We start from the raw sequence: 1,153,433 nt of genomic DNA, 5'->3' as shown, positions 1-1,153,433 counted from the left end.
TTTACTTTTAGTGTGGTAATTCTGGAGGACTGCTGAAATAGAACAGTGAAAAATGTGGCATTCCCTGCCACAGAGGCTGAGTGGAATAGGGGGTATGGGTGGTGGGAGAAATACTGGGAACCGTGGTGCTGGAGAATGGGCACTGGTGGAGGGATAAGTACTCCATCATTGTATAAATGAAATCGAATCACAACAATTTGTAAGTCTACAACAGTCCTTCATGAGGATAACTAATAAACATTTAAAAAATGAAATAATAAGGGAAAATGTGCTATTTTTTTCTCTGCTCCTGACGTTTCATTATAAGAAACTTAGATGTCCATTATACTATCATAACTTCCAATCTCCATTAGGAGCTCTTATATTGAGTGTGAAAATAACATGCTGTAAAATGAGTGAGGGGAGTAAACATGAACTGAATTTTTTTTAATTTAAAAATCTCAGTGTATATGAATACTACCTGTCTACGAACAGTTTTCCTCTTTTTTGACCCCAATTTTTGAATTTTCTTTCCCTTCTCTCCGTTTTACTCACCTTGATAACTCAATTCTGTGATGGGTTGAGCAGACAGAGAGAAGTCGATTCCAGAGGAGGAGGCTGGTATTTGGTTATTTGGGGGCTGGACCTCCTTGAGAACCTTAACCATTTCTCGCGATGAGTTGCTGTAAGCTTGGGGGGCAGAGCCATTTAGCCCTGTGTATGACATGGAGTCATAGGACTGCAGGCCGGAAAGGAGAGTTCCCAGAGTGCCTTGATGATAGTAATACACCTGGCTTCCTTCCTTGTAGGGAAGTGACAGGCTTTGACTCTGAGGTGGAACCTGAGATGGTCTTTTCTCAACAAGACTGGCAGAAAGTGATGGGTACACAGAGTCCGTGTTGTTGGTAACTAGTGTTTTCTCATAGCGAGTTGCCATAGACATGGAAGAGACAGCGGTGTCTTGGTCAAGAATAGTCACAAAAAAAGTCTCCCATGGAAGACATCACTTCAGCACTTCCTGCAATATCCCATTCCAAAACACTTGGGAAGGAAGCAGCTGAGGTAGATATATGACTCTGGTGAAACATTCCAGATAGCATTGTTGTGCTGAAATGATGTAAATATATTCACTACCCATCAGTGGTTGGAAAGAAGTGCCAGAGGCTGAGGGCAGGAGTCAAGCAGAACTACCAGCTGGAGCAGATACTCTGGAGTAGTTGCAAACACTTCCTGTTAGGGAAGCTGCATTGTTCACCACGGGAAGGGAAAGCTGCAGAGTATGTGCAGTTCCCAATACAGATGGATTTTGAAAATTTTCTGTAAGGAACAAGAGGGTGATGAAAAAAATCTGTGAGACTTATAATCTCCTTCAACGCTGAGAGGAACAAAATGACCTTAAAATTTAAGCCATCGAGATGCTTCTAGTACCAACAGTCAATTGAATTTCCAAAATTCCAACAATTTGGGGTGATTCAAAGCCTGGAACTTTTTGGCACTTAGTGCATTTGGTATCATGCTCCCAAAGTGAACACAGAACTGTAGAAGAGCCAGGAGATGGTGTCTGTACCTGGATTTCTTGCTTACAGATAATTCTCCTTACCCTAGAAATGCCTGTAGCTTGCCTCCTATTGAGTCCTATGCTATTTCCTAGAATGGAAGCTTTTTCAAACTAGGAAGTCTAAGAGAAAGGGAAACATTCAATGGACAAGAGGAAACCTGAGGCCCAGAGATGGCATAGAGATTTCATATATTCCAATCATTTTTATTGGGCGGGGCTTGGGGTGGTGTAGAGTTTGGACCAATAACTGACAGTGATCTTGGGTTCTTCCTGGCTCTACACTCTGGAGTGACCCCTTAGAACATTCGGGAGAGTGTATGCCGTGACAGAGATTCAACTGGATTGGCTGTGTACAAGGCAAGTGCCTTATCCCCTCCAGTACTATCTCTCTCTGTCCCTTAAGAACTTCCAGGTTACACAAACTAAAGCATGTGTTTTTTTGGCCAGGATCCTGAATGATCACTACAAGGCCAGAAACCAGAAGGAAGATACCTTCCATTAATATAGGCATTTGAGTTCTTTACAACTATTACCATTGTAATCATCAGGTTTCCATTTGACTTGTTAGATGAGTACCTGTTACTTACGGTTCACATACGACTTAATCTTGTGGATGCATTGAAGTTTACCCTCATTTTTGATCCACTTCAAAAAGTACTACTGGAGTTTTTTCCAAGAAATGTTTTTGGAAGGAAAACTTTATTTAAACTCTGTGTCTTAAGTTGTTTAACTACAATGTAGTTACTCATAATTCTAAGAAAAATAATGCATACATGAATATTATTTTTCTTTTTCATGTGATTTTCATAGGAGGAAGTGTAAAGAAAACATCATGAAAAATATGTATCACAGAACTGAAAAAGGAGAATATAGATATTAATGAAATCTGGACACTGTAGCAAGCAGCATAGTACAGTTAGTTATGGAGAGCAGACCCAAGAGTAGGACTTGAATAACAGTGGATGTGAGCCCAAGCAAAACCAAATAAAACAGTCCAATAAGTTTATTAATAAATCGTTCCACATATACAATATGAAGACAGTATTCTATTTTAGAAAAAACTGCTAGCAAAAAAATGGAATAGAAGGAGATTTTTGAGTGCACACTTTACCACTCCATTAAAGAGAAAGGATTTACCAGTAACTACATAACAAAAAGAAAATAGAAGTAAATTTGATTGTATTTCATAGACAAGAAATGTTTTAAATGAGTAAAATACAGAAAGAAATTTCGAAAGTACAAAAAATTATTCTCATCAGTACCTTTGAATATTAACCAGCAAACAACACGTGTTAAACATAGCAGAGGATTTCACTTGATCACACAAGAAACAGAAAAGACCATTTAAAAAGTGATCATAAAATATTGCAAACTTACTTTCAACCCCTACATTAGAATTATATTTATCAACCTGGAAAACATTCTTCTCAATGTTTAATAAATGAGCACCGAAATCTAATAAAATATCTTTTATGTAGGAAAAATCATAATTCACAAATATGACAGAAATGTGTAATTAGACCTGTGAGACTTGATTTTTCTATTTCCTCTTAGGATTTAAAACAGAAGTTGACTATTATCTAAATACTCTCATGTTAGGAAGAAAAAAATCACATGAAATAATATTGTAAAGATGACAAGCAGCTCTAACCTGGAACCTACTTACCACACAAATGAATCAAATCTCCTGATTCAAGTTAGAATATACCATTTTTTTATTTAACAGGCAGCGCGTACATGTACTTAAAAACCAGAACGTAATAAAAACATTGAAGATTCTGTGTCTTCCACCGCCCTAGATCAGCACTATTAGCTATTTATGGGAAGCATCATTTCTGAAGCGTGTTTATACTCAAATTGTCAAGTATCAAGTATTATGTTCTAAGAGATAATAAGGAAAAAAACCAGCTAGGATGGCTTTCTGATAAACTGCTTTTCCTACTGGTACCTTTCTTTTTTGATTTTAAATCTTTGGTTCTCTTCAATATTCTGTACAAACGTTTTCCCCTTCCTTGATAATCAACGTCCCTATGCTTGCTTGCTTGCTTGCTTGCTTGCTTGCTTTCTTTCTTTCTTTCTTTCTTTCTTTCTTTCTTCTGTCTTTCTTTCTTTCATTCTTTCTTTCCTATTTATTTCTCCCTCATATCATCTAGGTTTCGATTGGTCAATGTTTGAAGAAAGTGATCCTAAACTTTCTTAACTTTGAGTGCTTGCCTCCCTACCCTCAGCACTCCACACCTTACTCATGCCCCATATTTTTTTATTACCTGGCTAAAATCAAATCACAAAGATCAATGATTATTTCTTTGTAGTATAACTATATTTAAAATACTGAAGTATAAATACAAGTGGAGAGACCATTACAGATAAAACATGCTAGTATATATTAACAGTTTTCCACAGCATCTATATTTTCGGTTTCTGTAAAAATACTGTCTCTGATTTACTTATTTTCAATGGAAATCATGAAAAATTCATGATTAAAAGGAAAAAGGAACACAGAGAATCAACACTCATATATATACATATATATACATATATATGTATTTAAGTATGTGTGTGTATTTGAGCTCCTAAGTATGTCTAAAATATAATGTAATCAATGAGGAAAAACACTTTGTATGTGAGAGAAAGTAAGTCAATGTCTAAAATCACACAGCAAATGTCAAAGTCAAGATAAAATGAGGCTTATAAAATTCTACTTGAATACTTACTTTCATTACTCCATGCTGTTTTTACTTGACTGCTAAGTTTATGGATGATAAATCTAATGAAAAGCTTTGAAAAGTATTATTCCTTTCCTGACATGGTCAGAGAAGAGGAAATACCGATGAAAGGTAGACGAGAAGAGGAGACAGTACGAGAGTACGTCTGAACACTGAAACGGCTTAAGACCGCATGTGCTCAGTACAAATGGGTGCTCACACGTGATTGGTCATTGGTCACTCGTCACTTGCCATGATGGTTCAAATTTGTTTACAAACTACTACATGGGACCCCCAAGATTCTACCAGTTGGAGGTTGGTTTGGTGGGAGAATGATGTCATAAAGTAGGCAGTTGAAAGTTAGAGCCTAGCCAATCAGGAGGTCAGAATCCCAAGAAGACCACCGGATTGGATAGAGAGCATGGTAGAATGAAGCCGGCTAGGGAGATGGAATCCGACAAGACAGTTATAACAGTTTCACCTTCGTCAGACTCTTGTGTTAGAAAAATATTCTCATTATACTCAAGAGCTTACATATTTCATTAACAAATCAAAAAATTACTAAATAATCGTTTATATTGCACTGTTAAAGAAACAACATTTGGTATTACTAGTAATTTTAGATAACGTTTACAGCACAGCAGGTAGGGCATTTGCATTGCAGGAGGCCAACCCTGATTCCGATTCCTCTTCCCCACAAACTACCCAGTGTATCTCATCCACATAGCAAAAGCCTGGCAAGCTCCCCATGACCTATTCGATAGGCCAAAACCAGTGACAACAACTCTCACAATTTGTTGTAAGATGTTACTGGTTCCTGCTCGAGCAAATGGATGAACCGCGGGAGGACAGTGCTACAGTGCTATGATTGAAAAAAATTGTGGTTTCTTTCAATATGACAACACTTACTAGGATAAGTTGTAGATGAATCAAGATGTGTTAAAATAAATAAAATGAGAAGAAATAGTAAATGCACAGGTATCTTATTTGTACAAAACTAACAGTTGTTCTCGTACAAAACTAACAGGGTCCTCGCCGGGACCCCTTGGAGGGGAGCGGATTGTGCTTTCCTCCCCGCCCCGACCGGGGCTCTGGCAGCCGAAGACCTCCAGGACCAGCTACCACCATGCTGAGACCACTCTCCGCACACATGAAGGTACTGGCAGAGGGACAAAGCCACGCGGGTTCCGGGGCCGAGACCTCCAAGCCTACTCAGATTGGAGTCGAGCATCTTCCATCCAGATCCTCCAAATTCCAGCAGGCGGGGGTCACACCCACCACCTGGCCCCCTGGCGCCGTGTAATCCCATCAGCGGCCAAGACTCAGAGACTATAAAATCCAGCTCCGGGAACCTGACATCTTATCAGAACTTTTTTTTATGAAATCTTATTATCTCATTCCTACTTTGGACAAACTTGCAGGCTATCGAATGTAGCCTGCCCACAGGGCAGAGTCTGGCAAACTCCCCGTGGCTTACCAAATATGCCAAATACCAGTAACAATGATGGGTCTTATTCTCCTAAATAGCCTTGAATATAATCTCAGGGCTAGGATGAAAGAGACATTACTGGGGCCTGGTCGAGGCAATCGACGATTAACAGGCTGATGAAATGATGAAAACAGTTGTTCTCAGTTTAAAACTGTAGAAGATAAAGAAAAACATCTGCTCATTTGTCCAAAATTTTACAATCTGAAAGAAAAGGACAAAAACCAAATTAAGTGATCAAAAAACAAGCAACACCAACAAATAGTGGCAATTAATATGATAGGCCAGGGATGAAAGGTTTTAAAAAATTAGTGCTGTGAAATAAATCAGTATTTCGCTATTAAACTTGAATAGAAAAAATAAGCATAAACCATGATCACATAATGTCTTTGAAAGAAGTGTAAATGACTAGTAAACACAAGAGCAATTTTCTTTTTTTAAATTTTTTTTGTTTTGTTTTAGTAGTGAAACACCATGAGGTACAGTTGTAGACTTACAGGTTGTTGCGCTTGGGTTTCAGTTATACAGTGATGGAATGCCCATCCCACCAGCAGCCCCATCCCCCATCCCACCCTGCCTCTTTGGTAGGGCACTCCCTTTTGTTCTATCTCTCCTTTTGGGTGCTGTGGTCTGCAGAAGAGACATAGGGAGGCAATCCTGTTCGGTCCTTAGACTACTTTCAGCAGGCATCTCCCATCCTGGGCAGATCTTCCCAGCACTCTTTATTGGGTGCTCCCTTCTCTATCTGCGCTGCCTTTACCCCTAGACAGTGCAGCTGGCCTCTAAGCCATGGAGTGAACAACCTGGTATTTAACACAGCTGTTCTTGGGTGTTAGTCTCTTGTTTTGTTACTTTATGTTACCCAGATGCATGCGGTCTTTCTATGTCTGTCCCTCTCTTTCTGACTCATTTCCCATAGCATAATATTTTCCATGGTCAATGTTTGATGAAAGTAATCCCAAACGTTCTTACCTTTGAGGGCTTGGTAAGCCCTCCCTACCGCTCAGCACTGCACAACTTCCTCATTCCCCATATTTTCTTATTACCTGGTTTAAATAGAAATCTCAAAGATCAATGATTATTACTTTGTAAAATCACTATATTTAAAATACTGAAGTATACATACAAGTGGAGAGACCATTAGAGAGAACACATGCTAGTATATATTAACAGTTTTCCACAGCATCTATATTTTCTGTTTCTGTAAAAATACTGTCTCTGATTTACTTGTTTTCAATGGATATCTTGTAAAATTCACTATTAAAAGGAAAAAAGAAACACAGAGAATCGACACTCATATATATGTATATGTGTATGTGTGTGTGTGTGTGTGTATTTGAGCTCCTAAGTATGTCTAAAATATAATGTAATCAATAAGGAAAAACACTTTGTATGTGAGAGAAAGTAAGCCAATGTCTAAAATCACACAACAAATGTCAAAGTCAAGCTCAAATGAGGCTTATAAAATTCTACTTGAATACTTACTTTCATTACTATGTGCTGTTTTTACTTGACTGCTAAGTTTATGGATGATAAATCTAATGAAAAGCTTTGAAAAGTATTATTCCTTACCTGACATGGTCAGAGAAGAGGAAATACCGATGAAAGGTAGACGAGAAGATGAGACTGTACGAGAGTACGTCTGAACACTGAAGCGGCTTAAGACCAAAAGTGTTCAGTACAGAGGACGGCTCACTGGTGATTGGTCATTGGTCACTCGTCACTTGCCATGATGATTCAAATTTGTTTACAAGCAACTACATGGGACCCCCAAGATTCTACCAGTTGGTGGTTGGTTTGGTGGGAGAATGATGTCATAAAGTAGGCAGTTGAAAGGTAGAGGCTAGCCAATCAGGAGGTCAGAATCCCCAGAAGAAGACCGGATTGGATAGAGAGCGGGGTAGAATGAAGCAGGCTAGGGAGATGGAATCCTACAAGACGGTTATAACAGTTTCACCTTCGTCAGACTCTTGTGTTAGAAAAATACTCCCATGATACTCAAGAGCTTAGCTATTTCATTAACACATCAAGAAAATTACGAAATAATCGTTTATATTGCACTGCTAAAGAAACAACATTTGGTGTTACTAGTATATTTTAGATAAGGTTTACAGCACAGTGGGTAGGGCATTTGCCTTGCAGGAGGCCAACCCTGATTCCGATTCCTCTGCCTGGCAAGCTACCCAGAGTATCTCGTCCACATAGCAAGAGCCTGGCAAGATACCCATGACATATTCGATAGGCCAAAGCCAGTGACAACAAGTCTCACAATTTGTTGTAAGATGTTACTGGTTCCCGCTCAAGCAAATGGATGAACCGCGGGACGACAGTGCTACAGTGCTATGATTGAAAAAATTGGTGGTTTCTTTCAATATGACAACACTTACTAGGATAAATTGCAGATGAATCGAGATGTGTTAAAACGTAAATAAAATGAGATGAAATAGTAAATGTACAGGTATCTTATTTGTACAAAACAAACAGTTGTTCTCAGTTTAAAACTGTAGAAGATAAAGAAAAACATATGCTCATTTGTGTCAAAATTTTACATTCTGTAAGAAAAGGACAAAAACCAAATTAAGTGATCAAAAAACAAACAAAACCAACAAATACTGGCAATTAATATGATAGGCCAAGGATGAATGGTTTTAAAAAATTAGTGCTGTGAAATAAATCAGTATTGAGCTATTACACTTGAATAGAAAAAATAAGCATAAACTATGATCACATAATCTCTAATGAAAGAAGTGTAAATGACTAGTAAACACAAGAGCAATTTTCTTTTTTTTAATTTTTTTTTGTTTTAGTAGTGAAACTCCATGAGGTACAGTTGTAGACTTACAGGTTGTTGTGCTTGGGTTTCAGTTATACAGGGATGGAGTGCCCATCCCACCACCAGCCCCATCCCCCATTTCACCTGCCTCTTTGGTAGGGCACTCCCTTTTGTTCTTTCTCTCCTTTTGGGTGCTGTGTTCTGCAGAAGAGACATTGGTTTGCAATCATGTTCGGTCCATAGACTACTTTCAGCAGGCAACTCCCGTCCTGGGCAGATCTTCCCAGCACACTTTATTGGGTGCTCCCTTCTCTATCTGCGCTGCCATTACCCCTAGACAGTGCAGCTGGCCTCTAAGCCATGGAGTGAACAACCTGGTATTTAACACAGCTGTTCTTGGGTGTTAGTCTCTTGTTTTGTTACTTTATGTCACCCAGAGGCATGCGGTCTTTCTATGTCTATCCCTCTCTTTCTGACTCATTTCCCATAGCATTATATTTTCCATGAAGTACCATACAAGAGCAATTTTCAAGCTCACTAGTAGACAAAGAGCACAAATTAAAATGAGAAATTAAAATGTCCCCCCAAATTACAAATATTGAAACATCAGGTGCTATCTTTCCCTAGCTAATTTGCTAGAAAAAAGACCTTTTCAAGCTATTTTATAGAGAATTAAATCCTTTTAATAGCTAGGCAATATATAGCTTAAAGCAGTTTAAAGTTCATTAAGTCACTGTCACTGTCACTGTCCTCCCGTTGTTCATTGATTTTCTTGAGCGGGCCCAGTTAGGTCTCCAGTGTGAGACTTTGTTGCAAGTTAGCTTTTGTGTGTGTAGATGGAAATTCAGGGATCAAACCCATAACCTCAGAAATGTAAGGCAAATATTTTACCACCGAGGCCTATTTCCAACCACAGTTAATGGTTTTGCTTTTGTTTTTATAGTGCAAAGAACAGAAACCAAAGTTTCATACATGCAGGCCAAGTTCTTTTGTCCTGAGCTACATATCCGGTCACAAGTAAGTTAGCTGTTAAGAAATGATCTTATGTAAACAATTAGAAAAGTAGACAAATAGATATAAATGTTCACATCAATGTCATCTTAGCAGTAAAACCTTACAATTATAAAGTCTCAATAAACATTTTATAGTAATTGAAATTGATTATTTAAAAATCATACTTGTATAGAGACTAATATAAATGCATAATTGAAAGACTCCAAAGAAATGTACCTGCATTTTACTTGCATGTTTATTGTGGTTCTACTTTCTTCTTAATATAGTTATCCCACGAACAATACAAATTTGGACTTCTATATGATATTTTTCAATTATTGTATTTTGAAAATTTTTGACATTGGTAGGGATGTGAAATAATTAAAGATGATCAATATATCCTAGAAATATAAAAAATTCTAAGAAAAAGTATGCCATGCATGTATAAAATTTATGCAGATAAATGATTTGGTTGAACCACAGACTTTGTATAGGGGTTCAAGCACTTACCATGCACACTGTCAACACAAATTAATGGCTGGCACCACCAGGAATGACCCTTGAGCACAGAGTCTGAAGTCCCAGCACCACATACTAAGGCCAAAATACCCCACAAAAATAGAAATATAAATTATCACTTACTACCTTAAAATACAAATGTATTATAAAATCTATTATAAAATCCATAAAAGTTTTTAAATGTATCAAAATTTACAGATTGACAGGCCACACATAGCACTAATTGCAGACAATGGAATTAAATACTATTAGAAAACCAACTTCTTGGTCAAGAGCAGACTATATTAAATTTGGGAGTTTTCAAAAGTTATAGAGGAGTTAGCACCCTTAACGTCTATGTTACTCAAGAATCAGTTATATGTTTTTCTTTTCGTTTCTTCCTTGTATTTGTGGAGGGGAGCACCCAGATGTGCTCCGGGCTCACTTCAGACTCTGTATCCAGAGATCACCCTTGGCAGGCTCAGGGTTCTGGGGTTTGAACTCAGGTTAGCTGCATACAAGTTAAACACCCTCTACATGCTGCACTAGCTCTTTGGCCTATATGTTTCTTTTAGAAAATGACATGTGAATAAAACATTCTTAATCATCAAAAATCATTTCTACTAAAACATTAAATTAAAAAGTTTAATGCAGGCAAATACTGTTTTAATCCTTAAAGTAAATTTAAAAATCAGGATAATACTCGGTAAAGCATTGAAATATAGCAAAAAATAGATGGTATATATCTTATTTGCAAATTGGTAACTGTAACACATTGTCCTTTTCCATTTCAAGGATAAGATGAATCCATAGAGTAGATTTGTTCACGAACAATGCTATATTCTCTCCTGGATGCGTATTTAAAAATACTTGCCAATGTGCCTGTTTCTCAACGTTTTGAGTACTACAGGCCTCTTTGCTATTGTTAGATCTTTCTCTTGTTTTAGTTTTACTTTATGTTCCAATTTTTTAATTTTTAATTTTTAAATTTTTATTAGTGAGGCACCATGAGGTACGGTTGTAGACATATGAATTTTTTGTGCGTGGGTTTCATTTATACAATGATCAAATACCCATCCCTCCACCAGTGCCCATTTCCCACCACCAGGGATCCCAGTATGCCTCCCACCCCCCATCCCCTCATCCCACCCTGACTCTGTGGGAGGGCATTCCCCTTTGTTCTCTCTCTCCTTTTAGGTGTTGTGGTTTGCAAAAGAGGCATTGAGTGACAATCATGCTTGGTCTCTAGTCTATGTTCAGCACTCTCTCCCATCCTGGGAGGATCCTCCCAACACCCTTTATTTGGTGCTCCATTCTCTATCTGAGCTGCCTTTTCTGCTAGCGAGTGTGGTTGGTCTCCAAGCTATGAAGAAAAATTCCTGACACTAATCTCGGCCAATCTTGGGAGTTCGTCTCCTCTTTTGTTATTTTATGTTCTCCGGGTGAATGCAATCTTGCTCTGTCTGTCCCTCTCTTTCTGACTCCTTTCTCTTAACATGATACTGTCCATGCAGTACCACTTATATGTAAATTTCATGCTCTTCCTGCCTGAAGATGTCTCTCTGGCTTCCTGAAAGAACAGGGAGGGGAGAGGCAAAGTCCTGGTCCTAAGTAAACAGAGGAGGGGAAGAATTATCTAAAAAACATACCAAAAGAGGCATTGATTGGCAATCATGTTCGGTCTAGAGTCTACTTTCAGCATGCATCTCCCATCCTGGGAGGATCCTCCCAACACCCATTATTTGGTGACCCCTTTTCTATCAACAAAAAATAATAAAAAAAATTTAAAAAAACACAAAAACAATCAGTTTTGATTCATATGAAATATAGAAATTCTGAATTTCACGAGTAAGAGATTTCCCTTGGCTTCACTGAAAGGATTAAAAATTAAATTGCACAAAATAGCTTTGCAATGGCCCATCTCATGGTGATTCAATTAAAAAATAAATGAATAAAAATTAAATCTCTCATAAAGATTAAAACTGTCACACCAAATACATGCACCTTGATTTGAAACAGATAACTCACATTTGAAAAGAGAGAGAGAGAAGGACTAAAACAAAGTGAACAAAGCAAATGACTCCTTAGGAGGTCATATATATAGTAATTAAGGTGGGAGGAGGTGGTCCTGGAGCATACGAAAAGGTACTTATGATTCAAGGATTCACACCCAGAGATCTTATTGCAAAATTACAAAAATATATAAAACTATTTCACAATACCCACAACCATGTATGGTGAGACTCGAAATTTGATACCAATTATTTATTCACACAGATGTATTCATATGCCTATCATATGCACTAGGGAGATCAAGGGAAATCATTCTTAGCACTGACATTCTTAGAAACTGAAGTAGTAATCAGGTTTTTATGATTAAGTTGTTATGATTTCATAGGCAGTGTTTGTTTCCTGAACCAACCTTGAATGTCTTTAAAAGACCAAATACAGGAATATTAGTTCATTTTTAATTTAATATATAATATGCTGAATTTACATGTTAAACAGAGATGGATGTCGTTTTCAATAGTCTATTAGGGACATTGTCCTTGACTTGTTTTATTAGGAACTGAATGTGGTACCCTATAATCTCTAATTCCATCCCTAGTTCTCGCTACTCTACTTCTACCAATCAAAACAAACTTCACTTTAGACCTAGTTGTCAGTAATCTCAACTAAACATGATAGTACAAAATAAGTCTGATCAAATACTTGTGTTATCCAGCAGTTGTTAAAGATGCTTACACAAGTGAACAGAATATTGCGAAAGAAACGAACACTCCAAATTGTCGTTGAAGAAGGCAAAGAATACATGTTGTAGGTGACCATATAAAAGAAAGAAACTTAAAGTCAATTCCTTGGGAAGTTCTGGTAGTCTTGCAACCATGTTGCCCATGGGGTAATCAGCAAGCTAAGTCTTCCTTCACTTGGATGTTCCTTGTTCACATCCCTGATATCGCCCTTCTCCTCCTAACAACCCATTCACAGTAAATCATGTGCTCACCAGATCTTGTTGTTTCAAGCTTTGTTTTCGCCAAATTTAAGTCCTTCCTTTTGCACTTATTGTCTCTTCTCCCATCATTTCAGACTTTTCTCGCAACATTTTTTCCTCAGTGAATACAACTTTCCTTCAAGGGAGTTGAAACTTGTTAGTTTTGAGAGTTTACTGGGATCATTTTCTTCTAGCCATACATGAAAGGTAGCAAAACACTTTTTAAGTTGTTCTGTTCCCAGCCAGTCAACTACCCTTTCCTGGGAAAATTTGTTGGCAGTTTAGTCTCAGGTCTGTCAGAAACTGCATCCGTGTTCCTCCATTTCCACCAAAGTAGTTACTGGTACCAAGCAGACTTAGTGAAATATATGTTCCTGTTAACCCACCGGCACTTGGGATCCATGTGAACACTTTTATGAACCGTGGTCATCCAGTTTGCTTTTCTGGTGGCATTCTGTTTCTCACTATTCCTCTCCGCAGCTAATTGATGTGAAAATACCATCTTTAGTACATTGTATGATTGAAAGCTCCAGAAGGAATGCCAGCCCTTTCAGCTCTCTCGGTCTTATATGTAACGTGTTCTTTAGAACCTATGGTATTTTCGTATTTTTGTTTTGTTTATCAATTACAAAAAACATGTTAACGTAATTAAAAAACATCCACCAACTCTCCTATGATGATCACCAGCTGTCCAGTTCTTTCCCCTTCCCGGTTTCCCTGCCATCCATTCCTCACCCCATTAACTCTCCTAGGACCATATCTTTCTGCCACCACCTTCCAGGCTCAAGGTCAAGCAGTACCGACTGCTTTGGGAGTGGTGACCTAGTGCGCATGTCTTAGTCAGGTATATCCCACAACGCAGCCCCAACGACACTGATAACGTTGGTTCTTGTGTGAGCTGCAGTTAACAGCGATGTTTATAGAAGGCTACAGGCACCCGGGACCATGGAAGACCACAGAGAAGCCCCTCAAGGTAATATAATTTGAGCTCCCCACTCTTCATCAGGCCCATGCAATTTCTCCTCTGATGGGCTTTAGAACCCTGGACCAAGTTTCTCTTTCTCAGAATCTTGTCTATTCCCCCTTTGTCCTCTCTATACCTTCCCATTCTTTCCCATGCCATCCTTCAAACCCCAGCCCCTCCCAAAAACAACCACATTTGACAGCATCTCAAACTTCAGAAACTTTATTAGCAATCAATTAACTACAATGCATCTCTTCAACTGGTTAAAAAGGTATTAGAATTAATAAACTGTGTATGGCATTTCAGTGTTTGTCTAAGGCAACCATCTGGTACCTCAAGTGGAACCTACCATTCCAGCTACTCACATTACATAGCCATATTAGAGAGAGATGTCCATCTCTTTTTCACTCTCAATAAAGAACTGCACTTTCCCCAAAGAGGTGTGTTTGGCATCGTTCTCAAGCTCCTGCTGAGCCTTCCTTTTCATAGCCTCACGCTTTGTTCTCTGCTCTTTGGTGATGGGCTTTGACATGACTGGCTCGGGAACATTGGGCTTTCTCCATGGAATCAGTTGTAAACAGAAGTCTTGGAGGAGAAACTGACTCTGATGTATGGGTGGCGTGAGCCGCTTCTTCACAGATACAGGAGAAGGCTCCCGATGTTGAGAAGTGCCAGCTGCTGTCTTGTAGGGAGGAGGTGTAGAAGCTGCAGGGCGAAGAATACACTGGCTACTAGGGTTCTTCAAACCTGGTTGAGATGGGTTGGTTGAAATGGACTGAGCAGGTTTGGCAGAACCAGACAAAAATGCAGTGGTTGACCGGGAAGAATTGGCAGCAGTTGCCTGAGCTTTATTGGTAGAGCCAAGCTTGGCAGGGTAAGCTGCAGCAGGACGATGTGAGGCCACAGATTGTCGTCTGGAGAAACAGGTCGAGCTTGCGGCCTCTCCATGGTAAGAAAAGTCAAAGGTACCAATTTGACCTTGCCAGGAGGTGGCAGCTCAGACTGGGATGGAGATGAGCGTTTTTCAGCACTGTTACTTGGTTTCTGTACTTTGTTTTGACCTGAGTTTTCTCAAGGACTTTTCCATCCCGTGTAGCACCTAGCCATGGCTTGACAGCTGAGGGTGAATTGACATCTTTAGGCCTCTTTGAGCTACCCAGGACCTGGAAGGAAGAGATTCCAGGTTTTGGATCACTCCTCTTCCCCACAGCATGAAAAACTTTGACAGAATCCAGCATCTGTTTGCCTAGGTAGTGGCGGGACTTTTTAACAGCCTCTTGGCAAAGCGCAGGTTGACTTTTCTTGCGTGTCATCTTGCCAGTGGTGGGCTTTTCTTCTGCCTTGATCTTGTTCCCTGGCTGCTTACACATCTTAGCTTTCTTAGAGTTTTCTCTGGTGTTTCTTATCTTCTCCTGCCCATGCCTCTTTGTCTTGCTGATGCTGCTGGAGGCAGCTTTGTGAGGTTTGCTGTTAGTTTTGGCTGTGGTCACAGGACACCTATCACTGACTGCAGCATTACGAACAATCTCTGCTCCTCATAGCAAGCATTCTTGGACTTTTGGCTGGATTTTGGCCTTTGGTTCTCCCTCAAGAGTTTCAGAAGCCTCCTTTTTGTTGTTCTGTTTTGCATTGGAGGTCCCCTTAGTGCCACTTGAATTTTCTTGCACCTGCTTCAGAGTGATGGTCTCAGTGGTGTTCATTACCTGAAGATCTTTTCATTGATCTAGGTCTACTGGGATCTGGTAGGTCTCCAGAGCTTTTGAAAGCCCAGGTTTCATCTGATCAAAATTTATAACTTTTTGTTCCTGAGTTGGAGTTGAGTCAGCGACAGGTTACTTTGGGTTGGAGATATTATGGGAACTTTCCCAAGGTCTGGTGGTGGATTCCTCTCAAGTCTTTGAATCCTTCTACTGCAACATGTGGGCAATTCGGAAATTTTTGTCAGACCAAATGTCTGACCTGAAGTTCGATGCCAGGGAAGTCTCCATCTCCAGGAAATTCATCACTTAAAAGGAACCAAGGAAGAAATCAGTCCCTGCAAAATGAGATATTCCCTGCACAAAACTACTGCTGCAACAACTGTGCACCTACCATCAATAGACAAGGAATTGTTACTGGCTCTTCTACGGATCATGGCAAGGCCCTGTGCTTGAAGATTTTAGGTAACTGTTGCAGTTCTTACTGTTTGTCATGTGGTGCTGTTGTTTTTTGGTTTTCTTTGTATTTGAATGAGTTTCTGTGTAAACTAACTTAAAAAATAAGGGACTTGGACAGAGGGATAGTCCATTTGGTAAGGCACTGGCCCTGCGAAGAGCTGACCTCCATTTGATCATAGAATAAGAGTATGAATAAAGCACTCCTTCAGCATGATATTTGTGCTGAAGTGCAGATTCTAGATTTGAAGTTTGAGATAAAATCTCTGAAACACAAGTATATTCAGAACCTTGCTGTTCATTAATGGAAGGGAAAGTTAAAGTGGTACCATTACAATAGGAGTTCTGAAACTTCTTAAGAGAATAACAAAATACTAGTTTAAAACATGTATTTTGCTTTTAGTGTCGTAATTCTGGAGGACTTCTGACATATAACAGTGAAAATTGTGGCATTCCCTGCCACAGAGGCTGGGTGGGATGGGGTATGGGTGGTCGGCGGAATACTGGGATCCGTGGTGGTGGAGAATGGGCACTGGTGGAGGGATAGGTACTCCATCATTGTATAAATGAAATCCAAGCACAATAATTTGTAAGTCTACAACTGTGCCTCATGATGTTTAACTAATAAAAATTTTAAAAAAATTGAAATAACTAGGGAAAAAATGTGGCATTCTTTTGTGTGCTCCTGAACTTCATAATATGAAACCTAGTTGTCCATTTTACTACCACATGTTCCAATGTCCGTTAGGAGCTCTTATGTTGAGTGCGAAAATAATATGCTGTATAATGAGTGAGGGGTGTAAACATGAACTTAGTTAAATTCATTTCATAAACTTAAAAATCTCAATGTATTTAAATACCACCTGTCTATGGACAGTTTTCCTCTTTTTGAGCCCAATTTTTGAGTTTTCTTTCCCTTCTCTCAGTTTAACTCACCTTGATATCTCGATTCTGTGAGGGGTTGAGAAGACACAGAGAAGTGGATTCCAGAGGAGGAAGTTGGTGGTTGGTTATTTGGGGGCTGGACCTCCTTCAGAACAATAACCATTTCTCTAGATGAGTTGCTGTAAGCTTGGGGGGCAGAGCCATTTTGCTCTATGTATGACATGGAGTCATAGGAGTGCAGGCCAGAAAGGAGAGTTCCCAGAGTGCCTTGATGATTGTAATACACCTGGGTTCGTTCCTGTTAGGGAAGTGACAGGCTTTGACTCTGATGTGGAACCTGAGATGGTGTTCTCTCAACAAGACTGGCAGAAAGTGATGGGTACACAGACACCGTGTTGTACGTGTCCAGTGTACTCTCACAGTGAGCTGCCTTAGACATGGAAGAGACAGCGGTGTCTTGGTCTAGGAAAGATACAGAAAAAGTATCCCATAGAAGACTTCTCTTCAGCCCTTCCTGCAATATTCCATTCCAAAACAATAGGGTAGGAGGCAGCTGAGGTGGATATGTGAGACTGCTGAAACACTCCAGATAGCATTGTTGTGCTGAAATGTTGGTAAAGATAGGCACTACCCATCAGTGGTTGGAAAGAGGTGCCAGAGGCTGAGGGCAGGAGCCAAGCAGAACTACCAGCAGGAGCAGATATTCTGGAGTAGTTGCAGATACTTCCTGTTAGGGAAGCTGCATCATTCACCACGGGAAGGGAAAGCCGCAGAGTATGGGCAGTTCCCAATACAGAAGGATTTTGAAAATTTACTGTAAGGAACAAGACGGTGATGAAAAAAATCTGTGAGACTTATAATCTCCTTCAACGCTGAGAGGAACAATATGAACTTAAAATTTAAGCCATCGAGATGCTTCTAGTACCAACATTCAACTGAGTTTCCAAAGTTTCCAACAATTTAGGGTGATTCAAAGCTTGGAACCTTTTGGCAATTTGTGTATTTGGTATCGTGCTCCCAAAGTGAACACAGAACTGTAGAAGAACCAGGTGATCGTGTCTGTTCTTGGATTTCTTGCTTACAGATAGTTTCTCCTTACCCTAGCAATGCCTGTAGCTTGTTCTCCTATTGACTCATATGTTATTTCTTATAAGGCAAGCTTTTCTAAACTAGGAAGTCTAAGAGTGGGTAAGATTCTCTGGACAAGAAGAAACCTGAGGGCCAGAAATGACAAAGAGACTTCATGTTTTCCAATAATTTTTATTGGGCATTTTAAGGAGTATAGTTTCGACCAATAACTGACAGTGATCTTGGGTTCTTTCTGGCTCTGCACTCTGGAGTGACCCCTGTAACATTCAGAAGAGTGTATGCAGTAACAGAGATCCAAGCAGATTGGCTGTGTACAAGGCAAGTGCCTTATCCCCTCCAGTACTATCTCTCTGCACCTTATGAATTTCCAAGTTAGGGAACCTAAGCATGTGGACTTTTTTCCAGGACTCTGCATTGTCACTACAATGCAGAAATGGTTAGAAAGATACCTTACATTAATATAGGCATTTGGAGTCTTTACAACTCTTACCATTGTAATCAACAGGTTTCCCTTTGACCTGTGCAATGAATATCTGTTAGTTACGGTTCACTTATGACTTAATCATGTTGATGCATAGAAGGTTACCCTGATTTTTGATCCACTTCAAAAATGACTACTTGAGTTTTTCCCAAGAAATGTTTTTGGAAGGAAAACTTTATTTAAATTCTGTGTCTTAAATTGTTTATCTACAATGTAGTTACTAATAACTCTAAGAATAATTATGCATACATAAATATAATTTTTCCAAGTCATGTGGTTGACATAGGAGGAAGTATAAAGAAAACATCGTGAAAAATATGTATCACATAGCTGAAAAAGATGTATATAGATATCAATGAAATCTGGACTCTGTAGCAAGCACCATAGTACAGTAAGTTATGGAGAGCAGACCCAAGAGTAAACCCTTAGTAACTGTGGATGTGGTCTCAAACAAAACCAAATAAAACAGTCCAATAAGGTAATTAATAAATTGTTCCACATATACAATATGTAGAGTGTATTCTATTTTTGAAAAAACTGCTAGCCAAAAAAAGGACTAGAAGTTGATTTTTGAGTGTACAACTTACCAGTCCATTAAAGAGAAAGGATTTAGCAGTAACTACATAACGAAAAGAAAATAGGAATAAACGTGATTGTATTTATAGGTAAGAAATGTTTTAAATGAGTAAAATAGAGAAACTTTGTAATTACAAAAATTATTCTCATCAAAACCTCTGAATATTAAACACCAAACAACACGTTTTAAACATAGCATATGATTTCAGTTTATCACACAAACAACAGAAAAGACCATATAAAAATGATCAGAAAATATTGAAATTTACTTTCAAAACCTGGAGTAGAATTAACTTTATTAACCTGGAAAACGTTCTTCTCAATGTTTAATAAATGAGCACCAAAATCCCATTAAATGTTTTTAATGTAGGAACAATCAAAAGTAACAAATATGACAAAGATGTGTAATTCTACATGTGAGACTTGATTTTCCTATTTCCTCTTAGGATCTAAAGCAGAAGTTGACTATTATCAAACTACTCTCAAGTTAGGTAGAAAAAATCACATGAAATAATATTTGTAAAGATGACAAGCAGCTTAAACCTGGAACCTAATTTCCACACAAATGAATCAAATCTCCTGAATCAAGTTAGGAAATACCATTTTTTAAATTTCAACAGGCAAGCGTACATGTACTTAAAAACCAGAACGTCATAAAACATTGAAGATTCTAATTCTTCCACCCACCTAGATAACCACTATTAGCTATTTATGGGATTCATCATTTCTGATGCATGTTTATATTCCAAATTGTCAAGTACCAAGTACTGTGTTCATAGAGATAATAAGGAAAAAAGTCACCAAGGATGCCTTTCTGATATACTGGTTTTCCTACTGGTACCCTACTCAAGGAACAGAATACTTTCTAGTCCTGGCATTTATTGAAGTAAATTGCTTTGACTTGCTCTCAGTGTATTTACCTCAGCATATTTAACATATATTCTTTATTTTTTGATTTTAAATCCTTGGTTTTCTTCAACATTCAATCCAGACGGTTTCCCCTTCCGTGATAATTGCCGTCCATTTTCTTTCATTCTTTCTTTCCTATTTTATTCTCCCTCATATCGTCTTGGTTTCGATTGGTCAATGTTTGATGAAAGTGATCCCAAACTTTCTTACCTTTGAGGGCTTGCCTCCCTATCGCTCAGCACTCCACACCTTCCCCATGCCCCAATTTTTCTTATTACCTGGTTTAAATAGAAAACTCAAAGATAAATGATTATTACAGTGTAATAGCACTATATTTAAAATACTGAGGTATAAATACATGAGGAGAGACCATTACAGAGCAAACATGCGAGTATATTTCAGCAGGATTCCACAGCATCTACATTTTCTTTTTCTGTAAAAATACTCTCTCTGATTTGCTTTTTTCAAAGGATATTATGTAAAATACACGATTAAAAGTAAAAAGAACCACAGAGAATCAACACAAATATATGTTTGTATTTGAGCTCATAAATATGTCTAAAATATAAAGTAATCAATGAGGAAAAACAGTTTGTATGTGAGAGAAAGAAAGCCAATGTCTAAAATCACACAGCAAATGTCAAAGTCAACTAAAATGAAGCTTATAAAATTCAACTTGAATACTTTCTTTCACTAGTACATGTTGTTTTTACTAGACTGCTAAGTTTAGGGATGATAAATCTAATGAAAAGCTTTGAAAAGTATTATTCCTTACCTGACATGGTCAGAGAAGAGGAAATACCGATGAAAGGTAGACGAGAAGAGGAGACAGTATGAGAGTAAGTCAGTAAACTGCAGCGGCTTAAGACCACAAGTGTCCAGTACAGATGACTGGTCAATGGTGATTGGTCATTGGTTACTGGTCACTTGCCAGGATGATTTAAATTTTTTACAAACAACCGCATGGGAACCCCAAGGTTCTACCAGTTGGTAGTTGGTTTGGTGGGAGAATGATGTCATAAAGTAGGCAGTTGAAAGGTAGAGGCTAGCCAATCAGGAGGTCCGATTCCCAAGAAGAAGACCGGATTGGATAAGAGAGAGGGGTAGAATGAAGCAGGCTAGGGAGATGGAATCCTACAAAACAGTTATAACAGTTTCAAATTCCTCAGACTATTGTGTTAGAAAACTACTCCCATTATACTCAAGAGCTTACATATTTCTTTAATAAATCAAGAAAATTACTAAATAATCATTTTTATTGCACTGTTAAAGAAACAACATTCGGTATTCATAGTATTTTTATATAACGTTTACATGCAGCGGGTAGGGCATTTGCCTTGCAGGAGGCCAACCCTGATTCCGATTCCTCTGCCTCGCAAGATACCCAGAATATCTTGCCCTCATAGCAAAAGCCTGGCAAGCTACCCATGACGTATTCAATAGGCCAAAACCAGTAACAACAAGTCTCACAATCTGTTGTAAGAAGTTACTGGTGCCCCCTCGAGCAAATGGACGAACCACGGGAGGATAGTGCTACAGTGCTATGATTGAAAATAATGATGGTTTCTTTCAATATGACAACACTTACTATGACAAATTGTAGATGAATCGAGATGTGTTAAAATGTAAAAATAATGAGAAGAAATTGTAAATGCACAAGTATCTTATTTTACAAAACAAACAGTTGTTCTCAATCTAAAACTGTAGAATATAAAGAAAAACATATGCTCATTTGTGTGAAAATCTTACAATCTGAAAGAAAAGATAAAAAGTAAATTAAGTGATCAAAAAACAAGCAAAACAAACAACTAATGGCAATTATTATGATAGGCAAATGATGAATGTTTTTAATAAATTACTGCTGTGAAATAAATCAATATTTAGCTATTAAACTTGTATAGAAAAAATAAGCATAAACCATGATCATATAATCTCTATTGAAAGAAGTGTAAATTCCTCGTAAACACAAGAGCAATTTTCAAGCTCACTAGTAGACAAAGAGCACAAAATAAAATGACAAATTAAAATGTGTCCCCAAATTACAAACATTTAAAAATCAGGTAACATCTTTTCCTAGCAAAGATGCTAAAAATAGACCTTTTCAAGTTATTTTATTGAGAATTGAATCTGTATAATAATACGGCAATATGTACTTGGGTTTAAGCAGTTTAATATTCTTTAAGTAAATTAGCTTTTGTGAGCGTATATGGAAATTCAGGGATCAAACCCATAACCTCACAAATGTGAGGCAAATATTTTACCACTGAGATATATTTTCAACCATAGTTAGTGATTTTGGTTTCTTTTCTATAGTGTGAGGAATAGAACCCAAAATTTCATACTTGCAAGCCAAGTGCTTTAGCCCTGAGCTACATACCCAGTCATAAGTAAGTTAGCTTTTTTTTTTTCTTTTTGGGTCACACCTCGCTATGCACAGGGATTACTCCTGGCTGTGCACTCAGGAATTACCCCTTGCGGTGCTCAGGGAAGCATATGGTATGCTGGGAATTGAACCCAATTCGGCCGCTTGCAAGATAAACATCCTACCAGCTGTGCTATCGCTCGAGCCCTAGTAAGTTAGCTTTTAATATCAGATCTTAAGTAAACAATCAGAAAAGTAGACAAATAGATATATATGTTCACAACAATATCATCTTAGCAATAAAACATTGCAATTATAAAAAACTCAATAAAATGTTATAGTATCTGAGATTTATTTTTCAAAGATTATACTTGTATATATACAAATATAAATACATAATTGAAAGACTCCAAAGAAATGTACCTTCATTTTATTTGTATGTTTATTGTGGTTCTATTTTCTTCTTAATATAGTTATCCCATGAACAATACAAATTTGGACCTCTATATGATTTTTTGTCAATAATTATATTTTGAAACTTTTTTGGAGGTTGGTATTGATGTAAAATAATTAAAAACGATCAATATATCCTAGAAATACAAAAAATCTAAGACAAAGTATGCCATGCATGTATAAAATATATGCAGATAAATTATTTGATTGGACCCCCGGAATTAGTAGAGGGGTTAAAGCACTTACCATGAACAAAGTCAACTGAACTTAATGGCTGGCATCACCAGGAATGACACTTGAGCACAGAGTCAGAAGTCCCAAGCACCACATACTATGGCCCAAATAACCCACAAAAACAGAAATAAAATTTATCACTTATTACTATAAAATACAAATTCATTATAAAGTCCATTATAAAATTCATTATAATTTTTTTAAATGTATCAAAATTTACAGACTTACAGGCCACAAATAGCATTACGTACAGACAATATGAGTAAATATTATTAAAAAACCATCTTCTTGGTCAACAGCAGACTATCTCTTAAATTTGGGGGTTTTCAAATGTTATACAGCAGTTGGCACCCTTAACCTCTATGTTACTCAAGAAACAGTTATATGTTTTTCTTTTCTTTTCTTCCTTTTTTTGTGGGAGGGTAGCACACCCAGATGTGCTCTGGGCTCACTTCTAACTCTATCCAGAGATCACTCCTGGCAGGGACAGGGATCTGGGGACTAAGCTCAGGTTAGCTGCATAAAAGGTAAACACCCTCTACATACTGCACTAGCTCTTTGGCCTATATGTTTCCTTTTAATAAAGACATGTTAATAAAACTTTTTTAATAATTAAAAATCATTTGCAAATTCTGTTGAAGAAGTCAAAGAATACATGTTGTAAGTGACCATATAAAAGAAAGAAAATTAAAGTAAATTCCTTGGTAAGTTCTGGTAGTCTTGGAACCATGTTGCCCATGGGGTAATCAGCTAGCTAAGTCTTCCTTAACTTGGATGTTCCTTGTTCACATCCCTGATATCACTCCTATCCTCCACAGATCCGATTCCCAGTAAATCGTGTGATCACCAGATCTTGTGGTTTCAAGCTTTGTTTTCAGAGGAACCCAAATTTCATGTCCTTCCTTTTGAACTTATTGTCTCTTTTCCCATCATTTCAGACTTTTCTCCCAGCATTTTTTCCTCACTGAATACAACTGTCCTTGAAGGGAGTTGAAGCTTGTTAGTTTTGAGAGATGACTGGGATCATTTTCCTCTAGCCATACATGAAAGGTAGCAAAACACTTTTCAAGTTTTTCTGTTCACAGCCATTAAACTACCCTTTCCTGGGAAAATTGATTAGCAGTTTAGACTCACGTCTGTCAGAAACTGCATTTGTTTTCTTCCATTTCCACTAAAGTAGTTACTGGTACCAAGCAGACTTAGTGAAATATATGTTCCTGTTAATACACTTGCACTTGGGATACATGTGAACACATTTCATGAACACATTTCACCTGGCATTTATGAAAGGTGGTCATCCAGTTTGCTTTTCTGGTGGCATTCTGTTTCTCACTATTCCTCTCCACAGCTAAGTGATGTGAAAATACCATCTTTAGTAATTGGTATGATTGAAAGCTCCAGAAGGAATGCCAGCCCTTTCAGCTCTCTCGGTCTTATATGTAACCTCTTCTTTGGAACCTATCTTATTTTCGTATTTTTGTTTTGCTTATCATTTATGAAAAACATGTTAAAGTATTTAGAAAACATCTACCAAATCTCCCATGCTGATGACCAGCTGTCCAGTTCCCTACCCTTCCCGGTTTCCTTCCCATCCATCCATCACTCCATTAACTCTCCTAGGACCATCTCTTTCCGCCACCAACTTCCAGGCTCAAGGTCAAGCGGTACCAACCCCAAGATTCTACCAGTTGGTGGTTGGTTGGGTGGGAGAATGATGTCATAAAGTAGGCAGTTGAAAGGTAGAGGCTAGCCAATCAGGAGGTCAGATTCCCAAGAAGAAGACTGGACTGGATAGAGAGAGAGGTAGAATGAAGCAGGCTAGGGAGATGGAATCCTACAGGATAGTTATAACAGTTTCACCTTCCTCAGACTCTTATGTTAGAAAAATACTCCCATTATACTCAAGAGCTTACACATTTCATTAACAAATCAAGAAAATTACTAAATAATCATTTATATTGCACTGTTCACCAACATCATTAGGTCTTATTATTAGTATATTTTATATAACTTTTGCAGCACAGTGGGTAGGGCATTTGCCTTGCAGGAGGCCAACCCAAAGTTTCATACACGCAAGCCAAGTGCTTTAGCCCTGAGCCACAAAATCAGTCATCGGTAAGTTAGCTGTTAACTACTGATCTTAAATAATCAAAAAATTAGACAAATAGATAAAAATGTTCACATCAATATAGACTGAGCAGAAAATCATTACAATTATGAAAAACACCAAAATTTTATTGTCACTGAAATTTATTTTTTAAAAATCATGCTTGTATATGGACTAATGTAAATACATAATTGAAAGACTATTGTAAAATCCATTATAAATTTTTAAATGTATCAAATTTACAGGTTTACAGACCATACTATCTTCGTTTTCTACGCACCAACATCTCATTATGATGAAAGAGAAATCGAGAAGTTCTACATGGAACTAGAGGAGTTCTATAATGAAGACCACACCTTCTACAAGATCATTGTGGGTGATTTTAATGCCAAGATAGGACCGAGAAGATCAGCTGAAGAACTTCACATCGGGACCCATGGCCTAGAATGGAACAAACAGGGTGAGAGACTGTCTGAGTTCATCATGTTGACCAAGACCATTCATGGTAACTCACAGTTCCAGAAGGCAGAATCTAAATGATGGACATGGGAGTCTACCGGTGGACGATTCCACAACGAAATAGACCACATCATATTCAATCAATGGTTTTGCCTGACTGAAGTTGCTGTTGTCCCAAAATTTTGAACGGGATCGGACCACCGTCTCCTTCGTGCAAAATTCTACTTCACAGAGCGGGGAGAAAGGGCTGCAAAGTTCAAAAAGAGATCTCCCAGAATGACCACCAACTGGGAACTCTTTGCTACTATTGCGGCAACATGGGAAGATGCCATTGTTGACAACATTGACGAGGAATACAATCCACTGGTTCAGCACCTCCATGAATGTGCGAGGAACGCCAAGAGAGAGATAGCCACAAAAAATCGCCTATCTCTGAAAACTCTTGAGCTAATTCGCCAGCATGGTTTGGCGCATGCCTCAGGCAACCGCAAGCTAATGTTCTTCTCAGCACCCTTTTTTTGGTGCTCCCTTCTCTATCTGAGCTGCCTTTACCCCTAGAGTGTGAGGCTGGTATCTAAGCCATGGAGTGAAGAACCTGGTATTTATCACAGCTGTTCTTGTTGTTATTCTCTTAGTTTGCTACTTTATGTTACCCAGTTGAATGCAGTCTTTCTATGTCTGTCCCTCTCTTTCTGACTCATTTCGCTTAGCATAATATTTTCCACGCAGTAGCACTTGTAAGTAAATTTCATGAATTCATTTTTTTCGAACTGCTACATAGTACTCCACTGTGTAGATGTACCAACGTTTCTGTAACCAGTCATCTATTCTCAGGCAATCGGGTTTTTTCCATATTCTAGCTATTGTAAATAGTACTGCAATGAACAAATAAGTGCAGGGGTCACTTCGACTATACTTTTTTGCGTCTCCGAGGTATATTCTCAGGAGTGGTATTGCTGGGTCAAATGGGAGCTCAAATTCTAATTTTTTGAGAATCATCTCTACTGTTTTCCGAAAGTGTTGAGCCAGTCGGCATTACCACCAGCAGTGAAAGAGGGTCCCTTTGTCGCCACATCGTGTCAACAAAGGTTGCCTTTGTTTTTTTGAATGTGGGCCAGTGTCTGTGGTGTGAAATGATATCTCATTGTTGTTTTGATCCGCATCTCCCTGATGATTAAAGATGTAGAGCATTTTCTCATGTGCCTTTTACCCATTCGGATTTCTTCTTTGATTAAGTCTCTGTTCATTTCGTTGCCCCATTTTTTGTTGGGGTTGGATGTTTTCTTCTTGTGGAGTTCAATCAGTACTTTGTATATATTTGATATCAACCCCTTCTCAGATGTGTATTTGGAGAATATCCTTCCTCATTCTGTAGACAATCTGTGTATTTTAGTCATTGTTTCTTTTGAGGTGCAGAAGGTTCTTAGTTTAAGATATTCCCACTTGCTTGGCCAGTGACGTGACATCATTGAAGATAACATTAGCTTCAATGTCATGGAGGGTTTTGCCAACTTTGTCTTCAATGTACCTTATGGGTTCCGGTCTGATGTTTAGGTCTTTGATCCATTTTCATCTTATTTTTGTACATAGTGTTAGGCAGAGATCGAAGCCCAGTAGTTTGCACGTAGTCGTCCAGTTTTGCCAGCACCATTTGTTAAAAAGACTTTCCTTACTCCACTTCGCATTTCTTGCCCCTTTTTCAAAGATTAGATGGTCATATGTTTGAGGGGAGATGTCAGTATATTCAACCCCGTTACATAGCTCTGCAGCTCTACCTTTGTTCCAGTATCCTTAATCTCTTTTGCTTGCCTAATTGCTATTGCTAGTATTTCCAGTACTATGTTCAACAGCAGTTGAGAGAGTCGGAATCCTTATCTCGTTCCTGATCTTAGGGGGAACGCTCTCAGATTTTCCCCATTGAGGATAATGCTTGCTGTATGCTTGTGGTAGCTGGCTTTAACTATATTGGGGTAAGTCCCCTCTATCCCCAATTTGGCGAGGGTTTTCATCATAAACGGATACTGGATCTTGTCAATTGCTTTCTCTACATCTATTGATATGATCATATGATTTTTATCTTTTGTTGATATGATGGATTATGTTGATTGATTTCCTAATGTTAAACAATCCTTGCATCCCCGGGATGAATCCCACTTGGTCATGGTGTATGATCTTTTTGATGAGCTGTTGAGTTCTCTTTGCTAGTATTTTGTTCAGAATATTCTCCTCCGTGTTCATCAGTGATATCGGCCTGTAGTTTTCTTCTCTCGTGGTGTCTTTGTTTCCATTTGGTATTAGAGAGGTATGGGATTCATAGAAACTGTTTGGTAGAGTTTCTGTTTTTTCAATTTCCTGGAAAAGTTTAAGAAGGACGGGCAGTAGATCCTCTTTAAATGTTTGGAAAAATTCGCTAGTGAATCCATCTGGACCTGGGCTTTTGTTTTTGGGAAGAATTTTGATTACAGTTTCAATTTCATTTTTATGACTAGGTCTATTCAGGTATTTTATATCCTCTTGACTCATTTTTGGGAGATTATAGGAATCCAGGAATTTATCCATTTCTTCTAACTTCTCTTTTTTCTTGGCATACAGACTTTCAAAGTAGTCTCTGATGATCTTTTGAATTTCTTTGGTTTCCATTGTGATGGGCTGGAGCGATAGGACAGTGGGTAGGGCGTTCGCCTTACACGCTGCCAACATGGCCGACCCGAGTTCGATTCCTCCGCCCCTCTCGGGGAGCCCGGCAAGCTACCGAGAGTATTCGATATGCCAGACACAGTAACAACAAAGTCTCCAATGGAGACGTTACTGGGCCCGCTCGAGCAAATCGAAGATCAACGGGAGCGTCTTTTATCTTTTATCTTTATCCATTGTGATATCTCCATTTTTATTTCTGATTCGGTTTATAAGTTTTCTCTCTCTCTGTTTCTTTGTGAGTGTTGCTAGTGGTTTATCTATCTTGTTTATTTTCTCAAAGAACCAGCTCTTGGTTTCATCGATCTTTCGGATTGTTTCTTAGGTTTCCATGTCGTTGATTTCTGCTCTAAGTTTTATGATCTCTGTCCTTCTGTCCGATATAGGCTCCTTTTCTTGATCCTTTTCTAAGATCTTGAGCTGTGAAATAAGTTGCTTATGTGGATCTTTTCTTCCGTCCATAGATATGCTTGCGGAGCTATGAATTTTCCCCTTAATAGGGCTTTAGCTGCATCCCATAAGCTCTGGTAGTTCGTGTCTTCGTTCTCATTTGTTTCCAGGTATCTTTTGATTTCTTCCTTGACGTCCTTCTTGACCCACACATTGTTCAGCAGTGACTTGGTTATTTTCCAGGTGTTCGATTTGGTTGTCCGTGTCTGTGTGTGATTCACATCTATCCTCAGTGCATCATGGTCTGAAAAGATTGTTGATACTCTTTCTATCTTCCTGATTCTATTGAGGTATGTTTTGTGGCCTAGCACATAGTCGATTTTGGAAAATGTTCCAGGAGCACTGGAGAAGAATGTGTATTCTTTCTTTGGGGCGTGTAAAGCCCTGTATAGGTCTATAAGTCCTTTCTCTTCTATTTCTTCATTCAAAGCCAATGTTTCCTTGCTGAGTTTTGTTCTTGTTGATCTATCCAGAGGTGATAAGGCGATGTTGAAGTCTCCATCTACGATTGTGTTGCTAGCACTGTCCTCTTTAAAATCTGTTAGCAGTTGTTTTAAGTATCTAGCTGTTCCTTCATTAGGTACTTATACATTTAAGAGTATGATTTCTTCCTGTTGTATGTATCCCTTGATGAAGAGAAAGTGGCCTTCGCTGTCCCTTCTAATCTTTTTCAGCCTGAAATTAATGTTGTCGGACACTAGTGTGGCCAACCCAGCTTTTGTGAAGGAGCTGTTTGCTTGCAGGATTGTTTTCCATCCTTTCACTTTGAGTCTGTGTTTGCTCTGATTGTTCAGATGAGTTTCTTGTAGAAAGCAGAATGCTGGTTTCAGTTTCTGGATCCATTTTGCCACTCTGTGTCTCTTAGTAGGTGCATTTAGACATTGACATTAAGGGAGAGTATTGTCATGGGGTTTTGTGCCATCTTCCTGTAGGAGTTGTTTGTGTTTACACGTGTTTTCCTTCTTTTCTTACAGGAGCCCCTTTAGTTCTTCTTTTAGATTTGGTTTTGAGTGTATGAAGTTCCTGAGTTTGTGTTTATCTAAAAAGTGTTGTATCGTTCCATCGAATTTGAGTGGGAGTTTTGCTGGATAGAGTATTCTCGGTGAGACGTTCATTTCTTTGAATTTTTTCACTATATCCCACTATTGCCTTCGGTTTTGAGGGTTTCCACTGATAGGTCTGCTGTGAATCTAAGGGGTGCTCCTTTGTATGTAATTTCCTTCTTTGACCTTGCTGCTTGTAATATTGTGTATCTGTCCACAGCATCCATCGTTCTGACTATGATATGCTTGGAGTGTTTTTTCTGGGGTCTCCTTTAGCTGGTACCCTTCTGGCTCCTTGGATCTGGATGTCTGCTTTCCTTAACTCTGGGAACTTTTCAGCAATGGTTTCTTTTACTCTAGCTTTTTCATTGGGGTTGTTTCCCAGTCCTTCTGGTACTCCACTGATTCTAATGTTGTTCCTCTTGGTGTCATCCCCTTGGTCTCTGATTCTCCTTAGAGCCATTTTGAGGTCTTTTGCTATTGCTTGTTCTTCCCAGTGGGATTTATGTTGCTCACCTTCAAGCTCGCTGATCCTAACTTCAGCTGCACTTATCCTATTGCTAAGGGCACTTAATAACTTTTTAATTTCATCCACTGAAACCTTTATTTGTGAATTTTCTTTTTGTAGCTTTTTAAAATTCTGTTCTCTTTTCTTCCTGTATTTTCTTGGCTCTCTTTTCTATTGTTTTTTTCATTTCTCTTTTAGTCTTTGGATATCTCTTCCATTGATTCTTCGAGTAGGTCCTTGAACACCCTCTGCATTTTATCCTGGAATTCTTTATCAAAGAGAGTGCAATTGTGGAAAACCTCGGTTGAGGATTCGGGATTCTTTTCTTCATATTCTCCTTGTGGTGGAGATTTGTGCTTTGGAGGAGGTACTTTTTAGTTTTGAGCTTGTACAGCACATTTCATACAGGTCTTTTGTTATAAATGGAGTAGGCGAGTGGGATGTTGTTGTATTCTAGTAGAGGTGGTCAGAAATTTTTAGTCGGTATTAGGCGACAAAGTGAGAGATGAAAGTCCTGAGAGCCCAGATTGGGAAATATAACTGTGGCTGGCCACCCAGGAGAAGGCCACGCCCACTTCTGGGAGGAAACGCTCCCTATATTGTGGCCACGCCCCTGGCCCATCCCAGGGTCACTCCCACCCAGGATCCTGGAATGTAGGAGGAGCAATGGAAAATCCCATGGAGCTGCCTCAGGTGTCCCCTGCTGGAGGGTGTCCAGTTCTGCAGGAAAAGGTGGGGGGCTGGGGGTGAGGAGTGGAGGAGTGGTGCTCCCTCTACCCACCTGGAGGGGAGGGCTGATTAGGTGATGGATAGTCCAAAGGAGCTGCTGCAGGTGTTGTCCGCAGGTGTACCCCTGTGGAGGGTGTCGAGTTCAGCGGGAAAAGGCACGGGGCTCTTGTTTTATTTTTACTTTATGTTCAATCTTAATGGTATCACCAGCTACTCAGTCAACCTAGCTAAACCCTAAAGTCTCTTCCACTTTCTCCTGCACAAGTCTCTTCTTTGTGACAAAAGGGAGGACCTCAGAATGCTGACATAAATCTAATACCCAAGGCTGCAGGAGATAGTGTAGTGCTTATGGAACTTGTCTCACATGCACTCAATTTGACTCCCAGCACCACCTGATTGCCAGAGTATCAAAGGCTGTATAGCCTCAGACGACCCCAAGCACCATGGCCACGTTTTCTGAAAATTGTCTGTGGGGCCCCCACACCTCCTGAGCATTACTTTACAGACTCTCCCAGCAACCAAAAAATATGTAGTGCCCCAGAAACATGTACTTGTATTAATTAGGGAGCCTCACTTGAAGTGAGGTTCACAAGGAAATATTGCATGAAAACATAAATCAAAGAGCAGGGGAGACAGTGTAAATCATGTGAGTACATATCATATATTTGGTGAAATGTGTTAAGATTCAGATGCCCTAGTCTTCGCACCAGGGATATTCCTTCAAATATGCCCCAATATACTGGAAAGGTTCTAGAACATTAGATGACTGAAACTCAATTATGAGCAACTTTGTAACTTTGTATCTCTTGGCAATTCTAATTATTAAAGTAAATTTTAAATACACCCACCAAAGTTACCTTTTTACCACTAAATGGGAAAGATACTTTCTAATACTTATCCTCACCAAAATCTCAACAGAGTGTGACACTTGCCAGGAAATGTCCTCCCTTGCATTTTTCTCATGATACTTATTAGTACTTCACTCTTCTGTTTCTTCCCTTTACTCATGCCAAATCTTCCCATCTCCCTTGCAAGCTCCTGAAACATTATCCATTCAACATTGATGCACTTAGCCACTGCTCCTCTTGACATCTTGTCCATGAACTGATTCTAAAACATAACATAGCTGCAATTACAGTATTCATGCCAAAGACAGTCATTCATATATCTTTGTGTTTAGCTTTCTACAAGCTATTGGCACACAGGTGATTAACATTTTTTTCCTACAGAGAACACAAATATAGATATGCTGGGTTTTAAAGATCCATCAGTATTCTGAGGTACAAATGAAGGATATATATTTTTAATGTTTTATCCAATATCTGTGAGATAGACCATTGCAAATCTATTCATAATTTGCTTCTGGTCATACAACGATCCAACATCCGTCCCTCCTCTAGTGTACATTTCCCAAAACCAATATTCCTGGTTCCCTAAAACCATCCCCCAACACCCTACACCCACCCCCAGTGTGTCTCTATGGCAGGCTCTTTAATTCTTTCTCTCTGTCTCCTTTTTATTTTGTGCATTAAGGGTCTCGTACAGGTACTAAGAGGTCATCATGTTTGTGCAAGGAATTTAGCACTTTTATCAGGAAGGTAAGCCTGGAGTAGCTTTGAGGTATGGAAATGACTGCTGAGGCTTCCGTAAGTACAGGGCAGTGGGGGTGGGATGCCCATCCTGCCCAGAGAAAGCCTGGAGATTTCAGTCACAAAACCCGCATATCCGAATTTTCAGCTGTTATATTTCAGTAAGAGCCATCCTGAGACGATGGAAACCAGAGGAGAGCATGGTGGCGATTTTGGATTGTGGGAGCTAGTGGCTGCACTAGGTTCTGGTTGGGTGGGCAGCAAACTAACCTGCCTCCCTCTGATTTACCCTAGTGTCTTCAGCCTTTTGCAGTTCCAAGGTTAACTGTGGCTGTTGATATCTTCGAGATTTGTCTATGGGTCTCTGAAACAAGACCAATCCATTAGCTTGTATAGCTGAGCCTGGGGTGGTTTGTTAACATGGCTCCCACATATCTTTCGGGAATTTAATTTCTCGGGAAACGTAGTCCTGAGTTGTTGGGAGCCAGCCAGAGGCACAGTGGCCATTTGAGGTTATCGGGAAGCATGAAGACACAATCAGACTGTTGATGCACTCACCTGAGGGTACAGGTTGAATTCCTGCAGGCACTGCACAACCAGACTACTAACATACATTGACTGAATTAACGAATAATCAACATTTTCAAAATGTGTCTCTTTATTGCATTTTAGAAGGGTAACTTCCAACAGGAAAATAATCTTCATGGTATAATCAAGACCTACGATTTATTCTTAATATATTTAATAAAAGCTACACATTTTGAAATTTATACAAAGAAATTCTTTTAAATTATCTGTCTTCATAATTTACTTGTAAATTACTAAGATATCACTGTTTCTTCCACCGTTCTTAGGATAGAAATTTACAGACAGAATGTGCTAAGTAAAAATTCATTTTGGCACTTCTCTTCAATGTAGTACTGGAAGTACTTGGAAGAGAAAATAGATAAGAAAAAGATATTAAGGGTTTTTCATGTTTGAAAGTTAGAAATAATCTCTCACTATTCACAGAAGATATCATACTATATTCAGAGAATACTAAAATCTCTACGAAAAACTCCCAGAGACAATAGACATTTATAGTAAAATTGCAGGCTATAAACTCAATACCCAAAAGTCTATGGCTTTTTTATATGGAAGTAATGAAATAGAAGAAAGTGACATGAAAAAGCAATCCCATTCACAATCGTGCCACAGAAAATCAAGAACCTTGGAATCAGCTTAACTAAAGAGGTAAAGGACCTATACATCAGCAAATTAAAAAAGACACAAGGAAATGGAAACATATATACTGCATATGGAATGGGAGATTTAACACTGTCAAAATGGCAATTCTCCACGAAGCATTGTAAAAATTCAACTTGATCCCTATAAAGATACCCATGACATTCTTCAAAGAAATTGATCAAGCACTCCTGAAATTCACATGGAACAACAAACGCACACGAATAGCTAAAGCAATTCTTGGGGAAAAGACAATGGAGGCATCACCTTCCCCAACCTCAAACTCTACTACAAACGATAATAATGAGAACAGCATGGTACTGGAACAAAGGCAGAGCTGCAGACCAATGGAAAAGGATTGAATATACTGACACACACCCTCAAATATATAATCATCTAATTTTTGATAAGGGAGCAAGAAATGTGAAGTGGATCAAGAGAGTCCTTCTGAACAAACGTTGCAGAAAAAACTGGACAGCTACATGCAAAAAAAAAAAATGGCTCAGACCTCTACCTAACACCATGCACAAAAGTCAGATAAAAATGGGTCAAAGGCCTCAACATCAGACCAGAATCCCTCAGGCTCATTGATGACAAGGTCGGCAAATCCCTCCACAACATTAAAGCTAAAGGTATCTTCAAATATAACACGCCACTTGACAAGCAACTGGAAACAGAGATAAACAAAGGGAACTATCTTAAATTAAGCAGCTTCTTTACCTCAAAAGAAATAGTGACCAGAAACAAAGACTCCGCCATGCGGGCAAAATACTCACAGAAACCTACCAGGTTCTCTGAGAGTGAGAACTGGACAATCAGAGTTGCTGTCTTCTAAATAAGATCCAGTCTCTGGATGTTGGCCATTGATGGCATTACATGGATCCAGGAGCAGTTCATGGTTGTAGCACTTAATTATTAGAAGATGGGGGATTTGGAAGGAGGGGGCACAGTCTTGATCTGAGCAGCCATGGAGATCTCATCCCCCGGTCCCGCACATCTGGGTTCCTCTTCCAGTTCCTTCATGCAAGAGGCTCCTTCAAGCTTGGTAAGGGTGGTCTTAAGCGTACCTATGGCTGGTTGCAGAGGTCTTCAGCTGCCAGGGCTCTAATCAGGGCGGTGAGGGAAACTCACCCCGGCACCTCCAAGGGGCCTCGGTGAGAAAAGCCAGGTGCGAGGTCAGGACACTGTCATTTTAGACATATTTGGAATTAATTTTAGATCGAAAAGTACACATCGTTCAAAATACTTTTGTGCTTAGTAATAAATTACTACACACTTGTTCAATCACCTCAGAGACCCCACTCTGCTCAGAGAACTAGATTTTTAATTACAGGTCTGTTTTGCCCATGTGTCATGACTGAGAATCACTATCAGTAGATATGAAACTCACTACACACAAAGATGCACACAGGTTACTTTGAGTCATCTATGTTGTTAATATGAGTTGGCCATTAAACTTCACTGAGACCCTTTGTTCTGTCCTTTATAGGAGCCTCATGAGTCTCACCTTCCGTTCAAGTTGAACTTGTAATAAGGTGAAATGAAATCATCAATATGATCCTCACCTCATCCTTCAGGAGAAAAATCCTACATACATTCAAGGTGGTCAAAGTGCAGACAACACCATCCACCTTTTCCTGGAGATGTACACAGGACTGAGGTGAGAACAGCAAAAGGCTCTATTTTAATGTTCTTAATGAAGGATTCAGGGAACAACATTAAACAAACTCATATACCATCTTCCAAAAGAATTATTTTGTAAAACTGATGCCTAGGGTATGGTAAACGATAATATAGTAAAAACCACATTTTTATTTCTGGGACATTAAAGTTCTAAATCTATTTATTATTCATGCTGCTTTGAAATATATTCCTTGATTAGGAATCATTGTCTGCCATAGGAGTGAGGAAGGACAACACTCAAAGTAATAAGAAGCGAAAAATATGGAAAAATTTACTCCTACTAGGTTTGATAACACATATACTAAAATTGAAATGATACAATGATGAGCATGGTCCTTGCACAGAGATAACATGCAAACTTGTAAAGCATTCCATATTTTTGTTGCAAGAAGTATTAACAGGTATACTTTAAGCTAAGACAATCCCCACAAGTACAAAAATTATACATAAAGAGAGCACAAATCCCCAAAACAACAATCTCTCTCAATGTCAATGGGCTAAATGTGCCAATTCAGAGGCACAGAATAGGAAGATGAATTAGAAAATTGAACCCAACATTCTGCTGCCCGCAAGAAACATGTCTGAACAATCAAAGCATCCATGGGCTAAAAGTAAAAGGCTGGGAAACAAGTTTTCAAGAAAATATCACCTCCGCAAAGCTGGAGTGGCCATACTAGTATCAGACCACATGGACTTCAAGCTAAAGGTTATCAGATACAGTGAAGGTCATTTCTTAATGATCATGGGATATGTACATCAGAAAGAACTCACCCTCCTCAATGTATATGATCCTAATGACAGACCAGCAAAATACTTTAAAACAACTTCTAATAGACTTATAGAAAAACATTGATAGTAACACAATACTAGTAGGAGATTTCAACACTTCTTTGTCACTTCTCGATAGATCAAACAGACTGAAGCTCAGCAAGGAAATATTTTCTTTAAGGGAAGTAATGAACAATCGTTGGCTTAGGGAAGAAATCAAAGAGGAAATAAAAAGTTTCCATAAACAAATGAGAATGAGGACACGAGCTACCAGAACTTGTGGGACACAGAAAAAGCAGTGTTAAGAGGAAATATTATAGCTCTGCCAGAATTCATCAGGAAGAAAGAAAGGGCCTACCTGAATAAATTAGAGCTCAAGATTTTGGAAAATAATGAACAAAAGTAGTCCAAACTAGGCTGGAGGAAGGAGATAATAAAACTTGTACCAGACATCAATGAGCTAGAATCCCAAAATACAATCCAGAAGACCAATAAGAACAAAAACTGGTTCTTTGAGAAAATAAATAAGATCATCAAACCATGAAAAGCCCCTCAAAGAAACAAAGAGAAAGAATTCTAATAAATCAAATCAGAAATGCAAAGGGGGGTATCCTAATAGAAAGTACAGAAATCCATAGGATCATCAGAGATTATTTTGAGAATCTTTGCAGCAGGAAATGAGAGAATCTTGAAAAAATTGATAAATTATTGGATTCCAATTACCTCCCAAGGCTGAACCAAGAAGATTTGGAATACTTGAACCTATCACTAACAAGGAAATTGAAATGATGGTCAAAATTATACCCCCAAACAGAATCCAGGGCCCAGATGGATTCAATAGTGAACTATTTCAAACATTTAAAGAGGAACTGCTTCCAACATTTGAACAAATGATCACACACTAAGACCAAGTAGGTTTATCTTGGGATGCAAGGATGGCTTAACATTCTCTAGTCAATCAACAGAATACACCTTCTCAATAAAATAAAGATAAAAGTCATATGATCATATCAATAGATGTAGATAAAGCATTTGATGAGATCCAGCACCCATTCATGATGAAAAACTCTCAACAAAATGGGAGTTGAAAGTACTTTCCTCAATATAGTCAAAGCAAACTACCACAAACCCACAGCAAGCATTATTCTCAACGGGGAGAAAACTAAAGGCTTGGAGCAGAAATCAATGAAATAGAATTCCAGAATACAATCAGGCACAAAACAAGTTAACCACTCTCACCACTCCTATACAACATAGTACTTGAAGTACTTGCCATATGATTTCGTTAAAAAAAAAAGATATCAAGGGCATCCATATAAAAAAGGAAGAACTCAAGCTTTTACTATTTGGAGATAACATGATACTATACTTAGAAAGTCCCAAAGAATCTCCAAAAAAGCTCCTGGGAACAATAGATTTGTTTAGTAAAGTAGCATATTACAAAATCAATATTTGGTACGCCATGGCTTTCCCATATATTCATAATGAAAGAGATAAAAAGAGATAGAGAAAAACAATCCCATTCACAATAATACCTCAGAAAATCGAGTATATTGGAATCAACTAAAAAGGTTAAGGAACTGTACCAAAAAAAAACCCTAAAAAACACTACTTCACGAAATAAGAGAGTATATGAGGAAATGGAATCACATCCCATGCTCATGGATTGAGAGGTTTAACACTATCAAAATGGTAATACACCCCAAAGCTATATAAAGATTTAATGCACTTTCTAAAAGGATACCCATAACATTTTTCAAATAAATAGATTAAACACTCTTGAAACTCATACACAACCATAAACTCCCATGAAGAGCTAAAGCAATCTTTAGTAAAAAGAAGAAGGGAACACCTTCCCCAACTTCAATCCCTACTACAAAGTTGTAGTCATCCAAATACCATGATATTCAGATAAAGACAGGCCTCAGATCAATGGAATATAGTCAAATATCTTGACGCTGGCCCTCAGATTATTATTACCTAATCTTTCATAAATGCTCAAGAAATATGAAGTTGAGCTAGGAAGTCTCTTCAGCAACTGGTGCTGGGAAAACTGGACAGCAACATGCAAAAAAAATGAACTCAGATCTCTTTATAGTGCCAGGCACAAAGTCAGATCAAATGTCTTAAAGACCTCACTATCATACCTGAATTCTTAAGATATATGGAGAAAAATGAGGGAAGATCCCTTCATGACATTAAAGCTAAGGGAAACAAAAAAGCAAGCAAGCAAGAAAGAAAGAAAGAAAAAAATTAAAAATTAGAAAATAATGCTGTTTGCAATGCTAAGGATCAATCCCAGATCATCATTTTCTTGCGTTTTTGGGTCACACGTGGCGATGCACAGTGGTTACTCCTGGCTGTGCACTCAGGAATTACTCCTCATGGTGCTTAGGGGGACCATACAGGATGCTGGGAATGTAACCTGGGTATGCCGTGTGCAAGGCAAATGCCCTAGCTGCTGAACTATCGCTCCAGCTCCACCCCTCTCCATAATTCATCATCTTGAAGGCCTCAGATTTTTACCTTCGATTTAGAAACTTCATGTTTACATTGACACAGTAAATCGAAACCACAGAACCATTGAATGGCATGTTATAATGGTAGCAGCCATGAGCAAACTTTGATAACCCATAAGTTGTCATGAATGAATTCTGTCTCAGAGGCTTCACTTCTGAGGATACCTGTCACTACCTCCTTTCTGTTACGTATCCCAGGATCAGAACCTACATCAGGCCAGCAGTAGAAATTGTCCACCCGAAAGCTAGCCTTCCACTGAGATCAGAATCCTTGATCCATGTAACTTGTAATTTTTCATTCATGATTTGTTGACCTTGTTTCAGGCAGAGGCATCCAGAGCATAAACTCAGCTTTCCCGTTGTTTCCACAGGAAATCCAAATAACTAAGAATGTTATCATTTCTGACGCCACTGTTACAGATTTTTTGGAATCCCACGGTAAGATACTATCATTAATGTTATAATATTACTGTTCTCCATAGTTCAGATCTCCCCAAAGAACTCTCTACCCACCTCATTCCAACTGCAGACTCCAGTTTATCATGCTCCTGAAAGTACTTCTAATAGTTTCACTCAGGTTCTCCCCTAAAGTGCAAAGGTAAAGTTCATACCACTCCAAGTACTTATTCCTAAACTACCAGAGTGGGCTTGTTCCTCAAGCTTTTGTTCTCATAAGAAGAAATACCGTGCTTCCTTTCTCTATGTCTCTCTTTGTTTGCTTTGTTAAATGACTGTTCTCGCTTGAACAAATATTCCATTGCACCCTACACCTGTTTCACAAGTTTCTGAGTGTTTTTCAGTAAAATCTATTTAGTTTCACTAAACTAAAAATTTTAAAATACCAGAGCATTGTTAAAACCAATATTTGTATCTTTTAAACCACAAATTTTGAAAATGAAAGGTGGTAAAGCAATGGAATACTACTCAGTTGTATGAAGTGAAATCTTCTTATTATTTGTATATAAAATGGATTACATGAGGAAATTATGTTTAGTGACATAAACCAGGCAGAGAAAGATAGGCATCCTACAAGTTCATGCATATGTGGCATATGGAGAAAACAAATTAAAAGAATAAAATGAGACAGACAAACGTCTAAAACATTATTTATTCTATGATTTATAATTCAATTAACAATGGTTTCTCATACACATAATTCCAACATGACACTCACTCCTCATTCTCTCAAAGAATAAACCCTCCCTCTCCCCCAATCCCCCAGAATCCCTCACTCTCAATCCCCTGACTCAATTGTGTGGATCAGTTCTCCCCTTACATTGCTCTTGAACCTTTGTTTCTACCTTGCTGTGTGTCTTTAGATCCCACATATGAGAAAAATCTCTCTGTATCTGTTCATTTCCTTAAGGCTAACTTAACATGCATGATATCCTCTAGATTCATCCAATGTTGAAAATTGCATAATTTTGATCTTTTCAAAGCAATAAAAACAAATTTTAGAACTATGAGACTATTTAGTTACCAGATCGAGAAGTATAATTAAAGTGGAAAAACTGAACAATGGTGAATGACAGATTAGGCCTTTCAGTAGTGAGTGTAATATGATACATGCACGTTGATTCTGCATAATCCTAAAATTTATGAAATTCTATAATGTAATTCTATAAGGTAATTTTACATAATCAAAAAAGTATTTAAATAATTTACATTTATCTATGATTTTGACGTATCTTTTGTGTCGAACTATCAGAAATAAAAATAATGTGAGATAGAGATATGGTCTATCACTATACTTTTAAACAAGAGAAGCGCTAAAAATTTCTGTGTCTTGATGAACTCTCATATAAATTGACTCCAAAATCAAATTAATATACTCAAGGAAAAATAAAAGTCAACCAATTTAATCTTTTGCCTTCACTCAGGTTCCCATCTGTTGATCTCCCGCAGACAAAAAAATATTTACTTTATTTTTTTAAAAATTTTTATTAGTGAAACACCATGATGTACAGTTGTACATTTACAAATTTTTGTGCTTGGGTTTCGATTATACAATGATCAAATGCCCATTCCTCCGCCAGTGCCCATTTTTCACCACCATGGATTTCAGTATCCCTCCCACACCAATCCCCCCCATCCCACCCTGCCTCTGTGGCAGGGCATTCCCTTTTGTTCTCTCTCTCCTTTCGGGTGTTGTGGTCTGCAAAAGAGGCATTGAGTGTCATTCATGTTCAGTACATAGTCAGAATTTTTATTTTCAAAGGATTTCTTGGCGGAGGTTTGGCATTCTTTGCTAGAAACCAACTTCTTTTCTTCTGCTTTTTTTTTCTAGAAATATATATTTATACTAAGACTGATTAGTCATGGCACCAAATTGACAAATGTCCCTGTTTTTACTTCAGTACTCTTTCCTGATTATCACAAATTATTAGCAGTGGATAGAAAAAAAGTAGCCCAAAATTCGTGGGGGAAAGGGAAATGTTTATGCTTTTCTTAGTTTGGAAAATCCCTGTCACTAGTATAGTGACATTCATCTAAATTTGTAAACACAATGATTAAGAAGAGGTAAACCATGACTGCCACTTCAAGGAAGAACGGGTCTTCAGCAAATATCCATGGTTTCAGAAGGATGGCTCTGGCTTGGATGGGGGGGCAAACATGAGAGCTGTGAGCTACCTGCAGTTAACACATGCTCTTAGGCTATGTGGTGATACTGCTGAGAAATGTGGCGAGCCCTGATTAGTTAGGGTCATGGTGGAGAATGGAATGATGACAAGAAAACAGAGCAACAGGACAAGATGATAGATTCCTTTGTATAAAAGTTTTCATCTCTAATGTATTAATCTGTGAATAAGAGAACCAACTTTTTATCATTTTCCTGGCAATATATTATCCTTACATAGTGCTTCAGGAAAAAAACGCTTCCCTTGTTAGTTATTATAGCCTGAATATCTGTGAGGTCTTTGAACTCTTTCTATATATACAGTGCTGATGACTGAAACCAATCTCACTATTTAAGTATCTAAACTGCAATGTTCTCACCATTTAACTCACTAAACTCTGACGGCTCCAAATCTTCTTAGATCAGCTTTCATCTCTTCCATGATATCCAGGCTTCTCTTCCCAACTGTCAACTCTCCCTTTCTTTCTCCCTCTCTCTACCAACTATGGTCTCCCTGCCAAAATTTGCTAAGACAAGCTTTCTTGAAATATAGAAGTAAGTTGACTTCTCTTTTTTTTAAAATTTAGGCAATTTTGATTTCAAAGTCATTTATAATGGAGATTTGTCATACAATATTTCAATTCTAATCACACCACCAGTGTCTGCATCCTTCCACCAAAAGATTACCCATTTCTCCCTGAATTCCCACCGATTTCATTGACAAACACATTTTGAAGTTTTACTATTGTACTTTGGGTTCCATACTTACAGTAGTGTTGGCATTGGTGGTTAAGACATACACCTCAACTTTTTCATGCTGGTCTTCCTGGATCAATGCCCACTGACACCATGTAGGGGAAATATATGAGAACAAATCATTAAGCTCCAAATTTTTCAAATAATCTTTAAACAATTCTAATCGAAAAGAAAATAGTGGGAACTGGAGGAGACAACCTCTTGTCAGCCTGCAAAGTCTTTTCATTTTTCCACATTACAACAGAAGTAATCAGTGAAGGAGGTCTGTCATCACACAAGTTAGGTGACCCTGCTGAGGTGTGGTCAACAGGGTGTTTTGTGCTCTTCTCTCCTTCTACCAGAAGTCCCAACCCTATGATTTTTGTCTCTTCAGTCCGCATAAAATGGAAAAAGTATTACCACACAGACATCCATGTAATGAGCCCAGCCAAGGTGATAAAAATAAATTTCAGCAAATTCATAGGTTAGTCATGGTGGTAGAAACTAAATATCATATTTTTGTATTGAATCTGCAGGAGACACATATTACAAACCTTTTTATGATTCAGTTTCAATCATAGGATATTTTAACACCCAAGCTCCACTAGTATACAGTTCCATTGCTAATGTCCCCAGTTTCTCTCCCACCACTCCCTCTCCAAACCCCAAACCCCACCTGACAGCCTGCTGTCTCTACACTATGGCAGGCACCACTCTCTCCTCTCTCTCTCTCTCTCTCTCTCTCTCTCTCTCTCTCTGTCTCTCTCTCTCTCTCTCTGATCCTTTGGGCATTATGGATTGTAATACAGATAGTGAGAGGTTCTCACGTTTATTCCTTTACCTACTTTCAGGACTCAGTTCTCACCCAGAGTAATCACTTCCAACTATCATTGTCATAGCGGTCCCTTCTTTATTCCAAATGCTCGCCTTCAGCACTTGTGGCAAGCGTCCAACCATTGACCAATTCTCCTGGCCTGTGTTTCTGCTATCCTTGGCTATTAGTCACATATTCTGGTTTTTTATATCCAAAAAATGGGGTAGTCCAATCAGTATACCCCTTTCCTTCTGACTGATTTCATTGAGCATAATATTCTTCCCTGTACATCCATTTATAAGCAAATTTCATGATGTCAGTTTCCTGCCAACTGCGTAGTATTCAATTGTGTAGGTATACCATAGTTTCTTCTGGCTATTGTGAATAGTACTGCAGATGGTATTTCTGTTATAAATATCACGTTTAATGTAACTTACATAGGAAAATACTTCCCAGGTTCCAAACATACATAATCCACTCACAAACACAAATTTATTTACTTTTTTAAAAAATATAATTTATTATGATGCTTTCTAAAAAACGGAAGCGATTAACAAAAACTCAGGGAAAACATATTCTATAAAAGCCAAAAAAATAACCTTAAGAAAGTACAGCAGGTACGTGTTCTTGCTCCTCAAAAATCCATATGTTTCTTGATATATTTTCAATATCTTTCTATAGCCTTAAAATTCTTCAACTTCATTTCTAAACACTATTTAAAGTTATATTAATTTAATAGGTATAATCAGCTTTATAGAATATTTATTTGATTCTTTCAGATTTTGCATAAACAACGTTTGAATTAACCATAGCACTGTAGCACTGTCCTCTCATTGTTCACTGATTTGCTCGAGCGGGCACCAGAAACGTCCCTATGGTGAGACTTGTTGTCACTGTTCGTGGCATGTTGAATACATCACAGGTACCTTGCCAGGCTTTGCCATGAGGGAGGGTTACTCTCAGTAGCTTGCCGGGCTCTCTGAGAGGAGGAGAGCAATCGAACACAGGTTGCTCGTGTGCAAGGCAAACGTCTTACCCACTGTGCTATGGCTCCAGCCCATATATATATTTATACATATATATGTGCATTTACACACACATACATATCTATATATTCCTCTTACATGGCTCTTAAGCTCCAACTCATATTTCTTTCTCCTCCAATTATTTACTACTTCTCTCCCCATACTTGGGGCTCAACTAATTTTCCGAGTGCCCTCAGATGCATTTCTGAGGCCATGATAAAGGAATGCATAACACATACATGCAAGGAAGGCACAAAGCATATGTAGATAAATTTCATATGGACATATAATTGTGATGACTAGTTTACAAACTGTATTCGCTTCAAGTACAGAGTTCCTCATCTCTGGATCTGTGTATTCATACTCCATGCACTGTCAAATATTCAGCTCCTGTCCACAATTAACTAACAACACTCCCCTACGCATTTCAGTCATTTACTTCCCCTCCTATTAGGACGATTTTGATGTCAGAGTGTAAAGGTTTGATTTTGCTTTTGTTTCATTAGTCAATTTAATTTTTTTCTTTATATTCCCGAAACAAATCAAATATTTTTTTAAAAAAAATAAAGGACAGGAGGTGATATCAGGCAACAATTGAAATAATTGATGTGGCTGAGAATCAGCAAGAGTCTTCCAGGTCAGTGTGAGGAAAGGAACATCCAGTTGTCCTTCCCAGCATATTTCCAAAGGGCTGGCTTGGAGGAGGGTACATTCTGGAAAGAACCGCAGGACAGTAGTAGTGTCTTGAACATATAGGGGACTATGTTCTTCTTTGAAAATCTAATGGTATTGACCTCCATTGCAAACCACAACACCCTAAAACAAAGAAAAAGCAAAAGGGAATGCCCTGAGTTGGGGCAAAGTCGGAGAGATGGGGGGTGGGAGGGTCATTGGGTTCCTTGGTGGTGGAGAATGTTCACTGGTGGAGAGATGGATACTTGATTCTTGTATAACTGAAAACCAAGTACAAAAGTATGTAAGTCTACAACTGCACCTCATGGTGTTTCATTAATAAAAATAAATAAATAAAAACTAAAAAATTAAAAGTGCTATCAGCTGGTATAAGAAAAAAATGTAGTGGTGTTGACTAGATTACATCAAGATCATTTTTATCTATAGGATGCTATGATTCATCTTTGATTCACTGATTGATACTTTGAAATGTCCCAGTTCATCCTCATTCAGAGAAGTCATTTATTTCTTCGAGTATTGATTTGTACAGGGAATTCCTCACAAAATTCTTTATATAATGTCTATTGAGGGACTCAAGGATAATGTACTTCTTACCATTTTCAAAGAAAACAAAAATACTCTTTTAATAAGATTTTCTTGGTTCTCTATCTAAAAGCTAAATGACAACAATAAAGTTTAACTCAATATTTTCTAAAGCGCATTACATTAGTACTTGAAAAGAAATTTTAAAAGACTCTGGGAGAGGGGAGGAGGAAAAGTCATGGATCTATAAGGATTAGTACAAGTCTTTGGGTGTGTGGGGCATGGGAGTGTGTAGAAAAGATGAGATCACACTCAGCTATGTGATCTAATTTCTATATATCTATTCTCTAGATACCAGCGGTATATTCACACAGGTGTATTCATATGACTATCATGTACACTAACCCTGTATCATGTACATTCACCTAATCCTGAAGGCTTCACCGACATGGCAGCACTGAGAAGGATGAGAAAGGAGAGGCCGACAAAATCTCAAGGCCGACCTAGGCTGTCACAATGAAGGAAGACAAAAATGATCGTCTGTACTTTCAATGCATGTACGCTAGCATCAGATGCATCCATCGAGGACCTGATGGTACAAGCGCGAATGATCAAGTACGACATCATTGGTCTGACTGAGACAAGAAGGCAAGACACGCCACTTAGTTGGTAAAGGAACAAACAGCACCCGGCACAGACAAGGTCAGACCTGAGCACCTGAAGAACCTGCAGTCAGTACTCATCAATACACTGGCTCGGCTCTTCACTCGCTAACTGCCTGAAAGCAAGGTTCCGTCCCAATGGAAAACCAGCAGGACAGTATTACTGTTCAAGAACGGAGACATCCATGACATTGGCAACTATCGCCCGATTTACCTATTGTCTGTCATCTACAAGTTGTTCACTCGAGTCATCCTAAATAGGATTGGCAGAACACTAGATGAAGGACAACCATGCGAGCAAGCCGGGTTCTGCAAAGGATTCAGCACCATCGACCATATCCACAGGATAACCAAACTCATTGAGGTTTCTCGGGAGTTCAAGATGCCGCTCTGTTTAACATTCATTGACGTAAAGAAGGCCTTTGGAGGTACAGCACCCCCCCAAGGGCCTGGGACCCTCTCTGGACATGCGCAGCTAGATCCAGCCCCTAGAAAGCCGGTTTTCAACCCCTGAGCTGCGTGGGACAGGCACAGAGGCCCAGTTCTGTGCAACAAAGCTGAACGGCTCCAATTCCAAACAGGTACAGCCCGCCCCCAAGGGCCTGGGACCCTCTCTGGGCATGCACAGCTAGATCCAGCCCCTAGAAAGCCGGTTTTCAACCACTGAGCCGCGTGGGACGGGCACAGAGGCCCAGCTCTGGGCAACAAAGCTGAATGGCTCCAATTCCAAACAGGTACAGCCCGCCCCCAAGGGCCTGGGACCCTGTCTGGGCATGCACAGCTAGATCCAGCCCCTAGAAAGCTGGTTTTCAACCCCTGAGCCGCGTGGGACGGGCACAGAGGCCCAGCTCTGGGCAACAAAGCTGAACGGCTCCAATTCCAAAGAGGAGACATTCCCAACTCCTCGCCCAGCGCCAGGGACTCTTTCTGGAGCTGCGGCCGCATCAGCGGCTGCGAAATATTTTCCCACTACATATGCCATAGGAGCCATAAGCTACCTTCTTAGGTGGAAACTTCTCTATTTTAGCTCAGCCACTAGAAATACAGTAGCCAATAACTCATTAGCCTATCTTAACTCTTACTGCATATCAAGCAGAATAGTAACAGTGAACGTGACGGACTAAACCACACCTCTCACAATGGTAAAGCAACGCAAAAGCCCACCAAACTTTCATATTGAAGAGTCTAGCCCAGATGACACCAACAGTACTGTAATGTTAGACAACCTCTCTGACAAGGAATTCAGAAGGGAGCTACTTAGGATGCTTAGGGAATTAAAAGAAACAATGGAAATCAATGCCAATAGAAGATAAGAGGATCTGAAGGCAGAAATGAGGAAATTGCAATCAGAAATGTCAGACTTGAAAAATCTCGTAGGCGAATTGAAAAGCTCAGTGGAAAGCCTCAGCAGCAGAGTAACAGCTGCTGAGAACAGAATCAGTAAGCTCGAAGATGAAGTTAGAGACTCTCCAGAAAAGAGCAGAAAATGGAAAAGAGACTCACAATTCGGGAACAGATGGCAAGAGAATATCATGATGAAGCCAAGAGGGGTAACATAAGAATTATTTGAGTCCCAGAGGTACAGGAAGAAAACCTTGATGAAGAAGAAACTGTCAAAGACATCATTGCTACAACGTTTCCAGAGCTGAAGAAAACTTGTGACCACATTCAGGAGGCCCGAAGGGTACCAGCTAGAAGAAATCCGAATAAAAATACCCCAAGACACATTCTGATCAAAATGACCAAAACCTTAGACAGACAAAATTCTGAAAGCAGCAAGATCGAAGAAAGAAATCTCTTGCAAAGGAGCATTCTTAAAATTCACAGCTGATTTTTCTGATGAAACCCTCATGGCCCAAAAACAGTGGTGGGACATAGTGAAAAAACTCAATGAAATAAATGCCTCCCCCAAAATACATTTCCCAGCAAGACTCTCATTCATAATAGAAGGAAAAACACACAGTTTCACAGACAAACAACAGCTCAGGAACTTCATAGACTCAAAACTGGATTGGCTGTTTACAAGATAAATGCTGTTTGTCCTCCAGTACTATCTCTCTCAGTGCCTTTTGAATTTCCAGGTTACACATCCTAAAGCATGTGGACTTTTGGCCAGGACCCTGCATGATCACTACAAGTCCAGAAACCAGAAGGAATACCTTACATTAATTTAGGCATTTGGGGTCTTTACAACTATTACCATTGTAATCATCAGGTTTCCATTTGACTTGTGCGATGAGTACCTGTAACTTACGGTTCACATACGACTTACTCTTGTGGATGCATTGAAGTTTACCCTCATTTTTGATCCACTTCAAAAATGACAACTTGAGTTTTTTCAAAGAAATGTTTTTGGAAGGAAAACTTTATTTAAACTCTGTGTCTTAAATTGTTTGTCTAAAATGTAGTTACTAATAATTCTTAGAAAAATAACACATCCATAAATATAATTTTTCTATTTCATGTGATTTACATAGGAGGAAGGGTAAAGAAAACATAATGAAAAATATTTATCACATAACTGAAAAAGAATATAGATATTAATGAAATCTGGGCTCTGTAGCAAGCAGCATAGTACAGTAAGTTATGGAGAGCAGACCCAAGAGTAGGCCTTGAATAACAGTGGATGTGATCCCAACCAAAACCAAATAAAACAGTACAATAAGATTATTAATAAATTTTTCCACATATACAATATGTAGACAGTATTCTATTTTACAAAAAACTGCTAGCCAAAAAATGGAATAGAAGGTGATTTTTGAGTGCACACTTTACCAGTCCATTAAAGAGAAAGGATTTACCAGTAACTACATAACAAAAAGAAAATAGGAGTAAGCGTGATTGTATTTCATAGAAAGGAAATGTTTTAAATGAATAAAATACAGAAAAGAAATTTCGAAAGTACAAAAAATTATTCTCATCAGTACCTTTGAATATTAACCAGCAAACAACACGTGTTAAACATAGCATAGGATTTCTCTTGATCACACAAGACACAGAAAAGGCCATTTAAAAAGTGATCACAAAATTTGCAAATTTACTTTCAACCCCTAGATTAGAATTAGCTTTATCAACCAGGAAAACGTTCTTCTCAATGTTTAATAAATGAGCACCAAAATCCAATAAAATATCTTTAATGTAGGAAAAATCTTAATTCACAAATATGACAAAAATGTGTAATTAGACCTGTGAGACTTGATTTTTCTTTTTCCTCTTAGGATTTAAAACAGAAGTTGACTATTATCAAAATACTTTCATGTTAGGAAGAAAAAATCACATGAAATAATATTTGTAAAGATGAGAAGCCGCTTTAACCTGGAACCTACTTACCACACAAATGAATCAAATCTCCTTATTCAAGTTAGAATATACCAATTTTTAATTTTAACAGGCAGCGCGTACATGTACTTAAAACCATAACGTAATAAAAGCATTGAAGATTATGTGTCTTCCACCGCCCTAGATAAGCACTATTAGCTATTTATGGGAAGCATCATTTCTGAAGCGTGTTTATACTCAAATTGTCAAGAACCAAGTACTGTGTTCTAAGAGATAATAAGGGAAAATGCCAGCAATGATGGCTTTCTGATAATATGCTTTTCCTACTGGTACCTTTCTTTTTTGATTTTAAATCTTTGGTTCTCTTCAACATTATGAACAAACGTTTTCCTCTTCCTTGATAATCGAAGTCCCTATTCTTTCTTTCTTTCTTTCTTTCTTTCTTTCTTTCTTTCTTTCTATACTTTTTCTTTCTTTCTTCCTATTTTTTTCTCCCTCATATTGTCTTGGTGTCGATTGGTCAAAGTTTGATGAAAGTGATCCCAAACTTGCTTACCTTAGAGGGCTTCCCTCTCTAATGCTCAGCACTCCAAACCTTCCACATGCCCCATATTTCCTTATTACCTGGTTTAAATAGAAAACTCAAAGATAAATGATTATTACTTTGTAATATCACTATATTCAAAATACTGAAGTATAAATACAAGTGGAGAGACCATTACAGAGAACACATGCTAGTATATATTAACAGTTTTTCACAGCATCTATATTTTCTGTTTCTGTAAAAATACTGTCTCTGATTTACTTGTTTTAAGTGAATATCATGTAAAATTCACTATTAAAAGGAAAAAGAAACACGGAGAATCAACCCTCATATATATATGCGTGTGTGTGTATGTGTGTTTGTATTTGAGCTCCTAAGTATGTCTAGAGTATAATGTAATCAATGACGAAAAACACTTTGTATGTGACATAAAGTAAGCCAATGTCTAAAGTCACACAGCAAATATCAAAGTCAAGTTAAAATGAGGCTTATAAAATTCTACTTGAATATTTTCTTTCATTACTACGTGCTGTTCTTCCTTGACTGCTAAGTTTAGGGATGATAAATCTAATGACAAGCTTTGAAAGGTATTATTCCTTACCTGACATGGTCAGAGAAGAGGAAATACCGATGAAAGGTAGACGAGAAGAGGAGACTGTACGAGATTACGTCTGAACACTGAAGCGGCTTAAGAACACAAGTGTTTAGTACAGACAACTGCTCACTGGTGATTGGTCATTGGTCACTCGTCACTTGCCATGATGATTCAAATTTGTTTACAGACAACTACATGGGACCCCCAAGATTCTACCAGTTGGTGGTTGGTTTGGTGGGAGAATGATGTCATAAAGTAGGAAGGTGAAAGGTAGAGGCTAGCCAATCAGGAGGTCAGAATCCCATTAGAAGACCGGATTGGATAGTGAGTGGGGTAGATTGAAGCAGGCTAGGGAGATGGAATTCTACAAGACGGTTATAACAGTTTCACCTTCGTCAGACTCTTGTGTTAGAAAAATACTCCCATGATACTCAAGAGCTTAGCTATTTCATTAACAAATCAAGAAAATTACTAATTAATTGTTTATATTGCACTGTTTATGAAACAACATTTGTTATTACTAGTATATTTTAGATAACGTTTACAGCACAGCGGATTTGGTCGTTTGCCTTGCAGGAGGCCAACCCTGATTCCGATTCCTCTGCCTGGCAAGCTACCGAGAATATCTCGTCCACATAGCAAGAGCCTGGCAAGCTACCCATGACGTATTCGATAGGCCAAAGCCAGTGACAACAAATCTCACAATTTGGTGTAAGATGTTACTGGTTCCCGCTCGAGCAAATGGATGAACCGCGGGAGGACAGTGCTACAGTGCTATGATTGAAAAATTTGGTGGTTTCTTTCAATATGACAACACTTACTAGGATAAGTTGTAGATGAATCGAGATGTGTTAAAATGTAAATAAAATGAGAAGAAATAGTAAATGCACAGGTATCTTATTTGTACAAAACAAACAGTTGTTCTCAGTTTAAAACTGTAGAAGATAAAGAAAAACATATACTCATTTGTGTCAAAATTTTTCAACCTGAAAGAAAAGGACCAAAATCAATTTAAGTAATCAAAAAACAAGCAAAACCAACAAATCCTGGCAATTACTATGATAGGCCAAGGATGAATGTTTTTAATAAATTAGTGCTGTGAAATAAATCAGTATTTAGCTATTATTTTTTAGTATGGGCTGGAGCGATAGCACAGCGGGTAGGGCGTTCGCCTTACAAGCGGCCAACATGGCCGACCCGAGTTCGATTCCTCCGCCCCTCTCGGAGAGCCCGGCAAGCTACCGAGAGTATTCGATATGCCAGACACAGTAACAACAAAGTCTCCAATGGAGACGTTACTGGGCCCGCTCGAGCAAATCGACGATCAACGGGAGGGCTTTACCTTTTACCTTTAGCTATTATACTTCAATAGTAAAAATAAGCATAAACCATGATCATATAATCTGTATTGAAAGAAGTGTAAATGACTGGTAAACACAAGGGCAAGTTACTCGCAGATGCGTACCAGGTTCTCTCAGAGTGACAACTGGACAATAATTGTTGTTGTCTTATCAACAAAATCCAGTCTCTGTATCTTGGCCATTGATGGGATTACATGGCTCCAGGGGCAGTTCGTGGTTGTAACACTTAGCTACTAGGAGATGGGGGATCTGGTTGGAGGGGGCCCAGTCTTGATCTGAGCACACTTGGAGATCTCATCCCCCGGTTGCGCACACCTGGGTTCCTCTGTCAGATTCGTTCATGCATGAGGCTCCTTCGAGCTTGGGGAGAGTGGTTTAAAGCGTACCTATGGCTGGTTGCAGAGGTCTTCAAGTGCCGGGGCTCTGCTTGGCACGGTGAGGGAAACTCAACACACACCCTCCAAGGGACCCTGGTGAAGAAAGCCAGGTGCGGGGTCAGGAGACTGTCATTTTAGACATATTTAGATCAAAAAGTACACATCATTCAAACTACGTATGTGCTTAGTAATAAATTACTACACACTTGTTCAATCACCTAAGAAACCCCACTCTGCTCAGAGAACTAGATTTTTAATTATATGTCTGTTTTGCCCGTGTGTCATGACTGAGAATCACTATCATTAGATATGAAACTCACTATACAAAAAGATGCACACAGGCTGCTTTGAGTCATCTGTGTTTGTTAATGTGTATTGGCCATTAAACTTCACTGAGACCCATTTTTCTGTCCTTTACAGGACCCTCATGAGTCTCAACTTCCGTTCAAGTTGAACTTATAATAATGTGGAATGAAATCATCAATATTCTCCTCACCTCTTCCTTCAGGAGAAAAATCCTACTTACATTCAAGGTGGTCAAAGTGCAGACAACACCATCCACCTTTTCCTGGAGATGTACACGGGCCTGAGGTGAGAACAGCAAAAGGCTCTAGTTTAATGGTCTTAATGAAGGTTTCAGGGAAGTGCATTAAACAGGACTCATATAACATCTTCAAAAGAATTATTTTGTAAAACTGATGCGTTGATTATGGTAAAAGATAATATGGTAAAAACCATATTTTTCTTTCTGGGACATTAAAGTTCTAAATCTATCAAGCTGCTTTGAAATACTTTCCTTGATTAGGTACCACTCTCTGCCATAGGGTATGTAAGGACAACATTCAAAGTAATCAGAAGAGAAAAATTAACTCCTACTAGGTTTGGTTACACATATACTAAAATTGAAATGATACAGAGATTATCATGGTCCTTGCACAGAGACGACATGCAAACTTGTAAAGAGTTCCATATTTTTGTTGCAAGAAGAACTAACAGGGCTACTTTAAGCTAAGGCAATCCCCACAAGTACCAAAATTCTACATAAAGATAGCACAAATCCCCATAACAACAATCTCTCTCAATGTCAATGGACTAAATGTGCCAATTCAGAGGCACAGAATAGGAAGATGAATTAGAAAACTGAACCCAACATTCTGATGCCTGCAAGAAACACATCTGAGCAATCAAAGCAACCATGGGCTAAAAGTAAAAGGCTGGAAAACAAGTCTTCAAGAAAAGAACACCTCCACAAAGCTGGAGTAGCCATACTAGTATCAGACCACATGGACTTCAGGCTAAAGGTTATAAGAGACAGTGAATGTCATTTCTTCATGATCATGGGATCTGTACATCAGAAAGAACTCACCCTCCTCAATGTAGATGCTCAATGACAGACCAGCAAAATACTTAAAATCAACTTCTAATAGACTTAAAAAAAAACATTGATAGCAAAACAGTACTAGGTGGAGATTTCAACACTACTTTGTCACTTCTCAATAGATCAAACAGACTAAATCTCAGCAAGGAAATATTTTATTTAAGGGAAGTAATGAACAACCGTTGGGTTAGAGAAGAAATCAAAGAGGAAATAAAAAGTTTCCAGAAACAAATGAGAATGAGGACGTGAGCTAGCAGAACTTGTGGGACACAGCAAAAGCAGTGTTAAGAGGAAAGAGTATAGCTGTGCCAGAATTCATCAGGAAAAAAGAAAGGGCCTACATGAATAAATTAGAGCTCAAGATTTTGGAAAATGACCAACAAAAGGAGTGCAAACTAGGCTGGAGCAAGGAAATAATAAAATTTGTAGTATAAATCACTGAGCTAGAAACCCAAAATACAATCAAGAAGACCAATAAAAGCAAAAGCTGGTTCTTTGAGAAAATAAATAAGATCAATAAACCTCTAGAAGCCTCTCCAAGAAACAGAAAGAATTCTAATAAATCGAATCAGAATGCAAAGGGGGTTATCCTAATAGAAAGTACAGAAATCCATAGGATCATCAGAGATTATATTGAGAATCTTTGCAGCAGGAAATGAGAGAATCTTGAAAAAATTGATAAATTAATGGATTCCAATTACCTCCCAAGGCTGAACCAAGAAGATTTGGAATACTTGAACCTATCACTACCAAGGAAATTGAAATGATGGTCAAAATATACCCCCAAACAGAATGCCTGGCCCAGATGGATTCAATAGTGAAACATTTCAATCCTTTAAAGAGGAACTGCTGCCAACATTTTTCAAGATTTTACAGGAAATTGAAGAAACAGAAATGCTCTCAAATAGTTTCTATGAGGCAAAGATCACCCTAATACTCAAAACAGACAGAGACACCACAAAAAAAGAAAATTACAGACCTATTTCCTTGATGAATACAGATACACAGATTCTCAAGAAAATACCAGCAAAGAGAATCCAGAAACTCAACAAAAGATCACACACTATGACCAAGTAGGTTTATCCCGGGATGCAAGGATGGCTTAACATTCTCTAGTCAATCAACAGAATACACCATCTCAATAAAATAAAGATAAAAGTCATATCATCATATCGATAGATGTAGATAAAGCATTTGATGAGATCCAGCACCCATTCATGATGAAAAACTCTCAACAAAATGGGAGTGGAAAGTACTTTCTTCAATCTAGTCAAAGCAAACTACCACAAACCCACAGCAAGCATTATTCTCAACGGGGAGAAAACTAAAGGCTTGGAGCAGAAATCAATGAGCTAGAATCCCAGAATACAATTAGGCACAAAACAAGTTACCCACTCTAACCACACCTATTCAACATAGTACTTGAAGTACTTGCCATAGGATTTCGGTAAAAAGAAAGGATATCAAGGGCATCCATATAAAAATGGAAGAACTCAAGCTTTTACTATTTGGAGATGACATGATACTATACTTGGAAAATCCCAAAGAATCTACAAAAAAGCTCCTGGGAAAAATAGATTTGTTAGTAAAGTAGCATATTACAAAATCAATATCCGGTAGTCCATGGCTTTCCCATATATTTCAAATGAAAGAGAAAAAAAGAGATAGAGAAAAACAATCCCATTCACAATAATACCTCAGAAAATCGAGTATATTAGAATCAACTAAAATGTTAAGGAACTATACTTTGGTACTATTGCGGCAACATGGGAAGATGCCATTGTTGACAACATTGACGAGGAATACGATCCACTGGTTCAGCACCTCCATGAATGTGCAAGGAATGCCAAGAGAGAGATAGCCACAAAAAATCGCCTATCTATGTGTACCTAGTTCGAGAGGTCAACATGACAAATGACCTGGCACCCGAGCTGTGTAGGAGGCAGAGAGCGGCTTGGAACGCCTTCAAGAACATCGAATAAATAGCTAAGAGGAAGAAGAACCTCCTGCTCCGGGCACATCTCTTTGATTCTACTGTTCTTCCTGCATTAACATATGCCTCAGAGACCTGGGCCCTATGCAAACAAGATGAGAACAGTATTCAGGTCTCCCAAAGAAGAATAGAAAGAGCTATGCTTGGAATATCATGTTTCACTCAAATGAGAGAGATAATGGAGAGTTCTTACATCCGTCGCCAATCAAGAATCAGGGACGCTGTCTCTTATGCCAAGGTGTCAAAAATCAGATGGGCTGGTCACGTAATGAGATTTAGAGATGACCGCAGGACTAGAGCTCTTACCAACTGGATTCCACGGGATGTCAAAAGACCGCGTGGCCGCCCACCTTCCAGATGGTCAGACTTCTTCGTCAAGATCATGAACGATCGGTTTGAGGCCCTTCATGTTCCTGGATCAAACAGGTGCCATTGGGCTACACTAGCACACGACAGAGACAAATGGAGTCGTTACTGGCGCCCGCTCGAGCAAATCGACGACTGAGGGGAAGTTAAGTGATAAATGATAAAATGTTAAGGAACTATACAAAAAAAACCCCTACAAACTCTACTGCACGAAATAAGAGAGTATACGAGGAAATGGAATCACATCCCATGCTCATGGATTGAGAGGTTTAACACTGTCAAAATGGCAATACACCCCAAAGCTCTATAAAGATTTACTGCACTTCCTATAAGGATACCCATAACATTTTTCAAAGAAATAGATTAAACACTCTTGAAACTCATACACAACAATAAACTCCCATGAAGAGCTAAAGCAATATTTGGTAAAAAGAAGAAGGGAACAGCTTCCCCAACTTGCAACCCTACTACAAAGTCGTAGTAATCAAAATAACATGATATTCAGATAAAGACAGGCCTCACATCAATGGAATATAGTCAAATATCCTGACGCTGGCCCTCAGATTGTTATTACCTAATCTTTCATAAAGGCTCAAGAAATATGAAGTTGAGCAAGGAAGTCTCTTCAACAAGTGGTGCTGGGAAACCTGGACAGCGACATGCAAAAAAAAAAAAATTGAACTCAGACCTCTTTATAGTGCCAGGCACAAAGTCAGATCAAATGTATTAAAAACCTCAATATCATAGCTGAATTCTTAAGATATATGGAGAAAAATGTGGGACGATCCCTCCATGACATTAAAGCTAAGGGAAACTTCTAGAATGAAACACCACTGACCAAGGAAGAGGAAATGAAGATAAACAAATGAGACTACATTAAACTAAGACGTTTCTGCAACTTAGAAAAATGGTGACCATGCTAAAAAGACAGCCCTCATAATGGGGAAAAATTATTTATGCACTACCCATAAAATTAACCTCAAAATTCTGACTGCTGTATCATTAAGAACACTAAATAGTTCCCGTGAATTTTATTCTTCTTCACATATATTTACTCTAAAATATTTTAGGTTTCATTTTAAACCACAGGTAAAAAATAAAAATTATAATTTTTTTAAAATTAAAAATAACCCCTATGCATAGCCAGGTGCGACCCCCCCAAAAAAAAACAAGAAAAACAAGCAAGCAAATAAGCAAGAAAGAAAGAAATTAAAAATTAAAAAATAATGCTGTTTGCAATGCTAAGGATTAATCCTAGATCATCATACAATGGAACGCAAATGCTCTATCCCTGAGTTATATCCCTGTTCTTAAACATTTAAAAAGGTCTTTTTTGATGTCTCATTGCATTTTATTTTTTAAAAAATGCTTTTCTTATTATACCTGGTCGCCATCATACCGCCTAATTCTTGACCTTTTCTTCACTTGTATATTTTACCTCTAAGATTCAGTTGTCATCTTATCCTTCCTATAGCCATGCTTTCCTTTGACAAACTTTCCAAGATCATGTCTGGCTTGCTTTAACATGGCATAAAATGGAAACGTTATTTTCTCTATGCTCTCACGCCAGAGGTGATGATGTTTTTGACCCAGGAGAACTCTTTTCTGGTGAGCTTCCTGGCTGTTTCTACTTGACTTCAAAATATCTAAAGGTAAGTCATCGTCTTTTTTTTTTTTTTGCGTTTTTGGGTCACACCTGACGATGCACAGGGGTTACACCTGGCTGTGCAGTCAAGAATTACTCCTCACGGTCCTTGGGGGGACCATACAGGATGCTGGGAATCTAACCTGGGTAGGCCGTGTGCAAGGCAAATGCCCTACCTGCTGTACTATAGCTCCAGCTCCACCCCCCTCCCCATAATTCATCATCTTGAGGGCCTCAGATTTTTACCTTTGATTTAGAAACTTCATCTTTACATTGACACAGTCAATTCAAACCACAGAATTGTTGAATGGCATGTTATAAGGGTAGCAGCCATGAGCAAACATTGATAACCCATAAGTTGGCATGAATGAATTCTGTCTCAGAGGCTTCACTTCTGAGGATACCTGTCACTACCTCCTTTCTGTTACGTATCCCAGGATCAGAATCTACATCAGGCCAGCAGTAGAAATTGTCCACCCAAAAGCTAGCCTTCCACTGGGATCAGAATCCTTGATCCATATAACTTGTAATTTTTCATTCATGATTTGTTGACCTTGTTTCAGGCAGAGGCATCCAGAGCATAAACTCAGCTTTCCAGTAGTTTCCACAGGAAATCCAAATACCTAAGAATGTTATCATTTCTGACACCACTGTTAAAGATTTTTTTGGAATCCCACGGTAAGATACTATCATTCGTGTTATAATATTACTGTTCTCTATAGTTCGGATCTCCCCAAAGAACTCTCTACCCTCCTCACTCCAAGTGCAGACTCCAGTTTATCATGATCCTGAACGTACTTATAATAGTTTCACTCAGGTTCTCCCCTAAAGTGTACAAGTTAAGTTCATACCACTCCAAGTTCTTATTCCTAAACTACCAGAGTGGGCTTGGTCCTCAAGCTTGTGTTCTTCCTTAAAGAAATACCGTGCTTCCTTTCTGTATGTCACTCTTTGCTTGCTTTGTAAAACGAGTGTTCTCTCTTGAACATATGTTCCATTCCACCCTATGCCTGTTTCACAAGTTTCTAAGTGTTGTTCAATAAAATCTATTTTTCTTCACAGTGGTAGGGCGTTCGCCTTACAAGCGGCCAACATGACCGACCCGAGTTCGATTCCTCTGCCACTCTCGGAGAGCCCGGCAAGCTACCGAGAGTATTCGATATGCCAAACACAGTAACAACAAAGTCTCCAATGGAGACGTTACTGGGCCTGTTCGAGCAAATCGACGATCAACGGGAGGGCCTTTACCTTTTCTTCACTGAACTAAAAATTTTAAAACACCAGAGCATTGTTAAAATCAATATTTGTATGTTTTAAACACCAAATTTTGAAAATGAAAGGGTGTAAAGCAATGGAATCCTACTCAGTTGTATGAAGTGAAATCTTCTTATTATTTGTATAAAAAATCATAACATGAGGATATTATGTTTAGTGACATAACCCAGGCAGAAAAAGATAGGCATCATACAAGTTCATGCATATGTGGCATATGGAGAAAACAAATTAAAAGAATAAAATGAGACAGACAAACGTCTAAAACAATATTAATAATCTATGATTTATAATTCAATTAACAATGGTTCCTCATACACATTATTCCAACATGACACTCCTCATTCTCTCAAAAAATAAACCCTCCCTCTCCTCGAAACTCCCAGAATCCCTCAGTCCCAATCCCCTGACTCAATTGTGTGGATCAGTTCTCCCCTTACATTGCCCTTGAACCTTAGTTGCTACCTTGCTGTGTGTCTTTACATCCCACATATGAGAAAAATCTCTCTGTATCTGTTCCTTTCCTTAAGGCTAACTTTACATGCATGATATCCTCTAGTTTCATCCAATGTTAAAACAGCATGGTACTGGAACAAAGGGAGAACTGCAGACCAATGGAACAGGGTTGAATACAATGACATCTCCCCTCAATCATATGATCATCTAATCTTTGATAAAGGTGCAAGTAATGTGAAATGAAGTAAGGAAAGTCTCTTTAACAAATTGTGCTGGAATCACTGGACGGCTACATGAAAAAAAGTGGGCTCAGAACTCTGCCTAACACCATGTACAAAAGTAAGATCAAAATGGATTAAAGACCTCAACATCAGACCAGAATCCATAAGGTGCATTGAAGACAAAGTTGGCAAAACCCTCCATGACATTGAAGCTAATGGTATCTTCAAAGATGCCACGCCACTGGCCGAGCAAGTGAAAACAGAGATAGATAAATGGGACTATCTTAAAATACGATGCTTCTGCACCTCAAAAGAAACAGTGACCAAAATATAAAGACAGTCTACAGAATTGGAAAGGATATTCGCCCATCACACATCTGACAAGGGGTTGATATCAAGGATATATAAAATACTGGTTGAACTCTACAAGAAGAAAACATACAACCCCTTCAAAAAATGGGGCAATGAAATGAACAGAAAATTTCTCAAAGAAGAAATCCAAATGGCAAAAAAGCACATGAGAAAACGTTCTACATCATTAATTATCAGGGAGATGCAGATAAAAACCACAATGAGATACCATCTCACACCTCAGAGACTGGCCCACATTCAAAACAACAAAGAAACTGATGCTGGCGCGGATGTGGCGAGAAAGGGACACTCCTTCACTGTTGGTGGGAATGTCGACTCGTTCAGCCTTTCTGGAAAACAGTATGGATGATTCTCAAAAAATTAGAAATTGAGCTCCCATTTGACCCAGCAATACCACTCCTGGATATATATCCCAGAGAGGCAAAAATGTATAGTCGAAATGATATCTGCAGTTGTTTGTTCATTGCAGCACTCTTTACAATAGCCAGAACCTGGAAGAAACCTCAATGTCCAAGAACAGATGACTGGTTAAAGAAACTTTGGTAAATCTACACAATGGAGTACTATGTAGCTGTTAGAAAAGATGCAGTCATGAAATTTATATACAAGTGGTACAACATGGAAAGTATCATGCTAAGCGAAATGAGTCAGAAAGAGAGGGATAGACATACAAATATTGCATTCATCTGGGGAATATAAAGAAACAAAATATGAGATTAATACCCATGAATAGCTGAGATCAACACCAGAGGATTACTCCATGGCTTAGAGGCCAGCCAGGCATTCTAGGGGAAAGGGCAGCTCAGATAGAGCAGGGAGCACCAAATAAAGTGTGTTTGGAGGATCCTCCCAGGAGGGGATGTGTATGTTGAAAGTAGAGTATGGACTGAACATGTTTGCCACTCAAAGCCTCTTTTGCACACCACAACACTCAAAAGGAGAGAGAGAACAGAAGGGATTGCCCTGCAACAGAGGCAGGGTAAGATGGGAGGGATGGGTGTGGGAGCATTATTATCCATGGTGGTGGAAAATGGGCACTGGTGGAGGGATGGGTATTTGATCATTGTATAATCGAAACCCAAGCACAAAAAATTATAAATCTACTACTGTACCTCATGCTGTTTCACTAAAAATTAAAAAAAATAAATAATAAAAAAAAACTGTTCCATATGTGACTACTCTGTGAGAAATATTTCATTTAAAAAAAAGCATAGTAAAGAGAAAAAAATGACATGTTAGTAAAACATTTTAATTAATTTTTAAAAACATTTTTAATAAAACATTTAATTAGTTTAAAGCATGGAAATAGTGTTTTAATCATTAAAGTAAATTTAAAAATTAGAATAATACTTGGCAAAGCATAAATACGCAGCAAAAAAGTAGATGGTATATATCTTATTTTGAAATTTGTAACTGTAACAGATTGTCATTTTCCATTTCGAGGATGAGAAGAATCCATAGATTAGATTTGTTCACTCACAATGCTATATTCTCTCCTGGATGCTTATTTAAAAATACTTGCCAATGTTCCTCTTTCTAAACTTTTTGAGTACTACAGTCCTCTTTGCTATTGATAGATATTTCTCTTGTTTTATTTTGTTTTGTTTTGTTTTTTTGTTTTATTTTGTTTTATTAGTTAAACACCTTGAGTTACAGTTGTGGACTTACAAGTTGTGTGCTTGTGTTTCCGTTATACAATGATCGAGTACCCACCCCAACACCAGTGCCCATTCGCCACCCCTACTACTCCCAGTATCCCTCACAACCTCCCATCCCCCATCCTGCCCTGCCTTTGTGGCAGCGCAGTCCCTTTTCGTCTATCTCTCCTTTTCGGTGCTGTGATCTGCAGGAGAGACTTTGGGTGGCAATCATGTTCTGTCTATAGACTGCTGTCACCATGCATCTCTCATTCTGGGTGGATCTTCTCAGAACCCTTCATTTGGTGCTCCCTTCTCTATCTGAGCTGCCTTTACCCCTAGAGTTTGCGGATGGCTTCTAAGCCATGGAGTGAACAACCTGATATTTATCACAGCTATCCTTGGTGTTATTCTCTTAGTTTTCTAATTTTGTTACCCAATTGAATGCAGTCTTTCTATGTCTGTCCCTCTCTTTCTGACTCATTTCGCTTAGCATAATATTTTCCACGCAGTAGCACTTGTCAGTAAAATTCATGACTTCATTTTTTCGAACTGCTACATAGTACTCCATTGTGTAGATGTACCAAAGTTTCTGTAACCAGTCATCTGTTCGCAGGCATTCGGTTTTTTTCCATTTTCTACCTGTTGTAAATAGTACTCCAATGAAGAAATAAGTGCAGGTGTCATTTCGACTCTACTTTTTTGGTTCTCCGAGGTATATTCCCAGGAGTGGTATTGCTGGGTCAAATAGGAGCTGAATTTCTAATTTTTTGAGAATCATCCATACTGTTTTCCGAAAGGGTTGAGCCAGTCGGCATTACCATGAGCCACATCCTGTCAACACAGGTTGCTTTTGTTTTTTTGAATGTTGGCCAGTGTCTGTGGTGTGAAATGATATCTCATTGTTGTTTTGATCCGCATCTCCCTGATGATTAATGATGTAGAGCATATTCTCATGTGTCTTTTGGCATTCGGATTTCTTCTTTGAGAAAGTCTGTTCATTTCGTTGCCCCACTTTTTGATGGGGTTGGATGTTTTCTTCTTGTGGAGTTCAACCAGTACTTTGTATATACTTGATATCACCCCCTTTTTCAGATGTGTATTTGGAGAATATCCTTTCCCATTCTGTAGACTCTCTCTGTATTTTAGTCATTGTTTCTTTTAAGGTGCAGAAGCTTCTTAGTTTAAATATTCCCATTCGTCTATCTCTGTTTTCACTTGCTTGGCCAATGACATGACATCCTTGAAGATACCATTAACTTCAATGTCATGGAGGGTTTTGCCAACTTTGTCTTCAATGTACCTTATGGGTTCCGGTATGATGTTTAGGTCTTTGATCCATTTTGATCTTACTTTTTACATTGTGTTAGGCAGGGATCGAAGCCCAGTAGTTTGCATGTAGTCGTCCAGTTTTGCAAGCACCATTTGTTAAAAAGACTTTCCGTACTCCACTTCACATTTCTTGCCCCTTTCTCAAAGATTAGATGGTCATATGTTTGAGGGGAGATGTCAGTATATTCAACCCTGTTCCATAGGTCTGCAGCTCTGCCTTTGTTCCAGTATAATGCTGTTTTAATTATTACTACTTGTAGTAGAGTTTGAGGTTCGGGAGGTTAATTCCTCACATTTTCTTTTTCCCTAGAATTGCTTTAATTATTCCTGGGGGCTTATTGTTCCATATAAATTTCAGGAGTGTTTGCTCCAATTCTTTGAAGAATGTCATGGGTATCCTAATAAGGATTGCATTGAATTTGTACAGTGCTTGGGGATGTATTGCCATTTTGACAATATTAATTCTCCTGATTCATGAATAGGGGATATTTTTCCATTTCCTCGTGTCCTCTTTTATTTTAAAGAAGGAGCGTTTTGTAGTTTTCTTTATATAGTTCCTTTACTTCCTTAGTTAAACTAAATTCCTAGGTAGTTGATTTTCTGGCATACAATTGTAATGGGATTGTTTTCATCTTGTCATTTTCTTCACTTTCACTATTTGTGCATAATAAAGCCATGGACTTTTGGGTATTTATTTTATACCTGTAAATTTCCTATCGAGTTTATCATTTCTAGGAGTTTCTTGGTAGAGTTTTTAGGGTACTCTAAGTATAGTATCATATCACTTGCAAATAGTGAGAACTTGATTTCTTCCTTTCCTATTTGGATGGACTTAATCTTTTTTTCTTGCCTACTTGCTATTGCTAGTATTTCCAGTATTATGTTGAACAGCAGTTGAGAGAGTGGGAATACTTATCTCGTTCCTGATCTTAGGGGGAATGCTCTCAGTTTTTCCCCATTAAGAATTATGCTTGCTGTATGCTTGTGGTAGCTGGCTTTAACTATATTGGGGAAAATTCCCTCTATCCCAAATTTGGCGAGGGTTTTCTTCAAAAAAAATGCTGGATCTTGTCAATTGCTTTCTCTACATCTATTGATATGATCACATGATTTTTATCTTTTGTTTTGTTGATGTGATGGATTATGTTGATTGATTTCCGATTGTTAAACCATCCTTGCATCCCCGGGATGAATCCCACTTGGTCATGGTGTATGATCTTTTTGATGAGTTGTTGAATTCTATTTACTAGTATTTTGTTCAGAATCTTCTCATCCATGTTCATCAGTGATATCGGCCTGTAGTTTTCTTTTCTCATGGTGTCTTTGTTTCCCTTTTGTATTAGAGAGATATGGGCTTCATAGAAACTGTTTGGGAGAGTATCTGTTTTTTCAATTTCCTGGAAAAGTTTGAGAAGGACTGGCAGTAGATCCTCTTAAGATGTTTGGAAAAATTTGGTAGTGAATCCATCTGGACCTGGGGTTTTGTTTTGGGGAAGAATTTTAATTACAGTTTCTATTTCCTTGATGTGACTAGGTGTATTCAGGTATTCTATATCTTCTTGACTCAGCTTTGGGAGATTATAGGAATCCAGGAATTTGTCCATTTCTTCTAACTTCTCTTTTTTCTTGGCATACAGACTTTCAAAGTAGACTCTGATGATCTTTTGACTTTCTTTGGTTTCCGTTGTGATATCGCCATTTTTATTTCTGCTTCGGTTTATTAGTGTTCTCTCTCTGTGTTTCTTTGTGAGTGTTGCTAGTGGTTTATCTATCTTGTTTATTTTCTCGAAGAGCCAGCTCTTGGTTTCATTGATCTTTCGGATTGTTTCTTAGGTTTCCATGTATTGATTTCTGCTCTAAGTTTTATGATCTCTTTCCTTCTGCCCGATTTAGGCTCCTACTCTTGATCCTTTTCTAAGATCTTGAGCTATGAAGTCAAGTTGCTTATGTGCATCCTTTCTTCCGTCCTTAGATATGCTTACAGAGCTATAAATTTTCCCCTTAATAGGGCTTTAGCTGCATCCCATAAGTTCTGGTAGTTCGTGTCTTCATTCTCATTTGTTTCTAGGTATCTTTTGATTTCTTCCTAGACGTGCTTCCTGACCCACTCATTGTTCAGCAGTGACATGTTTAGTTTTCAGGTGTTCGTGTCTGTGTGTGATACACATCTATCCTCAGTGCATCATGGTCTGAAAAGATTGTTGATACTCTTTCTATCTTCCTGATTCTATTGAGGTATGTTTTGTGGCCTAGCACATAGTATATTTTGGAAAATGTTCCATGGGCACTGGAGAAGAATGTGTATTCTCTTTTTGGGGGATGTAAAGCCCTCTATAGGTCTATAAGTCCTTTCTCTTCTATTTCTTCATTCAAAGCCAATTTTAACTTGCTGAGTTTTATTCTTGTTGATCTATCCAGAGGTGATAAGACGATGTTGAAGTCTCCATCTACTATTGTGTTGCTAGCACTGTCCTCTTTAAATTTTGTTAGCAGTTGTTTTAAATATCTAGCTGTTCCTTCATTAGGTACGTATACATTTAAGAGTATGATTTCTTCCTGTTGTATGTATCACTTGATGAAGAGAAAGTGGCCTTCGCTGTCCCTTCTAATCTTTTTCAGCCTGAAATTAATGTTGTCGGATACTAGTGTGGCCACCCCAGCTTTTGTGAGGGAACTGTTTGTTTGCTGGATTGTTTTCCATCCTTTCACTTTGAGTCTGTGTTTGATCTGATTGTTCAGATGAGTTTCTTGTAGACAGCAGAATGTTGGGTTCTGTTTCTGGATTGATTTTTCCACTCTGTGTCTCTTGGTTGTTGCATTTAGACCATTGACATTAAGGGAGATTATTGTCATGGGGTTTTGTGCCATCTTCCTGTAGGAGTTGATTGTGTTTACACGTGTTTTCCTTATCTTACAGGAGCCCCTTTAGTCCTACTTTTAGATTTGGTTTGGAGTGTATGAAGTTCCTGAGCTTGTGTTTATCTAAAAAGTGGTGTATTGTTCCATCGAATTTGAGTAAGAGTTTAGTTGGATAGAGTATTCTCGGTGAGGCGTTCATTTCATTGAATTTTTTCACTATATCCCACCATTTCCTTCGGGCTTAGAGTGTTTCCACTGATAGGTCAGCTGTGAATCTAATGGGTGCTCCTTTGTATGTAATTTCCTTCTTTGACCTTGCTGCTTGTAATATTGTGTCTCTGTCCACAGCATCCATCGTTCTGACTATGATATGCCTTGGAGTGTTTTTTCTGGGGTCTCCTTTAGCTGGTACCCTTCTGGCTCGTTTGATCTGGATGTCTGCTTTCCTTAACTCTGGGGACTTTTCAGCAATGATTTCTTTGAATCTAGCTTTTTTCATTGGAGTTTTCTCCCTGTCCTTCTGGTACTCCAATGATTCTAATGTTGTTCCTCTTGGCGTCATCCCCTAGGTCTTTGATTCTCCTAAGAGCCATTTTGAGGTCTTTACCTATTGCTTGTTGTTCCCGATCGGATTTCTGTTGCTCATCTTCAAGCTTGCTGATCCTCTCTTCAGCTGCACTTGTCCTATTGTTAAGGGCACTTACTGTCTTTTTAATTTCATCCACTGAATCCTTTATTTGTGACTCTCCTTTTTGTAGCTTTTTTTAAATTCTGTTCTCTTTTCTTCCTGTATTTTCTTGACTATCTGTTCCATTGTTTCTTTCATTTCTTCTTTTAGTCTTTGGATATCTCTTCCATTGATTCTTTGAGTAGATCCTTGAACACCCTCCGCATTTTATACTGGAATTCCTTATCAAAGAGAGCGCAATTGTGGACAACCTCGGTTAAGGATTCGGGATTCTTTTCTTCATATTCTCCTTGTGGTAGAGATTTGCGCTGTTTCTTCATGTTGTTATGGTAACCTAGAGGTAGACTCCTGAAATCACAGGTACTGTTCCCTCTTATCATGGGAAAGGATTTTGGATAAGGTTTATCGATGGTAGCCAACCTTCTCCCATTCTAGATTCCGACCTTCTTCTCAATCAGGTCTTATTCTTTGTTTTAAAACTGACATTGAGTGAAGCTTTGGAGGAGGTACTTTTTACATTTGTGCTTGTACATCACATTTCATACTGGTCTTTTATTAGAAATGAAGTAGGCAAGTGGGATGTTGTTTTATTCTAGTAGAGGTGGTCAGATATTCTTAGCCAGTACTAGGCGTCAAAGTGAGGGATGAAAGTCCTGAGTGCCCAGATTGGGAAATATAACTGTGGCTGCCCACCCAGGAGGTGGCCACGCCCACTTCTGGGAGGCCACTCCCGCTACATGGCGGGCATGCCCCTGTCTGATCGCAGGTTCACTCCCACCCAGGATCCTGGAATGTAGGAGGGGCGATGGAAAATCCCATGGAGCTGCTGCAGGTGTCCCCTGATGGAGGGTGTCCAGTTCTGCAGGAAAATGCGCAGGGCTGGGCGTGAGGAGCAGTGAAGCTGGCTTATGCTCCCCCTACCCACCTGGAGGGGAGGGGCTGATTAGGTGATGGACAGTCCCATGGAGCTGCTCTAGGTGTCTGGAGAAGGTGTCCCCCTGTGGAGGGTGTCGAGTTCAGGGGGAAAAGATGCGGGGCTTGGTGAATAGCGTACTATACATTAAATTTGGGGCTTTCAAAAATTATATAGGAATTAGCACCCTTAACCTCTATGCTACTCAAGAATCAGTTATATGTTTTACTTTTCTTCCTTTTTTTCGGGAAGGGAGCGCACCCGTATGAGTTCCGGGCTCACTTCTGACTTTCTATCCAGAGATTACTTCTGGCAAGCTCAGGGTTCAGGGGATTGAACTCAAATTAGCTGCATACAAAGTAAAAACCCTCTGCATACTGCACTACCTCTTTGGCCCATATGTTTCTTTTTTAAATAACATTTTAGTAAAACATTTTTAATAAATTTTTTTAAAAAATTTTTAATAAAACATTTCATTAAAAGTTTAATGTTGGCAAATACTGTTTTAATCATTAAAGTAAATATAAAATTAGAATAATACTTGGTAAAGCATAGGAACACAGCAGAAATAGACGTATATATCTTATTTGTAAATTTTTAACTGTAATACATTGTCCTTTTCCATTTCAAGGATGAGATGTATCCATAGAGTAGATTGGTTCACTCACAATACTATATGATCTCCTGGATGCTTTTTAAAACTACTTGCCATGTGCCTGTTTCTAAACTTTTTGAGTACTAAAGCCCTCTTTATTATTGTTAGATCTTTCTCTTGTTTTATTTTTACTTTATGTTCCAATCTTAATACTACCACCATCTACTCAGTCAACCTAGCTAAACCCTAAGGTCTCTTCCACTTTCTCCTGCACAAGTTTCTGCTTTCTGACAAAAGGGAGGACCTCAGAATACTGACATCAATCTTATACCCAGGGCCGCAGGAGATAGTGTAGTGCTTATGGAACTTGTCTCACATTCACTAAATTTGACTCCCAGCACCACCTGATTGCCAGATTATCAAAGGCCTATAGCCTCGGAGGATACCAAACACCATGGCCACGTTTTCTGAGAATTGTCTGTGGGGCCCCCACACCTCCTGAGCATTGCTTTAGAGACTCTCCCAGCAACCAAAAATATATAATTCCCCAGAAATATGTATTTGTTTTAAATAGGGACCCTCACTTGAGGTGAGGTTCACAAGGAAATATTGCATGAAAACATAAATCAAAGATCAGGGGAGACAGTGTAAATCATGTGAGTACAGATCATATATTGGGTGAAATGTGTTAAGATTCAGATGCCCAAGTCTTCGCACCAGGGATATTCCTTCAAAAATACCCCCAATATACTGGAAAGGTTCTAGAACATTAGATGACTAAAACTCAATTATGAGCAACTTTGTAATTGTGTATCTCTTAGTAATTCTAATTGTTAAAGTAAATTTTAAATACACCCATCAAAGTTACCTTTTTACCACTAAATGGGAAAGATACTTTCTAATACTTATCCTCACCAAAAGCTCAACAGAGTGTGACACTTGCCAGGAAGTGTCCTCCCTTGCATTTTTCTCATGATACTTATTAGTACTTCACTCTTCTGTTTCTTCCCTCTTCTCATGCCAAATCTTTCTGTCTCCCTTGAAAGCTCCTCAAACATTATCCATTCAACATTGATGCTCTTTGCCACTTGCTCCTCTTGATTTCTTGTGCATGAACTGATTCTAAAACATAACTTTACCTGCAATTACAGTATTCTTGCCAAAGACAGTCATTGATATATCTTTGGATTTAGCATTCTTCAAGCTATTGGCACACAGGTGAGTAACGTGTTTTTTTACTACTGAGAAAACAAAAATGGATATGCTGGGTTTTAAAGTTCTACCAGTAGTCTGAGATACCAATGAAGGATATATATTTTTAAATTTTTATTGAATATCTGTGAGATTGACCATTGCAAAGCTATTCATAATTTGCTTCCAGTCATACAACGATCCAACATGCTTCCCTCCACTAGTGTACATTTCCAACCACCAATGTCCCTGGTTCCCTACAACATCCCCCAACACCCTACCCCCACTCCCAGCCTGTCTCTATGGCAGGCTCTTTAATTCTTTCTCTCTGTCTCCTTTTCATTTTGTGCATTATGGTTCTCGTACAGTTACTAAGATTTCATCATGTTTGTTCAAGGAATTTAGTATTTTTATTGGGGGGTCACACCCGGCAATGCTCAGGACTTACTCCTGGCTCTGCACTAAGGAATTACTCCTGGTGGACCTCAGGGGACCATATTGCATGCTGGGATTCCAACCCGGGCCGGCCGCATGCAAGGTAAACACCCTACCCACTGTGCTATTGCTTCAGTCCTGGAATTTAGTATTTTTATCAGGAAGTTAAGGCTGGAGCCGCTTTGAGCCTCACTTATGTTGAGGCTTCCATAAGTACAGGGCAGTGAGAGTGGGCTGCCCACCCTGACTCAGAGAAAGCCTGGAGATTTCAGTCACAAAACCCGCATATCCGAATTTTCGGCTGTTATATTTCAGTGTTTGGCATATCGAATACTCTCGATAGCTTAATGGGCTCTCCGAGAGGGGCGGAGGAATCGAACTCGGGTTGGCCACGTTGGCCGCTTGTAAGGCGAACGCCCTACCGCTGTGCTATCGCTCCAGCCCACAGTAACAACAAAAGTCTCCAATGGAGACGTTACTGGGCCCGCTTGAGCAAATCGACGATCAATGGGAGGGCCTTTACCTTTACCTATATTTCAGTGAAATCCATCCTGAGATGGATTTATTTATGGGTCTCTGAAGCAAGACCAATACATTAGCTTGTTTAGCTGAGCCAGGGGTGGTTTGTGAACATGGCTCCCACATATCTTTTCGGAGTTTAATTTCTCGGGAAACCTACTCCTGAGGTGTTGGGATCCAGCCAGAGGCACAGTGGAAATCTGGGGTTATCAGGCAGCATGAAGGCACCATCAGACTGTAGATGCACTAACCTTGAGGGTTCAGGTTGACTTCTTGGAGGCACTGAACCCCCAGACTAACAAATATTCATTGAATTAATGAATAATAAACATTTTCAAAATGTGTCACTTTATTGCATTTTAGAAGGGTAACTTATAACAGGGAAATAATATTCATGGTATAATCAAGACCTCTCATTCATTCTTAATATATTTAATAAAAGCTACACATTTTAGAAATTAATACAAAGAAATTCTTTATATTATCTGTCTTCATAGTTTACTTTTAAATTACTCAGATATCACCGTTTATACCACTGTTCTTAGCATAGAAATTTACAGATAGAAAGTGTTAAGTAAAAATTCATTTTTGGGGCTGGAGCAATAGCACAGGGGATAGGGCGTTTGCCTTGCACGCAGCCAACCTTGGTTTGATTCCCAGCATCCCATATGGTCCCTCGAGTACTGCCAGGAGAAATTTCAGAGTGCATGAACCAGGAGTAACTTCTGAGCATCGCTGGGTGAAACCCAAAAAGAAAAATATTCTTTTGGGCACTTCTGTGAATATAGTACTGGAAGTACTTGCAATAGCAGTCAGATAAAAAAAATATTAAAGGCATTCATGTAGGAAATGTAGAAATCAGGCTCTCACTATTCACAGAAGATGTGATATTATATTTAGAGAATTCTAAAACCTCTACCAAAAAACTCCTAGAAACAATAAACTTATATAGTAAAGTTGCAGGCTATAAAATCATTACCCAAAAGTCTATGGCTTTTCTATATGCAAATAATGAGAGAGAAGAAAGTGACATGAAGAAAGCAATCCCATTCACAATCATGCCTCAGAAAATCAAACATCTCGGCATCAGCTTAACTAAGGAGGGAAAGGACCTATACAACAGGAAATAAGAGGAAACGAGGAAATGAAAACACCTCCTGCTCATGGATTGGGAGAAATAACATTGTCAAAATGGCAATACTCCCCAAAGCATTGTACAAATTCAATGTGATCCCTATAAAGTTACACATAACATTCGTAAAGGAAATTGATCAAGCGCTCCTGAAATTCATATGTAACAACAAACGCCCTCGAATATCTAAAGCATTTCTTGGGAAAACGACGATGGGAGGCCTCACCTTCCCCAACCTCAAACTCTACTACAAAGCGATAATAGTTAAAACAGCATGGTACTGGAACTAAGGAAGAGCCGCCTACCAATGGAACAGGATTGAATATACTGACACACACCTTCAAATATATGTTCAAATAATCTTTGATAAGGGAGCAGGAAATGTGAAGTGGAGCAAGAAATGCCTCTTTAGCAAATGGTGCTGGAAAAACTGGACAGCTACATGCAAAAAAATGGGCTCAGACCTCTACCTAACTGCATGCACAAAAGTCATATGAAAATGGGTCAAAGACCTCAACATCAGAACAGAATTTATCAGGTACATTGAAGACAAGGTCAGCAAAACCGTCCACAACATTGAAGCTAAAGGTATCTTCAAAGATAACACACCACTGCCAAAAAATTGGAAACACAGATAAACAAAGGGGACTATCTTAAATTAAGAAGCTTCTGCACCTCAAAAGAAACAGTGACCAGAATACAAAGACAATCTACAGAATGGGAAAGTATATTCACCCAATACCTATGTAATAAGGTGTTCATATCAAATATATACAAGGCACTGGTTGAACTGTACAAGAAGAAATCGTCCAACGCCATCAGAAAATGGGGTGATGAAATTAACAGAAACTTTCTCAAAGAAGATACCGAATGGCCAAAAGGCACATGAAAAATGCTCATCATCACAAATCATCAGGGAAATGCAGGTCAAAACTACAATGAGATTATCACCTCACACCACGGAAACTGGCCCACATCCAAAAGAACAAAAGCTACTGGTGTTGCCGTGGATGTGGGGAAAAAGGGACTCTCCTTCACTGCTGGTGCGAATGCGGACAGGTTCAGCCATTTTGGAAAACAGTATGAATGGTTCTCCGAAAACTAGAAATTGAGCTCCCATTTAACCCAGCAATATCACTCCTGTGAAGATAGCCTGGAGAGGCAAAAAAGTACAGCCGAAATGACATCTGCACTTGTATGTTCATTGCTGCACTGTTCACAATAACCATAATCTGGGGGAAAAAAATTCCTAGTGTCCAAGAACAGGTGACTGGTTAATGATAGTTTATTTATCTACACAGTGGCATACTATGAAGCTTTTAGAAAAAAAGAAGTCATAAAATTTGAATGAAAGTGGATCAAGATAGAAAGTGAAATGAGTCAGAAAGCGAGGGACAGACATAGAAAGATTGTACTCATCGTGGAATATAAAGTAACAGAATGGGAGATTAATCCCCAAGAATAGAGTGATAAGGACTAGGAGGTTTGCTCCAGGCCTTGGAAGCCGGCATCTCATGCTGGGGGTAAAGGCAGCTCAGACAGAGAACAGAATACCAAGTAAAGGGTGTTTGGAGGACCCAGTTGAGTTGGGAGATTCATGCAAGAGTAGACCATAGACCCATTCTTTCTCCCGCACCGAGTCCACAATTTGACCCCCACAAGTGGCTCTCCAGAACCACCATTGCCCCAGAGGCAGATGGACCCAATTCGGAACCCAGCAGCTTTTGGCCGAAATGTGACTGAACTATGCATTAAGCTATGTCACCATTCTACACCAGGTGGGAAAGGGTGTTTGTCCCTTCTGCCTTCATCCCCCCTGGCAGCACAATGGCAATCACCTCAGAGACTATTGGATAGCCAGGTATGAGCTAGCGGTGACAGGGCTACTACAGCCTCGTGGGATAGGGGGTGGGGGGTAGAAACAGCCCATTCTTCCTGCCCCGCCAAGACCATGAGTTGCCCACCATGAGCAGCTCTCTGGCTTGTCCATGGCCCCAGAGAACCAAAGAGAATGCCCTGGCACAGAAGCAGGGTGGGGGGCATGTTGGGAGGAATGCTGGGTTCATTGGTGGTAGAGAATGATTTCCTTGAGCAGGCACCAGTAACATCTCCATTCGTCCTAGCCCTGAGATTTTAGCAAGTGCCACATTGGAGGCTCTTTCATGGTCAGGGAAATGAGATCCATTATTGTTAGTGGGTTTTGGCATGTAGAATTCACCACGGGGAGCTTGCCAGACTCTGCCATGTGGGCAAGATACTCTCGGTAACCTGCCAGGTTCTCCGAGAAAGAGAACTGGACAAAAAGTTGTTGAATTATCAACAAGATCCAGTCTCTGGATCTTGGCCATTCATGGGACCACATGGCTCCAAGGGCAGTTCGTGGGTGTAACACTTAGCTACTGGAAGATGAGGGATCTGGATGAGGAGTCCCAGTCTTGATCCGAGCAGCCTTGGATGTCTCCGCCCCGGGTCCCGCACACCTGGGATCCTCTGCCAGTTCCTTCATGCATGAGGTTCCTTCAAGCTTGGGGAGAGTGGTCTAAAGCGTACCTATGGCTGGTTGCAGAGTTCTGCAGCTGCCGGAGCTCTGCTTGGGGTGGTGAGGAAACCTCACCACCAAGGGCCAAGGGCCCTCAGTGAGGAAAGCCAGATGCGGGGTCAGGAGACTGTCGTTTTAGACGTATTTGGAATTGATTTTAGATCGAAAAGTACACATCATTCAAACTGCTGTATGTGCTTAGCAATAAATTATTATACACTTCTTCAATGACCAAAGAAAACCCCCTCTGCTCAGAGAACTCGATTTTTCATTACAGGTGTGCTTTGCCCATGTGGAATGACTGAGAATCACTATGAGTAGATAAAAAACTCACTATGCACACGAAGATGCTCACAGGTTACTTTGAGACATCTGTTTTGTTAATGTTTGTTGGCCATTAAACTTCACTGAGACCCTTTTTTCTGTCCTTTGCAGGAGCCTCATGAATCTCACCTTCCGTTCAAGTTGAACTTGTAATAAGGTGGAATTAAATCATCAATATGCTTCTCACCTCTTCCTTCAGGAGAAAAATCCTACTTACATTCAAGGTGGTCAAAGTGCAGACAACGCCATCCACCTTTTTCTGGAGATGTACACGGGACCGAGGTGAGAACAGCAAAAGGCTCTATTTTAATGGTCTTAATGAAGGTTTCAGGGAAGGGCATTAAACAAGACTGATTCACCATCTTCCAAAAGAAATAATTTGCACAGCTGACGCCCTTGGTATGATAAAAGAGAATATGGTAAAAACCATACTTTTTCTTCTGGGACATTAAGGTTCTAAATCTAAAGCTTCAAGCTGCTTTGAAATACCTACCTTGATTAGGAATCACCGTCTGCCATAGGAGAGAGTAAGGACAACACTCAAAGAAATCAGAAGAGAAAAACAGGGAAAAAAAACAACTCTTATACTCAGTTTGGCAACACATGTACTAAAATTGAAATGATACAGAGATTAGCATGGTCCTTGAACAGAGATTACATGCAAACTTGTAAAGTGTTCCACATTTTTGTTGCAAGAAGAATTAACAGGGCTACATTAATCTAAGACAAGCCCCACAAGTACTCCAAATTTCGACATAAAGTTAGCACAAATCCCCATCACAATGATCTCTCTCAATGTCAATGGACTAAATGCAGCAATTCAAAGGCAGAGGATGGCAGGATGAATTAGAAAACTGAACCCAACATTCTGCTGCCTGCAAGAAACACATCTGAATAATCGAAGAAAACATGGGCTCAAATTCAAAGGCTGGGAAACAATTCTTCGAGAAAAGAACACCTCCAAATATCTGGAGTGGTCATACTAGTATCAGACCACATGGACTTCAGGCTAAAGGTTATAAGAGACAGTGTAGGTCATGTCTTAATGATCATGATATCTGTACATCAGAAAAAACTCACCCTCCTCAATGTATATGCTCCTAATGACAGACCAGCAAAATATGTAAAAACAAGTTCTAACAGACTTAAAGAAAAACATTGATAGCAACACAATACTAGATGGAGATGAAAGTACTTTCTCACTTCTCAATATATTAAACAGACAAAAACTCAGCAAGAAAATATTTTATTTGAGGGAAGTAGTGAACAACCATTGGCTTAGAATAGAAATCAAAGAGGAAATAAAATGATTCCAGAAACAAATGAGAATGAGGAGCTACCAGAACTTGTGGGACACAGCAAAAGCAATGTTAAGAGGAACGTTTTTAGCTCTGCGAAATTCATCAGGAAGAAAGAAAGGGCCTACAAAAATAACTTACAGTTCAAGATTTTGGAAAATGACCTATTAAAGGAGTCCAAGCTAGGCAGGAGGAAGGAAATAATAAACCCTGGAGCAAAAATCAATGAGCTAGAATCCCAAAATACAATCCAGAAGACCAACAAAAAGCAAGACATGGTTCTTTGAGAAAATAAATAAGATCAATAAACCATAAGCAAGACTCACAAATAAACAAAGAGAACGAATCCTAATAAACGAATCAGAAATGCAAAGGGGGACATCATAATAGAAACTACAGAAATCCAGAGGATCATCAGTGATTATTTTGAGAATCTTTACAGCAGGAAATGAGAGAATCTTGAATAAATGGATAAATTACTGGATTCCAATTACCTCCCAAGGCTGAACCAAGAAGATTTCGAATATGATAGCACAGCGGTAGGGTGTTTGCCTTGCACGCAGCCAACATGACCGACCCGAATTCAATTCCTCCGCCCCTCTCGGAGAGCCCGGCAAGCTACCGAGAGAGTATCTCTCCCGCAGTGCAGAGCCTGGCAAGCTCCCCGTGAAGTATTTGATATGCCAAACACAGTAACAAAAAAGTCTCCAATGGAGACGTTACTGGGCCCGCTCGAGCAAATCGATGAACAAAGGGAGGGCCTTTACCTTTTACCTTTATCACTACCAAGAAAATTGAAATGATAATAAAAAGCATCCCCTAAAACAGGAGCCCAGGCCCAAATGGATTCACTAATGAAATATTTCAAACCTTTAAAGAGGACCTGATGCCAACATTTTTTAAGATTTTCCAGCAAGTTGAAGAAAAAAAAATACTACCAAACAGTTACTATGAGGCAAAGTTCATCCTGGTACTCAGATCAGACAGAGAAACCACAAAAAAAAAGATAATTACAGATATTTCCTTGATAAATACAGATGCAAAGATCCTTAAGAAAATAACAGCAAAGAAAATCCAGAAACTCAACAAATGATCACACACTATGACCAAGTAGGTTTATCTTGGGATGCAAGGATGACTTAACATTCTCAAGTCAATCAACAGAATACACCATCTCAATAAAATAAAGATAAAAGTCATATGATCATATCAATAGATGTAGATAAAGCATTTGATGAGATCCAGCACCCATTCATGATGAAAAACTCTCAACAAAATGGGAGTTGAAAGTACTTTCCTCAATATAGTCAAAGCAAACTATCACAAACCCACAGCCAGCATTATTCTCAACGGGGAACAACTAAAGGCTTGGGTCAGAAATCAATGAGCTAGAATCCCAAAATACAATCAGGCACAAACCAAGTTACCCACTCTCACCACTCCTATTCAACATAGTACTTGAAGTACTTGCCATATGATTTGGTAAGAAAAAGATATCAAGGGCATCCAGATAAAAAAGGAAAAACTCAAGCTTTTACTATTTGCTAAATCAATATCCATTAGTCCATGGCTTTCCGGTATACTAATAATGAAAGAGAAAAAAGAGATAGGAGAAGAACAATCCCATTCACAATAATACATCAGAAAATCAAGTATATTAGAAACAGCTAAGAAGGTTAAGGATCTATACCAAAAAAAAAAAAAACCCTACAAAACACCACTTCAAGAAATAAAAGAGGATATGAGGAAATGGAATCACATCCCATGCTCATGGATTGAGAGGATTAACACTGTCAAAATAGCAATACACCCCAAAGCGCTATTAAGATTCAATGCGCTTCATATAAGTATACCAATAACATTTTTCAAAGAAACAGATTAAAAATTCTTGAAATTCATAAACAACAATAAACTCCCATGAATAGCTAAACCAATCTTTCGAAAAAGAAGATGGGATCACCTTCCCCAACTTCAAATCCTAGGACAAAGTCGTAGTAATCAAAAAAGCATGGTATTCAGATAAAGACAGGGCTCAGATCAATGGAATGTCGTCAAATATCCTGACGCTGACCCTCAGATTATTATTACCTAATCATTCATAAAGGCTCAAGAACTATGAAGTTGAGCAAGGAAGTCTCTTCAGCAACTGGTGCTGGGCAAACTGGACAGTAACGTGCAAAAAAGATGAAGTCAGACCTATTTATAGTGCCAGGAACAAAGTCAGATCAAATGAATTAAAGACCTCAATATCATACCTGAATTCTTAAGATATATGGAGAAAAATGTGGGAAGATCCCTCCAGGACATTAAAGCTAAGGGAAACTTCTAGATTGAAACACCATTGACCAAGGAAGAGGAAGTGAATATAAACAAATGATACTACATTAAACTAAGAAATTTCTGCAACTCAGAAAAAATGGTGACCATGATAAAAAGACAGCCCACATAATGGAGAAAAATTATTTATGCAATACCCATAAAATTAACCTCAAAATTCTGACTGCTGTATCATTAAATATACTAAATAATTCCTGTGACTTTTATTCTTCTTCACATATATTTACTCTAAAATATTTTAGATTTCCTTTTAAACCACAGGTAAAAATGTAAAATTATAACTTTTCTTAAAAGCTAAAAATAACCCCTATACTTTGCCAGGTGAGACCCAAAAAACAAAACAGCAAACAAGCAAGCAAAAAAGAAAGAAATTAAAAATTAAAAATAATGCTCGTTGCAGTGCTAAGGATCAAACGCAGATCATTATACAATGGAAGGCAAATGTTCTATCACTGAGTTATATCCCTGTTCTTAAACATTTAAAAAGGTATTATTTGATGTTTCATTGCATTTTCTTTTTTAAAAAATGCTTTTCTTAGTAGACCTGGTCGCCACTGTACCTCCTACTTGTTGACCTTTGTATATTTTACCTCTAAGATTCAGCTGGCACCTTATTCTTCCTATATCTATGCTCTCATTTGACAAACTTTCCAAGATCATGTCTGACTTGCTTTAACTTGACATAAAATGGACACCTTATTTTCTGTATGCTCTCACGCTACAGGTGATGATGTTTTCGACCCTGGAGAAGCATTTTCTGGGGAGCTTTCTGACTGTTTCTACTTGACTTCAAAGTATCTAAAGGTAAGGAATCATCTTTTTTTTTTTTTTGCATTTATGGGTCACACCTGGCGATGCACAGGGGTTACTCCTGGCTCTGCACTCAGGAATTACTCCTCACGGTGCTTGGGGGACCATACAGGATGCTGGGAATCTAACCTGGGTAGGCCGTGTGCAAGGCAAATGCCCTACCTGCTGTACTATTGGTCCAGCTCCCCCCTCCCCATAATTCATCATCTTGAGGGCCTCAGATTTTTACCTTCCATTTAGAAACTTCATCTTTACATTGACACAATAAATTGAAACCACAGAACCATTGAATTGCATGTAATAATGGTAGCAGCCATGAGCAAGCATTGATAACCCATAAGTTGGCATAAATGAATTCTTTCTCAGAGGCTTCAACTTCTGAGGATACCTTTCACTACCTCCTTTCTGTTACATATTCCTGGATCACAATCTACATCAGTCCATCAGTAAAAACTGCACACCCAAAAGCTAGTCTTCCAATGGGATCAGAATCCTTGATCCTTGTAACTTGCAATTTTTCATTCATGACTTGTTGACCTTGTTTCAGGCGGAGGCAACCAGAGCATAAACTCAACTTTCCAGTAGTTTCCACAGGAAATCCAAATACCTAAGAATGTTATCATTTCTGACAACACAGTTTAAAATTTTTTTGGAATCCCACGGAAAGGTACTATCATTAATGGTATAATATTACTATTCTCCAAAGTCCAGGTCTTCCAAAAGAACTCTCTACCCTCCTCACTCCAATTGCAGACTCCAGTCTATGATGCTCCTGAAACTGCTTCTAATAGTTTCACTCAGGTTCTCCCCTAAAGTGCACAAGTTAAGTTCATACCACTCCAAGTTCTTATTCCTAAACTACTAGAGTCGGCTTGGTTCTCAAGCTTGTGTTCTCCCTTGAGGAAATACTGTGCTTCCTTTCTCTATGTCTCTTTGCTTGCTTTGTTAAATGAATCTTCTCTCTTGAACATATATTACTTTTCACACTACAACTCTGTCACAAGTTTCTAATTGTTGTTTGAAAAATCTATTTTGCTTCATTGAACTAAAAATTTAAAAAACCAGAGTTTTGTTAAAACCAATATTTGTTTCTTTTAAACCGCAAATTTTGAGAATGAAAGGTGGTAAAGCAATGAAATACTACTCAGTTGTATGATGTGAAATGTTATTATTTGTAGAAAAATTGATAACATGAGGGTATTATGTTTAGTGACATAAATCAGGCATAGAATGATAGGCATCATACAAGTTCATGCATATGGGACATATAGAGAAAACAAATTAAAAGAATAAAATGAGACAGACAAACGTCTAAAACATATATATTCTATGATTTATAATTCGATTAATAATGGTTTCTTATAAACATAATTCCAACATAACACTACTCATTCTCTCAAAAATTAACCTCTTCCTCTCTCCCAAACCCCCAAAATCCCTCTTCCCAATCCCCTGACTCAATTTTGTGGATCAGTTCTCCACGACAGTGCACCTACCAGAAATAGGCAAGGCATTGTTACTGGCTATTCTAAGGATAATGGACAAGGCCCTGTGCTAGAAGTGGAGGTAAATGTTGTAGTTCTTACTGTTTGCCATGTGATGTTGTTGATTTTTGGTTTTCTTTGTATTTGAAAGAGTTTCTGTATATATTGCACTTGAAAATAAGAGACCTAGGACAGAGTGATAGTACATTTCGTAAGGCACTGGCCCTGTGCACAGCAGACCTCAGTTTGATCTTTAGTATCACGTATGTTCTCCTAAGCACATTCAGCAGTGATCCGTAGCACAGACCCATGAATATTCCCTGAGCAGTACGGGCTATGACCCAGATTCAACCTGATCCAAACAAAAGCTTTTTTTTTAAAAAAATAGATATTTTTAAACTATTAAGTTCCATACTGTATTTGGTATATCAAATACATTACGGGGAGTTTGCCAGGCTTTGCTGTGCGGGCGAGATACTTTCGGTAGCTTGCTGGGCTCTCTGAGAGGGGTGGAGGAATCGAACTTGGGTCAGCCATGTTGGCTGCGTGCAAGGCAAACGCCCTACCGCTGTGCTATCGATCCAGAGCTTAGCATTGTAAAGTAGTCTAGTCTCAATTCATTTGCTTTCTTGAAAATATAATAGGAAGTTGATATCATGGAATAGGAGTTAGAATGAAGCACCACTTTATCATGAAATTTGTGCTGAAGTACAGATTCTAGGTTTGATGACTTAAGACAGGAGAACCGAAACCCAAGTGTATTCAGAACCTTGTTGCTCATTCATGGAAGGGAAAGTTAAAGTGATACTATCACAATAAGAGTTTTGAAATGTCTCGAGAACATACAAAAATATTAGTTTAAGACATGTATTTTATTTTAGTGTGGTTATTTTGGAGGACTGCTGAACTAGAACAGTGAAAAATGTGGCATTCCCTACCACAGAGGCTGGGTAGGATGGTGGGTATTGGAGATGGGAGGGAAACTGGGATCCGTCGTGGTGGAGAATGGGCACTGGTGGAGGGATGGGTACTTGAACATTGTATAACTGAAACATAAGCACAAAAATTTGTAAGTCTACGACTGTACCTCATGATGTATCACTTATAAAAATTTTTAACAAATGGAAAAACTAGGGAAAAATGTGGTATTCTTTTGTGTGCTCCCAAAGTTTCATTACATGAAACCTAGATGTCCATTATACTATCATATCTTCCAATCTCCGTTAGGAGCTCTTACGTTGAGTGTGAAAATAACATGCTGTAAAATGAGTGAGAGGATTAAACATGAACTGATTTCTTTCAAGTTCATTTCATAAACTTAATAATCTCAGTGTATTTAACTTAAATACCACCTGTCTATGGACAGTTTTCCTCTTTTCTGACCTCAATTATTGATTTTTTTTCCCTTCTCTTAGTTTTACCTACCTTGATAACTCTATTCTGTGTTGGGTTGAGCAGACAGAGAGAAGTCGATTCCAGAAAAGGAGGCTGGTGTTTGGTTATTTGGGGGCTGAACCTCCTTCAGAACCGTAACCATTTATCCTGATGAGTTGCTGTAAGTTTGTGGGGCAGAGCCCTTTTGTCCTGTGTATGACATGGAGTCATAGGACTGCAGGCCAGAAAGGAGAGTTCCCAGAGTGCCTTGATGATAGTAATACACCTGGCTTCCTTCCTGGAATGGAAGTGACAGGCTTTTACTCTGATGTGGAACCTGAGATGGTGTTCTCTCAACAAGACTGGCAGAAAGTGATGGGTACACAGACACCATGTTGTTGGTATCTAGGATTTTCTCATAGCGAGCTGACATAGACATGGAAGATACAGCAGAGTCTTGGTCAAGGACAGTCACAGAAAAATCTTCCATGGAAGACTTCTCTTCAGCACTTCCTGCAATGTCACATTCCAAAACAATTTGGAAGGAAGCAGCTGAGGTGGATATATGACTCTGGTGAAACACTCCAGATAGAACTGTTGTGCTGAAATGTTGGTAAAGCTAGGCACTACCCATCAGTGGTTGGAAACAGGTGCCAGAGGATGAGGGCAGGAGCCACGCAGAACTACCCACTGGAGCGGATACTCTGGAGTAGTTGCTAACACTTCCTGTTAGGGAAGCTGTATCATTCACCACGAGAAGGGAAAACTGCAGAGTATGTGCAGTTCCAAATACAGATAGATTTTGATAACTTTCTGTAAGAACCAAGAGGGTGATGAAAAAAATCTGTGAGACCAATAATCTCCTTCAACGCTGAGAGCAACAATATTAACTTAAAATTTAAGCCATTGAGATGCTTCTAGTACGAACAGTCAACTGAGTTTCCCAAATTCCAACAACTTAGGGTTATTCAAAGCCTGGAACATTTTGGCACTTTGTGTATTTGGTATCGTGCTCCCATTGTGAACACAGAACTATAGAAGAACCAGTGGGTCTTATCTAAACCTGGATTTCTTGCTTAAAGATAGTTTCTCCTTACCCTAGAAATGCCTGTAGCTTGCTCTCCTATTGAGTCCTATGCTATTTCCTAGAATGGAAGCTTTTTCAAACTAGGAAGTCTAAGAGAATGGGAAACATTCTCTGGACAAGAAGAAACCTGAGACCCAGAGATGGCAAAGAGATTTCCTATATTCCAATAATTTTATTGGTCGTGGGGTGGTGTAGAGTTTGGACCAATAACTGACAGTGATCTTGGGCTCTTCCTGGCTCTACACTCTGGAGTGACCCCTTAGAACATTCAGTAGAGTGTATGCCATGACAGAGATTCAACTTGATTGGCTGTGTACAAGGCAAGTGACTTATCCCCTCCAGTACTTTCTCTCTCTGGCCCTTAAGAATTTCCAGGTTAGGCAACCTAAAGCATGTGGACTTCTTGCCAGGACTCTGCATGATCACTACAAGGCCAGAAACCGGAAGGAATATGCCTTACATTAATATAGGCATTGGAGTCTTTACAACTATTACCATTGCAATCATCAGGTTTCCATTTGACTTGTACAATGAGTATCTGTTACTTATGGTTCACATACGACTTAATCTTGTTGATGCATTGAAGGTTACCCTGAGTTTTAATCCACTTCAAAAATGACTACTTGAGTTTTTCCCAAGAAATGTTTTTGGAAGGAAAACTTTATTTACATTCGGTGTCTTAAGTTGTTTATCTACAATGTAGTTACTAATAACTCTAAGAATAATAATGCATACTTGAATATAATTTTTCTATTTCATATGATTTACATAGGAGTAAGTGTAAAGAAAACATCGTGAAAAATATGTATCACAGAACTGAAAAACATGTATATAGATATTAATGAAATTTGGGCTATGTAGCAAGCAGCATAGTATAGTAAGTTATTGAGAGCAGACCCAAGAGTAAGCCCTGAATAATGGTGGATGTGGTCCGTAACAAAATCAAATAAAACAGGCCAATAAGGTTATTAATAAATTGTTCCATATATGCAATATGAAGACATTATTCTATTTTAGAAAAAACTGCTAGCCAAAAAATTGAATAGTAGGTGATTTTTGAGTGCACATTTTATGAGTCCATTAAAGAGAAAAGATTTACCAGTAACTACATAAAAAAAGAAAATAGGAATCAACGTGATTGTATTTCATAGACAAGAAATGTTTCAAATGAGTAAAATACAGAAAGAAACTTCGTAAGTACAAAAAATTAATCTAATCAATAGCTCTGAATATTAACAAGCAAACAACACGTGATAAACATAGCATAGGATTTCACTTGATCACACAAGAAACAGAAAAGACCATTTAAAAAATGATCACAAAATATTGTAAATTTGCTTTCACCCCCAGGATTAGAATTATCTTTATCAACCAGGAAAACGTTCTTCTCTCAATGTTTAATGAAGTAAGTAGTAACCAAAATCCAATAAAATATCTTTAGTATAGGAAAACTCAGAATTCGCAAATAGGACAAAAATGTGTAATTAGACATATGAGACTTGATTTTTCTATTTCCTGTTAGGATCTAAAAACAGAAATTGACTATTTTCCAAATACTCTCATGTTAGGAAACAAAATCACGTAAAATAATATTTGTAAAGATGACAAGAAGCTTTAACCAGGAACCTAACTAACCACACAAATGAATCAAATATCCTGATTCAAGATAGAATATACCATTTATTTTTTATTTAAATGGCAGCGCGTCCATGTACTTAAAAACCAAAACGTAATAAAACCATTGAAGATTCTGTTTCTTCCACCTCCGTAGATAACCACTATTAGCTATTTATGGGAAGCATCATTTCTGAAGCATGTTTATATTCCAAATTGTCAAGTACCAGGTACTATATTCTAAGATATAATAAGGGAAAAAAGCCACCAAGGATGGCTTTCTGATAAACTGGTTTTCCCTCTGGTACCCTACTCAAAAAATAGTATACATTCTAGTCCTGGAATTTATTGAAGTAAATTGCTTTGAATTGCTCTCAGTGTGTTTATCTCAGCATATTTAATATATATTCTTTGTTTTTTATTTTAAATCTTTGGTTGTCTTCAATATTCTCTCCAAACTTTTTCCCATTCCTTGATAATCACCATCCATATTCTTTCTTTCTTTCTTTCTTTCTTTCTTTCTTTCTTTCTTTCTTTCTTTCTTTCCTATTTTATTCCCCCTCATATCATATTGGTTTCTATTTTCTATTTTCTGTTTCTATTTTCTGAGTCTGTAAAAAAAAAGTCTCTGTTTTACTTTTTTTCAATAGACATCATGTAAAATTCACTATGCAAAGGAAAAAGAATCACAGAGTATCAACACTCATTTACATATATACATGTATTTGCGCTCGTAAGTATGTCTAAAATATAATGTAATCAACGAGAAAAAACACTTTGTATTTGAGAAAAAGAAAGCCAATGTCTAAAATAACACATCAAATGTCAAAGTCAAACTAAAATGTGGCTTATAAAATTCTACTTGAATATTTTCTTTCATTACTACATGATGTTTTTACTTGGCTGCTAAGTTTAGGGATGATAAATCTAATGAAAAGCTTTGAAAAGTAATATTCTTTACCTGACATGCTGAGAGAGGAGAAAATACCGATGAAAGGTAGAGGAGTAATGGAGATGGTACGAGATTACCTCTGAACACTGAAGCAGCTTAAGACCACAATTGTTCAGTACAGATGACTGCTCACTGGTGATTGGTCATTGGTCACTGGTCACTTACCATGATGTTTCAAATTTGTTTACAAACAACTGCATGGGAACCCCAAGATTCTACCAGTTGTTGGTTTACTTGGTGGGAGAATGATGTCATAAAGTAGGCAGTTGAAAGGTAGAGGCTAGCCAATCAGGATGTCAAATTCCCAAGAAAAAGACCGGATTGGTTAGAGAGAGAGGAAGAATGAAGCAGGCTAGGGAGATGGAATCCTACAAGACAGTTATAACAGATGCCTGTGTTAGAAAAATACTCCCATTATATTCCAGTGCTTACATATTTCATTAATAAATCAAGAAAATTACTAAATAATCATTTGTATTGCACTGTTAAAGAAACAGCACTCGGTATTACTAGTATATTTTATATAACGTTTACAGCACAACGGGTAGGGCATTTGCCTTGCAGGAGGCCAACCCTGATTCCGATTTCAATGCCCGGCAAGCTACCCAGAGTATCTCGTCCACATAGCAAAAGCCTGGCAAGCTACCCATGACGTATTCGATAGGCCAAAACCAGTGACAACAAGTCTCACAATTTTGTGTAAGATGTTACTGGTTCCTGCTTAAGCAAATGGATGAACAGCAGGAGGACAGTGCCACAATGCTATGATTGAAAAAAATGATGGTTCCTTTCAATGACAATACTTACTAGGATAAGTTTTAGATGAATCGAGATGTGTTAAAATGTAAATAAAATGAGAAGAAATAGTAAATGCAAAGGTATCTTATTTATACAAAACAAACATTTGTTCTCAGTTTAAAACTATAGAAGATAAAGAAAATCATATGCTCATTTGTGTCAAAATTTTACTATCTGAAAAAAAAGGGATAAAAAACAAATTAAGTGATCAAAAAACAAGCAAAACCAACAAATACTGGCAATTAATATGATAGGCCAAGGATGAATGTTTTTAATAAATTAGTGCTGTGAAATAAATCAGTATTTAAGTATCAAACTTGAATAAAAAAATAAGCATAAACCATGATCATATAATCTGTATTGAAAAAAGTGTAAATGACTACTAAACACAAGAGCAATTTTCTTTTTTCTTAATTTTTTTTGTTTTGTTTTATTAGTGAAACACCATGAGGTATAGTTGTAGAATTAAACTTGTTGTGCTTGGGTTTCAGTTATACAGTGATCGAGTACACATCCCACCTCCAGTGCCCATTCTCCACTCCTACCAATTGCAGTATCCCTCCCACCCCCATCCCCCATCCCACCCTGACTCTTTGATAGGGCACACCCTTTTGTTCTATCTCTCCTTTTGGGTGCTGTGGTCTGCAGAAGAGACATTGGGTGGCAATCCTGTTTGTTCCATAGACTACTTTCAGCAGGCATTTCCCATCCTGGGCAGATCTTCCCAACACCCTTTATTGGGTGCTCCCTTCTCTATCTGTGCTGCCTTTACCCTTAGAGAGTGCAGCTGGCCTCTAAGCCATGGAGTGAACAACCTGTATATTTATCACAGCTATTCTTGGGTGTTAGTCTCTTATTTTGTTACTTTATGTTAACCAGATGAATGTGGTCTTTCTATGTCTGTCCCTCTCTTTCTGACTCATTTCGCTTAGCATACCATTTTCATGTAGTACCACACAAGAGCAATTTTCAAGCTCACTAATAGACAAAGAGCACAAATTAAAATGAGAAATTAAAATTTCCCCCCAAATTACAAATATTGAAAGCTCAGGTAATATCTTTTCCTAGCAAAGATGTTAGAAAATAGACCTTTTCAAGTTACTTTATTGAGAATTAAATCTGTATAATAGTTAGTCAATACAGAATTTAAAGCAGTTTAATGTTCTTTAAGTCACTGTTACTGTCACTATACTCCCGTTGTTCATCGATTTTCTCGAGAGGGCCCAGTAACATCTCCAGTGTGAGACTTTTTTGCAAGTTAGCTTTTGTGTGTGTATATGGAAATTCAGGGATCAAACGCATAACCTCAGAAATGTGAGGCAAATATTTTACCACCGAGGCATATTTCCAACCACAGTTAATGATTTTGCTTTTGTTTCTATAGCACAAAGTATAAAAACAAAAATTTCATACTTGCAAGCCAAGTTCTTTTGTCCCGAGCTACATATCTGGTCATAAGTAAGTTACGTTTAAGAATTGGTCTTAAGTAAACAATCAGAAAAGTAGACAAATAGATATAAATATTCACATCAAAGTCATCTTAGCAGCAAATTCCCCGCAGCATTACAATTATAAAATATCAATAAACATTTTATAGTAACTGCAATTGATTATTTAAAAATTATACTTGTATATATACTAATATAAATACATAATTGAAAGACTCCAAAGAAATGTACCTTCATTTTACTTGTATGTATTTTGTGGTTCTATTTTCTTCTTAATATAGTTATCCCATGAACAATACAAATTTGGACTTCTATATGATTTTTTTCAATAATTATATTTTGAAAATATTTGGACATTGGTATTGATGTGAAATAATTAAAGATGATCAATATATCCTAGAAATATCAAAGAATCTAAGAAAAAGTATGCCATGCACGTATAAAATATATGTAGATAATTGATTTGATTGGACCCCAGACTTAGTATAGGGGTTAAAGCACTTACCATGCACACAGTCAACAGAAATTAATGGCTGGCACCACTAGGAATGACCCTTGAGCACAGAGTCTGAAGTCCCAAGCACCACATACTATGGCCCAAATACCCCGCAAAAAACAGAAATATAATTTATCACTTATTACCATGAAATACAAACGTATTATAAAGTCTATTATAAAATCCATTGTAAATTTTTGAATGTATCAAAATTTACACATTTACAGACCACACATCACTACTTGTAGACAATGTAATTAAATACTGTTAAAAAACCATCTTCTTGGTCAATAGCAGACTCTCCATTAAATTTGGGCGTTTTCAACACTTATATAGGAGCTAGCACTCTTAACCTCTATGTTATTCAAGAATCAGTTATATGTTTTTCTTTTCTTTTCTTCCTTTTTTTGAGGGGAGGGTATTGCACCCAGATGTGCTCCTGGCTCATTTCTTACTCTGTATCCAGAGATCACTCCTGGCAGTCTCAGGGTTCCTGCGATTGAACTCAGGTTAGGTGCATACAAGGTAAACACCCTCTACATACTTCACTAGCTCTATAGCCTATACGTTTCTTTTTAAAAATGACACGTAATAAAACATTTTAATAATTAAAAATCATTTCTAATAAAACATTTAATTAAAAAGTTTAATGCAGGAAAATACTGTTTTAATCAGTAAAGTAAATTTAAAAATTAGAATTTTTTTTTTTTCCCTCCCGTTGATCGTCGATTTGCTCGAGCGGGCCCAGTAACGTCTCCATTGGAGACTTTGTTGTTACTGTGTCTGGCATATCGAATACTCTCGGTAGCTTGCCGGGCTCTCCGAGAGGGGCGGAGGAATCGAACTCGGGTCGGCCATGTTGGCCGCTTGTAAGGCGAACGCCCTACCCGCTGTGCTATCGCTCGGTAAAGCATAGAAACATAGCAAAAAATAGATGATATATATCTTATTTGCAAATTTGTATCTAACAAATTGTCCTTTTCCATTTCAAGGATGAGGTGAATCCATAGAGTAGATTTGTTCATGAACAATGCTATATTGTCTCCTGGATGCTTATTTAAAAATACTTGCCAATGTGCCTGTTTTTCAACTTTTTGAGTACTATAGTCCTCTTTGCTATTGTTAGATCTTTCTCTTGTTTTATTTTTACTTTATGTTCCAATTTTCTTTATTTTTTATTTTAAAATTTCAATTAGTGAGACACCATGATGTACAGTTGTAGACTTACAAATTTTTGTGCTTTGGTTTCAATTATACAATGATCAAATACCCATCCAGTGCCCATTTCCCACCACCATGGTTCCCAGTATCCATTCCACACCTCATACCCCCACGGGTAGCTTTCCAGGCTTTGCCATGAGGGCGAGGTACTCTTGGTAGCTTCTCAGGTTCTCCGAGAGAGGCAGAGGAATTGAACTCAGGTTGGCCATGTTGGCTGCTTGCAAGGCAAACGCCCTACCCGCTGTGCTATTGCTCCAGCCCATCCTAACCATTAGTGACTCAAAATAGGCTGGCCTTTGTATTTTTAAATATTCTTCAATATTCACCCCTCTCTTTTTAAAATTTTATTATTTGATAAAGTCACTGTCGCTGTCACTGTCCTCTCATTGGTCATTGACTTGCTCAAGCAGGCACCACTAATGTCTCCATTGTGAGACTTGTTGTTTCTGTTTTTGGCATATCGAATACATCACAGGTAGTTTGCCAGACTTTGTGTGTGGGTGAAATACTCTCAGTAGCTTGCAGGGTCTCCGAAAGGGCTGGAGGAATAGAACCAAGGTTGGCCATGTAAAAGGCAAACACCCTACCCACTATGCTATTGTTCCAATTATAAAAATTTCAAAAAAAAGAAAAAAATTAATCCTGAGTCCTAGTTAAAAGACCCTACCGAAAGGGAAAAAACATTTTCAGAAATGTTTTCTGATAAAGGGTTAATATCCAAGATCTTCACCAGTGCAAACTGGAAGGGGGCACTTTGAGTTTCCCGCCTTACCCCAGGAGAACCCTGGAGGCCAAAACCCCCCAGAAAAGTAGTTCACAATATTTATTTACATTTTTATATTTTTTAAAATTTTTTTATTAGTGTAACACTATGAGGTACAGTTATAGACTTACAAATTTTTGTGCTCGGGTTTCAGTTATACAATGATCAGGTACCCATCCCTCCACAAGCGCCCATCCTCCACCACCACAGGTCCCAGCATCCCTCCCAACCCCATCCCCCCCTTCCCACCCTGCCTCTGTGGCAGGGCATTCCCCCTTTTTCTCTCTCTCTCCTTTAGGGTCCTGTGGTTTGCAAGAGTGGCATTGAGTGGCAATCATGTTTGGTATATATTCTACTTTCAGCATGCTTCTCCCACCCTGGGAGGATACTCCCAACACCCTTTATTTGGTTTATTTGTTGCTCTCTTCTTTATCTGAGATTCCTTTTCCCCTAGCACGTGGCCTCCAAGTCATGGAGCAAAATTCCTGGTACTAATATCAGCCACTCCTGGGTGTTAGTCTCCCAATTTGTTGCTTTCTGATCCCCAGATGAATGAAATCTTTCTATGTCTATCCCGCTCTTTCTGACTCATTTCGCTTAACATGATACTTTCCATGTAGTACCACTTGTAGGTAAATTTCATGACTTCATCTTTTCTAACCACTACATAGTACTCCATTGTGTCAATGTACCAAGGTTTCTTTAACCAGTCATCTGTTCTCGGACACTCAGGTTTTTTCCAGATTCTGGATATTGTAAAGAGTGCTGCAATGAACAAACAAGTGCAGATGTCACTTCGACTATACATTTTGCCTCTCTGAGATATATTACCAGGAGTGGTATTGCTGGGTCAAATGGCAGATCAAATTCTAATTTTTTGAGAATCATCCATACTGTTTTCCAAAAGGGTTGGACCAGTCAGCATTCCCACCAGCAGTGAAGGAGTGTCCCTTTCTCGCCACATCTGCGCCAGCACCGGTTGCTTTTGTTCTTGTGGATGTGGGCCAGACTCTGTGGTATGAAATGATATCTCATTGTTGTTTTGATCTGCATCTCTCTGATGATTAGTGATGTAGAGCATTTTCTCATGTGCATTTTAGCCATTCGGATTTTTTCTTTGCAAAACTTTCTGTTCATTTCCTCGCCCCATTTTTTGATTTAGTTGGGTATTTTCTTCTTGAGTTCACAATATTTATTACATTTAATATCCAAACACCAATCCCACCACAATTACACCTTCTTACCAGCCTAAAACCTCCAGAACCCAGCCAGCGCCATGCTCATGGTGATGCTCAGCCCAGGCATGCAGAGAGCAGCCATGAGCATGGCGGAGGATGGGTGCTAGAGGTTTTTGCTGCTGGGGCTGGGTCGCTTGAAGGCGGGGAGGGGGTCTCACCCGCCCCCTCTGGGGCACATCGAGACTTCACCCCTTTCTTAGGCAGCTTAGATTTTATAATCCACCTCTTCTATCTTTTCTTGTTGCTGCTCTAAATTTCCTCATCCCTTGATTCCATCCAAATCTGCCTTGTTTTATACTCATTGCTAAGGAGACATCCTTATATGTATAAACTTCAGCATCTGGCAATCTTGAGACACCTTGTTATAGAACTACTTTTTTACTGAAAGCAACTAGAAAAAATGGAGCAATTAATAATGACTTCTTTTGGGGGCTGGATCACATGATGGTACTCAGGGCTTACCAAGGTTTTGCATTCAGATATCACTCCTGGAAGGTCAGAGGACCCTCTGTGGAACCAGGTTTTGAACCTGGGTTTTCTCATGTGCAAGACAAGCTCCCTACACACTACACTATCCCTCTGGACCTAATAATGAAATATTTGATGGCAGAAGCAAACAACTAAAAACAGCAACATTTGAGAGGTAAGTTCTTAGTGAGTAGAAACATCTACTGAGTTAGATATACTTTCTTCAGCTGCTACTTCAGGTCATGAGTGCTGATCTTCAACAGGAAGAGACAGAGAAGCCAGTGGGTGTCTCCTCAATCTGGTGGGAAGGGGATTTGTAGACATAAATAGGATGTGGGCTCTACCAATTCCATTAGAGCCCAAGTGATCAAGATTCCAGCAAAAACTGGGGTGTGAACCACCTTGATGCAATAACCTCAATAGGTGAGTTATCTCCGTGCTGCAGGTACAAGGAATCTGGGAGAGGTGAGTTTTGGGAATTCTGGAAACAAAAAAAAAATCAAATATGGGGTCCTCCCAAAGGGAGATACCCTGGGAACTACTCCCAGTTTTAAGATGAAGTTCCAGCATAGCTGTACCCTTGGAAAGAGTGAGCCCTATCCGTGTGGTGAAGATGCTTCCTGCATCTAGGCCTGTCACTCTCTGGTTGGGCTAAAATGCGCTCTTACTCTGCTGCCTTACAAAAGACAGGCAAATCCTCTGTGAAAAGAGAGAAAAATATCTAGACCCTCTATATTTTTTCAAATATCATGTTCAGCACGATGGAAATGCTGGTTCAATCCTGTTGGAATTTTAGAACGACAGTGACATTGGTCCGACAAAACCATTGACAGAATATAATGTGACCAATTTTGTTGGGGAACTGTCTACCAAGAGACTCCCATGTCCAACGTTTAGATTAGGCCTTCTGGACCTGTTAGTTACCCTGGATAGACTTGGTCGACATGATGAAGTCAGTCTTTCACCCGTTCGTTCCATTCTAGGCCATGGGTTCCAATGTGGACTTCTTTGTTTGATCTTTTCAGTCCTATGGTTGCATTAAAACCACTGACAATGATCTTGTAGAAGGTGTGGTCTTCTTTATAGAACTTCTCTAGCTCCATGTAGAACTTCTCAATTTCTTCTTCATCGTAATTGCATGTTGGTCCATAGACAACGCAAATAGAAGCTGCCAGTAGTAGTAGACATCTATTCAAGAACGATCATTGGATTCAGGATGTTAGGCATTTGAATGAGTCAATACTCCAGGCCAAGTTTGTGTTGACAAGGTCATCGACACCACCACCTCTTTGGTTTCATGTTCCGAGGAACACTCCTTCTCCAGGGTTGAAAATGGCATGTATGTGATCAATGCCTTCTACTCTCAGTCAGACCAATGATGTCGTGCTTGATCTTCCACACTTGCACTATCAGGTCCTTGATGGATGCTTCTAGTGTGAGTGTAAGTGCGTTGAAAGTACAGACAGTTGTTTTAGTCCTTCGTTTTGGCAGTCTACTTAAGCGCTGCGATATTATCAGCCTCTACTTGCTCATTCTTTTTAACGCTGCTGTATTGGGGGCTCTTTCAGGGTCAGGGGAATTAGACCCATTGTATTTGCGTATGTGGCATGACGAATATGCCACAAATAGCTTGCCAAACTCTGCTGTGCAGGTGTGATACTGTCAGTAGCTTGCCTGGGTCTCTGAGAGGGATAGAGGCTTTTAGGGAAGTCTCTAACCACTCTTGCAGGTGTTCCTATGGTTCAAACCGTATTTAAACCCCATCAAATATGGTTCAGCAATAATGAAAAATGGGTATGAAGTGTCTTATGATGCTTCACTTGGCTGCAAAGTGCCCACGTGGTCTGGAAAGGCACCTGGAGCATGGCGGCGACTGGGTAGTGGAGGTAGTAGAGGTCGGCCAATGAGGTATTTATCTGGCTCTGGCAGGTTGGGTCTTTTGGGTGTGATCCCTGGGTCACCGTAGATTGGTGGAAGCAAGCAGAGGATCTCTGTTTCCGGGTCCATTGAGCCTGGAGTCCAAGGACACAAAGTTCCACTTTATGTAGTTCTGTGGGGCTTCACTCACGCATGAGAGTTGGCCCAACCAGTCCGGAAAGAGGCCTGGAGCATGGCAGCAGCTCGGTAGTGCAAAATTCTACTTCACAGAGTGGGGAGAAAGGGCTGCAAAGTTTAAGAAGAAAACTCCCAGAACGACCACCAACTGGGAGCTCTTTGGCACAACTGTGGCAACATGGGAAGATGCCATCATTGATGGCATCTTCAACATTGATGAAAAATACGATCGACTGGTTCAGCACCTCCACGATTGTGCAAGGAACGTCGAAAGAGCGAAATCCACAAAAAGATGCCTTTCTTCAGAAACTCTTGTGCTCCTTTGCCAATGTGGCTTGGCAGGAGCCTCAGGCAACCCTAAGCTAATGTTCAAGATCGCAAAGCAGTGCAGAGAAGCAATAAAGGAAGCCCCCAAAGAGAGAAGAGCAGCAGTGCTGGCTGATGCAGCAGAAGCCGAGAAAAGTAGTCATAACACCCGCCTGTCCTTCGCCAACTACAAGACCAAGATGACTGCCCTCCGAAGTCCTGATGGATCTATCACATGTTCCATGAGGTTAATGGAGAATATTTCCATGACTTCTACTCAGATCTCTTCAATACCCATGTCCACCTGCCCACATACCAAATTCCACAGGATGGATATGTGGTTCCAACTTTCTCCCTTCCGAAATCTGACAGGACATTTCGTCAGTAAAGAAGCGAACAGCACCCATCCCACACAAGGTAAGATCAAAACACCTGAAGAATCTGCCATCAGTACTCATCCATACACTGGCTCGGCTCTTCACACGCTACTTGTCTGAATGCAAGTTTCTGACCCAATGGAAAACCAGCAGGACTGTTCTACTGTACAAGACGGGAGACATCCATGACTTTGGCAACTATTGCACAATCTGCCTATAGTCCATCCTCTACAAGCTGTTCACTCGAGTTATCCAGAAGAGGATTTGTAGAACACTAGATGAAGGACAACCATGAGACAAACCGGAGTCTGAAAAGGAATAAGCATTATCGACCATATCCACACAGTAACCGAGCTCATTGAGGTTTCTCGGGAGTTCAAGATGCCACTCTGTCTAACATTTACTGATTTAAAGAAGGCCTTTGATTCTGTTGAGATGGAAGCAGTCATCGAAGCCCTAGCCAAACAGGTCGTTCAAACTCACATACATCATGAGATGACTAGAATGGGAAGGATCAGGAGTGAAGAAAGAAGATTGGCAACTACACCACGTGCACTTCACTGATGACATCGTTCTCATAATACCAAATATTAGCCAAGTGGTAGAAATTCTGGCCGACTTCGTCAGTAAGTGTGGAAAGTCGGACTGCAGCTGAATCCCACGAAGACAATGTTCATGAGAAAGGAACTCGTTCCTGACATTCCATTCACTCTCAAATAAAAGAACATCTCTGAATGCAGCAGTTATATGTACCTAGGTCGGGAACTCAACATGACAAATGACCTGGCACCTGAGTTGTGCAAGAGAAAGAGAACAGCTTGGAATGCCGTCAAGAGTGACAAAGAAATAGCTAAGAGCATGAAGAACCTCCAGTTCCGGGCACATCTCTTCGACTCTACTATTCTTTCTGCCTTAACATACATTAGAGACGTGGTCCCTTTGAAAACAGGGTGAGAACGCTATTTGGGTCTCCCAAAGAGGTATTGAGGGGCTGGAGCAATAGCACAGTGGGAATTTGCCTTGCACACAGCCAAACTGGGTTCGATTCCCAGCATCCCATATGATCCCCTGAGCACAGCTAGGAGTAATTTCCGAGTGCCTGACCAGGAGCAACCCCCTGTGCATCGCCGGGTGTGACCCAAAAGCAAAGAAAAAAAAAGAAAAAGAAAAAGGAAAGAGGAACCAAAGAGCTATGCTTAGACTATCAGGATTGACTCAAGTGAGGGAAGGAATCCAAAGTTCAGTCGTTGGTCGGTGATCCAGAATCAGGGAGACTGTCCCGTTTGCTAAGGCTTTGAAAATCATATGGGCTGGACATGTAATGCGATTTGGAGATGACCACTGAACTAGAGTCATTACCAACTGGATTGCATGGGAAGTCAGAAGATCATGTGGTCGCCCATATATGAGATGGTCAGACTTTTTTATCAAGACCCTGAACGATGGTTTGAGGCTCTTTGTGTTTCTGGAATGAGCAGACGCCATTGGGCTACACTAGCAACCAAGAGGAATGAATGGAGATGTTACTGGTGCCCGCCCGTGCAAATTAATGAGTAAGGGGATGTCAAGTGATCAAGTGTAAAAATAATACCCATAGGCAATAAAAACAAGGTTCAGGAGGACTGAACCTTGATGTGTAAACCTTGTTCTTTTAATCCAAACCCCCAGACCGTGCCATTTCTCCCATTTTTTTTTTTGGAGGCCATCCGGGATGGGGCATACTTGACTGTGCTCTAGACTTACTCCTGACTCTGCGAACAATTTTCACATTTGGAGGGTCTCTGGGGACCATAAAAGATTGCAAGAATTGAACTGGGTCCTTCTTGCTTGCAGAGCAAATGCCCTATCAGCTATATTCTTCCTCTGACCTTACCCCACTCTTCACCAGGCCCATGCAATTACTCTTCTTATAGCCTTTATAACCCTGGACCAAATTTCTCTTTCTCAGAGTCTTGTCTATTCCCCCTTTGTCCTCTCTATAACTTCCCACTCTTTCCCATGCCATCTTCAACCCCCAGCCCCTCCCCAAAACAACCACATTTCACAGCATCTCAAACTTCATAACATTTATTATCAACCAATTAACTATGATGCATCACTTAAATTTGTGAAAAATATATTAGAATAAATAAAATGTGTATAGCATTTCAGTGTTTGTCTAAGGCAACCCTCTGGTACCTAAAGTGAAAACTACCATTCAAGCTACTCACATTAGGTAGTCATAATAGAGAGATATGTCCATGACTAGTAATGACTAGTAAATGACTAGTGAAATGACTTGTAAACACAAGAGCAATTTACTTTTATTTTTAATTTTTTGTCTTGTTTTGTTTTATTAGTGAAACACCATGAGGTACAGTTGTAGACTTACAAGTTGTTGTGCATGGGTTTCAGTTATACAATGATCGAGTACCCATCCCACCACCAGTGCCTAATCTCCACTCCCACCAATCCCCATATTCCTCCCAGCCCCCATCCCCCATCCCACCCTGCCTCTTTGGTAGGGCACTCCCTTTTGTTCTATCTCTCCTTTTGGGTGCTGTGTTCTGCAGAAAAAACATTGGGTGGCAATCATGTTCAGTCCATAAACTACTTTCAGCAGGCATCTCCCATCCTGGTCAGATCTTCCCAGCACCATTTATTTGGTGCTCCCTTCTCTATCTGCTCTGCCTTTACCCCTAGAGAGTGCAGCTGGCCTCTAAGCCATAGAGTGAACAACCTGGCATTTATCACATCTGTTAAGACACCAGAGCCTTGTTAAAACCAACATTTGTATCTTTTAAACCACAAATTTTGAAAATGAAAGGTGGTAAGGCAATGGAATACTAATCAGTTGTATGAAATGAAATCTTCTTATTACTTGTATAAAAATGGATAACATGAGGATATTATGTTTAGTGACATAAACCAAGCAGAGAAAGATAGGCATCATACAAGTACATTTATAAGTGGCATATGTAGAAAGCAAATTAAAAGAATAAAATGAGACAGACAAACGTCTAAAACAATATTTATATTCTATGATTTATAATTCAATTAATAATGGTTTCTAATACACATAATTCCAACATGACACTCCTCATCCTTTTAAAAATTAAACCCTCCCTCTCCCCCAAACCCCCAGAATCCCTCACTCCCAATCTCCTGACTCAATTGTGTGGATCAGTTCTCCCTTACATTGCCCTTGAACTTTTGTTGCTACCTTGTTGTGTGTCCTTACATCCCAGATATGAGAAAAATCTCTCTGTATTTGTTCCTTTCCTTAAGCCTAACTTTACATGCATGATATCCTCTAGTTTCATCCAATGTTGAAAATGGCATAATTTTGATCTTTTCAAAGCAATAAATACAAACTGTAGAACTATAAGAATATTTAGTTACCAGATAGAAAGGTGTAATAAAAGTGGAAAAACTGAACAATGGTGAATGACAGAGTAGGCCTTTCAGTAGTGAGTGCAATATGATACATGCACGTTGATTCTGCATAATCCAAAAATTTATGAAACTCTGTAATGTATTTCTATAATGTAATTTTAAATAATTAAAAAAGTATTTAAATAATTTACATTTATCTATAACTTCGACGTATCTTTTGTGTCAAACTATCAGAAATAAAAAGAATGTGAGATAGAGATATTGTGTATCACTATACTTTTAAACAAGAGAAGTGCTGACAATTTCTGTGTCTTGATGATCTGTCATATAAATTGACCCCAAAATCAAATTAATATACTCAATGATAAATAAAAGTAAACCAATTTAATCTTTTGCCTTCACTCAGGTTCCCATCTGCTGATCTCTGGCAGACAAAACAAATTTTATTTTATTTTATTTTTTAAAAATTTTTATTAGTGAAATACCATGAGGTGCAGTTGTACATTTACAAATTTTTGTTCTTGGGTTTTGATTATACAATGAGAAATTGCCCATCCCTCTGCCAGTGCCCATTTCCCACCACCATGGATTCGAGTATCCCTCTCACACCTATCACCCCATCCCACACTGCCTCTGTGGCAGGGCTTTCCCTTTTGTTCTCTCTCTCTTCTTGGGTGTTGTGGCTTGCAAAAGAGGCATTGAGTGGCAAGAATGTACAGTGCATAGTCACAATTTTATTTTAAAAAAATGTCTTAGCAGATATTTGGCATTCTTTGATAGCAACCAACTCCTTTTCTTCTGCTTTTTTTCCCTAGAAATATATAATTATATTAAGACTGATTAGTCATGGCACCAAATTAACAAATGTCCCTGTTTTGACTTCAGTTCTGTTTCCTCATTATCACAAATTATTAGCAGTGGATAGATAAGAACTAGCCCCAAATTCTTGGGGGAAAGGGAAATGTTTATGCTTTCCTTAGTTTGGAAAATCCCTGTCACTAGTATAGTGACTTTCATCTAAATTTGTAAACACAATGATTAAGAAGAGGTAAACCATGACTGCCAATTCAAGGAAGAACAGGCCTTCAGCAAATATCCTTGGTTTCAGAAGGATGGCTCTGGCCTGGGTGTGGGTAAAACATGAGAGCTGTGAGCTACTGGCATTTAACGCAGGTCTGAGGCTATGTGGTGACACTGCTGAGAAATATGGAGAGCCCTGGTTAGGTAGGGTCATGGGGGAGAATGGAATGATGACAAGAAAACAGAGCAACAGGACAAGATGATAGATTCCTTTGTACAAAAGTTTTCATCGCTAATTTATTAATCTGTGAAAAAGAGAATCAACTTCTTATCATTCTTCCTGGCAATATATCGTACTTACATAGTGCATCAGGAAAAAAAAAAACGCTTCCCTTGTTAGTTAATATAGCCTGAATATCAGTGAGGTCTTTGAACTCTCTCTATGTATACACTGCTGATGACTGAAACCAATCACTCTATTTAACTACCTAAACTGCAATGTTCTCACCATTTAACTCTCTAAACTCTGATGGCTCCAAATCTTCTAAGATCAGCTTTCATCTCTTCCATGATATCCAGGCTTCTCTTCGCAACTGTCAACTCTCGCTTTCTTTCTCCCTCTCTCTACCAACTATGATCTCCCTGCCAAAATTTGCTAAGACAAGATTTCTTGAAATATAGACGTAAGTTGACATCTCTTTTTTTTAAATTTAGGCAATTTTGATTTTCAAAGTCATTTATAATGGAGTTTTGTCATGCAATATTCCAATTCTAATCACACCACCAGTGTCTGCATCCCTCCACCAAAAAATTACCCATTTCTCCCTGCATTCCCACCGATTTCCTTGAAAAACACGTTTTGATGTTTAACTATTGTAATTTGGGTTCCATACTTACAGTGGTGTTGGCATTGGTGGTTAAGACATACACCCCAACATTTTCTTTTCTTTTTTTTTTACATTCTTTTTCTTTTGTTTCTTTCTTTCTTTTTTTTTACAGTTGTAGATTTACAATATTTTGTGCTTGGGTTTCGTTTATACAATGATCAGATACCCATCCCTCCACCAGTGCCCATTTTCCACCACCATGGATAATATCCCCCCACCCCCATCCCCCCATCCCCCCCTGGCTCTGTGGCAGGGCAATCCCCTGTGTTCTCTCTCTCCTTTTGGGTGTTGTGGTCTGCAAAAGAGGCATTGAGTGGCAAACATGTTCAGTCCATAGTCTACTTTCGACATGCCTCTCCACTCCTGGGAGGATCCTCCAAACATCCTTTATTTGGTGCTCCTTTCTCTATCTGAAGGGCCCTTTCCTCTAGGATACCCGGCTGGCCTCTAAGTTATGGAGTAATCCTCCTGGTGCTGATCTCAGCTATTCTTGGTATTAATCTCATACTTTGTTACTTTATATCCCCCAGATGAATGCAATCTTTCTATGTCAATCCCTGTCTTTCTGACTCATTTCGCTTTGCATGATACTTTCCATGTTGTACCACTTGTATGTAAATTTCATGACTTCATCTTTTCTAACAGCTACATAGTACTCCATTGTGTAGATGTACCAAAGTTTCTTTAACCAGTCATCTGTTCTTGGGCATTCAGGTTTCTTCCAGTTTCTGGCTATTGTAAAGAGTGCTGCAATGAACAAACAACTGCAGATGTCACTTCGACTATACATTTTTGCCTCTCTGGGATTTATTCCCAGGAGTGGTATTGCTGGGTCAAATGGGAGCTCAATTTCTAATTTTTTGAGAATCGTCCATACTGTTTTCCAGAAGGGCTGAACCAGTGGACATTCCCACCAACAGTGAAGGAGTGTCCCTTTCTCGCCACATCCGCGCCAGCATTGGTTGCTTTTGTTCTTTTGAATGTGGGCCAGTCACTGAGGTGTGAGATGGTATCTCATTGTGGTTTTGATCTGCATCTCCCTGATGATTAATGATGTAGAGCATTTTCACCACCAGTGTCTGCATCCTCCACCAACAAATGACCGATTTCTCCCTGCATTCCCACCGATTTCCTTGACAAACACATTTTGAAGTTTTACTATTGTACTTTGGGTTCCATACTTACAGTTGTGTTGGCATTGGTGGTTAAGACATACACCTCAACTTTTTCATGCTGGCCTTCCTGGATCAATGCCCACTGACACCATGTAGGGGAAATATATGAGAACAAATCATTAAGCTCCAAATTTATCAAATAATCTTTAAACAATTCTGATCGAAAAGAAAATAGTGTGAACTGGACAGGACAACCCCCTGGCAGACTGAAAAGTCTTTTCATTTTTCCACATTACAAATGTGGAAATAAGTGAAGGAGGTCAGTCATAAAGCATGTTAGCTGACCGTGCTAAGCTATGGTCAACAGGGTGTTTTGTGCTCTTCTCTCCTTCCGCCAGAAGTCCGAACCCTTTTAGTTTTGTCTCTTAAGTCTGCATAAAATGAAAAATGTTTTACCACACAGGCACCCATGTAATCAGCCCAGCCAAGGTGATAAAAATAAATTTCAGCAAACTCATATGTTAGTCATGGTGGTAGAAACTAAATATCATGTTTTTGTATTGAATCTGCAAGAGGCACATATAACAAACTTTTCATGATTCAGTTTTAATCATAGAATATTTTAACAACCAACCTCCACTAGTACAGAGTTCCATTGCTACTGTCCCCAGTTTCTCTCCCACCACTCCTACTCCCAACCCCAAACCCCAACTTTTAAAAGACTCTGAGAGTGGGGAGGAGGAAAAGTCATGGATCCATAAGGATCAGTACAAGTCTTTGGGTGTGTGGGGCAGGGAATATCTGGAAAAATTCAGATCACACTCAACTATGTGATCTAATCTCTGTATATCTATTCTCAAAATTAGATACCAGCGATGTATCCTCACAGGTGTATTCATATGACTATCATGTACACTAGTGAGATCCAGGGAAATAATTCTTAGCACTGACATTCGTGGAAACTTAAGTAGTAATCAGATTTTTATGATTAAGTTGTTATGATTTCATAGCCAGTGTTAGTTTCCTTAACCAACCTGGAATGTCTTTAAAAGACCAAATACAGGAATATTAATTCATTTTTAATTTAATATAAAAAAAGTTAAATTCACAGTTTAAATAGAAATGAATATCCTTTTCAATAGTTTATTTGGGAAACTGTCCTTTACTAGTATTATTAGGAACTGAATGTAGTACCCTCTAATGTCTAATTCCTTCATAGTCCTCCCATTTCTACTTGTACCAATCAAGACAAACTTCACTTTAGACCTAGTTTTCAGTAATCTCAACTAAACATTAAAGTAAAAAATAAGTCTGATAAAATAATTCTGTTATCCAGCAGTTATTTAAAATGCTTACACAAGTGAACAGAATATTGAGAAAGAAATGAATACTCCAAATTGTGTTTGAAGAAGGCTAAGAATACATGTTGTAATTGACAATATAAAAGAAAGAAAATTAAAGTAAATTACTTGGTAAGTTCTGGTAGTTTTGGAACCATGTTGCCCATGGGGTAGTCAGCTAGATAAGTCTTTGTTAACTTGAATTTTCCTTGTTCACATCCCTGATATCACTCTTTTCCTCCTCAGATCCCATTTCCAGTAAATCATTTTCCCACCAGATCTTGTTTCAAGCTTTGTTTTCAGAGGAACCCATATTTCAAGTCCTTCCTTTTGCACTTATTGTCTCTTTTCCCATCAGTTCAGACTTTTCTCCCAGCATTTTTTGCTCAGTGAATACAACATTACTTCAAGAGAGTTGAAGCATGTTAGTTTTGAGAGATTACTGGGATCAATTTCCTCCAGCCATACATTAAAGGTAGCAAAACACGTTTCACGTTTTTTTGTTCCCAGCCAGTCAACTACCCTTGCCTGGGAAAATCTATTAACTGGTCAGTCTCAGGTCAGTCAGAAACTGCGTTCATTTCCCCTCATTTTCAACAAAGTAGTTACTGGTACCAAGCAGAGTTAGTTAAATATATGTTCCTGTTAACATATATTTGCACTTGGGATCCATGGGAACAACTTCCACCTGGCTTTTATTGAAGGTGGTCATCCAGTGTACTTTTCTGGTGGCATTTTGTTTCTCACTATTCCTCTCCACAGCTAAAGTGATGTGAAAATAACATATTTAGTAAATGGTATGATTGAAAGTCCAGAAGGAATGCCAGCCATATCAGCTATCTCGGTCTTATATGTAACCTGTTGTTTGGAACCTATCTTTTTTTCGTATTTTGTCTTGAATCCCATTTACAAAAAATATTTTAACGTATTTGAAAAACATCCACCAACTATCCCATTGATGATCACCAGATTTCCAGTTCCCTACACTTCCCGGTTTCCTTTCCATCCATCCATCACCCCATTAACTCTCCTACGATGATCTCTTTCCACCATCACCTTCCAGGCTCAAGGTCAACCGGTACCAACTGCTTTGGGAGTGGTGACCTAGGACAAATGTTTTAGTACAGTACCTACCGCAACACAGTCACAACGCCATTTATAAAGCTGGATCTTGTGTGAGCTACAGTTTAAAGCGGTGTTTAGAGAAACCTACAGGCACCAGGGACCATGGAAGACCAAAGACCAGCCCCTCAAGCTAATATAAATTGAGCTCCCCCCACCAGAAATTTCCTGAAAGCTGGCTTGGCTACCTTGGGGAGTTTACAAATCCAAAGACTTAAATCGGCAATGGATCTCATTGTTGAAACTAGCTAGTAAAGTGTCACCATGATAGAAATTAAGAATATTGTTGGGAATAAGTGAAGTGATGCAGGTAGGGGTGCTGAACAGAGGGCCTGAGGACATGGTGATTTATCTTTACATCTCCCAGGAGCTGATCTTCAGGCTTCATGCTGCAACTGTTCTCTTGGCTTTGTTACTGTTAAGAGTCATCCTTGAATGACTCTGAGGGCGTTGATCACTCATCTGGTAGGTTTATTCCCCAGTGTACGTGTTCGCATCCCCCAGCCAACATTTATGGATAGACCACCCAAACATTTTAGTGATGTGTCTCAAATTTGGTTATCTTCCAAAGGTGGCCATGAGACGTAAACACAGCCTCAATGGAAGAATTTTAACTTTTCTACTGGTCATATTAGACTCATCTGTCTTCCTCAGCCTATTTCAAATTTATTTTTTTAACCGAAAATCTCAGAACGTGCCATTTCTCCCATTTTTTTTGGAGGACACCAGTGATGGGGCATACTTGATGGTGCTCTGGCCTTACTCCTGGCTCAGTGCTAAAGTTTCACATCGGGTGAGTCTCTGGGGACCATATAAGATTGCAAGAAATGAACTGAGTCCTTCTTACTTGCAAAGCAAATGCCCTGTCAGCTATATTCTTCCTCTGACCCTACCCCACTCTTCCTCAGGTTCATGCAATTTCTCCTCTTTTAGGCTTTATAACCCTGGACAAAGTTTGTATTACTTGGAGTCTTGCCTATTCCCCCTTTTTCCTCTCTCTAACTTCCCATTCTTTCCCATCCCATCCTTCAATCCCCAGCCACTCCCAAATTAACCAGAGTGGACAGCATCTCAAAATTAAGAACTTTTATTAACAACCAATTAACTCTGATGCGTCTATTTAATTTGAAAAATATATTAGAATAAATAAAAGATGTATGGCATTTCAGTGATTGCCTAGGGCAACCATCTGGTACATAAAGTGGAACCTACCATTCCAGCTCTCAAATTACGTAGCCATAATAGAGGGAAATGTCCATCTATTTTTCCCTCTCAATAAAGAACTGCACGTTCCCCCAACGAGGTGTGCTTGGCAGCGTTCTCACGCTCCTGCTGAACCTTCCTATTCATAGCCTCACGCTCTGTTCTCTGCTCTTTGGTGATGGGCTTTGACACGACTGGCTCAGGACCATTGGGCTTTCTCCATGGAATCGGTTGGAAACGGAAGTCTTGGAGTAGAAAGTGACTCTGACGTTTGGGTGGCGACTGCCGCTTGTTCACAGAGACAGGAGGAGCCTCCCACTGCAGAAATGTGCCAGCTGCTGTCTTGTAGGGAGCAGGTATTGAAGCTGCAGGGTGAGGAATAGGCTGGCTACTGGGGTTATGCAAACCTGGTCGAGAGGGGTTGGTTGAAATGGACTGAGCAGGTTTGGCAGGACCAGGCAAAAATGCAGTGGTTGGCCGGGAAGAATTGGCAGCAGTTGGCTGAGCTGCATTGGTAGAGCCAGACTTGGCAGGGTAAGCTGCAGCAGGACGATGTGAGGCCACAGATTGTCGCCTCCGAGGAACAGGTCAAGCTTGCAGCCTCTCCATGGTAAGAAAAGGCAAAGGTACCAATTTGACCTTCCCAGGAGGTGGCAGCTCAGACTGGGTTTTAGATGAGCGTTTTTCAGCACTGCTATTTGGTTTCTGTGCTTTGACCGGAGTTATCTCAAGGACTTTTCCATCCTGTGCAGCACCTAGCCATGGCTTGACAGCTGTGGGTGGCTTGACATCTGTAGGCTTCATTGAGCTACTCAGGACCTGTGAGGAATTGATTCCAGGTTTTGGATCACTCTTCTTCCCAGAGCATGAAAAACTTTGACAGAATCCAGCATGTGTATGCCTAGGTAGCGGTGGGGCTTTTTAACACCATCTTGGCAAACATTAGGTTGACTTTTCTTGTGTTTCATCTTGCCAATGGTGTGCTTTTCTTCTACCTTGACCTTGTTCCCTGGCTGCTTACACTCGGTAGCTTTCTTAGAGTTTTCTCTGGTGTTTTTTATCTTCTCCTGCCCATGGCTCTTTGTCTTGCTGATCCTGCTGGAGGCAGCTTTGTGAGGTTTGCTGTTAGTTTTGGCTGTGGTCACAGGACACCTATCACTGACTGCAGCATTATGAACAATCCCTGCTCCCCCTAGCAAGCATTCTCGGACTTTTGGCTGGATTTTGGCCTTGGGTTCTCTCTCAAGAGGCTCAGAAGCCTCCTTTTTTATTCTTCCATTTTGCATCGGAGGTCCCCTTGGTGCCACTTGAATTTTCTTGCAAATGCTTCAGAGTGATGGTGTCAGTGGTGTTCATTACCTGCAGGTCTTTGCATTGATCTACATCTACTGGGATCTGGTAGGTCTCCAGAGCTTTTGAAAGCCCATGGTTCATCTGATCAAAATTCATACCTTTTTTTCCTGAGTTGGAGTTGGGGTCAGCGCCAGGTTACTTTGGGCTGCAGATATTATGGGAACTTTCCCACGCTCAGGTGGTGGATTACTCTCAGGTCTTTGAATCCTGCTACTGCAACATGTGGGCAATTCGGAAATTTGTGTCAGACCAAATGTCTGACCTGAAGATTGCGATGGCAGGGAAGTCTTCATCCCCAGGAAATTCATCACTTAAAAGGAACCAAGGAAAATGTCAGTCCCTGCAAAATGAGATATTCCCTCCACAAACCTAGTGCTGCAACAACTGTGCACCTACCAGCAATAGGCAAAGCATTGTTACTGAGTATTCTAAGGATAATGGACAAGGCCCTGTGCTAGAAGATTGGAGGTAACTGTTGTAGTTCTTACTGTTTGTCATGTGATGCTGTTGTTTTTTGGTTTTCTTTGTATTTGAAAGAGTATCTGTGTAAACTGATTTAAAATATAAGAGACATGGACAGAGGGATAGTACATTTGGTAAGGCACTGGCCCTACGCACAGCTGACCTCAGTTTGATCTTTTGTATCACGTATGATCTCCTAAGCATCTTCAGCAGTGATCCCTAGCACAGATCCAGGAGTAATTCCTGAGCACTTCTGGCTATGACACAGATTGAACGTCCTCCAAACAAAAGCTTTTTTTAAAAAAAAAATTGAGATTTTCAAACTAATAAGTGCCATACAGAGCTTAGCATTGTAATGTATTGTACTCTCAATTTATTCATTTTCATAGAAAAATAAAAGGACGTTAATATCATAGAATAAGAGTATGAATGAAGCACTCCTTCAGCATGATATTTGTGCTGAAGTACAGATTCTAGGTTTGATGATTTGAGACGGAATCTCTAAACCACAAGTGCATTTAGAACCTTGCTGCTCATTAATGGAAGGAAAAGTTAAAGTGGTACCATTACAATAAAAGTTCTGAAACTTCTTACGAAAATAACAAAATACTAGTTTAATACATGTATTTTACTTTTAGTGTGGTAATTCTGGAGGACTGCTGAACTAGAACAGTGAAAAATGTGGCATTCCCTGACACAGAGGCTGGGTGGGATGGGGGGTATGGGTGGTGGCAGGAATACTGGTATCCGTGGTGGTGGAGAATGGGCACTGGTGGAGGGATAAGTTCTCCATCATTGTATAAATGAAATGTATGCACAATAATTTGTAAGTCTACAACTCTGCCTCATGATGTTTAACTAATAAAAATTAAAAAATAAATGAAATAACTTGGAAAAAATTGTGGCATTCTTTTGTGTGCTCCTGAAGTTCATTATACGAAATGTAGTTGTCCATTACACTATCATACCTTCCAATGTCCATTAGGAGCTCTTATGTTGAGTGTGAAAATAATATGCTATAAAATGGCTGAGGGGAGTAAACATGAACTGAGATTAGTTAACTTCATTTCATAAACTTAAAAATCTCAGTGTATTTAAGAACCACCTGTCTATGGACAGTTTTCCTCTTTTTTGACCCCAATTTTTGAGTTTTCTTTCCCTTCTCTCAGTTTAACTCACCTTGATATCTCGATTCTGTGAGGGGTTGAGCAGACACAGAGAAGTGGATTCCAGAGGACGAAGTTGGCGGTTGGTTATTTGGGGACTGGACCTACTTCAGAACAATAACCATTTCTTTAGATGAGTTGCTGTAAGCTTGGGGGGCAGAGCCATTTTGCTCTATGTATGACACGGAGTCATAGAACTGCAGGCCAGAAAGGAGAGTTCCCAGAGTGCCTTGTTGATTGTAATACACCTGGGTTCGTTCCAGTTAGGGAAGTGACAGGTTTTGACTCTGATGAGGAACCTGAGATGGTGTTTTCTCAACAAGACTGGCAGAAAGTGATGGGTACACAGACACCGTATTATAGGTATCCTGGGTTCTCTCATAGCGAACTGCCTTAGAAATGGAAGAGACAGCGGTGTCTTGGTCAAGGACACTTACAGAAAAGTCTCCCATGGAAGACTTCACTTCAGCACTTCCTGCAACATCCCATTCCAAAACACTCCGGTCGGAAGCAGCTGAGTTGGATATATGACTCTGGTGAAACACTCCAGGTAGCATTGTTGTGCTGAAATGTTGGTAAAGATAGGCACTACCCATCAGTAGTTGAAAAGAGGTGCCAGAGGCTGAGGGCAGGAGCCAAGCAGAACTACCAGCTGGAGCAGATATTCTGGAGTAGTTGCAGACACTTCCTGTTAGGGAACCTGCATCGTTCAACACGGGAAGGGAAAGCTGTAGAGTATGTGAAGTTCCCAATACAGATGGATTTTGAAAATTTTCTGTAAGGAACAAGAGGGTGATGAAAAAAATCTGTGAGACTAATAATCTCCTTCAACGCTGAGAGGAACAATATGAACTTAAAATTTAAGCCATTGAGATGCTTCTAGTACCAACAGTCAACTGAGTTTCCAAAATTCCCACAATTTGGAGTGATTCAAAGTCTGGAACATTTTGGCACTTTGTGTATTTGGTATCGTGCTCCCAAATGAACACAGAACTGTAGAGCCACCAGGTGATCTTGTCTGTACCTGGATTTCTTGATTACATATAGTTTCTCCTTACCCTAGCAATGCCTGTAGCTTGCTCTCCTATTGATTCATATGTTACTTCCTATAAGGGAAGCTTTTCCAAACCAGGAAGTCTAAGAGCATGGGTAACATTCTCTGGACAGGAAGAAACCTGAGGGCCATAAATGACAAAGAGACTTCATGTTTTCCAATAATTTTTATTGGGCACGGTAAGGAGTATAGTTTGGACCAATAACTGACAGTGATCTTGGGCTCTTCCTGGCTCTGCACTCTGAGTGACCCCTTGTAACATTCAGAAGAGTGTATGCAGTGACAGAGATCCAACCAGATAGGCTGTGTACAAGGCAATTGCCTTATCTCCTCCAGTACTCTCTCTCTCTGTCCCTTATGAATTTCCAAGTTACGGAACCAAAGCATGTGGACTTTTTTCCAGGACTCTGCATGATCAATACAATGCAGAAATGGTTAGGAAGATACCTTACATTAATATAGGCATTTGGGGTCTTTACAAATATTACCATTGTAATCATCAGGTTTCCATTGGACTTGTGCAATGAATATGTGCTAGTACAGTTGACTTATGACTGAATCTTGTTGAAGCATTGAAGGTTACCCTGATTTTTGATCCACTTCAAAAATGACTACTTGAGTTTTTCCCAAGAAATGTTTTTGGAATGAAAACTTTATTTAAATTGTGTCTTAAGTTGTTTATAAACTAATAACTCTAAGAATAATAATGTATACACAAATTTAATTTTTCCACTTCATGTGTTTTCATAGGAGGAAGTATAAAGAAAACATCATGAAAAATATGTATAACAAAACTGAAAAATAAGTATAGAGATATCAGTGAAATCTGGGCTATGTAGCAAGCTGTATAGTACAGTATGTTATTGAGAGCAGACCCAAGAGTAAACCATTAATAATTGTGTATGTGGTCTCAAACAAAACCAAATGAAACAGTCCAATAAGTTTAATAAAAAATTGTTCCACACAGTTTCTGGGAAGCAAATATCACACTGAAACAAAAGCAGACAGAGATACCACAAAGAAAGAGAATTACAGACCGATATCCCTGATGAACACAGATGCAAAGATCCTCAACAAACTACTAGCAAATAGAATCCAACTACTCATCAAAAAGATCATACACCATGAACAAGTAGGATTCATCCCAGGGATGCAAGGATGGTTCAACATTCGGAAATCATTCAACATAATCCATCATATCAACAAAAGAAAAGATAAAAAGCATATGATTATATCAATAGATGCAGAGAAAGCATTTGACAAGAACCAGCACCTCTTTATGATGAAAACCCTAGCCAAAATGGGTATAGAGGGTACCTTCCTCAACATAATTAAAGCCATCTACCACAAGCCTACAGCAAGCATCATCCTCAATGGGGAAAAACTGAGAGCCATCCCTCTAAGATCAGGGATGAGACAAGGATGCCCACTATCTTCACTGCTGTTCAATATAGTACTGGAAGTACTTGCAATAGCGATTAGGCAAGAAAAAGATAATAACGGCGTTCAGGTAGGAAAGGAAGAAATCAAGCTCTCACTATTCGCAGATGATATGATACTCTACATAGAGAACCCAATAACCTCCACCAAAAAACTCCTAGAAACAATAGACTCATATAGTAAAGTTGCAGGCTATAAAATAAATACCCAAAAGTCCATGGCTTTCCTATACGCAAACAGCGAGAGAGAAGAAAGCAACATGAAAAAACAATCCCGTTCACAATTGTGCCCCAGAAAATCAAGTACCTAGGAATAAGCTTAACTAAGGAAGTAAAGGACCTGTACAAAGAAAACTACAAAACGCTACTTCAGGAAAAAAAGAGGACATGAGGAAATGGAAAGATATCCCCTGCTCATGGGTCGGGAGACTTAACTTTGTCAAAATGACAATACTACCGAAAGCAATGTATAAATTCAATGAAATCCCTATAAGCATACCCATGGCAGTCTTCAAAGAAATAGAGTAAACACTCCTTAAATTTATATGGAACAATAAGCCCCCACGAAAAGCTAAAGCAATTCTTGGGAAAAAGAAAATGGGGAGAATCAACCTCCCGTACTTCAAACTGTATTACAAAGCGGTAATAATTAAAACAGCATGGTACTGGAACAAAGGCAGAACTGCAGACCAATGGAACAAGGTTGAATAAACTGACATCTCCCCTCAATCATATGATCACCTAATCTTTGCTAAAGTTGCAAGTAATGTGAAGTGGAGTAAGGAAAGCCTCTTTAACACATTGTGCTGGCATCATTGGACGGCTACATGCAAAAATATGGGCTCAGAACTCTCCCTAACACCATGTACAAAAGTAAGATCAAAATGGATTGAAGACCTCAACATCAGACCAGAAACCATAAGGTATATTGAAGACAAAGTTGGCAAAACCCTCCATGACATTGAAGCTAATGTTATTTTCAAAGATGCCATGCCACTGGCCGAGCAAGTGAAAACAGAGATAGATAAATGGGACTATCTTAAACCAAGAAGCTTCTGCACCTCCAAAGAATCAGTGACCAAAATACAAAAACAGTCTACAGAATGGGAAGGGATATTCGCCCATCACACATCTGACAAGGGGTTGATATCCAGGATACACAAAATACTGGTAAAACTCCACAAGAAGAAAACATCCAACCCCATCCAAAAATGGGGCAATGAAATGAACAGAAACTTTCTCAAAGAAAAAATCCGAATGTCAAAAAAGCACATGAGAAAATGCTCTACATCATTAATCATCAGGGAGATTCAGATCAAAACCACAATGAGATACCATCTCACACCTCAGAGAATGGCCCATATTCAAAAGAACAAAAGCAACCGATGCTGGCATGGATGTGGCGAGAAAGGGACACTCCTTCACTGTTGGTGGGAATGTCGACTGGTTCAGCCCTTCTGGAAAACAGTATGGACGATTCTCAAAAAATTAGAAATTGAGCTCCCATTTGATCCAGCAATACCACTCCTGGGAATATATCCCAGAGAGGCAAAAATGTATAGTCGAAGTGACATCTGCACTTGTTTGTTCATTGCAGCACTCTTTACAATAACCAGAAACTGGAAGAAACCTGAATGCCCAAGAACAGATGACTGGTTAAAGAAACTTTGGTACATCTACACAATGGAGTACTATGTAGCTGTTAGAAAAGATGAAGTCATGAAATTTACATACAAGTAGTACAACATGGAAAGTACCATGCTAAGCGAAATGAGTCAGAAAGAGAGGGATATACATAGAAAGATTGCATTCATCTGGGGGATATAAAGTAGCAAATTATGAGATTAATACCCAAGAATAGCTGAGATCAGCACCAGGAGGATTACTCCATAACTTAGAGGCCAGCCGGGTATTCTAGGGGAAAGGGCAGTTCAGATAGAGAAGGGAGCACCAAATAAAGGGTGTTAAGAGGATCCTTCCAGGAGGGGAAATGCATGTCAAAAGTAGAGTATGGACTGAACGTGTTTGCCACTCAATGCCTCTTTTGCAGAACACAACACCCAAAATGAGAGAGAGAACACCGGGGATTGCCGTGCCATAGAAGCAGGTGGACATGGTGGGATGGGTGTGGGGGGATATTATCCATGGTGGTGGAAAATGGGCACTGGTGCAGGGATGAGTATCTGATCATTGTATAATCGAAACCCAAGCACAAAAAATAGTAAATCTACAACTGTACCTCATGGTGTTTCACTAATAAAAAAAAAAAGTTAAAAAAAATGGTTACACATATACAATATGAAAAGAGTATTCTGTTTTAGAAAAAACTGCTAGCCAAGAAATGGAATAGAAGGTGATTTTTGATAGCACACTTTACCAGTCCATTAAACAGAAACGATTTACCAGTAACTACATAAAAAATGAAAATAGCAATAAACTTGATTGTATTTCATAGGTAAGAAATATTTCAAATGAGTAAAATAGAGAAACTTCGTAATTACAAAAAATTATTCTCATCAATACCTCTGAATATTAAACAGCAAACAACACGTGTTAAACCTAGCATATGATTTCAGTTTATCACACAAACAGAAAAGAACATATAAAAATGATCACAAAATATTGAAAATTTCTTTCAAATCCTAGTGTAGAATTATCTTTATTAACCTGGAAAACGTTCTGCTCAATGTTTAATAAATGAGCACCAAAATCCCATTAAATATTTTTAATGTAGGAACAATCAAAATTAAGAAATATGACAAAAATGTGTAATTCGATATGTGAGACTTGATTTTCCTATTTCCTCTTAGGATCTAAAAATAGAAGTTGACTATTATCAAACTACTCTCATGTTAGGAAGAAAAAATCATATGAAATAATATTTGTAAAAATGACAAGCAGCTTTAACCTGGAACCTACTTACCACACAAATGAATCAAATCTCCTGAATCAAATTAGTAAATACATTTTTTAAATTTCAACAGGCAACGCGTACATGTACTTAAAGACCAGAACATCATAAAACATTGAAGATTCTATTTCTTCCACCCACCTAGATAAACACTATTAGCTATTTATGGGATTCATCATTTCTGATGCATGTTTATATTCCAAATTGTCAAGTACCAAGTACTGTGTTCAAAGAGATAATAAGGAAAAAAGTCACCAAGGATGCCTTTCTGATATACTGGTTTTCCTACTGGTACCCTACTCAAGGAACAGAATACTTTCTAGTCCTGGCATTTATTGAAGTAAATTGCTTTGACTTGCTCTCAGTGTATTTACCTCAGCATATTTAACATATATTCTTTCTTTTTTGATTTTAAATCCTCGGTTTTCTTCAATATTCAATCCTGACGGTTTCCCCTTCCTGGATAATTGCCGTCCATTTTCTTTCATTATTTCTTTCCTATTTTATTCTCCCTCATATCGTCTTGGTTTCGATTGGTCAATGTTTGATGAAAGTGATCCCAAACTTTCTTACCTTTGAGGGCTTGCCTCCCTATCGCTCAGCACTCCACACCTTCCCCATGCCCCAAATTTTCTTATTACCTGGTTTAAATAGAAAACTCAAAGATAAATGATTATTACTGTGTAATAGCACTATATTTAAAATACTGAAGTATAAATACAAGAGGAGAGACCATTACAGAGAAAACATGCGGGTATATATTAACAGGTTTCCACAGCATCTACATTTTCTGTTTCTGTAAAAATACTGTCTCTGATTTACTTTTGTCAACGGATATTTTATAAAATACACGATTAAAAGGAAAAAGAAACACAGAGAATCAACATATATATATATATATATATATATATACATATATATGTTTGTATTTGAGCTCGTAAATACGTCTAAAATATAAAGTAATCAATGAGGAAAAACAGTTTGTATGTGAGAGAAAGAAAGCCAATGTCTAAAATCACACAGAAAATATCAAAGTCAAGCTAAAATGGTAAGGTAAAGTAAGGGAAAGGCCCTCCCGTTGATCGTCGATTTTCTCGAGCAGGCCCAGTAATGTCTCCATTGGAGACTTTGTTGTTACTGTGTTTGGCATATGGAATATGCTTCAGTAGCTTGCTGGGCTCTCTGAGAGGGGCGGAAGAATCGAACTCGTAAGGCGAATGCCCTACCGGTGTGCTATCTCTCCAGTCCTTTAAAATTCTACTTGAACACTTTCTTTCATTACTACGTGCTGGTTTCACTAGACTTCTTTTAAGTTTAGGGATGATAAATCTAATGAAAAGCTTTGAAAAGTACTATTCCTTACCTGACATGGTCAGAGAATAGGAAATACCGATGAAAGGTAGACGAGAAGAGGAGACGGTATGAGAGTACGTCTGAATACTGAAGCGGCTAAAGACCACAAGTGTCCAGTACAGATGACTGGTCAATGTTGATTGGTCATAGGTCACACTGGTCACTTGCCAGGATGATTCAAATTTATTTACAAACAACCGCATGGGAACCCCAACATTCGACAAATTGGTGGTTGGTTTGGTGGGAGAATGATGTCATAAAATAGGCAGTTACAGGTAGAGCCTAGCCAATCAGGAGGTCAGATTCCCAGGAAGAAGACCGAATTGGATAGAGAGAGGGGTAGAATGAAGCAGGGTAGGGAGATGACATCCTGCAAGACAGTTATAACAGTTTCAACTTCCTCAGACTATTGTGTTAGAAAACTACTCCCATTATACACAAGAGCTTTCATATTTCATTAATAAATCAAGAAAATTACTAAATAATCATTTTATTGCACTGTTAAAGAAACAACATTCGGTATTACTAGTATATTTTATATAATGTTTACAGCACAGTGGGTACGGCATTTGCCTTGCAGAAGGCCAACCCTGATTCCGATTCCTGTGCTGGGCAAGCTACCCAGAATATCTCGCCCTCATAGCAAAAACCTGGCAAGCTACCCATGACGTATTCGATAGACCAAAACCAGTAACAACAAGTCTCACAATGTGTTGTAAGATGTTACTGGTGCCCGCTCGAACAAATGGATGAACCACGGGAGGATAGTGCTACAGTGCTATGATTGAAAAAAATGGTGGTTTCTTTCAATATGACAACACTTACTATGATAAGTTGTAGATGAATTGAGATATGTTAAAATGTAAAAATAATGAGAAGTAATTGTAAATGCACAGGTATCTCTATTTTACAAAACAAACAGTTGTTCTCAGTTTAAAACTGTAGAAGGTAAAGAAAAACATATGCTCATTTCTGTGAAAATCTTACAATCTGAAAGAAAAGATAAAAAGTAAATTAAGTAATCAAAAAACAAGCAAAACATACAACTAATGTCAATTAGTATGATAGGCAAAAGATGAATGTTTTTAATAAATTAGTGCTGTGAAATAAATCAGTATTTAGCTATTAAACTTGTATAGAAAAAATAAGCATAAATTATGATCATATAATCTATATTGAAAGAAGTGTAAATTCCTCGTAAACACAAGAGCAATTTTCAAGCTCACTTATAGACAAAGAGCACAAATTAAAATGACAAATTAAAATGTGTCCCCAAATTACAAACATTTAAAAATCAGGTCACATCTTTTCCTAGCAAAGATGATAAAAATAGACCTTTTCAAGTTATTTTATTGAGAATTAAATCTGTATAATAGTATGGCAATATATACTTAGTTTTAACCAGTTTAATATTCTTTAAGTAAATTAGCTTTTGTGTGCGTATATGGAAATTCAGGGATCAAACAATAACCTCACAAATGTGAGGCAAATATTTTACCACTGAGATATATTTTCAACCACGGTTAGATATTTTGGTTTTATTTCTATTGTGCGAGGAATAGAACCCAAAATTTCATACTTGCAAGCCAAGTGCTTTAGCCCTGAGCTACATACACAGTCATAAGTAAGTAAGCTTTTTTTTTTCTTTTTGGTTCACACCTGGCGATGCACAGGGGTTACTCCTGGCTCTGCACTCAGGAATTGCCCCTTGTGTTGCTCAGACGAACATATGGTATGCTGGGAATTGAACCCAGGTCGGCCAATTGCAAGGTAAACGTCCTACCAGCTGTGCTATCGCTCAAGCCCTAGTAAGTTAGCTTTTTAATATCAGATCTTAAGTAAACAATCAGAAAAGTTGACAAATGATATAAATGTTCACAACAATATCATCTTAGCAGTAAAACATTACAATTATAAAAAACTCAATAAAATGTTATAATAACTGAAATTTATTTTTTAAAGATTATATTTGTATATATACTAATATAAATACATAATTGAAAGACTCCAAAGAAATGTACCTTCATTTTACTTGGATGTTTATTGTGGTTCTTTTTTCTTTTTAATATAGTTATTCCATGAACAATACAAATTTGGACTTCTATATGATTTTTTGTCAATAATTATATTTTGAAAATATTTTGACATTGGTATTGATGTGAAATAATTAAAGATGATCAATATATCCTAGAAATATCAAAAAATCTAAGAAAAAGTATTCCATGCATGTATAAAATATACGCAGATAATTTATTTGATTGGCTCCAAGACTTAGTAGAGGGGTTAAAGCACTTACCATGCACACAGTCAACCGAAATTAATGGCTGGCACCACCAGGAATGACCCTTGAGCACAGAGTCTGAAGTCCCAAGCACCACATACTATGGCCCAAATACTCCACAAAAACAGAAATACAATTTATCACTTATTACTATAAAATACAAATTCATTATAAAGTACATTATAAAATCCATTATAATTTTTTTCAAATGTATCAAAATTTACAGATTTACGGGCCACACATAGCACTACTTGCAGACAATGTGAGTAAATATTATTAAAAAACCATCTACTTGGTCAACAGCAGACTATCTATTAAATTTGGGGCTTTCAAAAATTATATAGGAATTAGCACCCTTAAGCTCTATGCTACTCAAGAATCAGTTATATGTTTTTCTTTTCTTCCTTTTTTGTGGGGAAGGGAGCGCACCCATATGTGCTCCGGGCTCACTTCTGACTTTCTATCCAGAGATTCCTTCTGACAGCCTCAGGGTTCTGGGGATTGAACTCAGATTAGCTGCATACAAAGTAAACACACTCTACATACTGCACTACTCTTTGGCCCATATGTATCATTTTTAAATAACATTTTAATAAAACATTTTTAATAATTTTTTTAAAAAACATTTTTAATAAAACATTTCATTAAAAGTATAATGTTGGCAAATACTGTTTTAATCATTAAAGTAAATATAAAATTGGAATAATACTTGGTAAAGCATAGGAACACAGCAGAAATTGATGGTATATATCTTATTTGTAAATTTGTAACTGTAACATATTGTCCTTTTCCATTTCAAGGATGAGATGTATCCATAGAGTAGATTGGTTCACTCACAATACTATATTTTCTCCTGGATACTTTTTAAAACTACTTTCTAATTTGCCTGTTTCTAAACTTTTTGAGTACTAAAGCCCTCTTTACTATTGTTAGATCTTTCTCTGGTTTTATTTTAACTTTATGTTCTAATCTTAATGGTACCACCATCTACTCAGTCAACGAAGCTAAACCCTAAGGTCTCTTCCACTTTCTCCTGCACAAGTTTCTGCTTTCTGACAAATGGGAGGACCTCGAATGCTGACATCAATCTAATACCCAGGGCCGCAGGAGATAGTGCAGTGCTTATGGTATTTTCTTACATGCACTCAATTTGACTCCCAGCACCACCTGATTGCCAGAGTATGAAAGGCTGTATAGTATCGGAGGACCCCAAGCACCATGGCTACGTTTACTGAGAATTGCCTGTGGGTCCCCCACACCTCCTGAGCATTGCTTTAGAGACTCTCCCAGCAACCAAAAAATATGCAATGCCCCAGAAACATGTACTTGTCTTAAATAGGGACCCTCACTTGAGTGAGGTTCACAAGGAAATATTGCATGAAAACATAAATCAAAGAAGCAGGGGAGAGAGGGTATATCATGTGAGAAGAGATCATATATTTGGTGAAATGTGTTAAGATTCAGATGCCCTAGTCTTCCCACCAGGGATATTCCTTCAAAAACACCCCCATTTTACTGGAAGGGTGCTAGAACATTATATGACTGAAACTCAATTATGAGCAACTTTGTAACTGTGTATCTCTTGGTGATTCTAAATTTTTAAAGTAATTTTTAAATGCACCCATCAAAATTACCTTTATACCACTAAATGGGAAAGATACTTTCTAATACTTATCCTCACCAAAAGCTCAACAGGGTGTGCCACTTGCTAGGAAATGTCCTCCCTTGCATTTTTCTCATGATACTTATTAGTACTTCACTCTTCTGTTTCTTCCCTCTTCTCATGCCAAATCTTTCCGTCTCCCTTGCAAGCTCCTCAAACATTATGTATCCATTCAACACTGATGCTCTTTGCCACTTGCTCCTCTTGATTTCTTGTCCATGAACTGATTCTAAAACATAACATAGCTGCAATTACAATATTCATGCCAAAGACAGTCATTGATGTATCTTTGGGGTTAGTATTCTTCAAGCTATAGGCACACGGGTGAGTAACATTATTTTCTTACAGAGAACACAAAAATAGATATGCTGGGTTTTACACTTCTATCAGTAGTCTGAGGTACAAATTAATTATATATATTTTTAATATTTTATTGAATATCTGTGAGATAGACCATTGCAAAGCTATTCATAATTTGCTTCCAGTCATACAAGGATCGAACATCCATCCGTCCACTAGTGTATGTTTCCCACCACCAATGTTCCTGGTTCCCTAAAACCATCCCCCAACACCCTACCCCAACCCCCAGCCTGTCTCTATGGCAGGATCTTTAATTCTTTCTCTCTGTCTCCTTTTTATTTTGTGCATCATGGGTCTCGTACAGGTACTAAGAGGTCATCATGTTTGTTCAAGAAATTTAGTATTTTTATCAGGAAGCTAAGGCTGGAGTAGCTTTGAGGTATGGAAATGACTGCTGAGGCTTCCATAAGTACAGGGCAGTGGGGGTGGATGCCCATCGTGACCCAGAGAAAGCCTGGAGATATCAGTCACAAAACCCGCATATCCGAATTTTCAGCTGTTATATTTCAGTGAGAGCCACCTGAGATGGTGGAAACCAGACGAGGGCATGGTGGCGATTTTGGATTGTGGGAGCAAGTGACTGTACTGGGTTCTGGTTGTATGGGCACCCAACTAACCTGCCTCCCTCTCATTTACCCTAGTGTGTTCAGCCTTTTGCAGGTCCAAAGTTAACTGAGGCTTTTGATCTCTTTCAAGATTTGTTTATGGGTGTCTGAAACAAGACCAATCCATTAGCTTGTATAGCTGAGCCAGGGGTGGTCTGTGAACATGGCTCCCACATATCTTTTGGGAGTTTAATTTCTCGGGAAACTTAGTCCTGAGGTGTTGGGATCCAGCCCGAGGCACAGTGGCCATTTGAGGTTATCAGGAAGCATGAAGACACCATTAGACGGTTGATGCACTCACCTGAGGGTACAGGTTGATTTCCTGGAGGCATTGCACCACCAGACTAACACCGATTCATTGAATTAATGAGCGAATCATCAACATTTTTAAAATGTGTCACTTTATTGCATTTTAGAAGGGTAACTTCTAACAATGAAGTAATCTTCAGGGTATAATCAAGATCTATGATTTATTCTTAATATATTTAATAAAAGCTACACATTTTGGAAATTTATACAAAGAAATTCTTTTATAGTATCTGTCTTCATAATTTACTTGTAAATTACTAAGATATCACTGTATATTCCACTGTTCTTAGCATAGAAATTTACAGACAGAAAGTGCTACGTAAAAGTTCATTTTGGCAATTCTGTTCAAGGTGGTACTGGAAGTACTTGCAATAGAAATAAGGTAAGAAAAAGATATTAAGGGTTTCTTATGTATGAAAGGTAGAAATAAGCTCTCACTATTCACAGCAGATGTCATACTCTATTTAAAGAATACTAAAACCTCTACCAAAAAAGCTTCTAGAAACAATAGACTTTCATAGTAAAATTGCAGGTTATAAAACCAATACCCAAAAGTCTATGGCTTTATTATACGCAAATTATGAGAGAGAAGAAAGTGACATGAAAAAGCAAGTCCATTCACAATCATGCCTCAGGAAAATCAAGAACCTTGGAATCTGCTTAACTAAGGAGGTAAAGGATCTACACAACAGGAAATAACAAAGGACACGAGGAAACGGAAACATATATACTGCTTATGGAATGGGAGAATTAACATTGTCAAAATGGCAATACTCCCAAAAGCATTGTACAAATTCAATGTGATCCCTATAAAGATCGCTCCGCGATAGCACAGCGGGTAGGGCGTTCGCCTTACACGCGGCCAACATGGCCGACCCGAGTTCGATTCCTCCGCCCCTCTCGGAGAGCCCGGCAAGCTACCGAGAGTATTCGATATGCCAGACACAGTAACAACAAAGTCTCCAATGGAGACGTTACTGGGCCCGCTCGAGCAAATCGACGATCAACGGGAGGGCCTTTACCTTTACCTTTTACACTATAAAGATACCCATGACATTCTTCAAAGAAATTGATCAAGCACTCCTGAAATTCATACGGAACAACAAATGCCAACTAATAGCTAAAGCAATTCTTGGGAAAAAGACGATGGAGGCATCACCTTCCCCAACATCAAACTCTACTATGAAGTGATAATAATGAGAACAGCATGGTACTGGAACAAAGGCAGAGCCGCAGACCATTGGAAAAGGATTGAATATACTGACACACACCCTCAAATATACATCATCTAATCTTTGATAAGGGAGCAAGAAATGTGAAGTGGTGCAAGAGAGTCCTCTTTAACAAACGGTGCAAAAAAAACTGGACAGCTACATGCAAAAAGAAAATGGCTCAGACCTCTACCTAACACCATGCACAAAAGTCAGATAAAAATGCGTCAAAGACCTCAAAATCAACCAGAATCCCTCAGTTACATTGAAGACAAGGTTGGCAAATCCCTCCACAACATTGAAGCTAATGGTATCTTCTAAGATAACACGCCACTTGCCAAGCAACTGGAAACAGAGATAAACAAAGGGGACTATCTTAAATTAAGTAGCTTCTGTATTTCAAAAGAAACAGTGACCAGAAACACAGACTCTGCCTTGCGGGCAAGATACTTGCAGAAGCCTACCAGGTTCTGTGAGAGTGAGAACTGAACAATAAGAATTGTTATCTTATCAACAATATCCAGTCTCTGGATCTTGGCCATTGATGGAATTACATGGCTCCAGGGGCAGTTCATGGTTGTAACACTTAAGAAGATGGGGGATCTGGATGGAGGGGGCCCAGTCTTGATCTGAGCAGCCTTGGAGATCTCATCCCCCGGTCCCGCACACCTGGGTTCTGTTGGAGTACACAGAGCTTAGGTTTATCAAATTGCACCCATAACAGTGCTCCCGAGTCACTCCTATTACTTTGTCTGTCTGTAACCACTTCTATGCTCTATTCCCCAACCAATTTGTAAGGTCTCATCCCTCTTATACACTGAAGCTGTACTGTAAGTTAATATTGCCTTCCTCCTCTCCTTATGTCTTTTTAGCAGTTTACCTTAATGCAAGGTCCTTTTGTATAGATACAAGAAGACAATTAATTAATATGCTTTGTAACTTAGGAATTGATTGGCTTTGAATATTATTCACTCCTGGGCATCTGCTTCTCAACTTAAGCCTCAGTTGCCCTCACTACCTAGCACCCCAAGGGCAGGGTCCCGATGTGGGACTGGATGGAACCAGGGCAAGCCGGTAAGTTATGTGCCACACTGTCATCGCGATGGGCCTGGCCAAGGTGCCACAATTCTTAACTATAAGTTAAGAGGTTGATCATAGGCAAATAATGTCATGATCCAAAAGTAACGATGAGACTAGGGCCCTGCTGCTAGGAATAGGAAAGATATCTTGCCTGAGCACTGCAGTCTGAGATCGAGATGGCCCTAGGAGAGCAATTCTACAAGCTCAAAGTATTTCTTACTGTGTCCATACAAAATGATTAATATTATATATGCTTATATGTTGGTTGGAGAAGGAGAGGAGAAACACCTCCTAGAAGCTCTTTTCCTGTGTGTCCTGACTAGCTTAGATGAGACTGCTTTCTCCCCTTCAAACTGCCTTCAGTAAATGATTTCAGTATATCGAGACAGTTTTCCTTTTCTCTCAGAAACGTAGCTGGTCTTAGATCTGCAGATCTCAGGTGCTAGCCAGGACTGATCTTTGGGATATAGATTCCCAGCTCTAGCCAGGCTGGTCTTTGGGATGCAAATCAAGGTGGTTGCAGCTTGTGAAAGTGCTTGTGGAAGGTTTCAGTTTGGCTTTGTATCTTCTTTCTGGAGGCCAGTATTACTGGCCTGCTGATTAAAAGGAATCAATGTGGATGTAAAGAAACAATGTATGGTTTGCTGCCTCAAGGTTCTTTCTGTAATTCCTTTTGTTGACATCACTGTAATGCGCCTTTTAGAGGTTCTATGATCTATATAAGGGGATCTTCAGGGCTCTCAGTGTGCTCATGTGCTTGAGGATTCCTGAGGCCTCCATGACATAAATCTCTTCCATGTAATAACCTGCTGCTCCACAACCAACCAGCCTGACTCCCGTTTCCTTCCATCTCCTGACCATCGCCATCGACCTCCGTGGAGTGGGGAAACGGCCTGACAGCCAGCCTTTTATTTTTTGTGTGTTTACACAGGTTCTGCTTCCAGTTCCTTCATGCATGAGGCTCCGTCAAGCTTGGGGAGAGTGGTCTTAAGCGTACCTATGGCTGGTTGCAGAGGTCTTCAGCTGCCGGGGCTCTACTCAGGGCAGTGAGGGAAACTCACCCCTCCCCCTCCAAGGGGCCCCGGTGGGGAAAGCCAGCTGCCAGGTCAGTAGACTGTCGTTTTAGACATATTTGGAATTAATTTTAGATCGAAAAGTACTTATGTGCTTAGTAATAAATTACTATACACTTGTTCAATCACCTCAGAGACCCCACTCTGCACAGAGAACTAGATTTTTAAATACAGGGCTGTTTTGCCTTTGTGTCATGACTGAGAATCACTCTCAGTAGATATGAAACTCACTATACACAAAGATGCACACAGGCTACATTGAGTCGTCTGTGTTGTTAAAGTGTGTTGGCCATTAAACTTCACTGAGACCCCTTTTTCTGTCCTTTACAGGAGCCTCATGAGTCTCACCTTCCATTCAAGTTGTACTTGTAATAAGGTGGAATGAAATCATCAATATTCTCCTCACCTCTTCCTTCAGGAGAAAAATCCTACTTACATTCAAGGTGGTCAAATTGCAGAAAACACCATCCACCTTTTCATGGAGATGTACACGGGACTGAGGTGAGAACAGCAAAAGGCTCTAGTTTATTGGTCTTAATGAAGGTTTCAGGGAAGGGCATTAAACGAGACTCATATACCATGTTCCAAAAGAATTATTTTGTAAAACTGATGTCTTGGGTATGGTAAAAGATAATATGGTAAAAACCATATTTTTCTTGCTGGGACATTAAAGTTCTAAATCTATCTATTTAAGCTGCTTTGAAATACATTCCTTGATTAGGAATCACTGTCTGCCATAGGAGTGAGTAAGGACCGCACTCAAAGTAATCAGAAGAGAAAAATATGGAAAAATTAACTCCTACTATGTTTTGTAACATATATACTAAAATTGAAATGATACATAGATTAGCATGGTCCTTGCACAGAGATGACATGCAAACTTGTAAAGTGTTCCATATTTTTGTTGCAAGAAGAATTAACAGGGCGACTTTAAGTTAAGACAATCCCCACAAGTACAAAAATTCTACATAAAGATATCACAAATCCCCATCACAACAATCTCCTCAATGTCAATGGACTAAATGTGCCAATTCAGAGGCACAGAATGGGAAGATGAATTAGAAAACTGAACCCAACTTTCTGCTGCCTGAAGAAACACTTCTGAACAATCAAAGTAACCATGGGCTCAAAGATAAACGCTGGAAAACAATTCTTCAAGAAAGAAAAGAACACCTCCACAAAGCTGGAGTGGCCATACTAGTACCAGACCACATGGACTTCAGGCTATAGGTTATAAGAGACAGTGAAGGTCATTTCTTCATGATCATGGGATCTGTACATCAGAAAGAACTCACCCTCCTCACTGTAGATGCTCCTAATGACAGACCAGCAAAATTCTTAAAAATAACTTCTAATAGACTTAAAGAAAAACATTGATAGCAACACAATACTAGTTGGAGATTTCAACACTACTTTTTCACTTCTCAATAGATCAAACAGACTAAAGCTCAGCAAGAAAATATTTTCTTTAAGGGAAGTAATGTACAACTTTTGGCTTAGAGAAGAAATCAAAGAGGAAATAAAAAGTTTCCAGAAACAAATGAGAATGAGGACACGAGCTACCAGAAGTTGTGGGACACAGCAAAAGCAGTGTTAAGAGGAAAGAGTATAGCTCTGCCAGAATTCATCAGGAAGAAAGAAAGGGCCTACATGAATGAATTAGAGCTCAAGATTTTGGAAAATGACCAACAAAAGTAGTCCAAACTAGGATGGAAGAAGGAAATAATAAAACTTGTACCAGACATCAATGAGCTAGAATCCCAAAATACAATCCAAAAGACCAATAAGAGCAAAAGCTGGTTCTTTGAGAAAATAAATAAGATCAATAAACCACGAGAAGCCTCTCAAATTAACAAAGAGAAAGAATTCTAATAAATCGAATCAGAAATGCAAAGAGGCATATCCTAATAGAAACTACAGAAATCCACAGGATCATCAGAGATTATATTGAGAATCTTTGCAGCAGGAAATTAGAGAACCTTGAATAAATTGATAAATTTTTGGTTTCCGATTACCTCCCAACGCTGAACTACGAAGATTTGGAATACTTGAACCTATCACTACCAAGGTAATTGAAATGATCGTCAAAAGTATCCCCCCAAACAGATTCCCTGGCCCAGATGGATTCAATTGTGAAATATTTCAAACCTTTAAAGAGGAAATGCTGCCAACATTTTTTCAAGATTTTCCAGGAAGTTGAAGAATCATAAATACTCTCAAATAGTTTCTATGAGGCAAAGATCACCCTAGTACTCAAATCAGACAGACACACCACAAAAAAAGAAAATTACAGACCTATTTCCTTGATGAATACAGATACACAGATTCTCAAGAAAATACCAGCAAACAGAATCCAGAAACTCAACAAAATCTCACACACTATGACCAAGTAGGTTTAGCTTGGGGATGCAAGGATGGCTTAACATTCTCTAGTCAATCAACAGAATACACCATCTCAATAAAATAAAGATAGTCATATGATCATATCAATATATGTAGATAAAGCATTTGATGAGATCCAGCACCTATTCATGATGAAAAACTCTCAACAAAATGGGAGTTGAAAGTACTTTCCTCAATATAGTCAAAGCAAATTACCACAAACCCACAGCAAGCATTATTATCAACGGGGATAAACTAAAGGCTTGGAGCAGAAATCAATGAACTAGAATCCCAAAATACTATCAGGCATAAAACAAGTTACCCACTCTCACCACTCCTATTCAACATTGTACTTGAAGTATTTGCCATATGATTTCAGTAAAAAAAAAAAAACATATCAAGGGCATCCAGATAAAAAAGGAAGAACTCAAGCTTTTACTATTTGGAGATGACATGATACTATACTTAGAAAATCCCAAAGAATCTACAAAAAAAGCTCCTGGGAACGATAGATTTGTTTAGTAAAGTAGCATATTACAAAATCAATATCTGGTACTCCATGGCTTTCCCATATATTAATAATGAAAGAGAAAAAAGAGATAGAGAAAAAACAATCCCATTCACAATAATTCCTCAGAAAATCGAGTATATTAGAATCAACTAAAAAGGTTAAGGCACTATACAAAAAAAAAAAACCTACAAAACACTACTTCACGAAATAAGAGAGTATATGAGGAAATGGAATCACATCCCATGCTCATGGATTGAGAGGTTTAACGCTGTCAAAATGGCAATACACCCAAAAGCTCTATACAGATTTAATGCACATTCTATAAGGATACCATAACATTTTTCAAAGAAATAGATTAAACACTCTTGAAACTCATACACAACAATAAACTCCCATGAAGAGCTAAAGCAATCTTTGGTAAAAAGAAGAAGGGAACACCTTCCCCAATTTCAAACCCAACTACAAAGTTGTAGTAATCAAAATACCATGATATTCAGATAAAGACAGGCCTCAGATCAATGGAATATAGTTAAATATCCTGACGCTGGCCCTCAGATTATTATTACCTAATCTTTCATAAAGGCTCAAATCCATCACAGGTAGCTTGCCAGGCTCTGCCGTGAGGGCTAGATAATCTCGGTAGCTTGCCCGGCTCTCCGAGAGGGGCGGAGGAATCGAACTCGCGTCGGACATGTTGGCTGCAAGGCAAGCGACCTACCCGCTGTGCTATAGCTCCAGCCCATTAGATGTATTCGATATACCAAACACAGTAACAACAAGTCTCATGATAGAGACGTTATTGGGCCCGCTCAAGCAAATTGCAGCCAACATGGCCGACCCAAGTTCGATTCCGCTGCCCCTCTCAGAGAGCCTGGCAAGCTACCAAGAGTATTTCGTCTGCATGGCACAGTCTGGCAAGCTCCCCATGATGTATTCCATATGCCAAATACAGTAACAACAGAGTCTCCAATGGAGACGTTACTGAGCCCGCTCGAGCAAATCGACGAACAATGGGAGGACCTTTACCTTTACCTTACCTTCATAAAGGCTCAAGAAATATGAAATTGAGCTAGGAAGTCTCTTCAGCAACTGGTGCTGGGAAAACTGGACAGCAACCTGCAAAAAAAAATGAACTCAGACCTCTTTATAGTGACAGGCACAAAGTCAGATCAAATGTATTAAAGACATCAATATGATACCTGAATTCTTAAGATATATGGAGAAAAATGTGGGAAGATCCCTCCATGATATTAAAGATAAGGTGTTTCTAGAATGAAACACCACTGACCAAGGAAGAGAAAGTGAAGATAAACAAATGAGACTACATTAAACTTAGAAGTTTCTGCAACTCAGAAAAAATGGTGACCATGATAAAAAGAGAGCCCACATAATGGGGAAAAATTATTTATGCAATACCCATACAATTAACCTCAAAATTCTGACTGCTGTATCATTAAGAACACTAAATAGTTCCCGTGAATTTTATTCTTCTTCACATAAATTTACTCTAAAATATTTTAGATTTCCTTTTAAACAACAGATTAAAAAGGTAAAATTATGAGTTTTTATAAAAATTAAAAATACCCCTATACATAGCAGGTGCGACCCATAAAATAAAAAAGCAAGCAAGCAAGCAAGAAAGAAAGAAATTAAAAATTAAAAAATAATGCTGTTTGCAATGCTAAGGATCTATCCAAGATCATCATACAAAGGAAGGCAAATTCTCTACCCTGAGTTATATCCTTGTTCTTAAACATTTAAAAAGTTCTTAATTGATGTCTCATTGCATTTTCTTTTTTAAAAAATTCTTTTCTAAACATTCCTGGTCGCCAATGTACCTCATACTTTTTCACCCTCGCTTCTCTTCTATATTTGACCTCTAAGACTCAGTTGTCACCTTATCCTTCCTATAGCCATGTTTCCCTTGGAAAAAAATTCCAAGATCATGTCTGGCTTGCTTTAACTTGGCATAAAATGGAAACCTTATTTTCTGTATGCTCTCACGCTAGAGGTGATGATGTTTTCGACCCAGTAGAACTCTTTTCTGGGGAGCTTTCTGAATGTTTCTACTTGACTTCAAAGTATCTAAAGGTAAGGCATCATCTTTTTTTTTTTTTTGCATTTATGGGTCACACCTGGCGATGCACAGGGGTTACTCCTGGCTCTGCAGTCAGGAATTACTCCTCATGGTGCTTGGGGGGACCATACAGGATGTTGGGAATCTCACCTGGGTAGGCCGTGTGCAAGGCAAATGCCCTACCTGCTGTACTATAGCTCCAGCTCCACCCCCCTCCCCATAATTCATCATCTTGAGGGCCTCAGATTTTTACCTTCCATTTAGAAACTTGAAATTTACCTTGACACAGTAAATTGAAACCACAAAACCATTGAATGGCATGTTATAATGGTAGCAGCCATGAGCAAATATTGATAAACTATTAGTTGGCATGAACGAATTCTGTTTCAGAGGCTTCACTTCTGAGGATTCCTGTCACTACCTCCTTTCTGTTACATATCCCAGGATCAGAATCTACATCAGGTCATCAGTAGAAATTGTCCACCCGAAAGCTAGCCTTCCACTGGGATCAGAATCCTTGATCCATCTAACTTGTAATTTTTCATTCATGATTTGTTGACCTTGTTTCAGGCGGAGGCATCCAGAGCATAAACTCAGCTTTCCCGTTGTTACCACAGGAAATCCAAATACCTAAGAATGTTATCATTTCTGACGCCACTGTTACAGATTTTTTTGGAATCCCACGGTAAGATACTATCATTAATGTTATAATATCACTGTTCTCCTTAGTCCGGATCTCCCCAAAGAACTCTCTACCCTCCGCACTCCAAGTGCAGACTCCAGTTTATGATGCTCCTGAACGTACTTCTAATAGTTTCACTCAGGTTCTCCCCTAAAGTGCACAAGTTAAGTTCATACCACTCCAAGTTCTCATGCCTAAACTATCAGAGTCGGCTTGGTCCTCAAGCTTGTGTTCTTCCTTGAAGAAACACCGTGCATCCTTTCTCTATGTCTCTCTTTGCATGCTTTGTTAAACGAGTGTTCTCTCTTGAACATATATTGCATTCCACCCTACAAAGGTTTAACAAGTTTCTAATTTTTTTTCAGTAAAATCTGTTTTGCTTCACTAAACTGAAAATATTAAAACACCAGAGCATTGTTAAAACCAATATTTGTATCTTTTAAACCACAAATTTTGAAAATGAAAGGGGTAAATCAATGGAATACTACTCAGATGTATGAAGTGAAATCTTCTTAATATCTGTATAAAATTGGATCACATGAGGATATTATGTTTAGTGACATAAACCAGGCAAAGTAAGATAGGCATCATACAAGTTCATGCATATGTGGCATATGGAGAAAACAAACTAAAAGTATAAAATGAGACAGACAAACGTCTAAAACAATATTTATATTCTATGATTTATAATTCAATTAATAATGGTTTCTCATACACATAATTCCATCATGACACTCCTCATACTCTCAAAAAATAAACCCTCCCTCTCCCCCAAACCCCCAGAATCCCTCCATCCCAATCCCCTGTCTCAATTGTGTGGATCAGTTCTCCCCTTACATTGCCCTTGAACCTTTGGTGCTACCTTGCTGTTTGTCTTTACATACCACATATGAGAAAAATCTCTCTGTATCTGTTCCTTTCCTTAAGGCTAACTTTACATGCATGATATCCTCTAGTTTCATCCAATGTTGAAAATTGCATAATTTTGATCTTTTCAAAGCAATAAAAACAAACTTTAGAACCATGAGACTATTTAGTTACCAGATGGAAAGGTGTAATCAAAGTGGAAAAACTGAACAATGGCGAATGACAGAGTAGGCCTTTCAGTAGTGAGTGTAATATGATACATGCACGATGATTATGCATAATCCTAAAATTTATGAAATTCTAGTAATTCTATAATGTAATTTTAAATAATCAAAACAGTATTTAAATAACTTACATTTATCTATGATTTGACGTATATTTTGTGTCAAACTATCAGAAATAAAAATAATGTGAGATAGAGATATTGTGTATCACTATATTTTAAATAAGAGAAGTGCTGAAAATTTCTGTGTCATTATGAACTGTCATATAAATTGACTCCAAAATTAAATTAATATACTCAAAGAAAAATAAAAGTCTACCAATTTAATCTTTTGCCTTCAGAGAGGTTCCCATCGGCTGATCTCTGGCAGACAAAACAATTTTTATATTATTTTTTAAAATTTTTATTACTGAAACACCATGAGGTACAGTTGTACATTTACAAATTTTTGTTCTTGGGTTTCGCTTATACAATGATCAAATGCCCATCCCTCCCCCTGTGTCCATTTTCCACCACCATACTTTCCAGTATCCCTTCCACAACTATACCCCCATCCCACCCTGCCTCTGTGGCAGGGCATTCCCTTTTGTTCTCTCTCTCCTTTTGGGTGTTGTGGTCTATAAAAGAGGCATTGAGTGGCAATTATATTCATTCCATAGTCACAATATTTATTTTCAAAGGATTTCTTGGCAGAGATTTGGCATTCTTTGATAGCAACCAACTCCTTTTCTTCTGCTTTTTTTTCTAGAAATATATACTTATACACAGACTGACTAGTCATGGCACCAAATTGACAATGTACTTGTTTTTTTTTTTATTAGTGAAACACCATGAGGTGCAGTTGTAGACTTACAAATTTTTGTGCTTGGGTTTCCTTAGAATTTTTTTTCCCTTTATTTTATTTTATTTTTTTTTAAGTTGTAGATTTACAATTTTTTGTGCTTTGGTTTCAATTATACAATGATCAGATACCCATCCCTCCATCAGTGCCCATTTTCCACCACCATGGATAATATCCCTCCCACCCCCATCCCCCCATCCCCCCGTCTCTGTGGCAGGGCAATTCCCTGTGTTCTCTCTCTCCTTTTGGGTGTTGTGGTCTGCAAAAGAGGCATTGAGTGGCAAACATTTTCAGTCCATAGTCTACTTTCGACATGCATCTCCCCTCCTGGGAGGATCCTCCAAACATCCTTTATTTGGTGCTCCCTTCTCTATCTGAACAGCCTAGGTATCCTCTAGGATACCCGGCTGGCCTCTAAGTTATGGAGTAATCCTCCTGGTGCTGATCTCAGCTATTCTTGGGTATTAATCTCATACTTTGTTACTTTATATCCCCCAGATGAATGCAATCTTTCTATGTCTATCCCTCTCTTTCTGACTCATTTCGCTTAGCATGATACTTTCCATATTGTACCACTTGTATGTAAATTTCATGACTTCATCTTTTCTAACAGCTACATAGTACTCCATTGTGTAGATGTACCAAAGTTTCTTTAACCAGTCATCTGTTCTTGGGCATTCAGGTTTCTTCCAGTTTCTGGCTATTGTAAAGAGTGCTGCAATGAACAAACAAGTGCAGATGTCACTTCGACTATACATTTTTGCCTCTCTGGGATATATTCCCAGGAGTGGTATTGCTGGGTCAAATGGGAGCTCAATTTCTAATTTTTTGAGAATCGTCCATACTGTTTTCCAGAAGGGCTGAACCAGTCGACATTCCCACCAACAGTGAAGAAGTGTCCCTTTCTCGCCACATCCACGCCAGCATCGGTTGCTTTTGTTCTTTTGAATGTGGTCCAGTCTCTGAGGTGTGAGATGGTATCTCATTGTGGTTTTGATCTGCATCTCCCTGATGATTAATGATGTAGAGCATTTTCTCATGTGCTTTTTTGCCATTCGGATTTCTTCTTTGAGAAATTTTCTGTTCATTTCATTGCCCCATTTTTGGATGGGGTTGGATGTTTTCTTCTTGTGGAGTTTTACCAGTATTTTGTATATCCTGGATATCAACCCCTTGTCAGATGTGTGATGGGCGAATATCCTTTCCCATTCTGTAGACTGTCTTTGTATTTTGGTCACTGTTTCTTTGGAGGTGCAGAAGCTTCTTAGTTTAAGATAGTCCCATTTATCTATCTCTGTTTTCACTTGCTCGGCCAGTGGCGTGGAATCTTTGAAGATACCATTAGCTTCAATGTCATGGAGGGTTTTGCCAACTTTATCTTCAATGTACCTTATGGTTTCTGGTCTGAGGTTGAGGTCTTTAATCCATTTTGATCTTATTTTTGTACATGGTGTTAGGCAGAGTTCTGAGCCTATTTTTTTGCATGTAGCCATCCAGTGATGCCAACACAATTTATTAAAGAGGCTTTCCTTACTCCACTTCACATTACTTGCACCTTTATCAAAGATTAGATGAGCATATGATTGAGGAGAGATGTCAGTGTATTCAACCCTGTTCCATTGGTCTGCAGTTCTGCCTTTGTTCCAGTACCATGCTGTTTTAATTATTACTGCTTTGTAGTACAGTTTGAAGTTCGGGAGGTTGATTCCTCCCATTTTCTTTTTCCCAAGAATTGCTTTAGCTATTCGTGGGGGCTTATTGTTCCATATAAATTTCAGGAGTGTTTGCTCCATTTCTTTGAAGAATGTCATGGGTATCCTTATAGGGATTGCATTGAATTTATACAATGCTTTCGGTAGTATTGCCATTTTGACAATGTTAAGTCTCCCGACCCATGAGCAGGGGATATCTTTCCATTTCCTCATGTCCTCTTTTATTTCCTGAAGTAGCGTTTTGTAGTTTTCTTTGTACAGGTCCTTTACTTCCTTAGTTAAGCTGATTCCTAGGTACTTGATTTTCTGGGGCACAATTGTGAATGGGATTGTTTTTTTCATGTTGCTTTCTTCTCTCTCACTGTTTGCGTATAGGAAAGCCATGGACTTTTGGGTATTGATTTTATAACCTGCAACTTTACTATCCGAGTCTATTGTTTCTAGGAGTTTTTTGGTGGAAGTTATTGGGTTCTCTGAGTATCATATCATCTGCGAATAGTGAGAGCTTGATTTCTTCCTTTCCTACCTGAATGCCCTTAATATCTTTTTCCTGCCTAATCGCTATTGCAAGTACTTCCAGTACTATATTGAACAGCAGTGGAGAGAGTGGGCATCCCTGTCTCGTCCCTGATCTTAGAGGGAAGGCTCTCAGTTTTTCCCCATTGATGATGATGCTTGCTGTAGGCTGGTGGTAGATGGCTTTAATTATGTTGAGGAAGGTCCCCTCTATACCCATTTTGGCTAGGGTTTTCATCATAAAGGGGTGCTGGATCTTATCAAATGCTTTCTCTGCATCTATTGATATGATCATATGCTTTTTATCTTTCTTTTGTTGATATGGTGGATTATGTTGATTGATTTCCGAATGTTGAACCATCCTTGCATCCCTGGGATGAATCCTACTTGGTCATGGTGTATGATCTTTTTAATGAGTAGTTGGATTCTATTTGCTAGTAGTTTGTTGAGGATCTTTGCATCTGTGTTCATCAGGCATATCGGCCTGTAATTCTCTTTCTTTGTGGTATCTCTGTCTGCTTTTGGTATCAGTGTGATATTTGCTTCGTAGAAACTGTTTGGGAGTGTTTTTGATATTTCAATTTCGTGGAAAATCTTAAAGAGCATTGGGAGTAAGTCCTCTTTAAAGATTTGGAAGAATTCACTAGTGAATCCATCCGGGCCAGGACTTTTGTGCTTGGGGAGATTTTTATTACCATTTCAATTTCCTTGATGGTGATAGGTCTGTTCAGGTATTCCAGGTCTTCTTGGTTCAGCCTTGGGAGTCTGTAGGAGTCTAGGAATTTATCCATTTCCTCGAGGTTTTGATGTTCCGTGGCATAAAGCTTCTCAAAGTACTCCCTGAGGATCCTCTGAATTTCTGTGGTTTCTGTTGTAATGACCCCCTTTTCATTTCTGATTCGGTTTATTAGGGTTTTCTCTCTCCCTTTCTTTGTGAGTTTTGCTAGAGGCTTATCGATCTTGTTAATTTTCTCAAAGAACCAGCTCTTGGTTTCATTGATCTTTCGGATTGTTTTTTGGGTTTCCATCTCGTTAATCTCTGCTCTGAGTTTTATTATTTCCTTTCTCCTGTTCGGGTTGTGCTCCTTTTTTTGGTCCTTCTCCAAGCTCTTAAGCTGTGAGGTTAGGTTACTTATGTGTGCTCGCTCCTTCTTCCTGAGGAATGCTTGTAGAGCTATAAACTTTCCTCTTAACACAGCCTTTGCTGTGTCCCATAAGTTTTGGTAACTCTTGTTCTCATTTTCATTCGTTTCTAGGAATCTTTTGATTTCCTCTTTGATTTCCTGTCTAATCCACTCGTTGTTCAATAGTGCACTGTTTAATTTCCAGGTGTTTGATTTAGTTTTCTGTTTTTGTATGTGATTTACTTCTAATTTCAGCGCATTATGGTCTGAAAAGATTGTTGATACAATCTCTACCTTCTTAATTTTATGGAGGCATGTTTTGTGACTCAGCATGTGGTCTATCTTGGAGAATGTTCCATGGACGCTTGAGAAGAATGTGTATTCAGCTTTTTGTGGATGAAGTGTCCTGTATATATCTACTAAGTCCCTTTCTTCCATTGTTTCCCTCAAATGAAGTATGTCCTTGCTAAGCTTGAGTCTGGTTGATCTATCAAGAGGTAACAAAGCAGTGTTGAAGTCTCCCACTAGTATTGTGTTGCTACTGATGTCTTTTCCAAATCTATGAGTAGTTGTTTTAAGTACTTTGCTGGTCTCTCATTAGGTGCATATACATTTATTATTGTAAGTTCTTCCTGTTGTACAGATCCTCTGATCAATAAGAAATGGCCTTCACTGTCTCTCATGACCTTCCTCACTCTGAAATCCATGTGGTCTGATATAAGGATGGCTACCCCAGCTTTTTTATGGGAGCTGTTTGCCTGTAGGATTTTTTTCCAGCCTTTGACTCTGAGTCTGTGTTTGCTGTGACTATTGAGATGCGTTTCTTGCAGGCAGCAGAATGTTGGGTTCAATTTTCTAATCCATCCTGCCACTCTATGTCTTTTAATTGGTGCGTTTAGCCCATTGACATTGAGAGAGATTATTGTTATGGGATTTTGTCCCATTGTTCTGTTAAAATTTGGTGTATTTGAGGGGCCTTTCTTGCCTTAAAGTAGCCCATTTAGTTGTTCTTGTAACCATGGTTTTGAGTCTATTAAGTTCCTGAGCTGTTGTTTGTCTGTGAAACTGTGTGTTGTTCCTTCTATTATGAATGAGAGTCTTGCTGGGAAAAGTATTTTGGGGGAGGCATTTATTTCATTGAGTTTTTTTACTATGTCCCACCACTGTTTTCGGGCCATGAGGGTTTCATCAGAAAAATCAGCTGTGAATTTTAAGGATGCTCCTTTGTAAGAGATTTCTTTCTTCGATCTTGCTGCTTTCAGAATTTTGTCTCTGTCTAAGGTTTTGGTCATTTTGATCAGAATGTGTCTTGGGGTATTTTTATTCGGATTTCTTCTAGCTGGTACCCTTCGGGCCTCCTGAATGTGGTCACAAGTTTTCTTCAGCTCTGGAAATGTTGTAGCAATGATGTCTTTGACAGTTTCTTCTTCATCGAGGTTTTCTTCCTGTCCCTCTGGGACTCCAATAATTCTTATGTTACCCCTCTTGGCTTCACCACGATCTTCTCTTGCCATCTGTTCCCGAATTGTGAGTCTCTTTTCCATTTTCTGCTCTTTTCTGGAGAGTCTCTGAACTTCATCTTCGAGCTCACTGATTCTGTTCTCAGCCGCTCTTACTCTGCTGCTGAGGCCTTCCACTGAGCTTTTCAATTCGCCTACAAGATTTTTCAGGTCTGACATTTCTGATTGCATTTTCCTCATTTCTGCCTTCAGATCCTCTTGTCTTCTATTGGCATTGGTTTCCATTGTTTCTTTTAATTCCCTAAGCATCCTAAGTAGCTCCCTTCTGAATTCCTTGTCAGAGAGGTTGTCTAACACTACAGTACTGTTGGTGTCATCTGGGCTAGACTCTTCAATATGAATGTTTGGTGGGCTTTTGCGTTGCTTTACCATTGTGAGAGGTGTGGTTTAGTCCTTCACGTTCAGTGTTACTATTCTGCTTGATATGCAGTGTGAGTTAAGATAGGCTTATGAGTTATTGGCAACTGTGTTTCTAGTGGCTGAGCTAAAATAGAGAAGTTTCCATCTAAGAAGTTAGCTTATGGTTCCTATGGCATATGCAGTGGGAAAATATTTCACGGCTGCGTTTGCGGCCGCGGCTCCGGAAAGAGTCCCTGACACTGGGCGAGGAGTTGGGAATGTCTCCTGTTTGGAATTGGAGCCGTTCAGCTTTGTTGCCCAGAGCTGGGCCTCTGTGCCCGTCCCACGCAGATCAGGGGTTGAAAACCGGCTGTCTAGGGGCTGTTTCTAGCTGCGCGTGCCCAGAGAGGAACCCAGGCCTTTGGGGGCGGGCTGTACCTGTTGGAATTGGAGCCGTTCAGCTTTGTTGCCCAGAGGTGGGCCTCTGTGCCCGTCCCACGCAGATCAGGGGTTGGAAACCGGCTGTCTAGGGGCTGTTTCTAGCTGCGCTTGCACAGAGAGGAACCCAGGCCCTTGGGGGCGGGCTGTACCTGTTGGAATTGGAGCCGTTCAGCTTTTTTGCCCAGAGCTGGGCCTCTGTGCCCGTCCCAAGCGGATCAGGGGTTGAAAACCGGCTGTCTAGGGGCTGTTTCTAGCTGCGGGTGCCCAGAGAGGAACCCAGGCCCTTGGGGGCGGGCTGTACCTGTTGGAATTGGAGCCGTTCAGCTTTGTTGCCCAGAGCTGGGCCTCTGTGCCTGTCCCACGCAGATCAGGGGTTGAAAACCGGCTGTCTAGGGGCTGTTTCTAGCTGCGCGTGCCCAGAGAGGAACCCAGGCCCTTGGGGGCGGGCTGTACCTGTTGGAATTGGAGTCGTTCAGCTTTGTTGCCCAGTGCTGGGCCTCTGTGCCCATCCCACGCAGATCAGGGGTTGAAAACCGGCTGTCTAGGGGCTGTTTCTAGCTGCGCGTGCCCAGAGAGGAACCCAGGCCCTTGGGGGCGGGCTGTACCTGTTGGAATTGGAGCAGTTCAGCTTTGTTGCCCAGAGCTGGGCCTCTGTGCCCGTCCCACGCAGATCAGGGGTTCAAAACCGGCTGTCTAGGGGCTGTTTCTAGCTGCGCTTGCCCAGAGAGGAACCTAGGCCCTTGGGGGCGGGCTGTACCTGTTGGAATTGGAGCAGTTCAGCTTTTTTGCCCAGAGCTGGGCCTCTGTGCCCGTTCCACGCAGATCAGGGGTTGAAAACCGGCTGTCTAGGGGCTGTTTCTAGCTGCGCGTGCCCAGAGACGAACCCAGGCCCTTGGGGGCGGGCTGTACCTGTTGGAATTGGAGCTGTTCAGCTTTGTTGCCCAGAGCTGGGCCTCTGTGCCCGTTCCACGCGGATCAGGGGTTGAAAACCGGCTGTCTAGGGGCTGTTTCTAGCTGCGCGTGCCCAGAGAGGAACCCAGGCCCTTGGGGGCGGGCTGTACCTGTTGGAATTGGAGCAGTTCAGCTTTGTTGCCCAGAGCTGGGCCTCTGTGCCCGTCCCACGCGGATCAGGGGTTGAAAACCGGCTGTCTAGGGTCTGTTTCTAGCTGCGGGTGCCCAGAGAGGAACCCAGGCCCTTGGGAGCGGGCTGTACCTGTTGGAATTGGAGCCGTTCAGCTTTGTTGCCCAGAGCTGGGCCTCTGTGCCCGTCCCCCGCAGATCAGGGGTTGAAAACCGGCTGTCTAGGGGCTGTTTCTAGCTGCGCGTTCCCAGAGAGGAACCCAGGCCCTTGGGGGCGGGCTGTACCTGTTGGAATTGGAGCCGTTCAGCCCAATGTACTTGTTTTTACTTCAGTTCTATTTCCTTATTACCACATATTATTAGCAGTGGATAGAAAACAACAGGCCCAAATTTCTTGGGGGAAAGGGAAATGTTTATGCTTTTCTTAGTTTGGAAAATCCCTGTCACTAGTATAGGGACATTCATCTAAATTTGTAAACACAATGATTAAGAAGAGGTAAATCATGACTGTCACTTCATGGAAGAACGGGATTTCAGCAAATATCCTTGCTTTCAGAAAGATGGCTCTGGCTTGGATGGGGGGCAATCATGAGAGCTGTGAGCTACGGGCAGTTAACACATGCTCTGAGGCTATGTGGTGACACTGTTGAGAAATGTTCAGAGCCCTGATTAGGTAGGGTCATGGGGGAGAATGGAATGATGACAAGAAAACAGAGCAACAGGACAAGATGATAGATTCCTTTGTACAAAAGTTTTCATTTCTAATATATTAATCTGTGAAAAAGAGAACGAACTTCTTATCATTCTTCCTGGCAATATATTATCCTTACACAGTGCTTCAGGAAAAAACAAAACGCTCCCCTTGTTAGTTAATATAGCCTGAATATCTGTGAGGTCTTTGAACTCTCTCTATGTATACACTGCCGATGACTTAAACCAATCTCTCTATTTAACTATCTAAACTGCAATGGTCTCACCATTTAACTCTCTAAACTCTGATGGCTCCAAATCTTCTAAGATCAGTTTCATCTCTTCCTTGATATCCAGGCTTCTCTTCCCAACTGTCAACTCTCCCTTTCTTTCTCCATCTCTCTACCAACTATGGTCTCCCTGCCAAAATTTGCTAAGACAAGCTTTCTTGAAATATAGACGTAAGTTGACTTCTGTTTTTTAAATTTAGGCAGTTTTGATTTTCAAAGTCATTTATAATGGAGTTTTGTCATACAATATTCCAATTCTAATCACACCACCAGTGTCTGCATCCCTCCACCAACAAATGACCCATTTCTCCCTGCATTCCCATCGATTTCCTTGACAAACACATTTTGAAGTTTAACTATTGTACTTTGGGTTCCATACTTACATTAGTGTTGGCATTGGTGGTTAAGGCATACACCTCAACTTTTTCATGCTGGCCTTCCTGGATTTATTCCCACTGACAAAATGTAGGGGAAATATATGAGAACATATCATTAAGCTCCAAATTTTTCAAATATCTTTAAACCGTTCTGATCGAAAAGAAAATAGTGTAAACTGGCGGGGGCAACCCCCTGGCAGCCTGAAAAGTCTTTTCATTTTTCCACAATAAAAAGAGGAAATCAGTGAAGGAAGTCTGGCATCACGCAAGTTAGCTGACCCTGCTGAGCTGTGGTCAACAGGGATTTTTGTGCTCTTCTCCCATTCCACCATAAATCCCAACCCCATTAGTTTTGTCTCTTAAGTCCGCATAAAATTAAAAAAAAATTTTACCACACAGGCACCCATGTAATGAGACCAGCCAAGGTGATGAAAATAAATTTCAGCAAACTCATAGGTTAGTCATGGTGGTAGAAACTAAATATCATGTTTTTGTATTGAATCTGCAGGAGACACAAATTACAAACGTTTTCATGATTCAGTTTCATTCATAGGATATTTCAACACCCAACCTCCACTAGTATAAAGTTCCATTGCTAATGTCCCCAGTTTCTCTCCCACCACTCCCTCTCCCAACCTCAAACCCCACCTGACAGCCTGCTGTCTCTACACTAAGGCAGGCACCTCTTTCTCTCTCTTTATCTCTCTCTCTCTCATCCTTTGGGCATTATGGATTGTAATACAGATACTGAGAGGTTCTCACGTTTATTTCTTTACCTACTTTCAGCACTCAGTTCTCACCCAGAGTAATCACTTCCAACTATCATTGTCATAGCAGTCACTTCTTTATTCCACATGCCTGCCTTTAGCACTTGTGGCAAGCATCCAACCATTGACCAATTCTCCTGGCCTGTGTTTCTGCTATCCTTGGGTATTAGTCTCATATTCTGTTTTTTTATATCCAAAAAAGGGGTAGTCCAATCAGTATACCCCTTTCCTTCTGACTGATTTCATTGAGCATGATATTCTTCCGTGTACATCCATTTATAAGAAAATTTCATGATGTGATTTACCTGCCAACTGCGTAGCATTCAATTGTGTAGGTATAACATAGTTTCTTCTGGCTATTGTGAATACTACTGCAGATGGTATTTCTGTTATAAATATCATGTTTAATGTAGCTTACATAGGAAAATACTTCCCAGGTTCCAAACATACAGAATGCACTTACAAACCCAACTTTTTTATTTTTTAAATAATATAATTGATTATGATGCTTTCTAAAAAACTGAAGTTATTTTAAAAACTCAGGGTAAGCATATTCTATAAAAGTAAAAAAATAATGATCTTAAGATAGGACAAGAGCTACGTGTTCTTGCTCCTCAAAGATCCATGTGTTTCTTGATATATTGTCAATATCTTTCTATAGCCTTAAAATTCTTCAACTTCATTTCTGAACACTATTTAAAGTTATATTAATTTAATAGGTGTAATCAGCTTTATAGAATATTTATTTGTTTCTTTCATATTTTGCATAAACACCGTTTGAATTAACCATAGCACTGTAGCACTGTCCTCCCATTGTTCACCGATTTGCTTGTGCGGGCACCAGAAACGTCTCTATGGTGAGACTTGTTGTTACTGTTCTTAGAATGTCGAATACATCACATGTAGCTTGCCAGGCTTTGCCATGCGGGAGGGATACTCTCAGTAGCTTGCCGGGCTCTATTAGAGGAGCAGAGGAATCGAAACCAAGTTGGCCGCGTGCAAGGCAAACGTCTTACCCACTGTGCTATCGCTCCAGCCCATATATAGATTTATACATATATATGTGTATTTACACACACATACATATCTATATATTCCTCTTACACGTCTCGTGAGCTCCAACACATATTTCTTCCTCCTCCAATTATTTAGTACATCTCTCACCCTACTTGGCACGCAACTAATTTTCCGAGTGGCCTCAGATGCATTTCTGAGGCCAGGATAAGGCATGCATAACACATAAATGCAAGGGAGGCACAAAGAATATGCAGATAAATTTCATATGGACATATAATTGTGATGACTAGTTTACAAACTGTATTCGCTTCAAGTACAGACTTCCTCATCTCAGCAATTGTGTATTCATACTCCATGCACTGTCAAATATCCAGCTAAAGTCCACAACCAACTAACAACACTCCCCTACCAATTTCAGTCATTTACTTCCCCTATTGTAAGGACAATTCTGATGTCAGAGTGTAAAGGTTTGATTTTCTTTTGTTTTATTAGTGCATTTAGATTTTTTTCTTTATAATCCAGAAACAAATCAAATATTTTTTAAAAAAAAAATAAAGGACAGGAGGTGATATCAGGCAATAAATGAAATAGTTGATGTGGCTGAGAATCATCAAGAGTCTTTCTGGTCAGTGTGAGGAAAGGTACATCCATTTTCCTTCCCAGCATATTTCCAAAAGGGCGGGCTTGGAGCAGGATACATGCTGGGAAGAAGCCCAGGAGACTAGCAGTGTCTTGAACATCTAGGGGCCTATTTTCTTCTTTGAAAATGTAATGGTATTGACCTCCATTGCAAATCACAGCACCCTAAAGCAAAGAAAAAGCAAAAGGGAATGCCCTGAGGTGGGGCGGAGTGGGGCAGATTGGGGGTGGGAGGGTCACTGGGTTCCTTGGTGGTGGAGAATGGGCACTGGTGGAGGGATGGGTACTTGATACTTGTATAACTGAAGCCTAAGCACAAAGGTATGTAAGTCTACAACTATACCTCATGGTGTTTCACTAATAAAAAGAAATCGAAAATAATTTAAAAAATTAAAAGTGCTATCGGCTGGTATAGGGAAAAATGTAATGGTATTGACTAGATTACAACAAGATCATTTTTAGTTATAGGATACTATGATTCATCTTTGATTCACTGATTGATACTTTGAAATGTCCCAGTTCATTCTCATTCAGAGAAGTTATTTATTTCTTCGAGTATTGATTTGTACAGGGAATTTCTAACAAAATTCTTTATATAATGTATATTCAGGGACTCAATGATAATGTTCTTATTACCATTTTCAAAGAATACAAAAATACACTTTTAATAAGATTTTCTTGGTTCTCTATATAAAGGCTAAATGACAAAAATTAAGGTTAACTCAAGATTTTCTAAAGTGCATTACATTAGTACTGGAAAAGAAATTTTAAAAGACTCTGGGAGAGGGGAGGAGGAAAAGTCATGGATACATAAGGATTCGTACAAGTCTTTGGGTGTAGGGGGGCAGGGCAGTGACTAGAAAAGTTGGGATCACACTCAGCTATGTGATCTAATCTCTCTATATATATTCTCTAAATTAGATACCAGAGATGTATCCACACAGGTGTATTCATATGACTATCATGTACACTAGTGAGATCCAGGGAAATAATTCTTAGCACTGACATTCTTGGAAATTTATGTTTTAATCTGGTTTTTATGATTAAGTTGTTATGATTTCATAGGCAGTGTTTGTTTCCTTAACCAACCTGGAATGTCTTTAAAAGACCAAATATAGGATCATTCTTTCATTTTTAATTAAATATAGAAAATGCTGAATATACAGGTTAAATGGAGAAGAATATCTTTTTCAATAGTCTATCTGGGACACTGTCCTTTATTTGTTTTATTAGGAACTGAATGTGGTACACTATAATCTCTAATTCCATCCCTAAACCTCCTTTCTCTATTTGTACCAATCAAGACACACTTTACTTTAGACCTAGTTTTCAGTAATCTCAACTAAACATTAAAGTAAAAAATAAGTCTGATCAATAATTCTGTTATCCAGCAGTTATTTAAGATGCTTATACCAATGAACAGAATATTGAGAAAGAAATGAATACTCCAAATTCTATTTGAAGAAGGCACAGAATACATATTGTAATTGACCATATAAAAGAAAGAAAATTAAAGTAAATTTCTTGTAATTTCTTGTAGTCTTGGAACCATGTTGCCCATGGGGTAGTCAACTAGCTAAGTCTTCCTTAACTTGGATTTCCCTTGTTCACACCCCTGATATCACTCTTTTCCTCCTCAGATCTCATTCCCAGTAAATCATCTTCCCACCAGATCTTGTTTTTTCAAGCTTTGTTCTCAGAGGAACCCAAATTTCAAGCCCTTCTTTTTGCACTTATTGTCTCTTTTCCCATCAGTTCAGACTTTTCTCCCAACATTTTTTGCTCAGTGAATATAACATTCCTTCAAGACAGTTGAAGCTTGTTAGTTTTAAGAGATTACTGGGATCAATTTCCTCCAGCCATACATTAAGGTAGCAAAACACTTTTCACGTTTTTCTGTTCCCAGCCAGTCAACTACATTTCCTGGGAAAATCTATTAACTGGTTAGTCCCAGGTCAGTCAAAAACTGCGTTCATTTCCCCCCATTTTCAACAAAGTAGTTACTGGTACCAAGCAGAATTAGTTAAATATATGTTCCTGTTAACATATCTTTGCACTTGGGATCCATGTGAACACCTTCCACCTGCCTTTTATGAAAGGTGGTCATCCAGTTTGCTTTTCCGGTGGCATTCTGTTTCTCACTATTACTCTCCACAGCTAAGTGATGTGAAAATGACATATTTAGTAAATAGTATGATTGAAAGCTCCAGAAGGAATGCCAGCCCTTTCAGCTCTCTGGGTCTTATATGTAAACTGTTCTTTAGAACCTATCTTATTTTCGTATTTTTCTCTTGAATTTCATTTAGAAAAAATATTTTAACGTATTTGAAAAACATCCACCAACTATCCCATGATGATCACCAGATTTCCACTTCCCTACCCTTACCGGTTTCCTTTCCATCCATCCATCACCCCATTAACTCTCCTAGGACCATCTCTTTCCACCACAACCTTCCAGGCTCAAGGTCACCTGTTACTAACTGCTTTGGGAGTGGTGACCTAGGACTCATGTCTTTGTACGGTACCTACCGCAATGCAGCCATAACGCCATTTATAAAGTTGGTTCTTGTGTGAGCTGCAGTTAAAAGCGATGTTTAGGGAAAACTACAGACACCAGGGACCATGGAAGACCAAAGAACAACCCCAAAAGCTAATATAATTTGATCTCCCCCCACCAGAAATTTCCTCATAGCAGGCTTGGCTACCTTAGGGAGTTTACAAATCCAAAGACTTACAGAGGCAATGGACCTAATTGTTGAAACACGCTAGTGAAGTGTCACCGTAACAGCAACTCTGAATATTGTTGGGATAAGTGAAATGGTGCAGTTAGGGATGCTGAACAGAGGGCCTGAGGACATGGTGACGTATCTTTGCATCTCCCAGGAGCTTATCTTCAGGCTTCATGCTGCAACTGTTCTCTTGGCTTTGCCCTGTATAGAGTCATCCTTGAATGACTCTGAGGGCGTTGATCACTCATCTGGTAGGTTTATTCCCCAGTGTATGTGTTCGCATCCCCCAACCTTCATTTATGGATAGACCCCCCAAACCTTTTAGTGATGTGTCTCAAGTTTGGTTATTTTCCAAAGGTGGCCATGAGGCGTAAACACAGCTTCCACGGAGAATTTTACTTCTCTTCTGGTCATCTTAGTCTCATCTGCCTTCCTCAGCCTATTCCAAATTTGGACAGAATCCAGCATGTGTATGCCTAGGTAGAGGCGGGGCTTTTCAACGGCCTCTTGGCAAAGCTCAGGTTGACTTTTCTTGCGTTTCATCTAATGTTTGGAGGGCTTTTCTTCTGCCTTTACCTTGTTCCCTGGCTGCTTATACTCCTTAGCTTTCTTAGAGTTTTCTATGGTGTTTTTTTATCTTCTCCTGCCCATGGCTCTTTGTCTTGCTGATCCTGCTGGAGGCAGCTTTGTGAGGTTTGCTGTTAGTCTTGGCCGTGGTCACAGGACACCTCTCATTGACTGCAGCATAAGGAACAATCCCCGCTCCCCCTAGCAAGCATTCTCGGACCTTTGGCTGGATTTTGGTCTTGGGTTCTCCCTCAAGAGGTTCAGAAGCCTCCTTTTTGTTCTTCCATTTTGCATGGGAGGTCTCCTTAGTGCCACTTGAATTTTCTTGCACCTGCTTCAGAGTCATGGTGTCAGTGGTGTTCATTACCTGCAGATCTTTTCATTGATTTAGGTCTAGTGGGATCGGTAGGTATCCAGAGGTTTTGAAAGCCCAGTTTTCATCTGATAAAAATTCTTAACCTTTTGTTCCTGAGTTGGAGTTGGGGTCAGCCCCAGGTTATTTTGGTCTGGAGATAATATGGGAACTTCCCCAAATTCAGGTGGTGGAATACTCTCAGGTCTTTGAATCCTGCTACTGCAACATGTGGGCAATTTGGAAATTTGTGTCAGACCAAATGTCTGACCTGAAGGTTTCCATGCCAGGGAAGTCTCCATCCCCAGTAAATTCTTCAGTACAAAGGAAGGAAGGAAGAAATCAGTGCCTGCGAAATGAGATATTCCCTCCACAAAACTAGTGGTACAACAACTGTGCACCTACCAGCAACAGGCAAGGCATTGTTACTGGGTATTCTACGGGTAATGGACAAGGACCTGTGCTTGAAGATTGGAGGTAAATGTTGTAGTTCTTACTGTTTGTCATGTGGTGCTGTTGTTTTTTGGTTTTCTTTGTATTTGAGTTTCTGTGTAACCTAACTTTAAAAATAAGAGACTTTGGACAGAGGGATAGTCCATTTGGTAAGGCACTGGCTCTGCGCACAGCTGACCTCAGTTTGATCTTTCGTATCCCGTATGATCTCCTAAGCATCTTCAGCAGTGATCCCTAGCACAGACCCAGGACTAATCCCTGAGCACTTCGGACTGTGACACAGATTCAACCTCCTACAAACAAAAGATTTTTTTTAAAGAAAAATTACAGTCTTTTCAACTAATACGTGCCATACATAGCTTAGCATTGTAATGTATTTTACTCTCAATTTATTCACTTTCATGGAAAAATAAAAGGACGTTAATATCATAGAATAAGAGTATGAATGAAGCACTAATTCAGCATGATATTTGCGCTGAAATACAGTTTGTAGGTTTCATGATTTGAGACAGAATCTCTGAACCACAAGTGTATTCAGAACCTTGCTGTTCATTAATGTAAGGGAAAGTTAAAGAGGTCCCATTACAATAAGAGTTCTGAAACTTCTTAAGAAAATAACAAAATACTAGTTTAAGACATGTATTTTACTTTTGGTGTGGTAATTCTGGAGGACTGCTGAACTACAACAGTGTAAAATGTGGCATTCCCTGCCACAGAGGCTGGGTGGGATTGGGGCGATGGGTGTTGGGAGGAATAGTGGGATCCTTGGTGGTGGAGAATGGGTACTGGTGGAGGGATAGGTACTACATCTTTGTATAAATGAAATATAAGCACAATAATTTGTAAGTCTACAACTATGCCTCATGATGTTTAACTAATAAAAATTTTAAAAATATATGAAATAACTAGGGAAAAAATGTGGCATTCCTTTGTGAGCTCCTGAAGTTTCATTATATGAAACCTAGATATCCATTATGCTATCATAACTTCCAATCTCCATTAGCAGCTCTTATGTTGAGTGTGAAAATAACATGTTGTAAAATGAGTGAGGGGAGTAAACATGAACTTAGTTTAGTTAACTTCATTTCATAAACTTAAAAATCTCAGTGTATTTAAATACCACCTGTCTATGGACAGTTTTCCTCTTTTTTGACCCCAATTTTTGAATTTTATTTCCCTCCTCTCAGTTTAACTCACCTTGATAACTCGATTCTGTGATGGGTTGAGCAGACACAGAGAAGTCGATTCCAGAGGAGGAGGTTGGTGTTTGGTTATTTGGTGGCTGGACCTCCTTCAGAACCATAACCATTTCTCTAGATGAGTTGCTGTAAGCTTGGGGGGCAGAGCCGTTTTGTCCTGTGTATGACATAGAGTCATAGGATTGCAGGCCAGAAAGGAGAGTTCCCAGAGAGCCTTGATGATTGTAATACACCTGGATTCGGTCCTGGGGGAGAAGTGACAGACTTTGACTCTGATATGGAAACCGAGATGGTGTTTTCTCAACAAGACTGGCAGAAAGTGATGGGTACACAGACTGCGTGTTGTAGGTATCTAGGGTTCTCTCATAGCGAGCTGCCTTAGACATGGAAGAGACAGCGGTGTCTTGGCAAGGACAGTCACAGAAAAGTCTCCCATAGAAGACTTCATTTCAGCACTTCCTGAATTATACCATTCAAAAACACTAGTATAGGAAGAAGCTGAGGTGGATATATGACTCTGGTTAAACACTCCAGATAGCATTGTTGTGCTGAAATGTTGGTAAAGTTAGGCACTATCCATCAGTTTTTGGAAAGAGGTGCCAGAGGCTGAGGGCAGGAGCCAAGAAGAACTACCAGCTGGAGCAGTAATCTGGAGTAGTTGCAGACACTTCCTGTTAGGGAAGCTGCATCGTTCACCACGGGAAGGGAAAGCTGCAGAGTATGTGCAGTTCCCAATACAGATGGATTTTGAAAATTTTCTGTAAGGAACAAGAGGGTAATGAAAAAATTCTGTGAGACTAATAATCTCCTGCAATGCTGAGAGGAACAATATTAACTTAAATTTAAGCCATTGAGATGCTTCTAGTACCAACAATCAATTGAGTTTCCAAAATTCCAACAACTTGGGGTGATTCAAAGCCTGGAATCTTTTGGCACTTTGTATATTTGATATCGTGCTCCCAAATAAACCCAGAACTGTAGAAGAACCAGGTGATCTTGTCCGTAACTGGATTTCTTGCTTACAGATAGTTTCTCCTTACCCTAGCAATGCCTGAAGCTTGCTCTCCTATGGACTAATAGGTTATTTCCTATAAGGCAAGCTTTTCCAAACTAGGAAGTCTAGGAGAATGGGTAACATTCTCTGGACAAGAAGAAACCTGAGGGCCAGAAATGACAAAGAGACTTCATGTTTTCCAATCATTTTTGTTGGGCGTGGTAAGGAGTATAGTTTGGACCAATAACTGACAATGATCTTGGGCTCTTTCTGGCTCTACACTCTGGAGTGACCCCTTATAACATTCAGAAGAGTGTATGCAGTTACAGAGATTCAACTAGATTGGCTGTGTACAAGGCAAGTGACTCATCCCCTCTCCAGTACTATCTCTCTGTCCCTTATGAATTTCCAAGTTACGGAACCTAAGCATGTGGACTTTTTTCCAAGACTCTGCATGATCACTACTTTGCAGAAATGGTTAGGAAGATACCTTACTTTAATATAGGCATTTGGGGTCTTTACAACTATTACCATTGTAATCATCAGGTTTCCATTTGACTTGTGCAATGAATATCTGTTACTTACGGTTCACTTATGACTTAATCTTGTTGATGCATTGAAGGTTACACTGAGTTTTGATCCACTTCAAAAATGACTACTTGAGTTTTTCCCAAGAAATGTTTTTGGAAGGAAAACTTTATTTAAATTCTGTGTCTTAAGTTGTTTATCTAAAATGTAGTTACTAATAACTCTAAGAATAATAATGCATACATGAATATAATTTTTCCATTTCCTGTGGTTTACATAGGAGGAAGTATAAAGAAAACATAATGAAAAAAATGTATCACAGAACTGAAAAAGAAGTATATAGATATCAGTGAAATCTGGGCTCTGTAGCAAGCAGCATAGTACAGTAAGTTATTGAGAGCAGACCCAAGAGTAAGCCCTGAATAACAGTGGATGTGGTCTCAAACAAAACGAAATAAAACAGTCCAATAAGGTTATTAATAAATTGTTCCACATATACAATATGAAGAGTTTATTCTATTTTAGAAAAAAAAACTAGCCAAAAAATGCAATAGAAGGTGATTTTTGAGTGCACACTTTACCAGTCCATCAAACAGAAAAGATTTACCAGTAACTACATAACAAAAAGAAAATAGGAATAAACGTGATTGTATTTCATAGACAAGAAATGTTTTAAATGAGTACAATACAGAAAGAAACTTCAAAAGTACAAAAAAATTATTCTCATCAATACCTTTGAATATTAACCAGCAAACAATACCTGTTAAACATAGCATAGGATTTCACTTGATCACACAAGAAACACAAAAGTTCATTTAAAAAGTGATCACAAAATATTACAAATTTAATTTCAACACCTAGATTAGAATTATCTTTTTCAGTCAGGAAAACGTTCTTCTCAATGTTTAATAAATGAGCACCAAATTCAATAAAATATCTTTAATGTAGGAAAACTCAGAATTCACAAATATGACAAAAATATGCAATTAGACATGTGAGACTTGATTTTTCTATGTCCTCTTAGGATCTAAAAACAGAAGTTGACTATTATCAAAATATTCTCATGTAAGGAAGAAAAAATCACATGAAATAATATTTGTAAATATGACAAGCACCTTTAACCTGGAACCTACTTACCACACAAATGAATCAAATCTCCTGATTCAAGTTAAAATATACCATTTTTTTAATTTAAATGGCAGCGAGTACATGTACTTAAAAACCAGAACGTAATAAAACCATTGAAGATTCCGTTTTCTTCCACCGCCTTAAATAAGCACTATTAGGTATTTATGGGAAGCATCACTTCTGAAGCATGTTTATACGCCAAATTGTCAAGTAACATGTACTGTGTTCTAAGAGATAATAAGGAAAAAAGCCAGCAAGGATGGCTTTCTGAAAAACTGCTTTTCTTATGGTACCCTATTCAAGGCATAGTATACTTTCTAGTCCTGGCATTTTTTGAAGTAAATTGCTTTGACTTGTTCTCAGTGTATTTATCTCAGAATATTTAATATGTATTCTTTCTTTTTTTATTTTAAATCTTTGGTTCTCTTCAACATTCTGTCCAAACGTTTTCCCCTTCCTTGATAATCGCTGTCTATATTCTTTCTTTCTTTCTTTCTTTCTTTCTTTCTTTCTTTCTTTCTTTCTTTCTTTCTTTCTTTCTTTCCTTTCTTTCTTTCTTTCTTTCTTCCTTTCTTTCTTTCCTATTTTATTCTGCCTCATATCGTCTTGGATTCTATTGGTCAATATTTGAAGAAAGTGATCCCAAACTTTCTTACCTTTGAGGGCTTGCCTCTCTACCACTCAGCACTCCACACCTTCCCCATGCCCCATATTTTCTTAATACCTGGTTTAAATAGAAAACTCATAGATCAATGATTATTACTGTGTAATGGCACTACATTTAAAATACTGAAGTATAAATACAAGTGGAGAGACCATTACAGAGAAAACATTCTAGTATATATTAACAGTTTTCCACAGCATCTACATTTTCTGTTTCTGTAAAAATACTGTCTCTGATTTATATTTTTTCAATGGATATAATGTAAAATTCACTATTAAAAGGAAAAAGAAACACAGAATCAACACTCATACATATATATATATGTGTGTGTATTTGAGCTTGTAAACATTTCTAAAATATAATGTAATCAGTGAGCAAAAGCACTTTGTATATGAGAGAACGAAAGCCAATGTCTAAAATCACACAGCAAATGTCCAAGTCAAACTAAAATGAGGCTTATAAAATTCTACTTGAATACTTTCTTTCATTACTACATGTTGTTTTTATTTTACTGCTAAGTTTAGGGATGATATATCTAATGAAAAGCGTTGAAATGTATTATTCCTTACCTGCCATGGTCAGAGAAGAGGAAATACCGATGAAAGGTAGACGAGAAGAGGAGACGGTACGAGAGTACGTCTGAACACTGAAGCGGCTTAAGACCACAAGTGTCCAGTACAGATGACTGGTCACTGGTGATTGGTGATTGGTCACTGGTCACTTGCCATGATGATTCAAATTTGTTTACAAACAACTGCATGGGGACCCCAAGATTCTACCAGTTGGTAGTTGGATGGGTGGGAGAATGATGTCATAAAGTAGGCAGTTGAAAGGTAGAGGCTAGGCAATCAGGAGGTCAGATTCCCAAGAAGAAGACCGGATTGGATAGAGAGAGATGAAGAATGAAGCAGGCTAAGGAGATGGAATCCTGTAAGACAGTTATAACAGTTTCACCTTCGTCAGACTCTTCTGTTAGAAAAATACTCCCATTACACTCAAGAGCTTACATATTTCATTAATAAACCAAGAAAATTACTAAAAAATCGTTTATATTGCACTGTTAAAGAAACAACATTTGGTATTACTAGTATAATTTATATAACGTTTAAAGCACAGCGGGTAGGGCATTTGCCTTACAGGAGGCCAATCCTGATTCCGATTCCTCTGCCCTTCAAGCTACCCAGAGTATCTTGTCCATAAAGCAAAAGCTTGGCAAGCTAGCCATGACGTATTCGATAGGCCAAAACCAGTGGCAACAAGTCTCACAATTTCTTGTAAGATGTTACTGGTTCCTGCTTGAGCGAATTGAGGCATAGCGGGAGCATAGTGCTACAGTGCTATGATTGAAAAAAAAATGGTGGTTTTTTTCAATATGACAACACTTACTATGCTAAGTTGTAGATGAATCGAGATATGTTAAAATGTAAATATAATGAGAAGAAATTGAAAATGCACAGGTATCTTATTTGTACAAAACAAACAGTTGTTCTCAGTTTAAAACTGTAGAAGATAAAGAAAAACATATGCTCATTTGTGTCAAAATTTTGCAATCTGAAAGAAAAGTTTAAAATTCAAATTACGTGATCAAAAAACAAGTAAAAACAACAAATTCTGGCAATTAATATGATAGGCAAAGTATGAATGTTTTTAATAAATTAGTGCTGTGAAATAAATCAGTATTTAGCTAGTAAACTTGTATAGAAAAAATAAGCATAAACTATGATCATATAATCTGCATTGAAAGAAGTGTAAATGACTAGTAAACACAAGAGCAATTTCCTTTTTTTTAATTTTTTTTTTTTTTTTTTGCTTCTTTAGTGAACCACCATTAGGTACAGCTGTAGACTTACTAGTTGTTGTGCTTGGGTTTCAGTTATACAATGATTGAGTCCCATCCCACCACCAGTGCCCATTCTCCACTCCAAACAATCCCAGTATCCTACCCAAACCCCATCCCCATCCCACTCTGCCTCTTTGGTAGGGCACTCCCTTTTGTTCTATCTCTCCTTTTGGTTGCTGTGGTCTGCAGAAGAGACACTGGGTGGCAATCATGTTCCGTTCATAGACTACTTTAAGCAGGCATCTCCCTTCCTGGGCAGATCTTCCCAGCACCCTTTATTGGGTGCTCCCTTCTCTATCTGTGCTGCCTTAACCCCTAGAGAATGCAGCTGGCCTCTAAGCCATGGAGTGAACAACCTGGTATTTATCACAGCTGTTCTTGGGTGTTAGTCTCTTATTTTGTTACTTTATGTTACCCAGATGAATGCAACCTTTCTATGTCTGTCCCTCTCTTTCTGACTCATTTCGCTTAGCATACTATTTTCCATGTAGTACCACACAAGAACAATTTTCAAGCTCACTAGTAGACAAAGAGCACAAATTAAAATGAGAAATTAAAATTTCCCCACAAATTACAAATATTTAAAAATCAGGTAATATCTTTTCCTAAAGATGATCAATATATCCTAGATATATCAAAAAATCTAAGAAAAAGTATGCCATGAATGTATAAAATATATGCAGATAATTTATTTGATTGGACCCCAGACTTAGTATAGGGGTTAAAGCAATTACCATGCACACAGTCAACCCAAATTAATGGCTGGCTCCACCAGGAATAACCCTTGAGCACAGAGTCAGAAGTCCCAAGCACCACATACTATGGCCCAAATACCCCCCAAAAAAGAAATATAATTTATCACTTATTACTATAAACTACAAATGTATTATAAAGTCCATTAGAAAATGCATTTTAATTTTTTAAAATGTATCAAAATGTACAGATTTCCATACCACACATATCACTACTTAGACAATGTAAGTAAATACTATTAAAAAACCATCTTCTTGGTCAATAGCAGACTATTAAGTTTGGGGACTTTCAAAAGTTATATAGGAATTAGCACCCTTAACCTTTATGTTACTCAAGAATCAGTTATATGTTTTTCTTTTCTTCCTTTTTTGTGGCGAATGGAGCGCACCCATATGTGTTCTGGGCTCACTTTTGACTCTGTATGCAGAGATCACTTCTGGAAGGCTCAGGATTCTGGGGATTGAACTCAGATTCGCTGCATACAAACCCTCTACATATAGCACTAACTATGTGGCCCACATGTTTCTTTTTTAAATAACATTTTAATAAAACATTTTAAATAATTTTTTAAAAAACATTTTTAATGAAACATTTCATTAAAAAGATTAATGTAGGGAAATACTCTTTTAATGATTAAAGTAAATTTAAAAATTAGAATAATACTTGGTAAAGCATAGGAACACAGCAGAAATATATGATGAAATATATGATGGTATATATCTTATTTGTAAATTTGTAACTGTAACACATTGTCCTTTTACATTTCAAGGATGAGATGAATCCTTAGAGTAGATTCGTTCACTCACAATACTATATTCTCTCCTGGATGCTTTTTAAAACTACTTGCCAATGTGCCTGTTTCTAAACTTTTTGAGTACTATAGCCCTCTTTGCTATTGTTAGATGTTTCTCTTGTTTTACTTTCACTTTCTGTTCCAATCTTAATGGTATCACCGTCTACTCAGTCAACCTAGCTAAACCCTAAGGTCTCTTCCACTTTCTCCTGCACAAGTCTCTGCTTTCTGACAAAAGGGAGGACCTCGGAATGCTGACATACATCTAATACCCAGGCCTGCAGGAGATAGTGTAGTGCTTATGGAACTTGTCTCACATGCTCTCAATTTGACTCCCAGCACCACCGGATTGCCAGAGTATCAAAGGCTGTATAGCCTCAGAGGACCCCAAGCACCATGGACACGTTTTCTGAGAATTAACTGTGGGGCCCCCACACCTCCTGAGCATTGCTTTAGAGACTCTCCCAGCAACCAAAAAATATATAATGCCCCAGAAATATGTACTTGTCTTAAATAGGGACCCTCACTTGAGGTGAGGTTTACAAGGAAATATTGCATGAAAACATAAATCAAAGAGCAGGGGAGACAGTGTAAATCATGTGAGTACAGATCATATATTTGGTGAAATGTGTTAAGATTCAGATGCCCTAGTCTTCGCACCAGGGATATTCCTTCAAAACTGTCCCCAATATACTGGAAAGGTTATAGAATATTAGATGACTGAAACTCAATTATGAGCAACTTTGTAACTGTGTATCTCTTAGTGATTCTAATAGTTAAAGTAAAATTTAAATACACCCATCAAAGTTACCTTTTTACCACTAAATGGGAAACATACTTTCTAATACTTATCCTCACCAAAAGCTCAACAGAGTGTGACGATTGCCAAAAAATGACCTCCATTGCATTTTTGTCATGATACTTATTAATACTTAACTCTTCGTTTTTTTCCCTCTTCTCATGCCAAATCTTTCCGCCTCCCTTGCAAGCTCCTCAAACATTATCCATTCAACATTGTTGCTCTTTGCCACTGCTTCTCTTGACTTCTTGTCCATGAACTGATTCTAAAACATAACATAACTGCAATTACAGTATTCATGCCAGAGGCCACCATTGATGTATCTTTGGGTTTAGCATTCTTCAAGCTATTGGCACCTACAGGTGATTAACATTTTTTTTTCTACTGAGAACACAAAAATAGATATGCTGGTTTTTAAAGTTCTAACAGTAGTCTGAGATACCAATTAAGGATATATATTTTTAAATTTTTATTGAATATCTGTGAGTTAGACCATTACAAACTATTCATAATTTGCTTCCAGTCATACAACGATCCAACATGCTTCCCTCCACTAGTGTGAATTTCCCACCACCAATGTCCCTGGTTCCCTACAACATCCCCCAACACCCTACCCCACCCCCAGCCTGTCTCTATGGCAGGCTCTTTAAATTCTTTCTCTCTCCTTTTAATTTTGTGCATTATGGTTCTCATACAGGTAATAAGAGGTCATCATGTTTGTTTAAGGAATTTAGTATTTTTATTGGAGGGGTCACATCCGGCGATGCTCAGGAGTTATTCCTGGCTCTGCACTCAGGAATTACTCCTGGCTGAGCTCAAGGAATCATATGGGATGCTGATATTCGAACCCGGGTCGGCAGCATGTAAGGCAAACACCCTACCCACTGTGCTATTGCTTCAGCCCCGGAATTTAGTATTTTTATCAGGAAGGTAAGGCTGGAGTTGCTTTGAGGTATGGACATGACTGCTGCGGCTTCCATAAGTACAAGGCAGTGAGGGTCGGCTGCCCATCCTGACTCAGAGAAAGCCTAGAGATTTCAGTCACAAAACCCGCATATCCGAAATTTCAGCTGTTATATTTCAGTGAAATCCATCCTGAGACGATGTAATGAGACTAGGGCATGGTAGACATTTTGGTTTGTGGGAGCAAGTGGCTGCCCTGAGTTCTGGTTGCGTGGGCAACAAACTAACCTGCCTCCCTCCGATTTACCCTAGTGTGTTCTGCCGTGTGCAGGTCCAAGGTTAACTGTGACTTTTGATCTCTTTCAAGATTTATTTATGGGTCACTTAAGCAAGACCAATACATTAGCTTGTATAGCTGAGCCAGGGGTGGTTTGTGAACATGACTCCCTCATATCTTTTGGGAGTTTAATTTCTTGGGAAACTTAGTCCTGAGGTGTTGGTATCCAGCCAGAGGCACAGTGGAAATCTGGGGTTATCAGGCAGCATGATGGCACCGTTAGACTGTAGATACACTCACCTCGAGGGTGCAGGTTGACTTCCTGGAGGCACTGCACCCCCAGATTAATAAATATTCATTGAATTAATGAACGAATAATCAACATTTTCAAAATGTGTCACTATATTTCATTTTAGAAGGGTAACTTCTAACAGGGAAATCATTTTCATGGTATAATCAAGACCTCCGGTTCATTCTTAATATATTTAATAAAAGCTACACATTCTGGAAATTCATACAAAGAAATTCTTTATATTATCTGTCTTCATAATCTACTTGTAAATTACTCAGATATCACCGCTTATACCACTGTTCTTAGCATAGAAATTTACAGATAGAAAGTGTTTAGTAAAATTTCATTTTTGGGGCTGGAGCAATAGCACAGGGGGTAGGACGTTTGCCTTGCACGCAACCAAACTAAGTTCGATTCCCAGCATCCCATACGGTCCCTCGAGTACCGCCAGGAGTAATTCCTGAGTACATGAACCACTTTCAAACATAAGAATTCTGATAAACCACCATGGAATGTTTGTTTAATATAATGTTTTCTGAATAATTTTTGTGAGACAAGATCTGTGAATAAAACCTTCAAGTGAAGAAAACAACATTCAATTATTTCTGTCACTTATTCATTTATTCAATTATTATTATGGAGAATAGGATTCAGGTGAGAAAACAAGAAATCTTTTACTTATAGCATGAACCTCTAATGTCTGGACTGAAAATTTCTAACATCTTTAGAATGGCTATAATATAGCTAGTTCTGCTTGAGAAATAATGGACTTCTGTCCAATATTCTGAATTTTGCCTTATTGTGTGGCCTGAATAAGTACTTCTATGAATAGAAATTATTAATTATCATTAGAACCCACTTGAATGTTAACAATAGTGTGATATATATTTTAATCTAATTACTTTTTCTAAAAGAGATAAATTTGGATGTGGCAGATTGAATCCAATTGAGTTCTGAAGAGGTCAGGGAGTAAATGAAAATTATAGGAAGAATTTGATGAATTGGAGGAGGGGAAAGGCTTAAAGGCCAACATATTTCACCACCTGAATTTAATAAAATTTATTTATTACATTCTCATAATGAATGATAGCATCACTTGGTACAGTAGTTCAGGTGAAATATAGGATTTTTCTAAGAAAACACACACACGGATACATGCACACACACTCATTCTCTTTCTCTCTCTCTCTCTCTCTCTTACTCACACATGCATGCATGAATTCTTATAAACTCAACATTCTCACACAATAGCACTCATAAACACACACACTTATAATCTCTTCCCATCTTTCCACCCTCCCCTGCAGTCCGCACCACCCCTGATCCCTATTTCCAGCTACTTAAATACATGCTACCCATCTACAGTTTTCATCCAAGAAATTGCTAAAGAAACAACAAAAATGTTCATGTGTGTACAGATTTACTCATTTTATTTTGCCTCTTTTATATACCTTAGGCATTCAACATTTTAAAAACGCAATCCTGTTTATTATAGAATATACCACGGCCACCCCTAATATCTACAAGCTACTAGAGAAAAATAAATTATCAAAGAAGCTACACAACAGTCCTGAATTTTCTTGTTTGGTATCAATTAACCTCTAACAAGTTTTATAATAGGTTGGGTCCAAAATGCTGCTGCGTGTCAGTATTTCCTGGGGCACTATCTTGAGAATCCAAGTATGGAAACCCTTGCTCATAGCACTGTCACTCCCGGTGTGGGTGTGGGCAGCAGCATTGATGGTACCTGACCACTTTTTTTTTATGCATTGCCTTACTTTTTATTCTTTTAATGCTTATTACTGAAACACCATGAGGTACAGTTGTAGACATACAAATTTTTGTGCTTGGGTTTCAGTTATACAATGATCCAGTACCCATCCCTCAATCAGTGCCCATTCTCTGTCATTTACATTTTTTTTTAATTTTTGTTGGAGAAACACCATGAAGTACAGTTATAGATTTACAAATTTTTGTGCTTGGGTTTCAATTGTACAATGATCAAATACCCATCCCTCCACCAGTGCCCATTTTCCACCACCATGGGTCCCAGTGTCCCTCCCACCCCCTATCCCCCCATCCCACCATGCCTTTGTGGCAGGGCATTCCCTTTTGTTCTCTCTCTCCTTTTGGGTGTTGTGGTTTGCAAAAGAGGCATTGACTGGCAATCATGTTGGTCTATACTCTACTTTCAGAATGCTTCTCCAATCCTGGGAGGATCCTCCAAACACCCTTTATTTGGTGCTCCTTACTCTATATGAGCTCCCTTTCCCCCTAGAATGTGTGGCTGGATTCCAAACCATGGAGCAAATCTCCTGGTATTAATCTCACTGGCCACTTTTTGAATGAAAGCTGGTGTCTCTGGTTCCATGCCAAACAATTTAAACAAGTATCTGCAATAAAGGTTCCCCACTTATTTTGTGAAATGAGGGTCTTTCTTAAGAGCCTTTCAGACTGGAGTGATAGCTCACTGGAACGACTGTGGACTTTGCCTGTAAAAGAAGCATACTCATTTCCTGGCACAACATAGTACCCTGAGCAACACTGGAAGACACCCTTGAGCCAAAGCAGCACCTGAACATGACTGGATGTGTCCTCAAAGAACCAATAATCATCAGAACATCTAGGTAGAGTAACCGTCAACAAAATAGTGCCTCTTTTCTCCATTCATAATACTCAAAGTTCTGACTGCAATATCATTAAGAATACTAAATAGTTCCCGTAAATTTTATTCTTCTTCACATATATTTACTCTAAAATAATTTAGATTTTGTTTTAAACTACAGGTAAAAAGGTAAAATTATAACTTTTTTAAAAAAATTAAAAATAACGCCTATACATAGCCAGGTAAGACTCAAAAAATAAAAAAGCAATCAAGCAAGCAAGCAAGAGAGAAAGAAATTAAAAATTAAAAACAATGTTGTTTCCAGTGCTAAGGATCAATCACAGATCATCATACAATGGAAGGCAAATTCTGAATCACTGAGTTATAACCCTGTTCTTAAATATTTACAAAGGTCTTATTCGATGTCTCATTACATTTTCTCTTTTTATTAAAAAATGCTTTTTTGTAGTAGACCTGATTGCCACCTTACCTCCTACTTCATGACCTTTGCTTCTCTTGTATATTTTAAGATACATCACTTCACTTAATCACTTAATCACTTAATCCCCGTTATTCATAGATTTATTTGAGCGGGTGCCAGTAACGTCTCCATTCATCCCGGTTGCGTGCTAGCGTAGCCCAATGGTATCTGTTCGTTTTAGGAACATGTAGAGCCTCAAACCGATCATTTAGGGTCTTGATGAAGAAGTCTGACCATCTTATAGGTGGGCGTCCACGTGATCTTTTGATGTCTCGTGGAATCCAATCAGTAATGGCTCTAGTCCAGCGGTTGTCTGTAAACCTCATTACATGTCCAGCCCATCTGATTTTTGATGTCTTGGCAAATGAGACAGCATCCCTGATTCTTGAGCGTTGACGAAGATCAGAACTCCGGATTCTATCTCTCATTTGAGTGAATCGTGATATTCCAAGCATAGTTCTTTCGATTCCTCTTTGAGAGACCCGAATAGTGTTCTCATCCTGTTTTCGTAGGGTCCAGGTCTCTGAGGCATATGTTAATGCAGGAAGAATAGTGGAATCAAAGAGATGTGCTCGTAGCTGGAGATTCTTTGTCCTTTTAGTTATTTCTTCAATGCTCTTGAAGGCATTCCAAGCCGCTCTCTTCCTCCTGCGTAACTCAGGTGCCAGGTCATTCATCATGTTGATTTCTCGACCTAAGTATATATAACTGTTGCATTCGGAGATGGTGGTTCCGTTGAGAGCGAATGGAGCGTCAGGAACAAGGCTGTTTCTCATAAACATTGTCTTCGTAAGATTCAGCTGTAGTCCGACCTTTCCACACTCACGGTCAAACTCTGCAAGCATTTGTGCCACTTGGCTGATGTTTGGTGTTATTAGAACGATGTCATCAGCAAAGCGGAGGTGGTGTAGTTGCCAACCATCTATCTTCACTCCCATGTTTTCCCATTCTAGTCGTCGCATGATGTTCTCGAGGGTGGCACTGAAGAGTTTTGGTGAAATGGTATCACCCTGCCGAACCCCTCTCTTGATATGGATGATTACTTCTTTGTAGAATGGTGAGATCTTGGTAGTGAATCCGCAATAGAGCTCACGAAGGATCCTGATGTATTGAGTTTGTACGCCCTGATTGGCTAGGGCTTCCATGACCGCTTCCGTCTCAACAGAATCAAAGGCCTTCTTTAAATCAATGAACGTTAGACAGAGCGGCATCTTGAACTCCCGAGATACCTCAATGAGCTTGGTTATTGTGTGGATATGGTCAATGGTACTGAATCCTTTTCGGAATCCAGCTTGTTCACATGGTTGTCCTTCATCTAGTGTTCTGCTAATCCTATTCAGGATGACTCGAGTGAATAGTTTGTAGATGACAGACAATAGGCAGATTGGGCGATAGTTGCCAATGTCGTGGATGTCTCCTTTCTTGTATAGTAGTACAGTCTTGCTGGTTTTCCATTGGGATGGAACCTTTCATTCAGACAGGTAGCATGTGAAGAGTCGAGCTAATGTATTGATGAGTACTGATGGTAAGTTCTTCAGGTGTTCAGGTCTGATCTTGTCTGGGCCAGGTGCTTTTTGTTTCTTTACCGACGAGATGGCATGTTGGATTTCGGAAGGGAGAACATTGGGAACGACATATCCATCATGTGGTATGTGGTATGTGGGCAAGTGGATATGGCTATTAATGAGATCTGAGTAGAAGTCATGAATAATCTTCTCCATTGCCCTTCTGGAAGATGTGATAGATCCATCATGATGTCGGAGGGCAGTCATCTTGGTTTTGTAGTTGGTGAAGGACAGGCGGGCATTACATATTATATTTAAATATAAATAAATATATATAAATAATTATAAAATATTGCATATTTTAATATATATATCTCGTATATTATAAGACCCAGTTGTCACCTTATCCTTCCTAAATCCATGCTTTCCTTTGACAGACTTTCCAAGATCATGTATGGCTTGCTTTAACTTGGCATAAATGGAAACCTTATTTTCTGTATGCTCTCACGCTAGAGGTGATGATGTTTTTGATCCTGGAGAAGTCTTTTCTGGGGAGTTTTCTGGCTGTTTCTACTTGACTTCAAAATATCTAAAGGTAAGTCATCATCTTTTTTTTTTGCGTTTTTGGGTCATACCTGGCGATGCACAGGGGATACTCCTGACTCTGTACTCAGGAATTACTCCTCACGGTGCTTGCGGGGACCATACAGGATGCTGGGAATGTATCCTGGGTAGGCCATGTGCAAGGCAAATGCCCTACCTGCTGTACTATAGCTCCAGCTCCCCCCGCCATCCCAATAATTCATCATCTTGAGGGCCTCAGATTTTTACCTTTGATTTAGAAACTTCATCTTTTCATTGACACAGTAAATTGAAACCACAAAACCATTGAATGGCATGTTATAAGGGTAGCAGCCATGAGCAAACATTGATAACCCATAAGTTGGCATGAATAAATTCTGTCTCAGAGGCTTCACTTCTGAAGATACCTGTCACTACCTCCTTTCTGTTACATATCCCAGGATCAGAATCTACATCAGGCCAGCAGTAGAAATTGTCCGCCCCAAAACTATCCTTCCACTGGGATCAGAAGCCTTGATCCATCTAACTTGTAATTTTTCATTCATGACTTGTTGACCTTGTTTCAGTTGGAGACATCCAGAGCATCAATTCAGCTTTCCAGTAGTTTCCATAAGAAATCCAAATACCAAAGAATGTTATCATTTCTTACGCCACTGTTAAAGATTTTTTTGGAATCCCACGGTAAGATACTATCATTAATGTTATAATATTACTGTTCTCCATAGTCCAGATCTCCCGAAAGAACACTCTACCCTTCTCACTCCAAGTGCAGACTCCCGTTTAAGATATCCTGAGCATACTTTTAATAGTGTCACTCAGGTTCTCCCCTAAAGTGCAAGAGTTAAGTTCATACCACTCCAAGTTCTTTTTCCTAAACTACCAGAGTCGGCTTGGTCCTCAAATTTGTGTTCTCCCTTGAAGAAATACCGTGCTTCCTTTCTCCATGTCTCTCTTTGCTTGCTTTGTTAAACGAGTGTTCTCTCTTGAACATATATTCCATTCCACCCTACACCTGTTCCACAAGTTTCTAAGTGTTTTTCAATAAAATCTATTTTGCTTCACTAAACTAAATATTTTAAAGCACCAGAGTAATGTTAAAACCAATAGTTGTATCTTTTAAAACACAAATTTTGAAAATGAAAGGTGGTAAAGCAATGGAATACTACTCAGTTGTATGAAGTGAAATCTTCTTGTTATTTGTATAAAAATGGATAACATGAGTATATTATGGTTAGTGACATAAACCAGGCAGAGAAAGATAGGCATCATACAAGTTCACGCATATGTAGCATATGGAGAAAACAAATTAAAAGAATAAAATGGGACAGACAAACGTCTAAAACATTATTTATATTCTATGATTTATAATTCAATTAATAATGGTTTGTCATACACATAATTCCAACATGACACTCCTCATTCTCTCAAAAAATAACCCCTCCCTCTCCCCCAACCCCCAGAATCTCTCCTTCCCAATCCCCTGACTCAATTGTGTGGATCAGTTCTCCCCTTACATTGCCCTTGAACCTTTGTTGCTACCTTGCTGTGTGTCTTTACATCCCATATATGAGAAAAATCTCTCTGTAACTGTTCCTTTCCTTAAGGCTAACTTTACATGCATGATATCCTCTAGTTTCATCCAATGTTGAAAATAGCATAGTTTTGATCTTTTCAAAGCAATAAAAACAAACTATAGAACTATAAGACATTTAGTTACCAGAAGGAAAGGTGTAATCAAAGTGGAAAAATTGAACAATGGTGAATGACAGAGTAGGCCTTTCAGTGGTGAGTGTAATGTGATACATGCATGTTGATTCTGCATAATCCTAAAATTTAAGCAGTTCTATAAAGTAATTATAAATAACAAATAGTATTTAAATAATTGACATTTATCTATGATTTTGACATATCTTTTGTGTCAAACTATCAGAAATAAAAATAAAGTGAGATAGAGATATGATGTATTACTATACTTTTAAATAAGAGAAGTGATGAAAATTTCTCTGTCTTGATAAACTGTCAAATAAATTGATTCCAAAATCAAATTTATATACTCAAGGAAAAATAAAAGTCAACCAACTTAATCTTTTGCCTTCACTCAGGTTCCCATCTATTGATCTCTGGCAGACAAAACAATTTTTATTTTATTTTATTTTTAATTTTTATTAGTGAAACACCATGAGGTACAGTTGTAGATTTACCAATTTTTGTCCTTGGGTTTTGATTATACAATGATCAAATGCCCATCCCTCTGTCATTGCCCATTTTCCACCACCATGGATTCCAGTATCCCTCCCACACACATCCACCCATCCCACCATGCCAATATGGCAGGGCATTCCCTTTTGCTCTCTCTCTACTTTTGGGTGTTTTGGTCTGCAAAAGAGGCATTGAGTGGCAATCATGTTCTGTACATAGTCACAACTTTTATTTTCAAGGGAATTCTTGGCAGAGATTTGGCATTCTTTACTAGCAACCAACTCGTTTTCTTCTGCTTTTTTTCTAGAAATATATATTTATACTAAGACTGACTAGTCATGGCACCAAATTGACAAATGTCCCTGTTTTTACTTCAGTTCCTTTGACTAATTATCATATATTATTTGCAGTGGATAGAAAATAACTGCCCAAAATTCTTGGGGTAATGGAAAATGTTTATTCTTCCCTTAGTTTGGAAAATCCCTGTCACTAGTATAGTGACATTCATCGAAATTTGTAAACACAATGATTAATAAGAGGTAAACCATGACTGCCACTTCAAGGAAGAATGGGCCTTCAGCAGACATCTTCGTTTGCAGAAGGATAGCTCTGGCCTGGGTGTGGGTAAAACAAGAGAACTGTGAGCTACTGGCAGTTAATACATGCTCTGAGGCTATGTGGTGACACTGCTGAGAAATGTGGAGAGCCCTGATTAGGTAGGGTCATGGGGGAGAATGGAATGATGAAAAGAAAGCAGAGCAACAGGACAAGGTGATAGATTCCTTTGTATAAAAGTTTTCATCTCTATTGTACTAATCTGTGAAAAAGAGAACCAGCTTCTTATCATTCTTTCTGGCAATATATTATACTTAAATAGTGCTTCAGGAAAAAAACGGTCCCCTTGTTAGTTGATATAGCCCGAATATCTGTGAGGTCTTTGAACTCTATGTATACACTGCTGATGACTTAAACCAATCTCTCTATTTAACTACCTAAACAGCTATGGTCTCACCATTTAACTCTCTAAACTCTGATGGCTCCAAATCTTCTAAGATCAACTTTCATCTCTTCCATGATATCCAGGATTCTCTTCCCAATCTTCAACTCTCCCTTTCTTTCTCCATCTCTCTACCAACTATGCTCTCCATGCCAAAATTTGCTAAGACAAGATTTCTTGAAATATAGATATGAGTTGACTTCTCTTTTTTTAACATTTAGGCAATTTTGATTTACAAAGTCATTTATAATGGAGTTTTGTCATACAATATTCCAATTCTAATCACACCACCAGTGTCTTCATCCCTCGACCAACAAACAACCCATTTCGCCCTGCATTCCCACCGATTTCCTTGACGAACACATTTTGAAGTTTAACTATTGTACTTTGGGTTCCATACTTACAGTGGTTTTGGCATTGGTGGTTAAGACATACACCTCAACTTTTTCATGCTAGCCTTCCTTTCATGCCAAATTATACCATGTAGGGAAAATATATGAGAACAAATGATTAAGCTCCAATTTTTTTCCTTTTTTTTCTTTTTATTAGTGAAACACCATGAAGTACAGTTGTAGATTTACAATTTTTTGTGCTTGGGTTTCTATTATACAATGATCAAATACCCATCCCTCCCCCTAGTGCCCATTTTCTGCCACCGTGGATAATATCCCTCCCACCTCCACCACCAACCCCATCCCACCCTGCCTCTGTGGCAGGGCATTCCCTTTTGTTCTCTCTCTCCTTTTGGGTGTTGTGGTCTGCAAAAGAGGCATTGAGTGGCAAACATGTTCAGTCCATAGTCTACTTTCAACATGCATCTCCCCTCCTGGGTGGATCCTTCAAACACACTTTATTTGGTGCTCACTCTCAATCTGAGCTGCCCTTTCCCCTAGAATGCCCGGCTGGCCTCTAAGCTATGGAGTAATGCTCCTGGTGCTGATCTCAGCTATTCTTGGGTATTAATCTCGTATTTTATTACTTTATATCCCCCAGATGAATGTAATCTTTCTATGTCTATCCCTCTCTTTCTAACTCATTTCGCTTAGCATGACACTTTCCATATTGTACCACTTGTATGTAAATTTTATGACTTCATTTTTTTCTAACAGCTACATAGTACTCCATTGTATAGACGTACCAAAGTTTCTTTAAACAGTCATCTGTTCTTGGGCATTCAGGTTTCTTCCAGTTTCTGGCTATTGTAAAGAGTGCTGCAATGAACAAACAAGTGCAGATGTCACATTGACTATACATTTTTGCCTCTCTGGGATATATACCCAGGAGTGCTATTGCTGGGTCAAATGGGAGTTCAAGTTCTAATTTTTTGAGAATTGTACATACTGTTTTCCAGAAGGACTGAACCAGTCGGCATTCCCACCAACAGTGAAGGAGTGTCCCTTTCTTGCCTCATCTGCGCCAGCATTGGTTGCTTTTGTTCTTTTGAATGTGGGCCAGTCTCTGAGGTGTGAGATGGTATCTCATTGTGGTATCTCATTTTGATCTGCATCTCCCTGATGATTAATTATGTAGAGCATTTTCTCATGTGCTTTTCTGCCATTCGGATTTCTTCTTTGAGAAAGTTTCTGTTCATTTTATTGCCCCATTTTTTTGATGTGGTTGGATATTTTCTTCTTGTGGAGTTCAACCAGTAATTTGTATATCCTTGATATCAACCCCCTGTCAGATGTGTGTTCAGAGAATATCCTTTCCCATTCTGTAGACTGTTTTTGTATTTGGGTCACTGTTTCTTTGGAGGTGCAGAAGCTTCTTAGTTTAAGATAGTTCCATTTATCTATCTCTGTTTTCACTTGCTCGGCCAGTGGCATGGCATCTTTGAAAATACCATTAGCCTCAATGTCATGGAGGGTTTTGCCAACTTTGTCTTCAATGCACCTTATGCTGAATGGTCTGATGTTGAGGTCTTTAATCCATTTTGAACTTACTTTTGTACATGGTGTTAGCCAGAGTTCTAAGCCCATTTTTTGCATGTTAAGCTCCAAATTTTTAAAATAATCGTTAAACAATTTTGATCGAAAAGAAAATAGTGTGAACTGGAGGGGACTATCCCCTGGCAGCCTGCAAAGTCATTTTACTTTTCCACATTACAAAAGAGGAAACAAGTGAAGGAGCTCAGTCATAACGCAAGTTAGCTGACCCTGCTGAGCTGTGGTCATTAGGGGATTTTGTGTTCTTTTCTCCTTCCACCAGAAGTCCCAACCCTATTAGTTTTGTCTCTTAAGTTCCCATAAAACAAAAAAAGTTTTACCACACAGGAACCCATGTAATGAGCCCAGCCAAGGTGATAAAAAGAAATTTCAGCTAATTCATAGGTTAAGCATGGTAGTAGAAACTAAATATCATGTTTTTTGTATTGAATCAGCACGAGACACAAATTACAAACCTTTTCAGGATTCAGTTTCAATCATAGGATATTTTAACACCCAATCTCCTCTAGTATACAGTTTCATTGCTACTGTCTCCAGTTTCTCTCCCACCACTCCCTCTCCCAACCCCAAACCCCACCTGACAGCCTGCTGTCTCTACACTATGACAGGCACCTCTCTCTCTCTCTCTCTCTCTCTCTCTCTCTCTCTCTCTCTCTCTCTCTCTCTCTCTCAACTTTTGGGCATTATGGATTGTAATACAGATACTGAGAGGTTATCACCTTTGCTCCTTTACCTACTTTCAGTACTCAGTTCTCATCCAGAGTAATCACTTCCAAATATCATTGTTATAGCGGTCCTTTCTTTATTCCAAATGCCTGCCTTTAGCAGTTGTGGCAAGTGTCCAACCATTGACCAATTCTCCTGGCCTGTGTTTCTGTTATCCTTGGGTATTAGTCTCATACTCTGGTTTTTTATAACCCAAAAAAAGGGGTAGTCCAATCAGTATATCCCTTTCCTTGAGTCTGATTTCATTCAGCATGATATTCTTCCTTGTACATCCATTTATAAGCAAATTTCATGACGTAAGTTTACTAACAACTGCATAGTATTCCATTGTGCAGTTATAGCATAGTTTCTTCTGGCTATTGTGAATAGTACTACAATAAACATAGAAGTGCAGATGGTATTTCTGTTATAAACATCATGTTTAATGTAGGTTTCCAGGTTCCATACATACAGAATCCACTTACAAACCCACCTTTTATAACTTTTTTAAAATAATATAATGTATTATGATGCTTTCTAAGAAACTGAAGCTATTAACAAAAACTCAGGGAAAACATATTCTATAAAAGCAACAAAAATAACCTTAAGAAACGATCACAGCCATGTGTTCTTGCTCCTCAAATATCCTTGATATATTGTCAATATCTTTCTATACACTTAAAATTCATCAACTTCATTTCAAAACATTATTTAAAGTTATATTAATTTTAATAGGTGTAATCAGCTTTATAGAATATGTATTTGATTCCTTCATATTTTGCATAAATAAAGTTTGAATTCACCATATCACTGTATCACTGTCCTCCCATTGATTTGCTCAAGAGAGCACCAGAAACATCTCTATGTTGAGAACTGTTGTTACTGTTCTTGGAATGTCGAATATGTCACAGGTAGCTTGCCAGGCTTTGCCATACGGGAGGGTTACTCTCAGTAGCTTGCCGGGCTCTCCTAGAGGAGCAGTGGAATCGAACCCAGGTTGGCCGCGTGCAAGTCAAACGTCTTACCCACTGTGCTATCGCTCCAGCCCATATATATATTTATACATATATATGTGTATTTACATACACATACATATCTATATATTCATCTTACATGGCCCTTAAGCTCCAACTCTGATTTCTTCCTCCTCCAATTATTTACTACTTCTCTCCCCCTAGTTGGGGCTCAACTAATGTGCCGAGTGCCTTCAGAATGCATTTCTGAGGCCATGATAAAGGCATGCATAACACATAAATGCAAGGAAGGCACAAAGCATATGTAGATAAATGTTATATGGACACATAATTGATATGACTAGTTTACAAACTGTATTGGCTTCAAGTACAGTGTTCCTAATCTCAGCAAGTGTGTATTCATACTCCATGCATTGTCAAATATCCAGCTACTGTCCACAACCAACAACACTCCCCCACATTTTTCAGTCATTTACTTCCCCTCTTGTTAGCACCGTTTTGATGTCAGAGTGTAAAGGTTTGATTTTGTTTTTGTTTAATTAGTCCATTTGATATTTTTCATTATATTCCAGAAACAAATGAAATATTTTTTAAAAAATACAGGACAGGAGGTGATATCAGGCAACAAATGAAATAGTTCACGTGGTTGAGAATCAGCAAGAGTCTTTCAGGTCAGTGTGAGGAAAGGAACATCCAGTTTTCCTTCCCAGCATATTTCCAAAGGACTGGCTTGGAGCAGGGTACATGCTGGGAAGAACAGCAGGACAGTCTCAGTGTCTTGAACATATAGGGGCCTATTTTCTTCTTTGAAATTGTAATGGTATTGACCTCCATTGCAAACCACAACACCCTAAAGGAAAGAGAAAGCAAAAGGGATGCCCTGAGGTGGGGCTGGGTGGGGGAGATGGGGTGTGGGAAGGTCACTGGGTTCATTGGTGGTGGAGAATGGGCACTGGTGGAGGGATGGGTACTTGATACTTGTATAACTGAAACCCAAGCACAAAGGTATGTAAGTCTACAACTATACCTCATGGTGTTTCACTAATAAAAATTAAGAAATAAAAATTAAAAAATTAATAGTGCTATCAGCTGGTATAAAAATAGAAAATGTAATGGTGTTGACTAGATTATATCAAGATCATTTTTAGCTATACGTTTCGATGATTCATCCTTGATTCACTGATTGATACTTTGAAATGTCCCAGTCCATTCTCATTCAGAGAAGTCATTTATTTTTCCTAGTATTTATGTGTACAGGGAATTTGTCAAAAAATTCTTTATATAAAGTATATTAAGGGACTCAATGATAATGTTTTATTACAATTTTGTAAAGAATTAAAAAAATACACTTTTAAAAGTTTTTCTTGGTTATATACATAAAAGCTAAAGTACAACAATTAAGGTTAACTCAATATTTTCTAAAGTTGTTACATTAGTATTTGAAAAGAAATTTTAAAAGATTCTGGGAGATGGGATGGGAAAAAGTCATGGATCCTTAAAGATCAGTAGAAGTCTTTGGGTATGTGGGGCAGGGGAGTGTCTAGGAAAGTTGAGATCACACTCAGCTATGTGATCTAACCTCTATATAACTAATCTCTGAATTAGATACCAATGATATATCCTCACAGATGTATTCATATGACTATCATGTACACTAGTGAGACCAAGGAAAATAATTCTTAGCATTGACATTCTTGGAAACGGAAGTAATAATCAGGTTTTTATGATTGAGTTGTTATGATTTCATAAGCACTGTTTGTTTCCTTAACCAAACTGGAATGTCTTTAAAAGACCAAATATAGGAAAATTAATTCACTTTTAATTTAATATAGAAAATGTTGAATTTACAGGTTAAATAGAGATATCTTTTCAAAAGCCTTTCAGAGACACTGTCCTTTACTTGTTTTATTAGGAACTGAATGTGGTAACCTATAATCTCTAATTCCATCTGTAATCCTCCCTACTCTATTTCTAACAATACAAATAAACTTCACTTTAGACCTAGTTTTCAGTAATCTCAACTAAACTTATAGTAAAAAAAAATTCTTAATCATGAAAAATCATTTCTAATAAAACATTTAATTAAAAAGTTTAATTCAGGCAAATACAGTTTTAATCCTTAAAGTAAATTTAAAAATCATAATAATACTCGGTAACGCATAGAAACATAGTAAAAAATAGATGGTATATATCATATTTGCAAATTGGTAACTGTAACACATTGTCCTTTTCCATTTCAAGGATGAGATGAATCCATAGAGTAGATTTGTTCATGAACAATGCTATATTCTCTCCTGGATGCGTATTTAAAAATACTTGCCAATGTGCCTGTTTCTCAACGTTTTGAGTACTATAGGCCTCTTTTCTATTGTTAGATCTTTCTCTTGTTTATTTTTACTTTATGTTCCAATTTTTTTATTTTTAATTTTTAAATTTTTATTAGTGAGACACCATGAGGTACGGTTGTAGACATATGAATTTTTGTGCGTGGGTTTCATATATATAATGATCAAATACCCATCCCTCCACCAGTGCCCATTTCCCACCACCAGGGATCCCAGTATGCCTCCCACCCCCCATCCCCTCATTCCACCCTGACTCTGTGTGAAGGCATTCCCCTTTGTTCTCTCTCTCCTTTTAGGTGTTGTGGTTTGCAAAAGAGGCATTGAGTGACAATCATCATTGGTCTATATATTCAGCACTCTCTCCCATCCTGGGAGGATCCTCCCAACACCCTTTATTTGGTGCTCCTTTCTCTATCTGAGCTGCCTTTTCTGCTAGCGTGTGTGGTTGGTCTCCAAGCTCTGAAGAAAAATTCCTGACACTAATCTCGGCCACTCTTGGGAGTTAGTCTCATATTTTGTTATTTCAGTTCTACTGGGATCTGGGAGGTCTTCAGAGATTTTGAGAGCCCCGTTTTCATCTGGTCAAAATTCTTAACTTTTTGTTCCTGAGTTGGAGTTGAGGTCAGCGCCAGGTTACTTTGGGCTGCAGATATCATGGGAACTACCCTAAGCTCATGTGGTGTATTTCACTTCAATACCACCTGTCTATGGAGAGTTTTCCTCTATTTTGACCCCAATTTGTGAATTTTGTTTCCCTTCTCTTAGTTTTACTCACCTTGAAAACTCGATTCTGTGATGGGTTGAGCAGACAGAGAGAAGTCGATTCCAGAGGAGGAGGCTGGTGGTTGGTTATTTGGGGGCTGGACCCCCTTGAGAACCATAACCATTTCTCGCGATGAGTTGCTGTAAGTTTGGGGGGCAGAGGCCTTTTGCCCTCTGTATGTCATGGAGTCATAGAACTGCGGGCCGGAAAGGAGAGTTCCCAGAGTGCCTTGATGATAGTAATACACCTGGCTTCCTTCCTGGTAGGGAAGTGACAGGCTTTGACTCTGATGTGGAACCAGAGATGGTGTTCTCTCAACAAGACTGGCAGAAAGTGATGGGTACACAGACACTGTGTTGTTGGTATCTAGGATTTTCTCATAGCGAGCAGCCATAGACATGGAAGAGACAGCGGTGTCATGGTCAAGGACAGTCACAGAAAAGTCTCCCATGGAAGACTTCCCTTCAGCACTTCCTGCAATATCCCATTCCAAAACGCTCGGGTAGGAAGCAGCTGAGGTGGATATATGACTCTGGTGAAACACTCCAGACAGCATTGTTGTGCTGAAATGTTGGTAAAGATAAGCACTACCCATCAGTGGTTGGAAAGAGGTGCCAGAGGCTGAGGGCAGGAGCCAAGCAGAACTACCAGCTGGAGCAGATACTCTGGAGTAGTTGCAGACACTTCCTGTTCGGGAAGCTGCATTGTTCACCACGGGAAGGGAAAGCTGCAGAGTATGTGCAGTTCCCAATACAGATGGATTTTGAAATTTTTCTGTAAGGAACAAGAGGGTGATGAAAAAAATCTGTGAGACTAATATTCTCCTTCAACGCTGAGAGGAACAATATGAACTTAAAATTTAAGCCATCGAGATGCTTCTAGTACCAACAGTCAACTGAGTTTCCAAAATTCCAACAACTTGGTGCGATTCAAAGCCGGGAACCTTTTGGCACTTTGTGTATTTGGTATCGTGCTCCCAAAGTGAACCCAGAACTGGAGAAGAACCAGGTGATCGTGTCTGTACCTGGATTTCTTGCTTACAGATAGTTTCTCCTTAGCTTACTCTCCTGTGGACTCCTATGCTATTTCCTAGAATGGAAGCTTTTTCAAACTAGGAAGTCTAAGAGAATCGGATACATCCTCTGGACAAGAAGAAACCTGAGGCCCTCAGATGGCAAAGAGATTTCATATATACCAATAAATTTTGTTGAGCGGGACGTAGGGTGGTGTAGAGTTTGGACCAACAACTGACAGTGATCTTGGGTTCTTCCTGGCTCTGCACTCTGGAGTGACCCATTAGAACATTTGCGAGAGTGTATGCCGTGACAGAGATTCAACTGGATTGGCTGTGTACAAGGCAAGTGCCTTATCCCCTCCAGTACTATCTCTCTCTGTCCCTTATGAATTTCCAGGTTACACAATCTAAAGCATGTGGACTTTTGGCCAGGACCCTGCATGATCAATACAAGGCCAGAAACCGGAAGGAAGGTACCTTATGTTAAGATAGGCATTTGGGGTCTTGCAACTATTACCATTGTAATCATCAGCTTTCCATTTGACTTGTGCCATGAGTACCTGTTACTTACGGTTCACATACGACTTAATCTTGTTGATGCATTGAAGGTTACCCTCATTTTTGATCCACTTCAAAAATGACTGCTTGAGTCTTTCCCAAGAAATGTTTTTGGAAGGAAAACTTTATTGAAACTCTGTGTCTTAAGTTGTTTATCTACAATGTAGTTACTAATAATTCTAAGAATAATAATGCATACATGAATATAATTTTCCTATTTCATGTGATTTACAAAGGAGGAAGGGTAAAGAAAACATCATGAAAAATATGTATCACAGAACTGAAAAAGAACTATATAGATATTAATGAAATCTGGGCTCTTTAGCAAGCAACATAGTACAGTAAGTTATGGAGAGCAGACCCAAGAGTAGGCCTTGAATGAGAGTGAATGTGATCCCAAATAAAACCAAATAAAACAGTACAATAAGGGTATTAATAAATTGTTCCACATATACAATATGAAGAGAGTATTCTATTTTAGAAAAAAACTGCTAGCCAAAAAATGGAATAGAAAGTGATTTTTGAGTGCACACTTTACCAGGCCATTAAAAAGAAAGGATTTATCAGTAATTACATAACAAAAAGAAAATAGGAATAAACGTGATTGTATTTCATAGACAAGAAATGTTTTAAATGAGGAAAATACAGAAAGAAACTTCGAAAGTACAAAAAAATTATTCTCATCAGTATCTTTGAATATTAACCAGCAAACAACACGTGTGAAACATAGCAGAGGATTTCACTTGATCACACAAGAAACAGAAAAGACCATTTAAAAAGTGATCACAAAATATTGCAAATTTACTTCCAACCCCTAGATTAGAATTAGCTTTATCAACCAGGAAAACGTTCTTCTCAATGTTTAATAAATGAGCACCAAAATCCAATAAAATATCTTTAATGTAGGAAAACTCATAATTCACAAATATGACAAAAACGTGTAATTAGACATGTGAGACTTGATTTTTCTATTTCCTCTTAGGATCTAAAAACAGAAGTTGACTATTATCAAAATACTCTCATGTTAGGAAGAAAAAAATCACATGAAATAATATTTGTGAAGATGACAAGCAGCTTTAACCTGGAACCTACTTACCACACAAATGAATCAAATCTCCTGATTCAAGTTAGAATATACCATTTTTTTTTATTTTAACAGACAGCACGTACATGTACTTAAAAACCAGAACGTAATAAAAACATTGAAGATTCTGTGTCTTCCACCGCCCTAGATAAGCACTATTAGCTATTTATGGGAAGCATCATTTCTGAAGCGTGTTTCTACTCCAAATTGTCTAGTACCAAGTAACGTGTTCTAAGAGATAATCAGGAAAAAAGCCAGCAAGTATGGCTTTCTGATAAACTGCTTTTCCTACTGGAACCCTATTCAAGGCATAGTATACTTTCTAGTCCTGGCATTTATTGAAGTAAATTGCTTTGACTTGCTCTCAGTGTATTTATATGAGCATTTTTAATATATATTCTTTCTTTTTTGATTTTAAACCTTTGGTTCTCTTCAACATTCTGTCCAAACGTTTTCCCCTTACTTGATAATCGACGTCCCTATTCTTTCTTCGTTTCCTTTATTTCTTTTGTTCGTTCGTTCTTTCTTTCCTATTTATTTCTCCCTCATATCGTCTTGGTTTCAATTGGTCAATGTTTGATGAAAGTGATCCCAAAGTTTCTTACCTTTTAAGGCTTGGTAAGCCCTCCCTACCGCTCAGCAATGCACACCTTCCTCATGCCCCATATTTTCTTATTACCTGGTTTAAATATTAATCTCAAGGGCTGGAGCAATAGCACAGCGGGTAGGGCGTTCGCCTTACAAACGGCCAACATGGCCGACCCGAGTTCGATTCCTCCGCCCCTCTTGGAGAGCCTGGCAAGCTACCGAGAGTATTCGATATGCCAGACACAGTAACAACAAAGTCTCCAATGGAGACGTTACTGGGCCCGCTCGAGCACATCGACGATCAACGGGAGGGCCTTTTAATATCACTATATTTAAAATACTAAAGTATACATACAAGTGGAGAGACCATTACAGAGAACACATGCTAGCATATATTAACAGTTTTCCACAGCATCTATATTTTCTGTTTCTGTAAAAGTAATGTCTCTGATTTGTTTTCAATGGATATCATGTAAAATTCACACTTAAAAGGAAAAAAGAAACACAGAGAATCAACAATCATATATATATGTATATATATATATATATATATATATATATATTTGTGTGTGAGTGTGTATTTGAGCTCCTAAGTATGTCTAAAGTATAATGTAATCAATGAGGAAAAACACTCTGTATGGGAGAGAAAGTAAGCCAATGTCTAAAATCACACAGAAAATGTCAAAGTCAAGCTAAAATGAGGCTTATAAAATTCTACTTGAATACTTTTTTCAATACTACGTGCTGTTTTTACTTGACTGCTAAGTTTAGGGATGATAAATCTAATGAAAAGATTTGAAAAGTATTATTCCTTACCTGACATGGTCAGAGAAGAGGAAATACCGATGAAAGGTAGACGAGAAGAGGAGACGGTACGAGAGTACGTCTGAACACTGAAGCGGCTGAAGACCGCAAGTGTTCAGTACCGACAACTGCTCACTGGTGAGTGGTCATTGGTCACTGGTCACTTGCCATGATGATTCAAATTTGTTTACAAACAGCTGCATGGGAACCCCAAGATTCTACCAGTTGGTGGTTGGTTTGGTGGGAGAATGATTTCAAAATGTAGGCAGTTGAAAGGTAGAGGCTAGCCAATCAGGAGGTTAGAATCCCAAGAAGAAGACCGGATTGGATAGAGAGCGGGTAGAATGAAGCAGGCTAGGGAGATGGAATCCTACAAGACGGTTATAACAGTTTCACCTTCGTCAGACTCTTGTGTTAGAAAAATACTCCCATGATACTCAAGAGCTTAGCTATTTCATTAACACATCAAGAAAATTACGAAATAATTGTTTATATTCACTGTTAAAGAAACAACATTTGGTATTACTAGTATATTTTAGATAACGTTTACAGCACAGCGGGTAGGGCATTTGTCTTGCTGGAGGCCAACCCTGATTCCGATTCCTCTGCCCGGCAAGCTACCCAGAGTATCTCGTCCACATAGCAATAGCCTGACAAGATAGATACGCATGACGTATTCGATAGGCCAAAGCCAGTCACAACAAGTCTCACAATTTGTTGTAAGATGTTACTGGTTCCCGCTCGAGCAAATGGATGGACAGTGCTACAGTGCTATAACTGAAAAAATTGGTGGTTTCTTTCAATATGACATCACTTATTAGGATAAGTTGTAGATGAATCAGGATGTGTTAAAACGTAAATAAAATGAGAAGAAATAGTAAATGCACAGGTATCTTATTTGTACAAAACAAACAGTTGTTCTCAGTTTAAAACTGTAGAAGATAAAGAAAAACATATGCTCATTTGTGTCAAAATTTTACAATCTGTAAGAAAAGGACAAAAACAAAATTAAGTCATCAAAAAACAAGCAAAACCAACAAATACTGGCAATTAATATGATAGGCCAAGGATGAATGGTTTTAAAAAATTAGTGCTGTGAAATAAATCAGTATTGAGCTATTACACTTGAATAGAAAAAATAAGCATAAACCATGATCACATAATCTTTATTGAAAGAAGTGTAAATGACTAGTAAACACAAGAGCAATTTTTTTTTTTTAATTTTTGTTTTGTTTTGTTTTAGTAGTGAAACACCATGAGGTACAGTTGTAGACTTACAGGTTGTTGCGCTTGGGTTTCAGTTATACAGTGATGGAGTGCCCATCCCACCACCAGCCCCATGCCCCATCCCACCCTGCCTCTTTGGTAGGGTAATCCCTTTTGTTCTATCTCTCCTTTTGGGTGCTGTGTTCTGCAGAAGAGACATTGGGTGGCAATCCTGTTCGGTCCATAGACTACTTTCAGCAGGCATCTCCCATCCTGGGCAGATCTTCCCAGCACCCTTTATTGGGTGCTCCCTTCTCTATCTGCGCTGCCTTTACCCCTAGACAGTGCAGCTGGCCTCTAAGCCATGGAGTGAACAACCTGGTATTTAACACAGCTGTTCTTGGGTGTTAGTCTCTTGTTTTGTCACTTTATGTTACCCAGATGCATGCGGTCTTTCTATGTCTGTCCCTCTCTTTCTGACTCATTTCCCATAGCATAATATTTTCCATGTCGTACCATACAAGAGCAATTTTCAAGCTCACTAGTAGACAAAGAGCACAAATTAAAATGAGAAATTAAAATGTCCCCCCAAATTACAAATATTGAAAAATCAGGTGCTATCTTTCCCTAGCAGAGGTGCTAGAAAAAAGACCTTTTCAAGCTATTTTATTGAGAATTAAATCCTTTTAATATTTAGGCAATAGAAAGCTTAAAGCAGTTGAATGTTCATTAAGTCAGTGTCACTGTCACTCTCCTCTCATTGTTCATCGATTTTCTTGAGCGGGCCCAGTTAGGTCTCCAGTGTGAGACTTTGTTGTAAGTTAGCTTTTGTGTGTGTAGATGGAAATTCAGGGATCAAACCCAGAACCTCAGAAATGTGAGGCAAATATTTTACCACCGAGGCATATTTCCAACCACAGTTAATGGTTTTGCTTTTGTTTCTATAGTGCGAAGAACAAAAACCAAAGTTTCATACACGCAGGCCAAGTTCTTTTGTCCTGAGCTACATATCCGCTCACAAGTAAGTTAGCTGTTAAGAATTGATCTTATGTAAACAATTAGAAAAGTAGACAAAGAGATATAAATGTTCACATCAATGTCATCTTAGCAGTAAAACATTACAATTATAAAATCTCAATAAACATTTGATAGTAATTGAAATTGATTATTTAAAATTCATACTTGTTTAGAGACTAACATAAATGCATAATTGAAAGACTCCAAAAAATGTACCTGCATTTTGCTTGTATTTTTATTGTGTTTCTACTTTCTTCTTAATATAGTTATCCCATGAACAATACAAATTTGGACTTCTACATGATATTTTTCAATAATTGTATTTTGAAAATGTTTGGACATTCGTAGGGATGTGAAATAATTAAAGATGATCAATATATCCTAGAAATATAAAAAAATCTAAGGAAAAGTATGCCATGCATGTATAAAGTATATGCAGATAATTGATTTGGTTGGACCCCAGACTTTGTATAGGGGTTCAAGCACTTACCATGCACACTGTCACCCCAAATTAATGGCTGGCACCACCAGGAATGACCCTTGAGCACAGAGTCTGAAGTCCCAAGCACCACATACTACGGCCCAAATACCCCACACAAATAGAAATATAAATTATCACTTACTACCTTAAAATACAAATGTATTATAAAGTCTATTATAAAATCCATAAAAGTTTTTAAATGTATCAAAATTTACAGATTGACAGGCCACACATAGCACTAATTGCAGATAATGTAATAAAATACTATTAGGCAACCATCTTCTTGGTCAAGAGCAGACTATCTATTAAATTTGGGGCTTTTCAAAAGTTATAGAGGAGTTAGCACCCTTAACGTCAATATTACTCAAGAATCAGTTATATGTTTTTCTTTTCTTTTCTTCCTTGTATGTGTGGAGGGGAGCGCACCCAGATGGGCTCCGGGCTCACTTCAGACTCTGTATCCAGAGATCACCCCTGGCAGGCTCAGGGTTCTGGGGATTGAACTCAGGTTAGCTGCATACAAGGGAAACACCCTCTGCATGCTGCACTAGCTCTTTGGCCTATATGTTTCTTTTAGAAAATGACATGTGAATAAAACATTCTTAATCATTAAAAACCATTTCTACTAAAACATTTAATTAAAAAGTTTAATGCAGGCAGATTCTGTTTTAATCCTTAAAGTAAATTTAAAAATCAGGATAATACTCGGTAAAGCATAGAAACATAGCAAAAAATAGATGGTATATATCTTATTTGCAAATTGGTAACTGTAACACATTGTCCTTTTCGATTTCAAGGATGAGATGAATCCATAGAGTAGATTTGTTCACGAACAATGCTATATTCTCTCCTGGATGCGTATTTAAAAATACTTGCCAATGTGCCTGTTTCTCAACGTTTTGAGTACTATAGGCCTCTTTGCTATTGTTAGATCTTTCTCTTGTTTTATTTTTACTTTATTTTCCAATTTTTTTAATTTTAATTTTTAAATTTTTATTAGTGAGACACCATGAGGTACAGTTGTAGACATATGAATTTTTGTGCGTGGGTTTCATTTATACAATGATCAAATACCCATCCCTCCACCAGTGCCCATTTCCCACCACCAGGGATCACAGTATGCCTCCCACCCCCCATCCCCTCATCCCACCCTGACTCTGTGGGAGCGCATTCTCCTTTGTTCTCTGTCTCCTTTTAGGTGTTGTGGTTTGCAAAAGAGGCATTGAGTAACAATCATGCTTGGTCTCTAGTCTATGTTCAGCACTCTCTCCCATCCTGGGAGGATCCTCCCAACACCCTTTATTTGGTGCTCCTTTCTCTATCTGAGCTGCTTTTTCTGCTAGCCTGTGTGGTTGGTCTCCAAGCTATGAAGAAAAATTCCTGAAACTAATCTCGGCCACTCTTGGGAGTTCGTCTCCTATTTTGTTATTTTATGTTCCCCGGGTGAATGCAATCTTGCTCTGTCTGTCCCTCTCTTTCTGACTCATTTCGCTTAACATGATACTGTCCATGCAGTACCACTTCTATGTAAATTTCATGCTCTTCCTGCCTGAAGATGTCTCTCTGGCTTCCTGAAAGAACAGGGAGGGGAGAGGCAAATTCCTGGTCCTAAGCAAACAGAGGAGGGGAAGAATTATCTAAAAAACATACCAAAAGAGGCATTGAGTGGCAATCATGTTCGGTCTAGAGTCTACTTTCAGCATGCATCTCCCATCCTGGGAGGATCCTCCCAACACCCATTATTTGGTGATCCCTTTTCTATCAATAAAAAATAATAAAAAATTAAAAAAACACAAAAACAATCAGTTTTGATTCACATGAAATATGGAAATTCTGAATTTCACGTGTAAGAGATTTTACTTGGCTTCACTGAAAGGATTAAACATTAAATTGCACAAAATAGCTTTGCAATGGCCCATCTCATGGTGATTCAATTAAAAAATAAATGAAGAAATTTTAAATCACTCATAAAGATTAAAACTGCCATAACAAATACATGCACCTTGATTTGAAACAGATAACTCACATTTGACAAGAGAGAGAGAGAGAAGGACTAAAACAAAGTGAACAAAGCAAATGACTCCTTAGGAGGTCATATATATAGTGATTAAGGTGGGAAGAGGTGGTGCTGGAGCATACGAAAAGGTATTTATGATTCAAGGATTCACACCCAGAGATCTTATTGCAAAATTACGAAAATATATAAAACTATTTCACAATACCCACAACCAAGTATTGTGAGACTGGAAATTTGATACCAATTATTTATTCACACAGATGTATTCATATGCCTATCATATGCACTAGGGAGATCAAGGGAAATCATTCTTAGCACTGACATTCTTGGAAACTGAAGTAGCAATCAGGTTTTTATGATTAAGTTGTTATGATTTCATAGGCAGTGTTTGTTTCCTGAATCAACCTTGAATGTCTTTAAAAGACCAAATACAGGAATATTAATTCATTTTTAATTTAATATATAATATGCTGAATTTACATGTTAAACAGAGATGGATGTCTTTTTCAAGAGTCTATTTGGGAGACTGTCCTAGACTTGTTTTATTAGGAACTGAATGTGGTACCCTATAATCTCTAATTCCATCCCTAGTCCTCGCTACTCTACTTCTACCAATCAAAGCAAACTTCACTATAGACCTAGTTGTCAGTAATCTCAACTAAACATGATAGTACAAAATAAGTCTGATCAAATACTTGTGTTATCCAGCAGTTGTTAAAGATGCTTACACAAGTGAACAGAATATTGAGAAAGAAACGAACACATCAAATTGTCGTTGAAGAAGGCAAAGAATACATGTTGTAAGTGACCATATAAAAGAAAGAAACTTAAAGTCAATTCCTTGGGAAGTTCTGGTAGTCTTGCAACCATGTTGCCCATGGTGTAATCAGCTAGCTAAAAGTCTTCCTTCACTTGGATGTTCCTTGTTCACATCCCTGATATCGCTCTTTTCCTCCTCAGAACCCATTCCCAGTAAATCATGTGCTCACCAGATCTTGTTGTTTCAAGCTTTGTTTTCGCCAAATTTCAAGTCCTTCCTTTTGCACTTATTGTCTCTTTTCCCATCATTTCAGACTGTACTCCCAGCATTTTTTCCTCAGTGAATACAACTTTCCTTCAAGGGAGTTGAAGCTTGTTCGTTTGGAGAGTTGACTGGGATCATTTTCCTCTAGCCATACATGAAAGGTAGCAAAACACTTTTCAAGTTGTTCTGTTCCTAGCCAGTCAATTACCCTTTCCTGGGAAAATTTGTTAGCAGTTTAGTCTCAGGTCTGTCAGAAACTGCATCCGTGTTGCTCCATTTCCACCAAAGTAGTTACTGGTACCAAGCAGACTTAGTGAAATATATGTTCCTGTTAACCCACTTGCACTTGGGATCCATGTGAACACCTTCCACCTGGCTTTTATGAACCGTGGTCATCCAGTTTGCTTTTCTGGTGGCATTCTGTTTCTCACTATTCCTCTCCGCAGCTAAGTGATGTGAAAATACCATCTTTAGTAAATGGTATGATTGAAAGCTCCAGAAGGAATGCCAGCCCTTTCAGCTCTCTCGGTCTTTTATGTAACCTGTTATTTGGAACCTATCTTATTTTCGTATTTTTGTTTTGCTTATTATTTACGAAAAACATGTTAACGTAATTAAAAAACATCCACCAACTCTCCCATGCTGATCACCAGCTGTCCAGGTCCCTACCCTTCCCGGTTTCCCTGCCATCCATCCATCACCCCATTAACTCTCCTAGGACCATCTCTTTCCGCCACCACCTTCCAGGCTCAAGGTCAAGCGGTACCGACCGCTTTGGGAGTGGTGACCTAGTACGCATGTCTTAGTCCGGTACATCCCGCAACAGCAGCCCCAACGACACTGATAACGTTGGTTCTTGGGTGAGCTGCAGTTAACAGCGATGTTTAGAGAAGGCTACAGGCACCCGGGACCATGGAAGACCACAGAGCAGCCCCTCAAGGTAATATAATTTGAGCTCCCCCCGACAGAAATGTCCAGATGTCGTTGCCTGAAAGCAGGCTTGACCACCGTGGGGAGTTTACAAATCCAAAGACTTACAGAGGCAATGGACCTCATTGTTGAAACTAGCTAGCAAAGGGTCACCTTTGATAGCGACTCTGAATATTGTTGGGAATAAGCGAAATGGTGCAGCTAGGGGTGCTGAACAGAGGGCCCGAGGACATGGGGACTTATCTCTGCATCTCCCAGGAGCTCATCTTCAGGCTTCATGCTGCAACTGTTCTCGTGGCTTGGTCCCTGTTAAGAGTCATCCTTGAATGTCTCTGAGGGCGCTGACCAATCCTCTGGAAGGTTCATTCCCCAGTCTATGTAGTCGCATCCCCCAGCCATCATTTATGGATAGACCACCCAAACCTTTTAGAGATTTGTCTCAAATTTGGTTATTTTCCAAAGGTGGCCATGAGGCATAGACACAGCCTCCATTAAAGAAATTTAACTTTTCTTCTGGTCACCTTAGACTCATTTGCCTTCTTTAGCCTATTCCAAATTTATTCTTTTAATCCAAACCCCCAGACCGTGTCATTTCTCCCATTTGTTTTTTTGGAGGACCCCAGGGATGGGGCATACTTGACTGTGCTCTGGTCTTAGTCCTGGCTCTGCGCTCAAGTTTCACATCTGGTGGATATCTGGGAACCCTAAAGGATTGCAAGAATTGAACTGGGTCCTTCTTGCTTGCAGAGCAAATGCCCTGTCAGCTATACTCTTCCTCTGACCCCACCCCACTCTTCATCAGGCCCATGCAATTTCTCCTCTGATGGGCTTTAGAACCCTGGACCAAGTTTCTCTTTCTCAGAGTCTTGTCTATTCCCCCTTTGTCCTTTCTATAACTTCCCATTCTTTCCCATGCCATACTTCAACCCCCAGGCCCCTCCCCAAAACAACCACATTTGACAGCATCTCAAACTTCAGAACTTTGATTAACAACCAATTAACTACGATGCATCTCTTCAATTTGTTAAAAATGTATTAGAATAAACCAACTGTGTATGGTATTTCTGTGTTTGTCTAAGGCAACCATCTGGTACCTCAAGTGGAACCAACCATTCCAGCTACTCACATTACGTAGCCATAGTAGAGAGAGATGTCCATCTCATTTTCTCTCTCAATAAAGAACTGCACTTTCCCCAAAAAGGTGTGTTTGGCAGCATTCTCACGCTCCTGCTGAGCCTTCCTTTTCATAGCCTCACGCTCTGGTCTCTGCTCTTTGGTGATGGGCTTTGACACGACTGGCTCGGGAACATTGGGCTTTCTCCATGGAATCGGTTGGAAACGGAAGTCTTGAAGGAGAAACTGACTCTGACGTTTGGGTGGAGACTGGCGATTGTTCACAGAGACAGGAGGAGCCTCCCTCTGGAGAGAAGTGCTAACTGTTGTCTTGTAGGGAGCAGGTTTAGAAGCTGCATCCTGAGGAAAGGGCCGGCTAGTAGGGTTCAGCAAACCTGGTCGAGATGGGTTGGTTGAAATGGACTGAGCAGGTTTGGCAGGACCAGGCAAAAATGCAGTGGTTGGCCGGGAAGAATTGGCAGCAGTTGGCTGAGCTGCATTGGTAGAGCCGGGCTTGGCAGGGTGAGCTGCAGCAGGACGATGTGAGGCCACAGACTGTGGTCTCCGAGGAACAGGTCGAGCTTGAGGCCTCCCCATGGTCAGAAACGGCAAAGGTACCAATTTGACCTTCCCAGGAGGTGGCAGCTCAGACTGGGGTGGAGATAAGCGTTTTTCAGCAGGGCTACTTGGTTTCTGTGCTTTGACCTGAGTTTTCTCAAGGTCTTTTCCATCCCGGGTAGCACCTAGCCATGGCTTGACAGGTGAGGATGGCTTGACATCTTTGGGGTTCTTTGAGCTAGCCAGGACCTGGGAGGAAGAGATTCCAGGTTTTGGATCACTCTTCTTCCCCAGAGCATGAAACACTTGCACAGACTCCAGCATGTGCATGCCTAGGCAGCTGCGGGGCTTTTTAAAGGCCTCTTGACAAAGCTCACGTTGACTTTTCTTGCGTTTCATCTTGCCAATGGTGGGCTTTTCTTCTGCCTTGAGCTTGTTCCCTGGATGCTTACACTCCTTAGCTTTCTTAGAGTTTACTCGGGTGTTTTCTGTCTTCTCCTGCCCATGGCTCTTTGTCTTGCTGATCCTGCTGGATGCAGCTTTCTGTGGTTTGCTGTTAGTTTTGGCCATGGTCACAGGACACCTATCACTGACTGCAGCATTACGAACAATCCCTGCTCCCCCTAGCAAGCATTCTTGGACTTTTGGCTGGGTTTTGGCCTTGGGTTCTCCCTCAAGAGGTTCAGAAGCCTCCTTTTTGTTCTTCCGTGTTGGATGGGAGGTCCCCTTAGCGCCACTTGAATTTTCATGCACCTGCTTCAGAGTGATGGTGTCAGTGGTGTTCATTACCTGCAGATCTTTGCATTGTTCTAGGTCGACTGGGATCTGGTAGGTCTTCAGAGATTTTGAGAGCCCCGTTTTCATCTGGTCAAAATTCTCAACTTTTTGTTCCTGAGTTGGAGTTGAGGTCAGCGCCTGGTTACTTTGGGCTGCAGATATCATGGGAACTTCCCGAAGCTCAGGTGGTGGATTCCTCTCATGTCTTTGAATCCTGCTACTGCATGATGGGGGAATTTCTGAAATTTGTGTCAGACCCAATGTAGGACCTGAAGCTTGCGATGGCAGGGAAGTCTCCATCCCCAGGTAATTCATCACTACAAAGGAACCAAGGAAGAAATCAGTCCCTGGGAAATGAGATATTCCCTCCACACAAGTAGTGGTGCAACAACAGTGCACCTACCAGCCATAGGCAAGGCATTGTTACTGGCTATTCTAAGGATAATGGACAAGGCCCTGTGCTACAAGTGGAGGTAAATGTTGCCGTTCTTACTGTTTGTCATGTGGTGCTGCTGTTTGTGGTTCTATTTGTATTTGAAAGAGTTTCAGTGTAAACTGCACTTAAAAATAAGAGACTTGGAACAGAAGGATAGTCCATTTGGTAAGGCACTGGCCCTGCGCACAGCTGACCTCAGTTTGATCTTTAGTATCACGTATGATCTCCTAAGCACCTTCAGGAGTTATCCCTAGCACAGACCCAGGAGTAATCCCTGAGCGGTACAGGCTATGACCCAGATTCAACCTGCTCCAAACTAAAGCTTTTTTTAAAAAAATAAAATAAAAATAGATATTTTTTAAACCATTAAGTTCCATACAGAGCTTATTGTTGTAAAGTAGTCTAGTCTCAATGTATTTGATTTCTTGAAAAAAGAATAGGACGTTCATGTCATGGAATAGGAGTATGAATGATATAACCTCGGTGAATTTCACTTAAATACCACCTGTCTATGGAGAGTTTTCCTCTATTTTGGCCCCAATTTTTGAATTTTGTTTCCCTTCTCTTAGTTTTACTCACCTTGAAAACTCTATTCTGTGATGGGTTGAGCAGACAGAGAGAAGTCGATTCCAGAGGAGGAGGCTGGTGGTCGGTTATTTGGGGGCTGGACCCCCTTGAGAACCATAACCATTTCTCGCGATGCGTTGCTGTAAGTTTGGGGGGCAGAGCCCTTTTGCCCTCTGTATGTCATGGAGTCATAGAACTGCGGGCCGGAAAGGAGAGTTCCCAGAGTGCCTTGATGATAGTAATACACCTGGCTTCCTTCCTGGTAGGGAAGTGACAGGCTTTGACTCTGATGTGGAACCAGAGATGTTGTTCTCTCAACAAGACTGGCAAGAAGTGATGGGTACACAGACACCGTGTTGTTGGTATCTAGGATTTTCTCTTAGCGAGCTGCCATAGACATGGAAGAGACAGCAGGGTCTTGGTCAAGGACAGTCACAGAAAAGTCTCCCATGGAAGACTTCTCTTCAGCACTTCCTGCAATATCCCATTCCAAAACACTCGGGTAGGAAGCAGCTGAGGTGGATATATGACTCTGGTGAAACACTCCAGACAGCATTGCTGTGCTGAAATGTTGGTAAAGATAGGCACTACCCATCAGTGGTTGGAAAGAGGTGCCAGAGGCTGAGGGCAGGAGCCAAGCAGAACTACCAGGGGAGCAGATACTCTGGAGTAGTTGCAGACACTTCCTGTTCGGGAAGCTGCATTGTTCACCACGGGAAGGGAAAGCTGCAGAGTATGTGCAGTTCCCAATACAGATGGATTTTGAAAATTTTCTGTAAGGAACAAGAGGGTGATGAAAAAAATCTTTGAGACTAATAATCTCCTTCAACGCTGAGAGGAATAATCTGAACTTAAAATGTAAGCCATCGAGATGCTTCTAGTACCAACAGTCAACTGAGTTTCCAAAATTCCAACCACTTGGGGTGATTCAAAGCCTGGAAACTTTGGGCACTTTGTGTATTTGGTATCGTGCTCTCAAAGTAAACACAGAACTGTAGAAGAACCAGGTGATCGTGTCTGTACCTGGATTTCTTGCTTACAGATAGTTTCTCCTTAGCTTGCTCTCCTATTGACTCCTATGCTATTTCCTAGAATGGAAGCTTTTCCAAACTAGGAAGTCTAAGAGAATCAGATACATCCTCTGGACAAGAAGAAACCTGAGGCCCAGAGATGGCAAAGAGATTTCCTATATTCCAATAATTTTTATTGGGCGGGGCGTGGGGTGGTGTAGAGTGTGGACCAACAACTGACAGTGATCTTGGGTTCTTCTTGGCTCTGCACTCTGGAGTGACCCCTTAGAACATTTGCGAGAGTGTATGCCGTGACAGAGATTCAACTGGATTGGCTGTGTACAAGGCAAGTGGCTTATCCCCTCCAGTACTCTCTCTCTCTGTCCCTTATGAATTTCCAGGTTACACAACCTAAAGCATGTGGACTTTTGGCCAGGACCCTGCATGAACAATACAAGGCCAGAAACCGGAAGGAAGATACCTTACGTTAAGATAGGCATTTGTGGTCTTTGCAACTATTACCATTGTAATCATCAGGTTTCCATTTGACTTGTGCCATGAGTACCTGTTACTTACGGTTCACATACGACTTAATCTTGTTGATGCATTGAAGGTTACCCTCATTTTTGATCCACTTCTAAAATGACTGCTTGAGTCTTTCCCAAGAAATGTTTTTGGAAGGAAAACTTTATTGAAACTCTGTGTCTTAAGTTGTTTATCTACAATGTAGTTACTAATAATTCTAAGAATAATAATGCATACATGAATATAATTTTTCTATTTCATGTGATTTACATAGGAGGAAGGGTAAAGAAAACATCATGAAAAATATGTATCGCAGAACTGAAAATGAAGTATATATATATATTAATGAAATCTGGGCTCTTTAGCAAGCAGCATAGTACAGTAAGTTATGGAGAGCAGATCCAAGAGTAGGCCTTGAATAACAGTGGATGTGGTCCCAAATAAAACCAAATAAAACAGTACAATAAGGTTATTAATAAATCGTTCCACATATGTAATATGAAGAGAGTATTCTATTTTAGAAAAAAACTGCTAGCCAACAAATGGAATAGAAGGTGATTTTTGAGTGCACACTTTACCAGTCCATGAAAGAGAAAGGATTTATCAGTAATTACATAACAAAAAGAAAATAGGAATAAACGTGATTGTATTTCATAGACAAGAAATGTTTTAAATGAGGAAAATACAGAAAGAAACTGCGAAAGTACAAAAAAATTATTCTCATGAGTACCTTTGAATATTAACCAGCAAACAACACGTGTGAAACATAGCAGAGGATTTCACTTGATCACACAAGAAACAGAAAAGACCATTTAAAAAGTGATCACAAAATATTGCAAATTTACTTTCAACCCCTAGATTAGAATTAGCTTTATCAACCAGGAAAACGTTCTTCTCAATGTTTAATAAATGAGCACCAAAATCCAACAAAATATCTTTAATGTAGGAAAACTCATAATTCACAAATATGACAAAAACGTGTAATTAGACATGTGAGACTTGGTTTTTCTATTTCCTCTTAGGATCTAAAAACAGAAGTTGACTATTATCAAAATACTCTCATGTTAGGAAGAAAAAAATCACATGGAATAATATTTGTAAAGATGACAAGCAGCTTTAACCTGGAACCTACTTACCACACAAATGAATCAAATCTCCTGATTCAAGTTAGAATATGCCATTTTTTTTATTTTAACAGGCAGCGCGTACATGTACTTAAAAACCAGAACGTAATAAAAACATTGAAGATTCTGTGTCTTCCACCGCCCTAGATAAGCAATATTAGCTATTTATGGGAAGCATCATTTCTGAAGCGTGTATATACTCCAAACTGTTAAGAACCAAGTACCGTGTTCTAAGAGATAATCAGGAAAAAAGCCAGCAAGGATGGCTTTCTGATAAACAGCTTTTCCTACTGGAACCCTATTCAAGGCATAGTATACTTTCAAGTCCTGGCATTTATTGAAGTAAATTGCTTTGACTTGCTCTCAGTGTATTTAGATGAGCATATTTAATATATATTCTTTCTTTTTTGATTTTAAACCTTTGGTTCTCTTCAACATTCTGTCCAAACGTTTTCCCCTTCCTTGATAATCGACGTCCCTATTCTTTCTTTCTTTCTTTCTTTCTTTCTTTCTTTCTTTCTTTCTTTCTTTCTTTCTTCTCTCTATCTTTCTATCTTTCTTTCTTTCGTTCGTTCTTTCTTTCCTATTTATTTCTCCCTCATATCGTCTTGGTTTCAATTGGTCAATGTTTGATGAAAGTGATCCCAAACTTTCTTACCTTTGAGGGCTTGGTAAGCCCTCCCTACCGCTCAGCACTGCACACCTTCCTCATGCCCCATATTTTCTTGTTACCTGGTTTAAATAGAAATCTCAAAGATCAATGATTATTACTTTGTAATATCACTATATTTAAAATACTGAAGTATACATACAAGTGGAGAGACCATTAGAGAGAACACACGCTAGAATATATTAACACTTTTCCGCAGCATCTCTATTTTTTGTTTCTGTAAAAATACTGTCTCTGATTTACTTGTTTTCAATGAATATCATGTAAAATTCACTATTAAAAGGAAAAAGGAAACACAGAGAATCAACACTCATATATATTTATGTGTGTGTGTGTGTATTTGAGCTGCTAAGTATGTCTAAAGTATAATGTAATCAATGAGGAAAAACACTTTGTATGTGAGAGAAAGTAAGCCAATGTCTAAAATCACACAGCAAATGTCAAAGTCAAGCTAAAATGAGGCTTATAAAATTCTACTTGAATACTTTCTTTCATTACTACGTGCTGTTTTTCCTTGACTGCTAAGTTTAGGGATGATAAATCTAATGAAAAGCTTTGAAAAGTATTATTCCTTACCTGACATGGTCAGAGAAGAGGAAATACCGATGAAAGGTAGACGAGAAGAGGAGACCGTACGAGAGTACGTCTGAACACTGAAGCGGCTTAAGACCGCAAGTGTTCAGTACAGACGACTGCTCACTGGTGATTGGTCATTGGTCACTCGTCACTTGCCATGATGATTCAAATTTGTTTACAAGCAACTACATGGGACCCCCAAGATTCTACCAGTTGGTGGTTGGTTTGGTGGGAGAATGATGTCATAAAGTAGGCAGTTGAAAGGTAGAGGCTAGCCAATCAGGAGGTCAGAATCCCAAGAAGAAGACCGGATTGGATAGAGAGCGGGTAGAATGAAGCAGGCTAGGGAGATGGAATCCTACAAGACGGTTATAACAGTTTCACCTTCGTCAGACTCTTGTGTTAGAAAAATACTCCCATGATACTCAAGAGCTTAGCTATTTCATTAACACATCAAGAAAATTACGAAATAATCCTTTATATTGCACTGTTAAAGAAACAACATTTGGCATAACTAGTATATTTTAGATAACGTTTACAGCACAGCGGGTAGGGCATTTGCCTTGCAGGAGGCCAACCCTGATTCCGATTCCTCTGCACGGCAAGCTACCCAGAGTATCTCGTCCACATAGCAAGAGCCTGGCAAGATACCCATGACGTATTCGATAGGCCAAAGCCAGTGACAACAAGTCTCACAATTTGTTGTAAGATGTTACTGGTTCCCGCTCGAGCAAATGGATGAACCGTGGGAGGACAGTGCTACAGTGCTATGGTTGAAAAAATTGGTGGTTTCTTTCAATATGACAACACTTACTAGGATAAGTTGTAAATGAATCAGGATGTGTTAAAACGTAAATGAAATGAGAAGAAATAGTAAATGCACAGGTATCTTATTTGTACAAAACAAACAGTTGTTCTCAGTTTAAAACTGTAGAAGATAAAGAAAAACATATGCTCATTTGTGTTCAAAATTTTACAATCTGTAAGAAAAGGACAAAAACCAAATTAAGTCATCAAAAAACAAGCAAAACCAACAAATACTGGCAATTAATATGATAGGCCAAGGATGAATGGTTTTAAAAAAAATTAGTGCGGTGAAATAAATCAGTATTGAGCTATTACACTTGAATAGAAAAAATAAGCATAAACCATGATCACATAATCTCTATTGAAAGAAGTGTAAATGACTAGTAAACATAAGAGCAATGTTTTTTTTAATTTTTGTTTTGTTCTGCTTCGTTTTAGTAGTGAAACACCATGAGGTACAGTTGTAGACTTACAGGTTGTTGCGCTTGGGTTTCAGTTATACAGTGATGGAGTGCCCATCCCACCACCAGCCCCATCCCCCATCCCACCCTGCCTCTTTGGTAGGGCACTCCCTTTTGTTCTATCTCTCCTTTTGGGTGCTGTGTTCTGCAGAAGAGACATTGGGTGGCAATCCTGTTCGGTCCATAGACTACTTTCAGCAGGCATCTCCCATCCTGGGCAGATCTTCCCAGCACCCTTTATTGGGTGCTCCCTTCTCTATCTGCGCTGCCTTTACCCCTAGACAGTGCAGCTGGCCTCTAAGCCATGGAGTGAACAACCTGGTATTTAACACAGCTGTTCTTGGGTGTTAGTCTCTTGTTTTGTTACTTTATGTTACCCAGATGCATGCGGTCTTTCTATGTCTGTCCCTCTCTTTCTGACTCATTTCCCATAGCATAATATTTTCCATGTAGTACCATACAAGAGCAATTTTCAAGCTCACTAGTAGACAAAGAGCACAAATTAAAATGAGAAATTAAAATGGCCCCCCAAATTACAAATATTGAAAAATCAGGTGCTATCTTTCCCTAGCAGAGGTGCTAGGAAAAAGACCTTTTCAAGCTATTTTATTGAGAATTAAATCCTTTTAATAGTTAGGCAATATATAGCTTAAAGCAGTTGAATGTTCATTAAGTCAGTGTCACTGTCACTCTCCTCCCATTGTTCTTCGATTTTCTTGAGCGGGCCCAGTTAGGTCTCCAGTGTGAGACTTTGTTGTAAGTTAGCTTTTGTGTGTGTAGATGGAAATTCAGGGATCAAACCCAGAACCTCAGAAATGTGAGGCAAATATTTTACCACCGAGGCCTATTTCCAACCACAGTTAATGGTTTTGGTTTTGTTTCTATAGTGCGAAGAACAGAAACCAAAGTTTCATACACGCAGGCCAAGTTCTTTTGTCCTGAGCTACATATCCGGTCACAAGTAAGTTAGCTGTTAAGAATTGATCTTATGTAAAGAATTAGAAAAGTAGACAAAGAGATATAAATGATAACATCAATGTCATCTTAGCAGTAAAACATTACAATTATAAAGTCTCAATAAACTGGAGCGATAGCACAGCGGGTAGGGCGTTCGCCTTACAAGCGGCCAACATGGCCGACCCGAGTTCGATTCCTCCGCCCCTCTCGGAGAGCCCGGCAAGCTACCGAGAGTATTTGATATGCCAGACACAGTAACAACAAAGTCTCCAATGGAGACGTTACTGGGCCCGCTCGAGCAAATCGACGATCAACGGGAGGGCCTTTACCTTTACCTCAATAAACATTTTATAGTAATTGAAATTGGTTATTTAAAAATCATACTTGTATAGAGACTAATATAAATGCATAATTGAAAGACTCCAAAGAAATGTACCTGCATTTTACTTGCATGTTTATTGTGGTTCTACTTTCTTCGTAATATAGTTATCCCATGAACAATACAAATTTGGACTTCTATATGATATTTTTCAATAATTGTATTTTGAAAATTTTTGGACATTGGTAGGGATGTGAAATAATTAAAGATGATCAATATATCCTAGAAATATAAAAAAATCTAAGGAAAAGTATGCCATGCATGTATAAAGTATATGCAGATAATTGATTTGGTTGGACCCCAGACTTTGTATAGGGGTTCAAGCACTTACCATGCACACTGCCAATCCAAATTAATGGCTGGCACCACCAGGAATGACCCTTGAGCACAGAGTCTGAAGTCCCAAGCACCACATACTACGGCCCAAATACCCCACACAAATAGAAATATAAATTATCACTTACTACCTTAAAATACAAATGTATTATAAAGTCTATTATAAAATCCATAAAAGTTTTTAAATGTATCAAAATTTACAGATTGACAGGCCACACATAGTACTAATTGCAGACAATGGAATTAAATACTATTAGAAAACCATCTTCTTGGTCAAGAGCAGACTATCTATTAAATTTGGGGGTTTTCAAAAGTTATAGAGGAGTTAGCACCCTTAACGTCTATGTTACTCAAGAATCAGTTATATGTTTTTCTTTTCTTTTCTTCCTTGTATGTGTGGAGGGGAGTGCACCCAGATGTGCTCCAGGCTCACTTCAGACCCTGTATCCAGAGATCACCCCGAGCAAGCTCAGGGTTCTGGGAATTGAACTCAGGTTAGCTGCATACAAGGGAAACACCCTCTACATGCTGCACTAGCTCTTTGGCCTATATGTTTCTTTTAGAAAATGACATGTGAATAAAACATTCTTAATCATTAAGAATCCTTTCTAATAAAACATTTAATTAAAAAGTTTGATGCAGGCAAATACTATTTTAATCCTAAAAGTAAATTTATTATACTCGGTAAAGCATAGAAACATAGCAAAAAATAGATGGTATAGATCTTATTTGCAAATTGGAAACTGTAACACATTGTCCTTTTCCATTTCAAGGATGAGATGAATCCATAGAGTAGATTTGTTCACGAACAATGCTATATTCTCTCCTGGATGCGTATTTAAAAATACTTGCCAATGTGCCTGTTTCTCAACGTTTTGAGTACTATAGCCCTCTTTGCTATTGCGAGATCTTTCTCTTGTTGTATTTTTATTTTTTGTTCCAATTTTTTTATTTTTAAGTTTTAAATTTTTATTAGTGAGACACCATGAGGTACGGTTGTAGACATATGAATTTTTGTGCGTGGGTTTCATTTATACAATGATCCCTCCATCCCTCCACCAGTGCCCATTTCCCACCACCAGGGATCCCAGTATGCCTCCCACCCCCCATCCCCTCATCCCAAGCTGACTCTGTGGGAGGGCATTCCCCTTTGTTCTCTCTCTCCTTTTAGGTGTTGTGGTTTGCAAAAGAGGCATTGAGTAACAATCATGCTTGGTCTCTAGTCTATGTTCAGCACTCTCTCCCATCCTGGAAGGATCCTCCCAACACCCTTTATTTGGTGCTCCATTCTCTATCTGAGCTGCCTTTTCTGCTAGCGTGTATGGTTGGTCTCCAAGCTATGAAGAAAAATTCCTGACACTAATCTCGGCCACTCTTGGGAGTTCGTCTCCTATTTTGTTATTTTATGTTCTCCGGATGAATGCAATCTTGCTCTGTCTGTCCCTCTCTTTCTGACTCATTTCGCTTAACATGATACTGTCCATGCAGTACCACTTCTATGTAAATTTCATGCTCTTCCTGCCTGAAGATGTCTCTCTGGCTTCCTGAAAGAACAGGGAGGGGAGAGGCAAATTCCTGGTCCTAAGCAAACAGAGGAGGGGAAGAATTATCTAAAAAACATACCAAAAGAGGCATTGAGTGGCAATCATGTTCGGTCTAGAGTCTACTTTCAGCATGCATCTCCCATCCTGGGAGGATCCTCCCAACACCCATTATTTGGTGATCCCTTTTCTATCAATAAAAAATAATAAAAAATTTTAAAAAAACACACAAAAACAATCAGTTTTGATTCACATGAAATATGGAAATTCTGAATTTCACGTGTAAGAGATTTTACTTGGCTTCACTGAAAGGATTAAACATTAAATTGCACAAAATAGCTTTGCAATGGCCCATCTCATGGTGATTCAATTAAAAAATAAATGAAGAAATTTTAAATCACTCATAAAGACTAAAACTGCCATAACAAATACATGCACCTTGATTTGAAACAGATAACTCACATTTCACAAGTGAGAGAGAGAAGGACTAAAACAAAGTGAACAAAGCAAATGACTCCTTAGGAGGTCATATATATAGTAATTAAGGTGGGAGGAGGTGGTGCTGGAGCACACGAAAAGGTATTTATGATTCAAGGATTCACACCCAGAGATCTTATTGCAAAATTACGAAAATATATAAAACTATTTCACAATACCCACAACCATGTATGGTGAGACTGGAAATTTGATACCAATTATTTATTCACACAGATGTATTCATATGCCTATCATATGCACTAGGGAGATCAAGGGAAATCATTCTTAGCACTGACATTCTTGGAAACTCAAGTAGTAATCAGGTTTTTATGATTAAGTTGTTATGATTTCATAGGCAGTGTTTGTTTCCTGAACCAACCTTGAATGTCTTTAAAAGACCAAGTACAGGAATATTAATTCATTTTTAATTTACTATATAATATGCTGAATTTACATGTTAAACAGAGATGGATGTCTTTTTCAAGAGTCTATTTGGGAGACTGTCCTAGACTTGTTTTATTAGGAACTGAATGTGGTACCCTATAATCTCTAATTCCATCCCTAGTCCTCGCTACTCTACTTCTACCAATCAAAGCAAACTTCACTTTAGACCTAGTTGTCAGTAATCTCAACTAAACATGATAGTACAAAATAAGTCTGATCAAATACTTGTGTTATCCAGCAGTTGTTAAAGATGCTTACACAAGTGAACAGAATATTGAGAAAGAAACGAACACATCAAATTGTCGTTGAAGAAGGCAAAGAATACATGTTGTATGTGACCATATAAAAGAAAGAAACTTAAAGTCAATTCCTTGGGAAGTTCTGGTAGTCTTGCAACCATGTTGCCCATGGGGTAATCAGCTAGCTAAAAGTCTTCCTTCACTTGGATGTTCCTTGTTCACATCCCTGATATCGCACTTTTCCTCCTCAGAACCCATTCCCAGTAAATCATGTGCTCACCAGATCTTGTTGTTTCAAGCTTTGTTTTCGCCAAATTTCAAGTCCTTCCCTTTGCACTTATTGTCTCTTTTCCCATCATTTCAGACTGTTCTCCCAGCATTTTTTCCTCAGTGAATACAACTTTCCTTCAAGGGAGTTGAAGCTTGTTCGTTTGGAGAGTCTACTGGGATCATTTTCCTCTAGCCATACATGAAAGGTAGCAAAACACTTTTCAAGTTGTTCTGTTCCTAGCCAGTCCACTACCCTTTCCTGGGAAAATTTGTTAGCAGTTTAGTCTCAGGACTGTCAGAAACTGCATCCGTGTTGCTCCATTTCCACCAAAGTAGTTACTGGTACCAAGCAGACTTAGTGAAATATATGTTCCTGTTAACCCACTTGCACTTGGGATCCATGTGAACACCTTCCACCTGGCTTTTATGAACCGTGGTCATCCAGTTTGCTTTTCTGGTGGCATTCTGTTTCTCACTATTCCTCTCCGCAGCTAAGTGATGTGAAAATACCATCTTTAGTAAATGGTATGATTGAAAGCTCCAGAAGGAATGCCAGCCCTTTCAGCTCTCTCGGTCTTATATGTAACCTGTTCTTTGGAACCTATCTTATTTTCGTATTTTTGTTTTGCTTATCATTTACGAAAAACATGTTAACGTAATTAAAAAACATCCACCAACTCTCCCATGCTGATCACCAGCTGTCCAGGTCCCTAACCTTCCCGGTTTCCCTGCCATCCATCCATCACCCCATTAACTCTCCTAGGACCATCTCTTTCCGCCACCACCTTCCAGGCTCAAGGTCAAGCGGTACCGACCGCTTTGGGAGTGGTGACCTAGTGCGCATGTCTTAGTCCGGTACATCCCGCAACGCAGCCCCAACGACACTGACAACTTTGGTTCTTGGGTGAGCTGCAGTTAACAGCGATGTTTAGAGAAGGCTACAGGCACCCGGGACCATGGAAGACCACAGAGCAGCCCCTCAAGGTAATATAATTTGAGCTCCCCCCGACAGAAATGTCCAGATGTCGTTGCCTGAAAGCAGGCTTGACCACCGTGGGGAGTTTACAAATACAAAAACTTACAGAGGCAATGGACCTCATTGTTGAAACTAGCTAGCAAAGGGTCACCTTTGATAGCGACTCTGAATATTGTTGGGAATAAGCGAAATGGTGCAGCTAGGGGTGCTGAACAGAGGGCCCGAGGACATGGTGACTTATATCTGCATCTCCCAGGAGCTCATCTTCAGGCTTCATGCTGCAACTGTTCTCTTGGCTTGGTCCCTGTTAAGAGTCATCCTTGAATGTCTCTGAGGGCGCTGACCAATCCTCTGGAAGGTTCATTCCCCAGTCTATGTGGTCGCATCCCCCAGCCATCATTTATGGATAGACCACCCAAACCTTTTAGAGATGTGTCTCAAATTTGGTTATTTTCCAAAGGTGGCCATGAGGCATAGACACAGCCTCCATGAAAGAAATTTAACTTTTCTTCAGGTCACCTTAGACTCATTTGCCTTCTTTAGCCTATTCCAAATTTATTCTTTTAATCCAAACCCCCAGACCGTGTCATTTCTCCCATTTGTTTTTTGGAGGACACCAGGGATGGGGCATACTTGACTGTGCTCTGGTCTTACTCCTGGCTCTGCGCTCAAGTTTCACATCTGGTGGGTCTCTGGGAACCCTAAAGGATTGCAGGAATTGAACTGGGTCCTTCTTGCTTGCAGAGCAAATGCCCTGTCAGCTATACTCTTCCTCTGACCTCACCCCACTCTTCATCAGGCCCATGCAATTTCTCCTTCGGTGGGCTTTAGAACCCTGGACCAAGTTTCTCTTTCTCAGAGTCTTGTCTATTCCCCCTTTGTCCTTTCTATAACTTCCCATTCTTTCCCATGCCATACTTCAACCCCCAGCCCCTCCCCAAAACAACCACATTTGACAGCATCTCAAACTTCAGAACTTTGATTAGCAACCAATTAACTACGATGCATCTCTTCAATTTGTTAAAAATGTATTAGAATAAACCAACTGTGTATGGTATTTCTGTGTTTGTCTAAGGCAACCATCTGGTACCTCAGGTGGAACCTACCATTGCAGCTACTCACATTACGTAGCCATAGTAGAGAGAGATGTCCATCTCTTTTTCTCTCTCAATAAAGAACTGCACTTTCCCCAAAGAGGTGTGTTTGGCAGCATTCTCACGCTCCTGCTGAGCCTTCCTTTTCATAGCCTCACGCTCTGGTCTCTGCTCTTTGGTGATGGGCTTTGACACGACTGGCTCGGGAACATTGGGCTTTCTCCATGGAATCGGTTGGAAACGGAAGTCTTGAAGGAGAAACTGACTCTGACCTTTGGATGGAGACTAGCGCTTGTTCACAGAGACAGGAGGAGCCTCCCTCTGGAGAGAAGTGCTAGCTGTTGTCTTGTAGGGAGCAGGTTTAGAAGCTGCATCCTGAGGAAAGGGCCGGCTAGTAGGGTTCAGCAAACCTGATCGAGATGGGTTGGTTGAGATGGACTGAGCAGGTTTGGCAGGACCAGGCAAAAATGCAGTGGTTGGCCGGGAAGAATTGGCAGCAGTTGACTGAGCTGCATTGGTAGAGCCGGGCTTGGCAGGGTGAGTTGCAGCAGGACGATGTGAGGCCACAGACTGTGGTCTCCGAGGAACAGGTCGAGCTTGAGGCCTCTCCATGGTCAGAAACGGCAAAGGTACCAATTTGACCTTCCCAGGAGGTGGCAGCTCAGACTGGGGTGGAGATAAGCGTTTTTCAGCAGGGCTACTTGGTTTCTGTGCTTTGACCTGAGTTTCCTCAAGGCCTTTTCCATCCCGGGTAGCACCTAGCCATGGCATGACAGCTGAGGATGGCTTGACATCTTTGAGGTTCTTTGAGCTAGCCAAGACCTGGGAGGAAGAGATCCCAGGTTTTGGATCACTCTTCTTCCCCAGAGCATGAAACACTTGCACAGACTCCAGCATGTGCATGCCTAGGCAGCTGCGGGGCTTTTTAAAGGCCTCTTGACAAAGCTCACGTTGACTTTTCTTGCGTTTCATCTTGCCAGTGGTGGGCTTTTCTTCTGCCTTGACCTTGTTCCCTGGATGCTTACACTCCTTAGCTTTCTTAGAGTTTACTCGGGTGTTTTCTATCTTCTCCTGCCCATGGCTCTTTGTCTTGCTGATCCTGCTGGATGCAGCTTTCTGTGGTTTGCTGTTAGTTTTGGCCATGGTCACAGGACACCTATCACTGACTGCAGCATTACGAACAATCCCCGCTCCCCCTAGCAAGCATTCTTGGACTTTTGGCTGGATTTTGGCCTTGGGTTCTCCCTCAAGAGGTTCAGAAGCCTCCTTTTTGTTCTTCCGTGTTGGATGGGAGGTCCCCTTAGCGCCACTTGAATTTTCATGCACCTGCTTCAGAGTGATGGTGTCAGTGGTGTTCATTACCTGCAGATCTTTGCATTGTTCTAGGTCGACTGGGATCTGGTAGGTCTTCAGAGATTTTGAGAGCCCCGTTTTCATCTGGTCAAAATTCTTAACTTTTTGTTCCTGAGTTGGAGTTGAGGTCAGCGCCTGGTTACTTTGGGCTGCAGATATCATGGGAACTTCCCGAAGCTCAGGTGGTGGATTCCTCTCATGTCTTTGAATCCTGCTACTGCATGATGGGGGAATTTCTGAAATTTGTGTCAGACCCAATGTAGGACCTGAAGCTTGCGATGGCAGGGAAGTCTCCATCCCCAGGTAATTCATCACTACAAAGGAACCAAGGAAGAAATCAGTCCCTGGGAAATGAGATATTCCCTCCACACAAGTAGTGGTGCAACAACAGTGCACCTACCAGCCATAGGCAAGGCATTGTTACTGGCTATTCTAAGGATAATGGACAAGGCCCTGTGCTACAAGTGGAGGTAAATGTTGCCGTTCTTACTGTTTGTCATGTGGTGCTGCTGTTTGTGGTTCTATTTGTATTTGAAAGAGTTTCAGTGTAAACTGCACTTAAAAATAAGAGACTTGGAACAGAAGGATAGTCCATTTGGTAAGGCACTGGCCCTGCGCACAGCTGAACTCAGTTTGATCTTTAGTATCACGTATGATCTCCTAAGCACCTTCAGGAGTGATCCCTAGCACAGACCCAGGAGTAATCCCTGAGCGGTACAGGCTATGACCCAGATTCAACCTGCTCCAAACTAAAGCTTTTTAAAAAAAATAAAATAAAAATAGATATTTTTAAACCATTAAGTTCCATACAGAGCTTAGCATTGTAAAGTATTCTAGTCTCAATGTATTTGATTTCTTGAAAAAAGAATAGGACGTTCATGTCATGGAATAGGAGTTGAATGATATAACCTCAGTGTATTTCACTTAAATACCACCTGTCTATGGAGAGTTTTCCTCTATTTTGACCCCAATTTTTGAATTTTGTTTCCCTTCTCTTAGTTTTACTCACCTTGAAAACTCTCTTCTGTGATGGGTTGAGCAGACAGAGAGAAGTCGATTCCAGAGGAGGAGGCTGGTGGTCGGTTATTTGGGGGCTGGACCCCCTTGAGAACCATAACCATTTCTCGCGATGAGTTGCTGTAAGTTTGGGGGGCAGAGCCCTTTTGCCCTCTGTATGTCATGGAGTCATAGAACTGCGGGCCGGAAAGGAGAGTTCCCAGAGTGCCTTGATGATAGTAATACACCTGGCTTCCTTCCTGGTAGGGAAGTGACAGGCTTTGACTCTGATGTGGAACCAGAGATGGTGTTCTCTCAACAAGACTGGCAAGAAGTGATGGGTACACAGACACCGTGTTGTTGGTATCTAGGATTTTCTCTTAGCGAGCTGCCATAGACATGGAAGAGACAGCGGGGTCTTGGTCAAGGACAGTCACAGAAAAGTCTCCCATGGAAGACTTCTCTTCAGCACTTCCTGCAATATCCCATTCCAAAACACTCGGGTAGGAAGCAGCTGAGGTGGATATATGACTCTGGTGAAACACTCCAGACAGCATTGCTGTGCTGAAATGTTGGTAAAGATAGGCACTACCCATCAGTGGTTGGAAAGAGGTGCCAGAGGCTGAGGGCAGGAGCCAAGCAGAACTACCAGCTGGAGCAGATACTCTGGAGTAGTTGCAGACACTTCCTGTTCAGGAAGCTGCATTGTTCACCACGGGAAGGGAAAGCTGCAGAGTATGTGCAGTTCCCAATACAGATGGATTTTGAAAATTTTCTGTAAGGAACAAGAGGGTGATGAAAAAAATCTGTGAGACTAATAATCTCCTTCAACGCTGAGAGGAACAATCTGAACTTAAAATGTAAGCCATCGAGATGCTTCTAGTACCAATAGTCAACTGAGTTTCCAAAATTCCAACCACTTGGGGTGATTCAAAGCCTGGAAACTTTGGGCACTTTGTGTATTTGGTATCGTGCTCTCAAAGTAAACACAGAACTGTAGAAGAACCAGGTGATCGTGTCTGTACCTTGATTTCTTGCTTACAGATAGTTTCTCCTTAGCTTGCTCTCCTATTGACTCCTATGCTATTTCCTAGAATGGAAGCTTTTCCAAACTAGGAAGTCTAAGAGAATCAGATACATCCTCTGGACAAGAAGAAACCTGAGGCCCAGAGATGGCAAAGAGATTTCCTATATTCCAATAATTTTTATTGGGCGGGGCGTGGGGTGGTGTAGAGTGTGGACCAACAACTGACAGTGATCTTGGGTTCTTCTTGGCTCTGCAGTCTGGAGTGACCCCTTAGAACATTTTCGAGAGTGTATGCCGTGACAGAGATTCAACTGGATTGGCTGTGTACAAGGCAAGTGCCTTATCCCCTCCAGTACTCTCTCTCTCTGTCCCTTATGAATTTCCAGGTTACACAACCTAAAGCATGTGGACTTTTGGCCAGGACCCTGCATGAACAATACAAGGCCAGAAACCGGAAGGAAGATACCTTACGTTAAGATAGGCATTTGTGGTCTTTGCAACTATTACCATTGTAATCATCAGGTTTCCATTTGACTTGTGCCATGAGTACCTGTTACTTACGGTTCACATACGACTTAATCTTGTTGATGCATTGAAGGTTACCCTCATTTTTGATACACTTCAAAAATGACTGCTTGAGTCTTTCCCAAGAAATGTTTTTGGAAGGAAAACTTTATTGAAACTCTGTGTCTTAAGTTGTTTATCTACAATGTAGTTACTAATAATTCTAAGAATAATAATGCATACATGAATATAATTTTTCTATTTCATGTGATTTTCATAGGAGGAAGGGTAAAGAAAACATCATGAAAAATATGTATCGCAGAACTGAAAAAGAACTATATAGGTATTAATGAAATCTGGGCTCTTTAGCAAGCAGCATAGTACGGTAAGTTATGGAGAGCAGATCCAAGAGTAGGCCTTGAATAACAGTGGATGTGTTCCCAAATAAAACCAAATAAAACAGTACAATAAGGTTATTAATAAATCGTTCCACATATGTAATATGAAGAGAGTATTCTATTTTAGAAAAAAACTGCTAGCCAACAAATGGAATAGAAGGTGATTTTTGAGTGCACACTTTACCAGTCCATTAAAGAGAAAGGATTTATCAGTAATTACATAACAAAAAGAAAATAGGAATAAACGTGATTGTATTTCAGAGACAAGTAATGTTTTAAATGAGGAAAATACAGAAAGAAACTGCGAAAGTACAAAAAAATTATTCTCATGAGTACCTTTGAATATTAACCAGCAAACAACACGTGTGACACATAGCAGAGGATTTCACTTGATCACACAAGAAACAGAAAAGACCATTTAAAAAGTGATCACAAAATATTGCAAATTTACTTTCAACCCCTAGATTAGAATTAGCTTTATCAACCAGGAAAACGTTCTTCTCAATGTTTAATAAATGAGCACCAAAATCCAACAAAATATCTTTAATGTAGGAAAACTCATAATTCACAAATATGACAAAAACGTGTAATTAGACATGTGAGACTTGGTTTTTCTATTTCCTCTTAGGATCTAAAAACAGAAGTTGACTATTATCAAAATACTCTCATGTTAGGAAGAAAAAAATCACATGGAATAATATTTGTAAAGATGACAAGCAGCTTTAACCTGGAACCTACTTACCACACAAATGAATCAAATCTCCTGATTCAAGTTAGAATATACCATTTTTTTTATTTTAACAGGCAGCGCGTACATGTACTTAAAAACCAGAACGTAATAAAAACATTGAAGATTCTGTGTCTTCCACCGCCCTAGATAAGCACTATTAGCTATTTATGGGAAGCATCATTTCTGAAGCGTGTATATACTCCAAACTGTTAAGAACCAAGTACCGTGTTCTAAGAGATAATCAGGAAAAAAGCCAGCAAGGATGGCTTTCTGATAAACTGCTTTTCCTACTGGAACCCTATTCAAGGCATAGTATACTTTCTAGTCCTGGCATTTATTGAAGTAAATTGCTTTGATTTGCTCTCAGTGCATTTAGATGAGCATATTTAATATATATTCTTTCTTTTTTGATTTTAAACCTTTGGTTCTCTTCAACATTCTGTCCAAACGTTTTCCCCTTCCTTGATAATCGACGTCCCTATTCTTTCTTTCTTTCTTTCTTTCTTTCTTTCTTTCTTTCTTTCTTTCTTTCTTTCTTCTCTCTATCTTTCTATCTTTCTTTCTTTCGTTCGTTCTTTCTTTCCTATTTATTTCTCCCTCATATCGTCTTGGTTTCAATTGGTCAATGTTTGATGAAAGTGATCCCAAACTTTCTTACCTTTGAGGGCTTGGTAAGCCCTCCCTACCGCTCAGCACTGCACACCTTCCTCATGCCCCATATTTTCTTGTTACCTGGTTTAAATAGAAATCTCAAAGATCAATGATTATTACTTTGTAATATCACTATATTTAAAATACTGAAGTATACATACAAGTGGAGAGACCATTAGAGAGAACACACGCTAGAATATATTAACAGTTTTCCGCAGCATCTCTATTTTCTGTTTCTGTAAAAATACTGTCTCTGATTTACTTGTTTTCAATGAATATCATGTAAAATTCACTATTAAAAGGAAAAAGGAAACACAGAGAATCAACACTCATATATATTCATATGTGTGTGTGTGTGTATTTGAGCTCCTAAGTATGTCTAAAGTATATTGTAATCAATGAGGAAAAACACTTTGTATGTGAGAGAAAGTAAGCCAATGTCTAAAATCACACAGAAAATGTCAAAGTCAAGCTAAAATGAGGCTTATAAAATTCTACTTGAATACATTCTTTCATTACTACGTGCTGTTTTTCCTTGACTGCTAAGTTTAAGGATGATAAATCTAATGAAAAGATTTGAAAAGTATTATTCCTTACCTGACATGGTAAGAGAAGAGGAAATAGCAATGAAAGGTAGACGAGGAGAGGAGACGGTATGAGAGTACGTCTGAACACTGAAGCGGCTTAAGACCGCAAGTGTTCAGTACAGACGACTGCTCACTGGTGATTGGTCATTGGTCACTCGTCACTTGCCATGATGATTCAAATTTGTTTACAAGCAACTACATGGGACCCCCAAGATACTACCAGTTGGTGGTTGGTTTGGTGGGAGAATGATGTCATAAAGTAGGCAGTTGAAAGGTAGAGGCTAGCCAATCAGGAGGTCAGAATCCCAAGAAGAAGACCGGATTGGATAGAGAGCGGGGTAGACTGAAGCAGGCTAGGGAGATGGAATCCTACAAGACGGTTATAACAGTTTCACCTTCGTCAGACTCTTGTGTTAGAAAAATACTCCCATGATACTCAAGAGCTTAGCTATTTCATTAACACTTCAAGAAAATTACGAAATAATCCTTTATATTGCACTGTTAAAGAAACAACATTTGGTATAACTAATATATTTTAGATAACGTTTACAGCACAGCGGGTAGGGCATTTGCCTTGTAGGAGGCCAACCCTGATTCCGATTCCTCTGCCCGGCAAGCTACCCAGAGTATCTCGTCCACATAGCAAGAGCCTGGCAAGATACCCATGACGTATTCGATAGGCCAAAGCCAGTGACAACAAGTCTCACAACTTGTTGTAAGATGTTACTGGTTTCCGCTCGAGCAAATGGATGAACCGTGGGAGGACAGTGCGACAGTGCTATGATTGAAAAAATTGGTGGTTTCTTTCAATATGACAACACTTACTAGGATAAGTTGTAGATGAATCAGGACGTGTTAAAACGTAAATAAAATGAGAAGAAATAGTAAATGCACAGGTATCTTATTTGTACAAAACAAACAGTTGTTCTCAGTTTAAAACTGTAGAAGATAAAGAAAAACATATGCTCATTTGTGTTCAAAATTTTACAATCTGTAAGAAAAGGACAAAAACCAAATTAAGTCATCAATAAACAAGCAAAACCAACAAGTACTGGCAATTAATATGATAGGCCAAGGATGAATGGTTTTAAAAAAAATTAGTGCGGTGAAATAAATCAGTATTGAGCTATTACACTTGAATAAAAAAATAAGCATAAACCATGATCACATAATCTCTATTGAAAGAAGTGTAAATGACTAGTAAACACAAGAGCAATTTTTTTTTAAAATTTTGTTTTGTTCTGTTTTGTTTTAGTAGTGAAACACCATGAGGTACAGTTGTAGACTTACAGGTTGTTGCGCTTGGGTTTCAGTTATACAGTGATGGAGTGCCCATCCCACCAACAGCCCCATCCCCCATCACACCCTGCCTCTTTGGTAGGGCACTCCCTTTTGTTCTATCTCTCCTTTTGGGTGCTGTGTTCTGCAGAAGAGACATTGGGTGGCAATCCTGTTCGGTCCATAGACTACTTTCAGCAGGCATCTCCCATCCTGGACAGATCTTCCCAGCACCCTTTATTGGGTGCTCCCTTCTCTATCTGCGCTGCCTCTATCCCTAGACAGTGCAGCTGGGCTCTAAGCCATGGAGTGAACAACCTGGTATTTAACACAGCTGTTCTTGTGTGTTAGTCTCTTGTTTTGTTACTTTATGTTACCCAGATGCATGCGGTCTTTCTATGTCTGTCCCTCTCTTTCTGACTCATTTCCCATAGCATAATATTTTCCATGTAGTACCATACAAGAGCAATTTTCAAGCTCACTAGTAGACAAAGAGCACAAATTAAAATGAGAAATTAAAATGTCCCCCCAAATTACAAATATTGAAAAATCAGGTGCTATCTTTCCCTAGCAGAGGTGCTAGGAAAAAGACCTTTTCAAGCTATTTTATTGAGAATTAAATCCTTTTAATAGTTAGGCAATATATAGCTTAAAGCAGTTGAATGTTCATTAAGTCAGTGTCACTGTCACTCTCCTCCCATTGTTCTTCGATTTTCTTGAGCGGGCCCAGTTAGGTCTCCAGTGTGAGACTTTGTTGTAAGTTAGCTTTTGTGTGTGTAGATGGAAATTCAGGGATCAAACCCAGAACCTCAGAAATGTGAGGCAAATATTTTACCACCGAGGCCTATTTCCAACCACAGTTAATGGTTTTGCTTTTGTTTCTATAGTGCGAAGAACAGAAACCAAAGTTTCATACACGCAGGCCAAGTTCTTTTGTCCTGAGCTACATATCCGGTCACAAGTAAGTTAGCTGTTAAGAATTGATCTTATGTAAAGAATTAGAAAAGTAGACAAAGAGATATAAATATTCACATCAATGTCATCTAAGCAGTAAAACATTACAATTATAAAGTCTCAATAAACATTTTATAGTAATTGAAATTGATTATTTAAAAATCATACTTGTATAGAGACTAATATAAATGCATAATTGAAAGACTCCAAAGAAATGTACCTGCATTGTACTTGCATGTTTATTGTGGTTCTACATTCTTTGTAATATAGTTATCCCATGAACAATACAAATTTGGACTTCTACATGATATTTTTCAATAATTGTATTTTGAAAATTTTTGGACATTGGTAGGGATGTGAAATAATTAAAGATGATTAATATATCCTAGAAATATAAAAAATCTAAGGAAAAGTATGCCATGCATGTATAAAGTATATGCAGATAATTGATTTGGTTGGACCCCAGACTTTGTATAGGGGTTCAAGCACTTACTATGCACACTGTCAACCCAAATTAATGTCTGACACCACCAGGAATGACCCTTGAGCACAGAGTCTGAAGTCCCAAGCACCACATACTACGGCCCAAATACCCCACACAAATAGAAATATAAATTATCACTTACTACCTTAAAATACAAATGTATTATAAAGTCTATTATAAAATCCATAAAAGTTTTTAAATGTATCAAAATTTACAGATTGACAGGCCACACATAGTACTAATTGCAGACAATGGAATTAAATACTATTAGAAAACCATCTTCTTGGTCAAGAGCAGACTATCTATTAAATTTGGGGGTTTTCAAAAGTTATAGAGGAGTTAGCACCCTTAACGTCTATGTTACTCAAGAATCAGTTATATGTTTTTCTTTTCTTTTCTTCCTTGTATGTGTGGAGGGGAGTGCACCCAGATGTGCTCCAGGCTCACTTCAGACCCTGTATCCAGAGATCACCCCGAGCAAGCTCAGGGTTCTGGGAATTGAACTCAGGTTAGCTGCATACAAGGGAAACACCCTCTACATGCTGCACTAGCTCTTTGGCCTATATGTTTCTTTTAGAAAATGACATGTGAATAAAACATTCTTAATCATTAAGAATCCTTTCTAATAAAACATTTAATTAAAAAGTTTGATGCAGGCAAATACTATTTTAATCCTAAAAGTAAATTTAAAAATCAGGATTATACTCGGTAAAGCATAGAAACATAGCAAAAAATAGATGGTATAGATCTTATTTGCAAATTGGAAACTGTAACACATTGTCCTTTTCCATTTCAAGGATGAGATGAATCCATAGAGTAGATTTGTTCACGAACAATGCTATACTCTCCTGGATGCGTATTTAAAAATACTTGCCAATGTGCCTGTTTCTCAACGTTTTGAGTACTATAGCCGTCTTTGCTATTGTGAGATCTTTCTCTTGTTGTATTTTTACTTTATGTTCCAATTTATTATTTCTAAGTTTTAAATTTTTATTAGTAAGACACCATGAGGTACGGTTGTAGACATATGAATTTTTGTGCGTGGGTTTCATTTATACAATGATCAAATACCCATCCCTCCACCAGTGCCCATTTCCCACCACCAGGGATCCCAGTATGCCTCCCACCCCCCATCCCCTCATCCCATGCTGACTCTGTGGGAGGGCATTCCCCTTTGTTCTCTCTCTCCTTTCAGGTGTTGTGGTTTGCAAAAGAGGCATTGAGTGACAACCATGCTTGGTCTCTAGTCTATGTACAGCACTCTCTCCCATCCTGGGAGGATCCTCCCAACACCCTTTATTTGGTGCTCCATTCTCTATCTGAGCTGCCTTTTCTGCTAGCGTGTGTGGTTGGTCTCCAAGCTATGAAGAAAAATTCCTGACACTAATCTCGGCCACTCTTGGGAGTTCGTCTCCTATTTTGTTATTTTATGTTCTCCGGGTGAATGCAATCTTGCTGTGTCTGTCCCTCTCTTTCTGACTCATTTCGCTTAACATGATACTGTCCATGCAGTACCACTTCTATGTAAATTTCATGCTCTTCCTGCCTGAAGATGTCTCTCTGGCTTCCTGAAAGAACAGGGAGGGGAGAGGCAAATTCCTGGACCTAAGCAAACAGAAGAGGGGAAGAATTATCTAAAAAACATACCAAAAGAGGCATGGAGTGGCAATCATGTTCGGTCTAGAATCTACTTTCAGCATGCATCTCCCATCCTGGGAGTATCCTCCAAACACCCATTATTTGGTGATCCCTTTTCTATCAATAAAAAAAAATAAAAAAATTAAAAAACACACAAAAACAATCAGTTTTGATTCACATGAAATATGGAAATTCTGAATTTCACGTGTAAGAGATTTTCCTTGGCTTCACTGAAAGGATTAAACATTAAATTGCACAAAATAGCTTTGCAATGGCCCATCTCATGGTGATTCAATTAAAAAATAAATGAAGAAATTTTAAATCACTCATAAAGATTAAAACTGCCATAACAAATACATGCACCTTGATTTGAAACAGATAACTCACATTTGACAAGAGAGACAGAGAAGGACTAAAACAAAGTGAACAAAGCAAATGACTCCTTAGGAGGTCATATATATAGTAATTGAGGTGGGAGGAGGTGGTGCTGGAGCATATGAAAAGGTATTTTTGATTCAAGGATTCACACCCAGAGATCTTATTGCAAAATTACGAAAATATATAAAACTATTTCACAATACCCACAACCATGTATAGTGAGACTGGAAATTTGATACCAATTATTTATTCACACAGATGTATTCATATGCCTATCATATGCACTAGGGTGATCAAGGGAAATCATTCTTAGCACTGACATTCTTGGAAACTCAAGTAGTAATCAGGTTTTTATGATTAAGTTGTTATGATTTCATAGGCAGTGTTTGTTTCCTGAACCAACCTTGAATGTCTTTAAAAGACCAAATACAGGAATATTAATTCATTTTTAATTTAATATATAATATGCTGAATTTACATGTTAAACAGAGATGGATGTCTTTTTCAATAGTCTATTAGGGACACTGTCCTTGACTTGTTTTATTAGGAACTGAATGTGGTACCCTATAATCTCTAATTCCATCCCTAGTCCTCGCTACTCTACTTCTACCAATCAAAGCAAACTTCACTTTAGACCTAGTTGTCAGTAATCTCAACTAAACATGATAGTACAAAATAAGTCTGATCAAATACTTGTGTTATCCAGCAGTTGTTAAAGATGCTTACACAAGTGAACAGAATATTGAGAAAGAAACGAACACTCCAAATTGTGGTTGAAGAAGGCAAAGAATACATGTTGTAAGTGACCATATAAAAGAAAGAAACTTAAAGTCAATTCTTTGGGAAGTTCTGGTAGTCTTGCAACCATGTTGCCCATGGGGTAATCAGCTAGCTAAAAGTCTTCCTTCACTTGGATGTTCCTTGTTCACATCCCTGATATCACTATTTTCCTCCTCAGAAACCATTCCCAGTAAATCATGTGCTCACCAGATCTTGTTGTTTCAAGCTTTGTTTTCGCCAAATTTCAAGTCCTTCCTTTTGCACTTATTGTCTCTTTTCCCATCATTTCAGACTGTTCTCCCAGCATTTTTTCCTCAGTGAATACAACTTTCCTTCAAGGGAGTTGAAGCTTGTTCGTTTGGAGAGTTTACTGGGATCATTTTCCTCTAGCCATACATGAAAGGTAGCAAAACACTTTTCAAGTTGTTCTGTTCCTAGCCAGTCAACTACCCTTTCCTGGGAAAAATTGTTAGCAGTTTAGTCTCTGGTCTGTCAGAAACTGCATCCGTGTTCCTCCATTTCCACCAAAGTAGTTACTGGTACCAAGGAGACTTAGTGAAATATATGTTCCTGTTAACCCACTTGCACTTGGGATCCATGTGAACACCTTCCACCTGGCTTTTATGAACCGTGGTCATCCAGTTTGCTTTTCTGGTGGCATTCTGTTTCTCACTATTCCTCTCCGCAGTTAAGTGATGTGAAAATACCTTCTTTAGTAAATGGTATGATTGAAAGCTCCAGAAGGAATGCCAGCCCTTTCAGCTCTCTCGGTCTTATATGTAACCTGTTCTTTGGAACCTATCTTATTTTCGTATTTTTGTTTTGCTTATCATTTACGAAAAACATGTTAACGTAATTAAACATCCACCAACTCTCCCATGCTGATCACCAGCTGTCCAGGTCCATACCCTTCCCGGTTTCCCTGCCATCCATCCATCACCTCATTAACTCTCCTAGGACCATCTCTTTCCGCCACCACCTTCCAGGCTCAAGGTCAAGCGGTACCGACCGCTTTGGGAGTGGTGACCTAGTGCGCATGTCTTAGTCCGGTACATCCCGCAACAGCAGCCCCAACGACACTGATAACTTTGGTTCTTGGGTGAGCTGCAGTTAACAGCGATGTTTAGAGAAGGCTACAGGCACCCGGGACCATGGAAGACCACAGAGCAGCCCCTCAAGGTAATATAATTTGAGCTCCCCCCGACAGAAATGTCCAGATGTCGTTGCCTGAAAGCAGGCTTGACCACCGTGGGGAGTTTACAAATCCAAAGACTTACAGAGGCAATGGACCTCATTGTTGAAACTAGCTAGCAAAGGGTCACCGTGATAGCGACTCTGAATATTGTTGGGAATAAGGGAAATGGTGCAGCTAGGGGTGCTGAACAGAGGGCCCGAGGACATGGTGACTTATCTCTGCATCTCCCAGGAGCTCATCTTCAGGCTTCATGCTGCAACTGTTCTCTTGGCTTGGTCCCTGTTAAGAGTCATCCTTGAATGTCTCTGAGGGCGCTGACCAATCCTCTGGAAGGTTCATTCCCCAGTCTATGTGGTCGCATCCCCCAGCCATCATTTATGGATAGACCACCCAAACCTTTTAGAGATGTGTCTCAAATTTGGTTATTTTCCAAAGGTGGCCATGAGGCATAGACACAGCCTCCATGAAAGAAATTTAACTTTTCTTCAGGTCACCTTAGACTCAATTGCCTTCTTTAGCCTATTCCAAATTTATTCTTTTAATCCAAACCCCCAGACCGTGTCATTTCTCCCATTTGTTTTTTTGGAGGACACCAGGGATGGGGCATACTTGACTGTGCTCTGGTCTTAGTCCTGGCTCTGCGCTCAAGTTTCACATCTGGTGGGTCTCTGGGAACCCTAAAGGATTGCAAGAATTGAACTGGGTCCTTCTTGCTTGCAGAGCAAATGCCCTGTCAGCTATATTCTTCCTCTGACCCCACCCCACTCTTCATCAGGCCCATGCAATTTCTCCTCTGATGGGCTTTAGAACCCTGGACCAAGTTTCTCTTTCTCAGAATCTTGTCTATTCACCCTTTGTCCTTTCTATAACTTCCCATTCCTTCCCATGCCATACTTCAACCCACAGCCCCTCCCCAAAACAACCACATTTGACAGCATCTCAAACTTCAGAACTTTGATTAACAACCAATTAACTACGATGCATCTCTTCAATTTGTTAAAAATGTATTAGAATAAACCAACTGTGTATGGTATTTCTGTGTTTGTCTAAGGCAACCATCTGGTACCTCAAGTGGAACCTACCATTGCAGCTACTCACATTACGTAGCCATAGTAGAGAGAGATGTCCATCTCTTTTTCTCTCTCAATAAAGAACTGCACTTTCCCCAAAGAGGTGTGTTTGACAGCATTCTCACGCTCCTGCTGAGCCTTCCTTTTCATAGCCTCATGCTCTGGTCTCTGCTCTTTGGTGATGGGCTTTGACACGACTGGCTCGGGAACATTGGGCTTTCTCCATGGAATCGGTTGGAAACGGAAGTCTTGAAGGAGAAACTGACTCTGACCTTTGGGTGGAGACTGGCGCTTGTTCACAGAGACAGGAGGAGCCTCCCTCTGGAGAGAAGTGCTAGCTGTTGTCTTGTAGGGAGCAGGTTTAGAAACTGCATCGTGAGGAAAGGGCCGGCTAGTAGGGTTCAGCAAACCTGGTCGAGATGGGTTGGTTGAAATGGACTGAGCAGGTTTGGCAGGACCAGGCAAAATTGCAGTGGTTGGCCGGGAAGAATTGGCAGCAGTTGGCTGAGCTGCATTGGTAGAGCCGGGCTTGGCAGGGTGAGTTGCAGCAGGACGATGTGAGGCCACAGACTGTGGTCTCCGAGGAACAGGTCGGGCTTGAGGCCTCTCCATGGTCAGAAACGGCAAAGGTACCAATTTGACCTTCCCAGGAGGTGGCAGCTCAGACTGGGGTGGAGATAAGCGTTTTTCAGCAGGGCTACTTGGTTTCTGTGCTTTGACCTGAGTTTTCTCAAGGCCTTTTCCATCCCGGGTAGCACCTAGCCATGGCTTGACAGCTGAGGATGGCTTGACATCTTTGAGGTTCTTTGAGCTAGCCAAGACCTGGGAGGAAGAGATCCCAGGTTTTGGATCACTCTTCTTCCCCAGAGCATGAAACACTTGCACAGACTCCAGCATGTGCATGCCTAGGCAGCTGCGGGGCTTTTTAAAGGCCTCTTGACAAAGCTCATGTTGACTTTTCTTGCGTTTCATCTTGCCAGTGGTGGGCTTTTCTTCTGCCTTGACCTTGTTCCCTGGATGCTTACACTCCTTAGCTTTCTTAGAGTTTACTCGGGTGTTTTCTATCTTCTCCTGCCCATGGCTCTTTGTCTTGCTGATCCTGCTGGATGCAGCTTTCTGTGGTTTGCTGTTAGTTTTGGCCATGGTCACAGGACACCTATCACTGACTGCAGCATTACGAACAATCCCCGCTCCCCCTAGCAAGCATTCTTGGACTTTTGGCTGGATTTTGGCCTTGGGTTCTCCCTCAAGAGGTTCAGAAGCCTCCTTTTTGTTCTTCCGTGTTGGATGGGAGGTCCCCTTAGCGCCACTTGAATTTTCATGCACCTGCTTCAGAGTGATGGTGTCAGTGGTGTTCATTACCTGCAGATCTTTGCATTGTTCTAGGTCGACTGGGATCTGGTAGGTCTTCAGAGATTTTGAGAGCCCGTTTTCATCTGGTCAAAATTCTTACCTTTTTGTTCCTGACTTGGAGTTGAGGTCAGCGCCTGGTTACTTTGGGCTGCAGATATCATGGGAACTTCCCGAAGCTCAGGTGGTGGATTCCTCTCATGTCTTTGAATCCTGCTACTGCATGATGGGGGCATTTCTGAAATTTGTGTCAGACCCAATGTAGGACCTGAAGCTTGCGATGGCAGGGAAGTCTCCATCCCCAGGTAATTCATCACTACAAAGGAACCAAGGAAGAAATCAGTCCCTGGGAAATGAGATATTCCCTCCACACAAGTAGTGGTGCAACAACAGTGCACCTACCAGCCATAGGCAAGGCATTGTTACTGGCTATTCTAAGGATAATGGACAAGGCCCTGTGCTACAAGTGGAGGTAAATGTTGCCGTTCTTACTGTTTGTCATGTGGTGCTGCTGTTTGTGGTTCTATTTGTATTTGAAAGAGTTTCAGTGTAAACTGCACTTAAAAATAAGAGACTTGGAACAGAAGGATAGTCCATTTGGTAAGGCACTGGCCTGCGCACAGCTGACCTCAGTTTGATCTTTAGTATCACGTATGATCTCCTAAGCACCTTCAGGAGTGATCCCTAGCACAGACCCAGGAGTAATCCCTGAGCGGTACAGGCTATGACCCAGATTCAACCTGCTCCAAACTAAAGCTTTTTGAAAAAAATAAAATAAAAATAGATATTTTTAAACCATTAAGTTCCATACAGAGCTTAGCATTGTACAGTAGTCTAGTCTCAATGTATTTGATTTCTTGAAAAAAAGAATAGGACGTTCATGTCATGGAATAGGAGTATGAATGATATAATCTCGGTGTATTTCACTTAAATACCACCTGTCTATGGAGAGTTTTCCTCTATTTTGACCCCAATTTTTGAATTTTGTCTCCCTTCTCTTAGTTTTACTCACCTTGAAAACTCGATTCTGTGATGGGTTGAGCAGACAGAGAGAAGTCGATTCCAGAGGAGGAGGCTGGTGTTCGGTTATTTGGGGGCTGGACCCCCTTGAGAACCATAACCATTTCTCGCGATGGGTTGCTGTAAGTTTGGGGGGCAGAGCCCTTTTGCCCTCTGTATGTCATGGAGTCATCGAACTGCGGGCCGGAAAGGAGAGTTCCCAGAGTGCCTTGATGATAGTAATACACCTGGCTTCCTTCCTGGTAGGGAAGTGACAGGCTTTGACTCTGATGTGGAACCAGAGATGGTGTTCTCTCAACAAGACTGGCAGAAAGTGATGGGTACACAGACACCGTGTTGTTGGTATCTAGGATTTTCTCATAGCGAGCTGCCATAGACATGGAAGAGACAGCGGGGTCTTGGTCAAGGACAGTCACAGAAATGTCTCCCATGGAAGACTTCTCTTCAGCACTTCCTGCAATATCCCATTCCAAAACACTCGGGTAGGAAGCAGCTGAGGTGGATATATGACTCTGGTGAAACACTCCAGACAGCATTGCTGTGCTGAAATGTTGGTAAAGATAGGCACTACCCATCAGTGGTTGGAAAGAGGTGCCAGAGGCTGAGGGCAGGAGCCAAGCAGAACTACCAGCTGGAGCAGATACTCTGGAGTAGTTGCAGACACTTCCTGTTCGGGAAGCTGCATTGTTCACCACGGGAAGGGAAAGCTGCAGAGTATGTGCAGTTCCCAATACAGATGGATTTTGAAAATTTTCTGTAAGGAACAAGAGGGTGATGAAAAAAATCTGTGAGACTAATAATCTCCTTCAACGCTAAGAGCAACAATCTGAACTTAAAATTTAAGCCATCGAGATGCTTCTAGTACAAACAGTCAACTGAGTTTCCAAAATTCCAACCACTTGGGGTGATTCAAAGCCTGGAACCATTGGGCACTTTGTGTATTTGGTATCGTGCTCTCAAAGTAAACACAGAACTGGAGAAGAACCAGGTGATCGTGTCTGTACCTGGATTTCTTGCTTACAGATAATTTCTCCTTAGCTTGCTCTCCTATTGACTCCTATGCTATTTCCTAGAATGGAAGCTTTTCCAAACTAGGAAGTCTAAGAGAATGGGAAACATTCTCTGGACAAGAAGAAACCTGAGGCCCAGAGATGGCAAAGAGATTTCCTATATTCCAATAATTTTTATTGGGCGGGGCGTGGGGTGGTGTAGAGTGTGGACCAACAACTGACAGTGATCTTGGGTTCTTCTTGGCTCTGCAGTCTGGAGTGACCCCTTAGAACATTTGCGAGAGTGTATGCCGTGACAGAGATTCAACTGGATTGGCTGTGTGCAAGGCAAGTGCCTTATCCCCTCCAGTACTGTCTCTCTCTGTCCCTTATGAATTTCCAGGTTACACAACCTAAAGCATGTGGACTTTTGGCCAGGACCCTGCATGATCAATACAAGGCCAGAAACCGGAAGGAAGATACCTTACGTTAAGATAGGCATTTGTGGTCTTTGCAACTATTACCATTGTAATCATAAGGTTTCCATTTGACTTGTGCGATGAGTACCTGTTACTTACAGTTCACATACGACTTAATCTTGTTGATGCTTTGAAGGTTACCCTCATTTTTGATCCACTTCATAAATGACTGCTTGAGTCTTTCCCAAGAAATGTTTTTGGAAGGAAAACTTTATTGAAACTCTGTGTCTTAAGTTGTTTATCTACAATGTAGTTACTAATAATTCTAAGAATAATAATGCATACATGAATATAATTTTTCTATTTCATGTTATTTACATAGGAGGAAGGGTAAAGAAAACATCATGAAAAATATGTATCGCAGAACTAAAAATGAAGTATATATATATTAATGAAATCTGGGCTCTTTAGCCAGCAGCATAGTACAGTAAGTTATGGAGAGCAGATCCAAGAGTAGGCCTTGAATAACAGTGGATGTGGTCCCAAATAAAACCAAATAAAACAGTACAATAAGGTTATTAATAAATCGTTCCACATATGTAATATGAAGAGAGTATTCTATTTTAGAAAAAAACTGCTAGCCAACAAATGGAATAGAAGGTGATTTTTGAGTGCACACTTTACCAGTCCATTAAAGAGAAAGGATTTATCAGTAATTACATAACAAAAAGAAAATAGGAATAAACGAGATTGTATTTCATAGACAAGAAATGTTTTAAACGAGGAAAATACAGAAAGAAACTTCGAAAGTACAAAAAAATTATTCTCATGAGTACCTTTGAATATTAACCAGCAAACAACACGTGTGAAACATAGCAGAGGATTTCACTTGATCACACAAGAAACAGAAAAGACCATTTAAAAGTGATCACAAAATATTGTAAATTTACTTTCAACCCCTAGATTAGAATTAGCTTTATCAACCAGGAAAACGTTCTTCTCAATGTTTAATAAATGAGCACCAAAATCCAACAAAATATCTTTAATGTAGGAAAACTCATAATTCACAAATATGACAAAAACGTGTAATTAGACATGTGAGACTTGGTTTTTCTATTTCCTCTTAGGATCTAAAAACAGAAGTTGACTATTATCAAAATACTCTCATGTTAGGAAGAAAAAAATCACATGAAATAATATTTGTAAAGATGACAAGCAGCTTTCACCTGGAACCTACTTACCACACAAATGAATCAAATCTCCTGATTCAAGTTAGAATATACCAATTTTTTTATTTTAACAGGCAGCGCGTACATGTACTTAAAAACCAGAACGTAATAAAAACATTGAAGATTCTGTGTCTTCCACCGCCCTAGATAAGCACTATTAGCTATTTATGGGAAGCATCATTTCTGAAGCGTGTATATACTCCAAACTGTTAAGAACCAAGTACCGTGTTCTAAGAGATAATCAGGAAAAAAGCCAGCAAGGATGGCTTTCTGATAAACTGCTTTTCCTACTGGAACCCTGTTCAAGGCATAGTATACTTTCTAGTCCTGGTATTTATTGAAGTAAATTGCTTTGACTTGCTCTCAGTGTATTTAGATGAGCATATTTAATATATATTCTTTCTTTTTTGATTTTAAACCTTTGGTTCTCTTCAACATTCTGTCCAAACGTTTTCCCCTTCCTTGATAATCGACGTCTCCATTCTTTCTTTCTTTCTTTCTTCTCTCTATCTTTCTATCTTTCTTTCTTTCGTTCGTTCTTTCTTTCCTATTTATTTCTCCCTCATATCATCTTGGTTTCAATTGGTCAATGCTTGATGAAAGTGATCCCAAACTTTCTTACCTTTGAGGGCTTGGTAAGCCCTCCCTACCGCTCAGCACTGCCCACCTTCCTCATGCCCCATATTTTCTTATTACCTGGTTTAAATAGAAATCTCAAAGATCAATGATTATTACTTTGTAATATCACTATATTTAAAATACTGAAGTATAGATACAAGTGGAGAGACCATTAGAGAGAACACACGCTAGAATATATTAACAGTTTTCCGCAGCATCTCTATTTTCTGTTTCTGTTAAAATACTGTCTCTGATTTACTTGTTTTCAATTAATATCATGTAAAATTCACTATTAAAAGGAAAAAGGAAACACAGAGAATCAACACTCATATATATTTATATGTGTGTGTGTGTATTTGAGCTCCTAAGTATGTCTAAAGTATAATGTAATCAATGAGGAAAAACACTTTGTGTGTGAGAGAAAGTAAGCCAATGTCTAAAATCACACAGAAAATGTCAAAGTCAAGCTAAAATGAGGCTTATAAAATTCTACTTGAATACTTTCTTTCATTACTACGTGCTGTTTTTCCTTGACTGCTAAGTTTAGGGATGATAAATCTAATGAAAAGCTTTGAAAAGTATTATTCCTTACCTGACATGGTAAGAGAAGAGGAAATACCGATGAAAGGTAGACGAGAAGAGGAGACCGTACGAGAGTACGTCTGAACACTGAAGCGGCTTAAGACCGCAAGTGTTCAGTACAGACAACTGCTCACTGGTGAGTGGTCATTGGTCACTCGTCACTTGCCATGATGATTCAAATTTGTTTACAAGCAACTACATGGGACCCCCAAGATTCTACCAGTTGGTGGTTGGTTTGGTGGGAGAATGATGTCATAAAGTAGGCAGTTGAAAGGTAGAGGCTAGCCAATCAGGAGGTCAGAATCCCAAGAAGAAGACCGGATTGGATAGAGAGCGGGGTAGATTGAAGCAGGCTAGGGAGATGGAATCCTACAAGACGGTTATAACAGTTTCACCTTCGTCAGACTCTTGTGTTAGAAAAATACTCCCATGATACTCAAGAGCTTAGCTATTTCATTAACACATCAAGAAAATTACGAAATAATCCTTTATATTGCACTGTTAAAGAAACAACATTTGGCATAACTAGTATATTTTAGATAACGTTTACAGCACAGCGGGTAGGGCATTTGCCTTGCAGGAGGCCAACCCTGATTCCGATTCCTCTGCCCGGCAAGCTACCCAGAGTATCTCGTCCACATAGCAAGAGCCTGGCAAGATATCCATGACGTATTCGATAGGCCAAAGCCAGTGACAACATGTCTCACAATTTGTTGTAAGATGTTACTGGTTCCCGCTCGAGCAAATGGATGAACCGTGGGAGGACAGTGCTACAGTGCTATGGTTGAAAAAAATGGTGGTTTCTTTCAATATGACAACACTTACTAGGATAAGTTGTAGATGAATCAGTATGTGTTAAAACGTAAATAAAATGAGAAGAAATAGTAAATGCACAGGTATCTTATTTGTACAAAACAAACAGTTGTTCTCAGTTTAAAACTGTAGAAGATAAAGAAAAACATATGCTCATTTGTGTTCAAAATTTTACAATCTGTAAGAAAAGGACAAAAACCAAATTAAGTCATCAAAAAACAAGCAAAACCAACAAATATTGGCAATTAATTTGATAGGCCAAGGATGAATGGTTTTAAAAAAATTAGTGTTGTGAAATAAATCAGTATTGAGCTATTACACTTGAATAGAAAAAATAAGTATAAACCATGATCACATAATCTCTATTGAAAGAACTGTAAATGACTAGTAAACACAAGAGCAATTTTCTTTTTTTTAATTTTTGTTTTGTTTTGTTTTAGTAGTGAAACACCATGAGGTACAGTTGTAGACTTACAGGTTGTTGCGCTTGGGTTTCAGTTATACAGTGATGGAGTGCCCATCCCACCAACAGCCCCATCCCCCATCCCACCCTGCCTCTTTGGTAGGGCACTCCCTTTTGTTCTATCTCTCCTTTTGGGTGCTGTGTTCTGCAGAAGAGACATTGGGTGGCAATCCTGTTCGGTCCATAGACTACTTTCAGCAGGCATCTCCCATCCTGGGCAGATCTTCCCAGCACCCTTTATTGGGTGCTCCCTTCTCTATCTGCGCTGCCTTTACCCCTAGACAGTGCAGCTGGCCTCTAAGCCATGGAGTGAACAACCTGGTATTTAACACAGCTGTTCTTGGGTGTTAGTCTCTTGTTTTGTTACTTTATGTTACCCAGATGCATGCGGTCTTTCTATGTCTGTCCCTCTCTTACTGACTCATTTCCCATAGCATAATATTTTCCATGTAGTACCATACAAGAGCAATTTTCAAGCTCACTAGTAGACAAAGAGCACAAATTAAAATGAGAAATTAAAATGTCCCCCCAAATTACAAATATTGAAAAATCAGGTGCTATCTTTCCCTAGCAGAGGTGCTAGAAAAAAGACCTTTTCAAGCTATTTTATTGAGAATTAAATCCTTTTAATAGTTAGGCAATATATAGCTTAAAGCAGTTGAATGTTCATTAAGTCAGTGTCACTGTCACTCTCCTCCCATTGTTCTTCGATTTTCTTGAGCGGGCCCAGTTAGGTCTCCAGTATGAGACTTTGTTGTAAGTTAGCTTTTGTGTGTGTAGATGGAAATTCAGGGATCAAACCCAGAACCTCAGAAATGTGAGGCAAATATTTTACCACCGAGGCCTATTTCCAACCACAGTTAATGGTTTTGCTTTTGTTTCTATAGTGCGAAGAACAGAAACCAAAGTTTCATACACGCAGGCCAAGTTCTTTTGTCCTGAGCTACATATCCGGTCACAAGTAAGTTAGCAGTTAAGAATTGATCTTATGTAAAGAATTAGAAAAGTAGACAAAGAGATATAAATGTTCACATCAATGTCATCTTAGCAGTAAAACATTACAATTATAAAGTCTCAATAAACATTTTATAGTAATTGAAATTGATTATTTAAAAATCATACTTGTATAGAGACTAATATAAATGCATAATTGAAAGACTCCAAAGAAATGTACCTGCATTTTACTTGCATGTTTATTGTGGTTCTACTTTCTTCGTAATATAGTTATCCCATGAACAATACAAATTTGGAATTCTATATGATATTTTTCAATAATTGTATTTTGAAAATATTTGGACATTGGTAGGGATGTGAAATAATTTAAGATGATCAATATATCCTAGATATATAAAAAAATCTAAGGAAAAGTATGCCATGCATGTATAAAACATATGCAGATAATTGATTTGGTTGGACCCCAGACTTTGTATATGGGTTCAAGCACTTACCATGCACACTGTCAACCCAAATTAATGGCTGGCACCACCAGGAATGTCCCTCGAGCACAGAGTCTGAAGTCCCAGCACCACATACTACGGCCCAAATACCCCACACAAATAGAAATATAAATTATCACTTACTACCTTAAAATACAAATGTATTATAAAGTCTATTATAAAATCCATAAAAGTTTTTAAATGTATCAAAATTTACAGATTGACAGGCCACACATAGTACTAATTGCGGACAATGGAATTAAATACTATTAGAAAACCATCTTCCTGGACAAGAGCAGACTATCTATTAAATTTGGGGGTTTTCAAAAGTTATAGAGGAGTTAGCACCCTTAACGTCTATGTTACTCAACAATCAGTTATAAGTTTTTCTTTTCATTTCTTCCTTGTATGTGTGGAGGGGAGTGCACCCAGATGTGCTCCAGGCTCACTTCAGACCCTGTATCCAGAGATCACCCCGAGCAAGCTCAGGGTTCTGGGAATTGAACTCAGGTTAGCTGCATACAAGGGAAACACCCTCTACATGCTGCACTAGTTCTTTGGCCTATATGTTTCTTTTAGAAAATGACATGTGAATAAAACATTCTTAATCATTAAAAATAAGTTTGATGCAGGCAAATACTATTTTAATCCTAAAAGTAAATTTAAAAATCAGGATAATACTCGGTAAAGCATAGAAACATAGCAAAAAATAGATGGTATAGATCTTATTTGCAAATTGGAAACTGTAACACATTGTCCTTTTCCATTTCAAGGATGAGATGAATCCATAGAGTAGATTTGTTCATGAACAATGCTATATTCTCTCCTGGATGCGTATTTAAAAATACTGGCCAATGTGCCTGTTTCTCAACGTTTTGAGTACTATAGCCCTCTTTGCTATTGTGAGATCTTTCTCTTGTTGTATTTTTACTTTATGTTCCAATTTTTTTATTTTTAAGTTTTAAATTTTTATTAGTGAGACACCATGAGGTACGGCTGTAGACATATGAATTTTTGTGCATGGGTTTCATTTATACAATGATCAAATACCCATCCCTCCACCAGTGCCCATTTCCCACCACCAGGAATCCCAGTATGCCTCCCACCCACCATCCACTCATCCCACACTGACTCTGTGGGAGGGCATTCGCCCTTGTTCTCTCTCTCCTTTTAGGTGTTGTGGTTTGCAAAAGAGGCATTGAGTAACAATCATGCTTGGTCTCTAGTCTATGTTCAGCACTCTCTCCTATCCTGGGAGGATCCTCCCAACACCCTTTATTTGGTGCTCCATTCTCTATCTGAGCTGCCTTTTCTGCTAGCGTGTGTGGTTGGTCTCCAAGCTATGAAGAAAAATTCCTAACACTAATCTCGGCCACTCTTGGGAGTTCGTCTCCTATTTTGTTATTTTATGTTCTCCGGGTGAATGCAATCTTGCTCTGTCTGTCCCTCTCTTTCTGACTCATTTCGCTTAACATGATACTGTCCATGCAGTAACACTTCTATGTAAATTTCATGTTCTTCCTGCCTGAAGATGTCTCTCTGGCTTCCTGAAAGAACAGGGAGGGGAGAGGCAAATTCCTGGTCCTAAGCAAACAGAGGAGGGGAAGAATTATCTAAAAAACATACCAAAAGAGGCATTGAGTGGCAATCATGTTCGGTCTAGAGTCTACTTTCAGCATGCATCTCCCATCCTGGGAGGATCCTCCCAACACCCATTATTTGGTGATCCCTTTTCTATCAATAAAAAATAATAAAAAAAATTAAAAAAACACACAAAAACAATCAGTTTTGATTCATAGGAAATATGGAAATTCTGAATTTCACGTGTAAGAGATTTTCCTTGGCTTCACTGAAAGGATTAAAAATTAAATTGCACAAAATAGCTTTGCAATCGCCCATCTCATGGTGATTCAATTAAAAAATTAATCAAGAAATTTTAAATCACTCATAAAGATTAAAACTGCCACAGCAAATACATGCACATTGATTTGAAACAGATAACTCACATTTGAATAGAGAGAGAGAGAAGGACTAAAACAAAGTGAACAAAGCAAATGACTCCTTAGGAGGTCATATATATAGTAATTAAGGTGGGAGGAGGTGGTGCTGGAGCACACGAAAAGGTATTTATGATTCAAGGATTCACACCCAGAGATCTTATTGCAAAATTACGAAAATACATAAAACTATTTCACAATACCCACAACCATGTATGGTGAGACTGGAAATTTGATACCAATTATTTATTCACACAGATGTATTCATATGCCTATCATATGCACTAGGGAGATCAAGGGAAGTCATTCTTAGCACTGACATTCTTGGAAACTGAAGTAGTAATCAGGTGTTTATGATTAAGTTTTTATGATTTCTTAGGCAGTGTTTGTTTCCTGAACCAACCTTGAATGTCTTTAAAAGACCAAATACAGGAATATTAATTCATTTTTAATTTAATATATAATATGCTGAATTTACATGTTAAACAGAAATGGATGTCTTTTTCAATAGTCTATTAGGGACACTGTCCTTGACTTGTTTTATTAGGAACTGAATGTGGTACCCTATAATCTCTAATTCCATCCCTAGTCCTCGCTACTCTACTTCTACCAATCAAAACACACTTAACTTTAGACCTAGTTGTCAGTAATCTCAACTAAACATGATAGTACAAAATAAGTCTGATCAAATACTTGTGTTATCCAGCAGTTGTTAAAGATGCTTACACAAGTGAACAGAATATTGAGAAAGAAACGAACACTCCAAATTGTCGTTGAAGAAGGCAAAGAATACATGTTGTAAGTGACCATATAAAAGAAAGAAACTTAAAGTCAATTCCTTGGGAAGTTCTGGTAGTCTTGCAACCATGTTGCCCATGGGGTAATCAGCTAGCTAAAAGTCTTCCTTCACTTGGATGTTCCTTGTTCACATCCCTGATATCGCTCTTTTCCTCCTCAGAACCCATTCCCAGTAAATCATGTGCTCACCAGATCTTGTTGTTTCAAGCGTTGTTTTCGCCAAATTTCAAGTCCTTCCTTTTGCACTTATTGTCTCTTCTCCCATCATTTCAGACTTTTCTCGCAGCATTTTTTCCTCAGTGAATACAACTTTCCTTCAAGGGAGTTGAAGCTTGTTCGTTTGGAGAGTTTACTGGGATCATTTTCCTCTAGCCATACATGAAAGTTAGCAAAACACTTTTCAAGTTGTTCTGTTCCCAGCCAGTCAATTACCCTTTCCTGGGAAAATTTGTTGGCAGTTTAGTCTCAGGTATGTCAGAATCAGTATCCGTGTTGCTCCATTTCCACCAAAGTAGTTACTGGTACCAAGCAGACTTAGTGAAATATATGTTCCTGTTAACCCACTTGCACTTGGGATCCATGTGAACACCTTCCACCTGGCTTTTATGAACCGTGGTCATCCAGTTTGCTTTTCTGGTGGCATTCTGTTTCTCACTATTCCTCTCCGCAGCTAAGTGATGTGAAAATACCATCTTTAGTAAATTGTATGATTGAAAGCTCCAGAAGGAATGCCAGCCCTTTCAGCTCTCTCGGTCTTATATGTAACCTGTTCTTTAGATCCTATCTTATTTTCTTATTTTTGTTTTGTTTATCAATTACGAAAAACATGTTAACGTAATTAAAAAACATCCACCAACTATCCTATGATGATCACCAGCTGTCCAGTTCTCTTCCCTTCCCGGTCTCCCTGCCATCCATTCCTCACCCCATTAACTCTGCTAGGACCATCTCTTTCTGCCACCACCTTCCAGGCTCAAGGTCAAGCGGTAAGGAATGCTTTGGGAGTGGTGACCTAGTGCGCATGTCTTAGTCCGGTACATCCCGCAACGCAGCCCCAACGACACTGATAACGTTGGTTCTTGTGTGAGCTGCAGTTAACAGCGATATTTAGAGAAGGCTACAGGCACCCGGGACCATGGAAGACCACAGAGCAGCCCCTCAACGTAATATAATTTGAGCTCCCCACTCTTCATCAGGCCCATGCAATTTCTCCTCTGATGGGTTTTAGAACCCTGGACCAAGTTTCTCTTTCTCAGAATCTTGTCTATTCCCCCTTTGTCCTCTCTATACCTTCCCATTCTTTCACATGCCATCCTTCAAACCCCAGCCCCTCCCAAAAACAACCACATTTGACAGCATCTCAAACTTCAGTAACTTTATTAGCAACCAATTAACTACGATGCATCTCTTCAATTGGTTAAAAAGGTATTAGAATTAATAAACTGTGTATGGCATTTCAGTGTTTGTCTAAGGCAACCAACTGGTACCTCAAGTGGAACCTACCATTCCAGCTACTCACATTACATAGCCATATTAGAGAGAGATGTCCATCTCTTTTTCTCTCTCAATAAAGAACTGCACTTTCCCCAAAGAGGTGTGTTTGGCATCGTTCTCAAGATCCTGCTGAGCCTTCCTTTTCATAGCCTCATGCTTTGGTCTCTGCTCTTTGGTGATGGGCTTTGACATGACTGGCTCGGGAACATTGGGCTTTCTCCATGGAATCAGTTGTAAACGGAAGTCTTGTAGGAGAAACTGACTCTGATGTATGGGTGGCGAGAGCCGCTTCTTCACAGATACAGGAGAAGGCTCCCGATGTTGAGAAGTGCCAGCTGCTGTCTTGTAGGGAGCAGGTGTAGAAGCTGCAGGGCGAAGAATACACTGGCTACTAGGGTTCTGCAAACCTGGTTGAGATGGGTTGGTTGAAATGGACTGAGCAGGTTTGGCAGAACCAGACAAAAATGCCGTGGTTGACCGGGAAGAATTGGCACCATTTGCCTGAGCTGCATTGGTAGAGCCAGGCTTGGCAGGGTAAGCTGCAGCAGGACGATGTGAGGCCACAGATTGTCGTCTGGAGAAACAGGTCGAGCTTGCGGCCTCTCCATGGTAAGAAAAGTCAAAGGTACCAATTTGACCTTCCCAGGAGGTGGCAGCTCAGACTGGGATGGAGATGAGCGTTTTTCAGCACTGTTACTTGGTTTCTGTACTTTGTTTTGACCTGAGTTTTCTCAAGGACTTTTCCATCCCGTGTAGCACCTAGCCATGGCTTGACAGCTGAGGGTGGATTGACATCTTTAGGCCTCTTTGAGCTACCCAGGACCTGAAAGGAAGAGATTCCAGGTTTTGGATCAATCTTCTTCCCCAGAGCATGAAAAATTTGACAGAATCCAGCATCTGTATGCCTAGGTAGTGGCGGGACTTTTTAACAGCCTCTTGGCAAAGCACAGGTTGACTTTTCTTGCGTGTCATCTTGCCAGTGGTGGGCTTTAATTCTGCCTTGATCTTGTTCCCTGGCTGCTTACACATCTTAGCTTTCTTAGAGTTTTCTCTGGTGTTTTTTATCTTCTCCTGCCCATGCCTCTTTGTCTTGCTGATGCTGCTGGAGGCAGCTTTGTGAGGTTTGCTGTTAGTTTTGGCTGTGGTCACAGGACACCTATCACTGACTGCAGCATTATGAACAATCTCTGCTCCTCATAGCAAGCATTCTTGGACTTTTGGCTGGATTTTCGCCTTTGTTTCTCCCTCAAGAGTTTCAGAAGCCTCCTTTTTGTTGTTCTGTTTTGCATTGGAGGTCCCCTTAGTGCCACTTGAATTTTCTTGCACCTGCTTCAGAGTGATGGTCTCAGTGGGGTTCATTACCTGAAGATCTTTTCATTGATCTAGGTCTACTGGGATCTGGTAGGTCTCCAGAGCTTTTGAAAGCCCAGGTTTCATCTGATCAAAATTTATAACTTTTTGTTCCTGAATTGGAGTTGGGTCAGCGACAGGTTACTTTGGGTTGGAGATATTATGGGAACTTTCCCAAGGTCAGGTGGTGGATTCCTCTCGTCTTTGAATCCTTCTACTGCAACATGTGGGCAATTCGGAAATTTTTGTCAGACCAAATGTCTGACCTGAAGTTCGATGCCAGGGAAGTCTCCATCTCCAGGAAATTCATCACTTAAAAGGAACCGAGGAAGAAATCAGTCCCTGCAAAATGAGATATTCCCTGCACAAAACTACTGCTGCAACAACTGTGCACCTGCCATCAATAGACAAGGAATTGTTACTGGCTCTTCTACGGATCATGGCAAGGCCCTGTGCTTGAAGATTTTAGGTAACTGTTGTAGTTCTTACTGTTTGTTATGTGGTGCTGTTGTTTTTTGGTTTTCTTTGTATTTGAATGAGTTTCTGTGTAAACTAACTTAAAAAATAAGAGACTTGGACAGACAGATAGTCCATTTGGTAAGGCACTGGCCCTGCGAAGAGCTGACCTCCATTTGATCTTTCATATCACGTATGATCTGCTAAGCACATTCAGCAGTGATCCCTAGCACAGACCCAGGACTAATTCCTGAGCACTTCGTGCTATGACGCAGATTCAATGTCCTCCAAACAAAAGATTTAAAAAAAAAATAAAGATTTTTAAACTAATAAGTTCCATACAGAGATTAGGATTGTAATGTGTTTTACTCTCAATTTAGTCACTTTCATAGAAAAATAAAAGGACGTTAATATCATAGAATAAGAGTATGAATGAAGCACTCCTTCAGCATGATATTTGTGCTGAAGTGCAGATTCTAGATTTGATGATTTGAGATAGAATCTCTGAAACACAAGTATATTCAGAACCTTGCTGTTCATTAATGGAAGGGAAAGTTAAAGTGGTACCATTACAATAGGAGTTCTGAAACTTCTTAAGAAAATAACAAAATACTAGTTTAAAACATGTATTTTGCTTTTAGTGTCGTAATTCTGGAGGACTTCTGACATAGAACAGTGAAAATTGTGGCATTCCCTGCCACAGAGGCTGGGTGGGATGGGGGTATGGGTGGTCGGCAGAATACTGGGATCCGTGGTGGTGGAGAATGGGCACTGTTGGAGGGATAGGTACTCCATCATTGTAAAAATGAAATCCAAGCACAATAATTTGTAAGTCTACAACTGTGCCTCATGATGTTTAACTAATAAAAATTAAAAAATAATTGAAATAACTAGGGAAAAATGTGGCATTCTTTTGTGTGCTCCTGAACTTCATAATATGAAACCTAGTTGTCCATTATACTATCACATGTTCCAATGTCCATTAGGAGCTCTTATGTTGAGTGCGAAAATAACATGCTGTAAAATGAGTGAGGGGTGTAAACATGAACTTAGTTAACTTCATTTCATAAACTTAAAAATCTCAATGTATTTAAATACCACCTGTCTATGGACAGTTTTCCTCTTTTTGAGCCCAATTTTTGAGTTTTCTTTCCCTTCTCTCAGTTTAACTCACCTTGATATCTCGATTCTGTGAGGGGGTTGAGAAGACACAGAGAAGTGGATTCCAGAGGAGGAAGTTGGTGGTTGGTTATTTGGGGGCTGGACCTCCTTCAGAACAATAACCATTTCTCTAGTTGAGTTGCTGTAAGCTTGGGGGGGCAGAGCCATTTTGCTCTATGTATGACATGGAGTCATAGGACTGCTGGCCAGAAATCAGAGTTCCCAGAGTGCCTTGATGATTGTAATACACCTGGGTTCGTTTCTGTTAGGGAAGTGACAGGCTTTGACTCTGATGTGGAACCTGAGATGGTGTTCTCTCAACAAGACTGGCAGAAAGTGATGGGTACACAGACACCATATTGTACGTGTCCAGTGTACTCTCACAATGAGCTGCCTTAGACATGGAAGAGACAGCGCTATCTTGGTCTAGGAAAGATACAGAAAAAGTATCCCATAGAAGACTTCTCTTCAGCCCTTCCTGCAATATCCCATTCCAAAACACTCAGGTAGGAAGCAGCTGAGGTGGATATATGAGACTGGTGAAACACTCCAGATAGCATTGTTGTGCTGAAATGTTGGTAAACATAGGCACTAACCATCAGTGGTTGGAAAGAGGTGCCAGAGGCTGAGGGCAGGAGCCAAGCAGAACTACCAGCAGGAGCAGATATTCTGGAGTAGTTGCAGATACTTCCTGTTAGGGAAGCTGCATCGTTCACCACGGGAAGGGAAAGCTGCAGAGCATGGGCAGTTCCCAATACAGATGGATTTTGAAAATTTACTGTAAGGAACAAGAGGGTGATGAAAAAAATCTGTGAGACTTATAATCTCCTTCAACGCTGAGAGGAACAATATGAACTTAAAATTTAAGCCATCGAGATGCTTCTAGTACCAACAGTCAACTGAGTTTCCAAAGTTCCAACAATTTAGGCTGATTCAAAGCTTGGAACCTTTTGGCAATTTGTGTATTTGGTATCGTGCTCCCAAAGTGAACACAGAACTGTAGAAGAACCAGGTGATCGTGTCTGTTCTTGGATTTCTTGCTTACAGATAGTTTCTCCTTACCCTAGCAATGCCTGAAGCTTGCTCTCCTATGGACTAAAATGTTATTTCCTATAAGGCAAGCTTTTCTAAACTAGGAAGTCTAAGAGTGGGTAACATTCTCTGGACAAGAAGAAACCTGAGGGCCAGAAATTACAAAGAGACTTCATGTTTTCCAATAATTTTTATTGGGCATTTTAAGGAGTATAGTTTCGACCAATAACTGACAGTGATCTTGGATTCTTTCTGGCTCTGCACTCTGGAGTGACCCCTTGTAACATTCAGAAGAGTGTATGCAGTAACAGAGATCCAAGCAGATTGGCTGTGTACAAGGCAAGTGCCTTATCCCCTCCAGTACTATCTCTCTTCCCCTTATGAATTTCCAAGTTAGGGAACCTAAGCATGTGGACTTTTTTCCAGGACTCTGCATTGTCACTACAATGCAGAAATGGTTAGAAAGATACCTTACATTAATATAGGCATTTGGAGTCTTTACAAATCTTACCATTGTAATCATCAGGTTTCCCTTTGACTTGTGCAATGAATATCTGTTAGTTATGGTTCACTTATGACTTAATCTTGTTGATGCATAGAAGATTACCCTGATTTTTGATCCACTTCAAAAATAACTACTTGAGTTTTTCCCAAGAAATGTTTTTGGAAGGAAAACTTTATTTAAATTCTGTGTCTTAAATTGTTTATCTACAATGTAGTTACTAATAACTCTAAGAATAATTATGCATACATAAATATAATTTTTCCAAGTCATGTGGTTTACATAGGAGGAAGTATAAAGAAAACATCGTGAAAAATATGTATCACAGAGCTGAAAAAGATGTATATAGATATCAATGAAATCTGGACTCTGTAGCAAGCAGCATAGTACAGTAAGTTATGGAGAGCAGACCCAAGATTAAACCCTTAATAACTGTGGATGTGGTCTCAAACAAAACCAAATAAAACAGTCCAATAAGGTAATTAATAAATTGTTCCACATATACAATATGAAGAGTGTATTCTATTTTAGAAAAAACTGCTAGCCAAAAAACGGAATAGAAGGTGATTTTTGAGTGTACAACTTACCAGTCCATTAAAGAGAAAGGATTTAGCAGTAACTACATAACAAAAAGAAAATAGGAATAAACGTTATTGTATTTATAGGTAAGAAATGTTTTAAATGAGTAAAATAGAGAAACTTTGTAATTACAAAAATTATTCTCATCAATACCTCTGAATATTAACCACCAAACAACACGTTTTAAACATAGCATATGATTTCAGTTTATCACACAAACAACAGAAAAGACCATATAAAAAATGATCAGAAAATATTGAAATTTACTTTCAAAACCTGTAGTAGAATTAACTTTATTAACCTGGAAAACGTTCTCCTCAATGTTTAATAAATGAGCACCAAAATCCCATTAAATGTTTTTAATGTAGGAACAATCAAAATTAACAAATATGACAAAAATGTGTAATTCTACATGTGAGACTTGATTTTCCTATTTCCTCTTAGGATCTAAAGCAGAAGTTGACTATTATCAAAATACTCTCATGTTAGGTAGAAAAAATCACATGAAATAATATTTGTAAAGATGCCAAGCAGCTTAAACCTGGAACCTAATTACCACACAAATGAATCAAATCTCCTGAATCAAGTTAGAAAATACCATTTTTTAAATTTCAACAGGCAACGCGTACATGTACTTAAAAACCAGAACGTCATAAAACATTGAAGATTCTATTTCTTCCACCCACCTAGATAACCACTATTAGCTATTTATGGGATTCATCATTTCTGATGCATGTTTATATTCCAAATTGTCAAGTACCAAGTACTGTGTTCAAAGAGATAATAAGGAAAAAAGTCACCAAGGATGCCTTTCTGATATACTGGTTTTCCTACTGGTACCCTAATCAAGGAACAGAATACTTTCTAGTCCTGGCATTTATTGAAGTAAATTGCTTTGACTTGCTCTCAGTGTATTTACCTCAGCATATATAACATATATTCTTTCTTTTTTGATTTTAAATCCTTGGTTTTCTTCAACATTCAATCCAGACGGTTTCCCCTTCCGTGATAATTTCCGTCCATATTCTTTCATTCTTTCTTTCCTATTTTATTCTCCCTCATATCATCTTGGTTTCGATTGGTCAATGTTTGATGAAAGTGATCCCAAACTTTCTTACCTTTGAGGGCTTGCCTCCCTATCGCTCAGCACTCCACACCTTCCCCATGCCCCAAATTTTCTTATTACCTGGTTTAAATAGAAAACTCAAAGATAAATGATTATTACTGTGTAATAGCACTATATTTAAAATACTGAGGTATAAATACAAGAGGAGAGACCATTACAGAGAAAACATGCGAGTATATTTCAGCAGGATTCCACAGCATCTACATTTTCTTTTTCTGTAAAAATACTGTCTCTGATTTACTTTTTTCAAAGGATATTATGTAAAATACACGATTAAAAGTAAAAAGAAACACAGAGAATCAACACAAATATATGTTTGTATTTGAGCTCATAAATATGTCTAAAATATAAAGTAATCAATGAGGAAAAACAGTTTGTATGTGAGAGAAAGAAAGCCAATGTCTAAAATCACACAGCAAATGTCAAAGTCAACTAAAATGAGGCTTATAAAATTCAACTTGAATACTTTCTTTCACAAGTACATGTTGTTTTTACTAGACTGCTAAGTTTAGGGATGATAAATCTAATGAAAAGCTTTGAAATGTATTATTCCTTACCTGACGTGGTCAGAGAAGAGGAAATACCGATGAAAGGTAGACGAGAAGAGGAGACAGTATGAGAGTAAGTCAGTAAACTGCAGCGGCTTAAGATCACAAGTGTCCAGTACAGATGACTGGTCAATGGTGATTGGTCATTGGTTACTGGTCACTTGCCAGGATGATTCAAATTTTTACAAACAACCGCATGGGAACCCCAAGGTTCTACCAGTTGGTAGTTGGTTTGGTGGGAGAATGATGTCATAAAGTAGGCAGATGAAATCTAGAGGATAGCCAATCAGGAGGTCCGATTCCCAAGAAGAAGACCGGATTGGATAAGAGAGAGGGGTAGAATGAAGCAGGCTAGGGAGATGGAATCCTACAAAACAGTTATAACAGTTTCAAATTCCTCAGACTATTGTGTTAGAAAACTACTCCCATTATACTCAAGAGCTTACATATTTCTTTAATAAATCAAGAAAATTACTAAATAATCATTTTTATTGCATTGTTAAAGAAACAACATTCGGTATTCCTAGTATTTTTATATAACGTTTACATCCAGCGGGTAGGACATTTGCCTTGCAGGAGGCCAACCCTGATTCCGATTCCTCTGCCCGGCAAGACACCCAGAATATCTTGCCCTCATAGCAAAAGCCTGGCAAGCTACCCATGACGTATACAATAGGCCAAAACCAGTAACAACAATCTCATAATCTGTTGTAAGAAGTTACTGGTGCCCACTCGAGCAAATGGACGAACCACGGGAGGATAGTGCTACAGTGCTATGATTGAAAATAATGATGGTTTCTTTCAATATGACAACACTTACTATGACAAATTGTAGATGAATCGAGATGTGTTAAAATGTAAAAATAATGAGAAGAAATTGTAAATGCACAAGTATCTTATTTTACAAAACAAACAGTTGTTCTCAATCTAAAACTGTAGAATATAATGAAAAACATATGCTCATTTGTGTGAAAATCTTACAATCTGAAAGAAAAGATAAAAAGTAAATTAAGTGATCAAAAAACAAGCAAAACAAACAACTAATGGCAATTAATATGATAGGCAAATGATGAATGTTTTTAATAAATTACTGCTGTGAAATAAATCAATATTTAGCTATTAAACTTGTATAGAAAAAATAAGCATAAACCATGATCATATAATCTCTATTGAAAGAAGTGTAAATTCCTCGTAAACACAAGAGCAATTTTCAAACTTACTACTAGACAAAAAGCACAAATTAAAATGACAAATTAAAATGTGTCCCCAAATTACAAACATTTAAAAATCAGGTAACATCTTTTCCTAGCAAAGATGCTAAAAATAGACTTTTTCAAGTTATTTTATTGAGAATTAAATCTGTATAATAGTACGGCAATATGTACTTGGGTTTAAGCAGTTTAATATTCTTTAAGTAAATTAGCTTTTGTGAGCATATATGGAAATTCAGGGATCAAACCCATAACCTCACAAATGTGAGGCAAATATTTTACCACTGAGATATATTTTCAACCATAGTTAGTTATTTTGGTTTTTTTTCTATAGTGTGAGGAATAGAACACAAAATTTCATACTTGCAAGCCAAGTGATTTAGCCCTGAGCTACATACCCAGTCATAAGTAAGTTAGCGTTTTTTTTTCTTTTTGGGTCACACCTCGCGATGCACAGGGATTACTCCTGGCTGTACACTCAGGAATTACCCCTTGCGGTGCTCAGGGAAGCATATGGTATGCTGGGAATTGAACCCAGGTCGGCCGCTTGCAAGATAAACATCCTACCAGCTGTGCTATCGCTCGAGCCCTAGTAAGTTAGCTTTTCAAATCAGATCTTAAGTAAACAATCAGAAAAGTAGACAAATAGATATATATGTTCACAACAATATCATCTTAGCAATAAAACATTGCAATTATAAAAAACTCAATAAAATGTTATAGTATCTGAGATTTATTTTTCAAAGATTATACTTGTATATATACAAATATAAATACATAATTGAAAGACTCCAAAGAAATGTACCTTCATTTTACTTGTATGTTTATTGTGGTTCTATTTTCTTCTTAATATAGTTATCCCATGAACAATACAAATTTGGACCTCTATATGATTTTTTGTCAATAATTATATTTTGAAACTTTTTTGGAGGTTGGTATTGATGTAAAATAATTAAAAACTATCAATATATCCTAGAAATACAAAAAATCTAAGACAAAGTATGCCATGCATGTATAAAATATATGCAGATAATTTATTTGATTGGCCCCCCGGAATTAGTAGAGGGGTTAAAGCACTTACCATCTACACAGTCAACTGAACTTAATGGCTGGCATCACCAGGAATGACACTTGAGCACAGAGTCAGAAGTCCCAAGCACCACATACTATGGCCCAAATACCCCACAAAAACAGAAATACAATTTACAACTTATTACTATAAAATACAAATTCATTATAAAGTCCATTATAAAATCCATTATAATTTTTTTAAAATGTATCAAAATTTACAGACTTACAGGCCACAAATAGCATTACGTGCAGACAATGTGAGTAAATATTATTAAAAAACCATCTTCTTGGTCAACCACAGACTATCTCTTAAATTTGGGTGTTTTCAAATGTTATATAGCAGTTGGCACCCTTAACCTCTATGTTACTCAAGAAACAGTTATATGTTTTTCTTTTCTTTTCTTCCTTTTTTGTGGGAGGGTAGCACACCCAGACTTGCTCTGGGCTCACTTCTAACTCTATCCAGAGATCACTCCTGGCAGGGACAGGGATCTGGGGACTAAGCTCAGGTTAGTTGCATACAAGGTAAACACCCTCTACATACTGCACTAGCTCTTTGGCCTATATGTTTCTTTTTAATAATGACATGTTAATAAAACATTTTTGATAATTAAAACAATTTGCAATTTGTGTTTGAAGAAGGCAAAGAATACATGTTTTAAGTGACCATATAAAAGAAAGAAAATTAAAGTAAACTCCTTGGTAAGTTCTGGTAGTCTTGGAACCATATTGCCCATGGGGTAATCAGCTAGCTAAGTCTTCCTTAACTTGGATGTTCCTTGTTCACATCCCTGATATCACTCCTATCCTCCACAGATCCCATTCCCAGTAAATCGTGTGATCACCAGATATTGTGGTTTCAAGCTTTGTTTTCAGAGGAACCCAAATTTCATGTCCTTCCTTTTGAACTTATTGTCTCTTTTCCCATCATTTCAGACTTTTTTCCCAGCATTTTTTCCTCAGTGAATACAACTTTCCTTCAAGGGAGTTGAAGCTTGTTAGTTTTGAGAGTTTACTGGGATCATTTTCCTCTAGCCATACATGAAAGGTAACAAAACACTTTTCAAGTTTTTCTGTTCACAGCCATTCAACTACCCTTTCCTGGGAAAATTGATTAGCAGTTTAGACTCACGTCTGTCAGAAACTGCATTTGTTTTCCTCCATTTCCACCAAAGTAGTTACTGGTACCAAGCAGACTTAGTGAAATATATGTTCCTGTTAATACATTTGCACTTGGGATACATTTGAACACATTTCACCTGGCATTTATGAAAGGTGGTCATCCAGTTTGCTTTTCTGGTGGCATTCTGTTTCACACTATTCCTCTCCACAGCTAAGTGATGTGAAAATACCATCTTTAGTAAATGGTATGATTGAAAGCTCCAGAAGGAATGCCAGCCCTTTCAGCTCTCTCGGTCTTATATGTAACCTCTTCTTTGGAACCTATCTTATTTTCGTATTTTTGTTTTGCTTATCATTTACGAAAAACATGTTAAAGTATTTAGAAAACATCTACCAAATCTCCCATGCTGATGACCAGCTGTCCAGTTCCCTACCCTTCCCGGTTTCCTTCCCATCCATCCATCACTCCATTAACTCTCCTAGGACCATCTCTTTCCGCCACCAACTTCCAGGCTCAAGGTCAAGCGGTACCAACCCCAAGATTCTACCAGTTGGTGGTTGGTTGGGAGGGAGAATGATGTCATAAATTAGGCAGTTGAAAGGTAGAGGCTAGCAATCAGTAGATATCGATTCCCAAGAAGAAGACTGGATTGGATAGAGAGAGAGGTAGAATGAAGCAGGCTAGGGAGATGGAATCCTACAGGACAGTTATAACAGTTTCACCTTCCTCAGACTCTTATGTTAGAAAAATACTCCCATTATACTCAAGAGCTTACACATTTCATTAACAAATCAAGAAAATTACTAAATAATCATTTATATTGCACTGTTCACCAACATCATTAGGTCTTATTATTAGTATATTTTATATAACTTTTGCAGCACAGTGGGGAGGGCATTTGCCTTGCAGGAGGCCAACCCAAAGTTTCATACACGCAAGCCAAGTGCTTTAGCCCTGAGCCACAAAATCAGTCATCGGTAAGTTAGCTGTTAACTACTGATCTTAAATAAACAATCAGAAAATTAGACAAATAGATAAAAATATTCACATCAATATAGACTGAGCAGTAAATCATTACAATTATGAAAAACACCAAAATTTTATTGTCACTGAAATTTATTTTTTAAAAATCATGCTTGCATATGGACTAATGTAAATACATAATTGAAAGACTATTGTAAAATCCATTATAAATTTTTAAATGTATCAAATTTACAGGTTTACAGACCACACTATCTTTGTTGTCTACGCACCAACATCTCATTATGATGAAAGAGAAATTGAGAAGTTCTACATGGAGCTAGAGGAGTTCTATAAAGAAGACCATACCTTCTACAAGATCATTGTGGGTGATTTTAATGCCAAGATAGGACAGAGAAGATCAGCTGAAGAACTTCACATCGGGACCCATGGCCTAGAATGGAACAAACAGGGTGAGAGACTGTCTGAGTTCATCATGTTGACCAAGACCATTCATGTAAACTCAAAGTTCCAGAAGGCAGAATCTAAATGATGGACATGGGAGTCTCCCGGTGGACGATTCCACAACGAAATAGACCACATCATATTCAATCAATGGTTTTGCCTGACTGAAGTTGCTGTTGTCCCAAAATTTCGAACGGGATCGGACCACCGCCTCCTTCGTGCAAAATTCTACTTCACAGAGCGGGGAGAAAGGGCTGCAAAGTTCAAAAAGAGAACTCCCAGAATGACCACCAACTGGGAACTCTCTGCTACTATTGCGGCAACATGGGAAGATGCCATTGTTGACAACATTGACGAGGAATACAATCCACTGGTTCAGCACCTCCATGAATGTGCGAGGAACGCCAAGAGAGAGATAGCCACAAAAAATCCCCTATCTTCGAAAACTCTTGAGCTAATTCGCCAGCATGGTTTGGCGCATGCCTCAGGCAACCGCAAGCTAATGTCCAAGCTCGCAAAGCAGTGCAGAGATGCGAACAATGAAGACCTCAAAGGGAGAAGAGCAGAAGTACTGGTAGATGCGGCAGAAGCCAGGAAAAGTATTCGTAACGCCCGACTGTCTTTCGCCAAATAAAAGACCAAGATGACTGCCCTCCGACGTCCTGATGGATCAATCAGATCCTCCAGAATGGCAATGTAGAAGATTATCCATGACTTCTACTCAAATCTGTTCGATAGCCATGTCCACTTGACGACATACCAAATTCCACAGGATGGATATGTTGTTCCCAATGTTCTCCCTTCCGAAATCCGACACGCCATTTTGTTGGTAAAGAAACAAACAGCACCTGGCCCAGACAAGGTCAGACCTGAACACCTGAAGAACCTGCCATCAGTACTCATCAATACACTGGCTTGGCTCTTCACTCGCTACCTGTCTGAATGCAAAGTTCCGTCCCAATGGAAAACCAGCAGGACCGTACTACTGTTCAAGAAGGGAGACATCCATGACATTGGCAACTATCGCCCGATCTGCCTATTGTCTGTCATCTACAAGTTGTTCACTCGAGTCATCCTAAATAGGATTGGCAGAACACTAGATGAAGGACAACCATAAGAGCAAGCAGGGTTCCGCAAAGGATTCAGCACCATCGACCATATCCACACGATAACCAAACTCATTGAGGTTTCTCGGGAGTTCAAGATGCCGTTCTGTTTAACGTTCATTGATTTAAAATGGCTTTTGATTCTGTTGAGACGGAAGCAGTCATTGAAGCCCTAGCCAATCAGGGCATTCAAGCCCAATACATCAGGATCCTCCGTGAGCTGTATTGCGGATTCACTACCAGGATCTCACCATTCTACAAAGAAGTGATCGTTGATGTCAAGAGAGGGGTGCGGCAGGGTGATACCATTTCACCGAAACTCTTCAGTGCCACCCTTGAGAACATCATGCGACGACTGGAATGGGAAGGAATGGGAGTGAAGATAGATGGTCGATAATTTGTATTTTAAAAAACCATCTTCTTGGCCAATAGCAGACTATCTCTTAAATTTGACGATTTTCAAAAGTTATATAGGAGTTAGCTCTCTTATTCTCTATGTTACTCAAGAATCATTTATATGTTTTTCTTTTCTTTTCTTCCTTTTTTGTGGGGAGGGGAGTGCACCTAGATGTGCTCCGGGCTCACTTCCCACTCTGTATCCAGAGATCACTCCTGGCAGGCTCAGGGTTCTGGGGACTGAGCTCAGGTTAGCTGCATACAAGGTAAACACCCTCTACAGACTGCAATATCTGTTTGGACTATATGTTTGTTTTTTAAAATGACATTTTAATAAAACATTTTTAATAATTTTAAAAACATTTCAATAAAACATTAATTAAAATGATTAATGCAGGCAAATAGTGTTGTAATTATTAAAGTAAATTTAAAAATTAGAATCATACTTGGCAAAGCATAGAAACACAGCAAAATGTAGATGGTATATATCTTATTTGAAAATTTGTAACTGTAACACATTGTCATTATCCATTTCGAAGGATGAGATGAATCCATACAGTAGATTTGCTCACTCACAATGCTACATTCTCTCCTGGATGCTTATTTAAAAATACTTGCCAATGTTCCTGTTTACAAATGTTTTGACTACTACAGTCCTGTTTGCTATTGTTAGACCTTTCTCTTGTTTTATTTTGTTTTGTTTTGTTTTATTAAACACCATGAGTTACAGTTGTGGACTTACAAGTTGTGTGCTTGGGTTTCAGTTATACAATGATTGAGTACCCACCCCAACACCAGAGCCCATTCTTCACCCCTACCATTCCCAGTATCCCTCACACCCCCTATCCCCCATCCTGCCCTGCCTTTGCGGCAGGGCACTCCCTTTTCTTCTATCTCTCCTTTTCGGTACTTTAATCTATAGGAGAGACTTAGGGTGGCAATCATGTTCTGTCTATAGACTGCTGTCAGCATGCATCTCCCATTCTGGGTGGATCTTCTCAACGACCTTTTTTTGGTGCTCCCTTCTCTATCTGAGCTGCCTTTACCCCTAGAGTGTGAGGCTGGTACCTAAGCCATGGAGTGAAGAACCTGGTATTTATCACAGCTGTTCTTGGTGTTATTCTTAGTTTGCTACTTTATGTTATCAAGTTGAATGCAGTCTTTCTATATGTGTCCCACTCTTTCTGACTCATTTCACTTAGCATAATATTTTCCATGCAGTAACACTTGTAAGTAAATTTCATGACTTCATTTTTTTCTAACTGCTACATAGTACTCCACTGTGTAGATGTACCAACGTTTCTGTAACCAGTCATCTATTCTCAGGCAATCGGGTTTTTTCCATATTCTAGCTATTGTAAATAGTACTGCAATGAAAAAATAAATGCAGGGGTCACTTCGACTATACTTTTTTGCTTCTCCGAGGTATATTCTCAGGAGTGGTATTGCTGGGTCAAATGGGAGCTCAAATTCTAATTTTTTGAGAATCAACTCTACTGTTTTCCGAAAGGGTTGAGCCAGTCGGCATTACCACCAGCAGTGAAAGAGGGTCCCTTTGTCGCCACATCGTGCCAACAAAGATTGCCTTTGTTTTTTTGAATGTGGGCCAGTGTCTGTGGTGTGAAATGATATCTCATTGTTGTTTTGATCCGCATCTCCCTGATGATTAAAGATGTAGAGCACTTTCTCATGTGCCTTTTAGTCATTCGGATTTCTTCTTTGATTAAGTCTCTGTTCATTTCGTTGCCCCATTTTTTGTTGGGGTTGGATGTTTTCTTCTTGTGGAGTTCAATCAGTACTTTGTATATATTTGATATCAACCCCTTCTCAGATGTGTATTTGGAGAATATCCTTCCTCATTCTGTACACTCTCTCTGTATTTTAGTCATTGTTTCTTTTGAGGTGCAGAAGCTTCTTAGTTTAAGATATTCCCACTTGCTTGGCCAGTGACGTGACATCCTTGAAGATACCACTAGCTTCAATGTCATGGAGGGTTTTGCCAACTTTGTCTTCAATGTACCTCATGGGTTCCGGTCTGATGTTTAGGTCTTTGATCCATTTTCATCTTACTTGTGTACATTGTGTTAGGCAGAGATCGAAGCCCAGTAGTTTGCACGTAGTTGTCCTGTTTTCCCAGCACCATTTGTTAAAAAGACCTTCCTTACTCCACTTCACATTTCTTGCCCCTTTTTCAAAGATTAGATGGTCATATGTTTGAGGGGAGATGTCAGTATATTCAACCCCGTTCCATAGCTCTGCAGCTCTACCTTTGTTCCAGTATCATGCTGTTTTAATTATTACTACTTTTAGTAAAGTTTGCGGTTCGTGAGGTTAATTCCTCCCATTTTCTTTTAACCAAGAATTGCTTTAGCTCTTCGTGGGGGGCTTATTGTTCCATATAAATTTCAGGAGAGTTTGCTCCAATTCTTTAAAGAATGTCATGCATAACCTAATAGGGATCGCATTGAATTTGTACAGTGCTTTTGGATGTATTGCCATTTTGACAATATAAATTCTCCAGATCCATGAACAGGGGATATTTTTCCATTTCCTCGCTTCCTCTTTTATTTCAAGAAGCAGCGTTTTGTAGTTTTCTTTGTACAGTTCCTCTACTTCATTAGTTAAACTAATTCCTATGTAGTTGATTTTCTGGCACACAATTGTGAATGGGATTGTTTTCATCTTGTCATTTTCTTCTCTCTCAGTATTTGTGTATAGTAAAGCCATGGACTTTTAGGTATTTATTTTATACCTGTAAATTTAATCTCGAGTCTATCATTTCTAGGAGTTTCTTGGTAGAGTTTTTAGGGTTCTTTAAGTATAGTATCATATTATTTGCGAATAGTGAGAGCTTGATTTCTTCCTTTCCCATTTGGATGGCCTTAATCTCTTTTGCTTGCCTAATTGCTATTGCTAGTATTTCCAGTACTATGTTCAACAGCAGTTGAGAGAGTCGGAATCCTTATCTCGTTGCTGATCTTAGGGTGAATGCTCTCAGATTTTCCCCATTGAGGATGAAGCTTGCTGTATGCTTGTGGTAGCTGGCTTTAACTATATTGGGGTAAGTCCCCTCTATCCCCAATTTGGCGAGGGTTTTCATCATAAACGGATGCTGGATCTTCACAATTGCTTTCTCTACATCTATTGATATGATCATATGATTTTTATCTTTTGTTGATATGATGGATTATGTTGATTGATTTCCGAATGTTAAACCATCCTTGCATCCCCGGGATGAATCCCACTTGGTCATGGTATATGATCTTTTTGATGAGCTGTTGAGTTCTCTTTGCTAGTATTTTGTTCAGAATCTTCTCCTCCGTGTTCATCAGTGATATCGGCCTGTAGTTTTCTTCTCTCGTGGTGTCTTTGTTTCCATTTGGTATTAGAGAGATATGGGATTCATAGAAACTGTTTGGGAGAGTTTCTGTTTTTTCAATTTCCTGGAAAAGTTTGAGAAGGACGGGCAGTAGATCCTCTTTAAATGTTTGGAAAAATTCGGTAGTGAATCCATTCTGGTCCTGGGCTTTTGTTTTTGGGAAGAATTTTGATTACAGTTTCAATTTCATTTTTATGACTAGGTCTATTCAGGTATTTTATATCCTCTTGACTCATTTTTGGGAGATTATAGGAATCCAGGAATTTATCCATTTCTTCTAACTTCTATTTTTTCTTGGCATACAGACTTTCAAAGTAGTCTCTGATGATCTTTTGAATTTCTTTGGTTTCCATTGTGATATCTCCATTTTTATTTCTGATTCGGTTTATTAGTTTTCTCTCTCTCTGTTTCTTTGTGAGTGTTGCTAGTGGTTTATCTATCTTGTTTATTTTCTCAAAGAACCAGCTCTTGGTTTCATTGATCTTTCGGATTGTTTCTTAGGTTTCCATGTCGTTGATTTCTGCTCTTAGTTTTATGATCTCTGTCCTTCTGCCCGATTTAGGCTCCTTTTCTTGATCCTTTTCTAAGATCTTGAGCTGTGAAATAAGTTGCTTATGTGCATCTTTTCTTCCGTCCATAGATATGCTTGCAGAGCTATGAATTTTCCCCTTAATAGGGCTTTAGCTGCATCCCATAAGCTCTGGTAGTTCGTGTCTTCGTTCTCATTTGTTTCCAGGTATCTTTTGATTTCTTCCTTGACGTCCTTCTTGACCCACACATTGTTCAGCAGTGACTTGGTTATTTTCCAGGTGTTCGATTTGGTTGTCCGTGTCTATGTGTGATTCACATCTATCCTCAGTGCATCATGGTCTGAAAAGATTGTTGATACTCTTTCTATCTTCCTGATTCTATTGAGGTATGTTTTGTGGCCTAGCACATAGTCTATTTTGGAAAATGTTCCAGGAGCACTGGAGAAGAATGTGTATTCTTTCTTTGGGGCGTGCAAAGCCCTGTATAGGTCTATAAGTCCTTTCTCTTCTATTTCTTCATTCAAAGCCAATGTTTCCTTGCTGAGTTTTGTTCTTGTTGATCTATCCAGAGGTGATAAGGTGATGTTGAAGTCTCCATCTACTATTGTGTTGCTAGCACTGTCCTCTTTAAAATCTGTTAGCAGTTGTTTTAAGTATCTAGCTGTTCCTTCATTAGGTACTTATACATTTAAGAGTATGATTTCTTCCTGTTGTATGTATCCCATGATGAAGAGAAAGTGGCCTTCGCTGTCCCTTCTAATCTTTTTCAGCCTGACATTAATGTTGTCGGATACTAGTGTGGCCATCCCAGCATTTGTGAAGGAGCTGTTTGCTTGCAGGATTGTTTTCCATCCTTTCACTTTGAGTCTGTGTTTGCTCTGATTGTTCAGATGAGTTTCTTGTAGAAAGCAGAATGCTGGTTTCAGTTTCTGGATCCATTTTGCCACTCTGTGTCTCTTAGTAGGTGCATTTAGACATTGACATTAAGGAGAGTATTGTCATGGGGTTTTGTGCCATCTTCCTGTAGGAGTTGTTTGTGTTTACACGTGTTTTCCTTCTTTTCTTACAGGAGCCCCATTAGTTCTTCTTTTAGATTTGGTTTTGAGTGTATGAAGTTGCTGAGTTTGTGTTTATCTAAAAAGTGGTGTATCATTCCATCGAATTTGAGTGAGAGTTTTGCTGGATAGAGTATTCTCGGTGAGGCGTTCATTTCTTTGAATTTTTTCACTATATACAACCATTGCCTTCGGTTTTGAGGGTTTCCACTGCTGTGAATCTAAGGGGTGCTCCTTTGTATGTAATTTCCTTCTTTGACCTTGCTGCTTGTAATATTGTGTCTCTGTCCACAGCATCCATCGTTCTGACTATGATATGCTTGGAGTGTTTTTTCTGGGGTCTCCTTTAGCTGGTACCCTTCTGGCTCCTTGGATCTGGATGTCTGCTTTCCTTAACTCTGGGAACTTTTCAGCAATGGTTTCTTTTACTCTAGTTTTTTCATTGGGGTTGTTTCCCTGTCCTTTTGGTACTCCAATGATTCTAATGTTGTTCCTCTTGGCGTCATCCCCTTGGTCTCTGATTCTCCTTAGAACCATTTTGAGGTCTTTTCCTATTGCTTGTTCTTCCCAGTGGGATTTCTGTTGCTCACCTTCAAGCTCGCTGATCCTAACTTCAGCTGCAATTATCCTATTGCTAAGGGCACTTACTAACTTTTTAATTTCATCCACTGAATCCTTTATTTGTGAATCTTCTTTTTGTAGCTTTTTAAAATTCTGTTCTCTTTTCTTCCTGTATTTTCTTGGCTCTCTTTTCTATTGTTTTTTTCATTTCTTCTTTTAGTCTTTGGATATCTCTTCCATTGACTCTTTGAGTAGGTCCTTGAACACCCTCTGCATTTTATCCTGGAATTCTTTATCAAAGAGAGTGCAATTGTGGAAAACCTCGGTTGAGGATTCGGGATTCTTTTCTTCATATTCTCCTTGTGGTGGAGAATTGCGCTTTGGAGGAGGTACTTTTTAGTTTTGAGCTTGTACAGCACATTTCATACAGGTCTTTTGTTATAAATGGAGTAGGCGAGTGGGATGTTGTTGTATTCTAGTAGAGGTGGTCAGAAATTTTTAGTCGGTATTAGGCGACAAAGTGAGAGATGAAAGTCCTGAGAGCCCAGATTGGGAAATATAACTGGGGCTGGCCACCCAGGAGAAGGCCACGCCCACTTCTGGGAGGAAACGCTCCCTATATGGTGGCCACGGCCCTGGCCCATCCCAGGGTCACTCCCACCCAGGATCCTGGAATGTAGGAGGAGCAATGGAAAATCCCATGGAGCTGCCTCAGGTGTCCCCTGCTGGAGGGTGTCCAGTTTTGCAGGAAAAGGTGGGGGGCTGGGGGTGAGGAGTGGAGGAGTGGTGAACCTGGCTTGTGCTCCCTCTACCCACCTGGAGGGGAGGGCTGATTAGGTGATGGATAGTCCAAAGGAGCTGCTGCAGGTGTTGTCCGCAGGTGTACCCCTGTGGAGGGTGTCGAGTTCAGCGGGAAAAGGCACGGGGCTCTTGTTTTATTTTTACTTTATGTTCCAATCTTAATGGTATCACCAGCTACTCAGTCAACCTAGCTAAACCCTAAAGTCTCTTCCACTTTCTCCTGCACAAGTCTCTGCTTTCTGACAAAAGGGAGGACCTCAGAATGCTGACATCAATCTAATACCCAGGGCTGCAGGAGATAGTGTAGTGCTTATGGAACTTGTCTCACATGCACTCAATTTGACTCCCAGCACCACCTGATTGCCAGAGTATCAAAGGCTGTATAGCCTCAGAGGACCCCAAGCACCATGGCCACATTTTCTGAAAATTGTCTGTGGGGCCCCCACACCTCCTGAGCATTGCTTTACAGACTCTCCCAGCAACCAAAAAATATGAGTGCCCCAGAAACATGTACTTGTCTTAATTAGGGAGCCTCACTTGAGGTGAGGTTCACAAGGAAATATTGCATGAAAACATAAATCAAAGAGCAGGGTAGACAGTGTAAATCATGTGAGTACAGATCATATATTTGGTGAAATGTGTTAAGATTCAGATGCCCTAGTCTTCGCACCAGGGATATTCCTTCAAAAATGCCCCAATATACTGGAAATGTTCTAGAACATTAGATGACTGAAACTCAATTATGAGCAACTTTGTAACTTTGTTTCTCTTGGTAATTCTAATCGTTAAAGTAAATTTTAAATACACCCATCAAAGTTACCTTTTTACCACTAAATGGGAAAGATACTTTCTAATACTTATCCTCACCAAAATCTCAACAGAGTGTGACACTTGCCAGGAAATGTTCTCCCTTGCATTTTTCTCATGATACTTATTAGTACTTCACTCTTCTGTTTCTTCCCTTTACTCATGCCAAATCTTCCCATCTCCCTTGCAAGCTCCTGAAACATTATCCATTCAACATTGATGCACTTTGCCACTGCTCCTCTTGACGTCTTGTCCATGAACTGATTCTAAAACATAACATAGCTGAAATTACACTATTCATGCCAAAGACAGTCATTGATATATCTTTGCGTTTAGCTTTCTACAAGCTATTGGCACACAGGTGAGTAACATTTTTTTTCCTACAGAGAACACAAAAATAGATATGCTGGGTTTTAAAGTTCCATCAGTATTCTGAGGTACAAATGAAGGATATATATTTTTAATGTTTTATCCAATATCTGTGAGATAGACCATTGCAAATCTATTCATAATTTGCTTCCAGTCATACAACGATCCAACATCAGTCCCTCCTCTAGTGTACATTTCCCAAAACCAATATTCCTGGTTCCCTAAAACCATCCCCCAACACCCTAACCCCACCCCCAGTGTGTCTCTATGGCAGGCTCTTTAATTCTTTCTCTCTGTCTCCTTATAATTTTGTGCATTAAGGGTCTCGTACAGGTACTAAGAGGTCATCATGTTTGTTCAAGGAATTTAGCATTTTTATCAGGAAGGTAAGCCTGGAGTAGCTTTGAGGTATGGAAATGACTGCTGAGGCTTCCGTAAGTACAGGGCAGTGGGGGTGGGATGCCCATCCTGCCCAGAGAAAGCCTGGATATTTCAGTCACAAAACCCGCATATCCGAATTTTCAGCTGTTATATTTCAGTGAGAGCCATCCTGAGACGATGGAAACCAGAGGAGAGCATGGTGGCGATTTTGGATTGTGGGAGCTAGTGGCTGCACTGGGTTCTGGTTGGGTGGGCAGCAAACTAACATGCCTCCCTCTGATTTACCCTAGTGTCTTCAGCCTTTTGCAGGTCCAAGGTTAACTGTGGCTGTTGATATCTTCCAGATTTGTCTATGGGTCTCTGAAACAAGACCAATCCATTAGCTTGTATAGCTGAGCCTGGGGTGGTTTGTTAACATGGCTCCCACATATCTTTCGGGAATTTAATTTCTCGGGAAACGTAGTCCTGAGTTGTTGGGAGCCAGCCAGAGGCACAGTGGCCATTTGAGGTTATCGGGAAGCATGAAGACACCATCAGACTGTTGATGCACTCACCTGAGGGTACAGGTTGACTTCCTGCAGGCACTGCACAACCAGACTACAAACATTCATTGAATGAATTAACGAATAATCAACATTTTCAAAATGTGTCTCTTTATTGCATTTTAGAAGGGTAACTTCTAACAGGAAAATAATCTTCATGGTATAATCAAGACCTACGATTTATTCTTAATATATTTAATAAAAGCTACACATTTTGAAATTTATACAAAGAAATTCTTTTAAATTATCTGTCTTCATAATTTACTTGTAAAATACTAAGATATCACTGTTTCTTCCACCGTTCTTAGCATAGAAATTTACAGATAGAATGTGCTAAGTAAAAATTCATTTTGGCACTTCTCTTCAATGTAGTACTGGAAGTACTTGGAAGAGAAAATAGATAAGAAAAAGATATTAAGGGTTTTTCATGTATGAAAGTTAGAAATAATCTCTCACTATTCACAGAAGATATTATACTATATTCAGAGAATACTAAAATCTCTACGAAAAACTCCAAGAGACAATAGACATTTATAGTAAAATTGCAGGCTATAAACTCAATACCCAAAAGTCTATGGCTTTTTTATATGCAAGTAATGAGAGAGAAGAAAGTGACATGAAAAAGCAATCCCATTCACAATCCTGCCGCAGAAAATCAAGAAACTTGGAATCAGCTTAACTAAAGAGGTAAAGGACCTATACATCAGGAAATTAAAAAAGACACGAGGAAATGGAAACATTTATACTGCATATGGAATGGGAGATTTAACATTGTCAAAATGGCAATTCTCGACGAAGCATTGTAAAAATTCAACTTGATCCCTATAAAGATACCCATGACATTCTTCAAAGAAATTGATCAAGAACTCCTGAAATTCACATGGAACAACAAACGCACACGAAGAGCTAAAGCAATTCTTGGGGAAAAGACAATGGAGGCATCACCTTCCCCAACCTCAAACTCTACTACAAACGATAATAATGAGAACAGCATGGTACTGGAACAAAGGCAGAGCTGCAGACCAATGGAAAAGTATTGAATATACTGACACACACCCTCAAATATATAATCATCTAATCTTTGATAAGGGAGCAAGAAATGTGAAGTGGATCAAGAGAGTCCTTCTGAACAAACGGTGCAGAAAAAACTGGACAGCTACATGCAAAAAAAAAAAATGGCTCAGACCTCTACCTAACACCATGCACAAAAGTCAGATAAAAATGGGTCAAAGGCCTCAACATCAGACCAGAATCCCTCAGGCTCATTGATGACAAGGTCGGCAAATCCCTCCACAACATTGAAGCTAAAGGTATCTTCAAATATAACACGCCACTTGCCAAGCAACTGGAAAAAGAGATAAACAAAGGGAACTATCTTAAATTAAGCAGCTTCTGTACCTCAAAAGAAACAGTGACCAGAAACAAAGACTCCACCATGCGGGCAAAATACTCACAGAAGCCTACCAGGTTCTCTGAGAGTGAGAACTGGACAATCAGAGTTGCTGTCTTCTAAATAAGATCCAGTCTCTGGATGTTGGCCATTGATGGCATTACATGGATCCAGGAGCAGTTCGTGGTTGTAGCACTTAATTATTAGAAGATGGAGGATTTGGAAGGAGGGGGCACAGTCTTGATCTGAGCAGCCATGGAGTTCTCATCCCCCGGTCCCGCACATCTGGGTTCCTCTTCCAGTTCCTTCATGCAAGAGGCTCCTTCAAGCTTGGGAAGGGTGGTATTAAGCGTACCTATGGCTGGTTGCAGAGGTCTTCAGCTGCCGGGGCTCTAATCAGGGCGGTGAGGGAAACTCACCCCGGCACCTCCAAGGGGCCTCGGTGAGGAAAGCCAGGTGCGAGGTCAGGACACTGTCGTTTTAGACATATTTGGAATTAATTTTAAAACGAAAAGTACACATCATTCACAATACTTATGTGCTTAGCAATAAATTACTACACACTTGTTCAATCACCTCAGAGACCCCACTCTGCTCAGAGAACTAGATTTTTAATTACAGGTCTGTTTTGCCCATGTGTCATGACTGAGAATCACTATCAGTAGATATGAAACTCACTACACACAAAGATGCACACAGGTTACTTTGAGTCATCTATGTTGTTAATGTGAGTTGGCCATTAAACTTCACTGAGACCCTTTGTTCTGTCCTTTATAGGAGCCTCATGAGTCTCACCTTCCGCTCAAGTTATCTTGTAATAAGGTGGAATGAAATCATCAATATGATCCTCACCTCATCCTTCAGGAGAAAAATCCTACATACATTCAAGGTGGTCAAAGTGCAGACAACACCATCCACCTTTTAATGGAGATATACACAGGACTGAGGTGAGAACAGCAAAAGGCTCTATTTTAATGTTCTTAATGAAGGATTCAGGGAACAACATTAAACAAACTCATATACCATCTTCCAAAAGAATTATTTCGTAAAACTGATGCCTGGGGTATGGTAAATGCTAATATAATAAAAACCATATTTTTATTTCTGGGACATTAAAGTTCTAAATCTATTTATTCATGCTGCTTTGAAATACATTTCTTGATTAAGAATCATTGTCTGCCATAGGAGTGAGGAAGGACAACACTCAAAGTAATAAGAAGAGAAAAATATGGAAAAATTTACTCCTACTAGGTTTGATAATACATATACTAAAATTGAAATGATACAATGATGAGCATGGTCCTTGCACAGAGATAACATGCAAACTTGTAAAGTATTCCATATTTTTGTTGCAAGAAGAATTAACAAGTATACTTTAAGCTAAGACAATCCCCACAAGTATAAAAATTATACATAAAGAGAGCACAAATCCCCAAAACAACAATCTCTCTCAATGTCAATGGACGAAATGTGCCAATTCAGAGGCACAGAATAGGAAGATGAATTAGAAAATTGAACCCAACATTCTGCTGCCTGCAAGAAACATGTCTGAACAATCAAAGCACCCATGGGCTAAAAGTAAAAGGCTGGGAAACAAGTTTTCAAGAAAATATCACCTCCGCAAAGCTGGAATGGCCATACTAGTATCAGACCACATGGACTTCAAGCTAAAGGTTATCAGAGACAGTGAAGGTCATTTCTTAATGATCATGGGATATGTACATCAGAAAGAACTCACCCTCCTCAATGTATATGATCCTAATGACAGACCAGCAAAATATTTTAAAACAACTTCTAATAGACTTATAGAAAAACATTGATAGTAACACAATACTAGTAGGAGATTTCAACACTTCTTTGTCACTTCTCGATAGATCAAACAGACTGAAGCTCAGCAAGGAAATATTTTCTTTAAGGGAAGTAATGAACAACCGTTGGTTTAGGGAAGAAATCAAAGAGGAAATAAAAAGTTTCCATAAACAAATGAGAATGAGGACACGAGCTACCAGAACTTGTGGGACACAGCAAAAGCAGTGTTAAGAGGAAAGATTATAGCTCTGCCAGAATTCATCAGGAAGAAAGAAAGGGCCTACCTGAATAAATTAGAGCTCAAGATTTTGGAAAATAACCAACAAAAGTAGTCCAAACTAGGCTTGAGGAAGGAAATAATAAAACTTGTACCAGACCAAAATACAATCCAGAAGACCAATAAGAACAAAAACTGGTTCTGTGAGAAAATAAATAAGATCATTAAACCATGAGAAGCCTCTCAAAGAAACAAAGAGAAAGAATTCTAATAAATCAAATCAGAAATGCAAAGGGGGGTATCCTAATAGAAAGTACAAAAATCCATAGGATCATCAGAGATTATTTTGAGAATCTTTGCAGCAGGAAATGAGAGAATCTTGAATAAATTGATAAATTATTGGATTCCAATTACCTCCCAAGGCTGAACTAAGAAGATTTGGAATAACTGAACCTATCACTAACAAGGAAATTGAAATGATGGTCAAAATTATACCCCCAAACAGAATCCAGGGCCCAGATGGATTCAATAGTGAACTATTTCAAACCTTTAAAGAGGAACTGCTTCCAACATTTTTAAGATTTTCCAGGAAATTGAAGAAACAGAAATACTCCCAAATAGTTTCTATGAGGCAAAGATCACCCTAATACTCAAATCGACAGAGACACCACAAAAAAAGAAAATTGCAGACCTATTTCCTTTGTGAATACAGATACAAAAATTTTCAAGAAAATACCAGCAAAGAGAATCTAGAAACTCAACAAAAGATCAAACACTATGACCAAATAGGTTTAGCTTGGGGATGCAAGGATGGCTTAACATTCTCTAGTCAGTCAACAGAATACACAATCTCAATAAGATAAAGATAAAAGTCATATGATCATATCAATAGATGTAGATAAAGCATTTGATGAGATCCAGCACCTATTCATGATGAAAAACTCTCAACAAAATGGGAGTTGAAAGTACTTTCCTCAATATAGTCAAAGCAAATTACCACAAACCCACAGCAAGTATTATTCTCAACGGGGAAAAACCAAATACTTGGAGCAGAAATCAATGAAATAGAATTCCAGAATACAATCAGGAACAAAACAAGTTACCCACTCTCAACACTCCTATTCTTCATAGTACTTGAAGTACTTGCCATATGATTTTGGTAAAAAAAAAAAAAAAGATATCAAGGGCATCCATATCAAAAAGGAAGAACTCAAGCTTTTACTATTTGGAGACAACATGATACTATACTTAGAAAATCCCAAAGAATCTCCAAAAAAGCTCCTGGGAACAATAGATTTCTTTAGTAAAGTAGCATATTACAAAATCAATGTCTGGTACGCCATGGCTTTCCCATATATTAATAATGAAAGAGAAAAAAGAGATAGAGAAAAACAATCCCATTCACAATAATACCTCAGAAAATCGAGTATATTGGAATCAACTAAAAAGGTTAAAGAACTATACCAAAAAAAAAAAAAAAACAAACCCTAGAATATACTACTTCACGAAATAAGAGAGTATATGAGGAAATGGAATCACGTCCCATGCTCATGGATTGAGAGGTTTAACACTGTCAAAATGGCAATACACCCAAAGCTCTATAAAGATTTAATGCACTTTCTATAAGGATACCCATAACATTTTTCAAATAAATAGATTAAACACTCTTGAAACTCATACACAACCATAAACTCCCATGAAGAGCTAAAGCAATCTTTGGTAAAAAGAAGAACGGAACACCTTCCCCAACTTCAATCCCTACTACAAAGTTGTAGTCATCCAAATACCATGATATTCAGATAAAGACAGGCCTCAGATCAATGGAATATAGTCAAATATCCTGACGCTGGCCCTCAGATTATTATTACCTAATCTTTCATAAATGCTCAAGAAATATGAAGTTGAGCTAGGAAGTCTCTTCAGCAACTGGTGCTGGGAAAAGTGGACAGCAACATGCAAAAAAAATGAACTCAGACCTCTTTATAGTGCCAGGCACAAAGTCAGATCAAATGTATTAAAGACCTCACTATCATACCTGAATTCTTAAGATATATGGAGAAAAATGTGGGAAGATCCCTTCATGACATTGAAGCTAAGGGAAACAAAAAAGCAAGCAAGCAAGAAAGAAAGAAAGAAAAAAATTAAAAATTAAAAAATAATGCTGTTTGCAATGCTAAGGATCAATCCCAGATCATCATTTTCTTGCGTTTTTGGGTCACACGTGGCGATGCACAGTGGTTACTCCTGGCTCTGCACTCAGGAATTACTCCTCACGGTGCTTGGGCGGACCATACAGGATGCTGGAAATCTAACCTGGGTATGCCGTGTGCAAGGCAAATGCCCTACCTGCTGTACTATCGCTCCAGCTCCCCCCCTCCCCATAATTCATCATCTTGAGGGCCTCAGATTTTTACCTTCCATTTAGAAACTTTATCTTTACATTGACACAGTAAATTGAAACCACAGAACCATTGAATGGCATGTTATAATGGTAGCAGCCATGAGCAAACATTGATAACCCATAAGTTGTCATGAATGAATTCTGTCTCAGAGGCTTCACTTCTGAGGATACCTGTCACTACCTCCTTTCTGTTACGTATCCCAGGATCAGAATTTACATCAGGCTATCAGTAGAAATTGTCCACCCGAAAGCTAACCTTCCACTGGGATCAGAATCCTTGATCCATGTAACTTGTAATTTTTCATTCATGATTTGTTGACCTTGTTTCAGGTGGAGGCATTCAGAGCATAAACTCAGCTTTTCCGTTGTTTCCACAGGAAATCCAAATACCTAAGAATGTTATCATTTCTGACGCCACTGTGAAAGATATTTTTTGGAATCCCACGGTAAGATACGATCTTTAATGTTATAATATTACTGTTCTCCATAGTTCGGATCTCCCCAAAGAACTCTCTACCCACCTCACTCCCAGTGCAGACTCCAGTTTACATGCTCTTGAAAATACTTCTAATAGTTTCACTCAGGTTCTCCCCTAATGTGCACAAGTTAAGTTCATACCACTCCAAGTTCTTATTCCTAAAATACCAGAGTGGGCTTGGTCCTCAAACTTTTGTTCTCATAAGAAGAAATACCGTGCTTCCTTTCTCTATGTCTCTCTTTGCTTGCTTTGTTAAATGACTGTTCTCGTTTGAACAAATATTCCATTCCACCCTACACCTGTTTCACAAGTTTCTGAGTGTTTTTCAGTAAAATTTATTTAGCTTCACTAAACTAAAAATTTTTAAACACCAGAGCATTGTTAAAACCAATATTTGCATCTTTTAAACCAAAAATTTTGAAAATGAAAGGTGGTAAAGCAATGGAATACTACTCATTTCTATGAAGTGAAATCGTCTTATTATTTGTATATAAAATGGATAACATGAGGAAATTATGTTTAGTGACATAAACCAGGCAGAGAAAGATACGCATCCTACAAGTTCATGCATATGTGGCATATGGAGAAAACAAATTAAAAGAATAAAATGAGACAGACAAACGTCTAAAACATTATTTATATTCTATGATTTATAATTCAATTAACAATGGTTTCTCATACACATAATTCCAACATGACACTCCTCATTCTCTCAAAGAATAAACCCTCCCTCTCCCCCAATCCCCCATAATCCCTCACTCTCAATCCCCTGACTCAATTGCGTGGATCAGTTCTCCCCTTACATTGCTCTTGAACCTTTGTTTCTACCTTGCTGTGTGTCTTTACATCCCACATATGAGAAAAATCTCTCTGTATCTGTTCATTTCCTTAAGGCTAACTTTACATGCATGATATCCTCTAGTTTCATCCAATGTTGAAAATTGCATAATTTTGATCTTTTAAAAGCAATAAAAACAAACTTTAGAACGATGAGACTATTTAGTTACCAGGTCGAAAAGTATAATCAAAGTGAAAAAACTGAACAATAGTGAATGACAGAGTAGGCCTTTCAGTAGTGAGTGTAATATCATACATGCACGTTGATTCTGCATAATCCTAAAATTTATGAAATTCTATAATGTAATTCTATAAGGTAATTTTACATAATCAAAACAGTATTTAAATAATTTACATTTATCTATGATTTTGACGTATCTTTTGTGTCAAACTATCAGAAATAAAAATAATGTGAGATAGAGATATGGTGTATCACTATACTTTTAAACAAGAGAAGCGCTAAAAATTTCTGTATATTGATGAACTCCCATATAAATTGACTCCAAAATCAAATTAATATACTCAAGGAAAAATAAAAGTCAACCAATTTAATCTTTTGCCTTCACTTAGGTTCCCATCTGCTTGATCTCTTGCAGACAAAAAAAAATTTTACTTTATTTTTTAAAAAATTTTATTAGTGAAACACCATGATGTACAGTTGTACATTTACAAATTTTTGTGCTTGGGTTTCGATTATACAATGATCAAATGCCCATTCCTCCGCCAGTGCCCATTTTTCACCACCATGGATTCCAGTATCCCTCCCACACCAATACCCCCCATCCCACCCTGCCTCTGTGGCAGGGCATTCCCTTTTGTTCTCTCTCTCCTTTCGGGTGTTGTGGTCTGCAAAAGAGGCATTGAGTGTCAATCATGTTCAGTACATAGTCAGAAATTTTATTTTCAAAGGATTTCTTGGCAGAGGTTTGGCATTCTTTGCTAGAAACCAACTCCTTTTCTTCTGCTTTTTTTTTTTCTAGAAATATATACTTATACTAAAACTGATTAGTCATGGCACCAAATTGACAAATGTCCCTGTTTTTACTTCAGTTCTGTTTCCTCATTATCACAAATTATTAGCAGTGGATAGAAAATAACTAGTCCAAAATTCGTGGGGGAAAGGGAAATGTTTATGCTTACCATAGTTTGGAAAATCGCTGTCACTAGTACAGTGACATTCATCTAAATTTGTAAACACAATGATTAAGAAGAGGTAAACCATGACTGCCAGTTCAAGGAAGAACTGGCCTTCAGCAAATATCCATGGTTTCAGAAGGATGGCTCAGGATTGGATGGGGGGCAAACATGAGAGCTGTGAGCTACCGGCAGTTAACACATGCTCTTAGGCTATGTGGTGATACTGCTGAGAAATGTGGCGAGGCCTGATTAGGTAGGGTCATGGTGGAGAATGGAATGATGACAAGAAAACGGAGCAAGAGGACAAGATGATAGATTCCTTTGTATAAAAGTTTTCATCTCTAATGTATTAATATGTGTAAAAGAGAACCAACTTTAATCATTTTCCTGGCAATATATTATCCTTACATAGTGCTTCAGGAAAAAAACGCTTCCCTTGTTAGTTATTATTGCCTGAATATCTGTGAGGTCTTTGAACTCTTTCTATATATACAGTGCTGATGACTGAAACCAATCTCACTATTTAAGTATGTAAACTGCAATGTTCTCACCATTTAACTCACTAAACTCTGATGGCTCCAAATCTTCTAAGATCAGTTTCATCTCTTCCATGATATCCAGGCTTCTCTTCCCAACTGTCAAATCTCCCTTTCTTTCTCCCTCTCTCTACCAACTATGGTCTCCCTGCCAAAATTTGCTAAGACAAGCTTTCTTGAAATATAGACGTAAGTTGACTTCTCTTTTTTAAAAAATTTAGGCAATTTTGATTTTCAAAGTTATTTAAAATGGAGATTTGTCATACAATATTCCAATTCTAATCACACCACCAGTGTCTGCATCCTTCCACCAACAGATTACCCATTTCTCCCTGCATTCCCACCGATTTCCTTGACAAACATATTTTGAAGTTTTACTATTGTACTTTGGGTTCCATACTTACAGTAGTGTTGGCATTGGTGGTTAAGACATACACCTCAACTTTTTCATACTGGCCTTCCTGGATCAATGCCCACTGACACTATGTAGGAGAAATATATGAGAACAAATCATTAAGCCCCAAATTTTTCAAATAATCTTTAAACAATTCTGATGAAAAAGAAAATAGTGTTTACTGGAGGGGACAACCCCCTGTCAGCCTACAAAGTCTTTTCATTTTCCACATTACAAAAGAAGAAATCAGTGAAGGAGGTCTGTCATTACGCAAGTTAGGTGACCCTGCTGAGGTGTGGTCAACAGGGTGTTTTGTGCTCTTCTCTCCTTCCACCAGAAGTCCCAACACTATTATTTTTGTCTCTTCAGTCCGCATAAAATGGAAAAAGTTTTACCACACAGACATCCATGTAATGAACCCAGCCAAGGTGATAAAAATAAATTTCAGCAAATTCATAGGTTAGTCATGGTGTTAGAAACTAAATATCATATTTTTGTATTGAATCTGCAGGAGACACATATTACAAACCTTTTCATGATTCAGTTTCAATCATAGTATATTTTAACACCTAACCTCCACTACTATACAGTTCCATTGCTAATGTCCCCAGTTTCTCTCCCACCACTCCCTCTCCCAACCCCAAACCCCACCTGACAGCCTGCTGTCTCTACACTATGGCAGGCACCTCTCTTTCTCTCTCTCTCTCTCTCTCTCTCTCTCTCTCTCTCTCTCTCTCTCTCTCTCTCTCTCTCTCTCTCATCCTTTGGGCATTATGGATTGTAATACAGAGAGTGAGAGGTTTTCACGTTTATTCCTTTACCTACTTTCAGGACTCAGTTCTCACCCAGAGTAATCACTTCCAACTATCATTGTCATAGCGGTCCCTTCTTTATTCCAAATGCTCGCCTTCAGCACTTGTGGCAAGCGTCGAACCATTGACCAATTCTCCTGGCCTGTGTTTCTGCTATCCTTGGGTATTAGTCTCATATTCTGGTTTTTTATATCCAAAAAATGGGGTAGTCCAATCAGTATACCCCTTTCCTTCTGACTGATTTCATTGAGCATAATACTCTTCCCTGTACATCCATTTATAAGCAAATTTCATGATGTCAGTTTCCTGCCAACTGCGTAGTATTCAATTGCTTAGGTATACCATAGTTTCTTCTGGCTATTGTGAATAGTACTTAGGATGGAATTTCTGTTATAAATATCATGTTTAATGTAACTTGCATAGGAAAATACTTCCCAGGTTCCAAACATACATAATCCACTCACAAACACAACTTTATTTACTTTTTCAAAAATATAATTTATTATGATGCTTTCTAAAAAACGGAAGCGATGAACAAAAACTCAGGGAAATCATATTCTATAAAAGCCAAAAAAAATAACCTTAAGTAAGGACAACAAGTACGTGCTCTTGCTCCTCAAAAATCCATGTTTTTTGATATATTGTCAATATCTTTCTATAGCCTTAAAATTCTTCAACTTTATTTCTAAACACTATTTAAAGTTATATTAATTTAATAGGTATAATCAGATTTATAGAATATTTATTTGATTCTTTCATATTTTGCATAAACAACGTTTGAATTGACCATAGCACTGTAGCACTGTCCTCTCATTTTTCACTGATTTGCTCGAGCGGGCACCAGAAACGTCCCTATGGTGAGACTTGTTGTTACTGTTCGTGGCATGTTGAATACATCACAGGTAGCTTGCGAGGCTTTGCCATGAGGGAGGGTTACTCTCAGTAGCTTGCCGGGCTCTCTGAGAGGAGGAGAGCAATCGAACCCAGGTTGGTCGCGTGCAAGGCAAACGTCTTACCCACTGTGCTATGGCTCCAGCCCATATATATATATATATATATATATATATATATATATATACATATATATGTGCATTTACACACACATACATATCTATATATTCCTCTTACACGGCTCTTAAGCTCCAACTCATATTTCTTTCTCCTCCAATTATTTACTACTTCTCTCCCCATACTTGGGGCTCAACTAATTTTCTGAGTGCCGTCAGATGCATTTCTGAGGCCATGATAAAGGAATGCATAACACATACATGCAAGGAAGGCACAAAGCATATGTAGATAAATTTCATGTGGACATATAATTGTGATGACTAGTTTACAAACTGTATTCGCTTCAAGTACAGAGTTCCTCATCTCTGGATCTGTGTATTCATACTCTATGCACTGTCAAATATCCAGCTACTGTCCACAACCAACTAACAACCCTCCCCTATGCATTTCAGTCATTTACTTCCCCTCCTATTAGGACGATTTTGATGTCAGAGTGTAAAGGTTTGATTTTGCTTTTGTTTTATTAGTGCATTTAGTTTTTTTTCTTTATAATCCAGAAAGAAATCAAATATTTTTTAAAAAAAAATAAAGGACAGGAGGTGATATCAGGCAACAAATGAAATAGTTGATGTGGCTGAGAATCAGCAAGAGACTTGCAGGTCAGTGTGAGGAAAGGAACATCCAGTTGTCCTTCCCAGCATATTTCCAAAGGGCTGGCTTGGAGCAGGGTACATTCTGGAAAGAACCGCAGGAGAGTAGTAGTGTCTTGAACATATAGGGGCCTATGTTCTTCTTTGAAAATGTAATGGTATTGACCTCCATTGCAAACCACAACAACCTAAAACAAAGAAAAAGCAAAAGGGAATGCCCTGAGTTGGGGCAAAGTCGGGGAGATGGGGGGTGGGAGGGTCATTGGGTTCCTTGGTGGTGGAGAATGTTCACTGGTGGAGAGATGGGTACTTGATTCTTGTATAACTGAAAACCAAGTACAAAGGTATGTAAGTCTACAATTGCACCTCATGGTGTTTCATTAATAAAAATAAATAAATAAAAACTAAAAAATTAAAAGTGCTATCAGCTGGTATAAGAAAAAAATGTAGTGGTGTTGACTAGATTACATCAAGATCATTTTTATCTATAGGATGCTATGATTCATCTTTGTTTCACTGATTGATACTTTGAAATGTCCCAGTTCATCCTCATTCAGAGAAGTCATTTATTTCTTCCAGTATTGATTTGTACAGGGAATTCCTCACAAAATTCTTTATATAATGTCTATTGAGGGACTCAAGGATAATGTTCTTATTACCATTTTCAAAGAATACAAAAATACTCTTTTAATAAGATTTTCTTGGTTCTCTATCTAAAAGCTAAATGACAACAATAAAGTTTAACTCAATATTTTCTAAAGCGCATTACATTAGTACTTGAATAGAAATTTTAAAAGACTCTGGGACAGGGGAGGAGGAAAAGTCATGGATCTATAAGGATTAGTACAAGTCTTTGGGTGTGTGGGGCATGGGAGTGTGTAGAAAAGTTGAGATCACACTCAGCTATGTGATCTAATTTCTATATATCTATTCTCTAGATACCAGCGATATATTCACACAGGTGTATTCATATGACTATCATGTACACTAACCCTGTATCATGTACATTCACCTAATCCCGAAGGCTTCACCAACATGGCAGCACTGAGAAGGATGAGAAAGGAGAGGTCGACAAAATCTCAAGGCTGACCTAGGCTGTCACAACGAAGGAAGACAAAAATGATCGTCTGTACTTTCAATGCATGTACGCTAGCATCAGACGCATCCATCGAGGACCTGATGGTACAAGCGCGAATGATCAAGTACGACATCATTGGTCTGACGGAGACAAGGAGGCAAGAATCTCACCATGCCGTTTTTGACACTGGAGAAGAATTGTTCCTGGGAACTTGCGATAAAAGTGGTGTTGGAGCCGTCAGTGTCCTTGTCAACACAAACTTGACCAAGAGCATTGATTCATTCGAATGAATAACAACCAGAATAGGAAGTTTACATTTCAATAGATGTGGCTCACTGCCTGCAGTTTCTATCTTCGTTGTCTACGCACCAACATCTCATTATGATGAAAGAGAAATCGAGAAGTTCTACATCAAGCGAGAGAAGTTCTATAAAGAAGACCACACCTTCTACAAGATCATTGTGGTTGATTTTAATGCCAAGATAGGACCGAGAAGATCAGCTGAAGAACTTCACATTGGGACCCATGGCCTAGAATGGAACGAACAGGGTGAGAGACTACCTGAGTTCATCATGTCGACCAAAACCATTCATGGTAACACAGTTCCAGAAGGCAGAGTCTAAACGATGGACATTGGAGTCTCCCGGTGGAAGATTCCACAGCGAAATATACCACATCATATTCAATCGACGGTTTTGCCTGACAGATGTCACTGTTGTCCCAATATTTCGAATGGGATCGGACCACCGTCTCCTTCATGCAAAATTCTACTTCACAGAGCGGGGAGAAAGGGTTGCAAAGTTCAAAAAGAGAACTCCCAGAATGACCGTCAAGTGGGAACTCTTTGGTACTATTGCGAGAACATGGGAAGATGCCATTGTTGACAACATTGACGAGGAATACGATCGACTGGTTCAGCACCTCCACGAATGTGAGAGGAATGCCAAAAGAGAGTGAGCCACAATAAATCGCCTATCTTCAAAAATTCTTGAGCTAATTGGCCAGCGTGGTTTGGCGCATGCCTCAGGCAACCGCAAGCTAACGTCCAAGCTCACAAAGCAGTGCAGAGATGCGATCAAGGAAGACCTCAAAGAGAGAAGAGCAGAAGTAATGGAAGATGCGGCAGAAGCCGGGAAAAGTATTCGTAACGCCCGCCTGTCCTTCGCCAACTACAAGACCAAGATGACTGCCCTCCGACGTCCTGATGTATCCATCACATCCTCCAAAACGGCAATGGAGAAGATTATCCATGATTTCTACTCAAATCTCTTCGACAGCCATGTCCACTTGCCGACATACCAAATTCCACAGGATGGACAAGTCGTTCCCAAAGTTCTCCCTTCCGAAATCCGACACGCCATTTCGTTGGTAAAGGAACAAACAGCACCCGGCACAGACAAGGGCAGACCTGAGCACCTGAAGAACCTGCAGTCAGTACTCATCAATACACTGGCTCGGCTCTTCACTCGCTACCTGCTTGAATGCAAGGTTCCGTCCCAATGGAAAACCAGCAGGACCGTACTACTGTTCAAGAAGGGAGACATGCATGACATTGGCAACTATCGCCAGAACTGCCTATTGTCTGTCATCTACAAGTTGTTCACTCGAGTCATCCTAAATAGGATTGGCAGGACACTAGATGAAGGATAACCATGTGAGCAAGCCGGGTCCCGCAAAGGATTCAGCACCATCGACCATATCCGCACGATAACCAAACTCATTGAGGTTTCTCGGGAGTTCAAGATGCCACTCTGTTTAACATTCATTGACTTAAAGAAGGCCTTTGGAGGTACAGCCCGCCCCCAAGGGCCTGGGTCCCTCTCTGGGCATGCGCAGCTAGATCCAGCCCCTAGAAAGCCGGTTTTCAACCCCTGAGCTGCGTGGGATGGGCACAGAGGCCCAGCTCTGGGCAGTAAAGCTGAACGGCTCCAATTCCAAACAGGTACAATCCACCCCCAAGGGCCTGGGACCCTCTCTGGGCATGCACAGCTAGATACAGCCCCTAGAAAGCCGGTTTTCAACCCCTGAGCTCCGTGAGAGGCCCAGCTCTGGGCAACAAAGCTGAACGGCTCCAATTCCAAACAGGTACAGCCCGCCCCCAAGGGCCCGGGACCCTCTCTTAGCATGCGCAGCTAGATCCAGCCCCTAGAAAGCCAGTTTTCAACCCCTGAGCTGCGTGGGACGGGCACAGAGGCCCAGCTCTGGGCAACAAAGCTGAACGGCTCCAATTCCAAACAGGAGACATTCCCAACTCCTCGCCCAGTGCCAGGGACTCTTTCCGGAGCTGCGGTCGCTAATGCGGCCGCAAAATATTTTCCCACTACGTATGCCATAGGAACCATAAGCTACCTTCTTAGGTGGAAACTTCTCTAGTTTAGCTCAGCCACTAGAAATACAGTAGCCAATAACTCATACGCCTATCTTAACTCACACTGCATATCAAGCAGAATAGTAACAGTGAACGTGAAGGACTAAACCACACCTCTCACAATGGTAAAGCAACGCAAAAGCCCACCAAACTTTCATATTGAAGAGTCTAGCCCAGATGACACCAACAGTACTGTAGAGTTAGACAACCTCTCTGACAAGGAATTCAGAAGGGAGCTACTTAGCATACTTAGGGAATTAAAAGAAACAATGGAAAGCAATGCCAATAGAAGACAAGAGGATCTGAAGGCAGAAATGAGGAAATTGCAATCAGAAATGTCAGACCTGAAAAATCTCGTAGACGAATGGAAAAGCTCAGTGGAAGGCCTCAGCAGCAGAGTAACAGCTGCTGAGAACAGAATCAGTGAGCTCGAAGATGAAGTTCCGAGACTCTCCAGAAAAGAGCAGAAAATGAAAAAGAGACTCACAATTCGGTAATAGATGGCAAGAGTAGATCGGGATGAAGCCAAAAGGGGTAACATAAGAATTATTGGAATCCCAGAGGTACAGGAAGAAAACCTCGATGAAGAAGAAACTGTCAAAAACATCATTGCTACAACGTTTCCAGAGCTGAAGAAAACTTGTGACCACATTCAGGAGGCCCGAAGGATATCAGCTAGAAGAAATACGAATAAAAATACCCCAAGACACATTCTTATCAAAATGACCAAAACCTTAGAAATAGACAAAATTCTGAAAGCAGCAAGATCGAAGAAAGAAATCTCTTACAAAGGAGCATCCTTAAAATTCACAGCTGATTTTTCTGATGAAACCCTCATAGCCCGAAAACAGTGGTGGGACATAGTGAAAAAACTCAATGAAATAAATGCCTCCCAAAAAATACTTTTCCCAGCAAGACTCTCATTCATAATAGAAGGAAAAACACACAGAGTCACAGACAAACAACAGCTCAGGAACTTCATAGACTCAAAACCATGGTTACAAGAACAACTAAATGGGCTAATTTAAGGCAAGAAAGGCCCCTCAAATACACCAAATTTTAACAGAACAATGGGACAAAATCCCATAACAATAATCTCTCGCAATGTCAATGGGCTAAAGGCACCAATTAAAAGACATAGAGTGGCAGGATTGATTAGAAAATTGAACCCAGCATTCTGCTGCCTGCAAGAAACGCATCTCAATAGTCAAAGCAAACACAGACTCAGAGTCAAAGGCTGGAAAACAATCCTGCAGGCAAACAGTGCCCATAAAAAAGCTGGAGTAGCCATCCTTATATAAGACCACATCGATTTCAGAGTGAGGAAGGTCATAAGAGACAGTGAAGGCCATTTCTTATTGATCAAAGGATCTGTACAACAGGAAGAACTTACAATAATAAATGTGTATGCACCTAATGAGAGACCAGCAAAGTACTTAAAATAACTACTCATAGATTTGGAAAAAGACATCAATAGCAACACAATACTAGTGGAAGACTTCAATACTGCTTTGTCACCTCTTGATAGATCAACCAGACTCAAGCTTAGCAAAGACATACTTCATTTGAGGGAAACAATGGAAGAAAGGGACTTAGTAGATATATACAGGACACTTCATCCACAAAAAGCTGAATACACATTCTTCTCAAGCATACATGGAACATTCTCCAAGATAGACCACATGCTGAGTCACAAAACATGCCTCCATAAAATTAAGAAGGTAGAGATTGTATCAACAATCTTCTCAGACCATAATGCGCTGAAATTAGAAGTAAATCACACACAAAAACAGAAAACTAAATCAAACACCTGGAAATTAAACAGTGCACTATTGAACAACGAGTGGATTAGGCAGGAAATCAAAGAGGAAATCAAAAGATTCCTAGAAACGAATGAAAATGAGAACACGAGTTACCAAAACTTATGGGACACAGCAAAGGCTGTGTTAAGAGGAAAGTTTATAGCTCTACAAGCATTCCTCAGGAAGGAGGAGCGAGCACACATAAGTAACCTAACCTCACAGCTTAAGAGCTTGGAGAAGGACCAAAAAAAGGAGCACAACCCGAACAGGAGAAAGGAAATAATAAAACTCAGAGCAGAGATTAACGAGATGGAAACCCAAAAAACAACACGAAAGATCAATGAAACCAAAAGCTGGTTCTTTGAGAAAATTAACAAGATCGATAAGCCTCTAGCAAAACTCACAAAGAAAGGGAGAGAGAAAACACTAATATACCGAATCAGAAATGAAAAGAGGGTCATTACAACAGAAACCACAGAAATTCAGAGGATCCTCAGGGAGTACTTTGAGAAGCTTTACGCCACGGAACATCAAAACCTTGAGGAAATGGATAAATTCCTAGACTCCTACAGACTCCCAAGGCTGAACCAAGAAGACCTGGAATACCTGAACAGACCTATCACCATCAAGGAAATTGAAATGGTAATAAAAATTCTCCCCAAGTACAAAAGTCCTGGCCCGGATGGATTCACTAGTGAATTCTTCCAAAACTTTAAAGAGGACTTACTCCCAATGCTCTTTAAGCTTTTCCACGAAATTGAAATATCAAAAACACTTCCGAACAGTTTCTACGAAGCACATATCACACTGATACCAAAAGCACACAGAGATACCACAAAGAAAGAGAATTACAGGCCGATATCCCTGATGAATACAGATGCAAAAATCCTCAACAAACTATTAGCAAATAGAATCCAACTACTCATCAAAAAGATCATACACCATGACCAAGTAGGATTCATCCCAGGGATGCAAGGATGGTTTAACATTCGGAAATCAATCAACATAATCCACCATATCAACAAAAGAAAAGATAAAAAGCATATGATCATATCAATAGATGCAGAGAAAGCATTTGATAAGATCCAGCACCCCTTTATGATGAAAACCCTAGCCAAAATGGGTATAGAGGGGACCTTCATCAACATAATTAAAGCCATCTGACACAAGCCTACAGCAAGCATCATCCTCAATGGGGAAAAAATGAGAGCCTTCCCTCTAAGATTAGGGACGAGAAAGGGATAACCACTCTCTCCACCGCTGTTCAATATAATACTGGAAGTACTTGCAATAGCGATTAGGCAGGAAAAAGATATTAAGGGCATTCAGGTAGGAAAGGAAGAAATCAAGCTCTCACTATTCGCAGATGATATGATACTCTACTTAGAGAACCCAATAACCTCCACCAAAAAAACTCCTAGAAACAATAGACTCGTATAGTAAAGTTGCAGGCTATAAAATCAATACCCAAATGTCCATGGCTTTCCTATACGCAAACAGTGAGAGAGAAGAAAGCAACATGAAAAAAACAATCCCGTTCACAATTGTGCCCCAGAAAATCAAGTACCTAGGAATCAGCTTAACAAAGGAAGTAAAGGACCTGTACAAAGAAAACTACAAAACGCTACTTCAGGAAATAAAAGAGGACATGAGGAAATGGAAAGATATCCCCTGCTCATGGGGCGGGAGACTTAACATTGTCAAAATGGCAATACTACCGAAATCATTGTATAAATTCAATGCAATCCCTATAAGGATACCCATGACATTCTTCAAAGAAATGGAAAAAACACTCCTGAAATTTATATGGAACAATAAGCCCCCACGAATACCTAAAGCAATTCTTGGGAAAAAGAAAATGGGAGGAATCAATCTCCCGAATTTCAAACTGTACTACAAAGCAGTAATAATTAAAACAGCATGGTACTGGAACAAAGGCAGAACTGCAGACCAATGGAATAGGGTTGAATACACTGACATCTCCCCTCAATCATATGATCATCTAATCTTTGATAAAGGTGCAAGTAATGTGAAGTGGAGTAAGAAAGCCTATTTAATAAATTGTGTTGGCATCACTGGACGGCTACATGCAAAAAAATAGGCTCAGAACTCTGCCTAACACCGTGTACAAAAGTAAGATCAAAATGGATTAAAGACCTCAACATCAGACCAGAAACCATAAGGTACATTGAAGATAAAGTTGGCAAAACCCTCCATGACATTGAAGCTAATGGTATCTTCAAAGATGCCATGCCACTGGCCGGGCAAGTGAAAACAGAGATAGATAAATGGGACTCTCTTAAACTAAGACGCTTCTGTACCTACAAAGAAACAGTGACCAAATTACAAAAACAGTCTACAGAATGGGAAAGGATATTCACCAAATACACATCTGACAAGGGGTTGATATCCAGGACATACAAAATACAGGTTAAACTCCACAAGAAGAAAACATCCAACCCCATCCAAAAATGGGGCAATGAAATGAACAGAAACTTTCTCAAAGAAGAAATCCGAATGGCAAAAAAGCACATGAGAAAAGGCTCTACATCATTAATCATCAGGGAGATGCAGATCAAAACCACAATGAGATACCATCTCAAACCTCAGGGACTGGCTCACATTCAAAAGAACAAAAGCAACCAATGCTGGCATGGATGTGGCGAGAAAGGGACACTCCTTCACTGTTGGTGGAAATGTCCACTGGTTCAGCCCTTCTGGAAAACAGTATGGATGATTATCAAAAAAATTAGAAATTGAGCTCCCCTTTGACCCAGCAGTACCATTCCTGGGAATATATCCCAGAGAGGCAAAAATGTATAGTCGAAGTGACATCTGTACTTGTTTGTTCATTGCAGCACTCTTTACAATAGCCAGAAACTGGAAGAAACCTGAATGGCCACGAACAGATGACTGGTTAGAGAAACTTTGGTACATCTATACAATGGAGTACTATGTAGCTGTTAGAAAAGCTGAAGTCACGAAATTTACATACAAGTGGTACAATATGGAAAGTATCATGCTAAGCGAAATGAGTCAGAAAGAGAGGGATAGACATAGAAAGATTGCGTTCATCTGGGGGATATAAAGTAACAAAATATGAGATTAATACCCAAAAATAGCTGAGTTCAGCACCAGGAGGATTACTCCATAACTTAGAGGCCAGCCGGGTATCCTAGAGGAAAGGGCAGTTCAGATAGAGAAGGGAGCACCAAATAAAGGATGTTTGGAGGATTCTCCCAGGAGGGGAGATGCATGTCGAAAGTAGACTATGGACTCAATGCCTCTTTTGCAGACCACAACACCCAAAAGGAGAGAGAGAACACAGGGGATTGCCCTGCCACAGAGACACGGGGGATGGAGGGATGGGGGTGCGGGGATATTATCCATGGTGGTGGAAAATGGGCACTGGTGGAGGTATGGGTATCTGCTCATTGTATAATTGAAACCCAAGCACAAAAAATTGTAAATCTACAACTGTAAACTAAATAAATAAATAAATAAATATAATAAAGAGGAAAAAATAATAAAAAAATAAAGAAGGCCTTTGATACTGTTGAGACGGAAGCGGTCATTGAAGCCCTAGCCAATCAGGGCATTCAAGCCCAATACATCAGGATCCTCCGTGAGCTGTATTGCGGATTCACTACCAGGATCTCATCATTCTACAAAGAAGTGATCTTTGACGTCAAGAGAGGGGTGCGGCAGGGTCATACCATTTCACCGAAAATCTTCATTTCCACCCTTGAGAACATCATGCGGTGACTGGAATGGGAAGGAATGGGAGTGAAGATAGATGGTCAGCAACTATACCACCTCCGCTTTGCTGATGACATTGTTTTAATAACACCAAACATCAGCCAAGGGGCACGAATGCTGGCCGACTTTGACCGTGTGTGTGGAAATGTAGGACTACAGCTGTATCTTACGAAGACAATGTTTATGAGAAACAGCCTCGTTCCTGACACCCCATTCACTCTCAATGGAACGACCATCTCCGAATGCAACAGCTATGTGTACCTAGGTCGAGAGGTCAACATGACAAATTACCTGGCACACAAGCTGCGCAGGAGGAAGAGAGCAGCTTGGAATGCCTTCAAGAAAGTCGAAGAAATAGCTAAGAGAACGATGAACCTCCGGCTCTGGGCACATCTCTTTGATTCCACTGTTCTTCCTGCATTAAAATATGCCTCAGAAACCTGGGCCTTAGACAAACAGGATGAGAACTCTATTCAGGTCTCCCAAAGAAGAATAGAAAGAGCTATGCTTGGAATATCACGTTTCACTCAAATGAGAGAAAGAGTCCGGAGTTATGACATCCGTCGACGATCATGAATCAGGGACGCTGTCTCATTTGCCAAGGTGTCGAAAATCAGATGGGCTGGTCACGGAATGAGATTTAAAGACAACCGCTGGATTAGAGCTGTTACTGACTGGACTCCACGGAATGTCAAAAGACCGCGTGGCCACCCACCTACCAGATGGTCAGACTTCTTCGTCAAGATCATGAATGATCGATTTGAGGCCCTTCATGTTCCCGGAGCGAACAGATGCCATTGTGCTACACTAGCACGTGACAGGGACAAATGGAGACGTCATTGGCGCCTGCTGGAGCAAATCGAAGACTAACGAGATGTTAAGTGATTAAGTGATCATGTACACTAAGGATATCCAGACAAATAATTCTTAGCACTGACTTTCTTGGAAATTTAAGTAGTAATCAGGTTTTTATAGTTACGTTGTTATGATTTCATAGGCAGTGTTTGTTTCCTTAACCAACGTGGAATGTCTTTAAAAGACCAAATATAGGAACATTCTTTCATTTTTATTTAATATAGAAAATGCTGAATTTACAGGTTAAATGGAGATGAATATCTTTTTCAATAGTCTATTTGGGACACTGTGCTTTACTTGTTTTATTAGGAACTAAATGTGGTACCCTATAATCTCTAATTCCATCCCTAGTCCTCCCTTTTCTACTTGTACCAATCAAGACAAACTTCACTTTAGACCTAGTTTTCAGTAATCTCAACTAAACATTAAAGTAAAAAATAAGTCTGATCAAATAATTCTGTTATCCAACAGTTGTTTAAGAGGCTTACACAAATGAACAGAATATTGAGAAATAAATGAACACTCCAAATTGTGTTTTAGGAAGGCAAAAATACATGTTGTAATTGACCATATAAAAAAAGAAAATTGAAGTGAATTCCTTGGTAAGTTCTGATATTCTTGGAACCATGTTGCGCATGGTCAGTTAGCTAAGTTTTCATTAACTTGGTTTTCCTTGTACACATCCCTGATATTGCTCTTTTCCTCCTCAGATCCCATTCCCAGTAGATCATGTTCCCACTAGATCTTGTTGTTTCAAGCTTTGTTTTTGCCAAATTTCAAGCCCTTCCTTTTACACTTATTGTCTGTTTTCTCATCATTTCAGACTTTTCTCCCAGCATTTTTTCCTCAGTTAATACAACTTTCTTTCAAGGGAGTTGAAGCTTGTTAGTTTTGAGAGTTGATTGGGATCATTTTCCTCTAGCCATACATTAAAGGTAGCAAAACACTTTTCACGTTTTTCTGTTCCCAGCCAGTCAACTACCCTTTCCTGGGAATATCTATTAACTGGTTTGTCTCAGGTCAGTCAGAAACTGCGTTCATTTCCCCCCATTTTCAACAAAGTATTTACTGGTACCAAACAGAGTTAGTTAAAAATATGTTCCTGTTAACATATATTTGCACTTGGTATCCATGTGAACACCTTCCACCTGGCTTTTTTTGAAAGTGGTCATCCAGTTTGCTTTTCTGGTGGCATTCTGTTTCTCACTATTCCTCTCCACAGCTAAGTGATGTGAAAGTAACATATTTAGTAAATGGTATGATTGAAAGCTCCAGAATGAATGCCAGCCCTTTCAGTTCTCTCGGTATTATATGTAACCTGTTCTTTGGAACCTATCTTATTTTCGTATTTTTGTTTTGAATCTTATTTACAAATAATATTTTAACGTATTTGAAAAACATCCACCAACTATCCCATGATGATCACCAGCTGTCCAGTTCTCTACCCGTCCCGGTTTCCTTGCCATTCATCCATAACCCCATTGAGTCTCCTAGGGCCATCTCTTTCCTCCACCACCATCCAGGCTGAAGGAGAACCGGTACCTACTGCTTTGGAAGTGGTGACCTAGTGTGCATGTCTTAGTACCTCTGGCAACGCAGCCCCAAAGCCATTTATAAGTTTGGTTCTTGTGTGAGCTGCAGTTAACAGCGATGTTTAGAGCAGGCTACAGGAACCAGGGACCATGGCAGACCAAGGACCAGCCCCTCAAGCTAATATAATTTGAGCTCCCCCCATCAGAAATTTCCTGATAACTGGCTTGGCTACCTTGGGGAGTTTACAAATCCAAAGACTAACAGAGGCAATGGACCGCATTGTGAAAACACGCTAGTGAAGTGTCACCGAAACAGCAACTCTGAATATTGCTGGGAATAAGTGAAATCTTGCAGCTAGGGGTGCTGAACAGAGGCCCCGAGGACATGGTGACTTATCTTTGCATCTCCCTGGAGCTGATCTTCAGGCTTCATGCTTCAATTGTTCTCTTGGTTTTGTCCCTGTTAAGAGTAATCCTTGAATGACTCTGAGGGCTTTGATCACTCATCTGGTAGGTTTATTCCACAGTGTATGAGTTCGAATCCCCCAGCCATCATTTATGGATAGACCACCCAAACCTTTTAGTGATGTGTCTCAAATTTGGTTATTTTCCAAAAGTGGCCATGAGGCGTAAACACAGCCTCCATGGAAGAATTTTTACTTTTCTTCTGGTCATCTTAGACTCATCTGCCTTCATCAGCCTATTCCAAAATTATTCTTTTTTTGGGCTGGAGCGATAGCACAGCGGGTAGGGCGTTCGCCTTACAAGCGGCCAACATGGCTGACCCGAGTTCGATTCCTCCGCCCCTCTCGGAGAGCCCGGCAAGCTACCGAGAGTATTTGATATGCCAGACACAGTAACAACAAAGTCTCCGATGGAGACGTTACTGGGCCCGCTCGAGCAAATCGACGATCAACGGGAGGGAAAAAAAAAAAAAAAAACCAAACACTGCAGATCGTGCCATTTCTCCCAATTTTTTTGTGGAGGACACCAGATATGGGGCATACGTGATTGTGCTATGACCTTATCTCTGGCTCTGTGCTCAAGTTTCACATCTGGTGGGTCTCTGGGGACCATAAAAGACTGCAAGAAATGAACTGAGTCCTTCTTGTTTGCAGAGCAAATGCCCTGTAGGCTATAATCTTCCTCTGACCCTACCCCACTCTTCATCATACCCATGCAATTTCTCATCTGATGGGCTTTATAACCCTGGACCAAGTTTGTATTTCGTAGAGTCTTGTCTATTCACCCATTTTCCTGTCTCTAACTTCCCATTCTTTCCCATCCCATCCTTCAACCCCAAGCCACTCCCAAAAACAACCACAGTTGACAGCATCTAAAAATTCATAACTTTTATTAACAACCAATTAACTATGATGCATCTCTTTAATTTGAAAAAAATATATTAGAATAAATAAAATGTGTATGGCATGTCAGTGTTTGCCTAGGAAAACCATCTGGTACCTCAAGTGGAACCTACCATTCCAGCTATTCCCATTACGTAGCCATAGTAGAAAGAGATGTCCATCTCTTTTTACCTCTCAATAAAGTTCTGCACTTTCACCCAAAGATGTGTGTTTGGCAGCGTTCTCACGCTCCTTCTGAGCCTTCCTTTTAATAGCCTTACACTCTGGTCTCTGCTCTTTGGTGATGGGCTTTGACATGACTGGCTCGGGAAAATTGGGCTTTCTCCATGGAATCGGTTGGAAACGGAAGTCTTGGAGGAGAAACTGACTCTGACGTTTGGTTGGAAACTGCCACTTGTCCACAAAGACAGGAGGAGGTTCCAGCTGGAGGGAAATGCCAGCTGCTGTTGTAGGGAGGAGGTCTAGAAGCTGTGGGTTGATGAATAGGCCGGCTAGTAGGGTTCTACAAACCTGGTCGAAATGGGTTGGTTGAAATGGACTGAGCAAGTTTGGGAGAATTGACAAAAATGGAGTGTTTGACCGGGAAGAATTGGCAGTAGTTGGCTGAGCTGCATTGGTAGTTCCGGGCTTGTCAGGGTAAGCTGCAGCAGGACGATGTGAGTCCACAGATTGTCGTCTCTGAGGAACAGGTCTAGTTGGGGACTCTCCATGGTAAGAAACGGCAAAGGTACCAATTTGACCTCCCAGGAGGTGGCAGCTCAGACTTGGATGGAGATGAGCGTTTTTCAGCACGGCTACTTGGTTTCTGTGCTTTGACCTGAGTTATCTCAAGGCCTTTTCTATCCCCTGTAGCACCTAGCCATGGCTTGACAGCTGAGGATGGCTTGACATCTTTAGGCTTCTTTGAGCTACTCAGGACCTGGGAGGAAGAGATTCTAGGTTTTGGATCACTCTTCTTCCCCAGAGCATGAAACACTTGGACCGAATCCAGCGTGTGTATGCCTAGGTTGCGGCGGGGCTTTTTAAAGGTCTCTTGGAAAAACTCAAGTTGACTTTTCTTGCATTTCATCTTGCCAATGGTGGGCATTTCTTCTGCCTTGACCTTGTTCCCTAGCTACTTACACTCATTAGCTTTCTTAGAGTTTTCTCTGGTGTTTTTTATCTTCTCCTGCCCATGGCTCTTTGTCTTGCTGATCCTGCTGGAGGCAGCTTTTTGAGATTTGCTGTTAGTTTTGTCTGTGGTCACAGGACACCTCTCACTGACTGCAGCATTACAAACAATCCCTGCTCCCCTTAGCAAGCATTCTCAGACTTTTGGCTGGATTTTGGCCTTGGCTTCTCCCTCAAGAGTTTCAGAAGTCTCCTTTTTGTTCTTCCATTCTGCATCAGAGGTCCCCTTGGTGCCACTTGAATTTTCTTGCACCTGCTTCAGAGTGATGGTGTCAGTGGTGTTCATTACCTGCAGATCTTTGCATTGTTCTAGGTCTACGGGGATCTGGTAGGTCTCCAGAGGTTTTGAAAGCCCAGTTTTAATCTGATCAAAATTCTTAACTTTTTGTTCCTGAGTTGGAGTTGGGGTCAGTGGCAGGTTACTTTGGGTGGAGATATTATGGGAACTTCCCGAAACTCTGGTGGTGGATTACTCACAGGTCTTTGAATCCTGCTACTGCAAGATGTGGGCAATTCGGAAATTTGTGTCAGACCAAATGTCTTACCTGAAGGTTGTGATATCAGGGAAGTCTCCATCCTCAGGAAATTCATCACTAAAAAGGAACCAAGGAAGAAATCAGTGCCTGTGAAATGAGATATTTGGTCCACAAAACTAGTGGTGCAACAACTGTGCACATACCAGCAATAGGCAGTGGATTGTTACTGGGTATTCTACGGATAATGGACAAGTCCTGTGCTCGAAGATTGGAGGTAAATGTTGTAGTTCTTACTGTTTGTCATGTAGTGCTTTTGTTTTTTGGTTTTCTTTGTATTCGTAAGAGTTTCTGTGTAAACTAACTTGAAAAATAAGAGACTTGGGAAGAGTGATAGTACATTTGTTAAAGCAATGGCCCTGCGCACATCTGACCTCAGTTTGATCTTTTGCATCACCTATGATCTCCTAAGCATCTTCAGCAGGGATCCCCAGCACAGATCCAGGAGTAACACCTGAGCCCTTCGGTCTATGACACAGATTCAACGTCCTCCAAACAAAAGTTTTTTTTTTAAGTAATTATAGATTTTCAAACTAATACCGATGGAGCGATAGCACAGCGGGTAGGGCATTTGCTTTGCACGCAGCCAACATGGCCGACCCGAGTTCGTTTCCTCTGCCCCTCTCGGAGAGCCCGGCAAGCTGCAGAGAGTATTCGATATGCCAGACACAGTAAAAACAAAGTCTTCAAAGGAGACGTTACTGGGCCCGCTCGAGCAAATTGATGATCAACAGGAGGGCCTTTACTTTACTTTTACAAACTAATAAGTGCCATATAGAGCTTAGCTTTGTAATGTATTGTACTGTCAATTTATTCACTTTCATGGAAAAATAAAATGGCGTTAATATCATAGAATAAGAGTATGGAACCGGTTTTCAACCCCTGAGCCGCGTGGGACGGGCACAGAGGCCCAGCTCTGGGCAACAAAGCTGAACGGCTCCAATTCCAACAGGTACAGCCCGCCCCCAAGGGCCTGGGTTCCTCTCTGGGCACGCGCAGCTAGAAACAGCCCCGAGACAGCCGGTTTTCAACCCCTGAGCCGCGTGGGACGGGCACAGAGGCCCAGCTCTGGGCAACAAAGCTGAACGGCTCCAATTCCAACAGGTACAGCCCGCCCCCAAGGGCCTGGGTTCCTCTCTGGGCACGCGCAGCTAGAAACAGCCCCGAGACAGCCGGTTTTCAACCCCTGAGCCGCGTGGGACGGGCACAGAGGCCCAGCTCTGGGCAACAAAGCTGAACGGCTCCAATTCCAACAGGTACAGCCCGCCCCCAAGGGCCTGGGTTCCTCTCTGGGCACGCGCAGCTAGAAACAGCCCCGAGACCGCCGGTTTTCAACCCCTGAGCCGCGTGGGACGGGCACAGAGGCCCAGCTCTGGGCAACAAAGCTGAACGGCTCCAATTCCAACAGGTACAGCCCGCCCCCAAGGGCCTGGGTTCCTCTCTGGGCACGCGCAGCTAGAAACAGCCCCGAGACAGCCGGTTTTCAACCCCTGAGCCGCGTGGGACGGGCACAGAGGCCCAGCTCTGGGCAACAAAGCTGAACGGCTCCAATTCCAACAGGTACAGCCCGCCCCCAAGGGCCTGGGTTCCTCTCTGGGCACGCGCAGCTAGAAACAGCCCCGAGACAGCCGGTTTTCAACCCCTGAGCCGCGTGGGACGGGCACAGAGGCCCAGCTCTGGGCAACAAAGCTGAACGGCTCCAATTCCAACAGGTACAGCCCGCCCCCAAGGGCCTGGGTTCCTCTCTGGGCACGCGCAGCTAGAAACAGCCCCGAGACCGCCGGTTTTCAACCCCTGAGCCGCGTGGGACGGGCACAGAGGCCCAGCTCTGGGCAACAAAGCTGAACGGCTCCAATTCCAACAGGTACAGCCCGCCCCCAAGGGCCTGGGTTCCTCTCTGGGCACGCGCAGCTAGAAACAGCCCCGAGACCGCCGGTTTTCAACCCCTGAGCCGCGTGGGACGGGCACAGAGGCCCAGCTCTGGGCAACAAAGCTGAACGGCTCCAATTCCAACAGGTACAGCCCGCCCCCAAGGGCCTGGGTTCCTCTCTGGGCACGCGCAGCTAGAAACAGCCCCGAGACCGCCGGTTTTCAACCCCTGAGCCGCGTGGGACGGGCACAGAGGCCCAGCTCTGGGCAACAAAGCTGAACGGCTCCAATTCCAACAGGTACAGCCCGCCCCCAAGGGCCTGGGTTCCTCTCTGGGCACGCGCAGCTAGAAACAGCCCCGAGACAGCCGGTTTTCAACCCCTGAGCCGCGTGGGACGGGCACAGAGGCCCAGCTCTGGGCAACAAAGCTGAACGGCTCCAATTCCAACAGGTACAGCCCGCCCCCAAGGGCCTGGGTTCCTCTCTGGGCACTTGCAGCTAGAAACAGCCCCGAGACCGCCGGTTTTCAACCCCTGAGCCGCGTGGGACGGGCACAGAGGCCCAGCTCTGGGCAACAAAGCTGAACGGCTCCAATTCCAACAGGTACAGCCCGCCCCCAAGGGCCTGGGTTCCTCTCTGGGCACGCGCAGCTAGAAACAGCCCCGAGACCGCCGGTTTTCAACCCCTGAGCCGCGTGGGACGGGCACAGAGGCCCAGCTCTGGGCAACAAAGCTGAACGGCTCCAATTCCAACAGGTACAGCCCGCCCCCAAGGGCCTGGGTTCCTCTCTGGGCACGCGCAGCTAGAAACAGCCCCGAGACCGCCGGTTTTCAACCCCTGAGCCGCGTGGGACGGGCACAGAGGCCCAGCTCTGGGCAACAAAGCTGAACGGCTCCAATTCCAACAGGTACAGCCCGCCCCCAAGGGCCTGGGTTCCTCTCTGGGCACGCGCAGCTAGAAACAGCCCCGAGACAGCCGGTTTTCAACCCCTGAGCCGCGTGGGACGGGCACAGAGGCCCAGCTGTGGGCAACAAAGCTGAACGGCTCCAATTCCAACAGGTACAGCCCGCCCCCAAGGGCCTGGGTTCCTCTCTGGGCACGCGCAGCTAGAAACAGCCCCGAGACAGCCGGTTTTCAACCCCTGAGCCGCGTGGGACGGGCACAGAGGCCCAGCTCTGGGCAACAAAGCTGAACGGCTCCAATTCCAACAGGTACAGCCCGCCCCCAAGGGCCTGGGTTCCTCTCTGGGCACGCGCAGCTAGAAACAGCCCCGAGACAGCCGGTTTTCAACCCCTGAGCCGCGTGGGACGGGCACAGAGGCCCAGCTCTGGGCAACAAAGCTGAACGGCTCCAATTCCAACAGGTACAGCCCGCCCCCAAGGGCCTGGGTTCCTCTCTGGGCACGCGCAGCTAGAAACAGCCCCGAGACAGCCGGTTTTCAACCCCTGAGCCGCGTGGGACGGGCACAGAGGCCCAGCTCTGGGCAACAAAGCTGAACGGCTCCAATTCCAACAGGTACAGCCCGCCCCCAAGGGCCTGGGTTCCTCTCTGGGCACGCGCAGCTAGAAACAGCCCCGAGACAGCCGGTTTTCAACCCCTGAGCCGCGTGGGACGGGCACAGAGGCCCAGCTCTGGGCAACAAAGCTGAACGGCTCCAATTCCAACAGGTACAGCCCGCCCCCAAGGGCCTGGGTTCCTCTCTGGGCACGCGCAGCTAGAAACAGCCCCGAGACAGCCGGTTTTCAACCCCTGAGCCGCGTGGGACGGGCACAGAGGCCCAGCTCTGGGCAACAAAGCTGAACGGCTCCAATTCCAACAGGTACAGCCCGCCCCCAAGGGCCTGGGTTCCTCTCTGGGCACGCGCAGCTAGAAACAGCCCCGAGACAGCCGGTTTTCAACCCCTGAGCCGCGTGGGACGGGCACAGAGGCCCAGCTCTGGGCAACAAAGCTGAACGGCTCCAATTCCAACAGGTACAGCCCGCCCCCAAGGGCCTGGGTTCCTCTCTGGGCACGCGCAGCTAGAAACAGCCCCGAGACCGCCGGTTTTCAACCCCTGAGCCGCGTGGGACGGGCACAGAGGCCCAGCTCTGGGCAACAAAGCTGAACGGCTCCAATTCCAACAGGTACAGCCCGCCCCCAAGGGCCTGGGTTCCTCTCTGGGCACGCGCAGCTAGAAACAGCCCCGAGACCGCCGGTTTTCAACCCCTGAGCCGCGTGGGACGGGCACAGAGGCCCAGCTCTGGGCAACAAAGCTGAACGGCTCCAATTCCAACAGGTACAGCCCGCCCCCAAGGGCCTGGGTTCCTCTCTGGGCACGCGCAGCTAGAAACAGCCCCGAGACCGCCGGTTTTCAACCCCTGAGCCGCGTGGGACGGGCACAGAGGCCCAGCTCTGGGCAACAAAGCTGAACGGCTCCAATTCCAACAGGTACAGCCCGCCCCCAAGGGCCTGGGTTCCTCTCTGGGCACGCGCAGCTAGAAACAGCCCCGAGACAGCCGGTTTTCAACCCCTGAGCCGCGTGGGACGGGCACAGAGGCCCAGCTCTGGGCAACAAAGCTGAACGGCTCCAATTCCAACAGGTACAGCCCGCCCCCAAGGGCCTGGGTTCCTCTCTGGGCACGCGCAGCTAGAAACAGCCCCGAGACCGCCGGTTTTCAACCCCTGAGCCGCGTGGGACGGGCACAGAGGCCCAGCTCTGGGCAACAAAGCTGAACGGCTCCAATTCCAACAGGTACAGCCCGCCCCCAAGGGCCTGGGTTCCTCTCTGGGCACGCGCAGCTAGAAACAGCCCCGAGACCGCCGGTTTTCAACCCCTGAGCCGCGTGGGACGGGCACAGAGGCCCAGCTCTGGGCAACAAAGCTGAACGGCTCCAATTCCAACAGGTACAGCCCGCCCCCAAGGGCCTGGGTTCCTCTCTGGGCACGCGCAGCTAGAAACAGCCCCGAGACCGCCGGTTTTCAACCCCTGAGCCGCGTGGGACGGGCACAGAGGCCCAGCTCTGGGCAACAAAGCTGAACGGCTCCAATTCCAACAGGTACAGCCCGCCCCCAAGGGCCTGGGTTCCTCTCTGGGCACGCGCAGCTAGAAACAGCCCCGAGACAGCCGGTTTTCAACCCCTGAGCCGCGTGGGACGGGCACAGAGGCCCAGCTCTGGGCAACAAAGCTGAACGGCTCCAATTCCAACAGGTACAGCCCGCCCCCAAGGGCCTGGGTTCCTCTCTGGGCACGCGCAGCTAGAAACAGCCCCGAGACAGCCGGTTTTCAACCCCTGAGCCGCGTGGGATGGGCACAGAGGCCCAGCTCTGGGCAACAAAGCTGAACGGCTCCAATTCCAACAGGTACAGCCCGCCCCCAAGGGCCTGGGTTCCTCTCTGGGCACGCGCAGCTAGAAACAGCCCCGAGACAGCCGGTTTTCAACCCCTGAGCCGCGTGGGACGGGCACAGAGGCCCAGCTCTGGGCAACAAAGCTGAACGGCTCCAATTCCAACAGGTACAGCCCGCCCCCAAGGGCCTGGGTTCCTCTCTGGGCACGTGCAGCTAGAAACAGCCCCGAGACAGCCGGTTTTCAACCCCTGAGCCGCGTGGGACGGGCACAGAGGCCCAGCTCTGGGCAACAAAGCTGAACGGCTCCAATTCCAACAGGTACAGCCCGCCCCCAAGGGCCTGGGTTCCTCTCTGGGCACGCGCAGCTAGAAACAGCCCCGAGACAGCCGGTTTTCAACCCCTGAGCCGCGTGGGACGGGCACAGAGGCCCAGCTCTGGGCAACAAAGCTGAACGGCTCCAATTCCAACAGGTACAGCCCGCCCCCAAGGGCCTGGGTTCCTCTCTGGGCACGCGCAGCTAGAAACAGCCCCGAGACAGCCGGTTTTCAACCCCTGAGCCGCGTGGGACGGGCACAGAGGCCCAGCTCTGGGCAACAAAGCTGAACGGCTCCAATTCCAACAGGTACAGCCCGCCCCCAAGGGCCTGGGTTCCTCTCTGGGCACGCGCAGCTAGAAACAGCCCCGAGACAGCCGGTTTTCAACCCCTGAGCCGCGTGGGACGGGCACAGAGGCCCAGCTCTGGGCAACAAAGCTGAACGGCTCCAATTCCAACAGGTACAGCCCGCCCCCAAGGGCCTGGGTTCCTCTCTGGGCACGCGCAGCTAGAAACAGCCCCGAGACAGCCGGTTTTCAACCCCTGAGCCGCGTGGGACGGGCACAGAGGCCCAGCTCTGGGCAACAAAGCTGAACGGCTCCAATTCCAACAGGTACAGCCCGCCCCCAAGGGCCTGGGTTCCTCTCTGGGCACGCGCAGCTAGAAACAGCCCCGAGACAGCCGGTTTTCAACCCCTGAGCCGCGTGGGACGGGCACAGAGGCCCAGCTCTGGGCAACAAAGCTGAACGGCTCCAATTCCAACAGGTACAGCCCGCCCCCAAGGGCCTGGGTTCCTCTCTGGGCACGCGCAGCTAGAAACAGCCCCGAGACAGCCGGTTTTCAACCCCTGAGCCGCGTGGGACGGGCACAGAGGCCCAGCTCTGGGCAACAAAGCTGAACGGCTCCAATTCCAACAGGTACAGCCCGCCCCCAAGGGCCTGGGTTCCTCTCTGGGCACGCGCAGCTAGAAACAGCCCCGAGACAGCCGGTTTTCAACCCCTGAGCCGCGTGGGACGGGCACAGAGGCCCAGCTCTGGGCAACAAAGCTGAACGGCTCCAATTCCAACAGGTACAGCCCGCCCCCAAGGGCCTGGGTTCCTCTCTGGGCACGCGCAGCTAGAAACAGCCCCGAGACAGCCGGTTTTCAACCCCTGAGCCGCGTGGGACGGGCACAGAGGCCCAGCTCTGGGCAACAAAGCTGAACGGCTCCAATTCCAACAGGTACAGCCCGCCCCCAAGGGCCTGGGTTCCTCTCTGGGCACGCGCAGCTAGAAACAGCCCCGAGACAGCCGGTTTTCAACCCCTGAGCCGCGTGGGACGGGCACAGAGGCCCAGCTCTGGGCAACAAAGCTGAACGGCTCCAATTCCAACAGGTACAGCCCGCCCCCAAGGGCCTGGGTTCCTCTCTGGGCACGCGCAGCTAGAAACAGCCCCGAGACAGCCGGTTTTCAACCCCTGAGCCGCGTGGGACGGGCACAGAGGCCCAGCTCTGGGCAACAAAGCTGAACGGCTCCAATTCCAACAGGTACAGCCCGCCCCCAAGGGCCTGGGTTCCTCTCTGGGCACGCGCAGCTAGAAACAGCCCCGAGACAGCCGGTTTTCAACCCCTGAGCCGCGTGGGACGGGCACAGAGGCCCAGCTCTGGGCAACAAAGCTGAACGGCTCCAATTCCAACAGGTACAGCCCGCCCCCAAGGGCCTGGGTTCCTCTCTGGGCACGCGCAGCTAGAAACAGCCCCGAGACAGCCGGTTTTCAACCCCTGAGCCGCGTGGGACGGGCACAGAGGCCCAGCTCTGGGCAACAAAGCTGAACGGCTCCAATTCCAACAGGTACAGCCCGCCCCCAAGGGCCTGGGTTCCTCTCTGGGCACGCGCAGCTAGAAACAGCCCCGAGACAGCCGGTTTTCAACCCCTGAGCCGCGTGGGACGGGCACAGAGGCCCAGCTCTGGGCAACAAAGCTGAACGGCTCCAATTCCAACAGGTACAGCCCGCCCCCAAGGGCCTGGGTTCCTCTCTGGGCACGCGCAGCTAGAAACAGCCCCGAGACAGCCGGTTTTCAACCCCTGAGCCGCGTGGGACGGGCACAGAGGCCCAGCTCTGGGCAACAAAGCTGAACGGCTCCAATTCCAACAGGTACAGCCCGCCCCCAAGGGCCTGGGTTCCTCTCTGGGCACGCGCAGCTAGAAACAGCCCCGAGACAGCCGGTTTTCAACCCCTGAGCCGCGTGGGACGGGCACAGAGGCCCAGCTCTGGGCAACAAAGCTGAACGGCTCCAATTCCAACAGGTACAGCCCGCCCCCAAGGGCCTGGGTTCCTCTCTGGGCACGCGCAGCTAGAAACAGCCCCGAGACAGCCGGTTTTCAACCCCTGAGCCGCGTGGGACGGGCACAGAGGCCCAGCTCTGGGCAACAAAGCTGAACGGCTCCAATTCCAACAGGTACAGCCCGCCCCCAAGGGCCTGGGTTCCTCTCTGGGCACGCGCAGCTAGAAACAGCCCCGAGACAGCCGGTTTTCAACCCCTGAGCCGCGTGGGACGGGCACAGAGGCCCAGCTCTGGGCAACAAAGCTGAACGGCTCCAATTCCAACAGGTACAGCCCGCCCCCAAGGGCCTGGGTTCCTCTCTGGGCACGCGCAGCTAGAAACAGCCCCGAGACAGCCGGTTTTCAACCCCTGAGCCGCGTGGGACGGGCACAGAGGCCCAGCTCTGGGCAACAAAGCTGAACGGCTCCAATTCCAACAGGTACAGCCCGCCCCCAAGGGCCTGGGTTCCTCTCTGGGCACGCGCAGCTAGAAACAGCCCCGAGACAGCCGGTTTTCAACCCCTGAGCCGCGTGGGACGGGCACAGAGGCCCAGCTCTGGGCAACAAAGCTGAACGGCTCCAATTCCAACAGGTACAGCCCGCCCCCAAGGGCCTGGGTTCCTCTCTGGGCACGCGCAGCTAGAAACAGCCCCGAGACAGCCGGTTTTCAACCCCTGAGCCGCGTGGGACGGGCACAGAGGCCCAGCTCTGGGCAACAAAGCTGAACGGCTCCAATTCCAACAGGTACAGCCCGCCCCCAAGGGCCTGGGTTCCTCTCTGGGCACGCGCAGCTAGAAACAGCCCCGAGACAGCCGGTTTTCAACCCCTGAGCCGCGTGGGACGGGCACAGAGGCCCAGCTCTGGGCAACAAAGCTGAACGGCTCCAATTCCAACAGGTACAGCCCGCCCCCAAGGGCCTGGGTTCCTCTCTGGGCACGCGCAGCTAGAAACAGCCCCGAGACAGCCGGTTTTCAACCCCTGAGCCGCGTGGGACGGGCACAGAGGCCCAGCTCTGGGCAACAAAGCTGAACGGCTCCAATTCCAACAGGTACAGCCCGCCCCCAAGGGCCTGGGTTCCTCTCTGGGCACGCGCAGCTAGAAACAGCCCCGAGACAGCCGGTTTTCAACCCCTGAGCCGCGTGGGACGGGCACAGAGGCCCAGCTCTGGGCAACAAAGCTGAACGGCTCCAATTCCAACAGGTACAGCCCGCCCCCAAGGGCCTGGGTTCCTCTCTGGGCACGCGCAGCTAGAAACAGCCCCGAGACAGCCGGTTTTCAACCCCTGAGCCGCGTGGGACGGGCACAGAGGCCCAGCTCTGGGCAACAAAGCTGAACGGCTCCAATTCCAACAGGTACAGCCCGCCCCCAAGGGCCTGGGTTCCTCTCTGGGCACGCGCAGCTAGAAACAGCCCCGAGACAGCCGGTTTTCAACCCCTGAGCCGCGTGGGACGGGCACAGAGGCCCAGCTCTGGGCAACAAAGCTGAACGGCTCCAATTCCAACAGGTACAGCCCGCCCCCAAGGGCCTGGGTTCCTCTCTGGGCACGCGCAGCTAGAAACAGCCCCGAGACAGCCGGTTTTCAACCCCTGAGCCGCGTGGGACGGGCACAGAGGCCCAGCTCTGGGCAACAAAGCTGAACGGCTCCAATTCCAACAGGTACAGCCCGCCCCCAAGGGCCTGGGTTCCTCTCTGGGCACGCGCAGCTAGAAACAGCCCCGAGACAGCCGGTTTTCAACCCCTGAGCCGCGTGGGACGGGCACAGAGGCCCAGCTCTGGGCAACAAAGCTGAACGGCTCCAATTCCAACAGGTACAGCCCGCCCCCAAGGGCCTGGGTTCCTCTCTGGGCACGCGCAGCTAGAAACAGCCCCGAGACAGCCGGTTTTCAACCCCTGAGCCGCGTGGGACGGGCACAGAGGCCCAGCTCTGGGCAACAAAGCTGAACGGCTCCAATTCCAACAGGTACAGCCCGCCCCCAAGGGCCTGGGTTCCTCTCTGGGCACGCGCAGCTAGAAACAGCCCCGAGACAGCCGGTTTTCAACCCCTGAGCCGCGTGGGACGGGCACAGAGGCCCAGCTCTGGGCAACAAAGCTGAACGGCTCCAATTCCAACAGGTACAGCCCGCCCCCAAGGGCCTGGGTTCCTCTCTGGGCACGCGCAGCTAGAAACAGCCCCGAGACAGCCGGTTTTCAACCCCTGAGCCGCGTGGGACGGGCACAGAGGCCCAGCTCTGGGCAACAAAGCTGAACGGCTCCAATTCCAACAGGTACAGCCCGCCCCCAAGGGCCTGGGTTCCTCTCTGGGCACGCGCAGCTAGAAACAGCCCCGAGACAGCCGGTTTTCAACCCCTGAGCCGCGTGGGACGGGCACAGAGGCCCAGCTCTGGGCAACAAAGCTGAACGGCTCCAATTCCAACAGGTACAGCCCGCCCCCAAGGGCCTGGGTTCCTCTCTGGGCACGCGCAGCTAGAAACAGCCCCGAGACAGCCGGTTTTCAACCCCTGAGCCGCGTGGGACGGGCACAGAGGCCCAGCTCTGGGCAACAAAGCTGAACGGCTCCAATTCCAACAGGTACAGCCCGCCCCCAAGGGCCTGGGTTCCTCTCTGGGCACGCGCAGCTAGAAACAGCCCCGAGACAGCCGGTTTTCAACCCCTGAGCCGCGTGGGACGGGCACAGAGGCCCAGCTCTGGGCAACAAAGCTGAACGGCTCCAATTCCAACAGGTACAGCCCGCCCCCAAGGGCCTGGGTTCCTCTCTGGGCACGCGCAGCTAGAAACAGCCCCGAGACAGCCGGTTTTCAACCCCTGAGCCGCGTGGGACGGGCACAGAGGCCCAGCTCTGGGCAACAAAGCTGAACGGCTCCAATTCCAACAGGTACAGCCCGCCCCCAAGGGCCTGGGTTCCTCTCTGGGCACGCGCAGCTAGAAACAGCCCCGAGACAGCCGGTTTTCAACCCCTGAGCCGCGTGGGACGGGCACAGAGGCCCAGCTCTGGGCAACAAAGCTGAACGGCTCCAATTCCAACAGGTACAGCCCGCCCCCAAGGGCCTGGGTTCCTCTCTGGGCACGCGCAGCTAGAAACAGCCCCGAGACAGCCGGTTTTCAACCCCTGAGCCGCGTGGGACGGGCACAGAGGCCCAGCTCTGGGCAACAAAGCTGAACGGCTCCAATTCCAACAGGTACAGCCCGCCCCCAAGGGCCTGGGTTCCTCTCTGGGCACGCGCAGCTAGAAACAGCCCCGAGACAGCCGGTTTTCAACCCCTGAGCCGCGTGGGACGGGCACAGAGGCCCAGCTCTGGGCAACAAAGCTGAACGGCTCCAATTCCAACAGGTACAGCCCGCCCCCAAGGGCCTGGGTTCCTCTCTGGGCACGCGCAGCTAGAAACAGCCCCGAGACAGCCGGTTTTCAACCCCTGAGCCGCGTGGGACGGGCACAGAGGCCCAGCTCTGGGCAACAAAGCTGAACGGCTCCAATTCCAACAGGTACAGCCCGCCCCCAAGGGCCTGGGTTCCTCTCTGGGCACGCGCAGCTAGAAACAGCCCCGAGACAGCCGGTTTTCAACCCCTGAGCCGCGTGGGACGGGCACAGAGGCCCAGCTCTGGGCAACAAAGCTGAACGGCTCCAATTCCAACAGGTACAGCCCGCCCCCAAGGGCCTGGGTTCCTCTCTGGGCACGCGCAGCTAGAAACAGCCCCGAGACAGCCGGTTTTCAACCCCTGAGCCGCGTGGGACGGGCACAGAGGCCCAGCTCTGGGCAACAAAGCTGAACGGCTCCAATTCCAACAGGTACAGCCCGCCCCCAAGGGCCTGGGTTCCTCTCTGGGCACGCGCAGCTAGAAACAGCCCCGAGACAGCCGGTTTTCAACCCCTGAGCCGCGTGGGACGGGCACAGAGGCCCAGCTCTGGGCAACAAAGCTGAACGGCTCCAATTCCAACAGGTACAGCCCGCCCCCAAGGGCCTGGGTTCCTCTCTGGGCACGCGCAGCTAGAAACAGCCCCGAGACAGCCGGTTTTCAACCCCTGAGCCGCGTGGGACGGGCACAGAGGCCCAGCTCTGGGCAACAAAGCTGAACGGCTCCAATTCCAACAGGTACAGCCCGCCCCCAAGGGCCTGGGTTCCTCTCTGGGCACGCGCAGCTAGAAACAGCCCCGAGACAGCCGGTTTTCAACCCCTGAGCCGCGTGGGACGGGCACAGAGGCCCAGCTCTGGGCAACAAAGCTGAACGGCTCCAATTCCAACAGGTACAGCCCGCCCCCAAGGGCCTGGGTTCCTCTCTGGGCACGCGCAGCTAGAAACAGCCCCGAGACAGCCGGTTTTCAACCCCTGAGCCGCGTGGGACGGGCACAGAGGCCCAGCTCTGGGCAACAAAGCTGAACGGCTCCAATTCCAACAGGTACAGCCCGCCCCCAAGGGCCTGGGTTCCTCTCTGGGCACGCGCAGCTAGAAACAGCCCCGAGACAGCCGGTTTTCAACCCCTGAGCCGCGTGGGACGGGCACAGAGGCCCAGCTCTGGGCAACAAAGCTGAACGGCTCCAATTCCAACAGGTACAGCCCGCCCCCAAGGGCCTGGGTTCCTCTCTGGGCACGCGCAGCTAGAAACAGCCCCGAGACAGCCGGTTTTCAACCCCTGAGCCGCGTGGGACGGGCACAGAGGCCCAGCTCTGGGCAACAAAGCTGAACGGCTCCAATTCCAACAGGTACAGCCCGCCCCCAAGGGCCTGGGTTCCTCTCTGGGCACGCGCAGCTAGAAACAGCCCCGAGACAGCCGGTTTTCAACCCCTGAGCCGCGTGGGACGGGCACAGAGGCCCAGCTCTGGGCAACAAAGCTGAACGGCTCCAATTCCAACAGGTACAGCCCGCCCCCAAGGGCCTGGGTTCCTCTCTGGGCACGCGCAGCTAGAAACAGCCCCGAGACAGCCGGTTTTCAACCCCTGAGCCGCGTGGGACGGGCACAGAGGCCCAGCTCTGGGCAACAAAGCTGAACGGCTCCAATTCCAACAGGTACAGCCCGCCCCCAAGGGCCTGGGTTCCTCTCTGGGCACGCGCAGCTAGAAACAGCCCCGAGACAGCCGGTTTTCAACCCCTGAGCCGCGTGGGACGGGCACAGAGGCCCAGCTCTGGGCAACAAAGCTGAACGGCTCCAATTCCAACAGGTACAGCCCGCCCCCAAGGGCCTGGGTTCCTCTCTGGGCACGCGCAGCTAGAAACAGCCCCGAGACAGCCGGTTTTCAACCCCTGAGCCGCGTGGGACGGGCACAGAGGCCCAGCTCTGGGCAACAAAGCTGAACGGCTCCAATTCCAACAGGTACAGCCCGCCCCCAAGGGCCTGGGTTCCTCTCTGGGCACGCGCAGCTAGAAACAGCCCCGAGACAGCCGGTTTTCAACCCCTGAGCCGCGTGGGACGGGCACAGAGGCCCAGCTCTGGGCAACAAAGCTGAACGGCTCCAATTCCAACAGGTACAGCCCGCCCCCAAGGGCCTGGGTTCCTCTCTGGGCACGCGCAGCTAGAAACAGCCCCGAGACAGCCGGTTTTCAACCCCTGAGCCGCGTGGGACGGGCACAGAGGCCCAGCTCTGGGCAACAAAGCTGAACGGCTCCAATTCCAACAGGTACAGCCCGCCCCCAAGGGCCTGGGTTCCTCTCTGGGCACGCGCAGCTAGAAACAGCCCCGAGACAGCCGGTTTTCAACCCCTGAGCCGCGTGGGACGGGCACAGAGGCCCAGCTCTGGGCAACAAAGCTGAACGGCTCCAATTCCAACAGGTACAGCCCGCCCCCAAGGGCCTGGGTTCCTCTCTGGGCACGCGCAGCTAGAAACAGCCCCGAGACAGCCGGTTTTCAACCCCTGAGCCGCGTGGGACGGGCACAGAGGCCCAGCTCTGGGCAACAAAGCTGAACGGCTCCAATTCCAACAGGTACAGCCCGCCCCCAAGGGCCTGGGTTCCTCTCTGGGCACGCGCAGCTAGAAACAGCCCCGAGACAGCCGGTTTTCAACCCCTGAGCCGCGTGGGACGGGCACAGAGGCCCAGCTCTGGGCAACAAAGCTGAACGGCTCCAATTCCAACAGGTACAGCCCGCCCCCAAGGGCCTGGGTTCCTCTCTGGGCACGCGCAGCTAGAAACAGCCCCGAGACAGCCGGTTTTCAACCCCTGAGCCGCGTGGGACGGGCACAGAGGCCCAGCTCTGGGCAACAAAGCTGAACGGCTCCAATTCCAACAGGTACAGCCCGCCCCCAAGGGCCTGGGTTCCTCTCTGGGCACGCGCAGCTAGAAACAGCCCCGAGACAGCCGGTTTTCAACCCCTGAGCCGCGTGGGACGGGCACAGAGGCCCAGCTCTGGGCAACAAAGCTGAACGGCTCCAATTCCAACAGGTACAGCCCGCCCCCAAGGGCCTGGGTTCCTCTCTGGGCACGCGCAGCTAGAAACAGCCCCGAGACAGCCGGTTTTCAACCCCTGAGCCGCGTGGGACGGGCACAGAGGCCCAGCTCTGGGCAACAAAGCTGAACGGCTCCAATTCCAACAGGTACAGCCCGCCCCCAAGGGCCTGGGTTCCTCTCTGGGCACGCGCAGCTAGAAACAGCCCCGAGACAGCCGGTTTTCAACCCCTGAGCCGCGTGGGACGGGCACAGAGGCCCAGCTCTGGGCAACAAAGCTGAACGGCTCCAATTCCAACAGGTACAGCCCGCCCCCAAGGGCCTGGGTTCCTCTCTGGGCACGCGCAGCTAGAAACAGCCCCGAGACAGCCGGTTTTCAACCCCTGAGCCGCGTGGGACGGGCACAGAGGCCCAGCTCTGGGCAACAAAGCTGAACGGCTCCAATTCCAACAGGTACAGCCCGCCCCCAAGGGCCTGGGTTCCTCTCTGGGCACGCGCAGCTAGAAACAGCCCCGAGACAGCCGGTTTTCAACCCCTGAGCCGCGTGGGACGGGCACAGAGGCCCAGCTCTGGGCAACAAAGCTGAACGGCTCCAATTCCAACAGGTACAGCCCGCCCCCAAGGGCCTGGGTTCCTCTCTGGGCACGCGCAGCTAGAAACAGCCCCGAGACAGCCGGTTTTCAACCCCTGAGCCGCGTGGGACGGGCACAGAGGCCCAGCTCTGGGCAACAAAGCTGAACGGCTCCAATTCCAACAGGTACAGCCCGCCCCCAAGGGCCTGGGTTCCTCTCTGGGCACGCGCAGCTAGAAACAGCCCCGAGACAGCCGGTTTTCAACCCCTGAGCCACGTGGGACGGGCACAGAGGCCCAGCTCTGGGCAACAAAGCTGAACGGCTCCAATTCCAACAGGTACAGCCCGCCCCCAAGGGCCTGGGTTCCTCTCTGGGCACGCGCAGCTAGAAACAGCCCCGAGACAGCCGGTTTTCAACCCCTGAGCCGCGTGGGACGGGCACAGAGGCCCAGCTCTGGGCAACAAAGCTGAACGGCTCCAATTCCAACAGGTACAGCCCGCCCCCAAGGGCCTGGGTTCCTCTCTGGGCACGCGCAGCTAGAAACAGCCCCGAGACAGCCGGTTTTCAACCCCTGAGCCGCGTGGGACGGGCACAGTGGCCCAGCTCTGGGCAACAAAGCTGAACGGCTCCAATTCCAACAGGTACAGCCCGCCCCCAAGGGCCTGGGTTCCTCTCTGGGCACGCGCAGCTAGAAACAGCCCCGAGACAGCCGGTTTTCAACCCCTGAGCCGCGTGGGACGGGCACAGAGGCCCAGCTTTGGGCAACAAAGCTGAACGGCTCCAATTCCAACAGGTACAGCCCGCCCCCAAGGGCCTGGGTTCCTCTCTGGGCACGCGCAGCTAGAAACAGCCCCGAGACAGCCGGTTTTCAACCCCTGAGCCGCGTGGGACGGGCACAGTGGCCCAGCTCTGGGCAACAAAGCTGAACGGCTCCAATTCCAACAGGTACAGCCCGCCCCCAAGGGCCTGGGTTCCTCTCTGGGCACGCGCAGCTAGAAACAGCCCCGAGACAGCCGGTTTTCAACCCCTGAGCCGCGTGGGACGGGCACAGAGGCCCAGCTCTGGGCAACAAAGCTGAACGGCTCCAATTCCAACAGGTACAGCCCGCCCCCAAGGGCCTGGGTTCCTCTCTGGGCACGCGCAGCTAGAAACAGCCCCGAGACAGCCGGTTTTCAACCCCTGAGCCGCGTGGGACGGGCACAGAGGCCCAGCTCTGGGCAACAAAGCTGAACGGCTCCAATTCCAACAGGTACAGCCCGCCCCCAAGGGCCTGGGTTCCTCTCTGGGCACGCGCAGCTAGAAACAGCCCCGAGACAGCCGGTTTTCAACCCCTGAGCCGCGTGTGACGGGCACAGAGGCCCAGCTTTGGGCAACAAAGCTGAACGGCTCCAATTCCAACAGGTACAGCCCGCCCCCAAGGGCCTGGGTTCCTCTCTGGGCACGCGCAGCTAGAAACAGCCCCGAGACAGCCGGTTTTCAACCCCTGAGCCGCGTGGGACGGGCACAGTGGCCCAGCTCTGGGCAACAAAGCTGAACGGCTCCAATTCCAACAGGTACAGCCCGCCCCCAAGGGCCTGGGTTCCTCTCTGGGCACGCACAGCTAGAAACAGCCCCGAGACAGCCGGTTTTCAACCCCTGAGCCGCGTGGGACGGGCACAGTGGCCCAGCTCTGGGCAACAAAGCTGAATGGCTCCAATTCCAACAGGTACAGCCCGCCCCCAAGGGCCTGGGTTCCTCTCTGGGCACGCGCAGCTAGAAACAGCCCCGAGACAGCCGGTTTTTAACCCCTGAGCCGCGTGGGACGGGCACAGAGGCCCAGCTCTGGGCAACAAAGCTGAACGGCTCCAATTCCAACAGGTACAGCCCGCCCCCAAGGGCCTGGGTTCCTCTCTGGGCACGCGCAGCTAGAAACAGCCCCGAGACAGCCGGTTTTCAACCCCTGAGCCGCGTGGGACGGGCACAGAGGCCCAGCTCTGGGCAACAAAGCTGAACGGCTCCAATTCCAACAGGTACAGCCCGCCCCCAAGGGCCTGGGTTCCTCTCTGGGCACGCGCAGCTAGAAACAGCCCCGAGACAGCCGGTTTTCAACCCCTGAGCCGCGTGGGACGGGCACAGAGGCCCAGCTCTGGGCAACAAAGCTGAACGGCTCCAATTCCAACAGGTACAGCCCGCCCCCAAGGGCCTGGGTTCCTCTCTGGGCACGCGCAGCTAGAAACAGCCCCGAGACAGCCGGTTTTCAACCCCTGAGCCGCGTGGGACGGGCACAGAGGCCCAGCTCTGGGCAACAAAGCTGAACGGCTCCAATTCCAACAGGTACAGCCCGCCCCCAAGGGCCTGGGTTCCTCTCTGGGCACGTGCAGCTAGAAACAGCCCCGAGACAGCCGGTTTTCAACCCCTGAGCCGCGTGGGACGGGCACAGAGGCCCAGCTCTGGGCAACAAAGCTGAACGGCTCCAATTCCAACAGGTACAGCCCGCCCCCAAGGGCCTGGGTTCCTCTCTGGGCACGCGCAGCTAGAAACAGCCCCGAGACAGCCGGTTTTCAACCCCTGAGCCGCGTGGGACGGGCACAGAGGCCCAGCTCTGGGCAACAAAGCTGAACGGCTCCAATTCCAACAGGTACAGCCCGCCCCCAAGGGCCTGGGTTCCTCTCTGGGCACGCGCAGCTAGAAACAGCCCCGAGACAGCCGGTTTTCAACCCCTGAGCCGCGTGGGACTGGCACAGAGGCCCAGCTCTGGGCAACAAAGCTGAACGGCTCCAATTCCAACAGGTACAGCCCGCCCCCAAGGGCCTGGGTTCCTCTCTGGGCACGCGCAGCTAGAAACAGCCCCGAGACAGCCGGTTTTCAACCCCTGAGCCGCGTGGGACGGGCACAGAGGCCCAGCTCTGGGCAACAAAGCTGAACGGCTCCAATTCCAACAGGTACAGCCCGCCCCCAAGGGCCTGGGTTCCTCTCTGGGCACGCGCAGCTAGAAACAGCCCCGAGACAGCCGGTTTTCAACCCCTGAGCCGCGTGGGACGGGCACAGAGGCCCAGCTCTGGGCAACAAAGCTGAACGGCTCCAATTCCAACAGGTACAGCCCGCCCCCAAGGGCCTGGGTTCCTCTCTGGGCACGCGCAGCTAGAAACAGCCCCGAGACAGCCGGTTTTCAACCCCTGAGCCGCGTGGGACGGGCACAGAGGCCCAGCTCTGGGCAACAAAGCTGAACGGCTCCAATTCCAAACAGGAGACATTCCCAACTCCTCGCCCAGTGCCAGGGACTTTTTCCGGAGCCGCGGCCGCTAATGCGGCCGCGAAATATTTTCCCACTACATATGCCATAGGAACCATAAGCTATCTTCTTAGATGGAAACTTCTCTATTTTAGCTCAGCCACTAGAAATACAGTTGCCAATAACTCATAAGCCTATCTTAACTCACACTGCATATCAAGCAGAATAGTAACACTGAACGTGAAGGACTAAACCACACCTCTCACAATGGTAAAGCAACGCAAAAGCCCACCAAACATTCATATTGAAGAGTCTAGCCCAGATGACACCAACAGTACTGTAGTGTTAGACAACCTCTCTGACAAGGAATTCAGAAGGGAGCTACTTAGGATGCTTAGGGAATTAAAAGAAACAATGGAAACCAATGCCAATAGAAGACAAGAGGATCTGAAGGCAGAAATGAGGAAAATGCAATCAGAAATGTCAGACCTGAAAAATCTCGTAGGCGAATTGAAAAGCTCAGTGGAAGGCCTCAGCAGCAGAGTAACAGCGGCTGAGAACAGAATCAGTGAGCTCGAAGATGAAGTTCAGAGACTCTCCCGAAAAGAGCAGAAAATGGAAAAGAGACTCACAATTCGGGAACAGATGGCAAGAGAAGATCGTGATGAAGCCAAGAGGGGTAACATAAGAATTATTGGAGTCCCAGAGGGACAGGAAGAAAACCTCGATGAAGAAGAAACTGTCAAAGACATCATTGCTACAACATTTCCAGAGCTGAAAAAAACTTGTGACCACATTCAGGAGGCCCGAAGGGTACCAGCTAGAAGAAATCCGAATAAAAATACCCCAAGACACATTCTGATCAAAATGACCAAAACCTTAGACAGAGACAAAATTCTGAAAGCAGCAAGATCGAAGAAAGAAATCTCTTACAAAGGAGCATCCTTAAAATTCACAGCTGATTTTTCTGATGAAACCCTCATGGCCCGAAAACAGTGGTGGGACATAGTAAAAAAACTCAATGAAATAAATGCCTCCCCCAAAATACTTTTCACAGCAAGACTCTCATTCATAATAGAAGGAACAACACACAGTTTCACAGACAAACAACAGCTCAGGAACTTCATAGACTCAAAACCATGGTTACAAGAACAACTAAATGGGCTACTTTAAGGCAAGAAAGGCCCCTCAAATACACCCAATTTTAACATAACAATGGGACAAAATCCCATAACAATAATCTCTCTCAATGTCAATGGGCTAAACGCACCAATTAAAAGACATAGAGTGGCAGGATGGATTAGAAAATTGAACCCAACATTCTGCTGCCTGCAAGAAACACATCTCAATAGTAAAAGCAAACACAGACTCAGAGTCAAAGGCTGGAAAACAATCCTACAGGCAAACAGCTCCCATAAAAAAGCTGGGGTAGCCATCCTTATATCAGATCACATTGATTTCAGAGTGAGGAAGGTCATAAGAGACAGTGAAGGCCATTACTTATTGATCAGAGGATCTGTACAACAGGAAGAACTTACAATAATAAATGTATATGCACCTAATGAGAGACCAGCAAAGTACTTAAAACAACTACTCATAGATTTGGAAAAAGACATCAATAGCAACACAATACTAGTGGGAGACTTCAACACTGCTTTGTCACCTCTTGATAGATCAACCAGACTCAAGCTTAGCAAGGACATACTTCATTTGAGGGAAACAATGGAAGAAAGGGACTTAGTAGATATATACAGGACACTTCATCCACAAAAAGCTGAATACACATTCTTCTCAAGCGTACATGGAACATTCTCCAAGATAGACCACATGCTGAGCCACAAAACATGCCTCCATAAAATTAAGAAGGTAGAGATTGTATCAACAATCTTCTCAGACCATAATGCGCTGAAATTAGAAGTAAATCACACACAAAAACAGAAAACTAAATCAAACACCTGGAAATTAAACAGTGCACTATTGAACAACGAGTGGATTAGACAGGAAATCAAAGAGGAAATCAAAAGATTCCTAGAAACAAATGAAAATGAGAACACGAGTTACCAAAACTTATGGGACACAGCAAAGGCTGTGTTAAGAGGAAAGTTTATAGCTCTACAAGCATTCCTCAGGAAGGAGGAGCGAGCACACATAAGTAACCTAACCTCACAGCTTAAGAGCTTGGAGAAGGACCAAAAAAAGGAGCACAACCCGAACAGGAGAAAGGAAATAATAAAACTCAGAGCAGAGATTAACGAGATGGAAACCCAAAAAACAATCCGAAAGATCAATGAAACCAAGAGCTGGTTCTTCGAGAAAATTAACAGGATCGATAAGCCTCTAGCAAAACTCACAAAGAAAGGGAGAGAGAAAACCCTAATAAACCGAATCAGAAATGAAAAGGGGGTCATTACAACAGAAACCACAGAAATTCAGAGGATCCTCAGGGAGTACTTTGAGAAGCTTTATGCCACGGAACATCAAAACCTCGAGGAAATGGATAAATTCCTAGACTCCTACAGACTCCCAAGGCTGAACCAAGAAGACCTGGAATACCTGAACAGACCTATCACCATCAAGGAAATTGAAATGGTAATAAAAAGTCTCCCCAAGCACAAAAGTCCTGGCCCAGATGGATTCACTAGTGAATTCTTCCAAATCTTTAAAGAGGACTTACTCCCAATGCTCTTTAAGCTTTTCCACGAAATTGAAATATCAAAAACACTTCCAAACAGTTTCTACGAAGCAAATATCACACTGATACCAAAAGCAGACAGAGATACCACAAAGAAAGAGAATTACAGGCCGATATCCCTGATGAACACAGATGCAAAGATCCTCAACAAACTACTAGCAAATAGAATCCAACTACTCATCAAAAAGATCATACACCATGACCAAGTAGGATTCATCCCAGGGATGCAAGGATGGTTCAACATTCGGAAATCAATCAACATAATCCACCATATCAACAAAAGAAAAGATAAAAAGCATATGATCATATCAATAGATGCAGAGAAAGCATTTGATAAGATCCAGCACCCCTTTATGATGAAAACCCTAGCCAAAATGGGTATAGAGGGGACCTTCCTCAACATAATTAAAGCCATCTACCACAAGCCTACAGCAAGCATCATCCTCAATGGGGAAAAACTGAGAGCCTTCCCTCTAAGATCAGGGACGAGACAGGGATGCCCACTCTCTCCACTGCTGTTCAATATAGTACTGGAAGTACTTGCAATAGCGATTCGGCAGGAAAAATATATTAAGGGCATTCAGGTAGGAAAGGAAGAAATCAAGCTCTCACTATTCGCAGATGATATGATACTCTACTTAGAGAACCCAATAACTTCCACCAAAAAACTCTTAGAAACAATAGACTCGTATAGTAAAGTTGCAGGTTATAAAATCAATACCCAAAAGTCCATGGCTTTCCTATACGCAAACAGTGAGAGAGAAGAAAGCAACATGAAAAAAACAATCCCATTCACAATTGTGCCCCAGAAAATCAAGTACCTAGGAATCAGCTTAACTAAGGAAGTAAAGGACCTGTACAAAGAAAACTACAAAACGCTACTTCAGGAAATAAAAGAGGACATGAGGAAATGGAAAGATATCCCCTGCTCATGGGTCGGGAGACTTAACATTGTCAAAATGGCAATACTACCGAAAGCATTGTATAAATTCAATGCAATCCCTATAAGGATACCCATGACATTCTTCAAAGAAATGGAGCAAACACTCTTGAAATTTATATGGAACAATAAGCCCCCACGAATAGCTAAAGCAATTCTTGGGAAAAAGAAAATGGGAGGAATCAACCTCCTGAACTTCAAACTGTACTACAAAGCAGTAATAATTAAAACAGCATGGTACTGGAACAAAGGCAGAACTGCAGACCAATGGAACAGGGTTGAATACACTGACATCTCTCCTCAATCATATGCTCATCTAATCTTTGATAAAGGTGCAAGTAATGTGAAGTGGAGTAAGGAAAGCCTCTTTAATAAATTGTGTTGGCATCACTGGACGGCTACATGCAAAAAAATAGGCTCAGAACTCTGCCTAACACCATGTACAAAAGTAAGATCAAAATGGATTAAAGACCTCAACATCAGACCAGAAACCATAAGGTACATTGAAGATAAAGTTGGCAAAACCCTCCATGACATTGAAGCTAATGGTATCTTCAAAGATGCCACGCCACTGGCCGAGCAAGTGAAAACAGAGATAGATAAATGGGACTATCTTAAACTAAGAAGCTTCTGCACCTCCAAAGAAACAGTGACCAAAATACAAAGACAGTCTACAGAATGGGAAAGGATATTCACCGAATACACATCTGACAAGGGGTTGATATCCAGGATATACAAAATACTGGTTAAACTCCACAAGAAGAAAACATCCAACCCCATCCAAAAATGGGGCAATGAAATGAACAGAAACTTTCTCAAAGAAGAAATCCGAATGGCAAAAAAGCACATGAGAAAATGCTCTACATCATTAATCATCAGGGAGATGCAGATCAAAACCACAATGAGATACCATCTCACACCTCAGAGACTGGCCCACATCAAAAAGCACAAAAGCAACCGATGCTGGCGTGGATGTGGCGAGAAAGGGACACTCCTTCACTGTTGGTGGGAATGTCCACTGGTTCAGCCCTTCTGGAAAACAGTATGGACGATTCTCAAAAAATTAGAAATTGAGCTCCCATTTGACCCAGCAATACCACTCCTGGGAATATATCCCAGAGAGGCAAAAATGTATAGTCGAAGTGACATCTGCACTTGTTTGTTCATTGCAGCCCTCTTTACAATAGCCAGAAACTGGAAGAAACCTGAATGCCCAAGAACAGATGACTGGTTAAAGAAACTTTGGTACATCTACACAATGGAGTACTATGTAGCTCTTAGAAAAGATGAAGTCATGAAATTTACATACAAGTGGTACAATATGGAAAGTATCATGCTAAGCGAAATGAGTCAGAAAGAGAGGGATAGACATAGAAAGATTGCATTCATCTGGGGGATATAAAGTAACAAAGTATGAGATTAATACCCAAGAATAGCTGAGATCAGCACCAGGAGGATTACTCCATAACTTAGAGGCCAGCCGGGTATCCTAGAGGAAAGGGCAGTTCAGATAGAGAAGGGAGCACCAAATAAAGGATGTTTGGAGGATCCTCCCAGGAGGGGAGATGCATGTCGAAAGTAGACTATGGACTGAACATGTTTGCCACTCAATGCCTCTTTTGCAGACCACAACACCCAAAAGGAGAGAGAGAACACAGGGGATTGCCCTGCCACAGAGACGGGGGGATGGGGGGATGGGGGTGGGAGGGATATTATCCATGGTGGTGGAAAATGGGCACTGGTGGAGGGATGGGTATCTGATCATTGTATAATTGAAACCAAAGCACAAAAAATTGTAAATCTACAACTTTAAAAAAAATAAAATAAAATAAAGGGAAAAAAAAAAGAAATTCTGGCTAAAATAACAAAGATATATTAATAAATGGGAGAAAATATTTCCTACAATATATGTCTAATGCTCAAGTACATAAAGCATTCACAAAGCTCAACAACAAAAACATTCAATAGCCTCATCCAAAAATTGGGAAAAGAGATGAACAGCAGCTTCTCCAAAGGAGACATAAATATGACCAGTAGGTGTATGAAAATAATGCTCATCATCTCTTACTATTAGGTAAAAATCAAAACAACAGTATATCACCTCATACTAGTGAGAATCGTATTTTATTTTTTTAAATTTTTTTGCTTTTTGGGTCATACCTGGCGATGCACAGGGGTTGCTCCTGGCTCTGCATTCAAGAATTACCCCTGGCAGTGCTCAGGGGGCCATATGGGATGCTGGGAATCAAACCTGGGTCGGACGTGTGCAAGGCAAACACCCTACTCACTGTGCTATTGCTCCAGCCCCAAGAATAGTATTTAAAAAAAATACTGTATACAACCAATGCTTGTAGCAGTGATGTGGTAAAAAACTACCCCTCACTGCTAGTGGGTATGTCCTCTTGTTTAGCCTCTATGGAAAACAGTATGGAGATTTCTCAAAAAAATAATAAGAATAGAATTTTCATATGACCCAGTGATTTTACTTCTTAACATCTACTACTAAAACTGTTACAGTTACTGTCCTCCTGTTGTTCATCGATTTGCTCAAGCGGGCCCAGTAACGTCTCCATTTTGAGACTTGTTGTTACTGTGTTTGGCATATCGAATACATCATGGGTAGCTTGCCAGGCTATGCCGTGTGGGCGATATGCTCTTGGTAGCTTGCCGGGCTCTCCGAGAGGGGCGGAGGAATTAAACCCGGGTAGGGCCGGTCGCTCACGTGCAAGGAAAATGCCCTACCGCTGTGCTATCTCTCCAACCCACTGCTAAAACATTTATTCTAAAAGATACATGTAGACTTATGTTCATTGAAGCATTTAGTACAATCAATAGGCAGAATATGTAAATAATACAAATGCCCACCTATGGATGAATGGATAAAAAGCAATGAAGCGAACCACAGTTTGATCGCTGGCACTGCAGATGGCACACTAAGCACTTTCAGTTGTCACTATTGAGCACAGAGTCAGGAATAACCCCTGAGCACTGCTAGGTGTGACTATAACACCTCCAACAGCAGCTGTGGTGTATTTCCACAAATAAATATTATTTGGTCAGAGAAAAGATAAAATGATGCAGTTCACTGCAATGTGGATGAAATCCTGATTGCATCATATCATTGCATATATTAGAACATATTTATAATTATGTTAAACAAAATATCAGAGGAAGTAGGACAAATATTGGATGATCTCACTCATTTGTGGACTATAGAAAGACAAAATAAGAGAATAGAAATTACAAACGAATGACAAATATTTGCCTATGGAATATAAATCAAATTATCCAGAGCAGAATGAGAGATGGGAAAATAGACAAAACTAGATGGGGATTGGAAGAGTGGTGGAGAATCATGGGCACTTGTAGGGATGGGGTGCAGTAATTTTGTGTATGAATACCATGAACTTGAATTCTATTGTAACTACTTAAACTATAAATTTTAAAAAATGGCTCTTATAACATACTGAGGTAAAAAATCTTTTTTTAGAAAGACCTGATGGCAATAGCAGCCAGAAAGAAAACACCCACTTAGATTATCACACCAATTTCTTTGACTTTGATTGTTTGTTGTCTTACATATAAATTATATTAAGATTTGATAAAATACTAAACAGTTAATTCAATGACCAAAGTCTCTCTGAAAGACATATTAAGCAGCAAATCACAATTGGCTGACATTCTAAGTTTATGTTCAATTAATCTGGAGAGGTTACTATCAAACTTTCCAACAACTCTGGTAAATGAATGAATTAAAAGAAAGAACATTTTAAAAAAACAAATTTACATTCAGGTTTTCATTTTTGCTTTTATTTTACTTCACTTCTCTGATTCCCTTCTTAATTGTGTCTCTGGTTCATATCTGCTGCTCACACTTTTCAGGATAAACCAATTTTGTGTACTAATAGTTGTCAAAACTGTTGAAAAATATGTCATGAATTTTTGTGTGTGTGTGAGGTACAAAATGGCAATGCTTAGGACTTATTCCTGACTCTGCATTCAGGAAAAACTCCTGATGGTGCTTCAAGAACCATATAGCATGCCTAAGGATAAAACTCAGGTTGGCTGTATGCAAGTGAGTACCTTGCTTGCCTTTTGGCACCTCACAAAAATAAATTATTTTATTTTTAAAAATGTTCTTGTCTTTTAATTCATTAATTTATTTATTTAGTTTTGGGGTCACACCTGATAAAGCTCAGGGGTAACCTTTATCATTGGTTCTTCACTCAGGAATTATTCCTGATGGTGCTCAGGGCACCATATAGAACCTGGAGATTGAGCCCAAGTCAGGCATGAGTAAGGCAAGCATCTTCCCACTGTACTACCCCTAAAGCCCCTGCAAATTTATTTTAAAAATGGAAAAAATAAAGAATCATAGAAAGAGAACAAAAATTGGCCAAAGGTAACAGAAAATAAGAACGAATCTGCAGAAGTGAGCTTGCTACAACAGAAGGTGGGGCACTGGAGTGGGGGTGGGATGGGGATGAGGTGGCTGGCTGGGGACCTTGAAACAATGGTGGAGGGAAGGCGACGTTCTCGTGAAAATTGGTGTTGGGATGATATATACATGAAACTATATCATGAACAGAGTTGAAAATTATGGTGTCTCAAATAAAATTAAGAAAAAAGCAAAAACAAATGAAGGAAAAAAGCAATAAGTTTATCTGAAATTAAACACATCCAATATCTTTTTTGTGTGTGGAAAACTGGTGGAATATTTATTTTTAATTTATTTTTTATTAATTTTATTTAATCACCGTGGGATAGTTATAAGCTTTCATGTTTGGGTTACAATCACGCAATGATCAAACACCCATCCCTCCACCAGTGCACATTCCCCACCACCAATATCCCTGGCATAACCCCCCCATTCCCACCCTCCCTCTGCCTCCACGCCAGATATGATTCCCCATAATCTCTCTCTACTTTTGGGCATTATGGTTTGCAATACAGACCCTGAGACGTTATCATGTTTGGCCCTTTATCTACTTTCTGCACACATCTCCCATCCCGACCTATTCCTCCAGCCATCTTTTTCTTAGTGATCACTTCTCTATTCCAGCTGTCTTCTCCCCTTTGCTCATGAGGTAGGCTTCCAGCTATGGAGCAATCTAACTGTCCTGTGTATCTACTGTCCTTAGGTGTCAGCCTCATGTTATGTTGTTTTATACTCTACAAATGAGTGCAGTCCTTCTATGTCTGTCCCTCTCTTTCTGACTCATTTCACTTAGCATGTTACTCTCCATGTCTATCCTTTTATAAGCAAAGTTCATGACTTATCTCTCCTGAGAACTGCATAGCATTCCATTGTGTAGATGTACCAAAGTTATACAAGTCCAGTGTCTTGTTTAATACCTATGTTGATTTAGTTCTGAGTTTGCAACTTGTCAAAATAATACTAATGTTCACAAATTGCTTAAATCTTTTTAGCTACCTCTACAGGTACTAGCACAGAGTTCTCAGTGTTTAATTCAAGGACTCTTTTAGCCAAATTACTTTCATAATAATACTAATATAATGTTTTCTTTTTCTACTCCTCTCCTGAAGCAATAGCACAGCAGTAGGGCATTTGCCTTGCATACAGCCAGCCCGGCTGAGCCGGGTTTGATCTTCTGCCCCTCTTGGAGAGCTCAGCAAGCTACGGAGAGTATCTCGCCTGCAGGGCAAAGCCTGGAAAGCTACCCATGACTTATTCGATATGCCAAACACAGTAACAACAAGTCTCAAAATGAAGACGTTACTGGGCCCGCTGGAGCAAATTGGTGAACAACGGGAGGACAGTGTTTGTTTCCTGAAATACAAGTAGATATTAAGTTATCTTTTATTAAAACATACAATAAAACATCTGCAAATAATAAAATCACACTCCCCAGGATTTATTTTTGATTCTGAAAATCTATTTATGAAAATATGTTGCATAACTAGTAAGAGATTTATTTATACTATCTTAAAATAACATGATCAATCAACTTTTAACATAATTATAGTTAATATTTTTAGGATGGTAATATGTGCAACCTGTATGAACAAATCTTTTATTATCAGGATTTTCTTTTCTTTTTATCTCAATAGGGGCCATATCCAGAAATGCCTGAGACCATTAGAACTATGCCTAGTGGTGCTTGGAAGCTCTGTAGTGTCAGGAACTAAATTTAGATCTGTACTTGTGTTAGATATAGACTCTACTACTTGAGCTGTATCTAAAATCCTGAAATTTTCAGAACTTTTTAAGAATATAAAGGTAAGACAAACCTGTGAGAACCCTCAATTCTATAGAATAATTTTTTCGCTATTTAACGCTGCCCACTTAACATTCTTCTTCTGAAAGAAACTACATCATAGGAAAAGATGAATTTAATGTGTATTCTTAGCCATTGTAGACAGAGATGCTTAATCCTTTTTAGGATTGAAGGTTCTTGGAAATTGGCACTTCACCTTTTATTTGAATAAGACAATGTTTCAATGACACAAACATGGAAGATGAATCATTTTCACTCTTTTACAAATGGTATCATTCTCTTTTGATATCTTAATGGAACTATTCACATCTCTTTCATAATATCATGTAAGTTTCCAAGTGCTGAAGTTTAAAAGAATTTATGTTGATTGTTAGACTCTTAGAAGTTAACTTGAAGGGTTCCTACATATTTACATGACTATGAAATGAGCTCTCAGAAAACTCCCAAAGGCACCAAATACTAGAGACTTAAACCTTTAGAGTAAATTTCTCTGCAGACATGGAATCAGTGGTGATAAAAATGAATTCTGCCCAGATTGAAGTTCAATTATTTGAATTTAAGGTACTATGTGCATTGCTTTGACTTATGTGAAGAATTCACAGCCATGTATTTTCTGACTAATATTCAGAGTTGACAGCTTTGAGAGGATTTCTGTGTTGTCAGTTTCCCAGAGAGCAAATGAGTCACCCAGTATGTTTTAATTACCTGGGCTACTTCAATAACATAAAAAAGTAGAAGATTTGTATCTTTAAAAGTACATTTATCATTTGAATGTTGCTATGTAATTATACAAAAACAATGAAACAACAACGAAAAAAACTTCTTTCACCCGCCCAGCTTGGAGGGTAAATTTGTTACTCTTCTTTTTATAATTAGACAAAAAAGTAAAAATCAGATCATGTATCTTAATCATCCTTCTCTTACCAATATTTGGAGAGAGAGAAAGACAGAGACAGAGACAGAGAGAGACAGAGAAAGACAGAGAGAGAGTGTGTGAGAGAGAGAGACAGAGAGAGAGAACTATCTATCTATCTCTGGGGAACAAAATCAAATTTAATGTCTTTAAAACATTTTTTTCAATAGACCACTTTGTAAATGCCATTCTATCAAGTGCTATGACACTTCACAGTGCTGTCTAAATATGAAATTGGCCAGGTTTAACATAATAGCTGTCTGCGTAAAGCATGTGATTGTAAATGTCATAGGAAAGAGATGATGAATGACTGTGAAACATTTACATAGACTATAGACTATATGTTGGCTAAACTTCTTGAAGAAAATATGTTAAAACTGATGATTTCAATTTCAGATTTGGATCAAACATGACTGCTGTTTTGCAGGCACTGGCATCCTAATTCCTAGACTAGCATGGTTTCTCTAACTCCAGACATTTTTCCAGTAATTACTCTTGTTATATTACTGTTCTGTTTCCCAAAGCAAAACAGTGACTCACATCAAGGCTGAAGGGGGAACTTTCAAGAAATTAGCCTTTGTTTCTTGGTGACCTACTCAGAATTTTTTAGTTTTCCTCTACTCTGGATCTGAAAGACTGCTGGGCTTGTGTAGAATTATTTGTACTTTTATCATATGACTATTTCTAAAACATCTTAGGAGAGGGAGCATTATTATTTGAAATGTGAAGCAGCCAAATTAACTTATTCTTGACATTTTTTTGTTTTTTATTTAATTTGTTTATAGATGATTCTAAATTTTCCTATAAAATGTAATGTCATTGCCTGCCTGGAAGGGAAAGGGTGTTGCTCCCTTCTGCCTTTTTTCCCTCTGGACAGAAGATTGTGGCCACCTCGGAGCTTTTTGGAAAGCCAGGTATGAGCCGGTCATGATGGGGTGACTGAAACCTGATGGGAAGGGGGGCATTCCTGGCTTGTCCTTCACGCCCTACTGAGGTCACGAGTTGCCCCCCACAAGTGGCTCTCTGGCATGGCCATGGCTCTAGAGCCACAGAAATCAATCTTATATTTATCTGACTCTTGGCAGAAATACTTCCAGGCTTAATAAGTAAAATATCAGAAATCCAAGACATCATTTGTTTCTTGTAACCAGCTGTAGAAAACAAATTATTTCACAATGCCTTTTCAGTAGGTCTGATTTTGGGGTGTAAAGTCTAAATAATAATGGTGCATCTTTTGTCGAAACAATGAATCTAATCAAAGTAGATAGAGTGTTAACTAGAATTCATCTGCCTCACAGGCATTGGGAGGGTTGGGAGGGGGAGTATATTGGGATTCTTGGTGGTGAAAAACAAGTACTGGTGAAGGGAAATGTGTTTGATGATTGCATGACCGAGACTTAAACCTGAAAGCTTTGTAACTTTTCCCACAGTGATTAAATAAATAAATAAATGAATAAATAAATAAATAAATAAATAAAATGTAATGTCATAAGCAATAAGAGTCTCTACATTTCCCAACACTAAGTGTAAAGGTGATGGTTTCCCATATGAAATTTAGGGTTATGACAATTATTAACTAAGCTTACATCATAATCATCATAGTTGCTAATGTAGCATGACATGCACAAATCTCATTTGATCCTATGTGCACACAGGTGAGCTTTGTGGTTATATTTATTTTAATTCTGAGGAAACTGACATAAAAAAATCAAACAACTTTATGAAAACTAATATGATTCAGGATTCAAACTCAGACTGCCAAAAAGATCATGCTTTTACTAAAATATTATACTGCTTTAATCACTTGATCACTTGATCCCCATTATTCATCGATTTACTCGAGCGGGTGCCAGTAACGTCTCCATTCATCCCTGTTGTGTGCTAGCGTAGCCCAATGGCATCTGTTCATTCTAGGAACATGCTGAGCCTCAAACCTAACATTCAGGGTCTTGACAAAGAAGTCTAACCATCTTGTGCTTTAATAACACTCAAAAATAAACTATCACATTTTGCATATAACACATAGTCCTTTGGCTGGTTTCCAATGTTGTTCCAGAGGACATAGAAGTGTGGAAAGATGGATCTGTCAGAAAAATCTAAGTTAAACTCTGGTAAGAAAGAGCTCTATTGTCTCGATGACTTAAGACTTCAAAGATTTTGTTTCTCATATAGTCCCATGGGTATCTGTGGACTCTGTTCTTAGGCCAGATCCCAAGATGACATAGAGTATGTCATCCACTCTATTTTAGCATGACTAGTGAAAAAAATGTGAAAAAGCATTTCTCAACCATTAATATGTCTTTCTAGAGGTAGTACATGGCATTACATTTTATTGGCTTAAGAGAATCACAATAACTGACTCAACTCTGAGGAGAGTACCATTTTCTTATAGGTCTCAAAGAAGAAGTTGGGATGTAGATAAAGTGTTCCTAGAATTTTGATTATCTAGACCATATCAAGGAGGAGTTTGTTAAGACAGCAAAGGATAGACAAAGACTGGAACACTGATCCCTGACAGTTAAAAGTTATCTCTGTCTGCATTTGTTACTTTTTTAAGAACAATTTTATGACAAACCCAAACAAGGTTTGAAGCCTGCCACATAGTTTCAAAGCACCTGTTCCCCTTTCAAATCACTCATTACATCTGTCATTCATTTTAGTCTCTTATGAGTATGATTTTGTATAAACTCCATGAAGACTGAGAATGAAACTGTATTGGCCACTATTGTATTCATCCATCCTTTAATCCATATCCTGCCACTGTAAGATTCAAATCACTCAAATAATTATGTATTAAGGCAGTAATATGTGTTAAAGTAAGAAGAGGGGCTGTAGCAATAGCACAGTGGGTAGGGCATTTGCCTTGCACAAAGCCTACCCGGGTTGATTCCCAGCATCCCATATGGTCCCCCAAGCACCGCCAGGAGTAATTACTGAATTCTGAGCCAGGAGTAACCCCTGAGCATCATTGAATGCGACCCAAAAAGAAAAAGAAAAGTAGGAAGAGTCAATAGGAAAGAAATTTGTAGTTTTCCCACCCTGACTTTATGAGTAAGTTTCACTTATATCATGATCAAATTATCCTCTAAGCCAAACAATCTAAACTCTGTCACTGTCACAGTCCTCCCTTTGTTCATCAATTTGCTTGAGCAGGCCCAGTAACATCTCCATCATGAGACTTGTTATTACTGTGTTTGGCATATTGAATACATCACGGGTAGCTTGCCAGGCTTTGCCCTGCAGGCAAGATCCTCTCTGTAGCCTGCCAGGCTCTCCAAGAGGGGCGAAGAAATTGAACCCCGCTCAGCCGGGCTGGCTGCACGTAAGGCAAACGCCCTATCACTGTGCTATCGCTCCAGCCCATCTAAACTCTAGCTCTATTATTATTTTTATTTTTATTTCATTTTTATGCAGAAGGAAGTTTCTCTTCATTCTGTGCACTATTCATTCCAGTATCTTGAATAGAAGACAGATTTGGTAGAGTTACTTTGCTAACATGAATTACATTAAGAATCATTATTTTCCTCATTTGAGGATAGTAGCTAAGAAAGTTTGAAGAAAGTTTCCTCTTTTTAAAGGATGAAGTGAGCTCTGGTTAAGCTCTAGTAAGAAAGAGCTCCATTGTCTCAATGGCTTAAGACTTCAAAGATTTTATTTCTCATATATGTCCCATGGTAGTCTGTGGATTCTGTTCTTAGGTCAAATCTCAAGATGATACATTTATACATATAATTTATACATAATATATATACATTTACACATACAATCATACATTTATAATGTGGGACTATAAACAAAAGAGAAAAAATAGAATAGATAGAAGAGTCTAGAAGTTCAATGATTCATTTGGAATTTACAAGTACTATCAACAGTCTCATATTATGTTCACTTATTTTAATTTCTTTCATTACATTTCATTTATGAATTCTATGTCTATAGTAGTCTGAATAACTTCCTAGAAACCACCAACAGGACCCATAAATCCTGAAGAAGACTAAAACCTGATTAAAATAAATACCATGTGTGGCCTTTAAATATTCTCATTATGTGGCAATTTTCCTCCACTCCCTCAGATTTCCTCCTCGTCAAGAATACAGAGAAACATTCAGTGTTAGACAATGTACTTTTGAGAAAGAAGAGTTAATAGATTGTGAAGCACAAAAACCAGCACATTGTTGGTTTTTTAATGCCTGGTCAGAAAAAAAAAAACAATGAATTCTATATTACAGAAAGCATGATTTAATAAGCCATTTGCAAATTCAAGGTTATACCAATATTTAAACTCAAATTTTTACGATACTTTAAAATCACAGCCCCATCATTTTTCATCAGAATGAGTCACTTCAGAAACCTAATGGTTTTATGTCAAAGTGATACACTGTTAATAAAAGAGTGAAACACTTCCTATTAAGAAAATCTTTTCTTTAAGTCAATTATACATAAAGGAACAATATATAGATATATATTTTTAAGCAGTCAGGCATCATATAATATGCTTTATGTCTGACCTAAAATAGAGCAAGATTGTTTTAGAGGAGAAAAGAAATGAACATTTAAAAACTCATCTCACGCAGAACCCTGCATATAATCCCAATGTGAAAAAAGTCACTAGTAGGGCTACGTATTTCTTCTTTTTCTACCTGCATTTTAATTGCTAAATGGCAGTACTTATCTGTTAAAAGCTCAGTTCTAGTATTTGGGATAGTTTGCTTCTTTTTCATTCCTTGGATTAGCAGTTTTTTGAATTGAAAGAAAGTTTTTGGTTACAAACAGAGTTGGAAAAGTAGGCTTACTTTGAAAGGAAAACCATACATTTATAATGTGGGGCTAAAAGCAAAATAAAAACCTAAAGACTTTGTTCTATGGAAAAGTAACCCACCCTAAGTTGAAAAAACATTCTACACTATTTTGCACACTGAATATTTGAGTCTCATATATTAAGATCATATTTCCACTATGTATACCATTTAATGACTCACAAAGAATAGCTGTTTCTCCAAAAACAGACTGTACCATGAGTTTATGGAAGCCAGTTGGTCTATAATAATATTAAAAAGTCATCTCTTAAATATACATATTTAATGTTTCATATATAAATTCTTTGCAACAGATTTTGCAATATATATTTTATCAGAGTCTGAACAATAGTGACCAGATTTTTGTGTGCATTTTCTTTTATCATAATTATTAATTAATATATTAATTTGTATGATACGTAACATAAATCCTTTTAAATAAGGGTAAGGGAAAAAGAATAAGGCTTCCAAACCTTTTGAAAATCAATACTTAACCATATTTTTAAAAGTTGCAATAAATAAAATAGTCAGGTTTGGTTGGTTTGATGAAGTTCTGTTTGGTTTAAAATGAAAATACTTGCTGAGGAAACTGGACAGCTAAATGTAAAAGAAATAAACTCTGACCATTACCTAATGCCAGGCACAAAAGTCAGGTAAAAATGGATTAAAAACCTCAATGTTAGACCTGAATCCATAAGAAACATGTAATAAAACATAGGCAAACCCTCCACAACATTAAAGCTCGAGGCATCTTCAAAGAAGAAACACCACTGGCGAAGCAAGTGGTAGCAAAGATTAACAAATGGGACTACGTTATACTAAGAAGCCTCTGCACCTCAAAAAAAAAACAGTGACCAAGATATAAAGCTCATAGAATGGGAAAAACTATTTACCTAGTACCTATTTGGTGAGGAGGTAATATCAAAGATATACAAGACACTGATAGGACTTTACAAGAAAAAAAAAACACCCAAGCCCATCACAAAATGGGGAGAAGAAATAAACAGAAACTTCCTCAAGAAAGAAATTCAAATGGCCAAAGGCACATAAAAATTTTTTCTTCATCACTAATGATCAGAGAGATGATTAAATCAAATCAAAACAACGAAATATTATCTCATGCCACAGAGACTGGCATACATACAAATGAACAAGAACAACCAGTGCTGGGGTAGATACAGGGAGAAAGGGACACTCATTCATTGTTGGTGGGAATGCTGACTGCTCCAATATTTTGGGAAAAAAATATGAGCATTCCTAAAAACACTAGGAATCAACCTCCCATTTGACCCAGTGATACCACTTCTGGGAATGTACACTGGGGGTACAAAAACACACAGCAGAAACACCTTCTTTTGTACTCCTATGTTCATTGTAGCACTATTCACAATAACTAGAAGCTGGAAACAATCTGAATCCCTGAGGACAGATATATGGATACAGAAACTATGGTACATCTACACAATGGAATACTACACTGCTGTTAGGAAAAATTAGGTCATGAAATTTGCCTATAAAGAGATACACTTGGAGAGTATCATGCTGAGTGAAATAGTCAGAAAGAGAGGCACAGATATAAAATGACTGCATTTATTTGTGGGATATAAAAACACAACAGAATGAAAATACCCAATGCAAGTGAAAATGGGCCAGGAGTACTAGTCAATAATGGATGGTAGTTAAAATAGAGGAGGATCCATTCTGAAAACACTAGCTTGAAATGATCACTCTGGACAAGAACCAAAGTCTTGAAAGCAGGAAAATGGATATACATGATAATCTTTCATCATCTGTATTGCAAATCATAATACCTAAAATGAGAGAGAGAATGAGAAAGAGAGAGAGAAAAACAAGAGAGGAGAGAAGAGAGGTGCTTGCTATAGAGGCAGGCTGGAGTTGGGGGTGGCTTGAAGGGTTGGGAAGGAAACTGGGGACACTGGTGCTGGGAAATTACACTGGTGGAGGGTTGGTGCTGGAACATTGTATGACTTAAACACAATCATGAACAATTTTGCAATGTTCTATCTCATGTTGATTCAATTTAAAAAAAAATGAAACCACTCTTGGTCAAAGGGAAAAAGCACTTGATAGATACTCGGAAAAGTGATCATTTGGCAGAGGGATTCTCCTAGTGTTGCTTAGAAAAATTTGGGGCCTCACATGTGATTCTTGGCTCACTAACCATTGACTCAGCACGAAGTCCCATGCGGTGGTGCTGCTTGAGCCTTGCAGTACTAGGCTATCAAAGTCATGTCTAGGACATGTTAGGCATGTTTCTTAACTAGTATAACATCTCCAGGTCCTAAAGTTGGTTCCTTTTTGCTAGGACTCCTTAGTTGTGCTTTAGAGTCAGGAGACCACACAAAAGATGGCTGAAGGGTGTCTGACCTGATGCTTAGGGGTGTTGACCCTAGTTATTGAGTGCTACTCAGGCCCTGTAGCAGTGTCTGGGAAGCCAGGAGGTATTGGAGGTTAAACTCTTTAAGACATCTCTTAGGCCCGCCAAATCAGATTTAATAAGCTATGGTATCTTAATAAACTGAAATTTTATGAAACTCAGTTTCTCTGCCTGTAAAATATGTACCATCTAACTCATGGAGTTTTCTGGAGGTTAATTTATAGTAACCATACCCTATTTATATCTCAAAGTTTGCAATGAAATAATATTAATACATAATGCAAGGAAAAAACAGGTTAAATAACTAAGCATCATATTGTTCTTTGAGCTTCTTGAAAGTCCAGATAAATTGCATGTAGGGAGAAATAGTTAAACTACCAGAACGAGGAAGAATAGCTTAAAGTGACTCTAATTTCTCAAATAGATAGTTTATTGTTATGCTTTACAGTGCCACATAATAAATTCAGTAATATAATGAAACAAATCACTGAAGGAAAATTGGAATGAGTTTTTATATGATTTTTTTTCTATTGATGAAAGCCAGGGACATCATAATTTACTAAAGGTCAAACTGAATGTGATTCAGCTTCTGTGATTTGTTAGCCCATAGATAAAGACTCGAGGCATGGTAGTACAAACCTTCACTTAACTTTGATAAAGATTTCATTTCTCAGTTTGGTTTTGAAAGTAGATAAATAGATTATCCTCCCTTCCCCTACCCACTTTCACCCACCACCCCTTTGAAAGCAGACTCTGCATATTCATGACGAAAATTCATGTTTTAAATCAGAAACTAGGTTAGATGGAGTTATATGGACTATTAAGCATAAATAGCTTTTATATATATATATATAGATATATAAAACTTTTAACTCATTTGGCTTTGTTTCTACAAGGATCCACTTTTAGAAAAATTAAAATATTTGAAGCAGAAATGCAAAGAGAAGGAGAGATGAAATAAGTAAGTTTAACAGGTTATACAAGAATTATTTTTTGGGGGTTCACCTATCCAGCAATGCTCAGCATTTAGGAATTGCTGAGGGGACCATAGGGATGTCACGGATCGAACCTGGGTCAGTCACCTCCAAGGCAAGTATTCTACCTGTTATACTATCACTCTAGCCCCATATAAAAGGATTATTGATTCTTAGGATTCTCTAATTTTAAAACCCATGTTGTTTTAGGGAAAAGCATGTGGTGATACACATATGTATGCATATACATATACGTATATATGTATGCATATGTGTATATATACATTTTTTTTACTCAGCAATGTTCAGAAGTTACTTCTGGCTTACACTCAGGAATTACTTTTGGTAGGACTCAGGGGAGCACATGGGGTGCTGGATATTGTGTTTAAGTTGACTCCATGAACAAAGAGCGCTCTACCTGCTTTACTATATGTCCAGTCACAGTTTATATCTTTTAAAACCATCCAGTTCTATTTTAATATTCAGGATTTGCCAGGTACATTGAAGAATTTTGCCTGGTACAGGTAGAGAGTATAGAACAGAATTGTACTACCTGCCATGGAAAGAGAGAAGCTTAGAAATCCTTGCCATATAGCAGGAGGTAATAGAGTCAGCCTCTCAGCTTGTGAGATACAGGCCTTAAGACAGGCTGTCAATCATGCTCAAAGTGCTAAAGGCAGCAGATATTTGAAAGCTTAATAGAAAGCAAAAAAGGGGAAGGACTTTTGCCATGCTCTCTAGCATCCCAGGTGCCAACTATACCCTGCCCCTCTCTAGGGTAGCCTGATAACAAATGGTCTGAATTCTGCACAAGAGTGATCTAGATTTCCCCCTGCAGCCTAAGAGGGTACTAGAAAAAATTGGGATTTTTGTATAAGGAGTATGTCAAAGTTCTTGTAAGAGAATTCATCCCAGTTTTTTAAGTGGTATAATAAGAATTAGACCCAGTAATACCTGCAGTGCAGAAAACAAGAGGTGATGACCCAAAGCCCTGCAGTGAGAAAATAAGCCCTAAATGATACCAGCCTGAGGGATTCAGCAGCTGATGGCAGCAGGATGCAGACTGCCCACAGCTACCCTTGGAAGAAGGGCGTGGCATAGAAACTAGAGCAAAACCAGAGATGTTCTGTTTTTTTTTTTTTATTTCTGAGAATCTGCCCATTCCCTCTACAAAGCTCAGAAACGATACTAGAATGAAAAAAAAAGAAGGGAAGGCAAATAGTGCTGGTCTCATGTAGAACTTTGAGCAGATGAGAGCAGAACCAAATCTAAACTAACCTTGACCCAAGAGAAAGTAGTCACTAGCGACTTTAAAATAAGTCCCCTCCAACCCCCATTCCCGTGGTGGTGTGACTTGTGAGATCAAACCAGCATTATTTTAGAAATCAATAGATTTTTCTGACATCTGACTTAAGGATTGACTCAGAGAAGTGATAGGGATTAAATAATGACTTCTCAGTTCCTCCCTCTGAGGGAGAAACCCAGATCCAAGCTACTAAGAGAGTGCCTTAGGACCTTCTCTTCAAGGAAGCGTGGCTGGGAGCAGGTTCTCAGATTAACTTGTAACTGCAACTCCACACTGACACCACAGAATGCAGCTCAAATGGCTTTGGCTTAAAGCTTGCTTCATACTGGGAGAACGGTCCCCCACACTGGCAGCAGAAAGGCTACAGCGGGGCTTTCCAGAATGTCTGATTAAGAGTAGCATTGATTCTCAGTGTGCCTGCCAGGATCAGTTAGCTGTGAAATGTACCCCCAGGAAAGAGAATGAGTTCACTTGCTAGAGAGTTATTTGGATGCGACCAATTGGATTTTGAAGAAAGTTTAGCAGACAGAATAACTTTGGCTTTGACCTAATTAAAATTGAGTTATTATTTCTGCCTTTATCTATACGCCAAGATCAATGGCCACTCGAGGGGGCTGCTACTGATAAACCTAATTTTATTATGGCACAAAGGGGAATATTTATGCTCCCGTTTGCCTTAACACCCTGGTATATGCCCAAATAATTTTAAAATGTATTTATTAGTGACATGAAGAGAATTTGAGCAACTGGCATTTTAATGGACTTGTGTATTAGGGGGTACCTATCAAATATATGTCTAAAATCAATATATGTGAGGAAGACAATATTACTGGATCTAAATACTTTCTACAAGTTCCAGATATAACTTTTGGGGTGAACAGACCTAGGAATTAAATTAAATTCTGCTGCTTGACATTGGTCACTAGTTTTCTGATATTAATAGGTTTCCATTTTAATCATATGTATATTATATATGATTCTATAAGAGACCAGTGTGAGATATTCATCGGTCACAGTCACGGTCTTCCCGTTGTTCATCGATTTGCTCAAGCAGGCCCAGTAACGTCTCCTTCATGAGACTTGTTGTTACTGTGTTTGGCATATTGAATACATGGGTAGCACGCCAGGCTCTGCCGTGCAGGAGAGATACTCCCAGTAGCTTGCCGGGCTCTCCGAGAGGGGCGGAGGAATCGAACTCGGGTTGGCCATGTTAGCTGCATGCAACGCAAATGCCCTACCTGCTGTGCTATCGCTCCAGATATTCATAAAATGTATATTTGGGACAGAGCAGATGTTCATTAAACGTTCTATCCTTTATAGGTAACATGCAATTACACATCTCAAGTTCTCAACAAATCTCAAGTCATTTGAAGTTCTATCAACAAGATTAATAGCCAAACTTCAGAATGTTTTACCAAATGATTTCAGCTTTCTATTCTTCTATTCACTTTTTACATATTGTTTACCACACACTAAAAAGGATAAAGACAGCAGCAGAGTTTCTGTTTCCTTAAAACATTTCAGAGGAAAGTTATTGATTTCAGTTTTTAATCAAGGAGAAGGAAATCGTGGGAAATTTAAAAATAAGTCTCTTTGCTTTTTAAGGTGCATTTTTGTTTTGTATAGTTAGTTATGAGGATCACTCACTGGAGTCACATCTGGTGATGCTTTATTTTGCTTGGGGACCATGTAGTCCCTGAGTTAAATCTAGAATCTCTCACAGGTAAAGCATTTGCTCTACTGCTTGAACCACATTCCCAACCACGTATATCACAATGAGTCATCAAGTTCTATTCTGGAGTTTGAGAAGTTTGAAATAAGTAACAGTGAAATATAAAATTATTCAAATAAATTAAATCAGAGAAGTATTTCTTAAATTTTTTCATGAATCTCATGGTATCAAAACTTTGGGGGTTTGAAGCATTATGCCTATCTTTAAACAATGGAAATATTTAGACTCTGATCTGTAGACTGGACATGCATACAGATTTTTTTGGATAAACTAATGTTTCAACCCTTAAGCCCTGATTCTGAGATCTTTCCCTCTGTCAGCTAAAGAGTATGAACAGCTTTTACCTAAAATGTTCAACTATGGGCCAGAAGGATAGTATAGGAATTAGGTTCTTGTCTTACAAATGACAGATCTTGGTTTGGTCCCGGACAGATAGTTCCCTGAGTATTTCCAGGAGTAACACCCGAGCAGAGAGCCAGTAACATGTCCTGAACACAAGTGGATACAGCCTATCCCCTTGCCTAGAGTTAAATATAAAATTATGTCATGCATAGATAGTTTAGGGAATAAGGCACTTACTTTGCATGTGGCTGCCCCCAGTTTAATTCTAATCACTGCATATATTCTCTTGAGTACTGCAGAGAGCCAGGAATGACTACTAAGCAACAATGAACACCCCCACCCACTAACCCACACCAAATCTGTATAATATTAGAAACTTAATATGACCATTTCTTAAATGTCTTTTTGTCATTTAAGAATCTGGCATGCCCCAGGAGGGGAGATGCATGTCGAAAGTAGACTATGGACTGAACATGTTTGCCACTCAATGCCTCTTTTGCAGACCACAACACCCAAAAGGAGAGAGAGAACACAGGGGATTGCCCTGCCACAGAGACAGGGGGGATGGGGGGATGGGGGTGGGAGGGATATTATCCATGGTGGTGGAAAATGGGCACTGGTGGAGGGATGGGTATCTGATCATTGTATAATTGAAACCAAAGCACAAAAAATTGTAAATCTACAACTGTAAAAAAAAAATAAAATAAAATAAAGGGGGGGAAAAAAAACAAAAAAACAAACAAACAAAAAAAAAGAATCTGGCATGCATGCAATATTTGACAGATTCTGAGAACCCAATAACAATAGTCTCTAAACTTACAAAATATGAAATGTAGCTGAGAAAGCATATTTAAAACTAATGTACACAGAAAAAATGTGTCCATCATATAATTTACTTGCTGCATAATATGAGAATATTACCAATAGTATCGTTAGTAGTGAAAATTGGAATTTGTGCATTTAAGAAATGTCTCTTTGGAAAATCTTCAGAGCTACTGATAGTATTTTTAAATATTTTTTCAGATCAGAACCAAATCCAATGAGCAGAGGTTGGGTAAATGGGAGACTTCTGCTCAGTATGCTGTTGTGCAGTGGGTCACGCTTCATTTCGAATGGTCATCAACTGGAAACCAACTTCATTAACCACTGAGTAATTACTAACACTCTCATGAATAATGGTGCAGGTAATTTTAGAAACAGACATTTAGCTGACACATCAAAGGTGACCAAACACGTCTCACAAAGTAATGACTCTGACTAGTGAAAAATTAAACCACATCCTCTCATCAATTTGTTTTCAGCTCCATTAATGGAGTCTCCCACAGAATAGGTTTTATTTTTAATTTTCTGGCTTCATTTTTTCTGACCTTGATTGGGATAAAGAAAACATTTTCAGATACAAGACTGATAGTGGTACTGTAGTATTTCTAGAGTTTGTTATTCTGTTACTTTGTGGAAGCTCAACCTGATCCCTGAACTTAACATTACCTTTCCCCTGTGAGGTATCTGTGACTTTGAGAACCTTAAAAGCATTTGTTTTCTTGATTCAGTTGCTTAGAAGATGATAGCATTTTTTTAACCAGAGAAATGATCTTGAAATATTGAGATTTTGTGAGAAAGTGGTAAGATGAGAACAGTGTTACACACTAAGACATATAAAAAACAGGAGGTCAACTGAGAAGGTGACAGCTGAAATCTTAGAAACCGTGCTCATTGGATTCTGCTTAGAGAAAAAGAAAAGACTCTGATAAATATCATCTCCTATTCCTAGTACTCCATTGAGTTATAGAAATTAATTCATAGCTATACATAACTTTACCTCCCTTATATGCTTCTTTCTCAATTTTAATTGCCCAGCAAAATCTCAACTAGGGACTAGAGAGATAGAATCGAGGGTAGGGTGGTTTCCTGTCATGTAGCTGACCTCAGTTTGGCCTCTGGTACCCCATAGGGTCTCTTAAGAACTGTCAAAAGTGATCCCTGATCACAGATCCAGCAGTAAACTTTTAGCACTGCTGGGGGTGGGCCAAACACAAAACAAACAAACCAAAAAACATTCAAATTTAGTCTAATCAATTTTATCTGTCTATCCCATGTCTGCATCAGAAAAACATGGTATTGCATTTTATATTTATAACTGAAAATTCCAATATGGAAATCTATGATGCTTAGCAGTTCTATCTTAAATTCCTTAATATATTAGGTTTCATGCTCCACAGCACCTTATATCTTCTTAAAATCCTTTGCTTTTATTTAGTTTGAGGGAAAGGGAAAGTGTTGAGGACATAGCTGGCAGTATACTCAGTGCATACTTCTGGCTCTGTACATAAGGGTCACTCATGGTGGGGCTCAGAGACAATTGGGGTACTGGCAACTGAAACCAGGATGGCTGAGTGCAATACAAGTGCCCTATCTGCTGTACTATAACTCCAGCCCAATTCTTTCTATTTTAGCCAATTTGTCTACTACTTTCTTTATAACAGAAAGAATGCTAATAGAATACGTCTCATTTTTGTTTTTTGCTTCAAAACCAAACTGTATGATTCTTAACCCATGTCTATTTTTCCATTCTTTTATAATAAATAGTCTCCTTGTTTCTATCAAGGTACAAAACTTCATTTCTGTACTGGAAGTCAGCATCACTCCCAACACAGGAAACTTTTTTTTTCCTGAAAGAAAATATTATTTCTCCTGCAAAATAAAATTTTCACTTTCTTTTGTATAAAACCAATACATATAAAACTCTCTTTTATCTTTCATCTTGGAAGCAATTCCAGTACAATAGCAATGAGTATATTTCATTAGAATTTCTTAGGGCCAATTGAAAATTTCTAAGTGCTGTTCTCCAATAAAAGAAACAATGCACCTTGGACAACTGATTGCTTTAAATGCTGAATTAGGAAAAATATGTATACTAAGCATCTTGCATGTATACATGTGTATGTGCACACACATATACAGAGAGATAAGAAGAAATGTTTAGGAAAAGAAAAATGTTAAATGTTGAATTACATAAAAGGGAACAAAGGAAAATCTAATAGAGACTCCCACAGCCACATTTAAAGCAAACTGAACCAAATATATAATGGTCATGGTCCCAGTCCTCCCGTTGTTCATCGATTTGCTCAAGCGGGCCCAGTACCATCTCCGTCATGAGACTTGTAGTTACTGTGTCTGGCATATTGAATACATCACGGGTAGCTTGCCAGGCTCTGCCCTGCAGGCGAGATACTCTCGGTCGCTTGTCGGGCTCTCTGAGAGGGGCGGAGGAATCGAATTCGGGTCGGCCATGTTGGCCGCTTGTAAGGAGAACGCCCTACCCGCTGTGCTATCGCTCCAGCCCATATAATGATAATCAGATCAGATCACAGATCATCCTGTTAATCGTCGAATGCCTCGGGCAGGCCCCAGTAACATCTCCTTCATCCTAGCCCTGAAATTATATTCAAGGCTCTTTAGGAGAATGAGACCCATCATTGTTACTGGTATTTGGCATATTGGGTACGCCACGGGGAGTTTGCCAGACTCTGCCGTGTGGGCAGGCTACATTCGGTAGCCTGCCAGTTTGTCAAAGTAGGAATGAGATGTTATAATAAGATGTCGCGCGGCTGCAATTGTTCTGGGAGCTAGTTTTTATAGTCTCAGAGTCTTGGCCGCTGATGGGATTACACGGCGCCAGGGGGCCAGTTGGTGGGTGTGACCCCCGCCTACTGGAATTTGGAGGATGTGGGTGGAGGATGCTGGACTCCAATTCAAGTAGGCTTGGAGATCTCGGCCCCGGAACCCACGTGGCTTTGTCCCTCTGCCGGTACCTTCAGGTGTGCGGAGAGTGGTCTCAGCATGGTGGTGGCTGGTCCCGGAGATCTTTGGCTGCTGGGGCCCTGGCCAGGGCGGGGAGGAAAGCTCAACCTGCTCCCCTCCAAGGGCCCCGACGAGGAATAGCCAGGCACGGGGCCAGGAGACTGCGCTCTTCTCCTCCGGGAGCTGGTTTTTATAGTCTCATTATATATATTATAATGATAATATTCAATTATAAGCAAAAGAATACAATAAATAAATGAGAAAATACCGATAAAAATACTTGGCTTTAAAACTACTGAGCTAACAAAATGAGAAAAAATAGTGACATCTCTTCCCTATAAAAAGACTTCCAGGTAATAAACAGAATCACTGAAGAAAATAGAAATTAATATTACCATTTTTATATAAGCCATAGGAAATAATTATATCTCATCAATGGGTTAAAGTTATAAGCAAACTCTGAAGAATAAACAGGATAATTGTTTGATTCCAAAATGTTTCCCTCCAACATTTAATAAATAATTACTGAGGAGATAGCACAAAATTACCACCTTAATGATGTAATTATGACCAGCATCACAGAACAAAGTTCAACATTTTATGCTCCATGATTTGAAACACTTAAAAATAGACATTACTTTAGTTGTATCCTTTTCAAGGATACTTTATCTAATCAAAAGACACATCAGACAAAACCAAACAGAAGGACATTTTACAAAATAACTAGAAATATCGGGATTGGGACATGCAAATGCAAGCAAACAATGATGACTGCCACATATTGGAGGGGCCTAAGAGACATGATAGAAAGTAAAAAAAGGGGTCATAAATTTTATTCTGAAACAGAAAAATATATATTAGTGAAATCAATGTTCTATTAATAGTATAAGTAAGAAAAGTAATTTTTTTTTTTAGTTTGGATAAGTGCTCTATGGTTATATCAGATTTCAACATAAGAGGAATAAGTGGAGGCTATATGGGAGCTCTATTATATTTGTAATGTTTCTTCCAATTCAAATTATCTCAAAGTATTTCTAAAAACCACACTATACCTAATGTCTCTTTCAAACAACCTTCCAGCAAAGTTCCTTGGCAGAGTGACTTCCTGTGGATGCTGACTCTTCCCTCACTCCCCATATTCAACACTCAGGCTTTGTTGGACTCAGTGCCTAAAACCGTCACTCATCAGTTCCATCTCGGCAAACTGATAGCTCTCAATTTAACTTAGGTTAGTTAGGTAACTTAGGTTAGATTAGATTAGTCTAGGATCAATTTTCTGCGGTAGTTTGCAGAGCTAATGATGGAGCCATATTTCTTGAGATACTATTTTATTTTAGTTTCCCTCTCATTGCCCACATCTAGTTCCTTTTTTTGATGGTCTATGTGCTCCTTCATCCCTCTCACTGATTCTATCCCACTCTTAATTCAGGGGTTTGCAAAAATCGGACTTTGGTTCTCTTTCTCCCCTTTCATTATTGATCTCCTTATGTCTCCTTCCACGTCTTGAATAGCCAAGCATAATTACATGTTATATCTTTACCCTCACCATTTATCTTCTATTCTGAAAATGACAGCCTTTGATTGGCTGGAGGATGTTTTTCTTCAGCAAGAGGATTGACTAAGGTCAGAAGAGAAACTTGTATTTTAAGACTGCCTTGCTAGAATTTTCACCAACTATCCCTTTTGGTAAAGGACAACTGAAGTTTTTAGTTCATAGTTGTCGGGTAAAAATTATACAACCCTGGAAGACTCTACTTGCAATTCTTGCTCAATTTGGACTTGCACCTAAGAAATTCTATTTTCATTCCAGTTTCTCCAATTGTAATATGAAGACATGTTTTCCTTTTTCTCACCTTGGCGGGGGCGGGGGGGGGGGGACATATACAAAGACACAGTTGAGGGCCTGCAACAAAAGCACAGTATATAGGGCTCTTGACTTGCACATGGATGCCCTGGGTTCAATCCCTAGCACCCCATATGTTTCCCAATGCTCCAGCAGGAGTGATTCCTGAGCAGAGAGACAGAAGTAAGCACTGTATACCCTGAGCACTGGTGTGTGTGATCCCCAAACCGAAAACATTACACGATTTGAAAAGTAAAGCACAATTTAGTTGGGATCTTATAACAGATGCATATCTATCTCAATGATATTTATGTTTGATTCACCAAAATATGATTTACAGATGCAATTCAGAAATGTTTAAATCAATGGCTTGGTTATAGAAAATGTGGCAATAGTTTAACATTCTTTGCTTCTAAAAGAAAGAATAAAAACCATTTGTTTTTTGTTATTGGTTTTAAAGGATTTATTTTGAAATTTTACTGCAAATTTACCATAATGACACTAAATCCAAAATGTTAATGACTAATTTGAAAAAGAAATTTGGGATTTTGCATTGACCAGAATGACTGGTGGTGGTACATGGGGGAATGGAAGCTATTAATTAAGCCACTATATTTAGGTCATAAAATATTGTTAAAATTTAACTGATAGCACTATACATTAAAAGAATGGGACAAGTGTTGAAATACATCTTACTATTACAAATACATCTTAATATTTAGATTAATCACTCAAATTGACCTCTATTCCTTTCTTGACTCAAAATGTTTGAACCACATTTTTTTAAATTTTTATTTTCTTTTTTTATATATATATATATATATATTTATTTTTTAATAGTGAGGCACCATGAGGTACAGTTGTAGACTTACACATTTTTGTGCTTGGGTTTCAATTATACAATGATCAAACACCCATCCCTCCACCAGTGCGCATTTCCCACCATGATGGATCCCAGCATCCCCTCCCCCCCACAGCCCCCATCCCACCCCACCTCTGTGGCAGGGCATTTCCCTCTCTCTCCTTTTGAGTGCCATGGTCTGCAAAAGAGGCATTGAGTGGCAATCATGCTTGGTCGACAGTCTACCCTCAGTATGCTCTCCCATCATGGGCAGATCCTCCCAACACCCTTTATTTGGTGTTCCCTTCTCTTTCTGAGCTCCCCCTTCCCCTAACATGTGTGGTTGTCCTCCGGGTCCTGGTACTAATCTCTGCAATATTTGGGTGTTAGTTTCCTATTTTGTTACTTTATGTTCCCCAGATAAATGCAATCTTTCTATGTCTATCCCTTTCTTTCTGAGTCATTTCGCTTAACATGATACTTTCCATGTAGTACCACTTGTATGTAAACTTCATGACTTTGTCTTTTCTAACAGCTACATGGTACTCCATTGTGTAAATGTGCCAGAGTTTCTTCAACCAGTCATCTGTTCTCAGGCACTCAGGTTTTTTCCAGATTCTGGCTATTGTAAAGAGTGCTGCAATAAACAGACAATTGCAGATGTCACTTCGGCTATACTTTTTTGCCTCTCTGGGATATATTCCCAGGAGTGGTATTGCATGGATCAGGAGAATTAACATTGTCAAAATGGCAATACTTCCCAACGCACTGTATAAATTCAACGCAATCCCTATTAGGATACCCATGACATTCTTCAAAGAATTGGAGCAAACACTCCTGAAATTCATATGGAACAATAAGCCCCCACGAATAGCTAAAGCAATTCTTGGGGAAAAGAAAATGGGAGGAATCAACCTCCCTAACTTCAAACTCTACTACAAGGCAGTAATAATTAAAACAGCATGGTGCTGGAGCAAAGGCAGAGCTGTAGATCAATGGAACAGGGTTGAATATACTGACGTCCCCCCCCCCCCCCAAGCATACGAGCATCTAATCTTCGATAAGGGGGCAAGAAAAGTGAAGTGGAGCAGGGAAAGCCTCTTTAACAAATTATGCTGGCAAAACTGGACGGCTATATGCAAAAAAATGGGATCAGATCTCTGCCTAACTCCATGTACAAAAGTAAGATCTAAGTGGATTAAAGACCTCAACATCAGACCGGAATCTATAAGATACATTGAGGAAAATGTTGGCAAAACCCTTCATGACATATAAGCTAATAGTGTCTTCAAAGATGTCACACCGCTGGCCAAGCAAGTGAAAACAGAGATAAACTAAGAAGCTTCTGCACCTCAAAAGAAACAGTGACCAAAATACAAAGACAGTCAACTGAATGGGAAAGGATATTCGCCAACTACACATCTGATAAGGGGTTAATTTCAAGGATATACAAAATACTGGTTCAACTCCACAAAAAGAAAACATTCAACCCCATCAAAAATGGGGAGATGAAATGAATAGAAACTTTGACAAAGAAGAAATCCGAATGGCTAAAAGACACATGAGAAAATGTTCCACATCATTAATCATCAGGGAGATGCAGATCAAAACCACAATGAGGTATCACCTCACACCACAGAGACTGACCCATATCCACAAGAACAAAAGCAACTGGTGCTGGCGCGGATGTGGTGAGAAAGGGACACTCCTTCACTGTTGGTGGGAATGCTGACTAGTTCAGCCCTTCTGGAAAACAGTATGGATGATTCTCAAAAAACTAGAAATTGAGCTCCCATTGAACCACATTTTTAAAGAGATAAAAAAAAAATAAGTTTGCAAAGACATCTAACAAAACCGAGGTTCTTTAAGTATAATGTTTAAGGTGGTGACTTGGCTATTTTATCAGAAATGTCAATTTTAATCTCCAGCTGCTTCAAATAGTTGTGTTCTTAATCTTCTAGTTGAAGAAATATAAAAGATTATTGTCTTGCAATGTATCAGAATTTAAAGTAATTTCTGTATGTATCTATAATGGAATAGCCAAATCTTATCAACGTTATTTCATATCAAAAACCTTAGAATCATATTTTTCAGCATATTCTTTCTTTAAGCCCAGTGTATCTATTTTCTACTCATTCACAACTTGTTTGAGTTCCTAAATTACAATGTGTTTCTCTTTTCTCCAATAACACTTGACTCAAAAAGACTGCACATACCTTGAGCAAGTCTTGTATGAATGTGTCCTACATAAATGTTTAAGCTGAAGTTTAAACCCCAGTGTGTTAGTTATCAAAGTTGGGGTCCTGAGAAATTATGTCATAAGATTGGCGCCCTCCTAAATCCCTACACTTCACAAGAAGAGGCAGCACAAGGGAGATGATCCCTAACTTTCTGTTCTCTACCAGGTGAGGCTACAGAACTAAGGTAAGATTATAAATATTGCAAATCATGAAACAGGTCCTTACTGAATATCAGATCTGATGACACATTGACCTGAAACTCCTCATCTGCCATACTGTATTATGTAAATATTGCTTAAACCACTACGTTTTTGGTATATTTATTAGAGCAACCAGAATTGATACGACAAGGTAAAATCTGATGTGTCTTGGTTGTTTCCTTGTAGTCTCCTCACAGGTTCAATAAATAAATACATACTTAAGTTTATATTAGGTGGGATGAGATCTCTATGTCTCTACCTCCAGGTCATCTATAACAATGTCAGGTAGCTTGAGATTCATATTAATTTATGTTTGGGAACACTTGGTTGTTGACTTTGAAGATGTGACCTCGCTAGTGACATACAAAAAGAAGTTACTAAACGGGGGCAAAAATGCTTTCTTAACCTTGACTGAACAGGAACTGCATCACCAGTAACTGCTCCTCTTATTTGAGAACTAAGGAACTGTGTTATGCATTAAGCTACCAAGTCAAGGGAAAAAACATCTATAGCATAATGTCCTTCTGCCCTTGTTTTTTAACACTTTTTTATTAATGTCTTTATGATTGGTTCAATAAATCAGAAAATTGACATATGTATAAGATTGAAAATAATGATTATACTGTGATACTTATATCATTATTAATTCATACTATTATTTAATTATATGTACAAAACCAGAAATTAGAAGTCAAGTTTAAAAAGAAATCAGGAAAATGAAAATCAGTCAATTCCTGTAGTTATTTTCTTTCTGGAAGAGTTTGTTCAAAATAGAACATTAAAAATAATTGAAGAAACGATACAGTCCTTTGAATGTTGCTATTTATTTCTAATGTGTCATTCGAGTATACAGTATCTGCCAGTAACATAGAATCAAGTAATCAAATTTCATGCCAGAATTTCTGAGACTAATGTTTGTGTCATTTCATTTTGTAGTTGTTTTGCGGGCAAGTGAAAGCCAATTTTACCAATTACATTACCATCACTTAGTACAAGGCACAAAAACAACTGTATCAGTGTCATCAATTAAAGTAGTTAGCATTTGATAGGTGCACACAAGGATAACAGAACCAGTTATGATAATAATATAACTATATATACACATAGATAATAGACATTTTAGTTATTATACTCTGTTCATGTTACTTATTGTAAACTTGAAATTAAAAAAGAACTTAAATAAATTGATCTAAGATTCTGTTGTCAAACAAAAAAATACTGAGAGACAGTAAAATAGACTGAAAAATAGTCCGTCAGGTAAAGAATTTCTTCAGAAGATTTGCTTGACATAAATTGTTGTTACAGTAAATTTGATGCCCCCCCGGCCCAATCATAAAATTACTCCTTGAATGTATTTAACTCATCATTTCTCTTCATGGACAAGAGTTAATAATTTTAGCAGGAAGAAGAAAATGTCATTCTCTAATTATTTTTTATTGGTTTTAGGAAAAGAAAGTCAATTCTCCTTCTTAAGTGTTTGAGAGTATTTTGAAGCCAAACCAACTTCCAGCATTCATTTAAAGAGCAAGTGAGTTAAAATTATGCTATTTACAGGGTAAGCATTGGAGTCATTCTACATATACAAGATGTGCTTTTGTAAACTGAATTCGGTCTCAGAACTCCAGAGGCAATTCACATGATACAAAATTTAAATAGGCTCCCTGTACTTTTCAAATCAAGTGCAAAAGCTTTACAATATCATAATAGATTTAAATCATTGCCCAGAGAAGCAAAATTGTTGATTTTTTCATGATTTATTGAATTTTTTATTTACGTATTTAAAAGACTACCTATGTAACTCTTATCAAATTACATTCAGTTTAATTTAGCAATACACAAGAAACTTTATATAGCACTAGGATTTAAAATATACTTAAAAATACTGCTTCTGGGGCTGGAGCAATAGCACAGTGGGTAGGGCATTTGCCTTGTATGCAGCCAACCTGGGTTCAAGCCCCAGCATCCTATGTAGTCCCCTGAGCATCACTGGGTATGACCCAAAAAGAAAAAATACTAGTCTTATGGGAAGGGAGAAAGTACAGCAATTGGGGCACATGGCTGGCACACACTGGGTTCAATTCCCGGTAACATATGTGCGTGCCACCAAACATTTTTTTTTTATTTATAATTTTTTTCCCTTTATTTTATTTTATTTTTTTTTACAGTTGTAGATTTGCAATTTTTTGTGCTTTGGTTTCAATTATACAATGATCAGATACCCATCCCTCCACCAGTGCCCATTTTCCACCACCATGGATAATATCCCTCCCACCCCCATCCCCCCCATCCCCCCTGTCTCTGTGGCAGGGCAATCCCCTGTGTTCTCTCTCTCCTTTTGGCTGTTGTGGTCTGCAAAAGAGGCACTGAGTGGCAAACATGTTCAGTCCATAGTCTACTTTCGACATGCATCTCCCCTCCTGGGAGGATCCTCCAAACATCCTTTATTTGGTGCTCCCTTCTCTATCTGAACTGCCCTTTCCTCTAGGATACCCGCTGGCCTCTAAGTTATGGAGTAATCGTCCTGGCGCTGATCTCAGCTATTCTTGGGTATTAATCTCATACTTTGTTACTTTATATCCCCCAGATGAATGCAATCTTTCTATGTCTATCCCTCTCTTTCTGACTCATTTCGCTTAGCATGATACTTTCCATATTGTACCACTTGTATGTAAAGTTCATGACTTCATCTTTTCTAAGAGCTACATAGTACTCCATTGTGTAGATGTACCAAAGTTTCTTTAACCAGTCATCTGTTCTTGGGCATTCAGGTTTCTTCCAGTTTCTGGCTATTGTAAAGAGTGCTGCAATGAACAAACAAGTGCAGATGTCACTTCGACTATACATTTTTGCCTCTCTGGGATATATTCCCAGGAGTGGTATTGCTGGGTCAAATGGGAGCTCAATTTCTAATTTTTTGAGAATCGTCCATACTGTTTTCCAGAAGGGCTGAACCAGTGGACATTCCCACCAACAATGAAGGAGTGTCCCTTTCTCGCCACATCCACGCCAGCATCGGTTGCTTTTGTTCTTTTGAATGTGGGCCAGTCTCTGAGGTGTGAAATGGTATCTCATTGTGGTTTTGATCTGCATCTCCCTGATGATTAATGATGTAGAGCATTTTCTCATGTGCTTTTTTGCCATTCGGATTTCTTCTTTGAGAAAGTTTCTGTTCATTTCATTGCCCCATTTTTGGATGGGGTTGGATGTTTTCTTCTTGTGGAGTTTAACCAGTATTTTGTATATCCTGGATATCAACCCCTTGTCAGATGTGTATTCGGTGAATATCCTTTCCCATTCTGTAGACTGTCTTTGTATTTTGGTCACTGTTTCTTTGGAGGTGCAGAAGCTTCTTAGTTTAAGATAGTCCCATTTATCTATCTCTGTTTTCACTTGCTCGGCCAGTGGCATGGCATCTTTGAAGATACCATTAGGTTCAATGTCATGGAGGGTTTTGCCAACTTTATCTTCAATGTACCTTATGGTTTCTGGTCTGATGTTGAGGTCTTTAATCCATTTTGATCTTACTTTTGTACATGGTGTTAGGCAGAGTTCTGAGCGTATTTTTTTGCATGTAGCCGTCCAGTGATGCCAACACAATTTATTAAAGAGGCTTTCCTTACTCCACTTCACATTACTTGCACCTTTATCAAAGATTAGATGAGCATATGATTGAGGGGAGATGTCAGTGTATTCAACCCTGTTCCATTGGTCTGCAGTTCTGCCTTTGTTCCAGTACCATGCTGTTTTAAGTATTACTGCTTTGTAGTACAGTTTGAAGTTCGGGAGGTTAATTCCTCCCATTTTCTTTTTCCCAAGAATTGCTTTAGCTATTCGTGGGGGCTTATTGTTCCATATAAATTTCAGGAGTGTTTGCTCCATTTCTTTGAAGAATGTCATGGGTATCCTTATAGGGATTGCATTGAATTTATACAATGCTTTCGGTAGTATTGCCATTTTGACAATGTTAAGTCTCCCGACCCATGAGCAGGGGATTTCTTTCCATTTCCTCATGTCCTCTTTTATTTCCTGAAGTAGCATTTTGTAGTTTTCTTTGTACAGGTCCTTTACTTCCTTAGTTAAGCTGATTCCTAGGTACTTGATTTTCTGGGGCACAATTGTGAACGGGATTTTTTTTTCATGTTGCTTTCTTCTCTCTCACTGTTTGCGTATAGGAAAGCCATGGACTTTTGGGTATTGATTTTATAACCTGCAACTTTACTATACGAGTCTATTGTTTCTAGGAGTTTTTTGGTGGAAGTTATTGGGTTCTCTAAGTAGAGTATCATATCATCTGCGAATAGTGAGAGCTTGATTTCTTCCTTTCCTACCTGAATGCCCTTAATATCTTTTTCCTGCCTAATCGCTATTGCAAGTACTTCCAGTACTATATTGAACAGCAGTGGAGAGAGTGGGCATCCCTGTCTCGTCCCTGATCTTAGAGGGAAGGCTCTCGGTTTTTCCCCATTGAGGATGATGCTTGCTGTAGGCTTGTGGTAGATGGCTTTAATTATGTTGAGGAAGGTCCCCTCTATACCCATTTTGGCTAGGGTTTTCATCATAAAGGGGTGCTGGATCTTATCAAATGCTTTCTCTGCATCTATTGATATGATCATATGCTTTTTATCTTTTCTTTTGTTGATATGGTGGATTATGTTGATTGATTTTCGAATGTTAAACCATCCTTTCATCCCTGGGATGAATCCTACTTGGTCATGGTGTATGATCTTTTTGATGAGTAGTTGGATTCTATTTGCTAGTAGTTTGTTGAGGATCTTTGCATCTATGTTCATCAGGGATATCGGGCTGTAATTCTCTTTCTTTGCGGTATCTCTGTCTGCTTTTGGTATCAGTGTGATATTTGCTTCGTAGAAACTGTTCGGAAGTGTGTTTGATATTTCAATTTCGTGGAAAAGCTTAAAGAGCATTGGGAGTAAGTCCTCTTTAAAGATTTGGAAGAATTCACTAGTGAATCCATCCGGGCCAGGACTTTTGTGCTTGGGGAGACTTTTTATTACCATTTCAATTTCCTTGATGGTGATAGGTCTGTTCAGGTATTCCAGGTCTTCTTGGTTCAGCCTTGGGAGTCTGTAGGAGTCTAGGAATTTATCCATTTCCTCGAGGTTTTGATGTTCCGTGGCATAAAGCTTCTCAAAGTACTCCCTGAGGATCCTCTGAATTTCTGTGGTTTCTGTTGTAATGACCCCCTTTTCATTTCTGATTCGGTTTATTAGGGTTTTCTCTCTCCCTTTCTTTGTGAGTTTTGCTAGAGGCTTATCGATCCTGTTAATTTTCTCAAAGAACCAGCTCTTGGTTTCATTGATCTTTCGGATTGTTTTTTGGGTTTCCATCTCATTAATCTCTGCTCTGAGTTTTATTATTTCCTTTCTCCTGTTCGGGTTGTGCTCCTTTTTTTGGTCCTTCTCCAAGCTCTTAAGCTGTGAGGTTAGGTTACTTATGTGTGCTCGCTCCTCCTTCCTGAGGAATGCTTGTAAAGCTATAAACTTTCCTCTTAACACAGCCTTTGCTGTGTCCCATAAGTTTTGGTAACTCGTGTCCTCATTTTCATTCGTTTCTAGGAATCTTTTGATTTCCTCTTTGATTTCCTGTCTAATCCACTCATTGTTCAATAGTGCACTGTTTAATTTCCAGGTGTTTGATTTAGTTTTCTGTTTTTGTGTGTGATTTACTTCTAATTTCAGCGCATTATGGTCTGAGAAGATTGTTGATACAATCTCTACCTTCTTTATTTTATGGAGGCATGTTTTGTGGCTCAGCATGTGGTCTATCTTGGAGAATGTTCCATGTACGCTTGAGAAGAATGTGTATTCAGCTTTCTGTGGATGAAGAGTCCTGTATATATCTACTAAGTCCCTTTCTTCCATTGTTTCCCTCAAATGAAGTATGTCCTTGCTAAGCTTGAGTCTGGTTGATCTATCAAGAGGTGACAAAGCAGTGTTGAAGTCTCCCACTAGTATTGTGTTGCTATTGATGTCTTTATCCAAATCTATGAGTAGTTGTTTTAAGTACTTTGCTGGTCTCTCATTAGGTGCATATACATTTATTATTGTAAGTTCTTCCTGTTGTACAGATCCTTTGATCAATAAGAAATGGCCTTCACTGTCTCTTATGACCTTCCTCACTCTGAAATCGATGTGGTCTGATATAAGGATGGCTACCCCAGCTTTTTTATGGGAGCTGTTTGCCTGTAGGATTGTTTTCCAGCCTTTGACTCTGAGTCTGTGTTTGCTTTGACTATTGAGATGCGTTTCTTGCAGGCAGCAGAATGTTGGGTTCAATTTTCTAATCCATCCTACCACTCCATGTCTTTTAATTGGTGCGTTTAGCCCATTGACATTGAGAGAGATTATTGTTATGGGATTTTGTCCCATTGTTCTGTTAAAATTTGGTGTATTTGAGGGGCCTTTCTTGCCTTAAAGTAGCCCATTTAGTTGTTCTTGTAACCATGGTTTTGAGTCTATGAAGTTCCTGAGCTGTTGTTTGTCTGTGAAATTGTGTGTTGTTCCTTCTATTATGAATGAGAGTCTTGCTGGGAAAAGTATTTTGGGGGAGGCATTTATTTCATTGACTTTTTTTACTATGTCCCACCACTGTTTTCGGGCCGTGAAGGTTTCATCAGAAAAATCAGCTGTGAATTTTAAGAATGCTCCTTTGTAAGAGATTTCTTTCTTCGATCTTGCTGCTTTCAGAATTTTGTCTCTGTCTAAGGTTTTGGTCATTTTAAGCAGAATGTGTCTTGGGGTATTTTTATTCGGATTTCTTCTAGCTGGTACCCTTCGGGCCTCCTGAATGTGGTCACAAGTTTTTTTCAGCTCTGGAAACGTTGTAGCAATGATGTCTTTGACAGTTTCTTCTTCATAGAGGTTTTCTTGCTGTACCTCTGGGACTCCAATAATTCTTATGTTACCCTTCTTGGCTTCATCATGATCTTCTCTTGCCATCTGTTCCCGAATTGTGAGTCTCTTTTCCATTTTCTGCTCTTTTCTGGAGAGTCTCTGAACTTCATCTTCTAGCTCACTGATTCTGTTCTCAGCCGCTCTTACTCTGCTGCTGAGGCCTTCCACTGAGCTTTTCAATTCGTCTACGAGATTTTTCAGGTCTGACATTTCTGATTGCATTTTCCTCATTTCTGACTTCAGATCCTCTTGTCTTCTATTGGCATTGCTTTCCATTGTTTCTTTTAATTCCCTAAGCATCCTAAGTAGCTCCCTTCTGAATTCCTTGTCAGAGAGGTTGTCTAGCCACCAAACATTTTTACGTGTCATCTAAACCCCTCCAAATGGCCAGATGTGGCCCTGTAGTTCCCACACACTACTGGGGCCACCTGAAGAACTCCCTCTTTAGCAGGACCTAAATAGATTCTCAATTTTGGGCTCTTGAATGAACACCTGGCTGGCTTGATGGAGAAATAATAGTAAAGCTCCAGGATCTGATGAATCTTGGGAAACCACCTCATCCTAAATGTTGATAGAGAGATAGAGAGATAGATAAGTAGATAGACAGATAGTCAGATAGGTAGATAAAGAGAGATAGAAAGAGAAAGAGAGAGTTTCTATCATCTCACAGTCCTCCCTTTAAAAGCTAGGAATCTGAGTTTCAGGAAATTTGAAATAATTACTATGTATTTTGTATTTAAACCTTAACAATTTTAACTGGTATGTTGAATAAACAAGACTCAATTATGTGCAATTAGATACATCTAAATTTTTTTCCTTTCTGTCCCTTCAAATGTATTGAGATGAGAAAAATATTCCCAACTTCTGGATTAACACACAGAATTTTCTGTGATATTATTGTTCTCTTTTAGCCACTGAAAGATCCCTCTAAGTGGTACAAGTCAAATTTAATTTTGTAATTAGAATATCCATATAAATGGCATAATAATTGTTCTAGATAATTTCCAAAAGCTTCAAATTTATCCAAAATTGCTCTCGCTTACACTTATATTTTGCAGGTGTTTCTACTAAAGGTAAGAACTTGGGGGCCACTAAGATGGAAGGGTTTCTCCTCTTTATTTATAGTTCCTTATCCTCTTAGAGAGTCCTGCAAGCTACTGAAAGTTTCCCGCCCATAGGGCAGAGTCTGGCAAGCTACCCCTGACATATTTCATATGCCAAAAACAGTAACAGTGCCCCCTGACTTTGAAAGAGTCCCCAATATGCAATCGGGCTACACTAGTATTCCGTAGGGATGGATGAAGACAATACTGGCGCCAGCTCGAGCAAATGGATGAACAATGGGATCACAGTGATACAGTGATACAGTGATCCTCTCTATAACAAACAGTCATTTCTTACCATTCTATGATTGAAGACACAGTTAGAGAGGGGTTGGGAAGAGAAGTAGCAAGACTAGACAGTTCTTAGCTATTCTATCACTTTGGTTTCCTACATCAGGCCTAATAGTTATTTGAAGTTGAGAACATGGGAAGAGAAGATTGGGGGTGGGAGACTGGAAAATGCGTGGATACTCTATCACTGTTTGGCTTCTTGCATTTTAGATCTAATAGGTATTTGGAGGTGATGAGTCTGTGTAGGTTCTGTAAAGACAAGAAATTATGGTGGATAATGCAGTTTACTTGAGTAGTACAATGTACTCTCTTCCATCCTCGAAATGCAGTTTTTCTCTACAAAGAATTGCTAAATTCCAGTAGGTTTCTCATAGAATTTAATGTAACCCTCAGCTAGATTTTCTTTTTAGGGGAGTCCTGTATCATCTGCTCCTTGGAAAACAAGAATGCATTTCTATCTCAACAACTACAGGCTGACCCCAATGTAGTTGCTATTCTTCTCACTTTTTGGTCAGTACTATCCAGTTTGATGAACATAGGATTTCTAGGCAGGGATAATATGTTAATTAATGTATCCCTGAATTGCACAGTTCATACTTTAGATAATCCAACTGGTTCAGTCGGAAGCCCTACCTCTCATTATTCATACCATATCCCTGATCTTAACTGTAGGTCTTGACTAAAATCTTCTTCATTAACTCTTCTACAATTTCACAATCTTTTGCTTTGCCCGTAATGCAGACCAGAGGTTTTGTATAACCTTGTAACATTATGAAATTCAGCATCTTCAGTTTGAATACACCAGTCAAAATTCCCAATATAACAATGTACTACATAATATTTAGTTAAATCACCTAATGTCAATTGATAAGATTTTGCCCTTAAGATTTTTTATTATACATCAAATAAGTCACAGATTGATAAAGTGTGTTTTGTTTTGAAGTTACAACTAATAAAAATAAACATCAGTTTTCTTATTACAATGAAGAGCTCATTAAGCCTCTAGGCAATTAGTATTGAAATTAAGTGCATAATGAGTTATTTACTAATCTATATTTTATGATGTGCTTGTAAAGGTATTAATTATTTGGTTAGGTTGTGAAAAGATTAGTTGTATAACAGCATGTAGAGGTTCCCAAAGCAAATGGGATGCAAATTTTGATTAAGAGAACAAAACATCAACTTAATTTCTTAAAATTTTTAGAACAGTTGTTGTTTAATAGTTTATACCATTTAAATTCTATTACAGTTGTAAGCATGGGGGGTAATATCTAGTAAGAAAATATTCCTTTGACTTCACAGTGGTGTTTTGATGGTTTTTATTATTATTTAATATTCACCAAGCAGCCATGCTGAGCAACGCTCTATTTAATGTTTATCAAGTACTGTGAAGTACTTAGATAAAGAGAACTAATCTAGTTTTATTATATATAGTGGTTCAGGCTAGCTATTTATCAAAATGAATGGTGAACGTGTTTGTCTCTTTTATTCATTCTTATGCAAAAATAAATATTGGAATTATATAGCATATTTTTTTAGTTATTGATCAGTAATGATAAAAAAAATTTAGTGACTACTGCATTACATTGATGCCCATGAACTTACAAACAAAACTGAAGCCAAGGGGATATTCATTTGATGTTGTGTTATAATTACCCCTTTGAAGTCATCTAATCTCTGTCCTTCCCTTAGACAAGTGATTTGTTATTGAACTGAGGAATTTAAAAATGAAAAGTGTTATATATATGTATATATACATATATATGAGTGTTTGTGTGTGTGTAATCTATTGCTTAGTTTTTGTTTTATTTATTTATTTTTGATATGGCAGTTGTGAAGACACTTCAAATAAAACCTAGAATCATCATACCTGAGATTGTGTTTTTGTTTCTGAGTCTGTGTTTATCAAGTGTCTGAGGTATTTATCTAACTCTGGGTTTCTTCAATGACATGAGGCTGAAAATACACTTTAAGACATGAAAAAACTTATATGAAAACTACAACTACATTCTCATTTTAATTTATATCTAAAATTTACTTTCATTAAATAAATTTTGTATGCCATAAAGATAAATAACTAAAGACATAGTTGCTTTCTTTCTAGATAATCTATATGCTCAGTCTTAATGTGATTTTATTAATTAAGAAAGAGGTATATATCATGAAGCTTTTACTTGTCATAAACAAACAGAATAAGAAAAGCAAATGCTCTATTGTCTCTAAATGAAATGTAGTGATACTGATCACACATTGGTCCTATCCAGATGCAACTTGAAAGATGTTAACGCAAGTCTCTGATGGATGTCTCCAAGGAGACAGATGTCAGTGTTAGAAAAATGACTTAAACAACTGTTAACTGGGGTCTTTCTAATTTGTACCACAGATGGGATTGGCAGAAAATATTAGTGGGTGTTTTAAAAACATGACCTAATCTTTTCCTAATTGAGGAGGCTCCTAATTGTGTAATAATTGGTTTTCACAGTTGAATGTCACAGTATTTAAGACATTTGCCAATGAATTTGCTCCAACACCAAACAACTCTCATAATTTTTCTCAAATGTATCTTTATATGCATACTTTTCAAGGTAGAAGTGATAATTATAGAAGTTTTCTTTTTGTGTGTGTGTCCTATACCACGGAGCAAGCCTGTTCTCACACTACTTCCCTCCATTTTTATTTAGCAACTTAAATAGCTCTACTGCCTTTTGTAATAACCTTCATTGTAAGAATAAGGAAACTGGGTCTCAGAAAGGGAAGACAGTTTCTCATACTACTCTGTTTTCACCCTTATATATCAATGAAACTTCAGGATATCAAGCATTATAACACATTGGCTAATGAACTAAATTACTACATTGTTTCTACTGGAGAGCTTTATAAGGAGTCAATACAGCAGAGTATTCTAGTCGTTAATAACTGCATATGTATTGTAGAAACAGGGTAATATAAGCTAAGTGTATGCAAAAGTGGAAATAACTATAGAAAGAACTAGTCAACATTGACTTAAATACTTTACAATCGTCTCTATTTTGTTTCCAAAAAACTCTTGAAATAAGAATTCTTATCCCAATTTCAAAAATTTGTAAACTGTGACTTAAAGAAATTCTATGATTTATTTGCTATATCATAGCTAGGCTCAGCTATTCTAGGATTAAAACCTTGGTATTTTCATTCTCAACTACTCTGCTGAACTATATTTCCTTAATATAAAAGGAATGTGTATCATTAGAGATTTGCAATAATTATCAGTGATAACAGGGAAAGAGAAAAACAGATTTATAAGTGCTGGCAAATTTAATTGAAGGGAAGTATTTTCAAAGAAAGGGGGCAATTATTAAATCAATTGATTTAGACATGAACATCGACCTCAATTTCTTTATTTGAAAATTTTAATTGCCTATCTGTATGACTGGGATTGTGTTCCATAAGGAAGTGGCCTAGTCATAGGATATTTATCTGAAATTTAATTCTTAAAACTCTTAAGTATTTGTACAAATTACTTCAATTGTTTTTTTTTCCTTTTTTATTAGCCCACTATATCCTGCTATGCTTTTTGGCTGGATCATTACTTATTATAAAATCAAATATAAAATCCACATCCTTTCTGCCTCAGAAGACACTGAACATATTCAACACATAAATATTTTAAAACCTTGGTGTTTATATAACAAATTTAAGGTTCACTAGAATACGTTCTGAAAATCCATAATTGATCTTGCCATTTTCTGTCTTTAATCACAATTAGACATTTATTAAAATGATTGAATCAATACAATAAATTATAACTAAAATTGTCCTTGCAGAATTTTAACAAGATTCATACAATTAAAGAAAAAATTACCTACATTTAAGATACAAAACATGGTTTTCTTCAGATAATTTATTCTAATAATCAATTTTTAAATTTATATATATGCAAAAGGAAAATCCTTTACAGAACAAAAGCAGGCATGTATGCATATATAAGTGAATTATTGAATGGAATGAGTACTGTGAGACATAATAGAAAAGATAATAGAGAACTAGGAACTTATTTATGACTCAGACCTGAAATATTTAATTAAGAAAATAGATAAAATTATCCTGAAGCCTTCTTTTCTTACCTCTAAGCAAAAGTAGCAGTGAATTTTATATACTCTGAACTCTAGATTAACGTTAATTTTTTTTAACCTGGGTGTTTTTGTTGTTTGTATGTTTTGTTTTTGGGTCACACCCCACGGATATTCTTGGCTCTGAACTCAGAAATCATTTCTGGTGGTGCTTAGGGGACCATATAGGGTACAAGGGATAGAACCTGGGTCAGCCATTGGCAAGGCAAATGACCTACCTGCGGTCTTATGTCTCAGGTCCTAACATTAAACATTTTTAATCATACAAAAATTATAAACTGAGATAGTTTCTAATGAATAATTTTTATATTTTTTTAGAGTGTCTGACATTTGCTGTTAACCTCAGCATAGAGAAATATAGTATATGACTTTTTCCTTAAAAAAATCATTCCAAGTAAAAATAACTTCATGGACAAATCCAACAAAGATCATGTAAAAACTATGTTTTGGGGGCCTTATCCATTAGGCCATGCGGGGGAGGGGGTTGAGCAATAGCACAGCGGGTAGGGCCTTTACCTTGCATGTGGCCGACCCAGGTTCAATTCCTCCACCCCTCCTCCCGTAGAGCCTGGCAAGCTACCGAGAGTATTGCGCCTGCACGGCAAAGCTACCCGTGACATATTCGATATGCCAAACACAGTAACAAGTCTCACAATGGAGACATTACTGGACCCGTTCGAGCAAATAAATGAACAATGGTAGAATAGTGCTGCAGTGCTACATGTTTTAGGGTACCTGGGACACCACTTCCCCCACACCCATGCCCCAGGCGTCCTCTCAAACACTGGGCTGCCCACCATCCCCTGGCACCTTCCTCTTTGCCCCCAATGCCGCACCTGGTTTTATCCCTCTCCCAGATCAGGGAACAATTGGATCTAGATGCCACTTCTCCAGCACCCTGTCCCCCTCCACCAGGCACCCTTAGGGGTGTGGCCTCCACAGAAATGGGTTTAGCCTATTTTTGAGACGATGCTGCCTTTCCCAGCACTCTGGACTCACATCTTTATCTTCATCACCTAATTATGTGGAAAATATCCTGGCCCTCTCAAACACTCTAAAATAATAATCCATTAACTCCTTCCAATTGTACAAAATACTGTAGGTTATAAGAAGCTCTATAAACCCACTATAAAACACATCCCCCTAAAGCTTCACTAGAGACCTCATATAAGCCACTGAGGAGCACCTGAGAGGAAGGTGAAACTCTAGAAGGGGGAAAAGGTAACTATAGACTGAACTCAACTAGAACCTTTTCTCGAAACTAGAGGGAAATACTGATAGTGAACTGGAAGGTCCCACCTCCATACTACTACAAAAACATGGAGAAACTGCAGAAATCCCCAACACAAGGAGAGGATGATGAAAGGGTCCAGATGCCTTAACAAGCATTACCCACAAAAACAATTTGCCCGATAAAGAATTCAGAGATGAAATGTTGAAGATGTTCAATGAACTCAAAGAAATGATGAAACAGACATCCAATAAATTAAAGGAGGACATGTAAGAAACAGTGGAACAGGAAGTCAAGAAGATACAGAAAGAAATACAGAAAATACAGGAAGAAATGAGAGCAGAAATTAAAAAGCTGCAAAATGAAGTGTCATAAATTAAGGACTCAATAGGTGAAATTAAAAACTCAGTGGGTGCTCTCAATAGTAGAATGACTATAGCCAAAAACAGAATCAGTGAGCTTGAAGATCAGCTGCAGGAAGCTTACAGGCAACAACAAACATGGGAAAATACCTCAAAATAGCTCTTAGGTGAATCAGAGACCCAGGGGATGATTTCAAGAGGAACAACATTTGAATCTTGGGAGTACCAGAAGGTCAGGAAGACAATCCCAATGAAAAAGCCACAGTGAAAAATATCATTGCTGAAAAGTTCCCAGAGTTGGACAATGCAGGCATCCATATTCAAGGAGTCCAATGAGTGCCAGCTAAAAGGGACCCTAGTAGAAAGACTCCAAGACATATCATAGTCAGAATGATGGATGCCATGGATAGAGACACAATACTGCAAGCAGCAAGATCAAAGAAGGAAATCACATACAAAAGAGCACCCCTTAGATTTACAGCAGACCTCAGTGGAAACCCTCCAAGCCCAAAGACAATGGTGGGATATAGTGAAAAAACTCAATGAAATGAATGCCTCACCAAGAATACTTTATCCAGCTAAACTCTCACTCAAACTTGAAGGACTGATACATTATTTCATGAATAAACAATGGCTCAGGAACTTCATAGACTCAAAATCAAACTTAAAAGAAGGACCAAAGGGGCTACTGTAAGAAAAACAAACAAACAAACAAACAAACAAAAACAAAAAAACCAAACAAGCACAATAAACCCCTACAGAAAGATGGCACAATACCCCATGACAATAATCTCCCTCCATGTCAATAGTCCAAATGAACTAATTAAAAGACACAGAGTGGCAAAATGGATTCGGAAACTAAATCCAACATTCTGCTGCCTACAAGAAACATATTTGAACAGTTAGAGCAAACATAGACTCAAAGTCAAAGGATGGAAAACAATCCTGCAAGCAAACAACTTCCTCAAGAAAGCCGGGATGGCTATACTAGTATCTGACAACATAGATTTCAGGTTGAAAAAGACTAAAAGGGACAGTGAAGGCCAATTTTTACTAATCAAGGGATAAGTACAGTAGGAAGAAATCATACTCCTAAATGGGTATGTACCTAATGAGGGACCAGCTAAGCACTTAAAACCACTGCTAACAGATTTTAACAAGGGCATTGCTAGCAACACAATAATGGAGACTTCAACACTGCCCTCTAGATAGATCAACAAGATTAAAACTCAGCAAGGAAACACTGGCTTTGAAGGAAGAGATAGAAGAGAGAGGGCTAATAGATCTATACAGGGCTTTGCATCTCAAAAAGAAAGAATTCACTTTTTTTTTGAGTGTACATGGATCATTTCCCAAAATAGATCCCGTTCTGGGTCACAGGACATATCTCAATAGAATCAGGAAGATAGAAATTGTATCAACTATCTTTTCAAACCATGATGCCCTGAAGATAGTAGCTAATCAGACACAGACATGGATAACCAAAGCAAACACAATTATAAATTGAGCTCCCATTTGACCCAGAAATACCACTTCTGGGAATATACACTGGAGATGCAAAAAGGTATAGTAGAATTGACATCTGCACTTATATGTTCATTGCAGCACCATTTACAATAGCCAAAATCTGAAAAAAATCTGAGAACAGATAACTGATTAAGGAAATTTGGTACAGCTACACAATGGAATACTATGCAGTGGTTAGAAAAGATGAAGTCATGAAATTTGCATATGGGTGGTTCAAAATGGAAGGTATCATGTTGAGTCAGAAAGAGAGGGACAGACATAAAAAGAGTGCACTCATTTGTGGAATATAAGGTAACAGAATGGGAGACTAACACCCAAGAACAGTAGAGATAAGTACCAGGAGGATTACTCCACATCCTAGAAGCTGGCCCACATGTTGGGGAAAAGGCAGCTCAGATAGAGAAGGGATCACCAAGTAAAGGGTACAAGGAGGGCCTGCTCAGGATGGGAGATGCAGGCTAAAAGTGGACTATGGACTGAACATGATAGCCACTTAATACCTCTATTGAAAACTACAACACCCAAAAGGAGAGAAAGAGCAAAAGGGAATGCCCTGACACAGAGGCAGGGTGGGGGTGGGAATGGGGGATGGGATAGGGGTGGTGGGAGGGATACTGGGATCATTGGTGGTGGGGAATGGGCACTGGTGGAGGGATGGGTACTTGATCATTGTGCAACTGGAATGCAAATACGAAAGTTTGTACCTCATGGTGTTTCATGGTGTTTAATAAAAAAATTTTAAAAAACCCTATGTTTTGGAAGTTCAATGTGATAAATGACAGAGTAATTCCATTAAGAAAAAACAATAATACAAAATAAAACCAAGCAGAAATAAAACATGAAAAATCTTACAAAATATGCAATTAAACATTTTGAAAATAAAAGAAAAAATATAAACTGAATAAAAAATAACTAAGTCTGGATCAATCTAGCTTAACTGAGCTAATGAGAAAATAAACAAATTTTCTGAAGAATTCATTCAGAATGCTCAATCAAAAGAAACAATAATTTAAATTGTTCTAAAAAGCAAGTTAAGAGACACAATTAACAAGGCAAGAGCTTTTTTCAAAGATAAAAATGTGTTGCAATGAAAAGAATGAAGGTAATTTCAGAAAAAAAAATCTAAAGAAGATAACAGAAATTTCTAAAGGCCATGTTTTCAAATTGAACAGTGTTTTTCCAAACACTAAGTTACAAATAAATAAAGCATGGTTATTTCCAGTAAGGAATTGGAAAGCTGTTAAATGGTAAGGGCAGATTATTTGCAGAGAAAATCAAACCAAGGACATTTAAAGTTATACCAAAATAAGTGAAAATAATACTTTTATACTCTTAAGTAGACACGTAAATTTTACCCAGTTAAACTATTATTGAGATGAAAGTAAAATAAAGACACTCGAAATATAACTAAAGTCATCATCCCTACAGCTTTTCCACACCTCTGCACCAAATAACCAAAAGATAAGCTTGTCAATAAGAAAAGAAGATATAGAGAAGAGTGTAAAAAAACAAAAGAGCACCCACCAAAGTAAATAACTTGTCAAATTTAAGAATAGTAAGGAGATATTAGAAATAAACAGATATTAGTAATAGTTAATTAGAATTAAGTGAAAATATGGCTAGAATGTCTTCTCAAGACAACTACACCACCTCCGCTTTGCTGATGACATTGTTTTAATAACATCAAACATTAGCCAAGTGGCACAAATGCTGGCCGACTTCAACCGTGAGTGTGGAAAGATCGGACTACAGTTGAATCTTACGAAGACAATGTTTATGAGAAACAGTCTCATTCCTGACATTCCATTCGCTCTCAACGGAACGACCATCTCCGAATGCAACAGTTATGTGTACCTAGGTCGAGAAGTCAACATGACAAATGTTCTGGCACTTGAGCTGTGCAGGAGGAAGAGAGCGGCTTGGAAAGCCTTCAAGAGCGTCGAAGAAATAGCTAAGAGGAACAAGAACCTCCGGCTCCAGGCACATCTCTTTGATTCCACTGTTCTTCCTGTATTAACATACGCCTCAGAGACCTGGGCCCTACGCAAACAGGATGAGAACGCTATTTGGGTCTCCCAAAGAGGAATTGAAGAGCTATGAGCTGGAGCAATAGCACAGTGGTAGGGCGTTTGCCTTGCACGCAGCCAACATGGCCAACCCGAGTTTGTTTCCTCCGCCCCGCTCGGAGAACCCGGAAAGCTACCGAGAGTATCTCGCCCGCACGGCAGAGCCTGGCAAGCTCCCCGTGATGTATTTGATATGCCAAACACAGTAACAACAAAGTCTCCAATGGAGACGTTACTGGGCCCGCTCGAGCAAATCGATGATCAACGGGAGGACAGTGACAGTGACAGTGACATGCTTGGAGTATCACGTTTCACTCAAATGAGAGAAAGTGTTCGGAGTTTCGACCTCCATCGATGATCAAGAATCAGGAACGCTGTCTCATTTGCCAAGGCGTCAAAAATCAGATGGGCTGGTCACGTAATGAGATTTAGAGACAACTGCTGGACTAGAGCCGGTACCGACTGAATTCCATGGGATGTCAAAAGACTGCATGGCCGCCCACCTACCAGATGGTCAGACTTCTTCATCAAGATCATGAACGATCGGTTTGAGGCTCTTCGTGTTCCTAGAATGAACAGATGCCATTGGGCTACACTAGCATGGGACAGGGACAAATGGAGATGTTACTGGCGCCCGCTCGAGCAAATCAATGATTAACGGGAAGTCAAGTGATACCAAATATAGGTACAATTTACTCATGATTAAAAGCAGATATTATGGGACCAGAGAGAGAGTACAGTGGTTAATGCATTTGCTTTGCATGCAACTGACTCAAGTTTGATTCCTGGCACCATATGCTCCTCTCGAATGATGCCAAGAGTAATAACTGAGCATAGAACCAGGAGAAATCACTGAGCATAGCCAGCTATGGCCCCAAACTAAAATAAGTAAGTAAATAAATAAAAGCAGATATTATAAAAGTGAACTAATATTTTAAAATATATTATTTTTTATTTAACACAAATAAAGAACAGGAGGAGAAGGCTATTCAGGTCTTCCAAAGAAGAATTGAAAGAGCTATGCTTGGAGCATCACACTTCACTCAAGCGAGAGAAAGAATCTGGATTCCGACCTCCATCAACGATCAAGAATCAGGGATGCTCTCTCATTTCTTGAAAATCAGATGGGCTGGACACATAATGCGATTTGGAGATGACCGCTGGACTAGAACTGTTACCGACTGGATTCCACAGGACGTCAAAAGTAAGCGTGGCTGCCCACCTACGAGATAGTCAGACTTCTTCGTCAAGACTCTGAATGATCAGTTTGAGGCTCTTTGTGTTCCTGGAGTGAGCAGATGCTATTGGGCTACACTAGCACATGACAGGGATGAATGCAGAGTTTACTGGTGCCCACTCGAACAAATGATGAGCAATGGGATGTTAAATGATCGAGTGATTTAACACTTACTACTTAGAACATACATATCTTTAAAAAAAACTTACATAGAAATATTTAAGACCAAACCAAAATTACCTGCAAGTATTAAAAGTAAGATAACTTAAAACATTTACCAGGCATTTACTTGCAACAATTACCACAAAGATGCAATAGTATTGTTTCTAGGCAATATTGAACTTCAGAAAAAAAAATCAGTAGGGACAAAACACACTGAACATAAATAAAAATAGTTACAAGGTAAATATGATCATCATGAACTTGCATTTATTAATATAATTTACTACGTATAGATGAGTCTGGGATTATAGAACATACAGGAAGAAGGAATCCAGCTGAATTTAAAATGAGAATTTACAAATCCATAATAGAAGTGTAAGAAGCTGGAAAAGACTGCACACATGAAAAATAACAGACCTATAGTTTTGAATGGCAAAATTTAGGTCCAAGGATTAGATTTTATTTATTTATTTATTATTATTATTATTATTTTTTGCTTTTTGGGTCACACCTGGCGATGCACAGGGGCTTAGTCCTGGCTCTGCACTCAGGAGTTACTCCTGGAAGTGCTCAGGATACCATATGGGATGCTGGGAATCGAACCCGGGTCGTGCATGTGCAAGGCAAACGCCCTACCCACTGTGCTATCTCTCCAGCCCCAAGGATTAGATTTTAACACTGAATAGTTATATGGGTGTATACATAGTCACATTTATACACAGAAGATTACATGGATGAAAAAAAAAACATTATTTTAGGGTCGTAACTGGACAAACTTGTATTAGATTGAACCAAGGAGAGGGCTATAATGAGTCTGTGGATGTTTATTCTTCAAGTCAATTTTAAAACAGGTCAAGTAAGCTTAAATCAGGGTTAATAGATAAATACTTTAGTCACATGCTGTGATTTGACGAACTTTCATTTCCACTGCTCCTGGTTTTAATTCTGTTATCAGCAATCAGCATTCTTACCGATTCAAACAAGATTCCACAGCAATGGAGAAGGCATGATTGTGGGGGTGGGGAGGGAGGGGGATTCCAGGTAATTGCTGACACAACCCCGTTCAAGGATGTGGGCAGTCAATGGGCCACGCTGCTCATTGGGGGGCTTTCCTATGATCCCAGATAAAGAGACAGGCAAGGACAGTGGCAGTGGTGAGTTCAACCTGTGGAGTCCCGCCCCCCCCCCCCCCCCCCCCCCCCCCCCGCTGGACTGCTGCAGGTGTAAACAAATAAAGCACTCAGCTGCAGTGTGCTCTAGGGAAGAAAATATTTAAGAAGCCTTGCTAAAGAGAAATCGTTTTGGGTCTCCACTTTTACAATCCGCTCTCATTCCTGATGTTTCTTCTGTGTTGCCAGCGTTCGATAGTCATTACTTGGGAGTTTGAATTTCTTATCCAGCGATTTCTAGTCCAGTAGCTCTCTCCATTTGTGAAGTCCTGCCTTGCCCTTTGCCACGGCCCTCGGTGGCGGGGCAGTCCCCCCAGGCCTGCTCTCTGATCTGCTGTGACCAGATGCCCATCAGGAGGCTATAGGTTAGCATCCTAAGCTTATCACTGAGGTCAAAGAGAGATTCATTTCTACCTGAATCCAAAGGAAAAAGAAAAACAATACATGATACCAGTTGCTTCGGCCATGGAGGAAGGGGTGAGTGAGGTGCTTTAGTTATAGAGGAAGGGATGAGTGAGGGGGAAATCAAGGTCCTGTCTTCCCCCACTTCTCCAGCTCCTTCTCTACCAGGTCCCCCAAAGAGGAAAACTTATAGGCTGTCAGTCCATTGGAGTTTCAGGCATCTTTCAGCAATAATTGAACTTTCATCACAAGTAAACTTACAGGGCAATTATTTCAGGTCACTGGTGTTGTCATTGTATTCTTCTGTGTAAACAGACACATGGAAGTGACAGTGAGTCTAATGAAGTATTGGTTTTGGAGCAGTTAAGCAGAAAAATCCAGTATTTCTTAAGGGCAACCTGGTGATTCATGCACTGTAATTTCAAAGGCTTTCTAAGTGCTTGGCATTATTTACTTTTTTTTCTTTCCAATAACTAAGTCAGAGAATCCCCACCATCACTGATATTCTGTGACATACCTATTATATTTTAAAGGCCAGCAGCATAGCCCTATAAAATGTTCTGATGCAGGTAGGTACTGCAGTACAAGTAAACTAGTACAGTGAACTGCAAATTTAGAAATTCAATGTGATTTAATTAGCAAAACCAATCAACCAGTGGTGTATCAGAGTCTCTTGTGTGCTAAGTACTGTCCTAGTAAAGAATAGATTGAATGTAATCCTTGCCCTAAGGCAGCTTAAAATCTAGCTGGGAAGATGCAATTAGTACTGGTAAAGCCTTAGAGAAAAGGACAAGGGCGAAACTTGTAATATTTTCAAATGTAATAGGAGTTAAGAAAGATCATTATCTGCTGGGGAAATAACACTTCTCCTAAAGGAAGTAGTCACCCAAAGATCTGTGAAATGGAGTAAGTGGAGGGAGAAGGTAAAGGATGCTGGGCAGAGTCATAACATGAATGAAATAAGTCCAAAGCAAATTTCTTATACATTCCCTAAATCGTTTCCTTGGTTGAAACATTAGGTACCCTGAAATTTAAACCAGCCGTCAGTCCTCAAAAATACCCATCAACTTTTTCTTCAATATACCTTATGGATTCCGGTCTGATGTTGGGGTCTTTGATCCATTTTGATCTTACTTTTGTACATGGTGTTAGGCAGAGATCTAAGCCCAGTTTTATGCATGTAGTCATACAGTTTTGCCAGCACCATATGTTAAAAAGGCTTTCCTTACTCCACTTCGCATTTCTTGCTCCTTTATCAAAGATTAAATGATCATATGTTTGAGGGGAGATGTCAGTATATTCAATCCTGTTCCATAGGTCTGCAAATCTGCCTTTGTTCCAGTACTATGCTGTTGGTTTACTCCAGGGCTTGGAGGCTAGCCACACAAGCTAGGGGAAAAGGCAGCTCAGATAGAGAAGGGAGCACCATGTAAAGGGTGTTGGAAGGATCCTCCCAGGATGAGAGATGCATGCTGAAATTAGACTATAGACAGAACATGATTGCCACTCAATGCCTCTTTTGCAAACCACAGCACCCAAAAGGAGAGAGAGAACAAAAGCCACAGAGGTGGGGTGGGATGCAGGGGTTGGGGGGTTGGAGGGCTTGGAGGTGAAGAATGGGCACTTGTGGAGGGATGGGTACTCGATCATTGTATAACTGAAACTCAAGGACAAAAACTTGTAAGTCCACAACTGTATATCATGGTGTTTCACTAATAAAAAATTTTTAAAAATAAATTAATTAATTAAAAATAAATAAATAAATAAATAAATACCCATCCATTTCTTTACTAACCAGAAAATGATAGCCACATGTTCTGGACTACTTTCAACCTAATTAGCTGGAAAAGCTAAAAAATCACATTCACTACTGCTACATCTACTGCCATTATTTATGAGCATCTTGAATTGCCGTAAATATAGGAATAAGGATTTTTGTGCTGGACACTAGGCTAAGTATTCATATACCTTATTTATTCTATTATGGGATCTATATACAAACAGTAAAAATGAGATGCTGTTAGTGATCCTACAGACAATAAATAGTGGGGAGAGATGTAAGATATGAGCCACCAATCCCCTAATCTATTTATGGAAGAATGTTAACCAATAAGAAGGAACTTTTAAACTGTCATTATCTGTTCAACATTGACTTAGATCCTCTACTGCATACAAAGTATACTATATCTCACTATGTGCCACTTATACTTATCTGAGTTCAAATGCACAAAAGAGAGAACGAATGGCATAAGTTATTCATTGGGACAGGCAGGATATTTTGAAAGAACTCTGGGAGATGCAATGCTAGTGTAATAGATAAAAAATAAAGACCTATGTTGCTCAAATTTTAAAGATGTGAATAATTTGTAGAGTTGAAGCATATAGGTATTTATGAAGAAAATAAAATCTGGACATAAAATATTCTTATGACATTTTATTCAAATGGATCATTATTTATGGTAGATTCCAAGCAATTCAAACTAATCAAGGGAAAGGGATTTGTTTGTTTGTGATAAGTCACATGATTTGAGAACAGCATCACATTTTTTTTTCTTTTTGGTTTTTGGGCCACACCTGGCAATGTTCAGGGGTTGCTCCTGGCTTTACACTCAGGAATTACTCCTGGAAGTGCTCAAGGCACCATACAGGATGCAGGAAATAGAACCCAGAATGCCGCTTGCATGGCAAACACCCTACCCACTGTACTATTGTTTTGATCCTCCATCATCACACTTTTTAAGTGCAGAGTGTTGCATAACCCATAGGGAACTATACAAATATAAGTAGCAGAACAAGACAACAGAACACAAAGCAAGCCAACTACTCAAGAAGAGTTAGGTGCAGGATTTGGTATATGTGAAGCCTATCAGAAAATCTGCATTAGATCTTCCTAGACATATGTGGGAACTTTAAACATTACAGGAAATCAGGCAGGTATACCAAGTACCTCTTGTTTCTACTTTATATTCTTTTGGGCTTATATCTGACTCCACATCTGGCTAGTGACAATTCTAATAAGAGTGAATCAGTATGCTGTGATCATCTTGTCTCAAGTAAAGGTAAAGGTAAAGGCCCTCCCGTTGATCGTCGATTTGCTCGAGCGGACCCAGTAACGTCTCCATTGGAGACTTTGTTGTTACTGTGTCTGGCATATCGAATACGTCACGGAGAGCTTGCCAGGCACTGCCGTGCGGGCGAGATACTCTCGGTAGCTTGCCGGGCTCTCCGAGAGGGGCGGAGGAATCGAACTCGGGTCGGCCATGTTGGCCGCTTGTAAGGCGAACGCCCTACCCGCTGTGCTATTGCTCCAGCCCTTCACTGTTTTCTTTTGCTTTGTGGTCAGGGGTTTCATAGATGATAAGGATTATCTCTGTCTGAAAGGAATCTGTGTATCTTCAAGGTGGAAACTCATAGGACCGTGGCTCTGACTATTTTCAAGCACTTTCTAGGTTTCTTACCCCATGAACTCAATAAATTAATTTCTTATTCTTTTTCCTTCTTTTATTTTCATAGTCCTTCATTTCTGCTTTCTTTTATCATTATCCAAATTATCTACACATAAATCTTTGCTTTTTAAAAATGATTTTAAGGGAGGACCAAGGCTAAGCATCAAACAAGAATATATAGAAGAGAATGTCATGTATTAGGGGGTAGTCATACCACGGGTGTGGGATAGTTACAAGCAAGTATTCGGGTTAATATGAACTCAGTTATTACCCCCAGAGAAGCACACCCTGGGATCTTAGTTAATTATCACTTTAACTTTCTTTTGATTGTACTTATTTTGCTAGTCGCTTATCTCTTAATAGTTTATTCTGATTTAGATAATACCTTTTACTTAAAACTTGATTAATGTTACACATAACTTTTCTCACCCTAATAAATTCACTTTACATTATTTGGCTGGTTTGCTTGAATATTTGAAAGGATCATAAAGCATAAGAGTTGGAAAGGAGAACAGAAATTCTGGCCTCATCGCGAGCAAAAATAAGCTCACAGTGGTGAATGCAAAAGCTAGCAGCCTGATTTCAGGAATTGGAATCATTATGTACTGGCCATTACCTCATGATGTTTTTATACTCTTTCAAGCTGCCTCTAATAATATACAAATCTGACTACCCAAGGTTTTCTGAATTTCAAAAATAACAAAATTAAGCTAGGGAGAGAGCTCAAAGGACTGCAACACATGCTTTGCCTGCAAGAGGTCTGGGTTCAATCCTGTGCAGACCACAGGAAACCCTTTGAGCACTGAGGTGGGAGTAATCGCAAACAACACTGGATATAGACCCAAAACAAAAACAAAAGCACAAATTGGAAAAGAATGAAACATGAAAACATGTTTGAATTAGGAATCGAATTCACTTTGGTTCAGAAAAAGCTGAACTTAAAACGTCTATTTTGAGTTTGGTTTGAAGAGAGTTGCTACACAGACGTAGAAAAACTATGATTTGAGGCAAACATGAGTAAGGGAGAATTGCAAAATAGCACTATGATGAACATCTATTTTTATACAATCATTATCCATTGCTTCTTCTTTGATTGCTATGACTACTATTTTCCTTTGGGAAATCTCTTTCTCATTTGTCACCTTCAGGAGATGGGAGGTTGCTAAATCTGAGAATTCCTATGACCTGAGGCTGGCCAAGATGAGTGTTTTTCTTTCTCAGACACAACACCATTATTTAGGATGCATCAAATAGGAGGCCTGTCAAGGTAGAGATAAAGAGAAAATAGAGGGAACCTTTGTGATACTTTTGGGACCCTAAATCTAGTTTCATAATCTGAAGGTCCTGAGTTAGGGCTGGAGCGATAGCACAGAGGTAGGGCGTTTGCCTTGCACACAGCCAACATGGCCAACCCGAGTTCAATTCCTCCGCCCCTCTCGGAGAGCCCGGCAAGCTAATGAAAGTATCTCGCCCACACGGCAGAGCCTGGCAAGCTCCCCATGATGTATTCGATATGCCAAACACAGTAACAACAACAAAAATCTCCAATGGAGACGTTACTGGGCCCGCTCGAGCAAATCGATGAACAATGGGAGGGCCTTTTTTAAAAATCTAGTTTGGCCCTATGCTTTTCTGTAACATGACTATCCCTTTGATCCTGCTCCCTTCAGTTTTGTTTGTTTTCTCATCTTAGTTCAAATTATATTCTAGTTACAAATACAATAATAGCAAATATTAAGATAGAAGCTGAACCTAGATGTAAGAGTTGTTCTCTATCCAACAGATTTTATGAATAATGATTGACATGCTAGTAGTTTCTACTGAGTAAAATACCAGTACAATATTGCAATAAAATATGTCCTAATCTACTTCTGAATATAAATAGGATACTTTATTTTAACTCACTGCAATTTTTTAATTAAAAATTATTCTTATCTAAACTGTGATATTTTTATTGTAAAAATTTATGTATATATAATTCCATTTATCCTATATGAAATTAATTGCCTCAAGATAATCTTTGTTTGTTTTATTGCTAGGCACTTTATTTCAAAGAGAACAGCTTATATATGCCCTCAATTAAGTAGTAGGTACTGTTGGAAGAGTTAAAAATTTGTTATTGAATTGCCATGAGATATACAGTCATGAAGTTATTAAAGATTGAGGTTCAGTCATATGATGTTCCAACACTGATCCCTTCACCAGTGCATATTTCCTGCTGCCTATATCCTCAGATCCCAACCCATCTGCTCCCACCCCTCACCCCTTGTCCCCATAGCCTGCCTAGATCGATGACAGGTACTCTGCTTCTCTCTCTCTCTCTCTCTCTCTCTCTCTCTCTCTCAGTCTCTCTCTCTCTCTCTTTCTCTCTCTCTCTCTTTCTCTCCCTCTTTCTCTTCCTCTCTCTCCCCTTTCATATTTCCTTTTAGCACTGTGGTTTGCAATACTCTTACTGAAGGGTATCATGTATATTATTTGGTCTCCTTTCAGCGCTCAGTTTTTGTTAGAGTGGATTAGTTTGAACTATCACTGTCATAGTGGTCCCTTCTCTGTCCAACTGCACTATCACTCCCTATTTTTGGCAAGCTTCCTACCATAAAAAGACTTTTAAATCTCTAATTTATTGTTTTCCTTTGAGAATTTTTATTCACCTGGTTTCTTTAAGTTTTACAGAAAGTTATTAATTCTCAAAAAATTAGATAAGTTTTATATTCCCTCAGTGATTTTGAAGCCCAATGCTGCACGAAAGACTTGATAATATTTCTCTATAAGTAGCGATCTCAGTTACTGAGACTATTACAGAGTAGCTGATTTTTCTAGAACAACAGTATTTTCTAAAAGACTCCAGTGACTGTCAATTACATTTTAGGAATTTCTTTGAATGAACAAATAGTTAACACATTTATAAAAGGTGTTAAAATCCTGTTAATGGGTACTTAAGAAGGCAGAATACTATTTGATAGCATTTAACCCATGTCTTAATAAAAATAGAAACTGTCATATATTTTCATTTATATACATATATTAGAGATTTTTGGGAAAACAGAGGTCAAAAAAAAGAGCCAGTGTAAAAAAAACAAAAACCACTAAAGTCAACATTCTTGTAAACATGAGACTCAAACTACAATAATCAAACTTAAAAATGGAACAAGGAGACAGGTTGGGAAGTGAGAGGTAACCTGGGGTCACTGGTGAAGGGGTCAAAATACTGGTGGGGGGAATTCGAATTGGATCACAATATATCTGAAACTTTCTGTAAACAACTTTATAAATCACTGTACCTAAGCAAAAAGAAAAAGAAAAAGAAAAAACTCAATGTTTTCCATGGCAGAAACATCTAGGTTGCCTTTGAATTTTATTTCTTCACAACTGTTGACTATGTCTTTTTGTCCCCATCCCTTTGGTACTCTCTTTGTTCAGATTCTTAGCTTCTCTTTTCTGGTTTGCTTTAACAGCCTGTTAATGAGTCCCATTTCTATAGTCTCTAATTCTCTAAGGAAATCTCACATTGCTGCTGAGCTTTCCCAGCATGAAGCTAATCATATCACACTCTTTATCTAGTACCCATTTGGGAGCACGAAAAACTCCTCAGCATGGGACATGCAGTTAAAAATATGGTGGCTACTGAACTCTTCAATTTCACCATTTGCATAAAAGGCTTTTATGACCTCCCTTTACATGTGCAACATCGATGTGTACTGCATGATTCAGTTTAGAATAGTCACCTCATGGCATGTTCTTACTTACCCAGTAGCTGATACTGGGTGCTTTGCATCTGTTTAGTGTTCAATTGTTCTCTATTGACCCCCAAAACATTTTTTTTAAGAATGAGAGAAGCAGAAAAGATTTTTTAGAATGGACAAAAAATTCTGTCATTAGGCCCTCCTCATATGATCTCATGCCTGTGACTTATGTGAAATAGTCTTTGTATTCAAATTTCATTAACAAAGTTTATGAATAACTGAGCATTTTTATGTTTTCAAGTGGCTCAAGAACAGATAAAGACAGAATCTATCATTTTGATCATAACATAATGAAGTTTATAATACGAGACAAAATTCAGGAACAAATCCTAGTATTAGATATACATCTTCAAAATTGTTTTTCATGTTTTAAATATACTCAGAAAAGACATAATGTGTTGCTGAAAGTAAATCTAGTATTTTGTTAAAAAATAAGTCACCATCAGCAGTTATTTAAAATAAGGCTTAGTATAAGAACATAATGGAAAAATCACATTTTCCTTATATTTTAAATACTATGTGATTTTTTTTACCATAGCAGGAACACACAAAAATTCAAGTTAAACTCCCCCAAAAAATCCAACTATAAAATAATTGTGACTTGTCCTCATTCCACATGGAACCATATTGATTATGCATCCAGTGATTTTGTAAATACAAGACCTGGTATTGATTTTCCTGTTTGTTCTAATTACATTAAAGTGTAGGTTATATAATAGTTCTGGGTAGGGTATTTTTTTTCATTTTTTAAAAGAAACGAATGCTATACTATTAGTTTCCAGGTTGTAAGGTAGTTAAGTTCAAGTGTTGTGCTAATTAGTTGGAGATGGAATATACATAATATCTATACCTACAGTAGCTGATTTTTTCCAGATTTATTATTCCTATAATAATAGAGGTGAAAATTATTGCTTCAGAAAATTTGTCCTAGAGACATCTTTGGGCTGTTTCACTGACTATATGCACACTAACCTATAAAGTCATATCACAAGATCCCTCCTGTACAATCTCAATAGTCATACCAAAAAATGGCTCTAAGCAATCACATTCCTTTGAGTTGTGTATTGTGGTTAGAAATGTGCCTTGTGTGACAAGGTGCTAAACCCAAAATTAATAATTGAGAGAGTTCAGATTTTTTTTGTCATTTTCAGTTGGAACTTTCTCCTTATTTCCTGAACTCAAATCATAGATTCACTGTGTGTGTTTTGGGTCTTCAAATGGTGCTCAAAGGCCGTAACATGCAATCTTGTTTGAGCCCTGTTATGCTCTCTGCACCATCCCGGTGAACTTGGGAAACCATGTGTTTTGAAGTATTGAACCCAGGCTTCTATCATCTAGTCCCTCAGATTTTGACAGTTCTCTTTTTTAACTGACTCCATAAGAAATAATCCACTATTAGATTTTTTTTAATCTCTTTTCCTTATAATCTCTCATATCTCTTCTTACTTATTTTGAGCCTCTCCTATCTCAACACAATTAACATGTGAAAGTCTTGGAGGCATTCATCCTTCTCTTAGACTGAAAGAGATAACCTCCTGAATGCCTCATTTTACTCATTATATTGTTTTAAGCCTCTGAGCATATTTAACTGATGCTGTGTTGATTTGAGCTAGGTTTTAAAACAAAATACACGGAAAAAGAAATTCTAAATTTCATTCCTTCACACTTATTATACCATAGGATAATACTCTAATCCATGCTATGCAAACTGTACAAGTTAAAAGAGACTGTCCTTAGCCATGTAAAACCAGAAGTCATGAAAGAGAGAAAATTGTTCTTTCTCTCATTAAATTGTTATGACTCACATGAAGTTGCTAGAATGGCTAAAAGAAAACTGCATGAAGACTTAATTTTATTACATTACCATATTATATGGTTTGTTTATTTGTTTGGTTATCTCACTCATTATACTTTTCTGCCATTATAATAGATAATAAGCATTTTATCAGCAAAAAAACCTTTTAAGGAAATTTTTTTTCTATCATGTATGGAGGAGAAAACAAAGGTCAAAGTCCTTTGCTTATATGGAATAAATAGTCCTAGTTAATGGAAAAATCAATTCTGAGTCCAGGAGAAAGACACATACTGTGTATAATGTCCTGTTGTTGACCTTTCAGATATTCTCTTCATAACATCCTTCCTATCTCTCTCTCAACTGTTGTCTAATTTACTGTCAGATGTTCACTAGGCTACAAAAGATACCCACAGAGTTTGAAAAGAAGTCCAGTCTTTTCTTCAGAAACCAATTGTGTTCCCCAACTGCAGTTTTCATCTTCCTAGTTTAGGAAGCTTACAAATCGAATTCTGAAGCTTGTTTGCTGGCTGTGTGGTTGTTCACTAGTAGTCTTCCTTCCATGGACATTCTCCCTGGTGTTATATAGAACATGATGCTGGGAGCAGAAAAATACTTTTCAAAGTTCTGATGCCTTAGAGCCTCAGACTAGCTCCTTTGCAACTAAAACAAAGAGTCAAAGACAACAATGTCAAAACAGCCTATGATAACCATCACGTTCTTAAAAAAGTGATCTTTTTTAAAAATCAAATTTAATATAAAATTAATTTGATAAATAAATGCCTTGTTGGGCACCCTGAAATTTGAATAATACAGCATTTTATAAGTGGATTGATAAGATCAAAGAGAAGAATTTTTTTTGCACATTTGTTTATTTTCTAAGGATTTTTCTATTATAGAAATAATATAATGCTTAAAAAATTGTAAAGAATAGAAGAAAAACTATTCTTAATTTCACTATTTTGAAATAAACACAAGGTTAGCTTTGGAGCAATTTCTTCTCCCTTTCTACCTACATTTTTTATCATAAGTGAAAGAATGCTTTTGCTTATGTCATATTAGTTTTTGCATTTAATTTGATATTATATTATGAATATTTTCTCAGGTGATTCATGAAACTTGGACTTTTAATGGTGGATAGTTTTTTACATATGTGTGCGATATTTAATTATTTTGTGTTTTAAATTATTTTTTATTGAATCACCATGAGATACATAGTTACAAAACTGTTTATTATTGTATTTTAGTTATACTATGTTTCAACTCCCATCCCTTCATCTATGTAAGTTCCCACCACCAAAGTCCCCAGTTTCCCTCCTGCCACCCCTCCCCCAAAGCTAGTCTCTAAGGCAATCATTTTCCTTTTCTCCCTCTCTCATTTTCTCTCTCTTACTCTCTTCTCACTCTCACTCTCTTTCTTTCCTTTTGTACATTATGATTTGCAATACAGTTACTGAAAGGTTATCATGTTTATCCCTTAACCTACTTCCAGCACTCAGCTCTTGTCTGTAGTGATCATTTCCAGCTATCACTGTCATAGTAGACTTCTCTATCCTAACTGCCCTCTCCCCTCCACCACTTGTAGCAAGCTTCCAACCGTGGACCAGTCCTCCTGATTCTTATGCAACTAAGCAGAGACAACCATCTTGGGAAACTTTGAGAAACTGAACCAGGTTTCACCTTCTATTACAAACTGACTCTGAATTTTTGTCATTATTTTTGTTAAAATGATAGTGAACTTTGATATAAGTAATGCTAGGTTATAATAACTCAATAACAGAAAGTTTTTGAGACAGCCAGTAAAACATTTTCTAGCAAATACACAATTTTAGTGTTTGTTTACAAACTTAGGAAAACAACTTATATTTGACAGTGAACAATTTATTTACTCTAACATATAAATACATTTGAGCAGTCATTGTAAAAATTTGTGCATTTATGCTAGAAGAAAAATTCTTAATTTAATTTTCTAGTGACCTAGTCAGTGAGTGTAGATAACATTTGTTTTTTCTGCCTTGCCACACAGAACTTAGAATACTCCCATCACGGTGTTCTCATTCCTCTGTGTTTACTTGTAACTTCTTTCTTTGTGCTCTGTTGACTTGAATATTTTTCTCTTGGTAAATTCTTTGCATAGTTAATTCAGTGCAGTGTCCTTTTTTTGTATAGCACAGGAAGACAGTTAATACTATGCTTTGGTAACTTGGGAGTTAATTGACTCCAGATAATATTGCCTCCTGGACATCTGTTCTCTCAACTTAGCACCTCAAAACCAAGGTACCGACCAGGGACTGGATGGAACCAGGGCAAGTAGTGAGCTACCCTGGCACTGAAGTGTGCGTGGCCATAGTGCCATAATACTTAACTATAAGTTAAGAGCATGCTCATGGATAAATTCTGTCATGACCCAAAACATCATAACTAGATTCGGGCCCTATTGGGTAAGGAATAATTAATCTGGCCTGAGCATTGTAATATGAGTCTGTTGCAAGATGTTCCAAGGAGAGCCACCCTACAAGCTCAATGTATCTCTGTGTTCATACAAAATAACAAATATTAAGAAGTAGGATTAAGATGTTAATTAAGTTATTGGACTAAGAAGTGGACAAACTTTCCTAGGTGGTATTTCCCTGATTGAGCCTGATGGGCTATCAGGAAGGGCCTTTGATATGCTGACTGTGTCTACCTGCAAGGCTAGGTTGTTAGGGAGAGACTAGCGAGCGCAGCAAGATAAAGCGAGGAGAGACTAGCAAGGGGGACAGAGGGAGAATGATGTAGGGGAAGAATGCAGGAGCATGCACGTGGAGAGATGAGAGACGTAGCTGTGAGAGGGAGTGTGGAGGCATGAGCTGGAAGAGACAGGAATGAGGGGCAGTGTGGGACTAGAATGAGGGACTCAGTGATACTGGAACAGGCGCGTGGAGAGAATGGAATAAACGGCAACTGATCACCAACCAGTCTGGTGGCCTCATTTCCTCTTTCCTCTGCCCATGGCATTGACCGTCCAGGGTGGGCGAGCTGCCCGAGTCTACCGAATGCGAACGGCCAGAGGGAGGAATAACTCTAATGTCTGTTGGTATTGTTTTATCATGATTAGTAACAAATCTTCAAGGCAAATTTTCAGTTTTACACACACAATATCTGAAAAGTTATAATTTCTGGTTAGAAGTACTAGTAAACTCTTTCAAATAAGTAGTTGTTGATCATTTCAAACAAAGCACACTATCCTTTGACAATCAGCATGTAGTTTATTTGTTCAACTTATACTGGACTTATTATGGAGAAATAAGTCTGCTAATTTGCACATTATTGTCTCTTAGAATTCACTTTATTATATAGGGATAATGCATGAAAATTTCTCAAAATACAGTGATATATTGATGTCTTCTTTGAAGAGATTATGAAAGGACAATGCTGCTATAATCTAACACAATCACCTGAAGAAAACTATTCTAGCCTCTACATTTCCCACACTTTTCAGACACAGATTTTCTTAGTTTGCAAGGGTTTAAGCATGGAGAAAATAAATACAGCTTATCTCTCTCTCAGATATGTTCCACTGATAGTCTCATTTTTATAAATTAAAATAAAAAAGTTTTTAATTTTCCAAGTTCTAAAATACTATTAGTAACTGGATTAGACAAAGTGATTGTGTCTACCATATTTACTGCATTTTTACCCTAATTTTTCATTATAATTTGAATTTGGATCTCATTATTACTGACTTCTTGAGAAAATGTGAAAATTATCTTTCATCAGAAAAACTCATAGAAGTCAAGTAACACTCGATGGCTTCTTTAAACACTATGAAAGAAACAAAAGAGAAAAACACAATTAAGAAGCAAAACAGAGGAAAAAATAATAATCTTCATGTATCAGATAATGCTTATGGAGACATTCTATTTATCTATTTGAGGAAGGTAAGACATATAAACATAATCCAGATCTGTTTTGTGATATATAAGTTGCCTATTACAAATGAGAGAATAAATGATTATAGTAATGAATGTTAAGAGAGTTAAAGAAAATGTTTAACCCAGGGTGATATCTCAGGAACTAGGGCTTTTGCTTTGCCTCGGTTTGCTGCCCCACACTTCATGGTTTATGTACATTACCAGGTGTGGCCCTGAGGGCCCCTGAGAATAGTCTGGGTGTCCCATGTGCTTCCTGCAATACAAGAACATAGAAGCATCATATTCTGGGCTTTAGGACTGAACCACCTATTGGTTGGTGAAATATCCCTGGAAAGGACTTCAGGGGTCCCTGAGTGCCACTTCGGATCTCTCATTAGCAAAATGAAAAAATGTTCACTATAAAGTAAACCTTTTTGTTAAGTAATCTCTCATAAAACTGATATGCCCTTTCCCCTGAAATAGTAAACAGGAAGAGTTTTATCAATGTAGATTTTCCATTTTGGTTTAAATGGAAGCATTTTGTAGATATACCATAGTTTCCTTATCCAGTTGTCTGTTCTCAGGCACTTGGGTTGTTTCCAAATTCTGGCTATTGTGAACAGAGAAGTGCAGATGTTGTTTCTGCTGTTTTTTCCCCCAGGGTATATTCCCAGAAGTGGTATTACTGGGTCAAATGGGAGCTACACGATGAAATACTACACAGCTGTTAGGAAAAAATGAAGACAGAAAAATTGCTTATATATGGATGGACATGGAAAGCATCATGCTGAGTGAAAATGAGTCAGAAGGAGAGGGACAGATATAGAATGACTGCATTCATTTGTGGGATAGATAGTTTAGATAGATAGAGAATAATATCCAAGGTCAGGGAAACAGAGACCAGGAGGACTGGTCAGTGCTTGTGGGTGAATGACAATTAGGCTAGAGAAGAGACCAGCAGGACAATAATAGTTGGAAATGATCACTTTGGACAGGAAGTGAGTGTTGAAAATAGGTAAAGGAATGTGCCGGATAACCTTTAAGTATTAGTATATATTACAAACTATAAGACGAGAGAGGAGAGAGAGAGAGAGAGAGAGAGAGAGAGAGAGAGGAGGGGGAACGGGGAGAGGGAAGAAAAGTGCCTGCCATTGAGGCAGGTGGGAGGAGGTAGAGGGAAACTGGGGACATTGGTTGGAGGAAATGTTTGTGCACTGGTTAAGGGGTAGGTGTTGGAACACTGTATGGCCATAAGCCAGTCATGAACAACTTTATAACTTGTGTATGTCACTGTGATTAAACTCTTAAAAAATCCAATAAAAACTACAATTCAGAGAAAATAATAAATGAAAGCCTTTACTTTAAACTAATGGCTAAGAAGGAAATTCTGTGCATAATTAATCAGAGTTACCATGAAATTTTGTGTCTCTCTAGGTTCCCACTTAAAAAGAAATATAGAGAGAGCCATAGGATTCCATTACTTAAGCATGTGGTACTACAAATTGACACCCACAAAAAGTCATAGTAAGAATAGGAGAATAAAATTAATGGTAATACTCTGTCCATGAAATAGTTTATATTTATCACCATCACAACTTCATCCAAACTATGTTATATTATTAATATATTTACCCCTAAAAGTATGCTAACCATTTATGAATATATATATATTTGATCATGTATGTATACATACTATATATATATATATATAGAGAGAGAGAGGGTCATATTTTCTTAGGACAAGCTTTTATAACAGTCATGCTTGTATAATGAAAAACATGCGTATGATTCAATAGTTATATCTTATATTCAATATTATTGGAAAGAAGTTTTATATTATATTAACAACAGTCTTTATTGAGGAACATAATAAAACTTTATGAATACTTTATTACATATCCTAATGATTTTATGTACAGAACTCCAAGTCAGAAAAGTATTATTTTATGTTTATAGTAATTGCATAATTAATCAGTTATTCCTAGTAAAACCCAAAATAAATGAGTTTTGTTAAAGTGGAAGAAAGAGTAAAGGCCAGGAATCAACTGAATTATTAATCCTAAAAGATAGATGCTGAATGGGGCTGTCCTGAATGCCAGGCAACCTTTGATTCTGGAAGTCATGCCCATAACCCGCCTCCAGTGCCATCTTACAGCACACAGCAGTGAAGAAAAAAACACCGGTTGGAGAGCCCCACAGCTCCTGTTGAATTCTCTGGGTCCCAGACACATCCGATATCACCTGGAGGTCCCAGATGGGGTAGATGCTGTCTCCCCGCCTTCTCCAGATGGAATCCCGCTGACCATGAGCTTCTACAAGCATGACTTTGCATGCCGGTACCAGGACTATTTCCCAACATTTCTCAATATGCAAAGTGATCAATGAAAAGTAAATGATCTAGCATTTGTGCCTAAAAATCAGGCTTGAATGCTGGTGGGAAGATATGAGGAAAGATAATGCCCAACCAATATACATCCGGACTGTGTATTTAACTATGGTGCTATGCTGCCCTGGGAGGGGAAGAGTGTCTGTCCCTTCACCTGTCCCCCTTTGCAGTGGCGACATAGTGGCCTGCATGTTTTAGAGCCTAATGAATAGCCAGGTATGAGACTGCATTGATGAGGCACGTGGGGCTTCACGGGATAGGGGTGGAATCGGCTGCTCCCCACCATGACAATGCTCCAGGTTGCCACCCTCAAACACCTCCTCTGGCTTCTGAATGACCATGATCCCAGAGACACACAATCCAATTTTGTAACCCAGGGTCTTTCGGCAGTAATCGCTCTAGGTTTATTACTAAAATATTAGAAATCCAAATTTGCGTGGCCAGTATTGTGGCCACATGACATCATATGCTCTTCATAATCAGCAATAGGAAACACATTTTCTAATGATGTCTTTGTGGCAGGTCTGAATATTGGGGAAAATTCCAAATAACAACGTTGGGTCTTTTGTCATAATATTGAATGTGATCAACATAGAAAGAGAGAGAGAGTATAGTGGAAATCTGTCACACAGGTTGGGAGTGGGTAGGAGGGGAGTATACTGAGGTTCTTGGTGGTAGAAGATGTGCACTGGTGAAGGGACGGGTGTTTTATCATTTTATGACCTACTGAGATTTGATTTGAAAGGCTTGAAAGGCTTTGTGACTGTTCTCACGGTGATTCAATAAAAAAAAAGATATATGCTGAATCACATTCATCGTGGCATCATTTTCAATAGCCAGAATTGGCAAACAATCCAGGTACCTTACAACAGATGAATGGATATGATGTGCATACATATGTAGGTGTGCATGAATATGTATGCATCCACACACATCCCCAAAATGGAATACAATTCTGCTGTTAGAAAGAATGAGGTTTTGCCCTTTACTGAAATAAAGATGGACTGGAAGGGATCATGCAAAGTGAAATAAGTCAGAAGGAGAAAGACAAGGCCAGATGATCTCACTCATATCTGGAACATATAAAGACAAAGCAAAAGAAATTCCATTAGCAATAACCTCTTCATACTCTGATTAAAATGGGGCCAGAGGAAAAGTACAGAGGAAAAGTACATTTGCCTTGCATGTGTCTGACCAGGGTTTGATCTCAGGCACCTTATACTGTTCCCTGAAACTCTCCAGGAGTGATCCCATATTATGGAGCTAGCAGTAAGCCCTGAACATTGTCTGCTGTGGCCTGGGGAAAAAGCAACAACTCTAATTACAACACTAAAGTAGAACTGAAGTTACCATGGATGGGGGAATAGACTGGAAATATTGAGTGGGGCTGACGGTCAATAGTGAATAGCTGTTGGCCATTAGTGATTGATTTAGTGCAACATAATATCCCTAGGGGCTGGAGCGATAGCACAGTGGGTAGGGCGTTTGCCTTGCACACAGTCAACATGGCCGACTCGAGTTTGATTCCTCCGCCCCTCTTGGAGAGCTTGGCAAGCTACTGAGAGTATCTCGTCCGCAGGGCAGAGCCTGGCAAGCTCCCCGTGACGTATTCGATATGCCAAACACAGTAACAACAAGTCTCATGATAGAGATGTTACTGGGTCCGCTCGAGCAAATCGATGAACAACGGGAGGACCGTGACCATGACCGTGATTGTATCCCTAAAACATCTACACCTTGCTATAGGATTTAAACCTTTATTTTTAGACCTGCAAATGGCAACATTTTGAGCACTACTGGTAGTTGATGACCAATGGAATAGACCAGAGTGATTTTTAGTCCAGTAACATCTGCCAAGAGACAGTAGAATACCACTGTTGTAAACTGTCCTTATCTCAATTTGAAAGAAGTAAAAAAATCACATATTAGTAGTGCAGAAATAAAGATCTGTAGGTTATGATTTCTGCTCCTGTGGACAATTCCAGAAAGTCTATAAAAATAGTCAACTCAGTTTTTTTTTGAGGTAAATACATTTTATTTGGAGGATTTTTAGGTATGGAGGGAGAGAGAATGAGAAAGTAACATACTCAAGAGAGAACACAGGCTTCTCCAAGGGCGGAGAGAGCCCCTACACACATCTTAATATTAGACACGAAAGCATGAAAGTACACATCTCAAGAGGGGAGATGCGGCCGACACATGTGCACGGGCACCACATGTGCTCAGCCACATGGGCGCAAGAGGCACATGGGCTCGGGCAGTATATGTGCGCCTCAACTCAGTTTTTAATAAGCCATTTTTCTGTGCAAAATTTGGGGTGAGGTACTCATGATACTCAGTAGAAGGAAATTTATCTTCTACTGGAAAGAAGAAACATTAGAGGGAACATTTTAATCAAATATAATGGTAAGAGGATTATAAGCATTACTGGGGAGAAAGAAGCAAAAATTTAAAAATAAACTCACTGTGCTCTTAGTTGTTTCTCCTCCCAGTCCTTCTAGAAAGTACATCTTAAATTTTTAGAATAGTAGGGAAGATTTTATTATTAAGCTTTATTTTTTCTCTGACTAAAAGGTTTAGTGGAGTAGTTAAAAGCCTGAACTTGGAGGTAGATCAGCTTGTATCGGTGCCATGATACTTTTATGAGTCTATGATTTTTTTCAAGTCTAGTATTTCTTTAGTATCTAAAATGTGTAACAGTAGCATCCAATAAAAGTGTTACTTAAATTAAATGAGATTATGACAATCAAGCACACTAGTCAAATGATAAAAACTTACAATATTTTATGTCATTTTCCCTTTTCTATAGTCTGAATGTAAGTAGAGAGCTATGTTAAATATCAAAACATTATAAAATTTCATGTCATTTCCTTTCTTTTTTATGGATAAATGTAAGTAGAAAGCTAAGTTAAATATCAAGACACAACTGTCTATTTCTATGTGTTGTAGGTAAAAGAAAATTACTGACTTTGAAATTTGCTATCTGGAATGCCTATAAAATTTTTAATTATTTTTAGCTATGGGATTTGTCTTCTATATAGGTATTATTCATTCTTCAACGTTATATTACTTCTAAATTTAATTCATATGAATGGAAACTTGCAGAAGCTTTCAAATTCTGTAGAGATGATTATGCTTACTTGGAAATTTTGAGTTGCTTAGTTACAGCAAACTTGTTCTAAGTATGCTGGAGAAGTAATATTCTGATTTTCACATGTAAAGTATAAGATTTTGATTTAGTTTTTACACATACAGGCTGGAGCGACAGCACAGTGGTGGGGCATTTGCCTTGCACACGGCTGACCAGACCAACCCGGGTTTAATTCCTCCACCCTTCTCGTAGGAGCCTGGCAAGCTACCAAGAGTATCTCGTCCACACGGAAAAGCCTGGCAAGCTACCTGTGCCACGATAAGCCAAACATAATAACAACAAGTCTCACAATGGAGATGTTACTGGGTCTGCTCGAGCAAATCGATGTCACTGTCACTGTCACTGTCCTCCCGTTGTTCATCGATTTGCTCGAGTGGGTCCAGTAACATCTTCTCCATTGTGAGACTTGTTATTACTGTGTTTGGCATATCAATTACATCATGGGTAGCTTGTTAGGCTTTGTCGAGCAGAAGAGATACTCCCGTTAGCTTGCCAGGCTCTCTGAGAGGGGTGGAGGAATCAAACCTGGGTCGCCAGGTCAGCTGCGTGCAAAGCAAATGCCTTACCCGCTATGCTATCGCTTCACACACATAGCTCTTACAAATTCTTCCTAACCATGTGATTCTTATTTCTTTTGGGGTCACACCTGGCAAATCTCAGGGGTTACTTCTGGCTACGCACTCAGGAATTACTCCTGAAGGTTCTTGGAGACCACATGGATGCCAAGGATTGAACCCTTGTTGGCTATGTGAAAGGCAAACACCCTACCCACTGTAAGCAAACACCCTACCTGCTCCAGCCCAATTCTAATTTCTATAACCCTGGAATTTCAACAGTTTTACAGTCATTGATGGTCATGTCCTATTGATTTTCAGCCAGGAGTGATGTGTGATGACTTAGATTTAGCTAATTTTGATCAGCTAAATCTAAGTCATTCCATGTGTTTCTCAGCTGGCTTTCCAGAAACTGTTTGCCCAAATATAAGCTGTTTTCCTCCTCAGCCCATTTATACTGGCTCTATGTTTTCTGAGTCCAAGAAGTATTTTTTCTCATATAGGGAATTAATTCAAACATGAAAGCTTGTGACTATCTCATGGTGATTCAATAAAATTAAAAAATATATATATTTTATTTTTTTCTCTAAAAATGACTTTGGGATTGCATTAAATCTACTTTTGTTAGAATGAACACTATTTTTATATGAATTCTCCCTTTTTATGTACATCAAATATCTTTCCATAGCTAACATTTTTTCTGTCTTACAATATTTGTTTTATAAATCTTTACCTCCTTTATTAAAGTGATTTCTAGGTATTCGAATCTTTAAAATAAAATTTTAAATGAATTGTATTCTTACAGAAATACATTCAAATTGAAACTGCTATTTGTATACTTATAACTACTTTGCTGTACCTAGCTGAACATTAATTTCAATCTATTTTAACAGACTATAGTTTCTGTATATGTATATTTGATGGGCTGGAGCAATAGCACAGTGGGGAGGGCATTTGCCTGGCACGTGACTGATCCGGGTTTGATTCCTCCATCCCTGTCTGAGAGGCCAGCAAGCTACCAAGAGTATCTTGCCCGCCCGGCAAAGCCTGGAAAGCTACCCGTGATGTATTCAAAATGCAAAAAACAGTTAACAACAAATCTCACAATTTGCTGAGACGTTACTGGTGTCCGCTCAAGCAAAATCAATGAACAACAGGAGAACAATGCTACAGTGCAATAGGGAATCCTAAGTATTTATGTAATAGATAGTATCCTACTTTTAAATGTTCTAAAGAATCCGAAATTACAAAAATATACTTGTCATTATATCAGTTTAGTCAACTAATAATTTCTCAGTGTCCCCTCAGTCGTTTTCTCCAGCTTCAAGTGAATCAATACTGTCAAGATGATCAGTGGCAGAAAGAAGCATGCGTAGAAGGATAAGATCACAGGGGAATCACCTGCATTCCATTTTCATTAGAACATAAAGCCCAAGACTCTTCTAAACACACATATCGTTTTTATCTTTTAGGAAAAAACCCCTAGGATATGAACTAACTGGCTTTACATATTCATATGTTGTCAAGTCAGCAAAGTGAAGAGAGGGAATTTTTTTTCTTGCCTTTACAGAGGAGATATTAATGCAATATTAAAACCACCCCTTAGAGAAAATTTACCTTATATGCCACAATAAAACATTTTGTAAAGAAATATCTGGTGTCTATTTTAGTCTCTATTCACTGAAAATATAAATATTGATCTGAGCTATTTATCTCCATATCCCTCTTTAAAAGTACTTAACAGCAAAAAACTGTCAATTTAATAAGAAGATTTAATAGTTTTGTACTAAGAATTCTCTGAATCTCTTAGAAGGTTTATAGTTAAAAAATTTCAAATGAGAATAAATATTAGACTTATCTCTCATAATTAAATAAGATCATATTAATCAACATTTATATACTGATCTACAGTTGGTTTTAAAATTAGTCTTAATTTAGAATAAGAGTTAAATATAATATCATTTATATTTAACTATATAAAATATAATAATATTTTCTCAGAATATCTTTTTTCATAGAAACTTTAAGGTAAAGGTAAAGGCCCTCCCGTTGATCGTCGATTTGCTCGAGTGGGCCCAGTAACGTCTCCATTGGAGACTTTGTTGTTACTGTGTCTGGCATATCGAATACTCTCAGTAGCTTGCCGGGCTCTCCGAGAGGGGTGGAGGAATCGAACTCGGGTCGGCCATGTTGGCCGCTTGTAAGGCGAACGCCCTACCCGCTGTGCTATCGCTCCAGCCTAGCTCCGGAGCCATAGCACAGCAGTAAGGCGTTCGCCTTACAAGCGGCCAACATGGCCGACCCAAGTTCGATTCCTCCGCCCCTCTCGGAGAGTCCGGCAAGCTACCGAGAGTATCTCGCCCGCACGGCAGAGCCTGGCAAGCTCCCCGTGACGTATTCGATATGCCAAACACAGTAACAACAAAGTCTCCAATGGAGACGTTACTGGGCCCGCTCGAGCAAATCAACGATCAACGGGAGGGCCTTTACCTTTACCTTTACCATAGAAACTTTACAGTCACGTAATCACATGTAGTAATACTGCAAAGTAAGTTCTGGTTGTGTAGGAGTCGATTAATTGGACAACTGCAGTGTAAGATTCAGGCAGAGGCCTTCTCTTCTGGTCTATTTTGCTATTGGCTAGTTTCACTCAAATCTAAATAATGACACGATTACCCAGATGATAAAGGAAAATGCCTGGTAAATCCCTGTTTGGAGAATTTCAGGGATAAATCTGTGAGAAAAGAACTCAATAAGGGGTGAGGTGGGGGAGAAAATAAAAAGAAGCCAATTAATCAGTCATGATTATTTTGGGGGAAGGTACGTGCCTGTTGAAATACACTTAAAATCACTTCCCGTTAGTCGTCGATTTGCTCGAGCGGCCGCCAGTAACGTCTCCATTTGTCCCTGTCGCGTGCTAGTGTAGCCCAATGGCATCTCTTCGCTCCGGGAACATGGAGGGCCTCAAACCGATCGTTCATGATCTTGACGAAGAAGTCTGACCATCTGGTAGGTGGGCAGCCACGCGGTCTCTTGACATCCCGTGGAATCCAATCAGTAACAGCTCTAGTCCAACGGTCGTCTTTAAATCTCATTACGTGACCAGCCCATCTGATTTTCGACACCTTGGCAAATGAGACAGCATCCCTGATCCTTGATCGTCGACGGATGTCAGAACTCCGGATTCGTTCTCTCATTTGAGTGAAACGTGATATTCCAGGCATAGCTCTTTCTATTCTTCTTTGCGAGACCTGAATGGTGTTCTCATCTTGTTTGCATAGGGCCCAGGTCTCTGAGGCATATGTTAATGCAGGAAGAACAGTGGAATCAAAGAGATGTGCCCGGAGCCGGAGGTTCTTCGTCCTCTTAGCTATTTCTTCGACGTTCTTGAAGGCGTTCCAAGCCGCTCTCTTCCTCCTGCGCAGCTCGGGTGCCAGGTCATTTCTCATGTTGACCTCTCGACCTAGGTACACATAGCTGTTGCATTCGGAGATGGTCGTTCCATTGAGAGCGAATGGGGCGTCAGGAACAAGGCTGTTTCTCATAAACATTGTCTTCGTAAGATTCAGCTGTAGTCCTACCTTTCCACACTCACGGTCAAAGTCGGCCAGCATTTGTGCCGCTTGGCTGATGTTTGGTGTTATTAAAACAATGTCATCAGCAAAGCGGAGGTGGTGTAGTTGCCGACCATCTATCTTCACTCCCATTCCTTCCCATTCCAGTCGTCGCATGATGTTCTCGAGGGTGGCACTGAAGAGTTTCGGTGAAATGGTATCACCCTGCCACACCCCTCTCTTGACATCAACGATCACTTCTTTGTAGAATGGTGAGATCCTGGTAGTGAATCCGCAATAGAGCTCACGGAGGATCCTGATGTATTGGGCTTGAATGCCCTGATTGGCTAGGGCTTCAATGACCGCTTCCGTCTCAACAGAATCAAAGGCCTTCTTTAAATCAATGAATGTTAAGCAGAACGGCATCTTGAACTCCTGAGAAACCTCAATGAGCTTGGTTATCGTGTGGATATGGTCGATGGTGCTGAATCCTTTGAGGAACCCTGCTTGCTCACATGGTTGTCCTTCATCTAGAGTTCTGCCAATCGTATTCAGGATGACTCGAGTGAACAACTTGTAGATGACAGACAATAGGCAGATCGGTCGAAAGTTGCCAATGTCATGGATGTCTCCTTTCTTGAACAGTAGTACGGTCCTGCTGGTTTGCCCTCCAACGTCCTGATGGATCCATCACATCCTCCAGAACGGCAATGGAGAAGATTATCCATGACTTCTACTCAAATCTCTTCGATAGCCATGTCCACTTGCCGACATACCAAATTCCACAGGATGGGTATGTCGTTCCCAACGTTCTCCCTTCCGAAATCCGACAGGCCATTTCGTCGGTAAAGAAGCAAACAGCACCCGGCCCAGACAAGGTCAGACCTGAACACCTGAAGAACCTGCCGTCAGTACTCATCAATACACTGGCTCGGCCCTTCACTCGCTCCCTGTCTGAATGCAAGGTTCCGTCCCAATGGAAAACCAGCAGGACCGTTGAAATTCATTGATTATCAAACGTGTTGAAATTCATTGGTTATCAAAGTGAATAAAAACTACTCTAAATTTATCTATTCTTCTGCTTTAACAATGGTTTCTAATATTGCTTCTTCTATGGTTTTGAAGTGATTCTCCAAATCCCTATTTTTAATTGCTAAATTTATTTTGAATGTTACATATATACTCATGGCCAGTATTTTAGTTATATTTCCTGTGACTTCTGTTAATTTCATTTGTACTTAAGGGCTTTATGGTATAATTACCAGAAAAATCTAATCTGAAAATCTAATCACAATAAGTCTCAAGATACATTTAAAACTAAGGGTGAAGCAGGTCAACCCAGTGCCCACCCAAAGAGTGCTCTTACAGCATATTGCTCCCCAAATCGTTTCCATGTTCCCCCTGCCAAATTCCATTGCCTCAAAACCAATCCTCCCCCAGAAATTAATCTGCTGAAAAATTCACATATGTGGACTTTGTGACTAAAATCTTCAGGTTTTGGTAGAATTAGGATGTGCTACTTCCCCCCACCTCCCTATACATTTGGAAGCCCTGTCATTTATGCACACATCCCAAAGCCATTACCCAGTTAAAAAATTTAACTCTAGCTGTATCATACCTTTAAAAATCCGGACTTCCTAGAGCAACATATCCAAACTCTACAACACTGATAAGCCAGTAGTAACACACTGGTTTGTAATGTATGGGATGCAGTGTAGAAAGCAACCATCTCAATTAACTAAACATAAACAAAGAATGTTTAACCTGTAATACCATTTTAGTAATTTCCTATACAAGAACTTAGTGTATTCATTTAAGTTCTTGTATAAGAGACTGCGTGCAGCCAGCCCGTCTGAGCCGGGTTCGGTTCCTCTGCTCCTCTCGGAGAGCCCGGCAAGCTACTGAGAGTATCTCGCCTGCACGGGAAAGCCTGGCAAGCTACCCATGTTGTATTTAATATGCCAAACACAGTAACTACAAGTCTCAAAATGGAGATGTTACTGGGCCCACTCGAGCAAATTGATGAACAATGGGAGGACTCATAAGAAACTCATGAGACTGAATCTTCATATAAGATACAGCAATTTTCATTAACTTTCTTTTCTTTTTTTGCTTTTCGGGTCACACCTAGCAATGCACAGGGGTTACTCCTGGCTTATGCACTCAGAAATTACTCCTGGTGGTGCTCAGGTGACCATATGGGATGCTGGGAATCGAACCCGGGTCGGCTGCGTGCAAGGCAAACACCCTACCCACTGTGCTATCTCTCCAGCCCCCTTTATTAACTTTCTTTTAGGAAACATTTTTTGATAATTCTGTTAGCCAGTTATTATTAATAATAAACTAAGCAATATAAAAAAAATTGAGAGATTGCTGGGGGGGAGAGGCTTAAGAGCTGGTTGAGAAAAATGGAGACAATGGTGGAGGGAAGGTGTAAAGGTGGTTGGATTGGTGTTAGAATATTGAATGTAAAAAATCATGAACAACCTTGTAAACCACATTGTTCATATAAAGTATAAGCTAAAAATTTATATATGTAGGCTTTGCCCATTCCATATAAACTCCACAAATTAATACAAATTGCTTTAAAAATTAAAAATAAACAAACAACTGAGAGTGGAAACTGCACTTTAGAGAACATGTAAAATAACTCTTACTCTGATCATATCCTGCATGAAATAAAATCTAACAAAATGTCCCTCACCAAATGTATTCAATACAAGTAGAGGGAACTAATTAAATTTTATATTTTAAGATATTTTATGGGTTCAACACTAACAAAAATTGATTTCAGCAAAATCCTTGCACAACTTTGCAATTGTAGTCACAAACAGCATTGACATTATATAAAGGGATTAGTTGTGGATTTTTTAAAAAATTTTTATTAGTGAGACACCATGAGGTAGAGTTGTAGACTTACAAATTTTGTGCTTGGGTTTCAAGTTGTGGATTTTTCAATGAGAAAAAGAAGTAGGATATGGGGGGTACAGTGTAATTATACAGAAAGTGTCTCATAGTTATAAGTCTCATTTAGATGCACAGTAGATCACTTCACTTAATCACTTAACTTCCCATTAGTCGTCGATTTGCTCGAGCGGCCGCCAGTAACGTCTCCATTTGTCCCTGTCGCGTGCTAGTGTAGCCCAATGGCATCTCTTCGCTCCGGGAACATGGAGGGCCTCAAACCGATCGTTCATGATCTTGACAAAGAAGTCTGACCATCTGGTAGGTGGGCGGCCACGCGGTCTCTTGACATCCCATGGAATCCAATCAGTAACAGCTCTAGTCCAACGGTCGTCTTTAAATCTCATTACGTGACCAGCCCATCTGATTTTCGACACCTTGGCATATGAGACAGCGTCCCTGATCCTTGATCGTCGACGGATGTCAGAACTCCGGATTCGTTCTCTCATTTGAGTGAAACGTGTTATTCCAAGCATAGCTCTTTCTATTCTTCTTTGGGAGACCTGAATGGCGTTCTCATCTTGTTTGCGTAGGGCCCAGGTCTCTGAGGCATATGTTAATGCAGGAAGAACAGTGGAATCAAAGAGATGTGCCTGGAGCCGGAGGTTCTTCGTCCTCTTAGCTATTTCTTCGACGTTCTTGAAGGCGTTCCAAGCCGCTCTCTTCCTCCTGCGCAGCTCGGGTGCCAGGTCATTTCTCATGTTGACCTCTCGACCTAGGTACACATAGCTGTTGCATTCGGAGATGGTCGCTCCATTGAGAGCGAATGGGGCGTCAGGAACAAGGCTGTTTCTCATAAACATTGTCTTCGTAAGATTCAGCTGTAGTCCTACCTTTCCACACTCACGGTCAAAGTCGGCCAGCATTTGTGCCGCTTGGCTGATGTTTGGTGTTATTAAAACAATGTCATCAGCAAAGCGGAGGTGGTGTAGTTGCCGACCATCTATCTTCACTCCCATTCCTTCCCATTCCAGTCGTCGCATGATGTTCTCGAGGGTGGCACTGAAGAGTTTCGGTGAAATGGTATCACCCTGCCGCACCCCTCTCTTGACATCAACGATCACTTCTTTGTAGAATGGTGAGATCCTGGTAGTGAATCCGCAATAGAGCTCACGGAGGATCCTGATGTATTGGGCTTGAATGCCCTGATTGGCTAGGGCTTCAATGACCGCTTCCGTCTCAACAGAATCAAAGGCCTTCTTTAAATCAATGAACGTTAAGCAGAGCGGCATCTTGAACTCCCGAGAAACCTCAATGAGCTTGGTTACCGTGTGGATATGGTCGATGGTGCTGAATCCTTTGAGGAACCCTGCTTGCTCGCATGGTTGTCCTTCATCTAGTGTTCTGCCAATCGTATTCAGGATGACTCGAGTGAACAGCTTGTAGATGACAGACAATAGGCAGATCGGGCGATAGTTGCCAATGTCATGGATGTCTCCCTTCTTGAACAGTAGTACGGTCCTGCTGGTTTTCCATTGGGACGGAACCTTGCATTCAGACAGGTAGCGAGTGAAGAGCCGAGCCAGTGTATTGATGAGTACTGACGGCAGGTTCTTCAGGTATTCAGGTCTGACCTTGTCTGGGCCGGGTGCTGTTTGCTTCTTTACCAACGAAATGGCGTGTCGGATTTCGGAAGGGAGAACGTTAGGAACGACATACCCATCCTGTGGAATTTGGTATGTCGGCAAGTGGACATGGCTATCGAAGAGATTTGAGTAGAAGTCATGGATAATCTTCTCCATTGCCGTTCTGGAGGATGTGATGGATCCATCAGGACATCGGAGGGCAGTCATCTTGGTCTTATAGTTGGGGAAGGACAGGCGGGCGTTACGAATACTTTTCCCGGCTTCTGCCGCATCTATCAGTACTTCTGCTCTTCTCTCTTTGAGGTCTTCCTTGATCGCATCTCTGCACTGCTTTGCAAGCTCGGACGTTAGCTTGCGGTTGCCTGAGGCATGCGCCAAACCACGCTGGCGAATTATCTCAAGAGTTTTCGAAGATAGGCGACTTTTTGTGGCTATCTCTCTCTTGGCGTTCCTCGCACATTCATGGAGGTGCTGAACCAGTTGATCGTATTCCTCGTCAATGTTGTCAACAACGGCATCTTCCCATGTTGCCGCAATAGTACCAAAGAGTTCCCAGTTGGTGGTCATTCTGGGAGTTCTCTTTTTGAACTTTGCAGCCCTTTCTCCCCGCTCTGTGAAGTAGAATTTTGCACGAAGGAGACGGTGGTCCGATCCCGTTCGAAATTTTGGGACAACAGCGACATCAGTCAGGCAAAACCGTCGATTGAATATGATGCGGTCTATTTCGTTGTGGAATCGTCCACCGGGAGACTCCCATGTCCATCGTTTAGATTCTGCCTTCTGGAACTGTGAGTTACCATGAATGGTCTTGGTCGACATGATGAACTCAGACAGTCTCTCACCCTGTTCGTTCCATTCTAGGCCATGGGTCCCGATGTGAAGTTCTTCAGCTGATCTTCTCGGTCCTATCTTGGCATTAAAATCACCCACAATGATCTTGTAGAAGGTGTGGTCTTCTTTATAGAACTTCTCTAGCTCCATGTAGAACTTCTCGATTTCTCTTTCATCATAATGAGATGTTGGTGCGTAGACAACGAAGATAGTGGACACTACTTCCACTACCCAGCCTTCGCCACACTCCAGGACGCTTTCCGGACCCACACGGCAGCTCCGGCCGAGACCCACGCACAACTGAAGACCCACAGAACAAGGTAAGTGGAACTCTCTGAGACCTTGGACTCCAGGCTCGGCGGACCCAGGGACAGAGCTTCTCTGCTTGCTCCCACCACCACAGGTGACAAATGGATTCTAATCAGGAGCCCCACCCTACCCTGCCCTGTCTGCTTCCATCAACCACCCAGGGATCGAATTGTGCACAGGAGACCCACCCTACCCAGATAAATACCCCACTGGCAGATTTCCACTCTCGACACTACTTCCACTACCCAGCTGTCGCCACACTCCAGGACGCTTTCCGGACCCGCGCGGCCGCAAGCGGCCGCGCGACACATCATAAGACACTAAATACCCATCTTCTGGAATTGTCGTACCATATTTGATAGGGTTCAAATATGGTAACACCTACAAGGGTGATTAGAGGCCACCCCAAAAGCCTCTATACCTCTCGGAAAGACTGGCAAGCTACCGAGAGTATTCCGCCCGCACGGAAGAGCCTGGCAAGCTATCCGCTGTGTATTCGATATGCCAAAACCAGTAACTACAACTGGTCTCATTCACCTGACCCTAAAGGCTTCACCGACATGGCAGCACTGAGAAGGATGAGAAAGGAGAGGCCGACAAAATCTCAAGGCCGACCTAGGCTGCCACAACGAAGGAAGACAAAAATGATCGTCTGTACTTTCAATGCACGTACGCTAGCATCAGATGCATCCATCGAGGACCTGATGGTACAAGTGCGAATGATCAAGTACGACATCATTGGTCTGACCGAGACAAGAAGGCACGAATCTCACCATGCTGTTTTTGACACCGGAGAAGAATTGTTCCTCGGAACATGCGATAAAAGAGGTGTTGGAGGCGTCGGTGTCCTTGTCAACACAAACTTGGCCAAGAGCATTGATTCATTCGAATGCCTAACAACCCGAATCGGACGTTTACATTTGAATAGATGTGGCTCACTGCCTGCACAGTAGATATCTAACACAAATACACACACAAACATAGACACACAATCCTGGGATGCTGATAAATGCAAATGTGTTTCATGAAAGATGAATATAAATGTCTGCTGAGATGCTGACAAAAACCAAGCTAACAGAAGCCACACTATAATTGTTATTTCATGAAAAAAAATGAACACAAAAATAACCTAAGGCAAGAATTAATTTCAGCCAAACAAAAATTACTAACATAGAATAGATGAAAAGATGGGAATCGATGGGAATAGAACAGCCAAGAGTGATGAGAGAAACTCTTTATAATTTACTATAAAAAGGAACAAAATCTTTTATTTTTAATTTGTTGCTGCATTCTTCAAGAAATACAGTCTCTGTTATAGTCTTCCTCAAATCACTGCTTAATTTTTAAATAAAATGACCCTTTTATATAAGCATTTTCTTAATCACTCTCTTTAAAATTTTCTTCCCAGCTGGTCACTATCAAATCCTTTTACTTTACTCTTTTTCTTATAATAGTATTTATCAGAGTCTGCACTTATTAGCACATTATACCCTGTATTGTGTATTGCTTTTTGATGTGGCTTGGCCATTCACCAAAAAATTAACTCTTTCGAGAACATTAAAATTAAAATAAGGTTTTTTTGTTGTTTTTATTTTGCTTCCAGATGAGTCCAAAGTATCTAGAATATAACCACATTTTGGTTTATGATTAGATGTTTAAGTTGGTGCAGTAGGAAGATATAGAAACATAAATGATAAAAACAATAACTATTCACAGTATATTTAATGAATCAAATGTATATAGAATCACTACTATATATGTATACCTATGCATTTATTCCCAAATAATCCTAGGCTTTCTATATATCTTTCAGATTCACAGTCTGTGATAGCTATTAATAAATACTTTTCAAACTTGTTTTTTGGGTTGGGAATGTGGCTCAAGTGGTAGAAAACAGACTGATCCAGGCATTGCATATCTGTCCTATCAAACTGAGGGACCTAGTGACAGAAAATGGAAAATAGGAAACAAAATATTCATGTGAAAACTGAATATGAAAATGTTCCTAACTATGTCAGTAGGAGCATAATCCACAGTCTCCTGTCATGAATGTATATCCTTGGTGGGTACTGCACTTTGCAATCCACTCTACATCGAGGACTGGTTTCAACAGAATTATTTTTTAAAAAAGAGAGAAATAAAAAGAGACAGAGGTGTTTCTTTACCTAGCTTAAAAGAAAGTTGTCATGAAGCACAGTTGGAAATGTGTGATCTATGATGTGTTTTGCATTTCAATAGTCCCTGGTACCACATGACAGCCGAGTATGATCAGGAGATTCAGTAGAAAATCATGCAATTCAAGTTTGATATTTTTTCATCTTATTTTGGTTGATTTAAGATACTGTGTGGAGTCACTATTATAATAGAGAAATCCACACTTCTTTCCATTAACTAACCTTGCTTTTTTATTTCCTGGTTTTGGGAGGAAACTAGTTGTGCTCAGGGCTTACTCTTGACTCTGCACTCTGGGATCACTTCTGGTAAAGTTCTAGGGACCTTATTTGGTGCTAAAGATCCAACCCTAGTTGACTAGTGTAAGGTAAGGACCTTACCTGCTGTACTAGCTCTCTGGCTCCTAATCCCCAATGTTTAGTTTAGTTTATGAATTTACTTAATCTATTGGGCTGGAGCGATAGCACAGCGGGTAGGGCATTCGCCTTACAAGCGGCCAACATGGCCGACCCGAGTTCGATTCCTCTGCCCCTCTCGGAGAGCCCGGCAAGCTACCAAGAGTATTCGATATGCCAGACACAGTAACAACAAAGTCTCCAATGGAGACGTTACTGGGCCCGCTCGAGCAAATTGATGATCAATGGGAGGGCCTTTACCTTTTACCTTTACCTCTTGGAGAACATTTTTGCACAGTAAAAAAAAAAACTACCATTTTGATAATTTTCTTAATAGACACAGAAAGACACAAATGTTTCACTTTTCCCCCCATTTTGGATCTACAAAACCACCCTTAAAAATTATAAATCTAGATTTATAAACATGGACCTACTGCTTATATTAATGGGGACTATTTAAATGCAGAAAAACCCCTCCTAATATTAGAGTCGGCACCTGCTCTTGAGTTTTTGTCCTCAAGTAGTAAAAATTGAATGGAAGAGCCCAGAGATTAAGTGACCAAATTCAGAAAAGAATTTACTTAGGAGAAGGGAAAGAAAGGGAAAAGCAGTCAGGGAGATGCCCTGATTATGGGAAGGGTTTCTGGAAGCAGGATTCCAGAGAAAGGCAGAAACCTCTCCTTTTTTATCCTTTAAATGAAGATGCTGGTGAGTACTTTTCATTGCTTTAAAAGTTAAGGCAGGGGGTTGGGAAGAACACATGTAAGAGTCTGTTGCTAGGAGGTTGTTAGGAGGAAGAGCTTTCGATTCTGGATGGTATTAACATGACCTTTGGTTGGTCTTGAAACCTCTCCTTTTCTGAGTCAATTCACCCTTCTCTAGATGGAACCTTCTCAAAGGTACCATCAGTTTCTCCTTCTCAAAGGAGGTTAATATTAGTATTTCAAACGACTGTGCCCTTCATGCCTTTGAGGGCAGAGTGACCAAATAACTTCTTTTAATGACATTTTGGTTTCATTACTAAAGAAAGCATTCCTTATCAGGGAGGTGAACATGTATCTGCCTGCAACACTACCAATAATAGCACAGCTAAATAAATTGCTGTGTAAATCTCACAGTGACTGGCTGTGGCATTTTGTAGATAATGCTCTCACAAATTTTTCCCATAATCCATGAAAATGAGTCACAAACCACATTATCTTGCAGACAAGTGGACTTAGGTGGCTGTGCACGATGACAGGCTGCAGATCAGATTGGTGGTGGCATTAAACACAGGCCATGAGCAACAGGTTTCTCTGCATCAAATCCAGCACCTGTGACTCAGTGGGGGATGCCTGTCCAGTGTTTATATTCCTAGAGCTATTTTAATTTTCCTCATGGATACTTCTCTGAGATGCACCGCTGCTTTCCTGTCTTTCTGATGACTTTCTAAATTTCAGATAACTTAAGCAACTGAGAGTCATTCAATATAACTTTATCCAGGCCTCACCTCTCATCCATTTACATTTATTTTTAGTCTTAGTGGAACATATAGGACATGCACTCTTGGCTAACTTCTTCTCCAATCTGCCAATGAGAAACAGGGTTTAAAAACCCTGTAAAAAGAAGTGGAACTTCTTAAAGAAACAAAGTAAATGATTGTCATCCTATGGTGAATTTGGTAGCGGTTTTGCTTCCTGAATATCAACAATATGTGGCAAGGCTTATAGATATTATCAAATATATATCCTTTCCATTGTTCTCCAAGGGATGATGATAATAATGAATATGCATGCAAAATGCTCTTATGAAGCTGTGGTAGTAAAGGGTTACCTAGGTCACATTTAAATTAAAGCAGAATTTGGCATAAACCACGTTTAGAGCAAATTCAAGAATAACGTCAGTAGGGGGGAACAAGAAGAAATTATTTTTGAACTCTCTAGCCTTTTCACATACATGAATGGTTTTATAAATACATTCAAAGAATCCTTCAAAAGTGGTGAGCCCTTTTGAGGGTCAGCGAGAGTGCATGTATTAGCACGCTGAGTTTGTCAAATGAGGAAGTAATTTTTCACTTTAATCCAACTTGGCTGCTGGGTTACAAGGAATAACAATTTGGAAAGGGGCTCAGTAAGGGTAGCTTTGGTGACCAATTCTTTGCTTGTTGGTGCATGTTGTTTTCTGACAAGTAAATTGACTTAGTAGGATCTGTGAGCACAGGGATAAACTCTTAATCATCTGGAACATTTCCTACATTGAAATGCTAATGCTGAAAACCTCTCAAGACCAGAGGATTTATGTTTTTTATTAAAGTACCACCAAAAAGACTCAAGACTCCTTTACTATTTGTAATATTTTTAGTTACTAACTATTGTTAGTTTCAAATTATAATTATGGGGGGAGTGGTTTCTCCCAAACAGTGCTCAGGGGGATGAGAGCCCTCCGCCCAGAGACTCAGTTGACGGAGGCCAGAGGTTCTATGCAAGGTCCTGAGAAGATGCTGCTGAGGGCCTGTCTGTGGTACCCAGGATTATTTCAGCCAGCTGTGAGGAACTCATGTGGGTGGTTCTCCGGGTCTACACCAGCAATCATGAGAGGCAATAGGTCACTAGAATTAAAATAGGGTCATGTGCTCCTACTCCCTGTGCTATCTTTTCAGTACCTAAAACTTTTATTTGGGGGGGGGCACACAAGGCAATGCTCAGGGTTTACTTCTGGCTCTGCACTCAGGGATCACTCCTGATGGTGCTCAGAAGGACATATGGATCCTGGGGATCAAACTCAGGTCAGCCACTTCTTGCAAAGCAAAGGACCTACCCACTGTAATATCACTCTGGCCCCTACTAAATAATTTCTGCCACATTTTTCAGAGCAGGTTTTATAAAATTGGTTGCTGAAAAAAATATAAAGACAGGCTTTACTTTGGAATGGTCAGAAAAATGCAGAAAATAGAAAATGAATAAACTGTGTACAGACTGAAGAGAATTATAATGCTTTTCCTAGTTTTAATTGCCTTTGGATTCTGTGTATGTGTGTGTGTGTGTGTGTGTGTGTGTGTGTGTGTGTGTGTGTGTAAACTATGGTAGAAGTGACCCATGATTTTCTGTACTACTTGAAGAAAAAATACCCTGAACTAAGGGTACAATCAGCTTTCAGAATAGCTCTAGGAGCCAATTCATTTAACTAAACTTGAGGTTAAAAATGACAAACTTTTTCTCTTTTTGATCTAAAATACTTTTTATAATCTAGAATTATGACACTTATAAAATGGACACTTATAAAAATTTCAGATTAAAACCTATATCTAGAATCAAAGCATAAATTTTCTTCTTGCTGAGGACTTCTAACATAAAATCAATCCTTTATTTTCAATCTTACTGTCTCTGCTATGACTCATTTGAATCTAGTAGTATCTGAATTCAGTCCTTAGAACTATACTGTTATGAGACTATATGAAGATATGAAGCTGTTTGTTTCCAGGACTCCTAAAAACATATTATAGATAAAGGTAAAGGTAGCACTGTAGCACTGTCCTCCCGGTGTTCATTGAATTGCTCGAGTGGGCACCAGTAACATCTCACAACAAATTGTGAGACTTGTTGTTACTGTTTTTGGCATATTGAATACGTCATGGGTAGCTTGCCATGCTTTGCCATGCAGGCAACATACTCTTGGTAGCTTGCCGGGCTCTCTGAGAGGGGCAGAGGAATCAAACACGGGTCAGCTGCGTAAGGCAAACAGCCTAACCGCTGTATTATATTTTTACTAACAAAAATTCATATTTTTAGACATATTTTCATGTTTTTAATAGGGTATATTGAAAAATGTAGCTACCATTCTTCAATGTTTCAGTAAGGTACAGACTAAAATATTTTTTAAATCTAAGTGAAAATTAAGATACAGTTAATAAAATGTACTTTTTAGTAGCTTGATGCACAATAATGACAGGAAAAACTAGTAATTAAAATATCATGCATACAAATCTTCTACACCCACCATTTAATTCATAATTAGCTCAAAGGCTGCTGAAATGACTGGGGATTCAAATGTCCATGCTTTATAAAATGTCAAGTTCAATGCCTAACTGTGAACCAGATTGCTTAGGATACAGGCCTTTCAACTGTAAATATCAAATGCATAAAGGACAGCATGAATCTTTTAACTTTATAAAGATGGCATGCAGACTCTAACATTTTGGGAAAATTAAGTCACTTACTAACATTTATAAGAAAGCATGCATTTAAGCATTACACTGGACCCCACTTGATCAATTATATGAATGTCAAAATGTCATACATCAGATTTTGCCATGTTGTTAAAGGTCTTGGTTAAAGACAGAAATGACTTCTCAAGGTAATTTAAAATAACATTAAAAGTAATAACCAGTTTAAATTCCTAGATAACAAGTGAAATTTTTTAAAAGTCAAATAGAAAGATCTTGGAATTCATAATCTTAAAATGTGTTAGACATTTTCTAAAGTTCTATGAAATTCAGATTGAACAAAATCATAGGTATTCTTTTTTATTTCACCAACAACACAAGGAATTTTATTATTTTTTCTGAAGACACTTTCCCTAGTTAGGAAACAACAAGAAAATGACAGAGATTAAAGAATTGCTTAAGTGTTAAAGAGGGTCTTATTCTGAATTCACTTAAAATGACATTGCTTTGTGTTTGTCTCTGTAGAATGTAGAGTTTGGTATGTTTCTTCTGACATGTGTTCAAAAGTACAATTTGAAATCACAAATATTCATTTACTTGCATTTCAGTTTGAAATGAGCATAAAATTAGTGTCTATATTTATTAGGATACATGTCTTAAAAATATGTTTTGCTGTAGAGGTTGGACCACTCAGCTGTGTCTATGCCTTATTCTTGACAATGCTTCAGGGTGTCACTCGTGGCAGTTCTTAGGTACCAAGGATTGAAACAGGGTCACTGTATACAAGGCAAGTACTTTAACCCCTCTATTATTTTTCCAGCCCCCAGAGTCCATTTTTTATGTACAGTTTTTCCAACATGTTGGTTTTCAGAATTGTGTTTGATCATTTGCTGATAACAAAGCAAGTGAAGATAGTCCTAGAAGACATCACCCAAACCACCTGGAGGAACATCTTGTTCATTGTAAGAATGACAGAAAACTAATGACATTAATTATCGAACACCTTGACTACTTATTCACAAATACTGGTATCTATATGTGTAAATGCTGTTAATTTCCTGAGGGAGCGGCAGATGGCTAAGTTGCAGACTCAGAAAATACTTTTGTTACGAAATAAAAGTGGAACAACACAGATTTCCAACTAACAAGATCCACCATAGGTAATGCAAATAAAATACTCAAAATGATATATAATAAGTCTATATTAATTTTATTTATTTAAAAAACAAAACATGTCCATCGAAGTTAAGGGTAATGCTTATTAGCTTTTTCAGATAGTCGGAATCATCATTTTTTCAGTCCTCTAAAATCATAAATTTTGCAGTCATTCATGAACTTTTTTCTTCCATCATTCCTAACTCCTAATGAAAATAGTATAATCTCTTAAATTTTAATTAACAGTGGAACTATTTATGCTTTGATGTCCCAGTGAAGGACATTCCCTATCATTAAACTGATATTGTACTTCTTTTTGTTGTTGTTTTTTACCACACCTGGGGGTGCTAAGGAATGACTTCTGACTCTGTGCTCAGGTATCACTCCTGGCAGAGCTCAGATGTTCATTAGGGATGTAAGGGATTGCACCTAGGTGGGCTGCAGGCAAGGCCCTACCTGCTGTACGATTGCTTTGGCCCCTGCAATTCTCACTATCTCCCTCTCTCTTTTTTCTTTTTTAATTTTATTTCACCAAGAGACAGTTACAAGCTTCCATGTTTGGATTACAATCACACAATGATCAAACACCCATCCCTCCACTAGTGCACATTTCTTGCCACCAATATCCAAAGGCTTTAATTCTCTTTTGGGGTGGAGAAGAATACAGAAGGCCTTCTTACAGGGTTTTCACTGTGTTATTTACATTTGTTTAAAATGTGTGATTTTTTTTTCTGCTAAGGAATTTGAAGTGACCACCAAATTCAATTTCATCTGAGTTATCCCTTTGCCTTAAAAAGCTATGTTACAGGCTGAACTTCATTTACAAAATAGAACTTTATTAGATGAAAAAGTCTGTTTTAAGTTCTCTACCCCAGGTCCCATCCAATTCCTCTAGTAAGAAGATTGACTTCATTTAGAAATAGGCATTGCAATGGTAAAAAATTGAAAATTATGTTATTCTTGAGTAGGGTGGGCCCTCAATGCAATATAACTAGTCTTTAGTAAAAGACAAGAGATACAGAGAGGAAACTTATATACAAAGACCAGTCATACAGAAGAAAGACAATCACATGATCACAGATAATCACAGAGGCAGAAACAAAGGTGTGCAGCTGTGAACCAAGAAACACTGAGAGTTGCCTTTAACACCAAAAGTTTCTAGTTTCCAACAAGTACATAGACTTCTGATCACTAGAATTTATCAATTTCTGATCCATTATTAGAGAAGTCCAAGAAAACTAAGACAAGTACATTTGACTTTTAGCTAGTTGGATACTCTTATATGTATCTAATGCTGTATATTAAGTAGTATTTTTTTCTATTTAAAATGAAATTTCTTAGTTATATTTCTATCTTACTAAGGTCAAAACCTGTTGGATAACACTGTTTTTGTCCTCCACCATAGCCTCAGGTAGTTCAGGTTTATTGGGTTGCTCCCATCACAGTGCTCCCATCCCTCTGTATTTATTTGTAACTTCTTTCTTTGCGTTCTGTTGACTTGTGAATATCGTGTTTCTCTTCTCCCTAAGTCCTTTGCATAGTTTATTCAGAACAATGTCCTTTTTTGTATGGACACAAGAAGACATGCTTTTGTAATATGACTCTCAGTAATATTTCCCTCCTGGACATCTGTTCTCTCACCTCAGCTTCAGCTGCCCTTTCTTTCTACCTCCCCTCAAAGCAGGGTCCCAAGGAGGGACTGGATGGAACCAGGACAAGTGGTAAGCTATGTGCTACCCTGGCATCTAGATGGGCCTGGCCAAAACGCCATAATGCTTAACTATAAGTTAGGAGCTTGGTCATGGACAAATGCTGTCATGATCCAAAAAGTAATAACTAGATTTGTACCCAGCTAGGGTTAGGAATGATTAATCTGGCTTGAGGGCTGTAGTCTGAGTCTGTGGCAAGATGTTCCCAAGAGAGCTGCCTTACAAGTCTCAATGTTATCTCTTACTGTGTTCATACAAAAATAGCTAGTATTGATATGTTGATAGTTTATTGGATTGGGGAAAAGAGAAAAGCACCTTATGGAGGTATTTTGCCTGGGACAGTCAGGAAGGGCTTTAGAATACCTATTAGGTGGGCCCTCAGAAAGGGCTTTCTTATGTTGATTTTGCTACCTGACTGGGTGCAGTGTCAGCCCAGAGTGCAGGGGATTTGGAGAGAAGAGAGAAAAGAGAGAGGCAGCAAGATGGACTGCACAGAGACTAGCAGGGGGAACAAGTGCTTGAGAGAACCTGGGCCCTCATTAACATAAATTTCTTCTATGGGATAAACTTTCTTGTAATAAACTGCTAAGATCAACCAGGCTGGCCCTCATCTCTTCCTTTGTCTGCCCTTGGCCAACAGCCGTACAGATTCAGGCCACACACAGCAGCTCTAGGGCACCGAACCTGGGCAGTGAGATAGAGCCATCCAGAGAGCCCGCGAACACACAACCTTCAGTGTGCATAGTTTTTAATAAAAACCCATGAATTCTATTTCCTTATTTTTTCCTCAATTCCAGGTCCTATTTACTATGCCACTGGATTGGTAACATATAAAATGCAGGGATTTCATTGCTTATATATTTTTTGTACCAAACAACATAGAATAAACACATTAGAGAGATAAGAATATATTAGATAATGACATAGAAATGTTAAAATTTCAATGTTCTGAGCAGGTCCTTACATTTGTCTATTGAATAGCTGAAAATATTTATCTCTGTGTTATTATGAAAATATACATAGAATTTTGTAAGGATTTATATTATGGCTGAGAATATCATGAAGATAAATATAATTATAATATAAATATAATATAAATATAATAAATACAATTCAAGATATGAAAACTAACCATCAAAACTACACACTTAAGTCTAGAATAAAGAATGAGGCTGGAGAAATGGGCAGGGATTTTGCCTTGCAGATGGCTGACGCAGATTTAATCCCCAGCAAATCTGAGCACTCTCAAGAATGAACCCAGAGTGCAGAACCAGGAGAAAGTCTCGAGCACCACCCAGTGTGACCTCCCCAACCAAAAATAAACAAAAAATTAAGTTAGAATGATTAAAATATGATGCTGATATCAGAATATCATTTAAATTTTATATTAAAAGGATATTTATTCATTTACTGATTCTGAGAAAACTGGTTATATAAAAACTATGAAAGCTAGTTCCTACCTTATAATCCATCAAATAAAGGCACACATTTCAAAATTTTAAAAACAACAATGTCCAAAAATGACAAGGCACAAATTGACAAATTGTAGACATTTTCATGCTCTTCTGATGCAAATAAAGCAAATTGTGAATGTCCCAACATGCTGAAACTTCAAGTGCTTATCCTTGCTCCTTTAATTATTATAGATTTGACACTACTAATTTTAGCAAGTATAGACACTTTACTCATAGCTTCTTAGATTTTCATTAACACACAAGTCACCTGCAGATCTTGATAGGATTACAGATTTTGATACTTAGGTGATTCTGATTCTGATACCTCTAGGTGGGAGATTCTGCACGGAGATTCTGAATTTTTATGGGGACTTTCACTAATGCCTATTGCAGCTTCTCAATAGCAACCTCTTGAATAACACTACATTTTATATTCCAGCAAAAATGTGCTGCAAAGCTCCAAGTTACATCTTCAAACACATCCATAGCATGAAGTCTAAATAACTAATGAAGTCCATTTATTTCTTCACCTTTTCCCTCTTTTTCCTTCCAAAATGATATCATTAGTTGACTGAAGAAAACAGTTGTACTAAAACATTGTCTCTTTGGCTTTAGAACTCATTATTTCTTTGCCCTGGGAACATACTTGCAATTGCCCTAAAACATTTCTTAAACCTAGCTCCTATCACTGAGCCTAAACTACTGAGAAAGGAGAAAGGTATGAAAAGCTCAATTGGGGCCATTTCAGCAATTTTAATAGCTCTTCAATTCACTGACCCCTTAGGGATGTGCCAAATCTACTATCACTCCTGTGGAGAGACTGCACATTAAGGTGCACTTGATCAGCCCTTACTGCTTTGCACTCTGGACAGCAAAGCTCCACAGAATACTTCCTTTGACCACTTCCAAATTTGAACTTGAGAAGGATGTAGTTCAGCTATAAGGTGATGTAAAAGACAAGAATAGCTTTTGAATACAACACCATCCATAAAAGATAAATGAAAGGTTTTGACTGCTTTATAACTAAACATACCCATAGGGTAATAACCCCCCCCCCCCCCCGCCCCGTTTTTCCTTTTTGCTTACTAAAGGCTGTCAATAGACTTGTTGGTACCTGGCAGTTATTTAAAGGACAAGTGTACAGAAATTTTTCGGAAGGTCAAAAAAGTTTAAAAATGTCAACTGTGTTCCACCCATTTGCATCCACAATACTCCCCACTGAGTCCTGAATTTCTATTCCAGAGAACGGTAGAGAAGAAAGATTGCATTTTGCTTTAACAGAGCATGCAAACCTATACTTCTATTGTTTGGATTTCAAAGAATATGATAGATTCACTGTGGTGACAGAACTTATCATTTACTAGCCTGAAGCTTAGGCTAGGCATTTGAAAAAGATTTTTCCAATTAAAGACCTACCTTACCTTGAAATAGATCATCAAAATATTCTTCTTTCCACATAAGACTAAAATTCTGTGACACAATTATGCATGGCAATTTGAAGAAGAGGTTCTGATCTTAAAATACATTTGATGTCTTTTTCCTGGTCGACTCTCCAACATATTTTCATTTAAATATATTGAATTTGTTAGATGAGTTACACACAATTCATATTGAAGAGAGCCAAATGCCACTTGAACTTCAAGGATACATTAGGAAAGTGAAATAAGGAACAATGCTACACATGACACATACTGAACATATAATATAACCACACAGGCCTGGAGCAATACTACAATCTATAGGGCATTTGCCATGTATGTTTCAGACCTGGGTTCAGCTCCTTGTACCGCATCCCATATGGTCTGTGAGCACCACCAGGAGTGATTCCTGAGTGTAGAGGTGGGATTGACTCCTGACAAGTGTCAGGTGTAACCCCCCCAAATATATATATTTATATATTACATATATTATGTATGCATATGTATGTGTATGTATATATATAATCACAAGAATATAAAACATAGATAATGGCAAGCAATTTTTAAATCTCAAATAAAAATGGGATTTCTTTCAGCTTTTCTTTTCTGAATGCATATTTCAGAATATTTCACCACAGGGTCTTCCTTTTCAGTTTAGATGTAACAGTTACCTTGTATAGATTTTATTCTGATGCATAATGATAAAATATATGGAAGTATTTATAAATGTTTCCATTCATTTCTATGATCAAGCCTTCCAGAGTTGGAAAGAAAATTTAAAAAGGAGTGCTTATTTTTTTTCTGAACTGTGTCCACATCATGTACATACAAGGATATAAGCAAAATGACAAATGTCTCAGCTGCTATTTCAAACTTCTTGTTTCTCTTAAATACACTGTTGTGAAACAGTCAGAAATATTTGGTGTATGCCTTTTACAAACAATCGATACACCTCCAATCATTGACCTTCCATCTATCTTCAATCACTACACTTATTTGCACTTATTTTGAAACAAAATATTTTTAAACCAATGACTTTTCCACTTTTATTATTGTAATCCCAGTATAAAAGAATTAATGCCAAGTAAAGTTCTTGACTCACATGTCTTTTCTTTTTTTTTTTCTTTTCTTTTTTTTTTTTTTAATTTATTTATTGAATCACCGTGGGAAAGGTTACAAAGCTTTCAGGTTTAGGTCTCAGTCATGCAAATATCAAACACATTTCCCTTTACCAATACTTTTTTTTTTACCATGAAGAACCCCAATAAAACCCCACCCCCCACCCCTCCCAGTCCCTGTGGGGCAGATGAATTCTAGTTAACACTCTATCTGCTCTGATTAGATTCATTGTTTCAATAAAAGATTCACCACTATTATTTAGAGTTTACCCCCCCCCCCCAAATCAGACATGCTGAAAAAGCATTGTGACGTGATTTGCTTTCTACAGCTGGGTTCAAGAATTAAATGTTGGTTTTGGATTTCTGCTATTTTACTTATTGACCCTGGAAGTATTTATACTGAAAGTCAGATAGTTAAGAAATTGGTTTCTGTGCTCTGGAGTCGTGGCCGTGCTGGAGAGCCGCTAGTGGGGGGCAACTGGTGGCCTCTGTAGGGCGTGAAGGGCGGAGCGAAAAGCCCCCCTTCCAATGAGGTTTTAGTCGGCCCCACTCCCCCGGCTCATACCTGCTGTCCACAAGGCTCCCATGCGGCCACCATCTTTCTTTCCAGAGAGGAGAAGGCGACTGGGGCAACACCCTTTCCCCTCCGGACAGACAACACATGTCTTTTCTAAGTATCATTATTCTTGCTGTGTGAAATGTACACTAATGCTACCAATTCAATATATTTAATTTTTTTGTATAGTACTCTGAAAAGGGAGAATTGATTACCTAAAAAATGACTAGATAATTTAAAATCTTGTGGTTATAAAGTTTCAAATTTAGTTCAGAAAAAACAAAAATATATGATATTAAAATAAAATATCCTTCAATTATTGCATTCAAAGACCAGTAAGATCATTTTAAACAATTTCATAATTACAATAAAGCAAAGGTATAAGTTCAGTTTTTTCAGTGCTATTGTTTTCTTTTGTCATTAAAAATTAACTCATGGGTAAAAAACAAAGTTTGTTGATGCCGTCAAAATATAATTCACAGTTCAAAACAACACCCCCATGTAAAAATATGGTGACTATGTGTTAAAGATGATTTCATTAATGAGGAAAACAGAAGAATGATTAAACTGACTAGAAGAAATACAGGAGAAATTGGTAGTGACTCATATATTCTTACATCATTAACCATTACATCACTGTATTATGTTATATATATGTATATATATATACTCCATGTACTCTATATATTTGAATTACATTCAGTAAAAATAAAGAATGCTAGAATAAGTTTCCTGTTATATATAAATAGATTAACACATAAGGAGATCTATAGTACTACCTCTGTAATACTATTTGAGAACATTTTCATCTCTACTGATTTTCATAGTCTGCATATTTGTTTCTTAAATTAATATTCAATTTTATAGTCTGTGTCCTAATGGACGGTGAATTGAATAATAGTATCTTCTCATTACAGTGCCAAATTTTTTTTTCAGAATGATCTGCTGTAACACTGAAAGACTGGATAGAAATATTTTAACCTAATTGCCAGAAATAGACTATTCTTAAAAATTAAGATACTCATTGGAATTAGCTGAATCAGATTAATTTTTGTTGTCAGAACCTAATATGGGAAAAAGATTTGTTGAGTGCAATTATTTTATTTATCTAAACATTTTATTATATGTCTAGCTAATATGATTAAACAGCCTAACACTCTTCAATATTGATTACAAAATTTTTGCACCACACCACCAGCACAGTGCCCCATGGCCCTTCACCACTATTCTTATGTCACTTCTGGTCCAACCTTCATTTCCCTGATGTTTCATCCCTGCAGTTTGTTTTGTTTTGTTTTTGGATCTCACCCAGCGATGCTCAGGAGTTACTACTGCTTCTGAACTCAGGAATTACTCCTGGCAGTGCTCAGGGGACGATTTGGGATGCTGGGAATCGAACCTGGGTCAGCCGTATGCAAGATAAACGCCCTACACACTGTGCTATTGCTCCAGCCCACCCCCTGCACTTTTCTTGAGTGTTGTATTCCAATGCCAAGAGTTTTCCATTGTTCAATACTGTTTATTTCTGTGTTTGTCTTTATATTTCATAGATGAGTGAGATCATACAGTATTTGTTCTTCACTTCTGTCTTGTTTCATGTAGTAGAATTATCCTCCAGTACCATCCCTATGGAGCAAACTGCATGACTGGCTAATAGCACACTGAGTATGGGATTTACCTAGTTCTTACTTTGTTAAAACTTCTACAGGACAATATTATCTAGGTAGAAAATAACTATAGGGCTATTTTTGACTATTTCTGCCTTAGTACAAGTAATGTTCTTTTTCCTCTTTGCCTCGTGTAAAAGTGTGCACACAAAAATCATATCTTGGTGTCTCTATGAATGAGTCTAGATGAGATTCTCTTCAGATTCTTCAGAAATTGACAATCTGAATGGGATCCTTGAAATTTTCCTTTAGCCATGGCTTGATGGACTGGTTGCTTTGATTGGGTATGTTTAGAAAATACAAAGCAAAAATAGACACTGATTAAAGGTTATGACTGATGGGACAGAGGGATAACTGATAGCACAGCAAAGAAGGCATCTGTCTTACATGTGATGAAGTCAGGTGTGATTTTTGGCATCATATGACCTCCTTAGCATTACCAGAGGTTCAGCCTGTGAGGATTCCTGAGCATCACTATGGGAACCTAGCTGTAATCCTGGGCACTTCAGAGATCAAGTCATGCACATTCTCAGGACCTTGCATTAAACAACTGACCTTGTTGGGCATGAATCACTGAAGCAACTGCTATCATACCTCTACCCCCACCTCCCACCCTACCAACACACACACTGCAAACCACAACAGTTTGGAGACCCCAAAAGCAAAAGCTTATTAGCCTGGACAATAGTACAGAGGTTAGTGGTCATGTGCCTGATCCTGGTTTAATCCCTGGCACCATATGACTTTGAACATCATTAGGTGAGCCCCATGCAAGGCCCTTGAGCACCACTGGGGGTGCCAGGTGGTCTTGGCAGTACAGGGCTCAAGAAGCACTGAATCCTTTAGGCTTTGCATTGAATCGGCATCATGTAAAACATGAATTGTTAATAATGATTCCTTTTTCCCCTATACCTCATTTTGGAGGCTCTATCCCTCAAATTTAACCACAGAATATAATCCTCAAATGTACTGGTGAAATAAAAACATATTTTCTTACATTGGAGTAAGAAAAATTCCATTCATGACACATAGTTCAGAAAATGTTGACAAATTAGCTTGCATAACAAGTTACACATTTCTATATGAGGGGATATGCATATGCATGTATTTCTCAAAATGTGCAACATGTATGCATATCCAAAGGAACACGAGCAACCAGCAATGGCTTTGATGTGGGGAGAAAGGGCCTCTCCTTCATTGTTGATGGGAATGATGACTGGTCCATCATTTTGGAAAACAGTATGGACATTCCTTTAAAAATTAGATTTGAGTGCTCATTTGACCCAGAAACACCACTTCTGGGAATATACAATGGATGTCCCCAAACACATCATCTGCACTTTGATGTTCATTACAGCACTATTCACAATAGTCACTTAATCACTCAATCACTTAACTTCCCGTTAGTCGTCGATTTGCTTGAGCGGGCGCCAGTAACGTCTCCATTTGTCCCTGTCACGTGCTAGTGTAGCCCAATGGCATCTGTTCGCTCTGGGAACATTAAGAGCCTCAAACCGATCGTTCATGATCTTGACGAAGAAGTCTGACCATCTGGTAGGTGGGCGGCCATGCGGTCTTTTGACATCCCGTGGAATCCAGTCAGTAACAGCTCTAGTCCAGCGGTCATCTTTAAATCTCATTAGGTGACCAGCCCATCTGATTTTTGACACTTTGGCAAATGAGACAGTGTCCCTGATTCTTGATCGTCGATGGATGTCGGAACTCCGGATTCTTTCTCTCATTTGAGTGAAACGTGATAATCCAAGCATAGCTCTTTCTATTCTTCTTTGGGAGACCCGAATAGCGTTCTCATCCTGTTTGCATAGGGCCCAGGTCTCTGAGGCATATGTTAATGCAGGAAGAACAGTGGAATCAAAGAGATTCCACATGTGCCCGGAGCCAGAGTTTCTTCATCCTCTTAGCTATTTCTTCGACATTCTTGAAGGCGTTCCAAGTCGCTCTCTTCCTCCTGCTCTGCTCTGGTGCAGGTCATTTGTCATGTTGAGTTCTCGACCTAGGTACACATAGCTGTTGCATTTGGAGATGGTCGTTCCGTTGAGAGCGAATGGGGCATCAGGAACGAGGCTGTTTCTCATAAAATATTGTCTTCGTAAGATTCAGCTGTAGTCCTACCTTTCCACACTCACGGTCAAAGTCAGCCAGCATTTGTGCCACTTGGCTGATGTTTGGTGTTATTAAAACAATGTCATCAGCAAAGCGGAGGTGGTGTAGTTGCCGACCATCTATCTTCACTCCCATTCCTTCCCATTCCAGTCGTTGCATGATGTTCTCGAGGGTAGCACTGAAGAGTTTCGGTGAAATGGAATCACCCTGCTGAACCCCTCTCTTGACATCAACGATCACTTCTTTGTAGAATGGTGAGATCCTGGTAGTGAATCCGCAATACAGCTCACGAAGGATCTTGATGTATTGGGCTTGAATGCCCTGATTGGCTAGGGCTTCAATGACCGCTTCTGTCTTAACAGAATCAAAGGCCTTCTTTAAATCAATGAATGTTAAACAGAGCGGCATCTTGAACTCCCAAGAAACCTCAATGAGTTTGGTTACTGTGTGGATATGGCCGATGGTGCTGAATCCTTTGTGGAACCCGGCTTGCTCACATGGTTGTCCTTCATCTAGTGTTCTGCCAATCCTATTTAGGATGACTCCAGTGAACAACTTGTAGATGACAGACAATAGGCAGATGGGGCGATAGTTGCCAATGTCATGGATGTCTCCCTTCTTGAACAGTAGTACGGTCCTGCTGGTTTTCCGTGGGATGGAACCTTGCATTCAGACAGGTAGCAAGTGAAGAGCCGAGCCAGTGTATTGATGAGTACTGACAGCAGGTTCTTCAGGTGTTCAGGTCTGACCTTGTCTGGGCCGGGTGCTGTTTGTTTCTTTACCGACGAAATGGTGTGTCGGATTTCAGAAGGGAGAACGTTGGGAACGACATATCCATCCTGTGGAATTTGGTATGTCGGCAAGTGGACATGGCTATCGAAGAGATTTGAGTAGAAGTCATGGATAATCTTCTCCATTGCCGTTCTGGAGGATGTGTTGGATCCATCAGGACATCGGAGGGCAGTCATCTTGGTCTTGTAGTTGGCGAAGGACAGGTGGGCGTAACGAATACTTTTCCCAGCTTCTGCCGCATCTACCAGTACTTCTGCTCTTCTCTCTTTGAGGTCTTCCTTGATGGCATCTCTGCACTGCTTTGCGAGCTCGGACGTTAGCTTGTGGTTGCCTGAGGCATGTGCCAAACCATGCTGGCGAATAAGCTCAAGAGTTTTCGAAGACAGGCGTTTTCTTGGCTATCTCTCTCTTGGCATTCCTCGCACATTCATGGAGGTGCTGAACTAGTCGATCGTATTCCTCATCAATGTTGTCAACAATGGCATCTTCCCATGTTGCTGCAATAGTGCCAAAGAACTCCCAGTTGGTGGTCGTTCTGGGAGTTCTCTTTTTGAACTTGGCAGCCCTTTCTCCCTGCTCTGTGAAGTAGAATTTTGCATGAAGGAGATGGTGGTCTGATCCCGTTCGAAATTTTGGGACAACAGTGACATCGGTCAGGCAAAACCGTCGATTGAATATGATGTGGTCTATTTCGTTGTGGAATCGTCCACTGGGAGACTCCCATGTTTATATTCTGCCTTCTGGAACTGTGAGTTACAATGGATGGTCTTGGTCGACATGATGAACTCAGACAGTCTCTTACCCTGTTCGTTCCATTCTAGGCCATGGGTCCCGATGTGAAGTTCTTCAGCTGATCTTCTCGGTCCTATCTTGGCATTAAAATCACCCACAATGATCTTGTAGAAGGTGTGGTCTTCTTTATAGAACTTCTCCAGCTCCATGTAGAACTTCTCGATTTCTCTTTCATCATAATGAGATGTTGGTGCGTAGACAACGAAGATAGAAACTGCAGGCAGTGAGCCACATCTATTCAAATGTAAACGTCCGATTCAGGTTGTTAGGCATTCGAATGAATCAATGCTCTTGGCCAAGTTTGTGTTGACAAGGACACCGACGCCTCTGACACTTCTTTTATCGCATGTTCTGAGGAACAATTCTTCTCCAGTGTCGAAAATGGCATGGTGAGATTCGTGTCTCCTTGTCTCGGTCAGACCAATGATGTCATACTTGATCATTCACGCTTGTACCATCAGGTCCTCGATGGATGTATCTGATGCTAGCGTATGTGCATTGAAAGTACAAACGATCATTTTTGCCTTCCTTCGTTGTGGCAGCCTAGTTCGGCCTTGAGATTTTGTCGGCCTCTCCTTTCTCATCCTTCTCAGTGCTGCCATGTCGGTGAAGCCTTCAGGGTCAGGTGAATGAGACCAGTTGTAGTTACTGGTTTTGGCATATCGAATACACAACGGATAGCTTGCCAGGCTCTTCCGTGCGGGCGGAATACTCTTGGTAGCTTGCCAGTCTTTCCGAGAGGGATAGAGGCTTTTGGGGTGACCTCTAATCACCCTTGTAGGTGTTACCATATTTGAACCCTATCAAATATGGTACGACAATTCCGGAAGATGGGTATTTAGTGTCTTATGATGTGTCGCGTGGCTGCGAAGCGGCCGCGCGGTCCAGAAAGCCTCCTGGAGTGTGGCGATGGCTGGGTAGTAGAGGTAGTCTCGATAGTGGAAGTCTGCCAGTGGGGTATTTATCTGGGTAGGGTGGGTTTTCTGTGCGCAATCCGATCCCTGGGTGGTTGATGGAAGCAGACAGGGCAGGGTAGGGTGGGGCTCCTGATTAGAATCCCTTTGTCACCTGTGGTTGGTGGGAGCAAGCAGAGAAACTCTGTCCCTGGGTCTGCCGAGCTGGAGTCCTACGCCAGCAGGCGCGGGTAACCCGTTGAACCCCATTCGTGATGGGGATCGGGGATTGCAATTATTCTCCCCATGAATGAGGAATTCCCAGTAAGTGCGGGTCATAAGCTTCACAATAGTCAAAATCTGGAAAATATCTGAGTGCCCAAGAACAGATGACTGGATAAAGAAACTGGTACATCTATACAATGGAATATTACACAGCTGTTAGAAAGAATGAAATCATAAAATTTGCTTAAAAATGGATGGAATAGTATGCTGAGTGAAATAAGTCAGAAGGAGAAGGACAGGTATAGAATGACTCCATTCATTTTTTTGGATACATTATATATGTATATGTTACATATTGATACTAATATCCAAGGTGAGGGTAAACGGTGGCCAGTAGGACTTGTCTATGGCTGGAAACTTGCCACAAGAGTGTGGAAGGTGAATGGGCCTCTATTCGCCTGTAATAGAGAAGGAACCAATAATAGTTGAGAATGATCATTTTGGACAGAAACTGAGTATTGAAAGTAGGTAAAGGGATGTTCCTGATAACCCTTAAGTATCTGTATTACAAACCATAATCCCAAAAGGAGAGGAGAGGAGAGGAGAGAGAGAAAGAGAGAGAGAGAGAAAGAGAAAGAGAGAGAGAGAAGAGAGAGAGAGAAGTGCTCGCTACAGTGGCAGGTGTGGAGGTTGTAAGGTGTGAGAGAAACTGGGACCATTGATGGTGGGAAAAGTAAAGTGGTAAAGGAATGGGCGTTGGAACATTATATGAAATGAATAACTTGCTTCAATCATGAACAACTTGGTAAATGTGTTTATTACTGTTATTGAATAAAAAAAGTGCAAAATGTATCTGGAACAATACACAAGAAACTTGTAGCGAAAGGCTGCAGGATATTCAATGTGACACCAAAGGGACTCTTTCCCCATCACTTTGTTCATTGAATTTAGGTCACTACACTTTTAAGAATTGCAACCTAAGGGAAATGCAAGTATAACACTTAAGTAGAGAGGGATGCTTCTACTTCTGCATTGCAGTGTAAACAAACAGTCAAAGGGTTGGGAAAAATCTTTTGTTTTCTGTCTGCTGCATAGAATACTGATTTGAATAAAAGGTGAAGCGGCAACATCAGACACAGTAAGGAACTTCAACACAGATGCACTCCATTTATACCTTTTAATAACCTCAGTGATAGATAAAATCCCTGTCCCCATTGATGAATGCAACAACTGTCAGTGAAACTTTAGGAATATGGCCAGTGAAGTAGAAAAGGAATTGGAGTAGAAACAAACACTACAATGCAGAACCTCTATAGTTCACAAAAGGCTACAAGGTTGTACATGGGCCAGGGCTCTCTCAGTTTGATGGTCTCTAACATCCTTGTTAATTCCAAGTAAATCCCAAAATACTCCAAAGATATCAGATTATGTACACAACACACTGTTTTAATCATTTCACTTTTTGGGTCTATATTGCAAGATAACTTCCCAGGTTTCACTCCTGATGTTTTCTTTAGTTGTATATTCTCTTATGTCCATTTTGGAAACATTAAATCAGCATCTCTAGCTCATTTCTTGGGTTCTCTACATCGCTGCACTGATATAACTTTCTACTAGAGACTCAATGAACAGTTACACACAATTAACTAAGATGTCTCTATTCATAAGCTATGCTAGGTAAATATTTCCCCAGTTTAACGAATTTAACAAATTTGTTCACATTTAGTAAAGAAATATTAAAGAGCTTTTGGAAAACTTTTACATGCTAATAAATTGTGAGAGATGAGTTTATTTGTGTTCAGTGAAATTGTGTAAGGTTTTACCACAAAGATTATCTACCTTCATAAAGGCATGCTATAACAATTATAATTAAAATTTGGTATCATTTGTGGTTTTGAGGTACATTCTGATACGGTGGTAATCCTTTGGTATGGATCACTTTATTCAGTACTACCTAAATCTCATATATACATACATATATATATTATATATGCCTGATTGGGAACACCTGTAAAGGCAATAAAAGGCCACCCCAAAAGCCTCTATCCCTCTCAGAGAGCCCGGCAAGCTACCGAGAGTATTCCGTCTGCACGGCAGAGCTAGGCAAGCTACCCATGGCATACTCGATATTCCAAAAACATTACCAATGATGTCCTCATTCCCCTGGCCCTGAAAGAGCCACCAGTACACCACTGGGCTATAGTAGCACATGACAGTAAGGAATGAAGACGATACTGGTGCCTGCTCTAGCAAACCGATGAACAAAGGGATGACAGTGACAGTGATATAGTGATACCAAAATCTCTTAAAATTTTACTACTTTCAGAAATGTGACTTGGAGGAAAAGTCTCATTCAGTTACATTCATACACATACACAGATTACCGTTGCTATTAGCATACTCTTTTTCTGTCCAAATGTAAGTAAGTAGAATGTGAAGCACCAGTAGCATGCCTCAATTTAGAAGCAGAACATATGTTTAAATAAACGGTAGCACTGGGAATTCTTGGCTCAGGAAGACTATTTCTTCCATATATTTAATGCCATATAAATCTTTTACAGAACTTGGGATATGATCACAAAGACTCTTAAGTCTAACTGAGACCAAAGGTCCTTTCAATTCTTAACCTTCTTTATCCTCTGGGATCACAATGTCTTGTGAAGGGGCATAAAGGTTTTCTTGGGGTTTTAGCTGAGTGGTCCACCTTTCACTGTCCAACAAAACTACTGGCCATTTTATGTGTGTTTTGGCCTATGCTTCTGAAACAAGGTGTCTAAAAGATAAGGTGACATTTATTTCAGTCAGCAAATGAGAAATACCACATATCAAGAATAGTAATATAGGGAACAATTTTCAGTAAGTTAATAATTTAATCATTTGTTGATTGAGCTAAAATATTCCTAAGTTTCAATAAGTGCTACTTATTAAATGTGTGTGTCTTTAAAATAGGTGAATGAGAGTTTTAAAGGAGTTAGAGTTATAATTATACTATTGAATGATGACTCAGATTACAAAACTATGACTTCTAAAAGCATCTGTATTATTTAAGATTTTAATGATATAGTGAGTTAATAGAAAAGACAAGAGTAAAACTTGTTTCTCTTTATCAGTTATCCATAAGATTTTTCAAAAATCTATTTGACATTACTTCAACCCTATGAAGAAATACTTTAAAGTGTTTATTAATTATAACTAAATGACCTAAATAATACTCATGTAAAATGAATGTTTTCTCACCATCCATTTGCTATACATATAGTAAAAAATGAGATAGTAAAATAATCTGACATGCTAGGTAAAAGTTAGATTTTCTTTAATTTTTATCTTAATGAAAGTGATCTGTCTGCATTTTTTTCAACACTAACAATGTTGTAACTTCTGTTTCATAATGTCTGAGTACTGTTCCATGCACTTTTGAGGTTTCTAGTATATTCTAACTAATATAATTATTCTCTTTTCTTGGTCATTATATTGGGAGCATATATTTCTACTATTTAAAAAAATCTCACTCTACTCCTACTAGAATGTGCTTGAAAATTTGTGATGTGTGACTTTAATGAACACAATAATAGATTTCTTCCTACTTGTTTCTTTTAAAAGCTTTTGTATTTTTGTTTTAATTGGTATAATTCAGTAGTAATTTAGCATAACTCATTTACAATTAGGAATAATCACCATCAAATACAGCGCAAAGTATGTTTAATAGGAATCCACAATGCTTTTGCAAAATTTTTGCAAAAAGCTTCAGGGTAACTATTAGCAAATTACCGAGTTGAGAGTTGGGATAGTCAGTAGGTATAAAAAGCCTGATTTATTCCAGATTGCCATATACTTTATTGAGGATAACAGTAAGTAAAAGACACATACCTTCTACCCTGTGCAATTGACTTTTGTTTGTTTTGTTTTGAAGGCCAACAATTTCCCAGTTCATGGATCACTGAATTCTGTTTTTCAGTTTTGGTCATTTTTTTCCAGCAACATATGCCCACACCTATCCTATCTTCGCCTGCCAAATCATTTCCTTCATAGAGTGAAGGGCATTTCTGTGCTCTTAGAGGTCTAGAATTAGAGTACGATCTAATCTGCTTGTGTGACTGCCCTTCCTATATAAGTCTCACCAAGCTTTCAATCTTGACCCATTGTTACATATCTCCTGTCACAGAATTTTCACCTAATACATTTTATACTGTATGAAAAAGTGAATTACTTTTGGTAACCCTGCTACTTCAGACTCCCTAGCTTTTATTATGCATTTAAGTTTTATTTTTAAATGTGATGGTAATAATAATGATAATGTGAAGCCATATCACCTATCCCTTTCCTCCTCAATTATATATATTAATATACATATACATGTGCTTATATATACATGTATACATACATATACACACATACACACATATCTGAATGCTGACATGCTTACACATGGTGGGATGAGAAAAATCGGGTAATATACATTTGAGCATTTTTATATGTAACTTTATAAAGGTGCTCAGAATTCCTTTAGTATGAGGGAAACCCTTTCAAAAGTATATAGAATCATTTAAATATATTGTTTGCTTTTTTTAAAGAAAGAAGTCTAAGGCCATCAAATCTAAGAAAATAGATATTAAAAATTTGTATGTTTTAACTACATGCCTGATTTTTATTCTTTTCTTAAATTTTGAGAATTGGCAGCAAATAGTGAACATTGAGAAAAATAGTATATGACAAGCAGTAAATGTGGAGACGTTTACTTCAGAGACCTATATTCCTACCTCAAGACATTTTTCCCCAAATTATTTAGTATTGTGTTTCAAACAATACTCCTTCCACCTTTATGTTACTGAGTTCTAGAAAAAAAGTGCCAAACATTAATATCTCAGCTGGAACAACCAAGACCACATATTATTGAGATTTCTTATTAAAAGTGGCATTTTCATTAAAATCTCCTTCTTCTCTGTGAAAAGCCATGATGATGTATTAGCTATTCTGCAAAAATGTGCTACAGCAAGTGCCTAGGAGGTAATAACACAGTTTAAGAAAAAAATTAAATATGATGGCTAGCCAAATGCAATTTACACATTTGTGTTTTTTTCTTTTTCTGTTTCAGTGGCAAGTCATATATCTTATACAAAGGGATGCGACCGAAGCATAAGTAGGGGGAAAAGTGTGTAGGATCATAAAATACGTAAAATGTTTTATACAATCCAAATATTTTAGTATTTAAAAATTTTAAAATAAAAACAAATGATTGGTAAATAATATATTTTGTTTAAGAATTTTTTTTAGATTAAAAACAAGTTGGTGGATGTTCTTTCCCTCTTGTCCCTGGGTCATGAAATGATTCTCTCCTCTTTTGAGCAACCAAGGATTACTAGGGTTTTCAGGCTGCATAAAAGAGGCAAAGGTAGGGTCAAACATATCATCATACTCAAGGGTAGAAATGGTAGCACTGAGTCTAGGTGGAAATCAAAGCACTGTCATTTCTGAGCTTTCTTACCCACATCATACATTCCCTCTCTGCACCTCAGTTCATTTAGTTGTCCCAGAAGTCTTTAAATGGGAAGTAATTTTTAAAAATTTATTGAATCACCATGAGAACAGTCACAAAGCCTTTCAGTTCAAGTCTCGGTTGGTCATACAATGATTAAACACCTGTTCCTTCACCAGTGCACATTTTCCAGCACCAAGAACCCCAGAATACACACCCTCAAACCAATCCCCTGCCTGTGTGGCATATTTCCCACTTACTCTCTCTTTCTACGTTGATCATATTCAATATTACGACAAAAGACCCAACATTATTATTTGGTATTTCCCCCAACATTCAGACCTGCCAAAAAGACATCATTAGATAATTTGTTTTTTATTGCAGATTAAGAAGAGCATATGATGTCGTTTGGCCACAATAGTGGCCATGCAAATTTGGATTTCTGATATTTTAGTAATAAACCTAAAGAGATTACTGCCGAAAGACCCGGGTTCCAAGATTGGTTTGTGTGCCGCTGGGATCATGAGCATTCAGAAGCCAGAGGAGGCATTTGAGGATGGCAACCCAGAGTATTGTCATGGTGGGGAGCAGAGCAGATTCCACCCCCCCATCCCACAAGGCCCCATGTGCCTCGTCAATGCAGTCTCATACTTGGCTGTTCATTAGGCTCTAAAAGATGCAGGCCACCATGCTGCCGCCGCAAGGGGGGACAAGCAGAGGGACAGATACCCTTCCCCTCTCAGGGGCATAACACCATAGTTAAATGCACAGTCTAGATGCATTTCGTTTGGGCATTATATTTTGCTCAGATTTTCCCACCACCATTCAAGTCTGTTTTTCAGGGACAAACGCTAGATCATTAACTTTCCATTGATCACTTTGCATATCAGGAAATGTCTGGAAAATAGTCCTGGTACCCGCATACCGGAGCCATGCTTGTAGAAGCTCAAGGTCGCCAGGATTCCATCTGGAGAAGGCAGGAAGAAAGCACCTACCCCATCTGGGACGTCCAGATGATATTGGCTCAGGATGGGGCACGGAGAATTCTCCGGGAGTTGTGGACCCTGACAGCTCTGGTTTTCTTTGCTGCTGTGTCTTCATCTTTCCAAATATTACCTCTTGCATTTGAGTGCAATTTACTTTTAATACCATTATTACTACCATAACTGAAAATCTGTTACCTATTTTTCCAAAAAGTTTCTTTCACTTTCCAAATCCACAATGTGTTGCTCTAGCAACTGCTCTATCCTTACCTTGAAATTCAACTTGTTTTCTAAGCCCTGTTATCAAACTGAATGAACTATGGTGTCTTCTCTATCTTTTACACAATGCTCCAGGCTAGAAATCATCACCTGGTTGGATAAATTATCTCAGTATGTGATCTTATATCTCACTGAAGCACTTATTCCTTTCTACCTTACAATCCATTCATATGTTTTTATCTCTCTGCTACTCTATAGGTTCTCAGAGGGCAGTGCTATGACTTATTAATCTTTATATCTTCTTTGGTTCCTAACATCGTCATGCCTGTAGCAGGCATTTAATTAATGCTTATCATGTCCATGAATAAAAAGATGATATTTATATTATTTAATTCAACAGACTGATAAGATGAAATAAGATCAGAAATGTGAAAGCCTTGGGAAGGTTCTATTGAAACAAAAGTTCTGCTTGCTGGAGTACTATACAGGTGCTTTTGACAAGGGAATAAAAGTCCTTGAGGGTTATTCAAAACTGACAGAGTTCTGAAATGTGACTTAGTTACTAAAGAAATTCCTAGGCTATAAGTTTAACTTTATGAGAAATTGCAATAGTGTGCTTAGAAAACACTGGAGGAAATAAAATGCGAGAAAGAGTATACACCTTCCCCTCACCACCACCTGAACTGTCAAGGTATCTTAATTTTTTTCATGCAGAGAGACTTGCCAAACTGTCACTTTCTTGGTAGCTAAACATTTTTACTGTGTAGGTCATCTTTGGTTGGCACCATCCCTGGTGGATAGTTAGAAGAAGATGAACTGAATACTGAAGTACTGAAGCCGACTTCTACACTTCTGACATCTGACAATGTCCAAGGCGGGTAGAAGACCATAGTGAGTCTGAAAAAGCAGCATTTCTTGGAATTATTTAAAATGTCCTTTATTTGGAAGCAATTGATTTAAAGATTGAGCTTGAGATTTCTAAGAATGAACCACTCAGACTTATTCCTGGAATTGTAGTCTGTACACCAGCAGCTGTGGCCTGACCTGGAACTACTTTCAAGCAGATGCTCCCAACATTATCTCCTTTTATTTAGAGAGAGTCTGCCTGTAAGCAAGATCTTAGGAAATCTGCTCACATTTACAATTGGAGAGTCATCATACCATGGCAGTGAAAGGTCAAGGAAACGAAACTTCTGGACTCAAGATGATTAGAAGTTTCAAAATATATACTGGCAAAAATTTTGCATTCACTTTATCTAGGGAAGATAAATTTTAAAATACCTTTAAAATTGAAGGAAAGAAAGCTTCATTATTTAAGTGAAAACAAAGGGAGAAATGAACACTCTAAAAAACTATTTTGTGATAATCAATATATTTAATTTCATTTCCAAAATGTTGTCATCTGGATACAGAACAACTGAAAATGCATGGGTACTTTCTTAAAACATCTCATATAAATCTTCAGACAAGTTCGTAGGCATTTATTAGAGCATTATAATCATACATAGAGTTAGATAAAAGGTTATAAGATCTTCATTCTACTGTAATTATAGAGAACTATCTAAAATATCAAGTTTAATTTTTTATAATATTATAAGAGAAAAATAACTTTGGAAAATTATTTATATGATGTTCTCTGCTTGCTTATTTTACTGATTTCCCCCCTAAGGCAAGTTTAAGTGTAAAATCCAAACTCAGGAGTTCTCTCAATCATAGAAGTATTCATAAAAATCTGTGTCTATTGGTACAAACATTATTTGGAGTTCAGTACAGAATTAAATGTGTACAGGTTACTTTACTGTGTTTCAGCCAGATGGAATTCACAATTTACTTCATTATGCTTTATATGCCATTACTGTTGATTTATTTACAAGAGTTATTTACATTATAGCTTATCAAGTTGCGCATGTGGTTTTCCCATTAAGAGTAATACTAGGTTTACAAAATTCTAGGTTTACAAAATATTAGGTTTAGAAGGTTTAGTTATACTAGGTTTATAAAATGTTAAAGATGTTAAAGGTCTAGGCTGGAATGGATAGTTCAAAGGACTCGGAATAAGCTTTATATATGAGAGTCACAGGTTTTATGCCTGTTACCCTTGGTCCCCTGAGCACCATGAGGAGTGAACTCTAGTGCTTGGAGCTGAAAGTAGCCTACAAGTGCCACCATATAAGGCCCAAGCCCTTCCCTCAAAAAAGTCTAAGTTTTTATAAAAGACAGTCTTGTTTTAGAATGCAGATGTTTGGGGGACTGGAGGGATCATACCACCGGTAGGGTGCTTCCCTTGCACACAGACAACCAGGTTAGATTCCTGGCATACCATACGGTACTCTATGAACTCCCACAAGTAATACCTGAGTTCAGAGTCAGGAATAATCCCAAAATATCACTAGGTTTTCAGAAATAATAAGTAAATAAGGAATCAAAGGTCAAAAATAAATAAGATGTGTGCTTTTAAAAACAAGACTTTTACAGTATTATTTGAACTATTTCTTCTATATTATGTGTGTTAAAATAAATATTCATAGGTCTTTGAATCACTGTCACTGTCCTTCCGTTGTTCATCGATTTGCTCGAGCGGGCCCAGTAACATTGTGAGACTTGTTACTGTGATTGGCATACTGAATACATCATTGGTAGCTTGCCAGGCTTTGCTGTGTGAGAAAGATACTCTCAGTAGCTTGTGAGTGTCTCGGGCTCTGTGAGAGGGCTGGAGGAATCAAACTTGGGTCAGCCATGTTGGCTTTGTGCAAGGCAAATGCCCTACCTGCTGTGCTATCACCCCAGCCCAGGTCTTTGAATAGGTATTTAAAAAGATTTAAACTTAGTGCTAAAGTTGAGGAACATGTTTTAACATATCCACTCAGTAAGCATTTAAGTAGCATTTGAAATCTTCTTGACACTGTGCAAAGCTTAAAGAGTTCAAAGATGCAATACGGTGTCCCTTTTTTCATGGAATTCAGCATCTTAGGAAAGAAAGTCACTAAAATAATGCAATGCCATGAAATTCTATATTATAAAAGCAGAGAGACTAGGTATGCCCCTGATATGGTTTGCTGTCTAATGACTGGTCTTAAGAAATCAGAAAAGACATTTCCAATGGGAGCAGAGTATGAGACAGAGATTCTTGGCAAAGTGTCTCTAAACAAATTTCTTAGAAGGAGGAAGTACACGAGGAAAGCAGAATAAGAGGGAGGAAAGCCACGGATGGATATGAGTCTCAGCTGGAAATAAGTTTCACCCTGGGCTCAGGGGATCTCAGGGAGGCTCTTATATTTATTCTCCCTGAAGCAGGAGATTGTGTTAGCCAATCAGTGTGTGTGGGCATTGGACATTGAGGGAGATGCTGACAAGGCTGTTTCCAAGGGGATGCATAGGGTTAGTAACATTGGAGCTTATCAAGAGGAGAAAAGAAGTCATACCTAGCTTAGGAAAGATATGGAAATATAAAATAATGGTTCCTATATGCAGTGGTCAAGGGAATTTCAAGAAATGCAGAAAAAAACTTGTTCTAACAGACAGCTATTAACTATAGAAATTAGTTCATGTAATGTTAGCAGGCTAACCCCAGAGGATACACTTTCTGATCATTATCCGTCAATTATATGATAGCATGTCTAATATGATTTGGATGTTCACGACAAAACCTATTTCAATTTATATTACTTTGAATCCACAGGAGTATTTCCCAACTGAGATAATGCTCAAAGTGCATTTCTTCTTATTATCATTTTTATAATGCAGAAATAATTCTATGACATTTCTATAAGTTAATGTTGTCCTAGTCACTGACTTATTTAATTCATCTGAAGCCTTAATATGTGCCAAGCATTATGCTTCGGCAAACTAAGACATACTTTTATGTATTTCTGATTTAGTTTATTATGATTTAATAAAGCCCCTCTGCAATAAAATAATGTGTGATGAATTCAATTCTTCCTCAAGTATTCTCAATAGTAGTAACAGCTATTATTTTAAGTGTGTTCACTGTGTACTAAATATCATGGTAAACCCTTTACAATGACTTTCTAATTTAGACTCTGACCTCTTTATAGATAGATGTTATAATTAGCGCCATTTATTTTTAAGAATAATGAATTAGACTTTTAGAAGCTACTGTATTGAGTAAGCTACTTTACCTTGTACACGTCTTCCTCTTCACCATCATAGTGCACAGGTCATGCGAAGTCAGTGGAACCAAAGTTCAGGAATAATTGTGAGGCAAAAATTTAAGGATGTTTGCTTTGATTCAAGTTAAGCATGTTGGATGTTTCAGATTACATTAGGTGTGTATGTGTCTGAAAAATGTTCAGAGGCTTGAAACTGGTATCTGTGAAATAGTTATTCACTTTAATATTCAATAGGTTGCAATAATGGATTTTAGATCAAAACAAAAAGAGTTTAGATCAAAGGTATTATACCTAATATATTAAATTAAAATATAGAAAATAAACTAAGACGAGTTATATTGACAAAAAAAACCCTGCTAATTTAAATTATTTAATTTAATAATTAAATTAGGTAGGGTCTGGAGCAGTAGCACAGCAGGTAGGGTGTTTGCCTTGCACACGGCCAACCCGGGTTTAATTCCCAGCATCCCATATGGTCCCCTGAGCACTGTCAGGGGTAATTTCTGAGTGCAGAGCCAGGAGTAATCACTGTGCATCACCAGGTGTGACCCAAAAAAGAAAAAAAAATATTTACCTAGTTGACGGATATATGACTTCTGCCCGGATATTAGGGTGGTTGTGGTTGATTCCTCCCATTTTCTTTTTTCCCAAGAATTGCTTTAGCTATTCGTCAGGGCTTATTGGTCCATATGAATTTCAGGAGTGTTTGCTCCATTTCTTTGAAGAATATCATGGGTATCATTATGGGGATCGCACTGAATTTGTACAATGCTTTAGGAAGTATTGCCATTTTGACAATGTTAATTCTCCCAATCCATGAGCAGGGAATATCTTTCCATTTCCTCGTGTCCTCTTTTATTTCCTGAAGTAGCGTTTTGTAGTTTTCTTTGTACAGGCCCTTTACTTCCTTAGTTAAGCTAATTCTTAGATAGTTTATTTTCTGGGGTACAATTGTGAACGGGATTGTTTTCTTCATGTCACTTTCTTCTCTCTCACTATTTGCGTATAGGAAAGCCATGGACTTTTGGGTATTGATTTCATAGTCTGTAACTTTACTATTCAAGTCTATTGTTTCTAGGAGTTTCTTGGTAGAGGTTTTATGGTTCTCTAAATATAGTATCATATCGTCTATGAATAGTGAGAGCTTGATTTCTTCCTTTCCTATATGGATGCCCTTAATAACTGTTCCTTGCCTAATCTCTATTGCAAGTACTTTCAGTACTATATTGAACAGCAGTGGAGAGAGTGTGTATCCTTCTCTCATCCCTGATCTTAGGGGGAAGGCTCTCAGTATTTCCCCATTGAAGATGATGCCTGCTATAGGCTTGTGGTAGATAACTAAATTGAGTAAAGTCCCCTCTATACCCATTTTGGCAAGGGTTTTCATCAAAAATGGGTGCTGGATCTTGTCAAATGCTTTCTCTGCATCTATTGATATCATCATATGGTTTTTATCTTTTCTTTTGTTTATATGATGAATTTTGTTGATTGATTTCGTAATGTTAAACCATTTTTGCATCCCTGAATGAATCCCACTTGGTTATGGTGATGATCTTTTTGGTGAGTTGTTGAATTCTATTCGCTAGTATTTTGTTGAGCATATTTGCATTCATGTTCATCAGAGATATTGGCCTTTAGTTTTTTTTGTGGTGTCTTTGTTTCCTTTTGGTATGAGAGAGATATGTTTGGGAGAATTTCTGTTCATTCAATTTCCTGGAAGAACTTGAGAAGGACTGGCAAAAGGTCCTCTTTAAATGTTTGAAATTCGCCAGTGAATCCATCTGGATCTGGGCTTTTGTTTTTGGCAAGACTTTTGATTACAGTTTCGATTTCCTTGATGTTAATAGGTTTATTCAGGTACTCTATATCTTCTTGACTCAGCTTTGGGAGATTATAGGAATCCAGGAATTTATCCATTTCTTTTAGGTTCTCTTGTTTCATGGCATACAGACTTTCAAAGTAGTCTCTGATGATCTTTTGAATTTCTTTGGTTTCTGTTGTGATATGGCAGGACCCCTGGGTCAATTTTAGTAACATCAATGACACCAATGCGCAGAATACAGTCACGATGGAATGTGCTCAGGGGTGGACTCGAACCCTCCTCACTTCAACCCAGCTGGGTTGTGGAGAAGCCCTCATTCCTATTCGATATGCCAGACACAGTAACAACAAAGTCTCCAATGGAGACATTACTGGGCCCGCTCGAGCAAATCGATGAACAATGGGAGGGCCTTTACCTTTACCTTTACCTGTTGTGATATCTCCATTCTTATTTCTGATTCGGTTTATTAGGTTTCTCTCTCTGTTTTTTTTTTTTTGTGAGTCTTGCTAGTGGTTTATCTATCTTGTTTATTTTCTCGAAGAACCAGCTCTTGGTTTCATTGATATTTCGGATTGTTCCTTTGTTTGCCTTGTTATTGATTTCTGCTCTAAGTTTTATGATCTCTTTCCTTCTGCGTGATTGGGCTCTTTTTGTTGATCCTTTTCTAAGGTCTTGAGCTGTGAAGTCAAGTTGTTTACATGGGCCCTTTCTTCCTTCCTGAGAAATGCTTGCAGACCTATAAATTTTCCCCTTAATACGGCTTTAGCTACATCCCACAGGTTCTGGTAGCTCGTGTATTTATTCTCATTTGTTTCCAGGTATCTTTTGATTTTGTCCTTGACTTCCTTCCTGAACTACTGGTTGTTTAACACTGAGTTGCTAATTTTCTAGGTGTTTGACTTGGTTCTTGTTTCTGAGTGCTATTCACTTCTATTCTCAGTGCATCATGGTCTGAAAAGATTGTTGATAATATTTCAATCTTCCTGATTCTATTGAGGTATGTTTTTTGTCCTAGCAAATGGTCTATTTTGGAAAATGTTCTTTGTGCACTGGAGAAGAATGTGTACTCTTTCTTTTTGGGGTGTAACGCCCTGTATAGTTCTATGAGTCCTCTCTCTTTTATTTCTTCTTTCAAAGCCAATGTTTCCTTGCTGAGTTTTGTTCTTATTGATCTATCCAGAGGTGATAAGGTGATGTTGAAGTCTCCTGCTACTATTCTGTTGCTAGCAACGTCCTCTTTAAAATCCATTAGCAGTTGTTTTAAATATTTAGCTGTTCCCTCATTAGGTGCATATACATTTAAGAGTGTGATTTTTTTCCTGTATCCCTTGATGAAGAGAAAAGAGCCTTCGCTGTCCCATCTAATCTTTTTCAACCTGAAATTGATGTTGTTGGATTCTAGTATGGTCACCCCAGCTTTTTTGAGGGAGCTGTTTGCTTCCAACATTGTTTTCCATTCTTTAATTTTGAGTCTGTGTTTGCTCTGACTGTTGAGATGAGTTTCTTGTAGGCAGCAGAATGTTGGGTTCTGTTTCTGCATCCATTTTACCACTCTGTGTCTCTTAATTGGTGAATTTAGACTGTTGATGTTGAGAGAGATTATTGTTATGGGGTTTTGTGTCATCTTTCTGTAAGGGTGTGGTCTGCTTGTAGGATTTATCTTGTCTTATAGTAGCCCCTTTAGCCCTTGTTTTAGGTTTGGTTTTGAGTCTATGAAGTTCCTGAGCTGCTGTTTCTCTAGAAAATAGTGTGCAGTTCCTACGAATTTGAGTGAGTTTAGCCAGATAAAGTATTCTTGGTAAATCATTCATTTCAGTGAGTTTTTTTCACAATATCCCACCATTGCCTTCAGGCTTGGAGGGTTTCCTCTGATAGGTCTTCTGTGAATCTAAGGGATGCTCCTTTGTATGTGATTTCCTTCTTTGCCCTTGCTGCTTGCAGTATTTTGTGTCTATTGGTGGCATCGATCATTCTAACTATGGTATGTCTTGGAGTGTTTTTGTTAGGGTCTCTTTTAGCTGGCACCCTTCGGACTCCTTGAATCTGAATGGCTGCACTGTCCAGCTCTGGGTATTTTTCAGCAATGATTTGTTTAATCATGTTTTTTCATTGAGATTGCTTCCCTGAGCTTCTGGTGATTCTACTGTTTTTCCTCTTGGAATCATCTCCTAGGACTCTGATTCACTCTCGAGCTATATTGAGATCTCTTGCCATTGTTTGTTGTTGCCTGTTGGCTTCGTGCAGCTGACCTTCCAGCTCACTGATTCTGTCCTCAGCTGTGGTCATTCTACTGTTGAGGGAACAGAGTGAGTTTTTTTTTTATTTCATCTACAGTGTCTTTTATTCGTGACATTTCTGCTCTCATTTCTTCCCGTAATTTGTCCATTTTTTCTGTTATGTTACTGGATATCTGTCTGACTGTTTCATTGAGTTCATTGAACATCTTTATGATTTCATATCTGAATTCTATCTCAGTGAGGTCCTTTAAGTGAGTACTACCTACTGGGCCTTCTGGACTCTTTTCATCTTTGTCCCCACGTGATGGGGATTTGCATTGTTTCTTCATATTGGTGTGTAGGTATGGGAACTGAGATGTTACATTATATTTCTTGGTATGAGTAAACTAACTGTGACCGCATGAGCGTTGGCCACTGGGAATTATGTCATGCCTACTTCTGCAGAAGCCAAGCCCATTTTTAAAGTGGCCATTCCCACACACGGACCTGGTAGCTGGGAGGGGACGACCAATAGGGCATTGGGGTCGAAGAGGATAAGGTTCAGGACTGCTTTTGTCCCAGCCTCCTAGAGGATGCCTGGGGCACTTGCACGGCGAAAGCCAAGTCCCAAGTTCGAATGCTGGTGGATTAACTGATCTGGGATGGGAAGAAGACCGGCAGGGTGTTGGGGATGAAGATGAAGAGAGATTTTACTTTTTAAAAAATATTCATCATTATCATTGGTTTCTTAGTCCTAAGACTTTAGAAGGCTGACATTTCTCCATTATAAATTTAAGTCAAATTCTAGATAACTTTTTCAAATGTGAATATGACTTTATGCAGATACTACTTTTGTTTTTATTTTTTTAAGTTTACAGGTTGCTACTAGTCAAAGTACTCAACTCTTTAAGACTCTCATATATTGCCACTAATAATTACAGACTTTTTTGATTACTAACATGTTTGGAATTGAAAACCTTTTTTTTGGTATTAACTTATCTAATAATTAAAAAATTTTAGATTCATTGTATTGATGAATGTTGGCTTCAAAGCTGGTCATAAACTTTTTTTTTGGTTTCAACTTATCTAGCAATTAGAAAATTTTAGATTCACTGGTACTGCTGAATGTTGGCTTCAAAGCTAGTTACAATAAAGTAGAATAAATCATTATTATATCTCTAATTTTCTTTTTGAGTAAAACAGTACTAGCTAAAGAGATGCATGGCAAGATTTGCAAAAATTTCTGGCCAGAGCCATAGTACAACTTGTAAGGCATTTCGTTTACACATGACACACATGGGTTCAATATGTGGCACTCCATATGGGACCATAAGTACCCCTAGGAGTGATTCCTGAGCTCAGAGCCAGGAGTAAGCCCTGAGCACTGCCTGATATGGGCCCAAACAAAAACAAAAAGAAACCACGAAAATATTATGACTCTTATTCAGAGTTTCAAATTTTTCTTTAGAACAATCGTGACCATTGACACTTTCAAATTCAGTCATAGTGTGCCTTAATGATAGGATTCTGAACAACATCCAAACGTATTTGTTTTCTGAAGCAGGAAGAGTTAAGATGGATCTGTTAATCAGATAATAGAAATTCATAAACATTACATTAATGCCAAGTGAGTAAATTAGTACAATTTTGGGAGTAAACCATGGAACTCAGGGGTAAACTACAGTATAGCAGAGCTCAAGATCTTGAATTATACTCCTGGGATCTAAATACTTCTCTACAATTCACTGGCAAGTGAACACTATCTAATCTGTTAAAAGGGCGTAATAGAAACTACTTATAAAAGTACCTATTTACTTAGTTTTCAAAGTTGTGCATATATTGGACATTTCAGTGTTCGTTTCACATAATGAAGGCTCAATGTTTTCTAAAAATCTGTACTTAATGTTTCCAATTTAATAAAATTTAATCAAAATATCACCAGGAAGTTCTAACAGCAGAAATCTGTGTTGTAACTGATGACTACCTCATGATACTAATATAAATAAGTAAATTATGTCTCATCTAAATGAATTCTTCCTAGAAAATACCTCCCAATTATTGCTTTGGTTACATATCAGATATAGTCTTCAGGACTTAGAAAAACTTATCAATATAACAACTAGATTAAATGGACTCTAGCCCTCTGCTCTCATTTACAGGGAGATAAATACAAGCTTGCATTTTTGGTGTTTTTTTTTCTAAGTACTTCACTGTATTCTGTTTTGCTAAATACTGTCAATTTACATACTCAGGGATTAGAAAGTAGAAGATATTTTAATGAGATTTTCAAACTAATTAGCCTCCTGCCTGATGTACTCAGTGACAAGAAAAATAAATAGCATATCATGATTTCTACTGAAATTAATGGCATTACTACTTGCTCTTTTACCACACAGGAGAATAATGTACAGAGCAATATTATACTACTACTACTGAACACTGAGAATTTTTGTGTTCTTTTTTCTCAATTTAAACCATCAGATATTAATGTGATAACAAGAAAACAGTGAACCATAAGCAAGGTTACTAAAAATATCTAATGTGTCAATTTTAAACTAAATTGGCCTTACTCTCTTTTAATATTGCTCATGGCATTGACTCAAACTACTGCAAGTTGACTTATTTTTCCAGGATGCACTGAGGATTTGATTGACTCATAAACACTGATTTAACAACACCATGTATTTACAGTTCTAGTGAGAAATCCAGAGTGTTTTACTGAGCAAAGCATAGTAACAAAACCAATCTAACCTTAACCTTAAGAGTAGTATATCTCAACTGTCCAAATAGACATAATCTCTCAACACACATACACACACACACACGCACGCACACACAAATTTAGAAATATTTGTTCATCCGAGCATTCAGCCGAAGAGAAGAACAACATGGAGGGCGGGATCCACAGATCCCGAAGGAAAAAAAAAAAAACAGTTTCCAAAAAGAGCCGAGATCATCGGGAAGTCCGAGATGGGGTAGGTACCGCATCCCGCCTCCCCCAGATGGAACCCCGGTGACCAGAAACCTCTACAAGCACAGCTCGAGTATGCGGGACCTAGGACTTTTCCTCAAAACCGCGCGGCCGCGAAAGCGGCCGCGCGACATCTCTCTATATACAAAGTGATCCATGGGAAGTAAACCACCTAACGTTTCTCTCTGAAAATCATAGTTAAGCTTTGAGCACGGCCACAGCCCCAGAAACACAAGGACTTAATGCATAACCCAGCAGCTTGGAGCAGAAAAGTGAACGGGCTATGTGTTAACCCAGGCCATCAAGTCTGCCAGAGGGGAAAGGGTATTGGTCCCTTCCGCCCTCTCCTCTCTGGAAAGAAAGATGGCGGCCACATGGGAGCCTTGTGGACAGCAGGTATGAGCCGGGGGTGTGGGGGCGACTAAAACCTCATGGGAAGGGGGGCGTTCCGGTCCATCCTTCACGCCCTACCGAGGTCACCAGTTGCCCCCCACGAGCGGCTCTCCAGCACGGCCACAGCCCCAGAAGCACAAGGACTTAATGCAGAACCCAACAGCTTGGAGCAGAAAAGTGAACGGACTATGTGTTAATCCAGGCCATCAAATCTGCTGGAGGGGAAAGGGTGTTGCCCCATTCGCCCTCTCCTCTCTGGAAAGAAAGATGGCGGCCACATGGGAGCCTTGTGGACAGCAGGCATGAGCCGGGGGAGCGGGGGCGACTAAAACCTCATGGGAAAGGGGGCGTTCCGGTCCGTCCTTCACGCCCTACCGAGGTCACCAGTTGCCCCCCACGAGCAGCTCTCCAGCACGGCCACAGCCCCAGAAGCACAAGGACTTAATGCAGAACCCAGCAGCTTGGAGCAGAAAAGTGAAAGGACTATGCGTTAATCCAGGCCATCATGTCTGCCAGAGGGGAAAGGCTGTTGGTCCCTTCCGCCCTCCTCCCTCTGGAAAGAAAGGTGGCGGCCACATGGGTGCCTTGTGGACAGCAGGTATGAGCCGGGGGTGTGGGGGGCGACTAAAACCTCATGGGAAGGGGGACGTTCCGGTCCGTCCTTCACGCCCTACCGAGGTCACCAGTTGCCCCCCGCGAGCGGCTCTCCAGCACGGCCACAGCCCCAGAAGCACAGGGACTTAATGCAGAACCCGGCAGCTTGGAGCAGAAAAGTGGAAGGACTATGCGTTAATTCAGGCCATCATGTCTGTCCGGAGGGGAAAGGGTGTTGCCCCAGTCGCCTTCTCCTCTCTGGAAAGAAAGATGGTGGCCGCATGGGAGCCTTGTGGACAGCAGGTATGAGCCGGGGGAGTGGGGGCGACTAAAACCTCATGGGAAGGGGGGCGTTTCGGTCCGCCCTTCACGCCCTACCGAGGCCACCAGTTGCCCCCCACTAGCGGCTCTCCAGCACGGCCACGACTCCAGAGCACAGAAACCAATTTCTTAACTATCTGACTTTCAGTATAAATACTTCCAGGGTCAATAAGTAAAATAGCAGAAATCCAAAGCCAACATTTAATTCTTGAACCCAGCTGTAGAAAGCAAATCACGTCACAATGCTTTTTCAGCATGTCTGATTTGGGGGGGGGGGGTAAACTCTAAATAATAGTGGTGAATCTTTTTTTGAAACAATGAATCTAATCAAAGCAGATAGAGTGTTAACTAGAATTCATCTGCCCCACAGGGACTGGGAGGGGTGGGGGGTGGGGTTTTATTGGGGTTCTTCATGGTAAAAAAAAAAAAGTATTGGTAAAGGGAAATGTGTTTGATATTTGCATGACTGAGACCTAAACCTGAAAGCTCTGTAACCTTTCCCACGGTGATTCAATAAATAAATTAAAAAAAAAATAAATAAATAATCTTAAAAAAAAAAAAAGAAATATTTGTTCATCCCTGTTTTATGCTGTCAATATTGTTCATGAAGGTTACATGATTTTATGTACTTTTAAAGGGCAAAGTACAATGATGGTATGGTCATGACCAGCACCCCACTTAGTTTACCTAACAGAGAAAGAGATTTACAAACACATTAGGTAATTGTTGCAGTGGTATCCTTCAATAAGGAAATGTAAATGTGTTATTAATATGTTTGACCTTTACTCTAGCAACATTTCCTAATACTATAGACAAGGCAACAATGGTTATTAGAAAGTAGAGTATAAAGGGCATACTCTTAGGTATAAAATTTTGAGATAATAAAAAAATGTTACTGAAAGCTACAAATGTGATATTTTTCATGAGTGGTCAGTTCCTACAACTGTCACTGTCACTGTCTTCTTGTTGTTCATCAATTTGCTTGAGCAGGCACCAGTAACGTGTCTATTGTGAGACTTGTTAATGTTTTTGGCATATCAAACATGCCAAGGGGAACTTACCAGTTTCTGCCTTGTAAGCAGAATACTCTCGATAGCTTGCTGTGCTCTCTGAGAGGGACAGAGGAATCAAACCCAGGTCAGCTGCATGCAAGGCAAATGCCCTACCTGCTGTGCAATCATTCCAGTTCTTACAACATAGCCTTCTAATTCATAACAAGAAGTTTCTGGATAACACCTGTTCTCTCCCAGAACAGTAAATAGGCCCCAAGAGTACTTCTGAGCCCAGAGCCAGGAGTAGCCCTTGAACATCACTGGGTATAAACTAGCCTCCAAGTCTGCTCTGAAAACAACTTGAAACTGAAAAAAGTAAAGTTTAGAGTTTATTAAACTATATATATATATATATATATATCATCTGATTTCTTTCAATTTTTTCGTTAAAGCAACATCAATTTACCCCCTTGTGTTTATCATCAACATATATACTGATGACACCACACATAACCATACATGACACACATCTCTTGTCCTCCCCAAATCCACATACTAACAGAGAAGACAAGCTCAGAGAAATAAATGGTGGCACTCAGACTCCAATTAACTCAAGACCAGGAGTGATTCCTGAGTGCAGAGCTAGGAGTAAGTCCTGAGCACTCCCAGGTGTGGCCCCAAACAAAGGCAAAGGCAAAGGCCCTCCCATTGATCATCAATTTGCTCGAGCGGGCCCAGTAACATCTCCATTGGAGACTTTGTTGTTACTGTGTTTGGCATATTGAATACGTCATGGGGAGCTTGCCAGGCTCTGCCCTGCCGGTGAGATACTCTCGGTAGCCCCTCTCGGGCTCTCAGAGAGGGGCGGAGGAATCGAACTCGGGTTCGCCATGTTAGCTGCGTGTAAGGCAAACGCCCTACCGCTGTGCTATCGCTCCAGCCCCCAAACAAACAAAAAAAAAAAAAGAAAGAAAAAAAGAAAAAGAAAAAACAGCACAAAAAAGAAAAGTTATTGTTCCCAAGAAGCTGTCTCTTCACCAGACTGATGAGGTCTTACTGCATGCCCTGAGAGCTCCCTCCATTCATATCTATTTAACTGCAGCTTCCAAAGGCTGATATCAGAGAGAGCCTGGGCCTGAGTCACCTTTATGTTGACTCTTCAGCACCTGGAGTGCTGAAACGTTTCTGGATTGACCAAGGTACAGGAGGCATTTTGGGTAGGGCATTTGCCTTACCCGTGACCAACCAGGATTCAATTTCTCCATCCCTCTCGGAGAGTCTGGCAAGCTACTGAGAGTATCCCGCCCCCACGGCAGAGCCTGGCGAACTCCCTGTGGCATATTCAATATGTCAAAATCAGTAGCAACGAGTCTCACAATGGAGACATCACTGGTGCCTGCTTGAGCAAATCGATGTACAATGGGAGGAGTGTGCTACAGTGCTACAGTTTTTTAAGTCTCTCAGTATAATTTTATTTTAAGCAACTCCTTTCTATTGCGTAGTATGCTATACAATTGGTACACTGGGAATGAATCATGGTTACATTGTCAAAAAAGTCTTTAGTAAAGTGGACATCCTACTAAATGTATGTAAATGTACGTAAATAATAATATTTAAAATATATCACAGGTTCAATAAAATTTTACGTAAGGTTGAAATAATAGAAAGAATCAAATGATAAATACTTTCTCCACTTTAAAATAAGCACTTTCTTCTAACACCCTTTACCATGCTTAGGGGAAACCAGCTCTCACCTCCAAATCCACACAAATAGCCTTAGCATAACACTAATTTTATGAATACAATATTATAGTTATAACCAGAAAAAATCTAATTTTATCACATCCCTTCTAGAATTCTATAATTATTCCTATCAGAATTTCTACTCAAGAAATAAAAAAAAATAATCTTTCTTCATCTGTCTGTCATTTTAAAACGAGACAGAAAGCAAGTATATAGGTATACTGACATGCCTATTTGATGATGCAAACTTAAAAAAAATAACCACACCATGCCCTACTTATAAATTTAATGATCAGTTAACGAAGATAAATTAAATGATAGTTACTTAAATAAAAGGGTTTGGGGTGAACATAGAAAATGGGTAGGGGAATATGGGTAGCTGTATTTTTCTTTTAAAAGATTACAAATGGCATAGTTGATAGTGCAGTTTGATTTTTTCCCCCTCACTGCAGTTCTGTTTTGAGCGGATAATATGATTACAGGAACAAAGTGCAAATACCTCACATTGCCTGGATAAGGTTATGGCTTAATTTAATTATAGCAATTTACAGCCCCATTGCACAGGGTTGTTAAAAAAATGTGCTACTTGCAGTGGGCAGTAGGTTGACACAAACTAACAATGTACATTTAAACTAAAGTACCTCATTAAATTTTAGGATGCCATTATTCCATGTCTTATTATTATTCTAAATACTGTATTGTGGCCTCTATGACTCATGCAGAGTAGATCATGACAGAATTAATTTTGATGCATGCTGCATTAGTCATACTTTTCTCTCAATTTAAGTGATGTACAATACAGCATATATGGCTGTCAACTTACTTGAGGAAATTTCCAGCGTCTTAGCTGACATAGCTGACATTGTCATTAACGCTAAGAGTATAAACCAACATCACTCTGAATAAGTCTTAGAAGACAGGAAAACAAAATCACTTGGCTTTTCATTAGTATATTATAAAACATGAAACCTGTCAGTGCAAAAGCAAGAGAAGCAAACAGTGTTAGGTGGAGTGTTGGCACCTTCTTCATTTCCTCTGTAACCTTGGCAAGTACACACTCTGAGATGTTGTACTCTTGGATAAGAAATTCTCTGAGTTCTTTCTTAGTCATGTTACTGTAAGACACCACAAAATAATTACCTTATAAAAGTAATCTCTCTTCTCCTTCAAAATATGAAATGGAAACAAAGGTGAGAAGAGCATGACTCCCTAATATACTGCTACTTTTAGAAAATATACTGCTATTTTTTCATAAATAAAGCACATTGGAATACTAACAATTTCTGCTGTGATGTTGGAAAATGAGTAACTGAACTTTGCAGGTAGATAGTCCCTGGAGACTTGCCGTAGACTCTGCAATTCTCGTGCAGGCACTCCTTTGAAACCCCTTGTCAAAAGACCAGGTCATTGGGGAAGAGTACTATATTAAAGTCCTTAGCACTTTAAGTTGGAGGAATATTTTTAAGTAGACTTATTTTGTAGTTTTATAAGTTTCTTCAAAGAGACTTTGCTTGACCCACATGGTTGAGTCTTCCTACTCAGATAAGGCCTCTACTGAAAGGTGGAATTTCCTCTTCTGGAACATTATTATGGTTTTCATATAGTGAGGGGACCATGGTAAATAGGAAGGCATCTTTTCCCAAAAAAGAGACCCTGAGAAAAGAAAATCATTAGAAGCAGTTTATTTATAAAAAGACACATTTGGTTTCTTTTCACAGTTATTCATTTCATCAAAAAACAGCACTAACTCCTACATAATAAGATACTCTGCTTGAACCAGGAAGTGCTCAGTAAATGTACTAGTGCTTACTTTTATTCCAATACATTACACTTAATTTACCAAACACCTGTTTATCACTTTGAGAAAACAGACGCATTCAAACCAGTTAGATGAAATGAGATTAGCACAAGAACCATAAGTAAGATTTGTGATGAAATATACATAGGATTAGAAAATGATAGCTTCAGAGAGTGGGCAAACAAAAGGTTGAAATTTTTTCTTAAGATTTGTTCCGAACAGTTTCCTTGCAGAACTCAAAGAGCACAACTTGACTTGATACACAGGAAAACAGGAAATGTGACAAAATTAAGAATAAATTTTCTCTTCTTATATACTATAAAGGACATGTTCCCAGATCTTTTAAAATAGAAGTTTACTGATTAGATGATCATGAATTGAAAAATATAAAGATAATATCATATAAGAATGGACTACATTCAGCCTATAGATTTGTAACTCATATCATTTGAGTGCCAGGCTTTAAAAATAATTTCATTTTATGGGCTAGAGTGAGAGTACAGCAGTTAGGTCATTTGCCTTATACACGAATGATCCAGGTTCACCCCCAGTACCCCATACAGTCCTCAGAGCCCCACCAGGAACGAATCCTGAGCACAGAGCTAGAAATATGCTCTGAGTCCATATACCAAAAATCATAAAAAATGTCCTTGTCATTAAAAGAATTTAGGAGAATTTGTAAAATCAAGATCAATATGAATTCATACAGAATAAAAATATTAAAAATCATATTAAAAAATAAAGAAAAAGGAAAGTAAGCCCACCTGAGAAAAAAATATGACAGCATCTTAGAACACATGCTGTAAGAGTATGGTCACAAGTTCAAATCCATGATTGTATTGCCACATGCACCAAGCACAATCCTGACTGCTGTTGGATCTTGAGATTCTGTCATCTGTGATGCTCAGTACAATAAGTAATATCCTACTGCACTGCTGCTGGTGTAGGAAAGTACAGAAAGTACCACAACTAAAAAGATATGTGTGCACTATAGCCAGAGTAGACTATCCTTGGCAAATGCATGTGGGTACCACAGTGCCTCCCTGAGGATCCCTTCAATCAAAGCTGGGGCATTTCAAGTAGTTTGACCTGGTGAGCACATGCGCAAGCTCTACAAGCAAAGCAGTGCAAGCCTCGGTATGCACCACAGTCAGTGTGTGTGTAAAAGTCCAGGTCCTCACAGAACACAGCGACAACAGCAGTGAAGCTGAGTGGAAGTAAGAGAAATCCAGGAAATAGGTATAAAAAGCTATAAGTATGGCACACAGACAAAAAATTAAATTAATTAGATATTTAAAGACAATTATTCTATCGAGGAAACTATATATGTGTATATATGCACATGTATTCATTACCTATAGCACAGTAGTACTGTCCTCCCATTGTTCATCGATTTTCTTGAGCGGGCACCAGTAACAACTCACAACAAATTGTGAGACTTGTTGTTACTGTTTTTGGCATATTGAAAACCTCACGGTTAGCTTGCCAGGCTTTCCCATGCAGGTGAGATACTCTCAGTAGCTTGCCGGGCTCTCCGAGAGGGGTGGAGGAATCAAACCCAGGTCGGCCATATCGGTTGTGTGCAAGGCAAACGCCTTATCCGCTGTGCTATTGTTCCATCCCTATTGCTTTTTAAAATACAAGAGAAATAACTGAGTTCTTATAAAAATCTTTATTATAAGTGATCTTGAGAAGACAAACATGTTACTTTTTTTTTAGTAGACTACTCAAAGCATTTCTGGAAATATTCAGCACATTCCCTGTGTTTCTGTTTCATTTTGTATTACTGAACTCATGCTCTCTTATCATTTTCTATTCTTTAGAACACAAAAGGGATGAGTGAGAAGAGCTCCGGGTTAAGAGCTGACATCAAGAGAGAAAATGGAAGCTGCTCTCTGTAGAGTTAGCTTGTTAGGAGGAAGGTGGGTCAGAATTAATAACTAAAGCAGCACTCCCACTCAGCTTTATAAAAGAAATTCATGCCTTTTAAGGTTAGAGTCACAGGCATTATCCAGGTGTCTACATATCTTGTAGGTTTCTAGATATCAACCTATATTCTACACATCACAGAACCATGAACTAAAACTCTGACATCAACTGAAACTATAACTATTCAAATATCTCACTTGAGGGATCTGAGAAACGGGATGGTGTGGGCTGTGCTGCTGATATAGTAGAGTTTTATTGGAGATCTTGGGCAGAAGTTCAAAGATATCAGAGAACCAGAAGATCATATGCAGGGTCCTAATAGAGGCATAAATAATCTTATTAGTGTGTAGGAGACATAATACTTAGAAGAAATATTTTAAAAATACCATAAGGCTGAGGAAACTTATGATTGTTTACAATGCATGACTGTCCTCATATGTCTTGGGCATGCATTGGCCAACTACCTTTTATTGAGAAGTGACGAGAGGAGGAGGAGAGCTCGATGAGGAAGAAAAAGTCTCTGCGACTTACTCGGTAATGAGGAGTGGACTGTGGTATGGATAGTGAGTGGTTCTCAAACGTTTCAAGATTTCTGAATCCTTAGGAGGACTGCTTACACAGAAAGTGCTGGACTCTGTCCAAAGGTAAGGTCAAAAGTAAAATTGAAGAATACACTCTCCTAGCAAATGTTCAAGTGATGACAATTCCGGTCTCAGTAACATTTTTGAGAATTACTGCTGTGTAGCAAGAACCAGAGCAACAACAGTTGTTTGATATCTAGCAGGAACAATGCTGAATGCTGTACAGGTTTTTATTTGTTTGTTTTGGCTTTTGCTGTCACACCTGATAATGATTAGGAGTTATTCCTGGTTCTGCACTCAGGAATTACTCCTGGTGGTGCTTAGGAGAACCTATGGGGTGCTGGGGGTTGAACTCGGGGTCTGCCACATGCAAGGCAAATGCCCTCTCCACTGCATTCTCTCTCTAATGCCTGGTACAGTTTTTAGTATTCTAAAGAAACAAACATTTTTTGTTTAATGTATATACTCATAAATCACTGCATAGGTGGGAAAGAGGGAGTTTGTCCCTACTGAGCAGTGTTCAAGGCTATTTTGGTTCTGTGCTCAGGAGTCACTCCTGATGGTGCTTAGAAAGCTGTATGTTTAAAGAATAAACATTATTAGTTTTAAAAAATATGATAGCTACTGGCAGCCACACCATTTAAAAAAAATGTGCACACACTAAGGCCAGTGTTCAATCCTTCGTGAACATGCATGTGAGCATTGCAGCTCCATCTGTGAGAATGTGAGTGAGCATAACTCACTCCCAGAAAGCACTATAGGTTGCTGTGTGAGCACTACAAACTGATAGGCAGTCCTCAGGGAATACCAAAACTAAAATGCATGAGCACCAAAAACAAGTGCGGCACAACTCCTATTCATCACAATAACCACTCAGCAGAGAGGAAAGAAAAGGAAAAGAAGAAAATTAAAATAAATTTTATTTGAAAAAATAGGGGCCTAGAAGCCTCCACACCCAACCTTTGGCATCTGTGCATAACTACGGCCACAACTCAGAATCTCTGCTGGCTGCATTCTTCAGTGAGGATGGCCTCAGAACCGATACCCTCAGGACTTCTCATAAGAGGAAGTGGATTCTCTTCATTGCCTCCTCATGCTTCCTCTCTCCTTCTCTTTCGTCTCCTTACCATCCCTCCTTTTCCTTACCTCCCAATCTCTCCACTTTCCTTCCATTTCTTTCCCTCTGGGTCCTAGTAGCCTCCATGGCCAGCATCTGCCTTCTCTCCAGGACCTCATCTTCATACCCATAACTCTGTTTGCTGCCACTTATACTCTAAACCACTTTGTTACAATTCGTACCTCACACTGCACACACTTATACTTCCTGTGGTGAACCCACAGACTCGAGAGGAACTCAGGGTTGTTCCAAGGACTTAATGCTGTTAATATCATATCCCTTCTTCTATCAACATATCCCACGGGAAAGTCTCACAAAGAGAGTGGCCGTGGGAAGACAGCATAGAGCCTAAACTGGAGCCAAAAGAGAAGTGGGTCATTGAAAGCAGCCCCCTAAGGAACATCGAATCTCAAGTTCACAAAACAGAAAGAGCCAAAGGTCATTAAGCGGCATGGAAGAAAAAGATAAATACCCAGCCTAATACCCAGAAAGCTCTACCAAGGGAGGCTCTGAGGAGCTCTGAGATGACTATAAAATTGACCTTGAAGGCTTTAGGAAACACAATCAGGAGCCTGCATAGACACTCACTAAACTCAATGAGTGGAGATTACAGCATAGATAATAGAAGACTCTACCAGCACTGCTGGATAATAGAGGACTCTTCTATGACCAATCAGTACTATAATCTCTCAGATAATGAGACACCATGTGGAAGATGTTTAATGAGCTCAAATAAACATGTTCATTTGCTTGTTTTAAAATTCTGTTCCATGAGCACCAAAATTCCATGTGGTTTTTCTTTCCTAGTTATGAGCACAGACTAAAGAGGGTTTTTCCCTTCTCTGGGACTTTAGAAAGTAGTTTCTGGGTCTAAAGAAAGTATTCCAACATTTAAGATTCTAAGACAGATATTTTGGTTATTTGTTTTAGTATCATACCTGGATGTGCTTAGGGCTTACTCATGACTCTGCTTCGAGATTACTGTGGGTAGTACTTAGGGGACCACATGCAGTGCTTGGGGCTGGGGTCAGCCATATGCAAGGCCATTGTCTTAACCTTTTATTTATTTACTTATTTATTTGTTTGTTTGTTTGCTTGTTTGTTTTTTTGCTTTTTTGGGTCACACCCAGCGATGCACAGGGGCTACTCCTGGCTCTGCACTCAGGAGCCACTCCTAGCGGTGCTCAGGGGACCATATGGGATGCTGGGGATTGAACCCAGGTTGGTCACGTGCAAGGCAAACGCCCTACACTCTGTGCTATCTCTCCAGCCCCTACTTTTTTTTTTTTATTGAGAGGAAAGTATTCAGAAGAAAGCCAATGCTCAAAACTGGAAATGTAGGCTGTAACACTCTTTTACCACACATTTTATAAACTGGTTTGTTCTATTACCTGCATTAATGTTTTGTAACTCTTTTTCCACATTTCTTGGATGCAATTATCTCAGAGATGTACATGCCACATAGATGCAAAACATACTTCTTTTATTTTATTCATTCCCAAAGATGGCATATGATGTTATGTTGGCAAAAACAAAAATTTCACATAATCAAAACTTGACAGATTCACAGCAATTGAAGTATCTTATAATGATGGAGATATAATTTGTGCTTTTTACTATGATTATGCTATGTTGATGCTGCATTTTGTAGAGTATAGCTGATTACTATTGTAATTAGCCAAAAAATTTAAATGAAGAACATAAAGGTAAAATGCTACCATATGAAACTATTTGATCATATGCTACAACAAGTATTTTTAGCAGAATCAAACAGTATATCAAAGGCATGCACGTCTTCTGCAATACTAATCATAAAAGTCTTTAAGTATAGAAAAAATTCTTAATTTTCTTGAAAATATTTTTCAGAAACAATCAGTTCTGAGGAATAAAATTGATATATTCCTTTTAATTTGCTGAAATATATCATTAATAACAGAAGATATTTTCAAAGACCTCATTTGTCACAAACTAAAACTCACATGGAAACACAAGACATAATTTACATGGCTTAAACTTTGGTTGTGCTCATGTTTGTGTTCTAAAAGGTAGTTTGACATGTTTTTAGGAATTCAACATTTTAGACATCATATTCTTATTAAATTACAAAGAAATTTTATCATACATTTTAGAAATACATGAGACAAAAATGTTTTCAGATCCCCAAAGAAATCACTGAAACTAAAGTCCATTTTAAGTTGCCAACTATAATCAGACTCAATTAGTTTCATGAAGAATTATAGAGTAGCTCAGTTCTTGAAACATTTGCTCTTGTTAAGAATCTGCTCACATGCTTATTATATGTGCAATTTCTGAAAAGTTTGTAACTTGATATAATTTGCTTTGGGAAGGGACTTATCACTTTGTTTTATAACCCAAATGCATTTTTTTGTAGGCTTAAAAATACACACTAAAATTGCTTAGTCTTTTCAGTGATCTTTTCATACTATTTTATTTTTTCCTAATAATTTTCCATAAAACTTAGATACCAGGGGTATGCATATATCTGTTTATGCAGCACAGCTCTTTTACAAGCCCCCAATATTCTAACAGTTCTATTTTCTCTTACCCATTCTCCCAGATATGTTTTTTTCTTTATGGGAAGCTTATATACCTCAAATTTTCTTCTTGACCTGTCACCAATGCCAGCAGATAATTGGCTGTCTTCATTATCCCAAGGGGAAATGGGGCAGCAAAGAAACTAAAATCATCTGCCCGTCTCACTGGACTTGTGTGTAAGTACTAAAGCTCTTTGTAAAACTATACTTATTGACATTTATGTGGAGTTTGACCAGAACCTGGGAGAAAACCCTTGTATTCTCTCTCAAACCTTGGCTGAAGAGGAGGAGAAGGATAAGGAGAAGGCAAAACTCAGGGGCGAAAAGACAGCAAGAGGAGCTTAAGCAGGACAACACTATCATTGGGAAAGTTCCACACAAGTAATTATATACGGACAAGATTGCAGGTCGTCTTGAAAAATTCTTGGTTTTCACAGACAACACAAAATAACGGAAAATAACCGCTCTTAAAGAGGACTTCAGAACTGGATTCATAGACACCTCATTGACAACATGTAGAGTTTCCTGACTACACCAGCTGGTCCCAATAGTCTGATATTTTAGGAGACATTAGAAATAAAGCAGAAAACTGTTGTAGGGATCATTAAGAGAAATCTCAAAATAAGAAACTAAGCTGAGAGAATAAAGCATGAAAGCATATTTCTAACTCATTTGTGGTTAGGACCACGACTCATAAACTATTTCTTTGTCTTTACTTTGGTTAAGGATGAATGCAAACCTATTACCCTTTGAAAAAGTTGGATAAGAGAAAAAAAGAACTCATACCAGTGATGTAGCTCTCTTTATTTCTTCAGAATTACCTCAAAGTCTTTCAAAGTTCAAAACCCAGTATTTGTAATCATCTTAGCTAAAAGAATGATACTGTGATAAAGACAGTTAAGTGTGGTTTCTCCACAAATAGATTCTGATGATGGTAAAATGGTTCTAGTAAACTAAAAAGTGTCAACACTCATATTCAAGGTCTATCACTGTCAGGTCTGTGGGGTCTTATATTATCTCTAATTCAAAGTCACATACATGGGAGAAATTTTTTAAAAAACAAATCTACCAGTTCCTGCCATATATAATTGTTAGAAAGACTGTGTTATATTGGAAAAAAATCTGAAATATAATCACTGTCACTGTCACTCCCCTCCCATTGTTCATCATTTGCTCGAGCAAACGTCTCCATTGTGAGGCTTGTTACTGATTTTTGGCATATCAAATACGTCATGGGTAGATTGCCACGCTTTACAAAGATCTAAAAGTGAGTATTAAATAAAAATGCATTATTTTGGGTCTAATGACTTGGTGCAGTTTTCAGATATAGATTTTTTTAAAAAGCACAATGCATATAGCATTACTTTAGAAAAAAAATCTTTTGTCTGAGCAATTTTAAGTCTTAACACTGACAATATTAAATTGGTTTCTAAATTTGGTATCTGAGAATTTTGATTATATTTCTTAGTTCTGATTGCGTTTGCAAATGAAACTATGTCTTAAATAAGCCTGCCAAAAATTATGAGTCTATTTTTTCTTGTTCTCAAACATATGCCTGTACACATATACACACATTTCTGAAATCAGTAAAAGAAACAGGTTTTATTGACTTGAAGGCTTTAACATATGACTCAAATGCCTCGGAATTTGACCAAAAGGATAATCTTAATCAAAGTTTAGCTCATAGAAAGACATTCCTGTCTTATACGATGTAAAAACCAGATAGATAGACATGTTTACTTCTTTAGTTAGAGTCATTTTTAAGTCTAAGAATGAGAAATTTTCCTAAACAATATCTTTTCCTTCCCTTTTTCCTTCCTTTTTTCTTCCTTCCTTCCTTCCTTCCTTCCTTCCTTCCTTCCTTCCTTCCTTCCTTCCTTCCTTCCTTCCTTCCTTCCTCCTTTCTTCCTCCCTCCCTTCCTCTCTTCATTCCTCCCTCCCTCCCTTCCTTCCTCCCTTCCTCTCTCCCTCCTTTTCTTTCTTCCTTCCTCCTTTCTTCCATATACGCTTTCATTTCTAAAAGTGATGTGAACAGGCATCTTCATATTCAGAAATTATAAAAAAAACTAGCACCACATAAATGTCTGAGAAACTCCTTAAAAATCAGTGCTTCTCGTTTTTCAAAGGTTTATTTATTTATTTATTTCTGGGGGAAAAAAGCAAGTAGCTCATCAGTTCTCTCACAAAAATCTTCAAATGATTTTTGGAAAGAAGTGAATTTAAAGTGTGTTCAGTCATACTCTATTCAAGCGAAGCAGTGAGAGTCTTTGAATCAGAACTACAGCTCACCATAATCTGGTTAAAATTATCTCCAGCACCACCTGTCATTATTAATATGCAGCAGAAGGAGAACTACCTTCAGCCTGAGCTCTGGTGCTGTAAATGTGGCCCATCAGCCTGCCAGGGTCTGTTTTATCATAATGGCAGTTACACTTTTAATCCTTGAACGTCAATAGAATCACTGAAGGTAGCTCAGAGTTTAATTGGAATGTGTTTTAAGAAAAATTTCTTTTACATTCACTATGAAAGAATAGTCATAGATATTTTAAAATATTTCAGATCTATAGGTTTTATTACATTTATAGGTTTTATTACATTTACAGACTTATTTTTTTTAACTTTGCTTTGGGGTGACACCTGAAAATGTTCAGAGATCACTGCTAGTGGTACGTGGGAAATAAATGAGGTGCTGGAGACCAGCCAGGATCAACTGCATGCAAGTCAAGTGCCGCCCCCCCTTTAATTTCTTTCTGTCCCCCAAGCTTAACCAAAGCACTTGTGAATGAATGAAATTCTTCAAATATTTTTTTCCCAGAGATTGGTTCAGTGCATCAACTATTTTTATTTCTAGAACTTAAGAGAGTCTTGCAAACATACATGTTATCAAAGATGTTCTGATGCTAGTATCACATGTCATATAATTTAAGAAATGACAAAAAGAGCCAAACGTATAGTAATGCAAATAAGACACTTATTTTGCATTCAGACGACCTGGGTTCAATCACTGGTACCATATACAATTAAACACTGCCAAGACTGATCCCCAAGCAGAGAGCTAGGAGTCAGCCTCAAGCATAGACAGGCACAGTCACCAAATGAACAAAAGCTTAATGAGAGTTTTAGAAAAATCAACAGTGCTGACCAAATCACCAAACTGCCAGCTTCTTCTGCAGAGTCAAGGATCTCTGGGTATGGATCCCAGACACCCAGGTATCTAACCATGTTTGGGGAGGACCACAAGCAAAACAGGACTACTCAGTTATTTAAAACATTTCTGTCCCCCATATATTTAGGTAGGATAAATAATTAAAAGACTTTTATTATAATTCGTATATGTCCTTTAAGAATTCTCCAAATTTAAAATTCATTTTATTTTCTCTTGTAATTCCCCATTACCATGTAAGTGTAATGCCATGAAAAAACATTATAGGTTAAAAACAAAAAGATGGAAGAAACATATATGCTAAAACTATTTTCTATGTACCTGTACTTAAATTAATCTTACTCATGTCTTGAATCCCTAGACTTGTCAATTACTTTGTAGAAGAGAGCAGGCTCTCAACAATATCCATATTTTATGAGACCTTATAATGAAATTAAATCTAATAATTTGTTCCTCAGAGAAGTATTTAAACAGCATATATTTTAGCAATGAATATTTTCCAAATATTTTACTAAAGATGCTGATAAATTGATATGGGATACATGCAATAAAAATTTGTAAATTATATATGTAAATTATCTTGGGAATATGTCCGACTTTGAATATGACAGAAATTGAAAAGGAGAAAAGAAAAACAACACATGCAAAGCATACCTGAGGAATGTTAGAATAGAACAGTATATTTTTCCAGGGTGAAAATAATGGCAGTATATTTCTTCGAAAGGCACCAGAAAGTCATGAAAGCAGAAAGTAGGGTTCTGCAAATATGAGCTTTTTTATTCAGCTAAACTTTAGTGTTTTGAGGCCCCAAATACAACACCAGATTCCACATATAAAAAAATCAAATTTATTTAAAAAAGAAAAATGAAAAGAATTTATGAAAGTAATATTAGTAGTGAGAGGAAAAAATGTAAAACATATTTTTTTACCCAGGAGTTATCAATTTATTTTTCTGTAAAGGAACAGAGAGCAAATATTTAAGCTCTTATATGCCATATGATTTCTGTTGTATTTGTTCTATTTTGACCTAGTAGCCTAAAAGAAAACATAAACATGAATGAATGACTGATATTGTTCTAATAAAAATTTATTAAAGAATCTATGAAACATATTTAAAGCTTGGGCTATCTTTCACTGAACTCCAAAATACAAAAAAGAAATAAGACCAAAAATATATTCATTTCATAAAGCTGAATAAGTGAACTTAAGTGGATTTAACTGGTTGATAGAATTTTACAAGAACAAAATTCATCTATTTCTCAATTAGATTAATGTTATGCCAACAATTTTAATTAAAAAATATTTGCCAAGTAGCATAGAGGTCATCTTTACTTTCCATTTGGGCCACACCAAATATTTGTACTCCTAATTACAAATCTACCAATCATGTGGATGACTGTTCTTTAATCAGAAAGACTTTTCTATTTTTGTTTGTTTGTGCAAGTGCATGCATTCAATATATTGACCCGATTTTCTCTCCTAATTGCAATTACAATAAAGCTTGGAAGTTATTCTAGATATCTCTGTCACCTTTCTTATGCGGTCTTGTCCATCTCTTGATTTAACTCCAAAACAGCTCTTGCTTGCTTACCTCTCTTCCACGTCTTGTTAAGATTTCTGAAAAGTTATCTAACTGTAATCTATCCTATCCTTTTCCACACTAAAGCATCTGTTTTTTCTTTTGCTTTTTTTTTTGGGGGGGGGCAGGGCAGACCCAGTAGTTCTCAGGAGTCGCTCCAAATTGTGCACTTAGGGATCACTCCTGATTGCAAGGCTTTGGGGTTCATTTTGGGCAGCAAGGATTAAACCTAAGTTGTGCCACGTTTAAAGTAAGTACACCACCTGCTCTACTATCTCTGTAACCCGTTAGTTCTACTTTCGAAAGGCAGTACCACTGTGCTTAAATTACTTCCCTTCAGTTAACAGAGAAAGTAAAACCCTACACAAGGCTTCCACCATTCTGTCGGCCAGCTATATGCAATCCTCTCCCATCTGCTCTCTCACTGATGTCTTCAATGGTTCTGGGCTCCAGTCACAGAGGTTGACTCTGTATTTTGCATATTTCTGTCAAAGGATCTTGGATTAGAACAGTCTTTCTCACCTCCCACCTCCTTGTTTAGTTAACTATTACATAACAGCAAAGATTATTTTACACTTCATTTCCCAATAACTACCTCAAAGTTCTGCTGCTGGAACTCTCTTTGTGCCATTATGGACAGACAGTAGTGAGGTATGTAAAACACAAAGGATGTTCCTTATTATGAGCCTCATACAAGTAAAGGTTCATTGTCTTCAGGGAGATAAATGGTGACAGACAACAGGATATCTAATCACCATGGAAATACAGACCAGAACAGGGGGTAAAATGAGGGATGAGAAATATATCATTCAAATCTCACATTTTATGTGCTCTTGTGGGTCTCTGAATTACTTATTGTGAAAAATTGTCTTGCAATACTGACAAAAAAGATCTGAAAGGAAGGTTCTACAGGGAGTTTGAATGGGATCAAATTCTTCTATTTTTAGGTAAAACACTACTTAATTTAATTTATAGACTGGTAGGTTTAGAGCATTACCTTATCATTATTGACATTATCAAACATAAAAAAGCATAATAGGTTTTTGTCATGTGAAGTGGATAAATATAGATAAAATTGTCATGAATTAGACCTGAGATAATTTTTCAATTCCTGAATATAATATATATATATATTCACATATACACATTTCATACCATTATATTTTGGCAGCAATTGCAAAGTTCACCATCTGTTCTTAGAATAAACTGTCCAAACATAAAAGGAGAAAAGTCTATTAATCAATTCAACTAACAATTTTGAAGAAGTCATTTGATTTCTTTAAGAGATATTTTAATTATATTTATCACAAGCTATTAATACAACTACTTCATCTAGAAGATCTTTGATATTTGGAGAGAAAAACACACTGAGCAGAAATATTTTCATAGGCTATTTCTATTCCATTCTGTTATTTTTTGCTATAATTCTTTGCCAAAAATGTTACAACTTTCTAACAGCATAATTTTGCCCACTGCTGCAACAAAGAGAAAAAGAGGAAGTGGAGAAAAAAATCAACTAAAAGAAATGTTTTCTAAGTAACAGTTGCTCTAAAGAGTAACAAAGTTCACGGAAACAATTCAATCAAATACTCTGCACTTAAAGAGACCAACAGAAATGTTGCATTGAACATTTCCAGAGATGTTGCTCACATGCTATGTCATGGATATCTTGGTTACTGTGGTTAGACAGCATGGTTTGTGCTTAACTGCAGAATTATTATAAATAGGTTAGGTCAATGTAGAGAAAAAGACAAAATTGTTAGGAGATTCCATGTAATTACAAGATAAAAATTAAACTATGAAGAGAAAACTAGGCCATGTTTGACAGGAACGTCACTAGCACTGTACTTGCACCATAAAACTTTCTGGTCTAATTTTTGAGTTGGTCTAAGAGGCCAGTTGCTTGCTAAATACTTTGCTTCAAGATACAAACTTCACTGTACAAAGCAGTTTTGCTTTGGACATTAGGTTCCTTTACATGTCTTGTACTTTTTTTTTTTTCGACATCTGGTAGAACTAAATGAATATTGTAAATAATAGTGTCTCAATATTCATGAATTTAGTGGAGAAAACATCTAAAGGATAAGCATCCTATACATGAAAAATGCATAATAACTATGTAATCCAATACTAGGGTGAAACAATTTAGGTAAAGGCATTTCTGTTTGACTGTATTTCAGCATGCATTGAGAGAAAATATTGAGAGAACAAAGCTTTAGAAAAGTTTTAATTGTGAACACTAATAAAAGTAAAGAATATATTATAGCTATTACAAAGGGCAGGATATTTAGGACCATACAATCATTAACATGTACTTATTTCATTATATCTATCATTTTTATTTAGGCTTTGGGCTCAAACCGGAGGTGCTTAGAATTAATGTTGGCTCTATCCTCAGGGATCACTCCTGGAGGTGTCCAGTGGACCACACATGGTGCTGGTCTTTGAAACTGGGTTAGCCACATGAAAAGCAAACTCTTTATTCATTGCACTATACTTGTAGCATGATAAAAACTGATTTTAATATATAATTGGAAATCATAATAAGCTATAAATAAATGCTGAATTAAGCAAAGTAAGAAGTTTGAAGGGAAGTTTTCCCTCTCGGAGAGCCCAGCAAGCTACCAAGTACCTGACCTCACAGCAGAGCCTGGCAAGCTGCCCATGGTGTATTTGATATGCTAAAAACAGTAACAATTATGGGCCTCATTCGCCTGACCCTGAAAGAGCCTCCAATACAGCCGCATTGGAAAGGACAAGTAAGGAAAGGCTGTTAAAAATCTCAGGGATGAGACAAATGGAGGTGTTACTGGCGCCTGCTGGAGGAAATTGATGAACAATGGGATGACAGTGATACAATGATACAGTGAAGTACTATGTAGCTGTTAGAAAAGATGAAGTCATGAAATTTACATACAAGTGGTACAACATGGAAAGTATCATGCTAAGCAAAATGAGTCAGGAAGAGAGGGATAGACATAGAAAGATTGCATTCATCTGGTGGATTTAAAGTAACAAAATATGAGATTAATACCCAAAAATAGCTGAGATCAGCACCAGGAGGATTACTTCATAGCTTAGAGGCCAGCCTGGTGTTCTATGGGAAAGGACAGCTCAGATAGAGAAGGGAGCACCAAATAAAGGGTGTTTGGAGGATCCTCCCAGGAGGGGAGATGCATGTTGAACGTAGACTATGAACTGAACATGTTTGCCATTCAATGCCTCTTTTGCAGACCACAACACCCAACAGGAGAGAGAGAACAAAAGGGAATGCCCTGCCATAGAGGCGGGGTGGGATGGGGGGAATGGGGGTGGGAGGGATATTATTCATGGTGGTGGAAATGGGCACTGGTGGAGGGATGGGTGTTTGATCATTGTATAGTCGAGACCCAAACACAAAAATTTGTGGATCTGTAACTGTACCTCATGGTGTTTCATCAATTAAAAAAATAATAATAAAAAAAAGTTGGAGGAGGTAATCTAAAACTTAAAATCATTTTCCCATGAAGTACAACTTTTCATTATCAGAAGGAGTTAATAGATAATATGTACATGCAAGTTATCTTATTTCTAGAGCACCCTAATTCAGTAAGTTATATTTCATTATCATTTACTCAGTTTGGAATATAATGTTTTGCATATACCTCCTTATTTATTTCCTTATCACAGTAATCCACTTAAGAATCTCCTAAGTCACCATTTTAGGATTTTTTTTATCTTTGCATTTCCTTAGGTTGCTATTTATAAATTCAATTTGCCTGGACTATGAGATCACCTATGGAAACTATATATCATACCATTCAAATTTATCTCAAAATCCTATTAAGACTTTAACTGATATAAAATAGAATTATTTCTTTATCATTATTGAGAGATATTAAATATAATTGGGTTAAGGCATATTTATGTTATTCCAGGCAGATGTCAAAATAAAATTGGAAAATTTTAAATTGTATACATATTTTATTTGTACTGTATTCCTACTAGCAACCTATTTACCCTAAATAATCAGAATTTTACATTTAATCTTTACAACAGTTTAATGATAAGTAGGTTCTATTATTCAAAGTTTACACATGAGGAAACTGAAGTTTAAAGTGGGTATATAATTCCCCTAATGTTACTAGCATATAACTTACAAATTGGAATATGAATTATCTCTCAACTGGCTCCGCCTGAATTTTGATCGATTAAATTCCCACTAATATTTTTTACAGTAAACATTTTCTCTTAAAAGGAATAAAACACAAAAATGCATTGCATTGCTATTCTTTTGATGTTTTATTTGTACAAAATGTCAAAAATAAACTTATTGGACTGGAGAATTAGAACAGGGATTGAGGTGTAAACCTTGTACGTAGCTGACCTCAATTTACTGCATGTATCGTACCTGGATTCATTTCCAGCACCATGATGTCCTAAGTATCACATAATATAGCCCTAAAAGACCCCAGAATTTCCCAGGTGACCCAGGTAATATCAGCACGAGAGGGCCTGAGCCCATCCCTTTCTTTGGACCATGTCACTGAATCACAAGATCATTGACTGACACTCACTGAGTATCACCTGAGGAGGTCTCCTGGGCCTCATGAGTGAGATATATATATATACATATATATATATATAGAATATATTAAGAGTTAATATTATGTCAGTGTGTATGAGAATAGCAATTCTAATAATTAATATAATAATACAGTTAATAATATATCAGTGTATATAAAAATAGTTATTCTAATAACTAATGTAAATGTATGACTTGGCAATGGATTATCATTACATTTTCTTGGACCCGAACTTACTGTACTTGTTTGTAAAATACTACCTAATTTGTTTAAAAATAATTTTACAAAAATGCAGATGATATATTTTATTTAATTAGATTAAAATCTCTAGCGTACTAAATTGCATCAAAAAGCCTGGTGACTCAAATTCAGGAATGAAAGCAATGACTGGAAATATACCTGGTCATTAGAATGTATATATAGATAGCTTATTATGAGATTTAAAAAGTGTATACACTTGATATTTTCATAACCTTTCTACCATGGTCTACATTATGAGGATTCATCTCAAATCCCTGAAAACAGTGGATAACCAATGACTTTCAGATATTGAATATCATTGCTTTAGCAATATTCACCATTTATTCATACTAATTTTGCATTTATTATTATGAAAGGATCCTGCCAAACTAAAAATGTCTTTTCAGTTTTAATAAGTAATACTTTTGAAATATTGAAAGTTACATCACTATATATTTTGCAATTATTATCATGCTTTAATTCCTTTATTTAGAGAGGAAGAGTTAAAAATGTTTCATACTTTTAGGCGTGAAGGTTTTCATGAGACGATTGAGATTATAAAAATGTTGACTTCCATTAAATATTGTTACTGGAGATTTTAAGTGACATTTAGAAAATTTACATCCTTACCTGATCTTTTCTTTTTACTTTAAGCATAAGTGAATTCTCTTTTTGATTCTTTGTTACTTTGAGAAATATTACAGAATGCCTGCAGTGATAGAATCTTTTTTTACATGTCTTATTACATGTTGCTGTAGGTCTCCACTGAGAAGACCTATTTTAATTCTCATTTTCTGACTCTCCTGAGAGAGAGAATGAGAGAGAGAGCTGTAGTTGTCTTCCGTCAAGGTTGCTGTATTTGATGGATGAAGAGTACTAACAGAGATTCCAGTTTCAGTCCAAACTGAAAGAACAACGAAAAAGATTAACCTGGCCCAATTAAACTGAAATGAGGCCAAGGGCAGATGACCTTTTAACAGCTGAATATCATCATTTTATGGCTGAGTTCCTACAGTTTTTTTTCTTTTCAAGCTCCTTATAAATACATATTAAAAGTAGTTTTAGCTGTATAGAAAATGCTCCTGACTTTGACCTTTGCCACAGAGTAAATGTTCTTTCATTGAATACCAAACTAATAGAATTACAGCATCAGGGGTAACTTTGAATTACCCTTTTTTATAAACTTGAAGCAGAATTTATTTGCCTTTAGATCTAAGATCAGGGCTTCGTAGAGCCATTCAAAAATTTGTATTTCATTAGAATTCTTTAAAAAAATTGGATTATAATTCCAATTGGCAATTATTAACAATCAAATATGATATGAAGTATACTGATACTTTCACTAAAGATCACAGAATTATTAAAGAATGATTCATGATTTTATTTTTTATAATTTTTATTGAATCACTGTCAGACTTAAAAAGCTATTCATTATTGAGGTTCAGTGATACATTGTTCTAAGATGCATCCCTTCACCAGTGAATACTTCCTTTCACTGATTGATTTATTATTTTAAAATAAAGAAAATATGTATTCATGTTCTCCATGTTTGATTTTGATTGTACAGAAGTCTTTTCTAGATTAAAATACAGATGATTTTCGTATTAAGCAAATATACATATATTTAGAAGTGCATTAAACTAAGATATATGTATAATTAAAGATATGTTCATGAAATCTTGGAAATGCAAAATCTTTTAACTATTCAAGCATTATACTTTCCGTTTTGTGTAAGGGCCTTCAATTTTAAGGCAAATGATCTCTTTGGTTGATGGCCACTCATTGAACAATAATTTTGAAATGTTGCCTTTGGCCCTTTATTCTTACTCAATAACTAATATAAGAACTGATACAGTTGAGTTGGGGTGGAATAGGTTGAAAGGAGGGGCATTGGGGTTCTTGAGGAGGGAAGTGGGTATACTGGTTATAGTGTTCATGGTGTTGGAATTATGTGTCTGTGAAGCCATTATTAATAGTATTGTAAACTGCAGTATCCCAATTAATAAAAAAATTAAAGATAAAGATTTTGAAATTATATATAACCCTGTAATTTCTACATTCCAATCTTTTATAAATAAATGAAACAGAACCAGCAGTCAGAGGAATTTCCTGTGGCTAAGCAAATTTTACAGCATATGTGCATTTTATACCAGGCAAATTATAGCCACATAGAGGTAAACGTTAAAAATTTAACTGATTTAGTGACAAAGATATCTCAGTAGAAAGAGAGATACAATAAATGGTCATCAGTTGGACTTTCACTCCAATTCAATTTAAGTTTTCAAAAGCAAGGATTTAGAGAGAGCACCCCTGGCTGTGTGCACAGTTTGCATGGTAGATCATTGAACTGCAGTGCTCCCTGGCATTGCAGTAGCCCTCAAGCGCAGAAACTGTGGCCCCCAAATCAAATCATAGCTTAAAAATTCATAATAAAGTATACTTTATTGTTATATTGATCATGCATGTAAAATGGCAATAATGTTTTCTTAAAAATGTCCTAGGCATGTAAAAGAAACTATGAGGTAGTATTTTTTCAAGGACTCTGCGGTAATCAAGATAAAGCTGCCACTCAAGTGATTTCCTGAACCAATCTTACTGTTCTGTTGCTAAAGATTGTAAAGATATAGCTATTTTATACAACTCTAAGGATGACATTTTCGATAGACACTTCTGAGAATTTAAGCACAATAAAAATAACTACAGTTTAAGTGACCTGGAGAGTAAATATTATTTTGAACAGCAACTGAGGCAAAACAAGTTTTTAGTCATGTATTTCATAACACTTATCTATGATGAATGTAATTGCATGGGAAAATGCTATGGGGATTTACACAAAACAAAACACTTAATTTTGAACAAAAGAGAACATCATGGGGGCTGGAGTGATAGCACAGCGTGTAGGGTGTTTGCCTTGCACAAGGCCAACCCAGGCTCAATTCCCAGCATCCTATATAGTCCCCCCCGGGCACCACCAGGAGTAATTCCTGAGTGCATGAGCCAGGAGTAACCCCTGTGCATCACCGGTTGTGACCCAAAAAGAAGAGAGAGAGAGAGAGAGAGAGAGAGAGAGAGAGAGAGAGAGAGAGAGAGAGAGAGAGAGAGAGAATCATAGTAGAGAGGTTTTCTTGTAGGATGGGCTCATATAAGACTCAAGAAATCATGTGTTCTGCCCCTGGCACATGGTGACACAACATATACTCATTTACCTTCTCTTTACTTCCAAATTCCCTCTTTTTTGAATGGTAGGTTTAGGTTTAATGCAGTACAGATATTGGACTGAATTCTCTTGGATTGGGATTCATCATTCTGCTGGCTGATTTTCTTTGATGACAGACTTCAATCACTTTATTTTCTCATTTTTCTGGCTTAGAGATTCAGTGTGAAACTGTATTTTCAGAATTGTAGAATAAGTGCTTGAGATTTTCTACTTAAGATTTACTTTTCCACCATTAGGCTGATTTTCAATAATATGTTAGAGGATTTTGTGATCTCTTATGTCATAATATTCCATATTTTCTACAGTATAGAAATATATAAAGATATTCATAGAGATGTACACATGAAAATGTGTTGAACAGTTTTTAGGAAATGCTGAAATAAATGTATGTATTAAAACATCAAAGAATCACCTTAAAAATGATGTGAAGACCAGGAGATAATAAAAGGGTTAAAGTAACTGCAACCCCAGGTATATTCCTAGCATATGACTGAGTATATAGTCCCTTGAGCATTGCCAGGAGTAGATACAAAGCACAAAGCCATGAGTCATTCCCCATGTGCCTCTAGATATGGCCCCCAATCAAAAACAATAAACAATTTGATGTGAGAGGGGAAGATTTTATCTTTGAATTCTTGAGATGTTTGCCTAGATTGCTTGTTCTAGATGATCAGTATTAATTCCATCAAAGTAGTATCAGAGGGATATTCTCTAATGCGCATTTGTAACACTTTTTAAATTTGGAAATTCTAACATAAATATATAAATTAAAAAATACAAATCGAGGGTTTTATATATGTGATGTGATATGTTTTTTCCTATGGGTGAGTAAAAGTAAATTTTGATTTATTAATTGGGAAAGATGTCAGGTATTCATATGCTAAAGTAAATGTACTATTAAATATCTTAAGTACTAATAATTATTAAAATTGCTAGTTTAAATAGACCTATAGATTATTATCAAATAGAAATATTGTATGAAACTAAGTTTAAATAATAAAAATTCAAAGAATCATTGGGTTATGAGTCTTTTTGGTCCCTTCAAAAACAATATTATCTTCCATCATATATATTCTCTCAGTTTCCTTCTCTTTTCCTTCATATTTTTCTAAATTTTTTACATTGTAAGTCGTCTTTTAGAAAGCAGAAATAAGAAATAAGGTATCGTCTCAGAGAATTAATACAAGTGAGAGATCTATCCCAAGATGAGCATATTAGAAACCTTTATATTATAGCTAAAATATGATGCTTTATTAATAGCATTTCTCATTGCTATAAAAGCAAAAATTAGACAAACAATAATAAATGTAAAGAAAATTAAAAATATGCTAATTACAATAATAAAAAGAATAAAGAAAATTTATTTGGAAAAGTAAAGAAAATAAGTATTTTCTAAGTGATTAAATATTGATAACAACTATATACTCTTTCCTCCTAAATTTATTTCAAAATTTCTGGTTCATTTAATGTTATTTTCCTCTTATTTTAGCATCCTGAATGTGAGGTGGCAGGTCAAATTTATCACTTCTCCCACAGATCATGATAAAATGTTTTATTGAAACTAGGCCTTTTTACAGTAAATGCATCAACCATTTAACAATTGCTGATATTTCAAATAAAATTTTAAAGTATTTTCAAGGGTTCTGATGATGAAAGTATGGTTTTCTATTATCATTTTTAAACAATAGTTATTTCAAAACATTTATCTACTTTTTATGTACAAAAATTATAACTTAGAAAATTTGCTTTTACAAATTCAATGGAGAGAACAAAATAGGAAGTAGGAAGAGAAAGTTTCTAAAATTAGCTAAGGTGATAGATTACTAAAATAAAGGAAGAAAATCGTAGTTTAATTTTGAATTCTTTGTTTTTGTTAGTGTTGTTGTTTGATTTGTTTGGAACCACAGGCCATGGTGCTCAGGGCTTACTCCTAGATCACTCCTGGTGGGGCTGAGGATACTATATGTGGTGCACGGGATCATACCCAGGTTAGGCTCCTGCAAGGCAAATGCTCTACATGTTATACTATTTTTCTGGTCTCTATTTTAATTGTTTTCAATATAAATTTTAGTGAAAATAAAAGGGTTATAAGCAGAGGAATAGAAAAGCAAAGTCTGCATCGCAGACTTTGGGAGTGTAGACTTAGGGAGTTTGGAGGAAATTAACCCTACTGTATAAATTCAGGGAATGACACATACACACACACACACACACACACACACACACACACACACACACATACATCTCATCTCAAACATGTTATAATTACGTTTCTCTACAGATACAATTTGTTATGTGTTTAAGTCACGCTGCCATAGATGAGTAAATGCATTGGAAATATTCTGCTGCCTTTCAGAAAATTTTAGTATTATTTTGTGCCATGCCAAGATCACATTTTTGGGCAATACCTAGAATAGAAAATTCAACTACGTTTAGCACTGAGTCATAACGCAATCAACACCTAAAAATATTTAAGAAAATTTTACACAAATCACTAAGAAATCAAAAACCCATTCCAGGTACTAGAAACCCAAAGGAACTACCAAAAATGCAGCAAGGAGAATAAAAGGGAAGATAATAAAGTGTGATTAAGTAAAAATGAAGCCATAAAACAAGTCTGATGTATATCTGACCAGAAGTAGAGATGATTTGAGTATAGAGAATGAAAAGAAAGCAGTAACTATGCAGAACATGGTTAATCATTTTTCACGGCAAAAAAGTACTTGACTCATGTAGAACTGGCATGAAATCTTCAAATTGTACAACAAATTAGCCACTTTTTAGAAAATTAGGATAATTTGTTCCAAATACTATCCATGGACATGTTAAAAAAATCTACACCAAACTAGGAATTAATATATATTGAAAAAGTGCAGAAATATTGGATATTAAAACTTCTACAGCAAGGAATAAAGAGGCAAAAGAGTGACAGAAAACACCCTCATCAAGGAAGAAATAGCCACTCAAAGATAATGTGGCACAGTTGTACAACTAACAGAAGATCAGTTATAAGGGGCAGATCTTTCCTCCAGAAAGCAGGTGAATATTGTATCTAATACCCAGATTTCCAAACCTACAATCCAGCAAAATATAGATTAACCCCCAAGAGAAAATAAAAATAGAGACAGAGAAACAATCTTGATAAACCAGTGAGCAGATTGTTCTGGAATCCACCAGAGTTACAATGCATTAGACCTATTGGAGAAAGAATCTTACATATACCTGAAGCATTTTCATGGAAAGCAGATACCTGGGGCAGTGACTCTATGTAGTGCCATGAAAGCAACCAGGTTTATTACAGAAACAATGTGAGACATATTAAAATTCACCCTATATTCCATCAGTCCTAATGGCAAATTTCTCTGAGAAATTGGACTGTCCCTTAATAGCCCCCCCTACTTTTCTCTTAGCAAGCAAGATGTAACCCACCACGAGTAAATACACCACAGACTTTTCAAAGCACAGCCAGCTAGCAGGTAACATAGATGTCTACTTCCCCACAGCTGGCCAAATATCATTTCCTGCCAATCACCCTGAAAGTTATCTGTCCCTTTGAAATCCAGTCAGGGCCATGGCTCTCCAGTCCTTTAGAGAACCCTCTGCTACAGATATACCCCACTGTAACTCAAAACCCACAGCATGCTTATAACCCCAGATTCCTGTTAAGTTGGCATGTCCTGACCCCAGTCTCTAGGACACCAGCCCCACACAAGGTCTATCTTGCACTTTGTAAAAACACCTTCTCACTCTGACTACAGCCCAAGTCCCTGGCAACACCCTAGTACACCAGAGATCATGGCCCATCATGGTTTCAGCCATGCATGAACTCCCTGGGTCTGTGCCTCAGCCTCCTGAAAAGTCTAAGATGCCTATAGATCCAATATGGAACCAGGTGGGAACAGACCACATAGAATCCCGGGAACACTAGCCTTTCTTCACACCTGGCTCTGAAGATTAGACTTTCTGAGTTTGGAGACCTGACATTAGTGTCTAAGGAAAGTTTTAGAGTCATTTGGAAGCTGGCAACACAAGTCCCACAAATACCAGCCCCTCAACCACAAGGACTTCTGAGCAACTTGTTGGCTGCAAAATTTGTAATCAGACTCAGTTCCTGTCTGCCCAATTCTTGGTGGACACTTAACAGAAAAATCTGGCTTGAAAATCCTGAAATCACAGAGAGAGACAGCAGCTTCTGAAGAAGTTATGGTTCTTACTAAAATTTTGGGAATGGGTGCACAAAATGATAGCTTCAACAAGGATATGAGAAATGTCCACAGAAAATTTCTCTGGTCTGCAATTAAATATTTTAATAGTTGTGAAAAAAACCTTTTTGTTAAAAGGACTATTGCATTGCAGTTATATATAATGTTCAGGTGTGCTAAACAAAAAATCATGTATGTTCCACTTAAGTTTACTTCTAAAAGCTAATTCTATTCTTTAATATTGACTATTTTTCTGCATTTAATTTACCCTGCCGCTTTTTATTTTTGTAGTTGACTATTCTTATATTCTAAAAGTTTGCTTTTGATTTTTAGTTAACCTCTGTTTTATTTCTCTCTATATGTGAGTGAAACCAGATATAGATTATCTTTTACGTACCAATTCTGAATTTCAACCCCCAGGCAACTAGCATTTAAAAGGGTGTACCTGCTGTACTAACTTTCAGATAGATATGAATGATGTTAACAAAAGATTTTTTTGAAGATCAAAATGTTAAGGTTTATAAATGTACTTAAGAAACTTCTAAATGTACTTTAGGGAGTAGAAATTTGAAACCAGAACAGAGGTATAGATGCAAGATGCAATTTAGAGCAATGAAATTATTTCATTTATTACTAATATAAATAAACATACATTGTAAAAGGAAATAATAGTATGAAGAGCTTTAAAAAGTCAAATCAGAGAATGACCAATAGTACAGTGGGTAGGGCAGTTGTTTTGCATGTGGCCAGCGCAGATTCAATCCCCAGCACCTTATGTGGTCTCCGAGCCCACCAACAGTAATTCTTGATTATAGAACCAGGAAAAAGTCTAGAGCATTACTGGATATGACCACAAAACAAAAAAAAGGCTGTATCTGAAAGGACAATATAACTGATGTGTGAAAAGCTAATGTTAGATAATTGAAATGATCTTCACATTATTTTGAGGGAACATAGTGCTACTGATTAACCACAGGTTTACTCAGCAAAATGCTAAGAGTAAATATAGAAAGACTAGAAATAGAAATTTGTGCTGCTAAATCATTGGTAAAAAGATAATGAGGCATTTAAAATCTCATAAATCTAATAAGATAAAAAATAAAGCAAGTAAAAGCATCATGTCCGAACACTCATATAAATCTATACACATGCATTCACATGTAATCATTTTAACAAAAATTATAATATATATAAAGAAATTAAACTTAATTCGACTGAGATTGCTCAATAATTATGAAAGATAATCTATTTATATACTGCGTGTAGAAGATAAACATCTGTAAACTGGTCTAGGGTCGTTTATGTTTAAGAGCAGAAACTAAGTTATATTACACCAATTGAAAAGAAAGGTGATGAACCAATGTCAACATCACATAAATTACTATTAAGAGACATGAAATTCAACTCGAATGCTCATCTATCATTATAATGAAAACATAGATATAAGACAAACTCACAGTGCAATACCTGTCATAAAAAATTTTCAGAATATAAATAACAATAACATCACTTGGGTGTCGAGATGGGTTTTATCAATTCTCTTTAAGATGTCATTTGTGATTACTATTCTACTTATAACAATGACAGAACAAGATTTTTATCTTGACACATCCACAGTCTTTTTCTAGATACTTTGCCAAAAATTTACAATGTTATAATCTTTGATAGCATGTCACATTTTAATGTAACTGTGCTAATGCAATTCTTGTTATAATGTATTAGTAAGTTGCTTTGTTTAAAGCCATTTGTAAGCCACAGAGCCTAGTACTGGTTTCTTGTGAATTTTATTTAGGTCATTGCAATCACATAGTCTTACATGAAGTCAATCAGTCCACGCAGGTCTGGGTTATTGTACCTGGAAACTATTTCTCATTTCATGTTCATGATATAGGAAGCAATGATGTTCAGAATAAAATGTCTAAAGTATGATAGCAGAGGAACTTTAATTTATCCACACGGTATTTGACTTTGGTGATCAAAAACTAGAATGTTCTTTTGACATTCACTAGACAGGATTATATGCAGAGACTGCTAGCCTGTTTCAGAAATCATGAGCACATATATGGAAGAAAATTTTTCAGTTTTTTTCAAGGTTAGAGCCTTATGGCAGGGATGAAGGCTCTGCTTGGCCCTTCATATCACTTGAGAATTCAAAGCTGAGACTTCAAAATCTGTTTTCAATGACTGCTGATGGAGTCAAGTAGACACCACATTTCTAGTTCTCAATACTGAGTTGAGAATGAATAGGCCACATGCAAATCATTAGTTTTACAGGATATTTTGTGTGGTCTAAATGGAATAATCAAGAGATTACCTAAAAGCATTAGGGTTCTGTAGTTTTTCTCATGCTACAATATATGGTTCTATATTATTTATGGGCTGGAGCGATAGTACAGTGGGTAAGGCATTTGCCTTACACGCAGCTAACATGGCTGACCTGAGTTCAATTCCTCCGCCCCTCTCGGAGAGCCCGGCAAGCTACTGAGAGTATCTTGCCCCCCCGGCAAAGCTTGGCAAGCTCCCCGTGCCAAACACAGTAACAAGTCTCATAGTGTTACTGGGCCCGCTCGAGCAAATCGATGAACAACGGGAGGATCGTGACTGAATTATTTATATTTTCTATAGTTTTCCATTTTTTCTTCTTATAGAGCTAATAATTCCTGGTGTAAGCACATGTAAATTCCACTAATTTTAATGGATATAGCATTGTATTCCCTCAGTAGAAAATTTTATTTGTAATAAATTGTATAGAGCCTCAACTGCAGATTAAAATTTGCTATCTTATAACCACTCTTTCCATCTAACACATAACCTCAATTTCCTACAAGAATATCTAAAGCAATGACTTAATCTTCAACTTACCTGATTGCTAAATATCTTGCCAAAATTTCAGCAAAAGTCACTGGGCCACACAGATCACTCCATAGGCTGTACAGGAGGCCCAAGCTCAACACCTGGTACTTTCTTGTCTACTGAACATTGCCAGAAGTAACCTCTGAGCACTGAGCTGGGAGTAGTCCCTAATTATAGTCCCACTGGGTGTGGCCCAAAAATACAAGAACATAGAAGTATCAACGATGGAATGAGTATCATAATCTCTAAATTAGTCTATTTAGAGTTTCTCTGGATTTTTTTATTTTCTAAAGAAATTATGTCACATATAGCTCTAATAAATGGTGTATTTGGCATCATATGGTATATTTATTTTTAAACAATTGCAATACTTCAGTAAATCACAAGCATTATTTTTGTAATAAGTTTTCATAGAAAGTGCTGAAATAAATCTATGTAAGCCACACAAATACAGAGCCATAAAAATAATAGTATTTAAGGCAAATATAACATGGAAGAAACTTACATCCCAATTTAAAAGCTTCTAAAAGACAGCAAATAAATTCTCCTTATGTTGAGATAAACCCATTTTATGATAACTAGAAAACTATTTCTTTAGACTCTTTGGATATTAAAATTAGGTATGCATCTTTGATACACACAAATCACTAAGTAACTGATTTTACACGTGTATTTAGTTCTGTAATTAAAAAATGAATTTCACTTCCTACATTTGGAGAAGTAGATACTGAGGCCTCTGAAAAATGGTACCAAGTCTTATGTATCCATAACTGTAGCACTTTCCTTGGCAGATGGCAATAGAAGTAATAAACATTATTAATCATTTAATGGGTTTGTAGAGCTATAACAAAATCACTGCAATTATTCAAAATGATTGCTGATATTACAAATCCAATGGAATAATTAGAGAAATCAAGATCTATATAGTTTGCCTCTGGATATCTGATATTTCTGGAACATTAAAGAAGAAAGATCATCCAAATAAAAATTTCACAAATTGCTATTTTTGTGATACCTTCTAAGTAGAAAAAAAATTATGTGATCAGATGAGTTTAGGAGTTTAGAAAAAGCTTTGTCATACACATATATTCTTAGTGTATACTATTTCAAAGGCTTTGTAAAGGTCTATGGTACAAGGCAAAATAGAATGTTCTTCCACAGTTGTACCACTTGTTTTTTCTTTCTTCCATTCAACCTTTCTATAACTCATTTCACTTTTATTTTCTTAAAATAAATATTAACAAGGGCTGGAGTGATAGCACAGCGGTAGGGCATTTGCCTTGCATGTGACCGACTCGGCTGACGTGGGTTTGATTCCTCCGCCCCTCTCGGTGAGCCTGGTAAGCCAACAAGAGTATTCCGCCTATACAGCAGAGCCTGGCAAGCTCCCCGTGGTGTATTCGATATGCCAAAAACAGTAACAGCAAGTCTCACAATGGAGACGTTACTGGGCCCGTTCGAGCAAAATCGATGAACAACAGGAGGACAGTGCTAAATATTAATACACCTAGTGCTATGATGCAACAGATTAAGAAAGGACAGGATTGATTCTAGACTTCGTGGGCAGGAAACAGACCTTGAAATCAAATTAACAAGTTTTATAATTAACTTGGGCTGGAGAGATAGCACAGCGGGTAGGACATTTGCCTTGCACGCAGCCAACATGTCCGACCTGAGTTCGATTCCTCTGCCCCTCTCGGAGAGCCCGGCAAGCTACCGAGAGTATCTCGCCCGCACGGCAGAGCCTGGCAAGCTACCCTTGACGTATTCGATATGCCAAACACAGTAACAATGAGTCTCATAATGGAGATGTTACTGGGCTCGCTCAAGCACATCGATGAACAATGGGAGGACAGTGACAGTGACAGTATAATTAACTAACTAGCAATAGACTGGGAGCACTTCAGAAAACAAACTCTTAATTTTATTTAGTACTATTTCACCATAAAATTCTACTTCCAGTGGAGATGATACACACAACAAATGCAAGTTAAAAGAACCCAATACAAAAGGTAATGAACAATGATTAAAATATATTAATCAAGAGCTCTCTCTGTCTCAGGCACTTTCCTAAATATATTAAATATTTTGACTCAAATGAAGTTATTTTTAAAGATATAAACCATTATAAGAAAGACCTGTTTATAAATTAACAAACAAATCAATACAATACTAATGAAATGGAGAAAATTTCCATAATATTTAAGTGTATAAAACATTTTTAAACATAAAATATACATGTCACAAAATTTAATGTAAGAATATCGAAATTAAAATAAAATTTAACAGGCCCTCTAGTGATAGTATAGCTGGCAGGGTGTTTGCCTTACACAGAGATAACCTGGGTTCTATCCCGTGTATTCCTTATGATCCTATGAGCACTTCCAGGAGAGATTCCTGAGTGCAGAGTCAGAAGTAAGTCCTGAGCACCACTGGGTGAAGCGCAAAATAAGGTGAAATAATAATAATAAAATAATAAAATAAATAAAAATTAAACAAAAAAACCCCCAAAATTTAGACTCAAACAATGATAAAGTAGCTGTTTCAGGTGCTGGGGAGATGTCTTAAAGGGCCAGAGGGCAAGCTGTGTATGCAAGAGGTTCAGATTTGAGCACTAGTAACACATGGTCCCCTGAGCATCTAAGGAAGTGAATCCTACATAGCAGGTTTGGAGTACTCCTTATCACTGTGTTGTCTAAAACAATAACAAAAATAGTTTTTCACAGATCAGTGAAAAAGAGTACTTACTGGAGAAATGTACCAAAATGTCAATATCTATAATCAAAGACCCTGGAAAATCTAACATGAGGCTAGTGCATTTCCTGAGTTAGATCAAACAGATAACACCAAGTGTTGGTAAATATACAAAGAAATTATACTTTTAATACCACCCAAATGGAATTATGTAAACCCATAACAGTAAAGTACATTTAAAATCTATACTCAAGATTTCCAATAGAATAAATTGGAAATAAAGTTATAATTATTTATTAATGTGAAGATAGATGATAGATTTTGAGGGACAGAATTTTATATTCAGTAATGAAAAAGACAGATATTCTTGAATATTTCTGGGTGTATTCCTGCTGTCTTGGCACTACCAAGAGTAGCACCAATGGCCACACCAAGAAAGGAACAAAGTAGCACTGTATCCTGGGACTCAGGTGTAAGCAGCCCAAAGGTTCCAGATCATTGCTTAGGAGACAGCAATTGAAATACTACATATTGGTGAGAAAGAAGTATTTTGTACTTATTAGCATTAAAGTTATCAAAAATATATTATGGGCAATAAACAAGACATAGATACATGCATTATTTAGTTAAATACTATGTCAGGGACATATATATGTATATATATGTATATATATATATATATATATATATATATAACTAAACTGTAATGAAAACGAAACTGTCTCTTAAAATAATTTCAGATGCTGCTTCTGTTTCAGTGTTACTCCTATTCCCCTATATGCTATCATTTTCCACTAAGCTTTACATCACTGTAAAAGAGAAAACTTGTTGAGTAAGTGGCTCAGTACACATCATACTGCAGCATGTCAATTTAATTTTATTTTTATATTATCTAGACAATCCCACAAGATTTTAGCCATGGTCCTAAATAGTCTGAAAGGATATTGGTTACATTATATGTTCATTTATATATTTTTACATAGATTAATATAAACTTACACAAATGTCTGTAATTATGTAGTACTCAGTACTGTCCTCCTGTTGTTCATTGATTTGCTCAAGGCGGCACCAGTAACATCTCCAGTGTGAGATTTGTTGTTACTGTTTTTGGCATATAAAATACTCCACAGAGAGCTTGCCAGGCTCTGCTGTATAGGCAAAATACTCTTGGTAGCTTGCCGTTCTCTCTGAGAGCGATGGAGGAATTGAACCCAGATCGGCTGAGTGCAAGGCAAATGCCCTACCAGCTGTGCTATAGCTCTAGCCCATAATGATGTATACCATTTGTTAATGTTTTTTCTGATTGTTTGGATTTCAAGTACTTTCTCTTCCATTTTAAAGTAACTTTTTACATTTTATATGTAATATATTACTACAAATAATATAAAAATTATCACTTAAATTATAAACTAAATCTCAACTCTTTATAGACTAGACTCGTGTAGCACATTCAGAGGAAAACTTAAATACTTAGGATAACTTTGTATACGAATTCTGCCAATTTATTTTGTGCTCAAAAATGAAATTATATTGCTGTAACACATATATGATCAGGCCACCGTCTTCTTCGTGCAAAATTCTACCTCACAGAACGAGGAGAAAAGAATGCAAGGTTTAAGAAGAGGACGCCCAGAACAACCACCAACTGGGAGCTCTTTGGCTCTATTGCGGCAACATGGGAAGATGCCGTCATTGACAACATTGATGAGGAATATGATCGAATGATTCAGCACCTCCATAATTGTGCAAGGAATGCCAAGAGAGAGATAACCACACAAAACCGTCTTTCTTCGAACACTCGAACTTATTCGCCAACGTGGCTTGGCACATGCCTCAGGCAACCACAAGCGAACATCCGAACTGGCAAAACAGTGCAGAGCAGAGAAGCCATCAAGGATGACCTCAAAAACAGGAGAGCAGCAGTACTGGTAGATGCAGCAGAAGCTGGGAAAAACATTCGTAATGCCCGCCTGTCCTTCACCAACTACAAAACCAAGATGACTGCCCTCATACATCATGATGGATCTATCACATCTTCCAGAAGGGCTATGGAGAAGATTATTCATGACTTCTACTCAGATCTCTTTAATAGCCACATCCACTTGCCCACATACCACATACCACATGATGGATATGTCGTTCCCAATGTTCTCCCTTCCGAAATCCAACATGCCATCTCGTCGGTAAAGAAACAAAGAGCACCTGGCCCAGACAAGATCAGACCTGAACACCTGAAGAACTTACCATCAGTACTCATCAATACATTGGCTCGACTCTTCACACGCTACCTGTCTGAATGCAAGGTTCCATCCCAATGGAAAACCAGCAGGACTGTACTACTATACAAGAAAGGAGACATCCACGACATTGGCAACTCTCGCCCAATCTGCCTATTGTCTGTCATCTACAAACTATTCACTCGAGTCATCCTGAATAGGATTAGCAGAACACTAGATGAAGGACAACCATGTGAACAAACTGGATTCCGAAAAGGATTCAGTACCATCGACCATATCCACACAATAACCAAACTCATTGAGGTATCTCGAGAGTTCAAGATGCCACTCTGTCTAACGTTCATTGATTTAAAAAAGGCATTTGATTCTGTTGAGATGGAAGCGGTCATGGAAGCCCTAGCCAATCACGGCGTACAAAATCAGTACATCAGGATCCTTCGTGAGTTCTATTGCGGATTCACTACCAAGATCTCACCATTCTACAAAGAAGTAATCATCCATATCAAGAGAGGGGTTCGGCAGGGTGATACCATTTCACCAAAACTCTTCAGTGCCACCCTCGAGAACATCATGCGACGACTGGAATGGGAAAACATGGGAGTGAAGATAGATGATTGGCAACTACACCACCTCCGCTTTGCTGATGACATCGTTCTAATAACACCAAACATCAGCCAAGCGGCACAAATGCTGAACGACTTTGACCGTGAATGTGGAAAGGTTGGACTACAGCTAAATCTTACGAAGACAGTGTTTATGAGAAACAGCCTTGTTCCTGACGCTCCATTCGCTCTCAACAGAACCACCATCTCCGAATGCAATAGTTATATATACCTAGGTCGAGAAATCAACATGATGAATGACCTGGCACCTGAGTTGCGCAGGAGGAAGAGAAAGGCTTGGAATGCCTTCAAGAGCATTGAAGAAATAACTAAAAGAACAAAGAACCTCCAGCTATGAGCACATCTCTTTGATTCCACTATTCTTCTTGCATTAACATATGCCTCAGAGACCTGGACCCTACGAAAACAGGATGAGAACGCTATTCGGGTCTCTCAAAGAGGAATCGAAAGAACTATGCTTGGAATATCACAATTCACTCAAATGAGAGATAGAATCCGGAGTTCTGATCTTCGTCAATGCTCAACAATCAGGGACGCTGTCTCATTTGCCAAGACATCAAAAATCAGATGGGCAGGACACGTAATGAGGTTTAAAGACAACCGCTGGACTAGAGCCATTACTGATTGGATTCCACGGGACATCAAAAGATCACGTGGACGCCCACCTATAAGATGGTCAGATTTCTTCGTCAAGACCCTAAATGATCGGTTTGAGGCTCTGCATGTTCCTAGAACGAACAGATACCATTGGGCTATGCTAGCACGCAACCGGGATGAATGGAGACGTTACTGGAACCCGCTCGAATAAATCGATGAATAACGGGGATTAAGTGATTAAGTGAACACATATATGCAGGTATTTCAAGTTTAAATTAGGACCACACATGAATAAAATATTTAATGCTTTAATAGATACAGGGCTAGAGTGAAAGCACAGTGGGTAAGGTGCTTTCTTTGCACATGGCTGACCTGGGGTTTGATTCCTTTGTCCCTCTCAGAGAGGCTGGCAAGTTACTGAGTGTATACCGCCCGCACGGCAAAGCCTGGCAAGCTCCCAATGGCATATTCGATATACCAAAAACAGTAACAAGTCCCACAATGGAGACATAACTGGGGCCCGCCCGAGCAAATCGATGAACGATGGGAGAACAGTGTTACAGTGCAATTGATATAAATATTCCTCTAAAATAATCACCATGCACACTACACACATATAGACATATTAAGTTCTATTCCACAGTCTACTTGTAAGCCTGATATCACATAATTTGGTAACTCCAAAGAAAAGATTCAAGAACTTGTCTAACACAAATCCATTATTATTACTTATTTAGTAATGATTTTGCTATAGTGTATACCATTTACTAAACAAACAACAAACAAACACTGTCCTCCCATTGTTCATCTATTTGCTCGAGCGGGCCCCGTAACGTCTCCATTGTGAGACTTCTTGTTACTGTGTTTGGCATATTGAATACTCTCGGCAGCTTGCCAGGCTCTCCTAGAGTGGCGGAGGAATCGAACCCAGCTCGGCCAGGCTGGCTGCATGCAAGGCAAACGCCCTACCGCTGTGCTATCACTCCAGCCCATTTACTAAATAATGTTGAATATTTTTTTTTCTGACTTTGAAGTTATTTTTCTTTCTTTCTCAACTTATTACCAATACATTCAATATTTTGTTTTGCATGCCTAGAGGAGAAAGCAGCATTTTGTTAATTATGACAGTGCCGGATCTATTAATGTACAGCTAATAATGTTTCCCTATGGATGATGAAAATACATAGTTCTTAGCAAATAATTTGTTTCATTGTTTTCTCTTGATTTTAAGTACTCTAGAAAGACTTGCTGATCACAAAGATCGCATATAAGTTTAGCCATTTGCACTGTAGATCACAGTTGTTGGTAATTCTAAGAACTGTCAATAGCTTTCAACATTATAAACTAAGAATTATTTTTAAAAACTTTTGATGGTCTTTGGATGAGAATACTAAATATTGGCAAACGTATTTTCTACCATTTAGCTATAAATTTTCTTCACATTTTTGCTCTCATTACATAGAAATGCTTTCAATATTAAATTTCAAAGAATGAGTTTTATTTATGTAAATTACATAACATACCAGTAATCTTATTCCTCATATGTGATTTATTCAGTGTCACCGTGATTAAATAACTGTGTGTGTATTTGTGAGTGAGTAGGTGAAGAAGAAGGGGAGAGAAAAAGAGATCTAGAGAGTGAAGGGGGAAAGAAGAGAGGGCAGGTAGAAAATGTGACTGGGAAATAATGATGGAGAAGAAAGATGTGTAAAAACTAAAGTAAATAACTCTGAGAAAAACAAGTAAAATATGGTAGTGTAAGCTATGAATGTCCTCTGTTTGAGTACTGAAGAGTAAAATTATATCACATCCATCACAGAACTTGGCAGAAAATGACCTAAACTATCCTTTTGGAATTCTGAGATGAGACTGGTTGTCCATGCTGTCTTTGTTCTTTGCATCTACTGAACAAATAAAAACATTAAACCTAATTGTGATAAATCATGCACTTTTATATTCATTCTAATAGAGAACTACACCTAGCAGGTAATAACCCCAAACCACTAAACTAATTGTGGTTAAAACCTTGGGTTAGATGGAAAGTGACCCTGGACGTGAGAGGGTAGTGCTACATTTATGGGGCCATTATTACTGCATCCTAATTTACATACACAATTAATTTTGTGTCAGTGAATGAACTTTTTAACATTGATATGGCTAACAAGGCCTGTCCTTCCAATACACTCTCAATTTTTATTCCCAGCATAGCCTTAATGGCATGCACTCTGAAAAAATAAAAATCTATAGGTTAAATTGACTCTGAGTTGCATTCAAGCTCTATCATTTGTATATAATTCCAGTGCAGTAACTTTAAACTAACTTTCCTTTAACCATATATTTATTTTAGTGGTCCCGAATATTTTTATTACAATTTAACAATAAACACGTTGTATATAAATGTTTACAAATTTTAAAGTTGTTTATGTTATTCATAACATATTGATACTATAGTTACCATTAAAATATTTGAACACAGAAAAGCAAATAAAACAGAAATAAAATGTACTGATGCTTTCTGAAACCCAATGGGTTATTTTGGGGAATGGATTTACTTCTCTTTGAAAAGCAAAGTTCTGCTCAACAAGTTAAGGCTTGCTAAAAGAGCAATTGAACACATGCTCAATTCTTTTATTTTACTACAATCATAGATATATAAAATTAAGAGTTGAAAGGTATTTAAGGGTTAATCAGTAAACTCCCTTATCACATTCATTACCAAAGAAAATTCAGTCTAAAAATTACTGTATTATATATTCTACATTTACTGAGACAGGAATCTTAAATGTTCTAACCACACACTCACCCACACAATACTTTGTAAAAAAACCTGATGGGTGTTTTAACTAGCCTGATATAATAATTTCACTATTTATATATTTATGGTCACTGTCCTCCCATTATTCATCGATTTGCTCGAGCAGTTCCAGTAACGTTTCCATTTGAGACTTGTTGTCACTGTGTTTGGCATATCGAATATATCACAGGTAGCTTGCCAGGCTTTGCCGTGTGGGTGAGATACTCTCGATAGATTGTCGGGCTCTCGAGAGGGGCAGAGGAATCAGCCTGGCTTTGCTGGGCTGGCTGCACGCAAGGCAAACACCCTACCACTGTGTTATCGCTCCAGCCCATATTTATGGTATAAAATATAAAAAATTTTACATAAATACATGTAACGAATAAACTTATTTTTATACATTTTATATATACTTATGTATAAATGTATGTATTTAATGTTAATGCTAATCTTAAGAGTCAGGGAACTATGGGAAATTCATTCCTTCCTCTGAATCATCCTGTTACAATATACTGTTAGAATATTCACTATGCTCATTTGGTGGTCTTAAATTTGGCCATCTATGAATAAAAAAGTGGATAGCACAGCGGGTAGGGCGTCCGCCTTACAAGCGGCCAACATGGTCGACCCGAGTTCGATTCCTCCGCCCCTCTCGGAGAGCCCGGCAAGCTACTGAGAGTATTCGATATGCCAGACACAGTAACAACAAAGTCTCCTATGGAGACGTTACTGGGCCCGCTCGAGCAAATCGACGATCAACGGGAGGGCCTTTACTTTTACTACTTACTTACATTTTCAATTTAACTATTCCTAAAATATTAAACATTTCACATATGTGAAGAAATCTAGCTATGCTATTTTTGAGACTATTAAATCACACATGTTCACGTACTTCAACAATACTTTATAAAATGTTTTCTAACCCAAAATGTACTTTCTCTTTTTTTGTTGAGTGTCACCAACTATTGAATGTATGACTATGACTCAAATTGGGAAACCAAAAGATCTTAACAATAATTTAAACAATTGTTACATCATTAAAGAAATATAATCTCCATTGATAAACAATCCAATTTAGGAACACAGGAACAGTGCTTAGTTGGTCTAGTGACTGTTCTGCAGACACAAAACCACAAAGACAATCACTGGTACTTCCCTACATGCTAAACTTTGATTTGAGTGATACTGCCATTATGATATCCAGTGCCACAAAAAGACAGGTGAGATCTCCAAAGTAATGTAATCATGCACATGAACGCCACAATGAAGTTTGTGGAAACCCTGATTATACCAACAATAACAAAAACATAAAAGGAGGGTAAATGAATATGAGTTTAAAAAGTAAAAACTTATTTTAAAATATGTGAAATGAATAGGCATTCTCAGGAAACAAATTCTGAGTTTTATGACTTTTAAGGGGAAAGTAAATTCATTATATCGTAACATTACATTTTAAGTATAGGATATATTATTTAAATTAAAAAGTCACTTAAAATAAACACAAATCAATGCACCTAAAATAAAAATGGAAAAGAAAAATGAATCCACTAGGGTCTTAAAGATGATGTAGTTGGTTTTTCTTTCAATGAATACAGATAAGCTATTTCATGTGGGAAGGCCCAGAATAATCATGATAAAATTACTTTAAAGAAAGTGTGCCCAAGCTAAAAGGTTTCATTATTTTAACAAATCTTTTCTATTTCTGGTTTCTCTGATGTATTTGTTAGCCAATTTTTTTTCTGCATAGCTGAGTTAAGTTTTTGTTTGTTTGTTTTTAACACATCATTACTGACTTTTACATTATCTTCCTAAGTAGAAAAAAAATTTAATCTTAATAATTTGATAATATGTGATTACTTTTAAATTTCTACATATAAACAGATAAGTAACTGGTACAATTGAAAAGCAAGCACCAATTAAACAATTCTTGAGCATAAATATGAAGTGGCGTTCTTCAAAGTTAAGTTATGCTTTACAAAAAAATAAAAGCGTTAAATAATAATAAAACCATCTCAGGTTCAAGCCACCAAGACTATCTCGCCCACACAGCAAAACCTGGCAAGCTACCCATGATGTATTCAAGATGCCAAACACAGTAACAAGTCTCACAATGGAGACATTACTGGGCCTGCTCGAGCCAATTGATGAACAATGGGAGGACAGTGCTACAGTGCTACAGGTTCAAATGTAGGTAATTCCTGGCTATATCTGTATATTTTATATATTTCCCAAAATGCTATCTAATACAAATTATTAAATTATCATACACAGAACACAGTATTAAAATCAGATAAAATTTTATTTTATGTGAAAAAAACAGAAATCATATCTTAGGTAGAATAGATAGCTACTTACTAAATCTTGAAGTAGCATTAATAAGGAGTCAAATATGTCACATATTAAAACTCTTTTTTATTATTATTAATTTTTTGAATCATCGTGAGATATTTATAAGCTTTCATGTCTGGGTTACAATCACACAATGATCAAACACCCGTCCCTCCACCAGTGCACATTCCCCACCACCAATATTCCCGGTATGACCCCCCTTTCCCACCCTCCCTCTGCTTCCATGGAAGATAAAAGCTAACTCTTTCATCTAAAGGAATATGAGGTTTTTAAGGGATCTAGTCCAAATTAAGTTTGGACTTAAGTTCCCTTAAATGTTCGCTAAGTTCCCTTAAGTCCCCTAAATGTTAATGAAGATGGTATTTGAGTATTATGGAGTTTATTTCATATGATAGTCTTGGGTGGGAGAGAGAGTGTAATGGACAAGACAGATGTCATGCATATGGCTGGCCTGAGTTGAAACCCTGATCGTACATATTTCCCCCTCCCCAAGCACCATCAGGAGTTATTCCTGTGCTCAAAGCCAGGAATAAGCCATAAGCACTGCCTAGTATGGCCTCCAAAACAAACAAAGAAAACATCTAGTCTGTTAAGATAGTCCTGTGAGATAATATTTTATTTTAAATTCATTCAAAATCTTTCAAAAGTGAATGTGTGCATATATAAGTGTATATATATATATACATATACATATATCCAGGTCATAACCAGAAATATGTTAAACATACACTATCAATTAATATTTAAAATTAAAGAGACCAAAGTTGCTTTGTAAAAAAGCCATAAGTCAAGACAGTAGGTAAAAATAAGAACAAATACCTAAAAAAAAATTGCAAAATCTTTTCACTACATACAAATAATAATTAGCAGACATTTACCCTTTAAATATTTGACCTTAGTTTAGAATCTATGTCTAGAGCTCCAATTCTGCGAGAAAATTACCGTTCTCTAAAGTCAATAAAATAAGTAGATATCTAATAGTTAATGAAACATTAAAAAATCCCATTAAATGAAATGTGTAGGGTCTAGTTCTATTTTATCAGTCCCTGCCTATATGTTGGCTTGAGTAGTAAATCAAAAGCCACAGCCATGCTCAAATGGCACTGACTACGTTAATTTTCCAGACAAGGGAGAACAGTGCTCCTCTGCCCGTTATCCAGTCTCCCTCATTAAAGATTGCAGAGGCTAGGTTGGGAGCTGGATGGAAGAAGTTCCTTCCAAATAAATACTGTTTTTCAAAGTGATGTAGGCAGAAAAATAAAGTTAATGGGAGCCTGGCAATGAGTTCTGGCAAGTAATAAAAACAAGAATAAAAACAAGACATGACTCAAAGAAGTAACTCTGTCTAGTTCTAAAATAGCTCAAAAAATAAGACTAGACCCACAGGACAAAGGAACTGAGGTCAATGAAACTCCAGTGCCAGCGCCAGTCCATAGAAGATTGGAATCTGTCCAGAGAGGATAAACTACAGCCAAAAAAACAAACAAAAAAATCTGTGATAAGAACATAAAGGTAGATCATCAAAAGTTCAAAGCTCTTCCCCTTGACTATGTCCTAGAAACACATTCTTATCTATATAGTAAGCCTCAAGAATGAGAAATTTGGAGAAAAAATTACAACCGATAAAATTTATTTTCCAAAGTCAAGCGATATGATTCTATGCCCTTGGGATTGCTCACACCTCAATGTATCATGTGTAATTCCTTTCTTTCACTTTCTGGGATACCCTTAGCTCTCTGTCTTCTGGAGAAGCAAGCACCCATTTTCTCCTGAAGGCGTTGCTCTCCTTTTTCAATCATTTCTAACTAAAAATTTTACATACCTATTTGTTTTCTCCTATAATTATTTCTCGTCAAGAAAGCTAAAGGTCTCTAAATAACTTATGCAAGAATGAGAAATGATCTTTTTCCTGTAAAGAAAAATTCCCATCTCCAGCCTGAGTTCCATGACTCCAGAGAAATTAGGTGAAAAGATCAATTCCTAGGCTGTGTTTATTTGCACGCAGAGTCATGTGGCACTCAGATGCAATTAGATGATTGTTGAGTGGAAGTGGTCGGCTGCTTTCTTCTTGTGAAGTTCAACCAGTATTTTATATATCCTTGATATCAACCCCTTGTCAGATGTGTATTTGGCGAATATCTTTTCCCATTCTGTAGACTGTCTTTGTATTTTGGTCACTGTTTAAAAATGGGGCAATGAAATGAACAGAAACTTTGTCAAAGAAGAAATCCGAATGGCAAAAAAGCACATGAGAAAATGCTCTACATCATTAATCATGAGGGAGATGCAGATCAAAACCACAATGAGATACTATCTCACACCTCAGAGACTGGCCCACATCCAAAAGAACAAAAGCAACCGATGCTGGCGCAGATGTGGCAAGAAAGGGACACTCCTTCACTGTTGGTGGGAATGCCAACTGGTTCAGCCCTTCTGGAAAACAGTATGGACCATTCTCAAGAAATTAGAAATTGAGCTCCCATTTGACCCAGCAATACCACTCCTGGGAATATATCCCAGAGAGGCAAAAATTTATAGTCGAAGTGATATCTGCACTTGTTTGTTCATTGCAGCACTCTTTACAATAGCCAGAAATTGGAAGAAACCTGAATGCCCACGAACAGATGACTGGTTAAAGAAACTTTGGTACATCTACACAATAGAGTAATATGTAGCTGTTAGAAAAGATGAAGTCATGAATTTTACATACAAGTGGTACCACATGGAAAGTATCATGCTAAGCGAAATGAGTCTGAAAGAGAGGGATAGACATAGAAAGATTGCATTCATCTGGGGAACATAAAGTAACAAAATAGGAGATTAATACCCAAGAATAGCCGAGATCAGTACCAGGAGGATTACTCCATGGCTTAGAGGCCAGCCAGACACTCTAGGGGAAAGGGCAGTTCAGATAGAGAAGGAAGCACCAAATAAAGGGTGTTTGGAGGATCTTCCCAGGAGGGAAGATACATGTTGAAAGTAGACTATGGACTGAACATGATTGCCACTCAATGCCTCTTTTGCAGACCACAACAGCCAAAAGGAGAGAGAGAACAAAAGGGAATACCCTGCCACAGAGGCAGTTTGGGATGGGGGGATGGGTGTGGGAGGGATACTGGGATCCATGGTGGTGGAAAATGGGCACTGGTGTAGGGATGGGTGCTTGATCATTGTATAATCTAAACCCAAGCACAAAAATTTGCAAATCTACAACTGTACCTCATGGTATTTCACTAATAAAAATTTCAAAAAAAAGAAGTGGTGAGCTGCAAGACTACAATGACACCCTGGTCTTTGTGGCATTATTTTTCAACCTGGTTCCCAAGGCACTTTCCCAGTGGGTCAAGAGGCATGCAGTAATTTTAGACTCCCTCTCAAGGTCACCTCTCATCTTGCTACCTGCAAGAAAAGGAAAGGGGCAAATCTCCCTTGGCATTGGTTACTATTCTAATACTTGCGTAGGTATTTAATGTGATTAGTTCTCAGAAAGGACTGAAAATAGATTGCTCAATCATCTACAAAGTTTAAAATCATGCCATGATCAAACCATACACATGCATGCAAAATTTTGGGAGCGATTTCATTTATTAATACTAATCACAGAATTAAAGGAGGTTAGTCACCACAGAGATAATTTATTCCAAGAATTTGTGTTATGGATAGCAATGATATGATGAAAAAATTATCCCAAACTAAAAATGATAGGTAAAGTGTCATTCAATTGAAAAGTACCAGGATCTGAGTTCAGATTCATACAAGAGGCTGAATATAATAAAATCTACTGTTACATAATATTGCAATAAAAACTGAAAATATCTCTTTGCTCCTTGGACACTGGATATTTTAATAATATTACATCCATTTCACATATTATTATTATATTATTATTATTATTATTATGGTTTCTGAGCCACACCCCGTGGTATATAGGGCTAACTCCTGGTTCTGTGCTCAGGGATCACTTCTGATGGGGCCCGAGAGGGCGATATGCGATAACAGGGATCAAACTCGGATTGGCTGCAAGCAATCCTAAAAATCTATCTTTACTATCTTTAGAAGGCCTCACTCATATGTTTATTATCAAATTTACTCTAGTATAAAGGACAAACTTATTGGCTTAAAAGGTGATGTCACATCAAATAATGTTGGGGAAACAGAGAGCTAATACATGCCATGGGGTGAAGGACAGGGAGAACCAGTTTCCATTACATATTCACAAACTTATTGAGATATATAAGCCCTCAGTCCTACTGAATCTTTCAGAATTATTGTGCTCCACAGAGATATAAGGCAATTAATCCAAACCAGGCTCAACAGACTACAGAATAGTAGAATGTCTTAAAAAATTGAAGGCAATTACAATTCTGTGATCTGTTCTTGTATCATTTTCATGCTAGAAAAACACCATTCAATCACTGTATTTTATATCTACTGCATAATAAAAACACCTGCAAACTGCATAGTTTCTGATTTAACTTACAGAGTACTTCTGAGTTGTGATTAGATTTTTTTTCTTTATAATAGGTCATTTCCCTCCACACTGCATAATAATCAACCTTTTAGATCCATTACTAGATGAATTTCTTGAAAGCATTTCATTCTTCTTTTTATGAAAATGTAAAAACATTTGAATATATTTTAATTTTTAAGGATGCAGACTTATTCAGTTAATGTTCAACAAATAGTTATTGACAGGCAATTATCTACCATGCACTCAAGTTTCACTAAGACTGAAGGAGCTCAAGGTGTGATGGCAAGATACATATGCTAGTAAATAGTGCAATATAATGTGAATGGAAGCATTCACAGCAGAGTTCTATTTAAACGCTACTGAGGATTTATGAAAAATTAGATATTTTAAATGTAAGTGATCATGTAGTCAAGGAGTAGAGGACACTGTAGAAGAAAAAGTTTTCTTGGGGATTTCAAGTATCTTTCTATAGACAGGAGAGTAAGTGAGATATAGAAAATAGCTAGAGTTAAATATCAGACTGGATACCTCAACCTTGACGCTATTGATACTTTGGACCTGATAATTTTATTGCTGGTACTCTCCTGTGAATTATCAGCAGATATTTAGCAGAATCTCTAGTTTCTAGACATTAGATCCTGTAGCACAGACCTTACCACAGGTACAACAGGCACATGTGTGCATAAATACACACACACACACACACACACACACACACACACACGCACACACACCATGGTTGTAGAATGAAAATTTTTCTAGACATTTCCTTATGTCCCCTGTTCAGTAAAGTTGCCTTCAGTGGAAGATAATTTATATGACTGTTGAAAGTTAGAACACCAAATATCCATGGCATACCAAGGAGTTTATATTAATTTTATATATAGTAAATGATATGCCAAGATTTCATGGAAATCCCACAGTTTTTATAGTATGAACAGTTATATTTGATATATTGCATAAGTTTTAATATATTTATACTTAATGTTTTGCATATTTTTATAAAACTTGTATATATATTTTTAAGTTTTGAATACAGAGGTTTGAAAAATGCCCTTTTCTAATGTATACACACATCTTAAACTATGAGAAACTACTATATATGTTTTAACTATTTAACATTCCTTATGTATGTGACATTTTTATAAAAACCACATGGAAAAAGTAAAGAAACAATAATTTTTTTTTCTAGATAAGACCATGTAACAATGAACAATATCCTAAATCTCAGTGAGCAGCATCCTGGGCAGACAAGTCACCTACAAAGACCTATATTGTATATTTATTTTGTAATTAAGTAAGCACCTTTATTGTTCTAAACTTTTATTCTTCATTTGATGTGAGAAAAATTGAATAAATTATTTTGATGTTGATGAATTCATACAAGAAAATATTGTTTTAATATGGGTAGCAAGAATTAGACGAATGATCTACTGGCATCCTAACATAATTTTTTTTCTATTTAAAAAACAAAATTGTTGTTACATAGGCAGTGAGTAGGTCATGCCCTATCCTTAATGGCATTCAAAGCCTGGATTATAGATTCTGGTTTTTAAACTTTTTTTTTAAAAAAAATCCCAGAAAGAACTTGGCAATGATACTGATTTTTAGCTAATGCTTTCTTCAGCATTAATGATATTATTGCTTCTATGGTAAAAGATTACCAGTGTTAATCACAAATTGTTACTGTAGCATTATATATTAAAACCTAATCCGAAGGTATGGCATATAAGAATTGAGAAAACATTTGTATGGTTCGATAATGAAATAATGATGAAATGTTAACTCCTTTAAAAGTTCCTTTTCTATAGGACATGGGATGCAAAAAAAATTTAGAAACTACTCTAGAAACTTCTAGAATATTCATATTGAAGTTTTTACTTCCTTAGCGATGAAATATTACAATGTTTGAAGTATTTTTAAAATGAAAGTAATTTATGTACAACATAAATATGCAAAAATAGCAAAAATAAAATGTGACTGATATCCTTTATCTTCCAACTTGTAATTCCTTTCTCCTGAAAATATTAATATTTTTGAATACTCTCCCAGAAAATTGTACGCTCATGGAAGAGGAGTTTTACATAGTATTGTTTATTACACCTAAATTTTTTCTTAAAATATATATTACAGAAGGACAGAGTGATATCACAGAAAATAGAATACTTGTCTTGTGCATGGACAACGCGGGGTGTGATCCCTGGCAAACCATATGGTCTTCTGTGCCCTGCCAGGATTATCCCTGAGCAAAGAGCCAGGAGTAAACCCTGAGCACAGCCAGATGTGGCACAAACTCATATGTATGAATTAGAGTTTTTCATATTGCAACTCATTTCTACTGTATTCTTCATAATTTCCTCATGGTATTTGAAACATAAGAAAAACTACAATATATTGTATAGTAAATGTTCCATTATAGGAGTGTACTGATTGTTTTTAACAATTCTTTTTATGGAGAATTACAGAGTTTAGCTTTGCATACACATTATTATACACTATAAATTTTATTCATGCACTCCCTTTGTGTCATTATCAAGAGAATGATGTATATTTAGAAATCAAAAGGAAGCATGATGGTCTCTTATTATCTGTTTTATAAACCATAATGTCCAAAGATGGGGGGGAGAAAGAGGGAGAGAGAGAGAGAAAGAGAGGGAGAGAGGTAGAAAGGGAGAAAGAGAGGGAGAGAGGGAGGGAGAGAGAGAGAAGAAAAGTGCCTGCCATAGAGCCATGAAAATGGATAGGGAGTGGGTGGGTTGGCAGGAGGCGGTAGGAGGGTAAATATTCACTGGTTGAGGTATGGGTGTTGGAACATTGCAGGAATGAAACCAGATCATGAAAAGTTTTGTAACTAGATCTCACAGTGATTCAATTAAAAAAAAAATGAAAGAAACCAAAAGAGGAAATTACAGTTAAGAACCAGAGCTAAATACACATAATATAAAAATGATAGAAAAAATTATAATATAGGGGTCCTGAATTAATTTGGACCACTTTTTAACTTCCTCATAATATAAATTAATAACGGTACAAATATTCTGTTTATTATTTTCTAAAACTGAGAGCTAATAGCAGCCAGAGAGATAGTACACTGGGTAGGGCCCTTGCCTTTCACACAACTGGCCAGAGTTCTGTTAGGGTCTGTGATTTGAACACAAGGCACTAGTGTGGAGTTCAAAGACTTTATTAAAGAGATTTGTTAAGGGGGTGGGGGAGGGGAGGGAGTGAGAGAGTGTGTTACAGATTGACTGGCCAGGGCTGGACCCCATAGAGAAATAGTCAGGATACGATCCCCACCAACTGCAGGGAAGTGTTTACGTACCCTAAAATCACATTGTTCTTTTTCCTTACCTCACCTGTGAGCTGATTGGTTAGTGCCGCCTGTGGATGCCCCTTTGTTCTATTCTTTCCAGCCTGGCCAACCACTAGATTCCTTCTTTTTACTGATTGGTTGGCACTAACTGCAAGTACTGTAAATTTTGTTCCTTCTGTTCTCTTTCCCAAGATGTGGTCTTGGGTTCATGCCCAGTTCAGCTGTCAGTTACATAATCATATAGAATAGCAAAATGGCTATTAACAACTAAAATGCCTGCACTTTGGTTCTAACAGTTCAATCTCAGGCATTCCATATGTTCCCTCAAGCACTGCTAGGAGTAATTCCTGAGTACAAAGCCGGGAGTAACCCCTGAGCATTGCGGAGTCTGGCCTCCAATAAAACAAAACTTTGTTTGTTTGTTTTTAAATTAGGTACAGTATTTGCAAAAGCAACCTACAGAACTAAAAAGAAATTAAGAAATAAATTCTGGATATATTTACACAATTATAGCTCAATGTTCATTAGCAAGTTCTATTATTTTTAATTCCTAAGACTGTTAATTGTTAACAAAGTTAAAAATATACATGTGCTACCATATGTACAGAAAATTACTTCAGTAAATTTCACTCACTGGAACACCATATATGAAGTTAGAAATAAATGTCCTATAAAATATGTTGTCAATAAGACTTCTGGTCACACAAAATTACTACTGTGTTTCCAAGGCTACAACCCAAAATTATATGAATAAAAATTGCTGACAAATAAGTATTTTACTTTGGTTTATTAACTGCCTGAGATTGAAACTGTTAGAACCAAAGTGCAGGCATTTTAGTTGTTAGTAGCCATTTTGCTATTCTATATGATTATGTAACTGGCAGAGGGACAAAGCCACGCGGGTTCCAAAGAGACGTTACTGGGGCCTGCTCGAGGCAATCGACGAATAACAGGATGATGAATGAATGAATGAATGAATGAATTAACTGCCTTTAAAAAACAGTCTAATAGATGGGTTCACTAGTAAGTTCTTCCTGACCTTTTAAAGAGACCTACTGTCAACACTTTTCAGTCAAAGAAACAGAAAGTATCCCAGTTTCTATGGCACAAATACTATCCTGATAAAGCAGACAGAAATATTAAAAAAAAAATGGAAACACTACAGACCTATATCCCTGGTAAACATAGATGCTATGATATTCAACAAATATTAGCAAATCAAATTCAATACCACATTTAAAAGTGATACCCTGGTTTGATTGTTGGCTCTTAAATAGTGCCCCTGACACCACACATGGTGTCCCAGGCACTTTCAAGTATTGGCCGCGACTACTGGCAGGTAGAGCCCCCAAATTAAACAAGTAAATAAAGATGTTGATGTTCTGCCTGTCATTTGACTTGATACTGCGTTTAGCTTAAATTTAAAGAGTGATATCACTACTTCTCCATAGAAAATTTTATATCAGGGGATTTTAATTTAAGAATTATGAAAAACTTTATTGTTGGTATTTTAGAATTTGTGTGTTGGAAGAGTAAACCATCTAGAACCAAATGATTCTGGGTGTCTCTAGACTAAATGTTAGGCTCCGACTTTTTTTTTTTTTTAAATACACAGGATTCATTAAGACTATAGAGGAATCAAATTAAATATATACAAAATACTGTTCCTTTTATATTCCCATCGCCATTTAAGAAGAAAACAGCCAGGAAAGACTTTCTTTAATTCTGACAAATTTTGAAATAACGACATAGGTTCTGCATTTAAATCACCTGGGCTCAAATCCCAGTTCAGTTACTTATGAGTTTACAGCGATTTACTCTGGGAAGCATCTTCACTCTTGTGAAAATGTGAAAAAGTCCTCCCACCCCCAACCTTAATAAAAACATGACCTTGAAGGTCTTGTTCCACTGCAGTTCAAAGGTCAATCAATTGAGAGCTACATTGTCTGGCTGAGAGGAAAGGGTGGCCCAGCAGCTGCTAGGATGAAGGATAAAATCCCCTCAGGAATGGTGCCCTGCAGCTCACTACATTTTTATTTGTAAACTGAAACTGAGTAAAGGGTTAGGCTCTGTGGGGAAGGGTAAACTGAAGACAAGCTGGCTTTATTTTAGACATTGGGAGCAAGGACAGTTCTACTTGTTTAATATTGATCTTTAGCCCCGTTTCAAAAACACTGGCATCATAAGAGAGTTTTGTGAGGATTAAAATATTTGATGTTTATAAAACACTTAGTCTCCTGTTTGGCACATAAATACTCACTTTACACGAATCAGAATGGTAACTGCAAATATTCTTCATTACTACAGTCATTTTCCTCTTTAAAAAAATTAAGTAAAAAAGAAAACTAATTTAGGATGCCAGAGTGATAGTAGTGAAGGTAGGGTATTTACCTTGTAGGTGTCAACTGGATTCAATCCCAGGCACCACCTAATCCCCTGATCTATGCCAGGAGTGATCCCTGAATGTAGAGCCAAGAATAAGTCCTGAGCACTTGCGAGTATGGTCCCAAACTGCAAATGCTTAAAACCAAAATGCTAACTTAATCTGTCTTTTCCGATGCTTCAGAAAGATCTCAGTTGAAGATTTTCCATCTAGAAGAACTTAATGCTTTACCAAGGCTCCTATAGCCTAGAGACCGTTATCCTTTGATTTTCAAGCATATTGATAAGCCCCTGCCTTGGGATGCTGCACAGCATCTTTTCTCCTCTGAGGAAGATTCTTTTGGAGACCTTTGGATGTCATATTCTTTATATTCATTCAGATTTCAAATTAAAGGCCATTGCTCAAGGAAATGTCCTTGTCACCCAATCTAAAATCTAAATCCAGTGCCTCACTCTGTTTAGTGCTCCCAAAATATTTTACTTACTGAAAATTTTGATAATTTTAAATTCTGGTAGTTCCTCATTAGCTATTGAAATCAAAATAATACTCTGAGCAGCACAAGCAGTGCATGAATATAAGAATATAATACTCGCTGAATGAATGAGCATGAACCAAACACTAAGTTTTGTTTTCTTAGTTTCACATTTTCTGCCCACCCAATCTATACTTGACTTTTGTGTCATCTCACAGGTTTCTACCACTGCCCACATAAGTGCCATCTATGGCAGCCTCCAACTTACACTGTGAACAGATTGAAGAACACATAGTGTAGCAATGACTGGTGATCAGCAGCCGGTGTCACATATATATATACATATATATATATAGGAACATATTTTTGTTCAATATTTCACCAGACTGAATGTTTTCTTTCTTAAGAGATTTAAAGTTTGGCGTTTCAATGAAGTAACTAGACTGTGTTGTGACAGTACAAAGGCAAACAAAACATCCAGCCACTCCAAAATTTCCTTTTATTGTAATGTGCCAAATTCCCCATATGCTCATAAGACACCTCTTTATTATTATCCTTTTTGAACAAGTACACTAAATATTGCAATTATGAAAATGATAAAATGGATAAAGATTATCTAAAATCATGTAGAGATGATTTTGAATACAAAAGAATCACAAAGCATCCCCCAAGAAACTTTTAGAATTATCTTTTACTAACTCCAGAGCAAAAAGGTTAAATGTTCTTTCTTTAAAAAATAATCCAACCACATTTGACATGTACTGAGGTCAGCATCTCCCTTTACATATACTCACACACACACACACACACACACACACACACACACACACACACACACATATCCTCACAAGGTGTCTGAAGAAAATAGGCAGGTTTTAGTTTAGAATTTACAAAGTTAGAATTTCTACTTCAAAGAAAAGCAACAAGAACTGTTTGCCCATCTAACTTCAATCCATCCTCCCTCTCCACCTTTTGTTTTCCCGGAGAGTGGAGCAAATGCCATAGATCAAAGTCTGTTTGCTCTGAGTACATAGGGGGTTTGCAGGCTGTCTGCTTGCTGCCACTGTGTCAGAAGGATAATGACAGATGTAATGTATATAGCACCTCGGTAGAAGAGGGATTTTTCACTTCATCATATAGGGACAGAGGACAGCGAATTAGTGTTCTGCATGCACGGATTGCCAAGAGAAACATGCCACCAGTTGGAGCCGCAAAAGCAAACAATCCCAAAGGCCTTTGTGGTTTTTCAAGTGGTCATTTTTCACAGAGATGCACATGGACAGAGGGGAGAGGCCTTCTAGCAAATGGAAGAAAAGTAATGCTATGTTTCATAGCATTTCTGGGAAGATGTTTCCATCAAATATTCATGGTAGCCTCTTGTCTCTGTGAGCTTGGTAGATAGAATAATAGTGCCGATTCACCTGGCACCAAATTTCAGCCCCCTTCCCATTCCCTGGCTAGTAAATCTTGGCTGTCAGTGATGGGAGCTGATGGGAAATGATAGCCTTATTGAGCTGCCTCGTGAACTGTAACTCATTTGTTCTCAAGACCCAGACTGACAGCCCTTGCATTTCTCCCTTCTAGCAAAATTGAGCATAAATCACTTTATCATTTTTCCACATGACAGTTTATCAGAATGCTGGAATTCTATATGAAGTCATAGGGGTTGATGATAGAAATGAGATAAGTTTTATTCTGTAGCCAAGAAGGACAGCCCCTCCAAAGATAGTTATGTATCCATAAAAATACAACTCAGCCTCAACTGAATACACATTCCCTCCCCTTTTGACAGACACCTCATCAGCTATCTTTTCTTCAGTTTTCTGCTCCATAACAAAGGTACAGAGTGTAAAGTTATGGAATGCAATTAGTCTTTTATTCTAACAAGGAAGAATGAGAGGGCAGTTCACTGCAATGATTCTATCATCTCATTTCAGCACTGGCAAATTAGGGGAGAAAAATATTGGTGTAAGGAGCTGGTACTGAGGCCATATCAGGTTTATTTTGAACAACAGCTGTTCTACTGACTTAGATATATTGTCAGCGTGCCTTCCTTTCTTCAAAAATATCCTACAAAGGTATCATTTTGCCATTAACTAGATATACTAAAATAACTATAATGTGGTGACTCTTTAAGGGCTCCTACATTTATGGTGTGAAATGGGATACCAGGAAAGGGAAATTTACAAGGATAATTGTGAACATATGGGAAAGGTGCATGCACAAGGCTTAGCTGAGACACAAAGCATGGTGAGATCTGGTGTTGACCTAACAAAGAGAGGGATAAGGAAAGATATCTCAGATCCGGTGACTGTGAAACTGAGCCCAGTATAATGATTTCTTGCTTCCACAAAGCTAACAAGTGACTCACCTTAGAAGTAGTCATAAACACTAGTCAATTAATTTTACCTTCATTGTAATCTAAGTGTAAGTCTTCCTCTACGCAGTGGTTTCAGTGGTTTGCTCATAATTTTAATTTTAGATAGAGACATCCAAACATGCTTAAAACAAACTAAGATTGAACATACCCTGATAATTTATAAAACTAGAACACACATGCAGACTTGAGTTAGGGATCAGAAAATACTTCATGCTTTTTTTTCTATCATGTAACAGTATTCATATTTTTAGCTTTATAGAAAAAATTTCAGAGTAAGTTTTCTTTTGTTGCTAAAAGTACATCATGAAAATTCTCACTTGCAAATTTTGATCACTTCACCTAGAATGGAATTTTATGTAACTCTATGGTTGAAACTGAATAAATGACAGTAAATATACTGCTTTGGTATTCTAAAGATGTACGAAGATGGGAAACCTATTAGATATACATTTTTTGCCTGTTTATTTTTATTTGGGAACCACACCAGGTGGTGGTACTCAGGACTTATTCCTGGCCCTGCACCCAGGGATTGATGCTGGTGAGATTCAAGGGGCCAGATGAGGTGTTGGGACTCAAACCTGGGTCAGCCATGTGCAAATAAGTGTCTTACTTGTCGCACTGCTTCAGCCTATAGATATATTTTTTGCAATCTGTTCATTTCTAAAAACATCACTGGATTAAGACAGGAAGCTAAAGGAGTTTATGTATTCTGATAGCCAGACAATGGGATTTATTATCTACATTCCCAAAATCAGCCTTCTGAAAATTTCACTAATACATTTCAGTGTGTGAATTGCATAGATGTTTTATTTCCCTCTTTTTCTTTGACAGAAAGAATATCTCTAGATATTAGTTATAGTAACATATTTACACAAATGCATTGTATACATATATTTGAAGGTGCTAATATACCTTCCAGATGGTAGTGATATTTCTGATTTACTGTCTTAATCAATAATCATGTTGAATATATATCTAGATGATATATCTTTCAATAGAGATGACAATTATCCTGGGAGAACAAATTAGTTTGTGAGGCAAAAAACTCATCCACTTTTTATGTAGAAGATACTAGTATACAAATACCCAGTACATAGGTAAAAGGTAAAGGCCCTCCCGTTGTTCGTCTATTTGCTCGAGCGGGCCCAGTAACGTCTCCATTGGAGACTTTATTGTTACTGTGTCTCGCATATCGAATACGTCATGGGGAGCTTGCCAGGCTCTGCCGTGTGGGCGAGATACTCTCGGTAGCTCGCCAGGCTCTCCGAGAGGGGCAGAGGAATCGAACTCAGGTCGGCCATATTGGCTGCATGCAAGGCAAACGCCCTACCGCTGTGCTATCTCGCCTGCCACCCAGTACATAGTGGTACTAAAATCTGATACACGAAGTATTATGCTATCAAAATCATTGGAAAAGTAATCCTTAGGGTCCATAAGGGATGAGAAAAGGTCTCAACCCCAGCAGAGGGCTTCAGAATTGGCATTAATACATAGTGAATCCTTATTTTTTAAAACTGTTTCTATATATTCATCCTGATGACTGCTTTGGCTTTCACAGTTTTACACTGATTTTCAATGAAGTGATAGCAGCTTTGGTCACTTTTCTGAATAGAAAATTTACATGTGGGAATCTGGCCAGAGATATTGAAGCAAGTAAATAGAGACAAAACACTGGGAAAAATCAGTTATCCTGTCAAATAGGATACTTGGATGAGAGAGTTGGTAGCTTCTGTTTCCCAAGCAACCTTAGCTTGCAAGAGAGTGTCAGAGTGAGTGTCTCAATCCCACTGCAATCATATGCCCTTTATAAGTTTCTCCAGGAATTAGTCTCTCTAAAAATAGGCAATGAAGAAGTTATTATCTCATTCTAATTTATTGCCATTTCCACTAAATACAGTTCCATCTGAATGTCTATACAGAGGTCATGAATATTATAAAGATGTGAATAGCTCTAAAAGTACATCAAAATTCATGATACCGAAATACTTACAAGCTTGTGAGAGAGGGAGACAGAGAGAGAGAGAGAGAGAGAGAGAGAGAGAGAGAGAGAGAGAGAGAGAGAAAATTCATACTTTAAAATGTGTGACAGTTTAAAGTGGCCACCAACAGGGGGTAGAGTCTATGTCAACTCCCCTTGAACCTAAAAGAGTATTTTTTTTAAAGTAAATCAATAGAGCCGGTGGATAGGACACTGCGTGATTTCTGAATCCCTGAAAGAAACTCACTTCTGCTAAGTGTAAGAATGTTCCCTGAAGTACCATGCTGGCAAAACCACTATGGAGAGACAGAAAATGATTCAGGAGACCCAGGTTACTCCAACCCTCAGATGTTTGTAACTTCTTAGTCCAGCAGCAAATTGGAGTATATCTTAGAAGACTGTATCCCCAGTTACCTTCCATCTGTGACCACATGAAATACCCTAGTGAGAACAGCCAGTTAACATCCATTAGTGATAATGATAATAATATTTGATAATATATAAGTTGTTATCATTCACTAAATAATGGAGTTTTTGAGCAGTCTGTTATATATACAAACTGTTATATATACAAAGTCTGTTATATATACAAATTTTATTATATAATGATATAGATATATACAACTACTTTTTATCTATGCAATGATAAAATGTGATAAAATGATTACATATATCAATTAAGAATGATTCCATGACACAAATATATTTCAAATATTTTTGTTTTCAAAGCAATCGGGCTACAATTATGATAATATAGCACAACAGGGTTATTTTTTAACCTTAGTTAAAAAATTCTAATATTCTTATAAATTTAATCAAAGAACTATCCTGATAATCTATTTTCTTAAAAATAATTGAACTTGGTAAATTATTTTAAGCATTTCTCTTTGAGGATTTTCAAAATATTAAAACAGTTGTTTCTCTTCCTTCAAAATTTTTTCTACATTTTTCCCTAAAAGTTTTCATTGCTCCATTTTATATGCTTGATTTTAATGTCCTTGAAAATGTAAATTATCTTCTTTTAGCTCAATTGCTGCTGTTGATTCTTTTTAGCACCAAGAACTTTCTTTGTCAGTCTATTCAAATGATTACTCAGCAAAACTCCCAATAATTCAGGATGGACTGAGAACCATAAGGAGACCTGGCAGCAAGGGTAACTGAATCTGCCAGAGATCAGGACAGTGAAATGATGTGTGTTAGCAGTGCCAACTCAGCTCATTAAAACCCCTGGAGTACTACCCTTGATTTTTCCAACTGAGGTCCCAGGGTTGTTCACTTATTTATTTACATATTCATCCCCCATGCCCATGAAGAATACCACCTATAACACTGTGTATTGGCTGGCACCAGTGACAACTAAATAAACAAAAAGTAACCACTTTCCTCAAAAGCTTGATTCTGGAAAGAGGCATTCACAACACTTATTATTTGATGATTATTAAGATGTTATGAAAATGTAAAGGAAGGGGTTCTCTTATTAGTCTGACAACTGGTAAAAATGTCTCAGATAACATAACACGAAGGGGCTGGGGGAATGGTGATTAAAGGGTGAATTTTCACAAAGTAAGAATAAGAGTTCACCTACATGAAAAAAAGACCATAATCAAGGTTCTTGGTCAGAAAAAAGAGAGTATCTGGTTTTGTTGAAACTTATGGGGGTTCATGATATATAAAGTCTGAGCCTGCATTGTACTTAGGAAAGAGATCAATCAGTAAGGTTAATATGATAAAAGCCATTAATGGTGTGCATACTCTCCACCCCTTTTATAGAATATATCCCCACTTAGCATGGGTACATATGTGTACATTCACAGATGCACAAAATTATGGGTGTGAAGTGTCAGTAAAACAGATTTAGTAATATCAGTGATTTGAGTTATAAAATTCTGTATGTAATCTCAGGAAAGATGCATCTCTTAGCTCCTCCCCCCAAAAAGTTATTTTTCTTCACCTTAAATATTTCCTAAGTTTCCCCGAGAATATCTATTGAAAGATTAAGTCACTCTACAATTATGAAAAAATTTCCTAATATTTTGCCTCCATTCTTTTCTGCTGCAGCTTTCACTTTAGGCTGTTCACACTGACAAATGAGAATCATCAACTCCTAACTTATTTATAACATCCTTTTGTATATCTGCAGGAGAGCTCAGGGAGCAATTCAAACAGAAATGCAGCTGCTTTCAGTAAGACTAAATAATAATAAAAAAGCATCCTTAGTTTGGGCTCTGGTACGTCTTCTATGCTTGGTGAAACTGTTAATAAAGGGTTCTGAATACCATCAAAGAATTCTACATACTCTCAGCAATCTGGCGTTGGGGTAAATTATATCCCCAATTTATGGATGGCATTTTCTGTTTCATAAGACATATTAACTCCATAGAGACTTATGTTTACAAACTCAGTGTATGGTACTTAGATGTTAGGAGTGAAAGGACTCCCAGAATGAAAGATTTTTCTTTATAACAATAAGCTTGCTGAGTAATAGTCAGCAATGGAAAAACTGCTATAACTACTATGAGTAGTAATATAGAGGAGACAATACTTTAAGCTAAAAAGCTCTTGTCACATAATCAAGATAGAAAATATATGAGAAAATACAATAAACATCTTCAGAAGGATTAGAAAAATCTGTTTTCAGCATTTTATTTTCCTAGAATAAATTTTTGAGAATATGTAATAGTATACAAATACTTAAACTGCAAGTATATAGTTATACCAAATACAAATGTTATCAACCAAGACTGGAGGTTTGCTCTTTATTTATGGGATGGTAAGATTACCAAATTGATTTGGCCTACTGCCTACTGTGTAGAAAAATGTATTTCTGAGTTTCCCCTGCAAATACACCTTCTTTAAGGGAACAAGTAGAAAGCACCCTGCAATGGCATATAAACTTCCACTTCTCTCTGTGGATTCTTCTGGAACACCAGCAGAGGGGCTGTATTGTGTTCATTTGGAAAGACTGTGTCAGAAAAGATGAAGCTCCCATGTTAGAATGGGAGAAATGTGATGCATGAAAGCAGTGGAGAAACTTATTGTCCTATTTTACAGAGTAAGCATGATTAGTAACTGAGTCTCCTGCAGTTTTCTAGTTACCCAATGAAGTATATATTCACTCATTTAATAAACACTAAAACAGAGGACAGCAACATGTTATGTAGATACCATTATAATTTGTAGATTTATACACAAGGAAACAAAAGGGCACAGAGATAAAAGTGATTAAAAGTCAATTATTTGAGTGTATATCAGGATGTGATTTTTCAAGAGTAACTTCTGGCTTTAATTTTTGAAAGAGAATATCCTTGGCATATGAATTAGATACAGTATTTCTCATATTAAAAGTGCACAAAACAATAAGTTTTGGCATACATATTAAAATGTAAATCATTTCCATAATCAAGTAGATCCATCATTCCCAAAAGTTTACTTGTCATCCTATGTAACCTTCTGTAGTCCATTTTCTCCAGGGAAACACATATCTGCTTTTGTTATTATAGATTAGTTTGAACTTTTTAGAATATTGCACAAATGATATATTACAATAAGCACTCACTTCTTGCATAACGTACTCATTTAAGATAATTATTCTTGTATTTGCCCATGCTACATGCTCACAATTTTTTTTAATTGCTGAATAGTTTTCTATTATAGAGATATGTCCCAATCTGTTTATTCATTCCACTTCTAATGGATTTTTAGGTTATTTTCGATATTTGGTGGTTGCAAAAATGTTCCATGCAAATTCACAAATGATTCTTTGTATTTACATAGATTTTCATTTCTTTTAGATAAATAAGAATATAATAGCTATTTAACAATATATATGTAAAACTTTTGAACAAACTGGTGCTTTGTTTGTGAAATGGTTACATCTTACAGTCTCCCCAGAAATTCCAGTTCTCCTCTAACTTTGCAAACACTTGGTGTAGTCATATCTGATTTCCCGCTTTTAATTAAGTATACTGGCAACTCATCATGCTGAAATTTGTATTTTTCATAATAAATTCAAGTACTTTCCTTCTTTGTTTGGATGGCAGTTTGTTAAAGTCTTTATCCATGTTTCAATCTTTTAGTTTTGAGGGTTTTTTACTCTATTGAATATAACCTAAATATCATATATCCTATTTGCAATATTTCTCCCATTCTGATTATTGCCATTTTATTCTTTAAAGAGTTTCATAATTGTATTCAATTTTTTTGTTTGGTTTGTCCACTTCTACTGCTGGATGGACCTGTGCTCAATTTTTTTTTCTCTTCGTAAAAGCCAGGGTCTATGTGTTTGCAAGCTAATAAAAACCGAGATCTGCACTGTGCAAGGCAAGAGCTATCTCCTGAACTTTCTTTTTAGTCTCTAAGAGGAGAAAAACACGGGTTTTAGTATTATTATTAGGTCAGATTTATCAACTTTTTGTGTATGTTGACCATGCTTTTAGTGTCTCAGTAAAAGAGATTTCCCTAATATTTTCACCCAGGTTACTTCTTTTAAGTTTTACAGTATAGGTTTTATACTTAGTACTATAATCCAATTTAAAAATAGCTTCTGTATATAACATGAAGCATAGCCTAAAGGTTATTACTTTGAATGCAGGTGTCAGTTATTCCCATACTATGTATTTAACAGGCAATTTCTTCTCATTACACCCACTATATACATATAAGTGTAAAAATAGATCATAAAAAATCAAACAGAGAACTATTTAGTATGTTTTTAGGCTATATAAATTTGAGCTTAAGGGATCATATTTCTGTTTACTCTGATATCATTACCCCACTCATCTTGTTAGCTGCAGCATTACAATGAGGCCTGAAATGTGTTAGCACTTCTCCAAATTTATTGTTTTCAAAATTGTTTTGCTGAGAGTAGATATTTGCATTTCCATATACATTCTCTTTTCATTGTTTTTCTGAACCTCTCTAATGCTGCTCAGGGACCCCAAGGTCACCAGTAACTAAATGCTGACTGACAGTGTGGTGTTGCAAATGAAATGTGGAGCTTCACACATACAAGTCATATGTTCCCACCCTTCCAAGTCCCAGGTACCTTCATGCATAATTTTTTAAAGTTTCCTATTTCTTTAAAAAACACTGTTGGATTTTTACTGGTGTTATGCTTACCTAATAATAAATTTGGTGGACTGAGCATATTCTGTCCTAATATATGTATTGAAATATTGGCTGTATATAATGAATATATCATAACCTACATCATGAATATACCTCTCCATATGTTTGTTAAATTTACCTTAACTATGCATTTTTATTTTATGGGAATAAATATTTGCCAGATTTTGTGTGAATTATTTACATTTGATCTTTAGCAATAATATTTATATTTTACACTTCGTGGTTACTGGTTAAAAGTATATTAGATATGTTTAAAAAAAAAAGGTAAAGGCCCTCCCGTTAATTGTCGATTTGCTCGAGCGGGCCTAGTAACGTCTCCATTGGAGACTTTGTTGTTACTGTGTCTGGCATATCGAATACTCTCGGTAGCTTGCCGGGCTCTCCGAGAGGGGCGGAGGACTCGAACTCGGGTCGGCCATGTTGGCCGCTTGTAAGGTGAACGCCCTACCCGCTGTGCTATCGTCCTTTGGAATTTGGCAAAATTGTTTACAGCTAGTAGTCAAAATGATGGTTCTCCTTTGTAATTCGTTATTTCTCCAGCACTGATGATAAGGCAGATGTTTCCAGAAAGGTTGTATTTAAGAGGGAAGGGAGAGAGTGAGGCCAGCGAGGCCCCTTGGCACACCAGCTCCAACTGTCCTCTTCGGCCCCACGGTCAGGATGTCAGTCTCCCGGGACATGGTCCCCTTCCTCGGCCAGCTTTGAACCGCCTCTATTTTGACGAGGAAGAAAGAAGAGTCATTTCATCCTCTTCACCCTCCAGTCGGCTGCTGAACCAGCTGCATTGTGGGAATCCACCGAAGGCCAAGTGCCAGCAGAGGTGGGAGGAACGTGGCAGGGAAGTAGGGCGTTCGCCTTACAAGCAGCCAACATGGCCAACCCGAGTTCGAGTCCTCCGCCCCTCTCGGAGAGCCCGGCAAGCTACCGAGAGTATTCGATATGCCAGACACAGTAACAAGATATGTTTAATTACACAAATAACTCTGAATCTTACAACTTGTTAATCAGAATTTAGTAAATTCCATATTACTTTCTACAAAGATGTGCTAGATACAAGTATATATTGTTTTATAATTTTAATCTCTAAATTAAAAATATTGGTTTGGCTTAATCTGGTCTAGTGCAGTTGCCATTACCAGTGCTTCGATTTTCCTTGAGTAGATTCAAGTTGCATTGTACACAACCTCTAGTACCATAACGATTAGATGTGATAAGAACAGATATCTGTGCCTTTTTCTAATCTCAATGACAACACTATTGGTCTTTTATTATTAATGGATTGTTGGCTGCAATTTTCTCCATTTATTCCTGAAATGTGTTATTTAAATTGCAAATATTTGAGGCTTTTCCAAATACTTTGTGATATTTATATATAATCTAATTCCACTACACTCAGGATTCTAATGACAGGGTACTGAAAACACACTTTCTATAAGCAAAGGACTTTTAATTTACTTAATTTATGTACATAAAGTCTTTTGATAAATGTTCTGTATGTATCTAGAAAAGAGTTGACTTTTCTATTGTTACTTTCTTTTAATACAAATGTCAGTCAAGTGAATGATTTGATAGTGTTGTTCAAATCTTTTATGTCATTTCTGATGTTTTATATTGATAGACAGATGCTAAAATCTTGAAGTATATACAGACATTTTTTCCTTTCAATTCTATTGAATCTTGCTTTAGTATTTTGAAGCTTTGCTACTCATCTTAAAAAATTATGATTTTAGATGAACCCACCTTAGTCCCTCTTTAATTCTAGCAATATTTTCTGTGAAATATATTTTGAAGATATTAATATAGCGACTGCAGCTGTGTTAAGATATATAATAAGCATCTCAAACTTACCATAACATATTCATGTGAGATTTTACTGCTATATATGTTAAAAGCTATAAATTGTATTGAGTTGTTTTCAGCCTTTGTATTACACTGTGATATCTTTTATATAAAGTATGTTATAAACTATAATATATTATTATCATTTATGTTTTAAAAAATTATTTTTAAAGAGATACAACTTGTTTTAAAATTAGGCTTATAATCAACATTCACATGCTGTTTAGTTTTATGTGTGTATCAAGATTTCCATCTGATGTAATTTTCTTTTGGTTTCGACTCCCTTTATTTTTTCTGCAGTATACATATGCTAAGTGATCACTTATTTCATATTTCTAATCCTAATTTTCCTTCCTTTTTACTTTTCCCTAGGTAGAGAGTCTCACTTGCAGATTATTGTCTTTCCCTACTTTATATTTATGCTTTTGGTTTGGATTTGGGGCAATATCAAGCAGTGCTCAAGATTACTCTTATCTCTGTGCTAGAGGTATGTCCTACTTTAAACATAGTGCTTCTCTTCTTATTTATTTACATTGTTTCTAGTGAGAAATCTATGAAATTATGAATAAATGTTTGTTTATTCCCAGTATTTTTTCCTATGTCCATTGCTAATATATATATATATTATTTTTTGGCTTTTTGGGTCACACCCGGTGATGCACAAGGGTTACTCCTGGCTCATGCACTCAGGAAATACTCCTGGCAGTTCTCAGGGGACCATACGGGATGCCGGGAATCAAACCCAGGTCAGCCACATGCAAGAAAAACGCTCTACCCGCTGTGCTATAGCTCGAGCCCCCCCCATTGCTAATATTTTAAACTGATAATTTCACTTTGTTATGTGCTGTAGAAAGTTTCATTCAATATTCTTTGCTTCATACCTTGACTGAGCTCCATGGAAGCATGTCCTACAGTTTACCAAAGTCAGTACATTTTGTCTCATGATTTATTCAAATATTTTTCTTTTTTAGCCTTTCTCTGTATGCTACTCAGTAAAAATCAGGAGATATTTGTTGTCATGACAGCAAATGAAACATCCGTAGAAGAACATGTGGGAGGCTGTGAATAAAATCATAAAGGGCATCAATATCTAAAGGGCAACAGGATGAAACGGAGCCTGTGATGTTGATGGAGAAGAAATGCCAGAGACATATAGAGAGATCAGGAGCTCTTAGAGCAAGATGGATGCTCTGGATGTATATTTTTTGCATAAAACCAAATTTAGTGTGTTAAAGCAACAAAATCATTTTTCTGTCTCTTACTGCTCTGTTTAGGAATTCAGAAAAGGAGCTTTGGTGTGGCTCTGGTTCAACATCTCTCATGAGTCAGGCAGTAGCTGGAAGTAGCACAGTTGGGAGTTAAGTACTTGGTGCTACCTGAGTCTCTGACACTAATCTCAGTTTCTCTCCATTGTTTCTGGACATGGTTAGCTTAAGCTTCTGTACAACAAGGCAGGTTGTTGGTGAGCCATGAACCATCAATGATCGCTTTAAGATCATTTGCTGTAGGGAACAAATTAGATATACAACCTTTGAGATGTGGATAATTTTTGTAAAAAGGTTTAGGTAAGCTTTTCTCAGTATGACCAAGTGAGGTCATTTCCAGATTAACCTTAGTATGTAGAATTACTAGAAAATGTCTAATGGGTCTCAGCAGAATCTATTACCACACAGAGCAAAGCTTAGTATTTTAAATAAAGAGACCACAGGCCCTAGAGCCTAAAAAGAAACTCTTATTCATACTCAAACTCTTTTCTGTTTTTAGAATCAGTGAAGAAATCACTGTCCCTACTTACTGTCTAAAAGATGATGAGGAGGGTGACAATCATACAGGTGTGTGTTTCTCTGTGAATCTCTTTAGATTAAGATTAGGAATTCATCTTTTATAGAGTGGGGGTGTCCAAGGCAATGTTTAGAAGGCCTGGGGTTACTCCCAGAAATTTTAGGCCAATCAGGTCAGAAGTTCAGAGGTAGGGACTGAAAATGTGGTATAGGTTGGGCCTATATCTGCTGGATATCACACCAGCTACCCATGATGCTCAAGAACCTCCAGGATCAAAAAAAGTTACACTTGAGGGCCTCACCACTACACCTGACTATGCTCAGGAGGTCCTGTAGCTCCAGAGATCATCTATGGACTACTTTCCTGGGCATGGAGAAACTCATTCTTTTATTATTAAAGATGAAGTCATTCCCTCCTACTGCCATGTGAAATATACTCTCCTCCCTCCTTGAACCCTCGGGTGTCTTAATACAGAATAAATTCCCCAGGACTGTCCTATTTTTCTTTAGAATTTACAGCCAAGTAAATCCTCCTTTATCTGTCATTAAATTGATTTTTCCTTTGCTAACCTGTCTAATGCTGTTTTGATTACTCATCCCACCTGAAAATGCACAAGGGTGGTGATTTTCCCTTGTGACCTGAGAATGACCTAGCCTTGGAAAACACATAGCATAATTCTGCTGTTCCCTGATGGTCAGATGATCACTAGAGCCTTCATAATTTCTAAGCTGGGATCACAGACACCATTTATGCATGGAACAAATAGAATATCATAGAATATAAAAGGCATACAGCTCTTGTTGCAAATATTTTGAAAAATGCAATCAGCCACAAAGTCTAATGGAGGAGATAACTTTAAGAAGTCAAAGGAAATCTCAGAGCTAACAGTGATAATTACAAGAGAGCTTAGGGTAGATGAGTATTCGAAGAGGATATTTCTGTTTGACTATAAAGTACTCATTGGCACATATGATCTGAGTAATTCTATCCTTGTTAGTTTTAGACATTATGTAAATATCAATTACACACAAACTAAAAAAAGCAAAAGACCAAAATTGTTAATAATAAAGGGTGAACAGCAAAATTAAACATAAAGTTTTACTTTGTATTTATTTAATAGCAAAATAAATAGTACCTTTTGCTTTCTTATTTTTGGCTAGATGTTGAAATCTGGGCTTCTTTGAAACCTTTCTCAGAGAGAGTCTTACCTATTGTATTTTACAGATACAGAGGCTTGATTCCAGAAAGGTTAAATCTAAGGCTAAATTCACACATTTGATAACTTTGTGATTAGTTTTGATAATTTTTGACAAGTCTTTGACACCAGAGAACTTGTCTTTTACACTATGTTTTCCTGGTTCAGATCATTGCTTACAGATTCCCATTTGATTGGTACCAATATTCATATCAACTGTCCACCCAAACCTTTCATTATAATCACTACTATAATGAAAAGCAATACAGTTTCCACAACGGCTTCATTATTTGAATGGTCACAGAAAAGAACTCAAAGGTACATTTTTTAAAAAATTTTATTGAATTACTGTGAGATAGTTACAAGCTTTCTTGTTTGGGTTAATAATCACACAATGATCAAACACCTATCCCTCCACCAGTGCATATTCCCCACCACCAATATCCCTAGTATAACCCCCTTTTCCCACCCTCCCCCTGCCTCCATGGCAGAAGACATGATTCCCCATACTCTTTTTCTACTTTTGGGCATTATGGTTTGCAACACAGACCCTGAGAGGTTATCATGTTTGGTCCTTTATCTACTTTCTGCACACATCTCCCATCCCGACCGATTCCTCCAACCATCATTTTCTTAGTGATCCCTTCTTTATCCCAGCTGCCTTCTCCCCTCCGCTCATGAGGCAGGCTTCCAGCTATGGAGCAATTTTCCTGTCCTGTATATCTACTATACTTAGAGGTACATTTAAACCTGAGTATTATTATAATAACAGAAATTTTAAATGATTAAAATCACCCAAATCCACACATATCAATACAACTATTTCTCTGGACTCATTTGCTAAAATGTGTATGTTTTTTCAGGTTTACCTTGGGAATCATCTATTACTTTGAAAATGATTTTCTCCTGTACGCCATGAAATGGAGAATTTGGGAATTTATTCAACCATGGATAATAGGATCCTGAAGAACACATCGCAAACACTGAGACAGCCCCATATACAAACTATCTGTAGAAAAGGTCAGAACTTTACAGAATTTTCATTGAACCTTAAAAGACAAATAACTTCAACATGGCACCACTATGTTTTGGCTCAATGCAATTCCAACCCTGCTGAGAATAGTAAAATAAAGACAGTATTTGATCCAGGTTGCATGAGGGCTGCCTTTGCATTTGTTTTTTGTCATTGTTGCTATTTTATCCTGGGGATTTTCTTAACAGGCAAAGGTTTAAGATATAATCAAGTTCACTTATTAGTTAGGCATGAATAATCTATTCATTAAAATTTGATTTCTGATCATCTCATTTATAAATTCAAAACAAAACCAAAGTCAAATTTAGTTTTTTGGAGGAAGATAGAGCAATGAATTTAATAAGAAAACGAAGGCCTAAAAAGTTGAACAGGGGGCCTCCTTTTCTTGTCCAACAAGTGAAAAAGTTCATATAAATGCTAGGCTTTTTGTTAGGAAAGATTTTGCTGCTCTGAGGAGCAGCCCGTGTGGAAAGCCAGAGACTTCATCCTTTGCTTATGATCAAAGAGGCTGGAATTAAGAGCATTGAGTAATGAGTGCTGAGTCTTCACATGTACAGGGTACATTCTTTAGATGTCAGAACTGCTGAATTATAGTTCCAAGCACTTTGGGCTTAACATTGGGTTGTCCTTTCTCCTCCCTCAGGGAGCTCAGGTTAATTGAAATACACCCACTGCAGTGCTCCCGAGGCACACCCAATTCCATTGGGGCACTCCCAATCCTCTGTGTTTATCTTTAACCTTTCCTTTGTGCTCTTCTTCCCCTATCAGTTAATCACAAATATCTCTGAATCACACATGGTAGAGTATAAAATCAAACTTTCTGAAGACTCTGGATTTTACATATGTAAATGAAATATTGCTTTTCTCTTTCCTTTATGTCCTTTGCATATTTTAATTTTAGATCTATGTCCTTTTTATATAGATACAGGAAGACAGTTACTGCTATGATTTTGTAATTGACTCTAAAAGATTTACTCCTGGGCATTCATCATATTTACTTTAAGCCTCAGCTACCCTTAGATTGACCTTAGTTTCTAACACTCCAAAAGGTAGTTCACCTGAGGGACTTGGATGGACTTAGGGGAAGCAGGAAGTTAATCTTGCTTTGACGCAGGAGAACCTAAGTGCCATAAGAAGTATAATAAGTTAAGAGCATGGTCATGGAACAAACTCTGACATGATCCAAAAATAAATAACTGAATAATGACCATGTTGGGGTGTTAGGAAAAACTAATTTGGCCTGAGGACTGTAGTTTGGGAAATATAGAGAGATCTCCCCAAGAAAAGCCATCTTTAACCATGAGTTCAGAGAGAGCATTTATAGATAAAATAGAGATAGATATCTCTTACTTTGTTTATACAAAATGACAGGAAATGTTATTAAGAAGTAAATTTAATATGATTGTTTAAATGAATTGCCAGTAAAGGAAAGGTGAAAGCAATATGCCCTTAGATGGAATTCTGTCCTTGGAAGTATCTCCTAGAAGGATTCTTGAGTGCTGGAGTCTGTGGATGAAATCCCATTCTTGTGTGGCTCTCCTAGAAGAATTTCTCCAGAAGAGGGGCTTTACATCTATTCATTGTCTCTGTTGATGTTCAAAAACACCTATATATAATTTCTGACACCCAACTCTTCATGATTTCTCTATAATAATGCTGGAGAGGGCTGGAGCGATAGCACAGCAGTAGGGAGTTTGCCTTGCATGCAGCCAGCATGGCCATCCCGAGTTCGATTGCTCCGCCCCTCTCAGAGATCCCAGCAAGCTACCGAGAGTATCTCGCCCGCACGGCAGAGCCTGGCAAGCGACGACAGATTTAAATAAAGTGCCACTAATTACCAGCCACTAGTTACCAATCTCTGTCCCATTTCTTCGATGATAAGCCAGGGGAGAGTCATTGTCCCCAACACACACCATGGAAGGGATTCTTGTCACTGCAGGACAGGATAAAGATGAATCCCCCACACTCCAGTATTTCAACCTCCATTTCACATACACGACATCAACATTATTGTTTTATTGGATGGCAGGAAGGCAAGAGAGATGTCATGGATCATTGTTGTTAGATCCCCAACCAAGATGTGTGTGTGTCATTTTGTTGCTGCATGGCCCAAACTGTCCACTAAAATCATTTTTGGTACTAGAATCTACTAGGCCATGCTCAGGTGATGATTGCAGTATCCGGCAGTACCATGAATCCAACTCAGAACCACTATCATGTCAGATATGAGCTCAACATTTTGAGTTATTTCTCCAGTCCCATTTGACAGTATTTAGGTTAAGATAGTATAGGATAGACTCAGTAAGTGGCTTGAACCATGGTCCCAGAGACACAGAGACAGGTCTTGCAACACATTGGCTTTTGACAGAAACGTCTCCGGACTCCGAATAAGGTGAACAGCCCTGGGTGACCCCAGGTGGGAATAGGTTTCATGCCTTGGCCTGTTCCCCCTGCTGGCTTAGGTTCCACCACCCTGCAGAGGCCAACGGACAGCTAGGTAGGGGCCTGCAGTGAGGAGACATGCAGGGCCTCATGGGATGGGGGAAGGGCCAGCCCTTTCCTCCCTGCCCCAACAAGACCCAGAGTCACAACCCACAAATGAGCACTCTGGCTATTCAACAAGCGATTTAAAACATGATCCCAGAGACTCAGAAACAAATCTTGCAACCCAGGCCCTTTAAGCAGAAATCCCTCCAGATTTAATTATTAAGATTTCAGAATTCCAACATTGTTGGAATTCTAACATTGTATACTATTCATTATCGGCAATAGAAAACAAATTGTCTAATGCTGCCTTTTCGGCAGATGTGAGTTTGGGGTAAAACCCCAAATAATAATGGTGGATCTGGTGTCAGATTGAATGTAATTAAAGTAGAGAGAAAGTAATGTGGACACCATCTGCCACACAGGTAGGGAAGGGGGTGGGATGGGGGGTAAATTGGGTTTTTTGGTGGTGGGAAAAGTGTACGGGTGAAGGGAGGGGTGTTTCATCATTATATGACTGAGACTTAAAACGAAAGCATTGTAACTAGTCTCATGGTGACTGAATAAATAAATTTATATAAAAAAGGAAGATAGTATAGGACATTGAAATATTTAATTCAGTATAGACAAAACCAGAAGTCCCTGTCAGAAATAATGGTATTACTGATGTAACTTTTTCTATATCACTTTCTTTTGAAGCAGAATCTGTCAGACTGGTTCTGGGTTCAGTTCCTCACTTAATTACCTAATAAACTCATTGCCTAATTTTCACTTAGAATGTTTATTTTCATGAGCATGGAGAATAATATTCATTTTCTTTATGTATTCTATCCTTAGGAATATATCTGTGTTTCAGTATCTCATATATTTTCTCATATGTATAGTTATCATTTATTGTTGTTTTTCAAAAATATTTAAGAAAAGTCACTAACAAAGGGAATAAACAGTATGTATATTTATCTTCTATTCTATAAACTTTAAAATGACAGGTTTTGGGCCTAATAATGGATTTGAAGCATATTAAATTTATAATATATCACAAGTATATTTTACATTATAAACTAATTATACTTCATCAAGTCAAACCTTTATTTTCCCTGGAATTTTATAGGTTGCTTTGTTTACATCTTTTTGACACTTCTCTCCAAATTAAATTTATTTAAAATAATTTGTTTGTTGTTACATGCTGGATTTCTTGTTAATCCTAGTTCAAAGGTATACTCATATAACAAACAGCCCTTTTGACTGAAAACAGCCTATTGCTTCTTTTCTGCCAATTTCATCTCTGAATAACAAATAATTATATGTTTATATAATGTGAATTGATATGCATATCTGATTATGGGCAATACCATACCTTTATAATACAAACAAAAAGTGTTCTATGACAAGGATAACAAGTGACAGTATATGTGATGTAATTTCATGTGTATGTACATAGTTATTCTTCACAGTTATTAATCATTATTCTGGGTATGTGTTACAATATCATTATGTTACAATATAATCACAAGTGGTCATTCTTACCAGTAAATAGCAATTAAGGGATAATGTCAGAAACATAATTTTATTAACAGTGTTTGATTAGCAGTGTCTGTTTTAAGTGCTACATGTAGGGGCTGAAGAGAAAGTTCAATGGGCTAGAGTAAATGTTTTGCAAGAAAACTTCAGCTCTATCCTTGACACCTCAAGGGATCCCCAACCACTGCCAGCAATCTGCATGCCCAGAGCCAGGGTAGCCTTTGAGTATTACGTAGTGAGACTCCCCAAACCAAAACCCCCCAAAAACAAAGCAGACACAAAAAATTCTAATAGTGAGTCCTTACCAGAGTGAATGATAAACTGAGTTAAATTCAGTGCAAAGAATTTTGAGAAATTAGAGTATTTATGGTATATCTGGATGGCATTCAAAGAAATGCCTTATGGAAAAGCAGTTTTACATAGAAAGCCTTTCAGTAACTCAAAAGCTATCTATATGGTCATTTACTAGTAAAGCCTGACTTGAATTTTTTTTTCTCTCTGGTTTTGTTTTGGGACCATGTGTTTAAGGCTTACTCCTGTGATCCCTGAATGCAGAGACAGAAATATGCTCTTGAATCTTAACACAAATCATTTGTTAAAAATAAAACCCAAATGGCTATCCAAAAATTTTAGGGCAGTCATCAATTTAATATTTCTGCTGTTTATTATGGTTTGGTATGCCAGACATGGCAAGAGTTCACGAGTAAAGCATAAAGCAGCAGTAAGAAACAGTATTCCTGAAGAGAAATCTTTGCTTTCTAAAGAGAAAATCAAGGTCAGTTAACCACTGAAAAAATATTTTTCAGGGATAATAGGATCAATTGAGAGATTATGTCTTTTCAGGTTTTGATAATGGTATTGTCTGGGTCTCTGAATTTAAAGTAAAATGCTATTTATTGCCTACAACTCTGAAAAGGAATGATGAGAAGACGTGAATATAATATTGGTGTGGTGGATAGATATTTGTTCATATGGGTCTATTTTCTCCTAGTTGGAAATACAACCAGTATAACATTTAGTTAAATTTCTTTGACAGCATAGTATTATTAATTCAAAATTATTGGGAGGAAAACAAATCTACAAAAAAAGCTAAACTTAGCAGAACCATACATATAGCCTCCTCATTTGTCTACACTCTTTGGTAGTCTGCTGTGACTTCACAAAGCATTTGGATTAACTGCATCACTAGCCAGTCTGAACCAATCTTCCACAATCTCAGAATATTTAAAGGAAGGTGCATTGTGCATAGCTAACGATTCCTGCACATGATATCTTTAATTATTTTACTATTGAAGCAATATATACATATATATATACATATGTAATATATATTTCTTACAAAGAAATGACACTATAATTTCATGTACTATATAATTCTACTGAATTATATATTTGCACTAAGATAGCTGTAATTTTGGACTCTACCAACACACAAAGAAACAAAGCCCCCACCTGATTTGTTAAACTAACCTCACCTCACTTCTTTTTAATCATAGCACTATAGCACTGTCCTCCCCTTGTTCATTGATTTGCTCGAGCGGGCAGCAGTAAAGTCTCCATTGTGAGACTTGTTGTTACTGTTTTTGGCATATTGAGTATGCCACGGGTAGTTTGCCAGGCTCTGCCATGTGGGCGGAATACTCTCCGTAGCTTGCCGGGCTCTTCAAGAGGGACAGAGGAATCGAACCCAGGTCGGCCTTGTGCAAGGCAAACACCCTACCTGCTGTGCTATCCCTCAGCTTTCTAATCATATCCTTTTGAAAATCAAATAGTTATCTTAACTGCACTCTGATAGGCAAATGCTCTTAGCAGACTGGGTTTCTAGGCAACAAAAAAGAGACTAAGGCCAAGACAAAGGAAATGGATCCCTACTTTAAGTGTCAGAACAAAAGGGAGACTTTTGTAAGGCAGTAATGCTCAGAGAACTGGTAGATTATGTGATTGAATTTTTCGTACACTGTCATAAAAATACCCTGTCTTCAAATAATTTTATTTTTAACTTATTGCTTGATATTTCTTTTGCTATTAAACAAAAGCAGCATATTGTCAAATGCAACGGCATTTAATTCACCCTTGCTAATTTAAGATTAGTGCTTTTTCTAATTGTCCAACTGTTGTGGTAAGGACTAATGGAAAAAAAGCAGGATGAGATTAGGAATATGAGTCTAAGAAAAGGAATTATTGGTATGGGATGTCACAAGTATGGGTCTAAGTGGTGCCTAAAACCTAGATGATCTAGGTTCTGTTCCATAACCTAGATTACAGATTAATCCAGATGAAGTAATACCAAAAGATAATCACTCTTTACATCGTCACCCCTGTTTTACTGCCCCATCTCCTTTAAACTCAATAAGGAAATGTTTATACACTCAAATACTCTTTTTTTTTTTTTAAAAAGTATGAAAACAGAAGTGTTTTTTTCTTTCTGGTCTTTCTCTGGAATCCATTTTAAGGACACCTCTTTCATAATCTGGGAGCTTCTCTGCCTTCTTATCCCCTCTTTTTCCTTCCCTTAATTATTTCGTGAATTTATTTTGTGAATTTGGCTACTCCATTTAAGCACGGCTGAGTGTGGCTATAGTGGCTCCCATTACCACTGGGCTGGAGCACTAATGTATCAAATCCACACAGTCAGGCAGAATGTCAATGGGAGTGTCCCCAAGCCCCTGAGTATTATTTGGGAGCATTCTCCTTTAAAAAGAAATAAAATGCAAAACCTTTATAAACTATCAGCAGTACTTAAAAGCTAATTTTGTAAGAGAAAGATTAAATCATTGCCAGAGGTAGAAAGCAATTCCTGAATGAACTAAGCAGAAGCATTTAATACCATTTTCAATAAAATGTCTTGTGTGCATGCTTTAATATTTCTGAATGGTCATGTGAGAACTATAACTTGTTACTTTCTGAGTAGCAATAAGTGAATCTAGATTATATAAAGATGTAGATAGTCATTTAGTCAAACTGTGTATTTTTCTGGAAAAAAATTGAAGTCTATACCCCTCACTCTGAGGCAACTATATGTGTGCAAAATTCATTTGAATTAAATAAATTAGCATTTGAATTAAAACACCTGAGTACTTGCTGCATGAGAGCTAACTTGGATATAACAGTCCCACTAATTGCAATGAGCAGAGTTCTTTAGCTATTGGAATGTAAGTGAACTGGTCAGGATCAATGAAGGTGATTAGAATATGTGAACTTCAAAATACACCACTTTGGCATAAGGATTATTTTTGATCTGAAGGCAACTGAAAAAAATATCAAAAGATGCAGAAAGAGTTATGTGATCTTCTGCTTATTTGCATACAAGTAGTCCATACATATTTATTTTGAAGAAGACGCCTCCCCTGTTCTTGGAAGGAGCCATTGGCTCTTATCATGAACTCAGTTAATAGCACTGTACTGTAGCACTGTCCTCCCATTGTTGATCTATTTACTCGAGCGGGCACCAGTGACATCTCTATTGTGAGACTTGTTCTTACTGTTTTTGGTATATCAAATATGCCATGGGGACCTTGCTAGGCTCTGCCGACTTCCATGAGTGGTAGCTTTAATAAATTAATGCAAGTATCTTTACAAGTAAGTAGAGTGGGGAAGATTGGGAAATGCAAAGATGAAAAGAGAGAATAAAGTACATCTACAGAGAAAAGCTGAAAGAGAGGACTGAATATATCCCCTTATGAGATACAATTACTTTAGAAAGAAGTGGACTAAATTTTGTCACAATTTATCTAAGAAACAGTAAAACGGGTAGAATAAATGAATGACAGTCTTCATGGAAAGGAGAATTGCAGATAAAGCATTCCTTTGCAGAGAGAATCATTCATTGGTTACAACAAAAATACAGAGAATGATTTTTGCAAAGCATGTGAGAAAGCTGTAAAGTTCCCTCAGAAATCATTATGTAGACTGTGTGTAATGCAAATTTTTCACATATGAAAAAGACTAAACTATAGCAAAAGGAAACAAATCTAATAATCCATCATTCTAGTTGAGGATACAATGAGATAAGAACACTTAGAGCACATCAATGATCAGTAGCTACAGCACATTGTTAAGGGGAGTTCAAAGAAACAGAACATCTCATTATCTTCAACACAAAGGATAAGAAATCTTGTCAGTTTCTGAATGAGGTGAAAGCACAAGCTAATATTGACATGCACTAAACAATATTTCTATGGCCGACCCCAAAAAAAAACCAATATTTCTAGCTATTTTGATATTACATGCCCAAGTTAGCTATATAGTAAATGCAGATTTATCGTTTTAAAATTATTCTAACAAAGTGGTAAAACAAAATTCTCTATTGTCCTAGGAGATATATTGTCATGTATTTATATATAAAAATAGTCTATGAAAATTGCCTCTTTTTCTAATAAAATATTATTTCGTGCTAAAAAAACTAGTAAGTAGACAAATAGCCACATTAAAGCATTTTTTCTTAATATGGATTCAAACTAGTTTTGATATATCTGATTCTTGAAGTTTATAAGTTTTGTTTGTTGTTTCTGTTGCATAAAGTATAAAGTGGAGATGATATTTAAACCACTGAACTGTCTCTTACTTCGCTGAACATATATATATATATATGTACATGTATATATATATATATATATACAGAAAGAGAGAGACAGAGAGAGACAGATACAGAGAGAAAGAGAAAGACTGGGTCATAAGCAAATAGTTAAGTACTTTATTTAATGTCATATAGCTAAAAGGTGGAAATGGAAAGCTTTAACTTCTACCTATCTCATTTGGAATCTCATTTCATTAATTTCCACTTTGTCATTTGCTCAAAAACAGCTGACATTAAAACAGGGAAATTTGGAAGGCATCCTTCTGAGTACCTGTTAATTCCCTCCTTTCTTTCAAAAAGTCACATAGAAATATTTGAAGAAGGGAGTAAAATTTAGAATGTAAAAGAGGCTCTGAAATTTCTATCTCACAACGCCAAGGACAGAGTAATCTGTGATAGAAGAATGAGCATTATCCACTGTGATTAAGTTCAAGTATCAGCTATGCTATGTACTCCACTTAAAGTAACTTGAAACCCATAAACATGGAATAGAAGATTTTGGGAACTTACACAGACTTCCACATAGTTACAAAGTCTTAATCATATTACCAAGATGCCTCACCTCTAGAGATAAACTTTTAAGGATAAAAGTGGTTTTACATTCAAAATAATTCCACAAAATTGTTTTAATGTTAATAAACATGTAAATCTGGAAAGTAGTGTGGGGGTTAAAGTGTTCCACTGAATCTGGTCAATTCCAATTCAGGCCCCAGAAACACATTTCCTGGAGAACTTGGAGTGACCTCAGAACACAGAGCCAGTAGTATTCTAGCATTGGAGGGAATGGCCCCAACATCCCACACACTCTGCCAAAAATAAAGAAAAACACGAATAAATTAAGGTGGGATTAAAAATAAAACTATATGATTAAAAACTTTTATTATAAGTGCTGGAGAAATAGTACAGCAGGTAGAGCATTTGCCTTGCACGAAGCCGATCTGGATTCAATTCCCAGCATCCCATATGGTCCCCCGAGCGCCACCAGGAGTAATTCCTGAGTGGAAAGCCAGGAATAACTCCTGTGCATCACCAGGTGTGACTCCAAAAGCAAAAACAAAAACAAACAAGCAAACAAACAAACAAGAAACCCCCCCAAAATCCACCATATTATAGTCTAAGTTTACTTGTTCACATGTAATCTCTATTCTCTATTGGGTTTTTATTTTCCATGCTTCCTGGTTCATTTATATGATTTCTGTAATTTGGATCTGTGTTCACCGTGAAGTGTGTGAAAATACATATAAGATATGTATTTTTAGCTCTAACATGTTTATTTGAAACTTCATCATATTATTCATATCTTTGCTTAGGCTTCCTTGCTTTCATTTGTTTCCAGTGTTTTCATAGGTGCTTGACAGATCACTTCCTAATGGTTGCTTTAACATGCCTGTGCGGGAATTCTTACACCTGTGTCATCTCCCTGTTGGCATCTGTTTATTTTCTTTCCACTGTTCAGCTTGATATACCTCTGATTCTTGCTGTCACAAATATTTTTATTGAAGCCTGGTCTCTATGGAAATAAGGTGCAACATGCTGGACCTTATTAAACTTGCATTTCAGCAGGCTCCCAATGGCACTGCTTGTTGGGTAAAGCGTAGCTACATTTCATTTCTACTAGATGGGAGCAGAAATACAGATTTTTTCTACTTATTCTATGTTGACACCTGGTATTTTAGAAAGGTGGGTGCCGAAATTTTCATTAATTTCCGAGTGAGGGTGAAGTTCAGGATTTGCATTAGATCTTCACGGAAACCATGTTTCTTGAGACAGAGGAAATGTAATCCATCATTACTTGCCCTCATATGTCTTCTAATCCCTCTCCTCTGATGAAGAGTGGTAAAATTAAGGCTCTTCACTGAGTCTCTGGTGATAACACTTTATTGTGGTACTATTGAATTTTGAAACTTCATGATAAAATGCGCAACTTGGTCAAATTTAGACAGCTGTTATCATACTAAGTTTGGAATGGAACAAGATGGAAAGACAATAATCATTTTACTACTGTCCATTAATTTCTCCGAGACTTCATATAGTTTATCTTCTCTTCCTGCTTCTCAAAATTATGTTTTTACCTAGGTTATGTCCAGAATTTTCACTTTTCTTTAGTGGAAGGACTAGGGAAAAGAGTGTCTAGTTTACCTTTCCAAAGTACATGTCATAGACCAATAGACTGAGAGGTGAACAAACTTCAGGGCATATGGAATTTTAACAAAACTGCTAATATTTGTGTGAAGGATTCTTGGGAAGAGAGGGTGAGACATATTTCTGTCATTAAAAACTTTATTGCGAAAGAGCAAATTTGAATCAGAGTAACTATATAACAAAATTAAAGATCACACAGAGGATTTATGAAATATAGATAGGGAAAATAAAATTAAAGATTTAATGAAAGAAAAAGCTGGTTCTATAAATGATTTTGACAAATCTTTAGAAGACTAATCATGAGTAATAAAAACCCCACAAAAAATCAATGTGAGAAAATAATGAAGTGTCATTACTACAGAACCTGCAAGTTAGTAATTGTAAAAAGTACTAAAAAATAGTTAAACACACTCATAAAATTCATAAAGCCCCATAAAGTATCAAAATGTAGCTGTATTACAGTATAGCTGATATGGGCTTGACCCTGTTAAGCACATATGGTTCCTGAACCCCACCAGGAATGATCCCTGAGTGCAGAGACAGATCCTGAGCACATTGATGAATATGATCCCTCCTACCAGAAACAAAAATTAATGTCAAAGGAATAAGTATTCCAATACTTATCACAGCGTTATTGATAACAATCAATATGTGGAAACAATGCAAGTGCCCTGAAACAGGTGAGTGGGTAAAAGAATGTGATATATATGCACAATAAAACACTACTCAGCTATGAAAACAGATGAAAATTTGCCATTTTCTACTTGGGAGGAGCTAGAAGGAGTCGTGTTAAGCAAAATTATTAAGAGACCTGTGACTTCACCCCAAAAAACAAAGCAAAGACATTGATGAATCTTCTAATGAGAATGGTGATGGTTGAGGGACAATAAATTCATTTACCACAAAGGTGAACATAAACACTACTGCAATCATCTTACATCAAGTACAATAAAAATAAATAAATAAATGAATAACCAAAATTTGCTCAGAAGGCAGAAAGCAAATAACTATGTATCTACGGAAAATTTGAAATTATAGGCTAAAGTCAACTCCTCTGCTTAAAAAAAATGAAAATCTTGAAGGCAAGATAGCTTTACATATTATTAAAACTTTTTCAGAATATTTATGAAGGATTACTTTCTAGCTCATTCTATGAAGACAGTATGCTTTGATATTAATTCTGGACAAAGAGAAATACAAGGAAAGAAAGCTACATGCCACTATTCTTCCTATGACCTGAATTTGATAAAAATTACACTAAATATATGATGATTTATAACAGATAAAATTTTGATTTCTTTGTGAAAAGATTAATCAAAAATTAAATGGTAAGTTATTGTCAGGAAAATACTGCAAATCATATATATGATAAAGTAATTTTCTCTCAATATATGTAAATATTATAACCTATCAACAATAAAAATCAATTATAATTGGGTAAAATATTTAAACACAATACTCACAGAAGAATATATTAAGGAAATCAAGAATATGAAAAGATGGCAAACATTATTAGTTATTAGTAAAATGCATATTAAAATTTTAATGCTTTGGAATTATAAGATGCTTTAAATGAAAAAGATCAACCATAACAACTGTTGACATGAATGGAAAATAATTTTTTTTCTTATACATGACTGTGAGAATTTAAACCATGATAATCATTTTCAAAAACTACTGACAGTTTAATTGTGTTAAGCATACAATTCATATAACCCTGTGACTCTATTCTTAGAAAATAAGCCAGAAGAAAGGAAAGCATATATTCCTACAAAGATCAGTGCACGCATTTTTAAAACTTTGTGTCAACCCTATGGAGGATGTAATCTTGTAATATAGAAATTACTCAAAATTACATCAATACATGAATGAATGAACTGTATAATCGTATAGGGAACATTATCATATATCCATATATGATCATATATCCATATATGATCAATACATGAATGAATGAACTGTATAATCGTATAGGGAACATTATCATATATCCATATATAGTGCTAGTCAAAACCTGATATAAAAATTACAATCTAATTTATAGTGAAAGTGAGATATTAATGATTTTCATGAACAGCTCAAGTAGTGTATGGAGCAGAGTAATGAAGACTTACAAAAATGATTGCAAAAACTTACCTAATTGTACATTTAAAATATGGCAGTTCATTTCATCTGAATTTTTTCTCAAGATTAAAATATAACTTAAATTGTTTATGCAAAATTACACACACACACATACACACACACACACACACACACACACACACATACACACACACACACCCCCATGGTAGTAATGCAGTAATGAATAAATGGAGTAAAGGTGATACCTTTTCTTTTCAAATTTTTTTTATTGAATCATTATGAGATACAGTTACAAAGCTTTCATATTTCAGTTTTATTCATACAATAACCGAACGCCCATCCCTCCCCCAGTGCATATTTTTCACCACCAACGTCCCCAGTATCTCTCTCCTACCCCAACTCTCCCCCTACCTATATGGCAGGCAATTTCCCCCATTCTCTCTACTTTTGGGCATTATGGTTTACAGTACAGATAACTGAGAATAGGCGATACGTTTTCAGTGAATCCAATTATTCAGTGAGTTCTGGGATAACTGACTTTAACCTTAGTAGAACTGTAGCAATGTAGTACTATCCTCCAATTGTTCATCAATTCGCTCAAGTGGGAACCAGTAATGTCTCCATCGTGAGACTTTTAACTATTTTTGGCATATTAAATACTGCCACGGGTAGCTTGCCAGACTCTGCTGTGTGGGCGGGATACTCTTGGAAGCTTTCTGGGCTCTCTGAGAGGGACGGAGGTATCGAAACCGGGTCTGCCGCTTGCAAGGCAAACACCCTACCTGCTGTACAATATTGCGGGCCAGGCCTAAACCACACCAGACAAGGGATGGCCATTCCGCCCGAATTAGCCACTCTTCTCGTTCTGCCAGGGGGCTTCTTAATCTTAGTACTTATTTTAAATGGCTTATTTTTTTTTTTTGCTTCTTGGGTCACAACTGGTGATGCTCAGGGGTTACTCCTGGCTCATGCACTCAGGAATTACTCCTGGCGGTGCTCGAACCCGGGATGGCTGTATGCAAGGCAAACACCCTACCCACTGTGCTATCGGTCTAGCCCCTTAAATGGCTCTTATTTATTTTAAATATTTGCTCGAGCGGGCCCAGTAACGTCTCCATTGGAGACTTTGTTGTTACTGTGTCTGGCATATCCAATACTCTCGGTAGCTTGCCGGGCTCTCCGAGAGGGGCGGAGGAATCGAACTCGGGTCGGCCATGTTGGCCGCTTGTAAGGCGAACGCCCTACCCGCTGTGCTATAATGCAATAATATCTCATTTGTTTCTCTGTCTTACTTTTTTCTATAATTTTCAATTCTGGCACTACAAAACGATTTGGTTAAAACCATGTTTGAATTCAAAGTAATGCTTTTAGAGATATTCTCTACTATTTCTAATATGGTAATTAATTTTGGCTTCCTAATATTGTAGTATATGAAAGTTTCTAGGTCTTTTGAAGGAAGCTTGTTACTGGGAGGTAGAGTAAGGATAGGTCAGAGAAGGGAACAATTTACAATGGTGAAGGGAAGTGGTTACTTTGGAGGAGGACATGAGCTGTTAATAGGAAGTAAATCGATACATATGATACCTTATCAGCAGTCGTATTAAAAACCACAGTGTCTAAAGGGAAGAGAAAGAAAGAAAATGTGCCTGCCATAGAGGCAGGCTGGGTAGGGGTTCAGAAGGGAAACTGGGACATTTGTGGAGGGGGTGGGCGCTAGTGAAAGGGTGGATATTTTACACCTGACACTCAATTAAGAGTAACTTTGTGGCTTTGTCATTCATGGTGATTCGATTTTTTTAAACAATTTTCAAAAGTTTCTAGATTTATCTTGATTAGATGAATACATAAGACTTTTAAAAATCACCAACATAAAGAACTTCTGTATTAAAGCTTTTAACATAAATAATCTCTTTTATGTATTTGTCAAAAGATAAAATAAAGTATCCTTGAGACTCTCAGTGGGTTTGTGATACCATGTAAAACTTAGGCTAAAAAAGGAAACATTTGCATAAAACAGGCACCCAGTACATCATGAAAAATAGCCTAGCATTCAACAGTGTTTGTAATTCATACTAGAAAATTCTTTTAGCAAAATCATCAACTATTTTTATGAAGCATACAACCTGTCACAAGTATTTCGGGGGCTATGATTATAGAAACAAATCCCATGAAATCAGAATTCATTTATTCAGCAAACATTTATCTGAGTTTCTAGTGTGGCTTAAATATTTCACTAGGTATTACAGTATGAGGATCAATTATAAAGAAATGATTTTGGGTATCTTGATGTTAACACTGCAATAGGAGGACATAAATGACTGTTATGCACTAATTATATTCAAATGGGAATAAAATTAATTAAAAAATGCCCCCCCCGAATTAAAGACATTATTTACATTTAATTGAATAGTAAAATATAAGCATATCTTAAGTCCTCGATTAAAAGCACTGTAATTTAATGAGGTCAATATTATGTATATATGCATAGTTAATTTATAATTTTTTGAAAGATGTAAAAATTATTTTAAAATATTTTTGAGAAAGTTTGATTCCAAAATTATTTAGCCTTTAACTAAACAGAACATATTTTAATATTTCCCTTCCAATAGTAATGAAGTGGATCATTCTGATAAACTCTTTTAATAATTACACAGGAAAACTGAAAAAAAGAATAGAAAATTATAAGACTAGAAAAAAATTACTGAGTCAGGACATGGGAAAGAAAAATAATTTCAGGAAAGCAGTGTCACTAACCTATTGGAGGTAGCTACTGATTCTTAAGAGAGGTATTAAGTGGACATTTGCTGCCTCTCTTGGCCAGGGCACAAAGATTTATGGTCAGGGGTTTCTAAGAGGTATTTCCTGGTAAATTCTGTCCTTTGTATTGAATCCTCAAAAAACTCCCTTAATCTGAATAAAAGCTAATCATAAAGAATTCATCCAGGAATAGCAACTTGCTTTTCATTCATCTCTAACACAGAAACAAATAAAGGATAATCCAGGATTACAACTGCCTACAACGATAAACACTAAATAAATACTAATCTTCCATAAAGTATATGATTTAATTTCTCAGACCCACACTTATTTATACACATATTCCAAAATACAATGTCTTCTAATAAAAATGTGATTTCTTAATGATGGACATGCATCTGTCTTTATATAAAGTTATAATAGGCAAAACATTAAGAGTAAACCATATTGTGGTAACCATAGCCTAATACCCATAAATTGATTAATAAAATGGCAAGGTACATAGTAAAACTATCAAGATACTTCAAAACTAAATTATCCAAATGAATAAAAAGGATATGGCTAAATATTCAGAATCAAGTAGTTCAAAAAGAAGCTTTACATAATCACACAGAAATGATAAAATGAAAGATAACAATACCAAGAGTGGTTAAGGATTAGACAATGACTAGGGAATTCTAATTGTAAGGGAATGGTTAGTAAATTTTTTTTAGGTGTAGCAAGGTCCATCATCTCTGTCAGAGGTACACAACTCTATTATTGTACCATAAAAGTGCAAAATGATGGAGCTATAGTCCAAAAAAAATTTAGGTTTCAAGATCAGTTGCCAACTGGTTATAGCCAGTGAGCCATAATCTTCAAACTTTGATACAACAGGAAATCTCATATATTGTTCATAATGCTGTAAATTAGTATCATTTATTATTATTTTCTAAATTAGATATATTCTATATCACTTGTCACTGTCACTGTCCTGTTGTTCAACGATTTGCTCGAGCGGGCATCAGTACTGTTTCCATTGTGAGATTTGTCGTTACTGTTTTTGGCACATAAAATACGTCATAAGTAGCTTGCCAGGCTTTGCTGTGCGGGCAAGATACTCTCAGTAGCTTGCTGGGCTTTCTGAGAGGGGCGGAGGAATCGAACCCGGATTGGCCATGTGCAAGGCAAACACCCTACCTGCTATGGTATCGCTCTGGCCCCTATGTTACCTACACCTTCTTAATAATTTCACTACTAGGTGCTACTCTTTGGAACTGTAAACAAACATATTTGAGAGAAACACACTAAAACAAAAACCCATTTTATTTATTTATTTTTAAAAATTTATTATTTTATTAGTGAAACACCTTGAGGTACAGTTGTCGACTTACAAATTTTTGTGCTTGGGTTTCAATTATACAGTGATCGAGTATCCATCCCTCCACTCAGTGGTGGTGGAGGATGGGCAGTGGTGGAGAGATGGGTACTCAAAAACCCATTTTAGATTATAAAATCAAATTAGTGATTATAGAAAGAAAGGAAGAAGGAGGAATGAAAGTTAGGTAAAATATGTCAATTCTGGGCTGGAGCGATAGCACAGCGGGTAGGGCGTTTGCCTTGCATGCAGCCAACATGGCCGACCCGAGTTCAATTCCTCCGCCCCTCTCGGAGAGCCCGGCAAGCTCCCCGTGACGTATTCGATATGCCAGACACAGTAACAACAAAGTCTCCAATGGAGACGTTACTGGGCCTGCTAGAGCAAATCGATGATCAACGGGAGGGCCTTTACTTACTTTACTGTAGTTTAGAATAGAGTCATACTTTTAATGGTGACATTAATGAAGTATAGATATGCTTATTTTCAGTGATGTGTAACACAATAATATTTTAAGTAAATATTTAAAAAATCATTTTTTAAAGTATTGGCAAAACTTTTTATAAAAAATTAAAATCTTATATCTATTCACAGAAAAGGCATGCATGATAGTAATATGTTTGATAATATTTAATGTTAGTAATATTGTTATCACAATATATAATATGTCAATATAATTATAGTGGGAACCAGACCAATAGTACAATGGGTAGGGCACTTCTCTTGCATATAGCTAACCTTGGTTCAATTCTTGTCATACAAAGCACTGCAAGAAATAATTCCTGAGTGCACAGCCAGGAGTAACCCTGAACATTACAGGTTGTGACTCCCAAGAAAAATTTTATAGCGACAAGAATTCAGTGGACCAGAATTGATCAAATAAGCATAAAAATATTTGAAAAAGTAAGCTGTAACTAAAATAATCTCATATATTAAATGAGATCATAGTATTGATCATAGTTTATGAAATCATAGTATTCAAAAATATAATTTATGTAAAATATTAATGAAATTAATAAGTATTAGTAAAGTCAGGATATTATGTAAAGATTGACAAAAGGCACATTGAAGGGTGCTGAGATGCTCTCTCTATTCTATTTCTTGACCAAATGTTACACACATAAAATTTTATGTAGAATCATGAACTCTACACATTTTACTTAAATGTTGTGTTGGAGGGGCACTGGTACACCTACTGGTGTCCGAGGATCATGCATTCCCAAAGACTGAAACAACAGCTCAAATCTTTGAGTTATCTCCGTGAACCTAGAATACAATATCTTAAAGCAGAACATCTTTAATTACTGAAATTCTAGGATTTTATTTTTAAAGAGGTAAAAATAGCCAAGCCTGGATTTCGAGGTCACAGAGTTCTACTTCCCTGTCTCTCTGGGGCTTTACCCCTGCATGAGTCCCCGCCTAAGTGTCCCGAAAGCGTCCTGGAGGGCGTCCATGGCTGGGTAGTGGAGGTAGTGGAGGTAATGGAGGTCTGCCAAAGACAATGTTTATGAGAAATAATCTCGTTCCTGACGTTCCATTCACTCTAAATGGGACGAACATCTCCGAATGCAACAGTTATGAGTACCTAGGTCGAGAAGTCAACATGACGAATGACCTGGCACCTGAGTTGTGCAGGAGAAAGAGAGTGGCTTGGAACACCTTCAAGAAAGTCAAAGAAATAGCTAAGAGGACAAAGAACCTCCAGTTCCGGGCACATCTCTTCAATTCCACTATTCTTTCTGCATTAACATATACCTCAGAGACCTGGGCCCTATGCAAACAGGATGAGAACGCTATTCGGGTCTCTCAAAGAGGAATTGAAAGAGCTATTCTTGGAGTATCATGCTTCACTCAAATGAGAGAAAGAATCCGAAGTTCCTACCTTCATCAATGGTCAAGGATCAGGGACGCTGTCTCATTTGCCAAGACGTTGAAAATCAGATGGGCTGGACATGTAATGAGATTTGGAGATGACTGCAGGACTAGAGCCATTACTGACTGGGTTCCATGGAACATCAAAAGATCACGTGGCCGCCCACCTATGAGATGGTCAGACTTCTTCGTCAAGACCCTGAACGATCAATTTGAGGCTTTTTGTGTTCCTAGAATGAGCAGATGACATTGGGCTACATTTGCACGTGACAGGGATGAATGGAGACATTACTGGCACCCGCTCGAGTGAATCGATGAATAATGGGATGTCAAGTGATCAAGTGAAAAATATCCAAATAAGGTTAACTGGAAATACAGCTAACCAAATTAGGAAGCTTTCTCCTCTGTAAGTTAGTAAGTGCCGAAGCTTAAGTGAAATTGACTATATGCAAAGAACTATCTTTTTTGTGTGACTATCCAGAGCCAAGTAATCAATTGGACAAAGTACAGAAGATGCAGTTCATCTGTCTAATTGTTTTCACTTTAGTCATGAATTTTTCTCAATACTTGAAGAAGTCACAGGTAGTCTGAAAACCTTGATTTTATACCAAAAACCACTGAAGATCTGACGTATCTATCTCAATGGCTCTTAGCCCAAACACATGTTAAAATCATCTGGCAACCGAAGGGAAAAAATGCTATGGCCTACATCTTGCTCATGCTAATTAAATAGGACTCTTGGGGTGTGGTCCAGGTGTTCTGAAGTTCCTCAAGAGATATACTATATGACAGGTTTGAGAACCAAACCTGTCAGATGCTCTCTCAGAAATGTGTAATTAAGTCAGAAACACTCAAGTTGCCTCAAGTTAGTCATTTGTGGGGGTGGGAGTAATTTCTCTGATAAAGGTTCATTTACTTAACTAGCATCTAGATATTTAAAGAAGAGGGAATCACTTTATTTAAAGAAATAAAAATCATGTCTTATCCTATTTTTGATAATTCAGTTTTATTATTCATCCACTGCAGTTGTAAAATTAGCATTCATCCTCAAACATAGGAAATCTGTGATAGCAACTTTTATTATGTTGGTACTCATATGCCATTTGTTTTTTTGTTTTGTTTTTTTTCTTTTTGGGTCACACCTAGCGATGCACAGGGGTTACTCCTGGCTCTGCGCTCAGGAATTACCCCTGGCAGTGCTTAGGGGATCATGTGGGATGTTGGGAATCAAACCCGGGTAGGCCGTGTGCAAGACAAATGCCCTACCCGCTGTGCTATTGCTCTAGCCCCTCACATGCCATTTGAATCCTCCTAATGATTTCTTGTCCACTTGCATTTCTCAGGATCATTTTTATTAAAATTAAGTCATTAACTACACCTAATATTTGGTCAAACCCTGCCATTCTTAAATTCATCGTTGTCATTAAGGAATATCTATTTATTGGTCATTTTAAACAGTCAGATACTAGGAGAGGCAAACATTGTCTGTAGTTTTCTGTAACAATATTGCCATTTGATCTTCTTTTATATAATCCACATCTTAATTTTACTTCTGAAACACCCATTTGTAGATGTTATAAATGCTTAACCATTCACAAAATTAACAGATTCTTTTAACTTTAATTTATGAGGAGGCTTTATGGTTTGCTGAAATTTTCTCTAAAGAAACTTTCTCTAAAGATCTATGATCCTTATTTTCTTTCACAGTGCTAATTGTGAACATCTGAGCCCTTGCTAGAGATATCCTGCACAGTGGAGCTGGGAATAGACTCAGTGCTCATAAATGCCAAGCAAGCGCTTCATCACTTTAGCCATATACTTTGTCCCTTTCCTAGACCCAGATCCTCACCCCAACCTGATCCTGTCTATAACCCAGACTTTGACCCTTATGTATCATTTGCAAGTCATTATATAAATCAAGCTAATGCCACTTAGCCACTGAAGAAGATAATTCAGTAATATATGTAAAATCCTCAAGAATTTGATTTTTAACTCTTAGAAATTCCAAACCAGTAGGTGAAATCCAACCCACTTCAAGATCCAGATCTTCGAGATCTGACACATAAAATAAATGCAATTATGTGCAACCTAAAATCATAACATATTTTAAACGAAGGCAAAAGAAACAACTGTTGATATTTTGCAAATTTGACATAGTCTATACCAGAAAAAATTTTAAGTATATTTCCCTCTGAATCACGATAAAAATGCAGTGACACAGACCAAAAGTTTAGTATAGTTGGTTTTCTACTTTTTCTGTAGTATATCTTTATTAGTCAACGAATAAACAGATTTCTCTTCTAACTATTACCATTTGTAACAATCCACTTTAGTTTCATAACATCTCACTTAAATCTGCATAATTTTAATAGCCTTTGTATGTCCATTTTATACTACATTATTAATAAACCCAGCTTTAATCATTCTAACTCTACAAAGAATATTTTTATAGTATATTTCATTTCAGGGCTGAAGAGATAGCATTGTAGGCAGGGCACTTGCCTTGCATTCGGCCAACCCAAGTTCAATCCCTGGCACCCTATATCTTTTCCTTAGCTTTATTTGTGGTCAGGAATGAACCCTAACCACAGGTCAAGAGTAAGTCCTGTTTTAATTATTACTGCTTTGTAGTACAGTTTGAAGTTCAGGAGGTTGATTCCTCCCATTTTCTTTTTCCCAAGAATTGCTTTAGCTATTCGTGGGGGCTTATTGTTCCATATAAATTTCAGGAGTGTTTGCTCCATTTCTTTGAAGAATGTCATGGGTCTCCTTATAGGAATTGCGTTGAATTTATACAATGCTTTCGGTAGTATTGCCATTTTGACAATGTTAAGTCTCCCGACCCATGAGCATGGGATATATTTCCATTTCCTCACGTCCTCTTTTATTTCCTGCAGTAGTGTTTTGTAGTTTTCTTTGCACAGGTTCTTTACTTCTTTAGTTAAGCTGATTCCTAGGTACTTGATTTTCTGGGGCACAATTGTGAACGGGATTTTTTTTTCATGTTGCTTTCTTCTCTCTCACTGTTTGCGTATAGGAAAGCCATGGACTTTATGGTACTGGCACAAAGGCAGAACTGCAGACCAATGGAACAGGGTTGAATACACTGACATCTCCCCTCAATCATATGATCATCTAATCTTTTATAAAGGTACAAGTAATGTGAAGTGGAGTAAGGAAAGCCTCTTTAACAAATTGTGTTGGCATCACTGGATGGCTACATGCAAAAAAATGGGCTCAGAACTCTGCCTAACACCATGTACAAAAGTAAGATCAAAATGGATTAAAGACCTCAACATCAGACCAGAAACCATAAGGTAGATTGAAGAAAAAGTTGGCAATACCCTCCATGACATTGAAGCTACTGGTATCTTCAAAGATGCCACGCCACTGACTGAGCAAGTGAAAATAGAGATAGATAAATGGGACTATCTTAAACTAAGAAGCTTCTGCACCTCCAAAGAAACAGTGAACAAAATACAAAGACAGTCTACAGAATGGGAAAGGATATTCACCGAATACACATCTGACAAGGGGTTGATATCCAGGATATACAAAATACTGGATGAACTCCACAAGAAGAAAATATCCAACCCCATCCAAAAATGGGGCAATGAAATGAACAGGAACTTTCTCAAAGAAGAAATACAAATGGCAAAAAAGCACATGAGAAAATGCTCTACATCATTAATCATCAGGGAGATGCAGATCAAAACCACAATGAGATACCATCTCACACCTCAGAGACTGGCCCACATTCAAAAGAACAAAAGCAACCGTTGCTGGCATGGATATGGACAGAAAGGGACACTCCTTCACTGTAAGTGGGAATGTCGCCTGGTTCAGCCCTCCTGAAAAACAGTATGGATGATTCACAAAAAATTAGAAACTGAGCTCCCATTTGACCCATTAGTACCACTCCTGGGAATATATCCCAGAGAGGCAAAAGTGTATAGTCGATGTGACATCTGCACTTGTTTGTTCATTGCAGCACTCTTTACAATAGCCAGAAACTGGAAGAAACCTGAATGCCCAAGAACAGATGACTGGTTAAAGAAACTGTGGTGCATCCACATAATCGAGTACTATGTAGCTTTTAGAAAGATGAAGTCATGAAATTAACATACGAGTGGTACAACATGGAAAGTATCATGCTAAGCGAAATGAGTCAGAAAGAGAGGGATAGACATAGAAATATTGCATTCATCTGGGGGATATAAAGAAACAAAATATGAGATTAATACCCAAGAATAGCTGAGATCAGCACCAGGAGGATTACTCCATAGCTTAGGGGCCAGCCGGGCATTCTAGGGGAAAGGGCACTTCAGTTAGAGAAGGGAGCACCAAATAAAGGGTGTTTGGAGGATCCTCCCAGGAGGAGAGATGCATGTCGAAAGTAAACTATGGACTGAACATGTTTGCCACTCAATGCCTCTTTTGCAGACCACAACACCCAAAAGGAGAGAGAGAACACAGGGGATTGCCCTGCCACAGAGACAGGGGGGATGGGGGAATGGGGGTGGAGGGGATATTATCCATGGTGGTGGAAAATGGGCACTGGTGGAGGGATGGGTATCTGATCATTGTATAATCGAAACCCAAGCACAAATAATTGTAAATCTACAACTGTACCTCATGGTGTTTCACTAAAAAAAAAATCATATGCACAGCTGATTCTTTTTAGTATTTACAATAATAAAATCTGGAAACAATCAAGGGAAAAAAAAAAAAAAAGAGTAAGTCCTAAGAACCATCAACCATATGTGTTCTCAAAAAATGAAACAAACAAAAAACATCAGAATATACTTCACTCTCATCTCTTCACAACTTCCATCCATCAGCTGTTTTATTTTTATAACCTCTTTTAGGCTTTCTGCATTAATGCCTTTGGTCAAATCCTCTTGCTAAAGATCATTTTATTCCTTCATTGTAAGGGAATATTTTGTCCAAAACTTAATGAAACCCACCTTTATTTGAGTAACCCGGGATTTTCGATCTGGAGATTTAGGATCAGGTATCAACATTTTAAGGACACCATCTATGTATTTCTCTTTTTTCTAGAGTTGGGTTTTTATATAATATCAGAAAGTTGGACTTTGGGTTGTAAACTAATTACAATAGAACATAAATTTTAATTTTTAGGGTGCTGCTTTCATATACATTTCATTTATATACTTTATATAACATATCATTACAATGCATTAATTTTAGATGTTCATCAATGAAAATTGATGAACATGAAAATCACTGGAGCCATAGAATAGTGGGTAGGGCGTTTGCCTTGCACGTGGCCAACCCGGGTTTGATTTCTCTGTCCCTCTCAGAGAGCCCGGCAAGCTACCAAGAGTATCCCATCTGCCTGGCAGAGCCTGGTAAACTCCCCGTGACGTATTCAATATGCCAAACACAGTAACAACAAGTCTCACAATGGAGACATTACTGGTGCCTGCTTGAACAAATCGATGAACAATGGGAGGACATTGACAGTGATCAATGAAAATCAACATTACTGAGAATCATCAATAAAGTAAATCAAAATATATTTTATTAATTTCAATCATATCATTCCCTTATACCTGTCCCCTTTGACTAGATTTGCAAACCCATTTACCTTTTCCTTTCTAGTAACCCAAGTCTTTGGGGGGGAGAAGAGTGTGCAGATGGAAAGGGCAGATGGGCCATAGCTCGGGAATTATTTCAGGTTCTGTGCATAGGTGTGATCTCTGGTCTTATTTGAGGGGACCATATGTGTTGCAGGTTATTTAAATCAGAAATAGACACACACAAGGCAATGGGACCTAATCTCCTGTAACAACTCTCCTATCTAGCCCAGGTAAATTTTAAGCACACTAAACTATGAGAACTTGATTTTAGTTTCAGTATACTTTGTCTTTTTTCAGTAAAGATTATTAAAATATTTAAAAATGGAACTAAAATCATTTAAATTCCAAGACTGTCACTTAAAAACAGGTTTGATTTTGATGAAACATCCTGAACGACATTTTTTAGTTTGAAAGGGAGACAATATCACAAGTCTACTGATAAACCTACTATATGGATCAATAAAAAAGTTTCATGAGAAAATAATTTGAAATGTATATAAAACAAGTTTTTCTTTTCTTTACCCCCCCAATTTTGCAACATTCTACTTTTATATATTAATTCAAATCCTCAGCTTCAAAACCTAGTTATAGTGAAAAATTTGTTACAAAAATAACTTTATTTGCCTTAGTAACTTCTACAAAACTGGGACAAAACCATTGTCTATTATTAAGACAGAGCACTTAGCATACAAAGGTTGGTACACAGTAAATGTACAACTATTATTAGCTATTATTATGAGTCATTTTTACCACTTTTGCTCTTAGAGTTTATAATTGGTGAGTGATAAGTAATGTTTGTATTGAATTCTAATATCTAGGCTTTTTAAAATTGTAAACAATTATCATCAGTTGCTGACAATGTACAATTACATTTATTCATATTATCTAAATCATAATGTAGTTTAGCCGATTCTTCCTAAGAATAACAAAATTTCAAAGGTAGAATTCTATTTTGTAAATGTTAAAACCATCATTGTGGTTCTCTTTATTGTGTCTATTCAGAACTATATTGAAGGATATGCATATAATCATCCTAGAGATATAAAAGTTCCATGCTTATTTGGGGAAACACATTGAAGATAAACCAATATGCTCAATTGAGCCTACCTTGCATAAGTCATTGCACAATCTATTTCAGCATTCAGTATTTTCACCATAATTTAAAATATATACATTCTAATAATTTGATTAATAATTATAGCATTTCTTCATAGAAAACTGATGCTGATATCTTAAAATTAAAATAAATTCCTCCTTTCTATGAAAACTTCTAGCACTGTGGGAGAGACCACCATCAGTCAAGCCTCTAAGGTGAGAGATCTCCCATTATCTTTGGTACTCCTTCTGCTTCAAGATTGTAATTCAACAAAGAGCTCTGATCACAAATTCTTACTTTACATTTAGATTTTACAATTTTCCAATGATCTCTTGCCTTAATCACTACAACATGTTCTCTCTCAGCAGGACTGCTTCTAAACTTTCTCCTCGCTAATTAAGCCAAATGACATGACCAAAATCACATTTCTGACTCACTATGGTATTTTATTAAGACAAGTCTCTTAAATCTTCCCATGAGTCAGCCAACACCCTTCTATCAAATTTAGGTAATAAACATTATCCAGACCTCATTGCTTTTCATTACATCATTTTCTCTAGTCTTTTTCTCATTCCTAGTCATTCTTTTCTCTAAGACCTATTCTTCAGACATTGGTATCATCCCTCCCTTTCCTACACTCTTCTAGTATTTTCAATTTCAATAGTCAATTTTCAATTTATTATTTAATATTTCACTGTCTTTCCAAGATCCACCAGGTCTATGTATTTATTAAAAAATTTCATGAGATTTATATTACTTTATCTAAAAAGGAAAAATATTTCTTACCTCCCATACTTCTAGAGGGCAAAACAGTAGCCCTTGAGCTCAAGTACAAAAGGCAACAAATGTGAACTAAAACATTATCTCCCAAGGGTAGGGGTTTGCTTTGTTCAGTGCTATAGATCTAAGGCCTAGATGCTTAACATATAGTAGGAATTTTAAAATACCTGAAGTTAAATTGGAGGAATAAATAAACAAGTCTATTCCCACAGCACTGAGTCATAGTTGTCACACAGAAACTCTCTACAATACTCTCACACTAAACCTACCTATACCAACTTTATTGTGATGCAAGCTTAGTGATTTAAAATACAAATGCTTTTATATTCCAGATATCACTGAAAATAGTTGCCTTTCTTTACTTATATGCTCTATTTTTTTTAAAGCACAGACTTAAATGTCTTATATGCAACGTAAATTGATTTTTTCACAGTTCTGGAGACTAAGTCCACATGATCAAAACTTTAACAGATTGCTTGGTGGAACTTTGCTTCCTGGTAAGGAATAGCCAAATTTCTTTTTTTTTCTTTCTTTTTTTCAATTTTATTGAATCATCATGAGATAGTTACAAGTTTTCATGTTTGGATTACAATCACACAATGATCAAACACCCATCCATCCACCAGTGCACATTCCCCATCACCAATACCCCCAGTATACCCAACCATTTTCCCCCACCCCGCCTTCATAGACATGATTCCCCATAATCTCTCTCTACTTTGGGGCATTATGGTTTGCAATATGGACACTGAGAGGTCATCATGTTTGATCCTTTATCTACTTTCTGCACACATCTCCCATCCCAAAGGATTCATCCAGCCATCATTTTCTTAGTGATCCCTTCTCTATTCCAGCTGCCTTCTCCCCTTTGCTTATGAGGCATGCTTCCAGCTATGGAGCAATCTATCTGTCCTGTGTATCTACTATCCTTAGGTGTCAGCCTCATGTTATGTTGTTTTATACTCCACAAACGAGTGCAGTTCTTCTATGTCTGTCCCTCTCTTTCTGACTCATTTCACCTAGCATGATACTCTCCATGTCTATCCATTTATAAGCAAAGTTAATGACTGCATCTTTCTGGACAGCTGCATAGTATTCCATTGTGTAGATGTACCAAAGTTTCTTTAACCTGTCATCTGTTCTAGGGCACCTGGGTTGTTTCCAGATTTTGGCTATTGTGAACAGTGTTGCAATGAACATATAGGTACAGATATCATTTTTACTGTGCTTTTTTGTATCCTCGGGATAGACCACATTGATTTTAGACTGACAAAGGTCACAAAAGGCAGTGAAGGCCATTTCTTATTGATCAGGGGATCTGTATAACAGGAAGGATTTACAATACTAAATGTATATGCACCTAATGAGGTACCAGCAAAGTACTTAAAACAGTTACTCATACACTTGGAGAAAGATACTGATAGCAACACAAGACTAGTGGGGGACTTCAACACCACTTCATCACCTCTTCATGGATCAACCAGACTCAAGCTAAGCAAGGACATACTTCATCTGAGGGGAAAAAATGGAAGAAACGGACTTATGTACAGGACACTTTATCCACAAAAATCTGAATACACATTCTTCTCAAGTGGGCATGGAACATTCTCCAAGATAGACACATGCTGAGCCAAAAAACATACCTCCATAAAATTAAGAAGATAGAGATTCTATCTACAATCTTCTCAGACTACAATGCACTGAAATTAGAAGTAAATCACACACACAAACAGAAAACCAAATCAAACACCTGGATATTAAACAGCTCACTACTGGACAACTAGTGACTTAGAGAGGAAATCAAAAAGTTTCCTGGAAATGAATGGAAGTGAGGACATGAGTTACCAAAACTTATGGAACATAGAAAAAGCTGTGTTAAGAGGAAAGTTTATAGCTCTACTAGCATTCCTCAGGAAGGAGGAGCGAGCCCACACAAGTAACCTAACCTCACAGCTTAAGAGTTTGGAGAATGATGAACAAAAGGAGCCCAACCCCAACAGGAGGACGGAAATAATAAAACTCAGAGCAGAGATTAACGAGATGGAAACCCAAAAAGCAATCCGAAAGATCAATGAAACCAAGAGCTGGTTCTTCAAGAAAATAAGCAAGATCGATAAGCCTCTAGCAAAACTCACAAAGAAAGGGAGAGGGAAAACCCTAATAAACCGAATCAGACATAAAAGGGGGATTATGGATCATTACAACAGAAACTACAGAAATTCAAAGGATCCTCAGCGAGTACTTTGAGAAGCTTTATGCCATGGAACATGAAAACCTTGAGGAAATGGATAAATTCCTAGATTCCTATAGACTCCCAAGACTGAACCAAGAAGACCTGGAATACCTGAACAGACCTATCACCATCAAGGAAATTGATACAGTAATAAAAAGTTTCCCCAAGCACAAAAATCCTGGCCCAGATGGATTCACTAGTGAATCTTCCAAATCTTTTAAGAGGACTTACTCCAAATCCTCTTTAAGCTTTTCCATGAAACTGAAGTATCAAAAACATTTCTAAACAGTTTCTATGAAGTAAGTATCACCCTGATACCAAAAGCAGACAGAGATACCACAAAGAAGGAGAATTACAGTCCGATATCCCTGATGAACACAGATGCAAAGATCCTCAACAAACTATTAGCAAATAGAATCCAACGACTCATCAAAAAGATCATACACTGTGACCAAGTAGGATTCATCCCAGGGATGCATGAATGGTTTAACATTCAGAAATCAATCAACATAATCCATAATATCAACAAAAGAAAAGATAAAAACAATATGATCATATCAATAGATGCAGAGAAAGCATTTGACAAGATCCAGCATCCGTTTACGATGAAAACTTTCATCAAAATAGGCACTGAAGGAACTTTCCTCAATATAGTCAAAGCGATCTGCCACAAGCCCATGGCAAGTATCATTCTCAATGGGGTAAAACCAAAAACCTTCCCTCTAAGATCGGGCACAAGACAAGGTTGCCCACTTTCCCCACTCTTATTCAGTACTGTATGTCATGGCCATTGCAGTTAGGCAAGAGAAAGATATCAAGGTAATACAAATAGGAAAGGAAGAGTAATAGCCAAATTTCTTGCTCTGACTTCTCTTTTCATTCATTCATTCATTCATTCATCATCCTATTATTCGTCGATTGCCTCGAGCAGGCCCCAGTAACGTGTCTTTCATCCTAGCCCTGAGATTATATTCAAGGCTCTTTAGGAGAATGAGACCCATCATTGTTACTGGTATTTGGCATATTTGGTACGCCACGGGGAGTTTGCCAGACTCTGCCCTGTGGGCAGGCTACATTCGGTAGCCTGCCAGTTTGTCCAAAGTAGGAATGAGATAATAAGATGTCATAAAAAGATGTGCTGATAAGATATCGCGCGGCCGTGAATGCGGCCGCGTGGTTCCGGGAGCTGGATTTTATAGTCTCTGAGTCTTGGCCGTTGATGGGATAACATGGCGCCAGGGGGCCAGGTGGTGTTTGTGACCCCCGCCTACTGGAATTTGGAGGATCTTGGTGGAGGATGCTCGACTCCAATCCGAGACCAGTGCAGTCTCCTGCCCACGCACCTGGCTGTTCCTTGCCGGGGCCCCTTGGAGGGGAGCGGGTTGAGCTTTCCTCCCTGCCCCGACCAGGGCTCCGGCAGCTGAAGACCTCCAGGACCAGCTACCACCATGCTGAGACCACTCTCCGCACACATGAAGGTACTGGCAGAGGGACAAAGCCACACGGGTTCTGGGGCCGAGATCTCCAAGACTTCTCTTTTAGGTAAAAAAAAGTCTTGTAACTCTCCAGAGTTTCTTTTAGAAAGACTATGACCTAAGAAATTCCCAAAGGCATCCATATCCAAATACCATCATATTAGGGACTAGGCCTTAACAATAAATTCTGAAAGGCACAACATTAACTGAAATCAAATGATTCAAATCCCTGATGTTTACCTATAAAGAGAATGAGAATAACAATATTAAGTGTTTTAGAGGAATCCAATCTTATATTTCTATAATTCACCTGTTGTCTGATTGTTGCTAAGATATTTATCAAGTTTTCTACTAATAGAGTCATCTAAGAGCATTATCATTTCATTTAATGTCTTCATTTAGCATATTAAATGTAGTGCTATGTGTGTTGTTAAGAAGTTACTAAGAAGTAAATTATAAAGTATTAATCAATCATAAAGAAAACCTAGTTGCAAAATAAGACAAGTTTAAAAAAAGTAATGTGCAAAATTCAATAAATAACAGAAGATAGATTTTCACACAAGATTTCTTTAAACCAATTTAAAGGAAGGGTTGTGGGGTGCCCAAGTCTCTCAGGAGGTCCAGTTTTAGCAGTGATTCTGTCAATGAAAGAGCCAGAGAATTCTTTGCTGCTCAAGCTCCATCGTACTATGGATACACAGACTGTACTGAGGGGTACTGAGGGGTCTTCGGGTCTGCAACCAGTGGTATTTGGGAGACCTTATGTCCATGCCTACATTATATCTTAACCTCTGCACTATCTTCTGACCCCCCACAAAAATTTTCTGTTCACTCATCTAGAATTGAAATAACATTTGTATGAGCATTCTGTGGGAAGAGAGTGTTGACTCTGAAATTGATTGATTTAGCATATTATAAATATCAGATAAATGGTGGCAGCTTTGAATTTTCAACATGGCAATAGTCGTTAAGACACAAGGTCTTTACATTTTGCTATGCTTATGTTATGACTTTTTTATAAAATCCAGATCCCGGACGAGAACAGTGCAGTCTTCTGCCCCCGCGCCTGGGTGTTCCTTCCCGGAGCCCCTTGGAGGGGAGCGGGTTGAGCTTTCCTCCCCGCCCCGACCAGGGCTCCGGCAGCCGAAGACCTCCAGGACCAGCCACCACCATGCTGAGACCACTCTCCGCACACATGAAGGTACTGGCAGAGGGACAAAGCCACGCGGGTTCCGGGGCTGAGACCTCCAAGCCTACTCGAATTGGAGTCGAGCATCTTCCACCCAGATCCTCCAAATTCCAGTAGGCGGGGGTCACACCCACCATCTGGCCCCCTGGCGCCGTGTAATCCCATCAGCGGCCAAGACTCAGAGACTATAAAATCCAGATCCCGGAACCACGCGGCCGCAAGTGCGGCCGCGCAACATCTTATCAGAACTTTTTTTATGACATCTTATTGTCTCATTCCTACTTTGGACAAACTTGCAGGCTATCGAATGTAGCCTGCCCACAGGGCAGAGTCTGGCAAACTCCCTGTGGCATACCAAATATGCCAAATACCAGTAACAATGATGGGTCTCATTCTCCTAAATAGCCTTGAATATAATCTCAGGGCTAGGATGAAAGAGACGTTACTGGGGCCTGCTCGAGGCAATCGACGAATAACAGGATGATGAAATGAATGAAATGAAAATGTTATGACTTAATGCTAACTTTATTTTTTAATTACTTACAAAGCACTTATAAATTGTCTTTAATGTTAATACATTTAACAGTCTTATTCTGACCCCAGGAAAAGAGGTTGGAGAGATCCAATTGACATTCCAAGAGTCTGTTACTCTCCACCTGATGCCTTCAAAGCCAATTCTAGGGAGCGATTTTCTGAACAGGTGAGTACTGAGGTATGATAATTCATCTCATGTGTCAATTTAACTTGATCATAGAATGCCCAGACTTTTGATCAAACATTATTCTGAATTTTTCTGTGAGTGTGCTTCTGGATTAGAGTAACAATTGAATAAGTACACAGAGTGAGGTAGATTGTTCTCCTCACTGCAGTCTTGAACAAAATGTCAGATAAGTGTGAACTGTCCCCTGCATAAAATTTTTTGACTTGATATATTTTCTGACCCTAAAACTCAGATTAAAATATTGGTTCTTCTTGGATCTTAAGCATGCTGAAATCTGGTTGGCAAGTTCTTCCAATTTTCAGGTATCTGAACTGAGATTGAACTGTATAACAATTAAATCAGGGCTCTTACCTACCAATTGCAGATATTGGAATGCCAAACTTCATAAAAACATGAGAAAATTCCTTATAATCAATCTATTAAGAGTGTGAATCAATGGAAGAATGGGTGGAAGATGAATCAACAGGTAGACAGACATAGCTAAAGCTATTGATCGATACAAAAATATATGGTATCTATAGTTTTCTATGGAGAAAATTGACTAATGAAGGGTCATGTATTATTATGAAGCCATGCTTTATATTTTTTCTCTTTGACTCTATAGCACTTTAAAAGAAAATGTATGTAGAAATGATTGAAACAATTGATAGATAAAAGTACGTATAAAATCCCCTTAACAGAATTATGGAACTATAAAACCTAGAGAGAACATAGCAAAATCATTTAGCAGATCATCTCATGGACCTATATAAGATTTGTTTAAACCCATTTAAGCAGAGTAGTAAGTCAGTTATAGAACAAACAGAAGGAGAAAATCCCCATATAAAATCTATGTGCCCTGAATATGAGAGAATATAGGTGCTATATTCCCAACAAAATTTCCTAGATTTTTTGGCATGATTATGTGGTTAGACCCTGAGGAAGTTAGTTAATAATATAAAATTTAGATGTAACAAGACTGGGATTCAATAATTATTCCCCTCTGCCTAAAATTATGTAACGTTAGTCAACTGAGTTTACTTCTTTTGGACTTTGCCTCTTCACTGTTATGGTGGGGGATTAACATTTCACCTGGTAGCACTTTATTGTAGTACTGTCCTCCCATTGTTCACCGATTTGCTCAAGCAGGTACCAGTAACATCTCCATTGTGAGTCTTGTTCTTACTGTTTTTGGCATATCGGATATGCCACAGGGAACTTACCAGGCTCTGCTGTGTTGGTGGGATACTCTCAGTATCTTGTCATGCTCTCCAAGAGGGACAGAGGAATCAAACCCGGGTCAGCTGTGTGGAAGGCAAATGCTCTACCAGTTGTGCTATTCCTCAAGCCCATCTTCTCCTGGTATGGTGTAATAAAGATATGCAGAAAGATGTGGATGGCATATCATTGGAATTTTAAAAATGATCTGTACAGCATGGAGATAACTCAAGATCTGGGGGAAAAGCCACAGGCCCAGAACCTGGGTTTGGATCTCTGAAGTACAGGATCTCTGAAGTGCCATAGTGTTTTTCTGGAGTCCCCTAAGTACTCATGGTTTTTCTCCTGTTGGCCCCACAACTTCTGGATGCACCAGTATACAAATGAGCTGGTTTGGTTTACCTCATATCACTAAGACCTGTTCAATGTCCCTTCTTAGGAATCCCTCCCACCCAGAAAAATATAAATAAACAAATAAAATGGTACCTATTTTTGTCCTTAATTCCTTGGAGACACATGTATGAGGGTGACTAAATATGGACTTTATTAGTGAACTTATAGGACCAGCTTCTTGGTTTATGCCATGTACGAAGTAGTGAGGGTTGGATTTGATATCACATCCATCTCTCCCAGCACCTGGCATTTCATTATGATTCATTCCTTTACACACTTACAGAGTAGAACTCTTTAACTACCACTGATTTTCATATTTGAAATTTCAGCAACATGTTAAATACGTTTTCTGTTATAATTTTATAAAAGAATCTGTAACATTAGAAAGAAATGGCTTGACTATGTGATATAACTAAGTTTAGAAACCAGATCTTTAGAGTCTAATTCTTCCTATGATCCTGTTAGTATTTAATATCACATACGAGAGATTGTCTTAGATTTTATCATATGAAAATAAAATATTATAAAAATGATAATCACTTTTTATTTTTTGATACATTGCCAATCTGACAAAAGCAAGGTTCAAATAATAAAGAACACAGGCCAGACTTTGTGAAAAGGAGAGAATAAGAAAAAACTAGAAGTATCACACGCTTGCTAGCTGAGTTACCAAAGCAGAGAATCCATTTTGTATAAGATAAGTTCTCTAGACTTTCAATGAATAATTTTAAAAGTCTGCTATTTCTGAGATTTCTGTCAAGTGTACCATCTTTTCAATTGTTCTATTCTTTAGAAATCAATAGAAGGATGAATTGCATTCTCTCCTATCATAAATACACTTTTTTATGTGATTGGAATGGATCCAGGAAATGGCCAACTGCAGTGAGCATGCTCTGGCCTATTTCAAATGGTGACTACTACATTTGAGCATGATCCTGTTGTTTTCAGATGAAGGCAAAAAGCATTTCTCACTCTGTCTTCTGCTGTTAAAGTTATTACTTTGTCTTTCTATAACTAAAAAGTAAGTACATGTTTGCTTGTGATTTGAAAACTATGTGTTAAGAGTTGTTTCCAGGGATACAGAGGATGTAGTGCTTGCCTTTCTTGTGTCTGACCAGGTTTGAAACCTAGAATGCCATAAGGTCCCTGAGATATGGTACCTGAGCACAGTGCCACAGAGTCCTGAGCACAATTTGGTGTTACCCTAAAATAAAAAACAAAGAGTTGCTTCAAGCCAATTTGTTTTTCTATAGTTATAAGTGGAGTATGAGAGTAAACAATATAACTAAAAGTTTTAATTTAGAACATATTGAGTGCTAACTATGCACAAAGCATTATATTAGGTGCAAAACACTATGATGATCTAAAAGAACAGGATAAACATAAAGCTTACATCATCTGAAGAATTACATTCCCCTGAGTGAATTCCACCACATACACATACACAAATTAGAACTAGAAATTTTCCAAATGATTTTTTTTAAAGTACTTTAAATTCATGGGGCCAGAGCCATAGCACAGTGGGTAGGACGTTTGCCTTGCATGTGGCTGACCTGGTTGACCCGGCTTCAATTCCTCTGCCCCTATCAGAGAGCCCGGCAAGCTACCGAGAGTATCTCGCCCAAAGCCTGGCGAGCTACCCGTGATGTATTTGATATGCCAAACACAGTAACAAGTGTCACATCGGAGATGTTACTGGGCCCGCTTGAGCAAATCGATGAACAACGGGAGGACAGTGACAGTTTAATTTCATAAAGGGAGATGTATTAGTTATATTAGACAAGGAGATTAACATAGCATTTAAATAATAAGAAATACTCTTCTGAGTTCTGTTTAAACAAAGCAGCAGCTATTCAATGATTTTGATTTATCAGGTGAATTGCTTATTTGACACTAGGAATAAAATAAATTACATTTTACTGAACATTCTAGTGTCATAGAAACAAACACAAGTTCAGAATTGTTGAACATATATTAGTTACCAACAGAATTCATTAAGTTCACTCTGTGACTTGAATAAGAGAAAAGACAGAGGATCAGGGATAAGAAGGTCAGAGTTCCTAAGATCATAAGAAGTTTATGTTTTGACCATGTCAATGCAATTCCATAAATAATTTATGAAAATTCATTTATATACAGACTTCCTCTCTCTCCCCCTCTCTGAACATATATGTATATATAATAGTATATATATTTAGCAAAAATCTCTTTATATATACATATATATGTCACAGTCATGGTCCTCCCATTATTCCTCGATTTGCTCGAGCGGGCCCAGTAACACCTCCATCGTGAGACTTGTTGTTACTGTGTTTGGCATATCGAATACATCACCAGTAGCTTGCCAGGCTCTGCCATGCAGGCGAGATACTCTCGGTAGCTTGCCGGGCTCTTTGAGAGGGGCGGAGGAATCGAACTCGGGTCGGCCATATTGGCTGATTGCAAGGCAAATTTCTTACCAACTGTGTTATTGCCCCAGCCCATATATATATATATATATATATATATATATATATATATATATATATATCTCCACATTTTTTTTTACCCTTGCCCTTTGGTTTTCTTTTGGGAACACTGAGTTGAAAGTAAGAACTCTAAATCCCAGAAGACACCTTGAAGAATTATATTTAACCTTAGACACTATAGCTACCAGGGGATTTTCACTTAATGAAGTGTTTTCTCTGTGTGTTCTGACTCTTTTGGATTTGAAGAGGCAAGAAAGCAGAAGCGATTTCAGAATGGGTTTAGAATCTATTTCTCTGCAGAGGTCTGTGTTCCCAACTGTTAAAGGCTTCTCATCACTGAACAAATATTTACTGAGTAGCTACTCTGTGTCAGGCTTTGGTGAACAAGACAGATACAGTCCTGGACTTTAAGAGGTCACATCATGCCAAATTGCCATTGACAGATTAAGTAAACAAAAGGCCAAAAGGACAGGATGATTACAGATACCAGCTCACCTGTTTTACCAACACATAGAAACATCACATCATCAGTTGGCAAGCCTGTTTGTGACAAGAATAATTTTCAAGGCATCAACCCTGTTGCAGTTTGCATCTAACTTGGAGCTTTAACTGATGCCACTCAGTAAGCAATCTTGTTTGAATTTTTGTATCCTGAATAGCAAGGTTTTAATCACTTAGTGTATATTTACTTATCATTTACACCTGTACAGAACAATGCTGAAAAATTGCAATATGGTAAATTTATCTCATGGAAATCAGGATAGATGAGAATTTTCTCAAATATACTGGATTGTCCAATAATAATTTCTCATTAGAATACCCAAGTGGTGGAGCTGAGAGATAGTATAAGTGTTAAAATGCTGGCCTTACACACAACAGCATATTTAACCTTGGTTAAATCCTCCTCATCATATGTATAACACAGGGTCCTCTGAACACCACCAGGAGTAACTTCTGAGCACAGAACCAGGAACAATCCCTGACTACTGCTGGGTTTGGTTCAAATACGGGAGAGACAAAAACAGAGAGGGAGGGAGACAGAGACAGAGACAGAGAGAAAGGCAGAGGAAGACTTTACATATATATATATGAATATGCATATGTATGTGTGTATCTATCTATCTATCTATCTATATATATATATATAGAGAGAGAGAGAGAGAGAGAGGAGAGACAGAGGAAGATTCAAATTCAAATGGTCCAGATTTTTAGTTATTTTGTTTGGGAGCCACATCTGACTGTGTTCAGGGCTTACTCCTTGCTCTATTCTCAGGTATCACTCCTGTTTGGTTGGAGGGATCATATGGGGTACTGGAGGTCAGCTACATGTACAGGAAGCTCTCTATACACTGCACTATCTCCAGCCTCAGTTTTTAGTTTTATAACTAGCTTTCAGATGCATCTGCCATGCTTCAGGCAAGAAAACATCCCCACACCCCTCTTAGTACTTCCGAAGATGGACAAATAATCAAACAAGTATCAAACAGTAAACTTCAGGGGCTATGGTGCTGCCAGCAGGTCAATCTGTACCTGTGAGGTGAGTGAATCAGCATCCTGATGGTGCATCAGACTTCCAGAAACTCCAAAATTGCTGCTGTGCCTTTGGCCAGACCCCAAAAACTTGGGGCAAAGTTTACCAAGAAAGTACACAGCCAGAAGTTAAGTGTGTGGAAGACACACCCACAAATCATCTCAGGCTCAGCTATATAGTTGGAGGCATGGCCTCTCTGGTTCCTGATCAAACTGCTTAACAGCCAAGACCCCAGAGACTCAGAAACAAATCTCGAAACCCAACGGCTTCTGGCAGAAATGCATCTGGTCCCTGCAGGTTACTGGTGCTGGGCCAACCCAGGTGGGAATAGGTTTTGTGCCTTGGCCTGTTCCCCCTGGAGGTCCAGTGGCTGCCATCCCACAAGAGGCCATTGGACAGTCAGGTTTGGGCCTGCCGTGATGAGACACATGGGGCCTCACGGGACGGTGGTGGAGTGGGTCCTTTCCTCCCCACACCAAAGAGACATAGAGTCATCGCCCACAAACAGCCTCTCTGGCTCCTGATCAAGATGCTTAACCTCCATGATCCCAGAGACTCAGAAACAAATCTTGAAAGCAGCTTTTGGAAGAAATGCATCCAGACCCCGCAGTATGTTACTGTTGCCAGGCCACCTCAGGGAGGAAAGGGTGCTGTCTCTCCGCCTGCTCCCCCTTGGCAGCTCGGTGGCCGCTATCTGCAGGAGTCCACTGGAAAGACAGGTTTGGACCCTCAGTGACGAGACACAAGGGGCCTCACGGGATGGGGGTGGAGCTGGCCCTTTCCTCCCCCCTTCCCCAAAGAGACCCCTAGTCATCACCCACGAATGGCCTCTCTGGCTCCTGATCAAGCTGCTTAACAGCCATGAACCCAGAGGCTCAGGAACAAATCTCGGAACCCAGCAGCTTTTGGTAGAAATCCCTCCAGATTTAAGTACTAAAACCAGCAATAGAAAACAAATTGTCTACTGTTGCCTTTTTAGCAAATCTGAGTGTTGGGTAAAATCCCAAATAATAATGGTGGGTCTGGTGTCAAACTATTAAATGTGATCAAAGTAGAGAGAGAGTAATGTGGAAATCATCTGTTTCACAGGTAGGGGGAGGGTGTGGGATGGGGGTACACTGGGGTTTTTGGTGGTGGAGAATGGGCACTGCTGAAGATACGAGTGTTTCATTGTATGACTGAGACTTAAACCCGAAAGCTTTGTAACTGCTCTCATGGTGATTCAATAAATATAATTATAAAATAATGGAAAAAAATAAGGTTGAAGTTCATGCCCAATTCAGTCTGCTAATCAGTGGCTGAATAAATAGCAGTACTCCTACATAAAAAAGAGAAGAAAAAAAACAGTAAACTTCAAAATAAGATTACTTATAACATGTATGGAAAAAAAATATATATATACATATATATGTATATATATATATATATATATATGAGCAGAAGTAAGTAAAACACACCAGTGGCTCAGAGATCATATATACAGAAACACTGCTTTAGCAGGGAATATCACAATGAAAGAGAACACTAGCAAGGTTATGAAGTAAAGGTCCAGTAAGCCAGAGTATACTGATTTAAGTTCTATTTCTTATTCAAAATAATAGCTTTTCAGGGCTGGAGCAATAGCACAGCGGGTAGGGCGTTTGCCTTGCACGCAGCCAACATGGCCGACCCGAGTTCGATTCCTCCGCCCCTCTCGGAGAGCCCGGCAAGCTACCGAGAGTATTCGATATGCCAGACACAGTAACAACAAAGTCTCCAATGGAGACGTTACTGGGCCCGGTCGAGCAAATCGATGATCAACGGGAGGGCCTTTACTTTACTTTACTTTACTTTACTTTACTTTACTTTACAGTTGGAAGTGAGGGATATACCCTTACAGAGAGGTTGCAGGTAAATATTTCAAAGGCAAACTCCATTCTACCTTAAGGGCCTCTCCCATAAAATTAAGCTGTTAAAGGTAAAGGTAAAGGCCCTCCCGTTGATCGTCGATTTGCTCGAGCGGGCCCAGTAACGTCTCCATTGGAGACTTTGTTGTTACTGTGTCTGGCATATCCAATACTCTCGGTAGCTTGCCGGGCTCTCCGAGAGGGGCGGAGGAATCGAACTCGGGTCGGCCATGTTGACTGCGTGCAAGGCAGACGCCCTACCCGCTGTGCTATCGTTAGGGTGGCAAACTTACCCTAACAGCTCCTCAGTATTTATTTTTCAATATTTTTTAATTTAATTGTGTTTGTTTTATGGCTACCTCCAGTGGTACTCCGTGATTACTCCTGACTCTGTGCTCTGGAACTCTGTGCTGTGAAAATCCAACCTGGGTCGACCACATGCAAAGTAAATGCCCTACTCACTCTACTATCTCTCAGGCCCCTCCTCTACACTCCTTTATATCCCTTCTCCCAGTTGAGCTGTTGCAAATACATTGTGTCAAAGCCCTTGGAAGCCTACAATCTTTAATAACTGATAAAGGGGCACCCCAGTACCTTAGTTACTCTATAAATATAAGTTTTAGAATTGTAATTTTCATGGCTTCCTCTATCCTCTCACTCCTATGTATTTGATTCTTCCTATTGATTCACAAATGGGTCTAAGCTTAATAGAGAAGCACATCCTATTTGGGGGGAAATATAAGATGAAAATAGGTTCTTAGAAAATTCAAATATAGCCAAATTCCTTGAAAATTATAAAACTGGGTCTTTCTTAACCTATTCTGTAATAAAAATTTCTTAATATTCTGCTCCTGAATATTTTAACCTTGGGACAGGGATTGAAACTGGAAAGAATGTTTCTGTATTAGAAAATGTTCTTCAATTGATGATATTTCACTTGTTGGACAAAAGAGAAGTCAAAATATAGGATTTTTATACTACAACAAAACTAACTAAATAAAATCCACCCCTTTTACTGACTACCATTTCTCAGAAAAATTACTGCTCTGACTCAGCAAATTTGCCTTTAACGCTATTCTAAACCTATTTACGTCCATCTACCAATTGTTTGAAATTTGAAAACCTTCCAAATACTTAATAAAGAGCACTTCCCCAAGAATCCTGGGTGCTGCCTCTGTGCTCTGTTGTCTTCTATGATACCATGTTCTTCTCTTCTAAAGAAGCTTTCTCCCCACATCGTCCAGAAGGTTCAACAACAAGAATTATAGAGAAGACCCACAAAACACATCCAAAAACCTACTAACTCACTTTGTATTCAGTTCTGACTAGTTTGTGCTCAAGGAGTATCCACGTTCAACTGTTTTAAATATTACTTTTATCTTCAAAAATAAAGAAATTACTAAAAATTAATTTTATATAAAACTAAGCTAATGAAAAGCCCATGTTTCCCCTGTGTGAGGTTTGAATGAAAGGGAAAAAAAATTCTGAATCAAAATTTTGAGCAAGACTTTTCACTGGTGGAGTAGATAAAGGAACAGACCCTATCTACAGAGCTCTGTGTCACCCACCAGGTCTGCTTCATTTGGCAATAAGTTTTGGGGGGAGTCACAGTCACAGTCCTCCCGTTGTTCATCGATTTGCTCGAGCAGGCCCAGTAACATCTCCATCATGAGACTTGTTGTTACTGTGTTTGGCATATCAAATATGTCACGGGTAGCTTGCCAGGCTTTGCTCTGTGGGCGAGATACTCTCGGTAGCATGCCGGGCTCTCTGAGAGGGGCAGAGGAATCGAACTCGGGTCGGCCATGTTGGCCCCTTGTAAGGCGAACGCCCTACCGCTGTGCTATCACTCCAGCACTTTGGGGGGAGATGCTGTGAAAGATGAGACCTACATGCAACTATTATGTGATCTTGATGAAAATCCATTAGATGATATCCATCTATGTCATAACCACTTACAAAGTCACCTATTTTTCTTTGTAGACAAAACAAAAAACAACAAAAACAACACAAACTCGAGGCAAAAGCACAGAAACTAGAACTCAGAAATGCATATGGAATAGAAATGAACACATTGCTGAATATTATTGTCAGGACAATTATTTTCTCCTTTTCTAACATGCCAATATATGTATTTAAATTTTCCTTCTTGGATTCACTAGTTCAGAAACACATAGGTCATTGAAATCACCAAACTTACAACTTGTTTCAAATAAGCACACACCTGATACTCACTGTGTAATACGTGTTCTGCTCACTAATCAGTCTTTTGCATTCTGGCTAGCACAACATGTCCATATTCATCAGTAATACACAGGATGGTGATTACGGTCCCTACACATACCTGACCTTTATTTCCCTATAAGTCCAGCACCTGAACAATCTTAAAATAAACAGCTCCTAGCTTGTCTGAAGTTCTACTCAAAAAGGAAAACATTAATTGTAATATATAAGAAAATAAATTTGGATTTTTCAAAAATGACCTCTTTCAATTTCATTGACACTTGCAATGTAGCAGAAACTTTCTACTTTGCTAAATGTAAGGGTCATGTGCACTCTTCCTCTCAAACATGAGTCAAGGTCTTGTTCTTGTGATTTAATACTGGCATTCTCAATTTCCTGTCTGAAACTGAGGTGGATGTGGGCAGTGTTTTGAGTCCCCATGTCCATCCTAGTTCAGTGAGTGACCTCAGAAGTAGAACTGATCTCTATTGTGGGTGAGAGAACTCTGCAACTCTCTCATCCAAATCTTTATGGCCATGGAGGAAAGAATCCCCTAGAAGAGAAGGCCTGTTGCCTGAATTTAGTCTCAAGGCCACTGCCTCAAAATTATCAACTCTTTCCTCTCTTACCAATACCACTCCAAGATATCTGCAAATTGAGGTCCCTTGCAGCCCATGAAGTGTACGAAGGCCTGTGACCATCATTATGATATTATTATGTCTGTTGTGCGAGCAGGGCCTGCTCTTTGCTGTTGTCATCTATGGATGAGCATTTTTGTCTTTGCTACTTTTAGGCAACAAATCATTTTCAGTAAGATGTCATAAATATTTCCACAGAGTCTGCTCTGTGCATGATGTGCTGAGACAGAGAATTTTTGGAAACTTTTCACTCCAAAAATCCTGATAATAGTGTTAGAATTGGAAAGCTTCTCAAGATATTCGTATGTGTTTGTTGGGTTTTAACAAACTCAGGTGCAAGGGTATAAAAATGTGCATTCATACTTCTGAATGGAGGTCTAAATCAAAGTATAAAAATATGCATCCATGGTTATGAAATGAGGTCTAAATTAGAGATTGTTCTAAGAAGAGAAGAGCAGTCAGTGCAAAGGTCAGAACCCCCTTTTGTAAGACAGTCAGATCTTACAATGTCCAAAACCACTATAGCCATCCCATTTTTCAGAAGAATGAAGTGAGGCTCACAGAGGACAACATGCATTAGGAACCAAGTTTTCAGCCTGGAGACAATCATTTTATGAGACAGAATATTTAGAAAATCAGATTAATTTATTTATTGCCAATATGGAACCCTACCAAATATATCTCTCCAGCTCCTGCCATACTATTGGTTTAGCTCATTTCTTGAGATAAACTATTTGGAGAATATAATATAAATCCTATTAGTACACTAGAACAAGTACTCAGTAAGCATTTTTTCAATGTTAATATTGGGAAAAAGTTCAGTCACCTTGGAAATATGTGAGGTTTACTTTTGGTATTCCTCTAATCCATTAACTTCCTTAATATTTATTTGGCCTAATGAAAAGCAGTCACTGGACTAATGATACATTTAATTAACACAGTTTTTTCCCACTGTAATTGTCTGTTGAATGTTAATCATATTTAAAGGGAATGACTTTGAAATAAAACCTCTTTTCCTGACACTGAAAAAAGACAGAACTTTATTAGAGTGTTCAAAGGTCAAGGGAGACAGGAAGCACACCAGGAGCTAACAGTGCTTTTTAAAATGACTTAAAATATTAAAGAAATATGTTACATTGCATATTTTATCATCTCTCTTGTGTGAGAATTTCTCTTGAATGCATGTTTACATGTCTGTATTTCTCATCTCCCCTGATGAATATGTACGGTTGGGCTAGTGAGTTCTACTCGCCATATAGTTACTGAACTCAGCTCATCTTTATTTTTCATGTTTTTATTTTTTGGAGGATTTAATATATACTATTCTTTAAAATATTTATCTAGTCATTTCTTAATACTGAATGGTAGTCTCCTTTGCCTTCGGGTCTTTATTTGGCTTCAGGGAATAATCCATGTTCATGTTGCACTGTCCCTCCACTGAGACCATATAATTTGAATTTTCATTAGTTTATTTAGAAATAGTTAATAAACTCTAGAAGCACCCACCTAGTACTATGCAGAACAGAGAATGTATGAAAATAAAATACAAATTCAACCCAGCAGTTCACTCCAATATGATAGTCTTGCCAAGATAGTTTATTTAAATTTTTTTAATCACCTAAATTTGGAGATAGGAGGAGTTATCTAAATGCAAAGAATGGAAGTCCTGGAAAAAGTATTTTAGAAGGTGGGTGAATACCATTTAGTTACAATTGAGTCTCAAGTCTGTAACTTGTTATATGTAATGCTATAGCATATATAACACTGAGTACTGACTATTGATTATACCTACAGCAAAATCAAGGTCTGGAGCGATAGCACAGCGGGTAGGGCGTTTGCCTTACAAGCGGCCAACATGGCCGACCCGAGTTCGATTCCTCCGCCCCTCTCGGAGAGCCCGGCAAGCTACCGAGAGTATTGGATATGCCAGACACAGTAACAACAAAGTCTCCAATGGAGACGTTACTGGGCCCGCTCGAGCAAATCGATGATCAACGGGAGGGCCTTTACCTTTTTACCTTTACAGCAAAATAGGGTTAGTTTTCAGTGAGCATGGACTTATATATCATTACTTATATAAGTTAATAGTATATTACCCACTAAAGCATAATCTTGTTTATGTGCTTTTTATGGAAAACACCATATTTAAAATACTTAAAAATAACATTGAACTCACTACCATTATCACCATAAACTATGCTTTATGGAAACTCACTAACATATGGATTTTCTCTTTAAGACATATCACACCATATTTATGCTTAACAACATTTCAGTACTTCAACACTGAGACCATTTGATTTGGCACTATTAACAAAATGCAGATAAAGTGTACTATATCAAGTGAAAAGGGCATTTGTTTACTTACAGTATGAAAGCTGAAATAAGAAGGCAGAGCTTCATCTTCTTTAACGAAAGCTAATAACATATACATTGGGTGACAAATATTTCCCTGTTCAGTGCACATCTATGAATAACCATGAAAGTACTATTGATTTTAGGCATAAAGAAACTTTACCAAGTAGGCAAATTTGAAAAAAAGATGCAACCCGCTAACAATAAAGTGTGCTTATTTATAAAGGGAAGGAGATATTATTCACTAAAAATAAGCTGAGAGCGCCTAAGGATATAACTCAGTGATTGACTGAGTGCATGACTTGCATGTATGAGGCCTACAATGTATTTATGGAAATAAAAATAATGCCATACTATAATATTAATAAATAGCAATCTGAAGATACAGAAAAGTACAATGAGTCAATATTTATGAAGAGATGAATCACTTTGTTATAAAGTGTAATGCTTCATCCAGCAGCATTAATATAACCTAGAGCCATGTTAGAAATTAAATTTTGGGGGTCCCAGTCTAGACTTGATGATCTAAAAACTTTAGTAAAGGGACTCTGATATCTGTGTCTTAACAGTCCTTCAAGTGACAGTGATACAGAAAACCACCACTTAGTTTAAGAAGTGTAGTGATAGGGAAATAAAATAGGTAGGGAAGAATAAGAATTGGCAGAGTACTAATGACTCAGTCAACAAACCTGTCACCCAAGAGTAAAAGAGAATGGAGAGTTTTATATGTGTGGATGTATATATGTATATGCAAGTTATATATATATATATATATATATATATACACACACACACACATATGTGTGTGTATACAACAAAATAATCTGAGAAAATTCAAAAGTAAGACTATGCAAATCAAAAGTAGGTCCCACAGTGTGGTTCAGTGGTTGTGTGTATGTTTGCATATGTGAGGCCTCAGGCTCCATCCCTAGCACAACATGCTATGACCTTTGGTGTCACCCCTTTCAACAATTGCAGAAGGAAAGACAAAGGAAAAATTGAAATACTTTCAGATCTAGAATAAAGGCCTTGGATAATGGCTTAACGTCTTTCTCAATCCTAGTGTTATTGATATCTTGGACTGGGAAACTTTGATCGACCAAAGATTGGCAGTGGCATTCCAATACACACAGATGGTATCAATTGTTCTCTTATTGTTCAAGGTAGTTCCGAACGTCCCTGGTAGATAAAATTGCACCAGATGAGAACAAAGACCTCAGCAGTGCTGTTTTTTATTATTCATTTATTCAACTTAGTTGGATAATATTTGTTAACACTATTACTAACCAGACTGCTCTGGAGGTTGGAGATACAGAGATATACAAAGGCAGTTATGTTGATTTTTCTCTGAGATCTTATCAGAAGTCAACCGAGCTATAATTTAAAAAAATAGAAAATGAATGCTCTTGTTTTACATACATTAAGGCACTGACCTGAAGATTTAGTTGTTGGAACTTCTGAAGAGAGAAAATACATTTTGAAATCACAGAAATATCCACAAATATTAGATCTGAGATTTTTGCTGATATACTTTAGTTTCTGTAAGGTCTATTTAGTCATTTCAACCTTCATCTATTGCTTTACATCACTCAACACAAAGTAAAGCGTAAACAGGGTGTGAGATAATCAATCAGACACAAGCAGACAATTCCTTTACTTACAAGTTTGATGTTTTGTTTAAATAACGAGGGGCTGTTGCTAAAAATTCTGAAGCAATTCAATCCATTCTTAAAGTTTCATTCAAGAGGAAAATGTCCCTTTTATACATTCTGCCAGAATTTCAATAATTGAAGAAACTTTAATTAGATTGCCACTTCGGCTTACAAAGTAGAAGACTGAGGACTCATGTGACCACTTGTTTACTATTTCTCTAATTAATATATATGAATGTTTTTACCACAACCTCCATCAACACGGAGCATAAATATCAGAAACAGTAAACACCAGCTCTTGATCCCTGACTAGGATTTTCTCCATGTAAAATAAACATATAATTTATAATTTGTTATTCAAGTGAGGAAATTTTTTTAGAGTAAATCACGGTAGAATATCAAGGAGAGATCAAGAACGATGCAGAAAAATAAGGATATAAGATCAATTTAACTGTAGATAAATAAACATTCAATGGGCAGATTCAGGAGATACTGAATCAGTGAGCTTGACCAGGATACTGAGAATGTTGGTGTTTATAAATATCCATAGTTGTTAAAACCCTGCACTGTTAAGACAGAGACTGGTTACAGGACTAGAAAGCTATATTAGAGGAAGAAAACTCACAACAGGTCAATACCACAGCCTCAAGAAATAGTAAGAGGACTGCCAGTAGCTAAAGGGCTCCTATTTCTCATTTCACAGCTTTTTAAAGAACCTTATCCATTTCCCTGACAAGCCAAGTCCTGCTGATGGCCTTGTCCTATGGCAGGCCTTTAAAACTGTCCAACCACAGAGCCTTTTACACCTCTTAACTGGTTTCAAGAGAATATATCCAGGTGTGGAGTCTTTTCTACTTGTGACATCCCAGCTTTACTTGGCTAGGCTTCTGGCAGTGTGATGCAATTTTCTATAGCAATCGTCTCCTTAGGATTCTTGCAATTTCAGGACCATTATTTTTAAATAGTCAGCAAAGGTGAAGTTAATGAATCTTGGCCACTTAGTAACATCAGTGGCCTAGAAATCTAGTCAAAAGGAATTTAATTGTAAGTACAAGAGTCAAAACTTGTTAAGCAATAGTGTCTCACTAATTTTTATGACTTATAGACAGTCAATTGTACCATTAGAAAGATGCACAATTTAAATAGATAGTTTCATAAAATTATGAACAGAATATAAAGTTACATCAAATTATGAATATGCTGTTACTTATTGTCATCCATTCCTAATGAATATATTGACTCTGTAATACTTGATGCTTTAAAATCTACTTGAATAGTTCTTAGTTTTCTGCCATGTCAGCTTTTCAAGGTTTACGCCATATTTTAATTTTCCTTATTTTTCATTAATTCAAATAGCATATGTAGAGTGCCTATAATATACCATAAGATTTACATTAGTGGAATGCCTTGATTATTTCCTTTTATTTTAGTTTCTGATTCCAGGAAGATAGATATTCAGAGTATATTAATGTGGTAACTTTAGAGACCATTAAGTACCATGAAGACAACTCATTGGGATGAGTAATTATTTTATAATCCCATAGAAGTAGTAATAATTTATATTTACTGAATATTTTGTTTTCCTGTGAAATAATTTTCATTATTTTCTGATGTTGATAAGACTACTATTGCTATTTTATCAATGAGAAGATTGAGTCAAAGAAATATAGTAACTTGCTAAAGGTAGTTTGTGCTGTTCAGTAAGTAAGTGGAAGAGTTAAAACAAAGCCAAGTCTTTAGCCAAGATGTTTAATAGTTCAAGTTTCTCACTGCAAATCTACCTATGGGGCAACGGACCGATAAAAATAAACCATCCTTACATCGGCAGGGTCTGTGCCCTTTTGTAACCATGAAGGAATTACAGAAGCTGAACTTTCATCTATGGATCCTTTAAAGATTTAAGGATGTGAAATCTCTAGAAAGAAATGTTGCAGAAAGAGGGATAGGGGTCCCTGGTAATGTTTACTGGGAAAATACTGTCTGCAATCTAAACCCGACCAAAGGCATGAAGGACTCAGAGACACAGAACCCATCTTAGGAGACAGTAATGCCTTGGAGATGCAAAATTTCAGGCTTCAAGCATAGCTTACCCCCTTGAAATTAGGCTCCAGGGTTAGAATAAATCATACACTAAGAACATTCAATGAAAACTACAACAACTACAAGTTCATCCTTTTGGTAGCCATTTTAGCAATATCTTTGTGGGTGGGGCAGTTTGGGAAAACTATATATATATATTTTACATATATATTCAATTGTACAATTAGAAAGATACCCAGTTTAAATATAAAGTTACATCAAATTATGAATAAAATATAAATCTATATCAAATTATGAACGTATTGATATACATAATCTATTCCTAATGAATGTGATGGCTCTGTAATACTTCATGTAATAAATATACATTTATATATTTGACTGACATTACAGAAGAATATGCATGCTTTTGTCCACCATCTCTCTCTGAGATGTGTACTTTCCTCCTTTAGAAAGCATTTCACTTTTTTGAGATAAATTGCCCTCTCTGCCTGAGATGTGTGCTTGCTTATTCTATGACATTTATTCTCCATCTTGGGAATTTATTGCATATTGTCTTGGTATGGATACTTTTCTTTTTCCACTATGGAGGTACCCATGTTCTCTCTTGGGCATATATTTCTCACTTTCTCTCTTTATTTCACAAATAAACTGCTTTTACCTCACACATATAAACTTAAAGAAATAAAGCAAGAGAGAAAATTATGAATACTAGATGCACAGAAATCTAGAAGGGTCATGCGAGAAAAATCAAGTTTTCCTGGAGATCAACAACCTTGGAGCCAAGCATGGAGAAAAGGGTTCAGCCAATAAGAGTAAGATTGTAGGAACACTATGCATAGAGGGACCAGAAAGTGTACAGGAGCTAGAATACACTCAAATATTCAGCGTAATAGGGATAGGAATTGCAGAGCTCTAGCAGGTGGTCAAAAATAGAAGAAATGAAAAGTGATGGCAGAGTTCAAATTTAGAGGGCCTTGTATACCATGCTAGAGAGTTTGATCTTATTCTGTAGTTTACAGGGAGTCACTGAAGTGTTTCGAGTAGCTAAATGACCTTATATGCCCTTTTAGAAAGATCAACCACTTGCCAGTGTCAAAAATGAATTGCAGGGAATCAGACAGTCAGCCTGGAAAAGGGTTTGGGAAAAGTTTATTTATGGAACCCTCAGTCATTCATGATTTATGTCAGTCAGCAAGTAATGAGATATTGTCTCTGGTAAACGATTATGAATGATCATGTAATGATCAGAGAGGCAAAATGCGTAGGACTTGGTGATTGTGAAGGGAAAGAGAACTTGGAGGAAAAGTCAGGAGAACCTCTCAGTCCCTAGCTTGGGAGACCGGGTGAATGATATGTCATTCAAATTAATTGATTGATGGAGATCAGACAAGTTGCTAAACACTAAGGTTCAGCTTCTCTATAAGATGAAGAGTAAACCAGTACTGGTTTGGTGGACTGTGGTGAGGATTAATGATTGTAAAATATCAAAACTATATAGGGAAGCTCCTAATGTATGATGAAAAACAAAGCCACGGGCAACAGAGCTTACATAAATTTTATGTTCTGTCTCAGAAAAAAGAGAGAGTTAAAGGTAACAAATATTCATGATTAAGTTGTCACCCCAACAAACCTATTTGGCATGATTTGGCAAGTAATTTTGGGGATGTCTATTCATGCTATTATCATGCTTAATTTATATGGAAATATTTAAAAAAATTTTAAGACACACACAATAAAATAGCCTACTATTAAGTACATGACTTAGGGGAAGAAAATAAATATCTTATTTGAGGTGCTGAGTTTTTCTTGACACCACATACAAGACAAAATAACCCAAACAATAAAGCTACCTAATCATATATGTATAAGGACATTGTGAAAGCCAGCATTGGAAACCGTGAACTAAAGTCACCAATATGAATTTAAACAACAATATATGAACTTTCTTATTTTTTGGTTTTGCTTGGGGGCCATACCTGGAGGTGCTCAAGGCTCACTCCTGACTTTGTGCTAAACAACTCCTCGCTGGATTCTGGGCACCATAATCATGTAAAGGTAAGGTAAAGGTAAAGGCCCTCCCGTTGATCGTCGATTTGCTCGAGCGGGCCCAGTAACGTCTCCATTGGAGACTTTGTTGTTACTGTGTCTGGCATATCGAATACTCTCGGTAGCTTGCCAGGCTCTCCGAGAGGGGCGGAGGAATCGAACTCGGGTCGGCCATGTTGGCCGCTTGTAAGGCGAACGCCCTACCCGCTGTGCTATCGCTCCAGCCCTCATGTACTGAAGATCAAATCAGGGTTGGCCCACATGCATAGCAAAAGTCTTGTCCACCACAGAAATCCCAGAGCAACATCAGGTATTGTCAGAAAAATGAAACAAATGAAAAACAAGATAATTATCAGAGCTTTGAGTGCATTATACAGAACCACACCCAAATGTATCTGTGTCCATCAAATAGAGCAGAGGTGAAGTCCATATTTGTTTCAATTTGACCAGGTACTTATTTGCTGATGATCTATAAGTTACAGTGAATAGGAAGCAAGAAGCTTGAAAATGAATAAAAATATATTGTCCGTAAGTTATTATTTTCTTTTATTCTTCATGGAGAGAAAGTATGCAGCAAGGCTATAAACAAAATAAACTGCACTTTCCTCCTTCCAAGTAGCCCTTTTAAATGACATATTGATTAGATATATGATTACAGTAAGGCATTAGTCTTATCCTCTTTTTTATGAATGCAAAAAGGAACTAGGTACTGTATTATCTCAATCATAAATCTGACAAAAGAAGAAAAGCAGTGTTTCTAAATACTACCTACAGATCAAGATGCCTCTAAACTCAAATATATCCTTAGTTGAACAGTTTACTATTGTAAATACGTGATCAATTAATTTGAAGTGTCTGAAAACAAAGAGAAGACATATTTCCATTGTGTTACAGTTTTGTGATAAATCATAAATATCTGCTGTTAGACCAAAGCACTGGGAAGCTTAGAATCAAATAATGCAAATGTTAACATATTCAAATACTCATGTCTGGCTTAAAAGTAACATTTACAGATGGTGATTTCTGACTAGTATTAAGTAGAAATTAATTTTTTTTACCCAGAAGAACACAAATAACTAAAAATTTTAAGTTCTCAAAACCTTTTATAGTAGCCTGATCTTTATTATTCATCACCTGTCAATCTTTTTTTCCTTAATAGAAGAGGTGAATCTGCACTACCAAGTGCTTCAAAAAAGCCAAATAAAATGTATAATATCTCACTCTAGGATGTAAAATACAGACCTGAAGGATGTGTGGTAGATACAATATAATTCACCGATGTAAAACACAGACCCCAAAATACATAATGTCTCAAACTCAACAAAGCTTCGTTTTTGAACAATTGCAATTAGGAATAGCATCTGGCATTCTTCAGCAATAAAAGTCAGAAAATTATTTTATCTCTAGATCAGTTCGCACTCTTAAACAACATTGCAAGCCATGAGAAATTTTTGTTGACTTGTGTTGTAAACAAAATATCTATCAATATTTATGGGTATCTACAGTATATATTGGGCTAGAGCAATAGCACAGCGGTAAGGCATTTGCTTTGCACGCAGCCAGCCCGGCCGACCTGGGTTCAATCCTTCCACCCTTCTCGTAGAGCCCGGCAAGCTACTGAGAGTATATCACCTGCACGGCGAAGCCTGACAAGCTACGCATGGTAAAGGTAAGGTAAAGGTCCTCCTGTTGTTCGTCGATTTGCTCAAGCGGGCCCAGTAACGTCTCCATTGGAGACTTTGTTGTTACTGTGTTTGGCATATCGAATACATCACGGGTGGCTTGCCAGGCTCTGCCATGCAGGCGAGATACTCTCGGTAGCTTGCTGGGCTCTCCGAGAGGGGCGGAGGAATCGAACTCGGGTCGGCCATGTTGGCTGCATGCAAGGAAAATGCCCTACCGCTGTGCTATCGCTCCAGCCTGTGACGTATTTGATATGCCAAACACAGTAACAATTGTCACAATGGAGACGTTACTGAGTCCGCTCAAGCAAATCGATGAACAAGGAGAGGACAGTGCTACGATATACATTAAAACAGAAAACAAAAAGTACTTAATATAGGGGCTGAAGAGATAGGTAGAATAGGGAGTGCTCTTTTCTTGCACAACCTAAATTTGATCCAAGGCACTTCATATGGTCCCCTGAGCATTGTCAGAAGTTATCCCTGAGAACACAGTCAGAAGGAAGCCCTGAGCACAATGGGTGTGATGCCCAAACAAACAAAAAGCTCACCAAAATATTTATTTACAGTTATCATAAACACTACATGTTGTCATAAATGAAATATTTTAAAAATAACTATAACTTCCAAGCAAAAAATTGATGAGAATAATATTTGCATTTTTGCTAATATCCTTCCTGTCTGGACTACTTGAATGCAAATGGTCTTATTTGTGTCTTCATTTAATCTCTGACATGTTCAGTTGCAATATATTAAAGAAACTAACTTTGCAATAACACGTGCTAAAAAAAGGAAAAAACGATTTCAGTGTTCTTTCAGATACCCATGAATATTTCAAATAATAGTGGATAATGAGTGATACCAAAGCCAAGATTAATAAGTAGACAATTTTTAATAATTAAATACAATGTAGAATCTGACCATATAAATGAACTTCCAAATTCTTTTATGTTAGCTTCCATTGATGTGTTGTATATATCTTTTACCCCTGGACGATTTGTAACATCCTGCACTAGTCGTTTACAAGGTATTGGTTTACTGAGTTATTCAGATTTTTCAAATATTTCATTGTATACTACCAAAATTAAATTCATTAGAATCACTGACTTCCCCCCTTAGGATTATTATGAAAATAGCTTTGATTTCCACACCCCTGAAGTTCTCAAGTAACACTTGAGTACCACCCACTGCTCAATAACATGTACCACCCACTGCTCAATAAGATGATTCAAGGGCCCTGGCTCTTTCTAGATTTCTCAGCTGTGTCTTCCTTATTATCCCAAAGAGCTCATTCTTTTGTTGTTGTTGAGGCTGCACACAGAGGTGCTCAGAGTCTACTCCTGGCTCCATGCCCAGAGGTCATTCCCAGAAGCATTCAGGGGACTCATGCCATACATGGGCCTGTCTCCAAAGCATGTATACCAGCCAGCTGAGCTAGCTCTCTAGTTCAGGGCCTCATCACGTAGTCTACATTCAGCCAGTCAAGAAAGCCAGACATGAAACGTGATTTTTAAAAATCCTTTTCCCTGAAACAACACAAATAATTTCTACTTCTATTCCATTAGTGAAGACGACATGGTTCACATCTAGTTGTAAGATAAAGGGCCAGTAAATAAAGTCCATTGAAAGTAATCTTATTGCCATGCTGCTAAGGTTCTCTAATATCATTGCTATGTGTTGCATTTTATGAAAAATCCTTTCAGTTGCATGACGATGGCACAGCTACTTCTTCAGGGTGTTGTAAACGTGGGTGAACAAAGAGGAAACAGGTTCTCACAAAGGAGCTATAGCCACAATAATGCTCTGTCACTGAATCAGTGGGGCACGAGGAACAACAACAACTACATGGTCTCTGTACTACTTTTCATACTAACCACCCCCACACCAGCAGGGAACAGGGTTCTCACAGTTTCTTTTCTACCGATTTATTAGAAAATCAATACATGCATATAGTAAAAATATTTAAAGTTATTTTCTATGGGAGCCTGACAAGTTACCTAGAGTATCTCGCCCGCACAGCAAAGCCTGGCAAGTCACCTGTGACATATTCGATTTGCCAAACACAGTAACAACAAAGTCTCATGATGGAGACGTTAACTGGGCCCGCTCAAGAAAATCGATGAACAACGGGAGGACAGTGACAGTGACAGTGATATAAAATGAAAATAAATAATATCTTCCATTAACTGTTTATGTCTATTCTTCTCTGTTAATCTCAGTGAAAGTGCTCATATTTTCTTACAGATTTCTCATTTCTTTAAAATTCAAAAAGTGAAGCTATTTTGGTTGAGAATCATGGGATTTTACAATGAAGTTACAGTATTTAAAATTAACCTCGGTTCTTTTATAATGACTTTCCTGATGTGTATGTGACACTACGGAGCTAACACCAAACTTCTTGTTGGATTTAAAAAGGCAATGAGAATTTTCCTTTTGGTTACAGTTATCTTTGCATTATAGAGATAATTATAAACATAGTATTATTCTGAAATCTTATCTAGGCTTCCATACTCCTAGACACTTTTCTAGCCAACAAATAATATTTATCATTTTACTATATAGACCGGTTGTGCTATTAACTTTACTGCATATAAAAATCTTATCAGTTAGGATCCAATTAGAAAAACACATTGCACTTCAGCAATCACAAACTACTTTCATAAATAAGGGCATTACACATGGTGAAAGAACTAAAAAACTGAACTTAGGATGCTGAAAAAAATCAGAGTCTAGTGGCAAAAAGCTATTCCCAAATGTAGAATGGGCAAGGCCAGTGGAAGCAGTGCTTATGGTGTAGGGCTTGGTGGAGTTTGGGTTGGTGATGGGCATGTTCAGTCAAAAATAGAGATGGTAATTATGGCTGGAAGTAAGGGAAAGGAAGAAAATATCTGGATTTTCTTTTTCTCTTTCTTCTGCTTCTTTTTTTTTTTTGCCCATATCTATCTTAAGAGTACTTGTCATGTGCTAAACTTAGTTGGGAGGCAAATGACATGGAATATGTAGCCTCAAAAGCCCAACTCTCGGGGGGGTCTAGTTAGAAGCACAGCCCCAGGAAGTTGCCAACAACATAACATGAAGTGGACACCTGAGGATAGTAGATACACACAACAGATAGATTGCTTCATTGCTGGAATCCTGCCTCATGAGCAAAGGGGAGAAGGAAGGTCGAACAGAAAAGGGATGGCTAAGAAAAAGATGGCTGGAGAAATTTGTTGGAATGGGAGATGTGTGCAGAAAGTGGATAAAGGACCAAACATGATAACCTCTCAGTGTCTGTATTGCAAACCGTGATGCCCAAAATAGAGAGAGATTATGGGGAATATTGTCTGCCATGGAGGTAGCGGGAGGGTGGGAAAGGGGGCTATACCAGGATATTGGTGGTGGGGAATGTGCACTGGTGGAGGGATGGTGTTTGATCATTGTGTGATTGTAACCCAAACATGAAAGCTTGTAACTATCTTATGGTGATTCAATAGAATTTTAAATAAATAAATAAATAAATAAATAAGAAAAAAATTTTTTAAAAAGGCCCAACTCTACTGAGATGTGGAGAATACTATTATCCCAAGGTCCTATTTGTAGATCCCAGAAAGTTCTTCAGAGTAAAACAACATTAAGTCCAGTCAATGTTTCACAGTGGTCAGGAAAGGGCCTTTGACATAAAATACTCTTAAGACAGAAAGAGAAGACATAAGATAAAAGAGAATAAAATGGAAGAAGTGAGTTAAGTTTCAGGGGTGATCTGAACCTAGGCCAACAGAATTCAGCAAAGAATGATTGGAACCAGTCATCTGTTCTCGGGCACTCAGGTTTTTTCCAGATTCTGGCTATTGTAAAGAGTTCTGCAATGAACAAACAAGTGCAGATGTCACTTCAACTATATTTTTTTGCCTCCCTGGGATATATTCCCAGGAGTGGTATTGCTGGGTCAAATGGGAGCTCGATTTCTAATTTTTCTGAGAATTGTTCGTACTGTTTTCCAGAAGGGCTGAACCAGTTGGCATTGCCCCTAGCAGTTAAGGAGGGTCCCTTTCTCGCCACATCCACGCCAGCACTGATTGCTTTTGTTCTTTTGGATGTGGGTCAGTCTCTGTGGTGTGAAATGATATCTCATTGTTGTTTTGATCTGCATCTCCCTGATGATTAATGATGTAGAGCATTTTCTCATGTGCCTTTTAGTCATTCGGATTTCTTCTTTGTAAAGTTTCTGTTCATTTCATTGCCCCATTTTTTTATGGGGTTGGATGTTTTCTTCTTGTGGAGTTCAACCAGTTCTTTGTATATCCTTGATATCAACCCCTTGTCAGACGTGTATTTGGCGAATATCCTTTCCCATTCTGTAGACTGTCTTTGTATTTTGGTCACTGTTCCTTTTGAGGTGCAGAAGCTTCTAAGTTTAAGATAGTCCCATTTATCTATCTCTGTTTTCACTTGCTTGGCCAGTGGCATGATGGGTGTTTGATCATTGTACTATTGAAACCCAAGCACAAGAATTTGTAAATCTACAATTGTACCTCATGGTGTTTCACTAACAAAAATTTTTAAAAAATGTAAATGATGGAGAGTGGGCACTGGTGGAGGGATGGGTACTGGATCATTGTATAACTGAAACCCAAGCACAAAAATTTGTAAGTCTACAACTATACCTCATGATGTTTCACTAATTAAAATAAATAAATAAATAAATAACTATAATAAAAAATAATGATTGGAAGATGTTATATGCTTTTAATTTAAGGCCTGTAGGAACATGATGAATTTCTACAAGGCATAGTTGAGGTACGACTTTGCCTATAACACAGTGTCTACCCAGCATGCTTGCTGAAAGGCAGACCTCAGGATCTCAGTCACTATACTTTAGAATTGACCTTGAGGTGTAGTTCTACAAAACTGACCAAGATATTCCTGTCCTGTAATTTTTTAAAAAATTTTATTGAATCACTGTGAGATAGTTACAAGCTTTCACGTTTGGGTTACAATCACACAATGATCAAACACCCATCCCCCCACCAGTGCACATTTCCCACCACCAATATCCCCAGTATACCCCCTACCTTTCCCACCCTCCCCCTGCCTGCATGGAAGACAATATTCCCCATAATCTCTCTCTACTTTTTGGCATTATGGTTTGCAACACAGACCCTGAGAGGTTATCATATTTGGTCCTTTATCTGTTTTCTGCACACATATCCTATCCTGACCGATTCCTCCAGCCATCATTTTCTTAGTGATCCCTTCTCTATTCCAGCTGCCTTCTCCAGTTTACTCATCAGGCAGGCTTAATGGGACTTCATCACACTGTCCTGTAATTTGTGCAAAAGAAAAGTCACTAAGCTGTAGCTGGATTCATAAAGAGGTTCACCTACCTAAGAAGGGGCTAAAGAGCACTCTCAACTCAACGAGGACCTCTCTTCGGTTCAGTATACACTCCTCTTTGAAGAGGTTTCTTTGCTGTTTTTTCTGCAACTAAACCGAATTTCAAAACTGGCACAGCTCTTACAAGCTCCACAACGCCATAATTCAAACTGTAGCTGCCATACCATTCCCAGGCCATCCTTCCATAAGAGTGCCAGAGTGTTGCAAGAAGGTACGTAATATACATAAATACATATGTATATCAGTCTATCACTATATATAATATATAGTAATAATGCAGATATATGCATAAATATATCTTTGCATACATCTCTATATATGATAAATATCCAAATGCATATATATACATATACATACACATATATATAACTATACACATATACACATATAAATATATACAAACATATAAATAAATACATATGTAAATATGTGTATGTATAAACATATATAAATATAAAACTATGAAAAACATATAAATATCAATATATACATAAATATAAATGTATATATCTCCACCCAGATCCCCCACCTTTCAATAGCTAGACTGTTACACCCACCAATTGCCGTGTAACCATATCAACAGCCAGGATCCAGAGACTATACAACCAAGCTCCCGGAAGAGAACAAGGCCGAGTCTCCTGCCCCCGTGCCTGGCTGTCCTCACCGGGGCCCCTTGGAGGAGGGCAGGTTGAGTTTCCCTCTCTGCCCTGAGCAGAGCCCTGGCAGCTGAAGACTTCTGGGACCCAGACAAAGTCATGCTGAGACCACTCTCCACACACTTTGATGAGCCTCATGCATGAAGAACTAGCAGAGGAACCCAGGTGTGCAGGACCCAGGGCTGAGATCTCCAAGCTTGATGAGATCAGGACTGGGCCTCCTTCACCCAGATCCCCCATCTTCCAGTATCTAGATAGTTACACCCACTAACTGCCGTGTAATCCCATCAAAAGCCAGGATCCAGAGACTATACAACCAAGCTCCCAGAGCACGCAGCTGCATTCGCGGCCACATGACCTCTTATTCTCTAATTCTCGCTCTCAGAGAACCCGGCAGGCTACTGAGAGTATCATGCCCACATATATGCCTGACTGAGAACACCTGTAAAAGGTGATTAGAAGCTGCCCCAAAAGCCTCTATCCCTCTTGGAGAGCCCAGCAAGCTACCGAGAGTATCCTGCCCACATGGCAGAGACTGGCAAGCTCCCCGTGGCATATTCCATATGCCAAAAACAGTAACAATGATGGTCCTCATTCCCCTGTCCCTGAAGGAGCCCCCAATATGTCATCGGATTACACTAGCATGTCACAGGAACAAATGGAGACGTTACTGGGCCCACTCAAGCAAATCGATGGACAACGGGTGGACAGTGCTATATCTTCATGCATCAGGTAAACCGAGTTCTGGCTTGACCATTATCCTGACACTTAGTTACATGGTACCTAGTTGATATTCAAAAATATTTACTGAAAGAGAGAAAAAAGAAAGGAGAGAAAAGGAAGGATTCCAGAATAATAGAATAATAATAACAAGACCAGAACATTTCTGGAATTCTTTCTAAGGTATTCAATGTCAAAGACTGGACTGCAGTTGAATGACACCTGCCTTTTCTATAATTCTATGTCTTCACATATGAAGCATGATATCTAATTTTTTGCTGAATCAACAAAGTTCTGGCTCTACAGATCCGGAACTTTTATTTTTAGTATATATTAAATGGACAATATAACATAAATGTTTTTCAAGAATCCATCATCCTGACAATACCAAAATTATTTCAGTGAGCAAATCTTTAGATCAAGAAGCTAATTTATAGAGAAACGTAGTCTACTGCAACCAGAAAGAAGATCAACCTGAAAGGCAACATGCATCTTCTTTATAAATTAGGACACTTCTAGATAAAAAAACAAACATCATTAGCAGCATGCATTTTTATTTTCCCATAAAGCACTAAAATCAAAATAATATAAATCATATTTTCCAATATTAGAAAAATGATTTTAACTTGCTTTTAAGGAGCACCACATTATTCTGTTTTGCATCAGGTTGGGAAAACAGAGCTAGATGTGAGGCATCTAAATATGAGGTAAGCTTCATCAAGTGTACTGATATGAGAAAATGTATTCCTGTCATATACCCTCTTATTTAATAAAGAGGAAAAACTTTTAGATTTAAAGATAGTGATCAAATTAAATTTTTCTTTTGGAAAATATATAGCGCATACATTTAGAGCTAATTCTTTGTAGGAGATATTTAAGGCAATCTTTTAATACACTAATGCATTTTGTGGTATGGGGTTCTGTCTACTTAGCATTTACTCATTTTTTAATAAAAACATTTTGCATTATTCAAACTTTAAAAATAAGTAATAGATCAAAAACAACTTACGCTCTTTATTGTAAAATCTATTGATTCCATACCATTACAATAACTTTACCAATTATTTTCCAAATCACATTTCATTATATTTGCATCAAAAGAGATTGTTTTGTAAGTTTTTTTGTGTCTGAGTATTCAGCTAAAATGAAGTTTTACGAAAAAGTGGAGAAAGGACCACAGGGGCCTGCCATAGAGGCTGAGAGGGATGGGTTGGGTGGCAGAAGGGATACAGGGAACATTGGTGGTGGAGCATGGGCACTGGTGGAGGGATAGGTACTAGATCATTGTATGACTGAAACATAATCACGAAAGTGTGTAAGTGTGTAACTGTATCTCACAGTGATTAATTACAAAATAAATAAAATGTTAACAAGTAAACAATACATAAATAATTAAATAAATACAATTAGAATACAATTAAGGGATCAGAAATTTAACTTCTTCAGCAGTCTCTTCCCCCACAAAATGCTTTGAATCTAAACAACTTTTCATCCTTTCTATGCCTTTTTTTGCTACCTAACTGAGATACTCTCCTTCTATTCTATATTCATCCTTAACTTACTGGGATGTCTGATTACAGATTACTTACAGATAAGCACATATTGATTTTATTTCTTTTAGGGATTCATGAAACAAAGAATAAAAACAACCTGGAAATTCAGTTCTAGGTAATATTTAAAGGTAGCGCTAGTTTAGACATTTCAAAATCGCTCAGTGTGTTTCTTTCCCCCACCCCTCCTTTACTTTTACTGAGGTACTGTGATTTACAATATTGCTAATGATAGTCACATAGATATATCATTCTAACACCACACCCACCACCAGAGTAGCCAATTCCCTTCACTGATGTTCAAAAAGCCCCTCCATTCAAACTCTCCCCTGAACTGAACTCGGTTTTGTGGACCAACTTCATTGCATTTGACATTCTGTGCATTTGAAAATATGTTGCTCTTTTACTATGTATCCTAAAACCTACATATGAGAGAGTGTATAATACATCTGTACCTTTCCTTATGCCTAACTGTATTTAGCACAATTCCTTCTAGTTATATCCAGGTAATTATAAGTTGCATGATTTCAACCTTTCTTATAGCTGCATAATATTACATTGTATATATCTGCTAAAACTTTTTCACTCATTAATCTATTGTTTGACATTTTGTTTTTTATCCACATACTGGCTATTATACTGAGCACTGAAATGAATATAATTGTGTACGTACTCCCTTGAAGTAATAATTTTGCGTTTGGGGGTTATTTGCCAATGAATGGTATCTCTATGTCATGTGAAAGTTTCATTCTTACTTTCTGGAGAAATCTCCATATACTTTCCTCAGAGGTAAAGCCAGATGACATTTCCACCAATAGTTATTTCAAAGTTAATTAAAGACCTTGAGATTAGACCAGAATCCATAAAAAACAATGAATAAAACATAGGCAGAGCTTTTTAGGCAACAAACCTCAGAGGTGTCTTTAAGAACTGACCACAGAGGCAAAGAAAATTAAAACAATAAATAAATGTTTAAAAAGTTTATGATTAGTAAAAAAGAATCTCAAGTTAAAAAAAACCTTAATGGATGAAAAATGTCTATACAGAAACATATCCGATAAAGTACTAATACTCAAAATTAATAAAATACTCACAAATATCAATGACAATAAATCCAATATCCCCTCTCAAAAATGGGAGAGGAACACCTCCAAAGGTGATCTCAGATACCCTTTCCTAAAGAAGATGTACTGATAGCTAATAGGTAAATGACAAAGTGTTCATCATAACTTAGTAGTATGGAAGTACAAATCAAAACAATAATGGGATATTATCTTACATCAGTTAGAATGGTTTCTATCAAACTCTGGAAGATAACTAATGTTGACAGATGAGGTGAAAAAGCAATGTGATTCACAATGGAGGCCTCAATGTCATATTTTTGTCTGTAAGGGCATTAGTTTTGAATGGGAATTTATGTTATTTGAGAAACACCTTTTCCCCTTTTAATTCTGAATCCAGTAGTCTTACTTAAGAAGATGGTATCAACCACATCTTTACATGAACTAACAATAATCATACTGCCTTAAAATATAAAACAACTACTATCATTTTACGCTGCTCTTTTTTTTTTTTAGTCTGGATCTGCATCTGATTTGGTAAAATTTTATAAGTAGAAAATAGAATTAAAGTGGGGAGAAGAAATCAAAGACACAGATGGCACGTTGGGGGATCCCACTGACTCTGTTGGAGTGATATTTTAGTAGTTGTACAGTGATAGCAAACTACCTTTGAAGAAACAAGAAATTGTACATGAATAAACACAAATAGTCATGTAAACTAATGTTCTCAATAAAAAATGGAATCAAATTAAATTTAAAATAATTCAAAATAAAATGGAAAGCACATATTTCTAACAAATCTAGTTAGTTTTGGTGAAACACATTGATAAGACAACAAAAATTGAAAAAAATTAAATAATGATGAGTAAGATTTATCAGTGTTTTAGATGATTCTGACACAAAAATATATTCTAAAAAGACACAAGAAAGTTAACATAAATTCACTACCTAGAGCAATTTGTTTTTACTCAAATTAACATATGTTTTCAAAACATTTTCCTAAATCATAAATAGATTCTACCATAAAGAACATTTCAGCTTGAAATAAATTTCTTTTTTCTCTATTAAGGCAGTTGGCATATCAATTAAGATAACCCACACAAAAAAATTCTTAAATATCCTGACGGCAGCAATTCCAGTGTGACTGACAGTCTGGCTTTCCTCTGTCTGGGAAGGGCAATCTTGTCAACTGAGTGGGCAGCATCAGGAATAATAAAGGCAGCTGGAATGGACCTTGGAGATCAATAGATGTCACAGGCAGTCTGCCTGTCTGTGCTACCTGCAGTACCATCTTTGTCAGCTGTTCTTGCTTTTTACACATTTAGATGGAATATAACTTGAAATTTAGCCAAAAATATCTTTGAATAATGTTTTCAATTAAAAAATTGCTTCTGAGAATACAAAATTGTGAAGCCAAATGTCTTACATGAATAATATTTTGCATGTTTGATTACATTATTTTATCACAAGGGCTTTATATTGTATTAAGGCATTTATCATCCAACTTATTCAAGTTTCTCCTATTTTGTGAATATTCAATTCTTTGATTTGCCTCTTTTTCAAACTTTATATTTCTCTATTTATTATTTCTATATTTTTCCAGAAAAACACAAAGATTTTTGTTTCACTTGAGCTTGATTGTTTGATAATGTTTTCCAAAGAGGATCACATCACCTGTTGCAATTAGCGAGACTGTTGTCATATTCAGAAATAAAATGCATACAACCCCAAAGTAATCTAAACCTAGAAAATGTTATGGCCCTTATAAATTACATTTATAAAATATTTTTTAAATTTTTCTAAAATAAATCCATAAAGCTGTGATCATTTAAATTCTTAGTAAATGATTAGATTATCATAAAGGATATTTTCTCTATTTTTCTCTGCTCACTATTTCATAAACAGTTAATTCTTCATTTTTGTACTATATATTTATTGCCATCATTTTGAATGGATAACATCATGTTCTTTATTTTCAAAACTGTGTTCCTGCTTTATATATTTGAGGAAAACCTAGACAAAACATAGGCAAAGGTATTAATTATTTGACTAGCTGGCAAAATTCCCCCGTCCCATCCCCATTAAGGAGGACACAGGAAGCAAAAAGACAAGAAGAATTAAACTCATTATGCTGCTCACTATGATGCCGCAGTTAACAAAGTATATAAATGCATTAAGAAGTAAGTAGTGGGGGGTCTGGATGCAGAAAAATGCTTAATGGATTAATTTGAGTGCTATAAAAGTAAAGTGCAAAAGCTCTTGTGCATCCGTTGTTCAAACTTTTGGATGAATGCTGGGTGTAGGGCGTAGCTCCCAAGGTCAAAGCTCTTCTCCCTTACTGCCTGGCTAGTGGAGATTTCTTCAGGAGCAATTGCAGAGTGTGCCAAATTGTGTGATATTGGCTCCTCTCTTGGGACTAATTGAGAGCATCAAACTCATTCTCACTTGTGATTCAAATAAAAGACTCCAGGACCTGTCACTAGAGATTTTTCTGTCAGGGTGGAAAAAGAACAAAGTATCCCTATGGTATCAATGCTGCTATTTTCATACAGAACACCAGTTTTTACACTGGGAAAGATGACATTTCTTTAAATACTTCCTAATTACTTTAGTTTTATATATTACACTATCTAGTAGTCTGAAAACCCTGGAGTCCTACAATTACCATTAGGCTCATTCCTCTAGCTGGTTACATGTGCTAATGAAGGGGGAAAAACTAATTATATTCTATGAATGGCTGTTTATTAGTGAATCATCATTATCTTTTTACCCTTTAAAGGTGCTTTTCTGGTTATATCAGGCTATATACACATTTTTCTTTATTAAATGCTGGAAATAAACTTTAAAGACAAGGAAGAGACTAATACATTCTGTTCTATATTGCAACTTAAAACAACCTAAATATTTAAAAATTTCTTTATGTAATTCACAATGAGGAAAGAGATTTAAATAGTCCCATTTTCCTTGCGTTGCTTTACATCTAATAACAGTATTTACTGAACATTGCTCCCTGGTTACCTATTGTGTACTAAGCTACTAAACAAAAGGTTCAACTGCATTTTCAATGTAAATTTTAAGTACAGAACACAATAGAGTAAGTTTGCTACCATATGGAATGCATAGAAAATAGTTACTTGTTTGCTCTTTCAGGCCAAATAATTCTGGATGCTAGAAGCAGAAAAAATTGATTTATTTCACTATTCAATATCCCTTGAGTTGTATTTTTATATAATTTCCCACAGTTCATCAACACATCAATTGTCACTGAGTATTGAATCTGAAAACAAAAAGATTGACATTCTGCCCTCCAAAGCTAATTTGGCAACTGTCAATCCCAATTAGGTTTCTAAATGAGTTCCAGGGGTCATGTTAGGATGATGGTTTCCAGCGAAGCGACTGATGTTGCAAGGTTTTCACAGACTGAGAACACAGGAAGGCCAGGGTAAGCCATGCTGAATTGGATCTAATTCTCAAGTAAGTTCCACGACTATGTAAGAATCTGAGGCCACATTTAGTAGGAGATTATTCTATTGTAGACTGATTATTCCAAGGTTTCAAAGAAAGTACACTGCTTAGCTTTTTTTTTCCCCCCATGAGTTCAAAAATTTTTCATTTTAAAGTCATTGGCCCCAAAGGCAAACATTCTTGTACTTTTACGTGACTTTGTGAACAATAAGCCTATAAAAAGCATAGCTGTTTTTAGCATATCATCAAAATTGATATACTAGAATGATTTCTATAAATAGGCTTTGGAGACAAGACAGATGGCAATGCTTGGATCCATGTTGTTTTTATTTCTAGCAGTATAATATTATGAAATTTTAATCTCAATGTTTTTATATTTTTATACTTAACCTCTGTAAACTTTGCTTAGTGAGTCAGTTAATTCTTTAGTACTTCGAGAAAATTGCTTTATTACTAAAGAAAAGTAGGATGAAAAAATGCTTGGTTTTTCAGTTTCCAAAGAAACTCTCAAAAATTTAGAAATAAAAGATTTGAAAGCAAAACTTTTGATTTATGTGAACAATCGACGATCAACGGGAGGGCCTTTACCTTTTACCTTTTATGTGAGCAAGTTAAATTTTATTTAAAAAAAAAAAAGGTTGGGTGGGAAAATCGCACATAGCCTCAATGATGGATTTAAAGAAATCAAGTAAGACCAATAAAAGATCTTAACCTAGAAAAAAACAAAGCTGGAGGAATGGGAGCTGTGAAGCCAGGTATAACCTTGAAGTGAACAGCAGATTTGGGAAACTGTGGAAAGCAGCTGATTCAGCATTCTGAGGCTACAAGAGAGAACTTTGTAAACAACAGGGAGAGACTCAAAGGAAACTAAATCAACATCTGGAGACTATTCTGCCTTTAGGCTGGTTGTTCTTACTGATCTCTGGGAAAACCTTTTATCAGTATTTTGCAAGCTTGAAATCTGCAAATCATGTGACAGAAATAATACTGAATAATGCCCTAAGACTTAGGGAATATATATATATATATATATATATATATATATATATATATGTCCTCATGAGAATAACATGTTATAAACTTTTAAATATATATACATATATAGATATATACATATATTTAAACATACACATACATATATAAAATCACCCCAAATATATATAGACATTTGCATATGTATCACTGTATAACTGTCATCCCTTTGATCTGGTTGGTCTTCGAATTACTCAGGCAGGAACCAGTAACATCGCTATTCCTTCCAGCCCTGAGATTTTAGCAGCTTCTTTTTAGTTTGATGTTGTTGTTACATATGTGTATCTGCATATATTTATATATATATATATATAGTACTCAGAACATAGTCATTGCTCTATGCTAAGGGATACTCAGATAATACTCATTGCTCTATGCTAAGAGATAACCCCCTTAGCTTTTAAATTTAAAATCTTTTTATTAAAGTGATTCTCATATTAACAGAATATGGTTTAGTTTTGTGTTTTTATCCAAACTGACAACATATTTTGATTGTAGTTTGTTTGCCAGACCAAGAATTAAACTCAGTTTCTCACATGCACAGCAAGTGCTTTGTCCCTAAGTCACATTCCTGACCCTCAAAATATTTTAATTTGGATACCTATCTCACTTACAATGGATTAGTTACTGACGAACTTGGGATTAAGTATACAAAAAATCTTCTTGCTGGCTTTCTTTCTCTCATCTGGGTAAAAATCGTATTTCTATTTTCCCCTCAAACCTAGCTGTATTTTATTTTGGTTATTCTTCCAGAAAAATTAATTCTTGAAATATTATCACATGAAATATCATTTTATAATTTTCATGATGTTAGAAAGTTATAACACTTTGACTCCTTTCTATAAAGTGTGCTATTATTGTCACACATTTTCAGTTTTACAAAAATTGAAATACCATTATTATTAATCATCTTGAATTCATTACACATTTATCCTTTATATTATCTTTACTTTTTCTGAAATTTTATTCTCTTATTTAAACTTTTTCTTTTGTCTTAAGCCTAAAGAACTTGCTAGTATTTATATCTGTGCATGCTTCCTGGTAGTAGAGTTCCTTAAAATTCTTTTACTAAAAATCCTTTATCTTACTTTTTGTTATATGTATTTTTCAATGCATAAACATTAAACACTTCTGCTTTTAATAGAGGTCAAATGATTCCAAAGGCAGGAATGCATGCTTTCATGTGAGAATTCTGGTTTTGATCCCCAACACACGTGGTACTCTCTGCATCTCTGCCAGTGATCCCTGAGAACTGTGCAATGAGAAGTCTCTGAATTCCACTGAGGTCGCTCAAAAATATAAATTAATAATAGAACACTTTGTTTATTAATTTATTTTTTACTTTGGGCTAACACCTAGTGGTATCCAGGGCTTACTCCTGACTCAGTGCTATGAATCTCTCCTGTAGTGCTCAAGAGCAAACTTGGATCATCAGCACACAACTCAAATACCCAGCTGTTGTTCTAACTTTCTGGCTCTCTATTGTTTCCTACATTTATTGTTTCTTTTGGAAGCTTAATTGGTCAGTCTTTAAGACTCTTCCTCTGATGAAAATGGGTGCTTTATTTTCGGAGGCTATACAAAATTTCTTTTAGATTATGATTCTCAACAGGTCTCTTACCTATAGTTGGATATGGCTTAACTGGTACAAAACTACTTGAAATACAGAAGTCTTGCAATCTTAGGCTGATATTTTCAATAATTTTTCATAAATCATTTCATTAGAATTTCAGATATAGCTCCTGTTCCGTTTAATTTCTCCTCTCCTTCTGGGAATACAGTTATTTGACACTGAAACATTAGCCAAGACTTACATGTTTTTAACATTATTTTTTGTGATTTTACTATTTCCTATTTGTTTCTAACTTCTTTACGTACTTCAGTTTGTAATGACCCAACCTTCTAATCTTTCCATTATAAATAGTAGAGAAATTCTAAATTTAAACATTATAGTTTTAGTCTGACACTTTCATTTACTTATATACATATTAACACTCTGAAGGAAAATTTTTAATCTTTCAATATGTTATATTCATATGATTTTAATATACTATCTTTAAAACCCAATCAGATATTAATAATATCATAGTCATCTGTCTCAATTATTTTTTCACTTCCTGTAATAAAGTTCCCTATTTTAGCATATGTATGAATTTTAATTACCCGGTACCATGTGTATAAATAAACTATACAAGTCATAGGATATTAATATCTTTCCCCTGAGATGCTTTTCCTTTCACTTATATTTCAATTATACAGATAACGTGATCATCATTTTTGAATTAAGTTTGTACAGAATTAAACCTGGATGTTATCTCTGTTTAAGGGTAGCATACGTGTATTCTGTCCATAGCTCTCTCTCCACAGATTTTTCATCTCCAACTTGATCCTTGAACGTGGAAAAATTAGTAGCACTAAACCTTAACCCATGACCTTGAAAATCTACCCTATTTGCTTCTCTCTTAATTAATATTCTTCTATTGACAAAAAACATTACTGATAACGTAAATAGTTTAATAGCACATATTTTGTGTAGGGTATATGCTAATGATTTAATAAAATAAAGATATTTAGGAATAATCATCAATCACTTTTACTAGAGAAAAAGAAAACATTTACTGTGTTGAAATGTACCAATATTATACTGCATCAGTACTCTAGTTTGTGTTGCTTTCTGTGCTTTTTTTATGCGTATATGTAGGGATAGGGGTTCACACCTAGGGTTAACTCCTGGCTCTGCACTTAGTGACCTCTACTGGTAGTATTCAAGGGAACATGTGAAGTGCCAGCGGGTTTGTCTGCATAAAAGGCAAAAGGCTCTGGCCTTTCTTGTTACTATTTTTGGTGTGCCACACTCGTGGTGCTAAGGGGCTAATCCAAGTTCAGTGCACCAAGACCACTTCGTGGAGGTACTTGGTTGATGATGTGGTTCTGGGGGTCACCCTCTCCTGCATGCAAATAATGAGTTCAAGAACATTGAGCTATCTCTCTAGCCATATATGTAATGCTCACAAGGAGAATCATCTGTTTTAGTAAATATTATCAGTATTATTTTATATGACACAAAATACTATAGAAGTTATGTGCATTACGAACAATAGACATAAAAACAAAAATATAAAAATAATTTTTCATATTTATTTACAGATCTTCATGCATTGTTAATATCCAATGAACAAAAATATTTATGTATCTTTGCCCATGTACATCAGACCCAAACACATTGCTAAGGAGCAATTATAGTTTATTATCTAGAACCCTTCTCCAAGCTTTAATTTCCATTTTGCAGAGGCTGTCAATTTTTTCACTTATTTTTTTTTTTTTGGTATTTTCAGCCTTATATGGGATTTACCAAATGTCTAACAGAAAATTGATCTTTGTGTTCAACACATTCCTCTTACTTTATGCTGATTTATAGTCCCCCCACAAAGTCTTCTATTTAAGTCTGAATATTTAGCCTCTTGACCCACTCAGAATAATCAAATATCAATATTTTCAGAAAAACTATCATTGGGGAGTATTATCTCCCCAGAGAACCATTACTTCAGTACCAAGATCTCTACTCTTTTTAACTTGTGGAGGATCAAACTGTAGCACATGCATAATATAAATAATAATATACATTTTTATTTTCCCATATAAAGTTGACACATATATCTATGGATCCTGCGTTCTTTCCAAAAATTTTTATTTCCTCTTTCTTTCATTGTCAAAAATAAATTTTACCATCTTCTCTGCAAAGTGAATTTAGGAAGTTAAAATCTTCAGAGACCAATGATAAGTTCTTTTGGACATGTTAAATTTAAGGTGATGATGTAATTGACATGACACTGACTGAAAGCTGAAGATGTGGCTCTTAGCAAACATTAGCAGGTTGCTCATGACCTCAGCTATAAAACCAGAAATGAAGATATAAATCAGGTAGATACAGACATGGTAACAAGGTTTAATTATAACAGCGACCACCATTTTCAAGTGAGAGAATATAGAAGTTGTAAGCATTTGGAGCAATGCCCTATACTTTACTTATATTAAAAGGAAATAATAAATGTAAGCATAAAGAACTTAAGTAAGTTAAATGTACTAAAATGGAGAAAGTGACATTTCTATTAAATTATCATCAGTTGATTCATTTATAAATTTGAAGAAATTACATTTAATTATTGCAATATTTAGGGCATTTTATTCTTTATCATAAAATTAACTTGATTGAGAGTAAGAATTTTTCCAATTAGTAAAAGGTAACTATAATTTTTTGAGACTATACAAATTTTGCAGTAAGAGAAGCGAAGCAAAAGTGAATCTATCAGGATAGACATAGAATGACTGCACTCATTTGTGGAATATACAATAACATAATATGAAACTAACACCCGAGAACAGTAGAGATAAGGGCCAGGAAGGATGCTCCATGGTTGAAAGCCTGCCTCATGAGTTGGTAGAGAAGGCAGCTGGGGTGGAGAAGGGGTCACTAAGTCAATGATGATTGGAGGGATTGCTCAGGATGGGAGATGTGTGATAAAAGTAGATAAAGGACCAAATACGCTGGCCTCTCAGTATTGCAAACCATAATCCCCCAAAGTAGAGAGGTAAAGGTAAAAGGTAAAGGCCCTCCCGTTGATCGTCGATTTGCTCGAGCGGGCCCAGTAACGTCTCCATTGGAGACTTTGTTGTTACTGTGTCTGGCATATCGAATACTCTCGGTAGCTTGCCGGGCTCTCCAAGAGGGGCGGAGGAATCGAACTCGGGTCGGCCATGTTGGCCGCTTGTAAGGCGAACACCCTACCCGCTGTGCTATCGCTCCAGCCCCATAAGTAGAGAGAAAGAATGAAATTGTCAGCCACAGAGGCAGGGGGCAGCATGAGGTAGGGGTCGCAAGAGGGAGGGATATAGGAGACAGTAGTGGAGGAAAATGTGCACTGGTGGAGGGATGGGGTCTGATCATTGTATGACTGAAACTCTATAATGAAAGCTTTATAACTGTATCTCATAGTGATTCAATAAAAACACAATGGTTATATCAAAGATCTTGGTGTTTTTTAATATATTATTGGATCTATTAGTCTTAAATTATCAGAGGTATCACTTATGTATTACGAATTGTGTATATCTGTTTATATATTGAAGAATAGCATTAACAAAATGAAATGATTCTATCTGGTTTCTTAATAGTGTTACTTTTTCCCATATAAAATCATAAAAACATATTTTGATTATCTGAATTTATTTCATTGAGTACAAGTTTTCAAATATCAGGTACATTTTCAAATGAATAATTCATTTTTTATAGGTGGAATAAAACTGAGACTGTTGCACTAGTACATTATTCCACAAAGCTCTTGCTTTTGCTTTTAGGGATTTGTTCCCTATTGTCTATAGTGCGTGACAGGTTTTATCTTCTCGTTGTCTCATATTCTAAAGAGTTCAAGTTTATTCTCCAAGCATAAATGGGACACATTTTACATGATTTTTATATACATTTTTATGGATATTCATATCTAGTTCTGAGAAGCAATATCAAAAGTAATAATATGTGAATACTTTTAACAGTATTGTCAAAGTTGTATAAAAGACAAACATTCCTAAAGCATGCATATCACAAAGTATAATTAATAGCTTCTGGTCATGTTTACCTAGCTACATTTCTGATAATATGCCAAAGGCTGTGAGATTTGTACCCATATCCCTTCTCTCAAAGGGTTAAATAGAAATAATTTGCATTGTTTCAAATATGAAACAAATATGAATCCTTTGATTATTACCATATGCTTTGAAAGTTTATTGTTTCTTTATTAAAGATCAGTTTATCATTCACAAATGGTGTTATATGTATTATGAAAGTAATAGTTGAAATCCCAAAATAGCCATATAAAGAAAAGTGTTAGACTATATTTCAACCTAAAAAGACTCTGAACTATATACTGTATAAATAAGCCTAACTATAAATAAAGAACAATTTAATACCCCAATTCACACCAAATATAACAACCCCCCAAACCACTAATTTTCCCTTTATGTAGCTATTAAAATTATTTCATGAATATTACTTCCCAGTTCATTAAGTTAAGAGATAAATAATCACATTACATGTTTTCCTTTTAAATATTGTATTCTTTAAATTTAAAAATTACTAAAGGACATAGAGATCTCCTTTCAAAGTAATTAACTTAGCTGAGGAAAATTAGAGACAGCATTCTAAAATCTAAGAGGTACTTAAAATTTGCTTTCATGGCTTAAGATTTTACAAAAATAATTTTTGAACAGTAGTTACTATGGGGGCACCATTAATGTACATGTTTTATAGAGACAAATGATAGAGATAAATGACTTCCCCACTAAATGACTCCCTTGCTCTTTAGCCTCATTGGTCCCTCAATCTCAGGCAAAATTGCCCATTCATGTGGTCAAAGATTTGGGGTAAAGTGGCTTGGTAAGGATGGGGATAAGTTACAAAATAAATGCCTCATCATTCATAATCTAAGTATTATCAGCATTTTCTTCAGTCTATTTTTTGTTATCATATATCTGTACATTTTTAATCACCATTGACTCTTTCTGGCACATTATGATTTGAAGAATGTTAGGCAGTTGCAGAAACTGAAAAATTTAATGGTATAAATAGACCTTTCTCAAACACTTTGAGTAGGAAAAGGAATTCAGTACAAACAAGTATAAAATTTGCCTTGCTTTTCTTTAGATTATATGTTAAAAGGAAATTATTATTAAATTTTCATGCTCTCTGCAGAACCTAGGTTTGATTTGTAATAGGAAAAGCAAACACTAACTGCTTCATTTCCAAGGTATGCACATTGCCTGTCTGTGTACATCAGAAAAATTATTAGTTATTTGCAACTTTCCTAAACTATTATGTTTGAGAATGTCCCCACCACTTACGATTTAAATATTCATGCTCAAGACCATGAATGAGATCAAGCTTTATTTTATGCCTATAGTCACCACAGGGATGGTGCACACAGTTATAGTACATTTGTGCAGCCAGATTGACTCAAATCTCTCACATATTAAACTCTTTGATCTGTTAGCTCATATCAGTTAAACATTGTTTCTGAATTCCTCCCTTCTTTGAGTCAGCTCAAAGAATACTTAGAAATATCCACAAGCAGTTCTGCCTCAGCCCTGGGAATTTTCATCTCTTGAATCCCTGGAACCCACAACAAAGGACCATCGACTACTATGGTGCTAGCAAACCAGTCCCTGCCCCAGGCCTCCTTTGCGTCAATATAAACCCACCAGAAAACCTTGGCTGGTGCAATCTTCATTAGCACCTTGATAGGCTTGTGAGATCCACCCAGGAGAGCCATTTTTCAACATACCCCATATCAGCCTAATTCTCCTCTTGGATTCCGTTTCATCCTTTCCACAGCACTGTCCCCAGACCTTCCATTTTTTAACATGATTATATAAAACTGAAAATGTCATCAATTTATCCTACTATGGAATTTCTTTCAAGAATGTGGATAACGAAATAACAAAGATGTGTAAACTAAAGAATCCAAGCCATTGAGTAGTGTGTATTTATTTTTGTCACAAAGACAAATTAAATTTTAGAAGAAATCCTCTGTGTATCCTTCCTGGAATCACCTGAACCATTTATTTTTACTGGTCTTGGCATCTTTAGGGAAGCACTGTCTGGTGCCAAAATTGTGAAGGATGGTGCCCTACAAGAATCACAGCATGCCATTCACTAGGGCTGACTTTTCAGTAAGGTTTTAGTCCAAAACTTGATTGTAAAAGAAGTTCCTAACTGATTCTATCTCTGACAAAAATGTCACTTTCTTATTTTATCCTTCCCCATTTACGATTGAAAAAAGAAGGTGAGATTATTTATTCTTGATATAAAGTCGTGCATCACAGTTAAATAATATTCTTTAAATTGCTCATATTATTTTTTAATTTCCCATACACTAGCTTGTAAATGTTATATCAAAATCTGCTCTCCCCTCCCAACAGAATATATTGTCCAGCAAAAGTAATTCCTAGTGAATTTTCAAACTCTTTTAGCCTTTTAAAACAGGTTATTGTCTCTGGGTTTTAAAAATATTTTGTACAGTCTTTCTGCTCTAGTAAAGGATAAGAAAAGGAACACTTAAAATCTGTCTTTTTAAAGTTAACATGAAGAAGTGGTTTGCAACTCAAGTAACTCAAGCAAGATTTGCTCCTACTAAATGGCTTATTTCATTTGACATATTTGGTTTTAATTGCATTCTAACAATTAAAATTCTGGTTTTAGTGGTTTACAAACTGTATCACTTAAATAGGAAAGGCATTCACATTAGAAAGAAAACAGCAATGGAAACATTCACTCAATTATCACTTATTCACTCACACAAAAGCAGTATAAAACAACTTAAACTATATGGAAAAATGAATTATTTGTATTTTTCTACCGTCTAAATAAAATTCTAATTGTATTCATTTATGTAACAAATCATATCCCCTCTAGTAAGAATTTTATTCAATTTATTTATTTAGTTATTTTAGCTTTGTGGGTTACACCCAGCAATGCTCTGGGGTTACTCCTGGCTTTAAACTCAGGAATTACTCCTGACGGTGCTTGGGGAACCATATGGGATGCCAGGAATCGAACCCAGGTTGGTCGCATAGAAGGCAAATGCTCTACACACTGTACTATCACTCAGGCCCAAATTTTATTGAATTTGAACCCTTAAATTATTTGAACTATGGCATAGGATTTAGTTTCAATAAGAATAATCCTTTGCAAAATAATAGACAAACTAATTTGATTTTATAAATCTTCAAGATTTTGTCTCCAAAAACACACATAAGCTACTTCAGCAATCTCCATCTGTCAATCTCTTGTTTTCAGTGATGAGCAAACCATACAAGTAAATTTTCCACTGTTGAACAACATTGCTGTCTCCTCATTAGTCAATTTTTAAAAATGAAAATAGTGACCTTATATTAATACTTCACACTACTTACCCTTAAAAAAATAAAACTTCATTTTCTGACAAACTTAGCATATATTTGAGGATAAAATTGCAGTGCTATAAATGAGGACGCCTTTCAATTTACCTTCATATGAGGAGCATCTAAATGACAACAGGCTCAATCTTACTTAGGAAGAGTCTTGTTAATACATTACTGATGACTCAGGCAAATCAGATGTAAATTACCTTTGAGAGGTCCCCAGCCTCCAAATAGAAGCAGATAACAAACACATTCCATGTAACCCAGAGGACTAGCCAGACAGCATACTGTAAAGAAGCAAAAACAAAACAAAATAAAGCAAAAACTATAATTAATTTTGCAACATTTAATAAGATTTCAACAGAATATGTATTTTTGAAACTCCAATCTTAAAGTAAATCGAATATAACAGACATTGCTTCTCCTAAAAACCAAAGAGATTTGATACTCTCTCTGTTATATTATCTCATATCTATGGAATCATAGCATTGTATCTCAAACCTACTTAAGAATGAAGTTTTAGTTCTTAGACAGAAGAATAGTTATTCAGATTTCTATTTTAAGAGGAATGACTGTGGTTTCTAGACATCTAGATAAAATGGATACTCCATCAGATATATCAAATAGAGCCCATCAAAAATAATTCCTATCTCTTTTTTAGTAAAATTAACCCCATGTCTGATAATATATAACCTTTCTCCAATGTAATTAGAATCGTCTTCCAATCAACCCTCATGTTCCTCTCTGTCCCATCTAATCAGCTTTCTATTTCCCAAGGCACATTCTTATTTTATCCTCTCACAATCTTCCATTACAGTGACCATCTAGTTATTATCTTTAATTTTATTCTGTTGCCTATTTAGTGTGTCTTCTTCACTGATGATGGATTTTTTTTATATAAAGTCATAGTTCTGATTCTTTACTCCACTAGAATCTATTTAGCATTTAGAAAGTAACATGCTAGAGAAATACTGAGGATACAAAGGGCAATGATAAATTCTCCCTGAATTCAGGTCAAATGAGGGAGACAGATAAGAAAGATAATTAGTGACACACAAAAGAATCTCAGAACCGAGCAGCTCACTGCAGAGATGCCTCTGGACTTTGCACTGGGTCGATTTCACCAGGCTACACCAGATTGGAGCAGGTTCTGTCCCTCTGCCTGGCCCCTAGGAAATCCGGCAGCAACCATCTTCCAGAACCCAACTAGAAGCCCAGGTACATGGCAGCAGTAGTGGCAAATGCCAGGTCTCAGGATGAGAGACGGGCTCGCCCTTCTCATCCCTCTGTCTCATGGGAACTTGAGATGATGCCCACAAATTGTTTCCAGCTACTACTTAAGCTCCTTAGTGGCTGTGATCCAATGACACACAAAAGCATCTCGGAACTGAGCAGCTCACTGCAGAGATCTCTCCAGGTTCTAATTATCTAAAATTTTAGAATTCCAGGACATCGTATGCTATTCATAACAAGCAACACAAAATAAATTGTCTAGCATTGCCTTTTCGGCAGGTTTGAGTGGCAGCAGGAAAATTCCGAATAATAATGGCGGGACTGGTGTTGAAATATTGAATGTAATCAAAGTAGGGAGAGAGAGTATTATGGAATTGTCTGCCACACAGGCAGGTGAAGGGTTTTGATGGAGGGGTATTACTGGGGATTTTGGTGGTAGAAAATGTACACTGGTGAAGGGATGGGTATCTGATCATTGTATGGCCAAGACTCAAACATGATAGCTTTGTAACTGTATCTAGCAGTGATTCAGTAAAAAGAAAAAAAAGAAAGAAAGATAATTAGAGAAGAGGAATGAAAGGTTATATAGTCTGAGTACAAGAAAGAAGGAAGAATTATGTAACCTAACCAGAGAAAGAGCAGCACCTCAAAACTTAGCTAAAGAGATGAAGTTTCTGCCATAATAAATAAAGCAAACTGGCCTAGGCATTTTACCAATGTACATAGGGGTAGGAGGGTAAGAATAGGGGTGATATAAGCAAGAAAAAATGAAGATATGAAATTTTTTATGGAATCTATAATAAATAAAGGAAAGAAAGAAAACTACTTACTGTCATTTGATAAGATTTATATTTTACTTTTGGAAATACAATGAACTTCTAAGTCTGACTTCAAGGTAGTCTGGCAAACATTAAAACACTTCCAAGATCTCCATTGTGACACTTGTTACTGTGTTTGGCGTATCGAATATGTCACGGGTAGCTTGCCAGGCTTTTCCGCGTGGGTGAGATATTCTCGGTAGCTTGCCAGGCTCTTCGAGAGAGCCGGAGGAAACTAACCTGGATCAGCTGGATAGGCCATGTGCAAGGCAAATGCCCTACCCGCTGTGCTATTGCTCCAGCCCTATGAAATATATATATATGTATATATTTCACATATATATTTCATATATATATATATCCTGTCTTATTTATAATGGAGAGCTAAATAACCATATTTAGAATTAAAAATCAAAAATTCCAGGTAAGTAAATATTTGGCAAAAGCCAAAGAAACAAACTGTATAGCAAATATTAAATGTTTTGAGAATTTGTAAGGACACAATTGAATGAGTATTAAAAAAAACAATCCAAGACTGGAGTACACAGGCTGCTTGCCTTGCATGTGATTTACCTGCATCCAATCCACAGCGCCCTAGAAGGTCCACCAAGACCTGCAGGATTGATCTCTTACAGCAGAGTCAGGAGTAAGCCCTGAATATAGCATGATGTGATGCATAAAATCAAAATAAAAATTATGGCTTTTTCTCAAATGAAAGTATCTTTTAAATTTATTGAAAGGTGACATGCCTGCATTTATCACAATGTATGGGATTGTCATTACTTCAATATTGCATATAAAATGTACAATAAAATTTTGGAATGTCCAAATTTTTCTTTAAAATTTTCATCTTTAATCTAGACAATTCATTCTTTTAGTGATTTACATTTCTGTGCATGTTTAAATATATAGCTAATTCATCTGGTTAGAAGTTCAGTAGTAAAACAATATTTAGTTACCCAATTAGTAATTTCATAAAATTACATAAAATAAGAGGTCACATACAAAAAAAATTGCATACGTAGGTTAATAAATTAGGAATTAACCTATGGCTGCTACTCCCTATATGCCTGTTTCATTCAAGGCACACATGTTCCACTGAACTTTAGATTCATCAAATGTAAAACTATCAAAGTAATTATCACAATGCACACGGTTTATAGAAGATGGATTGACATTATGTCTGAAGGTCATCAATGTTTGAGATCTTACTACATGTTTTCATTTTATTATGATCATTATGTTATTATCACATCTAGTTTAAATAATATAGCAACAAGTCTAATTTTTATGTCCTTAGGATATTGAATATACTTTCACATTAATTTATGCAAAAGTCTTCATTTAATGAACTCATAATCCAGACATATTTGCTTAAGGTAACATATTTTACCTTCTTTATGATCTTTCCTTTTTTAATTCATTCGTATCAATATTGAGAGATAGATGGCATTTTATAAAGCACACTTTTCTTCATTTGGTTTTATGAATAAAGGAATTCACGTACTTGGGAAATAGCCCAAAATTCTAGAGAGGAAGCTTAGCAAGAAAAATACTGCAGAATTGATCTATAGCCCAACATACAGTTTCTCACTCTCTTTCCTCTCCCGCTTTCAGCATCCCAGTACCACTCTGGAGTTGCAGCTAGGGCACCAAGACTTTTAAACCAAAAGTGCCAGGAGCAGGCCTCAGGAACCTGAGCATCACTGGGGAGGCCCACATAAATATATAAAATATTAGTTCAGATTTATTACATAATTATGAGGTATTTCTTATACTCGCCAAACACTTTATTATTTTTTTTGCTTGTTAGGGGGACCATACGTGGTGCATGTAGTCAAAATGTGTTATATCCCAGCAACCCATCTGGTCCTGAGCATTGTCAGGAGTGACACGTGAGTTCAGAATCAGGACTAAGCCCTGAGCACTGCTAGGTATGGCCTACAAACCTAAAATAAATAAATAAATAATATCCCATGGGCTGCATGCAACACAAGTGCCTGACCTGCTGTATTTTCTCTTACCAGAACAAACATGGGTTTACAGGGTTTCCGGGTTTATACAACTGATTTCATCAGCAAACTGGTCAAAATTGTGCTCGGATTGAACCAGAGTTGGCCCCCATGGAACTCAGCACCTTAATAACTCTTCTATAGAATATATTAGTGTAGTTTGTTCTCCATTTTTATTCCCTTTACTCCCATAATTCAGAATATGTCAAGAAGTAGTAAAAATTATTCTTTCTATATACTTTCATTTTCTTATATTCGTTAGTTGTTTATTTCTTTACAAATGAATAATTGTATATTTCTTTATAAAGAGTTAATTCATTAAAAATTTACAAACAGTATCATCACATTTAGTAAGCAGTACCTTTAAGAAACATGGTAAGCCACACCCATGAATTTCAACCTATGATGGATTTTTGTCAATAAATTTTATGATTTACACAGCTCTTAAAATTACTATTAGATAAGAGTGAAATATCCCTACTAACTTCTTTCTAGCTGCTACATCCAGCTGACATAATATAAATGACAATTTTGCAGTTGCAACACAATTGAAAATGGCATTCTGCCCAGGAGATAAAACTTCAACAAGATCACAAAGTATCACATTTGCCAGTCATCACATAACTTAAAGTTTTATGCTTATAAAACTAAATTTTTCTTTAGCTACATATTGGTTGAAATATTTTATATATTCTTTTTCAGTTAAAACTGTGAGATATTATTTCTGTTAAAAGAGAGTCCCATTATATGAAGATATCTACTAATACACAGTTTATTTCTACAACCTTCAGTGGATTTTTTTTAAAATTGGGGTTGCAGGAGCTATATTTTGTTGATTTGTTTTGGGCCATACCCAATGACCCTCAGGGTTTACTCTTCCCTACTCAGGAATTATGCCCAGCAGTGCTCAGGGGTCATCTGGGATACAAGTTTCAATATCCCATGGGCTGCATGCAACACAAGTGCCTGACCTGCTGTATTTTCTCTTACCAGAGCAAACATGGGTTTACAGGGTTTCCGGGTTTATACAACTGATTTCATCAGCAAACTGGTCAAAATTGTCAGCTGGAAAGGTGATTGCTTTATTTATGTTTTCCCTATTATCTTTGTGGTTGTGTATGATAAAAAATAGTTAAAATGGGGCTAAGTGGTAGAACATAGGGTAGAAATTTTGCCTTGAATGTGTCAGAGCAAGCACCATCGATGGTCACTTGAGGGCCATCAGGAGTGAACCCTGAGCTCCTAAGCACTGCTGGATGTAGCCCTAAAACTGAAAACTGACTTATGGAGTATTCTACATCATTTAAATGTAAAAGTTCAAAATGACACAATGTCAACATAAAGAGTGAGAATTTTAATAGAATTTAAATTTAATAGAATTTTAATTTTAATAGAAAATAATAAATTATACCTCCCAACACTGCTGATGTGTTTCTATCTCTCTCCTACAATAAACATAACCAAGTTCAAGTCAGTATTTTTATTTTTATTATTTTTATTTTTGGGTTACACTGGCAATGCACAGGGTTTACTCCTGGTTCTGTACTCAGGAATTAGACAGTGCTCAGGGGACCATATGGGATCCTGGGAATCGAATCCAGGTCGGCCGCGTGCAAGGCAAATGCCCTACCTGTCCAGCCCCCTGTATTTTTAAATTACAAAGAATACTTAACATATCCTTTATTTGTATTTTAGCACCTATTGTTTTCAGATTTCCATGTTCATACATTCACTGATAAAATACTTCCATTTTGTATTAGAATTGCTATAATTTATAAATCGTCTAGAGTGAAACTAGAATTTTTGGAGCACTGTATTTAAAAAATAAAATCTTCTCTGGGAAGGTCAGTCAAGAGCACTGGAGTCTATGTTTTATAGTGGGAGCCCTGGATTTAAGCCCCAACTCCATTTGGTCACCACAAGCACCTAGGGACTAGGAAGGTCCCTGAGAACCCTGCAGTTTACTTAGCCCCAGCAGAGCTGGTTGTGGATGAAATAAAACAAAATGAATCTGAGAAATCTTGGGTGAGGTGGTTATTTATTTATTTATTTTAGGTTTGTAGGCCATACCTAGCAGTGCTCAGGGCTTAGTCCTGATTCTGAACTCACGTATCACTCCTGACAATGCTCAGGACCAGATGGGTTGCTGGGATATAACACATTTTGACTACATGCAAGGCAAGAACCTTGCCCACTGTACTATCTCTCCAGTCCATGGTGGTTGTTCATCCTCTGGAGAGGGTAAACGCTCCTTGAACCATCCTTTGGCGATGTTAAACTCTACTTAAACAGTGTATTTATTGTTAGAGAATATTACATTTTTCAAAGAAAATGCCTCTATATCTGTTTAGACACTTGTGGATATGAGATTTTTTATAAAATGTTACTAAATTTAATTAAAGACATTAGTTTTTGGCATGTTACTATAACAGATGTTGCTATAGAGTCATATAGTCCTTTAAAATGATTAATGTTTATTACTGAGGTGCAATTGGTCCAGTCTTTATGGATTTAAAGTCTTTGCAACACAAGAAAATGGTGATGACAATAAAAAAATATCCCACACGCTGGGAGAAATATTTGCATACCATTCATCTGACAATGGGTTAATATATATGATAAATAAAGCTTAACAAGAAAAAAGTAAAACTTAGCAAGAAAAAACATCAACTCATACCAGAAAAAAAATAGGGAGAAGAGATGAACTTCTTCAAAAACAACATACTGATAACCATAAATATATGAAAAACTAGTCTACATCACTGATCATCAAGGGAATAAATTAAAAACAATGATATTTTACCTTACACTTGTAAGACTGGGACTCAAAGCAATAAAAGCTACCAGTGTTAGCATAAATGTGGGGGAAATGAACCCTTATTCTCTGCTGTTGGAAATGTCAAATGATTCAACCTTTCTTTGAAGACAATACGAACACTTCTCAAAAATTTTAGAATTGAGCTTCCATTAAAACCTAGCAATTCTACTTTTTGGAATCTACCCCAGCACCTAAAAACTATATTCAGAAAAGATATTTGCACTTTTATATTCACTGCAGTAGTATTTACAATATCTGAAGTCTGAAAACAATTTGCATCAAACAACAAATAACTGGAATAAGAAACTTTGGTATATATACACAATGAAATACTATTTGGCTATACGCAAAATAGAAATTATAATTTGCTTTTATGTGGATGAAACTGCAGGTAATGCAGAGAGATGTCAAAAAGAAGGAAAGGGACAGATACAGAAGGATATATTTCCTAAGTGGGATTGCAAATAGACATATTGTAAAGGAGTAACAGTCAAAGGCAACAGAGCCTGAGAAATGGCATATAGAACTGAGTTTACCATTGTAGAGATTTTGCAGGAGTAGGGGACACAGAGGTTGGGTCCTAAGGAGGTGTCCTGAGACAATGGTGGAAGAAAATTGACACCTTGGTGTATGATGTGGTGTTGGAATGTTACACACATGAAATCCTATCATTGACAGCACTGTAAATCATAGTGACTAAAATAAAATGAAACAAACAAAAATAATGTATAATTATTATTAAGATGCAGTTGGTGCACCTACAGGGATTGTTTTTTTAGGTTTTGTGAGCCACATTAGGTGGTGCTGAGTGGTTATACCTGGTTTTCAGCTCCCAGGCTGATTTTGCGATGCTTGAGAAACCATGTGTCATTAAGCATGGAATTCGGGCCTCTGGCATGCAAAGCATGAGATCCATCGAGTTCTCTCTCAAACCACATAGGGATGTTTCTAACTATGATTGTTTTTACGAGGAAGCAATAACACTCATCAATTCACCAATGTTCAATATTACCTGGCTTTAACTTACTTAAAAAAGTCTGGATTACTTTACAACATCGCTGTCAATTTAGTGATGCACTTTGAGTTAATGAGGTAATTCCTTACTGGTTAAGTTTTTTACTGTACTTTTTCTGTCGTGTTATTTTAATAAATGTCCAGATATTTAGAGTTTTAAAAAGTGTTTAGTTAGGGGGCTGGAGCAATAGCACAGCGGTTAGGGCATTTGCGTAGCACGTGGGTGACCAGGTTCGATTCCCAGCATCCCATATGGTCACCCGAGCACCTCCAAGAGTAATTCCTGAGTGCATAAACCTGGAATTATCTCTTTGCATCACCGGGTGTAACCCTCCCAAAAAAAAGCAAAAAAAAAAAAGTGTTTACATAGGTAAGGTAAGGTAAAGGCCCTCCCATTGATCGTCGATTTGCTTGAGCGGGCCCAGTAACGTCTCCATTGGAGACTTTGTTGTTACTGTGTCTGGCATATCGAATACTCTCGGTAGCTTGCCAGGCTCTCTGAGAGGGGCAGAGGAATTGAACTCGGGTCGGCCATGTTGGCCGCTTGTAAGGCGAACACCCTACCCGCTGTGCTATCGCTCCAGCCCACCATACTGAAAATCTTTTACTCAGTAAACCATCTCCAAGATAAGTAATGAATGTTAGAATATCACATAACTTTATTGTAACAAATGTATAAAATGCTTATTAAATGTTAAGCAAATCTAAATAAAAACAACATTCTTATAGGTATTCTTTTCTTTTCTTTTTGAAACAAAATGTGCAAAAATGATATTTTGATCTAAAAAACAATGATACTCTCACTATAAAGATAATTGTATATCACTAATTTTGCTTTTAATTTATGGTTATTATTTCATATTAATTTGTACATAGCACTATAGCCCTATTTTCCCCATGCCACATTCAATTAATTTATATTGGAACAATCCAAATGAAACATGCTAATAAAATTTAAATGATACCACTCTTTCTGGGGCCCAGAGGACCAGGGATCAAACCCAAGTTGGGTTTGCTTCTTGCAAGGTATCAACTCTATCAGCTTATATCTCTAGGTCCTTATATATTATTTATAAAGCTGAAATCTGGGGCCAGGGATCTGATACAGTGGTAGAGCAAACATCAAGTGTAAGGCTGTGAGTTCGTTCAATCCCTGGTACCAGTAGTTGTTTCCATTGGAACCACAACAATAACGTGGTAAAGTTTAAGAACATTGTAGTAGGGTTTTAAGATGTAGATGTGAATAGGTATATCTCAACGTGATAATTGATAAATAAAAAATGATCATCAGGCTAACAAAAGTGAAACTTTTTTTATAGTCATATACTTTATAGCTTGAAGTTATAAGTGAAATAAAAAGTCAGTACTTATATTTTGTCACTCAATAAGTGATTTATAAGTAACAATATATCAAGTTCTCTGGTTTTTAAAATGAATTAAAGTAATTCTATTAAGTGTGATGTTCTCCTGTTGAAGTGTCTTAGACTAGCTCAGTAACATTGAAGAAGTGAAAATGTCTATATAATTCTTGTGTTCCAGTTATTTGAAGATCACATTAAACATGAAATAATGTTTCAAACTCACAACTTAAAATGCAATTTTAACAGAAGAGAGATATTAGAAGACACTGAATTTTAAGAGTGTAGTGATATGAGCACAAATCAAGGAATCTTACAGCTACAAAATGCTGAAAGGGTAAGATTGAGATTTTTCTCCTATCACTCTGGAAATAATGTGAGAAATATTTTTGCTCAGTTATACTGATTTCAGAACGCCAGAAAATGAATTTCTCGTTTTATGTCACCAAGTTGGTGATAATGTTACAACAGTTACATGAAACCAATGCACCTAGCTAAGCCCCTTGTCTCCTTCAAAAGCTCTCAGTCAATGAAAGGTAATCCTGGAGAGTATAATATTGTCTAAATAGTTGTAGACAACTGTAATTACCTTCAAACTTGACATTCAATACCTGTGGGTAATTATTTCACTGCTTCATAATCAGTTCATTGCTAGTCTTTGAATGTCACAAGTCAAAAGTGCATTTTATTATTTGCTTTATGTAATTGCTGTTTACATATATGGTGGGAAATGAAGTACTCTTGTTTTATGAGAATCAACAAGTTATTAGTGTTCTAATATCCTAACACTATGATGTTTTCTTATTGTTTTCAGAAGTTATCAAATAATGTTGCATAGGCTTTAAAATCAATAAACTCAGTCTTACATATTTCCAGACTTTTGAAAATTGTCAAAATATTTGATTAGAAAAAAACATATTTTAAGCATCTATTCTATCACAAGTAGCTTTGGAGATAAATGCAAGGTAAAATAGTTAATAAAATCTATCAATATAATGGCCCAATAATTTTTATTGGAGAGGGCACTGGATATTATTTAAATATTAAACATTTAGGAAATAAGTAGCAATCCCAATTTTATATTCATGATACCTACCTTAAACATTTGATGATATGTTAAATTATATGTTATTAAGTACAGTTAAGTTTATTTTAAAAATATTTAAAGTTTAGGTCGTTATAATACTGTTTAAGTTTATGATTTGATATACACGATTACTCACCTCACACTACTAAAGTGCCCACAGCTGCCATCATTTCCCCTGTCACCTGTAACTAGTTAAGGGTGGGATGGGGGGTATGGGGAGTGGGAGGGATACTGGGATCCGTGGTGGTGGGAAATGGGCACTGGTGGAGGGATGGGTATTTGATCATTGTATAATTGAAACCCAAGCACAAAAAATTTTAAGTCTGCGACTGTACCTCATGATGTCTCACTAATAAAAAAAAATTCCCCACTCCTATGCTTTGTTATTTGTCAGTGGATTCTGTATTCCAATGTGAGGTATCTATCATTGTTCATGACAAATTCATATAAATTATCTTTATCTTTTCCTCTCTACATTACACACATATGAGTGAAATCATTTGAGATTTATCCTTCTGATTAATTTTGCTTAACGTGATTTCCCCCAGTTCCAACCACATTGTGGCAAATTACATGGTTTCATCTTTTTTATAGCTGTATAGTATTCTATTTATACACCAGTTGATTATCCATTCATTCATTGTTGAACATTTAGATTGTTTCTATATTCTAGCTATTGAACTGAATGCTTCAATAGGCATATGTGTGTGTATATCTTCTTGAGTTAAGACTTTTGTTTTTTGGTGTTAAATAGCAAGAAGGGGAACCACTGGATCACTTGGGAGTTCTAGTCTTACTTTTTTGAGGAATCTCCATACTGCTTTCCATAGACGTTGAATCAAGCAACACCTCATCAACTGTGAATGTGTCTCTCAGTACATTACTTCCAACACTGGTTGTTCCTAGTTTTTTTTAATATGTCTCACTCTTTTTTACTATGTGTTATTCTGACTAGTGTGAGATGATAACTCATTGTTTTAATTTGCATTTCTCTGATAATAAGTAATGATATCCACTTTATCCTATCCTACTAGTCATCCATATGTCTTTACTGAGGAAATGTTGGTATATCTCTTCCCACTTTTTAAAGTAATTTTATATAAAATATTCATCCATATCACTGTTAACAAACTTTAACATAGTTAATTCTGCAATATACATCCCAGTAGAAAGAGTAAAATTCATTGCTTCTAGCCATATGTTTCCATTTTTATGACAACTCTGACAAGTTAGAATCATCTTTGTTTCTAATTGACTACATAGCCTATGATTCCAGCTGATTATGTATCTAACATATCTTAGAAATCAATAAAATGTTGAGCTCTCTCCCCTTACAGTAAACAATCTCCAAAAATATGTTATTCATATATTGTATTTTATCCTTCATACTGTGCTTCATGAAATAATTTAAGGTATATTAGATAATGACACAATCATTATTATCATTCTGGGTTTTTTGTGGGGAGGAAATGGGCTAGGACATTCACACCCAGCAGTGCTCAGGGCTTACTCCTTGCTCTGTGGATAGGCTTTCTCTTCGTGGAATTCAGAGGACCATTTGGTATACCGGGATCAAATCTTGGTCAGTTGTTTACAAGAACCCGGCAAGCTGTGCTGTAACTTAGGATCAACAATGACATTTTAAAAACAGCTGCTTTGCAACATAACTGTAAATATTAGCTTAACACATTTAATAAACTATATTAAAACACAATCTCTGTGTAAAAATATAGCCTTCTATCTGTTTAACTTGTTCACTCTTATAACTAATTCCTCAAAGTTTTTATAGTTTGTATATCCAACAAAAGATTACTTTAGAAATTCACAGAGACAAATCATTGAGTTTACTTCCAACAAAACAAATAAGGTGATGCAGTGTCTAGGACTGATTCTATCTATAATTATACTTTTATTCTACAATATTTCAATTTAAGTGCTTGAAAACTTTGACTGCAAAAATGTTTGGGGAGTGTCACTTGATCACTTGACAACCCCTTACTCATTTTTTTGCTCGAGCAGGCACCAGTAACATTTCCATTCGTCCGTGTCACATGCTAGTGACAATGGTGTCTGCTTATTCTAGGAACACAGAGCCTCAAACAAATCATTCAGGGTCTTGATGAAGAAGTCTGACAATCTCATAGGTGGGCAGCCATGCAATCTTTTGACATCCCATGGAATCCAGTCAGTAATGGCTCTAGTTCAGCGGTCGTCTCCAAATCTCATTACGTGTCCAGCCCATCTGATTTTTGACGCTTTGGCAAACAAGATAGCATCCCTGATTCTTGATCGTCGATGGAGGTCTGAACTCTGGATTCCTTCTCTCACTTGAGTGAAGCATGATACTCCAAGCATAGCTCTTTCAACTCCTCGTTGGAGACCCAAATAGCATTCTCATCCTGTTTTTGTAGGGCCCAGATCTCTGAGGCATATGTTAATGTGGGAAGAACAGTGGAATCAAAGAGGTGAGCCCGGAGCCAGAGGTTCTTCATACTCTTAGCTATTTTTTTTTTTGATGCTATTAATGGCATTCCAAGCCGCTGTCTTCCTCCTGTGTAACTCAAGTGCCAGGTCATTCATCATGTTGACTTAACCTAGGTACACATAACTTTTGCATTCGGAGATGGTTGTTTCGTTGAGAGTGAATGAAATCTCAGGAACGAGACTGTTGCTCTTAAACATCTTCTTTGTGAGATTCCGCTGTAGTCTGACCTTTCCACACTCATGGTTGAAGTCTGCCAGCATTTGTGCTGCTTGGCTAATGTTTGGTGTAATTAGAACGATGACATCAGTGAAGCGGAGCTGGTGAGGTTGCCGACCAACTATCTGCACTCCCATCCCTTCCCATTCCAGTTGTCACATGACGTTCTCGAGCATGGCACTGAACCAGGTACATTCAACCAGGTACAGCCTGACCCCAGGGCTTGGGACTCTCTCTGGGCATGCACAGCTAGCTGGATCCCCTAGAACAGACAGTTTTCTCCCTTGATCTGCACAGGACGGGAACTGAGGCCCATCTCTCGGCAACAAAGCTGAACATCTCCGGGCACTCTCTTCTCATTCAACCAGGTACAGCCTGCCCCCAGGGCTTGGGACTCTCTCTGGGCATGCACAGCTAGCTCGATCCCTTAGAAGAGCCGGTTTTCTCCCTTGATCTGCACAGGACAGGCACTGAGGCCCATCTCTCGGCAACAAAGCTGAACGTCTCGGGGCACACTCTCCTCATTCTACCAGCTGCAGCCGGTGCCCCTCGCTAGGGACCCTTTCCGGAGCCACAGCCGCTAATGTGGCCGCAAGATATTCTCCCACTATATATGCCATAGGAACCATGAGCTAGCCTCTTAGATGGAACCTTCTCTAGGTTAGCTCAGCCACTAGAAACACAGTAGCCAATAACTCATAAGCCTATCTCAACTCACTCTGCATATCAAGCAGAATAGTAACAGTGAACGTGAAGGACTAAACCACACTCGTCACAATGGCAAAGCAACGCAAAAGCCCAGCAAACTTTCTTATTGAAGAGGCTAACCCAGAAGACATCAACAGTACTGTACTGTTAGACAACCTCTCTGACAAGGAATTCAGAAGGGAGCTACTTAGGATGCTTAGGGAACTAAAAGAAACAATGGAAAGCAATGCCAATAAAAGACAAGAGGATTTGAAGTCAGAAATGAGGAAAATGCAATCGGAAATGTCAGCCCTGAAAAACCTGGTAGGCGAATTGAAAAACTCAGTGGAAGGCCTCAGCAGCAGAGTAACAGCTGCTGAGAACAGAATCAGTGAGCTCGAAGATGAAGTTCAGAGACTCTCCAGAAAAGAGGAGAAAATGGAAAAGCGACTCACAATTCGGGAACAGAGGGCAAGAGAAGATTGGGGTGAAGCCAAGAGGGGTAACATAAGAATTACTGGAGTCTCAGAGGGACAGGAAGGAAACCTTGATGAAGAAGAAACTGTCAAAGACATCATTGCTACAACGTTTCCAGAGCTGAAGAAAACTTGAGGCCCGAAGGGTACCAGCTAGAAGAAATCCGAATAAAAATACCTCAAGACACATCCTGATCAAAATGACCAAAACCTTAGTAGAGACAAAATTCTGAAAGCAGCAAAATCAAAGAAAAAAAATCTCTTACAAAGGAGCATCCTTAAAATTCACAGATGATTTTTCTGATGAAACCCTCATGGCCCGAAAACAGTGGTGGGACATAGTGAAAAAACTCAATGAAATAAATACCTCTATAAAAATACTTTACTCAGCGAGACTCTCATTCATAATAGAAGGAACAACACACAGTTTCACAGACAAACAACAGCTCAGGAACTTCATAGACTCAAAATCATGGTTACAAAAACAACTAAATGGGCTACTTTAAGGCAAGATGGGCCCCTCAAATACACCAAATTTCAACAGATCAATGGGACAAAATTCCATAACAATAATCTCTCTCAATGTCAATGGGCTAAACGCACCAATTAAAAGACACAGAGTGGCAGGATGGATTAGAAAATTGAACCCAACATTCTGCTGCCTGCAAGAAACACATTTCAATAGTCAAAGCAAACATTTCAATAGTCAAAGCAAACACAGACTCAGAGTAAAAGGTTGGAAAACAATCCTACAGGCAAACAGCTCCCATAAAAAAGCTGGGGTAGTCATCCTAATATCAGACCACATCGATTTCAGAGTGAAGAAGGTCACAAGAGACAGTGAAGGCCATTTCTTATTGATCAAAGGATCTGTACAACGGGAAGAAATTACAATAATAAATGTATATGCACCTAATGAGAGACCAGCAAAGTACTTAAAACAACTACTCATAGATTTGTAAAAAGACATCAATAGCAACAAAATACTAGTGGGAGACTTCAACACCGCTTTGTCACCTCTTGGTAGATCAACCAGACTCAACCTTAGCAAGGACATACTTCATCTGAGGGAAACAATGGAAGAAAGGGACTTAGTAGATATATACAGGACACTTCATCCTCAAAAAGCTGAATACAAATTCTTCTCAAGCGTACATGGAACATTCTCCAAGAAGGACCACATGCTGAGCCACAAAAAATACCTCCATAAAATTAAGAAGATAGAGATTGTATCAAAAATCTTCTCAGACCATAATGCAGTGAAATTAGAAGTAAATCACACACAAAAACAGAAAACTAAATCAAACACCTGGAAATTAAACAGTGCGTTATTGAACAACGAGTGGCTTAGAAAGGAAATCAAAGAGGAAATCAAAACATTCCTAGAAACAAATGAAAATGAGGACACGAGTTACCAAAACTAATGGAACACAGCAAAAGTTGTGTTAAGAGGAAAGTTTATAGCTTTACAAGCATTCCTCAGGAAGGAGGAGCGAGCACACATAAGTAACCTAACCTCACAACTTAAGAGCTTGGAGAAGGACCAAAAAAAGGAGCACAACCCGAACAGGAGAAAGGAAATAATAAAACTCAGAGCAGAGATTAACGAGATGGAAACCCAAAAAACAATCCGAAAGATCAATGAAACCAAGAGCTGGTTCTTCAAGAAAATTAACAAGATCAATAAGCCTCTAGCAAAACTCACAAAGAAAGGGAGAGAGAAGGTAAAGGTAAAGGACCTCCTGTTGCTCATCAATTTGCTCGAGCGGGCCCAGTAACGTCTCCATTGGAGATTTTGTTGTTACTGAGTTTGGCATATCGAATACAACATGAGTGGCTTGCCAGGCTCTGCCGTGTGGGCGAGATACTCTTGGTAGCTTGCCGGCCTCTCTGAGAGGGGCGAAGGAATCAGTCGGGTTGGCCATGTTGGCCGCGTGCAAGGCAAACGCCCTACCACTGTGCTATTGCTCCAGCCCTAACCCTAATAAACCAAATCAGAAATGAAAAGGGGGTCATTACAACAGAAACTACAGAAATTCAAAGGATCCTCAGGGAGTACTTTGAGAATCTTTATGCCACGGAACATCAAAACCTCGAAGAAATGGATAAATTCCTAGACTCCTACAGACTCCCAAGGCTGAACCAAGAAGACCCCGGATACCTGAACAGACCTATCACCATCAAGGCAATTGAAATGGTAATAAAATGTCTCCCCAAGCACAAAAATCCTGGCCTGGATGGATTCACTAGTGAATTCTTCCAAATCTTTAAAGAGGACTTACTCCCAATCCTCTTTAAGCTTTTCCACAAAATTGAAATATCAAAAACACTTCCACCGGTTTCTATGAAGCAAATATCACACTTATACCAAAAGCAGACAGAGATACCACGAAGAAAGAGAATTACAGTTCGATATCCCTGATGACCACAAATGCAAAGAACCTCAACAAACTACTAGCAAATACAATCCAACTACTCATCAAAAAGATCATACACTTTGACCAAGTTGAATTCATCCCCGGGATGAAAGGATGGTTTAACGTTAGGAAATCAATCAACATAATCCATCATATCAACAAAAGAAAAGATAAAAAGCATATGATTATATCAATAGATGCAGAGAAAGCATTTGACAAGCTCCAGCACCCCTTTCTGATGAAAACCCTAGCCAAAATGGGTATAGAGGGGACTTTCCTCAAAATAGTTAAAACCATCCACCACAAGCCTACAGCAAGCATCATCCTCAAAGGCGAAAAACTGAGAGCCTTCCCTCTAAGATCAGGTATGAGACAAGGATGCCCACTCTCTCCACTGCTGTTCAAAATGATAAAAGAGGCGTTGGTGGTGTCGGTATCCTTGTCAACACAAACTTAGTCACGAGCATTGATTCATTTGAATGCCTAACAACCCGAATCGGACGATTACACTTGAATAAATGTGGCTCTCTACCGGCAGTTTCTATCTTTGTTGTCTATGCACCAACATCCAGTTATGGTGAAAGAGAAACTGCGAAATTCTACATGGAGCTGAAGAAATTCTATAAAGAAGATCACACCTTCTACAAGATCATTGTCGGTGATTTTAATGCCAAGATAGGACCAAGAAGATCAGTCGATGAACTCCACATTGGAACCCATGGCCTGGAATGGAACGAACAGGGTGACAGACTGTCTGAGTTCATCATGTCAACCAAAACCTTCCATGGTAACTCACAATTCCAAAAGGCTGAATCTAAACGTTGGACATGGGAGTCTCCCGATGGACGGTTCCACAATGAAATAGACCACATCATATTCAATCGGCGGTTTTGCCTAACCGATGTTGCTGTTGTCCCAAAATTCCAAATGGGATCAGACCACCGTCTTCTTCATGCAAAATTCTACCTCACAGAACGAGGAGAAAAGAATGCAAGGTTTAAGAAGAGGACTCCCAGAACAACCACCAACTGGGAACTCTTTGGCTCTGTTGCGGCAACATGGGAAGATGCCGTCATTGACAACATTGATGAGGAATACGATCGAATGATTCAGCACCTCCATGATTGTGCAAGGAATGCCAAGAGAGAGATAACCACAAAAAACCGTCTTTCTTCAAACACTCTTGAACTTATTCGCCAAAGTGGCTTGGCACGTGCCTCAGGCAACCACAAGCAAACGTCCGAACTGGCAAAACAGTGCAGAGAAGCCATCAAGGATGACCTCAAAAACAGGAGAGCAGCAGTACTGGTAGATGCAGCAGAAGCTGGAAAAAACATTCGTAATGCCCGCCTGTCCTTCACCAACTACAAAACCAAGATGACTGCCCTCCGACATCATGATGGATCTATCACATCTTCCAGAAGGGCAATGGAGAAGATTATTCATGACTTCTACTCAGATCTCTTTAATAGCCACATCCACTTGCCCACATACCACATACCACATGATGGATATGTCGTTCCCAATGTTCTACCTTCCGATATCCAACATGCCATCTCGTCTGTAAAGAAACAAAGAGCACCTGGCCCAGACAAGATCAGACCTGAACACCTGAAGAACTTACCATCAGTACTCATCAATACATTGGCTCGACTCTTCACACGCTACCTGTCTGAATGCAAGGTTCCATCCCAATGGAAAACCAGCAAGACTGTACTACTATACAAGAAAGGAGACATCCACGATATTGGCAACTATCGCCCAATCTGCCTATTGTCTGTCATCTACAAACTATTCACTCGAGTCATCCTGAATAGGATTAGCAGAACACTAGATGAAGGACAACCATGTGAACAAGCTGGATTCCGAAAAGGATTCAGTACCATCGACCATATCCACACAGTAACCAAGCTCATTGAGGTATCTCGGGAATTCAAGATGCCACTCTGTCTAACGTTCATTGATTTAAAGAAGGCCTTTGATTCTGTTGAGACGGAAGCGGTCATAGAAGCCCTAGCCAATCAGGGTGTACAAACTCAATACATCAGGATCCTTCGTGAGCTCTATTGCGGATTCACTACCAAGATCTCACCATTCTACAAAGAAGTAATCATCCATATCAAGAGAGGGGTTCGGCAGGGTGATACCATTTCACCAAAACTCTTCAGTGCCACCCTTGAGAACATCATGCGACGGCTGGAATGGGAAAACATGGGAGTGAAGATAGATGGTCGGCAACTACACCACCTCCACTTTGCTGATGACATCGTTCTAATAACACCAAACATCAACCAAGCGGCACAAATGCTGAACGACTTTGACCGTGAATGTGGAAAGGTCGGACTACAGCTGAATCTTGCGAAGACAATGTTTATGAGAAACAGCCTTGTTCCTGACGCTCCATTCGCTCTCAACGGAACCACCATCTCCGAATGCAACAGTTATATATACCTAGGTCGAGAAATCAACATGATGAATGACCTGGCACCTGAGTTGCGCAGGAGGAATAGAGCGGCTTGGAATGCCTTCAAGAGCATTGAAGAAATAACTAAAAGGACAAAGAACCTCCAGCTACGAGCACATCTCTTTGATTCCACTATTCTTCCTGCATTAACATATGCCTCAGAGACCTGGACCCTACGAAAACAGGATGAGAACACTATTCGGGTCTCTCAAAGAGGAATTGAAAGAACTATGCTTGGAATATCACGATTCACTCAAATGAGAGATAGAATCCGGAGTTCTGATCTTCGTCAACGCTCAAGAATCAGGGACGCTGTCTCATTTGCCAAGACATCAAAAATCAGATGGGCTGGACACGTAATGAGGTTTACAGACAACCGCTGGACTAGAGCCATTACTGATTGGATTCCACGAGACATCAAAAGATCACGTGGACGCCCACGTATAAGATGGTCAGACTTCTTCGTCAAGTCCCTAAATGATCGGTTTGAGGCTCTACATGTTCCTAAAACGAACAGATACCATTGGGCTACGCTAGCACGCAACCGGGATGAATGGAGACGTTACTGGCACCCGCTCGAATAAATCGATGAATAACGGGGATTAAGTGATTAAGTGAAGTGATATTACATAATGTTAATTTCCCTTGGGTCATTTGTATTACTTGATAATAAAAGTGTGACTTGGATTATAAACTGCTACATAGTTAAACTTGCTACAAAACAATTTTCCAATTTCCTTTTGTTTCAGTATTTCTTACTAGGTGCATTAGTGATATAGGTGACACATTAGCCATCTGACAATATTTTATATGATATCTGTCACCTGAATGCCAGGCTTCTCATTGTATTCTGTCAATAGTAAAATCTTAGTCATTCTATTTCTGATGAGTACTGTTTGCTATACTAGTATTTTAGGCTCAAGATTCTTCCTGTGCTAAGAAGTTCAGAGAAATAAAACCTTCTAACAAACGTCAAAATATTCACATAATTAAAAAAAATTAATGTGTTTGCTTGATTTTCAGATTTCCCAAAAGTGCTAGGAGGTTGTTAGAGCTAGTTCGTTGGCCCAAATATATGGGTCTGACAGATATATGTTCGAGTTCAGTGTTAGTGTTACTCAGGTCCAGTGGTCCTCAGGGGTCCCAGAAGCACCCCAGCAATGCTCATGCGCTAATAGGTCTAAACTCAGTGGTGCCAAGCAAAGGACATGCCTAGTCCCATGCCAACACTTTGAGCTATCTCTCTGACCTATATTTTCAAATATCAATGATTGTTAACAATGGAGAACCATATAAATTAATTATTTCTATTTAAATGCATACTACATTACAAGAAAATTATCCTTAGAGCAATAAAAAATGACACAGAACACTAAATATTTTTGAAAATACATTTAAAAAGTAAATATCTCTTAAAATAACTTGTTTCAATAAGAGTATAAAGTCTTAAATTATGCACTTTTTGCATGTGAATCCATATTCTGAAAGATAGTAACAGTGTCAGTAAAAATGTTATTTTGAGTTTATTCCTAGTTTGAGGGAAGAAAGCACAAAGTTACAGACTAACTTTACAAATTAAATCTATGGTCTTAAGGGTGAATTGTGATTTATAAATAAAATTCTAATCAAGAAGTGTGTTTGGCATTTCCATTTTTCTTTATCATTTCAATTACAAAAGGCAAAGTGAAAGATGTCAGAGAAAGAAGAGCTTATAGAGATTGTAAGGCCTTAATGTGTCCATTTGTGTTTTGGAGGTGAAGGACTTGGGAAGGACAGTCGGTGGCCACTAGATAAACTGAAATAATCCCCAGTGAACAGCCAGGAAGAAAACAGGATTTTTAAATCCTACAACCAAATGGAAATAAAGTCTGCCAGAAACTTGAATGAGCCAGAAACAAACTCACCACAGGACCCCAGACAACAGCCTAGTAACTCCCTTGATTTCTGTATCACTAGACCCTGAGTACAGTTCTCATCCAAGCTCTCCAGGAACTGTGACCAAAAGAACTGTGAAAGAGTAAGTCGTATTACTGCATGCTTGTAAGTGTGTGTCAAATAGCCATTTGGCAAAAAAAAAAAAAAATCATGACTGAAGTTTAAATGTTTTAATATTAATTTTTTTAACTGTGAAGTAAGTAATTTACCAGAAGGAACAAATGCTATGAGCACAACATATATTTTGTAAACTAATTTAGTAGATTTTTTGGAATATATTGTTATATGTTTTTTCCTTTGAATTCTAAATACTTTTATATAGTTAAATAATTTATTTATACACTTTTAGAGTTATAATTGCTGATAATCTTTATGCAAATAAGATATTAAATGATTATTTCAAATTTTAACAACATCCTAGATATACTTCTATAATATGGAAAATAATAGTGTTTCATTTCCAAATTAAGATCATTAAATGAATACAAGATTATGTCATTGATGTTTATAAAAAATACACTTTTCTAACATAACAGTACTTAGTTGCAGTGTCCATGAGCTAGTCCAACCCTGGTGATAATAATACATAAAGTGTTTTACTTGTTATATCAGCCACTTAGATAACCAATCATTTTTATTGGAAATAATGATTGCAGAGAAGAAGCAACTGAAAGTATTAGGATTCTCAATTTTTTTGTATCATTATGTAAGAACTCTTTTATAAGGTATGTATTCCCAATTTCTAAATCTATCTTTAAAAAAAAATCAGGTTTTCCAGTGACCAGGAAATAGACGCGCTGCCAGTAAGACTGATACTATTTGATCAATTGTGTTGTTGTATTTATGGAGCAGAAAAGAATGAGCTGAAATAATGCTAACTTTGTAAAATGATCTTAGAATGAGTACTTAACATGAAATTACTTTTACAAGAGATGAAACGAAGGTGATGATGATTTGCAAACACCAATATGCTTCGTTATGCACATTAGTTTCTTCCAGTCTTCAGTTTTCTTTTAATTAACCTAAGGCTAACGTTAAAAATTCCTAACTTAAACAAGGGATTTAAGGATAAAAAGTTATAATAATATCTTCCTCTGATAAATTATTTCTCCTACTCAGGGATAAAATTGAAATTAGGCTAAATACACAGAGGAAAGCAAAGTTTTATAAATATGGCTTTAGGAATGGTTATTGTGTTATGATCAAATTACTATGCAAGTCTGTGAGTATTTATGCCAGGTGTTAAGATACTCTATAAATGACATATGGTCTTAGATTAGTGCCTAAGTAGGCTCCTTCATTTTTCTCCTGTTCTTTTTTCTAAAGTACATTATTGTAGTAGAGATATAGACTTAACATATGCAATGCTACAAGGTATTATAAGGTAATTACATGTAAGAAAAGTAAAATACCATTTCAACAGCATGTAATATGATGAATGGTCTTTGTTGATGTACTTTTCTGTAGAAAGACATTTTTCTAATAAATGTTTATGTAAATTTAAAAATATCAATTTATAAACTGACTGCTGAATAAAAAGTCAGGGTTACAAAAAGATATTTGAAAGAATTCCACTGAAAAGAGCATCTATACAGATTCTGCTGGATGTTGTGGTGACCCCTCAGCTCCTCCTGAAACAGGAACTGTTGGGGCTAGAGTCATAGTTCAGTGGGTAGGGAGCTTTCTTGCATGTGGCCAATCAGCTTAGATTCCCGCACCCCAAATGGTCCCCCAAGTAGTGACAGGAGTAATACCTGAATGCCGAAGTAGGAGTAAGCTCTTAGTAATATCAAGATGTGACCCACAAACAAAACAAACACAAACAAAATATACACAAAAGCATAAATGAAACACTAAAAGCACCATAATAATGTTATTCTCAGTAAAAAAATTAAGTGAATAGATAGGGTTAGAATGTTGAGAGGCTGGAGTGATAGCACAGCACTAGGGCATTTGCCTTGCATGCAGCAGGCCTGGCAGAGCCAGGTTCGAGTATCTCTCCCGCACAGCAAAGCCTACAAACTACATGGGACATATTCGATATGCCAAACACAGTAACAACAAGTCTCACAATGGAGGCGTTACTGGGCCCGCTCAAACAAATCGACGAACAACGGGAGGACTGTGCTGTGCTGTGCTACTGAATATTAAAATAAAAGGATTATACAAATAAATATATTTTGAACTGTAAAGGTCACTGTCACTGTCCTCCCATTGTTCATCAATTTGCTCAAGTGAGCCCAGTAAAGGTAAAATATAATATAAAAAGAATTAAAATGATTTATAAAGCATAATATACCCATCACACAATAAGAATCATCAAAGAATGAAATTATACCAAGGAGTCTAAAAATTTTTTTTAATTCCTAATTCAACCAAACTTCACTGAAATAAGAGAACACAATTTCATTTTCTAAAATACAAAATAAACATAAAAGATAGATATATACTAGAAAAATATTAATTTCCTTAATATATAACTATATATTTAAATTAAATCACCATGAAATACACAGTTGCAAATTTGTTCATGATTGGGTTTCGATCATAAAATGTTCCAAATGTTCCATATCCCTTTACCAGTGTACACTTCCCACCACCCAATGTCCCCAGTTTCCCTCCTCCCATCCCAACCTCAGTACACATTTTTCTCTCTTGTTCTCTCTTGTTCTCTCTCTCTCTCTCTCTCTCTCTCTCTCTCTCTCTCTCTTTCTCTCTCTCTTTTTCTCTCTCCTTTTGGGCATTATGATTGGCTATTCATGTTCTGAAAGGTTACCATGTATATTCCTTTACCTACTTTTAGCACTCATTTCTAGAGAAGGGACCACTATGATAATAATACACTGTCCTCCCATTGTTCATCAATTTTCTCGAGCAGGCTCAGTAACGTCTCCATCTTGAGACTTGTTGTTACTGTGTTTGGCATATCAAATAGGTCATGGGTAGCTTGCCAGGCTTTGCCGTGAGGGCGAGATACTCCTGGTAGCTTGCTGGGCTCTCCGAGAGGGGAGGAGGAATCGAACCTGGCTCGGCAGGGCTGGCTGCGATCAAGGCAAATGACCTACTGCTGTGATATCACTCCAGCCCATGATAATAATAGTTGAATTATATTTTATATATGATAAAATACATAAAAATTTAACTGTTTAATTGTTTTAACTTTGAAAGTTGAAACTTTTTAAAAATAATGAATACTCCAATAAATAAAAGAACTCTCAAATGGCTCCCCAACCTAAGGTGACTACTGTTTTGATTATATCAATATAGCTTACTTTTTACTTTCATAAAACTAATTTTATGTAGAATTAGTTTTTAAATGACACCATGGACATTATTTAAAATTTCTTTTGAAATGAATATTTAATCATGTTAAGCAAAGGCATAAGTGCATCTCTATGAACTTTATTTGTAAGTTTTCCAGCACAATATGTCTTTGTTCATATATGATACACTTATCTATTGGGTGGAATTATTAATATGTGACTCTATATATGAAAGCATTTTATCATAAGATGACTGTGATATTATAGCAGATGTTCATCTTCTAAATATTGTAGAATCTCTTTAATGTAGAAGTAAATATGAACGTCAGCATTTAAAATAAAATATATTGTGTCCATGTACATAGTTTCTTTCATTTCAAATAATATTTGTTAAAATGTCAAACTCATATGGATAAAGATCAGAGAAATTTATTTGCTGGTAAAATGTCAGCCCAGCATTTTCTGAGCAGACACGTCCAGATTTTCATGGCTGTGATATAGAATTTGTAGGGAGGGGCCCTATGTCTGGTGACAGGCTACAAGCCTTCAAGGTTTTCGATTACTAATTCAAGACACAGATACTTTCTAGAGTGAAAGTACTATTAAAAACTATTATGACTCTTCAGTAATGTTCTTTGTAAAAATAAATAAAATCTGCTAAGTCATTTGGAGCTTGCAGAAAGGTTACATGACCTAATCTTAAAATATTGTATATATTGAAGAGTTTCCTTGTATTAACTGCTTATCTTGTAAGTGAGAAACCTTATTTGTGATCTTAACAAAAGCACTCTCCTAGTACAAGTATTGATCAAAATGTTTGTGAGAGTAACAAGTCAGTTTTCAGAGTTTCTTAGGAAATGAAGAAAATGGATCAAGGAAAATTGACAGTAATCAGTGGGAGCAGAATTTTTTTTAAAAAAGTGATAAAAGGAAGACAGATTGTCTTGGTTTGCATAATTTCAGCAAAACGATCAATTCCAACCAATTTTACTTGATTAAATTCAAAAGATATCTATAAAATTATAGACACTACACTGAGTTAGACTCCGGTAGGTGCTAACTGTGAGAAAATAAAAGCCCATGGTTTGCACAAAGGTTAAAAGGCAGAGCAATATGCAGAGAACTGCCTGCTCTCATGTGGCACAAAATCCACAGGAGGCATGAGAACACCAGAGCATCAGAGAATATTTAAAAATTGGTGTGGTTATTCAAATTAATGTGATGGAAGTGAACTCTTGGGAAACTGGGAAAGTGTCACAAGATCTTAATTTTGGCTTGCTGTGGATCTGAGGGAAGACAGTTTGCTTCCCTACCAAATCTGCTTCTAATGTCCTCACCTGTCAATCTTTACACTAAAGCAAATATAGCTTATGCAAGAAACTAACTAGTAGTTTCTTTGAATCCACCAGCACCTGAAAAATTTCCACAGCTCTATCAAGGTCAACACTTCAAACAATGGATAAACAGTGATTGCACCTTGGCGTATTTCTTAAATATTATGGAGAAAACATTCTAAATAAAAATGGTCAATTACCTTTGCTACTTTTTACCATCTGCCAACATATTTATTCTACTAGCAAACATTTACTGAGACCATAGTTTTCCTAGGATCTACAAAAATGGTAGTAAATTGATAAGAGCCAGTCTGCCCTCAAAGAATTTGGTCTACCAGTAAGATGGGCCAGGGAAGGAATGATTTTTACGTGCCAAAACATGATATGGAGAATGAAGGTGGGTAAGGTGCAATTTAGCGAATTCTTGAAAACTTGCAAAATGTCATTATTCAGCTTTAAAAAAAACTTTTCAAAGAGAAAATACATGAAAAATAATCCATTTGAGCTGGACCCTTGGCATTGTGGAATTAGATTAAAATGACAAAATCCATAGTTCATACATTAGGGATGGATGTCATTTTGTATATTAAAAATTAATTAAAAACTTGGTACGGTAATAGAGAAACAAATATGAAATAAAATATCTGATACTTTATTATAATGGGAATATACCCAAATGTCAGGAAGAATGATAATTTTAGCAATTAAAAGACCAGTAAGTAGACGTCTACACAGTTCACAAAAGAGCAAGTGTTGCTTTTCCTCAATTAACCTAAATTTTAATTCAAGGACATAAGGATAATGAGCCAAATGGAAATTTTTAAATGAATATTTATATATATATATATATGGTTTGGTCATCTTTAAATATATTTTTAAAGATCATTTAAAAACCAATGGCCTAATTTGGGTCAGAGAGATAGTACAGCAGGTAAGATGTCTCTGCCTTGTACACAGTTGACCTAAATTCAATCTTCAACACCCCCTAATGGTCTTCTGGCCCACCGGGAGGGATCTCTGAGCACAAAGCCAGGAGTAAGTCCTGAACACAGCAAGAACAAACTTTTAAATGAATATAATGGCCATAATTCATGGTTACTAATTTTTCTACCTGATAATCTTGCGAAGTCAAATTACTAGCTTAAAGTTTAATATGATTACATAAAATATGAAATAAGAAAAACAAAAGAGTTGACTTTGATTTACCAAAGTACTAAAGGGGAGGATGAAAATGAATTTGTTTCTGCCCTTGTACTTTTATACATAATAAGAGATTAGTAGGACAAGCTCAATGAAATTAAAGGGAAAAATACTTAAAATGAATGGAAACATTTATTTGTCCAGAACCATCACTTACAAGAGGTCACAAAAACAAAAGATAACTTCAAAAATAGCAATTTTCTAGTAATGAGCCTATTTTTAACAAAAGTATTGACGTATTCACATATTTTTATAAATGAATATAAATAAAATAACGATCTACTGAAAATCACACCATCACTTAAGCAACGAGATAAGAGTTCTCTATAGAATCTTTGAGTCTTCAGAATATTTTCTTGCTGAGATAAGAGGTAACTCAGAGTGAAGAGTTATCGCTAACTGGTTAACTGATAAAATATGTCCCTCCAGTATGAGATGTGCAATAAGTAATTAGAATACCAAAATGGAACATGGTGAAGTACTGGTTATGTTCGGAAACAAGTGATTTGAAACTACATATTGAATTAAAAGTGTGCTCTTATCCATCTTACATTTGTATATTTTTGAGTCATAAAATTCTCTTGGTCATTTTCTTACCTGTAAGTGGTTTTATTGAGGCTAAAACTTCTTTCTGGGAAGAGGCAATTTCTATTTTGTACTGTAACACAATCAGGCGTAGGGTCCAAATGGACCCTGTAGCCCAGATACAGCTTGACTCATTTCTCAAAGAAGACAAGCAAAGCAGCATTAGTCATTCTCAGCTAAATTTCGCAGACAGAGTAAAAAAAAAATAAATTCTTAGTAGAAAATTTTTTATTAAAGTGAATTGGCTCATAACCAGCTCCCAAGTTGTTTACTCAATGAACACCAGTCTCTTTCTCTCATGGGTCTTAGAATGAGAGAAAACAGTTTAATTTTTATTTGAGGGTGAGACTTTGTTAATAATGGGACTAAGTTACTGCCACTGCCCTACGTCCCCCATGGAGAGAGAGAACTGGGGATTAAGATAGTTGGCTGGCATGGGGTCAACCATGGTTTGATCTCTGGCATTGCATATCGCATCCCTGACCACTGCCAAGAGTGATTCCTGAACAGCAGTGACTATCACTGTATTACTCTATCAAAGTCATCCCGTTGCTCATCATTTTACTTGAGTGGGCTCCAGTAACGTCTCCATTCACCCCAGCCCTGAGATTTTAGCAGCCTCTGCTTACTCATCTTTCCCAAAGCTGCCGTATTGGAGGCTCTTTCAGGGTCAGGAGAATGAGACCCGTTATTGTTACTGTTTGGTTTTTTTTTTTTGCATATCAAATATGCCGTGGGTGGCTTGCCAGGTTCTGCCTTGCAGGAAGGATACTCTCAGTAGCTTGCCAGGCTCATATATATATATATATATATATATATATATATATATATATTCCCCGCTATGATTTGTTGCCTACTGTGGTTGCCTACTGTCTGAACCCCATCAAATATTGTGTGGTAATTATGGAAAATGGGTAGGGAGTGTCTTATGATGTGACAAGGTCTAGGAATATGTTCACTCATATATAAAGCTCAGACTGAGAGTGTGGAAAACAGCCTGGAGTGTGGCGGCAGTTGGGTAGTGGAGGTCGGCTGCCAGGGCTGGGTCCCTTGGGCCAGGGAAGGCTCTCACCCGCCCCGCTCTGGGGTGCCCCGAGTGAAAGCAGCCTGGCGCGGAGTCCGGTGGCATGCCACCAGACCAGTTAATAAACTCTCCAAAATGAAAGAATAAAATAAAATACTTCCCTACTGGCTTGATTTCCTGTATGTATACTTAAGATTCTGTCCTTTTAAGGGCTGGAGAGATAGTAAAGAGGAAAGGGTGCTTGCTTTGAAGGAGATCAACCCAAATTCAATCCCTGATACCATATATGGTTCCCCGATTCCTGCTAGGAGTTCCAGAGCCAGGAGTAATCCCTGAACACTACCCTGAGGAATAGTTCCCAAACAAAGTAAACACGATTCTGTGCTTTTATTCTCATCATAACTTTCAATTCTGGTTCAGGAATAGATATTTCTATATGAGCGAGGAGGCATACAAATTCTCAATTAATCTAAAGAATTTTAAGTCTACGAAACAAACTTTGAAGCAAAAAGAAATGTGAGCAGGACAGAGAAAATTATTTTAAAGAAATCAAAGGCATGGTTAATGTTAATGTTAAGATATCTGAATGCAAACACGGCACTAAAAAGACTATAGACGTTTTAACTTTATCTTAAGAAATTTCAAAATTTTTTTACTGGGGCCAGAGAAATTCCTCAATGGGTTGAGTACATACATTGCATGTACCAGGCAGGGGGTGGATCCATGTCAATTAATAATTTTCAGAGCACTTCCCGGGAATGACCACCAAGCCAAGAGCCAGAAGGAGCCCCAGAGCTCCGTTGGGGGTGTTCCCCATATCAAAAAGTAATAATAATAACGTGAATTTATGGATAAATGAGAAAAATGTTTAAGTGAAATTTATGATTTTCCTTATTCTTTCAACAAATGATTAAAATAAATATTAGAAGCAGACATAAAATTCTGAAACTGAAATTAAATTCACCAACAAATATAAGAAACACTTTTAATTACTTAGGGAAAATATGAAAAGTATGATAAAAGTTTGAAATCAATATACTTAAACCTATAATAAACTTAAAACAGAATTAAGTTTTAAGTTTGACAATTCATATCACATTTATAATCTCTTTAAGTTCTGAACTATTATTTTATATACTAATATACATCTTATTATTGTATCACATATAACTGTTAATGTATAAATTTTAATGTGTGATATATTTTATGCATATATTAAATATACATTCTATATGTTAATATATAAACACATATTTAAGTGTGCATATATTTTATAAATAATATGACTCACATTTTCTATTGAGTCTATTAAAACTCCATACATACCTAAAAACTATTTCATATGGCCTTAGCAGAGGAGATAGTATTGAAATTCAGAATAGAAATGATTTGTACTTAATATTTCTCTGGCATTAGAGACATGATTGGAATTTTTTTTTAATTAAAACTGTCAGCATAGAGGGGTTTAAGTATGATCAGAACAAATCCAACCAGCAAACTTCATTAGCAAAGAAAGTAACAGAAAAACTAAAAGGCACTATTTACTAGCATTAAAAGATACAGGTCTACATACAAGCATTTTGTTTTGTTGGAGTTATATAGCTACTGAATTTAATCATGTGTAGAATTTTAGAAAACATTTCCATTTCTACAAATTGTTAATCAGTCTAATTTTTGATACTCAAAACAACTGAAAGTAATGGAAAATATCGTGGTCTAGTATTGCTCTGAATCTAAGGAAGTATATACATTTTAGAGGCCTATCACCTAAAACAATTAATTAGATATTTCTTTCGTCCTTTCAGTTTATGTTGAGAGCATCTAATAACATGGCAAAATATTTTAATTAAAACTGAACTTAATTGACCCATTAAATAAAATTCACAGGATGTGGGTGAAGCTCGAGAGAAAACTCAACAGACTAAGTTGAATGATTTGAATGAGGGCGTATCTGAGTTCAATCCCTGGAACCAGGTGATTCTTCCCTCTCTTTGCACAAAGCCAGGAGCAGTGCCTTTCAGCACTGCCAGGTGAGACCCAGAAACAGAAAACAACAAAATTGATTTGTCCCTAATCTTACACAGTGGGTCCCATTTGTTCATTTTTTACCTGTGTAAACAATATTCTGGAGGCCTACAAAGGGCATTATGGCCCCCAGTTGAGATGCTGGTATAAATTATTATATTATCATTGGGATCAGAAGTTTTACCTGAAATTGGTAATTTTTCTTTTACTTTATATTATCTTCTGTTTATTTATAATAAATTTTATAGAGCCCCAGTAGCTAAGAACCTCCGGAGCCAGCCACGGCCATGCTGGGACCACTCTCCACACGTCCGGATGGGCCTCATGCATGAAAGAACTGGGAGAGGAACCCAGGCATGCGGGTCCCGGGGCTGAGGTCTCCAAGCCTACTCAGATTGGGACTGGGCCTTCTCCACCCAGACCCCCCATTTTCTAGTAGGTAGGCATCACACTCACCAGCTGTTGCCAGTGCCAGGTTGGTCCCATCAACGGCCAAGACACAGAGACTATAAAACCCAGCTCCCGGAAGCGCATGGCCACATTCACGGCCACGCAACATCTTATCTTTGCTTTGGAGAACCTGGCAGGCTACCAAAAGTATCCTGCCCGCACAACAGAGTCTGGCAAACTTCCTGTGTCGTATTCAATATGCCAAATACCAGTAACAATGATGGGTCTCATTCTCCTAATCCTGAAAGAGCATTGAAATGGCTCTTTTAAAATCTCAGGGCTAGGAAGAAGGAGACGTTACTGAAATAAGAAAAATAAAAGATCGAGGAAATCGATGAACAACAGGATGATCGTGATTGTGATTTATAATATTGGGCTGGAGCGATAGCACAGTGGTAGGGCATTTGCCTTGCACGCGGCCAACTTGGCCAACCTGAGTTCGATTCCTCCGCCCCTCTCGGAGATCCTAGCAAGCTACTGAGAGTATCTTGCCCACATGGCAAAGCCTAGCAAGCTACCCGTGACATATTCAATATGCCAAAAATAGTAACAACAAGTCTCACAAAGGAGACATTACTGGGCCCACTCGAGAAAATTGATGAACAACGGGAGGACAGTGCAGTGATTTATAATATTGGTTAATATCTTTCTTTTCCACTTTCATCTCTTTTCTAACATTTTAGTAATAGCATATCATAATTTTCTACATCAGTATTGTATCACAAAATTACTTTATATTTTCAGAAGTCCAGTATACTAAGTATGATTATTTAAATTATGTGTATATTAATAAAAAAGATGTTCTTGTATCACACAATTTGCTTAACTTACAGATTATATATATTTTGATATGCTGATTGTAACACAGACATATATATATGTATACATATATATATATAGTTGTGACAGTGAATAAGTAATGTAATGACGAGTTGATTACATTTCACTATGTTGATTTTTCTTTCTCTTGGTACTGAGTCTGGTAGATGCAATGTTCCAGAGGGAAAATATAAGTATCTTGTGATAAAAATATTTTAAATTGACCCCATCAATTCTGTGAGCTGCTAATAGCTGTTTTTATTCTAGCAGGAAAATAAAATCTGTTTCAGATAGGAAGAAATATAAGTAAACAAAATTTAATGAAAATACATCTGCATGGTTTTTCATTTTTCACTGGAATGTAAAGCATGTTGGGTCTTAGTCTAAGTGTATGTTTTGGGAAGCAAAAGCAAGGGCATTTAGTAGAATTGTGTCTTTTCTCCACTGCATTCAGTGAACAAAGGCCAGTGAAATATAAATTATATTTGGAGATTTGACAGTTTGGAACATTAATCCTCTGCCAATTCTATTCATATGCTAAGTCCTTGCAATTGAAGTCATGTCTTCAATATGTTGATTCTCTAGAAACTAGAAAAGGTTTTAGGCTCTGAGAACCTTTTGATCCATGAATAATTTTACACATGTCAATTGCTTCTAAAATTCTGAGTTTCTTCAGTTTTATGAGGTTTTCATCTTATGCTGCTATCCTGAGAGTAATCATTTTTGCATGTGTTCACTACCTTCTCTGACATTGTAACCGTTTCCTTCTAAAAATGATAGCTGTTTATTTGCTATTGTAATATCCTATTGGAAAAAAATCCATAGTTTTATCACTGAATTCCTGTTTGTATCTATGTTCCTGGAAAGTTTGCATGGCTCTATTGAAATTTATATGCACAAGATGCCAACATGTTGATTCTGGATGCACTAAAGACCTTACAAATATAAATGCATCTACCTCATCAATTTTTTTTTTCTTTTTTGGGTCACACCCATTGATGCTCAGAGATTATTCCTGGCTCTGCAATCAGGAATTACTCCTTGTGGTTTTCTGGGGACCATATAGGATACTGGGAATTGAACCTGGGTAGGCCGTGTGCAAGGCAAATACCTACCTGCTGTGCTATGGCTCCAGCCCCAACCACATGATTTAAAACAGAAAGATATCTCTGATTTTCTTGATTTATTTTGGGGCACACCTGGTTGTACCCAGACTTATCCCTTAATCTGTGCTCAGGGGTCACTCCTTGTGGGACTTGGAAGACCATACATAGCGCCAGAGATGGCAGCTGAGTCTGGTATGTGTAAAGCAAGTGCCTTACTGTATTATCTCTCTTGCCCCCAGAAAGGTAGCTCTCTCCTGAATGTTAATGCAAGAAATTTTTATTATAACAATTAGTGAAAATCTTGAGTTGGAGTGATAGCTCGGGTGATGGTGATGCTAACTTGAATGCACTGGCATTGAGTTTATACCACAGTATCATATGTACACCAACCCCACAAGGTACAGAATGAGCCCTGGACGTGTCCAAGAACTGCATGGTTGACCATAATGATGCCAGAACTTCATGGTCCAAGCACTGAATCGTCCAACTTACCTAGTGAAGTATCACTGGGAATAGTCCCTTGGCCCCCTGAGCACTGCTTGTGAGGTCCCCCAAATACTACTATTAATAACAATTATAATTATATATGCCATGCACAATTTGAATTTTGAGTGCTATTAATCACATGTACAAATGTAGACGGTAGTTGTATTAATTTGCACATCACAATTTTCATATCACCACACCTAGAGAAACTAAGGCAAGCCTCTTTGCATGGATTAAAATATATGTTTCACATCAATGAGACTAAATGATGAATGTATGCCCAACTCTAAAATAAACTGTCCTAATGGAATAGTAGAACAAATTTTTGTGCTCTCTATATGAATATTGCAGTGGAGTGGGTCGGCCTTTTGCCTTGCATACAGACGGCCTGGATTCAATTCCCAGCATCCCATATGGTTCCCCAAGCACCTCCAGGAGTAATTTCTGAGTGAAGAGCCAGGAGTAACCCCTCTGTATCGCCGGGTGTGACCCAAAAAGCAAAGAAAAAAAAAGATGTAGATAAACATCCCCAGTTGTACAAAACATGCCTGAGGATGCACAGGCATCTCTCTGAACTCTATGACTGGCCTCAGTTATTATCCCAAAGTTGCTTTTTCTCTAAAGTACAGAGCTCAAGTACTGACTGGCTAATGTAGAGAGAAAGACCCCAGTTATTGCATCACCTTAACTTCAAAAAGCTCTCTATAGTATCCCTGCTCCAGAGCTCTCTGAAGGATGAAGGGGGTCTCATTTGCATTAGATTTGCAGATTTGCATTAGATTTTCAGATTCTCGCTCTCCTGTCTTCCTCAGTTCCTTGAAAGTTTGTGCCCTAGAGTTTCCCTTTAAGTTCTGTGTCTCTGAGTGCATTTCATTCTGTCAGTGGAAGACAATATCTAGACTTTCTCATTTATCAAAAGTGCACAGGAGTAATACTGAGTAGAAATTGTTGAAAAGGAAAACAAACAAATGAAAAAGTGCCAAACTAAAATTTCTGAATGTTTTGTTCATTTTCCTTAAATGCTTCAATAAGGCAAATTTCTTCCAAAATTACAGAGCCATCGCAGAAAAAGCTTTTCTTTAATCACAGGGTGAAGAGGTTTTTTTTTTTTTAATTTCTTAAATCACAGTTGAAGTGAAAGCACAGCGGGTAGGGCATTTGCGTTGCCCGTAACCAAGCCAGGTTCAATTCCTTCGTCCCTCTCAGAGAGCCCGGCAAGCTACAGAGAGTATTCCTCCCACACGGCAGAGCCTGGGAAGCTCCCCGTGGTGTACTGGATATGCCAAAAACAGTAACAACAATGATCACAATGGAGACATTACTGGTGCCCACTCGAGCAAATCAATGAACAACGGGAGGAAGGAAAGTGCTACAGTGCATAAGTCACAGAGACAGGATTAAAACATTTTTTTTTGGTAATTAACATTGGGGAAAGGATCTTTAATACATACAGTTGTCTTAGTGTCATGAAGCAAAAATGTGGAGAAAAAGGATCATATTCTAAAGCTGATAAAAACAATGAGTTTCTAAACTCCTAGGTATCAATACATATGTTCCCTCGATGTTCAACTCAGTGATTACAATTCCATACTACTAAGAAGAAACTGGAATATCTGAAGTGCTTACCTAGGTTTATATAACAAGTGATTACCATAGCTTTTCCCTCCATCCTCCTCTGCCAGGAGCCCCAAAGAATCCCTGACAGAGATCTGATATAAAAACAAAGAATAATAATAGAGCATGCAAATCAACAGAATATTTTGGTAGCAGTTCTTGCTAACGGAACCCCAGTCTTAGGGGTTCAGTTGCTTAGGTATTAAGAGATGTAAAGGCTTAAAGCGTTTGAAACAGAATGTATATTTTGAATTGAAAATTGATTTTACTAAAGAACATCTTAAATTAATTATACAAATCTGTCAAAGAGAAGCATATGGGTTAGCATTCATTTAGGAGGTATAATGGAGAGATTCCAAAATTCAACAAGGAAAGTTTTACCACCATCAAGTAAGAAGGAGAAATTTATTCTGTTAATTCCATTTCCTTCTAGATTCTAAAACATTGGAGAAAATAGAATCACAAATGATGAAAGTAGAAAGTATAAAGAATAGAAAAGGAGGTGATGGACTCTCGCTGGTCAAAGTTTATAAACAGGGACTAAACTGCTGGGGAAGATAAGTGATAAATTGAAGAAGCAATTGTAGAGTTTTAAATTGACTGAATTTGAGTATCTATGCTATTTGCTTGAAATCTTTCTAAGGAATATAAAATATGGATCTGACAGAGCACAAATACAAAACTAGGGGGGAAATTCTGCTTCCTACTAATTAAAAATTGTTCAGGAAATGATGATTGTTCATTTTTATAACTTGACTTGACTTCCCGTTAATCGTCGATTTGCTCCAGCGGATGCCAGTAACGTCTCCATTTGTGCCTGTCGCGTGCTAGTGTAGCCTAATGGCGTCTGTTTGCTCTAGGAACACGAAGAGCCTCAAACCGATCGTTTATGATCTTAATGAAGAAGTCTGACCATCTGGTAGGTGGGCGGCCACGCGGTCTTTTGACATCCCATGGAATCCAGTCAGTAACAGCTCGAGTCCAGCGGTCGTCTATAAATCTCATTACGTGACCAGCCCATCTGATTTTTGACACCTTGGCAAATGAGACAGCATCCCTGATTCTTTATCATCGATGGAGGTCGGAATTCCAGATTCTTTCTCTCATTTGAGTAAAACGTGATATTCCAAGCATAGCTCTTTCAATTCCTTTTTGGGAGACCCGAATAGCGTTCTCATCCTGTTTGCATAGGGCCCAGGTCTCTGAGGTGTATGTTAATGCAGAAAGAACAGTGGAGTCAAAGAGATGTGCCCGGAGCTGGAGGTTCTTCGTCCTCTTAGCTATTTCTTCGACATTCTTGAAGGCGTTCCAAGCAGCTCTCTTCCTCCTGCGCAGCTTGGGTGCCAGGTCATTTGTCATGTTGACTTCTCAACCTAGGTACACATAGCTGTTGAATTCGGAGATGGTCATTCCGTTGAGAGTGAATGGGGCGTCAGGAATGAGGCTGTTTCTCATAAACATTGTCTTTGTAAGATTCAGCTGTAGTCCGACCTTTCCACATTCACGGTCAAAGTCGTTCAGCATTCGTGCGGCTTGGCTGATGTTTGGTGTTATTAGAACGATGTCATCAGCAAAGCAGAGGTGGTGTAGTTGCCGACCATCTATCCTCACTCCCATTCTTTGCCATTCCAGTCGTCGCATAATGTTCTCGAGGGTGGGACTGAAGAGTTTCGGTGAAATGGTATCACCCTGCCGAACCCCTCTCTTGACATCAATGATTACTTCTTTGTAGAATGGTGAGATCCTGGTAGTGAATCCGTAATACAGCTCATGGAGCATCTTGATGTATTTTTTATAAATAATTCAGAAATATTAGACAACTCTTTTGGATAATAATAATTAAATTTATAACAATTAATATTCTACTTGACCAGACACTAACTAAAATGCAAATTTTTGCTTATTAAATAATTTTGACTTATGTATTTTCAGTTAAATTTTTCTAAAACTTAAAAGATATGCTTACAATATCATTGAATAAAAAAGAGAATTAAAAAATGATGTAAACATGCAAATAAAAGTACAAGATTATATATTTGTTATGTTTTCTAAATTTATAGACCTCTCTCTTTTAAGTTTAAAAATAAATTTTAACGATGGTTAATAGTATTTTGGGGGCTGGAACAATACCACAGCGGGTAGGGTGCTTGCCTTGCATGTGGCAGACCTGGGTTCGACTCTCAGCATCCCATATGGTCCCCTGAGCACGGTCAGGGGTGATTCCTGAGTCCAGAACCAGAAGTAACCCCTGTCCATCGCCAGGTGTGATCCAAAAAGAAAAAAAAAATAGTATTTTGTAGGATCGCTTCAGCCCACAGTGGTAGGACGTTTGCCTTGCACGCCAGCATGGCCGATCCCAGTTTGATTCTTCCGTACCTCTCAGAGAGCATGGCAAGCTACCGAGAGTATCGAACCCGCATAGCAAAGCCTGGCAAGCTACCGTGACATATTGGATATGCCAAACACAATAACATCAAGTCTCACAATGGAGACGTTACTGGGCCCACTCGAGCAAATCAATGAACAGGGGGAGGACTGTGACTGTGACTGTGATTTTGTAGGATTTCTTAAGAGTAAAGAAGAGATTATTTTTATTTGTAAACTTTACATGTTTGTTTGAATTTTTAATATTTTTTTGAATCATTGTGAGAGAGAGTTTACATTTTTATTACATATTTTGGTAGCAAGAAAATGTATATAGAAGTATATATATATTTATATATATTTATTTTCATATATATATACATATGAAAATAAAGTTAAAGAAATAATTCCATCATGTAAGCAATAGGTCTTTTTCTTCATGCAGGTATCTACAAATAGTAGTGAACCCGCTACCATGTCAAATATTACTGGAGATACCACTTAAGAATGAGTTCTATCATAAAAGAAATATATTAACTATTTTGCGGTCTTTGTTTTTTCTCATTTACTCTTTGCATTTGGCTTCATACAAGGTAATGTGATACATGCAGTCTTCAGAAACTCTCTAATTTGCAGCTCTCTGTTTTTAAAACATAACGAAATGTAATAGTTTCCAAGGTGAATATGGATATTTAAATATTTACAGACACCCCCAAAATGTAGCTGTCGTGGAGGCAAGTGCGCACAAAGCAACAAAGTGGTTGAATGGGTGGGACATCTTCCTGCTGAACTTTTAACCTTATACTCACGAACTTTTAAGGCACATCTGTGTTTATGTTTTCTTTCTATATTTTTCAAATGGGTGACAATCTTATCTATATTAGTATGGGAAATCTTGTACAAAATGACAGCTCTTTTATACTGTCAGACTTAAGAGAAATAATGAATCCATTTTATGGTTGATGGGGGTCTCACTCTGGAAAAAAATGTTTAATTTCAGGATTTCATGTTTATAAGGTCTCTCTCTAAATTTATTTCATTAAATCAGTGAAAGAGATAATGTTCTTTCAAAGTTTCATGGAAGAAATCCTAATAGTGTTTTTACTATTTATTTTATGTTAGGAATGGAAAATATTTTTTCCATTTGTTAATATTTTATTCAGGGTTAGGGAAATGAGATCCATTTATTACTGGATATGGCATATCAATTTGGTCTATTTGGCATAGACCACGGATAGCTTGCCAGGCTCTGCCGTGTGGGTTGGATATTTAAGGATATTTAAGGTACCCTGAAAACTTACAGAAAAGTAAATAAATAGTCGCGCATGAATGCAAGGTTCCATCCCAATGGAAAACCAGCAGGACTGTACTACTATACAAGAAAGGAGACATCCACGACATTGGCAACTATCGCCCAATCTGCCTATTGTCTGTCATCTACAAACTATTCACTCGAGTCATCCTGAATAGGATTAGCAGAACACTAGATGAAGGACAACCATGTGAACAAGCTGGATTCCGAAAAGGATTCAGTACCATCGACCATATCCACACAGTAACCAAGCTCATTGAGGTATCTCGGGAGTTCAAGATGCCACTCTGTCTAACGTTCATTGATTTAAAGAAGGCCTTTGATTCTGTTGAGACAGAAGCGGTCATGGAAGCCCTAGCCAATCAGGGCGTACAAACTCAATACATCAGGATCCTTCGTGAGCTCTATTGCGGATTCACTACCAAGATCTCACCATTCTACAAAGAAGTAATCATCCATATCAAGAGAGGGGTTCGGCAGGGTGATACCATTTCACCAAAACTCTTCAGTGCCACCCTCGAGAACATCATGCAATTACTTGAATGGGAAAACATGGGAGTGAAGATAGATGGTCGACAACTACACCGCCTCCACTTTGCTGATGACATCGTTCTAATAACAGCAAACATCAGCCAAGCGGCACAAATGCTGAACGACTTTGACCGTGAATGTGGGAAGGTCGGACTACAGCTGAATCTTATGAAGACAATGTTTATGAGAAACAGCCTTGTTCCTGACGCTCCATTCGCTCTCAACGGAACCACCATCTCCGAATGCAACAGTTATATATACCTAGGTCGAGAAATCAACATGATGAATGACCTGGCACCTGAGTTGCGCAGGAGGAAGACAGCGGCTTGGAATGCCTTCAAGAGCATTGAAGAAATAACTAAAAGGACAAAGAACCTCCAGCTACGAGCACATCTCTTTGATTCCACTATTCTTCCTACATTAACATATGCCTCAGAGACCTGGACCCTACGAAAACAGGATGAGAACGCTATTCGGGTCTCTCAAAGAGGAATCGAAAGAACTATGCTTGGAATATCACGATTCACTCAAATGAGAGATAGAATCCGGAGTTCTGATCTTCGTCAACGCTCAGGAATCAGGGATGCTGTCCCATTTGCCAAGACATCAAAAATCAGATGGGCTGGACACGTAATGAGGTTTACAGACAACTGCTGGACTAGAGCCATTACTGATTGGATTCCACGGGACATCAAAAGATCACGTGGACGCCCACCTATAAGATGGTCAGACTTCTTCGTCAAGTCCCTAAATGATCGGTTTGAGGCTCTGCATGTTCCTTAAACGAACAGATACCATTGGGCTACGCTAGCACGCAACCGGGATGAATGGAGATGTTACTGGCACCCGCTCGAATAAATCAATGAATAACGGGGATTAAGTGATTAAGTGATAAGTGATTAATATTTTATTCATTTATTAATGATTAGTTCAAAGGCAGGTGAAAATCATTGAGAAGTAATCAATAAGTGGACTAAGACACTTCATCTAAGGCTGATATGTTAATCCTCACCATATTACCTCCATCTTTGCTACCTTTTTCATCGATACTTTGGTGTCTATCTTCTCAGGTTTGGGGTTCTGAATATTGCTGATCAAAATATTGAGAGATCTGCCCTGACAATCAGTAGTCAAGATCATAGTTACCCATGGACACAACTATATCTTCTGTGGAAATTTTGCTCATTTTAGTATACTAGCTACATTCAGATTTCAGTGAATTTCCTAATCAATGTACTCATCATGGTGAGAAAATTATGTCTGTTTGAGATGATTTGTAGGTTAATAATGTATTAAAAATAATAGTGTTTTGAAGTTAATTTAAACAAATCTTAAGTCAAAATACATATTTGATATGTTGTAGATATTACCAAAAACATATAGCCTACATCTCATTTGTTAAAGAATCATTTTTCTAATATTAACTTTCTAATCATGGCTTCAGAGAGCATATAAAATATTTTCCTTTTACAATTTCAAAGTCTTAGCAGCAATCATGTGTCAGCAAAACTATTATAAGCAGGGATGGCAATTCAATGCACTTCCAACACAGCTGCACAAATAAAATCATAACAAAAATTATCTACATAAGTAAAAGCTCTATCCTAACTATGTAAATCACCTTCTATTCCCATGCCTAACCTAGTGAAATAGATATGTGCCTTTCCATGCATTTTTCTTCATTTGGTTTAGTGATTTGATTTCATTTGAGTGTTTAATTGGTTGCATAATTTTGTAATGAACACATTCTGTAATGAACACATTCGACCAAATCCTATGTATCTAAAAGAACTTAATTTTCCTATAAAGTACACATTATTTTCTAACCCTAACACACACACACACACACACACACACACACACACACACACACATGCTTTACTAAATAGTTTGACCTCCTTCACTGTTGCTTGAGCTTGTAAACCTCATTGTGAGAATAAATATGAGTAGAGGTAAGGTGATAAAGAGAAAATAGAAAAGAAAAAAGGGGGGAAAAAGAAAATTACAGACCTAGGTCCATAGCAGCACTATTTACAATAGCCACGGTGCGGAAACAACCCAAGTACCTGAGAACAGAGAACTAGATAAAGAACTATAAACTGTGAATATCTGTCTATATATCTATCTCTCTATATAATATTTATAGCATTGTAGCACTGTCCTCCCGTTATTCATCCATTTGCTCAAGCGGACACCAGTAACGTCGCCATTGTTGTTACTGTTTTTGGCATACTGAATACATCATGGGTAGCTTGCCAGGCTTTGCTATGCAGGCAGAAAACTATCAGTAGCTTACCAGGCTCTCTGAGATGGGCGGGAGAATGGAACCAGGGTCAGCCACAAGGAAGGCAAACATTCTCCCTGCTATGCTATCGCTCCGGCCCATATGATACGTATATATATATATGATAAATATCACCCACACAATCAAATACGATTTAGCTGTAAGAGAATATAAAACCATGCAATTTAGTGCTATGAGAATAGAACTAAAGGGCATTATGCATAGTGAACTCAGTCAGAGGGAGAGGGGCATGTACACAATCACGTAGGAAACAAAAGAAACATATTAAGTGAATAGACAGTAATGAAAAATGGTCTCTGAGAGTCAGACCAAAGATTGAGTTTACTAAGGAGATGTCTTGTTGGCGTAGGAGGAGAACTTGAGATGGTAGTTGAGGGTTCAGGTTCTCCCAGAGTTTATACATTATTTTTTTCCAGATAAAAAGTCAAATCTGAAAGTAAGAAAGGAATGCATCCATTTTCTACATCATTATATTTTACTATTTTCCTTCTTAACTATACAGATAAAAAGGGCATGCTGGTATAATGGTTACCACTGTTCTGAATGTTAAAAAGGTTGTGGGTTGATTGAAAACAAAATTATTGTTATTTCCTTGTTAGTGATCTGGACTGTATATTGTACTATCCCAACCATCCATGTGCCAATTTAGTAGTTACAGATAATAGCAATCAAGATCTTTAAATGAATGAAAATACTTACGTATCACTATAAATATATTTTGCTAAATAAGAAAGTATTGAGATGAAATAACTGAACCCAAATCTCTTTCGAAAGTAGAACAAGCCTTTGAACTTTTCAATCCACTAGAATTGGGAGGAGGAGAAGGCCTTAAGCAAAAGTTATTCAGGAAACATCACTAATATACCAGGAGTAGCACAACATATTGGATGGGGTATAAAGTAGAGGGCAACCAATCTCAATTAAGAAAATATTAACACACATGGATTAACCTGTAAGAACTTGTTAGCAATACTAGGGCCTAAAGGCTCCAAGGCTGAGATATAACAATCTTCACACACTTTCTCTGAGGAACTCTTTAGAGAATTATTAATAGCAAGTAATACAAAATAAATTATTTGGGGCCTGCTATTTGGCAGGCTTGGGTGGTGGTTAGGGGTGGGAAAGTGTAATGTTGGAGGGATAGGTGTTGGAATATTAAATGTAATAAATAATCGTGAACAATTTTTAAAATGAAATTACCCCCCCAATTAGTTATTCAAGATAAAAATTTAAGCTTTGTATTTTTATCTATTTATAAAGTATTAATTTTCATTATTTTTGTCATTAAGTAAACTTTCCTTATCTTTTTTAGTTAAAATAAATGCCATCCCTGAGACATATATAAAGTGTTATTCTCTATCAAGTGACAGTGGTAGATAATTAATGATATGGTAAAGCAGCTCCTCATAGTTTTTACTTAGGGTTATATATAAAATGTTGCTCTTATTGCTTCACATTTATATTTTAAAATAGTAAATTATGACTGGTAATTTACAAAGGATATATTTATTTCTTTAAATATTGAAAAACATTAGAGGCTAGTATGTTTTTGAATATGCTAAGTTTTGAATAATTTTATATGTAATACATTCATTTTACACATACAAAAAATAACTGTAGCACTGTAGCACTGTCCTCCCATTGTTCATCGATTGCTCGAGTGGGCGAGTGGGCCCAGTAACATCTACATTGTAAGACTTGTTACTGTCTTTGGCATATTGAATACATCACAGATAGTTTGCTAGACTTTGCCATGCGGGTGAGATACTCTCGGTAGCACATCTTAATAAATAATTGCAAATAAAATATGTTTACGTTGCTTACATTGATATTTCCTATGATTATGGTAATACAAACAAAAAATTCAATTGTACTTATCAACCTTCATGTATTTTAAAAAAATTATATTTCAATCAATGATGACCATGGTATACACATGATTATTGATGGTTAGCTATTTATACTGGATGATTGCTTCTACTATAAATACAAATATTTTAACAAAACTCATTTGCTTTTGCTTAATGATTGCTTCTACCATAAATACAAATATTTTAACCAAACTCATCAAAACTTGAAGTTATTAAACAACTACTATGTCTTATAGCATTCACCCTCCTTCCAATTTTCTCTAGAGTGTTATAAAAATAGTGGCTTCACAATTAAAGATAAATTGGTAAACTTTGTAACTGTGTATCTCATGGTGAATAATAAAACTCAAAATAAAACCAGTATATAATTTAAGCATAAGCATATTATCATTTTCTATACCCAGAAAGTGCTGAGGTCTGAAAATATTTTCTTTTTACTTCTTATCAAAAGCATTTTATAGCTTACTTTGTTAGTGAAGTGCTAAAATATGGCTCCCTTGAAATAAGAATGAGCATAATTAACTTGTTTGCCTTTTCCTTATTTATATTTTTTGTTCAAGGAATAATCTAATCTATATAAACTAAAATATTTACAACAGCCATGTCAGAAAAACAATTTACATATAAATGCCCTCCACATTTTAGAACTTTTGAAACAAAACATGAATTGCCATTATTATCTTTTTAGTGACAAAGTTTAAATTAAATTCAGAAGTAAGAATCAGGTACATATATAAGTGAATATTATCATACTCAGTTTTTAATTTAAATACTATATGCACTGAAGTTTTTTAGGTCTAAATGTCTATGTAAAGACAAACAAGACAAAAAAGTACTTATCATAAAAGTTCATACACATCAGAACATGGACTTTATCTTGGGTCAAGATATGAATGCTTTTCTGTAAATCTGAGGATTCTTTTTAACAATAAAATGTATATAATTTTTCACACAATTGTCCAGCACTTCTGGTCATATCCTAATCTCTGTGACTATCAAGTAATTTAATCTTATACAAATACTAATTTATACGGTATCAAAATCACAAGTCTCTCATTTTCACAAATACCTTGGGAAAACAATGACTTGTTTCAGTTTTTGTATGTATCATTAGTATTTATTAATCTGATACATTTAAGTAAGTTACTGAGAATAAAGGACATCTGTTTTCTCACTGATAACAGAACTCATTTAGCATGTTTGAGGGGATCCAGGTAAAACTCTTGATATCCATTAGAAATGGAGAACATGGAAATGTGATAATAACAGCAAAAATAATAATAAATATATGTGTCATGTCTTGGCATTAATAGTGATCTGATACCTTTTTCAATTGTGCATTTCAACCTCAGCAAGCTATTGTATTGATTAAAATAGATTTGTTTTTCTTTAATAATCACTATTTGAATATAAATAAGTTTAAATTTACTGAAACATCTTGTTTATGTAGAAGAACTAATGTTATGACTTGGTTTTCAGAAATTAAAAGATTTTCTCATATATGTCAAGTATATAAGATTACCATAGCACCTAATCTGTCCTAGCCCTGGGAATCACAAATCTGGAAGGAACCTTGGCAGAAATAGTACTCTTAAAGATTCCCTCCCTAAATCTCGGAACTATATGAAACAGTTTAACATATTTGAAAGCTCTTAAACACCTTCTTTCTGAAAACATGCAATGCTCAATTTATAAAATGCTTTTCTACAAAATATCCTTGTTATTTTGTTGTAAAAGTCGAGAAAAATAATCTAGAGTTGCTAGTGTGGTGGAGGATGTGGTGATAAAAATAACACATCACACCCCAGGAATAAGAACAAAATGGAAGGAGATGAATATATAATGCAGGTCCAGGCATAACCAATGCTATGGTAAGAAGAAGGTAGGTGAATTAGAATGAGAAAGGGAGGAAAGAATGGGAGGGAAGGTAAACATAATGATCATTAGTACTCCTACTATTTCATTCATCAGCTCTGAGAAGGAGTTTAAATTTTATGAGTGTATTCTACTCTCTCTTGCTTCTCTAACTTCATAATTCTGATCCTCCTCTTAGTTATGTTCTTTTATGCCTGGTTCAGACAACATTCTAGTTTCTATCCAATTTTAACATTGGCAAGTCTTTGTTTACTCTTTTGATAGGTAAAGATGTTTCCTCATTTTAAAGTTTCTCAAAAAATGTATATATATATGTATATATATGTATATATATATAATTACTTAGCTGTTATGTAAGTCCTTTGAGGTTGAAGATAATAACTTACTGCTTTCCTTGTATATATCATATATACATGGACTATGATCACAAAGGCATGCGTTGTGTAACTTTAATCAAATTTCAGCTTACACTGGGCTAAAAGGATGCTACAGCGGGTAGGGGTAGGAAGTTTGCCTTGCACACCGCCTTGCATGAAACCGTGCACGTGCCCGATCCAGGTTCAATCGCTGGCATCCCATAGGGTGCCCCAAGAACCGCCAGGAGTAATTCCTGAGCACAGAGCAAGGTGCAACCCACGAGCATCGCTGGGTGTGACCCAAAAAGAAAATAAAATCAGCTTATGCTAAGATTAGAATATCAGAATTACAGAAAACCTCTGAGTTTCTTAATTTGATTGAAATTATGATTCCACATACAAGGCAAATTTTTAAAACATTACCCATATTGCCACACTAGAATGTTCTAGAAACAAAACATATTCCAGGGCCAAAGAGAGAGGGTGCTTGCCTTGCATGTGGTTGATCTGAGTCTTATCTCTGGTACCTCAGTAGTTCTCCTTAGCCTTGCCATGAGTGGTCAGTTAGTATACACAAGGAGTTTACCCTAAGGAAGGCCGGCAGGTGACCCAAAACAAAATAAAACAAATAATTAATGGAGCACTGCACTGCACTGTCCTCCCCTCGTTCATCGATTTGCTCGAGCGGGCCCAGTAACGTCTCCATTGTGAGACTTGTTGTTACTGTGTTTGGCATATTATCGAATACATCACAGGCAGCTTGCCTGGCTTTGCCCTGTGGGCGTGATACTCTTGGTAGTTTTCCGGGCTCTCCAAGAGGGGCAGAGGAATCAAACCTGGCTTGGCCAGGCCGATCATGCAAGGCAAACACCTGCTGTGCTATCGCTCCAGCCCAATTAATGGAGAATGATTGATAAATCTTCATAAAAATATTTACAATCTCTTACTATCTTATAGATAACTAATAAAATATTAATATACTTATTGATTATGATAACTGTAACACTTTATTATGTATGCCTCATAGACTATATTGCTACTTAGAGAAAGTAATAAAGATTAGAAATCTGGGGGGTATGGTGCTGCCAGCAGGTTCAATCTGTACCTGTGAGGCAAATGAATCAGAAGCCTGATGGCACCATCAGACTTTCAGATACCCCAAAATTGCTGCTCTGCCAGACCCCAAAAACTTGGGACAAAGTTTACCAAGAAAGTAAACGGCCAAAAGTTAGGTATGTGGGAAACACACCCACAAACCACCTCTGGCAAGCTATATAATTGGAGGCATGGCCTCTCTGGTTCCTGACTGAACTGCTTAATGGCCATAATCCCAGAGACTCAGAAACAAATCTTGGACCCAAAGGCTTTTGGTAGAAATGCGCCCTGTTCCTGCAGTAGGTTACTAGTGCTGGGCTTCAGAGCTTATAGGAAAGGCAGGTATGAGGCGGCAGTGACAGAGCAACTGCAGTCTCATGGGAAAGGGGCCAGTACGGGCTCATCCTTAACGCCCTACTGAGGTCACGAGTTGCCCCCCTCACGAGCGGCTCTCTGGCACAGCCATAACACCAGACACACAGAAACCAATCTCCTAATTATCTGGCTCTTTGCAGAAATTCAAAATTTGCGCGGCCATCATAGTGGCCACACAAAATTATATGATTCTCATAACCAGCTGTAGAAGACAAAGTATTTCACAATGCCTTTTCAGCAATTCTGATTTGGGGGGGGGGATTCTAAACAATAATGGTGCACCTTTTGTCGAAATAATGAATGTGAACAATGCATAGAAGAGTTAAGTAGAAATCATCTGCCTCACAGGCATTGGGAGGGGTGGGAGGGGGGTATATTGGGGTTCTAGGTGGTGAAAAATGAGTACTGGTGAAGGGAAAGGTGTTTGATCATTGTATGACCCAGACTTAAACCTGAAACCTTTGTAACTTTTCCCACAGTGATTCAATAAATAAATATAAAAATAAATAAATAAATAAATAAAATTATGAAAAAAAAGTAAGGTGGAGTTCATGCCCAATTAAATCAGCTATTTAGTGGCTATATAAATAGCAGTACTCCTACATTAAAAAAAAAGCCTAGAAATCAGAGAACATGGTTTATAAAGGTAAGTAACACCTTTCAAATCATTCTGCCAGTATTCATATCCAGAATTCTGTTTTGCCAAGTGAGCATCCAGGCAATGTTAGATCTGCTGGTTATTCCCATTGGAGGATGATCTGAGATACAGTATCTATGGATAGTGGACAAGAGAACAAGTTTCTAATCTATCCTTGTGTGAAATGATGGGAAACATCCCACATAAGATGAAAAAAATGCAAAACAAATCACAATAAAATGTAACACATTAACTAGTAAAATAAACTTTTAATTTACTTATTGTATGTACAGGCATTAATAAGAACCTTAGTAAATAAATGAATTTAATACAATTAATTTTCATACTTATTAACATATAGAATAGACCAAAAAAGCAAAAGAGAAGATAAGTGAAAGTACATTTATTGGGATAAATTTGAAGAAAAACCAAGGAATTGTATATATATGTATATGTACACATATATCTATAAAATATATCATAATATAATTTTTCTGTCATGAGAACAAAATTTTCCTTCTTGTTTCAAAAAATGTGTTCATGTCTTCACTACTGTCACAACACTATTTATACCATAGATTATCCTTGGAAATGCTGCATTTCAACCTTATAGTGCTACGGTTTTCTTTACCGAGCACTGACATGAATTGGAGAAAATGTATGATAAACAAATTTACATGGAAAAACAGTACTTTGGAAACCAGCAACAGTTCAAAATGTCTGTACTTATCACTTTCAACACCTAAATTAAAGGTAAGGGGTAATTTACAGAAATCTTTGTGATTTCTAAAGTGAGTTTTAGAAATTGTATACACTACAATTTTGTTGCCCTGACTTCTCTATTTATACTATATAGGGACTTAAATTCATAATTCTCTCATACTTCTTATTATTGTGATGATGAACGTTAAAAAATACTCAGAACCTTTGACAGAGAAAGCTTCCATACTCCAAGTGGTAGCCAACAAAGATAACTGCACCAGTGCCCCTTTATGCCTCGCAGGCAGCTGCCCTCATATCTTTAAAATCAATTAACTTCAACAACATGTTAGTGGATCCAGGTGTTTATTCATTTAATGTAACAACTGGGAAGACCATTTCTCTACAGATGACAGCCCCATCCATGAACTACAATACATGATTACGCTGCAGAGACCCTCTGATACGCTATAACTCTTGGCGTACTATAATCACATTACTCTGAGGATTTCACTAAATTTTGTGGCAGGTCTACCACATTACATTAACCTGTTCACTGTGTTATTTCAAAATAGCTTAACAACAGCATCTCTAGTGAATACAGTACATTGTACATGCTCTTTATCATACCCAAGTACTACCAATTCATGCATTATCTGTTGAGTTCACTGGAAAAGATATTCGACTTTTTCTGGGGTCTTCATACTTTTGTATTTAAAATTACGCATTATTTATAATTCTTATTATCCCAGATGAAATGTGTGTGGCCTTATAATCTACCTAAGTATAGAGAATAAATCATAAAAAAACAATTTTAAAATAAATAGAGCTGTTGACAGGTAAATTGCAGAAATAGAAAGCACTGCACATTCCAGAACATCTGTAATGCATCAGTTTACAACCATATATGTTATTTATCTTGCCTTTCAGTATCAGAGTGAAAATGTTTCATTTCTAGTAATTGTGCTCATGACAATAAGCAAGGTTTGAAAAGCAGTGCCTCTTTTTCTGCTGAGTCTTTAAAGTTGGAAATCATAATGGATGCATTATAAATGTAAAGATAAAAGTGTAGATGAAAACTGGTATATTGTTACTTAAAGCTTTGTTATAGCTTTTCTACAAGGAAACACATAAAGAACATTTTAAAGTAAAGCTGCGGTAGAAGAGTATTGGAGTCCTATTTACAGGAGGACTTTTATAATTTTGATTATTTTAGTCCAGAAACTTTTTGACTCCTTGATGAGGAATCTCTGTTACATTCTTGTATCAATAAAGCCAGATGAAGGACAATAGTATAAATATAAAAATATACTTGTGCCAGGGACATCTCAATGTTTATCTTAATCTGTAATTACATATTGCAGCAAAAAAAATGATGTTAAAAGTAAACCAAAATTTAAGGAATTTGACTTGGATAAGAGTGGACATGTTGAGGGCCACAGAAAAAAAGCAGATAGGGTGCTTTTCTTGTCCTGGATTATATACCCTGAGCCCTGACAGGAGCCATATTCTAGGAAAAAGACCCGAGCACAGTCAAGTGTATGTCTTTCACCATCATTAAAAAAAAGTGGATAAATCTACACCTTTCAGAAAAGATAGTCAAATCCTCATTCTAAGAGCCTTGACTCACAAATTTCTGATAATTTTAGAGGCAAAAATTATATAAAACTAAGAAAAGTGACTTTTAGTTAGATATCCAATACTGTGCCCTATAGCAATGGGATAAAATTTGTGACTTTAAAAATTACTAATCAAGGAAACCCATTAAGTAGGTAGACTTAGTGTTCAGATATTATGGTGTGTCTCCTCACTTATTATAGACTCCCAGTGGAGGCTAGCATTGAAATGGTTAAAACATGAAAATAACCATTTATGTAAAGGAGAAATCATTGCAACATTAATGCCGACTTTCCCTGGGTTCCGTGGATGCTGTTTTTCTATATATTCAAGGCAAACACACACTTAAATTCACTTAAGAATAGCAGCTAAAACAAAATCTTGTTTGGCCAGAAAATACGAGTGTTCATATATATCTTGTTCAGCATATGGATTACCTCTTAGATTTATAAGAATTTACATATTGACACATATCAAAACAATGTCTATGAGTTTAAAGACTGAAAGAGTTCCCCACCCATCCATTCACGAATGGACATGGTTTGAATATGTCTGATGTCACCACAAATAATATTAGATGATGGATCAAAAAACAGGGACGCTGATTAGAACCTGAGAATAAAGAAATGGTGGACTAGTGATTCAAGTTTATATTTATGGTTGAAATGTCAGAAGAAAATTCTGGGTCCTAGTTTAGGTATAACTGAGATACCAATCCCTCAAAATTAAAGAGCACCTTAGGATGCTGAGCAAACAGCAGAGTTTGTAATGCTCCAGTCAAATGATTTATTCAATACAAACTAGGAGGTCCCTCAGAAATCTTTGCCAACATAGTCTCAAAAAAAAAAAAACTAGTATAGACTTATACTAATGACATTGGAGACATGGGGTAAGACTATGACAACAGGCATAGAGGGCATTAATTTTTAGTCCCCAGTAACTATGGCAACACGATGATGAGAAAGAGAAACCAACCGGACTCTGTATGCATTATGATGAAGCAGGTTGGGGCATTTTTTTTTATAAAAAATTGAACCAACATTCTTGGAAGAAGATATCATATGGTCCTTCAACATTTGGAAGTGCATTGAGTACTGACTTCAGAGAGCAAAATAAGCAGGACGACTTTATGGCATGTTGTGTATAAAAATAAGCAGGTGTGTACTGGGAAAGAGTTTCACTTTATGCTAATCTGGGCAAATGTGAACTTGAAGTCTTTATAATAGGCATGTTATAGAACTTGTAATTTTATCTTACTACATGCTGATAAGATTGAGGAACAGCTAAGTTTCAATTCAAAACAAGTCAGTGTGAAGTTTTAATTCTGTTCATTGACAGATAGCAGAGATCTCAAATATTTTACATTTAAAGAAATATGATATAAATGTAAGGCTGCACCATTTTATCAACAAGACTTGGATATGCATAATTTTTATTATAGTATTTAAAAAAATAAAGAGATGTTTTAAAAATCAAGTTAAAAAATAATGTCATTACATCTCAGGGTCTGTATTGCAAACCATAATGCCCAAAAGTAGAGAGAGATTATGGAGAATAATGTCTGCCATGGAGGCACGGCGAAGGTGGGAAAGGAGGGGTATACCAGGGATATTGTTGGTGGGGAATGTGCACTGGGGGAGGGATGGGTGTTTGAGCATTGTGTGATTGTAACCCAAACATGAAAGCTTGTAACTATCTCATGATGATTCAATTAAATAAAAAAAATAGTGTCATTAGCAGAGTGCCTCTAACAGACTCCTCACCAGTACTGAGGGATCAACATAAAGACGCAAAGTCATAGTTTCCCTCCTCTTGAGCTATATCCCTACAATCTGGGTGATGTTTAGTGAAATAACTTAATATATTATATTTTATGTAAATTAAAAAAAGATTTTTATCTCTGATATTTGCAGAAAAACTATTAAACTGAAATGCTGGTTGCAAATTATTTTCCTGGGTCATATGTGATGTGCAAATTAATAAAGACCTGCCGTTTGATATGAGAGTGATTTTAGTAGATATTGCCTTTTATAATATTAATAAATTGTTTAAATTATAAGTCTTAGTTATAAGATAAAAATAATATTTAGAGAATATATTTAAATGATAAAGCAAAAATTAGCTTTATGCCATGAGAATATGAACAATCACAATACTTCAGTTCCATAAAATATGCTTCCTAAAACAAAAAAAATATATGTATTGTCTAGCTATATTTAGTGTGAGAATTTGTCACACATGGTAGTGTTCTGCTCTTGGGGTGACAAAGAAATGTAGAAATAAACTACTAAAGTGTTATTCTCATAGGGAAGAAATTATACAATTGGATCCTCCTTTAGTTCAGCAGAAAAACACAGAAAAAAACACTGTACTGGAATCAGACAGATACAAGCCAAATTCTCTCTTGTAGCTAGTATACTAAAAGGATGAAAATATCAATAATGACAACCAATAATTGATAAATTTAAAGACAATAATCTATTTTTTGAGTAGCACTGCAGGAAAACAAAAGCAAAGCAAATAACTTAAACATTTATAAAATATACACCCAAAAGGTTTTATTCCTGACTACTATACATATATATATTTTTATTACTTCCAATAAAAAATTGAGCTTTTATGATTTTCAATAATATCGATTTAGATATATACCAGAGTTCCAATATCCACAACAGAAGTGTTCAGGAACTATGTAGTGCTGGGGATAATAGAAAGAAAGGAAGAAAGAAAGAAAAAAGGAAGGAAGGAAGGAAGGAAGGAAGGAAGGAAGGAAGGAAGGAAGGAAGGAAGGAAAGAAGGGAGGGAGGAAGGGAAAAGAAAGGAAGAAAAGAAAGAAGAAAGGAAGGAAGGGAGGAAGGAAAGAAGGAAGGAAGCAAGAAAACTGAGGAGGATTCAAGCCTATACCTTCCTAAACCAAAGAATAAAGACAAGTAATAGAAATCCCATGATTATTAGGATTGCTATAACTTGTCTTTATTCTTTGGTTTAGGAAGGTACTAATGAAAATTTTTAAAAAATCATTAAAAATATTGTGCCCATAGGATGAACAGCTATGAGTTTGCCCTGGTAGTATCTTTATAATAGACCAAAGGGATCAGAGAATGATGAGGATGAGAATGATGAAGATGATATTTAACAAAAAGTCTGCATAAATGTTTTTGGGAGAGAAACGCACTAAAAATTGTATAACTGAAACCCAAGCACAAAAATTTGTAAGTCTACAACTGTACCTCATGATGTCTCACTAATAAAAATTTTAAAAAGTAACCTAAATACCTATTCCTTTATTGTTTTGTGGAGGAGGTTTGATTCCTCCATTCCTCTCAGAGAGCCTGGCAAGCTACTGAGAGTATCTCGCCCGCATGTCAAAGCCTGGCAAGCTACCCGTGACGTATTCAATATGCCAAAAACAGTAACAACAATCTCACAATGGAGACATTACTGGTGCCTGCTCAAGCAAATGGATGAAGAACAGGAGGACAGTGACAGACAGTGACATGATTCTAACTATATTTGGGCTATTAACAGAATTAACAGTACAATTAGCAAGTAAATGGTCCGTGAGAAATGGAGAAGTCCTTAGCAGTGTTTTTTTTTCTAACTGCAGAGCAGCAAGATTTTATAAATCTCCTACCATCTCCAAATTAAAAAAAATGTTATGTTACCTCCAGTCTACACTGGAGGAAGATGGCACTACGATAAAGTATAAAGATTAGATTAGCGGAAATGGGACCAGGGAGAGTCCAGTACAAGTGAACTCATGAGCCTGTTCCTTAATGATTTTTGCTAAATTCTCAGGAATTAGAACAATTCAATGCTAAAAATCTTTAACTGCTGCCATTTCAGCTTTGAAATCAGAAGTAATCAGTCTGATATTCAGCAGCACATGAAGAGAAGCATAGAATGCAGAAATGTCACAAATTAGAATTTACAAGCAAAAGTTTTTTCAATGATGGGTTAGGGTGTATGAATTGTAATTTAATTGAGACTGAAATTACATTAATGACTTTAATATGTAAACTTTAATTTGTGTCTATGTTCAATTAGCCATAAGCTGCATAGGATAATGCAAACATACTATTGTATATGATTGCATTCTTGAAGAAGCTTTGGAGTTTAAAAGAAAGGGTAAGATCTTGAAAAACAGACACAATGACCACCATTCAGAGCTCCTACAAAATAGTCATATTATATATTCATTCTTTTCACAAAGAACTTGTCCTATTGAAAATCTTAACTTCACATTGTATGGATATGCTGAAGACTTAAGTGTAACATTAAGGTTTATAAAGTTTTCAATAAAGCAAATAGTATATACATGATGATATCATCATTATGCATGATGATATCTACTATAATTGGTATTATTTCTTATTTTAATTGTTTTCTATAACTTGTGCATTTTTAGAGAAAGTTATGGTAAGTTATTCTTTCCATCATTTGACTAATCTAGTACAGGCATAGCATAAAGGGTTTTTACCTTTTGGCCTGTGTGAAATGGCACACCTAATACTGCAACAGTTAACATACCTTTAAATTGCAGAGTTCTATGTATTAGTTCATTTCTCCTAAACAATTCAGTGAAAAATAAGAAATTCCTAAACAATGTGGGGAAAAAAACAACAACTCTAGTTTTATTGTGGTACATCTGGCTGTTCTCACGACTTACTCCTGGCTTATCACTCTGGGATCAATCTTGGTAAGGCTCTGTGAACCACATAGGGTGTCAAGGATTGAACCTGGATCAGCTATGTAGAAGAGAAGCACCTTACATATTGTACTATTTCCTTGGTCCTTCTAACTAATTTTCATTTGTTCATTTCTCCTTGTATTAGTAAGAAAAGGATTTATTCCAATTACGTTACTGCTCAATGTATTCATAGATCAAACAAAACTTGGCATTTCAGTGTGTTCTTTTTGATAGAATCTGATTAACTTTTATAGAAAAATGACATTGTTTTGTAGCCCTTTCTTCAATTTTTATGCTATCTGATCTTACTGAGTTTAATTACATGATTTTTGTGTTCTTAATGTTATTTTTTATGTTTTATGCAACTATTTGAACTCTTAAGCATTACTATAAATAAATTTGTGTTATTAAATTTTTCTGCTTGGGAAATTTATCTGTATTTATCTAGAAACACCAAATGGTAAAGTGAAGGAAACATTAGAAGAACTGATAAAAAATGTTTTAAAAACTGTCAAAATGTAACCATCAAAGTTGTTTTAAAAGAACATTTATGTAGTTTAGTAACTCCATTTATAGCATCGTTTGCTGCTTAATAATTAAAAAATTTTACTTCTATTATGAAGATTTCAATTTAAAGCAAACTCGCACTTGAAAAAAATTGATAAGTTAAGACTGAGTGGAAGTTTAACCATGAATAAATTTGAATTCAAGGCCTTCAGTTTGAAAGAAAACATAATTTTGGGGAAAGACACATTGCACAGGTACAAGGTCAAAGCATTTTTGTATATGCAGGTGAAAAAATATCTGCAAATCAAAATATATCTTTGTCAAGAGCTTAATTTAATGAGAGATATCTTTTAAACAGACTGGATGTTTCCTTTGAAAATATTTTAACATGTAAACTTCTCTCAGTGTATCTCCCAATAGCATACCTGGGAGAACTAACCTCTTAGCCTTTTTAATGAGTTATGCAGAATTTAAATTTCTGTAACTGTTCTACCTTGTCATTGGTAATCTTGCTATACCTACCATTTCTTGTTCCCTCCTAAATCCTATCTATCCTATGTACACAGAAGGTTCACAAATTACTAATACAATTTAAATTTATTCTCTCGTCACATTCTGGCATTGAGTTTATTATCTGTCCAGCCTCAAAAGAATTCATAAAGGTACAGGATAATTTCATTTTCATCCTAATAGAATGTTAGAAAAATTGAAAATGAAGTGGGTTGGTTCAATTATGATGGAGGAAGTCACATGGTACAGAAAAAGAAGTATGAGAAAATAATGTCAAATGGTCCCTGATGTTCTGTTTACTTTCACAACTTTATGAAAAAAAACGAAAGCAAGCACATGCGGATAATTTCCTTTGGTGGAAAAGGAATAACATTTTTTGAAAACTTTGCCCTGTTCATTATAAAATTTTTAGTTGAAAGGAATCTGAAGTATATGCTTCCCTGGAAGTAGGTATTAGTATTAAGTATCTAAAAGCAAATTCTATTAGGTTTATGGAAATTCATTCACTCTTAAATCACATGTATGAAAAGTGTGGGGCAAAGAAGATACTATAAATATTATAATTTCACCTCATAAAATTATATATTAAACTACTTAAAATGCATTTTTATAATTTTTATTGTCTTTTAATAATTTTTCTTGTAGGTGAATCTAATTTCCACAGTGTTGATTCATAGCAACATTGACCAAATGTTTGTTCTAGGAGATCTAAACTTAAGAGACACATGTTATCTTAAATGTATTTAGTACTCTCTCTTTCTCTCTCCCCTTCCTCAATATTCCCAAATAACTCTGTTATATTTCAATATAAAGTTTTTAGTTACCAACTAAACTTTACCATTCTAGTAATCCATCTAAAATTTCACCCATTTTTTCTACATTTGAATAAGCATCCTGCATTAATATAATAAACTATCAACCAGAAAGACCAAGAGGGATAAGTACAATAAGAAAATAAAAGCAAGAAGGAAGAAGAAACAATGGTGTTAGAAGACAGAATGGCAACTATGCTAAATTTGCCTCATGATAAATCTTAGAGAAAAACTACTCTGAAAGCAAACCCTTTCATTTAAATGTAAGCATTTAAGCCCTTCATCAAACACTAATATTTATTAAAAAAAAGACCTGAGAATTAAATAGGGATTTATCATGGTCTGAGTTTTATCATATGGAAAAATAATTTATTTGGAAAATAACAGCTAAATTTCCAAAGGGCATCTTCTTGTAAAATGCACCAATTTTTCATACTAGGTCTCCACCATACAAATTCTAGACAAAATTAATCCAAAACAAGCATCTAAACATTTAACAACAAAGAATATTTTCAATAGTGTTTCCTTTAAGAGGAAGGAGAAAATTAGGGAAAAGAGAAAAGGATTCAACTGTGTTCTGGAAAATGATGGGGTTTAACTGCAGAGGATGAGTAGCATGTTCTACTGCTCAGAGTTCCCAGATGAGGCAGTGTTTCAAAAACCACTGACAAGATGTCTACAAATACCACACTGAAGTGACCAAGAAAATGACAACTATTACACTGAGTTGACAGCTGAACAAATCAAAAAGCATCCCATGACACAAACTTTTCACAAGCCATCTAAAGGGTCAGTTTCAGAATACTGTCACAAATATTTTTGAGTTAAAATATAATAACTAATATAGAAAATATTACACAACACATTTCTGTAGTCAAACATTTTATTTAGTGTCAATTTGGCTCTCATGGCAATGTCAAAATTACTACTGAGTTTTAGAACAAAAGAAGAATTCAATCTTTTATTCATTGAAAACTTTTAAAAAATTTTAATGTTTTTGTCTACAACTGCTTTCTGACAAAGCTTATACTAAAGAAGTTCAGAATGGGCTTGCATCCACATCATGGGCCTGCCATACCACTGGCATAAAAATTTACAAATACCCTCAAATTTTTGCCTTTTCCTAATACAACAAAATGCGTAATATGAGAGACAGCTTTAATGAAATAGCTATGAACTTAGCAATTGCAATTTTCTGATGATTCAGAAAATATGCATGGAATAAGAAAAAACTAGAGAAAAGAAAAAAAACAAAATAACATTATGTTTTGAAAGACACTGAGAACCACATATTATTAGAACTCTGTCACTGTCACTGTCACTGTCCTCCCATTGTTCATCGATTTTGCTCAAGCGGTCCCAGTAACATCTCCATTTTGGGGCTTGTTGTTACTGTGTTTGACATATTGAATACATCATGGATAGCTTGCCAGGCTTTGACGTGTAGGCAAGATACTCTGGGTAGCTTGTCGGGCTTTGAGAGGGGGGGAGGAATCGAACTCAGCTCAGCTGGTCTGGCTGAGAGCAAGGCAAACACCCTACCACTGTGCTATAGCTCCAGCCCACTAGAACTCTATGAAAGTAAAATATAGCAAAAACTCTAGAAAATAGATGCTGTGTCAAAAGTTATATTATCAAAATTATGTAAGTGGAAACCTTTAAAAGTCCAATTACTGTAGAATAGATTAAAAGGATGATTAAATAGTACATTCATGAAAATTTTAAGACTAGATGATTTCAAATCTAAGTTATAGGAATGATTAATATTTGAACTTTGAATTTAAAGTCATTGAAAGGTTTCCCCAATTTACTCTATAAAACTTGCATAAAATACAAAATCTTCTGAGTGAAAAGCTATAAATTTATCTCATGTTTGATTATCCAAAAACATAAATGAAACATTAGAAGAAAAATACACAAATGAAAACAAAGTTTAGTAAGTTACAAATGATGTGAATGCTGTCATATGGAATAAGGAAATTTCAAGGATATAGAAAATCACCCGCATGTTGAGAGTAGTTTAGGATAATGTTCTCTATAAACTGTTTAATTCTCTAAAGTATAGCACAGCGGTAGGGCGTTTGCCTTGTACGCAGTCAACATGGCCGACCCGAGTTCGATTCCTCCGCCCCTCTCGGAGAGCCCGGCAAGCTACCGAGAGTATCTCGCCCACACGGCAGAGCCTGGCAAGCTCCCCGTGAAGTATTCGATATGCCAAACACAGTAACAACAAAGTCTCCAATGGAGACGTTACTGGGCCCGCTCGAGCAAATCTATGATCAACGGGAGGGCCTTTACTTTACTTTACTTTATCCTCTATACATACAATTTAGGATGGGCCAATTATATTCTCCATAATCTGGTCCCTGTCAATATATTCAGTGTGTTTTTCCAGAAAGTTCATATGTAGCACTCTTGGGGATCTAATATAAATCAATAATATTAGTACAATATTTTTAAATAGCTTCATGTGATATATTTTGTTAATTGTTATTTGATTTGTTAAATGCCTTTTCCTCTCTTTTCATTGGTACATCACTCATACTCCAAATTTCAGCTCAGATATCAATAATTCTATGAAGCAGCAAGTCCTGCCAAACTACTAGGAAAAATCTCCCACCTCCTTAAAACTTTGCTATATTATTGACATGCTTTTATCAGTGCTGAAGAAAAAATAAAATTTAATAAATATACAGTTATATAATATCTACCAACATGAAATTCTGGGGATAACAATATAAGTAGTTAAAATATAGAACAACATAAATAAATCTTAAAAGATACCAACAGGTTTCAGAAGACTCTCCCAGATACCCGCAAAAAGCTGTGTCATCAGGGGCACCCCAGAGGTGAGTGGGTCAACTTAGGGCACACCCAAGCAGAGGTTCCCTCAGCTGAAAGCTACCACACTCCACAATTGCCGCCATGCTCCTGGCTGGACCCCACCGTTCAGAATGAGGCTTAACCAAGAAACTTATCTGCTAAAAAAACTCAGGTATGAGAGTTTTGTGACTGAAATCACAAGGCTTTCAAGGAGTTGGGATGGGCTACCTCTCCCATATTCCTGTACTTATGGAATCCCCATCAGTCATGCACACATGCACACATGCAAACCACAAAGCCACCACTGGGTTAAAAATTTAACCCCAGCTCTATCACCTTGTAAAAAATCTGGACTTCCTGAAATGTCTTAAACACTACAACACTGATAAACCAGTAGTCGCACACAGGAATTGTATGAGACATAATGCAAAAGACAATCAATCACAATTAACAAAATATAAACACAGAAGGCTTAACATGTACAGTATTGTAGTAATCTCTTATACAAGGACTTAATTGCTTCAAGGTGAGATACAACAATCTTCACTAATTTTCTTCTAAGGAAACTTTTTTTTATCATTCTCTTATTAAATTATTGATAATCAATATTAAATAAATTCTTGAGTCCCTACTATTGGGTAGGCATAGGGGTGGTTGGGAAAATTGGAGACAATGGTGGAGGGAAGGTGTAAGGGTCGTGGGATTGGTGTTTTAATACTGAATGCCTGTAACAAATCATCATGAACAACTTTATAAACCACAGTGTTTATATGAAGTATAAGGGGAAATTAAAAAATAATTAAAAATAGGGACGGGCACAGAGGCCCAGCTCTGGGCAACAAAGCTGAACGGCTCCAATTCCAAACAGGTACAGCAAGGCCCCAAGGGCCTGGGACTCTCTCTGGGCATGAGCAGCTAGATCCAGCCCCTAGAAAGTCGGTTTTCAACCCCTGATCTGCGCGGGACAGGCACGGAGGCCCAGCTCTGGGCAACAAAGCTGAACGGCTCCAATTCCAAACAAGAGACATTCCCAACTCCTCGCCCAGTGCCAGGGACTCTTTCCGGATCCGCGGCCGCTAAGGTGGCCGCAAAATATTTTCCCACTACGTATGCCATAGGAACCATAAGCTACCTTCTTAGATGGAAAATTCTCTATTTTATCTCAGCCACTAGAAACACAGTAGACAATAACTCATAAGCCTATCTTAACTCACACTGCATATCAAGCAGAATAGTAACAGTGAACGTGAAGAACTAAACCACACCTCTCACAATGGTAAAGCAACGCAAAAGCCCACCAAACTTTCATATTGAAGAGTCTAGCCCAGATGACACCAACAGTACTGTAGTGTTAGACAACCTCTCTGACAAGGAATTCAGAAGGGAGCTACTTAGGATGCTTAGGGAATTAAAAGAAACAATGGGAAGCAATGCCAATAGAAGACAAGAGGATCTGAAGGCAGAAATGAGGAAAATGCAATCAGAAATGTCAGACCTGAAAAATCTCATAGGCGAATTGAAAAGCTCAGTGGAAGGCCTCAGCAGCAGAGTAACAGCGGCAGAGAACAGAATCAGTGAGCTCGAAGGTGAAGTTCAGAGACTCTCCAGAAAAGACCAGAATATGGAAAAGAGACTCACAATTCGGGAACAGATGGCAAGAGAAGATCGTGATGAAGCCAAGAGGGGTAACATAAGAATTATTGGAGTCCCAGAGGTACAGGAAGAAAACCTTGATGAAGAAGAAACTGTCAAAGACGTCATTGCTACAACATTTCTGGAGCTGAAGAAAACTTGTGACCACATTCAGGAGGCCCAAAGGGTACCAGCTAGAAGAAATCCAAATAAAAATACCCCAAGACACATTCTGATCAAAATGACCAAAACCTTAGACAGAGACAAAATTCTGAAAGCAGCAAGATCGAAGAAAGAAATCTCTTACAAAGGAGCATCCTTAAAATTCACAGCTGATTTTTCTGATGAAACCCTCATGGCCCGAAAACAGTGGTGGGACATGGTGAAAAAACTCAATGAAATAAGTGCCTCCCCAAAAATACTTTTCCCAGCAAGACTCTCATTCATAATAGAAGGAACAACACACAGTTTAACAGACAAACAACAGCTCAGGAACTTCATAGACTCAAAACCATGGTTACAAGAACAACTAAATGGGCTAATTTAAGGCAAGAAAGGCCCCTCAAATACACCAAATTTCAACAGAACAATGGGACAAAATCCCGTAACAATAATCTCTCTCAATGTCATTGGGCTAAACGCACCAATTAAAAGACATAGAGTGGCAGGATGGATTAGAAAATTGAACCCAACATTCTGCTGCCTGCAAGAAATGCATCTCAATAGTCAAAGCAAACACAGACTCAGAGTCAAAGGCTGGAAAACAATCCTACAGGCAAACAGCTCCCATAAAAATGCTGGGGTAGCCATCCTTATATCAAACCACATCGATTTCAGAGTGAGGAAGGTCATAAGAGACAGTGAAGGCCATTTCTTATTGATCAAAGGATCTGTACAACAGGAAGAACTTACAATAATAAATGTATATGCACCTAATGAGAGACCAGCAAAGTACTTAAAACAACTACTCATAGATTTGGAAAAAGACATCAATAGCAACACAATACTAGTGGGAAACTTCAACACTGCTTTGTCACCTCTTGATAGATCAACCAGACTCAAGCTTAGCAAGGACATACTTCATTTGAGGGAAACAATGGAAGAAAGGGACTTAGTAGATATATACAGGACACTTCATCCACAAAAAGCTGAATACACATTCTTCTCAAACATACATGGAACATTCTCCAAGATAGACCAAATGCTGAGCCACAAAACATGCCTCCATAAAATTAAGAAGATAGAGATTGTATCAACAATCTTCTCAGACCATAATGCGCTGAAATTAGAAGTAAATCACACACAAAAACAGAAAACTAAATCAAACACCTGGAAATTAAACAGTGCACTATTGAACAACGAGTGGATTAGACAGGAAATCAAAGAGGAAATCAAAAGTTTCCTAGAAACGAATGAAAATGAGAACGCGAGTTACCAAAACTTATGGGACACAGCAAAGGCTGTGTTAAGAGGAAAGTTTATAGCTCTACAAGCATTCCTCAGGAAGGAGGAGCGAGCACTCATAAGTAACCTAACCTCACAGCTTAAGAGCTTGGAGAAGGACCAAAAAAAGGAGCACAACCCGAACAGGAGAAAGGAAATAATAAAACTCAGAGCAGAGATTAACGAGATGGAAACCCAAAAAACAATCTGAAAGATCAATGAAACCAAAAGCTGGTTCTTTGAGAAAATTAACAAGATCGATAAGCCTCTAGCAAAACTCACAAAGAAAGGGAGAGAGAAAACCCTAATAAACCGAATCAGAAATGAAAAGGGGGTCATTACAACAGAAACCACAGAAATTCAGAGGATCCTCCGGGAGTACTTTGAGAAGCTTTATGCCACGGAACATCAAAACCTCGAGGAAATGGATAAATTCCTAGACACCTACAGACTCCCAAGGCTGAACCAAGAAGACCTGGAATACCTGAACAGACCTATCACCATCAAGAAATTTGAAATGGTAATAAAAAGTCTCCCGAAGCACAAAAGTCCTGGCCCAGATGGATTCACTAGTGAATTCTTCCAAATCTTTAAACAGGACTTACTACCAATGCTCTTTAAGCTTTTCCACGAAATTGAAATATCAAAAACACTTCCGAACAGTTTCTACGAAGCAAATATCACACTGATACCAAAAGCAGACAGAGATACCACCAAGAAAGAGAATTACAGGCTGTTATCCCTGATGAACACAGATGCAAAGATCTTCAACAAACTACTAGCAAATACAATCCAACTACTCATCAAAAAGATCATACACCATGACCAAGTAGGATTCATCCCAGGGATGCAAGGATGGTTTAACGTTCGAAAATCAATCAACATAATCCATCATATCAACAAAAGAATAGATAAAAAGCATATGATTATATCAATAGATGCAGAGAAAGCATTTGACAAGATCCAGCACCCCTTTATGATGAAAACCCTAGCCAAAATGGGTATAGAGGGGACCTTCCTAAACATAATTAAAGCCATCTACCACAATCCTACAGCAAGCATCATCCTCAATGGGGAAAAACTGAGAGCCTTCCCTCTAAGATCAGGGATGAGACAGGGATGCCCACTCTCTCCACTGCTGTTCAATATAGTAATGGAAGTACTTGCAATAGCGATTAGGCAAGAAAAAGATATTAAGGGCATTCATGTAGGAAAGGAAGAAATCAAGCTCTCACTATTCGCAGATGATATGATACTCTACTTAGAGAACCCAATAACCTCCACCAAAAAACTCCTAGAAACAATAGACTCATATAGTAAAGTTGAAGGCTACAAAATCAATATCCAAAAGTCCATGGCTTTCCTATACGCAAACAGTGAGAGAGAAGAAAGCACATGAAAAAAACAATCCCTTTCACAATTGTACCCCAAAAAATCAAGTACCTAGGAATCAGCTTAACTAAGGTAGTAAAGGACCTGTACAAAGAAAACTACAAAACACTACTTCAGGAAATAAAAAGAGGACATGAGGAAATGGAAAGATATCCCCTGCTCATGGGTCGGGAGACTTAACATTGTCAAAATGGCAATACTACCGAAAGCATTGTATAAATTCAATGCAATTCCTATAAGGATACCCATGACATTCTTCAAAGAAATGGAGCAAACACTCCTGAAATTTATATGGAACAATAAGCCCCCACGAGTAGCTAAAGCAATTCTTGGGAAAAAGAAAATGGGAGGAATCAACCTCCCTAACTTCAAACTCTATTACAAAGCAGTAATAATTAAAACAGCATGGTACTGGAACAAAGGCAGAACTGCAGACCAATGGAACAGGGTTGAATACACTGACATCTCTCCTCAATCATATGCTCATCTAATCTTTGATAAAGGTGCAAGTAATGTGAAGTGGAGTAAGGAAAGCCTCTTTAATAAATTGTGTTGGCATCACTGGACGGCTACATGCAAAAAAATAGGCTCAGAACTCTGCCTAACACCATGTACAAAAGTAAGATCAAAATGGATTAAAGACCTCAACATCAGACCAGAAACCATAAGGTACATTGAAGATAAAGTTGGAAAAACCCTCCATGACATTGAAGCTAATGGTATCTTCAAAGATGCCACGCCACTGGCCGAGCAAGTGAAAACAGAGATAGATAAATGGGACTATCTTAAACTAAGAAGCTTCTGCACCTCCAAAGAAACAGTGACCAAAATACAAAGACAGTCTACAGAATGGGAAAGGATATTCACCGAGTACACATCTGACAAGGGGTTGATATCCAGGATATACAAAATACTGGTTAAACTCCACAAGAAGAAAACATCCAACCCCATCCAAAAATGGGGCAATGAAATGAACAGAAACTTTCTCAAAGAAGAAATCCGAATGGCAAAAAAGCACATGAGAAAATGCTCTCCATCATTAATCATCAGGGAGATGCAGATCAAAACCACAATGAGATACCATCTCACACCTCAGAGACTGGCCCACATTCAAAAGATCAAAAGCAACCGATGCTGGCGTGGATGTGGCGAGAAAGGGACACTCCTTCACTGTTGGTGGGAATGTCCACTGGTTCAGCCCTTCTGGAAAACAGTATGGACGATTCTCAAAAAATTAGGAATTGAGCTCCCATTTGACCCAGCAATACCACTCCTGGGAATATATCCCAGAGAGGCAAAGATGTATAGTCGAAGTGACATCTGCACTTGTTTGTTCATTGCAGCACTCTTTACAATAGCCAGAAACTGGAAGAAACCTGAATGCCCAAGAACAGATGACTGGTTAAAGAAACTTTGGTACATCTACACAATGGAGTACTATGTAGCTGTTAGAAAAGATGAAGTCATGAAATTTACATACAAGTGGTACAATATGGAAAGGAACGTGCTAAGCGAAGTGAGTCAGAAAGAGAAGGATAGACATAGAAAGATTGCATTCATCTGGGGGATATAAAGTAACAAATTATGAGATTAATACCCAAGAATAGCTGAGATCAGCAACAGGAGGATTACTCCATAACTTAGAGGCAGCCGGGTATCCTAGAGGAAAGGGCAGCTCAGATAGAGAAGGGAGCACCAAATAAAGGATGTTTGGAGGATCCTCCCTGGAGGGGAGATGCATGTCGAAAGTAGACTATGGACTGAACATGTTTGCCACTCAATGCCTCTTTTGCAGACCACAACACCCAAAAGGAGAGAGAGAACACAGGGGATTGCCCTGCCACAGAGACAGGGGGAGATGGGGGGATGGGGGTGGGGGGATATTATCCATGGTGGTGGAAAATGGGCACTGGTGGAGGGATGGGTATCTGATCATTGTATAATCGAAACCCAAGCACAAAATTTTGTAAATCTACAACTGTTAAAAAAATAAATAAATAAAGGGAAAAATAATTAAAAATAAAATAAAAATTTTAATGAACATTAAAAATGATATATGCAATTTATACAATTAAAAGGACTCCATAAATCTTCAACTCAAAAGGGACTGCAGACTTTTAAATTATACTTACTAATGATATTGGTTTGTTAGTTTGGTTTTGGGCCCATCCCTGTCTTGCTGAGTGCTTGCTCCTGGCTCTATGCTGAAAAAACTCACAGTGGGTGTAGAGTTAAAAGAGTAAATCTGGGTTGGCCATGTGCAAGTTAAACACCATATTAACTGGACTAACTCTTCAGCCCCAAATTACATCTACTCTTAAACATCTTATTTTGAAATATTAAATCAATGAAGCCAAAATTAATTTGAAGGAACTTCTTTTTAATTAGCTGCACAAGAAAGAACAGATTTACATCATACTTTTCATTGCTAATACAGCTTCCTAGGAAATAACTGACCAACCACCTCAAGCTAACAGAAAAAAAATAGTCTATCATGAATTCTAAATCTAGTAAAGTTTTTACAGGAATAAATTTAGAATATGCTTAGAAAGTATATATCTTGTAAAGTTATTTTAGGACTTTTTGTGAACAATAGCAAATAGAAAATACATAGGATCTAAGAAAATTAAAACCTATCCCATGACCTTAGCCCGATAAATAGGTTTTGAGAGCTATCCATTTAGATGTATGAAAAAAAACTATGAATAAAATTTTTAGAAAAGAAAGCCAGATTATTTAAGAAGATGCCCCCTGGATAAAGTCATAGCCAAGTATATTTTAAATGATATAAATTTAAACAAGAAAACGATGAATTTCCCAAATATGATTAAAATAAAAACAAGAAATAGATGAACTGAGATTGAGTTTAAATATAGTATAATATATATTGTAAGGCTGTTTTCTTCATACAACAATGAAATAAATGTACTCAGAAATTCCACAGGGTGTGTTTGTGCACAAATATTGGGGGATGGAATGGGGTAGGCAAATAATATAAAAGAAATTGTAACCCCAAAACTAAATTATACACAATGACTTTGTTTTCATAGACCTCCTACAGCATATATGCCCCTATAAAGACATTAGAACAGATGGAGAGGGAGAAGGAAAACCACTTTTACTGTAAGTTTCAGTCCTTTTCAAAATTATCTTCTTAAACTAATTTGATATTTTTATTTTAGAAAAGAGATACATACATAAATATATGCACACACACACACATATACCTACATTTCAAGTCTCCAACTTTTTTCCAAATGATTTCCAAATATGAGTTTAGACTGTCAAAATTTGATTACTTATATTTACCAGTTTCTATAAATCTTTAGTCACAGTTTAACACCAGAATCAGAGAACAAAGATCTTCTTGTAGAATAAATGGCCCACATTTCCCCAAGGGAATACATTGTTTTGAGAATAAATTGCTTTCACCATGTTACATTATTACATTTATTTTAGGACTACAGGCTAAATCTATAAAACTTGTAATGATATTTTCCCCCTCTCCCAGCCTTATGGGAAAAGACTTATTTTCACAAGTACGCTAAGTCATTAGGAACACTGTTAATTTACTACTTTTTCAAGTCTCTTCATCTCTAATCTACATTGATTTTCTGTCCTGAACACATAATGTGTAAACTTTTAACTCTATAGCAGCAATAAGTTTTCTTTTGGATAATTTTCTCCTGAATACAAGAAACAAAACAATGGCTTAAATACAGATTATTCATTTCCCAGAAAAAAAAAATGCCGAGGTAACACATTTTTTTACATCACTTTTTAGAGAGGCAAAGTATTAGATGGTAGGAATCATTTTACCTGGAATACAGACAGTAGAATGTGCCTCTTTTTTTATGGCTATTGGTAACATTCTGTATCACATGAATTCCATGATCAATTGAAATTCAAACTATGGTTAATCATCAGTGTTAGCTAAATTCAGCAATTTAAAGTTATTCACCCCACATTACAAACTGTGTTGTGACTAGTAGTTTTTATAGATCCTATGACATGAGTATATTGTTCCCAAATATTCACATCGGAATGATTTTAGAAAATGGGCTTTAGCTTTGTTTTGGGTTTTTTAAGTGATTTTGTAGACTCCAAAATTTCATAGTTTAGAATGGCTTCTGTTATTTAGCAAGCTTGCTCAAGGAAAGTAATTTTACAAAATCAAAATGGGAGAATGTGTTCTGAAACTGTCTAGTTATTACCAGTTTCTTCCCTCAGTGGGGAGACAAATGTGTGTCAATGTACAAACACTGTTGACAGGAATATTTCTGCCAAAATATATATATTGCATACTTTATATGTGCATTTTATTATACTATATATGCACATATTATATTACATATGAGATAATATATTGTAATATATGGTATATTCATATGTTGTATGATATATGCATATTGCTACAATATAATATATTACTTATATAGTACAATCTTTTGCTGTAGAAATGCACAATCTGTACTTTGGGAATAGCAAAAATTAAAAAAAAACTATCACTTAAAACCAAAATATGAAAAATTAATTATTCAGTTATTTTTTGTATTATTTTAGAAAAATGAGTATGGCTATCTTACATGGTCTTATACTTTCTTATTCTTCAAACAAAAGAATAAAGATTTATATATATATTGACTTCTAATCATCATGACCCAGCTCTGTCAAATTTGCTTTAGCCACATTATTTTAGTCTTGATAATTCATAATAAAATAAGAAAACAATCTAAATCTTTTCCTTTCATTTAATTTTAGTGTTAGTAATTGTATTCTTAGTTTAAGTGATTGAAAAATTGCAATAAATATACATTCATAAATACTTCAGTGTCAATGAGTATTTTTCAAAAACACAAAAATATTTTTTCTATTAGTTATTTGAAACTCCTTAAAATAACAAATATGGATAAGACAAATTGTCCTTAATATATAATTGCATAGCTATACATTTATATATACATGCACATTAATGATTACTGCTATAAAAGTGTAGACTATTATAAAGAAAATGAGCAATATTCTAAGAGTTGCGATACTATCCAACTATTCCTGTTTTTAGTGTCTTCCTCCAGGACAAAAAAAAAAATTCATTCAAAAGGACATCTCCACACCCTTATTCATAGCAGCACTTATTACAACAGCCAGAATACAGAATCTAGATGTACAATGAAAGAACAGTGGATAATGAAGGATGTTACATGTACACAACAGAATACTATGCAGCTTCAAGGAAGGATGAAATCATATAATTTGCTGCAACTTGGATGACGCTGGAGGGTATCAGGTTAAGTGAAACACATGAGATTAAGGTGGACAAATACCAGATGATCTCACTTATCTATAGTGACAGAATAACACGACAAGTGAATGCAAGGTCAAAGTGCAGGAAATTTAAATTACCCTTGACCCTAGATTACAGAAATTAGGAGGATAAGAAGTAAATACATCAAAGGTGTGGGGATGGGATGGGGATGAGGGGTGTAAGAAGACACAGGCAGGAGGTAACAGGGACAGAGGTCACAGATCTTGGGCACATTAGTGGTATCAGTGTGTATATGTACATATATATATATATATATATGGAGATATACATATATATATCTAAAACCACAGAGCCAACAACTGTCACCATGAGATCCAAAATATAATAATTGAATTTTAAAATGTGCTGATCAAAGTGGGAAATTGTGTGATGGAAAGGAACCTGGGAACCTTGGTAGAAGGAAGCTGAAACTGGAGGAGAGATTGATGTTGGAATACTATATGCCTTAAAACTTTACTGCAAATAACTTTGAAATTTATGATGTCCTAATAGTAATAATAAAGAAATACTATTCGATACCACTGTTTCTGGAAATTAAGGTGTCTGTGATAATGTTCTAGATTATTCAAAATCCATCATTTATGGTTTAATTGTTTTTTATTCTTGAGACATGGAATCATTTCTCACTAAAAGAGAAGCTAAATGCAATCCTTGATACAGATTCATATATGAAAAGCAGAATATAATTTATTGCAATTTAGTGGATTCAAAATACTTTTTTTGTTTTGATTATTTTGGCAGTGCTAGGAATTAAACTTTGTCTCATATATTTGGAGCAAAATCTCTGCCGTGAGCTACATCCCCAACCTCATAATTTAAATTTCTAAATGCTCTTCAAAATAAATGATGAATTTTAAAATTCCAGCAATTTAACCAATACCATTTCATTCATAAAACATGATTTGCTCTTCTCATGGCTTCTCAGTAAAGGGTTCAGAATTAGGGGGCATGGGGCTCAAGTCCTTTTGCTAGTCATATGAGTTGGTTGAAAGAACTAAGAAGTTAATGTGCGATTTACAAGATTTTAGGAAAATAGTATCAAAGCATAACTCTAAGGAGTTTGGAAATAATAATAAAAGTAATAATGATGATAATGATGCTAATGCTTATCCTGATTTCTATAAACTTTAGAATAGTGTTGTTTTACTCTATCATCTCTGTCTTTACCAGTTTCAAAAGGATGTTTAGTATTTTAAGTTTTTTTCTAGTTCAGGACTGAGTCTCTTTGATAAAGTCAATAGGGCCACCCCCTACAACATTTTTTTAAATAATTTAATTAAGTGGTAAGAATGAAGAGCGAGAGGAAGTAAGGAAGGTACATAGGGGAGGTGGGAAGGAAGAAGTGGGTATGGGATTAGATAGGAGTGAAGAAGGTAAGGAAGGGGATATGGCACTAGATAGGTGTGAGTAGATGGGAAGGAGGAATGGAGATGGGAGGGATGAAGTGGGTTAGGAGAAATAGAGAAATGTTAGGAAAGAAGGATAGAATAAGAAAATATTGTTCTGACAAAATGTTCCTTTGGCAATATCATGAAGAAAGATGTATCGTTACCAGAAACACAAACAACTCCTTGGATTATTTTAAGAAGTCTAAAACAGCACAACTAGATATTTCTTTCCGTGTTAAGCAATAACAAGCTTGTACTATTAATAGCAAGCATTGGAATTCAAAATTGCATCCCAAATGAAGATTTATAGGACAATTTCAACTGTGACACAAGGTAATGTTTTCATGAAAGACATTGTACGTTTTTATTTATGAATAAAACAACCAGAGTTAATATGGTGTTTTCTTTAGGATTTCATGTTGTTGTAAATAACAAAAGACAGATTCTTTCTAAGGATCCTGATTTCATATTTCCTTTGCCTGAAATTGAAATAATCTATTTCACTTTCTTCAACATATTTATATTCTTTAAAATGCCAGAGGCCTTCAAAAGCTACTAATGAGTTCTTGTTCCAATTAACTATTTTAAATTCTTCTTTGCTCTTATGGAAAAGAATATTAGTAAAGGAAACAGAACTCATTACCAATAGATTTAAATTCAATTTGGCACTATGTGCTTATTGTTTCAGACTATATTTGCATTCCTGTAAAAATATTTTCATAAAATAAAATGTCTCATCAATAATTTGAAACTCTTTGTAAAGAGCAAGTAACAGTAAAAGGAATACCCTTTTCCTGGATGCTATTTCAAAGCATTTGTCTTGAAGCGATACAGTATTTTAAAAAAGATATTCAAATTTTATAAATTCCAAAATCAACAGAGTGATTACAGAGGTAATATAGCATTAAAACATAAAATATAAATTTCAAAATAAAAATGAATTACAGAGAGTAAATATATTTAATTTATTATGTACATATGTGTATATTGATTAATATATTTGAATAGACAAGATAAACACTAACACACTATGGGTAAAATGAGAGATATATATGTATATACTTACATATAGCAAGGTGTGAAACGTGAAACATATAATTGAATAGTATTATTTGATGCAGTACTAAAGAAATCATAACATATATTTGAATATATAGTGTAACAAACATATTTTATTTCCATATTCCCTAGGGTAGTATGGAAAATACAAAAATAATGTTTGGTTGTGAAATTACAAAATAATTTTCCATATTTTATACTAAGTTGCTTTATGTTATAAAATATAAAATGGAATATACATATCATTATGGCTTATATTTTTATAGGATAAAAATTAATATTAATTTTCTAAGTTCAATGCACAGAGATATGGTAAAAATTTCTTAGGCAGTGTAACACATTATTGTTATTAAAGTTTGCCCCTAATTACAAATTTTCTTCAAAGCCAAGATTATTTACTAACCAGAAATTCTGTTACCTATGATTTAATTCAAGTTTCTTTTAATTGAAATGCATTTATCATCTTTGGGTAAACTGAAAATTCTTAATTCTATTTTATGTCACGTTCCCATTGTTTTAGAGTTTCTTTGACTTTTAACATGGAATCATGACCATTAAATCACATAAATAAAGAAAAAATCTTCATAGAAATGATTCATTATACAGAGGTCACACTGAAACATAGATAGATACAGGTATCAGAAATTGAAAGATACTACTGAACAAAAACAGTTCTGTTTTATTGAGAAATAATCGTAAAGCATTCAGTTTATCACTATGTAAGTTTTATTCAAATTTCTTGGTGTTCTTTTTGTGCTGTATCTGGCAATGATCAAGTGCTTGGGTGACCATATGTGCCTGTGGAATAGACCCTGGATTCTTGCATGCAAAGTGCATGATTCCTGCTCTCTCACCAGTTTCCACAGCTCAGGTTTTTTGTTTGCATGCAGTGTGTGTGTGTGTGTATGTGTGTGTGTGTGTGTGTGTGTGTGTGTGTGTGTGTGTGTGCAGGGGGAGGAGCACACTTGGTGGTACCTAGGGCTTACACCTGGGTTTGCACTCAGGAATCACTCCTGGCAGGGCTCATCATATGTGATGCCAGGATCAAGCCCGGGTTAACCATGTGTAAGGCAAGCGCCCTACCTGCTATTATAACTCTCTAGTGCCCCAGGTGTCTGTTCTAAGACTCTCATGTACAGAACAGAGGGCACAAAGAGACACTTGTTCAACCTAGAAGAATGATAAGCACAGGTTTTGGAAGGATGGAAACATGAATTATTAGGAGAATTACTATTGGAATAATCAGCCCAACTCTTCCCTGCAGCAACCAGAAAATGAGAAAATATAAACTGAATTTATATATAAGGGGATTTTCAAACAAAATGTTGACTGTTATTTGTCATCCTTTAGCTACACATACATGAAAGTATAAGTTAAAGAAGTAACAATGCTGTTTCTACACAGACTTTAAAGGATACATTTCCAATCCGGGACTTGCTGAGTTGAAAAATAAAAAATTTTGCATTTACAGACACCCCAGCTGGCAACAGATTTTTCAAGTAAGACATTGTCTCAAAGAAAATATCAAATTCAGAATGTTTTTTGCAAGTCAAGATCAAATCAAAGATGTAGCTCTAAATCACATTGTTAGACCTCAGAAAAAATCCAGACATTCAGCTATCAAAAAAATTCTAACAATTTTATAGGTGTCTCATAACATCCTAACTCCTTGCCAAGCGGCTTGTCTTGAAAAGATTTGCAAGTACGCATTTTAGTTAAAGAGATGGAATTATAATTTCATATATTTGAAAGTACTGCAAATTTTTTAAAAAGTTGTCGCAGCTTGGAATTAAAGAGACAGAAAGATTTCAACTAGAAACTTAGAACAGTTAAATATTTTAAATTGCTTGTCAGTCTATCTGATATGATATCATTTTCAATAATACCAAATACTATAGCTGAAATTTACTAGGAACCTTTAGATTTAAAGCATTATATGAAGGCATCTTAATATCTCCAATCATTTGTCAAAATATTTACAGATAACTATCTGTAGAGTAACATTAGTTATGAAAATAAAATTATGAAGGAGTTTCCGTGTAATGAAATAGAAAACACATGTTAACATTCTTTCCTTTTGTGGATAATAGTACAACAATGAACTGAAACATATGAGTTAATATATTTATTACTTTCATTTTTCAAGTAAGAAAACTAAGATGAAGTGACGCTGCTGCTAAAATCACAAGGGATTTGTGAGAAGCAAGAAGCAAACCTGGCACTATGATTTCAGACTCACTCCAAACACTATACTATCTACCTTGTATCAGATAAAATGAAAACTTACATGAGGTTATGAACAATACTGTGATATGCTAAGCATTTAAAACTTTATGCTGCAATAGAACACATCCTTCTCTTTGCAAGACTTCCATGGCTAAACACTCGCTGATGATACACACTTCATTGGGTGTGTACCTACAGGAAAAGATTAAGGCCATGCTTTACATTCTTAATCAGTTAATGGAACCCTGGGCCCTAGTTCCCACCATACTGCTTGTTTCAGCACCAATAAACTTTATCTAGATTCCCTATGTCTGAGAGATGAGGCCATAGGAGGGCATCTTTTATGTGTAAGAGACCTTTGTAAAAGTGAAGACATCCTGCTGGTGTATGTTGAGTAAGGCCAAGCTTTGGCAGTGCTATCTTAAATATATGCTTTTACGACAAACCTGCTTTATAATTTTAAATGCCTATAGTCATTTCCTTTGTTAAAAGTATAAGAACTAGAAAAAAATGATGAAACTAAAAAAAAAAGACTATATTAATGAAGAGTCATGCCTGAGATCTGAGCCACATACAAAAGCAAAAATTTCTAAGTTATGGTTCCCATAGCAACTGCAACATTGTTGGAATTCACTTTTATGTTAAGTAAGTTAAACTTGAGTGGGAATGCAAAATACTTTCAGCCAAAGAGAATTATGGAATACTGAGAGACTATGGCTCAGAATTCTGACTCTCAAAATATTAACCCCTTTCTGAATACTGTCTCCCTGTCAAAACTATATATCTAATTCTGTTTATTAAAAATAGTATTCAATTTATTAAATGAGGAAAATACATTAAGATTGTTAAAGGAGAGGTATTAGTTTTATAACTCATAAATATAAGGCATAGGTCTGCTATTCACTGCATGGAGCTATTTGCTGAAAGCATAATTTATGGAAATAAAATCTACTTCCATTCACTTTCATATACTATTAAACCACAGTTTTAATTACTATTGATGTATTTTTTAAGCTATATGCAAATTTAGAATTACAAGAACATTATACACATATAAGTTTTGAAGACCTCTGTAGTTATTTATTTCTACTTAAATTAAAAATAATTATCTGGAAAGTATACTTACTCCGGTTATGTAACGAGGTCTATATTGAATAGTTCCAAATAAACCAAGAATGACAATAATAATATGTACAAAATTTGCCAGGATAGGTGCCCACTGATATCCAAGGAAGTCAAATATTTGCCTCTCCAGCACACAAACCTAGAAGAGGAAAACAGGACATAGATGAGAAAGGGGTAGCATTTAGGATCACATTGCAATTTAGAAATTATTACTGTGTTACCCTATCTGGCATTTGTATCTACCTAAAATTGAACATAATATTTTAAAGGGAAACTATGGAAACTGGGGATTCCTAGACAGTTCTAATCCATCAAAGAACAATTCTTTCAGAGGTATCAAGCAGGATTCACAGGATGTCATCTGTGCAGTCACAGGATAAATTATATTGTCATATGCACTGTCAAACTCCTGAAGTCATCATCCAGCAAATTTGGGAAGCAAAGTCCATACAAAAGATTTGCTGTTAGGGGCTGCTCACATGTCACACTGTACATTGTCAGTAGCGCAAAGGGGGTCAATGTAGAGGAAAAATAACTACAGCACTCAAGATGTCCAGACATGGATCTGCCACAAAGTCACTCCTGTGTTCTCCATAAGCCACTCTCTTTTCTGGGGCACTGGGGGCAGTTCTTAATCCTCATTAGGAAAAATATAGGATATCTGAGTATTGTCTAGGATCTTTTTAAACACAAAACATACTGTATTATAGAACAACCATGACTTTTGGTTGTCTCCTTTGTCTCATATACATCCCAAAACAAATTAAGGTAATGCAAAGTAGGGTCAAAAAGATAGTATAGGGGATCAAGCACTTGTTTTGCAGGCAACTGCAACCATGATCTCCATTGGATACCACATGTGGTCCCCTGGACACCTTCAGGGATGACTACTGAGCAGAGACAGGGATAGTCTCTGATTATTGCTGACCCAAACTTCTCCAACCAAATAAAATAAATAAAATAGTAGAAGATTATTGTAAAAATAAAGCATCACTCATAAATGTAGGGGTGCTAATATAAAATTACCCTTCATTAAGCTGTGCTTTAAAAATTACAATTAAGATGTGAACAAAAGTGAGCAGAAAAAACAGGCAAACAAGTAGGGAGATAATAATATAATTACCCTTCATTAATCTGTGCTTTAAAAGTTACAGTTAACGTATATGAACAAAAATAAGCAAGAAGAACAGACAAACAAAACAAATTGCCAACAATCTAACCAGCCAACAGTAAAATCAACAGTAAAAAACGGCATTTAAATTGGCCAGCAGATAGAAAAGTCTTTTTGTATGGAAAATTCAAACCTGGATAGCAGGTGAGTCTCTGTCAAATCATAAAAAGGAAAATGGTGTGATTAAAATTCAGCTTTATTGTTCCTACCTGCCCTCAGGTAAAAAATATAATAGACTGCTCAGTAAAACATTAAAAAACATCAATGTTCTATTAAAAATATTTTTAACAAGTTTTGAAAGAAAAGAGTTTTAAAACTCCTAAGTTACTAACACCACTGTGCTTTAATGATGCATTTTTTTTGTCAGAAAGATATATTAACTCTTGAAACAGATCATACACCTTTAAATATCTCTGGCTTAGCTTGAGGCTTCTTGATTATCATTATTCTAAATGTACTTATTTTTTTTCTTTTTGTGTCACACCCAGCGATGCACAGGGGTTATTCCTGGTTCATGCACTCAGGAATTACTCTTGGCCGTGCTCGGGGGACCATATGGGATGCTGGGAATCAAACCCGGGTTGGGCCGTGTGCAAGGCAAACACCCCACCCTCTGTGCTATCTTTAATTGTATAGCACATTTTCCCAAAAGACAATGAGAGAGAGAGAGAGAGAGAGAGAGAGAGAGAGAGAGAGAGAGAGAGAGAGAGAGAGAGAAAATAAATCCATGACAACTGCCTAAAAACTCTAGTTATTTTATTTTTGTGGGTGGGGGTTTGTGGTCACAGCGAGAAGTGTTCAGCACTTTATTCCTGGCTCTGCCACAGGATCATCCTGGTGGAGCTCAGGGATCCACCTTGGCCCCAGTGCATATTAAGTGCCTTTAGCTCTGTGTTAATCTCTGTGACTATAAAGCTCTATTGCTTTTTGTTTGTTTGTTTATTTGTTGGTTTTGTTTTTGGAGGTAGTGGGGGTCACACCCACCAGTGCTCAGGAATTACTCCTGGCTCTGCACTCAGGGATCACTACTAGACCAGCAGGTTTGAGGATCCATATGAGATGCCTGAGACTGAACCCAGATCTGCCACATGAAAGGCAAGTGCCCTATCCATTGTATTAATTTCTCCAGTCATACAGCTCTGTTTCTTAAGGTACTTTCTATAAATCTAAAAGCTACAACTATGATGGTTTTGACAGAGAACCATAATTAAGTTTGCAAGTGGTTTCGCAGTTGTTAAAAAAAGGGAGAGGAGAACTCAGGCTGTCTGTTATTCTTAGTAAGTCCTAGGTCCACACACCTCTCAGAGAGCAAACAGTGGAGTTAAATTTTCTGATTGCTTAATAACTATATGTTATAAAACTTGGATATGACACTATCTTATGAACCATGAGCTATAATATAAAAAAACATTTCACCAACAGTGATACTTTGACACTATATACTAAGAAGTTCCATTTGAGATATAAGGTGTTATTACATATTGCTTGAGAGAACCCATCAAAAATAAATAGTTCTTCTCCGAGCACCACTGCTAAGCTTCTATATAAAAGAACACCCTGACAGAGAACTCTGCTCTCTGTAGTTTATAAAAGAATATGCAATACTATAAAATGGCAGCAACAAGAAAGTAAACTATAAATTCTGAGCATCCTAAGTGTGGGGACACAGCAGGGAAAAAGTAGAGCATGAAATGTATCAAACAATGGAAATTTTTTTAATAAATGCTCTAATTATGGAAGGAAATCACAGTAATGTTGCTGATTAGGAAAAATATAGAGATGATAATATAGTTGCTAAGAGTCTGAAGCCAAATGAAATAACAAAAGTATATATCATTCTTTTTATGAGAGAACTAGTAACTGCATCAAACATTATATGTAGAAGAATAAGTGAATATGCAGCTCTTCATATGTCTGCTTCTACCTATCTCTGTGTCTGCTTTTCCCACTTTTTGAGTATTCTTGTCAATTTTCATAACTAGCATTATAACTGTCATAGCCCTCCCGTTGTTCATCGATTTGTCCTAGCGGGCCCAGAAACGTCTCCATTTTGAGACTTGTTAATGTGTTTGGCATATCTAATACTTCACGGGTAGCTTGCCAGGCTTTGCCCTGCAAGCTAGATACTCTCAGTAGCTTGCCAGGCTCTCCAAGAGGGGTGGAGGAATCAAACTTGGGTCAGCCATGTTGACTGCGTGCAAGGCAAATGCCCTACCCACTGTGCTATCACTCCAGCCCAGCATTATAACTGTCCTCCCATTGTTCATAGACTTGCTCTATGCAGGCCCAGTAACGTCTCCATTGTGAGACTTCTTGTTACCGTGTTTGGCATATTGAATACTCTCAGTAGTTTGCCAGGCTCTCCGAGAGGGGCGGAGGAATCGAACCTGGCTCAGCCAGGCTGACTGCACACAAGGCAACATGTCCTATAATTTAAAACTAAGATATGTAAAAACTAAGATAATCGGAAAAATAGTAAGTATCAGGGAATAACTTTTATGGGGCTAGTTACAGTATTTAATAAGAAGAGATAGTAAAAAATTAAAGTGAAAACAAATTTTAAAAATAATTTATTCAAAAAAATTAAAAAAATAATTTATTCCATTAAGATATGTGTCCACTATGAAATTAGTGGAGGTTACAAAGTTGGAAGGTTAATATTTGTTAAAACAATTATTAGTAGTGCTAGAGTGATAATACATTGGTAAGGCATTTGCCTTGCATGCGGTCAACACAGGTTCCACCCCCCTAGCATCCATATGGTCTCCTGAAAAATGCCAGGATAATTCCTGACTTCAGAGCCTCGAATAAGCTCTGAGCATCACCTGCTATGACTCAGAACCAAAAAAGAAAAAAAATAACACAAAATACTGTTATAGGTTGGCATGCATATTATTCCCAGTCATGTGATATGCCTCATTGATTTTGCATAAACTTGAGAAGGTAAATATGAATGTAACATTTATATTAAGAAACCTATAGTATGATAGTGATTTTTCTCAGAAGTGTTGATTGATGAAATAAGAATATTGGTTTCTGTGCATGACTTTTGTGATCTGTGCCTGATTTATGAACTTCTAGCAGTCCTAATTCAATAACAAAATATCTTCACAGATTATGATGCTAGTCTATACTTATTACAAGATGTAATTTTTTAAACCTTATTTACTTTGGAATAGTATAAACCACTCTTCAGCCTCTTACTGAGTACCACCTCTAACCAACTTTATTTTCTTCCTGGCATGCCCACTGTCCTGTTGGTTGGCCTGAGTATCATTTCATGTCCTGCCCCTTTTATGTTCCATGTTTTACTTGTGGCCATATTGGGATATCCTGGGGGCGCATCCATACAGCCCTCAGTTGAGGAATGCTGGTATACACATCTCTGTGATTAAGCATGCTAGTTCATGATATAATAGATTCATGGTCAAAGAAAAACTCTTTTATTTGGTTTATTTTGTCTCACTTAAAAATTGATCTCAGTAACATTTTCTTTGTCAATTGTATTTGCTCTAATTTATTTACTGTGTATCCTTTAAGTCATTTTTACTGTGTATCCTTTAAGTCATATATATATACATATATATATATATATATATATACAGACACACACATACACACACATATATGGCCATGGATATATAATTGTTCTTGTACATAGGTGTCACTTTCACATATAAATTTCTATGATATAAATCTCTTTAATGTTCGCTATTTTGCTTTATATTGATTTTTGCAGAAAAAACTATTATAACTGGATAAGTTGTAGTAGTCTGCAAAAAATTGTTTTTCTTTCCATTACTAATTTGATTTTCCAGTAGGCGGGGGTCACACCCACCAACTGGCCCCCTGGCGCCGTGTAATTCCATCAGCGGCCAAGACTCTCAGACTATAAAAACCAGCTCCCGGAGGAGAAGAGTGCAGTCTCCTGCCCCCGCGTCTGACTATTCCTCGCCGGGACCCCTTGGACAGGAGCGGGTTGAGCTTTCCTCCCCGCCCTGACCAGGGCCCCGGCAGCCAAAGACCTCTAGGACCAGCCTCCACCATGCTGAGACCACTCTCCGCTCCCGGAACCGCGTGGCCGCATTTGCGGCCGCGCAACATCTTATTATGACATCTCATTCCTACTTTGACAAACTGGCAGGCTACTGAATGTAGCCTGCCCACATGGCAGAGTCCCTGTGGCGTACCCAATATGCCAAATACCAGTAACAATGATGGGTCTCATTTTCCTAAAGAGCCTTGAATATAACCTCAGGGCCAGGATGAAGGAGACGTTACTGGGCCCTGCTCCAGGCAATCGACGAATAACAGGATGATTTGTGATTTTGTGACTAATTTGATGAAGTTTCTATCTTTAACATAAATAGAAGCAGTATATTTTTATTTGTTTTTTTTTCCTTTTGGGGTCACACCTAGCAATGCACAGGGGTTACTCCTGGCTCTGCACTCAGAAATTACCACTGGCAGTGTTCAGGGGACCATATGGGATGCTGGGAATTGAACCCGGGCCGGCCACGTGCAAGGCAAATGCCCTACCCACTGTGCTATTGCTCCAGCCCCAAAAGAAGCAGTTTCTTTCAGCTTTTATTTCTCTATCTCCTGAAAAAGTCATTTTGCTTTTAGATTATTGGCATGATTAATTGTACTGATAATTTCTATCATATTCAAGTATAATATTTCTTGTGAAACTATTTGACATATTATCATGAAAGTTTCAGTTTATGTTAAATAAAAACTTATTGATGAGCTTTGTATATTGAAACCAGTATCACTCCCCCCCCCCGAAAGCTTTGAAAAATCCACGTTAGTCCTAAAATTTAAATGATACATAACTGTATTTAAATACTGAGCAAACTTTGGTGCCAACACCTAGTCCACTTTCCCATAAACTGTCCATTTTAATTTTGGTAAGCTCTAATTATATAGATTTTAATGAAAATATATCATATCAACATATATATATCCCTATATACATATATATACATACTTAAATTATTTTCTCATCATCTTACTTACTCACCCACACAGCAAAGCCTGGCAAGCTATCCGTAATGTATTCAATATGCCAAACACAGTAACAAGTTTCACAATGGAGATGTTACTGGGTCCACTTGAGCAATTCGTTGAGCAATTCGATAAGGGAGGATAGTGCTATAGTGTTACAGTGCTTACTTAAATAAATGGGTTTAAAACTTAAATGTATGTTTTTCCCCCTTGTGTTTCTAATTTATGCAATGTGGAAGTTATCCATAATACCTACTTTCATATATTTATTCTATTATAACATATATATAACACTTCATTTCGGAAATAACTATTTTCTTTGATATTTGACTATAACAGACAGATGGAATAGATCTCCTATATGTTTATTTATAATCCCATGTACCCTCAAAGAAGCAATACTGTGCCAACTTATAATGAGAAGTATCCTAATATCATAACAAACATTATTTATTCTTCCTTAATATATATGAGAATGGCTAAAATATAAAAAATATTATTTTATATTCCACTTTAGTATATGTAAATTTTGTTACTCATTGGAAATCTTGGAGAGTAGCTTATTCTAAAAGAGTTTCCAAGACCTTTCTGATAAGTATAATTAAGTAAATAAATTATCTTACTTCCAAGGGCAAATTTACTCATAGGATAAGTCTCTGAAATAAAAGAATCTGTCTAGATCTAAAGAGATTGAGTAAAGAAGAAAAAGCAAAACCAAAAGATAGTAAACAAAGTAAATAATTAAAATAACTTAACTTAAGACAAAGTTATAAAAGACAATTCAAAGAACAGAAAACTAGAAGCTAGCTCTTTGAAAGATTAACAAAATACTTTAATATTTAGTTAAATTCACAAGAACACAGATAAATGAAATAAGTAAGTAAGGCCCTAAATAAGGCCCTCCCGTTGATCATCGATTTGCTCGAGCGGGCCCAGTAATGTCTCCATTGGAGACTTTGTTGTTACTGTGTTTGGCATATCGAATACGTCACGGGGAGCTTGCCAGGCTCTGCCGTGCGGGCGAGATACTCTCGGTAGCTTGCCGGGCTCTCCGAGAGGGGCGGAGGAATCGAACTCGGGTCGGCCATGTTGGCTGCGTGCAAGGCAAACACCCTACCGCTATGCTATCGCTCTAGCCCAAGCAAAAACTATGAGACGTTATATTACAAAAGGAATTATAACAGATTCTATAGAAATACAAAGAATCATAGAAAGTACTATGAACAATGAAGTGGCAACAAAATGAACAAATTCTTAAAAGCATCTCACATTCCAGACTGAACCAAGACTGAATACACCTGAACAGATAAATCAAATAATGAAATTGAAACAGTAATCAAAAGTCTTGGTTTCATTAGTGAATAAGATCAAATTTCCAAAGAATAAATGAATAACAGTCTTCTCCAATTTTAGTGAAAAGAAGTATGAGGATTTCTTTTTAAAAATTAGTAATTCCATATGACCCAGTTTTCTAACTTCTTGGTATTTATTTGAAACACACACCTGGGTTTGGGTGTACACATACATACATACACAATCACATACACACGTGCATGCACACACACATACACAAATGGCTTTAGAGAGATATAAACACTCCCTTGTTTGTCACAATATTCTTTATAATAGTTAAGTATGAATACATCAAAAATGCTCCTGGCCACCCACCTATGAGATGGTCAGACTTCTTAATCATGACCCTGAACGAATGGTTTGAGGCTCTTTGTGTTCCTGGAGTGAGCAGATGCCACTGGGCTACACTAGCACTCGACAGGAATGAATGGAGATGCTGCTGGCACCGGCTTGAGCAAATGGATAAGGAATAGGATAACAAGTTATACAAGTGATGAATGCAAACTAAGTGCACTTTGATGGGTGTATGTGAATTCTATTATTACATTTTAGCAATGAATAAAAGAATTTAGTGTGCTACAAAGCTATATGAATATACAAAATTTATATAAGGTTTATATAAGGTTATGACGTTTTTGAGGGGGTTCATCTACACTCTAATGTTCACAGGGCTTATTCCTGGTAGTGTTTAGGAATAACTCTTGAGAGGGATTAGGGGACCATATAAGGTATTGAACTCAGGTTAGGCTCATGGAAGAAAGGTGTCCTGTCTGCTTGGACCATCTCTCTAGCCCATACTGCTTCACATTTTAAAGAGTATATCTACAAAATTGATAAATAATTGAATCCCAGTTGGAAGATATCTTATAGTCTTCAGTACATACCTGAGAAAATTGCATCAACTAAGTTAATATTTGTTAAACGGCTTAACCTCTGGTGTCTTTATAGGAGAATATGCAGTCTAAAACAAATGTGTTCTGCATGTGTATGGAGAATGGAATATGTTGTATTTCCTAAGTAGCTATTACCAGTTACCTTTATCAACAAGGAAATTCATATATATATATATATATATATATATATATAAAGTTGTTAGGATATATTTCTTTCAAACATTCTTTCAATATGTTATATCTACAGATAGTTCCAATGAGTGGATTCCAGACTGCTTTCCTGGAGACATTGCATTTTTTTTATTTATAATAATATTTCTTACATATTAGTGTCATCATTTTCCACCCTTAAAGTTGATTACATTTTATTAAAAATAGTAAGAAATGAAATTTATATTTCAGTCTCCTGCCCTCGCGCCTGGCTGTCCTCACCGGGGCCCCTTGGGGGGAGTGGGTTGAGTTTCCCTCCCCACCCTGACCAGGGCTCCGTCAGCTGAGGACCTCCAGAACCAGCCACCACTATGCTGAGAACACTCTCTGCACGCATGAAGGTACCGGCAGAGGAACAAAGGCATGTGGGTCATGGGGCTGAGACCTCCAAGCCTATTGGGGCTGAGCATCCTCCACTGCCTTGAGGTGTTGTCTTAGATTAATTTTTTTTCCTTTTTCCTACCTATTGGTGAAGCAATCTATATTTCCCTGTTGCACTTTGGTAAATCCAAAAACAATTTCAGTGTTTCTTCAATTTTCCGAACTTGTGTGTCTATATCTCAGTGACATTTCACCACCCTCTGCTAATGTCTCCCATAGTGAATTTACTCTGGATCAGGAAACAGTTCTTAACTTTTGGTCCAACAGAGGGCGCCTTCCAACCTTGTTTCTTCCTGTGTACACCCATCTACTGTTGTGACCCTAGCCTTGTCATGTGTCACATTTATGTATTTCTGTGGGCCCTCAGGGATTCCTATGCCCCACCCTGCCTTAAGAAGTGCTCTACTGTACCTCATGGTGTTTCACTAATAAAAATTTAAATTAAAGAGAGAGAAAAAAAGAGAAAAATGAGAAGAAAAAACAAACAAACAAAAAAAGAAGTGCTGTACTTCAGTACACTGTATTGTATGCTCCAGAGTCAAAAGAATTCTCCATATTGTTTCCTCTAGCTTTCTTCTTCTGATGGCCTGGAGCAATAGCACAGCGGTTAGGGCATTTGCCCTGCACATGGCCCACTTGGGTTAGATTACTCCGCCCCTCTTGTAGAGCGAACTGCAGAGTATCTCACCCGCATGGCTGAGCCTGGCAAACTACTCGTGGTGTATTTGATATGCCAAAAACAGTAACAACAAGTCTCACACAATTTGTTGTGAGATGTTACTGGTGCCCACTTGAGCAAATCAATGATAAAGGGAGGGCAGTGCTACAGTTTTCTTTTCATTATACCTTATGAGTTTTCCTTCCATTTTTATTATGGCATTGTGATTCACTGCTAAAGGGTTTCCTGCATACAACATTCTAACCCCAAACCCACCGCCAGAGGGCCTGCTTACCTCTATTCCATGTCTTAAAGATTCTTAACCCCCTTTCTGCCAGATAAACTCAGATCTCTGGACCAACTCTCAGGTTCTATAAACTTTGATCATTTGTTGTTCAGCCTTGCTTTGCATTCCACATATGAAGGAGATCATTCCGTTGCTATCACTGTCCTTATAACTGACTTTTTTCATCATAATACGTTCTAATTTTAATCACATAGTGACAAATTGCATATCACTGTTTCTTATAGTTGAGCAGTATCTCATTGTGAATATAAACCACAATTTCTTAGTCCATTCATTTGTCCTCAGTACTTGGTTCATTTCCAGATCTTAGCTAATAATTTTTAAAAGTTTTTAAAAATTATTTTTTTAATTTAAAAATTTACTTTAAAATTTCACTTAATTTTAAATTAAGGCACCCTTATTCAAATGTATTTTAAAATAAATACTCGAAAGTTGAAATGCCGGGTGAGGCAGAGCTCAAATATTGTTTATTTTATTTTTTCTGAGGTGCCTATGGGTTTCCAAAGATGATGAATCAGTCAACATTTCCACCAACGGTGGATGAGAGTTTGTTTTTCCTCACATCTAAACTAACACTGATTGCTTTTAAGTCAGTTTTCAAGATCTTGAGAGTATTTCAGAGGAACTATATGTCTTTATAATATTGCTTTCATGGCATATAAAATATCTCATAATAAGAAAGACCTGTGTAAATATGATTGTTCGTCTCTTAAAATCTGCATTTGTTTGTAGTGGGTAAGCTACATAAGAATATATATGTCAGGTTTTAGACACTGTATGTGGGGGATTTATTTGAGAGAGATTTCTTCTCAGCAAGACACTATATGAATATTTAAAAAAAGAAAAATAAGCTTGAACTGAACTAGAGTCTACCATGATTTTACATGAAAATATGTACAATGATAAATATATAGCTGTAATTGAAGAGTTTAGTTATTATTAAGTAATTATTTATTTAAAGGTATATGCATATGTGTGTTGTGGTATGTATGTTTGCTCATAAAAGGTAAAGAAATACAAGTGAAGGTGTTTGTAAAGTATGGGTGACAGATAACAGTTTAACACAATCATTTGAGTCAAGGATTTTCTGCTTTTTCACACATGAATGCTTTCCTTTATAATATAAAAATGGAAAAGAAATCACAATATTAAACAAAAAGAACCATGAAAATGAGTTTCTTCAATAATAATTATGATTATAATAAAAGTCAGCATGTCATCATGGTTCAGAACTCATTTTCAATATGAAATTCTTGTTCATATCCTAACACATGAGACCAAAGGAGGTAACTCAATCTCTAGTAATCTCAGCTTCTTTATAAAGTGGAGATATTTTAAATAAATATATTCTACAATGTTCATGAAAACTAATAATATAGAGATTATCAAAATGCAGAGGTTACTTATTGAGATGACAGATATTGTCATTAAATATTTAAACAATGCATAACAAATGCAGACACTAGTATTTTAGTATATGTGTCATCCTAGACTGATACCTATGGGATAACATTGGTTTGTCCTTTCTGTCTTGCCAAAGGGAGCTTTGGTTTACTGGGTTACACCTATCTCAGTGCTCTAGAGGCACTCCCATTCCTCTGTTTATCTGTAACCTCTTTCTTTGTGTTCTGCTTCACCAACCAGTCAATCACCTGTATCCCCTAATCAGACTATTTTAATTTTAACTTGTAAATACTGCTTTTCTCTTTTCTCCTTATTTCCTTTGCACAGTTATTTCAGAGAATGTCCTTTTTTATGGACACAGGAAGACAGTTAATGCTAAGCCTTTGTAACTTGGGAGTTAACTGGCTCCAAATAAGATTCACTCCTGGGCATCTGTTCTCTTGACTTAAGTCTCAGTTGTGCTTAGTTCCTAGCTACCCCAAAGGAGGGTCATGACAAAGGACTGGGTGGACCCAGATCAAGCTGTGAGCTACTCTGACATTGAAATTGGCCAGGCCAAAGCACCATGATACATAAGAGCATGCTCATGGACAAATTCTATCATGACCCAAAAAGTAAGAAGGATTAAGACCCTGCTAGGGTTTAGGAAAGACTAATCTATCCTGGGCACTGTAGTCTAAGATCTATAATGAAATGCCCCCAGAAGCTTAATGTATCTCTTACTTTCAAGCTTTTACTGCATCTTTTACTGTGTCCATACAAAATGACTAATATTAAGAAACAGAATTGAGATGACTGTTTATTGGACTAAGGAAGTGAGAAACACCCATGGGTGGTATTTCAACCTTGGTTAGATCTCCTGATTGCAGGAGATCAGAAGGGCTTTCATATGTTGGTTGTGCTACTGGACCTGGGTGTGGTTGCCACAGCCAAGTTTTGGAGGGTGTGATAGACTAGAGACCTGAAGACGGCAAGTTGGAACACGAAGAGACTAGCAAGGGGGACAGGAGGAGACTGGAATGGGACAGGTGCATGGGGAGAATGGAATAAACAGTAACTGATCACCAACCATCCTGGCCCTCATTTCCTCCTTCTTCCACCTAGGGCATCGGCCATCCTGGGTGGGCAAGCGGCAGGAGACCACCAAACACAGGTGGTGAGAGAGAGCCATGTGGACTTCCTATTCTTTTTATGAACACAAAGATACTCTTGACAGAACATTTCATTTGAGATGGTTAAATACGTCTTATTCCTAGTTACTCAGAAATGTAAATGATAACATGGTAGAATTGGATGGCTTAAATTACTCAAAAATATAGTGAATATTTTTCTAATTTAATATCTCTGTGTATCTAACTATTGTAATACTGAAAGGGCAGGCTTCAAAAATCGACATCTCTTCCTGCCTTTCAAATCTGACCAAAATTAACATTCATTTTTTAAAAAAACACTCTTTCTAAATAGGGACCATATGTGTGGCCTTGGCCTTAAAGGAAGAAACAAAATAAAAAACTCTTTCCAAATAACTAAGCTCACTCAAACCCAGGGCTACCTGGTATAAATTCAAACAAGTAAAATTAAAAGAAGCATTGTATTCATCAGGGAGAGGTCAGCCTTGCCTGTCTATACTCAGGGCTTAGTCAGCCTCTGTGCTCAGGATCACTTCTGTTGCTGCTCAAGGGACCATATGTGGTGCTGGAGATTGAGTCCAAGTTAGTCACATGCAAACAACTCTTGGGGCTGGAGTGGTAGCACAGTAGGTAGGGTGTTTGCCTTGCATGCAGCCAACCCAGATTGGATTTCCAGCATCCAATATCGTCCCATGAGCACTGCCAAGAGTTAGTCCTGAGTGGAGAGCCAGGAGTAACCCCTGTGCATCGCCGGGTGTGATCTAAAAGACCAAAAAATAAATAAATAAATAAATAAATAAAGCAAGTCTTATCTGCTATAATATCTTTCCAGCCTATATCATTATATTTTTTAATAAGTACATTTTATAATCTTGAAATTCATCAATTTGCTCGAGTGGGTAAGAGTAACATCTCTCAACAAATTGTGAGACTCGCTGCTACTGCTTTTGGCATACTGAATATGTCACAGGTAGCTTGCCAGGCTCTGCTGTGTGGGTGAGATACTCTCAGTAGCTTGCCGGGTTCTCTGAGAGGGGCGGAGGTATCAAACACAGGTCGGCTGCATGCAAAGCAAATGACCTACCCATTGTGTTATTGCTCCAGATCAATCTTGAAATTGCAACCATAAATATTATTTATAAATAGAATTTTGATGAAATATATTCACATATTCCTAAGGTTGAATTTATATTTATTTAATTTATGCATGTAAAATTCAGACATATATTTTAGCAACCTTCCCATTATTAATGTAATGATGTAAACATAACCCAAATATGCCAGATAATATTTTAGTTGTTATGATAGATAGCAGTTTCATTTATTATCTCTTACAGCTGTTCATTCTATATTGCAATTTATAATCATTTTAATCATTTCATAGTTACACTAAAGCCATCAAAGGATAAGTTGATGACCACATGTTATACTAGATTTAAAACAAAATATTCTTCAAAGAAAGTTTTACAATAAGTTATTACTGCAGCAGAGGTAGACATATTGTTTGGTTGTTGTTGAACTTAAACTAGCAAGTCACATAGTTGTGCTTCTCTATGTACTCATATGCCAAATTGTATGTGTAGGTGTGTATGTACATGAGTATAATCACAAAATGTTATTTAGTTTTAGTTGCAGAGATTCTTAAATTTTAACTTTATATTTATAGTGACACAAATTTTAGCCCTCTAAAGAAAAAGAACTCTGGGTTTTGAGAGAATATAAAACATTGAACTCATTACTAGAATATTTCAGATGAATATGTTATGTGAGATAATATCAATTTCTAAATTATCTCTAGGGATTTTCCACTGTTTATGCAAATGAGTATATTGAGTCATTTTTCAAGATTACAGTTATAGAGCTAGGAATCAAAGCCCAATTTTTCTAACTTCAATATCTATGTTTTCAATTACCTATCATTTAAATTTATAAGAAAACAGTTAGGAATACCTTACTTTATATTGTGCTTTGCTCATTTCACCTTGCAGATACTGAGTTCTTATTACATATGAAAGATTTTTACAAACTCTGCATCAAGAAGTTCTAATCCCACCATTTTATCCAATGCCATGTGGTCACTCATGTCTCTGTGTCATATTTGATAATTTTATGATATTAATTTTGCTACAATGAACTGAGACCAGCAATTTTCCATGTTAATATAGTTGTTCTTTGGGGTGAGTCATTCTGATGTATGCCTACATATGAGTGTTAATAAACATGTACCTCTGACTATTGTATTGATTGATATTTCACCATCTCTGTTCTCTGGTCCTTGTGTGCATGAGAAACATTAAATCAGACCAATGCGCAACCCTACAAATACCTAAGATTCAGAAGGAATAAAAGTTACTTCTCTACTTTTTAGATCTAGAAACCTTTAAGTTCAATGAGGAAGACCTATCGAAAGCTTAGACAGGTCAAAGGGTTGGCCTTCAGCAGTAGTTAACCAGGTTGAAAATGCAAAGGAAAAGTTCTTGAAGAAGTCAAAGTGCTCATCAAGTGAATATAAGGATAAGAGAAAAACAAAACAGTCTTATTGATGATCTAATGGAAGTTGTCATTCTCTAGACCAGTGGTTCCCAAAGAGAGTAACACTGCACTGTATGGGAGGCACAAGAATGATCCAGGGCAGTGGTAACTTTCCTTCATTAATTGAATCTCTGTTCAACGGATGAAGGAAAATTTTTGCAGTGCACTGATGTTTTTTTGTTTGTTTGTTTTTCAATTTGAAAGGGGTCACATGCCAAATAGCTTTGGGAAATTCCGGCTTAATAAATCTGACTATTTAGATTATTCCATTAAGTTATAACTATGTTCAAATAATTGTGCTAATTTTAAATTCTATAGACAAGGAGATATGAAGTTACTACAAAAGAAGTTTGAACCAAACTTCACTGGTACATTAAGTTTAAGGAAAGAAGTCATCCTCACAACATCTAAAAACAAGATCAAGTAGCAAAAACTGCTGCAGAAGCTGCAGCAAGTTATTTGATCTAGTCAGAGGCCTTCTGACCAGAAAGCAAGATGTCACTGCCTGGTTTCAAAACCTCAAAGGGCAAGATGACTTTCTTGTAAAAGACTCATTAAATTGTTGGCTGTCTGATTAAGTCACTTCTAATTTGCCATTCTGAAGTTCGCAGGGGCCTAGATTATGATAAATATACTCTGACATACTCTACGAATGAAACAATAGTGTCTGGATAACAAGACATGAATCTACATCAGAGCTTATTGCCTACATTAAGCCTACTGTTGAGACACAGTACTAAGAACACAGTATCTATTTTGTAGCACATCAGGCAAGAGTCATGTTTACTGACCTTCAAATCTTATTAAAGAAATACATTGCATAAGGCTGCACAGCCATAGATAGCTACTCTTCTAAAGGATCATGGAAAAGTCAATTAATAACCTTCTGAAAGTCTCTCTCTCTCTCTCTTTTTTTTTTTTTTGCTTTGCGGATCACACTTGGAGATGCTCAGGGGTTACTCCTGGCTTTGCGCTTGGTAACTACTCCTGGCAATGTTCAAGGAACTATGTGGAATTATGGGGATTAAATCAGGCTGGGCCACATGCAAGGTGAATACCTTAATGACTGTACTACTGCCCCTTTTGAAAGTCGTAAAATGTTTCAAACACTAATAAATCCATTTATAGATTGGGCTGTAGAGATGATACAGGAATATGGTGCAGGCATTGCAGGCAGCCCAACCTGGTTGAAATTCTTGGCACCAATAATGGTCCCCCAAGCACTGCTAGAGGTCACTCCTGAGCATAAAGTCAGGAAAACCCCTGAATAACACTGGGTTTAGCTGCAAACCAATGAATAAATAAAATAACACTATTTGCAACTCAAGGGAGGAGGTAAAAATATCAACATTAATAGCAGTTTGGAAGAAGTTGCATTCGATGCTCACGGATGCCATTGAGTATTTCAAGACTTTCATGGATAAAGGAACTGAAGGTGAGGCAGAGACTGAAAAGACAACTAGCATTCAAACTGGAGGTGTGACTTAATTGCTACAATCTCCTGATAAAATCTGATTGGATGAGGAGCTTATTTTTTTGTGCCTAAGAAAGTGATTTTTGATGTTAGGCCCTACTTCTGGTAAATATACTTAAAACAACATCAAAATGATATAATTTAGAATATTTGTAAATTTATGCAATAAAAATGCAGGAGAAAATTTATTCCAATTGAAAATATTTCTTTGGGTTAAATATCCTTAGACTACGTCATATGCTACAGCAAAGTCTTTCCATTACCTTGTTTTACAAAAATACCTCAGATACCTCACTCCTTATCAGTTAGAAATCATGAACATTGAGCTATTTTCTTCAGAAAAATAGATTATGAGTTTTGGATGGCTCAGATGATGGTTAGTATATTTTTTTTGGGGGGGGGGTTCACACCTGGCAATGCTCAGGTGTTATTCCTGGCTCTGCACTCAGGAATTACTCCTGGTGGTGCTGGGGGACATATGGGATGCTGGGGATTGAACCCTGGTCGGCTTTGTGCAATTAGTAATAAAGTATTTTAATTAAGTTATGTACATGTTTTAGTGCTTGTTGCCATTAAACATTTAACAGACTATAGTATATTTAAAACTTACACATGCAATGAAAAACAAAAATTAATCCTGTGACCCCCTGTGTGGCGTTTACTTTATCTCAGTGGACTATAACTAAATTATGGTATATCTGAGATGTGCACTAGATGCCTATAATACTGCTTTCAAAATTTTAAAAGGAATTAACTCCACTATATTACCAAAGGACCTTTGTAATTCCACGAGAAATTTATATTAAATGATACATTAATAATTAATTACATATACATCTTTGTAGTTTGGGAATGCATATGATCCTTATGGTAACACCATGAAATAAAAATTGTATTACTTTATTATTATCAATTTTGACACTTTGTAGATTAACTTACAATAGGACAGGAACTTTTTAAATAAGAGAAGATGACACTATCTATGCTGCTAATAGACCAATAATTCTTAAAATTCACAATGATATGATATTGATCTGAAATTGCATCATAAAATGACTACACCATGGTTATCAAACACTAACTGATTAAGTTTAAAATTTCCCTGGACTCATATAAGATAAACTAAAATGACCACAATTCAGGTCATCCTGATACATGTATCACTGTTTTAATTTTAATACAGTTTATAATTTGACACAGAGGAATTCTAACTTTTTAGAAGAATCAGAAAACATCAAGTTGACAGTTTTTTTAGGCAGTTTCATGATCCACTGAAAGCACACAATGATTGAAAGTTGAGAAGTTTAATGTTTCCACTTGACCTTGAGTTTTCAGCCTCTCCATAACAAATTCTTAGCTGATTCAAAATTAAGCTAATATACAAAGAGATTAATATTCATAGCATAGTGCAAACATGCCTGATATTCAGAAGACAGCAATCATGCATTTGATAAGCACTGGTGGTGTATTGTAATCACTGAACAATGATAAGCAATGTCTGATGTACTAGTAAGGTATCAGATTGGGAAAAGTGATAGGATAAATCACAACATTCATATTCTCTAGCAAAATTGTATTTTTTTTAATAAGACACAGTGACATCTTACAAAATTTTAGGGCTAAACATCTCCAAACTCTCAAAAACTCAGATGCAATAGTTCAAATAATGCATCATGCTGAGATTTATCTATCTTGTTCTTCATCAATTCTGTATTACAGCATGTATACAAAAACATATTTTTATGACTAATGTTATCAATATACAGAGAGATGAGTTGACTCTACTTATATTTTAATAAGAGACTTCAGGAAATAGGTAGAGTGAGTTGGCAAGTTCATCATAAACACCATTCATTCACATAATACTGATTTTTTTGTTCAAGAAATTAACAAAAATTTAAATAGAAAATAGCTTGAAATGTGTTTTTTCACATAGTTTATGGCATTATTCATAGCAAATGACTTATTCTAGAAAAAAACTATTGCTTTTTTAAACAGCATAATCACATCAAACATATTAAATATGCCACAGAACTTGAAATTTGTCAACTAGATAAACATGCAGATAGATTGTTTGAAAAATCTGAGGATCCAAATATATTCCTCATCTGCAGCTTTGGGTTTTGAGATAGTAAATATTTGTGTATGTTTGTGTAGATTATTTTGTGAATTCAAAAAATGTGAAACTCTATTTCAGGACTTTAGGCTTCTACCTGCCCAGCAGGGGGGTACCTCAACACCTAGTGAATCAGTGAATTAATTGAAAAAAATGTCATTTGTTCTCTATTAGTCAGATAGTGTATTCAGTGGGACTGAATGCATACACATGCATATAGTTTCAGAGACCAGAAGTGTCCTGAACCCTGGGTTTCCCCCATCTCCTTTTCCTCCCTTCTATCTGTTTCCTAGTTAACCAAAGCACCAGAGAAGTTTTAAGGGCACTTTGTTTCCTTGAATACAGTAAGCAGCCTCATAAAATGTCAATCAAATCTCTCCAACTGTAGGTTACATCTCTTTCATAAAATTCAATTTCATAAGGACGGGAAGTTGAATGACAGTCTCACTTGCTTTCACTGCTAAAGGCCAATCAAGAGTTGAAATGAAAGCAGGAATGTTATCAGGGATCACTACTATACTGACAGTCACTGTGGCAGAGGGTTAGATCAGAAACTGAACTACGAATTTAAAAAAAGAACCATTTCAGGTGACTGCAGGAACATTTTAGAATTTGTCAGGAGGTATGCTATTTTTGGCATTGTGAATACCATTTCTTCTGTGCCCTTTCAAGAATCCATGTTATTGAATTTAACAGATATGGAGATTCTGTTCTGAAAAGACACAATCATAATATTTGTCTTCCTGTTGACAAAGGTTTGTAATTTTCTGTGGGTGAATGTAATAAAAAATGATATTTCTATCAGCTTTAGAAGTTCTACCATAGACTCCATTAATGTAGTACAGAGAAACGGCATAAGCGCACAATGATAAATTCTGTCAAACTATGAAATGCATTTTGTACTTTAAACTTAAAAAACTCAAGGTATTACAAGCATCCCTAAATCATAGACATGATTCTGTGTGTGTACTCACACATAACTTTCTGCAGCACTTACTCTAAGCATTTTACAGGTATGTGTATATTTAATGAGGAGTCAATATGACACAACTTAGTGAATTAAAATATAACATTATATAGATATTAACTGGTAAAGATGATTTGTCTAGAGTTCCAGCACTTAAAAACAATTATATAGACTTCTGAGTGTGATTAATACTTACAATCATAAATAATATAGGTATAGTTGAAATATATGTATAAATATGCATGTCATAGATTAAAATCATGACATCACAACCACCCTGTTGTTCATTGATTGCCTCGAGCAGGCCTGTGGAACGTCTCCTTTGTCCTAGCCCTGAGGTTTTTTTAAAAGTGCCATATTAAAGGCTGTTTCAGGGTTAGGAGAATGAGACCCATCATTGTTACTGGTATTTGGCATATTGGGTACAACAGGGGGAGTTTGCCAGACTCTGCCATGTGGTCAGGTTAGATTTGGTAGCCTGCCATTTTGTCCAAAGTTAAAATGAGGTAATAAGATGCTGCGCGGCTGCATTTGCGGCCGCGTGCTTCTGGGAGCTGGGTTTTATAGTCTCTGGGTCTTGGACATTGATGGGATTACATGGCGCCAGGGGGCCAGTTGGTGGGTATGACCCCTGCCTACTGGAATATGGAGGATCTGGTTTGAGGACGCTGAGCCCCAATCCGAGCAGGCTTGGAGATCTCAGCCCCAGGACCCGCAGCCACCACCATGCTGAGACCACTCTCCACATGCATGAAGGTACCGGCAGAGGAACAAAGGCATGCGGGTCCCGGGGCTGAGATCTCCAAGCCTGCTCAGATCAGGGCTGAACATCCTCCACCCAGATGATCCATATTTCAGTAGGCAGGGGTCACACCCACCAACTGGCCCCCTGGCACCGTGTAATCCCATCAACAGCCAAGACCCAGAGACTATAAAACCTAGCTCCCGGAAGAGAACAGCACAGAATCTCCTGCCCCTGCGCCTGGCTGTCCTCACTGCGGTCCCTTGGAGGGGAGTGGGTTGAGTTTCCCTCCCTGCCCCGACCAGGGCTCCGGCAGCCAAAGACCTACAGAACCAGCAACCACAATGCTGAGACCACTCTCCACACGCATTGATTAAAATATACACAGGTATATGTAGTTATATTTTATTTTAATATTTTTGTTTAATGATTTTAACACAACACTTATTTTATTTTCTAGACTCATTAATAAAAATGTCACCGCACAAAACACTACCTACATATGTTTTAAGCAATGGACTTGTCTTACCAATTATAGCGCTCAGTATAGAACCACATTGCTAAAATAATATCACTTTCTGTTTCCAAGTGTGGTTAAGTGTAATTCTATAGGAATAGGGAATAAACCAAATAATTTTCCCTCCCAAGATGTCTGAAAAGAAATTTGGTATGCTGAATATCTTGAGTGTTATGGCTAACTTATGAATAAATGTTCAGAAGCACAGAACTACTTATTAATGTGAAATATATACTATTGTTATGATTAATATCAACCTGTTAAAGTTCAATGAAACTTACTGGAAAAGTAGGAAGACTCTCAGATTACTCCTCCATGCTTCGAGTTAACTTAATTCTATACTTCACACAAAATGAGTTCTGTCTGCTTTAGTCTGATCCCATCACTCAAGAGAGATCTTTATATAGTGATTGTAAACACAATCTCAAACCTTGTTGTCTCAGTCATCAATGCAACATGTATCACAACATAATTTAACTACTGCATATAAGATTTATGTGTAAGAACAAAATTAAAAACTCTAAAAAGGAAAAACAAATATTAATGTATTGAATAGTTACATAGTAAAAGTAAAGTAAAGTAATAGTTACATAAAGTTAGGATTTTTGCTTAGTTTCTCAAAATGACAAGTTAGTTAGCATAAACTCAATCTGACAGAATAGTAATTGACTTACCTAAAGAGTAAATAACTTGTTTAAGGAAAGTAAGTAGGAAAGGTAGAACCTGAGGCTGGATCTAACAGTAGGGGCTCATATTCTCCCCTGTTATGTGGCCTGGCTATTACAAATAGTATTTAAATAATTTAAATTTGCATGCATTGGCTCCTTGAAAGGAGTTTTCGAACCATTTTCATCTTTTGGGAAAAGTTTGGTGGGAAGTAGTAATATATGAATGGCAAACGTTTTAATTAAATTTATCATATTTGTCGGTTGCAAGTTTGCAAAGCAAGTGTCTTGCCTATTGTGTTATCTTTCTTGCTCTTAATATTACATTATTATCAAGAATATAGATGTACATTTAAAAAATAAATACTACAGGTTTATGCCATATTTACACAAGGTTTTAACTTTTAAGCTATATAAGGTATGGAGAGGTTAATTAGCTTAAGTATGGTAAACATGGAAGAGCCTGGCAAGCTCCCTGTGGCGTATTCAATATGCCAAAAACAGTAACAACATGTCTCACAATGGAGACGTTGCTGATGCCCGCTTGAGCAAATCGATGAACAATGGGAGGACAGTGCTACAGTGCTAACTATGGTAATTATTACACACGGTATGCTAACATAAAATACTATGTTTTTATTTTTATAAAATTCTTATGTGTCAATTATACCTCTAGAATGCAAGAAATTTTTAAGCAAAAAAGAGAATTTGCCAACATTAAAAAAGCATAAAAATGATGTTGCATTTAAACTTAAACCTATTATTCGGCATCTGTTCTCAATGGGAATCAGTTTCATTTAGAGGTAACTGAGTAGTGTTCATTTCACATTGGACTATGCGACTTAGATTTAGTAACACAGGAGGTTTTATATCTATTTTTATAGAGCAATTCCAGCAGAAATAAATGCAGGCTGGGATAGCTAAGTATAGATGTTTTAATATTGCTGTTATTTTTAATTAGAGAAGTAACTTATGATTGTCATCACAATTACAAGTAAGATTTTGAAATGCATATAGGAACAGCAGATAATCTTTAATCAAGAAAGTCTGTGGATTATTTTGTAATAATCGCCATTGAACTCCCTGTCCAGAGACTGCTCTACTAAGTTTGGCTCTACAACCTTGAGTAAGATATCACCCACACTGACCCAGAGAAATAAAAAAGAATGGATGAATATAGAAGTAATTGCTTAGAAGAGGGCTCTGAAGGCTAGAAATTAAGGAATTTAGAGTCAGAAAGGACAGTTTCACCAAACTGCTAGTAAAGAAAACTTGAACACACTATTGGAAATTTACTTCTCGAGTTTTTAATAGGTTCCCACTCCAAGACTCCTGATATACAAATAAAAAGAGCTGCATAAAATTAAAGAAACTTTTAATTGGTGGAGCTGTGATGCTATTAACACATTTAATCTAAGGAAATTAAAACTTGGGACTTGTTGGGAGAATATCAAGAGATACCCAGCTCTTATTCATGACTGACCAGTTTTCTTCTCGTGCACAAAGAAGATTTGTGCCAGTTTTATCTTAATATTCCTACAAATGCATCATATAAATGCTTCATAATTGCCATGTTCCATCATATGCATCTTAGAAATGATAAACCTTACCCACCATGAACCCACTAGATAGAGCAGAGCTGATCCTTATATTTTAATTCCATCATTGGCCAAATGATATTGTGCAAATCTGAGGAGGGGTGTGACAAAGAGCTACATGTCTTAAAGAACCATGGGGGATATGCAACATTTGTTAAGCTGGCAGATGGTGGTGTCACCTGTTATTATAAACAAATGAAAAAACAAACCAGGGATTGCAGGCTAGATGATGTGATTTATATACCAGCTGTGTGGTTGACCTTATCTTCATTGCTAGTTTGATAGAAGATTAGGAATTAACTACAAGAAAATACTTTTATCTTGCCAAGAAATCAAAATATGTAAAGTGTATGAATATAATTACATTGTGACTAAGTCTATAGGAAACCACTTAATCAACATGAAATAGCAGTATCAAATCAGGCAGATAAGGGCAGTAAATGAACTAACAATATTACTTATAGTTAATATTTTCCAATTTTATCATGCCAAATGTTATTTTCTATATGTGCCATATGGTTGTTTCAGTTCTACCCTAATGATATAAATTCCTAAAACAAAAAAAGACAATAGAATCACAAAAATTATGTGATTAGTCAGACCAAAAAATTCAAAATATATTTATATGCTCATAGAAAATAAGACTTTTTCATTTGTCGTATTATCTATTGTATATGTAGTTTATATGGGAATATAATAGGGTTAGAGTGATAGTACATTGGGTGGGATCTTTGCCTTATACACTGACGACCTCGGTTCAATCCCGGCACACTATATTGTATCCAGAGATCTCCAGGAGTGATTCCTGAGAACAGAGCCAGGAGTAAACCCTGAGCAATAATGGGTGTTGTCCAAAAACAAAAGAAAACAAAATCAAAGCCAGAAAACAAACAAAATATGTGAAAATATGTGAAATGCAGTGGCTAGCCATCATAATAATTTAAATAGATATAACTTGAAAACAACATTCATATCTATAAAAGTGATGAAGTGTTGGATTATCTTCATAGGGTTTTCATAATGTTGGTTAGACATGTTAATAATGATAAATATTTAAGAGATTTCTATATGCCAGGCACTATGAATTCACTACTTAATTCATAAAACATCCCAATTTTAGGCATTATCACTATGTCTATATCACAAAATAAAACACTGGTCAGTTCAATCACCTGTACAATGTCATAAAGGCCAGATATCAAATCCATAGCATCTGGATCTGGATTTCATATTTTCAATGACAACACTTTGCTGTATAATATTCACTTATAGCGTGTAATTAACTTACCTGGACTTTTAGTCTTTGGCATTCTCCTTTATAATCTATACTCCAAATGTTCTTTCTAAAAAAGCATTCTACCCCATTAGTTATTTTCAATGTTTAATCCATTTCTCATAAATCCATGCATCTAATTCATTCTCACATTTGATCAGTGTGTGTTAATTGTTGAGTATCACATTTCACTCACTCAATAAATTCAGAAGCATTATTGAAACATGATCCTAAGAATTAACAATACAGTTTTTTTTATATCTCTACAGCATCTATACCAGAGTACTATCCTAGAACAAATTTCCCTCTCTTAAACAAAGAAGAAAACATCTGCTTTTTAGAATACTGATGAAACTTTTTCAGTCATGTTTTGGAGAGAACTTAGTAGCCTTTCCCTGTGCTGTTCATGATATCCCACTACCTTATTATGATGAGTTTTCAATTCATTCTCCCTTACAAGGATTTGAACTCCTCCAAGATGAGAATGAAATTTGAAGTAGCCTTAGGTGGTTAAGTGCACACTCTCTGGAAAGCCCTGAAAAATATTTATTTGATGTCTACTTGTTTTCCGTATGAAAATGATTTAATACTCCTAATCAGCAGACAGTTTAAGAATTTAGTTCAGTACACATATATGGTAAAGGTAAGGTAAAGGCCCTCCCGTTGATCCTCGATTTGCTCCAGTGGACCCAGTAACGTCTCCATTGGAGACTTTGTTGTTACTGTGTCTGGCATATCGAATACGTCACGGGGAGCTTGCCAGGCCCTGCCGTGTGGGCGAGATACTCTCGGTAGCTTGCCGGGTTCTCCGAGAGGGGCGGAGGAATCGAACTTGGGTGGGGCATGAGGGAGGGAAAACTGTTTACAGGATTGGATTGCATATTTTGTACTCAGGAGACTCCAGTTTGATTTCCTGTACCTCAATGATACTATATCCTGGGTACTATATCGAGTAAGGCCCTAGCAACAAACCTGGAGTAGTATCTTAGAACTGCTGGGTGTGGCCAAACACACACACACACACACACACACACACACACACACACACCACATAAAAACACAAATTATCAAGGTCAGAGAGATGGCTAGGTAGGACTTAGTGTATGCTTTGCATGAACAAAATACAGATTTAATACTTAGTACCACATGGTTCCCCAAGTACAGCCAGAGCTAACCCTGGCCATGGAACTAGGAGTAGTTTCTGAGATCTATTAGGTGTGACCCGAAACAAAAATTATCTGGTAATAATAACAATAAGAATAAGGGAGGCATAAATAGTTTTGGGGCACAGTGTTTGTCTTATATGTGGCTGACCACATTTTGATCCCTAGAGCTGCATATAGTTCTCCAAGCATTACCAGTGGTCACTCTTGAGGAACAAACTAACAACTATCGTTCAGAACTTCTGAGTGTGCCCTTATGCACATCCTCCTCCTAAATCATGGGCACTAACATCCATCAGTCATTGTGATGGGTATGAATAGCCTCAAAGGAATTGCATAGCACCACAGGCATATTCAATGTTACTTTTGGGACATCTACCAGAAAAAGAAAACATAGATACTAAGGCTATTTCTCCCATTCAGCTACATTCAAACCTGTCACTAATGAAGTAGAATGTTTTCTGTTTAACTGCTGCAGGCTATCCCAATACTGTTCACTTCAATAGTCAGATAGTTTGAAACTTATGTTAGTTCCATCACAGTGGGATTTGTAAAGCAGTTTTAGAAAGTCTTGATGTGCTCCATTTCAAATAATACAAAATGGAAAATAGTAAGAAAATAGAAAAGTTAAGAATTTGAAAAACTTATCAACTAACTAAACCTACAATAGTAAACATATGCCTACAGATGTAAACATTGCTAGCTTCTCCTCATAAAAATAAAGGAACAAATGAAGAGGAAAATAAGATAGGAAACAAAACTATAGAGGACCATATATTTATTTGGTTATTTTTCATATATTATTTATAAGGTACATTTTTGTAATGATAGGTTTTATCAGAGACCTGACTTGTCAGAGCCCTGTAGCCAATTCCATATATTTTGCTTCACTGTCAATGATCTAGAGACTGGTACATCTACATGTTCTATAATGACTTCTGAAACCTGAATTTCTTGAGGGCAAAACTCTGCCCCATCGGGATATTACTCTCAGCACCAAGAACTGCAGCTCACATATATTTCCCTTGGCACAAATTACTGACTGTTGAGTGGATGTAATTACAAATTCAAAAGTTAGAATTTCATTGCACCAAATTCTCAGACAGCAGTAAACCAAATGGAAAATTTATAGAATTAGATTTCAGTGGGTTTGAGTACATTAAAATTTTCTCTATAATAACTCATAAATTAGAGAACTTCTACTTGGCCTTTGTCCCTTGCAATCTATTTCCAAGACAAAAATCAAAGTGATACTCTAAAAATATACTCTGATCATCTCACGCTTCTGCTCAAAATTCACCATTCCATTCCAGCTCCGAGAAAAAGCTAACCTTTGTGAACGGCCTGAGTCTCACCATTACCTTCCTCATCACCCTCTTCTCACCTCTTTGATTTCATCTTCTGCATCTCTCTTTGCCCTGATTTCACTACAAACACACAAAGCTTTTTTGCTGATGCTTGAATACAGCAGACATTCTTTTATCACTGTGCTTTTACACCTTCTGTCATCGACTCTGCCTGGAAAACTCTTACCAGAGACTTAGTTGGTATGCTTCATGATTTCTTTTCACTAAGTTATTTTTCAAAATTTATCTCTCACTAAAATATTTCCAGTTACTCTATCTAAATGTACAACCTCATGTTTCAAACCTCCTATTTATGTTTTGTGATAGCTCCTTAGGTTATGGTGATCTCTTCAATAATCTTTACGTTACCCTTTCTTGTTTATTTCCTGTCTTCTCCCAGTGGGAAGGGATATTCTTGTTTGATTTTCTAGCATATGCTTAGAGACTACTGTCATAATGTAGGTGCTCAATACACATCACAGAAGAGTGGAATGAATCAGTTATAACAAACGTTTTAATGACAGATACTAAAGTTACAGAAGGTGACTTTTTGCTCTACTCTGATTAATAGATGCTGTTCTAATTCTAACTAACTGTGTAAGCATTACTAATCACTTGGATCACTATCTACAACAAATAATTACCAATGAGAATCAATAGAGAATTATGATGATTAATCTCATCTATTTTCATAAAAGAACTGGCAGAGGAACCCAGGTGTGTGGGACCCGGGGCTGAGATCTCCAAGCCTGCACGGTTTGGGACCGGACCTGCCAGTAGCTAGACAGTTACACCCACCAACTGCCGTGTAACCCCAACAACGGCCAGGATCCAGAGACTATCACACTCAGCTCCCAGGAGAGAACAAGGCAGAGTTTCCTACCCTGTGCCTGACTGTCTCCACCAGGGCCCAACAGCTGAAGACCCAACAGCTGAAGAGGCTCTGCACTCAGGAATTACCCCTGGTGGTGTTCAGGGGACTTTATGGGATGCTGGGAATCAAACCCAGGTCGGCTGCGTGCAAGGCAAACACTACCCTCTTCTATTTCTCCAACTCCTGCCAGGACAATCTTTAAGGTTTCATATTGTTTATCAATAAAGGCAGTCCCAATTAGATTTTAGATTTTCTTCATGCTCTCCGTCTATTATTAACAACAACAATAGCTCTATTGGTAATGATGAATTAGTGAATGCAGTTTAAACCCATGAGTAATACAGTACAATGATCATGTGTGAAGGCATTTTATACTTATTTTCTTCTACAATATTTTCATCATTTAACATCTTCTCTCACATTAGCTGGTTAAATGTACTTTAATCACTGTCCCAGTAGATGTTTGAAAGACACAGTTAGAGAAAAACCCAAAATTTACTTGAAATGTGTACATTAAACATCCAGTCCTTGTAAGGTAAAGGATTTGTAAGCCCCAACTTTTCTTTATTTCGTCTATGAATCTACACTATCACCACCAAAGATTAGGAAATGCTTTCACTGAAGGTTAATGAAGCTACAGTATGTGGGAAATCTGCATTAAGACACTAGAATATGCTGAGTCAAGGGAAAAAAATGACAATGAAGGATTTCTAAGAAGATGGTGCTATAGGGTGGTACAAAATCAGTGAAGAGTGAGCAGACATGAAAAGACTGACAGGAACAGTGATAGTAAATGTGTGACTTGATAAATAGGTGAAGAGATGACTCATTGGTAGAGGTAAAGTGCTCCTTAATATCACTAGTTTGTTACCCCCAGTACAGGACCCTACAGTGGGATGTTTAGAGCGCATACAAAAGGGATCAGGAGTCCTAATCTGAATGGGGACAGGATTTAACGTTGTTTTGTGAAGGTTTTGTATAGTACTTTAAGGAAAACTGATAAAGTATGAAACTGATAAAAATATAAACTGATAAAAACTGTTGGAACATACCATTTTGAGAACTGTTCTCAAAACACTTCAGTGTTTGTTACAAAACTAAATGCATAATTGTTCTGAAAGCACACAAAAGTATTCAAATATTCCACCAGTACAGAATTAAGTTTGAAAAGAACTCAGTTTTTTGTTTCATTTTTATAAGCAATAAATATACCTCTGTTCATACAAAATTTGTATCTGATAAATGTGCCATTCCTATTTGCTCTCTAAAAAACAATCAGTAAAGGGCATTATTATTTCCCCGGAATTTGCAGCTGAGAAAATGAGTGCACAATGATGGTAAGTAAGTTGCCTAGAAGTTTGACTGGTTGTAAAGTTAAGACTTCATAGGACAGTATATTATACTGTTTTGAGGTATTATTTTGTTTTTATTATTTACTACATATACTAAAACAAACTTGTAACATAAAGTCTCTTATAAAATCATGACTTTAATCTCTGGATTATTTTTACATTGACCTAACACTAGCATACACAAAAGAAGGTGAGAAATGAAAGAAATAAAATACCTTTCATATTTTATTGCCAGAAGTACAGGACAGCAGGTATGACATTTGCCTTGATGAAGCCCACACAGGTTTATTCCATGGGATCTTAAATGGTCCCTTGAGCCCAACAGTAGTAATTCTTGATCACAGTGTCAGGACTAACCACTAAGCACTGCCAGATGTGTCAGAAAGAAAGAAAAAAGATAGGAAGAAAGAAACAAAGGAATGAAAGAAAAAAGGAAGGAAAAAAAGGAAGGAAGGAAAAAATGAAGGAAAGGAGGGAGAGTGGGAGGGAGGGAGATCCCCTTCATAATGCAAGTTCTGATCCTCTTTCAGATAAAGAAACACCCACATAATGGGAATATATAAACATATAGAATCAGATAAGGACAAATTCTAGAGCCACATGGTCTGTATTCTAATTCTTCCGTTGTCATTTACTATGTAACTTCCTCTTCTGTCAAAACTTCAATTAGAAATTAAAGTAACACTTTAATGACAATTAAGCAACATATATCAGATACATAGATGAGTGGGTATGAGTGGCAAGTGAATGCTTTTAAAGTATTTGCTAGATTGAAGGGGGTGAGTCGGGCTGTATACAGCATTGCAGAGTTTATTCCTGACTCTAGGTTCAAGGAAATATGCCTTCTCATGGTCAGGGGCAGGGGGATCATATGCAGTGATGGCAATCAAACCATAAGTGGCTGGGATATCTGCATGCAATACATGTGCCTTTCCTCCAGTACTAGTTATACAGCCATACTTGCTAGATTTTTAGCACTCTTTGAAAATTATTTTTGTCTCATGTCCAAAAATAAAAATAGAAAAATTTAGGACTTATTCAACTTACATTTGTCACAATCATACATCAAATACATTTTTAAAAATGCTCACTAAAACTAAAATAATTATACTAAATTTTCTAACATAGAGTTACAAAGACTCCATTTAAATATGCCATACACTAAGAGAAGATTCACTATCTGAAAATGCTAAGTGAATACATTATTTTAGCTGATGTATATGACAAATGCCATATATCGATACCAAAAGAACTTTAAGAAGTCTGAGGATATTTTATTAGCTAATGGTTATTAATGTTTACTTGAAACTTGGTATACCTATACTTGAATTTATCCCTGAAGAACCCTGTAGTATAGCATATAAATTTATTTCACAGATAAAAAGAAGTTAAAGAAGGTAGTTTTAACCAAATATCCTAAGACTTGACATTAGAGAAGATATATAAAAATCAAGATTTATCTGAATTCCATGAATTTATACTTGTATTAAATTATTAAGGAAAAATGAGTGTGTGACTGTTAGATTTTAATGTATGTATTTTTTTCCTTTAGTTCGCTGGACAAAATTATGTAACAATAGTAATGACTGTTGGTTACCATCAAGTTCCTAAGTGACTCTTGGGGACTCTGGAATAGTAATGCTGGTTGGTTATATTTAAACCTTCACTTCACTTAATCACTTAACTTCCCGTTAGTCATCGATTTGCTCAAGCGGGCGCTAGTAACATCTCCATTTGTCCCTGTCGCGTGCTAGTGTAGCCCAATGGCATCTGTTCGCTCCAGGAACATGAAGGGCCTCAAACTGATCGTTCATGATCTTGATGAAGATGTCTGACCATCTGGTAGGTAGGTGGGCGGCCACGCGGTCTTTTGACATCCCGTGGAATCCAGTCAGTAACAGCTCTAGTCCAGCGGTCGTCTTTAAATCTCATTACGTGACCAGCCCATCTGATTTTTGACACCTTGGCAAATGAGACAGCGTCCCTGATTCTTGATCGACGGATGTCAGAACTCCGGATTCTTTCTCTCATTTGAGTGAAACATGATATTCCAAGCATAACTCTTTCTATTCTTCTTTGGGAGACCTGAATAGCGTTCTCATCTTGTTTGCGTAGGGCCCAGGTCTCTGAGGCATATGTTAATGCAGGAAGAACAGTGGAATCAAAGAGATGTGCCCGGAGCCGGAGGTTCTTCGTCCTCTTAGCTATTTCTTCGACGTTCTTGAAGGCGTTCCAAGCCGCTCTCTTCCTCCTGCGCAGCTCGAGTGCCAGGTCATTTGTCATGTTGACCTCTCGACCTAGGTACACATAGCTGTTGCATTCAGAGATGGTCGTTCCATTGAGAGCGAATGGGGTGTCAGGAACGAGGCTGTTTCTCATAAACATTGTCTTCGTAAGATTCAGCTGTAGTCCTACCTTTCCACACTCATGGTCAAAGTCGGCCAGCATTTGTGCCGCTTGGCTGATGTTTGGTGTTATTAAAACAATATTTAAGACTAGTTTTGAATACACTTCACTTTCCTAAAAAAAAAGGTCATGAATTACACATAGGTATGTGAGGACATGGGACTTTTACATTCCTATGTAATGTTTCATAGAAATATGTGACAGAAGGTTCACCATTTCTTGCAATTGCATTTTTTTCTAAAATAAATCTGTAATCTGTATCTGTGGGTGAAGAACTTTTGAATTTTTTGCTGGGGAAATATTTTCTTGTCTTCAAAATATTTTACCCAAATGGTGACTGCAGAACCTAAGGAAGAAAGTTTCCTTTTTAATACTTGACTTCCTAAAATGAGAGTCTTAAGAAATATCATGGAGCAATAACCCTTGCAAAATGGTGATTCAATTAGATACAAAAATGCACTTTCCATTTCATACCCCTTTGTTCAAAGGAGAGTGTTTTGAAAAGAAATGAGATGCTACTTTTATATAATAATGAGAAGTTTTGAAAAGCAGCTGTCAGAAATTTATTTTATGGATGGAAATTAGGTCCAGCTGTTACTAGCACTACTGAGCCTATGACTTGGATAGATAAAGAGAAACCGTAACAGAGAAATATAGAAATTCTAAGCCAAAGAACAAGAATATATTTTAACACAGGTGTCCCCTACTGAGGGATATGCTATAATAGAATAATGGTTTCCTTTGTAGTATGAGCAAAGATAACTTCATGTGATTAGCTTGTATATCAATGGGCAATAAAAAACATTAAAATAATTTTGATCACTAACAGTGATGGACACCCCCCTCTCTCATTTCGGTGAGCCTCCCTTTTTCATATTTTCTGTACAGAAAAGATACACAATATGGAAGCTTCCCTTCAATGGCCCTGTGACTGAATGTATGAAAATGCAGCAACTTTGGGAGACGAAGAATCACATGTTTATCAGGCAGCTGTGCCTCCTTCAAAATATCGGCATGAATTAACATGCACATTATCTTTACAGAGTGAGGATGTTGACAACCACTTTGCCTTCCTCCCCAGGTTCACACTGTTCAAACAAATGTTTGAAATGAGACAAGCATTCTTTATTCTTAGCCAAATATGGAAAATTCACAAATCCTGGTATATGAGCACATAAACATTGCACCATTTTCCAAATATACAAGTGTGAAATGGCTGTCATAAATAAAAACGTTCATAGCTGTACATAAGATGGGCCCGAGCACATTACAGCACCATGCCTTCTTGCATTTTATCACAGCACTAAAATATGCAGTTCCTTCCCTCGAAAATGCACTGTTATGGGCTTTATAAAGAAATGAGCCACAATATGGCCTGAGCAGTTATCACCCTGGAGGAACATAGAAGGGTGTAATTGACCAAGAATATCTGTTTTGACAAGTGGTCTACACTAATTCACTATCAGAGCCAAAGAGTCTAATTCATGACCTCAATTCAATATCAGGAGAATTCTATTCTGTGTGAAGGCTAAAATTGTCATGGCATTCAGTGTGTAAACTGTTAAGCATTATAAAGAGCACACTGAATAGAGGTGACTACATTAAAGTAATAGGCTTTTATGAGGGGATGATACGTGTTAGGTTGCAGTATTGTCCTTTTTTCCAAAACATTTTTACTGTGTTCCTTCAGTCTTTATAATACTAAGTTTTAAGTGATGAGAAGCAGATATTACTAAGGAAAGAATCACTTCAATTCTGATTGTACCAAATTGTAGAGTCCTTTTAATGTTGAAGTAAAGTCAGAAGACTTCCAAGGACATTATAAAAGTCTTCATCCTCAGAATGATTACCTTGGGTTGCACCATGACTATATTTGTCACAATCTCCCAATTTTTGAAAACATTCATTATTTGTTTTTGCATTGAAACATATTTTATTTTGAAAAAAAAAACCTATCACAGAAGAAAAGAAAGAGGTATAAATCAATATACAGTACCGCTACATTCCTATCCCCTTAAAATAAAATAAGAAAGCAATTCACCATTTCCTAAAAGCAGTCTCTTTATAAACCTAAGTTCAATATTTGGCAGATGCTAGTCTCATAGGGATGCCATCTAACATCAGCTATATATAACAAAACAAGAGTGAGAATTTGCTAGACTGGTAAAATTACTTCAGTTCATAGCAGAACACTTAATAAAAAAACAGCTGCACATGAACAATAAATATAAAAGACAAGATGATCACAAAGAAATGATAATTTTAAAACTGCAGAGTAAGTTAATAGATATGTTATTGTAGTTTTATAAATAGTGTTCATGTTTTGTCTCACAGATAATTTAATTAATGCCATTAAGACATAGGGAAAGTTAACCTCTGAGTTCCAGAGTAAATTATTTGAACACACATAAGCATTCCTCCCAGAAAATAACTTGAGGGGGGTTGGGTAATCAAAACAGTCTCCAAACTAAGAAACTACTCTAGGGGTATTTTTATTCATAGCATTCCTCAGAAAGGAGGAGCGAGCCCACATAAATAAACTAACCGCACAGCTATAGAGGGGATTTTCCTCAACATAGTTAAAGCCATCTACCACAAGCCTACAGCAAGCATAATCCTCAATGGGAAAAAACTGAGAGCCTTCCCTCTAAGATAAGGGACGAGACAAGGATGCCCACTCTCTCCACTGCTGTTCAATATAGTACTGGAAGTACCTGCAATAGCAATTAGGCAAGAAAAAGTTATTAAGGGCATTCAGGTAGGAAAGGAAGAAATCAAGCTCTCACTATTCGCAGATGATATGATACTATACTTAGAGAACCCAAAAACCTCCACCAAAAAACTGCTAGAAACAATAGACTTCTATAGTAAAGTTGCAGGCTATAAAATCAATACCCAAAAGTCCATGGCTTTCCTATACGCAAACAGTGAGAGAGAGGAAAGCTACATGAAAAAAATCAATCCCGTTCACAATTCTGCCCCAGAAAATCAAGTAGCTAGGAATCAGCTTAACTAAGGAAGTAAACGACCTGTACAAAGAAAACTACAAAACGCTACTTCAGGAAATAAAAGAGGACGTGATGAAATGGAAAGATATCCCCTGCTCATGGGTTGGGAGACTTAACATTGTCAAAATGGCAATACTACTGAAAGCATTGTATAAATTCAATGCAATTCCTATAAGGATACCCATGACATTCTTCAAAGAAATGGAGCAAACACTCCTGAAATTTATATGGAACAATAAGTCCCCACGAATAGCTAAAGCAATTCTTGGAAAAAGAAAATGGGAGGAATCAACCTCCCTAACTTCAAACTTTACTACAAAGTGGTAATAATCAAAACAGCATGGTACTGGAACAAAGGCAGAACTGCAGACCAATGGAACAGAGTTGAATACACTGACATCTCCCCTCAATCATATGATCATCTAATCTTTGATAAAGGTGCAAGAAATGTGAAGTGTCGGCTGCGCGACATCTTATTATGACATCTCATTCCTACTTTGACAAACTGGCAGGCTACCGAATGTAGCCTGCCCACACGGCAGAGTCTGGCAAATTCCCCGTGGTGTATCCAATATGCCAAATACCAGTAACAATGATGGGTCTCATTCTCCTAAAAGAGCCTTGAATATAACCTCAGGGCCAGGATGAAGGAGAAGTTACTGGGGCCTGCTCGAGGCAATCGACGAATAACAGGATGATCTGTGATCTGTGATCTGTGAAATGTGAAGTAGAGTAAGGAAAGCCTCTTTAACAAATTGTGCTGGCATCACTGGACGGCTACATGGGAAAAAATGGGCTCAGAACTCTGCCTAACACCATGTACAAAAGTAAGATCAAAATGGATTAAAGACCTCAACATCAGACCAGAAACCACAAGGTACATTGAAGACAAAGTTGGCAAAACCCTCCATGACATTGAGGCTAATGGTATTTTCAAAGATGCCACGCCAGTGGACATGCAAGTGAAAACAGAGATAGATAAATGGGACTATCTTAAACTAAGAAGCTTCTGCACCTCCAAAGAAACAGTGACCAAAATACAAAGACAGTCTACAGAATGGGAAAGAATATTCACCGAATATCTTATATGGTTCCCCAGGCACTGCCAGAAGTAGCCCTTGAGTATCTCCAGATATGATCTAAAACAATCTCTGCAAAAATATCTTTTGAGAGGATTTTCTGCTTTTTGGGCTGGAAATCTTTGTATCGAGGAACCCTGATTTAATCCTCAGTTCAGCTTGGTTCCCCAAACACTGCAGGGTGGCCTCTGAGAATTTAACAGGACATAACCCCCAAGTGCCACTGTGTGTACTCCAAAAACAAGCAAAACCTATCAGGAGAGAAAAATACTAAAAAGTTCCATTATATTAACTTATCTTCCTGCTTCATGAAATGACTACCTGAAACTTGTTTAATAATTGTTTCCTTTTCATAGAGTTATTACCAACTATTTTGTAACCAAAGAAAAATAGTTTAAGCTCTTAGTGTATATTATGAAATAATATATAGCTTAAACATTCTTTAATGTGTACTCTTACCTCAAAATTGTGCCTTTGATTTATTAAAATGTATACATTATTTTAAAATTTTGATATCTTTTATGTGTGCAAGCATGCAGCATGAGCATAAACAGATAGACAAAACTGGCACTGCCATAAATATTCATATGTAACTTTTCTCTGGTCCAACAAGTTCTATATTCTTTAAATTTCTATGTAGAATTGTAGGCAATAGGACAAATATATCTCCAGAATTACTTTAGGTAATATGAAATGTGTTACCAAGGGGTTCTGTAAATTTAAATTTCCAGTAGATTGTTAAAATCTACCTTTGGAGCTTCCTAATACTCATATACCACACACAGTACACACAAACCTCAGCCAATGTTATTGACAGATTTTTTAATTTATTGATATAATCATTTTTATAATATACACCATTAAATTTATTTATAATTTTATGTATGTTTATTTATGTTTATTAAATATGTGTAGAGAATTATAATTTAAATCTGGATATACATCTTATTCATAACATGGTAATTTCTATCAATGTACAGTGTACCCTTTATATACCACTTATGTATTAAACTTATCCCCCAAGTCCTTTTCCTTCTAGAACTATCTATTCATTCTGTGTAACTAAGTATTTGCACTTAATTTTACCATTTGTTGATTCTCTTTCATTCTTTGCCTTTCAAATCATATATATATATTTATCTACCTCTGATTTGACTGACTTTAAAGCTTTCAAAACTGAAGACTGAATAAGGGATTCTCAATGTAGTTTAATTATCATCTTCCTTATTTCTAAAGAATTTTAATATCCATGCAGGTTATTATTAATTTCCTTTTTGTAAAATGTCTGTTTCTTTTGCTGAGTGTAGAGTTGTGATAGATGTTTTTGTATATTTATGAGAAATTAAACTTCTGTTTTGATGGCTGTTATAGTATTGAAACATGGAAATCTTGATAGAACTTTTGTACATTTTATAAATATTTTGAATGACAGAAAAAAGATTTATTTGTGAGATATACATATATCTGCCCTTTTCTTGACTACAACTTTTATGATATATTTTTGTGTCCCTTGAACTTCAATCACTGTCTTCTTATGGGAAATTGAGGCACAATACAGCCTAATATTAATTACAGTCTAACAGTTCTTTTCAAATAACTAGAAATTATTCAATTACATGTATTTGAATAATATTTCTAAAGATTGAAATTATTATTTCTTCAAAGTTTTAATACAACGCTCTATTTTGTAACAACTGAATTTTCCCCATTCCATTTTGATTCAATTTGTTGACACTGTTTATCATTTGTACTATTTCAATTGTTACTATAGGTCTTTATAGGGCCATAAGTATTTACTATTATTTTAATTTATAAATAGTTCACCCTTCTTCAGATAACAATATGTACTTAGATACCCAGGGTATACTATATTTTCTCTTCAACATATGTACTATTTATGTCCATTGTCCTATTCTTTTGCCTTTCACAAACTAGGGATCATTACCATATTTTAATTATCCATTTTCATTATTTATTTATTGCTTTTTGGGTCACACACAGTGATAGTAAGGGGTTGCTCCTACTCTGCACTTAGGAACTACTGCTGACAGTGTTCAGGGAACCATATGGGATGCCAGGGATTCAACATGCTTTGGCCGTGTGCAAGACAAACACCTAACTCTCTGAGGCCCCACATTACCGTTTGTTATTCACCAGTATTGGATCAGATTTACTCTGATATGTACGCTTATAAGTCTCAGGCCAGTTTCATAATAGTACTTCTTCTAAATAAAACATTAGACTTCCAATCTTAAAATGCATTGCTTTTATTTACAGCAATATTTTTGTTTATTTATATTATTTATATTTTTGTTTTCTTACTGTTTGGGGGACATACCGACCGTGCTCACAGCTTACTCCTAGCTCTGCACTCAGAGCTCACTTCTGATGGGTCTGGGGTACCTTACCAAATACTGCTGATCAAACTTGGGTCAGCCAGATGCAAGGCTAATGATTTGCATGTTATATTATCTCTCTGTTCCCTCTTTCACATACTTCTTGTTAAAATGGTCTTTATTATGACAATGCAATGAAGACTACTGTTCCCAAGTATAAAATGTTAGGTTTGCAATTATTATCTCTTGGTATACTGAAGGTTTTGTTCCATTGTTATTCTTGTTTACATTTTACAATTTGTTTAAAAGTCTAACATCAATTAAGTTATTACTCTTTTTACATGACATGCTTTCCCCTGTATATTTCTGTGTATTTTTGTATTTGGTTTCTACATTTTTTACTGTGACATGTCTAGTTATGTGTACCTTTGCATTTATTTTACTGAGATTCTGGAGGATAACTAAATTTCAAGACTGGAGTCTTTCAAAAGGTGTTTTAAATATTGACCTGCTTAGTGTTTCTGGAACTCTAAATAGTCATAAGTGACAAACTTTCAGAAGGATAATGGAGAAGATTATCCATGACTTCTACTTGGTTCTCTTTAATAGCCATGTCCACCTGCCCACATACCAAATTCTGCAGGATGGATATGTTGATCACAACGTTCTCCCTTTTGAAATCTGACACACCATTTCGTTGATAAAGAAGTGTACAGCACCTGGCCCAGACAAGGTCACACCCGAACACCTGAAAAACCTGCCATCAGTACTCATCAATACACTGGGTCGGCTCTTTAAATGCTACCTGTCTGAATGTAAGGTTCTGTCCTAATGGAAAACTAGCAGGACTGTTCCACTGTACCAGAAAGGAGATATTCACTACATTGGCAATTATCACCCGATCTGCCTGTTGTCTGTTGTCTATAAGCTGTTCACTCGAGTTATCCTGTGTAGGATTGGCAGAACACTAGATAAAAAACAACCATGTGAGAAAGCCCGGTTCTGAAAAGGATTCAGCATGATCGACCATATCCACATGGTAACTGAGCTCACTGAGGTTTCTCGGGAGTTCAAGATGCCACTCTGTCTAATGTTCATTGATTTAAAGAAGGCTTTTATTCTGTTGAGACCGAAGCGGTCATTGAAGTCCTATGCAAACAGGGCGTTTAAACTCAGTACATAAGTATCCTCTGCAAGCTGTATTTCGGAGTTACCACCAGGATCTCACCATTCTACAAGGAAATGATCATCAACGTCAAGAGAGGGGTTCAGGAGGGTGATACCACTTCACTGAAACTCTTCAGTGTCAACCTCAAGAATGTCATGCAACGACTGGAATGGGAAGGAATGAGAATGAAGATAGACGGTCAGCAACTACACCACTGCTGCTTTGCTGATGATATCATTCTAAAAACAGCAAACATTAGTCGGCACAAATGCTGGCCAACTTCAACCGTAAGTGTAGAAAGGTCAGACTACAGCTGAATCTTACAAAAGCAATGTTTATTTGAAACGGACTCGTTCCTGACGTTCCATTTGCTCTCAACAGAATGGACATCTCTGAATGCAACAGTTATGTATACCTAGGTTGAGAAGTCAACATGACAAATGACCTGGTACCTGAGTTGCTCAGGAGGAAGAGAGTGGCTTGGATTGCCTTCAAGAGCATCAAAGAAATAGCTGAGAGGATGAAGAACCTCTGGCTCCAGGCATATCTCTCCGATTCCTCTGTTCTTCCTGCATTAACTTACACCTCAGAGACCCGAGCCCTACGAAAACAGGATGAGAATGCTATTCGGGTCTCCCAAAGAGGAATCAAAAGAGCTCTGCTTGGAGTATCATGCTTCACTCAAGTGAGAGAAAGAATCCAATTTCCTAACTCAATTGAAGATTGAGAATCAGAAACGCTGTCTCATTTGCCAAGATGTTGAAAATCAAATGAGCTGGACACATAATGCGATTTGGAGATGACCATTGGACTAGAGCCATTACTGACTGGATTCCATGGGATGTCAAAAGATTGTGTGGCCACCCACCTCGAGATGGACAGATTTTTTGGTCAAGATCTGAACAATCAGTTTGAGGCTCTTCATGTTCCTGGAGCAAGCAGATTCCATTGGGCTACACTAGCACGCAACAGAGATGAATAGAAATGTTACTGGCACCCGCTTGAGCAAATTTATGAGTAACGAGATGTCGATTGATCAAGTGATCATCTGTGTATCTGGGTTATTTTTTTTAATCTCATATTAGATTCCCTACATTTGGCTTCAACTCCTATGCTCTGAGACTTTAGCAGTCCTTCAAATTGACAATCCAATCATGAAAAACCAGCAAAATTCTTTAGGGTGAAAGCAATCTTAGCTTCACTCAACTCCTATAATTCTAAGTTAAAATTCATTTCAGACTCTTGGATTTTTTTGTGTGCTTGTGTGTGTGTGGTGTGATAGTTGGTAGTGGGAATCCCATCTGTTCTTTTGAACAGGTTTTTAAATAATTTATTAAGCTTCTTGCTTTAATACAAATAATTGTTCAATAAATCTAGATAATCTATCATATTATTAGTAATATAATCTCTATGCTATCTTCTTAGTAATAAAATGTGAAATATTAATTTACCTGTGTAAAATATCATTTTATTGACTCAATACAGTGGGATCTATATGACTAAATTTCTATGCTGCTCCCTAAAAGAAAGTCTTCTGCCACTAGCATTCTCTTCTATCTTGAGTATCAGGACATTCTCTGTTTGTGATGACCGATGTTTTACAGAATTCACTTATTTTGAAACAGAAAAGAGCCGGTGCTTCAGTGTCTGGAGGACCTAATTTAAAACTCAAAATACACTTTTTTATTCAGATTAGATAAAATCTGTTTATTGAGTACTTTTGTCAATATAATAGATATACAAAAACTATAGCTTATTATCTATGGATTCTGCCTTCATGCCACAATTTCTTGCCTTAAGAAATATACTGAACAGTTTCACCATCACTATTTCTTGAAGTTTATATTTTATATTTGTATATCACCTTGCCCACAGAGAGTTCAACTTGTCTTCCTGTTATTCTCATTTAATTTTCAACATTTGTATATGGAATATGAGACTGTGCTATTATAGTTCCATTCTGTAGTTTAAACTGCCTGTCACAGTCAAAGTTTCCTTTTGAAGTTTTCCTTTTGTACTTCAATTTTAGCACATTTACTTCTGTAAACATACTTAATTCATTAAACTTTTTATAGCACTTATATTATAGACCATATGATAAGAAATATACCTTGTACAGCCAAGTAATGTACTGTCAATCAGGATTTAAAATAGACCTATTATATTTTAATCAACAGTTCTGTTTCAGGAACTAAACTATAATTTTACACTCTTCAATTATATTTTGGGTATAAAATATATCAGAACAAAATAGTTCATATTTTGTTGATGATAAATTTACAAATGCTAATAAGAATTTTGTGATCATATTTGAAGCATAAAAACACCGTTCAAAGAAAGCTTTTAAAAAATCCTCAGGGCTTACTAAGTAATAAGCATAATTACTTAATTCAATTTTGAACTACAACTATATGAACAAAGTACTTATCAGATAAAAGGAAAGGGAAAGCAAGACATTTTAAAAGCCCATAGGTATGATTAACTACTTAGCAGTGGAAGACATTCATGTACAAGAAATGTTCTAAATGACTCTGCACAAATATCTATATATCATGTCTATTAACAGGCAATTAAAACACATATTTCTTATACACCATTTCAATGATGAAGAACTGAGGCTCAGAAAAATAATTATTGAAAAAGTGATACTGACCACAGTCTACCATTTAAACACCAAAACTAAAAAATTAAATCTCTTCCTGAGGATCTTATAACATAATGGTCAATGAATAATAATGCACTCTGAGGTTCATTTATTCTTCATCTTTCTCTCTTACATATGCTCACAGTAATTTTTCATCACCTCAGTGAAATGCTGTCTATAATTTTAGAAAGAGTGGACTCATAAAAGGAATTCATTTTTACTAAATTGGTCTGTTTGTTGACTAGAGAGGGAACATAACACTTCTATTATTTACCTTAGAACAACATTACAAATTATTTCAATATATTAGTAAGGGTGATAGTATGAGAAATCATTAAGTATGCTTGCCTCATAACAAAGAAAATTAATATAATTAAGCTTATTCTACTTAACACACACAAACCATGTTTACATGAATTTTCTCATTAATATAAAACATAATCGACAAAGAAAGGGTAAAAAGCAGATGCAATACAAGCATATATTTGAAATTCCAAATATAGTCAATTTTGTTGCTGAACATAGAAGGATCAGCTCAATTTTGCTGCTTCTATATTAACAGTGGAAACTGTCCTTTAACCTATTGTGTCTATGTAAAACAACAATGTCTTCACATGAGTAAATCCCAAATTGTTTTGATATAATTGATTAATATCACTCAGATAAACAGATGCACGTATCATTCAGATCATTCACATAATTTTACATAAATGGCAAACTCAGTTATGCTCCGGATCTATGCTCAGGAATCACTCCTGGCAGTCTTTGGAGTACCATCTGGGGTGTCAAGAATGGAACCTGGGTGGCCACATGTAAGACATAAACCCATCATACTGTACTACCCTCAAGTCCAAAGCTCATATTAAGAAGTTGGATAGAAGTTTCAGGTAACAATTAAAAAGAAAAAAATAAGTTTCAGGTAACAATAAAAGCAGTTTTACATTTCATTGTCATTTATTTGTTAATATTTTTTTCACTGCTTGTGTGCTTATTTCTTTTTTAATGAATGGTTTTGCACTTAAGGTAGATAAAATAATGGTAAATTTTTAGCTAGAACAATGATTCCAAAATTTATCTTTCCTTATACAGTGAAAGTAAATTCACTGAAAAATCTAACAATAAGAATCTATGATATGGAGATTTTCTTTAGATTCTCAATAGGCTCACTATACTCAAAGGAAGCCTTGAATGGGGAACACATTTTCTGGCTATGCTTAGAAAAAGACACAATGTGAGAAGTATACATTGGTGCAACTTTACTGGTTCTAAATATTGGTGCCAAATGCAAGGACCACAGACGGTCAACAGATGTTTCAGGTACAAACAGTTTCACTAGTTTTAAAATATCAGTGCCATGTTCAAGGATTCAGGATCCCTGATCTATGCTCAGGGATCAATCCTGGAGGTTCTTGGGGAACAAAAAAAAAGCTTAAAGAGACCATATTTGGTTAAGCAGATCAAAACTAGGTCAGAAGATTACCAGAACTTTCAGGTACACTAGACTAATTGCATTATTCTATTAACTATTATTATTATTCTATTATTCTATTAACCTTTCTAGAAAGGGATACAAGTTTCCAAAATATTTACATTAATTGGCCTAATGACCTCAAGGTCACACAGATGCTTTCACTATAAAGATTATATATCAGCTATAGGGAAGAAAAAATAATGAAATTGGAGATAAGATGAACAGAGATGGTTATCTTACTTTGGAAGAATGCCTAAACAGCTAGTGTCACATGTTTTTGAAAAATAAGTTGAAACATAGTTGATGTTGACATGAGTCAGTTTCTGTGATGTTGAAAGCAATGTAAACACACGTGTTATATTCAACAGTGATATCTTTTGAACAAGCATGTCTCTTACCAAAAAAGTCAATGAAAATGATCTATCCAGTGACACTGTAAAGAAATAACTTCAATAGGAACTGATTTTAAGTAAGAAAACCTAAACCAGTGGTATGCCATTTCAATATTTACAAAATATTGCAATGCAGTCTGAAACACTGTCTATAGTAAAATAAATGGAAATAACATATTTTAGATTATCTCTCTTATCCCTCTACCCAAAGGCATAGCCTAGCAAGCTCCCCATGGCATATTTGATATGCCAAAAACAGTAACAAGTCTCACAGTGGAGATGTTACTGGTGCCTGCTCGAGAAAATCAATGAACAACGGGAGTACAGTGCTACAGTGCTATCCCTGTACCCATCTTTGATCATAAAACAATAGTAAGAAAAGTATAATTGAAGGAAAACCCAGAATGCAAAGTGCTGTAAAGGTATGGAGGGGGCAAGAATGGGAAACACTTCAATAACAGGAGACTTCTACTCAGTGTAATACGTGAACATTTTCCAACTACACATTTTCGTAGTTTGGTTTTTATTTGGGGGCCACACCCAACAGTGCCCATGGATTATTCCTGGATGTGCGCTACGTGATCAATCATGGAAGTTTTTTGGGAATCACATATGCTGAAAGGAACATATGTGGTGAAGGGGATCAAACTGAAATGAGTCCCATGTGAGGAAACAGCCTTACCCATTGTACTAGCTATTTAAAGTACACTTTAAAGCAGATCATAGCAATATATCAATAGTTCACATTTATTAAGTACTATATTTGGGGGTTTGTTATAAGTAATACTGACTTATACTTACCTTACAAGAAAATTATGAAAGTGGATACACTTTCTTTGCCTTTGTTGCATGTTTTACTTTGGGTGAGAGTAGCAAATGTGCTGAGGGATTACTCCTGGCTCTGTACTCAGAGATTACTCCTGGCAGTGTTTTGGAGACCACACATGGTTCGAGGTATGGAACCTGGGTCAGCTGAGTGCAAGGCAAACACTTCACTGCATCCTCTTTCCATATTCTCTTCCACAGATCTTTATAGTGAGGTGAAAACATGGTACAACAAAGCTTATGAGCATCAAACTAGCAATGACTCAGAGTTAAAAAACTGAAGCCATTAAACTTGTAGGCATGATTTACAGCAATGCTAAAGTTGCAGGTATTATAAAAAATTAATTAATATCTTTCTGTGTACTGGAGACCTTACTGGTGCCTGCTCGAGCAAATCGATGAACAATGGGAGGACAGTGCTACAGTGCTACAGTATTGGATATTAGATAATTAAATATATTTTACTGTATAATTTGTCAATTGGGGGGTCAAATACAAGTGCAAGAAAGATAATAATAAGCATATATTTAATCTTAGCAAATGAAAATATTCCAGCAAGTTGAAATAGCTAAGCTGCAAGATCTGAAACTAATGAAACCATAAATACATATATACTACTCCTGCAGATTCTAAATTCTGTGCTAAATTAAGTCAAAATGCTAAAATAGTGGAATCGCTATAAATTACCAAATTTTATTTTTCCCAAAGTAAGAGCTTTTAAAAAATTACTAAGCTGTGTTCTATCAGAATCAAAGAACTTTTGCAATACACTGAAATGATAAAATGGAATGTGTAAAATGTAAAGTAATAAACCATATAAAGTAAATGTCTCTCAAAATACAATCATGTTTAAAAGCCTAGAGAAAACACATTTTAGTAAAAATATAAGTAAATAAAAAAGCCCTTGGTGGCAGCAGCTATGGGGTAGAAACAGAGCTGCATAGGTCATGAGTGAGTTCCTAGGATGTTACTGCACAGGATTCAAACCTATGGAACTATGTTAAACCCTGCCCACAGGTTAGAAAGGCAAAGTGCATGGCTTTTCCAGCAGTATAACTCAGAAGATCCATCTTTCAAAGTGGCTTTACATAGTTACAAAAGAATACCCAAAAGTAAGGGGACATCCTAGAAGGAGAAAGACATCACAACCCAGAGCCACAGGCACTATGAGTAAACAGCACAGAAAACCACCATGAGAAGTGGGTGAAGAAAAGAGCCCTGAGGCCCAAATAAGGAATGCCTACATACAAAACCTCTTTGATAAATAATTCAGAAATAAAACGCTGAGGATGTTCAGTGAGCTCAAAGAAACAAGTGGAATGGATATCCAATAAAATCCATGAAGATAGGAGGGCAACAGTGGAACAGACAGCCAATAAAATACGGGGAAATTAGAGCAGAAATAAGAAAACTACAAACAGAGGTGTCATCAATAAAAAACTCAGTAGATGAAATGAAAAACTCAATGGGTGCCCTCAACAGTAAAATGACAACAAACAAAGAGAATCTGTGGGCTTAACGATGCATTGCAGAAAGCATCCAGGCAACAACAGAAGGTGGGAAAATACCTCAAAATAGTTCAAGAGCAGGTAACAGAAATATGAGATGAATTCAAGACAAATAACATAAGAATCATCTGGAGTTCCAGAGGAATAGGGAGAAAATGCCACTGAGGTAATAACAGTTAAAGAAATCATCGCTGAAAACTTCCTAGTCTGGAGAATGCAGGTATCTAGATTCAAGAAGCCCAAAGGGTACTGGCTAAAAGAGACCACAATAAAAAGACCCCAAGACATACCCTAATCAGAACATCAGATATGATATACAGAGATACAATATTGAAAGCAGCAAGATCAAAGAAGAAAATTACGTACAAAGGATCGCCCTTATATTCATAGCAGATCTCTCTTATGAAAATTTTGAGGACCAAGATTATTGGTAAGATATAGTTAATACATATAATGAAATGAATGCCTCACCAAGAATATTTTACCTGGATAGACTCTCATTTAGATTTGAAGGAATCATACACAACTTCATGTATAAACAACATCTCAGGAATTTCACAGAATCAAAGCCAACCTTAACGGAAGGACTGAAGGGGCTACTCTAATGCAAAACAAACCCCACAAACAGCATTTTTTATAGAAAGATTGCTCAAAACCCCATGATAATAATCTCTCTCATTGTCAATGGACGAAGCACATGAATTAAGAGATATAGAGAGGCAAAATAGATTAAAACTTGAATCCAGCATTGTGTTGCCTATAAGAAAAACATCTGAATAGTCAGAACAAATGTTGATTCAAAGTCAAAGGCTTTTCAAGTAAACAATTCTTTCAAAAAGGCTGAGATAGCCATACTAGTATTTGATAACATCGATTTCAAGACAAAAATATTTAGAAGTGACAGCAAAAGCCATTTCTTAATAATCAAGGGATATGTACATCAGGAAAAAATTACACTCCCAGACATATGTGCACCCAATGATATATCTGCAAAATACTTAAGACAACGGTTAATAGACTTCAAATGGCAGCAATGCAATAGCTGTTGGAGACTTCACACTCTTGATGCATCAACAAGACTAAATTTAGTAAGAAAATACTGGCTTTGTAGGAAGAAATGGGAAAGGGCTAGTAGATATATACAGGAATTTTTATCCCCCTAAAGCTGAATACACATTCTTCCCTAGTGCACATGGGACATTCTCCAAGATAGGTCACATGCTAAGCCACAAAGAATACCTCTATAAAATTAAGAAGATAAAAGTAGTAACAGCTATTCAGACCATATGAACTTAAAATAGAAGATATTCACACACAGAAGCAGAGAACCAACTCAAACACCTGGAAATCAAACATCTCACTACTGAACAACCAGTGGTTTAGAGATGAATTTAAGGAAGACATTGAAAGATTTCTGGAAATAAATGAAAATGAGGACATAAGTTACCAGAACCTGTGGAACACAGAAAAAGCAGAGTTAAGGGGAAAGTTTATAGTTCTGCAAACATTCATCTGAAAAGAAGAAAGGGCCCACATAAATAACTTGACCTCACACCTGAAGACCTTAGAAAATGATCAACAAGGGAGCCCAAGCCAAGCCAGAGAAAGGAAAAAAATAAAACTCAGAACAGAAACTAATTAGATGGAATCCCCCCAAAAATCCAAAGGATCAATGCAACCAATAATTGGTTCTTTTAAAAAATAAATAACTTTGGTAAACCATTAGCAAGATTCATAAAGAAAGAGATAGAACTCTACTAAACCAAATCAGAAATGAAAGAGGGAGATCAAAACCACAGGCTTTCAACAAATCATTAGAAATTGCTTTGAGAATTTTTATGCTACAAAACAAGAAAATCTGAAAGAGATGGGCAAATTCCTGGATTCCTATAACCTCCCAAGGCTGAACCAGGAAGATCTGGAAAACCTAAACAGACCTACTACTATCGAGGAAATTGAAATGGTAATCAAAAGTCTTCTTCCAAACAAAATTCCTGGCCCCAGATAGATTCAGATTCAATAGTGTATTCTTTCAAACCTTCAAGGGATCCTACTGTCTATCCTCTTCAGACTTTTCAGGAAACTAAAGAGACAAACACTTCCAAACAGTTTCTATGAGGCAAATATGGCCCTGGTAAGAGAGAGAGAGAGAGAGAGAGAGAGAGAGAGAGAGATAATTCACCAAAAAAGAGAACGAACTACAGGCTGATATCCCTGATAAACACACATGAAAAGATCCTCAACAAAATATTAGTAAAATAATGCAACAACTCATCAAAAAGAGTCTAAAAGTGAGAGAAAGAAAGAGAGAAGAGAGAGAGAAAACAAAAGAGAGAATGACAAACACTAGTTGAAATAATATTTGGAGGGAAAAGTTACATTTAGATATTCAAATACAGTAGATAATTTTAAAATTTCCTAAACTGGGAATATTATTAACTTGGTTAGTGTGTTGATAAACTCTACTGTAGCACTGTACACTGTTCTCCCATTGTTATTGATTTGCTCGAGCGGGCCCAGTCTTCATTGTGAGACTTGTTACTCTGTTTGGCATAATTGGATATGTCATAGGGAGTTTGCCAGGCTTTGCCATGCAGGTGAAATACTCTCAGTAGCTTGCCGGGCTCGGATTATAAATGCAGTAATAGTCTAACTAGGAGAAATGAATATTTTACCTTAGTTCAGAATCTTGATTTTGTTCATTAATAGTGACTGTATGGAAAATACAATCAATAAATATTGAGAGTTTGATCTGAAGAATCACACACAAACAACCACTATAAAAGGGTCAGAGTATAATACAGTATATTCCTTGCCTTGCATGTATCCAATAATCCTGGTTCATTCCTGGAAACACTTGTTTACCCCAAGCATTGAAAGCAATTACTCCACAATACAAAGCCAAGAATAGTCTCTGACCAAAACCACATGTGCACAGACCCAAAATAAATACACATACATACATACATGCATACACATACATACATACATACATACATACATACATACATACACACACTAGCATTTATGGTAACTGATCATGCTAACAAAAATTGGTAATTTTCAGAACTATGTGGAATGGAACTCCCAGTAACTGCTTCCAGGTTCCTCTTTCTCAATGTCAATATCTTTCTCTTCATATTTCCTCTTTCTCACCTCAGAAAATATCATACCTGTTTGCAAACCTAATTTCCCTACTTACGTCCTGGAACATTTCTCATCAATTCTTTTTGATAACTTGTTCCAGTTCTGAATTTTACATTTTTTCCTCTCAGCTTATTCTCATATTAGTGATACTGAAAAAAAGCTTTCCATGACAGAAATAACTATAAATTCCTCACTAAAAGAAATGTTTCTTTGAAAATTATGTAATTCCATCTTTTATAAAGTCCTACAATAAGAAAAAGAACCAAAGCAAGAAAAAAGACAAATCCCAAGAAAACAAGTCTTTGGCTTCTGATCACATAACTTAGGTCACCAGAGGTGGAGAGGGACAGGGACTGAGAGTATAGTGTCCATTGGGCCATTGTGAAGAAATACTGGATCTTTGATGTTGGGTATGGTGTGATTAAAAAAAATACTTGAGATATGAAACCGTACTCTCCAAACCTAAAATACAAGTCAGCATTACCTTAATATAAATACATTAAAGAGGCTAGGAAGTTAGTTTAAAAGGGCAGGATAAAACTCCTTACATGTGTGCAACCTTAAACTCAATTCACAGTACCATATGTTCTCCGGGTCATCACATAGAGATATAGGATGTACCCAAGACCATCACATCACTGACTCAAGGGTCTGTTTCAAATGATCAACTCAGATGATTAACTAGCTCTAGGAATGACCCACAAGATCCGGCAGACATTGCTTGGGAGGCCTCCCTGCAACTTAAAAATCTATGTTGTCCTGTTAAGCAAAATAAGTCAGCTGGGGAAATACACCTACCAGATGATCTCACGTATATATGTTATGGAAAGAAACAAAGAAAAAAAGAGATCCTTGGATTCTTGGATTCTTACAATGGAACTGGGCTGACCAAGCAGGGAGTAGTGAAATAGAAGTGACAGAAGAACAATGATGGAGAGTTGTGGAGTAGTATTAATCTACACAAAAATCATAAACATTAACACTATAGTAAACAATGGCTTCCTCAATACTAGTAACATTTTTCTCCCGTTGTTCATTGATTCACTCAAGCAGGCACCAGTAACATCTCCATTGTGAGATTTCTTGTTACTGGTTTTGGCATATAGAATATGCCACGGGGAGCTTTCCAGGCTCTTCCTTTCTGGTGGGATACTCTTAGTAGCTTGTCAGGCTCTCTGAGAGGGATGGAGGAACCGAACCCAGGTCATCCGCATGCAAGGCAAACGCCTTACCCGCTGTGCTATCACTCCATCCCCCTCAACAGTAGTAACACAATAAAATTATATTTAAACATTAAAAAGAAAGATACTACCATAATCAAACTGAAAATGGATAGACTCAGTGTAATCTTACAAATAATATTGATGGGAGAAGTTACTGTTTTGAATGACTACCTATTTTAACATTATATCCTAAACTTTATTTCACCTTATATTGTTATCATATTTAAAATTTCATGTTATAGATTATTCTTAATTTGTTCATTGTCAAAATGTCAAAATATCTATTGGCTTCTATAATCTCTGCATGCCTGGCATTTATTTTTAAATTATGTATTGTTTCCTTTTTTCCTACATAGTTAAAATATTTTCAATTAAAGGACATTAACTTCATAATATATATTATTAATTGATACATTTTATACTCCTCAATATTTCTTTTACTTAAAAAACTACTACTTCCATAAAACCTCTCCTCTCCATTTTCTTATATATCTTCAGGATTTCCTCTGTCCTTTTTCCTGTACATTTCCATTTTCTTCCTTACCTCACCATTATCGAACCTTTAGAAGTCAGAATAAGAGGAAGTGTCACGGATATTTTTTTCCTTCACTTTTCCCCTATTCTGTCATTTTTGGGGGGATTTAGTCTCTGAAATTTATCTTCTGCAATTTAACAATTTCAATTTACCTCTCTGAAAATGATTACTACATAAGTCCCTGGAGCATGTTGGTTTCCTTGAGCTACACATTTAATTATGTGCTGGACATGTCTTATTGATGACTCAAGGTTCCTCAAGAACATCTCTACAGAAGGAAATAACATGATCATTTTCTTTAATGTAGTCTCTTTTCTGTGCTCCTTCCACTACTAACAATATTATCTCATAGTTAACAATCAAGGGCAAAACTAGCAGAGTTATATAAGAAACTCTTCTCATTCTCTATACAGAGGTCACTACTATACTGTCATTTAAGTCCCGTGTTTTGTACATTTTATTCAATCTTTCCAAGAATTTTACTTCCAATCTTGGCTCACTTTATCTCCCCACTATGGCAAATGCATGTTTCTAACCTTGTCAAGTTTATATTCTATGGGAGATGTGTCCTTAAAATGCAAACATAAGGCCTGCGGGATTGTACACAGGGTAGAGGGCTTGCCTTGCTCATGGTTGCCCCAGTTTGAGTCCCAAGAACAGAATATGGTCCCCTCAGCACTGCCAGGAATAATAAATGAGTTTAGAACCAGAAATGGGCCCTGGGCAGTCAGATGTGGCCCCCAAACAGAACAAACCAAAGTAAAATGCACACACACAATTACATGCATAGCATCATGATTGTAGTTCAGTTAACTGTTTTGTAATTCCATTGTGTTAATTTTTCCATACTGTTAAGGAAACAGTAAGAATATAATACAATACAATACAAAGTTAATTACAGTAAAATGCTTGCTATAACTCATTAATTCCTAAGCCAATTGCATCTGTTTCTCTATGCTTTTCAAATAAAGAAATCAAAAATTCTTCCTGACCCTTCAGTCCAGCCAGTTTGAACTTCTCTGATTCTTACCCTCTTCCATTGCTTTGCAGTGTTACACATTTCCACTTACACTCAGTTTCATGAATTCTGTGACCTACCTTCACAATACACATTTCTTAGGTTCTATAAACTTAATAATTTTTCTTCATTTATAATTTTATTTTCTATATAGTATGTGCTGGCAGGTTAACTTAATTTCATTTTTTTCCTGTATTCTTAATAGATCATTTGCTTCAGTTTTAAACTACAATACTATTTTGCATTTGGAGGGGGTGGGAGGGATGGGGACTGAACGGGATGGGACACCCAGCAGAGCTCAGGGCATATGACTGGCTGTCTGCTCAAGGATCACTCCTGGCGGTGCTCAAAGGGTCATATGGGATACTGGGGATTGAAACCAGGTTGGCTATATGCTAGGCCAATGCCCTACCCATTGTACTAATACTCCACAAAATCTTATTTTTCATAAAATTAAAAATAATAAAGGAAAAGTTAAAAAAACAAACTACAATTCTTAAGTGACTCCTCTCTCTCTCTTTCTCTCTCTCTCTCTCTCTCTATCTATCTATCTATATATATATATATATTAATAAAACAGTGGTCACAAGTACCTAATCAAAACTTCATTTCAAGTAATTCTTCAGAAACTTACTACCAATACACAAAACCAAATTTTTATTCTAGGTAAACTCAGTAGTCAACCTATATGTTATTTACCACTCATTCCATTCCAACAGCTTATTTTTTCCAGTGGAAATGTGTAACATCAATATTTTACTTTGATTTTTTTTGGCCTCCAGCTTCTTTTTGCCCTGTACTCAGAATTCAGTTTGTCCACTATTTGTTTCTTACCCCTCTACTCTCCATTGCACCTTCAGTGTAATATCCTGTCTTTCTTAATGGCAGAAAATCTTAAACTTGACTTCTGTTAAAAATCTATTTATCTTCTTGGTAACTTTTACTAACTTCCCATTGTTATATTAATTAGAGCTATATTTTATTTTACTACATAATTCAGTATCTCTCCATATATTTTCTGTGGATCTATGTCTGACATCATTTGTGTAACAATTTAAACTAGCACTATCCAGCACCAACTTTTAATCAGAGTTGTCTTTTACAAAATCTAAGTGTTTGATTAGCTCTCAACATCATCTTTCTTCTGTACACCATCTTTGGGAACTTCTGTAGCATATTCAATTACAGTTGTAGTTCCCAGACTAGTCTGCATTATTTCTTTACTCATTTGTCCATTCTACAAACTTAGAGTTTTTTTTTAAAGACAGGCATAATTTTAATTTTACATATTATAAGCAAATAATAAAGGGTCTTATAAACATCAAATATTAATTGTTGAAGAAAAATGAATCACCTAGTTTAACTCATTCACTTAGAATGAAACATGGTAAAATATAGTTTTTCTAGCTGATATGGGGGAATATCTCCTCGGTTCTCAATGACAGATGAAGGAAGGCAATTTCCTTAGAAAAAATAGGAACACCATAAATTTTCTGTATCTTTTATGTTCCATAAACTTTACTGCATTGTAGCAATACATAATCAGTCATGTAAAATGAATCAGAAAGTTAAATATAAAAATTAAATTTTTATTTCAAAATTCATGATTTCATCTGAAATATATATTTTAATCTGCATGCAAAATTTATCATGGAGAAACCTCCATCAGTCATAAGTTATGTTCTTTATTAATATTACAATCTTGCTTCCATAATGAGTATGATAAAATTATAAATCTTACAAAACTATTAATAATAATCTAGTTATGTTATCTTTAATATGTTCAACAAGTCAAGGAGCATAAAGTATACTGATATTCCTTGCATATAATCACTATGTTCACATATATTTTGCTTTTTTAATAAGCTCTTAGAAGAAAAGAAATTTTCTAGAAGATGTAAAAACCTAAGTCATAATACAGATTTTCATAAGGAATAAACCAATGTTCTTTCTACAAAAGTGAGGAAAAGACAAGAACACAGTTTTTGCCTTCAGGATTTCTAAGTATTTCATAAACTAAAACACAAAAATTTTAAAGTGTTTGGATAGAAGTGTTTGAAAAGTTTACAACAAAACATTATGCCCTTTAAACCTTGGATACAAAGTAGAGAACAGATGGGAAATTCCATTGTGTGGTTACATGGTTACATGGCCACCTGTCACCATCTGAAGGGTAGCCAGCATTACTATTCTACATTATTAAGTTCCTTTACAGAAAGATTGGCACTATTGAAAAACTACTCTCTTAAAGTTAATGATACATAAAGTTTACAATAAGCATAAAAATACTGGCTACATATAAAATGAAAATTTGGTACCCAACACAATCCATTGAATCAAAATATATAAAATTGCTACATTTTTTGGTTATTTTAGATTATTATTTAGAATTTGTGGAGGCAATTGTAAAATTACTGAAGCCTCCATAGCAAAACTGTTCACAAGATTAACTTAGGCTGAAAACACTGATGAAGGATGAAGCAACTGCTTTAATAAAATTAAACATGGAGTTTTTTAGTGGATTATATTTAACATGGTTAACATAATATTGTCATATAAACATACATACACATTATTTCCACACTGTGTGGTTGTTTCAAAATGGGTCATGGTGGAGCAAATGGAGAATATATTGCTTCCCTTTCTAGAGGAATACACAATATGCACAGTAGAACACTGTATCAAGTTCTATACCTCCTGGTTAATTAGGAATGCTGTATCAGTGACCCTATGAGCACAGTTAACATTGCACTGAAATATAAATAGATTATTAGTGGGTTCATATTAAATTAAATTCTTTTTTGTCTGACAAAGCACTATGAAATCAAGCATTTTAGTAGAGATTTTCATTAAAAGAAGAAGTAACATTGGGGTAAACAATAACATTAAAATGTCATTTTTAGAATCAGTAATGTTTTAGGAACACAAGTGGTTAGACAAATCTAATGCTAAAAAATGAGAGTGTGATGACTTCTGGGAAGAGAACAAGGCAAGAGAAAAGACTACAGATAGTTGAGAGAGTTAAGTTGAAGGAAGTTATTAAATGTATGTCTCCATGATGAATTCCAGGAGAACTGTGAAGGATCTACAGATACAAGATATTTTAAATAGTAAAGTAAAGTAAAGGCCCTCCTGTTGATCATCGATTTGCTCGAGCGGGTCCAGTAACGTCTCCATTGGAGACTTAGTTGTTACTGTGTTTGGCACATCGAATACGTCACGGGTGGCTTGCCAGGCTCTGCCGTGTGGGCGAGATACTTTCGGTAGCTTGCTGGGCTCTCCGAGAGGGACGGAGAAATCAAACTCGGGTCGGCCATGTTAGCTGTGTGCAAGGCAAACGCCCTACCGCTGTGCTATCACTTCAGCCCCAATATTAAATAAGATATTTAAAATGCTTCATTTTCAAATTAATTTAAGATATGTCAAGATAGTTTAAAATACAAGGAAAAGAAAACATAAATGATGATGAGAACTGAAAATTCAATAGCAACTCTGTAATAATAAATGAGATACCTTAAAACACTAATGCCTTAATATACTTTAAAACAAGTGACATTACGTGAAAGATTTGTAATGTACATAGGGAGTGAGTATGAGTGATTTTGGGGGAACTCATTTTGGTAGTTTCAGAATATATGCATTTCCCCATTTTTTTCCTGGGCATTTTATCATGTAAAAATAACAAGGTCATAACTACAAAAGTCCTGAATATATGGATAATAGAATCTGTAGAGAATCTAATGATAGTATCTTAATATTTGAAAAGAATACATATAGACCCTTTGAGAAGATAATTCTCAGTATTTTCTTGAATGTGGTGTGAATTCTGAGGAAATAGAGACAGAGAAAAGAGAAGTTCCATATTCTTAATCCTTTCCAAAAACCCGGAATGGGAAGGTGGGTTGCAGGCAAGATTTCACTCTCATCTCACCTTGGCAGCATCACCGTCACCATCAGCTTGCTGTAGGGAACAAACTACAGAGACACCTGGATACACAGGTGAGAAAACGCAGAATCCATCTTCTTGCCACAGAAGCATTTGATTCAGTCTGTTATGTTTCTATGCTAGTATATAAAACGTTATGATGAGGCATGATTGTGGTTTGAGTAAAATTGTTAAAATAAAAATTCACGGAGAATTTGTTTTCTAAGAAATCATCTTTGTCTTATAAGATTAGCCCAGGATAATTTAAAGGATCATCAATGTAGCCTAATAGACCATGTATAATGCAAGGATTTTGATGAGACAAAATGTGATAATACTGTGGAAGTTCATAAATCATCTCAAATTAAGTATCTTTAACAGGTGTAGCCTGACTTAAAATCTATCACTTAGGACCTACTTTTGGCAGGGTTTGGGAAGAGGTTTAAGGTCCAGCCTGGTAGGGCTCAGAGGTTACTCTTGGTTCTGTGCTCATGGTCCCTCCCAGTGTGCTCAGGGAACCATATAGTGCTTAAAATGAACCCAGGCTTGCCATATTCGGAGCATGCTAATAACACACTGAGCTCTCAAGCACAAAGGCTTATCTATCCTCTTAAATGTAACCACCCAGCCTCTTTCTTGTATTTTAATGCTTAAAAAAGATAAGATTATAACTTTCCCCTGTCCCCTACCCTCCATTTCTACTTAATGACAAATACTTTCATAAACTAGTTACAAGGTAGGGAGGTTTACTTAGATTCATTTTTTATTTATCATTTATTTGTATTTGATTTATTCATTGTCTAGTTGAAGTAACACAGTGGTATGACATACATTTCAGTTGTGCATAATTGAAAAATCATTTGCATATTTCTAAAATGCGAAGATCAAAAGTAAAATACTTTGAACAATAGAACATATTTGTTCTATCATCATGTACTTCTATCTTCGCTACCATTGAGAAAGGGTCTTTTTCTAAATATTCTCATCTGAGCTACACAAGACCTGAATGTACTTTTGGACTTTCTAAGTACCTCTTGTGACTAGATATATTTGACGATTATTGAGCTCACAGTAATTTAAAACATAATTATTAATTTTACTCTATTATAAGAGTATCTGAAAATCTCAAGACTAATAACATACTGTTTGCTTATTAGCATATCTTTTATCTTTTTTAATAATAAAAAGCGGGCTGGAGCGATAGCACAGCGGGTAAGGCATTTGCCTTGCAATCGACCCGAGTTCGATTCCTCTGCCCCTCTCGGAGAGCCCGGCAAGCTACCGAGAGTATCTAGCCCACATGGGAGAGCCTGGCAAGCTCCCCGCGACGTATTCGATATGCCAGACATAGTAACAACAAGTTTCATGATGGAGATGTTACTGGGCCCGCTCGAGCAAATAATAAAAAGCACACATTAGAATGAATATTAAAAGTCTCCCCAGGAACAAAAGACCAGGACCTGGTGGATTCATTTGTAACTTCTTTCAATTTTTTTAGAAGACATACTGCCAATGCATTTTAGGCTCTTTCAGAAAATTGAAGAAACAGAAATACTATGCAACAGTTTCTATGAAGCAAACATTACTTTGATACTAAATGCAGACAGACACACACACACACACACACACACACACACACATAAGAAATACAGACCAATATCCCTGATAAACATAAAAGCTAAGATCTTTAACAAATTACTATCAGACTGAATCCAGCAACTATTCCAAAATGTCATATATCATGACTAAGTGAAATTGATTTGGGGAAAAGCAAGTATGGTTTAATATATGCAAGTCAATCCACATGATACACCATATCAATAAAAATATAAATATTATTATATCAACTGATGCAGATAAAGCATCTGACAAGTTCCAGCACATATTCATGATAAAAACTCTACATAATGATAATTGGCGGGACTTTTCTCAAAAGAGTAAGTCAGTCTCACAGAATACCTTATAGCCCATGGGGAAAATCTAAAATTCTTCCCTCTACAATCAGGCACAAGATAAGTTTGCCCACTCTCACAACTTCTTTTCGCTATGGTACTGGAAGTATTTGCTATAGCAATTGGGAAGTGGCAGGGGGGAAGATATTAAGGGATCCATATTGGAAAGAAAGAAGTCACATTCTCACTATCTATGGATGACATAATAAAACCTGTAGAAAACCTAAATACTCTACAAAAATGCCCTAGAAAAAACAGATTTGTATAATAGATTGTTAGGCTACAGAAGTAGCAGGCAAAAATCCGTGGCAGTCCTATATGTAAATAATAAAATAGAAAAAGGAGAAATTTTTAAAAATCCCACCCACTCAGAAAATAAAATTCCTAGGAATCAGCTTAACTAAAGAGGTGAAAGATATTTAGAAATTACAAAATTCTAGTTAAATAAAAGAGGACATGAAGTTCAAACACATCTCCAGCTCAAGAATTAGGAGGATTAACAGAGTCAATATGGCAATATTTCTCAAAACATTATACACATACAATGCAATCCCTACCGGAAAATTCATTGCATTTTTTAAAGAAATAGATGACACTTCTGAAATTCATACAGAACAATAACCCCCTTCCCAAGAGCCAAAGCAAATTCTTGGGTAAAAGAAATGAGAGGCATGCTTATTTTTAATCGTATTACAGAGCGTTAATAATTAAAAAAACATGGTAATGAAATAAAAATAGATCTTCTGATCAATGGAATAGAATTGAAGACCCAGAGACAGACACAACACCCAAGTACATGATCAGTTAATTTTCCTCAGATAAAAGAGCAAAAGATATCAAATTGAGCAAGCAAAAAACCCCCCAAACTTAGACCTCTTCCTGATACCACGCACAAAGTCAAATCAAAATTTATTAAAGTCTTCTATAGTAGCTCTGAACCCTTAAGCTATATAGGGGAAAATGTAGGGAGAACTCTCTATGACACTGAAACTTGAGACATCTTTAAAAATGAAATGTGACTGAACATACAAGTAGAAGTAAACATAAATAAATTGGACCAGAGTAAACAAGCAATCTTCTGTACCTCAAAGGAAATGATGAATTGAATACTAGAACAGTTAAGAATGTGAAAAATTATTTTTGTCCCACTCATCCAATAAAAGGATAATACCCCAAATATAAAAAGTACTGGTAGACTTTATAAAACACCCATCCCCAACAAAAAATGGGGAAACATGATGAACAGAGACCTGCTCAAAAGAAGAAATACAAATAGCCAAAGGTACATGAAAAATGCTCTGATCACTAAAAATCAGAGGAAGGCAACTCAAGACAAAAATTAGATACTACCTCATATCAAAGAGACTGGTGCTCAACACAAAATAAAATACAAGCAAAATTGGTGTGGGTGTGTGTGGGAGAGGGATCTGTATTCATTGCCAGTGGGAATGTCCACTGGTCCACCTTTTGTGGAACACAACAATGGAGAGTTCTCAAAAAAAAAAAAAACGTGGAACTGAGCTTCCATACAAATCAACAGTTTTGCTCCTTGGAATATAAAAATAAAAACACAGTGTAAGAAAGGCACCTACACTCCTATGTGCATTGCTGCACTATTCACAATAGCCAAATATGGAAACAATCTAAGTCTCCAAGAACAGAGGAGTGGATAAGGAAGTGATGATATGTCTACACAGTGGAATACTGCACAGACATTAGAAAAAAATGAAGTCACAATATTTGGTGCTACATGGATGTAAATGAAGAGTATCATGATGAGTGAAATGAATCAGAGGGAAAGGGACAGACAGCATGATTGCAATTATTTCTGAGACATAAAGAAATATAGTAGCAGAATGATGCCCAAAATAATAGAAATGAAGGTCGGGAGGACTGATCGTTAGTAAAAAACTTGCAAAAAGTGGTTCTGGGGGGAGAAGATTAGGTCAGAAAATGGACCACTATGACAATGAAAATGGGAAGTGATAATTCCAGACAAAAATCAGGTGCAAAAAGAGAGACACATTATGCCTTTGAAAGCGTGCGTACATGTATAACAGTACTGTAAACCACAGCACCTAAAAGGGAACAAAGTTTCTGACATAGAGGCAAGCTCCTTGGCAGAGGAAAACTGTGAACACTAGTTACAGGAAGTTGACACAAGTGAAGGGATGGATGCATGAACATGCATTGTACAACCAAAAATCAATCACGAGCAACATTGTAACTTCATATCTCATGGAAAGTCCAAAAATAAAAAATGAAAAAAATTATCAATATTAGAAAATAATCACTCTATTTTTATATACTCATATATTACACATCACATGGATCCATAGTTTTGAAATGGCATTTAATGTTTAAGCAAGTTTTGTTGTATAACAAATATATAATGAAATCACAAAGTTTTAAAAATTTATTATTAGTCATAAAAGTCAATTTTCTTATTGTGTAGAAAGGTCTAGAAAGATACCTCTAGGAAACACAAAGGTAAATAGGCGACTGCTGTCTAAACTGCAAAAATCCCACTTAATTGTACTGTTTATTTTGTAATAGGCTTATGAAACACTACACTACAAACTGCAACAAATTTGATGCAAGCTAACTGGCAAACTAGTGTTATTAGCCTCATGCATTTTTTTTTATTTTTCAGTTTTTGTCTCCCTTGACTTTATGATTACTTGTGTCTTCTATGTTGGCACAGAAAGCCCACCTTCCTCCAACCATTATGTATATTTTTAATAAAAGAAATAAAAGAAAACTACACCTATATAACTTGGTATAAGTGTGGGATGGGATAGGTGCCCTGAAACTGAATCTACCCCAAAGTGCAAGTTGTTGATAAAAAGAAAATGTAAAGTGAAATATGTGGTATTTTTGGAAATTTGGTGATTTATGGCTATTATAGATAAGAGTGTTCTACAAATCTAGAATTATTACATTCATATTAATATCACTCCTTTAATTTAAGAGTGTTTGGATCTGCAAATATTCTAAGTGTTCTACAATAAAAAACAGATTAAAAGATAAAATAGTCCCAAAGCTTACTGAAGCATACAGACACTGAAATCCTTGGAGATATGTGTGTGAGTGTAAATGCCAGTTTCAATATTAGAACAGTGTTGAAAAACAGCAAAGTTTTGACTCCTCTCTCTCTCTCTCTCTCTCTCTCTCTCTCTGACACACACACACTTTTATTTTATTCAAACAGGTGATCCATTTCAGGTTAAGTCCCAGCTACTCAGTATATTAAGTGAAGTAGAAGTCAGCTCACAATCAATGTGAAAACAATGAACAGAAGTGTGAGACCAAGTTTCTCTAAGTAGCATACATACAGTCAGTATGAATATTTTACTTCAGACCACTAGATTCAGAGTATCATAGAATTTGCTTTTTAAAATTTATTTATTGCTTTAGGGAGAATAGCAATAGTGAAGCTTCAAATCCAACGAATTATTTCCTCTCCGAAGGTTAGCCTTCAAGAGCTAAGCACATAAGAATAAAAATGTGTGATTTCAGCAGTTTCACCTGTGAAACAGAGGTTATAAATACTCTATTTTTACTTTTTCCAGGGTCATTGGGAGAACTCATAGATATTTGTAAAGTACTTCTTACAAAAGACACATGTGTGTTTATGGCAAATTCGTTGTAAATAACAACTCAATACATGAAACTTAAACATCTCAAATATTTCCTAAAACCTTAGGTGGTAGGTTTTTTAGCATTACTGAAATAATTTTTTTATAGAAGACACCCCATACTGAAGAGATTGTACTACATGGATTAAGGCACATGCCTTGCATGCAGCTAATTCTGGTTCAATCTCCTGCACTGTATATGGTATAGTAGAACCAGCAACAGTGATCCCTGAGCACAAAGCTTCGGGTAAGCCCTTAATACCATCCGACATAGACCAACATTACCAACCCCTATAAAGACATACCTCCGCATTCATGGTTGGAAAAACTGTTTTACAACACTCTAGACTGTGATTCAACTGTTAAATCAAAATGATTCAGGAACACTTCAAGATGAAAAATAATAAAATGAAAATAGAACATAAAAAAGGAAGAGGAAGGAGAGGAAATGATGTAGGTCAGGATGAGATCTAGTTATTGTGGTAAAATTGTCTTTGAAGCAACTGTGGCACATTATCAGCTTTCAAAAATTCAAGACCAGAAGTTTTAAAAATGAAATATAAAATTCTGAGAGAGTAAATGTTAAATGATTTAAAACAGGAACACCTTTTCTCATCATTACTCATGATTAGGGAAAAATAAATCAAAACAATTAGATATCAAGTAATGATAATGAGAATAAAATATATATAAAAAGTTTGGAAACAGTATTGGAGGGTTATGATGAGAAAGGAACCCTCAGCCATTATTGGTGGAAATGTCATCTGGTATAGCCTTATGGAAAGCAATATGGTGATCTGTCAAAAAATCTGATCAGATCTCTTATACAACCTAGCAATACCACTTATTGGCATTTATCCCCCAAAAGAAAAAAAGACATTAATTTGAAATAATATATGCATACCTATTTTACAGTGATAGCAAAAGAAATGGAAAATAAGACGAATATCCAAATACGGGTCAATGGATCAAGAAGTTATGGTATATGTGCATCAAATAACAGTATACAGTTCTAAGAAAGAATAACATCATGAAATTTGCAGGAATATGGATAAAACTTGAAGATATTGATTATGTCAAGAAATCAAAAGATCCAGTACAGAATTATCTCTCATATCTGGGATTTAAATATATATAGCAATGTAGCAACAAAAGACTGAAGAATTATCCAAACAAATGAGTTGGCAGGGTGGTGGGTTGGAAACGAGTGACATTGAAGTCTCTAGGTGAGGAAGGTAAGTACACTGGTGATGGATGTGGTGCTAGAATTATGGTCATGAGGAACCCTGTTTAACACTGTTTTAAATCACAGAAAATCAATACAAATTGTTAAAAAATAATAAATCGGAGCACTTTTACAGGGGTAAAACTCATTTTAAGACAATGTTCTTGGAAATGATATATTATACAAATCATTATAAATTTAACAGTTATGGTCACAAAGAATTCAACTTCCACTGATCTATTATTTAAACAAATCTTAGTTTGGGGGATCATTTACAACTTATCAACATAGCCAACAAATAAGTGGTTCTTCAAACACTCTCAACTATAATAGTATTAAATAGAATTTTTTTAAAGCCTCACAGAATATTGACTAATAGCCTAACTTTAATTTTTACTATTTTCCAATTAAAAGTAAACACACTCATCACTAGAATGTTCATTTCCTCTGACTAATGTCCCAGAAATGCTCTTTCATCTTCTCCCCCATGCTCAGTTGGGTGGAGCAACCCTCTAGTTTTGCCGGCTTGGGGTACATGTTGATCTCTTACTTTATAGCCCGATTTGAGAGAATAATTCTGTATCTGTCCCTCTCCTGACTGAATTTACTCAGCAACATACCCTCTGGTTTCATTCAAATAGTGGCATACTGCAGAATTCCTTCTCAAAGCTGAGAAGTATTCCATTATGCACATGTGTATATATGTTTATTGAGTGGGATACATATGGGTTGTACTGAGTAAATTAGCGCTAACTTGGGTTGTGAAGCAGTGTTGCTTCCAGATATTGGCTGTTGTGACTAGTACTGAAATAAACATAGGGGCACACATGAATGTTTGAAATGTTCATTTTGGGTTGTTGGGGCAGACAGCAAGAAGTGAATTACTAATTTGCATAGAAACTCAGTTCTTAATTTTGGATAAGTGTCCATATTGTTTTCCAGAGAGGTTGAATCATTATACATTCCCATAACAGTTTATTTTTCCCCTCATACATACCACACTACTGTTTTTATTCATTTTTATGTATGACAATCTCACTGATGTAAAGCAATATCTCATTGTTGTTTTGATTTGCATCCTTGATGATCAGTGATGCAGAATACTTTTTAATATTCCTAAGGCAATTTGTATGTCTTCTGTTCATAATTTCTTCCTATTTTCTGAGAAAGTCCTTTGATTTTTTTGTTGTTTTTGTTGCTAAGTTTTAACAATTATTTACACATTTATGATATACATATTAACATTTTGTAAGATGAATTGCAAATGCATATTTTCTCCCATTCTGTTAGGGGGAATTTTTATTCTAGTCATAAATTCATTTTAGTGCATTGGTTTCTTAATTCAATGTAGTTCCATTTGTTTACTTTTTATTTTGTTTGCTCAATGGTTTGTGTCATAAAGATGTCTCTATATTCAGTTTCACAAAGGATTTTACCTATAATTTCTTTAATATAATTTATGAATTGAGGACTGACATCAAGACATTTAATCCATATTCGATCAATTTATTAATTCTACATTAGTGTAAGGTATGAGATAGGGTCAGATTATTCAAAAGCTTGTTATACCAAATTTTCTTCCTCTACTGGAATTTAAAACATACATTCTTCTACAATACCTGTCTTTTTTATGCCTAGTACTTTAGTGCTGCATTCCATGACTCATCACTTTAAACTAATAAGAATGCATAAAATATAGTATCTCTCATATTGTCAATCCACAGCCATTGTTAGAATAACCAGAGAGAAAGCCAAATAATAGAATCACTCATAATATCATATAGCTCATGCCACCAGAGGCAAGAGCATTGTTTTGATAAGGATTTTCTGGAGAGTATGAGATATTTCTTTCAGTGTCTCAGCGGTACTGAGCATCTGGACAGGCAACTGCTTAACTAAAATGAAAAAAAGAAATATCTGAAAACTAGAATATGCTTACAATTTTACATTGATATTATAAATAATGGAAAATAAGAAATATATTTTTCTTTAATTTAATATATTTGGAAACATTTTTGATATTTTTTAATTTAAAGACACTATCATGATTTTTGAAAACAGTCTATGCTTTGCAATTATCATTAAAGTCCCAAATTGGAATCTATAAAAGAAATGAATGATTTTTCTATAAAACTTTAATTCAATTAACAATAGTCTAAAAAAACATTATATGGCAGGCATATACCAGCAGTACCTATGATTCCCCTAGACAATCAGGAGCGATTCTTGAGCACTAAGCTAGGAATAAACTCTGAGTAGCACAGGGTGTGGCCCCCAAAACAAGAACAATAATAAAAAACCCTCTATTTTGCAAAATCAAATATAACAGAAAAATTCTCATATCTTAGATAAGAAAAGCAATATGAAATTTTATATATATGTTATATATTTCCAATAAATAAATATATAATTAAGACATGTAATTAAATTGTTATGACATTTTATACCATGCTTTAACATCTAAGGTATCTTCGAAGAGAAATCATTGATTTCTTATTGAATCTGGACTCCTTAAAGTATAGAGTAGGCTTTTGATTATAATTTTTTTAATTAAGAAAAAGTGTATCATAACACTAAATGAAGTATTTTTGTTGAATATTTGATTATGCCATCTCTACTTCCTATGAAGGCAATTTTAATACAATTCAATGCACAGTGAAAAACAAATAAACATGCACTGGATAAAATAAAAAATAAATGTGACAAAGAATGAATGGCATATTTGTTGTTTTAGAACATGCATATTAACTTAGAGGATAAGTTTTCACTATTTTAGTTACCTCTGGACCTACTATAGTTTTACTGATGATCATGAGAAAAATAGGTTATTCTTCTAAGAAAGCATTTATTCTTGTTAAAGGAATGACAAACTCCTGAAATATTTCTCCCAATGGTCACAAACACTAAAAACAGAAGAAGGAAAGAAAAAGAAATTCAAACAAATCTAAATCTCCAGAAACAGTCACGGTCACAGTCCTCCTGTTGTTCATCAATTTCCTTGAGCGGGCCCAGTAACGTCTCCATCATGAGACATTGTTACTGTGTTTGGCATATTGAATACATCATGGGTAGCTTTCCAGGCTCTGCCATGCGGGCGAGATACTCTCAGTAACTTGCCGGACAGAATTAAAGAAATTTCAGAAAAGTAGAAATAATATCATTTCTACTATTATCAATGGTGCATGTATTAAGAAAACAATTTTCTTATAACATAAAAGACTAATATTTCTTAAAGCCATTTGAATAAGGAGGAATTAAGAAATCATTCTCTAGGCATATTCATTCAGTGTTTAAAATGAGGCATCTGAAAGACTATTTGCTATGCTAGTCATCAATCAGAATTTCAATATTTTTCAGAGCACTATTTTCCAAATTCATATATCCTAGATGATTTCTGGAAAGTTACAGATTGCTTACAAGCAGCCAAGCACTATACCATAATGAGAAAATAAGCAAATATCAGATATGGGATTTTAGTGTTTTAGGCTATCTAAATTGATGTCTCAAAAATATACACAATTGTCATCAACTGCATGTTTAAATGGCATGAATATTATAGGTGAGAAGAAATGGGTTTTGAGGACTGTTGTCTTGTGTCCATATCTGGTCTTGATTAAGGCTAACTCCTGGTTCCATATCCAGGAATCACTCCTGCAAGTGCTTGGGGGAACATATGTGGTGCCAGGAATTGAAAGTGCTCAACCACAGACAGGCAAGCATCTTATCCTCTGTCCTATCCCTCTGGCCCCAGCAAAACCATTTTTGTTATAACTTGGAGTCAAAATATTTATCTGAGATACCCTATGCTTTATCTTAGACCACTCTCCAGAACTTATAGCTGCTCCTCCCAGATGGGAGTATAAAAGGAGGCCCCCATAACCATGCCATCAGACTCCGTGCCAGGCTGTTTCCACTCAGGGAACCCCAGAGGGGGGTGGGCGAGAGCAGCAGACATCCACTACACAATCGCTGCCACACTCCAGGTCACTTTCAGCAGCACATCATGGGACAATTCCTACCCATTGTCTATAATTACCACACCATGTTTGATGGCGTTCAGACAGTAGCAAAAGATCATAGAGAGAAATATATACATAAATAGATATGCCTCTTGGAGTGCCCAGCAAGTTACCAAGAATATCCCACCCGCACAGGCAGAGGCTGGCAAGCTACCAGTGTTGTATTCGATATGCCAAAACCAGTTTCTTAAAAATGAGCGTTTAGTATATAAATTAGACTATGAGAATGGCATTTTCCCTGTGTACCATCTTATTTTAAACATTTCTTTCTGAAACCTTTTCCGGTTATTAATATATACAGGCAGTAAGCATTCTATACAACTCTTTATATCTCAACATTGTCTTTGTCATGTAAGTGGAAACTATCCCCATTCAACAGATAAGTCACTGGAAGTTCTAATAAAATCTCAGTGGAAAAGAACATATGAATGGGACATAAAAATATAAATTAATACTGCATGCAATTGATCCATGAAAGACTTAAAAATAATAACAAAATAAATGAAGCTAACTTTATGTTTCACTCAAAATCTTAAACTGGCCCCAGCAAGGCAGTTTTAGGTACGTTTGTTATTCAATACCAACCTCTTTGTAAAAATTAATCAGAAAAATAGGTAATGAAATATTTGCACATGATATTCATGGTCCAGTCCTCCCGTTATTCATTGATTTGCTCAAGTGGGCCAGTAACATCTCCATCGTGAGACTTGTTGTTACTGCGTTTGGCATATCGAATACATCACGGGGAGCTTGCCAGGCTCTGCCGTGCAGGCGAGATACTCTCAGTAGCTTGCAGGGATCTCCGAGAGGGGCGGAGGAATCAAACTCGGGTCGACCATGTTGGCTGCGTGCAAGGCAAATGCCCTACTGCTGTGCTATTGCTCTAGCCCAAAACACTGTCCTCCCATTGTTCATCGATTTGTGCATGCAAGCCCAGTAACATCTCCATTTTGAGACTTCTTGTTACTGTATTTGGCATATTGAGACTTCTTATTACTCTGTTTGGCATATTGAATACGCCACGGGTAGCTTGCCAGGCTTTGCCATGCAAACGAGATACTCTCGGTAGCTTTCCGGGCTCTCCAAGAGGGGGCAGAGGAATCGAACCCGGCTCAGCAGGGCTGGCTGCACACAAGGCAAAAAACTCCCTACCACTGTGCTATAACTCCACAGTGGGTAGGGCGTTTTCCTTCCAAGTGGCCGACCCGGACGACCAAGGTTCAATTCCTTGAGCACATGATATTATATAAGTAAAAACTTAATAACATAAGTCACGGTCATGGTCCTCCCATTGTTCATCGATTTTCTCAAGCGGGCCCAGCAACCTCTCCATCGTGAGACTTGTTGTTACTGTGTTTGGCATATTGAATATGTCACGGGTAGCTTGCCAGGCTCTGCCGTGAGGGCGAGATACTGTCGGTAGCTTGCCGGGCTCTCTGAGAGGGGTGGAGGAATCGAACTTGGGTTGGCCATATTGGCTGTGTGCAAGGCAAACTCCCTACATGCTGTGCTATCGCTCCAGCCCAATGACATAAGTAATAACTGGTAATTAGATGGGCAAAATATAATGCAAGAAGGAATAAGGAAATAATACGCAACTAGTAGACATATTATAACATACAAGTAGTAGAAACATGTGGATCATAGGTTCTATTCTGTTTTACTTTTTTCTAAGATCTTGCTTTAGCAATTCTTTGCCGCTTGTGTCTTAATATTAAATTTTTCTCATTAAGGGATCTCTCTCATCTTCATATAAATATACCCTTATGGTTTCCCCCAACTGACCAAATATCAAAAGCAAAAATCAACAAATTTCCCTGTGAGCCAAAAGGAAACAGTTCAAATGAGTGCACATTCAATATGGCCACTAGTGCTAACCAATCAGTACTGCATAGCTGGGAACCATCAGGTCCATGATGCTAGCACAAGTGTCACTGGCAGTGTCTAACAGATCTCAAAACAATAGGGAGACCCTAAAAAAAAAAGACAAAATCTACTCCTGACACCCTTTCTCTCTCTAATTGCATCATTATTCTCTTTCTCTGTAAAGCAACATTTCCCCAAATTGGTGTTGTGTGTGTGTGTGTGTGTAAATGAAAAATTTTATTTAGAGAAATATGAATGGAGACAGAGAATGGACACAACTTCTGATGATCAAAAAGCTGAGTACATATCTCATGTTGAGATGCTGTTGAATTTCTGGACAGAGAATGGGTGTCTCTTGCCTTTATGGGGTTTTATAGTAGGGCTTTCCCAAACTGCCTGCTCAGGTCTTCCTTGGTAGGTTACTAAGATGTTGTCACAGGGAAAAAGCCTTGAATATTTATGGTCTTTTCCTATTTTTATCAGGACCTTCCGTTTCTCTTAAAGCTTCTCTTTTTTAGGGGTGAGGGATTGATGGTCCACCCTTCTTTTGATGGTGCCTCAGTATCTGCATCTGGGTGGTTCCTCATTTGCTTCAATTCCAAAGTGATAAACAGTTGCATCTCGAAAGATATGATCTTCATGTCTTTCAGCTATTTCAGGGCTGATGACTCAGCAATTTCTTTTCATCACATCTTGGTTTTATTACTAAAGGAAAATTTAATTGTCTGGGAGGCCCTCTTATCTATAAGCCTGCAACAAAATGAATAGTTTAGCAAAAAAATTTCAAACTATTTGACAAGTTCAGCAATTTTCAACAATAGCATGCCAGTTATACCTAGAGATAGATGTCACTGAGGAACATCTTATTGCTATTATTGAAATACCAGTGTTTGCATTTTCTTCTTAAGGGATGCCATTTTTATGTAACATACATCAAGCTGACTCACCTAAGGGCTCAGTCTACATATAGTTGCAATGACCCAATAGAAACTTGGGTCCCTGAAAGCATGAAAGAACAAAAGCTTGCCTTGACTGCCCCACGTCCCCCAAACTAAAATAAAATGATTTAAAGGAATGAGACTTTTCTTTCATTCCAAAAGAATAAAGACACCAAGAAAGGAAAATGGATGAAAATAACATTGTAACTTTGTAAGATAAAGTTGTTTTTATCTCAATGACTTAGCAAGCCACACACCCATTTCTAAGTTGCAATTAATGTTACAGCAGAGGAATGGGGTGGGGCATACATAACATGTGAACTATTTTTTCTAATATTTTCTTTATCCCATCCAAGTACTAACCAGGCCCGACCCTGCTTAGCTTCCGAGATCAGACGAGATCGGGCGCATTCAGGGTGGTATGGCCGTATCCTCCCCTCTCGGAGAGCCCAGCAAGCTACCGAGAGAACTGGATATGCCAGACACAGTAACAACAAAGTCTCCAATAGAGACCTTACTGGGCCCGCTGGAGCAAATCGACGATCAAAGGGAGGGCCTTTTCTTTATCCCAAGAAAAGACTCAGGACCTGGATGCATTAGGCATGCCAGTAGGAATTGTTTGTAAATCTGTATGCATATATCACTTCCTCTTAGGAATACCAAAAAAAACCCTTTTACAATAGAAAATCTTTTAAAAATGATAGTAACTAGAGAATATAGAGATAGATAAAATGTTAGAACATATGCTTAGCATATGCGAGGCCCTGAGTTTGGTCTCCAACACAAATGTGACCTCCCCCCACCTCCCATTGTGCATGGATGGAGTTAAAAATAAAAAATCAGCTCCCACCCCCCCAAAAAACCAAAAAATACCTTAGGGCTAGATTACTGCAGTAAGACACTAAAACACTCTCCCTGCCTGTGGTCAACCCAGATTTGATCCCTAGCATCATATAGGATACCCCAAGCACCACCAGGAATCATTCCTTGGCACAGAGCCAGGAGTAAAAGCTGAGCACCACTGGGTGTGGCCATAAAGCAAACAATCCACTTTTTTTAATTTACAAAAGAAGGGAATAGACAATATCAAACCCTTGGCCCTTGATGGCCTAACTGAGATTACCAGAATTAAGTGAAGTGGCAGAGACTAGCATGTACACTAGGATGGTAATGAAGGATCTTTGACACTCTAGCAGCTGCAGTTGCTCACTAACTTTGTTCACCAACTGGGACAGCACTACCATGTTTTCCAGATTATAAATAAATAACAATATTGGCTATTTAAAACAGTATTTCAATACACCAGTGGGTTTAAGTCACAAGGCAACTAGGTAACAAACTTAAAACAAAACCCACCCAAACAAGGAAAACACCTCCAAGTAGAAATAAGACACAGGGATCATTTATTTTTGATGCTCAATCATTTGATAGAGAAAACTGGTGGCAAAAGATGGTCAATGTCTTATATGCAAGGAAAAGAAATCAATTAAAATGATAATAAATCTTTAATAAGTAAATGGGGTTGGGGTCATGAAATTTAGGGAATGGCAGTCAGGGATTGTGGGAGCACAGGGATTATCACATAAATTTGGAATATAGTTGGAGGACCTAGACACAGAGAGAGTTGACTTTCACAGTCTTAATGAATCACCGCCATATCATATGCTCATGAACTCTTTCAATCTAGAAACTCTGGGTCTCCAGCTCTAGAATTTTTCTAATGTGCCATTTACATGTTCTTTCTGATTTCTTTTCTTATCTTCACGTCAGACTTCCTGGGCTGATTCCCTAATTTTATAATTTTTCTATTTTCCATTTCTTCAGCTTTTCTTTTACCCTTTCCACTCAAGAATTTTTTTTTAAAAAAATGTCTTTTAGGGCCAGAGCAAAAGTACAGTGGGTAGGCCATTTGCCTTGCATGTGGCTTACCCAAATCCCTGACATCTCATATGGTCCCCTGAGCACTACCAGGAATAATTTCTGACTGCAGAGCCAGGAATAGCCCCTGAACATCACCAGGAGTGATTCAAAAAGCCACAAGAACTAAGCCCAAAAATTATCTTTTATGTTTTCTACTAATTTTTCCACTTTAGTCTGTGAGGGAGAGTTGACATAGCAGGCCTGCTGATTCTAGCTAGGCTCTTTTGAAAATGATGCCTGGGAATTTGGCTTTGTATATATTCCCCACGCTACTAAATAAAAAAGCTGCTTTATGCCCCCCAGAGCACTGAATCCTGTTCACTTAACAGCTTGCCTCAAGAGTTTGTGCACACAATGTAATGTAGGATGCATACTTGCTTTCCTTTTTAGAATCTGGAACAGCAGTAAATATGGGAGACTGCACAGGCAGGGAGAGTATGAAGACCAACAATAAAAACCCTGGTTTCAAAGTCTTAAGTGCATAGGCACAATGAATGTGTTCCTGCATTTCATTATTGTCACTGCTGAAGGATAAGCGTATTCTTTTTAACCACCACACAACCCGGAGGGACAGCTTTCGAAGCCTGCACTGAGCTCCTCCAGATTCTACCTGGAGTCTCTTCCCTTACAGATTTGCTCTGCATCCTTTGGCTATAATAAATCATATGAACTATGATTACAACTGCCCAGAGGCTGGACTTTCCAGAGCATCAATGAATACATGAGCAGTCATGGGAACTCCCCTTTCAGCTGCCACCGTGTTTTAATTGTCAATTTATTTTCTGATATACCTAGAAAACAACAAAAAAGTATTGTCCTTTTGTTTAAGAGGTACACTGTTTTTTCTTATCCACTAGAGAATTTTCATCCTACAATCTATAAGTATTGTTTCGTAGATTGTCTTTTACCTCTCTATTTCATCTGGTCTCTGTTTTTAATGTTACAGACTTTTCTTAAATATTTCCTGATCACAGTGGTCCATTCATGGCTAATGACGAAGGTAGTGGAAGCTATTTGCATGAATGAGGATGATTAAATGATAGAAATTCATGAAAGTATTTGAATAAAACATTGCATCCCTCCCATTGTTTTATTGTGACAAAGGATTCTGGTTCTTGACTGAGTCCATTGTGCCATGGACACTCCTTCTTTAGGATCTTTCACCGTATTGTCTCCTCATAGAATAGTTTGTACAGTTAGCAGTCTTCAAAATTTCTTAAGAGCTCTCTTCAACTACCTAGACACCAGAGTTGTGACTTGATGCTCTGGAACAAACACAGTTCTATGAAAATTAGTTTTTGGGGGCTGGAGCGATAGCACAGCGGCAGGGCATTTGCCTTGCACGCAGCCAACATGGCTGACTCGAGTTCGATTCCTCTGCCCGTCTCGGAGAGCCTGGCAAGCTACTGAGAGTATCTTGCCCGCACGCCAGAGCCTGGCACGTTACCCGTGGGGCGCTTCTGTGCTTCTCTTTATGACTCAAGGAGATGGTGCCCCGGAATGGACAAAAGTTAAGAATTCTGCTCATTCTGCAGCTCCCAGATTTCCATTCTGTGTGAGCCACACAGATCCAGCTAACTTTGCAAGATCTCCTGCATGGCTCATGATTTTGTGGAGGAAACAAGAAGCAAGACAAACAGCAAGACTGAAAGGTGTGCTGCAGGATCACTTTCATTCACAAAGCTTTCAGCTTTCTTTGTTGGTTGGGTTGCTGGTGGGGTGACAGTCAAACCAAAGTCTTCTGCACACAAAGCAGAAGCTCCAGCCCTGGGACTGTCTCTTCTGCCCTAAGAATGAATCTTTAAGTGCACAAAACAGGCATCAAAGCTTCTTTCAGTTCCCAAATATGTTCATATATTTGCTTGAGTGGTTTGAAAGGTACTTTTGAGTTCTGTCTTATACCTGACCTCAAAGGCACAGACACTCCTTCTACTTTATGCAGATATGCCAGCATTCAAAGGAGCAAGCCTTTCCCCCCCAATTTTTTTATATACACTTTCTCAAGTCCCTTTCTCTTTTGAACAGGTCAGACTATAACTCCCACCACGGGATATTAAATGCTCTTGTAATCTTCAATGATTTGCAAATGTGCAATTCATGGCCCATGCTTTGCATAAATTATCAAGTGATATTGTGACTCACTTCCTTGAAACACTCACTTGGCTTTCCATAAATCTGTTGTGAGTCTTCAAGCATTTCATTCCTTGGAACGATAGCATTTGCCTTGAAAGCGGCCAAGCTGGCCAACCCGAGTTTGATTCATCCGCCCCTCTTGGAGAGTCCCACAAGCTACGGAGCGTATCTAGCCCACACGGCAAAGCCTGGCAAGCTAACCAGGATGTATTTGATATGCCAAAAACAGTAACAGCAAGTCTCACAATGTTACTGGGCCCACTCGAGCAAATCGATGAACAACGGAAGGACAGTGACAATGAGAGTGATCCTAATCAGCTATCTGTTCCTGATTCTACCTCCATGAGAACGTACTTCATATATCTTTTTGTTGACTATTACACATTAAACAAAATGAAATGAGGCAATAAGTCATGACAATATACCAGCCAATTTTTTGGACATAACTTGTATTATTCTCCTGGAATAAAGAACATTACTGAATTATAAGGTCATGTCATGGTCCTCCCGTTGTTCATCTATTTGCTCGAGCGGGCCCAGTAACATCTCCATCATGAGACTTGTTGTTACTGCGTTTGGCATATTGAATACATCACGGGTAGCTTACCAGGCTCTGCCGTGCGGGCGAGATACTCTCGGTAGCTTGCCGGGCTCTCCGAGAGGGGCAAGGAATCAAACTTGGGTTGGCCATGTTGGCTGCGTGCAAGGCAAACACCCTACATGCTGTGCTATCGCTCCAGCCCACTGAATTATACAAGAGAACAAAAATACATTAGTTTATAGCATAGGAGTATACCTGAATTTTATTTACTAGAAAGGAATTCTTATCAATTAGTGAGAACAATTGTTTTGTCTTTAGCATGTTTTCTATCTTTTACAAGACATGACTCTTATTCAAAATTGGTAAGATGCATCTACATTATCTATCTAAGAAGGAATTCATCCCATAGCAACAGCTTTCATTTGCTTATAACCCTAACATCATGACGTAGATTTTTTAAGATGTTTGTTTCAACATTTTAAACTTATAATATCTATCACATATCCTAAAGAACTGCATTCATATCCATAATTAGCCTGCATGCTTAACTGTATACATGCTCTTAAAAATAAGCTGTTCTAATGAATGCAGAGAAAAATAAGTTGTTCTAATGAAAGTATATAATGCTAAACTAGAAACAGAAGTTTTATCTCTTTTTCCTAGATTTATCAAAGAAAAAAAATAACCCAAGTTTATCAAAGAGATAACTCTTTCTCAGTTAAAAAATACAAAAAGCTACTGACTTTTATTCTTGAGTGTATCTTTTACAGAAAATACTTTTTTAATTAAGGAAAATATTAAGAAAACAGAATGAGTTCATTTCACGCTAAACTGACACATATTTTGGGGAGGAATGCAGCATACTTGACAGTGCTCAGAGCTTATCGCTGGATCTGTGATTGGGGGCCATTCCTGGAGGTACCTGAGGATCATATGTGGCTCTTTATACACATTTCTAAGTACAGAAATTATTTAATTATAAGGTATGATGAAATTTTTTATAATGTTCATCATCCTCAAAATGATTTTTTTCTTATGAAAACTATCTCAGAAGGCAAAGCAAAGAAGTAGCACTGTAGCACTTCCATCCCGATTGTTCACTGATTGTTCATCGATTTGCTCGAGCGGGCCCAGTAACATCTCCATTGTGAGACTTCGTTGTTACTGTGTTTTGGCATATTGAATATGTCATTGGGTAGCTTGCCAGGCTCTGCCATGTGGACGAGATACTCTCAGTAGTTTGCCAGGCTCTCTGAGAGGGGCGGAAGAATCGAACTAGGGTCAGTCACCTGCAAGGCAAATGCCTTACCCAGTTTTCTATTGCTGCAGCCCAATGCAAAGAAGATAAAAAGCAATAATTCTAGAAGGTCACAGACTCTATATGTGTAAAATCTGAGCTCAAAGACTTCTATGATCTTTCTAGCATTATTCCTGGCCCAATTAAACCACACAAGCTGTTGTGTAATATGTTCTATACTAGTTGGTTGTTATGATTTACAAAAAGTATACTGGACACTACCATATTAATAAAAAGTCATATTTTAATATGATTTTAAAGGACCCCTATGTGGTCCCCTGAGTCTACCAGGAGTGATTCTTGAACATGTTCAGGCGTAAACTGCTGAGCACAGCTTGGTGTAGTCCCCAAAACCATACATACACACATAAAATATACAGTATATATATATATACTATATATAAAATATGAACATAAATATACACTTATAAATATATGTATATATGTGTGTACATATACATACATGTGTAAGTGTGTGTATGTGTATGTTGGTATAAAATTAGCACCCTTGAAAATTCTCTGATTCATTCAAGTGAATTTATGAACCACTTACTATGTTCTAGAAATAATTCTTGAACTTTTTGAATAATGCTGGACGTTTTCATCCTTTTAAAGCTTACATCATTACATCAATGGATAAAAGATACTCAACAAATTTACAAGTACATGAATGGTACATTTCATTTATATATAACTAGAAACAAACTTACTGAATAGCTTATTGATTCATATGAAGATGCTTAAATATGTATATAATCTTTGATAATGCCATTAAATTTCCATATATAATCAATAAAATATATGCATATACATATCTGTTATTATAAACTAATTATATTAGTATAAATTTTATTAATTCTGATAACTCAAAGAAAAATCATAAAATAAATGACAGCACATAAAAATAAGATGTGATATAAAAATCTACTAAGCTTAGAGACCTACTTCTTAAAATAAAAAACAGCATAAACACTTAAAAGACAATAAGTAAAAGGGAAAAATCATAGGAAATTTCTAAAATTCTTTTATTTTATTTAAAATGTCTTATAAAGTCCTCTTATTTTATTTTGTTTTTCAATTTGTTCACCAATACTTATGCTTAAAAATTTACTTTGAAAGGATGGAGCCATAAATTTGAAAATCCTGTGCTAAATTATTTCTCTGATATTATTTCTAATTCCTAATACATACTTGAAATCCTATGTTTAGGACTCAGATGTCATTCCCTTCCTATAATTTGTCATAATTCCCACAGGACAAAATTAAGAATGTATTTCCTTTTGGTGTTTTTGTCTTTCTGTTACAGGCTCTAAACACAACATAACATATTTCTAAATTATTTTATATATGCATATATATTCAATGAGTATTTCTGAATGAGTAAATGTTTGTTCCATAAACTTTTTAAAATAAAAAAATATTTCAGAAATTCTATGAATCAGTGTGCATAACTAATATTTAGTCACCACCATGTTTTAATCTTTTTCTACTTGTATGATAAAGAAAAAAAAGTCAGAATAATTCTTTTATAGAGCTTACTTATTCAATTTTTCTATTACATATTAAAATAAAAATTATCAAAACTAATTGAATACTAATTGAAGTCTACACAGAAGAAATATAAACCAAAATTATTTTTATATCATTGCTTAGTTATTAGAGGTTGACAAACTAAATTTCTGATTACTTAATTATTTTCCTGTTGTAGCTTTGGAAATTAATGTGAATGGTGGAAGGTGTTCTATTAAAAATAAATGTCTTTTTTTATTTTTTTTGCAAAACAGGATGTTGAAAATATTACTTATTAGGAAAGAAATTTTTGATGTAACTCATTTGACTCATTTTTCAGCTATAACTTCATATCTCAAGCTAAATAGAAAATATTGCAAAAATTTCCACTTACATATTACTTTTTATTTTACATTTATGTAAAAAAAATCACTCCATATACAGGAAAACAAATTTCATGTTCTCTGCCATTGATTTTTTGAGCTCTGATTATATTTAAATTACTCCTCAACTCTTACTACATTAACATAATTGTGTGTCAACTAGCAAGATGTATTTATTGAATGAGGTATTTTTAGAACTTTCAGCAAGTCACTAATGCCTTTTCCATTTTTATAACAATTACTCAATTACCTTTTACCAAAGTGTTCCTTTTTTCCCTTTTGTTCCTCTGAAAATATAGTTTTCAGAAGATTCAATTGCGCCATTTCAACTATTTTCTATGAAAAATATTAATGTTAATGGTATTATACAATTTTCATAACTGACTTAGTTTTATGTATACCTTAGAAATTAGTGGCAAGAAGAATAACTTAATGCGAATGTGAGCCACACAGATACACTTATATAATGTTATAAATATTAACATAAATATCTACCAATGTATCAATTTATCTTTATCTGAAACCAGAAATTTTGCCAAGATATGACTTGACTTGTCATCCATTATGCAATGGAAGCTTAACTATATTATAATCACTTGTTCCTAAAATTGAGAATGCAAATTATAATTTAAGATGCAAAATTATTTTAATGAGTCATGTTTTACACTAGAAAAATATGTAGTAAATTTCCAAATAAGCAAACACAAGAAACCTAGAGTTATATATTTCTTCAATATTTAATTTACAATGATTTCTATCTTACAAATGATTTATCCTCAAAGTAAAAACACTTTGAAATGACTTCCTTTTTTACCATAAGAAATAATTGTCGTCTGTGGAGTTCATGCACAATTCAATCAGCCTAATCAGTGGCTGAATAAATAGCAGTACTACAGAAAAAAAAAGAAAAAAATCGTCAATTACTTTAACCAGTGATCGTATTGTCTATAAAGTAGCCGCAAACAGTGAATTAGTAAATTCTGAATCATTGCTTCTTGCTGAAACTTGAGATTTATTTCTTACAAGCATTGTACAACATATCTATCAATAAAAACAATACCATTTTTAATGTGCTCTGTTTAAGGATACTATAATGATGCTGTGAACTTGTTCTCATTCAAGTCACAAAGGACTTTAACTCATATTTGGATGAAAAATGTCATTTCTCTATGAGACTCAACACAATCTTGTACTAGAATACCCTTGAATACTTTTGGAGGCTATCTGAAATAAGCATCAGAGTAAAAATTATTAAAATACAAAATCTGATATTTTACAGACCAGGTAAATGATGTATGAGAGTAGAAGCCAGATGATCTTGTTGACTTCAACTGGGAACAGGCATATTGGAAAATTCAATATCATTTTTCTGCAAAGGTATCTGAATGAATGTAGAAGTGTAAAATGTATCAAGTTGGAGTTATAATTAAATGTAGATGATTAGGTAAACTTCCAATTAAAGAACTGTGAACAGTAATGATAGACAATAGTTATATTTCTTCCTGGGGAACATTTTCCTCCACTGGCATTGATTCCTTCTCAACCTGTTCTCTTCCAGTCCTCATAGTCTTGATATTTTTCAAAAATTTTTAGCACACTTATGTTCTATCTAAACTGAGTTATAAAAGTCTCTCTATCTGGAGACTACCTTTAACCAGTGTTCTGGAGAGGAGGTATTCTAGCTTTTAGATCTCAAGTCATTTATTTCATTTTGTTAAGGAAATCCTGCAGCAGTTTACTAAGAAACAATACTTTACAGATGAAAAATGTTTATACCTTATATAATTGATAAAATCTTTCTTAGACTCTCACTCTTAATAACTGTTAAATTTGGTATAAAATTCTGGAATAAAATTTATTGTCCTAGAATTTTTAAGTAGTTTTATTTGTAGCTAGCATTCTACATAAAATCAAATACTATCCCTATTTTATTCATGTTTTTGGTATTGTCTTTAAGTTTATCAAAGACCACTTTTAAGATACAGTGGTTCAGTTTCAAAATGATGCACTACTTGTGTTTTTCATTGAATAATATGCAACACAGAGAGATGTGTTTTTTATTTTTTCATGTCCGTCTGTTACCTTTGAGTTTTGGTTTTGTTTTGTAATTTTGTTTTGGTTTTATAATCTGGACTACTTTCTTAAAAGTGGTCTGCTTTTAGTTGACTGTAGCTCAGAATGAAATTTTGGAAAAGTACTTAAATAGTCTGTACAGAGAAAATACCCACTTCTATAGAAAATAGAAAATATCTATTGCTGGAGAAACTGGGAAGGAGCAGGAAAAAGAACCTTATAATACTTCCCAAAAAAGTGTTTTTTTAAAAAATTTTATTGAATTACTGTGAGATAGTTACAAGCTTTCATGTTTGGGTTACAATCACACAATGATCAAACACCCATCCCTCCACCAGTGCACATTCTCCACCACCAATATCCCTGGTATAATCCCCCTTTCCCACCCTACCCCTGCCTCCATGGCAGACATGATTCTCCATAATCTCTCTCTACTTTTAGACATTATGATTTGCAATACAGACCCTGAGAGGTTCTCATGTTTGGTCCTTTATCTACTTTCTGCACACATCTCCCATCCCGACTGATTCCTCCAGCCATCTTTTTCTTAGTGATCCCTTCTCTATTCCAGCTGCCTTCTCCCCTTTGCTCCCAAGGCAGGCTTCCAGCTATGAAGCAATCTATCTGTCCCATGCATCTCCTATCCTTAGGTGTCAGCCTCATGTTGTTTTATACTCCACAGATGAGTACAGTCCTTCTATGTCTTCCCTCTCTTTCTGACTCATTTCACGTAGCATGATACTCTCCATGTCTATCCATTTATAAGCAAAGTTCATGACTACATCTCTCCTGATAACTGCATAGTATTCTATTGTGTAGATATACCACATTTATTTAAGAAGTCATCTTTTTTTTCCATGTTTGTGAAATTTTGATTGGAATCAAATTCCCAAGTTTTTATGCTTAGTGAGTTATAGCTGTTACATTTTCATAGACTTCTTCAATTTATTGCCAAACATAATAATTATTAGAAATAGCATTGCACTGTCCTCCCGTTTTTCATTGATTTGCTCGAGCAGGCACCAGTAATGTCTCACAACAAACTGTGAGACTTTTTGTTATTGTTTTTGGCATGCTGAATATGTCACGGGGAGCTTGCCAGGCTTTGCTGTATGAGCGAAATACTCTTGGTAGCTTGCCGGGGTCTCCGAGAGGGATAGAGGACTAGAACCTGGGTCGGCCATGCTGGCCGCATGCAAGGTAAATGCCTTACCGACTGTGCTATCATTCCAGCCCTTATTACAAATAAATTATATAAACTTACTATTAAAGTATATTGCAATATAAAATAGTATATTCGACATCACTATATATCTATGTATATGTATATTAAACACTTCACTTTTTGTCTTACTAGCATTTACTAGTACTGTATATACACAACTGTGTGGTAGAAATGCCACAGAATTGTGAGCTACCTTACATGTCTTTCCAAGTTTATATTCTGTGACATCATATCAATAACTTTTAACTGTTTGTGTTTTGTTGTGAGTATTTATAACATGGGGATTGGTAACGTCTACAAAACAGGGTTAATTTATTATTGTTTTGTCAATTACTTAGATTTAATAATTTGAGAGAAAGTGCTAATGATTCAGATTAAGCTTGGACTAACATTTCCATTGTACTGTGACTATTACAGCAAATTGAAGACATTTCCAATATTTAAAATGTCAAACTTAATAATGACTTTCTGGATATTATGTTAGAACATTTGAGTTTCCACAAAAGTATTCATTATTTTAACTATCATCTTATTCATTTCTGTAAACATATATGTCAACTCCATTCTCTTTTATAAATAGAACTGTGTATAATTTTAACACACAACTGGCTCTAAGTATGAGAGTTTTTAATAACCAAAAAATTGCAAGAATATAACTACTATATAGCATTGTGTTAAGTATTATGTTATTATTATATTGCATTATTTTATACTGTGATGGTGATATGCTTAAATATATACACTTATGTATACATATATACACACATGCATGTGTGTACATACACACATTATAAAGTTATGTTAGTTTTTTGGGTGATACCCGGAATTGCTCAGGTGTTAATACAGCTCAGTACTTAGGTGTCACTTCAGAATATACTAAGGGAACAATGCAGCATTTGAGATTGAATCAAGACCTCTAGATTAAAAATCATGCAGTCAAACTTTTTGGCTCTCTCTCTCTAGATCAACAGTCATTTTAGAGGACCCACAGTTATTTAACATCAAAATAAGCAGTTACTTTGAAGCTTTCTTCCTTTGATAATATGTTATAATTTATATAAATGCTATGTTCAGATTTTGTTTCTCTCTCTCCTCTGCTTTTATTTCTTTATTCTCTTTGTTCTGCTCTGCATAATGTTAATATCAGGGTACTTATGTCTAATTGTAATGACTACTGTGTGGAAGAATAGAAATAAAAATGTTTGTATTGAGCCATATTTTAATTAAAAACCTATATTCAGATTAACTTTAATATATCTCCTTCATACATATAGTTATTTGACAGCTATTTATTATGTAACTAAATCAGATTTCTGAAACATAGAAATAGTCCTCAAGAAAATTCAGAATACAGAAAATATGGAGGCATATAATTTACAATAGTAAAAACTAAAAATCAACCCATGATGTGAGTGATAGAGATAATGAACCAAGAAAAACTCAGAAAAGGCTGATTATTAAAAGCTGGAGAGATCATTAAACATCTCATTAGGATGATGTGATTTAATATATGAATTTGAAAAGATTGGTAAAACTTGAATATGAAAAGAAGATACATTCAGAACGAACTCTGACTTCAAGAAGGGTTAATAAAAGAACAAAATATGCTAGGTTATTTTGTGATTTAAAATTTTGAGTTGTTCAATGTCTTTTATGAATATAGCTGTTTTATGTTACTCACAATACTAGTCTGATCATAAACACATATTTATTGCTACTACTGAAAGCAATAAATAAATAAATAAATAAATAAATAAATAAAAGTGGGAAGAAGTTCATTCACCACTATTGTTCAAAAGAGAAATATGGAAGGGGCTGGAGTAATAGCACAATGGGTAGGGCTTGCACGCGGCCGACCCGGATCTGATTCCCAGCATCCCATATGGTCCCCTGAGCACTGTCAGGAATAATTCCTGAGTGTATAGCCAGGAGTAACCCCTGTGCATTGCCAGGTGTGATCCAAAAAAAAATTAAAAGATAAATATGGTAAAGAATGAAATTTGGAAAGAAATCGATGTTTTTACTTCAGTTATGCATTTATTCCCTAACATGTTTATTTAACATGGTTATGCATCAAGCACTGTACAAATAATCAAAACAAAAATGTAAATAAAATGGAGTCCAATGTCAGGAAATTTTCTTAACAAAGTAATTAGATCAATGTGTTCCAGTAGAAATATGAAAATATATGGAAACACAAAAAATGAAACTAAGTGTTTAATGTGTGAGATTAAAATTATTTCAAAAGAACATTTTTATTTCCAAACAAAAAAGTTTAAGGAGCTTTAAAATTATGAAGAGACCATAATGTTATACTCAATATAATGCATTTAATAGATATTCTAAACATATCTATTATATATATATATATATAGGTTTCTATATTTTGAAAGTATGATACTTGTTGATGTATTCAGAAAACTAGTAAGAATAAGAACTACATTATTATAATTTATTGCTTTAATTTTAAATGACTACTTCTTTTTGGCGAATCACCGAGTAACAATTCCAACTCATAATTTCTCTTAGTGGTGAAAGAAAAGGTCCCCTCAGAGGGGAGTAAATTGAGTTTCCCTCCCCACCCTGAGCAGAGCCCCAGCAGCTGAAGACCTCTGGTACCCAGCCACAGTCATGCTCAAGGCCATTCTTCACATGCTCAGACGAGCTCACACATGAAGGAACCAGCAGAGGAACACAGGAGCGTGGGTTCCGGGGCTGAGATCTACAAGCCTGCTCAGATAGGGACTGGGCCTCCTCCACCCAGATCCCCCATTTTCCAGTAACTAGGCAGTTACACCTACCAACTGCCCTGGCACCATGAAATCCCATCGACAGCCTAGATCCAGAGACTGTAAAACCTGGAAGCGCACAGCCACATATGTGGCCGCTCTACCTCTTATAATCTAGTTCTCCTTTGAGAACCCGGCAAGCTACCGAGAGCATCCTGCAGGCACGGCAGAGCCTGGCAAGCTCCCATGGTGTAGTCAATCTGCCAAAAACAGTAACGATGTGTCTTATTCACCTGAGCCTGAAAGAGCCTCCAATGAGGCACCATTGGGAAGGGCGAGTAAAGAGAGGCTGCTAAAAATCTCAGGGCTAGGACGAATGCAGATGTTACTGGTGCCTACTCGAGCAAATCGATGAATAACGGGATGACAGCGATACAGTGAAAAGTGGTGAAAGATGATGTCAGAATTTAATCCCACATTTTTATCTAAGAAGATGCATTCTATATGTACAGATTTCACATAGAGATCTGAATTACTATTTTTGAAACCAAAAAAAATCTAGTCTAATCTTTTTTCATATTTTTGAAAAAAATATATTGCAAATTCTGAACTGACATTCATTTTTTAATACAAGTGGCTAAACCAAGTATGATGGCTAGGCATCTTCTTCATATGGGGCTAGCACAAAAATATATGCATTCTGCATCACTAAGTAGCATTCCCATCGAGGATTATTTTTTCTTATAGATCCTGATAGGGCTGAAGCGATAGCACAGAGGTAGGCATTTGCCTTGCATGCAGTCAACATGACCAACCTGAGTTCGATTCCTCCACCCCTCTCAAAGAGCCCAGCAAGCTACCGGGAGTATCTCACCCGCACAGCAGAGCGTGGCAAGCTACCTGTGACGTATTCGATATGCCAGACACAGTAACAACAAAGTCTCCAATGGAGATGTTACTGGGCCCGCTCGAGCAAATTGATGAACAACGGGAGGACAGTGACAGTGACAGTCACATAGATCCTGATGTTTTAGAGAATTGGTCAGTTGATTCTGACTTTTCCTTTTTGTCTCTGTTCCTGCTCTTTAAAGTTCTGCTCATATAATTTTATGCATAATATGAGTAAGTCCTAGATTTACTCACTCTCAGCAACCAATAAAAGCAGGACTCCAACCCATACTTTCATCCTCTCTGCTCCAATTTCACTGTTATCCAGGTGCACTGTGAAATTTCCAGCACCTTACTATTTATCAAGTATCTAATGGTTACTATTATTTTTGCAAACCTAAAAATCTGAAAGGTCAGTACTACTGAGATGTACACTTATATAATGGCGGCAATTCATTTTTAGGCATACAACATTATATTTTAACACCTGTATATACTAAACCATATCACCAGGAAAGACAAATCCCACTCAAAATATTAATGACTTCCATTATACTTTTTGTCCATTCCAAGATTCATTTTCTATAACTGCACCACTCTACGGTCAGAATCCGAGGCTTTGCTTTTGTTTTACTTTGTTTCTTTTTTTACACTTATGAATAAGAAGCAACTCCAGATGTTATAGATCACTTCTCTTTTCATAATTTAAACTTAGCCTTTCTTAAAGTGTCTGTGGTAGAAAAATAACTAAAGGGAAGAAGGCCGGAATATTAGTATGAATTGTGAGCACACATAGCAATGTGATTCTGAAGAGAGAAATATATATATATATATATACTTATATATAATTATTTTCTCATATTATGGCTAAGTTCTAAAGTTTAGGAAGATAAATAATGAAAATTAAAATATAACAATAAAATACTCAATAGTGTCTAACTATTTTCAAGTCTATTTGTTGAATTGTTTTGATTTGGTAGGCAATGCCAAGTAGTACTCAGGAACTACTCCTGGCTCTTATTTCAGGAATAGCTACTGGTGATGCAAGAGAGAACCCTATTGGTTCTCTCATTTACTTGCACATGTCCAATCCTTATTTATTTAAAGATTGGGCATGTGCAAAAAAATAATGCCCTACCCATTGTACTAGCTCTCTGACCTCTTCTGGAAGTCTTCTGGAAGTCTTTTGGAAGCCTATGATGCAGGAATTCTATATAAGAATACAGATTATTATATTAAAAATAATCACTTAAATTTAGCATTTTATGATTAATTCTAAACTGGAAAACATTCTGGTTTAAAAAGAACCTGTGTTCACTCCTAGGTAAAGAATTCTTCCAAGCTTATTTCAAACTCTGGATAATTATTATATTGTATATTTTTATTAGTTACTATGGTGATCTTTATTAGTTATTATGGTAAAATCAAACAAAATTAATCGAAGAAACTGAAACAAAGCAACAATAAAAAAATGATTCATTTCATGGGCATGGGCTTGTGCTTTAGATAAGGAGGCAAATAAATGAGCTTACTAAGACACCTATACTTATCACTCAGAAATAGGAATGCCAAAAAAGTACAGACACAGGTGGAAATTGTTTGTTAATTATTGTAGAGGTAAAAAAAAAAACTAGGTTCAATTGTATATGAATGTTACAAAAAGACTTCTAGTGTCTGGCCATCTATGCCATTCATCACAAGAGAATCAGGTTTACTGAAGCAACGCACATTTTATTCTACTATGAATATCTGTGTTCTTTTCAAAGTGATTTTAGAAGCATACTAGAGAGTATTATTAAGAAAATTTATTTATTTTTAAAGAAAGCTTATGAAGCATGCATTAAAGAAACTTTTAACTGCAGGAGTTATTCATAATGATTTAAACTACTTTGTAGAGGAAACTAAGGTATAATACACAGGAAAGGGGGCTAGTTTCTAGAAACTTTGTCAGAGACATCAGTCAAAAAACATGTTCCTAATGGTTTCCTCTTTAAACTACATAGAAGCATGCTCTTATTTGATAAATATATATAAAATCTTGTTCAAAAGTAAAAATATCAGTATAAGGGTCATAAATCTAGTAATACGAGAGTGTGAATAAAATGTTTGGTTAGTATGTGTATGTGCAAAATCTAAACTACAAAGAATTATTCTATTTTTGTAACTTGGTTAAAGGATATGACTAAAGTAATAAAAAAAAACAATCATTTGAGATATATGATAAACATAAAATGAATGAGCTGAGGGACCACCAGGGGTATCTGATGACCGATCCAGAAGGATGGAATGAAGCTGTTAAATTATTGGAGGCATAGTGATAGTACAGCAGGTCAAGTGTCTTGTCTACCTCATATGTATCTAGCCTATGTTCAATCCTTGTCATCTCATGTGGACTCCTGAGCATTTCCAGGATAAATTCGTGGGTGCAGAGCCAAGAGTAACCCACAAGCATCACTGAGTGTGACCCAAATACAAGCAAATAAAAAGAAACTGTCAAAGTATTATATAAGAATCACATAATATGTAATATTTTCTGAGATGCCAATATTTTATAAATTCAAAAAAGAGCAAAATAAGCTGTAATATTCTACATGTACTCACCAAAAACATTAAAAGCATAAACTTTAACATTGCATATTCACATAAAATCAAATCCTTGACCATATCAAGGTAATGGTGATGTTGCTTAAGGCACTGTCTATATTCTACTCATGTCCATGACTACATCACCAAATATCTGATCTTTGACTTATTATCAAAATATTCTCAAGATAATATGCAGGTAGCACTGTCTGTAGTACTGTCATCCCTTTGTTCACTGATTTGCTTGAGTGGGCACCAGTAACATCTCCATTGTGAGACTCATTACTGTTTTTGGCATATCGGACCCACCACGGGGAGCTTGCCAGGCTCTGCCATGCGGGCGAGATACCCTTGGTAGTTTGTGGGCTCTCCAAGAGGGATGGAGGAATCGAACCTGGGTCAGTCGGCCGCATGCAAGGCAAACGCCCTACATGCTGTGCTATAGCTCCAGCCCAATATGCAAATAACTAATAAAATTCAAAACTTAATAAAGACATGCTATAATAATATGTTTTACTCATCTGTGCTCTGATAAATGTCATAACAATGATTATAATGATGATGGTGATGATGGATACATTATTTAATGCCCTATGTCTAAAACCCAGACATCTTTTGCCATTTTTTAAGTAAAAAGAACAAGTGTTTGATGAGTGGCTTCATTTGAAAATTAAATTTTTAAAAATCACACTATTTCTTATATTTAGTAATGCATTTATTTTTTACAGTGCTATATTAAGAATTATTTTCTAAAGTATTTAGGAAAACTCCAGATAAGTTGCAATTGGTAAGCAATGAATAAAAACAGGACTTGAATTTCTTGATTTCCAGATTATCCTAGCCCTAGAGGGTTTCATTTTAATAATTTTAATAGTATCAATTTAAGAGTCAATAACTTTAAAGTCACATTTAACAGACAAAATGTTATTGGAATATATTCCTTGATGGATTAATACATACTGATACTTTCATCATATTCTATAATTTTCATTTTTTAATTTATTTATCGAATCACTGTAAAAGAGTTACAAAGATTTCAAGATTAAGTCTCAGTCATACAATAATCAAACACCCTTCCCTTCACCAATAATTATTTTTTACCACCACGAACCCCAATATAGCCCCCTCTCATCCCTACCATTGCCTATGAGGCAGATGATTCCTACTTAACTCTCTCTGTACTTTGATTACAATCTTTATTTCGACAAAAGATACACCATTATTGTTTGGAATTTCCCTCCAATATCAGAACTGCAGAAAAGGCATTGTAAAATAATTTGTTTTCTATTGCTGATTATGAAAACCATATGATGTCGCACGGCTGAATGCGGCCACGCGAATTTGGATTTCTAATATTTTACTAATTAAGTCTGGAGGGTTTTCTGCCAAGAGCTGGAAAATTGCGAGATTGGTTTCTGTGTGTCTGGTGACATGGCTGTGCCGGAGAGCTGCTCGTGGTGGGCAACTCTTGGCCTCGGTCGGGCATGAAGGATTAGCTGGTTTCACACACCTTCCTATGAGACTGCGGTTGCCCCGTCACCGCTGGCTCATACCTGGCTTTCCAATAAGCCCTGAGGCGGGGGCCACCATGCTGCTGGGAGGGAAGAAGATGGAAGAGACCAACCCCCTTTCCGTCCCCGGGGGGTTGGGTGGAGCATGACACTGTAGTTCAAGGCATAGTCCGTTACTTTTCTGCCACAAGCTGCTGGGCTCTGAATTAAGTCCTTGTGCCTCTGGAGGCATGGCCGTGCTAGAGAGCTGCTCGTGGAGTGCCACCCATGGCCTCGGTCGGACGTGAAGGACGACTCGGTTTCACCCCCCTTCTCATGAGACTGCACTTGGCCCGTCACTGCTGCCTCATACCTGGCTTTCCAATAAGCTTATAATTTTCAAAGTTTTCCTATTTCCTAGATTGGGACTTAATCTAACTAAAGCAAAGCTACACAAAATGAATAAAAGCTTTTTATGAACTAATTTGTTTAAGGAACATTGATCAACATTATACACAGTTATAAAAATACCTACTTATGTGCTAATTAAAAGAAATAGTCTGTTATTTTCTATTTTAATTCAGTTTCAAATAAAAATGCTGTGAGGAATTTATAAAAATTTCTGAAATATGATAGCCTAATTTACCTTTATTCTTATGATATTTAATTTACTCAAGCAACTTAGCAATACTAGCAAACTATTTCCATGACACCAGTTTACTGAACCATTTCAGTTCATTTTTCCCCAGCCTGCTTTTTAAATCTCTATTCTGTGTCAGGACAAGAATTTCTTTTCATTGTATATTGCTCTTAATGTACTGTTTATTTATATATGACATGTCATGAGGTTATTTGCTATTTGTCTTTTTATTGACTATTTCACTTAGCATGAATCCCTCCAGTTAAATGCATAAGCAAATATTTAATCTTCATTTTTTTCCTTTGGTCCCATAGTGCACTGGTGAACTCCTGGTTTTGTGATCAGGGATTAACCTTGGCAGACAGAACCTGAGTCAGCCTTGGGCAAGGCAAACAACTAAAACTCTACACTATCTTGATGAACCTCAAGTTTTCTTATAGGAAGTAGCACTCCGTTGTGCAAAAATACCAGACCTTTATCTGCTTATCTTTTACTGAAACCTACAGTGCTGCAGCAAACAGCATGTACACAGATCTTTTGAATTAATTTTTTGCTCTCTGAAACATATGGAGGAATCAAAAATGGATAATTAACTAGTGTATTTTTATTTTGGAAAATTCTCCGATCTATTTTCCATATAAGCTATACCAATTTCCGGGCAATGCTGATTGCAAGTTTCTTTTCTACATATTTCACCAGGCATTTTTTATGAAGTTTGTTATATGACTGTTTTTTCTGTGTATTTTTTCACAGATGTAAGGCTCTATCTTTTGTTCATCTTCATTTCCCATATAATAACTGATAATAAGCATTATTTTATGTTCTGACTGGGAAGCTGGATATTTTCCTTCGATACTTGTCTTTTTTAGATCTTTAATCATTTTTATGGGTTAATAGATTTTTTTGATCATTGTTCAGTTCATAGCATCTTGAATATCAGTCGTTAGACTGGTATGTTACAGATAATTTCTCTGTTCCACAGAATTCCTTATTATTTCAGTGACCATTTATTTTGTACAATAAATTTTATTCATTCAATCCTATTTATTTTTGCATTTTTTTTGATAGTGGAGTGAAATCACTGCAGAAAACACTAAAGCCAGTATTGTAGAGGATTAAAATTGTACAGTTTGGGGACTAAAATATCAGGTTTGCATTTCATGATTGCCATATTATCCTGTTTCAGGAGGGTTTTCATGCTATGGATTTTAATAATATCAATCTAATAGTGAATAGCTTTAGATTCTGTTTTGTGATAATCATTGTCACGGTCACAGTCATTTCATTGTTCATCGATTTGCTCGAGCGGGCCCAATAATATCTCCATTGTGAGACTTGTTGTTCTCATCCTTTTTTTTTCTCAGAATTTTGGTAACGTTGTTTCCATATCCTTAAGAATGCATTGAGTTTTTTAATAGGGATTACAATGAATCAGAACATTGTTTTGTCAATGATGTCATTTTATTAATTGCTGTTTCCCCCCAAATAATAATGGATTAGCAACCAATTTCCTTGTATTTTCTATTTAACAACTACTACAAGTTTCATACATGTAGAAGTCTTTTATATTGTTTGATAATAACTAAGTACTTTAAAAGATTACTGTGAATAGTAATAGAATATCAATTCAAAGACACTGCAAATGGGACCTCTTTGTATCTATCTCTTATGCTTTATTGCTTACTTATAGAAATTTAACAGCTTTTTGATATTCAATTTGTGCCCTACTACTTTATTATAGCACTGTAGCACTGTCCTCCCTGTTGTTCATCAATTTGCTTGAGCGGGCCTCCATTCTGAGACTTCTTGTTACTGTTTTTGGTATATCGAATATGTCACTGTAGCTTGCCAGGCTTTGCCATGTGGATGGGATACTCTCGGTAGCTTGCCGGGCTCTCTGCGAGAAACTGAGGAATCAAACCCAGGTCAGCCACGTGCAACACAAACGCCCTACCATTTGTGCTATTGCTTCAGCCCACTTTATTATATTATACTGGTCTATTATATATTATATTTTATATATATATTATATATTATATATATATTATATATCAAGGATGACCTCAAAAACAGGAGAGCAGCAGTACAGGTAGATGCAGCAGAAGCTGGGAAAAACATTCGAAATGCCCGCCTGTCCTTCACCAACTACAAAACCAAGATGACTGCCCTCTGACATCATGATGGATCTATCACATCTTCCAGAAGAGCAATGGAGAAGATTATTCATGACTTCTAATCAGATCTCTTTAATAGCCACATCCACTTGCCCACATACCACATACCACATGATGGATATGTCGTTCCCAATATTCTCCCTTCCGAAATCCAACATGCCATCTCGTCGGTAAAGAAACAAAGAGCACCTGGCCCAGAAAAGATCAGACCTAAACACCTGAAGAACTTACCATCAGTACTCAGCAATACATTGGCTCGACTCTTCACACGCTACCTGTCTGAATGCAAGGTTCCATCCCAATGGAAAACCAGCAGGACTGTACTACTATACAAGAAAGGAGACATCCACGACATTGGCAACTATCGCCCAATCTACCTATTGTCTGTCATCTACAAACTATTCACTCGAGTCATCCTGAATAGGATTAGCAGAACACTAGATGAAGGACAACCATGTGAACAAGCTGGATTCCGAAAAGGATTCAGTACCATCGCCCATATCCACACAATAACCAAGCTCATTGAGGTATCTCGGGAGTTCAAGATGCCACTCTGTCTAACGTTCATTGATTTAAAGAAGGCCTTTGATTCTGTTGAGACGGAAGCGGTCATGGAAGCCCTAGCCAATCAGGGCGTACAAACTCAATACATCAGGATCCTTCGTGAGCTCTATTGCGGATTCACTACCAAGATCTCACCATTCTACAAAGAAGTAATCATTCATATCAAGAGAGGGGTTCGGCAGGGTGATACCATTTCACCAAAACTCTTCAGTGCCACCCTCGAGAACATCATGCGATGACTGGAATGGGAAAACATGGGAGTGAAGATAGATGGTCGACAACTACACCACCTCCGCTTTGCTGATGACATCGTTCTAATAACACCAAACATCAGCCAAGCAGCACAAATGCTGAACGACTTTGACCGTGAATGTGGAAAGGTCGGACTACAGCTGAATCTTACGAAGACAATGTTTATGAGAAACAGCCTTGTTCCTGACGCTCCATTCGCTCTCAACGGAACCACCATCTCTGAATGCAACAGTTATATATACCTAGGTCGAGAAATCAACATGATGAATGACCTGGCACCTGAGTTGCTCAGGAGGAAGAGAGCGGCTTGGAATGCCTTCAAGAGCATTGAAGAAATAACTAAAAGGACAAAGAACCTCCAGCTACGAGCACATCTCTTTGATTCCACTATTCTTCCTGCATTAACATATGTCTCAGAGACCTGGACCCTACGAAAACAGGATGAGAACGCTATTCGGGTCTCTCAAAGAGGAATCGAAAGAACTATGCTTGGAATATCACGATTCACTCAAATGAGAGATAGAATTTGGAGTTCTGATCTTCGTCAACGCTCAAGAATCAGGGACGCTGTCTCATTTGCCAAGACATCAAAAATCAGATGGGCTGGACACGTAATGAGGTTTATAGACAACCGCTGGACTAGAGCCATTACTGATTGGATTCCACGGGACATCAAAAGATCACGTGGACGCCCACCTATAAGATGGTCAGACTTCTTCGTCAAGACCCTAAATGATCGGTTTGAGGCTCTGCATGTTCCTAGAACGAACAGATACCATTGGGCTACGCTAGCACGCAACCGGGATGAATGGAGACGTTACTGGCACCCGCTCGAATAAATCAATGAATAACGGGGATTAAGTGATTAAGTGATTATTTTTTAAATAACTTTAGGGCAGTGACTCTTTTTGATTTACTGCATATATTGCTTTAGCTGCAAATAGAGATAGTTTGACTTCCTCTTTTTAAATTTATTTTATTTTTTGATCTTGCCTAATTGTTGCGATTAGAGCTTTCCAATGTTATATTTAATAATGGTGGTAAAATTTAACATCCTTGTATGAATCCTAGGAAAACACTTTAATTTTTCACCATGTAGTATGATGTTAGCAATGGGATTGATGCAAATAGTCTTTATTGTTTTATTGTACTGATTTCCATTTCATTTTGGTGAGTTTTATCATGACTGAATACTGAATCTTATCAAAAGCTTTCTCTGCATCTATTGGCATTATAATATGGTGTTCATTGTTTCTTTTGTTGATGTGTCTTACTACAATAATTGATTTGTGTATGTTGAACCATCCTTGGATCCCTACTTGGTTAAGATGTATGACTCTTTTATGTATTGTTGAATTTAACTTGCTAAGAATTTGTTAAGATTCTCTATTCCATTAGGATTCTCTTTTTCACTGAGATCTATGTTCACTGGGGATACAGCAATAAAGTTTTATTTTGTTTGTGTGCTTTTTGTCTCCAGGAAGTGTTCATGGTCACTGTCCTCCCATTGTTCATCAATTTGCTCGAGCGGGCCCAGTAACATCTCCATCGTGAGACTTATTGTTACTGTGTTTGGCATATCAAATATGGGTGGCTTGCCAGGCTCTGCCATGCGGGCGAGATACTCTCGGTAGCTTGCCGGGCTCTCCAAGAGGGGCAGAGGAATCGAACTCGGGTCGGCCATGTTGGCTGCATGCAAGGTAAACGCCTTACCCACTGTGCTACCACTCCAGCCCCAGGAAAGGTTGACGAACAAAAAATGTTTTTTAACTTTTACAGTTGTCTTTACTTCAGATTTTTTTTAAATCTTGAGAAATACTGGTAGTAATAGAATTCTATTTTTTAAAAGAACTCAAGAACAAACCATTTAGAATAAAGCTTTTGATCTTGGTTATTGTTCCCATTTCAGTGTTTGTAATAATCCTATCCTTCTGATTCCTTTTTTGAGGAAATGTAATTCTAAAATTCTGGTCAACTACTGTAGGCTCTCTTAGTGAAAATTATAAAAACCTTTCTTTTTTCTGATAATATTTTAATTTCTATTTAGTTTTTATACTTTTTACTAGAGTTTCATCTCTTTTTGCTTTGTTAGCTGAGGATTTGTCAGTCTTGTTTATTTGTTCCTTCAGTTCGTTTCACGGTCTTTGTCTTTCTAAAGTTTTCTAGTTTAATTTTGTATTGTTTTTTAAAAATTAATTATTTGCTTGCATTGACTTGTGGTTTCATGTATTGCTCTTTTCCTAGTTCCTTAAGCTTTGAGCTTTTTTAAAAAAATTGACCTTTTTTCTCATTTAGAGTTGCAACTCTATACTGCTTTGATTGGTTTTCTAATATTTGTATTACTATGTTTGCATAGCTTCAATTGACCATGTTTTCATTACTATTTGTTTGGGAATCTTTTTTCCATTTCCTCTAATTTTCTCTTTTTTTTAAGACTGACTTATTCAATAACATGTTGAGCTTCCCTAAATCACTGTTCATTCCTTTTCATTCTTTTCTGGACAGCCACTGAGTCCACACACTTATGGTCACAAATTTCCAGTGGTTGCCCATATATGTTTGAGCTGGGAATCACGGCTGCTGCCTGACATTTGGCATAATTGATACCTATTGCTCTTCAGACCTGTTTGAACACGTGCACCGCAGGAGTTTGTGCTGCATCAGGTGTAACTGAAAATCATCTACACTGATGGGCCCAAACAAACCTTGTGGAGAACTCACAAATATTCCAAGCTACAAAATGTCAAGGTAATAAGCCAATAAATATGGTTCACTGAAATAAAATCTTTGGGGAAAAATTTGAGTCATGTATGCAATAATTCTAAACTGAAAGCATTGATAAATAATAAAATCTGTAAGGCAAAAACCACACAATAGAGATGGCTCAAAACAGAATTATAGAAACTAAAAAATTAATGAGCTTGAGGATATGGAGTGATGCCTGAACACAGAACCAGGAGTAAGCTCTGAAGATAGCCAGGTGAAGATATCTATGTAGCTATCTGTAATATGTCACTCAGTGGATAATTTCATAATATAAATGGATTACTTGTCAATAAAAATTAATCATTTTTAATATCTAATGCTGTTTTTGAATGTTGTTATGTGAGGTTAATTTATCCACTCTGTATTTTACATATGTGTCTGTCTACGGTATAAACCCATATAATCATTAAAGGTAAGGTAAAATGTAATTTTTCTATGTATCTTATAAATAACAATGGAAATATATTTGCATATAATATTTCAAGTGACTTAGTGAGTAGTATTTAATAATTTTTAATCACCTCTAGTGAAAAATTTTAGCATATAACTGGGTTTGTTCAAACAACCTTGTCTTTCTGTTTTGATTTTGCCTTTTGCTAATCAACTTGGTAAATAAAATATCTATGAAAACAGGTTATTGCAAAGATTTAATAAGCTAATATTTGTAATAACTTACACATATAACTCACAATAAATGCCAATAGGTTGTTTGCTTTTCTCTCCTCCTTTTCTTTGTATTTTTTCTAAATAATGTTATGAATTCTACAGAAGATAACTTTTAATTTTAAATAAGTTGGCTTTCAAGTATAAGATAATTATCAATAATGAAAACTAAGAACAGACATAATTTAATATAATATTTGCTTATATGGTGCTTTATTCCCATCCTCCAAGATTATTTCTACAACATAGCAAGACTTTAGTGAGAGAATTATTTTTCACTACTACTTTTTCCTGTTCCAAACTTCAATGTTGGACTGCAGCAAACTTTTACTACAAGATAGTTTTCTCTAGCTATGAAACTTATTAATTGGCATTATGTTCTCATTTGTCTTGAGACAAATATAGATAATAGGTGCATCAGCAACCAATTTCTGCTTAATATGAAAAAAACTTGGTGAAATCTTTACTTCAATGAGAAGTGTAATAAGAGCACACAAAGCATGTAATAATTGCAGTAGGACAAAGATGCCAAGAGAAAAAGTTAACTGCATGGTTTACCCTAGATTTATTTTTGTGCTAGGGCAGATAATGCAATAGTATGCATGGCACAGAATGGTATTGATCTCTTGTTGAATACTTGAAAGTTTATGATTCTCTCAGAAGTGAGGCATACTTCTGCAAAATCATTTACTTGTTTTATACATCTATCAATGATCTTATTACCACTTTAAAAGTGCATTCAATTTATCACTTCTTAGATATCTTATCTTTCTTTTTGCTTGAACCTACTAAACTTGTACTTCTAGCAAAAGTACATATGCAGTTTGCTGAGTGGTGATGATTTGCCCAGGTACCACACTGTATCTTCTCTAATTATCACTATGGCCTTTTTCTGAAGGCACGGAGCAGTCAAAGCTTAGATATTCTCTTTAAAGGAAGTCACTGATTGTGTCATTACAGTAATACTATTACTTTAGTCACTTCAAGTCATGTTAAAAGTTAAATATATGTACTTATTAATAAATATATACAACTTTATCGATACATTTATTTATACACTTATATATAGTAATAAACATATGAATATAAATGGTTCATATGTCTCTGTCTGTGTCTGTGTATATATATGTATATATATATATATATATAAATAAATAACCTTTAGGACTTGGATTAGTAAAAATGGCAAAAGTTACCTTAAAATCTGCTGAAATGAAGTGTGGAGATGCATGCTCAGTAAGTGCACCAAAGTTTGATTTCTGGCATAACATGAGTGAAACTGACATCCCCAGACTCAGTCATAGTGGCTATCTAACACTGCTAGTGGTGCATGGTATCTCTGGCACTGCAGGACCAGATCATCATTGTATCCCTTGGCCCTTTCTCAGAAACAAAGGCCGAGGTGGTGACATATGAATGGTTTGTTTGTTCTTGGGCCTCCTGAGTAATGCTTGTGAGGTTCCCCCAAAAATCCCTAGAAAATGACACCTTTTCCACAGTTCTTCTATTGAATAAAGCCATTTGAGAGTTATTCCAAAAACACAAATATAGTTAAAATAGGAAGCCTATATTGTCCTCAACAAACCTTCCATGAAATAGAATGGAATAGAAAGAAAAGGACGAGGATTTTCTCAAAGTTGAAATTCAGCTAAAGTAATGAATACATCTCAAAATAATTTAGCTATTATTTATTCTGAAATCAGACATTGCATATGTAGCATGATTTCAAGGATAGAAAGGCTGAAACAAATAATATTTTAGCATAACTGAAGTTCTTTGCATCGGTATATATATTATATATATGGGTTAGAACGATAGCACAGCGGATAGGGCATTTGCCTTGCAAGCAGCCAACATGGCTGACCCGAGTTCAATTCCTTTGCCCTCTCAGAGAGCCTGGGAAGCTATCAAGAGTATATCGCCCTCACCATAAAGCCTGGAAAGCTACCGTGATGTATTTGATATGCCAAACACAGTAACAATTGTCACAATGGAGACGTTACTAGGCCCGCTTGAGCAAATCGATGAATAACGGGAGGACAGTGACAGTGATATATATATATATATATATATATATATATATATATATATATGTGTGTGTGTGTGTGTGTGTGTGTGTGTTTGTATGTGCTACACACACTCCTAATAATGATATATACATACAAATGTTGGGCTGGAGCAATAGCACGGCAGGGCTGGAGCAATAACACAGCAGTTGCCTTGCACACGGCCAGCCTGGCCGACCCAGGTTCAATTCCTCCACCACTCTCAGAGAGCATGGCAAGCTACCTAGAGTATCTTGTCCACACGGCAAAGCCTGGCAAATACCCGTGATGTATTTGATATACCAAACACAGTAACAGTCTCACAATGGAGACGTTACTGGGCCCGCTCAAGCAAATCAATGGACAACCGGAGGACAGTGCTACCTACAAATGTGTATATATATTCATGCTCGATAGGGGGACTATTTTGATAACTTGCTGGGTATTAACAAAGCAACAAAATGTAAAGCACCTTAATTCTGTTCTGAGCATTCAAAGACATGACAAATTACATCACTGGGCTATAACAAATCACAAAGTTTACATTAACAAACCAAGAAATGCATACCAAATCCCTAATGTTTTATACATAACAAGTAATATCATCATTTTCACCTTGTAGATGGTATAATTATTACTGTTATTTATTCTGCTTTCATGTTTTTAGCTGAGAAAAAGTATATAATGGCCTACAAAATAATAAACCAATACAGCAAAGGTGCAAATTCAACACACAAAAAACCTACAGTTTTTTATATTTTAACTGCATTTCTACAATTAAAAAATGAACTAGAAGAGACAGTATTCAAAGGTATAAAGTTAATTGTCTATGCCATTTTCTTAATTCCTCAAAATATTAAATTATTAGGAATCAACATAATGGATGTTAAGACCTGTACCATGAAAACTCTAAGTCAACGTAGAATATAACACCAGAAAACTTAAAAAAAAAAAGAGAGGAAAAAAAAAGAAAGAAAGGAAAATTAACAAAACAGAAAATCAAATAAATGAGTGAAAATAAACATACTTTACTATTGGGAGAAGACATTCACACACAGTGCTCCCTATAAAGTACCTACAACCCAAATCTATAAAGTACTCACAAAGTTCAACAACAATGAAGCAATGAGATCATAAAAATGAGAAGAGATTAATAGTCACTTCCATGAAGAGGATCTACAGGTGGACAATAAGTATACTATAAAAGTATTTATCACTTAGAACCAGAGAAACACAAATCAGAATGACATTGTGAGAAGACCGCATGCTAGTGAGAATGACATATACAAAAAATAAGAAAACTCTAGAAATTACAAGTGTTGTTGAAAAAAGGAACCCCCCATTCATTGTTGGTGAGAATGTCATCTGGTTTAGCTTCTATGGAAAACAATATGGACACTTCTTTTAAAATGTAAGAATGGAACTCCCATTTGATCCAGAGATCCAACTTTTAGCTATTTATTTCCTAAAATATAAAAGCATTATTTTGAAAAGTTACGTAGACACCTATACTCATTGATGTTATTAATAAAAAATCCAGAATATTGAAGGAATCCAAATGTCAAACAACAGATTAATAGTTAAAAAAAACTGTAGTGTGAAATACAACAAAATACTATGCATTCAAAGAAAAGAATCATGCAGTTTTCAGCAATTTAAATTGAATTGGTGGGTATCTTGATAAGCAATTAAGTCAAAGGCAGAATGACAAATGCAAATGATCTCAATCATCTGTGGTAGAAAAGGAAAAAAAATCAAGGATATGAACAACCTCAATCAATTTCAACCTTGGACACTGGATTACTGACCTGGGAGTATCAAGTTGTGGTAGGGTTAAGGGGAATTTTAGGTCAATTGAAAATAACATGGGAACTTAAGTGGAGATACTTGAGCACATGGAAAGTGCTTTAGGGAGGTAACAGAATGGACTGAAATTATAATTGGCAATCAACAAATAATAGAGAACTACGGGGGAAAATAGATAACACAAGTGGTGACATAGAGAGAGTAGTGGAATGTCATGTGTATTAATGGCAGGGAAGTTCAGTAGTGTTTTATATTAATATAATAGACACAGACACTGTTGTAAACCTTTTTTTAAAACTAAAATTCTAAAGGAAATTATTTTAGTATTTGTAACAACTACATGAGTTTCATCTAAAGTTTTTGTTATTCTTGTTAGGTCTAGAAATATTTCTCATTCAGTAAATAAGAACTAAAAATTGCTTGGAGCCTAAAATTTGTAGGAGTAAATGGCCAGTATTTTTTTTTTTTTTGCTTTTTGGGTCACACCTGGCGATGCACAGGGGTTACTCCTGGCTCTGCACTCAGGAGTTACTCCTGGCGGTGCTCAGGAGACCATATGGGATGCTGGGAATCGAACCTGGGTCAGCCGCGTGCAAGGCAAACACCCTACCAGCTGTGCTATCTCTCCAGCCCCAGTGGCCAGTATTTTAAGGTGTTCTACTCCACTGTTAATTTTGCAATGTGCCTTATTTGGCACATTCTTTACGAAGATAAATTTGAGATTTCCAGATGTCAGATGATTTGTGTTACCTCAACAAACACATGTCAAATTAAGTATTCCAATCAAGATCCACAGTCTCTCTCTGTTTTTTTTTTAACCCACAGTTTTTCTCAAATACAATTCCATCAAGGATTTGCTTTAAGTGAGAAAGACAGTTTAATGGACTTGTGATCCTTCATTCACTCAAACAGTGAGATTATATATACTTTTTCCACTGACATCTCTGTTAGAAGCAATGCACAAAAATTAAAAAAAAATGGACTTGTTTCCTATTCTAAGGACTATAAGCTGAACTGATGTGGAAACACCCAGGGTGTAAATTATCTGGTTTTAGAAAAAGAAAACTTTACAGAAGTGCTTTTAAGTCATTCTTATAAAATGCAGTTATACAATGATAAACCCAAGTTACTGAACAAATTAATGTATAATCTTGAGTCATATTGTATTACTATATTTTAAGAAGCATTCTAAAGGCTTTTAAACCTCAAGGATGATTCTTTAAGTTATACATTTCAGGAATATACATTTTATTGGTTCTCAGTCATACTTCTGACACTTTGTCTATAAAGTAAAAATTACCTTGAATGCTTTTATTATGGAAATTTTAACCACAGTTGTTGATATTAGGTAACAAACTGAAATGTGCTTTGAAAAGTTCAGAGATGGATGAAAATATGTTGCAAAAATGCAACAAATCAGTAAACAGAAAATAAATGCATAGCCCAGCAAGCTACCGAGAGTATCTCACCCGCATGGCAAAAACCTGGCACACTCCTCCAGACGTATTCCATATGCCAAACACAGTAACAAGTCTCACAATGGAGACATTACTGAGCCCGCTTGAGCAAATCAATGAACAAAGGGAGGACAGTGCTACAGTGTTTAAAATAATTCTTGCATTTCAATAAATAATTAGGCAATATTCTTTGAGTTCCAGTTCGACAAAATTTTTCTTAAAGGAAATGTCTGAAGAATATAGATCAGACACATGCATATTACTTAATAATAATTATTTTATTTTCCCAAATTTTTACTAAATGTTTAAAAAGAGGTGAGAAGTAATACTATATTACGATATATGCCCATAAGAGTATATTGTCATCCTTCTCATTCTTTGAGGTTTTAATTCTGAGTGCAATCATGTTGACATATATGCAAAATATTGTGATACCCCTTTTTCAATTATTTAGCAATGTTGATATACTACTGCACAAGTTTTAATGTACATTTTTTTTTGTTTACTAGAAATTCACTGTCAAACAACACCAAACTTTAAATTATAGTAGAACACAATTGGCAACTAATTTCCTTTTAAGTACTTTTCCTGCTAGGATTCCTACAAATTAAAAACGAAGGAAATGAGCAGAATTATAACACTGATATATATCCTAATTTTTTTGTTGTTTTGTCCTTTTTAAAACATAATCATTTCATTGGTGGTATAATTATACTGATTTTAAAATGCCTTGTGCTTTGAAATGTAAGCTGTGAATAGAAGTATTTGTGCTATATATTTCTCAATGAAAAATGCAATGGAAATTTAATGCAGATTTATTTTAATTCTACTTAAATTCTGTATTTCTGTTTATCAAAATTATTTTAATTATTTCTAGTGAACCAGAATAGTTTTACTGATTGAATCTTTTTAAGAAGGATGTTAGAGTAGAGAAAAAGGGGTGTTCAAGGAGGACCATGGACTTCTCCAAGGTGGAAAAACCAATGAAACCTTGAGAAAATCAAGCAAGATATGTGTTCAAGGGAGAATGGGACTAAGGAGTCAGCATTGGTCATGACTTCTCGGCCTTTTGGCTAAGATCAAGTGTTGCAGCTAGTCTTGCTCAATATTATTTAACTCCTTTACTAGTTATAACAGATGCAATAGAAAATATAAAATATGCCAATTACTAATATGTACTAAGATACAAAAAGATTGGAGAAAGACACACTCATATATAAAATGTTTGTATGCACACACACTATTTTATTCTTACTGTTATATTATGTAGGCATACATATTATATATTATGTACAGTTTAAATAAATATTTCCCAAAATGGTCACTAAACCCCCCTAGATAGTGATGGAATGATCCAGGGGTACTTGGGTACAACTGAGGAGTGTTTTTTGTTTTTTTGCTTAAAGAACATAAATAAAGATTTCCAGGAAGGGTTTTGAAATAAAAAATATATATACACATGTATAATATGTGATATATATAATAATATATAAAACAATATAATAATTCATAATACATATATATGCACATATGTTTTCCTGAAAAGGGATGATATATAAAATATGTCTGGTAATCTTGGCTATGATATAATTTAGACTATTTTGTTGTTGCTGTTGTTTGTTTGGGGAGAGTATGCCCAAATGTGCTTAGGGTTCACACCTGCTGCTACTCCAGAGACCATGTGTGGTACTGCTGATTGAAACTGGATTAGACACATGAAAAGTAAGTGCTTTACCCTCATATTATGTCTCCATTCTTAGTTTATGCTTTATTAAAAATTCTTAGAACTTTTCAAAGCATAAACTAAATGAAGAACCACTGCTGACAGCCAACTTTGACCCTGTCCTTGTGATCTTCTTGGCAAGATAATTTGCACCCTGTAGAAATGAAGATGACTTTTTCCTATGACAAGACTGTGTTCTACACTGGTTAATTAGCACACAGATGGCAGGGAGGCTGCCCATTTTACCCCCTGCTATACAAACTGCACATTTATATGCAGCACATATTGCAAAGTGGGATATTTGCACAAGTGGTATGGCAGTAATCAGGTCCTCACTTTTGAAAGTTAGAATAAAAAGAAGGTAATGATTATGAACTTCAAAGTACAGTGCACTCAAATAATTGGACGAGCTTCATTGAGAAAAAGACATGGCATAATTTATTTTCCATTCTCGTCATTTAATTCTTAGAAAAGAAAATGTGTATAAGAAATTTATCTAAGATGTTCATGCATTGGTTGCTAATGTATATATAGCTTACCTTAGAGAGAAAGAATAAAAATATAATATAGATCTGCTTTGAGAATACATTCTGAGATTTGCTAAAATATAAATATCTGATGGTAATGAACTTAGAACACATCAAACAGAGAGATTTCACTATGAAGTACAGAATCCCTTGCCTAAGGCAGTACATCTCAAACTCCTTACTCCATACCCCAGATAGATAGGAATTCCCCTCATACTGATGAATGGCTGTACAATGTATAAATGTTTATTCTCTTTAAAAATGACCAAGTTTAAAGAAATGACTACAGTTCGGTTTCAGAAGCTTTCTCATGAGCATAGACTGCCTTAGGCAAGTTAAGGTAAATAAAGAAGTAGGGAGTTCATTGACAAATTATTTTATAACTCACTTAATTTTCTTGTCATCTGGATAGGGAAAATCAAAACCTGACAGAGCTTATATAAAAATGCAACACTCAAATTCTGGTTATTTGTGAACAAGATTTATATTTTTAAATTATTTTTTCTTTTATATTTCAGCCATATTTATTTATACTTTTTTCCTTTTATTTTTCAGTTGAACCACAGTGAGATACGCAGTCACAACGTTGTTTATGATTGTCTTTAAATCATACAATATTCCAACACCCATCCCTTGGTGGTCTACTTTTTTTACACCAACATCCCAGGTTTCCCTCCCCTCCCACCCACATACCTTTAGGGCAAGCACTTTTCTCTCTCTTTCTCTTTCCTTCTTTCTCTCTTTTTCTTTCTCTTTCCTTCTGGGAATTATGGTTTGTAATACGGATGCTATCAACATTTTAAAATCAGTGAAAAGAGCATTCGGAGCTGGAGAGATAGTACAACAGGTGGGGAATTTGTTTGCCTTGCGCAAGCAGATCAGGAGTACTCTGTATCCAATATTGTTGCCTAACACCACCAGGAGTAACCGCTGAATACAGAGCCAGGAGTAATCCCTGAGAACTGCATCAAGAACAGCAACATAGATTGAAAATGTCAAACTATTAATTCAAATAATTAAAAACTATTATAAGATTGTATCTCCCAGTAGATAAAGATAGAACATGATAACCTCTCAGTATCTGTATTGCAAACCTTAATGCCCAAAAGTTGAGAGAGTATGGGGAATATTGTCTCCCATGGAGGCAGTAGGAGAGTGGGGAAAGGGGGCTTACTGGGGATATTTGTGGTGGGAATGTGCACTGATGTAAGGACGGATGCTTGATCATTGTGTGATTGTAACCCAAACATGAAAGTTTGTAACTATCTCACAATGATTCAATAAAATAATAATAAAAAAGATTGTATCTGCCACTGAAGACATCTTTCTTTTAACTAAACTTATCACTGTATCACTGTCATCCCATTGTTCAGCAATTTGCTTGAGCAGGTGCCAGTAATGTCTCCATTTGTCCCAGCCCTGAGTTGTTTTTTCTTTTGTCCTGAGATTTTAGTAACCACTCCTTACTCGTTCTTCCTTAAGCTGCTGTACTGGAGGCTCTTTCAGGGTCAGGGGAATGAGACCCGTTATCTTTACTGTTTTTGGCATGTAGAATACACCACGGGTAGCTTGCCAGGCTCTGCCGCGAATTTAGAGTTCTTAAGATTGCTAATCATTGTCACTTACCATGACTAAGTTATACTCTGTAGTACTCTTTCAGAAGCATTACATTAGTGCTATATATCTTCAAAAGGTTTACGATGCTCATAATTAAAGAACTTATGATATAGAAATTCAAACTAAACTTAGATTGAATAAACACTGTGTTAAAATATGTTTATGCATCTTGCTATAAAATTCCTGAGCTATCTTATCTAAAAATCTATTTTCTGATTGTACAAAAAAAAGCAAGTTAATTTTCAAATCATTTGTTTTCTACTCCTTCAAAATACTACAGTGGTACCATAGTTTTCTATACTTAAAAACTTTATGAAATGTCATCTTTAAACATTTACTAATACCAAATTTATACTAAAAATAGTGACAACTACCTTTCCTTTAAATTTAGTTTTTGCTTCAATGAGATCGTAAATTTCAACTGTGATTGCAGCACGGCGTCTGGAACTGACTACATCTTCATGCTTCCCTGACAATGACACTTTTCACTTTGAAGATGTCAAACAAGGAAAGGAAGCTTCACTTAATTTAAGAGTGAAAATAAATGCTAGCCCTGAGCACTGGTCATCCTTGAAGCAGAAAAAGTAATGTGCATTTCAGACAGGGGCAAGGACAGGAGACACCAGTCAGTTTCTACATTCTCCTCTCAAGATTCTTTAAAAGATCAACTCATTTGGTAGGAAAAACATTACTAATGGAATGAATTTTTTTTTTCCTGTGTGGGCTTGTATATTACAGCTGGTAACCAATTGCAATAAAACTCCTTAGAGACTTTCTCCAGCAGTACCGTGCTCATTATAAACTGGGGGGCAGGGGAGGTGCTACAAGAAAAGCTCTAGAGGGGTGGGAAGGGTGTGCTTGGCGGGGGGGTTATGGCATGGGATAGTCTAGGGAAGATTGAGGACTGTGAGCTGCTGGCATAGACACAAACTGTCTTATAATGGAGTTTTTCATGCAAAGTAAAGGGAAAGGGAAAGGAAGCAGTGATGTCTGTCTGTGTCTGAGGAAAGAGGAGAAAAAAGAAAATTTTAAGAGTAGCAACTCATTTCTGGATCTAAAATTCTATTTTTCCCTCCACACTTAAGCAACTTCTTTCACACTGGTTAGAACAGTAACCCCATGCAAAGTCAAGCTTAATAAGAAAGAGTTTAAACAAGTGGGCAGGTGGTGTGCAGTGAATTCTCCCCTCAATCCAGGATGTAAAAGTTTTCAAACTGTAGCTAGGAAGGAACAATAAGCAGCCCATCTCCACGGTGGAGATAGAAAAACGTCTTCTTCTGGGGAAGCACGAAGATATTAACAGAGCCTCTATGTGGCACAGACCTTCAGGATAGTAGAAAGCTGTGGCTAATGAAATAATTCTTATAAACTGTTCATTTTACCAGATAACCCCAAAGCACATAGATGGACCAAGTCTAGAGGGATTTTAAATTTGCAGTGCAGAACTAGGAAACATAACATAACAATGCCAAACCCCAAGTCAGTCCACTTCTGACCGGATGACGCTATAACTGACTCTACTGGTTCAGAAGATATTATCCAGGGGCCAGGTAAGGCACTTGCCTAGGCAAACTTTTTATACCTATCACTCAATATGGTCCCCAGAACCCCACCAAGGGAGATGATTCCTGAGTGCAGAATCAGGAATCAGCCTGATTTCTGGGTGTGGACTATCACCCCATCTGCACACCTGCTTCCCAAATACACACACACACACACACACACACACACACACACACACACACACATACAAATTGGCCACATTGAATATGTCCCTGAGCACTTTGGGTACAGCCCTTGAGCACTACCATTTGTGTACAGTGTTTGCACCAAACCAAAAAATAAATTAAAAAAAAGATATTACTAATGAGTTTCTAATAGTCTTTAATGGAACTTCAACTGGAATTAAAGTATAAAGAACACAACAGTACATAACTCAGATGCTTTATGCAAAGAGAAAAAGAAACTAGCTCAAAAATCAAGAAGTGACATTCTGAATAAAAACCAAATTATAGAGGAAGAAAATGGATCAGTAGTTGCCTGGAGTGGTAAAAGGGGCAAGATTTATTTCAAAAAGGAAGTTTTAGAATTGATAGAATATATGTTGCTTTAAGAACACATATTTAACACTTAACATTAATGGTGGTCTTAGTATGATTGCATACATTCTGGAATCCATAAAATATGATCCATATATAAAATAATGAAGTCTGTTTTATAAAAATAATTTCAATGACTGATGTGATACACATAAAATCATTTAAAGGAGACGAAAAATAAAGAGAAAGATAGAAAAGAAATATATTGGAAGTTAAAAATGTAGAAAGAGGGGAAATTACCAACATTTTATTTCTTTTTTTAAATTTTAAAAAGTTCCTTTGCTTTGTGGTTATACCTAGCAGTACTCAAGATTTACTCCTGGTTATGTGCACAGAGGTCAGTTCTGGCAATGATTGGAGAATTATCTGCGGTTCTAGTAATTGAACCTGAGTCAGGAATATGAAGGTCAAGAGCCATACATGTTCTACTGTCTCTCTCTTGCCAAAAATAAGTATACTATTTTAAACTAAATGCTATTTTAAACTAAATACTAGAGAAAGATATTGAGTAGTGAAAATAGAATGCTAGAGAAATGTTAGAGAATGTTAGAGAAAGACATTGCTAGACAATGCTAGAGAAAGACTGTCACTGTCACTGTCTTCCCATTGTTCATCAATTTGACCGAGCAGGCCCAGTAACATAGTGAGACTTGTTACTGTGTTTGGCATATCAAATACGTCACAGGTAGCCTGCCAAGCTTTTCCATGCAGGCGAGATACTCTCAGTAGCTTGACGTGCTCTCCGAGAAGGGCAGAGGAAGTGAACTTGGGTTGGCCATGTTGGCTGTGTGCAAGGCAAATACCCTACCCGCTGTGCTATCGCTCCGGCCCTAGAGAAAGACATGCTAGAGAAATGGTAGAGAAAGACACTGAATAGTGAAAATAGAATAGATCTCCATATTCTATTCTGTACCATATCCTGTTTTGCACCTTGTGAAAAACACATAACCAAAGAAACTTTTAATGAACATCGACTAATATACTCATAAGCACTTTATTCCAATTTCAATAATTTCTGTTATGTAATAGGGGACATCAGTTCTTAAAATTTTTACTTAGTAAAATCAGAAATTCTTTGTTTTTCACATGCCTCTATTTCACAGCAATTGATTTAAAGGCTAACAAATTTTTGTGTGGTAAACAAAGACCACATATATTAGTTCAATTATTTATGTCTGTAAATGTATTGATAAAATAAAAATACGTGTAATAAAGTCTGTTTAAATTTTTATTTAGTCCTGCTTTATCAATAATGTTAAAGTCCAGTGATGTTTGTCATTACAGTTAACATCAACAATTAGAATGTTGAATTGGGATGGTATAAGTCTTTTAAAACATTAATTTGAAATTGAATGGGTGAAAACGTGGATGCAAAATATCTTGCAAAACTATTTTTCCAAGATACAAAGGTTGGACATGTAAAAATATAAACTGAATCATGATTTGGGGTTAATTAGCCATGAAACATTAGTTGAAGGCTACAGCTCAAGTATAGGGCCAGATTCATTTAAATGACTTCATCAGTTACTTAAAGGAATTAGAATTGCAATTTAAACAATTTACTCAAACATCTGTTTATTCACATATAAAATAATGTCATATAGTGTTCTTGTTTAGAGAATCATTATGATGAATAAATATAGCACAAGACACCTTAAAGGTATTCGAAGTGTGTAGTTGCTATTAATGCTGATAATAAGTGAGAAGAAAATCAGCAATATATTTTATATATTTTAATTATACTTACTTGGGTAACTATTTCTTCAGTGTAAAATTTGCTAGTATAGATTGATTAGAATTAACTGGTACTAGTTTTTTTTTAAATGTATGAATGCAACAACACTGGGATTTCAAATAGGGAATAAGGTTTATTATCAGTTTGCTGGAAAGCAGCAGCTATTCTTAAATCTCTAATAAGTTTTAGCCTCAGGTCTATCTATTCCTTAATTCAAGACAGAACAAATTATGATAGGAACATTATACAGTAAAGAAAATATTGTTAATGTCAAAATTTCTCAAGCAAATAGGAGGCAGTAAATTAAAAAAATAAATAGTGTATCTTAAAGGCAAGTTTAGATGGTAAAAATGGTGCTTAGAGTAATGAACAAAACATAAGTTTAAAGGTATTTAATAAAAGAGATTAATTGGTGCAACTTAATGGATCATTATTCAATGATTCACTATTTCTCTTATGCAAAAATCAACTAGTCCACTGAGAAATTGTTATAATACAATAAAAAAGGAAAAATGAGAAAACATTACTTGATCTAAGTCTTATCCTTTCAATGACTTACCTGTATCCCAGTACATTGAAAAAATATCAATTAACATTTTGATATTCTATTCATTCATATGAAAATAACATTTGATCAAGATTCTTGTTAAGAAATCTTAAACAGAACATTTTAAAATTTGCATTCTAAACTCTTAAATAAAATGCTGAATAAGTATTTACATGAGCATTCTCTCTCTCTCTCGAATAGAACATTAAGTAGAAAGACAATTTTACTGTAAACAGATTAAAACAAACATCATTGCATTGATTTAACTAGTTTTTAAAAAAATAAAAAAAAATGTTATATTTAAGCCTGTAATCTACTCTTTGGTATGGAGGCATTCTAAGGAAATTGATCTATTTAATGAGATTCCACAAAATTGTGCACACTTAAAATGGAACTCATTTGTTTGATGGTAATTATGAAACAGGAACACATTGTAAAGGCTGGCATACTGTTTAAAGTATTTTTAAAGAAAAACAGAAGGGGAGTTAAGCTGCCTGCACTCGAACCTGGGAATTGGCTTTCTAGGACCCTGGGTCACCCACCAGCCCTGAGCCTCTTCCTGTTCGTCCCCAAAGTCTTCTTTCCCTCCCAGCTGGAACCCCCCCCAGCACACACACCAGGTACCTGTGAGGGCGTGGCCTCTTCAGAAGTGGGTGTCGCTTAGGCAGTGGACACTCACGCAGCTGCAGGTAGTTTAGTCATACCGAGAAATCTAGTGTAATATACATCCACACCAACATGACAAAACAATGCAAATCCCCACCATGTGGGGAGGAGAATGAAAAGAGTCCAGAAGCCACAGTAGGTGCTATTCACCTAAAAGACCTCTCTGAGAAAGAATTCAGATATGAAGTAATGAAGATGTTCAATGAGCTCAATGAAACAGTTAGACAGATATCCAGTAACATGACAGAAACAATCAAGAAATTACGAGAAGAAATGAGATCAGAAATGGGAAAGCTACGCACAGAAATGTCACGAATAAAAAATTCCGTAGATGAAATAAAAAACTTGCTCTGTACCCTCAACAGTACAATGGCCACAGCTGAAGACAAAATCAGTGAGCCGAAAAATCAGCTGCACCAAGCCAACAGGCAACAACAAACAATGGCAAGAGACCTCAAAATAGCTCTAGAGTGAATAAGAATCCTAGGATATGATTCTAAGAGAAATAGCATTAGAATCATTGTAGTACCAGAAGCTCAGGGAAACAATCCCAATGAAAAAGCCACGGTTAAACAAATCATTGCTGAAAAATTCCCAGAACTGGACAATGTAGCCATTCAGATTCAAGGAACCCGAAGGGTATCAGCTAAAATAGACCCTAACAAAAACACCCCAAGACATATCATAGTTAGAAAGATGGATGCCACCAATAGAGACACAATACTGCAAACAGCGAGGTCAAAGAAGGAAATCTCTTACCCCTTAGATTCACAGCAGACCTATCAGAGGAAATCTCTTACCCCTTAGATTCACAGCAGACCTATCAGAGGAACCCTTCCATGCCTGAAGGCAATTGTGGGATATAGCAAAAAAACTTACTGAGATGAATGCTTCACAAAGAATACTCTATGCGACTAAACACTCACTCAAACTCAAAGGAACTGTACAGTATTTTCTAGATAAACAGCAGCTCAGGAACTTCATAGACTCAAAACCAAACCTAAAAGAAAGGCTAAAAGGGCTACTGTAAGACAAGACAAACCCTACAAGCACAACAGACCCTTACAGAAGGATGACACAAAAAAACATAACAATAATCTCTCTTAACATCAATGGTCTAAATTCACCAATTAAGAGACACAGCGTGGCAAAATGGATTCAGAGACAGAACCCAGCATTCTGCTGCCTACAAGAAACTCATCTCAACAGTCAGAGAAAACACAGACTCAAAGTTAAAGCATGAAAAAGAATCCTGGAAGCAAACAGCTCCCTCAAAAAGCTGGGGTGGCCATACTAGTAACTAACAACATAAATTTCAGGTTGAAAAAGATTAGAAGGGACAGAGAAAGCCATTTTCTATTCAACAAGGTATACATACAAAAGGAAGAACTAACACTCTTAAATGTTTAGCACCTAATGAGGGAACAGCTGAATATTTAAAACAACTGCTAACAGATTTTAAGGAGGACAATGCTAGCAACACAATAGTAGCAGGAGACTTCAACATCACCTTATCACCTCTGGATAGATCAACAAGAACAAAACTCAGCAAGGAAACATTGGCTCTGAAGGAAGAAATAGAAGAGAGAGGGCTTATAGACCTAAAAAGGGCTTTACACCCCCAAAAGAGAGAATACACATTATTTTCCAGTGCACATGGAACATTTTCCAAAATAGACCATGTCCTAGGCCACAAAACATATCTCAATAGAATCAGGAAGACAGAAATAGTATCAACAATCTTTTCAGACCACAATGCACTGAGAATAGAAGTGAATCGCACACAGACATGGAGAACCAAATAAAACACCTGGAAATTAAACAACTCAATTTTGAACAATGAGTTGGTCAGGAAGGAAGTCAAGGGAAAAATCAAAAGATACCTGGAAAAAAATGAGAATGAATACACAGGCTACCAGAACCTATGAGATGCATCTAAAGCCATGTTAAGGGGAAAATTTATAGCTCTGTTAGCATTTCTAAGGAAGGAAGAAAGGGCTCACATAAACAACTTGACTTTGCAGCTCAAGAGCTTAGAAAAGTATCAAGAAAAGGAGTCCAAATCAGGAAGAAGGAAATCAGGCATTGATTTCTTAGAGCAGAAATCAATGACATGACAGGAAACCAAAAAAAAAAAAATCTGAAAGATCAATGAAACCAAGAGCTGGTTCTTTGAGAAAATAAACAAGATAGATAAACCACTAGCAAGACTCACAAAGAAAGAGAGAGAGAGAGAACTCTAATAAACCGAATCAGAAATGAGAAGGGGCATATCACAACAGAAACCAAAGAAATTCAAAAAATCATCAGAGACTACTTTGAAAGTGTGTATGCCACGAAACAAGAGAACCTAGGAGAAATGGATAAATTTCGGATTATTATAATCTCCCAAGGCTGAATCAAGAAGATCTAGAGTACCTGAGTAGATCTATTAACATCAAGGAAATTGAAACTGTAATCAAAAGTATTCCCAAAAACTAAAGCCCAGGTCCTGATGGATACAGTAGCGAATTTTTCCAAACATTTAAAGAGGACCTACTGCCAGTTCTTCTCAAGCTTTTCCAGGAAATTGAAGAAACAGACACTCTCCCAAACAGTTTCTATGAAGCCCATATCTCTCTAATACCAAAAAGAAACAAAGACACCACAAGAAAAGAAAACTACAGACCGATATTCCTGATGAACATGGATGCAAAGATTCTCAACAAAATACTAGAAAATCAAATTCAACAACTCATCAAAAAGATCATACATCATGACCAAGTGGGATTCATCCTGGGGGTGCAAGGATGGTTTAACATTTGGAAATCAATCAACAATATCCATCATATGAACAAAACAAAAGATAAAAACCAAATGATCATATCAATAGATATAGAGAAAGAATTTGACAAGGTCCAGCACCCGTTTATGACGAAAACCCTCACCAAAATGTGTATAGAGGGGACTTTCCTCAATATAGTTAAATCCATCTACCACAAGCATAAGGTAAGCATCGTCCTTAATGGGGAAAAACTGAGAGCCTTCCCTCTAAGATCAGGGACGAGACAAGGATGCCCACTCTCTCCACTACTGTTCAATATAGTACTGGAAGTACTTGCAATAGTGATTAGGCAAGAAAAAGATATTAAGGGCATCCAGGTAGGAAAGGAAGAAATCAAGTTCTCACTATTCGTAGATGATATGATACTATACTTAGAGAACCCTAAAACCTCTACCAAGAAACTCCTAGAAACTTGTATAGACATCTGACAAGGGGTTGATATCAAGGATATAAAAATTACTGGTTGAAATCCACAAGAAGAAAACATCCAACCCCATCAAAAAATGTGATGACAAAATGAACAGAAACTTTCTCAAAGAAGAAATCCTAATGGCAAAAAGGCACATGAGAAAATGCTCTACATTATTAATAATTAGGGAGATGAAGATCAAAACAACAATGAGATATCATTTTACACCACAGAGACTGGCCCATATCCAAAATAACACAAGCAACCACTTTTGGCATGAATGTGGAGAGAAAGGGACCCTCCTTCACTGCTGGTGGGGATGCCGACTTGTTCAGCCCTTTTGGAAAACAGTATGGATGATTCTCAAAAAATTAGAAATTGAGATCCCATTTTACTCAGCAATACCAATCTTGGGAATATATCCCAGAGAAGCAAAAAAGTACAGTCGAAGTGACATCTATACTTGTTTGTTCATTGCAGCACTGTTTACAATAGCCAGAATCTGGAAAAAACCTGAGTTCCAGAGAACAGATAACTGGTTAAAGAAACTTTGGTACATCTACTCAATGGAGTACTATATAGCTGTTAGAAAAGATGAATTTATGAAATTTACATACAAGTGGTACTTGTATGTAAAGCATGATACATAGCATGATACTTTTCTCATGGAAAGTATCAAGCTAAGCAAAGGTCCACAGTCCGCCCGTTTTTCATCGATTTGCCTAAGCGGGCCCAGTAACGTCTCCATCATGAGACTTGTAGTTACTGTGTTTGGCATATCGAATACGTCACGGGTAGCTTTCCAGGCTCTGCCATGTGGACGAGATACTCTTGGTAGCTTGCCGGGCTCTCCGAGAGGGGTGGAGGAATCGAACTCGGGTCGGCCATGTTGGTCGCTTGTAAGGCAAACGCCCTGCCGTTGTGCTATTGCTCCAGCTAAGCAAAATGAGTCAGAAACAGAGGGACAGGCATAAAAAGAGTGTATTCATCTGGGGAACATAAAGTAACAAAATAGGAGACTAACACCCAAGAATAGCCGAGATAAGTACCAGGAGGTTCACTCCATGGCTTAGAAAGAGGAAAAGGCAGTTCAGATAGAGAAGGGAGCACCATACAAAGGGTGTTTGGACAATCCTCCTAGGATGGGAGATGCATGCTGAAAGTAGACTATAGACTGAACAGCATTGCCACTCAATGCCTTTTGCAAACCACAGCACCCAAAAGGAGAGAGAAAACAAAAGGCAATCCCCTGTCAGAGGTAGGGTGGGATGGAGGGATGGGGGGTGGGAGGGATACTGGGATCAGTGGTGGTAGGAAATGGGCACTGGTGGAGGGATGGGTACTCAATAACTTTATAATTGAAACCCAAGCACAGAAATTTGTAAGTCTACAACCTCATGGTGTTTCATGGTATCTCATGGTGTTTCACTAATAAAAATTAAATATATATATATATATATTACAATAGATTTTACCAATTTTCAAAGGAGAATTAACACCTATCCTAAACTCTTGCCAAAACAACTGAAAAAGAGGAAATTTCCTAACACATTCTAATAAATTAATATTCCCATTATCCCTAAACTGGATAAGTATATCACATCAACCCAGCCACTCAACTCCACCCCACATACCCGTCTTTACTGAACACAAATGCAAATATCAACAAAATTCTAGCAAGAAAACATCAGCACTTGTCGGGGTCCTGGCCAGTCAACCCCAGCGCCCTGGAGTATGATCCCCCTGGTTGCCAGACTTAGTCCTTATAGGAGAGGGAGTAGGAAGGGGAGAAGCCTCTTCCCTGGTGCTCCGTGCACCCCAGGCTCCCGGGCCACTGAGAAAGAACCACGCGGTAGTCAAGCAGCAATCCATTTATTAGCTCTCACACAGGAGTTTTTATAAATACATTTCAGGGGGCAATCCACATGTATCACATTTGCCTTGTCAGGCTGCGTACAGATGTTAGTTAATGATTTACATTTCCCACTCTCAGGGCCAAGTGTATATGATCAGGTAGATGTTAACTACTATATCCCTGATCCTCAACCAGAGTGCCAACCTGTGTGGAGTGATGAAGCAAGCCCCTGGGCACCTGTAAACAGGGCCAGCTCTTTCTTTCAGGGGCAGTAGATTTAGTCAAAGTATCAGGTCGGCTACTGAGACCCCAACAAACACTCATTAAATGAGTATAACAACATGGTCAAGAGATTTATTTTAGGGTAGTGAGAATGGCACAGTATGTGCAAATTAATAAACTACAGACTGTGTCATTGTGACAATAGATCAGTGTCAATTAGCTGAAATAAGTGCATCACTTGTGCTGAAAGTAGATAAAACTAGAGAATGTTTATGCTGGCGAGAAAAGGGTATAGTGGAGTACCTTTTTATTCTCTTCCCAGCTATGATAACACCAATCGTTGTTCTACAAATAATTTTTTTTTGATTGACCACACATCAAAAAAAAATAGTGGGAAGAAATCGGCAGGGAGGTGGTGTCAGAAGTGAACTCTAATAAAGTCTTACATGTACTTTTTTCATGTCTGACACCCCGTCATCTAAGAAGATGGATGTTTTCTGGTTGATTTTTACACTGAATCACTTACCACTGTATAAACTTATGAACAATATGGGTATATGTTTATTAAAAACTTGCAACTCAAAAAACCCCACATTGCCATATTAAAATATATTTAATGCAAGAGGAAATTAAAAAACGCCAATTATAGCTTCTGTAAAAAGAACGTATTCTTCCAACAAATGTCTTCACAAAGCAACCTGCCAGACTATCTACTATTTGACAAAATGTTCCAGTATGTTCAAAACAGTTACATGATGTCAAGCTTCCAAAGAAAAGTGGGAAATTCAGTCAATCTTACAAATGATTAGTCTGCTTGATGCCAAACATCTGCATGCAAGTCTGAATGTTTTACTTTTCATTTGAGTGGTTAAAATCATCTAACATAATGACTAACATTTGTACTGTGCTTTATAATTCACACAGTGCTTTACACACCTCATCTCATTGAGCCTGGAGTTAACCCAGCAATATATAGTAATTAAGACTACTTCCTAAGGAATGGAACCAGAGCTTAGAATAATGCATAGGTCTGCTATTTCCATTTACTATTATGCATTAAAGAAGATCTATTTCCAGGAAGAAAGGGCCATAGAAGCACAGCTTGGAACAGATCCACAGGTCAAATTCTTACTTTTGGTTATTGCCATCCAAGAGAAAATTTATGTGTCTGTGTCCTTGTGCAGGGGCTTTAGGAAGCAGAAGACAATTGTTAACAAATTTTGTTAATTACTGCTTTCTGGAAACCTGTCCTCTGATCCTTATTGTTGTTAGCAAAAGAAATAATCTCCAAAAGATAATACAGACATCATCAAAGTAGCAAGTGCCCATGATGTGAAGGCTCATTGTGTTTCTGACACTGTGTTTTACTATGTTTGAGTTGAGAGAACAATGATGAAAAAAGCATTCTTCGCTCTTGTGTAACATTCATAAGGGCAATAATTACCACAAAAGAGGAAAGACATGCTTGTTTCTGGCATTCTGCCATTATTAATTTGTCCCAGGACAGCTCTGTATCAAGTGCTTCCCATTCTTTTTCAAACATGACTAAGCACATTGGCACTGTTAGAAAATATCATTGTAATACACCAGGAAGAAAGATTTTGGTGCATATGGAGCTCTATATCCACAGGTCTTCATGTATTTGCATTTTGAAAGGACACAACTGGCTCAAAGCACAAACACTTTACAAATCATTCCTATTTTTCATGCCAGAAAACATTTATAAATATTTTTGACATATTATATTTACAAAAACCTCATTTTTATTATTTGCAATGATTCTGATAAAAAGCATATATTTTCTTTTTCTCTTCCATGCAAATACCTTAACATGAAAAAAATCTCTACTTGTATATCCTTCCAGTTGGAGACAACAATGATATTGTGTCTACTTTTTGAATTAATGATATGCTAGGAAAATGGCTGTTTTGTTAAATATCCCTCAAATTTTTATAAATCCTTCCTTAACAATGCTTTTGAAAATTTTTCCAGAGCTCTTTTTAAGTAGCTGTTTCCCCTGTTCAAATTATTATGGGAGGAAGCAGGACAAAGCCTAAGAGATTCTCTATAACTGTTAAATATTTAATTATACTGATCATGGTATTTAAGTATAGATTTTGATGACTTTGAGAGAACCATTAAATGGCTTGAAACACAGCAATAAATTCTATAAACCTATTGACCAATAGGCTCATTAGCTCATCATAGGCTTAAAATATTATCTGGGGAAACAGTTTTCAAAAAAAGGATAAACTTAAAGCTGGTATTTCAGATGCATACAAACTTCTATTTAGGGAACAATCTGCTACAGACACCAATACAGGAATCACTAAAACAAATAAAAATTCTAGTGCTAGCTGCAGTGGTCTTTTTAATGTGTTAACTTGGCTAGGCTAACATTCTCAGATACTCAATCTGTTAGTCAAGGTGCTATGGTGTGAATTAAATTCATAAACTGTTGATTAGGTGTGGGGAGATTATTTTGGATAATCTTGATGAGCTTGCTTGAATCAGTTAAAAGGGCAGAGTTTAATATTCTGAAGAAATGATCTTTTCCCCATAGCTTCAGTCAGTGCCTGAGAGTTCTGGTCAGGACTGAAAATTAAAAAGAAGTCTCTAAAACAATCTAAGTAACAGTGAGGAGATGAGGATATTCTTTGACAAGAATTGAAAACAGCCTAGTGAATATTTGGCCTAGTGAATATTTTTAGAAGTAGGGTCAAAAGGAGAGAGTTTAGGCAGAGAAAATCTGAAATTGGTATGGAAAGCTACATTGAACATATACATGGTCTCATATGCAGGTACAATGTATGGAAAATTGAGCTAAAGAAGAATGAGAGATGAGATATTGAGAAGGTTGATAGCAAAAACAAAAGCTGAAGCAAGTTGCTCTGCTACACCAAATTATGCTTTTTGAAAAGTGTTCTTCATATGTAAATTTGGAAAGATAATAAAAGTGTTTTTCTTTTTCTTTTTTTTTTTCATTTTAGGTACTATTATTTTCAATACTTACTGAGGCTGGTAGGATGGGTGCAGGAGGGTAACTGGGAACATTGGTAGAGGGAAATTATTTGTGCTTGGTTACTGCCCCTTTGAAACTCAATAATTAATAACTTTGTAATTCACAGGTTATTAACTACATTAGAAAAACAAAATGTTGTTTCCTGTATCTGGCCTTCAGAGATGCTAATTTGAATCTATAGTAGAACACAGAAAAGTATTTTAGCAAATGCCTCTTATGGTTTCAATACAAGTGATACAACAAATACATAAAAATCACAGATCATAGCCAGTATTAACTTCTGAGTTACAAGGGAAAGTCTTTTTTTTTCACAAAGTAAAATTTATTTCACCCTTTATCATAATATCTCCATTTCTTTACATTTATAATATGATGCTTTGAGTCTAATCATATATTTTTTTGTCTTGGTCTAAGGAGATACCACAGACAATAAAGGTGCTTATCTTGCCCAAAGCTGATCCAGGTTCCATCCATGGCACCATATATGGTCTCTCAATTCTCATTAGGTTTGTTGCCTAAGCATAGAGTGAGCCCTAAGTACCTCTAGGTGTGGCACAGCTCCCCCCCAATCCAAATAAACTTCCTTGTCTATTCATTTGGAATGAAGCAGTTACAGTAATAAATAAAAGAGTAATTAAGGTGACTTGACGGCTTTACTGATTGAGACATTTGAAACGATATACTGGTTGGGACTCAGAATAAAAAGTTGCAGATTTGCACACCATGTTTTCTGATATGTTTAGGTGATATAATATCTAAGAAACTGACAAACAGGTGATGAGATCATCTCCAATGTATCCACATTAATGTACTGATCATTATCAGTAGCTTTAGGTAAAGCAAAGCCTACATAAAGAAGATTAAACAGGCCTCCAGAAACAAATAACATGTTAAAACAAAGTAAGAAAAAAGAATTGTTAAGGTATTTCTGTCATTTATGTTAAAATGAAATTGCAAAATCTGATACATACTAGATAACACACAGCTCTGAGAAAGTATTAGTAATTCTACAGTGTAGTTCAAGTAAAAGTATCAACAAAATAACTTTTAAAACATCATTTGGTGGTAATTTATCTCTTGTTTTCATCCAACTGGTTTCTTTTCTTTTTTTTAAAGTATATCTTGGAAAAGTAAAAAAGTCTGTCTCAATAGCACTATCACTGTCACTGTCCTCCCATTGTTCATCAATTTGCTTGAGCAGGCCCAGTAATGTCTCCATTGTGACAATTGTTACTGTGTTTGGCATATTGAATACACCACGGGGAGCTTGCCAGGCTTTACCATGTGGGCGAGGCACTCTCTGTAGCTTACCGTGCTCTCCGAGAGGGGCAGAGGAATCGAACTCGGGTGGGCCATGTTGGCCGCTTATAAGGCAAACGCCCTACTTGCTGTGCTATGGCTCCACAAACTCATAGGCACTGATTAGGTACCTTATACACTCTTACATTTTCATACTGTTTATGTAAAGTAAAGTAAAGTAAAGTAAAGGCCCTCCCGTTGATCGTCGATTTGCTCGAGCGGGCCCAGTAACGTCTCCATTGGAGACTTTGTTGTTACTGTGTCTGGCATATCCAATACTCTCGGTAGCTTGCCGGGCTCTCCGAGAGGGGCGGAGGAATCGAACTCGGGTCGGCCATGTTGGCCGCTTGTAAGGCGAACGCCCTACCCGCTGTGCTATCGCTCCAGCCCATACTGTTTATGTAGACAGAAAAATCTTTCATATTGAGAACTCTCATTGTATCTTTTGCCTACTTAATTAAGCAAACTACTAAACTGACATACAAAATGGTGAAGAGGAGAGGAACGAATACTGTGTAAAAAAGCAGGGTGAACTGTGTGGTACAGGATGGAAACTGAATGTTGGTGACATGAAAGTTTATTTTAAGCTTCATAATATGAAACTGCTTTTGTTTTCACTAATATACTAATGAAATGAATAATTCACTTGCACAAAACAGTTTTAGGATAATGACATATTTGAAAATTACATAATGTGAAAGAGTTCAATTTGAGTTAAAGATATTAGATAGAGTAGCATTTCCATGAATTTCATTTCCAAAGTCAAAGACCCCTGGAATAGTCCAAACGTCGTTATTTTTCACATTTAAATTGTTACATGGAAAGTTAATGAACACAAACATAAAGGAAATGGTGTATTTCAAGATAAGGGAATTAGTATGCCATAAATTTAATATGAAGAAAATGTTTGCCTCAACCAATGAATAACAGGAATAGATTCACATTATGTAATAATTAATTCAATTTTCTACTAATTAATTTCCTTGTCCCCAATTTACTACTCTTTATTTAGTTGCTATGATTTTTTTCTTCTTATATTTATTTATTGAATCACTGTGGGAAAAGTTACAAAGCTATCAGGTTTAAGTCTCAGTCACATAATGATCAAACACCTTTCCCCTTACCAGTACTCATTTTTCATCACCAAGAACCCCAATGTAAGCGCCCCTCCAACCCCTCCCAATGCCTGTGAGGCAGATGATTTCTACTTAACTCTTCTCTACATTGATTACATTCATTATTTCAACAAAAAATGCATGATTAAGGGGTATGATGCCACCAGCAGGTCAATTTGTACCTGTGATGTGAGTGCATCAGCAGCCTGATGGCACCGTCAGACTTTCAGATACCCCAAAATTGCTGCTGTGCCTTTGGCCAGACCCCAAAAACTCGGGGTAATGTTTACCATGAAAGTAAACAGCCAAAAGTTAGGTATGTGGGAGACACACCCACAAACTATCTCCAGCTCCGCATGGCCTCTCTGGTTCCTGACCAAACGCCTTAACGGTCATGATCCCAGAGACTCAGAAACAAATCTCAGAACCCAAAGGCTTTTGGCAGAAATGCATCCTGTTCCTGCAGTAGGTTACTGGAACTGGGCCAACCCAGGTGGGAATAGGTTTCGTGCCTTGGCCTGTTCCCTTGGCAGCCCGGTGACCACCATCCTCTAGAGGCCGCTGGACAGTCAGGTTTAGGCCTGAAGTGACAAGACACACAGGGCCTCACCAGATGGGGGTGGAACTGGCCCTTTCCTCCCCATCCCAGCAAGACCCCAAGTTGCCGCCTACAAACGGCCTCTCTGGCTCCTAATCAAGCTGATTAACGACCATGATCCCAGAGACTCAGAAACAAATCTCGAAACCCAGAGGCTTTTGGCAGAAATGCGTCTGGACAGCATACAAGCTGGCTGCCACCTCAAAGCTTCTTGGAAAGCCAGGTATGAGCAGGCTTTGATGGCGCAACTGTAGTCTCATGGGAAGGGGGACAGTACCGGCTCATCCTTCACACCCTACCGAGGTAACGAGTTCCCCCCCATCTCTGGCATGGCCATAACACCAGATGCACAGAAACCAATCTCGTAATTATCTGGCTCTTTGTAGAAATCCAAAATTGCGCTGCCGCTATTGTGGTCGCAAGACATTACATGATTCTCATAACCAGCTATAGAAAACAAAGCATTTCACAATGACTTTTCAGCAGTTCTGATTGTTTGGGGGGGGGTAGAATTCTAAACAATAATGGTGCATCTTTTGTCTAAATAATGAATGTAATCAATGTAGAGAAGAGTTAAGTAGAAATCATCTGCCTCACAGGCATTGGGAGTCGTGGGAGGGGGGTATATTGGGGTTCTTGGTAATGAAAAATGAGTACTGGTGAAGGGAGAGGTGTTTGATCATTGTATGACTGAGACTGAAACCTGAAAGCTTAGTAACTCTTCCCACAGTGATTCAATAAATAAATATAAGAAGAAAAAAATAAATAAATAAAATTATGAAAAAAAGGATGCACCATTATTGTTTAGAATTCCCCCCATCCCCCAACAATCAGAATTGCTGAAAAAGCACTGTGAAATACATTGTTTTCTATAGCTGGTTATGGGAATCATATAATGATTTCTGATTTTGGATTTCTGCAAAGAGCCAGATAATTATGAGATTGGTTTCTGTGCATCTGGTGATATGGCTGCGCAGGAGAGCCACTCATGGGGAGCAACTTGTGACCTCAATAGGGCATGAAGGATTAGCTGGTACTGTCCCCCATCCCATGAGACTGCAGTTGCCCTGTCACCACCGGCTCATACCTGGCTTTCCTACAAGCTCTGTGGCGGCACTACCTTGCTGCTGGGGGGGGGGGGGGGGGAGGCGGAAGGGAGCAACACCCTTTCCCTCCTGAGGAGGCATGGCGCCATAGTTTAACGTATGGTACATTCACTTTTCTGCCGCAAGCTGCCAGGCTCTGGATTAAGTCCTTTTGCCTCTGGAGCCATGGCCATGTCAGAGAGCCGCTCATGGGGGGGCAAATTGTGACTTCGGCAGGGCATGAAGGATGAGCTGATACCATCTCCCCTTCCATGAGACTGCAGATGCCCAGTCACCGCCATCTCATACCTGGCTTTCCAAGAAGCTCTGAGGCAGCGGTCACCTTGTATGCGGTCCAGATGCATTTCTGCCAAAAGACTCTGTGTTTCAAGATTTGTTTCTGAGTCTCTGGGATCATGGTCGTTAATCAGCCTGATCAGGAGCCAGAGAGGCCGTTTGTAGGTGGCAACTCAGGGTCTCGTTGGGATGGGGAGGAAAGGGCCAGTTCCACTCCCATCTGGGGAGACCCTGCGTGTCTCGTCACTGTAGGCCCAAACCTGACCTGTCCAGTGGCTCTGGAGGATGGTGGTCACCAAGCCGCCAGGGGGAAGAGGCCAAGGCACGAAACATATTCCCACCTGGAGTGGCCCAGTGCCAGTAACCTACTACAGGAACAGGATGCATTTCTGCCAAAAGCATTTGGGTTCCGAGATTCGTTTCTGAGTCTCTGGGATCATGGCTGTTAAGCATTTCGATCAGCAACCAGAGAGGCCATGCTTCCAATTATATAGCTGAGCCAGAGGTGGTTTGTGAGTGTGTCTCCCACATACCTAACTTTTGGCTGTTTACTTTCTTGGTAAACTTTGCCCCAAGCTTTTGGGGTCTGGCCAAATGCACAGCAGAAATTTGGGGATATCTGAAAGTCTGACGGTGCCATCAGCTGCTGATGCACTCGCCTCACAGGTAAAGATTGACCTGCTGGAGGCACCATGCCCCTGTACATGTGATTTTTGACAAGGGTTTAGTATATGTTCCTCCATTTCCTTTGTGGCTGAACAAAAACATTTAATTTAGAGTCATACCTTCCCCCAAATTGAGTATATCTTTAGGTTCAAATGTCAAAATACAGACCCATATAAATTATGTTCTCTTAGAATCCATCAATCCATCCATCAATTATGCAAATTAGTACTTTTATAGTGACTTCATTACTATAGTCTAATTGTTTTCCTCTGCATGCTAAACCTGGCACAGCATGATCAATGAAGGTTTCTCTTTGTTCTTGTCCAAGGCAGTCAGAAATTTCTCAAATTTCTCTACCATGGTCTAGTGTGGGGAGATTAAGAGACCCCAGAATTCTTCAATTGGTGGGAAGAACATAATCAAATAGATGATGTTAAGGGAAATAATTCTAGTAGTATAATAGAATAAAACAAAAGGAGAAGTCTGGAAACCATGGATTTGTAAGGGTGGGTCAGAAATAAAATGAGAGAAGATACTAGAAAAAGTTTTGGAACTCTGAAATTTTCAAGACATCAACAAAGAGGTAAACTGTGTTGAAGACCTCCAGGTTAAAAGAAAAGGAGGAAGGTAAAAGCGGAGAGAAAAATAATCATTCGAAACCAGAATGCCTGACATATATCTGACGTAGCCATTATATTTGATTCTTTTTAAAGGTTTTAATACAACAGTGTTTTCTTTCTCTAATTTGTGGATAATAAAATATAAGAAACAGTTACTTTCCATCATTCTATGAGTATCTAACCATTTCTTACTGTCTGATGAACACATCATTTTTTCATTTTGATGATATGACAGGCCAAAGTACAAATAAAGTCATTATCAATCTGTATGTGTGGTGGCAGATGTCTGTATTCCTCACTATCTGCAGTTTTAAATTACAAACACATGCTTTAAAAAAAAAGTTCTGTATTGAAGGTGACAGTGTAAAATTTCAATCTCAAAAGTATCAGAGCTTTCTAATGAGATACATGAATCTGCAAATGAAGTAATTCACCACATTTCTATATTTTATAGTTATGCAGCAAAAGTTTAGGACATGATACTTCCTAGATAAAACACAACTTTCTAGTTAAATAGGAAAGTTATAAAATGAGTCCTTGAAAATTATCAAAAGATGCTAATCAATAGCCTAAAGCTTTGGAAGGTAGAATTTTAGAGAAAATTCAAATATATACTAGTTTATGGATATTATTTATTTATCTCAAAATGCTAACCATACACTTTGTGGCAGAAAAATAATGAAACAATTTTCTATAATATGCCCAGTTTTCTCATGCAGGAAATTAATTCAGGGATTAATTTTTCAAATTTAATTAGCATTCTTGATAGAGAGAAGATATCAAGTCTACTTATACACTGGTCATATGTCTACACTTGTTAACATAAATTATGCCACATGCTATTATTCTTGAATCACCAACAATATAAATATAAAATAAATTATATGTAATAACTAAATTAGTGATAAACATATAAGCACATTTTTTGTGTGCATTTGAACAAGATCATGGGACTATGATACTACTTGAGTCCTAAATCAAGCTCCTTTGATCATGAAACCTCAAAAAACACGATCACTCACTGCATAAGTCCAAGGTGAAAATCTTACCCCAGGATTCCTATCCTGGGACTTCCTATAGGATAAATACTCATTACTCTCAATGAGTGTTTTTCCAAAGTTAAAGGTCATAGCTGAATAAATGAACCAATTCTAAAATAGCATAATAATAAATTCCTAATCCACAAAAATATATTTTTTACTGTTTTAAGATTTTAGTTCCAGAAATATCCAGACTTTTAAGTGATAATATATAACAAGGAGTGTGTGAATTGGAAAACTATGCTGTGATTTCTAAGATAATAGAGTATACGTTTAGGCTTCAAATCAACTCAACATTTTTATAAATGTATTTATGTGATCAATTTTCCCAGTGATGGCTACAATGCTGCAAATAGCACCCATCATACATGTAAATTATTAAATAAAATATAACAGCCATTTGCCATCAGAATTATTTTCTGTATCATGTCTATCAGTTCTATGCCAAAAATATTCAAATATGGATATTGACACAACGCACATTTTAATGGGAGTGAAAATGAGGGTAACAAATTACCTGATATCAAGCTAAATAACCTGAAATGAAATTTCCCAATTATTAAAGAAAGAAAACTAAATTTTATAAAAAGTCACTTGGATCATAGCAGTGAATTAATCAATGAAAATCACAAAATATTTGTGAGGATTACTATAATCAAAACATTTGGTTGTTAACTTTAAAGAATGTTGGCTAGAATGATAACTCACTGGGCAGAGTGCGTGCTGTGTGACTAGCACGTCTGCATTCAATCCCTAGCATCACATAGTCTCCTGAACCAGCAAAGGGGGAACCCTTGAGCGAAGAGCCAGAAGAGGCCCCAGCTCTACCAGGTGTGGCCCCCTAAACAAAAAAGTATACATAGTAGAATATGAAATCCCTTTCTAAAAAAAGAAAAAGAAATCCCTTTCTATATATGGTATATATATATATATATATATATGTACAACAAACACTCAAATAATTGTATCGCTCAAATAATTGTATTTGTTGACTTCTGAATTACTTATTTAAATTTATAAAAAGCAGTGATTCTTTTTTTAAAAAATAGAAGTTTTATTTTTGTTCTATTTCATTTTTTGTTTTGTTTTGGGGTCACACCTGGCAGTGAGGTGGGGTTATTTCTGGCTCTGCGTTTGGAATGACTCCTGGTAGTACTCAGGGCACCATATGATATGCCAGGGATTGGACCCAGGTTACATGCAAAGCAAGTGCTCTACGTGCTGTACTATTGTTCTGGCACAAATATAAATGCAGTTTAAAAGGGATTTATTATATGAGATTAATTAGGTATGTATCTTATTTGTATTGATCCATTTGTAAATCCATTTGTAAATCTATCCATCTATCTATCTATCTATCTATATACCTAATTACTAAACTACCTACATATCAACTTTCCTATATATTTAATGTTTTTAAATTTAATATAAACATTTCAAAATATTCCTATATATCTTCTTTTACATATATTCACTCATATATGCTTCCATAAATATACAGTTTATATATGATAGAGGTAGAGATTAGATATACAGGTAGAGATTATATGATCTATATATTATATATAGATTATATATATATGATATAGCTAGAGATTAAGATTAAAACCCCAGGTTCCGTGCCAGGCAAATATTTGTAAATTTATTTATCTAGGAGAATAATTTATCTATGGAAGAGAACAATTCATCTGAATAAAACATCAAAATAATAGTCAATTTATTCAGAATTTGTAGCTCAAAGCACTGTGCAATATTTAAATCTTTCTCCTCCAAATAGTACAGTGTCAAGCTCTCACAGAAATTAAAAGTTCAGTTACTGCCAGAATTAGCCACAGTTAATTATTAAACATGACAACCAACATCTTAAAGTGCCATCCATTATTTAAGGTTCCCAACTGAGTACTTTTATTTCAACATAAAAATTCTTTATATTCGCAATTTTTTTCCGAAAAAGAAACCAGTATAGTAGCCATAGTAACAACTTCCTTCAGAAAGCAATACTGTGGAAAAAAGGCACAATATCTAAGCCCTACCCATGGGTAATCAGTAGAATGGAGAAAATATGCCTTGGGTACCATACTGTTTTCCCTGTGGATCCTGTGTTGACTATTTATTGCATTTCGCCTTTCTTCTTTTACCCCTTTTTTCTTCAACACTACTCCTATAACTTCTCTTATTCATATTTAGACTTAAGCCATCAAAGTAAATAAAATTGCATAAAGCTTTATATTTCAGTAAATAGGTTTATATGGGCTGGAGCGATAGCACAGTGGGTAGGGTGTTTGCCTTGCACACAGCCAACATGGCCGACCCAAGTTTGATTCCTCTGCCCCTCTTGGAGAGCCTGGCAAGCTACCGAGAGTATCTCGCCTGCACAGCAAAGCCTGGCAAGCTACCCGTGACATATTCAATATGCCAAGCACAGTAACAAGTGTCACAATGGAGACATTACTGGGCCCGCTTGAGCAAATCAATGAACAAGGGAGAACAGTGACAGTGACCGTAAGGTTTATATGCTTTTATATTATTTGATCTCAGAATATAAGACTGGTACAATAATAGTTAAAGATACTAAATTATTGCCTTACATTATATTCTAATTCATTTCTTTCTGGTTCCAAATCCCTCATTGCATCCATATTGACTAGATGTACATAGAGTTTAGCAGTAAACAAAATCTGCATAGTCTATAGCAATGAACTTTCCCCATCACCTTGTAAGACATACAAATATGTGATATATCGTTCTTTATTGAGTTCTGATTATATCTGATCACAAATTTGAAACAAATAGTAGTAAGGTCTGACATCTTCTCACTTTAAATCCTCATATTCATTTTGAATTCTTGATCGAGGAAGAGTTTATCCTACATTTAATCTAGTGAAATTTTCAGAAAGAAATCAACATATCTATGGTCTTTGCTAATTTTAGTAATGTTGTTTTTGCCTGTGTGATATCAACCTTTTGGGTTAATGGTGAAAATTCCAATTATTGTGGGCAGTTGGAAGCCAATAAATATTGTGTTTAAAGATGGTTCTATACCTAATCCACGCAAAAGTTTATTCTTGTGCAATATTTCAGAATTAGTTCTCTTCTTCTTACAGAACACTATTTCAAACTATTTTACAAATGAATCTTTCATTCTGAACAAGTCAGTCAAGGGTTTGGGGAAGTAACTCAGTGGCACAACACTTGTCTCAGAAATCTGAAGTTCCTAAAAGGGCTAGAGAGCGGGAGAGGGAGGGGAAGGGGAGAGAGAGAAGAAGACAGCGACCAAGAGGGAAAGAGAAGAAAAGTGCCATAGTGGCAAGCTGTGGTGAGCAGGAGAAAAACTCTGGACATTTGTGGAGTTAAAGGTGAAGGGATGTGTGTATGTGTGTTGGAACATTGTATGACTGAAACCCAATCATGAATAACTTTGTAACTGTATGCTATGGTGATTCAGTGAAATTTTTCAGAAATATGAGGTCCTGGGAGTGATCCCAATCTCTCTCTCTCTCTCTCTCTCTCTCTCTCTCTCTCTCTCTCTCTCTCTCTCTTCTCTCTCTCTCACACACACACAGGGTTAGAACTTTTGATTACTTTCTATCAATCATTGAATCCAGTGATAAAACAGTGATAAAAGCATTATGCGAATGTGCTGGATCAATACAGGTGCCACATTTTTTTTAAGAGACCAATCAAACTCTCTGGTCATATGTAGATGGCACAAGTCTAGAGCTGGAATGCCTACATATAAATTGTGGCTTCCAGACTAGCTCTTATTTTGGGATAGTTAGTAAATAATGATAGATCTTAATTTTTCTTATCCATTATTTGGAGATACTTAGTAACAATGATGCAAGAGGAGAATTAACAACTTAATAGAGGGGCCAGGATAAAGGCAATTAGGCACCTGAGTACCATGGGCACTGCACATCACATCTTGGGCAGCACTGTCAATCCAGCATCACATCCTCGGGCCTTGGCTGATTGCCTGGTAACTCTTCCATGGTTCCCAGACCGCCTGAGCCCTACTTGAGAGAACCCCCAAAATATTCAATTGATCACTTGACATCCCGTTATTCATCGATTTGCTTGAGTGGGGACCAGTAACATATCCATCCAACGCTGTCATGTACTAGTGTAGCCCAATGGCATATGCTCGCTCCAGGAACATGAAGAGCCTCAAACCATTCCTTCAGGGTCTTGAGGAAGAACTCTGACCATCTCGTAGGTGGGCAGTCATGCGATCTTTTGACGTCCGATGAAATCCAGTCGGTAACAACTGTAGTCCAGCGGTCGTCTCAAATCACATTCCGTGTCCAACCCATATGATTTTCGATGCCTTGGCAAACGAGACAGCATCCCTAATTCTTTATCACAGATGGAGGTCGGAACTCCGGATTCTATCTCTCATTTGAGTGAAGCATGGTACTCCAAGCAAAGCTCTTTCGATTCCTCTTTGGTAGACCCGAATAGCATTCTCATCCTGTTTTCATAGGGCCCAGGTCTCTGAGGTGTATGGTGGTGCAGGAAGAATGGTGGAATTGAAGAGATGAGCCCGGAGCCAGAGGTTCTTTGTCGTTTTAGCTATTTCTTCATTGCTCTTGAAGGCGTTCCACACTGCTTTCTTGCTCCTGCGCAGCTCAGGTGCCAGATCATTCTTCATGTTGACTTCTCGACCTAGGTACATACAACTGCTGCATTTGGAGATGTTCATTCCATTGAGAGCAGGAATAAGCCCATTTCTCATAAATGTTGTCTTCGTGGGATTCAGTTGCAGTCCGACTTTTCCACACTCACAGTCGAAGTTGTCCAGCATTCATGGTGCTTGGCTAATATTTGCTGCTATTAAAACGATGTCATTAGTGAAGCGGAGGTGGTGTAGTTGCCAGCCATCTATCTTCACTCCCATTCCTTCTCATTCCAGTCACTGTATGACATTCTCAAGGGTGGCACTGAAGAGTTCGGTGAAATGGTATCACCCCAAAACATTAATAAATGGAAAATACTTTAAATCTTGCCTGGTATCCAAAAATTTGTAAACATGAATAATCTATTATTTTTAATGTTCATAACTCATAATGGGTTTGAGTGATAGAACAGTGGTAGGGCATTTGCCTTGCACACACCCAACCCGGCCGAGCCAGGTTCGATTCCTCCACCCCTCTCAGAGAGCCCGGCAAGCTACCGAGAGTATCTCGCCTGCATGGCAGAGCCTGGCAAGCTACCCGTGACGTATTCAATATGCCAAACACAGTAACAACAAGCCTCAAAATGTAGACATTACTGGGCCCGCTCAAGCAATAACTCATAATGTTGGTATGTCATCATATGTTGCAGAGGTTATCATTGTATATGTCTTTATAAATATGTTTTAATGAGAGTTTCTAAAAAATATGTATGAGATTCAAAAATGGATATCCAATGATATTAATTTCCAGATTGGTTGTAGAATAAAATTAAAAGTAACAGCTTTTATGAGGTCACAATAGGAAGCTATCATATTATAAATTCACAACTGAGTTTATTCATAATAATTTCTGTTTTTCACTAATCAACAAACACCTATAATATAATCAACTGTAAACATAAATGTTAGTTTTTATTATTTTAAGGAATAATAGTTTACAACAGTATTGAAATCATTGTTTTATACTTGCAGTGCTGCTAAACTTTATATCTGAAATAAAATTTTCATTGTTTTTCTAATATGCATCTTGGATTTGCTTTTCCCTAAGGCTCAACAAAATATTTTAGATTTCTTTAATTACTGCCAATTTGTAATTTACTATTGGTATAAGATATCTTGGATTTTCATTTCAAAGGTTTATTAAAACTTCCAAACATTTTTTGTGATCAACTACATAGTGCTCACACTTTATTTTGCCAAGACTATAAAACAACAATTGATTCCTGAAACAATAAAATATATATTTTCTGCCACAGAATTTTTCAAAGTCATAAGGAAAAATAACATTTCATTTTGGTTTGGGGGGCCATACTTGGTTTGGAGGTTATTCTCAGCTCTGTGGCAAGTAATTGGTTATGGCAGTACTCACAGAACCCCGTGGTGCAATGTTTCACTTTCTGCTCATTTATCTATTTCAGCGACTCAATGGAAAGCACTTCTTTTCTTTTCTTTTCTTTTCTTTCTGCCTTTTTTGGGGGGACCACATACAGCTGTTCCCAGGGATTAGTCTCTATGATTTTTTTTCATATTTGTATATTTACATACTTATTTACAAATTTGAAATAAATCTAGCATAAAGACAGAAAAATGCTTTTTTTGATAAAACTATTTAAAATTATTATAACTTCTCCTTTAGGATTAAAAACAAGAAGAAGATGTCTGCCAGTGAACAGTGTGTTAGAATTTTGAGCCAGGACACTGAAGCACGCAAAATAAATAAAAGGTACCAGGGCTAGAGCAACAGCACAGTGGTAGAGCCTTTGCCTTGCACGCAGCTGTTTTGGCCAAGCCGGGTTCAATTCCTCCGCCCCTCTTGGAAAGCCCAGCAAGCTACTGAGAGTATCTTGCTCTCAAGGCAAAGCCTGGCAAGCTACCCATGATGTATTCAATATGCCAAACACAGTAAAAACAAGTCTCACGATGGAGACATTACTGGGCCCGCTCGAGGAAATAGAAGCTACCCGTGATGTATTCAACATGCCAAACACAGTAACATGATGGCGATATTACTGAGCCGGCTTGAGCAAATCGATGAACAATGGGAGGACCATGACAGTGACTGTGACTGGACCTGAAAAGAGAGAGGTTAATCAAGTTTTCTCTTGGATGGAGAGACAGTACATGGGGGTAAGGTGCTGGCCTTGCACATGCTGGATCTGGGATACATCTCGCAGTCTCTCATATGGTCCCTCGAGCACAGCCAGGAGTAATTTCTGACCGTAGAATAAGACTGGGGCACTGCTGGGTATGATGCAAAAAAAATCAAGCAAACAACATACTTTTTATATTCAAATAATCACAAAGAATTTCAGAAGGACTATGTGAACTAGTTAAAGACTAGCTCTTTCTGAAAATAAACTATGAACTACAGAGTATCTGGGCGAGAGCAAAAAAATGTTACCTTGCTACTCAAAATAATCTGATCAAGCAGATTGTGTTTACATGCGATGAAAGAGGAGGGGATGTCAAGGAAAAGAGAAAATATAAGAGAAAAAGAGAGAAAGGAGAACAGGGCGAAGAGAGGACTAGGAATCGAGGGGGTGGGAGAACAAGAGGGAGAGAAAAATAGAAGAGTTTTGGTAAATAATGAGACAAGAGAAACAAGTTATATTATTTTCAGTATATTGGAAAATGATGTAAAAATTAACAGCACATTGAAGAAATCGTGGACTCCTAGTTAAAAGAGTTTGAAGTTGATTCTGTAAATATAAGAGAGATAGCAAAAGATGGAAGAATACCATGAGAATACTTCTACTATTCACATCCCATTATATAAATGTAATAATAGATAAGCTACACATGTATCTGTCCAGGGATAGTCATTGCAATGTGTGAACCAATAGAGATAGAAATGTAGTTAATTCTCATTTTCCCATTAGGTTCAGGCAGTCTGCATTTTTTGAAGCTCACATTATATATTTAAAGTGCTTGTTTTAATGTCTAAATATGACTGGATGTTCAACTATTTAAGTTCATGTGAGATAAATTAAGAATATTTCTTCTGGAATACTGTCTAAGGTGTTTTAATATTGACTTTGGATAATATAACGTTGCTTGCCTCAATCATAATAATGAAATTTTTTTCTACAGATGGTAATGTGTCTATACAAGTTTGCTGCCCAGCATGTGTGAGTATATCTCCAACACCTAGATAAAATTTGTTTTATGTAAGTCTTTCACAATTGTCTATTAGAAAAAAATACTATAACTATTCTTATATAATTCAGAGTCAAAGGGACTCCATAATGGTTTTAATGCCATTCAGTATTGACATTTTTAATAACCCAAGACATAACAAAACTTTAAAAACATTTCCCTTTTAATGCTTTAAGTGAAATGCCTATAATGTAATGTGATGTATAGGAGCTCACACGCAGTATGTATTCTTCTAATAGCAATTATTATTAAAATCCTCATGTTTAATTGCATATTCATGCATAAGTGGCTTACTCTCTTATTAAAAGGAAATATGCAAGTGTTAAAAAGAATCAGAGGAGAGTCTTTCAATAATATTACTGAGAATTGTTATTAATAAATATTTTGTAATAGAAAATAATTAATTTACCACTAGACACATCAGCCTGTCCTCTAGGCACCAAATTTACTTACATTTTTTGTGGTCCTTTACTGTCACTGTCACTGTCCTCCAGATGTTCATAAGATTTGCTCAAGTGGGCCCAGGAACATTGTGAAATTTGTTGTTACTGTGCTGGGCTTATTGAATATGTCACTGGGTGGTTTACCAGGCTCTGCCGTTCAGGCAAGATACACTCGGTAGCTTGCGGGGCTCTCCGACAGAGGCGGAGGAATCGAACTCGGGTCAACCAGGTTGGCCGCGTGCAAGGCAAAAGCCCTACCCACTATGCTATCGCTCCGACACTTGAAAATAACTATAATTATTCAACTGCAGTTTGTACAATCAAATGGGGAAGAAGTGAAAATTCTATGTCTGGGCCATAGACATTTCCTTAAACATTCACTCCTCACTGTCTAGTACTTTGTTGAATGGATAGGGTCCACAAGATTTAGATAACAGTACTGAAGGACAGGAATAAAAATTCTGGATATCCAGAGTACTATTATTCCAGTGTAACAAACAATAAAACTTACATGTACGTGTTAAATAATTGGAATTATCAGGTTGTCATTCTTTATCCTATTTGACTAGCATATTTCTGCAAGTTAGAGTGTGAGACTTGAATTTTTTGCTTGTCCAGAATTCAGATGTGATGCTTAGATTTAAGGAAGTGCTGGTGAAATGTTATTTTAAAAAATTAATTCTTTAGGTATGATTTGTTCTTACAGCTCAAATGATTGTTTTCAAGACCGTGTTTCATCAGAGTTTTCTTTAATCTAAGGCACACATTTATAAAATAGTCTAAGTGTGTATTCTCTCTTTTTCTCTCTCATTCTATCATTCTCCACTCTCTTCCTACTCCTCTTTCACCCTTTCTCCTTCCCCTCCTTTTCTCTCTTCTCCTTTCCCTCTTTCTTAACATTGTTGCCACTTTTATCCCATGTACACATGATGTGCTTTATTAGATGTTGGGACAGAAAAATCTCACTTTTCTTTCAAAACCAAGATTCTTTGATTTTTTTTTTAGTTTGGAATTTTAAATATCACTCTTTAAAAAATAGTTTTTAAGGAAAACTTCCCAAACATCATTTATTCAAGAGAGATGCTAATAATAAAAGAGAGATGCTAATTTGTATCAATAGTCATTATATCTGAATGAAGGAAAACATTATTTTACTTTAATAAAAAATAAGATAAACTATCACTTGATATAGGTCTCAAAAATTCCATATACTCAGACTCAACTTTAAGTATACTTTTAAGGAAGAATAGTATTTAATAATGTTGGAAAATGTGTCTGACCCCTGTTTTGCTGCTGTGATGTTTTTGAAAAGTCTGGGAACACTTTTCTAAGAATCCATAGGGTTTTTTACATGCTTAGGTTTCTGTTACTCTTTGGTAAGGCACGTATTTTTTTATGGCATTCAATTTTTATGAGCAGGAGATTCTCTCATTTCATAACCGCTTTTAAAATATTAGCTTAAAGTTGCTAGAAAATAGAAGACAAGTGAATTTTTTTGATTAAAAATGCCAGGTAATGAAAATAATTTATAATAGTATACATAATATTAGCTACATATTTGTAACGTGCTAAAGTAATGCAAAGATATGTTAAAATAAATGCTCTGTATATGGTTGATTTTTTAAAAAAATGCTGATTTCCCAAACTATTCTTTATTTATATTTAAATGCTAGTCATACATGTATAAAAGTATTAGAATCCTAAGATAATTGCATATCTCTATTTTCTCATAAAATTAGGAAACATGGAGTATGTCGTTATTTTATAGTTCACTGGCAACAAATTAAACTGAGAGTTTTAGAAGAAAAGCTATATAAACATCATAGCTATCCTATTTCAGTCATACTATCTACTAATCATTTGGTAGTATAATTATTAGCAAATGACTTAAGTTAAAACTTTAATTAACATGTAATACAATTCCACAGACACATGTACAGAAAGTAGTTTGATCATATGGTATAATAAGAAAAATGAAAGGTTAGCCGAACTTTATGGTTACCAAGATATTTCCATATTGTGCCAAATGATATTACTGAACTTTAGTATTAAAAATTCAAAATTTTATGACTAGCTTGAACTACAGAAAATGAAAGTTAAAATAAAATATTGTACAAGTGATTTCAAATACAAAAGTAAAAGCAAACTAAATTTGGCACATTTTATAGATAAAAAAACTAATTATTATACACACATGCATATATATACACATACTATTATTCACAACAAGGGAATTCTGTTCTATTTGCCCAATTCCAGTATTCTGTTTTTTATGTTCTACTTATTTTATTCCAATATATTCTATTCTGTCTTACCATACTCTTTCCTACACTACTTTATTCCTATCCTATTTCATTTCACCCATGGATTCCATAAAACTATTTCTAAAAACTCAGTACAAAATTATGTAAAGAATAAAATCACAAAAAGAATAAAATCCATAATTATTCAAGTTTTTCTCCTATTTTGCAATGAAAAGTAGTTCAAATCCTCTGATAAATCTGGTCTTATTTTAAATTTATAATATTTTATTTGTAATACTATGACAAGTATCAGATTAATTAATGATACTCGAATCCTTATGTGCTCTTATATCAAGTTTTATCATTTTAAGTTAAACAACATTTCAGATAAAATACATAATAGATCACACATTTTTAAACTGAGATAATATTCTAGGAAACAAAACTTTGAGAAAAATCTCAACAAATTTAGTTCCAAGATATTAAATAAGTTTCTCACAACATGCCTTTAATAAAACTAAACACCTAATGGCATAGATTAGGCTATAGTAAAGTTTAAGGCAGCAAATACTAGTCATCTGATTCTTGTAGTTTTTAACTGTCTCTATATAACATGATCAAATTTTCTAATAAAAAGTATAAAATTATAAATATTTACTTTTGTGTGAAAGAATAGTGAACAACCTGTTCAGAAATAGTAGTTTGTTTTTCAGCTCAGGACTTTGCTCTGTGCTCATGGATCACTCCTGGTATTTCTCAAGGAACCATTATGAGATACTGGGAATTTAACAATTTTCACCCACATGCAAGTCCTTAAAGCCGTGTTCTGTCTCTCTGGGTCATCTTAAAAATTATATCAAATGTACTTCACTATGCCAAATAGCTAAATTTTGAGTTCGATGAAAGCATACAAAGAATTTATCACTTTATAATGCCTAATCCTAACAGAAATTTATTGAAAACTAAAATATTATGGGAAGATTAGCTAATTATTTTTACTAAATATATACATAATGGACTAGAGCAATAACACAGCAGGTAGCGCATTTGCATTGCACATGGCCAAGACGGGTTCGATTCTTCCATCCCTCTCCGAGAGCCCAGCAAGCTACCAAGAATATCCTGCCAACACAGCAGAGCCTGGCAAGCTCCCCATGGCGTATTCAATATGCCCAAAACAGTAACAACAAGTCTCACAATGGAGATGTTACTGCTGCCCACTCGGGCAAACCGATGAACAATGGGAGGACAGTGCTACAGTGCATATACATAATAGCTGCTACGAAATGTATGTTAAGAAAAATCATAATTAAACACTATTTACTGAAAAATCTATCTCTTAATTACTACACACCATTTTTGTTAAATGCTTGCCATTAAAATTAACAATATTTTGGTAACACATATGTCTTACAGACTTATACTCAATACAGATAAGTAAAATTCTAGTTAGGCTAAGTAAAGAGAGCTAGAGAAAATAACATTGCATGTTCTTGTGTCCATTCATCCAAGATATTTATAGAATACCTGTGATATGCCACTTACTATTTCAAGTATACTGAACAATGGGAGTAAAGTGCCTATTTTACTCTCATCCTATCTCATGGAGATGCAGGAGTTACACACAATAGAAAAACAAAAAATAAAGACAACAATATTATGCCAAATAGTGTTATGTGAGAAAAACAGCACTGTAAAGTAATGTGATTTGAGACAGAGCATAGAGAGAAGAGGAAACTATTGTTAAGTCAAAGAAAGGTCATATTGGAGCTGTTCTTTGAAGAAGTACGGAAGCAAACTTGGTAAGATATGAGAGGAGAGATGCCATAAAAGGAAAAATAAGATGCCTGGATTCAGAAATTATGGGTAAGGCTAGGAAACAAAGTATTTTTAACACACCTGACAAAATTGCCAAGAGATTGCTATTACTCAGTATAATTATCCTGTTCCTTTTATTTTAAGATAAAGTGTTGGTATTGGGGCTAATTTCACAATACTTAATCTAATTGGTCAACGAGTTCATATTAGTCAAAAAGGGTTATAATGAATAGAAATGTGTTTTCGTGTGAAAGCATATAGAAGGTGACAAAAGTAAGCTTAAAAAACTTCAATTACTGTTATAAAGTACTGTGCTTTTGTTTCATTTGTATTTTTTCACATAGGGAAAATTATGTTATCCATATAATAATTTCAATTTCAACTGGTTTTAATATTTTTATACAGCCAAAAGTTGTTCTCCTTAAAATTCAGGATATATTTGAGTATTCCTGTTAAAGCATGTTAAGTAATGGGGTTGGAGTGATAGCACAGCGGGTAGGGCATTTGCCTTCCATGCTGCCCAACCCGGGTTCAATTCCCAGCATCCCATATGGTCCCCTGAGCACGGCCAGGAGTAATTCCTGAGTACATGAACCAGGAGTAACCCCTGTGCATCTCTGGGTGTGACCCAAAAAGCAATAAATAAATAAATAAATAAAGTGATGTCCTTTTTTAAAAAAGGCATGTGAAGTAAGAATAACTTGAAGTTCAAATAATTCTATTACAGTGACAATATCCATAAATTTTAAACCATATATATAATGTATTATTATTTTGAAGAATATTTTAAGGCATGCCCCCTGTTCTGTGCAATTTCCTGGTTTTTAGCAGATTTTAGGAAGAGTAATATGCACATATGTGGCAATTAGTATCTCAACTGACAAAGGCATATTATGATCTTATGTATATTAAAAATAAATCTTCAATTTGTGAAATATGAATGATAAGGCAGGGCAGAGACCAATTAAATTCTGCTTCAAACTCCAAATATTATTCAAATACAATAATAAGAATTTTTCATTAGGTCAGAGTAAATGCTGGATTTTCTTTGTGTATTGGCACCATATGAAATTATGATTTTCACATAAGAGAAAGAAATGGTTGGGAGTTCCACGTTTTTTGTGAGAGGCAGTGTGACCAATGTGACAACACAATGTTTTAGGAATTCAAATCCAAGGACTAAGTCTTAAATGAAACTGTAATTATTACCAAATCATATAAACTGGCTTTGAGGGTTGAAGGGGATCTTTTTAAAAACTTTTTTTATTGAATCACTGTGATATAGACAAAGCTGTTTATTATTGGATTTCAGTCATACAGTATTCCAACACCCATCCCTCCACCAGTGTACATTTCTCAGCACCAGTGTACCTAGTTTCCCTTCCATCACAGCTCTCGGCCCGCCTGCTCTACGGCAGGCTCTCTCTCTCTCTCTCTCTCTCTCTCTCTCTCTCTCTCTCTCTCTCTCTCTCTCTCTCTCTCTCTCCATCTGTGGTTTGCAATATTGATACTGAAAGGTTATCAAGGATATCCCTTAACTACTACGTTTAACCCTCAGAACTTGTCCAGCGTGATTATTCACAGCTATTATTGTCATACTGGTCACTTCTCTATAGCACCTACCCTCAGCCCCACACATGCTTGTGGTTAGTTCCAACCACTGACCAGTCCGCCTAACCCCTGTTTTCCCTCTCCCTCTTCTACTATATAATATATATTTATAATATACCAAAAATGAGTGCAGTAATTATTTTAAAAAATTATTTTCTTTCAAAAAAGCCACAATATTAAGCATATGAAAAAAGGGAAATTTAGCAAACTGTAGAATTACATCACTTCCATTTACTAACTACTGGAAGTTTTAATTCATAGTTGAAAATGTCTGCCTATTAAAAACATTTTATTAAGTCTAAAATTAGTGATTATAATTTTTTTCTTTGGAGGCAATGAATTTTTAATTTGAAAACCTATTATTAAAGAAATATTGCTCAAGGAATAGTTATACATTTTACATTATTTAACAATTATTATAATATCCTAATAGAATTTTTTACTGTGTCCATAAGGTAAGAGAAATAGATGAGAAAAAATGTCTAGATCCTCAGCTTACTTTTTCATTTATGAAATATTTAGTATTAAAAATCAATAAAGGAATATACATTTTGTAAAGCATTAATAGTAATAAGAATTACCTCCTAATTCCAGGAGATTGGCTGGAAAAGCAACTTCTGATGAGATATAAATGACTACTGTCATGATTTCAAGTGTAATTTTTGTAAGAAAATTTTAAAGACTGAGTTTAACATAAATTTTATCATTTAGAAATGTTGTGAAAAATTTAAGATACACATTATTACTTTAAAATAATTTTAAAAAATAGTCATTCTCAAGTTTGGATGCCACCTTAATGCCTTCTCATTTTTCACTATGTGCCATAAATATAAAAACACAGAATGATTTAATTAGTTGAGTTCAAAGGATTCAAATATGCATTGCCTAACACTGTATCAGTTACTTTAATAAACATACATAAAAGAAAAAAAGATATTTACTTCATTGTAATGAATCACTGGTGTTCATTAATAGTGCATGTATGCCTGTGGGCTGTGTAACTCCATGGAATTCAGACAACACTACCCTCATAATCTGTTTTACAATGATGATTCCTTGGCATATCTTTTTATCTAAGGAACCACTAAAAGCCAACCTCTGTATAGTATGAAATCACCAAAAATACTTAACCAGTTTGTTAGGATAAAACCATAAAGTCAGTAGTTTATGTGATATCTAACAGGAGTCTGCCACCACTATTTTCTTTGAAAATTAGAAACATAAGCAAATAATTTAAAAAAATCATGCTCCTATGATATCTATAGCAATGTGGGGAATATCAAAACACATTTTGGAACTTAGGGTTAGATGCTACTTCATATAAAGTTTCTAATATCTAAGACTAATATAAAGCACATCAAAATTTTACTTGTAAGCATAATTTGCAGACTTAAATGAAAGCATCAAACTTTTGTCTATTTTGATAGGCGGAATTTCCTTTATATTGTTAAACAATTTGAACACGCATTACTTTTTACATGGTGACAGGAATTTAAAAAATGTGATTATTTTATTTCACTATACAAGTAAAATCAAGGATCTATCCCATCCCAAATGATTTCAAGGAATTTATAATAGTCTGCTTATTCCATTTGACTTCCTTTCATTTCCAAAGAGAATTTTTTTCTTTTTGAGTCACATCCGGTGATGCACAGGGGTTACTCCTGGCTAATGCACTCAGGAATTAATCCTTGCGGTGGTCAGGGACCCTATAGGATGCTGAGAATCGAACCCAGGTCGGCTTCGTGCAAGGCAAACACCCTTTCCACTGTGATATTGCTCCAGGCCCAACGGAGATTGTTTTAACCTTAAAAAAAGAGTGCCTTAATGGAATCATTCTTTTCCTTCTTCCCTTCTCTCCTCTTTGTTGTTGTTGCTGTGATGACCAAAAGAAGCATATGTGGTACTTGAATTCTGAGATGCGTTCTTTACTGGGGATCACACACCATAGCTGCAATACATGTTTGCTAAAATCATCCACTCCACTGCAGGGTCAGGGCACAGATAGAAGACTACCAGGAGAGATAACACCTGGTTCATGTGATCAGCACTAGGAATTGCGATCATGGTCTCACTCAGGCCAAATAGGTTCTCTGAGCCACCTAGCCATGCCCCGAGTCTCCAAATATGTCAGTCTCCAAATGATGCTCTTAGAAACTGCTTTTAATCTTCAGTACTAAAGATGTCTGCTAATTTTGTATTATTCTAACATTTTCCAGATGAAATGAATATTTTTCTTTCATTTCCAGACACTATTTCTACATTTCTTGCATTTATCTTTGTTTATTCTTTTTTAGGTTACCTCCACAAGGGCTTTTGTGATGTAGCGAACTCTCAAAAAATGATTTGATGTAATAATATTTTAATAATAATTGTTTTAATAAATAATTATTATTCAAATAATAATAAAAATAATAATATAACAAAATAATTTTATAAAATTGACTATGTGGATATAAAAGCCTTTCATAAGTCAATAAAAAGTCTTATTTATATGGATGGTAAATGAAAAATTCTGAAAGTTTATTAACATTTTTAGCAATATAATTATTTGCTTAACATGTTTAGCAATATAATCATTTGTAGAAAACTGTGAGAGGTCCATGCTTGCTGTATAGTGAAAATTTTTGCATTTTAAAGTTTCTTCCTACAACTTAAGATGAAGTAAATTTAAAAAATACAAACTGTATATTCTTGTCAGTCTGTTTGCAAATCTTACCTAAACTTTTAGTTCATTTTTTAAGGATACATTTTAGATTCACAAGCAAACATCAAATGTCACTGTTCCTGGTATTTCAAGTATGTTTACTAAGAAACTTTAGGATCCTTGTCCAACAACAGTACATTATTTTCTCAAGTAGAAAAAAATAAGAATTGCTTGCTTAAAAATAAAACAAAACATATTGAATTTTTTTAAAGGGGGAGAGAAAGAAAGGGGAAATAAGAACATAATATGTCTTTTACTATCCTCAAGGAATAAAATATATGATCTACTTTAAATCAAGTAAGTTGTACTACTGGAATGGCACTATCATCTTCTGACCTCTTACCCCCAAAGAAATAAAATTTAAAGTATTATTTTGAATAAAATTACAGCTCCTATTAAACTCGAAAAAATTTTAAAAACCTACAATATTGTTTATAAAAATTGATACTTCAATACAACTTTTCCTGTTCTTGTTTGGTTTTCAATGTTTCAAGTATTATAAATTTCGGGTTTTAGTTACATTGCTATGTCCAAATAATGGCATGAGTATAGCATTAAGAATTACTTCCAAAACTTTAGGATTATAGTATTCATTTCCTTATCAGTGGTATGACTTGTAACTTAATACTGCAGGTATAATAATCCTTTCAAAGGCAACATTATTGATTGCACATCAAAACAATATAATAAATTAATAATCAAAATATAGAATTTTATATAGAATGAAGTTTTTACTGACTCTTAAAATTGAAAAACTCAAAAGAATTTTTGTCCATTCACATGAAATTCCTAAAAAAATGGATAACTAGATATGAAAAATATAATACAACATAGTACGGGAGAATGCCTTGATTATCCCTAAACTCAGAGATATGCAAGAAAACAGAGGAGAGAAAAGCAGCAGAGTAATGAAGGTAATGGGGTGGGAGGAGTCAAGGGCCTTCAACACATCAGTAGGAAGAGTAATGTATACCTCTATATCCAAATTAAAAAAACAGTAACTATAAAAGTAGGATATCAAAACCATATTAACCAAACTTAAAAATAGGCCTGTCACCATAATTCAATGCTGCACTCATTACAATAGCTTAGATTTATAATCAACCCAGATGTCTGACAACAGATCAGTGAATCACAAAGATGTTGTATATATAAACGATGGACTAGTATGCAGCAGTAATAAATGATGAAATCAGACAATTGGCTGAAATATGGATGAAACTGGAAGATATGTCAAATGAAGTAAGCCAGAAGCAAGATAAACACTATATACTGTATTTACAGTAACTAGATAAGGAAATAGTTTAAAGGGGGATGCCTCGATCAACCATGATCCCAAAGTATATGGAGGAGGAGAAAAGACAATGAGTGGAAGGTGGGGGAGATAGATGGGAAGCAATATCTGGTACAGTTCAGTGTACATTTATGGTGTTAAGAAATGATAGATCTTGGGTTTCAGTTATACAATGATCGAGTACCCAATCCTCCACCAGTTCCCATTTTCCACCACCCCTAATCCCAGTATCTCTCCAACCCCCCTCCCACCACCCCACCCTGCCTCTGTGGCAGGGCATTCCCTTTTGTTCTCTCTCTCCTTTTGGGTGCTGTGGTTTGCCAGTAATTCTACAACTATACCTCACGGTGTTTCACTAATAAAAATTTTTTTAAAAATATTCCAACTAGAAGGATGAACACCTGAAACATTTTGGACCGAGAGAAAACATGGTGCTTTATTTTAGAGTAGAAACTGTTTAGTAACTAAGATAAAAATCAGTAAAATTATTTGGAATTGTGAAAAAATAAAAAGAAATGACAGACCCAAGTACCCAAACCACAGAGTCAACAACACTGAACTCATGAGACCAAACTTAAATAAGCGAACTTAAAAAGGTACCTCTTGAGATGCAGGTTGGGATGTGGGTGGGAGAGAGAGCCTGGGAACACTGGTGGAGGGAAAATGAACCTGATGGCAGGATTCATGATGGAACATTGTATGTCTAAAACCCAACTATGAATAACTTTGTAGGTCATGGTGCTTTCACAAAATAAAATGAAAAAAAAATAGGCCTGTCAAAGAGAAGGCTACTGGTATAGGTGAGTTGAAGTGGACATATGGACACTGGTTGAGGGACACTAGAGGTGGCACTGGTGCTGGATGCCTAAATCTCAACTATGAAAGCTCTGTAAATCGTGATCTTGTAATAAAAAAAAATAAAGCAATAGAATAACAAAGATATTAGTGAAATACTTATGTGAAATACAAAAGATAAATTTTTTTATAGTTTGATCAGAAATTTGGTATTTCAGATATCATCCCACAATCTATAAAATATTAATTCATGCATAGACGTATACAAACCATCCTTTTTTGAATTTGAAATTGATTTGCTCATTTTGATCAGCAAAATTAAAAGGGACCCTTTGCTTTATTAACCATACTATGTGTTTTAGTATGTGGGATGTACTAAAAAAGCATCATATTTGAATAAACATTTTACTTGTATACATATTAGAAGATGAGGTCCGTTGTGTGCTGGGTCCGCGGGAGGGCCCGCCGCCCCTCTACAGCACCTGGCAGACGGCCTCCGCCCACCACGGCGGGAGACCGGCTTCCACCCCCACAACGGGAGAGGAGAAGAAACCCCGGACAGAGCGAGAGAGAGCCCCAAAAGGGGGCCACCTCATCTCCCAGAGCCCAGCACAACGACAACCCACCGCCGCCGCTCACGTGCCCGCGTGCGCTAGAGCCACTTAATGCGAGGCACGCGGGCACGCACCCGAGAAACGGAGGCCGCCCAACCGCCCACAACCCAAGCAGTGGGCCGCAAGGGGAGAACGGCAAGGCGACCCCGTGTGACAAACAACGACTGTCTCAACCCCCAGAGGGGAACACCACCGAACGAGGAGAGCCCGAGAAGGGCAGGACTGCAAAGCCAGGTGACGGGGAAACGGCACCACCGGCACCACCAGCTCAGCCTCAGGCACCTGACAGGACGACCTGGAGCGCTCCAGGGGCACCACCGAGGGCCGGTTGAGGCACGGCAGCGCACGCCACTGCCGGGCGCCCCCCCCCCCCCGTGGGAAGGGGCCGGCTCGAGAGAACGGGAACCGACAGAGCGAGGGTTGTCCACCGTGTCAGACGACCCCGAAAAGCCCACTCCCTGTGCACCAAGCAGGAGAGCGGCAAGAATGGGATCGGGCCAGGATCCACACCCCTGAATGCCCCGCCCCACCGTGAGGTGGGGGAGAAGCGAGAGGCCCGCTGGCAGAACGAGAAGAGCGGTCCCATTCACGTGGAATGTCTGTCCCTCGTCTGGCGCGGCTTAGGCCCAGCCCAGCCGGCTGGAGCGATAGCACAGCGGGTAGGGCGTTTGCCTTACACGCGGCCAACATGGCCGACCCGAGTTCGATTCCTCTGCCCCTCTAGGAGAGCCCGGCAAGCTACCGAGAGTATTCATATGCCAGACATAGTAACAACAAAGTCTCCAATGGAGACGTTACTGGGCCCGCTCGAGCAAATTGACGATCAACGGGAGGGCCTTTACCTTTACCTTACCTTATATATTAGAAAAAGCTGGAGCAATAGCATAGTGGGTAGAGTGTTTGCCTTGCGCACAGCTGACCTGGCTGACCCAGGTTCGATTCCTCTGACCCTCTCAGAGAACCAGAAAGCCTAGCAAGCTACCCATGACATATTCAATATGCTAAACACAGTAACAACAAGTCTCACGATGGAGACGTTACTGGGCCCACTCGAGCAAATTGTTGAACAATGGGAGGACAGTGCAGTGCAGTGCAGATATTAGAAATATTAATTAATGCATGGACATATATATGTCTGGAGTGACAGCACAGTGGGTTGGGTGTTTGCCTTGCATGCAACCAAACTGGGTTTGATTCCTCTGCCCCTCTCGGATTGCCTGGCAAGCTACCGAGAGTATCCCACCCACGTGGAAGAGCCTGACAAGCTCCCCGTGGCATATTTGATATTCCAAAAACAGTAACAAGAAATCTCACAATGGATATATTACTGGTGTCCGCTCCAGCAAATCGATGAACAATGGGAGGACAGTGCTACAGGACAGTGCTACATATTAGAAATATGTTGTGATGCTCAGTTTACAATTATGCATATGTAAGGTGATATAGATCATTATCTATAATAAATTGAATAAAAATATAATGGTAAATTATATGTATATATATAATAAAGCTGTTCACAGATATAGATGTTGTAAAATAAAACCTGAATATCCATGACTGATAGAATTGTGTGTACTCTCTGATGGTTTGTGATACAGCAAGTTTGCATGGAAAAGGCTGGGTCTTGGCTTGAGTTTGAGTGCGACAGTGAAAATAGATGGCTGCTGTTAGTACTTTGTGTGAAAACGAAGAGACTGCTGTGTAAATAGAGCCAGTGGTTATTTTTTTCTACCCTACAGCCCTGTCTCTTTTTTTGATGAATACCCTCTCACCCTGTTGAATGGAATTCTCACTAGGATATTATCTTGAAGAAATACTCTTTTCTTTATTGTACTGGAATGGAATGTGCATGTTAGAGTTTATGGCAGCCTCTTCCCCTTGCTAAATGAACATCACTGTTTTACACAAAATAAGCATCCTTGCCAAGTTCCAGCTCACATGAAATCTTCAAGCAAAAATAGCAAGACAGAATGGGAAAGGCAAATGGTGGCTACTTTAGAAGAGCGAACATTTTTTTCACACACACCCCTCATTGTCTTGGATTGTACTTGCAGCTTTAGATATGAACAGTTGTACTCTGGAGCCATATTTATTTGATTTTTCTACCATAGGTTTAAGTATTAGACATATCTAGATAACTGAAATGTGGCGGGCATTAAAATAAATACTCCAGGTGTTAGAGTAATTTCCTGGCACACAGCTGAACCCAGTTGAATCCCTGGCAACACACACGCTCCCCTAAGAATCATCAGGGATCTCCAGGGGCACAGAGCTAGTAGCAAAATCTGAGCACTATTGAGTATGGCCCAAAGACTCCCCCAACACACATCTCCAAACATAAAAGTATTACATTTAAAAATATTTTTAAATAAGTTTTTAAGTTCTTTTTAAAACTGAAACCACATTGGTTTATAAGAATGTAAATATTTATATGATTATAGGGAACAAATTCCAGCATGCTCATCACCAAATAGTTAATAAATCAGTCCCTGTGACCAGAATTATCCCTTCCACTTGCTGCAACACACTAGACATCTTCAGTTCTGACATTAGAGGTTAAGGATTTGTGTTCTTTGGAAACTGTCTTACCTTGCTTTATTCTTTTAGACCCAATGTGTGAGTAAGATCATATGGATTTTAACTTTATCCTTTCAACATGGATTGTTTAGCCTGGCCCCTTTCTACTTTCACACATAATGTTATAATTTTTATTTAAAAAATAAAATTTTCTAATTATAACAAAGTGTGAATAGAACACAACTCTAGACATTTGTCATTGTGTACCTCCCTTCTTTCTAAAACTTGACTATTAGATACAGTGGTGCAATGAACATAGGTATACATTTGCTTTTGCAAATTATCATTAAAAACGTATTTGGAAATGTAATAATGAGAATGGAACTTTTGTGATAAAATTTCATATGATTAATTTAGAGACTATTCAGTATTTTCAGGACAATCTGTTGAAGAAATTTTCCTTTCCCTATTTTATACTTTTGGCTCATGTATCATAAAAAATATGCATGTGAGGGGATCATTTTTTCTATATTTCTCTGTCTTTTTATTCTAAAATGCTACTCTATTTTTTATTTTTTTATAAAAAATGCTACTCTATTTTTTTTAATTACTGTTGCTTTACAATGTAATTTAAAGTGAGAAAATGTTAAAGCCCTCATCCTTATTCTCAGAATTGCTTTGGTTATTTGGGATCTTTCAAGGTTCATATAAATTTTAGCGGCTTTTCTTCTATTTCTCTAAAGAATGCTTTTGGCATTTTTGATGACACTGTATTAAATATGTATAAATATTTGTGTAGAATTATAATTATGATGATATTCTCCTCATTTATCACAATGAATTAATAAACTGTCTCGTATCATTGGCTTCTGATGTAACATTTATATCTTCTTACTTAACTGCACAATTTTTAGGGTTCTAGTATTCTGAGTCCACATGTGAAAGTAATTATAATAGAAACTGAAAAATGGGAGGTTAGGAGAGAGAAGCTTACCCACACATACCAAAATTTCCTGGTACTAACTATTTAAATGTGTTCATTATTCAAATTAATATAGTAGTATATTAGCTACCAGCTTTAAATTCTGAGGATTCAAAACATAAAGAATTTATCAAAACATAAAGAATTCTGAAGGCACCCGTTATAAATAACCCTATTTTATTTCTAGCAAAAAATATGAATTGCTTTCACCTTATTACTTAATGAGTAAAATATATGGAAATACCTCACATAATTAGAAGTGACTAATTATGAAAAATTTGTCATTAACCATATTCTTTAATTTTAAACACCCTGAAATCTGTGATGTATAAATATGTAATTTAGGATTGACATCCAAGTTATCTCAACTCCTGTCAAAAACCTTTAATACATGTACAAAGTCTATTTCACTATGAAATAAATTAAGCCTACAATGAATTATGCAGTATAGCTGGGTTATAAATATGTTTTTTCAGGCCATTATAACACGATTCAAACATCATTTACTATATGAACAAAGAATCACAATGATATTCATATCCTATGTATAGTCTTATTATATTAGGTTTTCAAACTCACTTTACAAGGTAAGTCATTATTTAACAGTCATTTGTTTGAGATGTAGTAATTATTTGGAGTGTGGAGCATTGAGCCACACCTGGAGGTACTCAAGGCTAATTTCTGGCTCTGAGCTCACAGACAATTCCTGGCAGTGTTTGAGTGACCATACTGGGTACTGCGGCACACATCCAGATTGGCAACATGCAAGGCAAGCACCGTACTACCACATTAACTCTTCAGGTTCTAGTGTAACAGGTTTATTTATTTCTAGCTTACATTATCCATGATGAAAGTAACATTTTAAGGTGTACAGCCATTTGATCCTCTGACAGGTTGGTGAAATTGTCTTCATATTGGCCTAGGGAATCATGAATGAAATTAAAAACCTCATGCTCTCATAATTCACATCCTGCAAAAGGCAAAGATCACTGATAGATGACTGGGAGAATTTATCAACTATTTTCCCTTCTATGCTTTATTTACTCCTTCCTGGGTAGTATATATAAATCATATTTTCCCATTAGTGGCTCACCACTTAGTCTCTTTTCATTTTTAACAATCTAGCTAAGAGTATTGCCCTCACAGATTGTTTATGTTGATCTCATTAATGTGAGTGATTCTTAAACTAATGGGGGCATGGAGGAATTGTTCCATCTTTTTATATTGTGTTATCTGTCAGGTTGGTTCTTTTGGTTAGTGCTTACAACTTGCTTCCCATATTCAAGTAGGCTAAGTAGACTAAGAAGTAGGCTAAATTCTGACAATAAATTTAATTATGTATGAAAGTGCTCCATTTGTGTCGATAATTATTCAATTTATCAGCATGTCTAATTTTTAACAAAAGCTTGAATATTAAAATTTCTATAAAGAATTCAATATGAGAAATCTTTTTACATTTTATTTTTACTTTCATTACGTTTGTTAGGATTTCCACAATAAAATATCACAACTTGGGTGGCTAAAATAACAGATGCATTTTCTATTAATCATGGAGGCCAGAAGGAGAAGATGAAAGTGTTTGGCAGAAATTATTATGGTGTATGTTCATTCATGTTCCTGTTTCCCCAAATCCTACCTCACTCCATGCAGACATATACCTCATCTCTCTCAATGGTTTACTATCAGCTTTTGATATTGTTACTTGTTCTTTTGTGTCACACCTGCTGTTCTTGAGGGGCTTACTTCTGACTCTGTACTCAGGGATTACTCTGGGAGAGGCCCAGGCACCGTATGTGGTGCAAAGAATTGAACTAGGGTCAGCTTGGCTATGTGTAAATTAAGAATTTTATCTCTTATAGTATCTCTCTATAGTAGATGCAGCAGAAGCTGGAAAAAACATTCGTAATGCCCGCCTGTCCTTCACCAACTACAAAACCAAGATGACTGCCCTCCGACATCATGATGGATCTATCACATCTTCCAGAAGGGCAATGGAGAAGATTATTCATGACTTCTAATCAGATCTCTTTAATAGCCACATCCACTTGCCCACATACCACATACCACATGATGGATATGTCGTTCCCAATGTTCTCCCTTCCGAAATCCAAAATGCCATCTTGTCTGTAAAGAAACAAAGAGCACCTGGCCCAGACAAGATCAGACCTGAACACCTGAAGAACTTACCATCAGTACTCATCAATACATTGGCTCGACTCTTCACACGCTACCTGTCTGAATGCAAGGTTCCATCCCAATGGAAAAGCAGCAAGACTGTACTACTATACAAGAAAGGAGACATCCACGACATTGGCAACTATCGCCCAATCTGCCTATTGTCTGTCATCTACAAACTATTCACTCGAGTCATCCTGAATAGGATTAGCAGAACACTAGATGAAGGACAACCATGTGAACAAGCTGGATTCCGAAAAGGATTCAGTACCATCGACCATATCCACACAGTAACCAAGCTCATTGAGGTATCTCGGGAGTTCAAAATGCCACTCTGTCTAACGTTCATTGATTTAAAGAAGGCCTTTGATTCTGTTGAGACGGAAGCGGTCATAGAAGCCCTAGCCAATCAGGGCGTACAAACTCAATACATCAGGATCCTTCGTGAGCTCTATTGCGGATTCACTACCAAGATCTCACCATTCTACAAAGAAGTAATCATCCATATCAAGAGAGGGGTTCGGCAGGGTGATACCATTTCACCAAAACTCTTCAGTGCCACCCTTGAGAACATCATGCGATGGCTGGAATGGGAAAACATGGGAGTGAAGATAGATGGTCGGCAACTACACCACCTCCGCTTTGCTGATGACATCGTTCTAATAACACCAAACATCAACCAAGCGGCACAAATGCTGAACGACTTTGACCGTGAATGTGGAAAGGTCGGACTACAGCTGAATCTTGCGAAGACAATGTTTATGAGAAACAGCCTTGTTCCTGACGCTCCATTCGCTCTCAACGGAACCACCATCTCTGAATGCAACAGTTATATATACCTAGGTCGAGAAATCAACATGATGAATGACCTGGCACCTGAGTTGCGCAGGAGGAAGAGAGCGGCTTGGAATGCCTTCAAGAGCATTGAAGAAATAACTAAAAGGACAAAGAACCTCCAGCTATGAGCACATCTCTTTGATTCCACTATTCTTCCTGCATTAACATATGCCTCAGAGACCTGGACCCTACGAAAACAGGATGAGAACACTATTCGGGTCTCTCAAAGAGGAATCGAAAGAACTATGCTTGGAATATCACGATTCACTCAAATGAGAGATAGAATCCGGAGTTCTGATCTTCGTCAACGCTCAAGAATCAGGGACGCTGTCTCATTTGCCAAGACATCAAAAATCAGATGGGCTGGACACGTAATGAGGTTTACAGACAACCGCTGGACTAGAGCCATTACTGATTGGATTCCACGAGACATCAAAAGATCACGTGGACGCCCACCTATAAGATGGTCAGACTTCTTCGTCAAGACCCTAAATGATCGGTTTGAGGCTCTACATGTTCCTAAAACGAACAGATACCATTGGGCTACGCTAGCACGCAACCGGGATGAATGGAGACGTTACTGGCACCCGCTCGAATAAATCGATGAATAACGGGGATTAAGTGATTAAGTGATTAAGTGATAGTATCTCTCTGGCCCCTACAATCTATCTTTTTAAATAGAAAATAAGTAAGTCTCGATTAATGTTCATCTTCTTTTTTAGCTTAAACTTCTCTTACAGAGAAACAAACACCAAATAAAGTTTTATTCTACAATAAGGAGTTTAAGGCATTAATATAAATGTTGAATAGAATATAAATTAATACATAAACCTATTAAATGAAGACAATTAAATATCTGCCATTTGGCAAAAAAAATAGTTAAATCATAATAGATTAACCTACCCAAAATTTCTATTTTTACCACAATTTAAATCAAATCCACCTGCAATTTAAAATGAATTCAAATTTCTGCTGTGAGCAGAATGAACTTGAACAATTACTGTTATCTGATATTGAGTATTTCATCCTCTAGCTATTCAGACATACATAGTTCTGAAGGATTTAACTCCAAGATTAAGCATTTTATATTTAAATTCTTTTGAGTGGTAAAGAACATAAGAGTAAAGGGCATTTTTAATATTTGCGTGTGAAATAGGGTGAAATAGGGTGAAATGTTCATGTATTTATGACCAGGACAGGCTCCAGAGAAGAGGAAGATCACTAGGTTCCATTGAATGACTAAGTTATAAGGGAGATCAATAAATGAGTAGAATTAACTTCTCTTTCTAATTTATGCTGCATTACCTAGATGAAATATCAGGTTTTTGGATTTGTGTCTATGATTCATGCATGCATAAATGTTTATTTATCCCTTTCTCTGCGAAAGGCACTATCTTGAGTGCCGGGAACTGTCTTAAGTACCTAGGTGTTAGCAATGAAGAAAACAGGCAAGAATTTCCATTTTATTTTCTCACCAATTTTATAAAAGTATATAAAACCAATACATTGTTACAGAATACAAAACACATTTCCTAAAATATACAAAGTACGTGCCCATCTGTTTTCGGAATCTGAGAAAATCACAGGTGACCTTTTCTGTTTTAGTCATTGACTTAACAAGTCATATTATGCTATGGAATTTCAGAATTTCAGCTTCACACCTCAATATCTATGTGATTGTCACCAGTAAAGTGCAAGTGACACCCAAGCAGCAGACACTTCTCACTATTATCAGCCTCTATCTTCTGTCATCACAATGATTTTCAGTGAGTCGGAGTTTTTATTTCTTAGAGACCATTTAGGAATTTATATTCCACATATGATAAAATAATATAAATTGTATTTGCTTCCTAAATAATACATTTAACATAATCACCTCAAGAACCTTCCATTTGGTCTCAATAATCAAGATTCCATATGTCTTAATGACAGAGTAATATTTCATTAAATATACATGCCATAACTTCCGTATCCAGTCATTCTATAAATAGGCATTTAAGTTGGTTCCATATTTGCAGTGTTGTGAATGATTTTGCTATCATATTAGGCTGTAAGTATTCTTTTAATTTAATGTTTACATATTCTTCATAGAATGTGTCTAGGAGTGGCATTACCGGATTATATCTAACTTATATTCTGATCATTTATTTCTGAATTATAGTTTACATGATTACAATAATGTTGAATATAAGGTTGAATGTCCTTTAGTGTTGTTATAAACTGTTTATAAATCATCTTTAAGTATATTTAGTTGGTTTCTCAAATTATAGTGTTCTCCATAAAATGTGATGACATAGGGTTAATGAAGATGCAGAAAAATTGTACACTTTTAGAAATTTGAGTGAATACAGTTTGACTGTATCTTTTAAAATGTTATATTCTCACGTATTTGACCCAGTAATTCAATTTCTAGAAACTGATCTTAGTTTTAGAAACAGAGAGATACAAGCATAAAACATGTATATTACAGCACTGATTGTTAAACCAAAAATAATTTGTTACTAATCTAAATTTTAATTATTAGGAAAAATAAGTCATAGTCTATCATCATCATAGAATTATAAATAGTGAATATATTAGAATATGCCTTGGTTATACTGCTAATTCATGAAAGAAATTACAAAAAAGTTTTGACAACAAAACATTTATAAAATAATACATATGTATGGAACCTCTCCTGAGAAGTTCTAGGAATGTCAGCTATAGAAGTTGACACCTGGGTAGATGGTGTTCTGGAAATACCATGTATGAAACACTACTAATATCATAAACCAGAATGCCTAAAATAAATTAGCTAAAAATTAAATAATACAGGCATATGTGCATTTGTAATAATTTACTAGTTATTAATGGATTCTTTTATATATAAATGTGATTTTTATAATGAATAGAAGTTATTTACTATTTATGATAATACACATTGTGATAGTTATTTTTTCCCTAAGCTTTGACTTTGCTAAGTAGGAATATAATTGGAAACAGATTTTAAAAAGTTTCTTTTTCAAAAAACAATAAAATAAAAAGGTTTTTTCTCTTCAAGGGACTAAGAAGAGCTAAAACAAGTTTAAAATAACTAAATTAATGCATTCTGCTACCCTAGTTTCATAAACCAACATTCATGGTCACGGTCCTCTCGTTGTTCATCGATTTGCTCGAGCGGGCCCAGTACTGTCTCCATCATGAGACTTGTTGTTACTGTGTTTGGCATATCGAATACGTCATGGGGAGCTTGCCAGGCATTGCCGTGCGGGCACGATACTCTCGGTAGCTTGCCGGGCTCTCTGAGAGGGGCAGAGGAACCAAACTCGGGTCAGCCATGTTGGCCAATTGTAAGGCAAACTCCTACTGCTGTGCTATCAATCAAGCACATATTATACTCACAAAGTGATAGATGAAGAGTTTAATGGAACTAAATAAATAATCCAGAAAAGGACCCTTTCATTTACAGCAAAATGATATTTAATAATATTGTAAAACAATTTAAATGAGTGAAACTACTACTTTTTTTAAAGTGTTGGGAAAATGATTAAAGGCTGGAGAGAATTCATGGTTTGCATTCAGGAGGCACCTTTTGATCCCCACTCGCTTAGGGTAACCACTTGGTTCCCCCTGCACCTCAGGGAGCAAGCCCAGAGTTGGAAGCAGCCTCCAAGCACTACTAGGTGTACCCCTTCCAAAGAAACTTACTCTTTTGAGAATAGCTCTAGCATAACTGGATAGAGACAGAGACACAGACAGAATTATTGCACTCATGTGTGGAATAAAATAAAGCATAATATGAGACTAACACCCTCAGACAGTAAAAACAGCACCAGGGGGACTCATACACAGATTGAAGCTTGCTGAGGTGGAAGGGTGGGAGAAGGCAGTTAGGAGAAAGAAAGGATCAATAAGACAATGATAGTTGGAAATGATCACTCTGGACAAGAACTGACTGCTGAAAGTAAGTTAAGGGAGATACATGATGACCTCTCATTACCTATCCTGCCAACTGTAATTCTCAGAAGGAAAGAGAGAGAATAAGAAAGACCGAGAGAGAAAGAAAAGTGCCTGCTGTAGAGGCAGGCTGGGGTGGGAGGTGCAGGTTGGGAGCATGGTAGGAGGTACTGGGGACACTGGTTGTGGGAAATGTACACTGGTTAAGGAATGGGTATCAGAACATTGCATGGTTAATAATCCAATCACCAGCAACCTAATAACTGTGTATCTCACCATAATTGAATTTTAAAAAGAGAAAAATCAAATAACTGGAATCATAGGCATAAAGGTTGGACCGCATTTCACACTTACACAAAATATTACTCCAAATCTATTCTAACCCAAATGTAAGATTACATTTCTTAAGTATCAAATGAAAATCGCTAGTGACATTGACAAAACTTAAGGAAAAACAACAACATCAAAAATTGTGAAGCCATTCCCCAAAATGAAACAAAGTATTTGCAAAAACACATATCAAATAAAGAAACCCTATTCAGAATGTGTAAAAAAAAAACACTACAATTTGAGAAAACAATCAACTAAATAGGTACTTTAAAGATGATTCAAAAACAGTCCATAAGAACACTAAAGAACATTCAACACTATGTTCAGGGAAATGAAAATCTAAACAATGGTTAAGATACTATTCTTAACCACCAGGATGGCTAGCATCAGAATAACAAAAACACGTGCTGATGAAGATGAAAAAAATCAACAAATCTCAATTTCAGTCTTGTAAGTGAGATTATGATATTCTGCAATCACTTCAAAAAACAGTTCAACAGTTCCTCGTATCATTAAACACAGTCACCACAAGAAATTTCATTTAGTTATGGATCCAAAGAACTGAAAACCTACCCACACAAAGCATGCCTGTGAATATTCTCATCAGCATTACACATAATGCCCCAAAATCAGGAATAGTGAAATTTTCTATCACTAATGAATGGATAACAAATTATTGCACATGCAAACAATGGAATACTATTCTGCAATACAAAGAGAAGTCAATGTAGCATGTGATAATATAAATGAACCTTGAAAACATAGTGCATACTGAAATAAATAAGTCTGAAAGATAACATATTTTATTATTAATATGAAGCAAGTAGAACAAAAATTATAGAGAATAAAGTATGTCGGTAGTTGTTGGGGGATGGAAAAAATGAAGTGGAGTATTGATGCCTGTGGATATGGAGTTTCTTATCAGTGTGATGAAATGTAACTTTGATAGTAATGATGTCTGCATAGCTCTGGAAATGTACTCAAACTACTTAGCTGAAACATTTTTTTAAAAGAAAAATTTTATATTTTTGCACACTGTATCCCAATTCATTTTAACAATGATAATACCAATGATAAAAAAGTGATTTTTCTGATGTTCCATCACATAACTACTTGCAGGAAGTAGATGCCTCACAAGATTTCCTAATTTTTTTTAAAGATTTAAGTGAGTAAACAGAGAAGGCTTTACTCAAATATCTAAATAAAATTTGCTTGAGAGTAGAAATTTTAAATAACAATGATTACAGTGTAGTTATATTATATTTTGTCAACAGAGTTACCTTATGTGGGAAATGCAGTAAAGACCATAAATAGGGGAAAAGACACATCTATGGTAGTTTGGTGTCATGTCCACAGAATTATATTCAGGTGGGTGTGGGATGTTTTTGTATATGTAAATATTCACAACCATTTGTATGAAAAAAACATAACTGAATTTTAAGTATTCCATTACTTCAAACAATCTTTCTCTTGATAGCTTTACTAGTGCGAGTATTAGCCAATTAAACTGAAAGATTAAAAGAAGTAGCTTATGAAGGCAAAATGAACAAGTTTCAACAGCAAACATACATCAGCTAATGATGTTTCAAAATTTCAAAGTTAATAAAAAGTCACTTTGATAGCATCTTACTTTGAGGAGCTCATCCTCCTCCCCACTGGCCACCCAGACCACCTAATTTCAAAATGCATAAGTTGTATAATCAACTCTCAGGATTCTTTAAAATCCTTACAGGAAAAGTAAAGCATTCGTCTAACCATTTATTTTAGCCTTCTTATCTCTCTATTCTAGGCAGAAAGGGAATCTTAGAAATATTATGTGTAGATTTTTATTTTTTTGGCTTCCACTTTCAAATTTGCAACTTGCTGATGTGTGGTGGGGAATGTTCTCTGCACATGAACCTTCACCACCATAGGTGAAAAGTGAAACTGCAGCCAACCATATGTGCAGTCACAGTTGTTGTTTACCATTTCCAGGTTACTGAGGATGACCTGAACACTCATAATGATGGATTTGAATGTCATGCTTTCTGGTGCTTTCTTAATGATAACACAATGTGGTTCTGAAAAACGTTAAGAGAAAGTTTTCTAACAAGCATTGTTTCATTCTAAGTAAGTAGCTATCACATAGGTAGGAGGTGAAAAAGCAAGAACACATATATTTGATCGGGGAAAATATGTTACCAAGATGTTCAAGAGCAGCACATCTCAAGCAGGTGCAATTCTGCCTCCCCTTTTCTCACAAGGTACATCTGATAATCTCTATAGGCATTTTTGATTTTTCAAGACTTGAGAGGGAATGCTCTATCTGTGGGATAGAGGTGTTTCTAGTCACTCCATGGAGCCAGGAAGTCCCAAACAACTACAAAATACGGACAACCTAAAATATCAATAGTACTGAGTTGACATACCAAAAATTTAAAATACAGCAAAAAAAGTATCATTAGTACTATTATCTTCATACAGTGTCATGAAAGTTATTTCAAATAACATGCACTTGGTTGATGATTGCACTTTTAGTGCAAAATGACTGATTAAAATGTTATTTTGAGATGTAGATGATAAAAATATAAATCTATTTTAACCACCACCTGATTTATGGTACCACTGTACCACTGTCCTCCCATTGTTCATCGGTTTACTTGAGCAGGCCCAGTAATGTCTCCATTGTGAGACTTCTTGTTACTGTGTTTGGCATATCGAATACGTCACGGGTAGCTTGCCAGGCTTTGCCGTGTGGGCGAGACACTCTCCGTAGCTTGCTGGGCTCTCCGAGAGAGGTGGAGAAATCGAACCTGGGCCGATCAGGTCGGCTGTGTGCAAGGCAAACACCCTACCCACTGTGCTATTAGGAGAGATGAAGTCATGAAATTTGCTTATAAATTGCTAGACATGCAGAGTATCATGCTAAGTGAAATAAGTGAAAAGAGAAGGACAGACATCTAAGGACTGCACTCATTTGTGGAGTATGAAACAACCTAACATGAGGCTGACTCCTAAGGATAGTAGATACATGGGATAGGAAGATTGCTCCATAGCTGGAAGCCTGCCTCATGAGCAAAGGGGAGCAGGCAGCTGGAATAGAGAAGAGATCACTAAGAAAATGATGGCTGGAAGAATCGGTCAGGATGGGAGATGTGTGCAGAAAGTAGAAAAAGGGCCGAACATGATAACCTCTCAGTGTCTGTATTGAAAACCATAATGCCCAAAAGTAGAGAGAGATAATGGAAAATCCTGTCTGCCGTGGAGGCAGGGGGAGGGTAGGAGAGGTGGGGGGTATACCGGGGATATTGGTGGTGGAGAATGTACACTGGTGGAAGGACAGGTGTTTGATCATTGTGTGACTGTTACCCAAACATGAAAGCTTGTAACTATCTCATGGTGATTCAATAAAATTTAAAGAGAGAGAGAGAAAATTAGGAATCTCAAATGCCTGACTCATTAAAAGTACCAATATCAAAACAACTTTCTCCTAGCTTTCTGAATTGGAGTTAACTTTGTTTGAAAAGTAAGGAATCTTCCCCTAGGGAGTGAAGGGGGTGGGGGGCAAAGACCACAGATTTACAAAGACCCACTGTAGGTAACACTGGTTTGTCCTTCCTGCGTAGCCTCAGGTAGTTTAGGTATAGTGGGTTGCTCCCATCACATTGCTTCCATTCCTTTGTGTTTATTTGTAACTTCTTTCTTTATGCTCTGTTGACTTGTAAATATCTTATTTTCTTCTCCCTAAGTCCTTTGCATAATTTTCTCAGAGTAATGTCTTTTTGTATGGACACAAGAAGACATGATTTTGTAATGTGACTCTCAGTGATATTTTCCTTCTGGGAAAATATTTGTTCTCTCACCTAAGCCTCAACTGCCTTTACTATTTATGATTTATGGTACTAATACTATTTTTTAATTTTCTTCACTTCTATCCTAAATTTGTTTTCACCTTTCAGATAATATTCCTAGATTTTACAATTAGCCATTCCTTTGTTTTCTTTTCTTTCACATTTCAGAGTACATTCCTGAATTACTTTAACTATTAATCCCATTCATTAATCAATTAATCTTCTTAATTTTCTCAGCATTTCTTCAGCTGTGTATATATTCTACGATATGTTTAGTTTTTCCAGATTTGAATTATTTGAAACAATTTTTTATTGGTATATTGCTCAAATTTTTCTGAGATGCATTAATGAAGATGTAAATGTTATCTAATGACAAACCTATTTCCACTGTGACTATCATTCAGTTTATTCTAATAGGTATTGATTATATTTTTAAAAATATAAAAAAACATTAAAATACATATATCTAAAAGAGGATTAGTCTGTTTAGGACAAACAAACAGAAGTAGAATTTGTGTGTGTTAGGATAAGTGCATATTGTAAGTTGTACCTATTTTCCTTTCTATCCTATTAGATTGTCTTGTGGTGTACAGAATTTCTCCCTGGAAACTCATCAAAGTTGTATCAGCAGCTTTTACATTCTCATTGTTGAATAGTAGTCAGTGATATACTTTTACCATAGGTTGTTAAACCACACTGTAGAAGGACTTATGGGCGAATTCCAATATCTGCTATCACAATGGACATATTAACATTTATGGTTTATGCAAGCACAATTTTAATTCATGAGTTAATAATCCCAAGACTATGACTGTTGTGTTGTGTGGTGACTATATGTTTACTTTTATAAACTACTAATTTTTTCTAAAATATTAAGTATTTGTATTCCCACCAGCAATGTATTTGAAACACAATATTTTGCATCCTGGAATTTAGTGTCGTCACTCTTTCATATTATGATGGGTATGTACTAGTATATGTATATAGCACAGTGGGTAGGGTGTTTGCCTTGCATGTGGCCGACATGGTCCACCTAGGTTCGATTCCTCTGCCCCTCTCGGAGAGCCAGCAAGCTACTGAGAGTATCTCGCCTGCATGGCAAAGCCTGGCAAGCTACCCATGACACATTTGATATGCCAAACACAGTAACAACAAGTTTCACAATGGAGATATTACTGGGCCCTCTCGAGCAAACCGATGAACAACGGGAGGACAGTGCTACAGTGGACAGTGCATTTCTCTTATAATGCAGATTAATATCTATCCACATGCTTGTTTGACATCTGATTAATGTCTTCCATAAAATATCTATCCATTATTTTTCCTTTTCCTAACTCCCGTAACCCTAAAGTTTCTTACATATTCTTATACTGATCCCCAGCCATATGTGAGGTCTGCAAATATTTTCTTCCAATTGATTGCTGGTGTCTTTTATTCTTTCTTTATGGCTTTTGTGGAGGAAGGATTTTTAATTTTGATGAGGTCCAATTTATCTATTTTATTTTACTTTATGAACGATTCCTGAAGTAAAGACTAAGACTTTCCCTAGCCCTAGATTACAAAAAGTTTTCACATACGTGTTAAATATTAAGTGGCTTATGTAACGACACATTTTATATTTAATCTTATGATCCATTTTCTTTATATAAGGTTTTATATACAGGCCATTCCCCTTTACCCCATTATGGCTCTTCCAGAAATATTTCCACCGCCCCCCACCACCACTTAATTACTCCTAAATTGCTTATTTATGTTGTAAAGGATAAATTGAAACTAAGGCATGAACCTATTTCATATATATATATATGTACATATATATATATATTCTTTCCCATTTATTTATTTTACAGTTTCTGACAATACTGTTCTTAGTGTCTTCCATTTACTTAGCTATTTGGGAAGTATTTGCCAGGATTTAACTCCACTCCCCCGCCCCAAGTGCATGTGCACGCACGCACACACACACATACACATAGAGAATAAGAGAAGATCTATTACTGACCTATAGACTCTCTTCCACTGTATTTTAAAGGATAATTTTTTTCAGCTAAGTGTTAACAAGCTGTTTTTGTTGTTTCATACATAAAGGTAAAGGTAAAGGCCCTCCCATTGTTCGTCGATTTGCTTGAGCGGGCCCAGTAACGTCTCCATTGGAGACTTTGTTGTTACTGTGTTTGGCATATCGAATACATCACGGGGAGCTTTCCAGGCTCCGCGTGTGGGCTAGATACTCTCGGTAGCTTGCCGGGCTCTCCAAGAGGGGCGGAGGAATCGAACTCGGGTTGGCCATGTTGGCTGCGTGCAAGGCAAACGCCCTACCACTGTGCTATCGCTCTAGCCATACTATATATTTCTATAGTTTCATACATAGGTTTTTTTATTGTTCTATTTTTTGGGGGTTTTTTTTGTCTTTTTCATTTAAGTTGTAAATGCACTGGGATTTGTCTGTATAGTTTGAGTTAAATATCTCTTCTGAGCAGTTTTCATTTACTGTTTGTCTCCCAAGCAATGCAATTCTTAGACTGTACTGCCAATGGTTCAATGTAAAGGCCAGAGGATGCAATGCTATTTGAGCCCTGAAAATGAGAATATCAGGACCATCCTGGTGGTGTTGAGGACTTCCAAGACCACAAACTCAGTATTGTTTCAGGTAGCCTCTACGGCTGCACTCTGCCATGAACTGCAGACTGTGCGGTGTCTGGAATCTAACTCACGCAGGACGCCAATGAGGCATGTACTCTAACTGCTGCAACTATCCTCTGTCCTTTAAATCAGAGTACTTTTTATATTTCTAGTTATCTCAATAAGGATAATCAATCTATTCCCATGCCATTAAATAAGTGCCATTGATATAAAAATCTCACTTTGTTTTATGACTATGTTTTTGCTTATGCCTGGATCTGGATTTTGCCTTGCAGTTTATCATTTGCTCTCACATTTCCCCCCCCCACAAAAAAAATACTTTTTGTAAAAAAAGCAATACTTCTCTTTCTAGAAATTTGAATATTTATAAAGCAAGTTAATTCAACTTTCACTTTCTTCTTTGAAACTTTCTAAAGTATTTTGGCGATTTGATTTTCTAGAAAATTAAAGAACATCAAAACTCGTAAAAAAATTAATGTTTTACATTTAAATTTTATTCCAAAAAAGATAATTTGACATCATAACAAATTATTTCAACAGCTAAATCTGTAGAACATTAATATCTTTAGAGTAATGGCATTTGTGGAAGTAGTTCTTACTTAAATATTATATTTTATAATGAATGTCCTTTTAAACACAACCACCTTGAAAATTTCATTTTATTTGTTCCTAGAAACTATATATTTACCGAAGCTATTGTAAATTTTATTTTATATTGCACTTTAAAAAAATGTTTTTTGTATTTTTGGGTAAATCCTGGCAGTGCTAAGGGGTTAGTTCTGCTCTGCATTCTTGAATTTCTCCTGGCAGTGCTCAGGGGACCATATGGAATGCTGGGGATCAAATCTGGGTCAGTTGTGTGAAAGGCAAATGATCTACCCACTGTTCTATTGCTCTGGCCCCATTATATTGAATTGTATTGGTAATTCTCATGCCTTTATAATATTATAACCATCGGTGGAAAAGGTTTGTGAGGAATCAACACAAATCACAAAACTGTTTCAATGTCGAACCCCTGATATGTAGTTACAGAATTTATTTATAGTACATGCAAATGGAGGTTCTAGCAGGGGAGCGCAGCTACTCGTATACCCTCAGTCTGTCTCTATCGGGGAAGGCCGTCCTCTTCGACCGAGCGCGTAGCTTCGGGAGGGACGCACATGGAGCGGTGAGGGAGGAAGGGGACACCCGCCTAGCCAGCCAGATCAGCCGAATCAACCCTGGCGATCAATGGGGTGACAGATGTCGCAGCCAGATCGCCCTCACAGCGGTAGGGCGTTCGCCTTACAAGCGGCCAACATGGCCGACCCGAGTTCGATTCCTCCGCCCCTCTCGGAGAGCCCGGCAAGCTACCGAGAGTATTCGATATACCAGACACAGTAACAACAAAGTCTCCAATGGAGACGTTACTGGGCCCGCTCGAGCAAATTGACGATCAACGGGAGGGCCTTTACCTTTACGGGCCTTTACATGCAAATGATCCCATAAAATATAAATCATTTAGTTTTATTTCATAATTTCCAAACTACATAAAACTTACTACAGTATATTCTCATATTATCCTGCATACAATCTAAAGAGAGTGTTGAACAACTGTACTCTGGCATAAACAGTCCCTTGCTCCACATTAAGTCATTTTAATATATGCACAGCTATGTCTGATGTTTATACGTGGATTTTAATTAAAGACCACTGATACAAATAATAAATATTTATTATATCACTTAACTGCTTAAATTTTCTTTCACTATATATTTGTATATAATTACATGCTTAGGACATTGATAATAATAAAAGTTGTAAGTTTTTATTCAACACTCCAAATTTTATCCCCAAAATAACCAGTCTAGAAATTCTTTAACTGTCACTGTCCTCCCGGTGTTCATCGATTTGCTCTAGCAAACATCTCCATTGTGAGACTTGTTGTTACTGTGTCTGGCATATCGGATACGTCACGGGGAGCTTGCCAGGCTTTGCAGTGAGGGCGAGATACTCTCCGTAGCTTGCCAGGCTCTCTGAGAGGGGCGGAGGAATTGAACAGGGTTGGCCCAATTGGCCACGTGCAAGGCAAGCACCCTAACCGCTGTGCTATCACTCCAGCCCCAGAAATTCTTTAAAAAAAAATCTTGGGACCTGGTCACTCCAGTTCTGGGATTCAAAGAATATACCAGTGCTAATTTGAAGAGATACAAGTAATTTTATTGTAACATTCCCCAAGTGTTTCAAACAGTTTAAGAACTATGCCTCCATAATAGTTATATTGGGACTGAGTAAACCATTTAAACCATTATTAATAGAATATATCAAAACTCAACAGAAATAACCTGGAGGAATAACCACAATCAACTGAAAACCAAGTTCCTACATCTAAAATGTTTAATTAAAAATAGTTTAGTATTTTTTTTTCTGAATTCAGATTCTCATGCAGAAGAATGTGTGGCAGGAGAGGGTTGGAGAAAGAAAGTAGAATATTAAATGTGTTAATACAAAATTTACTGATTTTAAATTAGAAATGAGTAAATTACTATCCAAGGAAATATTACCTTTACAGAAGGAAAAAATAAGCTAAAGAGAGCTTCTTCAGAGTTAAGATGTTTTTTCGTGCTTGAGTTTTTATAACTGCAAAATTTAAATTCACTACATACATTAGATAAAATTTTGTGAAGCTTTTTGTTTATTTTGTTTAGCCTAATCAGATAAAATAATATTATCTAACAGACCAAGAAGCTTAGAACAAAAAATATTATCTCGGTAAATTCCCTTGAAATAAATGACAATATTTATTGGTTCCCGGAAAACAAGATCACATACATTGATTTTTTTCATTTCTGATTTAATGAAGAAAAAATATCCCTATTATGTTAGAATGGTAAATATAAGAATATCTTTTCCAAGTAGCTTAATTTCCAAAGTACTTTTCTCAGTTAAACCAGGGAAGCATTGGCAGTAAACACGTCCAACAATGATAACTACAAATTTTGTATCAACTGAAGAATTATTATTGAGCATCACAGGTTTAAGAGACATGTTCTTTTCTCATTATTAAAAATATTATTATTAATGATTATATATGAAAGATTTCCAGGACAAAATTAATTACAGGAAAGCTTGATGGTTGGGGTCAAGCTTGAAGAACAATGACTAATTCAAACATTTTATATTCCAAAAGAGAACTGCAGATACCCTTTCCTTTTGAAGATTTTGTTCTTTGTATATTTCTATAACGAATGCACATTATTTGCATAATAATATACAATACAGAAACATTTTTTGTTAAAGCTTGGAAGGACATTATTAGCTAGCTAAAGTGTATTATATTAGACATTAGGTAATAAAATTTAGTGTCTTGCCCTAATTCACACAGCTGTTCAGTGAAAAACATGACAGTAATTTGCAATTTCTATATATTTTAACTAATTTACTCTATGTAGGAGTGACAGGCATAACAAAAGCAAAACACTATTTGGATTGTTTTGGGAAAAAAAGAAAACACTTCAATAATTGAACTCAGAAAACCTATTGCTTAGATGATCTATTTTTAAAACTTTTACCTGTGTCTGGCAACAGATAGCAAATTGCCTCAAACAACAGAATTATCACAACTGTTGAAATGATGAATAACTATAAAGTGTATTGTGAATTTATAATTTTCATTTATTCAGAGAAATTTCCATAAATTTGAAACCTACATACTGTGTATTTTGAATAATTCTTGATGCCAAAATAAATATAAATTAAAAATCATTGCAATTATTAATTTTATGCAAAAATATAAGAGCTTGAAGGTAAAGACTGATATATACTAGAAAAACAAGGAAAGTTTCTGTGCTTCATCATTCTAATATTCGATCACTACTAGTTGGCATCTATTACCCAAACACATTCATTCAATAGGATATAAGCACATCTATGTTTATCATTGTGCTTAGTACAATAGCAAAGATATAGAAACATCCCAAATGTCTAACTATAGATGGATGGATCAAGCTGTTGTGGTATGTACACATAGTAGAATACTATGCAGGTCTAATAATAAAATCTTGCAATTTTCAGAGACAGGGATGAACCTAGAAGATAAAATGTTGAGTGAAGTCCATCAGAATTTAAGGGACAGATACAGAAAGATCTGTTTTATGTGTAGGACTTAAAGACACATAGTGAGGAAGAAGGAAAGATTCAAAGACAATAAAGGGGGAAATGATCCACACAATTGAGTCTAGGGAGGGCGAGAGGAAGGGGAGTTTGCTTCTTGGTGAAGTGAGGTGGGTACACTGGTATGACCGTGGTGTTAGAATTACGTTCATGGGAAGCCATTATTAACAGCATTGTAAACAAAAAATATTTTTAAATATTTAGTACTAGTTTTCCTTTTGAAATACCTAATATATACATATATCTTTCTCTATAAATGTATATATTTGTATATTAAAATATTTTGTCTATATCATATAAATATTACATATAAATTTATTATCAAATACACACAATGCAGGTGATGCCCAGAGCTTACTCCTGGCTCTGTGCTCAGGACTAGCTTCTGAAGGGCTCAGAGATAGCTTCATATAGTGTGCTGACAATTAAATTAGGGTTGGCCACCTGTAAGGCAGGCACCCTACCCACTGTACTATCTCTCTATTCCCTGAATTTCATGCTTTTTATATCAATGGCTTTTACTGTCTATCAACCAATAAAAAGTGGCTGAAACTCACAACTGACATTCTGGCATTTTCAGTTTTCCAGTAAATTAATGTGGAATTACTGATCTTAATTTGGTATATTGTATAACACGAAATATAGATCTTGAAATTAAGATGGGGTTTGATTGTAAAATTTTATTTTAGTTAAACTATATGTTGGGCCTCCAAGTGAACTGGAATACTTTGCTTCTTCCTGATGCTTCTATTCACTCTTTTCTCATGATCTTGTCTATTAAAGGAAGAAACTGTCACTGTCCTCCCATTGTTCATCGATTTGCTCGAGGGGCCCAGTAATGTCTCCATTGTGAGACTTGTTGTTACTGTGTTTGGCATATCGAATATGTCACGGGTAGCTTGCCGGGCTCTCTGAGAGGGGCAGAGGAATCGAACTAGGGTCGGCCATGTTGGCTGCATGTGAGGCAAACTCCCTACCCTCTGTGCTATCACTCCAGCCCTACTAAAAGAAGAATTACATAAAACAATTCATGGTCATTTGAGGGGGAAAAATGCCTAAGACGATGTTCAAAAAAGAAAAACAACAATTTTTGAAGAAGAGATGCAAACAAGAATATATAACCTCAAGAAGAATGACTAGCATATTTTTTCAATAAAAGACATGATATTAACACATATGAATAAAGAGTAAAGGAGAGCAGGAAAGAATGAATACCAAGATTAGTTATGGTGTAAATGTGAGAAAATACTATTCATATAAAATTACTCTGTACATATAAAATTCCTAGGATTAAGTTCCAATTTTGCCCTTTTATCTTTATGTTTAAGACTACTCCTCCCAGACAGGAATATAAAATGATGCCCCCATAACCTTGCCACCAAACTCCATACCAAGCTGTTTTCACTCAGGCTGCCCTAAAATGGGATGGGCTAGAGCCCTCACTGCCCCAAGGGACCCAGCCCCAGCAGCTGACCTCCACTAGTCAACCACCACCATGCTCCAGGCTGCTTTCCACACCTTTGAATGCTTGGAATCTCAGGCATGAATGAAGTCCCATGGAACCCAGATAATGAGGAACTTTGTGACCCTGAACTCTTGACTCCACAGGACCCAGAATCAGAGATCCTCTGCCTGCTTATCCCAGTCTCGGGTGACCCAGGGTTCACACCCATAAGCCAGACCCTGCAGGCACCAGATAATCTCCTCATTAGCCACCTTCTAGAACACATGGCTGCTCCTCCCATATGGGAGTATAAAAAGAGGCCTGCATAGCCATGCCACTGGACTGCATGCCAGGCTGTTTTCACTTGGGGAACCCCAGAGTGGGGTGGTGAGAGCCCTCCCCAGCCCAAGGGACCCAGCTCTGGCAGCCGACCTTCACTACCCAACCACTGCCATGTTCCAGGGGACTTTCTGGAACATGCAGCCGCTTTGTGGACACATTATAAAACACTTCATACCCATTTTCTATAATTACCACACAATATTTGATGCGGTTTAGATGGTAGGCAATAGATAATAGAGAGAAATATATAACTATATGCCTCTTGGAGAGCCTGGCTAGCTACTAAGTGTATCTCACACACACGGGCAGAGCCTGGCAAGCTACTCTTGGTGTATTCAATACGCCACAACCAGTAATGACTACAGGTCTCATTCCCCTTACCCTGAAAGAGCCTCCAATCATTGGGAAAAGATGAGCAAGAAGAAGCTGCTAAAATCTCAGGGCTGGGAGGAATAGAGACGTTACTGGCACCCATTCGAGTAAATAGATGAACAACATGATGACAGTAATTAAGTTAAGCCTCTTTCTATCCTATCTAGCTCTATCAATTCTATAATAAGAAAACAAATACTGTCCATTTTATGAGGTTTAAATAGCACAGCGGGTAGGGCGTTCGCCTTACAAGCGGCCAACATGGCCGACCCGAGTTCGATTCCTCTGCCCCTCTCGGAGAGCCCGGCAAGCTACTGAGAGTATTCGATATGCCAGACACAGTAACAACAAAGTCTCCAATGGAGACGTTACTGGGCCCGCTCGAGCAAATCGATGATCAACGGGAGGGCCTTTACCTTTACCTTTAAATAAAATAGTGTATGTCAAGATCACAGCAGGTAGAGTGTTTGTCTTGCAGACAGTTCACCCGGGTTCAATTTCTCTGTCCCTCTCAGAGAGCCTGGCAAGCTACCGAGAGTATCCTGCCCGCATGGCAGAGTCTGGCAAGCTCCCCATGGCATATTCAATATTCCAAAAACAGCAACAAGAATCACTCACAATAGAGACATTACTGGTGTCCACTCGAGCAAATTGATGAACAACAGGAGGACAGTGCTACAATGCTATGTCAAGATCTTGGATAAGTCACCCATTGATATGTGCTCATTATCGGCAGGTTAGCTTAATAGTTGCTTTCCTATAGATAGTAGCCTAAGCTACAAGTGAATATCAGATTGTAATTTAAATAAATTAAAACACAATGCTTTACTCTCATGGCTTTAGCCCCATTGCAATGGCTCAATACCCAATACATACAAATATTATAAAATATTTTCCTTTTTAGAGGATGTTCTACTAGACAGCATTTCCTAAATTATGAGATTTGCCTGTAGGTTTCAGAGTCAAGAAGGCGAGAAGGAGAGCTACTTTATTTTTTTTTTTATTTTTATTTATTTTTTTTCCCTTTATTTTATTTTATTTTTTTTAAAGTTGTAGATTTACAATTTTTTGTGCTTTGGTTTCAATTATACAATGATCAGATACCCATCCCTCCACCAGTGCCCATTTTCCACCACCATGGATAATATCCCTCCCACCCCCATCCCCCGGAGAGCTACTTTATTAAGTAAAGGTTCTTCCCAGGATTCTCTACTGTCACTACATTAAATGGCAGCCATATCCTCATTTAATAGTTGTACTCTAGGATCCGCTGCTCCTCCTGGGACCCTGAAGCCCACGGCAACTGAAATGTAAACCTACCATGAGCTCTAAGCCAATTCTCTGGCCAAACCTCCTTAGCCTATTTAATCTGTCCCTCATGTATCTCACTTAACTAATGAGCTAAACTTCTAGGTGCCCATACCTCTCCCTGATCACTAAATACAAAATACCATCAGTGTGCCTTACTGAAATCTTTAGATATGATACATGAACTATCTTTTAGAAGGCATTAGGCAAAAATGGCGAAAGAGACCTGAAGTCTGATTTCAAAACTCACAAACTTTAGTAGTAGATATTACCACGTGGAGGCGCTAGTATAATATACCTATTCATCCTAGAATTCAGGGCTATCATCAAACAAGGTTAAACTTCCTCTCTCCCAAGCCAGCCATTTGCAAGGCAAGCACCCTCTCCAGTCCCTGAAATGGCAGCTTTAACTATCTCTCTATACATATTAAATACCACCAGACACATATGCCCAGTTCAAGTCTCACAAGTTTTCCTAAAAGTCATTTTAGAATATTTTCATTTAACTGAGGCTAAAAATTAAACCTATCACATATAGTCATAATCAGAATTGGTTCATATTTTATTCTCCTCACTATATATAGTATGTGTAGTTCTATAATATAATCATATGAAGCTTATCATCTTTCACATAAGGTAAAATGATCTTAATTTAAAAATTTAAGAGCGTATTATACTGTACTTTTATATTATAATGGAAGACTTACAAGCTATTAATTGCTGGAGTACTGTCCTTGAGTGGCTGCGATGAACTGTAGTAGATATTTAATGGAAGTGGGTTTCCTTAAGAGTATAGCAAATCCATCTAAAATTGGTTAATTAAGGATAAATATTTAGGCTTTTTCCACTCTGAAGAAGCCTGTGATCTCTCTTGGACATGTGCTTCCTCTCTTTCTTTATCCTCCTATCTTTCCAAGTAAATTTCATTCAATAAAATTGATCGTTTCAACCCTAAAAACCAATAAATGCAAATATTCAAATGTGTTGCTGAAAATTTGTTTAAATCTGTATCAATTAATTTTGTTTCATTCAGGCAAGAACTACTGTGACCAGATGAGAGACTTGAAGAATAAGACTAAGATAAAGGCTCTAAAAGCAAAAAAATCAAAAGATTAAAGTTATCTGTGTTATGCAGACTAACAGAACTAGGGATGCAAGGTATCAAATAGGGGCTACCTAAATTACCCTTGATGCTAGATTACAGAAATGAGTCAGAGATGATAAGACCTTTAGGGGGGGTAGTAAGAAGAGGAAGGGAGTTAACAGAGATAGGAGCCAATATAGGCATCACAGAATTAAGAACACTGTAATCAAGAGATCCTAACTAAAACTTTAAAATGCTTGTCAAGGAGGTAGGATGGAAAGTTTGGGGTGAAGTGGGGTATGTGTGTAGAGAGTATGACACTGGGACATTAGTGGTTAGAAAGTTTCCACCGGTGGTGAGATTTCATTGTATGACTGAAACTCAATTACTAGTAACTGTGAATCATGGTGCCTATACAAAAATAATAAAAAATTCAAGGGTAACCTGAAATTATGGAGTGATTATGCAGAAAATTATGAATAAGGGTCTGAAATAGGATAAAGTCAAAGTACTTGGAGATGGGGATCAGTAAAGCCTCTCTGGTGTTAGGTAATTTGGTGGATTATTTATCTGAAAGTTGAAATCATTAATAAATATAAAAAGAATCATACTAAAGAGATTAACAGTGAACCAACAGTTAACTCTATATGGACTATACGGAAGTGTGATCTTGGTATGACAAAAGATAACGGTGGGTTAATCATATAGTAATGGCCTATAGCTACATGTTTTTATGAAGCATGAAATTTGAAATATTTATAAGAGGCAATGACAATGAAGGATAACAATCATACAATGCTCTTACTTATTTATTATACCAGAGAGACATGAAAAAGATGCCACATTAAATGCTAAGAATGTAATGTTATAGGGGAATGGCAGATTAAAGAATATTCCTAAAAAAGACGACTACATAGTTATTTGCTAACAACTGCATATTGTGCTTTTGGATAAAATTGTCTCAGTTTTTGTAAACTCCTATATTTCCATAGAATTAAATAATTTTTAAAGATTCTTTAAATCCTCAAATACATAACATATGAATGACGGTAGGTCAGAAAATACCTCTATGATAAAAGTGACTTAGAAAAAATGCTTAATAATACTTATTTTTTCACAACAATTTGCTATTTTAAAATGATTTGCCTAAAAGATAATCATTCATTCATAGTTAATGGAAAGCCCCCACTACCTTATTTGTCATCTTGACTTAACTGTGTCTGCGTTCTTAAAATGTAGTGGGTATAAATATTGATAGTTTATAAACTCATATTAAAGAATAATTTGAGTTTTATAGTTAAAAGAGAAATAGACATTGTAGGTATTACAATAACTCAGGCAAAATGAAATACTCTATATGTAAGCAGTGTATACTTGAATGCATGTGTGTGTGTGAGTGTTCATGAAGATATACAAACAGAAAACAGTGACCAGGTCATAAGATGCTGTTTTAAAGAATCATAAAGAAACCAAATATATTTCTGAACAAAATTTAACTCTATATGAAAAGTCAAACCTTTTTCTTATCTTATATAATCATTAATTTTGAAATATAGTTAAATCAACAACACGGTGCATTGTAACAGGCAAAAGATCAAAAATATTACTTATACGCAATGTTCAAATAAGTGCCTCTATTCTAAGATACATCTAAATAAAAAGTGTGTTTTAGTAACACAATAAGATGCACAGTTCCTTCCATATATTATTTGAAAAGGTGCAGAAATTTACCACAAACATTAGCTTCATTCCTGACAATATCACAGAGGGGAAAGCTCAGAGAAACAGCAATGAAAGGAGAGCATGCATGACAATGATTTAAAAACTCAGATTTTGCTTCCACAACATAACTTTGCTTCTATAACATTTCCAAAGCAAACATCACCTTCATGCCTCTGGAGAATGTATTTATAAAATACCACAGTCATACATAAAAAGGTAAAAAAAAAAAGATACAAAGACACTCCAGTGTATTTATTTATTTTCATTCTAGCTTCTGTTATGATTTATAAGCCAAGAATGATTTATAAGAGAAAACGAGTAGGGGGGAATCTTTGAAAATCACCATTCTGGGACCGGAGCAATAATGCATTGCATAGAGCTCTTGCCTTGTACACGGAAGAGCCTGGGTTTGATCCCTAGAACCACTTATGGTCCCCTGAGCTCTTCCAGGAGTGGCCCTTGAGAGTAGAGCTAGGAATTAGCCCTGAGCACTATCAGTGAAGGTCCCTAAACAAAAAAAGTGAACAAATTAACATTCTTATCCTGGTTAAAATTTTTCTTTTCTTCCACTTTTCAAAGAAATGCACTATAAGACTGAATTTTGGGAAAATATATAGTCATATTAAAATTCAGGACTATTATTCATCATAAATAATAGATATGTCATTTTGAAATTCTGGATTTCTAAATTGATACAATGTTCCATTAACAATTTCCTACTAAGGCTGTTTTTTACTGGAAATGGAATAACATATTTTTTAAATGACATTAAAATAAGTAATTTATCGGGGTAAATGATAGAACAAAGAAAAGATAATGAAGCTGCATATACTGATAGACAAATGGAGATGCTGAGAATCTGTCCTTAAGCATAAACAACAACAAAAAATCCTTCTCAGTATAATACTTGCAAATAGAATTCAAATGAGATTAATAGATTTCATTATTTCTTAAATCAATAAATCATGATTGCTTTCAAGCCAATAGAGAATGGCAGATCCAAGTTACATCCTATCCTCCAAATGTAAAAAAAAGGCAGTAATAAAGTGATGCACTTTGCAGAACTGTTGACATTCATCCTAAGTGGCCAGTGATATCGATGAATCATTATCCTGACTTTGTGAGAGCAACTAGGAAAACCAATGAAGTCAAGTTCAGTCTTGGATTTCTCTCTCTCAACATCTTTGAACATTGATTAGGCAATCAATTTCGTCTTAAAATGAAACGTTATCTCCTTGCAGTTTGGGGTGGTTTTGAGGGATTAGAACATATATAAGAAAAAGACGCAATTTAAAGACCCCAGTCCCTGCTATTTGACAGGAAATAATCTAAGAGGTCAACTTCTACTTACAATGTAACTGAGACCTCAAAAGTCATTACCAGAACAGAAATGATAAACTGTTTCTTTTAATATTTCACCAACTCATCTCAGAAATACATGATATAAATACTATTTTTTTCATGAATTGCCTGATCCGTAAAAAAATTAAAAAATGAATCTTACATTTTATTTAAAATATAAAATAAACATTTTCATGAAAAAAATTATTTTTAAAAGTTAGATATATGAGAAATCAAAGAATCATTAATATCCATTATTTTTTAAAAAACACTGTTTCTAAGAGAAAATAAAATTCCAAGAATTAGCCTATTGTTATATACTGAAACTTCTCCTAGGATAATTTTTTGGAGTTCCCTTGAATTTTTTTTTTTAGTCGCTTTCTAACAAACCAATATATCAACTTTGCCTTATTTGCCCTCTCTATTAACATTCTCCAGTATTCTACTTTTCCCCAAACTCCTTTTTGGGAATTGTCATGGCAGCCTTTCAGCATCTAGTTTTTTGGAAATTTTCTAGGTAGCACTTATTTGCACAGAACTACAAATTTTAAGATGTGTCTTTAATACATTCATCAGATGTTTAAAGGCAATTGAATTCATTTCTTCCTGAAGAGTTAAAGACAACACTTGGAAAATGTTAACAAGTATAAATATAAATGGTCAAGTTTAAAATAATTCTAATTGTGAAAGAGAATGCCTAACATAAACAGTGTTTACAATGATGGGCTCAGTGATAACAAGTATAAGTTACTTTAAATTGTCTTCTGAAAAAAATCTATGAATTTTTACTTCTATGACATAGATGTGAATATCAAATACTCATGTAAATAAAATTATCAATTATGGTGCTTTGGAAACTTCTTTAAGTAGGGACAGATATATACATAGTTTTAAGACACTTATTAACTTAAAAATTCTTATTTTTATAACGGATTTTAATATCTTTTATTTTACTTATTTTCCAAAATTTCATTGAAGCATAATTATTTACAAAATATTAATATGAGTTTGAGATATGCAATATTCCAGCTCTACAACCCACCATGATTGTCAGTTCCCTTGCACCAGTGCTTCAACATTCCTATTTTGTAGGATGACAGTTTTCTAAGCCAGAGTGATAGCACAGCGGGTAAGGCATTTTCCTTGCATGCGGTCGACATGGCAGTCCCGAGTTCAATTCCTCTGTCCCTCTCGAGAGCCTGGCAAGCTACCAAGAGTATCTTGCTCGCACGGCAAAGCCTGAAAGATACCCGTGACATATTTGATATGCCAAACACAGTAACAACAAGTCTCACAATGGAGATGTTACTGGGCCTGCTCAAGCAAATCGGTGAACAATGGGAGGACAGTGCTACAGTGCGGTGCAATAAGTTTAAAGGTAGTTTTGAAAATTATTTGAAATCATAAGGAATTCTAACATTTTTTTCAGAAATACTGTGAATTTGGGGAGTTTATTGTCAATAATTGTCAAGCATAATTTAATTTGTTCAAATTTGCAAGTACATGAATCCACACGAGCTCATGTTATACAGTACTACAAAAAGCATGGGAAGATTTCAGTTTAATAATTTGATCTTCTTTTCTTCTGTTGAGTTTTATTTAACTATAGATTTACTTAATACTATACTTATTATTACATAATATAACTCCTTACTATTCAACCCCCCACCCCCCACCCCTGTGGCAGGCGCATTCCCTTTTACTCTTTCTCTCCTTTTGACTGTTACAGTTCACAATACAGGTACTAAGGGGCCATCATGTTCGGTCCATAGTCTACTTTAAACAAACATCTCCCATCCTGAGTGAGAGCTCCTAGCATCATTTACTTGGTGGTCCCTCTCTCTCTCACCTATATTACCCCCAATATGTGAAGCCAGCTTACAAGCCATGGAGCAATCTTCCTGGCTCTTATCTCTACTATCCTTGGGTGTTAGTCTCCCATTATGTTACTTTATATTCCACAAATGAGTGCAGTCATTCTATATCTGTCCCTCTCTCTTCTGACTCATTTCACTTAGCATGATACTTTCCATGTTGATCCACTTATATGCAAATTTTGTGACTTCATCCCTTTTAACAGTTGCATAGATGTGTAGATAGATGTACCAACGTTTCTTTAACCAGTCATCTGTTCTCGGGAACTCAGGGTTTTTTCCAGAGTCTGGTTATTGTAAATTGTGCTGCAATAAAAATACAAGTGCAGATGTCATTCCTACTGTAATTTTTGCATCACTGGGATGTATTCCCAGAAGTGGAATTGTTGGGTCAAATGGGAGATCAATTTCTAATTTTTTGAGAAATGTCTATACTGTTTTCCAAAAGGGTTGAACCATTCACAGCAGCAGAGAAAAAGTGTCCCCTTCTCCCCACATCCATGGCAACACTGGTTGCTTTTATTGTTTTGGATGTGTGCCAGTCTCTGTGGTGTGAGATAATATCCCATTGTTTTGATCCGCATCTCCCTGAAGATTAGTGATGAAGAACATTTTTTTAGCACAGCGGGTAGGGCGTTTGCCTTGCATGTGACCAACCTGGCCAACCCAAGTTCAATTCCTCCACCCCTCTTGGAAAACCTGGCAAGCTACCAAGAGTATCTCGCCCACATGGCAAAGCCTGGGAAACTACCCGTGACATATTTAATATGCCAAACACAGTAACAACAAAGTCTCACAATGGAGTTGTCACTGGGCCCGCTCAAGCAAAATGATGAACAATGGGAGGACAGTGCTACAGTGCTTTTGGCCACTGTATTTCTTCTTTGAGAAAGTATCTATTCATTTCATAGCCTCATTTTCTGATAGGATTGGTCATATTCTTGGGAAAAAGTAGATGGGGGGCATCATCTTCCCCAATCTTAAATTGTACTTCAAAATGGTAATAATAAAAACAGCATGGTATTGGAACAAAGGCAGAGCCGCAGACCAATGGAACAGGGTTGAATATCCTTAGACACACCCTCAAACATATGATCATCAAATCATCAAATCTTTGAAAAGGGAACAAGAAACATGAAGCAGAGCAAGGAAAGCCTCTTTAAAAAATGGTGCTAGCAAAATTGGACAACTACATAAAAGAAAGAAAAAAAAGAAAGAAAGAAAGAAAGAAAGAAAGAAAGAAAGGAAGGAAGGAAGGAAGGAAGGAAGAAAGAAAGAAAGAAAGAAAGAAAAAAGAAAGAAAGAAAGAAAGAAAGTGGGTTCAGACCTCTATCTAACACCATGCACAAAAGTCAGATCAAAATGGATTAAAGACCTCAACATCAGACCAGAATCCATAAGGTACATAAAAGAAAAGGTTAGCAACAACCATCTATGACATTGAAGCTAAAGGAATCTTCAAAGATGAAATGCCACCGACTAAGCAAATGGAAACAGAGCTAAACAAATGGGACTATTTTAATCTAAAAAGCTTCTGTACCTCAAAATAAACAGTGACCAGAATACAAAGACAGTCTGCAGAATGGGAAAGGATATTAACACAATATGCATCTGATAAGGTGTTAATATCAAGCATATACAAGGCACTGGTTGAACTCTATAATAAGCCATCTTTTATGCTACCATTACCATGTCTTTAGTTAGTATGGCACTCAGAAAGAGAGAAATGTATTATTTAGAAAGAAAATCATTTTAAAGAAATGATTTTTATTTTTTCATGGAAAAATATCAGTGAAACATGGAAGCCTACACATGATTAAGAATTCTTGCAATATAGAGCACCCTAGAGACTCATACACTTAAGATATTTGTGGGACGATATCTAATGGGAGGACAGTGACAGTGAAAGTGACAGTGACAGCCTCCTGGTATCAATAATATGAATAATATACATATACACATATATATACATGGTTTTGTATATATACTTACATATATTATATGCTTAAATACATATATTTATATATATATTATATGAATAATCATCTGTTGTAGGTCATATTTTATGATTATTTTATATATTTTTTTACCCACTTACAAAACCAATGTATTTTTCTACCTTACTGAATATTGTAGGGTCTTACTAAATATCTTTTCAATAGCTCATCATTTATGTTCTCTTAATAAATGAGAAGACTATCTCTTGGGAGAAAATTACACACCTGAATCTAGAGATAAGTGGATAGTGATGGCATGGAGCAAAGGGAACTTAGGCATATCTATTTCTTTATTAAGCACTGTTAAATTTCTATCACCTTAGAGAGACAATTTCAGGAACATTAAATTATGTGTGGCTTTTATTGATCTTTCTTGGCCTTTATTGCTTCAAATTGGGAGCAGGTTGCGGCTAATCAGTACCTACAGGGACTGAAATAAGAAATCTATTCCTTAATAGGTCTATGGATATCAGTATCATTAGAAACAAGAATTAGATTATATGTAATATTTTAAAACTGTAAAACAGCTTTGCTTTATAACCTCTTCTTTTTAAATTTTGCCAAAAATCTGTGAGTGTACTGAATTAACCAGTTACATGTCTTAGAAATAAAAGAAATAAAAAAGCTACATAGCCTTTTCTATTGTTATTAATGCTTTATACTTAAAAGCTAGAGTTTTTCTCCACAGGCAACTTATATATAATTATTGAATTATAAAACATGTTATAAGATCAAACTAATTTAGATATAATTGGGGGCAGATGTCTTCCAACTCTTATTGCATTTAGTCAAGGCACTAGAATCCAACAGCTACAATACTTCTGTATGCCTTACTTAGCAGCGTTTTGATCTTCATGAAGTTTTTAGCTTCTGTACACCTCATTTTCACATTTACAGGTGAGGGATAAGTCAAATCACTTCAAGGATTTTTGTGTGGATTCATTTAACTAATCCATCAGCTCACTGAGCAATAGCCTGCAGGCATTTAGCTGTGAGTCTATATTATTCACAGCTATACTCTAGATACATAGCTTTATTATTCTTGACATTACTATTGTTATTGTTTCAGTGCTATACTCAGCAGTGTTTAGGGCTTACTTCTCGCTGTGTTTTCAAGATCACCTCGAAGAAACTATAAGGAGTGGGAGCATGCAAGAAAATCACCCTACAGCTGTATTATGTCTTTTGGTCCTACACTTGCTATTATTACATAACATTATTATTTACTGACTTCAATAATAACGTGATCTGTAGATACCCTTACTTGAAAAGTAGCAGCGAATACTGATTGTAACAAATATATTCTAAATGTTTGTCTTGGGGCTAGAGTGATGGAGTGCAGCACAAAAGCACTTGTCCTGCATATATATAGGCCACTTGAACTTGATCACTACCACCTCAAGCCATCCTTGGAGTCCCTCCAGGAGTGATCCCTGAGCACAGAGCCAGGAGTAAGTCTAGAATACAATTGGATGTAACCTCGAAACAAGGAAACATCGAAAAATATAAAATCGCTTGTTTTAACATGCTAAGCTCACTAGGGGGGCACCCCAGACAGTTTTCAGGAGTCGCAACCTTGTTTGAACGCAGGATCACAACTGGCTGTATTCAGGAGTCCATACGTGGTCCTGGAATTGAAACTAGGGTTGTGGCCACAGCCACATACAGGGTAAGTGCTTTAACCTTCGCACCACCTCTCTATCCCCTTAAAACAATATTCTTTCAGGAGTGTTTGCTCCATTTCTTTGAAGAATGTCATGGGTATCCTTATAGGGATTGCATTGAATTTATACAATGCTTTCAGTAGTATTGCCATTTTGACAATGTTAAGTCTCCCGACCCATGAGCAGGGGATATCTTTCCATTTCCTCATGTCCTCTTTTATTTACTGAAGTAGCGTTTTGTAGTTTTCTTTGTACAGGTCCTTTACTTCCTTAGTTAAGCTGATTCCTAGGTACTTGATTTTCTGGGGCACAATTGTGAACGGGATTGTTTTTTTCATGTTGCTTTCTTCTCTCTCACTGTTTGCGTATAGGAAAGCCATGGACTTTTGGGTATTGATTTTATAACCTGCAACTTTACTATACGAGTCTATTGTTTCTAGGAGTTTTTTGGTGGAAGTTATTGGGTTCTCTAAGTAGAGTATCATATCATCTGCGAATAGTGAGAGCTTGATTTCTTCCTTTCCTACCTGAATGCCCTTAATATCTTTTTCCTGCCTAAATTTATATGGAACAATAAGCCCCCACGAATAGCTAAAGCAATTCTTGGGAAAAAGAAAATGGGAGGAATCAACCTCCCGAACTTCAAACTGTATTACAAAGCAGTAATAATTAAAACAGCATGGTACTGGAACAAAGGCAGAACTGCAGACCAATGGAACAGGGTTGAATACACTGACATCTCCCCTCAATCATATGCTCATCTAATCTTTGATAAAGGTGCAAGTAATGTGAAGTGGAGTAAGGAAAGCCTCTTTAATAAATTGTGTTGGCATCACTGGACGGCTACATGCAAAAAAATAGGCTCAGAACTCTGCCTAACACCATGTACAAAAGTAAGATCAAAATGGATTAAAGACCTCAACATCAGACCAGAAACCATAAGGTACATTGAAGATAAAGTTGGCAAAACCCTCCATGACATTGAAGCTAATGGTATCTTCAAAGATGCCACGCCACTGGCCGAGCAAGTGAAAACAGAGATAGATAAATGGGACTATCTTAAACTAAGAAGCTTCTGCACCTCCAAAGAAACAGTGACCAAAATACAAAGACAGTCTACAGAATGGGAAAGGATATTCACCGAATTCACATCTGACAAGGGGTTGATATCCAGGATATACAAAATACTGGTTAAACTCCACAAGAAGAAAACATCCAACCCCATCCAAAAATGGGGCAATGAAATGAACAGAAACTTTCTCAAAGAAGAAATCCGAATGGCAAAAAAGCATATGAGAAAATGCTCTACATTATTAATCATCAGGGAGATGCAGATCAAAACCACAATGAGATACCATCTCACACCTCAGAGACTGGCCCACATTGAAAAGAACAAAAGCAACCGATGCTGGCGCGGATGTGGCGAGAAAGGGACACTCCTTCACTGTTGGTGGGTGTCAACACTGGTTCAGCCCTTCTGGAAAACAGTATGGACGATTCTCAAAAAATTAGAAATTGAGCTCCCATTTGACCCAGCAATACCACTCCTGGGAATATATCCCAGAGAGGCAAAAATGTATAGTCGAAGTGACATCTGCACTTGTTTGTTCATTGCAGCCCTCTTTACAATAGCCAGAAACTGGAAGAAACCTGAATGCCCAAGAACAGATGACTGGTTAAAGAAACTTTGGTACATCTACACAATGGAGTACTATGTAGCTGTTAGAAAAGATGAAGTCATGAAATTTACATACAAGTGGTACAATATGGAAAGTATCATGCTAAGCGAAATGAGTCAGAAAGAGAGGAATTGACATAGAAAGATTGCATTCATCTGGGGGATATAAAGTAACAAAGTATGAGATTAATACCCAAGAATAGCTGAAATCAGCACCAGGAGGATTACTCCATAACTTAGAGGCCAGCCGGGTATCCTAGAGGAAAGGGCAGCTCAGATAGAGACAGGGGGGATGGGGGGATGGGGGTGGGAGGGATATTATCCATGGTGGTGGAAAATGGGCACTGGTGGAGGGATGGGTATCTGATCATTGTATAATTGAAACCAAAGCACAAAAAATTGTAAATCTACAACTTTAAAAGAAAATAAAATAAAATAAAGGGGAAAAAAAAAACCAATATTCTTTCGGGATTTTTTTTATATGATACTGACCACATTTCCCAAATAATTATTAAAGGATAGAATATGCTAAAAGACTCATATCCTCTGAGAACATTGAAACTGTAGGAAGACAGTTGATTTTTCTGTTTATCTAAGGATTTTAACCCGAGCATTCTTTTATCATATATATTCTGCTATTTTTTCTATTTAAAATGTCCTCTAACACTGTTCTCTGAGGTCCTACTAAGAAAAATGTGATAAGATAAAATTGAAATGAACCAAGTGAAGAAAACAAAGAGACTGGCTACATAGATCCAAGAAGGATTTTCCCAGGTCTTTAGTTCACAGAAACAGAAAAGGAGCAGAGTTAAATGAGTTATGAGAGGCAACAGAGGCCCGCTTGGACATGAGGAAGACAGTGTCCACTGGTATGGGGTTTTGCAAACCTGGACATGGGCCCTGCTCTTACAAATTGCTGATTGCTTCCATTCAAAATTATGGCACAAAGGCAACCAGATATTTTCTGCTCTGCTTTAACCTAAAAATCTACATATCCATTTACAGTCTTCATATGCATATATATTTTTCAATTTGTATGTAAAATATTTTTATAGACATCTCCTGCAGGGCTTCATACTCAGTTTTGCATGTTAGATACAGACCAGGCTCCAATGGAAATATGAGATTTCTGGCATGGAAACAGGACCCAGTATATTTGTATTAATGCACATAAATCATTCAGTTAATGGCTAAATGCTTTGTTACTGAGCAACCCTATGAGGAATTTAGTATGTGACTAGTTTTCTGATAGGAAGATTAAGTTATAGGAGGATAAAGTCACTTCACCAAGTTCATAAATGCGGAGGGGGAGGGGATTCCAATCTATACCTGGACATTTCTGGATGCATATTATTTACTGGTACATATTCCATATTTCATCTATAGGGACCATGTTTTCTCTGGGATGTGGGATTTGGAAGATCTGGGTAAAATACTGACTTTAAGTAATTGCATTTTTAACCTGAATTTTCTTCCTTGTCGATGTTTTAATTTGGTTTGGTTTGGGGCCATACCCAGAGATGCTGAGTTCTAACTCTTGACTCTTTGTTCAGGGGTTACTTCCAGCAGTACTCGAGAGACCATATGTGTTGCCAGGGATTGAAACAAGATAGTAGAATGCAAGGCAAGCACCTTACTTTCTGTAGTATCTCGCTGGCCCCTAAACAATTTTATTCTGAGTTCAGCTAATAGGTTAAATGATTTATTTTTAAATTATCTACCAACCAGCCTTCATCTTGAGGGACTAGATTGTGTTCCCACTGTGAGGTAACAGAATTTTTAGGGCATTTGCCTTGCACGCAGCCAACCCATCTGACCCGAGTTTGATTCCTCTGCCCCTCTTGGATAACCCAGCAGGTTATCGAGAGTATCCCACCCACATGGCAAAGCTTGACAAGCTCCCTGTGACAAATCCAATATGCCAAACACAGTAACAATAAATCTCACAATGAAGATGTTACTGGGCCCGCTCGAACAAATCGATGAACAACGGGAGGACAGTGCTACAGTGCTTCCTCAACTTTAATGCTTATTTGATTTTCTAATTGTTGTTTTCTAATACCAATTTCAAATTTGTTCTAAGGAATTAAAAACACAGAGAAAAATTCCAATTAAATAAATTCCTTAGATCTCTGGATTAGGGGTCAGCGAACCATAATCTATAAACCAAACCTGGCATAATACCTGATTGTATTTGATCAAATTGTACTAATATACAGAAAATCTCATCCCTTTGTACATTATCTATATTGTGCTTTCATGCTATCTCAGCTGACCTGAATGATTCTGACAAACACTGCATGACCTGCAAGACCAAACACATTTACTCTGGCCTACAGAAAAATTTAATGGCTTCTGCTCCACATCTTCTGTATTATTTTTTTAATCCTGGCATCAAAAGATATTCATAGTCCTCTGTTCTTAAAAAAAATCCTTATAAGTTCTCATATAATTCATTTTTACTGACTTCCATGGTTTTGTCACCCACAGACTCCCCTTAAATAAAGATAATAAAAATACCTGCGATGATTGTTATGGGGTTAACTAGAGGTATACTCCCAGGATAGGAACCTCACCACGGTGAGCCCAAAAGAATAATATACATGTAGATGGAGTATAAAAAAAGTCTCATTTTCCTCATGCTATAAAAATCATGGTGATTTCAAACCTTTCAACAGTTTGCTTTCATATTCCTTTGGTTGCTAGATATTTTCAAGCTAAAATGATAATTTTCTAATGTTTTAGTGAGCATAGATTCTCACCTTGTATTGTTTATTTCCTGATTTTTAAGTTTACATTCTTATTATGTGCATATTATTTTTTCCATACCTCATCTTTTCAAATAAATTTTTGGAATAAATAAGTGATAGCATCAATTATGTAGGAATGGTCTGAAAGGAAAGATATTTGAACCTCCTGCCCCTGTCATAGGAATCTATTCCAGAGATTGCATCATGCCCTATCCCCAGGGTTCATTTAAACCTCTTAGAAAATAAGAAGGAAAGAAAATACTCTGACCTCACAAAGCCCTTAGCTATTATTTATATATATGTGCATATAAATATATATATAAAGTCTAGTTATAGACATGTTTATGTCTTGGAGAGAAAGAGAACCCTGTTACCTTAGGTAGATCACCTTCTAAAGTATAGTTATCTCTTCCTCCTGGTTTTAAATTTTTATCTATAGAAAGCAATGAGTTATGGGACAGAAACCCTGCTGTAACACATTACATGACAAAGCAACAAACAGAGCCAGTGGAAGAGTAGCTGATGCTGATATAGAATAATAGTCAAGTTACTAAAATCAAAATAGTACAGAACACAGGTAACACAGGCGAATGCTCAGGTGAATACTTTGTTTTACCACCGAATAATAAGGTTCATGCTGACCATTCTGTGCTGTGGGTTGCTTCCTGGGCAATCTAAAGTTTTTAGGGTGATACCATTAGATGCCTCAGAAATATCACTTGGGAGGAACTGCTCTGACCTTTGCTTGGATATCGGCAATCTAGCACTGCTTCAGAACTTCATTCTGAAAGCCTCCCTGTGGTACACAAATCACTGATAATGGTTTCTTTTTTCCACTGTTCCCATCTGGAAATTTTTTTCTGTGAAATGTTTTTCTGGCTTAATCAAAAGTGAAATCACTTCCACCAATTTATTATTTGAGAAAAGCAGCTGATTCATCCCACCCCCACCTCCCATCCCACTTAAATGATGATGGAAAAGTTAAGAATTAGAAAGATAAATAGTTCAAATCCCCAAATAAAAGCCATATTTTAAAATCTTTTTCCCATAAATAAACAAGTATCTATGTTTTTCTCCAATTTGTCATGTGTAAATCCCTTCACATGGTGCCATTTAAATCTACGTGATATAATTTATATAAAAATTTATAACAAAGACCTTATTAGCATATCCTTAGAAAAGTTATAGCTTCTCTACTTCACTCTTAAAGTGTATAATAATCCATAATAATTAAGAAGTAGTATAATAAGACTCAACTAATACCTGAATGTTCTCATTTTCCCTTGCTCTGATCTTTAAACATTGATATAAAAACTTTTGGTGACATGTGTCTAGTAGTCAATAATAAGAAAATCATCAAACTTATCAAACGCATGTTTAACATTAAGCATATCTGCTTCACAGCTACTCCCTGAAGTACTACTTCTGTATTCTTCATTGAAATAATAAGCTTTATATTCAACTTCTTAACAGATATTTGCACAAAATGGTCTTCATTCAACAGGTAAGAATTAGAGTTCTTCATAAGAGAACATGAGTTAAAGTTAAAACATCCTTAATGCACATATTTTTAAATTATATTTATTGAATCACTGTGAGATACACAGCTACAGGCTTTCATTATCAGGTTTTAGTCATACAATGTTCCAACATACCAATCCCTACACCAGGGTACATTTCTCACCACCAATGAACCCAGTATCCCTCCTGCCACCACCTATCCCGAACCCTCCCATCTGTCTCTATGACAGGCACTTTTCTTCTTACTCTCTACTTTGGAGCATTATGATTTGCAATACAGGTACTAGAAGCCACCATTTTGTTCCTTTACCCATTTTCAGCACACATCTCCCATGCAGAGTGACCCCTTCATTCATCATTGTAATACTTGTCTCTTCTCTATATCAACTGCCCTCTCTTCCAGCACTCGAGGCAGGCATCCAACTATAAATCAGTCCTCCTTCACTCTTTCTTCTGTCCTTGGGTGTTACTCTCATGCTATGTCATTTTTATATCCCACAAATGAGTGCAGTATCAATGGAGTTAACAACACATTGTCACATAAATTAAGATTAAATAAACCCTTTGGATATGTGATACATTTTGTGACAAACTAACATAATCTCAAGGAAAATTTCTTTGCAATAAAGTGGAATGAGCTAATAAAATCTGTCTATAAAACAGACAGTACAGGATGTAGGTAAATGAGTGTATAACACAGAGGGAATCATTAGTGCAAACTTGCTAATCTTGTTGCTTTTTAGTTCAAAGGAACTGACCTCTCTTAACAACTGAAGAATTACATTATTTGTATAATTAACATGAGCTTTACATAGATTTTATAACAAAATGAATATTTAGCTAAGCTTTGAAATAAAAATGAATTTTTATAAATGGCAATTTGATATTCTATAAAAGTCTCTGTTTCCAACAATGTAGCATACAATAATATTGTTCCTTTTTTTATATTTTAGTTGAAGTAGGTGGAAACCTCACGAGTGGTTTATGTTTGACCTGCTGTAATATCATCACAGCACACAGGTCCTACATTTAATGACAGCTTGCAATATAAAATAACAATGTATCTTATAAGTGATGCTTGTCTTAGAACCCAAAAAATGCAAACCCTTCTAAAGTTAAATCCTGTTTATATATTTTTTTCTTTTTATCAACATAAAGTATATAACGGTAATGTATCACTGTTAATTTCTATAATTTTTCATCACATTTGGAGCATAATTAAATGAGAATTATGTATTTTGCCTTAATTTCTTTTTCTTAAGGCATGTATATGAAAATATCTGGTTATAATAGGGACAAGGGGTACGGGCAGAGCACAATTAGGGAGTATATCTTAAAATAACTAATCACCTAGTATGGAAGGGCTCACAGAGGTCAGGTGATGCCTGATAACCTGAATGGCCAGCCTGATCCGGACACCAAAAGAAAATCAACTGAGCATCCTATCCTCCATTTTAAAGGTCAATTATTGGAACCTAAATAAAGAAATGCAGACCTACCCACCTTTGACAGAAGGGAATATATAAAAGGGAAAAAGGGAGGGGAAACTTCTGCTTTTCCCAGAAATCCTTCTTTAGGAGACTTCTCTTGTAATGTGGGGTCTTCCCTACCTTCCTTTCCCTTTTTTCCCCTTTCCCTTATTGAAGTATTTTCTGAATTTTGCCATTTTTTTAGTCCATTGCTTTCTATCTTGACTTCTAGAGGGTATGATATTGAGCTCAGGCCTGCTATCATAGTGATCTTGTGACACAGTTTGAAAATTTCCTCATAATCTTGGTAACTTTTCATTTGATAGGTACATGAAGAACAGTGAAATAAAATAATGTATAGGTTTACTCTTTGATGTTGAGTTGCAACATCATTTTAGGTTAGTATTATTTAATGCAAGTGAAAAATCATTATTCTTTTGGCAAATTGTTTTTTGGAAACATTGTTGGAAGACAGAAACATTGCTGAAAAATCCAATTGAAAAAAAGTCTTACAAAGTATATTGTCAACTAGATCTTTTAAGCTCTGTATATTTGGTCTAATGTTAAATCATGACTTCCCTAGTGTGTTTAGTATATTAAACTAAACTCAGAAGTTCCTCTTTTGCTCTTTTAAAATGGCATGTTGATACAATTAGCCTATTATTTTAGCTCGTCAAATTCATATGCATAATGAATTTATAAATATATATATTACCCTTTCAAACACAATGGCCTCTGTGTCCCTTCAACTCCTATCTTCCTTTGATTTAATCTGAAGTAAAATTCTGTATACTGTTAACTTCAAGTATTTTGCTCAGACTACTTTTTTAAAATTTAAAATTCTTTAATACCTTAGCTGAAACCATCATTCCTCTAGACAACTTTGGGTATAATTCACCATTCCCTCTCTAGTAAACCCTCAGTTTTGGTGTCTGAAACCTAAAGGCTGAAGGTGTTGGACACAAAAGACCCATCTCAGAAACAGGAAAACCATAGAAACGGAACATTCCAAGCCAAGTACTAGGACGGCTTGGGGGATGGGGAGGTGGCTGGAGCCCAGGGGAGGAGATGCTCCAACACTGAAAACAAAAAGGTCTTGCAAAGGCTATAAAATGAAGACCATCAATGTTTCAAGCTCTCCAGTTTGGCCATTGTGGGTGGGGTGGGGAGGTTGGCCCCATTTGAGAAAACTGTATATGAATTAACTTGTCAGAGGAGGAAGTCGGCACATCACACTGCATCTCTCTTGAGATGTGGACTTGCATATTTTAATGCCCGTAGGCCCACATGACTGTTTAGGATTCTGAATAAGTCTGTTTTCTTTCTGAAGTATGTAAGGTTAATCTAACTTTCTTCTTTTTTTCCACAATAAAAACACATTTTCTTTTCCTTAAAAAACACATTCAGTTAGAAGTGTAACACACATTTGCATCCTCCTTCCTTGGATGCAACCTTTACAGGTTTTCCTGAGATACAGGTTGTTCAAAGGACTAGCACAAATGTTTTGCATACATGACCCTTTGAGTACTACCAGGATCACTGATATGGAGCTACTCCTGAGCCCTGTAGTGTAGGGCCCCAACTCAAATTAAATAAAGTGAAAAGTGAAAGTTTTGGTGGTTTCCTTTAGTAGATATTCAAGGTCTTTGTTCATATAATGCATCACTTTTTTTACATGTATGTATTTAATGAGGCCATTCCATCTCACTAGAGTTATTATTATATAGGAGCTTATGACCTTCAAATATACATTGACCCTGAATGTCAACTCTTACTGAAAAGGAGGTACATTCCCCCCAAAAGAAAATACAAAGTGAATAAATTTATAACATACATGGGAAAAACAAACTATGGGAAAATCATAAATGTGGCCTCCTATGGTAATCTGGAACTGAAAGAAAAGGAGGATAAAGGGATCTTGCAAATGAAAATTTTTGTAATCTTTCACAATTGCAGTGGATAATTGTCCACATGTGTGTATAGGTTTACCAAAACTCACTGAGTTCTATGATTAAAATTTGTGTCCTGAAAGTCGAGCTTTTTATCTCCATAATAAATCAACGCATATCAGAAACTGAGCATGATTGCTGGTATCATTACCCCTTAAATGAATTATTATGGTATATGTGCTTTTGAAATGAAGCAAAAGGGTTATTTATTGATTTATTAAAAATAATCTTGAAAGAATCCAAGACTTAAATTATCAAAAAGTAAATCTTAACTCATTAAGACCAGACTTCAAGATTTTTGTGTTTGCTCTCAGGGCGGGGGGACGGGGGGGGGGGGGATAAAGGGGTAGACAATAGCCAGAGGTGTTTAGGTTTACTTCTGACTCTGTACTTAGGTGGGGCTTAGGTGACCATATGTGGTGCCAGGAATATAACCCAGGTTGGCTGCTTGAAAGGAAAGTGCCCTACCAGCTGCACTATTGCTCTGTCCCAAGACTTATTTTAATAAGTCAAGTTTTGAATTATTTCGAGTTTTTTTAGATAACTCAACTTGAAGTAATCTTATTGTATTGATTATTAAGTCAAGCCAGCATCTCTTTACAATTTACGAGGCTGTCCAAAATCAAGTTCCTCCCAGTAGCTCTATATTACAAATAACTTTTATCGCACTTACCTCAGCTCCAGCCACATTTGATATTTCCTCTACTTTTAGCACTTGCTACTAAAACTATTCTTTTTCCATATATATATAAATATATATATATATGAGTAAAATTCTCTCAGTTATGAAATCTGCATTTGATGTCGCCCATTCTACAAGTCCTTACCTGATGATTATACATAAAATAGGAAAGCCTCAACACTTTCTAAACAAATTTCTCTTTTCAAAAAATAATTTTATGGCATCTACTACAAATGTAAAATAATTTTTCACTTTGGAAGGTTTCAGTTCTTGTCTCTCATTTGAATGCAAAAATTTGATACCTAATATAGTGATGAACATAGGAAATATTCAGCAAATCAGACTTAATATTTATGTGAATTATTGAGTGGATATCTCTTCATTTCTCTCATTCTGTAATTACAAATTTGATGAGGACAAAGTGAAATGAAGTTATAAAACATATCTCTGAAGAAATATTTCAAGATTTATCTAGATAGAATAATCAATACTTAATGTAGTTTCATTTACCAAGCTCAAATTATTCTGCTTTTACTAAGGTAACAAAATAAACTTTTTAAGTTTTGATTAAAGTAATAGTTTTTATAGTTATAAACCCATAACACTTATCAATTGCCATATTAACACCATTAAATAAATTATCTCATATAAGCAATGTGTCTTCCTTTCTTAAATTGAAGTATACTGCTCTAATTAATAAATTCCCAAGAACAAATAAAATCATAAATTCCTAATAATAGATTTTCTCAAATTGTGTTTCTAACTCATTCACTCACTTTACATTGTCATAGTTAACAGTCTCCTGATAATAGCAAACATCAACTACTCAACCATATTTACAAGAGTCACCGTAATTCTGTACAAACATTATTGGGCATGTAAATAGAGATGAAATCATAATTTAAATAAATCACTTTAACAAACTCAGAACTCCATATATTAGCTACAAAATCTCAAAGGGAATTATTCTTCAAAAAAAATCTCAAAGGAATATCCCCTCTTATGTTTATGTAACATTTTCTGGAGTCACACTTTCCTCCCTGTAATGAGATTAATATGATAGATAAACACACTCTATTTTGGTTCAAATTCCTTCTCTAAAATGTGTAAATGGTAGGATCTTGAGTAAGCTATTTAACTCCTTCTTCTTTAATATCTAAACTTTATAAAAGAAACTGAAAAAGTATCTTGATTACTAGTAGTAAAGATAATGAAGTGGAAAAACTGGATCTAAAGTATTTAACCAAATGTGCTTATCTCAGGACCTACAATTATAAAATAACACAATTGTGCTTTCTGTCCTTTTTATTTATCTTTTTTTACCAATTAATTTTTTGGTGGGCCAGAGCGATAGCATAGCGGAAAGGGCATTTGCCTTGAACTCGGCCAACCTGGGTTTGATTCCTTCACCTCTCTTGGAGAGCCCAGCAAGCTACCGAGAGTATTTCACCCCCACAGCAAACCCTGGCAAGCTACCTGTAAGTATTCGATATGCCAAAAAAAAAAAAAACAATAACAATTAAGTCTCACAATGCAGACATTACTGTTGCCTGCTTGGAGCAAATCGATGAACAATGGGAGGACAGTGGATAATGCAGTGCAATTATTTGGCATTATCATAGACAAATATGGAAATAATGACAAATTCTATTTATGTCAGAAAGCAAGTCTTGATGGAAGTGAATTTATACATGCATTTAATCCCTTCACTTATTTATATTACTACATATAAAAAGAAATAATATGTAATTTACAGATCTTAGCAATTTTAAATATCATCATATGACTATAAGAAATGACTAATAAAACCACCCTAGATGTCATTACTACTTTTTAATGTTGCATTATTCATAATTTAAAGGTATAAAAACAATATTTTAATGCTTTATAGTCAATGAAAACTTATTTTAAATGTGATATTTAGTAGGAAAACTTCTAAAATTTCAACATTTAGTAGCTGCCTTTCAAATAGGTTTGGGTTATTGGATAAATAAATTCTTTTAAATTCAGGGTCAGAACTTCTTTAGCTCTAAAATAATATTTTTGAGATAGTTCTAATTAGCTTGTTTTATTGTTGATACTGATATTAAAAACTTAATGAAATATTAAAATAATAGATCCTAGAAGACAAAGCAGGCATAATTTTTATTATTGATAGGATGAAACCATTGCCCATTCTCTCAGGAATTTTTTTTTAGAACTTGGAAGTAAGCAAGTGGGCCTGGAGTGATAGCACAGCAGGTAGGGAGTTTGCCTTGCACGCCGCTGACCCGGGTTCAATTCTCAGCATCCCATATGGTCCCTCAGCACTGCCAGGAGTGATTCCTGAGTGCAGATCCAGGAGTAACCCCTGTGCATTGCCGGGTGTGACCCAAAAAGCAAAAAAAAAATTAAAAATAAAAGTAGGCACACATACTTCATAATATGTTGTACTATTTACTAAAGTTCTTTAATTTCAGTCACAATATATTTTCATGTAGCCAAATTGCTGTCAATTATACATTAGTGCTCAGAGAAGGAACAGGAGCAAAACCTGGTTTCTTCTCACTGCAATTTATCCAGATAGCTTTGAAAGTTTTGTTACATATGTGTAGGCAATTTTTACCACAAACCATTTACTATATTTTGATTTTATGGATAACCAATCTAACAGTTATTTGTTCAAGGCCTAGCTTTATAAAAAAATTAGAATGTAATAAATTAGTTCATGGATATCCAATCCACTGTTTTCTGAATATAATGTCACACAATCAGTAAGTTTCTAGGCACTCTACAGAAATCCACTTATAATCAAATGATCAAAGAAGGATGATCAAATCACACATTTAAAACAGTGTTGTGTCAGTTTTCTCATAAGTAAACCAAAAGCAATGGGACAACTACCAATGTTCTAAAAAATTTTATTTCAGGTTTGACACAAGTAAGGGCTATTTAAATGCTCAATTACATTTTCTTTGTTGCATTATAGTTCTTTTTAAAAGGAAGCAATCGATTGAAGTGAAAGTGCTATAAAGGGTATTTGAAGAAGCACTATAAATTCACAAAGACATGCTCAGGGAATTGCCCAACACACAGTCATAGTCTTCACTTCAGTATTGTTGTAGATCAATATAGATGAATCCAAAAAGAGACATAAGCCCATCAATTTACAAAACAGAAAACTGTTCTGTGTCAAAATCACCACATTCCCACTTTGAACACTCTTCTACCATTTAGTCAGTGATTACCTCACCTCTGTGTCTGTTGTCCCAAGCACTTCACATGAGTTCAACTTTCAGATCAGACTATTCCAAATTTCTAAGAAAGGCTAACAGTTGATGAGAGCATCCTCATCCAAACTTCTGGCCCTTCATCTCTTATCTTGGTTTGTTTTGTTTAAGTGTTGATGTCATACCCAGTGATGATCAGAACTCACTCCTAGCTCTGAACTCAGGAATCACTCCTGGTGGACTAGGGGTACCATATAGGGTACAAAGATGGAAGCTGGGTAGACAGCATGCAAAGAAGAGCCCTTTCCAGTGTAGTATAGTTGTAGCCACAAATATTTTTCATTGCTGTTGGATGCCAAAATCCAGAATGAAATTTGATTTCTAGAGTGAAGTATGAGATGCTCAGTCACAATGACCAGCATTAAAATTAGGCTCACGAATTTTTACGTCCAACTATACTATGAAATCTGATTACATAAGATTACATACATACTAAGGTTACATAGTAGTCTGTGTCAATAAATAGTAGCACTGATACCACCTCCTGCATACACAAACAATTGCATTTCTCTGCCCCTCTACTGAAAAGTTCCATTTCCTAGGTTCTCGGAATTGACTTCCTTCCCCACTCAGTCTAATTCTTCCCATCAGATAAGAGTCTGCCCCACCATTTCTCTTCAAAGAAATTAAATTCTGCGCCAAAATTGTCAATTTTCTAGGAACAAATCTTGCCATCTGTCTGCATAGTAAATGCTAGGTCATCCTTTGAATACTCTCCCTATCTATTCCAGTATCTTGATTCAGAAAGCTTTTGGAATTGGAATTCAGTGAGTTTTGTCTCACAGAAGCTGTGTATAGACTTCCTGATTGATACAAGCTCTGTGAACAAATCTGTTTAGTCTTCACACGCCTTGATGTGTAGTATTCTGTTCAGCCTCCTTTTACACAAGTAAAATCTACACTTTATTCTGAGTAAAACTAACACCCTAAGTCAGTTTTATTCATTCTAAGCCCATCACTTAGTTTGTGATATATACACCAATCCATGGATCACAAAAGTTTTGTTCCAGAACCTTAAAATTATATCTGATTTTTGCCTTCCACACCATGTACCATGTACTCTTATCTTGTGAGAGAAACACACACACACACACACACACACACACACACACACACACACACAGCATTCCACAGCAAATGAAAGGCTGGTTGGTTCTTAACTTCAAATCACTGTATCACTGTCATCCGGGTATTCATCAATTTACTCGAGTAGGCAACAGTAACGTCTCCATTCATCCCAGCCCTGAGATTTTAGCAGCCTCTCCTTACTCATCTTTCCCAACACTACCGTATTGGAGGCTTTTTCAGGGTCAGGGGAATGTGGCCCATTTTTGATACTGTTTTTGGCATATCGAAAATGCCATAGTTAGCTTGCCAGGCTCTGCTATATAACTCCAAATGAATGAAGTAAATAAACAACAATAAGTTTTGTCTAGAAGTATAACATTATATTAATGAAGATGAAACTTCCTGATAGTCTGTGCCCAATAATGATCTAGGTAACAGGATGCTTGTGAGTTCCTAGTTGTTTACTCTTAGAGACATTATGCCTAAGTCATAGTCTTCCTTCTGGCCAACTTGTGGCCTAAAATAGAACGGTAATTAACATAGCCTGCTGGTTCAAAGCTCCTGGCTAGATTTCTCATGTTCTTTTCCTCAGGTGTCTGAGAACATCCATTTTAAGAGAGAACAATTTTTTTTCAGGATTCCAGATTTCGAGTCATCATACTTTTGTTAGTGAAACACCATGAGGTACAGTTGTATATTTACAAATTTTTTTGAGCTTGGGTTTCGATTATACAATGATCAAACGCCCATCCCTCCATCAGTGCCCTTTTTCCACCACCACGGGTCCCAGTATCCCTCCCACCCCCCACCCCCCATCCCACCCTGCCTCTGTGGCAGGGTATTCCCTTTTGTTCTCTCTCTCCCTTTGGGTGCTGTCCTTTGCAAAAGAGGCATTGAGTGGCAATCATGTTTGTTCTATAGTCTACTTTCAGCATGCTTCTCCCAACCTAGGAGGATTCTCCCAACACCCTTTATTTGGTGCTCCTTTCTCTATCTGAGCTCCCTTTTCCCCTAGAATGTGTGGCTGGCATCCAAGCCATGGAGTGTATAACTGAAACGCAAGCACAAAAATTTGTAAGCCTACAACTGTACCTCATGCTGTTTCCCTAATAAAAATTAAAAAAAAGAAAAATGATGTGACCATAACAAAATGTAATAATAAAGATTGAGTTGATTTTATTACATATATGCATAATATTTATATTATAATTACTAAGTGATCAGTATTTTAGGAAACTAAAAATGGCACTCTAAATCCTCCTATCAGTTCTCTCACAGCTTGACACTGTCTACACACTGCTCTGAAATACCCACACTCACACACATAAGAACATATATGAATATAGTATTCTTATGGTTTTAATGGTTAGACAATAATTAGATAGCGATTGTCTGATCATTGTTTTTTATAAAAACATATGACAATAGGCAATTTTACTATATCAGTAAATTATACTCCTAAAGCAGAAAGCAAAGCATTCCAGTATAACCGTAACATCTTCCTGTTCTTTGTCTCCCACAAATTCAGACAGAACCCCACCTCTTTGGGTTCCCTTGCCATTGACGAGGTTGTAACACTGAATAGGTTATAATCAATATGCCAATTCTGTTTGTGGATGAGGACGGATGATGTTAGAGGACAATCAGAGTAGAATCTACACGCCAAAAAAAGGGCAGTCAGAAATTAAGGTCTCACAAGTGTAAAACACCCATAATTGGTTTACTGATTATAAGAAAGCATAACTCTATAATTTAAACTGTCCTGTGTGATACCAACATCTTATACGAGCAAGATATTTTTATCTTTCTTTTCAGGTGTACCATGAGATAAATATGTGACAGTAAATCGCTTCTTTGCCATCAACATTTTTACACTCATGTCTTTAAAAGAATTTTTCTATGTTCAGATTTAAATGAATATTTACATAAGTCATTCAATTTGCTGATAAATATTTTGTGATGTGAGGATGTTGAAATACATGATGATTGTTTGTAAACACTAGACACTAAAAAAAATTATTTTAAGTTCCACATAAGCCAATTGACAGGAATGACCCATATACACTTGGAAGGCAAAAGTATATTTTAGGGAGCTATATATACTTCTCAAATGTGATTTAAAAAAAAACAACTTTTTTTTAATAGTACTTTCTAAACCACATGCCTTCTCTATAAACTTCATTAACAGTGTTCCTTTCTAGATTTAAATTACTTTCTAACTTCATTACTTATCCTACAGACACTCTTAAAAATAGTTAATTCAAAGGAAGCACTCAAGCATCCCTTTATGTCTCAAGGATCAGACTATCTTGTGAAAAACAGTAAGTGGTTTTGTCAGGTGTTGGACGAGGAAAAAATTTCTGCAGCAAACAATAAACCATCTCCAATTTTTACATGCAAAAGAAAATTTCTTGAACTTACACTTTATTTAAATGTAATCACAATCATCAGGTTTTTAAAAATCAAGACATCTTTTCTAGAAGATAATGTGTATTTAGAAGAGAACATTACTGACAGCAATTGGTCTACTACAATTGGTCTACCACAGAGAGCAACGAACTTACACATTATTTTTTATTTCTTAGTGTCTGACAGCACAACGGGTAGGGTGTTTGCTTTGCACATGGCCAACTTGGGTTCAATTCCTCAATCCCTCTCGGAGAGCCCGGCAAGCTACCGAGAATATCCCGCCCACGTGGCAGATCCTGGCAAGCTCACCGTGACATATTCGACATGCCAAAAACAGCAACAAGTCTCACAATGGAGATGTTATCAGTGCCTGCTCAAGCAAATTGATGAACAACTGGAGGACAGTGCTACAGCGTCTAAAGAGGCATACTTATTGAAAAATTCTATTAAAATTGAATTATTGTGAGACCACTGTTTTAAACCAGTTTGCTTCTAACAAACAGTCTCAACAGTATATATATTTCATAGTATATATATTTAAATAGCATATATTTATGCCAGCCATAATATGACTTTTAATGTTTATAAAGTAAAAAAAAAACTACAAAGACTGAATATCTTTATATTGGTATCTGTAATGAAAATTTTTCTAATCCAATACCATGGATATTATTTCTGTTTGTCCTCTTCTAGAAAGAGTACAATTTGGATATTAAAGAAAGATCTATGCTTTAGGGTCAGGTAATCTAAATTGAAATTTTATTTTTACATTTTAGACTTTGTAAATTGTGATTAAGTTACTAAAATTCCTGCCTTTTCTGTATTTAATAATATCAGGTAACAATGGTTATTATATTTCACATTGCTGTAAAGGTTAAATGGGATAACATTCCTAAAGGACATACTGCATGCCAGATAATAAATGCATCATTTTATGCTTATAATTTTTTTTAAGATAGAAAGATTTTTATTAATGACCCCAACCATATTTCTTTAGATACAGGAGTTTTGAACTCAAATACTTAGGAGAAAACAAGTTAAGATTGCATTATCCTGCAACTCATTGCAAAATATTGTAACATATTGCAAAAAAATATGGAATAATTCAGGAATTTGCATGTCATCCTTGCGCAGGGGTCATGCTAATCTTCTCTGTATTGTTCCAATTTTAGCATATGTGCTGCCAAAGTTATAACTTTTAAAGTATACTAATATGTTTTTTTTAATCTCTGAAATAGCATTTTTTCCTTTCAGTTTGTAAATCAGTTTGCTAACACTACATCAATTGGAATATCCATTAATTCTCTAAAATTGGATATTTGTACTTCTCCAGGAAATAGAATGAGGCAACAGGATAAGCATATTATTAGTAGTTTCAATTTTCATCTCTACGAATTTGGGTGTATTCTTTTTCAAAATAAATAATTAAAAGTAAAATACATTCTCTTTCATTTTCAGTTACATAATTTTTTTAGCCTCATTAAAGACTTAAAAAATTATTTTATTCTTTTTCATTTATGTTTTCCAAAGTAACATTGGCTTACAAGAGTGCAGATGTGGTCTTCCTGCTTTAGAAATACAATGTTATCACTTCCCAAACATTGCCAAAGTGCCAATTCCCTCCAACTTGACTTATGTTTATTTTGTTTATGTTTATCGAGAAACATCTCTAAGCAGCTATACGTGAGACTGTCTAATGCCCAGTAAAATTCAATGAAGGATTTTTTTATGGGAGAGACAAATACAGGGTAAGTCTTTGAATTATTCAGAAGAGAAAGGATTTCTAAATAATATAATCAAAGCTATAAATGGCATGGTGTTTAATTGAGATTAAAAACAATTTAGGATTAGAAGAGCATAGGTATGAGTAATAGTAGAATACTTAGGCATTATACTATTTCACTTCAATAAAAAATCTAATGCAGCAGGTTTCCAGGTGTGTATCATATGAAAGCTAAGTTTTTCCAAAAGGCCATAGAAGGGCCAGAAAAAAACACTAATGGAAGAAATGGAAAAGTATACTTTAACAGTTCTGTTTGGTTAATAACTTCAGGCAGTCCTTTACAAAATTTTGCAGAACACCATAAGAAATGTAATGAAAACCTAGTAGTTGTACTATTTCACCTAACTTGCAATCAGTGTAGCAAGCAGATGCTATTACTTATTCAAGTGAAAATCATTACTCACTTCATTAGACCAGTGTGTGTGTGTGTGTGTGTGTGTGTGTGTGTGTGTGTGTGTGTTTTAAGAAACAAGTGTTAAAAAAGGGAACCCAGGGGGCCGGAGCAATAGCACAGAAGGTAGGGCATGTGCCTTGCACGCAGACAACCCAGGTTTGATCACTGGCATCCCATACGGTCCCCTGAGCACCGCCAGGAATGATTCCTGAGTGCAAAGCCGGGAATAACCCCTGTTTTTTTTTTTTTTTGATCCAAGCTTTTTCTACCATTTTACTTTCCATTCTTGGCTTCTTGCTCACAGAGGAATAATTTGCTTGATCTACCCAGGGTAATAAGATATTCTTCCAAATCACAGCAAAGATATCCCTGGGCTAGGAATATATACATATGTATTTTCACATGAAAGCTTGAAAACAAAGGCAACACAACTTTAGATTTTGATTTTTAGCCATTAGCCCAGATGTTATAACAGTATATTTAAAAAATACCCAGGGGAATGAGCAAAGCTTGATTTTTAATGCAAACAAGCTAGTTGAAAAATATGATCACTTCATATAATATTACAAAGCAATAAAATAAAAGGAAGGCCCCAAGGACTTAGTTATTATATATTCATAGAGTTTATCTCAGAAAGGGTGATTATATATTTACTAATGTAAGTGGAGTGCAGTTAAAAATTCTATGTCTACTATTTCTGTCAAAATTATGTAGATGATGAAACATATTTGAGCAAACTTTAATACATATTATAATAAAATCAGGTTTTGAAGAACAAAATTCTCATTCTGCTTATTCTACGTATACTTTAAAAGATTGTATATATATAGATTTCCATATCAATAATATAAGTTAATATTTTGAATTTAAAAATGAATCATTGCATACAATATATAAATGTGTGCGAGGCCTAATCTATTGGTGCTTAAGAAACCTGGGGACATCCCAAGTGCCCTTGGAGACCAAAAGAGTCACATGTGGTCATATAAAGGGGCACACACAATGTCTGAAATGGAGCATAGTGTCATGCACATGTTACTTATGTGCTCTACCACTTAATCTCTCTCCCTGGTAACAAAATATAAATCTTTAAGTGTGATTACAAGACTTTTATGCCAAGTCAGAAGATTTCATATGATTATATGAATTGGAGGTAGACTTTTCAGCTGTAACATGCATAGGTTTTATTCATGGGTACAATCAAGGAAAACATACAACATCAGTTGAATTCGATGAAATGAACTGATGTCGGTAAGAACATTAATGACATAAGTGAAAATGTTCAAAATCATCCAAGTGCTTTCTTCTACCAAAACTTTTATGGAAGCTCTAGGTTGACATTATATGCAGTTACTGGTTTTCAACCATTCTGCTCACCTGAAATTAATTAAGAAAAATTAAATTCTCCAAGATGTTTATTTTAATAATGTCATTGGTATAAATGGAATGTTTTGTGACTCTAAAATTCATGAAAAAGCCTTCATATCCTATATGATAGAAACTTGGACATGGCTACTTTGTAATGTGGTCATAAAGGTAGTCTTAATGCAGCCTCTATGGCAAATGGCTCCTCCAATGGATTAAGGTACCAAAGTTCATGGCTCACTTGCTCACTCACCATACATCCCACTATAACTCATTTTTCCCCTCTTAATTTATTTCTCTCTCTCCTTCTTCTCTGGTTCAACCTCCTCTCCTCCTTTCTCTGATCTTTCTATTTCCCCTTCTCCTCCCACTCAAACATCTGTCTAGAAAAAAAGAGAACCCATATTAAAAACTTGACCTTGTAGACACCATGATCTCAGTTTTCTTGACTTCTGCGAATTCTCCTGAAATAAATGCTCCTTTTAAGCTACAAGGCTGTGCTTATTTCATTGGAACAGACTGCATAAAGACTACTACTTGTTCAATTTAATAACATTTTAATTTTCCAGGTAAGTTGAAGATTAAGGAAGTAGGTGCTCTGTACCTTATTTATACTAACACAGATAATAAGTGGAGACAAGCATCTGGAAATCAATTATTCTAACTTAATGAAAAAGTAGCACATGCAAATATTTTATACAGATAAGATATACTGATCCTTTAGAATGTGTTAAGGAATTTTCTGTATCTGAGAATGGCCTAGTCTTTCTAGTAAATGGGTAAAAGTATATGGGAATATAAAAGTATATTTGAACTTGATTTATTTGATTTCATAAATTGAGCTCCAAATTCCCTCATTGTATAATGTATATTACATATACTAGATTGAGTGACATCACCTAGAATGTGAATCCTTGGAGTTAGGTTGACTGAAGAACTGAGAGTAAAATAATAATAATAATAAATCCCATACCTTTAATTAGCTAGAGACCAATTCCTGTAGTTCCCAAATATGATTCATGCTCTTTCCTGCACTCTTGATGTTATTCTTAGATTTTAATTTTTAAAACAGTAAAGAAAACATCTAGCACCTAGAATTTTGTACATTTTTAAGTATAGTATTTCAGAGAACTCAATGTAATTACAGATATTCTGGGAATAAAGGTAAAGGTAAAGGTAAAGGCCCTCCTGTTGATCGTCGATTTGCTCGAGCGGGCCCAGTAACGTCTCCATTGGAGCCTTGTTGTTACTGTGTCTGGCATATCGAATACTCTCGGTAGCTTGCCGGGCTCTCCGAGAGGGGCGGAGGAATCGAACTCGGGTTGGCCATGTTGGCCGCTTGTAAGGCGAACGCCCTACCTGCTGTGCTATCGCTCCAGCCTTATTCTGGGAATAAAAAACAACAACAACAAAAATACTAGGCCAACTTTCTCCAATAAGATTAATTAAACTTTCTATAACAAAATTAACTAAAAATATAGCAGAATTTTGGGCACACATGAGAAACAAGGGTATATAGCACACAAATATATTTCATCCTCATGTAATGTACTCTATGTGAGGAAAAGAACTTCAAATGTAGTAAACAACTAAGACTAAAGCTCTAGCTTTTTGGTAGTTTTAAATTATAGAGATCTAGTAGAAGTGAAATTGAAAAAAAGAAAGTTACATATTCACAAGATAAGAAGACAAATATTTCTCAAAGCAGTGTTTGTATTTGGGGCCAAAAAAAAAAAAAAAAAACCTCTGTATCATGCTTGCTCTGGGATAGATTGAGATCACCTAACAGTTCTATGCAAACAGAGTAAAGCAGGAGAAAAACAAAAACCCATTTCATATATCAAAAATGCTTGTTTGTCAGTTAAAGTCAGGGCATTAAAATCACATAAACATTGATAGCTGTATTTCCTTTCCTTCAGTAAAGAATAATCCCTAGAAAACAGATGACACTGGAAAAAACCCATTTATCACTCTTGCTTCTTGAAGAATTATTCTAGGAGTTCACTTATTCAAAAGCATGAATAGGGTTGTAGTGATTGCTATCCAAATACCTATGTTAATCTTTATATACTTTTCCTTATACTTCTATTCTTTAGCGTGTTTCCAGGCTAAAGAAAATAATGCAGTCAATAGACTAAACCTATGCACTTTGCTAGACTCGTGGAGTTTAAGAAACTACATTTACTTAAACGTATTCATTGGGCTGGAGCGATAGCACAGCGGGTAGGGCGTTCGCCTTACAAGCGGCCAACATGGCCGACCCGAGTTCGATTCCTCCGCCCCTCTCGGAGAGCCCGGCAAGCTACCGAGAGTATTCGATATGCCAGACACAGTAACAACAAAGTCTCCAATGGAGACGTTACTGGGCCCGCTCGAGCAAATCGACGATCAACGGGAGGGCCTTTACCTTTTACTTTTTATTCATTAGGAAGGTATATAAAAGTATATACATTTTTGAATCTTGAGGAAGTCAGGATAGCATCTACCCCTCTATGTCTACTTAATGGGTTACTGTAAAAGTTATCTTTGAGTATGTTAATAATAGAAGAAAATATTTATTGAATACTTGAATATTTACTATGCACTAGGTACTACTTTATATTTTTCACTATGACTTACTTTAATCCTCATAATAATCATATTAGGTAAAGGTTAATTGTCTTGCTACAAAGTTTCATAGCTCTTTGGGAGTGGATCCCAGAAGTGAACCCATGCAGTATGGCTTTAGAACTCATATTTTCACATTGTTTATATCTTGCAACCATAGCAGAAGCATCATTATAATCAACTGCTCATCCAAACTGTCTGACCCGAACTTTTATATTTATTTTTCTACTTTGACATCTATTCATGTTTCTAAAGACATATACACCAAATCAAATTTGAATGTGTAGATTTGAGAAAGGAGTTCAATGATTTCAAATAAGCTTTAAAAAATTTCCAGTGAGAGCATGCAGTTAAGAGCTGCACAACATTTATAACATTTAAGCTGATGAGAATTAGAACTATAAGATTTTAAAATTCATACTGGCAGGAAGCTGCAAGCAGTGATGATAAAAGAAAACAAAATGATGCAAATTTAAGTGGATTAAATAGAGTGAAAAATCAGTGGGGGGAAAATTTTAATCAAGCCAAAGTGCTGAAGACAATAGTGTTTGATGATGTGGAAATGGTTAATAATTTTATATCTACTGAGATCAATCCTATTCAGGTGATTTTTATTCAGTTCTTTTAGTTCTTGATGAGTTACATTGGATAAGCCAAGAATACACTAACTAGTAGGGCAGAAATAAATTCCATGTGATGAAAAAAAATTGTATTTAAATATGCTCAAAATTCAAGTTAGAAAATTTAGATACCATCCAACCCCTTTAGAAAAAACTGAGAGAAAAAGAGGTTAATTAAGCTTACTTGAGGTCAATCTAAAGAAGATTAATGTACATTGGAGTAATATAGTTATGTAATGACAGAGTTTATGGCAAATTAAAAAAAAGAACCAAACACACAGTATTTAAAAGAAAAAAGACTACAGATAAAGAAAGATCTATTTAATATTGTCTTTTAGTCCTTTTAAAATCATCAACAAAAGCCTACATGAGATGACAACTTATCATGATCATTAAAATACCTTTACAGAAAAACTGTTCCTAATATATTTTCTAAACTATGATCTCTGCATGTTCTCATTACATCTGGAGAAGAAATTAATCAAAAGATTTTCTCAGTATTCTCATACCCTGGGTGAGGTATATAAAACAAAATACAGGCAACCCAAATTTTAAGTCTTTCACTGTACAAAAAAAGTGGTTGGAGTAAACAGGCATAAGTCACATAGACAAGAATATGGGGACATGAAATTAAAATTAGTAAAGCACACATACAAAGATGATTAAAATACGGAACTGTGGTTTCGCATATGAGCTTGTGTGTAAGACTGCTCACAGAAACACAATGTTGAGGAAAGATTGAAAAGCGATGTTTGCCTGCGATATGGATAAAAAGAAGAAAGTGCCAAAGAGAAAAAAAACTGAGACTTCAGTGAAAATAATAAAGAGAACTGCTAAAACAAGTGACATGTTTCAAACAATGTCTAGAATCAGCAACCTGATATTAAATGGATTCTCAGATATTTCTTCTCTCCAGTAAGAGAAGTTTTTAATAAATGCTTCTGAATTTAATCATGATAATTGATTGCAAGTTTCTGCCTAATTTGTTTTTAAAAATATTTTTATGGCTGGGAAAGATTCAAGTGACAGAGCGCATGCCTACTATGTTCAAGTCATTGAGTTTCATCCACAGAGACCACATCCTGCTAGCCCTCAGCAACCCACTGGCATGGCCCTATTGGTTCCTAAGCACCACCCCGCTGGGCCCTCATTTCCTGGAGTATTCTTAGACCCACAAGTAAAGCTCGAGGTGGTCACTGTAAAAATATTTTCCAACTCTCTACTGTTTTAATTTTTTAAATTTTTATAAAAATATTTATTTTTATAAAGTTGCTTATAATTTATTACTTTCAATATTCCAACACCAATCATACCATCATTATTTTTATTTCCATTTTTCCCAACCACCCCTCAAGGCTGCCCCTAGAGCAGGCCCTGGATAATTTATTTTAAACTGCTCATTATAATTTGCATAAAATTAACAAACAACATTTCCTTAGAAGAAAGTGTGTGAATATCATTGTTACTCACCATGGAGTCATTAAGTGCCCTGTAGAAGAGATTACTAATGTGTTGTTACAGGTTAAGCCATATGTGTTTATATTTTTTAATCAGAGATTGGTTGGCTTCTACTTTACATCCCCTCCAATATGGTGTGCTAATCCTGGTTTATCAGTGGTGTAGAGTTTCAGATGTCATTCATTGACAGTTTGAGAGGGCATTTGTGGTCATGCACTCCAGGAATTCATTTTTTTTTCTTTTTGGGTCACACCCGGCAATGCACAGGGGTTACGCCTGGCTCTGAACTCAGGAATTACTTCTGGCAGTGCCCAGGGGACCATATGGGATGCTGGGAATCAAACCCGGATCAGCTGCATGCAAGGCAAACGCCCTGCTGCTGTGCTATCACTCCAGATTCCAGGAATTCAAAATTTTTGAATGGAGTGATATAGTGGAGTTAAAAATTTTTAACTGGATGATCACTTTGGATGACAGAGCCTGGCATGCCTCTTCAACTTGCTGGTCTCTTTCAAGAGTTATTTATGAGTGCGTCTCTGGATTATGCCAGTTAATGAGTTTATTTAGTGCCAAAGGCAGTTTATGGGTAGGGCTGCCACCAACAGTTTTCAATGTGCTCTGCTGTTTTAAAATGACAGGAGTTTTACTATTATCTACATAGTATTTCTACTAATAATTTTCTCAAATCTCTTACTTAAGCTTTCAGTCTATTTGCTACAAAGATTGAAAACAACCCTATGAATGATATGGAATATATGGTTAAAGAAGTTCTTGCTATTATTATATCTTAACTTTTCGTAGTTAGAGCACCAAGTGTTCAAGTTCCTAATTTAATGATATTTCTAATTCAAAGCCTAGAATTATGCCTTTGGTGTATTATACAGTGGTCTTAATTCTCAATGTTATACATTGCTTCCTTAAACTTCACATTGCTTTCTACACATACCATTTAAATAAGTTGAGAGTATATTTTACATTCAATATTAGTGTCCTTTTTAATTTGAGTTTTGATCACATTAACCATATTAAGAGTCATAGTCATGCAATGTGTTCATTTTCAACTCAAAGTTATATTCAAAGTGTAACAGGCCATTAAATTGTTATGACTTGGGTTTAAGGAAGTGAGCAATTGGAAGATCTTAAGGTTGTTTATCTGATAAAATAATATTTTATAGACACCATTTATTTATAGCTTACAACATGTCATACACAATACTATACATCTTGAGTTTTTATTTAATTCTTCAAACTTCAGATACACTCGCTATCATTTATACTTTATAGGAAAATGTGAAAAATAACTAATAGCATTGAGTTAGTAATAAGTTAAGGTATAATCTTGGTATAATTTATGAGTGTTCTGTTTTAATTGTAATAACAATAACCAAAATACAAAAGGAGAAAACATATTTCATTGCAATAAAAGAAGCTTAGTAATCTGAATATTTATTATGTTGCAGATTCTATTCTCCAGATGTTAAGTGGCTTTCTGGATGTAAAGCAAGTTAGACTTGATACAAAGCTATATGCTTGTTTTGAAGTTCTGATCTCAGGCATGACAGCAACTGTCCATTTATCTGAAATTGACTCTACTAATTTGCAGACCACAAATAAACAGGGTAAAAGCTTTTCTACTAGGCAAGAGGCAGCATCTCTTGCATTTTTGGAATTGTGAAAACTGGTAAAGGACTCAAACTGTGACTTCAGGACCTGTGGCAATGTATGACCACCTCCCTCCACTCCACCCCCCCCCCCGGGCCCCCAGACCAGTGGTGGAGGCTTCCTGGGCGGAACAGTGTGTGGTAACAGTGAACAGGGAAGCTCGGCCCCCTTTACAGCCTTAGGTACCCAGAAAAGTGCCTAGGATAGAGGAGACATCTACCTTTTTAGAAGTGCAGAAACCAGCAGTGGGAACCGGACTGTGACCTCAGGATCTGGGCCAATGTGTGGCCCCTTAGCTCCACCCCCATCCTACCCCAGGTAAACCAATTAATCTCCCATTCCATATCATATTGTACTCATGTCTTGGCCTCAAATCAAGTTCTCAGTAGTCAAGTCTGACTACTGAAATCACATTATGCCGATAGTCCATTAGCCTATTCGAATCAGCATACCCCCAAAACCCACAAAAATAGAGGTGTACACAAGAATCAATACAAACCCAATCCAAAGATCACTTCTCCTGAATCAGACCTAGAGGCCCTACACAAGTCACATTGGAGCATCAAAGACGAAGTAACAAAAAAATATAAGGAAAGAAAGAAACAAAAGTTTTTACAATATACATTATATTGCAAATATAATAGACACCAACTAAAGAAAAATAATAATCACAAGTAAAATGTGAAAAAGTATATCATATGGTACATCATAATATTTAAGATAAACACTGATAGAATAGTTAAGAGCAAAGAATAAAAACAAATTCTTAAATGTAAAAGATATCTCATTCACTTTAAAAGCTAGGCAAGTTCAAATATTTATAAAACCTCTATATACTTGACATTAGTATAGTAACTATGCTGAATACATATGGTGATATTGAAGATTAACCAATATAGCCTTAGTAACTACAATTAGTATGAAGATAGTATATTTCATTATCATGAAATATACTAAAACTGTGCAAATAATATCCTGTGAAATCGTACACAAAGGTACAATCTTTAAGATAAAGGCAGAGAGCTTGTGTTAGGAAGTTCTATTTATCTTGAATAGATAAGTCATTTCTTTTTTTAAGATGGAGAGAGAAGTTTAAATATATTCTAGAGACAGGGCGTACTCAAATAAAGGACTAAAGAAATGGTATTGCTGGAAAGAGAAACATCTGATAGGTAAGATATCATGGTTAGAATCTCAGCATTATATAGTCACTACACTGCCAGATTTGGTGCAGTTCTGGGGATACTTAGTGGTTCCTGTAACCTCAGGGCCTTCCCATACAATGAACAATGAGATTTACCATTGAACTTTCTGTCTTGGTTGGCTGATTCTCTCTGAGTGGTCCCAGGCTACCCTGATCATCTTTTGTAAGTTGCACTCATCCTCTTCCACTAGCCCGCAACCAAAAAGAAAAAGAAAATAAATAAGTACTAGTAAATGTAAGAAAGAAAGAAAGAAAGAAAGAAAGAAAGAAAGAAAGAAAGAGAGAGAGAGAGAGAGAGAGAGAGAGAGAGAGAGAGGAAGGAAGGAAGGAAGGAAGGAAGGAAGGAAGGAAGGAAGGAAGGAAGGAAGGAAGGAAGGAAGGAAGGAAATATAGATAGATTAAAGAGAAGGCAAACAAGGGGGAAAAAAGAAAGGAAAGAAAAGTACTGATAAAATGTAAAAAAAAAAGTACTGGTAAAATGCTTTATTGGTAAAATGATGGCACTCCAGCAGGAAAGAACACAGGATTTAGATTAAAAATGGTAGAGTTAAAAATATAAATTAAGTAAGAGGTGAGAGTGTAAGACAGATTATAAAGATATAATCAAAAGAAAGAACAGTGTTAGCCAGCAGGGATTCTAAAATGTTAACTGAGTCATTCGAAACTAAATAATTCAGGGTAAAGACCATGACTCTTATATCCTTTCATAATACTAGCACTAATTTGCTAGGTTAAATGTGACTTGTTCCTAAATACATAGTCATTTGTCTTTTTTTTAATATGGAATTTCTAAAGTCAAATAAGATAACTACCAAATAATCTAAGTTACTATGTGATTCCTGCTTTTATAAATTTTGTAAGCAATGATGACTGAATAGCAGTAGACTATTAAGTTACTTTTTTTATTGAATCACCATGAGATATGGTTGCAAAGCTTTCCTGTTTGACTTGCAGTCATACAATGATGGAAAATCCATTCCTCATCCAGAGCACATATTCTGCCACTAATGCCCCCAGTATCCCACACCCCCATCCCACCCCTCACCCTGGCTCTATGTCAGACAATTTTCTCCATACTCTCTCTCTCTACTTTAGGGCACTATGGTTTTCAATATAGATACTGAGAGGCTATCACGTTTGTTCCTTCATCTACTTTCAGTACACATGGCGATTAAATAAATTGACATTTCCATTAACATAGTGTGTCATGGGAATTTTTTTCAAATATTCAAAGTGAAAGAGTATTTACACAGTTTTTATGAATTCTTGCATATTCTTTTAATATTTCTCTCAAATATTTAGCAATTTTTATTTCTTCTAAAAATCAACATAAAACAAAGTTATTTGGATATGAAAGTATAAACTATCTTGAATAAACTCTATTTCTCTGTATTACCATAGGTAATCAATGACCAAAGTTGATTTACATGATAATATACTGTACATCTTGGAAGTGGGCCACAGCTATAAATATGAATTTAATCAGACTAATTAATCAATATACATTGGCAATTAAGTTGAGAGTGTAACTAACCTGAGTGTTCAATTTCAAAATATATTAATTTTATAAGACAAAGACATTAAGTTGAGAAAGACTGACTTATTTTTAAATTCAATTTTTGTATCATAATTAATATTTATAATTTTCACCATGAATTTAGACATTTCTTGAGGAAGTAAAGTGTATTTCTCAAAGGGCTAAAATGCTTGATTTGTACAAGTATTTCCTATAAGTAATACTTATAGCAAAATTTCCCACAATTACACTAAGATGCAATTATTTTCAAATAAATAGAATCACTGCCACTGTCCTCCCATTGTTCATCGATTTGCTTAAGTGGGCCCAGTAACGTTTCCATTGTGAGACTTGTTGTTACTGTGTTTGGCATATCCAATAAGTCACAGGTAGCTTGCCAGGTTTTGCCATGCAGGAAGAATACTCTCGGTAGCTTGCTGGGCTCTCGAGAAGGGCAGAGGAATCAAACGCGGATTGGTCAGGTTGGCTGCCTGCAAGGAAGACGCCCTATCACCGTGCTATCACTCCAGCCCAAATAAATAGAATAAAAAATTATTTTAAAATAAATAGAATGCTAATGTATAAAATAAACAGTATATCTTCAATTTAAAAAGTTCAAATATACATAAAAGGTCAGATTTTAAGATATAAATGCTACTGCTTTGGATAAAAGACAAAACCAATGGTAATAAATAATATGCTATATGTAAATCAATCCTCCTACCAGGTAGTCATTTGTAACCAAATTTGAAATACGGGGATAGAGAGAAAGTACAATGGATACAGTACACAGTTTACTCATTACTGACATGGGCTAAATCCCCAGCACCCCAGAGCACCCCAGGAGAGCCAGGGGAAAGCCTTGAGCACCACTGCATGTGGGGCCACAGGATTTAGGAAAAATATGAGTGTTATATGGACCTGAGATCTTTGTTAATGTTCTATTTCCCCAAGCTGAACTAGTATCTAGGATTTCTGCCTTCAGTTGATATTTCTGTAGTAGAGCTCAGAAAGACTCATCTGAAATAACCGGTTTTGCTTTTCTTGAAAGAAAAAACAATTTTGCGTTATATTGCCATCTTGTAGTTTATATTACCTATTTTATTACGATTATTTTGAAAGGCATGTGACTAATATCTACCACTTATTGGAAAATAATCCCCATTAATTAAAATGAAATACACATAAGTACTTTAAGAATTTTGTTATTTAAAGTTCACAGTTTGGGAATAAACTGGGATATAATAAAATATTCACTCTTAAGTAACATTTTCAGTTGTGTAATGCACTCAAGCATAGCTAAATCATTTTCCTTCCAAAGAATAATAAGTCCACTAGTACTGACTACCCTACTAAGTAAGGTATGCTGATTTGGCTAGATACTAGAGACAAAAGTATTAACACAGAGTATTTTTAAACTGTCTTTCTTCTAGTATGCAAGTAATTTCATTTTCTTTCAAATAGTGTTTATTTTTAAAATAAATACCGTTAGATTCACACAAAAGTGAAATAAATGTTAGCAAGGAATCTGTATCACCCCACCATCACATATGCACAATTCTATTACTAATATCTTGATTCAGAGTGGTACGTAGGTTAAAATCATTGAATCTAATTAAATTACATTTCCACCCAAATTTAATGGTTGACATTAAAATGTACTCTTGCTGTTATTCAGTATATGAGCTTGAACAAATGATACAAACCATTATTATATAAAAATAGTTTCACTGCTCTTATAATTTTTCACTTCATTAATCCTACTCCCAACCCCAAGCATTCAATGATATATTTATTGTCCATGTGTCTTTATCTATTTTTACACTGTCACCTCATTGTGATTATACAGCATATAACTTGTCCATATGAGCTGATTTCACTTAGTACTATCATTTTTGCCTTCACTCTCACTTTAAATGGTTTGAGAGCTTCTTTATTTTTCACACAGATATAATATTTCCTAGCCTACATATACAAAATTTATCAGGGCATCTGCTCGGAGACATCATGATTGCATACTGTTTTTGTAATTATGGATACTGCTGCTATCAATAATCATGGTGATCTTTTGTGTAGATAAACATTTTTATCTGCCTTGGATATATACCAAAGAGTGTGATTTTTAGATTTTATAATAAGAGTATGTTTAATTTTGTGACAAATTGCCAAAAGCTTTCCAAAGTTGAGGTACCACTTTTCATTCACAATAATACTAGGCTTTAGCTATGTAATATTTAAGTGTCAAGATCTCAGTTTGAATTTCCCTAATAACATACTATGTATTCTTCTATATGTTTATTTGTCATCAATTTATCATAACTTCTTTAGAAAAATGTCTAATATACAGTCATTTTAAAAGTACTTTTTCATTTATTATTGTTACTGTGTTTGGCATATCAAATACATCACAGGTAGATTGCCAGGCTTTGCCGTGCGGCCTAGATACTCTTGGTAGCTTGCCGTAGCACAGTGGTAGGGCGTTCGCCTTACAAGCGGCCAACATGGCCAACCCGAGTTCGAATTCCTCCGCCCCTCTCAGAGGGCCCGGCAAGCTACCGAGAGTATTTGATATGCCAGACACAGTAACAACAAAATCTCCAATGGAGACGTTACTGGGCCCGCTCGAACAAATCGACGATCAACGGGAGGGCCTTTACCTTTACCTTTACCTTCATTTATTATAATTGAGCTTTAGAGTTCTTCCTATTTCATAAAATAATTAAAGGGTGCCACAGTGGTTGATATTCAGGAGCAACACTTAACTCTGGCTCAGGGGTCACTCCCAGCAGCCCTGGGTAGATAATGAGGTAATGTAGACCTAAGCCGGACCTCCAACAAGCAAAGCAAGGACTCACCTATTAAGATACATCTCCATGCCATATGTAGCAATGCTTTATAAGATAGATATATTTTGGTAATATTTCTCTCATTTGTGTGTTTTCTCATTTTTTTATAGTTCATTTATATACGATTATATAAAAGACAATTCCCAGTCTATATACAATTTGTTTTTCTCTTGTTATTTCCTTGGTGACAGCTATCCACGTATCTGATAAATGCACGCATCCGACTGGATTCCACGGGATGTCAAAAGACCGGGTATCTGCCCACCTACCAGATGATCAGACTTCTTCATCAAGATTATGAACGATCGGTTTGAGGCTCTTCATGTTCCCAGAGCGAACAGATGCCATTGGGCTACACTAGCATGCGACAGGGACAAGTGGAGACGTTACTGGCACCCGCTCGAGCAAATCGACGACTAACGGGAAGTTAAGTGATTAAGTGATTTCCTTGGTGGGATTCCTCATATAACGTTAAAAAGATGTGGTGAGAGAGTCCACTTTCCCCTTGATTTTTATTGGAATAGGAATGATTTACATTCGTTAACAAATATGATACAGGTTGTACATTTCTGGGTATGTTAATTATCAAGTTGAGGAATTCTCCTTTATACTTAGCCTGTTTAAGAGTTCATGAATTGATGTTGGAGTTTGTGAAATGCTTTTACTGAAGCTACTTATATGATTATGTGTTTTTCTTCTTAAGCTTGATAATATAAGTCATATTGTGAAACATTTTTGCACCCTTGGAATTATTTCACTTTATCATTGTTACTCTTTTTATATACTTCAGATATGACAAGCTAATAATTTTCTCAGAATGTTGGCATCTATATTGCTGAGAGAAAATGAACTGAGTTTTTTGGCATAATGTTCTTGATTTTAGTTTTTGAATGACAATAATCTTAGATATAAGCCTGAAACTACTGTTTATATCTTCTGAAGGTGATTAGAGAGATTTGGTTCTTATTTCTTTTATAAATGAGTTATAGATTTTACCAGTGAACCCACATGGTCCTGGTGTTTTTTCTTTGGAGGTTTATTGATTATGAAAAATGCCTTTTATCTCTCTTTCCCTCTCTCTAGTTCTCTGTATGTGTGTGTATGTGATTTAGCCTACACCACCTTAAAATGTTGTCTATATCACTTTTAATCATTTTTGAGGGGAGGTGAGTCAGTCAGTTTGTAAGGGCCCAGAGTTCATGCTTTGTGATAATCATCAACTAGGTCAACAGTTGGAAGATGCTAGGCTCTTAGAATATATTGCTACTTGGGCCATCTCTTCAGAACCACCAGGGTCACTCAAGTGTGCCCAGAGGTCTCCTGGTTGCACATCATGATTCTCAAGCATGGTCCTGGGAATCAAACTGCTGCTGGCCTCATATAAGCCACATACTTTAAGCCCTTTATCATATTTCTGGACCTTAAAAGTTACATATATGCACATATGTAAGTGTATATACATATATGTATATGCATATATATACACATAGATATCTTGCAGATAGGTGGATATACAAATGTTCATAGCATTTGATAATTATTATTTTAATGGCCAAGGAATATGTACCTATGTCCAGAAAAACTCTTTAATAATATTCCAGAGATTTACTTTTAAGAACCTAAATTATATTACATAAATTTGGTAATGTTTATTCATCACAAAAACAAAAAAAATAGATAAAATATCCACATGAAGCAAAATGCATATCAATGCCAAAAGGCAAACTGCTTAGAGTATGCTTTAGTTACTTACTTCATGCCAGCTTCTGTCATGTTTTCTCCAGAAAATTTGTAAGCCAGGCCATGAATACAGATCCAGAAAATACCATCTTAAATTTATGTAGTTTATTTCATCAAATGACTCCACAGTAAAGTAATCAGTCATATTTTAAATTCAAACTTCAATCATTATCACCATGAAATTTTCATATGACTTGGATGCTTAGATGATAATACTAGGAGCAGATGTGAAAATACCTGTGGTAATGAATAATTAAAAGTCTATTGAATCATTTGAGAGCAAAATATTTCTTTAAATATGAAAAGATGATTTGATCCATATAGCCCTAATGACCTAAAATAATGAAAACTCTGTCCTAGTTGAAAACAAAGGAATATGAAAGTACTTTCACTTTAAAAATGCAATGACAGTGACAATGTTTACTATGACAGCAGATCATACAAGAGGTCCTATTTGTTAGTTTTCATTTTACACTTGCACCTGAGAGGAAAAAGTTCATTTGAGTAACATAAGAAATTTTTTAAAATTCTTTTAAAATCATTCTTTCCATCAAGGTAAATAAAAATTTCCCAAAACTTTATATCTTATTATTTATAACTATAATTTATTAAATATCTATGTTGGCATTTTATGGATCTTTTGACATATGATGCTTTCAGGAAGGTAAGGATTCTTATTTATCCACAGAAGCATCATAAGCATCTAACATAGTACCTGGAATGCAGTTGTTCCTCAACATTTATTTGCTGCAATTAAACACTCGAGTGGGCCCAGTAACGTCTCCATCGGAGACTTTGTTGTTACTGTGTTTGGCATATCGAATACATCACGGGGAGCTTGCCAGGCTCTGCCGTGCGGGCGAGGTACTCTCGGTAGCTTGCTGGGCTCTCCTAGAGGGGCGGAGGAATCGAACTCGGGTCGGCCATGTTGGCTGCGTGCAAGGCAAATGCCCTACCGATGTGCTATTTTTCTTATAACATATAAAATGTAACCAATTTACAAATGGTGAAATGTAGACAAACAAAATTAAAGACCGTACTGTGGACTGTGGATAATAGGCGCTGGAAAACTGAAATTAAAGCTTAAATCTGCATCTGTCAGATATAAGATGCCAACCATTAACCTCCAACTCTTTTTCCAAACTTACCTACTCCCCCACTAGGAACTGTAGTACAGACATAGATAACTTGCAAACATGGAAAACTATATGTATTATTTTGTACAGTGATTTTCAAATGACAAGTTAATATACTTTTACTAAATGTGAAATTCAGGGCTCTTTTTTCTCTTTAACATAAATTATAGTTCTTAAAGTTCTTTCAGAAATAAACCACGGGAAAACTTACAAATTTTCAATTTAGTAGATGCATTCAAAATCCCCATCACCATAAAATGTGAATTCAATCTGACAAACATAAAAAAATTACTTACAATGTAATCATAATATGTTTTATTAAACAGCCAAACCTTTTAACAAGTTAGTATTCGCATCGTAGAAAATGGCAGCGTCAGTTTCTCACTATAAAATTCAGTATTTACAGTATTTTTAATTCATTTACAAAATGCATGCTGAAAATTGGCATGTAAGATCCTGTTGTGATCTTCCTTTTAACAAATTTTAAACTCTTTAAGTAAATATCATCATACCATTTACCTGCTGTGCTATTTCTTATTGGTAGGAAATACTCTTTAGCTTTCTCAGCAATATTAGCAAATTTTCAAGCACAGAGATTTTTCTACAAGATAGGAATTCCTTGTAAATAATGGTATATATCCCCCAAGTGAGCTTTCTTGACACAAAGATTCTTTCAAAAAATTACCGAGGCACCCCAGTTTACAAAGTTATTCATAGCTGAGTTTCAGGCATGCGATTTTCCAACTTATCTCCACCAATGTTCTCTTGGTTCACCACAAATGTTCTTTCCATCCATCAGTCCTCCTTGGCTTGTGGTGTATATGTGTGTATGTGTATATACACATATGTACACACACATACCTCCTAAACCTCTACACCATCCGTATGTCCAAGACCCCAATTAACTCTCCCTGTTAACTCTCATTCAGCTCTTCATACTTCCTCTTCTTGACTTACGCCCATCCTTTTCTTTTCTCAGTTTTATATAATTAATTACAATTCATGATTTCATTCCTTGTTACTCAAATTCTCATGCGTTCAATCTCTGGGTATTGATTCATATGTGTAGAGAAATCAAATTCTCTTCATCTTCTTATTTTACCATAGTTCATTATCTCATACTATCACAAATATTACATAATATATCCTGTACGAAGGCACTTCGCAGGGCAGGAGATTACAGCAGTTAGCACAGGACTAACCTGAGTTTCATCCCCAGCACTGCATGGCCCCAAAGCATCTCTCAGTATAATTATAGATTCCCCATCCACATCAGATATGGTAGACCCCAACACTGCAAAGTCACCTGTGCAATATCACATCATCAGGCTACATTAGCATAGAACCATTGGTCCAGGTGGCTGAGTATTTTAGTACTATCCTTTGGGCCCCTGAGCAATGCTAGAGAGCTCTATTTTAGTAAAAGAATGTGGTAGTGATATTATAAAACTGTACAAATACAAGGTTCATACTATCTACAAAAATGGTACAGAGAATACACAATCTGGGGGCAGAGAAACAGTATAGCAGATACATGAAGGCCTACTTGGCTTTGAGTCCCAGCATTCCATATGAACCCCTAGCACCACCTGGAGTGATTAACTGAGTGCAGACTCTGAGTAACTCCTGAGCAAGTCTGGGTGTGGCCCCAAAACAAAACAATCCATAAAAAACATACAAAAACCCCACAATCTAGGTCTAAGAATACAAAAGTGACAATATTAAAAACTAACAGCAATCATTTACACTTTCCAATCATTTGTTCCATATCCTTTTCTTTATTCTTGCATATACCTAGCAAGTTAACACATTTGGAATTTGGAATCATGGCCATAATTTCCTTTGTTCCAAAGATATCTCTCCAGCTGTCAAGGTCTACTCTCCTCTATAACCTAATTGCTATCACTTTGATCCTTGTCTTCATCACTTCTGTAGACAATTATAATAATCTACCTTCTGGGATCCTTGCCCTTTTAACTCGGCATCTCATAGCAGCCCAAATGACTCCTAAGTGGAAAACCTTATTTTGTCACTTCATACTTAAAACTTTTAAGTGGTCACCGTTGCTTTCAGAATAAAGATAAAAAGTTTTATTCATTTTCTAAAGATTGTTTTGAGTCTGGCCACACTTCACTTTCATGCTTTCAATTCTATGCTTACTGTCATGTTGAAATTTGCAATTTTGTGAATATATCATATTCCTATAACCAAGCTGTGTCTAAAAATGCTATCATATTTATGCTTCTTATATGGATCTTATTGTTGTTACAATCTCTTTGAGATGGACTATTAGCACAACTAAGAAAGCATTTTCATCCTTTATGAAAATATTTCAATAGAAGTCCTTAAGTCTACTGCTACAAAAAATCAAGAATTGGCTTCAATTTGGATCTTGTGGAGAGTAGGAAGGTTCTTAAGTCTCAGAGACCATAAATAGATTAATTTCAAATATAAATATATTTATTACAATTCTTATACATATAAGAGGATATATTTATGAAAGAACCATTACACAACATTACTAACATAAAATTTATATCATACAATTAAGGTATTCACATATTACGGAAAAGTCATTACTTTCTTCTGCCATAAGAAAATATTAACATGTATGACATTTACTGCCATGATTTACAGTAACAGTATTAAAACTGTTGAGCATTGCTACGAGTTGACTGACCTAGATGTTTGCATGAAATATTTTAATTATAAGCATCCCTATAATCAAAACATATAGATATTATATTTTGCAAGTATATTCCAGATCAAATATCAATTGCCCAAATTCTCACAAGATAAAAATATAAATTTAAACCCATAACCCTTCAAAACATTTACTTACATTACATACATTTATATTACATAAATATGTATTACATTAGTGTACTTTATCTAAGTATATATTTATGCCTATAATATGCATATGTGTATAATATACTAATATGTAAAAGTATTTCTTCTCATGAGTTTATGAGAAATCAAAATAAGGATAAATTTCATTCTCTTCAAAATTTATATATTTCATATTTTGGAGACTATTTTTTTGTTAAAATAGCCAGTTATATGCTAATCTATGATAACCACTAATTATAGTGATATGACAAATAATCCAAAACAATTTTTGTTGTCTCTATGCCTCTATGTGCTGATATGAAATGCATAAATTATGTGTACTGTGCAAATTTTTAATGGAAAAAAATAAAATTCCAGTTTTAAGAATCCGTTCTGATAATATCACAAAATTTCTAATAAAAAGGCTGCCTTTAAGAATTCTTTTAACATTTAGACTGTAAAACTTTATGACACTGAATATCTCCTTAAATTTGGAAGAATTACAATAAACATAATTTTTATTGGCCATATGCTAAATGCAAATTTTATATTTCTTTATGTCTTTTACTATGTAAGTTTTGAATTCCAATTCTTATTTTTCAGTGAATGATTAATAATAAGAGTCCTTAAGGAAAACATAAAATGAAAAAAACATGGACTCAGCAATTTTTATCAAAATAGGTCAGAGCGATAGCACAGTGGGTAAGGTGTTTGCCTTGCATGTGGGCGACCCAGGTTCGATTCCTCCACCCCTCTCAGAGAGCCCGACAAGCTACCAAGAATACCTCACCCACATGGCAAAGTCTGGCAAGCTACCCATGATGTATACAATGTGCCAAACACAGTAACAAGTCTCAGAATTTGTTGTGAGATGTTACTGGTGCCCGCTCGAGCAAACTGATGAACAACTGGAGGAGAGTGACAGTGACAAGTGCATATTGTAAGTCTATGACTTTAATTATACAAATTTCTCACATGCAATTGAACCTTTCTGCGATTTAATTATTCTGAAACTAAAGTATATACTTAAAGTAACTGAGAGAAAATTGAATAGTATATATTTGTATATGTGATATTTATATATAACATTTTAAATTTCACAAGAACATAGCAGAAAAATCATTAATGTTAAAATAGGAGACTAATGATACATGATCAATTCAGCCACTAAATTAAACTAAAAAAATCACCTCAGTTACACTTTAACTCTCACCACTCCAAATTCTCTGCTATGATCACTGTGGCATCTAAAACTGAATTTGCCACTTTCTTTGAATTCCTAAAACACATCCCAACGTTAATCACAATTGGAATTGACTATTTCTTTCTTCCCTAAATTCAACAACCAGATCATATTTACCTGTGTGCTTTGTTAGCAGAGTTGTAATTACATGCAGCTAATCAAGATGCCACATACTTAAATATTTCATTAAAGCATTTGATGCAATTAGCACTGTCATTAAAAGAATGTTATTCAACATTTTTGTACCTTTATGACATTTTATACATCTGCCAATTTCGTAAGGAATGAGTTTTAAGTCAATGTTACAAAAATAAAATTTTCTTAAAATGTTAGTAATTTCATACAACAAACATGCTTTGAAGTGCCTAAACTTTCATTTTCTGTATCCTCAATAACTGATATTTTAAACATTTGTACAATCATTTTATTTAGAAGAGTCCACTCAATATAGAGGGAATCTGCTTTGTTGTAGGCAAGATGTAGTAATACTGGAAGTATAAAATGACAGTATTGTTATTATTTTATGCAACAACCAAAATATAATTACTTTTTTTTGTTGTTTTTTTTTTTGTTTTTATTTTTCCCCTTTATTTTATTTTATTTTTTTTAAAGTTGTAGATTTACAATTTTTTGTGCTTTGGTTTCAATTATACAATGATCAGATACCCATCCCTCCACCAGTGCCCATTTTCCACCACCATGGATAATATCCCTCCCACCCCCATCCCCCCATCCCCCCGTCTCTGTGGCAGGGCAATCCCCTGTGTTCTCTCTCTCCTTTTGGGTGTTGTGGTCTGCAAAAGAGGCATTGAGTGGCAAACATGTTCAGTCCATAGTCTACTTTCGGCATGCATCTCCCCTCCTGGGAGGATCCTCCAAACATCCTTTATTTGGTGCTCCCTTCTCTATCTGAATAGCCCTTTCCTCTAGGATACCCGGCTGGCCTCTAAGTTATGGAGTAATCCTCCTGGTGCTGATCTCAGCTATTCTTGGGTATTAATCTCATACTTTGTTACTTTATATCCCCCAGATGAATGCAATCTTTCTATGTCTATCCCTCTCTTTCTGACTCATTTCGCTTAGCATGATACTTTCCATATTGTACCACTTGTATGTAAATTTCATGACTTCATCTTTTCTAACAGCTACATAGTACTCCATTGTGTAGATGTACCAAAGTTTCTTTAACCAGTCATCTGTTCTTGGGCATTCAGGTTTCTTCCAGTTTCTGGCTATTGTAAAGAGGGCTGCAATGAACAAACAAGTGCAGATGTCACTTCGACTATACATTTTTGCCTCTCTGGGATATATTCCCAGGAGTGGTATTGCTGGGTCAAATGGGAGCTCAATTTCTAATTTTTTGAGAATCGTCCATATTGTTTTCCAGAAGAGCTGAACCAGTGGACATTCCCACCAACAGTGAAGGAGTGTCCCTTTCTCGCCACATCCACGCCAGCATCGGTTGCTTTTGTTCTTTTGAATGTGGGCCAGTCTCTGAGGTGTGAGATGGTATCTCATTGTGGTTTTGATCTGCATCTCCCTGATGATTAATGATGTAGAGCATTTTCTCATGTGCTTTTTTGCCATTCGGAAACTTCTCTATTTTAGCTCAGCCACTAGAAATACAGTTGCCAATAACTCATAAGCCTATCTTAACTCACACTGCATATCAAGCAGAATAGTAACACTGAATGTGAAGGACTAAACCACACCTCTCACAATGGTAAAGCAACGCAAAAGCCCACCAAACATTCATATTGAAGAGTCTAGCCCAGATGACACCAACAGTACTGTAGTGTTAGACAACCTCTCTGACAAGGAATTCAGAAGGGAGCTACTTAGGATGCTTAGGGAATTAAAAGAAACAATGGAAACCAATGCCAATAGAAGACAAGAGGATCTGAAGGCAGAAATGAGGAAAATGCAATCAGAAATGTCAGACCTGAAAAATCTCGTAGGCGAATTGAAAAGCTCAGTGGAAGGCCTCAGCAGCAGAGTAACAGCGGCTGAGAACAGAATCAGTGAGCTCGAGGATGAAGTTCAGAGACTCTCCCGAAAAGAGCAGAAAATGGAAAAGAGACTCACAATTCGGGAACAGATGGCAAGAGAAGATCGTGATGAAGCCAAGAGGGGTAACATAAGAATTATTGGAGTCCCAGAGGGACAGGAAGAAAACCTCGATGAAGAAGAAACTGTCAAAGACATCATTGCTACAACATTTCCAGAGCTGAAGAAAACTTGTGACCACATTCAGGAGGCCCGAAGGGTACCAACTAGAAGAAATCCGAATAAAAATACCCCAAGACACATTCTGATCAAAATGACCAAAACCTTAGACAGAGATATAATTACTTTTAAAGTTATATAAATTAAAGCATGTCACAGTCCTCCCGTTGTTCATCGATTTGCTCGAGCAGGCCCAGTAACATCTCCATCATGAGACTTGTTGTTACCGTGTTTTGGCATATCAAGTATGTCACGAGTAGCTTGCCAGGCTCTGCCATGAGGGCGAGATAATTTCGGTAGCTTGCCAGGCTCTCCAAGAGGGGCGGAGGAATCGAACTCGAGTGGGCCATGTTGGCTGCATGCAAGGCAAACGCCCTACCGCTGTACTATCGCTCCAGCCGAAATTAAAGCATATTTAACCAAAAATAATAAGCAATAATTTCTTTCCTCCCCTTATGTCTCTTTCACAAAAATGTACTTTTGAACTAAAACTATAAGTAATCACCATTTCTCTCATATAGATATATACTTAGATACTTTAAAAGCAGAATATTTACTCTCGGTAAAAATTAGAAATAGAACAAATTATATAAACACAATACAAATCTTAAAATCTAAGAGAATAAAATATGAGCTGGTCGTTCATATTTCAGAAGACTGGTAGTATAACTATTTCATATTGTCCTGACTGGTTTCAACAAACACATTTAAATTGATTTTAGTACTTTATAGAAACACTATTCCTTACATTTTCTGAGGTTAAATAGTAACTTTATTTAAGTTCCTCAGTCATCATGGGTTTCTTATAAGAACTGGGGTTACCAAGGGTGGGTATTTGGGGGCCACATAAGGGGAATGAAGTTGGGAGGGGATCCTGAGTCAACGGGGAAGGGAGGTGGACAATCTGGTAGAGTGTTTGGTGTTACAAATATGCATGAAACGCTATTATAAACAGTATTGTACATCAGTGTTTTAAATGAAGAAGTATTTTTAAACTATATAAAATAGATGTACCAAACAAAATCAATGAAAGAGGAACATCAATATACAATACAAAAACAACTGGATGAAATGATTCTTTTTTAAGACAAACTGTCAAACACTGTCCTCTTGTTGTTCATCGATTTGACAAAGAAATATATATTAACCTGTAGCTCCATGTCGGTTAGTAAATTAATCCTTGAACCCAAATGTCGTACTTTACTCCCATGCTGGTATTTGCACTGATGTAAGCATGTTAGTTTATAAAAAAAAAAATTAGTCTACAAAACACCCAATTCCTTATATTTCTGGCAATCCGCACTATAAGATATCTGACAATATGGTATCAAATGGAATTTTAAGACTGTATTCCAAGAATAAGTATTTCAAATATATATATATTTTGGGGAGGGCTGGAGCAATAGCACAGCAGGTAGGGTGCTTGCCTTACACGCGGCCAACCCAGGTTCAATACCCAGCATCCCATATGGACCCCCAAGCACTGCCAGGAGTGATCCCTGAGTGCAGAGTCAGGAGTAACCCCTGATAATGCCAAGTGTGACCCAAAAAGCAAATACATATATATATGTATATATATGTGTGTGTATATACATATACATATATTTCATTTACAGAAGTAAAAAGAAGAAAAATATTGTTTATGTACATAGCTAGATTTAATCAAGTAAAGTCACTGAATTAAAGTGCTAATTATCTTCAATTTACTATATTATTTTCTCTTTACTTAAGAACTTGTTTGATATTATTTTTGGTATAATATACAATCAGTGGGAAGAGTTTTATAACAGTTGTAAGATTATTGCAAACAATACTGAAATATAGTATCATGGGTTGTATATTAATTAAAATTTGGCCAACAATTGTTTAAGCTGCGAATTTACTAACATAAAAATGAAGTTAACTTATGCTATTCAAATTTTAATGCATATACTAATTATAAGTAATTAAAATTGAAAATTGGGGGCTGGCGCAATAGCACAGTGGGTAGGGTGTTTGCCTTGCACGCGGCCACCCGGTTTGATTCCCAGCATCCCATATGGTCCTCCAAGCACTGCCAGGAGTGATTCCTGTGTGCTGAGCCAGGAGTAACCCCTGAGCATCGGCTGGGTGTGACCCAAAAAGCAAAAAAAGAAAAAGAAAATTGTTACTCTAGGGTATTTAGACTAAAAGAAATCGTGAGAAAAACCACATAAGTTCTAATGTAGTAACAAGAGAGTCTGACATATAAGATTTTGAAGAATTTAGCATATATTTTTGGAAAATCTTATTTTTTCTTTAATTCAAAGTTTCAGAAGTCTAGAGAGAGATGGAAAAATGCACCATCCTACCCAGTCAGATAAAATGCTCAGGTCTTGGCATGATGACATTGCTCTCAGAAAACTGTGGAGCAAATGTCTTACTCCTGCTTCCCAATCAAACAATTTCTCCATAAACATAAATCTATACTTTACTTTTCTTTCATCATCTGATGCTCAGGGCTCCTTTCTAATCTAGACTTGTAATCCTATTACTCCCACCATTTTTTTTCTCTAAAGACAATGCTTTGTTTGTTTTATTTTATTTTTTAACTAAATATCAGAATTATTTCTCTGTACACTAACTTAATTTTGCTATCTTTCCTTCTCTTCCTCTTGACAAGAGAAAATCAGTGTCTCTGTAGACTATCATTTAGGTTAAATTGTGCTTTTATTAATATTCCCTAGTGCTACAGGCTTAGCAAAGTAAATGGAAAGAGTAGAACAAGAATTTTTAAACTCACATAGTCTGTGATCATTTAGTGGAACTAGTAAGCTGAAAGAATAAGTATTGAGAAGAATTAAAATTCAGTAAACCACATTTTTATCTGATACGTAAAAAGAATAATGTATTTATAAATTATCATTATAACTATAAATTATAATTATAATTATAATCTTATGTAAAATATCTTATATGAAGACACAAAAAGAAAGAAGTCAGACAACGAACTGCTATGAACATTACTAATGTGATGTTTAAATTTGATAAGTGATAAAATAGTAATAAATAGTAACAAAAAATCAATTTTACTTGTGCTATGATTCCATAACCACGCAAACAACAAACAATCACTTCTAGTTTGGTCACTTATGTATTACAGGTCAAATATATAGCCTTCTTTCAAAATTTGTCAAAATATTTAATGTCAAATAAGTTAAACTTTAATCAAAGGAATGTCTTTAAACTACGTCATGACATATAGAAGATAAGAACTGATCTATGCAGATAAAATTCAAGTTTAGTTGAATAAACTAATGATAACACTATTTTTTAACATGGAATCAAACCTAGTTTTGTAATTTATTATTTATGTGAAATCAGTCAAATTATTTAACTTCTCTGTGCCATAATTTCTCTTTTTATAAAATGACTCAACAATAGAAAACCTCTCTCAAAGGAGTATTATAAGATCCCATGGGTTAAAATTTGAAAGGTAAAGGCAGGTAAAGGTCCTCCCGTTGATCATCGATTTACTCAAGCAGACCAAGTAAGTCTCCATTGGAGACTTTGTTGTTACTATGTTTGGCATATCGAATATGTCACAGGTAGCTTGCCAGGCTTTGCCATGCGGGCGAGATACTCTCGGTAGCTTGCCAGGCTCTCCGAGAGGGGCAGAGGAATCGAACTCGGGTCAGCCATGTTGGCTGCATGCAAGGCAAACGCCCTACCGCTGTGCTATCTGGCACATAATCGGCATTGCATTAAGCAATTATTGATTTAGTATCTACTATTGCACAGTAAATCATAAGAAATTACTTTCATTTAGGCCAAGTCTCAGTCAAAAGTAATAAATCTAAAAGTAAAACTACATAGAGAATAGTTCAGATTTGCACAAAATACACTAAAATGATTAGCTTTCTATGGGAATACTCACTTGTTTCACTTTATAAGGTCCTGCCTCCAACCCCTAATACAAAAGTTCCACTCTGCCAACCTGACAAGAAATGAACTGTTTCCTAGTCCCACAGTACAATTTCTAAATAAAAAGAAATTCAGTGTACTGGAGCAAAAGATGGAATAACTGGTCACAGAGAGAAAAAGCCAAAGGAAAGGAAACAACCACAAGGCAGAGGTGTTTTCCATAATTTACTAAGCATTCATAATGCAGTAAAATCGAATGAGGAATTAAAAATTTCAACATATGATAGTCATTAAACTAACACTAATAAAAGCAACTGTGCAAATTTTATTTCACTTGGCTACCATACTGATGAGCTTTTGTCAGCCCAGGAATCAGTCATTTTAAAAGGTCACAGAGATCAAGTGGCTGTTTCCTGACCCATGCCCAAAACCCCACTCCCTGATATTGCTGTGAGTTTTATTTACATATCTACTGTATTTTATCTGTTTTTTAAGCTACTGATCACTTAATTGGTAGTAAAAGTGGAAGATTAGGCGGGAGTTATAGTATAGTAGGTAGGGTGCTTGTCCTTCAGATGACAAACCCGGGTTCAATCACCGACACCTAATCTGGACCACTGAGCAACTTCCTGGAGTGATCCCTGAGTGCAAAGCCAGAAATAGACTGAGCACTGCTGGGTGTGGCCAACAAATTTAAAAAAATAAATAGGAGAGAATTATAATAGCATAACCACAACAAAATTGTAATGTAAGAATCACTGTCACTGTCACTGTCCTCCCGTTGTTCATCGATTTGCTCGAGCAGGCCCAGTAATGTCTCCATCGTGAGACTTGTTGTTACTGTGTTTGTCAGATTGAATACGTCACGGGTAGCTTGCCAGACTTTGCCATGTGGGCGAGATACTCTTGGTAGCTTGCTGGGCTCTCCAAGAGAGGGGCAGAGGAATCGAACCCGGCTCAGCCTAGCTGACTGTGCGCAAGGCAAACACCCTACTACTGTGCTCTCACTCGCACGAGCCCAATGTAAAAATAATCATTGAAGTTATTTAAACATGCAAAAGTTTAAAGTGGAGTAAGTGGAGCTGTTTGTGCCTGTGCAAGTTTACACACACACATTTTCCTAATGTATGGTGATTTGGGACTGTGTTACAGTACATAACTATAACTGATGCTCAGAATGATGACTTCAGTTATCAAATTTAATATGTCTCATGTATATTCCCTTTAACAAAGCAGATGGCAACTTACCACTATTTGATTCTCATTATAAAATTTACCTTTTGTGGAATGTGCTTTATATTCACTCGATCAATGATTATAAGGTGTCTACTAAAGCAATCATATCATCAAATCTTTGTGATAACATTTCAAAGATGAACTGATAACATCTCATTTACAATGGAGACAAAATACTAAGTGTGCAAAACCTATAGGTGGTCACAATGATGGAGATGATAGACCCAGAGTGCCAATCTCTTAACTTCAGAATATATGCTTACATTTATGGACACTTTTCTGGGTAAATTTAAATACAAAATATATAGATTTATTGGATATAATGTCATGTGCAAGAACAACTTTACATAAGAAGGGCTCAGTGCATTTAAAGACATCCATGTGAAGGAAAAATTCTACTAGTCCTATATATAACTATCAACTAAAGTAAATTTTCTATTTTTTTCTTCAGCTGTTCTATTTGAAGTATATATGCAGATGAAAACATAGAGAGTATTTATATTCTTTTACCAATTCTTGACTTCCTATCTTCTTTTCCTTAGTAATCTGTTCACAAACACTCTAGCAATGGAGAGGCTTTCAATCCAGTAATTATTGATGCCACCAGAGAAAACTTTTGAAACAAACACAAATAAGAAGAGCTCAGAGAACTATCAATCAACTCAACTCCCTCTTAATTGAGGGATTTTTTTTTTCAGTTAAAGCAGGTTGGTGTCTGCTTCGACGTTTTAGTATTCTTGCTTCTGTGAATTTTGGGGGTTGCTGTTGAGTTCTCATCCTCCTATCATTTTCTTCACACATACATTATTTTAAAATGAAGCATTTCTAAACAGGAGAATGAAAAGAGATTCAGGAAGTTTTCAATTCTAAAGCTTGCTGGCAGCCAATGCTTGGAGTTATGAAGATACAACACCCACCAGCAACTCATTTAGAGCATTTTTCTTTTAATCCCACGTATAATCTGCCAGTGGGATATACAATAAATAGAGTCTCTTTTACAATTTCTATCTTTTGCACTTATGAATTATAAAGACAAACACAAGTTTGTATGTATGTTTCGTATGCCAAATGTAGGATTTTAAAATGTCACATTCCCTCAAGTTTTATACATGCATTATATTTTTGATTCATATAATTCTCTGTAGGCTGCTTTGAGAAATAAAAATAAAATAATGTGTCATAAATTTACAAAATTACTATTTTAATAGTTTCTGAGCTTTCTGAAAAATTACTAAAATGCAACTCTAAATAATATTAATTAAGATGCTCACATGCATGGCTGTATGTACAGACATGAAAACATGTTGTTAAAAGAGCAACATATAAGTATCCCTCTTATTATATCCATCATTGAGTGAAAATTTACCAAAGTCTATATGGGTCACATCATTTCCGTATGGCTCTCTTGGTTCCTTTTCTTTTATTTTTCATTGATTCACAATGAGATACACCACAGTTATGAGGTCATTCATGATTGGGTTTCAGTTATACAAGGTTCTAATACCCATCCAGATCACAGATCACAGATCATCCTGTTATTCCTCAATTGCCTCGAGCAGGCCCCAGTAACGTCTCCTTCATCCTATCCCTGAGATTATATTCAAGGCTCTTTAGGAGAATGAGACCCATCACTGTTACTGGTATTTGGCATATTGGGTACGCCATGGGGAGTTTGCCAGACTCTGCCGTGTGGGCAGGATACATTCGGTAGCCTGCCAGTTTGTCAAAGTAGGAATGAGATGTCATAATAAGATGTCGCGTGGCCGCGTATGAGGCCGGGCAGTTCCGGGAGCTGGTTTTTATAGTCTCAGAGTCTTGGCCGCTGATGGGATTACACGGCGCCAGAGGGCCAGTTAGTGGGTGTGACCCCCGCCTACTGGAATTTGGAGGATCTGGGTGGAGGATGCTCGACTCCAATCCGAGTAGGCTTGGAGATCTCGGGCCCGGAACCCACGTGGCTTTGTCCCTCTGCCGGTACCTTCAGGTGTGCGGAGAGTAGTCTCAGCATGGTGGTGGAGGACCAGGACCAGCCAATACGCATCCATTCACCCGTATATATTTCCCACCACCAATACCAAAATCAGCAGCTTCCATTCCACCTCCTTCTCCACCTACCCCCCTTTCCAGCTCCAGCCTGCCTTAATGGTAGATATTTTTGTTCTCTCTCTCTCTCTTTCTCTCTCTCTCTCTCTCTCTCTTTCTGTCTCTCCCTCCCGCTCCCTCTCTCTCCATCTGGGTACTATATTTTGCAATACAGATACTGGAAAGGCTATCATGTATATCATTTTATATACTTTCATCACTCAGTTCTTTTCCAGAATTATCATTTCCAACTATCACTGTCACACTGATTTCATCACTGTCACACTGGTTCCTTCTCTATCTTAATTGCCCTCCTCATTCCTTTTTGATTCTTGGTTTCTTTTTAATTATTTGCAGCTCAAGGATAGTGCTATTAAATCTTACTGCTCAAGACTTAGTACTTCGAGAAAAACAGTGAAAACCTTCCTCTGATACCACTTCCTTATTAATACTGCTATTTAACACATATTTAAAAGTCTAACCAAAATATTGAAATGAATAGCTATTGGAAGATTAACTGTACTATAATAACTCTTGCCAATATTAGTAACTATATTACCACACAAATCATGGCAGATTAATTTAGCTCTAATGCCTCTGTCTAATTTCAGTAAGTATATATTTCCACAAATGTCTAAATAAGTCAAGTCTGCTATTGTCCAGGTGCAAATCTATGCTGGTAGGAGCATGTGAAGAATAAACAGGATTTAACTTTCAATCTCACAATGCTTAGAATAAGCTGATTAATGAACAACATGTACTTTACAAAGTACTTTTGTCAAGTACATTTCTCTGTAGGTCCACATTTAAAGGCCAAGTGACTCAAAAATATGAGGTTCAGGTAAAAGTGTCATCAAAGATAAAACCTAAAAGAAGAATAACGCTTAGCACAGAGGTATGGCATTTGCCTTGCACATAGCTGGCCCAGCCGGGCCAGGTTCGATTCCTCTGCCCATCTCAGAGAGCCCGGCAGGCTACCAGGAGTATCTCACCTGCACGGCAAAGCCTGGCAAGCTACCTGTGATGTATTTGATATGCCAAACTCAGTTACAACAAGTCTCATGATGGATATGTTACTGGGCCCGCTCGAGCAAATTGATGAACAACGTGAGGACTGTGACCATGAAGAATAAAGGTTAGGAGAAGAAAGAAAATTCTAAACAATAATGGTGCATCTTTTGTTGAAATAATGAATGTAATCAATGTAGTGAAGAGTTAAGTGGAAATCATCTGCCTCACAGGCATTGGGAGAAGTGGGAGGGGGGGTATATTGGGGTTCTTCGTGGTAAAAAATGAGTATTGGTGAAGGGAGAGGTATTTGACCATTGAATAACCGAGACAAACCTGAAAGCTTAGTAACTTTTCCCACAGTGATTCAATAAATAAATACAAGAAAAATAAATAAACTATGAAAAAAAGTAAGGTGGAGTTCATGCCAAATTCAATCAGCTAATCAGTGGCTGAATAAATAGCAGTACTCCTACATTAAAAAAAAAAATAGGCAACAAACACATTAAAATGCCAAAACAAGTAAAAATTTTGGATATTTAGATACTAGTATGGCTAAAACCAGAGAAGCAACCAGTGAACTGAATAATGACTTAGTTTCATGGTTCCTCATTGTATCACCTCTCTCTGAGGTCCAGGGAGAAGACCAAGCAATGGGTTCAAATGTACCTGTGTGTTCAGAAAGTTAGTTTCCCATTCCATAGTCAGGAATTTTGATACATATCAGGAATAAAGTATCAATGGGGCTGATCTAATATCAGAGTAGTTGTTCCTTACTATAACAAAAAAAGCAGTATACTCATAGCAAACTCAGGAAAAACCCTGAGTATAGTCCCCAATGAGTCTTACTTTACACAGCACTTCAGACATGTCACAAACAATTGCCTGAAGAATTAAGCAGTCCCCCATGAAAATCTACTAGGAAGGGATTCTTAGGTACTCATAGCTGTTCTCCTCAGATTGTTCAATAAACCGGTAACTTTGCTGACTTTGCATTGAATACTTATACTATAATAGGATATAGACATGAAACTGACTACAAATAAATGCTGCATTCTATAAGCACTCCTAGTAATATCATCAAACCCTAGAGTTCTGGGTGAATGCAAATATTTATTTTATAAAAGTTCAAAATCATAACAGCTTGTATTTGTAAAAAATGAACTCTGAATATGTCCTTTTTAGCCTGAGAAAAATCTGAATATTCTTCTGGCTCAGTGAAGGTTGGAGATGGTAGGGCATGTATGATATATAATCAGACATTAAGTTGGAAAGTTGCACAGTAGGATAGCCTTTGCAAAATCAAACCATATGGTAGTAAGATAAGCATCAGTTTTTCTGTAAATATAGCTATCTGATTTTGGAGATGTTAGAAATTATGGAACTGTTGTTCGCACATTAAAAATGACAGAATGCATCCCGTAGGAAAACAGCTGTTTGAGGAAGGGATGGGCAAAGCAACATGAGGTCTTTTGCAGCGTCTATAGTTCATGGGTAAACATGTGTACATGGAGCCTGCTTCATAAATTATTAGAACTCCTGCAGTCACAAAGTTGAGGAACATTTGTTTTGCTTTGTTTTTAATCAATGTTATGTCAGCAAAGTTGAGAATAACTTATCAAGGCAAAAACATGAATACAAGTGACTCAGGTGAAATTAACAACTTTAACTTATGAATTATAAATGTTGGAGTAGTTAAACTCTAAAAATCACTGTGGCTCTTAACTAGAGACAGAAATTTGGGGTTCATTTCACATCTCTTACAATAAGTCACTCCATGATCTGGCAAATTTTTTCTAACTAGATACATTAATAAAAGTTCCCCGAATAGATGAGCTATTTAAATTGCTTTATTAGAAGATAGGCTATTCCTGGGCCATATCAAATACCAGGTTAGTAAATATTTACTCAGTCCAAGCCATATATTATCTGGCCCAAGCACAGCAGACACAGGTGATGCTGTGTAGGCCCTTCCTTTGTAGGAGGTAAGCACCAGATCCCCCATGCAACTGGGAGTGTTGATAGCTGATAGCTCAAAGCAGAGTCTCATTAATAACTGCCTGGTCAAAAGGCATACACTTTCCCCAAGGTTACCACTTCCCCTTTATGACTGCCACATCTAAATGACTGATTAAACTGTGCGTAAAAGAGCTTAGCCTTCTGCTGTCAGATTAGGGAAATGAAGTGTCTCCAAGATCCAGAACCACATGAGGAATAGAATCTTCACTGCAACTTCATCACTGTTCAACCTTTATCTTTATCCATCCTTAAGCCAACCACACCTCCATTACTTCATATGTGTTTCCAAGGTGAACAATCTACCTAAAATAATCTCAATTTCAGAATATCTTTCCTGGGAAAAGTAAGATATCACTCGCAGTACCTATGAACAAAATACGGTATAGATATTTACCTTGTCATCTTTCTGGAAATGATAATTTGAATCAAGAAGATCTATTATATGAAAACAGGAATCAATAAAAAAATCACAAAAAACATATAAATAAACCCTGATGAGAATAAATAAATAAATACATAGGTCAGAGAAGGAAGAGATAAAATTTAGATGATAAAGATGGTGTTTTTCAGAGAAGGTATCTTCTTGAATATTTTGAAAATCTAGAGATTGCTAACAGTCTATATCATATTTTTGCCATTCAGTGGTAAAAGGAGAGGCCAAAAGGTCTGGTATAGGGAAGTTATGGTATAAAAAAATGGTATGTCCAACAACAAAAAATAAAATGCCAAGTCAAGGAGACCTGTGATGTTCAGAATATTAAACATTCTAATAGGCAACAGGAGTCACCCATAGGTGTTATGGTATAGGAATGAAATATTCATATTGGGCTTGGAGAAAAGATGAATGATTGAAGTCAAACATCAGTAAAATAGCTCAAGGGCCTCCTCCAGTTTGAATCTTCTACAACATGTGCTCTGTGGATAGAAGACCAAGATAAATGTCAAGAGTCTATAAAAGAGCTAATAACGAATTAGGGTGATGCATGGTAGGAAGACCAATACCTATTTATTGATATGTTCCTATCAGAACACATTCAAATACATAATAAAGAAACATGGTTAGGTTTCAGGATAACAAGCAGAACTCAAAACATTATTAAGGAAACTGTGGCAGGTTAGAAGCCAATAAATTCTATGAAGGATCAAACATAGCTTCTGGCTCATGATCAAAGGCTGAGTACAGCTATGACTGAGGTGACAAGATGGGAAAATTTAAAAAAAAAGTAAAACACCTGGAAGTCATGCTCCGCACAAAATCAAATTAAGATGGAGCATATATATATAGTTTATAGAACAAAATCCCACGAGGGGCCTAGCTAAAGGAATGCAATAAGGACTGTGACTGCTATTAGTGAAAAAATCATAAATGATATAGACTCGAAAGAAAAGCATGCCATCAGTGGTGTGTCTCAGATAAAACAGAGGTGAAGACCAATGTGTTAAGTTACAATAGTAAGTCAAGGGGAGGTCTTTTGGATCCTAATCTAAACCACTTTATATGACAGAACAAACATATTTTAGTAAGCAAGAAATATTATAAATTACAGACATAAGTATGCCTAGCTATAGCTCACCCTACCATTGAATCTGAGGTCAGATCCATAAGAAACCATCTGGAAATTGGTCTGAGTGCCAGAAGGGGAATGAGGCTTCCTGGCTGACTGCTGAGCTGTTTCAACCATCAGCTGCCCTTGGTTGAGGCAAGTATTACCTGCTAACAGACTCAGACTGTGAAAATAGCAACTTCACCTCTATATATGGTCTTCATTCACCCTCACTTGTATGATATCTCCTCAGGAAATTGAGAGTGAATAACCCCCACTCATTCTGTACATGTTGCAGCTCGCCTGTCTAATTAGATACCAAGAACTGTGTCTGTGTTATAAATCATATTCTCCCCTGACCCCTGCTTCCCTCAGTGATCACCCCCAGACAGAAAAATGAAACGGGGATTCTGTCCTGAATGATTTGAATCCAGGTTATTTTTGCACACTCTAGAGAGGAGCATCTGCTAAGTGTGTGATCCAGATATCTGAGGTAGCTAGCATCACAGCCTCTTACTACAAATTATCCCTGAGCTCAGGTATTTATAGCTGACAATTGTAGCAAAATATGTTCAAATGTGAAAATTTTGCTAGGCCATTTCTTTACACAATTGAGCTGACTGTGAAAAACTTCTAAGAGAAAATGCTAGAAGAGAGATAATAAAATTTAATAGAAAATGAGTGACAAAGATGAAATTTCATATGCAACAAAATAGTGATGAGGGATGCTGGGGTCATCTGTGTTTGCGGAACAGTTATATAGGATTCCCGAAATATAAGAAACAGATACCCATGAATATATTTTAAATGAAATGTTTTACACACACACTAACACATACACACATACAAACATATATAATGAAAGATAAAAAAAAAGACATGGAAAAGCAGCAGTGGCCTCTGTTGAGAGGAACTAAAGTAATATTTCAAAAATTAACGTAACAGCAAAGTGTGATGAAGCTGCCAGTTATTTCACTCTTTTTGATTCCATATTTTGTCAGTTTACATATACAAGTTCACACAAAGAAGCATATTAGTATATCCACCCAACTATTCTCTGATAAAGATCAGTTCCCAGAAGCATTCTCCCTCTTCTCCTCCAGTATCACCAGCAATGTAGCACCTAGGAAAAAATTTTTAAAGGCCCTGGTTGTGTTGGTAGCTTTTCCCAAGATTTATGATTAGGTTAAAATTTCCTTGAAAATTAGTTCAAATATACCATGGGCAAGGATTTTTTTCACTGTCACTGTCACTGTCCTCTCGTTGTTCATCGATTTGCTCGAGCAGGCCCAGTAACACCTCCATTTTGAGACTTGTTGTTGTGTTTGGCATATTGAATACGTCACGGGGAGCTTGCCAAGCTTTGCTGAGCAGACAAGATACTCTCGATAGCTTGCTGAGGGGTTGAGCAATCGAACCCGGCTCAGCCGGGCTAGCTGTGTGCAAGGCAAACACCCTACAGCTGTGCTATTGCTCCAGCCCTTTTGTTCAATAAAGATAAAGGTAAAGGTCCTCCCATTGATCATCGATTTGCTCGAGCGGGCCCAGTAACGTCTCCATTGGAGACTTTGTTGTTACTGTGTCTGGCATATCGAATACTCTTGGTAGCTTGCCGGGCTCTCCGAGAGGGGTGGACGAATCGAACTTGGGTCGGCCATGTTGGCCGCTTGTAAGGCGAACACCCTACCGCTGTGCTATCGCTCCAGCACGTGTCCTTCGGATCTGTTCATAAAATAAACTTTCCCCCAGTGAAATAGAAACGCTGCCGGGCCTTGATCAAGTGAGGTGCAAAGGAGACTGGAGTGATAGCACAGTGGGGAGGGCGTCTGCCTTGCATGCGGCTGACCCGGGTTCGATCCCCGGCATCCCATTCGGTGCCCTGAGCACTGCCAGGAGATTTTCCTGAGTGCAGAACCAGTACTAACCCCTGAGCATTGCTAGGTGTGGCCCAAGAAGAAAAAAAAAGTGGGGTGCAAGGAGGTGGCCCTGAGAGAGTGCAACACTCTGCTCTGCCCACCTGGGCCACCGGCCATGCTCTGAGCTTCTGTACCGCTCATGCCCACCGGCCCCACGAGGCAGCCGTTGTTCAATAGTGAGAAATAATTTTTTAACACTGTTTACTCCATCAGACCACCAAAAATTATCCCTGCTATACAAAACTGGACTATGGCGTTTTCACAAAATAAGCAAAGGTGCAATATAGACATGTCCAGAGTAGATTATTGAAGTGTGCAATATAGTCTTTATTATGATAAACTTAATGGAAGTTAAGTTCATTTAACAATTTGTTATAATTGACAGAAATATATGTGTTAAATTATTTTCACTCTTTTTATCAGAATGAAGAATGACATATGCAACCTAAACTCAAGCTAACAAAACATTAGAAAAACAAACTGACATTGACTTAATATCTACTACATATCTTGTAAATGATATTATTTTCTCTAATTCCGAAGTAGATGTATTTTGCTTCTGTATGAAATCATAAAATAGCATAAATAACCAAAATGATGATTTCCCTAAATTAAAATATACTGCAAATATTTATTTATCAAAACACTGTAGCACTAGAATAAAAAAAAATAGGTAACTACGGAAGAGAGTTCAAATGGCCAGGCATATGCTTTGCTTGACAGACGCCTGTTTAATCCAGCACTGCTAGGTACTACAAGGACCTCCAGGCACTAGTACTGAGTAATAAAGTAGCCCCTAAGCACTAAATGGATTGCCTCCCCAACAAACAAAATAGATACATTAAAAACACAGCAGATTTGAAAGCTGAGGAATAAATCAACACATAAAGAGTTAATAGCACAGTAACTAAAAGGAGAAAGAAATCTCTTCATCATAGAATGTTGAGAAAATAGTATAGTCACTTAGAAAATAGAAAAATTAACAGCCATCTCACACCATTGATAAAAGAGCAAAATTAACAGTTTTCTCACACTATAGATAAAATTAAACACAAATGGATTTTAGACTAGCATTAAAAAACTGAAATTAAAATGCATACAAAAAGCATAAACAATTCACTGGATAATATTAGCTTCTTAGTCTTTGGGGGCTCAATTGCAAGAGCATTGGGTAAAAGCCAGAAATAAATGAATGAGACATCAAAAATATTCTAGACTACTCAAAGAATTGTGGGTAATTGTAAAGTCTATGTCTTACATCTGTATCTGATCCCTGGTACCTCAAAACAAAGAACATAAACAAAAACAACAATAACAAAACTAAAGGCTTCTGCATAGTTGGAAAAAATTATTACAGATCATATGTTCAGCAGGAGGCTATTATCAAGATATTTAATTGATAAAAGTCAAAAAGAGATTAATAAAAATATGTACAGAAAGACTGAATAGAGACTTCTTTAAAGAATATATACAGATAGGAATCTGGTAACTGAATAAAAAGTCCACTAGCATTTATTATCAAAGAAGTTCAAGTCATAATGAAATTATCATTTGACACCTGTGAGAGTGACCTATATCACCAGAAAAACAACTGTTGATGAGGGTGTAGAGAAAAAAAAATACATTTGTATAGTCTGTGAAGGAATGTAAATTCATCCACCTTATAAAATCAGCATGGGGTTTTCTCAAAATATTAAAATAGATGCAATATATGGGTATCTATCTGTAAACATTAAAGAGTCAAATTCAAAACTTTATATACCTGTCTATATTCACTTCAGAGCCATTTACAAGCAGCCAAAATACCAAAAGAAAACCAAGCTCACCTATATTGAGTAGATAAAAGTTGTGCTGTACACATACACATATACAGACACAATGAAATACTCTTCAGCTCTAAGTAAAGATGAACTCTTTCCATATGCAACAGCATGGAAGGAGACAGTTATGACAAGTAAAATTTGTCAGAGAGATAAAAACAAGTACCTGGTGCTTTAATTCATGTGTGGAATATAAGGAAATGTAGAAAAAAAACATATAAAGGCCATCCAAATATCTCAAATTCTCATGGCAGAATTGAGGTAAACAGAGGGTAGGGAAGAAAAGATCATAATTGGGTAGACGTTGGTGGCTAGTCATTAATTTCACCTTAATTCAACTATCATCAATATAATGTTAGAATATCTAGACTCTTTAGTTTTGTATCCTGAATTTCCATTTTCATCTTTTGGTGGGGGAAGAGTCCTAAGCATTGCTCAGAAGCCCTTGAGTTCCACCAGCAATTCTCAGCAGCTGGACTTGGAGTTTAAGGAAAGAGGGGTTTCAGGACAGATTGACTATGCGTAGGGAACTCAGGTGGTGCTTTGGAGGCTCACAGATTCACCTAGCAATCTGGGAACTACATGATGAGTAGTATGTTACCTGTGTAAGGAGCATACATGGTATGAACCTTAACCACTATGCTATCTGCCAGCACCCTGAGTTTACCACTTCCTTTTTACATAATCTTGAGAAATCACAAAGACTCCAAATGCATTTGATTTTTTATTTTGGGGCCAAACCAGTTGATGTTCAGGGGCTTCTCCTATCTCTGCACTCCAGAATTACTCCTGACAATGTTTAGGGAGTAATATGGGATACCAGGGACAGCCACATGCAAGGTAAACACACTATCTGCTGTACTATCTCTCAAGCCCTTCGAAACAGCATATGCCTTTGTATTTTATCATATCAACTGAAAATAGTATTCATTTCATAAAACTGCCTTGAATGACTTTTATACTTTTCCAATAGTATGTGGCACACATAATCCTTGTTCTATTAATTTCCCCATTAGATTTTATTTGCATACCAATTGCTACCTCTGTCATTTATAAGTCTGCCACAAAGTATCTAGATAAGTGGATTAAATTAATGTAAATTAGGCATAAGCTCTCTGATGTACATATGACTATCACTTTATTTGACTTTTAACTAAGGAATTCTTATATTTGTGAATAAAAACAAATAAAAACAGCACTAAGTTTCTATAAATGGTGAGACACAAACCGCAATATAATTCAGCAACTTCATTTCTGCGTAAATATATGAAGAAAACAAGACCAGTATCACAGATAATTAGCTACACCCACTTATTCTCTGATATTATTTACAATAGCTAAGACATAGATACAGCCTACATTTCTATTGTTGAAGAAATAAGAAAAATGATAAATATTTATATTTATAAATGATATGTGGATGTCTAAACACATCCAGTGATTATTCAACAAAAAACAAAAATCTTGGTATTAATATAATATAAACAACTTGAATGTAACTTGAAGGTATTAAACTATGTTAATTCAGATGGTTTTATTTATATGTGGAATCTAAAACAAAGCAAATAAAATATGATCCTCCTTGAAACAGAACAATCTGGTGATTGCTGAAGGTATCGAGAAACAAAAAAAGACAAAAGGAGGGTTCTATAAAGAAAATGAATATCAAACTTCTGTTATATACTTACATATTTCAGATATATGAGTTATTGAGAAGATTTGCTGAACATGTGAATCTAGCAATATTTTGCTGCGTATTTGAGATTGCTAAGAGATTGTCAACTAAAAAGTTCCCATCATAAGAAAAACATTTATCTCTATGTAAAGTGCAGAATGTTAACTAAATTTGTAGGAGTATATTATAGTATATACACATATAAAGTCCTATGTTGTATATTTTAAACTAACACAAAGTCACATGCTTAAAAAATGGAGGAAGGCAAGTGACTAGTAGAATGACAATTTGAAATCAAATCTATTTTCTCCCACTGCAGCACAGAATAAAGCCTTTATAGTCAAAAAACAATTGCATGAAAGCTTCACTCGGGGAAATGTCCAATAAACACAGTTCAGCACAAACTGTTTTCATGTTCTGTTTAATTTTAGATATTCTTATTGTAATTGAGTAATTAGGTGTCTCAGACTCTGACTTCTATTTCAAGCATTTGTTCTGTTGCTATAATGAACATATCCAAAGGAAGTACAGTGAGAATCAGGGTTTTCTGCAAAAATAACTTTGTTCAAAAACAGACCTGCAGAAAGAGAGAAAGACAGGAACAAAGGAGACATAAGTATAGACATACAAAGGGTGATGGTCTTCATCAAGTGGTGGATCACTATTCACATCAATGTTTTCCTAGTAGTGGGTTGAGAGTGAGAGATCTGTGATTCAAAAATAATATCTAAGTGTGTCTGCTGTAGAAAGAATGCCCAGCTGTCAACATAAGGTCCAAGCTGCTCTGTCAGTCTGTCTCACACTCCAAAGAGGAGAACTTGGAAGAGATGAAAAGGAGCTGAGTAGCTGACAAGAAAACATAAAAAAAATACAGGGAGAAATCTGTCATGTGACACTTGGGGAAAATGCCCATTACAAGAAACTCCTGTCACATTTCATCCATTCTTTTCTGCGAAAAAGAGAATGTTTTCTCTGGGTCCAAGAGAGCTGGTTTAAATTGGCAAAAAGAGATGTTACCTTTAAGATATGCTCAAGCTGAGAGTTAAGAGTATTTGATGCTTTTAACACAAGCAAAAAATGCAACATGGTTAAATGGGCTTTCAAGTTGCAGCAAAGTCCTTTCAGATAGGATCCTTAAAAAATGCCCTGCACTCAAAAAGGTACAAGCTCTCCTGCTTATTAAAGTGGGGACAGAAGCAAAAGAAAATCTGTTCAAAGTACTACACTTTTTACTTGTAAACACATATGCTTAAATCATATGCTGTAATTGTACTTTTACAATTAAGCAATGCTGCTTCTAGGACTAGTTATTGCGGAGAGATCATTAATGAACTATTTATAAAGACCGAATTCTAATTCTAATGCGCATATGCATACATGAGCCATGAATCAAGATCCATAAGTCTTTTCTAATAAATCTATAGTGCCTACTGGAAGTGCACTCTAGGTAAGTACACTTTACTGCTCTGCCGAAGCAATTAATTAGCGAGAGCTGTGCAGATCCCTGCCAGTGCAATCAGGAGCCACAGCCAAGCAAGCAAGGGAGAGGCGGTCTCTGCAGTGCAAAGCAAAAGGGATGCCACATGGATACCAGAGCTCAGGAAAGAGACAGAGAAAATGTATTATTCTTTTTTCTCATTTACCTTTCCCAAATATGCTGCAGTTCAGGAAAAAAAATCATATTATTATTATTTTCTTTTTGGTTGTGAATTTTTTGGGGCATCACTCCCAGTGATACTCAGGGGCTACTCCTAGAGCTGCACTCAGGAATTAGTCTTAGCAGGGCTCAGGGGACCATATAGGGTGTCAAGGATCAAAACAAGGTCAGCCACATGCAAGTGCAAAGGCCTTGCCTAATGCACTATCTTTTGAGCCCCAGGAAAAATAGCAATATGTAATATGCGATAGCACAATGCAGGAGGGAACATTTTTAGGCATAGTGTTTCTCTCAAGGCAAATATATCAGAATCATTCATGTTGAGACTTTAAAATTGTGCAAGGTTGAGAAGGGGGTTTGTCTCCCTGCAGGCTAGATGGAGAAGTCACTGGGAAGCTGGTAGTCAGTTACTCAAGCAGAAAACACTGAAGTTTCCTGTGTCTATCTCTGAGTGGCCTCTGTGTGTGTGTGTGTGTGTGTGTGTGTGTGTGTGTGTGTGTGTGTGTGTGTGTGTAAGTGCATCAATGAATGAGAGTAAGAGATAAGAAAGGGAAAAGCATTGTGGAGATCTCTATTTTTTAGAAATAACGAAAGGGTATGATCTTGAATGAAAATGCTTAGAGGAAAATAGAAAAAAAGAACACAAAGAGGTAAATCTGTGGGGTTTCCTAATTCATTTCCCCAAACTTCATTTTTCTGTTCCCTAAACAAAGGACAAGAGAAGACCAAACGGTCTTTCTTAAAGTAAACCCAGAGATAGCTAATGGTCTAAATACAGCAGATAATTGAAAGTGAAAAAAAATAACGGTGTATTATCATGAATACCATAGTCTATAAGTAGAAACAGAAGAAAAGGGCTAAAGAACCGAATGCTAGAGTTTTCCCTTGTAGATTTTAAACATCATCACTTCTTTTAAAATCTTAATACTGTGGGCCAGAGTCTAGTGCTCGTGCCTTGAATGTGCAGACTTGGGACCCCATGTGATCATCTGGATCCACCAGGAGTGAACCCTGATGCAGTGTAGGTATAAAGTCTGAGCACAGCCAGGTATGGTCTAAAAAACAAAAAATCTCACTAATAGTATGGCAAATGCCAATTTAATATTCACTAGATGAGTGACACTTCAGAGCATATGATATATGGTAACTGGTTGAAATTTAACCTCATAGCAACAATATAAAGTAAATGTCATCATTTCCCTTTAATTGGAAACTAAAAGAAAGCACAGAGAGGTCAAGTGTGATGCTCAGGGTTCACTTGTATTCTTTCTGGAGTGGAGATTCTAACCCATGAGATCTGGCACAACCATTGCAGCAGCAACAACAATGGCTGAGCATGTATGTCCACTAGACCTTGCTTCAGTTTACTTACATAGTTTAATATTTTTGCTGCACTGAAAAGAACCTTACTTCCATTTCGGCATACACACAAACTGGGGTTTAAAATCTATCGATGTAATGCATCTGTTAGAGATTGAACTGAAACTTTGGTCTACAAAGTGCTCAGAGATCACTGTGACAGAAGTTTCTCATATTTCTGTATTCTATATAATAACAACCATAACCGGTTTAACTACCTCCTCCACTATTTGGATGAGAGCAGGGACACATTTTTCTCACTTAAAGCACTTTACTACCACTAGGATCCCAAACTTTCAAATTCTATTAGAACAACCAAAAGTGTATTAAACACCTTATAGTCGTAAGTTATGACTTATCTTATTAAACTACATTTATTTTCATCATTAAATATATTGACCATGTAATCTCCCTACTCATTTATATATATATATATACATATATATATATAGGCATTCACACTTAGTATAGATAACAACTAATCTCTTAAAACTATCTTGAGAAAAGTAAATTTCTGAAAGTTTAGTATATTTGACATATTTCAGTTTATTGGTGTCAGGAGAGTGCAGTTGGAGAATTTGATTTTTCTATTTTTGATGAACTTTATCCTTAAAACTGGTCTAAAATATTTTTGAGAGAATCTACTGCTTGAAAATAGTACAAAAAAAATGTATCCGGGGAAAGAGAGATCATACAGCAAGTAAGAAGCTTGCCCTGCCCCGTTGTGGCTGACCTGGGTTTGATCCCCAGCAACTAATATGCCCCCTGAGAACTACCAGTAGTCATCTCTGAACTCAAAGCCAGGAGCAAACCTGAGCACTACTGGGCTGGACCAAAAACTAAACCAAAAAAAAAAAAAAAAGAAGAAAAAAGGGCCTCTCGTTCACTGCTAGTGGAAACGGTAACTGATCTACTCTTTTTTGACAATATGGACATTTCGTAAAAAAATAGGAATTAAGCTCCTTTATGACCCACCAATTCCACTCCCAGACAATCTAGAGTAAGTGCCCAAAAACTCTATTTACAAAAATCCATTTGCACTCCTATGTTTACTGCAGCACTATTCAAAATGACCAACATCTAGAACAACCCAAATGTCCACATAGTATGTCCTCTCTTTTGTATGAGGGACATAAAGAATCATGGCAGGGAAAAAACAAATAGCTAAAGGCAACTGAACTGAGAACTGGATACCATAGGGATATTGGGTGAATGGGTGGCAACTGAGACAATGTTAAAGAGAAGCAGACATTTTTTGGGGGAATGGTGCTGGCAGTTTTATGTATGAAACTATAAGAATAACAGTTTTGTAACAGCAGTGCTTATATTTAAAAAAAAAAGTACTAAGCCAAGTGAAAGAAAAAGACACAAAGAATTTCTTGTTTTTCATAAAGTGTAGAAATGATGATATCTAATAATATCTGGTATGCATATACATACTATATTATGTATGCATATATTATGCACCACACATGCCTATATGTGATCAGAGTTTATGTCTGACTCTGTGCTGAGGAATCACTTCTGGTAGGCTCCACAGACAGTATAGGGTGCTGGAAATGAGATCTGCATCAACTGAATGCAAGCCAAGCACCCTAAGAAATGCACTGTTTCTCTAGCATCTCAATTTGTCTTGTGAACTCACCCAAAGGTGCTCAGGATTTACTTATGAAACTGTGCTCGGAGAACACTCTTGGATGTGTCAGGAATCAGAAGCAGTGCCATCGATTTAATCCTCATCTGCTGAGAACAAGGGAAGCACACTATCCACTGTACTATCTCTCTATACTCTAAACTTGATCACGTGATCACTTGACATCCCGTTACTCATTGATTTCCTTGAGCGGGCACCAGTAACATCTTGATTTGTCCCTGTCACGTGCTAGTGTAGCTCAATGGTGTCTGCTCGCTCTGGGAACCCGAAGAGCCTCAAACCAATCATTCAAGGTCTTGACAAAGAAGTCTGACCACCTTGTAGGTGGGCGGCCACGTGATCTTTTGACATCCCATGGAACCCAGTTGGTAAAGGCTCTGGTCCAGCGGCCATCTCCAAATAGCATTACGTGTCCAGCCCATATGATCTTGGACAGCCTTGGCAAATGAGACAGTTTCCCTGATTCTTTATCTTCTATGGAGGTCAGAACTCCAGATTCTTTCTCTCACTTGAGTGAAGAGCGACACTCCAAGCATAGCTCTTTCGATTACTCTTTGGGAGACCCAAATAGCATTCTCATCCTGTTCTCATAGGGCCCAGGTCTCAGGCATATTTTAATGCTGGAAGAACAGTGGAATCAAAGAGATGTGCCCGGAACAGGAGGTTTTTTGTTCTCTTAGCTATTTCTTCAATGCTCTTGAAGGCGCTCCAAGATACTCTCTTCCTCCTGCCCAACTCAGGTGCAGGGTCATTCGTCATGTTGACTTCTCAACCTAGGTACACATAACTGTTGCATTCGGAGATGTTTGTTCCATTGAGAGTGAATGGAATGTTAGGAACAAGACCATTTCTCATAAGCATTGTCTTCATGAGATTCAGCTGTAGTTTGACCTTTCCACACTCACAGTCAAAGTTAGCCAGCATTTGTGCTGCGTGGATAAAGTTTGGTGGCATTAGAATGACATCATTAGCGAAGTGGAGGTGGTATGGTTGCTGACTCTTCACTCCCATTCCTTCCCATTCCAGTCATTGCATGACATTCTTAAGGGTGGCACGAAAGAGTTTCGGTGAAATTACATCACCCTGTCATACCCCTCTCTTGACATGGATGATTACTTCCTTGAAGAATGGTGAGATCCTGGTAATGAATCCATAATACAGCCCAAGGAGGATCCTGATGTACTGAGTTTAGGCACCCTGTTGGGCTAGGGATTCAATGACCACTTCAGTCTCAACAGCATCAAAGGCCTTCTTTAAATCAATGAACATTAGACAGAGTAACATCTTGAACTCCCGAGAAACCTCAATGAGTTTGGTTATCATGTGGATACGGTCGATCGTGCTGAATCCTTTGCGGAAACCAGCTTGTTCGCATGGTTGTCCTTTATCTAGTGTTCTGCCAATCCTATTCAGAATGACTTGAGTGAACAACTTGTAGACAACAGGCAGATCAGGCGATAGTTGCCAATGTTGTGGATGTCTCCCTTCTTGTACAATAGTACAGTTCTGGTGCTGGTTTTCCATTGGGACGGAAACTTGCATTCAGACAGGTAGCATGTAAAGAGACAAGACAGTGTATCGATGAGTACTGATGGCAGGTTCTTCAGGTGTTTGGGTCTGATCTTGTCTGGGCCCGGTGCTGTTTGCTTCTTTACTGACAAAATGGCGTGTTGGATTTCAGAAGGGAGAACGTTGGGAAACACATACCCACCCTGCGGAATTTGGTATGTGGGCAGGTGGATGTGGCTATCGAAGAGATCCAAGAAGAAGTGATGGATAATCTTCTCCATTGCCCTTCTGGGAGATGTGATGGATCCATCAGGATGTCAGATGGCAGTCATTTTGGTCTTGTAGTTGGGGAAGGACAGGCGGGCATTGCACATGTTTTTCCCAGCTTCTGCTGCATCTGCGAGCACTGCTGCTCTTCTCTCTTTGAGGTCTTCCTTTATCACTTCTCTGCACTGCTCTGCGAACTTGGACGTTTGCTTGCAGTTGCATGAGACCTGCACCAAGCCACGATGGCAAATGAGCTCGAAAGTTTTTGAAGACAGGCATCTGTTTGTGGCTATCTCTCGGCATTCCTCACAAATTATGAAGATGCTGAACCAGTCATCTTATTCCTCCTCAATGTTGTCAATGATAGCATCTTCCCATGTTGCCACAATAGTACCAAAGAGCTCCTGGTTGATGGTCATTCTGGGAATTCTCTTCTTAAACTTTTCAGCCCTTTCTTCCCTCTCTGTGAAGCAGAATTTTGCACGAAAGAGATGGTAGTCCTATCCTTTTTAGAATTTGGGAACAATAGCGACATTGGTCAGGCAAAACTGTCGATTGAATATGATGTGGTCAATTTCATTGTGGAATCGTCCACCAAGAGACTCCCATGTCCAACATTTAGATTCGGCCTTCTGGACCTGTGAGTTACCATGGATAGTCTTGGTCGATGTAATGAACTCAGTCTCTCACCCTGTTCATTCCATGCTAGGCCATGGGTCCTGATGTGGACTTCTTCAGCTGATCTTCTTGGTCCTATCTTGGCATTAAAATCAACAACAATGACCTTGTAGAAGGTGTGGTCTTCTTTATAGAACTTCTCCAGCATATGTGAAGTTTAAAATTTGAACATTTTATTTGAAGTCCTAAGTAGTAAAATATTTTTATAATACTGTGTTGCATTCTGGAAATTCCACTTGACTATATACTGTAGTACTGCAGCACTGTCCTCCCATTGTTCATCAATTTGCTCAAGCTGGCACCAGTAATGTGTCACAAAAATTTGTGAGACTTGTTGTTACTGTTTTTGGCATATCCTATAAGCCATGGATAGCTTTCCAGGCTTTGTTGTGTGGGAGAGATACTCTATGTAGCTTGTCAGACTCTCTGAGATGGGCAGAGGAATCAAACCTGGGTCGGCCGCATGCAAGCCAAAGGCCCTACCCACTGTGCTATGCTCCAGCCCTGGGTCTATATACTATATACTAGGTTATATTAATCTAATGAGTAGTAAAAATAAATATTAAAAACTGAAACCAATTTGCAGTGAATAAGAAAAAACTTGGTGCAACATAAAGGTAGTGACTCAGAAGATACATATATCTTATTTTTAATGTATTCAATAGGAAGACAAAAATGATAACATCAAAAATCACTATCCTTTGAAGCAATGAGCAAGCTTAACACCAAATATCTTTTCACATCCATTAATTTTATTCCCTACCTACTAAATTCCCATGAGATAACAAAGGATTCCAATAAGAAAAAAAAATAAACTGGAAAAAAGAAAAATATTGTTGTGTCACTAATCAAAATGACTTAAAGAACATAAAGTTATTATTTTGTCCATTCCTTTTGAAAACACAAAGCATATTTTATCTAATGTTGGAAAAATATGGAAACCAGTATTTTATGATCAATTATTTCTGTGCATACCTGAACAACTTAATTAACATCCCATGGGGGCAATTTCTTTAAATTAAATTCTCTAATTTCTTTTTGTATAATGAGGACAATAATATCATATAAGAATTAAGTGTGCTAATTCATGTAAAATGTTATTCACTACTATATCTGGCATATAAGAATTTAATGAACGTTAACTATCATATCCAGCTGAAGACAAAAATTCTCTTAAAACATGAATTTAGAGTCATGAATCAAAAGACATGGGATATTCAGTAGCTATAAATCCTGGAACTCACTCTATACAAAGAAACATCTACAATATTTCAGAGAAAAAAAGCCCTGTAAGCACAGACACTAAGGTACTCACTGTCACAATACAAAAATATAAGTGCGGAAAAAAAAATGTGATACACCAAGTGCATATAAAACAACAATATACATTATTTCCAAAAATAGTAGCACTATAGCACTGTCCTCCCATTGTTCATCGATTTGCTCGAGTGGGGCAAGTGACGTCTCCAATGTAAAACTTGTTGTTACTGGCATATTGGATACATTACAGGGAGTTTGAGAGGCTTTGCCGTGCAGGAGAGACACTCCCGGTAGCTTGCCGGGCTCTCCGAGATGGGTGGAGGAATCAAACCCATGTCAGCCCAGTTGGCAGAGTGTAAGGCAAAAGCCCTACCTGCTGTGTTATCGCTCCAAAAATAGTATTTTCCATAATAGACCGTTGTTATAATCAACACTGATTTGATATTAAAGTTTTTCTATTAAGGATTATGTAAAATGTTGGAAGCCAAAGTCAGAAATGGAAATAATAGCTTAGAAAATTTCACATGTATATTTAAGCTCATACTTGCTTGTTTGTTTATCACTTTGATAGATGGGGTAACTATTGGCAGGAGATTGGAAAGAACTGTTTTTAAATTATGCTAGTGGCTATATTTAGCTGACTAAATTTAATAGTTAGCACTAACAAAGGTATTACAATTTCTTTCTGTTATGTGAAAATTCACATGGAAACTCATAAGGTGTTTTCTGTTACTTTTCCCTCTTCTCTAGCCTTATGTGTATGAGCCTCATCAAATTAACATAGTAATCAAAATTAATCAAAAGCCTTATCCAATTAATGATGACCAAAAATATATAAAATATGTTTTCAGAAGTCTGGAATTAAGTACAGAGATGATTTCTAATGTTTTCTTAACTAAATAAATATTATAATGAACATATGTAAATAATTTTGATACTGTGTACTTGAACTCACTTCTGAGATTTTTGTGATAGGTTTTTCTTTGGCATTTAGCTCTAACTGCCCAAGATTTTTGAACATTGTGAGAAATATGAACAGTAGGAAGACAATAACTCTCCAATATTTAGATCATTAATATTTAGATCATTATTTTCTCTTAAAAAGTGAAACGGGGTAGAATCTAAACAGTAAGAAGTTTCATGTACAGCTTGTCCATTTACTTTCTTTGAATACCAGTCAACTTGCCTTTTCAAAAAGACACTAATAGTGTATGATTTTCATCACCTAAGTTATAGTTCTTTAATGGGATTCCCTCTATAGAACATCATGCATTATATAATTTTTGATGAAAATAGAAGATTAAAGATATTTTGAGAAATTTTTGACATTATGCCTTACTTCTAGCATCCCATAAAAATAGTTTGAAAGTTAAATTAACAAAAAGCAAATGAGAACATTCTAAACTTTTCAGAACCAATCACAATGAACATCTATATTATTATGGAGAATATTTTCCACTATCTCCAGCATAAAAATGCTGGGTTCTTAGTAATCTTCAAGATGCATGTGCTATTCAGACTTTTTATTTTAATGCTTAAAATGTGTAGCAATTTAGAGCAATCTTAGCCAATCAGAAAAATAAATATTTAAAGCAATTTTCTAAAAACTCTGTTAGTTACTATCTCTCAAAGGATGGATCTCTTTGATAAAATCACATAAACTTTCAATTTCAACATGTTATATAAGCTGAAAGCTTTCTCCTAAGCTGTACTTAATAAAATGCCATATTTTCATTAATCATAACCATATTTCTTTTCAACCATTTTTTCATGTATTATATGCGATTTTTTCACTGCTGAGTGACATCTTAGTTTTAGTTAAGCTTTTAATAATGAAGAACCAGACAATACCCAGTGAAACTTGTGTTGTAATTTTATAATTTTTCTATTGTTGAATTTCATACTTTTAAAAGTTCCACTTTGCAGAGCTTATTTTCACACTGAAAACTTCAACATATAGTCTGCAAACTAACAGTACAATCAAGAAAGTAAAGCTGAAACTCATTCTTTCATTCTATTTATTCCATGTATTTATTCTATATAGTTATTTTTGTTTGGTTTTTGTTTTGCTTTGTTTTGGGTCCACATCTTGTAGTGCTTAGGGCTTATTCCTTACTCTGCATTCTGGGATCACTCCAAGGCATGCATTCTACACACTGCATTATCACTCCAATTCTTATTTTATACAGTTCTAGGCACTGAGTCCATTGTGAGTAATACATTTAACAAAACAAACACAGCCGCCTCCTTTTCTCATGCAACTTATATTCTGGGGAAAAACTTCCCAGCTCATTTCTGAAACTCTAGTTTGATGTATTTCTATTGTTTAAATTTGTTTAAATTAATTTTGACCAACATCATTATACATGCTCTTGGATATATTTTTATGGTATTAAATATATGATACCACATCTGGCTCTACCACCAATTAGGCATTACCCCCTACCACAGGGCACTGAACTTTTATAAAAACAATTTCCAAATTTACCTTCCTCCTTGTAATTTATTTTGATTAGCAAGAACCCTTCCAGTTGAATCCACTTTGTTTCATCTGGCAAGCTTTGATGTTCTTGTTTTTGACTATGAGTGGTAGTTCATATGTAAAGATAGTTCATCTTTCTTTTTTCCAATATCATGATGCACAATAGTTTTAACAATTAACAACCAGCATAATGCCAATATCCCTCCATTGCTATTTTACTGAATACTGAACTTATTTTTGCTGTGAATACTAATTTTTACATGAATATTATACTAATTCATATTCACATGAATGTGTGATCTGATACTTGTCCCTTTCCTTCTGATGTGCTTCACTTAAGGAACCCTCCAATTTCATACAACTTGTGCTGAAACGCAAGAGTTAACCATTTCTTATAGCTTAATGGCATTCCATTGTGTATTTATTACACAATAATCTATTCATCTTTTTTTGAGGTTAGCAGGCACTTGAGTTGGATAAGACACTGTAAACAGGACTGCAATGTACATAGGTGTGCATATATCTTCTCAAATGTGTTACTTTGCGTTCTGGGATAAATGCCAAGGAATGAAATTACTAGATCATATGGTATTTTTATTTTTAATTTTTTGAGTCATCTCCATATGGTTTTCCAAAGAGGCTAAAACTGGTAATAGTCCAGCCAACAGCTGAACGAAGGTTCTTTTAATACTACGTCTTTATCAGTAATTTTTGTTTCCAAGACTTTTGATACAATCAGTTTCATTAGTGTGAATTTAACTACCTTTGTAAATTTGATTAAAATTTCACTAATAATCTGCATTACTGAGCACTTTTTATATGCTTTTCAGAATTCTCCATGTCTCTTTTTATGTGAAACAAATAACCACTGTAATTTCCAAAGTTGTTCACAATACAGTTGTTTTAGATCATTAATGTTCTAATACCAGTCCCACCATCAATGTGCCCCCCCATCAATATCCCCAATTTTACACCCACCCCCAAACCTCCTCCTCTAGTAGGCACAAAATAATTTACTTTATATTGCTTGTTAAAACATATATATTGTAATGGTGTTGTTTTTGGTTGCCTGAGGATTGATTACGTTTTCGGTGCTAGCTGAGCTGAGCCTTCTATGTTACTGCCTTCACTCAGGGAGCTTAGTGGGCTTCTAAGCTATTTTCCCATTTACTTTCCTGTGCTTCTCCAGGGCCGTTAGCATTGTGAAGTCTGGAGGTATATCCTATGTGCCCACGGGTTTTGGGAGCTTGAGAGCAGGAAGGGTCAGGTGTGAGAATATCCCCAAAATCAGTTGTGGAGCTATGCTGTTTCTCTGGTGGCAGCTGTGAATAAGACATAGGTGCACAGCGTATGGAAGGACAGAGATTTGGTCTTTCCCCATCATGCTAAGGCTCCAGAGATATGCAACCGCTAACGCCCAGCAGTAGCAGCCTGGCTTGCCTGAAAAATCTCATCTGCAGGCATCTTCCCATGTACTTTTTGGAGAAGCAGATACTCAATTCTTCTCTTAATCGTTTGCTATCTTTACATTTTTTGCTTCTTTATCCATTCTTCTGTCACTGAGGTTATTTCCATAAATTGGTTGTTTGTAAATAGTGCCACAATGTATATGTATCTATATGTTTTTTTAATTCTTATATATGTATGATATACATACATATATGTACTGTCCTGTAGCACTGTTTTCCCATTGTTCATTGATTTGCTCAAGCGGGCACCAATAATGTCTCCATTGTGAGACTTGTTACTGTGTTTTGGCATATCGAATATGCCACAGGGAGCTTGCCAGGCTTTGCCATGCGGGCGGGATACTCTCGGTAGCTTGCCAGGCTCTCCAAGAGTGGTGAAGGAATTGAACCTGGGTTGGCCTCGTGCAAGGCAGATACTCTAGCCGCTGTGCTATAGCTCCAGCACACACCACACACACACACATACACACACACATACGTATGTATGTATGCATGCATACATATGTGTATATACACACACATATATATATGAGAAATATACCAAGGAATAGAACTGTTGGATATATTTTTTAAAGGTCTTCTTTCTTACCTCTGCCAGAGTTGAAGATGACGCTACTATTCAAACCTACATTTATTTCTGCAGTTACTTTTATCAATATAACATAAATTTGGTTAGAGTAAAAAACGTGCAACCTTTTTACTCTCACTTTGTCAAGCTCCATGGTCCATTGTAAGAACTGCTTAGAGACTCAGTGATATAAAGCTGGCTTCCCTCAGCTCTCAGAGTGCACACTGTTTATGGATCTAAAATGCAAATAAAAGAAATGTAGCTAAAGGCTAAGAGAGACAGAACCAAAGGATGTCTGTGAAAGTCAAGTGATTTCATCATTATCAGCTATTATTAATTTTACTGATGTTTGCAGTAGGGCGTTTGCCTTGCACGCAACCAACATGGCTGACCCGAGTTCGATTCCTCCGCCCCTCTCGGAGAGCCCGGCAAGCTACTGAGAGTATCTCGCCCGCACGGCAGAGCCTGGCAAGCTCCCCGTGACATATGTGATATGCCAAACACAGTAACAATGAAGTCTCCAATGGAGACGTTACTGCGCCCACTCGAGCAAATCGATGACCAATGGGAGGGCCTTACTTTCTTCTATGGGCACAGTGAATAATGGAGACTCAAATTATTCTTTCACATGTATTCATTGAGCACCTTCTTCTCACTGTGCTAGTGTGTTGTTCAAAAACACATATAAAAGTTGGACAGTGGTAAAGGGTCTTAGAAACTTTGGTGGTAGTAAAGGTTCAGGAGCTTTGTACATAAAAACAATAAATGTTAATATCTTTGTAACCATCCTATCTAAACCACAATTATTAAAGTTTATGACCTATGCCCTAGAAAAACTGATACCCTCACCTTGAAACTCTGTGTGTATGGGTTGAAGGGAAGATGTGTACCCTGCAGTGCTAAGGCTTACTGTTTGCTCTGTGCTTAGGGTTCTTGTCTAGTGGTGCTTGGGGAACTATATATGGTAAGGAACAAACCAGGGTTGGCAGCAAGCAAGGCAAACCCTTAATGCTTGTACTATTTCTCTGTCCACCACCCTGCCAATGTTACTATTTTTTTTCATCATTTATATCCCTGATCTACAATTTAAATATATTTGTAAACATATTTACTTTATTATTGCACTTAGATTCTCCAGAACCCACCCTCATCCATGCTCAAGGCCTCTCTCCACACACGCGGATGAGCCTCATGCATGAAGGAACTGGCAGAGGAACCCAGATGTGCGGGACCTGGGGCTGAGATCTCCAAGCCTGCTTGAATTGGGACTGGGCCTCCTCCACTCGAATCCCCCATTTCGCAGTAGCTAGGCAGTCATACTCACAAACTCATCCCGCCCCCACCCCGGTCACCATGGAATCCCATCAATGGCCAAGATCCAGAGACTATAAAACAAGGCTTCTGGTATAGTCTAGTTTTCCCTCTTGGAGAACCCAGCAAGCTACCAAGAGTATCCGACCCACACAGCAGAACCTGGCAAGCTCCCATGGCATATCTGATATGCCAAAAACAGTAACAATAAAGGGTCTTATTCCCCTGACCCTGAAAGAGCCTCCAATGTGGCACTGTTGGGAAGGACAAGTAAAGAGAGGCTGCTAAAATCTCAGGGCTAGGAAGAATGGAGACATTACTGGCACCCACTCTAGCAAATTGATGAACAAAGGGATGACAGTGATACAGTGATTATTGCACTTAATAGTTTGAGAGTGGCTTCATTTATTGACTTGCCTTGATACTCTTAGTTTATGCTGGGTTGTCCCACTTTATTCACATTATTATGCCCCCTCTAAGAAAGGTCCTGACAGAATTTCCAAACTTATCTCAAAGGCTTGAGAACAAATATGTTATATTTTGTAGGGGAGGTGAGAATGAAATGATATTCTGCCACTGTGGCATGAAAGTAGTTAAAGAATATGAAAATTAACAGGTGTGGTTGTGGCTTACGAAAATGTTTTCGTGGATACTCTTTATACAAATATCAAAGTTCATAGTTTTTTAAATGTCATAAATGTTCACCTATTTTTTATTTTCCCTTGAGCATTTTGAAATATGAAGTACTTATCCTGATCATAATAGTCAGTGACTACTGTTTCTTGATCTCCATTGTAGATGATAAATTAAATGGAGACCCTAGTGGTAACCAATTTTTACTGAGGACTTCCACTATTCCAGGCAATTCTCACAATAATTCTACCAGGGAAACACTAGTACTTTACAATGAGCAATTAGAGGCAGAGACTGAACCAAGTCGATGAATTCACCACTGAGCCTCCATATTAGTAAGTGACACAATGCCCACTTGTAGAGTCTGTGTACTTCATCACATTGCTAATACCACAACAAAATTTTGTTATAATCCTTCTCATGAGGATTATTCTTTCTGATCTTATTTTGAGTTATTGCAGATGATTAATTTCCTGCCTTCATCATCATCCCCTCTTTTTAAAATGCACTCTTTCCAAATCCAGGGTCAAAATTATGATTATAATAAAGTTATATAAATATGAACAAAATTATACAACACAGAATAAAGTGTTCTCAATTATTTAAATTTCTACTGATTTTTTTCAGATTTTATAAACGTAAATATTCCTTAATTGCTCTAACTGAAACTTTTTTCCCTCCAGATCACCCACTTTCTACATAATGCACTTACTGTCTAATTTCATTGTGTTTCTTTTTTAACAACAAATAGCATGTTATTTTCTTTGCAACTGCATCCTGAAAAAAAAATCTCTAATCTCTCCCCCTCACTTTCCTCAGAGTTATAATGAATTGTGTCAGGATGAACAAGATACAGTTAAGTAGCTCCACATTCTTTAATCTATAAAATCTTTATATAATCCTAGTGCTCTAAACTAAGTATTTACCAGCATAGCAGCAATATGAGATTTTATATTTCATACAATTTACTATACAAATGCATTCCAGAAACACAGGTTGTTTTTAAATTGTGGGTTTTCATTGTACTCAGCTACAATCCTTCTTGGTTTTAAAGCATTTTCCAAGTGTTTCCTTAATAGTAGATGTCTATTTTGATAATGCAGACAGACAAGGGGAGAAAAAGAGGGAACTTAATTCCAGGACCACTTTGTCGAAGTTTCTTGCCAAGGCAATAGTAAAGCTCAGATAGTTTATAAATGTCAGCAAAATCCTGAGAACAAATTACTGCTTTAGTCATTTTTAGTGCCTTTTGTTTGGAAAAACATACTTTTGTAAAAGAGGTATACAAATTGTGCCATTTGACTGCTGAAATACCCTACAACTTTCCACTAATTGTTAAAAAATTTTAAAAAATCAAATTACAGATGCTGATTTAAGTTGTTCATTTCATACTAAGTTCTGAAAATGTTAGGTTGGCATTAAAACTGAAGATGCATTTAAGGAGAAACAGAGACTTAGTCTGGCAGGATGAATGAGAACAACCTGTTTCGTTCATATTAAGCTTGCAGATTTATCAACACTGGGCACGCACAGGAAAGACACAGTGAGAGTTTATGGGCTCTCTGAAAGGATTGATTTTTACAAGTTCCTGATTTAGCTGGAAGGGGTGCCTATATATTTAGTCAGCAAAAGGGTTAATGGATTCAACCTTTAGAGAAATGCATTTCTTACATGCATATAATATGATGAATAGTTAACTGAATGCATATAGGTAAACATAGGTGAAAACAAATTAATTGGAAAGTATAGGGATTATTGTTTATTTTTCTTGATAAATGGATCTCATTATTTTTCTTGAGCAGACAAAGCCATAACAGTTTCCAGAGAAAGGAAAAGTGACAGCTCCAGGAAACTGCTTACAGATGGACAGCCAGCAGGCTAAAAATATTACCTATGTCCACCTCATCAATAAGCTGGCTCCATGAAAAGTGGCAATTATTCTTTTCCTGCTTGGGCTGCCCTTTGAGAAGCATGAAGATGATTATTGATAACTTAGTATGTAGAACAAAATATATACAGTAACACAAACTCATTTACTATGCCAAGTCCATATTGAAGAGCACCAATGCCTTTCCTGCCATTATTAAAAGTGGAAACAGGTACCCATCAACAACATAGACGATTATGCTGATACTGTGGTTTGTTATAGCCTTATTCATTATTAATGATGCACATTTATTATTCCCCTATATTTAGAGTATGTATTACACACTTGAAAGAAACATCACTGAGTTGAAGGATGAAAATTCTTAATCTCACATTGTATATAAATGTCATAAACACTGGCCTTCATCTTTCCCTTAGCTGTACTAAAAAGGATATTTAAGTATTCTGTGATAACAATACTAATATAAATGCATAAAGTCACTGTCACTGTCCTCCTGTTGTTCATCGATTTGCTCAAGCGGGCCCAGCAATATGGTGAGAATTATTATGGTGTTTGGCATATCGAATACATCACGGGTAGCTTGTCAGGCTTTACCGTGAGGGCAAGATACTCTCAGTAGCTTGCTGGGCTCTCCGAAAGGGGCAGAGGAATCGAATTTGGGTTGGCCGTGTTGGCCCCGTGCATGGAAAAAGCCCTATCCGCTGTGCTATCGCTCCAGCCTAAAGCATAAAGATTGAATATTATAAAAATTAAAAGCTGCCAATGCTTGCTAGGAAAAGAAACAAGATATCCAGTTTTACTAATCTTTATAATACGAAAAAATGTAACACCAATTACTAAATGGAAGTTATTTTTTAAAACCTTCTCAATTAAAGGCACTACAAAATAAATGACAGTTTCCAGGTATCAGCACAAAGTTAAAGGGATTTCAATGGTCTCATTGCTTTTATTACTCTGCATTGCTCAGCCAAATCTACTGAAAAGTTGTTTTTAAGCATCAGATCTGTCACCTATTTGCAGAAATATGGGCAATGGATCAGTTCACCTGAAATCAGTAGAAAGATATGCAGACTAAGAGCATAGCAAATGCTGTACTAACTAAACCTGATTTATGCACATAGGAGAAAATAAATTGATCAGAATAAAAGGTGAATATAAATATTGAATTTCAACCTTAACATTCAAGTCTTTTAAAATATAATTTAAGTGATTATAGGCCAATCCCGAGTTGTTTCTTTTCTGATGTACTATTTTTTTCTGGCATTTGCCCTTTAAATATATCAATATACATATATTGGTTAATTTTAGTACACAGAAGAGTAAGTCATTTTTTGAAAACAATGTAAATTAGAGAATATTTTTCATATACTTCTAAATTTTTCAGATTTTTCCTGGAATTGAAGGTCATTGTGATTAATTGGACTATGTTATTCTCAAGTTGTCCAATTATGCAATAATCATAGATTCTATCCAAAGCTGCCATACCTTGACTAAGAGAGCTCTTGTTTCTTTCCTAAATGTCTAGTCTCTGAGGAGGAAATAAAGGGGTTCACTTAAAGGTGAACTGTCTTTCTGAGTTTTAAAAGGCAGTAGACAATTAGGGAGGAAAAGTAAAATAATATAAACCCTTTCAATTTCAATCAATTTGTAAAATTTATTTGTTTATTTTAAAACTCAATCTTATTAAAGTAATATTTTTTTTTGCTTAGATACAATTCTTGATTTCCTTACTTAAAACTTTTCAGGGCACTGTATCAGAAAGAAATTATGACTCACTGAGTATTCACAGTGTTATAATACTTTAAATCATACACTTTTTAATGCGGCCTTTTGTAATTTCACGAAAAAGCAACTAGATGCAGTAGCATTACTTTTAGAGGTAAAAGTGTACTAAAATCTTTGTAAAATTTACAGTACCACTTATTTCTCCCTTTTATTTGTGATTAAAGAAAGCTCTATTTCTGTTCAGATGACTAGACTTTCTTAATATAAGATGACCCAACAAAAAGTGTTTGAAATGGATTGGTACTGAATTCAAGCCAAATTTATAAACCATTAATTCTGGCCCTAAACTAATATGTAGATACAAATTAACAAAGGGCATTTGTGTTAGAATCATATAGTAGTCTTTCATTAAGTAACATCTTGGTCATTATTCTCATCAGGGCAGTTTTAATCATAAGTAACATAAACTTAATATTAGAGCAAGGAAAATTATTCCTCAGGGAAAGGGTAGTAATAAAGTCAAATGGAGTTAAAATTTTATCCCTCATTACCAATCCTGATTCTATCTGTGGATATGAGTGTGTGTGTGTGTGTGTGTGTGTGTGTGTGTGTGTGTGTGTGTAGGGGTGTGTGTGTGTGTGTGTGTGTCCCCTACTGTTTATAAAGAACTGATGCTTTCATTGATCTTTGTTATGTTTCATAGAAAACCAGATTTGTAGAGAGACAAAATATCCCAACCCCTTTGGATTCTGTAAGAGGGAATAAATTTAATTACCCCATATCCATAAAGTGCTATTCCCAAACAGAGATATCATGATCAGTTTTTTAATGCTACCAGTAATAAAGGTAGCCTAGTTGATAATTTAGGTTTTCTATATCTAAGCTTAGAATTCTACCTAGCTAGATCATTTATGCCATTTTATTATGATAAAAAAGTGTATTTTATATTGGTTTATGCTATGGTTTACAGTACTGTTATTGGTAGGATTTCATGCTTAAAATATTCAAGCACCACCACCCCCCACACCTGATTTTTCACTTCCCTTCCCTGTTGTCTCAGAGTAGCTGCCATCCTAATCTCTTCTTCAATATCCTCCCCTACTTCCTCCACCCTAAATAAATTTCCTACTGAAGACCAGTTTTCAGTTCCTGTGGCCTTTGGGCATTTTTATGCCCCTACTAAGTTTTATGTATTATATTCCATGCATGGATGTAGGATAACACTCTTTTGTCCTTCCTTAGGTAGCTTAGGTTTGTCAGGTCACAACCATCTAAGGACACTGAACTTGTATTGTAAGCAATGTACTTTCTGTGTGGACACAGGAAGACAGTTAATATTATGCTTTGTAACTTGGGAGTTGATTGATTCCGAATAATATTTACTCCTGGGCATCTGATTTCTTGACTTAGTTGCCCTTAGTTCCTAGCACCCCAAAAGTAGGGTCCCGATGAGGGACTGAATGGACCCAGGGCAAGCGGTGAGCTACCCTGGCATCGAAATGGGCCAGGCCAAAGAGCCACGATACTCAACTATAAGTTGAGGGCATGATCATGGACAAATGCTGTCATGATCCAAAAGTAAGTAACGACGAGACTAGGACCCTGCTGGAGCTAGGAAGATTAACCTGGCCTGAGGACTGTGGAATGTATAGTGAGATGTTCTCAGGAAGAACCAAACTAAATTTATATCTCTTACTGTGCTCATACAGAATGACATTGCTAGAAATATTAGAAGTAGATTTTTTACAACTATTTAAGTAGATTGCTCGAGCGGGCCCAGTAACGTCTCCATTGGAGACTTTGTTGTTACTGTGTCTGGCATATCCAATACTCTCGGTAGCTTGCCGGGCTCTCCTCCGCCCCTCTCGGAGAGCCCGGCAAGCTACCGAGAGTATTGGATATGCCAGACACAGTAACAACAAAGTCTCCAATGGAGACGTTACTGGGCCCGCTCGAGCAAATCGACGATCAACGGGAGGGCCTCAAGCATTTAAGTAGATTACTAACTGAGGGAAGAACACACCCTTGTTGGGATCCCACCCTTGGGCGGATCTCCTAGTAATCTGAAGTAATCTCTGTAGATGAGATTTTATCCTTAATCTCCTGGAGGAGTGGTTTTACCTCTCTTTGTTGATTCTTCAGTATTCAACCCACCTTTATGTCACCACCTTAAGTGACTGCTATATAAACTAAGACGTAAGCTCTGAGAGGGGAATCAGAAGCAAGAGAGCTCGGGCTCCAGAGATCCAGAGTCAGAGCCAGAAGGAGAGAGGTTCCAAGATTGGGGCCCAGGAGAGGAGGAGGCAGAGAAAGACAGGAGTGAAGAGGACTGGAATAAACTACTATTGATATAGACCGGCCTGGCCCCCGTTTCTTCTTCCATCTGCCCTTGGCCAACAGCAGTTCCGATCCAGTCCACACACAGTGGCTCAAGATCACCGAACGCATGCAGTAAGACAGTGCCATCCAGTGAGCTGGTGAACACACAACCTTTGGTGTGATAAGATTTCACACATGGAGGAGATCATTCTGTGACTGTTCCTTTTCTTGTGACAAACTACACTCAGAATGCTACTCTCTATGTCTATCATGGGCTGGAGCAATAGCACAGCGGTAGGGCGTTTGCCTTGCACGCAGACAACATGGCCGACCCAAGTTGGATTCCTCCGCCCCTCTTGGAGAGCCCGGCAAGCTACCGAGAGTATCTCGCCCACAGGGCAGAGCCTGGCAAGCTCCCCGCGACGTTTTCGATATGCCAAACACAGTAACAACAAAGTCTCCAATGGAGACGTTACTGGGCCCGCTCGAGCAAATCGACAAACAACGGGAGGGCCTTTACCTTTACCTTTACCTTTACGTCTATCATAGAAGCAAATTGTGTGATTTCACATTTTCGTATAGCTGAGTAGTATTCCATTGTGTAGATACCTCATAGTGTCTTTCACCATACATCTATTCTTGGACACATGGAGGTTTTGGCTGTTATTCATAGTGCTGCAATGAATAAAGAAGTACACATGGAGTACAAAACCCTTTCTGAATTGGGTTTCGGGGCCATTGTGGTACATGCGCAGGGGAGGAATTACTATGTGGAAGCACAATTCTCAATTTCTTGAGAAGTTTGTCCATACTGTTTCCCAACAGGTGGGGCTAGTTGACTTTCCTTTCAAAAAGGAATGAGGGTCGCATTATACCCACATCCATACCAATGCTAGTTATTTTTGATCATAGGCTATTTACCAGACTGACTGGTGAGATGACATTTCATTCTTGCTGTTTATTTTCTCTTCCCTGATACTGATGCCAAATACTTTTTCATATACATTTGTACCATCTGCATTTCTTTGACGAGTTTCTGTTCATCTTTTCCCACCAGCTTTTGATAGGATTTGCTGTCTTATATTTTCCTTGTAAAGTTCTGCCAGTGCTCTATGTACTTTGGATATTAACTTTCTGTCAGATGTGCTATAGGCAAAATTTTTTTTCCAGTCTCTGCAGTGGCTTTTTATTCTGGTCAATATTCCCTCTGAAGGGAAGATTCTTCATTTTATGTAATGTTATTTACTTATCTTTGCTTTTGTTAATTGGCTCATCTCATATCATTGAAGACATCTCTAGCTTCAATGCCATGAAGCATTCTACCAAAATTTTCTACAATCTAATTTATGAATTTATTTCTGATATTGAGGTCTTTATTCCATTTTTATTTACTTGTGTGCATGATGTTAGAGAGGTATCTAAATAAATTGTCTGTTCATATATGACAGGTCAGTTTTCTAATTTATTGAAGAGTACATGCAATGCTGTCATATACTGAGGATCTGTCTTTGAATTCTCAATTCTCTTCCACTTGTCTGAGAGCTTGTCTTTATTCTAGAGCCACACTGTTTAATAACTATAGCTTTATAATATAATAATAAAGTTGGACAATACAAGCACCCCGTGATTTTTCTTAGGACTATTTTAGCTACTTGTGGGAGCTTAGCAATTAGGCGAGAAATAAATTTTAACAGCATCAGATTTGAAAGAATTCAAATTGTCACTACATGGATGGAATAATACTATGCATAGAAAACTCTAAAGACTACGGAAGAATTCTTTGAAACGATAAATTTTTCCCACAAAGTGCCAAGGCTACAAAATACTGTGTTTTTAAATGAAAATAGTGAAATTGGAGAGAGAGAAGTAAGCAAACAATCCCTGTCACAATTATACCTTATAAAATCAAATAGTTGGGAATCAGCTTAACAAAAGAGGTGAAAGAATTACACAAAAAAACTATAAATCACTACTAAAAGAAATAAAAGAGATTCTGACAAAGTGAAATATATACCCTGTTCATGAATGGAAAGAATTAATATTGTCGAAATGACAATCTTCCCAGAAGCATTATACATATTCAATGCAATCCCTATAAAATTATCCATGACAATTTTTAAGGACATAAATCAAAAGCTTTTGAAGTGTATATGAATTTCAAATGGAATACTCATATGAAGATATTCACAAAATTTAGGGGCCAGAAAGATAGTACAGCATACAAAGTGGTTGCCTTGCACACAATCAACCTCGTTTGGTCGCTGAATCCCAAATGGTCCCTGAGCACCTCCAGAATCCTGAATACAGAGCCAGGAGTAATGTTTGAGTATCACAGTATGTAGACCCAAAACTTAAATGAAAAATAAAAAAATTAAAAAGAATAATTCATAAAACTTAGTAGTCATTCTCTCAGCAAAGTTATAAAATAAAATTTATTTGTTATACATGCCCCTATCTAATTACCTTTGTCGAACTCTTAAAAGTTTCCTGGCATTTGTTGCTACTGTGATGAGAGGCACAAATTCCCACCATTTCTTTTCATATATCACTGTTCCAGCTTATACCTGAGGCCTCCTCTATTCTTATCAGTTCAATAGCAGTAGCAATTCCTTGCTTGTTATCCCATCTGTATCTTTTTCAGTAACTTCTCCTTAAGAGGCAAAATAAAGTTACTGGAAAAAACAAGACTTTGACTCAGAAAAATCCGTTTGAAACCTGTTTTTAAAAGTAATTTATTTTCTCAAACCTCCAATGATTTTCTCAGGTTAACTTCTCTCTGGAGTATGCTAGGAAAGCAACATAGACAAAATACCTAAAGACAATTTACCATATATATTTCCATATAAATATAAATTATTTTTATTCTTGTCATAAATTGATTATACTGCTTACTCTTTTTTCCCACTGATGGAAAGTATTATTTACAACACCCATACATACCTGAGCATTAATCTTAGTGTTGCTTTCTACACCTCAGGGCTTTGAAATCCGGAAGAATAACAATTCAAATACACTGAACTCACCATTCTTAGCAGTTTCTAACTGCCAGACTAATCCACATGAAAAATTAAATGACCTTTGGAAATAGTTTCTCCTTCAACTTTTTGGTAATTTATAAACTCTTCATATATTTATCCCTGCATCCATTTCAAACCCTACCACAAAGAAAAGGAAGATTTTCCAAAAGGGGGGGACTCTAATAACAGTAGGAAAAAATCCACTTCTAAAGAAGGTGGTCTTCATTTTGAATTAAAAGCACAGGAAGGTTCAAGTAGTGAAAACTGTTAAAACAAGATAAAAACACTGCCTCTCTTGGGGAATTGCCAGGGTCATAATTGTCCTTTTCAAGAACATTAGGAGCTTAGTAATATAACTTCTGCTTACACATATCAAGGTGTAGCGAGAGTTCTTTGCCTAGGTTACTAGTCTAGAACCCGTGGTGTTTAATACCGAATGCCATGCTGATATCAGAGTCCGTAAGGTCTCATTAAAACTTTCAGTTTCTGACTTTGCAACTATTATTCTCACATTTTGTCCTTAAAGGGCTAGAGCGATAGGACAGCGGGTAGGGCGTCTGCCTTGCACGCAGCCAACATGGCCAACCCGAGTCCAATTCCTCCACCCCTCTGGGAGAGCCTGGCAAGCTACCGAGAGCTACCAATGGAGACGTTACTGGGTCCGCTCGAGCAAATCAATGATCAACGGGAGGGCCTTGTCCTTGAAAGCATTTTTTTTGTTTTATCTTTGTTATCTGTTTATTATAACTCATGGACCTAATAACCAGTGCCTAGATAGTTTAAGAATTTAATAACTGTACTCAACCCCAACCTTATTCGTCAACTTTCTCAATTCCCTTCTCTCCTCCCCAAGCCTCTCCTGCCTTCTTCTCCCTATCACTTTACTTACTCACTCCAGTTTTCTCCATTCTAATTTCTGAGTGTTCACTAACTTACCTTTTTCTATTTTATACACTCACATCACTGGTGTAAGAAATAGCCAAAGAATTTAAGAATTTAAACTTAATATAGAAAGGCCTGTATATCACACAAGGCATATAGCACTACTTCCTCCTAACCCAGCTCTTAGTCTTTCCTCATCTTAGATTAGGGAAAATGGTATTTTTCATACTTTGAATAATTCTAAGCACTTGGTACTTACAGCGCTAACCTGCTGTTACTTTTCCTGCAACAAATAGCTTATCCTTCATTGCATAACTTATATGACAAAACACATTTTGGTATTCTTGGGTGAAGTTATTATATTAATTTTCATTTCATTCATATATAAAATTTTGCATTAGATTGGTTATTTATTTTAGTCAGTGTAGTTTCTGTTCATTAGTTTTTAATAAAAACCATGTATTAACCTAGTTAATATGCTCTAGGAGATTCTGTCTTATAAAATATGTATTTAAAATTAATGCAGGATGTTTAAGAATATACAAATGTCAATATAAAACCTATGTTACTGAACATTGATTTCCTTGTAAGGCAAGCATTTCATCTGTGTGAAATATTTGCAGAAAGGTATTAATTTACATTATTTGACTGTAAGCATAACAAATAATTATTGAGGTTTAAGCACAAAGTTTTTCTGTGAGCAATAAAGTTGTGTCTTCTGAAGTTCTGGTTCAGATGTGATGTTTTTAAATGACAATGATAAAAGTCATTACAGTTGTTATCATGGTACACTCTTAACTATTTCTGTGAAATAGTAAATAGTTTCACTCTTTCTGTGCATAAATCAAATATCCTTTTTTAGACTTTAAGTGCCGCAACCAAATATATATAAATAAAATAAAATAATAATTTTAGCGGTAGGACGTTCGCCTTACAAGTGGCCAACATGGCCGACCTGAGTTCGATTCCTCTGCCCCTCTCGGAGAGCCCGGCAAGCTACCGAGAGTATTTGATATGCCAGACACAGTAACAACAAAGTCTCCAATGGAGACGTTACTGGGCCCGCTCGAGCAAATCGACGATCAACGGGAGGGCCTTTACCTTTTATATATGTACATATATATATTCATGTAATGTGTGTATACACACAGATTGTATTGTTTTAATCTGAGATGAAAATGTTTCCCAAAGTTGTAGACGCTGCCCTTGGGAGGGGCACAGGGATCATCTAAAAAGCAGCAATTGACAGGTAGGGGTTGGGTTGGGACTTTTTTCTATGTGTTCACTTAAGATTTCCAAAGGGTAGTGAGTGTTTTCCCCCTAAATAGGGTAAAGTGAACAAAACAAAGTCTCTTAGCCTTTGGTATAAGACTGAAGTATAAGCCTCCGTTGCTGACAAAATCATTATCATCTCTTAAAATATTCTGTTGAGTATTCACTTTATCGTATATTAATTCCATGCTTCATAAAAATTACGTGTTTCCCCAAGGAAGGTAGAGAAAAGGACCAGAAAGATTGCTTCATGGTTTGAAGTCTGCCTCAGGAGCTGGTGGAGAAGGCAGATGGATATAGAAGGGATCACTAAGTCAATGGTGGTTGGAGGATCGATCCCGAAGGGAGATGTGTGCTGAGAGTAGATAAAGTACCAAATGTGATAGCCTCTCAGTATCTGTATTGTAAACCATAATGTCCAAAATTAGAGATAAAGAAGGAAATTTTCTGCCCTATACACAGGGTTGAGGTCAAGTGGGGGTGGCAGGAGGGATACTGGTGACATTGGTGGTGAAAAATGTACAGTGGTGGAGGGACGATTGTTTGATCATTTTATGACTGAAACTCAGTCATGAAAGATTTGCAACTGTATCTCACAGTGATTCATTAAAAAAAAATATGTGTTTTATATGTATTTAGAAATTATATAGTTTTTTCTTTTGGGGTCACACCCAGAGATACTCATGGGTTACTTCTGGCACTGTACTCAGGAATTACTCCTGGAGGTACTCAGGGGACCATACTGGATGCCAAGAATCAAACCCTAGTTGGCCGGATGTAAGGCAAAGGCCCTACTCACTGTACTATCACTCCAGCCCTCACAAACTCTGCTTTTTCTTACTTACATTCATCTGTGAAGTATATGACATTGTTTTGTGGTTATTTTTGTGTATTTGTTTATTCTGTATATCTCTGAAAGCTACAGAGTCTGAGGTTACTCTTTTTTCTGAAATTTTGACTGATATTATGTACCAACCATGGTGATAAAATATGTAGTTGGTTACTTTTTAAGTTTTTAGCCTTATATCATTTTACTAACCATTTCATCAAATATAGAGGGTGGATGTTTTGTTTCACTATTACAGACCATACATAAACTGTTTACTTTGTGCTTAGAGTTTGCATTTTTGTACTTTTTTTTTTAATTTATAAAGGTTATTCGCTCTGTGGCAATTCATGATAAAGGGCAAAAAGTTAATCAAATTAATCCATGAATACAAGACTACACTGATTCATTATTAACACCTGGAGTCAAAAGATTTAACATCTCAAAGTAAACTATGAGCGCAACACCTTTTTATTGAAAGAGACTGTAAAATTAATAGTGATATCAAAGAGAACCTGACTCATATTTATTGTATCTAGGGAAGGGATATAAATTTGTTAGGACAAGTGCTTCATGCAATAATACCATTCCCACAACTGTATCTTAAATAAGAGTCACTTTTTCTATGGATTGATTGCAAAGTAAAACAAAGATTATTTTAGCCATAATGCTCAAAAGTTGAATTATATTCAGAAAGTATTTTTTATACACTTGAGGATTAGGGCTGCTATGTGAGGAAGCAACCACTGGAGATGAAAAAATATTTAAGTAAGCATATATTATGCTACTAGATGAACTGCATAATTTCAAACCCTCACATTTCCACTTGTTCTAGCTTTGAAAGTTGAGCTACAATCCTATCATTCTCTATTGGAATGAGCACCAACTCAACTAGAAAAGCTGCGTTCCAATTCCACTTTTATATTATGGATTTCTGTTTCTGGAAAGGTTCTCAAGTTATTCAAGCCTCAATTCTTTTATATTTATAATGCACATTGTGACAGAGATATAGTACAAGGGTGAAGGCATTTTTCTTGCACAAGGGTGACCCCACTTTAATCTTCAAAACTGCATATGGCCCACTAACTACCACTGAGTTAAGAGACTCCTGAACTCATAGCTAGAAATAAGCCCTAAGTACTTTCAGTTGAGGCCCCAAAACATGGCAACAAAAACAAAAAACAGATGCAGTACTACCTACCTCACAAGGATGCTCTGAATATTAAGTAATATGTGTTTGAAAGTTTTATAAAATTCCATAAATATGAAAGTTATTACTAAAATTAATATAATGCATTTACAATACCTTAAGTATGGGCTATTATTCAGTACCTAACTTGGATATATGATCACTTTTCCTCCCAGACAGTCAAGAGGTATTGGGAATTTATTTTCAGTCTCCACTTCTGACCACTATTACTTAGTGACAAAATGTTGACTTTTTTCTTCCCTCAATCACTAAATTATATCTATAAACTTCATCTACTTTGGACTTGGGAGTGCATCACTAAAACAATTTTCACACAATGCGCCAATTAAAGTCATGACTTTTCCTTAAATAAACATAATCAATTCGATGAAATATTTTTTGGTCCCATACACTAGATTCCAGTCTGCAGCTTGGTATCACAAACTCCTAGCTTTTTCTCCCAAAATATTTAACAAAGAAAAGAAACTGACTGAAGCTGGAAAGATTGTACAGGAGGTAGGTCACTTGCCCTATATGAGGTCAATCGAAGTTTGATCCCCAGCTTCCCATAAAGTCTCCTGAGCAGACCCACTAGCAATTCCTGAGCATCACTGGGTGTGGCCAAAACAAACAAACAAACAAACAATCAAAAACAGGAAAAAAGGAAAGAAAGGAAAAGAAAAAAGAAAAGAAAGTAACTGGTCTTTTCGCAGAATAAAATTAAAAAAAAAAAAAACATTTCCAGTTTCATAAATGTAATTTCTCAATGGCATTTAGAAGTTGCTATTAATAAAAATTTGTACTTTCTGAATTCTCCTAGAGCAGTCTTGGATGTCAGTAATAATCATTTAAATACAATGCTTCATTCCCTATCTCAAACAATCTCTAAGCACCTGGGAGACATTATCTAATTAATCCTAATGCATGCAGAGAGGCTCTTGAGGAGGTGTTTAGGAAGACAAAAATGTCTATAAAGTTCACCATGCCTATCATTAAAATATTATCTATTCAAATGCAATGTAAAAAACAAAAGTCCTTAGCCACAGGAATTCGCTCAAAATAATTTAGATAGCTTATAAAATAAAACGAATTTCTGCTCATACTTCTGATGTACTATAAATTTAAGCTGTTAAATAAGATTACTTTAAGGGTGAATCTTAATTTTAATTTATTTTGAATCACATATATATTTTTTACACGAACGGAGCGATAGCACAGTGGTAGGGCATTTGCCTTACAAGCGGCCAACATGGCCGACACAAGTTCGATTCCTCCGCCCCTCTCAGAGAGCCCGGCAAGCTACCGAGAGTATCTTGCCCACATGGCAGAGGCTGGCAAGCTCCCCGTGACGTATTTGATATGCCAGACACAGTAACAACAAAGTCTCCAATGGAGACGTTACTGGGCCCGCTCGAGCAAATCCATGAACAACGGGAGGGCCTTTACCTTTACCTTTACAAAGTAGAAGGACAATGAATTAGTAGTAATGAGCTTTATCATCTAAATAAAATAGTTAATCCTCTTATTCAGTCAATAGATATAATTGATTTTATAGAGTTATGGCCCCAAAGTTTGGATTTTGTGTTATTTGAAACTCAATATTTCAAAAGGTTGGAAAGAAAAGTTCTTTGAAATTAACTGCATTTAAGAAGTATTTGATTTAAATAAATACCCCACGTAAAGTAAGTAACAAAGGTAGCAGAGAAAAGAAATGTAGCTGTATTCTTCATGTTGAGCGCAAGGGCGCAAAGTGCTTTTTAGCTTTATTCACTACATTTCCTGTGAAAAGTAAGTATATAGGATCCAAAATTAACATCATTTACAAATCTCTTTATAGGTTGAGATTTCCAAGGAAACTCACTGAAACCTATTCAAGCTGGAGGGAGCCTAATTTACCTTTTTCAGTAATTCAGTGAGCATATTCAGACATGGAAAGAGTTAATACACTATTCCTGCTTATTACATGGCTGGTGAACAAGACAATAACCCAGGCTGGTCTCTCTCACTGAAAGTAAAATATATATCTTATTTACAGATTAGATATCTCATCCGGACATCTCATAATCTGAGATAACTAAAGTCTCCTTTCAATGTTCATTAGTCAAATATTACTGTGAATTTCTTCTTTAGCAGGACACATCATCCTTATAATTACTGCTTATAAAGACTCCACACAACCAAAGACTTCATGGAGTCAAGGATAACATTTCACTTTTTAGTCTTTAATGAGTACATACTTTGGCAGATTATTTAGTATTTCACATTGCATATTAATTATATCCTGAATTAAAGTTTTGAAGGATAGGTAAAATAGCTATATTTAGTGACTTTTACTTAGGTATTTTTTAAGAAACCCAACAAAAATATGAAATGATTAGGAACAATCGAAAACAATTTAGAGAGGGGTCACAAAAAATTATACAAAAGTGCTTCTGGGACATATTTCTAGTACAAAAATCTCTGTTGAGAATGTCTAAGGCACTTTTCATAATAATTTACATAACAATTTCATAATAATTCATAATCACTTTTGTCACTAGCTACAATACACAAGGCTATGCTGGACATTATGGAAATAAATTTTCTCCTTAATACTATGGGAGAATACTATAAGTTTTCTCCTTAATACTATAGGGTGAATTTTCAATAATTCTTCATTGTATTTTAATTTCAGAGGAAATGGAAAATGTTATTGAAATGTGGAAGAGAATGAAACCACCTATACAGAGAAGACTACATTTAGCCAGCTTTATTTTTAATATGAAAATAGCTTTCAATCAATTGATAAAGATGAGAAGAAAAAATATCCCAAAGTATTTTGCAGCCAGAAGGCATCTTATTCCTTTGCACATTTTCAAGGTAACTGTCATTGATTCATAGAAGAAAACATATTCTCAAGCAGAATCAAAGACTGGCTACTTAGAGAAGAATGTCCACTAACAAAAACTTAATACTAGTCAGTGAAGACAGCTTCCTTAAATGTTTAAAACTTCCCCATCATTTTTTTAAATCATTATACAGGTAACTGTACACACATGAAACAGGGGATATTCAGGGCACTTACTAATTAGTAAACTTATAGGATCATTCCAGATACTCTTAAATCTTTTTTTTTTTTTTGGTCACACCTGGCGATGCAAGAGGTTACTCCTGGCTCTGCACTCAGGAGTTACTCCTGGCGGTATTCAGGGGACCGTATTGGATGCTGGAAATTGAACACAGGTCGGCCACATGCAAGGCAAACGCCCTACCCACTGTGCTATCTCTCCAGCTCCACTCTTAAATCTTATTCTACTAACTATAGAATAATTATTTCCCATGTTCCAATTCTAGTCTATATCTCTTTGTCTTCCCTGTATAGTTTTCAAAATATAAAACTCTAATAATATATTTTCTCTGAGAAATATTCTTCCCTCACTCCTCATGGAATACTAGGTATGTCCAAATTCCATAAAATGTCATTCAATACTTTCAGATCCTACGTAAAATAGTAGGATGCTTGCATCTCTTCTTTTTCATTCACTGACCCTCAAGGAATGCCTTTTTCCCATTCCATTCAACAACCACATATTCGATTTTAAAAGTCACTTCATCTTCTCAGTAGTCTCCTGATGGTACATCCAGTTAGAACTTGCACCTTGAATAGTTTCTGTTTTGTATTTCATTATCAAGATAGGAGACAGAACCAGAGTTTTCATTCACAGCTTATATACTCTTTCTGGTCTCTTCCCCATCACTTTTGCTTTCCTGTATTCATATTTTCAACAATCCTATTTTCTCTTTTTTTGTTCTATTGCTGTTTTCCATTTCTCCAAGTGTTCAACCAATTTTAAAGAGCCATGAAGCAGAGGGAAAGCAGGATCCATTATAATTCAAAATATTTGTAAGAATTGATGGAAAAGAAACACAACTGCTTCATTTTTTCCACTGGAAATACAAATACTTGATCAAATTATGTTTTTTTTCTTTTCTTTATACAATAGAAACAATTACCATGCCAATATATCTCCTGGTATACAAATAATATTTTGGTATAAATAGACTAGAAAATGTCTAAAACCCTGTATACTAAAGCCACAGATTCACTTATATTTAACATGTATATTTCTCATGTCTCTTCTCATCCTTTTGACACTTCTCTAAGGTTTAGGAAATAGTCTTATCATTAGCAAAATAATCTGTATTTATCTTCATAAGTTAATAAAATTCACTTATGAATTATAAATATTATATATATTTAATTGTATATACTTTATAAGTTAATAAAATTCACTGATGTATTATAAATATATATCTACATTTAATTGTACATACTTCCCTAGTTGCTTTTTCTGCAAACAGTGACATGTATCACACTAGTATCCTATCTCTTTCTCTCTTATACATCTTAGTGCAAAGATTTTCTGTTGTCTTCTCAAATTATAGCTAATTAATCTTAAAGAAAAATCATATGCATTACTATATTTTAAAAGTACATTTAATATTATTTTAGTAAATATCTAGATTATTACAAATATTGGGCTGGAGCCATAGCACAGCGGGTAGGGCGTTCGCCTTACAAGCAGCCAACATGGCCGACCCAAGTTCGATTCCTCCGCCCCTCTTGGAGAGCCCGGCAAGCTACCGAGAGTATTCGATATGCCAAACACAGTAACAACAAAGTCTCCAATGGAGACGTTACTGGGCCCGCTCGAGCAAATCGACGATCAACGGGAGGGCCTTTACCTTATTATAAATATTGGCTAAATGTTTAGTTTCTAAACTTTTTTTTCTTTTTGGGTCACACCCGACGATGCACAGGGGTTACTCCTGGCTCATGCACTCAATAATTACTCCTGGCAATGCTCAGGGGACCATATGGAATGCTGGGAATCGAACCCAGGTCATCTGCGTGCAAGGCAAACACCTTACCCACTGTAAACATTTCTAAACCCCTCTAAACCTTTCTAAACCAAGTAATAACCAAGTTTGCAAAAGTCCGCTGAATGTCTTATATATCGACATGAATTGACTTCTGAAAAGTTTCTAACTATTCATATTCAAATTATTTAATATGTAAGTAAGATAAACTATTTTTAACTTGACTGTAAATATAAATATTATCTTTTGTTGATTTCTCACTAAGTTCTTAAGAGTCACAAAGCATGCTAGAAATATTAGGGATATCAATTACAATGCAAACAAACATAGAATGCAAAATATGAAAACATTAAAAGTCTATACCAACATTTTAATATACTTGAAAATATTAGATTTGTAACTGTCCACTGTCCTCCCATTGTTCATCGATTTGCTTGAGCAGGACCAGTAACGTCTCCATTGTGAGACTTGTTGTTACTGTGTTTGGCATATCAAATACATCACAGGTAGCTTGCCAGGCTCTGACATGCAGGCAAGACACTCTCAGTAGCTTGCCGGGCTGAAAAGTAAAAATTTATAAATTATCATAATAAAAACTATGAAATTGCACACAGTAATGTTTCACACACACAGAAACCCCAAAGAGTAGAAGTATCTGGCAATAAATTACTATTCCTAAGAGAAACTTTCTTCAAGACCACAACCAAAATTATTCAAGCTTCTGCTTTGTTTATTAAAGAGATGAAAGTAAAAAAATTAGTACAGACCCCCAAAAATAGTCTGGCTCTTTCTTACAACTAGGATGTGGTTCAATTTTCATTTTAATAGTTTTGGAACATCCCCATCCAGAAGTAAGACTAAAGCATTCTTAGACAGATGGTATGAAATAATCCAAAGGGGAAAAGGAGGTTGGAAGAGGACTCTGAAATCTATTGTGCCAAGTGTGTCTATAAGTTCAATCCTACAGAGATATAAAGGATGCTCAAGAGAAGCATTATAACTAACAGCTGATATTCATGGACATATAATTCAAATATACCAAAGTGTTGGGAGTGCACGGAGCTTAGGTTTATCAGGTTGTACCCATCATAGTGCTCCCGAGTCACTCCCATTACTTTGTCTGTCTGTAACCAATTCTATGCTCTTTTCCCCAACCAATTTGTAAGGTCTCATCCTTCTTAGACACTGAAACTAGTACTGTAAGTTATTATTGCCTTTCTCCTCTCCTCAAGTCTTTTGAATAGTTTAATGCAATGTCCTTTTTGTATAGATACAGGAAGACAATTAATTAATATGCTTTGTAACTTAGGAATAGATTGGCCTTGAATATTATCCACTCCTGGGCATCTGCCTTCTCAATTTAAGTCCCAGTTGCCCTCACTTCCTAGCACCCCAAGGGCAGGGTCCCGACATGGGACTGGATGGAACCAGGGCAAGCCGGTAAGTTATGTGCTACCCTGGCATCGAGATGGGCCAGGCCAAGGTGCCACAATTCTTAACTATCAGTTAAGAAGAGTTGAGCATAGGAAAATGCTGTCATGATCTAAAAGTAACGATGAGACTAGGACCCCGCTGCTAGGAACAGGAAAGATATCAGGCCTGAGCACTACAGTCTGAGATCGAGATGGCCCTAGGGGAGCAATTCTATAAGCTCAAAGTATTTCTTACTGTGCCCATACAAAATGATTAATATTATGTATGCTTTTATGTTGGTTGGACAAGGTAAAGGTAAAGGTAAAGGCCCTCCCGTTGATCGTCGATTTGCTCGAGCGGGCCCAGTAACGTCTCCATTGGAGACCTTGTTGTTACTGTGTCTGGCATATTGAATACTCTCGGTAGCTTGCCGGGCTCTCCAAGAGGGGCGGAGGAATCGAACTCAGGTCGGCCATAGTTGGCCGCTTGTAAGGCGAACACCCTACCCGCTGTGCTATCGCTCGGAGAAACACGTCCTAGAAGCAGTTTTCCTGTGTGTCCTGACTAGCTGTGATGAGACTGAACTTTCTCCCCTTCAAACTGCCTTCAGTAAATGATTTCATTATATTGAGGCAGTTTCTCTTACCTCACAGGAACCTAGCTGGCCTTAGGTATGCAGATCTCAGGTGCTAAGCCAGGCCTATCTTTGGGATGTAGATGCCTGGCTCCAAGCTGGCTGATTTTGGAGATGTAGATTCCAAACTCTAGCAGATTGGTCTTTGTTGTGCTAATCCAAGTGCTTGTAGTTTGTAAAAGGATTACTGACCTGCTGATGTAAAGAAACAATGTATGTTTTGCCTCAATGTTCTTTCTGTAACTCCTTTTGATGACATCACTATATTGCGCCCTTTAGAGGTACTATGATCTATATAAGGGAGATTTAAGGGCTCTCTGGCGGGACACGTGCTTCAGAGAACCTGGGAAGATGGGGGCTGAGGAGGGAAGCTGAGAGAACAAAGGAGCACATGCTTGAGAGATTCTGGGGCCTCCATGACATACATCTCTTCCATGTAATAAACTGCTGCTAAGACCAACCAGCCTGTTCCTTGTTTCCTTCCTTCGCCTGACCATCGCCATCGACCTCCCTGGAGTGGGAAAACAGTCTGAGACTACCGAATGCGGGCGGCTGGAGAGATAGACCGTCGTCCTTTTATTTTTTGTGTGTTTACACACCAAAGCACCAAGTCCCAGTGAACTTTTTGGATGTTTGGCTCTTGGACAACAGATCCTAAGAACTGGGGAAACTGCTTAAAGGGTACCATTCCAAGCCAAGTCACTGCTTTAATATTTATATACAGCAAGGTGTACACTTCTGAAAGCAAAGAGACAAAGGAAAATGTTTCACTATCTTTGTTAAATCCAATGTGACTCATAAGGCAAATAATCAGTACAGATTTTTAAGAGGAACTAACCACTGAAAAGACTCTTTTGGGTGGCAGAGATAGTACCAGTCATTGGTTATTTAAGATTTCACGACAGATGGATTCACTGAATCTACAGAAAAGTCTCTACAGCACAGTCTGGGGACCAAATGGTTGGTGGTGACTCCTTTGCTTTAACAGGATCCCAGTTCAATTTCTGGGACCACTATTCACCCCATCACTGAAGCCTAAAATCCACATGCTCCATTCCCCAGCAGTGCCAGATGTGGTCTTTATGATGTAGACTTGAGCAGAGTGGTGCACTGCCTCCTTGGGTCAAACCTCAGGACCATTAATGGAATCATCTGCCCTGATGGCCAAGTAACATCAAGCGTGATACTCACACTCCTAGAGTATTGCTAGGATGAAGTCCTCCAAAAAAGCTATTTAAGATATAATCTGGAAGCTGGGAAAAACCTCTATTTTCTATATTTCTTGTACGATAATGTAAAGCATATAACTCTATAACTGCCTTTAGATCATGCCAATATAGTATATTGATTACAATTATTTAGAGTAAATTTTCCTCACTTTAATCTCTCTATATTTTATTCTACTTGAAATAGTATAGTTATATGAGAAACACGCGTAGACTGACTTTCTTCTATTTTTTTGGTTTTTGGAGTAAAACTGATGGTGCTCAGAGTTTGCCTACTTCTGGCTCTGTGCTCAAGGATCACTCTGGTAGGCTTCAGTGTATATGGAGTTCTGCGGATCAAACTCCATTCAGCCACATAGAAGGCAAGTGTCCTACCTGCTGTCCTATTGCTTTGGCCCCACTGATTGACTTTCAATGAGTGGCTCAAGATATATTGGATCTGTAGGTATAGTCATTCATTGCAAATGCATTACATTTTTTAAATAAATGAGTGTCTCTACACTAATCAGTGAAGTCAAAATTCCATGAGAAATAAAATATCACACACACACAAAAGAAATGACCTCTCAGTTTACAAATTTGAGTTATCTGAAAGTCTTCCATGAGAGTAATCAAATGGAAAAGGGTTAAAAATTGTCTAAGAAGCATTTGGGATCCATGGTGGTGGGAAATGGGCACTGGTGGTGGGATGGGTATTTGACCATTGTATAATTGAAACCCAAGGACAAAATTTGTAAAACTACAACTGTACCTAGTGTTTCAATAATAAATTTTAAAAAATAAATAAATAAAAATTGTCTAAGAAATTGGGATGGATAGCTACCTTTCTTTCAAACATAAGTTTGTTCATATGAGGTGTCTTGGCTGACATACAGAAATAGCTTTACATAAAGCAGAGGTGGCATTTGAATAACTTGATATAACCTTTACCACTAAGAGAGATACCTGTCAACTACCTTTATTCTGTTCATTGACAGCTTTTCAAAAAGTTCTTTGGTGACCAAGCTGTAGAGACTACATAGCACATGGAGATTTTGCAGTTCAAAGTTTGGCTTCCCATACTTAATTACCAAAACATTTTCTCCAGATTTATACCTCAAGTCACTAATCTGAAATATTTAATATTATCCTGACAACAAACTCATATTCCTGAGCAACACCCAGAAATGTTCTGACTCAGGAAATTTTGAATTTGCATTTTAACTAAACACCACGTGATTAACATGCTGGAAATCTAGGGATCATAGTTTGAAAATTGCTGCCATAGACAGATATGTATTTTATTTTTTCATTCAGTTGTCTTCTCCACCTACACCCCTCCAACCCATGTATTATCTTGACTTCTTTTTAATTTTTTCCTCATTCTTTCTCTCTTGCATCTTCTCCACTAAATATATTTTATTTGGAGACTTGTGTTCATAGCACCAATTCAATTTTAAAAAAGTATCTCTTCTATTTTTAAGTGCAGTGAAAATATTCTATATAATAATGGACACTGAAATGATCACACATTTATTCACATCTATTAAAAACAGAACTCCAAGTGTTGACACTAAGATAATCCATGGCAAATTATAATCACCCAAGTTCAATGAGTGCCCCTCAGTAATAGCAAAAGAACCACTACACTGAAGCATGTTGCCAAAGGGGTAGGTTCTTTTGAGGAAGGAGCGGAGAGTATGCAAAGATTCTCTGTCGCTACCTCTCAACATTGCTATGAACCACAACTACTCTGTGAAATATTGAAACTTGCAAAGAAACAAATGAATACCCCTCTTGTCATTGAAGCTGCTGTAAGTAGGAAAGAAGAAAGTGAACAAATTTATAAGATCAGCTCTTTGAATTCAAACTCTTCTTTCTCGAAAACTACTATAGTAAGAGGGGTTGTTAAGAGCGCTTACCTAAAAGTAAGAAGAGGCAAATGGTCAAGAGACGGACTTAAGCTTAAAAGTAAAACAGACTTTTTACCAAGGTAAGTGTTAAAGAGTCTTAAGGTAAATTCTAGAAACAGTATCAGTATTTATCTTTGACAGAACTTCAAAATTTGTTTCATTGTGAGAATTCTTTTAACAGAACACTGGTGTCTTTGGGAAATAATTTGTTAAATAGCATCTCAAAACCTTTCCAGTTTTCTATGGTCAGGGGATATGTGTTACTCTTTTCTTTCCTTTGCCCATTCAAGCAGTATTTATTCAGTTCCATATCTGCAATACAGGATGCTATACCAGGAAAAAAAAGACAGAACATATACTTGAATATACATGCATATATCCATATCTATACATTGATATTCATATTGTTATATGAATTACATGTTTTATGTACTCGATATATTAAAAACAATAACAATGAATGGTCCTCATTCCCCTGACCCTGAAGGGGCTCCCAATATGTCGTCGGGCTACACTAGCATGTGACAGGGACGAAAAGAGATGTTACTGGGCCCGCTTGAGCAAACCAATGAACAAAAGGGTGATAGTGATAGTGATTGTTATATATATATTTGGTACTAAAATATTCATATGTATATATAGAAATATTTTTCCGACACAAAAGTTCTAAGTTATAAAAAGTTCCTACATATAAAATTCACTGGTTTAATAAAATTCAGTACTGATTCATGAAAATAAAAGATTTTGATAAATTCACAAAATTAGCTCAGTTGGATAAATAGGCATGGGAGACAAACCTTCCCTTTAGTCAAAGTAGAAAGCATGTAAGGGTGGAGTAAGGAGTAACTCACTTCTTTTTCTTAGTGTAAGTTTTATGTACTCTGTTTCAGTTTTGCTGATTAAAAGTAAGTTTCTTTCTAGGTTCATTTCTCTGTCCAGGTGACAATACTCCTATTTTAAAATCTTTAACAACAATTGGAGGATGTTGCAGAAAATATAGTAACTGATCAACTTTTGGGGAAAAATTGATCTAAACCCACTGATCTACAAATTTGAAGTTGATAAAATATCATTTATATTATATTTAGGAGAATGACCTTGTACAATAAAACCTGAAAGAGAAAAGTATACTAAGAGTCCTACAGGATCCAGCAGTTTGTGGAGAAGCACAAGGAATTACATCCAATGTAGCAATGAATTAAATGGCTCAGAACTCAGAGGAAATTTCCCATCTCTGGGACAAATGCCCCATAATTCCTATACTACAAGAAGAACCCATATTCAGCATCAATCTGTTTTTGAGGAGAAAACTATTTCAAAAAAGCATTTTGCAAGGAGAGAGAGAGAGAGAGAGAGAGAGAGAGAGAGAGAGAGAGAGAGAGAGAGAGAGAGAGAGAGAGAAAGAGAGAGAGAGAGAGAGAGAGAGAGAGAGAGAGAGTAAGAGTACAGGGGTTAAGAATCACGTCTTCAATGAGACAGAAGCCCTGGCATCCGATGCTGTCCTAAATCCAACTAGTCACTCAGTAGAGCCGGGAGGTGTCTGAGCATTTCTCGTTGTTGCCCAGGAAATCCCCTGCACCACAAGACGCTAAACAGAACTACCTTCTAAACCTTTGCACTGAACTATCAGACCGGTGCCTGAGAACCACCAAAAGGAACCTCTGGACTTCTGAGCACCTCGAGGGAGACCCAATCAATAACTAGACAAATAACAAAAGACTGTGATGGTTCCAAAGTAAAACAGACAGTTTGTGTTGGTCCTAAAGAAAATAGACATTTTCTGAAATGGAAGTGCCATGTACATACAATTCAGACCTAATGTAATGCTGACTTGATGTCTCTGACAAACTGTTCTAAAACTTACACATTTGGAGAATTTTACTAGTCTTTTCTACTCAGTATTGGAACTTTGTTATTTGAAAAAAAAAACTGTTTTGGTTTTGCTTCTAAAACTAATTTTATTCTAACTGGTGACTACTTAAAATCCGTGGGACTTCTAGTAAAGTCAATTCTCCAACTAGAGAGCAATGTGAATCTGCAACAATGAGGGTAAATTATAATGTGTGGGGTAGGGAAAGAACTTGAACTGTTCTCAGAAATTCTTATATGGTAATTTATTTCTGTATAAGATACTATGGATGCAAAATATTGAGTAACTGTCTTAGGTCACAGGCCTTGCATAAACACTGAAAATATGGTTTTCACTTCCAACCCAAGCATCTATACACCTGAACACTGTGATTCATTAGTGTTCAAATGGAATAAAGATAATCAGACAACCAAATCTATTTATGTTTCTGCAGTAATGACAATTTTGTTTTCTACTCCCCAGAGAAGTTGACATTTAAGATATATATATATATATATATATATATATATAATACGTAGTTGCATAACACTCATACCACATTATTAAGTTAAAAAAAATCTATTCTTCATAGAATGGATGCAGGATAATGTCCTGAACATCCATGATACTCAATATAGAATTTTTTTGAATTGAGCTTTTAAGGAATATAAAACAATATGCTCAAAAGTTTTTCTTCAAGCTCCACAATATTTAAAGCCATAATTCTATCGCCATATGATCTCAGTTACCATCTGCTTGTTTGGTCTAACAGGTGTTTCACATGTGCTGCTTTAAGAGGTATAATTTTAAATTTTCTCAAATTGAATCTTGATTGCTGATAGGCCACAGGATATATTGTGTATACAGAGCTATTTTTTTTTATATCTTTCTAAAAGAGCTTTAATATCTGTGGAACGTTAGAAGAAAAAAGTTGACTCTTATGCAAGGTAAATGTGAAGATGGTGGACAACTGGAAATGATTCTAAATTAGCATCATTTCTGAAACTACTCTTTAGTGATACTTAATTTTAAGAAGTAATGCAGCACTGTCCTCCCGCTGTTCATCGATTTGCTCGACCGGGTCCAGTAATGTCTCCATTTTGAGACTTGTTATTACTGTGTTTGGCATATCGAATACGCCATGGGTAGCTTGCCAGGTTACTCTTGGTAGCTTGCCGGGCTCTCCGAGAGGGGCGGAGGAATCGAACCCGGCTCGGCCAGACTGGCCGCGTGCAAGGCAAATGCCCAACCGCTGTGCTATCACTCTATTTCTTATTAAAAGTATTAATTTTCCCTCAAAATAAGTAATTAGCACAAGTGTGAAATACATCGAAGCAAGACACATTCAAAAAGGATATGAGAAACTCCTCTCAAAAATAAAAAAGTTAATATGCATGGATTAGGCTGCAAAAGTATTTTCAAACCACAGTCTTTTCAACCTTTCAATTTGGATACTTTATGTAGTCCGCTTCAATTTAAATATACATTTTGCTTCTCAATAGTGTCTTAATTGTGGAAACTTTAGGAAATGGAATGCAAAACTTATTCCAGATTTCTTTAGGTCAACACTGCCAACTTCAGCTTCTTGTGCGCTTTCATGTCTCAAAATTAGTGGAAAGACTATTGCATCACAAAATGTTTGGGAATTGCCAGGTAGCAAACATAACTTCCAGAGATCAGTTTGTAGATTGTTTCCTTCAAAACAAGTGAAGTGCATATTGAAACCATTCACATTTTTAAGGTGTTTAAGATGTAGAATGAGGGAATATGAGCTCACTTGGATTCTAATGAATGCAGTGATGTTTTACAGCCTCAGTCAGCTACCAAGTGAGCAGCCACTTTATGTGGCTCTGGTGTCATATGCCCCTAAACTTTACCAATTGTACCACACGTTAGAAGCTGAATTTATGCTTATTTCCTATATTGGCTTCAAACATTGGGGTCAATAAGTTTGCAATGACCCAAAGCTAGATATGAAGATCAGTGTGGTGTCCTTGTAATTCAAGTAAAACAATGGCCTAATGTCATTCATTAGCCCACATTTTGTATTTCGGTTTACCTTTCTAGTAGCAGATCCAACAGATTGAAAGCCACCCCCTTCCATTATCACTTGAGAATTTCCTACCAGCATATAGGTGACTAAGAGCATGGAATATCAATACCAGTTTACTCAGAATTAGAAAGTAGCAATGATATTTTCTTCACTTAGTTCAAGTGAAAAAAAAAAAAACCTGGTCACCTTATTTCTTCATTCAATTGATTAAACCATTTGAAATAGAACCAATTTTCAGAAAATCAAGGAGATAATATCAAAAAACCTATCAATTATGTATGATCCAACCTTGTTTTATCAAATATTGTTTTCATCATCATCATTTTGAATTTTAGCATACTGAGCTGTGTTCAGGGATCACTCCTAGCTCTGTGTTTAGAAATCATTCTTGGAAGTGCTCTGGGGACATAAGCAGTGTCAGGGACCAAATCTGGGTCTACTGCATGCAAGGCAAATATCTTGCCTGCTTTCCTATCTCTGCCACACATAATTCATCATATTAAGGTATTAAACTTCAAAGATTTTATCATTCTTCAAATTTGAGAGGTTTCTATCTGCGAGCATACTGTGAAACTTGTCTCCTTCCAATTCATGTATTTTCTACATAGATCTGAGAGTAAATATTTGTTCATTTAATAGCAAAAAAGTTATTAAACATTTTATTGTACTAAAATAACATTTTATTACATAGTATGAATGAATATGTCATAGCTAAACAAAAAAATAAATAAGCTCTGGTTTCAAATAAATGAATCTTAAATTTTTGAGTTGTAATAAAATCTATTTTAACTGGCATGAGATTATTCATTTTAAATAATATTCATGTTTTAAAGAAAAAATGCAGTTCTAAAATGTTGAATAATAAACCCAATATCAATAAAACAAAATTAATAAAATAGAAATATTTGCATTAGACTTGAACAAACTAGTGTGTTCTATTATTAAACAGTTTTCTTTTAGAAGTTTTCCCCTTTGGTGCTCAGGGTTTACTGCTGACTGCAGTCAGGGATCACTCCTGATGGTGCCCAGGAGTAAACTCTGTACTCTCTCTCAAGTCCCAATTGAACAGATTTCACAGATAAAGTATCTTTCATGGTTATAGATGGTATACAGTCATTAAAAGTACAGATAATTAAATAAATATTCAGCTGATACTACTGGAGTTGTGTATACATGTATGAATCAAATGTTAAAGAAGGCAGAAAAGACATTCTAGCAAAGAAAAATACTAGAGGATGTTTCTTTATCAATTGCTTGATCAAAAACAACTTCACACAACTTCCTGGAATATAGCCTATTTCACGCACAATTATAAAACCCTCTTCCAATTTCTGAACTATCCATATGAAAGAAAATGACAAAACAGGACTGGAGTACAAAATGTGATACAATACTGAGTACGAGACTAAGCTTTAGGGCTGGGATAGCACAGCAGATAAGGTACTTGCATTTATGCAGCAGGCCTGGGTTTGATCCCTGATAAATACTATGAGTGATTCCTGAGCTCAGAACCAGGAGTAAGCCCTGAGCACAATGCCCCAAAGCCCACAGTCACCCTCAATTCCCCAGAAATCCTAAACTTTGAAAAAAAGATGCTTTTAGTTTTTGCCACTAGCTGATTCAATGAAAATGGACTGTGGGATGACAAATATTCAATCTCTGTAAACAAATAAATAGCAATACATTCTATGGTAATTATTAGTTACTATACATCATTCAATTTAATGTCATAAATATTATTTCCTCTTTCACCTTTCTTGAGTACATAGGAAAAATGAAATTCACTACTTCAAGTAACTTGTTCCTGGCCACATGATTTTAAAGCTTTGAAACCAACTAAGTCCAGTAAGCTTAGACTATTAACACATTGTCAACCCAAGGACTTACAAAAAAAAATCCCTAAGTCTTTTTTATTTTTTGAGAAAAACTAGATCACAAAGGTCTTGAGAACATTAATTAACTTCAACAAAGAAATACAACAGAATTTGATGCTTGATGAACATTTAATAAATATATGCTAATATTCTACTAGTAATACTAATAAATACAAAAATAATGTGAAAATTGAGAAACAAGAAATGAACAATAAAAGTCAAAAATCTACAAAATAAAACAGATAATTGTCTTAAAGAGGATATCAAAAAAATATAGCACTATACAGGGCTGGAGCGATAGCACAACGGTAGGGCGTTTGCCTTGCATGCAGCCAACATGGCTGACCTGAGTTCGATTCCTCCGCCCCTCTCGGAGAGCCCGGCAAGCTACCGGGAGTATCTCGCCTGCACGGCAGAGCCTGGCAAGCTCCCCGTGATGTATTCGATATGCCAGACACAGTAACAACAAAGTCTCCAGTGGGGACATTACTGGGCCCGCTCAAGCAAATCGATGAACAACAGGAGGGCCTTTACCTTTTACCTTTACCTCAGCACTATACAAATTTTTTGAACTACATCTAAAAGTCTACAGGAAATCAGTTTGAAATTATAAAAATAATCTCAGAAAAGCAGAAATAATATGAGTGAATATAAATTCAGAGGGAAAGGAACAGCAAATCCATTCAGAAATTACATGAGAAATATTGAGGTTCAAAGACATATTATTAGCAAATATAATCATGCAATGTATAAAAACTGATAATAAAATGCAATCAAGAGAGGCTCATTTTTATATCTTAGGGATAATTCTCTATTAGGATATTTGCTAATAAGAGATCACACAGTGGGCCATGAAAGAGAAAATACAAACTCTTAAGAAAAATAATTTATTTTATCTAGATAAGAAGCATATGTTTGTGCTATAAATTTGGGGAACCATAAGGTTGAAACATACACATACACCAAACATGCACACTCACACACACACCTCAAAATAAAACTCAAAAGCATATCTTGTTGAATATCATTAACAAATATGATCATGTTGAATATTAGACCGAATTCTTATTAAAGTATGTCCAATATTATAGTTATTTGGAAAATCTTTTTCATGACAACTAGGCAATAATGAGAAATGAAAGTTAAAAATAACAGAAACTATGCATTTGAGTCTATTTTAGTAGAAAATTACTACAGATAAGACCTAAGAGTAACAAATAAAATCCATTATTGAAAAGATTAATGGGTCAGGTTTTATGATATATAAAAGGAAATGAATTGCCTCTTATCTATAATTAAAATATTATAAGTATTATATAATTATAACTGAATAATTATGAGTAAAATCAAATTCCCAGTTTATGATATACATTGAATATGTAACTCAATATATAACTATATTATTGAATATAACCAAATATTTGCTTTTGGGCCACAATGGCAGCGCTCAGTGCTTATTCTTAGCTCTGTGCTCAGGGGTCTTTTCTGGTACTCAGGAACCATATGTGATGCAAGAGACCAAACTGGGATCGGCTATGTGCAAAACTTACGGCAAGCACCTAAACCCTATACAATCTAACAGCTCAGCAAATATATTTCAATTAATAACAGAAATAGTAAGTATACATTTACATTATTAACTTAGGAAAAATACATCTAGTCTCTATGAAGATACACATGAAAAATGATAAACAACCAATTTTATTTTAAAGATACACAGTATTTAGTAAAACTATTTATATTTCTAAAACCAGCACACATCAATAAAGTAAATACATTTCTAACAAGAATATTTTCTGTATGAGAAAAAATAGATTACATATAAGAAAAATGATCTTCCTGGCTATTTCTCATGATCAGAAAAAAACAATCATTTTTGAAAGAAGACTTGATTTAAATTGTCTGAGTTGTCAGAGATCTTCAAACAATGCTGATTAAAACTTCTTGAAGGAAACAACTTTTAGGAAATCCAAAATTATAGAGAACTATTCAGCAGGAAATAACCATGAAGACTCAGAGGGTAAAAAACACATCAGATAAAAACCATAAAAGAAAACTTCCTAATTTATGACATTCAATAATTGAAATCCTCTTGATATATAATAATTCTTGGAATGTTTAGTGTCCAAGTTGCTCATGTGAGAAGTCATATTTTAAACCAAAACATTAAGCCATCTTTATTTTAATAACAGTAAAGAACTGTAAAAAATCTTTACAAATTGTTTGAATTTTGTGACTCTACTTTATAAACTATTTTCTCACTTCTAGTAATTCCTGCATAATTCTTTCACATTATATTAAGGACTAAAGTTACTCTACTGTCTTTTCAAAAGGAACCTTGCCTCCCAATTTTGACAATGCAGGCACCCATCTCCTGGCCTAAGAACAGTTGAGAGGTAACCAACGCAGACAGTCTCTGGAAGAGATAGAAGTCCATTCTAATTAAAAGTACCAGAGTAGGCTTGTCAGTTCTAACCTGACTACTTTTCTCTCAGGAATACTGACTAAGCTGTAAGAATGAAGCTTTGATAATCCAAATGCACTTTGATAGAACATCAACCGAATTTATCACCAAAGAGCAACATTTTTAAGGTTCTAAATTTTAGCTGGAGGCAGAGGGAATACCAGAAGGAAAATAAATGAAAGCTGCTTGCCACTTCAAAAGCTAATCTTTGTAATGCTTTCATTAGCAGTTTTAAAAAACCACATACACACTTTTGAAGTAGAAAAGAAATGAATTTGACGCCTGATTGCTACGGGGTATAGTTTAACTTCTCAGTCTTTCAAAAAATAGGCAAGGTCAGGAATTTCTTTTACTACTATCGGGATTGTAAATTTTCTCTTTCTCTTTTTTTTTTTGGCAGGGTTTGGGGGGTGGGGTGGGGAGCAGCAAGAAACTAAGACAGAGATTGATCAGTGAAGATTCATTTTTCTCAATTAAAGATAAGCACCTGATATTGTTCAGATGGAAATACAAATGAAAAAGTCTTTATTCTAAAGTAATTACCCCCTAAATATTAAAAGATATAGATCCCCCAATTCTCATTTTGTAAACTGTAAAAACTATATCTTACGTGTGCGGGGGAGGGATGCGAAGATAATGATGTGTTGTGGGCGGGCTCTCGGGTCAGCTCTCCCTCAACGCCCGCGTTCGGTGCACTCGAGCTGCTGTGCATGGACCGGATCTTGATGGCTCCTCCTTTGTGCTTTGCTTCTGTGTGTGCTGCTGTGCTCTCTTCTGTCTGTCTCTCTATTTCTGACTCTGTCGCTGTAGTCTCTCCTCTGGTCTCTTCTCATCTCTGGATGAGAGAGCCCATCTGGCTCTCTCTCTGGAGCTCTTCCACTTCTCTCTCTGGAACCCTTCGTTCTGGATTCTGACTCTGCCTCTGGATTCTGAATCTTTTTCTGGCCCTGGATTCTGTCTGACTCTGGACCCCTCTGCTCTTACAGTCTTAGTTTCTATAGTAATCACATAGGGTGGTGAGACAAAGGTGGGTTGAACATTAACAAATCAACAAAGAGAGGTAAAACCACTCCTCCAGGAGATTAACTCAAGGATAAAATCTCATCTAAAGAGATTACTCTGGATTACTAGGAGATCTGGAGATCTGGGCTGGAGCGATAGCACAGCGGTAGGGCGCTTGCCTTGCACGCAGCCAACATGGCCAACCCGAGTTCGATTCCTCTGCCCCTCTCGGAGAGCCTGGCAAGCTACCGAGAGTATCTCGCCCGCACGGCAGGGCCTGGCAAGCTCCCCGTGACGTATTCGATATGCCAAACACAGTAATAACAAAGTCTCCAATGGAGACGTTACTGGGCCCGCTTGAGCAAATCAATGATCAACGGGAGGGCCTTTACCTTACCTTACCTTTTACTAGGAGATCCACTTAAGGGCTGGATCCCATTCAGGGTGTATAGCTTTCTTCTTTCCTCAGCTAGAAATCCACTTAAATAGTTGTAGTAAATCTACTTCTAATATTTCTAGCAATGTCATTCTGTATGAGCACAGTAAGAGATATATCAATTTAAAGTTTGGTTCTTCCTGAGGACATCTTACCACAGTCTTCAGGTCAGGTTAGTCTCCCTAACCCCAGCAGGGTCCTAGTTTCCTCGTCACTTTTGGATCATGACAGCATTTGTCTATGATCATGCTCTCAACTTAGAGTTGAGTACTGTGGCGCTCTGCCTGGCCCATTTCAATGCCAGGGTAGCTCACAGCTTGTCCTGGATCCATTCAGTCCCTTGTCGGGACCCTGCTTTTGGGGTGCTAGGAACTAAGGGCAACTGAGTCGAGAGCAGATGCCCAGAAGTAAGTATTATTGGAGTCAAACAACTCCCAAGTTACAAAGCATAATATTAACTGTCTTCCTGTGCCCATACAGAAAGGGCATTGCTTTAAGGTAAACTAAGTTCCCTGTGGCAAGGCTGAAAGGACAAACCCATTATTATCCTACAATAAACAAATACAGTATAACATATATGGACTAGACTATTAAAAAGCTGCTTTGAGAATAGCACAGGGAAACTCTAGAATCTCCCTTGCATGCCTATCAAAGGAGGTAAACTAGTAAAAGTATTGGTAGCAGAGTCTATGGGGAAATACTTACGTACAAAACCAAAACGCATGGCACAAAAGACTTACACATTTGTAAGCAGTAAGATAGGTAAAGTCAAATTTATGTTCTAACACCTACATACTAAGAGATTTCATATGGGAAGTTCTGGACTTACAAGTCTGCCAACTTCAATGTGGGGTTTGTGGTTATCAAATCAATGGCATTATAGATAGAACATGGGGCTAAGCTATAAGAGAGAATTCTTAATTACCTAGTACGCACATAATGTCAATCATAAGAAAATGACAATATCCATTATTTATTATTTTAATACCAAGCGTATCTATGCTGTTTTATGACATGCTTTTCAAAACACAGTTGCATCATCCTTGTTATTTTCCTGTCAGAATTATCTTCAATATAGTTCTGATAGACAAAATCCCTTGGGACACTAAGCCTGGCCTTTCTGTCTCACACAGAAATCCCACACATAATTTCTGACTAACAAACACTACTAAAATATAGTGAAACTGTCTTCAATTTTTGTTTATCATATTAAATAAACATTTTCTATTAAAACATAGTAGGGTTTGAACAGTAATGAAAAGAATGTGAGACATTCTTTTGAAGCAACATGATGAACCACTTAGTTGTGAATAAATAATGATGTTCATAAAAATTCACTGGCCAGGGTTGGGGAGATATTTCAAAGGGCTAGAGTATATATGATTGATCCTACTGTTGACCTGAGCACCCAATGCCCCATAAGTACAACCAGACATTGCCCATCTGGCTCTCTGAGCATCCAGGGGTGGTTCTCGTGGGCCTCAGTACCAGCAGGCCTGAGCGCTGAATAGGCCTGCACCAGTGAGCCAAGTATTCTTGGAAAGACCCGCCACCCTGTTCCCTGAGAACTCTTGAAAAATCTTGGAAAATAATTTAAAAAAAAACACACTAGCTAGTACTTACTAATCACTGTTGTACATTAGTCACTTCTAATTAGACTAAGTCAGAGATTTAATAATGACACAGGAGTGAAGAAATTTGAAAAAAAAAAAAAGTACCGTACAACAAATGGATGAAATAAGGCACTCGGGACTCTGAAAGTAGTTGGGAATTGTTGTAGAAGACTAGAACGGTGTCTCCTGAGTGCCAGGAAAAGAATAAGTCTTTTATTCTATAACTATTAAAAAGATACTAATGGTTTGTGTTAGTGAGTTGAGATATAAGCTATCCCTCAAAATAATATTTCTATTCCTTAAAATATTCTAGAATTAATTTACTATCAAGGCTTCCTTAGCTTATTTCAATGTTTTTTGATCAAAAATTGACTTTTTGACTGATTATTCATTTCATCTTGGAATTATACAACTATAATTTTATTTAAAAAAAACTTTGTTGCCTTTCTAACTTCAGGATTTATTAGCATCTTTCACAAGACTTTCAGTTTTTTTAGTATATTTGAGTTGTAATAAATATTTGTGATAATTTACGATTAGATCTTTATCCTGGTGTGCTTACGGTTACAGTGGGAGTTCACTGATGCTCTGAAAAATTCAGGTTTTCTCAGGGGAAATACACTGAGTATAGCCTTTTCAAGGTTTTTTTGTATTTAACTGAATAAAATGCAACTACTCACTATTAGAAAACTTAATCACAATGTGACAAAGGCTAGTCATAAAATTAAGTAAGTAAGTAAAGGCCCTCCCATTGATCATAGATTTGCTCGAGCGGGCCCAGTAATGTCTCCATTGGAGACTTTGTTGTTACCGTGTTTGGCATATGTAATACGTCACAGGGAGCTTGCCAGGCTCTGCCGTGCAGGCGAGATACTCTCAGTAGCTTGCCGGGCTCTCCAAGAGGGGCGGAGGAATCGAACTCAGGTCGGCCATGTTGGCTGCGTGCAAGGCAAGCGCCCTACCGCTGTGCTATCGCTCATATTGCCAGTTATCAACACAATTTATTTTTTGTTTTGGGGACATGCCCAGTGGTTCTTGCATATTATTCAAGGTTCTACACTCAGGGATAATTCCTGGCAATATTCAGTGGTGCTGAGCAAGTTGGCCACATGCAAAGCAAGCACAGTAACACATGTACTCTATCTCAGACCCTCAAAACACAAATTTCAAACTTTAGTTGTTAAATAAAACTAGCTTCCTTTGGGATCTTGTGCTAAGCGCTCTACACATTCATCAATATTAGTTTTATCACTATAACAGTAGACATGTATATGCAATTAATACATTCTTCACCATTAATATTACATTTAGAAATTCTAGATCACTCATTAGATGAGCCAAAAGTAGCAATGCTAAACAATTTTGCAAGAAGATTGTATCTTCAGTTGCATTACTCCTGTTTCCCTGACAACCTGCAGTATTCATGACCCAACAAAATTCCCAGTAGTGTTATAGAACAAGCTTTTAATAATGCAAAGGCATTTCTTTCCTTTGATGGGATGATGTTCTTTTAGTGAGAATGGAATCACCCATCAACAATCTGTTCGTCAATTTTCCTTTCAATGTCCCAAATGTGATTTAACCTTTGATAACCAATTCTCAAATTATTTTACACTGGATGCTAGTTAGAAAGAAAATGCATAACTGTGATACAGTGATACAATTGATGCCCTTGGCTTAAATAAGCAGATGCTTAAAACACAAACGTTGGCTGTATTCCACCTCTACATTTTAAACACTATATTTCAAGTATTATTACTAATATTAGAAGGGCAAAATTTTCTCTTTACTGAGATTTATTCTAATTGGTATTTAAAAGGTTAACTGGTTTTTACATAATCATACAAGTTACTTTAAGGCTGTACTGTTCTGTAATACCTTTAATTCTACATAATAGAACACTAATCTTCATACTTTTCAAGCCCCTTTGAACCGGACAATATGCTACTCCTGCATACTTGCAAATGGCTAATGCATAAAGTAATTTTCACTTTTAAAATATTTTTTTTTGTGAATCACTTGCCTTCCAAGTCTTTACATCTTTTTGCTAAAAGAAAAAGAGACATGATTTTCTTTGGCTCAGCACTTTATATTAAAAGGTGTCTACTATGTCAGCAAGAGTAAAGTGGTTCAGTTTACTAAAACATGTAAGCTGGATGTTGTTAATCAATGACATTTTATTGATTTATTTTCTAGAGAACAAACTAACACATAAAACATTATATATGAAATGTAATATAGGGCACAAAGCAAATGCATATTACCAGAAAAGAAGTATTGTTATACACTGCTTATAATCTTCATTGGTTTGTGGCTATGACGATAAAATAAAGGGACAGCTAAACATCTATCAAGAAAAATTAGTATGCCTTCAAATGTGCTATTATTAAAGGTTTTCTAATTATTTAATTTAAAAAAATTGACTTTCAAAATGTTATTCTACCATGAAGGCAATTCTTCATTAAAAACTGGCTTGTGTCTTTACTACATTAAGTTCATCACTAGAATTCTATTCTATCCCATTTCACCTGAGTCACCATTGCCCTTTATTGAATGTTCTAAAATAAGTATGTTTTCAATGACTTTAATATAAATGAGTTACCTATCTCTGTAGCTAGCTATATTTGCAAAGTAAGTGTAAACCTAGCTATATTTGCAAAGTAAGTGTAAACAGGATGATGAAAATAACATATAATTAGAAAGTTCTGAAACTCCATAGGCAGATAATTGTCAATTTATAGTTAAGGGCCTTTATATTTACTCAAATTCATTTTAATTGAAGCATCACTGATTTCTGAGTATAAATGTTTTATGTGTTTGGTATAAAATGTGGCCGCACCGCCCCTACCACTTAAGTGTCAGCAATCCTCCATAATATCTTGTTACAATCTCTCAGATTCAACTAGAGACATATGAGTGCAGACCAGTAGTGGAAAGATGATCTCTGTTGACTGCCTGTTGAAACACACATTATCAATATATAGTTTGTCATCTGGAATTCTAAGCATTTGGTCTCATGAACAGTCTTCTCCAGCTTTTGTTATTTTTTCAAACTCATCAAGGTGTTTGACCCTCCTGCCTTCCCCTAATCATCTGATGGTATGCATCAGTGATTAGTTTTTATTTCCCTTTTCTCAAGATAATTACTTAAAACAATGTTTCCTTTAGCCCAGTTTATGTAAACACACACACACACACACACACACACACACACACACACACACACACACAGAAAACCTAGCTGGTTCCTCCTGAAAAAAAAAAATCACCAACTGTAAGTCACATGCTGCCAAGAGAGTAGGTGGTTCCTTTTCATTTGGCTTCGTAGTAGTGTTGATCTCCAATCTAATTCAGTTCAAAATGCCTGAGTATATGACAAATTTATTGCAGACAGTAGGCTGGGTTCTGCAAATTCATTCCAGGAGCATCCTAGATTATGTGCATCAAATTCTCTGGAACAAGACAGTTTTGAGTATGAGCTAACATGTGGTTATGGCTTAATTGGAATTCTATCTTATGTGAAACTATTATCTATTTATTTGGGTGAGGGGCGGTGTTGGCAGTACTCAGGAATTACTCCTGACTTTCTTTATTCAGGAATTATTCCTGTTTGATGCAATTGGTGACACAATTTCAAAAATTTAGCAAAGAAAAGAGATATGCCCCAAACAGGACAAATATCAAAATAGTAAAGTGCAAGATAAATTGGGTTTTGGTTTCATTTTAGCATGAGAGTATATAATGAAACTGGGTATGAAAGAAGTTGCATTTGGTTATGTAGAGAAGTGTGTGTGGGAGAGAAAGAGAGAGAAAACATAGGTGTCAACATGGATCATTAGTAACTGTGAGAACACAAAATCAAACATAACTGTTCCACTGTATAGTTTAGTAAGGGGGCAGTCACATTTATGAATACCATGGTTTTACTTCAAGCAGTAGTAAGAATAGCATCACTGCTATACCAGATGGGCTAGTACTTTATAGGAATACTCAAAAATGATGAATGTTATTCACTGATGAGATGAACAATGGATAGACTTGCAAATATTTTGGCTCTAGGCTTATTAAAAAAGGATAAATGAAGAACAAGATCAATATACTAGTAGGGGGTCACTATGAACAACTGACTGAGCTACTAAATTAATGAATCACCTTATGTTCTTTTATAGTGACTACTAGAACGTTAGAGAGGCACATATATGATCCCTGAGGCATTATTTTCCAAATTTATAGATTTAAAAGATGGACTGTGGAAGTGGTAGTATTGCACTGCACTGTCCTCCCGTTATTCATCGATTTGCTGGAGTGGGCCCAGTAACGTCTCCATTGACATACTTGTTACTGTGTTTGGCATATTGAATAGATCACAGGGAGCTTGCAAGGCTTTGCCGTGCAGGTGAGATACTCTCATTAGCTTGCTGGGCTCTTCGAGAGGGGCAGAGGAATTGAAACCGGGTCGACTAGGCTAGCTGCATGCAAGGCAAATGCTCCACCGCTGTCCTAATCACTCCAGCCTGTGGAAGTGGTATACTGTGATAATTTAGTTGATTTTTTTCTAATTTTGTTTCTTTTTCAAAAACTAATTTATTGCATATTATCTAAGGAACGTTGATAAAAACCTGGATCTTATGATTTCACATTTTTTTTTTCTGTTTTCAGTTCCTTGGAAACTGGTAAGAAAAGACCAGTTTCTCTCATGTCACAAAATCCAACCTCCTCCTATATGTCCCTGCCAAGTAACATATGTGAAAATGCGTGAGCTAAGTTTGAGAACAATGAACTTTACCTCAAATCCTTCAGTATGCAAAAAGAGAATATATGTGTGTGTGTGTGTGTGTGTGTGTGTGTGTGTCTGTGTGTGTGTGTAGGCTGGAGCGCTAGCACAGTAGGTAGGGCATTTGCCTTGCACACACCCAACATGGCCGACCCGAGTTTGGTTCCCTAACCCTCTCAGAGAGCCTGGCAAGCTACCGAGAGTATCTCGCCCGCACAGCAAAGCCTGGCAAGCTACCTATGATGTATTCGATATGCCAAACACAGAAACAATTGTCACAATGGAGTCATTACTGGGCACACTGGAGCAAATCAATAACAATGGGAGGACAGGACAGTGACAATATATTAGTGAACTGAAGGGCTGGAGTGATAGCACAGTGGGTAGGGCATTTGCCTTGCACGCAGCCAACATGACCAACCAACATTCGATTCCTCTGCCCCTCTGGGAGAGCCCGGCAAGCTACCAAGAGTATCTTGCCCCCACGGCAAAGCCTGGCAAGCTCCCCGGGATGTATTTGACATGAGAAATACAGTAACAAGTGTCACAATGGAGACGTTACTGGGCCCACTCCAGCAAATCGATAAACAATGGGAGGACAGTGACAGTGAATTAAAAACAAACCACTTACAAAGAAATTGGCCATTGGCAATAGCAGAATATATTTACCTGTACACCCTATACATTATGTAATTTCTTCAACTTTCTTAAGAATATTCTGATAATTATATCACAAAAATGCTCATTCTATTAAAATATGTCTTATTTAGAAGTGATAAATTATAATACAGGTAATATATTAAAGCTTAATATTCTATTTCATATCAATATATGCACCACTTATGAAATACTCATTTTGTGAATTATCTGCTTATTTTTTCTGGGGTGAAGGGCTTTCAGTCAGTGCTCAAGAGAGCAGGGGCTCCCCTAGACAAAACTTAGCCTGCTGTTGCAGGGTCTAAAGTTTACTTTTAGGTAATACAGAGTGGGGGGCACCATAGCTATACTCAGCAGTGTGACTCAAGCCAGTACGGAAGTTGAAGCCTCTTTCATGTCAGATATATCCTGTGATGCTTTGTACCATCTGCTAGCCCCTTTTCAACATTTACTTAAAAAATTGTATCCTTCAGTATAAAGAACAAGTTCCTTGATGGCTCATTCATCCATGGAAGATGCCCACATACAGCAGCATGCGGTCCTTACCTTCAGGCTTTGTACATGGTAATTCATTAAATTCCTTTTTATGTATAAAAAGTCAGATTAAGATGAAAAAACCTCTGTGTTCAACAAAGCTTTGGAAGGCTAAGCTGATGGCTTGAGTTAACAAATACTATGTTTATCACTTTCTGAATCGAAGACATATAATCTTATGACTCAGAAATGCGGGGACATGTCATGCCAAAAATCAGAAAGCTTGAAAACTTGTATAAAAAGTCATCTGAATACTGCTTGAGTATACAACATAGTTAATCTTGTTGACAAAATACCCCTGTTCCATTTTTGGAAATGAATATACTCCATTATTCTAGTAAAAAAATGTATCTGAATACGTTGCTTCCTAACAATTAGTGAAAGTGTCATGTCTTCCTGAATCCATAAACATCAGAATGAAGAGATATTTTTCTGTAACAATACTTTTCTTTCCCTATTCCTTTTTTTAAACAACTGCTTTTTTGAGGTCAATTTTGTTTGTTTTTGTTTTTGAGTTTGGGGCCAAACCTGGCAGTAGTGAGGGCTGACTACTGGCTCTACGCTTAAGGCCTCCTGGCAGGGCTTGAGGGACATGTATGTAGGGTTTGGGGGGACAAACCAGGATTAGCTGCATGTAAGACAAGCACCCTATGAACTGTACTGTTGCTCAGGTCCAATTCAAGGTCAATTTCAAATTGTAGAAATTTGTTTATGCTCCTCCTCCAACCCAGTCCAAATCCGTTGAGACTTAGACGTCATGCCTTGCAACTTTTCAAGTTCAAAAACCATAATTCTAACATAAAAGTATCTGTTTTTTTTTTTTTACATAAAAGTATCTTTTTACACAATATAATGCTTGGTGAAATCGTGCCTTCTCATACTATATCAGACTTCATGAGAAAAAAATCAACAGGGAGTTCATCTGTCCTATAGTCATGAGAAATTCTCCAAAATCTCAAATTCTTTAAAATGTATTATTACTGAGAAGATTGACCTTTATTAAATATTCAACAGTGATGCTATTTACATTGATGAGTTGGTACATCAGGTATGTATAGTTGTAGGATAACACTGTTTTGTTCTTCCTGCATAGTCTAAGGTACTTTAGGTTTATTGGGTTGCTCCCATCACAGTGCTCCCATTCCTCTGTGTTTATTTGTAACTTCTTTGTGCTCTGTTGACTTGTAAATATTGTTTTTCTCTTCTCCCTAAGTCCTTTGTATAGTTTATTGAGAGCAATGTTCTTTTTGTATGGACACAAGAAGACAGTATATGCTATGCTTTTGTAATGTGACTCTCAGTGATATTTTCCTCCTGGGAATCTTGTTCTCTCACCTAAGTCTCAGCTGTCTTTACTTCCTAGTGCCCCCAAAAGCAGGGTCCCGATGAGGGACTGGATGGACCCAGGGCAAGCAGTAAGCTATGCGCTACCCCGGCACGGAGATGGGCCTGGCCAAAGCGCCATAATGCTGAACTATAAATTAAGAGCTTGGTCATGAACAAATGCTGTCGTGATCCAAAAAGTAATAAATAGATTTGGACCCTGCTAGGATTAGGAATGATTAATCTGTCTTGAGCGCTGTAATCTGGGTCTGTGGCAAGATGTTCCCAGGAGAATTTGCCCTACTGTCTCAATGTTATCTCTTACTCTGTCCATACAAAAATAATTAGTATTTAGATGTTGATAGTTATTGGACTGAGGAAAGGAGAAAAACACCTTAGGAGGTATTTTGCCTGGGGCAATCAGGAAGGGCTTTAGAATATCTTTTAGGGGGGCCTTCAGGAAGGGCTTTCTTATGTTGATTTTGCTACCTGACTTGGTACAGTGTAAGCCCAGAGTGCTGGGGAGTTGGAGAGGAGAGAGAGAGAGAGAGAGAGAGAGAGAGAGAGCGCAAGCAGGGCAGCATGATGGACCATGGAGAGGCTAGCAAGGGCGACAAAGAGAGAAGAATGGAGAAGAATATAGGAACAGGCACGTGGAGAGAGCGAGCCCAGGATGAGAGATGGAGCACAGAGAGATAAGCGGAAGAGACAAAAAGAAGGCGCATGGGGAGAATGGAATAAATGGCATCTGATCAGCCGGCTTGGCCCTCATTTCATCACCATCTGCCTCATGTCCCCGGGCCACCCCTGCTGGACGAGTGGTCCTGGCTCCCCAGAACCTGGGTGGCCAGGGGAAGAGCCGTTAGGGGCATCCCCTGGCCGCCCCAAAAGATCTTATACATATAGCGATATAAGAAGAAACAAAAGTACTATTTTTTCCTTGTTTTTGATTTATTTGAACGACACCCAGAGGTGCACAGGGGTCAGTTCAGGTGGTGCTTTGTACTATACATGATGCCAGTGATCTCTCGTGCAGAGTCTGTGCTGTGCGCACTGAGCTATCTCTCCAGCCCATTAAAAAGTAGATTTTCAGCAGAAATGTATGGCACAGAGCAGGATGACTTAGGATTGAAATGTGGAAGGAAGTACTTATTAAGTTAGATGATGAGGAAAACTGTAAGAGAATAAGAAGTGCTCTATCAAGTTGGAAAAAAATAAATTGAAGAATCAGTTAGGAAACATGAGTCAAAGGAAAACATGCAGACTATTATTTGATGTGCACAATATGATTAATGGATTTGCATGGCATATTGCGCACAAACATATAGAAGTGCATTGTGCAAAACACATATGTATCATACATGTATATGTCTATACAAACATATAAAGATGAACTGAGGCATATTACATTTTTCAAAAGTTTTGACAGAAACTGTGACTTAGGTAATGTCAAACTGTAATTGGTTTAGGAAAACTTTACCAACAGATATTAGGGGAAAGGTTTTCGTGGAGAAAAGATAAACAAAATACATAAGGTCCTGATTAGTCATTGTTTATAGCTTACTGGATTGACTGTAACTCACTGTCCTTAAATGTCACTGTCAAATGCTCAAAGCAAGTATTTACGGTCTTAGACTGTGGTTTAATTCCATAAGTTAATGCAGCATTCAAGGCACTTCAGGCTCCTGATCTCTTTGTTTAATTAACAAGGAAACATAATGAGGTCATAATATATAAGCACATATATAGAAATATATGTATATTTATACTTATTAGAACTTGAAGACACTTGGACTGTGATGTCCACACATGCAACCAAGCAGCATCTCCACACAGATGCTGAAGATTTAGTAAAGTGATGGTGTTTATTTTCCTTTTTAACACCCCTACACTACAGACCTCCCCCTTGCTCCCAGGAATTCATGCAAGGCACTCATACTCTGAAGCCTGTGGGAGGGCAAGGGAAAGAAAGGACAGGCAAATTAGCTATAATTGGATCTTATTAACTTAGTCATTTAAATTGCTAATCTGTTTCCAAGTAGGCTCATTTGTAGATAACTCATCTTTACTTGACTGAACTTGGCTTTTCCACCCTGGCTTGAAATTGGAAAAGAATGGAATAAGTTGTCAATTATTCTCCTTTTATTTCATCTCAAAAATAAATAAATGGTCAAAAGTATCAGGCCTATTAGAATTGGAACTTAATTTTCATATCCAAAGATGTTCAAGAAATAACTAGATTTTATATGTGTTCAATTAGCTTTCAACGATATCTCATGCAAACAGAGATGATGAAATTAAATGTAGAGAAATGGGGGAAAGAAGAGAATTCTCAAACAAATTCCTCAAGAAAGATACGAGATAATGCCTCTGGGGGCTATAGCAATAGTATAGTGTGTATGGCGTTTGCCTTGCATGCGGCTGACCCGGGATTTATTTCCAGCATCCCCTATGTCCCCCAAGCACTGCCAGCCAGGAGTGATTCCTGGGTGTAGAGCCAGCAGTCAGCCCTGAACATCGCCAGATGTGACCAAAGAGAGAGAGAGAGAGAGAGAGAGAGAGAGAGAGAGAGAGAGAGAGAGAGAGAGAGAGAGAGAGAGAGAGAGATCTGTGCTTCTCTATTCAACCTACTGAATTCCAAGGCCAAGGCCCTCCCGTTGATCGTCGATTTGCTCGAGCAGGCCCAGTAACGTCTCCATTGGAGACTTTGTTGTTACTGTGTCTGGCATATCGAATACTCTCGGTAGCTTGCCGGGCTCTCCGAGAGGGGCGGAGGAATCGAACTCGGGTCGGCCATGTTGGCCGCTTGTAAGGCGAACGCCCTACCTGCTGTGCTATCGCTCCAGCCCAACCTACTGAAATTAGCCTAAAAGGAACTAAAGAAGATTGCACACTCCTCTGAGTGTAGACTGTTGATAATATAAAATTCTGATTCTGTCTTACTCTCAAAAGTCTATGCACAGAAGACATTATCGGAATCCTTAATCCCAGATCTTCCTTTTGATTTAGAAATACAGGAGAAAGATTCAGAGGACCAACCCACCTGAGCTCCCACATACCCTTTCTAAAAATATATCTGCCTGTTCTTTCCCTACTGCTTTTCATGATCACACAGGCTAGAAGGTTCTCTAGAACGTGTGTCCATTTCAACCTGTAGCCCAAAAAGTTCTTTCTATAATGTCATCTTGTCGCTGAGTAATCTGGCCCACACGAGCTGCTGTAAAGCCTGATCTTTGCATATATGACAAGAAAAATCTTTAAAAATTGTTTTCATGTTCTTTTAAAAATACCTTTTTCAGGGCTGGATAGATAGCATGGTAGGCAAGGTGCTTGCTTTACACAATACTGAACTGGGTTCAATCCCCAGTACCTCGTATGGTCCCCCCACTTCTGCTAGGTGTGATTTCTGAACACAGATTCAGGAATAAGCCTTGAAAACAGCCTGGTATGTCCCTTCCATATCCGCCCCTCAGAAAGTAAAATAATTTAAAATGCTCATATTTCTTATGTCACATTTAGAAATTCCCAGCAATAATTTCTTGAAAAATATTGAGAATAATATTTATATTAAATTATATTTATATATTTATGAATACAATATGGACAAGGTGCAACAAATTCAAATTATATAGTATAGGTGCTAATTCTTATTAAACTTCAAAGGTATAGAGAAATATATTGTTAGGACTTAGAACTGCATCCAGAAAAAATTAACATGCTCAGCAAATAGTGACTCAGAGTCTTCTTTCCTTTCCTCCTTTCCTTTCCCTTTGTTGTTGTCCTTATAGAACTGGGAGCTGTATAACTTGGTTGTGTTACAGGACAACTTACAGTTGACATGTTCCATGCCATCCTAAAATTTCACACTTCAGTGATGGTATTGTTTACACTTTGATGTCTTAGCAGCAGTGCTTGCACACTTGGTTGTGGTACTTTTCAGGAGTTACACCCTTAGTAATGAAGTTCACATCCACAATGCACCAGGAATTGCATATTTTGTTTTTGTACTTGGGATCACTAACAGCATGTGTGAAAAGTGGTAGGAATTGAAATTATAGCCATTGAGTTATGTCTGTGGGCCTCAAAGCATTATACTTTCTTCATTGATTTATTTATCAGAAAATATCAAATAAATGTCTTTGTGTTGATTTCTATTCTAATTCAAAAGAATAAATATTGACCTTTTGTGGGGGGTATTCTCCCAAATAGTGATGAGACATATGGCTCTGGGGCTACTCTGAGTGATTCTCATCCATTGGACTATCGATTCTTTATGAGGATGCCAGGATGTAGTACTATTCAGATCCCTGTATATAGGGTTGTTTTATTTTTTTGGCTCACACCTGGCATTGCTCAGGGGTTACTCCTAACTCTGCATTGGGAATTACTGTTCAGAGGACCATGTAGGATGCCAGGGGGATCAAACCTGGGTCAGCTGGGTGCAAGTCAAACACCCTATTCCCTGTGCTATTACTCCTGTGGGAAACTCTTGGACCACCATAGCACCATAGTAGTGTTTGTTGCCCCCAAGGATGTATCTTTTAATGCTCATGGGGCCATGCGTGATCAATCCTACATTAGGCACATGCCCACTACATTCTCTCCTAAGTCCTAAACACTGAACTTTTACTTAACTATAGGTACGAAACTCTGAAATATAAGGGTGTTTTGAATACAACTTCTGTTTTATGCTACTTAGACTATATTGAAGACTTGATCACTTGATCACTTGACTTCCCATTAATCGTCGATTTGCTCGAGTGGGTGCCAGTAACGTCTCCATTCAATCCATTCGATATGCCAAAACCAGTAATTACAATGGGTCTCATATTGAAGACACAAAAACAAAATTTAAACACCAGAATCTACTGGCCCTGACCTTCACTCCTGGATAACTTGCACAGGAAGACAGATGCTAAATGAAGGATCCAATTAAAAAGTCTCAAACTCTTTTCTAACATTAGTATGTGAAACTCATGGATCAATTATATGATAGCTATAAAGTTTTGCAGAAAGAGTGTTACTATTTAGTGTACACTAAAGAGTGTACACCAAGAAATAACCAATTTGAGACTGGCTTTTTGAAACCAATGAATATGTCTAGGCGGCTATAGGTATAGAGGTATACTTCAAAAGTTGCTAAACTTATAGAACTGAGAGTTGTATAACTTGGTTGTGTTACAGGACAACTTACAGTTGCCATGTTCCATGCCATCCTAAGTTTTCACACTTCAATGATGTGTGAAGAAAAAATGTTGTGTCTGCTTCCTTCTGTCTTTTCTTTCAAGTGATACTATTTTAGTTTGAAGTAAGCAATAATAAAGAAAATGAATAAGCAATAAAGTGAATAAGCAATAATATGTTAACCTAAACAACACTAAGACTATTAGCATTTTTTTCAAAAATGTCTACCAATAAATTATATTCCGTTGCATCTATTGAACATTTTTTATTAGAATGTGTTTTTTAATGTAACATTATTCACATATTTTAAAGAGTCTCATCCATTCTAGTGGAAAGAGTAATGATCCCCAACCAGAAATGTGGGAGGAATAATTACTATACTTTATTTATTTTACTGTGATCATGCCAGAAATGTGCTATAGACTCATGTGGTTGGAGAGATAGTTGAAAGAGTTCAGTATGTGATTTGCATAGAGAAGGCCTGGATTCACTCTGTGGTACTGCATGGTCCCTCAAGAACTGCCTGATCTATCCCTTGATCATTACTGGATTTGGCCCACACCCCCACCCAAATGACTTATTATAATTTCTGTCAATATCAATATAACTGTATAAAAGTACATTTATACATTTTATAATGATTGTAAAAGACACATTACCTCTACTATTTGTGTTGCCATTCCTATTTCTCCTATAAAAAATATAACATTAGACGTAAGTAACCGAGAAGAGCTTATTATTTGTAAACTGAACATAAATCTTTCACTTGATCACTTGATATCCCATTACGCATAGATTTGCTCGAGTGGGCACCAGTAACATCTCCATTCATCCCTTGTTGCGTGCTAGCATAGCCCAATGGCATCTGCTCATTCTAGGAACATGAAGAGCCTCAAACCGATTGTTAAGGGTCTTGACAAAGAAGTCTGACCATCTCATAGGTGGGCAGCCATGCGATCTTTTGATTTTGATGTCCTGTGGAATCCAGTCAGTAATGGCTCTAGTCCAGAGGTCATCTCTAAATCTCATTACATGTCCAGCCCATCTGATTTTCGATGCCTTGGCAAACGAGAGAGCATCCCTGATTATTGAGCGTTGGCGGAGGTTGGGACTCCGGATTCTTTCTCTCATTTGAGTGAAGCGTGATACTCTAAGCATAGCTCTTTCGATTCCTCTTTGAGAGACCCAAATGGTGTTCTCATCCTGTTTTCATAGGGCCCAGGTCTCTGAGGCATATGTTAATGCAGGAAGAACAGTGGAATCAAAGAGATGTGCTTGGAGCTGGAGGTTCTTCATCCTCTTAGTTATTTCTTTGATGCTCTTGAAGGCATTCCAAGCTGCTCGTTTCCTCCTGTGCAACTCAGGTGCCAGGTCATTCATCATGTTGACTTCTCGACCTAGGTACACATAAATGTTGCATTCGGAGATGGTCATTCTGTTGAGAGCGAATGGAACATCAGGAACAAGACAGTTTCTCATTAGCATGGTCTTTGTGAGATTCAGCTGTAATCCGACCTTTCCACACTCAAGGTCGAAGTCGGCCAGCATTTGTGCCGCTTGGCTGATGTTTGGTGTTATGAGAATGATGTCATCAGCAAAATGGAGTTGGTGTAGTTGCTGAACATCTATCTTCACTCCCATCCCTTCCCATTCCAGTCGTCACATGATGTTCTTGAGGGTGACACTGAAGAGTTTCCGTGAAATAGTATTACCTTGCCGAACCCCTCTCTTGACATCAATGATCACTTCTTTGTAGAATGGTGAGATCCCGGTAGCGAATCCATAATACAGCTCACAGAGGATCCTGATGTATTGAGTTTGAACACCCTGATTGGCTAGGGCTTTGATGACCGCTTTCATCTCAACGGAATCAAAGGCCTTCTTTAAATCAATGAACGTTAGACAAAGTGGAATCTTGAACTCCCAAGAAACCTCAATGAGCTTGGTTATCGTGTGGATATGGTCGATAGTGCTGAATCCTTTTCGGAAATCAGGCGTGCTGGCATGATTTGTCCTTCATCTAGTGTTCTGCCAATCCTATTCAGGATGTCTCGAGTAAACAGCTTGTAGATGACAGACAATAGGCAGATTGGGTGATAGTTGTCAATGTCATGGATATTGAACATAAATAATATTGAATATTGGCCATAAATGAATTGAATATAAAGAACATAAATCTTTACTTTAAAAAATCATATATCTTTGAACATAGCAATTAAAATGTGTTACACAGTACTAAGTACCCCCAATATAAGAGCATTATAAATCTTTATAATTTAGGTGCCAAAAAGTTCAATTACCACTTTCTACTCTTATAGAAAGCATGAGGAGACAAGAAAAATGTGCTCTGAAAAATCAAGACAATCCACACTGTACATTAAGGTGGGGATGTTAAGAGAAAGATATGTCACTGAGCATTTACTTTTTATGGCTATAAGTGGTATCAGAGTGGCAGCTGTGTTGCTTTGATAGGTATGTTGATAGTACCTTACTCAAAAAGAAAGTCAGAAATTTGCAGCAATGTACACTGATATTCAGGGTACTCAAACGCTGACTTAAAAGGAAGGCTAATTAAATTAAAATCTCTTGACTTTGATTTTTTTCTTACTTTGTAAAATAACCAGTCTCACCTGCTCTAAGAGAAATGCATGTGAATGACTTAATACACAGGGCAGGGCAGAGTCTGGCAAACTCCCCGTGGCGTACCAAATATGCCAAATACCAGTAACAATGATGGGTCTCATTTTCCTAAAGAGCCGTGAATATAATCTCAGGGCTAGGATGAAAGAGACGTTACTGGGGCCTGCTCGAGGCAATCGACAATTAACAGGATGATGAAATGAAAAAAAATGACTTAATACTACCTAGAATAAGCACTAAGTTGCTCCTATAGGTCAGTGATAATTGTTGCAATTTGGGGGGTGACTAATTTACTCACAGAGAAAAGGTCTGTAGTCCTCGAATATATCTTCATAGAAACTGAAATTATTTGCCAGAAAAACAGCTGTGCAAATAAAGTTTATTTCAAAGCAAACTTAAAAATATAATTTCAGTTTCCCAACACTAATCATCATTGTGGTCCATGAGATGAATTCACAGAGCAACTCAATCTATTTTGAGAAAATAATGATCACTGCTTTCAAGGAAAGCACATACTACACTGCAAAGATAATCAAAGTACATCACGCATTGCATATGAATGCATTTTCCTTAAATCGAGCAACTCAGATAATATCTACAATTAACTATTTTCTGACAATGCCATTTCTTGACTCTAACAAACTTCCTTAATAAGTTCAAACTCTACACTATTAAAAACAATTACAATTATATACTCACCTTTCATCATTAAATATATAAAGGCATATTTTATTTCTTTTCTATACCTAACCTTTCCTATAATAGGTCTGATTTGGCGACTCGTACTCCATATGTTAAATGATGAATGATAGTCTCCAAATTGTTGCCTTATACATTTTCACATAAAGTTTAAATTTCAAAGCAAATTCATATTCAAATAAAATTTTAAATGATTAACTCTAGAGAGTAAATTTGGAAATGATAAAAAAAACTTTTTGACATTTTTAAAAATTTGATCTTAAATGAAATATCTGAGACATTCTAACACTTTTGTTTTTCTCTTTGTTGGAAACATAAATATATGTGTGTATCTGTCTAGGAATGTCAAAATTATATCAACAAAGTGAAAATATAAAGAGGGGGCTAGAAAACAGTGTAAGGGTTAAGGCATTTGCCTTGAATCCAGGAAACCCAGCTTCCAACCACCAACAGGACACAAAGATGGAAGTAGCAACTGAGCACTACCAGGTGTAGCCCAAACCTTCAAAACTAGAAATATGTCATAAGTTACATACAAATCGTGTATTGTTCATATGCACTATGCAATATTATTCTCTTGTATTGCTTACTTTGACGTCCTTATTTCCTTGTTCATTGTCTGATAATCCATCCATTCCTATAAGTGATAAGTAGAGATTCCCTACGATAATGGCATGACTATAAATATAACACGAGATCTGTGAAGACTTCTCTTTCATATCTGTATGTTTGTCTTTTACCTCTTGTATATCTTCATTTTCTCTTACATATTTTTCTTTTCTGTAAAAACGCTTTTTAGCATTTCAAAAAATTTGAATCTTATTACCTGAATCAATAACTACCTGAATCTACAGATCAAATTTCAAAATATATAGAAAGTGAGAGGCAGAAAACAATCTTAAGGTTTATACATTTTATAAACTGGTATAAGAATGTAGAAAGATGAGAAATGAGAGCCCGACAGTGCATACCAGGTGTACTTCAGGAGAGAATTTCAGTACTCACAACAATACATCCTGCTAGACACGGATGGTAGAACAGTAACCAGGACACTAGGGGAATGATTAAAAGTACACCTCGAATATTTTTCCAAGAGCTCATAAATAGTGACTTTTTACATGAGCATCACAGAACAAAATGAACTGAACTGATGTATGTATCAAAGGAGATGTTATCATTACTAATGACCCAGTCACAGCTAATGATTTTATAGCTGACCAGAGGCCTGAGTAGTTATGCTAAACTTACAGAACAGCTTTGCAGCACCTCATGGTGGCTTTTATTCTTAGCAGAGCCATTTAAAATGTGGTTCTTCTAATGAGCTATGAAATGATCGAATAAGATTTTCTCAAGCATATGGCATGCCATGTGACTTCATGTGGATGGCATTTAAGAAACAAGGATTCAGTGCGAAAAGTTAAAGGAATGGGGTTAAATCTCAAAACTTACAAAAACTATCAAAAATATTCATAACTAAAAGGACTGTGTAGTTTTCTGAATATCTTTTTAAGAGTATAACTACATAGTTTTTAAAGGTTGCTCCTTCCTTCTCCTTCTCCTTCTCCTTCTCCTTCTCCTTCTCCTTGTCCTCGTCCTTCTCCTTCTCCTTCCCCTTCCCCTCCTTCTCTCCCTCCCCTCCCCCTCCCCTATTTGTATACAACTCCTTTATTATACCTATTTTATAGGTGAAGGAACTGAAGCAAAGAAAGGTTAACGGACTCATGGAGAATGATAAATTAGTGTTTGAGTCCACATTTAGCTATGACACAGAGGTATAAATATCACTTGAATGGAACCCGCCAACTTGCTCAATAAAAAATTTATTAAGGATCACTAAGTTTGCAATGAAAGCATATGAAATAATTATCTCATCCAAAACATTAAACTATGGAGGGGAAAATGCAAAATTCACCAAGGCCATAGTTGTGAACTTCTGAAGTCACAGCAATGTAGTTGCATTGCACACTTTACTTTAACTGACCACCAGTTTCAGGGTTTCAGAAAAGGGCAGACCCCATCAGTTAAAAAATGCCTCGGGGGCTACTTTGATCTGTGCTCTGGGGAGAGTAGTGTAATCTTACAAAGTCACTTTGATTCTTTGAATTCTTCAGACAGTAACCTCTCAATTAGAAGTGGGAGTGGTCCAGCCTTATTCAGAGGGAAATATCTCTCACTAAAGAAATGGTACTTCTTAAAATTTTAAAGAAACAGATTTTCTAGATTAAGCACTCTAAGAGACAATTTAAAGCCCGGGCTATTCATTTTAAAGCAAGATCTTAGATGCCAGGATTTTGTTTCTTTGATATATTCTGACACTGGAATGGCAATGGAAGAATTAATAAGAGGATACTGAGGCTCTACCTAGGATTGCGACAGAATTGTTTTGAAAATTTCATATAAGCAATGTCAAGATATTACTTGACAAAAAAAGTATTATTTGATGTTTTCTTTGGAGTGGGGACAGGAGGCCAAGCAGGAAATCACCTGACTGTGCTCAGAGCTTACTCTTGGTTCTGGTAGTGTTCGAGGGACCATATGTGTTGCCAGGAATCAAACCAAGGTTTGCTGTTGGCAAGGCAAGTCTCTCTCTCTGATCCTTCTTTTAAATTAACTCATCAAGTTAACTGCTTTGCTAAGTAGCCTCTTTTATTATATTTTAAAAACTCTGTACATTATAAAAGATCAATTACTTAAGTATGGAAACATTTGACAGTTTTTTCTCAAAATTATTGCAACCAAGTTGTTTCACAGTATAAATACTCAATATCAAAAGAAGTTTATGTAAGTTATCTAGGTATATTACAACATACAAAATTGAATAGTATTTTAAAATCCAAAAATAAATCTACTACATTTTAAAACATATTTGGAAAAATAACATGCATTTTTAGACGTGGAAGAACTATACTTTTGTATATTCATGTTTTTTCTTAATTTCCACTTCACTATCTCTCTCACCTGCTTATAGAATTTTTTTTCCTTAAGTTGTAGCATAGAGAAATAGTATAGCAGATAAGGTACCTGCCTTATACATGGCTGATCTGGATTTGATCTCCATCACCTACATGGCCCCCTGAGCACTCAAGGAGTGATTCTTGAGCCCAGAAGCAGGAGTGAGCCCTGAGCACCTGTGGGTGGGTACACAAAAACATGCTTATTATTTGCAGTCTCTGGAGTCTCTTTATCGCCAAAAGGATATAGCAATAGCACAGCGGCAAGGTGTTTGCCTTACAAGCGGCCAACATGGCCGACCCGAGTTCGATTCCTCCACCCCTCTCAGAGAGCCCGGCAAGCTACCGAGATTATCTTGCCCGCACAGCAGAGCCTGGCAAGCTACCCGTGATTTATTCCATATCCCAAACACAGGAACAACAAGTCTCTTGATGGAGACGTTACTGGGCCCGCTCGAGCAAATTGATGAGCAATGGGAGGACCGTGATCGTGACCCTAACAAATTCAATTTTCATGTCTTATTCTTTTCTTTTTTGAGGTTTGAAGTAACATTCAACTGTGCTCAGGGCTCACTCCCATCTCATTCAAGTATTACTCCTAGTGAAGCTTAGGGAACCATATGCAGTGCCAGAAATATAACTCCAGTCAGTTATGCCCTATGTGCTGTACTATTTCTGTGTAACTTGCACTGTGAATGGATCTTTTGGTCAGAAATATTGCAATATCTGAGATAATAATATGAAAACTATAGTTTTATAATTATGCATATCTGAAGTTTTGACATTTATTAAATATTTTGAGTCACATTGACATCATTCATTGAATCAGAGATGTTATTCTGTATTGGAAGACTGTCAAACTCACAATATTAGAGTATTTTTCTAAAACTAAAGTACAAAAAATTTCTAATTTTATCACTGATAACAGTGTCAGTTCCTCAAAATTGATCCATTTTCAAGAAAAGGTCTGAAATTGCCCAAATTTAAATAATAATATTTAAAAATTGTTATTCAAATAAAAATTGTGTTCTGTGGAAACATTAATTTAAATCTCAGCTATTTTCATTCAGGTAGTAATTCTACTCTATCATTAATTTGTAAGAAATTGAGATGTTTACTCAAGGTTAATTTTTTTTAAATCATAGTTTTTACTGTTTCACCAAGGAATTAAAATAAAACTTACACCCCCCCTCCACCCCACACTTTTTTTTTTACACTGTGATTACACTGTGGTGAAGAACCCAATGACTTGTATAATCCGGTGCCACTTGTTTGATTCATACTAAAGCAACTGTAATATTATTACCTTTTGCTTGCCATCAGTGCAAATTTCAAGGAGATGAAAAAGGTAAATACTGTCTCAGCATTACTAGAAAACAGTTTGACCTTCCTGACTTTGTGAAATCACAAATCACACACTGAGAAATACCATTAGAAAAAAAGAAAGTTCGTAAGCATACATTTTTATAACACTACTAATATTTTCCTGAGCTTCAGTTATTGACTGAAAATGTATATAAAAGTGTATGTTTTCTCTTTAAACTCAACGTCCTATTAATTATCATTAGGACAAACAAACTGTTGTTAGTGAACAAACAGAAAAATTGTGGCAGACACAGTGACTGCAAGCGATCTGAGGATGACTTTTGAAAACCACTTAGAAAAGTTTCTAAATTCTAGTCTATAACATATACTACCAGGATTCATTCACAATATTCTGTTGGTTTTGTTGTTGTTGTTTTAAATATACCTTTGGAAAGTTTGCACATAGTGATTATGCCTTGCCATAAACTAATTTCTGTTTACAGAGTTGTTAGTACCAATACAGACATATAAAAAGTGAAAGTTAAAAACCCTTCTGTCAGGCGAGAGTATAAGCAGGCTAAGACCCTGACCTTGCAAAAAGCTGGCCAAGGTTCTATTTCTTGCACTGCATAAGATCTCCTGAGCCTCCTTAGGAATGATCTCTGAGCACAGAGTCTGGAGTAAGCCCTGAACAAAATTGGGTGTGGCCAAAAAATGAAAGAAAAAAAAAAGAAAAATAAATACTCATTGGCAAAAGTACAATTTGAGGTTCTCACCAGAAATTGGGGAAAGAAGGATAGGACACTGCATGGGGCGTGGAGTCTCAGCAGCAGCTGTATGCTGCATCTCTGAACTTTTTATTCTCTTAACCGAAATTATTTCTGAATATTTGTATAGGGAATACAACGTTCCTTGTAAGGTAAAAAGCAGCATACTTAAAATTTAGAATCTTCCTTAGTACGCAATAATAAGCTCTGATGATTCTTGCCATTTATGTTTCCAAAATACAAGCTCTCAATATCAGTTGAAAAATATGAGACAGCTTGATAAATAAGTAGACTGGGCAGACATTGTCTTGAGAGAGATAGAAACAGATGGAAAGAAGAGAAGAGCAAGACTGAGACAGATGGAGAGTAAGATGGAGAGAGGAAAGACAAACAGAGACACAGGAGACAAATTCAAAGACAAAGACAGAAACAGCCACACAATGCAGACGGATTGAATATAAAGATGCTCAAATTGAAACTGAGATAAAAAAAAACAGAACTTTGAATTTCAGAAATACATCTTCTCAGTGTACATCTGTAATAATCAGAACTAATCTGACATTTCAAACCAAGTCCAATATTCTCTTTTATTTTTTTAACATTTAATTTTTTATAACACAAATATTAAAAATCATTTTAAAGCACAAGCTCAGGTATCATAAGAGGTATATCACTCTATCTATTAGTTAGACCTTCCAGGGTTTACCTAGGAATCAACTGTTTTCTTATTTAGCTGGGTTGCATTAATGAGTTTACCTGATCCAACTGGTCAAGTGACAGTTTTAATGTTAGGTCTATTGCCAAGTCAGTCATTCATCAGGGTCACTTTTCAGGACAATGAAGGTAAAATTTAAAGCTTGGGCCAGTTTGTAGTTACTGAATTTTTTTTTTTTGTGTTTGTGTGTGTGTGTGTGTGTGTGTGTGTGTGTGTTTTCAGTAGCAAGGGATCAGCCTGGTTGTTTAAAGGCTTCCATCTAAGCAAGCACATCTAGCCACAGTCCCTGCTACTTCTAAATTTATTACTTAAAACTGGTTTTCTCTAAAGTCTCATAATGGGATTTGTTCTGATCCTCTGAAACTGCATCACACGTGTCATTTCCTCTCCTAACCTATTACTCTGGAGCAGTAAGCATTAGTTGATGAATAAAAGATGCAATAATGCTTTGGACACTCACATACTTATTGTAATAATGATCTGCAAATATTTTACAGACACATATACATACTATCAAATTCTGTTTTTCTAGTACTTATGGTCTATATTTTTATGAACAAAAATTATACATTTTGTTTAGTTTATCTAGCAGTTCTACTCTTTAGTTTAAGTGAAAAAGAGAAACTGGAGTTATCATACAACACGTAGGGGTTTGCCCCTCACAGGGACAATACAGTTTAGTGCCTCAGCACTCCAAATGGTCCCTTGAGCCCTGCCAGAAATGATCATTGAATGCAGAGTCAGGATACAGACTTGAATACCTCTAAGAGTGGACTCGGGATTTTTATAAACATCCCTATTTGGCAGGCTGTGAGGATGCAGAGTGGGAAAAAGAAAAGTACATGAGATGAAAGATCAAATTCCCTTTTTGGATAACACTGATAAAAGACAATCTGACAAAAACAGAACATGTGAGAAGATCAAGATTAAAATCAGGAGAAAAAAAATACGAATGACAAAACCCAGTGTTCTTCATCCTGCCTGTGCCCTCTGCCCTGCATTGACTCAAGTGTCATGGCTGGGTCAGAACTAACAGCAGGAGAGGTTTGACAAGAAGTTTAAACAAGGCCTGGTACTATAAACCATTGTATAACTTACTCTTTGTTAACAGGTGCTCAATTCCCTTTCAATATTTTATCTCCCAGCTCACTTTTTCTTTTCAGTGTTTTTCCAACCTGTAATCAGCAAAGTCCCCAAAGACATGAGTATTTGGAATTGCCAGGGAATAGGAGGCACAGAGACAAGGGGGTACTCCGGTGCTCACCTTCCATATGCTCCCTGTGTTCATGATCAACAGACTCAAGACCCAGCGACTGATCCGGTGATTCAGTGACAAAAGACTCTCATGTCAAACTTTCTGGTTCACAAGTGACAGCTAGTGTGTGTTCTACCTACGTGGGCTTGGAAAAAGTTTCTCAGTGAAGCCCTGATTCAGAATAATTCCGTCTGTAAAATAGGTATCATAATAATAAATCCTAATGAGGAAGAAGATAAAATAAGATATTATAAGATATTTATGAATTATTAATGATTATTCAAAAAGAAAGGAGGAGGAGGAGGGGAGGGGAGAAAGGTAAATAGAATGGATGAGAAGAGTGAGAACAGGTGGATTACAGCAAAACTTCTTTCAAATATAAATTTATTGAATGAAGACAATTTCTCACTGACCCTATGACAAATTTACATAAGCTTTCAGTATGGAAATATATATGTGTGTGTATATATGTATATATATATATATATATATATATATATATATATGCAGAGGAATCGAACCCGGGTTGGCCATGTTGGTCGCATGCTAGGCAAATGCCTTACCACTGTGCTATCACTCCAGCCCAATATATATATATATATATATATATATATATATATACACACACACATACATATAGTGTGTGTATGTATGTATGTATGTATATGTATGATATACTCAAATCCACCAAAGATAAACATACTAAAGCAACTATAAGTTAAACATCTGCTGAACTCTAACTAGCAGGGGAACCATTAACACAGAAGAGAGGTAAAATATTCACTAACAAGAAATTAGTGATTTTCACAACACTTTTAACAATGAGCTATAAAAATTACACTGATGGCGGTATTTACAAGAGGAAACTAAATTTAACAAAATAATTTCTACCTGCTAACCAGGTAAAGCTTGGAAAGCCTGTTCTTTTCCTATTTTGATCTTTCCTATAGTGCCAATTTTAAAAGCATGGTTATGAACGAGTGAATCAGTATTATGATATGTTGAACACAATTTTTAAAACGTGGAATAAAATTGTCACTTGTACATTGCAATTGATTTTAATTCATGCAGTGTGAGTAGCATTTATTTCATATGGTGTGGGCAGCCTGAAAAGGAAGAAATCTAAGGGCGGTGAAACTAAGTTCTTCAAATATAACTGTCAAATTCTTAATGGGGACTGCAAGAGATACAAAACATATTTCTTGCACATATTACCCTTCTTTGGAACATATTCCTGGGCAACCAAGAGGTTTTCAGTGTTACTGGTTGATCAGAAACATCTGTACTTCCATCACCTGACAAATTCCCACATAATAACATCACTGTGGAGAGCCCATCAAACTGGAATCGCTCTACTTCAACAATAACTCTTTACCTGACCCAGAAAAGAGCTTGGTCAATAATGCCTTAAAATATCACATCTTTCTCAGCATAATCTTTTATTCGGGGTGTTAGTTAGGAGCCTATAACAAGATATTTGGGTCTTCTCTGACCCATGGGCCACATGGCATCTCTGTGATGTCAATAAATAGTTGTATATTTAGCAGTATTATTTACTAATTACTCATTAATTTATTTATTTTTGGGGACAACATTTGGTCATACTCAGGGTTTATTCCTGCTCTGCAACAGGGATCACTCCTGGCCATGCTCAGGGGTTCAGAGGACTATACAGGGTGCCAGGTATCAAACACCGTGTAGGCCGATGCAAAACTAATACAGTGCCTTACACACTGTTCTATCTCTCTGGCCCCAATTTAGCAGAATTTAGTTAGTGTCACTGTAAAGACTCACTGATGAAACCTCTACAATTTTGAATGTAAGTGTTATATAACCTGCTTAAATCTAAATGTGTCTAGGCCACTTAATTAACCACAGCAATTTAATCACAGCATAAAGCTTAGAAATACAGAAATAACTTCTTGTAAATTTCAAATGCCCACACAAACTTCTAAGTGAAACCACTGGGGCAACTCACTCTTATAATCCTCTTAATTTATTTGAGATATCCTGACAACAACCTTAGCATCATGTTTGTGTACCTCATAAATGGAGAACAGGGGAAACCTGATGGACTATGCTAGAATAACTAGAAAATACAGCACTGAATTTATAACATTTTAAGGCATAACTGATGTGACATCAGAAAGCAGTTCAGAGAACAGGGAAAAATGTTGAATTTGATGTCAGATTTTATAAGTTGAGCGGGTAGGGCGTTTGCCTTGCATGCAGCCAACATGGCCGACCCGAGTTCGACTCCTCCACCCCTCTCGGAGAGCCTGGCAAGCTACTGAGAGTATCTCGCCCTCACAAAGCCGGGCAAGCTACCCGTGACATATTCAATATGCCAAACACAGTAACAACACGTCTCATGACGGAGACATTACTGGGCCCGCTCGAGCAAACTGATGAACAACAGGAGGACAGTGTTTGTTTGTTTGACATACTGGTTCAAAAGGACTGAATACCAAAGCTACCATGTGTACACATGTTTAGTTAAACAAACCAATAAGCCCCTCTCCCAATTTTATATTTAAGATAGATTTGATGTGGGTTTCTGTTACTGGACACTGAAAGTATACTAATTAATGCATATCTCTGGTACTCCCTAAAGTGGATCAAATTGTAGTTTACAACAATAACTTTTGTTCTATACATTCCAATATCATCTCCATAAAAATGGAACCAAAATGTCAATATGCTTGAAAATGCACAAATAGTATTGGGATTGTAGAGAATATACAGCAAGTAAGTCACTTGTCTTGCACATGGCTGATCCTGCTTCAGTGCTCCTCACCACATATGGTTCCCCAAGCCCTGACCAGAAGTGATTCCTGAGTGCAGAACCAGGAGTAAACCCCAATGCAAACACACAACCAAGAAACAGAGAAAGCCTTAGTGGATCTTTGGCTATTACTTGTTTCATCTCTGGAGTATAATCCAGTGTAAATTCTACTTGTCTCAAAGAGTACAGGAAGTATACTGCTTTTTAAAAATTTTCAAGCATATTGCATCCCATCTTCACCAGGGCGCCTCAGAGGGGGGTGGGTTGAGCTTCCCTCCCCGCCCCGAGCAGAGCCCCGGCAGTTGCAGACCTCCGGTACCCAGCCACAGCCATGCTTAAGGCCACTCTCCACATGCTTGGATGAACCTCACGCATGAAGGAACTGGCAGAGGAACTCAGGTGCGTGGGTCCCGGGGCTGAGATCGCTAAGCATGCTTAGATCAGGACTGGGCCTCCTCCACCCAGATCCCCCATTTTCAAAAGCTAGGCAGTTACACCCACAAACTGACCCCAGCGCCATGAAATCCCATCAAAGGCCAAGACCCAGAAACTATAAAACAAAGCTCTCCGAAGACCTTTTATAGTATAGTTCTCCTTCTTGGGAACCTGGCAGGCCACCAAGAGTATCCTGCCTGCACAGCAGAGCCTAGTAAGCTCCCATGGCATATGTGATATGTCAAATACAGTAACAATGATGTGTCTCAGTCCCCTGACCTTGAAATAGCCTCCAATGTAGCACCGTTGGGAAGGAAGAGTAAGGAGAGGCTGCTAAAATCTCAGGGCTAGGACAAATGCAGTCATTACTGGTGCCCACTTGAGCAAATCAATGAATAATGGGATGACAGTGATACGGTGATACTTCATCTCCAGTGCACCCCACAGCTTCCTTCTAAAAGAGATTTTCAGGGAATAAACACAGAAGTATTCTGTAAATGCTATACTGACAACATAAAATGACAACTTTTGGAATGAGTATCCTTATTGTAGTTTAAGTAAGGATGGATGAATAGAGATACAAATGAAGAAGAGGAACTGTTAGAAGTCTATCAGTGGAATTCTGCAACTAGATGACAAGCTCTGTCTCAAGGAATGACAGCAGGTGTGAAAGAAACAGATTTGAGGGGAAACTGACAAGATTGCTGAGAGATGGCTATACTGGTTAGATAACATAATAAAGATACAGAACTCCAAAACAGATCCCTCAAATATAGTCACAAGGTTGCCATGTCATGATCAGAAATAATTATTCAGAATTACATTTTTCATATGTTAGTGGACTAAATAAAGTAGGAATGCAATTCAAGGAAAACTAATAACTCAAGTTAGCAACAGAAATACACAGAAATGCAAATTTTTTATCATTAAAATGACTTGTTGTTGGTGCTGAAGAGATAGTGCAGTGGCTAGAATACTTGCCTTGCACAGGACTAACCCAGATCCAGTCCCTAGCACCCTTTGTGATCCCCTGAGCACAATCAAGATAGATCCTTGAGCACAGAAACAGGAGCTAGCCATTAGCATTGCCAGGTATGAAACAACAAAACAGAATAAAAGGACTTGGTATTTCCAAATATATTTTCTTCTATGATGCAAATGTATTAAATTTTAAAAGGCAGTGATATGAAGTATTTCAAATCTCTAAAATACATTAAATATTTCAAACTAGAGGCTATATTACATTAAAATATATAAATGGCATGGAATATCTGTGTATATGTATTCATATATGCCTATTATAATATATGCTAGACACAAATATGCAAATTTCCTTATTTAATAAAATAATAAAATATTAAATGGGAATTTTATATAAATATGTTGAAACATGTGTGAGCTGGTTTCTAGAATAATGTATTTATAGTAGTATGTAAATGACTTTAAGTGTAAAACTAGTTTATGTCCCAAATGTGGAAAATTCCTTATTTAATAAAGTCAGTGACCAGAAAATAATGTTCAGAGGTTATTACCAGTTTTGGAATTAGCTTGGTATTTGGTACACACAAATTGGGCAAACACACACAGACACACATTCTAACATCTCCACACACATTCATGTCTGCTCAGAATTACAATTTCCAATCCTGTCTATTTCCTGTATGCGTTGTTGAGAGTGGAGCTCTTGGCAAAGCCTACGGTTATCACCTTTCTCTGCGACATTGAAACACCTATATGGTACTTCCCCCTACTGAGCTCAATTTACTTTCTGGGATCCCAATGCCATGTCTGCAGCCTTTCAGCTTCTGCTGCTCTGAGACTGCTGAGTCCTCTGTACACTGTCTTAGTCCCTTCCCTGTGCTTTTTTATAGTCAGCAGGCATCAACAGCAGACAGCTATTTTCCCCAGTAGCTAATCAGCTTGACACAACAAGGTCTATTTGGGATCATTCCCACTAACTTTTCTATACCTGCCCTATCTTGGTATGTACAAAATTAGGAGTAAGATATTGAGTACCAGAAGTTTTAAATAACTGAAGGAGAGTGTTCCATGAACAACTGCATCACACCTTAAAGATTCCAAATAAATCTGCCCTTACCAAAGAAAATAGGAGATAATGAAGTATGGTCAAGAGGTGTAATTTGGGTCCTTTAATATTGAGTACAAATTAGCATAGTCTGTCATAACAATTGATTAGCATTAATTTAGAATATGTGAGGCGTTTCCACATTACTCTGAGTACCATGGAGAAAAGTGAAGTGCATGAAATTTCAATTCTGCATTTCTGTGTACATTCCTGCTGTAACCACTTTCTGACATATGCCTGAAAAATGGAATAAATTCTTGTGTCCCATTTTGTTATTTTAAATCAGTGTTTTTCAAAGCCAGCAATATAATATTTCCTAGTGGGGAGCACTGGGATGATGGGGTAGTAGAAGTCTTAAGCAATTAGGGAGCATTCCCTGTGTTTTTTTTTTTTGTTTGTTTTTTCAGTTCAAGCAGACAGATTTCCAGTAGGGCTCTGAATAAGTTCTTTTCTAAAAGGGTCAGTAGGGCATTTAAGTTAAGAACTTGTGAGTTAAATAATAAAATAGCATTTCAAAAAATAAACCTAGTTAAATGCCTGCTTTGCACCAAGAAAGAATATCATAATTACCTAAGGAATGAACAAGGAAAGGGGAGAAAGTCTAATCATGAATTCATTTTACCTACTTGGCTAACACAATGTTCCAAATGGAGTCACTCTTCCTTGCGTCTTTATAAGTCACATCAGAGCTTAGGTTGATTCAGCATGTCAGCCAAGCTTTACTCAAAGCTTAGAACACAGTATGGGCAGTTCAAAGCTTGCCAAAATCTATTTATAATCCATACAAAGCCCTTTATTCTCTGTGGATTTGCAAATCCAAATACAGTATAGTACTCCATGACTTGTCAATTCTCTCTCACTAAATTGTTTTCATGATTGTTCTTCTAATTATTATTGCAATAAGCAGAAAAAAAATTGAACAATTTCTTCTGGGTGGTGAAGTTAACTGTGAATGAGTACATAACCAGACCAAGTTTGGAGTTGCTGTAAGGCAGTGAAGCCTGTACTCTAAGGCAAAAGCAAAGACTCATTTGGTGATGATATACAGAGTGGATTATAGGTTAGGAAAATAGTTTAGGAGATTTAAAATAATTCAAGTAGAAAATGAAATAATTAGGTGGGTGGTAAATTAAAATAAAGGAAAAGTAGAGCAAAAAAAAATAAAAACAAGATGGGCTCCTCATAAGTTTCTTTAGCAATATAGCACCCAGAAAGTGGATTTCTTTTCTATCTTTTCATTAACTATTGATTTTATTTTAAACTGCATGTTATCACATACACTGCTTTCATTTCTTTTAGTGTTTTTCCTCTATTTCCAAACATAAATTACATTTTGGAAAATCCAATAATATTCAAACATCAGAAAGACCTGGAGTATCTAAGTCAAGAGCATTCCCCCAAAATGTGTTTTATACAATGCTGGATGAGGATAAAAACAATTGTGGGTAGAACTTATTTATCTCTGCTACTAGTATTCTGGGGCTGGAGTGATAGCACAGTGGTAGGGCGTTTGCCTTGCACGCAGCCAATATGGCCGACCCGAGTTCGATTCCTCTGCCCCTCTCAGAGAACCCGGCAAGCTACTGAGAGTATCTCACCCGCACGGCAGAGCCTGGCAAGCTACCCATGACGTATTCCATATGCCAAACACAGTAACAACAAGTCTCACGATGGAGATGTTACTGGGCCTGCTCGAGCGAATCAATGAACAACGGGAAGACCATGACCGTGACTAGTATTCTTATCTGTAGTAAAATTGAACAGATCTCCTTTCCTTAGCGTCTTTCAGGAAATGATCTTATCTATGTAATATTGTTGTATAGTGGGGGTGGAGGGATAGCATGGCAGTAGGGCATTTGCTTTGCAAGCAGCCAACATGGCTGGCCCGAGTTCGATTCCTCCGCCCCTCTCAGAGAGCCCAGCAAGCTACCGAGGGTATCTCACCCCCACGGTAGAGCCTGGCAAGCTCCCCATGACGTATTTGATATGCCAGACACAGTAACAACAAAGTCTCCAATGGAGACGTTACTGGGCCCGCTCGAGCAAATCGATGAACAACGGAAGGACAGTGATACGGGAGGACAGTGACAAGGGATCTTTATACAAAGACATAACCTATTATGTACTAGGAATATCATGCTTACTTAAGCTATCAATTTTACATTTATGTTTTTAATGAGATAATTTAAGAGCCAGTATTAGACAGGTAGATGGGAAAAAAGATCCAGAGTTAAAGTAAATTGAGAAGAAAGTTTTTAAAAAAGCAAAACTGTATCATTGTTCCATCTGGTTTCATAGAATTTAAATTGTTGCCCATGCTAAAATCCAAAGTATTTATGGTGTATTTGTTAGTTTCTGAATCCCTTGAATAATGTTGTTCCTTTTATCTTCACTCCTAAGGCTTTGTGATTTTTAAGTGGAAGTTAGTGAATTCCAAAGTAAATACAAGACAAACATTCTACCCTAGAACTTCCACTGATTATTCTCAATTTTGTCTCATTTGCATTTATTAAAATTCAAGTTACGGGCACTGCATTTTGTCTATGGACATTTTGCTTTAATTAAGCAACCAGATGTATGTGTGGTAAGAATTGGAATTATTAGTCTCTTAAGGAGAGAAAACTTATTACTTGCTCTTATATCCTTACTAGGTCATCATCTGTCACTTGGATGCTTCTAAGAGAGTGGGTTTTTTTGAGTAAGATATGATGTTGAAGAGATCAGCATTTCTCTTGATTTGTTTATTAATCAGTTATTGAATATCTTTATTTATATCATTATGCTAAAATACCACACTGCTCTTAATTTAAAGAAAATTTGAAAACTCATTGTTTAAAATATGAGTATGAGAAACAAAAGTTAAATGTTTCTCGTATTTATTAACATACTAAAATCCCATTGCAACAATTAAATGCAGGAAGATATAGATAAAAAGAGAGAAATTCCATGCATCCTACCTGGCAATGCTCAATTGTTTCCATACTTGTCACTGATGTACTAATGAGATATAAGTCTCTGATCTCTTATTTCATGCATATTATGCCTGCCTCTCTCTCAAGAAACAATGCTCTCAAAGCAATGCTTAAGATTTACCTCCAAGACATCAACACCCTTTACAAAGAAAACAGCAACACTGCATTTAAACAACTATAAGGTGACTTTGAAAAAATTTAACTTTTTAACACTATTGCAATAGGGATGGAATCTTCTTTTTTTCTTTTTTCATATTTTAGGGATGGGATCTTTATCTTATGAGAAGTCCTACATTGTTTGTATCATATTTCCCTTTAAGTTTTTTTTTACTATTTTTTATTAAATCACTGTGAGATCGAGTTATAACAGTTTCATGTTCGAGATTCAGCCATACCATGATCAAACACCCATCCCTCCACCAGTACACACTTTCTACCGACAGTGCCCAGTATATCCACCCCGGTCCCTTCCCGCTCATGCCAGTCCTCACCCTGCCTCCATGTCAGACAATTTCCACATTTCTCTCTACTTTGAGGTATTATGTTTTGCTCAAATTTTCCTCCCACCATTCAAGCCTCCCTGCCAGAGGCAGATGCTAGATCATTTATTGTCCATTGCTCATTTTTAATATCATGAATGCAGTGGCTGTGCACTTCTGGAGTCCTAGACTATAAATGGTTGGGTTTCAGAGACATTTCTGTAGGTCACTAATCCATTTTGGGATTCAATTGGGCATCTCTGGACCAGGGCTGTTGGTGCGCTAAGATGGCGCTCGGAGACACACTGTGGTGTGACAGCAGGCTGCTGAGCAGGCAGAAGCCAGGGAGGGACAGCCAGGAGCCTCTGTCGCCATGCAGCATGGATATCTAGTCCTGGAGCCTGCATGCCCAGGCCTTGCTTGTGGAAGTTCTTGGGCACCGGGATTCTATCTGGAGTAGGCAGGGAGACTGCACTTGCTCCATCTGGGGTGCCCTAGTGAAATTGGCTTGGTATGGGGCCTGGAGAGATCTCTGGTTCTATGGTGTCTTGCAGGACTCGCTGCTGTGTCTCTGGCTTTTGATCTCTTTTGAGATGTGTTAATGGGTCTCTGAAGTAAGGCCTGTAATAGAGTTTACATGGTGGCACTGGAGTTAGTTTGTGAGGTTGACTGCCAGTGCTTCTATGTGTATTGGAAAGTGGAGGGAGGTAGCCCACCCCAATTCCATGAAAGCTTGGAGATTTCAATCACAAAACCCACATAACCAAATTTTCAGCAGATTATATCTTGCTGAGGTCGATCCTAGACGGTGGAGATAAGCCCCGAGGTATAGTGGCGATTTTGGATTGTGGAAGCAAGCAGCTGCTTCCACAATCTCTGCTTGGGAAGGCACAGGCCAATCTGCTCCCCTCCGATTTACCTCAGTCTGTTCAGTAATGTGTGGGTCCGAGATTAATGGTGGCTTTTGATCTCTTTCAAGATTTATCTATGGGTCTCTGAAATAAGGCCAATAAATGAGCTAGTACAGATAAGCCAGAGGTGGTTTGTGGGCATGGCTCCCACATCCTTAACTTTTGGCATTTTAATTTCTTGGTTCAACTTGGTCCCAAGTTGTTGGGGTGCAGCCGAAGGCACAGCAGCAATTTGGGGGTGTCTGAATGTGCCATTAGGCTGCTGCTGCATTCGCCCCACAGGTACAGGTTGACCTGTTGGCTGCACAATACCACCAATGTTTCCCTTTTTAGTGGCACACAAACCAAAGCATCTTAGAGCTGATGAAAACTTAGAAAAGAAAAAATATTATTTGTTGAAATTTGTAGGGATTCTGATTTAGTAGCAGTAACATTAGAAATATAGTAGCCACAAGAATGTCCTACGGAATGCCTGTGAATATAACAGAATATTCCCCACATCATACACAAAGTTGATCTTAAGACACACAGTGACCTTGCTAGAGTGCATGAACACATAAATAGCTTTATCTCCTGAAAAATTTCCTAATAATATAGATGCCAGGAACACATATTCATAAGTAATGGCATGTACTAAAATTATTTTTACCTTATTGCTCCTTCTTCACTCTCCAATGCCAATAGCTTATACCCAGATGATACAACCTTACCATTTACATTAATTCATGAATTTAAACCAACCCTCTACAAGTTCCCTGAGGTAGTGTAGTTTCATTTGTATGCATGTAAATAGCACCAAAACTGACATAAAAATTAATGAACTATTTACTTTTGGAGGCTATGCCTAGCTCCTAAAACCAAACAAATGTTTAAGATTATTAAAATAAAATTAAAGCTATGTGAAGCCTTAAAGTAATGAAGACAGTATCAAATGTGTGATATTTAATTTTGAAAGTGTAAGCAAACAAAATATATGATGAAATGAAATACTTCTGGGCATTCCTTTCACTTTTTTTCTGTGACCACTATATTCCTCTGCCCCTCTTGGAGAGCCTGACAAGCTACCGAGAGTATCTCGCCCGCATGGCAAAAACCTGGCAAGCTACTGTGATGTATTCAATATGCCAAAAACAGGAACAACAAGTCTCACAATTTCTTGTGAGACATTACTGGTGCCCACTCGAGAAAATCAATGAACAACAGGAGGATAGTGCTACAGTACTACAGTGTCCTCACCTTAACCCTCATTTAAACATAATCTAATTCTGGCACCTCATGGAGTACAAAAGCAATCTAGACTCATCTTCAACCAATCAATAACACCACAGTTTCCAAAGATCTAGAATGTGGCCCAGGGACTGCCAAAGATTTTCATACTGAGATTAATTAGACATTTATTGCTATTTTTATAGTCCAGGTTATAAATATTTTCTAATATAATTTTTATATCTTAGACATGTGTATGCATATTAACTCTATTTAAAGGCAAGAACTATGAGTTGACCCTTTTTTGTGTGTTTGTTTGTTTTGGGTTAATACCCAAAGGTATTCAGGTCGTACTCCTGATTCTGCATCCAGGCATCTCTGCTAGTGGCGCTCAGCAGCTATACTTGATGCTGGGGATAGAATCCCCAATCAGCTAGCCTATAAGTTGACTCTGTTCAAATACTTGAACCTTTCACGATGTCAATTAAAACACCATCAGAAATAGTCTTGGGGTCCGAAGAGACTGTTCAACAGGCTGAACACATGTTTTCCAGACCGGTGTACTGGGTTCCATTCCCAGTACCTCCTGGTTTCCACCACCAGTACTGACTCCTAAACACAGAGACAGATGTAGTTCCCCAAGCATTGCATAGAATTTCCAAAAAAAAAGAGTCGGGGTGAGGATTAATGTGAGTATGTCCATCTTACCCCAAATAGTAAGTTGGCAATCCCTCAAAGCAACTTTTACTTCACCGAATTCCTATAGTGTTACATATTTACAATCAATCATGTCTTGCTTTCCAAGTCTAAACTGGCTTTATAAAAGCTAAGAATTTGTTAGTCTTGCTATGTTTTATCTTACTTTTATTTATATAATTTGGAGGGCAATCTCTCAAGGAGTGTGTGGGAGGTCTAGGTGCCACTAGTAGAAATTATCAACCAATGGGGCCCAAAAATTGCATACTAGTGCCCCATGATGTGGTGCTGCACTGGGACCCTGGGGACTCTAGGAACAAATCTACTGATGCTCATGGAGCCATGCACTGCTAGGGATCAAAGTGAGCTCCAGCATGGAAATCTGAATTATGTCCCATGTCCATATTATTTCATGGAAAGTCATACAACACGAGGCTAGAGAGATTGCACAGCAGAGAGGGATGCTTTCTTTGCAAGAAGCAGAGCTGGGCTCTCACCCCTGTGTCCCATAGGGTCTTCCAAACCTACTAGAAGTCATGTATGAATATACAGCAAGGGCTAAGCCTTGAGTAAAACCAGGTGGGTCCCCCAGAAAAAAACACATAAATAAAAGCATACAACACAATGTAGTTTTCCCCAGTTTGAATAGTCTAAGAGAGTCAAATGGGTAAGAGACTATCCAATCACTCCAAAAAAAGAAGATATGTTTTTCATTGTTCATTTTGATATTATAAATCTTATTCTCTACTAATATAATGTGTGGCAGTTATAAAATTAAGAATAGAGAGATAGCTTCTCTTCCCTTGGAGAGTTTTTATTAATAAAAACAGACTGGAAAACAGCAAATTTGTATTAAATAAACTGTACCAATGATTTTTATTTTTGTTGATTGTTCCCTCTTCAATCTGTCTGTCTTTGTTCTAGCATGAAACCAAAGCCAAACAAAAATGAGGTGTTTAAGCGAGCAAATCCCACATTTCTAATGAATGTTGAATACAATTTATTAGAGCTAAGTACCAAAAAGAAAAAAGAAATCTAATTGAGGTGCAGATTGTAGATGCAACTGGAATGAAGGAGAGGTAAACAGAACTCTAGCTATCGTTACATTTTAAAGAAACCTGAGAGGCTAAAAGCAAATTATTTCTTTAACAAAGAACAATGGATTCTAGCTTGTGACACATTCTGCTTTCCAAATGGAAGAACTGAAAAAAATCATTCTCCCTCTGTATTTTTTTTCTTGTTTCACTCAGAGCATCCCGTGTCTCAAAGTAATTCGTAAATATGCAACACTGGTTGATAGGATCACGGTGAATTGGCTCTGGGCCAAGACACTTGGCTGTACCCATCACCTGGAGGCCACTTGAACATTACAAGAACAGCGGACCTGATGTTTCTGACTTCCTACCACATGGTGCAGCCATAAATGAAAGCAATGAATTAGATGAAACACATTTTATAGGCTAGATCCATTTGACCATATTTATACAGAATAGGAAGAGTGAATCAGAAAATGTTTAATAAAAGAGATAGTATTTCATGTGCAATATCTATGAAGCTAGAGATAGTTAACAAAAATACACTAGCCTAAAGGAAGCTTATTCAAATATCTTACTTTGACATCAGTATTTTCACTTAAATAACAGATTACTGATTCAACCAACACAATGGCTACTGCATACTGAAAGTTGCTATGCATCAGCTACACATTACGATTTATATCAAATCTCTGAAATTCTTTTAAGAAACATATTATTTGGAACAAAACACAAGTCTTTATAAAAAAAACTCTTTGAAGTGGTAGTATCAAAATGTATTCACAATTTAACATGTTATTTTTGTATTAAGCAACTTCAACTCCATATAACCATTTAAGTGTGGCAAAATAATCATATGCTGAAATGAAGTCCAAGGGACATCCTATGGAATAATAGCTTTACTTAAAGAATAAAGAGTTTCGAGACCTGAGGAGAGAGTTCAAAGGGCTGGAAAATAAGCTTTACATGCTGGACACTTGTGTTATGTCCTACTTCACATACCCTCTGAGCATAGTTGGGATCCTTGGAGTGACCTCCACAACAGCACACTGGGCACAGCAACTATGACCCAAGTGAGCATAGTTGGGATCCTTGGAGTGACCTCCACAACAGCACACTGGGCACAGCAACTATGACCCAAGTACAGGAAGACAGAGAAGGTGGGAAAGATAGAGGAGGGCAGGGCAGAAGGAAGGACTTTCAAACATTTTATAAAATACATATTCCAAGAAATATTTGCACATATGTTTATTTCAAATAATCATGGAGTTTGAATTTTATGAAAAATAATCTATAATTTATAATCCAAATAACAGCAAAGCATTTTCACATGTGTCAGACATAAAGTGAAGGCATTTATTGATGAATATATTTGGGTGTATTTGAGATTTTATTTACTAGTTGATAAATTTGAATATCTCTGTAAAGATAACTTTCAAACGTTTTAAAGAAAAAACTTTGCTGTTTACTTTATTGAAATGTATAGTTAATTGTAGTAGAAAATACAAGCTGATGTAGAAAATAAAGAAGAACGATGGATCAGAATTAACATTTATTAACTTACACTATAATCAGTTGGCTGAATAAACATTATATAGCTTTCATTCATTGTCAGTATTTTAACTAAGCATTAGCAAATAAAAACATTATGTTTATCTGTTGTTATAAATCCTTCAGTGGTTCATATATTTTGAAAATACAATATTATAGAGCTTATACATAGATTCATTAGAAATTAATATTTCAATTAAATATTCCCATTTATTGCAATTACAAGTTGTAGAAAATATGAAATTATTTGATGTGTTGGGCACTTGACTCCATCCATAAATTTTATGTTTTACTTTACTTTATATACAAAGGGTAGGGTATTTAACAACACCTTCAAGATTTAGTAAAATAAAATTCATACAAAATATCATTCTGTATACTTGCAATATATTTAGCAATGGCTTAATACTTTACATTATGGTGAAAATGACCATCTTGGATTTCCATTTGATGAAGTTGAATACATCTCCAAAAGACCATTCAATGAACATTTACTCATTTCTTATACCATTTTAAATATATCTTGTTATTATTTTTTGGAAGAGGCAAAGTCACTGGTGCTCAGAGACTACCCAAGGCTACTCATTGCTCAGGAATTCCTTTTGGCATTGTCGTGGACCATGCAGCACTAGAGATCAAACTTAGGTAACACACAAGCAAAGCATGCACATAGCCCACTCAAGCTGTCTCCACAGACGAATCTACAAATCAGACTATAAATTATTCTACTGTCCCTCAGTACACCTAGCAAGGTTAAGTATCATGTCAAGTGAAATGAGTCATAAAAGAGGGACAGACATACAATGACTGCACTCATTTGTGGAATATAAAATAAGACTAATACCTAAAGATAGTAGAGTCAAGGGCCAGGAACATTGATCCACAGTTGGAAGCCTGCCTCATGTGCTCAGGGAGAAGGCAGCAGGTTCAGAGAAGGGATCACTAAGTTGATGGATGGGACTGCTTGGAATGGAAGATGTGCACAGAAAGTAGATAAAGTACCAAACATGATGGCCTCTCTGTATACAAACCATGATGTACCAAAATAGAGAGACTAAGAAGGAAATTGTCTGAAATTGTTTAAGAGGCAGGTGATGTGGTCCAGTGAAGTGGGGTGGGGGGATACTGGGGACATGGATGGTGGGAAATGCACATTGGTAGAGGTAGAGGTATGGGTGTTTGATCATTTTATGATTGAAAATAACAAAAGCTTTGTAACTGTATCTCACAGTGATTCAATTAAAAATATTTATTTACTATTTTACTTACCAGGAAACATTGGTTGATAGTTCAGTGGTAGAGGAGGGATTTAGAGGTCAGCTTCTCTTTTTTATTAACAAATATCTGCCTGAAACTGACTGCCTTGTCATATCTTTGACATCTACCTGGTTCGTCCAAATCCATAGAATATGATTTTCTTTTCCTTCATACATCTTACTACTCTAAGGGGAAAAAAACAGCCCCCCTTTGGTTTTTCAGGTTACCAATGATGCTCATAGCAAATAATAACACTAGGCTAATCTAACCCCATTTTGTCTTGTATTTTTTTTATTTGGAAAGATTAGGAAATAGAATTGGAACGCAGTTAAGTTGGTTCTTCATTACAGTTAAATTTCATCTCAATAAAAGGTGGCATATTAATATGGCAATAAATAACAGACCAGAATTGGCAGAGTGTAAAGTTATTTGGGAAGAGATAAAATCATTATTACAAGACTAAATAGTGCAATGGTTTTAAATTATTCCTACAACTAACACAGGGACATACAGAAAGCAAGCACCCTTATAAAGGTGTGGAGCTATAATATTTATATAAAATACTCCAATCACAATCAACAGTTTTTCAAATTATAATTTTAAAATGTTTTTTAAATTAAGGCAGAAGACAAGATGCTAAGGGATAAAGATGTCTGGAGCTTGAGTGTAGCATTCAGGAGGCGGAGTGCAGAAGGTGGTGCTCATACAAGTGGTAACTGGATTACCCTTTTCTCTCTGGTGTAAGTGCAATGTATACTGGCCCCTGGGGAAAATGTCCTGAGAGTCTTACTATTTGCTTACAGAGAAGCTGAGCCTGACCTACAATAAAGTGGCAAATTAAGTCTGGATCTGACATTAATCCTACTCTTCCTTTTGGGCTTGAGAGAGCACAGAAATGTTACCTCTTTAAGGCAAAAATGAGAAGAAAAAAAGATTCTTTCCTTCTAACCAGAATAGTAAATATTTGAAGAAGTTTAGGAGAAAAAAATTGATTTTTTTAAACAAGCAAAAACAAAAGAGCCTTTCTATGCACTGTTTAGAGTCCCGAGAGCTACACTGAACAGGCTGGTGGATGCTTTTGCAAACTCTGGGGGGAAAAAAATCTTCGCTTCAAAGTCTCTTTCTCTTTCCAAATATATTTATTTTCAGGACCCCTGTGGGCAAAACAACCAAATCCAGAGTCATTATTGCCCGAGGACAAACAACTTCTTATCTCAATAGAAAACTTCTCAACCATCTGAATTCACTCCGGGGGGGACAGGCAAGATGACTATGGGCAATCTGGTTCTGTACCTGAAATCTACACTTGGTCATAATAACATGAATTTTATTAGTTACTTCAATATCATTCAAGGTCATCCAAATTATGATTTTTACTCTAATTAGCTTATTGCAGAGCCATGGGCTATTTCAGCAGCACCACAGTCCTATTGGAAAAGGAATGAAATTCCTTTATCATTCGGAAATATAATAAAAACCACTTTCAACGTGATCCTTAATATAAAGTGGACAGTTAACAGTATAACTGAGGGCAGGCACATAGACATAAAGGATGTTCTTTGAAAAAATATTGAAACATTAAACCTTCTATGAATCATAAATAAAATTTACTAGCAGTGTAACTCTGCAGAGAATACAGAGAATGCACATCGGGTGTGGATCACCAGGAAGCAATGATTGTCAAAATAACTACCTGTTTGGCCTCTTTTAATCCGAGGTACTAAAATTGTCAACAGCAAGAGGCAACCCTAAAATGTTTTATTTCAAGGAAAGTGAGCAAAAGCACTCCAATAAATGATATTTTGTTGGGCATAGCACATGGTTCAGTGACACACTACACGACTCCCGTGAGGGAGGCCCTGAGCCACCCAAAATGGAACAAAATAAAGACCATTTGGGCGTTATTCTTAGACATATTTTGAAGCCTAAAATTATAGTGCCTTTTGCCATACATTAACAAACATTTAAATGCATTAATATGCTTTAATAAATTTTAAAATGAATAGACTACTCTAACTCTCAATACTGATTCAGACTGAAGAACTGAATAGCCATTACCACTTTGGTCCCATCATAATTATCAAAAAGAGTTTTTAAAACTCTAGTTGTAGTATGCCGGTTATAATGAAGTTAATACAAATTAATCAGCATCTTATAACATCAATAGAAGATTATGTCAATAGAGGCATGTTAAAATCCATGTAAACTTAAAGAACTCTATTTTAAAACAGCTAACATATTCCAACTATTGACTTTGTAGATAACAAAAAGCATTCAAAATGCTATTTATGTTATTCCATTAAGTCCCATAACAAAATACTTTTATCAGATAAACAAAATATTAGATAGTTTCTGCAATTTCTCTGGATTATCAGAGCTGTTTAGTGATAAAACTGATTTCTGACCTTATTAGTATGACTAAAATCATGGGCACATAGAAGTTGTTTATATCATTTATTATAGATACAGATAAAATAAGAGGACTTTATTTAGATACAAAGAATTACAAAGAAATAAGGGATAATGACTAGATCTGGATACAACTCCAATTAGCCCCAACTAATAGATTACTTTTCCTAGGTCATTATTCTAGTAGGATCCTCCTTTCTTCAGCCCTCCCTGCCCCATATTTTCCTGCTATTAAATTTTTCAAAGATAATATGCTTTAAGTGAATTCTGCTCATAATGGTAGTCTAAATGTTTCGCCTTAAGTACTAATTTCAGGTAGTGTATTTCATCCCTTCAAATAATTACACTGAATCATATTTTATACTAAAAACATTCTGATTTACATATAAATATAATACATTCATATATATGAATTAATATACGAATATTAATGCCTACATGTGTGCTAAGAAGAGTAAGAATTGTGGGGTTTTCTTTTATTATTTTAATGGATCACCATGGGGTACAGTTACAGACTTACAAATTTTCGAGCTTACATTTCAGTCATACAATGATCGAGTGCCCATCCCTCCATGAGTACCCATTCTCCACCACCAATGCTCCCAGTATCCCTCCAATCCCTCCCTCGATTCCCCCTGCCCTCCCTGCCTCTGCCTCTGTGACCAGCATATTCCCTTTCACTCTCTGTCTCTCCTTTAGGGTGCTGTGGTCTACAATGCAAGTATTGAATGGTCATCATGTTTGGTCTATAATCTACTTTCGGCACTCATCTCCCATCCTGGGCTGGCCCTGTAAACACCTTTTACTTGGTGGTGCCTTCTCTATCTCAGCTGCCTTTTCTACAGCATGTGACACTGGCTTCCAAGCTGTGGAGCAAACCCAAGTGTAGCCAATGTAACAGTCTAAAATATGATGAAAACTTTAATGAACAATTAATCACCTCAGAGGAAATTAGACCTAAGGAGAGTATTGAAATACCTCAGCACATAGGAAAAATATTTCTGATAAAAAAAGTAAAAAACCAGCAATATGACATAACTTTAAAACTGCTTATCACCAGCCTACATTGTTTATTTCAGTTTTCTTTACTCAAAATCTCAGATATCCTTTTACAAATTTTTGTGGCAATCCTGACCACAGAAACTATATGAAAGTCACTTTTTTCAAAAGCAAGTACTTACCTCTTGTTTCCTTGTCACATTTAACTAAGGCTGCATAATTTAAATATTCTTCTATGGCACACTTAACCAACCAGTGTACACTGCAAAAATTTCCACTTTTATTGACTCAATTTCCATACATAATATTTACATGCCTTAATAATTGTGCTCCTTCTCCAAATGTATCTTACCAAATCACCATTACCCAAACACCAAATTTCCCCCATCACCATTCAACACATTTTCCTCTTCCAACTCTGCACTTCCTGGATATATAATCTCATATTTCTGGTTAGAGTCCAAGGATTTTAAGCATAACTTCTATATTCACTAGGAAATAGAAAGTGTGTGTGACTTGATTTATTGGAATACCACTTTATTTGGTTTGGAATTAAGCCTATGATATAGCAAGGCCTTGAATCATTTGTTTCTTTGCAATGCTATTTAATTATAACACTAATGAGGTCAAAATGCAAACTTGTAGATGTTGAATAAAATAAAAAAAATTGAGAACATGATTAATATTAAATCACTGTACTTTAAGTTGTAACTTCTAAAAACATACATAACGTTATGTGAAAAAGGCTTGTAGCTTGGAGGTCTGTTCACTTGGGAATAGTTATACTTCAGCTTCTGAACAGATATCATAAACAACATATGTCTAAAATATATGAGACTAGTGGGGGGAAAACCAGTCTAGGAAAAAAGGGAGAGTTACACTAGCTGTTAGAAGAAACTTGAGTCATGGCACCAAAATACCTAGGTTTCTACTACAAAAAAAATCACAACTTGGCTTTAAAATCAGTTTTTGTACACTTTAGAATATAATTTTATAAAATGATGTATCCCTCACAGACTTGAAGATCATTTAATTAGTTGTAATAAGTTTCAGGAACTCGCACATGTTGCAATATATTGAAAACATTGATATTTTGAGATAAAACCTACATGATTAAATTAGTAAATCCAGAAAATTCTATACACCAAAAAGCTACAACAAAAACTTTTAATTATATTAGAAAGTTTACTGCACTTATTTTTCTCTCCAAACTCCTACTTCCATCCCCACTGATTTGCATCCTAATGCAATAAATTTTATGCTTGAAGGTATTTTAATGATATTTCTTTGCAACAAAAATATGGTTCAAAAATGACTTTTACAAAGAGTCATATGGTCAGGAGGAATTTAAGTATAAAAATGTTTTCTCCTGGTAAGGTTATAATTAAAATTATTTAGAGCACAGCACTATCACAGCAAACATCTCGAACTGTGATAATTGTTCAAGGAAGATCAAATTATTGGAAGTGCATCTCTTACTGAGATGGGCAGATTTGGCTTCTGACCCCAATTTGCTTCATGTAGTCTAGAGGAGACTATTACTTATTGCTAAACAGAGACAAGGTTCAGTGTCATTTTTATTCTCATGTTATATGTTGTTTTGTTGATTGCTATAACTATGGAGATTCTTCGGTCACATTAATAAATAGATGGAAATGGAAAATGCTCCCTCTGTTATAGCAATGTCATTCAATTATCTGAACTCCTTCTCAGTTATATGCCAAAAGTCAGTGATCTTTCATCAAAAATTATTTTAATCATATATTGTTGACAACTCTATTATACTCTTCTGCAACTTTGCTTAAAGTAGAAAACTGTAAACACCTGATTTGAAAATGATTTGTAACCCAGTCATCAGAACCATTCCTTCTGTCAACACCAAAAGCAAACACATTGTTTCTCCCATCTTTATAAAAGAAATCACACATACACACACACACACAGAGAGAGAGAGAGAGAGAGAGAGAGAGAGAGAGAGAGAGAGATCTGTGCCTTTATAATAGTGGGGAATCCTCAAATAACTGTGGGATACACAACACACAGTGTACTTCAAGGGACAACTCTGTAATAGTATTAGTAATGGCAACTTAAAACAAATTTTAAAATGTTTAGTTCTCCTAAAGGTATATCAACTACATCACAAAGAAGAAGCCCCTCAACAGTATCACCAGGTGTGGCCCCCCAAAATGTAAAGGAATGACAGGGCTTCTTTTACTCAGCAAGAGTCCCTTAGTCCAGCTAGAAGAGACAGGATCACTAAGTCAATGATGGCTGGGGGGATTAGTGGCATGGGAGATGTGTGCTGAAAGTAGATAAAGGAAGGACAAAACATGATAACCTCTCAGTATATATCTGGCAAACCATAATGCCCAAAAGTAAAGAGAGAGTATGGGGTTAAATTGTCTGCCATAGAGTCAGGGGGAGGGTTGGGGAGGTGGTTCTGGGGACATTAGTGGTGGAAAACGTGCACTGGTGGAGAGATGGGTGTTCAATCATTCTATGACTGAAACTCAAATATAGAAGCTTTGTAACTGTATCTCATGCTAATTCAATAAAAAATAGAGCCTAAGTCAATCAAAGCACGTTTAATAATGCTACTGATTCACCTATAGTTTCTGGAAAACAAGCATTCGATTTATTTCCCTAGTGGGGTTCTGAGAAATGGAAATTTGGCTTAACCCTAAATGTTTCTGACTATGAACACCATCTTCTCTTTCATTTTTTTTGGCTTTTTGGGGTGACATCTGGCCATGCACAGGGGTTATTCCTAGCTCTGCACTCAGGAGTTACTCCTGGCATAGCTCAGAGGACCATATGGGATGCTGGGAATCGAACCCGGGTTGGCTGCGTGCAAGGCAAACACCCTACCCACTGTGCTATCACGCTAGCCCCTAGAACGGATTCTTATGAAAGCAGCCTATAGTAACCAAAGAGTTAGTACAGTGGGTAGGAAGTTTCCCTTGCATATAGCTGACCTGTGTTCAGACCCAGCACACTGTATTGTCTCCAAGCCTACCAGGAGTGATTCCTGAGAACAGAGCCAGGAGTAAACCATGAGTACCATCAGGTGTGGCCCAAAAACCAAAAGAAAAAAAAATGTAAGCAGCCATAAACTAAAAGCAGGTTTTGAGCAGTTCGATACCTTTAGGAGGCTGCAAGTTGAGACTTCCCTTGCTTTGTGCTAAATTCATAAAACTGAAAAAGTTTTGAAGGACTGTCCATATAGGATTTCCAGAAAGGCTGGACTAGTGGGCATTCCCACTAACAGTGAAAGAGTGTCCCTTTTTCTCCACATCAAAGCCAGCACTGGTTGCTTTTGTTCTTCTGAATGTGTGCCAGTCTCTGTAGTGTGCGATTTCTCATTGTTGTTTTGATTTGCATCTCCCTGATGGCTAGCGAAGTGGAGCATTTTTTCATGTGCCTTTTGGCCATTTGTATTTCTTTTTTGAGGAAACTTCTGTTCATTCCTTCTCCTCATTTTTTGATGGGGTTGGAGAGTATTTTTATTGTGCAATTCTACTAGTGTCTTGTATACCCTGGATAATAATCCTTTATCAGATGGGTATTGGGTATTTATAAAAAAAAATAATTAAAATATTTTTTTCCCATTCTGTAGGCTCTTTTTGTATTTTGGTCACTGTTTCTTTTGAAATACAGAAGCTTCTTAGTTTGATGTAGTCCCATTTATTAATGTTTGCTTCCACTTGCATGGTCAGTGCTGTATCATCCTGAAAGATGTTTTTAGCTTCAATATTGTGGAGAGTTCCGCCTACATTTTCCTCTCTGTACCTTATAGATTCATGTCTGATATTGAGGTCTGAGCTTCCATATGACCCTGCAGTACCACTTCTGGGAATATATCCCAAGGATGCAAAAAGGCACAGCAGAAATGACATCTGTACCTATATGTTCATTGCAGCACTGTTCACAATAGTCAAAACCTGGAAACAACCAAGTGCCCTAGAACAGTTGACTGGTTAAAGAAACTTTGGTCCATCTACACAATGGAATACTACGTAGTTGTCAGGAAAGATGAAGTCATGAACTTTGCTTATAAATGGATAGACATGGAGAGTATCATGCTAAGTGAATTGAGTCACAAAGAGAGGGACAGACATCGAAGGACTGCACTCATTTGTGGAGTATAAAACAACATAATATGATGCTGACACTTAAGGATAGTAAATACCCAGGACAGACAGATAGCCCTATAGCTGGAAGCCTGCCTTGCGAGCAAAGGGGAGAAGGCAGCTGGAATAGAGAAGGGATCACTAAGAAAAAGATGGCTGGGGGAATCAGTTGGGATGGGGGATGTGTGCAGAAAGTAGATAAAGGACCAAACATGATAACCTCTTGGGGTCTGTATTGCAAACCATAATGCCCAAAAGTAGAGAGAGATTATGGGGATTCACTTCTGCCATGGAGGCAGGAGCAGGATGGGAAAGGGGGGGGGGGTATATCAGGGATATTGATAGTGGGGAATGTGCACTGGTGGAGGGATGGGGTGTTTGATCATTGTGTGATTCCAACCAAAACATGAAAGCTTGTAACTATCTCACAGTGATTCAATAAAATTAAAAAGAAAAAACTGAAAAAAAATCAGATCCACTAAATGAATCTGAGATCCCCAGCAAGCTATAATTGTTTTCTTATATCAAGCAACACAATTTCCAAACAACCCAGAAAGTTTGTCCATTTTTATTGGTGGGATCTGGTAATTTTATAAATAATTATTACCAGTGTGTACTTTTAGTCTTTTTCTGTCAAGATATTTGGCATGAAAAATTGAATGAAAAAATTATTAAGGGCTGGAGAGACAGCAGAGTGGGAGTGTGCTTGTCTCACTCATAGATAGCTTGGATTCAATCTCCCACATCACATTCAGTCCCCCATGATCAATATCAGAAGTGATCCATGAACACTACCAGCAGTAAGTTCAAGCAGAGCCAGGAGTCAGCCCTACACACTACCAGGTATGATGTAAAACAAAACACATTTTTTAAGAATAAAATTTAAGAAAATAAGTGATAAGAGATCATATCCTAATGTAAAAGCCTAACAAAAAAGGCTTACAATTTTGATTATTCGCAATATTTTATATTTCTCTATGGGAAAATAATAAAAGGCAATGTTCCCATTCCAATCAATGGCCTTACATGGGAGGAATTTAAAGGATAGCTCAAGAGGTAAAACACATGCTTTGCATGCAGGTTAGATCCCTGGTATTTCTTCTGGCACCTTAAGCAATTCCCAAGTGTTGAGCAAGGAGTAGCCATTGAGTAGGGGTATTGTTTCCAAAAATAAAAACAAAAGATAAATGCTTTTTATACATCATACCAAATAAAAGTGATGCTTATTTAAGAAGTATTTATATTCTTGTCATCTCCTTCTTCAAAATAACTTCATATAATTGAAAATAACTTCGTATAATTGAAATCCAAGCACAAAATTTGTAAGTCTACAAATGTACCTCATGGTGTCTCACTAATAAAAATTAAAAAAAAAAACTAAAAAAAAAAAAACAAAATAAATAACTTCAACCTGTGACATCATTGACTCACTCCCTATTATTCATAGATAGGCAGCATTCTCAGCTCATATTCAGTGTTGTAAACCCTTGAATTTTCATCTATGGCATAAAAACGGTGAGATCTCAGTTCAAGAACCGATTAAGAGACACAGTTTTCTTCAACATAATGTATACAATCACATGACACCATGCTACAGGGACTGAATATCAGACAGCAAGTAAGAAGGCAGAGATTTGAAATATGAAAGGGATTAGAATTAACGGAAATTCTCTGTCACTGGCTCTAAAGATGGGGGCGCCTTCATGACAGGGAATGCAAGTTTGCTCTCAAAGTTGTGAGCTGCTCCACAGTGAGAAAGCAATGGAATACAGCCTTATATGTTGTCCTGCAAGATGGACCTGGGCAATTAGAGGTTCATCACCACCACTCTTTCACAGAATATGTATATTTTATTTGGAATCCATTTTACAGAAGTTAGCCAAAGATATCTCCTGTGAGAGTAAGTCCATAAATAAAATTTTAACATTGAAGAGGGTGAGTGGATAATGGTTCGGAAAAGTACCTGTGTTATGACTATCAAATACAAAGTCTCTTCATTAAGTTACTTTGGTTATTCAAATTGACAGTTGTCAAAATGGAGTGATGTGTCTTTTCTCTGTAATTCCTGGAAGTGGCAGGATAGTGTGGGAAATGTTTGGTAGGGGTTGTGGGGGGACTGCTTCAAATTTCACTTGGGTTATGACCCAACACCCTGGAAAACAGCCAGAAAGTAAACAAAATCCTCATCCCAGTAATTACCAGAAAACTGACTCAAAGAAGACCCTAGTTCCAGTTGGCAATGTAATGTACCTAATAGTGATTTTAGCACTAAATAAACCCTCTACAATCCGCCTAATCTGACTACCTACAGAACTCTGTGCAAATAAACAGATGTTCCAAGTTACTAAACATATGGTAACTTACTAGCACTCATGCATTCTATAGATCATAGGTAAATTCCAAAGCCTCTGAGAAATCTACAGGGTCACAATCCACTATGTCTAACCAACACGATATGTCTACTAATCTACTTCTTTTTCACTCTACACTGTGAATCAAAGAATATTACAGTTTAGGAAAAGAAAAACAAACTTATGTGTTGGAAACTTAGACTAAAAGTGATAATATCTATGACACAAGATCTGAAATTCAATGTCTCTACTTTTTATATCTTTCCTTCTTATTGAACAACTGAACCATGTACCTTTCTTATATATTTTCCTGTGACTGTAATATATTCGTGATGAGATAGAGGTATCACTGTATCACTGTCATCCTGTTGCTCGTCGATTTACTCGTGTGGGTACCAGGACTTCTTGAGATTTTAGCAGCCTCTCCTTACTCGTCCAGGGTGTTGGGTCATAACCCAAGTGAAATTTGAAGCAGTCCCCCCACAACCCCTACCAAACATTTCCCACACCATCCTGCCACTTCCAGGAATTACAGAGAAAAGACACATCACTCCATTTTGACAATTGTCAATTTGAATAACCAAAGTAACTTAATGAAGAGACTTTGTATTTGATAGTCATAACACAAGTACTTTTCTGAACCATTATCCACTCACCCTCTTACATATATACGTGTGTGTATATATATATACACACATATATATGTATATATATATATATATATAATTTGTTGTCTACTGTCTGAACCCCATTAAATATAGTGTGGTAATTATGGAAAGTGGGTAGAAGTGTCATGATGTGTCTGCACGAAGCGGAAGTGCGATCTAGAAAGCGGCCTGAAGTGTGGCGGTGGTTGGGTAGTGGAGGTTAGCTGCCAGGGCAGGGTCCCTTGATAGAGATATTATCATTTCAAGTATGACAGAACTGATAATCTTAGATTTAAAAATGTAAGATTTAAGTTTATGTTTAATATACTTGATGATTAATAATCTAAAATATTGCTCATATTTGAGAGACAAAGTCAAGTCTCTTCAAAAATTTCCATCTTCACTACATATATTGTAACATCTTCCAAGTTATATCCAAGATAAACTACTATGATGGGTGCAGCATACCATATGCGATATCAGGGAACAAACCTGATCAACTTCATACAGGCACCCTAACCACTGTAGTATCATTGCAGTCCCCACCACTATGACTTCTGATTCAATGAATATTGAGTTGTTTCATTCGTAGCTCATAACTTAGTTCTTAAGAATTATTTCTAAGTTGTATCTCTTGAGTTGAATGCCAACTTTATTACATACTGAAGGTGATAATAACCAAACCTCTTCCAAAGTAGTCATTTTTCAATCTCAGAAACACATAATAACACAAAAGCACTGAAACAGATGCTACCTGGCTCATAATTATAGATAAAGATTTAATTCACTTGAAATATGTTTAGAACTTAAGCACCAAAAATTATTTTTAACTCTCTCCTTAGGATTATAACAAATTTTAGGTTAAAAGCCACTGGGCTAGAGTTGGTTTAAATCTTTGAAATGGATTAATGGGATTATTAGCTAGACAGGCTACAACAGGAAAGGAAGCACCACAAGAGACCATGAGGTCATACTTCTGCCCCAATATATCTGGGCAGCTATAGCAAAAGAATAGCTGAAAGTCTACTTAACATGATGTGTGTATGCTGAAACAACTTTTATGTGACTTTACAAACAAGTCTTATTTTACTGTATCTAATTCTACTATTTGTGTATGGGGGGAGTCTTGATGGTGATTCGGCCTGATGGTTCACTGTCCAATGTCCTCCCATTGTTCAACAATTTGCTCAAGCGTGCCCAGTAACTTGTGAGACTTGTTGTTACTGTGTTTGGCATATCGAATACGTCCCGGGTAGTTACCTGTGGGTATCACAGTTCCAAAGCTCTAATTCAGGGCCTTGAGCATGCAAGGTGTATATTCCAAAACTTGAGGTGTATCACATAAGCCAGGAGTCTAATAATGAAAGATTTGTACATTTTATGTTTCTATTTCAATCATTTAAAAATGTATCTCCCTCTTGTAAAAATCATTGTTGCATCACCCCCTTTCAATTCACCTTGATATGTGTAATTATTTTGTTTTAGTCTTTGACAAATTTTTTTCTCAATTCATATATTTTAGTTTCTCTATCCTTTACAAAGTCTTTAATTTTTCCTCTTATAATTTTAGTTTCTTATTGAAAGGAAAGAACATTCATTTACAAAAAATAGAAATTTAAAACGTAGAAAGTAAATCTCCCCATATAATAACAACCTCAATGTAAACTCTTCCTTATATATCATAATCCCTTCATGTCTAACTGTTCAGTCTATAGAATATATTAAAATCTCCCTGGACACGAAGGTTTCTCAGACGCAATTTCTTCTGCCTAAAATAGGTATTTCATGGATAAGTCTTCCTTCTCTTTCTGATTTCAAGTAAAATACAATTTTTCAAAGAATGCTTTCCTGGACCTCTAAATTAGAAATTTTCATCCATTTTTCATTCTTTTCACCCTCAAACTCACCAATATAAGTCTATTTTCATTAACTGAGATATATATATTTTTTGCCATTATGTTATATGATTCGTGAATAAAAGGGACTCAGTAAATACTGAATGAAAAAACATTGACAACAAAGTAGTATCTACATACTATAAAATTTGGATATGTAAATATATTAAGTGGAATCACAGATGTATGTGGTTTATTATAATGTAATAGTACATTCTGAAGTTCTCTAGGTCAGTATTTATTGTTAAGTCATACGTAATTTGTTAACCATAAAATTCTAATTTTAATACTCTGTTTACCAATAATTCCAATAATGGATATTCTCAGGGCTGGAGTGATAGCACAGTGGTAGGGTGTTTGCCTTGAGCACAGCCAGCCCAGCTGAGCCGGGTTTGATTCCTCCACCCCTCTCAGAGAGCCCGGCAAGCTACTGAGAGTATCTCACCAGCATGGCAAAAGCCTGGCAATCTACCTGTGATGTATTTGATATGCCAAACACAGTAACAACAAATCTCAAAATGAAGACGTTACTGGACCCGCTCGAGCAAATTGATGAACAATGGGAGGACAGTTTATCAATTAATGTGTTCTTTAGTTTTACATGGAGGGAGGGGGCTGTCTCTTAAGAGACAATATGCAATGCTAGAGATAAAATCACATCGGGCCACATATAAGGAAAATGTCTTAACCCCTTGACTAAATCTCTGGCACTGTAATGCAGATTTTACTTCCTCCAAGTGGAACTTATAATGTAATCAATATCCAACTACATATATCTGTGCTTACTTGTACAATTATTTATTTAGAGTCTTTCAGGCAGGATCATTGAATCAAAACACTCATAATTTTATTTTCATATATTTTCCATATTTTCCTCTATTAAGTTTTCTTTCCAATATACACATCTGTATACAGTGTCAATGGTTATATTTTCATTCCACTTATTTGATGTTATATTTATTTGCTGACATATCACTCATTTTATCTTAGTACATGCATCAACTGCTACAAATCATTGAATAGTGGCAAAAGTGATTTACTTCACAAGACCTGAGAGGAAAATTGCTTTATATGTAAAGCTTAAATTTTTAACACACTTATCAAATGGAAAATAATTAAATAGAACTAACAGATTTCCTAAGAAAAAGGATCTGCTTTCCTTAACTGGAACAAGTTAGTGGAAAAACAAGACTGAATCTAAGATCATTTTCTATGTGTAGGACATAAACAGTTTCAGAAGTACATGTACAAATTAGTAATAAGAGATTATCTCCAATAATTTTCTCATATAACATTTTAGGGCAGTTCTGCCTTTCAGAATGCATAGATTATATTTGTATTTAATATAATTATTTAAATTCTGAATTGCCTACCTTTTAATTCATTTTCTAAAGTTTTAAAAAGACTTATAGGAACATATAAGAATCCATAATAATGAAAAATAGAAAATTTATGGTGATAACAATATTTCTCAAAACAGCAATGACAAGTTGATATTTATTTTAATATCCACTTGAAAAAAAGGATATTGTAGGGAAAATATGAATTCATCCTTATTTCTGAATAGTGCAGAATTTTTTTAAATCAAGAACTGCATAAAATTTCCAGAGTTTAATTTACAATATATATACCTTAAATATTAAAGTCAATAGAAAGCTTTCTATAACAACCCTAATTTCTTTGAGGATATGAAATACTAAGTGACATTTAGTTTATATCAAATAACCTATTAATTGCTAATAAGAAATGAGAACATAGTAGGAGAATACAAAGCATTAGGAAATAATAGAGACCCCTACTTCTTATTTCGGGAACACAGGGCACTTGGGAGACCCCCAGTTTATTCCAAAGTAGCACTGTAGCACTGTTCTCCCGTTGTTCATCGATTTGCTCAAGTGGGCCCAGTAACGTCTTCATTGTGAGACTTGTTGTTACTGTGTTTGGCATATCGAATACATCACGGAGTAGCTTGCCAGTAGCTTGTCAGGCTTTGCCGTGCGGGTGAGATACTCTCAGTAGCTTGCCAGGCTCTCCGAGAGGGGCGAGGAATCAAACTTGGCTTGGCCAGGCAGGCCACGTGCAAGGCAAATGCCCTACCACTGTGCTGTTTCTCAGGCCCAAAGTAGCCACTGCTAAAACTCCTTTAAAAGGAAACCATAGTTCTACGCAAACCATCAGGATAGTGGAGTCAGAAGAAACAAGTTTGAAACCAGATTAAAGTCAGATAAATGTTGAGAAACACTAGTCTAAACCCCATTTAGATAATGTAAATTAATGTGGTGGTCCCAAAACAATTGGTAACAGTAAAAGATTTCTGAAAACAAGGATAAAAATTTAACCCAAAAGCAATCACATAACGAATCCAAGGTGTTTCTGGCAGCATTTGCCCTACTGCATTTCTCCAGTCAAACAAAGTGGTGATGAAATTTTTTTAATTTATTGTTTTGTTGGCCCACACCTGGCTGTGCTCAGGGATTACTCCTGCAGGGAGTTGGAGGTGATATATGGTGCTTGGGGTCATTCCATCTGTACTATTTACTAGTCTGAATTTAAAAATTATAATTTAAAAAAAATGGTGCAGATCTCTTCCTCCCTCTCTTTCCCTTTCCCTTTCCCCCTCTGTTTCTCTGTCTCTGTCTCTCTGTCTCTCTGTCTCTCTGTCTCTCTGTCTCTCTCTCTCTCTCTCTCCATCCGCACACAGAGTTCCAGCTAATCCATCTGTCCTAGTCATGTCTTTCCCAGTGATAGGGGTCCCCAGCCTTGCCAGGCAGACTGTTCATTCCAGACATAGCTGCGGTGATATCGAGTTCTTTCAACTCCTTGCTGGACATCTCAATAAGAAAATCCCAAAGGCATTTCAAAATCAATCTGTCCAAATTCAAAATCATTTTATCCCCTGCTGCAAAACTGTTATTTTTCCTCAACTGCTCCTGTCATAGTTAACAGTCTTATAACTTCTAAGCTAGAGCTTCTGGCTCTGACTTTGATCCACTTGCTCCCTCACTCCCAAAGCCAGGAATATCACAGGCTCTGAGTAACAATATGTAAAAGAAAAAGAAAACCAAGGGAAAACTAGAGGAAAGCAGAAAGGAAAGAGAGGGGGAAAGAGAAATCAAGTGGAAAAAGCGAGATTTGACTTTGTGGTTACATTGAGTCCAAATTCAGTGTTTCTAATATATTTCAATTTTTAGGACTCTTAGACAAGAGCTTTTTTGAAATAACGGGTTTATTAAAATAGGTTCTAGCTTATCTCCTGTCACCTTCCCACTACCGCCTTCTTTCTCAACTGTTATCATTATTACTCATGTTTAAAAGGTTAATTTTCTTTAAGGTGAAGATTTACAATTGCTATGTATATCACTTATACTATAAATAGGGATTAAAATTGTTATCTCAAATGGATTATTTGTTTTTGATAATACATCCAGTAGTGTCCAGCCAACTACTCCTGAGTCTGTGCTCAGGAGTCAGTCCTCATAGGGCTGAGAGGACCATGCAGCACCAGAGATTGAAACAAATTAAAAAATATATATATTTGTTTTGTTTGTGTTTTGGGCTATCATGGATGATGTTCAAGGACTATTCCAATGTGGTGTTTGGGTATCACTTCTGATAATGCTTGGTGTATTACGACATGCTGAAGATTAAATGCACATTCCCTGCATGCAAAGTAGACCTTTTAGCCAATTGGTCCAGAATAGTTACAAAATTTGATAAATACTACCCTAGTAAGACATATTGAGCTGCTTCCTCTAAAAATGTCCCTTGTCTATTCTCCTTCTTCTGAATCTATCTCCCTCACAATTTCTTTTACATAAGACCCTTAGGAAAATTATGTTGTTTATAATCAACCCTTTCTTGTAGTGAGTAGTCTCTCAATACTCACTATTTTCTTATAAATTAAATTAAATAGGTTTGATAATAATTCTTGCATTTAATAAAATTTTATTCTCCAACAGGTTTTATTTTCTGACTTAAGATATGCTGAAATTGAAAGAAACGGCAGAAATATCTTTTAGAAGAAATATATTACATGCATAAACACAAAAGAGTAATTTTTCTCTCTGGAGGACATAGAGAATATTTTATTTTCCATATTTGACAAAGACAAATAACTATAACCAAATAGTGGCCAGCATCAATGCCTAAATTGCTTAAAATAAGACAAAAGTAAACCAAGTAGCACCCTCAGAAGTACAAGTCTCAGAGGGGAAATGTCTTATTTTTCCTAAGCAGACATGTTAATTAAATGGTCAGTATTCTTCTAAGTATGCCACAAACTAAATGACACCATTCCTTAAGGCTGGTTAAATTGCTCATATGAATGAAAAAATTTGTATCTGTCAGGAGACCAAGTAAACACTCTTCGATGTTTTTGTCACATTAAATGAATCATCAGAACAGTATTACACAGGTAATTAGCAACAGGAAAAATGATTTAATTAGATGCATATAGACAAATTACATGCCAGTCAGTTCTAAAGAAAAATAGGATAGTGTCTGGGATATTCATTCTGTGTTAAAGAATCTTGGAGATCAAAGAGAAGGGAGGAGAAAATGTCACCTAAAAAAATGGGGTGAGTTCATCTCTGAATGGAAAAAATATATATGAATGTTCCCGTTCACCAGTGAGCTTATACTCTGATGCTACTTCTCCCCAAAGTGCATTCTTCTTGATCTTCAAAAGGAGATTAGAGAATGACTTTTTCATAAGAACAAAGGCAAGGACAATAACTTCTCAACCTGAACAACCTTCATTGCTCTTAACCTGCATGTCTAAGCAAGAGCGAGGATTTTCTCTCAAAGTCTACATTGCTTCATCTTATCTCCACTTGTCCAAATCAAGGTGAAATTTCTTAGAAGACACCTAGCTGAGCATAGAAGAAAGTCCAGCTGATCTTTTCAGAAAAATGAAGTACATGTATATATAACATTGAGTGTTCTTTGTCTTTACAAAACTGTCACCTGCCCCACAAGTAGGAGGAGGGTGTATGATTGGGGGTATACTGTGGTTTTGGGGGGTGGTTTTGGGCACTGGTGAAGGTATGGTTGTTTCATTGTATGAACGAGACTTAAACCCGAAAGCTTTGTAATTGCTTTCACGGTGAAAAAAATGAAGAAAAAAAATAAGTGGAGTTCATGCCCAATTCAATCAGCTAATCAGTTGCTGAATAAATAGCAGTACTCCTAAATAAAAAAAAAACTGTACCCCATTCACTTGACATTAAAGACTTGTATGCACAGAGATATATACAGGAAAGGACAAGCAATAAAGATAAATTTAGGGAGACTCCATTTTATCCAACGCATTTTTTTTATTCCATTCTTGTATCTCAGTTGAGCCTTCAAAACGTCTACAGAGGCACCAGAAGTCCTATAGAGAACAAGAATTCACTAAGCACAAGACATAAATAATTATAAATTACCAACTAGATCACTGAAAAACCTTTGAGACTCGAAGATGACATCCATTTTAGTATTCAAATCTTGTTTGGAAGTTAACTCTGCTTCTGGAATGGCAGAATGCCTTCAGTTTTGTAATTTGAACATGGAATTACTCTTGGGCATTAGTGACACGGTATAAACTGCTGGCATTTACAGAGTACTTAGCAGTGATACCAGTAAATCAAGACGACATTTCAGCAATACTGAGGTTTAAAACCTCTACCTCACTCACACTCTGCCCTAGCCATTAGAAATATATAATTGAAATCTTAATTCTCACTGACTTAGGCAGAGTCAAGCCACTTCAGGAAACACAAATGCTATCTGACGTCCATGACCTTTTTGATTGAAATAACTTGTCACTGTTACAAAATGTCCCATCCATATTTCATTAGCAGTTTCACAGCCTCTAATCTTCAAAAAGAACAATGTCCCCCACCCCAACCAATTGAATTTACTTTTAAGGTGTTATTAGAATAACAAAGTATTTATCTCTAAGTTATTATTATCAAAAGTATTCTGATTTCTATGAAGAAATGTATAAAAAAAACTTGACTGCAATTATCAAAGCATCTCCAAGTGTACAAAAAGCTTAAATAAAATGAAATTCAAAAAATGTTCCAGAGTCTCAAAAGCTCTCTGGACATAAAAGTACTCACAAAACTAATTAGACCAATCACTGTCTAATATTGGTATCATAATGTTGACTAACAATTCCGTAGATGCTGGAAATAATAGACTAGCATTTATTGGGCTTGATGGGCATAGAAAAGAGAAAGAAAAGGAGCTATTTTCTTTGCTAAGTTGCATCATCTTGCCCTCAATGCCCATTTAAATCAGAGTGAGTTCAGAGGAGTTAAGGAGACAACAAAAACTAAAATGTTCTAATAAAGTACCTCTTGAAGTTAACTAAATCTTCCAAAAAGGAAGGGGCAATGTGGAATATAACTCAGCCCAGAGCACATATAAAAAGCAAAACAATTTTTAATGATTTTATTTGTAAAATAATTTTTTAGTTTATCTTCTTAAAGTTGAGCCAAAGAACCAGAGAGAATTTGTTTTTGAACATCAGATGACACAAACACTTGCCTGGATTCTGGCATCATTTACTGTGTAAAAGAACTAAATGTTTTCAAATATTGTACAATACTGGTGAAGCCCACAATGCCTTAGGGTCAGAATGCAGTAAAGTTGATCATCCATAACTATACTATGCTTAAACATTAAAATGTATAACAACATCCATGACACAAATTGCACTGAAAAATTGGAGCTCAGTCATTGGATAATAAATGTCATTGAAAGACTATACTTCAAGGTATTGTTCCTATAGCATGTTACTAGAGAAGTCTCTCTAATCTTGTAGAGCACCAGAAACCATGAGAAGGAGGCAGAGCATCCTCTCCTGAGCATGACGCCGGTTTTCATATTGCATCTGCAATTGTCTTTTACCACTGATGACCATTCTTTGGAAGAGGGAGAGGTAATTACCTCTGACCATCACTGGGTGTGACCCCAAAACAAACAAACATAAACAGTTTTTCGGAGGATGACCAATGATTTTCCCATCCCAATACGATAGTTTTAATCAGTCACATACATATACATTGTGATCAAGTTTTAGAAATAAAATATATCATCTTTGAAAAATCAGCCAATTCACAAATATTTCAATTTAAGTCAATAGGCTTAACAAAATTTTAATTTACTGACAAAACATTTTGCTTGTAGAAAATCAATCCTTTGAGAATAGCATTTTATATATTTATGTACGTAAAATGTGTTTACTCATTCATATATTAACGCAGACAGATTTGAACTTAGAAATTAAAAACCTAAAAAAGTTCACTGTTACTCTTTGTTACATTTTTAATTAAAATGCTAAATAATGTATTCATTTCCTGAAGACTTTGATAAAGAGAAGTTGTCTATTTAACACAATAATTAGTATGGTTGGTTAGGACTAGCATTCACTATTGTGCTTTAATTCCATTGGTATCATATTAACAACTATTAATTGAAAACTCTAATATTTTGCCATAAAGTATGAGATTTAATGCACAACTCCAAAAATAATTCAAAGTTGTAAATTTTAATGTTTCTATAGTTTGGAAAGTCCAACAGGCTACCTTATGGATATGATCATATATAAAAAATCAGCAGAATACAACTGAATCGAAACAAGTAAATTCAATAACTTATTTTCTAATTATATAATAAGTTAAGCTTAAAAATGTTTAAAGTTTAGGGAAAAGTGGGTTTGACAATGTAAAAGAATAATCACTGTCACTGTCCTCCCATTGTTCATTGATTTGCTCGACTAGGCCCAGCAATGTCTCCAGTATGAGACCTGTTGTTACTGTGTTTGCCATATCAAATACGTCAGGGGTAGCTTGCCATGCTTTGCCGTGCAGGCAAGATACTCTCGGTAGTTTGCCGGGCTCTCTGAGAGGGGTGAAGGAGTCGAACTCGGGTTGGCCATGTTGGCCGCTTGCAAGGCAAACACCCTACCTGCTGTGCTATCGCTCCAGCCCAAAAAAGAATAATAATTATTAGAAATAAAAGGTATCATTTAATTGAAAGACATATTTTATTTCCATATAGTATAACCTGGGACTCTGCACCAGGCTGCTTTCACTCAGGGTGGCCCAGAGGGGGTGGGCGAGAACCCTCCCTGCCTGAAGGGACCCAGCCCCAACAGCCGATCTCCAGTACCCAACCACTGCCACGGTCCAGGCCACTTTCTGGATGCTGGGGACGAGTCACATGCAGGAGTGAAGTCCCATGGAACCCAGGTAATGCTGAAATTAGTGACCTTGGACTCTGGACTCAACTGGACTCAGGAGCAGAGATCCTCTGCATGCTTTTCCCAGTCTCTGATGAGCCAGGGTCACACCCATAAGCCACACCCTGCTGGCACCAGATAATCTCCTCATTGATCACCCTCCAGAACTCAGGCTGCTCCTCCCAGATGGGAGTATAAATTTTGGCCCAGATAACCATGCACCGGACTCCGCACCAGGATGTTTTCACTGGAGGCACCCCAGAGGGGGACGGGCAAAAGCCCTCCCTGCCCCAAGGGACCCAGCCAGGGGTGCTGACCTCCACTACCAATCCGCCACCATGCTCCAGGCCGTTTTCCAGACCATGTGGCCAGAAAGCAACCATGTGACACATCATAAGACACTTCCTACCCATTTTCCATAATTACCACACAATGTTTGATAGAGTTCAGACACGAGGCAACAAATCATAGTGAGATATATATGTGTGTGTGTGTGTGAGTATATATATATATATATATATATATATATATATATATATATATATATTTATATTTATATGCCTCTCGGAGAACCCAGCAATTTACCGAGAGTATCCCACCTGCATGGGCAGAGCCTGGAAAGCTCCCTGTGGCCGTATTCAATATTCCAAAACCAGCAACTATAACAGTCTTGACCCTGAAAGAGCTTCAAATAGAGACATCACTGGTGCCTGCTTGAGTAAACTGACAAACAACGGGATGACAGTGATATACAGCGATAATATAATCTAGCATTGCAAGTTCCTCTTGAGAGATATGAGCCATAAACTTTAAGTTTTCTACAATGTATTGTTAACTGTGAAGTCTGTAAGTTTGTCTAAATTCTAATATACTTTCAAATATGAAGATGCCCTCATTGAAGAAAGTTAAGAAACAAGGAGGAATACTGATTCAAATAATAGTAAATATATATGAGTAATACATACTTTTTCTATAGATTCAGATGTCTATAATCTAAATTTAGGACAAATGCCTGCATGATCCATTGTTTATTCTTTTGTAACTGCCAATGGATGTCTAAAATGCAAACATGACCAGGATTATAGATGAATGATTTTTGGGTATTTATAAATTAATAGCTAGGGCAGGGTGTTGGAGAAGATATACAGGTAATTAGCAAGAAAATAAGACTTGCATGTAAATTAGCATATTTCTCCAAAATGAGATATATCTCACAACTCCAATACTGAGCCTTTCTTTCAACATTCATTTAATTGTAACCTTTACATTACTATCCTTGAAATCCTGAACAAGCTTCATCTCTTCTCAATTTTTGAAATAACAGAAACCTGACTCTTATGATTCTGTCAATATTAACATCCAAACACAATTATGAAAGGAGTATTAATAAATAAGATCCACATTTTTTATTATTCTAAACTTAAGAAACTCAGACCAATATAATTTGGTGGATTGAGGATACTAAATTGTATCATTTTTCTGGCCACTTTCTTATTGATTCCCTAAATATCAGAAACTGAAATGCACTGTAATAACACTAAAATAATCACTGTGACCATCCTCCAATTGATCATCGATTTGCTTGAGCAGTCACCAGTAACATCTCACAACAAACTGGGAGACTTGTTACTGTTTTTGGCATACTGAATACATCACGGGTAGCTTGCCAGGTTTTGCCTTGCGGGCAAGATACTCTCAGAAGCTTGCCAGGCTCTCCAAGAGGGGTGGAGGAATCAAACCTGGGTCGGCCGCATGCAAGGCAGACACCCTACCCCCTGTGCTATCGCTCCAGCCCACACTAAAATAACAGAAGAGGAAAGAAATCACAATGTTATATATTTTCTATGCTGTAATTTTTAACTTGTTCATCTTGTTGAAAACTAAGCTTCAAAATATGCTTATAAGATAAAGAGCATCCCAACACTCCTTTTTCTTTTTTCTGAAGTGTTGCACAACTGTAAATGCTCCAAGTTTACCACTAGCTGGGTGCCCAGGGGTCATTTCTTTCGGTGCTCAGGGCAATATACCATGCCAGGTGTTAAACAAGTTTCAATCACGTGCAAGATAAGCACCTCCTCTATGGCCTTGCATCCTAGTTCTTGGACATTTTTAAATATATGGGATGTGATGATTCATTTTAAAGGTCAACATAGGCTAGCTCTTTAAGCCTGTATTTTCCCTTTAGTATGTATCGCACTTGCTTGGTTCCAATCTGGAAAGGACTACATTCTCTCTTGAACATGCATTTTCCTTTTATCTTTCCTCTTACATCTTAGTGAGAAAATTTCATTCAATGAAAAAGTATTGCTTAAGTAATAAATAATATATGTCTACACAAAGGGTATTTGGAAGATTCACACCCAGCAGTGCTCTGGAAATAATCTTAACTCTGTTCACCTGTCACCACCAGGGGTGCTCAGGACATCATGTGATACCTGCATGAAAAACATTCACTCAGTTCATTGAGCTACTTCTCTAAACTCCAAAGGGTATTTCTGAATGGGATTAATACATAAATCCATGAACTTTCATAAATGCAAATCATTCTCCAAGATGTGGGCAGGCCTTAGCCAAAGAGGTGAAGGACTGAATAAAAGATTAGCTTGAACTGGCAAGAGTAAATTGCCAGTGCAACTGTAATTTACTTCATCATGGTCTATCCTGGGTCTCAGTCTCCCAGTCCTTACTTTGACCTTTCCAGAACCTTAAAGAGCAATATTCATAAAAAATCTTTATCAATATCATTTATATATACAGACACATTGTTTTCATTAAACATGCATAGATACTACTGGGTTGTTTTTATGAAGAACTCTAATAAGTTATATATGAAGCAATAATTAAAAATATTCTATAGAAATATTTTTAAATCTATAATTTACATGAATACACTAGGGAGAGCCTTCCTTATAGGTGGAATATCTCATATCCAGTACCTTTTCAAAGATATTGTAATTTTATATCATAAACCAATTTCTTTTCTGTATGCTACTTCTAAGAAGGGCATTATTTTATTTTGTGCAATCCATTTAACTTTATAGAAAGAATACCTAATCAGTAGTTGGATGTTCTCCCGATTACTGGAAATGAGGTGTTTGCAAATCATGTTAATGACTTTATTTTCTGCTCTTACTCTTAAAGTTTTCCACTTTCTTTTGCTTAATAACCAAATATAATCCAAAGTGAGGAAATTAATGCATTCATGTCCAGCAAATTAATTATTTAATGATGGGTAGCTGCAGAGGTCAAGCACTCTAACATTTAATTATTATAAGCAGGATGAATGCTTTATCTCCTCTTACCTTCTGCAGGACACACTCTCTGAAGAGCAAGACAAAATGTTAACAAGCAGTGTGCAGGCAATGAACTTAGTCCTTCCTAAGTTTTATTAGAATTTTCTGTTAAAAATTAGGAATATAATATTGACCATAATAATAATCCCTCTTAGAAGGCCCCCATTGCCACACTCTAGTTCAATTGCTTAATCTCACCTCTGAGTCAGGTGACCTTTCCTTGGCAGGAACTGATTATTCTGAAAAGTACATTTTTCAATTCAATAACCAATCTTTTGCCTACACAAGCAGAAAATTTCTGAACTGATGTACCAGTGAAAGAAGTCACATTTACCATTGGGTTTTCTCTTTTCTTAGTCACAGAATTTGATATTTATATGTGTGTAGAGACTGATTTCCTTAGACAACATCACTATCTCTGTGAAATACACTAAAAGAAGATGTCAAGAAGAACCGTGTTAATTTTTAATTTACTTGAGTAGATATTACTTGGTGCAAACAGTTTTAATGTAAAGGAACAAGAAACAGAAAGGAGCTGATAAAGCCTTCTACTATTCTTACTTCAAAGTTTTATCCAAAAAAGACTGTCCACTCAACTTTTTCTCATATTTCAGAAAAAAATAATTTTTTTAGAATTAGAGTCTTACTAATTTTGGAAGTTCTAATGGCAGCTGTAGAAGATCCAAACCAATTTTTTGTGTGAATTCTGTAATGCTTCATAAAATACCTATTCAATTTTCTTTCTTTATTAGGATGTTCTCATTCTGATCTAATAACATTCTTTATAGATGAATGGATAGGTATTACAGATTCATTTTCATCATTTATATGAAAGCTTTTCCACTTACACTTTTCTTCTTAAAATGAAAAAGTTTCATGATTTCACACATAACATCAACTTTTCCATCAATTTTTTCCCTAATATTCCTTTTTTAAAAAATAGGTTTTGAAGACTTCTTGAAATAATACATTTGGGAGGCCTAAGAAATCTCTTGAAACTTTGAGTAATGAAGGTTCTGTACTTTAAAACTTCTTCTAAAGGGCTGGAGCAGCAGTACAGCAGATAGGGCATTTGCCTTCCACATTGCCAAGCTGGGTTCAATTCCCAGCATCCAATATGGTCCCCTGAGCACCAGCAGGAGTAATTCCTGAGTGCCTGAGTGCAAAGCCAGGAGTAACCCCAGTGTATTTCCAGGTGTGACCCAAAAAGAAAGAAAAAAGTCTTCTTCAAAAGTTTTGGATAATATAATAGTAGAATTCACAAATATGATTACTCATGTTCTGTGAATAAAAGCCCTGGCTTATGAATTATAAATACATTTGATTGCCTTGAGCAGTCCCCAGTAATATCTCCTTCATCCTAGCCCTGAGATTTTTAAGAAAGTGCTATATTCAAGACTCTTTAGGAGAATGAGACCCATCATTCTTACTGGTATTTGGCATATTGGGTACGCCACGAGGAGTTTGCCAGACTCTGTTGTGTGGGCAGGTTACATTCAGTAGCCTGCCAGTTTGTCCAAAGTAGGAATGAGATAATAAGATGTCATAATAAGATGTTGCGCGGCCACAAATGCAGCCGCAAATGCAGCCGCGCGGTTCCAGGAGCTGGTTTTTATAGTCTCTGAGGCTTGGCTTATGAATGATAAAGCCCTGGCTTATGAATTATAAATACATTTAGGAATCCAGAAATCAAATTATATTCATACTAAGGGGTTAAAGTATATTTTTTACCCTTGAATTTGAAGTTTAATGATTCTTCAATCTGAATCACCCCTAGATACCAGATAAATTTTCTTATTAATGCCCATACACATACAGGGAACCAGGCCAGTTCTGAAACATACAGAAGAAAATATAGAATACATGACTGGATAATAAAGGTGTGATATATTTACACAATGAATTTCTATGTAGCTACAAGGAAGGGTGGAATCATGCAATTCATTGCAACATGGATGGAACTGGATGGAATATTTTAAGCAAAGTCAGAAAAAGAAGAATACTGGGCAACGTCACTTAAGGTTTTATTCCATTGTAAAACTCCATACTATGCCATATTAATTTGTGAGTTGAATATGTTCTTCCAATTAATTTACTGTCGTCAATTCATTTTATCTATTTTGTAGCAGACACTAGAGGCTCTCAAGCTAAACATTTTAGCAGTATTTTCTCTACTACCAAGCATGGAAAGCAAATTTCCCCATCTTTTGCTTCATTTATATCTAGTGGAACCCAAGTCAAATTAATAAATCATTTAAACATTGGAAGCTATCTGCAGTGTGGATTCTGATTAATTTTCACCTTCTGTAGACATAGGCTAAAGCTTTTTATGCAATTTTCTATTTCCCATTACCTTTGGAATTTTGGCTCAATATCTGGAACTCTTACAGACAAGTAGAAACTAACAGAATTTTCAAGAAATGCCCAGATTCTGCCTTTGATATTACTGAGTTAGTGCAACTATGAACTCATGTAGATGCACATAAATGTGTGCCAGGCTGCTTATTAGGAAAAGAAAAAAAGTCAATCTCTACCATTAAGAATGTTCTGCTTATCTGCAGATGAGTGCTCTGCTATTCCAAATCCAATTCTTCAAAATTTCACTTCATATATGTTTTTTTTTTAATTTCAATAGACCTATTTCTTTAACTCTGCCTCTGTTTCTTATAAAACTGCATGAATTATGCCAATTGAAAATTGCAGTGGGTACATAAGTATTAAATGCAGGGAGTATTTGTGAGGATTGAGAAATAGCACAGGGATTTTGCATGCAGTCAAAGCCAGTTAAATTCTTGGACCACTTATGGTCCCAGAACACAACAGTAAGTGATCTCTGAGCACAGAGCAAGGTGTAAGCCTTGAGCACCACTGAATATAACACCTCTCCCCATTCCAAAAAAGGCAAAGATTTTATAGGAACAGGGCCTATGACTACATGTGATGGCAATACAATCTATTCTTAAATTGATTTTCAGAATCTACTAAGTTCAAGATTAATACCTGAGAGAAGGAGGAGACTTAAAGAAGAGTGAAATTAGCATTCTCCTTATAGAGTCCATGCCATGGTAGGAGGAAAAAGATAGTCTGGCACTCCACCAAATGTGAGTACCTTTACAGATGAACATGTAAGTCCTCTGTCTTTGAGAGGATGAAAGCTCAGTTCTGCCTGGAGCAACCTACACCTCACCGAGTATTTAACTGTTGAGTTGCTTTTTAATGGTAAACAGAAATTTGCAAGGCAAACAATGGCATGTTCCAGAAAGAAAGGACATCCTAAGCAAAGTCAAGAAGACCCATGCAGTTTTGAAATTGATCATATTTATTACAGGGATATGAGTAATGAAGCCAAAAATAGAGTTTGTGCTGGGCAACAAGGGCACAATCTAGAGGAAGCCACCATGCAATTCCAGAGGCATTAACAGATGAAACATCTTAAGCGGGCACACGCATGCATGCACACACACACACACACACACACAAACACACACACACACACAATCACTAAATGGCCCAAGAAGGTATATTTAAATTGTGTTAAAGTGAAGTAAAACTAAATATGTTTATATTTATCCTCTTGGTATAGAGTAACATGTTTACTGATCAGCTAACTGTCTACTCCAGAGTTAACCATTTCGTTTTTAAGTTATCCACTCAGCCCCAAGGTGGAATCATCTAGATCTCTGTAAGTAATTATGCCACCTAACTCCGAAGCTTGCAGATGTGATGAACTGGAGGACATAAGTGAATGAAGCTTCCCAACCCCAATATTCTTCCCCTCATTCTTAGAGTCACATGCTTACTTTCTTATTATCATGCTCGGTTTTTCTTTCTCACTCTTCTCTCAGTGGTTGTACTGAGAACACATTTGGAAACAAAAGGTTGGGGAGAATTCCAACAGGTGCAATTAATGTCAAGTGCTCCTGCAAGTGGCATTGCTTTCCCGCTGGCTCCTCCACCTGCTGCCTTTTCTGGCTGCCTTCTTAATGCTGTGTCCATCTGCTGCAAATGTGCATCCAGCATTCATCATTTTGCATCCTGAGAGGCACCTGAACCCTCTTCTCTTCTTAAGTGAGTCCTCAGAGCATCACTTTAGAGATACAATTAGTTAAGTGTTGTGATGCCATAGAGGGTAAGCATGCTGGTTCCTTGCAGTGCTTTCAATATCTCAAGCTGGTTTGCTCATATTCAGGAAGTTGAGTCCATAAAAAAGAAAAAAAACCAAATCTTATGTTCTGTTAATAAGTAGAAAGAATGTTAATTATCTCTAAATATATGTGCATTTTTGTGTTAAAAACTGACAAGTATTCTGTATAATTCATACATTATATGAGTATAAAATTTGTGAATTCCCTTTATTGTATTGGAGAGGTTTGAAGAGAGAAACAGAGAAGGAGAGAGGACCTTGAGGTTTTTTTTACATGGTGCTTAATACTAGGTCATGACTCAAGAACCTTTTTAAAGGCCCATGATTCATGTGGACATTTAGGTGGAGATGAAAAGCCACAGTTAAGATTCTCCCAGCACCATTCCGATCAAGAGTACTTCAAAAATGAATGATGACATAAAAACCTGAAATTACCGATAAGGGGAGGAAACACAAAATACAGAGTAGCAGTGTAAAAAAAAGGGTAAGCTTCAAGTTTCTTAATGGCATTTTTCCAGGGCTTCGTGGGGTTCAAGCAGAATGCCCAGTAATCTCAGTTATATAGTATAAAGAGAATAATCAGAGAGACTACTCATATCCATAAATGATGATAATGTGCTTTATCCTCTGAGGAGTGACTGCTATATCAGAAGAAACACAGAGTTCCAATGATATAGAACATTTGAACGTGTAAAGACAGAAGCATCTACTTGTGCCCTGCCAGTGGAGTCCAAACTAGCAGAATATCTAGATCAGAAAACTATATGAGAGAAATCATGAGGAATGTACCCAGTGCAAAACCCCCTCACACTTCAGGTATATTCAAGAAAAGTTGTGTTGACTGGATAAATTAGCTGGACAAATACCTTTGACAATTTTTTAAAAGGGGAGTATAAGAAACACTTAATAATAACCCTTTCTCCAAACCCAAAGCATATATTTTCCATGATTTTGGACAAGAGCATTTAATATATTTATACAAATTATGTCCTTAATATTTTCATAGTTTACAATTATGATTGTTAAAATAACAATTAAAGTAAATTTTTTTTTACTAAAAATTCCATGATCTTTGGAACTATGCCTCAGACTTTCACTAAAGAATTTCTAAAATCCATTAGCTGGCATATGAGAAGAAAATAATTAAGTAAAAAGCAGCCTTCAGTGTTAGTTTTCATTTTGGCATTCTAAAGATGATGAACTTGAGGCTGAGTTATGTGCCTTACTCAACCATGTTTGGGCTTTTGGCCAACTGAATGAACTGTGATGCCTTAATTCTTTTGATACTATGAGCTTTTCCTAGATATTTACCCAGGAAATTTTACTATTTATAAATTCTTTTGCTTGAATAATTCAGTCAATCTCAACTTCGATCTAATTAGCAAACTAATGAACTCACAATACATCATCATTTTATGCTACCTACAAATGGATTACACAGATGACCCCCTTGCCTGGGAGAAGCTAACCCTGGAGTACCTGTGGGAGGCAGGTGAGCCAAATACCCACCAAACGAAGGCTCAGGCAGCAGCTCCCATTCCCACCATTACAGTTATGATAAGGGCTCAACGCCACAGATTCAGGAATACTCTCTGCAGAGACACCAAAAGGGTAGCCCCATCCCTGTTCCCATTCTTCCGGAAGCCCCAGCAGCCAGGCCCACCTCCCTGTGCCAAATGGCTTGTTGTTGACTCTTTGGCCCAGACCATAGATCTGGAAATGTATGAACCCTGCAGCTGCAACACCTCCTGAAGCAACAAAAAGCATAATAAATTCTTAGACAAGGACTTATCAACCTTGCAATCAGATATAACAGTGTTCACATAAATTAATTTTGAGATCTATTGATATTAATATTGTAACTCTGTTATCCAATCAATTTTCATCCTAGAATCATAGCAACAATTGCTGCTTGTTTACATTAAATTATTTTGCATTTAATAATTTTTTTAAAAAAAGAAAAGAAAATATACCTGGCCAGAAAGCTATGAGGAACTTGAATAACTAGCACCTGGATTTTACATGTTGCCTAGGGCACCTATCCAAACTAGATTGGAAAGACAGTGAAAATTAAAATTCAACTTTTTGTCTTTTCAGAGTGGAAAGTAAAGAGACAATAGGCATGACAAGCAAATAGTAAATAAAGAGTCGGGGCTGGAGAGCAACCAATGGGAAGCCCTCACTTACTTACTTAGGTTTGATTCCCCAGATCCATGTGGTCCCTTGGGTCCACCAGTAGTGATCACTTGAGCACAGAGTCAGGAGTAAACCCTAAGCACTCCTGCGTGTGCGCCCCCCCCCGAAAAAAAACTAAACAAAAAGCAGAGGAACACAACTTTATTCTCAAGATTCTTCTAGTCAGAATTCCCTGAGTCAAGCTGACAAAGGGAGTGTTAACCAAAAAAAAATATATATATATGTATATATACATATATATATACAATATATATCTGTATATATATATATACACATATATATGTATATGGGCTGGAGCGATAGCACAGCGGTAGGGCGTTTTCCTTGCACGCAGCCAACATGGCCGACACAAGTTCAATCCCTCTGCCCCTCTCGGAGAGCCCAGCAAGCTACCGAGAGTATCTCGCCCGCAGGGCAGAGCCTGGCAAGCTACCCGTGACGTATTCAATATGCCAAACACAGTAACAACAAAGTCTCACACTGGAGACGTTACTGGGCCCGCTCGAGCAAATCAATGAACAACGGGAGGACAGTGACAGTGATATATATGTATATATATATATATATATATATACACACACACATATATTTGATAACCTCTCAATACCTATATTGCAAATTATAATGCCCACAAGGAAAGAGAGAGTGAAAGAGAAAGAAGAAAATAGAGGCAGGCTGGGAGTGCTGGATGGTGGGGAGGGGGATATTGAGGGGGGACACTGTGATAGCTTTTCTGATAGCTTACTTTGGTGAAGACATGGATGTTGGACCACCGTAGGACTGAAAACCAATTATGAACAAACAGTAAAAAAGACAGAAAAGAAGAGATGCACTGAAGAAGAAAAAAATGCTTTGATCTGATGGTATTTTGAGGTAGTTAATTACAGTACAAAACCAAAAAAAGGAATATACTTAAATTTGATACCATTTTCTTGAAAGTTTAAGTCACATAGAAGACCCATGATTATCCCCGGACATGTAAGCTTTCATAGATCCTGCCCCAGAGTGGCAACAACCACAATCAAGATAAAGAAGGTGGGGTGGAACTTAAGAATTTATAGAAACTTAGGTCTACCCTCTGCTTAAAATCTCTCAATAAAATATGCCAGCATTTCAGCATGTAAGAATGTTTGATTATCTCTACGTAATTAGACTGTTTCATTTTAAACCATTATCACAAGTCAGATTTGAGGACAGATTAAATAAAAGATGCCAAAACAAATTATTATGTAAAATAAAAAAGGGAAAACTTCCTATCTATTTGAGAAAAGAAGATACATATCATGAACAAAACGGTTTTGAAATCTTGCCTCAAATGGCAGAGTATATTTTAATGAAAGGAGAGGATACTTTCAAATACAAGTAACTCAATGAAAAATAGTAAGTTTGCTATTATAAGGAAGTATTAAATTAAATGTAATCTACTTTGGTTTAAAAATTAAATTAAAATTAAATGTAATCGTACTTTGGTTTGATCATGTAATATGACTGAAGGAGAAAACAGATTTACTAATTTACTAGATTTACTAATTAAATCTAGTAAAACTAGAGGATGTCTAATAAAAGGCAGCAGGAAGAGCAAGAGATGAATGGGCAGCTACATAAGAACAATGAAATGCTTATTTTCTAAATTTTAAGCTACTAGAACAAAAAAGGTAAAACTTGAATGCAGAGATGATTTTCAAATAAATAAAACAAAACTGATGTAGGTAATTTCTATTTCACACCACAATGCATTCCTGAAAATCGCACCATAAAACAGCTTGTATTTTCCCTTAGGAGTAATTTTGTAATTGGTTATTATGTTCCTGAGCAAGACTCCGTTTTTCAAATAAATCAAAGATATGATCAACAATTGCCATAAAGGCAAAGACAGAACAATGTTTGGTCTGTATAATAGTTTAAAATATCATCATTATATTCCAGTACTATAAAATGGGCATAAATGAAGAATACAAGTTGATTATACCAGGAACCCAAAAGCACTATAAACTGTATATTCTACACATAATATTATAATTGTGCAGTGTCATAAATTTTGCCTATCTAAAAATAAATACACTGGATACAATAAAGATAATCTCAATATTTAATCAAAACATTGAGTCATTTCTTAGAATATAGATGAAATATTTCTCTAAAACTAAAATTTAAAATTTAGCATACAGCAGCAAATTTCCTTGAATATCTGCTTTCTCTTATTTCATGCCTCAATCATTCATTTAAGTAGCTAGTGTACAATGTTTACTCTGTTGCAGGTTCTCTGATAAGCATTCTATAAAGGTAAAGGTAAAGGCCCTCCCGTTGATCGTCGATTTGCTCGAGCGGGCCCAGTAACATCTCCATTGGAGACTTTGTTGTTACTGTGTCTGGCATATCGAATACTCTCGGTAGCTTGCCGGGCTCTCCGAGAGGGGCGGAGGAATCGAACTCGGGTCGGCCATGTTGGCCACTTGTAAGGCGAACGCCCTACCGCTGTGCTATCACTCCAGCCTAGAAATTATTCTAGAAGGAATAATTTATTTCATTCTCAATATAAAACTGCAATATTGAAGCAACTTATTATGCTTGTCTTATAACAAACACATGAGGTAACTTGCATAATATCAAAGAATTTGTAATTAAACCCAGTAACACTCTTCTGAACCACTGCTTTTTTAAAAATTATATTTTAGGGGCTGGAGCGATAGAACAGCGGGTAGGGCATTTGCCTTGCATGCAGCCAACATGGCCAACCCAGGTTCGATTCCCAGCATCCCATATGGTCCCCCAAGCACCGCCAGGAGTAATTCCTGAGTGCATGAGCCAGGAGTAACCCCTGAGCATCGCCGGGTGTGACCCAAAAAGAAAAAAAAAATTATATTTTAGCTGAGATTAGTTTGCATGAGTAGGTTTTTTTTTTGTTTTTTTTTGTTTGTTTTTTTTGCTTTTTGGGTCATAAGGATGGGATTGGGTATTGAGACAAGTGATAAATTAGTTCTGTTAAACAGGACAGTTTACTACCATATTCACTGTGTCTTGTAACTAATTTGTAAATAAAGCTGAAAATTTTCTGTATGATTTTTCCTTCTAACTACAGATGTTTAACACAAACACTATAACAACTGTCATCCCGTTGTTCATCAGTTTGCTTGAGCGGGTACCAGTAACGTCTCCATTGTGAGACTTGTTACCGTTTTTTTGGCATATCAAATATGAACAATATTATATAATTTAAGAACTTGTAGGAAAAGGAATTTGTTTCCAGTTATTAAAATTGTGTCTGTATTGCTGACCTTAAAAAATAGCCATTCCACAAAAAAAATTGTCATTTCACAAACAGAAAGGAGCAGTGATCATTTTTAGTTCAAACCATCATTTCCTCAATACATTAGTCATAAAAATAATGTTTTAATCATTGTGTGACTGAAACTCAAATAAGAAAGCTATGTAACACTAAAAAAAGTTGTATACAAGTTACCAATATCATTAATATCCTGGCAAGTTAATATGGCCCAATTGCTGACAAAGGAAAAAGTATATATAAGATTTGTATTTACCTGTGCCTTCATGTTTTAAACATTTCAAAATGTTTAAAAGGGAAGTCAAATAAAACAGCATTATGCTCAAAAATACCAATAATAATATGCTGGCAACTGGGCTCTGATTGTTCACATTTCTTTTAAAGTGTTTCTAGTCATGAGCACGTGACCTTCAAACCAGGTTGATTACAGTCCAAAAAAAGTATTTATTGAATCACAAATAATAGCAGAATTCAACAAGAAAGGTTTTATGGACAGTTTCGTGACATTTTTGTTGTTACAGAAAATAAAACACAGGAGAGAACTGTACATTTGTGGATTTTTTTTCTGAAGCTTTGTCTTCTTTATTATAATGTCACTTCCAGATTTACGTCTTGGATCCCTGAGATTAAAAGTTCCAACTGCACTCTACATTTCTTAAGGAGCGGAAGGGCATGCTCATACCCCTCTTTGCACCTGCCATAAATGTGCCCCTAATGTGATCAGTGCAGTGCCTGGAAGACATCCAAGCTGGTTGATGCCACTTATGACAATTTTTGTTTCACTTTTGAGATATGAAATAGAGTCGATGACACATCAATGTCTTGACTGCAAAAGACATCAAAATTATCATGTAGTTTATTACCTCCTGTAAAGAACAAAGGCTATCATAAATTATGTGCTTCTACTTACTATAGAGGTCAGAACTTTCATCTAGAAACTGGGTCTAAAGAATATTTTTTATAGTTGAAGGCCTGGCATGTAGTGAGGGTCTCACACCATACAGGGTTTTAACCTTAAATGTTGGAATCCAAATCTAATTAATACAACTGTCACATACCTGTAGACGGAGGTAGGATCAGAGGAGAACATATAGAGGAGCCATAGAGGAGAGGAGAAAATCTACTAAAATTCTGCCTTCTGACTAGGAATCAGAGCCAGAATGATAGTAAGCAGGCAAGGTACTTGCCTTACATGCAGCTGACCCCTGGGTCCATCCTCAACACCTCATATCCTCATAGTGATTGCTGAATGAAGAGCCAGGAATAAGCCCTGAGCACCACTGGGTTTGATCTCTTCCCCCAAAAAGGTCAGGAATAAACCCTGAGCACAGCAAAGTGTGGCACTCAAACAAAACCAAAAAGATCATGGCAGTTGAACATATGCACAAAGACGTCCTTTCAGGATTAAGTCAAAAAATATGCACCTGGAGCACGGCCATCTTCTTCCTTTATCATACCCAGCTGAGCAATTTCAAGAAATGCTTTTCTGGATAGAATAGTGTCTTCCCAGAAAAAGCTTTCTGAATTTCCTAGATAACAAATATAACAGAATTCAAAAGGCCCTATAAGGACTTACTATGAGTTTTCCAGCTGTTGGAAAAGTGAACCTAAAACCTCTCTTTCAAATGTTTCAGGTCAGGCAATATTTGGGAATACAATAGCTATCAGTAAGGGAAGACATACTATCAGCAGTATCCTTTTTGCTCCTAAAAATATATCCAGTATTATGACACATTGTATTTCACAAATTATTTTTTCCTTCCAGAGTTAACCAAACCTAACTATACCTGCATCATTAACCTATTTGCTAATTAATCAAAATAGACTGTTTTCTGAGAAAAATTCTATAAGCTTAAATGCAAAAAGATTTAATATAATACATACATTCTAATTTTATTATATCTTAGTCTCTTTATTTTCATATAATTTTTTTGGTTTTTTTGGGTCACACCCAGCAATGCTCAGGGGTTATCCTGGCTCTGCACTCAGGAGTTACTACTGGTGGTGCTCAGGAGACCATAAGGGATGCTGGGAATCGAACCCGGGTCAGCCGTGTGCAAGGCAAATGCCCTACCCGCTGTGCTATCTCTCCAGCCCCAATTTTCATATAATTTTAAGGAAAAAATGATGTTTTTTAGAAGCACAATAATAACACGTTCATATTGAGAATATAGTTTCTCCAATATATTTTAGCATAAAAAATTTATCTATATAATTCATATACATGTTACATGGACATATTTGTGAGCATATAGATTATATAACAGGAATTAAACTGGAAAAATAAGAATGTTAAGACTTGAAATATCATGATGATCAGATATGTAATCATTTTTTATAAATAAAAATGTTTGGGGTTGTTTTGTTTCATTTTGTTTTATTTATTTGGAAAGGGGAGGTTAGTGCTCAAAGCTCACTCTCCTATCTCTGAGTTCAGGAAGCTCAGCTATAACTGTAAAACTCTAATCAGGTCTCTAATGTTTTTCAAAGTTAACTTGTTTCTTCAATATGAGTGAAGAGAACTTCAAATAAACATGCCATGTTTATTAAAAGACAGATTGATACCATAAAATTATTCATTCATTTAATGAACTTTTCTAGACTTTTATTATATAACCACCAATGTGCCAGATGCAAATGAACAAAAAATAAGGTTATCTCCCTCATGATGTTTTGGAAAGAGGAGAGCTAGAGACTAGTGATAGTGATTTACTTAAAGTTGGGTACTGGAGTATATCAAACAACTTATTTTTTAATTCAGGTAAATTTTTATGCTAGGCTGTATCTTCACCACTAAATGTCACCTCAAATTCATGTATGGAAAAAAACTGATTTTAAACAGATTTGAAACTAAAAGCAGAGAAAATTTTGCCAAAATTCATTTTCATTTTTCTAGGATGATCCACAGAGATAGAGCCTGATTCACTGAGAAACTCCTGAAATAACATTATCTGAAATTCAGCTTTTTGCTTTCTACTGATAAAACCATTTGTATGGAATTATGGCTACTACAAAGAAACCCTAAAATTCTGATGAATCAGCACTAGGGTGAAGAGGTGCAGGATAGAGTATTGTCATGTCTGCAACCATTGGTTTCTTGGAACTTATCTTATTATTCATAAATAAGAACGAAATACTGGCATCCTTCCTTCCCTCTCTTTCTTCCTACTTCTTTTTTCCTTTCATCCAGCTGGTTTTCCTTCTTCCCAAATCAAATAACCACGTGTGTGTGTGTGTGTGTGTGTGTGTGTGTGTGTGTGTGTGTGTTTAAATCAGGCTTATAAACAAAAATCACAGTAATGTTAACAGGACTAATGTTATTACATAGTGAGTTTCTGTTTTACAGATTTTATCCATTCTCTTCATTTTAATTTGAAAAAAATGGATATCTCATCATGAAAAATGCCCTGCATATTTAAATTCTGAGAATGTGATCAAGAAAGCAACATCTATTCAGTATCTATGAACATTTCTGTGTATGAACAGAGTGTGTTTATTATATTCAAAATAGTTTATATTATGCACTATAGGACAAAAATCAAAACATTCTCACAGTTAGATATAATGGTATCTACATTTATATAAATGAACTAAACTTGACAGGTGGTCTCTTATTTTCCTTTCAGTTTTTCAGTATCCCCTTGAGTCAGCTAAATGTGTTTCTGCCATAGAATTAAAACCACATTATATAATAAATCAATGTTTATAAAAAATGTTCAAGGGAGTAAGAAAGATAGAAGGTAGTAGGGCCCTTTGCATGCAACAGATTCTTTGCACCACAACTGTCCCCCAAGCATCACCAGGAGTGATCCCAGAGTGCAGAATCAGGAGTAAACCCTGTGTACCACTGGGTATGGCTTCAATAAATAATTAATAAATAAATAATTGATAAAATAATATTGTTATATTATTGGCTTCATTTACACCTAACTTTGATCTTTTCCTATAAATATATAGACACATGTGTACACACATGCACAAGCACATTAATACACACAGAAAGAGAAGTTAACATATGTGTGTATATATTCACAGAGCGGGGAGAAAGGGCTGCAAAGTTCAAAAAGAGAACTCCCAGAACGACCACCAACTGGGAACTCTTTGGTACTATTGCGGCAACATGGGAAGATGCCATTGTTGACAACATTGACGAGGAATACGATCGACTGGTTCAGCACCTCCATGAATGTGCGAGGAACGCCAAGAGAGAGATAGCCACAAAAAGTCGCCTATCTTCGAAAACTCTTGAGCTAATTCGCCAGCGTGGTTTGGCGCATGCCTCAGGCAACCGCAAGCTAACGTCCGAGCTTGCAAAGCAGTGCAGAGATGCGATCAAGGAAGACCTCAAAGAGAGAAGAGCAGAAGTACTGATAGATGCGGCAGAAGCCGGGAAAAGTATTCGTAACGCCCGCCTGTCCTTCGCCAACTATAAGACCAAGATGACTGCCCTCCGACGTCCTGATGGATCCATCACATCCTCCAGAACGGCAATGGAGAAGATTATCCATGACTTCTACTCAAATCTCTTCGATAGCCATGTCCACTTGCCGACATACCAAATTCCACAGGATGGGTATGTCGTTCCCAACGTTCTCCCTTCCGAAATCCGACACGCCATTTCGTCAGTAAAGAAGCAAACAGCACCCGGCCCAGACAAGGTCAGACCTGAACACCTGAAGAACCTGCCGTCAGTACTCATCAATACACTGGCTCGGCTCTTCACTCGCTACCTGTCTGAATGCAAGGTTCCATCTCAATGGAAAACCAGCAGGACTGTACTACTGTTCAAGAAGGGAGACATCCATGACATTGGCAACTATCGCCCGATCTGCCTATTGTCTGTCATCTACAAGTTGTTCACTCGAGTCATCCTGAATAGGATTGGCAGAACACTAGATGAAGGACAACCATGTGAGCAAGCAGGGTTCCGCAAAGGATTCAGCACCATCGACCATATCCACACGATAACCAAACTCATTGAGGTTTCTCAGGAGTTCAAGATGCCGCTCTGCTTAACGTTCATTGATTTAAAGAAGGCCTTTGATTCTGTTGAGACGGAAGCGGTCATTGAAGCCCTAGCCAATCAGGGCATTCAAGCCCAATACATCAGGATCCTCCGTGAGCTGTATTGCGGATTCACTACCAGGATCTCACCATTCTACAAAGAAGTGATCGTTGATGTCAAGAGAGGGGTGCGGCAGGGTGATACCATTTCACCAAAACTCTTCAGTGCCACCCTCGAGAACATCATGCGACGACTGGAATGGGAAGGAATGGGAGTGAAGATAGATGGTCGGCAACTACACCACCTCCGCTTTGCTGATGACATTGTTTTAATAACACCAAACATCAGCCAAGCGGCACAAATGCTGGCCGACTTTGACCGTGAGTGTGGAAAGGTAGGACTACAGCTGAATCTTACGAAGACAATGTTTATGAGAAACAGCCTTGTTCCTGACGCCCCATTCGCTCTCAATGGAACGACCATCTCCGAATGCAACAGCTATGTGTACCTAGGTCGAGAGGTCAACATGACAAATGACCTGGCACCCGAGCTGCGCAGGAGGAAGAGAGCGGCTTGGAACGCCTTCAAGAACGTCGAAGAAATAGCTAAGAGGACGAAGAACCTCCGGCTCCGGGCACATCTCTTTGATTCCACTGTTCTTCCTGCATTAACATATGCCTCAGAGACCTGGGCCCTACGCAAACAAGATGAGAACGCCATTCAGGTCTCCCAAAGAAGAATAGAAAGAGCTATGCTTGGAATATCACGTTTCACTCAAATGAGAGAACGAATCCGGAGTTCTGACATCCGTCGACGATCAAGGATCAGGGACGCTGTCTCATTTGCCAAGGTGTCTAAAATCAGATGGGCTGGTCACGTAATGAGATTTAAAGACGACCGTTGGACTAGAGCTGTTACTGATTGGATTCCACGGGATGTCAAGAGACCGCGTGGCCGCCCACCTACCAGATGGTCAGACTTCTTTGTCAAGGTCATGAACGATCGGTTTGAGGCCCTCCATGTTCCCGGAGCGAAAAGATGCCATTGGGCTACACTAGCACGCGACAGGGACAAATGGAGACGTTACTGGCGCCCGCTCGAGCAAATCGACGACTAACGGGAAGTTAAGTGATAAGTGAATATGTATATATACATATGATAATAATGCATATTATCATATACATATGATAATAATCCAGATATATATCCATCATTGAGAGAATGAGCCGAGAGGCTCATCTGGAAGATCAGAAGGCTGAATCATTTGTGGGGAACAGTGAAAGGGAATAGGTTGTGGGGAGTAATTAAAAATTACTTAGTCTCAGTAAGGCATGTCTGTTGGTTTCTGCTGTGACTAAAAGAATTAAACCATATTAAATACAAAAATTAAGTCCATTACTGAGTCTTAGATTAAAGGTTCCATTATCACAGAAACTAAACAATAAAGCAAAAAATATTCAGGAGGAATGAACACATAAATTTTATTAAAATACATATTAAAATATTAAAAATTCTTCACAATTTGTTTTCACAGTATGCATTTTCAGAGAAACATGCATATAGATGTGTTCAGTCTTAACTGAACAGGGTCACAGGTAATAACCACTTTTACTATGATACACATTAGCTAAATATTTCCGAGATAACTCTAACCTTGAAGTTAAAGGGTTATAATAAGTTAATATTGCAGCCATTTAGTTTTATCCATACTCTAGGTGTACTGACCCCTAAGGTACTCTGATCCAGATGAACTTGGATTTCAATGTCTAAAACTTCATCCTGTTTATCAGAGAAGGAAGACAAATTTGGAGGTACCAATTATACAACTGCTTAGTAAACACTCTACTAAGAAAGGTCATATTTCCTGGTGTAATAATATCTAAGAACCTTCAAAGTTGGCAATTAAATAATCACTTTACAACTGATATGGAGTATCATCAACACATTTGATATCAGTGAAGCTAGTTTAACTTACACTTTACCAAATGTCAAGGAAGGGGAAGAGAAAAGGCTATCAACAGAGATTTCTTGAGAATTTAGGAACCTAGACAATTTGACTGGAGAATATACATACAGCTTTTATTCTATCAAAGTTAACAGGTTCTTTAGAAACTGCAGCACTTCAGCTGGTTACTCCCAATTACAGCTGCTTTACCTTTGCACAACAGTCAATGATACAGCAAAAGACATAATGTGACATAGTTAATTTTTTGGCAAATAGTCTGAAAATGGTAAGGTGGTTTTATGTTCCTTAAGGGAAACATGCTGTAAAGTTTCCACTGTGATAATTTCATTAACACACTGGGAGTACTGAAGCTTCATATAAAATGAGCTTTAAGAAGTCTGAAAGCATGCATTTCATGTAAAGTATATCTACCTCCGAATGCGTATTTCAGTTCTTTGATGATCATTTATGTAGACACATGTAAAAGAAAATATAGGGCCAGGAACATAATACAGGAATTCAGGTGCTTGTCTTGCACATGGACTACCCCAATTCAATACCTGGCACTGTATGTGTTTCTCTGAGCACAGAGTCAGAACTAAAATCTGAGCACTACCATGTGTGGCCCCAAACCATAAAATAAGCAAAAGAGAGACAGAAAGTACAGCCAACAAATTTAACTTCAGAGAAATTAGTGAAAGCAATATTGAAATTATAAGGATTAAATCTTTAAAAAGTTACTTAAACCTAAAATCCAAAATGAATTAGTTTACTATTCTCTATTCATACCCTAAATTTATCATTAACTTACTGTAATATAGCAGTATTGTTTTGCAGCAGATAATAATCACTCTCCCTCTCTATTATGCAAATAAACTATCCAGGTGGTTATAGAGCTAAAATAACTGTTACTAATTATACGTATTCTCCAATTCCACAAAAAAGATTGAATGAGCCTGATATTGACATAAGGAAAATATGCAGTTTAAGAAAATGATATTTATCAGAGACAGATGTTACCATAAATTGCAGTCTAATAATTTACGGGTGAAATTGTGCTGAAGGTTCAGTCATCCACTGTGGATTTCTTTATGACTTACCCAACAGGAATCGGGGTTAAGTGCTCTAAATGAGGTTTCCTCTCACTTAAATTATATGTGATTAAAAGTTTCAGTTTGACAAAATTAATTATATCCAAGAGTCAGTTGTTGTGTGGAAATTGTTTCCTTGCAATATAAGTCATGCCAACAAGTCATAAAGGTTTCTTGCTGAAACACAGGATGGGAGAAGGAAGAGAGTGGATTTCATATATCAAGAAAGCATTTGCCAAGTGAAGAGAGAACTGCGCTGTTGCCAAACTAGCATTCCCACAAAAATGTGGGAAACAACTGCAGAGACCAAGTGGTACAAGTTCACATTCAAAAAATTATTGGGGGAATCATAACACCAGGCGGGCTGTGCAGGCCATTTTGGAGGGGGGATTTATCAAAGAACCTTAGATTTAGACTCTGACATACCTCTGAATCTTTCAACACTCACAAATACATTGAAATGAACAAATGAATGTGGTGTTGACATTCAAATGCTAAACCACATCTTTCCTAAGAACATTAGACGTAATTTATCTGATACATAGGAGTCTCTATAATGAAGTGGTTAAGTCATCTTGATCACTGAGAAGACCTAGTAAACCCAGAATCAATGAACTGTAGCTAACTAAAAGCTATTATGTTGTATTGACTTTAGATTATTAAATATGTAAAATAAATATTATGAGTCATGCATGCCATATCTAAGACTTTTACAGTTATTGAAGGGATTATAACAAAATGCAGCATATTCTGAAATAATATAATTTTATTCCATGTCATTTTGGTATGATCGTTTATTAAAAATAATAATCAATACCAGGCTAGGGACCTGCCTGAGCAGGCTCTCAACATTCTCCCATGTTTAATGCCTTTTCTTTATATACTCAGGTTTCCTTACACACCCCAACTGCATAAAATTACTAGGTAAACCCGGTGGATAAAGGTTTCCAGTCTGAATGTGAATTTCTGTGAGTTCTCCCTCTGAAGGAAGGGCAAGTGACTTTGTCTTGTCCAGTGTGATTTCCCACAGTGAATCCTAAGCTACAAGGATATATCTAAGGCCATCACTCACCCTAAATTGAAATAAGAGGAATGGAAAATGAATAAATGAACATAAATATTGTTTAACAAGAAATATTTTAGGTCTTTGGAATTTTGGTGTTCTTGTGCATGGAAATATGCTATAGGAACTTGTTTATGTAAATTAGGTTATGATCCAATTATTTTTTATTTTAATATATGCCATTTCATTTGAAACCACAATTCCCAAGTATGGGCATACATGTTTGAGGGAGAACTTGCTGTAAGTGCTTTCTCAAATATAAGCAGTCATCATGATTTATTACAAAATAAGTGAGGAATAAAAAAAAATTATAGACTTTAATATGAATCCTGTATCATTTAAACATTAACAAGTACTTCAATTTATGAACCACAAATATCTTGCCCTTCCTTTCTAACTTTGTGAAAATACAAAAAATAGGGTATATGATTTTTGAATTGTCACAAATTTATCATACAGATATATGTGTATATGTGAATGTATTATTTGAGCTTTTGGTACACATTTGACTCTACTTAATGCTGAGATATCATTGTGGCAAAACTTTAAGCATAACCTGCTCCAGTAAGTAAAGCAATGCAAACACAGAAATGTAACCTTATGTTCTTCAATAAAAGATTTCTGAAGATTCAAATGAATCAAAAATAATCCCAAGACACTCTCATTTACTTAATTATTTCTGCATAAATAATACGTCCAACTAATTCATTCAATTTCTCTATATCTTTAGTAAAAAGGTAAAACTTTTATCTTTATCTCTTTATTAAGAAAGCAAATTCTCTTATTTAGCAGACTAATTCTCCAGTTTTGAATTATCCAGAAGCTATATTTGACTGGATAAAGAAAAGGTAGCATAATGTTTCATTACTTTTACTGATTTATAGACTGAGCTATACATTTCTATTAGTATGAGGGAGGGATCCTCAGTAAGTCTTTGTGATTACAAGGGTATAATTCTGAGCTAGGTGCTATCTGCGTTAGCTAAAGGTAAGGCAACACGGGGCAGGTAAATTATTACCAACAAAAAGAGAAACATGAACTCAAAGAAGAAGTTGCTTAGGGTTATACTTCGAGGAGAAGTTAGATGGTCTAGTCTATTTAGGAGCTATTGGGAGAATCCAATCATATTCACTACCTACCTACAGAATCTAACACCTGGAAGAGAGGTTTAATTTTAAATATGGCAAGATGAGTTGAGCACGAATAAAAGTTTATGATAAAGTGGTAATCTACTCTTTGCACCAAAGGGTCAGAAAAAGGCACCATCTAAGTAAATAATAAGATACACTGTTTGGAAAAGAAAAACTGGCTGGCACCTTTTATTTTTCTTTAAGCCTGGCAAGCCTTGAAAAAGAATGGAGTTATCCCAAAGGACTATAACATGAACTTCAAAGAATCCCTTTGGAATCAATTAGAGTCTACAAATATTTATCTAGGGAATCACTCAAAGATATTTGACAAATAAATACTTAAATTCTGTGAGGTCCTATAGCTCAAACCTTCAACAATGTTTATGTGTTTGTGTTTTCTAAATCCTGCTACATCATTAAGCATTTTGATTAAGCTATAAAATTATTGTCAAGCTAAAGAAACCTGACCTCTGTAAAGCATACCTAAGTTGTTTTTCCAGTTACTTACTTGAACTGCATACCTGAAATAATGAAATGATCCAAAATGCTGACACACGCTAAAGGGTAATTTTCACTTGATAGAAGATAAAATCATAATAATTCTCCATGTGAATAAACTTTTTTTAGTGTTGTTACTATTATCTCATATATTTTGTGTATTAATACCTAAGATCTTCCCAACTTCTCAATGCATTGGCTTCATTCAAACTTGACACAGTTAATACTGAAGGTATGTTTAGAAATACAATCAAGACATGAGCTCCAAATTTATCCAAAACATTGAAATCATGACCTTATAAAGTCCTCTATAATTTAATTAAATCATTATCTCAATAGCCATGCTACAGAAACAATCTAAGCTTCCTGCAAAGATGAGTGAATTAAAAAGGACAGTATCCATCCATGAGAAAGCAGGAGGTTATGGCAACTTTAACACAACCAAAATTGTAGTGCTGAATCATATTATTTTTAGATATATTTAAAAAATTCAAACTCAGAAAAATATAGTCATTAGAATGAATTGAGGGTTAGGAAAATGAGAATATTGGCTGAAGGGCATATATTTCCAGTTAAATGATCAACAAGTTCAGGGCATCTAATATGCATCGTAGTGATTAAGATACTATAAGACAGTTGTTTTGTTTTTGGACATAACCAGCTGTGCCCAGGGGCTTCTCCTGGTGTTCGGGGGTTAAATCCAGCAGTGTTTGAGCAAATGTGGCAGTGCAGAGGATTGAACGTGGGCAATGCAGGCAAAACATATGTGCCATGTTTTTATGCTACCTTCCCAAACCCAAGGATGAATTTCTTAAATGAAAGAGTAGATAACTCTGTGAAAGGATAACAATATTAACAAATGCTATGGAGGCAATAATTCACAATGTCAAGATGTATTAAATCAACAAGCGCATGTCTTAAATCTCAAAAATACATCTGAAAAAATGACTCAAGTCTAAAATTAAAGTGGTAGATAAGAAGGGAAATAAGGACAGTGGTAGTGGCTTTCAAACTTTGGTAGTGGCAGAAGTGTGGTAATTCTAAACGTTCAAACATTCAAATTAACAGGAAACTATATTTTACCTCAAAAATAAAATATTTAAATATATAAAAAATGCCTAATCCAAGGAATTTCTCCATTCCACAATGAAATAAGTGAAGAAGTATCGTAAGAGAAATACAACCATTCTTAAAGACAATTTTCTTATATCTTTATATCAATATATCACTAAGGGGCTAAAAAAATGCAAGTAATAATATTTTAAACACCAATTTAGTACTATATAAACTATCAGTCCTAATAAATTAAAAGTAGTTTGAATAAAAATTAATAGGCATCTTAATAGTTATAATCACCTTAGACATATCTACACTGTACACAGCAATTCTATCTCAGAGTTAACTATAGGTTTTTATGTGCCCTGAGGCTATATTATAATAGATTATCAACTATATTTCTCTCCAACTATCCTTGATGGAAACATGTAATTATTAAAACTACCAAAGTAATGCATTTGTATCAGAGCAAACCACATTGTAAATTTTATAGTCATAAGTTTTGCAATGCACATGGGACTGAATAACCTGACTCCTTTAAAGGACAGGAAAAAAAATCACTTACAACACACAGAGGAAAAAGGTCTAACAATGATTTTTTGTAGGAATAATCAGACTAAATTATTTTATAAATAAACATTCCTATAGGAATGTATGCAGCTGGTTACAATGAAGATAAAATTAAAAAGTGGGGCTCTGAAAAGAGTCAGCAATGATGCCAAAGTTATTGAGGAAGCTTATTAATTTGAATCATGGCTCATAGGATAATATTTAAGAAGCCAGTCTTCTTCCACAATGACAAACCACAGCTCAAAACTGCTTTCACAGTCATAAAAACCCTGGAGCTACGCAAGACCCTGAGCTGTCCTTCAGCTTTGGCCAACAAAAATATCAGTAATAAGTACTGTTCACATTGCACCTGCAGCATAGACTAAATGAAGGTAAATAAGGCATTCAAGCAAGAAATTAACACATGGCAGAAAATAATACTGAGCTTCAGGGTAAAATTCAATCTTGTGTCATAGTAAAAATCAGAGAATGTAGCTTAGAATATGAATTCCCTAAACAGTATCTCATTAGTATAATTCAAGATGCTACTACAGGAACAAATATTTTTAAATATTTTAGTCTTATTTTATCATGGTCTTTAAAAAAATTCTTCACTATGAAGTTTTTTTTAATGCAGGAAAACACTATCAGTGGTTTTCACTTAGTTAATAAATCTCATTAATATGTCTTTCTATTAATATCAGTCATTATTTTGGTTGTTCCTATTGCAATCATCAGAAGATAAATGAACATTCTGACCCAATATGCTGTTTTGTTTCATGTAGTAAAAGAGAAAAAAAATTCTCATGTACTCATCAGCAGCACATTTCAGTTATAAGATCAAAACTGTTTCAAAGGATCATCAGCAGTACAACACACAAAAAATTAACTGATGTGATTTTTCACACACAAGCACACACAGTGATGATATTAACAAATGTTAATTGTTTTATGGATAGAACTGTTTTGATTCTTTGGGTTTGAATCTACTCTGCAGTGAAGGAGGGCTTCTGAGTTTTAAACATTCTGCCTAGATATTTCCAGTTTCTTCTATCAACTAGATCAGTGGTTCCCAAACTAATCGTCTATGCTCCATTTTAAAGAAAAATGTCTTAGTCCTTCTTGATAGCATTCCAGCACCCTTCTCCAGGGCAAAGGTGCTATCACCAACTTTCAGAAATACCAATCTAGACCCTTTTGTTTAAAATTACTGTCAGGTACCCAAAGCAGCAGTACCGCAGGTAAGGTAGTTGCCCTGCACAAAACTGACTCAGGTTTGAAATACTCCCTCGAAAACCTAAATGCAGTACCAGGAGTAAGCCCTGAGCACATACAGCTGTGTTCCCAAAATAAAAAGAAAACAAGATTTTAAAATCTCAGTTTATTTGGTGATAAGATGCTCTGAAAACAAACTATAATCTAAGGCCAGAGGACAGTACAGCAGGTAGGGTGCTTGCCTTGCACAGGGCCAACCTGGGTTAAGTTCCCTGCATTGTACATGGTTCTCCAAAGCACTGCTAGAAGTAATTACTGAGTGCAGAGAGCCAGGAGTAACCAACCCTAATAAAAGCCGGTGTGCCCTTTTCTACTACCCCACTTCCCCCCCATATAAAACCCAAAACTATAATCACAATATCAAACTGGCAGCCTAGAACCATTGCCTGCTTCTTGGAACCCTTTAACATATCCTTGATATGAAAACATTGTTTCCTTTCAGACAAGTCTACATTTTACTATGGCCTTTAAATATTCTAAGCCTAATAACTATTCTGAAAACAAACCCTGCATACCCATCAGTTGTGCGGAGATAATGCTTAACTCTTTTTAACCTAACTTTTGTATAAATCCAAATGCAACCTGAAAAGCATGTCCGAATTATGGAAACTTCCACTATAATATTTCACTATTCCACAGATGGCTTTTCTTACCACAGTTTCTGCTATCAATGAGGACTTCAGTAACAGCAAATGCTGGCCATCCACTCAGATTGCCTCAGATAAAGTGTTTTATTCTTTAAGAGCTGCCCTTATAAATGAGTTCTGGTTTCATGGCAACTGCAGCCTGCTCTATCTCTGGGCTCTTGACTGCAAAAACTGTAAAGGTAATCAGAGTGAAGAATAAAGTACCAAATAAACTTACAAGAAATCAAAACAACTTCAGAATGTATTTTTAGGCATTTATCCACCCCACCCCCCACCTTTTATCTCATTCCCTCATGCTGGAAATGAGGTTATTCAGTTCTAAACTGTAAGCTTTCAGTTTAGGAACACTCTTGACTATGGGAAATAAGAGACCTAGCTAATTTTAAATCTTACTTGTTTAAACAAATAAGACTTAAATAACAAGAGACTTTTAGGGCTATAATTGTTTTTTACTACTATAGAAACTCAAAAATATCAAGTCTAAGAATTCTGAGATACCCTTGAATTTTAATCATGAGTTTTCTTCAAAAGCTTCATGCAACATAACTAGATTCAAGGAATGAGATGAAGAACAAGAAAGAATGCAACTGTGTTGGACATCTAGATTTTTCACCTAGACCTCAAGTCTTAAACTGTTGGTTTCAAAGTATAGAGAGTTACACAACTGAATGTAGGGTTCATGAAAATCTTTAAATTTTGTTGTAAAATGATTTGCTAAGATTTATTATTAGTAAGGTGCACCAATAGGCTCTTGCCTACTTCCTCCCATTCATTCCCTGTGCCATTAGCTCCTCCCCAATCCCGTGGATTAGGGAAGTGGATACTGTTTGGCCCTTAAACCAAAGACCTGCCATTACGGACCCCAATGCATATGCTCACCACTCATGCCATGCAGGTGCATAAAGAGGCTCTAGCTTTCTCCTGCCGCATCAGTCCCTCCACCATCAGCTTTTCCTCAATTCCACAGACAAGAGAAGTTCCTTCTTTCTGGCCCCCAAATTAAAAACCATGTGCATGGCAACTCTACTCCTTTAACCTTACTAACTCTAAGGGCTTCTAGGTTCTGATATATGTCATTGAACATAGTAATTCTGGTATGTAAATGGTAGCAGTAAGTCACCTGCATTATCACTGAAATAGTATTTTAAGGATCCTGAAATTGTTAGAATAACATTAAAAGTAGTAACTCCTTATTGAAAAATAACAAATTAGATCATATTACAGATAATTGTGAGTCTACAGCTCAAACTGCAGCACTTATGAATCTTTATGGCCAATGGGGAAACTAATTCACCTGCTCTGGCAGAAGAGAAAAGAAGTCCAGGAAATTATCTGGCTCAAATAAAGCCTCAAGCCTCATAAAGGAGGACCTCAAATCAACATTCCATGTAGCAATGGCAATAGAAATAAGTCAATCAATGGAAGAAAAATCCAACCAGCTGAATGAAGAACTGAGCCGCAGTATCAAAATGTCTATTTAAATGGAATTGCAATAGAATTCCCAGCAAGGAGAAAACTGTATCAGCAATACTGAAGACAAAACTCCAGGCATAAACAATGAAGTGGAAAAAGAAAAGAGAAGTAAATGAATCTAAGAGAATTAAGATTTCTGACAGGTATCTTTGAATTATCAGAATACTATGAGGAGAGAAGAAGTATAATGGGGGGGAACAACTGGTGGAAGAAATAATAAACTAAAACTTCCCCAGTCCTGGAAAGAGGTATCTGTTATAGATTCAAGAGGCCCAAAGTATACCAGACAAAACAGATTCAAGCAAAACAACACCAAGACACACAGTAATACAAATGGTAAAACAAAAGACAAAGACATACTATTAAAAAATCAGAAATAATAAAACCCTCAAATACAAAGGAAAAAACATAAGAATGACATCATACCTATTATATGATATCATATAAGCAAGAGTGAATCTTATATTCAAAATACTGAATTAAAAAAAGTCCAACTCAATCTACAACCCTGCAAAACAATTATTTAGAGTTGATTGAAGAAAATAACATTTTCTTTTGGGGTCACATTAAGTGATGGTCAATGGTTGCTTCTGGCTCTACACTCAGGAATTTCTCCTGGGAGTGGAGGGTACCATATGGAATGCAGAGGATTGAACCCTGGTTGGCCACATGCAAGGCAGGAGACCTTCCCACTGTATTATCTCTCTGGACCCCCCAATTTTTATATCTTTTAAAAATAATATAAAACAATCCCCAGCACCCTATTGTCAGAAGAGCATCGCCTTTCACTGTGATGTAGTGGTGATGATGATTTGCTCCATAACATCCAAAAATAACTTCCTCATTGAGAAATTATAGTAAACAATAGGAGTCACTGTACTCATTATAATTTCTCCAGAACTTAACTGGAAATCCTCTCCACAAATTAGCAAGTATAGAGGAATGCCCTCTTTTAATGAAGTGATTCCAGGAAAATTGTCAGTTTAAGATGCTTTCTTCTAGTATAATAATGAAGTACATGATTCAGTGTATCAACTCATTTTGTTTTCTGGTTGCCAGAAAACAGCTCCCATAATTCCAGCATAGTATCAAAGAGTTTATTCAAAAACTTATAGCCCTACAATTTTTTAGTGATATAATTAGAATGCCTTATTAATTTCTGCAGTTGAATTGTCTAACTATGCCACAACCAGAATGGTTGTGCCTTCCTTGAAACAACTTCCCAAGTCCATGACTTAGTGAAGCAGTGACACAAAGGAAGTGTTTGTGAGGTGACTAGATAACCTGGGTAGAAATTTTGTTAATAGCATCTGTGCCATATTTCATGGAAGATATCTGAAAGGTTTGGGGTTTCAACTGCAGAGTGTGTAACACATAGGTGTAAGCCCTAATTTCCATCTTTGGGGTAATTGGCAAGAAAAGAGAGATGGGAGATCCCTTAGAGCAACCTGTAAGGACTCACTCTTTAAGGATGCCATAAAAAGTGCTGCATCTGAACCATAAATAGAGAAATGCACAAGAAGTTACACCTATTGGCAATCTGATTTTCTAATTCCTAAAACTGGGAAAAGTTTAAATCCTTTCATTTATAAATTACTCTTTTATGGCACTTTTTATAGAAGCCTGAAAAGACTAAAGCTGGATGATTCTTTTTTATACAATTGAAACATTTTATTTTTATATTCCCTCATTTTGCAATTTCTTTAAATGATAGCATATTGTAAAGTTATAGATTTTATTTTATCTTTGTTCGGCATATTATTTAGGACTCATTTATTTCACTGATAGATTTTCCTCACCATTGAGACTATCTCAATACAGAAGTTTCATTTTCCTTTAGAATTCTGTTCTTCAAATGTTTTATGCATTTGGTCCCACATCTCAACATATAAAAGCAATAATAGGAGTAATTAATGTCTTGCTATTTTATTTCTACTTTATGCAGAGTAGTCATCTGATTATCAAATCCATCCAGGATCTGCAATTAGAGTGGGTTCTGCAGCTGCTCTCTTCTCTTTTCCTATAATGCTTGTTCCTTTCTTTGGAACTGTTGTTTTCCACAGTGTGATGTACAATACTCAGAATGCATCTTCAAAATAAATGTGCTTCTTTTTCTATCTTCAAGGCCAAAATGGGGAGATACTGTATTGAGTTCTTCAGAATTAAAGTGGTGCTTTTAGTGCTATATTTTTTGTGATAGTGGATGCAGTCAGCAGCTTTGTCAATTTGGTTGCCACTGTCATAGTAGGCTTTCCAGATGTTCAAATGGGGAAGTGTCACGAAATGTTATGGCAAGGATGCATTTCTTTTTATTTTTTTTTCCTTGTCTAGTTTTCTCCCCCAAAAGAAACGATGAACTAAAGCAGCCATAGTAAGCAAGGTTATCCACCAATCTCCCAAAATTGCTGAATAAAAATAATAAAAAAAGACAAAGAACTCCTAGGATGGTTTTGGTGACTATTAATACAGCAATCCTTTCATAGTTAGACAAATTAAATATGTGAACTTGAAGAAGACCCTTTTATACCCTGTTATAATATGGCATTTTACTTATATGATTGAATAATATTAAAAAACTGACATCAAAGATATATCTTATTTTTGTAATTTAATGCATTGGAATGCATCTTTTTGAAAAAGCTTTTTTTTAAATGATGTGTAGTAAGACTTTCATTAAGTCTGGGCATTGGGGGCTGGAATGATAGCACAGCGGATAGAGTGTTTGCCTTGCACGCGGTGGACCCAAGTTCAATTATCAGCATCCCATATGGTCTCCTGGGCACCAAGAGGAGTGATTCCTGTGTGCAGAGACAGGAGTAGTCCCTGTACATTGCCAGGTGTGACCCAAAAAGTGAGAAAAAAAAGGACTTGGCTTTAAAAATACTACTCCTGATACTTACACATTCATAGCATCATAAGTTAACTTTTCCTAATAGTTAGAAATTATCCATCTATATTGGGTCTACTTTTACAATGTGATTATTTTAATTAAATTGTTATAAAAATATAGCATGCATGTTTTGGCTTGGGAAGAACACATCTTACTTTTCTAATTAACTTCATGGAAGAATTTTTTGACATTCATTAGAGAAATTCTAGGTCACTAATTGAACACAGACCATACTGTGATATTTTTCTGCAGGGAAGACATCACTGTGTATAAGTTTTCCCACTAGAGTTATTTACAAAGGAAAAAATAAACAAACCTACTTCTATTATATATTTTTGTCTGTTTGAAATAAAGTCTACATATAGAACCTGATTTAAAAAATGCTATCTGTGGAAGATGGAAGGCAGGGAGCACCAGATGTAAGATGTTTGCCTTGTATGCAGCTAAGCCACCTCATCAAATCCCCCAAGCACTTCTAGTGATCACTCCTGAGCACAGAGCCTGGAGTAACCCTAAGCACTGCCAGGCCTAATTCCTATTACCACCTCCCATTACCTTTTTAATTCAGTGAAAAGTGCTTCTTAATTCAAAGTCTCCAATGGAGACGTTACTAGGCCCGCTCGAGCAGTTTAAAAATTATGTCTTTAAAAATGAATATATATCAGAGGGGAAAATTACACTGCAAAAAAATACATGTAACTTGTAATAGCACAGTCGATACATAACATTTTTGAGTTTCAATGATTTTATTTGAATTTCAGAAAATTAATAACACTGTCATGATGTCTAACAAAAATTAATAATTAAAGGAAATCACTTTTTAAAAAGCACTCTTGTCCAACTTTAGAAGGAGCAGATAGATTGAGTTATTAATTAAGATATTCTGGGAACAATAATAATTTCAGACCCTAGCATGACCACTAAAAACCTCAATAGAAGACCAGCTGCTAGGACACACTGAATCCAGTGAGAAAGAAAGAACATGCACATAAAAGGGTAATAGCACACTGTAGAATATTGAGCATAAAATAAATGGTCTAGAACATAATACCTATAAAAACTCAGTAAAAGCAGTGTTCAGTTTGGGTTGGAGCAGTGAAGGAGGATTTTATAAAGAAGTTAGGCTTTGATATGTGATTGAGGAAAAGGATAGTATAATTTTCAGGAATAGTGTGTGGAGAAAGAGTACTGAAATCATAGGTAACTGTGTGGGCAATATAGGATATACCAATACAGGAAATAAAGCCACCATCAAATAGTTCAACTGCGTCAAATGCAAGTGTTCCAATATGGAAAAATATGTTAAAATTAAGTAGGTAAGGAACTGATTTAAATGTGTTTGATGCTAGTAAAAGGAAATATAAACCTTACCATAAACTCACAAAATGAGTCATGGTATCCTTTTTGTAATTGTTGTCATCAACTTCTACCCAATTTAGAAATGCTAATACTCAAAAATGGGATTGGTGACTATTTTCTTAAAACAATCCATAGATGTATGGTCAGCTTGATAAGCAATCTATTTAGTTTAAGAGTGCTCCAGACTTAGAATTATATTGTGTTCTGATCATTATAAAATCATTGGAAGTTTATTAATTACATTCTGTACATTATCACACTGTGTCATTTTATTCACATACAGTGGTCACTATAGTATTCACAATGACTCACAGGTTCAGAATCCAGAAAAATCAAAATATATGGAAGGCAAGCAAAGCACCAAGTGAATACAAGAAAAGCTAACTCCATTTATGACTACTACCATGAGGTCATGCTATCTGCCTGAACCCAAACTTGGTGTGAGGCAGAAAGAAACTCATGCCATTCTAAAAGAAAAAATCTAGGGACCTTGTCAAATCCTTTCCTGATTATATTATTTCTAATTGTCAGCATTTACATTGACAATGATGTTGAAAGGAACAAAGTCAGACAAACTCAGTTTTCTTTCCTTTTAGTTTTTTTCTTCATTTGCAAACAAAGAGTGTTAATAGGGTGATTTTTTTAAGGTTTAATAAGGTTAAGTTAGATTTTCAGTGTGTTCATTGTTTTGCTATGAAAATAAAGTATTTATAAATATAGGAGCATCAAAACTACAAATTGTATAATTGTCTGTTTCTGTATATGCATTAATGATCTTTTTATCCCTTACACTCTTTACTAAATAGTATTAAAAGGTGATCAGTAAATCCATACTAAAACTATTATCAATTTTTATTCATAACAATAAGTAGAAAATAGAACCAAACCTTGGCCATTTTGAGAGATCATGAAGGAGCAGAAAATTTTTTAATATTGTAGTTCCTTTTTTGGTACTTCTTTTTTATGCTTCTGAAGAAGGGGCTATTTTTCATTGTGCACTAGTGTTACAAATATTTTGATAACTCTATATAGACAGCTGCAATCACAGCTGAAAATTGCTGATGTAGTTAACAGAGGTATACTAAAGAGTTCTAAAGTCAGAAGTATTTTATGTGGCTTAATATATAGATGACTGATTAAAGTTGCTATAAAAATATAGGTGATCCATTAAAGAGAAAACAACTATCAATAGAGTTACTGTCAAAAGCAGTAGAAAGGCTAGCATTTTACATATGTAAGAATGAAGTTAAGCAGAAGAGTTCAGCAGGGTGAGCAGAATTCAGGTAAAATATTTTCAGTACAAATGATACTTTCAAGTTTATGTTTTACTTTTATCTTGATTTTCATCTTGTTTTATTGTATTTTTATAAACTATCTACAGTCCTTTGAGTAATCAGGGAAAGCTGAATGAAAGGAAGGTAATACAAAAGAAAAAAATAAGGGATCACAAATACAGAGTCACCTAGTTATTCAACTAAATATATCTGCTTTAGGCAAGACTCTAGAGGAAAAATAAAAATGAAAATAAATATGCTTCCCTAAGCCCCTCCCCCCACCAAAAAAAGAGAAAAACACAACAAAACAAACTATGTTGCTATTTCAGGGATGGATAACATGGAAGAGTATCTGAGAAAAATATGAAAAAAAAAACTTATTCAGGAATGAATGGATTTAGAAAGGGAAGAGAAGGGACAGAGAAGAAAAATACCAATAACACTTTCTCAAAGGCCAGCAAAATTGAAAGAACATGTGAAACTACAGAGGTATGTAAATGAAAAGATGTTATACTGAACTGTTTTAGATGAGGCAACTCAAGACAGAAAGCTTTGATGGTTTCAGTCAGTGAAGAGGTAACCTCTCCTGCTGAGAAAGAAGGTAAGAACATCTATGAGAGCCTCTACAAAGAACAGATCAATAGGATATCTGACAGACACCGTGCATCCCCACTGCCTGGTACCCCTCCACTCCCCGCAGTAAAAGTACACCTACTTATTTTTATGAGCCTCTTTTCCTATTGAAAACACTTAAGATTATAACTATGCACAGGAATTAACACATTCCTGACTATTTTCTGTAGAGCTTGTTCCACATATTACTTTATACTAAACTCACTCCTCTATTGTGATTCTGAGGCGTATCTTCCCGAACTAGAGGCATCTTAAAAGCAGGGAGCCACACTTTATTCTTAATGGGTGTCATTCCAAGTGTCATCAAAATAGTCATGCAACAAGTATATCCTAATTAATTGGAAAAAGGAAGGAGAATTACAAATATATATGGAGAAGATTCCTTATCCTGTACTACTTTAAAGGAATTAAAATACTAAATTTTCATCTGGGATATGACTTATGCAAAACAAGACATACCAGAAACAATGTTTATAAAATTCTAAATAGATTTTTATCATTAAAAGTAACTATCACTTCACTAATGTAAAAGAATTTTAAACTATATTTTCTTTTAAGAAACATTCTTGATAAAATTAGAACCAGATCTAATTTAAGTATAGTATAGTAAAAAGGAGATTTTATATTTTCCTCAATTTTAACAGAAGGACAAAAAATATAGAAACATTTTTTGAAATCCCAATAAATGACTGGATTTTTTATCACTAAAACTAAAATATTCCCTTGGTAAGCCTAAAATTTAAAATGCTATGAGTAATTATACAAATACAAATGTCTGATCAAAATTTGCATTTTCTAAAATATCTAGAATTTAGTATTTATTTTTTCTCAGCAAAATTACTTTAATTGTACTTTACTTCAAAGTAATATCTAATATTTTTAAATAATTTAACTGTGTTTACAGCTTTTATTAATCAGATTTACCTCACCATCATTTTACTTTTATTTGAATTTTGTAAACCTGCACATTGGTCTGGCTTTATTGGATGCACTGAATGCACTTAGGTTGATGACTTGTATTTGTAATACATTCTCATTATAAAAATCCTGATCATTTAGATAAGTGACAAAGGTTTACATAATGTAGATACAAATGCTTATCGCTTACACTGTCACTGTCCTCCCATTGTTCATCAATTTGCTCGAGTGGGCCCAGTAACATTGTGAGACTTTGTTACTGTGTTTGGCATATCAAATATCCAGGCTTTGCCGTGTGGGTGAGATACTCTCTGTAGCTTGGTGGGCTCTCCAAGAGGGGTGGAAAAATAGAACTCGGGTAGGTCGTGTCGGCCGCATGCAAGGCAAGCACCCTACCCGCTGTGCTATTGCTCCAGCCCATTGCTTACCCTGTAGTACTGTAGCACTGTCCTCCCGTTATTCATCGATTTGCTCAAGCGGGCCCATTAATGTCTCTATTGTGACACTTGTTACTGTGTTTGGCATATTGAATATGTCACGGGTAGCTTGCCAGGCTTTGCCGTGTAGGTGAGATACTCTCAGTAGCTTACACAAATGCTATAAATGTTATAAATGTTATAGTGAAGGAAGTGCACATCTTTAACTATGCCAACAGGGTAATTTATTTTATCTGCAGAAAATCAATGTAATAGCAGTGTAAGTTCTTAATAATGTATTTATCAGTTAGGCATTCTAACATCAAAGCATTTCAAAACTTTCACTTGATTTAATCATGAACTAACAAGAAGTAGTTTTTCTTTCCCCAGTTTGATTGAGCTTGTAAAAAGGTAGTTTAATATAACAATACAACAAAGAAAGACAAAATGAAGTATTTTTATTTTTTTTATGTCTAGAATATCAGGCACTGTAGCACTGTCTTCCCATTGTTCATTGATTTTCTAGAATATCAGGATAGAATGAATTTTTGTATTGTTTCTCACAGAAGGGAGAAGTTCAAAACTGAGGTACTTAATTCAAGAACCTCAGAGAAAATATAAAAACAAGGCAGGATCAGGCTGTGGCTTAGTTAGAATACTTGCCTTTATGTATTTGGCACTGCATTCAATTCCTGATACCACATAGTCCCATGAGCACAAACATATGGAATTCATGAGCACCGATGCCTTCAAGTAGTGACCCCAAAACAACAACAAAAAAGGTAAAAGGTAAAATTATCTGACTGAGCTAGATTACATTGATTTCTACTCTAGCACACGAGTTTACATTTTAAAATATTTTTTAAGTTAATAAACATAATAAACATAATTCAATTATTACAAAATGAAAAATAACCACCAGATCAAAAGATATCACTGAGTAAACCAGAAGTTGATCTTCATGTTCCTTCTTGATCACTCCTTCTATTTCTCCCAAATAAAGTATCATCCAAACAATAATAATGCAGCCATATATGTGTATATTGATTTTTTTGGTAAATCACTTGATTACTTGACTTCCTGTTAATCGTTGATTTGCTCGAGTGGGCACCAGTAACGTCTCCATTTATCCCTGTGACGTGCTAGTATAGCCCAATGGCGTCTGTTCACTCTAGGAACATGAAGAGCCTCAAAATGATCATTCAAGATCTTGATGAAGAAGTCTGACCATGTGATAGGGGGGCGGCCACGCCATCTTTTGATGTCCCGTGGAATCCAGTCCGTAACGGCTCTAGTCCAGCGGTCGTCTTTAAATCTCATTATGTGACCAGCCCATCTGATTTTTGACACCTTGGCAAATGAGACAGTGTCCCTGATTCTTGATCGTCGATGGAGGTCAGAACTCCGGATTCTTTCTCTCATTTGAGTGAAACGTGATAATCCAAGCATAGCTCTTTCAATTCCTCTTTGGGAGACCTGAATAGCGTTCTCATCCTGTTTGCCTAGGGCCCAGGTCTGTGAGGCGTATGTTAATGCAGGAAGAACAGTGGAATCAAAGAAATGTGCCCAGAGCCGGAAGTTCTTCGTCCTCTTAGCTATTTCTTCAATGTTCTTGAAGGTGTTCCAAGCCGCTCTCTTCCTCCTGTGCAGCTCGGGTGCCAGGTCATTTGTCATGTTGACTTCTCGACCTAGGTACACATAGCTGTTGCATTCAGAGATGGTCATTCCGTTAAGAGCAAATGGGGCGTCGGGAACGAGGCTGTTTCTCATAAACATTGTCTTCATAAGATTCAGCTGTAATCCGACCTTTCCACACTCACAGTCGAAGTTGGCCAGCATTTGTGCCACTTAGCTAATGTCTGGTGTTAATAAAACAATGTCATCAGCAAAGCGGAGGTGGTGTAGTTGCCGACCATCTATCTTCACTCCCATTCCTTCCCATTCCAGTCGCCGCATGATGTTCTCAAGGGTGGCACTGAAGAGTTTTGGTGAAATGGTATCACCCTGCCGAACCCCTCTCTTGACATTGATGATTACTTCTTTGTAGAATGGTGAGATCCTGGTAGTGAATCCACAATACAGCTGACGGAGGATCTTGAAGTATTGGGCTTGAATGCCCTGATTGGCTAGGGCTTCAATGACTGATTCCGTCTCAACAGAACCAAAGGCCTTCTTTAAATCAATGAACATTAGACAGAGCAGCATCTTGAACTCCCAAGAAACCTCAATGAGCTTGGTTATCATGTGGATATGGTCGATGGTGCTGAATCCTTTGCGGATCCCGGCTTGCTAAAATTTTGATAAAATATCAAGGCCAAACCAGGCTGCCACAATGAAGGAAGACAAAAATGATCGTCTGTACTTTCAATGCACGTACGCTAGCATCAGATGCATCCATCGAGGACCTGATGGTACAAGCGTGAAAGATCAAGTACAACATCATTGGTCTGACTGAGACAAGAAGGCACCAATCTCATCATGCCCTTTTCGACACTGGAGAAGAATTGTTCCTTGGAACATGTGATAAAAGAGGTGTCGGAGGCGTCAGTGTCCTTGCCCACACAAACTTGTCCATGAGCATTGATTCATTCAAATTCCTAACAACCGGAATCTGATGTTTACATTTGAATAGATGTGGCTCACTGCTGGCAGTTTCTATCTCTGTTGTCTACGCACCAACATCTAATTATGATGAAGGAGAAATTGAGAAGTTCTACATGGAGATGGAAAAGTTCTATAAAGAAGACCACACCTTCTACAAGATCATTGTGGGTGATTTTAATGCCAAGATAGGACCGAGAAGATCAGCTGAAGAACTTCACATCGGGACCCATGGCCTAGAATGGAATGAACAGGGTGAGAGACTCTCTGAGTTCATCATGTCGACCAAGACTATCCATGGTAAATCAGAGTTCCAGAAGGCCGAATCTAAATGTTGGACATGGGATGCTCCCGGTGGACAATTCCACAACAAAATATACCACATCATATTCAATCGACGGTTTTGCCTGACTGATGTCGCTGTTGTCCCAAAATTCCAAATGGGATCGGACCACCATCTCCTTCATGCAAAATTTTACTTCACGGAGCAGGGAGAAAGGGCTGCAAAGTTTAAAAAGAGAACTCCCAGAACGACCACCAACTGGGAGCTCTTTGGCACTATTGCGACAACATGGCAAGATGCCATTGTTGACAACATTGACGAGGAATACGATCCACTGGTATAGCACCTCCATGATTGTGCGAGGAACGCCAAGAGAGAGATAGCCACAAAAAAAACGCCTGTCTTCGAAAACTCTTGAGCTTATTCGCCAACATGGTTTGGCGCATGCCTCAGGCAACCGCAAGCTAACGTCCGAGATGCGATCAAGGAAGACCTCAAAGAGAAAAGAGCAGAAGTGCTGGTAGATGCAGCAGAAGCCAGGAAAAGCATTCATAATGCCCGTCTGTCCTTTGCCAACTACAAGACCAAGATGACTGCCCTCCAACGTCCTGATGGATCTATCACATCTTCCAGAAGGGCAATGGAGAAGATTATCCATGACTTCTACTCAAATCTCTTCGATAGCCATGTCCACTTGCCGACATACCAAATTCCACAGGATGGATATGTCATTCCCACCGTTCTCCCTTCCGAAATCTGACACGCCATTTTGTCAGTAAAGAAAGGAAAAGCACCAGGCCCAGACAAGGTCAGACCTGAACACCTGAAGAACCTGCCCTCAGTACTCATCAATATACTGGCTCGGCTCTTCACACGCTACCTGTCTGAATGCAATGTTCCGTCCCAATGGAAAACCAGCAGGACTGTACTACTGTACAAAAAGGGAGACATCCATGACATTGGCAACTATCGCCCAATCTGCATATTTTCTGTCATCTACAAGTTGTTCACTTGAGTCATCCTGAATAGGATTGGCAGAACACTGGATGAAGGACAACCATGCGAGCAAGCCGGTTTCTGCAAAGGATTCAGCACCATCGACCAGTAATTTTTGCTAAATATGATCATAAAATGTTGGTTTTTTTCTTGTTCTTGGTATTGCTTGGGAAATTCACTAAAGTTATTACAAGTAGCAATAGTCTGTTTCTTTTTCATATACAATTGTACTATATGACTATACCATAATATGTGCTATAATATTTATAGGCATCTATACTTTATTTCCCATTCTTCAACCATTAGAAAAAATGCTACTATTAATATTTTTGTGTAGGCATTCTAAAACACATTTTCAAGTATTTATTTTATAAATATAAATAGAAATTAAATGTTTGGGTCATTTTGTGAGTTTACGATACGTTACTGTACCAGACAGCATTAACAGAGTGTTCAAATTCACTTTGCCATAATTAATATTTCATTGTATTTTTTTGCTAATTAGTTCGACGGTCACACCTGGATCTCCTCAGGGCTTACTCTTGGCTCAGCACTCAAGAATCAATACTATCAGAGCTCAGGGACTCTATGTCATACTGTGGAGGGGATCAAACCCAGGTAGACAATATGTAAGACAAGCTCCTAAATCTTTGGCCCACCTTATCATTAATAATTTAGTGTTTATTCTTAATATTTTAAAGAAGCATTTAGTGAATACCTTTTATATCCCACAACAGATGTTAATTTTTAAGTCTACAACTAATAAGAACACAGGCAGAATTTTCTCTGAAGGATTCATAGTCAAATATGAAAAATAGGGTATATAAACAAAAATTCCCAAAAAAGGCCCATAATTTATATTATTTATCTATTAAATATATTATAAATGCAAATGTCCATGCAGCATTAACCTTGTGTCTGCCTCTAAAACATGCAGGAGAAACATACAATCTAACTGTGAATGAAATGACTATAGATGAGATAAATTAAGAAATAAAAAGTGGTTAATATGTAAACATATGCAGATATCAGGGATTTCATTAGATTGGATGCTGATATTAAAATGATCCTCTAAATATGATAAACATATATGTATTCATATATATGGCTCATAATAAAATTTTATCCACCTATACAAAAATGATGTGGATTTTACACCTGCAACCACATGGATGAAAAGTACAGGATCTCACACCTAACGAAACTAACCATATTTGAGAAACATAAATGCCATATGATTTCCTTCATATATGGCATATAGAGAAAAACAAATAGATGAACTGACTTTAACAAAATTCAATTTTTGGACTAAGTATAACAGAAAGGGTGAAATGGTAGATAATTCAGAACAAATGGGACAGACATACAATGAAGGATGGAAATAGAACTGAAATAGTAATCTCAATATAATCTATACTCAAGCAGAATTCCATGGATGCAAGTCTGAAGCATATCAATTTTACAATACATGTCACGTGTATTGTACAATACATGATTTGAAAAAATTGCTAAGAAAATATTAAAATAATATGGAGAGTAATTTTACTCCAAACTGAGTCAGATACTCCAGTCTTTGAGGTTGATGGAAAATGATCTACCAGAGATATCAAGAAGAAATAAACTCCTAATATGAGAAAAATGTGTGAGCAAGTCCTCAGAGATTTTAATCAGCATGTTCCTTAGAACAAAAGAAAAAAAAACGAAAGCAAAAGTGTAGATTACTAAGGATACAAAGACCCCAAAATAAGGGCTAAGACAATTGAGTGCCTTAAGTGCTCTGTTAAAGGATCTTGGACTTTATTTCATAGTCAATGAGGAACCATCAAAGGGCTTTTAGCAGTAAAGTAAAGTGATCATACTTGAATTTTAGAAAGATCATTATGGTTCTAGAGGATAAATTAGAATGCACAATGTTAAAAGTGATTTTAAGGTCCATTGTAATAGTCAACAAGAATGATGAGGGCTTATACTGTAAGCTGTGTTGAAAGAAGGAAAGGAAAATAGAAGATGCTTTTAATGAAACAGAATAAACAGAATATAATGTGAATTTGATATATTTATAAGGAATGAGGTGATGTAGTAGTTTTATTTTATTTTGTTCAACAGGTGACGTGTCTGCTGCTTGCTAAGAGCGTATAGACTGCATGGGAGAGGAATATTTAAAAGAAAAAGATGTTTCTACTTAAAGAAATCTAGACACTATGTTTACAGAGTTTATAGAACTACACAGTGTATAGGACCACTAGGATTCTACCAATTCTCACCAATATTAGTCATTGAAATAAACAAAGTTTTAATTGATTTTACACTATCACAACTAAAAACTATACACCACAGCCTCATTAAAGAAATGGGTGGCCTTGTGATTAGAAATTCCAAAAAATTTAAATAAAGACACAAATATTTAAGCACATCTTTTGCCTAAGTAAAATAGTTAATTTTTCTTTATAATTCTCTCTTCTCAATAGAGTCACAATACATACTTAAGAAATGTGAATAAAGACAATAAACTCAAGCATTGCCCATCACACAACTACATCAAGAAGTATTACAGTTCAACTATCCTCCTTTCAAATTAGCTTCTTTTTTTTGTTTTTCCTTTTTCTTCTGGGTTTTGGTTTGGAGTCCACCCACAGTCTGTGCTCTGAACTTTCTCTTGGCTTTGTCATTCTTGGTGGTCTCAGGAGACCTATGAATACCTGGGAGAGAATCTGCATTAGCTGTGTGCAAGGCAAGCACCTTAGTCATTGTACTGTCTCTAATTACTAAATTTTTTCATCTTTACTGAAGAATATGCATCTAGCTGTTTCAACTGAATTCTGTTTTTATCTGTTAATACGATTAATTCTATCCTAAATCAAGGAAGCTAGAGCTGGAAATGTCTAAAATCATTCATTCACCCATATGTTAAGTTATGGTTTCAATTTCCCCATGATGCATATAAAAAGATCCCTTTATATTAGAAGACACAGCAAGTAGGTCTACAAACAAGAGATGTGCTATTCTTGGGTAGAGTTTCATTGACTCATCTGAAGCTTTTAAAATTAACTCAATTTTGAAGAGCTGTGGAATTCTCAGGATAAAACCAAACATGTAATTTAAAATATTAAGAAATAGTATTTAAAGGGGTTGGAGAGAGTGCAGCTGGCAGAATATCTTTGTTGGATGCAGCTGACCAGGGTTTAATTCTCTTAATCCCATATTAGCTCAAGCAACACCAGGAGTTAATTTCTGAGTAAAGAGTAAAACCTGTATATCGTTGGGTATGTCTCAAACAAAAACAAAACAAATAAAAAAAACTAAAATAGTCTTTAATCTCCAAACTACAAAGATATTATTGGGTTTCTTTATCTTTGAAGTTTATTTCACTTGTATATTAGCATCCAAAATGGTGGAAAAAGCAATACAAGAAATTACTGGGAAACTAAGATTCCATTTATTTTGTAAACTCCAAGGTCAAAATGTTTGCAAATTTCAGTCAGGGGAAAAATAAGTTAATTAAAACTAATTTCATTGTATAAACTCTTCAGTAGTACAAATCATTCATGTACCCATTCCATTACCAAAGTAAATTACAATATCACATCTTAGTGGCAAAGAATTCTGTTGAAGAGTGTTTTCCTGAACCTCAAAAATAGGATAGGTTTTGGTAGACCACTATGACTATTGCAGGCTGAAGTGTGTCGACAGAAAAGAGACAAAAAGGAATACTTAACTTCAAACAATAGATTTCTACAAGTTTATGAACAACCTTAAAGACTAAGTGACAAAAAAAAATACCTTCTTCATCTCCAAGAGTATAACTGAGCTGATTCCATTTTCAAAGGTTAACTTGAGAAAAACTGAAAGTGAGGAAAGCTTTAAGACCTCACTAATTTATTTAAATAAGTATGTATATAGTCTGCAGCAGTGAAGATAAAAATAAAGAAGAAGAATACATACATACACACATATCTACACATATTTTGAGAGCATATAGAAGGTGCTGAAGAAAGAAAGTAATGAAGTTCACTCAAGGGTTTAGTTTAAGAAACTGAAATAGTCCATGCTACAGAAAATGGGAATTGGAAGAGAATTAGGTCCAAGTCAAAGTAAAGTAACTGCATATAAATTTAATGTAACTTCCTCTAATACAGTTGGAAATACTTTCCTGGACACCCATAAAGGAGCTACCGATCCGTACAGCTGTGATTCCAACCATGAGTATACCTAAGCAAAATAAAGCAACGAGAATAAAAAGACAAATATCTTGCAAACTGTGAGTGCTTGAAGGAAAAAAGAAAGAAAAATTAGTAAAGAAAACAGACACCAGCTTTAACATTCTGAAGCAGAAAATTGCTCTAAAGCAGAAATAAGTTCAACCAAAAATGTCTCTAGGGGAAAAAAAAGTGTGTTGTACTAATCAATGATCAGAATGGTAATTTCAGAACTGTTATATCTAAACTCGCACGGCAGAGCCTGGCAAGCTACCCATGGCATACACGATATACCAAAAACAGTAACAATAAAAGGCCTCATTCCCTTGACCCTGAAAGAGCCCCCAGTATGCCATTGGGCTACTCTAGCAAGTGACAGGGACGAATAAAGTAATTAATGGAGCCTGCTCAAGCAAAATGATGATCAATGGGATGACAAGTGACAAGTGACAAGTCATATCTAAAAATAATTTTATAAAACACTAGCTTGCATTTTTATCCTTCTGACTTTTTACTTTAATTTGCAGAGTTCTATTTTAAGTTTAATATATAACAAAACATGAAAGGGGTGTGACCTGTGCAAGATATCTTACACTACTACTAAACCAAACCTTTGCAAATCAGAGTCTGTTCACATGCAGGTTTGAATAGATACCCAGGAGGCAAGTGGAAATTGAAAACAGTTCTAGTCAAATACACTTTGTTGTAAAGCTTCTGAATGTTTTCAAAATACTGCTAGTATTTTTGGGATCCAGTACTTTTTATTTAGAGACTTATCCTGAGGTTGTTTCTTGAATATAAATTATTTTGTACACAATAGTTCTACTCAAAATTTGCACCATAATGTGAAAGAGCCAACTGACTTCATTCTTCAGCAGGTCAAAGAGTTTACTCAGATGACAAATAAACACACTTATGAGAAAAATTAGTCTTCTAAAGAAATACATTTATTGTAACACCTACTTTAGAAAGTGTGTTGATTTAGACAGGTAATTAGAAAATCAAAGAAAATTTCACTCTAAATTAATCAGTCAGAATGTTCTATTCAATTCATAAACATGTTTTATATTAGCTTGAGTTATATAACTTGCTTTAATTCAGAATAACACATAATAGTTTGCTGGTCAATAGAAATTACAAATTACAAGGTTTATTTACATTAAAAAATAAACATTAAGTATGTACATGTACTTAACTGTAAAATAATCAACTACAGCATATTTCTAATTTGACTTTTTTCTGAAAAATGTAGAAATAACAAGGCATTTCCTTTTGTGATGTATCTTAAGAAAAATTACTAGAAAATTAATAAAGCAGCATTAAATTATAGTCAACATATAGATCTACATGGATCTTTAGAAAATTTTGAGTCCAATCCATTATTCTATAGATTAAGAAATGAGGACAGAGGAAGATTACTGAATGATCAAGACTTCCTAAATTTCATCATAGTGTCTTTCTAGTGAAAGTCTCCAATCAGAAAAAAGTATCTGGTATATAGGCAAATTCTAAATTTTCTAAGTTACTATACTATACTACAACATCATTTTATAAATACATCACTCCTTAGGAATTACAGCCTTGATCTCTAAAATAAAATCTGTAAGTTGCAATCACTGAAATATCATTTCTATACTTCAGAGGTGGAAAGAGGTTTAGTACCATTTCCAGAGATTAAAATGGCTAAGTAACTATATGCTACACTTATAGTGAAATAGTGAATTTAGTATTCTTGCTAATATTTTACATATAGATCCTCAAGATTAAATTAATCAAATGGCACTTTAACCACAGAATTATGAGAGTAAGCTTAAGGTAGCAGAGACAAGGGTAAGCTGAGAGCCTGAAAGTCTTTGACAGTATGAATTGGGTTGTAAGATAACTTTCAGATATTTGTAAAAGTGATGCCCTTAACTACTCAATAACCTAATCAGGATTTCTTAAATTTTTTATACCATTTGGCCATTTTTGTGATTCTAGATATATAAAACAGAAATAATATATTTAATGCTAGTAGGTGAATCGTTTACTTTTTTAAAAAAATTAAAGCAAATTTTCATAGCATTCACATCCACTCATACACAGTTTTATAAATGAGGGTCTAACCAATGCCAAATGCATTTTTCCAACACAACCATCAGGGAGATTGTTGAGAAAATTTTAAGATGTCAAAATTCCAAACAATAATGTATATGAGATGTAATATATAATGCAAGTATATATTGGAAACAATTAAAACATGATTCAAACAAGGAAAGAATCTTGAGGGTTCAGAATGATAGTACAGAAAATAATATCTGGCATGTAGACTTGACCTTTGCCAAGAGTAATTCCTGAGCAGAGAGCCAGGAGTAAGCCCTGATTACAGCCAGGTTTGGTCACAAAACAAATAACCAAAAACTTAAAAACAAAATAAACTCAAATGAAAAGAATCTTGAAGAAAGAAAGGGACAGACATAGAAGGACTGCATTCATCTGGGGAACATAAAGTAACAAAATAGGAGACTAACACCCAAGAATAGCTGAGATAAGTAACAGGAGGATTACTCCATGGCTTTGAGGACAGCCGCACATGCTAGGGGGGAAAAGCAGCTCAGATAGAGAAGGGAGCACCAAATAAAGAGTGTTGGGAGGGTCCTCCCAGGATGGGAGATGCATGCTGAGAGTAGACTTTAGACTGAATATGATTGCCACTCAATGCCTTTTTTGCAAACCACCACACCCAAAAAGAGAGAGAGAACAGAGGGGAATGCCCTGCCACAGAGGCAGGGTGTGATGGGGGGGATGGGATGTGGGAGGGATACTGGGATCCGTGGTGGTGGAAAATGGGCACTGGTGGAGGGATGGATACTTTATCATTGTATAACTGAAACCCAAGCACAAAAATTTGTAAGTCTACAACTGTACCTCATGGTGTTTCACTAATAAAAATTTAAGGAAAAAAAAAAGATGTTTGGAAAAAAAATAAAAAGAATCTTGAGGGCCAAAAACATAGTATAGCAGACAAGATGTTTACCTTGTTAGGAGCCAATATGAATTTGATTCCTGGCACCACATTTGGTCCCCTAAACACCACCAGGAGTGAGCATAGAGTCAGGAGTAAGCCCTGAGCACAGTCAGATGTGGTCTAATCCCTCCAATAAATAAAATAAAAATAAATAGGGCTTTTATATAAAATAATAATGCTGAAAGTCAACATATTACTCATTTTACCTATTTTTATTGCAAATTATGAAAATTTGTCTTCCCACGGTGTAATTAAAAACTTTAAAAATGCAAAACAATAGATACCTAACATAAAAAAAATCAAAGCTCATTTTCTACAAAAAAGTAAATAAATAAAAAGAAAAGAGCAGCTTCAAAATCATTTAGAAGGGAAATATAGTTTCAGTGAAAAGTCATAGGCTGTCATTTCTAATATAACTCATAACTTCCATAAATTTTATTTCTCATAATTTTCTTCTCTCCGTTTTTTACAACAAAAATAAATGAATGAGTACAAGAAGCTGTGTCTTCAAATCATAATGACAACTAAGTTTAATGTGGCTATTTACATTATTAATTTTAGTTAATCCTTTCAATGTCTCTATGAAGTACATACTCTTATAGACCCCTTAACAGAAGAGTAAAATGAAATGCAAATCTATTATACCTGAGTGGTTCAACTGGGAGGGAAGACCCTCAAGTAGTCAGATTCCAGAATCTAAGTTCATAGCCTTAATGTTATACTCATTCTCCAGTTAGACCCTACCTGCAAAAAGAAACTAAGCATGTTGAAAAATGAACCTAATATAGTAGAATAATGATCCTTTATCTGCCTTTTACAGTAAGTGGACTGAGTTTTAACTAAACGAGTATATTAAATATCAACACCCCTTGAATTTGAAGATTATGTTAACATTATAATGTAGAAAGGACGATTTCAATATAAAATGATATTTTTTCCAAATACCTCCTAATAAGGGTGGAGCAATAGCACAGCAGGTAGGGCATTTGCCTTGCATGCAGCCGACCTGGGTTCAATTCCATCATCCCACTCGGAGAGATTGGCAAGCTACCAAGAGTATCCCATCCACAAGGTAGAGCCTGACAAGCTCCCCGTGGCATATTTGATATGCCAAAAGCAGTAATAAGTCTCACAATGGAGACATTACTGGCACCTGCTCAAGCAAATTGATGAACCAATTGATGAATGGTGCTACAGTGCTACCTCCTAGCAACCTCTTCTAATACATACTTCTTTGAACAAGGGAATCACTAAAAAGTACTACTGGGCCAGAGCCAGAACTAGAGCTCAATGGGCTAGAAAATATGCGGTGTAAGGAGGCCAAGTTTCATCGTGAGTACCGTGTGGTCCCTTGAACAAACATAGTTTTAGTCTTTTCTTACATAGAGGTGAGAATAAGGTTGTCTCTGATTTTCAAGTAATGTGCTAAGATTATAGTGCACAGAACTCTAATCTTTGTTGTTTTCACAGTGAAAATATGTATTTGGATTTGGCAGGGGAATTTGTCACATCAGACAGCTCAGATGCTGTACCCAGCCTAGTGCTTAAGGGACCATGTCTATGGTGGGGGGCGGGGGGGTCAAGTATGAACAAAGGTCTAGAGAAAATTAACAGACACAAAAGCAATTATTAAAGTGAAGAAGCTGCATATATAAAGTCCATTCTCCCAACAATTTGCAACACTCAGTTGAGAATTAAGACAGGTAAGGATTTATTTCCATCATCTCACTGTAAGATTTGCTTCTTAGTACCTAGATGTTTCTCTAATGACACTACCTAAGAATAAAGAAGCCCAGCAAGTTACCGAGAGTATCTCGCCCGCATGGCAAAACCTGGTAAGCTACCCGTGATGTATTCGATATGCCAAAGTAACCACAAGTCTCACAGGAGACATTACTGGATCCTCTCAAGCAAATGGATAAGCAATTGGAGGACAGTGCTACCGTGCTATATTAGTATATACAGTAAAGAGGATTTTAGTATATAACTACTTAAGTAATTTACCCATAATTAATTTTTTCAATATGCAATAGCCTGTGAAATAAAAGCAAACTAAGTTGTTGGGCAAGTTCATTCCCACATTCCTTTAGTACTTATACTGGGAGTCATCGCAATGAAGACAGAAGATCAGTACCTCTAAGCAAAATAAATTAACAGGAATTGCATAACATTTATTTTAAACTAAAACCATTTTGATAATTAAAAAACTATTATAATTCATCAAGAGTAGGCATTTTTTACAAGAAAACAGAATAATAGCTATAAATAAAGAATGCCAGAATTTGAGTTTCTCATAAAGGAAACATACTCTGCTCCTTCAATAAGAAAGATGTTATCATAATTTATGAGTAAGACATTGCCTCTTTCATTGTACTATTTCTAGTGATTATAATTCCTTCTTCCATCTGAAAAAATATATGCAAGCAGTTGAGTCAAAAACAGTGAAAATTATAAAAAAATCATCTGAGAATTAAAAAAATAATTTGTGGCAACAGGACTTCAAATATTTGAGGAATTTTTTTTCTATGGAATAAGGGCTAGATAAATTAGGCAGTTGGTGTATCACCTGGGTCATTACAGGTATTCATAAATTTTAACATTCATAAATTTTCCATGATTGAGGAAATGAATCAGTGAATACACAAATCAGTTGCTGACAATTTTCAGAGTCATAAAATTAAGACCACAAAATTCGGTAAAAGTAATAGTAATGCTGACAACGGCTTTCATTTACAAGAATGTTCTAAATTGGAGTAATTTACAATCTTAACAATGTAATAGAATTTCTCTAGACATGTAGGGTGCCCCAAAGATGTGCCCATTTCTCTCGGCTATTATCATAGGAAATAATCTAAAGATGGACTTTTGGATAGATTCATTAAAAAGATCCTGTTGTGCCATTAATCTCCTTAGCCTGTGTGTTTTTTTTTCTGTTATTCTATTCTCACTTAAATCAGTAATTTCTGGTTTGTCCTTCCTGTCTTGAATATCTATCCTCATTTCTCTACTCATATATAAGTATAATTACAACAAATCTCCAGTGCCTCACTCATTTATTATTACTATTATTGTTCACTCTCCTATTTCAAGTCCTGGTAAACAAGAAAGAAATACACTGCTCTTAACAGTACAAAGATCATCCAAATATAATTCTTCACTTTGTTTATTTTGCAATGATGTTAGCACATTTTTAAAACTTCTATAGGATATATTTTCATTAATAATGCATATATGACTAATTTCCTATTTTATCATTAGTCATCTTGACTGAGATAGCTAATGAAACTAAATCTGTCACAATTAAAGAGTTAGCCAAAATATGAATGTGGAATAGAAGATTTGAGAAAAACAAATGTTCTTCCTAATTCTAGTAAATAAATGGTGAACAAAACTTTATAATGTGAACTGAGTGATTAAGGGAGAGGCTGAGCATTTTAAACCTTAGTTTCATGTTTGACTGTACCTCTTTGTCAGATTTCTCATATGTAAATTAGGGGGGGAGTGGCATTTATTTCTTTTGCACCCTCAACATTTTTGTGCACAGAACTGGTAATATTTTGTTCATAGTATTATAGACATATATCAAGTAGTGCTAGATGTGGAAATGGCATTAAGATCCATGCTCAATTAAGGGAATCTACGCCAAAATTAGCACATTTAAACTTGTTAAAGCCATAACGGAGAAACTGAAAAGCAGAACTCCATTTCCACCATTCTAGAAGGAACTTATCCTGCCACACTGTTAGTGCCAGAGATTTCATGTGTTTCTTTTGCATTGTTTTGCAAAGACAAACCAATAAATTCTAGAACTGTATAAAATTTATTTCACAGAGAAAACCATCCTTATGTAAATTTTATTTCATATTGACTTTGTCTTTCCATCATATTCATTGCAAAGTCAAGTCACACAAAGAAAATCAATAACTGAACATTAAGAAAGCAATGTTCATACAAAGGGCTTACTACTGTTTTGCATATCTATTCTTTTTATTGTATTTTCCACATTATGCAATACTGCAGGTTGGAAAAAATGCATAACTGAGAAAATTAAAGTCAATATTCCCCTGCCTTTTGAAAGAGCAAAAACATATTAAGTCCAGGCAGGATCTCTTTTACTTTTTTTCCCCCTGATGCTTTGCAGGTTCTTTATCAATATCAATGGCCTAAGACCATATTATTCCATGACTGCCAGTGAAATGAATGGTGCTATAGCATCCTGTTATGAAAGGGCATTTGATGATTTGGCAGGTGAGAGATTATTAAATCTTGAATTTGAAATGCTGGAACATTATGAAACTACATACTTCAACTGTGGAATCCACTCAAACTATAGCTCTCTTCAGGAGATAAAATGCCAAGTACATTTCAATGCTGAAGTGTTTTCATAGGTTTTAAAAGCTGAACACCTGCAGTTATTTACACGTGAACTTTGTCTTCGCATATTATTGTCTGAACATCATTCGTGAAAATATTATACTTATTAACCCATTGTTATTACCTTTTAGCACTTTACATTAAAAGATACAATGCAGTTAATATTAGCTATTCTATATTTTAAACACATAAATTCCATATCTGTCTTTCAAGTAAGATTCATAAGTATCAATAAAAATGTTTTTATTTCTCTGTATTAAATGCTTGGTTAATATTTAGTGAAATAGTTCTAAACATTTAGCAAACTTCTCTTAGAGCATAACAATGATTCAAAGAACTTATGCATACATTTATCAGTGATCTGCAAACTATTACTGTAGAAATGCCAAATGAGGATCACTGAAGAGGAGCACTGTCCTCCCATTGTTCATTGATTTGCTGAGCTGGCCCAGTAACGTCTCTATTGTGAGACTTGTTGTTACTGTGTTTGGCATATCGAATACATCACGGGGAGCTTGTCAGGCTTTGCCACGGGCCAAATAATGAAACAAAACCAATTAGTCAGTGCCCATCAAATCAAGTTATGTTATTGACTTCTCTGAACATCAAAAGTGATAATAAAGTTAGAAAAAAAGAGAATCTGCAATCAGTGACTTACCTGTTATGACAGACAGGCTATCAATGTGTGTTAATGTGTGTGGGATTCAATAGGAAGTGCTTGAGAGGGTGTTTTGGAGGACTGATGGCCAAAAGACATATCAAGATGGCAAGCAGTAATTAAAGCCATATCACATCTTTTTCAAACTCTGAAAGCGACATGAGGATAAAATGCTGGAATAGATTACCAAAATATAGAACAAAATGTCTTTGGAAAGCTGTCTTTAAAAGGTCTCAGTTCACATCGACCTTTTCACACTCAGCAAGAGCTTACACAGGGCCAGTGCCTCACCCAATCTGGGTCATTTTCAAAGAAATGTCTAGTATGTTAAATCATATATCTCTTTGAGGAACTGTAATACAATTGAAAAATTTATAAACTCTTTTAACACGGTGTTAGAATTCTAATTTAATCAATCTGATATTCTCAGAATCTCTCTGTGACCAATTTCCCCAGTTTCTTTAACAACTATTTCCTATCCATGCATATTTTTTTTAATTATTGTTTTTTACTCCAGAATGTACAGGGGATATTCCTGGCTCTGCACTCAGGAATCACTCTTTCTGGTGGTCGGGGAACTATATGAGAGTGTCAGGAATCAAACCCAGTTGTCTGCATACAAAGCAAGCTCCCTACATGTTGTACTATACCTTCTGCCCTCATGCTACCACGTTTAGTCCATCTTTTAAAGTGTTCTTTTGACCTCATGTTCAGTTATCCCTCTTTCACTATTCTCTTTTCTAGAAAGACTACTCAAGCTTCATGAGAGTCTCAATTTTGCTTCCACCATCTCATGATCTTATATTACAAATTTTCTAGTTAAAGTTACCAGTAAAGTCATTAGAAAAACGATCCCCTTTACAATTGTGCCACAGAAAAGCAAATACTTTGAATCAGCTTAACTAAAGAGGTGAAGGATCTACACAAAGAAAACTACAAGACACTACTTCAAGAAATAAAAGAGGAAAAGAGAAATGGAAACACATATGCTGCTCATGGTTCGAGAGGATTAACATTGTCAAAATGGCTATAATTCACAAAGCACTATACACATCCAATGCAGTGCTTACAAGAATACCCATGACATTTTTAAAAAAAATCGATCAAGCACCCCTGAAATTCATATGATAAAATAAAGCCCCATTAATAGATAAAGCAATCCTAGGGAAAAAGAAGATGGGAGGGATCTTCAAACTGTGTAACAAAGTGGTAATTAAAAGTATCATTATTTAAGAATAAATAAAGATCTGCAAATCCATGGAACAGAGTCGACAATACTGAACCTGATTTTCAAATATATGATCATTAATATATGATCATCTAATCTTTGATAAAGGAGCAAGAAATATGAAATGGAACAAGGAAAACCTATTCAACAGATGGTGCTGTGAAAAGCATGAAGCTATATGAAAAAAAATAAAAAAAACAACACCTCGGATGTCCTTGTACTATAAGAAATAAAAATTCAGATCAAAATGGATTAATGACCTCAATATCAGACTTGACTCCACGAGGTACATGGAGGAAACTATGGGCATAACCCTCTATGACACTGAATCTAAAGGTATCTTCAAAGATGAAATACCACTGACCAAGCAAGTGGAAGCAAAGATAAACAATTGGACTACCTTAAACAAAGAAACTCCTGCACCTCAAAAGAAACAGTGACCAAGAAACAAAGACAACCAACAGAATGGGAAAAATTATTTACCCAATAGCCATCCGATATATGTCATTGAATTTTACAAGAAAAAATCATCCAATCCCATCAAAAAAAATGAGAAGAAATGAACAGAAACTTCCTCAAAGAAGAAAACAAATGAGCAAAAGACACATGAAAAAGTACTCTACATAGCTAATTATCAGGGAGATGCAAACCAAAACAATGAGATATCATCTCACAGCACAGAGCCTGGCTCTACATCATAAAAGAGCAGGAGCAACCAGTGCTTGTGCAGATGTGGGAAGAAAGGGCCTCTCCATTGTTGTTGGGAAGGACTACTGGCCCAGAATTTTTGAAAAACAACCAGGGTACTCCTCAACTAGAAAATGAGCTTCCATTTGACCCAGCAACAACACTTCTGGTAATATATTCTGGGGGCCCAAAACTACCTTCTATATTCATTGCAGCACTATTCACAATAGTCAGAATCTGGAAACAAACTGAATGGCCACGAATAATTGACTGGATAAAGAAACTATGGTACATCTACACGCTGGAATATTACACAGCTGTTAGGAAAAATTAATTTATGGAAGTTGCCTATAAATGGATGGACATGGAAGATATCTATTAATGTCATTAGTCAAAGAGTGGGGCACAGACATAGAATGATCGAATTTTTTTGTAGTATATAAAAAAAAACATAGTATAAGGCAAATACCAAGAACAGGAGAAGCAAGGGCCAGGGAAAATGGTCCATGGTTGGAAGCTTGACACAAGTGGTGGTGGGGACAAGACATCTAGGACAGAGAAGGGAACATTATGACAATGATAGTGGAAGTGATATCTCTGAACAAGAAAGGAGGGCTGAAAGTAAAGGGACAAACACAATAACCTTTCAGCAACTTTATTGCAAACCTAATGTCCAAAAAGGGAGGGAGTGAGTGAGGGAGGGGAGGGGAGGGGAGGGGAGGGGAGGGGAGGGGAGGGGAGAGGAGGGGAGAGGAGAAAAGAAACTGTCATAGAAGCAGGCTAGGGGGTGGTATCAGGAGGGCAACTGGGGACACTGGTGATGGGAAATATTCACTGTGAAGGGAGAGGTGATGGAACATTATATGACTGAAACCCAATCATGAACAACATGTAAATGTGTGGTGATTCAAATTTAAAAAAATAAATTAAAAAATAAAATTATCAGCCACAGGGCTTGAAATTATGCTACAGTATTGTATCTACTCTGATAAAGACCAATTCAAAAATAATTATGACAGAACAGGTACTAGCAACTCTATACTTCATCAGCAGACAATATTATCAACTTCACTGTAGATTAGCGCAATTTCAAAAGTCCCATAACTGTTTGAAATTAGAACAACCAAAACTGATTCCTCCTCTCTGCTCTTACATACTTATTACACAACATCCCTACTCAATCATCCTTTTCTATGTGATCTCAAGTGAATGTAGAAGACAGTTATGGTTAATAGCATGAGGCTGAGTGAAATAGCATGGGTATGATTTCTAATTCTAACACTTGCTATTATGATACACAGTAAGTCACAGAATTCTGTGTGTTTCAACAGACTAGTAGAAACTAGGGGAGACTGTAACATAAGGACCTTAGAGACTGTAAAGTGATGCATATTTGTGTGTAGAAGCTTTAACTCCTTTCATGTGGCTATATATGGAATTGGGGCTTTTCGAGATAATGAACATGGGACCAGAGTAATAGTACAGCGAAAAAGGAACTTTCCTTGCACGTAGTTGATTGAGATTTGATCTGTGGAATTATGTATGGTTCCCTGAGCCCTGCTAGCATTGATTCTTGAGTGCAATATGCAATTAAATTTGGGCGCTATATAGGGGTTACTGACACTATACATTCAATGCCCTTTGTTTTGAGTTGTTTTACTAGTTGAGATTCTGTGGTTTTCATTACTATTAAAAAATGGTTTATCATGCATATTTTCAAATACCATACCCATAACTAGTGAACCCATCTCCCTCACCCAAGGAACCCCAAGTATTCTCCCTATAACCCCCCCACTATCCCCAACTAATGGTGTGGATAAGATCCCCATTATGTTACCCTTGACCCTTTGTCGCTACCTTGCTGAGGAGACACTAAAGAGCTTACTACTCTCCATATGTACAAATCAAACAGTCAATGAATACATGGGGAGAAAGAAAGAATCTGTAAGGCAGGAAGAGTCCTCACTAGAAGCTATCCATGCCAGCACACTGATCTTGGAGCATGCAAGAGTGTAAAAAGTTGTTTTTTTACTTTTTATGTCACCCAGTCTAGATGGCATTCTGCTATGAGACAGCATAACATCACAGAAGGTTTCTGAAAATATCAAGTGAAATAATACACGCAAAAGCACTCAGAATGCCATCAGACAGAATAAATATTAAATCTTGATGGATTCTGCATGTTTTATAAAATAATTTTTATTTTGAAAATGAAAAGAATTATGACATTATATTCCTTTTTGTTTTGTGTTTGTGGCCACACTCAACTGTGCTCGGGGCTTACTTCTGGCTCTTCACTCATGGACCACTTCTGGCAAGTGTGGGGACCATCTAGGGTGAGAGGGGGCAGAACGAGGTTGGATGCATGGAAGACAAGCACCCTACATGCGATACTATCTCTCCAGTCTAAAACTCATTCACTTCTTTTTTTCCTCTTTCACCAAGATTTCTTTCTATTTTTTTAAAATTTTTATTAGTGAAACACCAAGGTACAGTTGTAGACTTACAAATTTTTGTGTTAGGGTTTCAGTTATACAATAATCGAATACCCATCCTTCCACTAGTGCCCATTCTGCACCACCACTGATCCCAGTATCCTTCCCAACCCCCAAGCTCCCCCATTTCCACCCTGCCTCTGTGGCAGGGCATTCCCTTTTGTTCTCTCTCTCCTTTTGGATGCTGTGGTTTGCAAAAGAGGTACTGAGTAGCAATCATGTTCTGTCTATAGTCTACTTCAGCATGCATCTTCCATCCTGGGAGGATCCTCCCAACACCCTTGATTTGGTGTTCTCTTCTCTATCTGAGCTGCCTATTCCCCCAGCATGTGTGGCTGGCCTCCAAGTCATGGAGTAAACCTCCTGGTACTTATCTTGGCTATTCTTGGGTGTTACTCTCCTATTTTGTTACTTTATGTTCCCCAGATGAATGCAATCTTTCTATGTCTGTCCCTCTCTTTCTGACTCTTTTCGCTTAGCATGATGCTTTCCATGTAGTACCACTTGTATGTAAATTTTATGACCATCTTTTCTAATAGCTACATAGTACTCCATTGTGTAGATGTACCAAAGTTGAGCTCCCATTTGACCCAGCAATACCACTCCCAGGAATATATCCCAGAGAGATAAAAAAAAAGTATAGTCGATGTGATGTCTTGTTTGTTCATTGCAGCACTGTTTACAATAGCTAGAATCTGCAAAAAAACCTGAGTGCCCGAGAACAGATGACTGGTTAAGACTCATTCACTTCTTTAGTAAAATTTTGAACTCATAAAATAACATGCTCCTGAATTATTTCCAGTATGACTAATAATAATATTCTTTGTTAGAATTAGTCAATTTTAGGCTTATTTTAATATTTTGTTGGTTTTAACTTTTTAATTAAAACCTATTTAGAGGTAATAGCAGATAACATGGGGGACCCTTTAATCAAAGTAGTCATATGCAGTTCACCCCAAATCTAGTTAAGCATTAGTATTTTCATAAATTACTTTTTAATAGGGCTGAAGCGATAGCACAGAGGCAGGGTGTTTGCCTTGCGCACAGCCAGCCAGGCCGAGCCGGGTTCAATTCCTCCACCCCTCTTGAAGAGCCTAGCAAGATTCTGAGAGTACCTGGCCCGCACGGCAAAGCCTGGCAGGCTACCCTTGACGTATCGGATATGCCAAACACAGTAACAATAAGTCTCACAACAGAGACGTTACTGTGCTGGCTCAAGCAAAATCGATGAACAACAGGAGGACAGTGCAGTGCAGTGCTACTTTTTAAAAATGAATCATTATTAGAAACGAAAGTATATTCTGTAACAGCACGTTTTATAATATGGGTTCAACAGTTTTGATAGGCTTAAATGCAATGTTTAAGAAACCTACAAGTTTTATCTCATGGAAAATACAAACAATATACATTATTTACCTAATAAACTGAACTAAAACAAACTAAAAGCAAATTAGAAAATGGATTCTTTAATATTGTCTATAATTCAAATTGATGAAAACCAAAACAATTTTAGCATTAGAATAATTTGAACTCAATTCCTTACCAGAAGGCACTATGTCTAATTTGAAAGAAAGCAAATACATTTCAAATACATTTCAAATATAAAAAGTAACCTGTAAATTAGCCAGTAATTCAATTCAAATTGAACTTATAATTAAATACTATGATTTACAAGCATCTGCCATAAATTGTACTATCATAATATATAAACCACTATGCAATCAAAATACATAATGTATCAGAATTCTATTAACTAGTCCTACAGTTATTTCAATAGTATCTTTGATGCAGGAAAAAGTTTATTCTTTACTGAAAGAAAACTCTTTGATCACTTTAATATTAGAAGTAAACATGGCAGTTGGTTGACTAAGCAAAAAAAGTATCTATGTTGTAATAAAATAAATCAGCCAGCTCTAATAATTCCAAATTATTCAAAAGATAGCAAGCATGGTTAATTTTGGTTAGCAATAAAATTACTATTAAATAATAGGTTTTTCAAGTGGCTTTGTCCATTATTTTCTATAATGTACTGTTAAATGTTATTATTTTACTGAAATGCAGATGTAAGGCAATGTTTTTATTTAAAAATTCCTATAGAATCAGCTAATCAGTGGCTGAATAAATAGCAGTACTCCTACAAAAAAAATTCCTATAGAAAAACCTTAGTTATAAAAATTCACAAATATAACTATTAGAGTCCAAATGCACAGACAAAATTAGAATGTCTTCAATAATACTTTTTAATATTAAAAGAAAATTTCAAAGACACACATGTACATGCACAGACATTTAAGCTTAAATGTATATAAAATCATACACAACGGATAAATCTGTACATAACATCAGATACAGCAACCAAGCTTAATCAAACATCAGAACTGAGTATACATTTTTACTGATCTATAATTTTGCTATACTAAATTTAATAAAGTTCTCTATTATATATAACATGGCAATGTTTAAAAGTGAGTTTAAAAGTAAAAATATGAATTTTACATGATAAAAAGCCTCAAATTAAATGTGATTTCATATTCATGATGAGCTCTCAGTTTAGCTGAAACTTTGAATGTTTAAAGCACACACAAAATATACAGGATCAACACAAATAATGGTTAATAAAACAATTGTATATGATAAAGAACTTTAAACTCCTTGAAAAATAATGTCAGTTTTAATTAGTGAATTATCAGAAATGCAGAATTTTCTAAAAAGTATTTTCAATGACACTGTGAAATCTGATCAATTGCAAACACTGTCTGCTTTGCATGCTGACGGCTAACTCTTATAAACAGTGCTTTATAGTTCACACTCTACCCACACTTGATTTCTCTTTACAATAAATATGAAGAATATTTAGAGGAGATAAAGCAGGAAGCAGATTCAGAAAGGTAATTAACTGCTCAACTTCACACAGGTAGGTAGTGGCACAGCACCAAATATGTAAGGTGTCTGGCTCACAAACGGTAATAAATATTTTATTTTTAATTAAGAGCATTTCCAATACAACATACTGGAAACTCTTCAAAGGTCATCTGAAAAGGATTATTGTTAGAGTCATGTCGTTTCTCATGCCAATATCTTTTAAAAAAATGTTTTATTGAATCACCGTGAGAACAGTCACAAAGCCTTTCAGTTTAAGTCTCGGTTCGTCATACAATGATCAAACACCTGTCCCTTCACGAGTGCACATTTTCCACCACCAAGAACCCCAGTATAGCCCCCTCCCAGTCACCTCCCCAGTATGCCCCCCTCCCACTCACCTCCCCCCCCCCACGGTTTGGCAGATTTCTACTTTACTCACTCTATGTTGATCACATTCAAAATTATGACAAAAGACCCAACATTATTTGGAACTTTCCCCAACATTCAGATCTGCCAAAAAGACACCATTAATAATTTGTTTTTTATTGCTGATTATGAAGAGCATATGATGTTGTGTGGCCACAATAGCAGCCATGTGATTTTGGATTTCTGATATTCTAGTAGTAAGCCTAGAGGGATTACTACCCAAAGCCCCTGGTTTCTGAGATTGGTTTGTGTGCCTCTGGGATCATGGTTGTTCAGGAGCCGGAGAAGGCATTTGTGGGTGGCAACCTGGGGCCTTGTCAGGGCGGGGAGCAAGGCCAGTTCCACCCCCCATCCCATGAGGCCCCGCATGCTTCATCATTGCAGTCTTATACCTGGCTGTCCATTAAGCTAAAAAAGATGGCGGCCACCATGCCACCGCTGCAATGGGCAACAGGCGGAAGGACAAACACCTTTTCCCTCCCAGGATAGCATAGCACCATAGTTTAATGCACAGTCCAGATGCATTTCTGTTGGGTATTATATTTTGCTCAAATTTTCTCACCACCATTCAAGCCTGCCTTCTAGGGACAGATGCTAGATCATTTACTTTCCATTGTTCACTTTGTGTATCAGGAAAGTTCGCAAGGCCACATAAGCAGCCGAGTGGTTCAGAATAGTCCTGGCACCCACATACAGGAGCCATGCTTTGTAGAAGCTCATGATCACCAGGATTCCATCTGGAGAAGGCAGAGAGACAGCACCTATCCCATCTGGGACCTCCCGGTGATATAGGCTTGGTTTCTTCGCTGCTGTGTGCTGCAAGATGGAGCTGGGGGCGGGTTGAGGGCATGACTTCCGGGATCAGGGGATTGTGACAATCTTCTTGAAAAATGATAGCTTCAAATCAGTACCAATGTAATTAAGACCCTTTCCATTCTTGTAGAATTTGCCACTGCTTAAAAACAAGTTACAAGTAACTATTGCACATTTATATGCACCGACTTCTGAAAAAAAAAAACAGCTGGTGATATTGTGGTGCAGTCAGAAAATATACCCTCTACCCTTTTGAAGCCTACTGTAATCCACGTTGGGATTATGAAATAAAACTCTGAGGACAGTGATGTACGACAACTTACAACTTAAAATTTCTTCCGAGATGCATAAAGGCGACCTGATATCTATATCTATATCTATATCTATATCTATATCTATATCTATATCTATATCTATATCTATATCTATATTATTGAATCAACATGAGATACAGTTACAAACTTTCATGTTTGAGTTACAATCACACAATGATCAAAGATCCATCCCTCCAACAGTGCACATTCCCCACCACCAATCTCCCCAGTATACCCACTCTTTCCCACCATTCCACTTCTTCCATGGCAGACAATTTCCCCCATACTCTCTACTTTGGGAATTATTGTCTGCAATACAGATACTGAGAGGTTATCATGTTTGGTGCTTTATCTACTTTCAGCACACATCTCCCATCCTGACCAATTCCTCCAACCTTCATTTTCTTAGAGATTCCTTCTCTGTTTCAGTTGCCTTCTCCAACTCCCCCACCCCCATCCTCCTGCCCCCACTCATGAGGCAGACTTCCAACTATGGAGCAATCTTCCTGGCTCTTGTGTCTATTGTCCTTGGGTGTCAGTCTCATTTTATACTCCACAAATGAGTGCAGAAAGAGGACCTGATCTTGTCTGACTGGTCAAGAAGGTAATTATTTTACTTACTTGTTATGTAAATTGAAAGAGTTGGTCAAAGGAAGTTGGAGAATGTGGAACAAATAATCTAGGCTAGAGAAAAAAAAATTCATATAAAAAAAGCCTCTAGAAAGAAGTAATGTGTCTTCCTTCAAGGTAATAACTGTGGTCAATGTGGTTAGTAACAGAGAGAGGATATATGGTAAGACTTAGAGAAAGTCATCAGATGAATCATGCATGGTTCAGTGGTCATGCTTAAGGATGTTATTATTTTCTTATGAGTAACCTGAATCATTTCAAGTAAAAGGTGTGGCAAGGTATGATTTGCATCTATAAAAATTTTCTTGTGTGGAAAATGAAGACTAAATTGGAGAGCTCAAGAGTTGGAGTAGAGGATACAGCAGGACATAGGCAAATGCAGATGAGATGTATATCATGTATATTATGGTAGTAATAGCAGAGTTAGAAGATAACAGGTCCAAATGTTTGGGGGAAAATACTGAGATGACTTCATGATGAGCTATAAATAGGGGTTTCAGAGAGAGTCAGGAGTAGTGAAATTTTACTTAATTAAAAAAAAAAGTGCATTCAGTGTGTATTCATAGTACATCTGTATTCACAAAAACTAACTGATGATTCAGGTTAATTACTGTTCTCCACATGTTGAATTTCTGACATAGTTCTTGTGAACATAATTCAGCAACACAACAATAGCAAAGACTGTCATGCCAAAATGAATTGCTAACATGTGCTATTAAAATAAATGTCTATGAGACATAACTGTCAAAACAGCAATTATGACTTGATGAGATAGAAACAGTCTGAAAACTTATTTAAAATTAAATTCCTATCCCCTTTATATGGTATATTCCAGATGAGATTTTTTTCAAAAAGACAAATCAAGTGCTTTAGTATGTCCAAAAACATAAAACAGATAAACTTAGTAAATAACTTGTAACTGCTCTGGATGGTCTCGTGATTTTGAAATCATGCTCAACTGAAATTGATTTCAATTTGAAAAGTAGTAAACAATGAATTGCTCTCAATTTAAAAATATTCATAATCATTTATAACACTTGTCACATGAAAAAATACATATTTTATAAGACAAAGGTACCCTGTACCTTTCTAAACTCAAGGTTAGATCTTTGAAAGTATTTATTAAAAAGCATTTACTAAAATAAAAAAACTATATTTCAAAGTATAAAAATATAATGAAATATACATGCAATAAAATGTCCTTGATGTATTTCTATTTGGATGTACTAAGAAATAAAGAGTCTTTGAAGGGAAATGATTATTGTATATTTTAAAAGTAATATCATGAAAATATATTTTTAGACATACACAATATCTTTGAAAGGTATGATACTTCTCTAAATCTTTTTGTTTTGTTTTACATTTGGGGCCACATAGTGATACTCAGAGGTTAGTCCTGGCTCTACATCCAGTAATCACTCCTGATTGTGCTTAGGGGACCATACGGGATGCTAAAGATTAAAACTAGGTCAGCTTCATGGAAGGCAAGTTCCTTATCTGCTATACTATCTCTCTGGCCCCAATACTTCTCTAAATCTAAGAGTTGTTTTTTTTTTCCTTACTTTTTCTTTAATATCCATGAAACCCAAATGATTCTTACAATTGGTGTTGTTTTTCAAATGCAGTAAAAAAAAAAGTCATAACATAGCTGTGATTATCTACTCTTGATGAGATACAGCTAAGAAAACTTCTTAGTTCTGATTGAGCCACATACATTGCTGGGACAGCATAAGTTGAACTATAGTACTGTTTAAAATATCTTGAAGTGTCTAATGTACAATTCACTTCTGAAATAAAGATTTTGACAATAAAATGACAAGAGACAGATCATAAATGTGTTCTTAGTGAACTTCAATGGAATGAAAGACCACAATTATCATCTGTAAATTAACAAAAGCATGCTTTATGAAACATAAAACAGAAAGATATACACAATCCATATTGATCATATTTTGGAATCTGTGTTATTACTGACAGCTGAGCAAAGGGATTGACTCACGTTCCTTTCAGTGCAGCTAAAGGAAGACTAACTTGCTTAATCCCACAAAATAAATGGAAAAAAATCTTTTAAAAAGGTAAAGGACACATGTAATAGAAACATAAATTGGGTGGGATTATCATTAATAAAACTGTCATAATTTTATTGAAATTTCTTTCTTAGTGATATGATAAATGATGGTACATCTTAAAATTAATTTAATATTAAGATTTAGTGTAGTACAGTAATAAAAGAAATGAACTGATAAAGAAATATCAGAATTCAGGTCTTAGCTCTTTAATAATCTGGAACACCATGAGACAGTGGAGACTGTTCATTTATCTGGACACTGGTTTCATTATTTTCTTAAATTAAAAGGTAGGGCTACCTCACGGATGGAGTTTTAGGTCAATGACAAAATACATTCGTATTATTTTTACATGCAGATAATTAAAAATACACAGAGATTAACAAAATTCACTAAAATTCCTATTCATTTCAAACACTAACAAAAATTAAACAGAAGGGAGGTATGGTGCCGTCAGCAGGTCAATCTGTACCTGTGTGGCGAGTGCATCAGCAGCCTAATGGCACCTTCAGACTTCCAGATACCCACAAATTGCTGCTGTACCTTTGGACAGACACCAAAGTCTTGGGGCAAAGTTTACCAAGAAAGTAAACAGCCAAAAGTTAGGTATGTGGGAGACACACCCATAAACTACCTCCAGCTCAGATATATAATTGGAGGCATGACCTCTCTGCTTCCTGATCAAACTTTGAAACAGCTATTATCCCAGAGACTCAGAAATAAATCTCGAAACCCAGCTGCTTTTGGCAGAAATGTGTCCGGTCCCTGCAGTAGGTTACAGGCGCTGGGCCACCCCAGGTGGGAATAGGTTTTGTGCCTTGCCATGTTCCCCCTGGCTGCCCGGTGGCCATCATTTTCCAGAGGCCACTGGACAGTTAAGTTTGGGCCCACAGTGACGAGACACGTAGGGCCTCACGGGATGGGGGTGGAGTCAGCCCTTTCCTCCCCACCCCAACAAGACCCTGAGTTGCCGCCCACCAATGGCCTCTCTGGCTCCTGATCAAGCTGCTTAATGGCCATAATCCCAGAGATTCAGAAACAAATCTCGAAACCCAACTGCTTTTGGCAGAAATGAGTCTGTACTATGCAATAGGTCACTATCACCAGGCCTCCCGGGGTGGGGGGGGGGGGGGAGAGTGTTGTCCCTCCACCTGCTCCCCCTAGGCGGCTTGGTGGCCACCATCTTCCGGAGGCCACTGGACAGTCTGGTTTGGGCCCGCAGTGATGAGACACACAGGGCCTCACGGGATGGGGGTGGAGCTGGCCCTTTCCTCCCAGTCCCAAAGAGACCACGAGTCAGCGCCCATAAACAGCCTTTCTGGCTCCTGATCAAGCTGTTCAATGGTCATGATCTCAGAGACTTAGGAGCAAATCTCAGAACCCAGCAGATTTTGGCAGAAATCTCTCCAAATTTAATTGTTAAAATTTCAAAAATTCAAAATCACGAGGCCACTACTGTAGCTGTGCAACATCTTATGTTATTCATAACCAGCAATAGAAAACAAATTGTTTACTGTTGCCTTTTTGGCAGATCTGAGTGTTGGGGCAAAATCGCAAATAATAATGGTGGGTGTGGTGTCAAAATATTGAATGTAATCAAAGTAGAGAGTAATGTGGAAATCATCTGCCCCCACAGGTAGGGAAAGGGTGTGGGATGGGGGTATACTGGAGTTCTTGGTGGTGGAGAATGGGCACTGGAAAAGGTATGGGTGTTTAATTGTATGACCGAGACTTAGACCCAAAAGCTTGTAACTGCTCTCATGGTGATTCAATAAATAAAATTACAAAAAATGAAAAAAAAAGTAAGGTGGAGTTTATGCCCAATTCAATCAGCTAATCGGTGGCTGAATAAATAGCAGTACTCCTACCTAAAAAAAAAAAAATTAAATAGAAGTTAATACAATTTTTCTAGTTTTTATTAAGATTTTAAAAAAGAAACATGATAGCCATACTAATAGTAGAAATAAATAGCAAGTCAAATATTGGGTAAGTGAATGTTTATAAAATTATTAAAAACATTCAAAACTAGAAATGACTGCTGCTCATAAACAAACTAAATGCATTATAAAAAATTTAATCATAACTTTGACATAGTTGTTTTTAAAAATCTGTTATGAATATGAGTCAATAATTTTCAAACTTCTATTTAACGTGAATACTATACCATCTGCTAATTTTCAATAACAAATTACCAGAAAGTAGTTTATTTTTAATTTTTATTAGTGACAAACCAAGAGGTACGGTTGTAGACTTACAAATTTTTGTGCTTGGGTTTCAATTATACAATGATTAAGTACCCATCCCTCCACCAGAGCCCATTTTGCACCACCACGGATCCCAGTACTCCTCCCCCACACACATACCTCCCCCATCCCACCTTGTCTCTGGTGGAAGGCATTCCCTTTTGTTCTCTCTCTCCTTTTGAGTGCTGTGGTTTGCAAAAGAGGCACTGAGTGGCAATCATGTTCGGTCTATCGTCTACTTTCAGCATGCTTCTCCCATCCTGGAAAGATCCTCCCAACACCCTTTATTTGGTGCTCCCTTCTCTATCTGAGCTGCCTTTTCCCCCAACATGTGCGGCTGGCCTCCAAGACATGGAGTAAACCTCCTGGTACTTATCTGGGCTATTCTTGGGTGTTAGTCTCCTATTGTGTTACTTTATGTTCCCCAGATGAATGCAATCTCAGAAAGTAGTTTTATGCAAAACATTATCAGATAAAAATTTTCATAATAACCTACCAAAGAGACAAGTGTATATCAAATATTAATATAAATACTTATTAAACTCATACAGATGACAGAGGATGACAAAAGTCTGATAAGTTTAAAGAAATGTAATAATGGAGGGTCTTAAGAGATAGTACAACAGGTAAAGCACTTGTTTTGCAGGCATCTAATCCACTTTCAATCCTGGTACCACATATGAATCCCTGAGCACTGGCTTTGAAAAGATAGTAAAAATAATTTTGAAAACTCGGTTTATACTTTGAACCATCAATTTGTGATAGAAATGTAGCATACACATATATGTCTACTCATCATATTATATATATGGTAAAAATTAACAAATTTAATGTGATGTAATATATTAATTCAACCTGAGTTAAAGACATTCTTCTCCTAATTAAACTATTTACATTTTACTGTAAAAATGAACTTTCTTTCATCTATCATGTAGTGGCTTTCTAAAAAACCTCTTTTGGAATCTGAATCAGAAATACAAGCCAGTATAAGTTTATAAAGAGAACTGTAGGTCTGGGTCAACATCTTAACAAAAATTAGCACTGTCTCTAATGCTTCTGAAGTTACTGTGTTTGGCATATCGGATACGCTATGGGCAGCTTGCCAGGCTTTGCTCTGCAGGTAAGATACTCTCGGTTGCTTGCTGGGCTCTCCTAGAGGGACGGAGAAATCGAACTCAGGTAGACCTGGTCAGCTGCGTGCAAGGCAAATGCCCTACCCGTTGTGCTATCACTACATATGAAGTATTAGAAGTTAAATCTCCTGAGAGTTTTTGGAAGTTTTACCCCTATAAAAGCAGAGAATACTGTCTACTGTGCACTTATTCATCTGCACCCACCCATTCATTTCCAAAAAGCTTGTGAAGATACTAACATTTATGCTAATGTTTATGTTGTGTGATAAGTCTTTGTCTCTAAACTATTTATATATCCTGTCAGCATATGCTATGAAATTAATGTAGCCTAAAATGTTTGACTGAAATTGGGATAAAATCTCTTCAGTTTCTTTAACTTAATGAGAGGCACCCAAATATTTTTAATAATTAAAACAATCAGCAGATACTAATAAATATATAAATAATACAATTCATTTCATGGATAATGATTTCTAACTGTATAATAACTGGTCATTTGAGCGTGGAACAGGATTTATAGAACATACTCCAAACACTGGTCAAACCAGACACCTATACCAATCTGTATTTTTTCCTCAACTCTATAGTTTAACCTGTTAAGCTTAAATCAAGAGAGAGGTAGAAAAATTGTCTGAAAATCTGACTGAACGATGCAGTCTTGCTAATCAGCAATCAAGGAAAGACAAGAAAGTAGCTCAAAGACTCAAATTTATTACTGAAAAAAAAAAAAGAGTAAGAATTACTTAGAACCCAACTGCCCCACCAGCATCCCAGAATATACCTTCTTTAAGCAACAAACAGAAAGCGACTGCCAATTGAACTTACACTATTACAGTCCCCCAACACTGAATCTTTCCAGCACACTGTGAAAGGAAGTACCACACACTTCAGAAAAGATTGAGCATATCATTTGTGAAATATCAAAATAAATGCCCTGTGTATAAGATCGGGTACATGTTCATTAAGAAGCCAATAACTACTTAATTACAAACTTATACATGCTTTTATATGACACACTTGTATTAAAACATGCCATGTTTAAAATGGACTTGTGCACTGTAAACAATCATAAAAACAAGGTTGAATGCTGCAAGGTATAAGGGAAATCTGCAAAACAATAAGCTGGACTTACTAGGTTGATTAAGTTCTATATCCCAAATAGGAGACAATAAACATCAATTTCAAGATGACAGAAATACAAAGCTATCTTTCTGTTGTACCAGGACACTTTTTTTTATAAGCTTCCATAATTGACTAAATTTGTTAGAAAATGAAAGCTGTCAAAGTTCAACATCCAAAATCAGGCACACTTAATTGGTTGCTTCTTACTGCTTTATAGAAAATTTCACATAATAGAATAGAATAAAATTGTAGAATTTAATGGCAAAAAATCATCAGTTGACAATTTTCAATTGGCGTTTTTAATCACAGTGATAATATTAAATTAGTGATTATTAACTATGTTTAAAATTTTAAAGGCAAAGAATATTTTTAAATTTTGATTATATCTTCAGCATATTTCCCACATCTGAGACATATACATATACATACATCAATATTATAAATCCTCTTCAGACCCCTTACCATTTTGTTGAAATCTTGTGTTAGTATAAAAGTTAAGAAACATGTAGAAAAATTTTATAAAGGTAAGAGTCTAATTTTGAAAGAGAGTTGAATTAACACTAGGAGTTGCCAGAGTCAACATTTTTTACTTTAATGTGGCATACAAAAATAACATGGACTACTCTCACTCCGTTTCCATATAGAACAAACTATGATAAAATTTGATTAATAATACAAAGCATGTCATCAGACAGCGGAGCCTTGATATTCTTCAACATATATTTCTTTGTGTAATTAAATAAAATTCATACCCATTTCTTGATGATGAATTTAAAATTGAAAAGCACTTTTTTTCATATGCAAAAAACAGATGTAGTATCGTGACTATGTTTCATTTTCAGGTGGACAAAATAAAAGAATTATTAAAAGAATTATAAGGAAGGACCTAATATACAGGGGATTTTGAGATAAGACATCAGTTGCATTGTTACACATTAGCTGTTCGAACAGCCACCAGAAGATAATGACTTTCAGTCAGTATCAATCAATAAATTATTCAGTTGCAATTTCCCATCAGTCATTGCTATTACTACCAGTAATCAAGTCCCCCTCCTTTGTTTCTTGAAACTGAACTTGAACAAAGCTGTATGACTAATTATCAGTTGATCTTTAATAGCTCCCACCAATAATTTGCCACTTTGAATATTAGCTTTTATTAGTAATAGATGAGGGCTCTGTATATTTTGAAGTTGGTGAATTGCTAAGTAATTGCACACATATTATTCACCCGACGATCAGCTGCCTAGACGGAACTAGATTAAAATCAATTAAAAAGATGAGTTGGATTTGTTTATCATGTATTTTTATAATTTATCTGACAGCTGTTTCCTGAATTCTACTGAAGAATGCATAAGAAGCAGATAAACCCTTGAATAAGTTTGTGCTTTTTGAAATCTTGTTTTGAAATGTGTTATCCCCAAATAGGATTATTTAAAAAAATTCTGCAATCATAAAATTAAAGATACACTAAAAATTTCCTTATTTCCAGATTGTGTAGTAATGTTTAGTTATGATTAAATACATGAATCTAAATAATAATGTTTTACTATCAGTATTAGGGCAGTTATACTTTAGAGTGATATTTAATATGAAACAATAATGCAACCTAGTAATATCAATAATGTTCATTTAAGTAGCTGAACTACCTATCTCATGTAAGATGAAGGAATTACTGTTGTATATTAAAATAAAATGGTAAGATATAGTGGCATTTTTTACTTTGATAAGTTGGTAGGAGCAAATTCTGGTGCAAAGATGCAGCATTAACACAAAACCTTCCATTCTGTATGGTCAGCTATGTTCACTATCAAATCCACTGAATTCCAAGTAAGGAAACAAGGGGAATTATGTAGGTTTTTTTTTCCTACTCCCACGTGTATATCTATAGTGGCTTCACTAAATGTCTCACTTTCTTATTTAATAGAGTTATCTTTTTTACAAGGCCATTGTTGCACCTGACTTACTTTTAGATAAGTTGTGTCCTTCAGTATTTAAATTACTTCTCACACTTCTATACTTCTTGATCATAAAATTGAGGCAATGATTTTAACCATTTAACTGATAATTCTTCTAGAGGTTTTATTTTCCTCAAAGTTGGCCAACAACACAATAAAATGAAACTTTAACATAACAAAACCATATCAAGAAAACTCGTATCTGTTCCTTATTTAAAATCACCATATCCCAATTTAAAGAAAGAACTATATTAAAAATCAAATTACTCTCACGTTTCAATTGTCTATAAGTATTTAATTATGTCTTGGAATTATGCCCAGTAAGTTACAATATAAGTAATAGGTAATAATGGGAATAAATGAAAATATTGATTCAAATACATAAAATATGCACATGACAGAAAGAGAATTGTGTGACATTTCAAAGTTCTCCATTCAATAATGTTCTTAATCTGCTGCAAGAAAATGACTGATAAACAGAGGCATCAGCAGGAAATGTCTACTATAAATTTACTTCTGACCCCAAAGGAAACATTTTTTGTGCAATAGACTCTGTAGCAATAGCTGTCAGACAAGTAAGAACACTGCCTTCTGAAATATGTTTGCATCTGAGATGATGAAGTGAGCCTATAACAGAGAGAAGCAAAGGAAGCCTTACAGTAAACCCTTCTGGGTGAGGCTGGGAGAAAGGCCACATAATGTGGCTCTTCCAGGTCATGAAACTGTAGATAAATCTAATTGAAAAATCATTTTTATATGTGGCATGGAAAATATAGGTGTACATTGGATGAAATTACCAGAAGCATGATTTTTTTTAGTGGACAGAAATACATTTAAATCTCTACACTTACCTGCCGGGTTAGTCAAAGGACAGGAACACAGGCTTGCATGCTTGAATCCAGGACTTCAACCAAGAGCATTTTATGACTCCCCCCACCCACAGCGCCTCTGGCTATACCCTTGGTTGTCCCCAGTATAGGCAAGCCCACTCAGCACCACTGCGCTAGGCCTGAGCACATGTCATGCCCACATCACTGGGCTCAGTACCACCTAGAGGTCTCAAATACTATTAAGAACTCTCTGGTATAAATCACTTGTATAAGAACAGTGGGCGAGAGCAGAGCTCATATGAAAAAAATGACATTAAATTATTACAGGATTATGTGATATGGGTTGGGAATGAAGCCAATGTCATCTAGCCTTCATCAATATCAGCCAGTTACCTGGCTTGTGAAAAGGCAATCATCTTCCTTCAGTTTCAAATGATGCATTAGTCTTCAAACTCATTCCCATTCTATAAGAGGGAAATTAAGGATTATAGGGCAATCTATGGAGAAGACGAGGTCTTAAAAATAATTGAACCAAGTGACAATATTAATTTCAGGATAAAACCTCAATGAGCATAAAAACTTTGCTCAAAAACATAAAATCTCATCATGGGATATGTTTGTTCTTTGTTTTGCTAGGGAACCACTCAAAGTTCAAGAGACCCATGATGGCAATCAGTGCAATACAAATAGAGGTTGTTAGAGAAGAAGGGTGAAATTGGTCAATCATAATTTGAAAACTAGCAGGCATTTCTGGACGGTCACACTTTTAAAACAATAGTTCAGGATCCTGGGGACCACTCCTCATAATAATCAGTCAACAAGGCTAGATAATTCAATGCCAAGGCCCATGAAGGCTGAGTTTCAAAGTTCCCAGGGGGGCAAGGACTGTCAAGGTCACTCCCAGTGGTTTTGGGGGCCTTCATGGTAAGATCTGTCAGTGTTGGGGGTGATGTGGGCTGGTGGTGTAGGGTTCAAATTCAGATTTGATATGTGCTTTGTATCACCTGTTTATTTCCTTGGCTTTCACAAGATATTTTACTACTTTCTTCACACCACACATTGCCAAGCAACAATATGCTAGAATCGATATTTACCATATACAGTAACTGCGAGAAATAAGCTCTGATTAATCAAAAAGTAACATTTCAAATAGATACTAGCCACTAAATGCCAGCAGTGTGAGTGCTTTTGTATATAACATTATCTGTTTATGTAGTATTATAAGTAGAGGAAGCAAAGGTCAATGTGGAATTATAATAAATGAAGACACCTGCTATTTTGGAAGTGTGACTAAAAAGGAGCTGAAGTTCTGGAAAAAGTGAAAAACCATAATAAAAAATATCAAGTTGAAGGAGCATGACACATAGTTAGATAAACCAGCAGGTGAAGGGCAATGCACAAGGAAAATTAGAAAACTGCAACAGTATTTGGTGTGTGCAGGGAATCAAAGGTATCTCAAAATGACTATATCCTCATGAAAGTGGAAGTTGATGGCAGGTGGTAAGATTAGAAAGGCAAACAGATGTCAAGTTCTGAAGTGCTATGCGTACAGTGTAAAGAAAGGAATGTTCTTTGGGCTCCGTGGAGACGCTAAACATCTGCAAAAAGACACAACCTTATCATACAAGTATTCCATAGAATGATCACTGTAATAATGCTTAAAGGACACAAATAAGAGACCGCCAATCAATCACGACTAAATAGAGGCAATGCATAGGAACTGAAGGAAAGATGTGAACTTCAAAAATCAGAGGCAGTTAACATTTCTTTTAGCCAAAGCAGGATGCTGCATAAATGTCGTACTTGGTAAACATGGGTCATTCCCTGAAACCAGAAACCTGAAGTAGGAGGTATGTTTGGGGACCATTGAAAACAAATGATATATTTTGAATATTAGGCATTTTGACAAAACAAAAAAAAAAAAGAAATATTTAAGTCACTTAATGAATGACAGAGTGAATGAGTGAGTGACACAGAGACCTGTGGTTCAAAAGTCATAAATTTCATTCATCACATGTGAAAACATCCCCAAAAGGTAAACCAAGGACCACAAAGATAGTGGACAAGGTGATTACGCTGCATAATGCCTATTGTGGTTTAATCCCCCAGAAACATGTCTAGAGCATCATGGATGGCAGCACTGGAGGCTCCAGGTAGTCACCAGAACAACTTGGTCAAGAATCATTGTAACCTTATGCCCTTAAACCAGCCAGGGTGGCCAAAAATTGCCAAGAGTGGCCTTGGGCCTCCTGAGTGTGGCTTGTAATTACCCACTTCTCTCAAATACAAAGTATAATGAAAGTGAAAGAAAGAAGGTTGTTAAGAATTGACTTGAGGAAGTCAAGACTTTTTTTTTTCTTTTTTGTTTGGGGGCCATACCTGGCAGTGCTCAGGGATTATTTCTGGCCGTGCTTGGGGTAGCTTAGATGTGGTTCTGGGGATTGAATTTTGGTCAGCCACATGCAAAATGAGTTACTACCCACTGTACAATCTCTCCAGACACAAGAAAGCTATGTTTTACAGTGGTTTGAGGAATACATTTTGCAAAGAAAATAAATGCCACACAAGTCGTTTGGCCTCCATCAACTCTGGAATCATCAACTTAATATTTGGCGGTAATATTTCTAGCTCAGTTATAATTCATAAATCATCAGGCATGTTCAAGTTTCCATGGTACTCCTCATCTTTCTTTTCTGTATATCTTAGACGCGATCATCAAAAAGATGAGACAAAATAAGAGTAACATTTAGCTTCTGATTTGGCAATTTCTTATTTTAAAGAGAGTTGAGCAATTTTGTCATGTAGGAAGGAAAGTACAAATTCTTAAGTGAGATCTGGATTTCTGCCCTAATTTTATCCTATGTGAATGTGTTTTCTCAGGTGTAAAATGGGTCAAACTATACCTGCCTCACAGACTCTGTGGCTTTAGAATAACAGAATTAGTAGCTAATCTCTGGATCTATACTTCAGAAAATATTCCATAATTCTTAGCTTTTTCTCCATAGCATCTCTTTATCTCTCAAGTGTACTGTGCCAGGCATGGGAAAACATTCCCTTAATGACTCAGGGTTATCATTACGAACATCAATTAATGCTACATGTGTGAGATGTAGTGGCAGCTGCAAATGTAATAGAACATCAGGCAAAAAAGAGACACTCATATAACACACAGTTGACGACTAATTTTGTCATATGTATGACACTGAATTGAAGCAGCTTGGGATGATTTACTAAGCACCAAAAACTGTGAACAGCTGTCTTCCTAAGATTTGATACCATACATTGGAGATAAAGTGATGTTATATTCATCCATCAAGCACTCAGATCTATTGTTTGTTTGCTCTTTGCGTGCTAGCTCTACTTTTATGTGTCTTTCATTGTCTTTCATAAAGGAAGTTCTGGAATCCATGATGTATCATATCTTATCTATTACCCTACAACAAAACACGATTTCATTATATTTGTATCCTCTGTCTTCCAGTCCATTTGAGCTTCACCATGCACTAGAGATTCCTAAAAATCTCTCTTATCAATTCCTGAATCTAGTCACAATCTGTTTGACCAGAGCTTCCATATTTCATATTACTATGACACCAACTTTGCCATATTCCTAGGGTGGATTCCCAAGAATCAACCCAAGTGGTATGGGCAGCTAGTTTATAGCCTGAAAAATATACTACACACTGTCACTGTCACTGTCCTCCCATTGTTCATCAATTTGCTCGAGTGGGCCCAATAACGTCTCCATTGGAGACTTTGTTGTTACTGTGTTTGGCATATCGAATACATTACGGGTGGCTTGCCAGGCTCTGCCGTGTGGGCGAGATACTCTCGGTAGCTTGCCGGGCTCTCCGAGAGGGGCGGAGGAATCGAACTCGGGTCGGCCATGTTGGCTGCGTGCAAGGCAAACGCCCTACCGTTGTGCTATACTACACAGATGAGAAAAAATACACTAAGTCATTTAGATTCTTAATTTTTTTTAAGTACAAAGGGAAACTCCCCAAAGTGGTGCCACTCAATGGTGTTACAATGGTCAAATAACACCACAGGCAAAGGAAAGTTCGAGAGTGCTTAAAAAAAGATGCACTGAGAAGGAGAAAGAGGCATTCATCTAGCAATGAAAAAAGAATGAACTTGATGGAAAGAAGCAGAACTGCCTAGAAAGAGGGAGAAGAGAAAGGAAATGCTGAGTAGAAAGGGCCTAATGGGATAAAACGTTAATATCTAAAAATTCCTTCAGTCCCACTAGCTTCAAAAATCTACTTCTATTCTGAACATTTCATTAAAACACATTTTTTTCCTTTGAAGACACTTAAGAGGATTTTTTTCTTTCAATCGATTCAGTCTGACTGAGACAACAATGGTATGAAGCACAACTTAAGACGCCTCAATCAAATTCATCTTCTGCAATATACTGCCCTGAGATGATCTCCATTGCTATCGATTGAACTTAAGAGATTAAGTTTACGACAAATCTCTTATTCTACTAACTGTTCCCTTCCCCTATCAAAAAATCACTTTATAGGGACAAGATATCCCCCACCCAGAAAACTTAAATTAGCTCAGATGCAAATTTATAAAACACATTGAAGAAGACAGGCAAAAAACTCCAAGATGCTGACTCTGTGCTGTCTCTTGTGATTCAACTTCTTTGGCAAGGAAAATAAAAGCAAATATAAATAAATGGGAAAACAAGAAACTAAACAGCTTCTGCAATGTGAAAGAAATGATCGCTAAAATAAAAAAGACATCCAGTTGAATGGGCGAAAAATACTTGCACACTATGCATCTAATAAGGGGCTAATTGACATAAATAACTCACAAAACTCAACAACAGAGAAAGTAACAACTCTATCAAAAAATGGGAAGACACTTTTCCGAAGAAGATTCACAGACGGACAACAAATATATGAAAAGCCTCATCATCACTGAGAGGCTTTAATTAGTCAGGAAAATTAAAATTAAATTGATAATGAAGTATCACCTCACGTCAGTGAAAATGACCTTGATCAAAAAGGACATGAATAAGAACTACTGGCAGGAATGTTGAGAAACTGCATTCATTGGAAAGAATGCTAAGCTAAGTCACTGTTGGTCCAAATATAAAATGGTTCAACGTTTTAAAAAAATCAGTAAGGGGAACTGTCTAAAATTAAATATAAGGGCCAGAGTGAGAGTTTGAATAGCTGGAGTAAATTTCTATCATGCATGAGATCTGAATTCTTCCTTCAGCACAGTACAGCTCTTTCAGCACCACCAGGTTGGTACTGGTGGACTACAGCACAGTTGGCCCCAAGCCACAACATTAGGCCTGCACTGCTAAAGGAGTGGCCTTCATGTCCCTGAGCACTACTGGGGAGCACCCCCCCAAGTTAAAATGGAACTATCATTTGACACGGCAATTCCACTCCTAGGCATCAATCCAAAGAACATAAAAACACTAATTTGAGAAGATACATTCAGGCCTGTGTTGATTGCAGTGCTATTTTAAATAGCCAAAATCTGGAAACAACCCAAGGGCACAGTGACAGATGAGTGAATAAAGAAATTATGCTATTTATACAATGGAGTCTTCCTCAGATGCTAGAACAGATGAAATCCTACATCCTGCTACAACATAGATGGAAATGGAAGGTGCCATGCTACATGTTAAGCAAAAGTCAGAATGGAAAACACAAAGAGAGGCCGACTGCATCATATGTTGCATGTTACGAATGAAAAATAGAAACAGATATTGTCTAAAAAACAGAAATTCTTAGGGGAAGGAGAAGTCATAGAAGGATTAAGGCACATATCTTGCATGTATCTGACCCTGAATTTAGCTTGAGCTCAACAGACCCTAGAGCACTTGATGATCTCTTAAGTACCATGGCACTGCAGAACCCGAGAAACACGCATGCCTGGGTGGTGACATTGAGCCATTGACCCAATGGCAGAGAATCACTGTAAGAAGCCACTAGGCTTCCTGATCATCACTTAGGAGATGCAATCTTCCAACTCAAAGAACTCTGAACTTGATGACAGAACCCAGGTTACCAAAGGAGTGGTGGAGAGGATAGAACAGGTTGACCAAAGGGGTGGAGGAGAAAATAGAATGGGTTGGTTCCATGTACTGTAGTAGAGGTCTACAGGAAACTAGGTGCTGGATGTGACATAGTAACCTTATATCTCTAAAACATAAACGTTTACTTGCACTCTCTAATATGATACACTATATATATATATATTTATATTATTCTTAATATGCAGTGATCTATACTGTTTTACATAAGATTTCTGCTTAAGATAGAAATGACTACTTAAACAACATACATGTATTTCCCCCTTTTTAAACAGTTTAGAGGGCCTTTCCAGTTGCACTCTAGAGTATAGGGGCCAATCCAGGCAATAATTGGCCTCTAGGTACACAAACAGAGCAATGTGGTGTTTCTTGATTCAGAGTTATGGGGGTCACCAGGCCACCCCCAAGAAGCACGTGAACAATAGGGCACCACGTATATCAGGTACAGCTGCACTCCTTTCATCTCTCTCTTGAGCCCCCAGTTTTTAACCAATTTTTATAAAGAAGAATTCCACTTTAAACAGGCATCACTTACATTCCCAACAACTTTCCTGTCACAGTGCTTATTATTTAGCCACTTAGATTATGATATTCACCATTAAATATTTTGGCCTAGGATTAGATTCAATCAGATAAAATGAGAGACTTTTAAGGGACTTCAATTTTTTCCTATGATTTAGCATTCTTTCCACCTCACCACCACACAAACACTATAAATAGAGAACAAGCTGCCCTAGTTTTACTTGGAATTGTCTTTTAACAAGATAACCAGCCTGAGGACAAGAGTGAAACTGAAAAGATGACAGAGCAGTAAGGTAGAAAATAATCTGATTCCTTATGATATATTCAAGCCAAAATCACTCAACGAAAGAAACCACTCTACCTGTAGACATATTTTTATGGATTAATAAGGTGCTCTAATTTTCGGGCTAGTACAATATGTGGTTTCCAATATCTAAGTACTTAAATCATTCAAACTGGTCTATGTTAATCATAACAGAAAACTTTAAATATGGATCAGAGAGTGGTTTGGGTGATAGGTTTTTAAATCACTACATGGCAAATATACACATATACATATATTATAATATCATCTTTGTGTCCTAAAACCACAAATATAAGGTTGGTTGTTGCTATTTTGTTATTAAAAACCAAACTGGGGCAAATTAATCTCAAAATTTAGAGGAAATTAACATACCCAGAACAGTAGTTTTATCCTGTGTTTTCTTTTTCTTTTAATTAAAGAATGAAATAGAACACAATTTTAAAATAGATAAATTAATTTATAGTAAGGAAGTTATATGTCCCTAGCATCTAACACATCCCCTACTCTTAATGAGTTTTTTTTAAAATTTTTAAACTCAATGACTCATTCTAATTTGTTTGTTTACTAGTTTTTAGGCTCCTGGCTGTACTCATGGCACCATATAGGATGCCCAGAATTTAACCCAGGTCAAATGCATATAAGACAAGCACCTTAGTCACTGTATGATTTCTCCTGCTCCCCTCAATCTATGGCTTGTTTAACCATTTTATCCTTTGTACAAACTATTACTTCTAAAAGAAGCCTGATAGCTTATTCTCTTAAGACATAGGATAAAACTGAATTTACCCACTACCCCCAAATCCTTTATTCCCTTTTCTTCTTCCATGCAGTCTCTCAATCTTTTCTTCACATGGATACTGGCTATTCATGTATTCATAAGCAAATGAGGTATATAGCTGGATCTTCTTTTCCAGTACTTGAAATAAATGCCATGAAACCTAAATTTGGTTACAATAAGAGAATCACTTCCAGCAGAACGAACCCTGTTGTCTTTCATTTCAGGTCACTGTGGGAGAGAAAGGGGAAAAATATAATGTTCACCCAGAAACCACTCTCAGTCACTTAAGCAGAACACCTCATTTAGACGTGCCATTCAGATCAACCATACCCATCTATGTCAACTCACAATGCCCCCTAGGAAGCACTTAGTCTAACTAATAATCTGATGATATGCACTATCAGAGGACGCAATAGAAGCAAGACAAGCTGAGATATAAATGACTCTTCTAAAATTTTCTGGTTTGGATTTATAATATACAGGTTAAGTATCACTTCCAAGGCACTCAGAAAGCATTAAAATAGAAAAAAAATCTCTCTTCTTGGGCTTATCCTCTCAATGCCATCCGTTAAGGGCAGATCTACACTTAAAATTGCAAGATCCACCTCACCCTCTGGAGTTGCTAGTTCACTCTCCACTCGGTTTTAAAAGCAGCCAGGGCTAAAAATATCACAAGAATATAAGTCATGCGTGATGGTGCAATTATCATCGTGAACATGCACAGAAAATGTTAAACATGAAGCCAATTTTCTTCGGAGTTTGTGGACAGTCCAAAAGGGAGCTCATTTTAAAACGCCCTGCCTAAAACATTCAATAAGTAGAGATCATTTTAAAAGTGTCAACTGACAGGATTATTTGGTCTCTAATTAGGTAAACAGTCCTCAAACCAAAGAAATCAAAGACCTATTTCAAATGTCCAAAAAGAAAACAATTCTTAGAGACTTAGAGAAACTAATTGTATTGTCTAAGAACTTCAATACTGGTTCAATATTGTTAAGAGAATAGAAGCTGGAGAGTTAGGACAGTGTGACGACAGGTAAAGGAAACTGACTTGCCTTGACCAAAATTCAATCTAAAGTACCCCATATTGCCCCTCTAGACACTGGAAGTGATCACTGAGTGCAGAGTCAGGTGCACAGCTGGTATGCCCCCCTCCCGCCACCACAGCCTCCAAAAAATAAAAAGAGAGAAAATGGGCCAATGTCTCTCAGGAATTATTAAATGATAAATTCAGGACATGGATGACAAAACATCAATTGCTAATTTATAGAGAATTTAATTTAAAAAAATAATACATCATCAAAATTCAGATGGACATAACAGCATTTTTCCACTATGGACCCTCTACATTTCTGATAAGATAGCATTTTAACTTTATAATCAAAAAACACATTAAAAATACAGACACAAAAGAAAGGTCTGACTGCAAACTATTTCTAAGCAACAGAAAGGGTATACTGAAAAGAGTTTGTGCAAATGACATTAGGTAAAATTATCATGTATGGCTTCATTAATCTTTATAAGTTATATGATGCCTCTATTTCTTCTATATTAAATTAGTATTATTAAAATAAACATTGGTCACAATATTAAAAGTGACAAATGTGCATATGATAATTAATTCTCTTTGTCTAGGCTGCTTTTCCTCATTACTTTATAAAACCTTTAATTTGTCCCAAACACTATATCCCAGCCCCCAAGTTGAGACCACCAGAGTCAAAACACCATTGAAGATGACTGAATAGAAAAACTGAGAAAGTGGGCCTGGTCCTTGTTAACAATGTATCTCAGGGTGAATCTTAATTTTCATTTCTAAATCTAGAATTTTCCGACTCAGTTAACAGATCCCTCAATGTATGTTTTTTTTCCTTCTACTAACATGACCTCATTTGGGTCAGAGAGTTTGTTCAACACAGAGCTCATGTTCTGCAGGTCAGCAAGCCTGATTTGATCCCCTGTAGTGCATTTTTCCCCCAGGCATCCCCAGGAGCAACTTGCAAGCACACAACCAGAAATAACCACCAACACCAAGTCAGAAACCAAAACCCAAACTGTGAGGGATAACCCATCCTCCCACAATGGTGTAAAAACTGAAGCTTGTGCAGCTATGGAAGGTAGCAGACAGAACTCTGCTCACAATTCCTGGCAACATAAAATTACAAACTCTGGAAAATAAAGTTCTCTTTTCATCCATACAGAGGCAATATTTATTTTAACAGCATCCATAACTGCTAGCTAATTCACTCTTCTTAATTACCTATATAAGAAAGATGGCTGTCAAATTTTTCTTGTACAAATAAGGAAGCTGATGGACAGACATCAAGGTTAAGTAAATTTCCCAAAGTCACAAAACTAGTAAGGGAATAGGCTCAGAATTGAAATCAAGGGAGTCTGGCTCCAGATTCCATGGTCTTAATCACCATGCCATTGGGAGGCTTCATTTGTAGCCTCTTAAAAACGGAAATGATGGATAATAGGGCAATAGAACAAAGGGCTGATCCAGATTTTGTCACTAACTACATCTGACCTTAGGCAATTTCCATAAATTCCCTGGACCTCTTATTCCTCATTAAGGAAATGGAAGGTTTTCATTAAGATCTCTTCCTCCTCTAAAATTCTATAATTCAGAGCTGTTAACCTTCAAGTAAGTTTACAATGGTTAAAAGCATGAAGGACTGAGTGCCAAAATACCAGGCCTATAAAGACTACCTAAAGCTGAAGGTTTGTAGACAAGAAGACAGCATGATCTGATTTATAATTAATGTCCTTCAGTTGCCCTCATCTCTTATTTTTCCATCTGGTTTTAATGTTGAAAATGATTTAAAAAAAAAAAGAAAAGAAAATGATTGCTCAAGTAAAGATAAGTTCACTGACACAATGTTCCTATGGGGCAAGGAGAAACCCAGCTCTGTGGAAAAAAAAAAATATATATATACATAAATATTTTTGTATATATATTTTATATATAATATATAAACACATATGTATATATTATTTATAAAACTAGTGTTTTGTATAATATTATATATATATATTAAAGCTATGGAAGACACCTGTGAGCTTCTTGGATGATTCTTTCTTTCCTTGGGGGCGCACACCTGGCAATGCTCAGGACTTACTCCTGGCTCTGCATTTCTTCTGAGGGTGCTTCAGGGAATCATATGGAATGCTGAGGATCAAATCTGGATCATCTGTGTGCAATGCAAGTGCCAAACCTCTGAACTGTATCTCCAGCCTGACACATGTGAGCTTCTCAACCATGGGGAACTATGGTATGTTTCATCTCACTGTGAATCTGTGAATAGCTAATGTATTTCCACTAAATGTCCTATATACAGAATCATCATTACAGCAGCTTAGAGAAGTACCAATCTGAACTACCCATTCTTCTTTGAAGTGCCCACTAGGGATCAAAAATAGGGAATTTAATTAATGAATTCCTGTGCAATGCTAGAAGAAATCTACAGATGATCCAATTACCAGCTGATAGTCTAATTGGCTTGTATATTTGTTAAAGGATATCATGCTTGCATTCTTACTCTTGCAACACACACTTTGAAAATATAGGCTCACTTGAAATGAACATCATTTTCACACGGTTATTTGCAGTAAATCAATACAATCTGCATTACAATATATTGCCTCAATGAAGCAAGAGGATTCATTTTAATGATCTCCCACTGTGCCCTGTTATTAAATTTCACTGACTAAGTATTTTTCAGCAATATTTTTTTTCTCTAAAACATGTCTACACAACTGCAAAACAGCTAGTCGATACAGTCAATTGAGGAATAATTTCATTGGGGCAACTGACAAAATGTTTTACTGTTCTGAAAGAAGTGAATAACTGATTGATTTTCCCTTTTACTAAATTGATTGGCAATTTTGTGAACAATTCCATCGAAAAATAACTTTATATACTCTCCTTCCATTCAACACGTTCCAGGTGGAAAATAGCAGTTGGGTTGAGTTTAGATTTCACTTTCTTTTTAAAAGCAAGTTTCACTATAATTAACACACTTGATGCAAAAAATTTGTAATTTTGGCATACAGAAATTTGACTGAATTATGTATTTTTCTCCCACATTTTTTCCTATATAGGAAAAGGTTTTTTATTTTAAGATATTTTATAAGTTACATATATTTGGTATCTATCTTTTACTTAAATCAACATACTGAGTACGTTTAACTTCATTGATATATTTTCCAAAAAAGAATTAAAATATATCCAAAATCACCTTCCTTAGAAATAACAAAATACTCACTAGTATATAGGTAAAAACAAATTATAAGCTGTAACTTTACAGGCTTCAAAATAAAAAATGTTATTCCTAACATGCATGAACAGTTTGACAGAGTACACTAATAGCTACAAACTATAAACGTGCGTGTTACATAGACATTTACCAACTGAAATAAATGATCTTTATCAACACCAAGAGTATTTTTTCCTGATTAATTTTCTGGGAAAATTAAACTAATCTGTTTGTCTTTAACCTTTTTCATTTTCTTATTATTTGTATTTGCTCGAGCGGGCCCAGTAACGTCTCCATTGGAGACTTTGTTGTTACTGTGTCTGGCATATTGAATACTCTCGGTAGCTTGCCGGGCTCTCCGAGAGTAAAGTAAAGTAAAGTAAAGGCCCTCCCGTTGATCATCGATTTGCTCGAGCGGGCCCAGTAACGTCTCCATTGGAGACTTTGTTGTTACTGTGTCTGGCATATCGAATCCTCTCGGTAGCTTGCCGGGCTCTCCGAGAGGGGCGGAGGAATCGAACTCGGGTCGGCCATGTTGGCCGCTTGTAAGGCGAACGCCCTACCCGCTGTGCTATCGCTCCAGCCCAATCTAGTCTTTGGCATAAAAAAAAAAGTCTTTTTCGGGGGAGTGGTGGGGATACACTCCCAGAACACTTAGGGGACCACAATCAGAGACTAATTCTGGCAGTGCTCCATGTACTATATTACCTACTGAATTCAAACCAGTTTGAATTTAGTACAGAATTTGAAATAGTCTAATTGGAACAAGTCTGTTAGCGTTCTCTGTCTCTGTCTCCCCCCCCCCCCCCCATCATTGCTTTTACATAGTAGAAAATTTCCCTCTTTAAAAAGGAACTCTGGGAGACAGAGAGATGGTTCAGGGGTAAGATTTCATGTGTCTACCTACAGTTTAACTCCCGCACCACATAAGACTCCCCAGAAAGTGTGGTGACCCACGCCACTAGACCCCCAAAACTTCCAGGGTGGCCTAGGTGGTCTCTAGAACTGCAGGGCCCAAGCAGCACTGTATTACTGGGTTTTCACGCTGAACTGCCAGTCTGGTTGCCTGAAAGTCAGTAGGAGTGGCCTGTAGGCCCCATGAGAAATTATCAAACTATAACAATAAAATTAAATTAAAAAATTTTAGAAAAAGGAAATCTGACTGGCAAGCCAACTTCATCTACACATAACACAGAAATTTTACATCACATACCAATGCAAGTCTCTTTTTTGTATTTCCTTAGATCAGTAGTTCTTCTCATTGCTTAGAAAGAAATTATACTGCCTCAAATACAGAATTTAGAAATTCTCTGCAAACTGCGCTAACATATGAATTATTCCTTCTTGAAATTTTTAAAAATAAATGTTAACTAATTCCAAGTTAAGCGTTTTGGAGGAAATTAGGCACACAAAATGCAATCAACAACAACAAAATACTTTTCTACATAGTTTCCCACTCTGAAATAACAATGTGTCAGAAATAATTAAAATATTGTTATTATAGAAGCACCGTCAGAATAGCTGATGAAGATAAACACCAGAATCCAGAATCGTAGAAAAATAAACTGTGTACTTGTTGTCAGAAGCAAAATTTTATTTTATTTTTTAAAGTCTTCCTGTAATCATATCTGGGGCCAATTTCCCTTGACACCCAATTAAAATGTGAAGTCACACCTGAATCTTTTGACATTGCTCAAAAAGAATGGCAGTCAAAACACAGTGGTTGGGATAAATATGCATAAAAAATGCCAACACATCACTATGTATTAAAAATCCGTTAATAGACCTTAATGGAGTTTTCCACTGCTGCCCAAAAGTCAAATACATATTCCTCTCTAGTGCACAAGGAACATTCTCCAGAAGCAACTAAAGTGCTGTGGTAACAAAATGAATGTCAGTAAAGTCATGGAGACTGAAATCATGTTAAATATGGTTCCAAATAACAATACCATAAAGTTATAATTTTATCATATGGATAAAAGTGGGAAAAAAACTCAAGCACCTGGAGGACTACGCATCATGAGAATTAAAAATCGATTGGGTCAATGAGGGAGGGAGAGAGGAAGAGAGGGAGAGAGGGAGGGAGGGAGGGAGGGAAGGAAGGAAGGAAGGAAGGAAGGAAGGAAGGAAGGGAGGGAGGGAGGGAGGGAGGGAGGGAGGGAGGGAGGGAGGGAGGAAGGGAGGGAGAAAGGGAGGGAGGGATCTATCCTGGGAACAAAGAGAATGAATGCATGAGCTAAAAGAACATATGGGACACTATAATGGCAGTGCTAAAAACAATTAACAGCAACACAGTCTTACATCAGGGAATAAGAAAAGACAAATAAACAATAAAAAACTGATGGAACTAGAAAAAGTAACAAAGTGAAACCAAAAGTTAGTGAAATGAAGAAAATAACTAAAAATTGATCAGAAATAAATGAAATGGATGGGGCCGGAGAGATAGTACAGCAGGAAGGGCATTTGCCTTGCACGCAGCCAACCTGGGTTCAATCCCTGACATTCCATATAGTCCCCTGAGCACCACCAGGAGTAATTCCTGAGTGCAGAGCCAGGAGTAACCCTTGTGCATCACTGGGTGTGACCCAAAAAAGTCAAAAAATAAATTTTAAAAATAAAATGGAATAAGACTGGGCAAAGATCAACAAAATGGAAGCCATTTTTTTGGAAGAATAAACAATAATTAATAAATCAATAAATAACCCTAATATAGACTCACAAAAAAGGAGAAATTCACAACACAGGTAACCTACAAAAGGGAAGAAGTTGCAACTGATGCAAGAAATAGAAAGCTATTAAGAGACATCTGAGAAAATTTCTGAGATACACACACACACACACACAAACACAACACAGTGGAATACTATTCAACTATGAGAAAAATAGTGATACTCTTTAATATATGATTAAGCTGCAAACTATAAGTCTATATATATTTATACATATATACAATGGAATACTATTCAACTCTGAGAAAAAATAGTCATGCTTTTTGATACATGATTGGATCTGCAAACTATAAGTCTAAATGAAACAAATCAAAAGCAGAAGAATACCAAATGATTCCACATATGCCAGACACAGTAACAACAAAGTCTCCAATGGAGACGTTACTGGGCCCGCTCGAGCAAATATGTGTCATATAGAGTAATAAATAATCAAGGTAATAGACGATCTCGATTGCAAGCTAACTCCCAAGCTCTACAGAACTGAAATAAAATGGGGTGGAAGGCACTAAAAGGGAAGGATTCTGTGGACTGCGATGGAGAAACGCTGTCACTTTGACACTGGATTTGGGAACTTTTTGTTGTTTGGGATCACACCCAGCAGTGTTCAGAGCTCACTCTGGCTGTGTTCAGGGATCACTGCTGGTGGCGCTGGGGGACCATGTTTGGGGCTTGGATTTGACCCAAGGTTGGCTGCATTCAGGGCAAGCATATTCTGTGGTATGGAAACACTTGACCCTTAACACGTAAACTAATATTATCTCAATTGATAAAAATGTTTTAAATAAATTAAACAAAATGAATAAACAAATATTTATTTTTAAATTTTTATTAGTGAAGCACCATGAGGTACAGTTATAGACTTACAAATTTTTGTGCTTGGGTTTCAGTTATACAATGATTGAGTACTCATCCCTCCACCAGTGCCCATTCTCCACCACTACTGATCCCAGTATCCAGACCCCTACAAGCCCCCCTCCCCCCATTCCACACTGCCTCTGTGGCAGGGCATTTCCTTTTGTTCTCTCTTTCCTTTTGGGTGCCGTGGTTTGCTAAAGAGGCAATGAGTGGCAATCATGTTTGGTCTATAGTCTACTTTCAGCACGCATCTCCCATCAGGGAGGATCCTCCCAACACCCTTTATTTGGTGCTCCCTTCTCTCTCTGAGCTGCCTTTTCTCCCAGCATGTGCAGCTGGCCTCCAAGCCATGGAGTAAATCTCCTGGTACTTATCTCGGCTATTCTTGGGTGTTAGTTTCCTATTTTGTTACTTTATTAAAAACAAATATTTTAAACATATGATTCACAGCGCTTCTCTCAGCAACTTTAAAAATGGACCAAACCTAATGAGCTGAATATGTTAAAACTGCTTCCTATTTGTAATTGAGATAAGTCAATAATCACGCATCATCAGAACAGTTCATAAAATGCATGTAATTTTAATACAATTAGTGGTAAAAATATACTGACACTATTCAAAGAACTCCATTGGTACCACTGTATTCATGACATTTTTACACATCTATGACAGAAACATAAGGGACAGTACCCATGTTAATTTTACCACAGACTGAGTCACCATCTCTATACCATGCTCACGGAATGTTTTATATAAAATTATCACCAAGGTCCAGGGATATGGCTCAGGGGCACAGAATTCACATTGCATAGGTGAGGCCCCGGATCTGTTTCCTGGAATTCCAGACCCTAAATAATTTATAATATTAGAGTATTTTTATGAATGTAGTTTTCCCAGATGACAGGAATTACCAATTATGTATGATTATGACATGAAAACATCTACTAATTTGTCTAAAAAATTCCTAGAGGGGCCAGAGAGACATTACAGCAGATAAGTTGCTTGCCTTGCATGCAGCTGACCCAGGTATGATCACCAACACCCATAAGATGCCTGAGCACTGCCAGGAGTAATCCCTTAATGCATAGCCAAGAGTAAGTCCTGAGCATCACCACATGTGGCCCCAAAACAAAAAAATCCTAGATATTTAACACATGTATTCTGTATTTAAATTCAAATACAACTCTACAGATGAAATATAGTTCAAGGCCAGAGATACAGCTCAATAGGTAGTGCACATGCTTTGCATCTGTGAGGCCCTGAGCTCATTTCTTTTGGAGCATAATTCCCAAGTATCATGGGATCTGCTCTGAACTTTGAGCACTGTGAGTTACCCTGCAATAATAACAACAAAATCTAAATAAAGGGGAAGTGTGGTTGCTTCTATTTAGTAGAATGGTATACCAAGCTTCAATAATAATCTATGAATCAAAATATATAAATCTATGCATAAAACTATTAAAACCTACAAAAAATATTTAAAATTAAGGTCATTCAACCCAGGTCCCTCACAAATAACAGAAAGTTTATGTGTATAAAGTCTTCTTTAAATATAGTTATATATGTACACACAAACATATACATATCACAGACATATATGTAAATTATATATCACAAAATAGTAATGGTTTACAGAATGAAACACTTGTCTCATATTTCTGTCATATCAGCCACTAGAGAACTAACCTATTATGATTTCATGCTTTGAACTGCAATTTCTTATCACCACAATGAAGTATTATATGTAAAATACACAAATAGAAAATACTTTAAATGTGAATACACACAAACACACGCATGCACACACAAAAAATGACAAGAAACTCATCCTAAAGAAAGAAAAAGCATTTCTTTTGCAATCAGTTATCTAATATCTCTTCAGAGTTAAAGCCAAACTAGTTTCCTACCGAGAAACCAAAATTATAATGCTAGATACACTACATCAGGTTTCCCCGTAAACTGACTCATTTCATGCCATATACTGTATTACTTCTCGTTCTACTTCCTTAGGGTCCCATTCCATGATCAGAAAAGACGAAAACATCTTAACTGATACAAACGTCCATTTTTGTGACACATTGTTCTGAACAAAATTCCTAGTCATAGCCAACACAGCACATATTTAATGGACTTTGTTGGTCTCATCTCTTGCTCAAAGTCTTGTTGTTATTTAATATGGCTTTGATAAAAATCCGCAGAATCATAACTAGTAATTTATTTCATTTATGCTAGTGTTAAATTAAAAAGCACTTCAAATTAGAAGGGTATTTTTTGCCATTCTATCATAATGTTTTATTTAATTTTATTAAATTTTATTAAGATTCTGTGATACACAATCTTACTAATAAGTTTCTCATGCACATAATGGCAACATCATGCCCACGACCTGTGTACTCACCCCTGAAAGACCCCAATGCCTCTCTCAGCACCCTCACTACACCAATGCAATTGTGTGGAGCAGTTTCCCCCATTATGCTGCCTTTAGATTTTTCTTATAACCTTGCTTTGCATCTTTATGTCCCACATAAGGGGGATTACTCTCTATTTCTTTTTACATTAAATAGGGATTGCTTGCAAAACAAGATGGAATAATTTTAAGTAAATATATTTATTGCCCAAGATTCCACTTTTAAAAAATCATCACTTCAATCTTGGGTCTTGTGCATATTAAGTTAACAAAAACAGAAGTACATCATAGATGGATTACTTCTATTCTCACAAATTTCAATTTCCTTTTAGTTATAAAATAAAAGTAATTACAAACTTTCTAAACTTCTGTCCTTCCACGTATCTTTTGTACTATTTGGAGGCCAAAACTGCCCTTGTCAGCTTTGCCATTTTAGAGGAGAGATTTGTGAAATGTGGGATGCGAGGGGACGATGGCATGCCCTTTGCTGCTTCTCCTGTGATGGTGCTCTCACTGAGTAATGTTACAGTCATGCTTCCCTGAGGTTTCTGCTACTGAGGGGTTGTCTGCACACATGACGCGTGCCATTTGGGGACCTGGGATGCCCCCTGCCCTTTCCTGTCTTTCCTATTCCTCTCCCATAAGGTGCTTACACTCTGGGTGTGACCAGGCCAATGAGTGGTACAAAGTCAAAGTGAAGAAGACACCTGAGTTATTGAAAGATGACAAGGCCCAACAGAGCCCAAGACTTGGACCTGCTTCATGATTATTGTGTCAGTAGGAAGAATGTATCTGTTCTGAAAGCAACTGTGTTTCAGGTTCCTTGTTAAAAAACAAACAAACAAAATAGAACAGCAATTTGACATTCATCCTAATACAAGATGTGATAGGACAGATATTAATTATGAAATTCTGGTCTGGGTTTTGTTTGTTTGCTTTGGGCCACACCCAACACAGCTCAGGGTTTACTCCTGAGTCTGAAATCAGCGACCCCTCCTGGCCAACTCAGATCATATATGGTACAAGGGATCAAACCCTGGCTGACCACATGCAAGGCTGGTGCCCTACCTAACTTTAAGCCCTACCTAACTTTAAAACCATTTTCTTGTGAAATTAAAACAAAAATAAGTATTTTATAAATTAAATCATATACTCATATTACATTAAAAGAGAAAAACATTTTTAATAAAACCAGGAACAAAATCAATTTTATTATCATTACTTGGTAGAATTTTTTTTTTTAAATATGGTCACTGCTACAAGACATGGAACAAAGCATATTGGAGATGGTAAAAGATTACTGGTACTTTCAGATAATTTTTATGCCAGGAAGTAAAATAAAAATGGAAAAGAAATTAGAACTTAAGCTTTAGCCTTTACAAATAAAGATATAATCAAGTAACAGTACAAATGCCATTAAAATTAAGTGAGCTTAAATGTTTCAGAATAAAAATTGGAATCTACTTAGAAAATGATTTTATAGAGAAAACCAAAAATTTTTCTTAAAAAATATTTCAAGAAAAATAATCATATTTTTGCACATGACACAGCAAGGCCAACTGAGCCTGGGCTTCCAAATATCAAAGCAGGCAATGTGGACTTACCAGCATCACTACTGAGACGGGGGCCCTCCAAAGGGTAGGAGAGAAAGGGAACTAGAGAGCCAGTACCCGAAGTAGGGTCCTTGCTGTGCATGCATCAAGACTTATGATGCAGTAATAAGCCCTGAGCACAACACAGGGTGGCCCCAAACAAGCTCCCTATCCAAAAATAAATAGAAAAAAAGCAACCTCCATTTCCTCATTTTTAACTGTGGATCTTCAGATGAATCATTCTGCTATTTTCACCTGACTTCCTAAAAACTCAATGTCAGTTTGCAAAAAGCTGAACAACATGCAAATGTGAAATTTCAACCCTCATCCTAAACTTTTCTGTTCAGAGCAGTCAATGTAGAAAGATATCACAGGGATTTATAGTGGCTTTTTGATTATGCTAGTCTATTGAAGAGATTGTTTTAAAAATTTGTTAATAACTGCCTGCCCAACTCCCACTGAAATGAAAATAGTACTGTGTGAATATTAACTAATAAAACTGGACAGTTTGGCTTTAAAAATTAATAACATTTTTAGAAAGAAGAATGAACAAATAACCTATGTGAGGTATGGTGATATATATGAACGATGATTTTTTTTTAAAAGAACAAATACTTCCTGTAAAATATAATAAAATTCTGGTGTGAAAAATAAGGTCTCAGCACTATTCATCTGTAAGACTAAAAATAAAGAAGAACTATATATATCAGAAAAAAAGTAGAAAAGTGACTATATACCCAGGATAAGCACTGATTAAAGCAATTATTATCATACAAAAAATTTAACAAAATAATAGATAACTAACAGACTGTCCTGAAACTTTCTGGGAGCATATATTAGCTTGGAATGTAATAATAGTAAAAATTACAGCAATAACAACAACAACAACAAAAAACCCTTACAATGTGCTTTTTAACATCAAAGTTTAAGAATCTACTGAGTTCCAGATACAACTCAAATACTTAATAAAACCAGACTCAAAACTTCAGTCCAAATGCTTGGTACATCAAAAGAGAGGATTTGTTTTCATAGAGTGCTCTGTGGCTAGAGAGACAGCAAGCGGGTAGGGCGTTTATCTTGCATGCAGCCGACCCGGGTTCAATTCCTCTGCCCCTGTTGGAGAGCCCAGCAAGCTACCTAGAGTATCTCACACTCAAGGCAAAGCCTGGCAAGGTACTCCTGACATATTCAATATGCCAAAACACAGTAACAACAAGTCTCACAATGGAGACATTACTGGGCCTGCTCGAGCAAATCGATGAACAACGGGAGGACAGTGCTACAGAGCTGAAAGCAGATAAAAGATCAAACATGACGGCCTCTCAGTATCTATTTTGAAAACCATAATGCCCAAAAGTAGAGAGAGAACAAGAAGGAAATTGTCTGCCATAGACGCAGGGGGTTGAGTGGAGGTAGCGGGAGAGATACTGGGGACATGGGTGGTGGAAGATGTGTACTGGTGGAGGGATGGGTGTTCAATCATTGTATTAACTGAAACTCAATCATGAAAGATTTGTAACTGTATTTCAAGGTGGTTCAATTAAAAAAAAAATAGTGATCTACCTCCATGAGGCCCAGCAATAAGCACAGCTGGACTTCCTCCACTCACCTTAGAAAAGGTTTCCTGTGAGCCAATACCAATGAGCACATGGTGGGTCAGTGTAAAACCGAGACTCACCCAGTGTCTCTGTGAAACAGGCATCAGTGAAATGATTTTCCCTTGGAGAATTTTCTTGAAAGGAATTTTAAAAAAGGAGCAGATGGCACAGTATGAACAAACTTTTTCTTCTTCTTCTTGTATGTCAAAAATGATTTCAGCAAAGCAAAATTTAAAACAGGAAAAAAAGCAAAACCCATCAAGTGAAGGACTTCTGTCTATTTATTTGAGTTAAACTGAGCAGGATGATGAGTAAAGCAATGTGGTATATAACCACTTGTCCTTGATAAGTACAGACACAGGGAAGGTTGAAACTGATCTTTCCACCCCCTCCGTCTCTCTTGCCAAACACCTAACATTCATTACTGAACTCACATCTTCCCCAGTCACTTATTCCCCAACAATATGACAAGTCAGCCCTACTTCAAAATAATTTTTCAGAATCAATTTATCTCTCTATAATCCAAACAACATCACTCAGTTGAAGACAAAGAATTGCTCTACTCCATATTCTACTTTTGCTAACTCCTGCCCCAATTTTCCCATAAAAATCTCTAGTGCTTTCTTTTGAATCAAAACAAAAACAAACTTCATTGCCAAGGCTTCCACTATTTGGCATAGGATAAGTAAAAGTCATCTTTTTTGCTCTGATAACCTACATACCACATTCATCCCATCTAATAACCAAATACAAGCTTTGCACCTTTGTAATATGAGTTGCTTCTTCCTAGAGGCAATTTCCTACAGAATGTGGCATTCTGTTTTGTAGCCCTCCCTTTTTTGTGGTGCTTACTGGACCATCAGATCATTCCTGTCAATACTGGACTCACAGTGCAGGTCAGAGGGTTGAGTGCTTAGCCCTGCATTATTGGAACCATCAGGGCTACACCCCACAGTAGTGGGAGACATGGGTTGACGCTATGCCTGTGCAGAAACCTGGAACTCCAGGCATACGCTCCAGCCCTCTGTGTTCTCCCCCACTCCTAAAAATGATTTTCTGAGCATCCAATTAGAAGTATTTCCCAGATACTCAATTATCACTTTCCATCACTTTATTTCTTTGGCAGTTCTTATCATTATCTGGTATTTTCATTGTACTCATTATTTATTTATTGGCTCTCTCCAGTAGAAGGCATATCCCTAAGAATAGAGGCCTTGTGCATTTGTTCCAAGTTTTAACTCCAGCACCAAAAATAGTGTCTAGAAGAAAGGTAATTCTTAATAAATATTTTAGAGAATTAATAAGACATTCCAGAAACACTATCACACAATGTATAGCTTTCCGATAATAATCTTAGTCAATAGATAGTACCATACTTTAGACAGTCCTGGTAGTATAGCTTATATAGCACAGTAAGGTTATAAATTTAACAATAATTCATTTTCTATAGTCAAAATTTCTATTAAATATGTTTACATTGTAGATAAGTTTGAAAAAGTCTGGAGTGACAAATATATTTCATATTTTTTCTATCATAAGTTAACATAGGAGTCAACTGAATTAAGAATAAAGAACATCTGAGTGAGACTGAAGTAATCTCTCTTTCAACATGTATAACAAATATTATCTCTGCATCAGATGTACCAAGGTCATGAGACCCATGCTTCTTCTCAGTTATTCTGTAGAAAGAGATGCAGCACACAGTCAAGAGTCTGCCCATATCCGAGACCATCATCTTGTGAGAGTCAGTTCCTGGCAAGCTTAGTCACAGCCTCACCACTCAGGGCTTTTTTCAGGGAGGTTGCTTTTAACTACTGGATCACACTTTTCCTGAGCAGTCCTGATATCCTAGGAATCTATTCCCTCCTGAGATATAAACCTCAAGAACTGATAAAATATTATAGAATATAACCAATCTACCTGTACCTGTAAAAAAAAGGTATCACATCCTTTTTTTTTCAAGTGTACCTTGTCATTTATGTGTTTTCCTGTGAGTTTGCCAATTTATATCACTTTACCTGAAAACACCCTACTCTAATGATATGAAACAGCTGAGTCCTTATGTAAGGGTCTGCTTCCAAGGAACTCAACCCAAAATCTGTCATATAAGCAAGATTTAAAAAATAAAAAATGACAATAGTAATAACTATTGCTATACTGTTGGTAAAATAGCAAAAACACATAGGACTGCAGGCACAAAGTAATAGCATAAGCCTCTTATAACTATTTTTAAAAATGAACCATTGAGAGGCTGGCAAGATAGCACAGCAGGTAGGGTGTTGTCTTGCATGCGGCTGGCATGGGTTTGATTTTCAGCATCCCATATGGTCCCCTGAGTACTGCCAGGAGTAATTCCTGATGGCATGAGCCAGGAGTAACCCCTGAGAATCGCTGGATGTGACCATATAACTATAATAACTATATAGCACTGACCTGAAAGTTTAATAGAATTATTTCTACTTTGGGCAGTTATTTTTCCAACCAAAAAAAAAAACAACCAAAAAAAATACAGAAAAAAGAACCACTGACTTTACTGAAAATGTCTGAGTCTTGGGGCCAGAGACAGTGCAACAGGTAAGGTGCTTCTTGTATGCAACTAGCCCAGATTCAATCCCCTGCACCAAATATGAACACTAGGGGAAGTGAACCCTGAGCACAGAGACAGGAATAAATCTTTTTTTTTTCCAAATCACTCCTCTGCTGCAACACTGTCTTCCCTTTGTTCATCAATTTCCTCGAGCTGGCACCAGTAATGTCTCCATTGTGAGACTTGTTGTTACTGTTTTTTGGCATACAAATATGCGGCGTAGAGCTTGCCAGGATCTGCCCTGTGGGTGGGATACTCTCAGCTTGCCGGGCTCTCTGAAAGGGATGGAGGAATCAAACCTGGTCGACTCCGTGCAAGGCAAATGCTCTACCCGCTATGCTATCACTCCAGCCCATACTGCTCCTTTGCTGTGTAACAAAATCTAGTTATTCATTGAAAAATGTTGTAAAGGTTATTGACTTTTTCAAATCATCATAAACATATACCAGGAATGGAAATACTTTTCTAGAAAATCAGGTACTGCTAATAGTCCATAAAGATAGCACCTCTTCTTTTCTGTAAAATAACTATATAGCACTGACCTGAAAGTTTAATAGAATTATTTCTACTTTGGGCAGTTATTTTTCCAAGAAATTATTTACCCAATAAACAAATGGTTTGATGAGACAAAGAGGGAAAAAAGAATAACCTACCAGGTAAACTGAATAGGAAAAGTATATAGTCACACAGATTTTTCTCAGATGAAACACTTGAAATTGCTCAGTCATCCAGGAAATGGATACAAATGGAAGGAAATAACTGAAATCCTATCCTTGTGTGTGGTGGACTCTCTGAATTTTGTTCGGCTCCCAATTGGGGAAATGCTGGGAATCATTATGTTATTCTTATTCCTCTACACACAGCTGTAAACCAAGATAGATGAAAGTGTAACAAGGTAATAATTTTGCTCTCAATTTATTCCACACTGCATGAACTTAGCTTTCAAGGAGGGGATTATAATGATTAAAGGAAGAATCTATTTCTGTTATTGATTAAATTAGATGGTAAAAATTCTACATTTTTCAGATTTAATAGCTGTAAACACCTAATAACCAGAGCAACAGCCGTGAGAGATTACTTTTTTTATACTTGAATATTCTTAGAACCTGTTAAGAGATCAGTTAAGGACAAAAAAGGGCAAAGTTAGACCTTCCTAATGGATGACACTGAGTTTGATGACAAATTTAGTCACTGAAATAAAGTTTCATTTTCCAAGGTATTTACTGTCAATTTCATCAAAATCACATATCCATATTTTTAAGTACCTGAGACTAAGATTAAAACAGCTCATTTAAGATAAATCTTCTGGATTTCTTTTTGTTTTTAAGATTTAAAGATCAGTGAGCTGGAGCAATAGTACAGAGGTAGGATACTTATGGTCTCAGAGTCCCACCAGGAGTGATCTCCAGGTACAGAATCAAAAGCCTTGATCCCAGCCAGGTATGGCTCCAAAACAAACAAAAAGATTTAAATATTAATCATAACTAATTCATTTACAGTAGAAAAAAATTCTTCTCATAAGTAATAATAAGTCTCACAATGGAGACGTTACTGGTGTCTGCTCGAGTAAATCAATGAACAACGGGAGGACAGTGTTACAGTGCTACCTCAGCAGTTTTCTTCTTTTCATAGACTGCTTTTTAAACTATTCACAATCTTCAAAATGTAAACTAACTATATGTAATTACTACCTTGTCAATACTAGCTCTTTCTAATTGTACTAAGAGTCTAAGAATAAACAAGTTGGGATGCATGGTGAAAAAACTTACTACATAACGCATATAAGAGGTTAAGTGAAGAAATCAATAGGGTTGTTTAGTTTGGACTGATTTTCTTGATTATATTCATAAACCATAAGTAAGGCAGATATTTGTAAAGAGTTTTGAAATAAATGAATCTATAAACTATTCTATGCATCTGATCACATTAATCAAATAAGTTATATTGCTAATAAGTTCTCTGCATGTTTTATAGAAAAACCTCAATGTGGTAGAATTATACCTTATCTGCAGTAAGAATAAATTTACTTCCATTACTTTCATTGTCAGCATTCAGGAAACTTGTGACAAGAAATTTTGCAATCAAATCCACTAGTAAGTTTAAAAATATTTTAAACAATTAATAAAACAAAGACATGGCTAGTATCAAGCAACAAGAAAAAGATGTTCCTATCAAACTAAATACATGTCTGTGCACACACATATATCTTCCACTTTAAATTTGTTCCATCAGTGAGTCATTTTTATGATTGAATAGCTTTTGAGTACCTCTCAGTACCAGCAGATTCTGAGCAATGATGGAGAGTAAAAAAATGCATGTGATATAGCCCTGACCCCATGGAGCTCATAACCCAGGGGAAAAGACTGCAGTAAGAAAACAATTAGAATGTATTATAACAATGAATAATAGAAGGATACTCAAATACCGCAAAGGTTTTCATTTAGGCAAGAGCTGTGATAAAGTGTACTTAGAAAAAAATTCAAAGTAGAGAAAATGGTTGAGCTAAATATTGAATGGTATGTGAAGGTGAGAAAGCATATCATTATGAGAAATGGTTTACATAAAAGTACATATTTGATACAGCATGTAACAATATAGAAACAATATAAGATTAACAATAAAAGTTAAGTGTCAGGCATTCATTTAACAGTACCATGAAGTAATTTTATTCTCGTATTTTGCATTAGGAAACAAAGGGTTAGAAGGGCTACAAAAGTTGTGCAATTCATATAAAATTTAGATATGAACAATGCGCGTCAGATTCAACAACTTACTCTCAACTGAGCAGTAAAGTAGGTAACCTGAATATTAATAAATGTACTGTAACTACAGTAAAGAATATAGACATATCCAAACGATGATATCAGACTCTTCTAAGAAGAAAGAACACCTTCCTAAGGGAAAAGTGCCATTGACAAAATTTTAAGATGGAGAATTATGCATGTCAGAGAAAATATACCATAATATTTTAGTGAGAGTAGCAGTAGTGACAGTGAATATGAAAGATTAGATAAAGTTACTCTGGGAGTTTTTCAGGAAGACATCGTGGTTGCTTAGATCTGGGTGATGAGAGACGATTAAGAATAATGCATCTCTTGGTTCTGGATTAGGTATTCTAGGATAAATGCACGTTAGACTAAGAAGAAAGGTTCAGAAAGGACTGTATGTATAATATACAAAAATAGGTGGAAGGATGACTACAACTTCAAGTAGAGCAATGAGTATAACTCATTGAAAACCTGGCTGCTAAGTGCAGGAGCAAAGCAGGGCAATTGTCAGATAAGGAAGAAAGTTCAGTCTGAAAAGACACTGAGGGTATAAGAGATTGAGAGGAGAATAAACGAGCAAAGGCTTTGACTGTAATGTAGCACTGAAGCACTGTCCTCTTGTCGCTCATCGATTTGCTCGAGTGGGCACTAGTAACGTCTCCTTTGTGAGACTTGTTGTTACTGTTTTTGGAACATCGAATACGCCACAGGGAGCTTGCCAGGCTCTGCCCTGCAGGCGGGATACTCTCGGTAGCTTGCCGAGATCTCCAGGAGGGATGGAGGAATTGAACCAGGGTTGGCCACATGCAAGGTAAACACCCTACCTGCTGTGCTATCACTTCAGCCCAAATAAAAAATTAAGCAAAATAATTTAGAGATATTATTTCTAAAAAAAATGCCACAAAGCAAGTCAATTTGACCCAAGTAAAATATTATTGTTTAAAGTCTGGAGGTAAGACTCAAAAAACACCTATAGAAGTCTTAGTAGATACACTGGCGGCAACTCATACTCTTTTTTCAATTTTGGGAGATATAAATTGGTTTTCCATTGTAACATAAAGGCAAAGGAGCCAGATATATAGTATAGGATGTAAAGGATTTGCTTTGCTGCCCATACCTCATAAATCCCTGGCACTACTTATGGTTATATTAACATTTAATGACTTTCCCCCTGCAAGAGGGAAAAAAGGGAGAAAAATAAGGCAAGTAAACAAATGAACAAAAAACAGTTTTCTGAAGGAGGTTATAGTTATTATTAAAATACTATCTTCTTTAATATTTTCATCCTATGGCTGAAAGGAAAAATTCACAAAAATATATGAACAACTTCATTTATCTCTAGTGGTTATGTTATGATTATATCTGTCGCATAGTTACTTTTGTGACAAAAATTATCACTATAAGAATAGAAAGTATACTTAATCTCAGTCAAAATGTCAAGAAGTGATGAGGCTCCCATTTGTATTTTTTCACTGCTACTTCAATAACTATTACTTCAGTAAAAATAGCAACATTTACTTTATAGACAGTATGAGCATAAATGCTGGTGCTCTAGACTACAAAGCAGTACAAGGTAAGGAAGATGGGAAGGAATCTATCAACTTTGCCCCTTATGTCAAGTCAGTCTGAATAAATATCAGCTTCCTGTTGCTTAGGAATAATAAATAAAGTATCTTAGGAGCAAGTCATTTTAACACAACCTAACTAGCAACAGTAGCATAAATTTGAAGAAGGGGTAAAATATTTTTTCTGTTGTTATATTTATTGGCAGTGCTCAGGGTTTAATTCTGTTTTAGTACTCAGAAATCACTCCTGGCTGGATCTGTGACCTGAGAGACAGGAATCAAATCTGGGTTGATCACTTGCAAGGCAAAAGCCTTATTCTCTGCACTATGCCTCTGGTCCTTCAAAAGACTTGTAAATCCCACGATACCTTAATTTGATACTTTGCTACTACAAATAGAGAACTCTTAATCATAATCTATTAAAATGAGGTTGAAAAAATAAAACCTGAAAGTAAAATTATTGTGAGACGAGATATAAAATATTAAAGGCCATGCTTTATTATTATGTTACCTGTAAATTTAACTAGAACAATACTGATCACTGTAATCAGTCTTTAAACTATTCTAATCCAGATAGAAACTCAAATTCCATATAATTAATTTTAATATATACACCACTGTAGAAGCTCTTTCAATGTAATTGGTTTGGCTCAATCTTCTTCATAAAGCTCTAATTATATTTTTTACTTTGAGGATTCATATAAAAGCTAGATAACATTAGAGGATGATCATTTTTAAATTCTTTATCATTATATTGTTGTTACATTATTCATACATTTGTATAAGTCTAAGGAACTATTAACCAGAAAGGGGAGCTTTGCTTTTTGTTTATGTTCTTTTGGGATCACACCTGGTGGTGGTCAGGGCTTACTCCTACTTCTGTGCCCAGGAGACCACAAAGGTTCAGGGGACTGAATCAATGTCAGCTACAAACAAGGAAAGTGCACTTACTACCTGCTTTACTATTGCTAGCACCTCAAGTGGAGGTTTATGATATATATCTATTCAATTAAAGAATTATTAATTGCTCAAATTATGCAGCACTCAAGTATCGCCCTAAATACTCCCAAGTACTCAAGGGTAAATCAAACTCCAACTTTGTTCAACAACAAATATACACTACTGCAGGGAGAATAAGAGAGATATGTAACTGAGTGTCATAAAAGGGGGGCTAACTCTCTGGAAATTCAAAGATATCATTACGGGTATCAGTGAGAACGAACGTGGAAACATGTAAAGAAACATTATCATGGATACTGTAGATATATAATGTGGAAAGGTTACAAAGTATAAGTAAAATTAAAAAGGAGTTCAGTTCACTGGATAGAACCAAATAGCAGGAAATAAGCAATTGTTTACAGAGTCTAGAGCAGGAAGTCACTATAGAGGACCAATAACATTAAGTTGCTACATTTGGATACAATAGGCAAAAGAGTATTACAAAGAATCTGAACAAGGGAAGGATATTACTGAATTTTCCCATTATGAATTGTAGTCTAACAGCCACAAAAGATTGAAATGGAGGATAGAAGAGTTAGGATGGCTCATTAGGATGCAATTACCATAGCCTAGGCAAGCTATGAAAAGAGTCTGAAATAAAGTAATGATAATTAAAATGGGCAAGAGCAATAAAATTAAGATGAAAGAGAAAACAGATTTGCAAAGGATTGGCTACAGGGAACAGAGAAGGACATGTCAATGACAATTCTGACATATTGAGCTTCAGTGACATGAGGGAGTACTACTCGCCCTCCTAAGTACTTTATTATTCCACTCACTTCTTGCTGTAACAAATGAATAAATAATCCTCTCATTTTACATATAAGGAATTAGACATGAGAGGATGGACAACTTGCCCTATTATAAGTGACACAGCTGAAATTTGGATAGAAATTTGCCCAATTATATAATTTCTAGAAGGGTGCCAGCGGTAACATTTCTATACTGAACCTATATTTTTCTTATTCCAAGATTGACCTCAGGTACAAAGAGTCATAGATGACATAAAATTATCAAATGCATACATTTCAACTTCTCACTAACAAAATTAACTGCAATGTTGTGGCACAAATAAGATTTTCATGAAAATAAGGTATTAGAATAAAGAAAATGATAACAGGTGAAAGTTAAGCAGAAAAGTATGACATAACAATAATTAAAGTCCAAACATAAAGTATAATTTTGAATAAAACATAATTGAATAAAACACCCCACACTGGTTGATATCCAGGATATACAAAATACTGGTTAAACTCCACAAGAAGAAAACATCCAACCCCATCCAAAAATGGGGCAATGAAATGAACAGAAACTTTCTCAAAGAAGAAATCCGAATGGCAAAAAAGCACATGAGAAAATGCTCTACGTCATTAATCATCAGGGAGATGCAGATCAAAACCACAATGAGATACCATCTCACACCTCAGAGACTGGCCCACATTCAAAAGAACAAAAGCAACCGATGCTGGCGTGGATGTGGCGAGAAAGGGACACTCCTTCACTGTTGGTGGGAATGTCCACTGGTTCAGCCCTTCTGGAAAACAGTATGGACGATTCTCAAAAAATTAGAAATTGAGCTCCCATTTGACCCAGCAATACCACTCCTGGGAATATATCCCAGAGAGGCAAAAATGTATAGTCGAAGTGACATCTGCACTTGTTTGTTCATTGCAGCACTCTTTACAATAGCCAGAAACTGGAAGAAACCTGAATGCCCAAGAACAGATGACTGGTTAAAGAAACTTTGGTACATCTACACAATGGAGTACTATGTAGCTCTTAGAAAAGATGAAGTCATGAAATTTACATACAAGTGGTACAATATGGAAAGTATCATGCTAAGCGAAATGAGTCAGAAAGAGAGGGATAGACATAGAAAGATTGCATTCATCTGGGGGATATAAAGTAACAAAGTATGAGATTAATACCCAAGAATAGCTGAGATCAGCACCAGGAGGATTACTCCATAACTTAGAGGCCAGCCGGGTATCCTAGAGGAAAGGGCTGTTCAGATAGAGAAGGGAGCACCAAATAAAGGATGTTTGGAGGATCCTCCCAGGAGGGGAGATGCATGTCGAAAGTAGACTATGGACTGAACATGTTTGCCACTCAATGCCTCTTTTGCAGACCACAACACCCAAAAGGAGAGAGAGAACACAGGGGATTGCCCTGCCACAGAGACAGGGGGGATGGGGGGATGGGGGTGGGAGGGATATTATCCATGGTGGTGGAAAATGGGCACTGGTGGAGGGATGGGTATCTGATCATTGTATAATTGAAACCAAAGCACAAAAAATTGTAAATCTACAACTTTAAAAAAAATAAAATAAAATAAAGGGAAAAAAAAAACACCCCACACTATAAAATACTGTGTGTTTTGAATTTTGTTTTGTTAATTTTGAATTCTGTATAGTGAATAAGAACTAGTGTTTGCTATATAGATAAAATTATTCAAGTGAGTTGTCAAATTGTTCTATTTGGCATACTTTTAAGAATTTCCCCGACAGATTAAAAAAAAGATATTTATTTTAATATTACTTAGGAATAGAAATTCTACTATTTGGCAAATTCAGTGTTACTTTCAGGTTATTGTTTCTATAAAGAACATGACAAAATGTGACTGTATTTTCTCACCTACAAATTTCTTCCAATAGGTATCATCAGGGCTATAAACTAATCAAACATCATCACGTGGCACATCATAAACTTCAGTCTGAAGCACAAAAGCATTTTATATAACTGTACTTTATAAATCAACTCAATTTTGAACACACATGTAATTTTCCACCCTGACTATGTAAGTTTTTTTTAACTGTACTTCTGACTACTAGAAAATATTCCTGAAACTAAATAAACTTCACCTTGTTTCCAGCTTCACTTTACATTGGATTTTCATCTTTGGTCATAACTTCTTTCAAGTATTCGTGGAAAGTAGATTTAGAGTATCTGATGATAACCATGAACAGAGCACTTATATGAAACTATCATCAGTCCCAAACAATTTAAAAGGCACAGGAAAAAACATGGTTTAGTTGGTAACTAGTCGGTAAAGATATATCGAATTTTTGTTATTCTTCATTCTCCCCATGGGTCCTCTGGGAAGAATACTCACTAGGCAGTAATGAAGTAAAAAGTAGAAATGCTGCGAAGGCACCTTGCAGTGTGCTGGGCATACTACAGGCACCCTGCAATGTCAGCTATGATTTTTAATGTTCAGCTTCCTCAAGGAGGCACACAGAACTCAATTAAAAGAGAGGCATAGAATTCAAGAATCTCTGGCACCAGGAGCATAGTATAGAAATTATGGCATATGTGTCTGATCCAGGTCCAGTCTGCAGCATTGGAGGAACCCAAATCACCACATGGGTGGGTTGTGGTGATCCCCAGACCACAGTAGCCAAGCAGCATTGGAATTTTTGGAATTTTGTTGGCCATGAATGGCCAGGAGCAGATCTGGTGTTGTTGAGCACCATCTGGGAAGAGGAAAATGAGGAAGAGGAAGAGTGGAAAGAGGATAGAAAGAGGAAGAGAAGAAACTGCAGGATGAGGGATAGATCTCAAAGATCCAGTGTGCATGCTTTCGAACGTGAACAGATCAGGATCCATTTGATCCCTATACTCCATGGTCCCCCAAGCACTGCTGGGATCAACTCCTGAGCATCAGTGTGTGTGTGTGTCCCTGACAACACTTTTCCCACACCAACCCCAAAGGGGAAACAAAAGGGGGAAAGAGAGAGCATAGCTTGTAAGAAGGCTATGAGAGAAAAGTAAAGTATATTTCAAATATGGAAAGTTTCAAAAGGTATATTAGCAATTGTCACGGACATTGTTATTTTTCTGTAAGTTACATATTCTTTTGGATACTTTTAAAATACTTTTGCTTTTGAAAAAAATAATGCAGTGGGAAATGGCTGAATTATTATTATTATTTTTTAATCAACAGATACCTCTCTCTGGCTTCTGCTGAATTCCAATCTATTCTCCTGATATTGGTGTGATCCTCAAGGCTAGACATCATGTCATCCTAAACTGGTAAATGTGGCACCAAGCATAATTCAGACATTCTGTGTTCACTAAAAATAAAAGGAATTTGTGCAGCAAAATTTTGTTTGCTAAAGTTGAGGAGCAAAGATGATGTTCATGCTCTTAAACTGATGAATGTCAAAATGCTACAGATGAAATAGGGAGTCCATATCAAATGAGTAGTCTTCTTGCTAAAATGCTCCTTCCTGATATATTAGTTTCCTTGCCATTTATTTGTTTATACTTTGAAAGCAACACCTAACAGAACTCAATACTTTCTGCAAGATGCCACTACATGAGATTTGGATAAGTATCAAATCCTAAATTGGGTTTCTCTTACTAATAAGGTCCTACAACTTATGTGACCAGAGATAAAGTGCTTAGTGTTTTTCTTTAAAAAAATAATTATAGGCAGATAAATACAGTGGATAGGGCATTTGTCTTGTATGCAGCCAACTCAAGTTCAATTCCTGAAACTCCAGATGCTCTCCCAAGGGTCGCCAGGAGTGATTCCTGAATGAAGATCCAGGATCAAGCCCTGAGCACTGCTGGGTGTTGCCTAAAAACTTTAAAAAAAATTTTAATTAAGGTAAGGTAAAGGCCCTCCCATTGATCATCGATTTGCTCGAGCGGGCCCAGTAACATCTCCTTTGGAGACTTTGTTGTTACTGTGTTTGGCATATCGAATACATCACGGGGAGCTTGCCAGGCTCTGCCGTGCAGGCGAGATACTCTCGGTAGCTTGCCGGGCTCTCCAAGAGGGGCGGAGGAATCGAACTCGGGTTGGTCATATTGGCTGCGTGCAAGGCAAATGCCCTAACCACTGTGCTATTTGAGCTACGTGTTTACAATAGTGCTACCATTTATGATTTTGGTATATGCAATTAATGCAGGGATGCAAGTGTACTTTTGTCATAAATAGATTTCATTCCATTAATTTATCCCATCACCACTTAACTTTTTGGTTATAATTTCATTTCCCATATAGGTCTATCTTATGGAAAAAATATACTGAACACATAGATTTTTCAGCTCTGGTGACAGTGATTTCATAGAGTGACTGAAAAGAATAACTTTATGATTGAATTTCTTGTATTATTCAACAATAATTCACTATCACTGAATTTTTATCACGTCCTGTATGGTAAGGTTTCATTTAAAATAATAAACTACCATACTTATTCCTCAGAACAGTTCCTTAGAACTATTCCTATTACAATTTCTTACTCAGTTCTGGTATTGAAAGGTTTTGGCACACATCCACTTTTTTCCCAGAATCTCCTGTTTACTGATCTCTGTAACCAACTCAGCCGTGCTTCTTCAATAATGTGTATCTCTCATTTCTGGCCTAGTATTACAGCCATCCAATATCATCTGATTTTGATTTACACAATCAACCTGAAATTCATTAGCTTACTACCAAGGAAATGACTATTAGTAAGGGGTGCTATCTTCATAGCTCTAAATGCCAGATTGCATGCTTTAATAATACCTGCCACAGATTTCCCTGCATCTGTTTCCTTTTCCTCTTAAGGTAAACATGCATTCATACACATTACCTTTCTCCATAAATATATATCACAATTTTCTTATTTATAAACTAAGTCTCAAAAGTTGAAAAGAGAGACCAGAGTGACAATACTGTGAGTAGGACACTTGCCTTGCATACAGTGGGCAGGGCTCTATCCCTGACACCCCAAATGGTTCCCCACGTCCCACCAGAAGTTATCTCTGAGCACACAGTCTGTGTAAGCCCTGAACACCACCAGATGCAAAATATAATCCTAGAAAGAACAGTTTATGTCACCGTGTATAAAAAATTTAAATTTATTTTTTCTCATGAGTATATTGTTTTGTATATGTCAGTTTCATAGTTCTCTAGCCTCATAAGAAATGACAAAGATATTGAGAAATACCTTTCCAAGTCTTCAGATAATCTCATAGATCCTTGTTTGGCAGGTTCGCCTTGTCAGACCAATAATCTTTGTCATTCTCACTCTTCAGATAGAATTGTACTGACATATGGGGCAGCTGAACACATTTTGAAGTGGTTAAATGAAATTATGAAAGTGGAAACTTTGATCCTCTGGCCTCTGTAAACAACTGAAAGAGTTATGCTTTGATAAGCGTGGCCTTTTTTCCTTTAAGAAATCAATTGTTTCAACCTATCTCTGTTGAGAATGCTAAACTTTCAGAGGAGATACACTGACTGGATAAATTGTGATTTGCCCTTAGGTATACAACCCTTAAATGTAAAAAGCCATGAAAAGAATACTAAACCACGACTACTTAAAGTATCTACACTACAGAAAAATACAGAAATATCTTCATTTGGTTGAATCTGCCAAGAGAAAACATACATAAACTTGTATCCAATCTTTTACACAGAAGTACCAAATCTAGGACAGGAAATTTTAAGCTATCAAGTAGAACACAAGTGAAAGCACCCAAGGACGTTTATAACAAACACATAAACACGTTTATAACAAACACGTTTGTCTAGCAAACACACTTACAGATAAACCTTAGGCCAAACTAGATACAGAGAGAAAGAATCAAGTAAGAGTTATTCTACGAATGCAAGATTGTAAAATCTAAGCACACTGAAGGTTGTGTGTTCACAGGCTGTCTGGATATCTCTTTCTCACCGCCCGCTTTCGGTGCTCTTGAGCCCTGTGTGTGGCCTGGATCAGGATGGCTGTTCTCTCTCTCAAGCTTGAGCCCCTCTTTTTCTGACTCTGGATCTCCTGAGCCTGGGCCTACAGCCTTAGTTCATATAGCAATCACATAAGGTGGTGACACAAAGGTGGGTTGAACATTAACAAATCAACAAAGAGAGGTAAGACCACTCCTCCAGGAGATTAACTCAAGGATAAAATCTCATCTAAAGAGATTACTCCAGATTACTAGGAGATCATCTCAAGGGTGGGGTCCCAACAAGGGTATGTTCTTCCCTCCGGTTAGTAATCTACTTAAATAGTTGTAATCTACTTCTAATATTTCTAGCAATGTCATTCTGTATGAGCACAGTAAGAGATATAAACTTAGTTTGGTACTTCCTGAGACACTACACAGTCCGCAGTCCTCAGGCTAGGTTAATCTTCCTAGCCGCAGCAGGGTCCTATTCTCGTCATTACTTTTGGACCATGACAGCATTTGTCCATGATCATGCCCTCAACTTATAGTTGAGTATTGTGGCGCTTTGGCCTGGCCCATTTCAAGGGTAGCTCACAGCTTGCCCTGGGTCCATTCAGTCCCTCGTCGGGACCCTGCTTTTGGGGTGCTAGGAACTAAGGGCAACTGAGTCAAGAAAGCAGATGCCCAGGAGTAAATATTATTTGGAGTCGATCAACTCCCAAGTTACAAAGCATAATATTAACTGTCTTCCTATGCCCATACAGAAAGGACACTGCTTTAAGGTAAACTACTCAAAAGACATAAGGAGAGGAGAAAGGCAATATTAACTTATAATACAAGTTCAGTGCCCTGGGATGGGTGTGACCTGATAAACGTAAGCTACCTGGGGAAGGACAAAACAGTGTTATCCTACACAAGATAATTAAATATCATGTAAATTGATAAATTAACCAAATTGATTTGCTCGAGTGGGCCCAGTAACGTCTCCATCATGAGATTTGTTACTGTGTTTGGCATACCGAATACGTCACGGGTAGCTTGCCAGGCTCTGCCGTGCGGGCGAGATACTCTCAGTAGCTTGCCAGGCTCTCCAAGAGGGGCGGAGGAATCGAACTCAGGTCGGCCATGTTGGCCGCTTGTAAGGCAAACGCCCTACTGCTGTGATATAATAAAAATTATGATGAAGGGGCCAGAAGACAGCACAGCAATCAGGAAACGTGTCTAGATGCACCATACCTGGATTCGATCCCCAACACCACATTTCTTCAAAGGCAGCACCAGATGTAGCCTGGAGACCTCTGTGCTGGTGGAGAGTCCTGACAGACCTGAACCTAGAGAGTCCAAGCACCCCTACATTCGTAACCAAAATAATGAACTTCTCAGCAAGTCAGTCAAGGTTTACCAGGAGTAGCCTTTGGAACCCATTAGCATTGCCTGGGAGGAACAACACCCCCCCCCCAAAAAAAAAAAAACTGGCATGATTGAGTTAATATATACTACAAAATATTTGGCATCACTAATAAAAGTATATACAAAATGAATAGAAAAAAGAGAAAGTATTATAAAAAAGACTACTCCACCAAAAATAATAATTCTAAAATACTTGCAAGATTTTCAATTTTAACAAGAAATGGAATCATCATGTCTGTTACTCCTTTAAAATTGATCATTATTGTTATTGAATCACTGAGATACACAGTTACAAAACTGTTCATGGTTGGGTTTCAGTCACACAATGTTCCAAAACCCATAATCCCTCCACTTCTCTCTCTCTCTCTCTCTCTCTCTCTCTCTCTCTCTCTCTCTCTCTCTCTCTCTCTCCCCCCCTTTCTTCCCCTCCCCTCCCCCCCACATTTTGGGCATTATGCATTGCAATACAAGTACTGAGAATTTATAACATTTGTTTCTTTATCTAATTTCAGCACTCAGTTCTTATCCAGAGTGATCATTTCCAACTATCTTTGTCATAGTTGTCCCTTCTTTATCCCAACTGCCTTCTCCCCCAGCACCTAAGGCAGGCTTCCAACCATGGACCAATCCTCCTGGCCCTTGTTTCTACTGTCCTTAGGTTTCGTACTATGTTTTGTTATATCCCACAAAAGAATGCAATCCTTCTATGCCTGTCCCTCTCGTTCTTACTTATTTCACTCAGCATGATTTACAGTCACTCTTATTTGACTGTTTATTCTGTTTCTTTGAAAATTTAATTTTATTTTAAAATAAATTTGAAACTTTAGTAATTATTTACATAGTGAGTTATTTACTACATCAATCTCCTTGAAATAGATATAACAAAAATAGCATTTAAGATTTTTAGACACAATAAACATTTATCCAAAGAAGACATACAAATGACTAATATTTATATATAAAAAAGGAATCAACATCACCTAATTATTGGTGAAATGCAAATCCACAATGAGATGCCATCTAAGACTTTAGGATGGCTACTATCAAAAATAAATTAAAATATGGTGTGATGGCAAGTATGCAGAGGATTTGGAACCACTGCACACTTTTGGTTTGAATGACAGTTGAAAACATTTAGAAAATCATCAAGATATAAAAAGATTCAGAATGCCCACTTCTTCTACGCTCTAAGAACAGAAAACAGAGAAAAATACAGTTTTTTCTTGTATTAAACTTCATCCTAAGGGGATCCAGAATAAAGTTAAACAGACCAGTGAGCATGTTTTGCATGTGAGAGACCCAAGTTTGAACTTCATTACCATCAGATACCTTGAGATATCAAACAGAATAAATAATTCGCAAGCACCCACTTGATCCCAAAATAAAGCAAAATCATTATAATGTCCTAAGAGATGCAACGATGTCCAACTGACAATAAGCAGTTGCTCAATATACTTTTATCTTTAGTTTATTCTTACTACAAATTAAAACATACATATATATTTTTTTAATTTCCATGGCCTATTGAGTAAATGTAACCATAAAAAAAAACATAATTGCATGTTTACACACTGGTGCTATTAGGAACTATCTGAAGTACTGTATAGATTTTCTTTTAATTCTGTAATTACAACTTTACATGCTTATAGCTCCTTAGGAACCATTATAGACTACAAGTAAATAATGTACACATTGAAAAGCCCTTGGTTGTGCTGTCCAGTGATTATCACATATGCAAAAACTAAATAAATCTCTAACCCATTAGCTTATTTTATGCTAATTACAAGGTCCTACTGGTATGAAGGGTTTTATTTTAAAAATCTATTGAGTTCCAGGTGTTCCCTAAATGTGATCAGTATTTTTCAGGATAGTTTCCACAGTTGTCTTATATTTCTTAACCAAGCCATAATATATTTCTAAAAAAACAGGAAATAATGAGTGAAATGTTTAGATACTTCAACTGGTAGATGTGAATATTAGAAAGAACATAAAGAACAAAGTCAGGGGAAAGACTAGAAAGTAACCTGGCAAGCATGTATGATAGCACTGCAACCAAAAGTGAGTAATCCCTCAGCTAATGTCACAACTAAATGACCATAACCCTGCATGCGACCTGGAATCATCACAAGAGAGGGGAGAAAAGAAAAGGCGGATAATTGAGTTTACATCTCATTCTTGTGGCCAGAAAAGAGCATCAAGAATTTCCCCAATCGTGTCTCTTTTTTTTTTATTTAAGGTACCAGAAATCACACAATCACAACACTATTTGAGACAAAACTTACTCAACAGAAGAGAAGGGTATTGAAATACAGCAGCTCTTCTCAAATGTATGAGTATTTCTTACATTAGAGGTACTTAGGTACAGTGCTTGAAGTTTAGTGAAACTGTATAGATCCAGGAATATGTAAGCTTAAAGAGGAAACAGGGAAACAGGACTTAGAGGACAGTGGGTAGGTCACTTGCCTCACATGCAACCGACCTGGTTTCAATTACCAGCACTCCATATATTCCTTCAAGCACTTCCAGAAGTGATCTCTGATCTCAGCGCCATGAATAAGCTCTGAGCACTGACAGATGTAACCCCCCCCCCCCATATACACAAAAAGAAAAGGGCACAGAAAGTGATACAGATAAAGGTAGTAAACAGAATACCTGGTGAGAAATAGTGCTTTCCATCCAATTAACAGTTCTCCCTGAAATGATCTGTGCTATGTTGTAATTTGTAAGACAGCATTCTGAGGAAAATTCTGTGTATTACAGTGCTTTCCAAGAAAGCAAACTAATTTCTCAGTCACTATAATATAGATTAAGTGAAAGAGTTATATATCAATGCTAATTTCAATAATTTTCATATCAAATGAAATATAAAGGCAATTATAATTCATTAAAAGAGGAACCAGCAAAAAAAATAAAGGTCAATGATTTGATTATAGGTATTGTTTGGATGAAGGTGAAAGTTTTATTTTTTAATTCTAGACTGTGTTCATTTAACAGTAACTTTTTTTACATCCATATCATTGTTGGCACCATAAAATGACACTTCCAGAAAATGATGAGACTTCTAGTTATTAATTTTATCATTAATAAGACAAATGACTAAACATTCTTATACATAGATAAAAAGAAGTTTTTTATTCAGAAGACGAAAATAAAAAGGCCATATAAATTTGACACTTCATTATAATAAATAAAATTGTAATAAATCTAAAGAAATTAAGAATATAAACAACACTTTATCCATTGCAATATCCTATGATATATACAGGTCCTTTGAAACTATAAAATTCTGAAATATATTGTGAAAGGGTAAAATGCATTAAATTGTAAAACTTCAAAATACACGTCCCTCATAATGCATAAAAACACATTTACATCTTGCAGAGTATGACTAATAAATCCTGCATAAAATTCCTGAAAATACAGCCATCATTTTAATAGTTTCACCATAAGTCGAACAATGCAATTAATTTTCTGGCACTTATGCAAGTTTTCTACAGTGAATCCATGTGAACACAGACATCATCTGGAAATATTTATGGGTTTGGTACACAAATAGCCTTGTCACTCAGGCATTGCCTCCTTAATTCACAAACACCAGCATATCTGTCTCATTTCCATCATCCTCAGACATGGAGCATGCGACACAATAAAGGTAGCTGACAGGAGTCTTAGTAACCTTGACTGGTCTATAGTAGTCTAACAAGGGCGTGTGGCAAATCCAGTGCTTTGAGAAGTTTTCAGACTTCAAATCACAAAGAATCAGTGCTAGGAAATAATATCATTTTTCACACATCACTTCTGTGTAAATTGGCAATAGTCAAAGCCGTCTTAAATGGCATTCATATAAAATATAAATTTAAATGTTTGCTATTTGAATTGGTTTCCAGAATCAGTACCAAATATGATGTCACCTTGGCAGGATATTTTATGTGGCACCCAGTTTCTAAATGTCAAACTTAAAACATTCAAGAATATTTTTCCCTACGGTTGCATCAGCCATATGTATTGTGATAGGAGGGCAATAATATTTGTTCACAGTATTTTAATTCATCAAAATTAGAGATGAGATTATGCTAAGAAATGTCATAAATGTAATAAATGGAAAACCTGTGACAATGAAATGACTGATGATTTTAGATTCAACATAATTTGCACCTAAAACATTAAAATTGCTTATGCAAGAATATAACTTTATGCTATTTTCACATATGGTATTTTATTTTATCATAACCCATCTCTATCTAATGAACACTGATTTTAGACTACAATGAGATTCTGGGGTTTTGTTTGTTATTTTGGTTTGGGAGCTAGCCCCAGCACTGCTCAGGGCTTACTTGTGGCTGGGTGCTCAGGGATCACTCCTGGTGGGGTTTAGGGTACTCGATGGGGTGCTGAGAACCAGGGTCGGCCACAGTCCTTTCCACTGTACTATCTCTCCAGGTCTAAAATAACATTCTGGATAGGGAAGAGATATAATTGTTGCTCTGAAAACAGTTAAGAAAATGTAAAACAAGAGTAGTGCTCAGGGTTCTTTCCAATCAAGGAAAGGTCACAAGACCAGAGCCACTTTAGATTAGCCTTAGGCTCAACCCCTTCCTAGAAAACGTCTGAAGACAAAATTATGTTAGTGACCTTATGGTTCCATCCCAGGAAAGGCAGGCAGACAGCTTTTCCAAAGTGCTGGTACCTTCAGTCTGCAGTCGTTAGTTGCTGAGACTTTGGGACCCAGATATATGACCCTCAATCTTCCCAGCCAGTGACGGAGATAGAAGACTACTTCCTTAGATTGCTCTGAAAATAAAATATGATAATGTATCTAAAGCATCTGGAACAGTGCCTGGCATACAAAAATATGTTAAATGTAGCAATCATCATTAATAATAACAGTTAATAATTAAATATCCATAAATTTGATCAATCTTCCTCTCCAGGAGTCAAGCATTACCATGGTGAGATTTTTTTCCCTCCATAGAGAAGATAAAATCAGACAACTTGGTTTGCACCATATGGTTCAAAATTTTATATAAGCTACCAAAGGCAATGGAAAAGCAGATGAGAGCATTTTAAAAATTAAAATGCCTTTTGATTGCTGTGTATTATGTCCTATGCTGCAGAGAGATACTGTCAGAATCGATATCTTAAGAATGATGACTTGTAAAGCATGAAAAGGCATGTAAAAGTATATTTCAAGTTTTGTTTTGAACATATTGATACTGAGGTATCTTTGAAAATCCCCTCATGGTTTGAAAATTCCCCCATGGTTCACCTACAAATCCCATACATACTTCTAAGAAATAAAATAATATATAAACTTCTCCTTTGCAATTTCACCCAAAGATAAACCATATAAATATTAGAAATCACATAAGTGAATTATTTTACAAGTTTGTTCTTTCCTATTCGGAATGTTATTTTTTATTGTTACTCTGAGTACCTCAGTGTCACTTGTATTTATTTTTTCCTAGTGTTTTCATAAATATAATGAAAAGGCTGTTTCTAAAATAGTGCTTTGTTTCTCCTTATCCAATAATGCAATAATCAAGATTTCATTATAGCATAATAAATATTTGTCAAATGGATGAATGGAATGTCAGGTCTAATTCTATACTTTCCTTTTTATTAATATTAAATTTCCTATAGGTTTTCCCTTTTGTCACTATTTCACATGGGAAAAATTGAACTATTCTTACTCAGAAAAATTTCTACAATATACTTAGCCTACAGGCTGAAGATATTAGGTTATTCTATTGCAGACTTGTGAGTTATGTACAAAAAGGACATTATATCATACTGAAATTTGTCCTTTATCCATTCATGAAGATTGAGCTTAAGGTGAAGAAAGATGTTTCTCATAATAATAATTACTAAATCCCCATCTCCACAATTGAAATTTTATCAAAATAAAATTAAGCAGTTATAGGAAACTGATCAAAAGAAAATTCTCCATTGATATTGGAAAACATTAGTTAATTTAAAATAAATTTGGTATATAATGTAAATAAATATGAGTTATGAATTCATCATTGTACATATTTTGAGTCAAAAATCATAATCAACCTTATGATAATGATACCAATCTACAGAATGCAGAGTGACCATTTTAAGCTTCTAGAAGATAATACAAATTTTATTTAACTAATACTGAATAATAACTGACTTTTTAAAAACTCTCTTGATTTCAAATACTACATCTACTTTACATATCCAAAATGCCTTAAAAAGTTTTCCTTGACAACATGTATATAAAATCCTCAGAAAAAAAAAAAAACTTTGATGGGAACTCTTTGAAATACTGAAACTTAAACACAATTTACGGGAGAGTTAGAGCAATGAAGCAATGAAACTGTTGTCAAAACAAGTTTGATACAATGTCTTTCATTACTCACTATCTCAATTCAAATACCAGCCGGTTTAAGAGTTATTAAGCTCTGAGAAAGCACTGATCCTGAGTTCAAAAAAATCATTTTGGCAAATTGAAAGCATCACAAGATGTTTTCTGGTGTTTCCCAGTTTAGGTAGAAAAGCTGCCTTTGTCCATTTTGCCATATAGTGGGCTTAAGTCAGGTCTATAAACAGCCAAATTCATGTCTTTCTGCTATGTTTGGTATTTGACTGGGTGCAAGACTGTGTTCTACAATGGGTTTCAGGAGGAAAAGTTCTAGTCACATCATAGAGGATGCCCACACATATGTTTTGCAGCTTGCTTTTCAAAAACAGCACAGGAACATCTAATAAAAGAGGGAAAAAGGTAACAAAGTAATAGTACAGTGGTAGAGTTTTTGCCTTGCACATTGGTGACCTGAATTCTATCCATGGCACGTCACATGCTCTCCAAGCACAGCCAGCAATAATTCCTTAGTGCAGAACCAGGAGTAACCCCTGAGCATTACCAGGTGTCCCTACGCCTCCCACCCCTCCTCAGAGAGAGAGAGAGAGAAAGAGAGAGAGAGAGAGAGAGAGAGAGAGAGAGAGAGAGAGAGAGAGAGAGAGAGAGAAAAGGGGAAATCCTCAATTATCCATCCCATCACTGATATTTGGAATAACAAGGTTGTAGGAGCTTAGAGAGAGAAGAAATAAGTTGATATATTTATTTTCAAGGATATTCTAACCCAAGAAGGCTTATTCCAAGGTGGGGGGTTGGGTAACACCTGGCTGTGCACAGAGCTTAATCCTGATTCTGCTCTCATGGTTCACTCTTGGAAGACTTGGGGGGACCATTACTGCTACCAGGGATTGAACCCTGGTCTACCTAATGTGCAAGTAAGGACCTTACCTGCTACACTGTATCTCCAGCCAAGAAGTCATTTAAGCAGGAAAGAATATGGCATCCAGGCAAATACCTCCCTTGGATAATTTCACCAATATCCTACACAACAGCTCCCAGGACACACTTATCCCAGACACCATCCACATGCGTTTCATATGGGGGATGTTTCCCTCAAGATGGCCAGAAATGGGGCCAGACAGACAGCACAGAGGGCAGGGTTCTTGTCTTACACATGTCACCTGGTTTGGATCCCAGCACTAAATGTGGTCCCTTCAGTCTTCCAGAAGTGATCCCTGAGCACAGAGCCAGAAGTAAGGCCTGAGAACACCAAGTGGAGAGAGAGAGAGAGAGAGAGAGAGAGAGAGAGAGAGAGAGAGAGAGAGAGAGAATTTCCAGAACTGCTTTGCCTACTCCTCCAAAGTAAAAAGCACCAGCAAACTTAAGACACTTTTTCAATGCCTAATAGTGATGATGACACTCCCCTTTCTTCATAATTAAGGCGACTCTGCAGTGAGCTTCTCACTTTCCTCAGCTGCCATCAAAATTGGACTGCATTACCCCAATCTCCTGTGAGCTTTCCTGGGTATCTCTCCTCTGTCATCCTCCCATTCCATCTCTATTTCCCACTCTTCTACCAGGGTTTCTGAAGTGTCACTTACACACGAATCCCCGCTCAGCTCAGCTACTTAAGACAAACAGCTAGATGTGATTGAGAATGATAGAAAGATGAGTTACATTAGTCTCCCTACAAGCCATGCATAATGACAGCATTCCTTAAGCAATGAAGGTACAAGAAAAAAATTAAGTTCAGAATTGTCAAAAGGCTTAAGTGTAAGTAAAATGGGGTTTTAACAAATTGGTTATATAGGAAAGACATGCTTTGATTTAAAAATTTTAGCTTGTAGGTCAGAGAGATCATGCAAGATATCACCCAACAGGCGTCAGGCAGCCAACCTGATTTCAACTCCATGCACCACTATTTGATTTCCAAAGCACCGCCAGAAGTGATGCCTGAGCACAGATCCAGGAGTAACCTCTGAGCACTGCCTGGTACAACAACAATAATAATGATGTTAAACTTAAGTAATTTAGCATAAATACTAATTCCTAGAGCTTTTATGTTCTTTTGAGCTGCAACATGAGGCCTCCTCACTACCTGAGATGCTACTTTTGGCCATCCTTCCTCTCCAATTATAGGAGGGTGCTTGAAGTCTACTGAAGAATGACAGAAATTATTCAATGGTCTGTTTATTCTAAAATTCTAATCTTCTGCTCCCTCAACACAAGTATTCCCTGAAAGTAGGCATACACAACTAGATTCAGTAAAATTACCACCACTCTTTAAGTTATTGTGAGAGTGTGACAACATTCACACTTCAAAGTTATTTAAAAGCTGATGTGACTCTGTAAATACATCATTCCTTTTTTTCTTGGTATCCTGTTATGAAAGATGACCAATATAAGCTCCAGCATGGCTTCTAAAGCACCTCTCATCTTTTAAGTATATGACTGTGGAAAACCCTTTTCAGGTTCTGATGCATAGTTTCATACCCACAGTGCCATACTCCAAGGCAATAGTTTCATCTTGCTCTAATAGTGTCAACTCGTTATGATAATTTTATAAATAATATTCATTATTTGTATCCTACAGCTGGAATTGTTCTTGGGCTGAAACAGTGCAGCTGGACTACATATAAAGGTCCTCCCATTTAAAGTACATGGAATCTTAATCCGTACTCCACACTGACTGCACGATGGAATGACATGGGAGCTTTATAAAAGAGATACAACCCCCAACCTGGGCAATTTATATAGGCACTGATTTTATTTCCCTTTTTCTTGACTTTTGTTTTATTCAGTTTTGTGCTTGCGTTACACAGGTGGTGCTCAGGGCTTACTCCCGGATCACTCCTGGGATCACTCCTGGGCAGTTAAGGAGATCATATGCATTTCCAAGGATTAAATTCGGCCAGCCACCAGCACCTAAACTCCTGTATTATCTCTCTACCCTTGAATTTTTTTCTGTGGCGAGAATCTGCTCAAGTCTTACAGGTAATGTTAGTTGTTATTCCGAGCTTGACTCCTCAGGAGGCCATGGGGTGCTAGTAACTAAAACGTAGCTCCTGAATGGAGACATTTGCTCCAGTCTTCTGAGCCATTTCCCCAGTCCCTTATTTTCATTCATTGATTTATTTAGGTTTGGGGGTCAAATCTGGTGATGATCGGGGCTATTCCTGGCATGTTCTTCTGGGGTCACTCCTGGTGCTACTAAGCTGATATGACTCTGCTTACACCATGAGGTTCTGGGGATAGAACCCAGTGCTCCCACATGCAAACATGTGCCTCAGCCCAGTGAGTCATCTCCTTAACTCCTCTAGTTTCGGTTTTTTTTAAAGCTACTCTGATGCTTCTTAACATAGTCAGTACAGAGAACAGAGTCAAAACAGAACCACCACTGCACACTGTCAATTTGTGATACATTTGTCGGAACATAAGATTTGACTTTTACCTTTGGTATCAACAGGCACAACCCTGGAGGCCACGAGACACTGCAGACGTGGCTCTGGTGGGCCTCCTTATCAGAGAGCCCAAGCAGCACCACATCCTCAGTAACTAGCATTGTGCTACTGGCATACTGGCATAGCCAGGAGTCACTTCCGCATTCTTCCAGTCCCAAAATATTTTGAGTGAAAATTGGTCACTTAGTAAATGTATCTTTGTTATCTTCACAAATATGACCAACATATTTAAAGTCTGAATTTAATTGTTTTAAACAGGAAATACATTCTAAGTAATCTTTATATGATATATACAAGGTTGTACAATCGAATGATTAGAGCCAGTGCAACATTTCTAATTCCAGACACAGAGTTCCATCCTTCAAAATACATGGCATTTGACATGGTATGTTAAACATAGGATTCTCTGGAATGAGAAAGTGTAGTATTTAGTAAAATAAATCAGATGGGGAAAAATATAAATCTGTTCATATGTGGTAATATAGAAACAAGATCCAAAAAAATGTGAAATAAATAAAACAAAAGCACATTTTCAAGCACTAAGACCAAATTACTATTTACCATAAGGGAAGGTGGAAAAGGAATCGGTAAATTGGATAAGAGAAGCTAATCATATTGTAAAGGAGGAGATTAGATTTTCAGTAGGGATTTTAATATAGTTATGCAGTTGTTGATTTATAATGATGCACACCTGAGACCTATATAATTGTATAAACAAATGTTAAATTTAAAAAAAATTAAATCCTAATGGAGAGGAAAAGATCAACAGGACAGAGCACAGAGGGATTTCTGAGCAGTGAATCTATTTTTGGGCTACACAATGGTTGAGGTGTGATTATATTTTTATCCAAACTCACATAACATGACAATCCTTAGTGAAAGTAAACTATGAGCTCTGGATGGTTCTGAGTCAATGAAGATGTAATAAATGTACTCCTCTGGTAGGGGATTATCAGCAGAGATGAGTGGGATCAAGGAAATATGGGAAATACCCGTATCTTCCTCAGTTTTCCTGTGAACCTACAGCTGCTTTAGAATTAAATCTATTTTAAACATCCTTCAGAATGATTTGCTGAACAGTATAGTTATTTGTGTACAATGAACTTTTTATATAGCAGAAACTTCTTAATTTGAGTGAGGGAAAGGAGATCCATGCTATATCATTACTATAAGAATTTCTTTTTTACCATTTCTTAGCAAACTGGCATGTTTGTATTGAGAATCCTCCCTAGTCAGCTTATGATAAAATGTCTTCAAAGATCAGAGAATGCTTCCTCTTCCTCTTGTACACATTTATTAGTTGAATATATTCACTATGGCAGATATATGTCTATTTATAACTGTGATTCAGACAGATAAAGAATGTGATAGCAACACATCTTGAAGTTACTAAAGAACTGCTAGGTAAAAATAATTTATGCCTCATCCCCACAAGCTCTCTGTTTTCAAAAATATTAAACAGTGCTACGATCAGTAACTTATAAGGGCATATTAATCTCTGTATACCCATCTTCAGCTGTATGTACATCATGGAAAGTGGACTCTTACTGGACATTTGTGAACAACAAAGTGTGTGTGTATGTGTGTGTGTGTGTGTGTGTGTGTGTGTGTGTGTAATGTTAATGGAACAGGAATGCCTCTAGGAAAGACTCCCAACTGTATTCTCCATTAGCACCCTCAGCAGGAAGCCTGAGTTTGAAGAATATTGAAATGAGAAGGAACCTATGTGCCTGCTACTTTTTTTTCCTTTAGAATTTATTGCACTCACATGCTGAATCAACCTAAATTTCCTTCATGTAATGTTGTTATAAAATTAAGCTTTTATTGCTACTGATAATACGCTTAGTTCATCACAATTGTGCTGTTACCTCTAAAAAGCAAAATGTAGCATACAAAGGATTAGAAGTGTGTGCAACATATCTATGCCTGATTAGAACACTTAAAGAAAACCTATGAGCTACATATATTAAGTAAAAATATCTTATTGCAAAACACATCTCTCCCTTACTTGATTCCATTTCATATTAAGAATAGAACCAAGCATCAGGCATACATTTTAGGCAATGATGTAAAAAGATTATCCTAGAAGGATAATGAAAGAGAAGGAACGGTGGAATGAAAGAGATAACACTCAGTCTATAAGAACTTGAACAAGAAAATTATTACTCCAAGGCTATTTCATAGGCTCTCCTACCAATCTTAGGCTTACATAAACTTGAAACAACCTGGTTGAAAGCCTAATACCAATACAGCTATATACTTCGTGGACTGCTCCAAAATAAGAGAAAATAATTAAGGGGAAAGGATGCAGAGATAATGTTCAAGTGAAAATGAAATTGTCCAGAAGCATAGAAAGAGGTTTAGCCTGAATCAAAGAAACCTAGTAAGGCTTTCATGAAAATAGAACTGAAAGTATCTAAAGAGACTTTAAAAACAACAAAAAAAAGTAAATAGAGAAGTAGAAAATGAGAAACTCAAATTTTATATATAATTGCTAAACTAGTTCTTTTATTAAGAACATTTTATTAGAGCAAATGCTGATTTGTAACTATAAAAAGCGAAGATATATAATAAGATCAAGAAAATAGAGAGAAATTAATATACTCGATTCACTGGAGATAAAAAATGTGTTTGGCATAAATATAAAAGGAAACTATATCACATAAAGCAACATTAAGTTCCTAGTTCATACAGCTTTTATTTTCTTCTTGATGATTACATGTCTATTTAAACATTTGTTTAAAGTTACTATGTTTTGAGTCAAAAGAAGTTAAGCTCTTTGAAACCCATGAATTTTGTTTTGTTTTGTTTTTTGGGTCACACTCAGCAATGCACAGGGGTAACTCCTGGCTCATGCACTCAGGAATTACTCCTGGTGGTGCTTGGGGAACCATATGAGATGCTGGGAATTGAACCCAGGTCAGCCTCATGCAAGGCAAATGGCCTACCTGCTGTGCTATCACTCCAGCCCCAGAAATCCATGACATTTTTCAGTTAACTTTTATAACTAAATTCTTTTTTTCTGCATCTCCCAAGCAGCACAGGCATGGGATCCCATCCCAGAACGCTCAGCCAGTGGGTCACTTCATTGTCCAGGGCATGTGGGCTGCCCTTGGATTGCCAGGCTTTACATTGCCATCACCAGTTACAGTCCTCAAGGACCATGTGGTACTACAGTGGGGTAGCCCTCAACAACAGTGCTTTAATCCCCCCTATTGTCTCTCTGGTTCTAGTAGCCTAATTCTTTATTGTGTAGCTTGATATCACAAAAGATATCAAATTTACTGTCATCTGTATTGAGGACTAATTCAGAGATGCAGCAAGCTTTCTACAAATAAAGAATATACATATATTGATGTTACTCTATGAGTATATATACCTATAATCAGAATACTCCATTTGAACATTTACTGTCTCAAAAGCCTAAAATAACCTGATAAAATGTTATCTATTCAGTTACCACTTAAATCTGTCTTTCAATTAATGATTTTTAACACAGATTTCTTCCACATAATCTTGAATTCTTTTGTTCTATACTCCCTCTGTCAAACTATATAGTTCAGCTTCACTTGTTGAAATGTATCCAAAGATCTGCTTACAATAGAAACTATCTCCTGAAATAATTCTAAATTCGAAATAATTCTTGATGAACAATATATCTCTAACACTGACTACATAAACATGGCAGCCTTACAGTGAGATAAAAAGTACTGAAAACTGTGCCTCAGTAATAATTACATCTGATAGACTTACAAAGAGCAAATAAGATCAGAAGTTCTCTTAGCTTCCTTCTGCTACTAATATGCTGTGTACCTAACACAGTACTTATATGCATATATACGCATACCTATAAATACGTGTAAGCTTTCTTTGAACACTATCATCATAAACAAGTGCATATGTGGCCATGTGCTTTCATTAGAACTTTTTTTGTCTCCCCTAAGATCTATTCTGGTATTAATCTAAGGCTATGCGGACTCAAAATTAGTCTTTTCAGTACATTAGCTGCCTTCTGAGGACTTACCACGCTATTAGTTAAGGGGTTCTTAGAGATTCCTATTTTCTGAGCAAGTACAAACCATAATAAGAAAAACTAATTCTCTTATGTGGGAAAAAAAATTAAGAGAACAGTAGAAAACAATTCATCAAAGATTCTAAGGACATTCAAAAGTTGGGGGGGGGGGGGTGTAAAATTTCCAAAGTCCAAAAATTGTATTAAACTAGTTACTTATACAGTGTTATGGATGAAAAACTTGGGTATCCTCAAACTCAAAATACTGAAGCCCTTGCCTCAAGAAAGTGTATTGAGAGAGACCTACATGGAGGCTATAAGACTAACTCAAATTATAAAATGTGACCCTAATCTGATTTGAATGAGTGTCCTTAAAAGAAGAGGGAGAAACACCAGAATCCTTTGCCACGTAAGGACACAGGGAGAAACAGAAATTATAAAAGCATAGGAATCAAATCTTCTGCCAGAATTGTAAGATATAAACTATTGCTTTCATCTCTCAGACTGAGGGACTTTGTACTGTCTATGCAGACTAATAAAGGAACTGAACTTCATTTTTGTGACACTGCATCTGAATAAGCTGAAAAATTCATCATGTCAGCATTATTTTATTATTTTGAACCAATAGATACTAATATTGGTAGGCTGATGCTTCTAAAATTACAAAATGCTAATTAACACGTCCACATTATCTACTATGAAATTTTCATATCTGCTAGAGTGTCGAACAGTTTAGTGCTCAATAAAATTGAGCTCTTGATGATGCATTGAGAACCCATCTTGCATCTGTCACTCTGTAAAAGTCATTCTTTAGCTCTAGCTGCTCTTCAAACTACATGACTGACAAGTTACACAGCACTGAGTCCAGGAAAACTCAAGTCCAGATCTGAACCATGACAGAGGATCCTTTCCTATTGCTCAGATGGTTTTTCCCTTTGCTGTTGAAAACAACGGGATTATTCTAAAAATCCTCAGCAGCCTAGGTGTTCTGGGTTATTTAAGATCATCTCAGGAGATGTTGAATGCCAGGGGCTTTGAATGGCATTACTATCTTCAGGAGATGGGAACATACCCAGAATATCATATCTGGGAAACTTCCCCAGAATATGGCACAGTCCTGCCGCTGATAGATGGATGTCATAAAAGGAAGTTACTGAGGTGCAAATTACCATCATAACTGAATTCTTCCCTGCAGTGATAAGGACAGAGCCTGCTTGCTTTCCAAAGTTGTATTATATAGTGCTGTAAAGAAGGTCATGTCCTTCAGTTTTATTTATCTATATGTAATGTTATAATACCCCAAAACTACACTGTGCTATGGCGTCTCACTATCACACCATTCACTATGGGCTAGAATCTTGTGGTAGGCTAGTTGTTTTTGACTCTATCCAAGAGAATTTAAGTAATATCTGAAGTATCTTGTTATAAGATAATCTTCCCTGATATTGGTCCCAATGAGAGTTATATGAGAAAATTCCCAAAGATATGCCCCCCCCCCCCAGAAAAGGGGAAAAATGAAGACTTGGTTGTAAGTAGTTCAGAGATAGAGTCTTTTACCTTGCAAGTTGGAAGTATTAAGTTTGATCCACAATACCGCAAAAGCAAAAGAAAAAGCCATATAAGATTTTTTCTGCCTCCTTTTTACTTCTTATATATACACTTGCGACTCTATTCACATGCCTCAGACTAAGTAATTTTCTACAGAAAATGCAATAGAGCAATTTTGCTAAGGTCTGAAAGTGCTCAAAGGTGGGGAATTTTACTGGATTTTTCATTACACTTAAAAAACACAAGGTGAGGAAGTCTTACTGGTCTGCAACCTCAGCAAACTGTAAAATGGAAATGACAGTAATGATAATGATCTAAACAAAATAATTCACTGTCCTTTCACAATAAAACTATACATTGTAGGAAAATAAACTTTGAATATTTCCCCAATAGCCCTATAGGACATATTCGAGAGCAGTCTATAAACTACTAAGACAGGAAGTGATATTAATAAAAGGGTTCTTCTACCACTCCGTAATAATGAAAAATGAACATCGGTACACATTTTTGCCCTCTTATTTTCCAAGGGTACATTTAAGATACTAAAAAAAAGCTTTTATAATATCTGTACTTTTCTAGGAACTACCTAACAAAATGTCTTTCAAAACTGAAAATGTAACCTAACTGCATTTCATATGACTGATACCCAAAAACTTTTGATCCTTTATTTTAAACAATAGTTTGAGAAATTAGTTGGAATTGATAGCACAGCGGTAGGGTGTTTGCCTTACAAGCGGCCAACATGGCCGACCCGAGTTCGATTCCTCCTCCCCTCTCGGAGAGCCAGGCAAACTACCGAGAGTATTTGATATGCCAAACACAGTAACAACAAAGACTCCAATGGAGATGTTACTGGGCCCACTTGAGCAAATCGACGATCAACGGGAGGGCCTTTACCTTTACCTTTACCATTACAAATATATAATTAGGTTAAACAAATATAAGTTTTCCCATTTGATACAATTTAATATTTATTTTGATATAATTATTTCTATTGAAAAAAATTTTCTTCAGGGCTTTCTTTTTTTTTTTTTTTACTTTTTGGGTCAGACAGAGCAATGCTCAGGGGTTACTACTGGCTCTGCTCTCACTAATTACTCCTGGAAGTGCTTTGGGGACTTCCGGAATGCAGAGGATCAAACCCAGGTTGGCCACATGCGAGGCAAATGCCCTACTCTCTGTACTATTGCTTTGCCCAAAAATATGTAAGTTTTTTGTTTATAGTCTTATTAGCTTGAAAATCTATCTCTGAAAGTAAAAACATTTCATTTTTTTCTTGTATAATTTTTGACACCAAAGATAGAATTTATATGTAAATTTATTACTACAAGTTTGAAAAGTAAATATTTTTAGAACATCATATAATCTTATAAAGAATAGAGCAACTTTCTAAGTACTCTACAGACAATAGTAGTAATCAAACATACAGAAACTTGCACACTCAGACATACACAGACTAACAAAGTATTTGGCATTTGCAAGATTCTGCAATATTAACTGGGTTCTATAGTTTATAAAAACATTTAGAAGTAAAAATTATTGAATCTAAAATGTTATCAAATAAAAATTAATGTACAACAAAAGAAAAGTTACTTATCTATGTTCATATTATTTAGACACTGGGAAAATTTTGTCTATCATTTAATTTCTAAAGGAATTATGCTTATTACTTTTTTCTAAAAATCAGAAACATTTTACAATTTACTGGACTTGCACGCTCCTGGCCCGGCCTAGACGTGTTCCATTCCTCCACCCCTCTCGGAAAGCCCTGCAAGCTACTGAGAGTATCTTGCCTGCACGGCAAAGCCTGGCAAGCTCCCCGTGACATAGTCTATATGCAAAAAACAGTAACAAGTCTCATAATGGAGATGTTACTGAGCCCGCTTGAGCAAATCAATGAACAATGGGAGGACAGTGCTACAATGCTATATATTTCTAGAAGCTTCAGATTTTGAATAAAAGGTCAATTATTATTAGGCTAATAATCTTACATATGTTCTCTTAAATAAATTCTCAATAATTTCTTTGCAAATCATAAATTAGAAATACTTATAAGCATTCAGTGATTAAAGCTGAAATTATCATCAACAGTGCACAAAAATTAAAAAGAGAAAGAAAAACAAAGTGAGATGAGGCAGGGTATGTGATAGCCGAAGTGAAAATAAGTTATAAGTTTGAAAATTACTGGAGTACAAGAGAAAATATAAATTCAGAACTTTCCAAAATAATTGAGGGTGGTATGGAGGAAATAACTTTTTTTCTTAATAAACATCTGTCACTGCCACTGTATCTGTCACTGTCCTCCTGCTGTTCAATGATTTGCTCAAACGGGCTCAGTAATATTGTGAGACTTCTTGTTACTGTGTTTGGCATATCGAATACGTCACGGGGAGCTTGCCAGGCTTTGCCGTGCGGGCAAGATACTCTCAGTAGCTTGCTGGGCTCTCCGAGAGGGGCAGAGAAATATCAAACTCGGGTCAGCCAGGTTGGCCAAGGGCAAAGCAAACACCCTACCAATGTGTTATCACTGCAGCCCATATATATGGTCATTTTGTATTGTTTGCATGTAGCGTGACAGAAGGAACAATATCTATTAGAATGCACACATCCTATAGACATACTAGGCATCAAAATTTTATTTTCCCTCCATATGCTCATAAAACGAGAAATTATCTAAATAAAGTAACTCTGGACTGTTTTACACGAGATTGAAAATATTTAAAATAATTCCACTTCCTTTTTCTTACCATAAAATGGCTACAGTCATCATTAATATGCTAACAGCAAAATAACTTTGAAATGTTCTTTGTCCATTATTTCCTTCCCTCCCTCCCTCCCTACTACCCTCCCTCCCACCTTTCTTCCTCTTTCCCTCCCTGACTTCCTTCCTTTTGCTGTCACTATCTGTACATTTACCAACAAGCATATTCTCTTCCTTTGAGAAGGCCAAATTATTGTTGCCCTCAGTTCTCTAGTGGCTTAAGCTGGAAGAGTGACAAGACTGGCCACAAAACAGAGTGCTGGAAGCCAGGTATGATTCTGCAGGTTAAATTGAGACAAGGCCTTCATTCATTTCCAAGAAAGCAGATTGCCCAAAGCATCCTTAGGCATGCAAGAAAAGAAAGAATGAATTTTCTAACCATGGGAGGTAAACTGCCTTTTTCTAGCACATAGGGTGGTCAGGTAATCTCTTTGAAAGAGATGAATTCAAATGCATATTTACAACTTTCAAAAATATTTCTAGATATCCAGCCCCCTTGAGTAGAACCAATAAAAATAAATAAATAACTTTAAAAAAAAAGCACTGCTTAAACATAATGATCTTGCCATGTGCTGTTTGCTTACTATGTCTCCGTTAATAGACTATTTTGCTGCAGGCATGTTTATTTTTTTACTCCATATGGGAAATGAAATAAATATATTAGCTAGTTCTTATCAAATGGCATTTCAGAAAGTTTTTTTAAAATATAAAATTAAAATCCTTTCTAAGAGAAGAAATTTGACTTAATGCAAAAAATTACTTCATTCAGATAGCAGCAAGATGAAACATAACTTTTCTCTCCTAGACTGGTGTGCTGCTCTCTTGATCAACAATGGAAGAACAAGAACACTGTTCAACTGTATATCATCCCTCAGAATTTATGAGATAATAGAAGAAAATATAGATCCATAAAGAACAATTTATGAAAGAGCATCCAAAATGTTTTTAGTTATATTAGAAACAAAAAGGTTGACTTCAGTATATTATTTATCTATTAAATTATTTATTTATTTAAAAAGCCTATGTACTTTAATCCACTTTTCTTTACCTCAAAGGATAGCTTAAGGGGCTGGAGCAATAGCACAGTGGGCAGGGCGTTTGCCTTGCACGTGGTCAACCCAGGTTCGATTCCCAGCATCCCATATGGTCGCCTGAGCACTACCAGGAGTAATTCCTGAGTGCAGAGTCAGGAGTAACCCCAGTGCCATGCCAAGTGTGACCCAAAAAGCCAAAAAAAAAAAAGGATACTGCCGCAACCATAATGCCCAAAAGGAAAGAGAGTATGAGGGAATGTGCCTGCCACAGAGGCACAGAGGTGGAGGAAGTTCACATGGGGGGCGGTGGGAGGAATATTGGGAATATTGGTTGTGGAGAATGGGCACTGGTGGAGGGTATGGGTACTAAATCATTGTATGACTGAAATGAAATCATGAAAGTCTGTAAGTTGGTAACTGTATCTCAGGGAGATTCGCTAAAATTTTTTGAAAAATAATAATAAGAGAAAGAAAGAAAAAATATTACTGCATTCATGTAACAAACCTCTGCTATTTGATGTTTTAGAATATCTCCATAAGTACTCTTAGAATCTCTCCATAGGTACTCTGCCTATCTTTCCATAAAAGCAGTTTAGGACTAACACTTCCTCCTATTCACTCTATTCCTATCACATCTTCAAAAATGTATTCTCCCTGAAGATCCCAATGACAAGCTATTGTTGAATAACTATTTTTATATGCATGCCCTCTTTCTAAGATCAAAATCAAATTCCATTACAAAATTTCCCATAATCAACCACTGTTTCTTTGGACACGGGCTTGTTGGCCAGAACATGTTAAAAGGCAATTTTCACATACCTTTCCAAGAAAGATTATTTTACAGTAGTATAATAAAGAAAATCATCTCAAATTTTTTCTAGGTATGAGACATTCTGATAGTAAAATGCATAGTAAAACAGATAAAATTCTGGGAGAAAATGTCAGTGTGGACTTGGGTGTTACAGGAAGCCAGTGATGGATTTCAAATCAAGAGGTGACCTTTTTAAAAATGACATTCATTTAGATGCTTACTAAGAAAAGAGGCAGTCACAGGTAGAAATCAGCAGACATTCAAGGGTAAGAATAAATGACCAGTGTGCTTGTGAAAGTAAAAAGAAGTTGAACCCTAGATAGAGTTCGAAGTTAGAGTCAATATGATAACTTCATGGTCTGAAAGGCTTGGAGGTGAAACACAGTTTTGGAGGATGCGTTACACATGTGTGACCTAAAGTCCGGAAGGGAATTCTACCCACTGAAATGGGATATGGAAGCAAGGGATCTGGAGGTAAATAACTGGTCATTCTCTGTGAGTTCAATCAGACATTCTTAACTTTTTCTATGAACAGCTATGGTACAATAAATTTGAATGAAAAAATTAAGTATAAAATCAAATATGCAGACCATTTCAAATGTTCGAAATGTTATATGTAGAAGTACAAATAGTGGTAAATGGGAGTGGTGGAATTTCTTCTTGTTTTTGTACTTATGTTTGGGGGCCACACCCAGTACTCAGTGCTTACTCTTGGCTTTGTACTCATAGATCACATCTGGGAACCACATGTGGTCCTGAGGATCAAACCAGGTTGGCTACATGTAAGACAAGCAACTTACTTATTAATTTTTTCCTTATATACAATTACTAGTTATTTCTAGATATTAAATCAAAATGAATGATGTTTATTTTCTTCTCTATACTTGAATGTGGCAGTTCTATAATATGAAAAAGATGCTCTAGTTCAGAGTGACATAATATTTAATACTTTCAAATAACTTACTAATAAGCTTTATTCGTTGGCTTATGAAGTTTACTTCAAGATACACATTTTTGCAGTAACAGTGAAATGTGTTTGTGATTATCGTAAAAAATAACACATTACTTTAACAAACTTTTACACTTAAAACAGTTCTATACTTTCAGGACAGTTGCAAAGCCATGGTTCTGCATATCCAAACCCAAGATTTCCCTTTTAGTATATTTCATAACTATAGAACACTTGTCCAAACCAAGAAATCAACATTAGTACAATATTATGAACTTCATACTCAGCTCAGATTTCACTGTCTGTCCTCTAGTGCTGAGTTTTTGGATTTTGTCTTTTAATTAAGCCAAGATTTCCCTAAACTATTTAGTCATGCATTCTCCTCAATCTAGTTGGAAACAGTCTCTCTTCTGTTTCTTTTCAAAATCTTGATGGTTTTGAAGCCTCTATGTGAGGTATTTTTGTAGTCTTTCCATTTAAATAGATGGATATTTTTCCCTCACGATTAGATTGTGATTCCAGCTTTCAGGAAAAAAATGTCATGGAAATGAAGTGTCTCGGGGCCAGAGCTATAGCACAGTGGGTAGGGCATTTGCCTTGCATGGGACCGACCCGGGTTCGATCCCTGGAATCCCATATGGTCCCCCGAGCACTGCCAAGAGTAATTTATGAGTGCAGAGCTAGGAGTAACCCCTGAGCATTGATGGGTGTGACCCAAAAAGCAAAAAAAAAAAAAAAGAAAGAAAAGAAAGAAAGAAATGAAGTGCCTCTTACCACACCATTTCAGGGGACATAGGATAGCAACGTATCATGTATTTCTATATTTGCGGTAGAGGTTTCTCTACGAATTTGCTGATTTTCTCTTCCCATACTTTATATAAATGAGAGATCCTGTCCAGACAACACTCAGAGAAAAAGTTTAAATTTCCTATTCTATAATACAGAGTATCTATATGGATGTTTTTGTTGTTTTTCGGGCCACACCTAGTGGTGCTAAGGACTTATTCCTGAGTATGCACTTGGATTCGATCCTGACCGATTCACGGGACCACATGGGATGTGGGGATCAAATCCGGAGGTGGGGGGCAGCATACAGACAAGCACGTTACATGCTGTACGATTCTCTGCCCCCCTAAAAGAAATATTTTCATGAGTTGTGCCTTTTCAGCATTTGTCTACTTATTCAGTCATCTATTAGTAATATTCATTCGTGGATATTCATTATAGTATTGTATTGGTTTAGTTCTTTGAATTACATGGTAAAGGAGGAGGATTTTTATCCTTTGAGTTTATGGGTCAGTTTTCTAAACATACCTAATTCCCAACAATGACTCAGGGTAAACCCAAACTAACTGACCAATAGTACTAACTAATCTTGAACCTCAAGATATCGGTATGATATGATCTGGCAGCTTTAGCAGAAAAAAAAATTTACGTGGAAATAAGATTTCAAGGGTCAAAATTCTAGACAATATAGGCCAGAGAGATAGTACAAAAGGTTGGCCATTTGCCTTGCATATAGTCCACCAGGGTTCAATCTCCAGCATCTCATATGGTTCCCTGAGCACTGCCAGGATGCTGAGCAAGAAGTAACCCCTAAGACTCACAAGAAGTGGTGAAAACAAAAATTTTTGACTATTTTATAAGAATAATTTCTGTCTATTCCTTGGAAGACAAGACTAAATAATTCCAACAAAGATCACAGCCACAAAATTAAAAATGTTCACATTTGTGATGATTTCTTTTTATACATTTACATAGACAGTTAATTACAAATTTGGAGAGAAAACACATTCACCTTGATTTAAATACTAAAAATATCTATGAAGTTTGAAAAAAGAAAACAGCAAATATTATTCTTCGTGCATGAATGAAAAAACACATCAATGAATATATATTAATCTCTCTTGATGGATAGATAGGTTGGTATATTATAGATAATTTAACTTCATTTCATATTTACTTAAAACTAACAAATTATAAACAGGATGCTTTAATTACTATATAGAAAAAGGGACTATTTAAGCAGAGAAATTAAAATGAATAAATACATACGTATGATTAACAAGCACGGAACGGTAGAATTTTAAATGCATCTGTATTTTTTGTACCAGCAGGTAGGGTGTTTGCCTTGCATGTAGCCAGCATGGCCAACCTGAGTTCGATTCCTCTGCCCCTCTTGGAGAGCCAGGCAAGCTACGGTGAGTATCACGCCCACAGGGCAAAGCCTGGCAAGCTACCCATGACGTATTTGATATGCCAAAAAAAAAAAGTAACAACAAGTCTCACAATTTGTGTGAGACATTACTAGTGCCTGCTCGAGCAAATCGATGAACAACGGGAGGACAGTGCTACTAATGTTAACAATAAAATGGTACTGAGTAAAAGATTCAAATGAAATTGGATAATAATATTATCACGGTCCTCCCGTTGTTCATCGATTTGTTCGAGCGGGCCCAGTAACATCTCCATCGTGAGACTTACTGTTACTGTGTTTGGCATATCGAATACGTCACGGGTAGCTTGCCAAGCTTTGCCGAACGGGCAAGATACTCTCAGTAGCTTGCCGGGTTCTCCGAGAGGGGCAGAGGAATCTAACTCGGGTCAGTCCTGTTAGCTGCTTGCAAAGCAAACACTGTACCGCTGTGCTTTCGCTCCAGCCCAATAATATTAAAATGAGGTAATATTTAATTGCTCATTCAAATAGTTATATATGTGTGTGTGCGCATATATGTGTGTGCTTGTCACAATTACTTGTTTTCTTTTTAATTCATCCTAAAATATTCAACAGACTGTGTATCAAAAATTCTCAGTAATCTTATAACTTCACTTTACTCTATGAGCTATTTTAAGTAAAGAAAGCAGATTGGATTGAGTTCAGGATGAGTATCATCAGCAAGAAGGTTTCCTATTACTATAGAGATATTGGACAATGTCAGGACATAGACATAGAGAACTGCAGACAACACCATCACTCTGGAGTAAGTTCAGAATTAAATGAAATTAGATATCAAGGGAAGTAGCTGATTATATTTCTACACAGGAAGAAAAACCCTTTAAGAGAAAGAACATGGCATTCTCAAAGAAATAAACAAGTTTAGAGTTGCGATAGCTAATTCTAAACTGCCAAATACTGCTGAATTTAAAAATATTAATGAAAATGGTTATCTATATTTACTTGTGCAATAATATTCTTTTGGAGTTAAATGATGACAGCATGATGTCATTTCTGGGGACAATGACCTCCCACATGCCTTTATTAACATTAATACTAAAAAAAATGAATAAAAGGTAAAATGAGTACATTTAGGCATATATACCAAAGACTCATTTACATTATAAAATCTATATTTTCTGAACACATTTAAAAATATATAAAAGTATTTTATTATGTGGTCCAATGGCTATGATAAAAATGTAGTCTAAAAGCCTCATGGTCACGGTCCTCCCATTGTTCATCAATTTGCTCGAGCAGGCCCAGTAACGTCTCCTTCGCGAGGCTTGTTGTTACTGTGTTTGGCATATCGAATATGTCACGGGTAGCTTGCCAGGCTTTGCCGTGTGGGCGAGATACTCTCGGTAGCTTGCTGGGCTCTCCGAGAGGGGCAGAGGAATCGAACCCGGCTCAGGAGGGATGGATGCATGCAAGGCAAAAGCCCTACTGCAGTGCTATCGCTCCAGCCACTAAAAGCCTCAATAGAGAAAAATATGTAGATATGTGAACCAGATATCCAGATATGTGAACCAAAATACCATAATCAAATATTTAACTTGAGAAGAAAATGTAACACCTGTAATTACCACACTTTAAACATAAGGCAAGCTGTCCTGCAAAACAGAAATGATAAATGTGAAAGAGGAATTGTAAAGGGTGATCAGAAAGAAGAAAAGTTAAAGAGTAGCAGGAGAAGTAGAAAAACGTGAAAGAGTTTAAACACTGTGATGCTTTCACCAGAGCTGAAAAGAAAATACTATTGTCAAAGAGACTTTGGGGGACAAAAGCTACAAAATCTTTAATTACCAAATATGTATATATGACACTAATTTAAAAAATTTTTCACAAATACAGATATGTGGATACACATATGTACATTCAAACTTACATATATATAGGAAATCCAACAGCTAAAATATTGTCTAGGATAGATAAATGCAATAGCTCAGAAAGATACTAACAGTGGTACTAGCTATGGAATGCAAGCTATGGAATGTACCATCTTAATGGTAATATATGTTACTTAAAAAACAGTAAGAAAGAAAAAATAATTTTATCCATATAAAGGTAAGATGTAAATCTCTAGGCAGAACAGATTCATTTTTGTTTTGTAGGCTCTGACCTTTGCAAGATTTGTATTGTTCCATACAGAAATCTTAAATATTCAACTTAAAAAACCCTCTAGCTAGAAGCCCAGCAGGGACAGTCTAAATTCTTAAATCAATATCTCTATTCACCTGAGGAGATAACTGACACATCTCAGTTGATAAGAATATCTAAACTACAGAATCATTCATTCATATGTCATGTAATGATGAATTCTCACAAAGAAAGTTACTAAATTCTGATCATTTGCCAGGCACTGAAATACAGATGAGTGATTTTCAAACTTTTACACCTTCATATAGGCACAAGTTCACAAACCAGCCCTCACAAATCACTGTTACGAACACTAGAGAGAGAAACTTCATCAAAATACAGCACCTCACTGCACAATGAGAAAGTAAGACACTGCAGTATACCTAAAAGCTATTCCAGTATCTCTCTATTCTCTCTCTCCCTCTCCCTTCCTCTCTCTCCTCTCCCCTTTCAAAAATAATTTCCATAAGTGCTACAAAAGAGAAAGTTTAAAATTGCTAATAGATGAAACTGATCTAATTAGGGAAATCAGGAAAAGCTTTTCTGAGGAAATGACTTTCTACCTAAATATCACATGTATGTTAGTGTTAACTAGAAGAATAAAAAGGGAAAATACTTTAGGTAAGGCATGAAGGTTAGAGATCCTTGAGATATTCAGAATAGCTGCTTCAAGAAATTCAGATCATACCTTACAGGGCCAAGATACTCAGAACAAGTTTCCCCAAGATGTGTCACTTTGGCAAACAGATTCTTTTGAGCCAAAGTTAATCAGATCCCCTGGAGCTCATGAGAAACTTTTGCAACTCCAATAGCTGCCTAGAAATAAAATTGTGGATCTTTCCCAGGATGGGGTTATTAAATAATCATTCCATCACAGAAAATCCACTGGGCAGGGAATACAACTAATTACAAAACATCTAGTCATTCTGTGTCACCTACTCCCAGCCATCCGATGCCTCTGCTCATTCCTTAAACCTATTCCTCAACCCAGAATAAATATCCTTATTTTGTCTCCCAGCAATGTGGATGCCTCTGCTCACAGCTTAAACCTATTCCTCAACCCAGAATAAATATCCTAATTTTGCCTCACTTCCTTTGAAGTCCACATAATAAGGAGATTCCAAGTACACATAATTAAATTTGGTCTTTTAGCCTACTCATCTAATAAAATTTAATTAATTATTTAATGAGATGAGAACAATTTGGGGGGAGGGTAAATTTGCTGATTTTTCTGTTAATGGTTCTTTACTCCACAAATGTTTGGCCACTAATTGAAGCAGCAATATACAAACTTCTTTATAAAAAGGGCTACAACATAGAGGATATCAAAACAGTATCTGTATCGTCATCCTGATTTCTATATATAAATATAGAAAGATATGCATGGTGGGTTGTTTACTTTGGCTGATTTGAGAAAATAGATAATATTTTGGTCATGAGGAAAGTGTGATAAATAGGTGTCAGATAAATGAGCCTAAAATTTCAGGATAAAGTATTATGAACATTAGCCATTTCATCAAGGAACAAGTCTCCCTGTTTCTTTGCCTATAACTAGTTTCCAGTTGGTTCTCACTAATGGAGCAATTAACAATGAACTACGCAACTAAACTGAAGAAATGTATAAGTTTTACTCATGTCCTCATTTCCCAACAACTGGTCTTAATCACATGTCTATAAACTTGGAAAGAGTGGAAAGCTACACTAAGTCATCATGGATATAGCTGTTTCCTAATAAGAAACTCTAAATTGGGCTCTTGTATGAGAAAAATCAAATTCTGTTGCGATACACCACTGGAATGGTTAACTGTTTTTTTTTATAACATCTAGTATGGAGGTTTCTAGATATAACCAAATAGATATAACTAGATATAGCTAGATGTTTTTTATAACATCTAATATGGACGATTTCTAGTTACAACTACCCAACTAACACATGAAGGTTGGTGTGCCTTTGAATGCACAGAAAGATGTCAGAGAGAACAATTAGATGAACAGATCAAGAGCACAAGGGAAAACTCTAGACTGGAGATTTTAATTTAGGAGTCATCTGGGTAATAGTGATAATTAAAGTTGATAGCACAGATGAGATTACTTAAACAGAAAGTAGAGTTAGAAAGGGAGAGCCTCTAAAAGAGTTCAATAATAAAGAAGCCTTAATTGATACAGAAGGACAAAATGACTTCTTTCTTAAAGAAATGGAGATATAGAAGTCAAATGGCAATGGGTACAAGAAATATCATTAAAATACAGTGATAATTAATCAGCATTCTTGTACACCTGATTTTACTCCTGGCGTATTGAGTATATTTAAAAGTTATGCATAGTTTGGAGCCCATGAAGAGGTTGCTCAATTTTTTGATAGCTTATTAGAGAAAACCAACTGCATCTGAAAGTCAAGGTGAGTTTCACAAAGGAGTATTCAAACAAACTTCTGAAGGTTCAGTAGAAGATGGGCTGGTGGGGCTGAGGGTGGGTGAGAATCCCCTTTGTGGTATAAGTATAGGACAAAGTTTCTGAAACACTTTAGGAAATTAAAGAGTGGTGATGTGGGAAGTTAAAAAAAGAAGACCTCAAATGAAGCCCTTAGGCTGAACAATCAGGATCTATGTCTTTTTTTTTCTTTTTGGGTCACACCTGGCGCTTCATAGGGGTTGCTCCCAGTTCTGCACTCAGGAAGTACTCCTGGTGGTACTCAGGGGACCATATGGGATACTGAGAATCGAACTTGGGTCAGCCGTGTGCAAGGCAAACGTCCTACCCACTGTGCTACCAGTCCCAGGATCTATGTCTTTATCAGTAGTGATGAGATACAATTTGATGGTTTAAAGCAAAGGGCACAGAAACAGTAACATCAGAACTTTTGTATTTGGGATTTTAAAGTAGGCTTTTATGAGCTGATTCACCATCTAATAGCCATATTTTATTTCCATGATAAAATTCATTGAGAATGTCACATACGGTCTACAGGTTAACTCAAATTCTTTGTCACTGAAGCATTACTGCCATGTAAATATTAGCCATAAAAAAGTACTCTTCATCCAACACAATTTAGAGTCCTCTAAATGTACTCTGACTAAATATGACTACTGATTCAAAAATCACTGTACTACAGGTGACACAGATACGAAGGTGGACAGAGATAAAGGGCATTTTTATGATTAGGAAGGTGCAGGAACTTTCCATAAATACTATATACTGTGCTATTAAACTTACAATCTGACATACTGATATTTTTCACTGATATTTTTCAATGTGAAACAATGACTTATAAAAAGAGAAACTTGCATATTGATAACTTTCTTAAAATGATACACCTAGAATCCAAGAAATATCTTAAGTTTGAGGACACAATTTCAATGCCCTGATTTTATCACCAGAACACAAGACTCTCCACACATGGAGCCCGCATGGGTGATCACTGACCAGTCAGGTCCATACCACTGGGAGTAGCACTTTCCACTGTAGCACTGTCCTCCCATTGTTCACTGATTTGCTCGAGCGGGTCCAGTGGCGTCTCCATTGTGAGACTTGTTGTTACTATGTTTGGCATATCAAATACATCACAGGTAGCTTGCCAAGCTTTGCCGTGACCACTGGGAGTAGCCCATTTAATATTAAAGGCATACATACTACAAATGTCATGTCCTTGCCATCACTGTATGTTTTCCCCTAGCATAGCAGCATTTAACATCAAACATAATGCACACTTTACATGTGTATCATGTTTATTGTTAAGGCCATGTCTTCTGCTTTTGGTATATAACCCCACCACCATGACAGTAATTTCTGTCTTTTCTGTTCACTGAAGTAACTAAAATAGCTATGTTCATGTCAAGGACATAGTAGCTACTCAATAAAGATTTAATGTAAAAAATATACTTTGAATCAGATTTTAAACTGGTCTTTAGAAACGAGGTAAATAGTTCAAAGAGATAAAAATATGTATATGGCATGTTGAGGCCCAAATTCAGTTCTTGACACTGCATGATCCCCAAGCATCATTAAGTGTGCCCGATCTTTGAAATGAAAAATTTGTAGAGGTTGGTGGACAGATAGTACAGCAGGAGGGCACTTGTCTTGCATACAGTGTAACTTGGTTTCAATACCCAAAACTGCATAAGATCCCTGATCACTGAATTTGGAGTGATGCCTGACACCAATGGCTATGACCCAATCCTCCACTCCCTTTTGAGAGAGCTATAAAATATTTTTAAATAACAAGCACCTACCACTTAAAACTACTTGAGTGCCAACCATATATGTAACTGATTTATAACATTCACTTACTAATCTATTATAGTTCACATAAATTCATATTTTAAAATACAAAGTGATTAAAATAAGAGATCTAGTTATTAATTTATCCAGTTTATCTCCACTGTGTCACCTGCATCTCAAAATAGGACGTTTTTCTCATCACATCTTCCTTGCTGGTGAGAAGTCTTAATATATTCCCTTACATTCCACTGTCCAGAACCTCCACAAACCAGAAATAGAGCCTGATAAAAGCAGTTCAGTGTTCTGCACTGTGATGCCAATTTACTATTTATTTAATGTCCTAAAGGCACAGAGTGACCCACCAGTACCCCTAGGGCACATGTGGCTCTAACTCATGGTGGGTGTGGTTCTGGAACACTGCTGAAAACTATAGCAAATCATGATGCATGAATAAAAATTGGAGGGGGGAGGCAGCATTACTTAATATAACTGAATAGTAATAATTTTGAAATAGAACCAAAATGACTTAAATTCTAATACTTAAAACTTTTTTTTCAGAATATTTTTTCTCTTATAATTACAGCTTCTGGATGCAAAGAGCCATTAGCAAAATTACACTTTAAAGGGTTTTCACAAAATTTTCAGAGGGTAAAATGTGAGATCCATGAGTGATAATTTGGGAATATTTGTAGCGTGAAGATGGAGATTCATTTTAATTGCTTCTAAATTCAAACCTTTAACCGGAGTGTGAGAGGCTGGGCCCTGCAGCAACAAGCCGAAGAGGAAACATACTCTTAATATCCCAGTTCCTTTGGGACATTATGCCCCAGTGCCAGGCCTTATGCCTCAAGGCTGCTTCAGCAGGATGCCCCTCAGAGTATGGGAAAATACTACCTTCCTAAATTGCATCAATCATTCATACTTGAACTGACATCACATTAACCACTGTCCATAGTCACATATGATCTACTTATAAGATGTGACAAAAAAGAAGATCATCCTGGTAAAGTCTCTTCACCCCTCTGTGCCTTCACAACCTCAAAAATGAAGGGGCTCATCTGAATCAGCCCCCCAATATGGTTAGGATTCAAGATCCTAGTAATTAGTAGGTGTAAAATATAGTAATTTTCCAATAGGTGGACTCTTTTCAAATAAAAAAAAGGGGTACAAGGCACCATCAGAGTTATCTAATTACTGAAGTTAACAATACTGACCTCATACACTTGTCCTTAATCACAGATTAAATGGCTTGAATGAGGTGCTGCAGCATAACTTCAATGCTATAATATTGAATTAAGTGAATAGATAACTTCGTCAGGGATGTTACCCCATCTTAGGTTTCTCCATCTCTCTCTACTTGCCAGGGATGGGGCCAAAGCAACAACAGAATGGGTAAGGTGCTTTTTTTTTTTGCACCCAGCCAACTCAGGTCTGGTCCCTGACACCCGTATGGTCCCCCAACCCACACCAAAAGTGCTTACTGAATGCAGATCCAGAAGTAAGCTGTTGGGGTCTCGCGATACATGTGGATTGCCCCTGAAATGTATGATGCGGCATGGGCACCTGTGGCCATGGAAGTAGTACGAGAAAGTGTAATATAGCTGCCACGCGGAGAGAGACACTGGGTCGGAGAGTCAGAGACAGGTAAGACCTCAGAGGAGGCAACATAAGACAGGCCCAACCCCTAAGGCCCCAGCATTAGGCTACCGGGTGGCCCTCGGCAGCCGGCTCTTAGGTAAAACAAAAAACGGGGAGATGTTAGGGGTCTCAGTAGTTGGCCTGAGATTTTGACTAAATCCCCTGCCCCTGAAAGAAAGAGCTGGCCCTGTTTACAGGGGCTCAGTGGCTTGCTCTAGCACTCCACACACCTGGTCGAGGATGAGAGATGTAACTGTATTTGTTTGAGCTGATACACCCTGCCTGAGAGGAGGAGATATAAATCATTAACATCTGTATTAAGCCTGATGAGGTAAACGTGATACATGTGGATTGCCCCCTGAAATGTATGTATGAAAACCCCTGTGTGAGAGCTAATAAACGGATTGCGGCTTGACCACCAGCTTTCCCATGGTTCTTTCTCAGTGCAGGCGGGAGTCCGCGGTGCAGGAAGGACCAGGGCAAAGGCTTCTCCCCTTCCCACTCCCTCTCCTATAGGGAATAGGTCTGGCAACCAGGGCGATCATGCTCCAGTGTGCCAGGGTCAACTGGCCAGGACTCCGACAGTAAGCCGTGAACACTCCCAGATGTGATCCTCCCCAAAAAATTTTAGGACCCCACTTAAGAATCAATATATTTAGTATATAAGGCTTGTGAAGGGATCCTCAGAATCTACTGACATGACAGGCCTTCCACAAAGAATCTATATGAAGTCACTCTGGTTCATCCTCCACATTAGTGTATCTGTGCCCATGATATCTCTTCTGCTTTCATACTGTGACAACATAATTTGTAACAACAGACCAATTATTTCATGATTTTTCAGCATAACAATAAATGGGAATCACCAAGTATATACCAGTAGTTAGGACAGAGCCTGGAGTAATAATAGCCTTCAAGTATTAGTGTTTAATAGCAGAAATCCCCCCCCAAAGCATAAGGAATATAGATAGATCATTTAAATCTGTGGGTTATTAATCAATATTTTCTAACAAGAAATGTTTATACTTTTTACAACTTAAAGAGAACTTCTAGTAACAATTCCAATGTCTTTATAATTTATATAACATGTGAGGCTGCTATTCTGTGATATTTGCAAAGCCAAGTTCTACAAAGTAAATTTAAGTTTGAAAATAAATCTTTGTTAAATAAGGTATGATCTATCAAAAATAGTATGGAGATGTCTTAAAAACAAAGATTAGCTCCTCTATGACCCATCAAGTTCACTTCTAGTAATGTACCACAAAAAAAAAAACAAAACAAACACTGTCCTCCCATTCATTGATTTGCTCGAGCGGACCCAGTAACGTCTCCATTTTGAGATTTCTTGTTACTGTGTTTGGCATATTGAATGCCAATCTTTGCCGTACAGGCGAGATTCTTTCGGTAGCTTGCCAGGCTCTCCAAGAGGGGCGGAGGAATCGAACTTGGCTTGGCCAGGCTGGCTGCACGCAAGGCAAACGCCCTACCGCTGTGCTATAGCTCTACCACAAACATACAAAAAAAAACATTAATTCAAAAAGACATTTGTATGCCCAAATTCACTGCACTGCAAAACACAACAGGTGGGATATAAAAACTATCCAAATATCCAAGGGCAGATAGAGGAATAAATAAATTGTGGTATGTATACATAATGGAATACTATCCAGCTCTAAAATGTGATGACATTTTGTAGTTAGCTGCAATGTGGATATAACTGGAGGGTATCAAGTTAAGAGAGATTACAAAACTGTGATTACTAAGCAGTGATATACATGAATGTAGGTGGATGAGAGAAAAAAGTCAACTTGAAGGGGCATAAGAAGAGTAGAAGAGGATCTTTAGCACGTTGATGGTGGTGCAGATGTATCATATTCAATCATACTGTATGTCAAGACATTAATGTAGACACTATTAATAACTATTATAAATTATAAGTTTTTACTTTTGTGAATTAATAAATTATTTAATTATTCACAAAATCATTAATTATTTACAAAATTAATTCACAGGACTTAATAAATTACAATGTTTTTTAATTTTGTGAATAAGTAAAGACAGTTTCTGATACCATAAAATTAGTAAGATATAGGAATACTTAGTCTAATATTTATAAATTGATAATATATAAAGACAAACTATTATAAATAACTGCAAACATACATTCCTATTGATCTTAAAAGTCTGGAAAGTAGTTATTCTATTTATTTATACAGAAATGGCCTATGGATTTATAAAAACAACCATTTTACTTCTCCATAATCTACTGTTCTTGAAACCTTTGGTCACTATAACTCAACTGATCTGGCTTAAAATATGGACAGAAGATACTGCTAAATTTAAATAAGGTTGAAATGTAAAACAACACAACAATGCTACATTTTCTCTCTTCCTTTTCTTTTTCTGCTTTATTTTCTCACTTTAAATTTAACCATGTATTTTCAAAATATGAAAAGCATCCTGAAAATATTTTAAATAATTCCAAAGTTTTACTGTATTGATCATAATATATCATACAAAGGCTCAAAACCCAGTATTATTGTGAAAAGATACATATAATAATTTTAACTATTCAAAATTTTTAATCATTTTTAATATCTGATATGTAATGTATCCATAGTTATTAATCTCCTTATCAACCAGAGCATTATGATTAGCTGACAATAACTGCATTAACAGCAACATCTACCAAGTAAATTATATTGTTTTGTTTGTGTCGATGTGTGTGTGTTACAATCCTAAACAGTCATAAAAATATTAGAAGAAACACCTAAAGTCATCAAATACACAAAAGCTTTGAAGTTGCTCTAGAACAAAGTAGACAACAAGACATGAAATTCATTTTCAATTGGTCTTACTTCATGCTAAGATATCAGACCTCCAATCAGTTAGATTTAAAATGACATTTTGAGAATTCTGAATTAGTTACATGATTAGTGTTCAGATTGGTCATTGTGGAAGCAAAAATCAACACATTTCTCTTTTCCCCGCTGTCCTTGTCAAGGATTTGTTGATTCTTGTTTGGATGTTTGCTATAAGCAGTCTTCCTTTCAGACCAAAGATACCATATAATGGCATAACTACTAAATTCATGCATGCATTTTGGGATATTTTGAAACACTAACAGCCACCATCTAATTTTAAATATGGAAATTAATGTAATACAAAATAGACTACCGGCAAACCACAGTGGTTCTTAATCACTTTTAATCTAAATATTCTAGAAAAGTACTTTGACTGATTCAAGTTACCATTTTAATGATACTTATTCTATCTCTTGAAATGAGATGGGCTGCTGTTTGAAAACATATCATTCTGAATGCCTCAAAAGGGCTGTATTTTTTTAATCATTGTTTTTGGAGCAAAGGAAATTTTCAAACACACACAGTGGGAAATTTTAGAGATTGCAAGATAAGGTGTTTTGACAAGACTACAGTTAATGAATTATATAACTGTGTCAGTTTAAGTGATTTATAAAACGAATAACAACTTACATTTTGATTCAGGTCAGCTGAATGTGCCCATTTCACTCACCTTGAATATTAAATGATCCCATTAGTGTATCAGAGAATCTATTGCCAAGAGTAAGAGTACTGAGTGAAATACTTGGCAGATTTAGGGCTATGTCCCACTGCATTCTTTCAGGATTAGGATAGTACACTGGTACCAATTTTTTGAGTTTAAAAGAGGCACTGATATACTCATATACTTTGAAAACAGAATTTTAAATGCACTTCTTTTAGTTGATGTCAATAAACTAAAAATAATTTTATCCCATTTTTATCGATGCACCATGTTTTACAATGGAGTTAAAATGACGATTTTCTACAGACATCATTCTAGTACCACACTCACCACCAGAGTGCAGTGCGCCTTCCCTCCACCAATGTTCCAAGAACTCCCAGAAGCCCCCGTTACCCAGCCCAAACAAGCTTAGTTCTGTAGAAACACCTTCTTAAAATTCAATTGTTATTTCCCAGATAATAGAAGATTATCACTTTAAGAATCAATTCAGTTCAGCCTTAATGACTAGATAGCTTTTAAAATGCAATTCATGAACTTCATTATTTGAAAAACAGAGCACACTGGATTCAAATTTTCATTCAGGGAAAAGAGCAGAGATGCAGCCAGTCTGCTGTCCTGACTTCAATTGGGAGATCTTCCTGAAATGTAAACCCTTCACTTATTCAGTCATATGACAGTTAACTTTACTTTGTAAATCCTATTTACCTTTTACATTGGAAGCTCCTAATGTTCTCAAAGGCTGTATCTAACATACTTAACAGATAAATTAGAATTTATCATGACTATGCCCAAAACTGTCCCAAAATGCTATGCTGATTCTTCTATTTGCTAGGGTATCTTTCACTCCTTTAGGTATATTAAGTATGGCAAGGAGAGAGGGACCATAATAGGCAATGTTCTCCTGGCTCAGGGTCCACTACAAGATTCCCCCTGGCTCTGCACTCAGAAATGGAGTGCTGGAGGCCTCAGAGGGCCATATGGGATGCCAGGGTTCAAACACAGTCCAGATGCTTGAAAAGCAATCACACTACCCACTATAACATTGCTCTGGTCATTATGCCCCGTTTAATACACTGTATTCCCTTGTCCAGTTATTCTATACACCATAGATAGGTGAGATCATCCTTCAGATGATCACTTAAGTGGTGATGAGCACTTTTTCGTGTGCCTACTGGTCATCCATCTGTCTTCTTGAGAGAACTGTCTATTCATTTATTTTCCCTATATATAATAGGTTTCTTTAATTTTTCTGTAGTTGATCTTTGTGTTTACTTATTTTGCCCTTGATTCTCACTTTTTCTTCCTAAATCCTTCACATTGATTTTAGCTACTTTAATGAAAACACTTTATTATAAAGGCTCCTGGGTTTCAAATCCAGGTGCTTGCCCAGCCCTTCTCCTTGGATTTCTATCAGTATTTTATTTTTCTCGGGCCTCTTTACTTTTGTTGATCTACTGATTACACTCTTCTTTTTCCTATTCAGCTACTACAGGTAGTTCTTATCTGTTTTTTTTTTCTGCAATAATTTCTTTTCCTTTTCAAACCCCATCAGTGGCATGTCAGAAAATAGACTGGGCTACCGTCTTCTTACTTGCTTCCCAGTAGTAAAACAGACCCAATACTGAGTGGCTATGCAGATCTCTAAATTTGGCAGTTGCCCTGGGAAGTACATTCCTGTCACTTAACTATTGTCACTTTAAGTGCAAAAGAATTCAAAACAAGTGTTTACTTATTCTCACTGTACTCATTCTCTCTCTCTCCCAACTAAATTGTCTGCTCTGTTACTGTTCCCCTTCCCTTCTGAAAACATTGACCCAGCATCCTGTCAGCCACACTCTCCTGCCATCCCAGCTATTATTTCTCTAAGAGTCCTTTGATATCAGCTGTTTACCCTTTATTTTCACTCCTACTACAAAAAAAAACCAAGTGTCAGGTTTCTAATTCTTCATAACTGAACTGAAGATATTGTTACATCAACAATAGAACTGTGATGTTGTTTTATAAAAAAAAATAGGACTTTTCTTTTTATCATCATTTTGGGAACTGCTATCATTTCTAGATTCTCATCTGAAAGCCAGACACCTCCGATCATTGTCACCTGGATTGTCTCCCAGGTGACAATCCAGACAAAAGCCTTCCATCTATGTAACTTGTCTCTATATTAATATCTATTTTTCTCAAATGTTCTTTTGAATAAGTAGTTCATTATAAATATAGAAAATATCTTTACTAGGTATAATTTTCACATAATATTTGAACTCCTTTAGGTTTTAGAGCGCTTCATAATAATGAAGTTATGAGGGAGAGTGGCATAGCTTCTTTCCTGGCCTTCCAAATCACCTTCTTTCAGTTTCCCCCAATAAAGTATCTCATTTTGATCAGGGAAGGAAGGAAGGAAGGAAGGAAGGAAGGAAGGAAGGAAGGAAGGAAGGAAGGAAGGAAGGAAGGAAGGAAGGAATGCGGGCGGGTAGGCGATAGGGAGGGAGGGAGCGAAGAAGGGAGGGTGGTAAGGAGAGAGGGAGGGAAGGGAGGAAGGGAGGGAAGGAAAGGAAGAAAGGAGGGGAGGCAAGAAAAGACGAGGGAAGTGAAGAAAAGGGAGGGGAGGGGAAGGGAAGGAATAGTTTAACAAGTCCCAGTAATAATTCCAAACACTTTTGTTTGGGGCCACACTCAGCAGTGCTTAGGGCTTACTCCTAGCTATGTGCTCAGGGATTAGTTCTGGCAGTGCTCAGGGGACCATTTAGGGTGCCAGGAACCTGGGTTGGCTGCATGCAAGACAATCACCCTATCTATTGTACTATCTCTCTGGCCCTGTTCTAAACATTTTAAACATTACTTGTATCAATTATTTCACCTATTATATCAGCTCTCTTAGGTTAATACTATCTTTTAGGTACTATTAGGTAGACAGAAACTTCTATTTCTATGGTTTTAACTAAGAAAGTGTGGCACCCCAAGCAGTTGAATAATTTGAACAAGGTGACATAAATTGTAAAGTCATCATAGGATAATCTTGGTCCAGCAGCTAAGATCTTAAAAGCTCATAAGTCTCATTATCCATAATTTCAGCCTACTGAACTATTCATTCATAATCCAATGTCTATATAAATGCTTCAATCTTAATGGAAAAGCTATGTCTCATGTAAATCCAGAAGCATGCTGCCCTTTATAACTATGATGTGAAATCATTTAAATTGTATCCATATATCAGCACTTAACTATGTTCCTCACATCAGGGAATTTTTCTTAAGATAATCTAGCAATTTTACTGTTTGCTAGTTAAATGGATAGTCCCATATTGCTATCTCCTTGCATGTACTGGATGTTCTTTAGACACTATCCCAAAAATGACACCTTGCACAGGTGTACTTTAAGCTGTAGGGGTTTGAGAAATAGGTAGAAATTAGTCACTCTAGCTCTCCTCTACCCCTTCCCCCTAGATAAGGTCATAGAATTATCGTCTGACAGGTGCCCTCTCTAGACCCACAGGTAATGGGCATCTGGAAAGTGGACGCCATGTGAAAACAAAGTTAAGTCTGCCCAAGTTTCCACAGTTTAAGGATAGTTTCTACAAACTATCCTTAAGCCATGCTCCTCAACCAGTGCTCTCTAATGAAGTGCTCACTCTTCATCAAACTTCACATAAATCCATCAGCTCTGATCCTTCAGAGTTTTATTTCTATGTGAAGTTTCCCAGGTCTTGTAAAACTTACATTGAAATAAGTATGGATGTTTACTCCTACAAATGTTTTTCACTTTCATTTCCAGACCCAGGCAGGGACCTTGGAGGGTTGAAGAAAGCTTTTCTCCTCTACATATTCCACAAGCCAAGTTCTAAACAAGTACCATTGTATCTATGCATCAATATTTTTTAACTAACCAATTTATCAAGTATAGAATAATTCCATATCAAAACTTAAGGAGCAATAACAGATAGAAAATCTACAGAAACACCCAAAGGTAGGAAGCAAAAGTGACGTGGAGACAACAAGCAATAAAAATGAGATGCCCGGGCTTAGAAACAGTTTTTTCACAGATATCCCAATACGCTCCATTCGCTTTCAACAGAACCACCATCTCCGAATGCAACAGTTATATATACCTAGGTCGAGAAGTCAACACGATGAATGACCTGGCACCTGAGTTGCACAGGAGGAAGAGAGCGGCTTGGAATGCCTTCAAGAGCATTGAAGTAATAACTAAGAGGACAAAGAACCTCCAACTACGAGCACATCTCTTCGATTCCACTGTTCTTCCTGCATTAACATATGCCTCAGAGACCTGGGCCCTACGAAAACAGGATGAGAACGCTATCCGGGTCTCTCAAAGAGGAATCGAAAGAGCTATGCTTGGAATATCACGATTCACTCAAATGAGAGATAGAATCCGGAGTTCTGATCTTCGTCAACGCTCAAGAATCAGGGACGCTGTCTCATTTGCCAAGGCATCAAAAATCAGATGGGCTGGACACGTAATGAGGTTTACAGACAACCGCTGGACTAGAGCCATTACTGATTGGATTCCACGGGACATCAAAAGATCGCATGGACACCCACCTACAAGATGGTCAGACTTCTTTGTCAAGACCCTGAATGATTGGTTTGAGGCTCTGCATGTACCTAGAACGATCAGATGCCATTGGGCTACACTAGCACGCAACTGGGATGAATGGAGACGTTATTGGCACCCGCTCAAGTAAATCGATGAATAACGGGGATTAAGTGATCCCAATACAAGTAAATTAAGGCCTTTGCATAAATCATTTTCCAGGATATGAAAAGTTATCTCCATTAATGAGGTAATGGGCAAATTCTTTCCAAGCAATATTTTTAATGCCTGTAAAGTTCTGAAGGATTTAATTTCTCCTCATGAGTCATATCAATTACATGTTTTCACTCTTATAAAGATTAAAAACTATAGAGCAGGAGATCAGAAAAATATTTTCAAATTTAGTTAAGTCTATCTCTAATAACTTGTTACCCCTAGAACACAAGTAGCTCACCATCTTTACTCTTAAGATTGCTATTAAAATGTTTAATCTGTTTCTAAACTCACTTCATATTGTGCTCAGGTGTTAAGAAGGTAGTTTTTAATTCCGAGGCTCCTTAACTCTCCCATAGTTCTATCTTGTGCCCCAGCTTTCTGTCCACTATCTCTTTCTACACACCCACAGTGCATTCAAACTTAGGCTGCACTTACAGTGTGAAGAAAAATAGCCAGCTTTTGTTACACAACAGAATCCTCCATTGTCAAAGATTGCTAACATGAGTGCCGGGTGTGTGAGGTAATGTTACAGGGTCTGTATCTATATATACTCTGCAGCTGCATGGCTTTGTGACTTCCAGCTCTTTGACTATAATGAAAAGTCTAATGCCAGATAAAAAAAATAAATTTTCGAACCAGCATGATCAAATCAAATGACAATGATTCCCTTTGCACTTCCCATCTAACAGCATATAACATCAACATTAGGTCTATCAGCACCTGGCCTGAACCAGCTGCTCTCATCTTCTGAACTAAAAATAAGACGCAGGATCCAAAATAGGAGAAAGGACAATATGAAGGAGCCATGTTTCAGTACAGGGTTATCTCAATTTCTTTTAACAAGAAAAATGTTACATATGTGACATATGTGTGAATACATATATATGCAAGAAGAAATTAGTTGCATAAGTGCCTCATTTCTTTTTTTCTTTTTTTTTTTTTTTTTTTGCTTTTTGGGTCACACCCAGCGATGCACAGGGGTTATTTACTCCTGGCTCTGCACTCAGAAATCACCCCTAGCGGCACTTGGGGGGACCATATGGGATTCTGGCAATCGAACCCGGGTTGGCTGTGTGCAAGGCAAACACCCTACCCGCTGTGCTATCACTCCAGCCCCAAGTGCCTCATTTCTAACCTTACAGATCAGTGTTCCTTATTGTCTTCTAAATTGCCAGTCTATGTAATGACCCAGTGACCTGTGATTGAACAATACCTAATAGAACTGATCAAAAATACAGTGTAATGACTCAAATGATTCTGAGAAATGTTGTTGCATAAGCCATCAGCTGCTTTGTTCTTCATGCCAAATGACTATGAGATAGCTACAAATTTTTCCTCTCAGATTCATGATATATTCATTCTAGTAGCTTCTTGAGTGAATGCTAGTGTGACAATTTTAATATTACATGTATTTCTCCTAGGAGATTGAGTATAAGCACAATTTTACCTTTTAAATGGTAAATTAGTGGCATCTTCAAATTGCCTTCAAAAATACTAAATCGAGAGGTAACAAAAATATCAAATGCATGCCCCAAATTAATTTACACAATCAAATCATTAAAAATTTTAACTCAGATTCAAGATGCACGGACAAATCTCTGATCACTCTGTGATCTCTATTACCATAAAGGAAATGGCTATTATGGAGAGGTTCTGCTTCACACCTTCCAGGTGCTGGCATGATTTACTCAGCTGTGAAGCATCTGGATGGTTGGATGAAAGGTGGAAGGAGCATTTGGTCCCACAGCACTGTACTGGGATTCAGCCATATAACCAGGAAATCCATCACATATATGTGTCCAGAGAACTGATCCAGACAGCTTAGACTAAACTCAGGCAGTTTATGGTAACGTTACCAACAAAAAGCCAAAGTTCAAATTTGCCATTATGAATATCTTTGTTTTAATTATTATCAATTCCATCCTAATATTTCATTTTATTTAGCACTTATTATAGAAATACTGAGTAAGTTTCAGTCACCTAAGAACAAGACATTAAGGCCAAAGAGTCAGTACATTATGTAAGGGGCTTCCCTTGCACACATCTTCCCAGGGTTCTATCACCAGCTCCACATACGGTCCTTGAGACCTACCAGAAGTGATCCCTGAATTCAGAACCTAGAAGTAATCCCTGAGCACCACTAGCTGTACCTGTACCTCACAAACAAAAAAAAAAAAGAGAAACTCAAGAAACTATGAATAATTACTCAGTTGACAGCTATTTATTGTCCCATTCATCTTTTACATTGGTCACATTTTTCTGCGTGCTTTTTTTAATGACTTCTGCTTAGACTGGTGGTAGCACATAGAGATATTCAATAAAGTGTCTACAGTTTAAAAATCTTTGGATGCAGAATTGTTCACATCCTAATAGCAAGAATAAGAAAACACTGTTGGTAGCTAAACTCCAAGCTATTAAAAGCTTATATGTGATATCTCAGCTCCAGGATATTACATTAGAAAACACAGGATATTTCATCTACATTTTTCCCGAAAATATATGTACATTTGATGTCAAGTAATAACCTAAAATCTTATCCTGTTTATCTTTCTTGTATTTTTAAAGTATTATTCAAAGGGGAAAATAAGGCATAATGTCACAAGCAATGAGAAAACTGATTAATTTAAATCACTACTGTTGGATATGCCTTCCAGCACTCCTATATAGACTCATACTCTGTGCAAGCATTAATTTGTGGATGGAAACAGATTTCTAATTTTGAAACCCAATGCACTAGGGCCTCTTTATATTTGTGCTGGAAGTGCAACCTAAACAATTACCCCCCTGGTATGGGGCATCTCTCAAGGCATGTCCAGAATTCAGTTTTCCACTGTGCTACTTAAATTGAGTGGTTTTATTTCCACTTGTCTTTAAATTAGCAAGTAAGACTAAGGGGAATTCTCTGGACTCAGTTAATTTCTGTATTTCCTTGTTAGATGATTGGGAAACTTTAATTAATAAGATGACCCCAGCATCAAGTTGGGTCATACAGTTAAGCACTTATAACATACAAATTTTAGCAAGCACCAACTTTTGCAAGTCAGCCAACTTTGTTAGTTCCAACAATCCTTTAATTAGGCTAGACAGAAAGTAGCATGCACTAATGTGTGTCCTGGCTAAATTCCATGAGGATAATTGCAATCTGGCCTACCTAAACTTGCATTGGTTTCAACTGAATGTAGTAGTCTTGTTCATTTTCTTCCATTCTGCATTGATGCTTTATAAGGCTTCTTGTTTCTCACTGAGCATTTCAGATAACCAGTTAACAAAGCCTGCTGAAAACTAACCACATCTAGATGAACCATACGCTGAGAAGTACATTCTGTGAAAAACTACTTCCTTCTTCTTACAGATATACAGAACATATAAAGAAAACTTGAGTCAATTCTCATGAATAACTTCGTTTTTATTCTCACCCTTGCTCCCATTCTAAATGTGATTCTTTTTACCCCTCTTCCTTTCCGTCTCCCTCTCCCTCTCAAGTGACCAAATGCAACATTATTAGTACTATAAACAACCACAATGAAGAAAAGCTTATATTCTGGGAAGCAGGATACTTGCCTTATACCTGGATGACCAGGGTCCAACCCCAGGAAACCCATCCTTCCCTGAGCCCCATCAGAATGGATCCCTAAGTCAGAAGTAAGAATAAGACCACAGAGCCAGGAATAAGCCCTGAGCACTGCTGAAAGTGGACAATTATTTTTTATAAGAAGATCTGGGTGATCTGGCTTGGGGAATCACCTGAGATATATTTATAGCTTTAATGGCTTTAATTATAAATATCCCAAGTGACTCCATTTCCAACAAAAAAAGAAAAAATTCCAAACTATTTAGAGTCAAAATATTTTTAGTTTTTGAATTGTCAATAATGATACTCTTTTCTAGCTTGTGGAGGTAGCTCCAAGTAGTGTCAGTACCACTTCTAATGAGACCCAGCTAACTGTCAGATGGTTCACTGCAAGGAACCAGTACTGTGGCACAACTCTGCTCAGGTCTAGAAGTACTAAGGGTTAGCAGGTTCACCTGGAGATGGTACTTAGGGATCTCTAGGACCAAATTTGGTGGTGCTCAAGGGCCACGCCTGGGTTGGAACTTTGGTCTACATGTGAGGCATCTGCCCTGGATCCTGAATTAACTCCTGGGCTCTCGATAATATTGTTTTAAATTCTTAGCCAAATATTTTATTGAATTACGAACTCAAGGTTTGAACAAAAATGTAACATTTGTTTTCCTGTAACAACCACATGTGTAGCTTAGAACTGATATGTATTTCCCATCGGCAATCTCTAAGACATTTCATGAAAGCTATAAACTACATATGCACATTCGAGAAGAATACCATTTCTGGGAGGGAAATATTACCTTAACCTTTATCTACATATATAGATATATAACAATGTATAGATAAAAACATGTGTATATGCGCTTCTACACAGATCATTTAATCCTTTGAAAAAGAAAAAGATCTATATCATTTCCACTGAAACTATCCAATTTTACTCTTGGATTCTCATTTCTTAGATATATACATATATCAAATGTAGTATTTCTTTTAATGTATACTAAAAAATATTTTTTAAATGTTCCTGAATCCAAAGCAATATTATTAAAATGTTGAGAAGTTTCTGATAGATTAAGTGGTAGATAAACAGGAAAGAAGGCTTATAAAATTTTCATCTCAATTTTATAGATAAGTTTAAGATATTTATAAATATCTGTAAGTTGTATGACTATACACTAATGTGAATTCATAGCTTTTCAGAGAGTATCAAAAAATCTTGTGATGTACAAAAATAAAAATTGTTGCTGTAGAGATATGAAATGTGAAGACAGAATTATCTTTTTTATTTATATTCTAACATTCCTCTGAAAATCTAAATAACATCTTATCAGTTGCTTTAAATAAACCTAAATAAGATGAGCACATGTTCATTTAAAAAATAATGAACCACAATGATTCGGTTTACGTCAATACTTATTTCTTACCTACTTACACTGAGCTTTAATATGATCTTACAGCAATGACGACCAGTAAAGCAACTTTACTACTATACTAAGTAGTAAATAAACACAAGAATAGGGCTTCAATGCAAAGTTATCTTCAATTACTAAAACCACCAACTATTATTTTAAATTACTACACAAACACATTTTTTTTATTTAGATCATATCAGAACTGCCAAATTACTTATGTGTGGAAATTCATTAATCCTTCATTGTGAAGTTGTTTCAACAATTATTTAATATTCGCCTCCCCATTTAAAATTAATTCTTTCCATTCAATATGATCATAATTAGAACACAGTACATTAGAGACTAACCACAGGTTCATTCCTGGAGGAATGAATTGAGGTTTTCCCCATCTCTCAGAACTAAAGGCACAGGCCTGAGCACACCTGCATCTCAGTATGTAACTAGAAATAAGCCCATCTAATAGTTATATGAAAACTACACTGGAGATATTTTCAGATAGATATTTATTAAAAAAATCTAAACTAATGTCACAAAATCACTTTTTAAGCAGAAAGTTGACATTTGTACAATAATTTTAGATCACTGACCAGTCAATGGCTTTCTTAATGTCTGTATTTCCATGTATTTTCACCAACATATTATGTTTTGTCCACATTATAAAAGAATAAATTAAAATATGTGCCTGCAATTAGCAAAGATTCAATAAAGTGTTCTGCATCGAGTCCACCAACACAGTTGTTAGAAGATTGACATTTACTAAATGTAAAGGGAGTTTCTGTCCCTTTGCGTGAGTTTCTGTGCAGTCTTTGTGAATACTGAAGTTTTGTTTGAAGTTGATAACTTGTTCATGTTTAAAGCTGATAAAACGGTCAAATGGGAAAACACTGTTCTATATATCTAAGGGACTATGGGACTTCTCTGAAATGTTTTAGACAACAAAGAAGTATCTTCCTGAGAAACCCTATTAATGATATAAAGATACACACAATTTTAAGTGGAAGAGTGATATTTGCTTTTGAACTATGAGACAGCCACCAAACCCCCAGTCCCTTTCCCATTATTCCCACAAAAAAAGAAAAACATTAATAACAAGAAAAATACATTTGGGCTCAATAATGCTAGTGACTAAACATAATTTATAATAACTGTGCTTTGACTGAATATAAGGAGATTCTATGAAGCATGTCAAACATAAAATCCTCATTAGTACTTGAAGATAATGGGAAAAAGTATAATCCTTTACAAAGTACATAGTTCTAATAGTTCAGAACGTAACCTAAGGTTTACTCTAATAACATTTGTAATCAATACCAGAATTTTTTTTCCTTTTTTTGCTTTTTGGGTCACACCTGGCAGTGCTCAAGGGTTACTCCTGGCTCTGCACTCAGGAATTATTCCTGGTGGTATTTGGGGGGCCATATGACATGTCGGGGAATAAACCGGGTTGGCCACATGCAAGGCAAAAGCCCTACCAGCTGTACTATTGCTCCAGCCCCAGGATTTTTTATATACCAATTTTGCATTATAAAATTTATAATAAAATTCACAGACACCAAGTTTGTATATGTCACTACTCCAAGTAACTGGAGTTAAATGCATACAACTTCATCTTTGTTTCTAAGAACAATCAAATGTAGCAGAATTATACACCTGGTAACACCATCCTCCATACAGCATATGGTCATTCTATTTTAAAGATTAGGAAAGTTAGGTCTGAATCATGTGATGTGCTTATTTAAAAGGATTATGGTCTCCAAAAGCTAGCTTTCTTCCATCACTAAGTAACATAACTAAAGACTTGTGACCACAGAAGGCAGCCCATCAACAAGACTGAAGTTCTCTTATTATGGGCTGTGATATTCCCCCCCACTCATTTCCCAGTGATATAAGAGACTGTCCTTTATAGAAATAATATATCTGGAGAGCCACCTTGTGTAGCACTTATGCTATGAGCTATTACTGAGTGGGGTCATATGAATCGCTACTACTGAACATTTCAAACAGAACACTGACTCATGACCCATTCATCATTTGACACACAGCTGTCAGTTAAGGGCTTTTGAAACACCTCCTTATTCTGTTGTTCAATTAGCATCATGCAGATGCATACAAAGACTTCTGTTAACAGAAGAGATTTGATTCATCCATTTCAAACTAAGACCCTTTTGTTTTCAAAGAATGTGGCATTGTTAGGACTTTTTTAATGTATTACTGCTTTAGACTGTACGCATTGATTAGAAAAGAAAGGTCAGAGAACTCTTCAGCACCAGCCCTACAATGGTAAACTTTTAGGGTATGATATGGGAAAAGAAAGTTTGGTTTTAGATACTCTAGATAGACATATTCTTCGCCCTACTTTATTAAATGACATGTATCTGCAGAGGCTCTCTCACAAGTTTTCTGAAGTTCCAAATATTCTTGGAAATATACTACAATATGCCATTTTCTTTGCAACATCAGCAATAAGAACTTGAATTTTAAAGTTATGAGGTTTTGATTTTAGTGACTGAAACATAATTTCAAGAAACTCATGTAAGCCTATAAAAATAATAGTAGATGTCTTGAAAAAAACTCTTGTCATACATCTAAACTAGAGAAAATATTTAATATTCCTATATACTTCAAGGGATACTGTTAGATAAGTTTATAAAGCTTGGTTTCCAGATTGAATTATTAGCTTTTAATTTTTTTATGGTAAGTTATTTAAAGTTAACTTTCAGAATGCATAATTAGCATAGAGTTCACTAGAAATTCTTTCTGAAAAATGCTAGTTCCATGGAAAATTATTAGGCAATAACAAAAAACAACAAAAAGATATTTCCTGGCTCATTGCAGACTCTTTAGAACGATTTACAAAGATAAATGCAATTCAGCTACAGGGGCTTCTTCGGTGCGGAATCTCAGTTGTACTGAATGAGATCATTGGAAAAGGTGAACACTGTTGGGCCCAGGAGATAGACCCAGGCATTCAGAGACACCCCCCACCCAGCTACTTACCCATCTTTAAAATGTAAGTTCTGTTTGCCTTCCCCATTAAAGAAACTGCCCCCAAAACAGTCATGCCATATTGTGATACCTGAGATAATAACACCATCTTATGTGATACATATCAGGAGTTTTCAAAATTTTTACATTAGTAGACTGGCAAGTGCCCTGCATGATAGCCCATGACAGTCAGCGGTGGTCTACCAGGGTGGTAGACCTGCAAACTGGCACCAGCCTGTGTTCTAGTGGCTGAAGAACATAAGTATGTATATACTACTGAGCCTCATTAAGGCCTCTATATCAATTCTTAAGATTCCGCATGCACTTAAGTGTAAAGATCTACTTGTCAAATAGTCATCCAAGACAGGTCTTGTAGATAAACTCCCTAGTTTCTTGAAATAGGTAAAGGTAAAGGCCCTCCTGTTGATCGTCGATTTGCTCGAGCGGGCCCAGTAACGTCTCCACTGGAGACTTTGTTGTTACTGTGTCTGGCATATCGAATACTCTCGGTAGCTTGCCGGGCTCTCCCAACTAATATGGCACAGTTTGCTTTTTTCTTTGTCTCTTCCTTGCCCTTGCTCACTTCTGGGTGTTTAAGTGGTAGAAGACAAGACAAGACATCCAGCATACCATAACTTGCCTAATCTCAGAGCTCAAATTTAACAGAGTATTTTGCAAAACTAGGCTCAAAGAACACAGTTTTAGATATGTCTGCATGAAGAAGGAACTTGTTGACTGCTTTTGGGAACCAAAGTCTAATTCCTAATGAACAGTATTGTCTATGTATCAGATACATATGCATGTTATTCTATTTAAAACTATCTGCATATACTGTTAAACCTTATCCCACAAAATGAGAGGTGGTTCAAAACTAATGTGGGGCTAGAGTGCTAGTAAATACATAGGGTTCTTGCCTTGCACGTGCTCAACCACAGGCTCTGCCAGGAGTGATCCCTGAATGCAGTCAGGAATCATCCCTGAGCACAAAGTGGTGTGACAACAGAGGAAGGAAGGAAGGAAGGAAGGAAGGAAGGAAGGAAGGAAGGAAGGAAGGAAGGAAGGAAGGAAGGAAGGAAGGAAGGAAGGAAGGAAGGAAGGAAGGAGCTATCGAGAAAAAGAGAGGAAAGGAGGGTGGGAGGGAAAGTTTCTACAAATACTGCTGCAGTGAAAGCCATAGGTCAAGTGATAAACATCCCATTAACATTTCTCTGAGTCCTCCCAGGAACCTTTCTGAAATGTATACTATTCAGAATTAAAAATATCTTCTACGTACATATAGTAACACAATAATAAACTTCCATTTCTGATTTTTTCTTTGCATTCTTTAAGTACATTTCTCCTCAGATGCTCCTAAGCAACCTATAGGGTAAATAGGTCAGGAAATATTTGCCCTATTTTTCAAATAAGGAATCGGCACCCAGGAATAGAAATGACTTTAACAGTTATTCAGTTCTCCAACACAGAAGCTCTAGAAGACATGGCATAAAACAAAAATCTGCCTCTAACTTATTGCAGTTCTTTTTCAGCATATTCCTTCATCTCTCTCTTTCCCAGGGCTGTGCTTAGCACAAGGAGAAGCTGTTCCAGAATTGCAGACTGAAGGGCTAGGCGAGCAAAGAGAAGCAGTTGAAAGAAGAAATCCCACTCCAGTATTACCAGGCAGACTGAAATCACTGAACCACACTCAGATGTTTCCAGCTTTCTCTTCATTACAAAGACACAAATGCTGCGGGAACATCTTCTCCCTCTTTTTTTTTTTCATTTCAATTTAAACTTCTGAATTGCACTATGCTATAGTTAGAAATAGGCACATTCATCCTAGAGTTTGCTTTCACAGCAGTAACAGGTCAGGGGAAGAAATGAGCTAATTATCCATAGGGTTAAAGAATCTCAGCAACCAGGTTCATGCATTCATGCGAGACCAATAAGGCAAGACCTATACTGCATCTAGCTTCTTAAACTGTGGACAGTGATCCCACAGAGGGTCACGGAACTGAAGATAGGTATCGTGAAAACTTTGCTTTGAAATAAAACAGTAAATATTTTATTTGTATACCAATTTTACATGGGTTGGAGCGATAGCACAGCAGGTTAAGGCATTTGCCTTGCAGGTGGTCGATCCTAGTTCGATTCCTCCATCCCTCTCAGAGAGCCCGGCAAGCTACCGAGAGTATCTCACCCGCATAGCAAAGTCTGGCCAGCTACCCGTGACGTATTCGATATGCCAAACACAGTAACAACAAAGTCTCCAATGCAGACATTACTGGGCCCGCTCGAGCAAATCGATGAACAATGGGAGGACAGAAAGAGAATAAGAGACAGAAGAGAGTTGCATAAAAATATTTCTGATGAAAAAGGATCACCAGTGGGAAAAGTTTAAGAAGCCCTACTAGCCCAGAGGTTCTCACTGCTAACTTACCTTGAGTCAAATCATTTTGACTCAGTGGAATCACCTGAACAGGCTTAAAACTACAAAACCTGGGAGATGAGCCCCCACTCCCACCCCCAGAGATGATGCTGAGGTGAATTGTTGTAGATATGGTCTGGCCTTCAACTCTGTAATTAGGAATACTAGAAAGATCTTGGAAATTGTAAATACTCTCCAGATGATTCAAATTAAAAATTTGAGCCCCTCTGCTCTAGACCACTAGTCCTCAAAGTGTTCTCCTTGCCAGCAGCATCACTGTCACCTGGAAAATAACTGCAAAAGCAATTTTTCAGGTGTAGGCCCTACCTGAGACTAAAAAAAGTAAAACTCCTAAGAAAGGGTCCACGGATTTTCATGGATAATAATAATCTGTGCAAGTTTTAAATACTCTATCACTCAAAGTTATTTCCAACAAGCACCATTCTAATTAGTACCCTCACCAATAATTGTCAGGATGGAATGTTTCTAAAAAACAACAGGTAAAGAACATGAGTCTGCATTAGCAACTCATTAGGGTTTGATTTTAAGAACGATATGGGAAGTAAGAATACTTCTCATAATATCCTTTGAAAGTGCATATATCGCAAAGCACGTCTAACAAAATCCCAAGTGGTCATTAGTCTCTGAATAATCATAAAGAAATGCATAACATCTTTAACAACAGAAACGCAGGTTTATTATCAGTAATTATATCTCTACAGAACTGTAGTGTTTCTATGCACTTAAGATACACTTACTGTCTAACGAGAATTGCAAGGGACACAAACTCCAAAGTGGCAACCACTCATTTCAATGTCTAATGCCCACAAAGGCATCTCACAAACTCCAAATTCACCAACGCCGTTATATTTGGCCAAGTCTAGAATGGAGAACGTGGTTCTCTGAGCCTCTTTGGTCTCACACTGATTATTGGATCCCTGTGGAGCTAAAAGGAAGACACTGCCTTTGTTTATGTATAAAAACTGGAAACTACTAATATAATTGTATATTATGAAGAAAGAATGTGAAATTTTTGTTTTGCAAAAGAATTTTACTATTTAAACTTATAAACATTTAAGGAGGAATGAACAATTACCAGGAATCTGGGAGTTCCTTTAAATGTGACCAATTTTACACTATCAAACCAAATGGATGCTCTTCATCCTTTGTTTGTTCTGCATCTACATTAACATGGATGCAAATGATAATGGCCTGTTGACACATACAATGTAAAAATGGGTAAAATCACAAACTCTGCAAAGCATTAGCCAGACAGTGCTGGATTCAAATGGAAGCTCTATCACTTCCTGGGGTGGGGATATCCTCCAAGAAAGTATTAAAACATCCAAGGCCTCCATTACCTCCACTGTACATTTTAGCATTTGATCTGTCAGCATATATTTTTAAAAACATGGTTTTATAATTATTTTACAAAGCTATGCATTCAAAACCTTACAAATTATTAAAATGCACATTTTAAAACTTTTTTAAATGTGCCCATAAAATTCAATTTGGTTTCAAAGGATAAAAAGCTTTTATGAGAATCAAAATTAAAATGATTCATGTCGTGTCAGAGATAAAAAAAAAATAGGTGTAAGAAATAGGCAGCAGGCAGGGCACTTACTTGCCTTTCAATGGCTGAGCCAGGTTTTATCCCATGAGCCACACTAAGCACCTAGGAGAGTGGTCCCTAAGTACAGAGGCAGGAGTAATACCTAAGCACCACCACCTAAGCCTCCCACACCCCATGAAAAAAATAGCATTATAACTACCTATTAGGGGAGTAGGGGAGAAGGCAGCTGTGATAGAAAAGGAACCACTATGACAATGATAGCTGGAACTGATCACTTTGGATAAGAACCATGTGCTAAAAGTAGGTAAAAGAATAAACATGATAATCTTTCAGTATCTATATCACAAACCATAATGCACTTTTGTGAGAGAGAAAGAGAAAGAAGTGCCTTTTGGAGAGAGAAAGAGAAAGAAGTGCCTTCCGCAGAGGCAGGGAGGTGAAGAGGGGGACAGCGGGAAGGAAACTGGGGACATTGGTGGTAGGAAATGTACACTGGTAGAGAGATGGATGTTGGAACACTGTGTGACTGAAACCCAACCATGAACAGTTTTGTAACTGTGTAACTCATGGTGATTTAATAATAAATAAATAAAAAGAAACTTGTACAAGGTGCACAAAATATTTAAAAAAAGGAAAGTAAATTAAAGAAAATAACTATGCTCTGAGGATTCTATAGGAAAGTGGGGAGCAAAAACTAGATTTCAATGTATAATTAAAAAAAACTAAATACCTAAAGTGCTTCTGTGTGTTGGACTGTGAAACTTGAGTGTTATGAGATAAGAATAGAAAGAAATTTATTCTGTCAGTAGTTTAAATTTCAATGACTTACTTTTGAAAAAATGTACTGAATTTCCTAAAATTCTATCTTAAAAATCCAGGTTTAAAAATTTTAACTATTAACAGTATATACAAATATTTAATGTAACTGATGACATAATTTAAATATTTGCTTTCAAATATAAACATAAATGCGAAGATGCTTCTACCTCATATTTTTATCAAACACACGCATACAAAAAGAAAATAATGAAGAACTACAACTCAGATTTTAAGAAATTTGTGTCTGCCACTCTGAAATTCTTGACCAGAGAAGAGAACTTGACCCCAAAGTAAAGCAGCATCAAAAAGAAAAGGAGGTGGCAAAGCCTATTTACATTTCTGAACCACTGCCCACATGTGGGTACCATGCCAGGGATGAATCTGGCATTTTGCACAAAGCATGCTGCCCAGCTAAGCCTTTATTCAGGAAAGCAGGAAGACAGCGCTACACAGATTGGCTCTTTGAAACTTTGGATGTATGAAAATAAGAAGCTTGTTTGCCTCTTGGTTTAGGGATCCAAAAAGACTAAGGAAGTTTCGACAACTGTCCTGCTATACATATATTAGAAGACAGTGGTGCACAATTACAACTAGAGTAAATTATATATACATATGTACATAAGCACATGTATATTCTCTTGAATATATATGAATGACAATATTGCAAGACTTGCAATCCTGCAAAGATAGAATATATTTCAAAGGAAGAAAGATACCCTTCACAATTTAACAACTCGTAGCACATTTTTACATCATAAGTTTCTGAAATACATTTTTTAAAAACTTGTCTTCCATGGGATTCAGAAAAGTCAGCCACCTCAGGGTTTTATTAGCAGTGGCATCAGAATCCAAAATTTTAAATTGTCAGAAACGGGACAGTTTGTAGCAAGCAAATGTTTGCACTTCATAGAACTCTCAAATTTACTGAAAGTATCCCTAGAAAATCATGAGGTTCTATCAGTCCTTTTCAAACCACTTCATGTCAATGTTTTACTTTCTAATAAAGTAACCAAAGGTCATACACATATGATAATAGCAAAAAAAAATCACAACTGATATTACTGAAGTACTCCATAAGTATAATTGTTGACTTAGTTCACCTATGCAAGCATGGCCTTTTTTTTTAACAAATGTGTACCTCTGAAAATGCTTAGTAACTGTACAATAGAAAGCAGCTGATCATTATAAATTAAGTTTAAATTGCACTTCTTCTCACAGCTGCACACATGTGTACTAACCTAATTATCAGCTGCACCTGCTCCAAGTTAGCTCTTTTTCGTAGAGCACATGGCAAGAATGGCAATTTTCAATTGTTAATCTGTTGAATGTAAATCTAGACTTTCAATAGTTTATGGTAATACACTTTGTGCCATAGAAGAGTCTGATGTGCAAAAAATGTGGGTGGTTTTGAATTTCCTTACTTGAAAACAAAGCTGTCTTTTCAACCCAAAATAAGTTATGTTCTTCAATATTATAACAGTGATTTTTCACAGAAAAATATCTGAGTAATTTTTTCAGCATTTATATAAAGTACTCTTTGATTCAGACATTGAAGGGGAAAATTAACACCAGCCAAATCTCTTTCACAAGCTACTGAAAGTTGTATGACTATAACCACACTCCAAGGAAGTGATTTTAGTCACTATCTGAAATCTTCATTTTTTTTGAGCATTAAGGACAGCAGTGATAAAAAGAAAATTACCTTCTTGTGATTACAAGCTTACACTCTAAATTCCGAACATGGAGCAAATCAGTTTCCTGAGATCACTCTTCTTTTTCAGAAGAATCGTCCTCAACTCTGAAGTTGCAGAAACCATTCACCCGAAAGATTTTAATTTATGATAAACAGTAGCAGATGATTTTTAAGAAAAAAAAGAAAATTTTGTATCTAATATTCCTGAATTGTATAAATTTGAATTTCTTGTTTTATAAACTGATCTCATTTAAAAAGAAGTATATTTATCTATATTTGCAGTTGGCCAAATAAATTCAATGCATATCTTAACAGAACTTTTAAGTTCTTTAGAAGAAGTTCTGACAGGTAAATTTCTTTGTCCCTTAATTGTCACTGTATCAAATCACTGGATCTACTTTGATAGGAACTTGAAGGTTAGTAACCTATATATTTTTATTTTATACATATATAAATATATATATACACACATATATATGGTGTGTTTTGTGTTTGACCTGATAGAGTAAACTGATGAGTTTTCATAGCTACAATACGCAGTTACTTCAGCCCTTACCACCATTAGATAGAAGTTAATGTAGCCCAAGTATTTGGAGTCTAATTAAATTTTAAGTAGCCTGTACCTAGAATTAAAGACAAATTTTCTAGAAACTAAAGTTTCTTAATAAGAAAGATTCTGAGGCAATCTTTGACTTTAATTAATTTGAATAAATATAGTCTATCAAACTACATAAAAACCATGCCAAAGTGTATCAGAACACTTTGAAGTAAATACCACTGGTTGAACTTCTGTGCTCAGTCAAGGTAGGGGAGTCGTAACTCACTCTGGAAACATAGCTACTTACAAAGTCACCTTTTCTTACAAATGCTCAAATACGCAACAGATCTCTCAAGAGCAATGAGAGCATGTACATCCTTGTCTAGTGTGGTCAGTGATTCTCAACTATTGATTTGCAAAATAACTGTATTATTTAAAATTAAATATATTTAAGAAGGAACAATTAATAGGAATCTGTGAGTTCCTTCAATGTGATCATTTCACCCTATCAAACCACATGGAATCTCTTCATCCTTCATTTTTTGTTTTGCATCTGCATTAACATGGCTGCTAATTGTAACAGCCTGGTAGTACATGAAGTCTAAATGGATAAAATCACAATATTCTTATCAATCACAAAATACTCCTAAAAATCCAGCTGTGCAGTTATAAGATTATGTGCCCACATCATAGCTACTTCTGTTTTATTAAAGAATTTATATTTGGTTCAAGAACTTAGTTTCCTTGTTCAGAAGGAATGTTGCAACTCTCCAATATAACGTCACACATTTGCATGTGTACAATGGGACGCATGTGCACACGTGTGCAAACACAATCACTCAGAAACCTTAAACTTTATGAAGGTAGTTTGTAAAATTACGTTCCTTATTTGTACGTTTTTCTAAAACTTTTAATTTTGAAGATTGCATTCATCACACAAAATGTCTAACACATGTGAGATCTAATTCCTACAACTGCCATAAAAAAGCCCAACTCTACTAAATGAATAAAGTTAAGATGCATTTTAATTAAAAAGAAAATATGAATCCTCTTACCTACTGATTCTCACAGTTTTATGCCTTTACACAGTGAATCAGCAAATACACTGTGTTTATTCATATAGAATAAAATTCCTGAAAAATTTTATACCATTTAGCACAGTTGGCCTAACTGGAGGTTTAACAAAGCAAACTCTCATAATTCTCATTAGCTTTATCATTAAGAGTAAAGTTCTTGGCTAAGTGATTACTTCTAACCTAAGTGAATATTATGGTAAGAAAAAACAAGTTAATACATTAGAAAACTACTAAAATCATAATATATGCACAGATCCATCTTTATATTATAATTACATAGTGATTCATAGATCAAAACATAACTTTCCTGTGAACAAAAAATATCCTGTGGTAACATGCAAGAGAAGATACACTTATTTAGTGAAAGTATTAAAACAACAAGAACAAAACAACAATCATTCAGTGCTTCATCACTAGTGAACATTTTTTAAGTCACTTAAGGAATTCTGTCCATTTCAATAGCAAATCTATGCTGTTTGGAACACTTTCCTGTTTGGGGTCTCAGAAATCTTTAGCACCACAATCTTCAGTCTTCATGAAACAATTGTTGGGAATTGGGTGGTTGTTCAGATTAATTCATACTTCTCAAGGAAAGATGTTTGATGAGTGAGAAAATAACTCCTACTTCAAATTAACCTCTTAGGATGGTAAAATTTCTCCTCTAAACTATTTCCTAAATAGCTCATCCTAAAAAAAAATTAAATTCAGGAATGTGACATTTTTCATTATTGGCTCTTGTATCTTGCAGTTGTACATTTCTCAAAAAGTACATCTAATTCTCCATTCAATAGTATGAACTATCTATATCAAGGGAAATTACATGAACAATTTAAGATAGGATATTGCCCTTAGAATTGTAGGTAATAATTACGACTTAAAGACTATTGGGCAAACTATGCCAGCAGTATCTCTGACTTTACCTAAGTATATTCTTCAATCTACATACTTTTAAAACTCAGTGTAGCTTCTAGATAACACTGCTGTAAGAATACCATCTGTCCTACATAGCGGTTTGCTACAGCGTTATAATTGTAAGACTATTGAAAAAATAACACAAGTCAACGAAGAAAAAAAAGATACAACAAAAATGAGTACATGGCCCCCAAAAGTACAAAAGAACAACCTATTTGTCTGCTCAAACACCTGAAGGTAAACTATATGTGACAACCACGTTGTTACAGTAATAGGAATGCAAAGCATAAAGGAACGAGAGCTACATCTTGCTTTACTTAAATTAAAAACAAGTTCAACCCGCACCTGTCAAACGGTTTTCAGGGGGACAGAAACAGATGGGGACAGAAAGGCTCACCTCCCCGGTACCCTACAGTAGAGCTCCCTAAAATACATTTAAATAAAAGCAATCTATCTGTCACCTTTAATAATTCCCTTCCATTCCACTCAATGACAGACCCCCCCCCCCCCTTGCTGCACTCCTCTTGCTCGCTAGCTCAAAGGCACATTGCAGGAAAGAAAAAAAAAAAAGAGGACCAAAGTGTCACTTACCAGTTGCATGCCACAGATAAAGATAAGCGTGCACCTGCCACTGCAATAACCCATGGTTTCCGAGACCCCTGCCACAGCCAGACTGTCCCACGTCGGCCACCGTCGAGCCCCCACTTTATCCAATCAGATCGCGGGGAAGGACGGGCAGACCTGCCGAGGGCTCCGGGGCTCGGGGCTGCTGCTGCTGCCAGCGTCCGGGGAAGTGACAGGCATTAGGACCTGCTGGCGCGGCGGCGGCGGCAGCTCCAGCCGCGCCCGCCGCACATACCTTCACTCGCTCTCTGCACACGCCGCGCCGCGGGCAGCGCCACCCGCCGAGTCGCGCCCAGGGCCCGCAGGGGCAGCAGCGGCAGCCTGGCAGCGCCGCCGCGCCCTCGGGCATCTGGCCCCGAAGTTTCGCCCCCGCCGCTTGCCGGCGCCGACGCCCCACGCCCCCCTCCCCCAGCAGCGCGGCCGACGCCCGACGCGCGCTCGCCCGGTGCTCCGGGGGCGGCTGAAGCGCGCGCGGGGCGCTGCCCGCCTCCCTGCGCCGCCCGCGGCTCCTCTGCGCCCCGCGCGCGCTGCGGGGCCCGGCGGCGGGGCGGGGCGGGGCGCGGGACTCGCGGGGGCGTCCGGGCTCAGCTGCGGGGTCCGGGCGGCGCGGCGCTGCTCCTCCCCTCGTCCCGATGGGTTAATCCTGCTACTCCCGAGCCCGCCACCTGATCCCCCGCCGCCCGCTCCCCCGAGCGGCAACTTCTTCCAGCCCGCGGGGGGGAACGCGGCGGCGCCGGCGGAGGCTCCGGCCGGCGCGGGGCTGCGCGGGTGCGGGCGGCTCCGAAGGTGATGGAGCTGGAGAGAGCGCGCAGGGGAAGCGTCCGGGCCGCAGGTGCCCATGACTTGCCAGGCTCAAGTCCATCCTTACCCCGCTGCAGTCGAGCCCCGGAACGCGGAGCGGGCGTGTTTGGGTGGAGGGAAGAAGGAATTGATGAGAAGGGTAGGAAAAGGGGTGGGTGGGGGGGGATGAACCGAGGGGCGCGCCCCGACCGAGCATCCTCGCCAGCCCCGAATGCCCGCGTGCATGCAGAGCACCGAAGGGGACAAGGGCGCCGCGACCGCCACGGTACTCCCCGCCAGCCACTGCACAGGGGTCCCGCACAGCCGTGAAGGGCGAGAGCTTGGAGAATGACCCTGCGGACCCCGGCTCGCGGCGGGGGGGAAGGAACCGAGTTGTTTTTTGAGTTGCTGGCAAATGTGGGGACCAAAGAGAGTTGCAATCAGTGAGTTGCTGCTTCCAAACTATTGTTGTCATTCGAGGGAGAAACGTCTCGGAGTCAGTTTTGAACACTCAATTAGTTCAGCCTCAACGGATCCTCCGAGCTGGGTGTGGATTCCTGGAGAAGGAGGCAGCCCCCTACCCCGGTTCGGAAGCGTTGGTTGGGAGCTACATCGCCCGTAACCTGCAGAGTCGCGCTGCAGAGCCCTCTGCTGCCACCTGCGGGCCGAGAGCCGACGCTCGGCGTGCGCTGGCGCAGGTGGCAACCTTCCAGGGTCTGCATATTCCGGCTCCAAGGGTCCAATTTTCCTTGACTCTTTGGTCAACTCATGATAACTATTCCGAACTCTTCTGGAAATGAAACCGTGCTGTGAAGTTAAACCAGGTCATTAGAGCAGCGGTCTTTAACCACTGCTCCTTTGGCTGTGCCGGTCAGCAGGTACAGCAAGGTTGAAAACCACTGACCTTGGTTTTAACAGCTAGTCAGGGACTTTATGCAGAACAGGTGCTGGTCTGCAGGTGTAAATAGTCGAAAGGCGCTTATTGAGTACCTAGACTGATATGGGAATGACAGACATCTTCCACATACCCTCCTTAAAACAGATTATAAATAAGAAATTTAAAATCAAACGAACAGCTTTCTAAAATAGCACTTATGTAGAATAACGTTGTGCTGGAAAACCAAAAAAAAAATCTCAAATGATTGCTTTCTCTGAGTAAATATTATGATGCATCAGAATGACTAAATATAAAGAAATGAATAGAGCATTTCTCCAGAAGTCTGGTACTAAATATTCAGAAATGACTTGTCATTTGTTGAGAGGCAAAAATAAGTGATTTGGTTTGTTAAATTTATAGAATGTGATAGTTTTTATTGTAATGAGAATGCCTGTTTTTAATAGCCCCATCTGTAAATGGATTTTTTTCTGAATAATTAAGCCATTTCAATGTTCAATGAAATTACGGAAACCTAATGTGTTTACTTACCCATCGTATGGTCTAGCAGGTAATAGGTGCTCCGCAGCACTTAGTGAAACTAAGCCTAAAGGTATCAATGGCAGTGTTTCTATTGATCATTTTCTGGCCTTGAGTATTTGCTACTTGTCCAGTATCTGCCTGAATTCGCGTATTTGATATTACCAAGCCCCCGCAAATAAGCTATTGGTGCTGAATGTCGACAAAGCTATTTCCTTACGATGAGAAGATTTGGGGAAGATTTTGAACTCCTGGCTCAGCACTCAGCACTCCTGGGGGTGCTGGACCATATGGATGCTGGGGATCAAACTGGGGTCAGCCACATGTATGGCAAATGCCTTACCCACTGAAGTATCGAACTTGGATAATAAATTTTCTGACTCTCAATAACCACCAAAATCACTGGATAAATTCCTTTCCATAGTGCTCACTGTCTTTTTGCAAGCAACTGAGATATTTTCTAGTCATAGGAAATTGACTAGATTCAAGGCTCAAAATGAGGTATAAGCTGACCCACTAATGTATTGGATTTGATGACTAAATATCCAAACTTCTTAGCCCAATGTGGAAACCCTGGTTTATTAACTTCCAACTGCTGTTTTGAGGACTAGGCTGGTTCTCAGGTGTAAAAAAGAATCAAAAGACAATGCATGGTCTCCACTTTAATATTCACATCGTGATTGTGAGTCTATAATGGTAACCCTGACCTTTATAACATCTGGCTTAGTTTCTTTCCCTTCTGTGATTCATTTCCCTTCTCTACCAATGCTTCAGAGCAACAAGGAAATCACCTGCTTCACTCAGATCCTTGTTTCAGGACTGTATCTAGAAAAACCCAACATAAAACAATCTGCAAAGGATTTTGCTCCTGATCTGTGATCAGAAACAGAAAAAATGAGCCAGAAAAACTTCAGTGTTGAGTATTTACTGTGTGAATCTATTACTCTCACACACTACACGAACATCACTCATTCATTATTTACCTAAATGGATAGTTTAGTACAAACCTCATTTTAAAGCTATGGAAATTAAAATTTAGAGAAGTCAAGAATATTGCTCCAAGGCCAGCATGTTCTCAGAGGCAGAATTAGCTTGTAAAGGCACATCTGTAGGACATCAAAATCCACTTTCCAACCACTGTGCTGTACTCTCTAATTGATATTTTACTATACTTCCCTAGCATTCTTCTGAAATTTCAGATATAGTTGATAAATGATGTGCTTTCTTTTATTTGGGGGCCACACCTGGCTGTATTCAGGGCAAAATCCTGACTCCGTGCTCAGGAATCACTCTGGAAATATTCAGGGGACCCTCTGTGGTATTGGGGAAGAGATATGCGTGGAGAGCATGGAAGACAAGTGCTTAAACCCCTGTACTCCAGTCTATAGATTGATAAATTTACAATTTTTAGAAAAATGATCAAACTTTGTTTTGTTTTCTTTAAACAAAATTCTCATCAGCACCTTGTAATTCATGAAAGACAATGCATAGCTTATGAAAAGGGACCCTGGTTCTAGATAAAATGTATCCCTAAGATGACCAATCTTTTTGTTCTGTTTCCTATATATCTCTGAGGCAGAATGCAGTAATAGAAAAGACTACAGAGACAATCTCAACTATCAGTAGAAGTGTGTGAAGTAGAAAGTTGTCTCAAATTTGAATTTAAATTGTAAATTCAGTTAGAAATGATGTTGTGTACAATCCAGGTTATATAGGGTGCTAAGGGGCTTTGCTGAGTAGTCTGAAGTTATACTTTATTGTTGTTCATCTTATTTCTATGGGGAGAATGTGTTATATATTCAATACCTTCCTCTGGCTGACCTTGACATGTTGCTTGAAAGTGCTTGTCAAGGTTATTCCACACCTATTATCTCATGTCTCTCTCAGAAAAAAAAAATCACAGAATGCAATGGGTATATTGCCACAAAGCCAGTTGTCGTTTGCTCAATATTCAATCACCTCAGCAAGAGAAAATGCTCAAGCCTGACGTTCTAACACTAAAGAACAATCTCATTGCCTTTTACATATTCACCATTCATTATGCTTTATTAATGCATCAATTAACTTTTATAATCTCAATCTCAATTTTGATTCATTAAATTTTTATACCAACTTGAAATATTTTTGTTTGGAAATATAGTATTTTCAAGTGAACTGACAAAAATGGGCAAGAGAAATAGATTAATGTTCTGAGCACATGCAATGAATGTTTTACGTGTTGGAGACTGTCCATTTACTGTTCCACATGGTCCCTCCAGTAGCCCCTGAGCACTCACGGGTATGGCCAAAACACACACACACACACCCCCAATACAACAACCAGTCGTGTGATCCTTATATAGCACAGCGGTAGGGCGTTCGCCTTACAAGCGGCCAACATGGCTGACCCGAGTTCGATTCATCCACCCCTCTCGGAGAGCCCGGCAAGCTACCAAGAGTATTCGATATGCCAAACACAGTAACAACAAAGTCTCCAATGGAGATGTTACTGGGCCCGCTCGAGCAAATCGACGATCAACGGGAGGGCCTTTACCTTTACCTTTACCATTTTTGCACAAATTGTTTTTAGAAAAAAATAGAACTATCTTAGATAGGTAGGTAGACAGATAGAAACATATCCAGATAAATATAAGGATCACATCTTGTGATGCTCAACAGCCAGAACCACTCCCATGGTATCCATGACAATCTCTGGAGATACTTCAAGGCTTATGCAGTGCTGGGAATCAGGAAAGAGGAAAGAAGGGAGATATAAAGAGAGGGAGGGATGGAGTGAGGAAGGGAGGGAGTGAGGAAGAAAAGGAGGGAGGGAGGGAGGGAGGGAGGAAGGGAGGGAGGAAGGAACGGAGGTGTGGAGGGAGGGTCACAATCATGATCACGATCATCCTGTTGTTCGTCGATTGCCTTGAGCAGGCCCCAGTAACGACTCCTTCATCCTAGCCCTGAGATTTCTTGAAAAGTGCCATATTAAAGGCTCTTGCAGGGTTAGGAGAATGAGACCCATCATTGTTACTGGTATTTGGCATATTGGGTACACCACAGGGAGTTTGCCGGACTCTGCCGTGTGGGCAGGTTACATTCAGTAGCCTGCCATTTTGTCCAAAGTAAGAATGAGATAATAAGATGTCGTGTGGCTGTGCTTCCGGGAGCTGGGTTTTAAAGTCTCTGGGTCTTAGCCATAGATGGGATTACATGGCGCCAGGGGGACAGTTGGTGGGTGTGACCCCTGCCTACTGGAAGATGGAGGATCTGGGTGGAGTATGCTCAGCCCTGATCCGAGCAGGCTTGGAGATCTCAGCCCCAGGATCCGCATGCCTTTGTTCTTCTGCCGGTAACTTCATGTGTGTGGAGGGTGGTCTCAGCATGGTGGTGGCTGGTTCTGGAGGTCTTAGGCTGCCAGAGCTCTGGTCGGGGCAAGAAGGGAAACTTAGCCCGCCCCCTCCAAGGGGCCCTGGCGAGGACTGCCAGGCGCGGGGGCAGGAGTCTCTGCACTGTTCTCTTCCAGGATCTGGGTTTTATAGTCTCTGGGTCTTGACTGTTGATGGGAGGGAGGGAGGGAGGGAGGGAGGGAGGGAGGGAGGACAATAATCTAGGACTAAATATGTAAGTCAGTGCTAGAACACATGCCTTACATGTGTGAGACCGGGATTGAAACCCTACACTGCTAAGGTGTCTGTGTGTGTGTGTGTGTTTGTGTGTGTGTCCCATAAACCTTTTTCAACCTATGGTAGAGGATAGACGAGGAAAGCAGTTGAGGATGAACTATAAGTCATCCAGAAGCCTGGGAGAGTAAGGAAATAGAGAATATCTTACCACTAACTTTAAAAAAAGAAAGCATTTATGAAAAAACTTGACTTTAGTCACCATAGTGAGGCCCAGCTTTTGATTTATAGAATTATAAAATAAGATGTTATTTTAAGATACCAATTTTGTGGTAGTTTATTCTCAACATAGTATACCAGTAAAAAGACAATTTCTAGGTCAGGAAGACAATTGAATGGCTAAGGAACATGTCTTGCATGTAACGAACTGGGTGGATACTTGAGACTGCATGGTCTTCTATTGTAAGGTAAAGATTTGGAGACCCCCCAAGCACCTCTAGATGTGACCCTTAAAATACTACTGGTAACCCTGACATCTCCAGACCCCAAGCATCACAATATCCTTAGGTGCTCCTATTGAACCACTTTCTCATTTGGACAAAAATTTTCAGGAATGGGGCCAGAGAGAGATTACAGGGGGTACGGAGCTTGCCTTGCATGAAGCGAACCTAGATTCAATTCCCAGCATCTCATATTGTTTCCCGAGATCCATCAGGAATAATTCCTGAGTGTAGGGCCAGGAGTAACCTCTGATCATTGGCAGGTGTGGCCCCAAAACAACGACAAAATTGTCAAGAGTATGAGCCCTGCCATGGGGTAATATCTGAGCATTGACTGAGTCAGGAGTAATTTCTGAGCACATTCAGGTATGACCCCTCAAGAAAATATATCAAACAAACAAAAAAATGCCAGCATTGGCCACTGTCTTCCCTGAGTCCCACTTAGGAGAGGCTCCCTTCCCTCATAAAAGAAGCACATTTAGAATACATATAGATTCATTTTCCTATGTTGTGATTTTCTTATGATCAATATCTAGAAGTAACTCGAAGAATAAATGTTATGATGCATAAATAAGTAATATTAAATTTTCTTTGAGGCGTTATATCAATTCATACCTTTATGGAACGTGCATGTCACTTTCACTATGACTTTATCAAATATTATGGTTCACACTTTCCATGGAGAGATAAGTCACCAGCCTGGAGCATATGCTTCAGAATGTAGTTATGATCACCACCATACAACCAACATACCATCTTGGGTACATGCTTTGCATGTAAATAGTCTGGGTGTGTTCTGGTCATCACGTATGGTTTCCCAAATCCAGACAGGAGTGACTCTGAGAACTGAGCTATGAAGAACCACCTAGCACCTCTGGAGTCCCAATATAAATAATCAAAATCAACCATTTTCCAATTTAATTTTAATTTTACATAAAATAAGTGTATGCTCAAATGCACCATGAGCTACAAATACATTGCACTTATTTTTAACTATTCGTGATGATTCCACTTGAAAGTTTAATTCCATTTTCAGTGATGTTTTAAAAAATGAAGAATTCTAAAATGTAGAACTGTAACAATGAGTCTCATTTATTTGATAAAATTTCTGGCATGAGAAGGAACAGACATGCTGTTATAAAGCCTAACCTGTCATATTGCGTTAGCAAATACCTTTTAGGTTATATTCTTCCAAATTTGATTGTTTTCATTTGTAATTTTTATCAATTTACATATCAATTTACATAATATCAAGTAAATTCATAAATATGCAGGGATCTCCATTCTGTCTTCTAGTGATCAGAAGAATATATTAAATATTTTTTACATTTCAAAAATATTTAAGAATATAGTTGAAAGCGTGTAATAAAAATGCAATCAATATTCAAAAGTTTTTATTGATTCACAGTTATAAAGTTGTTCATTATTGGCTTTCACTCCATGAATATTCTTATTTATAACGTTATTTGAGTAAATAAATTTATAGGAAGATATGCAACTTCAGAAAGCAGTTGTAAGAAAGAAAGTAAAAATGCCATTTCTTCTTTATAACTTCTCCCTAGTTTGCATTGCTTTTTAAAAACACTATGAAATGTCAAGAAATAAGGAAAGTTGAGCCCAGTGTTCTAGCTGCTATTATAGAGCAGCAGCACACTCCAAACATAATCACTTTGAGAACTGATTATACTATGTTAAGAGATTGTGTAAATTAGGAATTCAGAGAGAGCCCTGAAGAGAAATTTGCTTTTCCTTCCCAGTGTCTAGGGCTTTAAGTGGGATAGTCGAAGGCTAGGGTAGTTGACACCTGGAGTCAGGAATCACCTGAAACTCAAGTAGTAATCATTTATTTCTTCATTATCAGACTGCAGAAGATTCCTTTTTGCTTGGTTTGCAGGTGTAAAAGTTTGAAAATCGCCATTGTAGATTAGCAGGGAAGGCTTGCAGAAAATGAAGAACCATGTTTTCTTGTATCTTTATTGTTCAAATTCCAACATCACTCGGAATCCCAGCTTTCAAAGCCTTTCCCAGGCAAAGGTTTGCTGTCCTTAGGAGATTCTGACCCTGGCAAACTTGTTCCAGAAACCTTAATTGGAGAAGAATGACTCAGTGGTAAGGCAGAAGGTCTGAAGACGTCCAGCTCATCCTCTGAGATGTGCACACTATGCTTGGGAGAGGTCTTCAAGTCTGCGACTGGCTCCTGGCGAAGTAGAGTAATTTTGTTTTCCAACTCACTTCCAGAGAGATCCAATTTTCTTATTAAAGTCTCAGGCTGTTTCATCTCTGGTGATGTAATGACATAACCAAATGATGGTCTCTTCACATTGTGTCCACCACCAAGACAACCAAGAGCTTCAGATCTTTGAGCAAAGTACTCTCCTATAGATAGATGTGAAAAAGTGGCATCCTCATTGTCCATGTCTGATGTGCTAACTGATTTCCTCAACAGACTGGAATTGATTTAAGTTTCCCAGGACTTTTCTCCTACCACATGTGTGTTCTGAATATCTATGTTTTCTTCCTGTATGAATTGATGCTCTTTGTTAAATTTTTCTTCATCACGTGCAATCAAATCCAAAGCTACAGCACCAGATAAAAAATCTTCATTCATCTCATTAATTTGAATACTTAAATCTTGCTCATTATTGAAAGGTGTATAATAGGCAAGATCTGTGGCCCATTCACCCTCTTCATTTTGATAGACCACGCTCTGGTTTTGTAGATCCATTTCCTGGATCTACAAATTATTACCCAATGTCACATTAGATAAATCATAATATGGCATTCTAGAAAAGAAGTGAAAACCCACCTTTTTCAGAAAAAGTGACTGTAATATTTCTTTTATAAGAAAAAATATTGCTTAAGAGTTTCTATAAAAGATGGACTTGGTTGTTATGTAGAGTGCAAACATTTGAAGTATAACCAATCTCTTCCTTCCACCCCTCCTCTTTTTAGGTTTAATTTTTATATTTAAGCCTCAATGTTAATTTAATTTTGGTGAGTGAATAAGGGATATAACCAATAATCATTTATTATTCTCACAATCATTTATTAAAGGATCTTTCTTCCTTTCCTTCTTTCCTTCCCTTCCTCCCTCCCTCCCTCCTTCCTTCCTTCCTTCCTTCCTTCCTTCCTTCCTTCCTTCCTTTCTTCTTTCTTCTCTCCCTTATTTCTTTTCTGTTTTGTTTTCTAGGTCACAATCAATGATTCCCAGGGCTTACTTCTGTTTGGACTCAGAGTACCATATGGGGTTTGTTTCAGGCTCTGTGTTCAAAAATCACTCCTATTGATTCTCAGGGGACCATAAAAAGTGCCAAGAATTTAACTGAAGCCAGACATATGTAATCAAGCACTTCAGCCACACACTCCCTCCAGATCCGTATTATCAATTTTTAAATTCCAGATGTATATTATTTTGATTCCAATAACTTTGTTATATAGTTTGATATTAGGAAGTATAATAATTCCAGCTTTGTTCTTTATCATGTCTCTTTTTGCTATTTGAAATATGGTATGAGTCCAAATAATTTTCTCTGTAATAAATATCATTAGGATTCTGATTGAGATTTCAATGACAAAATATATGGCTTGAATATCATGGACATTCCAACAATATCACTTCTTATGTTTCATAAGCATGAAATACCTTCCATTTTAAAATCAAAGTTTTATACTTTTTAATATAGGTGTAACTTATTTCTATTTAAATATATTTAGTATTAATCATATCCTGGAATAATTCTTTGCAATTCATATACATTGTCAGTTATCATTATGTATGACGTAGATCCCAATATCTCTATTCTACAAGTGAGGAAATGAAAACTTAAAGACTCTAAACAATTTTTAAAAGGTCAAGGAATCAGAAGAAGACTCAAAATTTAATTATTTTATTTTTAGCATATATTTCCAAGATGGAATGTAGATGCCATTGTATGATAATATATATAATATATAGCACTGTATAGCACTTTCCTCCCATTGTTCATTGATTTGCTCAAGCAGGCGCAAGTAACATCTCCATTGTGAGACTTGTTACTGTTTTTGGCATATCAAATATGTTATGGTTAGCTTGCCAGGCTTTGCCGTCGGGGTGCGATACTCTCGGTAGCTTGCCGGGTTCTCCAAGAGGGGCATACAATATATAATACAATATAATATAATATATAATAGAGTCTTTGGATTCAGACAGCCCCAAGTTAGCTATTCCCTTTACTGCTTACAAATTTTGCAAATGTATGCAGATCCTTTAATTTATCTAACACATTATAACTTTCTTTATGATGTGGGAATAAAAATAATATAGTATTTGATTCATACAGTTGTTGAAAAATTAAATGCAGTTAAGTAAATAGTTCCAAGACTTCAGGATTATAAAAATTTGCATATTATTAGTGGACCATATAAAACAACAGAAAAACATGTATTTATCTCACTTTTTTCTTACCCTCAAAATTCTTTGTATGTGTTTTTTTTTCAGAGTACTAGCACATCATTATAAGTGGATAAATTACATTATATTTAATACCAGAGTATACATGGAAAAATATACTTTTAAAAGTTTTAGAAATATGTGAATGAGCGTATCACTTATCACTTAATCACTTAATCCCCGTTATTCATCGATTTATTCGAGCGGGTGCCAGTAACGTCTCCATTCATCCCGGTTGCGTGCTAGCGTAGCCCAATGGTATCTGTTCGTTTTAGGAACATGTAGAGCCTCAAACCGATCATTTAGGGTCTTGACGAAGAAGTCTGACCATCTTATAGGTGGGCGTCCACGTGATCTTTTGATGTCTCGTGGAATCCAATCAGTAATGGCTCTAGTCCAGCGGTTGTCTGTAAACTTCATTACGTGTCCAGCCCATCTGATTTTTGATGTCTTGGCAAATGAGACAGCGTCCCTGATTCTTGAGCGTTGACGAAGATCAGAACTCCGGATTCTATCTCTCATTTGAGTGAATCGTGATATTCCAAGCATAGTTCTTTCGATTCCTCTTTGAGAGACCCGAATAGTGTTCTCATCCTGTTTTCGTAGGGTCCAGGTCTCTGAGGCATATGTTAATGCAGGAAGAATAGTGGAATCAAAGAGATGTGCTCGTAGCTGGAGGTTCTTTGTCCTTTTAGTTATTTCTTCAATGCTCTTGAAGACATTCCAAGCCGCTCTCTTCCTCCTGCGTAACTCAGGTGCCAGGTCATTCATCATGTTGATTTCTCGACCTAGGTATATATAACTGTTGCATTCGGAGATGGTGGTTCCGTTGAGAGCGAATGGAGCGTCAGGAACAAGGCTGTTTCTCATAAACATTGTCTTCGCAAGATTCAGCTGTAGTCCGACCTTTCCACATTCACGGTCAAAGTCGTTCAGCATTTGTGCCGCTTGGTTGATGTTTGGTGTTATTAGAACGATGTCATCAGCAAAGTGGAGGTGGTGTAGTTGCCGACCATCTATCTTCACTCCCATGTTTTCCCATTCCAGCCATCGCATGATGTTCTCAAGGGTGGCACTGAAGAGTTTTGGTGAAATGGTATCACCCTGCCGAACCCCTCTCTTGATATGGATGATTACTTCTTTGTAGAATGGTGAGATCTTGGTAGTGAATCCGCAATAGAGCTCACGAAGAATCCTGATGTATTGAGTTTGTACGCCCTGATTGGCTAGGGCTTCTATGACCGCTTCCGTCTCAACAGAATCAAAGGCCTTCTTTAAATCAATGAACGTTAGACAGAGTGGCATCTTGAACTCCCGAGATACCTCAATGAGCTTGATTACTGTGTGGATATGGTCGATGGTACTGAATCCTTTTCGGAATCCAGCTTGTTCACATGGTTGTCCTTCATCTAGTGTTCTGTTAATCCTATTCAGGATGACTCGAGTGAATAGTTTGTAGATGACAGACAATAGGCAGATTGGGCGATAGTTGCCAATGTCGTGGATGTCTCCTTTCTTGTATAGTAGTACAGTCTTGCTGGTTTTCCATTGGGATGGAACCTTGCATTCAGACAGGTAGCGTGTGAAGAGTCGAGCCAATGTATTGATGAGTACTGATGGTAAGTTCTTCAGGTGTTCAGGTCTGATCCTGTCTGGGCCAGGTGCTTTTTGTTTCTTTACCGACGAGATGGCATGTTGGATTTCGGAAGGGAGAACATTGGGAACGACATATCCATCATGTGGTATGTGGTATGTGGGCAAGTGGATGTGGCTATTAAAGAGATCTGAGTAGAAGTCATGAATAATCTTCTCCATTGCCCTTCTGGAAGATGTGATAGATCCATCATGATGTCGGAGGGCAGTCATCTTGGTTTTGTAGTTGGTGAAGGACAGGCGGGCATTACGAATGTTTTTCCCAGCTTCTGCTGCATCTACCAGTACTGCTGCTCTCCTGTTTTTGAGGTCATCCTTGATGGCTTCTCTGCACTGTTTTGCCAGTTCGGACGTTTGCTTGTGGTTGCCTGAGGCACGTGCCAAGCCACGTTGGCGAATAAGTTCAAGAGTGTTCGAAGAAAGACGTTTTTTTGTGGTTATCTCTCTCTTGGCATTCCTTGCACAATCATGGAGGTGCTGAATCATTCGATCGTATTCCTCATCAATGTTGTCAATGACGGCATCTTCCCATGTTGCCGCAACAGAGCCAAAGAGTTCCCAGTTGGTGGTTGTTCTGGGAGTCCTCTTCTTAAACCTTGCATTCTTTTCTCCTCGTTCTGTGAGGTAGAATTTTGCACGAAGAAGACGGTGGTCTGATCCCGTTTGGAATTTTGGGACAACAGCAACATCGGTTAGGCAAAACCGCCGATTGAATATGATGTGGTCTATTTCATTGTGGAACCGTCCATCGGGAGACTCCCATGTCCAACGTTTAGATTCAGCCTTTTGGAATTGTGAGTTACCATGGAAGGTTTTGGTTGACATGATGAACTCAGACAGTCTGTCACCTTGTTCGTTCCATTCCAGGCCATCGGTTCCGATGTGGAGTTCATCGACTGATCTTCTTGGTCCTATCTTGGCATTAAAATCACCGACAATGATCTTGTAGAAGGTGTGATCTTCTTTATAGAACTTCTCTAGCTCCTTGTAGAATTTCTCAGTTTCTCTTTCACCATAACTGGATGTTGGTGCATAGACAACAAAGATAGAAACTGCCGGTAGTGAGCCACATTTATTCAAGTGTAATCGTCCGATTCGGGTTGTTAGGCATTCAAATGAATCAATGCTCGTGACTAAGTTTGTGTTGACAAGGATACCGACACCACCGACGCCTCTTTTATCACATGTTCCAAGGAACAGTTCTTCTCCAGTGTCGAAAACAGCATGATGGAATTGATGTCTTCTCGTTTCGGTCAGACCAATGATGTCGTACTTGATCTTTCGTGCTTGTACCATAAGGTCTTCAATGGATGCAGCAGATGCCAGGGTACGAGCATTAAAAGTACAGACAATCATTTTTGTTTTTCTGCATTTTGGTAGCCTATGTCTGCCTTGGTGTTTTATCAGCCTCTCCTTCCATATCCTTCTCGACTCTGCATATTCAGGGTTAGGGAAATGAGATCCATTTATTACTGGATTTGGCATATCAGTTTGGTCTATTTGGCATAGACCACGGATAGCTTGCCAGGCTCTGCCATGCGGGTTGGATATTTAAGGATATTTAAGGTACCCTGAAAATTTAGAGAAAAGCAAATAAATAGTCGCGCGGCCACAGGCCGCGCGCTCCCGGGAGCTTGTTGTGATAATCTCTGGATCCTGGCCTTTGTTGGGGTTACACGGCAGTTGGAGGGTGTAACTGTCTAGTTACTGACAGGTCCAGTCCCAAACCGTGCAGGCTTGGAGATCTCAGCCCCGGGTCCCACACACCTGGGTTCCTCTGCCAGTTTTGTTATGTCTGAGGCTTATCCAAGTGTGTGGAGAGTGGCCCCAGTAAGGCCTTGGTTGGGGCCTGCAGGTCTTCAGCTGTTGGGCCCTGGCGAGGATAGTCAGACACAGGGTAGGAGACTCTGCCTTGTGCTCTCCCGGGAGCTTGTTGTGATAATTTCTGGATCCTGGCCTTTGTTGGGGTTACACGGCAGTTGTATGTAGTTAGTATGCAAAGGGGGATGACATAGTAATAATGGAATCCATATTTTAATTTAGGCAGTCTGCCTCCAGAACTACATACATATGTATATATGTATGTGTATACATATTTGTCAAAGAACTACATACACATATATACACTATATATGTATATGTATATATATATATATATATATATTTCCATTACACCAGTACAAACCAAGCCCTCAATTGTATGATGTCTGATGTCTCTACCGTTTAGTTATCTCTACAATCATTAATCTTTATGGGATCATTATTCCAAGCCATCATTTTACTCATATCATTACAATTTTCAGGAAAAAGTCATTATTATTTCAGGCTTATCAAATCTACTTCCAAACTGACCATACTTCTTAAATATCCTTCCCATATGATGTCCACATTTCAGAAACATGAATCATTTACTCTTCTAACTAAGTGATTATGTAAAACCTGAATTCCTTCAAGTAAAGGGAAATTACCACTTCATAATTTAAAATTTCAGAGATAATTTTGGTTTAGTCAAGGATTGATCTAATATTGATCTAATGAGCGTATACCAAACATTAATATCACCAGATTCAGGAATAGATTTCAACTTTAAATCACCTGCAGGTGATTTCCAATAGATCTTAGAAAGCGTATTTTATGAGTTTATTTTCATATATACTAAACATAGCATTCACTATTGTTAGATAATCTACTTCATTGAATTAAGACATACCTCCCAATGTCATATCTAAATCCATAGGTCAGGGGAAATTTCTACAGTTTGCTAAACCTCAGAAAGTACAATCCTTATTATTTTTTTTGTTTTTAATGGAATTTCTTTCCACGGACTATTTTAAAACTATAGCTATTATGTATTGAAGAATTACTATAAAAATTAAGGCAATTGCACTTTGTGCAGCTGAACCCTGTTTGATCAAGCACCATATATATTTCACCAAGCACCACTAAGGGTCACTTCAGAGCACAGAACCAGGACTGTTTCCTAGGCAATGCCAGGTGAAATTCCTCACACCACCAAAATAAATCAAGCCACAGTTATTATGTCATTCAATGTTATAACACCGAGTAAATAAAATTAAATACTGCTGCTTAATAGGAAATACTTTGGTATGCTTCTTTTGAAGCACCAGAGATTTAAACTATGAAAAAAAATACTATTGACAAACACTTTTTGTTAACATCCTTAAGGAACGCACTAAGAACTAAAATACACATGTATTAAAATCAGGAATGGAGAAATTCGGATGTAAAGGTATCTATATACTCTAATATAACCATTAACTGCTTTTACATTAATTGTTTCAAAATTAATATAAACCCCAACTCAAATCTTTTTAATATTTCATTTTTATCATGAAATTTGTCATAAACTATAAAAATAATAAATAAATTATATTTATTAAAATATATAATATAAAAAGGTAAAGGCCCTCCCGTTGATCGTCGATTTGCTCGAGCGGGCCCAGTAACGTCTCCATTGGAGACTTTGTTGTTACTGTGTCTGGCATATCGAATACTCTCTGTAGCTTGCCGGGCTCTCCGAGAGGGGCGGAGGAATCGAACTCGGGTCGGCCATGTTGGCCGCTTGTAAGGCGAACGCCCTATCCGCTGTGCTATCGCTCCAGCTGGAGCGATAGCACAGCGGGTAGGGCGTCTGCCTTGCACGCAGCCAACATGGCCGACCCGAGTTCGATATAATATATATTTATATTATATAAAATATTAAATATATTTAATATTTTATGGTAATTATAGTGTAATGAGGGCCATAAAGATATAATAGTGGGAAGAAGCTTTTCTTGCACATGCAGGACACCCAGTTTGGTCTTGGGAACTGATATTATTCCCCAATTCACTGCCAGGAGTGATCCCTGGGCACAGAACTAGGAGTAAATCCTGAAGACAGCCATGTGACTTAACAGCAAAAAGTTTGTTTTGAAAAGCATTTACTATAAATAATTTTCTTAATCATGAAAATGATAAAAACACTGAAGACATTTTAACAATTTCATTCTTCAGTTTTTTACAAGAGGTTTTAAAACATGTGTTAGTTGAACAAGAAAATTGTATGACCATTAAAATCTTTTCCTACATTAAAATTTACGAATATTGTTTCATAAGGTAGCAACTGACTTACATTGAAATTATTTATTATTTCTAACATTACAAACTTGCCTCAGTATTTTGAAATAGATTTGATTATAGTTATGCTCTCTCTGAAAATTTCATTAGATTTTGGGGAAAATAGTTCACATATTGTACCTGTCAATAAAATCCAAAAGTTATACTTCCTCAGTGAGGGAGCAGAGTCTCCACATGACTCAGGCAGGGTTGGTGAAATAGCTCCAAGAGCTGGAGCACATGCTTGGCATGCTGAAGATCCTTGGTTTGGTCCCTAGTGCTATACTGTCCTCTGAAGAATGAGCTAGAATCCCTAAGACTAATAAAACACAACAACAAAAATCAGGCAAATGTTTGATGATTATTCAGTTCAAATACTTAGATAGGATAAAAGAAAATACTTACAATTACTCTCAATATAAAGCAGTGTGTTAGTG

The 1,153,433-nt window shown here is 37.5% G+C and overlaps 1 protein-coding gene, 1 non-coding gene and 6 pseudogenes across 3 annotated transcripts; 6 read left to right on the top strand and 2 right to left on the bottom strand.

Annotated features, from left to right (window-relative positions):
• The first annotated feature begins 35,860 nt into the window (after positions 1-35,860).
• Positions 35,861-35,957, top strand: LOC130033793 (uncharacterized; annotated as a pseudogene).
• Positions 35,958-52,966: 17,009 nt separating this feature from the next.
• LOC130033721 (uncharacterized) lies at positions 52,967-53,063 on the top strand (annotated as a pseudogene).
• A 21,482-nt stretch (positions 53,064-74,545) lies between these two features.
• On the top strand, positions 74,546-74,642 carry LOC130033763 (uncharacterized; annotated as a pseudogene).
• A 48,624-nt stretch (positions 74,643-123,266) lies between these two features.
• On the top strand, positions 123,267-123,365 carry LOC130033690 (uncharacterized; annotated as a pseudogene).
• Positions 123,366-247,374: 124,009 nt separating this feature from the next.
• On the top strand, positions 247,375-247,471 carry LOC130033777 (uncharacterized; annotated as a pseudogene).
• A 50,413-nt stretch (positions 247,472-297,884) lies between these two features.
• Positions 297,885-1,136,597, bottom strand: NKAIN2 (sodium/potassium transporting ATPase interacting 2). 2 transcript variants are annotated; one of them, XM_056125230.1, is made up of 4 exons: positions 1,136,467-1,136,597; positions 626,116-626,253; positions 551,425-551,505; positions 297,885-298,001 (listed from the first exon to the last, which is right to left on the bottom strand). In XM_056125230.1, exons 1-4 carry the CDS (start codon positions 1,136,518-1,136,520, stop codon positions 297,927-297,929), a joined length of 348 nt encoding a protein of 115 aa, XP_055981205.1. In that variant the 5' UTR covers positions 1,136,521-1,136,597; the 3' UTR covers positions 297,885-297,926. The 2 variants fall into 2 exon arrangements, with proteins under 2 accessions (XP_055981205.1, XP_055981206.1); XM_056125231.1 differs by lacking the exon at positions 297,885-298,001 and adding an exon at positions 415,333-415,377.
• Positions 822,465-822,571, bottom strand: LOC130033916 (U6 spliceosomal RNA). The gene has a single exon (XR_008794020.1). It is a non-coding gene; the product is annotated as a U6 spliceosomal RNA (small nuclear RNA).
• LOC130033905 (uncharacterized) lies at positions 969,865-970,059 on the top strand (annotated as a pseudogene).
• Positions 1,136,598-1,153,433: the final 16,836 nt, after the last annotated feature.

The sequence above is a fragment of the Sorex fumeus genome, unplaced genomic scaffold, assembly GCF_029834395.1.
Source record: "Sorex fumeus unplaced genomic scaffold, SorFum_2.1 ptg000054l, whole genome shotgun sequence".
In the NCBI taxonomy this organism is placed as follows: Eukaryota; Metazoa; Chordata; class Mammalia; order Eulipotyphla; family Soricidae; genus Sorex; species Sorex fumeus.
This window is presented reverse-complemented; position numbering and strand designations above follow the sequence as displayed.

Bases quoted from the DNA above. Each gene is read 5' to 3' on its own strand.
- NKAIN2 (XM_056125230.1), bottom strand. From the start codon at position 1,136,520: ATGGGTTATTGCAGTGGCAGGTGCACGCTTATCTTTATCTGTGGCATG. The intron at 626,254-1,136,466 runs GTAAGTGACACT...TTCCTCTTCTAG, and splicing joins TTATCTGTGGCATGCAACTG to GTTTGTGTGCTGGAGAGGCA. The intron at 551,506-626,115 runs GTAAGTATACTT...GCTTCTTTACAG, and splicing joins GACCTCGTTACATAACCGGA to TATGCTGTCTGGCTAGTCCT.